This window comes from Bos indicus x Bos taurus, chromosome 10 (genome assembly GCF_003369695.1).
Source record: "Bos indicus x Bos taurus breed Angus x Brahman F1 hybrid chromosome 10, Bos_hybrid_MaternalHap_v2.0, whole genome shotgun sequence".
NCBI lineage: Eukaryota > Metazoa > Chordata > Mammalia > Artiodactyla > Bovidae > Bos > Bos indicus x Bos taurus.
In genome coordinates this window covers 73,213,888-74,367,320 of record NC_040085.1, presented here as the reverse complement: position 1 = coordinate 74,367,320, position 1,153,433 = coordinate 73,213,888, and the positions used below count along the sequence as shown (strand labels likewise).

Below are 1,153,433 nucleotides of genomic sequence, written 5' to 3'. Positions count from 1 at the left end.
TCCTGAAAAGACTGGGGTGGTAAAGGGGGTGCCCTAGATGGCAGTGATTTTCTGAGGCTTCCTTGTCAGACTCTGGTGGGACATGGGCCCTGGGGATATTTCTTTTCAGGAGAGGTCTGGTCTGGGTGCGGGGCCTAGGAAGGGTGAGGACCCTACCTGTGTGTGGCCCCTAGTTGGCTCAGTGGTGGGGGTATCGCAGGTGCCAGTGGAGCATGGCATAGGCCCTGCCTGGCTTCTTGCTCCCTCTCAGGGTTTATCAGGGGATTGTGGTGTAGCCAGACCCAGTCCTCCCCCAGGCCTACCTACCAGGGCTGCAGAAAAAAAAATAGAAATTACCCAGCTAAGCAGGGAGTGGCTGTGTATGAACGCTATCTCCTGTGCTGCCTGGGTTTGTTTTTGCAAGATCAGGAGCTGAAGATGCTTTTGGAGACTCTGAGCAGGTAGCATGAGGGCCTTTTCTGTACCCTGAAAGTTCCAGGAGGCAGAGGCCCACACTGAGACTGCTAGATTGATCGATGCCCTCCCTCACCTGCAGCTGCCACCTGCAAGGGGCTCTTCAAAACCTGCCTGTGTCTGTGTGGCCTCCAGCCAGGGTCCACTTGTTACCTGTGCTTAGGTGTTGGGCTCTGCAGGGCAGGTGGAAGAGAGACAACTGAGGCCACTCTTGGAGCATCTGATTATACCAGACTGAGACTTTAAATAGCATGAAATTAATTTAAAAATTTTATTTATATTTTTACTGAAGGATAGTTGATTTACGACTTTGTGTTAATTTCTGCTATACAGCGAAGTGATTCGGTTATGCCTGTATATACATTCTTTCTTTTTTAAAAGATTTTTTTTCTTTGGATGTGGACCATTTTAAACATCCTTATTGAATTTGTTACAGTATTGCTTCTGTTTTATGTTTTGATATTTTGGCCGTGAGACCTGTGGGATCTTAACTCCCCAACCAGGGGATGGAACCCGCATGCCTTATATTGGAAGACAAAGTCTTAATAATTGGACCACCAGGGAAGTTCCCATATACTTCTAAAAAATCTTGTTGAAGTGGAGTTGATTTGCGACACTTTGTTAACGCCTGTGGCACATACATTCTTTTATATATTCTTTTCCATTATGGTTCATCACAGGATAGTGAATAGAGTTCCCTGGGTTATACAGTAGGACCTTGTTAATCCATTCTCTATATACTACTTTCCATCTGGTAATCCCAAACTCCCACTCTAGCCCTACCCTCCCCTTCCTCCCCCTTGGCAACCACAAGTCTGTTCTCTATGTCTGAGCATCACCTTGATTTAATCATCACAGTAAGCCTCTGGAATAAGTATTATTTCTGTTTTGTAGATAAGGAAACTGAGACCCTAAGAGGTCAAGGGGTTTATCCAGGCCATACAGCGTGTGAGGGGCAGAGCCAGGACACAAACCCACATCTGCTTGACCCTAAACCAGTGCTCATAACCACCACGTGCGTGCATGCGTGCGTGCTCAGTTGCTTCGTTGTCTCCAGCTCTTTGTGACTGCATGGACTGTAGCCCGCCAGGCTCCTCTGTCCATGGGGATTTTCCCGGCAAGAGTACTGGAGTGGGTTGCCATGCCTGCCACCAGGGGATCTTCCCAAGCCAGGGATCGAACCCTCGCCTCCTATGGCCTCTGTATTGGCAGGCGGGTTCTTTACCACCGAGCCACCTGGGAAGCTCATAGCCATGACATAGACCGCCTTTCAAAATGTTATTTCAGGGGAGTCACAGAACAGCAGGTGGAGACCCCTGGGAACATGACACTGTTGAGGGGTGGTCCCAAGCAGTACAAGTCAGGGCATAGTCTCAGGTGAGGCCTGAGATGCAGCGTGAGGGCCTGGCAAAGGTGCCCACTCTGCTCCCCGCTACCTGTGCCCTTCTGAGGAGCATGTGGGCACCACTTGACCAGCTCTCTTGCCTCACCCGACTGTGACCTGGCAGAGATGGCCTGCAAGTCCCCACGTCACTCAGTTTCCAGGCAGGTTGGGGCCGGAGGAGGGTGGGTCCTGGGAGCTCTGTCATGGGGGAAGGACAGCCGGGTCGACTGAGCTGAGAAGGGCTGGGGGTGTGGAGGGAACACCAGGGTGAGGGGTGGCCTGAAGCTTCGATCGTGGCAGCTGAGGGCTTCGTGCTGGCTGGAAAAGGTGCTTTCTGGCAACAGAGGCGCGTCTCTTCCTCTAAAATGCCGAGGTCTGGCCGTACTCTCACTCTGCAAAGTTGCATTCCTCTCCATCAAACGGACGTTGTGAGTTCCTCAGGGATATGGTGCCCGAGTAAGAAATCTCCTGAGCGGCACAGAAGGGTTTAAGGGGATTTGAGAGTAACTCTGGCGGTGGGTGAGAGTTTTAGGTGTGGAGTTGGATGGAAGAGAAACCTGGAGGCTGGCTGGGAAGAGACCTGGAGGTATTCTGGTTGAGAATACCTCTCTCTCAATTCCCTGTGCAAAGAGGCATCTGGAAACTCCCTACTTGCCGATAGGGTAAGAATTCTGGAATGCTCCTTTGAGTGAAAAACTCTGGGGTGCAATACTATGTATATGTGGTATCATACTACATTTGTGCAAAAGAGGAATTGAAAAGGCAAATATCTGTGATCATATTTGCTTATAATTACAGAAAGAAATTCTGGAAGGCTAGGTAAGAAATGAATAAAGATGGGTATATGGACATAAGAACTGGATGGATGAGGGGGACAAGTGGGAATGAGATATTATTTATCATTTGCTATGTTTTTATTTCTGACCATGGATAACCTATTTTAAGAAGTCCTTTTTACTTTTGACAAAAACACAAAAATCAAGACTCTTTAACTTTTAGGTGCTCTCTGGCTTAGTGCCTCTTATCTCCTGGCCCCTATTTCCCACTTCATTTTTACTAACATTATCACTGCTTCCTTTGCCTGATTTTTTTTTTTCCACCCTTAGTCCAATTCCAGGCCTCCCTATTTAAAACAAACAAAGTTTCCCAGACCTCAGCCCTCCTCTGTGACATTCTCCTTGAGTAGACATGGAGAGCAATGACAGCTGGTGTCCTTCATCTCATGGGACCTTGGCTCTGAAACCCGATGGTCCACCTCTGCTGGTGACAGTGAGGCCAACCATGGCCTCGGCAAGCTGGTCCATCTCCAGCTCCAGTCATCTTCAGCACATCCTTGGACATTCTCTGTCTCTGCCTCTGTGTGGGCCTTCCATTCTGCGGTCACAGCTGTGGAGCTGCATCTCAGCCATCTTGCCCATCAAATAACCAATCCTCACCAACTCTCCGGCTCCTCAGGTATCTCTCGGTCCTTTCTTCACAAGACTAAATAATCCTGAGTCCTGTAACTAATTCTACAATGCAGACATCATTCCTTCTTTTGAAATCACACCAAGCATCTCTCTTAATTTTAGAGCCTCTGTTTTACAACAAGAGGTTAAGCCCTAAGTGGGCTTCCCTGGTGGCTCAGTGGTAAAGAATCTGCCTGCCAATGCAGGAGATGCAGGAGTCTTAGGTTAAATCCCTGGGTTGGGAAGATGCCCTGGAGGAGGAAATGGCAACCTGACCCAGTATTCTTGCCTGGGAAAATCTCATGGACAGAGGAGCCTGGTGGCTACAGTCCAAGGAGTCGCAAAGTCAGATGTCACAGTCCGCTAAGTCAGATGTGACTTAGTGACTAGACAACAACAACAAAGCCCTAAGTACCTAGAGACCAACGAGGAGATCACTGCACGGTTTTTCTCTGCCTCTCTGCTTACATCTCTCTTGAGCAAGCATTCAGATTTCTTACATGCCATTGTTTTTCTTTGCAGTTCACGGAGGGCCACCATCCTCTTTATCTCAGCCCATCAGACCTTCTTAGTGTCTTATTTCCACTAACTCAGGTGAAGCTTAGCCCAATGTGCTCTTTATTTAGAGCATCTTTATTATACCTGTGGGCAGATCTTATAAGCAGGCCTTGGTACTGGTTTACTTGTGGCTTTCCTTTGAAAAGGTCAGTGTGAAACAGGAAATGTGACTAAGAAAATCTTCCTCCATGAAGCCTCACTTCATTAACTGGAAAAAGGCTCCTGTCCCCTCTCCCCCAGTACTTACTCATGACCCAGACACATTTCAAAAGAACACATAGTTCCCCAAACACCGAAATGTGCATACTAAGGCTCATGTGTGGAGTGAGTGGTGATTTGTCAGGTTTGCCCTGTCTGGAGTCCATCCTTAAGCCAACTCGTGTGACCTGTCACCGTTCTTCAGAGAGCCTGAGGATGGCTAGGGACCTAGGAGGTCTGGGAGACCTCATGCCTGACCAAGGAGTGGAGCAGCGCTTAGGAGCTGGGATAGTCGGCAACACTTACATGCGTAAAAGGCCGAGTCAGAATGGGAATACGGGTCTCCTGACTCTCAAGCCACGTTTGCCCAATTAAACCACATGCCTACCTCTTTAAGCTTCTGGAGGGACCCCTGCATCTTTCTTCTTTCAGCAGATAAGCCAGGTGATGCTGCAGTGTGGACACGTGGTTGCCGGGAGATGACCCTGGGCCAACAATCTGGTCATTTGGACTGGGCTTCCTCAGGGAGGCAGTAATTGTGGCACTTGGGGTTGCCTGGTTTGCAACCTTGCTTTGGTTTCCTCATCTATAAGATAGAAAAGTAATAGCTCTTATCTTCTGCAATTAGCATGAGGGGAAAATAATGCCCAGAAATCATTTAGAGCAGTCTTGGTGTGTGATCACTCTCTAATGGTTAGCTATTATTATTCTGATGGGTTGGTCTGCTTTCCTCCATTCTATTCAACTCAATGAGACTTTGGCACCAACCATGGACTTTATTGGGGCTGTGAAAATGGCCACATTGAAGCTCCACCTTAACCCTGGCCGGTCTCCCAACAGCCAGCAGTTTGTCTTAAGAAAAGCTGGGGGAAAAAAAGAATATAGATGGCCCAATGCACAGTCAACCCTGGCGGGGGCTAGGCTATCTGGCACGGAGCCCGCCTCTGAGATGGCCTGGTTCAGGGCTGCCAGCAGTGCCCAGTTCTCAGAGGACCTGGGCTCAGTGTTGATTCTGGCTTGGCACCTGATACTGAGATGGGGAGTGTGGAGTGAGGTGCAGAAGCTTGGGACTCCATTTACTTGGAGCAGACAGACAGAGACGGTGTGGGATGACATAAGGGGAGCCATGGCCAGGCTCAAGGATGCTGAGACTCAGCTTGACTCACCCTTCCATTTGCTCTCTCAAGACCTCAGTGTGCATGCTAGGAAATTCCTGCAGGTTAAACTCCGACCCTAAAAGGCACGTAGATGCTTCTTCAGAGCTTAGAGTTGCCTCACTCTGCCCACCAGCTCCTGAAAATGTAGTCTTGCCACACTGGAGGAAGGATGGACCAAAAGCAGCGTGGGATCCTGTGTTAGCAGGATTTAACAGAGGGAGAGTCAGAGCCACAGCTGAATGTGTGAAAAGTTAACAAGGCTGAAATTTTATTAAAACTTACTTCTACCACACACACTATGTAACAATTTTCCAGTATGAGTATGAACCTTTGGTTCTCTCAGCCCACATTGTCCTCTTCCCCAGCTGTCTACACACCAGGGTCAGGGACCCTCGTTCAAAAAGTGGAGCATGGGTGCCCAGGTGCAGAGATGCTCTTTGCAGATTATCCATTGCATCCAGTTAGCACTTAGGCCTGGCTTGTGTTCATCTGCATTACTGTCATTTACTGAGTGCCAAGAGCATTTTCTTTCTCAATCATTCTTGATGGAGAGACCAACAGTCCTTACTTGAATGCACTGGGTGGACATTTGCCACAATATGACTGGCTTGCTGCAAGTGGACAGGGTTGATGATTTCTTAGAAATTTGCTCTGATGTTGAGTATTTCTCAATAAACTGGAAGAAAAAGAACACATATGCCACATAACAGGAATTCAATAAACACAAACAATTACTACTTAGGGGAAAAAAAAGAAATTTGCTGTTTCTAAATGGGACCAAAATAATCCTTAAATTCTCTTATGGATCCCTATCTGGGATTTATTCAGTCTTAAGATGGTAGTGGGTCAAACTTTTCATTGATTCGAGCTGATTTGGATGAGATTACGGCTTCCCAGGTGGTTCAGTGGTAAAGAATCCACCTGCCGACGCAGGATACACAGGAGTCTTGGGTTGGGAAGATCCCGTGGAGGAGGGCATGGCAACCCACTCCAGTATTCTTGCCTGGGAAATCCCATGGACAGAGGAGCCTGGTGGGCTACAGTCCGTTAGGTCTCAAATAGTCGAGCACGACTGAGCACACATGCACATATGAGATTAAATTCTTGAGTAAAAGTATTTTTTTGGTAAATTTAAAAGTGGGACTGCTAGGTGTTTCCATTTATTAACCTAATATTTAAAAGCATCGTGTCTTGATTTTCCTATTTTTTTTTTACTTTATCTAAGTTCCCTCGCTTTCCTTCCAGAGTTCCTTATGCAGATCTGGGAAGGAGCAACAGGGGATAAAAGCAGGAGTCGGTTTGGAGGTCTGAAAAGGCAAAGAGCAGACATTTCCAGTTCCCAGCATCCCTATTTCCCGAATATCTTCTGAGCCCCAGAAAATGGCTTTTGGCTGTTTTGCCCTCTGAAGCGTCCCCTACTTCTCCGCTAGCCCTCGGGGCTCAGTCCCAGAGGACTGACCCCTGCTCCCAGACTCCTGGGTGCGGGCTGGGGTCGGGGGCAGATGTGTGTGCAAGGGTGGGAGCCTCACACTGCCTGCCTCTCCCAATTAATCCCCCAAAGGGAACAAAGCCTTATTTCTTTCCTCTAGGTTCCCAGGCATTGGCTGGGGCAAGACAATCCTTGGCAGTTCAGGGGTTAAAAACAAAACACAGCAAGGGGGGGGGAACAAGCCAGGCAGCTGCAGCGGCTCCTCAGAGCCCACTGCAGGCTCAACTGAGGCCCCAGCAACTCCTTGGAGACTTGAACCCTAGGCGATGGAATTTTCCCTTGCATAGAGGCTATTGTCCTCTGGAAAGGGCCAGGGCCAAAGGAGGCTGCCGATCACCCTGAGCTGCAGCCCAGGGAGCTCCCGAGAGCCCGGGGGCTCCACGCCACCCAGCTGAGCTTGGGTGAGAAGGCAACGGGGGTGCACCCCACCCCACCCCACTTTGAGAAAATGGAGGGCCTGGTGGGGGGCTTCCAAAGGCCAGGGGAGCCAGTTGTTACCCCACTCCTCAGCCCCAACCAGCCCAGTCACTGGGATGGAATAAAAGGCTTGGTTCCCTTGGCAACCGCAAGAGCTAGGTCTTTCACAGAGAGCAAGATGGGCTTGGGGTGGGGGTTGGGGGCAGTGAGCAGAAGGGGGGAGGGGCAGCCTGTTTACCAGCACGGTTTGAGGGACGGTTTGAGGGACTCTTTCGTAGGTTCCCGCCTGGGAAATACAGGATACCCAAGTGTGGGGGCTGTTCTTAACCGCTTCCCAGTTCTGGGCCATGGTTGGTGGTCCACGATGGGAATGGATCTGAGTAGGCCTCTCATGAACTTCATGGACAGCTCGGGAGAGTTCAGCCGAGCCTACCTTTATAGGTAGCAAGGCCCAGCCTTGTTTTGTAACTGGAGACCCCTGGAAGTGTTGATAGATGCTTGAGTTCATAGAGAGCTATTTGTGAAGCAGAGATTAGAATAGCAGGCGCCCGTCTCCTGGGTCTGATCTCAATGGGCAAGACAAGGCTATTTTTAATATCAAGCAAGAGAGCTGCTGAAGCACAGACAAAGTGCAGAACCTGGGCTAACTTTGTCTCAAGCACTAGGCTTTGTGAAAGGAGTTAAAAAATCTATACACATACCAAACAGATGCTTTTTGCCTCAGTGAAAACAAGAGATAAGGGCCAGGAGACCTTGACCCAGGACTCTGGGATGACAGGTCCCAACTTGTTTTCACTAGAATAGAGGTACATGGGAATGTTGGTGTAACCCCCACCCCTCCCGCCCCCCGGGGTGTTAGATTGTGAGGACTTGCGACCTGGCATTGACTGCGAACACCTCAAAAGCAAAAGCATGGCATCTCCCACGTGGAACAAGCAGAATCAATAAAGTGAAATGGGGGCTTAGGAAGACAGATGAAGAGTATAAAGCAGCCTACTGTTCAGGACCCTGAAAATGATTTTTGAAAAGCAAAACAAACACAAATTCTTGTCTGCGATGGCTGGGCAGTTCTTGGAGATAATGAGAACGGGGTTCATGCCTGAGGATCTGGGGGTGGGGAAGGGAGGGGAGAGGTCACTGTTTTCCCAAGAGAGTGGCTGAGGCCATCCCCAGTGAAATACTTCCTCAGATACAACAAGGTCAGTCCCTTCAAAGTGCAGCTCCAGTGGGTGGGTCTTCTCTGAAAGACACAATTTGAGGAAACCTCAAGGGTGAACTCTGAGATGAGGAAACACCTGGGTGGCAGGACCTGGATCAGGAAATAATCCCGAGATACCACTGCAGCTGCTTTGAATGCATGACCTATGGTCAATCAGATGACCACCTGCTTTAATGATCATCATCAAAATGATAATGATAGTAATAATAAAAGGTTAAGGAATCCCTTATCACCTAATTAATTTACTTACAGACTGGCGAACTGGCAGAGAAAAAGTCCAGGCAACACAAGAGGACAATCTATTTAGAAATTATCCAGGGAATGGGAACTCAGAGAGAGACTGATATGAGCTTACCTTCTGAGCACTCTTGGGGATATATAATCTCATTTTATTTTTATGACAATTCAAGGAAGGGGATGTGAGTATTTTTCCCAATTGTAGATGAGAAAACCTAGGCGTGGGTAGGTTAACTAACTGAAGCAGGATCTCATAGCTTAAAATGGAGAGAACTAGGCTTTTTGTTTTTTATCTCCTCCTGTCTTGTTTTTTAATTTTTTCAGCTTGCTTTTCCTTATTATCTAGAAGTATAGTTAAATTTTTAAAATAATGATTGTTTAAAAATTTTAAAAAGTTAACTGTAATTTTTAAAGGTCACTTTCCGTTTCCTATTTACAAAATATTAGCCATATTTCCCATGCTGCACAATACATCCTGAGCCTATCTTACACCCAATGGTTTGTACTTCCCGCTCCCCCACCTCCCCACTGGTGCCCACTAGTGTGTTCTCTGTGTCTGTGAGCCTGCGTCACTGGTTTGTCATATTTATTTAGATTCCACATGTAAGTGATATCATACAGTATTGGTCTTTTCTCTGTCTGACGTTTCACTTAGCTTAATGCCTTCCAGATCCATTCATGTTGCTGCAGATGACAACATCTCATTGTTTATTTTTTAGATTAATTAATTTTACTTTTGACTCTGCTGGGTCTTTGAGGCTGCTCGTGAGCTTTCTCTAGCTGCAGTGAGCGAGGGCTACTCTCCGGTCGTGGTGTGTGGGCCTCTCACGGTGGGGGCTTCGCTTGCTGCAGAGCGCAGGCTGGCTTTGGTAGATGCAGCACATGGGCTCGGCAGTTGTGGCACACAGGCTCGTAGCAGGTGGAATCTTCCCAGACTAGGGATCGAACCCATGTCCCCTGCATTGGCAGGCAGATTCCCATCCACTCCACTGCCAGGGAAGTCCAAAATTTCATTGTTTTTTAAGGCCTGAGAAGTATTCCGTTCTATACGTGTACTGCATCAATCTGCTGATGGACACATAGGTTGCTTCCATGTTTGGCTATTGTAAATAATATGAACATTGGGGGGCATGTGTCTTTTCGAATTAGTGCCTTTTTTTTTTTCATGATATATACCTAGGAGTGGAATTGCTGGGTCATACAGTAGAAGAACTGGGTTTCAAATCCTATCTGATTATCTTATATCTATATATATAACAGCCACTTTCAGATATGAAATCTCAGTTGAATCTCAAAACTCCTTATTAAGGCAGGAGATTATTCTCATTTACAGCCTGAGAAGCTGCAGATGGTGGAGTGACTTGTTCCAATCACAAGATTCCTCTCTGGTAAAGCTATGACTGCTCCGGGGCTTTTCCCACAGTGGCTTGAAGCCTGATCTCACGTTTCGTTCTCGTGCATCAAAGGGGATTTAAACATCTGCCGTTCACTCATTCACTTATTCGTTCAGTCACTCGACTAATATTTGCTAAGAATCTATCATGAACAAGGCACCAAGGGGGAGAGAAAACAAATTAGATTTTTTCGAAGTCCCTTTGAGTAAAAGGATTTTTATTATCTCAATGTCCTGTGTCCGCAGTCACGGCTGTCAGTGGAGACTGTTCGAAATTCATGTGTTAACCAGTGTGTCTCATTCAATAAACTGATACATTCACAGTGGGAGAATTAAAATTCTAATTAATAACTAGGAAATAATAGACACCGCCCCATGACACCTTACTCCTAAACATGGATGGAGTGATATAGCAAGCTTGGGCTGGACTCATTGTAACACTTGAGTGGAAGTAGAGGGGAATGAGTTCTGGCCAAAGCCTACTTGGGTGGCCATGTGTGCATAGCCCCTCAGCCTAGCTAGCATTCCTGTATCCCCTGGTGCCTGATATCTGATTTCATGGTCCAGCTACTTCCAGGACAGGATCAAACTCTTCTCAGATGCCCAAGTCAGGGTGTATTCTGGCCATATTGCCTACTCACCCATCTATACAGGATTACTTGATAAAGATCACCTTTTACACGGAACCACCATGGGCAAAAACTTAGCCCCTAAGTGACAGAAACCACCATAATATATGTAGAGCGGTCAGAAGCAGTTGAAGACAAGCAGGGCATGATCCTTGCCTGTGAAGAACATGCAGGGTCAGGAGGGCCCATAAGCAAAATTCCCACCCCTGTCCATACAGCCCGATGTTCATTCATTCATTCTTCACTCATACGGGTCAAGGTGCAGGTATTGATTAGAGCTCAGGGTGCAGGGAAGTGAAGGAGTTTTTCTAAGGAGAATTGAGGTGATATGCGAATGCTGGGGACAGGCTTTGGAAGGGAATGAGTTGATTCAAGTATTTATTCAACAAATATACTGAGCGCTTTCCCTGGGACCTGGCACTTGGGCTCTTGTTTGTACGGTGTCTGGTGCTTAGATTTCTGTGGATTGAGGCTGGGAACAGGTCACACAGGCTCTGCAGCTTGACCTCTTAGAGGGAAGAGGGTGGACAGGGAGGATGAGGAACATGGGTGCTCTAATGCTGCACCCATTCCCATCTACAAGGGTTTTGTTGGCCCAAGGCACCCAGGGAATATTGCCAGGAGGCAGTTACCCACTGTGATAGGAAACAATCTTAATTTTAGAGGCTCGATTAGGAAATTTTTCCTGGTCTGTATAGCAAACATTGATGACTCCATTATTTATAAATGATACTCAAACTTAAAAAAAAAATCTTAACATTTTCTGTCACCACACTTCATTTTATCGCCCAGTCTCTGCCTCTTTTCTTTTTGCCTAGCTTCTTCTCTCCAAGTAGAAATGCTGGACTTAGCACATCAAAATACAGGACCCTCAGTTAAATTTTAATTTCAGATAAACAACAAATAATTTTTCAGAGTAAGCATGTCTCAAAGAATGCATGGGAGACACTCATGCTAAAAAAAAAAGTGTTGGTTACCTGAAATTAAAATTTAACTGGGTGTCCTGTATTTTATCTGACAACTCTGGCTCCCAGCCCTACATACCCAAGCCTCTTTGAATCTTTTATTTCTTGTCAGTACACAGTACCTCTGAAGGCAGAGTGTCAGGGTTTACTATCTCTTGTGTGAAGCAGTGTCATGAATTGTCTTCACCTCTCCTCACTAAGTGTCCCCTTCTAAACAGAGAAGTGCCAGGAGCATCAGATAAGTTTCCCATAGTTGATTTTTATAACCCTTCCATCTTTCTGATCACTTTTCCTTAGGTCTTTTGTTAGAGACTTCTGAGTGGATAACTTCCGTTGGTACCAGTAATCCAGACGTGAAGACTTGAGGGGATTCAATATTGGCAGAAGACTATCTGAGGTTGTCAGTTTCCTTCCTGATCATGTCCACATTTGTCAAAGATTGAGGGCAGGAGGAGAAGGGCGAGATAGAGGAGGACATGGTTGGATGGCATCCTGGACGCAATGGACATGAGTTTGAGCAAACTCCACGAGATAATGAAGGACAGGGAAGCCTGGTGTGCTGCAGTCCACGGGGTTGCAAAGAGTTGGACACGACTGATCGAATGAACAAAAATGTCTATTGAGCAAGATCGATAAGGGTCATAGGTAGCATTGGTCCATTTGATAGAATCCTTTTTTTTTAAAATTATTTTTGGCTGTGCTGGGTCTTTGTTGCTGCACATGGGCTTCTCTAGTTGAGGCGAGCAGGGGCTTCTCTCCAGTTGTGGTGCTCGGGCTTCTCGTTGTTGCAGAGCGTGGGTTCAGTAGTTGTGGCGCATGGGCTCAGTTGCCTTGAGGCAGGCGGGATCTTCCCAGACCAGGGATCAAATCGGTGTTCCCTGCATTGGCAGGTGGATTCTTAACAGAGGGACCACCCCGGAAGTTCTTGATAGCATCCTTGAAATCTATATATTTTGCCCTTTCTCATATTTGTGGGGTGTGTGTGTGCACACACACACACATACACACATACATGCACTTTAGTCTGATAATGAGCCAGTAATCAAGCATTTGAGAGAATGGGGAAGGGAAGGCAGGTAAGAAAGATCATGTTGGGTTTTGGGAGTGCTTTTATTGTAAGAGAATAACGGAGATGGTTAGGAAGGTAGAATTATGCTGTTTCTTCCACTTTGCTGTTTTCCAAAGTTACATACTGTAGTTTTCTAATCTAAAAACAAAACAGAAAATTGAAAGAGTGATTAGACTTTCATTTTAAAAAATGCAAAGTCTTGCTATTGAAATGACTATAAAAAGAAAACATGGCATTATAACATTTTCAAAACAGGTAAATGCTTTATAAACTTCACTTGCTATTTTCTGAGTAGCTGTTTCCCAGTTACATAGCTAGAAGGTATCATTGCTGAGACTGAGACCATTTCCCTGGTTTAAAACCCAGGCCCTTTCATTACATCACAGCAGAAATGTACCAGTTGGATCCTGTAAGAATGTGTCTGTTCAGAATCTCAAGAGCAAGAGCCACAGGGATTTCAGCACTTTGTTACTAAATTATTTCTCTACAGTCTGAATCTAGCATTGTTTCCCTACACAATGATTGATTTTCATAGTATCGATTCTTCAGCGCAAAATGTCTAGAGCCCATGAATGAATCAGCAGTGAAAAGTTGATTATAATCATAGTTACTGTTTCCTAGATGCCATGTGCCAGGGAATGGGATGAAATTTGAATTCATTTAACTGATTTAATTTTTGTAACTTAGGTTCTAGCCCCATTTGGTAGTTGAGGAAACGGAGACTCAGAGATATTAAGATCACCCTGCTATTAAGTCTGGAGGCTGAGATTCAGAATTAAAAGCCTAGTTAGGTGTGACATGTTTCACTGTGTGCTAATTCTTTAAAAATTCAACAGGGGTTGCCCTGTTGAGGGTAGTACTTTCGTGTTCTTCTCTAAGCAGTGGGTAAACAGGCCCTGCTGTTCATAAGACCAGTGAAAGAAGAGAATAGGAAGGAAAGCTCAGATTGAACTACAGTCCATGGTGCTGACTTAAACTTTTAGAAGCCTACAATGAAATGGACTGACAATTTTCTGAAGGAGGGACAAATTCCAGATCTTTCTTAGGGCATACATGCGTCTTTAAGTCACTTCAGTTTTGTTTGACTCTTTGTGACCCTATGGACTGTAGCCCACCAGGCTCCTCTGATCATGGAATTCTCTAGGCAAGAATACTGGAGCGGGCTGCCATGCCCTCCTCCAAGGGACCTTCTTGATCCAGGAATCGAATCCATGTCTCCTGTGGCTCCTGCATTGTAGGAGGATTCTTTACCACTGAGCCACCGGGGAAGCTCAAACTTTCTTAGGCGTCCTGTTAAAAGGCTCCTTCTCTTAGAGTCTGTAATGTGGAGGTTGCAGAAATGGGTTTCTTTATTTCTTCCCAGGCCTCCAGAGGATCATTTTCCATTTTTTTCTCTTTTTCCATATTAAACAGAGCATCATACATTCCTGAGCATGCTTCTCCCACAGATTTGTTTTGACAAGCAGTGGGGGAAGTTGGGAGGCCTGTAGAATGGGCTGCAAGATAACCTGAGGATCTAGGAGAGCCCTTTCCAAAACAATGGTTGATTATTTCCAGCTCTCTCTCAAGCTGGTCTTCTCAGAGAGCAGCCCTCATCAAAGGGAGACAGGCTGCTCTCTGATTACCTTCACCCTTGTCAGAGGTGTGTTCAGAGGCTTCCATCACCCTGACGGTGACCTGCTAACATCCATGCCTCTGGTCAAAGGTTTGTTTATGTATTTCATTAAATAGGTTGAGCATTTATCAACCATTATTGGTATTTCATAACCACTCCTCTTGGTGTTGTAATTACAATTCTTTTACATTCTTAAATTTTGACGTATGATTTTTTAAAAATAGGATACTTGGGTTTCAAAATCATGCAGTTTTCCCCTTTATGAGTTTGCATGGGAATGTAAAAAGGAACTGAGGAGAGAGGGTCCTTTTAGGACTTTACTTACAATACCTTCTTTCCAAAAGTCCCCACTTAAGTGTTGTTTTGGCAGTTGATTTTATCATAAGTTATAGATTTCCCTTCCTTTATATCTCTGGGACAGGCATTCCTTTCTATTTTTATAGGGAAGGAAAGATTATTGCCTAAAACCTTAGTGATTTTGCTTCCTCCCCAGAATAGTAATTTTATCATTATGTAGCAAGAATATCTACACAGATTTATTTAGTAAAGATTCTATTCAGAGGTCTGGGTACTGATTAACGATGCTTGGCCTGCTGAACAATGGGCGTAACCTGGGCTTGATAAACCAAATAAGACCTTTGTCTTGTTTTGTTGGCTGCTCAAAATTGCCTCTACCATAAAATCATTCAGCCTCCAAGGAGAGGCCAAGATTCTGCTTGTGAAGAGCTGGTTTTTATTTCCTGGTCTTGGTGGATAGTTGAATACAAGTAGGGGTGCTGATAAGAAAAGCCTTAAGGGCATGTGTACTTGTGAGTGTGTGTGGGTCTATACACACTTGTGCACATGCTCACAATATACTGCTTCACCCTGGGACCCAGGTTGTGGGGGACGAGATGGTGAAGCAGTTTCATGTCAGGTAAGGCATGAACACAGAAGGCCTTCACCCGACTCTTACTCTAAGGTATCCACATTCTCTTCCTCTCCAGTGCTGGTCGGGGCCACTTTGTCCAGGTGGACAGAACAAAGGACTGAGGAAGTCCCAGGTCCAACAGTGTTCTGAAGGAGCTATTCTGCCATCCTCAGAGGTGCCTGGAAAAGATAGTGAGCTTGAGTATGTGATCTGATTAACATGAACCTACCCCTCTCCTGGGAAAACCACTTCGGTTTGTTCCAGATGGGGGTCAACAGTGTCACACTTACTTCCTCAATATACTCCGACTTTGCTAAACATTTTTTGAAAAGAAAATCTTCCAGTACTATTGTGTAGACCTTGCATTTCTCAGAAGCACTCCCTGTATCTTTGGGCAAATCCCTGAGAGCAGATTACCTGCCCCAGCCCCTAACACAGGTCTGGTTTTCAAGACAAGGGGAAGAAACATCAGGAAGACTCCACTCCAGTGAGCTCAGGCCTGTCCAGGGCTGTGTTTTATAATAGATTGCTTGGAGGAACTGAGAATGCTTATCCTGGGGAAAAAACTCTCAGAAGGGATCAGGCTGATAGTGTTAAAATACCCAAAGGGCTCTCATGAAGGAAAGGAAATAGATTCACTCAAACTATGACTGAAGGGTGGAAGTTTCCAGAAAGAATGTTTTGGTTCAATATTAGAATGACTGTCTAATAATCATCCAACGATGAATGGAAAGCTTCCTTGGAGGTGCTGAGAAAGGGCCCAGTTTCAGGATCGTGAAAACGGGACGGCAGGGATGTCGTAATGTGAATTCCAGAACTAGGCGTGAGGTTCAACCGATGACCTCCAAGGTTCCCTCCAGCTCTAAGATTATGTGATTCTATATCTGTAATTTTCCATTTCCCTATTAAGAAGAAATTTTCCACATTCAAAATTGTTTTTAGCATTTGATAAAAGTTGTGGGATGATTTCTGCTCTATTTAACGTGGGGCTTGCTCTTTTGCCCCAAGGCTCTACAGGACATAAATACATCAGCGCTGTTTGTCGGGCAGAGAAGATGGGAGTTTACCGCTGGCTTGTTTATATGAGACCTAGTGTGGAGGTGTTGGGAACTTCATGTCTTGCCTCGCATCTCTGTGACTGTCTGCAATTCTTCCATCCAAAGGACCTGGGTATCTTGCCCCAGTCCTGGGAGGTGGACACGGCAGAAGCCGTCTGGAGTCGAACTGCTCCTTACACCAATTGCCTTGGCAATTCTCTCAGCATCCTCCCAACCCGCCCCCCACCGCCCCCCCACTCCCAGTTCCATATCCTTCCCATGGAGCATGGATGATATGACTATCCTAAAGAATCTCCTGAAATTCTTACCCAACTGGAAGACAGAGTAAACTGTCTTTTAAGTGCTCCTTTCATTAAACCACCATAAAGAATAAAAAAACCCTCCTATTTAAAAACTCCACTAACCTAAACACCCACTAAACAGCGGATGATAATTTCATCTGACTTTAACTTTAAAGTGGAAAGTTCTTTTGTTTAAACATAGTTAAGTCTTTGCCTTGAAGGTTGACTGGTTGATTTTTTTTCTTGCTTTCAGAATACTCTTTCTTCTTCGGTTTTGGACTAAGGATGTGTTGCAAGAGAGATTTAGGAGTTGAGAGTAAAATACAGATTATTCAGAAATGAATGAATTCACAACTGATTTTACGTCAGTGTTCACTTTAACTAGTAGAATGTGATCAAGGATCCGGGGTGGTGGACCCAATGCCTTTTTTTGAAAAGCTTTATATTTTGTACTGAGGTATAGCTAGCTGGCATTGTTGTGATAGTTTCAGATGGACAGTGATGGGACTCAGCCATACACAGACATGTATCCATGCTGATGGGGAACCCAGTTCTTTAGCTCTTCCAGCAATCACCAAGGAGAGGTAAGTATTAGCTATCAGATCCCTTTAGCTAAATTTCAGACTAAAGACAATGAATAAACGGGCTTAATGTGATTAGCCACCTGAGGAGTGCAGATTAAAACCACCAGGAGAGACACATACATCAGAATGGCTAAAACTTAAAAAGCCTGACATACTTAAGTGCTGGTGAGGATGGAGAGCAACTTAGAACTCTCATGCACTGCTGGTGGGAGTATAAATTGGTACAACCACTTTGGAAAACTGGCAACATCTACTAAAGCTAAAACTACCCCGTGATCCGGCAATCCCATGTCTAGGGATATACTCAAGAGAAATTGTGTTCATGTGTCTTATAACCCCAAACTGGAACCAACACAAATGCCCACTAATAGGAGAAGGGACAAATAGATTGCAGCATACTCATACAATGGAATGCTACACAGAAATAAAAAGAATAAACAGCTAAAACATTGATACCACAAAATTTTTTGAATGAAAGAAGCCAGACCCTAAAGAGTATATACTTCATGATTTCATTTATACAAAGTTCAAGAACAGAAAAACTAATCCATGATGATGCAGAGCTGTTATTACTTTGGGTAAGGGGATAGTGACTGGGGGGTAGGATGAGGGAAATGCCTATGTCGCAGGCTGAGTGGTGATTAAAAAAATTTTTTTGGCTGTATCTTGCAGCATGTGGGATCTTAGTTCCCCAACCAGGGATCAAACCTGAGTCTAGAACAGTGGAAGAACTCAGTCTTAACCACTGGACTGCCAGGGACGTCCCTTGAGTGGTGATTTTATAGGTGCGTACATTTGCAAAATCCATCCAGCTGTTAATTTAAGATTAGTGCACTTCAGGACCACAGTGGGATACCACTTCTATTACCACCACAATGAAGGCGAAAACAAAACAGACAATAGCGAGTGCTGGTGAGGATGGGGAGGAGCTGCTCCTCATGCATGGTTGCTGGGATTAGAGAGTTTTTTAAAGAAAAATGTAGCAGTTCTTCACAAAGATAAACATGGAATTACCATATGGCTGGTGATTCTACTCCTAGGTATGGCCAAGAGAATTGAAAATGTATGTCCACCCAAGAGTCTGTGCATGAATGTTCATAGCAGCATTATTCATGATAGCCAAAAAAGTGGTAACAACCCACATGTTCATCAGTTGACAAATAGATAAACAAGGTGTGGTCTATCTACAGAATGAATTTTTCAAGGATAAAAAGGAATAAAGTACTGATACATACTGCAATATGTATGAATTTTGAAAACATACTAAGTGAAAGAAGCTGGTCACAAAAGACCACAGACTGAATGATTCCATGTGTATGAGATGTTCAGAATCGTAGACAGAAAGTAGATTAATGGTTGCCAGGGGTTAAGGGGAGGAGGCAAGGGGGAGTGATGACTGATGGCTACAGTATTTTCAGGGGAATGAAAATGTTCTTAGATGAAATAGTGGTGAGGGTTGCACAATTCTGTGAATATAGTAGAAACCACTGAATTGCACACTTTAAAAGGGTGAGTTTTATGGTATGTGAATTATATCTCAATAAAGCTGTTATTAAAAAGAGATTAGTGCATTCTACTGTGTGTATTTACACCTCAAAGAGTGAGAGCAAGAGTGAGATTGAGAGAGAGAGAGAGAGAGAGAGAGAGAAAGTAAAGGTGAATTCTTCAAATAAAACCCAAACAAAACAAAGAAAGGGGTGAAGAAGAGAAAGAAGAGAACTAATTTGCTTGAACAGCTTCTCAAAGTGCCAGGTACTCAACATATAGCGTTTCATTTGATTGTCCAAGAACTCCTGTTACATACATATTTCCAAATTAAGGGTGATGAAACTATCTTCTTCGGTCATTTGCTAAGGTTTTCAAAGCCAGGACTTAGGGTCCAGTTTTGTTCCTTGCCTATTTTACTGTTCTGCTCCAGATGCATTCCCACGTGGTGCTGGACTTTGCCTTGACACTGACTTTGTCTGGAACACTCACTTGGCAGGAGAGGACCCTGAGACCCACACAGGTGATGTAACTTTCATAAGACCCCATGGCCAGCCTGTGGCAGAGCTGGGTTAAACCCTGATGTTCCAGCATAGAATTCTTTTGTTAACAGCTGATAAAATTAATATCACTGTACTGAGTACCCTATTAAATAGATCAATTTGGTCTTGCCATTTCAGAGACCAGTCTGAAAGTGCTCAGTGACATGAGGGTGTGTCCACCAGGGTCACAGAAACCCCTCCTGGGATTCTTACTAAGAGCAATTCTTATACACGCCATTAGGATATTCACTCCAGCCTTGTTTTGTGGCAGCCTAGTCGTCCCATCACCAAGGGAATGGATAAGTTAACTGTGGTGGGCACATACTACGGAATACTCATAGCTCTTAGATGTAGAGAACTACATGTACATATTATACTATGACAGTTATTTTACAGCTGGGAAAAACAAGCTGGTAGTCAAATGCTATTCAGAGCATGCCATTTGTAAGTTAAAAACACAGCTCCCCACCGAATGCTATCATATATTTTACAAGGAAGTATAGTTGTGCTTATAATAAGAACTATCAATAATTCGATTGCTGTGGGAGAGAATAGTGAAGTGGGCAGCGTGGTCAGGTGGTCAGAGGTGATGTTGGAACTGAAGTCTGGAGGACATGTAGGAGCAGCCGTGCAGCAAGCAGAGGGAAGGGCAGGTGCAAAGGTCCTCTGGTGGGAGGCACTGCTGGCAATCCAGGGACATGGTGAAGGCCAGTGTGGTTTTGTCAGATAGTGAGATAAGGTTAGACTTTAGAGGAGGTCCTAGTGAGGAGCTTCAGTTTTATTTTTTAAGCGTGAGATGAGTTGTTAAAAGTAGCCAGCAAACCAAAAGATGCAAATTACATTTTTAAAAGAGAATGCTTTTGGTCACAGGTCCTGTTGCTTAGTTGCTATTAAACTGGGCTATCTGGTACCTGAAAACTCTTAAGTGGTACCAGGGCAAGGGGATAACTTTCAGAGAATCCCCAATATCCATGTATCTTGCTACTGATCTGAGGTCTCAAGTGATCATTTTCCACCATGTCTTCCACAATCTCACTTCTCTGTTTTGCCAAAGAGAGGCATACCTTTTACCTGGCCCTTATCTTGCTTTGTGCTTCATCTTGGGCAAAGGGACAATTTGAAATACTGGTATTGGTTAGGAGAAAATTATTCAACTCTGATTGGATGATAGAGTCATTTGTAACTCCGATGGTTTCCAAGTCTTTACTTTCTATAAAATTAAAGGAGGACCCAGTCAAACTGGGAGTTGTTAGACCATCAAAAGTCTTTTTTTAAAAATTAATTTTTATTGGAGTATAGCATTTTATAATGTTGAGTTATTTTCTGTTGTATGGCAAAATGAATCAGCTATATGTATAGATATATCCCCTCTTTTTTTTGGGATTTACTTCCCATTTAGGTCACCACAAAACATCGAGTAGAGTTCGCCGTGCTATACAGTTGGTTCTCATCATTGATCTATTTTATAAATAGTAGTGTATATATCGGAGAAGGCGATGGCACCCTACTCCAGTACTCTTGCCTGGAAAACCCCATGGACGGAGGAGCCTGGAAGGCTGTGGTCCATGGGGTCGCAAAGAGTCGGACACAACTGAGTGACTTCACTTTCACTTTTCACTTTCATGCATTGGAGAAGGAAATGGTAACCCACTCCAGTGTTCTTGCCTGGAGAATCCCAGGGACGGGGGAACCTGGTGGGCTGCCGTCTATGGGGTCGCACAGAGTCAGACACGACTGAAGCGACTTAGCAGCAGCAGCAGCAGCAGCAGTGAATATATGTCAGTCCTAATCTCCCAATTCATCCCATCCCCCACATCCCCTCTGGTATCCATATGGCCACTCTCTACATCTAAGTCTCTGTTTCTGCTTTGCAAATAAGTTCATCTGTATAGTTTTTCTAGATTCCACATATAACAATATTATACATTTTTTTTCTCTTTCTGACTTACTTGACTTTGTATGGTAGTCTCTAGGTCCATCCATGTATCTGCAAATTGCACAATTTCACCCCTTTTTATGGCTGAGTAATATTCCATTGTATATGCCCAGGAGTGGGATTACCGGGTCATGTGGTAGTTTAATTTTTAGTTTTTAAAGGAATCTCCGTACCGTTCTCCACAGTGGCTGTACCAGTTTACATTCCCACCAATAGTATAAAAGGGTTTCCTTTTCTTCACATTCTTTCCAGCATTTATTGTTGGCAGATTTTTTGATGATAGCCATTCTGACCGATGTGAGGTGATACCTCATTGTAGTTTTGATGTGCATTTCTCTAAATCATTAGTGATGCTGAGCATTTTTTCAAGTGTTTATTGCCCATCTGTATGTTTCTTTGGAGAAATGTCTATTTAGGTCTTTTGCCCATTTTTGGGTTGGGTTGTTTGTTTTTTTGATATTGAGCTGCATGAGCTGTTTGTGTATTTTGGGGATTAATCCGTTGTCAGTTGCTTTGTTTGCAAATATTTTCCCCAAAAGTTCTTTTTAATGATAGGTTTTTGGCTAAAATGCTGAGAGAGTTTAGAGCATGTAGGGACAGTGCTGTAACAAAAGTCCTTCCATTCACATCTATTTATGTGAACAAGCTTTCTCAGTGCTTACATTAAAAAAAAAAAAAAAGGACAAGAAAAATAAGATTAAATCGATGCTAATTAACCTTGCTCATTCTGGCAACAATATTCACATAAATCAATTGGGGGGAAAGATAGTTCCGTTCATCTCATTAAAGGATGAATTTTCAATAAAATTATGTTTAATTACCTATGAACATTTGTAAAATTTGTTGATCAGTTGTGTGCTAATAAAAATTATAATGATAAAATTCAGAAGAAAAAAATTAACACTTAGATCCTATGGTTCCAGGATGTAAAAAAAAAAAAATCCTGAAATCTCAATTTGTACCCATAGTTTTGTTGAAAAAGGCTTTGATCATAAAGTTATATTAGGTTAGAATTCTTTAAGGGACTATCCAGCAATACAGGAAAGCCTATCTGTATATTTAAAAAAAAAGGATGATGGATATCGTTGCAGTGGTATTTAGATTCCTTTGAATGTATTTTAAGAAGTGTAAGTTTGACTAAAAATGCCAGTATTTACAATATGCCAGAAATTACACTCTTTGTAAACTTTTAGATTCATAGCATAACATTTTAAAGGCTGGGATTACTTAAATATATCGTGCAGAGCGCAAAGTTTGTCAGAGCCCTGTTTGAGTGTCTGGGAGTAAGAAGAGCTGAGGAGTGCTGATGGTGATTCCCCGCTGGGCTGGTGGTGGTCCGGATGGAGGGATGGGGGAAGTTCTGAGGTGAATTTTGGCCGACTCAGCTGTGGAGAGCTAGAGAGCAGCTCTGGAGGGCAGCTCAGATCTGGCTTGAGCATCTGGGGCAATGAAGATGGTGACGGGAAAGGTTAGCTGGCAGTGGTCAGGAACTCTGCTTGGTTGTCTCCTAGAATCTCAGACTTGATGGAGCCCGTCCTGGGGAGATAGATGCAGGTACAGCTGAGGTGAGTGTGGAGCTAGAGAGGCCAGGCTGCATCTCCAGGGGCCTTGACCTGTGTGCCTTTGTATTGGCTTTCCTCTTTCACAGATACAGTTCTCTACTTTCTTAGTAATTAGAACTAGTTTCTTTTCACCAATTTCCTGTCACACTTAAAGGTGTGAAGTAGATTTTATCCTTCGTGCTCTCTGGACATAGATGATCAGAGTGAGGTTGTAGGGCTGAGGGGACATTGAATCAGTGGCTTTCAAAATTATGGAGAGTGACTCACCATGAGAGGTATTTTAACATCATCATTACTTATTACCCACCGGAAGTTTATGTGGAGGTATGAATTTGTATGTCCTTCCCTTGTGGCTCAGGGGTAAAGAATCCGCCTGCCAATGCAGGAGAGGCAGGTTCAATCCCTGGGTTGGGAAGATCTCCTGGAGAAGGAAATGGCAGCCGACTCCAGTATTCTTGCCTGGGAAATCCAATGGACAGAGGAACCTGGTGGGTTATAGTCCATGGGGCCATAAAAGAATTGGACACAATTTAGTGACTAAACAACAAACATATATCAAAGGCTATCTAGAAATACATTAGTGTGGTGGCTGTTGAGGTTGGGGAAATGCAGGGAGCATGGTGACATCATGAATAGAATAATAGGATTAGCTCAGTTCTTTACCACTAAGGCCTGGAAAAAAATTAATTAAAAAAGTAGCAACATCAGATATTTTACAGGACAGAAATTTGACTCCTTTTTTTAACAGAGGCCTGAGTTCACCTGGAAGTACCTAAATCAAAATCCACAGGCGATACCTTTGGAAGCAAGGAGAGAGAATTTCAGAGAGGGAATGGTGTCAGGTAGGGGCTTGCTCTTCCGCAGATACCTCTAATCTTTCGAGGACAGCTCACAGAGGGCTCTTTCCTGCTTCCTACTCTGCCCTTGGCATTTCTTACACAGTTTTTCCTTGAGGAGTATAGTCATACTGCCTTCCTCAGAAAGCCACTGGCCTGGAAATGGGTTCCAAGTGAAGAAAATGAAGGCGCTGTTTGGGAACATGATTTGGCCAAGGGAAGTGTTATGAGCTGAATCGTGTCCAAAGTTTCTGTGTTGAAGTCCTAGCCTCTCAGTACCTCAGAACATGACTATATTTGGAGATAGGGCCTTTTTAAAGAGGTAATTTATTATTTTATCTTTTTTTTTGGCTGTGCACGTGGCTCTTTTTCTCTAGTTATGGCACATTGGCCTGTCGCAGCACAAGGGCTCCAGGGCGCGTGGGCTCAGTGGTTGTGGCACACAGGCTTAGTTGTTCTGCGGCATGGGAAATCTTTGTTCCCTGACCAGGGATTGAACCTGCATCCGCTGCATTGGAAGGCAGATTCTTAACTACTGGACCATCAGGGAAGTTCCTAAAGAGGTAACTTTGTTAAAATGAGGCCATTGGAGTGGGCCCTAATCCAATCTGACTGGTATCTATATAGGCAAAGGAAATCTGGACACACAGACAGACACAGGATGAGGTGGGGGGAAGGGGTGGGGAGCGCATTCATGTGAGGACACAGCAAGAAGCCAGCTGTCTGTAAGCCAAGGACACAGGCCTCAGGAGATACCTGCTGACACTTTGATCTTGGACTACCAGCCTCCAGAAGTATGAGAAAATACATTTCTGTCGTTTAAGCCACCCAGATTATTGTCAACTCTCAATAATTCCTTTATGAGTGTCACAGGCCTGAGTAGATATGTAAATATGTTGAATTCTGTGGGATTTTGTTACGCCAGCCCTATCTAATGAGTGCAGTAGAAACTGGCAGAGCTGGGATGTAGCCTCACACATTTAAAAACAAGTCTTGGTCTTGGGTTCCCTGCTTAGTGAAGCTATTCTGTAGATCCTAGTGAGCAAAGCTCGGGTTACATTTTCCTAACTGAGACGCCGCTGTCTCTGAGGGGTTGGGAGAGCTGACTATGCTGGGTCTCTGGCAAGAGCAGGAGGAATTGCATGAGCTCACCCAGTCCCATCCCCCTACTCCGGGCAGATACAAGAGACTCGGGTTCGATCCCTGGGTTGGGAAGATTCCCCTGGAGGAGGGCATGGCAACCCAAGGTGTCAGTCTTGCCTGGAGAATCCCATGGACAGAGGAGCCTGGTAGGCTATGGTCCACGGTGTCCCAAAGAGTCAGACATGACTGAAGCAACTTAGCACATATGCACTGCTCACAGGTAGCTCCCTTCCCTGCTGTTACCTTGCTGATCCACGACAAACCAAGCCAAGTCCTATATGACTGAGGGCTGTCTGGGCCTGTCTGGGCCTTATGTACTTGTTTGCTTGGCTGGCCCAGTTCAAACACCTGTTGAAGAAGATAGCTTATCTTTGTTCAAGGGGTTTGCCTGCTTCCCATGCCCATTCAAGGCACTGTGGCTGGAATCCAGCCAGACAGTCCTGGGGTTTTAAATGTTACATCAACCACTGACACAGTGTGAGATCTTAGTTGAACTACTTCATGCTTAAGCCTCGGTCTGCCCAACCATAAAGTGGGAGAATGATTTTGATTCCATGGGGCTATGGAGAGGAACAAACAAAATAAAAATAGAAAAGACCTAGGGTGGGCATTAAAAAAGTGGTAATTTTCTTCCTTTCACTCAGATCTCATCTGGGCAGTTTGTGCCTTTCACTCATTCATTTAATTCGTTTATTGAGTGCCAACTGAAGGCTGTACTTAGGTAACACAGTGGCCCAGATGTCCCTGCCTTTATGAAACGTACATGCTTGTGGGTAAAAGGCAAAGTGAAATCAGGTGTTAGGGAAGTTTGGCATCATGTTTTTTCAGCCTTGTTCTTTGATGTCTTGTCGCTTGGCCATGAGGCTAGATATGAACTCAGTGCTTAAGGGGAATTCTCTGAACCAACCTTGAGAAAAAGAAGGTGATGACTCACGAGAGGTTAGTTTCCGGCATCAGCAAAGGAAGGGCTGGGGAAGAGTTAAGGGAATCAAGCAGCTGTCACAACAATCATCATCTTCTGTTTATGTGGAGACTCTTCTCCCCGTGCAAGCTAAGTACTTCATGCACATTACTCAGTGAATTCTCACAGCTTCCTCACAGGCTGAGGAGGAGGCAGAGGGTTTTAGAGATGAGGAAACAGGCACAGCAAAAAGATAACTGCCTTGCCTAACGTGACAGCCAGTAGAAGTGTTAGACCGAGAATCAGGTTGCCCAACTAGGAGGCCATTGGCTAATCCTCCGACCAGCAGGGCAATGAAGTCAGGGTGCTGCATGTGACTGTGGGAAGTAGGGCTGGACAGTGTGTCCTGATCCTTCCCAAATACAAGTTCTAATTCTATACTCCATTCTGTTCACATGGCTGTGAGTATTACATTTAGGAATATTCCAGTGTCGGTCTCTCCCTTGACCTTTGACACTGTCCTTAGGATGGAAATGTGATAGGACTTTAGAGGTAATTCACTCCAGTCCCCTTGGGCTCCAAATGAGGAAACAGACCCTGAGAGATGAATTGACTCACCCGAGGTCACACAGATAGTAAGTGGCCGAGCTAGATCTAGAGCTCAGCTCACTAGCTCAGGATTCTTTCTTCTCTCCCAGGAAAGTCCCCAGTGATGGCCTTGCTTTCCAACCCTAACCCTCCTGGTCTTTATCTGCAGCCACTCATGACATCCAGGTTGGCGCCTCCCATCCTCCCACCAGCACACATCTTTGGGATTTCTCTGGGAACAATGCTGGTCCCAAGGGCTGTCTGAAATATGAGGCACAGGAGGGTGCCTGGAATTTGCAGTGAATCCTAGATTCCCTGGTGGCTCAGATGGTAAAGAATCCACCTGCTACATGGGAGACCCAGGTTCGACCCCTGGGCTGGAACGATCCCTTGGAGAAGTGAATGGCAACCCACTCCAGTATTCTTGCCTGGAGAATTCCATGGACAAGGGAGCCTTGCGGGGCTATGGTTCATGGGGTCCCAAAGAGTCGGACATGACTGAGAAACTAACACCAGATTCAAGGATGGGCGGCATCGCCGCTCCCACACTTGCTCTTGTCTGCAACATCAGCCCTCTGAATCACGGCTCTCGCTTGAGTGCTGAAAGCACTTAGCGCATGTGGGAATATTTTCCGATGACAGTGACTTCTTCTGTGTCACAGATAACATCTGTGTTAGTAAACGCTTTCACCTACCCTGCTTGCCCCTGTCTTCCAGCATGTCGTCACATGACTGACCTCAGAGCCCTCCCCTGGTCAGTCTAGTGCTGGCGTCTTGGGCAAACCTCGGTCCATGGCCTTCTGCCTCTCATCGGGTGTCTTCTGGAGCCTCCTGGACCAGCCACATGATCTCGCTTCACTTCTCCTTACGTGGTGTCCACACGTGAAGCTCTCGGTGCAAATGTGGACAGATGGCCAGAGGTGCAAATGATCGACTCTTTAAGTTTCTATTTTGATGTTGATTTGGTGTTTTTTGTTTGTTTGTTTTTCAACTTTTTTCTCTCTTGGGTCCAGGGAGCAGGGGTCTTTGACTTGGTAGCCTCCCTGGACCGTTTCCTTGGTGTGATCACACAGATCTCACAAATGCTGCTGCTGCTGGGGTGACACTATTGGAAAATTCTCCCCATTTCTTCTGGAGTACAGCTGGCCTGATCCTCTCCATTCCTTAGGGGCTTGCCGTGAAGGCAGTACAGCTCTGGTTTACAGAAAGGCAGGAAGGGAGGTGGGAAAGATCCTGATGCAGTGGGGGCAAGAAATTGCCAATTGTGCTGGTAAAATGAGTCCCCCGTGGCCAGAAGGTGACACTGTCTTATGATACAGCATTGATGGGAGGCCTCTCCACATAAATGAAGGTGAGCTGTCTGTGTAATGAGAAGGTGCTGGCTTTGTGGGCCGGGGCACTGGAGGAAAGACTCGCTTAGCCAGCCCTTCCCAGGAGTGAGAACTCTGCTTTGGGGTGCCTGCTGAGTCTCCGTGTGCTGCCTGCCCTCTTGGGGGTTATCTAGTGCCTCTCTTCCTTGGCCGATGCTCCCAACACTTTACATTTATCTCAGTCATCTGCACACTCTGAGGAGTGGGGAAGAGACATATATTATTAGCATCATTTTACAGATAAACTGGGACACAGGGCAGGTGTGGCACACAGGTGGAGCTCAGACTGAGAACATACATCTGACCCTGGCTCGCAGGACACACTGGGCCCTGTCCTGTCCACATTGTCCCCTGAGCCCAAACAAGGAGAAAAAAACAGCTTTAGAAGAAAAACAGTGTTAGCCCTTTCAGTTTAGTTCAGTTCAGTTCAGTTGCTCAGTTGCGTCTGACTCTTTGCGACCCCATGGACTGCAGCATGCCAGGCTTTCCTGTCCATCACCAACTCCCAGAGCTTACTCAAACTCAAGTCCATTGCATTGGTGATGTCATCCAATCATTTCATCCTCTGTTGTCCCCTTCTCCTCCCGCCTTCAATCTTCCCCAGCATCAGGGTCGTTTCCAGTGAGTCAGTTCTTCGCATCAGGTGGTCAAAGTACTGGAGTTTCAGCGTCAGCATCAGTCCTTCCAATGAATATTTAGGACTTTTATCTGACGGTAAACCTAATATACAGACTGTAAAGAATTTTGAGTGGTCACCAAATTTAGGATATAGGTTCCCCCAAATTTGGGATACAGGTTCCTCTGAAGGGGAGGAAGAGGAGGGACCAGTGGCGTCAGGATAGCCAGGGACTTCAGCTGTATTAGTAATGTTTTAGGATTTTTTTTTTTTTGGTGGTGAGAACAGGGGTGTTCTGTTTTTCTTTATTTCCTTTCTGCATATCTTAAATATTGCACACTAAATTGAAACCATTCTAACAGTACAAAAAGCATAACATTATTGTTCAGAATGAAGGCGTTTTAACTATTATTTCCAAGGCCTGGGGTATTAAGGGTTGAAAGGATTGTTTAAAGAAACAAAAGGGGGTGGTGGACGGGGACCAGTTTGGCAGAGAAACAACCACGGAATTTATTATCATGAAGTCAAAAATTAAAGCAGACATTCTAGAAATATTTAATGAGGGCCTACTACGTGCCAGGAACTGGTTTAAGCCCTGAAAAATGTAATATAGTGCCTGTTCTCATGGAGTTTTGATTCTAATGGGAAACAAAAGTTAAAATAGGTCAGCACCAAATACATGAATTAGGCTAAAAACAATAGAAAGGGGTTTAGAGATAACATTTTGCAGGGGGAAGACGTTTTGCAGGGAGAAGACCTCTTGGAGGTAGGGATCCCCCGTGGACCCATCTCTTGGTCCCCAAGGCTCCTCTGTGATCTTCCACTGCATGGATTTGGGAAACAGCCCACTCACCTGGGGGAATGAGGAGAGGGTGGGGCAGAGCTAGTATGAGCAGTACCAGGGAGGCCTGGAAGCCTAAAACCTGAACGCTGTTTCCACCCTGGGTGTGCCCAGGGCTTGTGCATTATACTCTAATGAAGGGTTGGGCCAATGGTGGTGTGTTTCTTTCTTTCTTTTTTTTAATGAGGTGCTGTTTTGCATAGATAAATACTATGATTGTGATGTGGGAACGAAAAGGCAGATCATTATGCAAAAAGCACTGGCAGAGGTGAGATTATGAAACCAGTTCTGCTTCAGGCCTGCTGTCTGAGCGTGGGAACTAGGAGGTGTCTGATTGTCTGGGCCTCAGCCTGGGCCAACTGGATGGAGGCCGTCCTCTCTAGCTCATCTCTTGACTGCTGGGCTGGGAAAACAGGAAGCACACCTCTCCACTTTTTACTGGAGATTCAGAATTCTGGGAATTGGAAGTGGAGGTGGAATGAAGGTGGCTTCCCTGCTGTGGCTCCCACCTAAATGTATGGCCCATGATTGGTGGGACCAAGGCTCTGCCTTTAATATCTATTGAATTGATTCCTGGTTGTTGTAAAATGGGATTGGGTGCTTTAAGTGACCCTGGTGAGGTTCATAGAGATGCTGGGGCTGGAAGGAGGCAGGGAACAGAGAAAGGAAGGACTCTCTTAGTTCTAAGTTTACAAGCTGACTTCTTAGTAGGGATAGCTGGATCTCAGAAGAGGAGGCGGAAACCTGCCAAGAGATGCTAGTTGGACAGCCAGGGAGGGAAAACTCAAGTAGGCTGGAGAGAGATGGAGAAGACAGCTGGGGAAGAAGAACCTGCACTCCAGTTTCCAGGCAGCGATGTTGCCATGATGCCTCATGAAAGGAGGCTCTGTAGCTGCTACAGTGTGCAACTGCCTAAAAAATATTGTTCACAGAGTCTGCTTCAGTGCCCCGAATGCCTGCCTGCCTTTTGTCTTGCGGAGTCTGAGCCCTGTTGACAGCTTCCCTGAGGTCAGATCAAAGAGATAAAGCCAAGGTCACACTGTCCAGGATGGAGACACAGCTGCCCGTATCCCAGGTGTTGGCTGCAGCAAAGGCCATAGTGAGAGTGCCCCCTACAGAGCACATCAGGGAGAGGCAGTCTGGGGGATGGGGAGCCTGAGGGGTCCAGGAGGTTAGACAAAGGGCATTGATTCATGTACTCAACCAACAGCTCTTTGCTGAGTACTTCCCAAGGGGTCAGTAAGACAAAGATCCCATGTGCATGGAAGCAAAATCAGAATGACCACTTTATGTTACACGTCTGGGGAGCAACGAGATTGTTCCTCCTGGTTTTCCCTGGTTCCTCGCACACTGTGACAACGTCAGCTCTGAACAAGAAGTGAGACTTGGGTAATGGTCTTTGGTACAAACAGACTTCCACTTCTATCCTCTGTTGGTGGAATAGCAGGGGACAGGGCAGGGTGGGAGTTAGGGGTGTTGGCTCCACCCTTCCCAAGGTCTTGGAACTCAGTGGGATGCTTCTAGATGTTACTGAGATGGTTGGATGGTGTGGCAAGGAGTATCCATGGTGCAATTCAATTATGCCAGACTGTTGGTGAACTAAGTGTTCTATCTTTATTATGCATTGAATCCTGGGACTCACTAAGGTCTACATTATCTCAGGACTTCCCAAGATCATGATGCTATATGAAACTCAGAACCCTACATGTCCAGCTTCTTCAATGACTTGAACTTAAATTGACCTGTAAAACTAACTGTGACCCTTATTCCTATGGCCCCACAAGAGTAACTTAGTGGAAAATTACAATGTACACATAGCATGTTATCCTAGGAATGGCCTTTGTACCTTATTTCTGTTTTGTTCTTACTGCTGCTGCTGCTGCTGCTAAGTTGCTTCAGTCGTGTCCAACTCTGTGTGACCCCATAGACAGCAGCCTACCAGGCTCCCCCATCCCTGGGATTTTCCAGGCAAGAACACTGGAATGGGTTGCCTTTTCCTTCTCCAATGCATGAAAGTAAAAAGTGAAAGTGAAGTGTCCAACTCTTAGCGACCCCATGGACTGCAGCCTACCAGGCTCCTCCATTCATGGGATTTTCCAGGCAACAGTACCAGAGTGGGTTGCCATTGCCTTACTGCAGGGAATGACTGTAGATTCCTACCACACCACTAGTAACAGTCCTGGAAATGAATTCTAAGGAAATTATTCAACAGAAACCCAAACTTCACATTTGGAGATATTTACTGCTGCTAAAAATTGGAAACAATTTAGCACAAAGGAGATATAAAAGAATAGAAGGCTAGTTGAATAAATGATAGCTAATCTGTAGGTGGTATACCATATATAACTCATATACCTGGTAGTTAAAGGAAAAAGATGGGCTTCCCACGTGGTGCTAGTGGTAAAGAACCTGTCTGCCAATGCAGGAGACATAAGAGACTCAGGTTTGATCCCTGGGTGGGGAAGATTCCCCTGGAGGAGAGCATGGCAACCCACTCCAGTATTCTTGCCCGGAGAATCCCATGGACAGAGGAGTATGGTGGGCTACAGTCCACAGGGTAGCAAAGAGTTGGACATGACTGAAGTGACTTAGCATGCAGGCAAAAAAGGAAAAAGTAGAATATAAGTAAGCATTTTTTATACATTCTGGTAATCTGTAAAGTATGCATTCATACTGAAGGCTTTTGCAAAAGAAGTTAATTGTGTCAGAATGGTGGGATACAAGTGATTTTTATTATTTAATAAACCCAGTGTTAATGTTAGGTGTAATTTTAAAGCACTCTAAAAAAAGAAAAAAAATTCCACCTTAGAATATCTTAGTAACTCTTCATAATTAGTCATTCTTCATCACCCTAACCAAAAGAATTCCAGGAAAACATCTTCTTCTGCATCATTGACTATGCTAAAGTCTTTGACTGTATGGATCACAACAAACTGGAAAATTCTCAAAGAGATGGGAATACCACACCACCTTACCTGCCTCCTGTAAAATCTGTGTGCAGGTCAAAAAGCAACAGTTAGAACAGGGCATGGAACAACAGACTGGTTCAAAATTGGGAAAGAAGTATGACAAGGCTGTATATTGTCACCCTGCTTATTTAACTTTTATGCAGAGTACCTCATGAAAAATGCTGGGCTGGATAAATCACAAGCTGGAATCAAGATGGCTGGGAGAAATATCAACAACCTCAGATATGCAGATGATATCACCCTAATGGCAGAAAGTGAAGAGGAATTAAAGAACCTCTTGATGAAGGTGGAAGAGGAGACTGAAAAAGCTGGCTTAAAATTCAGCATTCAAAAAACTAAGATCATGGCATCCAGTTCCATCACTTCATGGCAAATAGATGGGGAAAATGTGGAAACAGTGGCAGATTTTATTTTCTTGGACTCCAAAATCACTGTTGACGGTGATTGCAGCCATGAAGTTAAAAAGACTCTTGCTCCTTGAAAGAAAAGCTATGACAAACCTAGACAGTATATTAAAAAGTAGAGATACAATTTTGCCAACAAAAGTCTTGACAATAGTCAAGGCTATTTTTTCCTCAGTAGTCATGTATATGGATGTGAGAGTTGGACCATAAAGAAGGCTGAGTGCCGAAGAATTGATGCTTTTGAATTGTGGTGCTGAAGACTCTTGAGGGTCCCTTGCACTGCGAGGAGATCGCACCAGTCAATCTTAAGGAAATCAACCCTGAATATTCTTTGGAAGGACTGATGCTGAAACTGAAGCTCCAATACTTTGGTTACCTGATGCGAAGAGCCAACTCATTGGAAAAGACCCTGATGTTAGGAAGGATTGAAGGCAGGAGGAGGGGGCAACAGAGGATGAAATGGTTAGATGGCATCACCAACTCAATGGACATGAGTCTGAGCAAACTCCAGGAGATGGTGAAGGACAGGGAAGGCTGGTGTGTTCATGGGGTCACAAAGAGTCAGACAGGACTTAGTGACTGAACAATCTTTCAGAAAGCCCAGGGTACCCTAGCCATGCTGAGCTTCAGGAGAGTTGGAAGAGTAGGAGGCTGAGGTTGGGTTGCAGGCTGTGGAAGGATCTGGGTGAGGGAGCTGTCTCTCCGTGTGCCCCTTAGAGTCCTAAGGACGCCAGTGATGGCTCTTCCTCTGTTCACATCCAGTGGGTCTGGAGGCTGGCAGCTACTTCATCACAGAAGACAGAAACTCTCACCACTCTTGTAAAGACCCGAGACCCATCCTTTTCTTTCTTTTTTTTAGTAGCTTTATTAATAATTGTGGGAACTTGGAAACAACCAAGATGTATCTCAGTAGGTAAATGGGTGAGTAAACTGTAGTGCATACAGACAATGGAATATTATTCCACGCTAAAAAGAAATGAGCCATCAAGCTATAAAAGGACATACGGGAAACTTAAATGCATACTACCAAGTGAAACAAGCCAACCAAAAGGCTACCTATTGTATAATTTCAAGTATATGACATTCCAGAAAGTGGAGACAGTAAAAAGATATGTGATTGCCAGCGGTTAGGGCAGGAAGAGAACGAATAAGCAGAGCACAGATTTTTGGGGCAGTGACAATACTCTGTGTGATGCCATAAGGATGGACACATGTCATTATACAGTTGCTGAGACCCATTCTTTAGAGAACATCAAACAGGAGGTCAACAGTTTGCAATACTGTTGTTGGAGAAGTAGGGCCAGACTGCACTCTCAGAGGAAAGAAGCCGCTATAATTCTTGCTCCCCCTCACCTAAAGTGGGCCGTACTTTCTCCCTGGAGTGACCCCTCTGTGACTGCCTCCGCTCTGTTGATTGTACGCATTTACACATGACTTCCCTTGTGGGCTTTACCCTGACAGTTTAGCAGCTGGTGAAAGGACATTGTGCTGATGCCAGCAGCCACACGCAGCCTCAGTTAACCGCTGACAGTGTCAGCTCACGTTCACCGAGTGCCTTCCACTCAAGAGTCCTCACCAATTTCCATGCATCATCTCATTTAATTCCCACTGCAACCCTCTGAGGTAGGCAGTATTATTATCCCCGGTTCACAGACGCTAAATCATTGTTCGAGGTTCCGCAGCCACTATGCTTTAAAACCAGGCAGGTTGGTTCCATAGCTTCTGCCTCCTTTGGTGAGCAAGAAATATACCGTTTTATCACCTGGAGCCCATCCGCTGCCACTGCAAATTTCAGGATAAATGTTTAAAGGGAAGAAGAGGAAGAGGTATTCTCATAGGTGGCATGCTTTGTGCTTGCTACAGATGTTAGACTGGACCAAAGGCATTTAAACAGACTCTGGGTCTTGAGGCCAACAGCAGATGAAAGCCGGCAATTCTCTACTGAATATAAAAGGAATCAGTCAACAATACAGATCCTGAAGAATGTGTCCAAGTGTCAAACACCAAGGGAGGTGGAAAGTACCAGACAAGGGTTTGTGCTTTCTTTGTTGGGTTGCCAGAGAAAATACAGGATACTCAGTTAAATTTTAATTTCAGATAAAAACACAAAATTTTTAGTATAAGTATATTCTAATATACATGGAATACACTTAGACTCAAACATTTTGTTGTTGTTTATTTTTCGATTCAAATTTAACTGGCAGTCCTGAATTTTTATTTGCTAAATCTGGCAACCCAATTTCTCTGAAGAGACAGTTTACAACCCAGGCAGTGTGTTAACAAGGACGGAGTGAGAAGTACAGATAAGTACTTTGGAGAAAGAACAGTTTTGGATGTGATCTGCTGGGTAACAGACTCAGTGGCAGGGGACTTGTGCTGGAAAGGCTTCCTGGCAGAGCTGGTTCCTCAGGTTAAGTGGGAAGGATCTAGAAGGGCAGAGAGGGAGGAGGGCTCGCGGCACACAGGGTGATGGTGAACAGACGTGAAGTACCTGGAAGAGACTTCATGCTGGGAGGACCAGAGGAGGAAGATCAACCTGCGGAGGGGCTTGAGAACCTTGGGAGGATTTTGGACCATATGTTTTGGATAAGGATGCATAACCAATTGAAGCAGCATTTTAGAATGGTTAATCTGGTGATAGCATGTAAGACTGGTGAGAATGGGCAGTGGGGTGGGGAGCTAAGCATCAGGTGGCAGGGGTCTGTGGGAAGGGAAGAATGATCAGAAGGACATTGCAAAGTAATGGCCTCGTCTCTTAGGTAGGATGTACAGGTGAACATCAAGAGGACAGGTGGCCTAAAGTGGCTGTCTTCTATCAAGTGGGGGATCTGGGCCTTGCTGGGTGCAGAGGAGGAGGCACCCTTGGTTCAGGGTCTTGGAGGGAAGATTCTCATGTTAGAGGCACTGTCAGTAGTCTGTCATCCTAGAAAGACAGATGGAGGCAGAGTGAGATCACATCTTGTTCTGTTCTACCTGCTCTCTGCAACATGCACACACACACACACACACACACACACACACACACAGATATACAGACACATACAGACACACAGAGACAGAGACACACAGAGACACACATATAGATACACACACAGAGAGACACAGACACACACAGACACAGACACACACACACACACACACTCCCCTCGCTGTGTGCTTATTGGCTTTGTATAAATTTCCATAGAAAGGCAACTCCTGCTTTAACCTCAAACAATTTTTATTAGAGACCCAATTTCAGCTTTTGGGTTCTGCCATTCTTCTTCCCTGGGAGCCAGTCTTTCAGAGCATCCATTCCACTCAAAGGTACCACCCGCTTGACATGTGATCCCCTTCTCTGGCTCCTCCCACAGCTGGCAAAACCCCTATTTCTTGCAAGAGGTTTTGAGGTCCTCTAAAATAAGGTATTTCAGCAGCACGTGAGATTGTCAGTCCCGAAAAGCCTGCCCAGTGGTTTTAGGTTTTCCCAGAAGAGTTACCAGGGCAAGGAGGAGAGGCCCAGACATGCTGGAAATAGAAACGGTCCCAGCCCTTTCCTGGGACTGGGTGGGACGGGAAAGACCCACGGGGGCAGGGCAGGGAGGGGCTGGGTCCTGGGTACCCTGGATCTCTCTGATCTTCTCCCGGACCTGGGGCGATGGAGGGCTGGTCTTACAGCAGGGGTGGCCTTCTCTAATGGCCTGAGGGAAAGGGATGGCCCCAGTGGGCCAGGGCAGAGTGAGGATGGAGAATATTAACCCCCTCTCCCACCTCATCGCTGGTCACAGGGAGATACCAGTGCTCAGAGACAGCAAGGCATCCCACATTCCCCTCCTGCCTCCTGACCCTGCTCTTGGATCAGGTGACGTCGCTACCTTATCCTCCTGCTGAGCAGGGCAAAGGGGGCAGTCCTCAGGGTCTTCCCCAGGGAACTGATCAGTGCCGGATATACTTGGGGTTGGGTTCCTGCAGGAACAATGGCCACCTCCCTCACACCAGGAGAGCTTGACTTTGGCCTCAGGGTGAGCTGAACTTCTCTGGTGAGGTGGGGCAGGAAGGAGGCCAAGTCTAACGGTCCCTTCTCGACCTGGCCACTCTCTGGGGGCAGAGATGCACAGACTCACCCCACCCCCACCCCATGGCCCAAAGGTTAAACTGTGCTGCCCGCCAGGGGGCCGACCCCAGCCCCACAGAGCTGCGACCCTCCCCTGTTTTTTGGGCGGCCCTGGTCTGGGCACCCTTTCCTGGAAATGTCCTTCCTCCGTTGGCTTCTCTGCCTGGCGAACTTCTCATCTGAAAAAACTGGTTCCACAGTCACCTCCTCTGTGAAGCCTGCTGCTTTCCCACTTCTTTCCCCCTTGCTGTAACTTATAAAACTTGTTGCACTGGAAGCTTTGGACCCTCAGCCCTCTGTGAGGCTCCAGAAATGGCCGGCCTAGGTCCTCTGAATATTTGGGGTCCAACCTGGCTGGACTTTCAGGGTCCTGGTAAGGCCGTGCCTGGTGGCTGGAGCTCTGAGCTCCCTGTCAGCTCTCGGGGGCCTCCCCACGGGTGTGCTCCTGACCAAGCAGAAAGTGCCCAGGTCAGTGCCCACACACACTACCTGGCCTTACCTCAGCCTCATGCTCCTTGCATCCCTGGCTCATCTCTGAGGCACTGGATTTCTCTGTTCGCTCCCAGACTCCTCCACTGACCACTCCCTGGTCCAGAGCTGGCCATTCTCGCTGAGTCAGGCCATCTGCCAATTGCCACAGGCAGCCTTCCCGAGATGCAGCGGGTTGCCTGCACTTGGAGGTCAACTTTGGGTGGTGCATTTGCCAGGGAATTGGCATTGCTTCTTCCGACGACTGTTTGGGCAGACACCCCAGCCAGGCCTTGGGTAGGGGTGAGGTGGGGAGGAAGGCTCAGGAAGATGCAGGGAGATGGGGGATGGACTCATGGAGGACCAGGGGGCCTCTCTCTGTGCCCATAGCCTTTCTTTAGAGCAGCGGTTCTCCCTGGAGGCAGGGAGGTGATTCTCCATCCTGCCCCACAGCCTGGGGCACTTGGCAATGTCTAGAGGTATTTTGCGTTGTCACAAGTGTCAGGGGGAGGGGATCACTACTGGCGTTTATTGTGCAGAAGTTGGAGATGCTGCTAAACTTATCTGACAATGCACAGAACATCCGTCCTCCCCCAACAAGAGAGGATTAATCTGGCCTAAGTGTCAACAGTGCCACAGTTGAGAAAGGCGAGAGAAGAGCCTGGAGCAGCTGGTGTGGGGGGCCTTGTGTTAAGAGGTGAACTCACGTGGGCTTCCATGAGTCCAGGATGATGGTGCTTTCACAGCCTTCTCTCCCTTTGGGTCCTCGCGAGGAGTCACAGTTCTCCCTGCAGGATGGGTCCTGCTCCTCGCTGCTCATCTCCATCCCTGCTTCCATATCTGGGGCTGGAGGGCAAGGTCTTTAATGCTGAGAAAACCTCTTACCTTCTTTTATTTTATTCCATGTCAGCCCAGAGTTTCAAAGGGGCAAGGAAACGAGGGATTTCTTACTGTTTCTCAGAAAGTGAAGTGACAGTGAAGTTGCTCTGTCGTGTCAGACTCTTTGCGACCCTGTGGACTGTAGCCTACCAGGCTTCTCCGTCCACGGGATTCTCCAGGCAAGAATATTGGAGTGGGTTACCATTTCCTTCTCCAGGGGATCTTCCCGACCCAGGGATCGAACCTGGGTCTCCCACATTGGAGGCACTATATATAAAGGAATACTTTTTTCTTTTATCTGTATATGTGCTTAGTCACTCAGTCGTGTCCGACTGTTCGCAACCCCGTGTACTGTAGCTTACCAGGTTCCTCTGTCTGTGGGGCCAGGCAAGAATACTAGAGTGGGTTGCCATGCCCTTCTACAGGGGATCTTCCCAACCCAGGGACTGAACCCAGGTCTCCCGCATTGCTGGCAGACTCTTTACCATCTGAGCCATAAAATAGTATTTAATAGTAGTCAATATCATGAATCAGTTGCTTATTTTGTACCGGGAACTTTCCCATATGATGATATGGTATCATTGTCACAACAGCCCTATCAGATGGGTAATATTATTACTTATTACTCCTTGAGAAAAAAGAAAACAAACCTAGCTGAGGTCCAGATGAGTCTTTTAAATTGCTCAAGATAGAGAGGTAGGAAGGGGCAGTGCTGAGATTGAAACCAAGTCTTTGCCCCCAAATCTGTAATTATTAATAGAACACCCCTGATGATTTCTCCTGCAGGAAGTTGGTGTCACAGAGGAACCTTTTGAGTGAAAGGGACCACGGGGGCTCTCATGTCTGTCTGAACTGCATCAGTGGGTGTGGGTAAGGGTGGGTGGGAGTGAATCTTTGGGCAGGTAATCATGGGGAAGGGGGGCCCTGCTAAAGAAGAGGCTACTAGAGGTCAATGCTGATTCTTGTGCAGGGAAGACTAATACTACAGTCAGCCTGAGCCCAGGAAACATCCCCAGGCCCATGTCCTAACCCTGGGGAATGTGGGTTGTGCTATCTAGCTCTGTGATTGATTAAATCATCTGAAGGGAAGGACCAGGGTGCCACCCCCTGCCCAGAGAGCAGCCATCCAGCCTTGTCTGTTCTGGCAGCCAGGCGTTCATCTGTCCATCCGGGGAGCTCTGGGCTGCTGGCTGCTGCCTGGGAGCTTGGAGGCTGCAGAAGGCTGGCGGTACATCTGTCCATCCGGGGAGCTCTGGGCTGCTGGCTGCTGCCTGGGAGCTTGGAGGATGCAGAAGGCAGGCGGTAAACAGGAAATGGTTAAGTAAGAGCAGGTGGAGCATGCAGGGTGCTGGAACAGGGCAGGAAATAGCTGAGCAGCTGAATGGACTCAAAAGAATGCCCTGCCCTCCTCCCCAAAGCTCTGGCAAAGGCACTGTCCACCCACTCCTCACTGGCCGATGCTTCAAGGCGCCGGGTCTGGCAATAGCCTGACCCCCTGTCTCCCACCCCTCAGCTCTGCAGGGCCTGGGGAGGCAGTCCTGGGAGGAGAGAGGCCTGAGGAACCAGGCCATTCAGCCAGGACCGATGGGGCAAGAAGGAGGATGGCACCCTCCCTGAGCTGCCATCAGGCCATGTCCAGTGGCCCAGTTGGGAGAGGCTGCAGGAGGTGGGCAGTCGCTCCAAGAACCAGAGGTTTTCCCCTTCTTTGAAAACAGGATCCATTGCATTGACTAGGGCTTCTGTGAATGTTATATCCCACCCTGGGTAAGAGCACACAGCCAAGTGTATGGCCTGAGATCAGGGAGGAAGTTTGGATGCCCTGAGGTTTTCTCTCTCTGTACCTCAATGTCTCTCATCTTCAGATATTTTCTGTACTCTGCCCTGGAATAAAGTCAGTGGTGCTATCTTGATCCCCTCCTTCAGGGGAACCTAACCTCATGGGCAAACAGGGCTCTGCTTCCTGGGGTCCCCTTGCAAGTGAGCTTCTTCCTCCACAATAGATGGTCCAGCTGATCTGGACTTGAAGCTGACACATCACTGTCCAAGGACCACAAGGCCATCTGGGTCTGAACCTCGGCTTAGGCCTCATTGGGCAGGGATTCCCACAGTGCTGGCCCCCTGATGGGTTCGCAGGAACACTGAGGCAGGGCTAGTCTGTCCCTCGTGCCAGCTTGTTCTCCACCATGTGCCTCCTGAGAGCAGCAGTGCTGGAGTAGGGAGTTGATGGCCTTGACCTCTGCCTGAGGTGGGGTTACCAGTGAGGGAAAAAGCTGTGCTCACATGTTTTCTTGACAGCTGTGGACTCAAGGCTCCACTTAAATGATGATGATAATAACCCAGCTTTATTGGGTATTTGTTCTATATATTATGCATGTATGCGTGCGCGCTAAGTCACTTCAGTCATGTCCGACTCTTTGCAACCCTATAGACTGTAGCCCGCCAGTCTCCTCTGTCCATAGGATTATCCAGGCAAGAATACTGGAGTGCGTTGCCATGCCCTCCTCCAGGGGATCTCTCTGACCCAGGGATTGAACCTGTGTCTCTTATGTCTCTGGCATTGGCAGGTGGGTTCTTTACCACTAGCACCACCTGGGAAGTCCTCTATTTATTATAGTAAGTATATATTTAAGTCAGATATGCAAATGATACCACTCTAATGGCAGAAAGTGAAGAGGAACTAAAGAGCTCCTTGATGAGGGCAAAGGAGGACAGTAAAAAGCTGGCTTAAGACTGAGCATTAAAAAAACTAAGATCATGCCACCTGGCCCCATTCAGTTCAGTTCAGTTCAGTTGCTCAGTTGTGTCCGACTCTTTGCGACCCCATGGATTGCAGCATGCCAGGCTGTCCAGCACCAACTCCCGGAGCTTGCTCAAACTCATGTCCATTTCGTCAGTGAGGCCATCCAACTATCTCATCCTCTGTTATCCCCTTCTCCTCCTGCCTTCAATCTTTCCCAGCATCCGGGTCTTTTCCAACGAGTCAGTTCTTTGCATTAGATGGCCAAAGTATTGGAGCTTCAGCTTCAGCATCAGTCCTCCCAATGAATATTCAGGACCCATTACTGCATGGCAAATAAAGGGGGAAAAGGTGGAAGTAGTGACAGATTTCCTCTTCTTGGGCTCCAAAATCACTGCAGACAGTGACTGCAGCCATGAAATCAGAAGACGATTGCTTCCTGGCAGGAAAGCAATGACAAACCTAGACAGTTGTTGAAAAACAGAGACATTACTCTTCGACAAGGGTCCATATAGTCAAAGCTATGGTCTTCCCAGTGGTCACATGCAGTTGTGAGAGCTAGACTGTAAAGAAGGCAGAATGCCAAAGAATTGATGCCTTCGAACTATAGTGCTGGAGAAGACTCCTGCAAGTCCCTTGGACGGCATAGAGATCAAACCAGTCAATTTTAAGGGAGATCAATCAACCTTGACTATTCACTGGAAAGACTGATGCTGAAGCTAAGCTCCAGTATTTTGGTCATCTGATGGAAAAGACTCTGATGCTGGGAAAGATCAAGAGCAGAAGGAGAGAGTGTGTCAGAGGACGAGATGGCTGACAGCATCACAGAACATGAACCCAGGCAAACTTCTGGGAGATGGTGAGGAACAGGGAGGCCTGAAATGCTGCAGTCCATGGGGTTGCAAAGAGTCGGACATGGCTGGGGGATGACTGAACAACAACATATATTTAAATATGCAGCTGTATTTATCTATACATATATTAACTCATTTATCCCTTACAGCAATCCATGAAGAGGCACTTTGTTCCTATTTTACAGATGAGGAAACTGAGGCACAGAGAAGGGAAGTAACTTGCCCTAGTAGTAAGGCAGCCATGGGTTCAGGTACTCTGAATTGAGACCTGGGCAATTGGCTCCCATCCACACTCCAGCCACTATGTTGGATTGCTTATGAGCCTTTCGAGGAGGCAGTCCTGGTTCCCCTGGATATTTCTAATGAGACCCCGATTCCTTAGGAGAAATTCCTTTTCTTTCAGGAGCCAGAATGTCTGAACCTCCTTCTCTACCAGCTGAGGCTCCTGAGGGCTTTGACAAGAACCCCAGGGAAGAGGGGGAGAAAACTCTTCAGGCTGAGCTGCAAGCTTGGCATCTTCCACTGTCACTCACATGGAGGCCAGAGGAAAGTACCACTGATTCTCTTCATTCAAGAGCCATGTGTTGGCACCAACGTTGTGCCAGCGGCTGGGCTGGGCACTGGGAGGAACCTGCTAAAGTAGACATGTTATGTACCCTGGGGTGTTGGCGGCAGAGGAAGAGACAGTCAGATGTCTATTGACTGAGTGTGGGAAAGAGGGAGACTTGGGGGTGGCAGCGGGGGAACAATGAGTGGAGCCCGCACTCTGCCAGCCAGCAAGCCAGGGGAGCTGTCCCCAAGGTGATCATGCCTCCGCGGAGCCTTGGAGGATGATCCGAGTTAGTCAGGAGAAGAGAAAGGGGTGGGGTGGGGACAGAGGCAGGGCCTTCCAGGCAGAGGTTATAGTGCACGTAAGGACTTAGAGGTCTGACGTTGCTGGATGAAAGCAGAGAACAGAAGCGCGTCATCATTCCTACAGGCAGTGTAATAGGAGATGAGCCAGTGGGATTGCATCACAGGACCTGCAAGGCCACATCAGGGCCTTGGGGCTTTGTTCAACCTCTGCCTCCTGACCTGAAAGACCATAGGAAAGAGGAGGGCCTTGCAGGAAAACAGTGCGACCGGGCGGATTCACACTCCCTGATTTTAAGAATCACTATTAAGCTAGAGTAATCAAGACAGTAATTAGAACTGATGAAAGATGGACATTCATAACAGCGGAACACAACAAGGAGTGCACACACACGTAGTTAAGTTTTGACAAAGTGAAGGGGAATTCAATGGGAAATAGACATTCATATACAAAATGAAGAATAAAGAAGAACCTTGACCTATAATTCAAAATAAATCATAGGCCTAAATGTAGAACATAAAAGAATAAAAGAAACAGAGGCAAAAGCATAAAAGAAAAAAAAAACCCTAAAAGTATTATAGAAGAAAACATGGGAGAAAATCTTTGTGATTTGTCTTTAGGCAATGATTTCTTATATAAGACACCAAAAGCATAATAAACTCATAACCGAAAAAGCTGACAAATTGAACTTCTCAATATTAAAAAGTTCTTCCTTTTTTCCCCAAAAGATACTGTTAAGAAAACGAAAAGACAGGCCATAGACTGGGAGGAAATGTTTATAAAACATGTATCTGATAGAGGACTTGTATCTAGAATATATTAAAAAAAAAAAACTCTCAAAACTTGATAACAAGAAAACAATCCAATTTTTTAAATGGGCAAATATTTGAACACACATTTCACTACAGAAGAAATAGAGATGGCAAGTAAACACATGGAAAAATGTTTAGCATCATTAGTCACTAGATTAAAATCATAATGAGAAACTGCTACATAACTTTTAGAATGTCTAACATAAAAATAAAACACACACACACACACACACACATGAAAGAAAAAACACACTAAAACAAACCAAAAACACTGATGGTACCAACGACTGGGAGGACGTGGAGCAACTGGAACTCATTCCTTGCTGGTGGGAATGCAAAACGGTACAGCCCACTTTGGAAAACGTTTGGCAGCTTAGTGTAAAGCTAACCACACACTCGTGACCCAGCAATCCCACACTTGGGTATTTACCAGGAGAAGTGAAAACTTAGGTCCACACAAAAGACAGTATGCAAATATTTAACATAGCATTTTTCATAATGGCCCCAAACTGGAAAAAACCCAAATATCCTTGGATCGCTGGATGGTTAGACAAACTGTTATGCCTCTTGCAGTGGACGCTCACTATTCAGCCATGAAAATGAGCTGTTTGCACAGGCAGAAACACAGACAAATCTTAAGAGCACTTGCTAAGGGAAAGAAGCAGACCTGGATCACAGACGGTATGATTCCATTTACATGGTGTTTTGGAAAAGGCAAAGCTACAGAGATGATAAAACTGAAGAATGGTTTTCAGGGGCTGGGGCTAGGGGCAGTGTTGACTACAGAGAACACTGGAGAATTTGGGGGGATGATGGAACTGTTCGGTATCTTCACTGAGGTGGTGGTTACATGACTACATACGTTTGTTAAGACTCACAGAACTATATGCAGTACATGTTTAAAACATTTTTATTTTATATTGGAGTATGTGCATGCATGCTAAGTTGCTTCCGTAGTGTCCGACTCTTTGTGACCCTATGGACTATAGCCCATGAGGCTTCTGCAGGCAAGATTATTGGAATGGGTTGCCATGCCTTCCTCCAGGGGATCGTCCCAACCTGGGGATCGAACCCCTGTCTCTTACATCTCCTGCATTGATAGGCAGGTTCTTTACCACTAGCGCCACCTGGGAAGCTCATATTGGAGTATAGTTGATAACAATGTTGTTAGTTTCAGGTGTACAGCAAAATGATTCAGTTACACATATACATGTATCTATTTTCTTTCAAATTCTTTACCCACTTAGATTATTACAGAGTATTGAGCTGAGTTCCCTGTGTTGTACAGTAGGTTCTTGTTGGCTATCTGTTTTAAATCTAGCAGTGTGTACATGTCAACCAAAACTCCCTAACTATCCCTCTCCCTCACTCTTCCCCCCATAACGGTAAGTTTGGATAGAATTATATTTTAAATGGATGAGTTTTACTGTATGTAAATTATAAACATATATATGTAAATTACTGTATATAAATTACAAACAATAAAGCTGACTTTCGGGACTTCTCTGGCGGTCCAGTGGTTGGTAGTCTGTGCTTCTGCTGCAGGGTACATGGATTTATAGGTTTGATCCCTGTCTGGGGAACTAATATTCTGCATGTCACACGGCCAAAAAAGAAATAAATCTGATTTTAAAAAGACACAGTGCAACTAGGTTCTAGGACAGAGGTGTGGAGACCCACCTTGGGTCTGGTTCCTGTTGCCTTTCTGCCTCCTCAGATCCCGAACCGCCCATGAGGGCCCCAGTAAGCTCTGATAGGCCTTATTCTCCTTGTGTTCCAGGACCAGAAAAGGAACTATTAAGGAGCCTCTGCTTTGCATATTGAGACCCTTCTTTTTCTTAAATGCAAGTACCCCTGGGAGGGTGACTAGTTTAAGTTGAGAGAGGCTGTGGCAGAGTCAGTGGGGGTAGGGGGGTGAGGGGGCGGCAGGGAGAAGAGTGGGAGGTGGGGGTAGCTGGCGGTGTGGTCGGTGGCCTGGCTGCATCCATGCACCGTAAGGACGCTGGGGCTGGGGCCGTACGAGCTACATGGAAGGCAGAGACCCCTACCTCCCCCATCATGGCCTTTGGCTTTGGATACAAAGTGCTCCCTCCCCACCTGGCAACCACAGGCTGGATGTCCTCCTCGCCTTCCTTCTTTACCTCCTAATTATCCAATCCAAATACAAATCGCCCCAACAAGTTTGGGTGATTATTTCTCTAGGGCAACCAAACGCTAAAGGCCTCAGCATCCTTTCTCGGTGTATTTCCACTCCTCTGGGTCCATAGGCATTTCTGTCCTGTTGGAAGTTTCCTAGCCAGGGAGGAAAGCAGGGGGCCCTGAGTAGGCACCAAGGCCCCAGGCTTCAGTGATCTTGAGTCACAAATTATGGGGTAGGAAGGTTGGTTAGGGCATCTGTTTTTCTCCTTTAGCTGGTACTTGTGTATATATATATATATGTATATATATATATTTTTTTTTTTATACAGTATTTTCTTCAAATGTGCCATTTACTTCCCAACACAAGGCCTTTATATATATTAAACTTTCTCTCTGAGGCTCCTCACCTTCTCAAGTTTAATTTAACCACCACTGACTGTCTTATTAAGTGCCTGGCGCTGAGAATGCAAAAATAAATAAGACAAGGCTCCTTATGTTGCAGATGACTTTGACCTAAGGAGAATGGTGGTAATAATAGTAATAACAATGACAGGAAAGTGAAGTTGCTCAATTGTGTCTGACTCTTTGCGATACCATGGACTGTAGCCTACCAAGCTCCTCTGTCCATGGAATTTTCCAGGCAAGAATACTGGAGTGGCTTGCCGTTTCCTTCTCCATGGGATCTTCCCGACCCAGGGATCAAACCCAGGTCTCCCACATTGCAGGCAGACACTTTACCATCTGAGCCACCAGGGAAGCCCTCTTTCTTTTCTCTCTTTCAAACTTTCTCTCTGAGGCTCCTCACCTTCTGAAGTTTAATTTAACCACCACTGACTGTGTCTTACTAAGTGCCTGGTGCTGAGAAAGCAAAAATAAATAAGACAAGGCTCCTTATGTTGTAGAAGACTTTGGCCTAGGGAGAATGGTGGTAATAGTGGTAATATTAGTAATAACAACAACAGTACCAAGGCTGGACCATTTAAGGAGAGCTTATTATGTGCTGGGCATTTATGAACCCAAAGTCATTAAAAGCTCAGTAGAACAACAAGGTTGTCATTCTTACTACTCCCATTATAAGTGAGGAAACTGAGGCTCAGAGGAGTGAAATCATTTGCTGAGCTGGTAGGTGGCAGAGTTGGAACTTAAGTCCAGGTCTCTGGATCTCCAAAGCCATGTTTACAACCCCGGCACTATCCCACTATGCCCAGAAAAGTCCCCCTTGCCCCATGTGAAGGAAAGTCACTATCCAATTAAAACTATGACTTGGTGGGTCCTTAATTGGAACTACCATAGAAGGAATGAGAACCAAAGATAATATCAGTCTATCCCATAGGATGCAGGATGCAAGCTGCAGCCAGAGACTGTGCCAACCTAAGACTGTGGGCAAAGGAGGGCTGGGCCAGGATGCTGCACACACTGGCCAGCCAGCCCCCTCCTTCCTCCCAGGACCCTTTCCACTCATTGCATCCGCAGGGGATGTTTTTCTAAGGTGTGAGATTCAGGACTGACTGCTCAGGGGTTGGCAGAGGCTTCAGAAAGATACTCTGAGGATGAGCCCCCTTGACGTGGTGCTCTTGCACTTCATTTTTTGGATAGACGTAAGATGTATACTTGATGTTGAGTTCACAGCAGACTGATAAGTCATGCTCGGGCTCCATAAGTCATGTTGGGCTCTGCTGTCTAGTAAACTGAAGACGATCACTCATGAATAATGCGGGTATGATATTATGAAACGTGATGGTTCATGGGCTGAGGAGTGACTCATTCCTGAAGGTCTCAAGTCAGACCAATGTTATTTCCTTTGGCTTCCCTTGGCCCTCACCCAGACTCTCTTAAACACCTGCCTCGGTTGCTGAATCAGGGATCCAGGCTCTGGTTGGTGGTGGAGAGCAGGCCTGAGACCAGTTACAGAAAGAAGAGGAGATGAGATGATGTTACTGGAGCAAGACTTTCCTGAAAGGCTCATGGATTTAAGCAGGAAAAGGAGGCCTGGTCCGTGTGACAGGGCATAGATTCTGTGCCCATGGAGAGAAAGGGGTGTAGTGTTTTGGCTGAAGGCAAGAAAGTTCAGAGGGAAACACAGAAAATAAGATTCCTGAGCACGACTGGATTTTTCTTTTCTTTCCAGTTCTACCCTTCTTCTCATGAGTTGGAAGGAGGAGAAACAAAGCTGGAACAAGCCTCAGGATAAAGGCTGGCGATTTCTGCCTGCATTGCAGTTGCCTCCAAGGGAGACCTGGCCAAGTAGAGCCTGGGGCAGCCTGTGTGGGGCTTCCTATGGCCTGAGGGCATGCTGACACTCCTGGAAGACCAGAGCAGGGGTCCTTCCTTCTGGGGAAGCTTTCCAAGGGTGGAGTCTTCTCTCCCTCCCTTCCTTCCTCACACCTTCAGCAGCATCCTGAGCTTTGGACAGACTAAGCAAATGCTCATTGAGGAGAAAAAGCCCAAAAGAGGGTGTGAAGAAAGACTCTGGGAGGGTGACTCTGGGGCAGTCATCAGGGGCTGGAGATGTCAGTGAAATCAAGTGGGGAAGCCAAGACTTAAGGGGGACGTTTGACAAACAGAGCAAGTCCAAGCGGAAGGCGCCAGGCCACACACAGCGCTCCTATTTTGGTTCAAGATGCCTCCTGGCTTTAAGCCAACCCAAGATACACAGCAGTTATCCAAATTATCCAGATTATATGAACACACGGCACAAAGACCGACCCCTTCTGGGACCTCTAAAATCATTACTTGCATAGCACCATTTTAACCCCAACAGTTCTGGGGGAACATACCTATTGTATGAAGCCTGTTGTTTGCACGTGAAATGTGCAAATGACAGGTTATTCAACTCCTGGATCTTGAGGAACATCATAAAGATGAAGGTTCAGAACCATGCTCTGATCTTTGTTTTCCGCAACTCTGTGATTTCAGAAGTCCTGTGCCCAGGACAATGCGATCTGCTGAGAGCCTGGGCTTCTGGGTTACCTGGGCTGCAGATACGAGCTGCAGCAATGGGAGTTCTGCTACTTATGGCTTGCTTGGTGAGGGCCGGGCAGTTTGCTGCCCTTGCAATAGGAAGCTAAAATGATGGCTGGGTGGGCTTCCCTGCTTTATGGCATCAGCCTTGGTATCACAAGATGTGGCACTGGAAGGGGCTTAGAGGATCCCTCCCAGGAATTCTTTCTATAAAATTCCAAAGGCTGCTCTGTGGGGTCCTGGGACATGGGTGGTATTTTCATTCTCAGTGCCCCTGCATCCTCCCCACCTTATCTGCACACTTTGCCAGGCCTTCTGTAGTTTGCTCCAAACTTTCTCTGTCTCCTTCACTTCTTTCTGGGGAGAGAGAAGTTTCCCCTCATATGTTCTACTGAGCTCCCCAGCTCAGGATGCAATGATGAGCGCATTCTATAGCACGGCTTCCAGGAGAAGAGCCTGTCTCTTTTCTCTGGTGGAATGGGATACACAAAGGCAGGATCTGAGCCCGTGTAGCCTACAAAGAAGCTAGTGGTGAGGGTGATAGGGGTGTACCACACCTCTACCTCCTTCAGTCTCCTCTTTGGGTTTTACATGCTCTGATGCTCAGCCACAACTTCCAGATCCCTTGGCCTGGTGATCACCGCCTCGTTCCTGCCCTTCCAGGCTCATCTCCCCACACCTCCCTCCTCCATCCACATTCTGTGTGCTGGCCCCACTGACTACCTGACAGCAGCACCTGGGGTGGCCCAGGGAGCCTCCATGACTTTGTACCTGCTGTTCCCTCTGCCTGGAATATGCTTGTTTCTCTGATAAGCTCCCATTCTTCTTTCAAACTCAAGTCAGATCTCCCCCTATCTGGAGTCTTCCCTGGGTCCCCCACAGAAGGAGTTAGGTGAGCTCAGTGAGAGTCGCCAGCTTCTTTACGAAAAGGAAGGTTAATCTACTCACACGGTGATTAATGATTGGCTCTGTTGTCTAATTCCCCTGCTCCAGAGTCAGGAGCTCCTGCTGCATATGGACAGCAGGCACTCCACATGAGTGAATGAATGAATGAATAAGAACAAGAAACAAGACATATATCCTTTAAGGGGAAACCTGCCTCCAGGAACCTGACTCAGGATGTCCTCTCCAGAGGTTGTTTTCCTGGGGCTGCTTCTCCACCTCTTGTCCTTAGAGCTAAGTGAGGAGCTCCTCCAGCTGGGGGCCACCTGCCCAGCCTCCTCCAAGGACTTCTTCACTGCAGTTCACCTGCGGCTTTTCTGGTCAGTCCAATGAGAGACTTGCACATTTGGTGGTGACTTCAAGCCTGAGAATGCCTGGGACTCAGGTCTGGATTAAATAGAAGGAAGGTGAAACTTACACTCTCCAGTGAAACTGGAGGGAGTCTGCTGGGGGTGGGGGTGGGGCATGCAGCACAAACAGACAGGAAAGAAAGGTTCCGGGGTTTGGGGGTGATTCCTTTGGGAGGCAGGAAATAATAAGGACAGTTTATTGAGCTGAGTGTGGGTGGGAGGGGGCTGTGGGAGAGAGTGAGTGACCCTGTGTGAGGGTGGATGTGGAAGGAAGGGCGTGGGCGAGCTTCCACTGTGAGAGGGTAGGAGGGAGCAGGAGTGCATGTGACTCAGTGGCCGGGCTGGTACAGCAGCTGAACTGTAAGTGCCTGCAAAGGTTCACCGTGAGCGCGGGAGGGAAAAATTAATCAGGCACGCACAGGGGCCAGGGTCACATCGGAGGAGCAGAATCACAGGGGCGGTGAGCACACCACCACCCGCTCCGCCCCCGCCCCCCCCCCCCCCCGCCACACACACACACTTGGAATCGCTAACTCAGGCCAGAGGCTATTCAGCTCTCAGGTTAGGACTCCAGAAAAGACTGAGGAAGCAGGAAACAGACATGGTGACTTGGCCCATGTCAGGAGTGGTTCCGTTCTCTCCCCGGTTCTTTACAACACAGCCTTCAGAGGATGTGAGTGATCTGGGGCTCAGGCTAGTCCCCAAGCTGCTGAGGCGTGCCTGTTTCCTTACCTGCTCCCTGTCCCCCAGCAGTTGATATACTAATAGCCCCCAGCATCGCAGGAGGGGGTGGACGGGGATCCATTTGTTTTTCCACGGTTTGACCTCTGGGTAAAACTCTTCCCCAAAATGTGCCAGTTTAAGTGAAAGCGATAAATCAATCCCTTTGAAATGCAGAAGCAGCTTGGGGAAGCCCCCTTTGATATGCAGCTTGGAAACGGGGGCACTTAAAACCTGGGTTAATTCTCCCGCTTTATTGGAGGCAGAGAAAAGGGAAGAGGAGGAAACCCAGGGCCAGTCATTAAGTTTGGGCACTTGAAAAGCCTGGGGCAGGGGCCGGGCGGCGCAAAAGGATCACGAAGGCGCGACAGCCCTGGGAAAAGCATCCGCGGGCGCGGACCAACTCTAATCCCGGTTCCCACCCAGACAGATGAGAGCGGAGGGCGCAGGGAAGGAGGGGCGGGCAGGGCCGGGAGAGGCTCCTGAGGGATGGGGAGGCGGTTGCTATGGAGACGGAGCAAGCGGCTCGGGGAAGAGAAAGCCAAGGGCCAGCTTGGCAATTTCCTGAAAGGAGCTGAGAATTCAAGAGAGTGTGTGTCCCATTCACTAGCCGGCTCCTGCTTTCAGAGGCCCGGGGGCGGCTCCTCCATGGGAGCCAGAGCCACACGGCTTTCCTGTTCTCCCCCGGGGCCCTAGTCTGGGCCCTTCATTGGAAACATCTGGTCCTCGAAGAACTCCTCGGTGCAGGGCACAGGGCCGCAGAGGAATAGTTATGCCCGAGGGCGATTTTCAGCCGTCTTCCCCCATCCCATTCGTGGAAGAGAGTCAAGGCTAAGTGTGGAGACACCAGAGGCCCCCAAGGCCCCTTGGCGCTGGTGGGGTGCTCTTGCAGCCTGGATTTCAGGATGGTGCCCACTGTTAGCCCTACAGGTGACAAGTCCAGGTCTTTTCGGGCAGATCGTTCCAGCTGTGGACCTGGCACATCAGTCCCAGTAACTGTACTCTGTCTCCAATTCTCTGGAACCTCTGAACATAGACCCCACCGCTGGCAGCCAGTGCTGTCCCCTCCGCACAGCAAGTGGCCCAATGATGGGTGGGGGCACGAACTGGGTGACGCTTTGGTTGCGGTCGGTCCACATTGCTCTGCTGGGGCTGTTTTTTGTTTTGATTTTGAAGGGGAGGTAATTTGGGTGGAGGATGGGAGCTGAGAAAGTAGAAACTTGGGCTTCGGAGGTTTGCTGCTCCCATCCAGAGGCCAGGGCAGAGGACACCTCACACACAAGCTCTTGTCACCCCAACCCTGCTCTGACCTTGTTTGGAGTGCTGAATTCTGGGGAACGCTTTTCCGTGCAGCTGGGCTGGCCTTCCACCCTGCAGCGGTTGTGGCTCAGCCGGTCAGGGTTCACATACACAGACCCTCAGGGTAAGCTTAACTGCCGGTCACAGGAGACAGTTCCTGGGCCCCCAACACACTTCCCTCCCCGTCCCTCCTCTTGGGAATCTGCACCCCCATCTGTTTGGAGGAGCTTCGCCTCCATCTCGGACTCCAGCCCACCTTGGACTGAGCAGGGGGCCTCCCGGGTCTGCCTGGTTCTCCCAAAGCCTTTTCCTGTGTCAGGACCACATGCTGACCGTTGCACGGCTCAGTAGTCCCAGACAAGGAGTCAACCAAACAAATCACAGAAGTAACTCCTTTCAGGTTCTTTTAACTCAGGGAGAGCTGGGAGCCCCTGAAAGGCAAGGGCAAGGCAGCGATTCTTTTGTTTGCCACCCCCACCCCCAGGGGAGGAGAGAGGGGAGGGGCCGAGGACCCCCAGTGAGCCCAGCTCCCCGCGGAGCTGCGGCCACCCCTAGTCCCTCTGCTGTCCTGGGGTGGCTCGGAGGAGGGAGGCTGCCCTGTGCTGTATCACACCTGGCTCATCTAGGCTCCAGGTTTATGAAATTAAACAGAGAGCATCTCCATGGAGCAAAAGCAGCAGGAGCTGGGGGACACCAACCCAGCTCCACGGTCTTCTAGAAGCCCAAGACAGAGGCACCATTTGTTCTCTTTTCCTTTCTCCCTGATTTCAAGGAAGGCGGGGTTTGGGAAAGGGGGTGGGAGTCAGGCTCAGAGATTGCTGGCCTGGATGCAGGGGGAGGAAGAAACAGGGGCAGGCCACACGGAGACACAGTCCACCAGTGGCCCCAGAAAGAAAAGCTGATGGTTGGAAAAGGAGGAGGTGTGTGGGCCCAGGGCCCAGAGACAGGAAGGGCGCAGAGGAGAGGCAGGCCACCTTGGCCTGGGAGTGCCAGAGCCAATCCCGGGGCTAGGCAAGCCAAGGCCGGACTCGAGGTGTCTGAGGTGTTGTTGGGAAAAGATCTGTGATGGTGGTAGAAGAGAGAGAGAGAGAGAGTGTGTGTGTGTGTGTGCATGCATGTGTGCAGCAGAACAGGAGGAGCCTGTGTACACACACACACACAGCTATAGGGTAGCCCTGTGCCAGAAACTGCTACATTCCTCCTAACCCCAAAGCCAGCCCTCTTTCCAAAATGCTTCCTCATTATTTGCAGGCGTATTTTCCCCCACCGTGATCGGCTCTTGTTTCTATACTGCTATACGCTTGCTGTGGCGGAGACCCTTTCTTCCCTGCTCTGTAACGGGACTGTAAAGCACCTGCATTTTATTAATGCTGCCTGGAATGGGGTGGGCTGGGCCCCTCTGCGCGCCCCCCAGCAGTCCTCCCACCATGCTCAGTGAAGCAAAGCACGTGGGTTAACCCTGTGTGGTTGGGTCTCTGTCCTGGAGACGTGAGCATCCACGAGGGGAGCAGAAACTGCAGAAGACATGGAGTTCCTCGGGACTTCTAGACAGATGGGCAGGCATTCTGGGATCTCCCCTGACTCCGCACTTTCCTCGCCTGACACTTCTGGCTTGTTCCTCTTACCACTGTCCCTCAGTTTCCCTTTCCAGAATGTGAGGACACCATTCTGTCTTGAAAGGAATCCTTGCAAAGTTCTAAGAGAAACTCTTCTAAAGGCTGGCCCTTTAAGCAACTGTTCCATGCTTTAGGAGCCAGTGGGACTAAACCATTCCAGAAAAATAGCTCCTTTCCCCTTTAAAATATTTTAAATAAGGAAAGCGTACAGAATGTAAAAATGCCTCATAATCCTATCACCTGAGAGTCCTGTTAGCATTTTTTTAATGCAGTGCATGTACATGGCTTAAAAGAAAAAGCATAGGAAGGTATATCATGAAACTTAAGTTTCTCTTCTCTTAAACCATAGCTGTTCCTCCCCAAGGCAATGATTGCTAACAGTTCCTTGTGTATTCTTCAGGGAAATAATTTAGATGTATGCTGACATCTTTTTTTAATTAAAAATAAGTCTAGAATTCTTGCCATATCAGCACATGGAGACCCCCTTCATTCTTTTTAACAGTTGCATATTAATTCATCCTGTGACTATACCATAGTTTATTTAACCAGTGTCCTAGTGATGGGCACAGAGGCTATTTCCATCTTATAGCCTTACAAACATCGTTGCCATGAGGATCTTTGGTTATGTGCCTTGGGTGTATGTATGTGAGTATATCTTCAGGGAAGTTCTTACCAGCACAATACAGGGTCAAAAGACATGCTCTTTTAACAGTCTGTCTACTCTTTTTTTTTCTAAAAAAAGGTTATTTCTTTTCCTGCCCCTTTTCATTTTTTTTTTTAACCAGGCAAACTCCTAGTCATCTGTCAGAAACTACCCAACTCAAATTTCCTGTCCTCCCTGAAGCCTTCCCAGATTGAACCAGGAGCCCACTGGCTCCCTCTTCCAGCTTCCTTAGCCCTCTCGCCTAAGCCTGATTGCAGCTTCCATCCTTTAAAGTGTCTGTTCTCCATACAGAATCATGATGTGAGCATAATAACATTTTTCCTGCGGCACAATGCTTTTTAAAATTTTTCTTCATGCAATTCCACTTCTGGGTATGTAACCAAAAGAATTGAAATCAGGGCAATTGAACAGATATTTGTACACCCATGTCCGAGTAGCATTAGTCACAATAGGCAAAAGGTGAAATCAACCCACACATCCATCATGACTGAATAGATAAAATGTGACATATATACACAATGGAATATTATTCATCCTTTAAAAGGAATGTAGTTCTGACACATGCTACAACATGGTTGAAATGAAGATATTATGCCAAGTGAAATAAGCCAGTTATATAAAAATGACAAATATTGTATGTGATTCCACTAATATGAGGTACCTGAAGTAATCAGATTCATAGAGACAGAACTTAGAATGGTGGCTGCCAGGGGCTGGCGAGAGAGAGAATGGGGAGATAGTGCTTAATGGGTACAGAGCTTCAGCTTGGAAAGATGAAACATTTCTGTAGGTGATTGACACAACAGTGTGAATGCCGCTGAACTGTAAATTTTAAAATGGTTTAAGATGGTAAATTTAATGTTATGTCTATGTTACCACAACAAAAACTTTTTTTTTTGTATGGAAATATACCATCTTAAAGACTCAAAGTTCCTGGCAAGCTCTCTCCGTGGGTCAATGTAACCATCTCCTCACCTCAAGGCAAGGCTGACCTATTCAGGATTTGAGAGTACTTATCCTATTTTCAGATATTTCCAGGGAAGGGAGCCATTGCAGTGTTAGGCAATCTTTTCCAGTGTCTCGAAACCCCAGACATTCTTGGTACCAGACCTTTCCTGCTGCACCTGAAGTTAATTTTTTCTCGGTCAGTAAGTGCTTTGTCAGGCCCTGACTCCATACACTCGAAGGCTCTGGTTACATTATCCCCCAGCATAAGGGCTGAGGGCACCACAGCATAGGCTGCTGAGTGGACTCTGAGGGCCTTGGGAGCCTGCTCATTTCTCACCAGCATGATGGACCGATGTTGCTGGGCTTGATTTCTAAGCATAATACTGGAGCACAGGACTCCTCGGCCCTGGCAGGTAAAAGAGATACCCTCCTCCCATCTCTCACCTCATTTGGGGTGTGTATGTGTGTGTGTGTGTGTGTGTGTGTTACTTAGAGCTTTTCCCTTTTGGCTCTCCAGCTTCATCCTCTGTTAAAGTCCTTTGGCTGACAGGATAGAGTTCCCCAAAGGATGGGGTTGAGTTAGTTGAGTCATTTCAACAGCTCCTTGAGACTCTCCTCTGACCAGAGACTGTCTTGCGTCTTAATCAGCTGCTTGGAAGGTGTACCTGGCAAACTTGTTCCCCACAGCCTGTAAGATGCTGACTTTTGTCAACTTAAAAACATCAAAAGGTTAGTGAGAGAAGAATAGGCTGAGAAAGACCTCATCACCTGGGTGCCTGTCAACCGCAGGCTTGCAAAGCTGCAAGGCCTGGCGCGGCTGAGAAGCGTTGTTGTCGGGAGCTGGAAGGAAGCGGAGGCTCCTCTGCTGCGAGGACCTGCCCCCAGCCCCCTTCCGGGGCAGAGAGACGGGAAGGGGTGAAGCTACCTGGCGGCCCCACGCTCAGTGACTCAGATGTCACTGTCACCACAAAGGGAAATCCGTGGGGGGCGGTGGGCACCTCCAGAGACCTCATTCACTTGCGATTCAGGGGACGAGAACATCCCCCCTGTGTTCGGATGCCCGGCCTGACAACTAACGGAGCATTAGTCAACAGTCCTGTGCTGAAGTTTCTGATTTCAATTCTTGGTTTACATGAAGGACCGGCCTCAAGAAGGAGCTGAGCCTTGAGGAAGACAGCAGCCCTCAGGCACTTCCTGCCTCTAAAGCAGGTTCCTACCTCTAAAGCAGGGTCCCCGCAACTCAGTCCAGGAACCAGGGCTTGATGTGGGCTAGCTTGTCCGCATCACCATCAACATGGTTTGTGCATCATTAAGCCACCATGGTCCTTTCCATGTGTCAATGAGCTGGAATGTCTAATGGAGGGGATTCCAACTGCCTTGCTAGAATTTTCACCGTGGTCAAGGGGCTTCCCAAGTGGTCCTAGTGGTAAAGAACCTGCCTCCCAATGCAGAAGACATAAGAGATGTGGGTTTGATCCCTCGATCAGGAAGATCCCCTGGAATAGGAAATGGCAACCTACTCCAGTATTCTTGCCTGGAGAATCCCATGGACAGAAGAGCCTGGTGGGCTACTGTCCATAAGGTTGCAAAGAGTTGGACATGAGTGAAGCGACTTAGCATGCAAGCATGCCGGTGGCTAAGGGGCTGTCCTCTGTCCAGAAGCATTTTGGAAATGCTAGCATTAGTTTCTGCCCTTTTAAACATTTCAGTGCATTTTTTTGTTGTTGTATTTGCTCCTATTCCATACCTTAGGAGCAGAGACATCACTTTGCCAACAAAGGTCTGTATACTCAAAGCTGTGTTTTTTCCAGTAGTCATGTACAGATGTGACAGTTGCACCATTAAGAAGGCTGAAACCCGAAGAATTGATGCTTTTGAATTGTGGTGCTGGAGAAGACTCTGGAGAGTCCTGTGGAGAGCAAGGAGATCACACCTAGAGGAAATCAACTCTGAATATTCATTGGAAAGACTGATGCTGAAGATGAAGCTCCAGTACTTTGGCCACCTGATGCTAAGAGCTGACTCATTGGAAAAGACCTTGATGCTAGGAAAGATTGAGGGCAGGAGGAGAGGGGGGCAACAGAGGATGAGATGGTCTGATGGCATCACTGACTCAATGGACATGAATTTGAGCAAACTCTGGGAGATAGTGAAGGACAGGGAAGCCTGGCACGCTGCAGTCCATGGGGTCACAAAGAGTCGAACGTGACTTAGCCACTGAACAACAACAAAATCCCATCCCTCAACCCATAGAGTCACCCAGCCAAGGAGCAGGTTTCTGGAAACTCAAGAAATCACCTGCTGCAGCAGATACAGAAAAGGTTGCCCAGGTTTCACATGAAGAAAAAGACTAAATCTGTGTTCTCTACCTTGGAATTCCCAGCATCTTGCACATTGTAGGCATATAGAGGCTCTGACTAATAGTTGATAGGTCTCTAAGGGAGGGACAAATAGTCACAGAATTCAATTGAATTGCCTGAAATTCCACAGCAAACCAGCAGTGGTGCTGGGGAGGAAAATCTGCCCCTACCCCTCAAAGGCTGGTCCTCTGAAGGATACTGCTGCATCCTTTGAACGGCTTTAGGTGTCAGTTAGCTCACCCCGGGGAAGCAGTGGTCAGGGCTGGATCTCAAACCTCAGGACTGGCTTTGAGACTGTGTCTTGGACAGAAAGGGCAGGGATCAAAGACCTGGAAGTGCTGATTTTAGTAACATCAGGGCCTTCCTGCAGCAGTTGGCCTGGGGATTAATGTGGTCCTTGGAGTTGGAGTTCCCTTGGTCCTAAACTGCCAAGCAGACAAATTAGGACCCAGGTCGCTAGAGGTGCTTCTGGAAAGGGTCTCCTCCCAGCCTGGCACTGTGGAGCTGAGGCAGGGCTGTGCTCTCCTCTGAAGAGCCCAGAGCAAAAGCAGTACACCAGTCTGTTCCTCCCCTGTAGGCCTCTGTTCTGTTTCCCGAGCAGAAGACTTTCGGCTGCTCTTTTTTCTTTTGGTCAACTGGGTTCAGAAAGCCGATTCCCCGTGGACAACGCTGACGGATCAGAATGTGAACAGGAGGGAAACTGTGACTTTCTAAGGGTGCCCTGTGCTTGGACTGACCATCCTTTGTGTCCTGGTCCTGAGAACTCAGGGACCAAGGGCGTTGACAGAGAGGTCCAGAGACTGAGCCAGGCTTTAGAACACCTTGGTTTGCTGTGCCTCCGTTTGCCCCACCAGGAGCCTTGCCTCCAGGGGTTTTGAAAAACCAGTCCAGGAAAATTCCTGAGATGGTAGGCAGCTCTGGTCCTTCCCCAGCCCCTGTTCTGCAGACTTCCCCAGAGTCAGAGTCCTGCCACACAAATTTTTGTTGTTCATTCTGTGGCCCACATAGCCTAGGGCACATTGGAGGCTGGAGACAAGGGTGGCTTCGCTGAGGCCATCAGAAAAGCTTCTGTAGCTTGCTTGGCCACTGGCTGGGCCCATGGCACGCTCATGAAACCTGTGGGTCACCGCAGGTTCTCTGTGGGACACTTAGCTCACCCCCTTAGTCTATCAAAGGCCGGCTTCAATGTCCCTGTCCTCTTCCTCCCCTCTCCTATCTTCCCTCTTCTTTCTAAGCTCTCAGCACTGCATAACTGCCTGGACTCGGAGACCTGGAACATCTCACAGACCCAGCTCTTTTCAAGCCGGCTCCATCGTTGTGGAGAATCTGAAGGCTTTTTCTTTTAAAGATAAGTTGGGGAGAGGGTTAGAGGAGTGCTGAGAAGTTACGCCTGTTTCTTCTTTCTTTTCTTTTCCCCCTCTGGGGCTGAGAGACCAGATTTTTTTCTTTTTTTTTTACAGTACATTTTGGCAGGCCCCATTTTTTTTTCTGACAGAAAAAAAAATAACAGGCATATTTTGGGCGATTACTCAACTGGGGTCCTTTGTGACAGGATATGCAGCTGCGTGACTAATGGAGCTGGCTTTCTCCTGGTTTCCTTCCCCTTTCAGAGCTCTTGTTTACTACCCTATACAGGAAAAAAAAAAGCCATAAGTTACAGATTTTTATAAAAAAAAAATGCCTTGTGAGATGCTCAAAGGCAATAAATCCTTTGGATAGTCCCTTTCCAGGGCTGCAAACTCCCCACCCTCTCCCACTTTTTCTTTTCAAATGTTCAAGCTCTTGACTCACGACATGTGAATCTTCTCCCACCCCCACATCCCTGCTTTCTTCTGAACATATGTCCAGCAGATCGGCTGTGTGAATGTGTATGTGTGAGTGTGTGTGTGTGTGTGCGCAAGATGGAAACCATATTTTTACTGCTTAACTCAGCAATTGCTAAAGGAAAAAATAATGACTTCCAGGGGCCTCGGGACATTTTTTTCCCAAGGCCTTTGTGTTTCCATAATCTATGACAATTTTGTGGTGTAAGCAAAAGTTATTAGGAAACATGGAACGAGCTTAATGGGGAAGGGTATGTTCTTCATGGGGAGGGACAGTCTCTTTGTAGAGGAAATCCAGATTTGGCTGGCTTTGGATTTCAGAATCCTTGGACTTCCCGTAGAAGTTTTGGAAGAAACTCTCTAACTTATAGTGTTTGACAACTGGAACTAGCCGTTCAGTTCAGTCGGCTTTTTATTTCAGAATGTGTCTGGCCTATGGAGGGAAAAGCTGACTAGCAGGTTGGGTTTGGTAGAGACAGCTTGGTGTAGATGAGGTGCTAGATTTGTGGTTGAGCGATGGATCAAGCCTAAGTGTGATCTGGGGCAAGTCACTTAATGTAAGTCTCAGTGGCTTCTGTGTTAAAATTAGGAATAGTGTCCCCTCTCCTCTGGGTTGCTGGTGAAAAGAGTGAGATGGCAGAATTCCAAGGCATGGGGAGAACTGGACAGAAATACACAGTGATCACTCCTAATTCTTCTCCTTCCAAAGGGCTGAGTCAGGCTCTCAATAAAGGGGAGAGTCTCGTTCTCCGAGAATTACAGTGCCGGGTGATGAACAGTAGAGAGATTATTTACATAGGGGCCCAGGTCACATGTGGGGCATCCCAGGTGGCTCAGTGGGTAAAGAATCTGCCAACGCAGGAGATGTAGGAGAAGGGGGTTTGATCCCCTGGTTGGGAAGATCTCCTGGAGTAGGAAATGGCAACATGCTCTAATATTCTTGCCTGGGAAATTTCATGGAGAGAGGAGCCTGACAGGCTGCAGTCCATGGGGTCACAAAGAGTCAGACTCCATAAGTGACTGAGCTTGCACACATCAGGTCACAGGTATTCCAGGGGTATTTCCAGGATGGTATTGCTTTCAAGTTTACCCACTCCGTGGTCATCTTCCACGCAGTTAGAATTATTAATATAACTTTGATCACATTCCATTTCTACTCAGGAAACTATCTCAAATCCAAACAAAAGGCACTACTAGCCCCGTCTTGGCTGCTTTTTCTTCGGTAGTTAACTCACCCTTTGCACAGACTCTGTCCTGGTGAAGTGAATATGGACCCAGTTTCCTCTAATCCCTGGTCCAGTCTAATCCCTTTCTCCAGATGTTGTTTGAAGGCTCACCTCCTCCTTTACTTTCTATTGCTTTTCGTGTTCCTCTCTGTTAGACCATGCTCACTTGTCATTTCTTAAAAGATTTCATCTAAAACTTAGCTCCTTCTAAATTCTCCATAGATTAAGAACTCCTCGAGTGGATGCTCCACACCTTTGGAAACAAAGATTTTCACTTCCCAGGGCTCAAGTCTAATAACCTCAGCTAAGGCAGTTGACTTGATTTCACCAGAGGATAAACTGAGGCACCAGCCAGGGCACTAACTGGCCAGGGGTGTCATAGCAAATTCTTGAGACAAGAATAGAAACCCCACATCCTGATTTCAGTTTGCCTGGAGTTTAAAGAGGCACCTTAGCTTGGATATCCCAGAATAGTTTCTCCCAGGCTGACCAGCTGTGAAGTGATGTGTTGCAAGGGTTATTTTTTGCCTTGGCTTAACTCTTAAAAAAACACCCCAGACTCCTAAAATCAGCCTAAGAAAATCCATTTCTCACAATGTCATCCACTTGCCAAGTTTAAACCTGGTATATTACATCATGAACGCCTTTGGGCCTCATTCTCAGCTTACAGTGATGCTCAGGTATCTGAATTAAGTTCAGAAATCACAGCTTATTGAAGGACACAGATTATTAAGTCACTTCACTTCATTGGACTGAAGCTGTGGACATTGCTTGTTTGGAGAAGCTGAGCACTGAGTGATCTCTTAATTCCTGTGGACCTGGGCTAGCTGGAGCTATTTAATGAAGGGTGTGGCCATCAGATGTCATGAAGCCCATAGAGGCTAACAGGAAGGAGGGAAGGGACAATGATGTACTGGAGCTAGCTTACATTGACTGATTGTTAAATTTTTAGGAATTTCGCGAGCTGCTTGTTCAACACAGCCATTACAGTAAATTAAATTTTATAAACTTAAATTAATATTAAAAACAAAGGTAATCAATACTAAAGACAGATCACATCCTAATTATTTTGCTGCCCTTTGCTATTATCCATGCTCTGGAGTTATTTGCCTTTACATGGATGTAGTGGAAATACTACATGGTGCTATGTCCCTGTGCCTCTCTTCCCAAATTCATGTTTAGTGGCATCACATTGGATAGTTGGGAATCAGATATAGGGAGACTATTTGTACCACAGAAACTGGCACACACTACGAATGGGGGCTTGATATATTGGTTTGTTGCTTGTCCAGACTTAAGAAAGTGATAGAGAAAATGCTTAGAAGGCAGAATAAGCATAAAAGTATGTTATCTCTGTAGCAATGACATGGTGAAGGACCCAACGAATCAAGGCAATTTTTTTCCAGTATTCAAAAACAACTATCCAGTTCAGCAAAGAAATCACTCCTGACATTGACAAATGAGTGAAGTTCTCGGATGCATCCTTGTTGTTTCACTTTTGACTTACTGATGCTTGTAAGTGTGATTATCAACCAACATTCAATGTCAGTTCTCCATGTAGGAAACCGATGGTGAAACAATGGCTGTCAGTTCAGTTCAGTCAGTTCAATCTCTCAGTCGTGTCCAGCTCTTTGCGACTTCATGAACCGCCACACGCCAGGCCTCCCTGACCATCACCAATTGCCAGAGTCTACCCAAATCCATGTCCATTGAGTCGGTGATGCCATTCAACCATCCCATCCTCTGCCGTCCCCTTCTCCTCCGGTCCTCAATCTTTCCCAGCATCAGGGTCTTTTCAAATGAGTCAGTTCTTCACATCAGGTGGCCAAAGTATTGGAGTTTCAGCTTCAACTGGAGTTTCAGTCCTTCCAATGAACACCCAGGACTAATCTCCTTTAGGATGGACTGGTTGGCTCTCCTTGCAGTCCAAGGGACCCTCAAGAGTTTTCTCCAACACCACAGTTCAAAAGCATCAATTCTTCGGCACTCAGCTTTCTTTATAGTCCAACTCTCATATCCATACATGACCACTGGAAAAACCATCACACTACTAGAAAGGAGGGCATATGAATTGTTTCTTTGGGGTCCCAGAAGTAAGATCATTGTAGAATACCAGCGACTCAGCAGTAAGGGGCATGTCTGAAGGACAGAGTGGAAGAGATCAACACAGATGATACAATTCAGAGCCAGCAACAGAGAGTAGCCCATCAGAACAGAAATGCAGGAAATAAACTAGATAGGCTAAGTTGAAGTATACTATTGGATACCAATAAGGTTAGAGAACAGAAAAGCCATGATAACTTCTAAATTCACGGCGAAGATTAATACCATTTATTCACACCGCCTTAAAGTTTGAAAGGCCTTTCTTATTCATGAGTTCATGTGACCATTGGAACAGAACTGTGAGGTAATAGATAACTTAGTTTTCAGCATCCTACCCATTTTACAGATGGGAAACTGTGGCTACCATATTGGCCCAAGGTTTTTCTTTCTACATCGATGGCTAAGCTGGTACTTGATGAAGAAAGAGAAATAGTGCAGACTTTGGTGTCGGGGCTTCTGTGGTGGCTCAGACAGTAAGGAATCTGTCTGCAATGCAGGACACCCAGATTCAATCCCTGGGTCAGGAAGAGACCCTGGAGAAGAGAATGGCAACCTACTCCAGTATTCTGGCCTAGAGAATTCCATGGACAGATGAGCCTGGTGGGCTATAGTCCATGGGGTTGCAAAGAGTCAGACACAACTGAATGACTAACACTTTCACTCTCTTGGGGTCAGACACACCTGGATTAAAAACCCAAACTTGTCATTTATGTGACTTTGGTAACATTTATCTTTTGAAGTTTTTGTATTTTTTTTTTTTTTTTTTAAGGAGAAAGACTGGTCTATAGTCTTTTTAAAAACTGTATTTATTTATTTTTGGCTGTACTGGGGCTTGCTGCTACACACAGGCTTTCTCTAGTTGCCGCGAGCAGGGGCTACTCTTTGTTGTGGTGTACAGGTTTCTACTTTATGGTGACCTCTCCTGTTGTGAAACATGGGCTCCAGGGCATGCGGGCTTCAGTAGCTGCGGCTCTTGGGCTCTAGGGCACAGGCTCAATAGTTGTGGCCCATGGGCTTAGTTGCTCCTTAGCATGTGGGATCTTCCTGGATCAGGGATCGAACCTGTGTCTTCTGCATTGGCAGGTGGATTCTTATCCACTGGATCACCTTTTGAAGTTTTGTTGTTTGTTTTTAACTTACCAAATGGGGACAATAATGCCTAATTCACGAGTTTGTAGCAAGAGTCGGTTTAGATGAGATAATAAGTGTACAGGACCTGTCGCTTAGGAGGCCTAAATTTGTGCCCTGGAATGGTTCCCAGTGGCAGGCCAATTATGGCCAAAGCTCCTTGTTGTGTTTGGTGTTTTAAGCGGCGTGGGTGCTCAGGACTGTATGGTATATGTGAAGATATACTTGAAGATGGTATGGTGCAGGGGCCAGGAGATTTCATTTGAAGTTCCTGAAATGTCATTTTTTAGCTTTGACCTTGAGCCTCAGTTTCCTCATCTGTGACACTGGGAGGAGCATGCTTGGCTCCTCCCCTGGAAACACTGCCAAGGCTGAACGAGATAAAGCACTGAAAAAGACACAGCTGGTCTTACAGGCCCGTTTGTTATGAACCCCTGGGACCTCTGGGTCTGGGTGCTCAGGGGACCACTCACTGCAGCAAGCCCACTGGGCTCCTTCGAGATGTGCTCCTTAGAGAAGAACTGGGCTCCTTCGGTAGATGCTGACCTCCCACTGGCCTGTTTGCAAGTGGAGACACACTTCCTGGATGCTGGGCCAAGAGGCAAGTCAGCCAATCAGTGAGGCTCAGGTGCCAAGCACATGGAAGAGCGCCTGCAAAGCACTCTGGGCTTTTTGCTCAAAAGCCACGGGAGAGAGGCAAAGGGTGCCTTCCCCTGCCTCATTCTTCAGCAGGGGGCTTGCCAGCCCGCCTTGCCCCAGACACACCTGCGCAGGTGTGAACACGTACGCCTCCCTGGATGCTGACTGTATCCCTGAGAGTGTGCATTGCAGTGCAAACTCCACTCTCCCACAGCTGCCTCTGCACCTGTGGGCCCTGCAGCCCTAATCTCCCCGGGTCTCAGTTTCCAGACCTGCCAGGTAAGAGCCTCAAGCACCCTAAACCCGCTTCTTCCTGAAAGTTTATGGATAGTTTTAGAGTGTCTGGGACATCTGTGGGACAGTCTGCCTTCACTGACTACACGCAGCCCTGTCCCTTGTTCTAACTCAGGGACGTCAGTGTCCCCAGATGTTATCCACTGTGAGGATCTAGAGTTGGCCTGCCAGGAGGGGCTCTAGTTTTCACTTACTCACTGTGTGACCCTGGGTAAATCACTGTAGCCTGTCTGTGCCATGTTTCTCTTATCCCTAAAAGGAAGACTCGCAGTCACATTTCCCTCATAGGTTTTTACATAGATGTCTGAGCCTGTATATCTGACATATGAGTTAATGTACGAGTTAGCACAATATGAGTTCAAAATGTGTATGAAAAGCACTTCAACCAGGGCCGGGCACGTAGCAAGACTAATTATAAGTGATGAATCATAGTAGTTGTTACTATCCATTTTCTAGCCCAGTTATTATTCTGGTGCCATTTTTCTGACTTCTCGTTGTAGCCTGTCCCCCTAATGTTGGCTACTGCCATGAGCGCTCCAAGATTCACAGGAGCAGGGGTGGAAGAGAAGTTGCCTAAAGCGGGTTGGGAGGGAGGGTTGAGAAGGGGATGGAGCTGGGCTCAGGGAGCGTGTGGGAGAGCACAGAGGTTGTAGAAACTGGATGAGGGAACCATGAGGATGAGGCCAACAGCCCAGCGCAGGAGCAAGAGCAACTGCGGAACTGGTCCACTGTTCCTTCCAGCACCTGCCTTAGTCTAACTTTTAGTAACGTGGTGGTAACTTTTAGTTCTATGACGGTATGTGAAAGTGAAGACGCTCAGTCGTATCCGACTCTTAGCGACCCCATGGACTGCAGCCCACCAGGTTCCTCCATCCATGGGATTTTCCAGGCAAGAGTACTGGAGTGGGGTGCCATTGCCTTCTCCAATGACAGTATAGAACCAGTTCAGTTCTTCAAATACTAAGCTCTTTGAGCGGAAGCCTTATCTTTGCCCTCCTTGTGTAAGGTGATAACTCAATATAAGGCCCTTAAATTGAACTGCGTTTGAAAGTTAGTGTATTCACCACACACCCCCTCCCTTGATTTAGGGTGGAGGGCTGAGAACACTGTGGCCTCTTGGTCTTAATCCCAGGCCTGTTCTTCATGCTTCTGCTACTGTGCTGGGCCCTGGGGGCATCTGGAATCCCCGAGACACCCAAGCAAGCTGCGCGACTCATGCCGATGCCCCACGACCTGTGCCACTTTCTGCTGTCACTTCTAACTCACCCCGTGGCCCCGTGCAGGATGTGTGCCAGGCGAACCCAAGAGACTTGGCATCTCCTCAAACAATATCTCAGAAATGCAAGACCCAACCCAGATGTTTTTAGATCCCCCTGAATTTCCCCCCAGGGCTTTCTTTGTGGCTCAGATGGTAAAGAATCCATGTGCAATGCAGGATACCTAGGCTTGATCCCTGATCGGGAAGATCCCCTGGAGAAGGAAATGGCCATCCACTCCAGTATTCATGCCTGGAGAATTCCATGGACAGAGGAGCCTGGCGGGCTTGGACACGTCTGAGTGACTATTTAGAAATTCCCTCTAGATGTTGAAAAACCCCAATCCTCAAGATACAACCTCAAGGAAGGGGAGCAGGAGAGACCTGGCTAGTCTAACTGCTGCCCCTCTTCCTCGCCCTCCTCAGCTTCTCCTCCTGACCCAGAAGAGCTTTCTGCTGTCCCCACTGTGCTGCCGGAACTCTCCTCAGGCTGTCGCCTGTCTTCTCTCTGCTGTAGCTTACTGTAAGTTCTGTTATCAGACTTCCTGGCTCTGCTCCTGTTACGGAAAAGAAAGACTTTACCATTTAGGATTCCTCAAGAGTCATCGTGGGCCCTGCAGGCCGGTCAGTGGCCCATTGTCAAGGACAGCGTCCCCTCCACAAGAAGAAGCCATAGCAGGAGATAACTCATGGGGAAAGGATCATACGATGGTTTAGGAGGTTCACCGATATCGCCTGGCATATCAAACGTCACCATGCTACTTCTGTATGCTTTGCCATATCATTTCTTATTATACTTATGGATATATATTTAAAATAAGTGAGAAGGGCATATACAGCAAATGAAAGTGGACTTTCCCATGTGAGGAAAATAATTTTCATCTCTTTCCGCTAAAGCTTATTTCTGATTTCTATAATTAACATATGCTACCTTAACTGAGAATTTCTTAACATTTTATTTGAAATTCATATATGAATGAATGAATATTTTATATGTAAAGAATTCTATAGCCTTCATTTATATAACTATATATTATGTAATATATAAGATAACATAATATATATATTATGTATTATATAACTGCATTCCCTGCAGTGGAAGTGCAGAGTCCTAACCACTGGGCCACCAAGGAAGTCCTCTAATATGTTCAGTTGCTAAGTCATGTCCGACTCTTTGTGACCCCATGGACTGCAGCACTCCAGGCTTCCCTGTCCTTCACTATCTCCTGGAGTTTGCTCAAATTCATGTTTGTTGAGTCAGTGATGCCATCCAACCGTCTCATCCTCTGTCACTCCTTTCTCCTCCTGTCCTAGATCTTTCCCATCATCTGAGTCTTTTCCAATGAGTTGACTCTTCACATCAGGTGGCCAAAATATTGGAGCTTCAGCATCAGTATTTCCAATGAAAATTCAGGGCTAATTTCCTTTAGTATTGACTAGTTTGATCTCCTTGCTGTCCAAGGGACTCTCAAGAATCTTCTCCAGCACTACACAGTTAGAAGGCATCAATCATTCAGCCTTCTTTATGATACCACTCTCATGTCCATACATGACTACAAGAAAAGCCATAGCTTTGACATCAGATCAGATCAGATCAGATCAGTCGCTCAGTTGTGTCCGACTCTTTGTGACCCCATGAATCGCAGCACGCCAGGCCTCCCTGTCCATCACCAACTCCTGGAGTTCACTCAGACTCACGTCCATTGAGTCAGTGATGCCATCCAGCCATCTCATCCTCTGTCGTCCCCTTCTCCTCCTGACCCAATCCCTCTCAGCATCAGAGTCTTTTCCAATGAGTCAAAACTCTTCGCATGAGGTGGCCAAAGTACTGGAGTTTCAGCTTTAGCATCATTCCTTCCAAAGAAATCCCAGGGCTGATCTCCTTCAGAATGGACTGGTTGGATCTCCTTGCAGTCCAAGGGACTCTCAAGAGTCTTCTCCAACACCACAGTTCAAAAGCATCAATTCTTCAGTGCTCAGCCTTCTTCACAGTCCAACTCTCACATCCATACATGACCACAGGAAAAACCATAGCCTTGACTAGACGAACCTTTGTTGGCAAAGTAATGTCTCTGCTTTTGAATATGCTATCTAGGTTGGTCATAACTTTCCTTCCGAGGAGTAAGTGTCTTTTAATTTCATGGCTGCAGTCACCATCTGTGGTGATTTGGGAGCCCAGAAAAATAAAGTCTGACACTGTTTCCACTGTTTCCCCATCTATTTCCCATGAAGTGGTGGGACCGGATGCCATGATCTTCGTTTTCTGAATGTTGAGCTTTAAGCCTACTTTTTCACTCTCCACTTTCACTTTCATCAAGAGGCTTTTTAGTTCCTCTTCACTTTCTGCCATAAGGGTGGTGTCATCTGCATATCTGAGGTTATTGATATTTCTCCCGACAATCTTGATTCCAGCTTGTGTTTCTTCCAGCCCAGCGTTTCTCATGATGTACTCTGCATATAAGTTAAATAAACAGGGCAACAATATACAGCCTTGACGAACTCCTTTTCCTATTTGGAACCAGTCTGTTGTTCCATGTCCAGTTCTAACTGTTGCTTCCTGACCTGCATACACATTTCTCAAGAGGCAGATCAGGTGGTCTGGTATTCCCATCTCTTTCAGAATTTTCCACAGTTTATTGTGATCCACACAGTCAAAGGCTTTGGCATAGTCAATAAAGCAGAAATAGATGTTTTTCTGGAACTCTCTTGCTTTTTCTATGATCCAGTGGATGTTGGCAATTTGATCTCTGGTTCCTCTGCCTTTTCTAAAACCAGCTTGAACATCAGGAAGTTCACGGTTCACATATTGCTGAAGCCTGGCTTGGAGAATTTTGACCATTACTTTACTAGCGTGTGAGATGAGTGCAATTGTGTGGTAGTTTGAGCATTCTTTGTCATTGCCTTTCTTTGGGATTGGAATGAAAACTGACCTTTTCCAGTCCTGTGGCCACTGCTGAGTTTTCCAAATTTGCTGGCATATTGAGTGCAGCACTTTCACAGCATCATCTTTCAGGGTTTGGAATAGCTCCACTGGAATTCCATCACCTCCACTAGCTTTGTTTGTAGTGATGCTTTCTAAGGCCCACTTGACTTCACATTCCAGGATGTCTGGCTCTAGGTCAGTGATCACACCATCGTGATTATCTGGGTCGTGAAGATCTTTTTTGTAGCGTTCTTCTGTGTATTCTTGCCATCTCTTCTTAATATCTTTTGCTTCTGTTAGGTCCATACCATTTCTGTCCTTTATCGAGCTCATCTTTGCATGAAGTGTTCCTTTGGTATCTCTGATTTTCTTGAAGAGATCCCTAGTCTTTCCCGTTCTGTTGTTTTCCTCTATTTCTTTGCATTGATCGCTGAAGAAGGCTTTCTTATCTCTTCTTGCTATTCTTTGGAACTCTGCATTCAGATGTTTATATCTTTCCTTTTCTCCTTTGCTTTTCACTTCTCTTCTTTTCACAGCTATTTGTAAGGCCTCCCCAGACAGCCATTTTTCTTTTTTGCATTTCTTTTCTATGGGGATGGTCTTGATCCCTGTCTCCTGTACAATGTCACGAACCTCATTCCATAGTTCATCAGGCACTCTATCTATCAGATCTAGGCCCTTAAATCTATTTCTCACTTCCACTGTATAATCATAAGGGATTTGATTTAGGTCATACCTGAATGGTCTAGTGGTTTTCCCTACTTTCTTCAATTTAAGTCTGAATTTGGCAATAAGGAGTTCATGGTCTGAGCCACAGTCACCTCCTGGTTTTTTTTTTTTTGCTAACTGTATAGAGCTTCTCTATCTTTGGCTGCAAAGAATATAATCAATCTGATTTCGGTGTTGACCATCTGGTGATGTCCATGTGTAGAGCCTTCTCTTGTGTTGTTGGAAGAGGGTGTTTGTTATGACCAGTGCATTTTCTTGGCAAAACTCTATTAGTCTTTGCCCTGCTTCATTCCATATTCCAAGGCCAAATTTGCCTGTTACTCCAGGTGTTTCTTGACTTCCTACTTTTGCATTCCAGTTCCCTATATAATGAAAAGGACATCTTTTTTGGGTGTTAGTTCTAAAAGGTCTTGTAGGTCTTCATAGAACCGTTCAACTTCAGCTTCTTCAGCGTTACTGGTTGGGGCATAGACTTGGATTACTGTGATATTGAATGGTTTGCCTTAGAAAGCTTTGACATAGCATTAGTATATATTATATTGCTAATATATAGGTGACTAGTCATAAAGAAATATTGGGAGATAACACAACAAAATACTATAATAGTTTTTCAGTTGTGTTTTTTTCTGTATTTTCCAAGTTTCTTGCATTGGGCATTTATTATTGTTGTAATTAGGAGGGAAAAAAATGTGTGTGTGTGTGTGTGTTTCTCTTTGGTGGAAACAAAAGTTTTCAAGTTATTTTTAGGTCATTAGTTTTGTTTGTTTCCCTGGTAGAGGGTATGTGCTTTTCTTTCTTCTGCCCACATGTATAATATTTTTGCTTGTTTCTTTGTGCCATTTTTATTTGTTCTTGGCAACTGTACATTCCTTTTCATTTAAAAGAGAAGAAATCAGAACTCATATGCTTATCTCTCCATCATCATCAGCAGTAAATCCATTTTTACCCTTTGACTAACCTAAATTTAGAGGATAAAATTAGCTTTTTTCCCCTTCTAGTTTTTTGAGATAAAATTGACACACAGCACTGGCCATATCATGCAAAGAATTGACTCATTGGAAAAGACCCTGATGCTGGGAGGGATCTGGGGGCTAGAGGAGAAGGGGACGACGGAGGATGAGATGGCTGGATGGCGTCACCGACTCGACGCACATGAGTTTGGGTGAACACCGGGAGTTGGTGATGGACAGGGAGGCCTGGCAGACAGGGAGGCCTGGCGTGCTGCAATTCATGGGGTCGCAGAGTTGGACACGACTGAGCGACTGAACTGAACTGTATAAGTTGAAGGCGTATAGCGTAATGACTTGACTTAACTACATCATGAAATGATTATCACAGTAAATTTAGAAGACATCCATCATCTCATATAGATATAAAGAAAAGAAATAGAAAAACATTTTTTCTCTTGAGATGAGAACTCTTAGATTTACTCTCTTAACAACTTTCATATATAACATGTATCAGTGTTATATATTTACTGTGTTGCAGGGTATCAGCTTTCTTTGGCATGAAAACAGGTATGTTTTGTTTTGTTTTGTTTTCCTGTTCTGAAAGTTGGGCTTTAGACTCAGAGGCTAAGCAGGACTTGATGTTTCAATTTGGCCAGATCCCACTGATCCATAGACTCCTCAACATGTGGGGGAGGAGGGGAGTAAGCATCCACTGTTGTTTACAAACAACATAAAAACCACACCGTAGAGAACGTTCTGGACTTAATTTTTATGCATGAGGAACTCTGTTGTAGGCGTTGCCTGTCTGGGAGTGGAGGTGGGGGTGTATGGACGATGAATCTGGGACTCTGTTCACGGTCCCAAGCAAGAGAAAGGTGAAACGCTCTCCGAAAGGGGATGGTGAGGCTGCATCCTGGCTGTCCAGGTCACTGGGGAGTTGAGCCTGATGATCTCATGGTTATTTTCCATCCCCTATGATCTGTGGGACTTCCCTAGTGCTTGTGTAGCTGTTTGTAATTTGTTCTTTGGCTAGTACTTTCTAGATTGCTCTGAGGGAAAACACCGATTTCTCCATCTGTATTCTGAGCCATGTAAAGAGTAGTTTTAGGTTCCCACCCTCTGTTTATAGATTCCTCAGAGAATTTTACCCAATATAAAAATGTGCTCAAGAGAAAGAAAATTCTTAAATAGGTGGCTCTAGACTCTCTGGACCCTCTGGGCTCCAATGGGTCCATGTACAAACAAGGGCTTTCTGTTCCTCCTCCCAGGCCCATTGCCCTTGGAGTTCTCCAAGGGCAGATAGGCCTCCCTCTCTATTATTTTGAAATTCTCTGCTAGACGTTTCAGTGTAATGGCAAATGTCATTTTTGAGGCCTCAGAATGCTTTTCACTCATCACTAATCATCCTTCCACAAAGCAGTTTTTAAATCCTTCCCTAGCACTAGCAAAGATTGAGAAACAATAGAGGTTTCATGCTCTTGTCCAAACCATGGAAAGTTCCAGGGGCTACAGGAGGGAAGGATAGGGAGGAGAATAAAAACAGAACGTCAGGGTCTCAGGATGTCCAGCTTAAAATATTACCCTCTGGGACTCACTGCTTCAAACATGTCACTGAGTCTATAAATACCATTCTCATCACCTGGAGTTGTGAAGCTGACATTGCTCAGCTCTCTCCTTTGCATTTATGGTCTCTTTTGGTTGCAGATCACTGTTCACTCAACCGCCACCTTCCATGGGCCTCTGTGGGATTCTAGGCCTATCAGAGGGCAGCCTAGAAAGGAAAACCCATTACACCACTTCCCCTAAGCAGGACCACCTGGGCCCACACTCACAGTTTCACTGAACATTCTATTTTTCTTCCAGGTTATGCACATTTCTGATCACTTAAATTCCTTATTGCATAATCAATCGAATCTGTAGGTATTGTCTAAGGCCCTGTAGTGTTCAGAGAACTGGGGATGTGTCCTTGAGGCAAGAATTTTGGGACACAGACTCAAAGAGACAAAGGCCAGCACATCTGAAAGAGATCATATGGGATGGTCATCCATAAAGAAGTAAATTGTGTAGGGTGGACAATAAGTGTTGGGGGTGGAGAAGGGGAAGGTGTAGGCTCTAGGCTTCTCTGAGGTTTGGCCAAGGGTAGGAGAAGGCAATGGCACCCCACTCCAGTACTCTTGCCTGGAAAATCCCGTGGGTGGAGGAGCCTGGTAGGCTGCGGTCCACGGGGTTGCTAAGAGTCAGACACGACTGAGCGACTTCACTTTCACTTTTCATTTTCATGCATTGGAGAAGGAAATGGCAACCCACTCCAGTGTTCTTGCCTGGAGAATCCCAGGGATGGGGGAGCCTAGTGGGCTACCGTCTATGGGGTCTCACAGAGTTGGACACACCTGAAGTGACTTAGCAGCAGCAGCAGGGGTTTGGTGGGAGGACAGGGTTGGAGCAAGGCCTTAGAAGATGGACAAAATCTAGATAGATATTGTGAGCAAAGGCGATGGAAGGAACAAGGACAGAGAGCAGGAATGAGCAGGCCATTGGTTGGGTTTGTAGGTCTGACCAAGATGCAATTCACATGAGGGAAGGTGTGTTGGAGCAGACTGGAGCCATGGTGGCATGGGGTTACATCATAGAAGGCTTCATTTAAAAAAAAATATAATTTATTTTTGTGCAGTAAATAATTTTTAAAAAACTGCTGTTTTTTAGTAAATGAATAAATTGTAGAGAAGATCTTCAAAAATGAACTTGCTACAGGACAGAATCACTGAGCACTGTAATTACAAAGACTCATCCTGAAGTCAGATTCAGGTTGAACCCAACCCATAAATGCAAGGAGAGCCCTGAGAGACAGTAACCCAGAGAACTAAGCCCTCTTTCTGTCATTTCCTCTCACTGGCCTGGGACCTGAGAACAACTGGCACCCAGCATAATAAGCTGCGGGAGCTGGAAGGATCTTTGTGACCATTTCTCCCTAGTAATTGAAACCCAGAGAGATCAAGTGACCTTAGTGGCTCAAGATTCAGGTTAGTTCAGTGGTGAATCACTTTTTAGTATTTATGTTGCACTGGATCCTGGCTGCCGTGCTTGGGCTCCCTCCAGCCACAGCACGTGGAGCCCCCCTGCCAACCCCTCACCGCAGCGGCCTCCCCTGTTTGGGAGCATGGGCTCCAGAGCACACGGGCCCAGCAGAGGTGGCTCATGGGCCTAGCTGCCCCACAGCACATGGAATCCCCCTGGACCAGGGATTGAACCCCCACTTCTTGCATTGGCAGGCAGACCCTCAACCACTGGAACACTGGAGAAGTCCATGGAGGCCTTTAAACTCTTCTTTTTCACTGTAAGTTCCTGTGTGCTGTTTTCCAGATAAAGACATGTTGCCAGCAGCGAATGGCTTGTCCCCAAACCTGACATTTGCTCTAGACTTCTTCCTCCTACCTTCTTCCTTATACTGGTCCACTAGTAAGCCCCCAAGCATGGACCCATCCAGGACAAGTGGTTTGCCTGGTTATCAGAGGTGCCTCATAGGCAGTCCAGGCTGAGTTTTCTTCATCAGAGAGTTTCATTTTGCCAACAGAACTGGATTGGAAGGAGGTTGAATCAAGGGTTTGGGCTGTGTCTCCCCATGCTACCACCTTGGGAGGGCCGGTGGTAGATGCCAGGAGCTGGCTGGCATCAGGGTGCAATCTGGTAGCCACAGAAGAGACTCTCATCTTGGGAAGGTCTGTGAGCCCACAGACAGCTGCCTGGCTTGGCTTGGCTCGGCTTGGCTGGGATCATTTCCGGCAGAGATGAGCGGGAAATGGGTGGCCGGTTGAGAGCAGACAGTAAGAGGGAAAGAAGGGTCTTCAGAGTTGAAATGAGATATTTATGAGCCCCTATCTACAAAAGAGCACAGTGGCTTTGGGCAGTCTTGTTGGCAAACTTGAATCAAGTTTCACTGTTGCCTGAAGCAACAGGGGAACATCACCTGCCAGTGCTGTTCTCCCTGTGAAAGGGAAGATGAGGAGGAGCACGCGGCCAGGAGGGCCAGCTGGGTGCTGTAAAGAGGCAGCGGATGTGAAGGGTCAGGATGTGACAGGCAAAGTCATGGCTGGGGATGGCCACGGACTGGGGGCTCTCAGGGGTGGGAGCTTATGGCAGCAGTTCTTGGGTCTTTTCCACGTCTGTGCTCCTGGCCTGCTGCCCACTGTTAGGATTCATGAGCTCAAGAGGCAAAGGGAAGGGAAGAAGGGCTTTTCAGCAGAAATGCCCCATAAACCAAGACTTGCTTCCGCTAGCAGAGGTGCAGCATGGGGGACACTTACCACTCCCCCCTGCCTGGTAACCATGACTTTCTCACTCAAAGAACTGTCCATCTGTCCAGCCATTTCGCCAAGCCTCAGAGCCCCATGCTGATTTTCCTTGGAAGAGCCCCAGCTCCTGGGGTGACCTCAGCAGCAGCAGGACCCATGGATGGCTCCAATCCCAAACTTCCCATCCTAGGCAAGGATCGGCCTGCTCCATGGAAGTTAATGTAACACACTGGCTGTTTATGAGCAAGAGCCCTCAATAAAGTCATCGGGATGGTTCTCTCCACAGCGTGTCTAATCTCCTCTGGCTGCCTTTCTGGGCCCTCGGCTCCCAATCTATTTTGGTCTTTTTCTTGTTTGACTCATTCTGGGACTTCCGTGCCATAAATCTGAGCCCCCTCCAGTGCTCGATCCCACCAGCAGGCAGACAACTCTGAATTAGCTGCGGTCATGGTTGTCCAAACTGACGGGCAGGGAAACTGAGGCACAGCAGGCTACAGGGCCTTGTCCGACCTCCTGCAGCGACCCAGCAGCACAGCTGCCAGCAAGGCCCAGGGTTCTGGCTGGTACTTTCACATTGGCTTTGTGGGGAAGGCTGGGGGCCATGTGAATGGTTAGAAAGCTCTTACTGGGCCACACTTAGCCACAAATCCCAGGGCTGTGTGGCAAATGGAATTGCAGTGTGTGTGTGTGTGTGGGTGTGTTGCAGCCTTGATGGTGCTGTTTGAAATCCTCCCCATGCCTGGAATTTGACAAGCAACAGAGTAGAGAAGGGTCAAAAAACCCAAAATAAAGGGGATGGGAAAACAAAGAGCCTTCCCAAAGCCATGGTTCAAGTTGTGGGTAGAATATCTTCCTGTTTCTCATGCAGAGCCCCTGCCTTCAGGCCCCAGGGGCTGGCTGGGCTGGTTTGGCCAGTTCAAGGCCAGAGCTGAACTCCTGATTCCAACCCCTGCTGCCCCCACCAGGCTTCCCTGGGTGCAGGGCCTACGTGCTCTGGGGAGGGAAGCATGCAGTGGGGGAGACGAGGAGGCTGTTAGGGTTTCAGACACTTTCTAGGTGCCTCGGGGGACCTACATATTTCCTATGTAAAGTTCAGTCTGTTTGCAATTAGGCCTGTCTTCTTTGCTTATTTCCGGAGAGATTAAAAATAGCGAAATCAGCTTAATCTGGGACTCTCTGAGATCAACAAGGCCACTGTTTCCAACAGTATGAAAATACCAAGCAGCCCCACCCTCATTCACGGATCACATGGCGTGGTAGGCAGGGTAGGCTTTTTGTAATGTAGGAACTTGAAGTTGCACGAATTCTCAACAGATAAGACTCTGTGTTTTGATCCTAGCAAGGATGTCTTCAACTGAAGTAGAAAGGGTTCCATACAGTTTAGGGTCTGAAATTCTCTCTTTCCTCCTAACTGAGCTCAAAGCTGTGAAAGCCTTTTCAGAAAAACCTACTGTGGTTCAATTACTTCACTAATTTGTGCCTTTCCTTAGGGATTTGGGACAGAGCAGATCCTGAGCAACTGTAGACACAAAGATGCTGCTCCTGACCTGCCACCATCAGCACAGCAGATGTCCAAGTCTGTTTCATCAGAGATTGAGAGAGATGCGGGGAATACCCTCCATCTGTGAGATGGCTCACTGAGGTGAGGAGGGCCATGGGTCAGAGGAACACTCCTTCTTACGCTCTGCATTAGTCAGTACAGGAAAGACTGGGCTACAGTAACAAATACACCCCCACATCTCAGTTGTCACACCATCTGAAACTTGGGACATCAGGATTGCCGTAGTCAGGGAAGGTAGGACAGGAGGATTGCTGAGATGCTGTTAAGGCCCTGTAAAATTGGCTAATACCATTTCTGCCCATGTCTCTTTGGCTGGAACACAGTCACCTGGCTTTGCCCTAACAAGGGACCTAACAATTTCCCAGCAAGGGAAGCTGGGAAATATCAGATTTGGGATGAGTAGGCATCACTGGAGGCTTTGACCTGGTGTCATCAGCCATGGCATGGAAGCCTAAAGAACATCCTCAGAAAAACTTAATGAAGCTGTAGCAGTGCAGTCCTATGGACTGACAGGGCCTGCTATCACCACCACTGTCCCCTCCTGGCATAGATGCCTGAAGGAAGGTAGCTGCTTCAAGGAGACATCCTGGGGCATAAAGCAGGGCTAGAAGCCAAGATGGGACCTAGAACAGGTAGCCAAAGAGAATAAAAAAAAGTACCTGGCTTATAGTGTAAGTAGACATATCTCAGATCTTCAGAAGGCAGGACCAAAGTCCTTCAGTTGAAAGCACATGGAACTGTAGTAACTTGTGCTTACCGCCGTGAGAGGTGGCTCAGTGGGTAAAGAAACTGCCTGCAATGCAGGAGATGTAGGTTCGATCCCTGGCTTGGGAAGATCCTCTGGAGGAGGTCATGGCAACCCACTCTGGTATTCTTGCCTGGGGAATTCCATGGACAGAGGAGCCTGGTGGGCTATATAGTCCATAGGTCACAGCAGTTGGACATAAGTGACTGAGCACACACACGTGCTTATGGGGACCAAAGGTCAACTTCTCTACTAGACTCAGGCCAGGTGAAATGTCTTCTTTGTGTCTGTTTCACTTCAGGCTCTCCTACAGGCAGAACTCATGGGACAAATGCTTTCTCCTGCTCGAGGTGCTTCATCCCAACATCCCAGGGCTCCTTTGTTGCCTTCAACTAGGATACAGTGGTCACATCTGTGTGGCAGGGCTCAAGTGCTTTTCTGGGATGGTAGTTAAGAAGGGAAATTCTGCAAATAGTGAAAACTAAACCAAGGGAGATTTAATAAATGAGAGCTGATTTACAAACTTCAACAGCAACAGAAATAGTGAAGCAAATCATCCAAACTGAACTGAGTGATCATTATGAATTTTCCTCTATGCTGGGAACTAATAGAACTTTGACAAGAGGATGTCATTTGTATAGAGTCCTCCTTGGTATTGGCTTGAGAATCTGGAGCTGAACCCTCACTAATATGTGGATGAGCTGATGGGACTATTGGTTACAACTGGGTGTGATGGTTAATTTTATTTGTCAACTTATATAGGCTGTGGTGTCAGGTTATCTGGTCAAACACTAGTCTAGATGTTTCTGTGAAGGTATTTTTTAGACGTGATTAACATTTGCAATCTGTTGATTTTGAAGTAAAGTAGATGACCTTCCATAATGTGGGTGGGTCTTATCCAATCAGTTGAAGGCCTTTAGGACAAAGGATGAGGTTTCCCAAAGAAGAAGGAATTCTGCCTCCAAATTGCAACATGAAAATTTTGCCTGAGTGTCTAACCTTTGGATTCAATACTGTAACATCAACTCTTATCTGAATCCAGGCTGCCTGCTGCCAATTAGGAAAAAATCTCTCAACCTCTCTCTTGTCTTATATCTCTATCTTTACCTCCCATTGGCTCTGTTTCTCTGAAGAACTTTGATTAATGAGGGGAAGGCAGAGATTAAATGAGAAGTCATTTCATAGATGAACAGGCATTTTTTTTTAAAGAATTCATAAGGAAAAGGAATAAATTATAGGGAATTATAAGTTGAAATGGTATAAATGAGGGAGTTTTACTAAAGTAGTAGTATTTACTATTGCATTAAATATATAAAGTGGGGTGTAACACAGACTGAACTCAATAGAAATGATCTAGTGTCTTAGCAATTTCATCTCTAAAAGGTGGTGTTTGCTGGGGGAACTTCCTGTCTAGGGCTCTTCATCTTCCTGTCTGGGTACGTCCTGGTGTGCTTTGCTCACATTAAAGTGTGTGATGAACCTCAGTCTGTGCACCTGAGCCACGGATTGTGCTTGCACATTACAGGCCTCGTGCTGGCCCTCCTGCTTTTCTTTTAGTTCCATTTAAGCCTTATGTATTCTTTTAAACAACTGTTAACAAAGGCCGGGGACAGAAAATCTGTCTCAAACTGCTTTTGCAAAAGGGAAATCTAATGGTCCCTGCAACCAAAAGATCTAGAATGAGAACTAGCATCAGACACAACTGGATTCAGGACCATTGTCAGGACATGATTACTTTCCATCTCTCAGCTCTGCTGGCTTCAGACTCAGTTTTCACATGATCGAAAAATAGCCGAGTTCCAGGCCCTACATCTCCCAGATTTGAGGTTTAAGAGAAAGAGTGAATCTTTTTCCCAGAAATCCTAGAGAAAACCTCAAGGTATCTAATTGAATTTGATTGATCAGCTGCCAGTTCTTAAACTAACCTCTATCCCCAGGAGAATGGACTGCACTGATTGGCTTAAGCCTGGATCATGTGCTTCGTCTTGAGCTGCCCTGGAATCTCATGGACTGAGAACAGAGGACACGGTGGGATTCCCCAAGAGGAAAATGGGGCATGGGTACCAGACGAGTAGATGAGTGCTGAATAGATAAAATGACAAATGAGAAAGCTGAAACATTCACAATCTATTCATTTACGGAAAAGCACCTCTGGGGGCAATGCCAACGTGAAGTTGGTTTATCCTTTTTTTGCCTGCCCCAGGATCTCTTTCCATCAGTGTTTGGTGCAAATGCCGCTGCCAGGGTAATGCAAGGTCTATTAGTAAAGTGTTCTTCCCTTAAGTCCTTTTCCCAACACCCAGCTCTATTTCCAGAACCTGATTATAGACACAGTTGGGGAGGAGGTGGGGGAGTATATTTCTGACAAAGTGATGTTTCCATTTCACACATATGACTAATAAGGAACTTGGCCAGGAATAGCTCTTTATACAGTTTTGAAAGCCCTGGCCTAGACCATAAATCACTGTATGGAGTTCTACCCACTCCTTTAACTTGAAACTCAGTTTCCATCTGCCCAGTATCCTGCCTGAAGACTGAAGGAACAGAAGAGTGGATATTGAGTCTCCAATGGTGTCATCCCAATGAGATAGCCCCTAGGCCTATGGGGAGGCAACCTTCCCATAGCATTGCCCTCAGTGGTGATCTGGGGTCAGGCAGAAACTCAGCATGGTCCCTCACTCCCTTCTCTGTAAGTCTTGCCAATATAAGCCTTAAAAGTCATGGAAACATCTCTGGTTTTCGAACTCAAGGGATTTCAGCAATGGAGGTCAGAGAGTGGAAGGTCATATAGGAGTATGTGGAAGCGCAGATATCTCTGGGCAGGAAGATGCTTGTCCTTGATGCATCCATGTGAGTAGGAGGAGGAAAGGGCTGAAAGGAGAAGGGTATGGCAGAGCTTGGGGCTCTTAGGAGAGAGAAACCAGGAAAAAGAAGTGTGTCCAGGTTGAGAATCCAGGACGCTTTGTCATGCATTTCCATTAGGATAGAGATTCAGAAACCCACCAAGCTTCCAACACAAGAGCTTGAGGATAATGTGGCATGAGATGGTCCACAGAATGAATTGACAAATTGACAGCTCAGTAGCAAAAGTTGGGGCTGAAACAGTGAACAAGCAGACCAACCCAATGGGATCAAATGTAAGCAAGACAGAGCAGGTGGAAGACTCCTTGGCAGCAAGTGATGAAGGAGGGAATTGTTCTCTCTCTTCCAACGGGGGGAGCTGTATTCCTCCATCTTGGCAGAGCTTCCAACTTTCACAGGACCCAGATCTTTGGGGAACCTTGTTTCACCCTATGCCAGCTAAAAATAGTTGGGTGAAATGTGACTAACCAGAGAACCTTTGTCCTCTCTTGGTTTTAGCTTTTGGACAGAGTTAAGAGACTCTCTTCTGAGCCTTATTTTGGTTAAGAACATCATTTGGGGAAGGATGGGATGGTGGGGGGAGCTCTGCAAGGGCAGGCGAAAGGGCATCACATTTCTGGAGTTTAAACTTGTAGGAATCATGCTTTGTGATTGGGGGACTTTAAGATCATGCCAAGAAGGGGTAGGAAAGTTTAGATCAAATATAAAAAACAGTCTTCTAGAGTATTCTCTGTTAAAACTTCTCTTGAAACTGAGTATTAATAATAGAATTGACAGTTTCTTTACCTATTAAAATAACAACAATTATGTTTGTTTTCTTTCTCCTGTAGCATGTGGACAGATAACCTGAGGTCCAAATTCCCCGGTAGCTATAAGAAATCTAGCAAAATCTAGAAGCATACTGATAGCTGATCCTATTGCCAAAGCAACACCCTCAATGGTTGGATTTTCTTTTAATAATAATCTATGATAAGTCTCATTTATAGAGTGATGCATTATAACTTGATGCTAAACTCAGTGTTTTACTACTATAATCTCATTGAGTCCTTGCAATGAGCTTGTGAGAAGGGATTGAAAGTGAAAGTGAAGGTCGCTCACTCGTGTCCGACTCTTTGCGACCCCATGGACTATACAGTCCATGAAATTCTCCAGGCCAGAATACTGGAGTGGGTACACTTTTCCTTCTCCAGGGGATCTTCCCAACACAGGGATCAAACCCAGGTCTCCCACATTGCATGTGGATTCTTTACCAGCTGAGCTACAAGAGAAGCCCAAGAATACTGGAGTGGGTAGCCTATCCCTTCTCCAGTGGATCATCCTGACCCAGGAATCAAACCAGGGTCTCCTGCATTGCAGGGGGATTCTTTACCAACTGAGCTATCAGGGAAGCCCCTGTTCCCATTTTGCAGAAGAGAAAGCAGAGGTTCACGAAGTGAAATAGCCACAAAATGAGAAAATGGTGGAGATAAAATTCAATTCCAGTTGGTTAGACCATAGATTCTGTGCACTTAACCACTATAATGTTCTCACCAGCACCTACACAACCTCCCACACACCTGAACACTGTTGTCTAAGGCTTTGGGCAACATGATTCAGAACAGGAGTGCATCCATCAGCATCCTGGCAGGAGACAGATGGCACACTCCGGGTAATTGAGGAGAATTTAGAAATGGGAAGACTTACAGGTTGAGTAAGGTTAAAGGAAACTAATAAGGTACGGGGAAGCCTTCCAGGGCTAAGAGAAGTAAGAGCCTATGGGGAGAGGGACAGAGGCATGAGAGAAAGTTCCTTAGGAGAGAACTGCCTAATAGGTGCTATGGCCTTGAGTAGAGGGAAGTAGAGGGACACAGCCAAGTAGGGGCTGGTGGAGAGGAACCAGGGGGATATACACCCATGATGTTGCCCCGCCTTCCTCTCTCTGGGTGCCTTTCATTGGTTGAACCCAACTGAAGCCAGAGGGCAAAAGTGCCCAGTGATGATGTCCTCAAAGTTAGCCTCCTGGGGCACAGAGCCAGGGGAGAAGGATGAAGAGGGGAACTGGAGGAGCAGATGGACAGATGGACATGCCCAGCCACAGTGAGATAACAAGTTTGACTGTCTGAGGGTAGCTTCTGCTTTGGGGTTCAAGGATAATCTCTTTCATCTACAGGTAAAGGAATGTCTTCTAAGGATATGAGAAAGAAAATTCTGGTCATTACGAATCAGCATGGAGTCACCAAGAAAAGAGATGGCCTTCCAGTTGCCCTTTTAGGGAGGGCATGGGAATCCTGAGTTGGGAGCTCATGGCATTGCAGTAGGCAGGAAGGACCTTAGGGCATTCTTGAGGACAGTGAAGTGAAGACAGCATAAATAGAGTGGCTGGGAATGTGCTCAGTGAAGTGAAGTGAAGTGAAAGTTGCTCAGTCGTGTCCAACTCTTTGCGACCCCATGGACTATACACTCCATGGAATTCTCCAGGCCAGAATACTGGAGTGGGTAGCCTTTCTCTTCTCCAGGGGATCTTCCCAACCCGGGGATCAAACCCAGGTCTCCCGCATTACGGGCGGATTCTTTACCAGTTGAGCCACAAGGGAAGCCTTAAAATGCTGATTGAAACAGGTGAATGTCAGCCTGGATAGTTCCATCAGTGTCTCAAAGCTCCCCCAAAGCCTTTATATCAACAGTTCCATCAGAGACTAGGAAGAACCATCTACCAGGGGCTAGGAGTAGCTCATACTTTGGATTAAAGAATTAAAATCCGCGCCCCCCCCCCCCGCCCCCATGATAGATAGTTTGGATGAGTTTTGGCTAACTGTAACAGGATAAAAAATAATAGGGTTAAAGGTACATCTGAAACCTTGGGGCCTAAACAAATGGACCTATCCATCTTGGATGGGAGGATGTGAAAAACTTGGGGGTTTATGTTGATGGTAAACTTGACATGAGTTGATTAGCAAGAAAATTGGTGTAATTTTAGGTGACATTAATTGACAAAGAGCATTGAGGACAGGGAGGTATTTCTCTTGCTGGACCCTTTGCTGGTCTGTCCCATCTGGAAGGCCACAATGTTAGTCACTCAGTCGTGTCCAACTCTTTGGGACCCCATGGACTGCAGCCTGCCAGGCTCCACTGTCCATGGAATTCTCTAGGCAAGAATACTGGAGTGGGTAGCCATTTCTTTCTCTAGGGGATTTTCCTGACCCAGAGATCGAACCCAGGTCTTCTACATTGCAGGTGGATTCTTTACCATCTGAGCCACCAGGGGAGCCCTGGAAGGCCACAGTGAGCATCACTTTTAAAGGAGAAGCACAGATGGCCCTGCATTTGGGGAGAGGCACGGGGATGGAGGAGGGTGTCAGAGAGCGTGGCATGTGAGGAACACACGTGAAAGAAAAGGAGCGGCAGATAAGGACAACAAGGGAGAGGGAGAACAAGAAAGGGGTCTTCAAGGTGCCTTGTCCATGTTGTGTAGAACGTGAGCACCATGACCATTCAGTTCAGTTCAGTCGCTCAGTCGTGTTTGACTCTTTGCGACCCCATGAATTGCAGCACACCAGGCCTCCTGTCCATCACCAACTCCCTGAGTTCCCCTAAACTCTTGTCCATCGAGTCAGTGATGCCATCCAGCCATCTCATCCTCTGTCGTCCCCTTCTCCTCCTGCCCCCAATCATTCCCAGCATCAGGGTCTTTTCCAATGAGTCAACTCTTCGCATGAGGTGGCCAAAGTATTGGAGTTTCAGCTTCAGCATCAGTTTTTCCAATGAACACCCAGGACTGATCTTCTTTAGGATGGACTGGTTGAATCTCCTTGCAGTCCAAGGGACTCTCAAGAGTCTTCACCAGCACCACAGTTCAAAAGCATCAATTCTTCGGCGCTCAGCTTTCTTTACAGTCCAACTCTCACACTGATACATGATCACTGGAAAACCATAGCCTTGACTAGACGGATCTTTGTTGGCAAAGTAATGTCTCTGAAGTCTAAAGAGAGGCCAGCTAATTGGAGCTCAGCCTGCCGGCAGTCAGAGGAGGGAGTGAGGTTGTGGGTCTCTCTCCCTGGAGGTGTTCTGGCCACAGGTTGGTGCAGAGGACCCTGAGGCACAGAGTGAAAAGGACGCCCGTATCGTTTCGGAGGATCTCTGGTGCGTCTGAATGCCCAGCTGCATGAGCAATGTTTGCACGCTGCTCTTCCAACTCACTGACCATCCACTGGCTGTGGTCATGGGGACAGAGCACATCCAGTAACTGTCTGAGAACCCTGGGGATGTAGGCTTTCCCAGTGGAGTGGAAAGAGCCTGGGCTGTGGGGTCAGGCAGACCTGGGCTTGCCTCCTCTTGGGCATGTCTGGCTGGGAGACTTCAGAAGATTCACTCAGCTCTTGGGTGTGGGCCCCATGCTGGGGAGCGGAGTTCAGGGAGCTGCCGTGTTCTTTGCCTCCCGCCCTGCAGCAAGCATTGTAAGACATACAGGGGTAACATGGGTGGAGTCTGGGGTCAGCCCACGCTTAGTTCCCTTTGCCTTTTATTTCTTGCAAGGAGCTAGAGCTAGGGCCATTGGCAGGAAATCATGAAGGCCCAGAAATTTCATGGGCCTTTATGTGAAATTTGTCCCCCTCTGTCCTTCTTCAAAGGTGCTGAGCACCAGGCCTGCCCCTTGGTCCTTCCTAAATGGCCGCTCTTTCTCCACAGCTTGTTCATGGCTCGTGCCTCCCCCTCAATAACTTTTCCTTGAAGATCCTACCCAAATTATGGGTAGTGGTGGTGGGTGGGTGGGGTTGGGAGGTTGGTGCCAATAATACAGTGGCCACTCTTTCTTAGCAGGCGGAACCTCCTCTTCCTGTGCTCCTGGGTCTTGATTCTGTATAGTTCTCCATGTCCTGGGTGGGGTGAGAATCCTTCCAGTTTCAGAGTTCACAAGCAGCCCGAATGAGTGCGTGTTCTACCCATTTGTCGAGGTTCAGCCCAGACACCACCTCCTCTGGGAAGCGGTGCCTGCTTTTTCCCTGTTCCCTGAACATTCTGTGCCATACAAGCAAGCACTGTCAAGGGCCAGTCTCTTTGCCTGTGTCACTGCAGTCTCCCCAATCCCAGAGTAAACCCTCAAGGACTGGGACCAGGTCATCTGATTTTCTCAATCTATCACAGTGTTTATCTCTGTCTTGGGAAGACAGTGAAAAAGGGAAAGCATGAGTTGCTCAGTCATGTCTAACTCTTTGCGATCCTATGGACTATAGACCGCCAGGCTCCTCTGTCCATGGAATTCACTAGGCAAAAATACTGGAGTGGGTAGCCATTCCCTTCTCCAGGGGATCTTCCCTACCCAGGAATCGAACCCAGGTCTCCTGCATTGCAGGCTAAGATTCTTTACAATCTCAGCCACCCAGGAAGGCCAAAGTGAAAGTGTTAGTCATTCAGTCAGTGAAGAAGTGAAGTGAAGTCGCTCAGTCGTGTCCAACTCTTTGTGACCCCATGGACTGTAGCCTACCAGGCTTCACAGACCATGGGATTTTCCAGGCAAGAGTACTGGAGTGGGTTGCCATTTCCTTCTCCAAGGGGTCTTCCCAACCCAGGGATCGAACCCAGGTCTCCCACATTGTAGGCAGACGCTTTACCCTCTGAGCCACCAGGGAAGCCCATGTCAGTAGGTACCCAATAAAAGCTGCTTGATTTTTTTTTTTTTTTCCAAACTTCCTCTCACGAAAGTCTAGTCTAGAGCAGGAGGAGTAAACAGAAAGTTAGCATTCATTCATTCAACCAACATTTCACAAATGTCTCAAACTCGTGATTCATGAACTAAAACTGCCCATAGGCATGTCTCATGAGGTCAACAGTCAGTTTTGCTGTTTTGTTTTAAATTATTGTAAATGTTTTTTTTTTTAAAAACTGCCCACAGATTTTACTCTGAATTTCTGGGCTCTCTTAAATGTTCGGCTGATACTGAGCTGTGGCTCCCCTCTGTAGAAAGGCCTTCTCTAGGTCATGGCGGTCTACCCAGCTTTACCCCTTTGGGTTCCTGCTAGCCTCCTTCGGCATTTGCGTTTAGTTTGAGAGCGACTGACATCAGTAGGAATCCCAAGGCATTTTGAGCTTAGAGATACCTGAGTTCCTGGATTGTATCCTGATCTGCTCTAGGATGTGCCTCTCCATCCCAGTTCAGCCCAAGATTCTTTCTCTTCCTGGTGCACCAAGTCCTGATTCCCACAGCGGGCCCCCTGCCTCCAGTCGGTCTTGAGGACAGAGCTTCTGGCAGTAAACTGAGCATCCCTGCCCCAGGGGCCTCGCCCAGTGCATGGGCAGCCCTAGGTGGGCAGGTGTGTGCCCCAGCAGGGCCCAGCTTCAGGTTGAGCCCAGAGACCCCAGCAGCTGCTTTGTGTGAGTCAGGTCCCAGGCTGGGGGTGGGGGGAGGCTGTGTGGGGAGACCACCCACTCCAAATGCCACCTCCCTAGAACCTCCTTTCAAAGACACCCTGGGAAGTGACCCTCCATTTGGCCCGGGGCAGTGACCCGAGTTTGCCCACGCTCTGAGGGCAGTAGGGACCCTGCCGAGGACCCACTTCCTGCCCTCCTCAGGCCCAGATTTCAAAGCTGTATTCACTCTTCCTTCTCTTCCCGCCCGCCTCTTGCCCTCCTCTCCTCCCCAACATTCTTTGCTTCTTGTTTATATTGCAGAAAACATCTGTGAGAGTAAATGACTGAGATGAAAGATCTTGGCAAAGAGCTATTTTTCTTTGCTTGGCTTAAAGGGGGGACAGATGAAGACTTCAGCCTCACCCTCGCCCTCCCCAGCGGGACTCCCTCCCCCACATCCCGGGGAGAGGAGAAATGGGATCTGAATGAAGACAGACCAGAAGGTGGCCCAGCCGGCCCCAAGTCCCCAGGCAGGGGAGGTTGTTTTTCCAGTGGAACAGGCTGGCTTGGAGGAAAAGCCCGTGGAAAGAGGCTCGGCTTGCTTCTGCAGCTGGGTCGGCAGTGTTCCCTGCCGGCTCTCTGCTCTCTGCCTGCATGCGCTGCAGGCAGCATGGCCATGTCCACTGGCAGCAAACCCCTTGTTCTGAGCTCTGAGGCACGTTATGGAGGAGGGACCGTCCCACCAGCTTTCCTCCCCTCTGCTTTTCTCTCTTGACGGCTTGCTCAGTTTTACAGGGAACGACAGCCTGGGCGTCATGTCTTCTCTCCAGCCTCAAAGGAGCTGTGTGGTTCTGGATAAGTTAGTAACTTTTCTGATCCTCAGTTTATCCATCTGTGAAATGGGGATAGTGATACTTAACTTCACACAGAATGGAACAATATAACAAGCACATTCCACACAAAACTGGGCAATACTTAAAAAATGGTGATGAGGGGGTGGCACTGGTGGCGGAGATGATGACCCGATGGGATATGGGGTGGGAGGGAAGGAGAAAGTTGATGCTGAGTCTCTGGGTGACTTGCAGGACCTCCATCTTCTCTGCAGATGGAGTTGAGTTTTTCCCCTTCTCTCTGTAGAGGGATTAGGATCATGAAGTAGAGCAGATCCTCTTGATATACCTGAGATGAAGGGGTGATGGGGGAACTTCAGCACTCTTGGCCCTGTAGGGGCTGTTTCTCTCTGTGCCTGTAGGCTCCATGGTACGCACCAGTTCTCCTGTCTGGTCTTACTAGCCAGGGAGGTCAGAAGCCCTTGTCATGTGGATGAAGTCTCTGTGCCATGCATCATGAAGACAGACCTGTCAGGGCTGGCTGGGGCCCGGTGGCCTGGGGTCTCTGGGATGCTGGCTTAGAGGTTCCCATAGGAAAAGGCAGAGGATGAGGCTGCCCTCAGAGGGTGGCTTGGGGAGCCCTTCCTCGCCATGTCACCTGCCCACCCGGCCCAGAACCTCTCTCCTTTACACACTGCCTGACAGTCCTGCTCCTAGAGTCCTGCAATGACATGGTCAGATCTCAGGAAGAAACCAGCATCTGGACCAGGGCAAGGCAGCTCTCATTTGGCAAAATGATGTGAGCAAATTCTTACCAGGATGGCACATGTTGAGGGGTGTGGGGTAAGTTTGACTCAGGTACAACAGGAAGAAGAAAAGTTGGCACAGGTGCATGGCTTAGGCGGAAAGCAGAGGTCCAGGGAGAGAAACTTCCTCCTAGTCTGGTCACTGTCCAAACTGAATCTGGCAGGCTGGCCAACAGAGTCCAGGATGTTTGTTCATAGATGATCAAGCAGGTGGGCCCAGAGCGTAAGGCCCAGGCAGACGGCCTGTCCCACGGCTACTGGACTTGCTCTGTCAAACCTTTCGCACCCCGTGGAGAGGTGACCTTCTTCTGTGTACAGGCCTCCCTCTGTGAAGTACAGACCCAGGAAGCAGAAGCCTGGATCTGTCTCCTCCTTGCGAACTTGGATGCCTGAAGCCCCCAGACTGACCCCTACCAGGGGAGCATGCACCCTGACTGAGGCATCTACCAGCTCACCTCTGCGCCTGTGAGTTGGACCCTTCTGGTCAGTGTCAGGCTGCTCAGGCTCCTCCCGCCAGGCTCACTTCGTATCATTATACCACCATCTATTTAATGATGGGGAAACTGAGTCAGAGACGCCAAGCACCATGATTTGGTCGCACAGCAATAAGTTCCAGTGAGGCTTGAACCTGGTCTGTGTGGCTTTGGAGCATCTGCATCCCCTCTCCAGCAGACCAGCCTGACGGACTGGGGATGTCCCTAGTGCAGGGATAAAATTGCCAACATCCGCGGGATCATCAAAAAAGCAAGAGAGTGCCAGAAAAACATCTATTTCTGCTTTATTGACTATGCCAAAGCCTTTGACTGTGTGGATCACAATAAACTGTAGAAAATTCTGAAAGAGATGGAAATACCAGACCACCTGACCTACCTCTTGAGAAACCTGCATGCAGGTCAGGAAGCAACAGTTAGAACTGGACATGGAACAACAGACTGGTTCCAAATAGGGAAACGAGTATGCCAAGGCTGTATATTGTCACTCTGCTTATTTAACTTATATGCAGAGTACATCATGAGAAATGCTGGGCTGGAAGAAGCACAAGCTGGAATCAAGATTGCCGGGAGAAATATCAATAACCTCAGATATGCAGATGACACCACCCATATGGCAGAAAGTGAAGAAGAACTAAAGAGCCTCTTGATGAAAATGAAAGAGGAGAGTGAAAAAGTTGGCTTAAAGCTCAACATTCAGAAAACTAAGATCATGGCATTTGGTCCCATCACTTCATGGCAAATAGATGGGGAAACAGTGGAAACAGTGGCTGACTTTATTTTTCTGGGCTCCAAAATCAGATGGTGATTGAAGCCATGAAATTAAAAGATGCTTACTTCTTGGAAGGAAAGTTATGACCTACCTAGACAGCATATTACAAAGCAGAGACATTACTTTGCCAACAAAGGTCCATCTAGTCAAGGCTATGATTTCTCCAGTGGTCACGTATGGATGTGAGAGTTGGACTATAAAGAAAGCTGAGCGTAGAATAATTGATGCTTTTGAACTGTGGTGTTGGAGAAGACTCTTGAGAGTCCCTTGGACTGCAAGGAGGTCCAACCAGTTCATCCTAAAGGAGATCAGTCCTGGGTGTTCATTGGAAGGACTGATGTTGAAGCTGAAACTCCAATACTTTGGCCACCTGATGTGAAGAGCTGACTCATTTGAAAAGACCCTGATGCTGGGAAAGATTGAGGGCAGGAGAAGGGACAACAGAGGATGAGATGGTTGGATGGCATCACTGACTTGAGGACATGGGTTTGGGTAAACTCCAGGAGTTGGTAATGGACAGGGAGGCCTGGCATGCTGCGGTTCATGGGGTCGCAAAGAGTCGGACATGACTGAGCGACTAAACTGACTGAACTAGTCCAGGGGCAGCCACAGGTGACTCAGCTAATTGAACTGAACAAAAACCTCAGTTCCTCAGTCACACAAGCTACATTCTAGTGCTCTGTAGCCACGTGTGGCTGGTGGCTATCAGACATGGAAGCTGCCACCTGCCCAGAAAGTTCTACTAGGCAGGACTGTGACTGGGCTGTGCTAACTTGCTATTGTTTTAGTCATGCCATCTAAACCATTAATAAAATTAACAACTATTAATAAAATAAATAAAAATAAACTAATAAAATAGCTACAAACTAGCTATTTTTCAAACCTATGTCTTCTACCCTCTGCCTACCCAGCTTGTCTGTCCCTGAGGGGAGTGTGGTAATTAATCCCCAGGCTCTGGGAAGGAACAGGAGCCTAGCAGAGCAGAGGGGCTGGGTCCAGGCACTCAGCCCTGTCCTCAGGCCCCTCTGTACCTTCCTTGAGGCGTCTATGCAGATTTAGGGCCTGGCAAACCCCTCAGGGGGCTTCCATGATAGCTTAGCTGGTAAAGAATCCACCTGCAATGCAGAAGACCCGATTTTGATTCCTGGGTCGGGAAGATCCCCTGAAGAAGGGATAGGCTACCCACTCCAGTATTCTTGGCCTTCTCTGGGGGCTCAGACAGTAAAGAATCTGCCTGCACTGCGCGAGACCTGGGTTTGATCCCCGGGTTGGGAAGATCCCCAGGAGGAGGGCATGGCAACCCACTCCAGTATTCTTGCCTTGGAAATCTCCACGGACAGAGGAGCCTTGTGGGCTACAGTCCATGGGGTCGCAGAGAGTTGGACACGACTGAGTGACTAAGCTACCAACCCTTCAGGGCAGCAGGGCCGTGGGGCCTGACTCCCTCACCCACCCAGGCAGGCCCAGAGGTCGTCCTTTCAGTCCCTCAGCCCTCTGAATAGGCCCTGTGAGTGAGCTTTGTGCAGAAGTGTGCAGAAAGGCTCTCTGTCTGGGAGCCCGGGAGCTGCTCTGAGTCCCACACAGAGGCCAGTCCTGTGCAGCTCTGCCCAGAGAGATCGGCTGGGGAGGGGCAGCGAGCTCCGGCGGCGCACTTCCCCTCCCTGTTCTCATGCTGGCTCGTGTGGGATGGACTGTCATCCTCGGTTACCCTACTGGGAAAGAGGGAGTCGAAGGATAGGAGAATCAGAGATGTATACACTGCCAAGGGGCTGTGTGCAGTCTAACTGGAGTCTGGCAGCTACCCTGGGAGGCAGGTGGGACTCCCTATGATCATCTTCTCTGGCGGACTGAGATGACTAATGGGCACAGGGAAACTGGCCCTGGGCACCCAGCCTTACTTGACAGAGCAAATGAGTGCCTTGTCCTTTGATTACAACCCCACTCCACTGCTAGCACTGATGGTGGCAGAGACAGAGGCTGTCTGAAGTCCAGTGAGCAGGTCGCTTGGTCTCTCCGAGGAACTGAGGGTTTCAGATCTGGACTCGTCCTGCCTGAGCCCCTTCACTCTGCACTGGATGTGTGGACTTATTTCTCTGGACTCTCCCTTAAGTGGAACTCCCAGAAGGCAGGGATCTTGTTCTGTTCCTTGCAAGAGCTGGTACCTTGACCATGCCTGGCACTAAGAAGGCCCTGAACAGACATCAGACGGATGGATGAATGGCTGGGGTTGAATGGGGCTGAATGTAGGCACAGTGTCGCCCAGAGCCTGTCTGCTGTGAGACAGTTAACTGTCTGGGAGAAAAAGAGGTGATGCCAGAGCTGCGACGGTACCACCCCTGTTCAGGACAGTCTCTATTTCCTCCTTACTAGCAACAGGATGCAGAGAAGAGAGGCTGCTCGTTTGTACAACCAGGCCCACTGGCACTGGTGCTCCGCCAGGACCCCAGGTCTGAGAGCCAGTCTCTGGCTCCTGTTTTGCCCCTTGGCTTTGGTGGTTGGAAGCCAGAGACTGGCTCCTGGGGCTGACTTCCACTGCAGGCGAGAGCCCCACGGGCTCTGGGCAGGCAGGCTGGGGCTGGGCGGAGTCTGTAACTGTAGCAGGAGCCGTGTGTCAGAGGGGCCGGGGCTGCACAAGAAGACCTCAGCCAGGGTGAAATGAATCTGCCCATCTCCCCCTACTTGCCTGCCCTCTCCCCCGACCTGCACAGGTTTGCAATTCATCTGGCATCCTCAGATGCTGTTCCTGCCACCAGATGATGAAAATGGAGCTTCGTCTTGAAGCAAGAAAGAAGTAGCTCACTTCTCCCCTTCCGACTCCATTCGAGCCCCTTCCCTCCCGCCTCACCATGTGTTCTTGAAACCTGGGGCTCTTCCAAGTCCTAAATGTGCTGGAAAGTATATCCCAGAGCAGCTGCGAACCTGCTCAGGCTGCAGTGGCCCAGGGTGAATCAGAAACCAAGAGACAGGCAAGCTAACAATGCAAACCGTTGTTCGTGCACTGAGAGAGATCACCATCAGTGCTGGGGCTCCTGGGAATGAGGGGCAGTTAGCTCAACTCCCCACCACCAAGGCGCAATCATATGCACACACATACTCACACCCACCATTTGCCTCCTGGTACCATCCACACACCTTGCCCAGAAGAGTACGCTCTGGGAGAGGTGGTCCTTAGTGGGCCCTAGTCCAGGACGACTGGCCAGCTGGGCTAGCCTCTCTCTAAGCTGCTTCTATCCCAGCCATGTGCTCTTTCCCTCTAATTTAACTGGGAAGCAGTGAGGAGGAGTTGGAAGGGAGGGTTTACATGAAGCCAAATGGATTGGGATTGTCTCAACTTCCCTCTGAGCTGGGGGACCATGAAGGACAGTGGGATGCACAGCCAAAAGGGCTTCTTGGAGCCCGAGAAGATTTTGGGAAGCCAGTTTGCAGGAACCAGACACCCTGAAAAAAAAAAAAAGAAAAGAAAAGAATTTGCAGGCAAGTCTCAAAGCAGGCCAGTCTCGGAGTTGGCAGCTGCTCAAGGCCGCGGTGGAGTCAGGGGCCTTTCCATCAGGCCTGATTACAACCACTCATGATCCCGGCCAACTGCAGGCATTAAGTGCCAAGTACCTACGGGGGTCTGAGCCACCCACAGAAACTGCCCTCTTCACACTCACCACATCCTGGTGAGGTGGGGGCGGAGGAGGGGGGGTTCTCCTTCCACCGCAAATGGACAAACTGAGGCTCAGGGCCACCTGACTGCCAGACGCTGCTGGTGACAAAGCTCAGTCCCTTAACCCAGTTCCTAAAGGTGAGGTTCCTTCCACCAGCTGCCTCCCACGAGCCTGGTGTAAAGGCAGGAGAGGAAGAAGGCTTAATGTAAACATTCCCTAAGGTAAACATATTTCCAGGGCCTCATCTTCCCTTGTGAGGCAGACGTGGTGCGAACTCCAGAGTGTTTCCAGGATAAAAACAGGCCTCAGCTCCAAGGCTGACACAGATGGATCCTATCCACTCCGAAGCACCAGGGTCACGTCCAACTCTGCTCTCTTTCTTTGTCCCCCATCCGCCGCTGTGTCTGAGTTTTGCATGTTCTGTCTCAGAGAGGGCTCCCAAATCCTGCCTCTTCCTTCTGTCCCCAAGCACCACTGCTTTAATTCAAGCTCCCATCATCTCTTTCTGAATTACCACCATACCTGCTCACACCACCCTCCCTGCCACCATCCTGTCATACCAAAAATGCATCTGCTCACGACACTTCCCAGCCTGAAAATCTCCTTGTTTTCCCTCATCCCCAGGCTCACGTGCGAGCATCTTAGCCACACAAGTATAAACTGGGGCCAGCCCCAGTTCCTCCTCACCACCTGTTGCTTCCCCAGGTACCTGCCACGCCAGGCACATGAAACTGTTCCCCGATGCCCCTGTGCCTTTGCACATGCCATTCTCTCTGCTTAGAATATCACCCCCCCAACACTGTCTCTACCCAGAAATGCATATCTGTCCTTTAGAACACCGTTCAAATGCCCTCTAACTCCATGCACAGTCCCATGTTTGCGTCTCTTTCGTAAGACTTAAAAAAAAACTGTAACCATCAATTACATATTTGTCTATCCCCCGGGGGTGATTTTACCTTCTGAGGACTTTTGGCTATGTCTGGAGACAACTTTGGGGAGCACTGTTACTGTCGTCTAGAGGGTAGAGGCCAGGGATGCTGCTAAACACTGTACAATGCACAGGACAGCCCCAGGACTAAGAATTATTTAGCCCCACATGTGCCAAGATTGAGCCACTCTGTATTAGAATGTATATCTCTAAGGTGACTTCTTCTTTGTGTCTTTTTGTCTGCAGTGCTTGGCCTAAAGAGGTATCTGACAAATATATGGCAGACTGACTAATAGTTTTCTGTCCTCTCTGTCTATAACATGTGGGTCACTTTGAGACTAGGTAATTTGACCAATAGTGAGGTTGACCAATAGTGAGGAAGTATATTGAAAAGGATGCAATAAAACATGTTCTTGAATTGACGTTTGCATTCGCTGCAGGAAAGGACCTATATAATACCACTGGAGTAGATGTCAAGTTTGGCATGAACACATATCTCCACTGTAGCATCTGTTTTTTAATTAGACAGAAGCCTGTAATTGAGAAGTATCAGGTGAATTCTTTCAATGCAGGCTCACGGCTGGAGTTGACCCTTATTAGGGCAGAGGACTTAAGGATCGGCTTCATGTCCTACTGGTGGGATAGGACCAGCTTGGAGTCATTACCGATAGAATCTATAAAAATGATTAAAGTTCTGGACGCCTAGGCCTGATGAAGAAATGCAAAGGAATGATATTGTTTAATCTCAAGGAGTGATGGCTGAAGGGAGTCCTAGTGGCTGTACTTCAGTAACACGGGAGGTTTCTAAGTGGAGGACATGACCAGCCACTCTTTGGTGCCCAGGACTGAAGAAGAAGAAGCCTGTGGGGGTAGGGAGAAGGGTGGAGGTAAATGGCCCCTGGACAGAGCAAGTAAGTGCCTTTTTCCTTTGATTACATCCCCACTCCACTACTGGCACTGCTGGAGCTCTGGGGAGAGGGCTGGCCAGGTTTCAGGCCTTGCTTCTAGAACTTTCCTTTGAACTGGGGAAGCAGGAAAGACAAGGGGAGCCTGGGAGGCAGAGGGCAGGAGTATTAGGGAGGAAAAAAAGGCGAGAAAGAAGGAGAAAGGAAAGCAAGAGCAGAGAGGCAGCTGGAGAGACATCAGGAAAACGTCGAGGCCTCCGCATCTGGAAAACAGACCGGGGGCTATATTTAGACTGTCATGACTTGCAATAATTTGTGCAAGGGGGGAAAAAGGAAAATGTGAAGTTGGCGTCGTTTCAGGGAGGGAATGAGTTATAAGAAAAGAACGGCTTGATAGGGGAGAGCCGTGCACGAAGCCTCAGCCCCGGGCCCTTAGGAAAGGGCGTCTGAACAGTGCAGGCCGTCAAGAGTGAGTGATGGTGTTTACGGAGCCTGATCCAGCTCATGCCCATGTCCCCAGACAAGCCCTGTACTCTCCACCAAGGACACCGGTACATTCCTGGGCGTGCCAGGTGGCCCGTCAGCCACGGCACCGAGATGTGGGTGAGGATGCCACAGGAGGCTTTCTGGAGGGTGAGGGCCGAGGCAGGGGCTCGGCGTGGGGGCTCAGAGCTCCGTGAGCAGCACTCTGTAAATCCTAGGAATTTGTATATATTGCCGAGGCCTTTCTCCAGCTGGATTATAAATAGAGGATTAGTTCAAAGGCAGGCAGCCTTTTAAAGAGATGGTGCCAAAAGAAGCCTGCAAACCAAATACAGTAAAACCTCCTTAAGCCCCAGTTGCTTTATTCCAAATAGCATATAAGTCAAAGCAACAGGATTTCCCCGGCTAAGTGCTCCATCGTCCTTTAGGAAAAAGTCTAGGGGGTTCAAATGGAGCTATAATAAAACTTCAGTTATCCAGAATGGAATGTATTATTCCAGACAGTGGAACTTTCTGGCTAGCTCAAGGTTTGCCCTTTGAAACATTACGTTTAAAATGTAATTATTTTGAATGGAAGTTTTTCTTAAAAAAAGCATTCATTTCCTAGGTTTTGAGATGGAGTATGCTGATTTTAATTTAATATTGTTATTTTGCTTAAAGTTCTCTTAATAAACTTTAGTCACCATGCTGTTCTTCCAGTGGACCCAAGACCTTGGAGATATGTGTGGCCATTGTCTCTATCCCAAGTCACTTCATGTTGTTGTACTTTTGGGGTTCCTGGGTCTACTTTTTATCCGGGAGCATGACATTTGACTCCAAGACCTAACTTTTTTTAGTCTGTTCTGGGTTGAGAAACCAGATATGCCAAGTCGTTAAAATTCTGTGTAAACAGAAAGTAAACAGAATATGAGTGAGGAATTTAGCCTCTTCTATTCCTATAGGATTTATTCAGTCTTTCTTAGAGGGTAATAGTTCATCTAGTTCTCTGGGGACAGTTGCTTTGAATTATATGCTACTTTAAATAAACCAATATGAGCCTATGCAGATAATTTTGGCTACTTAGACGTCACTTGGCTCATCTCCAGGTTCTGGTCTGATTTTAGATAGTGAGGTGTCTGGGTAGTTATGTTTTGGGTAAAGGAAGTCTGATTCTCCTTTGAACCCTATGTTCTCAAGGCCTTTGCATTTGAGGTCAATGGATTTTTTGCCTGCCTGTATGTGAGGCTTGTAGTGTGATTAGACCCAGCACGGGAAAAAGACCATAAAGAATGACCCTACCCACTTGCTCACGAATGTCCCATTTTCTATGTGCTGGAAGATGATGGTGATTTCCAGGCAGGATGCTGAGCAGAAGAGCCATATGTAGCATCAAAAAATGGGAGGATAGGAAGGAATTGGGTTGTGTATCGGTTCTAGGTAGAGACTGGATATTCAAATCAGGCCAACCTGGGAGGGCCTAGAGATCCTTGGGTTGTTTCTGCTCTCTTCTGGTTAAGCAGTGATGGTCTTACTGTGGTTAATCAGATTCAGTGCTGTGTCAAGTCCTCAAATAGCTGATCTCCCATCAGCAAAGTTCAGACAGAGAAATTAGGCTCCACGAGGGGAAGTGACTTTCTATTTTCCCAGACCAACAGGCCAAAAGGGGACTCTCAGATGCGCTGTAGCCCAGGCCACCGCACCAAGGCAGTGCTCTATTAGGTTGACTCAAGACAGGAGGAGTCTCACATTATTTCAAAGAGGGTTTTGAGAAGTGCTGTTACAACTTTCTCTTATATGAGAGCTCAGGGTCAGACATATTTTACTCTCATAATCAGTGTCAGATTAAAAGACAATTGGTCCCTTTGCTGAGATGTGCCTCACGGCCGATCTGCCCACTTGCAGATCTGAGGAAATGTGCCCTACACAAACCATGCTCTGGAACACGTAATCCATCTCCCCTCCTCACATGATGGGACCACGGGTGGGCACCCACTTATGGGTGACCCAACCAATGATGACCAAAGATTGAGATGGCCTGGCTCAAAAAGATGAGCCAGGATAAATCAATCCTTTCAAGGAAATCTAGGATTGGAAGTGGAAAGACTGGAACTATTGGACACTGACGTTGAAAATGTAGCTATGGTGGGGCCATGATGTTGGCTGAGAGCTGACTTTCCTATGGCCAAGTGGAAGGTGGGAGTAAGAAGTGGAGAGCGGAGGTTTGGAGAACGTGTAGAATGTGAAGTCACTAAAGGAGGGCTGGCTGAGCCCCTCACAGCTGTCTGTTTCTGAGTCCTTGTGGATTTCTATGCTCTATCTAGAGGAAGTCTCTTCTTTGCAACAGAGAGTGCTTTGTCTAAGACTGCCACAATCTCTTTAAAACACTTGCTCAAACACCAGGAGCTCCAGGCTAGATCCATCTTAATATGTCCTTCTTCAACCTGAGGAATTCCAAGTCTTTAACATTTCCTCAGAGGACCCATTTTCCAAGGCTTTAATCTTTATGTTGTCTTGCTCTGATCCCTTCTAAAGATTTCCAAATTCTTCATGTCCCATTGCTCCATCTGGTGCCAGGGTTGCCCTTGGGGATAGCCAGGACTGATTGCAATGCACACTGCATTCCTGGTCGTCCACCCTAGGATCGCACTGCTTGATTTCCTAATAACAGAGCTGTCCAGCTGACTGACATGCAGACCTGCTTCTCCCCTAACCTGATACTCCTCCAGGGTCATCACTGTTACAAAATGTCAGTGCAGCAAGGGGCTCGGCAGTTATTTAGCCTAACTGTGTCATTTTAGTAATGAGGAAACTGAGTCCCAAAGAGCTACATAACTTGCACAAGTTCAGGCAGAGTTGAATAACTTGCTTTTCCGGTATGTGTGCTGGGGCGGGGGTGGGGGTGGGGGGGGCGGGGTGGGGGGGCAGGGGGGAGAGGGGGTTGTGGTTTGCTTAATCCCACTAGTTTATAAAATTCTACAAGCTTCAGAGGGCATTTTGAGTTGTTAATATTCCAATTCAAATACATTATTTGTTATCTTTGATGACTGATAGGCATGAGTGTGCACCACACAACTCGGTATTCACTCATGGTAGAATGAACCTCTAAATATCCCACTAATGCTCATCTTTTATATGACTGGTCATGGAAGTAGGGTATATGAAAACTGACTTATTGGGATAAGGGAAAAATATTAGAATATTTATTTTTTAAAATTTAATTTGTTGTCTTTTATAATGTATATATTATAGTAAATATACACACATGCGTATAAAGTATATGTTTATTTACTATTATATATAATTGTAAAACTCTCTCTCTCTCTCTCTCTCTCTATATATATATATATATCCATATATATTTGGAGGATCTTCAAGTTTTTTTATTAGTAGGCTTGTGCAATCAAGATTTTAACACATAGTTCAAGTTCAGAGTTGCTGCTCACAAAGGCACCATATAATATAATGTGGTGAGGATTGTGTCTATTTACCCAAATACTACCTCATGCAGTTTGGTGAACCAGCAGTACTTGTACTTCAGATGAAAAACTATAAAAATAAAAATGGCACAGTTTTATTATTATTAATTATTGAAAGTCACTCAGTCGGGTCCGACTCTTTGCAACCCCATGGACTATACAGTCCATGGAATTCTCTAGGCCAGAATACTGGAGTGGGCAGCCTTTCCCTTCTCCAGGGGATCTTCCCAACCCAGGGATCGAACCCAGGTCTCCCGCTTTGCAGGCGGATTCTTTACCAGCTGAGCCACCAGGGAACCCCAACTACAAAATACATTAAGCAAAATTAATCATTTCTGATTTTCCATTTCTTTAAAAAAAAGAAACTTATTAGAAAAATAAGAAGAGACTATTACTTTCTTAACATGAAAATGCTTCTTAAATCAAAAGCCAAGGCTCTTCTTTTTTAAAATTTTATATTATTTACTTATTACATTTATTATATTAAATTTATTTATTTAGCTATTATTATTTTGCGGGGGGCATGCCATGTATCTTGTGGGACCTTAGTTCCCTGATTGAGGTTGAACCCGGGCCTTCAGGAGTGAAAGCACTAAGTCCTAATCACTGGACCACTGAGAATATTCTTAATGGCACAACATTAGAGACATTGTCATTAAAAGTAGAGATAAAATAAAGATTACATGAAACTATACAATTTTATTATATAAAAATCATTTGAAGTTTCTTCTAATGCAATAAGACATGATATAACAATAAGAGGTAAAACTCCTAGAAAGGAGATGAATAAAATTAAGCTTTAGATGTAGGATATATGGGTTTGATCCCTGAGTCAGGAAGATCCCCTGGAGAAGGGCATGACAACCCACTCCAGTATTCTTGCCTGGAGAATCCCATGGACAGAGGAGCCTGGTGGGCTACAGTCCATGAGGGTCACAGAGAGTTGGACACGACTGAAATAGCTCAGCACACATGCACACAAAGTAGATTAATGTAAGACACATAAATAAAAGCCAACAAGTGGAGCAAATTATGTCCATTTCTTCCAAAGATGTGAAAATAAATGGATAGAAGTTCCCATATATTTAGAATTTTAAGGTTGGAAGAAATCTTAAATATGTACCTGACCTACAGTAGGTGCTCAATAAATATTTTTTGAATATATGAATGATTAAATGACATTGATAAGTTCACTTTTAAGAAACATGGATTTTTCTTTATGTATAAGATTAAGAGGTTCCACAAATCATTGAGAAGGGAAGGACTTTATTCAGCAAATAGAGCTGAAACAAATTAGAGATTTGAGAGAAAAATTTATTCAGAGACTCATTGGACATCATTTCCAAATAAACTCCAAATGCTTTAAAGAGTTAAATATGAAAAACAAACAAACAAACAAAAAACAGGTAAAAGTACCTACACAAACTTCTAGAGGAGAATATAAATGAATAAACATACCTAATCTCTAAATGAGAGAGGACTCTAGACTCAAAGCATCTGGAAGGGTCATGAAAAACTAGACATTTGACTATATAAAAATGTTTAAATACTTTTACTTTGGAAATTATAGAAGCATAACTAAAAGGCAAACAACAAGCTGGGAGAAGTATTTGAATGAAATAGTGAATGACAAAAGGCTATTATCCTTTAAGAGTTCATATACTTTGACAAGAAAAACAAAAAGATAAATGAGCAAAGGCAGGAACACATAGTTTATGTAAAAGGAAGTACAAAGACCAACCTTTGGAAGGGAAGGAGGACCAGATTCATTGATAATAAAAACTTTGTGATCAATCATTTTCTTCTTATTAAAGAAGCAAGGTTTTGCTTATTTTTAAATGAAATAACTCAAAGATGCCAGTTTTATAGGGAAACAGGCATTCTTATTCACTGTTGGGGGAAAAACTAGCATCGCTTTACTGAAAAGACCTTTTGCCATATGCTTCTTGAAAATGTTCATCAACTTTGATCCATTACTTCCACTCCTGAGAATTCTACCTGTGGTAATTTGGCTAGACTTGAACCCCAGAGACGGGGGAGCCTGGTGGGCTGACGTCTATGGGGTCGCACAGAGTCGGACACGACTGAAGCGACTTAGCAGCAGCAGCAGCAGCAGCAAATAAAAATATAGAACACTCAGTTAAATATGAATTTCAGGTGTACAACAAATATGTTTTAAGAATAAGTTTGTCCCTGACAATATTTTGGGGACTAAAATACTAAAAAATTATTTATTGTTTCTCTGAAATGCAAGTTCAACTGAGCATCCTATATTTTATCTGTCAATCCTTGCTTACGGAAATAATCCAAAATCCTGCAAAGATTCAGGCACAGATCTTTGTTACAATTTTATTTATGATGATAGCAAAAATATCAAAGGAAAATAAATTTTCAGCAGTAGGAGAACGGGAAAGGGTCTGCGTCTGAAGTTTCTAATGACAATACGTACGTTTGTTGTTGAGTCCACCAAGTAGTCCGACTCTTTGTGACCCCATGACTGCAGCACACCAAGTTTCCCTGTCCCTCACCACCTCCCGGAGTTTGCACAAGTTCATGTTCATTAAAACAGTGATGCCATCCAACCATCTCATCCTCTGTTGCCTTCTTCTCCTTCTGCCTTGAATCTCTCCCAGCATCAAGGTCATAAGGACAATACTTATAATAAGAGGTAAAGTTAAAAAACAAGCAGGCGCTGCATATCCCTTAAGATGGCTACTATCAAAACAGAACAAAACAAAATGGAAAATAACAAGTGTTAGGGAGAATGTGATGAAGAAATGGGAACCCTTGTATACTGTCGGTGGGAATGTAAAACAGTACAGCCAATGTGGAAAACAGCATGGCAGTTCCTCAAAAAATTAAACATACAACTAACAGGATCCAGCAATTCCACTTCTGGGTATATACCCCAAAGAATTAAAAGAAGCATCTCGAAGAGATTATTTGTACACCTATGTTTATAGCGGCATTATTCATAATAGCTAAAATGTGAAAGAAACCCAAGTGTCTATTGATGTATATAGGGATAAGCAAAATGTGGTATTGCAATGAAATATTTTTCAGCCTTAAAAAAGAAAAGAAATTCTGACACATGCTACCTCATGAATGAAATTTGAGGACATTTTGCGAAGTGAAATAACCCAGTCACTAAAAGACAAATACTATATGATATCACTTATTTATATAAGTGGGCTTCCCTGATAGCTCAGTTGGTAAAGAATCCGTCTGCAATGCAGGAGACCCCGGTTTGATTCCTGGGTCGGGAAGATCCACTGGAGAAGGGATAGGCTACCCACTCCAGGATTCCTGGGCTTCCCTTGTGGCTCAGCTGGTAAAGAATCTGCCTGCAACACGGGAAACTTGGGTTCTGGCCTGGAGAATTCCATGGACTGTATAATCCATGAGATTGCAAAGAGTCAGACACGACTAAGCGATCTTCACTTTTACTTTTCACTTTCATCACTTATTTAAGAAAATTAGAGTAGTCAAAATAATAGAGAGAGAAACTAGAGTGGTGGTTGCCAGAGGCTGGGGGTACGGTGGTGAGGAATCGGTGTTTAATGGGTACAGAATTTCAGTTGTGCAAGAGGAAGAGTCCTGGAGATGGAAAGTGGTGATGGTTGTACAACATGTAAAATAGGGACATGTACAAAATGTCCCTATTTTACACTTAACTGTACACTTAAAAATAGCTTAGGTGGTAAATTTTTGGTATATTTTACCACAATAAAAAGTTTAAAACAAGTGAGGCCAAAGCTATGATCTCAAGTACATAGAACAATAAGCACAGGTTCAGTTCAGTTGCTCAGTCATGTCCGACTCTCTGTGACCCCATGGACTGCAGCATGCCAGGCCTCCCTGTCCATCACCAACTCCCAGAATTCACTCAAACTCATGACAGGAGAGAAAAACAAAATGCCAAGAGTGGCTCCCGCTGAGTGCTGAGACTATTTTTATTCTCTTCTCTCTATATTAATAGTTTTTTTTTTTCTTCTAATGTCTCCAGCATGAGCATAGATCAACGGCAGGTGTGGAGTTAATTAAGAAAATATAATAAAACCAAAATTGAGACATGGTCCCAACCTGAACCATTGTTTGATGACATATCTAGGAGAGTCCGAACAAATGACACTCTGAGGTGAGATAGGAAATGGATGGACGGGTGATGCCTCTTCTAATACAGCCCTGCTCTTGAGGCAGAGATTCACAAAGGAGAGCAACCCTCAGGGTGGTATGAGGGCTTCAAAAAGTGGCAGCAGAAACCAGGGTCTTGTTTCCATGTAGGGTCCCAGGATGGAGTCCCAGCTTCAAAGAAGGATTCTAGGGGTTCCTAGGGTGGCAGAGAAGAGGCAGAAAGAGGTAGCTCCTATAGTCGGGTGACCAGGAACAGGCCCCATGGCAAGAGTCCTGGGCCTCAGCCTGGCACCAGAAGAGGGCCACACCCTACAGCCCTGCAGAATGCTCGCCTCTCCCCCAAGACCTTAGGGGCAACCTTCTGAGCATTCAGTAGGTGTTCATTGTATGAACTGCGATGAACACATAAATATTTGTTGCGTGAATCAGCATGCTAGCAATGCCCACAGCACACTAACCCTCCAAGAACTCTTTTTTCCCCCCCAAATCTCAATTTTAATTGGAGGATAAATATTTTACAATATTGTAATGGTTTCTGCCATATATCAACATGAATCAGCCACAGGCTTACACATGTCCTCTCCCTCATAAGCACCCTCTCAAAGCTTCCTCCCACTTTCCTCCCCATCCCACCCCTCTAGGTTGCCACAAAGCACTGGCTTTGGTTCCCGGGATCATACAGCAAATTTCCACTGGCCATCTATTTTACATATGGTAATGTATATGTTTCAATACTACTCTCTCAAGTCATCCCACCCTCTCCCTCCCCTACTGTGACCAAAAGTCTGTTCTTAATGTCTGTGTCTTCTCTGCTGCCCTGCAAATAAGATCATCAGTACCATCTTTCTAGATTCCATATATATGTGTTAATATATGATATTTGTCTTTCTTTTTCTGATTTACTTCATTCTGTATAATAGGCTCTAGGTTCATCCACCTCATTAGAACTGACTTTAATGCATTCCTTTTCATAGGTGAGTAATATTCCATTGTGTATATATACCACAACTCCTTTATCCATTTATCTGTCAATGGACATTGAGGTTGCTTCCAAGTCCTAGCTATTGTAAATAATGCTGCAGTGAACATTGGGGTACACATGCCTTTTTCAGTTATGGTTTCCTACGGGTATATGCCCAGTAGCTGGATTGCTGGGTCACATGGTAATTTTATTCCTAGTTTTTAAAGGAACCTCCCTACTGGCTCAAAGAATCTGCCTGCCAATTCAGGAGACACAGGAAACAGTGTCAATCCCTGGGTTGGAAAGATCCCCTGGCGAAGGAAATGAGAACCCACTCTAGTATTCTTACCTGGAAAATCCCATGCCTTGTGGGCTACAGTTCATGGGGTTCCAAAGAGTTGGACTTGAGTGAGAACACATGCATATGCATACTGTTCTCCATAGTGGCTGTATCAATTTTCACTCCCATCAACAGAAAAGAGGGTTCCCTTTTCTGCACACCCTCTTCAGCATTTATTGTTTGTAGACTTTTTGTTGCTGGCCATTACAGCTGGTGTGAGATGATGCTGTATTGCAGTTTTGATTTGCATTTCTCTGATAATGAGAGATGTTGAGCCTTTCAGCTATTTATCAGCCATCTTTGGAGACATGTCTGCTTAGGTCTTCTGCCCACTTTTTGATTGGGTTGTTCATTTTTCTGATATTGAGCTGCAAGAGCTGCTCGTATAATTTGAAGATTAATCCTTGGTCAGTTGTTTTATTTGCTGTTATTTTCTCCCATTCTGAGGGATGCCTTTTCACCTTGCTTATAGCTTCCTTCATTGTGAAAAAGCTTTTAAGTTTAATTAGGTCCTATTTGTTTATTTTTGTTTTTATTTCCATTACACTGGGAAGTGGGTCAGAGAGGATCTTGCTGTGATTTACATCAAAGAGTATTATGCCTATGTTTTCCTCCAGCAGTTTTATAGCTTCTGGTCTTACATTTAGGTCTTTAATCCATTTTGAGTTTATTTTTGTGTATGGTGTCAGGAAGTGTTCTGATTTCATTCTTTTACACATTGCTGCCCAATTTTCCCGGCACCATTTACTGAAGAGACTGTCTTTTCTCCATTGCATATTTTTGCCTTCTTTGTCAAAGATAAGATCCCCATAGGATCTTGGGTTTATCTTTGGGATTTCTATTCCAAGAACCCTTCTCTACTAAGAGTCAGGCAGTCATCTCTTCCAGCCAGCCAGGGCTGGACCTCCCCATTTAGAAATACTTCCAATACTGCATTTATCCTGTTATATTTTAAGGATCTGCTTCTGTGGCTATCAGCCCTACCAGAGTATAAGCCTCTTGAGGGCAGGAATTTTGTCTGGGCCCTTTAAATACCCAATGCCTAATAAGGTTACCTGGCCCCCATTATGTGCACAACAAACATTTGCTGCACGAGTTACCCAAAACTGACACTGAGCGAAGCACTTTACACAAGGGATCAGATCAGATCAGATCAGTTGCTTAGGCATGTCCGACTCTTTGCGACCCCATGAATCACAGCACGCTAGGCCTCCCTGTCCATCACCAACTCCCGGAGTTCACTGAGGCTCACGTCCATCGAGTCAGTGATGCCATCCAGCCATCTCATCCTCTGGCATCCCCTTCTCCTCCTGCCCCCAATCCCTCCCAGCATCCGAGTCTTTTCCAATGAGTCAACTCTTCGCATGAGGTGGCCAAAGTACTGGAGTTTCAGCTTTAGCATCATTCCTTCCAAAGAAATCCCAGGGCTGATCTCCTTCAGAATGGACTGGTTGGATCTCCTTGCAGTCCAAGGGACTCTTGAGAGGTAGGTAACAAGTAAGAAAACAGAGACTTGGAGAGATAAGTGTTTGTTCAAGTGAAGATGGCAATGCCTGGGTGCCTGGATGCAAAACCAGGTCTTCTCACGCTAAAGTCCATGTTGCCGCTGCTGCTCCACAGCGAGTCATTGGTGCATGCCTTCCCAGGGGTCATGCACACCTAGTTCAGGGGTGTGCTTGTGGAAAGTCCCAGGGAGTCATTGCCAGCTGCTTCCTTACCCAACTCCCAGGCCTTGTGAGAGTCACATCCCAAGGCTCTTCCTGAGTCCCCCTTCCCTGAAGACTGTAACACTGACCCATTTTCTCTCTTTCCCCTCAAGCTGCCTCCCTTGACTTTCTTCTCTGGCTTCTCCTCCTCCTAACTCCTAAATGTGGCCGCTCTGCCCACTTGCCCACCTCATATAAATGAAAGATTTCCTTTTCTGCTGCCAACATACCCCTTCAGATCTGAGCGCCTCTCCTTGTCCTTGCAGCCAAGCTGACCTCCTGACTGCCATGTTCTGAGAAGTGTGGCCAGCCAGGGCCTATCCACAGGGCCCCTGCAGGTGCCTGGGCCCTGGTCAGCAGAATGCCTGGTCCATATAAAAAGAAAAACCCTGTGCAGGTGGATGTCAGTTGCAGGGTGACCTCCAGCGCGGCATGCTGAAGGGTACAGAGCCTCCCTCAGTCAGAATCCTTGAGTCCTTGAGTTACTGGAGGGGCAGAGCCCTACACCCAGCCCTGGGCCGAGTGAGCTGTACGTGAACAAGGAATAAACTCCTATGGTGTGTCTGAGGTTCGGTAGTCTGCTGCAGCAGCTAGCGAACCTCAGTGAGGTCAGAGCCCTCACCGATCTTTGTGTCCCTGGCTCTCCCCATCACAGAGACTCCCTGTTCTCCTTCAGCCTACACCTCATTGCCAAAGCAACCTTCCTTCAGTCTATCTGGGTCGTGCCGCTGCTGTTCCCCCCAGTCTTCAATGGCTCCCCTTTGTCTACAGACTCCAGGGTGAGCCTCCGGAAGAGGCACAGAGCCTGGAGCTCCAAGCCCCTCCCCACCACTTATGCTCTCTCTGTCTCTCTCCCGTTCTTGCACTCTTGTCAGATCCAAACTCAGAGCTGCCCAAATGTTATCCTGTCCACTGTTGTCTCTGCTGCTTCTTTGTTTTTTCTCCATCTTTGTCAAAATCCTCCCACTTAAAATCCTTCCTTCTTCAAGACAAGGCTTCTCGGGTCCTCCAGCCACGTGGAAGGATGCTCACAGCCCACCATTCGCTTGCCTCCCATCATCATCGCTGTGCTGCAACGCCGTGAGCCTGTTCACCCCTGCTTCTCTCCCTCCCACTGGACTGTCGGCTCCCCTGAGCACAAGCCTGTGTTGCCACTGTGCCCATCAGGCCAGGCAGAGCCCAGATACAAGGCGGGTGTCTGTTCCCCCTCCCTGCAACAACCTTCCATCTTTCGTGCTGGAGGGTGAGGCTGGAGTTGCAGAGTATACACAGCCAGCTCATCCATCTTCCTCCTCCCAGCACACTCAGAGGGCTAACTGCATGACCTTTTGCATCTGTGGATTCCTCTCTCTTCCCCCTCTCTCTTTTTTTTTTTTTTCTTTTTAAACACAGGCCCTTGGAGCTTGCTCGGAGGCCTGGCTGAGCTGGGAAGAAGTTGGCTGCTCGGTTATATTTAGGCTAGCAGAGACATCAATCTAAGCCTCTTTAAAAATAAAATCCTGTTTCAGCTGGATCCCCGAGCATGTCCCCACCCACTCTGAACAAGCTTGTTCGCCTCCTCCAGGTCCCCAGTCCCAATGACAGCCCCTTCACGTGGCCCACACATGTGTGACCATGCATTAGGATGGCAGCGATCAATTCAAAGAAGATTTCTCTCTTCTTCCAGGCTTTCCTTCCCTGCGGCTTTCCTCTCCTCAGTGTAGTCCAGGGGACTATGTAACCTTCTTCCATGCCTCTTCCCTCTCAAACTAGGCAGAAACAAACCTGGCGAATGGACAAGATACTGCCTCTTGCTCCGGAGTTTCTGGGTCCTTGTTCTCTGTCCCCACTAGGCTGTCTTCATGGAAATGGGAAGAAGCCAAAAGAAGACAAAGACCAGAGATCGGAGTGGAAAGTGGCGTCTGCAGTTGTGCTGGAAGGTGTGATGGGGACTTCTGATTGCACCGCTCTTGCTGGCAGCCTAGTGGGTCCTGACGTGCATGTGGGTGTGTGTGCAGGTTTGCACGCGTGTCTGCCCTTGTGCACGTGTGTAGCACACTGCGCGTGGATGAGACGCAGCCCACGGGAGTGTTGGGGCTGACCCTTCCTACTCCTTGACTTGGCTACCGCAGCCCTGGTTCTTTTCCATCCCCACTGATGAAACACTTCTTTATGTCTTATTCACATCCTGTCTTGACTACCACAATTGTCTCCTTGCTGGGCCCACATGTCTCTCATCACCAATGGGATCCAAATGTTGCTGACAAAATAATCTCACTGCTTTTGTGCTGCAATCACATTCCTCCACTTTCTCAAATTCTTCTCTGTCTCCCATTACTAGGGGAATCGCACACACAGACCACCATCTCTTTCTGTGTCTTCACACCCCTCCCCACCCTGTCCCACCCTCACTGCCTTTCCGAAACACTCACTCTCCTCCTCTTGCTGTTCCAGGGACCACAGCTCTTTGGGGCCTGCACAACCTCTCAAGCACTATTTATTCAGTCAGCAAATGTTTACTAACAGTGACAGACACCCTCCTAGGCACTGGAGTGCACAAGAACCAAACTGAGGACAGACAGTCAACAGAGAAAAATGTAAGAGCATGTCGAGACTTACAGGGACTATAAAGAAAAACTAAGCAAAGGGGACTTCCATGGTGATCCAGTGCTTAAGAATCCACCTTGCAATGCAGGGGACCCGGGTTCGATCCCTGGTCAGGGAACTAAGATCCCACATGTCGTGGACCAACTAAACCCAAGTGCCACAACTAGGGAGTTTGTATGCAGCAACGAAAGATTGAGTGTGATGCAAATTAAACCCAGAGTAGTCAAATAAATAAATACTTCAAAAGATGAAACAGAGAGGGGGGCCAGAGACCAACTCTTATACAGACTGACCAGGAAGGCCTTCCCAGGAGGCCTGGACCATTTCCCCCACCTTTTTTTTCTCCATGTGAGGTGTATGGCTGGCATCTTTAACATCCCCCTGCTTTGCCAGAGGTCTTCCCTCCCATCCTTCTCGTTGTATGGTGTTTATCTTGATCTTAAGAGCAGGGGAGGCACTGGGTACAGCTCAGTCGCAGCAGGAGAGCTACTGCATTATTAACTATGAGAGCCTCACCCTGGCCAGAAGGAAATCACCTAGCACAGACACGGTCCTCTCCTGGTTCCCTGTTCAGAACACAATGTGGTGTCTGAATAAGTAGTAGCAGCTTTGTCCAAGTGTCCTGTCTGTGTCCAAATCACGTCTCTTCCTTCCTAGAATTAGGGTGCATGTACTGGCATTGGTGACCACTATCTGGCCAACTACTCAGGGGGAGCCAGGGCTCCCCATTCTTCTGACAGTGGAACCCACTGAATGGATGCTTGATGTCAACCAACACCATCTTCACCTTGAAACAGCCCAAAGGAAAAGTACCTTAGTGATAGAGGCTTCGGTGAACAAGTTTATTAGTACCTGAAATGACTAATATTAAATAAACAGCAATAAAAATGGCTACCATTAAAAAAAAACACTGTGGTGTATGTGTTTTCCTTCCTGGTGGGGGAAAGGCTAGGGGGCAGGAAGATGGAGTCTGGACCTTTGTTTTGACTGGGAACAAACTCATGGACTGTCCATGTTCCCCCAGAGCCTTTCGATGGCAGCCAGATCAAGGGCGATGGCGGTGCTGCCCATGACAGTCTTTCCTGGCCCCAGCTGTCTTAGTGCAGTCTGTCTAGACCCTCCCAGTCCAACGCAAGCGCCACTAGCCACTGGGCCAACAGAACACTTGGAACGTGGTTAGTCCTCATCGACACAAAACATCAAACACACACTAGATTTTGAAGACTAAATATCAAAAAGTGAAAGTGAAATACCTCACAAATTAAATGTTAAAAAACGCGTGTTTTAATGCATCATTTAAGGCAGTTACATTTTGTCCAGTAAGAACTCCACTATACAAAGCAGGTAAAAATGTAGCTGCTCAGGTGGCAGAGAGGGAAGAGGATTTGGGGGATCTCTGGAGGGGGCCTGGGAGAGTGTGGGGGTGTCCTATCCATGATCAGAGCCTGGTCTGGCTCATTTATTATTGGGTTGGATGGTCCCTTCATTTGAGATTGTGGGGGAAATACCCAGAGGAGGCCCCCATTCAATCATCCTAAGTGGAATCTGATCTTTATCTTGGGATAAACATTCCGAATGGAAGGTGAGTGCTTGGCGATAAGGAAGATAAGGAAACCATATGGCTCTGTCAGGAGGCTCCCAGGGCCTTATTCTCAAAAGGATTAATGACTCCAAAAGGGGATCATCTCTTTTCTGCTTTGAGGAGGCAAAAGCCCCAAACCCCCCAGTAGGGACGGGAACTGACTGATCCCAGGCAGGGAGGACTAGCACTCAGGACTTTCTCTTGCCTTCCCTGGGCTCCTCTCTCTCCCACACTGTCCACCCCCACTTCACAACAAAGCCCTTCGGTTCAGTCGCTTAGTTGTGTCCGACTCTTTGAGGCCCCGTGGACTGCAGCACGCCAGGCTTCCCTGTCTATCACCAACTCCTGGAGCTTACTCAAATTCATGTCCATCAGGTCCTTTGGGCTGTTGTCAATGAACCCCCAATCTCTAGACCACACTTAGCAGCCCAGGCTTATGCAGGGTTGGCGATGGGGATTTGAATCCTCACACCCTCTCGATTAGGCAAAATTTCCAGAGACTCCACTTCTGTGCACCTCCCGGTCCCCACGCTGGCTATTGGTAGCTGCCCAGGTGGCACAAGAGGGGCTTTCCTGGCAGGGATGGGGTTTCGGTGGGCCTGCTGGAACTGGCCACGTGGCATGGCAGGGCTGAGAACCATCGTTGATGGGGGAGGGCAGGTAACATGAGAAAGGGATCTGGGGCTGAGGGGCGGGGGAGGCGGAGGCTACGGGCTTTTGAGCACGTTCTCTCCTCCCCTACGTCACAAGGCACCTCATCCTTCATTCCTCTGGCACTGCCGGCCAGCACAGCTGTTCTCTGACCCCCAACTGGAGACTGTCAAAGGCATTCAGTTTAGGTACAAAAGCGGGCCCTCAAAGCAGAGAGGGGGTGGTTTCAGGATGGTGTGAGAGTGGTCACAGACAAGAAGAAGAATTATGCAAAGAATAATGAGTATTTACGGAGGGCTGTGTCAGGTGTCTCCCTTGATTGTCATGTTAAAGCCAAAAAAAAGCTCTAAGAGGGATATTTCATTTTGCCTAGAAGGCAACTGAGGTTCAGAGAGGCTAAGCCACTTGCTCAAAATTGCATAGCTAGTATGAGCTGGAGCTGGGAGTCAAACACAAGAGTCTGACCCTTGGAGCCCAAATTGTTGAGGCAGGCAGGACCCAGCACACGAGTGTTCTTGTCACACTGCTGCGGTCAGTGACAAGCAACTGGAAGATACTTTTCCTCGTCCACGTTGCGGCCCACCCCGGGTAACATGGACAGTAGCACCTAGCTGCCAACCAAGTGAGCCTGTGCCGTGGCCTCACACCTTGCTCAGTGGAACAGCCCAAGCCTTCTGTGGTCCAAAGAGCCTCCGCTAAGAAGAGGCCACCCTCTCACCCTCCAGCCCCAGCAGGGTCACATCTAAGGGAGAGGTGGGAACAACTGTCAGCGGAAGGGAGAGGAGGCCCCCAGATTTCCAGCCTCAAGCTGGCCCTGGCTGATGGCCTTGGTCTGGGGCTTTTCTGTGCTCTGAGCACATCTCAACATTTGGAGAAAAACAAGAAAGTGAACAATAGACGTTTGTGGGCTAGAGGACAGGGCCGACTTCCCCCTGGGACTCGCGCTGTTCATAAACTGCCCCAGCTGCACTCTCACGGCTGGGATGTCACAGGAGCCTGGCTGAATCACAGCCTTGTCCTGGCTGGGGCCGGCGACTGGCTCCTTTTATATAGCACTGGGGGGGGGATGCAAATGCCGGTGGGGGGAGCCAGGAGCTGGGGGTGGGGTGGCATGCTTTCCTGCCTGGATTTGGGAAATCACAGAGAAAGGATGCATCAGGCCTTGGCATTGTAGCTCTGCCAAGTCGCCCCCTGGCTGACGTGTCCTGATCAGAGCTGTTTGCCCCACAGGAGAAGAATCAGCTTTCTATCAAATGGACTCTGGGTTCCACCCCAGAGAGCTGGCTCTCCAGAGGACTGGCTCTCCAGAGGACTGGGAGAGTAAGGGGGACTGACCGGTGCTGAATGCATCTTACCCAGCTGGTCAAGGTGGCTCCTGGGCACCATGCTGGGTGGGGTGGGAGGTGGAATAGTGGTGGGCTTCTCTGAGCTGCCCCCACTCAGGCTTTTCAGGCCTTGCTTCCCACTGTGACAGCCAAGGGCAGCAGGGCAGGGTGTGTTAGGCCAAGAAAGAGTCAGTGGATGGAGGGCTGCAAACCAGAGTTCTGACCCCCTCTTCATGTAGGACTGACCAAGTGACCCTAACTGAGGCCCAGTCAGCTAAGTTCCTTGGCTGGGTGTTGTCCCACCTACCCCCAGGACCCCCGACAACTGCGAGGGGCTGACACGGAGCGACCCCGTCTGCATGGCATCGCTGGAAAAGGCTGGAGTGTGTCTAAAGAAGCTGTTCAGACATCACATCACAGTCCCAGACGGCCGAGAGGTTCTTGCACTCACTTGGCTGCCCTCCCTGGGAAATGCTTTGGATCAGACAGCATTTCTGGGTTGTTTTTGCCTGAGGAAAGTGGTAGGAATTCAGCAAGAGGTCTATCGTTGGAGGAAAAGTCAGTGGATTTACTTAATAAAAGTGTTTGTAAAGAACCATGGTGTGGTAGGGGAGGTGAGGGGCAGCCGTACCGGGCTGAGACTGAAGACGCTAGTGTGAGCAAGAAGGCCCACCGATGAGGGAAACTTGTAGCAAAGGGAGAGGAATTTACAGACAAATGGTCCGCGTCTGGAGGAGAAAAAAGGTTTTTTTTGAAGAGTCTAAGGCGTTCAAGGGGCTTTCCTAGTGGCTCAGACAGTAAAGAATCTGCCTGCAATGCAAGAGACCTGGGTTCAATCCCTGAGTCAGGAAGATCCCCTGGAGAAAAGAATGGCAACGCACTCCAGTACTCTTGTCTGGAGAATTCCAGGGACAGAGGAGCCTGGCAGGTTACAGTCCATGTGGTTGCAAAGAGTCAGACACAATTGAGCGACTAATACTTTCACTTTCAGGGAGTTCAAATGACAGCCCTAGGTCGCCCTTGCAAGCACCCATCAACAGTCTCGTGCCAAAGAGGTCTTTCCAAGGGTCTACTGGTCCTTCAGTCCCTTGGTCACTTAGCAGACACTTCCTGAGGGCCACTGAGCCTGGATGCTGTGGTTGAGGGCTCTCCTTGCCCTCAGAGGTCTCCCACGCAAGCCAGTGATGGTGACACAGTGCGGAAAGAGCGAGGATAGAGAGTGGGCAGCGAGCACGCAGTGAGCGGGCAGGAGCGTGAGCTGAGTCTGCAAGGAAGAGCCGGGAATCAGCCAGGCAGCCCAAGAGGAAGGACAGCTAATCCAGGCAGAGGGCACGTCTGTGCAACCGCGGGATCGTGCCCCCGCCCTCACCCCGGAGACAGCTGGGACAGGACTGTGATGGGAGCCTGTGCCCAAAGAAGAGGTCCGCCCCGAAGTCTTTGCCTTCGACTCTCCTGATTTTCTGACAGCCAGGCACAAGAGGGCTGAGAAAGCCTCCTGGCACAAGGGCTTCTGTTGAGTTCCCTTCTGGCACATCCCCTCAAGGCCTGTTCCTGACTTTGGTGCTGGGGTGACCCCCATGGTGACCGTATCCATAGGTCACCATCTCCTTTCATACCTAACGCTTTTCTGAGGATCCACTGGTCTCACATGCAAGAGGCAAGTAGCCGACCTGCACGTTCTAAAGGAAGGTTCTGTTCCCAGGAAGTTAGAAAATATTATCACTCTATTTTCTGGATTTCCAGTCTCACGGCATCTCCCTCACCTCAGCTCAGAAAATCTGTTATGAAATCAGTGCAGGTTTAGAATTGAAGAAATATGGTAAATCCTGCAACACACCACCTTTAGATAGAATCTTTGACCTTGTATGTTCAGTATTTCATATATAATCTTTTATTCTTTTTCTTCACGATTGAACACAAGTTGACTGGCTCACATCCAGTGTGCAGTTGATTGAAGCTAAATATTCCTCATGTTCGGCATGCCTAATGATTTCCATCTTTGTCTCAATTATATTAGGTTTATGAGACCTGCACTTCTTATCACTAGCATCAGCACTTCATTTTTCCATTTTCCACTCATTCTTATAAAATAATAAGGTTGAAATGCAATAAAATATTTAAATACGTGCACAAACATTGCTGAATGGTCAAAGGTGACACTGCTGAAATTGAACTGCTGGCTGCCAGGCTGTGTTTCCATGGGATGGCTTGAAATGTTAGTTCATCCGCCAACCTGAGAAAGCTTGAAACCAGCATTTGGCTCAAGGGGGAGGGGGTGGGGTGAGGGCTAGAGGTGGTATGGGCCAATGTTGAATGTACAGAAAAAGAGGGCTGTACCAAAGTCAGAAATACAAACTAAGGGTCATCTGGAATGACCCCACCCTCTGAAGCTCAGTGAGGGTATAAATCCTGCCACCTCCTGCCCCAAAGGGCAGGCACTGCCATGCAGTGAGGTTGGTGATGGTTTTTCTCCAAGCAGTTTGTGTGACGTCACAGATATGCTCCAGTAAACATTCTGACATCTCTGAGGCTGCAGGTGGGTGAGCGGAAGGGGACTGTAGGGACCCCTATCCTATTTTACAGCTGGAGAGATTCTATACACTCATCACCAGGAGTCAAGTTCTAGGTAACACTTTTCCATACAACTCATGGCAGGCTGGACTGCTGGCAGTGGGGGGCTGCTATCACCTCCAGAGATATGGGGCTTACTGGCGAACAGAGTGGTGAAAGGACATTCCGTGTTGCTTGAAGACATTCCTCGGCCGACCGAAGAGTGCCTGGTAACAGACACCCAGGATTTCTCTGCCACTTAGCAACCCTGGCAGTAGAGCATGACTTACATCTCTAGGCTTGAAGCTAGTGTGGTCGGTCCTTGCAAACTCAGCAGCAGTTCTAGGGGATACACTGAAGAGTGAGTCCTAGACACTCATCAGAGCTGCCTGACACTCAAGAATCTTTTCTCAAAGCTTCTTACCCTTGAATTAGAATACTTTATTTGGAAAGGACTTTTGGAGGAAATGGTAGGTGAAACCTGGGTCTTTTAGCCCACGACTATCTGGCACCTCAGAGGGGAAAGAATCCAGTGGTGCCCATAGGAGACTTGACCTCCAGGCCTCTGCCTTGTCTTTCTGAGTGGCTCTCGACAACTTCTCTCATTTGCAAAGTAAGAGGGTTGGTCTGTATGAACTCTAACACTCAGAGTATTGGTGAACTGAGATAACATGTGAAATGTGAAAATTATAAAGCATGATTCTAAAAAATAAATCTCAGGAAATATTTCTGCTCTTCACAGCTGAGGAATCTGACCAAGGCAATGTGAGACCCACCCTGAAATTCGTTACAAACCATGAGGGGGGCTTTGGGGGCTCCCAGTCAGGCCTAGAACAGCCACATCGAAATCACAGCGCCCTTTGCTTCTGAATCAAATCCTCTGAGCCAGTTCCTCCTCCTTCACCTGCCCTGTGGAAGGGTCACAATTTCCCTCCCAGACTCTGAGGGGTCTTGGGGGCTTTGGTCACAAACTTAAGACCAAGCTCACCTTTCAGAATTGCTAGGGCCCACATTTTGTGTTTTGCTTTAAGTTTCCAAGACCTGGTCTGAAAGGCAATGTTTTCCCTGTCATTAAAAGAAGAAAATGGGAAAGAGAAGTGGGTTTTTGACTGGCGTTTTGCAAACCTCCCCAGAGTACAAGAACTCCTCCTTCTCAGCAGGTAAACAAACACCTGAGATGGGAAGAAAAACTACCTGGGAGTCTGCAGGGAGCGCCAGCAAGACAAGGGAGGGGCGAGGGTGGGGCAGGGCCAGCTAGCCAGCGAGCTGAAAGCCTACTTTTGTTTGAACCCCATCCCAGCCTTCACTACCTGCCCGTGGGAGGGAGAAGCCTCGCCGGGGCGGGTATGATTTCCCCGAGGGGGGTATTCCTAAAACTGGGCGGGGCACCTCGAGGGCCTGAAAGCTGGGGTGCAGAAAGATCAGGGTAGTGCCTATTCTGGAGCGCCTCTGGGTCCCCAGCTTGGAGGAAGAAGGGACCACCCCTCGTCCTTCCTCCCCCTTCCCTCGTTCGGGTTGGTTTGCGCTGGAATGCCACGCTATTCAAAGTGTCTGAGTGATCGGCACTTTCTAAATATACAGCGATGGAGAGATAAGAAACCCAGCGTCTGGCTTCGCGGGTTCGTGGCCCTCCTGGCAGCCCCGGGGCTGGGGCAGGGCCGGCGAGCTCCCCCTCCCCCCGCCTCGGTGGTTCGGCTGAAACCTCAGCACCTCCTCCCGGGGCCTGCGTTGGAAACTTTGGATTCTGCTCATTCCCAGGGTCCCCAGGTTCCGATCTTTACGTCTGGGACAGGGGAAAAAAAGACGATGAGACACCCCCCGCCCCCCGTCTCTTCCTCTTCACCCACCCCCACGACACAACCCAGGTGACCCAAAAGGCTGCGTCAACTTGGCGAAACACGAGCGTCCCCAACGGGGCGGCCGCCCCCAACCCCCTTCTCCCCTCGCTCGGCCCCACAATGCGCCCTTGTGCCGCGCCTGCAGCCAGGCCGGGGATTTGGCGCAGGGATGGGGGGAATAACCGTCAGATATTTAAAACACAGCCGAGGGAACAAAGCAGGTCTTTGTGTACCAAGCAGCCTGGAGCGGGGAGCTGCGGGCGGGCGCGCAGAGTGCTGCCCCAGCGCATGCGCCCAGCGGACTGGCCGCGCTCGGGTTACCCAGAGTTTTCCACCCCGGTCCGCGGAGCCTTCGTTAACCCCTTCCCCGGCCGCTCCCCGGGGTCGGCGGAGAGAGAAGCTGGCTTTCATCTGCTGGCCGTTACACGTTTAATTGAAAAAAGAAATAGTCGTTTTCCGTGTTTCTATAGGAAGCACAGATCATTAAAATAAAATGATATACCAGTTGGGAACCCAGATTTTAAATGACCGGGATTTAATGGGACGCTTGGGCCATGTAAAAATCGAGGTATTTCGAAAAGATGCCTTCTTCAGGCGCTAGCAAAACCTTTTTAAAGGCCTAGTTCTTCTGTCTTGTGTATGCTGGGTGACTGGCTGTTTTATTTTCCTGTTTACTGTCACTTGGGATTTGAAAGATATGTTGGTTATTGTCAAGGCCCTGGCTTTTGTTTGAGGTTGTGGGCTGGCCGATGTTTATACATATAAATATATTTTAAAAATAACTAAGTAGAAGTGGAGTGTGCATGGTACAAAGATAAGATTGGGTCAAGAACCAAGAAATATAATTCATGCAATCAATGCGCTGGAGTTTCTGAGATAGAAAAGGAAGAAAGATAGTAATTATTAAATATTTTATTGCTTGAGAGGAAGATTATTGAAGAAGTCTCCCAGCTAAGATAGACTAGGAATGACTTAGTGGGGGATGGGTGCACAAAATACCCGATCCTGCTGTATACTGGCAATGATTTCCTCCCTTCCCCCCACCCCGCGTAATGGGGGAGTGTCAGGCAGAGGCTGGAAGAAGCTAACTGCAGACTTAGAACTGTGAGTTATTATGCTTAAATTATCCAGATGAATGGGAAAGGCACCAGGTGATCCCAGAGCCTTCAGAATAACGGAGGTTAGATGGAGGCCTCATCAGAGTAAGTCAGGGGGAATGGAAGGCATCAGTGTGGTGTCTCATAACTTCTGTGCCGGGACTGTGCTTTAGCTCTCTTTGCTCTGCCTGTGAACATGCATCTGAGGAATTTATGGCTTTTTCTCTTTCCTTTGTAGCTCAGTTACCAGGTGGTCACAAGAAAGCAAAGAGATTTCTATGTGAGGTCATCTTGGCAACACTCTCCCTCATCATCCTTGACCTCTGGGTCTCCAGGGCAACCACCACTGGGATGTCACTGGCACCAGATCGTGTCCCTTAAAGGCCACGCTGCAGCAAGGGCAGATAAAACGGTTTTGTGGCAACAGTCACGTAGCAGACTCATTCTCGATGAAGGCTGCTTAGTTAGGATGATGTCAGTGGTTTTTTTCCACTCTCCTTCACGTTCTGAGTCTAGGACAGTTTAAGAATGTACCTTGGGATGTGAGGTAAGAGAACAGTGTGGGGAGGGACTTGGCCAAGTACCTTCTTCTGGACACAGGGACACAGTCTCTTTCCTCTCGACTTCCTTAGCCCAGAGCTCATTTCCTCTCCCTCTCCCAGCTCAATAAAAGAATTTTATCTTTATCTATAGTACGTTGTGGTAGACAGTTTCCAAAATGGCAGCCCTCAACCATTTTTGGGCTAGGGTTGGTGTGCTGCTTCTCACCTCTTGAATCTGGGCAGACCATAGAGACTTGCTTGACCAACAGAATATGGTGGGAGTGACATCCTGGAACTGTTAAGACTTGGTCATGAGAACCTTGTGATCTCTGTCTGCGTCTGTTAGAACCTTCACTCCTGACACACTACCTCTAGAAGCCAGTCACCATCCTGTAAGAAGTCCAGGCTACACTGAAAGGCCAGAGGTAGGTGCTCTTGTCAAGAACCCTAGCTGAGCTCTCCACCAGCATTCACATCACTGCCAGCTTGTGAGTGAGGATCACGTGGCTGTCTAGCTCAGTAGAGCCTTCAGATGACTCTAACAGGAGCCGCCATTTGATTCTAACTGCAAGAGATTCTGAATGAGAGCCAGCCAGCTGAGCTCAATCAGCAGGGGTGTAAGGGATAGTAATAAATTATTTTAAGTTGCTGAGTTTGAGGGTAGTCTATTCTGTAGCAATTGGTAATTGAATGTGGGGATAAAATGCTGAAGAGTGAAAAAGCTGGTTTAAAACTCAACATTTAAAAAACTAAGATCATGACATCTAGTCCCATCACTTCATGGCAGATAGAAAGGGAAAAAGTAGAAGCAGTGACAGATTTTCTTTTCTTGGGCGCTGAATCACTGCGGATGGTGAAAGCAGCCAGGAAATAAGAGGATGCTTGCTTCTTGGAAGAAAAGCTACGGCAAACCTAGACAGTGTATTAAAGAGTCAAGACATCACTTTGCCAACAAAGGTCTATATAGTCAAAGGTATGGTTTTTGCAGTAGTCATGTATGGATGTGAGAGTTAGACCATAAAAAAGGCTGAGCGCTGAGAAATTGATGCTTTCGAATTGTGATACTGGAGAAGACTCTTGAGAGTCCTTTGGACAGCAAGGAGATCAAACCTAAAGGAAATCCTAAAGGAAATCAAGCCTGAATATTCACTGGAAGGACTGATGCTGAAGCTGAAGCTCCAATACTTTGGCCACCAGATGCAAAGAGCCGACTCATAGGAAAAGACCTTGATGTGGGAGAGACAGAAGGCAAAAGGAGAAGAGGGCGGCAGAGGATTAGATGGTTAGATAGCATCACCGACTCATCGGACTTGAACTTGAGCCAACTCCAGGAGACAGTGGAGGACAGGAAAGCCTGGTGTGCTGCAGTCCACGGGGTCAAAAAGAGTCAGACACGACTTAGAAACTGAATAACAACCAAATGCTGGATGGAGAGGGAAGACAGAAGAGGCACTTGTGGTAACTCATTCACTTCAAGGGGCTCTAACATCAGTCTTTACTGTTCCCCTGTGTGCTCCCAATGCCGCCTCTCCTTTTGCAGTATGCTTGGCACACAGCACAGAAACCTTGTATTCCTGCTAATTGCTCCACGTGCATCTGTCTCTTCCATGCTGTTGTGGACATTGTGAGGTAGGCTCTGATTTAATTCCTACCCTCCCTAACACTGGCAGATTTGTCAAGCCATTTCCCTCAATAAACTTGGAGAATAACAGTTGGAACAGCATCACAATATGCTTTGTGGCTTGGCTTTTGCTCTTTCACATGTGATTGCTGATGTCTTTTATCATGGCTGCCAGGGAGGTTACAACTGCATGGATGGAAGCAAGCCCCCACAAAAGTGTGAGCCCGCAGGACTCCCCAGGCTCACCTATGGACTTGTACGGACGCCAGGGTCCATGGTGGAGAGGCAGGGCTGCTTCTGTAGAACTTGGTGCTTTTTCAGGGTGCCTCCTCATTATACCTCAATCTTCTAACGAGACCTGGAAGTTCTGGTGCTTCACAATCTGAGTTCGAGCCCCAGCTTTATCTCTTATTGGCTGTGTGATCTTGTTCGAGTTGCCTAACCTCTCTGAACCTCGAGTTCCTCATCAGTAAAAGAATAGTAATATTCTTCATCTGTGGGTTGCCTGGGGATTCTATGAGATCCTGCTAGCAAAGTAAGCATTCTGCTCCATGGCTGGTGCCTGCGGGTGCTCAGGAATTGTTGGCTCCTACTGTATGCACTTCCCTCAAGGCATGGGTAGGCTGTGGATGTGCAGTTATCTGCAAGGTCCTGACTGATGTAGCAGGAGTGGTTTTTACTTAGAAAAATCAACAGGAATGATGGGGCTAGAGGAGGGAGACTCACCTGGGAATGAAATTGCCCAGGGTGATGGATGTTCCAGTCATCTGCTGCTTGGGAGATCAAACAGGACCCATACGACACTGACTTGATTTTCCTGGCCGAGGTGCTCACATGTGCCCCACCACCCAGAACTGCCCCAGCATTCCATGAGTTTCACATGGCCCTGGGAGCCTTGGCTCCTCTTCCTGAAGCCAGGGATAGACTTGCCCCCACTAATCCCCCCAGGGTCATTCGCAGGGAATTGCCTGGCCCAGGTGCCATAGAGTATTTGGAGCTGGCGCGGGAGGGAATTGAGCTTGGGGGGGCCCTAGAGCCTCGGGAAGCATTTTGGTTCCATCCCTTGATCGAATTTCAGGCTCCAGCCTGTGGACACGTCAGGAGCACTAGGCGAGCTGTGACTTGCAGTCTCTGCTCCTTCCTTATCTTTCCTCTCAGTGTCCCCAGCCCATAGTTTGTTTTTCAGCCTCCAGGAAGATGGGGCAGATAGACAGCTACCAAAGGAGACCATGTTGGAAGGCATTTCTGAGAGGGGGCAGCAGCGCCTGCCCAGGATTATAAGTTAGCCTTGGCCAAACGTGCCTGCAGTGTAGAGCGGCGCGAGAGGGACATCAGCGCCCTGTCCTCAGGGTCCATCAAGTGTTTGCTGGGGTCACAGTGCCTTTCCCAAGCAGTGCATCGTGTTAGGCCACCTTTCAGAAGGTCCTGTCAGGGAATCGTTCTCAGTATGGAGTGCGTTCTCTGGTGAGAAGCCTGGCCTTCCACAGGGAGGGTCGTTTTCCTGAGAAAATGCCGGCTTTACCTCATCTTTCAGGGGCCTACTTCCTGACCAACAGGCTCTAGATACGTGAAGCTAGAGCCCTGTGTCTGGGAAAGATTCCAAAACTCTGGTGTTTTCAACGGTTATACTTACTGTAAATCTTTACTCTCCTTAAAGTAGTTTAACAGAAAGAAGACATTCGATCCTCCTTTAGTACATCTCAATAGTTCATTTTCTCTGTCATCTGAACTCAGGACATAGAGAAATAAAACCTTACTGGACCTAGTAGTTTATCCATCATATTCTATTACCTTCTAAGAAGGCTGCCCTATTTGCATATCTGATCAGTTGAGGAACACCTGGTTAAACTATTTAGGTGATGACAAGGTTAGGATTGGCTTATTTCCTTTCTCAGATGCAATTCTTTGGGCTCTCCACCCAGGGTCACTGCTCATCCACATGGCACCTATTTGCAAATTAGAACAAGCCACCCCTTCCCCTGTGTGGATGTAGCTATGCCAGGGGGCACAGCTTGGCAAGCAGAGTGAGGGCTGGATTTCAGCCCCTGCTTTGTGCAGTGAACAGCCTGTGCAACTGTGCATGGTGGCCCTGCCTGCGCACGTTGTCACTAGTTCAGTTTCTTTTCTTGGAGAGGTGTTTGCTGGAGAGGGAGAGGGAAGAGAATGCCTATTGCTGTATGTTAGAGACAGGTTCCTGGAGGCCCAAGAGCAGCACTTGAATGCAGGCATGTTTTGAGAGTTTCAGGGCATTTTCCAGTAGGGTGTACTTTTCCTGGGACAGAGAACCCAGTCTTTGAAGTTAAGACAGACCTGGGGGATGGAACAGCTGGCTAGTCGGTCCATAATCCTACTGGGAAATCTGACAGCAACCAGCTCCGGATTTGCTCATCTGGATGCTTTATGGGAATTTCCAAGAACCCTTAACTCTCTTCTGAGAAAGAGAGGGTAGGGCCATGGAGCTAGTCTCCCCTCGCCTCCTCTTGAGCTTTGGTCTGTGGTTAGGACATCTGGGTGCGGGGAGATGTAACCCATCTCTGCTTTCAGATCTAAATCCAATCACCTGTCAAGGGGCTGGCCTTCCCTGCTTTGATGAGCCCATTTATGGAGTTCTCCAGGGTGTGATCTGCGGGGGAGGGAGTGAGTCCAGAAGACTTCTGTGGAATCTCAGGGGTATCATCTTCCCCAGCTATGCCCCAGCATACTCACCTCTAAAGCAGAATGGACAGCATGCAGCATGTTCATAACATGAGTAGACCTCATGAAGACTCACAACTTCAAGTTCACTTAGATTGTTCTACAAACGGATACATTAATAGACTCAGCCCCCAGTCCTGCGAGGAACCAGACTCTCAGGAAACATGTAGACGGTTGTTCATTTCCTCGTCCATTCATTCAGCAAACATTTACTGAGTATCTACCATGTGCCAGTTCAATACTAGGCCTGGGGTGAAGAGATGGATGAGAAAAATACTCTCCTGCTGTCTGTTTAAATGCCATTTTCTTGGAAAGGCCTTTTCTGACCACCCCTATGCACACTCCTTTTTGATAAACAGCATTTCACTTTACTTGCTTGATGCATTTCTGTTTTCCCCACTAGTCAGTTTCAGGAGGGGAGGGACAACGTCTGCACTTGTCTGATGCCTCTGTACCAGTCCTGGCTAAGCATGGCCCCAAGTATTGTGTGTTGACTGAATCCATTTGTTCTCCACCAAGTAGACTGGATCAGAACGGCTTCCTGTCCTGTGATAGTCCAGTGTTTAGGAAATACATCTCCTGTGGGGGGTTGAATCCCAAGCAGGGATTGTTCTGCTCCTGAGAGGGTTGGGACCAGATGATGGCTAAGGTTCCTTCAGCCTAAAGCCAGAAATTCTAGGATGGATGAGACTCTGGAAGCCTGGATAGTAAAGGGGTAATCAGTGTATGGGGTGCAGGCCAGGTAAGAGGCGTGCTTGCAGAGCCATTCCACGTGCCCTGGCTTTGGTCCTGCTCCCTCTTTAGGAAAGAAATAAAGCTATGACCTGAGAGTTCAGCTCAGAAGAGGCACCCTCATCAGTGAGCTGGATGGTGATGTCGGTACTCCAAGCCCATGTGACCCCACTGCCTTCCAACCAACCAGAGGCAGAGGAGATGGGAGAACGGGGAGGCTGTGGCTGTGGACCTGCCTCCTGCAACTCCGATCTCTGGGTCCGGTAACACCAATCGTCACTGTGCAGAACCCAGGTCACCGTGGAAGGAGATTATCCGGGCCTTGGTTGTGAATAGCACTGTTTAATTCTTGTTGGCCCACTAGATCCTGGCCTTCTGTTGTTCTGTTGTCAATAGCAACAGGAGGGAAGGCCGTCCTTTCCATGTAGAGAGCTCATTTTTTCTCCTGTAGATAGGCTGTAACCAGGCTGGGGCCCCACACAGAGGCTGGATGCTCTGGGAACCCCAGAGAAGCCTTAAAGTCCAGATCTTGGTGGCCAGTGAGGAGTAGGTAAGTTTAGTTCTGCCCCAGGCAAACTGAGGTTTCCCTAGTGGCTCAGAAGGTAAAGAATCTGCCCGCAATTCAGGAGACCTGGGTTTAGTCCCTGGGTCGGGAGGATCCTTGGAGAAGGGAATGGCTACCCATTCTAGTATTCTTGCCCGGAGAATCTCACGGACAGAGGAGCCTAACGGGCTACAGTCCATGGGGTCACAAAGAGTCAGACACAACTGAACGACTTGTACTTCAGGCAAACAGAGGGTGGCTGGGGGAGGGGGGACCTGTGAACTAGAACTGTTAGCTCTTCTAAGATGGGACTCTGTGGTCCTTCCTTAGTTTTAATGATGACACAGTAGCCGTGGGGCTTCCTTGAGTAGGCCTAGAGAACAGGGAACAGAGGGGGGAAAAAAGGAAAGGAAAAAGGGAGAGAAAACAGAAAAGAAACTTGTAAGTAGAGAAAAGGGTTGGGGAGGGGATGAGGAGAAAGGTAACTTGGAGAAGTGCAGTAACACCCACAGCAGCCTTGGGGACCACTTGGGGTGTGAAGCCAAAGTAGGTCCCACAGGCCCCACAGGCCTGGATGAAAAAAATAGGGCTTCTCTCTAGCAAGGGACTTCATTCCCCATTGGGAAGGAGCTGCCATCCTGGGTGGGTGGGTGGGTGAGTAGGACAAAGATCAGTGGGATAGAATTAGCTAGGAATTGAGTGGGTAAAAAGGGGGAGAAACAAAGTCGTGAGAGAATCCAATAATGGATGAAGCAGTTTTGGCAGGGACTGGGACTGTCAGCTACAATGTTGGTGCCAGGGGTGGTTTGAGAGGGCCTTCTGTCTTCCCTCTAATCTCTGTCCTAAAAAAGCAAGCAATCTAAGTGAAAAATAGTGTTTACTATACAAGCATCCTGAAGAAAGCCCCCCGCTCTGTATCAGCCATATTTCACATCTAGGTCCTCCTTTACAGAAATTCCAGAGCTGCCACCAGTCAACTGCAAGGCATTGTGTCTACTCTCCCCAAATCCCTTCCCAAGTAAATGAGGCAAGGAAGACAGGTGAGGGCCTGAAACATGATTATAGGAGGCGGGGAAAATACACTCCAGATTAGTTTGAGAATAGGAAGAGTTAAAGAGCCTTAAGCTTTTCAGTCACTCCTACTCAGGGATTTGGAGTATTAATTACTCTAACAATAAGCAAATCATTGAGTGGATTGTCTCTTCTCTCCCTTCAGTAAAAAATGTCAAGTACAGGTGTATTCCCAGGGAAGGCCCATTGGGAACAGTTCATTAGGATCAGGATCAAGGGTTAGCAGGTCAAAGGGTTACACCCTCCAAGCCCTGGACCAAGAGTGTGGGCAGTGTGGGTGGGGATGAGTGAGGCTTCTTTCATGAAAGGCCCTTATCTTTCCAGAGGGGAACTGTGAGTCAGTATACAACAGCTAGGTGGTGGGAGTGGTTAGAAAGGAGTTAGACAGAGGCTGTATGGAACGGGTCCCATTCTCAGGACGCTGCTACTTCAGGGCTCTCTGAACTCACTCAGGAATCCCAGGGCTCCTGGGTAGGTCCAATCCAGCAACCTGCCTGGGTGAATTCTCTGGTAGGTCTAGGTTGCTGATAATGTCTGCAAATAACAGGAAAAGAAAGGCAGTTTCTCTAAAAAGAGATGCAATGTCATGTTTAAGACTGTGTAAGAATAGGGATGAGGAGGCCTTATTCCCAAAGAAGTGTAAACCTTACCTGAAAAATCTTGGAAGGAGCTGTAGGAGGAAGAGTGAGCAAGGGAGAGAAAGACAGGCCCAGGAGCAGTGGCCCTGGAGGCTTTGGCGCTGCGTTCCAAGGTGGGCTGAGAAAAGGCACATTGTATTTGGGCAAGGGTCGAGTGAAACTCTAGGAAAATGTCAACCCTGGAGAGTGAATAGACTGGTCATGTTAGATGCCTCAGAGGGGCCTTACGTGTCCTTTTGATCAAGGGGAAGACACAAAAGGCGCACTATGCAGAAATAACCTCCCCAGGAAGGCAAGGGGGTTTAGTGGGTTTTCAGAGAAGGGCAGAAGGCCACTTCATCATCCTTCTCACAGGACAGGAAGCTGGTGGATGCCTGCCCGGGTAGTCATGTGTTCACATGTAGGGTCTTCACAGGTCCTGAAGGTCTTTGAGGATAGGTTGCCACCAACTCTGACTCCTCTTGCTTGTCGATTCCTTCCACCACACCTTTGGCATCCATTTCTAAATCTGCTTCAGCCTGCGAGGTGGAGGGGGGCTGCAGTACCAGCTCTGTCTGATTTGCTTTATTGACCTTTCTTTTTTTTTTGCATTATGGACTGACTACCTTTATATAACACAAACCCTTAAAAACTCATGACTTTCCCTTCTTTATTACTTAAAATCTTGAACTTTCAACATTTTTCTTTATTTATGCTATTCATCTGTCTTTCTAGTTAAAAACTAAAAATAAATGTTTTTCCAGGAAGCATGTGTCAGGAGGGGAAGAGGCTCCTATTTGTTGAGCCCTACTACTTCAGGCTAAAAATTGAGTGGCTTGTATGAACTTGACCTTGACTATGATCCCCGCTTGATGGTCATCTCTATGTAAGTGTTCTTTATTTGGCCAGCTAGCTTCGCCTTCAGCAGGTTGTATCCATTTCTAAGATCTGGAGGGAGGGACTTGAATGACCCTGTGAAGCAGAGCAGCTAAGCCAGGAATTGCAGCGTTGGGAGTAGGGGACAGAAAAAAGAGCTAAGGGACATAGTGGGGCCACTGTTTATTCCAGGGCTGCTGCTGTGGTGTAGTCTCCTGAATTAGGGCAAACTGAGGATGGATGAAGTCAGTCAAGGGATCTGCCAGAGGTCACACAATTAGTGGACAGTACATTGTTCACATTTAGGGGCATCAACCACTCTATAGTATCAGTTAGGGGCCTGGTGGGGAAAATAGAGGGAGTTTAGTGAAGGGATTATTTAGCAAGGTATGGGCAGGGCTTAAGGAACTGACAAAGGATGGTGTGATACTTCAGATTTAATAACTTGGAGGAAGTATTACCATCTCTAAGTTCGAAGTGTCAAGAAGAAGGAATCATTACTAGAACCCAGAGAGAGGACCTGTAAGGAGAAGGCTGCCTGACCTGACTTGTGACCTTTGGTGGAGACACTAATCCACGGTGATTGGCAGCGAAGGAACTAGGGGGATAAATAATCTTCCAACTTCCTGCTGTTACCTCCCTTTGCCTGGGTATGACTAGAGACCAGAGGTCACAGGAGCAGCATGGATGCCATATGGACAGGTTCATCATCTGGGGTACCAGTTAGGGCAAAGGGTGGAGGCTGGATCTGGAGGAGCACATGGAATCTATCTAGCTACCTAAGAAAACAGACAAGATTGGTTCATAGTAGCCTCCACATTTTTTTCTTCCTTCTTTATTGTTGTACCTGGTCCTACATGACTTAGAGATGCTAGAGTTTTACTACTCCCTTTCTGTACTCTGGGACCCCCAGCCTAATCATCAGTGTCTAGATTCTGATGACTAGGCTGGGGGTCCCAGGGTACAGAAAGGGAGTAGTAAAACTCTAACATCTCTAAGTCATCCTCTCTTTTCTAGACCCTGTTGCTCTATCATGGCTAGAAATGGAAATCACTGTTATTTCTTTAATCAAAATCAGTTCTTATGATTTCCACTTCTAGCCATGATAGAGCAACAGGGTCTAGATTTACTTTCCAACCATCAACGATTAAAAAAACTAGACAACATAATTGTACGAATGGCTTCAGATTCTGAACAACGGACAGTACAGGACTGTGATCCCTGAGATGAAGGAAATAAAGGAGGTGAGCCCTGTGATTGGAGACGTATTTCTGGATGATGCACTAGGGGAAGGAATCCTGAGCAGAGTATGATGGTTTTCCTGAGTTGAAAGACAAGAAAAGGAAGATCAAAGAGAAAATTTGTTTGGAAGTTATGGGACAGAGGTCTAGAAAAGAGAGGATTCTGTAGAAAAAGCTCCAGGAATCTGCATAAGGGTCCTCTTGATTACTTAGTTAATATGAAGATGTACACACAGAACGAAGCTCTATAAGGCTGGGCAGAGAATGACCAGGAGCTGAATAATTCACAAACTGCATATGGGACTGAGAAATGTTCAAATATTAACCAACTTCACCCCCTAGGGCATTTAGTAGACACCCCACAAGGGCCCTGCCTAATCATAGAACTAAACTATGCTGCGTGTGTGCTAAGTCACTTCACATGTCTGACTCTTTGCAACCCTATGGACTGTGGCCTCCAGCCTCCTCTGTTTATGGGATTCTCCAGGCAAGAATCCTGGAGTCTGGTTGCCATGCCCTCCTCCAGGGCATCTTCCTGACCCAGAGATTGAATCTGCATCTCCTACATTACAAATGGATTCTTTATGGCTGAGCCACCAGCGAAGCCCAGGACTAAACTATCCCTAGAGAAATGAAAACTTTAGACTCACTCTAACAAAGCTTAAAACAATCTCCTAAGAACCAGTCTTATCCATAAGTAACCTAACTGCCTGCTAAATAAAAGTCCAATACTATTTAAAGGAAGGTTAAAAAAAAAAAAGTAGACAATCCACAATGTAACTTTTAAAAAAATCCAACATCCAGTTAAAAAAAAAAAATCACTAGAGTCACCAAATAGAAGGAAAATGGGACTCATAACCAAGAGAAAAATCAGGCAATAGAAACAGACTTGGAAATGACAGAGTTGGTAGAATGAGCAGACACACACTATGTACAGTGTGCTCAAAGATCTAAAGAAAAGCATGACTAGAATGAGGAAAGAAGTGAAGTATGTATGTGTGTGTGTTTGTGCGCGTGTATAACCAAGTGGAACTTCTAGCAATGAAACAGTATGATATCTGAAATTAGAAGTCATTAGATGAAATTTAAAGCAAACTGGACTCAGTGAGTAAAAATAAGTGAAATTGAAAACACAGCACTATGCAATGGTTTCGTAGCTGTGACACCAAAAACACAAGCAACAAAAGAGAAAAATAAATTGGACTTTATCGATTAAACACATTTGTGTGTCAAAGGATACCATCAAGTGAAAAGACAACTAATGCAATGGGAAAAATATTTGCAAAGCACATAAATGATAAACGATTTGTATCCAAAATACACAAAGAACTCTTACAATGCAACAATAAAAAGACAGATGTCCCACATTTTAAAAAGCGGCAAAGGATTTGAATAGACATTGATCCAAAGACAACATACAAATGGCCAATAAAGACATGAAAAATACACATGTATAGTTTTTAGAAAAATGCAAATAAAAATCACAATGGGATATCATTTCATACCTATTGGTATGGTTATAAGAAAAAGACAGACAGTAACAAGTGTTATAAGAATGTGAAGAGATTGGAACTCTCATATAGTACTAGTGAGAATGTAAAATGGTACCACTACTTTGGAAAAGAAATGGACAGTTCCTCTAAAAGTTAAACATAGAGTTACCATATGACCTAGCAATTCTACTGTTAGATATTGTCCCAAGAGAACTGAAAATACATCTCTACCTTCACTTGTACATGAATGTCCATAGCAGCACTATTAATATTGGCCAAAAAATAGAAACAGCTCAAATGTGCATCAGTGATGAATGAATAAAATGTGGTGTATCTATACAATGGAGCACTATTCAGCCATAAAAAGGGATGAAATTCTCACACACGCTACAACTTGGATGGACCTGGAAAACATGCTAAATGAAAGAAGCCAGACACAAAAGGTCGTATATGGTATAATTCCATTTATATGAAATTAAAAAATAGGAAAATTCAGAGAGGCAGATGGTAGATTACTGGTCGCCAGGGACTAGAGGTGGGAGGAATGGAGAGTGACTGCTAATGAATATGGGATTTCTTTCTGGGGTGATGAAAATATTCTGAACTTAATAGTAGGGGTTGTTATAAAACCTTGTGACTATACTAAAAACCACTGAATTATACACTTTAAAATGGTAGATTTTATGGTATGTGGATTAAAAAAATAAGGATCTGATAGAAATATATCTGTACTGATGCTGATAAAGGCTTTATGTGCCAGTCTTCTCAGGAATATCTGGTTTACCTTGACCTCTCCCCTCAGAAGCTACAGAATCTGTTTTCTCAAAAAGTCTAGCTCCTATGACTTTAGATTTCATTTTCAACTGTGGTTGCTACTGGGCTGCCTCCAAAGCCAAAAGAATCCTGTAACAGGTAGTACAGGAGAACTTGTATTTTAGGGTTTATGCAAACTTCCCTGCAGTGTGAGTTTTTAAAAATGCATTGCCAACTTGCTCCCGTAGCTAGTCTTGATTGAAAGAATAAACGATGATGAAGAGACACTGTACTGTTTACAAAGAGTATTTTCATATTTACACTCTTTTGAACTTGGGCATTTAAATTTCCATTAAGCATCATGACTTGCCACACAGGGGCAGACTCTGAACTCCAGCCCCAATTTCTCTCACCTCCCCAAACCTAGTCTTTCTTAGAACATCTGATATCCATTTTTAAACAGGTCATGAAGAAAAGGCCTCCCACCCAGCCCTCCAAGGATATTAGGCAGGCTTTCTGGCATTCAAGCAACTTCCACTGAGAATCTTCCATTGGTCTGCATTCTGCAGAATGATCTCCAAACTAGTCATGGGGAGCCCTAGAGGTTAAATGGCTTGGTCTGGTAGGCTCATCTCCTTAACTATGATGTTTGTATCTCCTTAACGATGATGTTTTTACCTCCTTTTTTCACTCCTGCAGGGTCACATCACCCATGACATGCATGTACCTGTGCACACATGTGCACATATGTGCACCTCCACCCCCCCCACCCCCCACCCAGCCACCCACACTCCCTCACACCCACCCATCTACCCTCACACACATCCTCCCACCTACCCACACACCCTCCCATCCACCCACACACACATCCTCTTTAGAGATGGAAATTGAGTCGCTTGACTGCCTTCTCTCAGCAGTGCTATGACCACGGCTGAATCCCTACTTATATTTCTTTTGTTCTTATTTTATTATGATTAAAACTATAGATTGTAAAATGTACTGTTTAAACCAATTTTAAGTAAACGATTCTGTGACATTACCATCCATCTCCAGAATTTTTTCATCTTCCCAAACTGAAACTTCCTACCCATTAAACTCAAACTCCCCATTCCTCCCTGACCAACCACCATTCTACTTTCTGTCTCTGTGAATTTGACTCCTCCAGGTACCTTACCTAAGTAGTTTCATACAGTATCTGTCCCTTTACAACTTCTGTTTCTTGATGGCAAAGTGTCACCTGGCTCCATTGCTGGCCCAGAGGATGGGGGTTTGATGGGGGTAACCCACCCAGGAAAAGGAATAGGAGAGACCAGAGCATAGAAACAGCCCGAGTCAGAATCAGGAGGGCTCTCTCACCATGACAACAGCTGGACATTCTTCTGTAAGTTGGCTGTTACAAACAGGAGCCTTTACAAACCCAATCCCAAACACAGGAATTCTCCCCTTGTTGGTCTGTCTCCTGGGCCCCATCGAGACAGCTGGACTTCCCACGCAAGTGAAAATATTCAAGCGCCTGTTCCCAGGTCAGCCTGCTCCCACTTACCTTGAAAGAGAACATAAGCTCCTTCAGAGAAATGAATATTTTTCTGTTTCAAGTTATGTAGAATGCAATGTGAAGGACTTTCAAAATGTCCTTTGCCGTGACTAATTGTGGTTGATGCAATCTATGCCGTTGGCACGACATGGTATTTACTCAGTCAGGCCTTCAAAATTCACTGCAAAGATATGAGTCTCCTGCATGATCCTGCCACCAGCTTTTGTGAAGATGAATGAACCAATTCCTTATACTGAAAGAGAGAAACTTTCACTGGATTTGACGTCAGGCCACAGATAGACTGGAAGCAAGGAGATGTGAAAATGAAGGTGACTCTCACAGGCACTGTGATGTCCAGACCAGATCTGGTGGTAGACTGAGTTCGTTCTGGGTGCAGGTGCCCAGGCACAAAGCTATGTGAACCTTCACCAAGTGAAAAAGTTTAGCTTTCCCCAAATCCCACTATGAGAACTCTGGCATGACCACCCAGTGTGGACAGCCAGCTATACAGATAATGAAAGTGAAGTGAAAGTATTAGTTGCTCAGCCATGTCTGATTCTTTGCAACCCCATGGACTGTAGCCCACCAGACTCCTCTGCCCATGAAATTCTCCAGGCAAGAATACTGGAGCCAGTAGCTATTCCCTTCTCCAGGGATTTTCCCAACCCAGGGGTTGAACCCAGGTCTCCTGCATTGCAGGCAGATTCTTTACCGTCTGAGCCACCAGGGAAGCCCCTACTTGACTTTTACAAAACACACTAATTTGTTTATTTTTGGATGGTGCATCATTTCCTCCTAGGAGCCATAAGCCTTAACCAGCTTCAGAAGTCCTCCTGCGGTACAGACGATGCCGTCATGAAGGCAGGAGGAGTTCCTCCTATCTCCACAGAAGACCTGGCCACAGCAAATGAGACTCATCGTGGGTGTCAAGGATTGGAGGGGTAGGAGGAAGATTTAGAGAAGAGGAAAGAGTAATTTTTCCCTGGAGACGTTGTAAGACAATGATGTTCTTTGCTGAGAAAGATGAGAAAGCAATTTCCCCAAAGGTTCAGGAAACAGGATTGTTTCACTCATTGTTGGGTATTCAGTGTAGACCTGTGGGTGCTGGAAAAATAGGCTAGGTAACCCCTGGATGCACCTTGGCTACACATCTGAGGTCTCTCTGTTCTGTTCTTAGTCTGCCCAGCTTAGAGGAGGAAGAGCAGAGTTGAGGACAGTGGGTACCTACCTCTGTAGTGAAAAAAGAGTGAAAGTGTTAGTTGCTCAGTCATGTCCAACTCTTTGTGACCCCATAGACTGTGGCCCGCCAGGCTCCTCTGTCTATGGAATTCTCCAGACAGGAATACTGGAGTGGGTAGCCATTCCCTTCTCTAAGTGATCTTCCCGACTCAGGGATCTGAACATGGGTCTCCTGAATTGCAGGCAGGTTCTTTACCAAGTGGCCAGGAAAACCCCACCCACCTCTGTAGAGGTCATGTGCAACTGGACACTGGGCAGGTGAGCCTGGGATTCTTTCATTTCCTGAGTAACCAGGAACCAGGAGACTAGGGCTGGGATGTGATTCTACTGCCGACTAGCATCTAAGACCGGGCCACAATTTTATCATGAGGGAATAGGACCCAATTCAAATCCAACAAAAGTTTCTTAAGTATGTCTGGGCTACAGAGTTGAGCAAGTACTGTCCTTTGGGCTGTAGGACCACTCAGCCAGGGAGATGAGACATATACTTGTGCTCAGACACAGTTGTAATAGGAAACCGACAGTACTGAGAGGGAGAATGGGGAAGGGGACGGATTGAGTCTGTCTCTGGAATCTTATAGGCTTACTGGAGGAGGTGGGCTATGAGCTCGGGCATGAAAAAGGTCGGATAAAGTGTTGCTAGGTGGATATGGGAGTGAACCAAACAAGTGAACCAAAAGAAGGACCAGCAAACTGGTGGGGAGAGGGTGGCAAGTTCTGGGAGCAGAAAGTAGGCATCCATGAGTAGGGCTCATCACACAGTAGGCCTTCAGTGACTATCAGCTAAGTGATGATGGAGCAGTGAGGACTGGGCCAGAACAGGGGCAGAGTCTCCCTGTCTGGGGAGCCATAAGCAGTGTGGAGTCCACATGTGTTTCTGAAAGTGAGATGGATCACTATCGTTGGCTCTGTGTTCAAGGGCAGGTGGACCACAAGAGAGGAGCCCAAAGGGCCAAGGAAGACTTGATAGTGGCTTGAATTAGATAACCACATTGGGGTGGAAAGGATATATAAAAAAATAGAGCAAAAGAAAATTCTGCAGACTTTAGGTTGATCAGAAGTAAAAGTAGAGGGAGAAGAAGGAGAGAAGGACAGTTTTGAGGATTTTGAGCCTATGCATTGGGGAGAGTGGAGATTCACAAGAGATGGGCAACCTCCAGAAGAGAGGTGGGTATAGAGAGGAAACAACCAGTTTAGTTTTGTGCAGAAAGACTTTGAGATGCCTATGTAGAGATGACTAGCAGGCAGGTGGAAATGTGGAAATTTTGGTAGCTAGAGATCTGGAGCTCATGGACATAATAGTTGAAGATGTGGGTGTAGATGAGATAGACGAGGAGGATGTGGTGAGGGGAGAGGATGGCCAGGCAGAGAAGCAGGTAGAGAGCACCTGGATGGAGAGGAAAGAAGCAGCCCAGCAGGAAGTAGCCAGGAGCCTGAAGAATAAATCTTAGTGGTGGGAGGGGCGCCAGGCCATGTGAGGAGAAGGACGTGAGGTGGCTCCTGGGCCACTGTTGCGAGGAAGTCCTATGAAATGGCCCTGGACCAGCAGCCAATTGCCAAGGCCTAAGAAGAGGAAGTAGAAGGAGAAGGTGTATAGGACCCTACAGAGAAGTTTGTAATAAAGGAAGGGAGAACAAACGGAGAGGCAGCAGGGCCAAGGGAAACCATGTTAGGTTAAGGCCATGCTTCTCACCCATGAACGTGCATTCAGATCATAGGAAGCCTGTTAACATGCAGCTTATGACCCAGGAATGAGGGCAGGGTCAACATGGCCTGGAAGAGATGGGAGTTGATGTGCCATCTTGGACCAGGGAAGTAAGTTAGTTGTGCTGAGGAGGTGGGAGGTCAGCTGCACTCAGACTGAGGGAAGGGTGATGTGAATGAGTTATGAGGTGGGGTAAGGAGACTGAGGGAGTCCCTGTGGAAAGGCCTGGACTTTCTCTGTCAGGTGGGCAGTGAGAGATTCTTCAGACAGAAGGTAGAATGGGCATGGGGGACTCTGAGGAGAGTGAAAGCCTTGGGACAGTGGTCTGGCTGACTTGCTGGCTGTAGAGCAGAGCAGGACTCAGGTAAGCTGTGTAGCCAGGGTGGTGACTCTCCCCTCTGTGGGCCCTGGAAGCTCAGGGAAAACAGGCTGGTGGGCCTGAGGGCTCAGATGAGAGCTTGGTGGAGGGCAAGCTCCTAAACGGACATGGGGGCGGGGTGCAAGCACAAGAGACAGGGTTAGAGGGGAGAGCAGGAGAAAGGAAGATGTGAGAGGGGAAGCTGTGGTCCAAGAGCCACAATTAGAGAAGGTCTCAGAGGTGAGTAGTTGTGGGCAAAGAAGGTGGCCAGTCAGGTATGTGACTGAGATGGAGCAGAGTGGAAGCTGGAGAGATGAGGAGGGGCCAGAGCATGGAGGGCAGGGTGAGCGGGCAAGGTTGGTCTTGTGGCAGAGTGAGGACCACTGAGGGAGAGTCAAAGCCCAACAGCACTGGTAGGGGCAGAGCCAGGCCACAGCCTGTCAAATTCCTGGGTAAGTCCTGTCTTCTCATTTGCAACAGCACCTGTTTGGAGGCCAGGATGGCTCCCAAAGGCAGAGGGGCCTTCCCTGTTCTCATTCACTCAGTCCCTATTTCCTGAGGCTCCTTGAATGCAGTCTTGGGCCGGGACACTGGGGCCTGAGTTTCATGTGTTTGGATTGTGACATGGAGTGGAGGGTGTGAGAGAGAGTGCCTCAGCGACTGACCCGCCGTCCCACAGCCTGCACTCCGTGGTCGTCCAGCCACCTGCAGCCGCTCTCCTGGGCCAGGGAAGATGAAAACCCCATCCTGACATCAGGTCCTTAGGCACTGAGCATCCAGCAGGTCCCACTCTCCCAGCCCCTGGGATCTGCCTCCCATCCGCCTCAAACTGTGAAGGCCTGTAGTGGAGCCCGTGAGTGTCCCCTGCACATCCTCCACCAAGGAGCTCTGTTGGGATGGGGCGCCGGCCCTGCCTGCCTCAGGAGAACCTGCTGGCAGTGTGGCTGGTTGCCTGGCTCGTGGGTTGTTACCCTCAGTTTGATTCTCTTTCTCTCCCTGGTGAGCTTCAGCCTGTGGTCGTTTGCTCTTCCTCAGTGGTTCGGGGAACCAGCGGTGTCTGGGGAGGAAAGAGGAGGGAAGGGAACTCTCAGATGCTGTGCTTGGCCCTCCCAGTGGGTTTCCCCTTGCCTGAGTGGCCTCCACGGGTGCATGTCCACAGCCAGCCCTCAGACCCTCAGCCCTTGTCGGACAGCCCCACGTGACATCCCTTCCAGGCCCTTGGGATCCCCAGGCTCAGATCACCACTGCCAGAAACCGCCATGGGCTCCTTCCCTCCAAATCAGAACTAATTTTTCTTTCCTCCCTCCACTGAGACCTGGAGTTTCTTTGCTTGTCCACCTGGCTCGTCCTTCCAGTGGAGGTCTTTGTAGGAAAGGGACAGGAGGTCGGGCACTGGCCTTCCTTTGGCCTGACCTGCCCTGGGTAACCTGCAGCCAATCCTGTGTGGTCAGCCTTGCTCTTCCCCAGGTCCGCAGGGGACCGCTCTGGCCCTTCCCCAGGGTGTCCTCCCCCATGTCCTTCTGTCCATCATTGTCCATGTGTTCCTTCTCCCTTCCCTGTGCCCCCTGGTTATATGTCCTCAGGAGGGGAGGAGAGCTCAAAAGGATTTATGCAGAGACCCTAGGCAGAAGAAGATAAATGGAATTCGCAATAAATCCAGGAGCAAAGTTGTAACTTGACTTAAAAACAAACAAAAGGGCCAGAACTGCACTTAAGCTCAGTAGAAGCTCATCTCGCAGTATAAACAGAAAAGGGCGGACGTGGGCTGTGGAGCCTCGCTCAGGCTGGGACGGTGAGGGAGGGGCCTGGAGCGGCCTCCACTTCCTCTGGAAGGGCTGGGTTGTTGGGGAAGGTCTCCACGGGCTCATAAAGGAGAGAGAAGACACTGGCCCTGCCTTGTTTGCCACTCATTTTTCTATGACTTATCCTTATGAAAAGACATTCTCAGGACTGGGCCAGAAGGTTGTTTAGGGGAAATGCTTTCTTAGGCTGGGGTCGGGCAGAGAGAAAGCTTGGACCAGTGGAGAGCAAAGTGAAGCGTGGGTTTGAGCTTGCTGGCCTCAGCCTGTCCTGGGACTGGAACATCGCGGAGTTTGCCTGGACCTCTCAGCTGGCTCAGAGGACCAGGCGGCACAATGCTGCTCTTCTGGCCCTCAGACAGAGGCCGGCTCATCATGACCCTGAAGGGCGTCTCTCTTGCTGGAATCTCTGTGCCTCGCCCAGAAGTGTGAGGCTGTAATTGCCACAATTACAGCATCTTGCCTTTATATATAATTTCAAAGTGCCCCCACATACCCTTTCTCATCTGAAGTGGAGCAGATAGCATCAGCATTTTATGGGCAGGAAAACTGACACAGAGAGAGAAAGAGATCTATCAAAGGTCACACAGCAAGTCAGCAGTTGACCTAGGTCAGTGCAGTGGAAAAGGTGGGTCCTGAGGTATCATTCCCATTCAGTTAGGAACAAACTGTGTGATCTTGGGTGAGTGACTTAATCTCTCTGGGTGCAGGCTTTCCTCTGTAAGAAGTTTAAACAGATCGGCTGGGCTTTTCAAAGTCAGGAAACTCAGGGGAAACGAATAATGTGTCAAGGAGGGTAAACATGGCACATCTTTCTGGAGCCTCATTTCTACACTTGGCTATTTCTGGAGGGGAAAAAAAACACACCAATGTACCAAAAAATTGTGAAACAGGATGGCCAGACTATAGAAGAGGATGCAAAATTTAAACTTTACAACAGGAAGCATCAAGGGCATTCTGTCCTTGCTGTCTGTTCTGGGTTCCCTCAGAGTACGTACATATTTGCACTCTCTTGCTGCCTGAGAATGGGGTGGGGGAGTTTTCTAATGGCTGTTCTGGGCCCCCCAGGCAGCTGAGCTGCAGAGACCCATTGTGCTGGTGAATGTGGTCTGGGTGGGGGCCATGGGGTGGTGCTAATGGAAGAGCTGTCCTCATCCCAGGCTTCACATTAGAATCACCTGATGAGCTTTTGAAAAACCCCAAGACCAGGTCCCACCCCGACCCAGCGAGCCAGAATCCTGGGTGTGTAAGTGCTCTGTGAGGTGAAGAGCTTCTGGGCAATTCTGAGATGCAGTGTGAGCTGGGTACACTGCCTTACAGTTCAGACTTGGGAGTTCAGGAGCCCCAGAGGGTCCATGTCCAAGGATGGGAAACAGTGACAGACAGCTCCCTCCCCTCTGCCTCCCAGCTGCTGCTTAGACTACAGGAGACTGAATTCCAGAAGGCCACACCCCCAACTAAAGGGAAAAGGAAGTGAGGTTGCCAGGTGGTGGTGGGGCATGTAGGTGAAGAACAAGACAGAACTTGGTTAGGGGCGTAGGAAGGTTGTTCTGGGTTGGGTAGTGTCCCCCTAAAATTCATGTCCTCTCTGCTTCCCTGGTGGCTCAGCGGTAAATAATCCACCTGCAATGCAGGAGATGTGAGTTCAATCCCTGGGTCAGGAAGACCTGCTGGAGAAGGAAATGTCAACCCACTCCAGTATTCTTGCCTGGAAAATGCCTTGGATAGAGGAGCCTCGTGGGCTATATAGTCCATGGGGTCACAAAGAGTCGGATATAACCTAGCGACGGAACAGCAACGATGTAGGAATCTCAGAACATGAACTTATTCAGAAAGAGAGTCATTGCAGATGTAACTAGTTAAGATGAGGCCATACTGGAGAAGGGGGAGCCCCTAACACAACATGACTGCTGTCCTTATGATAAGAGCAAAGAGACACACAGGGCCGATGCCATGTGAAGGGGGAGGCAGAGACGAGTGCGGACGCAGCCATAGACCAAGGGATGTCAAAGACTGTGGGCAACCGTCAAAAGCTGGGAGGAGGGCCTGGAACAGATCCTCCCTCAGACTCCAGAAGGAGCCGACCGTGTTGACATCTTGATTTCAGACTTCTAGCCTCCAGAACTGTGGAGGAATGAGTGTCTGCTGTTTGAACCCAAGCTTTACTGAGTTTGTGATGCTGTTACAGCAGCCCTTGGACACGACTGAGCGACTTCCCTTTCACTTTTCACTTTCATGCATTGGAGAAGGAAATGGCAGCCCACTCCAGTCTTCTTGCCTGGAAAATCCCAAGGACGAGGGAGCCTGGTGGGCTTCCGACTATGGGGTTGCACAGAGTCGGACACGACTGAAGCGACTTAGCAGCAGCAGCAGCAGGAAACAAGTACAGAGGCTGATGGTAATAAATCCCTGCTGCAGACACTCCTCCTGTGACACTTGTGACAGAGACCAAGGCCTGAGCCCAGCCATACTGGGGGCACCTGGGGAGCGGCAGGCTGTGCCTGGCTCGGTGCCAAGGATTCTGCAAGGCAAGAAGGGGGCACAATGGGCTCTTTCTACTGAAAAGCTGAGGGGACAGAGTGAGATGTGACCTGTCCAAAACGTTACTCTATGAAGGTAAGCTGAGAACAAATGAGTCACTCCAATCATTAACGTACTCACTCACCACCTATTTATAGAGCCCTACTGTGTGCTGAGCTCTGGGAACATGAAGGTACAGAGCCCAGAGCCAGCCTTGCCCTGCACTCAGGGAGCTTGAACCCAAATGAGGAGTTTGGGCCCATGGGCATGACTCTGATATTTGGTGACTAAAAGGGAGCAAAGAGGGCATCCTGGCTGAGGGCCACTGTGCTGCCACCAGGGCATTTTGCGGGGCTACTGCAGTCTCTCTGGGCTTTCCCAGTGGCTCAGAGGTTAAGAATTTACCTACAACATAGGAGCCACAGGAGACGCATATTCGATCCCTGGGTTGGGAAGATCCTTTGGAGGAGGGCATGGCAACCATGGTCCATGGGGTTGCAGAGTGGGACACAACTGAAGCGACTTAGCACGCACGCACACACGTGGTCTCTCTGCCTGGACAGGCCCAGGAAGGGCTGCAGTGGGGCATGTGCCTGTGGGGCTGTAGAGCTGGGCCCCGCTTTCTTCTGCAGAGTTTACTGCAGGGGCAAAGTGGCCCAGGACAAACTGCACCCACTGGTGGGATGCTGTAGGTGGTGAGACAGGCCTCGGCAGCCACCGCTAATTGTACAAATCCTCAAATCTTGGGAATATTTTCAGCCCATTTGCACTTATCAAGTATCGCACTGGAAACCCCGGGAACTCATGCAGGATCAGAACAGGGAGGATTTCACACACTTGGTCTGGTGCAGGGGGAGTGTCTTGGAATGGCAGCCTTGAAGCGGGCCTGGCCTCCCTGTTCTGGGTCACCCACATTCGCATGAGGCCCAGCTGCTGCCCGCACACATGGCCCCACATCCAAGGCCACTCTCAGACTTTGCAGCCACAAATGTCTGTGCTCCTCCGGTTCTCTGGTTTCTCCTTCCCATTTTGGGGAGTCCTCGAAGCCAGCGATTCTGGCAGTCTAAGAAATACAAAGTTCAGGCCTGAGGCTATGGGTTTTTTGAAACTCCAGTTCATTTGGGCGAGAGGTGAACACTTTCCTCCTGAGACCGCGGCAGGCAGGATCTGAAGCAAATTTCAAAGAACAGTTGCTTTCCCCACGGCTTCTCCCGTGGGGCTGGGTAGTGCTTCTCTGGCAAGACTGACAACACACTGATAGGCGGGCAGCTGGCCTGGAGGCTGGAGAAGTGGCCCGAGGCGAGACCTAGGTACCTGGGTTCCCTGCTGTCTCTTGTTTCACAACAGCCATAATCATTAACTTCTCGAAGCCTTTTATGAAAAGTTCCCTGTTACCTGACACTTGAACATAATTAAAACAGAACAACCGTTTGCAGTTCACTTTACCTTTTACGACCTCGTGGATTTTTATAAGGACGTTCGTCCCAGAACACTTTCTTTTCAAAGGCTGTGTAGATATGCTGAGAGCCCCCAGAAAACGCTGAGAATGGGACCTTAATCTCCTCATGCTCATAAAGGAAAAGATGAAAGAAAAACAGGTTATAAAAGTAACACATGGTCACAGAGGGCACATTGGAAGACACAGAAAAGAATAAAAAATCCAATAGAAGCCACCCACAATCCCATCCCTAGAGACCATGGTCAGTGTTCTGGAGTATATATACCCGCCCCTGGTATGAAAATGTCTCTTCACATCTGCACCTTAAAAATAAAAATGGAAACAGACTAGCACGGCAATTTATAGTTTTGTAAATGAGGCCCTAAAATTGCAGGTAAATTTGATATGCACGTGTGCTCAGTCAGTAAGTCGTGGCTGACTCTTTGTGACCCCGTGGACTATAGCCTGCCAGGCTCCTCTGTCCATGGAATTTTCCAGGCAAGAATACTGGAGGGGGTAGCCATTTCCTCCTCCAGGGGATCTTCCTGACCTAGGGATTGAACTTGTGTCTCCTGCATTGGCAGGATTCTTTACCACTGAGCCACCTGGGAAGCCCCTAAATTTGATACAAGGATTAGTAAAAAGGAATTAATCCACAAGTAACTGGGGGTCTGCTTTGTCTAAAGTACTGTGGGGATTAGTGATGTCTGCATCGCAGGCCTGGCCCTGAGAAGGTGGAGGGAGAAGACAAGTGACCCATTAGTCAGTTCAGTCACGCAGTCGTGTCCGACTCTTTGTGACCCCGTGGACTACAGCACGCTAGGCTTCCGTGTCCATCACCAGCTCCCGGAACTTGCTCAAATTCATGTCCATTGAGTCAGTGATGCTATCCAAGCATCTCATCCTCTGTCATCCCCTTCTCCTCCTGCCTTCAATCTTTCCCAGCATCAGGGTCTTTCCCAATGAGTCAGTTCTTGGCATCAGGTGGCCCAAGTATTGGAACATCAGACACATAGAGAGGCTTTTGATATCTGGACGTTGAGCTCTTGGCAAAGCACACTGTTGGGCTCTCAAAATATTTTGCTGTGTTGAGCTGAGTGGTGCCCATCACCAAGGCTATTCGTTATTCACTTACTCAATAATTATTTACCTTGTGTCTTCTGTGAGTCAGGGGTGAAAGGTGTTTAGGTTTTAGAGCAGGGAACCATTGTGATGAGAGTGACATTTAGGAGATTTATATGAGCAATGGCTTACCAGATGGATGGTGTGACGGTTAATTGTGTGTGTCAACTTGGCTAGGCCATAGTATCCAGATATTTGGTGAAACACCAGTCTACATGTTGCAGTGAAGGTGATTTATAGATGAGATTAACATTTCAGTCAGTAGACTTTGAGTAGAGCAGATGACCTGCCACTATGTGGGTGGGTCTTGTCAAATCCATTGAAGGCCTTAAGAGAAAAGAATGGGGTTCTATTGAAGAAGAGGAAATTCTGCCTCTGGACTTCTTTCCGACTTGAGATGCAACATCAGCTCTTCCCTGGGGACTGGCAAGATTTCAGAATTGCCAGCTGCATGAACCAATTCCATACACACACACACACACACACACACATACATATTTAGACAGAGACAGAGAGGTATGGGTGTAGGTGTTGTTGTTGTTTATCCACTAAGTTGTGTCCAACTCTTTGCAACTCCATGGATTGCAGCATGCCAGACTCCCCTGTTCTCCACTAAATCCTGGAGTCTGCTAAAATTTGTGTCCATTGAGTCAATGATGCTATCTAACCATTTCATCTTCAGCCGTCCTCTTCTCTTTTTGCCTTCAATCTTTCCCAGCATCAGGGTCTTTCCAATGAGTCAAATCTTTGCCAAAATATTGGAGCTTCAGCTTCAGGATCAGTCCTTCCAGTGAATACTAAAGGTTGATTTCCTTTAGGATTGACTGGTTTCATCTCCTTGCAGTCCAAAGGACTCTCAGAAGTCTTCTCCAACATCACAGTTTAAAAGCATCAATTCTTCGGCACCCAGCCTACTTTATGATCCAACTCTCACATCCGTACATGACTATGGGAAAAACCATAGCTTTGACTATATGGACCTTTGTCAGCAAAATGACGTCTCTGCTTTTTAATATAGTTGTAGGTATATGTAACCATATAAGAGAATATTACACATCCTATTTGTTCTGTTTCTCTGGAGAACCCTAACGAATGCAGATGGGAATGGAGATAGTAGTAGGAAGACCAGTTCAGTCTGTCAGGATGCTGGGAACACAGCAAAAATGGATGTGTGTGTGTATATACATCCGTGTGTGTGTCATTATGTGCATGCCTGCTTGGTTTGTGTGTATCTGGATGTGTGTGCCTATGTGCGTGTCTGTTTGTGTGTATCTGTTTGAGTATTTATGTCTGTGACTATATCTAGGAATCTGTGTTTGTGTATATCTGCATGAGTGTGTGTGTGTTTGTATTGTATGTCTGTGTGGGCCTGCGTGTGTACCTGCATCTCTCTGTATGCTTGTGCGCCTCTGTGGCTACCCACACAAGTGTACAAGTGCCTGTGTCTGTTGGCGGGGGGGTCTGTCATGGTATCCTGGAAAAGGACCTCTATTGTTGGGCTTTTGGTTGGTTTCTGGTAGTAGCGGTGCAAGCTGGGTCTGGGAACCAGGCAGGAAGGTGGACTAGCAGGAAAGCAAGTCTCGTGGTGTATGGAGTGGAAAATAGCAAGATGGCAGGAGACTCAGGTGGGTTTGGGAACAGGATACCTGGAGGCCAAGGTGGTGCCGAGAGGTCTGGGTGAAGGGAGCAGTTCAGGGACATACATATCACTCTGCCTTGAGTCTGGAGTTTCCACCAGCCAGGGACTGGGTAGGCGGGGCAATAAGGGGCTGCACTGAGGGGATGGCAATGAAGAGGGAGGTCTGGAGGCTGGGCTGCACAGGAACGGTCAGTTGGCTTGGGGACGACGGGGACTTCAGTTTAGATTTGCTGTACATCGCAGACATTGCAGAATAAGATTTTCAAAGGTGAGGATGGGGTAGTGACCAGTGTCATACTCTAGAAGGGATAGGGAAAATAAAGACTGAGAAAAAGCCTTTGGGCTTGAAAATTTGGTGACCTTGCAACCTCAGCAGAAGAGTCAGAGGCTGGTGTGCGGGAAAGAGGAAGTGGGTAAGCAGGGTAAGTGGGTAACATTTGTTGGACTCCACTATACTTGTGGAAATGAAAAGCACCAGGATAATAACAAGAGTGGATAGCAGAGTTGAGTTATGGGAGCCTGGTGCATATTTGAATAAAGAATGAAACTCAGTCATCAAGATATTCACCCCTGATCCCATTAAGTACTTCCTCTGAGAGCTGGCAAACTGATATCCTTTAATCATGCCTTATATTTATAAAGGCCTTTCTCCAAAGAACTCCAAGTGCTCAATAAACATTAATTAATTCACTCCCGCAGCCCCCTTTAGGGAAAAGTTGGTGGCAGTTATCATCATTATGTTTACAGGCACAGACATCTTGGCCAAGATAAGAACCGTGCTGCCAACCAGGGTCACAAAGCTGGTCGGGGTGGGAGTTGTGTCTGGTTCCACCCCTTCCGCTGCTAGGCCATTCCTAAATCACCCACATCTTGTCAGGCCCCCCAAGTAGCTGGTGAAACTTGGCAATGAGACCAAGTACAGGGTCCAATGCTTCAGCGGGTGACTGGGGGATAATCCCAGAGGGATCCTAAGGGCCAGCCGGCTGTGGGGCTCAGGAAAAGGGTCTTTTGTTTGCTCAGTCCTGGACCACATGGACATTTAAGCAGCTTCCTCTGCTGAGTCTTTGAGGGTCCTGAGCAAATGCTGGGTCTGCTGCTGCTGCTAAGTTGCTTCAGTTGTGTCCCACTCTGTGCAGCCCCATAGACGGCAGCCCACCAGGCTTCCCCGTCCCTGGGATTCTCCAGGCAAGAACACTGGAGTGGGTTGCCATTTCCTTCTCCAATGCATGAAAGTGAAAAGTGAAAGTGAAGTCGCTCAGTTGTGTCCGACCCTTAGTGACCCCATGGACTGCAGCCCACCAGGCTGTTTGATCCATGGGATTTTCCAGGCTGGGTCTAGGCAACAACAAAATCACCAAACTCAAGAAAGCATGCAGTTGTTCCACTTTTTTTTTTTTTTTTTTGGTGGGTTCCCTCACACAAGAAATTCTCTAGTGCCCTCAAGTAGGGAAATACTCCCAATCCTTATGCTTGGGGCTGTGCAAGATCCAACCATTTACTCAAAAGCAAAAAGATCTCTAAATGCAAAGCATAGTCAAGGACAGCCCACTGAGAAGGTGATTTGGTTTCTTCCACTGAGTGATGAGCTCGGGTTTTATCAGGAAAGAGGATCCTAAGATCCCAATGGTGCAGGTGATCTGCAAAGCCCCCCAGCTGCAGCCCCAGGGAGTATAGATGTGGGAACCATTACCTTAAAGTCATGCTGCATTTCTGGGATTGGGCCTGCCCACATCTGCTGAGCCCTGGGAGCTGGTGATACTCAGGCTCTTACCTAATGAGGACTGCTCTTGTGGGAGCAGCTAAGCAGTTCGCATTCCCAGTCTAGTGTTTATCCACTTGGATGGACCTGGGAAATTCAAGGGGCCATCGGTTTGTTGGCCTAAAGCCAGGGTTTAATTAAGCCCAAAATCTCCTGTGATTCCACCAAGGGGCTGAACCCCATAAGGCTAGGCAAAAGGAGAAGCAACCCAAAGAACATTGGATCAGCTTCTTTTGAGTCTTCCTGTCAACTCATTGTTTGTGGAGGCCTTGCTCATTAGTGGGAATAATCCCTTCAAAGTCACAGAGCAGTGAACAGAAAACTGGAGGACCAGCCCTGCACAGGATCAGCTAAATTGTGGCGCCTACTATAACATGTAGGTGGTTTCTGCTGCAGGCCATGGAACACGGATATGCATGAGAAAAGAAAGGATAAATTAGCATCCTAACACTTTCATTTTGCAGCTTCTGTTGCAGAATTCTTGGTGTCTGATCAGAAATTACCAAAAACATGTCTTGTTCATTGTCATCGTTTAGTCCCTAAGTCGTGTCTGACTCTTGCGACCCCAGGCTCATCTGTCCATGGGATTCTCCAGGCAAGAATACTGGAGCGGGTTGCCATTCCCTTTTCCAGGGGATCTTCCTGGCCCAGGTATTGAATCCAGGTCTGCTACATTGCAGGCAGACTCTTTACTGACTGAGCTACAAGGGAAGCCCGTGTCTTGTTCAGGAAATGGCTATTTGAATTGAGAGACCCAGAAGGCCCAGCCAGCCTGAAGGGCAGAGGCCTGGGACCCACAGTCGAGGCCTCATCTCTGGGGGACCAGCAGACCCTTGTAAAGAGGGTGGTATGAAAGGCTTCTGAATGGAGGGAAGACCTGGGATTTTCAGGGAGTTTGTCTGTTTTTTCTTGTCCCCATCCCTCTTTCATAGCCTTGGAACAGAGAAAGTCCAGCCTTTTACCATAAGGGTGAAGTGGGCCAGCAGCAGAATGGGCAGTCGTGGTGCAGACCCACCCCATGGACTGTGTGGGCAAGGGTGAGAACAGCATTTCCTGACATAGCTTGACACTGCACAGATAAAGGTCATGGGTGTAGGTTGAACATTGGTGGGGCTGATCAGGTGGAAGGTTATGGTAAGAGCACTAAAGTCTTCTCTTTCTTGGACTGTATTTTTTTTTTTCATTTGAAGCGAGTAAAGGGTGAGTTTTCACCCTTTGAAGATCGTGGCATCAGATGGCCTGAGTCCGTACCCTGGAAAGCTGGTTCCACTCCATTAGGGAGCCTACAAGCCCCATGCTTCTTCTTCTGGGAGAAATGAGGCCAGCGGGCTTCCCAAAGTGGGCAAGACCACATCTCTGCCTTATGGCATCTCCTTTCTGCTGCAGCTGGGGAACTTATGAAATTAGTTTTGTTATATAATATTAGAACAGCCTGCCACCTAGTAAGGTCTAGATGTTAGTCCCACAGTCATCTTTCTCAGCCTGGCGTTTCAGCTGGATGTAGGGATTTGCCCACATGGACACAGCTCCTGGCAGCCTCCCCCTGTTCTCAGAGTGTGGGAATCGGGCACTGGCCGGCATCCGAGGGTCAGCGCTACGGCGGGTCACAACGCAGAAGCCGAGGGAGCGGTCAGCGCAGAAAGGGCGCTGGAGATGAAAGCCGCCGTGTTTGGCTTTCCAAAGTGCCGCTGTGTTCCTCAAGGCCTGCCGCTTCCTCTGCCCTGCTGGGGTTTTTTTTTCTTCCCAGTTCCTCTCAGTGATATCTTAAGAGGCAAACTTCCAGCACTAACAGGAGGTCTTTTGTTCTCCTTTTCTCTTAGTGGACTTTAACCCAGTTACGACAGATGAGTCACTGTAAAAACAAACAAATAATAATACTCCATTTTCTTCAAGGCTCTTCCAGGCCTGCTGACAGCAGAGGGGGAACTTGACACTGCACTGGGGCCTGTGGGGCTTCTGCCCTCCCTGACCTTCTGGAGGCATAGCCCAGGAGAACCTTCCAGAACACTCTGGAGCCCAACACTGTGGAGCTGTTCAGTGAGGCTCTGGCTTGTTTAGAATTTCATCTGATTTGGGGTGGCCCAGGGGCTCTGAGGAATTCTGGTCTCAGCACGATCCTGGCTGGGAACTGTGCTCTGGCATCCGTCACAAACTCAATTCTGGACTTGCTTCCCCTTACACGTTAGTTTCATTATATGTGATATTTTTATATGTATTAGACACTCAGGGATTTTTATCAGGGGGTGCTTTGCAGTAGAATATCTTCTGCTCTATTGAGAGATTCCAGGGCGTGCTTAGTACACGAGTGCAGCCTGCATCCATTCAGTAAGTTTACCAGGCACTCAGGTAGACACCAGAGATGTACCCTCAGGGAGTGTTAGTGGCTTAGTTGTGTCCGACTCTTTGTGACCCCATGGACTATAGTCAGCCAGGCTCCTCTGTCCATGGGATCCTCCAGGTAAGAATACGGGAGTGGGTAGCGTTCCCTTCTCCAGGGGATCTCCCTGACCTAGAGATTGAACCTGGGTCTCTTGCATTGCAGGCAGATTTCTTTACCATCTGAGCCACTATGGAAGACTGACATGTAAATAAGTGAATGCAGTGACTTCTGATGAAGGTAAGAAGGGTGGGGTGGGGTAAGTCAGGGGATGATCATTTGCTCTGGGAATATTGAGAAAGTTGTCTGAGAGGAGATGGCATTTGAACCGAGTCTTGAATCCTGAGTGCGTGTTCATCAGATGCTCAGGGGAGAAGGGAGCAGATGTGACAGGCAGAGGGAGGGAGGGGTATAACCATGGGACTGAGACCCATGGTGAATTTGGACCTACCCTTGTACAAGCCCTTTCTAATCTTTGTCCAGGCCTGTTTGCCTGTTGTTTCAGTAGAGTTGGACCCTCCTTTTCCTGAGAAGGAGCTGTCCCGGGATGGATATGCCACTGGGTTCAGGACTCTGGTCTGAAGTGTCTTCTGGCTGCATTAAACATGATGGCTTGCTTTGGGTCACCAGCCCCTTGGGCAGGCTCACTGCCAAAGAGCAGCCATGGCTCCTGTTGGTGGAGGTGTATATGTCCTTCAGAAAGCTGTCATCCACAGTCACTGTGTCCTGACTCTTGGAGCTCAGATGCATAGTGAAACACAAGCATGTCTACAATGAAAACATCAGTTCAACTCTAAGAAAATTTCTGCTCATTTTCAACCCCAACTTACAAGTCTGCTTGACTGTGAAGAGCCCCAGGAGCCGCAGGTAGAGTGAGCAGCCCTCGTCTTTGTGCCCTGGGGCTTGTCCTTCTTACTTTGCTTTAGGCATTAATCATGTTGCTGTTTAGTCACTGAGTCGTGTCTGATGCTTTGTGACCCCAGGGACTGCAGCACATTAGACTTCCCCGTTCTTCTCTATCTCCCGGAGTTTGCTCAGGTTCACGTCCATTGAGTCAATGACGCAATCTAACCACCTCATCCTCTGCCGCCCTCTCCTCCTTTTGTAATTTCCCCATCTCCCTGAATGCCCTCCTCCTGTGCTATGAGCTCAGGGATGGTAGGTAATGCATGATATTTGGTTCATGTACATACAAGATGGTCAGTAAATGTTTGTTAAACAGACACAGGAATGAATGTGAGGTTTGGGTTGGTCTGTTTTGCATCATCTGACAATGATATCAACTGATATCACATTCATCAGCTTTGATAATGAGACAGTAGGGCCTCAGGATTTCCTACTGATAGCGCTATTTTGTGCACAAGTAGATCTCTCTTCCCCAGGAGCCACTTACACTGGAGAATTTAGATTTAAAATCACATGGAGCCCGCTATGGCACTCTCAGGGGCAAAGGGGATTCTCATCTATTTTTCCAAGCTGACTTCCTCACTTCAGCAAATCCCAGGAACTGAAACAGTGAGGATCTTCTGTTGAATCTGTTCTGTTTGGGCCCCCTGAAATCCAGTACTTTATATTTCTGTGTCTCCCCATCTTGTAATCTGGCAAGGATAAGATAGACTTCCCACTATCAGGGTTGATCTAGGTCCATCTCCTTTTATTTATTTATATATCTTCTAAGAAGTCTTATGGAGAGCCAGGGCAGAGGAAGCCTTATTCAATAAAGAAAGTGCTCCTCAGCTGGCCCTTCCTTCCGTGGTCTCTATTCTGCCATCTTCAGATGTCCCCAGGCAGTTAAGAGCAGATGACATGAAATGACTTCAGTGGTAAGGCTGAGTGGGTGTAGACACAGCCCGGCCTAGCCTCAGCTTATTTCTCCACTTTGGGAGAACTCAGGCCCCTGCCTCAGACTTCGTCTCTTGGGGTTGGATTATAGTTTTCAAAGAATAAATAAAAAATTCCAGGAACAAGCTCAGTCTCCATGACAGTAGCTGGCTAATTACTTCTGAGAAAATGGAAACCTTGGTCTCCTGATGTGCTCAGCGACAGGCACAAGAGGAATTTTCCAATACAATAGGGGATGAACTTTCCAAGGACAAGCTGACTGAGAAAAGCCATCCTCTGACTGCACCCGTAGCGGGACATGGCACCGCCGGGGTGGCAGACGGAGTTGGAAGCGGGAATGGTGGCCTGGAGGGCAGCAGCTCTCCCCTTCCCGTAACATCTGCCACTGACATGAATGGAGCCTCCAGGACAGCTGGGACACTTGTAGTGCTGACTCCTGTGGTGAGGAGGGAGACAGTCTAGCCCGTTTTGTTTAGATGAGGAGCCGCTAAAAGCTACACGGTGTTAGTTGCTCAGTCATGTCTGACTCTTCGTGACCCACTCCGGACTGTAGCCCACCAGGCTCCTCTGTCCACGGGATTCTCCAGGCAAGAATACTGGAACCGGTTGCCATTTCCTCCTCCAGGGGATCTCCCCAACCCAGGGGTCGAACCCAGGTCTCCTGCCTTACAGGCAGATTCTTTACCATCTGAGCCACTAGGGAAAACCAAATCTGTGGCAGAAATGGTGCGCGCTAAGGTCTGTCTCTCTTCATCAGTAGACTTCTCCACGCTCCAGCTGTTCCCTCCTGAGAACTCACTTCTTACCCCCTTCATCCACTCTCTGGGCACTCCTTCCTCTGTGTGAGACCCTGCCCTAGGAACTAGATACACCAAGCCAGATTGTCTCAGCCCCTCAGTTTTGTTCTCTCCATTTCCCTTCCTCATCCTTCCATGAAAGAAGCAGGGGTCACGGCTCTTCCAGCTCCTTCCCATGTCACTGTGACAGCAGGTTTTTAAAACTCTGAGGGATGGGATGCTGTAAAAAGTGCTGGGAGAAGAGATGATTCACTCTCCCATTTGAAAACCCATGGAGCAGCTGTTGAGGTTTGTAATTGTCCTCTGTAAGCCCCTGTATACATATTAAAAGATCCCTTGGAGAAGCTCATTCCTGATTAGGGGGAAAAAAAAAAGATTTGGGTATAATTAATTCCCAGTGTCAGATGGAAATGAAATCTTTCCAAAGCTGTTGCTGTCGTTACTGTCAGTGACTAATTCACCTTGGCACTGTTCAGGACATCAGCTACTCCAGCCCCCCTGCTCCAGGGTCTGTGGTGGGAAAGCCTGAGGCATCTGAATCTCCAAAATCAAATGCAGAATAGACATGGGATAAGAAACAGGAAACACATCTGTGGATCCCTGAGATAATAATTTTTTAAATACAATTCTTTCCCCCCTGATTTGGAATAATATGTATTCATGGGAGAAAATTTGAAAAACAGAGACAAATCCAAGAAAGAAAATAAAAGTCAAGCCAAATCTTAATACCCAGAGACAGCACTGTTAACATTTTTGTATGTATTCTTCCAGTTAAAAAATGTACACAATATTTTTTTCTTGCACAACTGCTACATTCTATGCATACTGCCTTATAATCCACTTTTTCCTTAATGATATGTTGTGAATATTTTCCCATGAGATTAAGCCTGCTTCTAGCCCATAATTCTATCGACTGTCTTCCATCATATAGATGGTCATTCAACTAATACCTCGTGGGTGAATATTTAGGTTGTGCCTAATATTTTTTGCTATTGTAGATAACAGTTTGTACCCACTCACGAGACTAACTCAGGCTGCCTCATTGTCCTAGACGTATATCACTTAGTTCTTCCTCAGCAGCCATCAGTCATGTGTGGGCCAGACAGACTCTGCCTCATGACTTCCCAACTCTTGCTCGGAAAACAAGGACAAGCAATCTACTCAAGACTGCGTAGCCCTGAGACTTCCCTCCATGCCACCGAAACACCCACCAATGTGAAAAGATAGCTGTGTTCAACTTATTTCTTCACAGATGCATTGTTTCAGATAAAACGGGCGCCCTTAACTGGCTCCTCTTTGACTTGATCGTCTTTTTGACAGGAGAGGGAGGGTGACTTTAATAGCTGTGGAAGCCTGTAATTAGAGGGTAGAGCAGTGAAGGCAACTGGGAGCACGAGTTCCGGACTGAACCGTCCATCGTTTGGAACCAGCGTCTATGTTTCGTATTTTCAGTGTTGCTGTTCTGCTCCATTAGAGTAGGTCACCGTGAGGGACTAGCACAAAGACCCAGGGCTCCCCGCGTGCCAAGGAGCTTATACTGTTCTTGGCCTGGCCAGAGGACAGCACTGAGCAGACTCCCAGCTGAAAATCTGGGGCAAAATCTAGGTCACTGGTTCTCAGTTCAGCTCAGCTTCGAGAAGCTCAAGCTTCCACGTGGGGGTGTGCCTTAGACACCTCCAGTCTCCGTGTCGCTGGTACTTCAGGCCAGAGGAGGCCAGAGGGGAAACAGGCTCCGAGGTGGAGAGGCAGGTGCTGCAGGCCTGACAGCTGGGTCTGGGTGGGAGGGGTCAGTGGTCACATCCCACACCATCACCCACTTCTCATCCCAACGGCCCCACGCACATCTTCAGTGGCCTTCAAATGACGAGAAGGAAGAAATTCTCATTTCAAGGCAAATTGTAAGACCCTCTTGCTATCCTCTGAGGTCCCGAGGCTTTCAGAAGAAGCCTGTAGGGGAAGACTCCAGGGCAAGAGAATGAGTTCAAGGGGAATGTCATGGGAAATCACAAGATGGTTGAAATGTGCAAAGAAGTATGAGAAATTAAAAGTAGGTGGGGCAAAAGGCTCACATGTGCCTGCATATGCACGCGCACACTGGCTCACTCACAGTTTAATGGGGCTTTGAGAGGAAATCGTAGTCTCCAGTGCATAGGAAAAGTCCTGGAGCCAGTTCTCTAAAGAGTGGGAGTGGGGAACTGGGCCAGTCACAAGATTCCCCTTAGGCTGCATGTCTGTCCCACCTCCAAAAGGCCATCCTTGCTCCTCAGCTGCTCCGCTCTGTCACCAGGCGCCCCTGCCCAGTCTGACAGTCCCACGTCCACAAACAAAGCCCCCCAGCGAGCCGCTCCTTTCCCAAGCTGCTGAGGGGTCTTCTGGGGATTGGAAAGGATTGTTTCTGGGCTGTTCCAGCCCTGGATGATGAGCTCAGCTGTCTCCTCTTCTAGGAAAGCAGGCAGGGCTTCTAGGAAGGATTTACTGCAACAGAATATGGCTGCTGTCCACCACCTCCCCCAGTCACCCCCGTCTTTCTTCCAAGCCAGAGGCTGAGGTTGGGGGAAGTTTATAGAGAGGATGCTGGGAAAAGATCAATAAGCCTGTCCTGAGTGATTGAGAAACTGTGGAAAGGCAGCAGGAACCTCTCTTCACGCCCAGAATTGGACATCAGTGGCGACACTGTAAATGCCAGCCCAGAGAAATGCGCCGCTTCCATCCAGCCCGGGTGCCAGGCACTTGCATCTTGGCCTCTGGTGATTAAGAAGGGAGAGCCCAATGCCCGTTTGTCCGCCTGTTCCACCAAGGTTGTGAAGTCCCTCTGTATCCCATCAGAGTTCATCTCTCCTCTCTTTGAAGCCTCCGTGGACAGGCTCTAACTGGTTCCTTTTACAGTTTTTTTCTATTGCTGAGACAACTTGGCCCCTACCCGGAGCCTCTGCCTGCCTCAGCCTCAAGTATCCAACGTGATCACAGGCTGATGGGAGCCTGAGAGCCAACCGTGGGCCAGGCCCTGTTCTAAGGGTGTCTCCTGTATTAACTCATTGAGTTCTCACAACAACTCTGTGAGACAGGCACTGCTATTATCCTCATTGTGCAAATGAGAATACTGAAATTGCCCCAGGTCATACCGTTGAAGAGTAGAAGGGTAAGGATTTAAACCTGGAAGCTGGGTTCTGGAGTCCTGTTCTTAAGGCCCCATTGAGGGCAGAATCAAATGGCCCTGGTTCTATCTGTTCAACTGCTAGTCCAGATGTGACCTGAGGCCTCAATCTGACCACAGGATTCTGTCTTGCTCCTGCGCTTGGGTCTCTGCTTTGGAGACCTCCGGGTATGCCCATCTCTCTAGGATATCTTAGGATGCCCTATTGTAACCATGCTCCATTTCAAGTTCCAAAATCCCACCCCAAGCTCATTCTGCTGGTCATGGCCATGGACCGTGCTGATACTCAGAGGATAAGATTGGTGTCTTACTCATCTCTGGGTCCCACACAGAGCCCCTGGTGCAGTGTTTAACTCACAAGAGGTGTTCAATTTATATTTGTGGAAGGAAATCAGTATAGAAATGCTCCGTACCTCAGTTTGCCCATCTGTACAATGAGATAATAGCAAATAGAGTTTTGTGACAATGAATTAAGTGAATCTATATAAAGCACATAAAACAGAATCTGGCACGTGGCAAGTACACAGCAAATGTGAAAGCGTTAGCTGCTCAGTCATGTCCAACTCTTTGCGACCCCGTGGACTATAGCCCGTGAGGCTCCTCTGTCCATGGAATTCTCCAGGCAAGAATACTGGGGTGGGTTGCCATTCTCTTCTCCAGGGCATCGTCCCGACTGAGGGATTGAACCTGAGTCTCCTGCATTGAAAGTGGATTCTTTACCACTGAGCCACCAGGGAAGCCCATTCTGTAAATGTAAGCAGTTGCTATTTTCCATGTAGATATTGTCACTCCTCTATAGAGGTGGATGAGCAGCCTGGTAAAGACTGTGGGCTCTGGGTCAGGAGCTGGGAGTCTAATCCTGGCTCTGCCACTTCTCAGATCCATGATCATTGGCAATTGACCTAACTTTTCAATATTTGTTTTCTCATTTGAAAAATGACATAACAATACTTGTACCCCATAGGTACCTCACAGAATTAAATGACATAAATATATGCTAAATGCTTGGCATAGAGAAAGATCTCCCTGAATGACAGTCAAAAAATTATTAGTATTACTACCGTGGTTCTTTGAAAACTGGGGTGCATATATTTGAAGCACGAGGGTCACTTAGTTCTCTCCTTGCAACAGAGACCTACCTTGGATATTCCAGAAAGACCTGCTTGCTCCTTTCTCCCTTCCCTTGAACACCCCATCCTTACTGCATCATTACCCTCACATATATGGTGGAATAAAGGCCTGGGGGTTCTGCTGTTCCCTTATCAAACATGAAAGCAGGGCCTCCTAAGGCAGGAAGGGGGATTGGTTTTTTTGTATTTTTAAGGACTTATTTGTTTATTTATGGCTATGCTGGGTCTTCGTTGCCTTCTCTGGTTGTGGTGGGTTGTGGCTACTCTCTAGTTGCCATGCACAGCCTTCTCACTGTGGTGGCTTCTCTTGCTGTGGAGCACAGGCTCTAGAATGCATGGGCTTCAGTTGTTGCAGCACGTGGGCTCTCGAGTGCTGGCTTAATTGTGGCACATGGGCTTAGCTGCTCCAGATGTGTGGGATCCTCCCAGACCAGGGATCAAACCCCTGTCCCCTGCATTGGCAAGTGGATTCTTAACCACTAGACTGCCAGGAAAGCCTGGAGGTTTGGTTCTTTTTTTCTTTTTTTTTTTTGGAGGTTTGGTTCTTGAAGAATGAGGAAAGCATCCATTTCCTCACTCCTGGGATAGAAGAGACACGACATCACAGCTGTCCAGAAAGAAGGGCTCGGCCAGGTCCCTCTGGGAAGGAGACCTCCAGAGAACACGGAGGGTGGGCTTTCTCTGACCGTCTGGAGGTCACTTGCCACCTGTATCTTGTCTGGCTCCACACAGTTCTAGTTTTCCAGGCTTCATTCCTCTGGTGGGATCCCCTAGTGACAGGAGAAAAAGGGAAGTGACCAGAGGGCTATGCTGGGTATCTGGCTGGCCAGACAGTCCCACTTCCCCAGGGCTCAGCATTCCCAATCCAATGGCCCTTGGAGATCCCCAAAGATCTTCCTGGGCAGAGCCAGAGCCTCACATGGATGCAGGTACCCAGTGTTCCTCAGCGACAAGGAGAGAGATGCTGTTGCAGACATTTGATTTGGGGGACCCTGGAGAGCAGCAGAAATGAAACAAGCCACCCCCTCTCCCCCACTCACCTCCCCCACCATTCACATACACACAGCTAGGCAAACACTCAGGGAAGGACGGCTTCAGACTAACGGGGCTGTTGATGTTGAATTGATTTTGAACCATCAGCAGGATCTCTGGTTATGACATTACCATAGAGTTGTTTCTGGAGATATGTCTACATTGGAGAGGAATTCTGAAGGGTCATATGAATGGAAAAGCCAAGGAGCCAGCTCCCATCTCCCTCTTCATTGGTGAATATGTGTGACAGGGAAGCAAACGGCAGGGGGCATCCACAGGACCCTGCTGGAAGCATGTGGCTGCCGTTCTGCATGCCCAGCTCAGTAGAGCTGCGTGGGGGACCGTCACCCCTCACCCCTGCTTCCAGGGCTTCCTCCTTCCTCCTCTCCCCGCAGCCCTCATGTGCGTGTCAGCCTGTTATTGAAGCCCAAGCTCACCCCTCTGTGGCTGACTTCCCTGAGCAGCCTCCCTTAATCCACTGTGGGGAGGGTGTCACGACTCAGCCTCCAAAACATGAAGAAATAGGAACCAGGGTTTTAACTTGTGTCAATAGGAAGGTGAGAAGAGAATGGCGATGTATGTAATGTATACGGTGACAGGACCACAGTGGAGAGAGGAGGGGAGGCTGGCTGGCTGGCTCTTCTCAAGTGGAGCAGTCACCAAGTAAGGACTTCATGAGGCTGAGCTCAGGCCCCTGTCATTGTCCTTCTGAAAAGGCCCTTCATGTAAGGGCGTTGAAGATGGGACATCCTGATGACTCCCCCTCCCCCACGGTCAGCAGAAGATGGCTCACGAGAGCGGTCCTTGATGGTTAGCTCAGCTCTAAACATGTCCTGAGAGGTGAGTCAGTATATCAGACACTCAGGTAGAAAGGCTGCAGGGACCTGGAGGAATTAACGTTGGATGCACTTCTTTGGGCCTTCCCAGGGAGCTCAATGGTAAAGAATCTGCCTGCAATGCGGCAGACCTGGGTTCAGTCCCTGGGTCAGGAAGATCCCCTGGAGGACTGCATGGTAACCCACTCCAGTATTCTTGCCTAGAGAATCCCATGGACAGAGGAGCCTGGCGGGTTACAGTCCATGGGGTTTTGTAGAGTCAGAGATGACTGGAGCAACTGAGCACGCACACACGCACTTCTTAGGCAATGGGCAACCAGGTGAGGCAGCAGGTGGTGTCAACATTCAGCACTCCGCGTAGATCTGTCCACACCCGTGGTAGGAGCCCAGAGGAGGAATCCAGCTCTGCACCGCAGTCTTGGGAGGAGATCAAGGGTTCTGAGCCCTAGGGGCCTTCGACACAGACCAGCCTTTGGTGGAGCACCTGCAGTCTCCAGGCTTTCTTTGCTCTGGGAACCAGACTCAAGGCAAGTGACCCCAAGCCCTATAGGGCCAGTGGGTGGGAACACCCTGTAATGGTGGCAAGCCAGGTGGAATTATAGGTGTTGACGTGAAGAGTGGCCAGACTGGTTTCAAGCTTGTCACGTACCCGTGGAAAACTGGCTCCATTTTTTAACAGCTGTCACCTTGGCCCCACCTGAGCCTGGGCAGACCGGCTGGCCAGGCAGTTTGATGAGATACGGGGTCACTGTATTCTTAGCTTTCCCTCCATCAGATGGCAAAACCTTCCCAGACCCACAGAGCCGGACAGACACGCGGCTCTTCACGTCTCACTGGAGGGACAGGCCAGAGCCCGAGGCCAGCACAAGCTTTCAGAATCAGCAGTTGGGAAGATGTGCTAATCAGCGGCCCTGGGGTGATCCATGTGGGGACACAGAGGGGATAAATGTGAGGTGCTGGTGGAGGCAGGGAGGGAAGTTTTGAATTGGGGTTCAGTCTGAAGTGAAAATAAATGTCAGCGCAACGTTGACAAATGCACACCGGCAGCACAGATCTGCCTGCCTATGGAGTGTGTGTGGGGGTGGGGGGCGGAGGGGAGGTGTATGGGTGTCACTTGAAAAGCTAAGTAAAAGGGAACACATGAAAAACAAAAAAAAATAGTCCTTTCTATCCCTGTAACCATTAGAAAGAAAATGAAGTCCAAATTGCGTTCAGGGCTGCTGGGACAGAGGAAGAGAAGCAAGAATGGAAAAAACAGGCCATAAAGATGCCAGGGCTGCTTAAGCAGAAACATCTGTTGAAGTCATAAGACTCGGGGGCCTGGTCAGGCTTCTAACAAACCCAGGAAGAGGAGAGTCTGTGCTGGATCAGGACGAGCCCCGTCCGCCCCGTGCAGGGCCCCTGGGGCCAGCATACGTGCAGCGGAGATACCTTCTCGAGGGCTCAGCCCCGGCCTGGCTTCCAGCAGGAGAGGAAACAGGGGGAGAGGGCGGGAGAGCCGTCCCCAGGTTAGGAGGGGCCTGCGACAGTCGTGGGGGCAGGGACGTGACAGCAGTTTTGAGAGTATATTGATTTCAAGCTTTAAACTCGTTGAGGTTGCCTGGCGAGCCACAAGTCTCAACTTCTGTGTGAAAGAAAGAAATATGACGGTAGGGGAGGGAAGGGTCAGTTGCTGACCTGTACAGGAGCCAGAAGGCTGGCTTTGCTGTTTGCAAATGGAGGCCACTCTCTTATTTGTGATTTTTGCCCGGGGCCAACTGTCTGAGGCCTACCTCTTCCAACAACCCACAGAAAGGGCAGCTAGCACGTACTGACCATATATATCCCTCTCTGGACCATGTTCTTTATCAGTATCACCTCATTTAATCCCTCAGCAATCCCATCATCCCTGGAATGGGTAAAGACTTGTCTGGCATCTTTGGGGCATTTCTTTGACTTAATATTTTCATCTTAGGAGGAAACTGAGGCTTAGAAAGGTTAAATGACTCATCCAGGTCATCAGCCAGCACATTCCAGGGAATACCTGGGGACTGTCCTTCTCTCTTCTCCCTGAAACTAAAGTGAAAAGTAACTTCAGCCAAGCATTACTGGGGAAGCAGTTCTGTGAGCCCAGCATTCAGAAAGACCTCGAGCTCCCTGTAGACCCCATTACATTATCCTGGGAAAGTGGGGGGAAATACTGCTACAGAAACATCAAGATAGGACATAGGGGAGTGGGTCGACCCCCTCAACCATATGGGAATCCTATAGTGTCTCAAGGAAACACAGAGATGATAAAAGAAATGAAACCCAGACTCTGTACTACTTGCTCGTGGGAAATGGTTGAAGTGCTGTTCATAAGGTTCCATTGCCAAGGTCAGAGGCGGTGTCTTCTCTTCCTAGAAGCCCCAGCTCTCAGCCTGGCCCTGCCTGGCCACATACTCCAGCTCCTACACCCACAGCATCCATCCCACCACGAGGGCACTCATGTCCTAGTTTCACTTATGGGGAAACTGGAGATGAAAGGCTATGACTATTGGCTTCAGGATTCATGATTGGAGGTCTATAGATCCTCTCTAGAAAATGCAAAAGTGAAATAACAGCAAGAGGTCTGGCTGAATCCCAGCCTCCTGGGTAGCTGGCCTGGGGAAGCCAAGGATATTATTATTGTTCTCCGAGCAAGCAATTCTGTGCTGCTACCATTTACTAGGGGCTTCCCTGGTGGCTCAGTGGTAAAGAACCCGCCTGCCAATGCAGGAGACACAGGTTCGATCCCTGGGTCAGGAAGATCCCCTGGAGAAGGAAATGGCAACCCACTCCAGTATCCTTGCCTGGAAATTCCATGGACAGAGGAGCCTGGAGGGTTACAGTACATAAGGTCACACGTTGAACGTGACTGAGTGACTAAACAGCAAACAACAACGATTTACTAGGGTTGGAGCCTACTGGTGCCAAGCCCCATGTCACGTCAGTCAAACCTTTAGGATAGACTACAGCATTTCTGCTTTCAAATGAGGAAACTGAAGCTCAGAGAGAGGGTTTCACTTACCTAATGTCACACAGTTACCGACTGGCAGATCTGGACTAGAATCCGTGGGGTCAGAGATGGAAGCACCCCATGTCCCTTCCTGTGCACCAATGTGTCTCAGACTCAAGTGTGCCTTGGATCCGCTGGCCATCTCGTTAAAACATATTTCCTGATTCAGCAGGGGCCTAAGATTCTGCCCCTGTAGCCAGCTACTGCTGATGGCCATGCTGCAGGCCCCTGGATCACATGTGAGGAGCAAGGATCTTCATCCCCCTGCCTTCTTTAATTCATACTTATCTGTGCCCTTGGGGCTGGCATGTCCTGGCCTCTTTGATACAACTTTGCCACCAGAATGCACCCAAAAACCACCCATGTGTCCCAGTTAGCTACGCTTAATTACTGTTAATCATCTCACTCCTCCTTGCTCCTTGGGTGACTGCCGAAAACCTAACATCATCTCCGGGTGAGGAAGACTGGCAGGGTCTGCTTGAGAGAGCCACAGAGGGGATGGTGGCAGGGAGTAGTCGCTCCCCAGGGCCAGGATAAGACTTTGATACGATCCTGTATCTCAGGGGAAATCGACGTGATGATATCTCCCCCGGTTGGTCTCTCCCACGAGCTGACAGGAATTTCCTGCTCAGACTAGCAGAGGAACTCGGGGTTTGCTCCTCCAGGGCCAATCTTGGTGGGAAAAAGAACACAAGCAAGAAGGCAGAAGTGGCTTTTGTCTGAGCCGCATGCCTCGGGTTCATGGTTCTGCTCCATTTGTAGCCAGGAGGACCTTCTCTGGCTTTTTCGCCCCGGCCTCCAGGGCTGGCTCTGAGTACAGACCTTTCAGGAGGGCTGGGGTGACCTGCATTCCACAGAAAGGAGGGGCTGGGAGAGGCTGGGGCTCAGGTCTGCTCAGGAGCACAAAGACAGGCTAGAAAGACAACCCAGAAATCCCAGACCCTGCAGTCTATCTGCCGACAACTCTCCTTTCAACAGGTGTTACCGAGGGCCACACACAGGTGCTTGGCTGGCACAGGTGTGTAGCAGAGACCAGGGGTCCCTGCCTGTAGCCCCATGGAGCCCACAGCTAGAGGGAGCTGATCTTTAAGTAGAGAAATGGAGTTGCATGGAGAAAATGCCAAGTGTCTGCGATGCTGGGGTTACAGGTTCTGAGTCTACAATTCCTCCCAGGCCATGTTGATCACCCAGCCCAGCTCTCTTCTCTCCAAGGTGAGACGGCCACCTCGTTGGGTAGACTTGCCCACTCTCACACTGACTTGCAAACATGGACCTCCCTTTCTTCCCTGGCCAGCCTCCCTGACACCACCCTTTTAGAACCCACTGGACATCTTGGTGAAAACCAGAGACACACATGGGCTTGTGCTTCCATGGGCATCTGGAACTTATCAGCACAATGACTGGCCAGGTTGTTCCTTGGGAACTCTGCAAACGTTTGCCCTGATCAAGAATAAATGTATGTGCGGAGGGGAAAGGTCAGGTCAGACAGGGAGGAGATGAGAGTTAAGGCTGGGTGTGCAAAGTGGAGGAGGGACTGAAACTGAGGTGCTGCTGCAGCCTGGTTATCCCAAACTCATTACCACCCAGCCTCCAACTGCCCCCCGGGTCAATCATCACCCTTAGAGCAGGAAGATTGAGGCTCTGTCTCTCCACAACAGCCTGAGAGTTGGACTTCAATCTCCCCCATAATTCTCTTCTCTTTTCCAGCCTAGGAGGTGCAGGCTGAGGGGAGGGGGTTTGGAGGAAGGCTGATCGCAGCAGATTCACTATTCAAGGAAAGGCGTCATGCGCTGAGGACGCTTTGCAGGGAGTGAGGGGATCTGCCGCGGATGGGCCGTTGTCTTGGAGACGCTAATGAAAAGCAGGCCTCGGAGAGGTCCCAGAACCCCCGTGGGCTGAGTTATCTCCCCCTTCTGCTGCTCCCCTCGCCTCCCCACCACCAGCCTCAGATCAAACTCTCCGAATATTTATAAAACCTCTACCAGAAAACAGAGAAAGCTAGCCACCCAGCCAGGCGTCTGCCCACGGCCTTCCGGAGCTGCTTGGGTGTCACTCTCTGACGACGTGGCTCATTATTCTATCTTTCTTCCTTGCAGTGAGCAGGGCAGCTAGAGCAGAAGGGAGAAAAGAAAAATGCTTGTTTTGCCCTGTTCCGGCTGGTTTTGAATGGGGTGATTGGCTTGGAGTTTAGGGGCCTTATTTTGGGCAGGTCATCCTTGCCCCGCCACTCCCGGATCTTCTGCCCCTAGTCTGTTCTCCCCTTGCTCCCCGCCCTCTGTGAAAGCTGGGCCCCTCCACTCAGGCCCTCCTTGGCTGTGTACTCAGTGCCCGTCCTGGCTGTGGCCCGCCAGCCTCTTGCCTTCTCGTCTCTCCCTGTGAAAGACAGAGGAGAGGCTTGCTAAGATGCGCTCTGGTCTTCCAAAATGAAAATATAAGGGATTATGGGGATTGGCAGCAGGAGAAGCTGGCCTTCTGCCATGGTGGAGTAGGAATTGGGCTTATTCTTTTTGAATTAAAGGGGATACAGCAGGAAATCAGAGCTGGTCTGAGAAAATCCAAGGGACCTCTGGTAATCACATTTTTTTTTTTTTTTTGGCTGGGTGGTTATTAAAATGGATAGCAAGGAACTTGAAATACATGGGGTCTACTGGTGGGCTGCAGGTCTGGGCTCTGTCCTGCTGGTAAAGGGGAGGCACCATGTGCCCAACTGATCAGTACATCATGTGATTGCCCTGCATGACAGCCCCAGCTTGTGGGTGACACAAAATTCCATGTAGAGGGGCAGCAAGGGGATGTGGGGAAGTCCTGCATTAGGTTAAGAGAGCTGACTGTAGTTTTAGTGTCATTTCAAGAGTTTCAGCCTGGGTAAGTTACAGAACCTGTTTTTCTTGATTTCCTCATCTTCAAAAAGCGAGGGTTGGATGAGATGGTCTTTAGGGTCTCTTCTAGTCCTGTTAGTTAGTCCATAGTAACATCGAATGGTATAAAGTGCTACATGAATATAATTCACGGGCCAAATGTGGGGTCCAGGTGGTAAACCATGCAGGTGAGAAATCAGGAGGATTAATGGAAGTATTGGGAAGCTTTCATGGAGGTGAAATTTAAAGTGTACCTTGAAGAATGAAAGGGATTTGGACAGGAGAAAGTTGATGAGCTGGGGGCAGATGAGCAGTTGTTGGGAGCAGGGGAGGAGGTGAGCTGGCTGGAGTCAAAGTAGATGTTGAGAAACACTAGAAGGTAAGGCTTGATGAAGATGGGCAGTCCAGGCAGTGGGGAGCAGCGAGAGTGCAGGAGAGGAGAGTGGAGGCTTGCTCTCAGCAGTGTGACAGCTCCTGCTTCTCTTGTCGGTGAACCTACTCTGAGTGATGCCACCCACACCCCAGCAGTGGGAGGCGAGAGACATCAGGGTCCGTGATTGGAGGTCAGGGCCCTCAACCATCGGCTCACGCGGCCCCAAGGAGGCTTGAGTTCTGGCTGAGGGATCTGACTCTTCAGAGACACTTCCTTTTGTCACCTTTCTGCCAAGGAGGCCAGCCAAGTGGCACAGGCTGGTGAGGATTAGAGTCAGGGAGTGAGAGAAGAGAAAAACAAGTTCCCTACTGTGTCAGGAGCGTGAGACGGTGACACCTGAATGACCCCGAGGCACGAGGTGTCGGACAGATGCCCAGTCTGGGACAGGGAGATGCCTGAGCGCACTGAGGACTCTTCTAGGAAATCTGGAGGCTCTTCCTCATTGACTACCTTCCCCCTCAGTGGGCACCCCTATCCAGGGACAAGAGTGGCCCTTGCGGTGGCCCACAAGTTAGGGGTCTTCTTGCTCTCCTCCAGCCACAGTCCAGCAGCCATGAGCCAGGAGTCCATGTGGGTAAAGGGACACTTCCCCCCAAACCCACACATGCTCTGCTCCAGACCTAGCTTCAAGTACTCAGACCCTGGAGTTTCCTGCTCAATTCCCTGAGCTTAATCCCAAGGTCAGTGCAGATCTCTAACCTATGCCTGACTTGCCAACAAGAGTAGACTGTGCTACGGTATGCATACCTATGACCCTCAGCGGTGACCAAGTGGTGGGCTTTGGGTGGTGTGTGTGTGTGTGTGGACCTGGAGCTTGAACATGTGAGCTGAGTGTACAAACATGTGCACTCAAGACCCTACCAGACGGAGCCAAGCTATGAAGCCAGCCCTCTGCTTAGGCCACCATAATACAGTAGGGAACTCCAAGGAGTCCACAAATTCTAAATTCAAACTTGGCCTTCAGGATGTCATGAAGGTGTATTTGTCAAGGGTAAGAGGAGAGAACATGATATTTAATAGTTTGTTAGCTTGATTTGTACTTTCCTATATTTAGACGTGTGGGAGCAGGCCTCTGTTGTATTCATGGCTGGATTCCAAATGTTAGAGGATGAGTCTAAGTTTCCTACCAATTTTACAGTCCTTCCTTCAACTTGCAAGGCTATTAAGGATCACCTAGTCTCGGATGAGCTCATCCCCTCCTGGCAGACCTGCAGGTACCCTAGGCAAGCTTATGGGCAAACCCAATGGAGGCCAGGCCTCGGTGAATCGCCCCTCTCCCTGCAGTCAGTCTCAGAAGGCACAACGACACGGAGTCCAGGCCCGCAGAGAGTCTACCAGGTATGTCACTCTGGCCTTGACCACGTATTGATCGTAGGGATCCTGTGTGAGAATGCAGGGTCTGCCTTACTGGGAGGCAAACTCGGCCCCTGAGTAATTTTGAGGGAACCTGGAGGATCTCCTTAGCTTCCCCCATGTTCTGTGTCTCCACCAGTGAGGCCTGAAATTTCTATATAAGCACCAAGGCCTCTCAGTCCCTTCTGTCTCTTACTCTGTGCCTTTGCACAGATCGTCTGTTATACTCTGAATGTCCTTCTTCCACCCCATCCTAAAGACAGACTGTTCAATACAGAATTGCCTGTGAACCCAGTCAGAAGACATCCATCCCTTCTCCTCCAAAAAACCACACTGTCATTGCAATTACTATTGGAAAAGTAGTTAATGCCCATGGAAAAGATTACATATCCTCCAGCAGGGTAGAAAGTCAAACGCAGAGGCTCCCTCACCTTACTGAGGCTCAGATGCCTGTCTGCAGAGATGACCATGGAAACACGGTGGTTGTGTCCCATGCAGAACTTTCTGTGTGTGTCTAAGGCTAGACTCTCTTAGCATTCCCATCTGTTACTGGAGAGCTCCAAGGGAAGGGGATCAGAGATGAGAGCACAATCATGCCTAGAAAGAACCTTGGAGAAATGGATCTGGTTAGAAGAGTCCGAAGGAGGTAAAGGACCTTGAGAAGAAAGCAGAGATATCAGCGGCGGAGAAGCACAGTCACAGGGCAAGCAACATGGATGCCACGAGAGGAGATAGTGGGAGGCGCATGTCAGGGGCAGCGAGGGGCTTGAGAAGGCGAGAACCAAGAATATAATCAGCAAGCGTGATCGAGGTGGCCCTTTGGGAGAAGCAGGGATAGAAAACAAGCCCAAGTGTTTAACAGCGCCTTCTCCGGGCTGGTCACTGTGCTTCCTGAGTATTAAGTCATTTCATCCTGACTCGAGTCCCCATTTGCTGATGGAAACAGACGGGCAGAGTGCTAAGTATTCCAAGGTCACACAGCTAGGACAAGGCAGGGATGGGGATTTGAGCCTGGGAGAGCAACGTGTGCTGGTTACTACCCTCCAGTCAGACCACAGTGGGTCTATGAGCAGGACATGAGGGTGGGGGATAGAGGGGTGGGGCCTCTGCCATGTCTGGAACTTTCCACAAGGTGTCCATGTCCACCACCTTCCAGAACATTGAGGGGGCTGAGGATGGAGAGACGATGAATTTAAAGGGGGAAATGAGAGGGTCCCAGAGCTCAGGCCCTGTTTTGTCCTGGGATAGGGGGAGCCAGCTGAGGCCTCAGGGAGGGCAGGGCTCGCAGCTGCTCTGCAGGAAATCAGTGCCTCCCAGGTGGTACCTTCCGGAAACCCCTTCAAAGCTTCACGCTGGCCCTACTGGGCCCTTTCCCTCTCTCCTGCTTCTGCTCCCTGTGGCCACCCTTCCCTGGCCACCTCCTCTTCCCGGGTATATTATCTGAACAAGGCACTTCACAGATCCCGGTGCCCTTGACTTTGGGGAGCACAATGCCATGAGCAGTTTCTTCTTCGCATTTTCTTTTTTCATTTCTTTCATGCATCCATGTATAAATTGAGATCATGTTGATTTGTAACATTATATAAGTCAGGTGTGTACAACAAGCATTTTCTTTCCTCTCTCCCCTGATGGATGGCCAGCCAGCTCCATTGGAAGGGATGTGTGTGGGGAACAGAAACTGGGGTCAAGAGTTGTGTCCCATGCTGCAGGCCCAGATCTATCCAGGCTGACTGGGGTGTGGCTGGTATGTTTAGAAACCATGCAGATAGGGTTGTCAGATAAAATAGAGAACACCAAATGCAACTGGGGTTTCAGAAAACAAGGAAATGATTTTTCAGCATACGTATATGCCCAATACTATACGGAACATGCTTTTAAACTAAAAAGTCATTCACTATTTACCTGAAATTCAAATTTTAATGGGCCTTCTCTATTTTCATTGGCCAAATCTGGCAATGCTACCCTGAAACAGAAACCCGCAGCTTGGCTCCCGGGACTCAGTTAAAGAGAAGCTCAGGCAGGTGTCGAGCCTTTGATCTAGTGGACCTGCTTATGGCCTTGTGCTCCTTGGATAAGAGAAATCTCTGAGTTATCTTGTTTTGTTGTCTGAGAAGCTTAAGTGCCAAGTTAAGAGGTCCCTCCTCTGGCCCACTCTGGCAGGGGGCCTATGTCTCCATGGGCGGTAGCCAGAGTGAGGCAGAGGGGTAGCTTGGCACTTTGGAAGCAGCTGGACAAAGATCCTGAAGCAGATTAGGGGCTGCTTCCTTGCAGGAGAGGCTCTGAAGGATCTGCCTTAAGATCCTTGTGTTTTTGCGGCAAGCGAGGAAGCGAGGCCAGGTGTACGAAGGGCAAGTGGGGGCGGTCCCGCTGGAGGGAAGCTAAGCCTGCAACCCAGATCACTGACTATCCCAGTACTTCCCAAGAGTTAGGTCTGGGGTAGGGTGACACATAAATGTATTAGTTATTCCTCCAGCGCACTCTCCTCTCCTCCTGTCTCTGATCACCCTTTGATCCGTCATGTGTTGGAAGGTACGTGCGTTGGGTACAGTGTCTAAATCCAGACTATTTTCTCTGAACACCTTTCTGGATTTTGGTCCTGTGACCTACTCCTTCCATCCTGACCTTGGCAGTTCATCATCCACGACTTTTCCCTATAATTTGATATAATCTTCAGGGAGAGAGGTTATCAAAAGACATTCAAAACCTGGGGCTCAGATGTGATGGTTTGTTTTTAGCTAATTGTGTATCAGGTCATGTAGGAGTGGGGCTGGCACATTCTGAAACCCCCATGAAGGCTGCCATGTCACACTCTCTCTGAGGGCACACTGCTTTGTTCATTTTTGCTTTCTCGGCTTTCACTTCCATTAGCGACGAGTTTCAACAGCTGTGGCAGCATTCTGCTGCAAGGGCAGCAGTGTGTCCGACTACGTGCTGATGACACACCCCACCCCACAGCATCAGGAGGCTCAGTGAGCTTGTTAGGAGTTTGCCTGATGAGAATGACCCACTGGACCAGCTTGAAATCCCACAAAGCAAAACAAATTCCACACCCAACATTCCCTCAGCTTTGATCCTACCCCCGAGGACAAATCATTCATTCATTCACTTATTAAATACTTAATGGAGCACTCACTACATGGATGGCTTCCCTGGGGGCTCAGACAGTAAAGCATCTGTCTACAATGCAGGAGAACTGAGTTCGATCCCTGGGTTGGGAAGATCTACTGGAGAAAGAAATGGCAATCTATTCCAGTACTATTGCCTGGAAAAACCCATGGACAGAGGAGCCTGGTAGGCTACAGTCCATGGGGTTGCAAAGAGTTGGACACGACTGAGCGACTTCACTTCAATTTACTCCACTTCACTTCACTACATGGAAGGCATTATTCAAAGTGTTGGGGATATAGGTTTGGAGAAAATAGACAAAGTCCGTATTTGTGTGTGTGCATGTGTTGAGGGGGAGATGACTAATAAACAAACACCATCTATCTGGTGACAGTAGTGTTAGAGAGAAAAATAAAGCAGTGAGGGGTGACAAGGCTGCTCTTCTCTGGAGGGAGGTGACAAACCCTTTTCTGAAAAGCTGATAATTTGGAAACCTGAAATGAGGAGCTAGCTACAAAGATCTAGGGGATAAAGCATTCCAGACGGAGGGATCAGCAAGGAGAGGGGCCTGAGGTGGAATCAAGCCCATCACGCAGGAGGAAGGACACAGAGGCCAGTGTGCAGGGCAGAGAATGAAGGCAAGAAGAGGCAGGGGAGGAGTAGAGCCGGCCACCAGGCAGGCCCTGCAGGCCACCATAAGCACACTGGCCTTTACTCTCAGTGAGGCTGGAAGGCCCGGAACACTTTGAGCAGAGATGTGACATGATCGGTTTGTGTTTTCAAAACAATCGTTCTGGCTGTGGTGATGAGAATAGTTTGAAGGGAGGCATGGGAGGCTGGAAGCAGAGACCAGCTGGAGGCTTTTGCAATAATCTAGGCAAGAGATGATGGTCACTTTGACCAGCAAAGGAGCAATCGAGGTGATAAGAGATGGTTGGATTCTGGGTTTATTTAGAAGGAATTGCGAGCAGGATTTGCCAGTGACTGAGATGCACGGTGTAATATTCCCAGAGGAGGCAAGGAGGACTCTAAAACTTCTGGCCTGAAAAACTGGAAGGATGGAGTTACCTTTTATAGATATGAGGAGACTGAGGGCAGAGCATGTTGTGAGGATGATGAGAACTGGGAGTTTGATTGTGGATACATTCATCTGAACATGCCCCAGAGCTGTATCCCAGTGGAGATATCAAGTAGGCAGTTAGAGATGCAATTCTGGAATCTAGGGGAGAGGTCCAGGCCAGAGACTCAGTTTGGGACCTGTTGGCAGATGGATGTCACTATGAGATAGCACGAGATCATGTAGGGAGTAAATGAAGACGGAAAAGAGAAGGGGTCTGAGGGTGGAGCCCTGAGGTCCTTCTCTGCGCTACTGAAGAGCCACGCTCAGAATTTGGTGGCAAGTCAGGTTACCCGCAGCAAAGGCTGGTTCTTTTTGGGTACAGATTTCCTAAATCAAGAACATCCTTGGGAGTGAGTGATGGCTGCAAATGGATTGCACACATATTCTATTGCACCTAGAGATGGGAAGATCTTGGTGTCCCAGTGAGACTTAAGGTGTATACAATGGGAGACCTTTTGAAGGCATGAAAGCCAGGCTACACAAGTAGATTGTGGGTGATGATGATCATGTGCTGATGACAGGCTCTGGGGCCTCATGAACCTGAGGTGTCGGCAAGCAATGTGTAGTGAAGTAGATCCCAAGAAGCTGGCTATGCTTGGGTGGGTGGGTGCTGTAGGGCGGGGTCCAGGCAGATTGGAAGAGAGAAGGCAGAGAGGAACCTTTCTGTGTGGTGGTTCAGGGAGTGGCCTCTGCAGTCAGGCTGACCCAAGGTCACCCCCAACAAGTTACTGAGCTGAGCTATCACCAAGGGGCTTAGTTAGCACTGAGCCTGCAAGTGACAATCAGTAAATGGCAACTGTTGGGATTGTTATGATCATTCATGATCTTAGGCTACTCTGTCTACATCCAGGTCTATTCAGATAAAGATTCGGGGAAAGATTTCAGAAAAAGCAAGGACAACACGTGGTCCCTTTAAGACGCCAGTCCAGTTCCAAATTCCAAACGGCTGTACTGAAGGTATAAGAAGGAGGAGATGTATTTTTATGAAGTCGGGAGTAGCTCCCTCACTGAGAGAAGTGCACCTTGGGAGAACGTGACTCTTGGCAGGGACACATTTTTGTCTCCAAATGAGAAGAAAAAGAGAAAGGCAAGGAGATGGACCAAAGGACAGAGCCAGGGAGGTGGGCGTGTGGGCTGAGCTGGTCCCTGTGTCAGCAAAGAGGCTGACCTCCACCACAGGGCACCAGGGAAGGGCTGCACTCCAGGACCAGCCTTATCCCTTCATTCTGAGACAAAACCTAGGCCTCAGCAGGGAAGCAACATGGCAGGGTGAATGGCCTGAAGGCAGAAGGGCTCAGACCAGGTCCAGGTAGGTGGAAGCTGCAATGTGGGATCTGGGCGGAGGTAGGAGGAAGGGGTGAAGAGAGAAGTAGGAGGAAGGGGTGAAGAGAGAAGTAGGAACCCTGGCTCGTGGCCTGGGATTTAGAACCTCATGGCAAGCACCAGCCTGAGACTCAAATTTGTTATTCTTTTTAAGTAAAACTCAGTGGAACAATGAGTAAAATCACCAGAATAATAACTTTACATTTCACTGTGGAATCATCTAGAGTAGAGGTGACAGGATTCATCCTTAGTTAATCCTTTTTGGGACTTCATTTTCAAAATGATTAAAGTCACAGACAAGGGCACGATAAGGTCTTGGGATGAGGAGGAACCAGGAGCTTTGCTTTAGTTATCCTGCAAAGGGGAGGGCAGTTCCTTGGGTTCCTGTGACCCTGGCCATGCAAAGCTAGCATTTCCCCCATCTCCTGGCCCATGGGTCTCCTCTGGAGCCATGGTCATCATGGAGATCAGTTTGGTTCTCTGGCTTTTAGGTTAAAGGTCAAGGCCTGAAAAGACTTGGACCCAAACTGGAAATTTTGCTTCCCTCTCCATGACTTCCAGCCAGTTCTGAAGCCCTTTCTGTTTGCACATATCTTGCAGAGGGCGTTGGTCTCTCCTGCTCTGACATAGGCTCTGGCCTCCTAAGCTTGCTTTCCAGGGAATCTCAGCAAACCACAAAGAGAATGGCCCTGTTTATTTCTCCTTCATCCAGGCTTGTTTCTAAATAAGATAAAATTAACTGTCTTCTCTTGCTCTTGAAATATCTGCATGCTGGGATCTGCTGTACTGAGGCCGTGGTGAGTTCAGAAAAGAGCACAGTAAAGAACAATGATTCTGAATGAAGAGGCAGAGATCAAGCTCAGGCCCATCTCTGACCCCTCGCTGACCTCACATCATGCTCCTGCCCTGAATCAAAGTCCAAACCAGATCTTGCCTCCAACACAGCTCAATCCAACAATAGAGTTCAGAGGAGCAATAGTGACCTACTTGTTAAGAGGCGAAGATATCTCCCACACTAGAAGCTCCCAAGTACCAAGGCCTGGATCATTGCCTGAGAATGTTTCCCTGCATCCCTCAGGGCTAGTCATGCCCACAGCTTTAGTGTCTGTGTCCCTAAAGTAAGACTCATTCCTCATCACCCGGCAGCATGAGAAGGATGCCAAAGAGACTTGCCTTTGAACAAGGATTTTATGTTTATGCATCCTCAGCCTTCCTGCAAAGGTCTTAACATCTCATTCTCCAAAACCTGGTGACCCACAAAGGATGAAACTGGCTGCCTGTTGGGCGAATAGGCCAGGCACAGGGGTGGCTGCTGGCTCCTATAGCTTTCTAGAATGAGCAGGGCAGAGGGCCCCAGCAGTTACTGAGCCTTCCTTTTGGGGATAGTCCCAGCTCAGCAAAGGTGTACAAAGGGAAGTAAGGAGGGGGTTATAGGGAAAGAGACAGAATCTGCGTTTCTGTGGTCTGAAATCTGTGAGGCTGGGGGTTGATCCAGTGATCAATTTCAACTTACCAAGTGGGGTCCAAGACACAAAGAAACATCCCCTGAGCTCATTTCACTCCAGATCAGCTGGACCCCAAACTTTTGTGGATTCTCAGCCTGGAGTCTGGCTGAGTCCCCAATCCCCCCACACCTAGCAGCCTGAGACGAAAAATCCCTCGCTAAATTGGCAGGCTTTCACCTCTCTCTGTGGAGCTCTGGAACAGACTAATGAGGTTACCACAGGTGCAGCCTTGCCATCAGCCATAAGAAAATAAAAGACTACTCTCTGTTGGAGAACGGTGATGGGGGATTCAAGCCCAGAACCTGTTCCTATGGGGCTCTCAAACCACGGGGCCATTTCAGTAACACATTCCTATTTCCCAGCCCAGGATCCATTGACCAGGCGGGCTCTCATTAGGACGGTTCTGGTGGATTCAACATAGCGGCCCCAGTGCCCCAGACACACTCAAGCAACCCTCAGGGTGCCACCTACATGGGCTGCAGAAGTCCTAGGTGGAGCCATCCTTAGAAAGAGATTAACAGTGATTTCTCAGGTTTATGATTTTAAATAAAGGTCTTCAGGGGAGTCCTGGGGCTTCACTCGTTCATCCATGAGCACATGCTGGAGCTTTGTTTCCAGTGGGAGAAACAGATAATAAGCAACAGGTACATATCTCATGTGTTATTTGGTGACAATCTTATGGAGAAAATAAGCTAGGGAATGGGGTTAGGGAGTCTTTGGGTAAGGGTGCCACAAATACAGGTTTTGTTTTGCTTTTTTCTTTATGTAGACTGTTTCCTTGAGAAGAGAATGAGCCAAGATATGGGGATTGGGGAGAGCAACCAGGGAGAAAGACTAGCATGTTCAAGGCAGGAGAAAGAGCAAGGAGCCCAGTGTGGCTGGAAAGGAAGAGAGAGGGCTGGGGAGATGGCAGGAGGTGCCAGCAGAGAAGGAGCAGGGCTCGATCATGTGGGCCTAGGGGCCCCTGTGAGCCCCTGGCTTTTCTTGAGTCAGATGAGAGCCACTGGAGGGTTCTGAAAACAGGGGGCACACAACCTCATATACATGGATCACTCCGGCTGTTGGGCTTGGATGGTAAGCAGAGTGAAGTGAAAAGAGGGCGCCTACAGCAGTGATCCTGGTGAGGGATGATGGGCCTCCACAGCCTGGGTTTGAATCCTGACTCCATCTCATATGAGCTCCATTACTTTGTGGTTTGTTGCTATGTCATGTCTGACTCCTGCAACCCCATGGACTATATCCCACCAGACTCCTTTGTCCTTGGGATTTCCCAGGCAAGAATACTGGAGTGGGCTGCCATTTCCTTCTCCAGGGGACCTTCCCGACCCAGGGATTGAATCCAGCTCTCCTGCATTTGGATTTCTTTTTACTGACTGAGCCACCAGGGAAACCCTCCTTTACTTTGGGTAAGCTATTTAATCGCTCTCTGCTTCTGCCTCCTCATGGGTGAAATGGACCAGCGCCCATTCTTCATAGGGCTCTTTCTAGGGTGGTTGCAAGCATTAAATGAGGTAATACATGCACAGTGCCTGGCACACAGAAAGTGTTCCAACATCAGCCATTATTACGCTGCTGCTGCTGCTGTTTGTGGGACACAGGCAGTTTAGAGATGGGAGATCAATATCTTCAGGGGCAAAGGATATCTACACTTGACTTCAAGGGTTTTGATGGACTTCCTAAAGAGCAAGCTTCAGCTTCTAACAAGGTGGGAAGCAGAGCAGCTGCTGACATAGTCCAGCCTGCAAGCTGTGAAGTCCTCAAGGCTGCTGGGCAGGGTTCATGAAGCAGGGCTGGGGCTGAAGCGTAGGAGACAGACCAAAACCCACTGTGGAATTGAGAGGCTCGGGGGACTGTTAGACACTTAGAAAAATCCACTAGTGTATTTGGATTAGAGACACTATCTCAAAAGGTTGACCAGACATTTTAGAATGGGTTACAAGCATTTCTGCTTCTAAGCCAGAGGACACAGGACAGAAACCAAGAACTTGAGGCTAAATTTTTGCATGGAAAACAACCCAGCTATGCACCAGGGTCTGAGGGGGTGTATGGACTAACAGACTTCTCCAGAACCATATGCTGTCTTATTGTTGGGATTGTGGTTTATCAAATCATTCTGATAGGCAGTGGGATGACATTGATATTCTCTAACCATGTCTGCCTCCCTTCTTCCCCTTAGGGGCCTCTCACACTTGTTTTTCCCTTCTTCTTATAAATGGGATTATCCAGTTCTTGAGTGAGTGTGGAGGGCAGGGGTTTGTCTCAGAAAACAGCCAGCCAACAACCAAACAACCAGTAACTGACTAATAACCAACCAACTAACCAATGGCAGAATAATGGGCCCTCAAGGATGCCCATGTCCTAATTTTTGGAACTTATGAACATATTACTTTCCAAGGAAAAGGGGGCTTAGGGTTATTAATTGACTAGCCTTAAAACAGGCATATTGTCCTAGATCATCCAGATGGGCCCAATGTAATCATGTGCCTGCATGCTAAGTTGCTTTGTTATGTCCGACTCTTTGTGACCCTATGGACTGTAGCCTGCCAGTCTCCTCTGTCCATGAGATTCTCCCCGAAAGAATACTGGAGTGGGTCACCATGCCTTCTCCAGGGGATGTTCCAGATCCAAGGATCGAACCTGTGATTCCTGCGTCTCTTGCATTGCAAGTGGATTCTTTACCGCTGGGCCACCAGAGAAGCCCAATGTAACCACAGGGTCCCTAAAAATGGAAGGGAGGCAGAAGGGGAGGACAGAGTGATGAGATGTGAGAAAGATTCAGCCTTCTATTACTGGTTTTGCAGATGGAGGAAGGGGCCACAGGCCAAGGGATGTGGGTGGCCTCTAGAAGCAGGAAAAGGCAGGGAACTGGAGTTGACCCTGGAGCCTACAGAGATAAACATGGCCCTGCCAGTACCCTGATCTCAGCCCGGTGAGACCCATGTCAGGCATCTGAGCTCCAGCACTGTAAGATAATGAATTTGTACTGTTGAAGCCGCTTCGTTTGTGGCAACGTGCTATAGCTGAAATAGAAAACAAACACCGTAACGATTTAAACTGTTCCACATGGCCAATCTCAGGGCTGCAGCATATGTGGTCCTCAGCCTGCTGCTCCGGCCTTAGCTCACAAGGTCCCCTGTCCTGTGCTCCAGCCAGTCATGGCGTCTTGCCACTCTTGAACTGTGCCTGCCTCTCACCTCTGCCAATGTTTGAGATTCCTCCTAGAGGGTCATTATGTCTTACAGTTGCACAGAGCTTTCAGCCTTGCAAAGCACCTTCCACAATAGTTCCGTATACTCAGAAGTTACCCTCTCACTACACAGAGGCCTCTTTGAGGGCAAGGTCCTAGACTGAAGTATGTATCTTGTCAGCCCTCGTATGGAGAAGCTTACACGCGTGCTGAGTCGCTTCAGTCATGTCCGACTCTTTGCAACCCCATGGACTGTAGCCTGCCAGGCTCCTCTGTCCATGGGATTCTCCAGGTAAGAGTACTGGACTGGGTTAGGGAGAAGCTAAGCTGTGATAAAAGTGGGCACAGGAGTGAAAACATGAGGGTCAGGAGGAGGTCACAACGTGTTGCCAAGGGCACTGGCCCTAACTCCTGGCTTAGCCACAGCTCTCAGACTCAGACTCCCCAAAGACAGGGCCATTCCTTGGCCCTTTAATTGTAGACAGAGTAAGGTGTTCAGTAAACAGTTGCTGGCAACATTTCCCTTAGGACTCTCCCCTGGTTTCTTTTAGGTCCTACCATGAGCTCTACCAGATGCTTTCACTCCAAGGACCTCCAGTTGAAGGACGCCTTAGAGAGAGTCTTATGGAGAGAGTCTTAATTCTGGGCACTTCTATAGTGTTGGACTCCTCTGTAGGTCCTGCTCTGGTCTCTACTCCAGGCAGGGCAGTCCCCGGGCTCGTCCCTGTCCCCATAGGTGGATGCAGGGCAGAAGGACCTGGGTGTGGGGAGCCAAGGCAGGCCCGCTTTTCCCTCTTTTAGGCACGGCCTGTCCTGTTACCCTGGGTCACTCTAGGTAAACAGGGGAAAGAAAACAATGTCTGTCAGCTACAAAATGAACCCATCAGGAAAGCAGTGTTACTGCCAAGTGTTCTCAGAGGGCATGGCAAACAAAGAAGGTGAAAACCTGCCTTTCACATCAGGTCCCAGTTCGGGTCCATGGGCTCTGGTGGCTCATCTGGGAGCAGAGACCTGGTGGCCCTTAAAGAGACCCCCTTTCTACTTGCCTGTCTCCACTCCTCCAGGGTTAATGGGCCTGTTCCCTCAGGCCTCAGTGAGAGGCTCCTGACTGCAGAGCCAGTCTGGGGCAGAGGCTGCTGGGATCCAAGCCGTGTTAAGCCGGGCTCCGTGGCAAACCCGGGAGCCCAAGGCAGTGCAGGCTTGCTGGCTGTGCCCTTTCGGCAGTGGCATTCCCATCTCCAAGGAAGCAGCCACCTCAACACAGGACTTCAGCGTCTCGTCCTTTAGGCGGGCAGAGGTGTCCCATAGCAACTGGGGCTGTGATCTGCATATGACAGCACTTTGCATCTATTCAGGACTTTTCCTCCCCCTGCTCTCTTTGAAATGAGCTTGCCCTATACCCAAGTTCCCTGTGAGTCCCATACAATGAAAACAGCAGTTGACAGGTTCCCTGTAACTCGTGAAATCTGAGTGCATCCAAGGGGAGAAAGAGAGCGCTCATTACTGAAACACAAAACGAGCGCCTTTCAAGGCGCGGCTAGTTGGCCCTTCAGTTTGCTACCGCTGACCCCGCTGCCCTTCTGAGCACAATGAGCAGAGGGAGGAGAGGGAGAGAGAGGTCTTTGCTCCTTAAGTTCCCAATTGATCACCCTCCTAACCCCTCTGGGGGCTTCTTCATCTAAACAATTCAGGTGACAGAGGTCAGGCCTCCAGCCATTCCTCTGGGGAGATCTTCGCTCTCCCTGAAGGGACTTTCCCAGGTGAAACAAAGACAAGCTCTAGAAGCCTCAAACAGACTCCTGCTGGCAATGAAACGGCAGAAACGGAGAAGGGGGAAATGAGAGGTGCCCAGAATCACAACGTGGGGCTCCAGCCCTTTCATCCAGCAAGGCCTCGACACCCTGTTCATACCCTGGGACTGGGCCATGCACTGCGGTGGCCCAGTCATGTCCAGACTCCAACATGGCAGCCAATGATTGTCTACTTAGCACGGGACTGGGAAAAGGAAGCTGTGTGAGGGGCGTAAGCTGCTCTATGTTGGCCCACACTGGTGTTCAGCTGATTAACCAGACATTTAATATGCCCCCAAAATCGAGGATGAGAAAGAGGAGGAAGTGAAGGCAGAAGAAGAGGAGGAAGAGAAAGACGAAATTCATGAAGTAGGCCAAAACAGTGCAAACTTCCAAAGCAAGCCTATAGAAAACTACGACCCATTCCTGAGGCTGTTCAAGGAGGACTCGGGAGGACCCAATCCTGCTGCCCGGATGGTCCACCCCACCGTGCACAAAGCAACACAGGACAGGGTAAATGAAAGAAATACACTGGCCCTGGGGCTTATCCCACCCAATCCTCAGAAGAGCAAGAGATGACTAAGCAGGATAGGGCTCTACTCTTTCATTTCTGATTCTAGAAGTGACTACGCACTCCTATTGTGCCAATGATCTGCTATCAGTTTACCTGGGGAGCATAGGCAATCACTTAACCACCGTGCTTCCAGTTCTATCACTGGGAAATAACCTACCACTTGCAAGTCTCTAAATATGCCATCTGGGTTCATTTTGCCATCTTCCTGCTGGAGTGTCCTCTACCCACTCCCTTGCCTGATAGATTCTTGCTGCTACTTCAAGCTACATATTTAGTGCTATATTCTTTATACATAGTTATATGTTAGCACTGTTCACATTGTATTATGGTGATCTGTTTACTTAGTTTTCTGTTACAAGACTATAATTCCTTCGAGGGTAGGATCACCCTCAGTCAATCATTATTGATTTTGGTATTGGTGGTGGTTAGCTATTTAGCCATCACCTGAAGAATTGAATTGAATCATGATTAGGATAATTGTTTCTTTTCAGGTCCTAGATTGGGATTCAATAACCAAGGACTTGTGAACAGGGCTATGGCACTACATAACTCTTGTGTTGCTCAGTCACTTAGTTGTGTCTGATTCTTTGTGATCCCATGGACTGCAGCACACCAGACTTCCCTGTCCTTCACCATCTCCTGGAGCTTGCTCAAACTCATGTCCATTGAGTCAGTGATGCCATCCAACCATCTCATCCTCTGTCATCCCCTTTTCCTTCTGTCTACTATCTTTCCCACCACGAAGGTCTTTTCTAATGAGTTGGTTCTTTGCATCATGTGGCTAAAGTATTGGAGCTTCAGCTTAAGCATCAGTCCTTCCAATGAATATTCAGGACAGATTTCCTTTAGGGTTGACTGATTTGATCTCCTTGCAGTCCAAGGAATTCTCAAGAGTCTTCTCCAACATCACAGCTCAAAAGCATCAATTCTTTGGTGCTCAGCCTTCTTTATGGTCCAACTCTCACATCCATACATGACCACTGGAAAAACCATAGCTTTGACTAGATGGACCTTTGTTGGCAAAGTAATGTCTCTGCTTTTTAATATGCTATCTAGGTTGGTCATAACTTTTCTTCCAAGGAGCAAGCATCTTTTAATTTCATGGCTGCAGTCACCATCTGCAGTAATTTTGGAGCCTAAGAAAATAAAGTCTCTCACTGTTTCCATTGTTTCCCCATCTGTTTGCCATGAAGTGATGGGACCAGATGCCATGATCTTAGTTTTTTGAATGTTGAGTTTTAAACCGGCTTTTTCACTCTCCTCTTTCACCTTCATCAAGAGACTCTTTAGTCCCTCTTTGTTTTCTGTCTTAAGAGTGGTGTCATCTGCATATCTGAGGTTATTGATAATTCTCCTGGCAATCTTGATTCTGGCTTGTGCTTTATCCAGCCAGGCATTTCACATGATGTATTCTGCGTATAAGTTAAATAACAGGGTGACAATATACAGCCTTGATATACTCCTTTCCCAGTTCGGAACCAGTCCGTTGTTCCATGCCCAGATCTAACTGTTGCTTCTTGACCTGCATACAGGTTTCTCAGGAGGCAGGTGAAGTGGTCTGTGATTCCCATCTCTGTAAGAATTTTCCACAGTTTATTGTGATCCACACAGTCAAAGACTTCAGCGTAGTCAATGAAGCAGAGGTTTTTCTGGAATTCTCTTGCTTTTTCTATGATCCAACGGATGTTGGCAATTTGATCTCTGGTTCCTCTGCCTTTTCTAAATCCAGCTACCTAATTCTAGGGACCCTATGCACATGGATATTATGAGAATGAGACCCCCAGAGCTATTCAGTATGGTGGCCCTGTTTATGAAACACCTACACAGGCACAATGGGGGCATCCAAGTACGAGGAGCTTCAACTCTAGTTGCAGAGAGGGAGCTAACACGGAAGGATGCAATAAGGGCGTTGGCAAGGGTGTCCTTACCTGTGGGTACAGCAAGAGTCCTGGGGAAAGACAGATCTGTTAGGACTACAGTTACTGGAAGGGTTTGGGGGAAGAAAGTAGAGCTTCCATTATTTATGATGATGAAAATAGGATTATAAGAAGAAGGTGTAGAGAGAGTTTTTAGGGTAGAGAAACTGTTCTGTATGAAACTGTAATGGTGGATACAGGTCATTATACATTAGTCAAAATCCACAAAATGTATACTATCATGAATGAACCCTAATGTAAATTATGGACTTTGGGTGATTTTGATGTGTCAGTGTAGGTTCATCACTTAAACAAATGCACTCACTCTGATAGTGGGGGAGATTGTGTGTGTGGGGGGGGACAGAGTATATAAGAAATCTCTGTACTTTCTGCTCAGTTTTGCTGTGAATCTAAAACTGCTCTTAAAAAAATTAAGTCCACTTTTTTTTACAAATGTATGAGTCCATTTTCAAGCATATTGAAAAAAAGAGCCAGCAAAATACATGGGGAAGGCACCAGACAACATGGCTTGACCGTAGATTGTGGAAAAGAGTATGCATTAGAGAATAATAAGAACTTACGTTGGGTTGGCAAGGTGGGGCCAGATGGCGAAGTCTTGAAAGTCAAGCAGAGAAGTTGGGACTCGATTTTGAAGAACACAAGAGGCTTTGTAGGTTTTAGAGCTGAGAAGTGATGTAATGAAAATTATAGCCGCAGAAGCAGAGTTTGACGAGTATTAAGAGAAACTAGAACATTCTCCCAGTCTTCAAGGCAGCAAGAGTTTCTCCCAGCCCTGCAGCCGTATGCTGTGACCTCATGATTATCTGTGAACAGAGCTATGGAAGATTGTAGTGGATCTGGCAGCAGTGGGTAAGATCCCGCAGTGTTCCGTGAGTATGGACTTGCTAGAAATGGATCAAGATCGCGTTACGAGTGAATCAGGCATACCATGTGATGCAAGGAGTGTACAAGCGTGAGGAGTTGGTCTGGTTATGCTGCTTTCTTGCTGTTTTAAACACGGCCTTGATGTTGCTTTCTTAACATCCAACAAGAACAATAGATAAGACAGTGCTGTGGACAACGGGCCACATCTACCTTCTTGTTTATTCTCTGGGTTTTTAGTACAGAGGGTGAGAGATGAAGATGTGGGTTTCTTTATAAGTTGCACCTTGGGAGTAAGGCAGTCGTTCAACAAATAGTTACAGACTCTGAGGACAGAGCAGCAAAACAAACTCCCTACTCTCCCAGAGCTACCATTCTGGTAAGAAGCTCTGTAAAGTTAGCTTCTCGTCAGTTGCAGAGAAACATGGGTCCTAGAACTGCTTAAGCTGGAGAGGCCAGGAGAGAAGGGAAAAACCAGAGAAATATGGGGCTTTGGCACCATGAGGAGGGAGCAAGCTTACCCTGTTTTAGAAAAGCAGTCCTCGCGTTTTCTACCCCACCATGCCCAAGGGATGCAAACAGATATACCAGCAAAAGTGGCTTGTAGTCATAGTGATACCAGGAAAGGATGGGAGAGGTGAAACTCCCCTGGAGCGGAGAGACCCAGATACTCTCCCAGCTGCATCAGGATAAAGGGATGGAATGAGATGCACATGGAGGCAGATGCTTCCTCTGAGCATTCTCCAAAAATAGCATCTTTCCAGGAAGATCTTAAAAAAGTACTGTTGACACGAAGATGTTAAGTCCATCATGAAAATGCATCGGGGGAAAGCAAGACTCAGTCTGTCTAATGTGTAATCAAAGTATTAACAATCTGGCGTGAGACGCAGAGAGAAGCAGGGGCAGAGGGGATAGGGTTAGGCTTCTCAGTGTGCCTGCTCTGCCTGGTATGGAGACCTGGCTGTACTGTTACCCGGGTCTCAAGAATTAGTATAAAACTGGGTCAATGGATACAAGTCACGGAGTGGCAGATTCCACCTCAGTAAGAAAAAAATCCTGCCTAAGGATGAAAACTTTCAAACAATGGTTCAGATATCAAAGTAGTGGACAGCCCATTCTGGGAGAATTCAAACCCCAGGATGGTCATCTGTTGGAACAGTTATGTTAGACTCCAGGGCCAATCAAAGCCCTCCTACTCTCCCAATCTCAAATTCTAATTAAGGAAAGCAGAGATCTGAAAGGTAGAAGGAGGAGTCTGAGGATCAGCCTCACCCAGAATCCAGAGAAAAACCTTTTAGAAGCAAGTATAGAACCCCCAAAGCTGGTTCTTTTGTTTTTTAAGACTAGTAACTATGGTATTGAAGAAGACTCTTGAGAGTCCCTTGGACTGCAAAGAGATCCAACCAGCCCATCCTAAAGGAAACCAGTCCTGAATATTCATTGGAAGGACTGATGCTGAAGCTGAAACTCCAATACTTTGGCCACCTGATGTGAAGAACTGACTCACTGGAAAAGACCCTGATGCTGGGAAAGAGTGAAGGCGAGAGGAGAAGGGGACAACAGAGAATGAGATGGCTGGATGGCATCACCGACTTGATGGACATGAGTTTGAGTAAACTCTGGGAGTTGGTGATGGACAGGGAGGCCTAGTGTGCTGCAGTCCATGGGGTTGCAAAGAGTTGGACACGACTGAACTGAATGGAACTGAATTAATATTTATTAAGCACTTTACATGGATGAAAGTTTTAAACACCTTAATCCTTACAACCAGCAATGAAATAGGCACTTTATTATTGCCATTTTATACGTGAGAAAGCAGGCACAGAGAGGTTGAGTCACTTGTTCAGGGATACACAGCTAGAGAGTGCTAGGCAAGGATTTTAACACAGGTGGTCTCCCTCCACTACATAGTAACAAACCATTGTTGAACACCTACTATATGCAAGGCATGGTTGTAGGTGCAAAAGCTGGTTCTCAAAATTGAATGTCGACAGAATTCATTCCCTGCCAGCCCTTCATCCCCAAGGGCTTAGCGGTCATTCCTTCTCCTGGGAGTCATTTTTTTAAAAAATGCCCAAAATGGAGAGACAAAAGTCAAAGGAGAGACTTGCTCAGAATTAGAACACAGTCCTCAGGGGTCTGTGCAGAAACTCCAGAACAGAAGGGTCTGGCTCTGGCTAAGTCAGATCCCAGCTGCTCCCAGCCCTCCTCGGCCATCTCGGATGATTGAACAAACAGCTCTAAATCACCCTGTGGGAGAGGAAGCCTGGTCCTCACAGGAGGGCCTGAGACTGGCCCCTGAAAAGGCCGCTCGTCGCGTCTGGCTCCCTGACCCCACCCTTGCAGCCGGGCCTGCGGTGGATGCCGCAGAGTTCAAAGGCGCTACTTCCCTTGGAGCCACATCAAGGACTGGAGTGATGAAAGAGTCCTCTGACCTCCTCACAGTGAGGATGGAACCACCTTTGTATTGTGTGCGTGTGTGTGTGAGCTGAATTTTTCCTGTCACTATTGTGTTTTCACGCACTAGAGGTAGAATATCTGAAAACAATCGTCGGAAATAGTCTCTCACCTACGGCCCGAGGCTGGAACCTGGCCCAGCCTGGGGGAGAGGATGCGTTCCCCCAGTGAGAACCTGGTGACCCACGTTAAGGAGGCTCGTTAGAGGGCACGGCTGGGCTTTCTTAGCCTGGGCCCTGAACACTGGCTCTTTGAGATTTCTTCCACCCACGAGGCCGCAGGCTCTGATGGGAAGGGCCCCAGCCTAGCAGCTCTCTCAGCGGGAGAGGTCTGCCTGGAGGCCACACCTTATCATCCGACCCGTAATGGGCCTCCATCTCCAGGTGTATCACTTCTGCCTGAATACAACCTGATAGCAAGGCCACTCCAGGCCTGATGTCCAGCCCCCTCCGGGGTTCTTGGGAAGGGGCCTTGTGGTGGTGGCAAGCCCTCTGGGGAGACGGTCGGATTTCCACCCATTCTGAGGTCAAGGCTGCTGCATGCTGGTGGTGGGGAGCTGACGAACTCTGTGGCAGTAAGGAAGGCGTGAGAAGCCTCCTATAAGCCCAGCTCCCCCTCAGACCTGCACAGGCCTGTCTAGGAAACGGGAACACATACTCTCACAGGCCTGCCCCACGCTGGGGTGGACCGCCCGGCTCCAGAGGCCTCCGGTTAACAGAAAGTGTCACAGCAATGCTAACAGGGGCCATCCAGGCCTCTGCGGTGTGATCTCTCCTGTGAGCAGCCAGGCCAAGCAGTGGGCCAATGCCCACAGGCCGAGAAGTAGAGTGGGAACATTGAGGAGGGAAAAAATGAGAAACATGAAGGTTTGTACTGGGGCCGGGCGAGCCGGTTTGCAGGCCGTCTCGGCCATTCTCTGTTGGCTCTGAGGTTTAAAGGATCCAACGAGGAAAAATCAGGCTCCAAACCATGATGGCCAAATATCCCCCAAAGAAGCAGATCACCCTTCTTCTGCCCCAAACACCAGGCCGAGCAAATGCTATTAATAACCCTGGCCACTCCCAGGTCCACTCAGGGTGCTCAGGGCTGCAGCCTGCTCCTCGGATGCAGCCAGGTGTTTCAAACAGGTTTGGGAAAGTGATCTTTGGCACGGAATGAAGAAGGCGTGTGTGTGTGTGTGTGTGTGTGTGTGTGTGTGTGTGTGTGCATGCGCGCTTGTGCACATGCGTGTATGCACGGTGGGGCGGGAGGGGGGGCAGCCATGAGTCCTCTATCAGGGCCAATGTTATTTTTAATTGCTGAGAATCAGCCCATGGCTGTTCCTCAAAGCTGCAGAGTGTGGGCTTGCCAGGGGTCGGAAACTGACTTCAGAGGAGGCAAGAAAGCCAGTCCCAAGGACGGTTCATTACCGAGCTGTCGTGTCTTATGGAAAATCAGGTGACGCCTCGGAGTTTATACAATCCTCTCCCCACCACCTCTCCCTCTTTCATTCCCCTCTAAAAAGGGAGCAGTGAATTTGAGCAATCTGGGAATTTTGGTTTCTGCCCTGCCCCTGAAGCATGACCGATGGCCCATTTTTCAAGCCAAATCTCACCCCTTGCAGGCAGCTGTTAGGAAACCACAGAAGGTGCTTGAAGGAGCACAAGAAATGGCTGGTTCTAATCTGGGGGAAAAAAATGAATTAACAAGGCAGCTACTTATGGAAGAATGTTTTCTTTTCTTCGGCCTCAGCCTGCATATTTTCACAACATGTGTACTCTGTTACCTTGTCACTTCCCTGTTTTCTTTGGGTAAATAACTGGGCTCTGGGCTTAGGGGAAAAAAAGAGAAAGAAAAAAAGCCAGATCGAGAGGATCTCTGGGAAGGCCTGCCTGGCTGGGCTGGAGGTGGGGCGCGTGAGCGTGCTCTGGGGACCGAACAGGCACGTCCCAGACCCAGCTCGGCCCGTTCTGGATGGGGCTTCTCAGTGAACTCTGCAAGTCACGGTGTAGGAGTCAGGGAAGGGGGGCAGCCCCCTCCGTCAGCCGTGGGGCCGGCAGGCCCCAGAGCTAGGGGGAAATAAAGGACTTTTCTCCTTCGCCAAGTCAAATGGGAAGCCCTCTCTGAACTCCACAGAGTCAACAAAGCACACCCTGGCTCTTCTCCCAGCCTCGTCTTCCCACTCACCAGGCAGCCACCCCAGTGAGGAGGGGGTCGGCCCCCGGGGGCCCCACTGTGAACCCTGCAGGACCTCAGTTCCTTTCATGGAACATGGAGGAGGGTCTTCCTCGTTAGCAACATAGCTGGTGTCTGGATGTGGAGGCAATGGTCTCCATCTAGAAAATGCTCCATGGGTTTTGAGTCTCCCTTGCAGAGATGTTACTTTGTTCTTTTTCACTTTTCTGGCCCAGGGATACTTACCTTGGGCTATCTTACCTTGGGCTTTTGTACCAGATGAGTACAAAACAGCATCGCTGACCTTTAAGACATGTGCTGCTGATGAGGGGGCAGGGGGACAGCTGCTTCATGGCTACCTGGTTATCCTGATAAATTGAGATCTTTTATTTACAAAGCTATAGCATCTCTTAGGTGCTCACAGCTGATCATTAGATCAAAGAACCATTACTGATAGTGCTCCCAATACTGTACTGCTTGCATAAGGAGCTAGTTCACCATGCAGTGAAACATGTGTGCTGGCTCCAGCCTGCAGGGGGAAACTGGGGCAGTGTCCTTCAAGGCTGAAGCCAGTACCACCACCTCCCCTCCCCCGCAAGGTGGCAGAGGCATAGAGGCGTTAGTTGGGGGCCGTCTGGACCTGCGTCTGTGCCTTTCCTTTCTCCATCTGCTCGGGAGTCTTTGATTCCAACCTGGAACTCCCTATATCACTTTGTAGATCACACAGCCTTCAGCAGGCGGAGGTTTGGAATTCAAACCCGCAGTTTTCGGTTGCAGAGTTCTGGCCCCCATCTGTTGAGCAGAGCTTCCTTCAATATCACTGGGAGGGCATCCATTTTCCGTGAGGTGAGGTCACTTGGAGAGGAAGGCGGGTGTTACTGTAGGCGTTGCTTATTTCAAACTGGCACTTGCAGGGCGTCAAGGGCCTTCAGAGGGAGGAAAAGGGAAAACCAAAGGCTTTCCGGTAGACGGGGAACAAAGGCACTCGTGGACCATCCAAACCATTCGTGTGGCCCAAGTCTGCAAAAGGCAGCTTTGGAGATGTGCTTCAAGGCAGACAGGCAGTGGTGAGCACCAAGGCCATAGCCCAGGTTCATGTAGCCCTCGCTGTTCCCAGGACGGCTCAGGACTTTGTACATATCATCTCAGATTTAACCCTCTCAATAACCCTCAGAAGCAAGTACTATTGTTCTGCTTTTCCAGAGGTGGACACCAAGGTGCAGAGACAGTAGGTAGCTTGTTGAAGTTCGCCCTGAGAGATTGGACAATGACAATCACCCAGGCAGGGTGAGTCCAAAGCCAGGGCTTTTGTTCTTCATGCGGGGCTGACTCTGGGGAGAAGCTGCAGGAGCCCCCCCCACCACACACACACATACAGCATTTAGGAGCAGTTCCTTCATCAGGCTTGACGGCCTGTGCCACGCCAGCAGAAAGCGTCCAGGTCTCTCCAGTCACCGTCCCAGCTGTGTTTCCATGCAGGGCCCTGCAGTGTCGGTCCCTGAGCCATCACACTCGGAGCTGCCCTCCCTCCACCCAGCTCCCCAGGCCCAAGCCCATGCCCGCCTGGTTTATATTTGTGCCTCAGTCCGTACTCTCACACTTCTGGTCTTTCCTTCCTCCTTGTCACCTCTTCCTCTAAGTGCCCTGGGTGGCGCTTTGCAGAGTAGAGGCCCCAAGTCAGCCAGTCTGACCAAACATCCAAGGCTGGCAATTAGACAACCAGCACCGGAATCCTCTAGGATGCTTCAAGAATGCAGATTCTCAGGCGCTGCTGTAAACCTCATTAAGGTTCTCAGCAGTGAGACTGGAAATCTGCATTTTAAACAAGCTCCCTAAGGGGTTCTGATGCTCCCTAAAGTTTGAGGCCCATAGTTTAGGCTTTTTATGAATTATGATGTATTGAACACGAGCCAGATGTAGCCACACAGAAACCAGATAGCAACGCACTGAACTCTGCCTCTTGTGGTTCAGAGGCTGTAGAGCAGGCGCCGTGCAAAGAGCTGGGAGTTTAGCTGGGTCCCTGTGTGGGTATTCTCAAATGGGGGGACTGGGCTGAGAGGAAGTAAGGACTGGCACAGGAAGATGTAGGAGGCGATGTGGTCTCTCTGCCAGTCCATCTGAAAGTCCTGGAGAGGCGAAGGCCCTGGCAAAAAATTCCCCAGCAAAAGTTCCAAGTAGAGTGAGTCCAGAACCCCATTTTAAAAGGCATTTCTGAATCTGGCCATTTCCTGCTAGATGATCCCAGCAAACAGGATGGAGAGTATATCAGGCCCTAGGGCTTTCAAAAGGGAAAGCAGACAGCCTGCAAAGCAGAAAGAACGCGGTGGACACCCAGGTAGGCCACCCAGGGCAAAGGAAAGGACATTCCAGTACTGCTGAAGGTCGCTTTCAGAGGCTTAGCAGAGAAGCAGCCCCGAGAGACCCCGAGTCCCCAACTCATTAATGGAAGACACTCCTGGGCAGGCCACTGTGTCCAGATAATGAAATTAAGCTTTTGATCAGTTTGGAGTTTGAGGAAATGAAAAAAAGAAAAATCCTTTATAAAATTGGAAGAGTTTTTCCTCAACTCACCAACAACTCCAAAACAACTGAACACAGAGTACTTTAAACTTGGCACGTGGTAGAACCTCCATGAAAATAATTTCTCAGCTCATTTAAAGGAAAATAGTGCTATTTTGGTAACCACCTATAACAGCTGGGCATGCTCTGTGGAAGTAACTCAAGTGAAAATTTGACTGTTAGTCCGGAAAGTGGTTAGAAGATGAGATGGAGATGCTGTCTGAAGCATCACCAACTCAGTGGACATGAATGTGAGCAAACTCCGGGAGGGAGTGAAGGACAGGGAGGCCTGGGGTGCTGCAGGCCACGGGGTCACAGAGCGGGACATGACTTAGCAACTGAGAAACAACGACAGAAAAGTGGGACTAGGAGGAGAGAAAGCAGTGAGGTGGCACGAGCATGGGAAGACGGAAGACTTTGGGCACACGGAGGCCAACTTCTCCTTCTCCTTCTGTGTCCACATGGACTTGGACGAGCCACGCCAAGGCTCTGGGTCCGGGGAGCACACGGATGAGCGGGGAGAGCCCAGTGTGGCCAGCAGAGCGGCTGCCCTGTGGCACAGGGGCCACCCAAGCGGATACACGGAGCCTCTGTCCACTCTGCATGCTGGAGTCCTCCTTAGAGTCCAACCTGGGCAAACCCAGACCTTTCCCACTGTCTCTTCAGTGGGAAAACCACAGGAAACAGGGTAGCTCTGCGGTCTTCTGCAGAGTAATAAACTTAGAGCATTACTCAAAGTTGCCCCTGTGATGTGTATTTATATAGTGTCATATATTTATTTACATTGTGTTGCACAGCACTTATACAAATCATAAATACCTGTCATTTGTGTTTATATAATGTTTCACATATAGTGTTATATATATGACACTGTATAAATATATATGACACTATACAAATACAAATTGAGGGTGTTCATATGTATATTACACATACCTATTACATTATAGGTATATATAGGTAAATATCTATATATAGGTATTTGTATATACATACACATGGGCTTCCCTGGTAACTCAGCAGTAAAGCATCCACCTGCCAATGCAGGAGATGCAGGTTCAATTGCTGCATTGGGAAGATCCCTTGGAAAAGGAAATGGCAACCCACTCCAGTATTCTTGCCTGGGAAATATCATGCACAGAGGAGCCTGAAGGGCTACAGTCCATGGGGTCGCAAGAGTTGGACATGACTTAGCGACTAAACAACAACAACAAAATATATATATATACACACACACAGGCACATATATGATGGTATTTGTATGTATATATAAAACACTATACAGAAAGACAAATCACATATACAGACCTGCATGAGCCACTGGTTAAGTTACCTAAGACTTCCCAATGAAACCCAAATGTTTTATTTACATTTGACTCTTACTGAGTCAAATAAACATTTGACTCTTACTGAGGGTTGAATTGTGTCCCCCAAAAGATATACTGAAGTCTTAACCTGTGAATATGACCTTATGTGTAAATAGAGTCTTTGCAGATGTAACCAAGATGTGAATTAAAATAAACTCATACTAGAGGAGAGAGGGCCCTTATTTCAGTATGACCGGTGTCCTTGTAAGAACAACAGAGATAGACATACAGAGGGAGAAGACACAGACATGCAGGGGAGAAGGCCCTATGGTGATGGAAAGAGATTGGAGTGATGCATCTTATAAGCCACGGAACTCCAAGGATTGCCAGCAACCATCTGATGCTAAGAAGCAGCAGAGACGGGTCCTTACTGAGAGCTTGCAAGGCTCTACAGGCACCTTGACTTCAGACTTCTGGTCTCTAGAACTGTGAGAGAATGCATTTCTGTTGTTTTAAGCCACCCACTTAAGCATCAGTGTGTGTGAGTCTTTGCTAGGGCAGCCCTAGGAAATGAACAAGCCTCCTGCTGTGGAATGGAAGAGAAGCAAAGCCTTCGTGTTCACCAAGCTTTTGCATCTGCTGAGCCCCCACTTCTTGGCTCCTTTCCCTGGCAGTCTCTCTCTCTCTCTCAGGGGAAGGGGTAGGGTGGAGATACTTAACTGTTTCCAACTGAAACCAACATCTGACAGATTATGAAGCTCCCATATCCCCCAGTCCTCGATGGTGATGGCTGATGGCTCAGGGCAACTGGCCACCTACCCTAAGTCCACGCCTGGTCATCTGGAAACTGGGAGGTGAGAGAGGATGACACTCCATAGCCTTTCTCTCCCTGCCCCACTCTCTCCCCACACCAGGACAGCTTTTTTGAGAGCTTTGAGCCCTCAAAGTGTGGTGGAAATTTATGGCTAGTGTTCTAGATGGGAGTTTCAGGCTGTTACAGAGTTTTGTCTTTTCACTTTAATGGTACACAGGAATCCTCCCCACACTCCTCCAAACAGCCACACATCTTTTTAAAATTTGCACCTTTTTTTTTTCCCCCAGACTGGTTTCCTATGGTGAAGGAGAGGGTAGGAAATGCCCAATAAATCATCCATCTGTCCTCACTCAATTGAGAGGCAGGAAATGCCGAGAACAGTCCCCTTACCTTTTCCACTTTGAATATAACAAGAGCTATCAGGACCCTTTGAAGGGCAGCCCCTCTGACAGCAGTATTAATTCTTCAAGGCCACTGGAGTTGTTTCCAGGCACCAGACCCAAAGGCAGCAGGCACGTTTAGGATGCTGACTGCCTCTGCTGCCTGCCCCTGCCGTGGGCAGCCTCTCCCTGGGCTGGCCCTGGGAAGTGGATGCAATCAGCTGCAATCTAAGGGGCTCCATGTCCATGGCATGGTAGTAACTCTCTGCAGGACAAAAGGAATTTTAATCCCTAGTCCTGTCTTTAAGGAGTTTACAATCTAGATGGCACAACAGCTAAGTCATGAACATCAAGAAAATGATCCCATACGAGGGGGTTTATAGGAAATTTTCCAGGAGAAATTGGGTGTGTATGGAAGAAATGGAAGATACTTACAGGCATGAACACCAGGAAGGGTTTGGGAACATGCTAAGAGGAAGAAGGGGCCGGAGCTCCTGAGAATAGCCTGGAACGAGTGGTGAAGCCACTCATGTGCCTTCTCGGGGGATGGTGAGAAGCTAGGGTGTGTGGAGATGGCCAGGCAGGGACAGGAAACATGGCTGGAGAGGTGAGCAGAGGCCTTGAGTTGGGGGGCAGGGGGTGGTCTTGAGAGCTTGGCTAAGAATGGTGGGCAGTGGAGAGGAACAGGTCGAAACTGTGCCCAGAATCTGTGTAAACAGATTGTTCCTCCCAAACTATGGCTTCCCCTTGGACTTGAATTCAGAAAAGGGTCTGTGAGGCCTGATGGGTGCTTCACCCCAGGCTTCCTGGTGGCTATGCCGTGGGTTCTGATGCGCTTCAGAGCAAACCTTCCCTCAAACCTTGTGGGATGTTTTCTCCTCCAGTCTCCCACACTAGAATCACCCTTCTTTGTTCCCTGTCCCTTTTGTTCCTTCTGGCCACCTCGCCTCTCAGATGGTCCCCACCTGGGGTGTCCCCTGCCTGCCCTCCACCCCCATCTCCTCTGACCTTCCTTGCTCACCTGGCCCCTCCCTTTGGGGCAGATAGGCCTGTCCTTCAGGAGCACGGGGCATTTTCAGCCGGGCCTGCTTTTCTCCACAAGACTAGCCCTCTGCCTCTGCTGGGGCCACCATGCTCCATCCAATCCTGGCTTTTAGGAACAACCTGGAAGGGAGCAGCTGCACTGGGAGGAGGGGTGTGCTGGGAGGGTGTAAACAAGAGGACGGTGGGGAGGCCGCTGGCTCCTGGGACAGCCCGAGCAAGGCCTTGAGAAGGAGGAGCCCTCACAAAGGAGGATAGGAAAGTCAGCCCTGAAGGCGGGTCTTTCCTGAGTGAAGTCTGTTGCCTTCACCTGACCGGAGCCACGAGCCTTTGTCTGTGCCTTCAACACCACTTCTCCGGCCCCAGAAGGCTCTGGACGTGTGTGGACACTCAGCACGTATCTACTGAATAAGCGAAGTGGTAGTGAAGGGGTGAGTGGGTAAGTGAGTAACTCAGCGGAGTCCCCACCAAAGAGAAGGGACACTCTCTGCAAGCCCACAGCAGATAATGGGGTTCTGGACATTCTACCCTCAAATACGGCAACTTAAGACATGAAATATTTTAAGCTGAAGGAGTCTGAGAAAACAATAGAAGCAAGAAAGTCACTCTGACTGTCCCCCTGACTCTTCTCCCCTGACCCAGCCCATAAAACCCTCATGTGAGGGGTGCCCTTCCTGTGACCGGAAATATATCTGTCTCTGAAGACAAAGGAACGCCAAGAAGAATCCTAGCAAACAAGCTTTGCCAAGTTCCCCGGTTTGTTCCACTGGCCTCGTGTTCCTATCCTATCCCTCCACGACTGCCCACTCTTCATCAGACCTGGCATAAAAATATCCAGTCTATTTCTCTGGGTCTCCCTTTCCTGATGAAGGCCCTCGTGTCACATAAAACTTACATTAAATAAATGTGTATGCTTCTCACCTGCTAATCTGTCTCTGGCACTTTAATTTTCAAGCCCAACAGGGACCTTGAGGGAGTGCAGGAAAATTCTTTCCTCCCTTACAAGTTGATGACCAGACATCCCAGGAACTCCAGCAGGCAGAGGAGGGGACTCACTCCCACACCTGTCGCCTATTTCGGCCACACTGAGCCAAGCCTGGCTGCAATCGCAGACAGCACTGAAGACGTCCCCTGAGACCACACATTTCACCCCCACCCCGCCACGAGATTGACCTAGACCCTCACTGGTTTTGGGTGTGAACTGCCCGCTTCTCTTGAGGGCCAATGTGGGCTTCATCTCCCTGCAATATCTGCTTTATGGACTGGATGTCAAGGCTTAATGTTTTATCTCTTTCAGAAATATTTTAATTGTGAAAGGTGACTGTACTAAACTCCACATACTTGCGTTAATGTACAGTGTTTGTTTTTCTCTCTCTAACTTCACTCTGCGTGTCAGCCTTTAGGTCTATCCACATCTCTACAAATGGACCCTATTTTGTTCCTTTTAGTGGCTGAATAATATTCCATTGTATATATGGACCATACCTTCTTTATCCATTTATTAGTTGTTAGACATCTAGGTTGTTCCCAAATTGTACAGATGAACTTGCTTCCAGGGCAGGAATAGAGACAAAGATGTAGAGAGCAGACATGCGGAGTCAAGGGGTGAGGGGAGAGTGGGATTGGCATATATACACTACTTTGCATAAAATAGCTGGCTAGTGGGAACCTGTTATAAAGCACAGGGAGCTCAGCTCAGTGCTCTGTGATGATCTAGATGGGTGGGAGGGAGGTCCGAGAGAGAGGGGATATACATATACACAGAGCTGATTCACTTCCCTGTACAGCATAAAATATAATTGTAAAGTAATTATATTCTAATAAAAAAGATAGCTGTGCCGAGCATATAGCATTTAACAGAGGAGAAGGAAAGGAGAGAAAGGGACCCAACACATATTAATTCCCTATTATGAACTAGTCACATGCTAGTACTCTTAGGAAGTCTTTATTTATCCTAATGCCTCTACCGCTACTCATTCAACAGTTCCTTTTAAGCACCTACCATGCCCCCGGTATGGTCTAGACTGGGGAAAACAGCAGGGAAGAAACAGACAAAAATCCAGTCCTCATCACATTTACATTCTAGTAGAGAAAACAAACAAGAAGATGAGGAGTATGTATAGGACAGAGAAGGTGAGAAAAATAAAGCTGGGGAGGAGACAGGAAGTGCCAGTGGTGGGAGTTGGCTGTTGGAGGGACACAATTTAAAATCAAGTGGACAGGGAAGGCGCCACTGAAAGGTGTTATCTTTTTGGATTGAAGAGGTGAGGAAATGAGCTGTGGTGACATTTGGGAGAGATTTTAGGTGCAGCAACTGCCTGCAGAGGGTATGGTCCTGTGCATACATGATCTGTTCAAGGCTCAGCGAGGAGGGCAGTCTGATGGGAAGAGCACTAAGTCCATTCTGACCATGGACAGAACTAGCTTTTCCCGGTAGCTCACCTGGCTAATTCATCTTGCTAAGGAGGTCAAAGTCATAGGCTTAGGATATATCTGTTTCCCAACAAATGTCATCTCACGAGGGCAGAAGGGACAATACAAGAGAATGGATGGTCTGTCACAACTCTGTCTTTCATGCTGGTCTGGAGTCCAGCGCCAGTACTGCTACCTGTCTGCTTAGACAAATCACATTCTCTGAGCCCAGATAAATCACAGCCTCAATTTTCTCTTTTGCAAAATGGATACTCGCTTAATAACTTTCACCCGAAGACATTGGACTAGATAGGACTATATTGTATAAAACATTTGTAAACTGCGATGTGCTGTAGAAATTGTTCATTGTTGTTATTATTATACCATAAAGCAATTCAGGGGCTCTGTTCAGCTCATGCTGGATCTATAAAGCCATTCTAACAGACAAATATAATTTCTTAGTTCTGTGTGCCAAGTTGCAAAGACTATTTTTACTTATTATTTGGAGTGGGAAAAGACTGCATGAGGCTCTCTGGATGATCTATCAAGACATTTCCCAAAGTTCAGATAATCCTACGATCCCCGCCCTTACCCCACCCCCCATCTCGGTTTCTGTCTCCCAGCCTCACTGGAGAGAGTTGTGTGTCTGTGCCAATGGCCTCTGTTACTAAATCCCATGGTGTGACCTCAACTGGGCTCTCAGTGGTGCCACAGCTTTCATCCTTTGGTTAAGCCCTTGTTTGCTTCCTGCGGTGAGAACTCCAAACCCAAGTCCCCAACTCCACATCCACTCCCCTTGTTCCCGGCAGGTGGCTTGGCTTTGGCTACACTAAGGTGCAAGTTCAACAACATGGGCTTTTCCCTGCCTGGACATATCTTGTGTGTGCGCATGCCAAGTCACTTCAGTCATATCTGACTCTTTGCAACCCTGTGGACTGTAGCCCTCCAGACTCCTCTGTCTGTGGGATTCTCCAGGCAAGAATACTGGAGTGGGTTGCCAAGCCCTTCTCCAGGAGATCTGCCCGACCTAGGGATCGAACCTCCGTCTCTTATGTCTCCAGCATTGGCAAGCAAGGTATTTACCACTAGTGCCACCTGGGAATTCTAGACCTTCATTATCAAACCTTAATCTACTCTTTACCCATCTTTTCTAGATCCAGAGCCAACATTATCTCCCAGTGGAGGGGATAAGGTCTTTCTGTACGGGTGGGCACATCACACTTTCTATAAAAGCAATCAGAGTGAACAAAAAGGATTTATCAGTAAGGAAGCTGATCACTGTGCTGTTTTTAAGAGCTGAAGCTGGGAACCAACTCTATGTCTAACAAAAGGGGATTGGTTGAATTCATTATGGGTTCAGCCATGAGATATCAAGAAAAACTTTATAAGTAGGAAGATCCCAGTTTTTCTAAGGGCCAAAAGAAACAAGTTTTTTTTTTAACAACACAAATATGTGCATGGGGGTAAAAAAGACTGGAAGAAAATACACAAAAATAGAAATAGTGATTATCTTCAGGTGATGAGTGTGTGATTTTTATTTACTCTTAGTACTTCACCATGTTCTGAAATTTCTACTGTAAACATATAGTATTTTTATAATTAGAACAAAAGGCAAAAATAGTATTAACAATGTTTCTCTGAAGAAAGGCCACTTGTGATTTAGTTCTGCTTGTTTCCCTTTAAATGCAGCCTTTTTGGGTGGTGTCTGGCTGACAGCTGCACAGTAACTCTTGTTACATGTAAGGACTAGAAGCAGAGAAAACCATAACCAATTAACATTACAGCGGGAACTGAGGCATGCAGAATGGAAATGCCTCAACAGGAACGTGTTAGTACTAATTTTTTTTCCACTGTTGGACAGGTGTTGAGGGGAATGCGCTAAATTTGCTCCAGATAATTTATATTTTAAAAAATGCTTTGATTACTTCATTTTTCTGCCTTCTTTTTCATGGGAACTTTTCACATGTGGAACCATTTGGTTATGGCTATTTCATTCTAAGTCTACTTAATCTATTTATCTGAGGCCCTACTGTGTGCCAGTACTGGTAGTGTAAGGGGTTGTCTACCAGGGGTTCTCAACAGGGGCCGGTGTGGCTCCCCCCACCAAGGGCTTTGGAAGCGTTTGGCGGGTGTTTTCTTGATTGTCAAAAGTCACAGAAGGAAGGGCACTGTTGACTTACAGGGGGTGAGGACCAAGGTTGCTAAACAGCCTACGCTAGGTAGACAGTTCCGTGTAACCAAGGATTGACCTGCCCCCAGCGCCGACACCCTGGGGGAGAAGAACAGAACTGGGTAGTTGATGCTGGCCACGTCTGGGAGGGACAGAGAGAAAGCAGGGCACAGCTGCTTCTCAGCAGCAGCCTAGTATCACCGTGCTGAGACAGGGTTACTGGATCGCCCAGGTTTTCCAGCAAAGCCAGAAATGTAGATGATGATGTAAAATTTCCTGATTTTTAAAAAACACTGCATGGGCCAAACAAAACACATCTGTGGGCCAGATTTGGCCCTCAGGTTGCCAATTTGCAACCCTGTCTTAGGGAAAGACACAGTCCCTGTCTTCATGAGAGTATAACGGAGCCCTTATGAGTTCAAGTTCAGGTTCAAGAGTGGACAAACCTGGGTTCAAATTGCAGCTCTGTCATTCACTACCTATGATTTCAGGCAAGTAAACATCCTCTGAACCTCACTTTCCTACTCCATAAAACAGAACACTCTTTGGGAGTGTTGTGAAGATTAATCTCAGCAGAAGTCCCCAACAACTTGCACATGGGGAATGAATAATAAAGTAGAATGACCATTATTATTAAGTATGTCACAGCCTGAAACAAACACCTACTGTGTACAGCACACTGTGCTAAGTGCTAAGGACTTAACAAATAAGTGCGAGAGAGAGTCCTTGACCCAAAGGGGTTTTCATTCTGGAAAGTGAGAGAAATTCTGGATGTTGTGAGTCAGTCAGTTATAAGAATGTTACCTGCATCAGTTACAGGAGACAAGAGGAGGGTCCTTTGTGTGGAGAGGGGTCAGGGTTGGGGGAGTCCTTCCAGACAGAGAGGGAGCAGGAGGGGCAACCCAAGCAAAAGCAAGATAATAAAATCATCATAATAACTGGTTATTACAATGGTAGCTGTGGCATGCTAGGCCCTCTCTAAGTGCTCTATGGGTTGGTAAGTAAGCTCCTTTGGCTTCATACACATGAGGGACAAGGCATGAGATGGGAAGGGTCCCCTGGAGCCATGCGGATGCTGAATGCCAGGCCAGAGCATGGCAGACTATCTCACTTGTTGGCAGGGAAGGGGAAGCACAGAAATGACCTGTGGGAGTGGTCATCAGGGGTTGGTGAGCACAGGATAAAGCAGAAGTGGAGATGAGACAGCAGGCTTGTGGGGAGACCCCGCCTGGGGCCTGGGAATGGGTGGGGAGCCCTGTGAAGGATGCCTTCTTTACCAGGTCTCTGGATGGACGAAATTTGGGAGGTAGTGGGGGATGCTGCCCAAACTGACTGCCTCGGGGGGATAATGGAAATTTTATAGAAGGAAAACATTTTAAACTCGTCTCTTCCCACCTGCACGTTCCTCTGGTTCTCCTCCACCAGCACGTCTGTGTTCTCTGCTGACCAGGTCTTGTGGTTGTAAATACCTTTTCCTTAACTAATTTTGAAAATTTGGAAGCATCCCCTTCTTTTGCTAATGTACTGTTATCTTCAAATCTCTCCAGAAAATATTCAGCCCCTTTTTGTCCCCAACTCTCTATAACAGAGATCATTGCCAGGGTCGATGGCTTGAGCACAGCAAAGCTTCCAGAGTTCTGACCCTTCCAGGCTGGCTGATATAAAATCCCTTACTGCATACAAAGGAAGAGTGTGCAAATTCTGTGAAACAATTTTTTTTTTTCAGGGGGAAACTGGTAATCCACGAAGAGAACAAACTGTTTCTGAACACTCCCACACCATTTATAGCCCAACAGGCAAAATGCTGTTTATACATGAGGCCCATCAAAGCAGAGCAAGCCACACCTCTCCCAGAGAAGATTTTTGTTAGCTGTGATTGTGATTTATTCGACAGGATGGAGAGTAATAAGACTATTAGGCTAGGCATGCATGAAGCCTGAGGCTCTCTAGCCATAACCTGTATTAGTCCGAACCAGTGCCATTTCATTGCAATGCATATGTAAGAAAGAAAAACTCCACGAAATATCACTGAACACCTGGGTCCCACAGGTGGACTCCCTGGTGGCTCAGATGGTAAAGCGTCTGCCTACAACGCGGGAGACCCCAGTTTGATCCCTGGGTCGGGAAGATCCCCTGGAGTAGGAAATGGCAATCCACTCCAGTACTCTTGCCTGGAAAATTCCATGGATGGGGGAGCCTGGTGGGCTTACAGTTTGTTGGGTCGCAAAGAGTCAGACACGACTCAGCAACTTTCTTTTTCTTTCTTTGTTTCGGTCCCACAATGACGGTACAACTCTCACTGGGGATTATGCACCTTAAGGCTTCCAGGAAAGGACCCCTTGCTCTGAAGTGAGTCAAACGCTGTTGGGTCCCCATTTCCAGGAGGCAAAGTGAACAAGCACAAGTATGTGGTGGATGGACACTGCAGAAGGGAGCGTCTGTCTGTGGTGTAAACACAGGAAGGGAGTGGGCCTACTGAGGAGAGCTGAGAGGGTCTCTCTAGGCTGCTACATTGGACCCCCAGATGTCCAAGACCCGCTAGTTCTTTTCCCAAAGCAGGACAGCCTATGTCCCCCTTCAGAGACTCCCTGCTCCCCCCAATTCTTCTCCCAGGACCCACCCCACCCTGTGAAACAGATGCAGGACAGCTCACAGAGGCAGAGTTATTAAACAGCAGTCTGAGCTGACCAACATTTTCACAGGCTGCCTCCTCGGAGACGACAAGTTTCCCGTCCCCAGAGATGACCAAACATCAGCTCAACATCTATCAGCAGCGACTGCGGCTTCCTCAGAAACAAAGAAATACCTATCAGACCCTTCTTTCCTTCTTCTAGAACCTCCTATAAAAATGTACCTGGGGCATGGATGAAGAACCAGATATAGGCTAACAGTCCCATGGTTACTGGGTCCTGTGATTTTGTGCAGGTCACTTCTCTTTGGTCAAGTGGGGATTTGGGCTCATAGAAATCTGAGCTGGCTCCTGGGGCGAACATTCTGTGACTTGTAGTCATTGTTGTTTAGTCACTCAGTCTTGTCTGATTCTTTGAGACCCCATGGATGCAGCACGCCAGGCTTCGCTGTCCTTCACTATCTCCTGGAGCTTACTCAAAATCATGTACATCATGTCAATAATGCCATCCAACCATCTTATCCTCTGTCACCCTCTTCTCCTCCTGCCCTCATTCTTTCCCAGTATCAAGGTCTTTTCCAATGAGTCAGCTCTTTGCATCAGATGGCCAGAGTATTGGACTTTAGCATCAATCAATGGAAACAGTGAGAGACTTTATTTCTTTGGGCTCCAAAATCACTGCAGATAGTGAATGCAGCCATGAAATTAAAAGACACTTGCTCCTTGGAAGAAAAGCTATGACAAACCTAGACAGCATATTAAAAAGCAGAGACATTACTTTGCCAACAAACGTCCATCTGTGCAAAGCTATGGTTTTTCCAGTGGTCATGTATGGATGTGAGAGTTGGACTGTGAAGAAAGCTGAGCGCCGAAGAATTGATGCTTTTTTTTTTGAGCAACTTTCACTTTATCTAAAGATATTGAATATAGTTGTCTGTTCTATACAGTTGGACCTTGCTGTTTATCCCTTCTATATATAAAAGCTTACATCTGCTAACCCCAGCCTCCCATTTCATCCTTTCCCCAACCCCCTCTCCTTTGGCAACACCAGTCTATTTTCTATGTCCATGATTCTGTTTTTGTTTCATAGATAGATTCATTGTGTCATATTTTAGATTCCACATATAAAAGATATCATATGATATTTGTCTTTCTCTTTCTGACAGTATAATCTCTCGTTGCATCCATGTTGAAGCAAATGGCACTATTTCATTCTTTTTAAGGATGAATAGTATTCCATTGCATACATGTACCACATCTTCTTTACCCATTCATCTGTTGAGAGACATTTAAGTTATTTCCATGTCTTGTCTATTTCAAATAGTGCTGCTATGAACATAGGGGTGCGTGTATCTTTTTGAATTAGAATTTTGTCTGTATATATGCCCAGGATTGATGGATTACATGGTAGCTCTATTTTTAGTTTTCAGAGGAAACTCCATAGTGTTTTCCACAGTGGCTACACCAACTTACATTCCCAGCAACAATGTAGGAGGGTTCCTTTTTCTCTACACCCTCTCCAGCATTTGCTGTTCACAGACTTTTTAATGATGGCCATTCTGACTGGTGTGACATGGTACCTCAGTGTGGTTTTGATTTGCATTTTCTTAGTAAGAATTGATGCTTTTGAACTGTGGTATTGGGGAAGACTCTTGAGAGTCCCTTGGACTGCAAGGAGATCCAACCAGTCCATCCTAAAGGAGATCAGTCCTGGGTCTTCATTAGAAGGACTGATGTTGAAGCTGAAACTCCAATACTTTGGCCACCTGATGTGAAGAACTGACTCATTAGAAAAGACCCTGATGCTGGGAAAGATTGAGGGCAGGAGGAGAGGGGGACGACAGAGGATGAGATGGTTGGATGGCATCACCGATGTGAAGGACATGAGTTTGAGTAGGCTCTGGGAGTTGGTGATGGACAGGGAGGCCTGGCGTGCTGCAGTCCATGGGGTCGCAAACAGTCGGACATGACTGAGCAACTGAACTGAAGTGAACTGATTCCAATGAAAATTCAGGACTGATTTCCTTTAGGATTGACTGGACAGTGGCTCAAAAACTGTCATTCCAAGTCCAGCTCAGATTAGCTTTGTCCTTCAGACAGGAGGGACAGCTGGAAGCATTATCTGGTGGCTTTAGAAGGACCCGACATGGCCCTGGGCTCTAAGTTCTCTCAGCTCCCACCCTGACTCCCAATGCCTGAAATGTTAGCCTCCTAGTTATTCCCTGGGGATTTGAATCCTCCCAGAGACTGATCAGGGGTTCTGCACTCAAATGCAAATTACGCCATTAAATGCTATAGGGGTGGGAGGAGGGATTAGCTGGCAGCCCTGGGAGCCTTGCCTAAGGCCCTTGGGAATGACAGCCCCCCACAGGGGTAGGTCAGGAGGGAAAGAGTGGAAAAAGGGAGTGAGCTCAGGAGGGGTCAGAGGCCTCTGGCTGCCCCCACTTCATCTCCAGTGTGCTCTGGAACACAGGCCCTGGGTGGGGGACTAATCCCCGGGCCACTCACCCTCTGCATTGTCATGGCAGGGTCAGGACCCCCACCCCATGTGTCACTGGCTACACTTTTGGCCCAAAGTGCCCTGTGCTAACTTGCCATTCTCCAGGCTAGGCTCAGAAACCAGGCACATCTCTTGTTCCTTTCTTTTCTCAGAGGCTCAGAGAAGTTAGGACTGAAAGCAAGGAGAGGGGCTGCAGAGGCTGAAGCTTGGGGAAGGGCACACAGAGAGTGAGTGGCAGGGCCAGCTACGAACCAGCTCCAACAGAGTAAACCAAGCTCTCCTTCCTGCCCTCTCCCCATTCCACCCCACAACCCTTTCCAATCAGCCAGTCTAAAATTACCATATTTACAGCATCTGCAGCCAAGCCGAGCACTAAACAAGATGAATAGCCATGACGCACGAGCTGAGTAAAGTATGCGGCAGGGCGGGGCTGGGCTGGGCACCAGGGTGAGTAAGCCGCAAAGGGAGACTGGTGCAGTCCCAGGCAGGGTGATGGACAGGATTCACCCGGCACTAAATGGAAGTGAGGGAGGGGCAAGGAAGCCCTAGCAAAGTCAGTCTGCTAGAAAGAGAGAGAGGGAGCAGTTAACAAAGGAGGGGAGAGATAAGAGCTATAGATAAACGGTGGATATAGTTAGATAGATGTACTGTGCTGTGCTAAGTCGCTTCAGTCTTGCCCGGCTCTTTATAGCCCTATTGACCATAGCCCGCCAGGCTCCTCTGTCCATGGGATTCTCCAGGAAAGAATACTGGACTGGGTTGCCATGCCCTTCTCCAGGGGATCTTCCTGACCCAGGGATTAAACCTGTATCTCTTACCTTTCTTGTATTGGTAGGTGGGTTCTTTACCACTAGCACTGCCTGGGAAGCAGGTGGATAGATAGATAGACTATGAGAATATGATGCAAACTTTACAAAGCTTCTCCTTTTCCTCCTTTAGCTTTCCTCCCTAAGAGGAAAATGTTGAGGCCTGTAAGACAGGATCCTTTAAATTGTGTGTGTGTGTGTGTGTGTGTGTGTGTGTGGTGGGAGTCCTCCACTGGAGGACTTCTTACAGTGGGACACCCATGTCTCTGAGTCCCCAAGCAGCCTTTTCCAGGTAAGCTCTGCTCAGCCACACAGACTACATGACTCCATTCACAGAAAGGGTCTGAAAGTCTGGGCGATGAAGCTCTGGGAAAAACCGGGGGGACGATGGGAGTGTGTTCTGAGTCAGGGTGTCCAACACTCTGTCCCAGCCTGGCCTGTTCTTTCCCTGGGAGGGAAAATGCCCCCGCCAAGAGAGTGGAGACTCAAGACCTGCAGATGCTTTCTCAGAGAATTTCAGAACCAGGGGGAACCTAAATCCACCGGTGATAAGGGGAAGAGATGGGCTAAGGAATCTAGGTCCGCAGACTCAGAGACGTGACCTGATTCTCCCATCCTGAGGCTCACAGAAGATTCCCTGGCACCCTAGGGCTCTGAGTGAGCCAGACTGTTGGACCCCTATGCTTCTCCCTGGAGTCAGAGCACCTCCACTTTGGTCTGATTTCCAGGCTTCTTTTTAGGTTTTCAGTTCTTTTCCACAACATTTTCAGTGATGAAAATCAGTATGGAAATCACCGGTCTGCCCCGGCAAGCAGGAAGTGGAAAGCAGTACACAGTGGGTGGAAGGCAGGCAGGCAGGCAGAAGGAGGGTCTGTAGAAACAGGGTGGGATGTGGCAGAGGACGCTGAGAAAAGGAGTGTGCCCCGAGGCGGGGTTGGGATCAACTCTTCCGTGTGAACCAGCTCTCAGAGGAAACCATCTCCCTGAAAGAACTGGAACCAGCCGCCATCGCCCTGCTGGACCCTGAACCAGACCCCAGAGTGGGGGCTGTCTGTCAAGCAACCGTCAAGTCCCCTTGAACCATTCTCAGCAGAAGGTGATAAGAGGCAGGACATGCTGGTGTTGGAGTCATAACTGCCCACCTGAAAGGGTTTCCAAGCTGAGGACATCCTCAAATAGGCACACCATGCGGCACATGTCTAAATCTGGCCCCGCCCTCAGGGTCTTTCAGAATGTGAAAATACTGATAAACTACACAGAGGTGTTTCTGTTCTTCTTTGTGGCCCAGAATTGCTAAGAACCTCCTCCTTCCCCTACATCATTAATATGGGAAGAAGTAGGCAGTTAGTCACCAAGATGGCGGCTACCATTCTCTTGGCTCTGTCCTGTGTGTGTGCTCAGCGGTGTCCAACTCTTTGCAATCCCACAGATAGTAGCCCTCCAAGGTCCTCTGTCCATGGGATTTCCCAGGCAAGAATACTGGAGAGGGTTGCCATTTCCTTCTCCAAGGGAATCTTCCCAACCCAGGGATCAAACCTGTGTCTCTTGCATCTCCTGCATTGGCAGGCAGATTCTTTACCAACTGTGCCATCTGGGAAGCCCTGGGTAGACCCATATTTCTCAATTAGCCAGGAATCCCTCCTCCCTTCTCCTATCTCTAAGACCTCATCTTCTGTCTCTTCCACTGGGTCCTCTTTTCCAACCTCCCTTAAATTATATTTCTTCCAGGTTTGGGCTTCTGCCTTCTCTGAACTCTACTCTGAGTGCCCTCATTCTCTGCTGGCTCCATTCATCACACGAAACCCTGTGACCTCAGCCCCCACCACCTCCTGAATTGCCCGCATATATTTCCAACTGTCTGCTGAACATCTCCAGTTGGACGTTCTACAGTTGTCTCAAATCACACGTGTCCAAAACTGATCTCATTATCTACGCTCTCCTGCTTCCCATGACAAGCCCCTCCATGGTCCCTCCCCTATCCTTTCTCTCTCAGTCAGTGATATCACTGGCCACTCAAACATCCCAATGGAAACCTTAGAATCACCCCTGACCCCTCTTTCTCCCAGATCAAGGTCTGTCGGTGTTAACTCTGATGAGCCCTTTAACTCTCTCTCCCTTCCATCTGTGTCACCTTTAGGCTCTTAGCATCTCTCTGCTATTACTATCCCTCCTAAAGGATCTCCCAGGCTTGCATCTCCCTCCACTTTACAAACAGGAGACAACTGTCTAAACACAGATTTGATTCAGTAAACGTTTGCTGAGGGCCCACTCTGTGCCAGAACTGGGCATACAACAATAAATATGACTGGGAGGATCTCTGTCCTCTTCAGGCTCACATCTCAGCTGGGGAGTCAAAGGGGAAAAAGCACAAGACACATGAGTGAATAAAATACTTTTAAATTGTAGTAATAAGGGGTAGTGTGAGTATCTGTGCCACCAGCCATGTAAAGATCTCCAAAGGCTCCTCAATATCTATAGAACAAAGTTCAACTCCTCAGCTTGGCATGTGAGGCCCTTGCCAATCTGGCCCAATCTTTTTTCAATTCCTCTTCCACAACTTCCTCTACCCTCAAGCCCCTCCTTTCTGTGCTCCAAATCCCATTCATCTTTGAATCCCAAGTCCCTTGTTACTGGCAAATAACAGATGGGTAATAAATGTTTGGGGAATCAATGTGTGGATGAATGAATGATGGATAGGGTTCCAACCAGAGTAATGCCCTCTCCCCTTTCTCACATCTGCTCTTTGGTGAAGCTTTTCTGCAATGGCTCCTTCCCCTGAGTCTCCATGGTGTTTCCACTGTTTCTGCCCCAGGTACTTGTAATATTTGACTGTCTCTCCTGCTAGCCTGCTAAGGCATTGAGGGAGGTCTTGTTCCATTCTGAAAAAATGCCTGGCACAGAGTGGGTGCACGAAACACGCCAGTTGAATTGACTGTGAAGAGCATGAAGCAAAGGCAAGTGATTGTTGTCCTTTGTAGACTATTTCCTGCTAAAACAATTTTAGTGGCCAAAATATTTGGATGGAAAGAAGCAGTGTGGAGACATCCATTGCCAAGTGGATGGCCAGAGGCACACACCTCCTCCTGTTCAAGGAACAGCTTCAAAGAGCCTAACTTTGTCACTGAGTCTTTGCCTTTGAAAATATTTTTGCACAACCAAGGAGAGAACAATGAAGCAGATATGTGTCAGTGGCGACTGGTGCTCAAAGATTTGCCTGTATTCATGTGAACAGACACTCCCCTGGGTTGTGAGTTGGTTCTAGGGTTCAGTTCATCTCTTCAAAAGATGTGCAAAGAAACAGCACCATTTCCATCCTAGCAACTAGGGTACTTGTTTCTTTCCAATGACCTTAAATGGAACCTATCTTCTGTGCTCTCATCCTTGGAACTTCCTAATCATTAATCCCTAAGACCAGAATAATTGAACACAGGGGTCTGTAGGTCTTTGGTAAATACATTCAGAGTCCCTGGCTCCTTTGGCAGGATAAGGGAAAAGTGGACAGGGAACCAAGAATAAAAATTGCAATAAAAATCCGATTAAAGGTAAGAATGAAAGAGGAGTTAGATTTTCTGAAACTTTTTTTAGGCTTGGTGCCTGCTCTCAGAAAGGTACTGGGCATGTGCCAATCTGCCTGGCTTTCTCAAATCACTGTTGATTCATTTGAATTTCACACATGGTCACCTCATCCTCTTTTCTTTTCTCAGTCTCCCCAGAAAGCACCCCACCCCTGACCTGAGCATTTCATTACTCCTATGTCCTTAGGGACCATTTCAGATTTTTTTCTTGACAGCCGTATTTTATTCACTCTGGTTCAATGTTGCCAACTCAACTGTCCTCAGCCAAGCCTCCAAAGGAAATGTGATCCACTTGCTGCGTCAGATCATTTGGAAATAGATACGATTGGCTTGGAGTCACTCCACGCGGGCCTGTAAAATTGCTGTCTTTCCTTCTAAGTGGGTTGGGTTAAACCCAAACTGAGGCAAGAGGTTTCCAAGGAACACAGAGGAAAGGACTGGAGTAAGTGGTGGTGATTCAGTCAGGGGACCTCTTGCTTCTGAGTCAGTATTAACCTTCCACTGGCAGCAAGTATATGTAGGCTGCCTTCACAGTCAAACTAAAACAGTGAGGTCTTCAACACTGGGGTTCATGAAACATTTTCCAAGAGTAGCAAGGATGCAGGCTTGGTGTGAATCTCTTCATTCAAGCCAATTTCTAGCTTAAAGTTTTGTGTTTCCAAAATAAATGAAGGTTAGCTAAATCAATTTTGAGATTTATGTATCTTGTGTAAAGCTGGCAGGGTATCTATACTTCCACTGGGCCAGCTCCACAAAATACCATTGAAATTCTCACATGTATTGTCCTAAGTCTCTCTGGAATCTTAAATAGGGGTAATGTATTCTTTGAATTAATTTTGCACTGTCATTTTGTTCTAATTAATTAAGAGGTGTCTGGTATAATGAAAGAGCCTAAGTGGGGAATCAGAAAACCAGGTCAAAGCTCAAACTACGTCATTCACTGGGCAACTCCCTTACAATACCTCAGTTGCCTCATCTACAAAATGGGAATTGTGCTACATGTTTTGCAAACCATAAAGTATCATATACATTTAGGGAGGTTTCAGTCTTAGAAATGCCTCTGTGATTGAAAATGAAGGGCTTCTCCAGGTTCCACTGAAGTAGTGGGTCAGAATAGCATGATAGGGATATGAACGTGGGTGCTCAGATCAGCAGGACACTGGCCTGTTAGCAAGTCTAGTTCCTACTGAAGCAAAATGCTTTAATCTCATTAATTACGATTTTTATATATCTTTTATTTGGAGTAAGTCTTAGAAGCAAGCTATTCAATCTTATACTCAATGGAAGAATTTTTCTAGATTTTCAATAATATGCCTTTGCTATTGGTATAGCTACTCTGAACAATGTATGATGATTTTTTAAAAATTAAAAATAGAGCTACCACATGGGCATATATCCAGAGAAAATCATAAATTGAAAAGATACATGCACCCTAATGTTCATAGCAGCACTTTTTTACAATAGCCAAGACTTGAGGCCGCCTTAATGTCCATTGACAGATGGATGGATAAAGGAGATGTGGTACATATACATATATACAATGAAATAGTACTTAGTCATAAAAATGAATGAAATAATGCCATTTGCAGCAACATTGATGGACAAGAGATTATCATACTAAGTAAGTCAGAGAAAGACGAATTATTATAGGAGATCACTTACATGTGGGATCTAAAAAATGATACAAATGAGCTTATTTACAAAACATAAGTAGATTCACAGACATAGAAAACAAATTTATGGTTGCCCAAGGGGAAAGAGGGGAGATAAATTAGGAGTTTGGGATTAAAATATACATACTACTGTATATAAAACAGATAACCAACAAGGACCTACTGTATAGCAAGAGAACTATACTCAATACTTGGTAATAATGGAAAAGAAAGTTAATAAAAGGGATATGTATATCCTATATATCTGAAACTAACACAGTATTGTAAATCAACTATATTTTAATAAAAATTAAAGTGGAATTGTATGCCTTTGCCATGCTATGTCTTGCTAAATTGCTTCAGTCCTGTCCAACTCTTCACCACCCCATGGACTGTAGCCCACCAGGCTCCTCTGTCCATGAGCTTCTCTAGGCAAGACTACTGGAGTGGGTCACCATGCCCTCCTCCAGGGGATCTTCCTGACCCAGGGATCGAACTTGCATCTCTTGTGTCTCCTGCATTGGCAGGCAGGTTCTTTAGCATTAGCACCACCTAGGAAGCCCCAGTATGTCTTTACTGAATGACCTCTAGGCCCAGGACTTCTAGGTTCTGGAAGAGATGTATAAAAGTCTTTGACTTCAAGGAATTCTGTGTGTTGGGGAAGGGGAGATTTTACACAGACGATCCTGGGGAAAAAGCTGGAAGTGGGATGGTAGAAGCTCTCTATGGAAGAAGTTAACAAACAGCAGCCCTAGGGCCAAACCCAGTCTACCTCTTATTTTTGCAAAGTTTTGTTGGAACACATGCTCATTGGTTTATGTCTGCATTATCTGTGGCTGTGGCTGTTTTTGAACTACAATGGCAGAATTGAGTAGTGACAAGAACAGTATGGCCTATAAAACTTTTCTGGTCTTTTACAGAAAAGTTTGCTGACCTCTGGCCACAAAGATTACACTGACAATATAGCTTTGCAATGAACAGAGTTATTTGGTTGACATAAAGCACAGAGCAAGTTTTGGGGATGAGAAAACATACCCAAAGAATACTGTATGCCATCCAGACTCAGCTTTCCTGTCTCACATGTAAGGGTTTCCAAAGCAAGGAATCTTCAGTCATGAGGGACATAAGCGCTGTTTTAGTCACAGAGGACATTCCCACTGTGGACAGGCATGATTAATTGATTGTGATGGGCAGGCTCATCCTATCAAGACTCTGCATGTGGTAGGATGTGGCTCCTTGGAAGGAGTGTGGCATTTCTCCTTGGAGAGGGGCAGGTGGGCCGTTTACCTATCACAGCCAGTTCTCTTTAACCATCTATTCCTTGCCACAAAGAACTGAGTTGCCAGATTTGAATAACTTAACCTATACCCTGTCAAGTCTTCAAGGAAAGAAGGGATAAATTGAATTGGGCAGGATAAGGAATTCCAGGGGGTACAGAGGTCAGGCAGTCTCCGGGCAGGAATAAGCACTAAAAACCCTGAAACATCTAGGAGAGTTTTCTTCTCTTTCTTCAGAAGGAGAGTACACCCTCTTCCTTTCTGCTTTTCTTATTAAAGCACTTGGAGGGGAAAATGAAAATAAAAAACAAAACAAAAGCAATTACAACCATTTTTTTATGGCCAAAGATGGAGTTAGGAAAGAAAATAAAAAACAACAACAAAAAAAACATGCTCTGGTTTTCACAACTCTAATCATCTGGCCCTACTCTACAAAATCTTAAATCTTACGCCTCATGTGAATTCTTCATTTTAATGATGTCTGTTTCCTTCTCGCAAACACACCATTCAATTTCACCCTCTTGCTCCTGATGAAATTGGAGTCCTCTCAAGCCTCCCTCAGCTTCATAAAGCTTCCCTCACCACTCCTAAACCCACTCTCTCCTCCTCCCCCTGGCTAGCCTCCTTGTGTGCCTCTGTAATTGTTTTAGGTCTTCCCAGATGACTTTCATGGGGTGGATGTATCTAGAACCATGCTAAACCCAAGTTTACAAATACTTTTTGTCTGACCATCCAGCTAATAGTATATGTCATTTAGAGAAAGGAGGGATCAAGCTGGAGAATAAATAACCCTCTCATTTCTCTATGAAGAACAAGCTCTTAGGAAAGTAGCAGGTGAATTAAACTGAATAAGAGTGAGATGGATTTGTGACGTTCACGGTTTGTGCGGTCAGAGCTTATCTCATTCATCAAGGATTTCTGGGTTTTAAAGAGTTCTGATGACCCTCACACTGGTCTGCAGTGGACCCCTGGGACTTTGAGCCTCAAAATGAACAGAAGAAACTCAGAATTTTTCTCCTATGTTTGACCTCAGCAAATAGTTGGAATTCTCTAGATCTTGCATTAAAAACAAAACAAAAAGAGAAACAAGACAGGATTCACTGATGACTTGAAAGCACTTGTAAAGAGCTGAGAACAGACAGATCTGTCCAGCGGATTCTGTCCATGTTACCTCGGCCCAGCTGTTGGGGTCAGATGCCAGCACAGACATGCTCTTACAAGGATACATCCTGCCAGGCTTACAGGGCCTACAGGAAGTACCAACACAGAAGACAAACCTAACACCCTTACTTATTGCATCCATAAAAAACAGCAAATGCAGGAGGCTTAGCTCACAGCAGCCTAGAAGATGTGGGGCCCAGTTGGAGGCCATACTTAGCATCCTTTCACCCAGATGAGGGAAAAAAGTCCCTCCTTTCTCACCCCTTCCCCAAAATTAAAACAATGAAAATCAGTTCTCATTATCCCGATAATTAAGTCCCATTCAGCCAGCTGACAGCGGCCAAAGAATGATTTTTCTGTGCTGCACTGTGTGGCTGCCCTCCATGGCCCCATTCATGGGCCACTGTGTGCATTCAATCACCCTTAGTGGGCTGAGCTAATGAAATGCTAGGGCCTTGCCCTGCCCTGACCCTGCTGCTATTTCTATCTAAGCTCAGCACGTCCTTTGCTTGACAGTTGCAACCGAACAAGCAGATTTTTCTCTCCCATCTATGGAGTGTAAAGAGCCTATTTTGGCAGCCTGTGGGGCTGGGGACCCCGCTGGAAACCCAGTGAATGCCCCTGGAGGTTAACTTGCAAAGCTGTTTTCCAGACTGAGAGGCGGAGTGGAGGAGGGGTAGAGTGCTGGAGACCTGGAGGCATTGAGGGCTGTGGCCCCCATGCATGGGAGGAGGAAGGGCAGGGGGCTCTTCTAGGGTAGAAAGGGAAGATGAGCCTGGTAGAAGTAAGGGGCCATGCAGCAGGGCAAGCTGATTTATCCTGACGCAAATCTGAACAAAAGCTCTTTGTCAGTTATCGAAAATCTCCCTCCCTCACTGGGGTCAAAGTGAGAAAATCCATCTCATTTGGTCCCCAGTTTGCAGAGCCTGGTGAAAGTGGGGCGATCTCTGCCTAGAGACTGCTCCCTTGAAATTCCTAGCTCTTGTTTTAATGATTCCCCAAGACTCAGAAGTTAGGGAACAGGATACTAAAATGATGGGGACTCAGCCATATTAAAATTTAGGGAATTAGAGTTAGCTAATGAAACCAAAACCTGAAAAACAGTTTTCTTTGAGGAAAGGTGGAGAGAAGAGGTTCCAAATGTACAAAAATGTGTGAGCCTGGTGGCTTTATCTGGAAAGGAGACATCTAAGGAAGGACCTGAGTCAGGGATGACAAACTCAAATGCCCCCAGCGGCCAGAGCGGTCACCAAAACGAGTGAAAGCAGACAGGTGGGAACTGTAGCCAAGGAGAAAACACCTGCCCATCCAGGGAAGGCAGTTGAGATGCAGCCTCTGCCCCTTCCTGCCACACAGATAGGCAGGCTCTGAATGACATGATTTTCTGTGTTTTGTTAAAAAAAGAAACCAGAAATCTCTAATTCTTATATGACATCTCCAATTGTTAATGTTGGAAACTAATTCAAGATGTTTAAGAAAAAAAAACCAGACATGGTAGCCAAACAAAATATGTTAGCATACTGCAAGCCCACTCCTCACGTTCTCAGGGTCTGGGCCAAAAGCACAAATGGAGGCCCATGTATCACATGTCTAAATACTGAAAAGGTAAAAATCAAGCTCACTAACTGTTAAAATATGCTCTGTCTGCCTGTAATGAAAAAACATGCCTTCCTGTAATGACCTGGAAATTGAAAAGTGAAAGTGTTAGTTGCTCAGTCATGTCCGACTCTGCAACCCCATGAACTGTAGCCTGCCAGGCTCCTCTGTCCCTGGGATTCTCCAGGCAAGCATACTGGAGTGGGCTGCAAAGCCAGGTATACATTCAGAGTTCGAGGTCACCTTGGAGTTCCTTACAGAAATGGGGCAGCAGCGGGGAGTGCTGGTTCCTGGTCCCCAGCTTTCTGTCCCCTCTCCTGGCTCTGTCCTCTGTTACCTGGGGCCTCATACATTCACACAGACAGATGCTCCAGCCCACAAGTCCAAGCTCTGGCTCTACCCCTACATTTCAAACAGTCACCCTTTGCTGTCCCTCTGGCTTAGTGTTAACCACATCAAGCGTGCAGTCTGTCCTTGGGGAGGACAGACCCAAATGGGCTTAGAGACCCAGCACATGGTCTAGAAGAAGGAGCATAGGCTCATGCTGGTCATACCTCTTTGGTCCATGGTATTAGACAAGGGCCAGAGTTAGGCCCTTTAAAGCATGGGTTTCAAGGCAGGGGTTCCCCTTACCAAGATCTTGATGAAAGTGAAAGAGGAGAGTAAAAAAGTTAAAGCTCAACATTCAGAAAACTAAGATCATGGCATCCAGTCCCGTCACTTCATGGCAAATAGATGGGGAAACAGAGGAAACAGTGGCTGACTTTATTTTGGGGGCTCCAAAATCACTGCAGATGGTGATTGTAGCCATGAAATTAAAAGACACTTACTCCTTGGAAGGAAAGTTATGACCAACCTAGATAGCATATTAAAAAGCAGAGACATTACTTTGCCAACAAAGGTCTGTCTAGTCAAGACTATGGTTTTTCCAATAGTCATGTATGGATGTGAGAGTTGGACTGTAAAAAAAGCTGAGTGCCAAAGAATTGATGCTTTTGAACTGTGGTGTTGGAGAAGACTCTTGAGAGCCCCTTGGACTGCAAGGAGATCCAACCAGTCCATCCTAAAGGAGATCAGTCCTGGATGTTCTTTGGAAGGACTGATGCTGAAGCTGAAACTCCAATACTTTGGCTACCTGATGTGAAGAGCTGACTCATTTGAAAAGACCCTGATGATGGAAAAGATTGAGGGCAGGAAGAGGAAGGGATGACAGAGGATGAGATGGTTGGATGGCATCACCAACTCTATGGACATGAGTTTGGGTAAACTCTGGGAGTTGGTAATGGACAGGGAGGCCTGGCGTGCTGTGGTTCATGGAGTTGCAAAGAGTCGGACACTACTGAATGACTGAACTGAACTGAAATATCCATGGAGGAATTGGGAATTGTGGGAATTGGTTGTGCTAGAATACCTAACACCCATTTTCCATGCCTGACAACACCCTGTTTTCTTTTGGGGGGATAATCTCTTCCCCATAGGATACAGTCTGTGAATAGAGCTGGTTATTAGGTGATTTGTGATCTAAGTTAGACCAATCAGATGCTTCTTCACTGGAATATGAGTTTTGAGCAGAGGAACAAAGAGAATGAAAATGTTAGGAATGTCACAGAGCAGCATATCCTGAACAGACTTTTATGACCCTTTTTGTGATTCTCACTTTCTAGAATTCTTACCTCCTAGATTCCAGAACTTGATTGCTTCTCATCCATTTCTGTGACTGGGTCTCTAGTCGCCCCTCATGCCTGTAGGCATCCTACCTTCTTCTTTTAAACTCCCTTGGGCTTATGTTAGCCAGAGGTGTTTCTGTTACATGCAACCAAAGAACTTTAAGGGACACAAGTTATTGTATTCATTTATCACTGTACCTAATGCACCATGGGTGGAGAAGGAAAGGGCAACCCACTCCAGTATTCTTGCCTGGAGAATCTCATGGACAGAGGAGCCTGGCAGGCTACAGTCCATGGGGTCACAAAAGTTGGACATGACTTAGTGAGTAAACCACCACCAATGCACCATGGGTACTGACCTTCAGTCCAGTTTAACCAGTGTTTATCGAAACCTTCCATATATCTTGACCTCAGGGTATCTCCCTGAAGGATACGATGTAGAGACTTAACCCCAAAACAGTGGCACTATCCCAGGTTTCTTTTACCCAGTTACGTGGATTCAGTTTCCTTCTCAGTTTTCCCGAATTGTGGAATGTTCATTTCATTTTTCTCTTCACAGCATGAGCTGTTCAGAAAACGGCCAGCAGACTCTCAGCACTTCAAAGGACACTCCCAGAATGAGTATGTAGTTGGAATCAGTATGACAGTGAGTCAGCCTGGTGAGCCTAAGGCCTGCTGTAAGATCGATGTGTCAATATCACATGCTTAGAAACTAGCTTCCAGTGCGCCTGACTGCCCTTGATCAAAGCTAGTGGAAAAGGCTGAGGGTTTGCCAGGTGGAACGAAAAATAATGAAGAAGGGGGATACGTGAGGGGTGGGTGAAGATATAGAGGAAAGAAATGAGAAGAACTAGGAACCGATAGCAGAAAGTGCTTGGGTCACAGTGAGAGATGGACATGAGTATATGACATTAGGGGCAGCAGATCCCTAGACCAGCTTTTGAAATCAGTAGCAATATTTATTGCTTAACTTTTAATCTCATTGCTTTCATCATTTACCTTCACCTGGTCTCTTATCTTGATACTGTTCTAGATATGGGCCAACCACAGGGGTAATTTAGAGGTTAAGAATACAGGGACTCTAGGCAATGGCACCCCACTCCAGTACTCTTGCCTGGAAAATCCCATGGACGGAGGAACCTGGAAGGCTGCAGTCCACGGGGTTGCTGAGGGTCGGACACGACTAAGCGACTTCACTTTCACTTTTCACTTTCACGCATTGGAGAAGGAAATGGTAACCCACTCCAGTGTTCTTGCCTGGAGAATCCCAGGGACGGCGGAGCCTGGCGGGCTGCCATCTGTGGGGTCGCACAGAGTTGGACACGACTGAAGTGACTTAGCAGTAGCGGTAGGGCCAAACTATAACTAGAGTGTGTTTGAATTTCAGCTCTACCACTTACTAGCCCAATGACCTGAGTTAGGCAAGTTATTTAACCTCTCTGTGCCTCAACGTCCTGTCCTATAACATAGGGTGATAATGATAATGCATATAAACATTTAGCATATTCTGGTACATTAGTGCTCAACAAATATTACCTACAATTATTCACTCAACCAATGTTGAGCATCTATGATATTTCATTCCAGATGCTGTTCTTGTCCTTGGGATATATCAATGAACAAAATAGACAAAGATCCCTGCCTCCATGAAGATTACATGCTAGGGCAGGTGGGAGTAAGGGCAGAGACAATGAGCAATGTTGGTGCTATTTTTAATATCTGACCCAATTATTATTATCTGACCCAATACCCACCTATTCTGCCAAACTTTCTGAAATTCCTTTAAATCTTTATCCTCTTCTTTAAGCATTCCGCTCTTCTTGGTGTCTTAAATGAAACCAGTATGGCCCTGAGGATGTTTTTTCCCATTGCCCTCAAAAGTGGGTTATGCTTTTTCTCTCACTGTCCACATATCCCAAAGCCTGAAGATAGATAAGCTGGTTTCCTTTCTCCTCCTCATCTTATATAAACCACAGCTCTTCCTTAGGCTGTATCCCTCTTTTCCCATTTTGTTGCTGTCATCAACAACCTCCTCTTTACCCATTTATTGCACACTGAAGCACCCAACGCAGCCTCCTCCGTTTCACCCCTATTTCTGTCATTCTTCATGACTTTAATATCTTGAATTCCTTGGCTTCCTCACTTCCAGTGATCTGTTCTTCCACTTTCCTCAGCTACGTTAAGATGGCTATAGCCTAGGTATCGGAGAAGGAAATGGCAACCCACTCCAGTATTCTTGCCTAGAGAATCCTGTGGACAGAGGAGCCTGGTGGGCTGCTGTCCATAGGGTAGCACAGAGTCGGACATGACTAAAGCAACTCAGTGTGCATGCATGTGTTGGAGAAGGAAATGGCAACCCACTCCAGTATTCTTGCCTGGAGAATCCCAGGGGCAGAAGAGCCTGGTGGGCTGCCATCTATGGGGTCGCACAGAGCCGGACACAACTGAAGAGACTTAGCAGCAGCAGCAGCAGCAGCAGCAGCAGCAGCAGCAGCCTAGGTATTGTCATCACAACTTTTCAAGTCTAGATTTCATTTGTCATATGATCCAACCACCTGCTTCAGTTTTCCACTTAACTTTCTCTAATATTTCTCCTCTAATCAATTAAGCAACCTGCTTATTTATTACTTTTGTGTTGTTTTGCTCTCTTTTGTTCTACTTGTCACCTCCTCTCATGTCCTTGTTTTTCTCTTTATCCATCATCAGTGTTATGGCCCATGATTATAAACACTGCCTACAAATACTACAAATATCCTCTACTTCTTTGCCCCTCTTTCCTCGAATCAAACTTGCCTACCACAACCCCAAGCTGATTAAATATGACTACTGGAGAAAATAATATACTGAATTGATTGATCAAACTTTAAATAGATGACTACTGCACTCAATATTAATAAGTGCATCAATAGATGAGTGCTCATCAATAGATGAACACTCAATATTGCCCAGAAATCCTACATTGTTTTCCTAGTAAGTTCATTCCTTTTTTTTTTTTTTCAGGATCACACTTTATATCTCTTCTCCCTCTCAAACCTCCAATGATCACCTACTTATAGCTGATGATCTCAACTCCTGTCTCAATGAGAAATAGAAATAATCAGAAACTCTCCTATCTCCCCATAATGACATCTCCAAGTATATTGGTGTAGTATGTCTTCCCTCTCATTACAACAGAAGTGCCCTTCTTCTTATTTAAATAAGGTTTGGCTTTAAAGCCAAACCTCTCTATTTGTGTTTAAAAGCCCATCTTCTCTAGATATCTCAAGAACTTTGTTCCTGAGGTCGTTGTCCCTCTTTTCTGCATAATCAGCTTCTTCCACTCTACTAAGTCATTCTATCCACATAAGCAACAAAGTGCCCATGTATCTCTCATCTTTAAAAATCTTCCCTTCTGACTCAACATTCTACTCTGGCTACCATCCTATTTCTCTGTCTCCCTTTTAATTAGTATTACCTAGTATGTATGAACCGCATTGGAGAAGGAAATGGCAACCCACTCCAGTGTTCTTGCCTGGAGAATCCCAGGGACGGGAAGCCTGGTAGGCTGCCGTCTATGGGGTCGCACAGAGTCGGACATGACTGAAGCGACGCAGCAGCAGCAGCAACAGCAGTATGTATGAACGGAGAAGGCAATGGCACCCCACTCCAGTACATTTGCCTGGAAAATCCCATGGATGCAGGAGCCTGGTAGGCTGTAGTCCATGGAGTCGCTAAGAGTCAGACACAACTGAGCGACTTCACTTCCACTCTTCACTTTCATGCATTGGAGAAGGAAATGGCAACTCACTCCAGTGGTCTTGCCTGGAGAATCCCAGGGACGGGGGAGCCTGGTGGGCTGCTGTCTATGGGGTCGCACAGAGTTGGACACGACTGAATCGACTTAGCAGCAGCAGCAGCAGCAGCAGTATGTATGAAATGATAGTGACTTTTCAGACTCTACTTTTGGAGAAGTTTTAAGTTCATGGCAAAATTGATCAGAAGGTTCTGAGATATTCCTGCCTTCCACATATGTAGCCTCCTGCATCATCAACATCCCCCACCAGAGTAGGAGCTTTGTTAAACTGATGAACCCACATTGACACATCATTGTCACTCAAAGCCCATTGTTTGCTTTGGTATTATACAAATATATAATGGTTTGGCTTTAGACAAATGTGTAATGACAGGTATCCATCACAGTATCTTATAGAATAGTTTCACTGCCCTTGAGATCCTCTGTGCACTAACTATTCATCTCTCTCTCCTTGCTGGCCTCTGGCAATTTCCATATTGATGTTGTATTAAGCAAACTTGCTGAATTCTTATTATCTAAAATAATTTTCCTTATACTATGGATTTTCCATGTAAGCAATCTTGTTATCTTTAAAGAAAGATAGATTTGACTCTTCCCTTTCCAATTTTTATGTCTTATTTTCTCTCTCTTTCTATTGCACTGGTAGATCTTCCAGAATGATACTGAATAATGAGGGTGGTAGTAAGTATCATTATTTTTTTTTCTGATTTTAATGAGAACATAGTTTAGCTCTGACTACAAAGTGTGATTCTAAAAGGTATTTGTTACATATTCTTTATCAAATAAAGGACGCTTCCTCTTATTCTTAGTTTACTGAGTTTTTATAACAAAGGAATTTTGGATTCTATCCAATGACTTTCCTGCATCTGTAAAAGATCGTAAACCTTTTCTATTAATATTTTAATTTATTACAGTGATTTATTATATTAGCAGCCTCTGATGTTGGGTAGTCCTTCTATTTTTAAGATAAATTTCAATAGAGAATTTAAAAAATACACACATACACACCATCATCATCTCTTTTATTTAGGGAATTTTCACCTAATTTGTAATAGACTAATGGTTTTTCCAGTGGTCAGGTATGGATGTGAGAGTTGAACTGTGAAGAAAGCTGAGCACAGAAGAATTGATGCTTTTGAACTGTGGTGTTGGAGAAGACTCTTGAAGTCCCTTGGACTGCAAGGAGATCCAACCAGTCCATCCTAAAGGAGATCAGTCCTGGGTGTTCACTGGAAGGACTGATGCCAAAGCTGAAACTCCAATACTTTGGCCACCTGATGCAAAGAGTTGACTCACTGGAAAAGACTCTGATGCTGGGAGGGATTGGGGGCAGGAGGAGAAGGGGACAACAGAGGATGGGATGGCTGGATGGCATCACGGACTCGATGGACATGAGTTTGAGTAAACTCTGGGAGTTGGTGATAGACAGGGAGGCCTGGTGTGCTGCAATTCATGGGGTCTCAAAGAGTTGGACACGACTGAGCAACTGAACTGAACTGAACTGAATCTATAATTGTAAACTCGTAGACTTCATATCAAGTTTATACTAGCCTCATAAATTGGGTAATTTCCCCTCTTTTTCTACACTCTAAGATTGTTTGTATTACATAGACGTTTAGCTGTTTCTTGGAGAAGGCAATGGCACCCCACTCCAGTACTCTTGCTTGGAAAATCCCATGGACAGAGGAGCCTATTAGGCTGCAATCCATGGGGTCGCTAAGAGTCGGACACGACTGAGCGACTTCACTTTTACTTTTCACTTTCATGCATTGGAGAAGGAAACGGCAGCCCGCTCCAGTGTTCTTGCCTGGAGAATCCCAGGGACGGGGGAGCCTGGTGGGCTGCCATCTATGGGGTCGCACAGAGTCGGACACAACTGAAGTGACTTAGCATAGCATTAGCTGTTTCTTGATAGATTGGTAAAACATTCCAGCAAAACTACCTAGGCCCAATGTCATTTGAGTGGCAAATTTTGAATATCGATCAGTTCTTTCATGGAATACTGACTCATTTGAATTTTCCAGTTAAATATCATTGATTCAATTTTGAAATTTTTTTTTCTAAAAAGTATCGATTTCATCCATTGGCATTAAGTTGCTTACAGAGCTGTTCATAAAATTGCTCATCCTCCTTTATGACAATATTTTTCATCCCAACTACATATGTAGATATGAGCCACAGTCTCTTTTTAATTCTTAATATTATTTATTATGTTTTTTCTTAGTTTCTTGAGCTGCTGTATCAAGTTATATCTGTGTTACTAGTAATTGCAAATAATCAACTTGTTGATTCCATTTTCTTTGTTTGCGTCTCTGTTTCTTTTCCACTAGTTTCTGAACTGTATTATTTTGTTCTCTGCTTTTTTTGGATTTGAGCTTTTGGTTTCCTTGCTGCTAGATTTAAACATTTAGCTCCTTCATATTCACTCCATTTTTTTATTAATGAACTTTAAGATTTTAAATTTCTCTCCTAAGTATTGCTCTAGCTATGTCCTTAAGCTTTGATATATAACTACATTGTTTCTATTTTAACAAATGAGTTACTCAGGAGATTGGTTTCCAAATGTATTCTAAACTATTTTTTATTGTTTTCTTATTTGTTGTCAATTCTTAAAAATTTGTTGAGACTTTTTGTGGACTGTGATGTCAATTTATGTAAATGTTGACTGTTTTCTTAAAAAAGAATATGTATCCTTTATTGTTGAATTTTGAGTAAAGTGTCAGTTTGTAGTTATAGTTTTTAAGTTTTTAATAAGCATCTTCATAAAAATGAGTTTAAATTTCCTACAATGATTGTACATTTGTAATTCTCTCAGCTTTTATTTTACATATTTTGAGGTTTTGAGATTATGCTTTTAGAGGCATACAGCTTCATGAATGTGATGTCTTCTTGATGTAGTGCTTCTTTTGTTATTATGAGTTTCTCTTTATCTCTTTTAACATAATATGTATTGACCTATATTCTATTTGTCTGCTATTGATACTCTGATCCTCCCCCTTTCTTCTGGTTAGGAATTCCTGGTATATCATTTGCCATCTCTTTATTTCTAAGTTTCTGTGTGATTTTGTCTTTTGAAAATAGGTCGTAGCTGGATACTTTAAAAATTCTTATCTGATAATTTCTAATTTTTAGTAGGTACATTTAATCCATTTATTGTGGTTAGTATTATATTCGGCTTATTTCTTCCATTTTATTTATTCTAATTATCTTTCTTTGTTTCTTCCTTTTTTTCTTCTTTTTTGCCTTTTCTTAAATTTATAAGGTATTCTGTATCCCATATTTTCCTGTTTGGTTTTGGAAGCTATAGACTGAAGTTCTATGACCCTAAAGTTCCATCTGAGCCACCAGGGAAGCACCTTTACCATCTACATTTAACTGCAAATGTTTCAAAGTATAAAGATTTTCAGTATTTTATCCTTCTCTTGAATAGGCAAGAGTCTTAGTACATTTTAACTAATGAACACTCCCTTTCCCATCATATTATCTTGATTAATATTTTGTTTAACCATTAAAAAAAAGTATTTTTATGCTCACTAAGGATTCTTGATTTATATACGCTACTAAAGATTCAGTTTTGTGTTGTAATACATCCTTTAATGGCACTTTTAATGAAGGTTCAAGGCTGATAAACTCAATTGTTTTTAATTAAAAAAAAATTCCTTTATTTTTAAACTCACTTTAAAATGATAGTTTAACTAGGTATAAAACTCTAGATTAACAATTTCCCCCCTCAGATTTTTTAAGATATCACCCCCTTGTCTTCTAGAATCTATTGTTATTGAGGAGTCTACCATCAATGCAATTTTCATTCCTTTATAAGTAACTTCTTTTTCTTCAAGTACGTTTCAATATTGCCTTTTTATCCTTGAAATTCTACAGTTTTACTGCAAATATAGAGATATGGATTTATTTTTATTTATTCTGCTCAGTATTCAAAATGCATTTTTCCAATTAATATGTTTTCAAATGTTGTTTCTTTACCATCCCAAGTTTCTTCCAGAACTTTTATTAATATTAGACATAAATTGGAACTTCTCAATCTCTTTCATGGCCTTAACTTTGACTCTGGGCTACTTTTTTTGGGTGATTTCTTCAAGACAACCTTCCCATTCACTAATTCCCTCTTCCTCTGAATTGACTAGAATATATTCTATCTAAAGATTTTACCTTTCTAACTGGTTTTCTTTTATATTTACCAGTTCTCCTTTCATTTATGCCTGCTCTGTTTCATAATTATCTTTTAAAAATGGATGTTATTCTTTGAGTATTTAAACCACACAAAGTTTTTGTCAGATTGTCATATTAATATCTTTTGGACAAAACTGATCTAACAAGTGTTAATTTTGTTGACTGTTTTTCCTAGTGTTGGGTATCTTTTTGAATGCCCATTTGAGTGGGTGTCCTTTTACCTTCTTTCTCTTCATCTTTTCTATCCTAGAGGTTTTATAGAGGTCTCTGGTTCAGAACTAAATGACAGCTTGAGATCCTGCCCAACCATGGTATTAGTGATCTCTCCCTGAGTAGTAGAAGCATGTGGTTTTTGGTTGCTGAGCTGTGAGTACTTCCTTGTTCATCTAAAAAGGCTTACAGTTTCATGGAAGCAGTTCTGGTAGTGTCATCAGCTTTTTTTTTTTTTTTTTTTCCAACCTTCTTTCTCTAATGAGAAAGTTCTACTTCAGTGCTTAATGTTAAGCCATGAACCTAACTCCAGTCATCAACTCTGCTTGGAGCAATTTAGTCCTCCTTACTCCACAGGAGCTTCTTTTTATCCTTCTAGATTTGAAATTCAGCCAACTGCAGCTTCAGCATTGTCTACCATTTCAACATTAATTCACTGAGAAAAAGAAAATTAGCTTCATTTGTGGAAGCAGAATTATTTAGAGTTGGACAGACCAGGGTGCCAGCCACAGACCCACCACTTACTAGCTGGAAGTCTGGGGAAAGTTATCTAACTTGTTTGATTATGTTTAAATTCATCAGTTAGAAATGATAATACCTACCTCACAACTTTGATGGGATGAAGTTTGAAACAGTGTCTGGCACCCAGTAGATGCTCACAACATGCATTAGAATGATTATCAACCAATCATTTTAAAACATAAATATTTAGTTGCAAACAAATCCATATTTGTAACCAGAAGTCCCCCTCCCCTAAATATGGGATCTGGACTTAGAGACTTTCTCCTCAGTACTCTCTTCATGCCTCCTTCCTGGTACTTGCTGATCAAGATGCTTAATAATATGAATTTTAACAGGCTGATCATAGGTTCTTACAACAGATCAGGTAAAATTTCATTAATTTAATTTGGACTTTATGATTTATATCCAACTGTCAAAGTATTCTTGAGATAGTTTATAATAACAGACACATGTACAATAAATTAGATGAATAAGAAAAAGAGAAGTTTGAACCATAGAGGAGAAAGGGGGAATACTTATGCCAAAAACCTGAGCTAATTGTTTCTGTAATTGAGAATTAAATTTGTTTAAGGCTTTTTGGCAGCTGAAGGCAAAAGAGTGGAAAGTGATGGGTGACATAGTTCTCAATGGCTAAAGTTTTTCTCTTAAGTAGTTTGGCAAGGTTACAAGGGACTAAAAACCATTTAGGGGTTGAACTCCATTCTGGGTACATGGTGTGGAAGAAGGAATTCTCTACATAGAGATGAAATCTATCCCTCTGGCTTTAGAAATAGGCTGAACAACTCTGGATTTGGGTGACTTATTGCAAATATGACTCTCAGAGACAGGAAGCTGGGATTGAGAACTTTTTAAACAGTAATGTTTTGAAAACTTCAGGTAGTAAAAGATACATATTTATTGCCAAAATTTGGAAAATACAAGAGTATAAAGAAGAAAACAAAATTGTCTCTTCATAATCCCATTGCCTACAATCATTATCAAAACTTTAATGAATTTCCTTCTAGACGTTTTTCTACGTGTACATATATTAGCTGACTTCTTGTAGTGAACTTCCAGTAAGATGACTATAAATTAGGTGGTCTTTGGTCCAAGTGGTTACTATATTTAATAATAAGAATATCTATTGCTTGCCTATTGAATGCCCAATGTGCTCCAGATTCTTACTGGTATTTACAGTCCTAATACCAACAGGTATAAGGCAGTTTTTCATGTTTGCAAAGAGGTTATATAACTGGTTTTAAATAACACCTGGTGAGAGGAGGAGCAAGAACACATGCTTGGGTGTGTCTGACTCTGCAGGGTAGTGTTTCTCTTTTACTAGGTGCTGCTTCTCTGAGACACAGGCATCTCCCTGGTGCCTGGTACTCGCCTGTGACTCCTGGGAGCAGGGGTGCCTGGGTCTGACATCAGCTCAGCCGGCTCGTGGGTGCCAAATGGCCAGAACAGAAAGCAGAAGGAGCTCGTTCTTTCCCTTATCTCTCTCTTTTCTTTTCTCCCCTTCCCCTACATTTTGGAGGTCACTAACTCCAGCATGTGAGGTTTTCAGGTTAGCTCAGGCAGCTGTTCTGATGGGTTTTGTTCTGATAAAATATTGTAATTCAAACATCTTTTATGGGGATCAAGGTAAGAGAAAGTCTGAAATCGTGGTTCTGTTTTCAGTCCCCATGATACCGGAGAGCAGGGAACATTCTTGCGTGTCACTGTTATTACTGTGCTTTACAATTGAAGCTTTGTGCAGTTGTAAGTTCCTTCTCTCTTGAGCCCCCTTATCTGCCCAGAAACTTCTCTCCTGGGTGAGTCACAGACTGAAGCATCCTACAGCAGCCCTTAAGGAACTATTAATAACCTGCTCCCTCTACACGATCCAGGCTACATGGTGGCCAAGACAGGCTGGCTGCCACACCCAGAAGGGGCAGTTAACTGAGAGTGGCCTTTGGCCAATGCGAGTAGTGTCCTGTGTGCCGGGGGTGCTTCTGCCCGAAAACTGGCCAATCTTCTCCCCTCTTCCTCACCACTTTTGGGGACCGATGAGCTAAGTGTTGAAGAACCAAGAGGCCTAAATGTCAGGGCTCCTGGTTGTCCACATGGTGAGCTGAGATCCTCCAAGTGGAGAGCTCTGAGCTACCTGGATGAATCTGGCTGGGTTGACAGTGGATGTGACTCAGCAACTGAGATGCCCTCTCTCCACTATATTTGCATAACTCTAAGCATAGGGCTTTGCCTTTCCCAACAATTACTCATTTGACCCTGGCACAACAGAGTCCGCTTCCTGAAGGAGATGTTTGTGGGAAGAAAAGTTTTAAAAGGATGTTACACACCTGAGCTTCCACACTCCATATGGTGGTAATTCATCTCAATTGCTGGAAGTATAAAACATGGCAAACCACGAAGAGGCTGGTTTTCCCAATGTGCCAAATGACTTGCCCCTGAGGCTTGGGACCCATTTAATAATAATAGCAACCAGAACACACACAGTAGTTATAATAAGAAATAACTTTTGCATAGCACTGAACATGTTACAGGAAGTAATCTAAGCACTTTACCTATATTAACTCATATTTTCCCTATTTTACAGACAAGAGATGAAACACAATGAATTTAAATAACTTACCTAACATCACAGAGTTAGTAAGAGACTGAGCCAGAATCCCAGGAATTCTAGCTTCTTAACCCAGACCACAAGTTTGACTTGAATGTTCATATGAGAGGAATAGTGGAAGATAGAAGAAAACCATAAATTTTGCAACATATGGCTTCTCAAATCCAAGGATGGCTCAGGTGGTCCTCCCACACTTAGCATATCAAGGTTCTGTCATGTTAATTCCATATTCTAGATCTCAGAGAAGCTGTGGCTGGCTGTTTGGAAAGACAGAAAAAATCCCCCAAACCTTGAGCTGGCCAGAAGGGTTTGGCATTTTGGATGGATGTGAAGAGCCTCTCACCATCACACCATAGGGCTTATGGACCATACTGGGGAGAGGCCTTGGCAACACTGCCCAGAAATGGACCATGCCAGCTGAGAAGAGGCCCCATCCAGGGAAAACTCTGATGACTGGAGTGTGCACATGTAGATGGTAACTGGCCAAGGGGTGGGGGCAGTGAGAGTTTCCAGACAGTTATTGGGAAAATGCTGAGGTGGCCTTCATGGTTTCTCACTCCCAGGTCATGGACCCTGAAGAGATTGCTGTCTTTCATGTTGTAGCTGCCTATGGCCTTGGATTAGTTTTCTATGACTGCTCTCACAAATTACCACGAATATAATAGCTTAAAGCAATACAAATTTATGGTTCAAGAGGTCAAAAGTCTGACATAGGTCTCACTGGACTAAAATCAAGGTATTGGAAGGGCTGTGTTCCTTTCTAGAGCTTCTAGGGGAAAATTTATTTCCTTCCTTTTCCTGCTTCAGGAGGCTGTCCACATTTTTTGACTCATGGCCCCCTTCCACCTTCAAAGCCAGCAATGGCCCATCAAAGTCTTTCTCATATCACATCATTCTGACTCTTCTGTTTCCCTCCACATTTACAGGCCCTGTGATTACATTGGGCCCACCTGTATAATCCAGGATGTTATTTCTAAAGTCAACTGACTAGCAACCTTAATTTCATCTGCTTCCTCAATTCTCCCATGCCATATAACATAGTCATAAGTTCCAGGGATTAGGACATAGACATCTTTGTGAGGTCATTATTCTGCCTACCATAGGCCCCAAATGGAAAAGCTGAGAACCCTGATCATGAGCATTCAAGCCCAACTGAGAGCCTACTAAGCAGCTGGCAGTCTCTGCTGCATCCTGGAGAAGAATCACCTGGGGTCTGCTGCAGAGAAAAGGTTGGGAAATCACATAAACAATGCTTAAAGGGCTTCAGACACACCCATCTTCCTGAGAAGACTCAACTCAAAGTCTAGAGCATCAATGCCTATGCTCCCCACCAGAGCCTAGAAAAAGAACCATCCCACAGGGTCAAATTAATGACAGTAGCCAGGAATCCTCCTGAACAATGACCACAAGACACAGTTTCTAGGAGAATATGAGCATTCTCCACAGGTAACTCAGCTCCAAAATCTTGAAAGTGTATCCAGAACATTTCTTAATCATGTGTTTTGGATACATTAAGGACACTTTATTCAAAAGCAGTTTGAGCCTGTGGGTGTTTCACATGTCTCCCTTCTAGGGTTGTTAATGTAGTACTTGTAACATGCTTCTATTTCTTGGTCTTGACAGAGCTCCTTCAAGATTATGCAGGAGAGAGGCCTCTGATTCCAACACTGCTTGGCTACCCATTCAGGGTTAACTCCAGCTATACACTTTTAGTCTGACCAGATTGAAAAGTTTGGATTTAAAAATTTTAAGCATTGTCTAGTCAAGGCTATGGTTTTTCCTGTGGTCATGTATGGATGTGAGAGTTGGACTGTGAAGAAAGCTGAGCGCTTTCTTGATGCTTTTGAACTGTGGTGTTGGAGAAGACTCTTGAGAGTCCCTTGGACTGCAAGGAGATCCAACCAGTCCGTTCTGAAGGAGATCAGCCCTGGGATTTCTTTGGGAGGAATGATGCTAAAGCTGAAACTCCAGTACTTTGGCCACCTCATGCCAAGAGTTGACTCATTGGAAAAGACTCCGATGCTGGGAGGGATTGGGAGCAGGAGGAGAAGGGGACAACAGAGGATGAGATGGCTGGATGGCATCACTGACTCGATGGATGTGAGTCTGAGTGAACTCCGGGAGTTGGTGATGGACAGGGAGGCCTGGCGTGCTTCGATTCATAGGGTCGCAAAGAGTCGGACGCGACTGAGCGACTGATCTGATCTGATCTGATTATTATTTAAATTTTCAGTGCTTCTAAGCCACTCCAAAATCATGACAGTAGCTTTCTCTGTCGGTGTCTTACGAGCAAGGCTGATTCCCTCTGTGATTTTGGTCAGGTTACTTGACCTCCCCACGTCTCAGTTTCCTCATCTGTACCTTGAGGATAATAAAAGCACCTGCCTCAAAGGGTTGGAGTCAGGAGCAGATGAGAGACCACACAAAGCCCTTAGAATAGAGCACAGTACTTGGTAAAAGCTCTGATACATCTTGGCTGTTACAATTATCAAAGACCTAACAAGATATGAAGCTTTTCTCTTATAGCCGGAGAACCAGTCATTTTGATATCTCAAGAACACTGATATTCACTCAATCTTGACTGCAGCCGATATATTCCTGAGCAAAGTTTCCTTTGTATTGCTCTACAGGAATACTGTTCCCATATGGCTGTTTCTTATAGTCAAAGGGAGACATCAAGCCCCATTTCAAGTGGGTGAATGACAGGCAGATGGAGAGCAGAGCAGCTATACCAAGGTCTCTTCTCAGTTTGGAATAGGGGCACAAATACAGCAGAGGGCATTCTCTTGGGGCTCTCTGGTGTCCAGTTTATCTTAATTCAAACTCAAAAGGGAAGCCTCCCAGAGCAATGTCACGTGGCCCTCAAGGTCAGCCCAATCCTACTAATTCAAAAGGCCACCTGGACAATCTTTCTCATGAACAGATTTTGGCCAAACCAGCTTTAATGCAGCTTCAAACCTCCATGCCCCAGCTCCACTCCCATCTCTGTACTTTGTGGCACAGTGTTGAACAACACAGAATGGTCACTGGGTTCTGTAAAGAAGCCTGGGTCCTCGGGCTTCCCGCCCCACCCCAGGACTGTTTGCTGACCTCTGACCTCATGCCTGGTCATCTGCTCTTTCCACTCTCATGGTAGTTCCCCAGCCTGCCTCCAAACAGCCAGATTCTACAACCAAGACCAGAAGGGCTTCAGGGCTGGAGAACTTCAACCCCAAATGGCATACGGGCCACAGAAATTCCTCAGATATGGACCCCAAAGCAAAAGAGCCTCTGGGGATTCAGTTTCTCTTACCAACTTTGAGCTGAGGGAAAAACATTTTAAAGGCATGTGAGGAAAGCTGTCAGAGAACTGTTTTGCTCAACATCAAATGCATTCCAGGCCTTATCTAATCAGGGAGTCTTCTTCACAGCTGATGCAGAGGCCGTTCCTGCAAATTGTTCCCGAGCCAGGGAAAGGGGCCTTGATTTTAAATACAAAATAATGGTCCTTTTGGCACAGGCAAAGTTGGTTGGCAGCTGGAGGTTTGGGGTGACCCCTGACCCTCTCCCACAGTTCCTCCTGAGTCCCGCTGCACAAAACTAAGCCATCCTCAAATCCCAGGCTCTAATTGGCTCTGGTTTGTTTTGCTTTTCTATTCTATCTAGAGCTTCAAAAGGCGCTTCCATAATTGTTTGAGGCATGAAAAAGGCAGGTTTCAGCTTTCCTAACTGGAATTGGAGGTAATTACTGTCTTGCCCACACGAGCCGGTACATGCTTCAAATCAGATGGCCCTGGGTTGTTTTATAAAGTGTAGCTGGGCCTCTGAGCCAAGAGAGGGAGGGTTATGGAGGCTTCCAAAGGCTTTGTTCCAGAGAGAGAAGAATTTGAACACCTCAGAGACGGTGAAGGGAATTTCCGTATTCTTCTGTGGTCACTGCAAGCTCTACCCAAGAGGCTTGGCTTGAAAAGATTGTGTCCTCAATCTCATTCTAACAAATTCAGGGGAATTTTTGGTCCTCTCTCTAAAGAGACAGAAGCCTGACACCTCACAGGACTCCCATTTTGTTTGTGATCAGAAATGACAGGCTTGGCCTGGGCTGTCCTCCTGAGACACCTCAGGATGGGGCCAAACTAAGCCAGGCATAGTGAGAGCCCACCTCAGAGCATCAGATTGGGGTTCACTTTTATACTCCCAGCAAACCCAAATACAGAGTCTCAGACTCACCTCCCCAAGTGTGGACTGGGAAGCAAGACCCTGTTTCAAATCTCAGCCTATGAGCTGCGTGTCCATAGGCAGCTGAGTCACACGGCAAATCCTTCTTGGCCTCCCCTATAAAGTGAGAAGAGTGGCCCAACCTCGTTGCTGTGACATAAACGAAGTCAGCTGTGAAAAGTGCTTGAGTGTAGCACTCACTACACATAGTGAGTGCTCAGTTAATGTCCACTGTTATTAGCTAACATAATTGTCAGGGGCCTGGTTATGATGCCAGAGGAGCCACTCTGTAAGTGGTGGAGATTTTCAAGGCTCTCGGGAGTCTTGCAATGGAGGAAGAAAAGAAGCTGCTGCAGGAGGAACGGAAGGAAGCTGAAGGGGGGACAGAGTGATCACCCCTACCCACAAGTGTCTTCCCTCCTGAAGGCATCACCATAAATATACTAGGTTTCCTAAAACTGCACAGACTTGAGATTTAGTTTTGCCTTTTTTCAGTGATATACCTCAGTGAGGCTTAGGTGGTTAAACAGCACTCACACACCAGTGTGAACTGGTTTACTTGCTTTCTCCCTAATACCTACACACGCAGCATCTCCAAGGGGCCAAGGAACTTGGAACTGAGGAAGAAAGAGAAAATAACAGAGCTATGAAGCACTTCCTAGGACAAGGCTAGTTGTTCCAGTTCTGGAAGTTCTAGTTTAATCCACTCACTGGCCCTCAGACAGCCTGCTTGGCTCATGGGAAAAAAAAGATGTGGGAGTCAGTGTCCTGGGGGCTGTGAATTGCTTTTCTGATTTTTGTATTTGCACGTCCACTACTCCTAAGTGCAACCAACCAGACTTTTCAAGTGGCTTTCTGTCCAAGAGAGCTCCATATGGGCAGCCCAGGGTGCAGGCCTCAGTCATTCTACACATCGTCCCTAAATGACCTCGTCTGGGCCCTCTGATGAGGGCCCCAGTCTTCTTCTGTGTTGCTGACTCCCAAACCAGCTTCTCTCCTGAGTTGGGAATTCAGTTGCCTACATGACATCTCCCTTTCAAGTGTTCCCAACTAAACTTTCAGCAACCCCTTCTCCCCACCCCGTGCCATCCAAAACAATGAAAACAAAAAATCCTATCAGTAAGGTTTCCTTGTAAATGTTCTCAATGTGGATGACCATCAAAACCATTGGTCTCTTTACACCATGTGCTCTTCTTTTCACAGCATTTCAGACAAGGTAGAATATATTTATTTTTATATATTTTTGTATAATATCTGTCTCTCAATAGACTGAACTTCATGAGGATGAGATGTGGTCTATTTGCTTTCTGTTCTTCCTTGACACATAGTGGTGGGGGGTTTAGTCACTAAGCTCTGTCCGATTTTTGAGACCTCATGGACTGTAGCCTGCCAGGCTCCTCTGTTCATGGAATCCTCCAGGCAAACAATACTGGAGTGGACTTTTTCTTCTCCAGGGGAATCTTCCCAATCCAGGGATGGAACATGGGTCTCCTGCATTGCATACCAATTTTTTACCAACTGAGGCACCAGGGAAGCCCTAATGCATAGTAGGTTCTTGCTAATTATTTGCTAAATGAGTGAGTGATTTCAAAGTGGAGATGAGGCTTTGGGTAAGGAGGAGAGTTCGTAGGTACAAGAAGGCCATGAAACCTCAGAAAAAATACTTGAGATCACATCTTGCTTTCCTGAAGTAGGCCATTTGGCCACTTCCCCCTTCCACTTGATGAAGTTTCATATTTGATAAAAGCCCTGAACAGTCAGAGCAAACAAGTAGGCCCTGCTTGTGAACTTAATGAAGTGCTATGAGCCTGAATGCCTGATATGGGGAGTGCCTAAATTATACTCAGCAACATGGTGGACTCTCAACTATCCATTCCAGTGGATAATTAAATAGCCAATAATATAATAGTTCATAATTTAATAGTTCATAATCTTGAAAGTTTTACATGTGGCTTTATATTTCTGAATTTGCATCAGGATACAAGGAGCTCTAATGGTTTAAGAATTCACAATAATTTGAGCTCAAATGTCCAATGTTACTGTCCCAGTTGCCTGTTAACAACTCTTCTGGGCTCCTGCTGCTGCTAAGTCGCTTCAGTCGTGTCTGACTCTGCGCGACCTCATAGACGGCAGCCCACCAGGCTCCCCCGTCCCTGGGATTCTCCAGGCAAGAACATTGGAGTGGGTTGCCATTTCCTTCTCCACCTCTGGGCTCCAACCACATGCAAGAAAAAAAAAAAAAAATACTGCTTTGGGCTTGGAAGGGAACTGCAGTGGTATTTTTTGGGGAGTGGGGCTTCATCAGAATTGGAGTCCAAACTCCAGCCCTTCCTTCCACTTACCAGCTCTATTTTCATGTGGTCTGGCCTGGTCTTTGCTTTCTCATCAACACCTACCTCCCAGAACTGTTTGGAAATGTAGTCAAGTTTTCAGAAAAAAATTAATCTGTACTATTCCCTCAGGTAGATGCAAAACAAGTCAAAAGCAATGTTGAGCCCTCTGCAAAGTTTCTGTTTCACCTCTGAGGAAAGAAAGATCTCTCTTTTCTTCTCTTTTTCTTTCTTCTTTAAAGGACCTTCTCTTCCTGATCCAGTGGGCTAAAGTAAACAAGGACCTTTTTTCATAAATCATATCTGATTGTGAAAGCTCCCGCTAATGCCTCTACAAACCTGAAAGAAAATTGCTGTCCTAGGCAATCTAATATGGAAACACTGGGTCCTGCCTGGGCTCCTCTGCCTGGAGCCCTGGGTAGGGCTTCCACTGCCCCTATCGATGGCATGAATGGTGGTGAATTTCTTCACGCTAATGCATATGTCTGGGCATTTGCTCATGTTGTCTTGGGTCCAAGTTTCAAGGTTAGAATGTGGAGACATCCTGCGATCCAAGGCAGAACCAATCATGTTGTCAGTGGATGGATGGGACCCCAGAATTCCCACCTCCTTTTCCCGTCATGAAGTTTATATCTCGAGGGAAAACAGCTGTCCGGGTTCAGGCCAACTGGGACTGAAGCCAGCTGTTCCTTCTAGATGCCAAAAGCCAGATGTACACCCACTCTTCTCTCCCACTCCCTAAGACCGAAGTCTTAAACTTTATCAAATTTATTAATAACTTTGCTAAAAACACATCTCTCCAGGCTCCCTTCCAGAGAATTTGATTCAATGAGTTCAGGTTGACCAGGAAATCTGTATTTAAATAGCAACACCTCCACCCCTACCTTCTTTCTTTCCCTGGGAAATTCAGATACAATTGCTCTGAGAATCATACTTTGAGCAACAGTCTCCACAGTGAAAGCTGGTAAATGTTTAACAACTGATTTTGGAGGGAAGAGAGTCTGCATTGTAGCCTATTGATTTCCATGATGCAACTGCCCCCATCACGGTCGATTCAAGCTACCAACAATGACACCCTGATTTAGCTTTGTTTTTCCCTGTATCCCCAGCTCTTGGAGTGGTTTATTTTAGTGACTGATTCCCACAGACCTCTAGGGGTTCCAAAGCAGAAAGAGAGGAAAAGGGAACAGGAAAGAAAACGCAATTAGTGAGGGACCCTGGCCTTGGCTGCATCGACAACCTTGTTCGACCCAGCTTTTAGCAGGAGGAGGTTTTCAAACACCTGCTTCTGCCTTCGTTTGATAAGCTTTCTGGTCGACTCACATAAACCTGATCCTGCTGACCTAGGGGATGATGAAAAGGCTGAGTGTTGGGCACCTGAGGGGATGAAAGGGGCTGGGGGAGGACCATGGGGTGGTCATATGACCCGGGGTCGCCAGCGGCTTAAGCCCTTTTGTGCCCTGACCCCCACCTCCGGCTCTGGCCCAGCTCTGGAGGGTTTTTGGTGATTTCCTCCCACCCCCGACTAGGCAAACAGATGTGGAAAGGTCTCCAGTTCCCAGGGCTCCGGACACAACTGCTGGTTGTTTCTCCCCCGCCGATGGGGCCCATGATCACAGACAGAACAGTTACACATCACTCACCAAAGAGCTGGGCCCAGTCAGGTGCGGGTTCAAACCTACTCTGTGTGTCTGCAGTGAAAAACTGAACTGAAACAGACTGAAAAATAACCCCGTCCCTCCCTGCCTTGCTCTAAGTCCACTTTGTGGAAATGCTGAGGACTTTACGAGAGGCCGGCTTGTTAGCTTTTCCACGGCGACCAAATCCTCACGGGTGCCCTGACCTTTAGAACCAATGCAGCCTCTCGGGCCTGCTGCTTCTCTTGTCCTGATTGGTGGTCCTGCCAGAGGGAGTGAGCCCTCTTGCCCGCTTTAAATCTGGAGCTTGAAGGACCCCACTGCTCTGAAAAGGGTGCCTCTGCAGTGCACTGAGCTTTTATAGCTCATTGGATGAAAGGGAGAGAAGAAAAGCATTATAAAGGGCTGCAGGTGTTAGCTTCCTCATTTACCTTAATTATACCACCCTGATCATCCGAGGAATTCCCCAGAGCCTAGCTTTCTCCTACCATCCACACACCTTTCATAAGTGGGGCAAACAAACATAAAAATACCCTAACCTCCCTTACATAACCTTTCTCATATCTACTCTAACCACAAGAGTAAGCTGGTATCTAACAAGCTATGTATCTAACAAACATCTAACAATGTTTCCATTTTGTGTAACAGATGGTGGCCATCACAGTCTGACACAAAGACCTGGTACACGCATGTGTTAGCATGTAGTACACTCACCTACAAATGCTCTAAGTGATGAAACAGGATCCATTTCTCTAAAGCAATGGGTCTCAAAGTGAGGTCTATGGACCCCTGGGGTCCCTGAGACCCTAAGAAGGTGTTTTCGAGGTCAAAACTATGTTCATAATTCCAAGATGTTATTTGTCTGCTTCACAGTGTCGACATTTGGGTAAAATTGTCATATTCTTCAGTGCCACAAAGTCGGACCAAAAAAAAGAAACCAATTTCACTTAAGTGTGTCTGAGATGGAGCAGTAAAAATTATTAATTTTATGAAATCTTGCCCAAAGTCCAAGTCTTTTGAGTATTATGCGTGGCAAACTAGAAAGTAAGCATGAGGCATTTCTGGTGCTTTCTGAGGTACAATTGTTTGTTCAGAGAAAAAGCATTTGTGAGAGCGGCGGAGTTGTGAGTTGAACTAGCCACTTTCATGAAATATCATGTTTACTTGAAAGGCCTGAATTACCACTGTTATTCAGACTTGGTTATTTGACAGTCATTTTCTCCAAAAGGAACAATCTGAACTTGTCATTTTAAGAAAGATAATCGACAGTGCTCGTTGTCAAAATAAAAACTTTCAAGCAAACGTTAAAATTTCTGAAAACTTGTATCTGTCTCAGTGAGCTTTATACTGTTTCAGTACTTAGTGAGGTTTCAGATAAGATCAGTGGTGATATCAACAAATGTGAATTTTTAGTTTTCATCATGAAGTAGATCAGATTCAGATCCGCATAACTTAGTGAAGCAATATTTTCCAAATGACCATGCAAAGATTACAAAATCATGCATGGGCAAAAGATCCATTCAGTGCAACACAGACCAAACAGATTTTAATGAAACTGAGTACAAAGAGTTCATTGAGATAGTTTCAGATTCCACACTGCAAGTAACCTTTAATAAACGACCATTTATCGAGTTCTGGTATAGTGTCAAAGAAGAATATCTACAATTATCTGAAAAGGCTATTAAAAATATTCCTCCCTTTTCCAACTTCGTATCTATGTGAGGCTGGGTTTCCTTCATAAACTTCAACCAAAACAATATTATCACTGCTGATTGAATGCAGAAGTAGATATGAGAATCCAGCTGTCTTCTATTAAGCCAGACATTAAAGAGATTTGCAAAAATGTAAAACACTGTCATTCTTCTCATTAAATTTTGTTCTGTTTTGTTTTGGAAAACAGCTATTTTTACAGTAAGATTGTGCTATTTTAAAGTTTTAAACAAATAAAGTTTTGGATTTTTGTTAATTAATAAATAGGAATTTATTCATATAAATATACATTAAATGGTTAACAAATAAGCATTAACACAATATTGACTGGGAGATTTTTGCAGAAACTAATGCCCATGGCTGGCAATTTATTATGTAAGTATATATCAAAACAGCCACATTTGAGCAAGTATCAACAACTTTTGTTTAAAATAGTTTTCTGTTCTAATTTTTAATATGGTAAATGACTTAAATATCTATTGCTGCATAGCAAAATACTCCAGAACCTAGTGGCTTAAAACAACAATAGTCACCAAACAGATAAAGACGACGTGGGACATACAGGATGGAATACTACTCAGCCGTAAATGAGAATGAAATAATGCCATTTGCAGCAACACGGATGGATCTAGAGAATGTCACACTGAGTGAAGTGGCTCACAAAGAGAAAAACAAATACCATATGATATCACTTATATGTGGAATCTCAAATATGACACGAATAAACCTATCTACAAAATAGAAACAGACTCACAGGCACAGAAACAGACCTATGGTTGCCAAGAGGTAGGAGGGCGGGGAGGGATGGATTGGGGGTTTGGAATTAGCAGACAGAAACTAGTATATAGAGGAAGGATAAACAACAAGGTCCTACCGTACAGCACAGGGAAATACAGTCAAAATCCTGGGATAGACCAGAATGGGAAATATGAAAGAGTATGTGTATATATGTGAATAACTGAATCATTTTGCTGTACAGGAGAAATGAACACAATATTGTAAATCAACTATACTTCAATAAAATAAATATAACTCCCCCCACCCTCAAACACACAACCATTACCTTTACCCCTTAGAGTTGCTGCGGATAAGGAATTCAGGAGTGGCTGGGCTCTTTCTCTTGAGAGGTTGTACCCTTAAGGCCTGACCAGGGCTAGGGTATTTGCTGTCGAGGTAGTACACTCACAAGCCTGGCCAGTTGTGTCTGGCTATTGTGAGGGGCCTCATTTCCTCTTCACATAGGTCTCTCCCAGTGTCCTCTAAATGCGGCAACTGGCTTTCTCTGGAGTGGACAGTAGAAGAGACCAAGTAGAAACCTGTAGCCCCTTTTAAGGCCTAGCCTCTGAAGCCAGCTAAAGTCACGTATCCTCACTTCTGCCATTTTCTGCAGCCACACAGACCAGCCCTCATTGAACACACAAGGGCAGGAATGCTGGGAGAGAAGGATCACTGGGGACTATCCAGGAGGCTGGTTACCCCCGGATTTATCAACAGATGCAAACATGGAAACAAAGGCTTTTGGGGGGGCTTCAACAAGTTTTAAGTATAAAGGGGTCCTTAAGAGCAAAACCTAGAGGAGGCATGGCAACCCGCTCCAGTATTCTTGCCTGGAGAATCCCCATGGACAGAGGAGCCTGGAGGACTACAGTCCATGGGATTGTAAAGGGTCGGACACGACTGAGTGACTAAGCACAGCACAGCACATGAGCAAAACATGTGAGAGCTGATAGCCTTGTCAATTCTTTTTCTTCTCTTTCTCCTTCATCTCTCTTTCCCTCTCCTCTTCCTTCTTCTTTGTCTCCTTGCTCATAGTCATACGATCATTTAGGCAACTTCTTGCTCACTTACCCTCCATGACCTTGGGGACAGTTCCTTCTAAACTCAAACTTATCTGGGGTTCCTTTATGAGTTTAACCCTCCTTGTAGCCTTGACCTATTGGATTTTTTTTTGCCTGGCAACACTTGGGGCTCAAGTCAGCTCTAGTCTTCTCAGGTCAGGCTCCCTGAACAGCTCACATCTCCAAGAAGGGGTTATTGGTGGGAGAAAAAGAGAGGCTCTGAGCCCAGTGCCTGGAAGCAAACTCAACAGGGCAGGGTCCCTGCCTTCATGGGGATGACAATTCTACAAGTGAGGAGAGAGAAAAACAATAAAACCAACACCCAAATGATACACAGTCATCTCTCTGCGGAAGCAAACCCTGCAGATCTGGGGACGTGGGAATCCTAGAAGGGAGACTGTAGTAGGTTAGAGAGTGATAAGTGTTAAGGAGGGGAGGCTGAGTCAGCTCAAAGCAAGTGAGAGTGCAAGGGGGTATGAGGAGAACTTGAGATGAGCCAGGTGATCAGAGGGAGCTTTGGTGAGAAGGTGACATTTTAGTGAAGACTTGAAGAGGTAAGGGAACAGCTGCAGCAAAGGCCCCAACAAGGGCATGTATCTTGTGTGTTTGAGAAAAGCAAGAAGGCCAGGGTAACTGGAGATGAATGAGCAAGGGGGAGAGGGGAGGGCGGAAAGGTCAGCATTAGCATGGGTGAGATTCTTCAGGGCTCCCATGGCCACTGGAAGGACTTTGGCTTTTTACTCTGGATGGGATGGGACTCATTGTGGGCCATTTGGGGATTTGGAGCAGAGTATGTTGAGAATACACTGCAAGGCAAGTAGAAGTACGTGGGCCAGTTAGTGGGAAGGGGAAAGAGAGAGGTTGGTAGGAGGTTATCACAGGTGATTGGAGAAGAGATGGTGGTGGCTTGAACCAGGATGCTGGCAGAGGGGATAATGAGAATTGGGTGGATTCTGGACAGATTTTGAAAGTAAAGCCAATAACATGCTCCAGCACCTTGGAAGTGGGGTGTGAAAGAAAGTCGGGGTTTAAGTATGACTCCATTTAGGTTTGGGTCGTAAACAGCCCAAGGGTCGGAGCTGCTATCACTTAAGAGAAAGTTGCAGGTGGAACAGCTTGCAGGGGGTAGATTTAGAAAGTTCCAGTGGACACAGTAAGTCTATACTGTTCCCTGAGTTTTCTGTAGAAGCCCAGCTGTACTTTCTCCATGGGTCCCCAAAAGCAGAGGTTCTGAGTACTTGCACAGGCCCTTCTCCTGCCAGCCTGACAGTAGACAGTGAAAAAAAATCACTCACTGTGTGCAATTTAATTTAAAAGAGCAGGAGACTATTGTTCTTGAGCCTCTCACTCTTTAATTTTTTCTTTGTCTTTTTTATGGGAAATGAAAGAAAACAGCCAGGGGAGATATGATCTCAGGTCTAGAAATCCTAGCAGGTAATTTGGGAGTTGAAAGCAAATCTCCCCTGAAATGCATTAAGCAGGTGAAGGGGATTCCAGCTTCAACTCTGAAACCACACCTTCTCCTGGCCTGGCAAATAACTTCCTTCCAGCCCCAGGCAAATCCACTTCCACCCACCAAATGCCTGCAGTTAATAAATGTTCAACAACAACAAAGCCCCAAAGTAGAAAAAAGAAGACTGATTGGAGGCTAAGATACCAGAAGGGCTGCTTGAGAGCCTCTCCCTGCAGGCTGCACCCTGAGAAGGAGCATTCAGGCAAGGAAGTGGGGGCCCAGGGCTAGGGGAACCCAGACACGACTGCTTTCAGAGTACCAGAGCAGGAGAATATCTGACTTGAGTAAAAATGATTGTATTTCTTGAGCAGATTTGCCCACTTGTTTCATTAGAACTTCACACCCTTCAAAATGGCTAAAAGCTCCAGGACTCATCACAAAGCCATGATCTCAGTCATGCCTCCTGCTAAGCGTGGCAGGATTGGAGATTCCAAATTTGGGTCTCGATAAGTCAGCAGAGGGTTAACGGGGATGTTCTCAGGTCCAGGGAAAACTGAGAAAAATAAAGATTAGGTTATATGTTATGCTATGAGAAACTCACTCAGTATTACTTGTTATTCCCATTTTAGAGATCAGAAAACTGAGGCTCAGAGAGGTTGAATGGCCTCACAGCTGGTCAGTAGCAGGGCCAGGATGGAGATCCACATAGTAAATCATGGAGATTGCTGTTTGCTGGGTACCTATAATGAGACAGAAGTACCCTGTGCTTTCTGTGTATTAACACGTTCATTTCTCACGGGTTACTTCTTTTTCGAGGAAGTGAAACTGTCCAACAGAACTTCCTGCCATGACAGAAATGTTCTATGTCTGCACTGTCCAATACCATGATAATCACCAGCTCCACGTGGCTATTGAGCCCTTGCGGTGTGCCCAGTGGGATTAAGGAACTAAATTTTACATTTCATATCATTTTAATTGATTTAAACTTAAGATTTAAATGTAAGTAGCCACACATGACGGTGGCTACTGTATTGGATAGTGTAGTTGTAGCAGATCCAGTAGCATTTCCAAAAGTTTGTTAAGCATGGAGGCAAAAATTGCAACCCAGGGCTGACTGAAAGCACAGTTCATGCCTTTTCCCTCTTCCCTCTGCTCCCCAGCTAAGTCACCTGCATTTTGCAAAGTGAAGGGCTTGGGAATGAAACTGACCAGACAGTATATAGTCAGCCAGAAAAAAAGCCCGATCCCCTAAAGGCCAGGTCTGTATCTGAGCCTGCAGCCAAACTCTCCACTGGGGGCCTGAGTATCAGCAATTTTCCAGAGCCTAACTGGGGGTGACCTGATGGATTGAGAGTTCTCTGACTCACGGATCCCAACCCTGCTATTTAAATAGCACCATTTCCTTTTTTGGGGCTTAAGACTAATTGGTAGAGAGGTAGTGAGCTCCCAGGCCCAGCCTCGCCCTGTTGAGACATGTAGCTCTCTTGGAAGGTTTCCACTGCAGGCACCGCCCTCGAGGCGCACCACCTGCCATGGGTCTGAATGCAAACGTTTAACCGGAGCTGGGCCATCGTCACTGTCAGCTTCTCCGTGGCCCTCTAGTGTACATCTCTGCAGCATCACTCTCCTGCTCCTAAGACATTCCATAGTGCTCAGAACAGACGTCAAGTCTTCCTCCCCTGACCTGGGCTCTGCTCAATTCTCTGACCTTCTGTACCTTTGACATCCCTATTGCTCCCTCTGCTCCAGCTTAACTTTCCTGGCTGTTCCCCAAGACATCCAACAGGTCCTTGTCCCAGGTCTTCACATTTATTATTCCTTTTGCCTGGAATGCTCTTCATTCAAGCCTTGCCCAAAGGTCACCTCTTCAGAGAGGTCTTCCTGACTCTTCTGTGTGTAAAAGTGTTCCCCTCACCCCTGTCTCTTCATCGTGCTTTACTTTTTTCAAGGGGCTTATCACTAGTTCATGTATGTATGTGTGAGTGTATAGATATATAGTATATATATTTGGCTTATTATATGTTGCCCCCACCCCAAGATGTAAACAGAATAAGGAGGGATGTTGTCTTTTTCCGCTCTGTATATCCATCGTCTAGAATGGAGTCTGGCACCTAATTGCTCACTGAATATTTGTTGAATGAACCCATGAATCAGTGAATGAATGTGTGCATGACTGCTCAGGGTGAGTGTGGTGGGGGTGGGGAGGCTCAGACTTGGCTTGCTCTACACAGATCAATGCATCCATGATTTGGATACTACATCGTGAGAGAAGAGATTTGTTAAATTTCTTTTGCCTTGGGAAAGTTATGGATCACAGATGATCCAAACCTCAGTGCCAAGTCCTCTGATTTATAATCGAGGAGTTATTCACACAGAGGTAAACAAGAGCAAAGGACTGACAAGCAAATTATATAAGAATGATGGGAAACAGACCAAGGGACCCCAATAATCCGTATTCCTTCAACTGGCGTGGGTTCCCCACAGCATCAGCTCAAACTTGGATCCAGAGAATCCCTGATGATTGTCACTCCCAGAACCCTTTGGGCTAGGCTGCCTAGGTGGTGACTGCAAGTGGAGGCATTCTAGTTAAGTCCATCCTTACATGACAGCGATATTACTAGGCCATCTAAAAGGCACATCCAGCCCAGCAGGTGTTTCCCAAGGGTGCCCAGGCTCACAAAGTTTTCCTAAAACCTGAACTTGGGAGGGGAGAAGATTTTCCTTTCCTTCTTTACCGTATTCCACAGACATGTACTTCTTTTATTTCATCTCAAAAAATTTAAAGAAACAAAATTAATGCACCTCAAAGTGTCTGGCTCATAGGGGATAATCAGTAAATATTAAACAAATGAACAAAAATATCAGGACAAAGGGGAACTGTGGCCTGGTGAGGAATGGTATTGTTGAGCAAACTGATAGTCAGAAACCATGGGCTGGACCCGACCCTGGCTTCGGACCTCAGTTTCCCTATTTGTAAGATGGGCTGGCTAGACTTGCATTTCCTTCCCAGCTCTGATACTCTATGATTCTCTGAACATGCCATCATAGCTTTCATGTGGACGAAGGTCTTACTCTTGTCCTCCTGAAAGCCAGAGCTGCTGCTCTGGAGTAACAGAGGTGATTTCATAGAAATTCTCCCACACTATTTTTCATGTCCCCCATGAAAGAACGCTCTGGAAGGTAGCCACCATCAAAATAGGAAGGAAAGCCAGGCTGGGGTTCCATTTATCAGATAACTCAGGCTTAACCGAAGTTCCTGTTGCCCCATATGGTGATTCTGGGAGCTTGACCAGGTTTCAGAGGTTTTGTACTCAGAGCGGCAAGAAATCATCTCTGTGGCTTGTGGGATTTGGTACCTATTTCCCTTCTTCCCGCAGCTCAAGGCTGTGGGTGCCAAGTGAGGGCCCCAGTGACTCCCCTCTCCTTCCAGGGCCTCCGTGCAGCTGCTGCAGCCCGAGGAGTGCACCCCCCGCCCCAGCACCCCAGAGGCACCATCAGAACACACAGCACGGGCCGGATCAGTTCCCTATACACCTCGGCGCTTTATTTTAAGCTGCATGTGAATCCGACCATTTCCTTCTACTCTCAGAAGTGTCCTGAAGCACCAGCCTAAAAGAATTCAGACTCCTTCTCACTTCTGCAAATACCTCTGCAACTCTTGTTCACAGCCTGATGCCACCAGGAGGAAAAAGAACACGGGACTGAGAGTTGGGGAGCCAGAGTCCAGCAGGAGGCATCTCTCTTGGCCTCGGTTTCCTCAGATGTGAGGTCAGGACGGGGTGCTGGTCGGGCACCCTTCCTGCCTCTTCCTAGCCTCTTGATTCCTGCCTACCTTCTACCCACCCTCCACCCACCCAGAGGCACAGCCAGCTCTTTCTCATGAGGGAGTATTAGCTTTGTATGTGATGCAACTTCTACAAAGGCAGGGGCTCTTCTTTTTCTTTTATTTTTTATGTTCTTAGGTACTCTAGGAAGAGAGAAGCATGTTTATGATCCCAGTAACCAAACAACATAATGAAAATCATGGTAACCGTCAGCCTAATAAAACCCATGGCAAAAGCCTCCACATTCTCAAACAAGACCCTGGGAATGCAAAGCTCTGAAGCCGTAAGTGGCCAGGGCCTTGCTAAAGGCCTTGGGACGCTGGCTGATGGCTGATGAAAGGATTTTAACGCGCCACTGAAATTCTCTTTTCCAAAATAACCACTTTGAAACCTGTTAATTACAGACACACAACCAGTCCCAGTCCCCCAGTAGGACCTGGGGCTGCACCAGGGAGAGCCCAGCTCCATGGCGGCCTGCTTCCATGGAGCTACACATGCTTTGTGTTGGGTGAATTAGCTTCAGGAAGAGAATCCAAATTAATTAAAACCACATGGCCACTCCCCTCACCCCCAGCCTCCTACCCCACCCCCCTCCCCTGGAGACAGAGGCCAGTTCAGTCTAATTTGGTCCAGTGTTTTTGTTTCCTAAAATCTGTCTTGGGCTCTGGGCCATTAATAGGTTGCAGCTGATTTTAATCTACATGAATCAGAGACCTGGCTTCTTGGGCTTTAAGGAGATTACAAATTGTGTGTCCCACAAACGGGATGGAAGGGAAAGGCCCTAGGTGGGGAGGGATAGGGAAGCTGATCCTGGAAGGTGCACAAATGCTGCTCTCCATTATGGGGGTGGGTTTGAATGAGCTGTGGTCTCTCAAAGCTGGGGGAGGGGAGTGAAGAGGAGGTGAGGGTCTTGCTGCTCTGACCCCACGGTAGGAACACATAACCTGGGCCTGTGAAAACAGCATTCAAATCAAAGATCTGGATGGACAGAGAGATCCCTACTCACTTATCTTCAACAGGTTAATTTCCCAAGTGTTTGCTGGACATCTACCATGAGCTAAAGCAGGGGTCAGCAAACTACAGCCCATGGATCAGGTTGGTCCACAGTCTGACTGTGTAAATAAACTTGAATTGGAAGACAGCCATGCCCACTTGTTTATGTATTTTCTACGGCTCCTTTAGTGACCGTGGCAGAGATGGTATGGCTTGCAAAGCTGAAAATATTTGCTATGTGCCCCTCATAGTAAAAGTTTGCTGACCCCTTAGCTGGAGAACTATGGGGCGGCCATTCCACTCACAGGACAAGAGGAGACAGATTTAGGATCCACTCAGTTCCCACACCATACTAGGATCCTTGCAAATATTGCTTTCTAGGGAAGTGTCTTTATGCTCACTTAACCAGTGGCAACAGAGAACAAAGCTAACAATCTGGCCATTCAGTTATGGGTTCAAAGCACTTGCCCTGACAACACTATACTCCCATTTCACAGGTGAAGACATTTCTACCCAAGGAAGGATGTTACCCCGGGGCTGCAGTGGCTGTGACCTGGAATATCCCCTCCCCCTCCTTCCTTCCCCCTCATCTTCTTGGTTATACTGGGCCTCGAACAGAATCACAGCTCAACAGACTGCCACATTAACTTGCACAGAAGGTCAACTCTCTGTAAAGACCTCCAGCAGACAGGATCTGAGAATTCCTGTAAAGAATAATGATCTGTACTCCACATCTCCATCTCCACTGCTGTCCTCAGGTCCCTCTTCCTTGGCAAGCTCCTCCTCGAACTTCAGGTAGTGCCTCAAAGGATTGTAGAATTCACTAAGGAGTCATGGGCCACAATCTTTAGAGTCCTGCTGTTGTTCAGAGGTCTCCCAGTTCACTGCATGCTAAGTGAGTACTAACTCGCTTCAGTTGTGTCCAACTCTTTGCGCCCCTATAGACTGTAGCCCGCCAGGCTCCTCTCTCCGTGGGATTCTCCAGGCAAAAATACTGGAATGGGCTGCCATGCCCTCCTCCAGAGAATCTTCCCAACTCAGGAACCAAAGTGGAGTCTCTTGTGTCTTCTGCATTGGCAGGCAGGTTCTTTACTACTAGAGCCAACTGGGAAGTTCACTCCCAGCTTACTAAGATTGTGAATTGCCTGAGGATGATGCAGGGGCTCCAACTGAGCCAGGATGAAGTATAAAGCAAATTCCTATCATCATGAACAACTGAAGTAAGTCCCAAGTTGAACCAGTGTAAAGCCTGGGAAATGCCCCCATCAGCATCTTTGGGTCCTACCATCACAGGGACTGTACTCAGGAAGAGCCTTAAGCAGGACTTAGATCTTGGCTTGATAAAGGATAAGGTATGGTTCTCTGGCTTCCACCTTTTGATGAGCCTGGTTGGTATTCTTCACTTCCACCAGGACCAAGAGTTGTGGGAGTAATCCTCAAAGTTGTGCTTTGCCTAGACTTGGTCTCCTGATAGGGTTGGGCTCTTTGCTCCCTGGAGTCCAACAGCTGGGAGACTTTTGTTCCTGCTTCCCTCTACTCTAAACTAGAGAAAGAACAGAGGCTCATGACTGTCACATGGATATATCAGGAAACCATGCAGGTGTTCAGGACACCTGATCTAGCAAGGTCCTGAGCTGGGCTGATGAGCGAGCGATATTGGCTCTGTTGTCTCTGGTCATGGCTTCATGAGCCTTGAACGGAATGGAATGCACCATGGTTAATTAGCGGCCACTGAAAGTTTGTTACAAGCTGGGTGCCACATGCATGAACACTCTGGCAAGACAGACTCTGAGAAAGTCGCATGCCAAGGCGTTTGTAGAGTGCAGTGTCTCTCCACGTTGAGGCGTTCAGAAATGCCTGCCCACATGCACACCACGAGGCGATGGTGCAAACTCCTCAACTTGGCTGTGGATGGCAGCCCGAGGACCCTCTGTGATCTGGGATCCCCATGCAAAGAACAGAGTGCTGAAGTTAGGCGCTACCCTCTGTGCCAACAAACAAAGCTGAGTCAGAATAAAGCCAAGTGTAAAAGCTCATAAACAGGTTCTGGAGCTGGGCTCCCAAACTGGGGCTCAGAGTGAAGCCAGACAGCCGAGCTTAACAACGCATAAACACACAAGAACGCCCTGCTGCTATTGGCTGAGCAGATTGGGTGCTAAAATGGCTTCAGAGCAATGATGCAGGATGGCATTAATTTTAAGAGTTGAGTTTAATCATCTCTCCCTTTCAAGCCTATAAAGGTGGGAACCATGGATTTTAAAACTGAAAGTTGATTTCACTGCTTCAAAAGGCATTGGCAGAGATTGCCCTCCCTTCCCTATCCTCTGGGAATACACTGTCCCTTGACTCACCTCTGACACCTGGAGCTTTTGCTCTAAATCATATTTTGTGTCCTGTATAAACAAGGGCTGGTAACTAGTACAGGAAATGAGCTTCACAAGCATTGAATGTGTACCAACCTGTGGTATGGGCAGTTGCCAGATTTTTTCTGAGAATTTTCAAAACTCGCAAAACTTTCTCTCAGCTTCCCCTCGGCACGCTTGAATGCACGCACACCCGCCATGAGGGCTAGCACACCCGAACGCAGAATTTCCCCTCAGTTTCCCCCGATACACACAAATGGAGACGTGTGTTCACACACAGCTGCCCTCCCATTCTCAAAACTTCCCCTTGCTTCTCCCCATCTAGAAATCTGAGCAGCTAAGCGTCTGGGGGCTCCCTGTCACCCTCTCAGACACACGTGAAGCTTTTTGCTCACTCAGCATACCCCCGGCACGTAGGAACTCAGAGCCAAGTGTGTTTAGGTTCCCATGTGTACACACACACACACACACACACACACACACAGCCACATTCCAACAGGCCCAGTCACACACTTGACAGGCCTGGGTCTGCTTGCCATTGTTTCCCCTATGCCTCTAATGGGACATTCATGTAACAGAGAGGTTTGCCATCTGTTTTGTCGCATTTGCCCCGAGCCTGAGTGCTGGGAAGGTGGCTTTTTAAAAGTACGTGTGACAGTAGAGCCAAAGCAGGGACAAAGGCGGCCCTTCTGATTTCCTGCCTGAGTCTCATGTGCTAATAAGCAGGGTTAGAGAATTTCTTTATTTGCTGCCCTGTCTGAAACCAAACTGGGAGGATGGAGTCTCAGCCGAGGAATTTCCACAAATATTATTGTCAGAGGGTGCAAAAACCACAAAGCTAGTTTATTACAAATACAGCATGATGAACCCTGGGTTAATTTTAATCACATTTTAGGTCTTATGCCCCAACCTGTGCTGGCTGTTTTACCTTGCTTGGTCCTGATATGGCTGGAAACCTAGCAGAGGTCCTTGACCACAAAAGAGAGGATCTCTGGGCGTGTCCAGGTGGGGGTGTGAAAGATGACCCTGTCTAGGATGAGGCAGGACCGACTCATAAATGGCCACCTAACTACCAGCTCATGGTCCTGCTTTGCCGCCTCTCGTTATTCTAGGCCCAGGCTGCCTGAGGGCAAACCGTGTCCTCTGAGGGCCTGGGTAGAAAGCACCAGCACAGGCAAAGACTAATTTGGGCAGAAACTAAAGGAGATGAAAATGGGCCCCAAGTGACCACCCCTGCTGGGAACGTTGGTGCATTGGGAGGGCTGGATTTCCCTCCCACCCCGCGCCCCCCGACCCCCCGCAGCAGTAAATGCTGCACCACATATGTATACACATTGACACTGCGTCTGCATTGCCCATAGGACCCGCTAACGTACAAGTTCATTTTTCATTTCCGAGAGCCTGATGGACTTCAGGCATCTGGGAAACTAACCCAGCTTGTCACGTCGTGGGGCTGGATGGAGCAGCTGCCTGCCATCGTGTCAGTCACACATCACAGTTTATTCACGGTTTACACAAGTGGGGCTGTGACAGATGTCCCCCTGTGCTCCACTGAACACCGGCAAGGAGATGGCTGGAGTACCTGTACTTTGTCCTCAGTCGTTGTTTGTAAACACCACCCCACCCTCCTACCCAGCAGAGTCCTTTCGTCAAATAAAATCTTACTAGAAAGCCCAGTGTGCAAGAGTGATAAAAGCAGAGTTGCTCTGGTTGCAAAGGAAGGGGATGAATTAGTTGTGTGTGTGAGTGCATGTGCGTGCGTGTGCAGGGGGCAGATGGGGGTCTCCATCTCTTCTGGTTTCATCCTGAACCTTCCCCCTTCAGGGCCTCTCTGAGGGGTTCCTTGGATCCCAGTTTGAAAACCGCTATCACAACCCTGAATATTCACTGGAAGGACAGATGCTGAAGCTCCAATACCTTGGCCACCTGATACGAAGAGCTGACTCATCGGAAAAGATTTTGATGCTGGGAAAGATTGAAGGCAGGAGGAAAAGGGAGCGACAGAGGACAAGATGGTTGAATAATATCACCAACTCAGTGGACATGAGTTTGAGCAAACTCTGGGAAAGAGTGAAAGATGGGAAACCTGGAGTGTTGCCATTCATGGGGCCGTAGAGTCGGACACGACTTAGCTACTGAACAACATCACAATGCAGGCAGGCCTCTTCTCATAGCAGTTGCTGAACTCCAGTAACCAAGAAAACACACAATGTAAACAACTGCTAGAAATTTGACGACCCTTTCAAATTAACCTGAATTTTTCATACTGTTGATTCAGGCTGTAGCCCCTGTTTGGTGTAGGGTACAGAGGGAGGAACCCCTTGCTGAAACTCCATGGCCCCCACAGGTCTGCAGCTCACAAATTTGGGGGAAATCCCTGCACAGAAATTAGGCGAGGAGCAAGACATAAGAATTGGGGCCCTAGAAGGAGTCACACAATGACAGGGGCCTCAAAGAGGGAAGCAACTTACACTGGGAGAAAGAGGGTGTCCCTGGAGATAGACTGATGCCCTTGCCAGCGGCAGAACTTTGTATCTGGTGCACCATCTTCAGAGATCTCATCACTGCTGGCTTCAGCCAGGGGCGCTTGGAACGCTGCCTACAGGCTGTTCTGCTTCTTTCAGTTACTGGGGGATGCACCTGGCATTTTATGGATAAGACAGGAAGGACAAAGTCCCCTAGTACACAGGAGAGTCCCACACAACTGAAGAACTACTCCAGCCTTTTACTAATAGCAGGCATGGCTTTCAGCAATAGTGAAGAAAGAAAAATCCAGCTGAGGGTGGGTTATGGAAAGCATAAAACATGTGAGTTACAAATGATTTCTGTTTATGCAAAAAGATGACATGATTGGAGCTTTTCCTTAGTGTGGCCAGAGCGGAAATGGAATTGAGGTCAGTTCAGTCACACAGTCCTGTTCGACTCTTTGCAACCCCGTGGACTGCAGCATGCCAGGCTTCCTGTCCATCACCAACTCCTGGAGCTTGCTCAAATTCATGTCCATCCAGTTGGTGATGCCATCCGACCATCTAATCCCCTGTCATCCCCTTCTCCTCCTGCCTTCAGTCTTTCCCAGCATCAGGGTCTTTTCCAATGAGTCAGTTATTCGCATCAGGTGGCCAAAGTACTGGAGTTTCAGCTTCAGCATCAGTTCTTCTAATGAATATTCAGGACTGATTTCCTTTAGGATGGACTATGTTATTAAAGCCAAGAAATGACATGACTGGATATGAACCAGCAAAGGGGGATGACTCTCTTGCAATTAGATCCCCTTTCCCTTCTCCAGCTGTCTGAGCCTCAACACCCCTGTGTCCAGCAGGCCTTCCTGGATGAGTGTCAGCCCACATGCCATTTTCCCATCTTCATCTTCAGAGGTGCTTATTGTCTGGCGAGTGGCCCATCCCAGGCCTCTGTGCCCCATGACTGTGAGCACCAGTGATGGACATGAGCCTAAGTTAAAGAGCACAAGCCTAAGTTAAAGAATGGGCCTATGGGCGAACAAAGTGAGGCCTCCTTCCTCAGCTGTGCCCCTCTCATCCCTGGACCCTCCAAACCTCTCAAAGAAGAACCTAGCTTTAACTGCCAAGCCAGGAGACGCAACTAAAAGTAGCATCTCATACAGCTTTGGGGAATGAGGCTGTGCTCCCATTTCGGCTCTGTACTCCGTTTACTTTAGGGAGAACTGATGGTTTTAGTACTCAAGACTGTCCACGCCTAACATGAGGACCACTGTCCACATGTGTCCACCGCCTCCAGACAGGGCCGTGGGGATGAGGACATAATGAGAGCCTGTGAGGGCTTTGGCTTCCTGGAAGAAAGCTGACCCAGTGAGGCTTTATCATCTACCTACTCTGCTTTTGACTGATCTAGTTCCCTTCTGTTTTTGCTTTGGGGAGGTCAGTGTCAACTTTATTAGGAAGTATTTCCAAAAAGGCCTTCTTGCACTCCAGAGCAGGATTTTATTGGTGCCTTGGAGAATTTCTTTCCATAACCCAGACCCTGTAAGGATGCCTCTTGATCAGGGTGAAAGAGGCCTGTGTCTGTTCAGTTGGTAGCATCGACAAACACGTGCCTAATCCTGAGAGGCAGGGCAGGGCTGGAAACAGTGGGCAAGGTTATGGACTTTGGAGCCAGGCCATCTGAGGCTGAGTTCTGGCTCTGCAGTTTCATATATGTCCTAGCAGAGCCTTGGTTACCTTTTGGGATCTTGGTTTTGCTGCTTGTAAAATGGAGGCAATCCCAATCATCTCAAGGGCAAAGTAATAAAAAGGTATAGATCTCCTAGTGGGTAGTGGGTGGGCGATCGGTAACTCCCAACTGTCTCCCCTCTTTAGGATCTGGCCTCTGGATAAGCTGGGAGAGGAGATGCCGCTGTCCTCTGTTCTGTTTCTTCTCCCTGAGGCCCTCTGTCTAGTCCTCATTCATCCACTGTGGAAAGAATGCCAGCTGGTTAAACCAGAGGTTCTGGAACTTTCTCATCTCAGTTTCCCCCAGTACTGCTGGGCAACTACTTCCTCCACACACTTCCTCTTTCCCCCTAAAACCTACAAGGCCTCCATATGACTGTCCTCCTCCACCACCCCACCTCCCGCCCACCTCAAACCTATCTCCAAAAAGGAAAAGAAAAAATCCTTCTCAGTCTTTTGAGAAGGAGAACATAGTGGAGATGGTTTTGCTCTGCTGCACCTGGCTTCAGAAAAGATCAAACTATGGGTTCCGTGAAGTGCTGGTTCTCCAAAGGGAAGAACCACAAGGCCAGGCAGAGTGGGCTGTCCCAGAGGGACCAATCCAGGCAGGACCGACAGGGCTACCCTCATCCTGGATCCATCTGGAAGATGCCCCCAGAACACCTCCTGGCAGAATGTCCCTATCCAGCCCGAGAGAAGTACACTAAGGGCGTCCACGTAGGACCTGATCCCGCCCTGATGGGGCTTCTCGCTGTTTCTCAGTTGCCAGGGAGGAGAGCGGATGCGAGGAAACCCTCAAACAGGCACCACGGAGGCCAATGCACTTTAAATTAAGCTTCCAATGTTTACAAGAGGCCGGGCTTCCCACAATTCCCTCGGTGCACGGAGCTTTGAGGTGGTGTGTTTAGCCTGTTTGTTCTTTTAGAAGTGCGCCTGGGAAGCTGGCAGCTATTTGTTTCCGAAAGGTGGGCGCTCATCAGGTGGGTGGTCTTTGCATTTTCTGTGTGCTTTGCTTCCCTTCCTCTTCTTTTCAGGACCGCTGAGGGGTTTACTTTCCCCTGGCCCACAGTGCTCACAGGTTTGGCTGCACAGCGCATCTGTGCTGGGTTTTCCCACAGGCCCCTGCGAAGGCGGCCCGGTTGTCTTCAGAAAGCCCTGGGAGGCCCCGTGCCGGGGGTGGGGGGCAGTGGGGCTGCAGCTGTGGGCCTCCTCCCTTCTGCAGGAGGCTTTGATCAGGTTTTGCGGGGGCTGCAGGCAGCCTGACCTCCCATCTCCAGCGTCTCTCAGGTGGAAAGTTCTGTTCAGCCTGTTTGTGGCTTCAAAGGCTGTCCCTCCTTCGGGCCCGGCCGGGACTGATAATGGTTCTCGTTTTGTTGTCTGTGATCTCCCAGCAGCCCCCAGCTTTCCATTGACAGGCTTCTGCTTGTTTGCTTGGGCTGCTCTGGCTGAACTCAAACCACCTTTCTGGTTGAGGAAACACATTGACATCCTCTCCCGTTGAGGTCCTTTGATGGCGCAGATATGGCCACTAGCCCAGACAAAGGTGACCGAGCCCGCTGCAGCCAGGCACCTGGGGAATCAGACCCTGGCACTGGGCAGAGCAGAACGTCTGAGGGGCCAAGGACTCCCTGAGCCCTGTGGGTCGGTGATGAGGAACCCTCGGCTCAGCCCTTCCTGTCTCCTCAGTCCAGGGCTGAAGGAAGGTGATGCTTTCTGCTCCAGTTCCCCCCAGGAATCCAGTCGTGGGGCCTGAAGGCGCTCACCACCCCATGAACACAGGCAGAGCAGAGGAAAGGCCACAAATCCTGGAGCTGACTAGGTTTCCTGAGAACTTGAGCAACTCACTGTCTGAGCCGTAGGCACTAGGCCAGCCAAGCTCGGGAAGTTCCTTTTCTGGCCTATTATTTCCAAGGGTTGTGGCCCTACAGCTTCAGTTCTCAGCCCCAGGGGTAAACAACAGCTAATGCAGCCATTCTAGGGCCCACTTCCGGCTCCCCCACCTCCCCAACGCTGCTGACCCTGGGCTCGGCCTCCCAGGGCTGGGCTGGCCGGGGTGAGAGGACCAGGGCTGGATGACCACGGCGGCCGTCAGTGGGCTCTGATGGGGGTGCTGCCTCACTGAGGGCCGTGCGCCTCACCATGAGGACGAGGTTAGGCTGCACACTGCCCTTCGATTTCCTCATATTTAACACGAGGGTGGCCAAGGGCAACAGGAGCGGTCAGGAGAGCATCCTTCTTCCCCAGCCTGATAGCACAGAGCTCTTCCTTCCTTTTGATCCTACTCAAAACAACTCCAGCAATAGAACAATGAGCCTGGGAGGAGGCCAGGGGAATTTATTATGCTGCTGTCCTGCGGCTCAGCCTTGCCTGACTTTATCTCGCACAGAGGTCTGCCTGGGAGGAAATCTGGCAGGTCCTTGGGTCATCTCTGGGCTCCAGCTCTCTCTCCAACCCTAAGCGCTGGAAGAACAGGGAAGCAGCTGCCATGTTAGCCATGGCCCTGCCTAAACCACAGCCAGCAGGGGATCGGTATAGATCACCTAAACCTCTGACGGGGACTCTGGGAAAGGCACAGGGACTCCAGCCAGACAAGAGGGGGCCCCAGATGTGTCGGGCTGCTCAGGACAGGGCTTCTCTAGAGCCTCTCAGTTGGTTCCTTCTCTTCTTCGTCTTGGCTGGGGAGGGAGTGATGTGGATATGTTCTCTCTGTGTGTGTGACTGTCCATCCAGACTCTCACCTGGCAGAAGCCCCTTGGCTAGGGGTTTCATCTCTTTCTCCAGCAAGGTGAGAGAGAAGAAAGCCTCGGAGACTTGGGGCCAAGAGGACCAAGATGGGTCTTAGTTGAGACTATATTTCTCCCTAATGTGGATATTTTGCTAACCCTCTACTGTTAGCAGGGCTTCGCAGGTGATGCTAGTGGTAAAGAACCCACCTGCCAATGCAGGAGGCATAAGAGACGCAAGTTCCATCTCTGGTTTGGGAAGATCCCTTGGAGGAGGACATGGCAACCCGCTCCAGTACTCTTGCCTGGAGTATCCCATGGACAGAGGAGCCTGACAGGCTACAGTCCATGGGGTCGTGAAGAGTTGGGCACGACTGAGTACACATGCATGCACCATGCTAGCAGAGTCCACTCTGTTAGCAGAGTCCAAACAGGTTCTCTCAGCAAACTTACTCTGTCATCCGCCACCGAGCTGTAGTGCCAGTGCTGCTAATATTCAGAAAATAAACAAACCCCCTTCCGTCATCCAGCTGAGTGCTGTGAGTGCTGTGGGATGTTGTGGGAATCTGGACCCACTGTCTTTGTGGAGCTTGAGCCTTTTGTAATGTTGTGGATCGAGCACAGGTAGACATGGGCTCGCTCGGTGAATGACCTTGAACAGGCTATAGGACCTCTCGGAACCTCAGTCTCCTCACCTAGAAGATGGGGATGTGAATGCTAATCTCGTGGGAATATTTTGAGGATTACACAAGATAATGTGTGTAAACGTATCTAGTATGTATTCAACATTCTACGAGTGTGGTTATTCCTGTTACCACTGTTCCAAACAGGTAGGGAGTATCTCACCTGACCTCCTTAGATTTTGAGTAACTTCTTCAAGTGAGATGTGAGCCCCGCGCCCAGCTGTGAGGGCCAGGCATGTGAGGAACAGAGAGGAAATGAACCTGAAGCATAAAGTTCACCTCAGTCAGCAGCAGCAGATCCAGGACTGAACTTGGTTTTCCAGACCCTTCCGCTCTGCAGTCCCTAATTCTCTCCGTGCATCTGCCCTGTATTAGCTGCAGCAAGTGACCACAAGCCTTTTGGCTTAAACAACAGAACTTTATTCTTCCACAGTTCTGGAGGCCAGAAGTCCAAAGTCAAGGTGTTGGCAGGGTCGTGTTTCTCCCCAGGGGAGGATATGTCCTGGCTCTGCCAGCTTCAGGTGGCTCCAGATGCTCCTTGGCCTGTGGGCATCACTCTAGTCTGCCATGGTCATGTGGCCTTCTGTTACAGGGACAGTTGTCATTGGATTTAGCCCACCAGGGTAATCCAGGATGATCTCATCTCAAGATCCCTAACTTAATTACATCTGCAAAGACCCATCTTCCAGAGAAGGTCACATTCACAGGTTCCAAGGATTGAGGTGTGGACATACCTTTGTGGGGGCACCATTAAGCCCACCACACCCACTAACTCTGCAAACTGTCTCATTGGATTATGACTAAAAAGCTAAGAGTTCTTACCTGTGGCTGGGGAGGAGGCTCTCTTCTTTCTAGGCTGACATCACCAGGTTTCCATTTGACCCCTAAAAGGGAGTGTGGCTCATCTTTGAAAGATAACCTGGCTGTTCCTTCTTTCTTTATTGGCAGATAGTGAGGACTATAGTGAGTCCCTCCTGCTCTGTGAAGAACTGAGGACCACCCCACCTCAACCATACCCAGAGGCAGGGTTCAATTTCAATTCAGAACTGCATCCTGGGGCCTCCTGTTCTTAGCCAGATACATTGGGGTTTCCAACCTCATTTTGCCTCTAAGGCTTATGAGTGAGCTTCAAAGACCTACTTCCCAGTGGTGTGGTGAGTCTCCTTCCCTCCAAATCCCTGGAAGCACTAATTCTCGCTGCGCTCAGGCCTTCCCCTTGTCTCCTTGCCACCCTCCTGAGGCCCCACACTCATGGAGAACACCCAGGGGACCCATTCCTCTCTTCTCAGAGGCCTCCTCGGGCCCTCCTCCCTGGCCCCTCTTCTCCATTTCCTCTTTCAGACCCTTGTTCAGCCATGAAGGCCTCTGTCTAGTAGAAAGAGTATCGTCCCAGGAGTTCAGCCCTCTCAGGAAGGCCTTCCCCTCCAGATGGCTGAGACCTCAGCTGCCAGACTGTGAGAAATGGAAGATTAGAATACTACAGTATTTTTAACTCTTCTAATCAAATAATACCGATTCGTAGATTTAACGCAGGCCTTGGTTCCTTCTAGGTGGTTTTGAGAAATAAACCAGTTTTGTGCCCTTTCCCTCCGAAGAATCGGATTCAGCAGGGGACTCTGTCGATGGCCTTACCTTTCTTCTCAACAGGTTTCAGTTCAGTTCAGTTCAGTCGCTCAGTTGTGTCCGACTCTTTGCGACCCCATGAATCGCAGCACGCCAGGCCTCCCTGTCCATCACCAACTCCCGGAGTTCACTCAGACTCACGTCCATCGAGTCAGTGATGCCATCCAGCCATCTCATCCTCTCGACAGGTTACTATTAATAATTCTGCTCTCACATCTCTCTCTTTAAAGGTGTTCTTCCTACTTCTGGCTCGCAGATGTTGCTGAGTGGCGTGTGGAGCATTCAGCATTCGCAAATGTGGGAGCTCTAAACACTGGATCACAAGCTAACAGTCCCACATGTTTACTGGAAAATGGCCAAGGGTGGCAAAGTCACTGCGACCCTACAATCTCGAGGATAAAGTAGGAGTGAAGACTAACTGGAAAGAAGTAAAAGAAGACAGAGTAGACAGTAAGATTCTTCAGTGTGTTCCTTGTTTAGCTAAGAATAACATGGCAAGACAGATGGGCTAAGAAGTTCATTACTCTCTGAACCATCCTTCAGCTTGTCTACCAAGGATTCCACTTTCTCCCCTTTCCCTGTCCACATGTGTGTACAGAATCTGTATCTTCACATATAGAGTGTGAGTTCTGTGTACATGCAAAATGGCCCTTTAGACCTGGGAGGGCCTCGTGTCACTTTAGAATGTGACTCCCAGAAGGATAAAATCTGACCTGTGCTCCTACATTGCTGGTGGGAACGTAAAACAGTTCAGTCACTGTGGAAAACAGTGTGGCAGTTCCTGCAAAAGTTAAACATAGAATTATTATATGATCCAGCAATTCTACTAACCTCACAGAATTGAACACAGGTATTTGCATAAATACATATACATACACACTCATAGTAGCACTGTTCACAATAGCCAAAATGTAGAAACAGTCCAAATGTCCATCAGTGGATGAGTGGATAAACAAAAAGTGGTATATCCATACAGTGGAATATTCAGTTCAGTCGCTCAGTCGTGTCCAACTCTTTGCAACCCCCTGAATCACAGCACGTCAGGCCTCCCTGTCCATCACCAACTTCCGGAGTTTATCCAAACTCATTTCCATCGAGTCAGTGATGCCATCCAGCCATCTCACCCTCTGTTGTCCCCTTCTCCTCCCGCCCCCAATCCCTCCCAGCATCAGGGTCTTTTCCAATGAGTCAACTCTTTGCATGAGGTGGCCAAAGTATTGGAGTTTCAGCTTCAGCATCAGTCCCTCCAATGAACACCCAGGACTGATCTCCTTTAGAATGGACTGATCTCCTTTAGAATGGACTGGTTGTATCTCCAGGGGACTCTCGAGAGTCTTCTCCAACACCACATTTCAAAGCATCAATTCTTCGGCGCTCAGCCTTCTTCATAGTCCAACTCTCACATCCATACATGACCACTGGAAAAACCATAGCCTTGACTAGATGGACCTTTGTTGGCAAAGTAATGTCTCTGCTTTTTAATATGCTATCTAGGTTGGTCATAACTTTCCTTCCAAAGAGTAAGCATCTTTTAATTTCATGGCTGCCATCACCATCTGCAGTGATTTTACAGCCCCCCAAAATAAAGTCTGACACTGTTTCCACTGTTTCCCCATCTATTTCCCATGAAGTGGTGGGACCAGATGCCATGATCTTAGTTTTCTGAATGTCAGTGGAATATTACATGGCCATGAAAAGGAATGAAGTACTGATTCATGCTATAATGTGGATGAACCTCAAAAACATGCTAGTTAAAGGAGCCAGACACAAAAGGTCACACTCTATATGATTCAGTTTATATGAAATATCTAGAAGAGGTATATCCAGAGAGACAGAACACAGATTGGTGTCTTTCAGGAACTGGAGGAAGGCTGATTGGGGAGCACTGCCTAATGGGTATGGGGTTTCCTTTCAGGGTGATGAAAACGTTTGGGAACCAGACAGAGGTGGTGGTTGTACACAAAATTGTGAATGTACTAATTGCCACTTAATTGTTCACTTTAAAATGGTTATACTATGTGAATTTCACCTTGATAAAAATTTAAAATGTGGGGGAAAAAAAAGAAAGAAAACCCAAAGCTGACCTTTGTGTTCCAGGCACTGGAACACCCCAGGCACTGCTCTCATTTTCACTTCATAGTGCCTTCCTGGGCAGACCTGTGTGCCCATTTTCAGTGCCAAGGCACCCAGTTGGCTTAGGGTGCAGATTACCGTCAGCCTTGCTCTTGATCCCACTTTGGAGACACATCCTCTAAATTGCCATGACTAAAGTTGAGTCTGCACAGAGGCAAGCAAACGTTCTGGCAGAGAACAATGGGTGCAGGTGAGAACACCTTCATAGCCAGACTGCTGTTTCACAATGTTTGGGTTTTGTGGCGGTAAAACAGCCTTTCTAAACAAGATGAATGGGCTTGTATATTGCTTTGTCTTTAAGAATTTCTACAGGCTGCAAAGAAGAAAAAGAACATAAGTGGCAATACACCTAGAAAAACATATTTAAGGCCTGCCTAAGGCACACAAAGCCCGTCTGGGACTCTTTGCAACTGTTGTTTGCTGAAGTTAGGAAGTAGAAAGTTCACGCTCCTATTACATTTGCTCCAACTCTGAGAAATATGAAGAGACCTTTTAGTTTTGTGCTTCTAGGACAGAGGAGATTTGGGACGTAAGAGGAGAAAAATGCCTATAAGGAGAACTGGGGGCACAGGGAGTTCTTCCTGTTAACTGGGGCAGAAAGTTTTAAGTCTGATGACTGAACAGTCATTCATTCACGCCCTTACTCACTCATCCACTCACTCGCTCACTCAGCATGGGCCTGACCTGCACCAGCAGACAATGGGTCAGGATAATAACTGGCGCAGCCAGAGGAGCCGCAGGCCCTGGCCTTCCTGCCATTGCAGCTCAGTGAGAGAGTAGGGGTGGGCACCCTGGGAATGTCATGGGCATAGTGCTCAGACAGAAGCAGAGGGCCATGAGAGCTCCAGAGTCACTGCCTGGGGTGATGGGGTGATGTCTCCAGCAATGGTGACATATGAACGCACAGACGAACAGGACTGCAATAGGGGACGAGCATTTCAGGCAGGTGAGCACAGCATCTGTGTGGGTCCAAAAGTCAGGAAAACAGGTGGCCCCTCTGGGATTCTGGGAACCTGGCATTTGGAAGGCTGGGGAGGGCTGCAGAGAGGAAGGGAGGCTGTCCAGGCAGGTCAGGGCCAGGCTAGGAAGAGCCTTGCATTTGACCCAGTTCTTTCTGCTGACTTTTTCCTTTTCCTAAGAACAGCAGCCAAATATTTATCATAAGGCATTCCCTTTAATCCTCTCAATAGCCCCTTTATACAGATGAAGACACTGAGGCTCAAAAAGGTTAAGCAATATCCCTAAGAGGGCTGCACACCTCACTGGGATGTATAAGGTGTAAAGAAATGCCCAGCATAGCTGAGCAGTTAGCACGGCGGAGGCAGGGAGGAGAATGGTTCAGGCAGGGCTCTAACTGCATGCGAAATATTTCATTTCTTAAGCTGGGTGTGGGTCAGTTTTGCTCCTTAAGCCTTTCTGTATGTGTGAAATTTTCCTAATGACTTTTCAAGTATTGGGGTAGCTTCAGTGTTGGAAAGCTTGCAGTACAAGGAGGCTGAGGAGCTCTTGGAAGCACAAGAGCTGCCCTTTCATGTTCCAATGCCTGCTGAGCTTCCCACTGTGTGGCATGTAAGTCGCTATGTTTTTATTCCCCTTGCCAAGGTCTCAGTGGCAACATTTGTACAGAAAAAAGGACAAGGAGGAGGTTTGACCCTCCTGGCCCTTGGGCAGATGGTTACTGGGACTGAATGTTTCCCAGGGAAGGATGCAGGGGGCGAGAGGAATGAGTCTAAGCTCCACTTTTTGTCCTTGGGGATGGTTTATACCCTGCTTGATGGTTATGTCTGAGTTCTTTTTCAAGTGAATTTCCCTTCAGTTACACTGTTTGCTTTTCCTGCTAGAGCATCCTGCCCCCTCCAGCGCAGACTCCAGGAGGAGACCCAGCCCCTGCCTTCCTGATGTGCACAGCTTAGAACAAGAGCCGTCTGCCCATCGGACATCCTTACCATTTCCAGCTATTGAGTGTAATCAGGTGTGCCAGGATCTGATTTCAAAGCCCAAAGCAAAGGGACTCCGAAGAATCCTCTCTCCCTATTGCTCCGGTGGGAGACAAAGGGGACTGAACAAACAGGATGTGCTGAGAGCAGCACAGAGCACTGCCTCGGCAAGACGGGAGGATGGGATGCAGGGCTGGAATAGATGTTCTGTGAGCTGGGGCACTGCCATGTATGGCAAGTCATGCCCAAGAGAGACAAGAAGTAGGACAAGATGAACAGATACCCTGATTCATCTGACAGCCTCTCTGGATGGTTCTTGATAGACAGCTGCACTCTTCCAGGGTCCAGGGAGTTACTGAATCCCTGCCCTACTAGAAGATTCCGACTCTGGCCATTTGCAGAGAATGTTGGTATTTTGGAAATTAGAACTCGCCATGCTTTGTGGGGTAGGAAAGGAGTGGAGCTCAGGGATTCACAGCAAGTCAGGACTGATGTGGGGCACAAGTAGGGAAGCTGCAAGGGGTGCCGTCCAATGTTTCAGTCCTGGTGAATCCATTTGTTTCTCTCTTTTATCCCAGACTCTGATTTTATCCCAGATTGCTGATTAGATTTGGTAACTTACATCTAGTAAACTCTCTCAATCATGAACTTGAAAGAGTACAAAATCATTCCAGAGAACAAAATCCTTCTTAAAATGATATGGGCCCAGGGAAAATTTCAGTACTTTCTCCTCTTCTTCCCACTGTCTACATTTTTACATAGGAGAAATCAGAGATTAAAATAAGTGTTCATCAAGACCAAGGAGGGAAGCAACTTACACTGGGAGAAAGGGGGTGTCCCTGGAGATAGACTGATGCCCTTGCCAGCGGCAGAACTTAGTATCTGCATCTGGTGCACCATCTTCAGAGATCCCATCACTGGTGGCTTCAGCCAGGGGCGCTTGGAACGTTGCCTACAGGCTGTTCTGCTTCTTTCAGTTACTGGGGGATGCACCTGGCATTTTATGGATAAGGCAGGAAGGATAAAGTCCCCTAGTACACAGGAGAGTCCCACACAACTGAAGAACTAACTACTCCAGCCTTTTACTAATAGCAGGCATGGCTTTCAGCAATAGTGAAGAAAGAAAAATCCAGCTGAGGGTGGGTTATGGAAAGCACAACACATGTGAGTTACAAATGATTTCTGTTTATGCAAAAAGATGACATGATTGGAGCTTTTCCTTAGTGTGGCCTGAGCGGAAATGGAATGTGAGGTCCTTGGGGGAATTCTAGCTGCATCATATGGACCAACTAGGGCTGTGTTTTTGAAGGGGGCAAGGGGAAGTCAGCAGATACCATCCAGATTTTTCTTAAAGGGAGAGATGTGAAATCCATCTTTCTACTCATAAGCGAAGGACCCTCTGAAAGAATTTGAATTCTAGGAAGATTTTAAGCACAAACACAATGTCTTTCAGAACTTGATTTATGATTCAAGATGAACCACTGCTAACACTGGGGTTACCAAGGCACAGAGGGTGGGAAAGGCAGGCCAATTAATCAAAAGGTGGCAGGAGCCTCCTCCAGGTGAGTTAATATACAAAGGGAAGGCATGAGCCAGGTGGAGAAGAGAAAGCCAAGAAGAAAAGAAATACCCATTCCCTCATCTCCTGGTGTGGCCAGGAGACCGATCTGCTTGAGGGGAGCCTGGAGGGCTGATCTAACTTGAATTCTCTTTCAGAACCACTGTGGCTGGAGCTTGTCTAAGTAGAACTGAAACCCTTGCTCTAGATTCCACACATATTTGTTAATATGTGATGTTTACCTTGCTCTCTCTGACTTCACTCTGTATGGCAGTCTCTAGGTCCATCCGCGTCTCTACAGATGACGCATTTCATTCCTTTGTGTGGCTGAGTAATATTCCATTGGAAATACATGCCATATCTTCTTTACCCATTCCTCTGTCAATGGATATTTAGGTTGTTTCCAGTCCTGGCTACTGTTAATAGTGCTGCAGTGAACACTGGGTTAGCATGTGTAAAATAGATGGCTAGTGGGCTCCTGCTCTAAAGCACAGGAAGCTCAGCTCACTGCTCTGTGATGGCCTAGATGGATGTGAAGGGAGCGGATAGATGCATGTATGTAGCCGATCTACTTTGTTGTACCGCAGAAACTAACAACATTGTAAAGCAATTATACTCCAACAATAAAATAAAATAAAAAGAAATCCTTGCTTTGTCACTCACTACTTGTATGATCTGAAGCAAGCTACCCAAACCTGAACTTTGGTCCCTCACTTGAAAAACGGGTTAATAGTACCGCCCCAGAGAGTTGTTAGGGAAATAAGTGAGCATTTATTGAGCACCTTATAGGTGCCAGGACTGGTATAAGATACCATAGTGACAGCGGTGAGACGGCTGATAGTTTTGTGAGATCACTTATGTAGTGAGTTGAGCGCAGACACTGCCCAGCACACAGTAGCTACTCAACAAACGTCCTTAAAAATGTGTTTTCCAGTCTAAAATCATCATAGTTATGTTGTGTGAAACAAAGGAAGAATAGACAAGTAAGGCTTGGCTGAGTGGTGAAGGCAGCAAAGACCCAGTCCTGGGATCCTTGTCCCTGCCCTGCTACCCCTCCAATTCCTTTATTACTCTACCAACCTGGTGTCTGTTTGTACCAACCTGTTTATGCCAGGCCTTTGGACTTGACATGGCACTTTGTATCTCAGACACAGGTTTTACATAGGAGGGAATGTCAGCAGTTTTCAAACCTCCTCATTAGAGCAAGAAGTATTCCACAGAGAGCCTGCAGAGATGGTGGAGGAGATTTAAAGATCCAACCTATTTATTGAGGGTCCTTAATGTGCCTGACACTGCTCAAGGTGCTTAGGACACAATCAAAGATGCCTGCCCACCAGGGCTTAAACTAGCGGGGAAGACACACAACGAATGGTAAACACAGTGAGTTATTTGTGCTGTTGCCTGGTGATGGGTGCTTGGGGAAAGCACAGGTAGAACAGGATGGGGGGAGGGAGAGTGGGCTGCAGCTTAAACTGGGTAGGTCTCATGGAGAAGACGACATTTTGGCAAAAACTAAGCAGTCAGAGAGTCATGCCAGAATCTGGGGAAAGAGGTGTGGGCATCAGCTACAGACTGTCTGGGGAAAGAGCATTCAGACAAAGGGTTTGGAGTTGCAGAGACCCCAAGGGGAAGGGCTCCTGGTAACTGGAGGAAGGGCTTGGAGACCTGGGTGGTTGTAGCAGGTGAGCCTGGGGGTAGTTTTGAGATGGGACACCAGGTGCTTCTGGGCACGGGGGACTTTAAGGACAGGGGAGATACTTTGCTTCCAGTCTCAGTGAAAAGGGAGCCACTTCAGAGTTTTGAGCATAAGAATAACATGACCTGATTTATCTTAAAGCCGGAGGATGGGTCAATGTAGTAACCCTGGTTCAGATCACAGGGAAGGCTGGAAAATCACCTGTTTGCCTACTTGCTTACCCTCATGGGTCCCTCAGGCTGAAAATGAGACAGATTATCTCTGTAACCATTTTACAAATTGGGAAATTGTGACGCAGGGAGGTCACGTGCATTCACTGAGGTCACAGAGTTGGAAGGTGGCAGTCTGGAAGCTAAAGTCCTATAGCCTCCTTTGAGTTACTCGCAGCAGGTCACTGGGCACCAGGATCTGTCTGCTCCACGGTGTCCACATAAGTCTGTTGCGTCCTTGACGACTCTTTTGGTGCAGGAAAAAGACCATCTGGGACTACAGTAGCCCCTGCTAATCTGCAGAGGATGTAAATTTAAGACCCCCAGTGCCTGAACCGGGGAAAGTACTGAACCCAGTATATTGTAACCTTTCCAAGTCAAGAAATTTCACCTTTTCACTTGAAGGAAGCACTTCACTGCTTCTCTCTGGCACAACCAAAGCACCAGTATCACTGCTCTTGCACTTTGGGGCCATTATTAAGTAAAATAAGGGTCACTTGAACACAAGCACTGTGATACAGTCAATCTGATAACCCAGAAGGCTCAGTTCAGTTCAGTTCAGTCACTCAGTCGTGTCCGACTCTTTGCAACCCCATGAATTGTAGCACGCCAGGCCTCCCTGTCCATCACCAACTCCTGGAGTTCACTCAAACTCATGTCCATCGAGTCGGTGATGCCATCCAGCCATCTCATCCTCTGTCGTCCCCTTCTCCTCCCGCCCCCAATCCCTCCCAGCATCAGAGTCTTTTCCAATGAGTCAACTCTTTGCATGAGGTGGCCAAAGTATTGGAGTTTCAGCTTCAGCACCTGTCCCTCCAATGAACACCCAGGACTGATCTCCTCCAGGATGGACTGGTTGGATCTCCTTGCAGTCCAAGGGACTCTCAAGAGTCTTCTCCAACACCACAGTTCAAAAGCATCAATTCTTCAGCGCTCAGCTTTCTTCGCAGTCCAACTCTCGCATCCATACATGACCACTGGAAAAACCATAGCCTTGACTAGACAGACCTTTTTTGACAAAGTAATGTCTCTGCTTTTTAATATGCTGTCTAGATTGGTCATAACTTTCCTTCCAAGGAGTAAGCGTCTTTACTAAGAGACTAATGGGTGGGTAGAGCATACAATATAGATACGATGGACAAAGAGATGATTCACGTCTAGGGCTGAATGGAGCTGAACAGTGCAAGGTTGCATCACGCAGAAGGGCTTGCAATTTAAAACTTAAGAACTGTTTATTTCTGGGATTTTCCAGTTAGTATTTCTGGGCCATGGTTGACGGTGGATAACTGAAAGCATAGAATGTGAAACCATGGAAAAGGAGGGACTACTGTAATTTGCTTTTCAAAATCAGTATTTTACTTAATTGAAAAACCCAGTTTTCCCTTAGGCTTTCAAGTCTGTCTTACAAATTTTACTTTATTCTCATTAGACATCATAGATGCTCAATAAAAGTCTGTGGGTGACATCCTCACATTTCAAAGATCCTTTCTTGCCTGATGCCTCAACAATGCACCCAATATATTCTACATCCCACTTCGTACATCCTGCAGTAAATCACACCAGAAAGGAAGAGAGAGCCTGCTGGAAGCCTGGGGTGGAGGTGCCACCGGGCCAGATGGAACTGATGAAAGGAGGGAGGGGGAGCTCTGGGATCCAGGCTCAGGGGCGACTTCCTGCCAGGCCTTGTGCTGCGGCTCAGGGCACCAGGGACAGGAGACTCCAGAGGCCCCTGAATGAAGGAAGAAAGGGAAATGCTTTCCCTATTCCCTCTCTTCCTTCTTGTCCTGACTCTGGAAAAGTATTTGGGAGGACAGAGTTGCAGGCTGGTTTTGCTTTCTGCCATGTTGATTAACAAGGGGCAGCTTTGCAGCAAAGAGCTGCCTCCGGTAGTCCCTCTCGGCTCTTTTACTTCCTTTGCTCTCCCCTCTGCCTCTCAGGACTCCAGCCCTCCCCTCCCCTACCTCCCCTCCCCGGTTCTTTGGGTCTCAGAGCTCTCAGCCTCTTCCCCCCTCCACATTTCCCTCCAAACCCCACGCTCTTTGTTGCTGAATTCAAGGTTCTCAATACAATAAAGCTTTGATGATTTGCCTCAATTGAGGAGGAATGTCAGCTTAAATGAATGAGGGTCTGAATAATAGAATTTTAAAGCAAGGTTTAGTTGCTTTCGTGTTGGAAGGCATCCTTTCCAGGGTAGAAGCTTTTGCATTTACATGCAGTTAAGAGCTCATGTTGAGAAATGGGGCAATGTGTCTTAGAGACCCTTTTACATGCTTCAACAGAAGAGCCCTTTATAATTGGCATATACTTTCTTTGAATGTTTCTGCTCCTCAAGCCTTTCATTTTTAGTGACCAACTTTTCTTATATCACCATGATTTTACTGGGCTTCTCACACACATCCGCCACAGTTTCATTACCTAAATCCTTTATGACAGACATTTGTACTCTAAAAGTCTCTTTAGACATTTTAGGTTTTCAATTACACAAGCAATATATGAATATGTTCATGTATAAAACCTTAAAAATAACAACAAAAAAACCCCCAAACCCTTAAAAACAACAATAAAAACCTTATAAATAATGAAAAAGTTTCTGCGTCCCAGGTTATAATGCCCTATCATTAAGATGGTATTAATGTATCATCTCTAATAAACAATCCCTCACAAAAACCACTTCTTTGGACCCTATCTAAAAAAAGGAATCATCTACAACTGATTGGGTTTTACTTTCTTGCAAAATACGAGGAGTCTCTGAGGGAGTTAAAACTCCCGGTCTCTCCCATTCAGCACCATTAAGCCCACTCCTCCCCCCACCCCATTTCCTTACTGCATCTCTGTCACATTCCATTCCTACATTCTGCCAGGAATGCTCACTAAGACGAATGTTAACAAAGATTAAATCTAGATAAGTTACTTGGGTGTTCATAGACTGTTTCCTCTATGTTGCTGAATGTTTAAAAATGTCATAAAATAAGAAAAACTCACCAAATTCTAAGAACAGCAATATGGCCAAGTGACCCTTGAAAGAAAAAGAAGACCAGATCCAGTCACCACTGTCCTCCTCCTCCTCCTCCTAGGGATTCCCATGCCTGTATGGCGCAAGGCTGAGTCTCATTTATAGGTACTGTAGCAAAAATTATGCATGGTGTATTTTTTAGTAATGTTCACACTTTTGTAAATCCTTTCATTTACATTTATTTCCTTTGGGGGACAGGTAAGGCAAACATGGTCTGCATTTTACAGATGAGGAAACCAAGAGGTTTATTGATACTACCTAATAATACTGGCTCAGATATTAGTTTCTTACTAGGAAGCAGGCATTCTTCTAGGCATCTACATGTATTAACTGATTTCATTCTCATAAAACCTCTGAGTTACATGCATAATTTGCCCAAGATTACAAAGCTAGTAAGTGGTGGGCTGGAATATGAACCCAACAGTGTACTCTTGACCCTGAGCTCTTAAACACCTACATCCTCATGTGATGACATTATAGATGTCTTTCTAGTATTCTGAGAATGGAAATCTGCCAGCCTCCAGGGTTCATTTAGACTGTAAATGTGTTTATTTGACCTACAGTATTTTATAATTTTTGAATTACTTTCCATAATGTAAAGATTTATTTGAAGAAAAATGTCATCTGAAGATCCAGAATTCTGGCTTCCCTTGAAAAATCAGAAGTTCTGGCAACATTATCTCCTTTAAAAGGAGGTAATTAAGGTTAAACGAGGTCATAAGAGGAGACCCTAATCCAAGGTGTCCTTACAAAAAGAGGAAGAGACACTCGGAGTGCACGTAAAGAAAGGCTGCATGAGAACACAGCAAGAAGGCATCCATCTGCAAGCCAAGGAGAAAGGCCCCAGGAGAAACCAAAGCACCTGGTACTCGAGCTTGGACTTCTAGCTTCCAGAGCTGGGAGAAAATAACTTTCTGCTGTTTAAGCTCTTCTGTGGTATTCTGTTCGGAGAAGGCAATGGCACCCCACTCCAGTACTCCTGCCTGGAAAATCCCATGGATGGAGGAGCCTGGAAGGCTGCAGTCCATGGGGTCATTGAGGGTTGGACACGACTGAGCACCTTCACTTTCACTTTTCACTTGCATGCATTGGAGAAGGAAATGGCAACCCACTCCAGTGTTCTTGCCTGGAGAATCCCAGGGACGGGGGAGCCTGGTGGGCTGCCATCCGTGGGGTCACACAGAGTCGGACGCAACTGAAGAGACTTAGCAGCAGCAGCAGCAGTGGTATTCTGTTATGGCGGCCTTAGCAGAAACCAGCAAGGAATTGTTTTCCATGCACTCCCTGCCCATCTGTTCTGCACCCCCAGCCCCTGGTCCCTTTCCTCAGCACAGGTAATCACCTAACACTTAAGGGCATTTGGATCAGTTATTAAAAGGAGTGGTCAGCAGCCCCAGGCAAGAAGTTCTGTTACTTCTGCAAGGTGCAAACCACCACCATCAGATGGTCTGGGAAGGTAGGGAAAGGGCTGGGAGGGGGCCACTACCAGCGAGATGCACTCAGGGCATTTTGCTAAACTTGAAATGGGGAGATGCTGCCTGAAGTACACAGCATAAGGAGACTTGGGAGCTGAGATGTGGGGTATTAGCAAAACTCAAAGTGGGTTAAGGTACATTAAGAGTTATAGGTCCATCCAGGCCATTGCTTGGGTTTAGCAAACTGTTTTTGTCTGCAGAGTCTGAATTAAGCTTAAACAGAGTGATGGTCAGAATAATTACTGCAGAATTGGTTTCATCTTAAGCTTTCCTATGGGTCTCCTCCAGGTGCTCTAGTTAGAGAGGCTTTTATTTTTAACACAAAGATAGGTGGTTGTTTGCTGATTAACCCCAGAGGGGCCTGGAGAACTGGGGGAAAGCCAAACTGGCTTCTGCTCCATCTTTGCATCAACTTTCAAGCTGTTAGAGTAGTAATGACTGTGGAGGGGGATGGTGGGAGGGAGAGACATCAGACAAACCCCAGACGGGCCCTCAGATCCCAGGGGACAGCCAATAGCAAGAGATTTCAAACCCAGATTTCAAATGGAATGAGCAGAGATCTGGAAGTGATCCATGAAACTGGCTCTAGAATCTCATAGCAACGGGTTTAGAAACACCATTAGCACCGCCTCCTCTGCCATCTTAGATTCCTAGGGAAACTGCAATTTTGTTGTTGTTGTTCAGTCGCTCAGTGGTGTCCGACACCATGGACTGCAGCACCCCAGGCTTCCCTGTCCATCACCGACTCCTGGAGCTCGCTCAAACTCATGTCCATTGAGTCGGTGATGCCATCCAATCATCTCATCCTCTGTCATCCCCATCTCCTGCTTTCAGTCTTTCCCAACATCAGGATCTTTTCTAATGAGTCAGCTGTTCACATCAGGTGGCCAAAGAATTGGCGCTTCAGCTTCAGCATCAGTCCCCCCAATGAGTATTCAGGACTGATTTCCTTTAGGATTGATTGGTTTGACCTCCTTGCAGACTAGGGGACTCTCAAGAGTCTTCTCCAACACCACAGTTCAAATTTTAGTCAGTAGATAAAAGTGTCAGTCATAGGTCAAGGGTCGACCTGTGTTTTAATCAACACTAACATACTCAGGGCTCAGGAGAGAGCAGGAAAACACAGGGTTGTCTAGATTTCCCTTGAATTCATTTCTAGCTTCATGTCCACTGAAAGGAATATGGAAATACTGAAATCTGAATGTAGATGGTTTGGGTTGGATTTTTATTATCTGATGAGAGATAAAGGGAATGGTCTATAATGAGTAAAAGGCGAAGCTCAGAATCACAAGTCAATTTTCTCCCTAGTCCTCTATTGATGTGTGGAATTTACACAAGCACAATTTCTCTGACTCAGTTGAAATAGGGCAACACTACACATGACCAGTCCTCCAAAAGCATCATGAAGATTTGTGAAAACTGCCAACGAAGAGCTTTGTGCATCTTGGGAGGACACAATTGGCAAAGACCTTATTTAAACAGCGTCCTTCATTGGTTTTCTAAACCTTAGTTTGAAAGTAAATTGTTTGGCATTTACTATTCAAGGATCTGAGATCAGGGCTCCCTGAAGCCTAGGTGGGGCCAGGGAAAGGCAAGGATCTGGGATGGGGACTTCGAATGCTATGGTTCATCCAAGCATTCTACGGTTCATCATCAGGGGTCAGAAGGTCTTAAGGATTAGTTGAGCCAGAATACCTTCCCTCTCTGCTTGGGTGGCGTTCCTCAGTGGATGTTTTTTTTTTTTTTTTGCTTCTGCGGATGTCTGGTTTTGGGGAGAGGGAAATTGCTGTAAAGATTGGGAGAAAGAGGAAAGTGGTGCTTCTGGTGAAAGTGTGCTTCTGGTGGGAATGAGATTTTCTTTCACTAAGAAAGGATTTTATTTCCATTCCTCCTTCCATATCACACCTCCCCCGGTTTTCCTTCTATTCTCACATACATGTTAAGATCTCTTCCTTCCATCCCAGTCATCCACCTCTGTGGCTGGGTACTTTCACAGGATGAGAAGCAGGATACAGAAGTCAGGGGTATGTGCACGCATGCTACGTTGCTTCAGTCGTGTCCGACTCTTTGTGACCCTGTGGACTGCAGCCCGCCAGGCTCCTCTGTCCATGGGATTCTCCAGGCAAGAATACAGGAGTGGGTAGCCATTTCCTCCTCCAGAGGATCTTTCCAACCCAGGGATCGAATTTGCATCTCTTACATCTCCTGCTTTGGCAGGTGCATTCTTTACCAATAGAACCACCTGGGAACCGCCTAGAACTCAGGGGTGGGGGATGAGCAATAGTGGGAGACCAGGCTGTGATGGGGGGTGTCTACGGTGATGAGAAGGGGCGACAGAAGAAAGAGAGAGAATGAGAATCTGTGCAGAAGTCTGGTTAAGGGTATAAACAGTGCACGATGGCTCATCATTCCTGCCTCACTCTCCATGGCCTCTCTATGGAGTTGCCTTGCCCATATCTGCTACTGCTGAGGCAGCCACGCTTTCAGCTCCTCCTTCAGCCCACAGTAGACTGGCTGGCTAGTGACCAATGATGTTATCTGAGAAAAAACAATAAGATGATTCTACATCAATCATACTTTCTCCTAGGAATTCCAACTACTAAATACCAAGGAAAAATGCCAACAGACTTGGAGTTGAAAGGCTGAGATGGACAGAGAGGAGCTCAAGAGACCAAGACGAGTATATGCCAGCTGAAGTTCTGAATAAGCAGAACTGTAGTATGCAGGGCATGTCTGCTGGGAGAGAGTTGCCTTGGGCATGTATACAGAGAGAAGCAGAGACTCTAAGGTAACGAAGCCCCAGGGTTGCCTTTGCTCCTCAAGATTTTCCAATTCCAAACCTCTTGTACCCTTAACAACATCTGTTCCCTTTTACCGGAGTAACTGAGTTTCTTCTCAATGGAAAGAGCCTAACTATAATTGTTTGCTCAAATTCTTGTAAGTAAGCTGAAATTGAATTATTATCTGAATACATTTGCTTTGGGGAAAAGGAGTAGGTTGGTTCCCTTAGCAAACATGACCTACCACCACGGCTTACTTGGAAGCATCTTGCGTTCTTGAGATTAGGTTTTAGGCAGGAAATGGTGTGACCCAATTTCTCCTTTTGTTCTTCTGATGTCAAAGCAAGTCAAAACTACATTTCAGTCCTGAAGAAAGGAGATCTTGGCATCTACAAAGAACTGGTTTAGTCTAAGAAAGGTAGGACCTTTTAAAGTTACTAGGATCCATGTCAACAAATCTCTCTAAGGGAAGCTTCAAAAGCATGCATTTTTACTTAGTTCAAAAGAGCAGAGAGGTGTGGCAGCCATATTGGTTCACCAGCGAGATCTCGTGAATCATTTCTCATCTTGGATTTCAGGGCTCAGGAGGGCTAAACTGGAAGGAAAACTGAGAGCAGCTCTTGTCAATATGAGACCGCAGCCATTATGTCCACAGCCTCTTGGAAATGTCCCCCAGCAAGGCTGCCATCAGCACTTGACTGAAAACACATGGAAGCAGCCCACTCAGAGCAGGAATTCATTATTGGAAGAATAATAAGGGAAAGTTTCTTTTTTCTTCTCTCTCTCTCTCTGCTGCTGGGAAAGCTGCTTTCTGGAAAAATCACAGGGCTTAGAGGGAATTTGAATCATGTCTGGTAACAAGGGACGGGATGGAGGCAGGAGGGCACATTTCCAGATGTCTTTTCACACAAAGCATGATGGTCCTGGGCAACTTAAGGTGAGTCATTCTGTCTTAGATATCATTTAAATTGGGCCATGGCTGCCTTTAACCCATTATCCTTTCCTAGAGTTATTAGTATCGATAGCTTAAGGGAAAAGAACCCAAAGTTAATTGATTTTCCTTTGCTGCTCCTCTTTTTCAAAAAGGTCACCATTTTGTGGACTAAAATGGGCTACAAAATTATTTGGTCTTCAGTTTTCAACTCTACCCCATAAGTCTTTGCTAAATGCCCAGTAATCCAAGGGAAAGGAACAAGCGGTGGATGTGAAGGAAGGAGATGTTTACCACTTGCTAGGTCTAGAGTCTGTGGCAGACATTGCGAGTGTTTACCAATCTCCAGTTCTCCTTTCCTTCCCAATACAGTCGAGGTTCCCAGCTCCTTGGAGTTGGGGATGGGTGGATGCATGATTACTTGGCCATGAAAGAAGTGATTATGTGTTGTTTCTTGGAAGAGGCACTTAATTGCTAGTATACAACACCTCCCCCCATTGGCAAATGTGAAATGCATGTTGATACTGAATTGAAGAACTGAATCATCACACAGAGGACAGCCTCTGGGGAGGGTCTCTCAGTTATGCACAGACTGGTTTTAAGTCACTGAGATTTCAGGGAGTTGCTTTCAGCAACAAAACCAAGTCTGTCCTGACTTAGGCCCACTATTGATTGGTCTTCTCTCCTCCAAGTTCTGTTCAGAGTTCTGGAGCACTTGTGCTACATCTGAATCCCACCTTCACTGAACTTCAAAGTAGGCCATGTGCTTTCTCTCCCACTTAGGTTATTCATCTGAGAGGAGTGATGGACTGTTTCGCTCCATCTGAGCAAAAGTGGCCTCTGCTGGATTCTGTAAAGACGTTCCTTTCATGGCCATCAGACAAAAGTGATGGTGATAGTATTAAAACCAAAGCTTAGGGAAAAAATGACACTCCCAAGTGGTTCTAAGACCATGATTGCTTAGGTCAGAATCTGATATTTTGCACTTCCTCTTACTTTCGTTCCCCTGTCCTCCATTACCTAATCCTCATTGCCAATTTCCAGAATTCTCATTTGGCAATCCTGGGTTTGCAGGACAAACTTCTACAATCCCATCTCCGGGATTTGTTCACAACATCAAACTAAAAGACACTAGGCATAGAGTTTGGCACTTCTGGGTTAATTCAAAAGTGTTTACTCCATGGGCTGACAGGGACCACGCACTTCTGAATCTTCACCAGGACTACAGCACATCAGCAGAGCAGGTAGGATGGTAGCACACTTAGGAAGACAAAAGCTGGACTTTGCCTTACATATGTACGGGTACGTACATCCCAAGAAATCACAAGAAATACATCCCATGCATTACATCCAAGTTCAATAAAAGTAATCAATAATACAAGATGCTTCACTAGCATTCCATGAGTGGTACCAGTTTGGCAGACTTTCAGCTCAGGAGTGCCACCTGTGTCTTCTTCCTTGTCAATATTCCCTGGGGCAGCTTTCCTACACGTCTCCCCATTTTTAATGAAAAGAGAAGAAGGCAGTGATAGATCCTCTACCATATTCTCTGCAGTCACTTCTACTGGAAGATCCAACTACCAGTACTGCTCTGATGATTCTTTTATTTGGAAAATATTCACTGAATTCCTACTATGTGTACAGTATTTTGCTGAGTATGTTAGTGAGGGTGACTAAGAAAGATTGTAACAGATACGAACAGAAAGAGTACAGGGGTGAGGGGGAAGAGGGGAAGAAGCAAGACTGCCAGGGTTCAAATCCACATCCCATCATGTTCTAGCAAGAGACAACTTTTCTTGCCTCATCCCTCATCTTTGAAGAAGGAATGACGTAAAGTCCTATCATGTGAGACTGTGAGGCGGTAAGATGAGCGGCTGCAACTACAGTGTGTGTGTGTGTGAGACACACACAGCAACACTGAGTGTCAGCACGATGCAAAGACAGTGCTTAGGTCCTTTCCCGGCAGCTCAGTTTGTGATGAAAGTGCTGGTGGACCTTGGAGCAGGAGAGCACAGGGACTGGTTTGTCTGTCAATCACTGAGCAGAGAGCACTGTCTTACTGTTTTCTGGGGTCAAAAAAAAAAGGCCTCGGATTTCCCTGGTGGTCCAGTGGCTAAGAATTCGCCTGCCAATGGAGGGGACATGGGTTTGATTCCTGATCTGGAAACTAAGATCCCACATACCACGGGGCAACTAAGCCCATGCGCACATCTACTAAAAGCCCTGCACCTAGATCCCGTGCTCCACAGCAAGAGAAGTCATTCAAGTGAGAAGCCTGCACACCGCAGCTGGAGAGTAGCCCCTACTCACTGCAACCAGGGAAGGCCTACACGCAGCCACGAAGACCCAGCATGGTCAAAAACTGAAAAGAGAAAAATCTTCGACCTTAAGTAGGAAGCTATTTAATCTTTAACATTTGGGATTGAGATATATTTTCCTCATTCCTTTCTCAGACATTCCTAAGTGCCCTGTTTAATGTGTGAACTGCTTAGCTTTTCTTTCTTGGTGGACAGTAAAAGTGCAGAGAGAGCGAATTAATAGTTACAGAGAACAAAATATCTTTCTCAACTTCCCGAATAGTCCCTGGCTGTTTCAAATTAGTCAGCTCATCTTCAAGAATTCAAAGGAAATGTACATTGAATCAGCTGCAAAAACTCAGCCTGGTTTCCACAAATGTTCTATTGAAGACCGCAAGCTCTCCAAAGGCCCCTCGCTCTGAAGGAGACAGATGACCACAGTCTGGAAACTCGGTGTCCTCCACCTCTTCCAGGTCCGGCAAAATCTTTCTCACCTTCCAATGCCTGGTGCATTGTTTGCTCTCCAGGAATATCTTCCTTGATTCACTCCAGCTGCATAAAGTGTCCTTCCTTTGCGCTTTCAGCCTGTGACTGGGGCGTACATCTACAATGTCGACTTTATTTTATTCTGCTTTATATTATAGCTGGGAGTACATGAGTCATTTCCATTCCTCATAATACACATAACCTATGTTTCTGAGCTTTGCCTTAGCATTTGGGACGTGTTCAACAAATGCTGAGTTTTGTTAAAAGACTTTGTCATTTAACCATTCTTCGCTGATCAGGTACCTACTTTGGGTACGACACTCTGTTGGGCATTGATGGCAGACATGAGATAGGACAAAACTTGATTCTAGCACCCAAGGCATTTATAAACCTCTGAAGGGGAAGCAGATACAGAGTGATTTTATAGAGGACAGCCTGAGTGTCAGCAACAAGGTGGGGGAAAGAGGTCCCAATGTCAAAGGCTGGGAAGATTTGATGCCTGGCTTTGAAGGGGCTGAACCCCCCAGCTTTGATGCTTCGTTTGGAAACCTCATGCGGTACGAGGAGTAGGCTGGGTCTTCTGCTGAAAATGACTAAATTATCCTATGGGTCACCAATTGATTGATTTGCTCATTGACTGGCCCAGCCTTGGGCTTTAAATCTAAAGAAATCATTTCATCCTTTATTAAACACTGCATGAATCTCACTCTTTGTCCTGCAGGGCTCTACACAATATACCAGTGAAACTTGAATTTACACCACAATACATGTACCACTAATGACCTTCCCAAATGCCACTAATACCATACGTGTCCCGCTTCTCAGTTGGATCCGAACCTGTCAGTGAATTCTGAGCCCACTGACCTCCCTGTGACACAAGAGCAGACCCCCACGCCCATGCCCTCCCTCAGCCTCCCCCATCCTTCCAAGATTTCATTTCTGAATCAGTTACTCTTTGGAGACCCCAATTCCTTTACACCTACTCTTTTTATTTGGTGGACAATACTTTATTCGGAAATGTTCCCTCCTGTAATTACAAATCCTGTTAGTCATCCTCCTCCTCTCCCCAGGGGGATTGTGGGCTTTAATTAATTAATGTGGTTAAACCGCTTTGAGGTGCCTGGTTGAAAGGTGCTATATAAGTGCAAATTATTATTATTATGGCTGTTGCCATCCCATGGCGGCAAAGCCTTCAGCCCCAAGCATCTAGAGACCTGAACAAAGGCCTCTTCATCTTCACCTTCCCTGCTAGGTCTGAGATGGCTGGCTCAATGGTAAAGGGGTGGGGGAGCAAATCTGTTACCATCTCAACAGCAATCAACTAATTAATCCCCATTATGTTGGCTTCCGTTTCCTTCTTCCAAGCAGCCCGGTCCTGTTTCATTTCACAAATCACGCCCCCATCAGCTTGAGACAAAGGTCATAGTGTCCCTATGGCCTCTGTTGGTCTAAAGGAAAAAAAAGAGAGAGAGAGGGAGAGAAAGAATGTTTGAAAAACCATCGCTGTCATGAAATGCACTAGCTTCTCACCAGCAGTCTAAATAAACTTTTCCTTCCGGTGGCAGTCCTCTGACATGCGTACCTATCTATCTATTACTCAGGGAGCCAATGGCTTCGTAAACCAGACACCCAGAAACTCAGCACAGGTGTGGGCTAAGGCCCCACAGCCCTGGCTAGACTGCTGATAGCTGTAAACAAAAGGGGAGCCTTTCTGGGCCGAGTGGGAAGAGGTCATCCAGAGACTCGGGAGCCCCCCTTCAGCTTCCTCTACTGCCCCCAGGTTTCCCCTGAGAAAGCCAGCTGCCATCTGTAGCCAGGAAGCCCTCACAAAGGCTGGGGGCTATGATTTAGATGTTTTGTGCTATACCTAGCACACCCCGGCCCTGAACAAATGCCTAGGGCTTCCACTGCGATGGGAGCCATTGAAAACAGCCCTGTGGGGGAGACCTGGCCTCTCGAGGGGATGCTGCTGACCAAAATGCTCCTTACAAGGTTGTGCCTCAGACCCTTTGTTAGCGTGGACGTGGGCGAGCCTCAGGGGGTCATGTCTTCATCTGCCTCCATTTATCCTCCCTATTGAAGGGCTCCTTCAGGACATTGGTCAGTCTCTGTGGGAAGTGATTTGGAGAGCAACAAAGGAACTTGGGCCCTTTGGGGGGGCCTTCAGAATTCAGTAAACATCTGGACACGGAAGGCCAGGTTCTCAAGCAGTCTAGCTGCGGAGATGTCAAAAGAGAGAAAGAGCTGTGTGTGCAATGCAAGCTCTCAGTTCTGTGGCGACATTTGTTGTCGAGAAACAGAGACACCCCAGTAGGTATATAGGAAGATTTTTCAAAAGCTCCTCTGTTTGTCAGTTTTTGTGAGTGCAGTGCACTATTTGTCAGTTCTCATGGCATGTGTGAGGAAATAGAAGTTTCACATGGCTAGGGAGCAGCATGTGATGGATGCTCTGATTCTGTGTGGACCATGAATAACCCAAGGTTGCATAAGCCTGTCCTGGGAATTGTTGTTAAGCATTTCTGTTATCCTTGAGCTCTGTAAAGCACTTTCTAGTCAAGGTGATTTGTTGGCTTCTCATCAGGAGCACATTTTAATTGACAAAAAAATGAAGTACGGAGGCTAAGTGATTTATACTTCATCACATGATAAAATTCAGGATCTGAACTCTTGACTCTCAGTGTTCCCTTTATTGTTGAATCAATCCATTTAGAACACATTAGTCAGCATGATTCAACACGAGTCACACGGCACTAATCAGCATTCCCCAGTGCGCCCAAATCTATCCTCAAACAGCAAAAGAAACTGGCCTCTGTCAAGAGACAATGAAATGCCGTTTTTGTCAGTATTCAGGAGCTGACATCCAGTTCAAGTCCCCTGTCCTCTCAGGAATCTTCCTCAGTCATCCCAGATGGAATGAGTCTTATTTCCTCTATCTTTTTAGATCCCAGTGTTTAAGCCTTGATAACAGGTGTGGCAGTCTGCTAGTTTGTTTTTAAGCTAACTATTTAGATTGTCAACTACTAAAATAAGGGATTTTTTTTTTTTTAATCAGCCTCTCTCTCCTGAGCACCATGGTTTATATATAATAGATGTTCAAGAAATACCTGCTTAACTGAACTCACTGAAATGGAGCCTAAGTCATATTCCAGAAAGAACTCCAAGTCCTTCTGGAAGAGGTTTTCAAAGAAAATCAACAACCTGAATTGATTTAACATCTTTGGGTATTATTACCTGGGCATTTTCACAAATGCAAATTGTTAACTCTGCAAAGATAGCCAAATGGCTTCCCAGTTCCAAAAGCGGAGTATGGATTGATTCTAACCATAGTCCAGGCCTTGGAATAAGTTTTTCTCTATAACCTTATTCAAACTGACATTTTGTTTCATGTTTTTTTTTTTTTTGACGGTGGAGACAGAAAAAACATTTTGGGAAAAAAATGTGTTTAGTCTATGACTTTGGAACCAAATTTATACTCTGCTTTGTGCTATAAGCACTAGCTCTTGTTCAAGTATTTTTCTTGAATAGTGCACAATAGCAAAACACGTCCTACGTTTCTGCTTGACAGAGATTTTGTTTTGGAAGGGGAACCAAGATTTTTGGGTGTTGATCTTTGGTGGCATTGCTGACTGTGAAACTCCACTACTCTGTTTTAGACTCTATTAAAGAATGTCCTGATACCATTTTAAATATACATTTGTTTTTTTAAGAACGGAAAAGAGATGTATCTGAGCCAAACTATTTTCCAGGTAACTCTGAGAAACTGCAATATTTATACTGCATTTGGACATTATGCAACAAGTCCAGCTCTAGGGTCTGTACTATTGTACCCTGGGGGCTAATCTCTGCAACTATGCTCTTCTGAACGAAATGTATCACTGAATATGCATCTCCTCTCTCTCTCATGATAATAGAACTCCTCAAATTTGACTCGGCACATGGCCACTGAGATTAACAACTACATTTTCCAGCCTTACTTTCTATACATCTATAGATTGGCAGAAATAATACATGTAACTTCTTGTTAATACCCTTAAGGAAGGGGGCTGCCCTTTCCTCCTATTGAATCTCTGCCCCATATAACTTCCACTACCTTGATATAGGACATGATAGTGAGCCATTTTGGATCATGACAATGAAGACAGCCTCCCAGGCATGCTGGAGCAACAAGAGAATTGCCAGGGTCTCTGGACTAATATCGGAGAAGGCAATGGCACCCCACTGCAGTATTCTTGCCTGGAAAATCCCATGGACAGAGAAGCCTGCAGTCCATGGGGTTGTGAAGAGTCGGACACGACTGAATGACTTCACTTTCACTTTTCACTTTCATGCATTGGAGAAGGCAATGGCAACCCACTTCAGTGTTCTTGCCTGGAGAATCCCAGGGACGGCGGAGCCTGGCAGGCTGCTGTCTATGGGGTTGCACAGAGTCGGACACGACTGAAGTGACTTAGCAGCAGCAGCAGCTGGACTAATATGTGAGGCTGAGTTGCTATATCAGCTCTGGACTGCATTCCTCCATAATGCTACATGAGAAAGCAGTCAACTTCTACCTTGTACACCACTGTTGATCTAGGTTATGGTTCCACCCAGCCAAATTTATGATCCAACTAAGGAAATTCCTTGAAGGATCACTATACCAATGTGACTGATCCATCATAGCTTAGGATTTCAGGATTCAAGATTCAGAATGGGCCTAGACTACCCCAATGGAGGCTTATGAAGCCCAAGAGGTAAATTGTCACAGGGGCTGCCATGATGGGAGACAAGGGGGCCCAAACTCATTTCTGATTTTATGAAAAATCACAGGAGCCCAGGCTGAATACTTGGAAATGGCTACAAACCCAATTCTGAGGCAGTAAGCATCACTTCACCTTTCTGGCACTCAGTCCCCTCACCTGAAAATAAAGATGAATGTGAAAAGATCCCTTTCTGGGAGATAGAGGAGTAGAATAATTTAAGAGGAGTAGAATAATTTTTATCAGTTAATAATGTAACTATATGCGTAAAGCACATGTGAAAGTGGCTCAGTCATGTCCAACTCTTTGTGATCCCATGGACTATACAGTCCATGGAATTCTCCAGGCCAGAATACTGGAGTGGGTAGCCATGCCCTCCTCCAGCAGATCTTCCCAACCCAGGGATCAAACCCAGGTCTCCCGCATTGCAGGCAGATTCTTTATCATCTGAGCCACAAAGGAAGCTCACAACTATGCAGAAAATCCCTCTAGAAGCTATGGAAAGCTTACACCCCAATAGTGTAGATAAAAGAGGCAGCCATAAAGAATACATAAGAAGATTGCCCATGGAAACATGACAATGCACTTATCATTATACACAGTTACACAGGAATTGGTCTACTACTTCCAAAGGAAGCATAAATTGGTAAACCTCTTTGAAGAACAATTTGGGAAAATAAAGACAAAAATGTGCATCCCCTGGCTAGCCATTCCATTTTTAAAAATTATATATACTGGGAGAAGGCAATGGCACCCCACTCCAGTACTCTTGCCTGGAGAATCCCATGGACGGAGGAGCCTGGTAGGCTGCAGTCCATGGGGTCGCTAAGAGTCAGACACAACTGAGCGACTTCACTTTCACTTTTCACTTTCATGCATTGGAGGAGGAAATGGCAACCCACTCTAGTGTTCTTGCCTGGAGAATTCCAGGGACGGCGGGGCCTGGTGGGCTGCCGTCTATGGGGTCGCACAGAGTCGGACACAACTGAAGCGACTTAGCAGCAGCAGCAGCAGAGAAACTCTCATACTTGCATATACCAAGAAACATGTGCAACAGGATTCATTAAGTTAACAAATAATCAAAATTTCCATCAATAGAGAAATGTATAACATGTGGTATATTCATACAATGGATATGGACACCTCAGTTAAATTCAAAGAATATGATCCACGTGTATCAACACAGATATATCGCAAAGCATGATGCTAAGTGAAAAAAGCAAGTTGTGGAATGATGTGTACAACAGACCATTTATGCAAATTTAGGACGCACTCAGAGCAAATATGATATTTGGATTCACATATATGTAGAAAAGTTTTTCAGAGTGGGGGAAAGATATATATCAAACCCTAGAGAGATTTTACTTCTGTGGAGCAACATAGAGGAGAGAGAGAATCGGCTAGGGATAGGTACAAAGGAGCTTTGAACTTTGTAAGGTTATATTTCTATACTTAAAACAAAATCTGAAATTATGAGTTTGGGATTAACATAGGAGTGTGCTAAATTGCACCAGTTGTGTCCAACTCTTTTCAACCCTATGGACCGTAGCCTGCCAGGCTCCTCTGTCCATGGGATTCTCCAGGCAAGAATACTGGACTGGGTTGCTGTGCCCTCTTCCAGAGGATCTTCCCAACCCAGGGACTGAACCTGTGTCTCTTATGTCTCCTGCATTGGCAGGCGGGTTCTTCACCACCGGCACCACCTAGGAAGCCCCAGGATTGATATATGCAGACTGCTACATATAAAATAGAGAAACAACAAGTATCTACTGTACTGTACAGGGAACTATTCAGTATTGTGTAATAACCTATAAGGGATAAGAACCTGAAAAAGAATATATATACTGATATCAATTTGCTGTATACCTGAAACTAACACAACACTATAAGTCAACTATATTTCAGCCTAAAAAAATCTGAGAAAACATTAACATTTGTTAATTCTGGATGTTAGAGTCATGGGTTTGGCTTTACTATTTTCTGTATTGTTATATATTTAAACTATATTTTCCACATTAAAAAGAAAATCTGTCTTTGAGGCTAACAGCGAGAGTGAAAGAAGGGACCAAAAGCTGAGGGCCAGTGTGGGACGCTGTCATGGAGGGAGGGGATGTGAAGCAAAAAGGGGCAACTCTGCGAATGGGAGTCCTGTGTTCTCTGCCCTCGGAAGCACCTCTTAGAGGGGCAGGCAGAAGCAGCTCAGGACAATGAGACAGGCATCCGCGGCCCTCTCCTCCACGCCCTGTGAGAACGAGTTCACTCTGCTCCACTGAATCCCAGGGCTCTCTGCCAGGCTCCCAAGAGCATGCCAGGCTGTGCCAGGTGTGGGTGATATTTACCAGGCAGACACCTCCATACCTGGATGGATGGATTCAGACTGAGAATCTTCTGGGTCACTCTGAGTCCACTGGGCAGAAACATTTAGATGGGTTACTGATTGTAACTGAAATCTGATGAACTCAGATGGTGGTATTTGGGGGCAAAGAAGTTTTCAGTGAATCATCCAGTTGGCTCAGTGACTAAGAAAATGGGGTGGAAGAATCTAACCCAACTTTGTGACAAGGGAACAAACAGAGGAGATTAATGTCTTCCCAGTGTGCTTCAAAAAAGCAATCAAACAATCATTTTTGACTTTACAAGGAAGATGAGGCTTATAGCTTCCCAGCTCTCAAATCATTATTTTTTATTTTCTGAGTCCCTATATACCAGGTAGTTGGAAAAACAGGAAACTAGCTTGTTTCCAGAACCTTTTCTGGACCTATCTCAGGGTGCTCTAGGCTCCCTGAGGGTCCCAAGCCCAAAGTATATGCTGCTTATTCAAACTAAACTAATAAAGGCAGCACCAGAATCAAGATTCAACCTGCCTGACCTGATCTTTATTTTTTAAAAACAATTTAAAAGCACATAATTCTGCCCTGTTGAGAAACTAAACCATTGTCCTCTATCCTGTTCAAATCAACTTGTTTTTTTGTTTTTCAAACACTTCCTAGATCCCTAAGTAAAAGGAGACTAGAGGGCAGGGAAGAGTGATCAAGGAGGACACTCCCCCCCCACCCAGATTCCGAGCCCACTCCTGCCTTTTCCCTGGCCAACCTCTCCTAGGGTATCCTCTCCTTTGCCAAGTTGGCAGGGCTTTATTACCCATGAAAGCCACAACAGCTCCAGGAGACTCGGGCTCTAGGTTGTCCTTTCGCCTCCTGTGGCATCAGCAACAGTCTGGCTGCTTTCAGGGACAGAATCATTATTCCTGGCCTTGACACAGAGGTCCAGGGGCCCCGGCTGTGCTCTGGGTGGCACAACATTTGGAACTTACTGGGGAAGCAGAGGACATGACCAGAATAGATGTGGATCAAGTTGGATTTCAGAGTCAACACTCCCTTCCCATCCGCAGCCACTCGGTTCTGTGGACCCACTCCATGCAAGCCAATTCCCAAAGCCAAGTCTCGCTTTTCCCTCTCCTCTCCACTAGGTCCTGGCACCACTGGGCCTCACTCTGGGCTAGTCAAACCTCTAAGCTTTCCCATTCAGTGGGCACTGGGACTTCACGGTGAACTCTGGGAACAAAAGGGAAAATGGATTAATAGGATCTTTCTTGACCCCCTTCCACCTTTCCCAGTTGAGTAGCACAAAACAGCTGAACTCTTCCTCTGCTGGGACCTGGTCCCTGTCAGAGTCTGAACCATCAAGAAGTTGGGGGCTCTGAGATCCCTCTCCTTGGGGGCCCAAATGTTTCCAGAGTCCAGGGGCCCAAGTATTTCCAGAGTCTTGAGCTCAACCAGGAGAGGCCAGGATCCTGGACCAGTGGGAGACAAAGAAGATGTGAACAACGCAGTATTACCATGGTAACAGCCTGAGCCCAGCAGCCTCCTGAAGATGCTGGGGTGGGGGGTGGGGGGGTTTCTTTCTTTCTTTCTTTTTTCCTTGCGAAAGGAGAATAGTTCCGCTTTCTATTTTACTACAACAATAGCATGGACTGGCTCCTTCAAGTGTTTCAAAAAGCAGCCTGAGAAATCTCTAACCAAGCCCCTCAGTCTCCCCAGCCTGCCGTTTTATTGTCCCTCCCATCCCTGTGAACAAAAGGGCGGGAAGGCTGAAAGGCCCCGGTGGCTGGCTTGTTCTCAGCATCCTAATCCTTGAGAACTGGGGTGGGGCGTGGCCTGTGGAGCCGGTAAATCCAATGTGGGCCTCACCTTTTATTCTCTCCCTCCCTCTGCTTCTGTACTCAGGAGCTCTTCAGGTATTATAAAACCTCCTGGTTAGCAGGCTGGTAGGAATCTCGGGGCTTGCTAAGGGGATAAAAGGCACCCAGCGATCATTCCCAGATTCACTAATAGCTCTGTCCCTCACCCCCACCCTCACCCCCGCCAAAAGCCAGGCTAGCCTATTTGGATTGGTTTTTTCCTGCCACCCCAGGCTGGCTCCATTACAAAGACGGAAAGTGGAGCCACAGCCGCTGGCTCTTCTTTAGTTGGTAACCCAGGAACTGCCCTCACTCTTCCAGCCCTTCCCCTCTCTGTCTCTATGTCCCTCAGACAAGGACTGTACGTGCCCCCACCTTGCCACAGCTGTGGGTGCCAACCTGCATGCCACTTCAGGACTATCATGCCAGAACAACCTCTCACAAGAAAAGCTTCTTGGCCTTGACTTCTGAGACCTTTCCAAGGTTATCACCCAGGGATCAAAGCTTTCTTTGCTTTAAACCTGGGAAATGGTGCAGGTGTGTTTTAGCTCAGTCATCTGTTAAAACTGGGGGGAAAGTAAGCTTTTACTTTCCAGGTTGTGGAGATCTCAAGGGTACAACTCTACTGAGCTCAGTGAATGATAAGTACATCATCTCCTCAGAGAATCAGATAAAGGTGAATTGGGAAGGCCTTTAGAGATCAGCCAGGCTGATAACTACAATGCAATGAAGAAAAACATTTTGCACTGCAACCTCTGTACATAAATTCATAATGCAGGTACATGCACACGCAATCACACAGGAAATATTTCACAAAGCAGTACAACATATGTGATATAATCTGTTATTTTCTATTCTCTCTTTCTTTTTTTTTTTCCCCCAATGCTGGTTGTGATTCCTTAATTTTATTTCATGACCCACCAATGAGTCACAAAACAGTTTGCAGAGCACTGAGTCAAGGTCAACATTGTCTTTTTCAAGCTGACAAAACTAGGATTTGAGAGATTTTCTCAAGAACATACCAGAACTGGAACGGAAATCCAAGGTGGGTCTAATACAGGAGGGGCCCCCATTTTTCTGAGGATCAGAGCTCCTTTTTGTTTACTTAAAGCCTTGGGAGCACATAGTTAGAGGGGAGGGAATGCCCAGAGGTTTACATGAAATGGCACTGCTGATAGGGGCAGAAGGTTCCTGCTGCCTCCAAAAAACCTCAGAGAGGAAGGTGTGGCTTCAAAAGCAAACAGGTGAGGCTCTGAGGTCTCCCAGACATTTTTATTTACTGGTTGGGATTCTTGCATCATCAGACACTTTCCTGAATGTTTCTATTTCCTGGACACCCGGTTCCAGGCCAGCCTCCTTTAGTAATCCACTTTCTCTCCTTTTCCAACTATTTCTAATAGTCTTTCTTTGAAGCTTTCTAACCCCTACCAATTTACTGTGGTTTCAGTTTCTACTTTCCCTAAACAACTTCCTCTTTCCCGTCAAAATCATGATCTTAGCAATGAGAGTCAGAGAGGCAACTCTGTGAATCTCGCTTCCACAATATTATCCCAAAGTTATCCAATTAAGACCAGGCTTTCAACTGTTGTTTACCAAAATGCCCAGTGATCAAGATATAGGCACCATATCAAGGCTCTCCTACAAACTATCTGGGCAGAATGGGCTCTTTCCCTCCTGAAATTACCTTATAATCTTGCATAGAACATCTTGAAATCTTCGTCTAAATCTGCTATTTGCTGGAGTTCTAATCTTTTAAAGCAAGGCTCTAAATATGAAAAGCCGAAGGGCATACCGCACAGGGTAAACCCAAGTCCAGCTCTCTGATTGCTTATTACTTATACACCCTTAGAGAGTCCGTAACAAAGAGGCCTGCTGTTTGCTTTGCTTAATCTGGTCTTAAAATCTCTGCTTCTTTGTCAGAAAACAATATTTGCAATTGTAAAAAAAAATATTTACCAAGGAACTTGGATAGCATAAGTCAAAGGCTAAGAGCCAAAGGTCAGGAGTTCTTACTCCAAATTTCCTTGGACCCGAGTCCCTGCTGTGGAGCTCAGCTACACCAAACAAACACACTGCTTTCTGGATCCGTTAAGAAGTGGATGCTTTAGAAGGCAAGGAAAGGGAGGGCTGAAGCCTGTTCCTCAGTCAGAAGCACTGTCCAGCCGCCTGCCTAGAAGTCCTGCTAGAGCTTTATAATGCAAGGTGTCTCCATGGGGATACTGTAAGGGCTCACCCTATTTCACCCTTCCCCTAACTTGGGGAAAACATTCAGCTTATAAAATCCTAAAGGGCAGATATTCCTCCCACAGACAGCAAAGACAATATGCTCCTCGGAGGTTCTGAGCAGACATGTGCCAAGCATCTCTGGGTGACGTCTCCAGCCCAACAGTGGGGGACAGATGTGTACTCTGAGCACTTTTATGGGGACCCTTCTTAATCTACAAAGCAGTGTGGGACATCTGACCCTCCAGGCTAAGTTCAATGGGGTTTGAATTTAACCCCTCCTCTTCATTGTTTTCTGCAGACCTGCCATAAAACGACACCTTTCCTAATCACCCTGATCCTACATCAAGGAATGATGCCTCTCAATCCGCTTTCTCCCCTGTTTGTTGAATTAGTTCCAGCTTGTGGCCTTGAGGGGCTCTTCCGTGAGTCAGAACTCAGGCCCATGTCACAAAGTGCAGGTCTGCAAGGCCTGGTCCCTAGTCGGGACTTGAGTACAGGGGGAGGAAATAGAGTAACCAGACGGAGGCCGAGGAAGTGGTGCTCATGGAGCCATGACAAAGTGCCCCACAGGCTGCCAGCCCAGATGGTTTCTCCCAGCTAAGTGAGAAGGCTCTGAGGCAGGGCTGGGTCCCTTCCCCTGTGGGATCTGCAAAGAGGACTGGAGGAGTTGCAGTTCCTAGCCTGCTCGACTTGTCCCTCATTCTTGGGTTGTCCCACTCTGTTAGGGAACTCTGTAATTCTCCCTGACCTCTGTCAAATTCTTGCCACAATTGCCAACCTCTTTTATCTTATCAGGATCAACATCACCGGCTAGTTCTTCTTGGCCTTTGATTCTGTCCCGAAGGAGCTTCCATCAGGAGCAAAGCAGTAATTATCACCCACAATGGGCAGTGCTGAGTATAATTAGATGAAAGAAATGGCTTCGTCCGAAGATCTTACCTTGAAGAACCAGGCCTTCCTTCTCGATGGTGTAGACAAAGGCGGTGAAGGGTGCCAGAGGGGACTTGGCAATGAGAATCTGCACAGAAAGCATATTTGCTCAGGATTAGTCAAAGGAAATAGAGACGAGCCTCTGTTCACTCCTCTTCCCACTCTGAAGCAAAGTGGTAACATGTGACCACAAACTATGAGGTTTGTTTACTTTGAAATTATTTTAGAACCAAATGAGTGTTATTCCTTCAAACAACTGACCACCTTGGTAGGCTGTACATCAATTCCAACTATTCTATCAATGAAGGCCATATTCTTGAGCCAGTTTTAGATACAAGTTTCATTATTATCTCACATGCTTAAATAGCTACCTTTCCGCCCAAAGATCATTTAGCCTGAGCCTTTAACTATATTCATAAATTTAGCTATTTTATTAAAAAATTCAAATCTACCCCTAAAAGATAAAGATTTAACATCACTGCAAATATTCAAAATAACTTGCTAAAGGCAGAGCCATGGCAGGTTGCCTGGTTGGCCCCCAACCCTTCACTAAGTCTATAGTCACATCCTTAGCCACGTGACTACCTTCCCTCCTCCTGGAGGTATAGAGTATTTCCCATGATCCTTGACCATAGGTTTGGCCACATGACTTGCATTGACTAATAGGTTGTGCCAGTTCTTAGCCTAGGCCTCAAGAAGCCTCACAAAACTTCACTTGTTCTTTTTATGCTTCTGCTACTGCCAGATAAAAATATGTTCAAGCTAATCTGCTGTCTCAGAAGGAGGAAGAGAGACACCTGACGTAGAGCTGGCCAGTTAGGTCCAATCTAAATAGCTGATCCCCAGGAGATCTACATACACATGGGTTAAATGATTATGACTGTATGCACACCTCTGTGATTTTGAAGTTGTCACAAAGCACTACTGCAGTGACAGTTGGCTGACACACCAACCAACACAAAGTATCAAAAATATTCTGCATGATGGCACTCTACTATGAGGATACCTACTTTAAAAGGGATGGTCATTTGATGGTTAAAAGATTACTATTATTTAACCCTTTAACACACTGCATATGATTCCACAGAACCTCTAAGAACTGGTGGATTATGTTTTATTATTGTATTTCTCCTGAAGGAAGATGACGATCTGTTTCCTGTTTTGCAAATAAACATCATCAAAAAATAGTGATAGTTTGGCACAGAGCCACTTAAGTAATCAGGGAGAGAGGGGAGAAGGAAGAAATAATTTCAAATAACCAAAGGCTTACACTTGTACTATCTCAATCTACAACAATTCAACAAACATTCACTGTCAACTGTGAGAAAGGGTGGAACAGAATGGTAGAAAGATCACAGGTTGTAGGCATGGAGTTTGAATCAAGGTTCCTCCACTAATCAACTTGATGCCTATGGCAAGTCAACTGACGGCTGTGTAGTCTCCCCCTAGTAGCCACATCCTTTCTTCCTTAGAGTTAACAACTCCCCAGGTTTCAACATTTTTACGCCTTGTTTGCAGCTAGGTGTGCTGATGTGGCTAAGCTTTGACTGACAGAAGATGACAAAAGTGACAGGTAGAACTTCTGGATTATAAGAAAAGTATGGGCTCTTCACTTTCCCTTTCCCTCTTCCCAAGGGCCAGACCCAGCTTCAACCACATCCTGGGGGATGATGAAGCAACATGTGGGAAGGAAGCTGGGTGACCTCATAAATCAGCAAAGCCTCCCACCTGGTCACCTGTCCAGCTCAGTACAGAGCCACTTGTGCGAACCATTGTATTTCGGATGCCTATGGTATAGCCTGAAACGTACCCAATACTTTGGCTCTGGACAACTTCACCTTTTTGAGCCTCAGTTTCCTTGTAGGTAAAATGGAGATAACAACACCCACCTAAATGAGATAATGTTGAAGATTAAGTATAAAACATGCCTGTGTTGGGCTTTCCTGGTGGAATCTGCCTGCCAGTGCAGGGGACATGGGTTTGATCCCTGGTCCAGGAATATCCCACAGGCTGCAGAGTAACTAAGTCCATGAGCCACAACTACTGAGCCTGTACTTGAGAGTACGGGAGCCACAACTACTGAAGCCCTTGCACACTAGAGCCTGTGCTGCACAAGAGAAGCCACCGCAGGGAGAAGCCTGGGGACTGCAATGAAGCGTAGCCTATGCTTGCCTCAACTAGAGAAAAGCCCGTGCAGCAGTGAACACTCAGCAGAGCCAAAAATAAATAAATAAAACTAAAATAAATTACCTTTAAAAACACCTGTGTCAAACTAAAAACCTCAGTTTGAATATTTCCAACCAACTCACTACATATGATTCCCAAGTTCCCCTTAACTTTCACTTACCAAAAAGCAATATACTTGGTTTTTACCTGAAGGATTCAATTCAAGTTGAATCTCAATTTTGATAACTGCTCTGAAGTTATCTAGATAAACCAGCGCTCATTCTCAGAACAAATGAGTAGATGGTATAGGCGGACACTTACATCTTTATGTCAAAAACTTCTCACCTGATAATTAAAGTGGATCATTTCTGACAGAGATGATGTAGGGACGGTTCAACGTGCATGTATGGGTGCTCCTTGGTAGGGGAATGGCAGAACAGAGGACAGTGCTTCTCAAGCTTTAATGTTGGTATGAATCACCTGCAGGTCCTGACACGTAGATTTTGATTCACTAGGTTTTGAGTGGGGCTTGAGTATCTGCCTTTCTAGCAAGCTCCTAGGAGATGCTGATGCTGTGGTCCATAGACCACATTTTGAACAGCTGGGTTCAGGAAATTAGCCTGACTGAAGAGTCTGAGGTGGAGAAGCAAGAGACAGGAGTCCTGGAGTCAGATAGGGAGCTACTGTAATAATTCAGGGATGAGGAGACACTTAAACCACAGGTGTGTCAGGAAGAAAGGGAAAAGAGGAATGGAGAATTGAAATAAAAAGAGAAATAAAAAGCCTTTAGATCAAAAATCAATATAAATAAACATATACCAAACCTCAGATCTTCATTGCCCGCATGAAAAATTGGACATGAAAAGCCAGAAGGGTGTAAATAAACAGTATTCAATAAACTATTATACTATATTTTTGAAAATTTATTTTATAGACCACAGAATCTTCGAATCAGAAAAAGGATATGATATTCCAATGCAACACAATAAATGCCACCTGAACCTAAGCCTTTCAGCTCAGTGGTGTACCCACCATCATCTGATGACTTCCTCTTCCAGGAAGCATGTGCCCATTCTGTGAACAAGCCCAGAGCTCGAGCCAGAAGGACCTCACATGGAAGGTTCTCACACTTGGAAGTACCTCCTTTCCAGGAAATCAAGGGTTGGACAGGGTTTAAAATGAGCTATCAAAAGGATGATTGTATGCAGTTGGAAAGAGGAAGTGATCAGTTACGTCAGATGAATCCCTCTTCCTTTTTTGGGAAAGAACTTCCAGATTGATAGCTCAGAGGGCTACCACCAGCATAAACTATCAGATTTTCAGCAAAAAAAAGGTAACAAATTCTCAGTAGCCTTTTGGATAAAGTGAAGACAAGGTGGACTGGATGCTAATACCATGAAATGGATCTGAAAGTATCCAAAAGTTTAGTAACAATCGTATGGGGTAACAACCTCTAGTAGAAGGTACTGCATTCTATCCTCAGTCCTATCATATTCAACGTACTTACTGACCTGGATGCACACACTGCTGTATTCAACCACATCCATACAACAGGGAATAGAACTGAAAAAAATTGCTACCCTAGGAGATACATTCTAAAGGAGGCAAAAGATAATAAACAAAATGAATATGTAGTGAAATATATCGCATATTAGATGATTATATATGCTATGGAGAAAAAAAGCAGAGAAAGAGTATAGGAAACATATTGGATTAAAAGAGGGAGTTAAGAGAAGATCTCACCCTAAAAGTGACATTTGGACTCATGAATCATGTAATTAAACCCACTGATGAGACGCTGGATACGGCAACAGGAGACACCAAATTTAGAGGAACAGTTAATATATTAGACAGCCATTATATGAAAACAAACCTCAATTTGGTTAGAATGTTGGGACAAACCCTATGAATCTTTAGGACACAATTTTATTGAAATACATGTAAAGCCTTGCCCTTAAGAACAGGGGACTAATTTGTTCTGGTTTCAGAATGGGGAAGATGAGATTTAACATTCAGAAAATGAATTACGTGTTAGTTCACTACAGTTCAGTACCAGTCAGGTGGGAGATGTGGTTTGCAAAAATCTAGTGCACCCCACTCCAGTACTTTTGCTTGGAAAATCCCATGGACAGAGAAGCCTGGTAGGCTGCAGTCCATGGGGTCGCTAGAGTCGGACACAACTGAGCAACTTCACTTTCACTTTTCATTTTCATGCATTGGAGAAGGAAATGGCAACCCACTCCAGTGTTCTTGCCTGGAGAATCCAAGGGACAGGGGAGCCTGGTGGGCTGCCGTCTATGGGGTCACACAGAGTCGGACACGACTGAAGCGACTTAGCAGCAGCAGCAGCAGCAGCAGCAGTGTGATCTCAGGTTGTATTAATGGAGACAGAGTATCTAGAACAAGGTGCTACTCTGCTCATTCAGCCATGGTGGATGAAATATGTTTGGACTGGAGCCCAAATTTCTACAGGGAAACTGACAAGAGAACAACGGGAGGAGAACTCCATCAGGGTGGTTAGATACCCAAACCAACCTATGACCATAAACACTTCAAAGCAAACACGCTGGTAAGAGGCCTGGGGTAAAGGTAAATGCATATTGCTTTTAACATGAGTTTTCTGACCTGAAGATTCTCTAGTGTTATGTGGCAGAGTGAAGAAGTGTAAATTAGCTTTTTAGCTTAACAGATTTCAGGAAAAAAAGTGATGTTTGCCACACTGTCCTTGTGAACACATATTGACTTTTCCCTCTTTTAGACTTCAATGAGCACCCCATGCCCTTGTGCCTTTCAAACAATAAATAACCCTCTTATAAAGCAAACAACCCTCCCTAGCCGATAACTCAGGCTGTTTCAGAAGGTCAGTCAACCTATACAGCTGGGGTGTTCTAATCATTGTCTGACTTGTGCTGTTTTCGAGTGCCCTCCTGGATTCTTCAATACATAAGCCCTGCAGCTTAATAGAATCCAGGGCTTTCGTGAAAAGTTTTTATCCCACTCAACCCTGTGTGTAATATGTGAAGTTGGTTTTAGAATTTTCTAAGGGTTCACGGAAATATATAGTTGGGTAAGAATGAGTACAGACATGTGCGGCTCTGAAAACTCTGGAACTCCACAAGACAGGTGTGTGGTACTGTGAGCCACAATCCTATCTATTGTGAGAATTTGTACTTTTTAAAAGACTGCCATCTGAAACTCACACATATGAAGAACAAGCTAGTGGTGACCTGTGGTGGGGGTGAGGGGAGTTCATGGGGTGGGTGGAAAAGAGGTATAAACTGTTAGGGGTAAGCTAGGCTTGAGGATGTATTGTACAACATGGAGAATATGGCCAGTATTTTGTTGTAACTGTAAATGGAAAGTATCTTTAACAATTGTACTAAAATACAAAAAAAATTTTTTTAAAGAGAAAGCAGACACAATCATAGAGTTGACAAATAATTAAACTTTCACCATTCAGTTCAGTTCAGTTCAGTTGCTCCATCATGTCCAATTCTTTGTGACCCCATGGACCACAGCAAGCCAGGCCTCCCTGTCCATCACCATCTCCCGGCGTTTACCCAAACTCAGGTCCATCGAGTCGGTGATGCTATCTAACCATCTCATCCTCTATTGTCCCCTTCTTCTCTTGCCCTCAATCTTTCCCAGCGTCAGAGTCTTTTCAAATGAGTCAGCTCTTCACATCAGGTGGCCAAAGTATTGGAGTTTCAGCTTCAACATCAGTCCTTCCAATGAACACTCAAAACTGATCTCCTTTAGGATGGACTGGTTGGATCTCCTTGCAGTCCAAGGGACTCTCAAGAGTCTTCTCCAACACCACAGTTCCAAAGCATCAATTCTTCTGTGCTCAGCTTTCTTTATAGTCCAACTCTCACATCTATACATGACTACTGGAAAAACCATAGCCTTGACTAGATGGACTTTGTTGGCAAAGTAATGTCTCTGCTTTTTAATATGCTGTCTAGGTTGGTCATAACTTTCCTTCCAAGGAGTACACGTCTTTTAATTTCATGGCTGCAATCACCATCTGCAGTGATTTTGGAGCCCCAAAAATAAAATCAGCCACTGTTTCCCCATCTATTTGCCATGAAGTGACAGGACCAGATGCCATGATCTTAGTTTTCTGAATGTTGAGCTTTAAGCCAACTTTTTCACTCTCCTCTTTCACTTTCATCAAGAGGCTCTTTAGTTCTTCTTTACTTTTTGCCATAAGGGTGGTATCATCTGCATATCTGAGGTAATTGATATCTCTCCCAGCAATCTTGATTCCAGCTTGTGCTTCATCCAGCCCAGCATTTCTCATGATACACCCTGCATATAAGTTAAATAAGCATGGTGACAATATACAGCCGTGATGTACTCGTTTCCCAATTTGGAACCAGTCTGTTGTTCCATGTCCAGTTCTAACTGTTGCTTCTCCAACACCTGACCTGCATATAGATTTCTTAAGAGGCAGATCAGGTGGTCTGGTATTACCATCTCTTTCAGAATTTTCCACAGTTTATTGTGATCCACACAGTCAAAGGCTTTGACATAGTCAATAAAGCAGAAATAGATGTTTTTCTGAACTCTCTTGCTTTTTCGATGATCCAGCGGATGTTGGCAATTTGATCTCTGGTTCCTCTGCCTTTTCTAAATCCAGCTTGAACATCAGGAAGTTCACAGTTCACGTATTGCAGAAGCCTGGCTTGGAGAATTTTGAGCATTCCTTTACTAGCGTGTGAGATGAGTGCAACTGTGCAGTAGTTTGAGCATTCTTTGGCATTGCCTTCCTTTGGGATTGGAATGAAAACTGACATTTTCCAGTCCTGTGGCCACTGCTGAGTTTTCCAAATTTGCTGGTGTATTGAGTGCAGCACTTTCACAGCATCATCTTTTAGGATTTGAAATATCTCAACTGGAATATCATCACTTTCACCATTATGATGACAAAAAAAAAAAGACTGCTATACATTTCTACGTCAATTTATTTCCTAGAAATATGTTCTGAATTCTCAGTGGGATTGCAAAGATCAAGGGCATTGCCTTTGATCCCATACTCTTCCATTTCATAGAGCCCAGTTCAGTGCTTTGCATGTGTGGTCTCTGAAAATGACAGATGGACATTTTCTTCACTGTTCCTCACATTATCCCCATAGTATATGTGTGAAGGTTTCTCTCAGTGTACAAGTGAAACCCCAGAAGCCTGGGTACTCTAAATAAAACATGGGGGGAGAAGTTGGCTCCTGGAGCTCACTGGCCTCCCTGTACAGAATCTCTTCTCCTCCTTTATATCTCTCCACTCAGGTGCCTATTTTGCTCTAAGCAAATAAGTTATCAGCTGATTCTCTTTTGCTCTAAAGCAGAGCTGGTTTAAACCTTCTAGTGCTAAGGAAACTTTACATTTTGCATTTTAATGTAAGACTGTCAGAAGAGAGTAATAGACCTAAAAATGGTGGAAAGTCTTATGGTTTGGGGTGGGCTGGAGGACCTTCCAAGGGTCCCACAGTAATGATGATGCAAACAACCAATAGATGTTATTCCTCACAATAGCCCTCTGAGGCAGACAGCTTATAAGTGCTGAAGACAAGATTCTGGCCCAAGCCAACCAGTTCTATAGTCTGTACTTTCAACCAGCATGATGGTAACCTCTAATCTGTCATGCATAGATAAATCCACATCCAAGGGATAAGACATCAAGGAGGCAGAATACATAACAACAAATAAAGGCATTTGCTTTCCAGCATGGATTCTGCACAGTTCAAGACAAAGAAGGGCATCCATGCAGCTTGACTAAGAGGCTCACAAGCTTCCACACTAATAATCTTCCTTTTGTCCTTCCTGTCTCAATGTCCAAATCCTACCTCCTCTTGGAATGCTGTAAAAATGCTACCTCTTCCAGAAAGCTCATGCCAATTTCTCTAGCCTGAGGTAACGTCTCTCAAATCTATCACACTGTATCTATAACCTCTCTAACAGCACTCACTGTTTTCTCCACCATTTTATAGTTAATGCCCCTTGAATTTATTACCATGTGTTTGAAGGCAAAGGACATCATCATCATTGCTGCTTCTAGTCCTAGCAACCTCCAGTATGATGTTGTATGCATAACGGAAACTCAATTATAAAATATAAAAAAATGGTGACTCTCTGAAGCTCTGACTCATACCTATTTTGAGGCTTATCTGGCAACCCATCCCCAAAGTTGGGGGACTTAGACTATGTCACATAGAAAAGTGCAGGCTGCCCCGTCAATCATTGCCAAGACTTGGCTTGGGCAGAACCACAGTCAAGTCTTTGGTTTCAGCTTGCTATAGCATCACATGTTTTTCCTGGCTTGATCCCACTTCCAAGAGGCTCAGAAAGTGGAAAAGGAGCCACAGAACAGAAAGTGCTGGACATAGGAACCTCAAGCATCCTCCAGGATGGTGACACCTTCTAGAGATAGTACTTGTGTCCCTTTAAAGTACAGGTGTGACCCTCCTCCAGAGCAACCCGGCCTACCCTTCTCTTCTATGGGTGGCCAGGAAGGTCAGTGTGGACAAGACAGCACAAAGACATCAGGAACCTTAGGTACAGGCTCTCTTGGAGGCTGCTTTTATAGAATTCTGGTCCTGGCAGGGTATATGAGTTTCTGCAAAAGAGCCCTGACTTTAGGAAAAAGTGAGTTTTGCCTTTGTGGCCCAGGGAAGCAGACATGAATAGGCAGCCGTGTGCTGAGGGTTAGCTGGCACCAATTCTTTCACTTTCTCTTCTCTGACTCCTGTGCCAGGCAGGCTTCCTTTAACACTGTTAATGAATCCTTCCTCTCTTTTATTTCCTTCCCTTTCCCACCCATTACCCCAAATCTCATATTGGTCAGGGGCAAAGGGCAGAGTAAAATGAGCTGGCAGAAGGAAAGTGTAAGCACAGTTTCTTCCTGCAGGGGCAGGTGGTAGGCCTGGCTTTCTTTCTATCCCTTTCTTTCCATCCACAAAATGCAGGGACCAAAGACATTGTAATGTGTTCAGCTAAGAAAGCTGGGGTGAGAAACGGTTGAGTTGGATAGCTCAGAAATAGGACTTTGCATCCATCCACAGATTTCTAGCTTGCTAATTTTTTAACCCTATCTCAGTCTCCCCCATGATCAGCAGGATTGTGTGGTAGTTGATGAACTCACCGGCGGTGTCCTCGTTAAACACTTCTAATATTTACATCTGTACACAAGGGACCTGCTGAGAAGGAAGGGAGCAAACCCATTGATTCTAAAATGTCCTTCAACAGGGACCCCATTATCTCATTTCGCCTGCATGTCTGGGCTAATAAAACCTTTTGCAAGCTAACCAAACCTTTCCTCTAGCTGTGCCAAATGTCTGCGACAGAAATCCTTCATGCCTGAGATTTTCCTCCTTGTCCAAGACTTAGAAAAAGGTTGTTTTCTCAGCTGCTTTGAAGCCCAGGAAGAGAGCCAGGGAGGCAAACAAGCCAGCCAGTCTTGCATCAGATAATTCAACAGGCTTTTGATAACCTCGAGTCTTCTGTCCTTTCCCCAGGTTGAGCTGAACTCTCCAAGCCAAGGGACAGAAGGGCCGGAAATGCTCCAGACAGGAAGATCTTGTGGCTGGAAGGAGGCCACAGGAACAGGGTGGCTTGAAGCATACTCAGTGATCCTCAAAGGAATTCCCTAGTCATTGTGTTAAGAGAGCTGGAGGGAAAGGTGGCAGAGATCCAGGTCCCAGTACATATCTGGATTGTATATTGATTAGAACCTGCTTCATCACTTGGAAAACCACTCTCCATGGAACACTGAAGCCTCAGTACCAACAGCTTTGTAAGATTATGAGGGGAGAGTAGAGAAAGAAGTGAATGGTGTCTAAACTGCCTTCTCAAAATAGGGAAGCAAGATCTGTAGTAGTAATACTGTGCTGGAAAATGACAAGGTGGAAGAAGGCACTGTATTTGAGCAGGCATGAACTTATTAATTTATCTACATGTGGCCTATTTCACAACTTTTCTGACAGAAACTGGGGGCAGAAATCTAAAGTTGATCTGAATCCCTTATGACATATAATTCTAGACCCTGGGAAGATTCTCCTAGAAAGTTTGGCCCTGAGGCTACAAGATCTTATTCCCCCCCAGAGTATCATTATGCTCTTTCATAACATCTCTCTGGGTGAGGCGATTGTTTAAAAATGTTTATATAATACGTTAGGTTCCCAAAGTTTATAAACTAAAATAACTTGCTCCTTAAAGAAAACATTCATTTCTTCAGATCAATAGGCTATTAACTTAGTAAATTATGCAATCATAATAGTTCAGGTCAGAGTGGTATTTTGCGTTTATTATTTTTCCTATCATTTTATTATGAAAAATTTCAAACATGCAGCAAAATTTAAAAAATTTTATAGTGAATACCCATAAACCTAACAAGTAGATTCTACCACTAACATTTTATAATACTTGTTTTTATTACTTATCTATACAACAACCCATCTTAGCTTTATGTTGTTGCATTTTAAAGTAAATTGCAAACATCATGCACTTTCCCCTAAATACTTCAGCATGCATATAATTAATTATAAGCTTAGTTTTTTGTCCATATATTTTAAAAATCATGTTAGGGTTCTTTTGTTTTTTTCCAGTGCACTTTATATGTGGTTTGAAAGTATTAGTGATTTTTTCCAACTTATACTAAAATTAGAGAGAATTTAGTGTCTACTCCTGTATGGTAGCATGCAAATTTGTATAGTCAAAGAATATGGGTCATTATTTCTATATTAAATATCAGCTTTATTGAGGTGAATATGCATATAATGAAATTCTTTTTGATAATTTTATTTATCTGTTTACTTTTGGCTCTGCTGGGTCTTCACTGCTGTGCTGGCTTTCCTTTAGTTGTGAGTGGGGACTACTCTCTAATTGCAGTGCGAGGGTTTCTCATTGCAGTGATACCTCTTGTTGCCTGCGTAGCACAGGCTCTACGGTGTGCAGGCTTCAGTAATTGTGGCGCCTGGGCTCTAGAGCACAGGCTCAATAGTTCTGGTACATGGGCTTAGGTGTTCCTTGGCATGTGGGATCTTCCTTGCCCAGGGACCAAACCCGTGTCGTCTGCATTGGCAGGCAGTTTCTATATCACTGAGCCACCAGGGAAGTCCATACAATAAAATTCTTAATTCAGGTATATAAGTTATATATTTCCCTCCAAGCACGGCTTTAGCGGCATCTCATAAGTTTTGGTATATTTTTGTTTTCATTTTCTCAAAGTATTTTCTAATTTCCCTTGTTATTTATTGACTTGTTGCTCATTTAGAAGTATGTGAGTGTGTGTTTAATTTGTACACATTTGAGAATCCCCCAAATTTCCTTTTATTATTATTAATTTAGATCAACAAGCAGAAGAAGGGATACATAGGGTGAAGTCCCAAACAAAGGAGCTTCTGTCTTAGTGGAGCTTGGAGCCCAGCATGGTGGCATAGGAGAGTGTTCTGGTTCCCCAGTGTGGAAGCTCTCTAAACACCTCTCTTTTTGAGTTTTTATGGAGGCTGAATTACACAGGCATAATTGATTAACTCATTGTCCACTGCTGGTTGACTCTACCTCTAGCCCCTCTGCCCTCCCCGGAAATCAGGGCGTGGGACTGGAAGTTCCCACTCTCTTTTCATGATTGGTTCTCCTGGCAACTAGCACCCATCCTTAGGTGCTATACAAAAGTCAACTTCATTACATGAACCCCATTGTGGTGGAAACAGCTTGTTATAAGTAACAAGTAACCCATTTCACTGTGATGGCTCTGAAGCATTTTCAAAAACTGCTGAAGCTGAAACTCCAATACTTTGGCCACCTCACGCGAAGAGTTGACTCATTGGAAAAGACCCTGATGCTGGGAGGGATTGGGGGCAGGAGGAGAAGGGGAAGACAGAGGATGAGATGGCTGGATGGCATCACTGACTCAATGGACATGAGTTTGGGTGAACTCCAGGAGTTGGTGATGGACAGGGAGGCCTGGCATGCTGTGTGTGATTCATGGGGTCGCAAAGAGTCGGACACGACTGAGCGACTGAACTGAACTGAACTGAAGAGAGAAAATATTGCAACAAATGATGCTCCTGTTGTTCTTATCACTCAGAAAATTCCAAGGGTTTTGGAACCTGTGAGTTAGGAACTACGAATAAAAACTAAAGGCAATGGCACCCCACTCTAGCACTCTTGCCTGGAGAATCCCATGGATGGAGGAGCCTGGTAGGCTGCAGTCCATGGGATCGCTAAGAGTTGGACACGACTGAGCGACTTCACTTTCACTTTTCACTTTCCTGCATTGGAGAAGGAAATGGCAACCCACTCTAGTGTTCTTGCCTGGAGAATCCCAGGGACGGGGGAGCCAGGGGGCTGCCGTCTATGGGGTCACACAGAGTTAGACACGACTGAAGCGACTTAGCAGCAGCAGCATAAATATATATATTTTGGAGAAATATATTTTGGTTATCTGAATGACCAAATATATGTCTATATCTATATATATCTTCTAAATCACAATCAGATCAGATCAGTCGCTCAGTCATGTCCGACTCTGCGACCCCATGAATCGCAGCACGCCAGGCCTCCCTGTCCATCACCAACTCCCGGAGTTCACTGAGACTCATATCCATCGAGTCAGTGATGCCCTCCAGCCATCTCATCCTCTGTCGTCCCCTTCTCCTCCTGCCCCCAATCCCTCCCAGCATCAGAGTCTGTTCCAATGAGTCAACTCTTTGCATGAGGTGGCCAAAGTACTGGAGCTTCAGCGTTAGCATCATTCCTTTCAAAGAAATCCCAGGGCTGATCTCCTTCAGAATGGACTGGCTGGATCTCCTTGCAGTCCAAGGGACTCTCAAGAGTCTTCTCCAACACCACAGTTCAAAAGCATCAATTCTTCTGCGCTCAGCCTTCTTCACAGTCCAACTCTCACATCCATACATGACCACAGGAAAAACCATAGCCTTGACTAGACGAACCTTTGTTGGCAAAGTAATGTCTCTGCTTTTGAATATGCTATCTAGGTTGGTCATAACTTTCCTTCCAAGGAGTAAGCGTCTTTTAATTTCATGGCTGCAGTCACCATCTGCAGTGATTTTGGAGCCCAGAAAAATAAAGTTGGACACTGTTTCCACTGTTTCCCCATCTATTTCCCATGAAGTGGTGGGACTGGATGCCATGATCTTCGTTTTCTGAATGTTGAGCTTTAAGCCAACTTTTTCACTCTCCACTTTCACTTTCATCAAGAGGCTTTTGAGTTCCTCTTCACTTTCTGCCATAAGGGTGGTGTCATCTGCATATCTGAGGTTATTGATATTTCTCCCAGCAATCTTGATTCCAGCTTGTGTTTCTTCCAGTCCAGCGTTTCTCATGATGTACTCTGCAATACTACGGTATATAATTTCCATTCTTTTACTTTCAACTGATTTGTGTCTGACTTTAAAGTGTATCTATTGGAGGCAACATATAGTTGGATCATGGGGGTGGGGTTTGTTTGTTTTGACTCTATCAGCCAATCTCTGCCTTTTGATTGATGTGTTGAGTCCATTTACTTTTAATGTGATCATTGATAAGACATGATATATGTCTGCCATTTTGCTATGTGTTTTTCTGTATATCTTGTGGTTTATGTTCCTCTATTTTTCTATTACTGATGTCTCTATGTTAGGTATTTTTCTAGTTTACCATTTTAATTCTCTTGTTTCTTTTACTATCTACTTTGAGTTATTTTCTTATAGGTTGCCCTGGAAGTTGCTATTAATGTTTTAACTTAAAACAATCTAGTTTAGACTGATGCTAACTTATATTGTTTACAAAAAAATTGCTCCATTATAGCTCCATTCTCTTTTCCTCCTTTGCACAACTACTCTTATGCAAATTACATATTTATACATTAGAAGTCCACCAACACAACTTTAGATTTATGGTTTTATGCAGTTGTCTTTCAAATCATATTTGAGAAAAAAATAACAAACACCTTCCACATTCATACTTCTATATTTACTTATGTATTTACCTTTACCGGTGCTCTTTACTTTTGCATATGGATTCCAGTTACCCTCTAGAGTCTTTTCATTTCAACTTGAAGAACTGCTTTTAGTATTTCTTGTAGGCTTGGTGTTCTAGTGACAAATTCTAAGATTCTGTATTTCTGAGAGTGTTTTAATTTCTTCAATTTTGAGGGATAGTTTTGCTGGATATACAATTGTGGATTGACAGCAATTTGAATACATCATTCTGTTGCCTTCTGACCTCCAGAGTTTCTGATTGGAAGCCAGCCTATAATTTTATTGAGGATGCCTTGTAAATGAAGTCACTTAGTGATTAACGATTGAACTGAATTTGATTGAACAGGTTTCCCTAAATAACCTGGATCAGTAAGTCTCCCAAGCTGTGTGTATGTGTGTGTCGTGTGTGTGTTGGGGCATGCATTCAGGGAATTTAAAGCTTTGTCTTAACGTTCACTTCCTGTTCACACAGAGCCTCAAGGTCAGCCAGAAGTGACAGCTTAAAGGTCTTCTTGGGTTCTTCTTGGCCATGAGCAAGGTGTATGGCATTCTAGCCTGGTATACGTAGGACTTTTACAAAACTCCTTATGGATATCTCATCACCCAATTTTTTTCTTTAAAATATTTTGGTCAGCCTCTTGTGAGCTCTACCAGGTAACAACACCTTAGGCAGCCATGATGTAAACAATTGCCACCAGCCTATAGGGTAGGGCTATTCACACAGACCAAGCTCTGAGTCAGGTCAAATAGTGACAGTTCTCTTGCGTGGGGCTATAGGGACCTCCAAACCTTTCCAAGCTGCAATACAATGCTACTGTAGTTGTGAGATGGTTGGCTTTCAAGATTACTACACAACTGGGGAAAGAATGGTGGAACTTGTAAAAGTTTAAGGCCACAAATCTTGCTGTTCTTACTGAGATTCACCTGGCTTTCTTGAGTAAAAATTTGCCAGATTTTCCAAGCCTCCAGTAATTTCCAGAGTTCTGAAAAAGTTGATTTTGACAGTTTAATCAATGTTCTTGTCATTTTTGAGGAGATGCAAGTTGCCTGAGTGCCTTACTCTGCCATTCTATATGTTAAGTCTCCCAAGACAAATTTTTAAACATTGATTCAACATCTGTCTTTGTTATCTCCCCCTATTTTCACAATTCTAGAAAACTGATTATTTTATTTTGTTTTTAATCAACTTAATGCTTACACATAATTCAGATAATATCACTTCGTATTATCTTCTACTTCTTTAATTGAGCTTATGTCAGCCATCATATTTTTAATTTCCAAGAGCTCTTTCTTGTCTTCTATTTCTAATTCAACACATCCTACCTTTGTTTTTATATAATTTTTAATTCTGAGGATATTAATTATAGTAAGGACTTTCCTCCCTTAAATCTTGTATTATCTATAATTCCTCAGTGTTCTTTTTATTAGTTTTTGCCTTCTTGTGTGAGGTACATTCTATGAGTTGGGTGATCCTTGGTTGTCCAGTCATTTTTAAATTATATAATAGAAAATAAAATTTACTCTAAAACTATAATTAGAAATAACGTGCATATGGTAAACTGGTGGGATTCACTGGGGACTTATAAATGTCAATACATGGAGATATCTTCTCAGAGGTAGATTGGTATTTACAGAAAAGACTTGCCCAATCTCTTGTCTAGTTCCTACATTCTAGAAGCAGGGCAGAGAAAGGGGCTTCAGGTTCACCATTTGACAGGTGTAATCCCTTGTTTTAGGCAATGCCTCCCACTTTGTCCTCCACTTTTATTTGAAGTCCTAAGTCTAAAACTTCTTTAATTCATTTTCTCCAAAATAAATTTTGGTCGTCAACTTGGATTGGAGATTGGTCACCTGGCTCTCAGGATGAGACAGGTGGTCCAACTATTTCCTATATTTCATGTAAAATTTTCAACCAATCTCCTGTTTTCATCTTCTCTGCTTTCTGTGATGTCTGGTGCTTCCAAGTCCCAGGAAATCTTTTAAGTGTTCTGCTGTTACACTACATTGAGAATACTTTGGCTTATAGTTTCCTCAGTTATATCTTGTCAATCTTCCATCACTTCCTGTCTTCTAATATCTTGTAGAAACCTGTTGATGTCTCAAAGAGACCTAATCTTCCTGCCCTTTGGGATTAACCATTTTTATTATTATTAAATGGAAATAATTTCAGATAGATCATGAGAAAGAGTGGAGATTTAAGTGGTCAAACCTTCACATTAGAGAGGAGGCCCTCTTTGTGAGCTTTAGTTCTTTTATCTCCAGTTGGGTAGTGAATTGGTGGTATTATCACAATATCAGCTTTGAGGGTCAGTTACACACACACACACATACACTTATGCACATACTACATATAAGATTACCATACACCTAAAAGCTCCTCTCAGTGGTTAATATAATTTTTAACTATCTTTAAATTATCCTTTCAGGGGACTGAAAAAAGGTGGCTTGAGGCCAAGTATGATCATCATTATTACAAAATGTAAGATGCTTTGAATTTAGTTACTATGGCTTCAAATCTTGGCTGTATGATTTGGGGCATTTTAACCTCTCTACCTCTCACTTTCTTTATGTCTAAAATGAGCACAGTAATATCAGCTTCATAGGCTTATTGTGAAAATTAGTGAGATGAATGAAATGAATGGAAAATATGGCACATCATAAGAACCTAAGAAATGTAAGTTTCTTTCCACTGTGGTGGGGGAGCAGGTAAAAAATGTAGGAAGGTTAGTGATTTTTCCCTATCTTGAAGGCTAAAGAATTAGTTCCATGATCTATTTGCCTTTGCTTACTTTACGGCCCATGTAAGAGGGTCTATGTGTATAAGGCTAATGTACAGTTTTATACACAGGCCACAGCACTGTACATTTAGGTTTAAAATGATATTTCTAACCCTTTTTGAAATTGTTAGTGTTATCATTTGTTAGTATTGCTGTGGGGTGCTGCTAAAGAAAGAAGAGATGTTTGTATTACTAGCAAGTTCATGGCCATCAAATACCACATTTAAACTTTATTTTTAATGTTTCTTTTAAAAATCAAAAGTTGGTATAAGTATTACTGGTTTTAACTTTCAAGTATGAACAAGTATGTGCTTGTTGCATTGTCTGAATTTAGAAATTTGGAAATTTCAATCTGGCTCTAATTAAGCAACTAAATACTGTTACAGGCAATTTCAAGTGACAAAAACCAATTCCCTTTCTCTACCATAAACCAGGAGTATAAAAATGACCATAAAAATAAGATGCACAGGAACTCTGTCCAGATATAAATGCTAAGTTCTCTGAACACCTGGTGAGATAGGCCTGACTTCCTAGCACTGTCCACAGACCCAGAGGAAGCAGAGCTGGCCCTTCTTGTCGCGAGTCTGCTAGGAGACACAGCCAAGGGAACTCTGGCCTGCAAGGGTCACTGAAGGAAGGCTGTGACTGTGCGATTATTATGGTAAAAAAGATGCCAGGAACTCAGAGGGTGTGTCTTGAATTCTGAAGCACACATCCCTGTTACATCATGCTTGGGCCACACGGGGTTTTCTATAGTCTCAAAGGAATTGATTCGAGGAAGGCAACATGTTTCTATGTAGAGAGGCTGAACTCTGGACTTGACATCTCCAAAAGTGGCTGGTCAAGTGGGACTGGCTTGTGTAATGGACCACATCCCTTGCCCTGTTCTGAAGGGTGGAGAAACTATTGCTAGTGGGAGTCAACACACTGTTTCTTCAGAGCAGGGTCAAATTAATTCCCTCTGTTACCGCAGCATTCTTACTATTTCCCTAAAGCCTTCCTCCAGTGAAAAAAAGGGCAAAGGACACGAAGGAAACACAAGACAGGATTTCAGATGACTTCATGGGTGTAACAGAGAGACAATAGAGTACCTTTCCTATCCTTTCCTTTAGGGCTTCAACTCAGTCTAGTTGGAACCAGTCTTTGCAACAAGTTCAATCAGATGGAAGGAAGCTGCAACTTCATATAATAACTCTCTCTGGTGTTGTTAGGGCATAATTGGGAGTTGTCTGTTTAGTCTTTTGTATTTTTAATGTTACTCTATCTAAATCTTACACTAGATATAAAGTGGTGCATTTATTACATATTGTTGGAAAATTAAGGTATTTTTAACCTATAGAAATAGGTTCATAGACTGAAATAATTCAAGAAATAGGAATCTGCAGGAGAAGGGCTTTAGAAAGGACGTGGGAAGAAGAGCTTGATAGCAACCGGATCAGATTTGGAAGGAGTCTAAAACTATCTGATCTCTTTGAGAACCCATCAGATTTCCATTTGGGGCCTACTTTAAACATCAGGACTCCTGGCAGACTTGGTAATTATAGTGATAAGAGCTAACAGTTATTAAGTTCTTGTTATGTGCCAGGCACTGTCCTAAGACAGGTTATCCTTATATCAACCTTACGAGGTGAATGCTATTATTATCCCATTTAACCAATGAAGAAGTTGAGATGTAGATCATGAAAGTCGACTGATCAACAGAGGGGCATGTCTGGTTGCCCATGTCCATGTCCAAAACTTTTATTTATACAATATTGAGAACAAGTGCACTCACTAGGCAGCCACTCATGGGATCTGATTGGAGGGGCTGCCAAAGGTCCCTAGTCAAAATTTTCCCTCTCTTGCTGACTTGTTAGGGTTTGAAATTCTCACTGGAATCAGACATTCAGGTAAACCTACAGTGTGTTCTATCAGGCAGAGAAACTTCTCCAGAATAAGTCAGTAGATAATCTTGCCTAAAATGCACGACCCTGAAGAATACAGATGAATATTGACCATCAAGAGGGTAGAAAACTGTCTAATGTAGATGTTCTCTGGGCTGGGAAATCTGGACAGGATGCTTTGCAGGGTCCAGCAAGGCCTGGCATGGAGCCCCTAAAGGAAGGAGGTGAGGGTGTTTAGTCTTCCTTTTTGGTCTTCATGCTAATGATCAGCTCTGTTAAGAATTTAGGCACCTTTTAAAGTATCCTAATCCCAAATAAACTTTTTATCTTTAATGTTGACTGGACTGCACTAAGGAATTATTTGCCAGTTCTACCAAACTACTGACTTTCTCTCTCTTTTCCCCTGCCACACTATGAATATAGCTTTCTTTATGTTTCCCTGATTATATTAATAATGCCTGTTTACTATAAACAATTCAATAAATATAGAATTGTGAGGAACAAAGCAAACCAGCACTTTCCCAGAAATTCTGGGTAAGGGAACTCTTGATGTCAGGGACCACAGAGTGGGAGCTGGGGTTAGGGGAGGTGGTGGGTGGTCAAAGCTCCCTTCTCTCCCTTGGGGCCCTTTGGAGGTGGGATGGGAGGCAAGTCCAGAAGATTTGGCCTTAAAAAGTCCTAAGCTCTTTCTGGTTCCATGCCTTTCCAATGTCAGCTTCAATCTGTCACCCCTCTGCTCCTGTCCCCGCCACCAAGCAGGGAACTGCCTTCTGGAATGGTACACAGCAACCTTGGCTTGGCCCAATTAGGAGGTACAATAATGTGAAAAGCCTCTCCTTTGTTCCCCCAGGGCACCATCTTAAATAACAACTCTGTTTTTTCCCCCTCCTTCCCAAGGAGTTAATCATGTTTTAGAAGTAAACGAGAGCTCTGCCTCATTACTATGGGACAAAAGCTTTCATCGCATAGACAAGAGCCCACACATTGACGTTTTCTTAGCGCTCAGAGTTCCTCTATTAGCAATGAGGAAGAATGGTTAGAGGTAACTCCCCTAATGACACCGTGGATTCCTCTATACACAGGCAGGCAGATTCATCTCTAGGGGAGCCAGCCAGGACTCTATAAAAACTGGGACACCAAAGGAAGAAAGGCAAGAAAAAAAAAGAATGGAAGCAAAAAAACAAAAGCCAGGTTCAGTAACCCAAGAGCAGAGATTTTAGTTCTCTTCCAAACAGCTGCAGAATCTCCAGCTCACAGAAGTCATGTGATGGAGAGTGTGATTTGGGGGGACAGCTTGGGGGATGGGCCTAAAGGAATCCTATTGTTCTGAGCTTGGATTTATTTGGTGACCTGGAGCAGTTTTCTGAGCCATCATCTCCTTTTAAAATCAGGATCAAGAGAGAGGACCAATTAAGGCAAGCCCTATTAAAAGACATTAAAAAAACCAACTATATTTTAAGATCCATTTCGGTCCAGATCAGTAAAGAACAACTTTTATGGAGTATTTGTATAACATTTACTGTGCTCTTTGGGGTTTCTAGCTAGAAGGGGTTAGGCAAGGTTAACAATGAAGCAAAGAATGGCGACAAATATTAGTAGACTGCCAGCTATTTCAGAAGTGAAGCTATTGAATGCTACTTCTCTAGCTTAGATCAAAGTTGTTTGTTTTATTTAAATAATTAAAAACAAAAATGCTTAAATATTTTGAGTTTAAGGAATGTACCATTTCAATCATGTTAATGTCATCATCCTCTTGCCTGTTGTTGTTCAATTACTAAGTTGTGCCCGACTCCTTGAGACCCCATAAACCGCAGCACGCCAGGCCTCCCTGTCCTTCACTATCTCCCAGAGTTTGCTCAAATTCATGTTCCATTGAGTTGATGATGCCATCCAACCATCTCATCCTTTGTTGTCCCCTTCTCTTCCTGCCTTCAATCTTTCCGAGCATCAGGGTCTTTTCCAATGAGTCAGCTCTTCACATCAGGAGGCCAAAGTACTGGAACTTCAGCTTCAACCTCAGTCCTTCCAATGAACATTTCGGGTTGATTTCCTTTAGGACTGACTGGTTTGATCTCCTTGCAGCCCAAGGGACTCTCAAGAGTCTTCTCCAACACCGCAGTTCGAAAGCATCAATTCTTCAGGCGCTCAGCCTTCCTTATGGTCCAACTCTCATATCTGTACATGACTATTGAAAAAACCATAGCTTTGACTATACAGACTTTTGTCAGCAAAGTAATGTCTTTGATTTTTAATATGCTGTCTAGGCAATACGCTTCCAAGGCAAGTGTCTTTTAATTTCATAGTTGCACTCACTGGACACAGTGATTTTGGAGCCCAAGAAAAGAAAATCTGTCACAGTTTCCACTTTTTCCTCCATCTACCTGCCATAAAGTGATGGACCGGATGCCATGAGATTAGTGTTTTGAATGTTGAGTTTTAAGCCAGCTTTTCCACTCTCCTCTTTCACTCTGATCAGGAGTGTGTTTAGTTCCTCTTCACTTTCTGCCATTAGAGTGGTATCATATGTATATCTGAGGTTGTTGATATTTCTCCTGGCAATCTTGATCCTAGCTTGTGATTCATTCAGCCCAGCATTTCACACAATGTACTCTGCATAGATGTTAAATAAACAGGGTGACAATATATAGCCTTGTAATACTCCTTTGTCAATTTTGAATCAATCTATTGTCCATGTAAGGTTTGAACTGTTGCTTCTTGGTCTGAATACAGGTTTCTCAGTAGACAGGTAAGGTGGTCTGATATTTCCATCTCTTTAAGAATTTTCCACTTGCCATCCTCTTGCCTATATTTCTATATATCCCTATCATGGAATACTATGCTACTGTGAAAAAAAGGATAGTAACTATATTTACATGGAAAGATTATCCATGATGTATGGATGATATTGTGAGCATACACATATTTTAATATATGCACAGAAAAGCCGAGGAGATTATATACCCCTGGGAGATTTTCCCTTCTACTATGTATATTGCTTGCTTTTTTCCCCCACAAGCAAGCATTACTTTTATGTTTCCTGTTTCAGAATAAATAAGCAAAAACATTCTTTCCTTCATACAGATAGGGAAAGTCAAGTTAAAGAGAAAGTGAGTGTTCTGCCATACTTAGTCAGCAATCTAGCCAGGATATGCAATTTGTTGTTGCCAGAAATTTCCTGTTGAGTGGCATAGACTGTAGCTGAATGCCACTGAAAGTAGATCATGCCAGAACAAAAACACAGGACCTAAAAAGGATAGATACTTTGCAATTAAATAAAGCCATATTTAAAATAAGTGTAAGCAACAGCTGCTGAGAACTGAATGACTTTGTTAATGTTATACTAATTCAACAAATATTTACTGAGTACGTCCTATGTCCTAGGTACTAAGCTAGACATTAGGGAAAATGAAAATGAATATGATGAGGTCCCCACCCATAAGAAGCTAAATGGTTAGCGCCAAAGTAACCCAAGGCCTTGGGGATCCAGAAGATAACAGGGAGAAAACACTTGCTTCCCAGCCCCTTGCCTCAGGGTGAATGGCAGTCCAAGGTTTTCATGGCATAAAGCCCTGTACTTCTAGCTTTTCCAGATTAATCAGATCAATCTATAAAAGAGGGGTCCTTGTAGATCATATGGATCATATATCCATTTAATCTTAAAATGAGTGTTCTCTCTCCATCAGAGAAGCAAGACCCTTTGCAGATAAACCAAAGGATCTCACCATTGAACTATCACATTTTTTAATTTCTCAAAATCCATTCTTGGCTCTCTAGTATCTTTTCAAACTCTTGGGCAGGTCCTTCTCAACCTGGCCCAACTCACTGATTTCACCTCTTAACTCCTCCCCTCCTGATCACTCCCCAATCTAACTCTGCTAATTAAAGATGTCAGGCATCCCTTACCTGGGGCTGATCTCTCTTACCTGAATGAATTTCATGAGAGACCAGCTCAAAAGTCACCTCCTGTCTCCGCATTCTTTGTCATTCTTCCCTCCCCTCTATTTTAAGAGGCCTTGATCACAGAATGACTCCCAGGCTTTTCCTCAGGCCATTCCAGTTGTTAAAATACTGAAATACTGCCATGTCATTTGGCAAATATCTGCGGCTCCTAAGGCCCTTAGGGCTCCACTATTTCACCAGCCCAAGGCTCCCCCGCCACGTGATCCAGTACTAAGGGGTTACTGCCTGGCGCGGGGGAGGGGGTGCTGCAGAAGCCCCTTCGCCCATGGTCTGGCATCCGTCCTGCCTGGTCCCCCCCTCTTCAGGACCAGTCGTACAATGCTTGCACTATCCTCCTGCTCGTCACACTACATTATGGTCAGTGTTTCCTAGCCTTGCCGATCCAGCTAGATTTTGAACATTATGTTTTATTCATCTTTGCTTTTTCCAGAGCTTAGTCCAGTACACAGTAGATGTTCAGTAAATGCCAGCTTGCTAAATGACCACATTTCCAAAATTATTACTAATCTCAGCTACTTATTTGATGCCACTTTTGAACTGGAAAGAATATTTTACAGCCTATCATTAATGATTAAGTGAAACTAAACCAGAAAATGTATTTTTATCACGGAAGAAATGACATCAAGTACTTCCATAAAACTTCGTACGTAGCAAAGAAGCCATGGCTAACTAAAAGCTCAAAATGATTTTTTAATTGCTTTTAAGTCATTATTTTTAACTTACTCTTTATCTGAACTGTTTCAAAGAGCCTCATAAACCAGAAAAGCTGTTGAATGTGAGTTTCACGCCTTTTTTTCTCTCTAGAATAGTGGAGGTGAATAAGAAAAAGTCTGAAAGGAAACCAGTGAGAGGTTCAACAAATGTAAAAGGAGGAAGAAGAGATGCACAGGAGTAGAATCATCTAGAAACATGGAAGGTGGGCCTGAATAATCAGGACTGGTCTCTACCTAATGGGAGGGTATAAACCACTTTAATAATAAAAGTAAAAGTAAAGTAAAGTTGCTCAGTCGTGTCCGACTCTTTGCAACCCCATGGACTGTAGCCTACCAGGCTCCTCTGTCCATGGGATTTTCCAGGCAAGAGTCTTAGAGTGGGTTGCCATTTCCTACTCCAGGGGATCTTCCCGACCCAGGGATTGAACCCGGGTCTCCAGCATTGCAGACAGATGTTTTACCGTCTGAGCCACCAGGGAAGCCCCTTTAATAATAAAGGTTCTCCTTATTAGAATTTTCTGGCTGCACATTGGTACACAATTATGAACATCTAATGCATGTATTATTCAGATGCAAGTCACAGAAATGCAACTGAGACTAAATAAAAAGAAAGCCTCTTGGCTCACATAACTGGAATCTTCAGGGTATGTGACCTCAGGCACAGCTGGATCCAGGGCCTCAAATGATGACCTCTGAACTTCCCCCTCTCCCCGTCATGGAGTCTCTTGGTTTTGTCTCCCTCTGGGTTGACTTCACTGTCATTCCCAAGTAGGTTCCCTCTGGATAGTGGCAAAGATGGCCACCAAGAGTGCCGGACTTACATTCTCCCAATGTAGCAACTCTGATTATTTTAGCAAAGTCCCAGGTTGATTCTAAACTGACTGCTGCAAACCATCTTTACAGAGAGTGCGTGATCCCACCATTGGCCAGACCTCAAGCCAGTGGATACAGCGCAGGCTGAAAATGGAAGAGAGGTGTCTCCTTATAGAAAATCAGGGCTCAGTTACTTCAGAGTTAAATCTGAGTTTGACTCCATTTTCCACCATTTACTAGTTGTTTTTGCTTCAGAGAGCCTATTTCCCCAACTGTAAAATCAGAGTAATAATACCCATCTCATAGTGTTACTGTAAAAACCCATCTCATAGTATATTGTAAAGATAAAGTTTGTATAGCTCTCATCATATGCCTGTTACAAAAATGGCTGACAGTTAATGGTATCATCGGCATTCCCTGGGGCATTTATAGAAAGCACAAACGCTACCCCACAAAGGCTCTTTCTTACAGAAGTGAGTAGGAAAGAAGGTGCACAGCCATAACCTAGATGCAAACCATGGCATACAGCCTCATTTTTCAGCCTCCCTGGAGTCCACTGGCTTGCTCTTGGCACTTAAATAGAATCCCTACTTTCAATTTTTAAAATTCTTCTCAGCCCAATACCACATTTGTTTTCTCTTTACTGTACAAGTTCAATAGAATGGATAATCCCCCTTGTTCACCAAATCGATCACTTTCCAAAGTCTTAATTTCTAAGGTTTCTCAATATAAGAATGATGTAACTTGAACATGGCCAAAGACTACTTACACTTTAAGGCGAGTCAGCAATTAAGAATGCTAACTCTATTAACTCCAATAATTTTATTATTTCTGGCCCAGTGATAAAATCTGAGGAGAAATGGATTCAGGAAAGCCAGTCAATTTTAAGATATACCTGCAGAGTTGGACCTTAACTTAGTGAATAATAATTAAGCACAGCAACAACTAGTAATGGCCTAACCTCTTCGTGCCTTGGTTCCTTCATCTGTAAGATGAGGATAATAGTACCTATCTTACAAAGATGTGATGACTAAATAGATAATTACATGGGACCATGTAAGTGGTTAAGCATTTGATGTTAGCTGTTGTTGTTAAGAACAGCTACATTGAAAACCAGTAAATTGATGATCTTACTGGTCCTTTGACAAGCAAGAGATCTTTTTCATTTTGAAAGAAAGAAAATTTAAGAGTTCTGGCCAAGCTTACAGGTTTAGAGATGTATGAAGTTGGGAAGAGAATTCAGCAGTCTCTACCCCTAACTTGTCCCTTTGTTGTAAGCCTTGTGGGCCAGCTCTTTACCCTTGAAAGCAAAGTGTGAAAGTGGGAAGATATCCTGTAGTTCTAGTCTGCTGTTAGCTTTGGGCTCCGTAATGAGAGTCTCTATCTACCTCTGAACCTCATAAACAGAGACTTGAGAGGGAAAATTTGCCAAAGTTCAATTGCATATCAAAGAAAGCCACAGAGCCAGAAAGCTCCCTATGGACCCACACAGCCGCTTTGTCTACTGCCAAGCCATGGCCCTAATGCATGGATACGCCTGTAAGCCAAGAGCCAAAGCCACAAAATTCCACCAGTTCATTTAGCCTTGGCATTTCAATGTACTGAGGGATCTGTTATTTGGGTTGTTGTCTCATTGTTAAGGGGTAAAAACAGAAACATGCTTGTCATCGGAAAATTGGTTTACTAAAATCACCACCACTACCCCAACCCCACCCCAACCCTATCGTGAGAATAGTTCTACTGCCTTCTGTGAGGAAGTGGAGCAAAGGCCAGCTTTTCCCCATTGGTGAACCCTGATCTCTTTGTGGTCATCCTTTCCCACGGACTCTCTTGGATGGGCCAGTTCCTGCATCCCAGGGTAGGGGCAGCTCTATAGCCAATGTCACCAATGCTTCAACCTGGGCATGGGGTCTACTTCTATCTCAATCCCTGCCCTTCTCAAGGGAACCACTCATGATGGCTTAGTTTCTATTTCAATAGCCCCTCAATTCTTCCCTAATATCTCCCCCTCTCAAAAATTGTAAACACAATAGGATTCATAACTCCTTCCACCATTGGGATTTGCTTATTTCTTCAAATGGTACCCCCAAATCCCGTGACTACAACTTTTCTCCCTGGATAGCCATGATGCCTTGAGTTTTCAAAATGTCCCCAGTTGGACAGCTACATAGAGGACTCACACCAGAGAATTATGAAGTTACAAACAGTAGCTTGTCATGCTTGGAGAAGTCAATTCCATTTGAGTCAACAAACACACACTGGCCATCTGCTCTGCACTGTGCCGGGACCTTTAGGAGTGAGTCAGCCCTGCCTTCTAATTTAGCTGAACGCCTAATGTGGCAGGAAAGTACTACCTAAAACCACACTCAGTGGGAAGACAGAGAGCCTTGTGGTTGAGACAAATGCAAAGAAATGGTATCATCCAAGCCACACCATAAAGGACAAGTAGTATTTCTTCAAATGAAGGGCCTTCCAGGCAGGTAATACAGCCTGAGCAAAGAAAGTAAGGGTAGAAAGTTCTAGGCACTACCACACAGTGCAACATTTTACTGAAAGCACATAAATTATGAATAAAGAAAATGTACCTAGTACTAGTAATACTTCTTATCTGCAAATTCTGTTGGAATGCTCGAGATTCATCTCCCATGGAAGAGCTTTTATTATTTGAAGCATACAGCTGTGTTTTGTGTGTTTTTTTTTTTAATTTATGTTTTTAGACAGGAAAAAGCAGTCCTTGAGAAGCAGTGACTTATGCAAGAATGGGCAAAGGTCAGTGTCCTGAACTTTACAAGCGGCCAGGCTGGTGGCGGATCTCAGAATTCATGTTTTCTGCCATCACCATCAGACCACCCTGCCATCTAATAAAACCAGCCCCAGGTCTTGATTTTGAACATCTGAAAGTGGAAAGAAATGTGACAGGTCAAAATCTCAGATTCCCTTGGCTTTCTAATTACTTGCAAATCCACATAAGGCTCACATATCACTCTCTTCTCATTTTGTCAGCATCTGAATTTGTTTGGTTGTCGTGTGAGTGATGAAACCTTAAAAGCTATGTTGATGTGTGCAGCATGTGGAAAACCATTCCAGGGTTCTCTCTGCCATGGAAAGGCCAGAGGTACATGTACACATTCTTATACACCCAGATAAACGGATCCGTCCACTTGTGCACACACTCAACATCACTAGACACTCATTTTAAAAAACACAACGTACTGTGTGCTGACTTGATGGGAAGCCATGGGCTAAGTTCTCAGACACTGGCCAAGAAGAGATGGGATCCAACCCATCCCTAGACCACAGGAAAAATACTTTCGACCACAGAGCTGGCTGCAAAATATTCTTTTTGTAGGAAACAAAATGTTTCCAGCCCTGGGATTTTTTTTTTTTTTTAAAGGTCTTTTCACTGTTACTGAGTAGGAAAGGCAAATGCTTTAGCAAGAGGCCAAGTAAACATCTAAGGAAACCAACACCAGGCTCCTTTGCTGGGATAGTAGAACGCAGAGTGAGTGAAAGGCATGCTGGACAAGCCCCAGGCCTTTCGAAGTCATGGGGGGCACAGCAACTCTGGCAACTATTCATGTGTTTATGACCCCAGTTTAATCCCAGTTCACTGCGGTTCCCCTTGTTAGCTAAGCAGACTTGGACAAGCTGCTTCACTTTTCCCAGCCTCAGTTCCTTAAGTGTCAAGAGTGAATATAATAGTGCTAATATCAAAGGTTACTGTGAAGAAAAAAATAAAGAATATGTAAAAGTTGCACAATACCTAGGGCATAGTAGGGACTCAAGAAATAGGATTTGCTAAGCTTGGTTCCGGAACTCTAACAAGTCACCAGAGAACTACCATCATAGACTATTAGAACCCAAGGATTCCTTAGAGATTAATACTCCAGCCCCCACATTTTATACATAAGAAAACAGTCCTAGAGAGATGAAAAGTTTAAGTTGCTCAGTTGTGTCCGACTCTTTGCTACCCCAAGGACTGTAGCCTGCCAGGCTCCTCTGTCCATGGAAATCTCCAGGTGAGAATACCAGAGTGTGTAGCCAGTCCCTTTTCCAGGGGATCTTCCCAATCCGAGGATTGAACCCAGGTCTCCTACACTGTAGGCAGGTTCTTTACCATCTGAGCCATCAGTGATGAAAACGTGTGACCAAGTCATCCAGTTAGTGGTAGATCCTGAGCTAAGACCTTGCAGACTGGATACAAAGGGTAAAAAGAGTTAAAGTGATTCATATTACAGAGGATACCATGTGCTATCAGCTGGCAGTGGGTCTTAGACCCAGTGTATCTAAGAATCACCTGGGCAATGTATAAAACATGCAGATATCTAGAACCATCTGATTTAGTCTAGGACGGCCCAGAAATCTGAATGCTAACAAGTTCTACTAGTGGATTCCCAGAGGTATTCCTCTGACCACTGGTCAAGAAACATTACAAGAGGAAGTCATTAGCCAAATAAATATTAAGAACTGTGCAGAGTCCTAGGGTTGTAGCCCATGGTTCAGCACAAGCAGTGTGGCAAGCCCTACCATAAATAATGAAGAATGTTCCCATTGTACAAAATAGTAATTGAGGTAGAACATGGCACTGCCTCATCTTCTAGATCTATTTTATGGAAGAACCTGTGACTCAGAGTCCTCTGCCCAAGATCACGCATCTAATTAGAAACAAAGCTAGAATGTAATTCTAAAATATCATTACCTGTTTTCACAATGGAGAATCTTTTTTCTAGGTACTTAGAGGTGAAGACAAAGGGCTATGTATGTATCTTTGTTATAGGCTAGGAACTATGAATTAATTTTAATCGCTGAGAGAATAAAAAAATCATCCTAGCTTTTTGATGCAATAAAACGTAAAAGTTCTCCCACGGTGTGTCTGGGGCTATTATTCATTCTATCAGCTCCTTTGCAGGCTAATGGAAGAAACTTGGTTAGAAGAAAGAAGTAACACCACCATACAATGCTGGACATGTCAGAGACACCAGAAACTCTCTTCACATTAGTGCACACCACCTGCTTCCTTTTCATTAAAATTCTGCTCTTCTAATATAAAACATATATCTGACCCCAAGACCTATAAAATTCTGTGCGTCATCAAATAACCGCACAAGCATCCTCTTTAGTGGTTACTGTGTTAAAGAATTTGGGAACTTCCTGGACACAGCCCAGATGAATCAATATGGGGTTGGATTCAGAGTCATTGGAAAGGATGGAGTTTCAGATATTCCCAGCAGTATGTAAGAGCCTCTTAGCAATTTCTGGGGGGTTCACCCCCACAGACTAGAAGTGATTACTCTCTTAATTCTTGGCCCAATATTGAAGAATCTGAGAAGGTACACAAATATAGCACCCCCACTTCTATTTTTCTTTGATGAGTGCTTTAAGATAACGATGATCCCCCAACAGAGTCCCTTCTGAAAGCTGTTAAGACATGTAGGCAACAAAGCACAGTGAAAGCCTCAGCTTTTTGTTTGGAGAAAATCAGTAATGTATTCTGCAGTTGGATGATGCCCACCCTCTGAGAATCTCAGAAGGCTCCTATTCATTAAGTTGGTAATGGTGGCCTTAGAAAAGATTTATTATGACTTAGATCAATCTTCGGAGAAGGCAACGGCACCCCACTCCAGTACTCTTGCCTGGAAACTCCCAGGGACAGGGGAGCCTGGTAGGCTGCAGTCCATGGGGTCGAACAGAGTTGGACACGACTGAAGCGACTTAGCAGCAGCAGCAGCAGATCAATCTTATGGGGCTTCCCTCATGTCAGTAAAGAATCTCCCTGCAATGCAGGAGACCACCTGTAATGCAGGAGACCTGGGTTCAATCTCTGGGTCAGGAAGGCCCCTGGAGAAGGAAATAGCAACCCACTCTAGTATTCTTGCTTGGGAAATCCCACGGACAGGGGAGCCTGGAGGGCTGCAGTCCATGGGGTTGCAAGAGTCAATCATGACTTAGCGGCTACACCACCACCACCAGATCAATCTTATAGTCATTATTATTGGCCTTAGAAGAGGATAATAGAATTCTCCTTATAGAATCAGAGGTGGAATCTGAATTAGTATCCAGCTACATAGTTAACCACTTAATCATCCTGTCCTTCCTGGATAGAATTCCAACCTTCAGAGCTGCTCCTCTGCTCCATGACATCAGTGCATTCAGAGAATGCCAACTCCTCTTCCACGACAAGGAAGGGAGCCTGCCAGGCTTCCAACAAGGGAGAGGCAGGGTCTGGATACGTACATACAGGCCATGAAATATTTCAACACACCTCTTTTAGGTGTTCTGTGGGTTTCAAGCCCCCAAGCCCCCATGAGGCATTATTTCCAGCCATTAAAATGTTTCCTGAGCTTAGATACATCTGGAAAGTTTTGGAAAATCCCACAGGAAGGAGACTGAGCCAAGAGAACTCCTTTTCTCATGCCATTCAAGAAGCACTGCACAAAATGTTTGCCCTCTAAGACAGCCCAGTCCAGGAACCCAACTCTCAGGACTGGAGAATCATGGCAGACAGAGGAGCCCTCTGGGGAACAGAACCAATGGAGATGATTTAGGGTCTCATATCCATGTGCTAACCAAAGAGCTAATGTAGATCATGGCAGTCAAGGTCCATCAGAAAAATGGGACTCACCCCAGGTAGTTTAAGAGAGAGAGTTTAATGTTGAGAACTAATTACAAATGTGTTGGAAGAGCTTGAAAGGAGAATAAGGAACAGTGAAGCAACATAGAGACTAACAAGAGTAAGAAGCCACCGTCACCCCTAGGGCTGGATTAACAAAGGAAGGGGTGCTGTTGTTAGGGCTCAGACGATAGAGCTGCCCATCTCCAGCTCTTCACAGAGCTGGGTCCACAAAGGGATTGTGCTCAGTTGCTCAGTCATGTCCAGCTCTTTGCGACCCTACAGACTGCAGCCCTCCAGGCTCCTCTGTCCATGGGATTCTCCAGGCAAGAATACTGGAGTGGGTTGCTCCAGAGAATCTTCCTGACCCAGGGATTGAACCCATGTCTCTCACATCTCCTGCATGGATGGGTTTTCTACCTCTAGCACCATCTAGAAGCCCATACAAAGGGATCACGGAGGAGGAATTGGGGTCATTGGAGACATCACTGGAAAAAGAGAGAGGGAGGCAGAAATGTGTGGCTTCTCCCATATTTTTCATTCTCCCTCCAGGGCCCCAAACTAAGCAGAATCAATGGAAAGGGAGCTGGGAAAGGCAGCTCACATGGTTAGTTCCCTGTGGTACTAACCTGAGCAGAGGAAAGGCAGGGAGTGTATCTGAGAGCGAAGAAGCAATTGACTGGCAGGACCCAACAAGGCAGGGCCTCTTGATTCCCAATTTGCAGATAAGGATCTTCAAAAAACAAAACTTTGAAGCCTAAACTGGTAGTTCTCCAAACTGGTTACTGATTCTACACCCCTAGACCTGAAGTTTGCCAGAATTCCCTGGAGCAGGAGATACACCTGTCCTCACTTTCCCCAGCATGTGTTTCTAAACTTCATTTCCTGCACGTTCTGATGACCACTGTCTCTTTATGGAAACCAGGGTTCTAAAAGAAGGAAATAGCACTGAAGATTGGGAAGAAGGGAATGATGGGCTGGAAGAGATGGTGCAGGGTCAGCAGGGGGAAGAGAACATTTGGACCTAAGATTCTGCACAGTTATAAAAATCCCTTCTGATCTCCATCCTGACGGCAGTCACTGAGGTCTGGTGAAAGAGAGGAAATTGCTACTCTGTCCCATAAGTAGGGAATGGCGTGTGTTCTGGGCAAGGCCAGCTCTTGTCCCCCTCCCAGGCCTGCTCATCTCCTGGACTGGCCCAGTCTGTGAGTAGATGAACAATAACCTCATTTACTCACTTATATCAGAAACGACCCTCCTTCCAACCCCCTTCCAGAGCCAATCACTGTGCTAGAATGCTGTTGATCCTGCGTCCTAGTCGTTGCATCTCTTTTCCTTCTTCTCCATCTCAGTGGCCACTGTTCCCATTCAGGCCCTCATTTCTTTGCATTTTATTTCAAACGCCTCCAAACCCATATGTAAACTCCTGCTCAAGAGCACCTTGCAGAGTATAAATCTGATGTCACAGCCCTGCTGGAAGTCTCTCATGGGGGCTTCCAAGCCTTCAGAGTCAAGTCTAATCTCTCCTATCTTTCCTTGCTTTATTTCTCTACACAGGCCTCAGTTCCCCCCACCCCTACCCATTGCACAGACACCCATATCCTCTCCCCAACAGCACTAAAGAAGGACCATTTGCAGTTCCCACCCTGGAGCCTTTGTTCACACAGCTTCCTCAGCCTTCTTTCCCACCTACCTGGCCAGTACTGATATGCCTTTCAAGTCTTAAACATGATACCCTCCTCTGAATCCTCCCCTGACCATGTCTTCGCTGCTGAGGGTTCTGAGCGTCCCAATGCTGATGACCACTCTGTCCTCCACTGAAGTTCCCTCAGTCCCTTCTTGTTTATATTGATATTTATGTCTGTCACTCTCTACTAGGCATCTTCCTTCTGCTGTATGGCTTGTTGGGGTGGGAAATCAGACTCATTTGACTTCACATCCCCAGCATTTGGCACACACATCTACCTGGCAAAGATCTGAAGGTAGAAAAGGAAGAAGGGAGGAAAGGATGGCAGGAAAGGGGAGTGTCAAGCACTTAATGGTCTCGTCCAGATAAAAAGAGAAGAGTTATAAGAGGATCCATGTCTATGGTTAGAGCAAACACAAAGGACTATTATTACAATTGCAGACTCTAGAAGATTTATTGTGAAAGACTTTAAAGCTGTAATGTATACCATTTCTTAACTGAGAGAAAATATTCAATTTTTAGGAGAAGGAAAAAAAAAGTGACCAAAACTTCACAGATGCTATGGCCGTCGCTCAGCCAACTTGTCTCAGTGGGTTTTCTTTGCGAATACTTGGCTTTCGGACAACCACAGCGTGTAATGAGACTCCCTATACACAGGGGTCCTAGAGACAAATGAAGCCTCTGGTAGAAACGTCTGCTGTTTAATAGGTTAAAGGCTGGCTTCTGGGAAGAACTATTCTTCTCCAGGCAATGGGATGAAATGCTGACATGCTCTTATCAGAGGCTGTCCCAGGGATCTCAGAGTGAGGGCTATAAACACGTAAGGTTAGTCGCAGAATGTAAGGTTAGTTACAGGTAGAAAGTGGAGACCAGTCACAAAGAATAGCCTAAGTTTCCATGTGTGGCCATATAGAACAGTGTGTCTGGAAAGAATACTGCCTAGCTATAAACAAGAGAGAACAGCATGGTATAAGCATGCCTGTGGAAGGGGAAGAGGCCACACTGGACCTATTGCACTTGTATTTTAAGGAGGCCCCCATCAGAGAACACAGAACTGTCAGAGTCTTCCCATTTCACTAGACAGTGACCGAATCTTCCTCAGCAGGGGTAGAATAATGTTTTCAGAGAGGAATAGACAACTCAGGAAGGCTGTAAATGTAAAACATGGCATTGACTACTCTGTGGGGAAAGTGACTTTGCAAGGGAAGTGTAAAGAGGCAGAGATGGCTTATATGTCATGCTGTATCATCCATGAGGGAAGGCATGTCTCTGCCACTGTACCTCCTGGCCTGCAGGTTCCCACCGGAAGAGACCATGAACAGGTGGGCACAGACTGTCTCCAGTGTGGGCAAGACTCCACAGAGACTATCTTTTTCGGCTTTGATGGAACATGGCAGAACACTGAAGCCAAATCAGAATGTGAAAAAGAAACTGGCTGGAAAGACCAGAACTTAGCAGTTGAGAGAGGAAGGGCCAGGCTGTCCCCTGTCTGGATGGTGAGGTTCAGAGGAGCTGAACATGTCCCATGGAGCTCATTCTTCCTCAAGGGTGTTCTGTAGCTACCCAGAGCCACATCATCATAGGAAATAATTAGGGATTATTTAACTAGGGATTATTATACAAAGCTCTCTCAAGGCAAAGACTCAGTCTGTTCTTTGAAGGCATCATTCTTCCTGGTTCAAACATTGAAGGTGGCCACACCACAGTGACTGTTTGGAGAAATGTTCTGCAATTACTTCCAAGGAGTGTGCATGAATGATCTTATATTAACACGGGGTTCAGTATAGGATGGGTTTCCCTGGTGGCTCAGACGGTAAAGAATCTGCCTGCAATGCAGGAGACCTGGGTTCGATCACTGGATTGGGAAGATTCCCTGGAGAAGAGAATGGCAACCCACCCCAGGATTCTTGCCAGGAGAATTCCTTGGACAGAGAAGCCTGGTGGGCTATAGTTCATGGAGTCACAAAGAGTCAGACACAACTGAGTGACATTTTCAATATAGGATAATGATTAAGAAGAGAGGGCTGCAGCGAAGAGAGTGTGTATGTATAGGGGGACCACCCCTTGGAAGCCATGTGATTCAGAGCAGTTTTTAAAAAACTCTGTAAACCTCAATACACTCATCTTAAAGTATACCAAGTAATACTTCTCTCATAGAGTAGTTGTGAGGCTTGACCAAGAAAATGCCCACAAAGTACTTACGAGAGTGACTGGCACAAAGGAAACTCAATAAATGGTTGAGAAGACTGAGCAAAGCAACCAGAAAGTCAGGGCTGTGCTGGGTGATCTGTGCTCAATCCCTTCCCGACACGCCAGATGCCTCACTTCTAACGTTTACAGGTTTATATTGATGCGTCTCTTTCTGGAAGTGTGACGCGCAGGGAATTCTGTTACTTGGAGTCACGGATCATGATCTCGGCTCAGTCGCTCACTGCCAGTTCTGAGTCGAGGATTCAGAAAGTAGGCACGGGTAGGGCCACTGTAGCTCGGCTCTCCAAAGGTGTTCGCCAAATCATGATCCCTTTGGTAACAATAAAACAAGGGTCCAAGACTCCAGCACACATGTTCTTTGTCCTAGATGCCAGAACTCTTAAGCTTTGCCAAGCCAAGAAGGGAAACTTTCAGAAAGAGACCCTCTGTGGAAAAATCTCTGCTTCAAGCATTTGAACTGTAAGGCAGTTGCCAGCAGTCATTGACTGGTTTAAAAATCTGAAGGTGACTGGAGGGGTGGGTGTGGAGAGAGGATCAACAGGGTAGGAAAAAGTTGAGGGAAGGAAGGAGTGAATATGTCAACTCTGGTAACTGAAAATCACAAATTACTTAGATTAGCAGAAATCAGGAATGCTCAATGAGTTAAACTGCAGTTGACAACCAATCATGCATTAGATAATGTTTAGCATATCATAAAATGTTATGGTCACACAATCAGACATATATATTCAAATAGAATTCTAGAGACATACTTGATCCATTTCCCCTCACATCTCCATCATGCAAATGCTTTGTCTGCTTCCCATACCCCTACACCTAATTTCACAAGCCATTAAGATTTTGGAAGGGTCTGAAGCCCCACCGCATTTGCTGCTCCAATTAGACTGAAAGGCAAACCAGCATCGCACCACGCAGATCCCTGGGAGAGAAGCAGAGCCATAGGCTCAGGCAGGCACACTCTACCATCCACAGCAACCAACCAGACAATGAGTTCTGTAAGTTGGATCTCCTTGGTTCATATGTGTGACAAACTACATTTTTCAAATCCTGTACACAGACAGGGCAAGGAGCATTCTAAATCAGTCACGTGCCAGAAGTCACAAGCCAAATAATGGCAAGAGTAAGAGAAAAAAGCAAGAAGCAGCCCATCATCTACTTCCTAATGTCCCTGCCCCAGAGCAGAAGTGCTGTTCTAATATGCAATTCAGTAAACTTTGGAGGTAAGCTCAATGACACTCAAGATCCAGCCATCTCCAGGGAAAAATCAGACAGAAAGATAACAAGAGCTATTCATTACAAGCCAAAAGAATCATCACTAAGACAAGGCTTCATTTTCCAGCATCTCATTTCATTCCTAAATTAAAAATAAATTCCCTCATCTTAGAGAATATGGTATAGCCAAAAACACTTAAGCTCCAGAGTTAACACAAACTTGGCTTCAAATCTCAATACTACTACTGGATATACAGTATTATCCTCAGCCCAGTTTATCTATTTGTAAAAAGGAAGATGATGAGATGTATACTAAAAGGTTCTTGTTGAAGTTAATGGAAAAATGCATGTGGAATTATAAAATCTGATATCCACAAAGAACTTCCTTCCATTCCTGGAAATTAAAGAAGGTTTAAATTAGTGTTGCCTAGCGCACTGAAATGGAGAAAAGATATTTTTCACGACCAAACAGTGGGACCCCAAGATGGTAGAAAACAGGTCCCCACATGGGCTACTTCTTGCCTTCTTTGCTCTCTCTGTCCCACTTTGACTTCTTAAACTAAAGACGCAAACACGTAAAAAATATAGCTATGAAGTTTCTCCCATGTTGAGAAAACTAGACACACAATTCCAGTACTCAAAAACCATTGAGCACATCTAGCCTGTGAAGATAGGCAACAGGAAGCTCAAGATTTTAAGGGTGACCCTCTACGAGCACAAAAGACCATTTGCAGGAGAGGGGCAGAGAAGTCAGCCCTGTTTGCAGGATGTTGTCTGTAAGTCATTCAACTGAGAAGTCCACACTCATGGTGAGGTTCAACTTGGAAAAAGTCACTTATTCACATGCCTGGGCCCAAGCATTTAAAAGGCTGATAATTCATTGCAATGTGGGGTGGGATGGTACCTTTCAAAAATATTTTTCTGCAGAGTTCTGTAGAACCTTTCTATACACCACGGAAAATCAGAGGGAATATAAATATCACATCGCCTGCAAACATAGTAATTTGACTGGGTTGGGGACTTTTTTGCCCACTTTTCTTACTAAAAGTTGGCAAAGTGAGAATAGCGACAAATTAGAAGTGAAGAGAATTTAACTCCAGTTCCATTTCTACTGTGTACTAGTTGTGTGATACCGAATAAGTCACCCCTAACTGTTAACCGTTTGATGAAGGGACTAGAATAGACTATGGGTCTGAAGACCACTCCTGTGAGAATCACTGAAAGTGCTTGCCCTATCTGAGTGGTCATTAGGGGCAGGGCCTAGGTATCTTCACTGTTAATGAACACTTGGGATTTTGTTTTCTTGTTTTAAATTTTATTATTTTTTATTTTGCTCATTGGGAGATAATTGCTTTACAATGTTGCTGTACAATTGCTGTACAATTGTACAACAATGTGAACCAGCTGTAAGTTTACATATATCCCCTCCCTCTTACGCCTCCCTCTCACTGTAGTTGATAATCACTGGATGAGATGATTCCTAGAGGGTATCTCAGGACAGGGACTCTGTCATATTCTAAATGGTTTTGTTCTAGTGAAAGTGCTGGTTCATTTGTAAATCAGTTTACACTTTATAGACATACGGAATCCTTCGTTCTCCTTTGCTTCTCCTAACCAAAGAACCCAGTTTTTTCCCTCACTCATAGCTAACCATGGGGTCGCAAAGAGTCGGACATGACTGAGCGACTTCACTTTCTATAGCTAACCAGCCAAGGCTAAGATACAACATCCTGTCCAACCTTCATTTTCAAATGAGCCAACTAATCATCAGCATCCTTGACTCCCAGGTCACTGCCTTGTCCATGAGAGCTTGTAGCTGTTTCCTCTGTTGTTTCCCTAGCCTGACAGTGAGGCCTTCAGTTTTGATTCCAGAACCCTGAGTCTCTTCTACTTCCTGCCACAGCTGAGATTTCTCTAGAAATCTCTCATTCACCTATTTGCTCTGGTTTACTTGGCAAGCTAGAGCTGAGAGGGTCACTGAATAAGGAGATTTGGTGCCAGACAGTGCGTAAAAATAAAACTAGTCAGAGCTGGAGGAGAATGACGGAGGTAACAAAACACCGGTGAAATGAGTGGTTCATCACAGGGGAAGTTACCTAAGCACTCAGTGACTGGACCCCTCATTCAGCCCCTGACCGTCAGAGGCTGTGATCCTCAAACAGAGAAATGAAGACATGTACTAAGTCTTTCATAAAAACAAATGTATTCAATTTACAGCAGTATTCTTTATTCACAGATGTATTCTTTCTACTTTCTGGTGTTAATGGTATTTTAACCCTTTTTAAAGGGTGGCAACAATTAATTTTGCAACTCTATTTGACTGAAAAAAAAAAAGACATTTAAAACTTTATGCTGGTTCCCCAACTCTTGCTTTGGTTTGATTTTTCTTTAAACTTCTGTTGACCTCAAGTGGCTCAAAATCTCCTAGGGACATGGGCACTTTTCCTCAGCAGAGGTCTGTGGTCTTTCATGTACAAAGTATCTGAAAGGGGCACCCCCATCAGAAGCCTGGGGGCAGTTGTGCAAAGTACATTTTAAACTGTCAGTTTCCAATGGAACCTCTTCATTGGAAAAGGGAAAAGTTTTCTCTACTTTAGCCCATTCACAAGGAGTGATTTTGGGAGCACACTGATTTTTTTCAAAGGGAGCCCTATGGAATTTACGTTTTTTTGGTTAAGTGGTGGGAAAGATAATTATATTCTTATTTCGAACGTGAAGATAGAAACAGGAAGTGTGCACTTGGGTATGTGAGTTACCCTTTCTAGGTCAGAACCTGTCTTTCTGCTCCTCGAGTCTTAGTTCACTGCATTCATTTGCTGCTACTGTCTACTTTAAGGTGCGATTTCCTTAGATTTTAATACACTTACCTGGTGACCTGAAAAAAGAATCCTCTTTAAAGTCCCTATTTTGGGGTCCCCTTTCATACATTCTCCCAGATTCTCAATAGCTGTTAGAACACTTCCGATGGAAGAGTGTGAGCAGTGGGTTAGACTTCACACATGAGGGGCTCTGAAAGGGAGGCAACATTTATACCCATGGCAATGTACTTGGCTGGGATTCTCTGTGCCCTTTGCTATTTCTGCAGATATTTATGCTTAAAAAGACATTTCTCCCACCTCTGCAGGACAGCCAAACCTCTCTTCTGGCTGGATCGAGTCACCACTGAAAACAACAACAACAAAAAAACGTCTCTTTGCTTAAGAAAAGCAAATGAGTTGGGGCAGAAAATAAAGGAACAAACAAGATGAGTGCCCTGGACCATTCTACAAAGGTAGAGGTTCATAAAGGTTTATAAAACTGACTTGAAAGTTGAAAAGTTAAAACTGACTTAACATCAGGCAAAACATCATTTCCAATCTCTGTCTTTGTTTGGGTGAATAGGGATATATGTTTGACATTCTTGCCCCAAATCTGCCCTTCAGTTTATCTGGGAGAAAAGATTTATCATCTTTTCTTTCAGTTTTTCAGTCCTTCATTAAGCCTTTCCAACCACAGAGTAGAGAACTTAAGACCTATGGAAGAGAGCAGCAAAGATTTCTTATCCTTCCCAGAGGCCAAAGTCCCCTGGCTGCCTGTTCCCTGGGAGCAGCTGCAGGACTCCTGTGCTCCGCCTGGGTCTGTGTTTAGGCCTCTGGCTTGCTTACACAAAGGAATTCCAACTAGGATTTCAAGGAAAGCCTGGCTCCCACTCTCCGACAGCCCCCAGCAGGCGGGTTCTGCAAAAAGATATTCCTATACTCAGTATTCTTACAGTATATCTATAGAAGTATCTGCTTGAATTGATTTGATGCTCATCTTTAAAAATGACTATTACTAACAATTTAAAGGAACTTTTACAGTGGAAAACTCAAATTCTGTGGGGAAGAGTGATTCTAAATAAGCAGTATATCCTTCTTCCTCAAGACTGCATTCATGTGTGGATATAAGGAGTTTCTTTTTCTTTTTTCTTTCTCAAAATACATGCATTGAATGTGTGAGTGTCAAGCACTTGTCTTGCCTCTGAGGGTACACAGTTAAGATTCAGTCACAGCCTTCACAGGGTCACAAAGAGTTGGACAAGATTGAGCATGCATGCATTACAAAATCTATACAGTGATGGGGTTTGAGTCCTTCAAAACACAAAATGGATACTGAGTGAAGAATTCCGTCACCAGAAAGGAAACACCAAATACCTTCAAGATGCAAAATAACCAGGGACTTCAAAAAAGCCTAAGGATTCAAGTAAGAATCAGAGTTTGAGTAATTGGATTGGTCTTTAGGCTCTTCCCTCCAGTGTTCTGAAACTTCAGAGTGCCTTCTAAGCAGAAGATGAAAATATTATTATAAAGTCCATTTAAATAAACCTCCTATATGAAAAAGTTACCTCTCTCCAATTTGTTGAAATAAGAGAGTCATAATATTTATTTCATCAAGGGGGTGTGAAGCTTAGTTGGGATTAATTTACTTCATTACTCCTTCCAGGGCACTTAAAAATTTATATAATCCCATATGTGGTTTGTATGAACAGACTACATGAGGATCTGATGAGAAATAGTATGAATATTTCATCAAGTTTTTTCATCATTCTTTCAAGTATAACCTCCCTCCTTCTAACTTTTCCAGTCCCTTGTTACAAGGCACCTGGTTACTATAAGAGCTGCCCCAAAGTAGTCCTTAGCCAATCCATTCTGGGTGCCACTGCCTCATTCATGGTTTTCCTTCGTTGTAGCAGCCGCCACCTCCTCTATGCTCACCGGATGCATGATGCTGGTACAGCATGTTCTCTTTAGATGTTTATCTGTGAACAACTACAGGACATCCACTTACACTTTGAATCCTAGCATCTTACACACAAATTGGCAGACAAGAGGTGATTAAATAAAGGTGTATCAAATGAATGTGTGACCCAAACCCTCTGCTCTTGTTAAAAGGCAAACCTCAGCCCGGATCTTCTGAACATGTGACCTGTCGTTCTGTTTCTCTTCTTTTGCTGTTTGACTTCCCTCCCACATCTTTCCCTTCCTTTTTCACTCACCTAATTTGATCTATTTAAGGCAGAGATTTTCAACCTTGGCTGCACAGTAGAAGCACTGGAGGGAGTGTTATAAATAAAATGAACACCAACTCTTGGCCCCATCAGCAGAGATTTTGATTTACTTGGTTGGGGTGCAGCCCTGGCGTTGGCATTTTGTAAATGTTCCTGTGGTGAGTGGGAGGTGCAGCCAGGGCTTGAGAAATGATGATTTAAAGTGATACTCAAGTTCCACCTTCTCCTGAAAAGACGAACGTGCCTCCGAGGAGTTCACCTTCCTCTGGCTTCAAAGCAGTTATCGTTTTTAACCACGTATTAGATCACACATCAAACACTGCCTGTGACAGGCCCTCAGTGTGAGTCTGCTTTTTAACTGACTCACTGCAGTTTGGTTCATCTCCTGTACTAGGCTGGAAGAACCCTGAAGGCAGGAGCTGTGTCTTCTACTTCTTTGCATCCCCACGCCATGCATACAGTAGACCAAAACATATTTTTGAGCATTAAAAAGAAAAAAAAAAAAACAAAACCAAAACACCTAGTAGAGGCCATTTTAACTCTAAGGATATGTCTTTGGTAAGAATAAAAATGCTGCAAAAAGGGTGGGGCAAGATTGAAGGAGAGGAGGGAAAGAGTAAATAAAAGTCAAATGGAAAAAAAAGCTAAATTAGTCCAAAAGAAAATGTTTCCCAGCTTCTTAAAAGGGTTTTTTTTTTTTTTTTTTGCAACCCCGAAGCAGAATAAACAAGAGAATTAACTTGGCTTGTGCCCTGATAAGGAGATTTCTTTCCTGGTTATATAATTTTACAAAGTTTCCAGGGTGTAAAGAAAATAATCACCCATGGCGGACTCCTTGCCTTGGACTATACAATTCAACTTTCGGGTTAATCGGCTTGCGGATCTGCTCAGCTTGACCTGACCCCCTTCCAGCTCTGTGGTCTCAGACTAAGCCTCACATTCAAGAGCCCTGTTGTAGAGCTCAGTGTCATAGAAAGGGGATAAAACATAATCCTTATTCTATAACCTTGATCCTTTGGTCTAGTGGCCTCTACCTGTGCATTAAAAAAAAAAAAAAGCTATCCTGGTATCTTCCCCAAGTAGCTGGTGCTCCATGGCTTTGCCCGTACTAGAATGATCCAGGCAAATTCTCCTCCTAAATTGAGTTAGAAGGAAATATTTTGTGCAATTACCTTAAGAGGTGGCTTTCAAATGTTATTTTGTGCCCATATCCCAGAAAAAGTTTGGCTTGCATACAGCTTTTCTACTTGATCGGGAAGTAAGATCACAGGAAAGGTTCAGTGAATCACTAGGTACCCCCTTTGCTAAGGCAAGATAAGGTCATCAAATAGAGACATGTTTTCAGTACCAACATTTATCCTGGTTGTTAGGCCACACATTTAACAACTGGTCCCAAAAGTCACATACATTTCTAGAAATTAATTAAATGTACATTCTTTTGCTTGGGTTGGCCATTTTAACACTGGTCATATTTTACTTTAATTTCCGATTATTGTGTGCAAACATGATTCAAAAACATTAAGTCCACTCGACGGATTAGTAATGATGGTAACAAGTTGTCCTTTGTAGATTAAGATAACGCTGCTGACCTATCTAATAGGATAGGAGTTGATAGACTGTCACTGATCTATCCCTGCTTTGCTTTCTGTTCTTGTGACTAGTGGCCTGCATTTGACCTTATGAGCCAAGAACCAAGAGCCACCCAAACCCTCCACTCACCAAATAACAGTAGCCTGCCTGCTACTTCCTGTTGACACTGACAAACTAGAAATGACTAGTTAATTTACTAAAACAAAAGGAAAAGAAAAATGTGGCTCTGACCTCTTTATTTACTAATAGCTAAGTAGAATTACTAAAACTGGGATCTGGGAACCTGGAATCCATGGTACCCTATACAATAAACTGAATCAAAAAATCTGTGTGTACCATCTAAAATCAAGAACAGAGATAAACTGCAAGTTTTGAAGGCATAAAGTTAAGGATCCATGAAAATGAAAGCACACAAGCAATTTTGCTTTCTCAAATTAGAGTTTAGGTAGTAGTGCTTGACAATCCTTAATGGTATCCCCGATGGCTGTAAACAGGGTTTATTTAACATGATTTATAACTTAAGGTACAAACCAAAGGTTATTGGGTTCTACCGGAACATTTTTTAACATGTTCCACTGAAAGAGAAGTAATGGATTTAGAACCCAGAGTACTTACGTCATCAGGGAAAAGGTATCACTGAGGTAATGAGCAGGCCAGGGCCTGAACACTCAAGAATGTTCCCTTCAGTGAAAACAAGCAGCTCTATCTTCTCAGAACATGGCCGACTCAATCATCGAGCTGGAATGTTATTTACACAGTCCCGAGCAAACTAAGAAGTCTCTGGTCTGTAACCAAGGGCACTCAGAAAGTCATGTCTGCAACAGGCAAAGACTCATGTCTGTTTTTGACGATTCCTGATTCCTTGAAAAACAGCCAGTTTACTTAATGCAGGTAAAGGGAAACAACTCCCTTCCTACCACCTTCTCCAGAAAGGACCACCATCATGATACTTCATGCCTCTTTCGTTAATAACTTGGATTTGTTATATATTTAGCAAGATGGGCAAGTCTGGGTTCTGAATTCTGCTCCATCCAACAAAACAGGATAATCCCCCTGTCTTCTTTCTCCCGCTTGTAGGAGAGTCAAGATGGAGCCTGGTCCACATAGCAGGATAAAGTTGAGGTTAGATATCAGGAAAAATAAACTTCCTAATTATGAAACTTTTCATGGAAAGGGTCAAACTGTGGTGTTCCTTTCTTTGGAGTGGGAGGGGAAATTAAGAAAGATGTAAAAAGTAACCTTTCTGGATACAGGTGGGGAATTGAGTCCAGGATAGACAGAATTAATAGAGTTCTGAGAGAGTCATTATCCTTTTGGATAATTTCTGGCATCATTCAGTACTTTAACCTACTGGTTTATGAGTTAATGCAAAAGTACCCAGGATCTGGAGAAGAGTGTATTCACTTAGCAGAGTCTGTGTGCCTAAGGATTTCAAAACATCCTAACCTCAAGAAAAAGCATCATCGTTATTTAATTTATACACAAATAATCTAGCCCTTAACAAATACTAGCTAAGAGAAATGATCATTTATTCACCCTTTAGAGGTAGAGTGTTGGAGATCCCTTAGGGGTAGAAACCTTGGTCACTCACCAAGCTATTGGCAAAAAATCAGGGGTCAACGCTCTATTTTTTGTATTTTTTTCCTTGTGTGTGACTTATCTTCCCAGTTTATTAGAACTGCTATTGAGGTGGGTAGGGAGACTGGTTTCTTTACCCACCCTCTGACAGTGTTGGCCCAGGACAGACAGCATGGCCAATGCTTTCAGAAGATGAACACCCAGACTGCTGGTACATCTTGTTCTCTGACCTTGACAGTCAGAGAACATTGTCAAAGCACTCACCTGTCTTCTCTCTGAACCAAGGTACTGGAGAATCAGCCGGGTGTTCACACTGTGACTCCAGGTGTTTCCTAGCGCAGCTGTCAAACAGCTAGATCCAGAAGTGCCTGAAACGAAACAGAACGAAAGCATGCTTATGGACACCTAGTCTCATCATGGTCTTAAGCAAAAGTCCAGTCACTGTTCATTGCTCAGACAGCACTTGGGAGCCCAGGTCACTACTACAAAAGTTGATGAAGGAAAGAAGGAAGCAAGGGCTTAAGGAATATGAGACGAAAAAGAAAAACCAGCATGGGTTTCCTTCAGCCTCAGTGAAAGTAACCACCATTGGGCTCAGAGATAACAGAGTTATATATCAATAAGAGGTTACAGTGCAAGGCAGGTTGGAGCCATCGCTAATAATAAATCAAGCTACTCAACATCCACGGCAGAAAGGCATAACTTGACGACACAGAATACGAGCCTGTTATGAAATAGTCTTAGTTTAATAAAGTTGTAAGACTTTTCCAGGTTGATAAGACTCTTAATTCAGTTTCCCTTATCAATATAGAAATGATGGCACATGTATATAAAATTTCTATGCCTTTCCAACCTGAACACACATGAACCCCAAAGAGGAATCTGGAAGATCTCATCATTTCATATCTAATCTGTATTAGACATTCTTATCCCAAGAGAAACATTCTTTTACCTTCTAAGACTTTCCTATAAGGGGGAGGATCTGAAGTAAACTTTATCTGACTTTCTAGTCTATACCAAGTTGCATTTCAGCTACCCTCTGACATCTCCAGAGCATCACTGACCTCTTTTGACATAACTAGAAAGAACCCACTCCTGCACTTCTCCCTTTTCTGTGTTAGCAGCAGGCTTACAAGTCCCATCACTTAGAAGTCAGCACTGACTCTCATCTGGAGCACATTCTGAGGTCTCCTCCAAGCTCCTGTGTTCACTTTGGCCCTGGGCCATGAAATGGGTCTTAGCCTGAGGGGGCATGTGGACTTGTAGTTTGTCTTGTGTCCTCAAAATGCTATCTCTTTCCAATGAGGGGACCAAGTACCAAAAGGCCGAAGTCCACTGAATCAACTAAAGCAAAATGAGGCCTTGAATGTCTCATTTGTTGCCTGCTCATGATCATCTCATGTTCACCGTCTGTGTGAAATAGGAATTGGTCCTCTTTTCTGGGTCACCATCTTTCAGGGTGCTCTCCCAACTCTGCATGGTCTTAAGCTTGTTGTTGTTCAGTCACTCAGTCATGTTCAACTCTATGCAACCCCATGGACTACAGCATGCCAGATTTCCCTGTCTTTCACTATACCTGGAATTTGCTCAAACTCATGTCTATTGAGTCAGTGATGCCATCCAACCATCTCTTCCTGTGTTGCTCCCTTCTCCTCTTACCCTCAATCTTTCCCAGCATCAAGATCTTTTCCAATGACTCAGCTCTTCACATCAGGTGGCCAAAGTATTGAAGCTTCAGCATCAGTCCTTCCAATGAATATTCAGTGTTGATTTCCTTAAGGATTGATTGATTTGATCTCCTCGCTGTCCAAGGGATTCTCAAGAGCCTTCTCCAGCACCACAGTTTGAAAGCATCAATTCCTCAGGCACTCAACCTTCTTTTATGGTCCAACTTTCACATCCGAACATGACTACTGGAAAAACCATAGCTTTGACTACATGGACCTTTGTCGGCAAAGTGATGTCTCCACTTTTTAATACACTCTCTAGGTTTGTCATAGCTTTTCTTCCAAAGAGAAGCATCTTTTAATTTCATGGCTGCTGTCATCATCCACAGTGATTCTGAAGCACAAGAAAAGAAAATCTGTCAGTTTCCACTTTTTCTCCATCTATTTGCCATGAAGCAATGGGACGAGATACCATGAGCTTAAGAGTTTTAAATATTGAGTTTTAAGCCAGCTTTCCCACTCTCCTCTTTCACCCTCATCAAGAGGCTGCGTAATTCCTTTTCACTTTCTGCCATTAGAGTGGTATTATGTGCATATCTGAGGTTGTTGATATTTCTCCTGGCAATCTTGATTCCAGCTTGGGACTCACCCAGTCCAGCATTTCACATGATGTACTCTGCATAGAAGTTAAACAAGCAGGGTAACAATATACAGCCTTGACGTATTCCTTTCCCTTTTTTTTTTTTGGTGTTTTAAAAAAATGTTCATTTGCACATTTACTGACCACGTTGATCCTAACCCTGTGCTTAGGGAAAATCCCTGTGATGGAAGCCCTGGTTTCCACAGGGAATCAGGCCCACACCTGGACATAAGAATGGTAATAAACAGGGCCACAAACCCCATCAGGGATGCGAGCACTTGGTGAGAGTGCTTGGTCAGGAGGCAGCACCAGTGGGTTCCCAGCCATGGCTGGAAATCATTGTTCCATGTCCAGTTCTAGCTGTTGCTTCTCGACCTGCATATAGGTTTCTCAGGAGACAGGTAAGGTGGTCTGATACTCCCATCTCTTTAAGAATTTTCCAGTTTGTTGTGATCCACACAGTCAAAGGCTTTAGCGTAGTCAATGAAGCAGAAATAGATGTTTTTCTGGAATTCTCTTGCTTTTTCTATGATCCAATGGATGTTGGCAATTTGATCTCTGGTTCCTCTGCCTTTTATAAATCCAGCTTGTACATCTGCAAGTTCTTGGTTCATGTACTGCTGAAGGATTCATGTCTAGCTTGAAGGATTTTGAGCATTACTTTGTTAATGTGTGAAATGAACTCAATTTTGTGGTAATTTGAACATTCTTTGGCATTACCTTTCTTTGGGATTGGAATGAAAACTCACCTTTTCCAGTCCTGTGGCCATTGCTGAGTTTTCCAAATTTGTTGACATATTGAATGCAGCACTCTAACAGCATCATCTTTTAGGATTCGAAATAGCTCAGCTGGATTGCCATAACCTTCACTCTGTTCATGGTGATGTTTCCTAAGGCCCACTTGACTTTGTACTCCCGGATGTCTGGCTCTAGGTGAGTGATCACACCATCATGAATATCTGGGTCATGAAGATCTTTTTTTGTACAGTTCTTCTGTGTATTCTTGCCACCTCTTCTTAATCTCTTCTGCTTCTGTTAGGTCTTTGCTGTTTTTGTCCTTTATTGTGCCCATCCTTGCATTAATGTTCCCTTGATAGCTCCAATTTTCTTGAAGCGATCTCTAGTTTTTCCCATTCTATTGTTTTCCTCTATTTCTTTGCACTGTTCACTTAAGAAGGCTTTCTTATCTCTCCTTCCTATTCTCTGGAACTCTGTATTCAGTTGGGTATATCTTTCCCTTTCTCCCTTGCCTTTTTCTTCTCTTTTCTCAGCTAGTTGTAAGGCCTCCTCAGACGACCACTTTGCCTTCTTGCATTTCTTTTTCTTTGGGATGGTTTTGGTCACCGCCTCCCATACAATGTAACAAACCTCATCTACAGTTCTTCAGACACTCTGTCTACCAGATCTAATTCCTTTATCTATTCCTCACCTCCACTGCATATTCATAGGGGATTTGATAACTCCTGGACTCAAATACAGCAACAGATAAATGTGGTTCAGTGGTTCTAGGCTGGAAATGATTCTGTGGGCAGTATCGAGGTATGAGTGCTATAGTGTCCAGAGGGTAGAGGTCAGGGATGCTGTTAAACACCTTGTGATGCACAGCCCAGTCCACATAACAAATTATCCAGCCCCAGATACAACAGAGCCGATGGTGAGAAGCCATGGGTTAAAACAACAACAACAACACATATTTTTCTCTGGTTCAAGCAGATATGGGAATTGGATATCATCCACATTAGGGCTTCAACAAATCTGGGGTTTCAGACTGAGGGAGAATTTAATGAAGGAGAGAATAAAATTTAGGGTGACCTTGGTTCATCATATATACAATTCAAAACACAAATGAATTAATTTGAAAACAAATAATCTGGACTGTGCTGATCTGATCACACTGCTAACTTCAGGACTAGGTGTTCTGAATGCTTTGTCATCTGCATCTGCATCTCTCTGGCCCCATTTCTCTGGATGGATGGTCCTGTAACCTCCTGACTTCTCTGTCTCCATCCTCCTTGAACTCTTGTCAGCATTTGATAAAGCTTCTTCCAGCATCCAATATACTAGCCTCTTTGCTTCTCCTTGTATCAATCATGTTGAGTATTCCTTTTCCTTCTCTGCTTTTCCTCTCTCTCTCTCCTTAGTTGTGGGTGGATCTCGGAGAACTGGTCATGAGCAGTTATTTCCCTAACACCCACATGCCTTCAGTGGCTAGGAAGGTAATGTATATTAATAAAGAGACCAAGTGTCTGCATCTTAGCCCGTAGAAAAGTCTTTACTACCACAAAGAGATGTACTCCCTCCCGTTTTTCTTGAAATACATGGACCTCTCAGTCCGTCTTTCATTCCCCCATTTTTGATCGAGACACACTAACAGAGAAGTATTTTCTGCTACAAGAAAGCCAACACTGCAAGGACAATAGCCACTGGTGTTCCTTTTTCTTGCATTTTTACAAAACAGCTTTGCTGAGACAACTCACATGTTGTACCATCCACCCATTTAAAGTGTACAGTTCAATGGTTTTTACTATATTCAGAGTTGATCAACCATCACTACAATCAACTTTGGAACATTTCATCACCCCCAGAAGAAACTCCAGATCTCTTAGCCATAAGCCTGCAGCCCGTCCTTCCTGTCTTGAAGCCCTAGGCAATTATTAATCCACTTTCCGTCTAATATTAAGTGCTAGGAGATGATGGGGAATAGTGGAGATGGTGGTGAATCAGACAATTCAGCCCACCAGGCTCCTCTGTCCATGGGATTTTCCAGGCAATAGTACTGGAGTGGATTGCCATTTCCTTCTCCAAGGGATCTTCCCAACCCAGGGATCGAACCTGGGTCTCCCGCATCGTAGACAGATGCTTTACCGTCTGAGCCACCAGGGAAGTCCCCATATCTTTTGATCTTATTTTAAAAACTAATACTTTAAGTACAATCTTCTGATTGGAAAATGCTGGTTTATTTAAAACAATTTTTAAACATGTTAAATGACTCATTCCCACCAAGCTTGCAATGTCTGCTCCATGCGGGATGTCCTCACTGTTGACAAGGATGACACCCCCAGAGGGAATGACTTCTAAGCCTCTGTCTTAGTGTCCCACTTACCTCAGCCCCTGTCTCTCATTTTCAACGACAAGATCTGCAGGCCTAATATGATGAATTTGGGTACTATAAACTCAGTATCTTCAAATCAAGCTTATACGCTTCCTGTATAAATTTACTCCTCCTTCTTTGGCCTTCTAGTTAATCTGATTTGAAACCTTAGTTCCATTTAAAAAATGTCTCCCTCTCCTGTGCTTCTCAGTTTCAATAAACTGTGAAGTCAGGTTCGCTTCACTGTAAATGTCTCACCTACATCCGTTCATTCTACCCCATCCTAGATCAGAGGCACATTACTTTCACCTTGGGATGGCTGCAGTCACCATGCTGCTCTGAGTTTCTCCCTATGAAAACATCCTTTATTCTACTGTTTGTTTCAGCTGCCCAGGCACACAGCTAAGCGTGTTGCCCTTCCACTTACGAGCAGCAAGCTCAGAAACTTTTGGCGGCCCCCGAGTTCTTTTGAAGAGTTCTAAATTCCTAAGATTGGTGCTCGTGCAGCTGTGTCCGACCTGCCTCTGCGCACGTCTTCCCTCCATTCCACTTCATAAAGACTCTGTCTGCTCCAATGTAATCACTCTTTTCTCGTGTGCCCCACCTCCCATGCCCACGCATCATCTTCAGTACTCCTTCTTACACGCCACCTCCCTGGTCATCACAGAAATAATGCCTTCCTCCTTCAAATGCCCATGACACTTTATATTATGCTCTCATGTTGCTGCCATTTTCTATCCTGTGACATGCTACTTGTGTGCTTTTCTTAGCACCTCTGATGTATATTTTAAGAGGATCAAGTCCAAGTCTGATTTATATTAGTGTGCCTGATTCACGAGGTTGAAGACCCAAAAGATGCTTCAGAAACTGTGGTTAAATAGTCAATAAGTTATTACTATTAAACTTTGAACTATGTTATATATTTGTTTTAGCAGCAGATTTACATTCTTAATCTGATCTTGCTTAAGCCAAAGTTAATAGGTTTACATTTTTCAAGCAAACTCTAGAAGCTTGTGGCTCCGATGCCCACTAAGTGATAGGAGGAACTGAGCCTGAATTTGAAAGTTCACCAAGGAAGAGCTACATGTGAATACTGAGGAGTTGCTAATGAGTTACGCACTCAAAAAAAAAAAAAAAAGTGGTGATACAACTGTAGGTGTTGCCCGGGTCCAAAAGATGTTTACAGGGGTCAGAGCCATAAAAGGCAGCAGTGCTTATTTAAAGAATTCCATGTCCCTAAACGAATGAAAACAGAATTTTAGAAAAGGACCCACATGCTTGGCTGCTTGTCAGACAGGTAAGCTTGGGTCCTTAACCCAAGGCCATGAGCAACAATAACCAGAGAAAATTTTCCAGTGGAAACCTTGAGTGGGCAAGCTTAGGGAGCTATATCTTCAGGAGTGTTTACAAATGCTAAGCCACCACAAGAGCAATAACAGCAGGACCTTAGATGATAAGGAAATGGGAAATGTTAAACGTTAAACAGTTGATAAGGAAAAACAATATTTTAAAAGTATAATACTATAAACTAGGCACTAGGTAAGCCCTTTAAATAAGGAGGGCTTATACCCTGTTTGAGCTTTGTATCTTAGGTACATCTTTTTTGATCCTGAAAACCACCTTATGAGGTAGGTAATATCATCATCCCTATCAACAGACCAAGGCTGTAAGAGATAAGTAATTCTCCCAAGGTCACATGTTCGTTAATGATAGAGCCAGGGTTCAAAACTAGGCCGAGTCTTTTTTTTGGTGTATAGTTGATTCATAATGTTGTATTGGTTTCCAGTGTACAGCAAAGTGATTCAGATTATATATATCTTTTCCAGATTCTTTTCCTTTACCAATGTGTTAGTCGCTTAGTCATGTTCAACTCTTTGTGACCCCATGGACTCTAGTCCGCCAGGCTCCTCTGTCCATGGGATTTCCCAGGCTAGAATACTGGAGTGGGTTGCCATTTTCTTCTCCAGGGTTTTTTCCCTTATACTGCTACTGCTAAGTCACTTCAGTCGTGTCCGACTCTGCGACCCCATAGACGGCAGCCCACCAGGCTCCCCCGTCCCTGGGATTCTCCAGGCAAGAACACTGGAGTGGGTTGCCATTTCCTTCTCCAATGCATGAAAGTGAAAAGTGAAAGTGAAGTCACTCAGTCGTGTCTGACTCTTAGCGACCCCATGGACTACAGCCTACCAGGCTCCTCCGTCCATGGGATTTTCCAGGCAAGAGTACTGGAGTGGGGTGCCATTGCCTTCTCCATTTTTCCCTTACAGGTTATCACAAAATATTGAGTCGAGTTCCCTGTGTTATACACGTAGGTCCTTGTTGGTAATTTCTTTTACATATAGTAGCAGGTATATGACTGGGTCTTAACCACTATTCCAATTAGCCTTCTCTAGGCTCATTATGCCGGAGAAGGCAATGGCACCTCACTCCGGTACTCTTGCCTGGAGAGTCCCATGGACGGAGGAGCCTGGTGGGCTGCAGTCCATCCGGTCGCTAAGAGTTGGACACGACTGAGCGACTTCACTTTCACTTTTCACTTTCATGAACTGGAAAAGGAAATGGCAACCCACTCCAGTGTTTTTGCCTGGAGAATCCCAGGGACGGGGGAGCCTGGTGGGAGGCTGTCTATGGGGTCGCATAGAGTCGGACACGACTGAAGCGACTTAGCAGCAGCAGCAGCAGGCTCATTATGTCAAATAGCTGGCCACTCTGCCAGCCTGGGGCAGGTGGGGTGGTGGTGGCTGGGAAGGGCCTGAAGAGCCCAGAGGCTTATCTCTGGGAAGACACTGATGGAAGTATGTTGTGAGCATCTTATCAACTCATCTGAACTCTGTGCGTCACTCAGGCCCTACACTCGGCTTCCTCTGTTCTGATGTACAGCAATAACCCAGGGCAAGGGGTTTCCAGAAAGACACTACGTGCCCTGGCGTGGCAAGTTATTTAACCTCACTCAACTGGCCCAGCAACTGGATTCAGGCAAATCAGGTGGCCTGAAACTAACCCTCTCTGGTTGGAGGATTAAAAAATCTGGTGAAGACTGAAAAGTTATTTCACTTAATAGGACTCTGAATATGGAAAAACAATCGAAGAGTGGTTACAGGTGGTGGCATGGCTTGAGAAAGGGAAGTGGGGAAGCTATCAGTTACTATAAATTTGTAATTTTATTTTCAATTAGAAAACTCAGTGGTCTCTAATGTCTTTTGACTTTTAAGCATTCCTGTGTGAGGGCTGGAATAGATGATCATTAATGCTGTTTATAGGAAATTTAAGGTAGAAGGAATCTGCTTATTGGCTTTTCAGAAAAGGTGATTTCCTGTCCAATGACCTAATTGGTCAGGAAACAGCTATGTGAATCTTTTCTAAGCTCATTTTAGCAGAAGGTACAAAAATCGGGGCATTCCCTCCCTCTCTCCTTTTCGATGACTGTGATATTTAGATCTGCCAAGGCAGTATGACTTCATTGTACTAGAATTTGGTTGATCCCAATACAAATAAAAAATCAAATAAGTGAACTGGGTTTTAAAAATATTTTCATTATTGGAAATTTTTCATGGTCACAAGACTGAGCTTATAGAAGTACCTGAGTAAGCTCCAGACAGAAAATCTAATTTATTTACACCGAAGTCACGTCTCTTTGGGAATCCCTAGTGGCTCATTGGTAAAGAATCCGCCTGCTATGCAGGAGATAGGGGATTTGATCCCTGGGTTGGGAAGATTCCCAGGAGAAGGAAATGGCAACCTATTCCAGTATTCTTGTCTGGGAAATCCTATGGACAGAGGAGCCTGGCAGGCGACAGTCCATGGGATCATGAGTTGTACATGACTTAAAACTAAACCACCATCACCAGATCTCTTTTAAAAAGACTGAGGGAATAGTCATCCTCTACTGTCTCAGAGACACTTTCAGGTAAGTCAAAGCATACCCTCTCTCTGTGATTGCTTATCCATCTGTAAAATGTGAATAATAATTTTTGCCTCCAGGAAACCAAAGGTTCTTGATGACCCTTAGATGAAGATACTTGATATGTATAAATGACAGGAACAATGATGATCAAACACTGAAGATAATATTCTAGGGAGAAAAGAAGTTTAATCATCTAGTACTTTTTTTTTATTCTTACAATGAGGCAGGCTAGTAAAGCTCAGTAATGAAGTGGTTAAAACAGCAGGATTTGGATTCTGGAATATCTTTCATGACTACTATCTCTGGATTCATTCCCCTACTCCTTTGGAGTGGGAGTGGTTACAAAGACAAATTTCTTACAAGGCAAGAAGCTTGCTTTCCTCTCTTGCTCGCGCGTGCGCGCTCGCGCTCGCTCGCTCTCTCTCTCTCTCTCTTTCGGCTCTGCATGGAGGGTGTAGTCCTTGTGCAATCAGCCTGGAGGAGGATAAGCAGGTTGCTATGTAGCCTTGATTTCCAAAAAGGTAATGGGCTTCTGGTACCAACCAGTGTCAGTATTGAGGGCGCTTTCAATGAGGAAACTCCTTCTCTAAAAACATTGCAATTTATGACTCCTATGCTAAGCGTTTCTGGGAAGTCAAATGGAATCTCCAGAATATAACATGAAAGTGTGCCCTGTGGCACAAGGTCAACTTTAAAAGACTAGACTTTTCCATGCTTTAAAAAAAAAAATGTAAACAAAGCAGCGACTCCCAGAATAGGAACTGAGGGGAAGGAGAAGTTCATGGCCAGAGAGGGCTGGCTCCTCTGGACATTAGGTCTCTCCTGCCCCTTTAAATGAAAGACAATTTATTGAGACTAGAAAGAGGAAATTTTAAAAAACAAAAAAGGATGAAAATACAAATGTTTTCAGTCCTTAAATAAGTTCGGGGAAGGGGATGGTGTTGTTAACCACTGGAGTTGACATTCTCTTTCTGATCTCTCATCCTCACATCTGAAACATGTTCTATATGATGCATGATGGCATATGGCTGGCTGGAAGACAGGACCCTGGAATTCTATTTCTGACTTAGCTGTGGGCTTATTTCTTTTTAATATTTATTTATTTATTTGGCTGTGTCCGGTCTTAGTTGAGGCACGGAGGATCTTCGTTGCTCCATGTGGGAACTTCCATTGCGGTGAACAGACTCTAGTTGTGGCACATGGGCTCCAGAGCACGTGGACTCTCTAGCTGTGGTGCACCAGCCTAGCTACTCTGTGGCATGTGGGATCTTACTTCCCTACGCAGGGGTAGAACCCGCATCCCTTGCATTGCAAGGCAAATTCTTAACCACTAGACCACCAGGGAAGTCCCTAGCTGTGGGCTTTTAATGAGACCAGGTGGGAGAAGAGAATGATGTAACTGAGAACATCTTAGCAGACCTTGGTAATGAGCAGTTAGTTCACTTCTCTGAGCCTCCATTTCCTCATCCACGACAAGAAGGGGTTGTTCAAAATGATCTCAAAAGTTCCCGCCTGTACAAAGAACTTTGAATCTATGGTATTTTAATGGCAAGAAATTAGTTCCTCATTCTGGACCTTACTTTTTCCAGGAAGTCTGAGACTGCTGTACTCAGTGTGCTGTTTGTCAATGTCTGCGCCCCACCCAGCACTCATCTAAGACTGAAGAGTGCAGATGTGGGCTCCTTTTCCTAAGAGCAGATTTCTCCCCAGACTAGGGATTTTCTTAGTCTATCCTACCTACTAAAACCTTTTGATGGGTAAACATGTGTTGGCCAGTGGCCAAATCCCAGCAAACACAACTTCATAAGAACAAAGCTTAAAGATGGGAGTCTGAGTGAGAGAGTAGGGATTAGAAAGGGATTATCGTTCATTAAATTCAGTTTCCCCTGTTTAAAACCAGGCCCGTGGAAGTTGCTGAGCTTCAGCATATGCTTTTTTGGTTGTTGTTGTTGTTGGGTCACTCATTTGAAGTGAGGAAGTGACTGAGAATCTTGTTTAGCCTCAATAGAAAGATGAAGTAGGGAAATGTTTAGATCTTTTTCTGAAGCTTCCCAGAGTAGCCTGAGTTACTTCTGCTAATGGATCGTGAGCTCTTTTGCTATTTGACGCAGAAAGCCAGAATTTCAGCAGCCTACACTGAAGAGGCTGTCTATAAAGAAGGGGGAAGACTACAGAGGATAGGGTATTTGAGAATAAGGATTCAAGACGACTGACAAGTTCCATAAGGCCACATGGCAAATGAGAAGGAAATTCAAAAGGGAGGGGATATGTGTATACATATAGCAGATTAACTCTGCTGTGCAGTATAAACCAACACAACATTGTAAGGCAACTATATTCCAATAAAAATTAATTTAAATAAAAAGTGATTGAGACAGGCTCAGACATCTGTCCTCCAGCAAACTTAATTTCCTTGGCGGCTTGTGCTTCACTAACTGAACCTGTGAACCAGCTGTATTTAGCATATACTCTACTTCCTTGGGTCTTTAAAATTGCCGATGGTCTGTAGGTCAAGTTCCAACGGAAGTGATATTTCTGATCTAGCTCTATAAATAGCACACTGGAAAAAACCCATCAGCTGCATATGGCCTGGGGACCACACGCTATCTATTAAGTAAGTAACCACAGTATCTGTGCTGCCATTTTAGACGAGGAAAAAAAAAATCTCTTGTTATTTATAATCTTCTGAGCCTCGAGATTCTCAAAATAGTTTAAAGTTATTAGTCTTCTTTCAAATTTACAAATAAAGGATCTGAGGCATAAAACCACACAATAACTGCCTCAACAGCATCTGCCCACTGAGGAAGACCTTCGGCCTGAGTAAAGAATAAGGTTGCTGCATTTTGAGAAAACAGAGGATTTCATTCTCAATGTCTCTTGGTGAGAGGTGAAAAAGGTAAATGCAGTCCAGAGTCTTTTCTTGCACAACACACCCAGTCTTGTCCAAGTTTCTGTAAAGCTCATTCCTGAGGAAGGTAAGAAATGTGAAGAAGACAAGATAAGGTGGGATGATCAGAACCTTTGGAATGCAAGGGTTAGAGATGGGGCAATCCTCCACAGCAGAAGGGAGACGCAGAGTTAAGCTAATCACTAGGATAAAGAGCGGTTATGCAGCAGCACACACCACTCAAACAAGTCCACTGGTTTTTGTGTGGGGAGGAAATACTTTAAGTTTCCCATAGTCTCAGAGTGGTTCATGTAGGCTATAATCCCACCAGAATGCTTTAGAAAATGAAATGGGGGCATCTCAATAAATATATTGGGATGAAAGAGAGAAATCAGGACCATTCAGGGGCCAACCAAGATGCATGGTTCACCCTACAGAGATGTCTTGTAGGAAATGTCCAGAATTGGGATGAGGATTCTCACCCTATGAAATACTGGTCCTTCCAGAACCCATCTCATTTACCGACCAGAAGTTCTATAGGGGATACTGCATAGGGCTTTTATGTTTGCAGTGACAATCGGAAAGGTCCTCAAAGACAGCTAGGAAAACACAGGCCTGAGAAGGACAGAACTAGGATGTCTGAATAGAAAGGAGCAATCTGCCCCATCTAGCTCAGCTTCCATCTTGCTCAGGAGCCCATGAACCTGAACGTTTTCTCCAATGACACAGTTTTCCTCCTGCTAGCCTCTATTTAAGGGGAAAAAAAGATTCTGAATGGTGGCCTCTAGCTACATCTCCTGACCCTTTGAAAAACTCTTTAATAAAAATAAATTCACTCACTAGAGAAAACACATGCTATCCTTAAGTAAATGCCAGCAAAATAAAACAAAGGGAAAAAATCCCCAAACTCAATCATTTAAGGAAATTAAAGGCTTTTTTTCCCCTCTTAATTTAGGTGTCATTCAATATAAGGCAGGAAGATGACTTATGTGAAATGGGCTTTCTTCTGCAAAAATGTGTCCCATCTGTTTGCTGTGAATTCCTCAAACTGTGCCCATCAGCCATCTTGGTATGAGTTCTGCTTTTCTACTCTGTAGAATCTGAGGATATCAGAGCCAGATTGCAGTAAATCTTAGGTATTATATCTGGTCATCATCTCATTTTTTGACCATTCATTTTCAGATGACTCTCTTTTCTTGCTGAAGCAGAAGGAATACAGCCAACTTATCCTGATTACTGATTGTTTATAGTGGCTCAGTGGTAAAGAATCTGCTTGCCAGTGCAGGAGACGCAGTTCAGTCCCTGGGTCAGGAAGATTCCCTGGAGAAGGAAATGACAAGCCACCCTAGTACTCTTGCCTGGGAAATCCCATGGACAGAGGAGACTGGTGGGCTACAGTCCATGGTGTAGCAAGAGTCGGACACCATTTAGTAACTAAACAACAAAAATAGTCCTGGCTTCTGGAAAAAGATCACCCTCAGATATGTGCATTGCCTTTGGAGAAAGTTGGGAAGGGTAAAAAGTCACATATCTTTTTTTTTTTCCCTTTTCAACATTGCTTGGAATTTATATATTCTTTAAAAAAGGATTTTATTTTTTATTTACTTTTTTACTTATTTTGTTTGTTTTTAAAGTGGCATATCACTTATTGGTCACTTTTCCTGGGCAGATTTAAAAACTACGCATGTGTGCTAAGTTGCTTCGGTAGTGTCCGACTATTTGCAACGCTATGGACTATATAGCCCATCAAGTTCCTCTGTCCATGGGATTCTCCAGGCAAGAATATTGAGAATTCTCTGGTGGATCAGTCAGTAAAGAATCTGCCTGCAATGCAGGAGAACCAGGTTCAATCCCTGGGTCAGGAAGATTCTCTGGAGAAGGGAATGGCTACCCATTCTAGTATTATTGCCTAGAGAATTCCATAAGATAGAGAAGCCTGGTGGGTTACAGTTAAGGTTTATTAAAAACCATGGCAAAATAATATTTAGTAGCTTTTCATAGCCCAGGAATTAGTCTGGACAGTGAGTAAGCCAGGTGACAGCCCATTTGATTAAAGATCAAAGGGATACACTAACAGTCACAGGGTTTGTCTTTGGGAAATCAGCTTACAGGGCAAACCCAGGACCAGGAGACAGAGTCTTTTCCCGAGGCCTCAGCTGATGCAGAATTTGGCCCAGGTAAGTCTGCTTTTGCTTCAGGCTGACACTGGATCACTGGCTCTTTGCAAGTAATGAGAGAAGGAGGGAAAATGTTGTTGTTTATCAGGAAATATGTTTTTGAAAAATATTTCTATGAAAACAGCAGTGGCTTAAAAAAGATCATCAATGTAGAAGGACATTTCAACTGAATACAATGTGTTATCCTGAACTGGCTCTTGGATCAGAAAAAAAATTGCTGTGAATGACATTATTAGGACACCTGGCAAAGTTTGAATATGGCTGGTATATTAGATAATGGTATTATATCAGCACTAATTTCCTGGGTGAGATCACTGTATTGTGGTTATGTCAAAGAAGTTCTTGTTCTTAAAAGGAAAGTGCTGAAGTATTTGGAGATGAAGGGTCATGATGTCTAAAAGTTACTCTAAAATGGTTTAGCAAAGATAACAATAATAAATTAATATTATAAAAAAATAGACAATAGTAATATGAAAGAAATCAAATGAATAGTGTAAAATGTTTACAATCTAGGGGAAGGATATGTAGGAGTTCATTATACTTTCCTTAGAACTTTTTTATAGGTTTGAATTATTTTTCTACCAAAAAAAACAGCGTGAAAATATAGGCTGGCCTACCCTATGAGAAGACCTGGGTAGATATGAAATCAGGATACAGGACTAGATCTCTGGAGAAATAACTAAAGGCATTGTTTCATATGTGTGTTTATGCAGCAGAATCACCTAAACCAGGCAAACCACTCTAAAAAATGCAGAATCCTTGACCCCATACCAAACCTAGTGAGTCAGGATCTCTGAGCGGTCATCGCCCAGAGGTCTGCATTTTCAAAATGCTCTCCCAGATCATTCGTTTGAAAACGAAATTACATATTAGGCATTTGTTGTTTTGGTTTTTAACTGTAGGTTTCTCAGACCCATGGACAGTCCATGAAGCAAATGTTATGAAAATCTCTACTTAAATACCCCATGATGCAGCTTTTCATCATGGAAGGCAACATTCTGGTGAATGCCCTTTGGTTTGTTTTCCAAGGAGGGTAGAGAAGAGAAGTAAATGCTCTTTAGAAATTCTATAATTCATCTGGTTAAACTGCTTGTCAGAATAATCACCCAAGACCCTAATTCAGAAAGTGAAGGAGGGGCAGCTGACTGTCTGGGGCATGAAACAGGACGGGGCAAGTAAAGGGGCCCAGGTCCCCACGCAGGCAGAGACCCTGAGTAAGGTCCTCAGTCAGGCTCCCTGACCACCATTTCTTCCAGAGGCCAAACACAGCTCAGCTTTCAGAGTTCAAGCTCCCCGCTTTGTTTCTTCCGTGAGAACAGAAACAGAAAATAAAGAGAATGAAACAGGATTGGAGACAGACGCCCTGAGGTGCTTGGAAAACTCCAGGGAACGTAGGAGCATCCAGTGAATCCAAGTTAAAGTGCATTAATACATACTGCTTCCTTCAAAGCGGCTACATTGGTGCAATCATTATTCCCATTTCACAGAACAAAGAAGTGACCCGACTCCTGAAACCCATCTAGTCAGAGGCAGAGCTGGGGCCCAAGCCCAGGTATTCTGCGACTTCCTGCTGTCCCAGTTGCTTCCCTTTGGGCATCTGAGAGCATATCATCGTGGGGAATGCTTCTAATTATCACCTTGCCCAGAGTGCGAAGATTTATTGTTATGCTTTCCTCCGGCCCCACCTTAAACACCCCTTTGGGAAGTAGAGTGATCATGACAGAAATCAGGATATTTTCATGCGTGGGAGGGAATGGAATGCTGGCGTCACATATGTTTGTTGCCCCTGAAGGCTCTAAGAAGGGGGCGGGCGGTGGGGGAGTAGACTGTTGAATCCTTGGTGAGGCAATCTCAGAACCCACCGCACCCTGAGTTTTACACAAGAACCCCAAAGGTTCTTCAGGTTTCCTTCCCACACTGGTGAACCCAGCTTGGCTGCTGCGTTCCTTCAGTTCAGCCTGTGTCTCCCTGACATTTGGAGCTGGGCTTCCTGAGTCAAGGCTAGGATAGAAGCAACTGCACATCTCCTACTTTGCGACGTGCACACACGCACACGTACACAAGGGCTGTCCCCATGCCTGTCATACCAACACAAGGCTCAAAATAAACTGCAGCCGCCGAGGAAGGGAAAATCCCATTTGTGACAGGAACTCACAGTGGCCCCCAGATCACAAGCTGTAGGGTCGGAACCACGTGCAGACCGCTAGGATGTAGGGGCTCTTAGGCAATGGAGACGACCTTGCTTTAACTTCCTCAAGGGTTCCTCCAAGAGAGTGTCCCAGTCCCTGGCGCAGCACAGCTTTTCGGGCAGCAGGCTCGTGAAGGGAAAGGGAACTGATGAACCGAATGTGCTGACGCTAACAGGGCTATTTCAATCGGGGGAACTGGTTTTGGTGGCAGCAGGCTGTCAGTCCACATCTTCAAACCATGAGTTCTTAAGCAAGGCAATTTCCTTCTTCCTTGAAGGCCACTGTTTATCTATGGGCTGGAACTATGGGTTTACTGAAAATGGCCAGTTTCAGCAAAATGACCAAGACGACTGGGTTGGTGTAATTTGTCTCCCATCTCAGAGGTCAGCTGATATAAGGCATTATGGTAAAGGACTGACTACCAGGTAACATTTTTGGGGATGACTAGTACTTTCTGAGCAGGAGGCTCAATACCTTACCTACATTATCTCTATGAGGGAGATGTCATGATGATGCCAATTTTCTAGAGAAGGAAGCTGATCAACAGGGAGACTCAGTGATTACCCGAGGTTGCTTAGCAAGTGGCAGAGTAAGGACTTGATCCCAGGTGTCTAACTAGTCACTTCAGCCATTTAGAAGGTACCACAACAATGACCACTCATTTCCCCCTCTGGAAGAGAAAATTCATTGGGCTGCCTTACCCCATTTTCTAAATATTCTACTCATTTTCTTTTCCACGTTAAACTATAATATTTAATGTCTTATTCAGAGTCATCTGTACCTGACTAGAAAAGCATATTTGATTAGCGTTCTCTCCCTGTTGTTGGGAAACTCTTAGTCATATGATAGGTTTCTTGAAACTGATACCGAAGAAAAATAAATCTCCAGATTCTGTAGCTTTTCAACTGAAAATATGTCAAATAACCTGAGTTGCCAAAATCATGACTGGCTTTCCTTCTGTGACTATAATCTCCACATCTGGTTCACCTTCTTTGCCAGAAGAACATTATCATATGTCTTTTGTGTATATCTTAGGATGTTGCTGTGTTTTATGACATTGCCAAGTGGAACTGCTATGTTAATCATCATTACAATCCCATTGATAATTGCATTAGTGCTTTTCTCAATGTTAACTGCACAATAAAAAATAAAGCAGCAGAAGGCAAGTGTGGGAGAGTCAGAAGAGACCCACAGGAGGCAACCAGCCCATTTTCTCGTCTGTACTGCACTGCAGATATTACTATAGTTGTGAGATGCATGCCGAGACAGCAACCACAGTTATCATTTACACGTACCTACTACATGCCAGATGTGATTCCAGGCGCTTTACATGATAAAATTCTCTTAATCATCTCAACAGTATGAAGCTGGATACTATTACCGCCCTCATTTTACAGAGGATGAAACTGTGCTCACATCTGTACAGCTAGTAAGTGGTGGGGAGGATTCAAACCCTCACAGTCCAGCCCCAGGGCCTGCTCCAGCCTTGCCCATGATTCTGAAAGGCAGTCCAGGCTGGGAGTCCCTGTTCTAGCTGACTTCCCATGGCAGCAGCTGAGTCTGATCCCAGCAGTGGATTATTCTAACATCCATAGTCAAGGATGGCCCATAAAGTTTTCATGATATTACCATAGACACATCTTGTTTATGAAACAGCGTCACAGTACAAATACAAGAGTCACGTATTAAGCATTTTTTTTAGAGTCGAAGATTTTTATCAGCATTTTAAGATTTTATCACCATCGCTCTTAAGGAAAGTGACATACCTAAGGTGACACACTTAGTCATAGGTCAGTACTTGGACAAACACTCCTTCTTACGTCCTGGAACCTCAGAACCTAGTGCTTCTCCTAGACAACACTGGCCTCCTGTCAGACCAAGCATCTTTGTAAGTGGACACAGCTCTCCAGGGCCATAGGGAACACAGCACCCGCTTCGCAGCAGCCCTGCCTCTAAATTAAAAACAGCACAAGACATGTGGACTTAAAATAAAAAAGAAAACAAATACAAACAGCACAACAGAAACAACAAAAATAATAATAAAATAAATGGTGGAAACACCTCGAGGGTATAAACATTTCTCTAAACTGATCATCAAGTTCCTTCTTGAAAGAGGCAAGTGCCTGCCAGCAGGAACCTAACACTTATTATTATTCTGTGTTCTCTTTCTGCATGACTGAAAGGTTTTTCGATTCCCATCCCTATCAAAAGAATAGCTCCCCCCCATCCGAGACAATCACAAAGTTTAAAAGCAGCTAACTCTCACTTCAAAAAAAAAAATTTTTTTTTAATAAAAACTCCAAAACCCATAGGGGTTGTAAAACAGCTTTGTGTGGAAGAAGGGCAAGTTTTCTCTTCAGAGAAGCTCATTTCAGAGGGTTGGGCAAAGAGAGAGATGATGATGGGGTGGGGGGCAGGGAAGGGTGGGAACGCAGAAGAAGGGGAGGCGGGATAGGAGGAGATAAAGGAGGAAGAATCCCTGGCTTTAAAAAGCAACATTGTCCAGAGAGGTGAAAGGGAACAGATGGCCGTGGAGAATGTGGCCCTCAAAGCCCCGAAGAAAGGGGCGATGCTGACAGATCTTGCTGTTTCCCATTGATGCCTGAATGTTCTAGTGTGGGGAGCCGAGGCCAGTGCAGGGGCGGGAAACAGACCTCTGTTCCCAGCGGCTCGCTGGGGCACCAGCGGCGTGGAGGATCACTGAGAAAAAGAGCAGGCGGAGGGGGCGGGGAGGGCAAGCAGCTGTGGCCGCAGAGGGCAGGACAGCCGTGGGGGCGTGCGGGTTTCCACAGCCTTCTCTTTTGGCCTGGCCAGGAAAGGTCAGCCCAGCACTGGTCTTTGCCCTGGCAGAGGTGAAGGAAAGGACAGTGGCTGGGGCCCAGTGTCTCAGCATCCTCCCCCACCCCCAAAGGCACTGGGGGAGGCCTGCCTGGGACCAAATAGATACCTTGGGAGAGGGAAATGAAGAAAATATTCCAAATGCTTTTAGAGGATTGAAACTACAGTAAACAAGAAATCTAGGTCTTTGAAAGAGTTCAGAGAATCCTGCCAAGTAAATCCCATATGATTTCAAGGAGTCTCAGGGCAGAGAAGATTTGCTGAGGAAATCCAGCAGGAGTTGGGGGGCAGACTCAGGAAGGAGCCCAGAGATCTGAGTCTGCCCCCAAAGAGGTACCAAATTCTGAGTGGGGCTTTGCTGGACACAGTGGGATGACAGGAGGAGAGGAGGGACCTTTGGCACCCAGGGTGTGTGTGTGTGTGTGTGGGTGGGTGTGTGGGGTGGGTGGGTGTGTGACAGGCACCAGGATGGGCTCACTGCTGGTGGATGTTATTGGAGACTCACAAGTCACCATGGAGCGATGCTGGTAATATGCACCTCTGGTCTCCTGGGAGTGTTAACCCCTGCATATGGAGGCCTGGATAATTGGTTTAAGGAGCTAAGGGTTTGCGGAAGCAGTGACTGCAAAAATGCCCATAAACTTCAGGGCACAAAGATGCATCCTTCAGTATACTTTCCTTAATATAACTCTGATCAAGAAAATTTCTATTCCAAATGACCCCTTGAAGTCTCCCTACAGCCTCTAGAGGATGATGAAAGAATTCAGCCCTGCTCCTACCCAATGAGGAGGGAGCCACATTCTTCTTGGCTCACTGTCCTGTTGGCCCACAGAGACCTGCACAAGCTCAAAACATTTCTCTGGTTTTGATTTGCCTCTCTCTTCTGCCCTGACTCAGAAAATGAGAGAGAACTGAACTCAAGCCTAAGGATCTTGAGACAGTGGGGCATGAGTTTGGGGAAACAGACCAGAATCATTATTTGGAAACATTCCTACACATCTAAGACCCCCACAAATACCTCTCATCTAACCTCCAGTGGGAGTTGTTGTTTAGTCACAGTGTCCGACTCTTTGCAACTCCATGGACTGTAGCCCACCAGGCTCCTCTGTCTGTAAGATTTCCCAAGCAAGAATCCTGGAGTGGGCTGCCATTTCTTCCTCCAAGGGGATCTTCCCGACCCAGGGATCGAACCCGTGTCTCCTGCATTGGCAGATGGACTCTTTACACTGAACCACCAGAAAGCCCTCAGTGGGAGTAAGAGAAGTTAAAAGGTGGCTCTAAATATATTTAGTGACCTGGCACAGTCATCTTAACCTGGGCTAGGTCTCCGTTTCCCCAGGAAAGAGGATGTGGCAATGGCTATCCAGCCATACTGCACTGTGCATATACTGAGTTACTGAGAAAATTCCCATGGAGCAGTGTAATAAAAAAAGATCAACCATGATGAAGACTTTGCCTTTTTATTTCCCAGCTTCATCCAAATTGCTCCCCAGGCGCTTTAGATTTAGAAAGCTCCACTAATCAACCTTATAAACAGCAGCCCAGCCACTACACAGAAATGACTTTGTATAGCTCCTAAGTGAATTTACCCCTGGGGACAGAAGATGCCCAAGGCTTTAACAATTACAACAGAACACAGCCTCAGGAGGAGAATAGAAGACAAGTACGCTTTGACATCCCAATTGAAACTCCAGGCTGAAGCCGCCATAGAAGAATGTAATTACCTTTCCTAGTTTGACAGTACTCTAAAGAAACTGGAGAAGTGGAATACCTATTAGGTCCCCACTAATCCTCCTCCTAAATTCAAAGCAGGGTGAGTCCCTGGAATTCATTTCTGGGTATTCTTACTCTCTGCTATTGTTAAACAGCTCAATTGATAAGTGCTTGCAGCTAATAATGCTTTCTACTGAGCCCACCCCCTCCTCTTTCCCAGCCGCTCAAAGCACTTTACAAATATCACCTCATTATTCTTTACAACACTCAAGTGAGCCTGATAGGTGGAAAGGTTCATTATCTTTTCCTTACCAATAGGGGAAATAGACAAAGGAAGAAGTGACTCATTTGAGCCAACAAAGCAGGGGCAGAACTGGAACTAAAACTCAGCCGTCTTCTAACGGGACATGTCCTATGTCAGCCTGGAAAGCTGTTTTGCTGATGGGGCAGGATTTTCTGGCCGTGGGCAGTGTTGTAATCAACAGGTCCACAGAACTGCTGGAGGAAGTAGGACAAGAGTCGACTGGAGAAGCCCCACGGGGGTGGTCCTAACTGGTTTGGATAAGTCATTTCACCTCTGATTTTCAACGTTCTCTACGGGAAATTGAGGGGTTTCCGAGAGGATCTTTAAGGTATCTTCCAGCTCACTGGGCTTCCCTGGTGGCTCAGACAGTAAAGAATCCTCCTGCAATGCAGGAGACCCGGGTTTGATCCCCATATCAGGAAGATCCCCTGGAGAAGGAAATGGCAACCCACGCCAGTATTCCTGCCTGGAGAATTTCATGGACAGAGGAGCCTGGTGGGCTACAGTCCAGGGGATCGCAAAGAGTCGGACACAACTGAGCAATTAGCACTTTTACTTTTCTTTCCAGCTCCATAGATCATGAGTGGAGTGAGAATTTCAAAAGAGGGCCTCTATGTTTCACCGGCCCCTTGTGACAATCTGAGCTTCATTTTGCTCGTAAGTCTGAAATAGCACCCTTGTCTCCTCATAGAGCCTCTGTGTCATCCAATATCCTTCCAAACGACAGTGGCATCAAATCAGTCTTCCAGGTGGGAGATGCGAGAGGTAGTCCTGGAACATCAAGGCTAAGGACTAAAGAGATGGAGGGAGGCAGGGAACAGGAAGAAGCCTGGAAGGATTATCAAAAAAAAGAATTGGCAAACAACATTTCGAGTTTGCCCAGGGCTTACCGAGGGATACTCCTTACATTCCAAGAAAACTATGACAAGTCGTTCAAAGTTTAAGAAGGCTCCAAGGAAATAGCATTTGCTTTAGTTTTTCTAAATACAGGGTTCACTTGCCAACCCTAAAAGCCATGTGAACAATGCCCTCAATGTACCCTGCAGTGGTGGTTTTCCATTTAAAGAGAATTTCATTTTAATGAAATAACATTAGTGTGCCTTCAAGTTAATTAAAACAGGATTTTACAGGTGGCTTCATAGTTTATAATTTGTGTTGCTTGAGCCAGATATGTCTAAGCATTTAGAAAACCCGAAGTATTTTATCTCTCTGATCTTTTATACTTTCTTTTCAAGAATGATGCTCTACTCTTTGTCACAAAGAGGGTTGGAGAGACAGGACTTTTAGTAAAATCAACATTTGTTTGCAGGAGAAGCAGCCCCCGCAACCAGAATAATGACCTTGGAAAGAGTCTTGGGTGATGGGCTGATTACAATGACTGGATATAAAGGACTGACTGTGTAGCCGCCAGAAAGAAACACATTTTTGTAATATCTCAGTTGTTTCTATTGGCCTGGCCTTCCTTGCATTCACCATGGGAACTGAGTCAACAAGTTTGCTTGCTTTTATTTCACTGATTGCAGCACATTCTTTTTTCTTCCCCCCCTCCACATACAGGGAAAAAAGAGTAAAGAACAAATGAAAGTCAAAGACTTGATGATGCAAAAAAAAAAAAAAATGGGTATAATTTTATTTATCTTCATATCCAGCTGCAAAAGTGACTAGCCGCAAGCTTTATTCCATCTGCTGTCTCTGAGGACCTCAGCCTGACCTTGTGGAACCTTCTTTCTGGGAAGTTAAAGAATTTCCAGGATTAGCTCAAGCCTGGAGGCTGCCAACTGTGACAATCTACAAAGCCCTCTTAGGTAATGATTCAGACGCCACTTCTGCTCAAGGCCAAGATGGTCCCTGATGAATTGGAAATATTCTAATTTCCTGGACCTAGACCATAAAGCAAACTGACCCCGGAAGAATTACAGAAGGGAAGTTCAATATGTCTGCATACTAAAGCCTCAAGCACAGATATATCTGTGACAACAGAAATGTAATTGAACTTGAAAAGCAGGAGTTAAGAGGTCATCAGAATTAAATTTAGAAAAGAATACTGGAAGGGAGGGGAGGAGGAAGGGAGGGAGGGAAAGAGGGACGAGAGAGGGAGAGAAGGAAAGCTTTATAAATTTAATAGCAATTGATCTTCATCACCTGATTCTGGAAGAAGGCATTTTCTGAATATCTCCTGAACTGAACGTTTGAATTCTCCAGAAGAAGGTCAAGTTTCCAGTGCCAAGCAGGTAAAAAGCCAAATATCTCTCCCCATTATAATCCCAAGGTGAGGAAAGGGGAAGAATGGATTAATATTCTCAGTTTATCCTTGAATGGCCCAGAGAAGTGTATGGCTTTGGATCCTACTAAGGATAGTACTAGTATAATGTAGCCTAGAGCTCACCCTAACCACTCCTCTGACATGTCTTTCCCTCTATCTCCTGAACAGTACAGACATCTGGGTAGGTAACAGAACAATAAAGTGAGCTTCCAACTTTATTCTGTGATGAACTCATGCTGTGACTTCCTTGGATTCAGTTTCTCGACTTGAAAAATGAAGGAGTAGGATTAGAGGGCCTCTAATACCTTCTCCATCTCTAATATGCCCTAAAACTACTGTATCTCTGCGTAGATTGGCTCCAGCATTTTCCCCAGCCATACTATATTTTCTATCTTTGTAGTTTTATCCAGTGCTGGTCCCTAAGGGTGCCTTACAGTGTCTGAGGAGTCTCAGGTCAGGAATTCAAGCTTTCCTGGCCACTTTTCTTCACTCCTACAGAAGAAAGTTAAAGTCAGAATACCATTGTTCCAGGTGACCTCACTCAGGAGAACCTGCTGGCATATGCCAGTGGATACATTCCAAATGGGAAAGGATGAAGACCCAAATGGGGAGATTCATCATGGAAATAAAAACTACAACAGGGTAAGTTCTCTATGCTAACATCTAGGAAATCAATGGGTAGCTTTTGAAATAAATGACTAGAGCTTCAGGGCTCAGATGTTTCCAATACCCAAGATTTGCTGTCTAGTTTATGACCCAGCTCATCAACTATCTCCATGACAATGGGTTTCCACAATGTTAGTTGAGGAAATTTTAAATGGTCAGCAACTCCAAGGAACTTTTCATTCAAAGATATTAAACATGTTATGTAAGTATTATTTCTTATGATCTCAAACAGATGTGGCAATGAGATTCTCCATTTGAGAAATAGAGGACATTTTATCGATTTACCTAGGATAAGAGTGTAAGGACTAAACCAGAGACTCCAATAAGTCACTCACAGGATTACCTGGATTCCGAATGGGTTATCAGAAAACCTGGATTTAAAAGAGTAGAGAGAAATTTAGAAGATTCATTGAGAAACAAGAGGTCCAATTCAATCCTGAGTATCTGATTTCCCTGGTGACTCACTGGTCCATTTGCTTACTATCTTTATTTAGAAGTCTTTTGGAGGCCTGATCAGATCTATCAAAATGACTAATACAGATAATAATGTGTGTTCCTGATTTTTAAAAGGTAAGTTTTCATTTTTCTATATTACCTTTCAGGTCAATTCAGAATGCAACCTCAAGACAGACCAAGGTTTAGAATACTTTGGTAGATCTGATATATTAAACAAAAAAGCAAATCATGAAGTAGTATGTGCACAATGGTCTAATTTTTGAAAAAAAAATGTACATAAGTATTATATGCATAGAAAAGTGGATAAAATTATAAACACTGATATTTTACATTATCTCATGGAATGCCTTTGTGATTTTTATTTTCTTTTTTGGTTATATTTTCTATTGGTACCTATAGCAACATGGATAAATTTTATAAACATAATGTTGAGCAAAAGGCAACATTACCAAAGAAAATTTATTACATGATCCTGTTTATATGAAGTTTAAATACAGGCAAAACTAATCTATGTTTGTAGAAATCTGGATGGTGGTTACCTTTGGTGGAGGCGTTTGGGGTAGTGATAGAAATGGGGAGCTTCCAGGATATGTTAATGTCCCTTTTTCTTACTTTGATGTGGTTACACATGTGTGTTTGCTGCAAAAGTTCACAGAGTTGTCCACTTATGATGCATACACTTTTTTGTTTGTATTATGATGCACTTTTAAAGTTACTGAAATGAAAACCAAACCAAGCTAAACCAAACCCACATCCAGAGGCTTCCTTACACACACACACACAGAGTCAAGAAGTCGAGAGAAACGGCAATTCTTTTTGGGTGGGGAGAGATACTTCAAACTGAACTTTAGGTATACAACTGTCTCCTTTGGATGGTGGTGATCCCAAGGAGAAGACGGTAGTATCCCCGTAGCTCCATCTCTGAGGAAGGGGGCCTGGAACCAGGCTCCACAAAAGCAGGAAGAGAAATTCAAATCTGCGTCACAGAAGGGTCCTGATCTGTTGATGGTGACTCTGGAAATCCAGGTTTTCATTTGACTCAGCCTCACTATAAGGCTTGATGAATCAGCCTGGACCAGATGCGGCCACACTGGGAGGTGCACTTCCCGCACTGAGCGTGCATTCATAAAAACAAGCGAAAGTGACTATATTTGCTAGAAGAGAGGCTCTGTGAAGGCCAGGACCTCATATCCCCAGCGCCTAATGCAAGTCCTGGCACAGAATAGAGGCTCAATAAATATTTTTGAAGTGAGGGAGTGTATAAATCCACTTTCAAAAAGAGGAAACTGTTACAGCTCAAGTAGAAGTTACCATGAATGGTAAACAAAAAGGAAAAAGATGTAGTAAGATGACATATATTTAGTGATTTGTGTCTCTGTCCCTTCAGTGTGCCTCAAGGAAGCCAAGTCAGGAGTGGGGAGGTTTGTGTTGCTGTAGTTTTTTGGTAAAGCCATTTAGAAAAGCACTGTCCAATAAAAATACAATATAGCCCACAAATATAATTTAAAATTTTGTAATAGCCACATGAAAAAAAGAAAAAGTTAAAATAAACGTGGATAATATATCTTATTTAGTATGTCTACAACATTATCAGATCAACATGAAATCAATATGAAAATTAAGATATTTTACATTATTTTCCCTAATACTAAGTCTTTGTGATCCAGTGTATATTTCACACATATAGTACATTTCAAATGCTTAATAGCCACATGTGTCTAGTGACTATTGTATCAACAATGCAGGTCTAGGGGCATATCCATTTGGTGGAAGTTCTTTTACAAAGATGAACAGGGTATGTGTGTGTGTGTGTGTAAAACTGCCAGAGAGAAAGAGGAAAAAACTCACACTGACTTGATGGTATTTAATACCAGCTCCATCTGTTCCTGAAATCAGCTATGTTCCAGTTTTTAGTTCCTATAGATACACCAGTATCCTTTGAGAATTTCCACTTTCTGCTTAAGCTACTTCAAGGATGGTTTCTGACACTTGGAATAAAAAGAGTCCTAACTTATAAAGATAAATATAGGGAAAACACACCCATATGTGCATCCTGCTTTAGAGGCACAACATCTGTCAAAGAGTTGACACTAAATCAGCATTGTTGAATTTATAAATCAAGAAATAAAAGCATTAACAAAAATTTAATTCTGAAAGTTTTTTTCTATTACTTGCTGTAGGTTGCACCATCAATTTGTATACCACTTTTGAGAACAAATGAACCAAAGTCTTGTTCTAGCTTGAAGTATTCCAGGTGCATTTTAACTGTAAATTCTGAATCAAACAGGAGTTTAATAAGGTGCAGGCACTACAAGTTACCTGGATACCATCCATCTGAGACTGCTGCAATGTAAAAGAAATGAAAAAACAGCCTTTCTATCAGCCAACATCCCTCCTACTTCATCTCAGGGTTTGTCTTTCTGCCAACACACATTTATTTCTGTGTGTCTTTGGTTAAACATGGAACTGGAATTTGAGGGGAATGGGTCGAGAGCTTAACTTCACTGAGGTTAATTTCATTCTGCTATAGGTCCAGACCTGAACAGGAGAGGTGATATCAATGTAGAGTTTTATCTGGATTTTAATTTTCCCATGTCACAAACCAGTCTTTGGGCATCCTAAATGCATATGTGGTCCCAGGTCCCAGGACATTTCGGCAGGCAACTACTGCCAGGAAGGTGGAAAGGCACAACTAAATAAGAGGCTAAAACAATCACCCTCCCGTTGCTTGATGGGAAACCCTCCTGGGGTGAGGAGAGAGAGAATTCTATAATGAAGGTTTCTGGATTGGCTTTCAAACCCTCTAATGCTAAAGGCACATGCGATCCAGGGAGACTGGAGGAGACGGTAAAGGCCAAAGAGTTCTAGGCAGTATCAGGGCAGAGAGTCAGGAAGGACCAAAAAGAGCAAGCTCTCCATCACCTCCTGCTGTTAAAATTCCCTGATGAGCCCTGCAGGGACTGAACGTGGGAGGAAGTCTGCAGAATTCTCTGTAACTCCTGCCATCCCAAGAGGTGTGAGCTATTGAGTGCCAAGGAGAGAAGTGGGGAACGGTATGTTATTGCTACATTTGTCTATGTCATAGGCTTGTAAAGGCTTTATATCCTGTGTAGATCATTCATCATTTGAATTGGGAACTTAACCCAATTGTCTGTGGAGTTGTTCCTGATTTGCCCTGGTTGAAAGGGTTAAGCAGGTCAAAGAATACTTAACCTCTAATATTTGAATTTTCTGCTCGTGATGTGTAGGAGAGACACTTAGCAGATGGAGGCCCCAGCCAGAAAGCAGGGGCTTCTGGCTTCCGAGAAGAACAAGAACTTACGTGTGGCCTTACGCAAGTCCCTGCTTTTATCTCAAAGTTTAAATTTGTAAAAAACAAGGGGCAACAAAAACTTTCCAAATATACAGCCCTAAACGTTAATAAGAGCACATCTGAAGAACCTACAAATTCTGGAAACAATGCTGAGGAAATAGGCAGATTAAGGGGCCACAATAAGTAACCACATTACGTGGCTAAAAGCACAGACTCTGGAGCTGAGCTCTGGGTTTCAGCTCTGGCTCTGCTACTTACTAGCTGTGTGCCTTTGGACAAACTACTTAATCTCTCACTGTCTCAGTTTCCTCGTCTGTAAATCACAGAGGACATCAGTAATCAAAAAGTAAGTGAAAATGTTAGCTGTTTAGTTGAGTCAGACTCTTTGCGACCCCATGACTGTAGCCTTCTAGGCTCCTCTGTCCATGGAATTCTCCAGGCAAGAATTCTGGAGTGGGTTACCATTCTGTTCTCCAGGGGATCTTCCCAACCCAGGGCTTGAACCCAGGTTTCCTGCACTGCAGGCAGATTCTTTATCAACTGAGCCACGAGGGAAGTCCATCTGTAATCATCAGATCAGATCAGATCAGTCGCTCAGTCGTGTCCAACTCTTTGCAACCCCATGAATCGCAGCACGCCAGGCCTCCCTGTCCATCACCAACTCCCAGAGTTCACTCAGACTCACGTCCATCGAGTCAGTGATGCCATCCAGCCATCTCATCCTCTGTTGTCCCCTTTTCCTCCTGCCCCCAATCCCTCCCAGCATCAGAGTCTTTTCCAATGAGTCAACTCTTCACATGAGGTGGCCAAAGTACTGGAGTTTCAGCTTCAGCATCATTCCTTCCAAAGAAATCCCAGGGCTGATTTCCTTCAGAATGGACTGGTTGGATCTCCTTGCAGTCCAAGGGACTCTCAAGAGTCTTCTCCAACACCACAGTTCAAAAGCATCAATTCTTTGGCGCTCAGTCTTCTTCACAGTCCAGCTCTCACATCCATACATGACCACAGGAAAAACCATAGCCTTGACTAGATGAATCATAGGTACCATTAAATGAGTTCATATATGTTAAATGCCCAGAGCAGTGTCTGGCAAGATTAGTAAATTTTACTACTAACAAGCACAACATACTTTCATTTTCAGAGCTGAAAAAGACTTCACAAAATATTGAGCCCTCAGAAAACACCTTTTCACAGGTGAGAAAACCAAGGGCCAGAGAGGTCAAAATAAGTGAACAGAAATGACTCGCATAGCCCAACCAGTCTGTCAGCAGAGACAATGACATTCTTGAAAAACTAGTCTCAAAAAGTTCCATAAGTATCATCATTGGATGTTCTTAATGCTGGACTAGGACCAGAAATGAGATATTTCTGTCCTCCTGGTTACTCCTCCTCAGTACTGTCCTGGGGGACAAATAAGGGCTCACTTGTTCTTAGTTGCCCAATGGGCTCTTGTGCCCCTCAGCATTTTCAGAAAGGATGAAAGACCATTTGGTTGATAGTATGTAGTGCCATCAAACTTCCAAGATGGTCAGCCTGAAATTGCAGTTGCCTTGGGCTGTGGCACGGTGGGGGTGAGGGCAGGTGCAGGGAACAGGGTGCTAGTGAATAAAAGGCCAAAGAGTCTTCTGGAAAGGTGCAGGCCTGGCAAGCTGCCCACTGTGGAAGGCAGTAGCCAGCTGACAGGAGAGTCAGGCTAAGCAGTTCCACTATCTCCTGGAGATCTGGATCAAGCTCATAGCCAGGGGAAGTGGGGATTAACACAATGTGGTGTCCGAGCTAATGAGTTAGCAAAACAGAGACAGATGGCAATTGCAGTAACTTAACTCTCCCATCTCTGTTTGCAATGTGCTCCCACTAGCTTCTCTTCTGTCCTCACGCTATCTAACTCTACCCGGCCCTCTTGGCTCATCTCAGAAGATCATAGTCACAGAGAAACCATCCTGTGTGAAAAAAAAAAAAAAAAGCTGTAACAGGACTTTCTAAATATAACTGTCACCCACAAGTGGGGTATAGGGTGAGAATGTCTTTCAGACAGCTTTGGAGAGATACTGACCTTTGGTTCTAAAGGAAAAGCAAAGTTAATTTTATTGAATTCTTGTTATTTTATACTTGACATATGATTCCTCATAACAACGGCTTAAAAGGCACACAGTTGCAAACGAGAATGCTCAGAAGGGTATAATTTATAACTTGGGGATGAAAACAAGAAAAGGGAACTTTTATTCTGAACGCAAAATAAGTTTCCTTTAGTCAGACCTATAGACTGTGGAACAGTTTCCTTCATGGGCATTTATCACATGTGATAACTGATGTTTGCATGCTTAGACCAGACCTTGCCACTTTGGGAGGCAAACAGCCACTTTACAAGTTATTTTCCACACTGTACTTCTTGTAGGGTTTTTTTTTTTTTTCTGCTTCTTTTTCACTGGTCATTGTTTCCAGGTGGTAATGTGGTGTCAGCTGCTCAGAGACTCACCTGGCATTGAGGCCAGCTGAGATTGAGCCCTACTGGAAAACCTGCCTCATACTTTTGAAAATCGGTTCATTTTTATAATAATCTCTTTAGTAACACAATTCCAGTATGTAAACAATAGAAGAGCTTCAGAAAGAAAAAGAAGCTTAAAAAAATCCCTGATTTATGTATTTTGGTAAATGTCCTCCACACCAGCTATTCCACCTCTATTTCATTCAGTAAGGTAAATAAGAGGCTTAAAAAAGTTCATTTAAACGTCACTGATGCAAATGGGTTTTGCTTTTGCAAAGTGAAAAGCTGACTCATGAGAAGAAACTTAAGTGGTCACTGAATTATTCAATAGACCAGGCACCTAAATAGAGGCATTGAGAAAGAAGCCTATATCCCCAAATTTGCCTACCCAGTGACCCTCTGGGGGCTCCTTGCTCACCTCTGTCTTCTTAGAAGAGGACCTTGGGACGGACATAGTGAAAGCAATCACCTCTAAGGATCTGCAGCTTGTCAGCCAGTGGGGTCAATTCCAGACCAAAGGATACCTGGGAAAATACTTATATTCTACCCTTCATCATATGCCTAATAATTAGAAGCAGTAAAATATGCCTGTAGAGATCTTGAACACTGGGTACAGAAAGCACTGCTCTGAGGGAACCAAATATAACCTTTTTGGAAGTGGAACTTCATGGTGGAACACACTCTGCAACCCTAAGGGTCAGCTGTCTTTCATGGGAAGTAACTAGGCACAACTTCCTTGTAAAAAGAGGAGGATATCCTGAAGGAGTGGAACTGGTAAATGATCAGCATCTAGTTCAGTTACATTCCCTGCACTCTACACCATGGGGCTTCTCAGCCTCAGCACTGTTGGCATGTTGACTGGGTAAGCCTTGGTTGTGGGGCTGTCTTATACATTATAGGATGTTTAGCAGCATCCTCCAGAAGTATCCCCCTCCAGTTGTTGGAAACAAAATGACTTCACACATTGCCAAACATCCCTGGAGTGGCAACATTACCCCAGCTTGAGAATAACTGGTACATTCGCACACAAGGTAGAGCTAAAATTCTGAAAAAAGCTTGAATGGGAGACTTAATATAAACTTACAGCCGATGCTCTGAAAAGTTAAGTAACTAGCTTGTGATATATATCTTTATCTTGCTTAATAAGAATCCAGCTCATAAGCATCCAAAGAGAATGAAATACTGAAGGAGAACCAGGACCAAATGACAGAGCATTGATTACTTTCCAAAGGGGAGATATTTTAGATCTATAAAGGATACATGTATATGTATGGCTGAATCCCTTTGCTGTTCACTCGAAACTATCACAACATTGTTAATGGGCTATACTCCAATACAAAATAAAAAGTTTAATTTAAAAAAAGGGGGAGACATTTAAGAGCAAATTAAGTATTAACTGATTTCCGTCCCCCAGCTGATTTCTTATCTAGAAAGAAGAATCAGAGGAAACTAAAGGAATATAAGAAATATAAACAAGGCCATCTGGTATCATAAAGAATAGTGATCTGAGTCTAACGACCAATAGGGCTGGGCTCACTTGAGCCAGAAAAAGCCATGTGACACTGTGCTGCTGATTTCACAAGAGGATTTTTTCCCCCACTTGTCTCTAAGAGTCCTTTCAAGCTTTTACCATGTCACCTTCATATCCTAGGAAGCTCTCAACGTACCATCAGTAGGATATGTCTTTAAAATGTTTTTTGGAGTAACCAGGATACTTTTATGCTGATCCAATCTGTGAGATGCCTGGTCCAAGTTAAAGCTAGATAAGGGAATACAACCTCAAAATCTTCATTTCGTTCATACAGGTGAGCAAATCAACTATACTGAGTAGCATCTAAAGAGTATTAAGTTCTGCATTCTCGTGGGACTGACAAAGTATCATCTGCAATAGCTATTCTTTCAGTGTATGAATGAAGGAATGATTTTGGAACCTAATTACAGGGAAACTCTATGGCATTTAAACAGAAATTCACCATGATCGATTTAATGGAATTAGAAAATAAAACTGTGTTGCTTTAAGTGAAACTCATATTACCAAAATTCTTCTAAGGAACAGGTAAAAATATATATCCTAGGGATGACTACCTGGTAAAGTGAAAAGGTGAGAATTCTGGTGGCCCAGATTCTAACTAGCTAACGAGCTGTGTGATCCTAAAAGTCCCTTACTGTCAATGAGACTTGGTTTCCTCATCCAAAATAAGAAGTCACTTTCAGCAGCTAAATCTGGCGATTGACAGGATAAAGAAAAGATAATTTACAGAAAAGCTGGAAAAAATGAAGGACTTAAAATAAACATAAAAATGATTTCATGGCTTAGGTTCCACTCTTTTTATTTAGAATCCTATCAACAGATGCTGGTTAAATGGACTCTGTTGGTCAGATCTAACTTAAAATGACTGAAGTGTTCGCCTTATTTATTTTCACAAGACTAGAGTCACTGCCCTTTCAAACTGAAGGTTGCCTCACGTGGGTTTCCACAAACACAGCCTCAGTGCTGCTACTGCTGCTAAGTCGCTTCAGTCGTGTCCGACTCTGTGCGACCCCTGAGACGGCAGCCCACCAGGCTCCTCCGTCCCTGGGATTCTCTAGGCAAGAACACTGGAGTGGGTTGCCATTTCCTCCTCCAATGCATGAAAGTGAAAAGTCAAAGTGAAGTCACTCAGTCGTGTCCGACTCTTAGCGACCCCATGGACTGCAGCCTACCAAGCTCCTCTGTCCATGGGATTTTCCAGGCAAGAGTACTGGAGTGGAGTGCCATTGCCTTCTCCCAGCCTCAGTGGAGGGAGAATTAAAACATAGTTTTCCTCCTGCAATTCAAGTATTCTAACCTAACACCGAGAACCCTGAGACTGCAACAAAACATGTGGGTTAAGTTTTCACTGCAGTGTCACTGGAGGGGCTGTGCCAGCCCAGCTTCTGAGGAGCATGGCACAGACATAGCTCAGAGACTTGGCTTTTCTCAGTTTCTTTTTCAACTGATGACTCTCTGTGACGGTAAAAGCCAGTGATCCTACTCCACCCCCCACCCCCATCTCTCTGTGGGGAATTATAATGTGATTAAATACTCTTAATTATACACACACACTGACATCCTGAGGAAACTGATGAAAACTGCCTGGCAGAAAGTACAGGTGTATATTAACTCTAACCATCTGGGGCCTGCTGGGGCACTAACCACAATCCTTGGCTTTTACTCCCCAAGTGAGATGTCATTCCAAGACCATGTGTGTGGTCAGTTAATCATGTGTGTTTCAGTTTGGCTGGGTGACCACGCTCTGCAATTTCACTCTGGTCCCCTCACATCCTTAGCTTTTCAATATGACCGACAACTGCTGTCAGAGAGGAATAATCGGGAGGCAAAGGAGCCTCCTCATTGACCAGCTGGAGCCGGACCCATTCCACACAGTTCCCAGAAGCTACTTAGAAGCCCACTTTAGCACAAGAACATCTCCAGAACCCTGGGGCTCCGAGAAAGAAGTAATTTAAGAAAATGACAGCAAAAGAAAAAAAGAAGCCTGGAATTTCAGGAAGTGGTTCCAGGAACAATGAGTATATAAAAAAGAAGTGGAATCACTTTTTCCAGGCAATCCACTTTCATAGACAATGCAATCATATGACAATAACCAGCATTTATGAGTCTGTGAGTGAACACTATATGTTTATAGACACCACAACAGCCGCCAACAGCGGAAGAGGGTGACTAGATCCCTTTGTGACCAGGAGACTCCCTGGTCAGCCTGCTATAACTTCACCACACCCTTGGGAGCCTAGCTTACCAGCCCAGAGAGAGCTGCCTTGATTGAAACGTGATGTCCCTGGTCACTAATAGTTCTCTTGGAAAGCAGAGGGAAAGCAGCCAAACCACACCACGGAAGGAGCACACCAAACATCTCTCCCCTCTCCACTCAGACATAGCCTGACCACAGAAACCGTCTTCCCACCAACTGCTCTGCTTTCCATCCTCATCTTCTAACTCGGTTCCACTGATCTGCCTTTCCACGTACTCTTCACACATATCCATCATTTCTCTCCTCTCCCTATGGTGGGAGTTGATTATTTCAGTCAGCTCCAGGCAAAGTGACTCCATTTCCCATATCTACTCTGAGCCGAGGAAACCCATCACAGGCAGGAAGGCAGATAAAGCCAGAAAGGGGATTTCCTCTGCTGGCTGGTCAGTGCACCTCTCTCAGCAGTTCCCTGTTCTTCTCCCTTTCGAGCACTTGGCAGTCTTTGAGCAAATCCAATTGACTGAGAACTTGAACAAATGTTGGCAAAAATTATCTCCAGTGTGTGAGTTTTTATCGGAAGGATTTTTTTAGAGTTGTTCATCTATGCATTCATCCTCCAATAAATATTTATTGAGTAATCTCTAAGTACAAGGAACTGGGCTGAGTAAGACCAGCTAGGTCTTTTAGTAAATAATGTCATATGACTTATGTCAGGCTGAACAAGCCTGGTAATATTAGTCTATCCTAAGTGAGAGGCTTCACTTAAAATTTCCTGGAACAAAACCACAGTGGAACAGCACAATATGGCAAATCATAACTACCCAGTATATACTGCTGCTATTATTGGATGAAGAAGCATTATTGTTGGAAAGAACGAGTAAACTGAGTCAGAAGATAGGAGGCCTAATGCACTTATGGACATGGCTGGGGGCGGGGGGAGGACAGGGTAGGATTGCGGAGAGAGTAACAGGGAAGCGTACATAACCATATGTAAAATAGATAGCCAATGGGAGCTTGCTGTCTGACTCGGGGAACTCAAACTGGTGCTTGGTAACAACCTAGAGGGGAGGGATGAGGGGGAGGGGGGAGGGATGTTCAAGTAGGCGGGCAGGGGGGACATGGGTAGACCTATGGCTGATTCATGTTGGTGTCTGGTAGAAACTAACACAATACTGTAAAGCAATTATTCTTCAATTAAAAATAAATAAATTTTTAATAAAAAAGAAAAGATAGGACGCGTCTCTGTGCCTTAGTGTCTTCATCTGTAAAATGGGGCTCCTGCTACTTGTTTACTTACAAAATGAGATTGCATCGAAAATCAAAAGAAATAACCTACATGAAAGAAGGCACTTTGTATAGTCTGAAAATAGAAGGCATATATAAACTATAGGTGCAATTGCTCAGTCTTAAGGTCACGGATGAAAGGAGCTCATCTTTTCACTTCAACCAACACAGAAGCCTTTACAGAAGAAGGTGGTCTCAACCAGGTCAATTACCAATAAATGAACTCATCTGAGTCTTAAAGGGAAAGAGAAACTGCTTTTGGGAGAAACATGCTCTATGAATTAATACACAGTGATTGAAAACAGGGGATATTTCAGTTATGAAAACTAAAGAAGCCCATTAGGGTGGTCTAAAAATAATTAGGTTGAGTAGGATGAGGATAAGAAAGTTAGAGCTAATATTTTGTCCCACTTATATATCTAGTTTATGAGTATATGGAAATAGTCCAGTGTTTCTCAAAGGGGAATGATATATGGCTTCCTTTTAAAGGAGAAAAATTATTTGAGACACCAAAAATATATTTAGAAACCTCTAAGAGACTTTGGTCTGAGTTTCAGAATTGTCAACTTAAGAAACTTAGGATTTACTTATTGAAAATGTCTTTTCATTGCAAAGCATTGTCTTCATAATAATATATATATTTAAAATAAAAACATAAAAAATATAAAACCCTATAGAATATGCAGATTCCAAGTTGCCACAGCCCCCATTTTGAGAAATCTTGATTCTTGTCTCACCCCTTCCTTTTATGGATGAAGGAACTTAGGTCTGGGAAGACACTGACTCTCCTAAGCCACACAAATGGCTATTAGCAAAAGCAAGCCAGAAGTCTAGGTCACCTGATTTCTAGAGCAAAGCCTTTTCCTTCTTTAGACAAGGCCTCCTCTGTTTGTGGCAGAGCTCACTATCTGCTCCAGACAGATACTGGTATTGTGTTAGCCCAGAGACAGGGAAACAGATGGAGGCAAGAAGGTTTGAAGGGGAGGTGACGTGGGTGTGGCTGATGTGGAAAGTTGCAGCTGGGCCAGCAATTTGTAAGAGAGTTATTTCCAAGGAGAGATTCTTTTGCTCACCATTGAAACAAAGGAACTTTGGGTAGAAAACCAAACAGTTTTAATAGCGATAGCATTTCTGCCTAACAAGTTTGGGCAGAAAAGTAGGAAGAATATGGTCTCAAGCTAAAAACCGGAGAGGAACTGCAGAAGGTATGAGGTTATAATTCAGGGTGGCCAATTTAATCAGCTCATATTCATTAAACACCCACATACACATGGCACTTTACAACAACCCCTTTCCTCACGCTGAAGCATCCACGGGCCTGTTTTAAACGGGCCACCCTGTACATGTTGGGAATCTGGCCAAGGTGTTAAGGCAACTGCTTCCCTTCCTAAGAAAAATAGGGCAGATTTTTAGACGACCACAAGTAAAGGTTAAGGCTTCTAGTTTTTCATCCCATCTGAAAGCTGGGAAAGACTTAGGGAGTCTGTTTTTCAAGTATCTGTTTGCAAAACTCAATAATACGTTAAGCCTTTCCATTTTAGACCAATAATATCCTATACTCTCTCCATTCCCAGACTTTGCCCTACAGTTCCCTGGATGCATTCCTTCTCCTATTGGAACTGAACTCAAGTGCTTTATGAGGATTCCCACAAAATGACTGAAGCATTATGGTCCTTGAGTTATGTATAATTAGCCAATCAATGATTTTGGTCACTTCCGGCCTTTACATAATAAACTCATTGTAATTCGGAAAGCATGTTCTTACCTCTGCCTGTTAAAACTACCAAGAATATTTTCAGCCTTACTGATTTATCAAGTAACTTTTGATTGTGATCTGATGAGAAGATTGATTGGGCCCGCTGCCTTGACCCTTCCCTGGAACAGGTCCTAACAAGTTTTTGGTGTTAGGTGGTTTCTGAATATCAGGGAGCAATGCCACACCAGTCATCCCACTTGGGTCCTTGCTCAACTGTGTTGGGACATGCTGTGACTTTTCCAAGATATCTCTGATCATTCCAAAGATTGTGACCCACACAAGAAAACATCAGACATTCAGGCAAGACTAAAAAAATTGCCCTGACATCAGATCACTTTCGGATAACTTTCTTATTGTTGCATAACAATATCCACAAGATCCTAGGACTCTCAGGACAAGACTCAAGGTATTTTAATTACTGCTAATAATGCAAAGCAGATAGTAGGTACTCAATTGACCATTGCTGGCTGATTGCTTGTTTTTAGGTTTTAATTTGGTTTTGTTTCAGCAGGTGGCTTAGGAACATGAGATGGGCTCAAGAGGTAGTTGACATAAAAGGCTTGTTTGCAGGAACTCTGTCTCCAGAGATATAAGCAGAGAGAAACAGGTAGTTTTCAAGGATTTTGGTGAACAATCATAAGAGTTATAAAGTAATAAGCCTATTTTAATATCACCTTCCCTTTTTGCAAAATCCTTAGGTGGTCCTGATGACTCTGCCTTGGGTATATGCATAGCATAAATTGCAAGTGGCTTATTTGGCATGTCCCCCTCAGGGGGCTTAGACAGTCAAGAATCTGCCTGCAATGCAGGAGACCAGGGTTCAATCCCTGGGTCGGGAAGAACCCCTGGAGAAGGAAATGGCAACCCACTCCAGTATTCTTGCCTGAAGAATTCCATGGACAGAGGAACCTGGCAGGTTATAGTTCATGGAGTCACAAAGAGTCAGACATGCCTGAGCAACTAACACTTTCACTACTTTCCTAGTTTAGGAATGAGTCGGGGGCCTTGAATCCCTAGGAGTTCTCTAGTTTAAGAAATAGAACCTTATCAATATTCTGAAAGCCCCTTATGCAATCCTCCCCAATAGCACCATCTTGTCTCCAACCCGAGTTAACCTTTATTCTAAACGTGGTGATTTTCAGTCAAGCTACCATCAACACTTCAAAAGAAGTAAGTTGCTTTGGTTGTGTCCGACTTTTTGTGACCCTATGGACTATAGCCAGCCAGGCTCCTCAGTCCATGGGATTCTCCAGGCAAGACTACCGGAGTGGGTTGCCATGCCCTTTTCCAGGGGATCTTCCCGACCCAGGGATCAAACCTGGGTCTCCCACATTGTAGGTTGATTCTTTACCATCTGAGCCACCAGGAAAGCCCCATCAACACTTCAAAAATCCTATCAAATATACACAGGATAAGGCTCCCTAAGTCAGTATAAGGGACAGATTTACTTTTCACTGGGATGAAATCAGCTAATTCATTAATTCCCTCAGCAAATGTTTCTTGAATGTCCGCTATGTGTCAATGAAGGCTTAGGCACTGGGAAAATTGCTGTGAACAAGACAGGTGTGGTCCTTGTGCTCCTGGAGCCTACAGTCTAGATGAGCAAATAGTTACACAAGTAATTAGTTATAATTGTGAAAAGTGCTCTGTTGAGGTTAAGGACACTCTGTGAGGTATAACTCGAGGCCACAGCCCAAAAATGGTCACAGGGTCTGGGAAGGTGGCCCTAAGAAAGAACCATGAAGACCTGAGCCAGAGACGATGCAGCATAGTGACATTAGGTATCAACAAGAAAACCGAATCATTATCTAACCCTTATGGTTTGTTTACTAGACCCAAACCTTCAAAATGTGGGGTCTGACATATATACACTACCATGTGTAAGACAGTTAGCTAGTGGGAACTGCGGCATAACAGAGGGAGTTCAGCTTGGTGCTCTGGGATGACCCAGAGGGGAGGGATGGGAGTGGGTGTGAGAGGGAGGGCCAAGAGCGAGGGGATATATGTATACTTACGGCTGATTTACACTGCTATACGGCAGAAACCAACACAACATCAAAGCAATACTATATTCCAATTTTTTTTTTTTAAAGTGAGGTCTGTAAAAAGAAATACAATAAATAGTGAATTGTTTAGGAACCACTGCTCCAGAGTGACCCACTAGTCACAGAAGCTGGGACGGGGGAAAGTGTTAGGAAAATCCAGCTTTACCAGCGCACAAAAGAAGATTAAAGAAGATCCTTGCACCCCAGCTCCTGGAGTGCCATTTCCCCAGATTAAGTAGCAGGCAGGTCTCAGGTCTAAATACAGGGTAGTGCTAAGTTTCGGTTGTTGAAGCTGTTACAGCTCTACTAACCTTTACAGCCACGACTGTGTCAGTTTTTCCAAGCAGGAGAAATGGATGGAAAGCCAGGCCACATCTTAATAGGGCCCTGGTGAGCTAATGGGTGTGATTATTTCATTGTCTCGGATTCACGCCAGCCCAGGCTCATCAGATACAGGCACAATCCAGGAGAAACATGACCTCACTTTCGACATGGGACTGAGCGCTCAGATGCCAATAGGAATTTAGCGATCCCTCAGTGCAGGTAAAACTGAGCTCTTTATGGTTCCAGCTAATGAGAAGCATACCAAAGTTACCTAAAACAGTAAAGCTAATATTGACGTTCACTTACTAGATACCGTGAGGGTAGGGGAAGCCAGGAAAAACGTTTGAGACCATCTGTGCTAAGCGTGTCACATCCATATGAAGGGGTGTATTTAAGATAAATTGCCATCTCTTTAAATGATTAAATGATTAAGTTACAGATTTATGGAAAGCTATAATCCCACCAGCACCACAGGATCATTAAGTGGTTGGGGCTATAAAGGTGAGAATTTCAAGATTTTAGGTGTGCCACAAAGTGTCCACTGACTTGCAAAACCTTTGCCAGGGTGACTTTTACGCCTCAGTTTTGCCGACGATAGAAAAGCAATTTTATCACTGAGCTCACACAACTGTGAGAAGGGCAAGGGCTCTGTAATCAGAAACATTCCTGCATTTGCTGATTCATTTTTCAGAATCCCTTCATTATATCATGTCAATATTCACTGGAAGATCCTAGGAAGCACAAGACAAGACTTCTTGCATTCTAACTGCAGCTTATAGTAGGTTCAATCATTATTTACTCAATAAACCTTTCCTGAGCATCTACTATGTGCCAGAGACCCTGTACTAAACACTAGGTGTATAACAGGGACTAAAAACAGACTCTCTCCCTGCTCCAGCAGACTTCAGCATTTGCTGAAGACAAGTGCCAGAACTGACTCTTAACTCCTTTGTAATCTGTGGCACTGGGTAACTTAGTAATTTGTTAAGTTTCATTTCCTCATCTGAAAATGAAGATAATATAACCCATCTGGTATGTGAATGTGCCTAAAATTATATCTGACACTTATAAGGTATGTGCATGCCCAGTTGTGTTCGAGTCTTTACGACCCCAAGGACTATAGCCCACCAGGCTCCTCTGTCCATGGAATTTTCCAGGCAAGAATGCTGGTGTGGATTGCCTTTTCTTTTCCTAGGGGATCTTCCCAACAGGAACTGAACCCATGTCTCTTGTGTCTCCTGCATGGGCAGGGAGATTTTTTAAATCATTGCAGCACCTGGGAAGCTGACACATATAAGGTGTCCAATAAACATTGGTTCTTTCCTTTCTTTCTCGAAATCACAAAGACGACACTAATGTTTAGAGTTTCAATAAGAGATATTTCACCAATTCAAATAAGCAAGCCATTATTACTATCGATCATTTAGTAAGCAATGTGGTTAGTGGAAAGATTTCTGGCTTTGGAAACACAGACAGCGGAATTAAATTACTGACTTTCCCTCTTACTGGATATGTGGTCTTGAGCACAATATTACTATTTCAAATCTCTCTGGGTCTCCATGTCCTTATCTATAAAATGGCAACGATGGAGCAGTTTTGAGAGTTAAATAAGATGATCAATGCAACATGTCTAGGTTAACCAATGTATATTATTTGCTCAGTCATGTCTGATTCTTTGTGACCCCACAGGCTTTAGCCTGCCAGGTTCCTCTGTCCATGGAATTCTCCAGGCAAGAACACTGGAATGGGTAGCCATTCCCTTCTCCAGGGGATCTTCCTGACCCAGGGATTAAACACAGGTCTCCTGCATTGCAGGCAGATTCTTTATCATCTGAGCCATCTGGTTAACCAATAAGCTGTGAAAAATAACTGGGTGATTAGCAAATAATAAAGACACACACACAGCCTATCTCAAAGGAACTGGTTTGATTTAATTATTACAGTACTATTTGTATGTACTTTTCTTCATTTATTTCATTTATTTATAGAGCAACAAAAATACAGATTAAAGGAATATATCATTAATCATAAGGATGTAGTACATCACAACAGGATTTCCGGGAGAAGTAATGAAAAGTGCCACAAAAAGGCAATATCATTGAGACTTCCTTGGTGGTTCAGTGGTTAAGAATCCACCTTGCAATGCAAGGCACGTAAGTTCAATTCCTGGGTGGGGAGCTAAGACCTTCATATGCCTTGGAGCAACTAAGCCTGCGTGTTGCAACTAGAAAGCCTACGTGCCACAACTACTGAAGCCCATGTGCTCTGGAGCCCTTGTGCCCAACTAGAGAGTCTGTGCACTATGAAAGATCCTGTATGCTGCAACTAAGATCCAACACAGCAAAATAAAAAAGCAAATAAATAAAGGTAATATCACCACCTTAAAGTGGGAAGAAAGTTCTGTTTGACTTCCCTGTTGCCATCCTTTCAGGGGCTCAAGAATTTTATCATCTATAAGTCTAGCTTTTTTACTTTCTAGTTATCAGAACACAAAGCAAGGATCTTAGAAAATAAGAACTTTAATTAACCCCAGCATACTGATAGCATTTGAGCAGAATTCAATTATCTGCAAGGGAATATACTAGACATATACCATATGTGAAGTCCTCTGGTCATTATTCTCTTTCCCTAAGAGGGTCTGTAGTATATGCAGATATGAGTCAAGACTTCTATCATAAATATGAAAGAGGCATAATGTGAATGGGGAATGATGATATGCTGAATTGATTTGGTGAGTGTCTCTAAGCAACCCAGTAAGGGACAGAATGAGTTGGGTCAGCAATGCCCCTGGGAGAGCTGGGAAACATGACTTCTGCCAAGTGGGGCAACTAGGAAGGAGGAGAAGGCTTGTATAGCTTCCCAGCTCCACACACTCTATAGGGGGGGATATAAACAGGGAGCAGGGGAGTCTTTAGAGATGGTTCACTTGACCACCAACATTTTATCCCTTCTTTATAAATCCCACTATCTCTAGTCCACAGAGCTGGCAGCCGCTTAAGTCATATCTTCTTCCTGAGCTCTTTCTCTGTCGAGTAAATTACCAAGCCTAGACCTGTTATCTGTTTTCCCACGAAATCATTAGGAATCAAGGCAGTGGTGGCTAAGTATAAAGATTATCTGACTATTTCATGTCTTCTGCCATCTCCAACATTTTCTTCCCTCTCTCCACTTTCTGTTGACCATCTCATGTCTAATTTCACAGAGAAAAGTGAAGCCATAAGAAGAGAACTACTTCATTCTCATCCTCACTAAATCTACTTATGCATTTACACTTGTCCTCAAGCAGTTGCCCTTCTTCTCTGGTCCAGTGGATAAACAGTCCTGCTTCAACCTGGCTGGAAGGCCAGCCCATCCACACAGACCTATATCCCATCCCTGCTTACATCCTCCAGGTCTTTGTACTTATAAGCGGTGATCCTTCTTTCTCTCCAGTATTAACCCATTTTCCCTTTCTACTAATCATGTACATCAATACAAAAACATAAAATAAAAACACCTTTGATTTCTCCAGCTTCCACTCAATTTCCTTCTTTCTATTCATAGCAAAACACCTTTAAAAAGTTGTCCATGTTATTTCTTTATCTCTGATTCTCCCTTAAACCTACTCCAGGCAGGCTTAAGTCCCCAACACTCTACTGGCACCATTATTATCAAGTTCAACATTGACTGTATCCTGTCAAATCCAAGGGTCAATTCTCAGTCATCATCTTACTTGACTTCTCAACACTGGGTTTAGCCCCTTCCTTCTCAAAGTACTTGCTTCCTTTGACTTCCAGAAAAATCATACTCTCAGGGATTCCCCCAGCTTATTATCCCTTCCCTCCCAGACTTCTCTGTCTCCAAATGCTGCTGTACCTCTGAGATCAGTCCTTAGGCCTCTCCCCATCCCCAGTTCAGCCCATTCCCAAGAGTTCTAGGCTCCTATATTCAGCTGCCTATGTGATATCTCCACTTGCATGTTTAACAATCATTTCAAACTCAACATTTCCAGGATAGAAATCCCTACCCTACTCTTCTCCACACAAATCTGCTCTTTCCTTCAGCATTCCTAGATCTTGGGGCCTAAATAACATCACAGAACTTCATAGGGGGGAGAAAAACACCCCAGAATTCTAAGTTATCTAGGCTTCCAAATTTAGATATTCTTAATTTAAAAAAATTCACACATTACCTCCAATCTATTTGTAGATCTTGCAAGTAGAAAATCCCATGGACGGAGGAACCTGGTAGGCTACAGTCCATGGGGTCGCAAAGAGTCGGACACGACTGAGCAACATTTACTTTTAAGTAGTTTCTTCAAAATCTACCTAACCACCCCTTCACCACCACTACCCAGTCCAAACCATATCATTTTTCACCTGAATTAGTGTCATGTTTCCTGACTAGTCCCTCATCTTCTGCTCTGGCACCCTATAGTCCATGTTCCATAGAGCAAGTTGAACGATCTTTCTAAAATGTAAGACATGCCATGCAATGGCCTTGCTTAAAAATTTACATCATTCTTAAAATGAAATCCAAACTCCTTTCCTTGCTTACACACCCTGAAAGAAATGAAAGTGAAAGTCGGTCAGTCATGTCCAACTCTTTGTGACCCCATGGACAATATAGTCCATGGAATTCTCCAGGCCAGGATACTGGAGTGAGTAGCCATTCCCTTCGCCAGGGCATCTTCCCAACCCAGGGATCGAACCCAGGTTCCCATATTGCAGGCGGATTCTTTACCATCTAAGCCACCAACCTCTCTACCCAACTTACCAGCTTCACCAGGTTGTTGTGAATATAGACCTAAGTACCCAAAGGAACTTTAAAATTATTGGCTACCATAAGCAGACAATGTTGTTGATGCTACGGCTATTATTGCATCAGTTGCCCTCTGGTAAAGAGTTTTAAATATGTCTTCTAAACATAAACTGTTAAGTTTGGCCAATGGCTGTATATTATTATAAACAGACTGTGTAACAGGCTGATCCTTTCATTCTTGTTAATAGGTTCAGTCATTAACTTCCTGCTATATATTTAACTTTGTCTTTTTCCCTTTCTGGCTGTGGGATGTCCCTAGCAGGAAACAGCAGCTGTGTCACTAACCCTGGATGTGCTCCAAGGCCATTTCCATATCCTGTGGGAGAACCATCCCCTCAAAGTTTGTTTTTGCAGCACAAAGTAGAAGAAAGATCGTTTTTAAAAATATATGTTGTATACAGCACTTTTTGTCCTAAGTGACTTCTGTGTGACCCAGAGAGATGACTAGGCTGCAGTTTCCAATTCTGCAACTTGTACTGAGTTAGTCATTGAGATTATTCCATCTATTACTTAAATTTAGTATGCTCTGGAATGGAATCTAGCAGCCAGAAATAATGTATAATGACTTGGGAGGGAAAATGAAGGATGTGGCACCCGTTTAAAGAACAGGAGGAGTTTATGGAAGAGGTAGATCACTGACTGAGTTGCACTAAATTCTAAAGCCAAGCAACTAGCATGTTTTCCCCTGGGAAGGGGAAACCCTCACATTTTACTCAAGAAGGAACAATGGTATATCAGGAGAGAACCTTAGTGGACATAGCAATGCCTTGTGGATTACCAATACTACTTCCTGAGTGTTTTGATTTTCTCAGGGAGGTTTCCCATAACTCAACTCAACAGACTCCATCTGTGCAAGAGCTGGTGTGCTGAAGTGCAACATTCCAAGTCTGAGACAATGCCAAGAAAATCCTGATGGTGGTTTCCTAAATGAGTTTATAAACTGTACAAATAGCCAAACCCATTGGCACTAGCCTATCTGCCTTAAGTGACTTTTATTTTTAGATGAAAACTCAACAAACACATGAACAATCTGGGGATTCAAGCAATGAGCCCAATGAGTGATATCAATATGGAACCACATCTCATCTCCCAAGAGGGATGAGTCACCAGCCTCTTTAGGACAAGCTAGTGCTGGCTGCAGGGAGGGGAACTGGGTACTGGCTAAACTGTAAAGCCAAGAGACCCAAGAGACTGTTGCTTTTTGTGGTTGCCATCTCACTGTGCACAGAGGGAAAAAAACACAATGATGCTAAAAAAAGAAAAGAAAACAGCAAACAGATTCTACATCTACTCTGAAGATAAAAATCCCAACTTGATTTTGCAGCTACACTTCAGATGTTTGTCATCTATTTCATCTAGCCCTCTACAGACTTCCCCTTCTGATTCTCAGACTGAAAATCTTTCTTATAAATTCACTGCTGTCTTCCATTTCTTAATGCAGAAGAGGTGTGTTCCCTACTTTGGGAAGAAGACATAACTTTCTTACATTAGGACTTTAGAGGATTTATCTCATTCACCACTTTAGGCATGATATAAAGATGCTAACATAGCAGCCTTGGTAACATATATGCAGCCCATGTACCACTCCCCACTACAGAGACCATGGGAGCAGCTATTAAGCAGTTACTATACAGTCATCCATTAAACTACTCTGATCCTTTGGAATTGAATAGAAGATGGAACCTATTTGCCACCTCTGATCAGAAGGACCTAGATAATATAGGGAAAAAAGAAGAAGAATGAAACAAATCTACTTTATAGGAAGAAAAACATGGTCTGTGAGAAAACCAAAACAAGTATGAGAGAATTCAAGTATTTTGCCTTTATTCCTGTAGGTGGGGGCTTCCCTGGTGGCTCAGTGGTAAAGAATCCGCCTGTGATGCAGGAGATGTGGGTTTGATCCCTGGGTTGGGAAGATCCCCTGGAGAGGGCATGGCAACCAACTCCAGTACTCCTTCTGGGAAAATCTCATAAACAGAGGAACCTTGCAGGCTATAGTCCATGGGGTCATAAAGAGTTGGACATGACTGATGTGACTGACTACACATGCACGCCTATAGGTGCACCTAAACCTAAAGATTTAGCTATGAGGGGCTGGAGTATCGATACGAGGAGGACATGGGCTTTGCCAAATGCTGATGTAGGATTCTGAGGATTTATTTAACTTCTCTGAAGTTGTTTATTGTGACTACCTAGATAAAACCCTTGCCTCATAGGTTTCTATTCAAATTATAGGAGAAAAATGAAAATAAATACTTGGATCATGATTAAAGTTAGTTCATTTTCTGATTAGCTTTCTGGTATTTTAGTTCTTAGAAACAACTCTACCCAGCTTTGGTAGTATTTCTTCAGTTAAAAAAAAAAGCCAACTTTAATTAGTCATAAATACAGAGCAGGAGTCTTTGAACTGTTTTGGAATCCAGACAGATCTATAGCCATTAAGATAAGCATCAATTCTAGAATGTTCCCCCATGAGTTCTTCTATGTGGGTGCCAAAGGTCTCAGAATGTCTATACTTTAAAGATATATTTCAAAATGATGTATTTTCAGACGTTTTCACTCCTTTCCCCATTTCTACTCAAGTTGGGGCTCTAACAGTTTGCCTCCATCACTAATAATTCAACTTCTTCAGGACCCAACAGGACCCTTCTTGATCCTTCTCCTCCAAGAGAAGAATGACAATTTTGGCCAATATCGCTAATCTGGGCCAAATCACTCACCAACTTGGCCTTGGTGCAGAATCTTGTCCAGTGTTGAACCCTCTGCCTGAAATACTTTTCTTCATCTTTCTGCCTCCTGGACTCACCCCTTGTCTGAGTGAAAACCTTAAAACAAGTTTTAGCCCTCTCCTGACCTCCCCATTCCTAAGAAATAATGGCTCCCCGCTTGCATGTTCCTTCAGTCTTGACAAATATTTCAATAGATATTTCAAATATCTTTTCATGGGTCTTACTATACTTGTTCTGTTTTATGCTTTTGTATGTTCTCAAGCCTGGTGTATAGTAGGTATTAAATAAATATTGAGTAAGCAAATTAATGAATAAATTAACAAATTATTATTATTTAAGTTTTCAGCTTCTCAAATGGCTCCTTACAACTCACACAAAAGTATATAGGTCTGTAGTAAGTTTTAAAATTCACTGACTCAACTGAAAGAAATAGGAAAATGATGAGTTTTCCATTGTATAGATACATCTAATTTAATCTAGACAACAGAATGATGACCAAGGAAATGAATATCAAGCACAATTTGAAATAATATTATTGTCATCATCTAACGCCAATAATACAACTCATGAACAGTTTTATTAAGTGGCTATTTTATAGAGGCTTTCAGGTTGCCCACCCATGAGATAGACCATACACAATTATAAGGATTCCACAGAGGTCTGCAGTCCCTTCCTGCATTTTATGAAGAGCACTTCAAAATGCTCTAGGGGGAAAGAAATCTGTATTTATGTCTTAAAGCTCCTGAGAGTGAAATGTTACAGTTGGAAGCCGCCTAAAGCTCATTTATACACTGAAGTTATTAATTCTCTTCTTATATGTTTGATATAAGCCCTAGGGCACTTGGGAGGGTGATCCAATTACCCAATTCAGAGAATTGCCCTTTTCTTTCAACCCAGTTCGGAGCTCTGAAAATTTTGTTCCACCAATGACTTTTTGTTTCAGTCAAACAAGGTCACAGAAGAGGCCAATATCTGCCAAGGCCAACAGGGGTTTCATTTACATGCCCACTAATGCGAGCAACATAAGAACCTCTTGAGAGCATTAAACTAGGGTGTGGGACAACAAGCCTGTTATTTATTTACCAGCTTCTGACGCCACCATGGCCACTTTCTAGCTACTCAACATTTTGGGTTACCATTTTTGATTTAATCATACTCATCTTCTGTGCATCTAGAAGATGCAGTGGGACTTGCCAGGAGGCAAGAAACCTCTAGGAAGATACTGAGATGAGCCCAGAGGGAAGGAGCTTGAGTCCAGGCAGACCAGGAACAATCTGCCTGCCCTTTGAGTCAAACATTTCCAAAGGTGGCTTATTAAGGATGCAGGATCAGGGAGTTCTTTTGCTATTCATCATCTGCTACAGCTCGTATATTAGTGACTTTATTTATTTATTTTTGTTGTTTCCTTTAAAATGAATACTAAAGCATGAGTTGGTCTATCTTTAGCTAAGACTGGAACACGTCTGTCATGGTCAGAGAAAAGATGGTCTGGCCAACATCCTATGACTGTAAGAAAGAGACACTGGCTCTCTTTGGGGAATTGACTATGGTGTGTTTGTTACGCAAAGTTAATGAACAGTTGAGAATAAAACTTTAACAGATGGTCCAGAGAAATATGTCAACATGTCAATCTGTTTATCAGAACTTCCAGGACTCCCACTTTAGAATTTGTGAACAGTGAAAATAACACTGGGATTGTTAAGAGTTAATCTTAGGAATGTTTATTATCTCGAGGATAGCTAGTGATCAAAAAAATATGTTTCTTCACTTTACCAAAAAGTGATACCAGTCTTTGAATTGTCTTGTGTTTGCAACAGAGCAGTCAACAGAAACATCTGGAAAACTCTCCTTCCTGCTTGAGTATTTCACAAATGCATTAAAATTATCACTGGAAAGAAGTCAGGGAATGAAAAGGTAAGGGAAAAAATGTTATATTTTTCTAGTGGCTCAGCCGTAAGGCCAACAGTTTTTGAGCCTTAAATGGTCAAGAGGTGATAAAATTTTGTACACAGTTGAAAACATGATTTATACAAGGTAAAGAATGAAAAGATAGCTTTAAAATATAATTTAGACAGCCATTCGGTTTCTGATAATACATTAGGCTCAGATGAGAGAATGTCTTGATTACTCTTTTTCTTTGGAACAAGGAGAAACAATTTGCAGATCACACTGATTAGTTAATGATCTGGAAAGGTAAGGATCTAGGTTTTATTCATAAGCTTTAAAATTAATTCATCATGTGGTTTTGGGACAGAGTTTAATCTGCCTAAACTCAGTTTTCCCAGATGAAATATCTAGATTATATGATACAATGTAATTCATGAAGTAAAGAGCCTTTAAAAATAACGTGTGCATATGTAGGCTCTAAGGTTACTCGATCCTCAGCAGTCTGAAGACCTAGCACACTGGAGAACAGGACAGTCTTGGTTTCCAATGGTGCTATCAGGGTGGGGGAGAAATAAACTATATCTTCCCTCACGAAACAGCTACATCAGATAAAGAACCTGACTTCTCTTTATTCCAGATTTCACATACAGACCCTTTTCTTTCCACATATTCCCCTGAAGCTCTGGCATTAAAGCTAGTGATCTGTTCTGAGGCAATCTACAAAGCTGTGTTTCCTCCCAGCTCACTTTCACTCTACTCTGAATTCCAGCCTTAGTTATCCAGTCCCGAGCACTCTCTGAGTGCCTGGGATAGGATGAGAAATGTGCGGAGGACCAGACCTCTGGGGCGCTCAGCCCAGAGCCGCATCACCACAGTCAAGGGCAGTCAGATGCCAGCACAGAGCCCTGGGCATCTCTGCCCCAACACCTGCCAATTCCTGCCTAAAACTATCAAAGAACACTAGGGTTGAGGGAGCATGAGTGGGAAAAGGGTATCTTGCAGAAGGGAAAACACGATCCTGGTCTCAAAACAGCAATAAAAATAAAATCACACACACACACACACACACACACAGGCACACACACAAGATTCTTTATGGTTTCTATTGAAGTTGCCTGAGTCCTTCACACTGGAACTACGTGCAAGAGGATTTTCTGAAAAAACAAACCGCACGCACAACAGACCTTACTGCTCCCTTGAAGGGGCTTATTTAAGGCAAAAAAAAGGCCTCCCATCATTCCTGTGAGAGATCATTGTCCCCCTGGTTGCCACAGCGCCCTGTGAGGCTGTGGGAAACGAATGACCTCAGAGGCACTGCAGCGTGTGTCACTGCGAAAGAAAAGAGACACGAGGGGGCTGGGGGAGGGAGGGAGGCTGCCCGAGAGCAGAGCCCCCAGGCCCAGCCATCCTCCAATGACAGCCCTCCAGGCCCAGCAGGAATGAGGCTCCTGGGCCCCAGGAGCCTCCATCCAGCCAGTAACGGGATTAGGCTCCCACTCCCCAGGAGCAAAGCGTCTTTCTGGACGTCCCGCTGCTCGCCCTGGTCAGGCCGGCCTCTAATTGGCCCTCCTCACAAAGTGCCCGATGATTGTTAGTGTCTCAGTCTTGTTTAATGGGTGTCTTGAGTCAAGAGACGGCTCTCCTGGGGCCTGTGGGGAGTGAGTGGTCGTAGAGGGAAGGGAGGGGAGAAGGCAGCAAGGGGTGAGCGGGGTGGCTGGGAGCTGGGAAGTGCAGGAACAAACAAGTGCAGTCCTGAGAGAGGAGAGGACCATAGGAGAGGAGAAAGCATTAGGCCGAGCTCAATGATGAGGAAGGGCCAAAGGAGACGCCGCACACACATTAACTCTGCCACACGTGGCCAGTGCCCGGGGAGGAAGCCCGCTGCATGTTGCCCTCACTCAGAGCCTGTGTGTAAAAATGGGCAAGCAGCCCGGCCAGCAGAGCGCTGGCCTCTCTCCACAACACAGCGGTCTCCTGCAGATGCTAACACATCGTCGATTTTGCCTTTTCTTTGGGGAGCTCTGTGATTTCCACCGTGGGCACAGGGAAGCACACGGTGAAGGCCAGGCTCAGTCTTACTAAGTGGGTGCCTCTACCTCCAACACACACACACACACACACACCCCCACACACACACACACACACACACCCACACCCCCACCGGCCCGTTTCCAGCTCTGCCTGGTGCATTACGAGGCTGGTGGAAACACGGTGATAGAACATCTTCTTTAACACATTCAGAGGTGACACCAGCCCTGGGTCTCTGCTCCTGGCCCGCCACTCGAACCCCAGAGTGATGGTAACCACAGGGTGATGAGCTGAATAAGGCAGGAAGACAGGAGCGGGCACCGGTCCACAGAGCCCAGCACACCGCGGTCAGGGGGCCTCCCGAGTCCCAGCTTGTACCCTTAAACGTGTTCCATCTCTACACCAAGGAAAATTCAGAAAAGACATATTAGCACAAAGAAAGAAAAAAATATATGTTAACAAATATATATACACACACACATAAATGTACAGTTTGTGTATGAAATTTATTTTGTATGTGTGTGATTTCCTATGCAAATATGCAGCACCTAGGTACATGTGTTGCTTTTTACAGTTTAGCTGCTTAGGTTAATTCTACTCTCTGCATTGGACCATTCTGAAAAAGAGCTGCAAAAATTGTCCTCAGCCATAGAATTTGTTTTGGCCTCTGGCAGCAGGAAGACATGGTGTTTTGCAGTCTCAAGAGTAACAAGAGCGAATATGAAAAACATTTTTGTACCAAAAAGTCTTTCCTCACAAAACAGGCTCAACTGTGGTAATGTGGGGTTTTGTGCCAAGCTGGCAACTGGGAAATACTAGTTTGCAGAGGCTGGGTTTGGCGCACAAGGTTCTACCCATTTTGAGTTGTTTACCAGGAACATGGATGACTCTGGGTTACCCGCCCTCCTCCTGGTGGTGCCTGGAATGGTGCAAAAACACCAGAGGCACTGCCTCTCACAAATACACTCACTCTCCTGAAAATGCACATTCAAGAAAAGAATGAGAAGGGATTAAATATATCACATTTCTGTTATGTTTCTTTTAGGCTTCATGCTTATTTTTTTCAGAGCAGTGATGACTATGAGAGTATAGACTCTAGAACCAGAGACTTGAACCCAAGCTCCCCAACTTAACCTCTCTGCTCCTCCATCTCCTCAACTGTATAAAGAGCCAGTGATAGTACCGATGTTATCAGATTGTAAGAATTAAATGAGTTAATATTTGAAAAACCTTTTAAAAAGTGCTTGATACATAGTAATAAATATTTATTAGTTGCTATAATAATTATTATATTGTGAAGTCAAGCGGGCTTTAGAAAGCATCACTACGAACAAAGCTAGTGGAGGTGATGGAATTCCAGTTGAGCTATTTCAAATCCTAAAAGATGATGCTGTGAAAGTGTTGCACTCAATATGCCAGCAAATTTGGAAAACTCAGCAGTGGCCACAGGACTGGAAAAGGTCAGTTTTCATTCCAATCCCAAAGAAAGGCAATGCCAAAGAATGCTCAGACTACCGCACAATTGCACTCATCTCACATGCTAGTAAAGTAATGCTCAAAATTCTCCAAGCTAGGCTTTAGCAATACATGAACTGTGAACTTCCAGATGTTCAAGCTAGTTTTAGAAAAAGCAGAGGAACCAGAGATCAAATTGCCAACGTCCGCTGGATCATCAAAAGAGCAAGAGAGTTCCAGAAAAACATCTATTTCTGCTTTATTGACTATGCCAAAGCCTTTGACTATGTGGATCACAATAAACTGTGGAAAATTCTGAAAGAGATGGGAATACCAGATCACCTGACCTGCCTCTTGAGAAACCTGTATGCAGGTCAGGAAGCAACAGTTAGAACTGGACATGGAACAACAGACTGGTTCCAAATAGGAAAAGGAGTACGTCAAGGCTGTATATTGTCACCCTGCTTATTTAACTTCTATGCAGAGTACATTATGAGAAATGCTGGGCTGGAAGAAGCACAAGCTGGAATCAAGGTTGCCAGGAGAAATATCAATCACCTCAGATATGCAGATGACACCACCCTTATGGCAGAAAGTGAAGAGGAACTCAAAAGCCTCTTGATGAAAGTGAAAGAGGAGAGTGAAAAAGTTGGCTTAAAGCTCAACATTCAGAAAACGAAGATCATGGCATCTGGTCCCATCACTTCATGGGAAATAGATGGGGAAACAGTGGAAACAGTGTCAGACTTTATCTTTTTGGGCCCCCAAATCACTGCAGATGGTGACTGCAGCCATGAAATTAAAAGACACTTACTCCTTGAAAGAAAACTTTTGATCAACATAGATAGCATATTCAAAAGCAGAGACATTACTTTGCCAACAAAGGTCTGTCTAGTCAAGGCTATGGTTTTTCCAGTGGTCATATATGGATGCGAGAGTTGGACTGTGAAGAAGGCTGAGCACCAAAGAATTGATGCTTTTGAACTGTGGTGTTGGAGAAGACTCTTGAGAGTCCCTTGGACTGCAAGGAGATCCAACCAGTCCATTCTGAAGGAGATCAGCCCTGGGATTTCTTTGGAAGGAATGATGCTAAAGCTGAAACTCCAGTACTTTGGCCACCTCATGCGAAGAGTTGACTCATTGGAAAAGACCCTGATGCTGGGCGCGATTGAGGGCAGGAGGAAAAGGGGACAACAGAGGATGAAATGGCTGGATGGCATCACCAACTCGATGGACATGAGTTTGAGTGAACTCCAGGAGATGGTGATGGACAGGGAGGCCTGGCGTGCTGTGATTCATGGGTTCTCAAACAGCTGGACATGACTGAGTGACTGAACTGAACTGAACTGATAATAATTATTAATATGAAAGTTTCTCCCTTATCTCAATCCCTTTTAGGAGTTTGAGTACCCCAGTAAAGGATTTACAAAAACAATGACAAGAGCTAACTTTTGCATTTTTTAAGAACTCACCATGTGTCAGACATTCGTGGTCTTATATTTATGTAATTCTTACAATTCCATGAAGAAAGTTTGTAGGCACCTTCTTAAGGCTTCTGATAGAGGCACTGTATTCGTTTGAACCATACAATATGGCTGTTTGTATGTTTGTAAAAAATTCAACTGTTTTTGATCTTTATTTAAGCTGGCCTAATTTCCTTCAGGGGACAATAAAGACTTCAGGGGAACAAAGACCAGTTCAAGGAAAGACACGTGGAAGAAGGACCAGGAGGCTACTGCTTTGCTCCATCCCCACCCTCCAGGGCTAAAACATGAAGACAGGGTATGATTCTTAGGGGCAAAATGGGAGATGAGATGATGCCTGGTATAGAAGAAGAGAGACTAAAGGTCAAGGGAACCAAGTGTAAGGGATCAAGTGTAAAAGCTGTGGCTCTTGAAATTCCTGGAAAGATTTCCCCAGGCTCAGAAAAACAATTTCAGGGCCATGTGTTCAATTAATAGATAGTTATTGAGCATTTATTAAGAGGCCTGGAAATAGAGTAGGAATGAGTAAAAACCTGGATTCCAACTTGGGTTCAGTTATTTGTTAGCTCAGTGAACTTTCTGAACTTCTAAGCCTCAATTTCCTCATCTATAAAACAAATATGACATCACCTATGAGGTAGGGTTATTGGGAGGATAAGAGACAATGCATGTGAGAGTATCTAGCACAAGGCACAGGCCCCCAAAAGAGCAAGTATTATGTTACCATTACTGACGCTAATCTTAACACCCTGCTGCCCTGGTACCACAGGCGCTGTGCTAGACACCTAAGATTAGGCCCTGCTTTCAAAGCCGTCAGCCAATGGAACGGAAGGAAAGTGAAGTGGAAGTTGTTCAGTTGTGTCTGACTCTTTATGACCCCGTGGATGATATATACAGTCCATGGAATTCTCTAGGCCAGAATACTGGAGTGGGTAGCCTTTCCCTTCTCCAGGGGATCTTCCCAACCCAGGGATCAAACCCAGGTTTCCCGCATTGCAGGCGGATTCTTTACCAGCTGAGCTCAGTGCATTTAGGGCAGCTGGATACGACCAGGAGGACTTCACCAGCCAAGGATGGGGAAGAAAGCTTCCAGGAGAGGGAGTGGCACCTGCGAAGGTGGAGAAGCCCAAAGGGCAGCTCTGTCGAGGAGTGTGTTTTGGGGGAGACTTGAGTGAGGAGGAATAAGAGAAGGCCTTAGGAGGGAGGTGGGCCACAGGATGAAGAGCAAGTAAGTGCATTTTCTCTTCCGCGTTCACCAGGAGTTCAAAAATGAGCAAGCCTAGACAAACTTTAGGAGCTTGAGTGCCAAAGAATTTTTCTTTTGGATTGTTTGCGAGTTTGTTGTTCGAGACCCGGAGCCCAGCCCAGGCTGACCAGGATTCCTGTGTAGGCTACAAATAGGGAGAAAGGTCAAAAATAAACAAGCGAAAAGTCTCCAGGCCAAAGGCAAAGGAGAGGATTCTTTTTTTTTTCTTTCTTTCTCTTTTTTCTGGTCTCTGAAAGGACTGGTCTCCAAAGTCTCTACTTCAAACAAAAAGAACAGACAGTTTCAGCTTCTAAATGCTGGCAGAGGAGAACAACTACTCTTTTTAGAGAGAGAAAAAACACACCACCCACCACACACAACTTTCGGCAACATTTTTGCCAGCAGCATTCAAAATGATTTCTTTGAGTTAGCCAAGAAGAGCCCTCAAAAGGTGGAAAAAAGGGAAAAAAACAAAAACGTTTCGCAGATAGGCATGGCTTCTGAGGGAGGTAGTTGCCTCTAGGAACTGCTGGGTCCTCTTACAGCAGCTGACTGCCCTGGCTGCCCGGCCCCCACGTGTTTGCAGGCAGCAGCTGTTTCTGTTTACCACTCACCACCTTGAAGCAAGTGGGGGACTTGGTTTTCATTCTCCCCCAGTGATGGCCATTCTCCTTTTCCTCAACCAGCCCCCTCCGCCTCCCTGCCCTCTCTCCAAACAAGAAAAACACCCCGCCTGCCCCTAAGCTAAAGGAATCCAATCACCCAGAAAGGGAGGCTTTATGAGCTTTCTGGGGACTGTGGGCGGATGGAAGGGATTAAAGCGAGGTGTGCTTTATGCCTTTTGTCGTTTACTCTCCCGCTGCCCCACGGAGTAGCCAAGTCCCCACCCTTGGACAGGTCTGCCGGTTCCTCTTGGTGGGTTCTGTTTTTCTTTCCTCCCCTACCGTGGTTTTCTGTGAGTTGGGTGGGGAGGATGCAGTTAAACTTCATTTCAGATGCATCATAAAATTTGGAGAGGCAGGCCTATGGCCTCTGTGAGCAAGTGGGGTACGGTTGGCTGCTGCAGCGGCTCCTCTGCGGGGTGGTGTCAATTTGGAGAGGTTTCCAAGAATTCCGTCACTCCTAGTAGACAGGCAGCAGAGGGACACAGTCCTGTCCCACCTTTCCTCGGCCTGGTCTCTCCAATTAGCATTGTGAATTTCTCCTTTTCTTAAGGATACTTAAACTCCATGGCATAGTTTATCATAAACATGCAATACTCTGAAAATATCCTTCTAATGGTTTTTAAAAATTTCTTTACTGTAGGCTTTCATATCATGCCATCTAACTGAAGAATAATTTATAGCCCACATCCTGCATTCCATGGACCAACCAGACCATAGCCCTCCCAGAGTTTCCAGTCTGGACTAAACAAGCCATTCACAATAGGAAAAATACAAACAGGCGATATACACACAAAAGATGCTCGACCTCTCTAGGAGCTGAAGTAAAGCAAGTACAATCAGCAACGAGATATCATTTTCATATGACAGTCACAAAGACTGAAAGAAAATACAATCCCCCAGTGTAGGCATGTGAACCAATACCCTCCTCACAGGTAGTCTGGCAGTTCACATAAAAATAGAAACACACATATGACCCATAATACCACTAAGTCAGTTCAGTTCAGTCGCTCAGTTGTGTCCAACTCTGGACTGTAGCACGCCAGGCCTCCCTGTCCATCACCAACTCCCCGAGTTCACTCAAACTCATGTCCGTTGAGTCGGTGATGCCATCCAACCATCTCATCCTCTGTCGTCCCCTTCTCCTCCCTCCCTCAATCTTTCCCAGCATCAGGGTCTTTTCAAATGAGTCAGTTCTTTGCATCAGGTGGCCAAAGTATTGGAGTTTCAGCTTTGGCATCAGTCCTTCCAATGATTATTCACGACTGATTTCACTCAGGGATGTATTTTAAGGAGATGATTAGACAAATTTGGAAATCTGTAATAGGATGTTCATTACAATGCTTTTTTGTGATAGTAAAACAAAACAAAACCAGAAAACCCAAATGATCAATAATTGGGAAATGTATAAATGAGCTATGGCACATCTATTTAATGAAATATTATATATAGTCACTTTAATTAATAGTGTTATTCTTTATTTATGAATGTTGAACTGACTCAGAATTATTGGAACTAAACTACCACTCAGAAAGATTTATATTAACATTTTCTTTATGCAATGCAAAGAATTTTTTTAAAAAAGGTGTTTCTCTAAAAACAGACAAAATAAAAACGTGATGCAAAAACATATTGGCACTAGTCCCACCAAAGCAGGAGTGTCTCTCTACCATTCCTGAGCAAGGTCACCCCTCCAGTGACGAGCCCACGTCACTGTACACCATGGTCTGCTACACAGTCAGAGCTCACTTCCTTCACTGGAATTTTTCCTAAATGCTGGAAGGTACTGAGATACTAGTTCTAATACTAGGATTACCTTCTGCTTTTACAGCAAAAGAAACTGAGTCACGCTGAGACCACGTGGCTTACACAAAGGCATTTTGGAACTTAAAGCTTGATATGGGGCTTTGAATTCAAATTTCAGTCCCGAATCCACCACTGAGTTTTCCTTTTCTTCCTCAAGTCATGAGTGATTCCAGAGGCTGGCCTACAGATTCCCAAGGACTTAACTGATTTGTCTTCCCTATCAGACAGCATAAGGTTTTCAGACTTTCGGAGTGCCCAGAAGCAACAAACTTCATTTTCCTATTTTAAAACATCAAAGAGAGATGCAAAGGTTATTATAAGCAGATCGCCAATGTAGCACCAAAAACAGTAGTGACTGTGGCTCTTTTTCCAATGTTGTTACTTTACCAGTAATCTCTTTGTTGAGAAAACACTACCCCTATAGTCAACAATTCTAAATATTTTTTTGTTGCACGGAAGTGGCAATGAGAAAGGATCAGATGTTTGTTTGTTGGTTGGTTTAACATCACGGATGGCTCTTACATCGAGTACATGTGATTTAAATACATCCCTTAGAGACCCACAGACTTGGGTGGGTTACTCCATTTGGGTGGCCTGAGATGCCCAGAAACCTCATAATAGAAGCACAGCTATGTGGACACAGGGATGGTCTTCCTGAACCATTTCCCCAAAGTGGCAACTTATTCTAGAGAAAAATTATAAGTAAATGTTGACAATTTTGTGTTCCCCACCCGCTGCTGCAACAACCAGACAACAATCAGACAGGCTGGCCCACTGCAACCCCTACGCTTTGTTCTGTTGTAACCTGGTTCCATTTCTGCCTCCAAATTTTTCTCTTCTCCACTGTTGACCCCCATAGCTGCTTGGAAACCCACTTTTCTCAACCCTAGTCTTTACGCTCATCTTCCTCAAGGGCCAGTCTGAATCTCCCATGGGCAGAACTGGTCATGGAGGAAGGAAGGGACAGGAGAAAAGGGCAGGCTAATCTCTGTGGCAGCACCCAGCACCAGATCCAGCACTTTCCCATGCATCCTCCCTTCCAGCACCCCAACCCCTACACACGCAGAGGCCCAGTCCAGCTGTTGGGACGAAATACCAAAAAAGTTATGCTGCTGGCTCACTAAAATACAGATAAGGTGATTTCAGTCCTTTGTGAACCTACCATTACCATCAAGACATCAATTTCTCTTTCTCTTTGAGGTTAAATAGGGTGGCTGTAATTTATCTTCTAAACATTTTAAAGCGTAAGGAGGTGTGACTGGCAATTACGCCAAGATACCAGGTGTACACCAGGCCTGACCTCAGAAACTGGGATAGGTATCTAAGGAAAACGACACAAAATAAGGAGAAGCTGGGGGAGGAGGCCCAGAGGGGGCTGCTTTGGCTCTTAACCTGCTCTCTGACTTTGCGAGTCATAAAAACCCTCAGAAACTTCCAAGGAACTGTGTGCTCACTTCAGGAACTGGAAGGATGAGAAGTTTTATGACTACACCTTGCAGGCTAAACACGAGGAAAAGCCTTGCCATCCCACCTTCCCCATCATATCTCTCCCCCTCACCCCACCGGATCCCCATCTGCTGGTGGTGAAACCAAGAGACACAGGCAGGCCAACCCTGGGGGTCCTAAGAAAAGATGACAAAGGGGTGACGATTCAGGGGCAGACCTAGGAGAGCCTCAGGGAGCTTGTGCTTGTAGGTATCCCCGAATCCCCTGAAACTCCCTCTCTGAAGCCCCTTCCGATGACACCTAGGTGGACAGTCCTGTCTCTCAGTGCCTGGTGAGTGGGATGGGAGGAGAGTAGGGAAGGCTCCCCACAAGAGTACCCAAGGCAGGAAGACCAGAACAAAGTTCTCCTGGTCCCCCAAGGTCTTCGTGAACATAGTGTCTCATAGAAAGGACCCTGATCAATTCAGATCATTGATGGCATCAGCCTAGGACCGAGGCTGTTCTTTGGGGAACAGTTTTACAACCCAAACAACCATCTTCTCTGGGAACTCTTGGAGCCTGCCCACTTGTAAGTTGGAAGGGTTAGGAGAGGCATCTCCTCATGGGAAAGAGGGTGCCTGGTCACTTCTGTGGTTCTTGTCAGCTCTCCAAATATGTCCATGTGAAGCATGAGATCTAACCATGGAACTAGAAGCTTACCTTGGCATCCTCACAAGCAACAACGGCAGTTATAGAAACACAGCATCACACAGTTGCTGGCCCTTCCTCTTACCCTGTGTGCTCTCTCCTCTCCCAATCTCATTTATTAATTTATTCATTCTATCATCCATTCATTAAGCATTTAACCACACTCATGGTTCAATTTCCATCTATAAGGAGATGACTCTCAAATGCGTCTCTCAGTCCAGATGTTTTCACTGAGCTCCAGCCTCATAACTTTCTGGTCTATCTTCTCAGTGTCTTACAGGCATCTCAAAATCAATGTCTCCAAGGTCAAGATCATCTTCAGCCCTCAAAATCATTTCCTTCTTCTCATCTCCCTAGCATCACCCCAGAGTAAACAACCAGTAATATTTCTTCTGGAAAACTGCATCTGCCATCCAGGAAAACTCCCCACCCCCTCCCAACATCTCTAATTCAGTCTCTACACTTCAGCCAGATTGATCTTTCCAAAACACACATCTCATCATGCCATCGCTTTCATTGCTCAAAGCAAATCAATAGTTTTCCTTGCTCTTAGAACAAAGACAAGAACCCCATTCCATCCCCTGACTCTCTGGGGGCCGCATCGAACGACATACATAGCCTCACTCTTGCAGTCTCCTGCACATGCTTTGCACACTCCTACTTCATGCAATGACCCCTTACAATCAGTGTCTTCAATCACAGCTATGGTTTTTCCAGTAGTCATATACAGATATGAGAGTTGGACCATAAAGAAGGTTGAGAACCTGAAGGATTGATGCTTTTAAATTGTGATGCTGGAGAAGACTCCTGAGACTCCCTTGGATTACAAGGAGATCAAACCAGTCAATCCTAAAGGAAATCAACCCTGAATATTCACTGGAAGGGCTGATGCTGGGCACTAGAGGGTGAGATGGTTGGATGGCATCATCAACACAATGGACATGAGTTTGAGCAAACTCTGGGAGATAGTGAAGGACAGGGAAGCCTGGCGTGCTGCAGTCCATGGGGTTGCAAAGAGTTGACTTAGTGGCTGAACAACAATAACAAATCAGTGCCTATTATCCCTTTAAACTACTCCGAAAGGATGTTGAATTCTCCTGTAATGCTCTCTTAGCCAAAGCAGCCCTCTTCTTGGAGGCAGGGATCACAGCTACAATCTGTCATTCACACTGGGTTTCCCTGAATCATCGCTGTCTCCTCTCTAGGCTGTAAGCTTTGTGCAGACAGGGGCCAAGTCTATTTGGTTTCCCCCAGGTATTCATTAAATAACTACTGGATAAAGCAAAGAGGGAAGGAAGGAAGTCTGGAGAGGGCTTATTCCCACACTCCTTGAACACGTTCTGAACTTTTCTACTTTCAGAATTTTATGTTGTTCCCTTAGTCTAGAAGATTCTCCTTCCTGCTGGTTAAAACCCGATTTCCTACTCAAAACCCCATTTAAATTTTATACTCTAGTATCTGCCCTTCATTTCTGGCATTCTTTGAATCTGGTCCTAATAAAGGTGATTCATATCCATAGTCATCTTTTGAGAGGGTCCATGTCTTAACTGTCTCTATATCCCATCACCACCCCTGTCACCAACCGTTGGTGTTAGGATGGTGCCTTCTACAAGTTTATTGGAGAGAACTGAACTCAGCAGAGACACTGTTAATAAGACTGAGTTAGAGACACCATGTTGCCTGGTCACACTGCTGCCCAGTACCATCCTACTGAAGATGTTACTGAAGCTGTCCTGCAGTTCTGCTGAACTTTTTTTAAAAAGAAGTCAAACAGATGCAATTTTCACCTTCTAATACCCCAGTATCTAAGAAAGAGAATGACAACAAGCCAACTGCTTAAAGAGGAGCATGACAGTAAGGGTGTTCTGTGGGCTTGATGTATGAAGGTGGAGGGAGTGAGATCCCTGGGGCAGCCATCACTTCCCCTTTGCTAAATCAAGGAAACCGTCTATCTTCACTTAATTCTATTTACTTAACACGAGCCTAAAGAAAACTTGTTTTACTTTATCCTTCTGTCTCATGGTTGCCACGATATAATTTTCAAATGAAATTTCTAAATGCAGACCACACACGATATTCCAGTGGACCTAACATTGATTTATGCTAAGACTGGGGTGGGGAGGGAGATACTCTGAAGAAAGATGCTTAGCCAGCAGTTTTCTGACTGCCAGCCTTTCTTGCTTGGCTGTAGCAGATGGGAGTTTTGTGTCTCAATTACTTCTGGATTTGGCCCATTCAAGACTTATATCATCTATACTCTACCAAGTAGGCATGAAAGGCAAAACCATGATTCCTCAGACAACCATGGTGATAGAATATAAATTAAAAGGCCCCTGCTTGCTTAGCCTTCATCTGAAAACATCAGAATGCAATTTGTTGGACAGATTCTATAATCTGCAGATGAAGGCAGTTATAGGGCTCAAGTTTATCCAGCGTTAACAAGCCCTAATAGTCTAGTTCAGCTCAGACATAACAAACGGAAATGGCTTTAAATTATCCTTCCCAAGAGACATGATTTCATAAGAGAACAAACTCTATATGCGCACAGAGAGATTTCCAATGTAAACATGTGGTGGAAGCTAAAAGCTGAAGCCGGGTTTCAAGCCTGAATATGCCAATGGCAGGGTATTTGATTTCAAAGACACCGGTTTCCTCCCAGTGCAATAGTGTGCGTGCATTTTTTGCTGACTACACTTTGAACTGCAGATACACACAAGCTTGCATATATGTGTAATTTTATAGTTTTCTTTCTAGCTAGGATATTAATAAATTTTACTTAGCCTTTTCCATGCATAAGTATGACTGGGATACAGATGCTGAAGGGATAGAGTTCCTTGTGGAAAACACAAGCCTCACTCTTCACTCGGTCTGTCTGAAATGCAGACTAGCCTCTGAGGTGAGCAACCTGGCTCTTCTATCTTCAAGTGGAATACTGACCCAGCTTCTTTTGAGTATAAAGAAGTGAGGAACGGAGAATTCCCTGGCACTCTATAGAGGATAGCATATCCTAACTTGTTCCTCTTGGTCTAGTTAGGACTAAAACGCCTAAGAGCAAAAATTTTTAATGATAATCATCGAATGGCCATTTGGCCTAGGGCCAAGTGAGGTCTGCCTCCTATTTTCATATGGTCCACGAGCTAAGAATAATTTTTACATTTTTCAATCACTGGGGAAAAAAAGACAAAGGACAATATTTTGTGACATGGAAATTATACACAATTTAAATGTCTGTATTTATGAATGATGTTTTATCGGAATACGTGTGTACATGCTCAGTTGCTTCAGTTGTGTCTGACTCTTTGCAACACCAAGGACTGTGGCGTTCCAGGCTCCTCTGTCCATGGAATTCTTTCAGCAAGAATACTGAAGTGGTTTGCCATTTTCTCCTCCAGGGGAGCTTCCCGACCCAGGGATCGAACCCAGTCTCCTGCATCTCCTGCATTGCAGGCAGATGCTTTACTGCTGAGCCACCAGGTGAGCCCAGCCATGCACATCTGTTCAGATATTATCTACGGCTTCTTCCTCACTGCAATGGCAGAGTTGAGCAGCTGCGACAAAGACCACACGATTTACAATGAGAAGCCTGAAACTTTGATTATCTAGCCCTTTACTGAAAGTGTGTGTTGATCTCAGATCTAAACCATGAAACAAAGGCAATATTAATTTTCAGTTGCTTTTGGGGATGGGGCTGTTTTTAACAAACCTATGCATTATGCCTAGGAACTCACAATAGAGCTAAATATACTCTGTGTTTCTACAAGAAACCACTTATCCAAAACTGTTTGTACGTTTTCCCCCAAGAAACCACAAGTAGGAAATCTTAATTTTTATTTAAAAAAATTCTTGAATTTGAAAATTTTGTATGACTCTCGTCCAGTGGGCCAACATACAGCCTCTGATTCAGAACATGAACATCCCTTGAACTCTTCACTTTTCAACCATTATAAACTGTAAGAAAACAGTCTGGGCTTTGCAAAGTATTTTATGCAGTGCACAGTGCTCGCATGCTCAGTTGTGTCCGACTCTCTGCGACCCGTGGACTGTAGCCCACCAGGCTCCTATGTCCATGGGATTCTCCAGGCAGGAACACTAGAGTGGGTGGCCATTTCCTCCTCCAGAGGACCTTCCCTACCCAGGGATTGAACCCACCTTTCCTGCATCGGCGGGCGGATTCTTTACCACTAAGCCACCTGGGAAGCCCCAAAGTACTTTACGTTGTTATATAATTAGAAAAAAAAAAAGCTGTCTACATTCTCATTAGAACCTATCACAGAAGGTATATTTATTTTAGTAACATTAATGACTTTGCACAGTTACCTCTTTGAGAAAAGTTCTTTTTACTTAACTTCGGTCTGTGTCCTCCCTCTCATAGCACGAGCCAAGCAATGGTCACTAAGTAAATCCTTATTGGCTTTACCAGCCATCTTTGCTTCTCAACTTCCCTCTTGCTCTGTTGGTTTTCAGAACCTGGATGGAATTTTGAGGCAATTCATTTATTCCATCCCTATGCCTGAGACATGCATGTTTAAAATACTCCAGAAAGATGAGGTGCTCAAAAGCTTTTAAGTCCTCTCTCAATATACACAGATATTCTCTGCTTGACTTCCCATGCAATCTTTCTGTGTGTGGGTGTTTGTAAGATAAAGACCAAAAGTGGCCAGCAGTTCTTTGAACCCTACAAGGAACAAAGCCTGCTAACATCAGTAGCTGAAATCACTGTAGGCAGAGCCTGCTGCCTTTCACAAGGCTGCTTCTTAAAGCCAGTTCTTTACAATACAGGCCCCCCTCCCCAACCATTTTGGGGGAGCAGCTAATTCTATATTCTCAAAGTTACAGGAAGTAAAGGAACACTGCTAATAAAAATTCCTGAACTGTTCTTCTTTCATGCATAGAAACATGCATTTAGTCAACAAACATTTATGGGACATTGCTTAAGTGTCAGATAACGAAAGGATCATGACATGGATTTAGTCCCCAGGATCTTTTCAGTCTACAGGAGGCAGAGTATTGCAGACAGCTGATGAAAAAAAATGTGTTAGAGATTACAAGACACAGAAGGAGACACATGGAAGAGAGTGCTTGATTTTTCCTGAGGGTGAGTTGTCAAAAAGACTTCAGAGAGGAAGTTGCACTTGGGTTGAGTCTTGAAAGCTGAGCTAGTTTGGGGGCAGGAGGAGACTGGAAGGGGTAAATTATAGGCAGAAGCGCAGCAAAAGCAACCCCCAAATGTGAATGAGCCTAGCCCATAAGAGGCACTGTGAGTACTTCACAATGGCTCTAGTGTATGTGTTTTGGAGGAGGAGGGGTGATGGGGAAACGGGACTGAGAGAGAAATCATTCAGAGACATGGCTGGAGAACTCAGCAGCTGCCAGATCCTTGAAGTCCCTGTATGTATGCTAAGGAGTTTGGACTAAATCCTAGAGGCAGTAAAGAGATTTCAAATGCAAGAGTAATACAATCACACTGTTACATTAGAAGGAACACTTTGGCCACAGTCAGAAAAGGAAAAGAAGGTCTATAAAGGGGAATGCCGGATGGGGGCCAGGAGAAAGAAAATTCAATGTGTGAACTTAGAGAAGGTGTCGAGGAGGAAATCCTGATGATAGAGTGGATATTTATGGGGAAGGGCAGCAGGGAGGAAAAGAAATCAGCTGATTCCAGGTTTCTGGTTTGGTGATGGGGTAGCTGGTGGAGCTTTTCACCACAAGGAAGAAGAGGGGAGGAGCAATAGGATCCTTTCTGCTTAAAAACAACAACAATAAAAGGGATCAGTGCCTTCCTGATTATAATCTAGGCTAAGAAATCATATAGATGAAGTAGTGCTTCAGGGTATTTTAGAAAATTCTTTATCTGCCCTTGTGGCTTTTGAATGTCATGGATTAGATTAGCATGCCAAAGTTGAAGCCATCTTACATTTGTTTTGGAAAATGATGGGATATAAATAATTAATATGTAAAATACCAAGATACTTTTTTTTTAAAGATACTTATTTTTAAATCCATTCTCTGCACATATCTAAACACAAACACAGGGTCTTTCTAAACTCTCTGAGAGGACCATTGGATTATACACTCTTTCTGCACCTGAATTCTGTACCCATCAAAAGAAACAGGGGAGGTAAAAGACATGGCTTGGGTGCACAGCAACTGTGGGCACCTCCAAAGTGGATCAGGCAGTGGCTCCCATGCCTCTGTGGCTGGGGGAAGAACCTACTTGAATGTGAGCAGTTCCTTCCTCATCCCAGACTCACCAATCAGATGAGCCATTCCAGTTTCCCTGGGGAGGAGTGACCTATCTAGTCTAGCGTAATGTTTATTATTGCTGTTTTCCTAATTTAAGTAGTACATATAACAGATAGATGTTAGATAGGATCCAATTCCATTTTAAAAGCTTTTGTGTCCCGGGTACTGAACTAGGCACTGGACATTAACAGATAAAAGACAAAGTTTTTGTCTTCAAGTGTTCATACCCTATTTTAGGAAGATAGATCTGTAGAAGAAAGATAACTGAATAACAGAGCAGAGGGCCAAGCAAATATTTACAAGCAAAGAGAAAGTAATAATTAGTTGTAACCCTGGGGCACTGGAGAGAATATTAAAAAGGACTCAAACATTTTTTTCTTTTACTACTTATAATATTTCAAGCTGTCATTTTTTTTTTCATTAGTGAAGGCTTTTTTTTTTTTTGCCAAGGATGTGAAAGTGCCTAACGGGCAATTGTGTAATATATGGGTGGACATCTGTTCTTTCTGCCTACTCAACACCCCCTTCTCCTGTTTCTGGTAACAGAAGCCTTCCTTTTCTTTAGCGAACTACTCAGCCCCAACTTTAGGCCTCTTGCCTCCCTGCCTAAGGGGTAGGCAGGTGATCTAGTGGTCCAATTGGATTCTGTTGGGGGGTAATGACTTAAAAGCAGAAAGAAAAAGGACCTCATGCTTTCTGATATCCTAAGAGATAAGGACCAGGGAAGCTGCTTTGTCATCATGTGGCAAAACCTGCTGAGAATAAAACCATCAGGAGAAAGGCAGAGCAGAGAGGTGGAAATATCAGAAGAAACAATGATGACATCACTGGAAACGGAGCTAGATTTACTCCTTAGATCTCAATTACCCAATTAATTTTACCCAATAGATTCCACTGAATCTGCTACTTACAACAAAAAAATCCCAGATAACACAGTATTTATCATAAGCTTACAAATTACTTGAAAACATGACTTATAGATTGTTTTTATTTTACCTTTGACTGAAGATATTAGAGCTGAGACTTCTGCAAAGCTTTATGAAGATGCTTACTGCTTTAACACTGTAAGATATGCTCCAGGAATTGCCAGTTTTGCTCTAAGTGACACAGTGTCATCCAGTGATGAAGCTACTCTGATACAATAACATTTATCAACTGTTACCTTCAGTTTTTAGCTCTCCTATCATGTGCTCAGTTGCATGCAGTTTTAGCCATGGGACCACCAGAAAAGTCCCTTTCCTAACCCAACCTTCACTAACACAAATATACTTCTGTGAATTTTCTTTGCATTATAATTTACTGAAATACAGTCACCTTGGTTCTTGTTGCCCTTTAAAGAGACCAAATTCAATTCTAATTTAGTCATTAACATTGTGCTCTCTCTTAACGTTCTATCTGCTTAGTTCATCTTAGTGATACCTGCAAGATTAAGTCACCGTGATATGTGCAAATTGTTGTGCACCTTCCCTGGAGGAGAAATTAGGGAAATTAGAATCTTTAATTGTAGGAACGGCTGAGCCTCTGTTTACTCAGAAGTAAAACAGAGACAGTGAACCCTATTCCTTTTTCTCGCCCCGTAAAAATAAAATGGGACAAGTAAGAGCACGTGGAGATCTCTGAATACCAAAGATAAGAGTGTTACCACTGTTTTTGTATTTTACTTCCTCTAACAAACTCTGTTTTCATAGAGAGCCAAGTATGGGTATCTCTGTCTATTCCATATGTGTAAGATGCTCACAGGACGATTAAAATAGGAGTGAATAAACTCTTACCTACTTTCCTTGGTAACTTAGTCCAGTGTTTCAATACTGCCTGGAAGTTACTTCTAATAAATATTTCTAAGTAAATGCTATTGGTAAAATACTATTGAATACTAATCCTTTGCCAGGCTCTATGTTTTATTCCTCCTAAAAGCATTTCCTCTTTTTTTTTAAAGTCTTTGTGTTGACAAAGAAAAGGCAGGAAACTTTTCTGTAAAAGATCATTGTAAGGTCACATCTCAGCACTGTCTGTGATGAACTACCTCTATGCCTTTAAACATTCTTTATTTTGATGATTAACATTGTATATTATAGAAAATAACTGTGCCATTCAGTTGCTCTTACTCTACTACTTTTCGACTTTTACTACTTAGGAGAAGCAGATTTCCCAAGGCTCCAATTTTCTCAACATTTAAAGTGATGCATATTTATAAAAGGGAGGACAAAGGATAAAGAATAGCACATTCACTGTTTGGCATCTGCAAAATTAAAACACCCTGATATGTGGAAATCGTTGCAGCTCAACTTCCTTAAATGGGAAAATGTTGGCAATAAAGCTGAAATAAAAAATAGAGTGATTTAGTATGGAGAATATGGCAAGTAGATAAATAGTTTGAGATATCTGAACAGCCTTCATTCTGAACTCACACAGGGTGGACCTTTGGCAGCCATGTTTGAACCATGTTATCTGATTGGTAAGGGCAGACACATCACCGGTCCTCGGCCAATCTGATCTTCTCATAGGAATTTAGACTGAAAGATGCCAGTCAACCTAGACTGGTCAGCTGAACTGAGAATATATAGTCTTGGGTACTGAGGAGGCTACCATGTTGGGACATGTATTTACTTCGTGGTGAAAGAGGCCAACTAAGAAAGAGAAAAAGAAAGAAGCAGACATACAGAGCGAAGTAGAGCTCTGAGATCACAAGATCTGAAAGGAGCTGGGCAAATAGAGGGATGCATGGGAAGAGAGGACTAGCTTCCCTGGGTCCTTGTCAGTGTTCCAGTTTCAGGACTGGGCCTTTTTAAGAAGCCCATGTAGATCCCACGCACCTGGGTTCTATAAGACTCTCCTGCTTTCTTATGGTAAATTTCTCTTTTCTTATGGTAAATTTTCTCTTGTTGTTATGGACAGTTTGAGTGGGTTTCAACTATTTGTAAGCAAAAGATTTTTAACCTAGGCAATAAGACAGTGGTTCTCCAAATGTACAGATATCAAGGGGAAAAGTGTGTGTGTGGGGGGGATTAATTAGGAGAATGGGACTGACATGCATATACAATTGATTCTATGTGTAAAACAGATAACAAATGAGAACCTAGCCCAGGGAACTCTACTCAATGCTAAATGGGAAGAAAATCTGAAAAAGAGGGGATATATGTAAACATATAGCTGATTCACTTTGCTGTACAAAAGCAACATCATAAAGCAATATATATATATATATATATATATATATATTTTTTTTTTTTTTTTTAAAGAGACAGTAGTTCTCAGTTCTGGTTGAGCATCAGAATGCCCTAGAGAGGTTTCTGAAAATCCAAATACCCCTGTTCAGACCCCTGATTCAGCAGGTCTGGGAAAGAACTCAGACACGTGATGTTTTTAAAAACTCAAGAGAAGAACTATGGTTGATGGAATGGCAACCAGTACATAGCAGAAGGCTGGGCATCAAAAGAAAACAGACATTCCAGGCCAAGATAACAATGGCAAAAGGGGAAGGAATACCCATAGGATGCAAGACTGCACACCACTTCCACAAAGCTGCACACTGTAAATGACTCAGCATGTACTTCCACACTGAGCAAACTGCGGTCAATGTCAGTCTTCCGTCATGAAAGGGATTTAAGGCTCCAAGGATTCAAAGTATTTCAGGTTTGCTTTACATAACAATAAACTATTCCCTGTAGCTTTAAATCTAAATCATTTTGGTATCTGGAAGCATCAGATCTTAAAAAAACATTATTTAGCTAGACAATTATAGGTTATGATGGGCTAGGCAAGGCACAAATGAAAATAAGATGTGGGTGTGTGTAAAAGAGGCAATTAAGTGGGAATTTGGTATAGAAATTCTCCCCTGCACAGGAAGAAATTGAGTCCAAAAGTTGATTGTATTCATCTGACAGCAAAATTAACACCCAAATTATGGAATAAATTAGTAAGTATAACTACAAATGAAATCACCCTCTTGTAACTTTGACAAAGGAATTTATCTCAGGTTTAGAGAGTAATCTTTTTCTGAGCTAGATGAGAAAGATTACTGTAATATTTGTCAAGATTTTTTTCAACAATTATAAAAAAGTTTGTAATCTTCTACTCTTTAAAAATGTACCTTTTAAGAACTACATTCTTGGGTTAAGAGGCACTGGTAATAAAGAAAGATATGGTAGCTCTCCTGTAAACCCTGGGAATGAATTCTCCACCAGTGAACAGACTGAAGTCTGAAAGGCATGTAAGGATTCCTGTACAACAACAGGAGTTTCAATAAAAAATAAAATAAGAGGAAGAGAATCTGATTTAGAACTTAGAAACCTCTTCCAAGTAATCAATACAAATTTGGCAGCGAGTAGAATCCTGTCATCATCTTAGGTTAAAGTTCAAGGTACTTCTGTCAAGATGACTGTAGGAATTTAGGGGGTGGTTATTTACCTCTTGAAAAACCTCAAGAACCTGCTGGTAATTGATTGGAAAATACCACAATAATTTGGGCATTGGACAGTAAGACCCCTCAAGGAACGAGTCTTCTACTATGGTCACTTCACTGCTTAATATCCCCCACCAATAGCCCCAGGTGTACCAAAAGAAAGGAATAAGTGTTAAGTGAAATGTAGTGAAAAGAAAATATAATCACTACCACTCCTTTATGACATTGTTCTGGACAAACAAATGATCTTACCTTTTTGAATTCTGCTTTCTTAACTCCAAACAGAGACTCATCCAAGTCAAATACAAAGGAAGATACTAATGACAGCTTTGAGAGTAGGTATGTGGTTTAAGGCAAAAGATGGCAGAACCATAATTAAATATCCAGTTTCCTCAATCGCTTGCTCTACAAATGATGTAATAATAAGAGCTAACACTTGAACACACATATCAGACAGCATCCTCACAGATGACAGTATTAACTCTTTCAACTCTCATTTTGGCCCCTGAAATAGGTTTGATTAATATGCTCATGTTTACAATGGCACAGAAGGGTTAAATAACAGCGAAGGTAAAATGCCTGAAGCAACAGAGCCAGGCTATATCCAGGCAAAAACTGCAAATTCTGACAAACCCCTTCACCTCTACGCTTTCCTGCTTCATGTGTCATAGTGACCACACAGAGTCTTCACTTTTCTCCTTCCAGTCTCTTCAAGTATTGCTGGTCTAATGGCCATTTCCATAACACTAAACCTGTGTGGGGTACCTGCAAGTCCACCGTGAAGGCTCTGAAGAAAGGATCTGCTTCCATTCATTTCCACATGTCAAACTTTTGTTACTGGAAAATCAGTAGTCATGGATTCTGGTCCCAACTCTACCTTTAGTTAGCTAGTGATTTTGAACAAGCCTCTCAAGGCCTCAATTTCCTCATTTAAATAAAAGAATTATATTAGATCTTTTTAGGATATTAGATAGTAGGTATTAGAAAATATCCTGAGGCTATTTTCCAGCTCTGCAAAATGTTATTAAAAACAACAACAACAGAAAAAGCTGCTAGGCCTCTTCTACAGCACCCATGACGGTGGGTCTTGTCAGCACCACCTTCACAGAGCTTATAAGCAGCTCTAGGCAGGAAAATTAGTCACAGTGAAACCTGTTGGTATCATAAAGGAAAGTCGATGTGCTCCAGGAAAGGAAAGACGCAAATCAGAAAATTATTGAAGGACTAAAATACGCTGATAGTACTAGTCAAATGCATGGATGGTTCTCTTCTTTTTTTAACTCTGAAAAAATTTTAAATATAGAAAATTACAGAGAAAAAGATAACAAACACAGTTTCTATATTTTCCTCAGTTTTTTTCTTTGTTGTCTTGTATGTTTAAAAATATATCATGCTGAAGTACCATAATCACCTTGCCTTCTCCAGGTGACAACCATTCTCAAGAATTTGGTATGCATCCTTCTAATCTTTCTAAAATAAATATAGTCTTTGGGACTACATAATCTTATCAGTGAAGCATAGAGTGTCTCTAAGGCACAAATTCAGAACTGTATTCATTGGGTCGCAGTGTTTCTTTCTACGTTTAACTTGAAGCTGCCAGATTGTTCTTCAAAGTGCCTGTACCAATCCACTCTCCCGTTAGCAATGGAGTCCCAGTCTCCACACATGCTCACCAACTTTAGGAGTTTTCAGTTTTGGTTTTGGTAGAGTTATTTGTTTTGTTTTGTTTGTTTGTTGCCAAACTGATGGGTTAAGAGTGGTATCTCATTTTTGCATTAATTTTTATTTCCTTAATGACTTGTAAAGTTGAATACTCAGGTTTCTTCTACAAATCACCAGTTTATAGCCTTTGCCCATTTTTCTCTTGGGTTGCCATTTTCTTTTTACTTAGAGAATATGAATATACTGAACATCTTAAGGCTAGAGGGTCATAGATTACAGACTAGTAATGGGAGCTGCTGGATGGCCCTGATTGGGCAAAGGGGCCACCCAACTTGGGGGCAGGCTTCGTGGCAAAGCCTGCATCAACAGCATAGGAGTGAGGTCATGTTATTCAGGAAACAGATAACTAGTTACTCATCTGGATGGGCAGGTTATGGACAGAGCTCTTGGGTTCTTTTTCACTTGCTTGGTCATTCATCTGTTCAATCTGCTACTCAACACCTCTATTTCCTAGGCAGTAAGAGGCAGAAATCTTTATAAGCCTTTTCATGATCTCTCATGGACTGAAGCAGAGAAGACAATGGCACCCCACTCCAGTACTCTTGCCTGGAGAATCGCAGGGACGGGGGAGCCTGGTGGGCTGCCGTTTCTGGGGTTGCACAGAGTTGGACACGACTGAAGCAACTTAGCAGCAGCAGCAGCATGGACTGAAGAAGAAAAAGACCTGTACTCTCTTAAGCTTTCTAAAGACAGGTTTCACTTAGATGAAATGACCTGAAAATGTTTCCTCTCAGCTTATAAAACATTTAAGAAAAAAGCAGATGAAACTAAACTAAAATGCAATTTTCATAAAAACATTTAGCTTTATTTCTCTGCACCTTCCGAGAAACAGGAGGAAATACTTTTGTTTTCTTTGCCTTAGGGTTAACTAGAGACAGCCTAGTGTTAGAAATACAGCAGATGCAAAGTCTTCTCCTCTGTAAGGTGAGTATGTGGCATAAGTTCCTTCCCCAAGAAAACCTAGATCTTTGAACATGTGGGCACCAGGCTGCACCACGGCTCTGTCCCCAACTTCCTCAGAGGAGAAGAGTCACGCGCCCTACAGAGGTTTAGAAAGAAAACAATGCTATGAAAGGGGGCTTAGTCTCTTTGGGTTTCCCTGAAATAATGATCTTTTGTCAAACCTTGACTGTTAAAATGAATTGTATTTTGATTAATGACTTTTATTCTGTTAAAAAAATAAATGACCAAAGTGTGTGTTTACATATGCAGAGCTGTATATTCTACATGTATATGTGTGTCTCCTTTGTTTGTGTGTGCATACCCAGAGTGAAAGAGCCAGCTGTGTTAGCAATTTATATTTGGGGGGTGGGTGGGTAATACAGTAAGTTCTGTTGAAAGGAGATGATGGGAGAGAATCTGATACTCTGAATCTTTCAACAAGACAGAGGTCAGAGGGCAAGTGTGGAAATAAACTTAGAAACTAGCTTCTTGTTTCTAAATCAGTTTTTAAAAAAGGCCACCTATAAATGTGCAATCCGTTTGGAAGCCAGGTTTTGTTGCTGTTGTTAGGAGGTGTTTGGATTGTTTGCTCGTTTGGTTTTATTTCTCAGTTGACTCTTTCTACAAAATTCAGTCAGAAAATGGGTACGGGGAAGGGATTGTGAGGTCCTGTTTTATCAAAATCACCAGCTTCAGAAAACTCTTCCTCCTTTCAACAAAAGGTTTGCAGACTTGCTATTCTCTCTCCCCAGTTAGTAACCTGAAAACTACAGATCTAGAAATTATCATTTGAATTTATTTAGAGTAACTGACTGTGAAGTCAGTCAACCTTTGCTTATTAAGAGATTTGCTTAAAGACTGGAAAGCCTCCTGGATAAATGACTGGCAAGCAACCATGTGGGCTCCATGAAGGAAAAATGACGGTTGGTATGTAATATGCAGAGACTGTAGCCTCTAAGCCATGTGGCCAAGGAAACTGCAGAATCCAGTGGTGAAGCCAATTAGTAGATTATGTGGATGCATGAAAAGTATGGTCAGAGGATTGCCAGACAGTAGAACTTGATGTAATGGCCCAAATATCAGGTTGGCCAAAAAGTTTATTTTCAGAACATCTTATGGAAAAACTCAAGTGAACTTTTCAGCCAACCCAACAGTATAGAACCATGTGGAGCAACCTGTGGGCTTCACCACTTTTTTAACCTTAACTTTTAAAATAAGTCTAGAACTAGAATCAAAGCAGTAATAATGCCAAAGCTATTGTGCTTTAGAATAGCTTTTTAATATATAAACTAGAACTGTTTCCCTAAGTAAAATCCATTTTCTTGAGTCTTGGTTTGAAGTCTGAATCTAAATTAGACGTGTAGGAAATAAGCCAGATACCTACCAGAGCCAACATTAAAATGCTCCTGACTCAATCTGGAACCTATATACTTAACTCTACCTCTCCAAAAATACTGGCACAATACTAAGCTATCCCATAATTTGTCTCATTTAAATGAATTCTCATTTGCCTTCCAATGCCAAAAATGAAGGAGTAGAAAATAGAAGTCCTTGGTTTTATCATTACTTGACCACCAGGTTTCTTTTTTCTTTGATATGCTATTTGTCTATACATAATATTTGCTTCTTCACAGGCATATTATGAGAATTAGAAGTAACTCCTGGGCTGAACAACATTTAAACTAAACCAGCCAGTGTTTGTTCAAGTTATCTTTTAAGATATGCACCAAGCAGTTCCACAACTCTTTTGATAGGCAAATTCTCAATCCAGTAATCACAGAATCTTAGTGAAGAGAAATATTAAAGTTCACCTAGTCCAACTTCTTTATCCAGTATAGGAATCTCATCTGCTTGAAAAAAATCCTTCTTTACTACAAATAAAATACCTAAGGCAAGTTTCTCTTCTTATACTCAGTGGAGGCAGAAAACATCGGCCACCTTTTTCTTTATAAGAATTCTTTCTAGACTTAAACACCATTTATTTTCTTCCTTCAATCTTCCTTTCTGTAGGTTAAATAGCCCACTTTCATCATTCTTCAGAGATCTGATTTTCCATGCTTTTAATCAATTCAATTGCTTTCCACATCCTCTCAAAATGCAGAAGCCCAAACTGGGCATGGTCACTGAATGACAGCTTGGCCACTAAGTGTTCCATTAACGCTGAGTATGGTGACGTAGGCTTTCATGCCAGTACAGTCCAGCATTGTGTTAGATTTTAAAGTGTACTTAAATATATATATATATGTATATTTATGTATTATATATATATATCTACACACATACACACATATATAAATATGTGTGTATATGTAATTGATTTTTACTTTGACCTCTTTAACTGTTATTAAAAATTTTTTTAACATTAACTTGTTTAAAAGTGAAAAGTCCCCAAATCATTTAGAATGTGCTTCTCTTAAGGTAAAAACCTAGTCCTCATAGGGTTTTAACAAATTTAATCACAGATGGCACACATAGCTGGTAATATACCTTATTACAGTCCCGAGTCTGCTCCTGGAATTTTCAAAATTTCATATGTGCATCATCTTGTTTTCTGGAACCAAGGAAAAATAACAATACTCTATGTAGTTCTCTGGGCCCTGCAGCTCAAGCTGCCTGTAGTCTCTTTTTAGTAGCTTGTGGCCTCCCTAGGGCTGGGGTCCCAGAAAGTGATGAATTATCAAGGGTGTGGATGTCTTACTCAGGAGTCCAGGTTGGAAATGACAAGAGTGCCACTCAAACGGTCATTGTGGGCAAAACAATAGGTGGAGTCTATTAATGGGTCACGTTACCAAAAGGAGCTGGACCCAAGTGCTTAAATGATGATGGGAAGCTGTCTTTCTCCATCTTCCAATTCTGTGTTCCAGTGTTTTGGCATTTTTAGGCAGACTTCCATTAAGCGATGACTATAGGCTTACATAAGGGCTTCCCTGTTGCCTGAATGGTAAAGAATCCGCCTACAATGCAGAAGATGTGAGTTTGATCCCTGGGTTGGGAAGATCCCCTGGAGAGGGAAATGGCAATCCACTCTAGTCTACTTTCCTGAAGAATCCCATGGACAGAGGAGCCTGGTGGGCCACGGGGTTGCAAAGAATCGGACATGACTTTAGCGACTAAACAACAACAGGCTTACAGAATACCAGTAGAGGGACCCGGCAGAGAGAGAAGGTTCCTCTTTTCTAGTAGCTCCACCCAAACTCGTGGTGAATTCTCACATCCTCAGCTTGGGTCACATATTTATTCCTAAACCAATCACCAAAACTCTGCTTGGTCTGATCCAAGTTCAGAGTCAACTTCTAGAGCTAGAAGGTGGCATCAGCTTCATGCAGACCACTAGATGGAGATTCATTTGGGGCAGTTCCCCAAAGGAAAACTTTGGGGACCTGGTGCAGATTAGGCGCTATTTCCATAAGAAGGGTGAGGAGAAGTGTGGTAGGGAAGAACACGCTCCTCTATTCACAGCCTTTCAGGAAGGCCACAAATAGCACGGTCTGTGACACACAGAATGGAATTGATAAGGGCTTGAAGAATGAGTCCATTGGCCAGCAGCCTGGCCCCTCTGTGACCACGGGCCCAGTACCAGCACAAGACCTCAAGCACTTAGGAATAACCGTAGCACTGCTTAGCAATGCACCAGGGGAAATGTTTGCTGGGTTGGAATGGTTGGGGGTGGTGGAGAAGGGAAAAGGGTTGAGAAGACATAGTCCTTTCTGTGTAATTTCAGGGAGGGCAACCCCAGAATTAGAGAAATCACTCCCATGCATCTAAGAAGTAACATATATTTACTTAAAGCCTATAATGAGAATTCCTTTAGCATGTCTTTGATCCCTGGTTCAGTGAAGTTCTGATCAAAATTTTGCAGTGAATTTTGGCCAGCTCAGTAAAACAGCTGGGGTGGCCAGAGGAACAAGGCTGGATAAAGATGTATGAGGTATGTGGGAAGGGAGGAAGAAACCGGGGCTCTCTAGAGGAGTGGGTGCCTATAAGGCTCTTGGCAGAGGCAGGGCAGCTGTTCTACAAAGTCACCTACCTTTGGAAAGTGATATAAGAGGTTTCTTACTGAATATCATAGTAATACGAATGCCTATCAGTGAATAATCGGAAGATAAGGTCCTATTCTAATCCTGTGCTGAAATGTGTCACAATCATATTTACTATGGCACAGCAACTACCTTTTAAATTCCAGTTTATTTTGCCTTTTATAGTCACAGATATGCCTTTGCAATTATGACTTTGATATTTGTGACAATTTTATACTGTGTTTTAATAATACCTTCTTCAGATATTAATATCCACTCATAGTGGTTAGAACTTGAAATAATTACGGTCTGTTTATCTTTGGTTTGGTTCCTTGTTGAGTCTTAAGTTAATTATAAAAATATTTGTAAGTAATAAAAATAACCTCGTTGGGTAATATGGGCATTGGTATTAAAAGCAAAAGAGAACCAGGAAATTTAGTTGGATTCCCAAAGGAGTCTTTGGCTGAGAAAGCTTTGGGAAGCACTGGGCAAGATGTCTCCAAATATAATATACTCTTGGCCAAAGCATAGAAGGAGAATGTGGTAGAGAGGGAAAAAAAAAGAGAGGAAATGGAACAACTCTCTTTGTACAAGGAAATATCTGTGAAAAATAGCATTTTTATTCTCTGTATGCTCTGGAAGAGAACAGGCTTGTATACAAATTCCCGTACAAAAAGAAAGGCTAAACTCATAAGGCACTGAGAAAAATGGCTGAGATCATCAAACTGATGGTGTAATGAGTATGGCAGAAATATTTTATACCCTATTAAAAATCTAGCTTGCCAAAACAGGTAAGTTGAAATACACACCCTTATCTCTAAAATCAAGCACACACATGTTTGCCAGCTACCTTCCTGTGTGTCCCTCCAGAACACTCTACATCCTTCTTCACCCTGGTCTCTTGCTTTGGCATCGGACCTATGTGGACCATATCAACAGGACCCTTTCCTGGCTTTGACCGCTGGGAAACACCTGCAGGAGATGGGAGGTGGCAGAGTGGCCTTGGGCTGTGGGTTGCCTGCACCTCCTGAAGGTCTCAGATTCCCCCAGACAGCCTTTTCTGTCTCCTGCTTCTAGAATCCAGTCTGTCCCCTCATCCTTTCAGGAATAGGGGTATTAGTGGAGCCCTACTGTAATTAACCCTGGCAGACCTGCACAAGCCCCTGTTCATTCCACTAAGAGTACTCCTTTTATCATTAAAGTCTCCGAATGATTCTAATGAAAGCCATCTCTTGATGGGATCTTGGCTGATACAACATGTAATATATTCAGCTGAAGAAAAAGTAATTCAGTTGTAGAAAAAGTTCTAATCGCAACCTGTGCCTCGTTTCATTTCTAGTCCTCACATTTACTACTATTTTTATGAGAGCTGAATGCAGGCCAAGCCAAGGCATAAGGAGGTTTATGACCAAAAAAGCCTTCAGTCCTCTACCCTCTATCTAGACATAGATACCAAGCGTGGAGCAAGGACTGCTCGGCTTTCAGCATGTTGACATGACCCTGCCTTCTCCTCCCCACTGTCCTCAAAATCCCCACCTCATCTTTCAGCTTGTCACTCTTTCCTTCCACTGGGTAGTGGTGGGGCAAACAGCACTGCCTGTAATAGTGTCCAGGACAGTACTAAGCACACAGTCAGTTCACTCAGGGAGATGAGTCTTACTTACTCATGAGCTATAAAATTATTCAATTAGTGTTTAATAAAAGATTAAAGGCAACTGTTAGAACCCCAAGTACCTCCATAGCAGAAACCATGTCCGACTCACAGGTCTGGTCCCCAGACCTAGCTCAGCGCCTGACACTCTATAGGGGCCCATTAAAACATTTATCGAGATGAACTGGAGTGTCTGTTCATGGGGACAGGAGGGTGGCAAGTGCCGTGGGAAGCCACACTTGTGTGTCCTGAGTGTACATTTCCACCGTGTGCACAACGGTGCACTTTCTGACTTTCCTCACTCTTCTTATCAGAATATCACCAACGTCTCCCGCAGTGGTATTAAAACCTATTTTGGGTCATGGACTTCCCCCTTTGAGAATCTGATGAAAACAATATACCTGCTCTGACACCAATAGATAAATATAGGTCAAAGACTACAGGTAGAGGAAAAAAATACTCTGAGTCAAGATGGTCCATATGACCCTGAAGCAGACATGTTCCCTGTGTAGAAAAAAGGCAGGATACAAGGTACTCCATGAGGGATCTAAGAAGATGCATCCTAGTCCAGACTTCACAGAACATAACCTAGGTCTGTGGTCCCCAACTTTGTGGCACCAGGGACTGGTTTTGTGGAAGAAAATTTTTCCATGGACTAGCGGGGGGGTGGTTTTGGGGTGATTCAAGTGTATTACACTTATTGTGCACTTTATTTCTATTATATCAGCTTTACCTGAGATCATCGTGTGTTAGATCCCAGAGGTTGGGGACCCCTGACTTAGAGGAATTAGCTTTCTTTATTCAAACCCCGGCAGCTGATAATGAATTTGGGCCCTGGGCTAAGTGTGGTACTTATCTGAACTCTTAAGTTAGCCCTTACCTTCATCACATAAGTACTACTGTTGTCTTCATTTTAAAGATGAAGAAGTTGAGATCCAGGGAGGTTTGGCAGACTTCTCAAAGTCATAAATGTAGCTAGTGATGAGGCCAAGATTAGAACCCAGGCAGTCCCACTCAAATGCTTGTACTCTTAACTAGTCTGCTCCTGCTCCCTCACCAATGAGCTAATACCTGCTCCTAACTACCTTGTCTCACTAATGGAATTTATTTGCACCCATTTATTGAGCATCTACTAGAGTGAAAGGCATTGTGCTAGTTGCTATGGGAAGCACAGAGATGCACGCAAGAGAGTTTTCTCTGGACCCATAAATGGCAAGAAATAGAATGGGTAATGCCCCATTGACATTAATAAGGCCATACAGCACAGGCAAGGAAGAACTGGGGCAGAGTGTGAAGGACAGGTAGATAAAGCACTGAGCAGATGGGTCAAAAGCAACCTGAGAGGTGATATAAACTTCACAAGAGTCATCCCTGCCCAGACATGCAGGCTGGGGGAAGATGATCTGTTCAGGCCACCTGGGCTCAGATTCTATGCTTGCAGTATCCAAGTGGACTTTAGAACATAAAACAAGAGGTTAATTTGAAAACCAACCAAGAGGACTGTAAGTAAACTGCACAGTTTGCTATGCTGAGCACTTATCAAATGAACGACAGTATGTTCAAGTGAAGATATGGTGCTATTTATGGCCCTGAAAGAGGTTTGGCGATTGCAGGTATCTGTGCTGCCTCCTTTTCTCAGCTTCTTCTCCTGCTCCTCCTGGCTGGCTGTGTAGCTTCAGAAGACTCACAATGGCATACCCTGGCTGGAAGGGTCTCTGAACTCCTTCTGCAAGTTCTCCGAGTATCTGAATACCACAGTACAAAGTCAGGTCTGAATTCTCAGAAGAATGTTGCGGCTCCGGCTGCTGCTCTTGGTGCAGAGCATCTGTGCCTCACTTCCTCTGATGGGTTCTCCAGTGCCTTCTTGTTTGTGCTATGCCTCTTCCCTGGCAGACCTCCCAGTTCTCTAAGGAACATCACCCTTAGCCGCCAAGGCCTCGGAGTCAGTGCCTAGTGAGTTCACACACTGGGGCTCAGCCCAGTATCTGCCACATTATAAGAACGCAGGAAAGGTTTGCTGAAGAATGAAGGCACAAACAAAGGCAGGCTTCCACCTCTGGGCCTCTCAGGGGCCCTGCCCTCTGCTGCACAGCAGCAATACTCAGCTGCCACAGAATGACCAACTGCCCAGCCCACAGCTGGTCCCAGCCTCCCTCTGGACACACTACCTCTCCCATCTGCTCCCACTCCCAGATCCTCTGGTCTCCTGGGTGTTCCTGCTTTGGGTCGGGAAGCCTATTTATCTTGTCCTTGGGCCCTCCTTGTCTTCTGGACTGAGGGCTGCTGGGAAGACTGCCCCCTAGAAACAGGAGATGTTTTCCTCTCTGGAGTCTTGCTTTCCTTGTTGAAATTCTCACAGTTGCCATACCTACTAGTCAAGGTTAATAAAACCACACATTTACAAACATCAAAAGCTACCCACAAATGGGGAAAAAACATAGCACTTTATAATTCTTCCAACTGTCTTTGCCAACTGTCTTTCTAACATGTGAGAGCTAGCTACATGGCCACGTGAGTCTGTGTAAATCTATTTATCAAAGGGTGGACATACATACCATTGTGCTGGAGTGGCAGAATTTACTTTTAGAAAACAGCTTTCTCATATAATTTTATTTATCCGTCCACCAAAAATCACACAGGATATGAGCAAAAGCACCCCACTGGTTTATTTTTTTTTTAGAGACGGCCTCTAATGGGTGTGCCAACGTCTCCATTTTGCTCCAACCTATACACCTTTGAGCAATGGTGCTGTGACTTTTCTCCAACTGTGTTTAGTCGTTTTCCCACTAGGCCTGCAAAGTTGGAACATTTTTGGAGGCAGGCCATTGCATTATAAAAAGTACTTTTTAACTGTTCCTTTTCACCCAAACTTTTTCAAGGTGCTAATTAAAAGCATTCCTGGTAATTGTGCAAAGCCACTGCCTTTAGCCTTCTATTTGTTGGTACTTCTTCTTTCGTCTGTCCCACATTTGAATCCCAGCACACTGCCCCCAACACCCCAATCTCACAGTGGCTTTGTCTGCCCCGACCCATTCTGGACAAATGGGAGGCTTCATTGTCTTAACACAAAGCAGGAAGGCACTGGCCTTTCAACAGAACAGATCCATAAGTCCTCGAGGCAAGATTCATCTAGGGGCCACTTGACTCTCAGCCAACTGTTTCCTAGTCTGCAAAAGCTCAAATCAGCCAATCAAAACATTTACAGAGTACCATTTATGTACAAGGCATGAAGAATGATACACAACCATCAGAAAGGTGGTCCTCACCCCTCAAAAGAAGCTTGTGATCTAGAAGAGAAGAAAGGCTCTGCACTTAAATAGATACTCAATACTACTGGGCCACACATGCTGACAGCCAATACGAGGTAAAGGCAGCAAGGGCATCTAGACACATCTGGAAGGCATGGAAGGGGGAATTTGAGTGGAAAATAATCAGTCAATCAGTCTGGCCAAAATGCAGGTGAGAAGAGGTACATTAAGACCAGATTGCCAAAGTCCTTGAGTGAAATTATGAAGTGTGTTAGGCTACAGTCCTTGGATTTATTTTATATCTCTAAGGTGTCATAAAGGAGCTGAATACACCTATTCATGTATGAATCAGAAGAAAGATATTCTTATCGCTCTTTGCCTTGTTACATTTCCTTATTTAATACAGTGCTTACTATGTGCTAAGCCCTATTCCAACAGATTTATAAATATTAATTCATTGGATATGCACCGCAGTGCCGTGAAGTCGGAGTAATTATTTTGTCCTTTATACAGCTGGGAAAAAAAAAAACCACAGAATTTAGGAGATCTGCTAAGGCCTATGCCTGTGCTGCCTCTCCTATTCCCAAGGAAGAGCAGATGATGGACCAATGCTCTGTCTGCTGAGCCCCTCAAAGAGGCAAATGAAATACCATGTGCAGAGATTAATCAATAACATCTTCACAGAACTTCTTTTGAAATATTTTAAGACTATCACTTGAGCTTCCTGTGATAGTGGTAAAGAATCTGCCTGCCGATGCAGGAGACGCAAGAGACCTGGGGTAGATTTCCGACTCGTATTGGGAAGATCCCCTGGAGAAGGCAGTCTGTTCCAGTATCCTTGCCTAGAGAATTGCATGGACAGAGGAGCCTGGCGGGCTACAGTCCATGGGGTGACAAAGAGTCGGACAGGACTGAACACACACACACACTCACACGACTATCACTTACTGAATTGTTCCTAAAAGTCCCCAAGCACTAGGATTCCACCACCCAAAAGGAGGGAAACAAAATGTGTGCAAATTTACCAAGTGTAGAAATTGGCTACGTTACACCTGAAGTGGGGAGAGGAGTTAGAGATACAAAAGAACAGAGGGATGGATGTCAGGAGGGAAAATAAAGGGGGAAGGAGTGCCTGGGGCTGCCCTGAGTTTCCATGGAGAACAGAACAAGCTTGTTTTTCTCAGATGTGGATGGCTAAAGAAGAAAAGTGGAATATTATGCTTCCCACCTCCATTGTTTTTCCTAGTGTCCCATTTCTTATTTTAAATTTTCTTTGAGAGATGGATGGACCTGGTTTTTAAGACTATGAGGAGTTAGGGGTTAAAAGAATCAGGAACACCAAGAAATATAGCAAATGGGGAAAGGAGACATGATAAGAGCGCAGAGGAAAAGAAGAGAGACAGCTCATTACGCTACTCCGGGGAAAAAGAAAGATGGGAGACAGGATGAGAGTCAGAGGAAGAAGGCTGGGCCAATTTTTCACCAGAAAGAGTCAGTGTTCGAGTGTGACCCTGTGAAACAAATTCTTCCAGACCCTTGAGTCCATAACCCACAATTTGAGAAATGCCATTGTGTAGACCGCACCCAACAGAGATATTTTGCACTTAACAACTGGGCCACAGCAGATGATGGAAAGAGAATGGCCAACTCTGTGGATTTTCCCAGCTGGAACAAGTAAAACATTTCACTTGATGAGCTCAAAATGCTGACAAATCATTTCATATAAGGAGTGAACGTGTTGAGGGGAAGCACGTGTTGGTTCAAAAAGAAAATGGTGTCTGGCAGTATATTTTTGCTGCTTCTTTACCAAGAGGAGAGCTGGGTGGAGGGAATGGGTGGGGTACAGAGGGCCTCCGCCTTTGCAGGAGAGTTGGCTGAGCACTACGGCAGCTCTGCAGAGTTTGGACAAATGGCCATTTTGGAACTATCATGTGATTCCTATATCAGCTCATCTTGGAGCTGTTAGCTATTTACAGTCTCATGCTGGAAAGTCTCTTAAGGCTCTTTAAAGATATTAAAACGATGACACATTTTAAAATGTTGTAACACAGTTCCTGGGCTTTTTTCCCCCATTGGTTTAATCATTCTCATGTAAAATAGGAAGCATCCAAAGGTAACAACTTCCAGTGCTCAGCTTTCTGTGTGTATTGCACTGCTGCATGATACATATTGACGATGATGCAGGGCCAATTCCAACTAGTAAGGACCAATGAGACAAAGGGATGCTATTCCAATATCAATCCAACTGGGTTCTGTGGAGGGAAGAATGGGGATCTAAGGGACCATGTGTGGTTAAGAGCAGTGGTTAAACAATGGAGTTTTAGAGTCAGACTGATCTAAATGCAAATCTCAACTCTGCTTTTCAATGGCTCTGTGACCTGCAGCAAGTTACTTCATCTTTTTGAGCTTTCATTCTGTCGTTTGTAAAAGGGAAATAACAGTACCCATCTAACAGGGCTGTTAGGAGGCAATATGACCCATGTAGGTAGATATTGGAAAAGCAGTGGTATCTATAAGGCACTCAGTTAAATGACAGCTATAATTAATCTCAGACACAAGTTTGGTAAGAACCCACTTCACTAGGCCTGGTAGAAATTTTGTAGAAGCAAAAATTCAAGAGGGCCCAGAGCTATCCTAAAGATGTCAAGCACTTTGGATTTAAAAGGGAGCTCCAAGCTTCCCTAGTGGTTCAGGTATTAAGAATCCACCTGCCAATGTTGGGGACATGAATTCAAGCTCTGGTCTGGGAAGATTTCAAATGTCATTCAGCAACTAAGCCCGTGGGCCACAACTACTGAAACACATACACTCTAGAGCCCACGCACTGCAGCGACTGAGACCACATGCCTACAGCCTGTGCTATGTAACAAAAGAAACCACTGCAGTGAGAAGCTCAGGCATCGCAACAGAGAGCAGCTGGCTTGCTGCAACTACAAAAGCCTGCCCGCAGCAGCGAGACCTAGCACAACCACAAATAAATAGATAAACTTGTAAAATAAATAAAAAATAAAAGGGACCTCCAGGTCTGATATGCTCATCTAGTTAAAGCTGGGACAAAGATGCCATCCAGGTGGCCTACCAAGTATGATGTTGACCTACAGTGGATGTCGGAGAGCCATTCCCAATAGAAATGAATCCTCAGAGCCACACAAAGATAAAGAAATGAGGAAGGACCCCCTTCACCTTCATATGACTAACCTGATTCTATATTCAGTTCTTTCTCATACACTGTTCTGTTTGGGTTCAAAATTGAGAGTGACTTTCAGTCATTGTGAAAGCTCCCACTCTCCTCGGGTGGCATTTTTATCACATAAGTAAATGTAGGATTGCTAGATTTAGCAACTAAAAAATACAGGATGTCCAGTTAAATTTAAATTTCTGATAAACAATGAATTTTTTGGTATATAAAAAAAAGGATACTTACTTTGGTATATCTCAGTACAATATTTGGGATGTACTTAACACTAAAAAATTATTTGCTGTTTAGCTAAAATGTAGATTTAACTGGACATCCTGTAGGTTTACCTGGCAACTCTAGACAGTGGCCAAGAAACTGCCCTTTTTAACCTGCAGACTGGCAAAGCAAAGTTACCTCCATCCATAATTGGCACTGCATTGGAAAACATACACAAAAAAAACCCCACCAAAACCCTAAACCCCACAGTTCCTTGGGCTGTTACTTTTCGGCAAAAAAAAAAAAAAAAAAGAAAACCACCAAAACCCTAAAACCCCACAGTTCTTAGGGCTGTTACTTCTCAGCAAATATAGTACTACATTTACAGACTTTAAAAAAAGATATAATTTCCCCACCCAGGGATTTTTTTTCAAGCATCTAAGTCTAGAGAAAAAGAATAACAATGGGAGGGGATTTGCCCTGTGATGGCATATGCATAATTATTGGTCAACTGACGTTTCAGACATGACGCTTGTAGGAGTATGACATCTTGCTTTTTTAGCTTTTCTAGCAAGGCCAATAGGATGAGTTAAGTCCTTCCGAAAATCTCTATTCTTTATTCTTCATGAAAAAAAACCAACAACAAAACACACGTACAGAAACATTTCACCAAATGACAAAGCATTTTCTTTGGCAGGTTCAATGCCACAAAATATTATGAAATTAATCTTTGGGGCCTAAAGGGCACTGCCCAACAGTGCTGGCCATTGTCTCTAGTCACAGCTGCAGCCTGGCTATTCACACTGACCCCAGAGAGAGGTTAGCCATGTCGCGAACAAGGCCATGCTGTAGGTGGATCATCCATGCAAACAAACAAATACAGAACTTCTTCTTCCTTGGTTATATCAAAGACAACTGAGTTCTTTCCTTCCTGAGTGAAAGCCAACAGGATTCCTTATTTTGCAAAATATCCCCCCGAACAACTCCAGGTTCAAGGTCCTTAGCGACCTAAATTTAGAAAGAGGTTTACCCTGTGGACCCATGGGAATTTTAAGCGAATGGTACCATTCTTATCCATTTTTTTCTTCTCAGACCTCTAATCTACTTCCTAAGTCTACTCAGGTACAAGAATGACTCCTTCAAAGGTCGGGAGCCAATATTTCCAAGTGTTTTTTTCTTCTTAAATTTTCTTGAAAGTATTGCATGAAACTTCTGTGCCAGAGTGCAACAGGCCTGTGGCCAGGTAGGACTGGACAAACACATGGAATCTGGTCCAGCTCATCAACCTGGCACCCGAATGTACTGATCAAAGGAGAGCTTTTTAAATCATGGGAACCACTAGTGAAAAGTCACTGGTGCTTTGATGGCGGCCCAGTAGGTGGTGGCAATATGATGAATCATGAAAGACGAAACTGAAGAAGAAAACTAATCATCATATCCCCTTGGCATAGGGCCTACCTAAGAGACAGAGAGAATAAACCACGTCTCTAGGAAGCCTTCCTTGATATAGGCAAGGGAATTCTGAACTTCTGATCCACTTGACTTCCCTGTTTCTGATACAGACATATAGAAATACTTCATACTATCAGACATATTCATGGCTTCCCTAGTGCCTCAGATGGTAAAGAATCTGCCTGCAATGCAGGAGACCAGGGTTCCATCTCTGGATCAGGAAGATCCCCTGGAAAAGGGAATGGCTACCCACTCCAGTGTTCTCGCCTGGAGAGAGAGAATTCTCTTCCATGGACAGAGGAGCCTGGCAGGCTATAGTCCATGGGTCACAAAGAGTTGCACATGACTGAGTGACTAAAATTTCACTTCACTTCATAGTTTTATTTATCAGTCCATCTTGGCTTGCTCACTGTTCTCCGCATACATCCCAAGCTCTCCTGCCCCTGAGCCTTTGCTCGCATCTTTCTTCTGGACTGCTTCCTAATACTCACCATGCCTGCTGAAGTCCTACCTATGGGTCAAAATTCAAATTTTCCAGCTTTTGAAGTAGTGTTTGGATACTTCTTCTTGGAAGGCTTCCCTGAAATGATCTTTCTTTTGCCTCGAATTCTTAGTGTGTGCTGTTCTTTCCACTTAAGTGCAGTCATTACCATTTGATAGTGATGGTCTTGTTTTCTCTACCAGTTATAAGGCCCCCTGAAGACAGGAACCAGATCTTACAGGGCCTTGTCCAAATAGAGCAGGGGGCAGGGTACTCAACCTATGTCAGCAGGATTGATGTAGTTATTAACTATGTCTTTGATTTCTTAGTAATATCTTCTCTAGGAAAATTTTATATTGATGACATTTCTGATACTGCATGGCACTTAACTCTACCACAGAACTTATGACATCACATTGAAATTATCTGTTTATACATAAGCTACATAAGCCACTGGACTACAAGCTCTTAGGTAGAAACCTTGGTCCACTCATCTATGTATCTGCAGTGCCTAACATAATACTTGAAGATGGGCGGTCAAGCAAATAAAGACTTGATGAGATTTTCAAAGTGGACTATAAGCTCTTTGAGGGGAGGGTACACACATTCTCACCCTCTGTATCTTCTCTTTATAATTAAGAAACTTTAATTGATGTCAACATATGAGGTTAGGTGCTGTAGCAAATGTCTGCTTGGTTCTTTCAGGTAGGTCATACCATTTGATGAGCAAAAATAAGTAAAGTCTTCCTAAATATAAATGCTAATCTCAAGGCTTCATGTACTTGGAGAAATTTAAGACTTAGTTGTCTCAAATGACATCCTATGTGGCCCTTTTCCTTTGTCCAAGATAGCCTCAGAATTTATTTTTCAACTTCAGCATGATCTGCACTCCCATTATGATCATTATTTGGCATTTTCAAATAAGTCCCATGAAAGTTCTAAAACCAAATTGTGTTGATGGTAATATAACTCTCTAAATTTACTAAAAATCATTGAATTGTATACTTACAATGGATGAGCTTATGGTATATAAATTACACCTCAATAAATACATTAAAAAAAATTTAACTTAGTCTACACCACAAGGAAAGGATCTTCTTTTTCATTTTGACTTCAGGGTCTACCATAGTACCAGATATCGTGGCTGTTCCTTGTTAGCCAGGAGGTGCATCCATGCTAGCAGGGGAGCTCAGGCAGGTCACCAAATGTCAACAGCTCTGCAGAGGTCACCATAAAGGCACTGTTGTTCTATCTCACAGCCGAGAAGGAAAGGAGAGTCGCCATGGAATATCTACTCTCTCTTGCATCCTTAATTAGAAACATGTGGAAGAGGGCCCACCCACAGGTCAACTCAGCAAGAAAGGCCCCGTTTCTTCTGCCTAATGTTGCATGTTGGCTGAAGTCAGACCTCTCCCTGGGCCTGCCATGGGAATGGTTTCAAATTATAGAAGCATCTCCAAAGGCCACCATCAAAGCACCAATGGATTTTCACTGGTGGCTCCCTGTGATTTGAAAAACACTTCCTTGACCAGCACATAATTAGTGCCAGGTTGGTAAACTGGAACCAGTTCCACGGATTTGTCCAGTTCCACCTGGCCATAAGCCTGTTGCACCCTGGCCCAAATTATACACTGCTTAGATGCCCCCTAGTTAGGTGAAACACAGCTCTTAATAAAATTTAAAAGTTCTGGGCAGCATCTTGGCAACACAGATCACACAAATGTCTACATTCTTTCTTGTCATCCATCTAAGTTGAACTTAATACTTTGGTTCTTTCTGTTTTACAGATGAAGGCTATAGGACCAGTCTCCAAATCATTTCGATGAGATATCAAGAAAATGAATGAGAGACGCCATAAACTCAGTTGTTAATGCCCTAAAGAAAATGCCAGATTAGTCTTAAATGTTATTTATTGTAATGCTACCCAAAGAGAAACGCCACTGTTTTCATTCAGAAAATAACCTTCACCTTTCTTCAAATTCTGAGAGACAGTGGACTTGTTTTAGTAGAAGAAAATCCATATTTACTCAGCTTACAAAGAGCTACAAACGCTGGCAGATTTAATTCTTTAAACACACTAAAATGGTCTCTCTCTCTCTCTCTTTTTTTTAACATAGGGAGCAATACATGAAAAAATGGTTGTGTTGGCCCAACATGGGGTCTTCTGGAAAGACCAGATCACTCAAGAGGCCTGCTTTGATCTGACCAAAGACTGGTATTTAATCTCCTGAGTGGAAGAAAGCTATGGTTCTTAGATTAATTATCCAGCTACAGATCTGTTGCCAAGCTGTTCCAGTCTCTCCTCCTAATGTGAAATAAAATGGCATTTACTTCAAACCATGTGGGAGAGCCAGCTTGTGCCAGAGAATATGCATTCCTTCTCCATTCATTTACAGACACACGAAAGGTCACTGTTTCATTAATGTGTGTTGAGAGTGATGATCAGTCTGAACTGCATCATTTCTTCTAAAATTGCCAGACAGAGGACTAGGGGCTGATGGTGGGTGATTCTTGGAAAGAAACTGTGAAAATTAGAGGGAGTTAACTTTATATGTGAAGAGTTATCTTCTTGGTTGAGATGTAACGCCTCAAATGAGATAGACTGAAAAGCCTTCTGGTGGAACCCACACCATGTACCATTAGCTGGCATTCTACAGAAACCGGCTGGGTTCTGGCAACTGGGTGACAGTGTCAGTAGGTGGGGAGGGGGAGTCATATCTAGAAACAATGATTCCAGTCACACTGGTCACATGCTCTACAGGAAAGAGACCACTGTTGCCTGTCATAGGGACCAGAAGATCAGAACTTGGGCTCACTGGATGATCTTGAATGAATTTCTGACCCTCCCTGTGTTTCTGCTGCCTCAACTATTAAAACATAAGTAAACATACCCACCCGCTTTGGTGTGAAATGACGTTGCATCACCTTTTTGGCTCCATAATCAAGACATGTCTTGTTAGTATTACAAGGCTCTGTAGAATCAAGTGTGTGGAAGCTCTGGGCTTCCAACATATGAATTAACGCCAGTACCAGATGATCAGCGGCCAAATGTGAAATCAGAATCTCTAAAAAGAGGCAAGCATTTTACATCTGCCTTTCAAGAAGCTGTAGCCACACCCAATTACCAGGGTCTACAAAGACGTGACTTAACACTGGCTGCATTTCTTTGGCTAGCCAATGCCTCACAGACCACCTCCGAGAGGTGTGCACAGGGTGAGGGGTCTAGATAAGTACATGGGGGTCAGAGGCTGGGGGTCAGGGACAGAAAGGACTCTGTGGAGTAGGAGGAAACTGGGCGATGGGACTGTCTTTGAATCAAATGCTTATTTTTCTCTAGGCAGAATGATTATAGGGAACTTGCTGTCAGCGCTCTTAGACTAATCTCTCCAGACACTTCTCTGAAGAGTACAGGACTCTGATCAAACCCTTCCCAAATCAGCAGCTGAGGAGGTGGAAGGAGGGATTTTAAAAGCTGGTGATGCATACAGAATTCCTAGTTGCAAGCTAGATTCACTCTGCCAGCATATAGTACTTGCTAGACCCTAATCTTTGGCTGACAGTCCTGGAGAGGCTACAGCCATCAGAGGCCACAGGGATCTTCATGCTCCTGACTCCTCGCTCCTTGATTTCAAAACAGCCAAGGGAAAATGAAGACTAGTTACTAGGAATCTGGCCCTGAACAATCCTAGCTATTGTCACACCATTCCGTAGGCTTTCTATCAGCAAAACCGTTTACATCACTCCAGACCCATCCCTGGCCCCACAGTCTTGTTGACTGTCACTCAACCTAGGATGGTTCTAGGGAAACTGCAGGCCAAAAATGAAGGATGCCTTTGTTTTCATCTCTAGGATAGGATGGCATGTGGTCCTGAGTGCCAAGGTACTGAGATAAGAGGGGTGCTCAAAATGCCCAGATGGCTGGAGAATGAAAACCCGCAGAACAGAGCCAAGTTTGCACAGCAGACAAGGACCACTGTGGCCGGGGCTGGAAGTGGAGTCTGCGGAGGCCACAGGCAGCAGCGGAACTAAAGGGAAGTCATCCCCCGACTCAGCTGGTGGGAGTTGGGCAGCTTCCCAGCTGGAAGGGGCTCTCAAACACATCCCTGTAAGCTACCCATGAAAGACAGAGATGCCTTAAAAACAACAAACAAAAGGAGCTGCTAATCAAGAGGAACTTTAGACTTAAGAAGGGGATTCAATCATCCTTCCAGAAAGATGCATGCCTGGGCCAAGGCCCAAGAGCATGACATTCAGCTGCTGTCCTCCTCTCCGGAGCCCCAAGTTTGGAAGCACTGAAAGGGGAAGAGGTTCACAAAGGAGGCAGATGGGAAGCCCGCCCCCCACCCCATGCGGTGCAGTTTCCATACAGAGTATTAGAATTCACCAGGTATAAGCAATCCAAGTAATCAGCTGCTTGGAACTCAAAGAGTGTTTGGAATAAGAAATCAGCAAAGACCGCAAAACTCATAGCATTCCTTTTCCTCTAAACTTTGAAAGTTACAGCCATGTGGTGGTTGAAGCACAGTGCTAGCAATCTTGGAACCATCCCAGGTTCTGACTCCTCAAGACACCCCAAGCAAGGGCTTTTTCCATGGTTGGATAAACAAAGGTGTTTTGTACAGATAGCCCAAATGGTCTCAGTTCTTCTCTTCAAAGCTTACTACTTACAACCAGGCCATTTTGTTGACAATGGCTACTCCCTCTATTTCTTTCCTAATATTTTTTCAGTACTATCTCAATTGCTTTTAGCAATATTTTATCTTCCACAGGTTCTTCAGAAAGAAAGGCAATGATATCATCAGGTGACTCAAACAAAGCAAGACAGTGAAACAAGAGAAACAGTAAAAGCTTGCTAATGATGCTTAGTGATAATTGTGCAAAAATTTGCATAATGATAATTATGTAAAATCCATAAACTGTGGAAAGAAACTGCTAACAAGACATTCTAGTTTAATTGGGTTTTCAGAACTGTTTTTCTAGAGTTGGGCTTTTTCTCCCCTGAAAGTCCAGGTGCCTCGGCTCAGGGAAAAGAGGGATGTACCTGTTGCCTCAGCCAGCAGACAATGGGTTGAAGACTGAAGGACCTGCATAATCTGTGTGGAGACCCACGGGGCAGAGACGGCACAAGAGAGCCTTCTCCCTCTGGACCTTCGTCCTCAACACGTTTTAAACTGAAGACAGCAGGGAAGCAGAACCATGGATTGGTTCTATCTTTTGCTTTAAACTCACAGGGATACAAAGCAACTGAGAGGCTCCTGGGAACAATTCTTTGCTCCTCCCACCTCTTTAGGTAGCATCCGTGCAGACAGAGTGAATCAATCTTCATAATCAGAAACAGTTGCTCTGTTTACAATTTACCCTTGGGAACAGGGCCTTTCACCAGCACATTTTGTTTTAAACATCACATTCCTCCTCCACGATGCTGCTACTCTATAGGAATATGGCCTTTGTGGATGTAAGGCACTTGGGAACTCCCACCAGTGGACAAACTAGTATTTATTTGATTTGAAATAAACAGCTGAACTAACAGAACTGAGTTTTGGTGGGTTGATTTGCTGCACTATAATATGTTCGGGGCCAGTATCCAGTTCCCAACTTTTCATCCCTCCCTCCTTCCAGATGACATCAACATCTATGAGTTCTGCTGAGTCTTCTATACAGCACCGTTGCTATTCTAAGTATGGTAATGGGCGGAAAGGAGATGATCTTGAGCTGCGATAGCTCCAGGATTGCTTTAGAACAGGGTACCTTTCAAAAAGAGAATGCAAGCCCTTCAAAAAGAGAATGCAAGCTCTTCATAAGAGCAAGAATTCAGGATGTCCTAGGTCACTGCTGGTGGCATTGCCATTTATCACTGGCTACAGGACACAGTGACCAGATTTCCTGGAAGTTAAAAAAAAAAAAAAAAAAAGACATTTTTCCTGAATTTTCTCTTGACGTCAACCATTATCTATTTGTAAGAGATGAGGGGGGGAAAGGCATACACATATGTTAGACACTGCCCCCCAACTTTAAAATAGTCATTGCCCTCTTTGCTGCTTCCAAATAAACCCATTTTGCTGGCAAAAAAATAAAAGAAAATAATCACTGCTTGCTTCCCAAATGGCCTACTCATTAAGTCTCATTTTTCTAGTTTGCCACTACTTCCTCTTCAGAAAAAACTGCCTATGGGTAGTCTGCTAAAATTGATTTTGTTGGATTTCTTTCCTGAACAGGGGTCCTTGCTGTTCCTCCAACATGTAAAGCACAACACTGCCTCAGGGCCTTTGCACACTCTGTGCCTTCTGCCTGGCTCATTCTTTCCCTAGATGGTCCCATGGCTTACCTCCAGGTCTTTCCTCCAATGTCACCTTCTCCATGAGTCCTCCTCTGACTACCCTAGTAAATCACCACCCTGCCACACAGGGTTCATTTAACTTTTAACACACTCCCACAGTTGAATATTAAAACAAAACAATAGCAAGTAGTGTGCATACTATGACTGCAATCCTTTACTCAATCACTACTGCAAGTAAAATGCAAGCAATGAGGGTTACTCATTGGCCCCATTAAGAGCTCTGACACTGAACACCGCCCCAAGGATGACGTTCCTCACCCTCATATGCTCCTCCATTGTAATGGCACCACCTTTCCTGATTTGGATCCAAGTCCACTTCTACTGGATTACTTGCTGGGCTGTGACGAACAAAGTTGACACGGCACAATAGTCTACTCTGGCCACTCATGGAAACTTTCTGGGGAGACTAAGTTTCGTCCATATAGAGATGAGGTATACAGGGTTGGAAAACATGTATAATATCATATATGAAATGAGTCACCAGTCCAGGTTCGATGCATGATACTGGATGCTTGGGGCTGGTGCACTGGGACGACCCAGAAGGATGGTATGGGGAGGGAGGAGGGAGGAGGGTTCAGGATGGGGAACACGTGTATACCTGTGGCGGATTCATGTTGATATATGGCAAAACCAATACGATATTGTAAAGTCAAAAAATAAAATTAAAAAAAAAAAAAGAGTTAAAAGGCAAGGGAAGAAAGGCTACTCTCTGAAGAGGTTCATCTCCAAAGTATTGCCTGATGAGAGACTGGGCTCCCTGCTGGGAGGACAACGTGACTGAAAATATCTCCACAGCGGAGGCTGCGCCATGACTGCAGTGCCCTGGGAAAGCCTCTGAGAGAGGAAGTGAAGTGGCTCACAGTGGGGTTAAAGAGAAAATGGCAGAGGACAGGGTGGAACCTGGTTCAAATAAGCAAGGCTGCTCTCCACTCTGTGGAGTTTATTTTTGCGACTTAAATGGGAAGGAAGTCCAAAAGGGAGGGGATATATGTGTATATAAGGCTGATTCACTTTGCTATACAACAGAAACGAACTCAGAATTATAAAGCAACTATACTCCAATAAACATTATTTTAAAAACAAACAAAACCAAAAAACTAGCTTTCCTTTAGAGAAAAAGGCGATTTGCTCTTTCAGCAGACTGTTCTCTTCCCTCTCAAGCTCAGCCTGACTGGTCCCACCTCAGCTCTCAGACCCACAAGAGTCCAAACAACAGCGTGGCGTGCTCCCAAGTAATGCTGTGATCGTATCTCTCATGCAGTTTTTCAGGCTTTGTGGCTTCACAAAAAGAACAAACACAGAGGATGAAAAAAGCAGAACATTTAAAAATTCATAGAGTGATAAAAGGAAATCAGGTTCGGGTGCCTGAGGGGGAAATAGCCAACAAAGTTTTGATGTGATCCTTTCCATCCTAGAGTGAACAGGGTTATCTGATCTTACTGCTACTCAATGGAAGATTCCAGAGGAGGATGGATTTTATGCAGGAGTGATGTGGGGTATCCTCATAAGATTTTACTGACTCAAAATTAATTTACGTATATGGTACTGAATTATAGAAAACAGGAATATAAATGAAAGACTGTCCATGCCTGACAATGACTCAAAACTAACATAAAATATAGCCGAATCAAATAACACCTTACAAAACATCTTACATATTCATCAAATTAGGTTTCCCTACTATAGCCAGTCCAGTTGATTGACATACATCATCCTGATAAGTCGAAAAATATCCCTTACATAATACTATCCCATTCTGTTGAAATTCTCTAAGCATCACAGCTAGAATAACCACTGACCATAACCAGCCATTACTTTTGGTCAGAGGAACTGACTCGGCCAGCGTCCACTACCCGTGGTTCTGTGTCCAGTCCCTCACCACAGCTCCAGCAGAGATCCTGACCCTGCCATTAGCTGGAAAGTTTTATAGCAAACAACACCGCACTGAAAGATGCTTCTTTAGCGGGATTTAATAAAAGCGATTACTATCTTTATTAATATTGTTGTTGTTGTTAGGAAAGTACCGTGGAATGTTCCAAGGGCAGACCAAGGACTTCACACCCCTCGCACGAGTGGCCTAGAGCAGCAAATCTCCAAGCACCTTTATCCACCCTCTGATTTTCATCTCCAAACATAATAAAAGTTAAATCTAGCAGGAACCATTTGGCTTTATGATCTTGGAAGATGCACTGTTGCTTAATGTCCAGATGTCCATCTTCTGCCCTTTGCCTCTCTCTACTTCTCTGTGATTCTCCGTTCTCCTTAATGGAAAATAAATGTTCTTTACCCTTGGGCCTGCCATTTTCTGCTCCAGAGGCTTGAATCGTGATGCTGGTGATGAGTGGTGACCTCTCTGTGGCTCATTTCACTGCCAGGACCAGTGCCAATGACTTGGCTTCTACTTTAATAACTGGAAAGTGGGCAGCAGACACCACATTTGATGAGGCTGCCCTGCCTCCAAAGCCTCCCCATTTAGGCAGATGAAATAGAGCTGCCTTTCTTGGTGGAGAACGTGAGCTATCTTATGCCCTCTTAGTTAATGAAGGGTCTTGCTTTAAGAATAGCTTTCCCAGTCCATTAGCCAGACAATTCACTAAATAACCTGTTAACGTTCCTAAGAACTCAATGTGGAACACCAATCTTCAAGTGGCACGGAAACATCATAAAACAGAGTGATGTGGCATCAAAGATATGTGCATAGGCCTCGCCGTGAGATAAGTGGTGTCGGGATATAACAGCGAGGGCTTTTCCCCTCTGTTTTATAAGCACCTTCCCTTTCAGTATTGTCTATGAGCTGAGATCAATTGCAGCTTTTCCAATAGAAAGTGCATTTGGTTTCAATTCACTTTCATAACAACAGAGACTAACCCTTAGCAAGATGGAGAACATTAAGCTCCATTGTTCAGGCTGAGGATGACTTACTTGGGTGGCAGGAAGCAGATTAGCCTTTTCTCTGGAGAAGAAAATGCCTGTGGGTAGCAAACCTCATTCTCAAACAGCCCCCCCTTTTTTTTTTGCTTTATGACAGTGAAAGGAAATCAAAGAATCATCTCCAATCACAGAACAGGAAGGGACCTCAAAAAAAAATCATCATCTGACTCAGCTTCCCCTAGAAGGTTTTTTTTTCCTTAAATAATTATACAATGCCTTGGGAGGCACTGTGATTTAATCAGATCTAAGGGCACACCAAAGTATTTGGTAAATTATTTTAGTAAGCCCCCTCGTGGAGCCTTTTATTATCTTAAATAATGAGAAAATGATTGAGAGTCTTTAGGCTATGGCAGCTTTTAAGATTTTAGAGGTTGGTGAGTGGAAAAGGTAGAAATAGGATCCAGGCTGTGTTCTTCTGGCAAAAGAAAATACCCGTGCCCCTGCTTCACATCTCAAATAACCAGAAACTCACTCTCCATGATTATATTGTTCAGAAACACCCTGCCAGTTACATTCTCTTTTCTCTCACAGACAGAAAGAAGGGCACGCTGGATAGGCTAAGGGAAGAATTCTGATCTACAACATGTCTTCATGAAGGTTCCTTCAGGGGGAAAATAAAACCACCCAAATGGTGGAATTATGTAATTCTACCCTTGTGTTATTTAGAAAATGGCAGGGGGAAAAATACCATCCACTCTCTGTTCCTCGAGCACCTCCAATCAAGGGCTCTAGCCATTTAAAAACATGTTTCCTGGCTTCAGCCTGGTTATAAATAAATTTAATAAGCATGAAAAAAAAAATCACTGCATCATTTACATTTCTCTCTCAACTCCAGCTGACAAAAATCCAGTCCAGATGTTTGTTTTGCAAGAACAACAGCAAGAGGGTGAACTTCAGTCTTGAGCATGAGAGTCCCAGAAGATGAGGATGTGTGTGTTTGAAGAGAAAGGGGCAGCCAGGCAGGCAGGGAGGGTGTGGACAAACCTGGTTTGATACTGATTTCACAGAAACATGGTAATGAATTTATTTGGTGTGTAAGAAATCCAGTTTATTAGCCTTTCCCCTGTCTCATCACCCCTTTCAAAGCCACAGGGGCTTGGCTGGTGAAGCCTGAAATGGATGTTTCATAACCTTTGCTTTTAAATTAAACAAATGACCTCAGATTTTGGAGCAGTTGTTGACTCAGGGGAAAGTATGCCATTAAACGTGTGCCAGAAACAGATTTAATTGGTACAAGTCCCAAAAAGTGTTCGAAAGAGCACAGGCTTCCCGCATATAGATTTCAGGGGAATTACTCAAAGGCCGCACAGCTTTGTCAGAATTGGAGATGTGAAACAAGGCAGCTGAAAGACTCCGTATCAAAAGGGTAAATTCAATTCAAGAGATATTAATCTGATTACCTAAGCCAGGCCGTGAATCGGATATGCTCCATTGTGTGTCCATGTTCAACCTGGACGGCTAGAGGAGCCAATGGCTTCCTTTTCCTGACATATAATTAAGTTTTAAGAGACGATCGAGTTACAGATACAACGTTTAAAGAAATATTTCATTCAGGAGTGGCATTTACAGTGCTTGCCTTTTGCAAGAGACATTGTTCACTGTACTTCCTTGAGCCACGCCAGAGAGTGTGGGGATCAGGGCCTAGGGGCTTGGTGTTTGCATTTCAGGCTACAATAAACGTTCTCTGTGCACCTGCCTGGAGGAAAAACCAGTCCAGCCGCCTCCCGAGACAAAAGGGCCCTGTATTAAGTGCTGAAAACCCAGACGTGAACTGACCCTGGCAAATTCCAGCTAGAAAAAAAAAGTCAGTATTTTCGTCCAGTCCAAGAGAAGCTGTTTCTGGATTTCCTTTCTCTGTGAGTCTGAACAACAGTGACCTGTCAACAGAAGTCACCTCCTTTCTCATGAGTCTCCTTGCCTTTCTAGATTCCTTTCCTGATGGGGAAATCCATCACCTGGCACACCATAATATGTCCTCCAGTGATCAACACACACTCTCTTGCTCTCTCTCCACCATACTCTTCCCACTGAAATCTCTGATTTGGGTCATTAAGGACATGCAAGTACATCCTCCCAAAGAGACAGCATTACTGACTTGCTTGTTTTTAAAGATTTCTCCAATACACACTTACCACAAATTCAAGATACACTTAATGGCAAGAATATTTATCAGTAGGGCAGGCAACAGATCAAGGTCAGAGTTCCTCCATGCCGGTCCCGGTTCCCGAAGCCAGTTGGTCAAAGGCCATATACTAGGCCACACAAACCAATTTTCGATGACTTCTCCTGGGAGAGCTATTCAGCTCAGGAGAGCTATTCAGCTCAGGCTTGTTCTAATTTGTGTCTGGAATCAATCATGCTAGTCTCAGCTGATCTGTGCATTCTCATGAAGCAAAGAAATTTCTCACAAAATTTGAAACGCAACCAGATGAGGCATGGGCAGCTTTACCCCGGGTCACAGATGAATAAACTAAGAAGGGCAAGGTGATTACCTCAACTTGAGACTGTAGGTTGGTTACAAAACCAGAAAAGGATCCATGAACTGTAACCTCCTACTTCTCTCAGCCAACCCTGAGTAGAGGGTAGGATGAATTAAGTTGTGATTTTGATAACTTTAAAACTACCTAGGAAGGCATTGGGAGAAGGCAATGGCACCCCACTCCAGCACTCTTGCCTGGAAAATCCCATGGACGGAGAAGCCTGGTAGGCTGCAGTCCACGGGGTCACTAAGAGTCGGACACGACTGAAGTGACTTAGCAGCAGCAGGAAGGCATTGGCTACAAACCATTTCTGAAAAATTTTGGTGATGAAGAGCTAAACTTTAAACAGTTAACAACTTTCTCAAAGTCACCCCAACAGCTTCTCCAAAATCTCCCTCAAGGGGGTGGGAAAAGCAGATGATTGACACAGGGAAGCCAGGTTCGCTACAGGACCATTCCAGCTGGATGAGCGTCATTGTTTGTGTCTGGAAAGCACACAGGAACCAATTGCAGTTTACCTGATTTGGGGCTCATTAAACAGCTGGCCCAGAAAAACAGCCACCCACCACAGGTGCTAAGCTCCCCTGGCCAGCCGGGCAAGTTCTCAGAAAGTGTGGGGCTGATTTACAGCCTGCCACTTTGTGAGTGGGTCTAAGCCCATCTTGGAGATTGGCTACTGGCTGATATCCAGGGACCTACCTATACTGTGATTCAGGAAAGATTGATCAGGGAGTCCGTCTTTATGCCCTGATATCTCAAGATGGTGGCCCAAGCCACCACAAGATTATGCCACAAGATCATGATGAACACCTTTCCTTGAGTGTTTCTGACATAAAAGATGTGTCTCCCTCAACCTGGTAATTCACTAGCTGCTGGGCTGTAGTGTGACTTTAGCTGCTCCATGGATGTGGGCCTCGTATTCTGGCCTTTCCTTATATTCTTATCTTTTCCTGTCCTATCCACGGTAGTACAACACATACAGCCAGTTTGGATGTAAGGTTAGCTCATTACAGTAGGAAGGACTTCTGGGTTCCAACCAGATAAAGCTGACAAAAAATGAGAACTAGCCTTTATGTTCTAGTGGGCAGAGACCAAGCCTGACACTGTTCTTTTTAACCCTTGATCCTTCAGGAAGCATTTCTTATTACACATGTTCTGTTTTGAATGAATGAAAAGTTGACGAGACCAAAGCTCAATTTTGAGAAGTTAAGTGACTTGCTAGGGCTGGCCCTTGAACACAAATCTCCTAATTCCAAATGCGGTGCTTTATCTACTGTTATAACACACTGTTTCTCTAACGTCCATTTGTAGAGAGGTTTCAGGGGGCTGACAATCTGTCACCACTCCCTTCCATGTCAGCCATAACGGATGGCCCACAGGTCTCCCATGGAACCCTGCCTCTTGTCCCATTACACGGGCTTTTATCTTGGCCAAGATCACCTTCCTCTTCTCTTTCTCCTCTAGGTAACAGCTACTGATCCTTCACAATCCAGCTCAAGTGTCTTCTCATGAAGAACCTTCACACAGCACTCCCACCCCCAAATTAGGACTCTCATGTGCTTCCCCAGCAAAACCCTGATGCAAGAACCACTACAGCACACTTTGTATACACGTACATCATGATTCCCCAGCAACCTAACTATGAGCTTTCCAAAGAGCTGGGCCTTAGCTTCTGTCTCTGTATCCCTAAGCCGTCTGTCTAGCTAAGGACCCAGTAGAGAGTCCTGGTAAACACCCTTATTTGTAAATCAGACTAAACTACTTCACTCACAACTCTTGCGTGAATATGGGAGATTCCTTTTCCCAAAGCAGAACTGTTGGGCCCCTTTCCTCTCTGATGTTTTCCCTATGCTGCCTACTGTTATTCATTAATACAGTCAGTGCGGGCACATAGTTCAAGCTGACTGTACTTGGTAGGAATTTTAGAGCATACGTGATATCTCAGAGGTCACAGTGGCAGTCTCATGCTTATTTTAGGTGAGTACTGGTCTAAAACTTTAAATCATTCTTTGACTGTCCCTCTTGTAGCTGTAGGTGTCTCAATCATTCATTGAGTATTTATGGAGTAATTATAAGGACCAAGCACTCTTCCTGGCTCTGGAGATTCAGCAGTGAATGAAAGAGATAAGGAGGCCTCTCCTTAGGGAGCTTACATTCTAATGACCCTATGACAGGGTTCTCTTGCTGATTTACCTTAACTTGGGGTATCATGTCAAAGGGCAAGCAATGTTCCTTAGTTCTAGTTGGGTCTCTGAAGGAGTAAGGAGGTTCTTCCTGGCTGGAAGAGCCTGACTTTGGGCTCTGCCAGCTACTTACTCACTGATGTTGGTTTCATGAGTTCTACATTTAGAGATTTCAATCACCTGTTCTATCTCTGGTCTACATCTGTCTTAGAGGCATGTCCACCTTGTCACACAACTCAGAAGCAATTTATTTTAGTGCTTTTCCAGCCTCATTTATCTATACATTTTACAACGTTATGTTATTTTCAGGTGTACAGCAAAGTGATTCAGTTACATATACATATATATCTGTTTTTTCAGTCTTTTCCTTTATAGGTTATTACAAAATATTGAGTATAGCTCCCTGTGCTATACAGTTACGGCCTTGTTGGTTATATATTTTATACACAGTTGTATGTCCATGTTAATCCCAAATCCCTAATTTATCCCTCTCCCCTTACATTACATTTAAAAGCAAAAAAGTTTGTCTCCTTACTGCTTCACCCACTGGGGTGTCATCTATCTTCTATAGCTGAAAGAAATACTTCTGAGAAACTTAGATTCTCTGAGCTTCTTTTATGGGCCTATTCAATAGAAAGGTAGTGGAGAAAAATAAACATCAGAACCTAAAAAGGCCTCCATGTCTTCTATTAAAACATAAGAAGCCCTCTCCAATACACACACACACATTTCATTTCATCCTTCAGACCCTCTCTTAAAGGAAGGAGTAATTTTGCTCCAGCATATTGTAAATGATGGAGAGGGTGTAACTGACAGGTACAGACTACTTCCTGCACACATTTCAATCCGCCAGCTGCCATCTTGGCTTCTCTGCCCTGTCTTGTCTTAAGTAGGGGTGAATGATGGCTGGCCACAGGATAAACAGTCTGTGCTAAGGTACCTGCCACATGTCCCTGAAGAGGAAGCAACTTCCACACAGGTAAGCTTAGCCTCATACCTCCTCAGATAATAACTGTTTAGAGGAGGCAGTGAATTCTGAATAAACAGGAGAGACCTCTCTTTACCCTGAAGAGGTACTTTAGGGCTGACAGTGGGCATAAAGAAAATCAGATCAAAGAGGAGCCTGATCTGGAACTAGAAATAAAATGTTTTCGAATATTTAACAAGAAAAACAGTATGTTGGATTTAACACATTGACTAGCAATAGGGACGTAATACTAAAACTTTGATCTAAAAGATGATTTTGAGAATGAATATGATTGAAGGCCATTGACAAAGGTACACAGACTTCCGTGTTTACAAGCAAACTTAATAAAAATATCGGCTCCATTGGACACAGTTGTTTAACTAGCTGCTATGGCTGGGGACTCCGTAGGTACTTCCTTCTAAGGGAATCTGCCCTTCACACATAACCCCTTATAAGAGGAAAATGCCCCTTTTTCCTGGACCCAACAGAAAGGATGGGTGTACTGGCTGAGTTCTTTACTGTATTATTTCTTGGCCATGGCTGATTGGACCAAAAGATAACCCAGCCACAGAATTAGCAGGTGTGAAAAGGTAAATTGGGCTGATCAGCTCATATGGTCCAAGGTCAGTGCCATGGAAAGATTAGACAGATAGGAGAAAAAGGAAGACAATGTCCCAAGTTTCAACCTTTCCAGTTTCCAAGAAATCTGACTGTAATTTGCTTTCTATTTGCACATAGCCATGAGAATGCCAACACATCCTTACAGAAGAACTTAGTGGATGAAAATTTAAGTTCTAAAGCCAGACTCTCTGAGTCGGAATCCCGGCTCTGCCAGTAATGGTGTCACTTTCCGAAGACTCAGTTCCTCCATCTAGAAAATGGATAATGATTACCATCTGCCTCAGAGGGTTGTTGTGAGTATTAAATGTGATTGTGGATGTACAATGCCAGGCACACAAAAACATGGCCCATGAATGGTAGCGACACTTATTAGTAGACCTGAGGCTTTTTTTTTTAAGTAAACTTGAGTGGCTTTCTGTTTCTTGCTACCAAAAGAGCCCTGAAACAGTCTAGTAAATACTGTCTCCCAGACGTGAGGCAAAGCCTGAAGAAAATTCCACTGGTGACCCAGTGAAAGCATGTGGCTGCCAGGAGTCTGATGATACACCTTCTACATGCCTGTCTCCTCTCTTAGGGTATTGTCTCCTTCAGAGCTCAGATAGAGATGCTTTTGTTTTGGTATTTCTGTGCCTAACATGGATAAAAGACTCAATGCATAAAGAGTGTTTCTCAAAGTTCCCATCACTTCATGGCAAATAGATTTTTTATTCCCTGGGCTCCAAAATCACTGCAGACAGTGACTGGAGCCATGAAACTAAAAGACGCTTGCTCCTTGGAAAGAAACCTACAAAGCAGAGAAATCACTTTGCCGATAAAGGTCCATATAGTCAAAGCTATGGTTTATCCAGTAGTCATGTATAGATGTGAGAGCTGGACCATAAAGAAAGCTGAGTGCTGAAGAATTGATGCTTTTGAACTGTGGTGCTAGAGGAGACTCTTGAAAGTCCCTTGGACTGCAAGGAGATCCAACCAGTCCATCCTAAAGGAAAGCAACCTGAATATTCATTTGGAAGGACTGATGCTGAAGCTGAATCTCCAATCCTTTGGCCACCTGATGCAAAGAGCGGACTCATTGGAAAAGACCCTGATGCTGGGAAAGATAGAAGGTGGGAGGAGAAGGGGACGACAGAGGGTGAGATGGTTGGATAGCATCACAGACTCAATGGATATGAGTTTGAGCAAACTCTAGGGGATAGTGAAGGACCAGGAAGCTTGGGGAGCTGCAGTCCATGGGGTTGTAAAGAGCTGGACACGACTGAGCAACTGAATAACAACAATAACAAAGTGAGGTTTCTAGAACAGCAGGATTAACAACTCCTGAAAATTTGCTAGAATTACAAATTCCCTGGCCCCTCCCAAGACTGACTGAAACTTTGAGAGTGGGAGCTTGGTGGTGTGTGTATTAATTACCCTCTCAGCATGATTTTAACGCACACTAAAGTTTGAGACCCACTGGAATGAGGGTTCTGTTGGGGAAACACCACTTCTCATCCTTGACTGAAGTCCTATTCTATCTGGGGATCATCCACCTTTGACCTCATGGCTTAGGAAGGGATACACAAGAAACTACAAAAGAGGATGGAGAAGCATTCCCAGCCAGTCAAATAAGTCTCATCAATCACGATGATCAGGGAAATGACATGTTGCCAATGGATCATCCTCTCATTCTTTTCACAGAGGCCTCAGGAAACTCCCCATCATGGCATGCCGGATGTCCATGATCTGCACTGTCTCATCCCTTGCCTTCCTCTATGTGCCCCCTGCACTCCCAGTCATAAGGAATGATTCTTATCTTCTTCAGATGGCCATGCTCCTGCCATCGTAGCTTTGGTAATGATCTATCCTCTATCTAGAACATCATCCTTTCATCTCTGTATCCTTACACTAAGTATAGCTCCTGGTGCATAATGGGTGTCCCATTTCCCTAAATATTTGATGAGTTCATTGTTTCCTTACTTCCAATCTCCCCATCCCTAAGCCATCTAACACATCTCATCTAGAGAATCCACAGAGTACATATTATGATCATTTTATCATAAAACCTTAATCAGTCTGGCATGACCTCCTATATCTACCCTAAAGCCCCAGGCAAATGCCCCCTTCCCAACATATGCTACATTTCCCTGCAACAGAGATGCTGTATTTACTGAGTACCCTCCAGGACCTAGGGGATACAGGAGTGATCAAGACAAAGTCCCTGCCCTTGAGAAGATTATACAAAAGCAAGGAGGCAGTCCATAAACCCATAAACAAATAAACTTATAAGGTCAGGTAGTGATAAGGGCAATGAAGAAAATAAAGCAGGCTTAGGGGATTAGAGAAGGTTGGGATGGGGGTAGTGGTTTCATCGAAGACAGAAATGCAGGAAGACCTCTCTGGGAAGATGACACTTGAGTGAGACTGAAGGTAGTGAGGCAACAGGCAAAGTGAAGCTCTGGACAAGTGCCCCAGTCAATGGGAAGAGCAAGTGCAAAAGGCCAGAGACAGAAAGCCCAGAGTCTAAGGAACAAGGAAGTGGGCTATACAGCTAGAGCAGGTTTGGAGAAGGGGAGACTGATAGGAAAGAGGGCAGAAAAGGCGTATTTTGAACTTAATGCCTTAGTTCTCAGCTTTTCCTGATCTTTTCTGTGCTTCTTGAAATCCTATCCATCCTTCGAGGCCTATCTCTTCTACCTTCTTCCCTGGACCCTTAAGCTCTCCCTTTACTGAAAGAGATGTTCCTTTCTTCCTAAATCCTGGAGACTTTGTTTCATACCCTACTTGTCTAAAGCATTGCACACATTCTACCCAAATACTGTTCTTTAGAATGACTCTCAAATGGCACCATAACATGAATATAGTAAATACAGTGCATAAAGTATGGGCTCCACACTCATGAAATCATAAGGTTGGAAGTCACTGAAAGGTCTCCTCACCTAGCCAAAAAGGTGTTTTTTTAAAAAATTTTTTTGGAGGGACCAAGGCTCTAAAACTATGCTAATATATGCAGGAATGCAGCTAATGCCCAGGAAAAGTCAGTCTGACTGAATGAAATACTGTTTAATCCAACTGATATTTATCAACTGGCTTATCAGAAAAAGGAAGAAAAGCAAAGCCGTCGGAGATCCAGACCTAGGGCACAGCTGAGCTGGACTGTCTATTCTAGGGCTAGACCACTTTACCAGACCTTGTTACAATCCTTCCCAAATCCTAGTAAACACCACCAATGCATTCTAAATGTTTTTCATGCCACATAACAGCACAGACTAAGTTATCCCCCGGCACCACTCCTAGAAACCAACCATACCTTTCTTATGATTGCTGACCTAGACGCATCTCATCTTCAGTACAGAACTCTTTTCAATGATGGTAAACGAGGATCTCTTCTCAGAGAATCCTTCTAATCTGTAGCCCTCTGGGATCACACCTCTTCTTGACATCCCATTCTCTGGGTCTTCGGCCCCTCTGTCTCTGTAGTTGAAGCAACTGGCAAAACTGGCTTTGGTGTTCTCGTCCCTTCTGCCTTCATGACACTGAAGGAACATGTGTGATCTGGGAAATGAGCCCGTCAATCCTAAATAGTGAGAGGTCTGAGGGTGAGGGGAAAAGATTTTCACAACATTTAACCCTGTTCTCCCATGAACCACCTCAAAGACTTCTTCCCTAAGAAAACTTTCAGCTCTCATCTCATTTGATCTTAACGTACCTCCTGCCTCAAACACGTCTCTCTGGCAAACTCTCTAGCAAAACAGAGCTCCTGATCAAGAAGCGCTTCCTGGGGGTTGACTTCACTGTTCCTTTCTCCATTTGATCCCTCGGCTATGGTTGTATTGCCCCTGGCCTCGCTGCTGAAAAATCCTCAACAAGTTCCTCTCCCTTGTGAGACTGACAGCTTTTCAGATGTTTGTAGGCTGTGCCCAGTCCCCTCTCAACTCTGGCAGCCCCCACCTCACATAACATTTAGGTTTCCTTTTAGTTAAATACTACAGGGTTTGGGTAGTGTTTCAATCTTCTAAGTTTTCTCTATAAATTAGACCTTTCATAGCACCTGAATCATTGCTAGAAGTGGTATATACCCAGCTAAGGACCCTGGATGTTTGACTACCTAGGGGAAGCATAGCAGAGGTAGGTGTGTGTCCCCTTGTAACCAAAAGCTGTGAAGTTGTGTGTGTTGATCCACGTCTGGGGCTTTGGAATCAAAAATGGAAAGGCCACTAGGACACATACGTTTTTGCCCCAAACTCTCTCCTAAGTGGCAGCAGTGTGCGAACCTAGGACCTCAGGAGAGGAGCTCTGGCTTTGGTTCTGGCACCATCACCTCTCATTTGCTGTGGGGCCTTTGGGCAACACCCTTCTCGCCTTCATGCTTCACTTGCTTGAGACAGATCAAATGATTTATCACATTAAGACATTTTAAAATACTATGGAAATGCTAATGTTCACATGTTGATCGTCCTTGTTAATATTAACCTTGCAGTCACATGGCGACACTTCATGCTTTCAAAGTGCTAATTATAACCAACCTGCACCATGACCCCGAGCAGTGGATTTTTAAAGCTGCTTCAGCCCACACTCATTTTGCCCAGGGTCCTATCTAAATGAACAATGAGTTTGGGCTTGGACTGTGCAAAGCCTTGGAGCCAAAGCGTGGACAGAGTCCTGCTAACTTGACCAATCCACCCCAAAGTTTGTGGTTAATGGATTACAAATTTGGGTAATGCGGGACAATAAATTACTACTATAATAATAAAGCTGAAAGTACACACAATTTAAGCAGAAACACCAGTGTTTTTTATCGGAAATGGAAGAAACCATTGATCATAGCAACTGTCTGAGATTAGCAGGGAGCCACATTTTCAAACATCCTGCAGTAAATCCAGAGCAGATCCAGCTGGAAAGCAAGAGTGGAAATAAAACTTGAAAATTCATACCATGCTTTGAAGTCTGCCTCTTTCACAACCACGAGTCCCTGATTTGTCCCAACCACTCCGAGCTGTTCTCGCGTGTTGAATTTATTTTAAAAGAGACACAAGACACACACTTGCATATAATCTATCAAATGGACTCCAGCTTTTTGCAAGGATGGTTTGCTAGGGAATATGAATCCCAAAATATTTCTCGTGCACATGGAATCAGCCATCAATTCAATTGGAATAGAAAGGCTTCCAATACTAAAACTAGAAATCATTTTTAGTCCTAGTAATAATACTTTTTCTCTTGTGTTCTTTCCTTGACCCAGCCAGATACTTTAAATTTTTAGTTTTTAAGGCTATTATCTACCAAAACTATTACTACAGATAAAAGGATATTAACATGCCACCCTAGGCTCCTGAAATGGACATGTCACCACACTGGAGTGAATGCTATCCCAAAGGATATTATCAAAGGAAGGAAAGCCAATGACCTAAGTTGAAGAGAGCTTCAGTCTTGCACAGGGTCCACAGTCACCATACATCAATCTCAACTACCAACTCTGCCTGAATAGACAGGGACTCAGGAAGCCCTTCTGCTCAAATTCCAGGTGACTTCAGAATAGGACACGGATGGTGTCTTAGGCCAGCTGGACTGTAGAGCCTCTCTTCACTGATCAATAGAGGCAAAAAGGATGTTCTCTGTGAAATCCCATCATCCTTAACACCTTCAATGACCTCCAGGAAGAAACATCAAGGGCATCTAAGAAATATATCCTTGGCCACGGAACAGTTACCATAATCTAGTGAGTAACCAGACACTGAACTTCGTAATAACCTACATGCTTGAGTTTCCACCAGCAGAAAAAAACACCGAAGAAGAAAATACTTGGACTCACAGTGCCTGGTCAAGAACAATGTAGATCATAAAGTCAAAAATCCTGATTTCTGCCCTTGGGTTCACAATAGAACTTGGGTCAGTTTGCATAAGCCTCGACCAGTCCATTCTCCCACTTGAAGGAAAGAATGTTTGTGAAAGGCAGTCTGAAAACTGACAAGCACATGTACACACGTGGGGAGTTATTTTAACTAAATAGGGAAAATTCACTTTGCCTTCTAATGCCTTCACAACGCACACAGCTTATGAGCAGAAGCAATGTCGGGACAGTTCTCCAGGGGTCACTTCTCCCTTCGTCGCTTCCCCCTGCTTGGGAACTGGATAATTTACCTGGGGAATGAATCCTCGAAGGGAATCAGACCATGGACCCTAGCAGTGAATGTGGGTCTACATAATCCAAGCATAAATTTAATAAGAAAAAAAAAAAACACCCCAGCAACACAAAAACAAAGAACTCTCAACTTTACAAACACTGGGAGGGCAACAGCTGGTCAGCCGAGATTAAAGGAGCGTGAGAGAACACCTCCCATCTCCTGCCTTCTCCTCCCCCATCGAGGTCCCTGCAGCCAGCCAGGGCTCCCTTTTACAGCCCTGTGCAGATGACCTTGTTCCAGCTAAGATAGGAGCTCTTTTGATCTCAGCAGGGGGAAGCTCTGGGCCTGCAGCTGGCAGATATTAATAGTACAGGATCCGCTGGTGTGGAAGAGATCTCTCAGTTGGGCCAGGTCACTCATATTCCCTGCTCTGCGTCAGAGCAGAAGGGACTTCATCTCCGCACATCAGCCCCTGCTGGGTACTTCTCTCGGGTCAACTCGGATCATTTTCTCACTGGCTGCTCTCTGCTGCTTGTTCTCACCCTACAACTGTTTTCAAGGGAGCGCTGTTTTAAGCTGTGCCCTCTGCTCTGCAGCTGAAATCCATTACAGGACAGGGTAAACCGTGGACTCAGCCCATCACAGTGTGCTCCTCACTCTCACCGGCTTGCACACTTCTTGTGTACACGTTTGCGCGGGAGAGAGGCAGCAAGAGCAAGGGACAGACAAACCCAGAAATGTTTACAGAGAAAGAAACAGCAGGATGGGGAGAGGGAGTTGTTAGAGGTATGCCGATGGATCAGCGCTAAGATTTCCAAAGATCCGCCCCGTTATGCTTAATCTAGGACGACAAGGTCACTCTTCCCACCCTGTAAATCAGAATTTTAAAACCCCATCAATGAGTGAAAGCTCCTGACCTTCAGACCCACATCACAATCTAATAATGTTAAAACCAGAAAAGACTTCAGCCATCTTATATTCATCCAGTCTGTCATTTAACAGAAAAAAACTGAGGCCCAAAGTAATTAAAAGAGCTGCTCAAGCTTACAGAGATAATAGCACAAGGGCAAAGCCGATACAATGAATGCTTACAACAGCAACAAAGCGATTTATACATTTTAATCATAGCAACATTAATAAACACTGTGATATAGTTGAATAGGTATAAATATTCTAAGAAATTTATTATCTTTTTCATTCACTGGTAAAGAACTTCAGAAAAAAAAATTCCATAGACTCTTTATCTGCTTTGCTATGCAAGGAAAAGACCAAAAACATCAATTGCTTCCGTTCTCCCTTGGGTTTCACGTTAAGAAAAAGTTGTCTCGGAACAAGCTGGTAACTGTCCCTTTGCCATGAACATGACTTTACCATTTTCTTAAAGCGGTTACACTGGAGCCCCAAAGCAATTTCCTTTGTATCTGTTTTGCTCCTCCTCTTTGCTTGAGATAAACCAGGAAGCCAGGACAGGGAAAAGTACTCTTGCTTATTGGTTTTCAAATGAGGAAACAAGATATTCTCTTGTGGTCTCCTCCTAGGAACTGAATAAATGTGTGTGTCTGTGTGTAATTATTATAATAACAATTTTTGGTCACATTCATAGGTGATCCCCATGGTTAACCGTAGTTACAAAGCATTTACTACGGTATTGGTTCAGCATTTATTTAGTGCCCACTCTGTGCCTAGGCGGTCTTCCCAGGTGGTACAATGGTAAACAAAACACCTGCCAGTGCAGGAGATGCAAGAGATTCGGGTTCCATCCCTGGGTTGGGAAGATCCCCTGGAGAAGGAAATGGCAACCCACTCTAGTATTCTCGCCCGGAAAATTCCATGGACACAGGGGCCTAGTGGGCTATAGTCCATGGGTTCGCAAAGAGTTGGACACGACTGAGCGTGCGCACGCACACACACACACACACACGCACACACACGTGTGCACACACACACACACACACACACACTGCGGTTAAAACCTTGCTGGTCACTCAGCAAAGTTTTTAATCCACAACATGGATAAAAAAGAATACGAGAAACCTGTGTCCTTAAAATATCTGCCAATTCAGTAGGGAAACCATGAAAAGTGAAATTATTTTTAAAGATCTTTTAAAGATCTATCTTGGTGACCAGGTAGAAGGACCACAGAGGAGGAAGAGAAAGTGATACCAAGGCAGCCTGGAACAGGCAAGGAGGTTTTGTGGAAGAGGCGGTCTTTAAACAAACCTCACCTCGAGGGAGTGGGAGGATTTGGGAGGAAAAGAAGAGGTAGAAGTAAAAAGGGGGATGGTGTTCTAGACGGGCAAGCTGTCTGTGCAGAGCACAAAGGCAGGGGTCGGGAGAGCCGGCAGAAGGGCGCACACTTGCTGGAGGAGCTTCCCAGAGGCTGAATACGAAGGAAAGGCCAGACCACCAAGAATTGAGAAGTATCAACCTAACCTAGGATATTTTTGGGGAAACTGATCCACACGAAAGGAAAGAAAAAAACCTGATTTTCAGTATGTGTTGACTTCCATGGTGTAAATACTTCCACCCTGGTTGATTGAAAGCTAACAAGCCACGAATTCCTGAATATTTTAAAATCAGCTTGTTGATTTTTGCCCATTCTCAGGAAATGGGCTAAAATAATTTCAAGATTCAAGAGTAGGAGAATGACACAATAAAAGGAAGCCAGAAATGGGGAAGTGGGTGATGTGGTAAAGGCTGGAAATGGGAAGGTCATTATGGAATTTATTAAAATAATCCAATTGTGAGTTTTTAGTAAGTCAGTGTATTGCTCACAATATAACTCATAAGAGGGGACAGGTATGTTTGGAAAGAAAAAATCAGGTAGACTTGATGATGAAAGGAGTATATGGAGGGAAGGATGATAGGTGGTGATTCAGCTTTTTAGCCCAGGTGATGGGAGAATGAAAGGCATCACCGAGTGTGGAAATAGGGTACACAGAACATTTTACGCTTTTTATCCTGAAAAGGCCTCCTTTTCATCCTGAAACATTTTCATCCTGAAAAGCACCACCAAGAAGCAGGGATGTAGTCCTTGCCATTTGGGGGACCATAAACCAAGGCCAATCCATGAAAAACCACCTGGGCAGTTAGGAGCCCTAGAGGTCCCATATATTCCATCATGAATAATTCTCAGAAAATGGAAAGTGCAGAGGGGCCTGGAACAGCTATGTTCATCCACCCAGGCCCACAGCTTTTTACCCTAAAAGAAATCAGAAGGCAACTAGCAGAACTCAGAAATGTCAAGTAAGAACTTTCAATAAAACTAGAAACCACCCACTGGCTCAGTGCTGTAATTCCCCTAGCTACGTAAACCAGAGCCAGTCTGACCTTTGCTAGCATGGGACGGTGGATAAAATTTGCAGATTTACCTACATGGAGAGTTTTTTCTTAATCTTTCTGTAAAACTGATTGGGAATGCCACATCTCTAGTACGTGATACTGGTGCATACATTTAGATAGCCCCAAAGGACCCAGTTTAAAAAAAAGGTTAAACTGCTGTGGAACCAGGGGTAAAGCCAACATTGGAGCATCAGTCTCAAAAACAAAGTCATTGAGCAGTTTACCAGCTTTTGTACTAAGGACCCAAAAGAAACTATAGAGGAGGCCTTAGGTGGTGGTGAAGATGCCTGAGAAGATGCTTCACTCAAGTGAAAAAGGAAGTTCACTTGTAGAGACAGAACAAGCTAGAGACAGAATAAGAGATTCTACAAATATAAGGAATCAGAGGCCAGGAAAGGTGGCCAAGACTCCATCGCCCGCCTCCGGCTTGGTTCACTGGCCAGCACCTATTAGCTGTGTCTCAGTTCTCAGCAGGAGGCAGAGAGGTGGTGGTGGGGCTGGGTGTCAGTGTCAAGTTTCAGCCCCTCTAGGACAGATCTCTTACCTTCAGACAAGGACAAATCATCAGCTGGAGACACCAGGTCTGCCTGAGAAGCTAGGGCTCCGCTCAGATGGGTTGTAATCTGATTCGTCAAGATAACCTGTGAACAGACAAGGAGAAGGTGGAGGGAAGGGAAAAGAGAGACCAAATTAATTATTAGAGCTATCAAAAGGCAGACTGTGGTTTAGGGGAAGACTGCTAAATACACAGGTAGGAAAACCCCAGCTCTGACTTTCATCAATTTTATCTTGAGGCCAGAATATCTGGCCAAGTCTCCAGGTCATTCAAATCATAGAAAACCCAGGAAACAGACTAACTTTTTTTTTCCAGCTTAAACTATTTATCAATTATTTCTAAATGCTGAGCAAATTGCGACAGAGAGGTATTGGCGTATCAGCTGAATAATATTAACACAAGGCCAACCAGAGAATGAAAATGCACATGTACACATTTTATCATTTTTAAGATTATATCCACAACATACAATATCAGTGCTGAAGAGAGGCAATGATTTAACATCTGAATGCCTGGGGCTTCTTCCCTTGTCAACGTGAAAATCAGAATTTTCTTTCCAAATCTGTGAAATTGGAATAAAACTCATCTCTAAAGGACTAGCACTCTTCTCTTAAACAAGTTGAATTCTAACAAAAGAAATTCGAAGTCTCACTACGTATTTAAAACACAAATGAATAGAATCTGACCTATACAAAATAAAGTTCATAACATTTAAAATTCCTAGAAAGAACTCTGAAATTACTTAATTCACATGGTTTATTTCCACACAATATTTTAATATGTGGTTCTATCAAGAAATTATTCTTTTCCTTAAAAATCCTCATTTGTAAAATTTACTCTATTGTTTATAAAGCTAAAGAACAAAACACAGATTCTCTTTTGGAAAACTGCAGCCGGACTAATGCCACGATCAGTTTCCCAGATTTGGATGTTCCCATCATGGACACATTGGTGAGCCATTTTGGTCCCTCTTCTGAAAAACCAGGCATTTGGTGCCTGGAATACGCATCTGGCCAGACTGTCTTGGTCTGTCCCAAGGGTCAGCTATGGTTTTGTTGCCATCCTGACTGGAGTAGAAATGGAAATCGTCTCCATTCTTAATTGTCCAGCTTTTCAGCTGCACCTCTGTTGCTGTCTCTTGAATGGACCAATGACACGTTATAAATCCTATGCCAATGGCAGCTTAATTGGGGGCGGAGAGGGCAGCAGGATGGCAGGGTCAGGTAAAGAAATGAAGTACTCTATTAGCAAAGACAGCCTGTCCAAGCTCTTTGTGTGTCAACAAGGCTCGTGTGAGTCCCCAGTTTCTCTGCAGTGATGATCTGCAGATATCTGCCAGATATTGTATCTGCCATAATATGTATAAAACATAATAATCATAATACATAATAATGTATCTGCCAGATATTGCAGTATTCCACTGAGTGCTTGCTAATCTTTTCCCTCCTATTCTTTTGTATTGCTCATTTTTATCTGGATGGGTAAGAATCACATATGATAAGTTTTTCAATTAAAATGTCTGGAAATGGTCAAATAATAGCCTGCTCTCTTATGAAACAATATTCATATTTAGGAGCAAGAGTAAGAAATTATGTTCATTTTCCTCTTTATTTTATACGGTATGAGCTTTGGAGTTCAATAGAATGGGATTCAAATTCTGACACTGTGAACCTTGGGAAAGTTACTTAAATCTTCGAACTTCATCTATTCATAGGTGAAATAACACCTATCTTATGGAATCATTATGAGAATCGAATGAGATAATCAATAACCAATGCAAGGTATTAAATACGGTATCTGGCACATGATATATATCCAGTAAATGTAAGCCATTGTTGTTGCTACTATTTCCTTCAGAAGGGTGTTATATAGGCTAATAAATTATTAATAAAGCACATGCCACATGCTTCAGATATTAGATCTAATAACAATGAAATCACAATTTTCTACATCAAGATCAGCACCTGATCATTTCTGCCAATCTTAGTCCTAAACTTTCTTTAGGTGCAAAGAATTACATAAAAATCTCAGTAAGAAAAAGATAGTAATTACTTAAAGCAAAGCCAGCAACCAACTGATATTGTTCTGAGAGTACTACATAGTTTGTCTACTAATGAAGAAGATAATGTATCTGCCTGTCATAGTCTTTTTAAAAAAGTGAAGCTTCGAGAGAGCTAAATATGTAAGCTCTACTTTTTAGGGAATTCTTCTAAAAGATGGTTTGGTGAAAATGACTAAAACACTAGTGATACAGTAACAAGAAAAAAAGTTTCTGAATACTGACCATGCAGAGCATGTTACTATGTACCCAGGGGAAAATAAAGAGAGGAAGTCTTGGTGTGTCTTCTCAAGAAACTAAGTAAGTTAAAAGTAAAACATTTACTAAGGTATTCAGACCACTTATTCTCAATTGCATTATTATTTCCCTGGTCCTACAATGGAAACGTGCACTGAGATGATGTTTTTATTATACATAGCTAATAAAAATGATACCTTGCCAAGCCTAAAAGCAAACTACAGATGTGCCTCCAAAGATACCCACCCCCACCGCCACTTCCAATGAAAGAGTAGACAGAGAAGAAAACATTTTCACTCTCCAATGGCAAAAGAACAAGCGCGTCCATGGTTTTGGTAATAATCCACTCCCTTTTTCCTATAAGTCTGAAAGCCAAATTGCTGAAGGGATACACAACCAAACTCGAGAGGGTGCTCTTACTGAATTGTTGTGATTTGCTAAGCCTGTGATCAGCAAAATGATAGAATGGAAACCTTTCCAAACAGCATCGATTACAAATAATCATGACTTGGGTGGAAGCCTATAGATGTGCTGTCCTCTGAGGCAACCTGGAGTCATGAAAACGACACTCCTAAAATAACTTATCAAATACTATTACATGTTATGAACAGAATCTTAACACGATCTGCTTTCAGAAAATGAGTTTTGATACTGACACTTCAGAGGGGCTTTCCTGCTGCTTTGCTCTGCTGAAAAGATGAAGCCTTCTCACACTTGGTACTGAATTTGTGCAAGAGTGCTGTCTGTGTACATGATGAGGTTGAGAAGTTTGGAGTCAGACACATCTGAGTTCAGATCCTGGCTTCTACCACTTACTGTGTGATGATGGGCAAGTGTCACAAGTTCTCTGGGTATAATTCTTAATTCAGAGTTCTGAAGAATGCTCATAAAGTCCTGAGGATAGTGCCTGGCCAGTGGGAAATGCTTAAACGTTAACTTCCACCATTGTCTTTAGTTATCTTTTGCTGACTTTATACCTGGCTTGTTGAGACAGAAAACCTATGTCTGATTCCCTTTTATACAATATATAGTACACTGATGACAAAGAACAAATATTGGTTGGTGATATGCTAAAAAAGCAATAAAAATTTAAATGAAAGTGCATGCTATTTTTGCCATTTCTCTAAAAATATGACTAGTTGAGAACATATAACATTCCCTCTCCCTGCTACTACCATCAATTTCAAATCCAAAGACTAGAGTGAGACTCTTGAACTAAGGAGAAATTTTGCTTTTAGGTTTTTTGTGGTTTTTTTTGATGGTTGTGATTACATCTTTACATCTGAAGCCAGGAGGAGATGGAATTCAGCTTAAAGTCTACTCTTCAGACCAGAGAAGATGATCTACTTACTGGGAGAAATAGGCAGCCCTATACAATGTATAAGGTAACTACTAACTAAACTCCATTCAGCGTGAAATAAGGAGAGATCAATTTCTCCCAAGACTTCCTTGCAACGACAGCTGGTTATAGGATGTTTCAGGTACACATGAAAGGAAATGACTTCTCAAATCATGTCATGTACACCTGGAGTCTCATTTTTAGTGCTCCCCTCCCCAGGCAAAATAAAGGGGTTTCATAAGTTTGCCCTTGGGTTCTAAGTTTCCCTTGCATCACCCAACTTCTCTAAATGCATCCTATTCAACCCTTGTGTGTACTGAAGTTGAACAGCTAAGCTCAATTCAAGGGAACAGTGAAGCTCTCTAAGGAAGAAGTTTCAGAGTACAGATTTATAAAAAACCTAATAGCCCCTGCCTTCATAGAGAGTAGGACTTCTCTCATAAGCTAGCAAGGAGATGGAAAAACATGAAGCATTTAAAGACAAGAAGAACTAATAAGGCAGACAGGTGGGAATGAATGTCATTTTTGGCAGAAGGCAGAAGGTCCTGGGGAAGAAAATCCAGCCAACAGACAAACGAAAACATGACTCCCTTCCAGTAAGTAGCAAAAAGGTAGCTTACGAAAGGAAATACCTAGAGATAAGCAGGTAGGACTTCCAGTTGGCTCAGTGGTAAATAATCCAAGGCAGGAGATGTAGGTTTGATTTCTCGGTTGAGAAGATTCCTTGGAGAAAGAAATGGCAACCCACTTCAGTACTCTTGCCTGAAAAATCCCATGGACAGAGGAGCCTGGTGGGCTACAGTCTATGGGGTTGCAAAGAGTTGGACACAACTGAGAGGCTGAACAACAACAAAACAGGTAGGAGTAGGATGAGCTGGTCAGAAGAACCATCAGCCCCCAGGGCCAGGGAACTGGTGAGCTGGAGTCCACTGACCAATTGAGCCTGACCCTCCACCAGTGTGGACCATCTGCCTTCAGCGGGCACATCTTTCTTCAGCTACAGTAGGACAAGACTAATCTGGGCTATACCTACACCCCACTCATGCCTCCCGCTCCTGGTCCAGAATAAATCCTGCCTTTGGGGCCTCTGTATGTGTGTAGCTTGTATGTACCTAACCTGATCCACCCTACACTGAAGTGTTAAAAAAAAGTATCATTAGTAGCCACTCAGTATAGTCCAGCCCACTGAGTACTAGAAAGTGATGGAGAGAAGAAAGAGTGGGACAGTGCTGGAGAAATCAGAGTGGGAAACTGTCAGGCCTAAAAGTCCAGCCTTTGAAAAAGAAGCTCTTTTTATTTGACTCTTGGGAGGCAACTAAGAGGGACTGTGTGGTCAGCCAGGAGTAGAATAAGTTGGAATGGGATGTCTGGCCCTGTTTGGTCAGCAGAAGAGAGATTCATGATCAACAAGACAATAGCTCAACATCTATAAGTTGGATATCTTTAAGGACCTAAGAATATGGCACATGCTCTCATTTAGCTTTCTGTGCAGGCAGGTGAGAGACAAACTTTTTAATCCCTTCTTTTCAGAGATTGAACTAGAGTCACTGGCCTGAGATTAATAGTTCAGATAAGAAAGGGGGTCTGCAGGCCTCCCTGCCCACTCTCCCTCCCAAGACAGGACTGAGCAGAGGAGAAGAGAGAGAACAACTCTCAGCCCACAGCCACGGACAGGCCCAGGCCTTGAATCTGGGTCACCAGAATCTGATCTAATAAAAGTAACGAACAAAGTGTCTAACATCTATTTTTTTTAAATTTTTTAAAATATAAATTTATTTATTTTAATTGGAGGCTAATTACTTTACAATATTGTATTGGTTTTGCCATACATCAACATGAATCCACCACGGGTGTACACGTGTTCCCCATCCTGAACCCCCCTCCCACCTCCCTCCCCATCCCATCCCTCTGGGTCATCCCAGTGCACCAGCCCCGAGCATCCTGTATCATGCATCAAACCTGGACTGGCGATTTGTTTCACATATGATATTATACCTGTTTCAACATCTAGAAATACATTAAAAGATTATGAAAATGCTACACTGACTGGTTCCAAATAGGAAAAGGAGTTCGTCAAGGCTGTATATTGTCACCCTGCTTATTTAACTTATATGCAGAGTACATCATGAGAAACGCTGGGCTGGAAGAAGCACAAGCTGGAATCAAGATTGCCAGGAGAAATATCAATAACGTGAGATATGCAGATGACACCACCCTTATGGCAGAAAGTGAAGAGGAACTAAAAAGCCTCTTGATGAAAGTGAAAGTGGAGAGTGAAAAAGTTGGCTTAAAGCTCAACATTCAGAAAACTAAGATCATGGCATCCGGTCCCATCACTTCATGGCAAATAGATGGGGAAACAATGCAAATAGTGAGAGACTTTATTTTTCTGGGCTCCAAAGTCACTGCAGATGGTGATTGCAGCCATGAAATTAAAAGACACTTACTCCTTGGAAGGAAAGTTATGACCAACATAGATAGCATATTGAAAAGCAGAGATATTACTTTGCCAACAAAGGTCTGTCTAGTCAAGGCTATGGTTTTTCCAGTGGTCATGTATGGATGCGAGAGTTGGACTGTGAAGAAAGCTGAGTGCCGAAGAATTGATGCTTTTGAACTGTGGTGTTGGAGAAGACTCTTGAGAGTCCCTTGGACTGTGAGGAGATCCAACCAGTCCATCCTAAAGGAGATCAGTCCTGGGTGTTCATTGGAAGGAATGATGCTAAAGCTGAAACTCCAATACTTTGGCCACCTCATGTGAAGAGTTGACTCATTGGAAAAGACCCTGATGCTGGGAGGGATTGGGGGCAGGAGGAGAAGAGGACGATAGAGGATGAGATGGCTGGATGGCATCACTGACTCGATGGACATGAGTTGAGTGAACTCCGGGAGTTGGTGATGGACAGGGAGGCGTTGGCCTGCTGTGATCATGGGGTTGCAAAGAATGGGACAGGACTGAGTGACCGAACTGAACTGAACTGAACACTGTAACAAGTCCAATCTTGTGGCAAGAATGCTTTCAGACTCTGATGCTAATAAATAACCATAAACCAAGTAAAGCTCAGCCTCTATGAAAGGACTAAGCATTTGAAGCAATCCTAGCCAAATTCTGCCAGTTTTTTTAGTGGCTTTCAGTGACTTCAGATGCATGTATGTGGCTTGTCATTTCCAAAACCCATAGGAGGCTTGAACACTAAAGCTCTTCATGTTCATGGTGCAACAAAGTTTGAGGAGTTGTCTGGGCTAGAGGGAGCTTCCTTGGTGGCTTAGCTGGTAAAGAACCCGACTGCCAACGCAGGAGACACAAAAGATACAGGTTCAGTCCCTAAATGGGGACGATCCCCTGGAGTAGGAAATGGCAACCCACTCCAGTATTCTTACCCAGAAAATTCCATGGACAGAGGAACCTGGCAGGCTACAGTCCACAGGGTCACAAAGAGTCGGATACAACTGAACACACACACACATACACACACACACACACACACACACACTGGTTTAGAGGAATCATCAGGCAACCTCAGGCATCTTGGGGGTGTTTCTACACCCAAAAGGATACCAGCTTCGCCCTCCTGCTCATTCTGTGCCAGAAACCTGCTATAACATAAAAGAAATCAGAGAAGTTTCAAGATCACTTTAACTGCGCCTGAAGAGCTAGGTACAGTAAAGGCCCTGATACTCACAGATCCCAAAAGAACAGGCAGCCCCCTGGATAAACTGGGCAGCCGGAGAAAGGAATCAGCTGATGAGAAAGAGAGACTTCAGGACTCACTCTGCTCCCAAACTGCTTGCCTGATGCCATATCTAGCACTCTCAAAATGACCAAGCTCTAAACTAAAATGGCATAGAAGTTTTTTAAAAGAATATAGATATATACATATATGGGTATAACCAAGGGATTCCCAGGTGGTGCTAGCGGTAAAGAACCCACCTGCCAATGCAGGAGACAGAAGAGACGCGATTACTGGGTTGGGAAGATCCCCTGGAGCAGGGCATGGCAACCCACTCCAGTACTCTTGCCTGGAAAATCGCGTGGACAGAGGACTCTGGCGGGCTACAGTCCATAGCATTGCAGAGTTGGACATGACTGAAGCGACTTAGCACGCATGCACACACACACACACACACGCGCGCGCGTATAACCAAATCACACTTTGCTATACACCTGAAATACAATACCGCTGCTGCTGCTGCTAAGTCGCTTCAGTCATGGCTGACTCTCTGCAAATCCATGGTCAATACACTAATACAGTATTATAAAGCAACTATACTTTGATTAAGAAAAATAAAGGGACTATAGCCAAACCCTTCCCCAAATATGAAAAAAATATGACAGGCCTCTGGTTTGAGCCCTGTCAAACCAGGGCTCTGGTTTGAAGCCTGTATTTATTATTTTTATATTAAACACAACCTATCTGCTTAAGGTACCCTTTTTAAAAATGTTACTTTTGGTATCTAGAATGATCTGAATTGCCAGGTATGACTGTGACGGAGCCTTACTATCTAAACACAGGCCTCGATTCAGTTAGAAATCCTGAATTTTCATCCTGACTCGGTTAAGGGTTACTGAATGCCTTGCTCTTAAGGAGACAGAGGATGGAATTTTCCTGTGAGAAATTGTTAAGGTTCATTGAGTCCTTTCATCGCCAAGGCTTGAGAGAAAGGCCCTGGAGTGGTTTTCACCATCCTTTCCTCTTGCCTCCCAACCATGACAGTGTCTGCCCCAACCGGCCTGCTGAATAGGAGCTAAGAGTAAGAGGGAGACTGTGGGGGGTGGGGGGAGGCAGGGAGAAGGCCAAGAAGAGAGAGGGGGTGCTCTGAGTACAGCGTGGGAACAGGGTAAGCCCCCCTAAAAGCAGATCTGGAAAGCCATACTTGCAGACTCAAGCCTCTCCTCTGACGATTCCCCACCCCCTCCCTTCCCATCACTTCCAGCTTTGAAAGGAGATATCCAATATTTGAGGAAAAGTCAGACCAAATATTTTGGAGTTTGAGCATCACAAATCTGGTTTTACTATTCACTGGCTTAGTTTTGCCAAGCTCTGGAAAATTATAAATCATTCCATTATGGGAAAAAAAAATCATTTTTCTTTAGCTTCAGCCCAGAGAATATCAACTGTCTGCTCTAGAATAAAGAACTGATAGGGTTTTAGTATTCCAGCCTGCTATTTCCATCTTGAAGTTCTGCGTGACAACTGTTCTCTGGGAAAATCTGAAAGGCTATGGGGGATTTTCCTTTAGAAATATTTGTGGTAAAAGGACCAAACTGAACTTTGGCTTGACGAAAAGATTACTGTGTGAGTTAGGAAGCCTGCCTTTTAGTTTTGGCTCTGTCGCTAACCTGCTGTGCAATTTTGGGAAAGGCTCCAAACCTCTCTGCACCTAAAAGTGAGTCCGTAAAGGACATGAAGAAAAGAATGTATTATGACTGTAATGGCAGCCCACTACGAAAAAGGTTTAACACCACATCGGTATTAGTGTTGTACTTAATATTTCACCACTATCCTTGGTTCTCATCATGTCTAACCTTAGGAAATCCATCCTACATAGAACCAATTGGCAGAGTCTGAGGAAGAGAGGAGGGGAAAAAAGAATAAGGGAGACAACTTTAAATAATTCTGTGTTTATGCTGAGAATATTTTCAATCTTGATAAAATCCATATCTCCAATAGTAGACCTGGGGGTGGGGGAAAATCTCTGTTGTAGATTTCACTGTGATTTTCACAGTAGAGCTAGTAGGGGAGTCCCTAAAGAAGATACTGGCTCAGTATGAGGCAACATAGACAGAAGAACAGAAAAGAACCTTCTCATCCTTGCACAAATACACATCCAGTCAATCACGAAGGGACTGATGACGTACTGCTTACACTCTGTTGCAGCCATTGCCTTGACCACCGAGTTTAGAGAAAATGCACTGAAGTAAGTACCATGTCTGCCATTTGGCCAAAATAAACACACGAGCAAACAGGGCTGCACCATAGGGCGGTTTTCCCCTTGGCCTACTTCTCCTGGGGTGCACATACGAGAGGATGTAGTGGAAACCCTGGGCCGGCAGCTATTGTGCCGTGGACGTAGGCGTGAAGTGCTCGGGTTCCACGGTCGGCTCACTGTTCCACTGGCCCCAATGGGGCTGAGGTTAACACGTGTTGGTTCCGGGTCTCAGATGGGGCGACAGTTGTAACGAGGCCACAAAGAGCAGGCTGGCTGTTTCCACCTTCAGCCCAACCTCGGCGGCATCCTGTCAGCGATGTGGGGCCCGCTGCAGGAAGCAACACGCACCATTGGTGAACTGCGACAGTGCGTTCACAGCGGCTTCTAATGGTGCGCACACCGACGGTGTGCAGTTCTGCAGTTAGCACGGGAGCAAAAGAGTCTCCGGAAGCCAGGGCTTGGAAAAGAACAAGGCCAACTGTCAGAGGACTCTGGGGTTCCCGGACGTGGAAGAAACCTTCCTCCACTGTACATTTCCTGTGGCCGAGTGGCTTTTGCAGGGTGTTTGTTTGGTTGTCTTCGCCCACACCCCTCCTGCCCACTGAGCCCTACAGAAAGGCAAGGGAGGTGAATTTCCAACACCCCCCCGAGTTTCTGCTGACCTTTTTAGGTGTTTTGTTACTTGGTGGTGCTTTCTATTCACTTGTACGCCTGGACTCTGGGGATTCCCCTCTCTTTGATTTGCAGAGGATTAGAAAGACACAGTTTTGTGATCAGTCCATCACAGACGGCTGCTATTAACTGATTTCCCCTCCTTAGACTCATCTGAGATCAAGAAAACACTCCTGTTGAGTCACTTGCTCCCTGGGTGGGGGTGCGGTGTCAGAAAATATAGTTCTTGGGGGAGTCCAGCCTGATAAACACTGACCTGGCTACTCTCCAGGCCCCACCACGCTTACAGTGGCTTAGAGGAGGGAGAGGCTAAAGCCCAGAGGGGCCTCTGAGGAACCTCCAAAGCAGGAGGAGCCAACACTGGTCTGACTCCTTGTTTCTCTATTTCACACAGGCAAATGGCAGGCTAACCAAGGGCTCTCCAAACTCAGTAAATGGATGTGTGCATTCAACTCTATCTCCAGAGGGAATCTGTGGCATAAAATGGGAGCAGAGGTCACTCACTGTCTGTTCAAAAAGAGGTCAAAAGGTCTGCCTAGGAACAAATTTCCAAGGCAGCAGCCTCATCAGATATGCTCTCGAACAAAAGCTATTTATATGACATCCTCAAGAAAGGGATATTGTGTAAGGTGTTATTTAAAAACAAAAGGTGCAGGGCGGGGTCGTGGCTGGGAGCTGAAGCAATGCTGTCTGTGTCTATACTTAAGTACATGATATCAATAAAGGCAAACAGTAATCAACTTTGATTAAACAGTCAACTCGGGAGAGACACAAGAAGAACAGGCCCAGAATAAATACATTAAAATGGTTAAATATTTACATGGTGAGGAGGAGCAGACCTCCTTCCAAGGCAATGCCACATAGTGGTGATCTTCCATCATGGCCACTGATAAGCCAACGACCGATCACATGCTACAGGTCCATAAAACGGATATCCTGGCAGGTCACTACTACTGCAGTAAGTCGCTTCAGTCGTGTCCGACTCTGTGCGACCCCATAGACGGCAGCCCACCAGGCTCCCCCATCCCTGGGATTCTCCAGGCAAGAACACTGGAGTGGGTTGCCATTTCCTTCTCCAGTGCATGAAAGTGAAAAGTGAAAGTGAAGTCGCTCAGTCGTGTCCGACTCTTCATGACCCCATGGACTGCAGCCTACCAGGCTCCTCCGCCCATGGGATTTTCCAGAAACACTTAATGCCAGATGACAAGTAGGCCCGAGTCTCCCATACCCACTCTGGTGGCTTGGGAACGGCCACCTGAAGCACTGACCCGGGAGGAAACAGGAAGTGGCGTCAGGCGTCTGTGTTGCTAGAGGGGATGGGGGGGACACGGTGCTGCTGAACTTGCCCACTGCCGCGTGAGTGTGCCATCCTGAAATTCTCCATCACTTTCAGTTCTTTTCTACCATCTTGTTCACCTCACACTTGACATTACTAGCTAGTACAATCACACCATCTTCCACGAGCATGATACTTTAGATTTTTCAGAGTTTGTTCACAGAATGGTCTCAGTTGACCCTCACTGCCTTGGGAGGGAAGATGAAAAATAACCCAGGCAGCTGCCGAGTGTCAGAAGGGTGGGCTCGGCGGTCAGACCTCCTGGGTTTCCATCTCAGTTTTACCACCTACTGGCTGGATAGTTTCAGGTAAGATACTTAGGCTTTCTCTGCCTTTCTTCAACTCTGTAACTGAGATAACAATCATACCTATTGCGGGGATAAATGACTTCGATACAAAGCACTTAGGACAGTGCCTAATATCTAGCAGGTGCCTAAAAAATATTAGCTCTTTATTCTATGCACTTCAGTTTTCCAAGTGAAAACAACTGAGGCTTGTGACCTTTATATTCTATCTTTATATTTTCACAGTTCACTCACTTGGACTATAGACCCCACCCCAAGTGCCCCAGTCTGAAATAACCCCTTTATTCTTCTTTAAGTTTCCACCTTTCTGGGGCCAATTTAAATCTTACCTCTTCCATGAGCTCTTCCCTAACTATGCTAGCTGACACTGACCTCTCAGTTCTGAACATTCCCACCCTAGAATCAGTACCAAGTAATTCAGTATGAGAATTTTTCCTAGTTATGTCGCCCGTGTTATTCTTATCTTTCGACCTTCAGTGTAAATGCCATGAGGTTTTATGTGTTTCTAAAGGAGGGGAGGGAGAGGCAGGGAAACTAGCATCTCCTGAGCACTTCCTATGCATCAGACCTTGTACCAAGTACTTTACATACATTAGCTCATTTCATCCTCATACCCCAGGAAAGTAAACATTATTATCGCAGTTTTGAAGATGAGGAAACTGAGGTTTAGAGAAATTGAGCAATTTTCTGAGAGCAAATAGTTAGCACGTGGAAGAGCCGGATTCAAACCAGATCTGTCTGGCCCTCTAGCCTACGCTGGTTCTACCACATAAAAGGCTCTCAACATGAAAACTCATAGCCTCGTGGATCTTTGTCGATTAATTTCTTCAGAGCCAGGCATTTGCTGATATAACACTGACCAAGTTCTGTGCTGTTTAAAGCAAAATCACATGTAAAAGAAAACTGTACCAAACATTTGAGAATAAGACAAACTTTCAGTGACAGGAAAAAAAGCAGTCGACTGACTGCTGTCTGGTAGAGCTGGAAATATTGAGTCTTCAGGCCAGGGAGGAACCATGCTCTAGCAGGTATGGCGAGAGAAAGGACACAGACTCCTGGAGTCTATTTCTGTCTTGGCCTCTAGCCACTTTGCTAGTATTTTCACTTCTGCTAAAATGCGATGACAAGAGTTTCAGAAGAAAGGCTGCCACATAAGAGCAGAATAAGAACAGGCAGTTAGTTGGTTAAAAGTGGCGGAGCCGCAAACAACATTGAGATCTGGAGCAGTTCACAGCTGGGACAAATTCCATTTGGGCATTTGTCTTTCCAGCTTCACATCAATTCTTAGAGAGCAGCACTGGGTATGGAGCAATCCTTAAATCTAAATGATAATAATATCTATGTGGTCTTTTTTTTTACTCATTTTTTAAAAATTATAGTTGATTGACAATGTTGTGTTAGTTTCTGATGTACAGCAAAGTGATTCAGTTATATATTAATACATATATTTTTTCAGATTCTTTTCCATTATAGTTTATGTTTTTAAATACCCTATAAGGGTTCTCTTTAGTTTACTGAGGATTATTCACATGAGTCATTCAAGAAGCTTGTTATTTTCCTACTTGAAATGATGTTTGCATTTATTTTCAGATTGGTGACTCCATATAATGGTGGTGCTAAGTGAGAAATGACTAATTCTTAATATGTTTTGTTATCAATTCACGAAGTGTATTAGTGCCCCTGAATCCTGGAGGCCCCAGTTTTATGGTGAAGACACAGCTGGGATGGAGGTAGTAGGGAGAGAGGTTTGTTCTGGGTCTTCGAAGTGATCTAATCAAGAGGCTAGGTCTGAAAGACTGGTGACCTTGGCAGGTTTGTGGATATTCCTGCAACTCTTTAAGGGGCACTGTGATCTCTCTGAAAAGAAGGGACATGGGACCTGTGGGTAGTGCTATCATTTCCACATTATCCAGAGTCCCAGTGAATTCAGAATCCTGGATCTGTGGGCAAGTCTCGTGGAAGACTTCCTGCTCCCACGAAGGTCTGGAAGGGATCACTGCTGGGAACGGGTGTCCAGGAACGGGAGGACAAGCAAGTTTTCTTCTATCTGGTTATTTACAAGAGTGTTCCTTCTCATGGACTCCTCCTGCCCTCCCCAGGACCACACTGAAATGACTAAATCTGCCTGTTGCTCTAGTGAATCCAGTCAAATAAATAAGTCAATCCTCTTTAAGTTTGTGGTCTCAACTCCTTGTTGGTTTATTGCAAAATTAAAGGGCACACAGAGTAGAACCATCAATCAGTAACCAGCAGAGGAATAAGCTCTTTGTAGAATGTACTGAGAAGCAGGAAAGAAGATGGAAAAAATATGAAAAGAAACCTCATGAAATGGTCATTTGTTAGGAGAACAGAGGGGGAAAAAATTCACATTTCACATGCAGCATCATTTTGGAAAAGTCTTATTAAAGGTTTCCTATCTCGCCAGGAGAGCAAGCACAGGAACGCAAACAAAAATCCCTCAAAATGATCTGCCATTTATTAGTGCTGGTTTCTTGTGGGTTTTGCTGTATTCCATGGACACAGCCAGAGATCGTGGGGCCAAGAGGCTGGAACAGTGACTCAGCAGGCTCGGGACCAGGGGAAGGAGAGGCAATGTTACTACTGTTTATTATAGAACAAACAAACAAATACAAACTGGCTCCCTTCGCCCTTCACCCTAACCTGACCTTCCCTTGTTGCTGCTGCTGCTGCTGCTAAGTCGCTTTAGTCGTGTCCGACTCTGTGCAACCCCATAGACGGCAGCCCACCAGGCTCCCGGGTCCCTGGGATTCTCCAGGCAAGAACACTGGAGTGGGTTGCCATTTCCTTCTCCAGACCTTCCCTTAGCCCTCTATTATTTAAAGTAAAAGCACCTAGTATCATGTCTTATTTAGAGTTTTTAATAAATGCTATTTGATGAAGGTAGAACCTGAAAAGCAATATATAGTCTAGGGTTGTGTCCCCACTGGGTGCCAAATACCCCACTCAGCACCCTATTTACATAAGCTCCTCAGTCCTCTTTGCAATCTTATGAGGTAGATGATATTATTCTTCTACTTTGAGGATAAACATATTTAATAATGTGCCTGTGTGCTTAGTCGCCCAGTCATGTCTGATTCTTTGAGACCCCATGGGCTGTACCTTGCCAGGCTTCTCTGTCCATGGTATTCTCCAGGCAAGAATACTGGAGTGGGTTGACATGCCCTTTTCCAGGGGATCTTCCCACTCCAGGGATCAAAGCCAGGTCTCCTGCATTGCAGGTAGATTCTTTACCATCTGAGCCACCAGGGAAGCCGAATAATGTGCCTAGCTCATAGCAAGCAGCTGCCCCAAATCACTCTTTCAACCAGATATACCAGGTTCAAGCATGGCTCCGAGAAGACTACTGTGGCATTCTAAATCCTGCTGGAAGAAATGAAATTGGTGGTATTAGAACTAGCATAATGGTAACTCACCAGTCCTAAGTCTACCTTGCACATTTTCTACTCCAGATAAGTTCCGTCTCTGGACAACGAATATTCTTGCCCATTTCACAGGAGAGGAAAGCAAAGGTGCCAAGAGCTGTAGGTAATTGCTCACGCCAATAAAAAGAAGTGGCATTGGACCATAACATGACTTCGATTCTTACCCTTGGAAAGATGTACCTTTTGAAATATGATAACTCGTTAATGCGGAAGAATTCTTTGTAATATCGCATCTAAATCTCCTTACCACCTAGTGATAAGGCAGGTATTACATCAGGAAAAGTGAGTAGCCTATAGTTTACAGCATATAAATGGACCCAAACCCAGTCAGAAGACTTCAGATCCCATGTTCTTTACATTCTTTGATCCTAATGGGGAGGGTAGCTTGCAGAGAGGCAGATTGATGGTAAAGAAATAGCAACCATGAAAAAGCTGGGTCTCAGGTCTTTCTGAAACAAATATGAGCTGCTTGTGGAGTTGTGAAGTCCAGTACATGGGATCTTGGCTTTACTTCACTTCTCTACAGAGATGACTATCTATACAGTGTTAGAATTTCTATGGCCTCTCTGAGGGTAGTCCTCCATTAGTAATATAAGGCTCATTATAAGTGCTATTATAGTTTATCAAAGTGATCCCATTCATAATTCAGCCAAGGAGTTCCCAAGAGAGGACAGAGGAAATAAGAAGCGAGAGAAAGCCATATCTGGGACTAGGTAGGTCCAGGGCAAGACTGAAAGGATGTTAAATAATAAAGTATATAATCATAGCTTTCCACTCCAGGCCTCATGATCTGCTCTCTCTCCTAGGTACCCCACAGCCTTTGTACACTCATCCTTCCTAGTACAGCAAGAGTGGGACCCCTCCCAGACTTCCTTTCCCTGCCTGCACTACCTTGCTGGGCTTTAAGAGCCCAAGACCCCATCCCTGTACCATCTACCACTGCTCGGAAATCTGTACAGCTCTCTCTAAAGAACTAAATTTTAAATAAGTCTTAAGTGACTTTGGCTGAAGATCTTCATGTTACCAGATAGGGCCCTTACTGCTGCTGTTGCTGCTGCCAAGTTGCTTCAGTCGTGTCCGACTCTGTGTGACCCCATAGACACATGTGACCTGTGTGCAGCCCACCAGGCTCCCCCATCCCTGGGATTCTCCAGGCAAGAACACTGGAGTGGGTTGCCATTTCCTTCTCCAAGGCATGAAAGTGAAAAGTGAAAGTGAAGTCGCTCAGTCGTGTCCGACTCTTAGCGACCCCATGGACTGCAGCCTACCAGGCTCCTCCGTCCATGGGACTCTCCAGGCAAGAGTACTGGAGTGGGGTGCCATTGCCTTCTCAGGATAGGGCCCCTAGTGATGAATCTAACCTGTTGCTCTAAAACAATGACACTGAAGTGGTACAGCTGGGTCTTGAATCTTCAAGTTCCACGTTAATTCTCTATACATTCTTTCCGTCCCTCTTCTGAAATAGAAAATCTGGCTCTACATCTGACTGACAGATTTCCCCCACAGATATCTGAAGCATAGCTGAAATATAAACTGAATGTCTGACAAAATAATATTACTCAAGCAATTTATTAATTATTAAAATTTAAAATGTTAATAAATTGGTTATTAAATACTATGGTCAGAACAAAAAAATAAGACTGCTATTTTCCTGTTAAAAAGGGGCAGTAATATGAGTAGATGAGCAAACTAGAATGAAAGGGAGCAAATAAATAATTCTTGTCATGCAGGAGTCTAGAAGATGGGGTGACATGACTTCTCACTGGGGGACTCAGGGAAAGTGTCATTTGATCTGGGCCTTGAAAGATAGGCATCATTTGGTCATTGAAAGTTATGTGAAAGGTCATTCCAAATGGCAAAAGAGGCCCCAATATTGTAAGAATTTGGATCTGCAGCGTATTTCAGAGAAGAGCCTTAAACTGGAATACTAGGAGTCACTCAAAAGGTAATCAATCTGCATCTCTTTACAGTAACAGAACAGACATTTATATCAGGGATGTATCTGTCTTTAAAAGGAGATACTTGAAAAAAATGGAAACAGATCTCCCAGCTAAGAGACACTGGGGAAAACTTCCCTTCTTCATACAACTTCTCACGCCTGCACATCCTGACCTTTCAGGAAGGAGATGGGGTCTCCACAGTACCATCCTGCCATGGAAGTTAGTTCCTACAGGAAAGGTTCTTGCAGTGAAAAAACAAACACTGCAGGGGAGAGAGAGAGAGAGAGAGAGGGAGAGAGAGAGAGAGAGAGGGAGAGAGAGAGAGAGAGAGGGAGGGAGGGAGGGAGGGAGGAAGGGAGGGAGGGGCAAGGGCACATGTGTGTGTGTTTCAAACTGTAGAGCTAAGTTTCAAACTGTATTTAGAAGCTAAATTCTGCTAGAACACATCAAAGGGTATCAGGCCCCATTACAGAGGAAAGGAAAAGCCCTAATTCATATGCAACAGGGTTTAGGAAAAATCTTTATGAAAGACTTCTTAGCAAACTAGCAGAGTGAAAACTAAAACAAAACAACAACCCAAAAGTCCTCAAGTGACTGTATCGGAGACCATTCTGGTAGTTTCCCTTCAATTCCCTCACGAGCAGAAGAGACCCCATTAGATTTCAGAGTTTTCCTACCCTGGAGAAAGAAGGCATTATGAGCCAAAGCAGAGTCCTCTGATTTATTCCACTTCTTAAAACAATCTATTTTTTTTCCTGCCAGTTGCATTTCAACATGACTGACAAACGTTTCCACTTTTCTGTTTATGTTCTCTAAGCCAACAGCAAAGCTCAACTATGGTTCAAATAAAAATGTTAATCAATATAACATATAAGCATATTGATTTCATGTAAACTTAGTCAGTTATTTAGTAGTACATGTGAGTCACACAGAAGTCCCCTTGACCCCAACCTAGACTTGGGAATAAGGAAAATAAAATGACCCTCTGGGGGTAAACTACGTAATCAGCACTTATTGGCTCAATGCAGAATAAGAAGACAGGCTATGTGCTCCGTAAAATAGTGGATCTAGGCAAAAATCTTCAGGAGATGGTCATTAGGTAACCATAGGGTCAAAAGCTGATAGGGAAGTTAGCAATAGACTGATGAGACTATCATCCTCTGAATCCACTGATCAATTTAATCATCATTACAGGTGGTATAACCAGACATTATTCCCTTATGACAATAAAACTGCAAGTACATAGCACCACCTATACAATATTTTGCCTAAAAAATCCAAACCCTAATCTAATAACCACTAGTTTACAGGATATGGAAGAACAAGTTAAATCACACCATGACAAAACCATCAGCCAATCACTAGAAAATATGGCACTCTACATTCAATTGATCAATGAATCAATGTCACAAATAAAGCTGCAGGGGGTGTCACAGATTAAAAGAAAGGGAATGTAACAACCAAATACAATTTGTGGACCTTATTTAGATCTTTATTCAAAGTAAACAACTATAAAAGGACATTGTCGAGGCAATCGGGGCATTTGAATATGGGCTGGGTATTACAGGATTTAATGAATTGTTCATTTTATTAGGTGTGGTACAAGCATAGAAGTTATGGTTTCAAATGCCCTTATCAATTTAAAGAGAAAGGGTGGATGGAGAAATATGTTCCAGAGACAAAATTAAAAATACATACAAGAGAGGAAGGAAGGAAACATAATAATGGTACATTTTAGAAGCTCACCATGGATACTTACATTGGCACAATAATGTAAGTGTTAAATATGATTTTAACTAAATATATAAGATATAACCATACAAGAAGGAAGAGAAAATAAGTTTTCAGTGGTCATTTCCACAGATGTCATCTTCAATAGGAAAAACAAAAATAGTAATTTGTATACACAATTTAGAAATGTGGGAGTAACTAGCAGAATCAGCAAGGAAAGAATGAAACACAATTATGCTATAATGATTTGAAAGTCCCTGCTTCCAGAAAGAAAGAATCAAAGGGGAGAAGTAGACATGCTGTTTTTCGATATAAGTATTATATTATTATATGATTATTAGATTTATAAAACAATATATGTTTCACTCCGATGAAAGACAAAATGTAAATTAAAACATACATCAGAATGATGTGGGGAGGATGTTTGTCAGCCAAAAATTAATATAAAGGATAGTGAGAGGCAGAGGACCTAAACAGTCATTTCTCTAAAGATATACAGATGGCCAACAGGCACATGGAAAGATGCTCAACATTGCTAATTATTAAAGAAATGCAAGTCAAAACTACAATGTGGTATCACTTCACACCAGTCACAGTGACCATCATCAAAAAGCCTACAAAAAATACACGCTGGAGTGGGTGTGGAGAGAAGGCAACCCCTTCTACTGCTGGTGGAAAGGCAAACTGGTACAGCCACTATGGAGAACAGTATGAAGTTTCCTTTAAAAATTATAAATAAAACATACGATCCAGCAATCCCACTCCTGGGTATATATCTGGAAAAGACTCTAATTCAAAAAGATGCATGCACCCCAATGTTCATGGCAGCACAATTTACAATAGCCAAGACAAGGAAGCAACGTAAGTGTTGCTTCACACACAGTAAAAGAGGAATATATTCAATGAAATACTATTCAGCCATAAAAAGAATGAAATAATGCAATTTGCAGCAACATAAATGGATTTAGAGATTATCATCCTAAGTGAAGTAAGTCAAACAGAGGAAGACAAATTTCCTATGATATCACTTATATGTAGAATCTTAAAAAAAAAAAGGATGTAAATGAACTTATTTACAAAACATAAATTGACTCACAGACATAAATTTATAGTTACCAAAGGGGATCATGGGAGGTCGTGGGAAAGAGAGAAATTAGGAGTTTGTGATCAGCAGATACAAACTATTATATATAAAATAGATAAACAAAGACCTACTGTACTGAACCAAACTCAATATCTTAGATTAACCTATAATGGAAAAGAAAATATACATACATATAGAAGTATTTTGTATGTGTGTGTGTTACTGAATCACTTTGCTATACACTTGAAAGTAATAAAACATTGTAAAGAAACAATACTTCATTTTTTTTAAAGGATAGTCAGAGAAACAAACAGTAGCAGTACTGATTCCAAACCCAACTAAAGCTGTCAGGCCCCTGGTATGTGGGACCCCTCCCTTCTCCATGAGCATAGATCACTTGACAAGGAGGGCTGGACTGTGGGGACGGTCGCAGCAGGCTAACGGCTCCTGATACCATAACCCTCTGAATCACTTAATCCCTTGATCAATTTCATACTTACCAAGGAATCTGCCAATAACTCGATTTCTCATTTATAATTTGCTTTAAAGGGGAAACATGCTAGCTAGACAGGCGTGGCTCTTCAATGCATAGGACAGCTTTCTTTTTCATCACAAAATGAATAATTTGGCATTCTACTTTCCTAGTTCGGTCCCTCTGAGCTCTGGGACCAAGAACAGGCCAGGTCCTCCTGAGTGTGACAAGCCCTGGGTCAAAACGTGGGCCGAGGCCAGATCACCAGATAAAGCCCACCTTGCCAAACTGCCTGACTTTGGCCAGCAGCCTCCTCCTCAGAAGCTGCCCCGGCTGCAGTGTCCTCTCAGTGTCCTGAGCACTTTCACAACAACCCAGTGAATCCCTATTATTTGCCTACATAACACTAAACAGTGGAGAGGCAACTGTGTCTGACCATCTCCGGGAAGATGCAGTGGACAAGTGTGGCTCTTTCAAGCAAAGATATTCTTCACCATGCACTTCCAGGACCCCACAGGGCACTGTGAGCAGAAGCTGAAGTACCAAGAGATTTCTAAATACAGGAAATGTTCATAGATCTAGTAGTAGAATATTTCAATTTTTATAAAAAACATAATAATAAACATTACTGAGTACTTTCAAAATGCCCTAATAGGGCTTTCCTGGTAGTTCAGCTGGTAAAGAATCTGCCTGCAATGTAGGAGGCCCTGGTTTGATTCCTGGGTCTGGAAGATGCCCTGGAGAAAGGAGAAGGCTACCCACTCCAGTATTCTTGGCTTCCCTGGTGGCTCAAATAGTAAAGAATCTGCCTGCAATGTGGGAGACCTGGGTTTGACCCCTGAATTGGGAAGATCCCCTGGAGATGGGAAGGGCTACCCACTCTAGTAATCTTGCCTGGAGAATTCCATGGACAGAGGAGCCTGGCAGGCTACAGTCCATGGGGTTGTGAAGAGTCAGACATGACTGAGTGACTACTACTACACAGAATAACTCATTCAGTCCTCACAAAACCCTGTGGTGTGAAAACATTCTGTTTTTATTTCCATTATTAATTTACAACAGTGGAGAATAAAACACAGTGAGGTTGAATAATCTGGCCAGGGTCACATGGCAAGACAAAGCATGGATTTCCATAGGAACCATACAGTTAAAGGGTTTGGATGATGTGAAGTGTATTGCTGAGACTCATACTGCAAGTGAGGATTAGAGGTGGGAGGAAGCATCTCTCATAAAAGCAGGCGGAAGCTGATGGAACCCTGGAAACAGCACAATCTCCCAAACCCATGGCTGCTGGAGCCAATTCCATTGGCTGCGAATGTGCTGACTCAACACCCAAGTTATATGAAGTCCCCCTGAAGGTCACTGGGTGGAGCAGAGCCCCTGTGGCAACTCAAAAGGAAAATTCAAAAATAACCCCTGAAATCCAAATAGAATTGATTACAGATCAAAGAAGGGGCTATGGCACATAAAAAATGTTCGCTGTTCCACTTTAAGTTGAAACAAGTACATTACAAAGATAATAAGCATTTGCTTTACTCTCCCTGAAGAAGGGGAATGCAAAGAAAATGGCCGTATCAATTTAGGAGAGTTCCAAGGTTCTACAAGCATGCTCTTTTCTCAAACCTACCATTTATTGAGTAGTTACTTTGTGCAAGTAATGAGGCTAACTTTACAAACATCATTATCACCATCCTCCAACCCGCTCAAGTTAATGGATCCCTTGCTATGAGCTTCATATGAATTAGCTTCTTACCAGTATCCTATGAGATAGGCCAGGGTATTATATCCATTTGACATGTGAAGAAGGTGGGCTTAGAGAGTTTGTATAAAAATTGCACAAGGTACTGGGAGAGCCAGAACTTGAAGGTAAAGCCCAGACTCCAGATCTACAGGAATGCAAAGCCTTGCCTCATAACCATCAAGTCATGTTGCCTCTTTCTCCCTTCTGATCTTTACAACAAACCTCCAAGGTTAGTGCTACAATTCTTACTTTACAGATGAGAAAATTGAGACTCAGAGAGTTTAAATCACTTTCTGAAGACATAGAGCTGGTAAGTCGCAAAGCTGGGGTTCAAATCCAGGATCATTTGACTCCAAAGCTCAAGCTTTTCACCATGACACTACATCATCTCTCCTTTTGCTGGGCTGTTAGCTCATTCTTACAAGGACTCTGTGTCAAGACTTAACTACACACCAGGCAGCATTCTAGGCTCTTCGGATACACAGTGAATAAAACAGCTAGAAATCCTTGCCCTTGAGGAGTCTATGTTACGGCAGACAATGGAGGCAGACGATGAACACAGTAAGTGGTAAAGAATACTGCATGTCCAGGAGTAATCATTTCTAGGGGAGACAAACCAGAGTAAAGGGGATTTAGTATAAGGTGTTGGAACAGGCTGTGATTTTAAACAAAACGGGCAAGAGAGGCTTCATGGGAAAGGAGAAATATGGACTTGAAGTTGCTGAGGCAGCAGCCATGTGAGTATCAGTCAGTTCCCTATCTCCTCACCAGAAATCTTTAAAGAGAAATCCTCTAGCCCTTTAACATCTTATCTCATGGGGAAACACTAAGAAAGCAGAAAAGTTCAAAAGCCAAGGGCCTTTGCTTGGCCTCCTAAATTGCCAAAAATGCATAGTGCAAGGTGACAAGCAAATACGCACAGAGCTCTTCCACCATTGCAGATGGAAATGGGAAGGTTGGGTGACTGTGTAGAGGCAAGGGGGAAAGAGGAGGGGCATATATTTAACCCATAAAGAATGAGCTCCCAAAGTAAGCAGCTTTCCGAGGCAATCTGGGTGATGTCTTCGTCAAGCTCTCAGCCTACAGATGTTAGCATTATACAACTATTCCCATAAAACTGCTCGGCATAGCAGCCAAAGACCAGCTGAACCCCTGTGACCTAAATGTGATATCTCCAGCAAAACCTCCATTACACTTTCCAAGAGTTCACAAGGCCTAGGCAATCCTGCTGTAAGAACTTATTACAGGGCTAGGGTCACCCGGGAGTTCAGCCTATGTCTGTGGGAAGTTCCAGAGATAATCTCTTAATACAAACAAAAAGAGAATCCCTCTATTAGCAAAATCCTACGAAGCTATCCCTGTATTCTCAAATTTCGAACGAAAAACACCTAAAGCTAGGCACTCAGTTCTGGTACTTGGCCTCCTCTATGAATGGTCCCTGGTTGAACCGTCTTCCCCTTCCAGTTCACAAGCACTATTCTTTGACTGTATCTGAGGATACAGCAGTGTGTGTGTGTGTGCGAGCGTGCGTGTGCTCAGTCACTTCAGTCGTATTCAACTCTTTGTGACCCTATGGACTATAGTCCGCCAGGCTTCTCTGTTCATGGGATTCTCCAGGCAAGAATACTGAAGTGAGTTGCCATTTCCTCCTCCAGGGGATCTTACCAACCCAGGGATTGAACCCATGTTTTTTATGTCTGCCTACATCGGCAGGCGGGTTATCACTAGTGCCACCTGAAAAGCCCCAAGGATACAGCAGTATATATCCTACATTATCTCCTCTATTGGGTTAGATCACAGAGTAACTCACAAAGTAGGGGAAGTGAAGCAGCAGTTTGGTCATGGAAGTTAAGACTGAAAGTTATTACCAGACTTAACGCTAGTAAAGTCTTACAGACTATTTGAAACTTATTCCTACTTTTGATTTCCTTGTTGATCAATGGAAAAAAAGAGAGTCGTTTGAGAACAGCTGTTTTAATTGGCAGCTGTGTACGATCAACTGAGCAGCAAAACCCAGGGCCCTGATCCAGGACCTGTGCTCCAGCATCAGATCACACTGCTGTTCATGATTTAGTTTCTGCAAAAGAAATGAGAGAGCAAGTGAAGGAAAAGCCAAGAGAGACGGAAATAAATTCAGATTCAATCCCTCACTGAGTAACATGTTATATGTTCATGGAGCCCCACTGGGAGATAACAGAACAGGACTAATAAAGCCTCCATCTGCCCTGTGGAGGGAGTACCCACGCTAGCCAGGGTCCAGCAACATACAAGAAAATGGAGATGGGTTGGACATTTCAGATATGATGAGTGACATGAAGGAAACAGTACTGTGTGGGGGTTATTGATGGGATGGTCAGGGCAGGCCTGTCTGAGAGAGGGCACTTGGGCAGAGATCTGAGTGGCTCTGGGGCAGCACAGAGTTCAGGGCAGAGAGTCTCAGGCAAAAGATGGGTGCTAAGGTCCTGAAACAGAAACCAACTTGGGGTGCTCTGAGAAGCCAAAGAAGACCCACGTGGCTGAAGGTTAGTGAGAGAGGTGGACAAGGTAGACTCAGACAGCGTCTTGTAGGCCAGTACAAAGACTGTGGGTTTGAATTTAAAGGTAGTGGGAGGCCACGAGTGGGTTTAAAGTAGGGGACTGACATGATCTGGTTTATGTTTTAAAGTGTGATGATTCTGAGGAATTAAAACTCCACCTCTGTATCCCCCTTGTGAAATTTTACGTTCTATGAAATCTACTTCAGATATTCATGAGTTCACTCCCTCTTGTTTGAAAGAAAGGGAGAGAGGGAGATAGAAAGGAAGGAAAGGAGAAAGGAAGAAAAGTATCCACTAAGACTCTTCAGGATGCTAAGAATTGAGAGAGGTGTACGGACTTCAATACAGGGTCTCAGAAACACAGCACAATAGGAGAAAGACCCATTAAGGGTATAGACTGGAGCCAGGGGAGTACTCTCATAGCCCCATCTTCTCAGGGGGACCAGAGAGTGAGACCTGGGAGGAGACGGTATCTGATCACACTGTTCCAGCATATTCTTAACAGTAGTGATGGCCCTGAAGCAGAATATTTCTAGCTGGCAACACTTTCAAAGAATTCCAGTTCATCCAAGGCAGGATATGTTCTCACTCTATTGTCAAGTCATTATCACATCCCTACTAAATGCAGAGCAGGAATAGAAAAAGATGAAAAAGTGAATACTGTGTAAATTACAGATGCAATGTGCCTTTGAAGATTAGAAAAGCTCATGGGGAAGACAGAAGGAAGAGGGAAAAGATGCACAGTGGTACAGGGCTACCTTCACATATGTGGAGATATTTAAAGACAGAGCTCAGTCCCGAGTCTTTGGATACCTGGTCCATCTCTGTCTCAGATGAATGCACTCACAAGGCCCATGGTTTATAATTCTAATTGTGACGAGACATGATCAGACATTCTAGAGGAATCTATATCTCCTCCTGCTACTGCCCCTTAAAAGGCAAAGGTCATCCATAAACAGCCACTTGGCTGAATCCACTTCAGTAAACGCAATCTCTTCCAAACCACCATCAGTTTCGCTTCCCTATGGGGAAGCTACAAAATGTACACGGGAGGAAGTGAGAGTGACCAGCTGGTGATCATTTGTCGTTTTTGGAAATGCACCATCTACATGTGATATATATATGCATACACAGAGAAGAATGGCAGCATGGTGTGTATGGTTGTGAGTGAGGGTGTGTGTACACACATACCTATGCGTTCTAACAGCTCATCCAAGAGAAATAAGCAAGATCTAAATATGCCTACAAAGTGTCTAACGTGATCTCTCCCAGAAAGGGAACATAAAGTTGGTCTGTTTTCTCTGGCCAACAAGGAATGCAATTCTCTTGTTGCTTGCCCACAGAGAAATATTAGAACTCAGTCAGAGGCTTTATTTTATATGTCAGTCTCTACCTTCCACTCAAACAATTTCCAATAAAAATGGCTTTTAGGTCACTTGTTTAAAACGACAGCAATTTATAATGGGAGTTGATAGTCTACACTGGAGCCCCTGGCACATGACTTGACATCTGAAGAGTTCAGTTTTATCTGTGTGAAATGGGAACTGTAAAACTGACACTCCTCAGAGCCAGGCCAGTGGGAGTGTGTGCATGAAGCAAACTATTTAATTTATTATGAGAAAGCATCGTGAACACAGCAAAAAAAAAAAAAATAATAATATTTTATATCATATTCATACTCAGTATGATTTATATGATCAAGCTGATGTTAACTCAGATATACCAGCTGAGTTATAGTCCTCTACTGTCAACTAGAAAGACAAGAGACTGAGTTCTTGGCCCATGAGCCAACTATTTCAAAGACAATTTTCTCTACTGTGAGGAAGACTTGCCTTCACGGGTCTGCACAGGCACCACATGAGCTCTGGCATGGAAATTACTCCATAAAATGGCTTATATCTAGAAGTGCCGTCTTTTTGATTAGCTTTAATATTTGCTAAATAATTCTTCAAGTTCTTACTTAATTCTCATCTGTTATCTCTTTGGATTTTTATAGCAATCTTTCGAGGTATACAGAAAAGTTGTTACTATACTTACTAATATGGTAAAACTGAGATTCAGAGAAATTACTGGAGTTGTACTTTCTTTGGATCACAATAAACTGTGGAAAATTCGGAAAGAGATGGGAATACCAGATCACCTGACCTGCCTCTTGAGAAACCTATATGCAGGTCAGGAAGCAACAGTTAGAACTGGACATGGAACAACAGACTGGTTCCAAATAGGAAAAGGAGTACGTCAAGGCTGTATATTGTCACCCTGCTTATTTAACTTATATGCAGAGTACATCATGAGAAATGCTGGGCTGGAGAAGCACAAGCTGGAATCAAGATTGCCGGGAGAAATATCAATAACCTGAGATATGCAGATGACACCACCCTTATGGCAGAAAGTGAAGAGGAACTAAAAAGCCTCTTGATGAAAGTGAAAGAGGAGAGTGAAAAAGTGGGCTTAAAGCTCAACATTCAGAAAACAAAGATCATGGTATCCGGTCCCATCACTTCATGGGAAATAGATGGGGAAACAGTGGCAGACTTTATTCTTCTGGGCTCCAAAATCACTGCAGATGGTGATTGCAGCCATGAAATTAAAAGACGCTTACTCCTTGGAAGGAAAGTTATGACCAACCTAGACAGCATATTGAAAAGCAGAGATATTACTTTGCCAACAAAGGTCCATCTAGTCAAGGCTATTTTTCCAGTGGTCATACATGGATGCGAGAGTTGGACTGTAAAGAAAGCTGAGTGCCAAAGAATTGATGCTTTTGAACTGTAGTGTTGGAGAAGACTCTTGACAGTCTCTTGGACTGCAAGGAGATCCAACCAGTCCATCCTAAAGGAGATCATCCCTGGGTGTTCATTGGAAGGACTGATGCTGAAGCTGAAACTCCAATACTTTGGCCACCTCATGTGAAGAGTTGACTCATTGGAAAAGACCCTGATGCTGGGAGGGATTGGGGGCAGGAGGTGAAGGGGATGACAGAGGATGAGATGGCTGGATGGCATCACCAACTCGATGGGTATGAGTTTGAGTGAACTCCAGGAGTTGGTGATGGATAGGGAGGCCTGGCATGCTGCTATTCATGGGGTCGCAAAGAGTCGGACATGACTGAGAGACTGAACTGAACTAAAAGGAGGTAGGATTCTAGTCCTAAATTTTGACAATGTCCAGTTATCATCATCTCTGCAAAAAATCATCATTATCCAGCAAAATATGAATTAAAATGAAACTTTAGCAAAACTACAGCATCAGAAGGCAAATCAGTGTTTGCCTAAGGCTGTGGGAGGGGACTGACTGCAAGGGAACATGAGGGAACTTTTGGGGGTAATGAAAATGTGGTTTTTAGGTGTACATGTTTGTCAAAACGCATCAAACCACACACTTTATTGTATATAAATTAAAAAAATTTTTTTAAAATCTAATGTTAAGATAATCTCCCAATTTTACTTTTCCAGAAACAAGATTGCTCTTCATTATTCTCTTTCTACTGCCTATATCCAGAAGACTATCTCCTTGAATCTCCCTGTGGTAAACAAGTTCTGTCATTACTTCCTTAATGTTAAATGCAATGACATTCTAGGTCTGCATAGGGGAATTTTCTTTTCATATAATACTATTTGTATTTGCCTTACCTTGGTTGCCTGAACTGGGGTATGTTTTTAATATTTGTGGTTGTCACAGTATTTCTGTGATTAGGGCTACTCTAGGGATCTGAATCAGCTGGATTGTTCATATTTGGAGCTCAAAATTAAAAGAGCAAACATTTCCAAAGAGCAAAAAAAAAAAAGTAATTTCTTTCCTGAGAGCATAATCTACTTCCCCTTTCCAAATTGCTTTTTACCCAGCTGAAGAGCAAACAGGGTCATTGGAGGAACACAGAGGCAGACTCCTATGTCTACTCTTTTGGGTCAGGGTGCCTAGTGAGAACTTAAGGCTTTGGTCTCCCTGCTTTGGAGCCAATTTGGAATTCTGATTCTATTTCCCCAGAAGATGGCTCCTCTATCTCTGCAGCTCTGCACAATATATACAACTACATAAATAAATGGTTAGATGATGTGTTCAAGAAAACAGTAACATTTACATCTTTTCACAGCACTTTACAAAGTGCTTTCATATTTATTAGTGCACTTGAGGCAACAACCTTGTGAATCAGTGTTATTCTTAATCCTATTTCATAGAGATATCAAAGTCCTTGGGAATATGTGAGGTTTGTCAAAGACACTCAGCTCGTAAGTGGTGGAATTAGAATTTTGTTTCATAGCCTGTCCTCTGCTCGTTTATACCACATTGCCTCTGATAACTTCACTTAGATCAAAAAGCCATCTGCCTCCCAGAGAAGGAAGTATCTAACGCCTGTTTCCAAGGTTGCAAACACTGATCACTTTGCTAGACAAGGACTTTCTCATGAGTAGTAAAGAGATAAAGAATAACAACAGGATCATCCATCTGCCATCCACAAACCCAAAAGGTACACTTTATCCTATTTGGTGGCACTTCAGTTATGGTGCATTTCCAGTGTCACTATATTTATAATCCACATTTTGCTGACCATGATCATATTCATCCCTCAAAACCCCAGCCATCCACTCCCTCCTCTATGAGTACTTCCTTGATTTTCCAAAGGGAATTATTTTCTCTTTCTACTTGATTCATACCAATAGAATAGCACTTAACTATCTTATTCTACACATTCAATTATTTTCATCCCAGTCTGTCCTACTGGTCTGGGGACACCTTAAAAACAAGGACCATTAGCTCAGTCACCTCTGCACAGCACAGCACCTGATACATGGCAGATCCTACGGAAATGATTGCTGAAAGCTCACTATGGGACCTAATAATTATTTGTGATGTTCTTAGCCAAAAATGGGCTTCCTGGGCAGCTCAAATGGTAAAGAATCTGCCCACAATGAGGGAAACCTGGGTTCGATCCCTGGATTGGGAAGATCCCCTGGAAAAGGGAATGGCAATCCTCTCCAGTATTCTTGCCTGGAGAATTCCATGGACTGAGGAGGCTGGCAGACTACAGTCCATGGGGTCGCAAAGAGTTGGACACAACTGAGCGACTAACACTTTAGCCATAAATGAGTGATGAATCTTAACAGACCAAATTTTACTAAGGCCAAATCACTGTCCCAAAGACACAGTACTCTGCCATTATAATGCTACTTAAACATATAAATCCAGCTTAAGAATTCTGTTCTAATCACTGATAAAAGTTACCACTGGTATCTAGTTCATAAAGATTTATTCATTCCACATATCAGGGTAACAGGAAGCTCTATCAGTAAAGTGAATTTGATACAGAATAGGAAGCTGAAATCCAAGACTATCCCACTCATCCCAAGACATCTGGTCACTTGGCCACTGTTCTGTCCAATCCACTTGACCTAGATTATCCCATTTATTTCACACCAAACCCTGTGGTAAACATATTCCACCGTAAAGGTTGAGTTCAAAGGTCTTCAGACTCTATATTTCATGTTTTTCCCAGTATTCAACCTCCAGAGATACACCTTTAATTTGAGATAAGTAACATACAGACAAGGCAGATGAGAAGTGGTAAAGGACATTAAAATACAAAGTGAACAACTCTCTCTTACTTCCTGACATCCATTCTCCTTGGATTCTGAAAGCTTCTAACATCTTATTCAGTACTCTGAAATGTCTCCAAACTGGCCTCAGCCTCCTGCCCCTGACAACCATCTTCAGTTCACTTCAGTTCAATTCAGTCGCTCAGTCGTGTCCGACTCTTTGCAACCCCATGAATCGCAGCACGCCAGGCCTCCCTGTCCATCACCAACTCCTGGAGTTCACTCAGACTCACGTCCATTGAGTCGGTGATGCCATCCAGCCATCTCATCCTCTGTCGTCCCCTTCTCCTCCTGCCCCCAATCCCTCCCAGCATCAGGGTCTTTTCCAATGAGTCAACTCTTCGCATGAGGTGGCCAGAGTACTGGAGTTTCAGCTTCAGCATCATTCCTTCCAAAGAAATCCCAGGGCTGATCTCCTTCAGAATGGACTGGTTGGATCTCCTTGCAGTCCAAGGGACTCTCAAGAGTCTTCTCCAACACCACAGTTCAAAAGCATCAGTTCTTCTGCGCTCAGCTTTCTTCACAGTCCAACTCTCACATCCATACATGATCACTGGAAAAACCATAGCCTTAACTAGACGGACCTTTGTTGGCAAAGTAATGTCTCTGCTTTTGAATATGCTATCTAGGTTGGTCATAACTTTTCTTCCAAGGAGTAAAGCTCCATAAAAGTTCCAATAACCAACTTGTATCACCTTCCCTTTCCTCTCCTTCCTAGTCTATGGAAAGGCAAACACCCTATGAGATACCTCCTCCACCTCTGGAATTCCCTGCAAATTGCTAAGGCCCCTGATAGTCCATAGTATCAATTACTGGCTCATCCTAAACCTTCTCACAAACCCCATCCTTCCAAAATACTACCTACTCAGAAACTTTCTCTTCTTTTCTGCTCTGGTAAATTCTAAGACTATAAACTTCTGATATATATCAGAAGTCTGGTTCCATCCCTGGATGTAAGTCCAGGAGAATGTGCATGCGTGTGTGCTAAGTTGCTTCAGTTGTGTTCGACTCTTTGTGACCCTATGGACTGTAGTCCACTGGGCTCTTCTGTCCATAGAATTCTCCAGACAAGAATACTGCCATGGGTTGCCATCCTTTCCTCCAGGGGATCTTCCCAACCCAGAGACTGAACCCGCATCTCTTGGGTCTCCTGCATTGGCAGGTGGGTTCTTTACCCACCTGGGTTGGTGCCACCCAGGAAGCCCACCAGGAGAACAGGGTTAGTCAGAATTGTTCTACTCATTTAGGAGCTATCACCCTAGATAAACAAAATATTCACCGATACTCTAAGCAGCATGCCCTGGTCTGTAGAACTCTATCCACTGTTTTCAGTGAATTTGGATGAAGTGGCGGGAAGGTCATGAATTAGAGGATAGGTCTGCAGATCCATCTCAAAGGTTCGGCAAGGTGGGACAAAGGCTCACCCCTGTGTTTGAGGGGGGCTTGGCTGTTCTCCAGAAGAGAAGTATAAGTTAGTGAGAAGATAAGCACCCAAAAGGTGAAATTTCCATAGAAAATAAATTTGCTGCTGACAGGCTCTTTGCACAATGCTTCTTGGCATCCCTTGTATGTACTATACACTGTTTATGATTTTTGCTTTCTGGTTTCTGATGATCAAGGCTGCCGTGAGTGCTCATTTGAACCAGATGTTTTCCACAAGAAAATGTCAGATGAGGGGGAAGGGCTAGACCCATTATGAAAGAACGGAGGCCCTACAACCTTCCTCCTCCAGGAGACTGCAGATTTGACTCAGGTTTCCGAATCGAAAGCCTGACAGATTCTTTTTTGCTTACAGTAAAATGTAGTTTGTGTCTTCAGATAACAACTAATTGTTAAGGGAAAAAAAACCATTGTGAAATATATTAATCTTTGCCATATATGTAATCAATATGAGCAAAATAAATCTAAAATGTAAAATTAGAATTAAGTATTCATAATGAATATTATTGTAAGATTGAAATTCAAAAACATCATTTAAATTTTGGTTGAAAATACATTGTTAATGTCACTGGGAACCTTCATTCCAGCTCTTCCCTGGCTTCTACGAAATAAGAAATGTCAGATTTTTGCAAATAAGCAGTCTCTGTTGGGTTTTTCTCACTTGGCAACAAAGTCTTGATCAAAATGTTGTACTATGCATTAGAATCTTTTGTGTTCAAAGTCCCTTGGTAGACCCATTTGTTTTACAGGCAACCTGCAAAAACCTGTGGGAAAGTGCTTGAAGACAATGCTATCTTCAACCCTCACAACTGAGGCTCAGAGACTCGCTCAAAAATAAATGGCTCTCTACTGAATGATCTGTGGTGACACAGATGGGAAGGCAGTCTAAAAAAGAGGGAGTATACATATATGTGTGGCTGGTTCAATTTGCTATACAGCAGAAACTAATACAATATAGCTGTGTATGTACAACCATAGAATATAGCTGTGTATGTACAACCATAGAATATAGCTGTGTATGTACAACCATAGAATATAGCTGTGTATGTACAACCATAGAATATAGCTGTGTATGGACAACCATAGAATATAGCTGTGTATGTACAACCATAGAATATAGCTGTGTATGGACAACCATAGAATATAGCTGTGTATGTACAACCATAGAATATAGCTGTGTATGTACAACCATAGAATATAGCTGTGTATGGACAACCATAGAATATAGCTGTGTATTTACAACCACAGAATATAGCTGTGTATTTACAACTATATCCCAATAAAATTTTTTTAAAAAGGGGGAAAAAAAAGAACAGCTGACAGTCCTGGAGAGGATTCCAACCCAGGCTGGTAAGACTCAGAATGCCATCTATGTCCTCAAGGAATGGGTAACGGAGTCAGTGAAAATCCCACAGTAAGGATTCTGAATATAAGTTTCACCTGCACTTTAGTAAAAAGCTTAGGTGGTGCACTGGGATAGGTTGTTTATCTTTCCTGGTGGTTCAATCAGTAAAGAATCCGCCGGTAATGTGGAGACCTGGGTTGGGTTGGGAAGATCCCCTGGAGAAGGGCATGGCAACCCACTCCAGTATTCTTGCCTGGAGAATCCCATGGACAGAGGAGCCTGGCAGGCTGAAGTCCATGGGGTCACACAGAGTCGTACAAGACTGAGTAACTAAGCACAGCTACCAAATCTGAAAGTTTTGTGCATCAGAATAAACAGATGTGGCCTTGGGGTTTGGGAAGGGCTGGGAAGGGAGTGGGGAGAGGTGCTGGGGGGAGGGCAGCAGCCTGGGAAAGGGGCTGCAAGGATCAAACAAGTTTCACTTTCACTCTGCTCCGCCCCTAGTGTCTCAGGCCCCTCCCATCTAACACTGCCCCAGCCACAGAACCATGAAAGGCTGAACTTGCTCCTAAAACCTCAGGTCCTAAATCCTCCTGCTTCCCTGTCTCTTCTCTCCAACACTGTTTCTTTTTCCTTCCACTCTGTCTGTAAGGGCACAAGTACACATTTGTGCGCGCGTGCATGCACACACACACACACACACACACACGCATGCATACCCACACACAGGCAGCAATGCTCACAAGGAACAGTGCACTGTAGTGTTGTCCTAAGGTGAAGGGCTTCTAGGGGAAAGGTGTCATGCCACCCAGAAGGGTCTACTCCTGCATCACTTGGATGGCCCTGAGCCCTGCACTTACTGGAAGGAACAGTCTCACTCAGGAACCACCCATCAGCCCCTATTCTCTGCCTGACCTTGGAATCTCTGGCCCACCACCTCTGACCTGAGATTCCCTTGTTCAGCTCTCTTCTGTTTTAATCTCCTAAATTCCTTCTGCCTCATCCCTTTTCTACTCACAAAGCCCAGTATCAATCCTATACCTGTCACTGGTTTGGGGGTGAGGGATGAATATGAGTCCCAGTTATGTCTACCCCTTTGGGATGAGTAGGATTTTCAAGTATCTAATACAGAGGGTCACATTTGCCCAGGGATTGCCCTCTATAGTTAGCATCTGAGGCAAAATTTACATAGTCAAAATTACCCTGGAAAATCCCTTAAACCTCCCAGTAAAAAAATATAGGGTTTTGCAGTTACGACACAGCACAGTAATATGTGTATACAGTAATATGCATAGCATATAATTAAAATTACAAGTGCAAAATACAATTCTGCAGTATTTTTAATTATATACACGAAAGACAGTGCAAACTTGAACTTGAATAAATTAACTGGGCCGCTGATGCTACCTAGGCCTCTTTCACCCCCAACTCCCACAGGCTTCCGCACACTTCTAAATAGGCTTAAGGGCTCCATTTACATGAAAAGACAGACAGCTCCGGGAACCTTTGAGGCCTTCTCTTAAGATACACAATCACCACAAAAGAATAAGGGAGAGCATTCTTTCACACAGATCTCTTTTCCTGTTTTTGCCTTGTGGCAGGAACAAAAGAAGATTTCTAAAAGAGAAAGCCGGTAAGAACTGCAGGCAATAACTTCTACACCAGGCTGTGAAAGATGCCCAGTTTCAGATGCTTCCTGGGGCTGCCACGTCCACCGCACTCAACCTGGAGGGAATGTAAGGGTCTTTCAAACCAACTGGCCCAAGGTATCTGAAGGATGCACCAGCCTAAAGAGAAAATAAATTCTAAGAAGCCAGGCAGAATGACCTGGAAAAGGCATTTGAACTAAAACGTGGGGTAAAACAAACGTTACCAGAGACACTGAAGGATGAATGGAAGCTGAATAATTTTTGCAAAAGTGCTTATGGGGTCTAAAGTACTCATTCTCCAAGTATATCTTTCAATATAGTGTCAGTAATTATTTGTCTTAGCTGTTGAATATTCCTGTAAATGTGAGAAAATAAGCTTATCCCTGTATCATTATCCCTACTTTCTTCCTTTCCTCCCTACTTCTTCCCCCTCCCCACATATATGCACACAAGGTCTCAGTAACTCAAGCTTGCACCTACCCCAGCACTTTGCACCAGCCATCTACATCTATCTTGAGTATGCTCTCCTCAGTTCTTCCCATGACTGGATCTGTCATCATTTAGGTCTCAGCCCAGGTTGAGTCCTCAAAGAAGCCTTCTCTAACTACCCATTAAAAAAAAAAAAAATATATATATATATATATATATTTTTTTTTTTTACTTATTTATTTGGCTTCCAGGTCTAAGTTATGAATGTGGATCTAGTTCCTCAATCAGGGATAGAACCCTGGCCCCCTGCATTGGGATCACAGGGTCTTAGTCACTGGACCACCAGGGCAGTCCCTCTAACCACCCATTTTACAGCAGTCAGTCTCTCCAGTCTCTCTACATGTACCTGTCTTCTCCCTGTTTGTGGTGGTTTAATCACTAAATTGTGTCCGACTCTTGAGACTCCATGGACTGTAGCCCACCAGGCTCCTCTGTCCATAGGATTTTTCAGGCAAGAATCCTATAGTGGGTTGCCATTTCCCTCTCCAGGGGATCTTCCCAACCCAGGGATCAAACCCGAGACTCCTGCACTGCAGGCAGATTCTTTACTGATTGAGCTACCAGGGAAGCCATGACAAGCAATGACAAGGTTCTATTTACCTTGTCATATTTATAACTATTGGAAAAACATCTCATATATTTGTTATTTTGCTTACTGTCTGAATCCCTTCATTGGAATGTAAGCTCCTTGAAGACAGAAACTCTGTCTTATTCACCACTCTCTCCTAAATACCTATTCATGCCTGGCTCAGTTTAGGTGTCCAGTAAATATTTGATGAGAGAATAAACAATTCTCAAAACAGTCATAAAGCTATGGCCATGTAGCCTTAGCCCTCCTGCATGGACCACAGCATCATGGCCAGGGAACCCTGTCTAACTGGTACCTGCTACCTTAAGTACTAGGAAGAGGCCAAGAGGGAAAATAGAGCTTTAAGAGATGACTTGCAAGCTTAAATTTCTAGATAGCCAAGAATATTATAGGATTGATTGGTTTGCGGCTCCTCTATATACTGTCTTCCTTCTCTGCCTACTAAAAAGAGGGGAGAGGTACTAGAGATACAGAACCATCACCTACCAGGAATATCAGGTATATCCCTGTCTGAGGTCTCCAACAGAACCAATTCTTTGTACCATGAACTAAAACCCAGGCTCCTTATACCTGGTTCAGCTAGACTCAGTGAGAACACAGAGTTCCAATTTACAGCTTTGTGGGAAAAGAAAGCTGGTTATGGCATAACCATAAGACATGATGCCTTCTTCCTTGACCAAAAGAATATACCCACTTCTTTTCACAGTACCTGCTGAGACTCAAGTCCACAGAACTTTACCAATCACACTGCAGACCCGACACTGCACTGAGAACATTGCCACAGAGGACACTGATGGGAGCAAGAGTCAGCAAGCTCAACACCACCAACTTCACAGTAGGAGACAAAAGACAAACATATGTGCATACAAGGCTGACTGGAAATATCAGAAGAGGCTCAGAGGGGGCTCACCCCAGGAATCACTTGTTATAGGAACAAATAATCCACTTAGAAGACAAGATGCAGAAGGCAGATGGAATCAGTGATAATAAATGTATGTGTTCCCTATAATCTAAGCCATGGAAGACACTGAATATTTAACTAGAGAATGGGGAATAAAACAGCATATAGTAACAAACCATGATGAATGGGAGAACAAACAAATATTTCCCCCAGTATCTTCTAACGTGTCAGGCATCATCCTAGTTACCCCCGTTATGTCTACATGGGTGTTTAATTCTTATAATAACCATGTAGGGTAAAAATTCAACTTTATCCTTGTTTACACACATGAAAACACGGGAGGCCAGAGAGATGTGACTAAAAAATACATGAAGGGGACATGTCAAGATTGGAACCCAAATCCCAAGCCTCAGTAGACAGTTCTCTTTTTATTTCCCCACAACCATTTCCTTGATCAAGATCTCACAGAACCCATCTTTGTGAGACAGAAAACCACACATCAAATGAGTTTTCCAAATCTAATGTTTTTGGTGAAAATGACATAAACCTTCAAATTAAAAACAAACAAAACAAAGGATGTAATCCAGGAAAGATACAGATCTCAGAAGGCAATTTTTTATCCAGATGGGGTAGAAATAATGATACTGGTTTTGACTTATATCATTCATTTTTCAGAAATGTTTGTTACAAATATCCACTGGAAAATATCGAACTGGAAACAAAACAAGACTAAAATAAATATTATCACTGGTTGCTTACCAAAATTTTCTAGGATGACTAAGAGAATTTACTTTATAAAATGTGTTGCCAGCTTCTTTGAATAGACTGGAGCAAATGTAAAAAACATACTTTAGTGGTGCTCTGTGTATGTATCCATCACAGATATGTGCTTATCCATGGTCTGCTATGCACCTTACTTTGAAATCATATGAAACTATGGCCATTTATAACCACACTGTCAGATTACAATTAGCATTATATGCTTAACCATGCCAATTCTTCTTCAATCCCCAGAAAAAGGCAAACCCTTCTATGTGAAATCACATGTGGTAACCCCAGCAAAGGCCTTTAGAACAGTTTATTTGTGCTCTAAGAGTTTTTATATCATCCTTCTTTTCTTTGCATATTGTTCAGTTTTTTCAAAATAGTAAGAGAGCAGACAGGCCCAATGGGATAAAGTTTGAGTGGAAGGACCAGCATGCTGATGAACTCATCTCCACAACTTCCTGAAATCCTGATGCTTCCTCTACATATGATTTTCAACATTTAAAAATTTATTCATATGGGACTTTCCGGGTTGGTCAGTGGTAAAGAATCTGCCTGCCAATGCAGGAGACACAGGTTAAATCCCTGATCCGGGAAGATCCCACATACAGTGGAGCACTGAGTGCATGTGCCACAACTATTGAGCCTGTGCTCTAGAGCCCGGGAGCGGCGACTACTGAGCCCTCGATGTGCTCGAGCCCGTGCTCCTCAACAAGAGGAACCACCGCAATGAGAAGCCTGCTCACTGCAACAGAGAGTAGTCCCCACTCGCCAAAACTATAGAAAAGCCCGCGCAGCAGTGAATACCCAGCACAATCAAAAATAAATACAAAACTAAAATTATTTTTAAAAATACATTCTCATGCATCTAAAAACAACATTTTTATTTCCTTGAGACAATCAAGAATTTCAGTATGATTTATTTGCAATCATATAATTCTTAGGAGTGACAGATATGAGAGAGAAATGCAGGAAAAATTCCATACTTGGAATGATTTCGCCGATGACAGCACTTTCTACTCCCTCTTTATTTTTTTTTTTTAAATAAACTCTTACGTTATTCATTTCATTCAACAAATATTTATAGAGCATCTTCTACATAACAGGTTCTGTTTTAAGGATTGAGATTATAGCAATGGCCAAAATAAAGTCCCTGCTTTGTGGAGCTTCCATCACAGTAGGATACATCATGTTGGTGTGTAGGTTGGAGAAACAACAAGCAGACAAGTGCAGCTGTAGTCAAGAGGGAAACCTGATCAAAATGATGGGAGACCATGTACAACCGTGGGGGCCAGAGTGAGGATTTTGGATTATATTCTGAGACAGAAGAAAAGCCACTGGCAAGTTTTAAGCAGTGGAGTGATAGTGATTTATGTTTGGAAAGACCACCCTGGCTACTGTAAGGGGAACAGACTTAAGAGGGCAGAAGTAGAAACTGGGAATCCAGGCTATACCAAGTTACTTAGATCACTAATGATGGTGACTTGGTTAGTGTGATAGAGGTGGAAGAAGGAAGAAGAGAATAGGCTCAGGGCTTATTTTGAAAGTACAGTTGACAAACTTGCTGATGGATTTAATGTGAGTGAGGAAAATATAATCAAGAATGACTCCAAGATTCTTGGCCTGGGCAACCGGGTAAATGGTGTGCCATTAACTAAGATCATGAAGATTATGAAAGAACAGCTTTGGGGAGAAATCAAGAGTTTTGTTTTAAATATATTAACTTTGAATGCCTATTAGACATACAAATGGCAGTGTCAAGAGGTATTTGGATATATAAATCTGGAACCAAGGAATACAGAGCAGGAATCACCATCCGTGTATATACAGCTGATATTTAAACCATGGGGGGACTTTCCTGGCAGACCAGTGGTAAGACTCCAAGCTTCCATTGCAGGGGGCATGGGTTCAATCCCTGCATGCTGCATGGTATGGCCAAAATAATAATAATCAGATCAGATCAGATCAGATCAGTTGCTCAGTCGTGTCCGACTCTTTGCGACCCCATGAATCGCAGCACGCCAGGCCTCCCTGTCCAACACCAACTCCCAGAGTTCACTGAGACTCACGTTCATCGAGTCAGTGATGCCATCCAGCCATCTCATCCTCTGTCATCCCCTTCTCCTCCTGCCCCCAATCCCTTCCCAGCATCAGAGTCTTTTCCAATGAGTCAACTCTTCACATGAGGTGGCCAAAGTACTGGAGTTTCAGCTTCAGCATCATTCCTTCCAAAGAAATCCCAGGGCTGATCTCCTTCAGAATGGACTGGTTGGATCTCCTTGCAGTCCAAGGGACTCTCAAGAGTCTTCTCCAACACCACAGTTCAAAAGCATCAATTCTTCGGCGCTCAGCCTTCTTCACAGTCCAACTGTCACATCCATACATGACCACAGGAAAAACCATAGCCTTGACTAGACGGACCTTTGTTGGCAAAGTAATGTCTCTGCTTTTGAATATGCTATCTAGGTTGGTCATAACTTTCCTTCCAAGGAGTAAGCGTCTTTTAATTTCATGGCTGCAGTCACCATCTGTAGTGATTTTGGAGCCCAGAAAAATAAAGTCTGACACTGTTTCCACTGTTTCCCCATCTATTTCCCATGAAGTGGTGGGACCGGATGCCATGATCTTCGTTTTCTGAATGTTGAGCTTTAAGCCAACTTTTTCACTCTCCACTTTCACTTTCATCAAGAGGCTTTTTAGTTCCTCTTCACTTTCTACCATAAGGGTGGTGTCATCTGCATATCTGAGGTTATAATAATAATAATAAAAACCATGGGACAGGTACAAACAAAGAGAATAGCAAAGAAGTTTCTCATTGACCGAAAGAATTAACATTGTTAAAATGTCTATACTACTTACAGCAATCTATAGATTCAATGAAATGCCTATCAAAATTCTAAAGGCATTTTTCACAAAAACAGAATAAATAATCCTAAAATTTGTATGGAACCACAAAAGATCTTGAATAGCCAAAGCAATCTCGAGATAGAAGAAAGCTAGAAGTATCATATGCCCTGACTTCAAACTACATTGCAAAGCTATAGTAATCAAAACAGTATTTTGTTGCTGTTGCCATTCGGTTGCTAACTGATGTCCAACTCTAAGGAAGCTGTATGAACTGCAGCATATCAGGCTCCTCTGTCCTCCACTATCTCCTGGAGTTTGCTCAAACTCATGTCCACTGAGTCAGTGATGCCATCCAACCATCTCATTCTCTGTCATCCCCTTCTCCTCCTGCTCTCAATCTTTCCTAGCATCAGGGTCTTTTTCAATGAGTTGGCTCTTCACATTGGGTAGCCAAAGTATTGGAGCTTCAGCTTCAACATCAGTCCTTCCAATGAACATTCAAGGTTGATTTCCTTTAGGACTGACAGGTTTGATCTCCTTGCAGTCCAAGGGACTCTCAAGAGTCTTCTCCAGCACCACAATTTGAAAGCATCAATTCTTTGGCATTCAGCCTTCTTTATGGTCCAATTCTCACATGTGTATATGACTACTGAAAAAAACATAGCTTTGGTTCTGTAGACCTTTGTTTGCAAAATGATGTCTCTGCTTTTAAATACACTGTCCAGGTTTGTCATAGCTCTCCTTCCAAGGAATAAGCATCTTTTAAGTTCATGGCTGCAGTCACCATCCACAGTGATTTTGGAGCCCAAGAAAATAAAACAGTATAGTATTGGCACAGAAAGACACATGGAACAGAATAGAGAGCCAAGAAATAAACCTCTGCAAACATGGTTAATTAATTTATGACAAAGGAGCCAAGAATATACAATGGGGTAAAGGGAGTCTCTTCAGTAAATGGTGTTGGGAAAACTGGGCAGCCACATGCAAAAGAATGAAACTAGATCCCCTATCTTACACCATACACAAAAATATTAACTGGAAATGGATTAAAGAGAGGAGGAGAAGCAGCAGCAGCAGCAGCATGATGTCCCAGAAGCCAAGCCAAGTAAAGGAAATGAATCAAGGATCAACTGTGTCAAATGCTAGTGAGAATGCCTGAAAGATGAAAACTGAGAACTGGCCCCTGGACTCAACAAAGCAAAGGTCATTAGTAATCTTGAAAAGATTGGTTTCGGGGGAGGCTGGGAACAAGAGCCTCATCAGAGTGGGCTGAGAAGAGAATGGATGGTGAGTTGAACACAGTGAGTGGGGATTTAGATATGCCCTTTGAGTTGAAGGAAACACAGGGTAGCCAGAGAGGAAATGTGAAGTCTAAAGTTGATTTTCAAGGTAAGTATTATTCCAGTTTTAATGCTGATGGGACGTGGAGAGAGAGAAATTTAGGAGGAAAGAAAGGCGTGAGGAATTTGAGGAGGTGAGAGTAAGTGGGATCCAGTGCACAAATTAAGCACTGGCCTTAGATAGGACCGGGGGAAAATGAGTAGAGGTAGAGTTGACAGGGTTGTTAGTGGGAAGATGAGAAACAATCTCTTCTGATAGCCTCCATTTTCTCAGTGAAGTCTGAGAAAAGTTCAACAGAAAAGAGCAGAAAAGAAGTATCAGAAGTTAGAGAAAGAAGAAGATATGAAATGGTTATTTCAGAGAGGCGACGCTGGGCAGGACTGAAGGCATTCAGGTAAAGATTATAAACATAAATTTAGACAGTATGTGTTGTATTTTAGTGAAAACCAGAGTGGACAAAGAGTTAGGCTTAATTAGTATAGAGGTAACCTCAGATATGCAGATGACACCACCCTTATGGCAGAAAGTGAAGAGGAACTAAAAAGCCTCTTGATGAAAGTGAAAGTGGAGAGTGAAACAGTTGGCTTAAAGCTCAACATTCAGAAAACGAAGATCATGGCATCCGGTCCCACCACTTCATGGGAAATAGATGGGGAAACAGTGGAAACAGTGTCAGACTTTATTTTTCTGGGCTCCAAAATCACTACAGATGGTGACTGCAGCCATGAAATTAAAAGACGCTTACTCCTTGGAAGGAAAGTTATGACCAACCTAGATAGCATATTCAAAAGCAGAGACATTACTTTGCCAACAAAGGTCCGTCTAGTCAAGGCTATGGTTTTTCCTGTGGTCATGTATGGATGTGACAGTTGGACTGTGAAGAAAGCTGAGCACCGAAGAATTGATGCTTTTGAACTGTGGTGTTGGAGAAGACTCTTGAGAGTTCCTTGGACTGCAAGGAGATCCAACCAGTCCATTCTGAAGGAGATCAGCCCTGGGATTTCTTTGGAAGGAATGATGCTGAAGCTGAAACTCCAGTACTTTGGCCACCTCACGCGAAGAGTTGACTCATTGGAAAAGACTCTGATGCTGGGAGGGATTGGGGGCAGGAGGAGAAGGGGATGACAGAGGATGAGATGGCTGGATGGCATCACTGACTTGATGGACGTGAGTCTCAGTGAACTCCAGGAGTTGGTGATGGACAGGAAGGCCTGGTGTGCTGCGATTCATGGGGTCGCAGAGTCGGACATGACTGAGCGACTGATCTGATCTGATTCTATAGTATATTAGAATTAGTATAGAGGTCTTCTGAAGGGTATGAGTATGACAAAAAGCAAGAAGTTGAGTGTATATACAAAATTGCTATTATCATAATGGACCATGGACTCAGTTTGGGGGTCTTCATGTGATCAAAGTGTTTTTGGAGTAGGGATAATAGAATAAATGACCTAAAAATACAGGAGGTGGAAGATACTTGAAGTCATGACTTTGGAAGAGGGGATGGCGTAATTGGTATCAGGTGTAAGGTAAGCCAACTAGAATGGGTTGCTGAAGTAGGACAGAAGAAAAGATCCTTCAGGGGAGGGAGTCACCCTGAGAAGTTAGAATGTTGGACAGATTATCTACCTGGGGTAATGAGATCATCAAGAAGGATTATAAACATAAGGTGGACAGAAATGAAGTCAGGAGCCTAGCAGAGACCAGGAAGTTGAATGATGACCATATTTTAGAAATTGATATTTCATAGGTTTGATTTCCTCCAGTTTAGGTTTTATATTTTCCCTCTCTAATTAGAGATTAACTCTTGCTTCTGAGTGAAACTCAGCATCTAAATATGAGTCTGCTGCTGCTGCTGCTAAATCGCTTCAGTCGTGTCCGACTCTGTGCGACCCCATAGACGGCAGCCCACCAGGCTCCCCTGTCCCTGGGATTCTCCAGGCAAGAGTACTGGAGTGCGGTGCCATTGCCTTCTCTGAAATATGAGTCTAGGCAGTAGTAATTAAAAACAAATCCATATGCTGGAATAAATAACAATAATCTGTTTCATGTCCCTACACTTGACACTTGGGCTTCCCTGGTAGCTCAGCAGTAAAGAATCCATCTGTAATACAGGAGATGCAGGCTTGATTCCTGGGTCAGGAAGATCCCCTGGAGAAGGGAATGATAACTCATTCTAGTATTCTTGCCTGGAAAATGCTGTGGATAGAGGAGCTTGGCAGGCTTACAGTCCATAGGGTCACAAACACAACATAGCAACCACACAACAGCAACAAGAAAACTAGACACTTGGATCTTGGCCTACTGCAAGCAGGTCTCCTAAAAAGACCACCTATCAACAGTCTTTTCTACTAGTATTGGTACAAGTTATGCCCCTTCCCGTTTCTCACATCCTCTGATACAAATGAAACTCTCTGTAAATTTTTCTTCAAATGTAGCCTCTTAATGGCATCCTTCTTCTTCTTCTTCCCCCAACCATGTTGCTGCTCCCATGGCCTTCTATGTAAAATTCTGAGCCTCCACTGCCTAGGTGGTCATATTTTAGACCAGGTTTATCCATTCCCAAAGTTGATTAGAACAGAGAGTTAAGCAACTGAGTCAAGGACAAGAAGTTAGGAGAGAATTTGACAGTGGGTGGTGGATCTGGAAGAAACTGGCTGGACTGCAGCTGAGACCTGGCAATGAACAAGATTCCAGGAGTGCCTCTGTTGAAGTCTACCTTCTGGTTTTTGCCTCCATGAAGCTTCACACTGTCATGACTCCTGTTCTTGAATTTCCAGGGGATTCTTCTTTCTCTGCAATAAATCTTCTTTTCATTTGAGCTAGTTTGAATGGATCTTTATTCCTTACAACCACAAAAGTCTAATCCCAACAGTACCAGTATGAACTATGACAAACCTGAAAAGTGAAAGTGAGAGTGAAGTCGCTCAGTCGTGTCCGACTCTTTGTGACCCCAGGGACACCAGGCTCCTCCATCCATGGGATTTTCTAGGCAAGACTACTGGAGTGGGTTGCCATTTCTTTCTCCAGTGACAAACCTAGACAGTGTATAAAAAGCAGAGACATCCCTTTGCCAAAAGATCCATATAGGTTACTACTGGTTTTTCCAGTAGTCATGTACAGATGTGAGAGTTGGGCCATAAAGAATGCTGAGTGCCAAAGCATTGATACTTTTAATCTGCTGGAGAAGGTTTTCGAGAGTCCCTTGGACTGCAAGGAGATCAAACCAGTCAATCCTAAAGGAACCGGAATATTAATATCAACCCTGAATATTAATTCAGAGGACTGATATGGAAGCTGAAACGCCAATACTTTGGCCACATGATGCAAAGAGCTGACTCAGTGGCAAAGACTCTGATGCTGGGAAGATTGAGGGCAGGAGGAGAAGGGGATGACAGAGGATGAGATGGGTTAAACATCATCACCGACTCAATGGACATGAGTTTGAGCAAACTCCGGGATACAGTGAAGGACAGGGAAGCCTGGTGTACTGCAGTCCATATGGTCACAAAGTGTCGAACATAACTTAGCAACTAAACAGCAACAACAAACCAGTATGAGAAGGAGGGGAAAAAACACTCTGTAGTAAATCATCCCATGGGGATGGTCATGAACTGCTCTAACAAAGCAAGCAACTTGTGGGACAGCCTTGAATAAGAAAATGATGAAAAAGATAACTTCATTATTTGACACCACACACACACACACACAATCTGACAATATGGTCCCCACTGAACTGTATACTTGAGATGACATAGTTTTCGAGAATAAGTTGTATTTTGAAGGAACCATCAGTTCAGTTCAGTTCAGTCGCTCAGTCGTGTCCGACTCTTTGCAACCCCATGAATCGTAGCACGCCAGGCCTCCCTGTCCATCGCCAACTCCCAGAGTTCACTCAGACTCAACGTCCATCGAGTCAGTGATGCCATCCAGCCATCTCATTCTCTGTCATCCCCTTCTCCTCTTGCCCCCAATCCCTCCCAGCATCAGAGTCTTTTCCAATGAGTCAACTCTTCACATGAGGTGGCCAAAGTACTGGAGTTTCAGCTTTAGCATCATTCCTTCCAAAGAAATCCCAGGGCTGATCTCCTTCAGAATGGACTGGTTGGATCTCCTTGCAGTCCAAGGGACTCTCAAGAGTCTTCTCCAACACTACAGTTCAAAAGCATCAATTCTTTGGCACTCAGCCTTCTCCACAGTCCAACTCTCACATCCATACATGACCACAGGAAAAACCATAGCCTTGACTAGACGGACCTTTGTTGGCAAAGTAATGTCTCTGCTTTTGAATATGCTTTCTAGGTTGGTCATAACTTTCCTTCCAAGGAGTAAGCGTCTTTTAATTTCATGGCTGCAGTCACCATCTGTGGTGATTTTGGAGCCCAGAAAAATAAAGTCTGACACTGTTTCCACTGTTTCCCCATCTATTTCCCATGAAGTGGTGGGACCGGATGCCATGATCTTCATTTTCTGAATGTTGAGCTTTAAGCCAACTTTTTCACTCTCCACTTTCACTTTCATCAAGAGGCTTTTTAGTTCCTCTTCACTTTCTGCCATAAGGGTGGTGTCATCTGCATATCTGACGTTATTGATATTTCTCCTGGCAATCTTGATTCCAGCTTGTGTTTCTTCCAGCCCAGCATTTCTCATGATGTACTCTGCATATAAGTTAAATAAGCAGGGTGACAATATACAGCCTTGACGTACTCCTTTTCCTATTTGGAACCAGTCTGTTGTTCCATGTCCAGTTCTAACTGTTGCTTCCTGATCTGCATACAGATTTCTCAAGAGGCAGGTCAGGTGGTCATAGAAATCATTATTAGTGATACATATATATATTATATATATAATATAAATAATAATAAATCATTATTAGTGATACATATATATATTATATACATAGAATATATGTAATATATATATGTATCACTAATAATGATTTCTATACTAATATAAATACTAATATAAATATACTAATACATATATTATATACATATAATATATGTATATAATATATACACACATATTCAGTGAATCTAGGGCTTTTAAGTTTTATTAAGACAAGACACAAAGCCCACAGGCATTTCCCAGGGTCACAGTAATTTTATTACTGACTAAAGGGATATGCTTCTTGGATAAGGAAAAACTAATCAAAACCAACAACTAGTTTCAAATCTTACTACCCACATCACCTCACACAATTCATGTTTCTGAATCTCAGATACCTCGCCATTAAAAGAGGTGCATGTGCTCAATCACTCAGTCATGTCCTCCTCTCTGCAACCCCATGGACTGTAGCCCATCAGGCTTCTGTGTCCATGAGATTTCCCAGGCAAGAACACTAGAGCAGGTTGCCATTTGCTACTCCAGGAGATCCTCCTGACCCAGGGATTGTATCTGAATCTACTGTGTCTCCTGAATTGGCAGGCAGGTTCTTTACCACTGAGCCACCTGGGTATATACATGTTTATATACAAAGCTACATGGCCTCAAGTGGTGTCAGTTCAGTTCCATTCAGTCGCTCAGTTGTGTCCAACTCTTTGCGACCCCATGGACTGCAGCATGACAGGCCTCCCTGTCTATCACCACTCCGAAATTTACCCAAACCTATATCCATCATGTTGGTGATGCCATCCAGCCATCTCATCCTCTGTTGTCCCCTTCTTCTCCTGCCCTCAATCTTTCCCAGCATCAGGGTCTTTTCAAATGAGTCAGCTCTTCCCATCAGGTGGCCAAAGGATTAGAGTTTCAGCTTCAGTGTCAGTCCTTCCAATGAACACTCAGGACTGGTCTCATTTAGGATGGACTGGTTGGATTTCCTTGCAGTCCCAGGGACTCTCAAAAGTCTTTTTCAACACCACAGTTCAAAAGCATCAATTCTTTGGCACTCAGCTTTCTTTATAGTCCAACTGTCACTCAAGTGGTGTATATATATATATATATATATATATATATATATGCGTGTGTGTGTGTGTATATCAGTGTTAGGAAGAGGCAAGGTCCTTTGTCACCAGACTTCCTCTGTGCATTTTCATCACTAAAGTAAATCCTGGCTAGTTTAAGCTCTACTTTGACTTAGTGATTTTTAAAAACAATGTTTTTGTTTACAACAATTTCACCTTAAACTTGTGACTCTTACTTGTGTTGTAGGAAACTGTACTTGCTTAATGTTTGTTACAGAAGTCTGAGATCAGCATCTTAGTACCATTCAAGTCACTATGAAGACACAACATAGCAGATCTGAGACTGCTATTCTTTGAGCTCACAGTTTCACCCTGGGTTGGATGAACCATTTGATTTCCCACGATTTCCACAAATGAGGTATTTACAGATATATACAGAATACAGATATTTACAGGGTTTTACTGAGTGATTGATGGAGAAGGCAATGGCACCCCACTCCAGTACTCTTGCCTGGAAAATCCCATGGACGGAGGAGCCTGGTAGGCTGCGGTCCATGGGGTCGAGAAGAGTCGGACACGACTGAGTGACTTCACTTTCACTTTTCACTTTCATGCCGTGGAGAAGGCAATGGCAACCCACTCCAGTGTTCTTGCCTGGAGAATCCCAGGGATGGCGGAGCCTCATGGGCTGCCGTCTATGGGGTCGCACGGAGTCGGACACGACTGAAGCGACTTAGCACCAGCAGCAGCACTGAGTGATTGAACTGAACTGAACAGATATTTAAATGAAACAAACTATATTAAACATTTAGCCCCTTGTCGGGCACATAAAAAGTATTTAAAAACATCACTTTCCACCCTTTAGTGTAAATGTTCTTACTTTCCTCATAATTAATAAATATACTCATTAACCAAAAAGCATGAACTATCCTGTATTCATTTTATTTTTTTATTTTTTTTTTCTTCCAATTTTATTTTATTTTTAAACTTTACATAATTGTATTAGTTTTGCCAAATATCAAAATGAATCCTCCACAGATACACATGCGCTCCCCATCCCGAACCCTCCTCCCTCCTCCCTCCCCATACCATCCCTCTGGGCCGTCCCAGTGCACCAGCCCCAAGCATCCAGCATCATGCATCGAACCTGGACTGGCAACTCGTTTCCTACATGATATTTTATATGTTTCATTGCCATTCTCCCAAATCTTCCCACCCTCTCCCTCTCCCACAGAGTCCATAAGACTGTTCTATACATCAGTGTCTCTTTAGCTGTCTCGTACACCAGGTTATTGTTACCATCTTTCCTGTATTCATTTTAAAGCAATATTTAATTAAAAAATTTTTTTTAGAAATCATAAACCTTAGTAAGGACTCTTGTTCCATATTAAGTGCTCAGTGTATAAATCAAGAGATAATTTATTTTATTACTTTTTGATTTTCTGCTTTTCCAAGTGATAGAGAGGTAAAAAAAAAAAAAAAGTACTTACACAAAAAATAATGCATATATTCCTAAAGAAAAAAATTAAGTCTTCCTTGCTGACAAAGTTAAACTATATATTTCATTTGTTGTTAATTCTTGATTACTAAGTAATTCTTTGGAGAGATAATATCTGTTCTACTTTACTATTTTATTTACTTTTTGAAGTGAGGCTTTTAGTTTTTATTTTTTTAATTCTTTTTATCTTTTGACCCTGTGGCCCATTTCTCCCACCCACTGACCCCCACATCTGGCAATCACCAGTCTGTTCTCCGTATCTATAAGCTGTTTTTTTGTTAATCTGCATATAAGAGAGATCATATTGTATTTATCTTTCTGACTTATTTCACTTAGCATAAGGCCCTCAAAGTCTATCCATGTTGTCACAAATGGTAAGATGTCATCCCTTTTTATGGCTAAATAATACTGTATATAATAATATTGCATATATATTCATATATATATTCATATATATTATATTATATTCATATATATTATATTATTTTATATTATATTATATTCATATATATATTTATATATTCATTTATATATATTACATATATTATATATATTTATATATATATCATTATATATTCATTTATATATATTATATTATATTCATATATATATATATATATATGGTGGCTCAGACGGTTAGGCGTCTGTCTACAATGTGGGAGACCCGGGTTCGATCCCTGGGTCGGGAAGATCCCTGGAGAAGGAAATGGCAATCCACTCCAGTACTATTGCCTGGAAAATCCCATGGACAGAGGAGCCTGGTAGGCTACAGTCCATGGGGTCGCAAAGAGTCAGACATGACTGAGCGATCTTCACCATAATGTATATCATAATTTCTTTATCCATTCATCCAGCAATAGACATTGAGGTTTTCCCCTATCTTGGCTGTTGTAAACAGTGCTGCAATGAATATGGTAGTGTGTATATCTTTTCATGGTAGTGTTTTTGTTTTCTTTGGATAAATACCCAGACGTGGAATTGCTGGATATGATAACTTTATTTCTAATCTTTTGAGGAATCTCCATACTGTTTTCCATAGTGGCTGCACCAATTTATTCTTTTAAAAGCACAGAGTATGATAGAAATAAAAGACATATACTCTTCTTTTATGGAGCTTACAATTGAGTTAGGATGCCAAAAATTTTCACAGAAAACAAGATTTGAAACTCTAATATATTCATATAACAAACTTGAAGATTTTATAATATTGCTAAAATGAAAATCTTTCAATCAAAAAGATTACCAATCCCCACCACCTTAACCAATCAGCTGTTTTCATTTATCTATGCTCTATCCTGATCCATATATACACACGTTTATAATTTCATGTTCTGATTTTATTGCTTTGTTGTTGTTCAGTCACTCACATCATGTCTGACTCTTTGTGACCCCATGAACCGCAGCACACCAGGCTTCCCTGTCCTTCACCATCTCCTGGAGCTTGCTCAAACTCATGTCCACTGAGTCGGTGATGCCATCCAACCATCTCATCCTCCATCATCCCTTTCTCCTGCTGCCTTCAATCTTTCCCAGCATCAGGGTCTTTTCCAATGAGTTGGCTCTTTGCGTCAAGTGGCCAAAATATTGGAGCTTCAGCATCAGTCCTCCAAATGAATATTCAGGGTTGATTTCCTTTAGGATTGACTGGTTTGATCTCCTTGCAGTCCAATGGACTCTCAAGAGTCTTCTCCAGCACCACAGTTCAAAAGCATCAATTCTTCAGTGCTCAGTCTTTTTTATTGTCCAGCTCTCACATCTGTATATGACTACTGGTAAAACCACAACTTTGACCAGACAGACCTTTGTAGGCAAAGTAATATCTCTGCTTTTTAATATGCTGCTTAGATTTGTCATTGCTTTTCTTCCATGGAGCAAGCATCTTTTAATTTCATGGCTGCAGTTACTGTCCACAGTGATTTTAAACCCAAGAAAATAAAGTCTGTCACTGTTTCCATTGTTTCCCCAACTATCTGCCATGAAGTGATGGGACCAGATGCCATGATCTTCGTTTTTTGAATGTTGAGTTTTAAGCCAGCTTTTTCTCTCTCCTCTCTCACCTTCATCAAGAGGCTCTTTAATTCCTCTTTGCTTATGGCCATAAGAGTAGTATATCTGCATATCAGAGGTTATTGATATTTCCCCTGGCAATCCTGATTCCAGCTTGTGCTTACTATTACACAAAAATTGTTATCAGTGGAACATCCTCAAAATTATCATTTAATTTTTAATTGTTATCAATTAATAAAAGCACAGTGTATTAAGCAAACTAGTCATTCTTCTACTGTTAGACATTGAGGATGTTTTTCCCTTTATAAATAATGCTGCAATTAATTTAATCAGTGCACTGGTCACTTTGTAATGTTTATTCAATTTTAGATTTAATACTTTTCCCTATATCTGGTATCCCCAGAAATAAAGAGTTAAAACAAGAATGTTGTTCTAAGACGACAGTACTTATGATCTCTTTAGTATACCTTGTATGAAAAAAACTAGATTTTTTATATTGATGACTTTAGTATGTCTCTGACTCAATTGGATTGCTTCCTATGCCCAAAGTTAGTCTTTTTGTACCAACTGTCAGATCAGTAGAAGTTTAGCGCAGCAAGAGAGAACTGGTGATGGATGGAGACAGTAGGAAAGGCAAGCGAAGAAGGTGAAACTTGACTCAGGCATTGGAAACATACCTCAGAGAAGAGGGACTCTACAGATAAGGAAAGCAGTTTCAGAGAAAATACTGAAGTATATGATGAAGCAGTGTGACTCAAAGAACTGGTTCCCTGAGAGAGGCAGAAGTATCACGGGAAGAGCTAAAACAACCTGAAAGAGAAGGATCTGAAAGCCAAATGTAAAAACTGAGACTTCTCAAATCGAAATTAATTCAAGGTCCCAATCATCAAATCAGATGAAACATTTAAATGGACTTTTTGGTAAGTCTTCTCTGGGGATAACTTCAGATACAAAATCTACCTGACAGATGAAGAGAAACTTCTTACTCCTTTCCAAAGAGAACACTTAGCAGACATCAGATGGCGAAGGACGCCAGACACGGCGAGTGAAAGGGCCACCAACACTGGCCAGGTCAGGCAACAATGATGCTGTAACTCCAGTGGCCAGTCCTCAGATTCAATGCCCAAATAGGGTAAATCTGTATCCGTTTGTCCAGTTCAGCATATCACCTGACCAAATGTAGTCAGAGGTAAGGTGCAGCACATATTTCTTTGGTTGACCACAGTATAATGTCTTGGATCCAGATGAACTTTCTTTGCACAGTATTTATTATTCTAATAAACCAAATGGAATGTTTAGAGATGACTGGAGCAATCTGATTGGCAAACTTACAGGGCATTAATTTTTCCAAGGTGACTGGTGCATAAAAAGTGAAACTATAGCACTCATGTAAACAATCCATCTGCCTCATTTCCCTCCCCCAGGCACCTCTAATTTTCAGCTTATGTTAGCTGTAAGACGAGCTAAAGTTTTTAGTGTAGAAAAACAGCATTGTCCCAGACAGAACTTACTTTAAGAAAAAGAGGAAAAATTCTATCGCCATACAGATTGTTTATCAGTAGACACCCATGACCAATGACTAAAATGAATCATTACTACCTTTCAGCAGACAGGTGAGCCCATGGCATGAGCATCTCAGAAATGAAATACTAACTTATTCCAAGCATCAGAAGTTCCACTTTAAGTGAGAAAACTGTGTGATAACTTTTGCCCATTAAATATGTGTACTTTTTAACTGATCCCAAAGAAATGACTGCAAATCAATAATACAGCCTGGTTGTCTCATTCTTTCAAAACAGGTTCCTCCCTGTGGGTACTCTGTAAATTTATCGAGTGACTGATTGTATTATGAGGCGAACAATTTATCAAAGAAGTTGGTTAAGTCAGATGTGAAAGCAGGACTTGGACTTATGAGCCAGAACCAAGAGACACAGGCTCTTTCCTGTGGCCAAACAAAACGTCAATTTTTAATTATCTCACACTTATCTTTGGCAAATCTTGCTTTCAACTTCTTGCTGATGTTATTAACTCTTTCTATTAATTCTTTTCCCCCACTGTCTTTGAATTCATTCTTAAACCCAAAAGAGGAAACATTTTTTAAAATATTTGAAACAAATTCCTTAAGATATTAATTTTTTTAAGAAGAGAAAAAGAATAGGAAGAAAAATAAGAGCCAAATGGAGGAAGTGAAAGAGGAAGAAATGAAAAAGAGAGAAAATAGGAAGAATGAGGAGTACTAAGTGCAAAGGGAGGGTAAAGAAGGACGGAGAAGAAAGAGAAGAAACAGTTCTATTTGGGATGATAAAGAGAATATTTCCAGGAGTGAAAGAATCAAGACAACAGAGAGGAATATGCTGGACTGTTTTCCACCTCCACCCAAATCATCTCTCAATTACTCAGTACCTAAGGACTGCTTATAAAGCTGAATGGTATGCCTTGCATTCAAAGAGATGAGGCCTCTTCACAATGTTTATGCCATGATCCCTTTGGTGGTTTGATGAAACCTATGGAAACTTTGTCAGAAAAATGTTTCCTAGTGCATAAAAAAAAATACATAGGATCACAAAGGAAACCAATTCTATAGAAATCCAGTTTTCAAAATAACTTCTGAATAAGTAAAATATTAATAAATGTGCTTCTTAATCCTTTAAATAGCAAAATCTAGTGGTTGGTCTAATATAATTACTATAATGTCAAAGCAGTGATAAGTGTAAAGAATTATTCAAGAACAAATGAAATGTAATACTAAGTATCTATAGTTTAAAATCCCAGGTTCTGCTAATACTACTGAGGTGTGTGATCTACATTCAAAATTGAAGGAAAATATCAATTTCATTAAAAGGTTAGTGAAAATGGAGATGCACTTTCTTTTTCTCATCCAAGTTCACAGATATCCTGAATTCAGGGAGAAGAGGGTTCCACTGACCCTAGGATGAGAATCTCTTATCCTATTCTTATACAGAGTGAAAATAAGTAGAAGAGTCTCTTTTAATCCAGCAGCACACGAGATTCCACAAAATTATGCAGACCAAAGTTGCTGAGAAAACCGACAACTCTGAAGAAATATAGCTGAAGAAACAGCATGAAGTGGCACTAACTACAAAGGCTTCTTGGAAAAGGCAAGTCCTTTCCAAATTCTTAAAGAAATGCCCTCACACTGGGGACGCTGACTGACTGAAATACACAAGCCCCAGCTCACACCACACGTCAAGGTAAGATCTGGACACACTAGAATTAAATATAATTAAAACTATTCAAAACCAGGAGAAAATATGGATGCTTTTTTTGTTTGTTTGTTTTTAGTGATTGTTGAAACAGAGCAGGATTTAGCAGAGAACTTGAGGCTAAATAAATACACTCTGTCAAACATATGGCAAATACAGTGAAGTCAGGAAGAGGACAGGCTCCCAGGCCAGGCTGCCTAGGTTTCTGCCTCTTCCGTCTATACGACATTCTGTGCCTTAATTTCCTCAACAAGGAAACAGAGATAATATTACCTACCTCACTGATTTGTTGTAAAGAGAAAATACATACATATAAAACTGTTGACATGGTAGTTAAGTGCTAAAAATGTCTATTATTTATTACGGTTTCTTTAAAGGTCCTTTCAAGCCTAAAAGTAACTATAAAGGAAAGTACTGATATATTTGATTACCCAGAAATTTAAGACTTTTAAATAGCATTGGTTCCATAAACAAAATTAAAAGGTAAATGAAAAATTAAGGAAAATAATTGAAATGACTATGAGAGACAAAAGATTAATGGTCTTACCTCAAAAAGAGTTCTCACAAATCAATATAAAAACACACACTAACATTCCAATAGACAAATGAACAAAAGACACAAACAGACGACTCACAAAAGACAAAATACACACGGTAAGTTTGCTCAAAAGAAGTTTTAATGATGTGAGAAAATACCTGAAGTAAACTGTTAAGTAGAAAAAAATGACCAAAACTACATACAGCAGCCTATCAACTTGATAAAAACATGAATATATTGAAAAGAGAATGGAAGTCAGAATGTTAAAGGCGTCTCTGGATAGAGGGTTACGAGTAAGTGATTTTTATATTCTTTATGTTTTGCTGCCTTTGTGAATGGAGAATTTGACCAAGTTTACAACGGGAAACATTTCTTTTTAATAGACAAATAAAATAACACTGCAGTATTGCTTGGAATAGTGAAAAATTAAGAGTCCGGAGTCCTCTAAATGTCCATTTATAGCAAACGGGTTAGAAACATACATAATATGCATGCATATATTCAAATAACTTCAAATAAGCAGCTGTTATAACAGAATGAAGTATATTTTTTCTGCCATGTTTTAACATAAAATGAAACAAGTTACAAAACAGTTAAGTATAACCTCATTAAAAATATTATGTATATTTCTCCGCTATTTGCCAAAAGATGCATATGTGTGTGTGTGTGTGTGCGTGTGATGGAAGGAGAGATGGTGGATGAGAAGCAGGAGAAGAAATTAGGGTCTGAGGGAGTATACTGCATTTCCAGAGTCTAAGATAGGATCATTTTCAATGTGTATTCAAAAATACATATCCAAGCTAGATTCACCTCATTTTATATGGCTTCTATTTCACCATCATATAATTTTTCAAGATCTGAACTTGAGGTTGCTACACAGACAATTTCCCAGGAAAACCAGGACCTCATTGGGGTCTGAAGCTCAAAATGTCCACAGCTAAAATACAATAAACAACTTTTTTAGATTGTAATTTGCTTCCCAGTTGGCACTAGTGGTAAAGAATCTGCTTGCTAATGCAGGAGACACAAGAGACGTGGATTCGATCCCTGGGTTGGGAAGATCCCCTGGAGTAGGAAATGGTACCCCACTCCAGTATCCTGGCCTAGGAAATTCCATGGATAGAGGAGCCTGGCAGGCTATAGTCCATGGGGTTGCAAAAGAGTCGGACATAATTGAATACACACCTTTCTTTTGCTGTTTTCAAGTTTTAGCTGCTTGACTGTGAAAGTAAAAGTCACTCAGTCATGTCCAACTCTGCAACCTGTGGACTATACAGTCCATGGCATCCTCTAGGCCAGAACACTGGAATGGGCAGCCTTTCCCTTCTCTAGCAGATCTTCCCAACCCATGAATCGAACCAGGGTCTCCTGCACTGCAGGCAGATTCCTTACCAACTGAGCTATCAGGGAATCCAGGTCTCCCACATTGCAGGCGGATTCTTTACCGGATGAGCCACAAGTGAGGCCCTGCTTGACTATAGGTATATTCAATTCCTTCAGGCTGGAGGATTCAAAGATGAATTTAAGCCCTCTCTCTTTTGTAGAAGCTGCAAAAGACCTCTTAGAAATAAGAGACTCAGAAAGGAAAGCTATTGGCTATCAAAGATACTCCTTCTAAATTCTTGATAAAAACCAGTTCTTTCCTGAGCCTTTCAGGTTGTGAAGGCTTCGCAGGTCCATCTCTACGGGGCATGAGCCTAAGGCAACACGGCTGAGTGAGAATGCCATTCAGTCACAACAGACACTGGTGGTTTTCCTCTAACATTAGATAATGAAGAATGTGTACAGAAATATATTAGCATCTCATCTTTAAACAACACTATTCTTTCTTGCCATCAAAAACAGTACTGCACACTTTTTTAAGGAGGGAGCTGAAAAAAGTACAGACCTAAAGTCTGAAGAAAAAATTCAGTAGGAAAATGAGCAAAGTTGTTGGGTCCAGCAATCATGGAGGCAACTGAAGTTAGCTGGTGTACATGGAGGAACGGATGTGGTGCTCACAGGACACTTCAGGGAGTCGAGTCCATCATGGAAAAGTGTCTTCTTAAAACTTTTTTGTTTTTCTAGACATTAGAGTCAAATGACAACTCCTTCACATTCCTCCAAAAGCTTCCACAGGTTTTAAGCTATTTACTAGCATTTTAAAGAGAAAAGGCCAGGGTCCTCTCCCTTTTTGCAGCTACACTCCCTTTAAAAAACAAAAAAACACATGCTTGGCTCTTTCACCTTATGCTTTTAAGAAGGAATTTTAATGGGATGGAGCTTCTCGTGGTGCACAAACTTAGGAGGGAGGAGCAGAATAGTAAATTATATCTTGCAAAGATTCTCAGCCCACTGGCCACTGCCAGGGATGTTCTGTCCATAAACATAATCTGTCTTTAAGAAAGAAAGAAAAAAATGTCCTCCTTGAAAGGTACAGCAGAGAGAAGATGAATCACTTTTCTTCAGGATCTGTCATTAAAGAACCAAGGACTCGTCAGTGACTGCAAACAGCAGGGCTGTGACAGCTAGTCAAAGACACACTTTTTTTCCCCAGCATCTCTCTTTTCTCTGGAAGCATTTTCCTCCCAATTAATATAAGTTATGAGGCTGCACTGGAGATATCCATGAACTGACACTCAAGAACATTACTTGGCTTTATTATGTTTGAAAATCAAGGCACACTGACATCTCTGGCTTGTGTCCATGACGGGGGAGGCGCCAGAGCCTCTGGTCACCCTTTGCTACAGTCCGGTCCACTGCAGTGGGGCTGGGCCCCCAGCTCGCCTCTCCTGTTTTGTTTTGCCAATATTCTACCCTTGCCCCACAAATGCCCCCTAACCCTCAGTTGTATCTCATTATTTTCTGACTATTAGATCCCAGTCCCTCAGGTCTCTGGTTTTAAGATGTCATTTAAATACAGGTATAAGGCCCTCAGTGAAGGCTGGTCATCCTAAGGTTATAAGCAACCTTGGGCATACCCCAAAGGCCTGTTGCTGGAGAAAATTTGGGGTAGGATCTGGCCTATTTTGGGTAAGGCTTTTCTCCCTATGGACAGAAAATAATAAAACCATGGCCACTGTGCTTTTTTCATTTTGGAAATACAAATCTAGAGAATTCTGTATGATTCAAAAACATCTGATGAAAGGAGCTGACTACATTTTGGTTATGTCTCTAAAAGTCAACTCAAGCTCTGCACCTTGAGCATTATACTGGGAAAACTAAGTTTCTTGACTCAGAAGCAAACATGGAAACAAGCCATGACTCATTTCTGTCATTGTTCTATTCCAGAAACTTAAAAGCATGGCCTGCTTACTGAGGATCCCACATAAACACGAAGAGACACATTTGCCGCTGTCCTAAGAGCAGAAGATATCATTTAATTGAAGGGCGTGAGAATAAAAGATGGGGCAAATGGTGGCAGGGAGTGGGGAGAGGGGGCAGCGAGGAGTGATGAAAATAGCAAAATGATCATAAATAAATAATTCAGGATGGATGCTCAGGACAAAAGTGGAGCCAAGCCAGGCTATAGTTCCGAGCCTGCATCTTGGGTTATTTTGAGCAACACATTTATTCACTAAAGCACCAAAGCAGCTATTAGAGGAAACAATAAAGAGGTCCCTTCCCCCTGGAAATTTGAGTCTTGCTTTGGAATTTTTATGACATTTCATTCTTAACAAACAAGAAGGGCTCAACCCTCTTTGAGCTTCAAAGCCTCCCCATGGTGGTGGGCCTGAGATGGATATCCCTGGCCTGATTTATGTATGTTGTTTCAGGTATTCTCAAAAGTCACATAGTTTATTCTTTATGAAAGAGTGGCATCTCTGGAGGGCGAACAAACAAAACCCCCAAATCCCTAAGCTGCAGACTTGCCCTGATTACTGTGACTCACCGGGGTCCCATCAACAAGGAGCCTTCACGTCACCAATGTCTTCCCTGAAAACTTAAGTCAGGGCCAGCACCCTCAGCTATAAGCTAAAAATACCCTGAGATTCCCAGTTGGAAAGTGGAGTAGGGTGTGGTGAAAGTACGGTAAACTGTAGTCCAGTTCATGCAACAAGTGGGTTCCTGAAAAGTCAAGGTTTAAATACTTCTTTTTTCTTCATTTTTGTAAATGGAATCATTTACAATTCACATCAGGGAGCATGCTATTTAATGAAAATCCGATTGTGGCTTCAGTTGTAAGGAACGCTTTTATAATTAAAATAAGACCTTCCTGTTTGATCCATTTTACACATTCAGACTTGGTTTCATTGGGATGCCTTGAGGTAGAGTATACTTAGAGTGCTATCACTAGACTTAAATATGGATTGTTTTGTTATAAGGATATTCTTTTTCAGCAAAAAAATCCGAAGAAGTATTTCTGCACCCCCAAGCTCATCCTCTTTACAACATGAAAGGGGAAAGCCAGAGCAGCTCCATTTAGCGCAGCACATCCTGTTGGCTCGGGAGGGGCTCAGGGCAACAGACACTTCGAGCACTGAGACTCGGGCAGAGCGTGAGGGGGAAGAAACGGAGGCAGGGTCCCACAGACCACGTGGCAGCATTTCTAAACCCGCTAAACAGCTGAACCAAGATCAGGCTGCTCTTTCAAAACAAACACCCTTCTGTATACCTGAGTTAGTGAGGGCAGCATTTTCAAGCTTGGTCCAGCTTGGCCACTGCTGCCCCTCAACCACACCCGCTGACACCACTTGGGGACAAGGGCTCAGGCCTCTTTTCCCCAGACCCTCCCTGACCCACTGGCACACTAGGGCAAGAGTGCCAGCGCCACTGGGTGCGTCCATCCAGATTTGCCGTTTCAAAGCAGCTGCCTGCAGGCCTTGTCTACGTGGATGCAATGGGGCATACAAATTAAAATGCTGGGGAGCTGGGAAAAAAAGAAAGAGGGAAACCTTAAAGACAGGATCTTGGAAGCATATGTTTTAGAATCACTGCAGCCAGCTCCCTGTCAAGAAAATATTAGCCAGGTTGGTTGGTCCAGTCTCATGCAACCACAGATGGTTTATGCCTCACAGTTCGGGTCCCTGCTCTGAGAGCAGCCAGAAACAAAGGCTCTGGTGTTGTGCGGTGTAGTTATTCTGCCACCTAGTGTTACACAAGGAAACAAACAAACAACGTCTTTAAAAGCAGATGCGGTGTTGAAAGAGTAAAAAGAATCAAGAACACTGCTAAACTGCATTTTTTTCTTTCTTTCTTAAAAAGAGCATCCTTCATTTATGCTGGCATCCTGGGGAGGCATCACCAACAATCACAATAATCCTTTTCTCGTTTGAATGGGAAGACAAGGGAGCATTAGGTCTCAAGTTCAGGATGTGAAGGAGAAATGAGGATAACCTCAAAACCCCATTTTAATGATTTTTAAAAGGTCGAGTCCCTCCATGGAAGGTAAATAGCACTAATAGAATAAAACAAGCCAGGAAGTAAAAACCATCTGGGCAGGCACAGTGTAGCCACTGCACTTTCTGTCTTAGAAAGAAAAAAAACCAGGGATTGCTCCATAAGGCATTATCACCTGCGTAATGTATCAGCGGGTAATGAAATGAGTTGCGGGCTTAGAGTGAAAGCCTGGGTTTGAGACCCAACTCAGCACCCACCTGTGCTGGGTGAGTTACTCTGTATCGCTGAGCTTTGTTTTTCTTTTCTGGAAAACAGTTGTACTTATGCCTACTTTTCCAAAACTGTCCAGAGGATCAGTTTGAACATGTATGCCAAGGCGTCCTGTCAGCTATAAAGCACTATGGAGACCATCTCCCCCATTCTGTTGTACCCTTCCTTGGTTGACAGCATCAGTTACGGAGCCCTCTGTGTGAAGGGCTTGCATAACCAATTTGTGTTTATTCTCAAAAAAGTATACTTCCCAGGTGGCTCGGTGGGTCAACAATCTGCCTGCAATGCAGGAGACTCAGGAGATGCAGGTTCGATCCCTGGGTTGGGAAGATCCCCTGGAGGAGGGCATGGCAACCCTCTCCACTATTCTTGCCTGGAGAATCCCCATGGATAGAGGAGCCTGGTGGGCTACAGAACACAGTGTCACAAAGAGTCAGAGACCACTGAAGCGGCTGAGCACAGCACAAATGCTTTTATGGTTATAAGAAATTTTAAATTAGAAAATGTTCAAATAGTTCATGCAACATAGGAAAATCTCCCCCACTAGAATAGAGAAGGAATTTGCATTATCGTGTAAAATCAGGTTATTCCAAACCTGTCTCCTCAAAGTTACATTCCCTTGAGAATGATGAGGTTATCTTGATCAGCTGTTTCTACTAAAATCCATATATTCGTCCATGTTCTTAAAGTTGTAGAGAATCTGAACCGAAATTTCCTTCTGGGGGCACAGCTTTTGTTATGATAATAACCCAGGCATCAGGAAACTTAGGAGTTTTTCCTTTCTGTTCCCATACTAACTAAACGGTGTAACTTTAGGCAAGTTGCTTGTAGTTCTCAATTTCAGTTTCTGAAAGTGCAAAATGTAAGGGGCAAACAAAACTGCTCCTCCCAGTTCAATGATGAAAAGCTGTTCTTCTGCTTTTGACAGTAAAATTTCAAGAAAATTTAAAGCTCGTGGTAGACCAGCTACAATGTGATCCTCAGAAAAGTCCTAAAAGCTGTGTAAGTTTTCAATCACAAGATACAAAGGACAGCATCAGGAGAGAGGGCCACTGTGGGATGGGGGTGTGTGTGCCCTCTATCAGAATTTTAAAACTAATCAGAAACCACCACGGGCTAAAACAAACAGGCTGCGAGAAAATGCTTACCCAGCCACCTACCTAGGCTTTCAAAGTTCCAAAGAAAGACTTTGCTTCCATGTAGCTCCGAAAACACCCTTTGCTCTTTTTAGTAATATTTTTAACAACGCCAAGAAAAGAGTTCTATTTATCCAGATTTCCTCTCTCCCTACCAATGTCAACATTAGCAGGCAGGACGGCAAAAACAGCCTAGAGTTTTCCTGACATGAACGTCAGACCAAAGTCACACGGCAGAGGGGTCAGGCTTGGAACCTGACTGCCAACAGAGGATACAAGTCCTGCCTAGAAAAACCTAGCCATGGATTTCTGTTTCTGAAATCTCAACCACACTGGGTTTACAGGCTCTTCTTCCCATATGGAAGAGCCTTATTTTAAATGTTCCAGGTTCCCTCTCCCTTAGGAGAATGTCGGTGCCTAGTCTTGAAAAAATGCTCAGCCTTTGCTCATTCTCCCCCTTGCTCACCGGCTGCTCGTTTGTGTGTATCCCGGCACATTTGGGCTAGTAAGATTCAGCCCTTTCCCTCCCCCCGTCCACTGGAACCTCTACCCCCTGTATCAAAAGGATTTTTTCAGGACTTTCCAATAATCTGCTGGAGGCCATGGAGACAGATCTAATCAGGGTTTTCATCAATCTTTCTCTGCTAGCCAAACAGAGTCAGGAGGCTAAATGGGAAGGTGCTGGATTCTTTTTTCTCCCTCAAGACACACTTCTGTCCAGAGAGTTCGGACCCACTGTGTGTTCCAGGGAGCTAATATTTTCCTGGGGAAAGTTCAGGGATTTCACATTTGCCCCAAACCAAATACACATGAAGTTTTAAGTCTAAATTCCACAGAGCCTTTTAAAAGGAGGGGCCTAGCCTCGCCTTGGCTTACAACAACCATGCGGGCTTGTTGTAGCTCATTCATTTTGGCAGTTTTCCAGAACAGCTGACAAACTGAAAAGAAGCACACTCTGTCCGTCCTCCCCACTCCTTAAAGCCCCATGCCACCTCTCTCTCCCTACCCACTGCCTAACGCCCACCACTCCACTCCCGGGAGTGTAGATGCCCTCAGCATAACGCATAGGTAAACACCACCCCTGCCCCAACTGCTCAGAGTTCAAGATCAACCTTGAACATTCCCCGTTTGAGATTTCAAATGTAAATCATCGTTGGTCTAAATCAGACTGTAACATTAAAGCCCTATTTCATACGTGAGAGCAGGATTTCACCTTTCGGGGAGGTGTGTCCAAGGTCAAAAAATCTCCTTGGAGAGATGCCTCCATCCACTTCCAAATTGCCTCTGTGTCTCTGTCCTTCTCGATAAGCAACAGGAAGGGATATATGGGGTAACTTCTGTTGTACAATTTGAATCAACTATTTGAGGCACATCCCCTCTGTGCTTGGGCACCCTTGTCAGAAAGCTGATTTGGGAGGAGGATGTAGGAAGCAACACATGCTACAGAATTACACGGATGCTATAAAATCTGAACACAGACTTCAAGTAGGACCCTAGGCCCCCGTGTGAGGTACTCTGCCATGTATTATTAATACCTCAGGTATCTGATCAACCACAACTAGACGTCACCTTGACTCTGAATGCAGCAGCAGCTCCAGTTCCCCAAATGGGCAAGCTGAGATAGGCAACCAGTTTATAAAGTCTTCTAGTAAGAACCATTTTCCTAGAAGCATTAAATTGATAACCACCCCAGTTTGCTGGACCCTACCCCGGCTGGGGCTCTTCTAGATCACAATTCAAGTGAGATCAAGACCATGATGATCAGGACAGGGCCTGACTATCCTAGAGAGGATGGAGGAGAAAGTGAGGACACAGGCCAAGGTTCTGCATAGGTGTGTTCACCTTGGTGTCAATCGACACATCTTAGCTCTTTTGTGTTAGGACATTCATCTACCCAAATGTCAGAAGATTATTTTCTTTATGAAGTATGCTGATTAGTTGCCAAGGCAACACCTGTGCATCCACTTTTTCGCTATGGGAAGCATTCTAGGAAATCCATGTATGAGATCCTCCTAGAGATCACCCACCCAGTGGCTTGGAATGCAGTGTGACCAAAGGCATTTCCAGAGAGCTCACAAAGCACAATGGCCACGCATGGGTGGATTTGCTGGATGGATTAGACAAACCAACGGCAACCTTTCCTTCTTTTGTTTCCATCCCTTCCAGTAGATTGGCCTTGTTACCAATACTGATGCCAAGACTAGCAATTGCTTGCAACAAAGAATTGTTGTTAACCCCTACCCCCTGCTTCATTCACCCTAATTATTCTCTAACAATACAATGGCTTCAAAAAGCCTCCAACTGTCCAGCAGACACTATGGGCCAGAGGAATCACTGAACACAAGCAGCCTATCAATAAAAGACAATACTGAAACAGCTTCTGTCTGGGTATTTGCCCCATCTTCTCTTAGACAATGGGAGAGAGAGCTCAGGGAATAAAAAGGAAGTTCTGCCCTTCAGATCTTTTGTTTGTCTGCCAGGGTTGTATGTTTTCCAAGTTCTTGGGCGTATCCTTTACCGCTCCCAAATACAGGAAAAAGCCTGCATTTCCTAGGAAATGTAGCTTCTATGTTTTTGATGAATTCTTATTGTAGCCAAGTCAGAGACTTCAATGAGGATTCTGGTTCAGATTTTTTTTTCTTCTAAGGTCAAGTGCATTTCATGTACAGAGAGATATGGGCCACTGAGTTAATTCATAACAACATTATAACATAAATAGTTCTCTCCATAACAGTTTAGATGACAGCATAGAGCCCACCAACGGATCAGCATTTTGTTTTGTTTGGCTTTTTTATTTTTTAAACAGATAACATGGGTTGACAGAGTAACTGAATAGCAAAGTAAGAGATTGGAAGCAGGCCATCATGAAAGAAAACCTGTTTAAGAAATTGAAACTGATATAATAATCTTGGAGGTTTCCAAACAGGGAGAAAATAAAGTCAGCAGAAAATTAAATGAGAGGAAACCTCTGTTGATTACAAATCAACATATAATTAGATTGGGATGCACCCATAGTGATGAAATGCCAGCGGAAATAAAAGGTCAGTTGTTTCCAATACTCAATGCTGTCAGTTCCATGTTTAAGGAGAACAGACCCACACAGTAACCCAGAATCTCAAAGATAACCCAGAATAAAGGGGATTCATTATAGTCTATTTGAGTCATCAAGTCGTATGTGTCCATATGTAAATGGAACATGGGACTAGGAATGTTTAGTGTGTCAATTACTGTAGAATAATCAAACCAATAAAAACTAAGGTTCCAACCACGCCATCTGCAAAGCTATAAATAAGCGAACAAAGGGAAATTAAATTCCCCAAGGAAGAAAAACGCCAGATTAAAAAAAAAAAAAGTTAAGATTGAGACCTCAGAAAATACAAAATAACATCAAACATGACAATTTATTGGTGATGTTGCTCAATAGTTCTTACATGCTAAATGACCTAGTTAAAAAGATAAACTATTAAAAACATGAAATAACATGCAGAAAGTTGCTGTTAGTCTAAAGGTTTATATAAGTATATTTATAATCAGAAAAAAAAATTTGAACACTGCTTTACAGAAAAAATAAAAAGAAACTTTAGTTTACCAGAACTTACAAAGGTTAAAAAATGTGATCACCTTGAAAATCTGTCACTAACTATAAAACAGTCATCATAATAATAATTCTAGGCAAGTTTTTGGTGCATTTTGAAAAATTATAATGCCAAACATATATTAGAAAGAGAAAGAGAGAGAAAGGTCATTGAATATCATATGTGAATCAAAGTAATGGGTGATCTGAAAGCAACAAGTACTGATTTGCTTTAAAATTTCTGGTATAAATACTCCCAGCTTTTAGATGTAAATTAATTCTGAAGAACACCACTTACATCAACAATAGAGACAATCATGCATAAGGTACGCACTATTTATAATACTGTCATTAGTTAGTAGATACTAAAACTCATTGACCAAAGGCCTCTGTAAGGAAGGGTTCGATTTCTGGCTATGGGAGGATAGTCAGCAAACAGCATCCAACATTAACTCCTTCAGGGTCAGCCCCAGTTTTAGAGGTCTCCTTGCCTGAGGTCATGACCTTCCAGGAGTAGATCACACCCATACCCCTTAACTAAGGGGGCATCAGTGGAGGGGGGAGGGAGTATAAAGTCCACAGCAAGTTCTAGACTAAACCTGATTTTTAATTATTAATATAATGCTAGCTTATTATTAGTCTAGTGGAGGGATTTTTTTCTCTCTCTTTTTAAAATTTATTTTTAATTGAAGAATAATTTTTTATAGTATGAATCAGCCATAGGTATACATATGTCCCCCAGCATCAAGATATGATGCTTTGAACTGTGGTGTTGGAGAAGACTCTTGAGAGTCCTTTGGACTGCAAGATCAAACCAGTCAATCCTAAAGGAAATCAACTCTGAATATTCATTGGAAGGACTGATGCTGAAGCTGAAGCTCCAATATGTTGGCCACATGATGCAAAAAGGCAACTCACTAGAAAAGACTCTGATACTGGGAAAGATTGAGGGCAGGAGGAGAAGGGGTTGACAAAGGATGAGATGGTTAGTTGGCATCACTGACTCAATGGACACAAGTTTGAGCAAGCTCCGGGAGATACTGAAAGACAAGGAAGCCTGGGGTGCTGCAATCCATGGGGTCACAAAGAGTCAGACACAACTTAGTGACTGAACAACAATAACTCCCTTATGAATTTCTGTCCCACCTTCCACCCCATCCCGCCCCTTTAGGTTGCCATGGAGCACCGGTTTGAACTTCTTGTGTCATACAGCAAATTCTAGTGGGAAGATTTTTTTTTTTTTTAACTCTAAAACTTGCTACAGGGTTGACTGAAGCTCTGTTGGATCCAACTCTCTGTTGCAAAGAGTTGGCTCTTTGCACAACTCAATTCCTCCCTCTGTTCAATCCTGCCGCTTCCCCTGTCTTTTGCAAGTATTGATTCCCAACAACATCTTGCACTAAAAAGTCCATTTCAGTGTATACTTTTCCGGAACCCAACCTGAAACAGTTAGCTGTCAAAAATTCACCCATTTGTTCAACACACAAGGCCTGTTCTAGATACTGGAGATTCAGTGGTGAATAAATTTTACTCTTGCTGGACTTCAATTCTAGTAGGGGAAAAGAATAAATTCACAAGTACATGCGATCAATGCAGACAGTGATAGAAATACCAGAAGAAAATGAACCAGGGTAACTGGGGTAGAGGGAGCACAGAGCAGGTGGGAAAGTGGAATGTTACTTTAAATGAGGAGTTCAGGGAAGTATTTCTAGGAGATGACTTTCTAATCAAGACATGCCAGTGATGTGAAGGTCAGCACTGACAGCATTCTAAGCGGCTGTCTGGACTGTTGTAGGTCCAAGGGTCCTGGGGCAGGAACAGGTCTGGTACAATGAAGGGACTGCGGAAGGCCAGTGTGGTTGAAGTGTGGTATTACAAGGTAAAAGTCAGAGAAGAAGATGTGGACCAGCTCACATATCTTCATTACTGGACACTTAGTAACTCAAAAGGTAGAACTCTTATTAACATGATTAAGAGCACAGGTTTGGGAGTAGACAACCTAGTTTCAAATCCTGGCTCTACCTCTGACTAGCTGCTGACCTTGAGCAGGGTACTAACCTCTCTGAACCATATAGCTTTCATGACAATACACTGAAAGTATCTTCCTCATAAGGTTATCTTGAGTGTTAAGTGAGATAATATTTAAAAAAACAGTTTAGCAAGGTGCCTAGCACCTAGGAAGGGCTCAGTAAATTGTAGCTGCAATTATTATTTTTGACCCTAGCAATAGCACAGTTTCTAACATTCAGCAGGTACTCAGAAAGTGCAAGTTGGTGACATAAAATCAAATCCGGACTGTACATATACTCTGTCCTCCTCTGTTTAAACAGTAGAGGAAACTATCAAGTTCAACTGAGGAGACAAGAAAGTGACAAAGGGGCCTTATTTGTTCAACAAATATTTATTAAGGACTGACATGTAAGAACTAAACTTCCTACCTCCATGGGACTTACAACCTAGAAGAGGAAAAGAAGTTGTGCTAATCATTCTCCAGCTGTCTATGACAAGAGCTATCCAGGCATAGACTAACTAGGATTCAGAGTCCGGAGGTGACCAGTAATCGCTCCTTCAAGGGTACCGTCAAAGGTGATGGGGTTTCTGATGAGCAAAGATGGCAGAAGGGACTCATCCTGGGAAAACAGGGTGTACCAAGAGAAGTATAATGTGAAGACAGCAAGTACATCATTAGGGAATGTCTAGTCCAGGCTGGCTGGAAGACAGTTTATGCTGTGGAATATCGAGAAATAGGTCTGGAAAGAGCAGTGTGGAGCAGCCTGTGCCGGGCCGTGCAGTGCTTAGTCACGTCTGACTCTTTGTGACCACATGGACTGCAGCACACTAGCACCTTCTGTCCATGGGGATTCTCCAGGCCAGAATACTGGAGTGGGTTGCCATGCTCACCTCCAAGGGATCTTCCCAACCCAGGGATCGAACCCATGTCTCCTGCACTGCAGGCAGACTCTTTATCAAGAAGGCCCTCAAATGCGAAGGCACGGTGGGAAGGAGCCAGAGAAGCTTCAGAGTCAAGATATGGCAAGGCTCAGGCAAAATGATTTATCAGCTGGGTACACAGTCAACCCAAGCAGGGGGAACCTGGGAACAGGGCAGACACCACCAGGTCATTTAATCCTGATAATAACTGAGTCAGTGTTTTCAGATGGAGAAATGAGGAAATGTGAGCCCAAGGTCACACAGCTCAGTTTTGGGGGTGAGTTTTGGGGGTGACAAAGTCAGTATGACTCCAGAATTTGTGAAGACAGAGACAGAACTGGGCAGGAGAATCATGTAATAGTCTTTTGACTATTGGTAGGGGGTAAAAACATGGGCTGGACTGCCAGGGGTGGGCTAAGGGGGCAGCAAGCAAGGACTGCTGCTGAGGCTGCTGCTAAGTCGCGTCAGTCGTGTCCGACTCTGTGGGACCCCATAGACGGCAGCCCACCAGGCTCCCCCGTCCCTGGGATTCTCCACGCAAGAACACTGGAGTGGGTTGCCATTTCCTTCTCCAGTGCATGAAAGTGAAAAGTGAAAAGTGAAAGTGAAAAGTGAAAGTGAAGTTGCTCAGTCGAGTCCGACTCATCACAACCCCATGGACTGGAGCCTACCAGGCTCCTCCATCCATGGGATTTTCCAGGCAAGAGTACTGGAGTGGGTTGCCATTGCCTTCTCCTAAGCAGGGACTACAGGTTTCTTAAAAAAAAAAAGAAAATCTGAGAACCAAGAGAATTTAAATTAAATGGAACTTATTTATTCGATTGAGCCAAAATGATAAAACCAAGTATTTTACTATAACACTGTGATCGACAACTCTAAAAGAGTATAAATATGTTTTTCTCACAACAAAGGAAGACAGAAAAGAGATTTTTAAAACAGAGAAAAAGATGTTTGTCTAATGCTAAGTTCGACCCTGAACAGCACCTTGCAAGAGCGAAGAATATGCAATTTGGGTTTATTAATGTACCAGAGCCACATTTTAAAAGGAAAAACAAGATATCATAGAATAGGTCCTGGTGGGTATCAGGACTAAGGCCATGATGGCATACAGATGGCTCCTGGCCAACAGAACAAATGATACACATTCTGGGTTTTCTTTTAGTTTCATGGGATAATATAGACAAAGTGACCAGCACAGAGCCTGAAGCCAGGCAAATGCTAGATCCTCTCCTTTTCCTTCTCAGCTTCCCACTCTAGCCAACAAACAGGTAAGATAAGCTCTCTTTCTCTGAAGGTTTAAGTTGGAAAAATATAAAGTAGTTCTCTAAATCTTCAGAAAGAAAAACATCAAGGCAAGTTTCTATGGGTTAAAGTCCTGGAGTTCCGGCCTTACCTATAAGTGAGTATAGGTACGGGAATAGAGCCTGTTTCCTTGAGAAATAAATGAAGCAAGAAGGTGAACAAATATTAGGCCATACGAAAACAAGAGGCCGTTTGTACTCTGGACACTTTATCTTATTCTTCTACTGACTCACCAGAAAGAGCAAGTTCCTATGTGTTAGAGAAATAATTGTCCTTTATCACCATATTCCCTTCTAGCAATCGATGAGTAAAGCACTTCTATGAAAGATTAGGTAAATGAAAGCACTGATTATGCCTATGCTGTAGAAAAATTACCCTAGACACTCACATGAGCTTAAGTCACAGTGACTGAAGGAGAAAGGCTCACACTGCCTGGGCATACCGTCTTCTTTTTCTCTCCGTTCTCCCTGACAGGACAATCACCAGAAGTTCCTGTTTACTGTCTGTCCTTCCCTAAAGTGTTTGTGTGTGGAAGTGTGGAGCTGAGGCTGTTAAAGGCTTCCAGATTCTGAGGTGAAAGGTGCTGTTTTAAGTCATCCCATTCGTTACAGATGTAATAGGCCTGGGCTGTGGCTCTAAATACACACAACAAGGTCTGTTCTGAGATAAAGGAAGCGAAAGATCTGAGGCAGTCTTTATTATTGCAGATATAACACCCCAGGTAATAAGGGTGTCCTATAAAACCCACTATTGCTGATAAAGAGGGGTTGGGGGCTGCTGGAGAATTTCAGTGTCACACTTAGGGAAAAGGTCTCTTTGCTCTTGTGGTCAGATAGCGGCCTTTTACGTAGACTCAGTAAAAATACGGAATAATTGTGGACTGGAACAATGTGGCCAATGAAGCTTTTTCACATCCAGACTAAGATCTTTCACTTTTTCACTCAGATATTGATTGTATTACAATTAAGGTAGCCAAATTTTTGCAACTTGAAAACCTTGCCAGTAAAGTTAAGGCAAGGATGGAACAGAATATTCAAAATGCAATTGTTGGAACATCTGATAATTAAATCAGATACTGCTGGACAAAAAGGACTCATGTGGTTCTTCTGCCTGGTGGTATCACTAAAGGAGGCTCCAGAGTCTCAGAACTGGATCAGAACCACTGGGCTGATGGGATGGGTGGGTAGAAGCGAGAAAGCGTGAGAGGAGAGAGAGAGAGAGAGCAGTGAACAAAAGCAGAGCGTGGTGAGTTCACGAAAACAGATCCAAGTCAGGCATCAGAGTCAAGCCCTTGCACTCAGTGGGGAAAAAAAAAGTACAGCTTCTTGGGAAAAAAAGAGAACCTGAGTCTAGAGGAGGATCACTGCTTCTTCCCTTGGAAGGCCAGTGTCTAAGTCTGGTGCCTGTGTGTGTGTGTATGTGTGTGTGAGTCACTCAGTCATGTACAACTCTGCGACCTCATGAACGCTAGCCCACCAGGCTCCTCTGTCCATGGAATTCTCCAATCAAGAATACTGGAGTGGGTTGCCATTCCCTTCTCCAGGGGTCTTCCTGACCCAGGGATCAAACCAGGATCTCCTGCACTGTAGGCAGATTCTTACCATATGAACCACCAGAGAAGCTCCCACCTAGGTCATCAGGCCTGCTGTAATCAAGTCCGTTAACTGGGTGGCTTATGACAGAAATTTATTTCTCACAATTCTGGAGGCTGGAAAGACCAAGTTCAGGCTGCTAAAATGGTCAGCTTCTGGTGAGGACCCTCTTCTGGAATGCAGACTGCTATCTTCTCATTGCAACCTCACATAATAGAAGGAGCAAGAGAGCTCTCTGGGGTCTTCTTAATACGGGCACTAATCCCATTCATGAGGGCGCCACAGGTGACAGCCAGGGGAATATACGCAATATATGATGTGTTCTGCCCATGAGAACTGAGATGAAGCTGAGAGTTCCAGGGATGAAGAAGGGTTAGCATGACCTATTAGCAACATTTCCTTGTAAAAATTAATAAATTCTATTTTATAAAAAAAATGTTTTTTAAAAATCAAAACCACAATGAAATACCACTTCGCAACAACTAGAATGGCTACAAGAAGAAAAACAAAAAGTGCTGTTGAGGGTATAGAGAAACTTGATCCCTTATACATTGACGGGGAATGTAAAATAGTAGTCGCTTTGGAAGAAAATGTGGCAGGTCCTCAAAAAATTAAAACATGGAGTTAAGACCAATCATTTCACTTCCTAGGTATATTCCCAAAAGAAGTGAAAACATATGTCCTTTCAGACATTTGTATGCAAATATTCATTAGCACCATTATCTGTAATAGCTAAAAAGTAGAACCAACCCAAAGCCACAGAGACAGAAAGCAGATTAACAGAGATCTAGGGGTAGGGGAAAGAATAGCAGGTGACTGCTAATGGGTATAGAATCTCTTTTGAGTGTGAAAAAGTTCTGAAACGCAGTAGTGGCAATAGTTACACAACTATAAGCCAAAAAATACTGAATTGCACACTTTAAATGGGTGAACTTAATATATAGTAAGTGGGTTTTTTTTTTTTTTTTTTTCCATTTTTTGGCTGAGTGGCATGTGGGATCTTAGTTCCCCAACCAGGGATCAAAACCACATCCCCTGCAGGAGAAGTGCAGAGTCTTAACCACTGGAGCATGAGGGAAGTCCCTATGGTAAGTGAATTATATCAAAATAAAATGCTTTTGAAATATCATGCTAATTTGTATGTTTTCTAAGTAATTTTGCTGCTGATACCCACAAAGAAAAACCTACAGAAGTGAGGCATGAAACGTGAGTGAGGGATGTGGACATCTTGGCAAATGGGAGGGATATGCCCACCCTCAAATGAGCAGCAGTTATGCAGCTCTCATCAATCATCAACCTGCAGGAATGCAGCCCAATGTTGTCAAATCTTGCAGTTTCCAAAAAAGTCAGAAAACCTGGGTTGTTTTACGATGATTTTGCTCTATCTGTTAATATTGATACTAAATTCATATTTTCCTAAAGACATCATTGAGAGAGTTAAGTATGGCCCATAGATCTGTAGACCAGAGGATCCCACGACTGCCAGCTTTTGACCTTCAATCAATATATGCACCTTCCTTTGCTGTTAGCAAAGTTGATGGCATTCAATGAGCTCAGAAGCCTTTAAATATATTAAGTGACCTCCCAAACTTGAGACAATCCAACAGGTTGAAAATATTTGTCACAGACCTCTTGGGTATAAGGCAGTGAAAGTTAGGAACAAGAACATACGTCCTGGTCAGTCAGTTATGAGGATGAATGGAAAGTGGCATTTCTGAAAGAGGCAGGTGGCTTCAGAAACCTGCAGGAGACAGTTATGCCCCAGGCACCAAAACTGGCCTCCTGAGCTCCGGGACACCACTGGGCCCCATCACATGATCCTTAGGACTGGCTCTGGACTACCTGAATTTGTTTATTTTTTCATTGCTTCAGTAAACAGCAGGAGGAAACAGACTCCGAGTTCCTCAATGTGCTTATGAGCTTCCATTCAAGACACAACTCAATCTTCCAGAGTCACAAGGGAAGAGACACTTGAATCCAAGGGCTCTGTAGGCCGGAGGAGATTTAAATCCCTGAGTTGCCTCAAAAGCAGAAATATTTTTTCCAATAATTTTCTTCTGAAGGAAATTCCCAGGACAGGGTATTTTGAGGCAGATACATCCCAGCTCACATAATTGAAACAGCAGGTGAACAAAAGGGGGAGGGGTCAGCTGATGTGATGAAGGGTCACACAGATGTCCTTGAAAATGGACAAGTCCTGGAGAATCAATTTGTGTGCTTTCTCAGAGACTTAAGGAACAGATTGTTACAATTAGTTCAGGGGCTGCATACAAACGATGCTCCTTTTGTGTGGATGTCTGCAAACCTCTATAGGGCCAGCAGTCCTTTGGAATCCAGGTCAGCCAGAGAAATCTGAGTGGGAACTTGCGTTTCTGTGTCTCCAAGAATGACTCTTCAACTCCTCCCCAAAGCAGCACATGCAGAATAATGGTCTATACGGGGTCTGTGTCCTGCTAGCCTTTGACTGAGGCTTCCAACCTCATTTAAAAATGTATTAGTCATGCGTAGGAAAATAACAGAATCCAAAGTGTGTTCTACCACAGAAACAACCAACATGGCTAAAACAGCCAGCTAGTAATTCCCCAAACTCTCTCTACACAGCGTGGATAGATTCCTGACCCACAATCTAAATAGAATTCACGCTTTACCGTCCTTGGCCCCTTTTCCTCTTCAGCTTCACTGATCTAATCAGCTTCAAGCACTTCACCTCTCACTAGCACCTTAATTTCAACTCAACATGTCACAAAGGAATCTCATCACTCCCCAAGGCTAGTTTTCCTCCTCATTTCTCATGGGAAAGCATCATGGCCCATCCAAAGACCTGAGTCCCTCATCTGGGACGGCACCCACACATCAATCTCTGTATCCAACCCGACATCCTGAGTCCCTCATCAGGGACGGCACCCACACATCAATCTCTGTATCCAACCCGACATCCTGAGTCCCTCATCGGGGACGGCACCCACACATCAATCTCTGTATCCAACCCGACATTACAGTCTGCTCACATCATTCCCCAGCTGCATCTCAAATCTATCCCCCCCCTTTGCCCCTACTGCTATCGCTTCTAGACTGTGCAACAGTTTTCTAACCAGTCCCATTTTGTTACCCCTCTCTCCTACCCCACATTGTCATCAGGACTCTCTTACTGAAACATAATCAAATAAAGTTACTCTTTCTTAAAAACCTCCATAAGCCCCTCCAGTGCTTACAAGAGAATGCCTTAGGATGTTATACAAGATCCATCAGAATCTTATCCCAACTGAACCTATTTAGGCTCATTTTTTTTTGCCACAATCCCATGTTTAAAATGTCTTCTTCCACCCTGAACATGCTATATTCTTTCTCACATGCTGTTTCTTCTATTGATGATGCTCCTTTTGCCTTTATTAGAGTGAGCAGTTTCTATATATTCTTAAAGTTTCAGCTCTAATGTTTCCTTTGAAGAAATATTTGCTGCTGCTTCCCAGGTATTTTGCTCATGCCAATCACAAAGCACTAACAGAGTGCTGAACTCTAGGTCTGAGGCCATGTCTTACTCACAACCGTATCTTCCATGATCAGTACACTCAGGTGCTTAATAAATGTCCATGAACTGAATGACTGAACCAGGAAATTAAAGCATTCCGAAAGCAAGAAAAACTGACTTTCCAGTATAACTAAGTACAATCAGGAATCTAGAAATGAACACTTCTTCAAAAATAAACTTCATGATGAGGAACATTAGCCAGACAAAATAATGTAATTGATAGACATGGTCTTGGCTTAGACAACCAGAACCGACCTTTCAATCCTGTGACTATGCCCTCTTAAGGAAAGCAATTAGTACAATGCCCAGCACACCATAAGCACTGTATATATGTTTGGTCTTGTTATTAAGGGGTTATGTTCTGACCCATAATCCATCTAAATAAATATAAAACTAAGCTGTCATAATGGAATTCTACTGTCTAAGTCAGTGGCATACAATACTTCATCTTACAATTAGAGACTAAAATCCCCACACATAACCAAGTTTCCTACTGCAAATGAAAATACCCTGCTTCAAACACATGAATGAGCCAATGTCGTCTGGCCATAACCCACACACTAGCACCTGAGGACAGACACTTAGGTGTTTTTGTCACTGTATTATAAGTTTTTCTATAGCCCAATATCAAGTCAACTGATCTACTCAGCCCCTCCAGTACCTACAGCTATTTGCTGGAGGCTTGAATGAGTCAGGAGAAGAAAATGATTAATCCACTTGAAGACATTTGAAAGCTGGATGAGAGCCATCCTGTGAGTAAAACCTCAGAGCTGTGGGGCTGTAGCCATTGGAAAGTTAGGGGATTTCCATGGTTGAAAACATTTGGCTGCCTTGCTACGGTCCTCTGACCTTGCAATAAAGACAGAACAGGCTTAGCTGGGTGATTTACCTCTGATAATATCCTATGTCTGCTGCCTTTGGCTGTCCGCTCTGACTTGACAAAACCAAAGCTACTCCCCCTGAGCCTTATGATTTTGGAACTAGCTCAGAAATTCCCTCTTTTTCCTCCCAGTGGGTATCATTCTCAGTCTTTGGCTTCACTTTATGTATCATGAGGCTTAAATGAGAAGTGAACGTAAAGCATCCAGCTCAGTATATGGCAAACATGAGGTGGGTCTATTCTTCTTTAGGCCATGTTGGTCTCCCAACTCTCAGGGCAGAGAGAACCAGAGTACTTTCCTTTTTGAAAACCTGGCCATACCATTTAAAATCACTTTTTCTGCTTAAGATTTCTATCATTTGCCACTGTTCCTCATCTTTTCAAATTCTTCCAATCCTTTTATAGCGGATGTGAATTCTGAAGTTTACATTTTTTTTTTTTTAAAGATGCTACACTAATCTTATCTGGCTTTTATTTCCCTAAAGTTACTAGAGATACTGCATCTGAGAAGTATAGTTGCATGCTCTTTGTTTGTTGTTTAACATGTAATGTTGTATTGATGTAAGAAGAGTTCCTCAAATTTCTAATCTCTTGGTCTTCACCAGTATGTCTCTACTTCCATTTTATTACCCTTTCACATTTTGGGCACTACCATCCTTCTTCTTTCTTTGATTTAAACATATGAATCACTTGGATTTTATTACCATTTATTGCCATCTCTTTCCTGGTTCTGCTTTCTATTCTATCACTGCATTCATAACACATTCTTTGTGTTTGCTATAAAAAATGTGTCAGCAGGATCTACTAATGCCTGACTGTTTACCAGTCTCTTGTCTCTGTTTCTCTCTTTAACATCATCTGTTTTCCTTACATAACTTCTTAGAAACGTGTCCATTAACTTAATGAAGAAAGAAATGTAGGCAAAGCTTGCTGCTTAATTCATTTTACTGCCAGGAAAAAAAAAAAAATCCAGGAATCCCTCCATTCAACAAACTAGTTGCTTGAGCATCATCATACATCTCATATACACATACAAACAGACATATGCAACCTCTCACTGACAGGGTTTCCACCCACTGATTCATGGTTCACAGGGCACTTGTTGAGCAATGCTAACTGCTGCTTTGCACTGTGTTGGCATGGAGAGAGGGCCCTGGGGATTCTGCCGTTTGGCCCACAGATCAGTAAACACATTAGGGATTAACAGTGGAGAGATAAGAAGCTTGGGAATAGGGCACCAGAACATTGATTTTGGAGGAGGAGAACAGAAGGGAATTTCAGGAAAAGAAAGAGAAGTTATGAACTGTAAGACCAAATAAGGAAAAGAAAGAGAGGGATGAAATAGGATTAGAGAAAGGAAGATTTAGAGAGAAAACACAGGATTCAAGGAAGGAAAGTGGAGTGGCTAAGGAAAAGAAAGAAATGAGGAACAGAGGCAATGAGAAAAGAAAAAGGTGGCAGGCAGCTGGCCATCCACTTGAAAAAGAAAGCATAAAGGAAAATATTTAGGAATAAGTAAATACAGATGAGAAAACATTCCAAGTCAATGTGTCATCCTCATTTTTAAAATCTCCTTTGTTATTATAATCTACTATCCACAATATGGCTTCCAGTTAGAAATCCCTCAGCCTATAGAAACTGAAATATCTGTCTTGCTGACTCTTTTGAAGTCAGCTACTCTCATCAAAGCCCTCAAAGACTCAAATCCTGTCAATTGACATAACTCAAAAATGAGAAAAGAACTAACTGGGATGTTCTTCTGACAGTTTACTGGCCTTCCATATGTGATAATGACAATGATGGTGTTTTTTAATCACAAAGAATTTTAAAAATTCATTTTGCTCCAGGCAACTACAATGACCAAAAGATGCCGCTTGTTAATTACTGATTTAAAGCCTGAAAGTATATTGGGGACAAAAGGGCATGAAAATTAGAGCCAAGGACCCCTAAGCTGGGTTAAATATCTGTATGGCAACTCCTAAGAAACAGAAATATCTGCACAGCTGCCTGTTTCTTTGGCTGTGAGGCTGACTCTATTCACACTCTGTATAGATTCGTAGTTAGCATCTGTTGTCTTTGAGCCTCCCTTTCTTTCAGTAGAACCACATGGTTTGGAGCACCATCCTGACCTTCATTGTAGGCAGTGCTGATGGGATTGTCATCCCAGGCACAGGTGATTCTGCTAGCCAAGGGGTGGGCTTATAACCCAAGCCAGCCAATCGAACTCTCTCCCGGAAATCTGATATTAGCTAATCAACAAAGATCAGAAAATATCTGGAATGGATTCATCCCCAAGGTGGTACTATGATGTGTCCACTACTTCCTGTTTCCTGTATTCCTAGAGCTGTCCTACTCTACTTTTCGTTCAGTTATATGATTTACTCTGCATCTATTCCAAAATTGTTTTTCCCCTTTAATCAGCCAGAGTTAGTGTCTGTTAATTTTAATTAAAAACTCTCAACTAATATGATCCACATTACATTGAATCAACAAGTCATCTGTGTAAGGCTGTCCTGCAGCTTGACGCCTTTTGCAACCTCTCAACTACAGGCCTGTTCTCTGTGCCATCGCAGTCCTGGAAGCCCAGCTGAAACAGTTTAACTTGTTCTGAAAAGCAGGGCCAGAATGCGGTGACAGGCTAGAAATGAGATGAGTCAACCTAGTCAAAAAGTTAAAATTTTAATAAGAGATGAAGCTGTAGCCTGGTTTATGATGGCACCAGAAACTGGTCAGAACCATTCTGTCAAACCCTAAGACATTCATTTAGAGATGAGACAATCTAGAGAACTGAGGGTGGGGGGTATGGTTGCAGAGATACAGATCTATAACACAGCTCTGAGCCTGGCCCCAAAATTAAGCCTTGTCTAACAGGGCATAGCAAGCCCCACACTGGAGCTGGGATACTTGCCCTGTTGGTCACAGCTTTCAGGACCAGCCTCTTTGTCTGGAGACACGGTGACTGACCACCTGAAAAGGGAGCACTATACAGCTTATGCCAAACACCTTGCAAGAATGTGAGGGACTTCCTTGATGGTCCAGTGGTTAAGGCTGTGCTTCCAATGCAGGGGGCATAAGTCCAATCCCTGGTCGTGGAACTAAGATCCCAAATGCCTGTGTGTCCAAATAAATAAGTAAAATTAAAAAAAAAAAAAGAATGTAAGGGAGTCTACGACTAGAGACTGTGGCTGGGTTATTCCCAACACCCTGGATACTGCTCTGCTCTGAAACTAACTGTGAGGAGATTAACTCAGATTTCATTGCAGCTGTCTACTCCATGGGCTCATTTCTCTCTCAGTCTGCAATATAAAAGACCTTGGAAATGGCAATGTAAGCCAGAGGCATCTTACATAATATCAAATTCTTACCTACATTGAAAATTGTCCAGAAGTCTCAAACATTATTTCATCATCTTGGTTCTTATCACATACTATTCTAAAATGCAATGTGTTATTCATATTATCCACTAAGGCCCCTCCAGGAAAGAGTTTTATAAGAAACCCTATAAATGCCAAGAGTTCCATAGGTATGCCGAGAATAAAATGAGGCCAGTAGTGACTAGGTTCTCCAGCTCCTGGCCATTAAAACATGTTAACTTGACCAGGATGACAACTATTCAGTTCAGTTCAGTCCCTCAGTCATGTCCAACTCTTTGTGACCCCATAAACTGTAGCACGCCAGGCTTTCCTGTCCATCACCAACTCAAACTCATGTCCATTGAGTCAGTGATGCCATTACAAGTTAATATAAAATATTTAAATATATTAAAATTGATGTAAGAGAAAATAATTACTTCTCAGAAATCTAGAAGTATTTACTTACAACAGAACTTTCCATTTATAAACTTTCAAAAGTATAAAGCTATGTCTCAGTCAACTTAGCTCATCAGCAAAAGATGTTATTAGCTGTTGCATGAATAGTATCTTTTGGGACTTAGGAACAAGTAGACTTTTGGAACTTATCTGTTGGTAACTTAAGAATTTCTGTAGTATTTTTGGAGAACACAAGGTTTTCTTTCCAAATTGGCTAGGTTCTGGGATTCCAGATGAATCCCTGGGAAAAAAAAAAAAAGGCATACTTTATTTCCACAGTCTACAGAAAGCTACAAAAGCTGAGACTCAGATGGGACCTTAGCAATCATTTAGAATACATTTCACCATTTTACAAAGGTCAAACTGCATGTGTGGGCCAGTTAGGAAGTAGTTACCTGATATAAGTCACATAGCTGATCAGTGGCCTGGCTAAACTGAGAGCACAGATGATCTGACTTAAGTCCAGTGCTTGTTTCACTACAGCAAGTGCTTTAAAAACAAAGCTACTAAATTCTCATTCATTCATTCATCCCATTCAACATGCATTTATAAAACACATCTGATATGCCAGGAGCTGGTCTATGTAGGCATAAAATGATAAATACAAATATAATTAAGTTCCTTCAAAAAAAAAAAAAAGGGAAAAAAGTTGCTTTCTAAAAGTGCCTCTTGATGTTTTAGCATTAATACATTTTCACACTGTGGTAAAGGCAAGAGAATTGAGGCAAAAGATAAATAAATGTGTACAATCATACCAACAATAATGATTCAACAGTATGTGAATTGTTTTGCCAGCAATAGGGGCTATTTTCAGTCAGCTAACAAGTAAGCCCTAGAAACCATTATGATGTCTGCTTCTGGTCCAGAAGTGAGGCCTTCATTCTTGCCTAGGATGGAAAAAAGGGAACCTGAACACATGACTACTCTGTACACTGTCTCCAAACAGAAATACACTCTCTAGACTAATCCATGAGAAGAAAGCACCATTTCACTGAAAAGATCTGGGAGGGGGTTGGTCTCCTTGGAACTATGTTGAAGGGACCATGGCTGTGAAGATGAGGGTAGTATTGCTGCCTCGGAAATCAAAATGGCTAAAATGTACTGACTGCTAACACTTAATTGCTTCCTCAGTAATAATCATAGCTTCACAGGCATGGTTTCATTTAATCCTTACAACACCCCTCTGAGATAGAGGCATCAGGATTACCTCCTTTTCGTGGAAGACTTAAGTAACTTATTGAAGGTCACCAGCTGGTGAGGTGGAGAAGGCAATGGCACCCCACTCCAGTACTCTTGCCTGGAAAATCCCATGGATGGAGGAGCCTGGTAGGCTGCAGTCCATGGGGTCGCTAGGAGTCGGACACGACTGAGCGACTTCACTTTCACTTTTCACTTTCATGCATTGGAGAAGGAAATGGCAACCCACTCCAGTGTTCTTGCCTGGAGAATCCCAGGGACGGGGGAGCCTGGTGGGCTGCCGTCTCTGGGGTCGCATAGAGTCAGACATGACTGAAGCGACTTAGCAGCAGCAGCTGGTGAGGGGCAGAGTAGGGATTTAAACCCAAGGAATCTTCAGATTGAAGGACTGGCTACAGCCCTGAGCCCCCACAGGAGGGGAAGTACACTCCTGGGATTCCAGAACCTGGTCCCGGCAGCTGGGAAAGCTCCACCTATGTCTCAGCCATGCTGAGGTCCAAATCAGAGGTTTTGAGAGGAGAGAAAAAAAGAGGGAAGGGACTGTCTGAAAAAAAGACAGGAGAGGCCTACTGACCTCTAAGTCAAAGCCACAGGCCTTGGAGGATGTGTATCTCTCTGTCCTGATACTCTGCCTCTGACCGACTTGGGTCAAGGAGGCATTACTGTACTGTGATAGGTATTTACATGCCTGGAAAAATCCCAAAGATGCCTCCAACATTTCTGAATTAAAGTCCTTGATGACTCCATCAAAGATCCATTAGGTATGGCCAGCACCTTCTATAGTGCCTACCATATTAATAGGGCACAATAAACATTTCTAGAAGGAAAGGGGGAAGTGAAGGTTAAAAAAACTAGAAAAGATTCTCAAAAAATTTATCAGAGCCCTAGCTCAGTGACAGAACATTGGCCTGGGAGTCAGGAGACTTGGGTCCTACCCAGTTCTAAAACTAGATGTATAAAACTGATGAAACAGAAACACTACATTAAATCCAATCCAGCAACAGACTGAAAAATCAGACTGCTAATTTCGAGGAAAAGTGGAGGGAAAAAAAAGAGTAAGTCTCTTAAACATACTCACTACTATATTTAAAATATAGATAACCAACAAGGACCTACAGTGTAGCACAAGGAACTTGACTCAATATGTAATAACTTAAGTGTTAGTAGCTCAGGTGTGTCCGACTCTTTGAGACCCCATAGACTCTAGCCTACCTCGCTCCTCTGCCCATGGAATTCTCCAGGCAAGAATACTGGACTGGGTAGCCATTTCATTCTCCATGCTATCTTCCTGACCCAGGGATCAAACCTAGGTCTCCCACATTGCAGGCAGATTCTTTACCATCTGAGTCACCAGGGAAGCTCCCCAATATAAAAAAAAAAAATTTTTAATAAAATAAAACTTAATCTCTCTGGCCCTCAGCTTCCTCATTTATAAAATGGGTTGATAAGATGATCTATAAAGGAGATAATATGTAAAGCAGTCTTGTACAATGGCTGGCCTAGAAGAGGCTTTTAACTTAATGTTTACTGATATGATACTTTTCATCTTTTAAACTCCATTCTGTCATTTAACTTGGCCTCCTTATCTTACACATGAGGAACTTAAAATATGGAGAAGTTAAGTGGCAAGAACAATACAATTGTTATTAATTAATTAACTTTAGAACAGTTAGAACTGGACATGCAACAACAGACTGGTTCCAAATAGGAAAAGGAGTATGTCAAGGCTGTATATTGTCACCCTGCTTATTTAACTTATATGCAGAGTACACCATGAGAAACGCTGGGCTGGAAGAAGCACAAGCTAGAATCAAGATAGCTGTTGAGAAATATCAATAACCTCAGATATGCAGATGACACCACCTTTATGGCAGAAAGTGAAGATGAAGCCTCTTGATGCAAGTGAAAGAGAAGAGTGAAAAGTTGGCTTAAAGCTCAACATTCAGAAAACGAAGATCATGGCATCTGGTCCCATCACTTCATGGGAAATAGATGGGGAAACAGTGGAAATAGTGTCAGATTTTATTTTTTGGGCTCCAAAATCACTGCAGATGGTGATTGCAGCCATGAAATTAAAAGACACTTACTCCTTGGAAGGAAAGTTATGACCAACCTAGATAGCATATTAAAAAGCAGAGACATTACTTTGCCAACAAAGGTCCATCTAGTCAAGGCTATGGTTTTTCCAGTGGTCATGTATGGATGTGAGAGTTGGACTGTGAAGAAAGCTGAGCGCCGAAGAATTGATGCTTTTGAACAGTGGTGTTGGAGAAGACTCTTGAGAGTTCCTTGGACTGCAAAGAGATCCAACCAGTCTATTCTGAAGATCAGTCCTGGGTGTTCTTTGGAAGGACTGATGCTAAAGCTGAAACTCTAATACTTTGGCCACCTCATGTGAAGAGCTGACTCATTGGAAAAGACTCTGATGCTGGGAGGGATTGGGGGCAGGAGGAGAAGGGGACGACAGAGGATGAGATGGCTGGATGGCATCACCGACTCGATGGATGTGAGTCTGAGTGAACTCCGGGAGTTGGTGATGGACAGGGAGGCCTGGTGTGCTGCGATTCATGGGGTCGCAAAGAGTCGGACACGACTGAGCGACTGAACTGACTGACTGACACCTAGGACAGCAGTGAAGTTCCCTCAGAAGTGTGGTACCCGCTTTTCTACTCACACTGCTTCAGGACTTGACTGGTACTCTTGTTTCTCTCCTGCTGTCCGTGAGACTTCAAAGTAATGCCACATGATTAATGAGATTCAAAGAAGCCATAGGATCCATGCCACTGCTTTGTTTTTTTAATTTATTTATTTTTTAATTGAAGGATAATTGCTTTACAGAATTTTGTTGTTTTCTGTCATGCTCTGGTGCCACTGTCTTTGAGCAGGACTTATTTCAGGAAAAACCAACAAGGACCTACTGTATAGCACAGGGAACTCTGCTCAATGTTATGTGGTAGCCTGGATGGGAGCAGAGTTTGGGGGAGAATGGATACATGTGTATATATATATATGTGTATATATATATGTATATATGGTGAGTCCTTTTACTGTCTGCTTGAAACTATCACAACATTGTTAATCAGCTAATATAAAATAAAAACTTTTTAAAAGGACTCATTTTAAAACACTTAAAGAGAACAGAGTTATATATATATAACCTTCAGAGATGGAAATTCTAGACATTTCTCATAGTCTACTCCAGTTTTGCTTCTTAGTAGATACTTCCTTATATCCACTCCCAATCCTTCACACTGCAGTTTAAGCCTCTTGTGTTATTTTCAGGTGAGATGGAAAACACGTGTCATTATTTTCTGCTAAGCATGTTCATGGACGCAAAGATTGCTATTAAACTGTCTTTTATCCTCTTTTCTTTCCAAGCTGACTAATCCCAGTTTCTTTAAATTCCCTCATACTTCTTCTTCCCCAATCCTTTAATCACCTTTGTGGCTGAACTCTCAGCTACCTCGAGACTCAACTCCTCCCCGTTAATTACAAATCACAGAACTGAGCACAATTTCCTACTATGGTTCTGAATGCGGACTAGCAAGCTGATTGTGTCATAGTTCCTACAGGAAGGTTCCCTAAATTAGCATTCCAAGACCATGCTTTGGTTTGTAAAACTATAGCACCCTAATTTAGGGTAAAAGTAAATTATCCTTCATAGCAAACTTAAACTGGCTATCTCCCAACTCTCAACATGCTTCTATCTACTCTCCTCCAAGCAGTTAGGGAGAACTACCTTGGAAGAATACAGGAAAAACATAAGAAAGTATCAATAGGTTAGCTGAACAGGAATCCTAAAATGTGTATCAAATGTAAATATAAGGAGATTTGGGTTTTGTGCATCACTGTTTTTATATTGACACAGATAGTTCAGTGGCATATAAGAAGTAATGAGTTGCTGGAACACAATTTAGTTACCATACACTGTTCCTACAGTGTTTTCTCCTTCTTTGCACAATTTTTCTAAATTCAGAATATTTTAGGAAAAAGAATTTTTATAAATTGCACAGTGGCGTGTCTAAATGCTTTTTTCTCTAACAGACAAACTTATCTCCTATGTTCTCTGTCAGTACCACTGAGGCTCAAAATGAAACTGGCTTTTTCAGATGTCTTTTGTTGTTTACATGAAGAATTAAGATCACAATAGTATGAGCCATAGATTAACATCAACTTAATGAATATTTGTCACATGCCTGCTGTGCACACACTAGGTGCTTAGAGATTGGGAAAGAATATTGAAAAAAAACAAAACACATATAAACTTGGAAGGTTCTCCAAAGGAGATGACATTTAAGGAGGACCTTGAAGAGTGAGCAGGATTTTGACCCCACACTCAAGCCGAAGGCACATCCACTAAGCACAGGAAGGCAGGATGGCATTCCTGACACAGCTACTGGCACACTGGCCAAGGGAGTCATTGGGAAAGAACCGAACTGGATGCTGGAGACACGCTATTTTTACAGTAAATGTTCCAACTAAAAGTCATCCAAGTACCATTCACGCAGTCACGCCATTTCAGTGCAATCTCAGTTAGTGAGTAAACAACTAATTAACACAACAGGCTTCGTGCAGGATGGACACTACGTAAAAAGGAGACGGTTTAAAAGGCCAGGCAATCCAGGGAAACAAAGTCATTTGCCTTTTATGGTTTCCATAATTTCACTCACTATGGTTTCACAATCTTTCTTCATTCCACAGTGGGATCATTTGGTCCCACTTGGCAAACACGGGGCTTCTCTGTCTGTGCATGTGTGTTTCTCAGCAAGAAGAAGAAGAACAACAACAACAAAAATGTGGCTGAGGTTGATTTGTAATTTTTTAACTGTGGCTTTGAATCATGGATGATATCAGCACAGCTCCAGAAATTGGGTTTGTCAGTTAAGCCTCCCTCCCTGCCGGCTAAGCAGCGGAGCATGAAACATGAACCATAAAGAAACAACGACAGGGCTCAGGGGTTATTTATTGTTGTTCTTCAGATACATCTCCATGACAGAATGGAAAATGGTCAACTGGGAATCCAAACGGTATTTGCATCCAGCTCAAGATAATGTCTTAGGGTATGCTTTTCTTTTCTCCTTCTTTCTTTTTCTTTAATTTTGAAAATTGGTTAGCAAAGGAGAAGGAAAATGGTTGAGAAATGTCTGAGAAAGGTTTGGCAGAATGGAGTGTGTGGCTTAACTAGCCAGTAGGAAGGAGTTTTGAGTTTATCATGGCAGAATTCTCAATTCACATCCTCTTTACAACTAGACAGGCTTGTAGGTTTGTGCTCATCTCCTCAATAAGTTGGGGGAGTTAAGAGCACTGAATGGGAGATGGTGAACTAGGATGACGTATATGGATGTATGTGGTCACAGGCCCACACATCTGTGTGTGTGCCCTTTCAACAAAAATGAAAAACTATAGAATAAAATGTCAGTTCACTAGACATTTATGAAAAACGTGTATATTCTGGATCAAACTTTGGTGAGGAAGGCTAAGAGTAATGAGAAAAGGACCCTGTCTTGGTGGGAATCCTGAACTACAGGAGAAAGAGGAAGGTAAATGTATTCACTTGGATGGGGGAGGCGGAGTTCCTATGCCCCTAAATTGTGACTTGGGCAGCTATGTGGACCAGGATTTTCCACTAACAAAAATGGGAAAACTGTGAGAGATGGTCATTGTGGAAAGAAAGACTAGCAGCCCAGACCTGGGCGTTCTGAGCTGCAGGCGGCTACACAACATCGAGTAGATATCCAGCAAACACTTGGACACAGGAGCTCGAGCGTAGGGGGAAGTCTGGGCTGGAAGTAGAGTTCTGAGACTGGTCGGAGTGTGGGTGGATTTCATAAGCATAAATAAGAGATCGCCCAGGGAGAACACGCAGTGAGAGGCAAACCAAGGCTGGCATCTAGAATGCTGTAACAGGCAGCGATTTAGTATATACCTCCCTGGGGTGGCCACTCCATGCAGTCATTTCATGTGGTACTTCCAGGCATAGAGGAGAAGGAAACGGGAGTCCCAGCCCTCCCGGAGACTGTTTTATGGGCATCTGAGTAAGACACACTTCTTTCTTGATATCAGTGGTACCTCCTCTACACGTGTGCATGCTGTCAGTTCAGAAGTGCCCAACTCCGCAACCCCATGGACTGTAGCCCACCAGGTTCTACACTGTCCCTCAAAATTTACTAAAGTGAAATAGAAAATATTATTTTGTACTTTCTATGCCTTTCCAATATGTTTCCCTAAGCTTTTCATTTTGTTCTTAAATGCACATCCAGGCATTATTAAGGGCTTCCCTGCTGGCTCAGACAGTAAAGAATCTGCCTGCAATACAGGAGACCTGGGTTCAGTCCCTGGGTCAGGAAGATTCCCCTGGAATGGCAACTCACTCCAGTAATCTTGGCTGGAGAATTCCATGGACAGAGGAGCCTGATGGGCTACAATCCATAGGATTGCAAAGAGTCCAACATGACTGAGCAACTAACACTTTAACTTTCACTTTTCAGATATTATTTGGAAGGACTTTACAGATTATTTCATTTAGACATCACAACGACTATACAAGGTTGATATTACTACTCCATTTCACAGATATAACAATTAGGATACAGCTGCTGCCAAATAGCACAGCCAAGACACAAAGCCAAATGTGTCTATGTTCACAAGAGTAAATCCACGTTCTTTAAAAAGTTTTTAAAAAATATTTATTTGGCCATGTTGGGTCTTAGTTGTGGCATGTGGGATCTTTGTTGGGTCATTTGGGATCTTTCCTTGCAGCACATGGATTCTCTAGTTGCAGCATGCCAGCTCTCTAGTTATAGTGCTCAGGCTTAGTTGCTCCATGGCATGTGGGATCTTAGTTCCCCAACCAGGGATGGGCAGATTCTTAACCTCACTGGACCACAAGTAAGTCCCAATCCATGCTCTTTTAAAAGTCCTCATGTTCTGTATGTCCACTCCTCATGAAGAGGGAACAAATGATCACCATCAGCAACAGGAGGGAGGTTTTGTAAAAACTGAGCAGCTGCTATCAAACACGCTAATCCATCCTTACCTACTCCCAGGACCAGTGAGTTAGCATGCTTTGAGAAGTGCTCTTCTCTAAGACTGTTTAGTAAATGCCCAAACTTGTGAGGGATGAGAATCTGACAAATGAGAAGGGACTTGTTGTATCCATCATATAATGAACATGTCTGTTTAAAAAATGAAACAAGTCATGTTTGATGTAGGTTTATGTAGCTTGTGAATAATACTGTGTTGAGCAGTAAAATTAGGAATTCAAAAGAATCTTATAAAACTGAAGAATAAAGAATTGAAAAGCTAAATAAGATTCAAAACCTCAAATCTGACAGAGTATCCTGAGGGAGGAAGAGAATAGACTATATGACATTAATATAACTCTGAGTTTAACAACTATGCAAGAATAAGCAAAATATGGTGTATCCATGCAATGGAATATTATTCATCCATAAAAGGAATGAGGTTCTGATTTATGCTACAGAGTGGGAGAAACTTGAAAATATTATGCTAAAAGTAAGAAGTCAGACACAAAAGGCAACATACACTTTTATACGCAACGTCTAGAATTTGCAGAGAGTAGGTTAGCGATGGACAGCAGCAGTGGGGGAGGGGGACTAGAGAGTATTTTAAGGTAAGCAAGTGGGATAGATAGAAAGACATGTTATGGACTAGATGAAGTCCAACCGGGTTTATGTTGAAGTCAACTTTTTTTGGATAATTTCAGCTTCCTATTGTTTTCCTCTATAAGTCATCCTTATGGGAGAAAAAAAAATGACCAAATTTTCTTGCTGCAGATGAACTCAAAAGCTCTGATACACAGACTCAGGCGTTCTGTCAAAAACACTGATGCTGGGACTTTTAGCTACTTAGAAGTTCCCATTCTCTTTACTAATATTTCCAGAATTTTCTAATTTTCCCCTAATTCTGAAAATTTCTCTGCTGTCAGCCTTATCTCTGCCCAACCAGTCTGTCAGACTGGAGAATTTTTCTCATTCACCTCTTGCCAGACTTTGTGCTTCACGGAATCCCTTCTGCTCCCCTCCATGATAACTGGATAATCAAATATCAATATTCCAAGTTGTGCCTTGATAAAATATATACAGCCCACTCACTAATACATCATATTTTCATACTGAAAATTCCACAAAATCAAGCTTTTGGATTATATTAGCTACATACATTTTCAACATAGAACTATGAATTTTCTGATATAATTAGGGCAACTTTGCACAGCTCTTAACTATATGCTTTTTATCTCTGAAGAGAGATCAATACACTCATGTCATAATTATACATTTGCAATTTGTCTCTTGATTAAATAGATCATGCCATATTAACAGCACTCACACTCAGGTAATAGCAAAACTAAGTCATCCCTTACAAATTGGCATACTTTCCAATAAGCACCTATTTCCTCAGTGTCCATCTTCAGAGTATCATAAATAATACTGGCAGCCACATAAACTAACACAAAATGCACTGCTAACTCCAGCAATACTGAATAGAAAGCACACATCCCACCTTACTGAAGCCAGAATCAAAGTTAGACCAGAAATGAATCAGGAAATATTATAATCTTTTTCCTAACCCCTATACTAACTTGGAAGTGAGGTAGGGGTGTATGTGGAGGGGTAACATCAAATACTCTTTACAAGTCAGAACAGAACAGGTCTTAAAATTGTTTTTGGCTCCACTGCCTTTGGGTTGGCTCCTGAAACAGAAGTCAAGCTGTGACTTACAGGGTTATATTAATTTTCCTTACACTGCTTAATTTTAGTAGCATAGTTTCCACATACTCTAATTTCTTGTTTTCAGTGTTGTCTGACATGTCTTGTAAATAGTGTGAAGCTGGTTTAACTGCACAACATTAAAGTTATATCCCCATTAGGTCTATAACCTAAAGACCCGCCACTTATAGATAAGGAGTAGTTCTGACCTCTGGGAACCACTGAGAATTATGGAGAAATCCAACAAGGCCTTCTTACTTTTTAAAATTAACCTTCAACAAGAAGGCTTTGCTCATGTCTACAAAGTTGTCCTTTCAAAATTAGGTAGACAAACACTTAACACTCCAGATCCTGAGTCTTCCACAACTTCCTCTGTTTTAGAAAAACATTCAACATAGGTGCCCAACTCTCTGCACCACATTTTGTAGGTCCCATTCCTCCACAGAGACTATGAAAATGGAGTTTATTTCAAATTTAATTTAGCCCAGAGCCACACAGTCCCACCAGGTAAAAAATCTTGTGATCATTACTCCAGGGCAGGGATGGTATATTTCTGATGTTCAGAACAGATGCCAGTCATACTTCAGACAGTGCGTCTGAGTGTCTGCTCATTAATACAGCAGTTCTTGTGCCCTTCATGGGCTATGACGCCAACTCCCAGTGATGGAAGCTAAACCCACTTCCCCTGTCCCACACAGCCCTATCACAAAATACTGACTCACTAAAACAGCAGTTATGTTCTTGATCAAGGGACCTTTTACAAAGGATCACTTTCTGTAAAAGAGCATTTAATCAACCACAAATGATATGCCTTTATACTGTGTAGAAAAAAAGTCTCTGAAGTTTCCATATTACTGATAATCTGAGATTCTAAGTTGGAGGCTTTTAGAAAGGAGGAATGAAGAATGATCTGAAAGCAGCAATGAGGAAAAGGATGATGCCGACCCCACATCCAGGGCTCATGGTAGGAGACTATGGAAAATAACTGCCATCAACTAAGAGGGCAGCAGGCTTAGACACAGGAGAAGCAAAGTTCTCCTAGAGTTAGAAGGGGAAAGGAGTGCTCCAAGAAGAGGCTGAGGATATAGGATGCCAGATTTTGCTGATGTCAGTTTCTGAACTGTAGGGACACAGGACTTGGCAGGGAGATGAAGAAGGGGTGGAAGAGAGGAATGAGAGTTTGGGAGATAAAGGGTTTCCTACAAGTTGGGCTCCTTGTGACATCTACACAGTAATCGAAGCACAATGAAATCAGATCTGTGTTACTAGAGGCAGAGATTGATGGCCAGGCTGAGAGTGGGGTCAGAGAGGGATGATCACCTGGGTTCCCCTTGACTCCTGATAACGGAGTATCCAATGAAGTTAAGTAAAAGTGAATCTTGTTCAAGCGCATATACCCCCTCTTGATTCCTGATGATGTAGAATGGGATACATAAATCCATACCACAGAGCAATATACATTTAATTTTTTTTCTGTGTAATTTTAAATTTAATTTTATGGCACCAAAAAGATGGAGAAACAGCTAAGATAATGGAAGCTAGATGGCATTCTTTGAGAAGATTTTGGGAAACATTTTGGGGGGGTCTTAAGGATAGTTCATGGCTTAGGGAAACTGATTTAGGTATGTTTGATAGAATGCCCTCTTAAACTTTTCTAAGACATCGTGGTAAAAATCACCTCGGGAAAGTTATAAAATCTCCTTAAGATTCAGTTCCCTTATCTGTCAAGTGGTTGGAAGTGGGGAAAAGGCTAATAACACTTATTTCCTAAGGCTTTTATGAGGATTAAATGATGTAAAAATGTTTAAGAAAAAAAAGTAAATGATGCAAGCACAGCACCAACCAGAGAGTACATGCCCGATAAACACTTAATTACCTTTTTCATTTGTTCTTTACAACAAACCCATGATTCAAGTGCTATCTCCATTTTAAAATACAGAAACAAATTTGTAGTGAGGTTGAGAAACTCATTCCTTTAGGAAGAGGCTGAGCTGGGATTTTTAACTCTGCTGAAAACTGATGCCAAAGTTCCTTCTGCTCAATCTGTTGTCTCTCCTGTTTGTTTGTCTACTACAGAGTATCAGAACTTACTTCCCCCAAGTTGGTTGAAAAACATGCTGCCTCTACAGATGTCAAACCGAGTAGAACAGGTGTACCTGGTTCAGGGTCACATATGAATCACCCTCAGACAAGAACCACCTGCATTAAATGATGGTGATGGTGAAGACGAAGATTATGAAGAGAACATCAGGCACTTAAAAACCCATAAGAGCCTGAGATTCTCTTTGGTTCTGAGTAAGTTCCTTTATGTGATAAGGGCAAAATTTGGCTCAGTTTTCATTTGCTTCCTCTTTTGTTCAGAAGCTAAGTTGTGTTCAACTTGTTATGACCCCAGGAACTGCAGAACGCCAGACTTCTCTGTCCTCCACAATCTCCTGGAGCTTGCTCAAATTCATGTCCATTGAGTTGGTGATGCCATCCAACCATCTCTCCTCTGCCTCCCCCTTCTGCTCCTGCCCTCAATTTTTCCCAGCATTAGGGTCTTTTCCAATAAGTTGGCTCTTTGAATCAGGTGGCCAAAGTACTGGAGCTTCAGCTTCAGCATGAGTCCTTCCAATGAGTATTTCATGGTTGATTTCCTTTAGGATTGACTGGTTTGATCTCCTTGCAGTCCAAAGCACTTTCAAGAGTCTTCTCCAACACCACAATTGGAAAGAATCATTTCTTTGGTGCTCAGCCTTCTTTATGGTCCAACTTTCAAATCCATACATGACTACTGGAAAAACCATACCTTTGACTATACAGGCCTTTGTCGGCAAAGTGATGTCTCTTTTTTAATATGCTCTCTGGATTTGCGATAGCTTTCCTTCCAAGGAGCATTTTTTAATTTCATGGTTGCAGTCACCATCTACAGTGATTTTGGAGCCTAAGAAAAGAAAAATATGTCACTGCTTCCACTCCCCTTCTATTTACCATAAAGTGATGGAACAAGATGCCATGATCATAGTTTTTTAAATGTTGAGTTTTAAGCCAGTTTTTCCACTTTCCTCTATTACTCTCATGAAGAGGCTCTCAGTTCCTCTTCGCTTTCTGCCACCAGGGTGAAGTCATCTGTATATCTGAGGTTGTTGATATTTCTCCCGGCAGTCTTGATTCTAGCTTGTCATTTATCCAGCCCAACACATTGCATGATGTATTCTGCATATAAGTTAAATAAGCAGGATGTCAATATACAGCCTTGTCATATTCCTTTCCCAATTTAGAACCAGTTCATTGTTCCATGTTTGGTTCTAATGGTTGCTTCTTACCCCACATACAGGTTTCTGAGGAGACAGGTAAGGTGGTCTGGTACTCCCATATCTTTAAGAATTTCCCCCAGTTTGTTGTGATCCACACAGTCAAAGGTCTCAACATAGTTAATGAAGCAGAAGTAGATGTTTTTCTGGAATTTCCTTGCTTTCTCTATGATCCAACGAATATTGGCAACCTGATCTCTGGCTCCTCTCCTTTTTCTCCACCAAGCTTGTACATCTCAAAGTTCTCAGTTCACATACTGCTGAAGTCAACTTGAAGAATTTTGAGCATCACCTTACTAGCATTTGAAATGTGTGCAATTTTATGGCAGTATGAACATTGTTTGGTACTGCTCTTCCTTGAGATTAGAATGAAAACTTACCTTTGCCATTCTTGTGGCCACTGCTGAGCTTTCCAAGTTTGCTGACATATTGAGTGCAGCACTTTAACAGCACCATCTTTTAGGAGTTGAATAGCTCAACTGGAATTCCATCACCTTCACTAGCTTTGTTCATAGTAACACTCCCCAAGGCCCACTTGACTTCACACTCCAGGATGTCTGGTTCTAGGGGAGAGACCACACCATTGTGGTTATCTGAGTCATTAAGACCTTTTTTGATACAGCTCTTCAGTACATTCTTGTGCATTCTTGCCACCTCTTCTTAATATCTTCTGCTTCTGTTAGGTCCTTGCTGTTTCTGTCCTTTATTTTGCCCATCCTTGCCTGAAATGTTCCCTTGGTATCTCCAATTTTCTTGAAGAGATCTCTAGTCTTTCCCATTCTATTGTTTTCTTCTATTTCTCTGCCTTGTTCACTTAAGAGGGCCTTTTTATCTCTCCTTGCTGTTCTCCGGAAGTATGCATTCAGTTGGGTATATCTTTCCCTTTCTCCCTTGTCTTTTGCTTCTCTTCTTTCCTCAGCTATTTGTAAAGCCTCCTCAGATACCCACTGTCCTTCTTGCATTGCTTTTTCTTAGGTTTTGATGGTTTTGGTCACTACCTCCTGTACAACATTACAAACCTCCATCCATAGTTCTTCAGGCACTTCATCTACCAGATCTAATTTCACCTCCACTATATAATCCTAAGGGATTTGATTTAGGTCATACATAAATGAAACCTAAAGAAAGTTCTTTTCCCTACTTTCTTCAAATTAAGCTTGAATTTTGCAATAAGGAGCTCATGATTGGAGCCACAGTCAGCTCCAGATCTTGTTTTTACTGACTGTATAGAGCCTCTCCATCTTTAGCTTCAAAGAACATAATCAATCTGATTTCAGGACTGACCATCTGGTGATGTCCATGTGTAGAGTCATCTCTTGGGTTGTTGGGAAAGGGTGTTTGCTATAACTAGTATATTCTTTTGACAAAACTCTGCTAGCCTTTGCCCTGCTTCATTTTGTAATCCAAGGCCAAACTTGCCTGTTACTCCAGGTATCTCCTGACTTCCTACGTTTGCATTCCAATTCCCTATGATGAAAAGGACATTTTTTTTGGTGTTAGTTCTAGAAGATGTTGTAAGTCTTCACAGAACTGGTCAGCCTCAGCTTATTTGGCATTAGTAGTTGGAGCATATATTTGAATTGTTGTCATCGTGAATAGTTTGCCTTGGAAACAAAGAAGAGTTCATTCTGTCATTTTTGAGGTTGCACCCAAGTACTGTATTTCAAACTCTTCTGTTGACTATGAGGTCTACTCCATTTCTCCTAAGGGATTCTTGCCCGCAGTGGTAAATACAATGGTCATCTAAATTAAGTTCGCCCATTCCCATCCATTTTAGTTCACTGATTCCTAAGATGTCGATGTTCAATCTTGCCATCTCCTGCTTGACCATGTTCAATTTACCTTGATTCAAGGACCTAACATTCCTATGTAATATTGTTCTTTACAGCATCAGACTTTACTTTCACCACTAGACACATCTACAGCTGAGTGTCATTTCTGCTTTGGCCCAGCTGCTTCATTCTTTCTAGGGCTATTAGTAATTGCCCTCCACTATTCCCCAGCAGCATACTGGACACCTTCTGACATAGAAGGCTCATCTTCCAGTGTCACATCTTTTTGCCTTTTTATACTGTTCATGGGGTTCTTGTGGCAAGAATACTGGAGTGGGTTGTCATTTCCTCCTCCAGCGGACCACATTTTTCCAGGACTCTTCACTATGACCTGTCCATCTTGGGTGGCCCTGCACAGCATGGCTCGTAATCTCACTGAGTTACACAAGCCCCTTCAGCACAACAAGGCTATGATCCATGAAGGGGTTTCCTCTTCATACGTCGTAAAGAACCAATGTTAATGAAAACCAGTGAAGCAGCTGCAGTATATACATGGGAAAAAATGTGCTGAGCAGTCTAAAGACATAGATTCTGGCCTGATGGAGGTTCCTGAGTAGCCAGATGGCCTTGGGCAGGTTCATAACCTCTCTGATGGTAATAATCTATTGATTATGAGCCTGGATTTCAGAACCAAAAGCCCTAGATTTGATTCTGGTTCTTCTGCTTACTACTGTGTGACCTTGAGCAAATCACTCTCTGAGCCACAGCTTCCCCATCTCAAAATGGAGATAATAATACCTAATTTGTCGAACTATTATTAATAAGAATTAAATAAAGTATTGCAGGTAGTTGGCACAGAGTTGGCTTTCAGAAAATAACTAATTATTACCACCACCAATTTCATAGTTTCACATTCTCTGTTTCTGAAATGAGGCAATAATATCTATCTTGCCTCCTGTGTTCTATCTTCCAGATAGTATTATTTGTGATGATTATCATACGTGAAATAATAGCATTTGGGAAAATGTAAAAGACCATATAAGAATATGGGGTTATTATGAGGATAACTCAAGAGAGAATTGAATATACTATCTCTGACATCTGAGCTGACAGAGAGGATTAATCTTGACATTTTTTGAAAATGATAACTACGTCCTAAAGGTCCCTAAATATCTAGCTGAGAAAAACAAAATGTTCTTCAGGTTCTCAGAACTCCAAGGTCTTTTCTTCGTAATATATTTGGAACCCCTAAGGGATCATTTAACTCATTGTATAAACGCAAAACAACAACAATAAAGTGGAAATCAAGGGAAAGATGGTTTCACAGATTGCCCACAAAACTGGGAAATAGTTACTACAGCACAATGCAATAAAGAGGCTTACAAATTGAGTCCTAGGGGAAGGCTACAAGTTCTATTTGTTGCATGTGGATATCAGTGGCCAGAAGCTGGCTTCTTCTATTCTGTGAAATGCCATGTACATAAATTTCTAGACTGTCATTCCCTTTAATTCAAAACACTGGTGAACAAACAGCAGAAGCAAAGCCACGTCCAAAACATGACCGCCGCAACACTCAGAACATCGGCCGTCTCTTGTTGCTTAAACTCAGCCCTTAAACCACCGACTTCCTTAACTCAGAGTTGCTGTTCAGTGTGTGTCATAAATTATCTCAGAGAATCTTAGGCACGGGGTCTTAGAAATCTTCTATCCCCCACAACTCCCATTGCTGGCAGGATCATCTTCACACCATTCCACACAGAGGCTGGACAGCCCAGGGACAAGGCTGCCCTGCTGGTCTGGTTGCCCTTGGAGCCACAGATGACCAGTCCTGGGGCTAACACAATTCCCTTGCCCTGAGGCTTTCCTGAGGGGCCTCCTGCTAGAGCAACATTTTGGTATTTTTTGCAGCCCCATCCAAGGATTCAAGAAGGATTTTGGGGCAGATGTGAAATAGGCTACCTTCTCTCTAATTCGGAGTATGGAAGACATTGTTCTTCTTCTTTTTTTTTTTTTTTTTAATAGATGTTTTTCTGTAACTCTTTTTTTTTAAATTTTATTTTAGTTTTAAACTTTACATAATTGTATTAGTTTTTTTTTTTTTTTTAAGCAAGGACATGACAGTGTTGACTCACTGAGTTACCCATCAACAAACACCCCCATTACTTGCTATCAAACTAAGCTCCTGCCTTCTTTTTAGGACTTATCACAATATTTTGCTAACCTAAGTGTGGAACTTTACATCAACTTATGTAAAATTTAGACTCACTGGCTCAGAGAGCTTATTACAATGGTTAAGAGTGTGGGCTTTGGTGTCAGACAACTGGTCCATGTTCCAGCTGTGCCTCTGTGGCTGGAGGACTTGAGGAAATAACATCTCTGTGCTTCTATATCTGCTTATCAAATGGAGTATTAATAATGTACAACTCAGAGGGTGACTGTGAGGATTAAATGAGGGAATCCACGGAACACATTTAGCTTTCTGCCTGGCACATGGTAAGCGCTCAATAAATGCATATGTGGTTGTTAGCTGCAAACCTATCCCATCAACCTACACAGATCTTTTTAAATCCGGTCTCTCTTATTGGATGGGTGAGCCATCTCTTTCAACTTTGAGGCCACCATATGTTACACAAACATGTCTTCTCTGCTTTCATCAAAATTTTAAGTGAGAAAATTGGATAGAATAGTATCAGCAAACACTCTTTACTGTGATGATCTCCCTCTGGATTGTCATCAATCTAAGCTCAAAACCACTTGGTCACGTTTGTTCAACCAGCTCTGAGTTTACTTAATTAACCCAATGAGACATCAAGGATATAATAAAAATCTCTGCCAAACACCTCAACTCTACTCCATGACATTCCTATAAGCAATCAGATGAAATGTAAAAGAAGGAAACAGGAATGCTTTGCTTTAATGAGCTCATACTGGCTTTTAATAATCATCACAAGGTGTCATTTGCTTTGGTAGTAAGATGAGAGCAGCTCTGTGCAGGGCTCTGAGCCAAGCATTTTACATAGATTATCTAATTTCATCTTCAAAACAACCCTTTGAGGTTGGGGTTATGATGATCTCTCTCCCCTTTTACAGAGAAGGAAAAAGGCTTAGTTCATACATTTTATAAATGGCTGATCAAGCATTCAAACCCAAATCAGACTCTAGAGACTAAATTATCCAAGTATATATTATCTCCCTTTTGTACTAAATGACAACCTAAGACGATACGAACTAACAGCTAGGGTCCAGTTCCAGCCTTGCAGGCCCAGAAACTTGACATTGTCTGTATCCCAGAGTTGACAAGGGTTAGTTCTCACACTTCACCTTAACAAAATTCATAATAAACCAGTGCTGCAAACCAGAATGCCAATTTATTGCTTTACAATAGTGATGTATCTGTCACACAGACTAAGATACTCGTAACATTCTGACCAGAGCATTTCCCCCTTCAGACAGTTCTACCTACAGAGGCAAATGATAATCATGAGGTATCATAAAGAGGAGCTTGCTATAGAACTGGAATGTCGAACTGAATTTTCTACAGAGGAAGGCTCTTGCCAGGGGAACTGAGACCTTGAAGACTCCCATTCCTATAGACAGTTGCTGGGGACACAGAGCACAACCAGTGTTCACTCTGGATGCTTCTGATGTTGACTAGCTTCCTTTCTGACACATCTGCGTTTTATTTAGGTTTAATCTTGCCTGCAGAATCCCATGGACAGAGGAGCCTGGTAGGCTCCATGAGGTCGCAGGAGTTGGACACGACTTAGCGACTAAACCACCACCACGCCTGCCAGTCTTTGGCTTAGAGATCATCATTCTCTTTAGATGAATTTCCACATCTTTGCTCTAATCCATTCTCTGATGGCCATATATAAATAGAGAGATATAAATTTACTTCCCAACCAAGTCCTTGAGTAACTCCCACATCTGGTCTAGACTCATAACATAACCAGCTTTGGCCTAAAACCTTTGACTCAGTTAAGAAAAACAGGCGCTCTCCTACTATTTTTTTAATTTTCTTTCTTAGTGTGTGCATGCGTGCTAAGTTGCTTCAGTCGTGTCCGACTCTTTGTGACCCTATGAACTACAGCCCACCAGGCTCCTCTGTCCATGGGATTCTCCAGGCAAGAATATGGGAGAGTAGGTTGCCATGCCCTTCTCCAGGGGATCTTCCTGAACCAGGGATCAAACCCAGATCTCTAATGTCTCCTGCATTGGCAAGCAGGTTCTTTACTGCTAGCACCACCGGAAAGCTCCCCTTTTTAGTATAGAAATAGGATTTGAGATTTTTTTTTCCTATCTTTTCCTCACAGTGGTTTCACTGGGGACAGGGGAAAGAGAAAGAGCAATGTGATCAGAGAAAAGAAAAAGGACTACTAAGATTCGTTATATAGCCCTGTGTTATTTGTTATAAAAGGCATGAGTTACTTTCATGGTTAAAATTCCAATGCTTTAAAAAAATAAAAGTTATCTCATCTGATAATATAAATTTTCCCTATGATATACCTTCACTGGTAGTCTAGTTTACTCTAAACACCTCCAGTAATGGAAACTCACAGACTCTTGAGGCAATTCATCCCATGTTTGGACAGCTCTGTTAGAACAATCTTCATATTATTCAGTTCAAAATCTGTCTCTGTGTAGCTTCTGCCCACGGCCTTGGTTCTGTCTGTCTCTTGGGCCCCAAAGGACACATCCCATCCTGCTTTCCCTTAGACACCTGGAGGCCTCAGACCAGCTCAGATACTAAGCACAGCATAACCCTACTTGCTTACCTTTTCTTCTGGTTTAAGTATTTTCTAGGGCTTATGAGAAGGATGCTGAAAGATGACAGAACAGGATACGTGCTATGAATGTTTTCTAGACTGTGATTCCTGAGACTAAGCCAGAATACCTTGGAATCCCAAAAATCTGTCATGGAAGAGCTTACTGCCTTGTTATAACACTCTCACTTACAGAAAAAAGCAGGCAGCCAGATGCTGATAAAGGCTCTAAGCCACAGTTCACAGAAAGAGTCCAGTGTACAAGCAGTCAGGCCCTTGAACTAAAAATGAAGTAGTCCTATATGCAAACAAATCAGAGTCACTTGGCATTGGGAGAGGAGGGTGGGTCAGGAGGGTCATAGAGAATGTTCTTGTTGATTTTAGACATTCCTACCTAGGAAATGCACCCCGAGCAATGCTCTCATCCTGACCACAATCCATTAGTCAGAGAAGATCGAGGAAAACAATGCAAATTTTGAAGTGTGGGAACATCACTAACACTGAAGTGAAGCTTGAGAACTTGAAAGTGAAAGTGACTGGAAATGAAGTGAAAGAGTCCAGTGGTGAAGAATGAAATGTGAAAATGAAACAACATTTTCAATGAAGCACACTTCTCATTGCCTTTCATTTAACTCTGTGACTCAAACTGGGAATTCCTGTAACACATTCAGAATCCTAGTGAAGTGAGCTACCTACTCTTTTCTGACAACCTTATCAAAATATCTGGGGAATAACTCATTCCATGTCATTGTGACAATGATCAGAAGAACATCTTTGCTTCTGCAGAGAGCTATGTGGATGACAAAGCACTTTCCCACTTTCTCATTTAACCCTCACACCAACTCTGTGAGGTGGAGATTACTGTCTGTCTGTTACAGGTAAGGAAACTGCTTTAAGTTCAAGGTTTTTTTTCTATGATATTACAGCAGCTGAGGTTGCTATCACAGCCCACCCAGACTTCACCAAAGGCCACCATGACAGACAGGATGATCACTCCACTACCCTTAATTAGCCCGTGTCCTAGTCAACCAAATAAGCGAGCCCGGTTTCTGCAATGATTCATGTCTATCTACGTACCCTACACTGTGTTATCATCCTTAACGTTTTTAAAAGAAAACACAGACATGGATGAGAATGTTTTCAAGATAGTACTATTTATTTGGTCCTGGTGTATCTGATACTGCACACAAATACTGGTCATTTGTTTCAGGCATGCATCTGGTCTCAACTTTTCTAACTAGAGACCTATTCTCAAGATATTCCTAGAGTGTGTTTCACTCAGATTAATACAGCCTGATGAAATTTCAGTGCCAAATAAGGAGAAAGATTATGTGCTACATTCCCTGGAGGTATATTACAGCCTGGCAAGTAGCTTCCTGCAATACCCATTTAAAAAGATTAGCAGGAGGAAGAAAACCAAGGTTACAATAAAAGATTCATTACTAAGAGTTCCCAGTATAATTCCTTTCTTTGAAGCCTAAACATAGTATCTTCTAACATGATGATAATCAAGGCATGAGTATCCCAAGGGCAGTAGATCTCTGAGTGTACTGAACGTTTTTCTATCATTTCTCAAAAGCAGATTTAAAGGAACATTCACATGTTTTTAGACTTAAACATTCTTCTTTCTCCTGACTTCAGACCTTTCAAATGTTAAAGAAAAATGAAACGAGTAAGACAACAAAGACACTTTTTAAATTCTCTTGGAAAATCTCATCTTTTTGAAGGGAATCATAGTGAGAGGGACAAGTTCCCTGGAGAGAGTATCAGTGAAGCTGATAGCAAGGCCCTGGGAACCAGAGGGGTTACTCATCAAGGGCCTCTCAGAGACGGTCAGCAGAGGTTGCTGCACAATCGGTCACTACCCTGAACTCAGGAGGGACGATGAACAGTTCTCAAAGGCCCTTGGTCACCTCACAGTGCCCAGCATGGTGCCTGGGTCACACCGCCTTCTGTAAATATCTGTTGACTAAAATCAGATAAAATGGAAACAAGCTCCTGTCTGTGCCAAAATGTTAGACATTAGCATGTAGAACATGCTATTGAAAGTAAAGTAGAATGTTCGCTACTGAAGAAAGAAGAAAGAAATACTATTTTTAATCGACTGTCTTTGAGTTTTGTAATATGAAGGATAAGAAAATCTTCCTGGTCCATCAGAGTTTGCAAATGGGATTCAGTTCAGTTCAGTTCAGTCGCTCAGTCATGTCCAACTCTCTACGACCCCATGAATCGCAGCATGCCAGGCCTCCCTGTCCATTACCAACTCCTGGAGTTCACTCAGACTCACATCCATCGAGTCAGTGATACCAACCAGCCATCTCATCCTCTGTTGTCCCCTTCTCCTCCTGCCCCCAATCCCTCCCAGCATCAGAGTCTTTTCCAATGAGTCAACTCTTTGCATGAGGTGGCCAAAGTATTAGAGTTTCAGCTTTAGCATCATTCCTTCCAAAGAAATCCCAGGGCTGATCTTCTTCAGAATGGACTGGGTGGATCTCCTTGCAGTTCAAGGGACTCTCAAGAGTCTTCTCCAACACCACAGTTCAAAAGCATCAATTCTTCTGCGCTCAGCCTTCTTCACAGTCCAACTCTCACATCCATACATGACCACAGGAAAAACCATAGCCTTGACTAGACGGACCTTTGTTGGCAAAGCAATGTCTCTGCTTTTGAATATGCTATCTAGATTGGTCATAACTTTCCTTCCAAGGAGTAAGTGTCTTAATTTCATGGCAAATGGAATTACCCATCATGAAAGAGGAAAGGACTTCCACAAAGTGCAACAGCTTGGAGAATAGCTGCAAGCACTCAGCAACACAGAGCTTCACAGATTTACAGAACGGATCTCCACAGACTCCTTTCAACTCAGAACAGACTGTACCTTCAGACTGCCCACAGGGTTTGCTTGTGGGTATAGCTACCAAACTGTTGCTGAGCCCAGTAAGAATCTGATACATAGAATCTAACGTATAATACATAACCCCAGAGGTTTTACTGTTGACTAGAGATGCTGTGATGCATGCTACAGCTGCAGACCTGGGAGGAAGGTCAACTGGCCTGAGTTCAAGCTCCACTGTCTTCCAGCTGTGGGGCCATGCACACATTATTTCACCTCTCTGAGCCTTGGTGTTCTCATCTGGAAAGTGAGAGGCTTAAAGCAGTTGACCTCAGAGATCCTTTCTGATTTCTAGCACTTCTGACTCTGGGAAGAAAAACAACTAAAATTAAACCCTGTATCGCTAACATGCCACGTAAGAAAACAGGTTGATGCCTCAACAGGTCACAGAGACATGGATCCCATTAGCAAAAGCTCAGCCTTTCTGTGGCTGCAAGGAATGAGAAGAATATTTTGGCTTTCAAAGTGGGCAAAGATTTGGTTTGGACGTCTCTCTAAAAAGACAGCATGTCTCAGCAGTAGAAATGGTGCCAGTAGCCACAGGCTGGGTCACTGCCTTTAGTGAGGGAGGCCCAGCATGCAGAACACAAATTTCTTAATTACCATTACAATAACCTTTACCACACCTTGTTTTTCTTGGGGGCTCTCCTGGTCAGGTAATCTGAGTTAGTACATTCAACCCAATTTATAAAATTTGAGACTTTTTCCCACTGTAGGTAAGATTACATGCTATTTTAAGAAACCTCTTGGGGGATGAGGAAATATGTTGTTTTTCTTTTAAATATTATACTGTATATCGATTCCAAATGCTAACTGAGCTTTTAAAGAAAAACATGAGTTCCCTAAAATAGCCCGTCTACAATGCCTCTTAGATTTGGTCACTTTATACACAGAACATACTGGCTTATTAGCATGTAATTAGAAACAAAATGGTATTTGGTGAACATATCTAAAAGAAAAAGTAACTGTGAACATCCCCCAAACATTTAATCAAATGTTATCATAATTAGCCTGAGCTACGTGGCCACTTTAAAGTTGTACTCTCAAAAAATTCTCCAATGAGCTCTAGTTTGTAAAATCTTTGGTAATCAAATATCAAATCCAAAGGTCTAGTCTCAATCTTCAATTTTTTTCTGACCATTCTGAAGTATCTGGCTACTGAAAATCTTACCAGTCTTGACCATCATGACTCTACTGGCTTCTCCTCCTTTTTTGACTTCATTTTCTGCACCTCCTTACCTGAGCTATTCTTATCTCTACTGCAGTGTCTTCATCTCAAAATTCAGGGGCCATCCTCTGCCACTTTCACTCTCTTTCTCCTGCCTTTGGATTTGGCAAGCTCGACTTGCGCCTCACTCTGTGTGGGGGACACCCTAACCTAATCACTAAGCTTGACGCTTTCACGTGAGTTTCAATTTTCTGTCTCCCTACTGCATGCTAGACTTCTTTACCATTTTGCCTTATCATTATTTCAAACTGAAAGTCATAGAAAACTGAATCAAGCAAGGAAGAAACCTGTGGGAATGGACTAAATTTGGAAGTATACGAATGAATTCCGTTTCTAAAATATGTATATGTATGTATGTATATATGCAGATGTGTATGTATGTATATAGTTCTCAACTCTGTCCACAAAAGGGCCAAGAAGCAAAGATACTCCAGCAGTAATGAGCCCACCTATTCCCAGAACTTGGTCTCTAATATCATGCCACTACAAAACAACTGAGGATTCTTGGAGAAACGGGCAATTTGAGGACTAGGAAGGAATAGGTTTAGATGAGCCTAAGATAACTTACTATGCCAAAAAATTAGAAAGTAAATATTTTTAAAAGAAAGGGAAATAAATGGTGAGGATATGGCACAAAAACACATTAGCCAAATCTGGGACAATTTGAGCACCAAAGTGATTCGGTACAGTATTGACCATTAAAACAAAACAAAACAAAACAGGAATCCATAAATCCAAACTGGTAAGGGATGGATGGAGGAAGAGATGGATGGATAAATAGATGAGAAAAACAAAGAGCTCTTTTGCTTACTGGAAAATATCTAGTGATGATTGGTAAGTGTGGCAGGAATGTTGGAGTTGGAAAATTGTGATTTTGCAACTATCTTAAAAAGTTTGGCTTATGAAAGAATTATTAATGGACAGTAAATCTGGGTGAACCATGAGGAATAAGATATTTGCTTCCCACTGACTGCTTAGTGTTTTCAAGGGAAAAATAGTACCTATGTAGAGGAAAATCTAATAATACCTTGACCTGATGATTAAAATTTACATCCCAGTGAGAGGCAGATGAACATTATGTGCCTCCAGATATGATAACCTGAGAAGAACAAAACATTTACCTGGCTGACAAGGCATAACTCAAGCCTAATCATGAGGAAACTGAATAAAACAAATTAAAAATAAAAGGGGGTGGGGGGTGGATAGACGAACCATAGTCTTCAGAAATATCAGCCATAAAAGAAAATGAAAGGCTATGAGTATGTTCCAGTTCTAGATGAAAGGAGACTAAAAAGGAAAGACAATTAATTGTAATACTTAAACCTAGACTTTTTTCCTGTGCTAGAGAGAAAAAAATGCTGTGAAAGACACTGTTGCATTACTGACGTAATTGACAAAACTGGAATATTAATGATAGTGTAGATAAATGTATCTAACCAAATTTACTACAGTTGATAATTCTCTACAATGGTTATGGAAGAGAATACCCACTTTCTCTGGAATACAAACTTAGTATTTGAGGGTAAAGGATCAAGATAAACATATCTGGAAAAAAGTATGTATATGTACATAGACAAGTGATAAGTCATAAAGCAACTGTAGTCAAATACCACTGGGTAAAGGTACTCAAATATACTATTTTTATTTTGCAACATTTTTTTGCACTTCCCAATAAAAAGCTAGAAACTAAAACATACACACTAAAAACCAACCAAACCAACCAACCAACCTGGTCTGAAAACCACTTTTCCCTATTTCCAAGACAGCGGTCTCTGTCTTCTATTGACTTCATGCCCTCAACAAGCTTGAAATATTGCATTTTCCCTCAGGACTATTCTCTCCCCCATCTCCAGAGCCATTTCACCATATTCTGCCTATTCACCCTTCATACTGTTCCGCATCCATCCCTTCTTTTGAATTCCTACAATTACCTTCTTATTTCAAACATCTGTGTTGTGCTGTGCTCAGTCACTCAGTTGCATCTGACTCTTTGTGATCCCACGGACTGTAGCCCGCCAGGCTCCTCTGTCCATGGAATTTTCCAGGCAAGAATACTGGAGTGGGTTGCCATTTCCTACTCCAGGAACAAACATCAAACATCTACCATTTTACAATAAAGTATTGTTGCAGTCTGTAGATGCATCACTCCAACTGTAGTCTCTCCACACTGAAACATCTTAGGCTTATTTATCTTATTCGTCTCCCAACAAGATTATTTTCATTCTGTCACTCATCGACTCAGATTTTCTCAATGGACTCTGTATTGCCTCATATAAGTGAATAAATCAATTCCACAAAGTGCCTAACTTCTTAGCCTAACTTTAAAAAAGAATTAATTGCATTTTGTTGGAAGAAGAAAGCTGAAAACATCAGAGCCCAAAGAAGAAAGTCAAACTCATCTCAAAACATATTGCTAACTGTTACGGATCCTCTCTAATTTTTCCCCACATAATAAATATAAACACTTTACAAAATTGGGACCACAGTGTATATTCTATTTCATAACCTACATTTCCATTCTTCCCTATACCACAAGTATTTCCCCATTCGAATAAATACTTTTATACAGTGTGATTTTAATATCTGTAGAGTACTCCATTCTCTACTTATAGTCTTATTTAATCAGTTTTCTGAGACTTTTCCCCTCAACTTTTCATTTTTATAAATAGCACAAATAAAAATATTCATAAAAACATACTTTATACTCCTTTCTTAATGATCTCCTTAGGATGAATGGCTGTTTTTTTAAACTTAAATTGAATCACATCTTCCACTGCTTCATGAATACAAAACACACTATGAGATTTTTGGCTGCTATGCTTTTACTCCCTTTCTCTTGTTGCCTTCGTGACTTCTCTGTGCCAATCTAAAACAGAAGCAGGCAACATATCTTAAATGTCCCTGTATCAGAAGTCCTCAAAAAATGGTCTCAGAATGACTAACATCCTATGTACTCTCCCAGGCCTCGCTCATGTCTCCCATCTTCCACAGGGCCTTCCCTATAAAAACTGCAGGCCACAGTTATCACTGCTTCCTGATAACCACTGACACAAAAAAGACAGGATATATTTTTCTCTCATTGACAAGCAGATAATGAGTTTGTGCATCTCCACTGGGCAGGTAAGAGGAACATGACATGAAAAGTAATTTACTTGCCAACGGTCTGGTTCTGAGTCTCGGAGTCTGACTTTGTGCCCTAAGATGAGAAGACTGTTCCCTGGGAAATTTTCTGTGATACTAAATAAATCCATCCCTGTTAGGCCCTAAATGTCTGACGAAAGCACGTGCTGACTGGGTGAGCTTAAAGTTAAAACCAAATGGCTTTTAAATAAATGACATGCATGAGTACTTCAGGTTAATGAATTCTCTTTGCAAAACTATCACTAAGATTCAAGCATTTTCCTTTTCATTGCTTTCGGGTAGATCTATTTTACTAGAACTGCACTAAAAGGTCTGAAAGGAGGGCTTTATAGAATCTGCTTTAATAAGTAGATACAAAGATTCATACTTAAAAGATTGATACATTATGTATTAACAGGAACTTCTGAAGGGTATGAAAGTACTTGAGAAAGATTTTTCTTTTAAATTATTCCACTATGAAACTTCCTAATATGATTGCATTTTAAAAACAGATTCATGAGTAAATAGAATAGCAGTGAAGATCCAATATTTAAGCAAAGCAGTCAAAACTACTTTGGAGTAAAATTTTTATCCTATCATAGCTTCTGGAAATCCAGTTGCTGTCTTTATATATTTAGAGAGAAAATCAATGTTTTATTTTACCAAGTTCCTTCAAGAAAAACTTTAAGCATAAATGAACTAAATCAAGGGCAGAGACACCATCAGAGTTGCTTTCAAGGCTAATAAAGAAAAAAAGGGTTGGGAGGAGTTCTGCAGTTTAAGTGAGAAAACACACTTTGCAAAACTTGGTGCCTCAGAAGTTGTTTTTGTCAATTTAAGAATTTTCTGTAGTAAAGTTTTATGCACATTATTTACAGTCTTAAAAAGTTAATAGGTAACACTTGAAATAAAATACAGTGACATAGCACTGTCCGTTGCCCTCTCCAAGATGGACAAGTTCCATCAAAGGGAGGTTAGAAGGAAGTAGTTAATACCACTGTAGTAATTTGCCAATCAAAGCCTCCATTCCAACAGCCTCTGTTCTCAGGCTCCCTCATGCTGGACACTGAGATTGGTTTCATGGACAAGGAAGGTGCCACAAAAGAAATGATTAAAAACAACTAGAAGACGATTACTCCTTTGTGACTCCTGCCTGAGAACCTGAAATCTGAGCAGAATTCATCTCAGTTTTTCTGATGAATTCCTCTGCTGCTGTCATGCGGTTAATTCTCCATGTTTTCTACTACTCTGATTATTAAAAAAAAAAAAAAAGAAGAAGAAGTAAAAAGGAAAAGGAGCCAGCCAATATAAACATCAAAGGGTACTCCCACTTCTGTGGCCTTCAGATATTTTCCAGAGCTGGATTGTGGGGACAAAAGAGATGGTGGGGGGTGAGGGAGGGGGCGAGGGAGAAGGAGTTTGCTTGCTCTGTGTTTCCTCTGGGAGACAATGAGCCAAGTCGGCCCCACAATGGCACAGAGCAAGTAGGTGGCATGTTTCATATCATAAGGCAGCAAAGGTTTCCTCAGCAAGGCTAAGAGATGTATGTTCCCTCAGCTTAGCCAAGACAGACCCTGGCTATTGCCGCACCTCAGCGTGTGGAGGATGAGAGCTGGGCCCTCCGTAAAAAGAGCCTAAGTTGCAGACATACTGCACTGGGCCTCAGACCAAAACACTGAAGCGGGTTGGGGGTGGCACGGAGGAGGGACGAGGAAGGCAAATTGAGAAACTTAAAACCAGCATAACTTTTCATTTCCTGAACCTAAAGCAAATAACTGTTTGTGGTATTCACTGGAGTTGGAGGGTTTTTGGTTTGTTTTTTTTTTTTTTTTTCTTCTTTTGCCAAGCCTGTAGACTCCACAAGCAACTGGAGGGAATGTTGGTCTGAAGTTAATAAGATGAGACTGAATGGGAATAAATGTAAAAACCTACTACATAGATACAAGAAAGAAAACTATTACATGCCTCAGGTCAGGGTGGGAGAGTGACCAGGCTGAACAAGAGTTCATGTGAAAAAGACCTAGTGGGTTTTAGCTGACTGTGAACATTATGTGAGCCAGCAGTGTGGCTTGGCTGCTGAAAAATCCAATGCAATTTAAGGCCAGATTAGCAGAGGTATAGTGTTCAGAGGAGGAAAAAATAGTCCTGTGCTGCACTGGTTCGGACACAAGTGGAGTGCTGCCTCCACCGTGGGTGCTAAGTTTCCAAGTATACATGGAAATACCTGGAACGTGTTAAGAGTGTCATAGGAATAGAAAGGGTAGGGAAATCATATCACAGGCATAATTGGAAAAACCAAAATTATTTCAACTGGGAAAAAAGAGAGCTGTGGGCAGGTGAGCTATCTGCAAATACATAGCTGGAGAGTTGTTTTGTGGAAGAAAGAGCAAGCATATCTCGAAAGGGCAGACAAATGGGCAGAAAAATAAGGCAACGTAATAAAACATTTTCTAACAATTCAAACTGTTCCAAAATGGAAAAGGCTGTTTTGTCTAAGAGTTACTTCTCCAAGAGTTCAAGGTTTAATGAGCACCTGGCAGGGATGTTATAACTGAGTGTTCCGGAATTCAGAGGGAGACTAGTCTCAATGCCTTGTCTTTCAGACTGAGTCTGAGAACCACGTAATGAGACATAAATAACATTCAAAAGAAAAGGCATCTATCATTTGCTTAAATCCTTCTATATATCAGTGAGAAATGTCATAGTCATTCCACAAAACACTATAGTTTCTTGAATTTGTATCACAATAAGGAAAACCCTGCTCCAGTTACAGTCTTAAACTAAAGAAACCCTTATTTGTAGGAATTTTAGCATTCTCATACCCTTTCAAACATTTTTCTTAACCTATTTTGCTTTCTACAGAGCTTGTTTTCAGACACTGTTGCTGCTAAGTCACTTCAGTCGTGTACGACTCTGTGCAACCCCAGAGACGACAGCCCACCAGACTCCCCCATCCCTGGGATTCTCCAGGCAAGAACACTGGAGTGGGTTGCCATTTCCCTCTACAATGCATCAAAGTGAAAAGCCAAAGTGAAGTCGTTCAGTCGTGTCCGACTCTTAGAAACCTCATGGACTGCAGCCCACCAGGCTCCTCCGTCCATGGGAGACACACCACATGCCAAAGAGGCATATCTTGACAGCAGGGTCTATGACTTATTCATCTTTGCACTCTTGGGCCAAGCACAGAGCCTGACACAAAGTAGATGCTCAAAAATATTTGCTAACCACGCTAGGACGGTGCGAGGTGCTGTGGAGGCAGCAATAAACAAAACAGGCCTGGTCCTAGCTGTTGTGCAATTTACAGTCCAGGGTGAGCCATCAAGATTAAACAAAGAGTCATACAATGGAACACATAATCATAAAATCACAACAAACTTTTTTTTTATTACTATAACAATTACAGTTAATAAAAAGTAAAGAGGAAGATGAGGGATGAGGGATTATAAAGGGAAATCTAATTTTCTTAAAGCAGTGATCTTTATACAGAGTCCTGCAGGAAAACAGAAGGAGTAGGCTGGGTAAAAACTAGGAAGAGGAAAGAACACATGTATAGGTGTGGCTCAGATCATGAATTCCTTATTGCCAAATTCAGACTTAAATTGAAGAAAGTGGGGAAAACCACTAGACCATTCAGGTATGACCTAAATCAAATCCCTTATGATTATACAGTGGAAGTGAGAAACAGATTTAAGGGATTAGATCTGGTAGACAGAGTGCCTGATGAACTATGGACAAAGGTTCGTGACACTGTACAGGAGACAGGGATCAAGACCAGCCCCAAGAAAAAGAATGCAAAAAAAGCAAAATGGCTGTCCGGGGAGGCCTTACAAATAGCTGTGAAAAAAGAGAAGCAAAAAGCAAAGGAGAAAAGGAAAGGTATAACCATTTGAATGCAGAGTTCCAAAGAATAGCAAGGAGAGATAAGAAAGCCTTCATCAGTGATCAATGCAAAGAAATAGAGGAAAACAATAGGATGGGAAAGACTAGAGATCTCCTCAAAAAAACTAGAGATACCAAGGGAACATTTCATGCAAAGATGGGCTCAATAAAGGACAGAAGTGGTATGGACCTAACCGAAGCAGAAGATATTAAGAAGAGATGGCAAGAATACACAGAAGAACTATACAAAAAAAGATCTTTTTACCCAGATAATCACGATGGTGTGATCACTGACCTAGAGCCAGACATCCTGGAATGTGAAGTCAAGTGGCCCTTAGGAAGCATCACTACGAACAAAGCTAGTGGAGGTGATGGAATTCCAGTTGAGCTATTTCAAATCCTGAAAGATGATGCTGTGAAAGTGCTGCACTCAATATGTAAGCAAACTTGGAAAACTCAGCAGTGGCCACAGGACTGGAAAAGGTCAGTTTTCATTCCAATCCCAAAGAAAGGCAATGCCAAAGAATGCTCAAACTACCACACAGTTGCACTCATCTCACACTCTAGTAAAGTAATGCTCAAAATTCTCCAAGCCAGGCTTCAGCAATATGTGAACCGTGAACTTCCTGATGTTCAAGCTGGTTTTAGAAAAGGCAGAGGAACCTGAGATCAAATTGCCAACATTTTCTGGATCATCGAAAAAGCAAGAAAGTTCCAGAAAAGCATCTATTTCTGCTTTATTGACTATGCCAAAGCCTTTGATGGTGTGTATCACAATAAACTGTGGAAAATTCTGAAAGAGAAGGGAATACCAGACCACTTGACCTGCCTCTAGAGAAACCTGTATGTAGGTCAGGAAGCAACAGTTAGAACTGGACATAGAACAACAGACTGGTTCCAAATAGGAAAAGGAGTACGTCAAGGCTGTATATTGTCACCCTGCTTATTTAATTTACATGCAGAGTACATCATGAGAAATGCTGGGCTGGAAGAAGCACAGGCTGGAATCAAGATTGCTGGCAGAAATATCAATAACCTCAGATATACAGATGACACCACCTTTATGGCAGAAAGTGAAGAAGAACTAAAGAGCCTCTTGATGAAAGTGAAAGAGGAGAGGGAAAAAGTTGGCTTAAAGCTCAACGTTCAGAAAACGAAGATCATGGCATCTGGTCCCATCACTTCATGGCAAATGGATGGGGAAACAGTGGAAACAGTAGCTGACTTTATTTTGGGGGGCTCCAAAATCACTGTAGATGGTGATTGAAGCCATGAAATTAAAAGACACTCACTCTTTGGAAGGAAACCTATGACCAACCTAGACAGCATATTAAAAAGCAGAGACACTACTTTGTCAACAAAGGTCTGTCTAGTCAAGGCTATGGTTTTTCCAGTAGTCATGTATGGATGTGAGAGCTGTACTATAAAGAAAGCTGAGTGCAGAAAAACTGATGCTTTTGAACTGTGGTGTTGGAGAAGACTCTTGAGAGTCCCTTGGACTGCAAGGAAATCCAAACAGTCCAAACTAGAGGAGGTCAGTCCTGGGTGTTCATTGGAAGGACTGATGCTGAAGCTGAAACTCCAATACTTTGGCCACCTCATGCAAAGAGCTGACTCATTTGAAAAGACCCTGATGCTGGGAAAGGTTGAGGGCAGGAAGAGAAGGGGATGACGGAGGATGAGATGGTTGGATGGCATCGCTGATTCAATGAACATGAGTTTGGTTAAACTCCAGGAGTTGGTGATGGACAGGGAGGCGTGGCGTGCTGCAGCTCATGGGGTCACAAAGAGTTGGACACGACTGAGTGACTGAACTGAACTGAAAAGGTGTTGAAAAATGGGAAAGAATGAGGAGAAGCAGGAGTGGGATCATGCAGGACCTCACGGATGGCACTGTTATTTCCAGGTTTCATCATCCGTGCAATGGGAAGCCAATGAAAAGTTTTAAACAAGAAGTGGGATAATACCATCATGCTGGCCACTGTGTTGAAAAGGATCAGCACAGTGTATTTCAACCCATTAATGGATCATGAAGTGAATTTAGTTGACCATGGCAGTATAAAAAAAAAAAAAAAACAGAATTAAAAAAATATCAGACTGTGTCATACAGAGTAAAAGTATTATTTCATGACTCTCTCATTTCAGAGTTACTGATAGAAACAAAGCACAGACATATGTGTACTGTGGGTCTCGTGAATGTATTTTTTTATTGTGAGTCATAGTTAAAAAAAGTCGAAAGCCTCTAATGAGAGGGATTAAGAGCAAACCCTCGGAAACCAGTTAGAAGGTGAATGGAGTAGTCAAGAGGGTGAATAAGTTGAGAAGGGGACAGATTCACACATCTCCTGGAGACAGGCATCAAAAGGACGTGGGGATCACTTGTATTTCGAGGGAAATGAAAAGTAGATGTCAAGAAAGATCAGGTGTCTAGTACCCATTAACTTGGAAAAAAATGAACAAATGAAGACAGCACAGTAAACCTAGCTAAAATCTGGAGTTTTCTTCAAACTGTTGAAAACAAGCAAAAATGATCCTAACTACTCAAAACAGTAAAAACTCTCCTTGGTTTCTTCAGTCTCCTCTACATGAGATCTTTAGCAACATGGCCCATGTCTTCTTCAGATTTATATTCCTGCCAAGTAAAGCATACGTGCTCAGTAATTACAAACTGAATGAATTAATGAATGGAGTAAAATAAAAATGAAAAAAAAATAGTCTTATGGGAAAATAAAATGTCCTGTATTTCTTAAAGGAACAACAAATCAACTTGATAGATCTTCCTAATAAGTTGCCACTTATTAACAGAAAGTTACATTTTACAAAACTAAAAGAAGAATCTCTTTAATTAAAATCATACTATAAAAGCACTCTTTTTTTTAACTTAAATTTATTTATTTTAATTGGAGGCATCTGGGGAGGCCTTACAAATAGCTGTGAAAAGAAGAGAAGCGAAAAGCAAAGGAGAAAAGGAAAGATATAAGCATCTGAATGCACAGTTCCAAAGAACAGCAAGAAGAGATAAGAAAGCCTTCTTCAGTGATCAATGCAAAGAAATAGAGGAAAACAACAGAATGGGAAAGACTAGAGATCTCTTCAAGAAAATTAGAGATACCAAGGGAACATTTCATGCAAAGATGGGTTCAATAAAGGACAAAAATGGTATGGACCTAACAGAAGCAGAAGATATTAAGAAGAGATGGCAAGAATACACAGAAGAACTGTACAAAAAAGATCTTCACGACCCAGATAATCACGATGGTGTGATCACTCACCTAGAGCCAGACATCCTGGAATGTGAAGTCAAGTGGGCCTTAGAAAGCATTACTACAAACAAAGCTAGTGGAGGTGATGGAATTCCAGTTGAGCTATTTCAAATCCTGAAAGATGATGCTGTGAAAGTGCTGCACTCAATATGCCAGCAAATTTGGAAAACTCAGCAGTGGCCACAGGACTGGGAAAGGTCAGTTTTCATTCCAATCCCAAAGAAAGGCAATGCCAAAGAATGCTCAAACTATTGCACAGTTGCACTCATCTCACACTCTAGTAAAGTAATGCTCAAAATTCTCTAAGCCAGGCTTCAGCAATATGTGAACCGTGAACTTCCTGATGTTCAACCTGGTTTTAGAAAAGAAAGAGGAACCAGAGATCAAATTGCCAACATCTGCTGGATCATGGAAAAAGCAAGAGAGTTCCAGAAAAGCATCTATTTCTGCTTTATTGACTATGCCAAAGCCTTTGACTGTGTGATCACAATAAACTGTGGAAAATTCTGAAAGAGATGGGAATACCAGACCACCTGATCTGCCTCTTGAGAAATCTGTATGCAGGTCAGGAAGCAACAGTTAGAACTGGACATGGAACAACAGACTGGTTCCAAATAGGAAAAGGAGTACATCAAGGCTGTATATTGTCACCCTGCTTATTTAATTTACATGCAGAGTACATCATGAGAAACGCTGGGCTGGAAGAAACACAAGCTGGAATCAAGATTGCCAGGAGAAATATCAATAACCTCAGATATGCAGATGACACCACCCTTATGGCAGAAAGTGAAGAGGAACTAAAAAGCCTCTTGATGAAAGTGAAAGAGGAGAGTGAAAAAGTTGGCTTAAAGCTCAACAGTTAGAAAACGAAGATCATGGCATCCCATCACTTCATGGGAAATAGATGGGGAAACAGTGGAAACAGTGTCAGACTTTATTTTTGAGGGCTCCAAAATCACTGCAGATGGTGACTGCAGCCGTGAAATTAAAAGATGCTTACTCTTTGGAAGGAAAGTTATGACCAATCTAGATAGCATATTCAAAAGCAGAGACATTACTTTGCCAACACAGGTCCATCTAGTCAAGGCTATGGTTTTTCCTGTGGTCATGTATGGATGTGAGAGTTGGACTGTGAAGAAAGCTGAGTGCCAAAGAATTGATGCTTTTGAACTGTGGTGTTGGAGAAGACCCTTGGACTGCAAGGAGATCCACCCAGTCCATTCTGAAGGAGATCAGCCCTGTGATTTCTTTGGAAGGAATGATGCTAAAGCTGAAACTCCAGTACTTTGGCCACCTCATGTGAAGAGTTGACTCATTGGAAAAGACTCTGATGCTGGGAGGGATTGGGGGCAGGAGGAGAAGGGGACAACAGAGGATGAGATGGCTGGATGGCATCACTGACTCGATGGACGTGAATCTGAGTGAACTCCGGGAGTTGGTGATGGACAGGGAGGCCTGGCGTGCTGAGATTCATGGGGTCACAAAGAGTCGGACATGACTGAGCGACTGAACTGAACTGAATTACTTTACAATATTGTATTGGTTTTGCCATACATCAACATGAATCTCATCAATCTTCAAGAGTCTCTTCTACCACACTGTCATATTTCCTCTTTCTGTGTACCAAAGTGCAAGAGACTCAGGTTCTAAATTCACAGCCTCAACATTACTTTGATTACTTCCATTACTTGGTAGACAGTGGGTATAATCTTTAGTTTAAATGGAAGTTATGAGTCATGGAGAAGATCCAAGAATCTAAAGCCACCTAGCAGTAAAATCCACAGCAATCCACTCCTTGCCTTCTGGTCGTAGTTAGTCATGTGACACTTTGATAAGACCCAGCTGAACTAACATACTTTGTTGACCTGGGTACATATGAGCTGCCTATTACATTTCCTCTCCCTCCTGGGGAAGACATAATGTCTTCTACTTTTACTATATTGTCCATGATATTAGCAGTTCCAAACAGAGGAGACACTTAAGATTTCTTGACTGAAGGACTAGTAAGATGAAAATGTTGATCTCCTGACTTAGAGGTTGATACACTAGACTCTGCTTCCTTCATCAAACTGTATTGGCTATGCATGCAAAATAGCATGTCTTCCATTACAAAATAGCAATTGCCTCTTTCCAAAATGAAAAACATTTTCCATTGTAAGCTACACTTGCAGCTGTGATGTTGAAATGTCCCTCAAGTAAAGATTTTTATCTGTGTTGCAAAGGGGGAAAGTGTAGCTCATAAGCTTAATTCTTTAAACAAATCCAGTAACTCTGTTCCTTTGGTCCCAGACAGCCCTCTTGGCTTGTTTGTTTTAATGTCCCACGCTATTTACCCCAAGTTCCTGTAATAATCTGTCTAGTGCGTGTGATCACATTAAGATAGACTATTGTTGGCACAATGAATATGATCCCTATTATCTCTTACAGCTAACATGCCATTCTACGTAAAAAGAGCATTGAAAATGTGGGTACCAGGAGAGAGGAAGCCCAGGGGTAAGAAGCTTGAAGGAGGCCTAAACAAGCATGTTCAGTCGGAGAAGCTCATTCTCCAGCATTCTTGTCTCAACCTGACTTGGTCAAACAGATTGGAGGCAGGTATCACCTCTTGTTCTGGCCAACTATCCATCTTGATCTTTGGGTATCTTAGAAAAATGCAAAGCTGTTATGTCACACTCTGTCACTGAAAACTTGAGGTGTTCCTTTTCAGATCAACACTATTGTAAAGAGACTTCTGAATTTGATCAAGAGTTTTCCTCTCCATCTCTTAGCCCTTCCTCACAGCAGTTCTGAGAAATGTTATGAGAAAAGTTTCCTTATGTTAATGAAAAAACGAGAGATGCACACAGCTTTGTATCAAGTCAATCATTTGGATGCTGCATGAAGATAGAGTCCCGCTCCTCAATAAGTCTGCCTCTCATAGAGGAGTAAATGTGCACAAAATCAATTAAAACACAAGGTAGAGAGAAATAAGTGCTTCAGTAACAGGCCAAATAAAATGGTTCAGTGAGCAGCATTTAAGTCCAGGTGGTAAGCAGAGGCAGAAGGTACTGATGGAAGGAGTACTTCAGCCTTACCTCCAAGGATGTCAAGTACTGTGGAACACCAGCCTGAAGTAATGAGACAGGCTGGGACCGAGACCTGGGACCCTTTGCTAGCATGCTTGATCCTGGACAAATGTCTCCTCAAGCAACAAAACAAAAGAAATAAGGGACTAATAATAACCACATGCATGAGCAGTTGGGACAAATTATGGACAACAAGATACAAAAAGACCAAAAACCCAATTGCCACTTCTTAAGAGGAAGGAGCAAAAACAGGGTACTATGTATGTTCCCTGCACACAATACCACCAAAAGGATGGGCAAAACACCTAAGCCACCCTCAGGCCCAACAGCTGAACCCACCTCTACCCTCACTTCACAAAAGGAACCAGCTTGTCCCACCTCAGGGAGTGAGCAAGCAAGGGAACCTGTTACTTGTGCTCACTCCTTCCTGCTACAACAGGAACCCTGATAATGCTTTGCCTGAATTTCCTGTCTAGCCTCTTATCTATTTCTATTGATTAAGGAGGCCAAGAACTCAGGTTGGTAACAGTAACAGCAAAAGCCAAGCCACACAGGAGTGTGTGCTATACTTAGGGAACCACATGAAATTAGTGTGGCCCATGGAGAGGGCTCACAAGGGATCAACTGAAGAGTTAAAAGCTCATGTAAATGAAATGAGCTATCATTTCATTTCATTTCATATCATTTCATATCATTTCATATCACTATCCACAAAAAAGCTATCAGTAAAAAATAAATTTGATTTTAAACTTTGGAAACATTTTGAGTGCCTCAAAGAAAAAGCAGCTACCCAAGCTTTAGTTTTATCCAAATTCAATTTAGGATGAAGTTGACAAATCAACAAGTCTGAGAGCATAACCTCTTACTCAATTCTTAGGTTTAAAAATATTCATTCACATGCATGATCAATTCCAAAATTCATTCACAAAATGATCCTATTCTAATTCCTGGATATCACCCCCTCTTTTAACAAGGGTAACTCACAAGATGAATTCTCATAAAATAGGATATAAAAGCTTAAAAAAAGAGAGAGACTGACATTTAAGGTCTCAACCATTAGTCTGAAGGAGTGGGGGAGGAGGGGCAGTAAAAAGGGCTGCCTGGAGGGATCTGGTCTGACTGTTTACATTAACATCAGCAGAAACATATGGTTAAAAACAGACAACTTGAATTCTAGATAGCAAAATGTGCTTTCAGAGAACCAATATATAACTTTTAGTGATAGTGACTGACATATAAGAATTAATCAAGTTTGGGACCAACTGAAAGGAATAGTCTGAAGAGTACTGGCTTAGTGTTCTATTGGTTATCAGCTGAAACATAAAGTTTATAACACGATCATTTCAATTCAGAAGAGTAAAATCTGTTATCCAAGAGGCCAATACACAATATTCAATAACTTTTGAAAGTCACATGAAGTCCTCTTTTCACAATGAAAGATGAAGGAGATCCAAAAGGAAGACCTCATGAAAGGCTCCTTTCAAACAGTGGCCCTTGCTGCATCCTCTTGATTAAGGGCTCATAAATAAAAGGCAACAACAGCAGCAACTTATGATTAACCATGGCATAGTATTTCAAACAGTGAATAACATTATAGTTATTGCAACCAACAAAAAACTCCTTACATTGGTTCAACATGACCTTGATTTTTGTCTGGCCTGTAGGTGACCCGAATTGAAGAGAGATGCCTGGGTTGAAATTTAACTCAGGGTCTGAGACGCTATATCACATGGCTGGAAAGTCAGTAATGTTGCAATTTCAGGAACCCCTGCTCCACTCAATGTGATTGGATGGTGTAAGGGTGAATCTAAGAAGAGCAGTGAAAAATAAAGGTAATTGGTCAGTCTAAGACAGCCCCTGAATAATGTCCAAACATTTGTGAACAGTCTGAATAAACCACTCAGGTTATTTTTAAACAACCAAGGTAACTTTACTGCCTGCCATGGGCAAGTGCCCTCTAGATTAACATGGTAAACAACTCCTGAGTGATTTATGACATAAACTCTTTCTCTGCCCTTTACTGAGGGCAGAACTCTTCAGGAGAGCAGGAAAAGGCTTTACCTCTTGATTTATAGGTTAAGACCAAAACAGTCTGAGTTTTTCTGAGTATGAGAATCTATGCTTAAATAAGACCTGGGCTTTAAAAGAGAGATCATACAAGACAAGGAAGAAAGGGTCTTTCATTATCTGCTTCCCTAGAAGGTATACACTGAGAAGCTGCCAGTGTCTTCTCAGTCTTAGATAAGCTAAGACCTGATTCTAAGAACTGTTTTTCCCCTGCCCACAACAGATGAAACTAAAGGAGAGACTGACTTTTCTCATTTCACCTGGTAAGTAGTCATATCACTTAGTTTTCAGTTTCTTAACATAGACCTCAAATTACCTTTTATTGGGTTGTCCTATTAAGTGGCCTGATTATGCAATAATTTCAAACTGTTACACAGAAACTCCAGTTTCCATAAAGCAGATCTATGACCTCTATAAAACCATAATCATGGCACATATGATTAATTTTTGTCTGTTTATCACCAGTTCACATCTTAACACAATTTAAGATTTAAGCAATCACATTTCTGTTTCCAACTCTGCTAACAAAACCACTCAGTCCGTCTAAAAATGAACAATAACATTTGTCTAACACAGATACATTCTTTCAGCATATTTCAAAAAGCCTACAGTAATAGAGCATTAACTAAAAGCATTTGGATAATCAATATTGAGAACTAAGGAGATATATATTTCACAGGAAATAAGAGTTTCCATAAATCTTCCATTTCATTATTACTAAGGAAATATATGATACAAATATACACAATATATTTATAAAACAGAAACTCACAGACATGAAAAACAAACTTCTGGTTACTGAAGGGAAAAACAGAGGGGGGGATAACTTAGGCATTTGAGAGTAACATATACACACTACTGTAGATGAACAACAAGGACCTAGTGTGTAGCACACGGAACTATACTCAGTATTTTGTAATAACCTATATGGGAAAAGAAGCTGAAAAAGAATATATACATATATAACTGAATCACTTTGCTGTATAACTTATGCTAACTCTACATTGTAAATCAACTATACTTCAATAAAAAATAAATTAAAAAAAGAAACATATGACATTAACCACAGAAAGAACTTCAAATTTATTAGTCATTTAAATTTATGGGATAAATTGCTAGCTTCTAGAAAGATTATGGATTAGGGTTTTGAACAGTTCTGAGCACAGAACAGATCCTAAATGGACACTCATTAAATTGAGCAGTCAGTCACAGGGAGTAAAAACTAATTTTTTAAGAATAGAGAGATGAGATAAAAGTCTAACCTGAACTTGGTACCTTTGTGTTCCCAAATCTAGAGTGTCTTGCACATCAAAGAGGCATCAACAATGACAACGTGAATGAATGAGGTGATTGATTGCTTAGTTAATTAATGGAAGAAGGGCAGTTGTATAATAAAACTAAGGCTGAAAAGGGAAAAAGGTATCTGAGTTCATAAGGACAGAAAAAAACATGCCCATTTGGTTCTATTGTTTAGCTATTTCTAGATATACTTTTCAGAGTGAAAGAGTTTGTCACTCAGTCATGCCCGACTCTTTGCAACACCATGCGCTATAGCCAGGCTTCTCTGTCCATGGAATTCTGTAGATAAGAATACTTGAGTGGGTAGCTGTTCCCTTCTACAGGGGATCTTCCTGACTCAGGAAGAATCAAACCTGAGTCTCCTGCATTGCAGGCGGACTATTTACTATCTGAGCCACCAGGGAAGTCCCAAAGAAGAGTTTATAAAAGGAATCAATGTAAAGTACTATTTCAGCCTGGATTTTTCTAGCTCAGAAAAGGTATCTGGGCCAGCCTCATTTTAAATAGGAAAGTGTGTTTATTTCCTTGGAGAGCCTAGTGTAAATTAAAGGAATTGATTTCAGGATCATTTTTCAAGGAAGATTACTAACCCTTTTGTTAAGTCAAATTACTCTGAGCAAGTTTTCTGATATTTAGCTTAAAAAAACATACATAAGTACTATCTCCTTTACTATGTTGGCAACTCTTAGTGGGATAAGCAATTTTGAAATTAAACATCCATTTCCAATTTCTTAAGCAGTCTAAATCTAGATTTAGGAATTTAAAAGGGAAGGCACAGTTGCTTTTTACTACAAGGAATAAATAATAAGGGGAAGGCAGTTTGATCCTAACCATGTCTCTCTGCTAATACCTCAAGTCTTAAGATTTATATTTTCCAGTAAAACTTTATCAAATGGGTGCGTGAGTGAGTGAAAGTCGCTCAGTCGTGTCCAACTCTTTGCGACCCCATGGACTAACCATGGAATTCTCCAGGCCAGAATACTGGAGTGGGTAGCCTTTCTCTTCTCCAGTGGGTAGCCTTTCTCTTCTCTTTCTCAATCCAGGGATCGAACCCAGGTCTCCTGCATTGCAGGCGGATTCTTTACCAGCAGAGCCACAAGGGAAGCCCCAAAACATTGGAGTGGGTAGCCTATCCCTTCTCCAGGGTAGCTTCCTGACCCAGGAATCAAACCAGGATCTCCCGCATTGCAGATGGATTCTTTACCAACTGAACCATCAAGGAAGCCTCATCAAGTGGATAGATAAATGGATAACATTTGTTTTTGTTCATGGATCCATAATTGCTACTGACAATCCATAACTCCTACTAAGGAAATTCGTACTGAGTTATATCTCTTCACTTTTGAGGCTAGTGGCAAGGAAGTAAACAAATATACTTGGTCACAGTCCTAAAAAACAAACAAACAAACAAAACAAAACCTTTATTGTCCCCTTCCCATAGAGAAATCAACACTAGATGGACTGAGGAAATTATAAGTGTTACTAATTTCACTGAAGCACTTATTGAGTATCTCTGGAGAGAAAGGATGAATAAAATATGGTTCTTAAATTCTAAAGGCTTACAGTTCAGGTATGAATTCAGACTGGTAAGGTAAGTTTCACTCTAGCATCAGAACCACCGAAATAGAACCAGCATGGAGAAGAGAGAGGAGTTCTTTACTCTGCCTAGGGAGTCCAGCAAAATCTCACCAAAGAGCTGATGAGCATACAAACTCCACCCAGCAAGTGAAGTCGCTCAGTCGTGTCCGACTCTTTGCTACCCCGTGGAGTATAGCCCACCAGGCTCCTCTGTCCATGGGATTTTCCAGGCAAGAATACTGAAGTGGGTTGCCATTTCCTTCTCCAGGGGATCTTCCCAACCCAGGGATCGAACCCAGGTCTCCCGCATTGCAGGCAGATGCTTTAACCTCTGAGCCACCAGGGAAGCCCTCCACCAAGCAAAGCTAGCAAAATGCATCTTCACAAAGGGTAAGTCAATGCAAAAACACAAAGGTAAGAGTCAGCAAGAAAGGCAGTTTGTGAAGCATGTGTACATGAAATGGGATGCTGGGAGTTGAAACTGGAGAGATGAGCCAAGAAAATCTGACCTATGAAACTAATGAGTTTGGATTCTATTCTGTAGAAGAGAAATTGAGAGATGTTTTTGGAGAGTGGCTGGATCAGATGTATTTCTCAGTGGATAACTCATTCCATCTTTCCAGGGCAGATCAACATCACCCTTAAATCCAATTAGTTTTCACAAGCCCTGTGCTGGAAAGAATGCCAGGATGGGGGGAAAAAATTACTTTTCTGAAGTCATTAATTCATGACTCATACTATCAATACAACAGTCACAAGTAATAGGTTGGCCAATAAGAATGTAGGGCCATGGCCAAACTGAAAAAGCTCTGACTTTAAAAAAGGTTTTGCCTTATTTTTTGAATCACTCTCCGGCTCTCTTGTTTTTCACACTGTAAGTTATTTACCATCCAGATCAGGGTCTAAGGGTCTGTGAAAGAAAATGAGAAAAGTAGGGAAATGGGTATCAAAAATCCTCCTATGAAATATGTTCAAGATGTAATGATGTAACATGAGGAAAAAAATGTGCAAAACAGTATGTAACATAGAAACACATTTTTGTTCAGAAAATTCATAGTAAATGCATTCATATATGCATTGAAGAAATGTAAAGGACTATACACAAACTTGCTATCAGTAGTTAAGTCTAAGATAATGGGGGACTAGTTCTTTTTCCCCATAATACAGTTCTTAAAAGTCTGAATTTTATGAGTATGTACTACTTTTACAAGCAGAAAAACCACTGAAGGATCAATTTGATTTAAATAAAACCTTTTGACAGTGGCCTATAATCACAAAGGTTGTGGGAAGCCAGATAAGTGAACTAAAGCCCTTCCATGTGACAGTCACCACTAACAAGCAGGTCTGCCCCATTTCTATGTGGCCAACATAACATATCAAAGGCAGGGTTTCTAGATTAGCAGACAATCCTTATTTATCTCCTCACTTTCTTCAGGAAAATGGTGTAATTCCTTCCTAAGGTCATTTTTCCCCCCCAAATGTGGACGTTCAAGTGATTATTTTAATACTGAATATTTTACTGTTAGTCTGTATGAGCAGTGATTATTTTAATACTGAATATTTTACTGTTAGTCTGTATGAGCAGCAAATGATTTTTAGCTTTTGTCTTTGTGAGAAACAAATATTCATGCTGGGTCTGCCAAATCTCCTCCTCTTGGAGGAGCAATAAACTGAAGTGGTGAATTGAAGACATTCAAGATGCATCATTAGCTTCCCAGGTGGCTCAGACGGTAAAGAGTCCACCTGCAATGCAGGAGACCCGGGTTTGATCCCTGGGTCGGGAAGATCTCCAGGAGAAGGGAATGGCAACCCACTCCAGCATTCTTGCCTGGAGAATCCCATAGACAGAGGAGTCTGGTGGAGTACAGTCCACGGGGTCACAAAGAGTCAGACACGACTAAGTGACTAACACAACAACAAGATGTCTTATAGTCATTAGCAGGTCGCAACTAAAGATCCGTGGGCCCCAACTAAGACTTGGCAGCAGCCAAATAAACCAGTAATTTAAAAAAAATACGTCTTCATGTGTTCCACTTCCCCTGCATAGCAATTCTGAATCTTTAAGGCCAAGTCCAACCTGTCAGCAATAACCTTATTATATAGTTAGCCTTCATTTTTCAAAGTGTACTCTTACATCTTATTTCATGTGATTCTCCTAACTCTATGAGATAGTTAGAGCTAGAACTTATCTCCATCTTTTTGCTCTTCATGATTTTTACATTTGAAGAGATACTCAGCTGGGAAAGGGCAGTAAAGAGAAAAAGAATGCATTCCCAGTGCATAAAATCTGGAGGAAAAAAAGTGAAAAACAAAACAAAACAGAACCAAGCCAAAGAATCATTCATAGTCTTACCACCAGACATAAATAACACTGTTACTCCTTGTGTCTAATAATTCTTCTCTACATTCTGTTAAGCATTGTGTTAGTTGCTGAGTCATGTCTGACTCTTTGCGACCCCATGGACTGTAGCCTACCACGCTCCTCTATCCGTGGGATTTTCCAGGCAAGAGTACTGGAGTGGGTTGTCATTTCCTATTAAGCCCATTTTAAAATGAGAAAATTTTCACATGACTAATCAACATCAAAACTAGGGCTGAAATTCATGAACACGTTCCATCACACCAGGAAGCTCCTTTCACAATGCCCAAGCATTATAAAGAAGAAAGCTTCAGGGACTTCCCTGGGGGTCCAGTGGCTAAGACTCTATGCTCCCAGAGCAGGCGGCCTGAGTTTGATTCCTGGTCAAGGAACTAGATCCCATAAACTGTAACTAAGACCCGACACAGCCAAATAAATAAATAAAATAAATATTTAAGAAAAGAGGAAAGCTGCAGAAAAAGATTCTGATACGTTCATATTTTGTTTCCATGTACTATGTAAACTTACCAATGGTCTTTGGAAATAGACACCTCTAGTATAACAAACAATTCTTTTTATTTATTTATTGTTTTTGGCCACACTGCATGGCAGTCAAGATCTTAGTTCCCTGACCGGGGATCGAACCCATGTCCCCTGCAGTGGAAGCAGGGAGTACCAACCACTGGACCGCCAGGGAAGCACAGAAAACAATTCTTGAACTCAATGATCTCTAAAATTCTCTTTAACTCTGAAACAATTCCAATCTTCTCTGAATGAAAAAAGGCCAGAGGGCAGGGGCAAGAATCAGAGTCAAAAGGATATAAGATGAGGACAAATTAAGTAAGTCAAAATCTCTTAAATAAGGTGTTAATAAAATTAGAGTCAAAATTACAAACTGATGTCATAAGTTGGAACAGGGGTCAACTGAGGAAAGACAAGTCCAGAAGGATGAGGTTGAATCAACAAATACATATGTCAGAGATGGCTGATTGTGCACAGAACCTATTTCCTCTTCTACCTGGACACATAGCTATGTCACACTTTCTAGTTGTCCTTATGTTCACTACGGCCGTTTAAGTCCAAGCCAATGGAATATGGATGGGACTGATCTGAGACACTTCCAGGGTTGACCTCTAAAAACCTCCCATTTACAAATCTTCATGTGCTTTCTTCTTCCAAAGTGACCTTGGACGTCACTTGTTGAAAATGACTGAGCTACAAAGTGGAAGGAATTTCTGCTTGGAGAAGAGCTTTCCACCAACTAAGAACATCTAATTAAATTTGATGGGAGCAGGAAATAAATTTGAATTCACTGAGTCATTGAGATTTAGGAGTTTATGCATGAAAACAACTAGTGCTAGCTGACAAATCCAATAGGCCCAGTGCGCAAGGCCAGACCCTGACCGAGTCGTGGATAAGCCTCTCTTCCTTAATCCAGGGCCATTAACTGTGACCAGACTTTGATAGGAAAATGCTAACCGCACATTGAATGCTTTCTTGTCAGTGAATTTATACTCTGAATTTCACATAGGTTAAGAAAGTCAAATGATAGAATCATACATATGTTATAAGCAAATCATGAAAAGATGCAATGAAATCCAAATGTCCAATCAAGTTTTTAGAAGACTTTGATCGCATTTTATGGTGAGAAAAGCATAATTAAAATCAATTATAGCATATAGAAAAGAAATGCAAAAAGGCAAAATGGTTGTCTGAGGAGGCCTTACAAATAGCTGAGAAAAGAAAAGAAGCTAAAGGCAAAGGAGAAAGGGAAAAATATACCCATCTGAATGCAGAGTTCCAAAGAATAACAAGGGGAGATAAGAAAGCCTTCCTCAGTGATCAATGCAAAGAAACAGAGGAAAACAATAGAGTGGGAAAGACTAGAGATCTCTTCAAGAGAATTAGAGATACCAAGGGAACATTTCATGCTAGATGGGCACAGTAAAGGACAGAAACAGCATGGACCTAACAAAAGCAGAAGATATTAAGAAGAGGTGGCAAGAACACACAGAACTATACAAAAAAGATCTTCATAACCCAGATAATCACGATGGTGTGATCACTCAACTAGAGCCAGACATCTTGGAATGTGAAGTCAAGTGGCCCTTAGGAAGCATCACTACAAACAAATCTAGTAGAGGTGATGGAATTCCAGTTGAGCTATTTCAAATCCTAAAAGATGATGCTGTGAAAGTGTGGCACTCAATATGTCAGCAAATTTAGAAAACCCAGCAGTGGCCACGGGACTAGAAAAGGTCAGTTTTCATTCCAATCCCAAATAAAGGCAATGACAAAAAATGTTCAAACTACTACACAATTGCACTCATCTCACACGCTAGCAAAGTAATGCTCAAAATTCTCCAAGTTAGGCTTCAACAGTACGTGAACCAAGGGCTTCCAGATGTTCAAGCTGGATTTAGAAAAGGCAGAGGAACCAGAGATCAAGTTGCCAACAATTGTTGGATCATAGAAAAGGCAAGAGAGTTCAAGAAAAACATCTACTTCTGTTTATTTACTACACCAAAGCCTTTGACTGTGTGGATCACAATACTCTATGGAAAATTCTTCAAGAGATGGGAATATCAGACCACTTTATCTGCCTCCTGAGAAATCTGTATGCAGGTCAAGAAGCAACAATTAGAACTGGACATGGAACAATTGACTGGTTCAAAATTGGGAAAGGAGTACGTTAAGGCTGTATATTGTCACCCTGCTTATTTAATATATGTGCAGAGTACAATGTGAAATGATGGGCTGAATGAAGCTCAAGCTGGGGGATCAAGATTTCCAGGAAAAATATCAATAACCTCAAATATGCCGATAATACCACCCTTATGGGAGAAAGTGAAGAGGAACTGAGGAGCCTCTTGATAAAAGTGAAAGAGGAGAGTGAAAAAGCTGGCTTAAAAATCAACGTTCATAAAACAAAGATCATGGCATCCAGTCCCATCACTTGGCAAATAGATGGGGAAACAATGGAAACAGTGAGAGACTATTTTCTTGGGCTCCAAAATCACTGCAGGTGGTGACTGTAGCCTTGCTCCTTGGAAAAAAAGCTATGACCAACCTAGACAGCATATTAAAAAGCAGAGACATTACTTTGCCAACAAAGGTCCATCTAGTCAAAGCTATGGTTTTTCTAGTAGTCATGTATGGATGTGACGACTGGACCATAAACAAAGCTGACCACTGAAGAACTGATGCTTTTGAACTGGTGTGTGGAGAACACTCTTGAGATTCCCCTGGACTACAAGGAGATCCAACCAGTCCAGCCTAAAGGAAATCAGTATTCATTGAATATTGAATATTCCTGGAAGGACTGATGCTAAAGCTGAAACTCCAGTACTTTGGCCATCTAATGCAAAGAACTGACTCATCTGAAAAGACCCTGATGCTGGGAAAGATTGAAGGCAGGAGGAGAAGAGAATGACAGAGGATGAGATGGTTGGATGGCATCAACGACTTGATGGACATGAATTTGAGCAAGCTCCAGGAGTTGGTGATGAACAGGGAAGCCTGGTGTGCTGCAGTCCAAGGGGTTGCAAAGAGCTGGACACAACTGAGCGACTTAACTGAATTGAACTGATAGCATATAGATTTTTCAAATCAGATATGCAAAAGAGAGAAAGGGAAAGTGGTATGAATTGGAGGGGACATATATGTGTCCCCCCAAAATTCACATAATGAAACTCTAATTCCCAATGTGATAGTGTTTGGAGATGGGGCCTTTGGGAGGTAATTAGGTCATGAGAGTAGAACCCTCATGATGGGATTAGCGCCCTTACAGGAAGAAACACAAGAACTTTCTTTTCTTCTTGCCGGTCATATGAGGATAGAGTGAGAAGGGGGCTATGACAGAGGTGAAATAAAACTAATATTTAGAGAAACTCTACCATGTCCTAGAAACTTTCACATATTTATTCTTGGTTAAGTCTCACAACAAATCTGGCTGGTACTTATTATTATTCTCATTTTCATGAAAGAAGAAATCAAGATGATAGCAATTAAGTAATTAACTGAAAGTTACATATCCAGGAAGTGGTGCGGCCTGCATTAAGCCCTAATCTGTCTCACTGCAAAGTTCATGCTCTTTGCATTATGTCCTTGCTACCTTTATATATCTGTATGCGTCTCAAGGGATTTGCAAAAGTCTCTCTGACTCTAATACACTTCCTGGATGACCCCAAAGATGACAGCCCTGTGTCTCACCAACCTAGGTACAGTCAGAGAGCCAATGCTCTTTAAATCTCCAAGAAACAAAGAGGCAAAGCCCTCAACATTTTCCCCAGGAGGTGGTCTCTTAGAACATGCTTGGGGAAGATACTTAGAACTCATCTCTGCAGTGGATGTTTTCTTCCAGCTTCTGGCAGGTAGTGAGAAGATTAACAGCTCTGGCTCAGTTTTACCACATGAACATTTCATGTGGGCACATGCACATATTAGCCACCTGCACTTCAAGGCACCTGACCTTGAAGCCAGATCACCCATCATCAGAAACTGACATACATCGAGAGGACGTGTGAGGACTTCCCTGGTGGTCCAGCGATTCAGACTGTGCTTCCAGTGCACGGGGCTCAGGTTCGATCCCTGGTCAGGGAACTAAGACCCCACATGCCACATGGTGAGGCCAAAAATATTTTTAAAAAGGAGGACCTATGAAAAAAGAATCCAAATTAAATGGGATATTAAAATATTTACAGAACTTATACAGTCCCTGTTCAAGCCAACTCTGCTGCCCTCAAATCTACAAACACATTTGTTATACTATGTGAAAGCAGTGCATTTGGAGATAAAGTTAAAACCGACATGCTAATCTGAACTAGTGGGCACCAGACTGAAATGCTTACAGCAGTCAAAACTGGAAAAAGGAAATCACAGACTTACCCAGTACAGTTCATAGCTGTTAATTTAGCTTTGGAAAAATCTCTCCTAAAGGAGAACTTCTAAATGGAAGCCACAAGATGGCCTGAATAATGGCAGTGGTTTGTAAGGGGGGCCAACAACCCAGGAGAGCACAGGGACCACACAATAGACACACGGCTTCTCAAGTCCCTTTTCCCTTCAACTACTGTATCATCACAGCAAAATCCCTCAGACTGCCCCAGGGCTTGAAATTCTTCATCCATAATGCACATATAATTATATTCTTTAGGAAGGTATTGGATCTAAATGAAAAAAATAAACGTACTGTTTAAAGTCAATTGTACTTATTAGCCATATAAGATTGGAGAACAGGATGCCTGACTTTTACTCAGAGTTTTTCCAGTGACTCACTGTGTAATTCTGAGGACAGAGTCCTTTGATCTTAGTTCCTTAGCCCATAACCAGGGAGTTTTAAATTGTGCCCCCAACCCCCGCCAGTCCTCTTGGAGGGACCCTTTCCAGCTTCTTTTGCCCTCAGATGAAAGGATCTATAGACGTGGAAAATTGTTGTTTGGTGATTTCCTATATCCCCCTTTCTAGAATTTCAGCCGTTCTCCTTTTACATCTGAGGGACACTGCAGAGAAATCACTGCTGTGCACAATTGAAGCCACAGGCTTAAAATTTCACTGTTGGAGGGGCAGGCTGAGAAGGAACAAGTCCGGCTTTAACACCACAAATATCTCCAATTACCAAATGTGGGCAGACAGAATACAAAAAAACAAGGAGAGATAGAAAGGCCCTTGGTATTCTTCAAAGCTTCCCTTGTGGGATGAAAGTTCTTCTTTGAGGCTTCCAAGGCAGAAAGCCTGGGCAGCCTGCACACCTGGAGTGCATTAGTGGGCCCTGGACTTGAGGTGAAACAGGCTGAATTTCATCTAGATGCTTCCCACAATCCATTCTCATAAAAGCTCACAGTAATTTACCAGCTTAGGAACACGGCATGGTATTCATGGAGCGCTGAACCCTGGGATTACCTTCCAGAGTTGCAGGATAAATCCCACTGCTCATCTATGTAAACACACTTTCATCTTGATTACCTTGAGCTCAAGGAGAGTTTCATTTTGTTTGCTGTGGCACAGGGTCAAGACCAAAACCCACCCTCAAATCATTCTCATAACCCTCCCAGAAGCCTTTCAAAGAGCATCCAAATGTTGATGTAATAATAAGTGAGTTTTCACATTAGGCTGTGTGCTCACCTAAATACAAGACACTCCATGCTTCTACTGTTTGCCTCCCTTTCCTCATCAGCCTCATGGAGGTGATGCTGGCTTGTCTTGCCACTTCCCCATCTTAGTGTTCCCAATGTATATGGACAGGAATGCTCACAGTAGACACCAGACAGGATCCAACTTCACCATGATGGCCACATGGCTGCTCTCATCTAGAAAAAAAACGCTTTTGTCTTTCCACATTTCCCCATCTTTTCCTTACCTCTTGAAGTATGTAACTCAGCATAAGGGCTCACCCCACCACTGTGAGTATCTATTATTCTCTGCATCTGCTCCCTAAGGTATCTCTCCCCACTCCCATCTACGTAAAGAAGAAATAGTGCATAAGGCCAGGGACTCTGGAGTTAAATGTTCTAGGCTCTGCAAATTCATGACCTGCATGCCCTTGGAAAAGTTACTCAGCCTCTCTTTGCTTCAGTTTCCTAATTTGTAAAATGAGGATAAGGATGCCAGCAACCTCGTAGAGTTGTAAAGATCAAATATACGATAAAAACAGCTCATATAATTCAATAACAAAAATACAAGCTAATTGAAAAATGGACAGAAGAACTAAATAGATACTTCTCTAAAGAGACATACAGACAGCCAATAGGCATATGAAAAGATGGTCATCATCGCTAATTATTAGAGAAATGCAAATCAAAACTACAATGAGGTATCACCTCACACTGGTCAGAATAACTATAATTAAAAAGTCTACAAATAATAAATGTTAGAGAGGCTGTGGAGAAAAGACATTGTTGAAAAACACACTATAGGAAACATAATGCTTCATAAAACTGAAAATAGTTACCATATGACATAGCAATCCCACTGCTCAGCATATACCCAGAAAAAACTATAATTCCAAAAGATACATGCACGCCTATGTTCACAGAAGCACTATTCACAATAGCCAAGAGCTGCAAACAACCTAAGTGTCTGTCAGATCGCTGGTCCAGGTTCGATGCATGAGACAGGGCACTCAGGGCTGGTGCACTGGGATGACCCTGAGGGATGGGATGGGGAGGCAGGTGGGAGGGGGCTTCAGGATGGGGAACATATGCACACCCATGGCTGATTCATGTCAATGTATGGCAAAAACCACTACAATATTGTAAAGTAATTAGCCTCCAATTAAAATAAATAAATTTTAAAAATTAAAAAGTCTGTCAACAGATGAATGAATAAAGAAGATACACACATACAATGGAATATTACTCAGCTGTCTAAACGAATGAAACAATGGATGGACCTAGAGCTTATCACACAAAGAAAAGTAAACCAGAAAGACAGAGACACACACAATATGATATCACTTATATCAGAATCTAAAATATGACACAAGTGAGCATGTCTATGAAACAAAGACTCACAGACATGGGGAAGAGACTTGTGGTTGCCAAGAGGGAGGAGAGATGCGGGAGGAGAGGACTGGGAGTGTGGGATTAGCAGATGCAAAGTAGTATGTATAGGATGGATTAATTTTAAACGTCCTACTGTATAGCACAGGGAGCTACTTTCAATATCCTGTGATAAATCGTAATGGAAAAGAATATGAAAAAGAATACAAGTATGTATAACTGAATCACTTTGCTGCACAGCAGAAATAAGCACAATGATGTAAATCACCTATCAGTTCATTTCAGTTCAGTTGCTCAGACGTGTCCGACTCTGCAACCCCATGGACTACAACACACCAGGCTTCCCTGTCCATCACCAACTCCTAGAGCTTGCTCAAACTCATGTCCAACCTAAAATATTCTTTTAAAGGATCAACACACAATGTTATAGCAGAGTCTAAAATGTCGTAATGCTCGATGATGAACATGACAATACTTCCATTACTAATGCTGAGTACTTTTTTAAAAAAGATCATTCCTCTAACTGGTCCCCTCTAATAGTACAGTATAGTAATGTAGTGTTACCAGTACAGCCTCATCTATCAGTGGACAGATGAGCTGCTACTTGCAAAGCACAGTGAGCAAAGGCAAATGGAGGTACTTGTAAGCATGCTATAGGATAAACAAGTTTGGGCAAAGTATTAGTCAAAGGCAAAATAAAGATGAATGGGGTGAAGCGCTCTAAATACTCTGTACTCCATGAAACTAAATGCTCTAAAAATGCAGGTGATGGTTCAGAATCTACCCAAATTTGACATATTTTAAGGTGACAGGTGCTGAAACTCCTTTCCTTGACTGTTGTTGCTTTGTCGCTAAATCATGTCCAACTCTTTGTGACTCCATGGACTGTAGCCCACCAAGCTCCTCTGTCTATGGGATTTCCCAGGCAAGAATACTAAGGATGACTATTTGAGTTAGGCAATGCTCTGGCCTATACATGTTCTTCAGAACTGAGAAACTGTTGGTGTCAAAGGCCCAGCTCTAGTCACAGAATGCCTTGGAGGAATACACACATAGACACTGTCTACCATTTGTAAAGGCATCAATTGTCTTGAAGTAAGACCTGAACTGGCTGGAATCCTAGTCTTTGTGGCTCCTTGTAAGCCATTTGTATCTTTAGCCTGATGTCTGGCATAACACTCCTATGGGGTAAAGGATGTGTTATCTGTTTACCCATGTCACAGATGAGCACTCTAATGCATGAGCCCTTTGGCAGTTTTACACCCAACACATACAATAATAATATAACATAATATTTTTCAAGTTGTTCTCCTATCTAAATTATGTTATCACTAGAGATGTCCTTTGAAAAAAATATTCCAGTAATTAGTACGCATTTTTGTGTATCATGGCATAGAAAGGTTGAGAAGCATTGCTCTAAACTAATACCAGAAAGAAACCTACCATTCAGTAAGCTTCAAACATTTAATGATAACTTAGTAAGTGCAACCTAGTAAGTGAAACTAGGCCTTTATTATTCTGCTCTTTAATTTCCTACCTATAGGTCAGAGATAAAATATATATATTTATCCCTTTGGATTGACCTGAGCGTAATATTAGCTATAAGTGCTTTGAAATTTTTAGGTGAAGAAAAAAGTAATTTAAATATTTATTTTTAATTTGCTGAATGAAATCTGTTTTATCCCCAAGCAGATTCTTGTCAAGAAAGAAAAAAATAATAATAACAACAAAGCCTTATCCTAAAAACAAAGCCTGTAATCCAGGGATTATATATGAGGAGAATCTATCACATTCTAGAGTAACAAGGAAATCACATACCAATAAACAGTAATTTAATGATAAAAGGAATGCTAACACATACTGGAAGTAGCTCCTTTATCTTCAAAGGAAAAAATATTAATGAAGGAAGAAGGGGTTTTACTGTACTTTGCAAGAAGGTGGCACTAATCTCACCTGCTTCTATGTCCAAAACGCCAATGTACTCCCACAATACTCTGACAAAACACACACTTCTCTGTGATTCAGACCAGAGCAACATTTTCATCTATGCATCTCATTCAAAGTGCCCTTTATTTCAACTTCTTCAATAGAACCAAATACTTTGCTCGAGTTCTGACCTCAAAGAATCCTGTCTTGTGTCTGCCTGAAAAACTTGGGCAAAATGATTTTTTTACAACCCAAACAACATCAATTGCCAGCCACACAAAACAGGAGCACTGAAATGGATGTGTTAGTGTGGGGAAAGCTGTCACGGTGCTTTACTGAGAACCCCTTTCTCTCTTGACCCTACATTTTGCCAATTTCCCATATGTTAGCTGTGGGCCAGGACTGGGAAGAAGTCCAAATGCAGCCTAAAAATTCCTTGGTTGACTTATAGGAATAAGAGAAAATAAAACATCCCGACCTTCAAACTTTTAACAAAGAAGGATTTGGAAAGGAATGTGATTAAATAAGCTGTGTGTAGTTTAATTACTTGGATGACCGAAATCTTAATCCAATCTCCAATGCCAGCTCCTCACATGATTATGGTCAAGTACTAACCCCAGTTAGTCGTTCATGAAACCAACAGTATAGGCAGGGAGATGGTGACAAGAAAGTGTGTACAGTACACTGCAACATGGGAAGTGGTCACAGAAAAGCATATAAAGCAGTAATAGTCTCTCCAACAGCTTTAGAAAGCATAATCCAATTAATTGGATCACCAAGGAAGAGTCTTAGTTAGAATTTTGATAAATGAGTCCAAAGTTAAATACTAAAAAGCTGCCTATCAATTAATTGATTCTAGGTCTTTGCAAAGAGATGGGTTTCCAGTTTATGCTTACCGTTGTCAAAACAGCCTCAGGGCAGGGAAGGAGGGTGAGAAAAGAAGGAGAAGACCCTGATTCTTGCAAAATGAAGGCGGCACATAGTCACCAGCTCAATGCTAGGAAAGTGTCGTAATGAATGAAAGCTGTGCAGACATGATCTGGTACTCTACCCACTTGGATGAGCTGCCCTTTCAGGTAATGTCAAGGTCATATGCACTGAGCTGTTAAAGATTTTGAGGAGGAAAATGTTCTCCAGTAAGGCAACTTTCTTTAAAGTATTCTCAGCCCCTAGATATCTTGGTCAGCTCAACAGTGACTCAAGGAACAACAGATAAGACCAGGTGAAAGGTTGGTCAAAGGTCAGAAGGTTTGAACCTTTTGGCTGGACAGTTCAATTCTTTTAACCCCTTCTCTCTCCCTTTTGCTTCCCCTCTCTCCCTTTCCATCCTCCTTTCTCTTTCTTTTTCTCTCTCTCAATTTAGAATTGTTGGAGAAACTTCAATGGTAATGCCAAAATTAAAACAATTTTATATTTTCTCCTTATGAAAGGACTTCAGCTCTAAGCGAAATGATAACTACCTGTGATGCATCACATGTTTTTAAAGAACCATTGAAGAACCCTAGTTACACTTGAAAAATGGATATTGCTAGATGGGGATCAGTAAAGCATACATAATTAGATTACTCTGGTAATGGGCAGCAACAGGATCATTCTAAAAAACAAGATCATTCAGGAAAAAAAAAGATCCTTCTCTAAAAACAAGAACCTAAGTGCCTTTATGTGCACACACGTGCATAAACAGAGGCAGCTGCTGGTGGGCTGAGTGTCTTTCCAGCATCCAGGAAAAGGTGGTACTTTTAAAGGTTTCCAGGAGAAACATCACTGAGTATGAGTATAGCATTACGTGCTGTTTGCCCTTGAAGGGAGATGTGACAGTGTACACTCCGTGGCATTCTAGAGTCTAAAAGAATAAGCTTTCACAGAAACAAGTCTAAATCCTCAAAATTGTCTTTCTTGGCTCATTCTTGTAGTTATAGCTTGGGAGAAAAAAGCTCCTTTGCTCATTTCGTGACATGCCTCAACTGTGGATGGCAAACTTGATGACAATATTATGAACAAAGTGATTTAGAACAGGTCTCTAGCAAAAAAACAGAACTCAAGTCTTGGCACAGGGCAGTTGATTAATATGCTCTGGGCCCAAGAAATGCATACTCTTGCTGCTAACTGAAACGATCCAGCAGCCTCCTCTGGTAGTCACCTGGGTGACATTGTTCTGTTATCCTAGCCTGTTTGGGCACTGTTATAACTATTTCAAGATTGGTTACCATTTGATTCCCAGAATCTGGATATTCATGGTCCAAAGTTTACCTTTTTGTATTTAAAAGGGATGTGTTCAGAAGTCTTCAATATGAAACATTAACAACTATAAATTCATGCAATGTTCATCCTCTCTGGAGACTGAAAGTCTTTTCTGATGCTAATTTGTTTTAGCTTTTAATGTTACAGACATTACATTCCTCATTATCCTTATGGACAAATCATCAAAGGATAATTGAGTTGCCGAGGTAAAGGCAATGGTGACGCTGAGAAGTGAAATCTTAATTTCCTGATTCACTATTTCACCACTAGATTCTATCACATTAGTTTTAGAAATGACCAAGTATTTGAGAGCTAAGAGTGCAGGTTTTGAAACTAGTTGGACCTATGTTTGAATTTGTTTCCCTGTTTACTATTGTGGATCTTGAATAAGTGACATAACCTCTAGTTTTCACTTTCTACTCTTCACACAAAGTCCCAGAAAAGTAGGTAAGTGTGAGCTGATGTTTCCCAAAATGCATACACCGAAGAAATAAAATCTGTCTCTTCATCTCCCAGAGTTAAGGACTAGATAGATTGGCAAGTCAACACGTACTCAGAACGCAGCTGATAGAACACACAGCCATGAAATTAAAAGACCCTTGCTCCTTGGAAGAAAAGTTATGACAAACATAGACAACATATTAAAAAGCAGAGACATCACTTTGCCAACAAAGGTCCATATAGTCAAAACTATGGTTTTTCCAGTAGTCATGTGTAGATGTGAGGGCTGGACCATAAAGAAAGCTGAATGTCAATTGATGCTTTTGAATTGTGGTGCTGGAGGAGACTCCTGAGAGTCCCTTGGACTATAAGAAGATCAAACCAGCCAATATTAAAGGAAATCAACCCTGAATATTCACTGGAAGAACTGATGCTGAAGCTGAGGCTCCAATACTTTGGCCACCTGATGCGAAGAGTGAACACATTGCAAAAGACTCTAATGCTGAGAAAGCATTAGAAGCAAAAGAAGAAGGGGTGGCAGAGGATGAGATGGTTAGATAGCATCAGTGACTCAACAGACATGAATCTGAGCAAACTCTGGGAGATACTGAAGGACAGGGGAACCTGTGTGCTGCAGTCCATGGGGCCGTAAAGAGTTGGACACGCTGAGTGACTGAACAACAACAAATAGAACACAACACCCAAATGGAGTCCCAGCTCACCAGGAGGAGCCAGTCAATTAGAAGACTAGCAATTTCCTGATGACTGCAGTAAACAGGCTGCTATATCAGTTACAGCAATAGAAGAACAAAGGAAGGAAAAACAGGTAACACCTCAATGACAGATATTGCAAATTGTTTGCAACTATTCTAAAAAGTGAATGTGTAGTCAAGAATCATGAAGCCATCATCTTTGAACTGTCAGATTTTCAGATGAGGAAGTAGAAGCACAAAGAGGTTTACCCAACAGAATAAGTAGCAGTAGAAAGATTTGAACCTAGGTCAGACTAATCCATACATTTTCTATCAATACTATGAATTTACTAGAAGATGACAATCCAGTGTGTAAATGTTAACTGAGAACTTATCTCAGCCACCTGGAATTTAAACAGACACCATAAATTCCAGAACCTGAATTTGATTTAGGAACCATAAAAGAACTCTGGTCTTCCTGGTGAGCACTGGCACACTTAGTATCAAGCCCCAGCAATGATTTAGACAGAAAAGCATCACAGGGTGAGTCAGCAATAGCTCACCTGATGCAACCCAAAATAGGTGTTTCTTAGTTGTATTCCATGTAAAGACTACCTCATGTCAGCTATGTTTATAAACCATGATGAGCTCATCCCAAACACAGGTGGGAAGGCCATGAACAAGTACATCTACCAAGTCTTTTTAAGCTATGCCTATAACAAAGAAAGCGGAAATAAGCTGTCTGATGCGTTTCATACTTAAATTACCCTACATGACTGATGAAACTCTAATACTGTGCCTCTTTGGCACACTCTGTGATAGTCGCTCAGTCGTGTCCAACTCTGTGGCCCCATGGACTGTAGCTTGCCAGTCTCCTTTGTCCATGGAATTCTCCAGGCAAGAATACTGGAGTGGGTTGCCATTTCCTTCTCCACTGGTATGCTTTACTTTGATTATAAACATTTAACTACATTTAAGCTCAGCAAAAGCATCTTCCATTCTCCCTCACCCCTGACAGCAAAAGGATGAAAAAGGAGTTTGAGATTGTGAGTTTCCATTGGCTAGGAAAAAAAAAAAAAACATGGACAAGAAAGAAAGGAAATGAGAAAATACAGTATATTAGTATACAAAAAGATCATGTAACAAAATCAATGTATTGCCTTATTTCATTTTTAATCTTTCAGGAAAATCTTGATCACCAGGATTCAAAGTATGGCTGAAGAAAGGGAATACACATCCTATTCCTTTCTCATGGGCAAATATTTTTTAATATTTACACTAATTGAATACCAGTATTTTCAAGGAGCATTAAACTAAAAACCAAGATGAGGATTATAATACCATGGAGCTCAACCATCTATAGCATTAAATTTTCTTCTGTAATTCAGGATTAATCAACATGAGGTTTAATTAACTCATTTTATTCACTGCAAGTTCAAATAGATGGGTCAGAATAGATGTGTAGGTCTCATTGACAAGATGATATTTAAAGCAAAGAATGGAGAGGGTGAGGGAGTTAGTCATGTGGTTATCAAGGAGAAGAGCATTTTCGCCACTAACCTTGATCCAACCCAACACTCCTATCTCGGGCCCACTGGATGGAGTCTCACCACGTGCTCTTGGCTTTGCTCCAGCATTGTTCCCTCTTGCCAACACAGCTTGTCTTAGGTTCATACGCTTTAGTTTTAAATAGCTTCCATTAAAGAGCTTTTAACACTAAATCTAAGTTGCTCTGATCTTAGCTTGGGGTCACTGAGGCCCATCAACACTATATCCTTGTCTTAGTCAAATTGATGTTGTTTTTTTTTTTTTTTCCTCTTTCTCATTGTTGTTCTTTCTTTCTTGACTATCTGGACTCTAAAATCTACCAGAAAGTAGAACTCACCAGCACCTCCACCAGAAGCTTAATGTGCAAAGTAAGAAGATAGCAAACTTTGTAAGGGTCATTAGGAAAATAACACAAGGAGTAGCTTGAGTAAGCTCCGGGAGTTGATGATGGACGGGGAAGCCTGGCATGCTGCAGTCCATGGGGTTGCAAAGAGTCGGACACGACTGAGCGACTGAACTGAACTGAGGAATTAATAGGGGTTGCTAATTAACATGGGCTAGTCAGTGCCATAATTACAAAGACGCCCTGCAGAGTAAGTTTCTAGTGGTTGAGGTTTCAGTGGCTAGAACTTTCCCCTTCATGGACCAGTATGTGGCCACAAATGTCAATATAATAACCTACCTTGGAGTATTTTGTATATTTTACCCATTTTAAGACTTTGCTCTTTCAGTGCTATGCATTCTTCCTTGAGTAAATATTTATCTACGCAGTCTAATGGTTACAGCCCAAAGAGAGAAGCCAGGAAATCTGGCTTCTTTCTGCTCCTGCTTTTCAATATGACAGTGTGAAAGCCATTTCTCCTTAGTTCCCTCTACTAAGGAACTAAGAGTCTATGCCCTTGGACTAAGTCCTAGAGACCTTCACACAAAATTACTCATATTCCACGGGATTCTTATCCCACTAAAATGCCCAAGTCCTGGAATCTAAATCACTGAGTAATCAGTCTGTTCTTGTCGCCTCTGGGAGCCCAATTAGGCCTTCCAGTTCACAGAAGGAAAATCTACAGCCCAAAGGTTATTCCCTAGGTCTCAGTGAACCTACTGACAGCCATCTTGGAGAATAAATTTTTGGTTCTCAGGTTGAATTTCTCTCTCAGACATTATGACAAAATAGCAAACAGCTCTTTGCCAAGAATGTAGAGAATATAACTATCTTTAAGCCTGACCTGGGTTGCAATAGCAACAGATCAAACACAAAAACTTATTAACTACAAATGACTCAAGCCAGCTCTACTTGGCTTTATAAATAAGAATAAAAAACACACCTCAACAAATTAGACACTGAACTAACTATATAAGAGTGTACACCAATTTGAATTCTGCCATTGACTTGTTGGGGAACTTTTTTCGGAAAGTCAAAACTTCGCTGGCTTCAACTTCCTCATCCGTAAACTTTTTTAACTGATATTTTACTGTAACTGGGTTTTTGCAAGCAATAAACTTAAAAATTCCTTTGAAAAATGCAAATGCCTGGAGCTGTATAATCAGTCACATCATCTCCAGAATAAAACAAAGGCAAGGCCCTACTCCTGATCCAGATGGCCCTACACTCAATAAGAAGAGACCTTGGAGATTTGGCTCAGAAGTGAGTAAACAGACTACAATACAGGAAGGGCAAGCTACTGGGGAGGGAGGCCAATGCAGGTTAATCATTCACAGGATTAAGTGTCTTATTTCTCTTTCATAACATAGGCTTGACTAGCTGAAAACATACCCAGCCAAGCACAAAAAGCCATCGGTGGTTAAAAGGAAATAATTGAATGAGAAAGGAACCATGGTTCAGGTTCACATCATTTTAATTCTCTTAAATTCTTCCTTAAAGGGTCTTTCTTCACTTGAAATTTGAGAGAGATCAGTTCAACCTGGATACATAATTATTTTTCTTCCCTACACCAATTTATATATTGTATGAGTGAGCTTCCATAAGTTTACAGATTTTAGTGGAAGAATTTGGCAACAGCTTTCAGTCCTGATCTCAGCTTCTTGCTATGTGACTTAGGCAAGTCTCTTAATCTAGCTAAGCTTCTTATTCCCCCAAGTTAGAAAACAGAAATTCTGAATTGAGCCCTGGCTAACAAAGGCACAAGCTCATTAGCGCCTGGCTCTCCCTTCCTTAGAAGATGTTTGTACTTTGCAATGTGATCAGAGGTCAAGTCAGTGAGGACAGGACAAATGTATTAATACATGTAATAGGTTAAGAATGAAATGACAGAAAAACACACAGGATCAACACCCTCCTCTCAACAACTGACCAAGCATTTCCTTACCCTTCTGAATTAGAACCGGACAATTTAAGGGAGAAGGGAAGGTACAAATTGAAATTAGAGACTAAACAGAATATAATGGAAAGAAGCATACTAAAACTGGCTGGTGGGTATACAAATTTAAACAGAGTTATGAGTTTTAAATATTTTCATCAGCCTAAAATAAGAATATGAGATATGATAAATATGATGAAAGGTTATAACTGCCTAAAACACTGCATTTAATTTTTTCTTTAGAAAATAACAAAATGAAAATTTACAGTGAATAAAACTTTAATCCTTTTCTCTAGAGAAGACTCTTTTCTAGAAATTCTTACTTTTTTTTCATACTGCAGGCTCGAGAGTAACAGAAAATGATGAAGGATCAAATAAGGTAGAATCTCTTAGGAAAAAGAACCTACTGTATAGAGATATGAACTCAGTCAGGCTGAGAACTTGTCCACCTCTTCACACAGGAAAGCAAGAGACTTCTGCTACTTGCCAGGGTATGGAGGAGGAGCTAATTTGTATGTTGACCTAAAACTCTCCCTGGGCAGGTGGGCCTTGCTCTTCTAATGACTCCTAATGAAAATTTACTTTGTTCTACCCGAAGGCTCGGAGAAGGCAATGGCACCCCACTCCAGTACTCTTGCCTGGAAAATCCCATGGACGGAGGAGCCTGGTGGGCTGCAGTCCATGGGGTCGCTAAGAGTCGTACACGACTGAGGGACTTCACTTTCACTTTTCACTTCCATGCACTGGAGAAGGAAATGGCAACCCATTCCAGTGTTCTTGCCTGGAGAATCCCAGGGACGGAGGAGCCTGGCGGGCTGCCAGTCTATGGGGTCGCACAGAGTTGGACACGACTGAATCGACTTAGCAGCAGCAGCACCCAAAGGCTAAAACCAAGACATAAAGCTTTTATTTTGGGAAACCTTAGTCTAAAACTCAATGAAGGCATTATTCACTACACTTTTCTTTTTTCTTTTACTTCAACTCTTTATGCTCACAAATGAGAATAAAAGTTTTCATAGTCTTTCCAAAATGTAACTTTCTAATTGTGAAAAAGAGATACAACCTAAATGTACAACATCTAGAAGAACAGTGATGGAAATTATGCTACAATGAGAGAATTTATTTTGTGGCCATTAAAAATCTGTTTACAAAAAATTTTTTAATAGAATGAGAAAATGATCATGATGAAATGGCAAATGAAAACACTATACAAGATTATGTAAACTATGAGCTAAAGTGTGTAAAAATTTAAATATTTAAAGATGAAGGAAATATAATATTATTAACAGTAGATATTTAAGGATGGGTTTTTAGATCATTAACTTTTTTTATAATAGCTTTATTGAGAGATAATTCACATACTATACAATTCATTCATTGGAAAATTCTCAATCATTTTTAAAATAGTCACTGAGTGGTACAACCATTACCACAATCAATTTTAGAACCTTTTTATCACTTCAAAAAGAAATCCTGTACCCTTTAGCTATCATCCACAAGCCCACCCACTCCCATCCGTAAGCAACCACTAACCTAATTTCTGTCTCTATAGATTTCCCTGCTCTGGGCATTTCACACAAATGTTATCTTAGAATGTGCGGTCTTTGGTGAAAGGCTTCTTTCACTTAGCATAATGTTTTCAAGGTTCATCTACATTGTAACATGTATCAGTACTTCATTTCTGTTTACCATCAAATAATATTTCATTGTATGGACATGCCACCTGTTGTTTATTCATTCATCCACTGATGTATATTTAAGGTATTTCCACTTTGGGGGTATTACTAATAATGATGCTATGAACATTTGTATACAACTTTTTTTCAATTATTTTAAGTGTATTCTTAGGAGCAGATGGATCCGTTTTTAAAACAATTTTGTGCTCCCAAATCTTATATGTACAAGGTACTTATAATTCTTTTATTATTAAAGAAAAATAGTAACAAAAAAAGATATCCCTTTGAGTTCAATTCTTCCGTTGCCAGAACTTCCCGTGCCCAATCTCTCATGCTCTCTGAAACCCAAGCCAGACGTTTTCTAGTTAATTACCTAAAATGTTTTTAACAAACGCTTGTTCTCAATTGGACCCTGTACTGGGCAAATTAGAGGATATGAAAGAAATAGGAAATGAGGTCTTTGCTTTCAAGAAAGGAATGCTGCTAAACTCTAGAGAGAATGCTTGGGAGGGAAAACCACTAACATTAACCTAGGAAACAGAGGAATATGGCATATTCAAGTGGGGTGGTTCCATCCTGCACTGCAGGTGAACCATTTTATTGCTCAACAGAAAACTAAGTCTGAAAACTGAACTTCACAGTCATTGCAACCATCTGTAAGGAAGGCATTTCTCTAATGAACCTAAGGCAGGGAGATGGTTAAAAGGTTCTTTCTACCCCAGCTAAGTATTACCTGCTCTTTTCTATGTACATTCACACATACGTACCAACAAGATTTGTTTCTGTTTAGAAAAGGCTGTGTTGGCAGGGCAGTGTAAGGACGTGGAAAAACAGTACAGCCGTAAGATAAACTAGGAATCCACCTGGGATCCCCAGTTCAAAATATGCCCATTGGTTCAAAATGCATCCTGCCCTCATATGTACAGATATCACTAACCAGGTGGCTCAGACAGTAAAGAATCTTCCTACCGAAGCAGGATTCGTGGCTTCGATCCCTGGGTCGGGAAGATGCCCTGAAGAAGGAAATGGCAACCCACTCCAGAATTCTTGCCTAGGAAATCCCATGGAAAGAGGAGCCTGGCGGTCTACAGTCCATGGGGTCACAAAGAGTTAGACATGATTTAGCAACTAAACAACAACCAACTCCCTCTTATACCGCCTAGGCCACAGGAGAATTCAAGCCCTGAGGACTCAGCAATATCCACAGAGAGAGCTGTTTGTGATATAAGATACCACATTGAAGGAAGGGATGCACATCTTAAAACGTAATATGCTATTTTAAATATATTGAGGTGTTCTGAAAAATAATATAATAAACACCCATACACTTGATTTAAGATATAAAACTGTAAGGTCTATTTTAAAGACTAAATAAATGGAAAAAATCAAATTATGCAAAGTGAGTGACCAATAATAAAATAAGAAGGTTAAGCCATCAGCAAGAGGTCTTAGAGTAGGGTAAATCACTTTGAGTGTAGAAAGCTGGAACCAGGCACTAAACAATAAAATGAAACCAGGCCATTTTAGGACAATATAACTTGTCCCAAACATGACTCTGGCCTGGGCCCTCCCTCGTCGTCCTTCACTGCAGCCTCCTCTGAAACCATGCTTCTCCCAGGGTACCAGATGAATCATTTGTTAGAAGAGTGAAGAAAACAGCCCCAGATGAAAAAGAACAGAGACCCAAATTCATAGAGCATCCTACGCACGTTGGAGTCTTCAGGGAACAGGGGCTATATAAACGACTGTGAGAGTGATTAGGGAAACAAAATAGCAAGAATAATCCCTCCTGAAAACTGAAAGAGGAGAGTGCCAGGAATGAAATGCGTTGGTGGAGGCATGCCCATGTCCTAGGACGGGAATAAAGGCAGGTTTTAAAGGGCAAGTCTGAAATATACTCGCTGAATGTGACCTGCCTTGCTAAGCCTGGTTCTTGTCATGGCTATTATGCCCTCAATTTCATGAACATCATGTTCACTTGGGAAAAAAAAAAGAAAGAAAAAACTTGTTTTAGTAGTAATTGCACATCAATACGAGAGTCCTATTATTTCTATTAAGTTAATTAACCTATTTTTGAAAAGTATACAAAATAGATCACTTAAGTGGGTGTGACCTTACCCAGTGAACTATGCTTTTAAACTGTCTGCAACTATTAAGATTTATAGTCGCCTTTATCAACATCTTAGCTGGAAAAGGCTGGCTGAGTGAAAGGCATGTAGCGCCAGGAAAAGACACCGTTGGTCCCTATCAATCAGCCTATTATAACTTCATGATATTTAGATAATATGATTAGATTTTCAAATTGAATGCTGTTTAATCTAAATTCCAGAGTGCTTGTGTAATCATGTCATATTTTTAAGCTCAGGCCAATAGTCTGAAGGAGAGAATTTGTAACTGAGGTCTATAAATATAATAATGTTCTTCCTAGACTGCTAAGGAAGAAAACTGCTTTACCATGGCATACATATGTGGGCAAAAACTACTTACAAATTTTCACCACTATCATCAACAGCATAAAAGGACTTTGCAGAACTGAGCACAATGTTAGGCAATGTACAATAGTTTTGTCCTGTATTTTGGTCCTGGGTTGATGGCAAAAAATTCTAGAAGTCCATTTCTATTAAACATCAAATTTAATTCCATTTATGAAGCGATAATGTTCATTCGAGCCTCTTGGTCATATGGCCCACCTGGATCCTTGGTCATATGGCCCACCTGAAGAAGTGATATTTGTGCTATAAGTAATAACATTCACTGACAAGAAGATAAAAGATATTTCCAAGCTCTCATACTCTAACAAAATGATCTCATTGTTGGAGAAAGAAATGCAGATCTCAAAAAACATCAAGTCTCCCAAGCCTGATAACCTCCTTAGAATCTGTGAGCTCCAACATTATATATATGAAATATTAAATCTTTCCATGTTGAGACCTCAACTGAAAAATAGTGAACTGAGTCAAAGTCACGGAGCAGCAGTCCGATCTAACTCATTTTTAAAACTCCAGTAACGATCTACCAGGCTCTCGGAAACTGACTGAACAAATGAATGAATGAGTGTGCAGAAGCTGGCTCTTTGATGCCTCCAGAAGTCTAGGCTTCTTAGTCTTTGAAGCTTTAGTCTCTGTTCCCACGTTCATTTCTTCTTAAGTACAGATCTTCATGTGTGCTTCACACAAAGTGAAGTGAATTATTGGCTATTTCCCATTCATTGTTTTTTTTTTTTTCCTCCAAATTCATGTCTTAGCTTGCATTTTTCTTCTTTTAAACTTTTTATTTTATATTGAAGTATAGTCGATTAACAACACTATGATAGTTTCAGGTGCCCAACAGAGGGACTCAGCCTTACATTCTCCTGCTTTCTTCTTTTTGCAGGAAGGTTTTCTGATCGCCTTGTGTTTAAATCCTACCCACAATTAACATATACTTCAGGGGTTTATTCCCAATGAAATGGATGTAAAGGAGTTCTGGACACAAAAGTAGAGGGTGGGCTGGAGGAGGTAATTGAACTGAAATGGAAGATTTAAGGAAGAGTCTACATCCTGGGACAGACAACATCTGCACCTTAGCCTCTTTCTCTCCCTCAGCTCCCTAAACTCTGGCAACCAGATGTTTAACTCTCAAAAAGAAAATTGAAACCGTCTTCTCTGGACAAAAAGATTTCTTTTCTATGTAGAGAAAAGACATACAGACGTAGACATTTGGAGGTCCACCCACAAGACACTGTTTCCATGCCATAAACCGTCTAATAAAGACACCAGTCAACAAAACTGCCCATGTACCTAAAGCACCTGTGTGTGTGGTACAAACATGTGATGCCCATGCATGTGCATGCACCTCTTACTCTTCAACACAGAGGGCCAAAGAACATCAGACTTTTGAAAGAAAGCCTCCACCATGAGAGATAAAGAGCAAATCATAATCCCATCCATGTCACCTGTGTCATAAAAACAGTTTGTGTTTCCCAATGGGAGAGTTGGACCATAAAGAAGTCTGAGCACCAAAGAACTGATGCTTTTGAATTGTGATGCTGGAGAAGACTCTTGAGAGTCTCTTGGACAGCAAGGAGATCAAACCAGTCAATCCTAAAGGAAATCAACTCTGAATACATATTGGAATGACTGATGCTGAAGCTGAAGCTCCAATACTTTGGCCACCTGATGCAAAGAGCTGACTCACTGGAAAAGACCCTGATTCTGGGAAAGATTGAAGGCAGGAGGAGAATGGGATGACAGAGGATGAGACGGTTGGATGGCATCACCAACTCAATGAACATGAGTTTAATCAAGCTCCAGGAGATGGTGAAAGGCAGGGAAGCCTGGCAAGCCGTGGTGCATGAGGTCACAGAGTCAGACACAAGTTAGTGACTGAACATCAACAACAACAATGAAACAACTATATTAAAGATGCTTAAAGGGCACTTCTGGGCATGTTAAGGATACGATTTTCAATATTTGGCACCTTGTACTTTGATAAGATCTGTATGAATATCAATATAATGATGATAGAAATGTCTATGTCCCTTTTATTAGTGAAAATGTAGTTTAACAAAGAAGTGGTGAATTAAGAAATATAAATTTGGTATATTTACGTTAAGATAGTGTCCATCCTGGGCCACTGTCACATCTAACCAAACTCTTTGTGCTTGACCCAGTCTTTAAAATTATCCTTCATTTTTTCTCTTCATATTACTTCTCCTTCCCAATTTAGAAATCAAAACTCTTATTTTCCTCAGAATCTGGTGAGCTGGCATGGAGACAGTGATCTGTTTGATTAATATCAAACAGTATTAATATCCTAAAGTATTTAATGACTAATAGATCTGTGTCTCCTTCTAAGGCAAGGGGCTAAAGAAAAGAGGATGCCAGGGTCAAAGGCCTTCAGCTCAGCACTAGCTCATCCATGGCAAAGGAATGACCTTAGGCAGATCAGTGAATTGCTTTGAAGTTATATTCTTTTACCTCTAAAATATATATAATAGAAATCTATCTAATAAAGTCCTTTTCAAAACTAAATAAGACAATGCTTATGGAAGGACTTCACAACTATGTATAAAGTTCTAAAGAGGGCAGGAAATGTAGACAGAATATAAGAAAACTGATGAATGAGTCTTTAAGGTGAAATTTCAGACTATGAAATCTCTGGGTAAGTACAAGGAGTATGGGAGCGTTCTTCTTGATCCTTCACTCACACAAGTAAAGACCAGGTATACCTATCAAATCTTAATCTGGGTACTTTTAAGGGCTATTTCCATGCAACACTGAAAAGGGAGTGGAATTTGAGCAAGGAGATATGGTTATGGGACTTTACTTCATCCATCCATGCATACACTCAACTATCTATCCATCCATCCATCCAACCAACCAGACAGGTCCTAGCTCTGTGCCAATCACTCAGCTGGACACGAAAATACAAAACTGGACAAGATACAATCCCTCTGGTAATTAAGTACGAAGAAAAGGCAATACACAAAGTACGTGCCATAGGTTTCATAGGAACTATGTAAGCAATATGCACAGGGTACGATGAAGCAAGATTAATCAATTCCATTTGAGTCACTAGAGACTTTATGCTGAAACTGGGTGTTAAAAAATCAACGGGTATTCATCGATCAAAGAAATGGACAGAGAGAGGGTAGAGTGTTCAACAACATGTATGTTTAATAACACACAAATATTCAATATGGTTGAAGCATAAACCAGCGAGAGGATGCCAAGCTAGAAACAAGGTAAAAATAATTAAGACCGTGATAATATCAGAAGTTTAAGTCTTATCTTGTAAGGACACAAGAATCCACTACCAAATTTTTTAAAGTGAGAAAGTGACACTTTATGACTTGTATTTTGGAAGGCTAATCTAGAAATGGCCCGAGAATAGACTGCAGTTGGATAGGTCTGGTGGCAAGAAGACAATTGCAGTCATTCAGTTGTCCCTGAGTAGGTCAATAAAGTGAAGCTGAAAAGAGAGAACAGATCTAAATTCCTGGCTTTCACTGTCTCTTCCACTCTATCATCATCAGTCACATCCGGGATGTTACCACTGGGTGGGTACCTTGTACTCTGTTCACCTGGCACTGTATTCACAGCACTGGGTCAGATCACCCTTTTGTAGAATAAGGTATTAATGCAGAGGAATGGGGGTGGAGGTGTGAGTAGGGAATTGTCTCTAAGGCCTTTCAGCTATTTCTCTTATGCATGATGTTTACCAAATTAAATGAATTATTCTACAGCATGCAAAACTTAAAAAGCATTTTATAAAGTACATACAACCTTGAGTATAAACCCAGTGCAAAATATATATGTGTGTGTGTTGTATAAGTAGAGAGTTGGTTTTGATCATTACTAAAAAAAGAAAGTTTAACGAGGGATACAAGATGATACAGAGAGCTGGCGAGAGACTGGAGCACCAGTACAAATCCAGTCCAGGCCTGGTGTAACTGGAAGATACTTTGATATAATGGTGCTCTGTTGGCTAGTATGAAATAACTGATCTGTTTTATGCCAGTTCTCACAAGACAAGCATCTACACCACAAAATAAATAGCACTCCTGACCCTAATAGGACTCTGTCCAAGAGAAAAATTCTGGATGAATAAAGTCTGAATTTCTGCCTCCCTGCCCCTTTCTCCACCATAAAGGTGGTCCCCTTTCCACTGTTCCATCCAAATCAATAACCTCTAGATGTTCCTTATCTCTCTGTGGCAAAGCCCACATGCCACTGTGCAATCTTACTTTCTAAGAGGATCCATGGAGGGTTCCAGGTTTACACACATTAACTGGTGCAAGCTTCCCGATGCGTTATTAATGGGACAAAAGAATAAATTTCATTTTAAAGTGATTTTCAAATCTTCCTACAGAAGGACATCTGAAAGTACTTAAGAAACACACCATATCCCTTGTGACTGAAAGAAAGAAAGAAAAAAAAAAAAAAAGGCCTCTTCTGTCTTGCTCCATAAAGGTTATTGAAAATACCATGCGATTAATGCTATTTATATGGCATTGAGCTAAACTCAAAAGGTAACACTTAACCACTCTCTGTTTACCAAGTTAATCCACCAGATTTGTTTACTTTGCCTGATTTACTAAGACAAATACATTGAGTGTCTGAAATGTTTTATCTGGCCCTGGGAAAGGAAAACTAAAGGAGTGTTGTGCTTTTATTAATAGATAAGTGCAAACAGGCCCTATCCTATCAAATGAACAGCTAGGACCTTTGGCCACTGTTTACTGAAAATAAAATTAGCCTTGGCTGGCAGGTACTTATCAGATCTGAGAATAATTAACTACCCACATCTGGTACATGTTACTGAAAATGCTAGTGGGAGCCATTAACTTTGGTAAGGGTTATTTTTCCTGAACAGCTAACATCCCCCTAACATACCATCGGAATGCACCCTTTTCTTCCCAAACACACTCATGGCAGCACCAAAAGCAGTTCCACAAGCTGTTTCCCCACTTCAACTCCACAGAAAGACAGTCCTAGAAATCCAAAAGAAATTACTGAGACCTGGCTAGTTCCCACCACACTCCACAATGCTAACCCATGGGATCACCTGCCCTAGCAACACAAACAAGGGTCCTTTTAAGTTAATCAATAAGAACACTTTGTACTTTAAGTTTTCTGTTTTGTTTTTTCTTAAAGGACTTCAAGGGACATCACCAGTGTAGAATAAAATGCGTACAGCTTTCACAATTTGAAAGGAGAATCTAGGAACCAACATCCTTTAGAGCTAGTCAGCTGGAGAGGCAGTAATCAAATTGAGGTAACCTTGGCCCTAGTTCATTTCTTTTCTATACTAACAATATCTTTACCAGGTAAGAGTTTTTACAATTTTATTAGAAGGAAAGGAAATGCTCTAAGGCATTTATATAAATAAGCAATGCAAAATAAATCATTTTATATTTATATCACAGGAACTAGAGCCAGGAAACTCAAGGACTCTGCAATTAGCTTGCTGTAAAATTCTAAACAAGTCAGATGACTCGTTTAGTCAAGTGACCTCTCTTCTCTCTGCTCTGTAAACTGAGAATACCAACATATCCCACAAAACTGTGGGGAGGAGTAAACTTCTGACAGCACCAGGAAAATGCATATAAATGGAGAGATAAGAAATTCCAAATCTCCAAGAACATTTCTTCTCAAGGAAATTAGCAGGACTATACTAATAAAGTGTAACATTTTACCCAGTACCATTTACAAAGGTATTTTCCCAAAATGTTTTGTAGACATACAATTATTACCCCTGCTACTGTGTCAGGAGGACTTGCATTCTGGAGACTAAGACCTTGGGTGGTTTGAAGATAAGTAGTTGCCTTATTTCCCAGGAAATTGCAAATTGGATTTTATGAACAATGAATAGATGGCTTATCTATACACCCATACCTTACTAACATATGCTAGACAGGTAGACATTACACATCTTAGTAGGTGAGGACACGAACTATGAATTGGGGATATCTAGGGATATGAAACCAGTAAATAAGGCTTGAGGACTTACCAGGTGGCTCAGTGGTAAAGAATCCACCTGCCAAGCAGGAGAGGAAGGCTTGATCCCTGGGGAGGGAAAATCCCCTGGAGAAGGTAGTGGAAACCCACTCTAATATTCTTGCTTCATTGTCAGAGGGGCCTGGCGTGCTGCAGTCCATGGACTTGCAAAGAGTTCTGACATGACTTAGCCACTAAACAACAACAACATTTAAGGCTTGGGACACAAAAGGAAGTAAGAGTAATCTGCATGGAGGAAATATAATAAAGGAGAGGGAACTGAGGCCAAAAGAAAACAGAAGGAACAAAAGAAGCAATCATAGAGCTGGGTGGATGGTGAGTTAAAAAACGAAGCCAAACCAGGGGGTGATAGGCATGGGCTGAAGGGACCTCAAGTGATTAAAGCAAGACAGAAGGAGGGTCTTCCACGTGAGATACCAAGGCAAGTAGGAATTATTTGGTTGAAATTGGAGAAAATGCTGTTGATCTGGTTTGGGTTCAGTGAAGCTGAAAAGAATTAGAGAGAAATGGATCTGTAATTCCGTGCATGCACAGAATTGTGAGGCACCTGGAATATGATACTGAAAAATTATTTGGTAAGACAGGCAAAATGAGAAAAGTCCCAAATCTTCCAATTCCAATAATAAATTTGATTTGCTGGATTGTTAAAGACTTCTCTGTCAATGCCTTCTGTACTATCCCTCTACTCATTCCATTACTCTACTGGAATACTATGTGACGTGTGACTAGAGAAGTACAGCTTTCCTACGTTATTCAGACTTGCACAATCCAGAAAGCACTTGCAGTCCTAAGGAGATGGACTGTTGGAAGTATGTTCATGTCATTAAACAAGCAGATTGATTTCTCTGAAATGCTAAGCCCCATAACTAGCAGCTCAGTTGCTCAGTCGTATCTGACTCTTTGCGACCCCATGGACTGTAGCCTGCCAGGCTCCTCTGTCCACGGAATTCTCCAGGCCAGAATACTGGAGTGGGTAGCTATTCTCTTCTCCAGGGGATCCTCCCAACCCAGGGATTGAATTCAGGTTTTCAGCACTGCAGGCAGATTCTTTACCATCTGAGCCACCAGGAAAGCCCCTATAACTAGCAGCTACAGTATATTAAATATACTCTTCTGCCTTCATTCCTTTTCCCCCAAAACATGTGCTGATTAAAGGGAATAAAATTCTGTACATTTTCTAGCACATTAAATATCCTATTTGCATCATAATTTTAAAAAGTGCTTTGGCTGAGAGGTTAAAAAATAATTATTTCCCCTCATATAGAATCTTCTATTTGAAAGGTTTAAAAGGCATCTAAGATAAACTTATATATTTGTTTTAAAATTATTCAGTATTCATGGAAGCAACCTAAATGTATAACGGAAGATGAATGGAAAGACGACATGGTATACAGATATATATATGCTAAGTCGCTTCAGTCGTGTCCGACTCTGTGCGACCCCACAGACGGCAGCCCACCAGGCTCCCCCGTCCCTGGGATTCTCCAGGCAAGAACACTGGAGCGGGTTGCCATTTCCTTCTCCAATGCACGAAAGTGAAAAGTGAAAGTGAAGTCACTGAGTCCTGTCCGACTCTTAGCGACCCCATGGACTGCAGCCTACCAGGCTCCTCACCCATGGGATTTTCCAGGCAAGAGTACTGGAGTGGGGTGCCATTGCCTTCTCCAAGAGATAGATATATATATACACACACACACACACACACACACACACAAAGGAATGCTGTTGTCGTTGTTTAGTTGCTAAGTTGTGCCCTACTCTTTTGTGACCCCATGGACTGTAGTCCACCAGACTCCTCTGTCCATGAGATTTCCCAAGCAAGAATACTGGAGTATTTGGTTACTGGTTGCCATTTCCTTCTCCAGGGGATCTTCCTGACCCAGGGATTGAACCCTAGTCTCCTGCATTGGCAGGTGGATTCTTTACCACTGAGCCACTAGGGGAGCCCATACTCAGCCATAAAAAGAATGAAATCTTGCTACTGGTGAAGATGTGGATGGACCTAGAGGGTATTTGCTAAATGAAATAAGTCAGATTTCTTACATGTGGAATTATGACTTCACTTATATATGGAATCTAAAAAACAAAATGAGTTTTAAAAAATGGAAACAGACTCATAGATACAGAGAAGAAACTGATGGTTTCCAGAGGAAAAGGGCCAGGGGAATAAAAGAAATAAGTGAAAGAAATTAAGAGGAACAAACTTCAGTTATAAAATAAATAAGTCACAAGTTGTAATATACAGCCTAGGGGATATCATCAATAATACTGTAGAAACTTTGGATGGGGACAGATGGTTACTAGACTTTTCATTTCATAATGTATGTAAATGTTAAATAACTATGCTGTACACCTGAAAGTACCATAATACTGTACATCAATTATATTTCAATGAAAGAAAAAGAAAACTCTAAGAAATATACCAAAACCCCCACCAAACCCTCTTAGAACTAATAAGTGAGTTTAGCAAGGTCACAGGATATAAGACAAGTAATCAAAAATCATTTCTACATATTAGCATGTACACAGGGATGCTGTTGTTTAGTTGCTAAGTCATGTCTGACTCTTTGCAACCACATGGACTGTAGCCTGCCAGGCTCCTCTGTCCATGGGATTTTCCAGGCAAGAACACTGAAGTGGGTTGTCATTTTCCTTCTCCAGGGGATCTTCCTGACCCAGGGATCAAACCCAAGTCTCCTGCACTGGCAGGCAAATTTTTTACCACTGACTGAGCCATCAGAGAAGCCTGTACACAGGATACTGAAATAAAATTAAAAACAGACCTGCTATGTGATCAAGCAATCCTACTCCTGGTTGTATATTTGAAGGAAATGAAATTAGTATCTGGGCAAGATATCTGTACTCCCATGGTCATGGAAGCACTGCTCACAATAGCCAAGATAGATATACAACCTCAATGTTGAGAATAAATAAAGTGTGATATACACACACCCACGTGTACACATTCACACAATTAGCCATAAAAAAGGAAGAAAATCCTTCCACTTGTGACAACATAGATGAACAGGGAGGACATTAAGCCAAGTAAAACAAGCCAGACAGAGAAAGATAAACACTGTATGATCTCACCATTACGTGGAATTTAAAAATAGAAAAGTCCAACTCAGAGAAACAGAGAGCAGAATCATGGTCGCCATGGTGGGTGGAGGAAGTGGGGAGATGTTGGTCAAAGGGCACAAACCTTCAGTTATAAGATGAAGTCCTGGGGATCTAACGCACATCATGGTGACTATAGTCAAGAATACTGTTCTGTATTCTTAAGACTTGCTGAGGATAGATTTTAAGTTTTCTCACCACACTCACACAAAATGTATCTATGTGAGGTAATGGATGTTAATTAACTATGGTAATCATTTTACATTGTATACATATATCAATCATGTTGTATGCTTTAAATATATACAATTTTATTTGTCAATTATACCTCAGTAAAACTAGGAGAAATACTATTTATCATCACTAAAATAAATGAAGTACTTAGATGTAAATCAAACAAAACATGTACAGTATTTGTATGCTGAAAACTACCCAAAACTCATGAAAGCAATAAAATAAGATTAAACAAATGGAGATAAATACTGTGAAGATTTTTTAATTGAAAGCATTCAGTATTTGATTTAAAATAACCCTAGATTATTTAAATTTAAATTTAAAGAAATTTTATATGAAATAAAAATTATACCTGAAAAATTAGCTAAAGCTTTTATAGAACAATTTTTTTAAACTTTTTTCTAACCTTTTATCTTATGTTGGATTATAACCAATTAACAGTGTTGTGATTGTTTTAGGTACACAGCAGAGTGACTCAGCCATAGGTTTTCTTGTATCCCTTCTCCCCTAAATTCCCTTCCCATCCAGGCTGTCACACAACATTGAGTAGGGTTCCCTGTGCGATACAGCAGGGTCTTGTTGGTTATCCACTTTAAATATGGCAGTGTGTGCATGTCCATCCCCAACTCCCTAACTATCACTTCCCCCAGGCTCATAGCTCAGAACCATAAGCTCATTCTCTAAGTCTGTGAGTCTATTTCTATAAGTAAGTTTATTTGTATAATTTTTTTTAGATTCCACACATAAGTGATATCACAGATATTTTGCTTTCTCTGTTTGATTTACTTCACTAATATGACAATTTTACCCATTAAATAAGAGAAATCAGTGTTCTAATATTGGCTGTTATGAAAATAAATGTTTTTCTGAATTGATTGGCTACTGAACTGTACCTAGATGTCAGAATCCTTCAAATCTTGCTCTGTATCATACCTTTCTTTCAAAATTTTTCTTAATAGTAATAGCTTGGAACTGGAACCTTATTATACAGGAGGGTTTCTTAACCTTCACACTACATTGGCGTTTGGGGCTGGGTAATTCTTCATGTGAGGTGCTGTCCTGTGCACAGATGTTCAGCAGCATCCTTGCGTTCTACCCAGCAGTATCTCTTCAACTTCCCTGCTCAGTTCTGACAACCAAAAAAATGTCTCCAGACATCACCAAATTTCCCCTAAAGGCAAAATCACCCCAGCTGAAAACAACTGCTATAAAGGAACGACAACCATCACAGTTTTATTCAGGAGAACGTGAAGTCAAAGTGTTGGTTGCTTAACCCCATGCCAGGTTCCTCTGTCCATGGAATTCCCTAGGCAAGAAAACTGGTGTGGGTAGCCATTCCCTTCTCCAGGGGATCTTCCCCACCCAGGGCTCAAACCTAGATCTCCCACATGGTGGGCAGATTCTTTACCACCTGAGCCATCAGGGAAGAAGCACAGTATTCTAGGGATACAAGTTACGAAGAAAAGAAGATGGGCTTTAGAGTTACGCAGACTGGAATTAGGACTATCACTCAATAGCTGTGTAGCCTTCTGAAAATCAACTTAATTAAGCCTCAACTTCCTCATTAATGAAACAGGTATAACAACATCCTAGTAGACATTTGCCTTTGCCCTCCAGCCCAGTCCTCTCTTCCTTAGGAGGAAACAGTTTTTCCACTCTCATTATATTCCTGTGCTCCAGGGTTGAGCATGTGAGGCCCGCCTAACCAGTGAAATAAATGCATGTCCTAGGCATTAATTAATAGCGCAAGGATGGGCATGTGACCCAAGCTGGGCCAATTATACTCAATTCTGAGGCATTTTGCTGGAGAAAGAGGAAAGATGCATTGTCTTTCTCCTGAAGTTGTTAAGCGAGTAGGACCATAAGCCTAGAGCTTCTGTGTGGGAAAAATCAACCCAGTGGAAAATAAAGTCAAGAGACAGAGAGAGACCAAGCCTTGATGAGACGATGTAAAATACCTGAAGTTCGATCTACCCCTTACGTTCTTCAGTTACGTTAGGTAATGAATTCCCTTTTATTTTTACTTAAGTCAGGATTGAGTTGGGTTTTATCACTTGGAACCAAAAAGGTCCTAACCTATGAGTTACCTATCTCAAACAGTTGTTGAAAAGACCAAGTAAAATAATGAACACAATAAGCCTATAAAGAGCTTCCTTCCTCTGGTTCTCACTTTATAGAAATCAAAACAAACACAATTATATAAGACTGAAAAACACAATGCAGTCAAGGATCAGAACCCATGATTGGCTTTGAGTTCTTTTCAATAAACTGGTATAGAGTCTGCCGCGGCTAAGTCGCTTCAGTCGTGTCTGACTCTGTGCAGCCCCACAGACGGCAGCCCACCAGGCTCCCCCGTCCCTGGGATTCTCCAGGCAAGAGTACTTGAGTGGGTTGCCATTGCCTTCTCTGGTATAGAGTCTAAAAGAGCTTAAATTCATGGAGCCAAAAATTACTATGCTTTGAGTTACCTACTATGATGTCAATGAATAGCACATGCAAATTTGGTTTCTTTTCTTTGTTGCCACATTTCTAGGTGGCCAACAGTAAAGGTTTGCTTTGAGTATAATGATTTAATATTAATAGTTTTTTTTTTTAATAACTTCCAGAAGACTGAAAGAGGGGTTAAACTGGATTTAATCATCAAAATATCATGATTGGGACTAGGGTGTGTCGAGTGAGACACCTACCTTAGATGCAAAACTCGGTAATCAAAATAGAAGCAAGATTAATGATATTTTAATGCACAATTTAAAATTCAAAATTAATGCCAAAAATCCATGATGAAGAAAATATCAGAATTTTAAATAAAGGCAAGGTCAACATCATTGACTTTTTCCTTTGCCCCAGGCTTCAAAATGGCTCATCATGGCATTCCAGAACAGTAAAATTTCTAAGCTATTAATAGAAAAAGCAGAGGCAGATCTAGTGTTCACAAACAACATCAAGGACCTAAATGCTCTTGAGAGGCAACCCAGTTGAGAACTCTGAATTGAAAGCTAACCAGCTCTGCCAGTACTGAGTTACGTAACCCAGAAAATTACTTGGCCATTCTAGACTTTAGTTTTTTCACACATAAACTGAGCTTTCTTAACTCTAAAGTCCTATGATTATATTCTAAATTTAATTTCTTTGATGTCTAAAAACAAATAAATACTATTATGTTGCATTTTCAGTCCAGCATTCGTGTTATCTAGGAGCCTATGAAATAACAAGCTTTAAGCATTCAAGTCTACCAGTGAAAATAACCCAGGTTGAGGGTTGTTTTTGTTTGTTTAATATGAGTGCTCTCACATGTTTCACATGCCATTTGATTATAAGATCCTGCGGTGGGGAGGTCAGCAGCTTTCCATTGTGGGTATGGAGTAGCAAGGTTGATCTGTGTCGCTAAAAGCTGAAATAATTCATATGGCCCACCCACTGACAAGTCTGCTGAAGCATAAAATAATTGGGTTAATAAGTGACTGCTTATAATTCCCAACAATTTTCAGAAACAGGAAAAGGAAAATCTAAAATCAACAACAACAAAGAGAAGCTAACAAGTATCTGGAATAGGAGTAAGAAAAAAAGTAATCTATTAATTCTTTAAAAAATAATCGATTACATTAAAGTGATAAAAGTAGCAGGTGACTGAAAAAGCAATGGAAAAAGAGTGAATGAAAGTCGGTCAGTTGTGTCTGACTCTTTGCAACCCCATGTATACAATCCATGGAATTCTCCAGGCCAGAATACTGAAGTGGGTAGCCTCTCCCTTCTCCAGGGGATCTTCCCAACACAGGGATTGAACCCAGGTCTCCCACATTGTAGGAGGACTCTTTACCAGCTGAGCCATGAGGAAATGGAACATAAACACTAAATATGAAAAACTAAAATGCCTGTGCTCTGATCCAAGCATGTTAATTTTTTTTGCTGAACCCTATGAAATAAAGAATTATCCAGGCCTAGGAGATAAAGGGACTCAGTAGCTTTTGAAAAGGACTTTGTAAATAAAAACAGTGGCCATTCGTTTTTTAAAATCAATATATTTTTAACTTTGTATTATGCAAACTTTCAAACACAGACAAGGTGTACAGGAAAGTATAATGATCCCCCATATACCCATTAACAGTTTCAATAATTATCAACTCATGGCCAGTGTTATTGCCTATACCCTCACTGATTTCTCCCAGTTCTCATAAAGGGATATTCATTTTAAGTGCCACAATAAACAAATCTTTGGGGGCCTTAGTTTCTTTGTTTATAAGATGCAGGCCATTATACTCACCTTCTTACCTACTACAAACGAAATTATGAAAAACAACCAAATCTTTTGAGCCTCTTCTAACACTTACTGTGGTATTTGAATGTAAGAAATAACAATATAATAATCAAATAAACAAATAATCTTTGTTTTAAATAGCTCAAAATGCTTTGGAAAAATTTATCTTTCATTCTCCCAGCACCTCTGTGGGGCAAATGAAAGTATTATTATTCACCTTCACCAGATAAAGAAGCTAAAGAGAAAGGAAATGATTCAAGCCAGATCCAATGAAAATTGACAGTAAGGGAAAAGATGAATCTAAAATTTCTGATTTCTCATGCTCTATTCGGAGAAGGCAATGGCACCCCACTCCAGCACTCTTGCCTGGAAAATCCCATGGACGGAGGAGCCTGGTGGGCTGCAGTCCATGGGGTTGCGAAGAGTCAGACACGACTGAGCGACTTCCCTTTCACTTTTCACTTTCCTGCATTGGAGAAGGAAATGGCAACCCACTCCAGTGTTCTTGCCTGGAGAATCCCAGGGACGGGGGAGCCTGGTGGGCTGCCATCTATGGGGTCGCACAGAGTCGGACACAACTGAAGCAACTTAGCAGCAGCAGCAGCAGCAGCATGCTCTATTATTACAATATGTCATTTCTACCATTACCATGACATATGTAGATGAAAATTATTGTTTTCTGTATAGAAATGGACTTATACTCTATTAAAGAGTTTGTACATTTAAGACAGCAGGGCTGTATAATATGTAGGCATTCAAATACATTGAGTGACTTTACAGCTCACCTTGTAGATTCATATAAGAACACAATCTTAATTAGATGGCTCAGCATACCTAAAGAAGACAGTAAGAAATAAAGTAAACAAAATATACCTGTGGTTCACTGGAATTGAACAATTACAGCTGGCCATTTCACGGGTTTGAAATCTAACCTATTTACTTGGCAGATGCAAACATTACTTCAGTGTTACAGTAAAGAATTATACCACTTGGGCCCAGTCCATAGTGCCACAGGCATGGATGATGCAACTTCCAACTCAGTTACAGAGTATTTTTATAGCACTTACCAAGTCATTATAACTCATATATTTAAGGCATTTTCCTTCCGATTCATACAATGGTTCCTGTTCACTGTGTTTTGTCAAGGCAGGTTGGAATGGGATATGGGGGAGGGAGAAAAAAAAGTTTATGGGAAGGGTGTGATGAGAATAGTCTGCCATGAGCTACATGTTCCTTCAGTTCAGTCACTCAGTCGTGTCTGACTATTTGCGACCCCATGGACTGCAGCATGCCAGGCTTCCCAGTCCATCACCAACCCCCAGAGCTTGCTCAAACTCATGTCCATCGAGTTGGTGATGCCATCCAACCATCTCATCCTCTGTTGTCCCTTTCTCCTCCTGTCTTCAATCTTGCCCAACATCAGGGTCTTTTCCAGTGAATCAGTTCTTCTCATCAGGTGGCCAAAGTATTGGAGCTTCAGCTTCAGCATTAGTCCTTCCAATGAATATTCAGGACTGATTTCCTTTAGGATTGACTGCTTTGATCTCCTTGCAGTCCAAGGGATTCTCAAGAGTCTTCTCCAAAACCACAGTTCAAAAGCATCAGTTCCTTGGTGCTCAGCTTTCTTTATAGTACAACTCTCACATCTACATGACTACTGGAAAAACCATAGCTTTGACTAGGCGAACCTTTGTCAGCAAAGTACTGTCTCTGCTTTTTCATATGCTGTCTAGGTTGGTCATTACTTTTCTTCCAAGGAACAAGTGACTTTTAATTTCATGGCTGCAGTCACCATCTGCAGTGATTTTGGAGCCCAAGAAAATAAAATCTGTCACTATTTCCATTGTTTCCCCATCTATTTGCCATGAAGTGATGCGGCTGGATGTCATGATCTTCATTTTTTGAATGTTGAGTTTTAAGCCAGCTTTTTCATTCTCCTCTTTCACTTTCATCAAGAGGCTCTTTAGTTTCTTTTCATTTTCTGCCATAAGGGTGGTATCATCTGCCTATCTGAGGTTATTGATATTTCTCCTGGCAATCCTGATTTCAGTTTGAGCTTCATCCAGCCCAGCAAGGACAGCAATTTTCTAGTCTGTCAGGTGAAATATATGGTCCAAGCGATTTCTAAGATTATTTTTAATTCTATAGTTCTCAGACTACCGGATTTCATACCTACTATTCATTACATTTTATTTAGTGTCTCCATTTTTCATAATGCCTTGCCTTTCCTATAACATGCTTTAAAATATTAATTACCCCTCTGTTGATTAGCTTATAGAATAACAGTTTAAATCTGAAGCAGAGAAAAAAAAGCACTCCTATTAAAAGAATTTTTAATGCTCTTTTATAGGTCTAGCTTAAAAAAGAAATAACAGTAAGATTTTCTAGTTGTATAAATCCCACCTAATCAGGTCATTTTCTGAGACTCAGAAATGACAATTTATAAAAGGATAACATACAGATGTCTGGCCCAGCACTTGGCATATAATAGATGTTAGAAAAATATTTCTGTACTTAACACTTCCCCCTCTACCACAATTTCTCCAAAATCACCACCTCAGCTACCAAAGGTAAGTCTTTTTACAAACTGTGACACTCTCTTTGAATCAGAGATGCTATGGAACCAGACTGAGAACTCAATTATGAATAAGACTTTATACCTTTATGTCAGAGTCCCAAATCTTACCAGAAAAACATGTGTGTGTGTGTGTGTGTGTGTGTACACACATATATAAAAAGTTTCTGTTTTCAAATTGTCAAAAATAGTCTTGGGTACATTATTCAGAAAAGTAAATTTGTAAATAAATGGAAACCATTATAATTCATTATAGTTCAAACATATTTTATATTTTCCCAAACACTTCAAGAGATAATATCATTAATTAAACAATGATTCTATTATAGGAAAATTAAATATGAATAAACATAGAATTTATAGTTACAATGAAACTCTAAGCCTCTGGGATTATAACATGTACAACCAGCCAGACAGACTCAAATAGAGCAAGATACGTGGTTGTGAGTTTCATAAATACCAAGAGAAATAGTTTTTCTAAAAAGCCTTCTCGACTTAAAAGAGTAATCCACCTAAAAAGCTGATGACTAGATAAAAGGGAGATCAGTCTTCTCCAATAAAAAGACATAAAAAGCTAGCAATAACAATGCTATAGAAAAATATTCTGGGATTTCAGAACTTGAAATACAAAAGCTTTTCTCTGTGGAGATGAACTCCTTCTATTCTCCAAGGGCTCTGTCAACATCATCAACCTCAAACACTTGGCTCTCACAAAAAATGTGATGACGCAGGAAATTGTCTGGAAACAAACAAATAAACAAAAAAAGCATTCTCTTTCCCTGGAACCAGAGTTGTCCCAATAGAGCAGGCAAGCAGCCAGTATATCAGGGCTTCATTTAAAAATCTGTTTAATTTTTCCATTCCAATTCAACAAGCCCCTCTTCTAAGAAGTACAGATAGAAAAAAAAAAAAAAAATCTTACAAGATATTATTTAGGTCTTATTTCACTAGCCCCTATTGAAGAAAACCCTAAGTGCTAATTAGTCATATAAACTGGGCAGATGAACTCCAAGTCTTTGTGTACCAGTCTTAGAAGGGTCTTTCTGTTCTGAGGGCCTAGTCAGTTTGAAACTCACACTTGCAAATTGCAACCTAGATTCACAATTGCATGCTAATTACTACCATTTATCCATGAACTTTCCTACTTTTACAAAAGTAGGAAAAGAGAAAGCAGCTACAGCAACTACCTTATCACATTCTAGTTGGATTTTTGCAAACATTTATTGACTAAGCTGACATTATAGGGGCTATAAGAACATGTAAGAGATAACCTACATTTCTCTAGCATTTTCTTATTTTTTTCTGCTTCTTTTTTTGGCAAAAATCACTTGGCTTCCCTGTGAAGCACAAATAAAACAAACAAAACCAAAAATCTCACAGCTATTTACTGATATAAAGAAATTAAAATAGTACTGTACTATGATACCAACTCAATTCACTTGACATCATTTCCTTTTTACATAATATGTTCTTTGAAACTTATAATTCTAGTGGCTTGTGATGGCTTTTCCTCTTAGATTCAATGTTCCCCTCCCTGAATGATGTGATTGACTATTTGTTCAACGAATCTTGTTGTGTAAATGTTTGTGATGGATATGAGTGGAAGAAAGAATAGATAATGATAATTCTGAGATTAATTCTCTTTCCAATTTCTAAAGTTATGAAAAAATACCATGGATATTTTGGTTAGAGACTCCCTGTTTTACTATTGGTCATTTTTATAACCACCACTGAAAACTTAAAAGCTTTATTGCTTCTGACCAAGATGGAGTAATAGGGATCAGATTTACCCCATCACCTAGAATAGTAAAAAAAAAAAAAGAAAAGTTTTAAGATGAAACATGAAACAACTTTCTCCCTCCCTCCCAAGACATTGGACATCAAGCAGTGAAAAAGAGTGATCCCTCAGAGACAGAAAAACAAAGAACACTCTATGATTGCCCCAGCATACTGCCCTGAAATAATTTCTAGGCTATGATACAAGGAGATAGAGCCCAGATGGAGTCAAGCAGACCCCTCAAGTTGACGAGATGAAGCCTAGGACCTGGGAAGAACAAGGCAGCTAGAGTTCTCAGGAGAGATCTGTGAAGAATCCCCCTCAATACATGCATGTGAGAAAACTGCTTGAGGCTGTAGAAAAAAAGATTTGATAGGAGCAAAGAGACAAGTGCCTGGTACTCACACAAAGCCAGGCATAATGCCTATCTCCTCATCAACCAGACTAAATTTCATAAATCATGGAGCACTGAATAGAGTATACAGAAGGATCTTGCCTTGATAGGGAAGAATAATTAGGTTTAAACCAAATGGTTCTGGTTCTGCCCCTACCCCAACCCCCCAATCTTAAAAGCAAGATACAAAAGGATCAAACTGTTTCCAAATAATTCAACTGTATCCCAAAACAAAACTTAACATTTACAGGAGTACAAAAAAATACAGCACCCAAGAAGGTGAAACTCACAATGTCTAGCATCTAATCAAATATAACTAAATATGTATAGAAACTGCAAAGTTGAGACCTATAATAAGGAGAAAAATCAGTCACTGAAATGGACTCAGTACTGACATAAATGCTAGAATGAGTAGACAAGAACATTAAAATACTTATTTTAACTATATTCTGTATGTTTGAAAAGTTAAATAGAGATGGCACAAAGATTGAAAATCAAACTTTTATAGATAAACACTACAATATATGAGATGACAAATACACTGCATAGGATTAATGGTAGAAGCGATAGCAACATACACTATCTAAAATGAAATGCAGAAAAAAATCAACAAAATGAAAAGAGCATCACTGAGCTATGAGACAACCTGAGGTGGCTTCAGTTCAGTTCAGTTCAGTTCAGTCGCTCAGTCATGTCCGACTCTTTGCAACCTCATGAATTGCAGCATGTCAGGCCTCCCTGTCCACCACCAACTCCCGGAGTTCACTCAGACTCACGTCCATCGAGTCAGTGATGCCATCCAGCCATCTCATCCTCTGTTGTCCCCTTCTCCTTCTGCCCCCAATCCCTCCCAGCAACAGAGTCTTTTCCAATGAGTCAGCTCTTCACATGAGGTGGCCAAAGTACTGGAGTTTCAGCTTTAGCATCATTCCTTCCAAAGAACACCCAGGACTGATCTCCTTTAGAATGGACTGGTTGGATCTCCTTGCAGTCCAAGGGACTCTCAAGAGTCTTCTCCAACACCACAGTTCAAAAGCATCAATTCTTCGGTGCTCAGCTTTCTTCACAGTCCAACTCTCACATCCATACATGACCACTGGAAAAACCATAGCCTTGACTAGACGGACATTTGTTGGCAAAATAATGTCTCTGCCTTTGAATATACTAGGTGGCTTACTATATGTGTAATTGGAGTCTCCAAGGAGGAGAAAAGAAGTAAAAGAGAAGAAAAACTTTTGAAAAGGTAATGGTCAGGATTTTGCCAAATTTGATAAAAACTGTAACTCCAAATATCAAAAAGCTCAACAAATCCCAAACATAAAAAACATAAGAAAATGACATAAAGGTACATCACAATTAAGTTGCTCGAAACAAGTGAAAAGAAAGAAAAAGGAACAAGAGAAAAAGATGTGTTATATACAGAGAAACAAAAATAAGTGCAGTTTCTAGTTAGAAACAACGAAAGTAAAAATACAGTAGCACAACTTCAAAAAACTGAAAGTGAAAACTCAACTGAGAATTCTATTCCCAGGAAAACTATCTTCCAAAAACAAAGGTAAAATAAAGAGCTCTTTAAACATACAAAAGCTGAAAAAATTCATCACCAGCTGACCTACACTACAAGAAATAATAAAGTAAGTCCTTCAGGTAGAAGGGAAATAACATCAAATTGAAATCTGGATCTATACAAAGGAATAAAGAACAATGAAAATGATACCTTCTAGGTAAGTATATGGAGAAGGTGATGGCACCCCATTCTAGTACTCTTGCCTGGAAAATCCCATGGATGGAGGAGACTGGTAGGCTGCAGCCCATGGGGTTTCGAAGAGTTGGATACGACTGAGCGACTTCACTTTCACTTTTCACTTTCCTGCATTGGAGAAGGAAATGGCAACCCACTCCAGTGTTCTTGTCTGGAGAAATCCCAGGCACGGGGGAGCCTGGTGGGCTGCCCTATATGGGGTCGCACAGAGTCGGACATGACTGAAGTGACTTAGCAGCAGCAGCAGCAGCAGCAGCAAGTAAGTATATAAGACATTTTATTACTTAAATATATTTTAAATAAAATTGGTTGCCTAAACAAAACTTTACGTGTGATTCATAATTTAAGTATAACACATATAAATAAAACGTATACTGCTGCTAAGTCACTTCAGTCGTGTCCGACTCTGTGTGACCCCACAGACGGCAGCCCACCAGGCTCCCCCATCCCTGGGATTCTCCAGGCAAGAACACTGGAGTGGGTTGCCATTTCCTTCTCCAATGCAGGAAAGTGAAAAGTGAAAGTGAAGTCGCTCAGTCGTGTCCGACTCTTAGCGACCCCATGAACTACAGCCTACCAGGCTCCTCCGTCCATGGGATTTTCCAGGCAAGAGTACTGGAGTGGGGTGCCATTGTATAACAACTACTAATAAAGCTACTACAACATTTGTATACTATATGTGAAGCAGCATAACAGCAGCTAGAGTGTGATCACTTAAAATATAAATATATTATATTTATAATATAAATTCTAAAGTAACCACAAAAAACAAATAAAGTATTATAGGTAACAAGACAATAAAGGATATAAAATGGTATCATAAAAAATACTTAATCCAAAGGAAGATGGGATACATTAATGTACAAAACTTAATTGCTTCCTTATATACTGGTGGGCTTTCCTGGTGGCTCATCTGGTAAAGAATGCGCCTGCAATGTGGGAGACCTGTGTTTGATCCCTGGGTTGGGAAGATCCCCTGCAGAAGAGAATGGCAATCCATTCCAGTATTCTTGCCTGGAAAATCCCATGGACAGAGGAGCCTGGCAGACTATAGCCCATGGGGTTGCAAAGAGTGAGACATGACTGAGCGACTATTACTCACTCACTCACACCGGCAATGAACAATTAGAATTTGAAATTAGAAACACAACACCATTTATACTGCCACTGAAAGAGAAAGGGAGAGAAATACTTAGGTATAAATACTTAGGATCTATATGAGGAAACTATAACACTCTGATGACATAACTCAAAGAAGATCTAAATAAATGGAGAGACATTCCATGGATAGGAAGACCCAATATTCTCAATACTCTTCCTCAAATCCCCATAAGTTGCCTTATGGATAAGGACAAATTGATAATAAAGCTTATAAAGAAAGGCAAAAGACCCATAGTAGTCCACACAATACAGAAGAAAAACAAAACCAGAGGACTGAAACGACCTGACTTCAAGACTTACTGTAAAGCTACAGTAATCTAGGCAGTGTGCCATCAGTGAAAGAACAGATAACTAGATCAATGGAAAAGAATAGAGAGCTTATAAATAGACTCACATATAGTTAACTGAATTTTGACAAAGGAGCAATCATCTTTTCAACAAACGATGCTAGAACAGTCAAACACCCACATTTTAAAAAATGAATTTAGACACTTAGCTTACACTTTACAAAAATTAGCTCAAAGTGGATGATAGGACTAAATGTAAAATACAAAGTCATAGAACTCTGGAAGGTAAAATAATATAGGAGAAAAGCTAGGTGACTTTGAGCTTGGCAATGAGTTTTCTGGATATAACAGCAAAAGCACTCTCCATGAAAGAAAAAATTGTCAAGCTGGACTTCACTAAAATTGAAAATTTCTGCTTAGCAAAAGACAGTTAAGAGAATGAAATGGCTTGTCTGACTGAGACAAAAACCTTACAAAATGCTTAGTGATAAAGGATTCATATCCAAAACACACAAGGGACTCAAACAACCTTTAAACAATCTGATTTAAAAACGGGTAAAAGATTTGACTAGACCTCTTACCAAATAAGACACACAAGTGACAAATAAGTATTTATTTAGAAGATGCTCAACCTCATATGTCATTAGGGAATTGAAAATTCAAACAATAATGAGATATCACGGTACATCTATTAGAATGGATAAGATGCAAAGCTCTGACATTATCAAATGCTGGCAAGCATGTGAAGCAACAGGAACTCTATTTCATTGCTGGTAGAAATGCAAAAACGTATAGCCACTCTGGAATAGTTTGTCAGTTTTTTATAAAACTTAACACACATCATCCTGTGATTGAACCATTATACTCCTGGGAATTTATCCATGAAAAAAAAACAAAACAAAAAACAGCATACCTCTGATTTGTGGCCAAGTGTTCATAGTAGCTTTAATTATAATATCCATAAAATGGAAAAGAACCCCAAACATCCATCACTAGGTGACTGGATAAGTAAATTGTGTTATATGAATACAATGGAATACTACTTAAAATGAGTAAAATAGTGACACATGCAACATCATGGATAAATCTCAAAATAATTAAGCTGAGTGGAAAAGCTAGACCAAAAGAGTTTACCCTAAATGATTCTGTTTATATAAAACTCTAGAAAATGCAAACTATAGTGACAAAAACAGATGAGTGGTTTGCTTGAAGAGGGTAAGGTGGGGAAGGATGAGAGAAATGGATTAAAACAGCCACAGAGAAACTTTTGGGGATGATGGATACATTCATTATCCTGACTGTGGTGATGACTTCATGGGTGTATACATATGTTAAATCTTTTTGAATTGCATTAAAGATGTGCTGCCTACTGTCGATTATGATTCAATAGAGCTGTTAAAAATTTTTAACACTCGCATTTTTAGTCTCGTTTGACTCTTTACTCACAGTAATTCCTTCCTGTTGCGCTTTCTCCACAATAGCCAGTTGTTTCAAATATAAAGAAATACTTCCTCATTCACCACTAAATAAAAAAATATTTAATGAAAACCTAATGTATGTTAAGTCAGTGGACCGGGCGCTTGAAGGGGATACAATTGGACAATACAGGGATAGATGTCAGGTGACAAGGGATAAGCAACACCAATGATGATGAAGTGTAGTTCATGTTGCCAGACTATAAAAAACCTCAGAAAATAATTAAACGGGAAGGTAAATTTTAGATCACAAAGAGCTCTTCCAGAAAGTCTTAAAAAAAAAAAAACGATAAGGTTAATATGTCAGAATTTCACAAATACAGAAGTCAAACACACATTCTTAAAGTTAAATTCTTTTAGACTTGTCTCATTTATTAAATTGCAATATAATAAATCCCAAGGAAAGGACATAATATTAGGGAGGAGCTAATTCTAAACAGTGGATTACAGAAATATTTTTCTCATCATATGTCCTTTGTGTGAAAATCAAGGAAACAATATAGGCCCGGTATCATCTAATTGAACTATTTCTGCGTTTATAGACTTCAGTTGATTGTACTAAAATTTATCAACTTTGGCACGCTCCCCTTAAGGGTCAGGAATCTCTGGCTGTTATGCCTCAAGTGGAATAAGTCTCCTGGAGAAATTCTTTTGCTACCACAACTATTTCAGTGCGGTTCTAAGTGGTGAGTCCCAATGCTTGCCAAATTCCTCTGGTTTGATCCCATCTGGATGAACCCAAACTAGAGCAAAATAGCACCTTCTACTTCCTGCTCATATTCGGTTATAATATTCCTCCAAACTCTTGTCTACTTTTAAGAAACTGCCAGGCTAAGGCTTTTAACCTAACATATGACACTGGACAGGAACATGCACAAGGAATATCCATTCTGCTCTCTACCACTCCTGCACTTTCACTTTCTCCTTACTGAAAAAGCAATTTAAAAAAACCATCTACACTTCTATGTATCTAATCATAGTTACAGACCAAATTACATGGATTTGTAAGGACCTAAGCAATGAAGGGTTCCATATGGAGGAAAGTAAATAGTGTTTCTTTCTAGTTGCACTTAATTTCTCTAAAATCTAAGCCAAAGCTCCTTATCCCAAGCCCTCTCTTTATTAAAGAAGCAAAATTCTTTCTGTCTAGTTTCTCAAGGTCCTTCCATCCACTTCAAACTTAAGTGCATTCCAGTCAGCCAACGACATCAATGCAACCCAAGAGGCCCTCAACTGAAATTCCCCTGAATCACTCCTTCTGAAGCTTCCAAACCTTCTTTTGTTGCTTCTGGCCTTTGCTAATTCAGTCTTAGCTTTTGTTTCCTAACTCATTCCTCCTCTCCATGCCATAGGGTTCAACAAGAACAACAATAAAAACATAGATTTACTTCCTTTTAACATAATGATCTTGGACCCCTTTATGTTGAACATAACTTCAGCCTATTCTCCAAACAGGTACGTATAATTTCACATCAAAGCTGTTCATCACACAGTTCTCTGAGTTTCAGGATAACAGTAAATATTTCAAGTTTCTCAGAAATATGAATATAACATTCCATATAGCTTATATTCTAGATTTATACCCTAGTGTTTATCTAAATGAAAACCAGGGGCCAAACCCAAGGATGCTCCAGATGTCTTCCTAAGTTAAGTTCAACTTGCACAAAAATTTTTGGACAAGATACACTGCAGCTAAGTACAGATGAAAGCCATAAAGAAAAGGGAAATACATGAATCACTGTCATGGTATAAATAACTTTCAGGAATTCATTTCCAGACAATACACCCCATTCATATTTTAATGCTAAATTTAGGAGAATATTGAAGAAATGATGCTCAGACTCGCTAATTATAACATACCTATTTTAATAAATTGTTATTTACATATATGATACAACATTTCCCTATGATAGGTAGAGTTTTATAATAATAATTTGTTGAACACATGTATAACAGGCACATTATATAGATCAGATAATGCAATATTCATAATAACTCTGAACTATTACTGCTGCTGCTGCTGCTGCTGCTGCTAAGTCGCTTCAGTCGTGTCCGACTCTGTGTGACCCCATAGACAGCTTCCCATATCACAGAAGAAGAAACAGAGTCCCTAAAAACTTATTACTTGCCCAATTTACCCTCTGCCCTTTCCAGGAGGATTCACTCCCTGGCTGTTGAAGCAGTTATTACTGGTCTAGTGATTTGGAAAATTCCTGACACATGGAGTCTGGAGTAGTATAATGGAAAAATACTTGTGAGCCTAAGCTCTGGCAGGTATGTGACCTTGGCCTAATCCTGTTCCTTTTGTAGGCTTCTTCTCATCTATGGAATGAAGTCTGGGTAGTTAACATCTAAGGGCCCTTCTAGCACGAATGCTTTATCAAACTATAGCTCTATGAATTATAGACAACACAAAAATGTGGACTGGATGAAAGGATGAATGAGAAAAGGGTTAACTGGGCATAAGAAACAATATCATCAAGTAAGTCCAGGACTGAGAAAAAGACATAGAACTGAAAGAAAATGGCTTTGTAATATTGGTATTATATTCCCAACATGAATGGAAAGACTTTACATAGTTCCTACAAAGCTAAACAGAATCCTATCACCAAAGGATTTTATCAAATAGACTCACCTATTTAAATTTAACATACCTAACATTTAAATTTGGAGAAGGCAATGGCACCTCACTCCAGTACTCTTGCCTGGAAAACCCCATGGACGGAGGAGCCTGGTGGGCTGCAGTCCATGGGGTCGCAAAGAGTCGGACACGAGTGAGCGACTTCCCTTTCACTTTTCACTTTCATGCATTGGAGAAGGAAATGGCCACCCTCTCCAGTATTCTTGCCTGGAGAATCCCAGGGACGGGGGAGCCTGGTGGGCTGCCCTGTATGGGGTCGCACAGAGTCGGACACGACTGAAGAGACTTAGCTTAGCAGCAACATTTAAATTCCTTGAAATAAAATACAAAAATCATACAAATACAGACACATTTTTAGTTTTGCTTTTTACCCTAGCTTCTGAAAACTATGTAAAGTTCTTCTTATATAACCAACAGTGTGAATTGGTTCTGCCAAGTAGGAGGCAAGATAGTTGATGGCATTTCCAGAGTGGCAGAGAACAATCCATTGGACCTAAAAAAGCTCTCCTTATCAGCAAAAGATGACTGTGAGGCGGTTTTGCTGTGTTTTGCTTTCAATATTCAGGCCAGGAAGGTCAGTCTGTGCATGCTGAAATGATTTAAAACCTTCATGACTTCTTATATTCAGCCAAGATTCTTCAAGCAGATTTCCTGACTCTTGCTCAGTTTTCTAAAATGATGAGAACCAAGTGTCTCTTTGCTCATTCACCATCACTAAGAGCCAGCATGAGGTGTATGCAGACAAGCTCAATGGGAAAACACCAAAAGCCAGAGGTGAAAGAACACCAAAGCTAGCCACCCCCACAACTGGGGCTGGATGGACAGCGACCAGCCAAGAGCTCTCTGGGCCTTGGGAAACCTAATGGCTTGGGATACACGATACACTGTCAGAGATGAGAAGTGGTCAAATTTCTAGGCTTGTAAGCTCTGGCTATCCAACTCAAGCTCTCCTGATAGATAAATATGTTTTATGTGGAAAAAAGGCAAAAAAAAGAAGAAGATGGGCAGAGAACCTGAGACAAACCAAACCTTCCATAAGATGTTCGCAGACAAAAAGCCTGAGGAATGCAGAGGGAGGAAAAATCTCCCCCAAAGAGAGGAGAGGAAAAAATTAAAGCCATCAGTTCTGACATTTGCCAAAGAAGGAGCGTGAGAACACTGCTCAAGCTGCCTATAAACCAGGTAAAAGTGACTGTGGGTTCTGAAAGAGTCCACACACCCTGACAACGCCCACTGCCAAGGCCACCACCTCTGGGCCTTCACTGACAACTACAGCTGCTCTCCAAAGCCCCAGAAAGCAGCAGGCAGAATACAGTGACAGCTGGAAGAAGGGGATTAGGCAAGAAGTTGGCATAAATAGAAATATAGCCAAAATGCACAAATATGAAGGGAGAGAGACAATTTTCCTGTGTGGTTTGTGTGTGTGGTGTGGGGGTAGCTCAAAATAAGAGTGAGCCAAAGTTCTGGCCTTGATTGCCTGGAGGCTTTGGCAGTCTCAGCTTTTCTCATGCGGGCCAGGAAATGGAGCTTTCAGCTGTCTGCTTCAATGTTCTCAATGTCACCATTTTCGTGTTCGGCCCCTGGCTCGTTTGCATTTTTTTCTTCTTTTGGGGATTAGCACATGTGTGTAGACAAAATCCATTTTGGTTATTCAAGACTCTGTCATTTCCGCCCAAACCTTATTTGTCAACTAAGGACTTCAAGAAGTCCTGACAGTATAATACAAACTATAGAGTAAGATGATCTGCAAGGGGCCTTAAGACCATCTAATGCACTCTGATTTTACAGATGGGGAAACAAAGAGTACCTAAGGAAAGCAGGGTGACCTGCTGAAATTATACTAATATTTAGAGAGCAGCAAAAGTCAGGACAAATATCCAGTTCTCCCATTCCATCCAGTCAGTGCCCTCCCTGTCCACAAATATCGGTGTTCCTTTAGGACTCCATCTCAGACAAAATACTAATCTTCCCCCACCAAACCTTTTTATTTAAAAAAATTTTTTTCAAGCCCTTTTTAAAAGAGAACTTGATAAGAACTGTGATATATTCTCTCTGTTTACTTATTTTAAAATTGCATATAAGTTTTGTAAGTAACTATCCAAAATGTTAGGTCTTAAGGAAAAGAGACTTGGAGACATATAACTAACTGCAGTCAGAAAAAAGACTAACCTAAAACCAAGCAGAATATCTTTCTTTGTTTTAGGAGATGGATCCAAAAAATATAAACAAATGGGACCTACTTAAAATTAGAAGCTTTCATACTGCAATGGAAGCCATATATAAAACAAAAAGAGAACCTACTTAATAGGAGAAAATATTAGCAAATAATATGACTGATAAGAGGTTTCATATATACATATATATACTTATATTTGTATATATAATATTCAACATATATATCCATATGTGGAGATATATATGTCCAGCATATATAAACAGCTCATACAACTCAACATTATAAAACACCCCATACGACCCAATTAAAAAATGGGCAGAAGAACGGAATTGACATTTTTTCCAAAGAGGACATGCAGATGGCCAACAGACACATGAAAAGATGAGTCAGTTTCCTAATCAACAGGGAAATGCAAATCAAAACCAAAACGAGTTGTTACCTCATACCTGTAAGAATGGCCATCATCAAAAAGAACACAAGTAACAAAAGTTGGCAAGGATATGGAGAAATGGGACTTTCTATTGGTGGGAATCTGAACTGTTGTAGCCACAGTGGAAAATGCTATGGAGGTTCTAAAAAAAACTAAAAACAGAACTATCATATGACCCAGTAATTCCACTCCTAGGTATATATCTGGGGGAAAAAAAAAAACACTAATTCAAAAAGATACATGCGCCTCAATGTTCACAGTAGCATTATTTACAACTGTCAAGACATGGAAGCAACCTAACTGTCCATCAACAAGTGAGTGGATAAAGAAGATGTGGTATGCATATATATACACACACACACAAACGGACACACATATATAACATATAGTAGAATTTTTCCCTTCTTGCCAAAACAAATAATTTCTGATGTTGAGAAAAATCACATTCTCAGAAAAAAGTAACCAACCTTTAAAGGCTTTAAAGGTTCCGATTCTGAAAAGGAGTTTGTGAGTGTGGAGGGATGGGTGGAAATATGGCCCCTTGGCATCCACAGGGAATTAGTTCCAGGACATCCTGTGCAGACACCGAAATCCTCAAATGTTCAAGTCCCTTATATAAAATGGCTCAGTACGGTTGGCCCTCCACATCCACAAGTTCCGCATCTGGGGATACGCAGGGCCCACTGAATATCAGTTTACAAGTACATAACAAAGCAGTCGATCGTCTTTTCTCAGATTTGTTTTTGAGAAAAAAATTTTTGTTCAGTACTACGGAAACCATGTTAAAATGACATTAAAACGTAAAAACAAAAATGCCTCCCTTTGCTGCATCTACTGTAAGAATGAAGTCAATTCTCAACAGACTGTCGACATTCCAGAAAATGTCCACATCACGCTGAACATAGACGGTAACCATCACCACATGGTTACTGTGAAGGGCCCCAGAGGCACCCTGCAGAGGGGCTTCAGTCACGTCAATGTAGACCTCAGTTGCCCTTGGAGGGAAAAGAGGCTCTGGATTGGCAAATAGTGGGAAACACGAAGAACTGGCTGTAGTTGGCACCATCTGCAGTTTTATACAGGACACCAACGAGGGCATTACAGGGGTTGTTATGGTCGTTAAGGTGAAGCCTGTACGTGCCCACCTCCCAGCTGACATCCTTATTCAGAAGAGGTCACTTACAGCGGGGGGAAGAAGGGAGAGGGGATGAATTGAGAGAGTAGCACTCAAATACATACATTACCATATTAAAATAGATAGCCAGCGGGAAGTTGCTGTATGACACAGGGAGCTCAATCAGGTATTCTGTAATAACCTAGAGGGGTGGGATGAAGTAGGGGGTAGGAGGGAGGTTTAAGAGGGAGGGGACATATATATACCTATGGCTGATTCACCTTGTTGTATGGCAGAAACCAACATAACACTGGAAAGCAATTATCCCCCAATTAAAAATTTAAAAACAATTTTTTTTAAAGCGGTCTCTTGTTGAACTCTACAATGTCCTGGGTGGGAAAAAAACATGGAAAAAATATCCACAGGGTATCTCAAGTCTAGAAACATGAGTTAATTCTTGAAGGAAACTATATTGAACTTATGTCAAATTTAGCTGCTTTGATTTAGCAAGTCACAAAGGTTAAAACCAGCCTTCCTGGGCAGCTCAGCTGGTAAAGAATCCACCTGCAATGCAGGAGGCTCCAGTTCGATTCCTGGGTTAGAAGATCCCTTGTAGAGGGGACAGGCTACCTACTCCAGCATTCTTGGATTTCTCTGGTGGCTTAGGTGGTAAAGAGTCTGCCCACAGTGTGGGAGACCCGAGTTCAATCCCTGGGTTAAGAAGATCCCCTGGAGAAGGAAATGGCAACCCATTCCAGTATTCTTGCCTGGAGAGAATTCCATGGACAGAGGAGCCTGGCAGGCTACAGTCCATGGGGTCACAAAGAGTCAAACATGACTGAGCAACTTCACTTTCACTTTTTTCATGATTCCTAAGACCTATCTGTGATATTTTAAAGATGTAATAAATGCCCTCTATTTTGGGGGCTGGGGGGCTGGAGACTTCAATAACTAGCTAAATTAACTAACTTTCCTTCCTTCTGTATATTTAACAGATATCCTAGTGCTTATTCTACTTGAGGTTTTAACTTAGGGAAATTTTTCAGTAAGAGAGTTCCTTATCTAGGCCACTAATTCTAGGAGTGGATTTGTCTTCTTGGAATTGAGACAACCCAGGTTGCATGAATGGGTCTACTCTCTCTGGCACTGTGAAGACTGCCTCCTCAAAGGGACTGGGCTTGGATTTTGGTACAGTGATGGGGGTGCCCATTGCCGGCTTTGCTTGGGACAATCCAGGTTTATTCCCATTGTCCCGGAGTAATTATTAGTAGAGCCCTTTCACTCTCCCAAGTATCCAGTTTGGACAGTAAGTTATATGGTTTTGACAATGTCTTGCATGAGTAGTGCTAGCATTCTGCTTCTTCCCACTGTGTGGACAGGTCTAAAAGAAGCCACGCTGGGTTTTGTTTACAAAGTAATATTTCTCCAAATTCTTCTCCTTAAAGAAAGCCAATCATGGAAGAAAAGTCCTCCTGATCTCCTGGTCTCTATATCTACTTTTCCTTTCTTGACACCTCTATACGACAGCACGGGCTACTTGTTCTCTTGTTACTCACCTAGTTCAGAATTTGAACTACAAGGTGTCACTTAAACCAAATATCTCAAATTGGTTGGAATATAACCTATTGATCAAGGGCTACAAATTAACCAGACTGGGTTAACCGCTAGGCTAATAAAACACTAGGCAAAAGCTAGCACATAGATTTACCCCATCATCAGAAATGGGGGCAACTCAGTAAGACAAGAGCCTTTTTTGAAAAGGTATTAAATCTCCCTGTGAGCATGGCAGGGGGTATGAAAAGGAATGGAAAAGAAGCACCATAAATTCTGAATAGTGAACCTTGAAACTGACGCGCATTTGGCTTTGCATACCCCAGTGGCAGAGAAACCTCAGCAGTTATCCAGTGCTTTTAGAGAGTAGGGTAAAATTATAAGAACATTTTTATGAGTTGTGGCTGGCAAGCCCTAGCCTGTTAAAACTCTTTAAAAACCAATGCCTTGGTGGAGGTAACATTTACTGTTTACTGTAGCTCTGGTTGTTAGGGGTTACTGCTAAGGTCCCAGTTTTCCATGACATCAGCAGCATTCCAAGGGAAGTGTGTGTCAGTGACTTTCAGTAATGACTCCCTTTTCCAAATGTTCAAAGCTTCTGCCAAGCTGCCCTACACCTGCACACCAGCTGAGTCGGAGGAAAAGGAAAAGCAAGATGGATTAAGTGGGATTTTTGTCTGGGTTCCTTAATGAGACTAAAGACATTCTTCCTTCAGTGTTTGGTTTAGTGTGATAAATGGATGCCAAGCCCTTTAGGAGTAACATGACTCATCCTTAACTTTTCCTAAACCAATTTGACTATCTCTCAAGACTTCTCGCTATCATATTCTGAATTAGTCTTTCGAGACTTTTCTTCTCGTGGGAGAAGTGCAGGGCTTAGTGAGAAGATCACCATGGCATGCCAGTGCTCTGGGAGGGATTCCGAAGGAGGCATCTGCTACTCACCAGATTAGCAGAAAACAGAAGCAGTGAAGTGACATTACTGTGTAGCTGCTGTAAGGAGCACCTGGCTTTCAACATTTTAAGCCAGATGTGTCCTCTCAAGGCAGCAGCAGACCTCACTCCAGAGTCTGTCCTCAGCAAAATGAGGATCTGCTTAACTTCATTCAAGGGTACCTACTGCCCACTCAAGAGGCTTGTGACTAGGTGCTGTGGCCAATACTAATTGTGTACTTACTTATATAAGATAGACTTTCTTTCCAAAAGGCATTTTTTTGACATGAAACTCATCGGTGTTCATGACAACCCTGAGAGGTGGCAAAATATTAGTTCAGGTGTGAGAAAGTGGGGGATGGGGTTGAGGAGAATCAAGTCCTTTTGCCAAGAGCAAGGCAGTAGGAGATCCCCCAGAGGCCTGGCCCCACACCTTCACCCCTATAGTAACTGGCCCCTTTCCAGGCTGGCTCCAGTCTGCCCAGGCTAACCTGCTCTTTTGTCCCAGTCAAAGAGCTTGTGAAAAACACAATTTGTTGTTAATGAGGCAAAGCTTGAAGCTAGCAAAGAAAAAATAAGAACAACCACGTATAAAGACACAGAGGAATGTCTTAAGTGTTTTGATAAGAATGATTTATGCATTCAGCATCTACTTCTATGAATGACACAAGATAGGAGATTCAATCCTTCCATATGTCAGTTTCCTCACCCATAAAAGCTATATCATGAAAAAATACCACAGATGTTTGGAAATTTTAATCATTAATATTTTAAACTGCATAGAGTTCTTCAAGGGAGAATCTCTGAAATGCGAAAAAGCACAACTGAGCAAGTAAGCGCACACACAGCCCTCTTTTATGGTATATAGCACAGTTCTAGAAGAAATTCCTTTACCTACTATATATTTGTCCTTAGAAGTGAAGTCTCTCAGTCGTGTCCGACTCTTAGCGACCACAGGAATAAATTCAAATGCTTTCAAGCGATTCTTAAAAGCGCCTACAATTTAATAAAGTAAAATCATCTTCATCTTTGCAGAAACAATGAGGATTATTTTTTTAAGCAGTAGGGGTGGCTTAGGGCAGCCACAGATAACATACTAACAAAAATGACTGTGCCTCATAATTTCTCTTAGATGTCCTCAAAAAGTGTTCAAACATGAAAAAATAGTGAAGGAATCATTCTCACTCAACCACAGGTTGCCTATGAAGATTGGAAAACACAAGTTTGGGCTCAATTCCTAAATTAAACTATAAAAGTCTGTCCAGTATAACCTCACCCTGAGTCCTGAGCCTGTTTCCTTGAATGATTTTTAAAGAGGGAATTTTACGATTATGACTTGTTAGCAAGAGATTGAGCTGTTATCCATAAGAAAACAAGTCTTTTTCAATTAACTTTCTGGTAGTTATCCCTGAGACTAAATTTCACAAATCATTCTCATAAATAAACAAATACACAAATTAGGAAGAGGGGGTGCTGGCACTGGGTATACCGAAAATGCTTAAATTCTAAGAAAAAAGAATTGGAAAAGAAAAATTTCTTTTCTTCCTGAAGATAAAAGATTTAATGAGTGACTAATTCCCCTCAGTAAAATTCCTTTGGTACTTGCCCTACTCTGAGCCACACTAATTTTGCCAGGAGCCTTTTCTGTTAAAAGATGTTGTTTTACAATGTTAAGCTACACACAAAAGCCATGTAACAAAACAGCAAAATATGCTTTTGATTTTGTTATGTTACCAACCTATACTTACCCAGAAACTCTAACTGCCAAGTGTCTTTTATCTAACACAGTCTGCGCCTTTCACCAGCCTCCCTTCCCCACATGAAGTATCAACGTCATTAAGAGTGGAAAACTGTGGGAATAAAAACCTTAGCCCTGGAAAAAAGTACGAAATGGGAATCTGCCTCCAGCTCTGCAGATTTTCAAACTTGTCCTGGCCTCTGGGGTCTGGAAGCTCAACTTCTGTGCCCAGAATATGGCTGGATGAGGAGGGCAGTCTCAAATCACACCCTGAGGGCTACGAACAGAACACACACTCCATACAGAACTCTAAAGAGGTTCAAGGGCTTGCGGGGCAGGGGAAGCCTTTCTCATTGGCCCTTGGTGATGTCATGCCCATGTCTCCAGGGCCCAGGAAATGCACCATGACTAATGGAGCGCCTCACTTGTGAATACACATTCCATCTCAGAGGAGCAACAGCAGGCAGGGTTTCAAGGCAACTAAGACCCAGTTAGAGAATGCCAGTCAGCGTGCACACAGAGAGCCTTCAGTTGTCCTGAAATAGATTCTTATTCACTTGCCTTGGAAAACCCCACAACAGCCTGTATCCCTGTGGCAGGAGAGTGGTCCTAAAACTGAGCTGTTTTGCCTCCTTTAAAAAAAATTTTTTTTTAATAAGTTTATTTTTGGCTGTGCTGGGTCTTTGTTGCTGCGCAGGCTTTTCTCTAGTTGCATGGGCTTCTTATTGTCTTATTGCAGAGCAGGGGTACTAGAGCTCACGGGCTTCCATAGTTGCGGTTCCCAGGCTCTAGAGCACAGGATCAGTAGTTGTGGCACATGGACTTAGTTGCTCCACAGCATGTGGGAACTTCCTGGACCAGGAATCAAACCCATGTCTTCTGCATTGGCAGGCAAATTCTTTACCACTGAGCCACCAGAGAAGCCACTGTTGTGTCTTATAAGTTACTCTCTTTAAGGAAAGAAAAATGATAACTAATACAGCACACATCCCTCCAGATTTCTATCGACAAACTTTCTCTGTAAAGGACCAGATAATACAAATAGCCATATGGTCTCTGTTGAAACACTCATTTCTGCCCTAGCAGTGCAAAAACAGCCATGAAACTGAAACTGTTAGCTGCTCAGTTGTGTCCGACTCTGCAACCCCATGAACTGTAGCCTGCCAGACTCCTCTGTCCATGGGATTTCCCAGGCAAGAACACTGGAGTGGGCTGCCATTTCCTTCTCCAGGTGATCTTCCCAACCCAGGGATCGAACCCAGGTCTCCGGCATTGTAGGCAGATTCTTTATCATCTGAGCCACCAGGGAAGCCATAGACAAGACCTAAATGAATAAGCATGACTGGGTTGCAGTAACACTTGATTCACAAAAACACAGGCTGTATCAGCACTCTGGCCATAGTTTGCCGGCCTCTGTATTAAACAATGAACCACTCATTCCTCTACCATAGTCCCAGGCCAAAGTATTCTCGAATAAGTGTGCAGCTACAGGAAAGGATGTGAAGGAGTTCCCACAATCTACCAGTGCAAGAAGAATCCAAAGACAGTTTAGAGAGAGGCAATTTGGCCCTTAGTTTCAGAAAGCAGGCTCCGAAGTCAAATGACTAGGTTACGAAGGCTGACTTTACTACTGCATTTAAGACCTTGGACAAGGTACTTTGTTCCTCTGAGCTTTGGTTTCTTCATCTGTAAAGTTAGGTTCCAAACTGTTCTTACTCAGTAGGGTTAATATGGAAACTTCAGTGAGATGATACGTGAGGAAAGTTCCGCCTGGTGCCTAGGATACTGGAGTGCTCAATTATTATCTTTCACTATTGCTAGACTGTTTTCTAGGCAACCCTAATTACTCCCTTGACTGCAGTAGGTCAAAGTGAAGAGGCAGACTACCACATATGTTGGCACAGAGAACTTCTATCTAATTACATTAATATTTATTAATACTACCATCTTTAGTAGCTGCACAGAATTTCACAGGGAGTGTATCATAACTGAACCAAATTTCAATTGTTCAACATCCATTTATGGTCTGTTTGCCATTATAAACAATAGTATGATAAACATCCTTAAACATGTACATGTGAATACTTGTTTGAATTCTGTTCCTAGGGGGAAAAGGTTTGTACATTTTAAAGAACTTGAAATTATTCTGAAAATTGGCTCTGGAGGAAGAATATACCAATCCCAGGAAAGCAAGGCTTTCCTGATGGCACAGTGGTAAAGAATCCACCTGCCAATACAGGAGACTTGGGTTCACTCCTTGGGTTGGGAAGGTTCCCTGGGAAAGGAAATGGCAACCCACCCCAGCATTCCTGCCTGGAAATTGCCATGGACAGAGGAGCCTGGTGGGGTACAGCCCATGGGGTCGCAAAAGCAGCAGACACAACTGAGTGACTAAACAACAATTTCCATCAGCACTGCAAGAGAGGATCTGTTTGCTAACATTCTTGACAATACTAACTACTTTGTTTCAACATTGGAAAAACTAAGACCCAGAGAGGTTAAAGGACTTGCTCAATTTTAATGAAAAAAGCTTAATGTTTCCTTTGGCCTGCAATTTTATAAAATTTTCATAATTATTCTGATAATAGCCAATCTTCCCAGAACCCATATAATTAATTATTATTATTAAATAATGCCATTTTATGGCTGAGAGAGCTGGAGCCTAGAAGTTGACAAAGTAGCCAAAGTTCTCCAGATAAGGCAAAGGATACAGAAGAAAACGGTTAAAATAGAAATAAACTTCATCCTACAATTGGGTCACACCTACAATACCACAACAACTCAGGCAAAATTTAGTTTAAAATCAGAAAACCGTTCTCAGAAACTAATTTAATTTCCCTGTATTTTGGCAAATAGCTAAGCCAAAGACCTTTTGTTTCTCTTTGCTGTTAAACTAATTAAGCCTATAAAACCAAATGTCCTTTTTTTCCCAGAGAAAAAACTTAAAACTCCCGAGCTTTTGACAAGACAGTCACAGATCTAGACATTTGTTAAGACTGTTTTATTCACTCTACCTATTATCTTGCTTTTTTCTTAACACTTATCGCAATTTGAAATATATTACTTGTTTGTAAAAACTAAGTTCCATGAGGGCAGGAACTTGTTCACTAGTCTGAGTCCTGTTTACTATCTTTTCAGTACCTAGAATAGTATGTGGAGCACAGCAAATAGCTGATATTTACTGGATGTACCAGTGCCATCTATGCATTTCCCTGGCTGTACAACTTCCAAGGCAAAAAGGCTTTGGCATTATTATATTAATAAGAGCTGTCCTTATTCCCCGTTTACAGCACTGCAAATAAAACAGCATCCTAGTGGAGAAGAGGAGTTCCTCACCAGTTGAGTTCCTAGCCAACGATATCCCAATCCAACCCCCACTATCAATTACACCGTGCCACAGTGCTGGCATCCCATCATCTCACAACCTTACCTTTTCACCTATGAGAGGCTGCTACTGCTAGCATGCACACCTGTGTGCACTGGTTTTACTTATGTGGTTTATCTGTCTCCCAGAGAGCCTTCTTAGTGGGTCAGTAGTTCGACTGAAGTTCTAAAGACTAGTGTATCACTGGTTCATTGTTTCATTTAAAGATGTGATGAACATGGTAGTTGACTACCCAAAATCCACTGTCTCAAATGACTGATCCAGCCCTATGTGGTTCAATATGGCATCCACTAGCCATATGTGGCTAAATTTAAAATAATTTTTAACATTCAGTTCCTCAGTCGCACTAGTGTTAGTTGCTCACTAATTGCCACGTGTGGTGAGTGGCTACTGTACTGAACAGCAAAAATACAAAACATTGCCATCACTACAGAAAGTTCTGTTGGATGGCATGGAGTCTAGTCAAACATGGTAATGCCATTCTCCTTGCCTGAAACTGATTTTCAAACGGGCCATGTAACAGAATTCTGGTCAATAAAACATATGGGGAAGTGTGTCAAGAGGCTTTTGGGGAAGGCTTCCTTATTCCTAAAAAAGGGGCAAAAGAGTCTCTCTGCTGTCTTTGGATAATGTTGGTTTAAAATGTGATAGAAATGTTATAGCCATCTGAACATGAGGAGAGTCAATCTAGCAGCAAAGCCTCCCCACTAAAAGGCAGAGTAGAGGCATGGATGGAATAGGAGTTCTTAATGAAATCAATGAGCTGCTGAATTGTTGCCAACTCTGTATTCTCAACATGTGAGATAACAAGATGATAAATTCCCTTTTGTTAAGTCATTTGGAGTAGAAGTTTTGTAACTTACAGCCAAATGCAACCTAATGATAGAGTTTTACTTGTATTTTTTTATTACTTTCTCATAAAAAGGGTTCTGATCGATCAGTGCAGTACTAAAAATCTACAAGGACTTTCCACTTTGATGTAGGTCCCAAAGTTCAGCTATAACAATGCAAAAGAATATCATCTGTCACAGATATGAACATCTTAGTTTCCTTCTCCCTCTGTTCTTAACTCTATTGATTCTATCACTTTGATATCCTATCAAATAACACAGAATTTAACGCAAAACTAAAATTTCAACTCAGAATGTTTCTTAACCAATTTTGATTTTTAACTAATACATTTTAGATGCTATTTTAGAATTTTCTCTATGTTTGGGCAAGTTACATTTAAGCCAGACTACAAATAGGTCACCCAGTTTATAGACAGGAAAAGTGTCCTATTTATAACATAAAATCAACATGGAATCATAATTTTTATAAATGATACAAGATCAAGATTTTTTAAAACATAGCTTATGCAGAAAGTATATTAACTGGTTCATTCAAATGGTATATGAACTGGCTCATTTAAATGGCTGGGCTTCATTTTATAGAATAAGGTGAATGGGAGCCTTTGAGATCTCATATTTAGAATCTTCAATCACACTTAAGATAACTTAAGGCTCTGCCAAAAATTTCCTCCATTGGCAAAAAAGTAACTAAATATGAGGATTATCCTCATAACAAATTTTCATGTGTATGCTTGTAAGTATTACTTGTTTGGCTTAGTTTTCATTTTAATGGAATGCAGCCACTCCCAAAGCATCAAAATCATTCACTGAAATTTGGACACACTGGATAAGTGGGAAAGATTCTGTAACAAGAGATGGGAAATAAGAACATTTAATTTAATTAATGAAACACTGACAAGCAACACAAGTCTATGATATTAAGAAATAAGAACAAATATTATAATACCAAGAAATAAGAACAAAAATGTAAACTCCATGAGGGCAGCACCTATGTGAATCTTGTTCCCCATTATAACCCTAAATCCAGCACAGTCCTGAGGTTCTGGTATGTCCTGCGGTATCTTAGACTGAGCAAATGGACTGTCCAGAGGAAAAGCCAAAAGACAAATGTGTATAACCAAAGCAATATTGAACGTGGCTGCACCTGCTGGTGTGTTTGGGACTGCGTGGAGAGAAAACTACTAGTAATGTGAAGTGTCTTTATTTGCAAAATCAGTGGTACAAGCAGAATTACATGTCCTCTCTCCAATCTGTAGTATCTTGCTTAAATTAAAAATGAAACTACCTCCTTAAAAGACTTGAATTTTCTTTTTCTTCATTAATTAAAATATCACTAAAGAAAAAAATAGGTGTTAGAGTAAAAAATTGTTAGGCACTCAGTCGTGTCCAACTCCTTGCAACCTCATGGACTGTAGCCCACCAGTCTCTTCTGTCCATGGAATTCTCCAGGCAATAATACTGGAGTGCATTTCCATTTTCTTCTCAGGGAATCTTCCTGACCCAGGGATCAAATCCCAGGCCTCCTGCATTGCAGGCAGATTCTTTACCATCTGAACCACCAGGGAAGTCCACAATAGAGTCAAACACACAGGCATTCCAATACATTTGAACATGTATACTATATGATTTTATTCATTTTAAATTTAACCATGTCTCAGCTTCTCAGCAGAAAAAGGAGAAGGTGGAGCAGGTAATTTACTAACTTAAAATTCTTTAGATCACTCACAAATATGCAAAATATATTCTTTCATTATTTAAAACAGAATCATTTTCATCAAAATTTAAAACTTGTGCTCTGCAAAAGACCAGGTTAAGAGGATGAAAAAACAATTAACAGTCTGATAGAAAACATCTGTAAACCACATATCCAACAAAGGACTTGTATGCAGACTATGGAAAGGATTCTCAAAATTCAACATTAAAAAATCAAACAGTTCAATTAGAAAATAAGCAAAAAGATATGCAGAGACAATCCAGCAAAGAAGATGCACAAATGGCAAGTAAGCACATGAGAAGATGTTCAATATCATTAGCTATTAGAAAAACATAAATTAAAAACATAACGAGGGACGTCCCTGGCAGCTAAGTAGTTAAAACTCTGCACTTCCAATGCATGGGGCATGGATTCAATTCCTAGTCAGGGAGCTGGGATCCCTCATGCCACACAGTTTGGCCAAAAAAAATATCAAACAATGAAATATAACTACACACCTATCAAAATGGCTAAAATTAAAATTTGTGATAACACCAATTGCTTAAGAGGACATGAATAACTAGAAGACTCATACACTGCTGGCAGGAACACAAAATGGAATAGCCACTCTGGAAATAGTTTGACAATACCTTTTAAAACTAAAAATGGATTTATCAAACAACCCAGATAAATACTCTCAGCCATATATCTTAAGAGAAAATAAAAGTTACATTTGGAAAATTGTACATGAATGTTCAAAGCAGCTTTATTCATAATAGCCCCCAAATAGAAACTAGCCAAATACCCTTAAAAGGGTAAACAGTTAAACTACAGTACATCCATACCACAGAATAATACTGAGCAATAAAAAACAATGAATTACATATCCACACAGCAATGTGGATGAACCTTAATGAAACCTTACTGAGCGAAAAAAGTCAGTCTCAGAATGGTACATGTGGAAGTTCCAGTTATATAACATTTGTGACATAATCTAATTACAGATGTGGAGAGCAGGTTAGTGGTTGCCAGAGATGAGGGACTTGGGGATGGCATGGGTGTGGCTGTAGAGACCTTTATGGTAACGGTACAGTATTCTGATGGTGGTTAAACAAAGCTACACATGTGATTAAATGCAAAATTATATGTATGCACACACACAAATGAGTGCATATATAACATCTGTGAAAAATAAGTTCAGTGGATTTTACTGATTCACGTTTCCTGGTTTTGATATTGACTAGAGTCATGCAAAATGCTGACACTGGGGGAGGCTGGGTGAAGGAGATTTCCCTGGACATTTCTTTGCATTTTCCTGTGAATCTATAATTATTTCAAAATGAAAAGTTTTTACAAAATCATCTTAAAACAAATAATTCAGATTTAAGAGTGTTCTCGCCCTCTGAAGATAATTATGTGATTTTAAGTCCCTAAGGTCCATTGTTTTTAAACCTTTACATGACTCCTCCACTGGATGAAAGCCAAGTGAAAGTTGCTCAGTCATGTCTGATTCTTTGCAACCCCATGGACTACACAGTCCATGGAATTCTCCAGGCCAGAACACTGGCATGGGTAGCCAGCCTTTCCCTTCTCCAAGGGATTCCCAACCCAGGGACTGAACCCAGGTCTCCCGCATTGCGGGCGGATTCTTTACCGGCTGAGCCACAAGGGAAGCCCAAGAATGGGTAGCCTATCCCTTCTCCAGCGGATCTTCCTGAACCAGGAATCTATTCATTTTTAAATCATACAATATTTTCTCTGTTCTCAAACTAAAAAAAAAAAAAAAAATTCTGGGTAAATATTTCCTGGTTTTCAACCAGAATAACTGTGGAACTGAAATACACAGAAAAAGAAAATCTCAGATACAACCCAAAACTAACACAGGACTGCCTTATTTAGAAAGCAGTTGGAATGTTTGTATCTCCAAGTTGGAAAGAATTTAGGGTTCTAAGTTCTTAGAAGTTAGGGTTCTAATAACTCCAGTTTAAATTTCCACCAACAGAAGTATCCTTTCTGTAATATCTCTGACTGATCCAACCTTTGTTTAAACAGATGCAGTGACAGAGCAATGGATTCTTATTGTTTTACCTGCCCACCACATTCTTTTCAAACACAAGCACCCCTTTTTCTTCTGTGGTGAACTGCTTTGTCCCAACTGTGGTTCTACCAAGAGCCAAATTTCTCCCATACTCTGATTCAGTCCAGAGAAGATAGCTGACCACACTGAGTAACCTGACCCTGTGTGTGCCAAGTTGCTTCAGTCGTGCCTGACTCTTTGCAATGCTATGGACTATATAGCCTGCCAGGCTCCTGTCTGTGGGATTCTCCAGGCAAGAATACTGAAGTGGGTTGCCACATCCTCCTCCAGGGGATCTTCCCAACCCAGGAATCAAAGCTGTGTCTCTTATGCCTCCTGCATTGGCAGGCAGGTTCTTTACCACTAGCACCACCTGCGAAGCCCTCCTGTCCCTTAGCGCTGGTTGGTTTGCCCAGAGCTGGACATCTGGCCGAAGCTGGACCAGAGCCTTTCCGCAAGATTCTTCTCAAATGTGATAGAGAAAGAGAGCTTCTCTGCAGTGTTGTGAAATGTGAAACTCAGGCACTCAGCAACCATGTTTCACATGATGCACATGAGAGAGAGTCCGCAGAGGAAAAAAAAAAAAAATGAAGCCAATACTCAGAGAGAGCAAGTGATGGGAGAAACAGAAATAAGACCCGCTGCATCTGAGTCCTTGGTTCTAGTTTTTCTGAGACCCAGTGGGATGTCTGCCTTTCCCACAGTCTTTTGGCTGGTCAGTCCTTCCCTTGTTCACATGAGATAGTCATAGTATTTTTCTAATAATTTTCTCTTTCTACCAAGCTAATGCAAAACAAATTTCTGCTGCATGCAACCAAAAGGATCCTAATAAAAAATAAGAGGTCCATAACCTCACAATGCAGCCTATTAACAGCTCTGTTGGAATGTTCTTCCTCAAGTTAAAATCCAATAAGACCTCCTTGACATGCTAACCCTTGTCCTACATCTATACCAAGTCTCATCTCTTTTCCAAATATTCAAAGATCATGATCACATAACCTGTTGTGGAAAATTGTTACTTTTTGACTGCAGAGCATACTTCCCTATATCAATAACAGAATCCCAATTCTTTGTGGGAAATCACCTCTCCCCTACTGAATGTAGCCTGGTAGGACTGTGAGTCAAGGTATCCTGCCTTCCTTTAGCCAAAGAGTGAGTACATGACCCAAGTTAGAATCCCTAGTTTTGAATCTTCACAAAAGTGCTGAAGGTTGCTGAGGACTGATGCCTCTGGCAATGAAGCCCTGAGGAACATGACCACCAGGGTAACTGAGACCTCTGCTGAGACCCCATTTTTTGGTAACCTGATTCTTCTATTTTCTCTGAGTCTATAAATTCCTTGACCCTCTTCCAATGAGGTATATTATTGTTAAAGTTACCTAGTTTATGCAATCAAAGACTCTTAACTGAAACATTCCCACCCCTCAAATTCTCTTTTTACATTATGTAACTGAGCACCACAGAATTGATGCTTTTGAATTGTGTTTGAGAAGACTCTTGGGAGTCTCTTGGACAGCAAGGAGATCAAACCAGTCAGTCCTAAAGGAAGTCAATCCTGAATAGATATTGGAAGGACTGATGTTGAAGCTCCAATACTTCGGCCACCTAATGCGAAGAGCCAGCTCACTGGGAAAAACCCTGATGCTGGGAATGATTGAGAGCAAGAGGAGAAAGGGGAGACAGAGGATGGCTGGGTGGCATCACTGACTCAATGGATATGAATTTGAGCAAACTCCAGAAGATAGTGAAGGACAGGGAAGCCTGGTGTACTGCAGTTCATGGGGTCACAATGAGTCAGACATGACAGAGACTGAACAACAAGCCCAGTTTGTTAAAAATGTATTATTTTATGTGACGACTTCCAATGTCTAACCTGAATGATTCCCTCCTAAGTAAACTCATTTATCAAAAAATTTCTGAACAGTCAAAAAACAGGTGGCCTGGTCGTAGCAGAGATAGAATAATATTTCCATCTTTGGGCCAGACACATGCTTATGGAAATATTGTTCATGTAAAATTCCCTGTCACAAGTGTACGAGAATGACGGTAGAGTTTGAGTTGATAGGGAATTAAAATTTTAGGTCTTTTTCATACTAATTTCTATAAAATTAAATATTTTCTGCCCTGAGTTATATAGTTGACTTTTAAAAACCTGAGTAACATTTCAGCTTGTTGGGATTATATAGTTCATTCTAGCCTAGTCTACAAAGGTTTACTATTGCCAGTGTTCTGACATGATTGTCACCGACTTTAGGAAAGAAAGCAAATAGAACTGAGCTTTATTCTCTTGCAATGCAAACCTATCCTGATCTAACAAAGGAATGAACTAAGAATAGTCCTATTATCAACTTTACTAAAGGAATATAAAAATTTTATATTTGAATATTTCAGTTATATTAAAAAATAAGCTAAGTGAGTGCCAAAGAATTGGTGCTTTTGTAATGCGGTGCTGGAGAAGACTCTCGAGAGTCCTTGGGACTCAAGGATATCAAATCAGTCAATCCTAAAGGAAATTAGTCCTGAATATTCATTGGAAGGACTGATGCTGAAGCTATAGTACTTTGGCCACCTGATGTGAACAGCCGACACAGTGAAAAAGACCCTGATGCTGGGAAAGATTGAAGGCAAGAGGAGAAGAGGGCAATAGAGGATGAGATGGTTGAATGGCATCACCGACCCAATGGACATGAGTTTGAGCGAGCTCCAGGAGTTAGTGAAGAACAGGCAAGCTTGGCCTGCTGCAGTCCATGGGGTCGCAAAGAGATGAACATAACTTAGTGACTCAACAAAAACAACAAATGCGTATTAAAGGACCTCTAGGCCACTGATACCCTTTTTCCTAAGTGATGAAGAAAAACAATTAGGAAAACAGAAATAAAAGACACACATGCACAATTAGGAACATAGATGGTATTAAAAACCAGTAGATCACAAAGCTTTATGTATTAACTCTCAATCATATGCAGCTGCCGTGTACTTCTCCATCTTGGTGTTTTCAGGAATCTCCCAGGTAAGCGAAGAGAAGCTGTCACTGTTTCACCTTTTCTCATTTTATCTTCAGCGTCCTACTTCAGTTCGGAAACTTTATACTGCTCAGCAAGGCTTCAGCTAAAGAATCAACTCCAACAAAGAGATGTTGGGGAGACTGGCTAAAGAAAAATCAGTGGACGTTTTGTCCGAATTTCTGAGAACTTTTCCATTTTAATTTTAAGCATGGCTTAGTCTAGGATATGCTACATAATAAAACGTTTGAAGAACAAGTACAAATGTAAAGCAATAGAGAAGGGTGATCGCTAGGAAAGTAGGCTGGCTGCCCTGTCTGCTCCCCAACATCAGTTTCCATTTTGTTGAGTTTATTTTTATCCAGGATCTGAACTGAGGCTACGCAGTCTCAAACCCCCGTCTATTAAATGCAGTAAGAATGGGACCTTTTACTAAGATGAGATTCACATCAAATAAGATCACAGGAGCTAACAGATATAATCAGGATACTGATTTACTAATCATTTGAGTGAAATCAGTTACTACATAGACCAGGAACATTTGAGTCCATCGGTCTAGCATACTTTCTCCCTTGTAGGGATCCTCTATGGACCTGAGAGTGACCATCAGGAGCTGAGAGCAGGCCCCAACTTCGATTAGAGCTGACAGCAAAAAAAAAGACTTCAGTCCTATCACTTCAAGGGAATGATTCTTACCAATAACAGGAATGAGCTTGGAAAAGGACCCTGAGCTCCAGATGAGAATGTTGCCATCCAACACCTTGATTTCGGGCTGAATACAGAGAACTCAGGCATGCCGTTCCCTGTTTCTGACCTATAGGACCATGAGCTAACAGGTTGTTTTAAGCTGCTAAGTGTGCCACAGTTTAGTAATGTGTTATACAAATATAGAAAACGAATACACCTATAAACGCCTGATTCTCAAAATGTAGCTCCCCCAGCCAGCATCACTATCATCTAGGTACTTATTAGAAATGCAAATTCTTGGGCCAGAGGAATTTGGAGGGTAGGGTCCCACAATCTGTATTTTAACAAGCCCTCTAGCTAACACTGAAGTGTACGGCAGTCTAGGAACCACAGAAATACATGATGGTTAACGCACAGGAAACTTGACCTTGTGATCATCCATGCTTCAACAGCTGGCCAACATATTTTCTGACTGATACACTCTTTCTCTGGGATGTTAATACATGCTATTTAGTTTTGTAGTCATCTATTTTTGCCTTGGCATCATACTCTTTAAAACTGTTGTATAAATACCCACTGGGCTCCAGTACTTCTTGATTTGTAGTTTAACCTCTAAGGATAAACCTTACATTCATTACCTCATTAACTAAGAGGCACCTCACTGTTGTTGTTCCCCTAGGGCAGGGGTCCCCAACCCCCAGGACCAAATGCCTGAAGATCTGAGATGGAGCTGATGTAATAATAATATTAAAAAGTACACAATAAGTGTAATATGCTTGAATCATCCTGAAACCACTCCCTTCACCTCTAGTCTGTGGAAAAATTGTCTTCCATAGAAATGATCCCTGGTACCAAAATGGTTGGGGATCACTGCCATGTGGTATCTACATCTAGCTCTCCAGTGAAAGAATAATACAGTGAACTTAAATCCTTACATCTTGGCTGTGTGTGTTACATTTTAGCCACCCAAAATTCAATTCATACAACTCTGATGGTCAGTTTTAGCAATAAGGACCTGGAAGTGAGCATCGTGCCTTACTAGATAAAGAAAACCCATAAAGCACAGTAGAAAGAGTCTTGGACTAGCTGCCAAAGGACTCAGGATCCAGTAAGGCTCTACCAGAGTCTAACTGTGTAATCCTAAGAAGTCAGTTAACATCCCAGAGTCTTTCTTTCTTTTTTTTTTTTTTTTAATTTTATTTTTAAACTTTACATAATTGTATTAGTTTTGCCAAATATCAAAATGAATCCGCCACAGGTATACATGTGTTCTCCATCCTGAACCCTCCTCCCTCCTCCCTCCCCATACCGTCCCTCTGGGTCGTCCCAGTGCACTAGCCCCAAGCATCCACTATCGTGCATCGAACCTGGACTGGCAACTCGTTTCTTACATGATATTTTACATGTTTCAATGTCATTCTCCCAAATCTTCCCACCCTCTCCCTCTCCCACAGAGGCCATAAGACTGTTCTATACATCAGTGTCTCTTTTGCTGTCTCGTACACCGGGTTATTGTTACCATCTTTCTAAATTCCATATATATGTGTTAGTATACTGTATTGATGTTTTTCCTTCTGGCTTACTTCACTCTGTATAATAGGCTCCAGTTTCATCCCCTCATTAGAACTGATTCAAATGTATTCTTTTTAATGGCTGAGTAATACTCCATTGTGTATATGTACCATAGCTTTCTTATCCATTCATCTGCTGATGGACATCTAGGTTGCTTCCATGTCCTGGCTATTATAAACATTGCTGTGATGAACATTGGGGTACACGTGTCTCTTTCCCTTCTGGTTTCCTCAGTGTGTATGCCCAGCAGTGGGATTGCTGGATCATAAGGCAGTTCTATTTCCAGTTTTTTAAGGAATCTCCACACTGTTCTCCATAGTGGCTGTACTAGTTTGCATTCCCACCAACAGTGTAAAAGGGTTCCCTTTTCTCCACACCCTCTCCAGCATTTATTATTTGTAGACTTTTGGATCGCAGCCATTCTGACTGGTGTGAAATGGTACCTCATAGTGGTTTTGATTTGCATTTCTCTGATAATGAGTGATGTTGAGCATCTTTTCATGTGTTTGTTAGCCATCTGTATGTCTTCTTTGGAGAAATGTCTATTTAGTTCTTTGGCCCATTTTTTGATTGGGTCGTTTATTTTTCTGGAGTTGAACTGTAGGAGTTGCTCGTATATTTTTGAGATTAGTTGTTTGTCAGTTGCTTCATTTGCTATTATTTTCTCCCATTCTGAAGGCTGTCTTTTCACCTTGCTAATAGTTTCCTTTGATGTGCAGAAGCTTTTAAGGTTAATTAGGTCCCATTTGTTTATTTTTGCTTTTATTTCCAATATTCTGGGAGGTGGGTCATAGAGGATCCTGCTGTGATGTATGTCAGAGAGTGTTTTGCCTATGTTCTCCTCTAGGAGTTTTATAGTTTCTGGTCTTACATTTAGATCTTTAATCCATTTTGAGTTTATTTTTGAATACTTTCGAGCCTTTATTTCTTCATCTATAAAATGAAGCACAATGGATGGGCTCTAAGGTCTTCTGCAGCTAAATTATGTGTGGCTTTCTCATTCACAGATCATTCCTGCCGAGGCCAGACCAATGCCCTTGATGATAAAAGAAAGATATAAAGTAGTAAATAATATTGCAAGTTGCTTAATTTGCATAATATCTCACAAGAAGTAGAAAATGCTAGATATCTTTCCATCTGTAGGAAGCTATCTTTGGGAGTAAAGAGAAATTAATTTTCAATGACACGTTAACTTTTAGAGGCTTATCAAAATTAGGTTGAGAATTTAAATTTAATTCATGTCACTTTAAGAGGAAAGGGATAACTTATTAAGAGCTGGGTAATATCAATTACTTTCATGTGAGAATAGGCAGAAAAGGATCCTCTGTCACATTTGATCTGAAAGTTACAGAAAATGTGACTGCTAGGAAACTTTATTCTTGTGACCTAATTTGATTGTTCTCCACATTACCTTTTCTGAAAACCTGTTTCTCTGGATGATAATCTAAGACAGAAATAGGGAAACAAATAGGATTAAGCTTCTAAAGGAATGAAGCACAATTTTCTAAAAAAAGAACCTAGGAATAACCAATACCAGACAACCCATATTCTAGCAGTAAGACACCATCTTTGCAACTTTTATCTGGAAATGACAAAAGTCATTTTGTCCAGTGATCATTTCCAAGCAGGCAAAAGAGCTCTCACTTGAAAATTAAGATAAAGAGAGATTTCTCTGGCGAGCCGGTGGTTAAGAATCCACCTTGCAATGCAGGGAATGAAAGCTTGATCCCTGGTCAGGGAACTAAGATACCACATCCCACGGAGCAACTAAGCCAGTATGCCACAACTGCTGAAGCCTGTGCACTCTGGAGCCCAGCACCACAACTAGAGAGTCCGCACACTGCAAAGAAACAGCACACGTGCCACAGCTAAGACCCAATGCGGATAAATTAGTTAATTTTTTTAAGTTAAAAGAAAAAGAAAATTAAGATAAATAATTCATATAGGTGTTTCTAATTCAGTTCAGTTTAGTTCAATCGCTTCAGTTGTGTACAACTCTTTGCAACCACATGGACTGCAGCACGCCAGGCTTCGCTGTCCATCACAAACTCCTGAAGCTTGACCAAACTCATGTCCATTGAGTTAGTGATGCCATCCAGCAATCTCATCCTCTGTCATCCCTTTCTCCTCCTGCCTTCAATATTGCCCAGCATCAGGGTCTTTTCCAATCAGTTCTTCACATCAGGTGGCCAAGTATTGAAGCTTCAGCTTCAGCATCAGTTCTTCCAATGAATATTCAGAACTGACTTCCTTTAGGATTGACTGGTTGGACCTCCTTGCAGTTCAAGGGACTCTCAAGAGTCTTCTCCAACACCACAGTTCAAAAGCATCAATTCTTTGGCACTCAGCTTTCTTTATGGTCCAACTCTCACATCCATACATGAAAACTGGAAGAATCATAGCTTTGATTAGATGGACCTTTGTCGGCAAATAATGTCTCTGCTTTTCAATATGCTGTCTAGGTTGGCCATAGCTTTTCTTCCAAGGAGCAAGCGTCTTTTAATTTCATTTGGGTCATATTTATTTTCACATTCAATTCAATATTGATTGATCATCTACCATACTTTTCAGGCTCTCTGCTAGCAGCCTGGGAGTAAGAGGCACAGTTTCCACACCCAGGGTGTGCACATTCCTGGAAGAGACAGACCATTTCTTTAACAGGCAATTCTATCAATGTGCTGTGCTTAGTCACTCAGTCATGTCAGACTCTTTGCCACCCTATAGAGTGTAGCCCACCAGGCTCCTTTGTCCATGGGGATTCTCCAGTCAAGAATACTGGAGTGGGTTGCCAGGCCCTCCTCCAGGGGATCTTCCCAATCCAGGGATCAAACCCAGGTCTCCTGCATTGCAGGCGGACTCTTTACCATCTGAGCCACCAGGAAAGCCAATTCTATCAATTGATAAAATAAAAACTCAAAAATTTAAGTCTAAATCTGATTACAGATCAGACAAAAAGACAGGAATCAACTCTACTTAACCTTCTAAGAGATGACAGATCTCTGGGTTTTAAGGTGAGAATTAAAAGCAAAATATGCCTCATGTCTTGATGATATGAACATACAGTAGAATACTTCTTGAGTACTCACAGTTCTCCAGGGACAAAAAGTACCAAAGCATGAATATGTATTGCAATGTGCAACTGTTATTTATGCTTTATTATTATTACACAGTATAGCTAACTTTGGAAAATGGGCCCCTATCTTTCCCATTCATATAACTTAAGGCCACTGTTCACTAAGTCCAACAGTCATTCAGTAGAAATTTAATGAGTACTCTGTATGTCCCAACACTATGATAGACTCTGAGGAAATACAGATGGAGGGCATAGTCATGTCACCAGGGAGTACAAAATCTAACAGGAGAAACCCCTATGCAAGCAAGTCATTGGAATAGTGTGTGAGTAGTGCTTTAAGAGAACATAATCCTAGCAGAGACAAAGGAGTAAACAGACCTTTTTAGAGGAAGAAATCAGGCAGGTTGGGGCAGGTGCCTGATCTATTGCTACAATCAATGGTCCGGATATAACAGTTGGAGAAATAAAAAATGAGGAAGACAAAATCCCTACCCTGCTTTAATGGTGGACGGGGAGAGAAATGTATAAAAACCTAATTAGAGGCAGACTGAGATATGAGATAAGCACTGTTTTGTAAATGGAAAGTGCTTGGTAAAAGTGGAGAAGGGATGACTGCTTTCTTTTCAACAAAGGCAATGAATGAAGAAGGCTACATAAAGGAGGTGGTATTTGCAGCGGCTAATTGGCTTATATTCTAAGTTCTATTTATACTGGGAGACATAAATGGCTTCAGTTCTGAAGAGGTGCTTATAGATTTTCCCTGACACAAAGTCTTTATAGAGAAACTGCAATAAGCAAATACATTTTCTGCAGAAAGAATCCACCCAAACACCTTGACAATCTCATTCCACATATTTCACACATGGTATCTTTTATGTCTGGGAAAATGGGCTAGGAAATGGTTCAAATACCCAAGGGCCTCAAAACATATATGTTGGAAAGTGTACCTAATTTCCAAAAAAGGTTGAATTGCAGAAAAAAGCCATTTTGATTGGAAAACAAGCTGGTCACTTCTGCGTATAGACAAATGCTTCAGATTAGGCATAAGGGAAGTTAAAAATTCCTCTGCTGTTGAGAGGGTCGATGCACAGCCTCTGGTCCGGTCCAGCAGCAATCTCACACTGATCAGATGTACGATAGTGCAAAACCCATCTGGAGGTGGACAGGTTGATACAGTTTTATCTAGTTGTTCAAAGGAGTAGAATACTTTGGACTGCTGCTTCTCATCTTTGCTGACAGTGATTTAGAATTAGAAAACTTGAAAACAGAATAATCCATTAAGAAGAAAAGTAACTGTGCATCTTGAATGTGAGATGTTTTTTGGCATATACAAGAACTAAATGGCTCACCAGGAAAAATAATATGCACAGCAGAACCAAGAAAGTAAAAGTGATCAGAAAATTAGGCCATATGAACTAACTCTGTGGGAGAGGGAGAGGGTGGGAAGATTTGGGAGAATGGCATTGAAACATGTAAAATATCATGTATGAAACGAGATGCCAGTCCAGGTTCGATGCACGATACTGGATGCTTGGGGCTAGAGCACTGGGACGACCCAGAGGGATGGTATGGGGAGGGAGGAGGGAGGAGGGTTCAGGATGGGGAACACATGTATACCTGTGGTGGATTCATTTTGATATTTGGCAAAACTAATACAATTATGTAAAGTTTAAAAATAAAATAAAATTAAAAAAAAAAGTGAAGTATGAATATTCAAAAAAGGAAACTGATTCTTTTTTGCTACTATGGGAAGTATGTGCTCAGTCACTCTGTCATGAAAAAACATCATTAGCCCAAAGAAATTGCATGGCTATAAGAAATAGATGTTTACAATTCAATCTCCATTTCATTACAATTATTGTAGCCAAGTAATTCATGTCAGATCTAGCAACAGAGAAGCCATGAGAAAACACCAACTTCAAAGGTATCATTTCAGTAACTTCTTTATAAACTCTGCTTTTATGTGATTCCTGTGGGGCCTTGGTACCTTATCATATTTAATATACTTCTAAAAAACACCATGAGAATGGGCTTTGATTGAACTCCTATTCTCGGAACAGAGCCTACCATCAAATTTCATAGCAGATTACATGATAGTTAAGATCAACACTCTGATCACCCAAAAGGGATTTACCTTTACAAAATACATCTCTTAAGTATCTAAATGATTACAGTATCTCCAGAAAGGAGGCACTTTGTCTTTCTCACTCATAGACTCCTGGCAATCAAATCGACCCAAGTCAAGTGGCACCGATTATGCCTACAAGCCTGGATGTGTACACGTTAACCAAAGCGCTCTGCCACTGCTCATGTATCAGCTTTCAGGCACTTGAATTTGTATTAAAGATGCCCCAGATGTAAGAATTCCCAGATTAAGTTCACATTTTGAGGTGCACAGGGCACTGAGAATTACGTAGCCAGCTACTTATAAATGACTGCGTGTGCTTTTTCCATTGCATCTTTTCTTCCAGCTCTCATGGAAACAAGCACTGCCACAGTCCCTCAATGAGCCAGCAGGGCCCAGTCATCTGGCAACCATGACTGGTCTCTCTGGCATCTGAGAAGAACATCAGCTAAAGAAAACGAGAGGATAAAAAAAGAAGTGAACACAAATCATTTCCCACCCCCTGAAATTCTACAGTTCCACTTGCCTGACTCGAAATTAATTTTGTTTTGAATGCTATGTAAATGGATGCTAGAGCTCTATCCAATTTTCAGACCACTTGCTTGCTTGCCCAGTATAGGGCTTAGTAATGTTACTGCTGGCAGGAGAGCTCCACAAAGCTTGTGACTCACTGATATAATATTTTAAACAAGGATATATTTCTCATCCAAAATGACATTATGTGAGAAAACTTAAGCTTTTGTCATCTGGTTTCTCATGAGAACTTGAGAAAGTTATATAATCTTTCAACTGCATCTTTATATTATTATGAGAATAAGAATATCTGTCTTCTTTTTATTAACAATTTATGAGACCTATTCATTATTCAAAATGAACCAAAATGATTTGCAAATTCAGTGACATTAAGGAGCTAGTTCAGTGTTTTAAATTAGGAAAAACTCTTATAGGGTTTCAAAGAGTAGAGATGTAATAAAATAACTAAGTGAAAAATCACACCATCTTGTATACAAAAGTCCTTTTCGTTTGGCTAGAATCTTGAAACTACCCAAAGTCTCATTAATCTGCCACCCTCTGAATAAGAAACGTACCAACATAACTGCTCCTCCATTAGGAATATACAGTCTTGAGGTCAAAGTGCATGAAACTGCTTAAGGTCAAAGTGCATGAAACTGCTTACTCAGGGTTACCCAGCAGCTCCATGGAAGGAACGGAAAAATAAAGTTGGACTTGCCCTGTTGGATGGAATTATGAGTTTACATATCCTCCTTTCATTTAAGGACGTTTCCAAAATGATGGTTCCAATCTTTCTATGTGCTTACCACACAAACAAACTTAAGTTTCTTTTTTAAAAAATGGGGAGAGTTCTTTCCCTCAAACATCTATTTGCCAGATGATTTAAATAGCATATCATAGGTCTTGACCTATAGATCACTAATCAAGAGTCCAGGGACCTAATACATCATGTTGGAATATTAGCTCCTACAGAAACAGTCCAATCAGACCAAGTCTAACCAAGCTTTTATCCTTCTAAGAGAAACAAATGAAATTCCACGCAATTCCTGTGCTTGTAGATCTTTTCAAATAACAGTCTGAAATGCAACCATGAATTGACATCATCTCACTTTTAAAATAAGTTCACAATATTTACATGGCTAATTTTATTTTTTTCCAACAGGCAAAGCCTGCACATGATATAAAATACAAAGGGATTTGCAGTGAAAAGAGAATCTCTTTCTTTTCCCTGTTTCCCAAGCATCAGTTCTCTCCCTAAAAACAATCCTATAAAAATAAGCTAAGCTTTGCATGTGTGTAATTTATACAAATGGTAGCATAATATATTTACTGTTCTAACTTTGCTTTATTACTTAACAATATGATTGTTCCATTAGCACTGTAGAACTTCCCCATTCTTTTAAAAAGTTGCATAGTATATTCCATGGTATATCATAATATATTTATCAGCCCCCTACTGATAGATGTTTAAGTTGTTTCCAAACCTCTGGTATTACAAATGATAATGCAGTAACTATGCTTATGTCGCCATTTTGCTCAAATGAAAGTACAAATGTAGGAAAATTCATAAGAGTGGCATTACTTAATCAAAGTATACACAAATTCAAGGGTTTTTCTTTTTTAATAGACTGACCATTACAGAAGTTGTTTCAATTTATCATTCCACCAGAAGTATGAGACCAATTGTTTCCTCAAACCCTTGACGATACACTTTTGATTAAACTTCTTTATCTTCAACAATCTGATGTTATTTCACTTAATATATAAGTGAAATTGGACATCTTTTTTTAAGTTTAAAAATCATTAGTATTTACTACTTTGTCTGTCCTTGTCCCTTATCTATTTTTTCTACCAGATTGTTGGTTATTGTATTCTTACTTATTTGTAGATGCTCTTTATACAATAAATAAAATAGCCTTGGTCTGTGACATATATACATAAGATATTTCTCTAGATTTTCATGTGTTATTTGATTTTGCATATAATGGATTATTTTTTAATTGAAGGATAATTGCTTTACAGAATTTTGCTGTTTTCTGTCTTGGCCTTTTGGCTATGATGGATTATTTTCAATGAAAAATTTTGTTAAGTATATAAATGTATCATCTCTTTCATGGCTACTGGATTTTGTATTTTATCTTGAAAAGATTTTTCTCATTTTATTCTTTACATTTAAATTATGTTCCATTATGAATTATTTTGTAATAAGGTTTAAGGTAAAAGTTAACTTTATTTCTTTACAGAAAGTTAACATTTATTAAAGCCTCCATCTTGTCCTTTATGAAGCATAATGCCAATTTTATCATCTGTGACATTTCCACGTATGTCTATTTATCCCACATTGATTTTTTGAATTTCCCAGGCTTTTCCACTCAGCTATATCAGCATAAATTATAGTTCAATATTTTTATTAAAAAGATGGACTAATTCACCTCTATACTCTTCTTTCTCAGCATGTCATTATGCATTCTTATTTTTATCAGGTTTTCAGTTGAGTCACTTCACTTTTCCAGATATCCAATTCTTCAATATATAAGCTTCAAAGTATGATTAACACTCCTCTTTCCAACTTTTTGTTTACCTCTAATTGTTTTCTTATAAGACTACTTTGGCCAGTATCTCTACATCAATATTAAGTGATAGTGGGAATAGAGGTATTGTCTTAATAATTTTATGGAAATGCTTTTGCTGTTTCCTTATTAAGCAAGATGTTGGCCTCTCAAATTAGGTATATACATACATATATTTTAAAAAGTATCTTCATATGAAAGACAACATAGTAGTCAAAAGCACAAACTTTGCAACTAAATTCTTCTACATATAAACTATGTAGTCCGGAGTAAAAAAATTACCTAACCTCTTCAAATTGTAATGCTGAAGAAAACCCTTGAGAGTCCCTTGGACTGCAAGGAGATCGAACCAGCTTATCCTAAAGGAAATCAACCCTGAATATTCACTGGAAGGACTGATGCTGGGAAAGATTGAAGGCAAAAGAAGAGAGTGGCAGAGGATGAGATCGTTAGATAACATCACTGACTCAATGAACATGGATTAGAACAAACTCTAGGTAATAATGAAGGACAGGGAAGCCCGATGTGCTGCAGTCGATGGGGTTGCAAAGAGTCAGATATGAGCAACTGAACAAGAATCCATGGAAGTTATAGCTTTCTTCTGTGTGTTCCAAATTAGAACACTTTTTAATGTTATCTCATATGAATAACACTAGCTATAACAACTGAGTACTGCTGTGTTCGAGGCATTTACATATATTATCTCTAATCATTACACTAACTTTGTAACCATGCCTTATTAGCCTTATTTTTAAAGTAAAGAAACTGAAAGTCAGACCATTTATGAAACTTTTCCAATGATTCAAGGTAGTAGGAAGTTGTAGTAGACACACAGATGGCAACTGCCTACCAATATCCTTCTAAGAGATGTTATTTCACCCTGCTGAGTGGTAGCAGCCAAGGTTTATACCATATGATTCTGTCCTCAGTCAGATGGATGAAAGATACTAACTTGACTCAGGATCCACAATCCATAGGTGGTTGGTGAGTGCCCACTTACCAATCTGAAAACAGATTAAGCCCAATCACATTCTCCTCTTCAGTATGAACTTTGCCAGTGGTGGGTCATCCCTAACACTTAAACTTTCTCTTTAAAAGTAAGTGTTAGGAAAAACAGAAAGTTCAGATCAGATCAGATCAGATCAGTCACTCAGTCGTGTCCGACTCTTTGCGACCCAATGAATCCCAGCACGCCAGGCCTCCCTGTCCATCACCAACTCCCGGAGTTCACCCAGACTCACGTCCATCAAGTCAGTGATGCCATCCAGCCATCTCATCCTCTGTCGTCCCCTTCTCCTCCTGCCCCCAGTCCCTCCCAGCATCAGAGTCTTTTCCAATGAGTCAACTCTTCGCATGAGGTGGCCAAAGTTAAGAAGTTCTAAATGGTCAGAATCTTGAGAACAAGGGACAAAGGGCTGAATTTTTCAGCCCTCTGTCCCGTTTATCTTTGTAAATACAGTGTCTTTTATTTAAATAACAATTTCAGCCTGATTGGAAGTGTTATAGGTAAGGAATTATTCAATAATTTCTCCTGTAAGATTATTCTACCTCTTCATTAAATCACAAATATTTGTGAGAGCAGAGGAAACAGGGAAAATAGACACCATTCATTTAAATTCTCCTTTCTCGGACTTGCTTAACTTTAAAGCACTTACGGGCATCCCTGGTGGCTCGCTGGTAAAGAATCCACCTATGATGTGGGAGACTAGGGCTCAGTCTCTGGGTTGGGAACATCCCCTGGAGAAGGAGAAGGGAATGGCTACCCACTCCAGTATTCTGGCCTGGAGAATTCCATGGACTGTAATAGTCCGTGGGGTCACAAAGACTCAGACACAACTGAACGACTTTCACACAAAACACTTGTATAGTATTTACATAGTCCCTTATTGTAGTAGTAGTGGTGGAAGAAGCTAAAGTCGCTTGCATCACTGCAAAAAATGTATCTGTTCGCTTGTATAATTACTAATTAATTCATTTATTCAATAAATACATATTTGTTGAGCATCTACTGTGCTCGCAGAATTGTATTGAGTGTAAGGAATGTTTGTGCGTGCTCAGTCAAATCTGACACTTTGCAGCCCCATGGACTGTAGCCTGCCAGGCTCCTCTGTCCATGGGATTTTCCTGGCAAGAATACAAAAGTGGGTTACCATTTCCTACTCCAGAAGATCTTTCTGACTCAGGGATCAAACCCATATCTCCTGCACTGGCAGGTGGATTCTTTACCACTGAACCACCTCAGAAGACCTGAGTGTAAGGGATACACTGGTGAATAAAACAAACTTGGTTCTTGCATTCAAAGTATTTATAGTCTAACAGGAAAAAGACATCAAACAAATAATTGGACAAAAACTAATTATAGTAGCAGAAAGCGCTATATAAGGGAAATAAGATATCTCATAGAAAGACTAGAGAATGAGAAACTAACATAAAAAATTAATAGTACAAATAAGTCTCAGTCATTATGCCTGCAAAAATAATCACTATGACGAAATAGAGTTCACACTAGGAATATAAGGATAGTCCAATGTTAAGAAATCTATTAATATAATTTACCATATTAGAACATCAATAGAAAAATTATATTAGCATGTCTTTACATGATGAAAAGTATTTTATAAAATTCACCATTCTTAATGAAATGATTTTGTACTTTTATTAACTGCTTACGACATTTCAAGTGCTTTATGAGTTCTAACTCATCTAATCCTTCCTAAAACCCTATGAGGCAATAATATTATGGTCAGATCATACAAGGGCTAATAGGTCTTGCTAAAGATATCTTGGATGGTATCCTACGAACAATGGGACATCACTCAAAGGGTTAAACAGAAGTATGATGTGGTCAGAGTTGCATTTTGAAAAGATCATTCTGTATAATACGAAGGTACAAGAGCAGATATAGGGCAACCAATTAGGGAGCTATTAGAGTAGGTTCAATGATTAACAAACATTAGAGCTGTCCAGTTAAGAAACAGAGAAGTTATTAAGAAATTAAATTTAGGGAGAGCTACAAAGTTACTGAATAGAGAGATGATACATATAAGAGATATTTTAGGTGAACTGGAAGGGGGAAGGGAATTATAGTTAGACTAGGTAGAAAATTATTGTGACAGATAAGGCGTGAGGTAGAGAGAGTCTAAACTGAGGGTACGGCAAAGGAAATGGAAAGGAAGGCAGAGATATAAGAGGCTCTGAGCATCATAAAAAAAATCCAGAGCTTGATATACACCTGGCACCCTAACAGACAGGTCTTTTGCTTTCATGCACTGTGAGCTCCTTTGTGTCCAAGCATATCCTACTTTTCTTTTTATTTCAGCAGTCAGCACAAATTTTAGGCCACAATATAGCAAATATTCACAAGACAGTGACAGAGACAGATATTTTTGGAATTACATTCGGAGTCTATGGCCTTCTTTTCCAAGGGAGTACTTTCTTTTAAATGTTCTTATTGGGAACTGTCACAGATTACAGTTAAAGTCTTAAAGAGACATGACAACTAAATGCCGTGTGGGATCCCGGATTGCGTCCTGAAACACAAAAGTATATTACTGGGGAACTGGAGAGACTTCAATAATGTCTGCAGATTAGCAAATAGTATTATCTAGTATTTATCAAATAGTATTTATCAATAACAATTTCCTAATTTTGAGAACTGCTCTATACTTCAAGTAGATGTTAACATTAGAGAAAGCTGGGTGAAGAATAATGGAAATTCTACTATTTTTGTAACTTCCTAAGTTTAAGATTTTAAGTTTTAAAAAATTAATAAATACCCTTATTGATGGCAAATTGTTATTTTTTTTTTTTAAGTATAGAACTGATTTTGAAATCAGAAAAGAAAAGAAAAATTAGTGCAGAACAAAGGCTGGTGAAAAGGTCAGTAATCTATCTGGGTAATAAATTTCTTGGTTGGAGAGGAGTTGATTAAAAAAACATGGTGTGACTTTAGGTAAATACGACTCTGTTTTCTTTTACAGTTTTATAGCTTCCAAAGGCAATTCAAAAGGACAAGGTCCAAAAATATTTTTTGCAATAACAGCATTGTTGAATTAGTGTAAAAGAGTGGCTATATTGAAGAATAGCATTCATTTAAACAGGGTACCTTATGGTATATTTATTCTAAAAAGTGACTCTTCGTTACTTTTAACACCTCAGGGTGTTAAAGCAATTTCTGTGTGCTTAGTAAGTGAAAGAAAAGTTAATTGAATGCAATAATTTATCATGTCTCCTGTTTTCGAACACAAGAGTCTGAGTGATTTTTCTAATCTCGTCTGTTAGGAAGTTCTTCTAGTTTTACCTTTTTGAGGTTATGAGAAAATTTATTACTCCTTAGTAGAAATTTGCTATTCTCTGGGGGGTGTAAGGAAAGTACAAAGAGAAACAGTGAGAGAAGAGAGTGGTGTACAGGCAGTATGCAGTTAGCAAGGTCAGCTCTCCGAGGTCATCCATCCCTTGGTTGGTCTCAGTGTGTATTCTATCAAGGTCAACACTGAGCATCCCCCAGACATATTCACCAATCTGTTGGCCATGAACATTTTATGTAAAATTTATAACTAGGGACCTTATTCATGAATAATAAGCTCAGATTTTCATTCATTAGAAGCTGTATTGGGAGGCTTTTGAACCATATAATTGAAAAAATAATATATAAAATTATATAAATACATAAGCAATTACCCAAATAGGCATGATGCCCAAGTCTACAACAAAACAGAAGCATTTTATTTATTTCCCTAATGGAATAACGTTGTACAGATTATAGGCCCAAGCCTTGGAATCAATGTCCTAATTTCTCTATCTTTTGCCAATTAATTTGCCTATATTTTGCTTGTCTTGCTTATAAAACAGATGTAATAACATTGTTACCTTCCAGGGAACTTATGTAAATGAATGAATATGGCTGTAAAACAGATTGCAAACATGAAGTGTTACATACTTACTAATTTCTTGAATGTGCTCATTATATTGCCTGCTTTGAACCTTAATATTTGCTTATACCTCTACACTCCAGATTTCCCCTAGGAAGAAATACCAACTTTACTTGCCTGTGCCTTTATAGACATCTCTTTATATAAGCAAAGTCCAATTTCTTATACTGCAGAACCAGGAACAAACACAATTAACTAACCAAAAACCCCAAGCAGTATTCACCGATGGTCTAAGCCTGTGAGTATAAAAAATGCCCCTCAGTAATAGCTAAGCACATTCATTCAACATTTCCAGCTGGGGATTTTTAGAGAAATACAATGATTTAGAGAGTTAGTAAAGATTTAAAGTTCACAATACTATCTCACAACTCTCAGATTCTCTGCTTAAACATTAGACCATATTCTATCACTATTCAAAGAGCAGAATCCTACAGAGACGAAAAGAAAATTTTATATCTGCAGATTTGAATCATTTACCCTCTGTTACTGTAGTTTTACACATTTTCTCAATGAATCCCTTCAAATGACTGCTACTTGTGCTCTACTTAGCCAGTATGAAACTATTACTCACTTGAAAACACAACCATACTAAAAGTTATTAAGATGATTGAATGAGATAATACATGAAACATTCTACACAATTGCTGTTCAGGAGTATGAACTCAATAAACAGCAATTATAAAAATGATTTGCAATTAATAATAAACTCTGACAAATCAATTGATGTTCAATAAAAATGATTTTATGAATGTCTTAGGGAAATACCAATACTTTTACTTGTACACCAAACCCATGACAATGGAACACAAGTTAATAAATATTTAGCCTATATTTTGATAAGAAACTCAACCCAATAAGAGTAACAAGATTAAGAAAATAAGTACTCTTGACATAACAATTTTAACATGTTGGTATATTATGAAATAGAACAGAGAAACCATCATATATAACTGCACAAATTTAAAGACAAAAGGCTATGTATAACCCTCACAAGCTTAATTGAAAGAGTGACTATCATACTATGCTGGTAGATAAGAAAAATACTGTTATTCAACTGTGTGACACTCAGATTACATAGCTGAAGGATTATTATGGCAAGTCAGCATGCAATCTATATAAATGGGTCAGCAAAAACAAGTGGTCTTTCAATGTAACTTGGAACAATTTCTAGCATATAACAAAGAAATAGTCAAATTCCACTTTCATAAATTCAGATACATAACAAAAAGCATAATTAGGCAAAGAGCATGTCATTCAATAAAGGTCAAGTGTTTGCCATGACTCAGGATTGGACAGCTGTCACTAACAAGGATCACAAGTATTTAGGACAAAATAGTAAAACAAGCATGAGTCCTGCAGTTCCTAGGACATCAGTGAGTCCACAGACATGAAAAACTATATATATATATGTGGAATGCAGAAAAACTCCTATCAAAAGATTAAGACTTCATTCGTACCAGAAAATTCTTCCTGGAGAGAAACTCTTATGCACTGAATATTGGCAGGTCCACAGCTAGAAGTCAGAATTAATTTACACTTCAGAAGATTCATACTGCAGAGAAACCTCATGGATGTACTATATGTGGGAAATCTTTTGCTGAGAAATCATATCTTTGACTGCATCATTTATACATATGCATATATATACAGTGAAAAACCTGTACATATAATGATTGTGGGAAGGTCTTCACTAACAGATCATATGTGAAGAAACCTCAAAATGTTTATCCTTAAAAATAAAGCTTGTCAAGAGGGAGGGGATATAAATATACCTACAGCTGATTCATGTCGATATATGCCAGAAACCAACACAATAGGTTGTACAATTCTGAATATATTGTGGATACTAGTCAGTCATTCATTATGCACAGCAACAATTTTATTCCAGCTTTCATTATAGTATTAATATCATTTAAAATAAGGACAACATTGATTAATTTAAATTACAAACATGGTTTGCTCCAAGAAAACTAAAAGTAGCTAATGCAAATTCTAGTGAGAATTAATAAAATCAGTAAAACAACTGAATATATTTTAAACATAAATATGCTATTCTGCCTGATAGAATCTACAAATATTTTCAGGCAAAAATTAGACATCATAGGTTAGAATCTTATGAGAGTTTAGAGAACATTAGGACAGTCAACCTTAAAAGCATGTCTTTGTAATGCAGGGAAAATATTGCCTGGTTGTATGAGGTAAGTAGTCTTTATGCTGTAGGTTTATTAAATGTGTAAGGAAGAAAATGACGATGACATGTGACCTAAACACGCACTATATTCTTAATATCTTTTTACTGAAGTCTCACTTCCTGAGTGTTACTTGCACTGACTTCAAAAGCATCTGGCAGAGCTTGCCTTGGATGACTGAAGAAGACCATCTCCTGGAGCTGTGGAGCCTGGAGAGCTGCCACCCCTTCTCCCACTGAATGCAGCTCAACAGAACCAGCTGGGTCACAGCTGCATCCCCATTGTCAGCTTTGATTTCTCATGGCTACACTAAAAACAATCACCCCAGCTTGATCACACGATAATTCAATCTATATTACTACAGCGAAGACTCACAACATTAACAATTAAAATGTGTCAAGAAATAGGGAAGACTATCTGCACAGAGAATTACGTTTGTGGCTGTGTCATGTACCCCAATGTACATTTTGTCTTCTCATCTGAGGTCAGGTAGACAAAAGGGCTGATCATATTTTGTGGAGGGGAATAAATATCACATTGATCAGATGAAGAAGGAGAGAAATATATTATTAAAACTATTATTGACATAAATGCCATTAACAACAAGTAATTATTATATCAACACTCAGAAAAACACTTTTCCTCACAGCTCACCAGACCATAAGCTCTCAAGAGCAAGAGACACAGTTCACCAATTTTTCTGACATCAGTCTTAGAATAGTACCTAGCACAGAACAGTTGCTCAAGAAATGTTTTCTAAATGAATGAGGTGGGAAAGTGTTGAAGATTATAAAAGGTAACTGATACAAACAATTAAATCTCCCCTAACTAGGTAACAATAAGACAAGACTTATGATTTAATTATTTATGTGATACAGGAAAAGTAAGAAGTAGAGAGTATTGGAGCTTCAGCATCAGTCGTTCTAATGAATATTCAGGACTGATTTCCTTTAGGATTTAGGACTGACTGGTTGGGTCCCCTTGCTGTCCAAGGGACTCTCGAGAGTCTTCTCCAACAACACCATTCAAAAGCATCAATTCTTCAGCACTCAGCTTTCTTTATAGTCCAACTCTCACATCCATGTATGGATGACTACTGGAAAAACCATAGCTTTGACTAGATGGACCTTTGTTGGTTAAGTAATGTCTCTGCTTTTTCATATGTTGTCTAGGTTGGTCACAACTTTTCTTCCAAGGACCAAGTGCCTTTTAATTTCATGGCTGCAGTCACCATTTGCAGTGATTTTGGAGCCCAAAAAAATAAAGGCTGTCACTGTTTCCATTGTTTCCCCATCTACTGGATGGGACCTGATGCTATGATCTTAGTTTTCTGAATGTTTCTGATCTCAGTTTTCTGAGTTTTAAGCCAATTTTTTCACTCTCCTCTTTTACTTTCATTAAGAGGCTCTTTAGTTCTTCTTTGCTTTCTGCTATAATTGTGGTGTCATCTGCATATCTGAGGTTATCGATATTTCTCCCGGCAATCTTGATTCCAGCTTGTGCTTCCTCCAGCCCAGTGTTTCTCATGATGTACTTAGCATATAAGTTAAATAAGCAGGGTGACAATCTATACAGCCTTGACGTACTCCTTTCCCTATTTGGAACCAGTTTGTTGTTCCATGTCCAGTTCTAACTGTTGTTTCTTGACCTGCATACAGATTTCTCAGGAGGTAGGTCAGGTGGTCTGTTATTCCCATCACTTGAAGAATTTTCCACAATTTGTTGTGATCCACACAGTCAAAGGCTTTGGTGCAGTCAATAAAGCAGATGTTTTTCTGGAACTCTCTTGCTTTTTCGATGATCCAACAGATATTTTGATGATCCAACAGATATCACACACAAAAAAATTACAGACCAATATCACTGATGAACATAGAAGCAAAAATGGCCAACCCAATGCTAACAATTCATATCCAACAATACAGTATAAAAAGATCATACACCATGATCAAGTGGGATTCAACCTAGGCACACAAGGATTTTTCAATATCTGCAAATCAATCAATATAACACACCACATCAACAAATTGAAGAATAAAAATGATATGGTCATCTCAGTAGATGCAGAAAAAACTTTTGACAAAATTCAGCAACCATATGTGATTAAAAAAAAAAAACTGTACAGAAAGTGGGCATAGAAGGTATATACCTCAATATAAGAAAGCCCATATATGATAAACCAAGCTAGCATCATACTCAATGATGGAAAGCTGAAAGCATTCCCTCTAAGATCAGGAACAAGACAAGGATGTCTATTCTCACCACTTTTATTCAACATAATTTTGGAAGTCCTAGCTATAGCAATCAAAGAAAAGAAGCAAAGGAAATCCAAATTGGAAAAGAAGAAGTTAAACTCTCACTTTGAAGATGACATGATACTATACATAGAAGATCCTAAAGATGCTACCAGAAAACTACTAGAATTCATCAGTGAATTTGGTAGAGTTTCAGGTTATAAAATTAATACACAGAAATATGTTGCATTACTATACACTAACACTGAAAATTCAGAAAGAAAAATTCAAGAAGCAATTTTATTTACCATCACATCAAAAAGAATAAAATATCTAGGAATAAACCTACCTAAGGGACGAAAGACCTGTAGTCTGAAAACTATAAGATGCTGATGAAAGAAATCAAAGATATAAACAGATGGAAAGATATACCATGTTCATGGAAAGGAAGAATCAATATTGTCATAATGACTATACTTACCAAAGCAATCTATAAATTCAATGCAATCCCTATAAAATTACCAATGGCATTTTTCACAGAAAAAGAACAACAACAACAAAAATCTCAGAATCTATATGGAAACACAAAAGACCTTGAAAAGCCAAAGCAATCTTGGGATAGAAAAACGGAGCTGGAGGAATCAGGCTCTCTGACTTCAGACTATACTACAAAGATACAGTCATTAAAAGAGTATGAGACTAGCGCAAAAATAGAACTACAGATCAATGGAACAGAATGAAAACCCAGATATAAGCCCATATACTTATGGTCAGTTAATAAATGACAAAGGAGGTAAGACTATATGATGCTAGAAAGACAGTCTCTTCAACAAATAATGCTGGGAAAACTGGACAGCTACATGTGAAGAATAAAATTAGATCATTCTTTAACTCCATACACAAAAATTAGCTCAAAATGGGTTAAAGACCTAAACGTCAGACTGGATATTATAAAAATCCTAGAGAAATAGATAGGCAGAACTCTCTAACATAAATAGCAGCAATATCTTTTTTTATTCATCTTCCAGAATAATGGAAATAAAAACAAAAATAAACAAATGGGACCTACTGAAACTCAAAAGTTTTTGCACAGCAAAGAAAACAATAAAAGTAAAAAGACAACCCATAGATTGGGAGAGAATATTTGCAAATGATGTGACAGGTAAGGGATTAGTCTCCAAAATTTATAAACAGCTCATGATGTTTAACAGCATCAAAACAAACAATCCAGTTAAAAAATGGGCAGAAGACCTAAATGAAAATTTCTCAAAAGAAGACATACAGATGGCCAACAGACACATGAAATGATGCTCAACATTGCTAATTATTAGAGGAATGCATATCAAAACGATAATGAGATATCACCTCACGCAAGCCAGAATGGCTATCATAAAAAAAAAAAAAAAATCCACAAACAAAAAATGCTAGAGAAGGTTTAGAGGATAAGGAACCCTCTTATTCTGTTGGTGGGAATGTAAATTAGTAGAGCCACTATGGAGAACAGTATGGAAGTTCCTTAAAAAACTAAAAATAGAGCTACCATATGGCACTGCAATCCCACCCCTGGGCATATATCCCAAGAAAAACATGATCTGAAAGGATACCTGCACCCCAATGTTAACAGCACTGTTTACAATAGCCAAGACATGGAAGCAACCTAGATGCCCATCAACAGAGGAATGGATAAAGAAGATGTGGTACATATATACAATGGAATATGACTCAGCTATTAAAAAGAACAAAATAATACCGTTTGCAGCAATATGGATGGACCTGGAGAGTGTCAAACTGAGTGAAGTAAATCAGAGGAGGATAAATATCACATGGCATCCCTTATACGTGGAATGTAAAAAGAAACAATACAAATGAACTTACTTACAAAACAGAAACAGACTCACAGACTTACAGAACAAGCTTATTGCTTCCGGGGGGAAAGGTGAGGGGGAAGGGATACTTAGGGAGCTTGGGATGTACCTATACACACTGCTATACACAAGGACCTGCTGTACAGCACACAGACCTCTGCTCGTTGTTATGTGGCAGCATGGATGGGAAGGGAGTTTGGGGAAGAATGGATACGCGTATATGTATGGCTGAATCCCCCCTTTGCTGTTCTCCTGAAGCTATCACAACATGGTTTGTTAATTGGTTATACATCAATACAAAATCAAAAGTTTAAGAAAAAAAGGGCAATGTTTTTGGTATCTGCTCTAGAGCTTAACGATGAGAAAAAGGAAGAAAGCATTCAGAGGAATTAACATAAGCAGTTTCAGAACTAAGAAGCAAATGTTCTCACCAACAAAATCACTGGTAAGCTCATGGCTTACTTTCAGTAATGACATCTGCTTCAGGAAATACCTTTGGAAAGATGGCGAACTTTGCTGGTGCCTCTAAACTGGTGCCTACCGCCACTTATTTTGTAGAAGTAATAAAGAATATAGGAGCTGTAATGTGAGGATATTTTTATTCCTTTAAAGGAATACTTTAATTCCTTTAAAGGTAGTTTCACATGTAGCACTGTATCCGCTGCTGTGAGGGCCCAGCAGAGACTCTACTAAGAGCTATCATCTAGCAGGAGGGTTGGAGGACAGCAGAGTGAAGCTTTCCAGCAGTAGCAGGGTTTCAGGGTAAGATACAAGGACAAATACCCAAACAATAAGCAATGAGGTCTTGCGGGTCAGAGAGCAGCACCACACAGGTAACACAACTTGAATGCTTTGAAAGTACAAAGTAAAATCACAAGTCAAAGGCTTAATAACATCATAGCTCTTATCACCATAGGAGACCATCTGCTTTGAGACTGTGACGGGATGTAATTGCTCCTTTTTTGCTGTCAGCCATTTTAGGAGACCCTGGTGGCACCTCTGGCAACCAAGCCTAGGTGGTCCTTCTCCTTTTGCATTTTGGTAGGAACACAGAGGTACTGGGCAAAGGAAGTGGTCTGGTGAGCATTACTAGATTTGCAATTTAACCAAAACCAAAGTACTCAGAATGGCATTGTAGTGGGGTTGTGCTGTATTTACTTCTCAGAAAGAACTGCTGTACACTTGATATGTGAAAACCAGCCTTGAAAGCAGACACCTCCTCACCAAGAGCAAATAATAATTTAAGATGAATGAACTGAAAAGACATGCAACAGCACAACCACATGAGAGCTTTTGTGTATGTAAATTTGCTTGCTTTTTAAACCACTGATATCCTGTTTCTGAAAACTTATTCCTAGCCTCTATTCTTCCCTAATAGAACCCAATCAGTTTCTGACAGCTCTTTCCCAAACAGCTGTCTTTCATTTAATTTCATTTAGTGTGCAAACCGTTTCAAGTTGCATGCACAAGCACACTGTGAAGAATTCATTTTCTCTAGTTTCCTGGTGACGATAAAAGAATTTAATAATAAAAAAAAGTTGAACTTTGGCCTGAAATGTTGCTGTCCTGCCGAAATGGTGAATTATACAAGTGGAAGTGATCCAAAGGTTATTTGGTCCACCCCCTACCATGCAAAAGAGCCTAAACAGATCCTTTCATGTAATTATCTTACTTGTTCTTTTAAAATCTTGTAAGAAGAATTCTACATTCTCACTAAACAAATCTGGCCCAGACCTTGATAATGTGAAGAATGAACTTCCCCAGGGATAAGTGCAGTGGGGAGAAAAAAAGGATTTAGGACTCACAAACTAGAACAGGTAGGAATGTAGAATTTAAAAAATAAGTATTATCCTAGAATGGATATCACAGAGAAGATCAGGAAACACTTTTGTAAAGGAAGTTTAGTTCTTGAAGGAAAGGGACACTATATTGCATAATAGTTTAAAGCATGAACTTCAGAGTTTAACAGCCATGGATTCAAATCCTACCAATGCTATTCTAAGATAATTCTCTTATCTTCAAAATGGGTATTGACAATAACATTTTATTGAGTTCTTGCTATATTTCAGGCACTATTCTAAGTGCTTTACATCCATTAACTTATAGAGAAATGCTTATATTACAGAGCTGTATGGATTAAATAAATAAAGCAATAATATAGTTAAAGTGCTTAGCACAATTCCTGTATTCAATAAATGGTAATAATTATGAGTCCTACTTTTACTTATGAAAACCTAAACTGACCATCATTAAGACTTCAGCATCCAAAGTCCTAAAAAAAGAAATTTAAGTAACGTAGCTCTGCTCCCTCCCTGATTCCTGTCCATCCAATGCAGGTTAACAACCTTGACGCAGAGGTAAGAAAGTTTTGTCCTCTTACCAAAGTCATAATGGTAAGAAGAGGGGATTACGGGATACTGTGAACACTTCCCCATTTTTTTCAGCATAGTTAAGAATCTCCTCATCCTCCACTTCTATCCAGCTCCCTTGTGTCCATGGCACGAATTCTCTTGAGTTCCTAACCCATCAGGATCTTGAATTCAACAGGAAACCTCAAAGAATAGGCCTGCTGCCCCCTTGTGCACAGTTCTCCCACCTTAAACTTCCACCTTTCACAGAAGACACACTAAACTTACCCTGATTTCTCAGTAGCTCCTGAATGTGATGGTTCTTGGGAATGGCATATGTCTAGTTATGAACTTCAATAGAATTTGGACTTCAGAGACTTCAAACTATTAATAATACTTAAACATCAGCATATCTCTGAGTAGTAAAACCAGACATCTATGTCCAGTTCAAGCATAACGTGAACTCAAGGGAGATACAACTCAAGGGTGACTAGGAAGCCACTTGTCTAAGAGACTGTCTCCTCTCCCCCTGTTTTGGAGAGAAATGTTTAGTGTTAAAGTAGAGAAAAATGACATGCTTCAGATTGAGAGTGAATATATTAAAAATCTACCTGATAGGATATTAAGGAAAAATAAGTGAGAAAACTGAATTAACTTTGCTTAAGGAAATCAATTAAAAAAAATTTAAAACACAATTTCCCTGACTGTAAAAACCCATAAACCTTAGAATGAGTTATCTCTTTTAAAATTAAGGTTTTCTTTAAATTAAGACTGTTTATTTCTTAGGATGGTTTTAGTTAAAGCATTCCACTAGGAAGAAGAGAGTGGACGTTATCTCAAGATTCCACTTAACTCCAAGATGGTGTAATAATTAAAATGCATTTCTGGCATGAAAGAGTGAAAGTGTTAGTCGTGCAGTTGTGTCTGACTCTTTGCGACCGTGGGATTCTCCAGACAAGAATACTGGAGTGAGTTGGCATTCCCTTCTCTGGGGGATTTTCCCGACCCAGGGATCAAACCTGGGTATCCTGCATTGCAGCCAGATTCTTTATCATCTGAGCTACCAGGGAAGTCCATTTCTGGCATGAAACCATGTTATTTCTTCAGAAATTCAAGTGAACAAACAAGCCAACTGCCCATGGTACCACTGAAAGTAACAACTATAAGGTTAGGGATTAAGAGTGCTGAATTTGGAGGTTGCTGTCACTTGAATTGGGCAGAAAGACTAAAGTGCAAAAAGGGAAAGTTGCTGGTGGGCAGGACCAATGTATGAAAGAGTTGATTAAAATTAACAATTCAAATGTGCTGGCAACTGCTTTTACAGAATTCTCTCCATATTTGTCAATGACTCGGAAGGCAGGCAACAGTTACAGGGATACTCAGAATGTAATTTGACAAGAGGCTAAAACATAATCTATTTTAAAAGGGAAGACCAGAAATAAAATTGGTGATGCCAGGGCTTGTGTTATCAAATACTGCCGCCCACTCTTTCTCCGCCCAGCTTATGTTACCATCACTGGCAAGAATGCCTGGCCAGACACCACATTCAGAACCATGGCTCCTTGCTGTCTATACTCCAGGCCCCAAATAACTGGTTTCTTTATCCAATCACCCTGCATAAGAGGAAATATTATCTACCAACTATAGCACAGGATCCTCCAGCACACACCCTGGGGAAATGCATTGGGAATATCAATGGAAAAGAACTATCCCCCATCAAAGATTTTTATCTTCTCTTTCTACCAAGATCCCTATTTCTCTCAGCAAACTTTGCTTCCTGCTATAGAATGCTCTGGGTAGGACACTCACACTTCTCACCAGCACTATGCTAGAACATTCAAGAAATAAAACCTACTTCAATTCCATGTTTACAAAAGAGACGCATACAAATCCATACCATAAGCTGGGCTCACAGCCACATTATAAAAGTCATATTCCACCTGCCTCTATTTTATCAAATCATGAATCACTTCTACAATGACCCACCAAGACTCTTGTGCTCTGGCCAGGGAGCATTTAAACTGGGTGGCCATCAAGTGCAATGAATAAGTAAGAATGAAGGAAAAGCAGTTTCTAAATCAAATCTGTACTCCTGAAAATAAATACATAACCTGAGTGATATAATTATAATAATATGCCACTTTTGGTTTGAAAATTAATATAACATTAAGGTTTTAAAAAAAGGAATCAAGAAGAAAGTATAAACAAAATGGCTGTATATTGTATCCTGTATCCGTTTTTGCCTACACCTAATAAGCCATGAAATTAAAAGATGCTTATTCCTTGGAAGGAAAGTTATGACCAACCTAGATAGCATATTCAAAAGCAGAGACATTACTTTGCCAACAAAGGTTCGTCTAGTCAAGGCTATGGTTTTTCCTGTGGTCATGTATGGATGTGAGAGTTGGACTGTGAAGAAGGCTGAGCACCGAAGAATTGATGCTTTTGAACTGTGGTGTTGGAGAAGACTCTTGAGAGTCCCTTGGACTGCAAGGAGATCCAACCAGTCCATTCTGAAGGAGATCAGCCCTGGGATTTCTTGGGAAGGAATGCTGCTAAAGCTGAAACTCCAGTACTTTGGCCACCTCATGGGAAGAGTTGACTCATTGGAAAAGACTCTGATGCTGGGAGGGATTGGGGGCAGGAGGAGAAGGGGACAACAGAGGATGAGATGGCTGGATGGCATCACTGACTCGATGGACGTGAGTCTCAGTGAACTCTGGGAGTTGGTGATGGACAGGGAGGCCTGGCGTGCTGCGATTCATGGGGTCGCAAAGAGTTGGATACGACTGAGCGACTGATCTGATCTGATCTGAATAAGGCTAGCCTGGTGGCTCAGAGGGTAAAGCGTCTGCCTACAATGTGGGAGACCTGGGTTTGATCCCTGGGTCGGGAAGATCCCCTGGAGACGGAAATGGCAACCCATTCCAGTACTCTTGCCTGGAAAATCCCATGGACTGAGAAGCCTGGTAGGCTACAGTCCACAGGGTCGCAAAGAGTTGGACACGACTGAGCGACTTCCCTTCAGTTCACTTCAATAAGGCTAGCCAGTGTAAAGTAAGGCAACAGACAGACAAAGAAGATTAAAGATCCTCATGGTAATAAAAGTCTACATTACACTGTACTCAGACTGAAAGAACCCAAATACAAACAGATAATCCAAATTTAATCCAAACTCCCAAAACCAGATACATGTAACAGTTTCATTGAGAAATAACTCACACAATATAAAATTTACTCTTTTACAATTCAGTGTTTTTTAGTATAGTCAGAGAGTATATCACCATCATCAATATATAAGTCCAAAACATTTTCATTACCCCCAAAAAAACTCATTAGTAGTTGTTCCCATTTTTTCTTTCTTTTTTTTCCCTAGCAACCATTAATCTATTTTCTGAACTCTTAATTCTAATCCATTGATCTGTATTTCTACCCTATACCAGCATCACATTATCTGGATTACTGTAGCTTTGCAGTTAAATCTGAAGTTAGAAATGTTGAGTCTGTCAACTCTGTTTTTATTTTTAAAATTATTTTGGGTATTTTGAGGCAAAATGAATTTAGGATCAGTTAAAGTTTTGATAGAGATTGTACTGAATTTGTAGATCAACTTGGGGAATATTTCCATCTTAATACTGAGTCTTCTAATCCTTAAACACGAGATATCTTTCCATTGTTTGCTGCTGCTGCTGCTAAGTCGCTTCAGTCGTGTCTGACTCTGTGCGACCCCAAAGACGGCAGCCCACCAGGCTCCCCTGTCCCTGGGATTCTCCAGGCAAGAACACTGGAGTGGGTTGCCATTTCCTTCTCCAACGCATGAAAGGGAAAAGTGAAAGTGAAGTCGCTCAGTCGTGTCCGACCCTCAGCGACCCCATGGACTGCAGCCCTCCAGGCTCTTCCATCCATGGGATTTTCCATTGTTTAGGCTGCTTTAATTTCCTTCAGCAATGTTTTGTAGTTTTCAATGTAAAAATCTTCTAACTTTTTTTTGGTAAAATTTATTTCAAAGTGTTGTACCCTTTTTGATGCTTAAAGTATTAGGTTTGAGTGTCTCTTCTAGTCTCGAGGCACCAAGGTTAAAAAGAAATAATTATGTCCATAATCAAGCATGTTCAAACCAATGCTATATGTTTATAAACATCTTTAATGAAGGAAATAGTACTGATTATCATGAGGCAGTAGAATGCAGCAGAATGCAGACTGGAATCAAATAAGACAGGTTCTCCGCATAAGTAGATTGTGATAAGGTATCAGAAGTTCCACATCCTTGGATTTAACTGATTGGGCATCAAAAATATTCGAAAACCATCCAAAAAGTTACAAAAAGCAAAACTTGAATTTGCCAAGAACTGGCAACAATTCACATAGTGTTTATATTGTATTTTCAACTATATAATAGCATTTACATTGTATTAGGTATTATAAGTAATCTGGAGATAATTCAAAGTATATGGGCTGATGTGCAAAGATTATATGCAAGTATTATGCCATGTTATATGAGGGACTTGACTACCCTCGTATTTCAGTATCCAGTCTTCCTGTCAATGCAGGAGCCACGAGAAACTCAAGTTCAATCTCTGAGTCGGGAAGATCCCCTGGAGTAGGAAATGAAAACTCCTTCCAGTATTCTTGACTGGAGAATGCCACAGACAGAGGAGCCTCTGTGCTACAGTCAGTGGGGTCCCAAAGAGTCAGGTATAACTGAGTTACTGAGCATGCACGGGGGTCCTGCAACCAATCTCCCTCAGATATGAAGGAACCACCATATTTGCTCCTGTTGAATCTGGATAAGGCCAGAAAACATTGATCCAGATAGGGGGAAATGTTCAAGGTTTGACAGAACAACTGAAAATAAAAACCCCATCATGTCTGTATTATATTGATTTTAATAAAATAAATGCATTAACAGTGCTAAGAAGGTACTCCAATTTTTCAAAAATAGAATGAAATGTTCTTTAGGCTCTCATTTTCTGAAAAGTTCATTTTTTCAAAAAACCAAAAAATAGAAAAGATAAAAAGAAAAGGAACCCCATGTATATGCCAGACTAGAAACCCCTAGTTTTGGGGTTCTTACGGTTTCTCAAAACTTCATAGAAGTATCTGTAAAAGTAGGAAAAGAGAACAAAAACCAATGTTCAAACCAAAATTCAAGTCCAGTTGCCATATGCAGCCTCTAGAAATGGCTTCTAACGTTTGAACAGACTTTTTCATTTCCTGTAGTTTTCTTCTAAGAAGATTAAGAAAGAGCTACTGTTTTGCATTTAAAGCATGGCAATATGACTGTGAGAGACTCTAAACTTGGCATTCATCTTTTCTAATTGATTTGAAAAACAATTTTTTTCCCACCTCTATTTCATTTGCATAGCTGCAAATCAAAGGAAGATAATTCCAGAAACTGTTACAGAAAGGATAAAGAATAAAGATCTTCAGAGGATCAGTAAATAGAAGCTATATAATACTGTCATTAATATTGTTAAACTCTGCTTCTATGCTTTTAAAAGGCTGCTTGTTTCATCAAACAAAAGTAGCTGCTCTCATTGATAGGATTTAAAAGACCTTTAATAAAAGCAAACAATTTACGTGTAATTTCAAATAATACTCTCAGGCTAAATAAAGTATTTGGAGTCAGAAATTAAGTTCCAGATACTATCATTCTAGTATACAGTCACTAATGATTCTAAAGTCTTCCCTTTGCTCTTTGAAAAATAATAAGGCCAAATTTAAATAACTTAAAACTTGCATGGACTTAGTAAAAAAATAAAAGCGAAAAGAAGTATAAAATGAATATAAAATTCTTCCTCTCTTACCACAAACCGATAGCCTTGCTCCTTAGAAGAAACCGTTAACTGTTTCTTAGTTACAACCTGAAATTTTGCATTCACTGGCCAAGTATAACCAACTATACACACATAAAAGAAATTTCAAGTCTACTATTAACAAATATAAAGCATCTTCTTTACTGCAAAATATAACTATGCACATAGATAATTTTTGTTTCATTATCAGTGTATGACTATAACACAGTAATTAGAGAACTTAAGAGCTTGAGGCAACTTAGAAGAGCATTTACCTGAAGAGCATTTATCTTTGTTTTAGAGTTCAGGAAACAAACTCAGTTAATTAGGTAACTTGTCCAAAATTAGTTAACTGCCAGAGCTATGCGTAACTCTTTAGGACTTGGAAGCTCTGCTATTTTGTTCCTTGCATAATTTTAAAAGATATTACTATTTCCTACTAGACCTTATTACAAATGTAGCTAACTTCTGCATAAGTGCAGTAAAATGATGGATTTGATTTTCACAGTTGAATGCCTAAGAATTCAGAGAGCTAACAGCCCTTACCTGCACCCTGAGTAATACACAAATAACAGTATCTCACTAAGACACTGGAGAGGCAAAGTTCCTGGTTTCATCAGAAGTGAAGGAGATCTATCATGGATTCCTTGTAATCCACTTAAAAGAATCATGTGGACCAATATTCACCCAATTGGTATGTGAGCAGAGACACGATGTCAACAGTCTAGAGATAACCTTGTTCCAAAGCCACTGTGTTTATAGCAAGACTCCACAGTGTTGAAAGGTACTTTACTGAATGACTGCTAGTAGAATATGCAATGGAGTGGGGAGATTAGATAACTAAGTTTTAAGACACAGAATTTGTGTTGGTCACACCATGTGACCCGAGGCCTATCTTCTAAATTCTTTGTTTCTCAGTTTACCTGTCTTTTTAATCTGTCACATTAGTATATATAGGTCTGGGGAAGGGGGTGGGTTTCCAAGACTTTTGCAAACAAAGGCCTTGCTCAAAGAACCAAAACACACACCGAACTTCTTCAGCTCCTTTAATTAAAACAACAGCAGCAAAATAGAAGCAGCTGTTTGCCTTCCCCCATATCTTTGTAAATTTCTATAGAAGCCAGATTCTTCATTGTCTATTATCTATTATATAATTCTTTTGCTTATTCTTTGTACCTTCCAAAATCACACAGAAATAGAAACTGCCCCTTAAGCCTGACCTGGCACTAAATACTAAAACTTCTGTAGATTGTTAGCAGTAAAAATGCCAAATAAAAATCTCCCGGATATACTCTTTCACTCTGTGTATGTCGTTACTGTGAGTTTCTGGGATTTGTCTCCAACATAAACAGTACTATTGTCATACTGAAGGTTACCTCAGCCCTTCTGAAAACTGACTGCGTGAGTTCTATTCTCTAAAACAAAGACAGAAGGAGAAGAAACCAGGCAAGCCACAGCTAATACTGAAAAATAGCAGCACTGATAACTAATACTAACAAATGCCAACTATCACTTCTAAGAGGGAACAAAATATACTGAACCTGCAAAATTCCCTACATTTTTACAGGAGCAATTAACTGTATTTTTCATCCATAAAGCACTTTTCTTTTGAGGGATTATTTGATACTAATGCCTTTTTAAATTAATTGTTTAAGAACTTGTTCTGTGAAGTGGTCTATCAAAAGTAGTCAATAATATATTTTCTTCTCCTTTATTCTAGTCCAGGCAAGGGCCCCTATCTTCCTCGAAAATCTTTAAAAGCTATCCTTCCTCAATCTGTACTAGTATTTTAAGTCAACTTTGCACACTGGGAAAAAAGAACGAGAATGAGAAAGTATTACAAGCTATGGAGACATAAAATGTTTTAACAATAGTCACAGTGATTCAAACTATATTCACAGGAGTCATGGTCTAGAATCTCAGTTATTGGCACTTAACAAAGTAATTAACACCTTTGGTTTTGTTCTTCACCTGCTGTTTGCCTAACTTTAGGCTACTTCATTTTATTTTCTTTAATTACCATAGTCACCACAGCAGGAAGGAAAACACAATAAATTAAAACTCATTGTGGTCATCTATTTCGCAGCTGCTCTCAGAAGAGGTTTTGAATTATATGAAAATTCCTGTAATTATTTCATTAATTATTTTTTATAAATCAATAAAGTAAACTGCTATAGTTCTCTCCACTGTATGTAATATTGAACCCTAAGCAGCTCAAAAGACACGGGGGGTGGGGGGAAAGTACTGGGTGTATCAGAATCTGGGTGAAGTCCTTGAGCCTATCCTTGCCGTTTGATTTTCCCTAGGCAAGCCACTGGACTTCTCTGGACTTCTGTTTCTCTTTATAAAACGGGAGGAGTGGGCCAAATGATCTCTAAAGCTCTATAAGTCTATGAAAATAATTAATGATTTTCAGCCAATTAAATATTCATAGCCCTCTGAGGTAGGTCAAACTGAAGTGAAAAATTATTCATTAAGATTTAAAAAAAAAAAAAAGTAAGGCACAGTGGAAAGATGAGGGACCAAGGTCCAAACCCAGGAAACAGAATCAGAGTGCCACCTGGCCTTGAGGTAATTTACTGAACTTGGAACATGGGCCATATTGAAAAGTCCATAAACTTTCCCTGAAAAGAATTAGACTTTCAAAAATAAATCTCTGCATAACAGGCCAGAATTTTTACACATTCCACAGGCAAACAAACACCCAATATACCATTTTTAAAAGATATTTGTATTTGAATATTTTGCTTCTACAGATGAGGTCGTTGGAAATACACTCTTATCTCCTTTCTTCCCCATCAAACTCACACATGTTTACAAGGCTGGCTCTAATCCGAGCATGAACGAGGTCATAAGACAAGAGTGTGATCAGGAAGAAAGTCAGTGAGAACGTCCCCCACCCTTTGAAATTTTAGCTCCTGTCCAGGCACCCCCTCTCACCCCACACTCCTCTCATAAAACGTGGTATTTATTTATCTTTGATTCTGCTCAAGGGTGCCCGGAGAAGCCTGTCGAGTGAGCTGCCACCTTCCAGATTTAATCGGTTTTCCTCAGTAGTTGGGCAGCTCTAAACTCAGAAACCAAAGACTCTTCCGCTCGACTGGGTGTTCTCAATACAAGAGCTGGCATGGCCTCACGCAAACTTCATCCGAGCGGAACAATAACAATATTAAGTTCCCTCCTATCACAATGGCCCTAGTGTTATTTGGTTGGGTTGTCACTCCACCTGTCAGCTGCATCCAGGGGACAACGAATTTGCAAATTTACACAGTTTTCTTAGGAATGTTCTTTCTTTTTTCCTATTTGGACGCTCCGCTTCTACAGCTCCTATTCTTCAAGGGCATGGGGGCTTATTTAAAGAGAGATTGTTTATGACTTAACTGGAAGGGTGCCTTGCTTACCAATGGGAAACTGCCACAGAGCAGATTTAACTTACCAAGTAGGCAAGTGACAAGGTAAGGAATAGCATTCAAAATTATGATTTTTTACATACAGAGAACAAGCTGGTGTTTTCCAGTGAGGAGAGAGAAGTACAGATGGGGAAGACAGGGGTATTAAAGAACTACTATGTGTAAAATAAATAAGCAACCAGGAGATATTGCACAGCACAAGTGTGTGTGTGCTTAGTCTCCCAGTTGTGTCTGATTCTTTTCGACCCTTTGGACTGCAGCCCACCAGGCTCCACTGTCCATGGGATTTTTTTCAGGCAAGAATACTAGAGTGGGTTGCCATTTCCTCCTCCAGGGGATCTTCTCAACCCAGAGATCAAACCTGCACCTCTGGTGTCTCCTGCACTGCAGGCAGATTCTTTACCTGCTGAGCCATCAGTATTTTGTAATAACTCTAAAAGAGTACAGTCTATAAAAATATTGAACCACTATGTTGTACATCTGAAAGATAATATTGTAAATTACCTATATACTCCACTTTTTTCTAAATTGTGATTTCTTGTTTTAGTGACTCACAAGGATCTAAAAATGTTTTACCCAGGATTGTGGGCTAGATTGGGGGTCTGGAAAAAGGAAACGGGGATATTTATATCTAGTCATGGAAAGGGAACTTTATGTATATCCACATTTGTGTCAACTCAAAGACATAAAAGCTTAAGACACTTTCACACATTCCCAAACACCATAATTAAATATGGCTAGATTGAGGGTCCAGAGAAGGCAATGGCACCCCACTCCAGTACTTTTGCCTAGAAAATCCCATGGACAGAGGAGCCTGGTGGGCTGCAGTCCATGGGGTCGCTAGTCGGACACGACTGAGCGACTTCACTTTCACTTTCCACTTTCATGCACTGGAGAAGGAAATGGCAACCCACTCCAGTGTTCTTGCCTGGAGAATCCCAGGGACGGGGAAGCCTGGTGGGCTGCCGTCTATGGGGTCGCACAGAGTCGGACACGACTGAAGCGACTTAGCAGCAGCAGCAGATTGAGGGTCTGTCCCCTGAATCAGTATCCTACTGTTCAGTTCAGTTCAGTCGCTCAGTCATGTTCGACTCTTTGCAACCCCATGAACCACAGCACGCTAGGCCTCCCTGTCCATCACCAACTCCTGGAGTTCACCCAAACCCATATCCGTTGAGTCAGTGATAGCATCCAACCATCTCATCCTCTGTCATCCCCTTCTCCTCCTGCCCTCAATCTTTCCCAGCATCAGGTTCTTTTCAAATGAGTCAGCTCTCCGCATCAGGTGGACAAAGTATTGGAGTTTCAGCTTCAGCCTCAGTCCTTCTAATGAACACCCAGGACTGATCTCCTTTAGGATGGACTGGTTGGATCTCCTTGCAGTCCAAGGGACTCTCAAGAGTCTTCTCCAACACCACAGTTCAAAAGCATCAAGTCTTTGGTGCTCAGCTTTCTTTATAGTCCAACTCTCACATCCATATGACTATTGGAAAAACCATAGCCTTGACTAGACAGACCTTTATTGGCAAAGTAATGTCTCTGCTTTTTAATATGCTGTCTAGGTTGGTCATAACTTTCCTTCCAAGGAGTAAGCATCTTTTAATTTCATGGCTGCAATCACCATCAGCAGTGATTTTGGAGCCCAGAAAAATAAAGTCAGTCACTGTTTCCACTATTTCCCCATCTATTTACCATGAAGTGATGGGACCAGATGCCATGATCTTAGTTTTCTGAGTGTTGAGCTTTAAGCCAACTTTTTCCCTCTCCTCTTTTACTTTCATCAAGATGCTCTTTAGTTCTTCCTCACTTTCTGCCATAAGGGTGGTGTTATCTGCATATCTTAGGTTATTGATATTTCCCCCGACAATCTTGATTCCAGCTTGTGCTTCCTCCAGCCCAGCATTTCTCATGATGTACTCTGCATATAAGTTAAATAAGCAAGGGGACAATATACAACCTTGACGTACTCCTTGTCAAGTTGTTCCATGTCCAGTTCTAACTGTTGCTTCCTAACCTGCATATAGGTTTCTCAAGAGGCAGGTCAGGTAATCTGGTATTCCCATCTCTTTCAGAATTTTCCATAGTTTATTGTGATCCACACAGTCAAAGGCTTTGGCATAGTCAATAAAGCAGAAATAGATGTTTTTCTGGAACTCTCTTGCTTTTTCAATTTGATCTCTGGTTCCTCTGCCTTTTCTAAAACCAGCTTGAACATCTGGAAGTTCACGTTTCACGTATTGCTGAAGCCTGCTTGAAGAATTTTGAGCATTACTTTACTAGCATTAGGACTCCCTGCTGCTGCTGCTGCTGCTGCATCACTTCAGTCATGTCCGACTCTGTGCGACCCCATATACGGCAGCCCATCAGGCTCCACCATCCCTGGGATTCTCCAGGCAAGAACACTGGAGTGGGTTGCCATTTCCTTCTCCAATGCATGAAAGTAAAGAGTGAAAGTGAAGTCTCTCAGTCATGTCCGACTCTTAGCGACCCCATGGACTGCAGCCTACCAGGCTCCTCCGTCCATGGGATTTTCCAGGCAAGAATACTGGAGTAGGGTGCCATTGCCTTCTCCAAGGACTCCCTAGATAGTAAAAATCTAGAGGTCCTTCTCCTGAAGAAAAATGAAAAGCAGTTATGGAGAAAAAAGGGACTTCACCATAATAGAATTTTTTAATTTCAGAAAATCAAGCAATTAAAGAAAGGTATGATATATAATATTGAAAAAGAATAGACTTCACCATTAAACAATAAACAATGCTGATGTTTAACAGTATTGTTCATTGCTTTCCCCAGGACCCTGAGAGTAGGGCCTGGTACATGATAAGTACTCAGGAAAGTTACTATCTTTGCCCAGAACCACCCCTCTCCCATGCCACCACCTGCGCCACGTGGCTCCTCCATTCAGGTCTCTGCTCAAAGGTTTCCTCTCCAAACATGTCTTGCTTGACTGTACACTCTGGAATCTCTGTATCCTTCCTTCTTCATTTTCCTTATAGCACTTAACACTATCCAACACTATACATCTTTTTGCTAATTTTAAAATTGTCTGTGTAGTAACTGTTCATTGCAATAATCCCAGCCCTCAACCAACATCTGAAATGTAGTAAGTACTCAATAAATAGTTACTGAATAAACAGATTGGATTATAGCCTACAGACTTTTTCTATTCCATATTCAGTCAGTCAGTCAGTCAATTACTGGTTATTCACTACATGTCGGATACTGTCTAGGAGTAAAGAACCCAGGTTAAGAAAAGGCCCCTAGGGACTCCCCTAGTGGTCCAGTGGCTAAGACTCCCTGCTTCCAATACAGAAGGCCTGAGTTCGACCCTGGTCAGGGAACTAGATCCCACATGCTGCAACGAAGATCAAATATCCCAAGTGTCACAACCAAGACCCAATGCAGCCAAATTAAAAAAGAAAAAAAAAAAAAAAAATTAAAGGCCCCTAGATAAGGAAGTCATGATAGTAGTTTAATGTGAGATGAGCCATGTGCTGTGAATAAAGGAATATGAGGGCAATGAGAAAAAGCATTTAACTCAGACTTGGCAGAGTCAGTCAAGTTCTCCAGTGAAGCTACAGTTAGATTCTTCAGAATGAAGGAGCGTGTGGGAGGAGGTGGAACATGCAGCCACATGATGAAGCTGCCAGTAGAAATGCAGGCGGTAAATGAGAAAGACACAGGGGACTTGGCGCGGATGGCTCTGGTACTAAACTAAACCTAATCCTGGAAGCTAAAGAAGTTGTTGGAGGTTTTAAACAAAAGACTGACAGGATCTGATCTGCATTTTCGGGTTATCACTCTGAGGGCATTAGGAGTGGCCAGGATAGAGGCACAAAGATAAGTCTTGCAGTAGTCCTGAGAGCAGAAATGAAATGAAGACAATTCCTTCCTGCATCCATTCAGCCATTTCTTCCTTTTTTCAACCAACAATTTGGAGTGCCTGCCTAGGAAAGGCTCTGGGCAAGGCACTGGAATCGGTAAAAAGCAATGAGACTGGAAAAGGGCCAGCTTAAAAGCTGTGAAATAAGTAAAGAACTGAGTGACTGACTGTTGTTGTTTAGTCACTAAGTTGCTTCAGACTTTCTGCAACCCCATGGACCCACCAGTCTCCTCTGTCCATGGGATTTCCCAGGCAAAAGTACTGGAGTGGGTTGCCATTTCCTTCTCCAGGGGATCTTCCCAACCCAGGGATCAAACCCATGTCTCCTGTGTCTTCTGCACTGGCAGGCAGATTCTTCACCACTGAGCCACGGGGGAAGCCAAGTGACTGCTTAGAGGAGTCTAATATGACTGCCACATATATGATTTGGGTAACGAGGTACAAAGTAATACGAGTCACCAAATTAGGAAATGGAATGAGGAATGGGAAGGCAGAAATGGTGGAGGTAACTTCATTGAGGAGGGGAATTAGATGTGAAGTTTCAGACAATCTGAAGTAGCAGCTGAACATCCAATTAGTGATGTCCAGTAGGCAACAGACAGAGAATTCACTGCCTTCATTATAATAAGTTGAAAAATCATTTCATTCTATATAAACTCTCCAAACTTTATATAATGGCACTGCTCTGAGATTCCAGATTTCCCTATTCTTATCCTCAGATGAAAACAAAATCAAATTAGTTAAATTTATTTTTTCCATAAAAAATTATACTTTTACTAAAAACATGGATGATTAATTTTTCTAAAATAAAATAACTCCTTGTGTAGACACTCAATAATCAGAAACACCACTGAAATTCTACTAACCTGTTAATCAAGGGAGAAATCCCTAATAGACAATGGAAAATTAGGAAATGAAAGAATGGAGGAAACAAACATGAAAGATGAACACATGACATTTCCTAATAGGAATGTGACTGAGCCATCAAATCAGGAAAACTTACACATGATATTGTATATTTATATTCCACACCAGTGAAATGATTTGTGACAATTTATGAAAATAAACTGTCCCTTGGACAGCAAGGAGATCAACAAGGAAATCAACACAATATTCATTGGAAGGACTGATGCTGAAGCTGAAGCTCCAATACTTTGGCCACCTGATGTGAAGAGCTGACTCATTAGAAAAGACCCTGATCCTGGGAAAGATTGAAGGCAGGAGGAGAAGAGGATGATAGAGAATGAAATAGTTGGATGGCATCATCGACTCAATGGACCTGAGTTTGGACAAACTCCAGGAGATAGTGAAGGACAGGGAAGCCTGGCATGCTGCAGCTCATGGGATCACAGAGTCAGATCAGATCAGATCAGTCGCTCAGTCGTGTCCGACTCTTTTCGACCCCATACTACTTCGTAACTAAACAACAACAACAAATGAAAATACACTTAATACAAATAAATAAGGACTTCCCTAGTGTCTCAGATGGTAAAGATTCTGTCTGCAATGAAGGAGACCCGGGTTTGATCCCTGGGTCAGAAGATCCCCTGGAGAAGGAAATGGCTACCCACTCCAGTATTCTTACCTGGAGAATTTCATGGACAGAGGAGCCTGGTGGGCTACAGTCCATGGGGCCACAGAGAAAAAGAAACAAAAGATCAAAGAGGAACACAGAGAAATAATGCTAGGTGTAATAATGCTAAGAGTAAGATTAGCACACAAATGCACATTGTTTATTTCTCCACAGCTATTAGAAATTACGTGTAAATTTGGCTCTAAGGTACTTAAAGATGAAAATATAATCAAATATAAGATTCATAAAAGCCACAAGATTTTTTTTTTTTTTTAACAGAAAATCAAGCAGTGTTTCCTGACCCAGAGGCTTGAGGAATTTCATTTCCAGGTCATCCTAAAGATGATTGGGTGTGATATAGTCAGGGCCTCTTCAAAAACTCCATTACTTATGAAGAGTGGATTTCATGACATCATCAATCATTGAAGGCCAATCTTCTACAAGCAGATTTTTGACCAACTAGAATAGTAGAGAGTTCAAAATACTAATCTGTAAAGGGAACCTGAATATAGATTCTCTATGATGCAACTTAAAGTTGTCCACCTCTTTCAGCAACAGTGGGAGCAGAGAATAGGATTAATGTTCTCTTTCAAAATTAAGGAGCCTAATGAAGATACCTGGAGAAGGCAATGGCACCCCACTCCAGTACTCTTGCCTGGAAAATCCCATGGATGGAGGAGCCTGGTAGGCTGCAGTCCATGGGGTCGCTAGGAGTCGGACACGACTGAGCGACTTCACTTTCACTTTTCACTTTCATGCATTGGAGAAGGAAATGGCAACCCACTCCACTGTTCTTGCCTGGAGAATCCCAGGGATGGGGAGCCTGGTGGGCTGCCATCTATGGGGTCGCACACAGTCAGACACGACTGAAGTGACTTAACAGCAATGAAGATACCACACTCTACACAAATATGAATTTTGAAGATAGCCCATGAAAAATATAATGCAGTCAAGCAGAAAAAGAGGCGCATTTAGGAGTTATGCTTGGCTTCAAATCTTTGTTCTGCTACTGATGGCTGTATGACCCTAGAAAAATCACATCCACTTTCTGAGTCTATTTTCTCTATCTATATAGTATGTGACGTGTAATGAGGAATAAATGAGATTAAAAAAAATGTAAAGTGCTAGTGTAGTGCTGAGTATGTGGACACAAAATAAATGAGAGGGCATGGGGCAGAGTACCCACAGAACCGATATAGCAAAAAAAGAGAATACATGATATTGAGGCAAGGGAGACATGGAATCTATATCTGACATGGAAGCTTCTTCATACTGTAAAAGAACTGAGTATGGTGCCAAGAGAGCACCACCTCTATTAATGCGATGTAGCACACTCCTCAAGTGTTGGTGGGCTGGAAATAAGTCAAGAACACAGTTCCAAACGAAGATGTTTTTTACTTTTTCAGTTGCAAATAATTGATCAGTGTTAAGTGTTTATTATAAATAGGAAGATCAACACATCAACTGATAAAGGCCAGTAAAATAATTCATTCATCTAATTTCCAAGTAACCATCCACATATTACTTCTGCATGTCATCAAACTTAAGTTGCAGTTAAAAGAACACTTATGATAAATGACTTAATTATAAACCTATGCTTGCCAGGAAAAAAAATTTTTAATTTAACAAGCAACATAAAAAATAACCAGGGCCTGTTCTCAGCGGTACCTACTCATTTTGTCTTATGGCAGGTGTACACATGCACTTGAAAAGAAACACCTGCTTTCTTTCTTACAGATATCTTCACCTAAGGAATAATAAGAAAAATTTGTTTCTCCCACACAAGCTTTAAAAGCAAAAAAAAAAATAAGAAAAGCCCACAACCAGATGCAGTTATTTAAGAGCATTTTTTTTCCTTATAGGCATCTTACTTACAAATTATAACAATTAAAATATTTTATTTTTATTTTCCTTCAATTAACCTCTTTTAGCTGGTCACCTAACCTATTTTCTGATTACCTCTCTAAATTATATTCACCCTGTCCCCAAATCACTAGGTTAATCATACTTCTCAGTCCAGAATATACTATCTCTGCAAGGCCCCTCTCTCAGTCTATGTTAATTAATTTATTTGGTTTTTTTCCCCTTTATCTATAATTCCTATTCTCTCCTACTCCTACATAAACAAACACTTACCTGCCTGGTGACTATCTTTGGATATGGACTGTTTATTTGAAAAATATCAAGTTCTGTCTTGCATATGTGCTCACTTGCTCAGTCGTGTCCAGCTCTTTGTGACCCGATGAACCATAGCCCACCAGGCTCCTCTGTCCATGGAATTTTCCAGGCAAGAATACTGGAGTGAGTTGCTATTCCCTACTCCGTCTTGTGTATATACATGGTTAATATACCATGAATCCACAGCCATCTTTTTTTCACCGAATCCTCTCTTCAGACTGCATACATGGTGCAATATAGCCCTTGAGTTCACACCCCACCGCTGTATCATGTTGCAAAGTATGAAGTTGCTACCTAAAACGACGCTGCGGCAACCGAAAGTCACATCTAGATGAATTAAAGCCTAAAAGTAGTGTGCTAACAGGAAAAAATGTCAGAGAGTAACCCATGGTCTTGAATCCTAACAGCATAAACTGTAAGATTAAAAGAGACATCATTTTTGAATATATTTACGAAACTCAAAATTAAGGTCTACATCAACATGAAACCTTAAATCAAGCCATGATAGTAAAAAGCCAAATAACTAACCAGTATGTAAAGAAATGTTCAACTTCACTAGCAATCAGAGAAATGCAAATTAAAATGAAATATCACTCTACACCCATCAGTTTGGAAAAATGATGAAGTCTAAACATAGCAAATCTTTGCAAGGATGTGGGAAGCAGGAGCAGTCGTCTCCTGTTGGTGGGACACAGACTAGGGCAGCCTTTCCAGGAAGCAACCTGGCAGTACTCAGGGACGTTCAGAATGTGTGTTCTTGATTACCCTGCAATCCTACTCCGGAGGACAAACCCTGGAGAGTTCAAAGATGCTCTACTGTCTGTGGTAGCAGGAAGGAAGAGGTAATCCACTTTTTTATGCAAAGAAAATCATGTAGACCCAAACTATGAAAATATTTCTATCTCTATAGATTTTTCAAACAAGAGTCTATCATAAACTTTCTGTAGAAAATTAGAGCATGTCTGCAAACCTGAAATACAAAACAAAAATAGCACATCATATTTGCATATGTATATTATTTTCCTGTGGACTCAAAAGAGATTTTTCTTGAATTACTAAATACTCTATAAACAAAGGCCCTAACTATCTCATACAATCTGAATATTATCATTGAAATGAAATAATGAACTTTGAGATTTAGAACAATTTATTAGAATTTCCCTGTAGCTCATACAATAAAGAATCTGTTTGCAATGCAGGAGACCCGGGTTTGATCCCTGGGTTGAGAAGATCCTCTGGAGAAAAGAACGGCAACCTACTCCAGTATTCTTGCCTGGAGGAGACCATGGACAGAGGAGCCTGGTGGGCTGCAGTCCATGAGCTCACAGAGTCGGACACGACTGAGCGACTCAGCACATTAGAACTGCAAATCTTACCTTGTTGTTGCAGTGATGATGTGATAACAATCAATGGATAAGAAAGTTGAGTTCTACTTAAGACTCAAATGGTCATTTAATAACAAAAAGTCCCTTAGTTTTAGTTTCCCACAATGCCTTAAAGTAAGTACAGTAATGCGTTTCCAAGAATTATAGCATGTAAACACTGGGAGCTGAACAGACACAATACTCTGAGTACTCCAAGGGCTTTAAGATAAGTTTGATGGACACTGTACATGTTAGTGTCGCACATTATCACACACACGCATACGTGTGGCTCTGGCATCAGGGAGAGATCTCCAGGAGACCAGGTTTTAAATAAGAAAATAATTGAGTCACTCTGGAAAATTAGGGAAAACAACTTGAATTATAAATACGTAACTCAGTTTTCTAGAGCATCTCTTAAGTTTTCACATACTTTCCCAAACTTCCTATATGAATCTGAAATAATATCACTTGGGGTATGTGTGTGTCTGTTCACTCAGTTGTGTTCAGTTCTTTGTGACCCCATTGACTGCAGTCCGCCAGGCTCCTCTGTCCATCGGATTTTCCAGGCAAGAATACTAGAATGGGTTGCCACGTCCTCCTCCAGGGGATCTTCCCCATCCAGAGATCAGAAACTGTGTCTTCTGCAACCCCAGCATTGGCAGGCAGAGTCTTTACTGCTAGCACGACCTGGGAAGCCCGCACTTGGGGTGTAAAAGCCCACAGATATCTGCTGCTTATAGCTCTTCCAAGAAACTACCACCCTGAACTGTGTTTTAAATACACAAGGTCTTCACATAAAGCCTGCATGTTCACACACATAAATATCTACCTGATACAGAGGCAACCTAAAGAACCACAGTCAGAGGAAGGGTGGGGGCGAGGGGGAAGTTGGGGGGTGAAGGGCATGTGCAAAATGCAAGACGGGCTCTTGGCAGGGATGGCAATTTGAGAGGCCCAGGCAGATTGGGACGGATGGCTTTGTTCCATGCAAAGGTCGTCTGAAGCAGAGTATTTTGTTTTCACAGTAAGGTATTGAGTTCTGAGATCTCCGATACACCCAGGGAACCAGCAAAAGCTGGTCTCAGCACTGTGCCAACCCACCAAGACCCCCCCCCACCCCCCTGCACCAGGTCACTAATGAAGGTAGGGGGCTGTGAGAGCACCCAAATAAAACACAGGAAAAGGTGAAAGAGGACTCTGAGCCCGGCCCATTCCTTTTATTCCAGGGGAACAACCTTTTCTGTTCCGAGGAACTAATGAGTCCTGAACAGGAGTGGGAACAAATCGCACAGTGGTTACCGGGAGGGAAGACATAGGTCAGCCTTTGTGTTTCATGGCTGGTTCAGTTTTCAGAACATTTCCCAGCAAGGACCAAAAGCAACCTGAACAAAGGAACTGGAGCAGCGAGCTACTTGAACTGTCTCCTGCAATACTCCAGAGAATTGGGTGCTTCAGGCTGGAGTGACGGTGGGGGTGGCGAGGAGGACCCAGGTGAGGGGGCCCCAGGAAATCAAATAAAGATGGCTTTATTTGAAAAGTTCATGAAAACTTTTTCTTTCCAGAGTTGTTATTTTGAACTTTATCTCTTCTAAGGGACATGAACTTCAATCCCTCAGCAGACTTTTAAAGGGAGAACGGAAATAAAGCCTAAGAAGCAATTTTATTTTTCCATCCTCACCACTTAATTAGAAGGGCTTTTACAGTATTCAAGGTTTTAATTGCCTTCTCCCCCTCTCTGACCCCCTTCTTCAGTTATGACCAAAGAGCAGCTGAGCCAGAGCCAAACAGAATCTGAAGCTTCACTGAAAGAGGAAAAAAACACCAGCACGATGACCCCAGACACTGTTTCTGCCCCTCTCCTTCCCATCCCCCCACCCCCCATCTACCCCCTTCCTCCTATCTTATCCTCCCCTCTCTCTCTCTTTTTTATGTCTTGCTTAAAAACATCTCACAGTATTTCTGGTGCAGAAGATTTCCTGGCATGACTGATAGCAGCAAATGCTGCAACACAAAGTCCCCAATTATCTGAAGAAAAGCAAGAAATGGAAAAAAGAGAGGGGAAAGGGAGTTACTAAACAGAGGGAAAGAGGGGTTAAAGAGGCTAAGTCTATTTAAAATATATATATATGTATATGTCACTGAAATACATTAATAGAAAATAATCAGGATCCAGTAAAATTTTTATTTACTTCCATAGACTTTTAAAATATAGAATTTTATCTGTTTTCTCTTTATTTATACAGCCAAATAACCATCAAATCAATACCAATATATAACAATCCTAATGACTTTATTTCTATTGTCCTTCCAGATACATTTTTTTTAAAAAAAGTGTTTTCTGGACAAAATCAGAGTAAGCTAAGAGAACTGCAGTTATGATTCATTGAGTGAAAAAGTGAAAATTTTAGGGAGAAATTGGTTCAATCTAGTGATTAAATATTAAAACCTCCATTGCTTGCTTTGACAATATTCTTTTTGTACTTTTTATGATATTATAACAATTTAGAGTAACTTTGCAGCCATGAAATTAAAAGATGCTTACTCCTTGGAAGGAAAGTTATGACCAACTTAGATAGCATATTGAAAAGCAGAGATATTACTTTGCCAACAAAGGTCCGTCTAGTCAAGGCTATGGTTTTTCAAGTGGTCATGTATGGATGTGAGAGTTGGACTGTGAAGAAAGCTGAGTGCCGAAGAATCGATGCTTTTGAACTGTGGTGTTGGAGAAGACTCTTGAGAGTCTCTTGGACTGCAAGGAGATCCAACCAGTCCATCCTAAAGGACATCAGTCCTGGGTGTTCATTGGAAGGACTGATGCTGAAGCTGAAACTCCAATACTTTGGCCACCTCATGCAAAGAGTTGACTCATTGGAAAAGATCCTGATGCTGGGAGGGATTGGGGGCAGGAGGAGAAGGGGAAAACAGAGGATGAGATGGCTGGATGCCATCACCAACTCAATGGACATGAGTTTGAGTGAACTCTGGGAGTTGGTGATGGACAGGGAGGCCTGGTGTGCTGCGATTCATGGGGTCGCAAAGAGTTGGACACGACTGAGTTCAACTGAACTGAACCATAGGTCAACAAACCTGCTCAATGATTCGCTATCTAATTACTACATCTGATTACTATCTTAGGGACTCTCCTGGGGCTGCAGCAGTAAAGAATCCACCTGCCAATGCAAGAGACACAAGACCCTGATCCCTGGATCAAGAAGATTCCTTGGAGAAGGAAATGGCAACTCACTCCAGTACTCCTGCCTGGAAAACATCATGTATAGTCCATGGGTTCCCAAAGAGTCAGACACGACTGAGCAACTAAACACACACACATATTACTACCTTAAGAGTTCTGATCAGCAAATGTCCCAGCTGTGGCCCTAACAGAATTATCTGAAATAATGTACAGAAACCCTGAAATCAAAGAGTAAAACTGCTCTGATCTCCTAAACTCATCTTACCCTAAAAGCTTAGACAGTTTCCATTTTCTTAACCCTATCTTATCAATGATACAGTTTTACTTAAGGCTATTTGACTCTCACCAAATAAGGGTTGTTCCCTGTCACTGAAACATGGAATATGGCACAGGAATCGAAATCACAGATTAGTAACTGGAAATTTCTAGTTTGCCAATAGGCGCTATGACTCAGCACTTATATAGCATATGAATTCCAATAAATAGGTTTTATTGTAGGTGAGTACTCTAGGAAGGAGACTAGAACTATATAGCTTAGGAGTGTGTACATTTACCTGAATGTCTACACACAAACACCAAATGTGTCAGAATAAATGCTTCTCAGTTCTTGGTACTAATATATAGACCCTGACAAAAGCAGGAAATGAATTAAAAATGAAAAATAAGGAGAAAGCAATATTAATCATTGTTAATAAAAAATAAAAGATTGGCAGTAACTTAAATGTTCATTAGTAGGGGCCTACATTAAATAAGACTACCATCCATCCATATAATAGATACCACGAGGCCACAAGAGTAAGAAAGCTTTTTACAGACCAACATGAAATTGTTTTTAAGATACACTGTTAAGTGAAACTAAGCAACAGGAGAAATAGTAGTGAGCATTTATGTGAGAAGGAAAATTCTTTTGTTACAAATAATATACATATATACATGCACACATATGTATATCTTCTATATGTATAAAATATTTATGGAAAGAAACAAAGGAATTTAGATAACAGAAACTGTACTTCAGAGAGACTACTACGGTGATTTGGGGACAAGAATGAGCAGAACACTTCTTCCTACAGACTGCTGTGCAGCTGTGTGGCTCTGGAATCGTGAACCAGGCGAATGTAGTTCCTATTCGAAAAAAGTGCAACTGAAATTTAAAATCTAATTTGCCAAAACAATGCATAATTGTCCATCAGGGGAAAAATTATTTATTACTCTCTAAATCAGTAAATTCTGTTAATATATTGTTCAATGTGTACTTCAACATTCTATGAACATGGCACTGGTAAGAACTCCTAACAAAACAGTACATGCTCAGTCTCTTTAGTCGTGTCCACTCTTTGCTACCCTATGGACTGTAGCCTGCCAGACTTCTCTGTCCATGGGATTCTTCAAGAAAGAACACTGGACTGGGTTGCCATGCCCTCCTCCCGGGGACGTTACCGACCCAGGGATTGAACTCTCATCTCTTACATGTTCTGCATTGGGAAGCAGGCTCCTTACTGCTAGCACCATTGAGGAAGCCGAAACAAAACAGTAATTAACAACAACAACAACAAAATCGATGGCAGCTTTTTCCTCAATAACTTTCTCTTCAAATCAATGTACTTGCAATGAAAAAGAGGCAGCATTAAGATTCAATAAGTGAACACTGATAAAGCTCATTTTCCTAAATTATGGAAAAGAAAAAAAATGAGATGTTTTTGCCTAATTTATTTGTCTATCATTAAGAAATACACATAAATACAGAAAAAAGTTTGACACAGGTGGTTCCAAATTTAAGTGTCAAAAACTAAAATTTTGTCCTAGCTCCTTTCTTTCTAAAAAAAAACAAACAAACCTGTATTTCCAATTCTGGTGCTGAAGAAGACTCTTGAGTGTCCCTTAGACTGTAATATCAATACAGTCAATCCTAAAGGAATTGAACCCTGAATATTCATTAGAAGGACTGTTGCTGAAGCTCCAATACTTTGGCCACCTGATGCAGAGTCAACTCACTGGAAAAGACCCTGATGCTGGGAAAGACTGAAGGCAAAGGAGAAGTGGGTGGCAGAGGATGAGATGGTTAGATAGCATCACCAACTCAATGGACATGAATTTGAGCAAATTCTGGGAGACAGTAGAGGACAGAAGAGCCTGGCGTGCTGTAGTAAGTGGGGTCACAAAGAGTCAGACACAAACTTAGTGACTGCTGATGCTGCTGCTGCTAAGTCGCTTCAGTCATGTCCGACTCTGTGCAACCCCATAGACGGCAGCCCACCAGGCTCCCCCATCCCTGGGATTCTCCAGGCAAAAACACTGGAGTGGGTTGCCATTGCCTTCTCCATTGTGTGAAAGTGAAAAGTGAAAGTGAAGTCTCTCGGTCGCGTCCGACTTGTAGCGACCCCATGGACTGCAGCCTACCAGGCTCCTCCATCCATGGGATTTTCTAGGCAAGAGTACTGGAGTGGCTTGCCATTGCCTTCTCTGAACTTAGTGACTAAACAACAACAATTATTTCATGAAGTGACTGTATGATCTGGACACATGTCCTGGGGCCACAGCTAAAAGAAAGTTTAGGATGCTCCATGGAACTGGGACCACAGCCCTGCTCACATATTCTAGGAGCAGATTCAAGAAGCATTTGAATCTTTGGTCACCTTCTAACAGAAGACAAAAAATTCGTTATCAGTTATACCAACCCAAAACCTGTGATCTCTGGAGGACACTCTATCCTTTAGGGATCTCACTATAGGGCAAATTTTTAAAAAAATTTTTTTAATTTTTTAAAGAGCCATAATAAAGTGACAGAGACTTCTAATTAACTCCTGACTTCAAAATCTAAGATCATTGTTTCCAGGTTGTGTTAGTGCTAAAAACTTAGGGTTTTCAACTAAGAGTTTGCTCCCACTGGAATTCATAAATCATATCAAGGTCAGGATTTCTGCACAGCCTTATAGATGGAAGCCATTATTCTGACACTAACCTTCAGTGAAATTCCATCAATTAATAGTTTAGGTCTAAGTTTCAATGCTCTATTATTCAAAAATAATAATTATGTTGTAATTTAACTGTTAATAGTTTATCTGTAATTGATAGTGACACCAGATATTGACTACTAAACTTTTTCTTTTTCTCTATCAATACCAAGCTGACCAGGCACATAAGCATTGAGGACTGTGATAAAGCATCTGTTCTTCAGATGAGAAATCAGACTTTTCAGCTAATGCTCTTGAAGAGAGCAAACTCAACCCTCAATCATGCCATTGTTTCATAAATGATCATCTAGGTGAAAAGAAAAGAAGGTAACTGAGAAGACCAGAGAGGTTTTCAGAGAAGGCTGAAACACTCACCGTGGAACTAATCAACACTTCAGGTTGGGGACGCTCCGCCTTATTGTACTTTTCAATGGTCCAGGGCCTGGATTTTGACAGACACTCCAAAACAAATGCAGCTATTCAAACATCTCCCGTGTCTGAAAAGTATCTTGAGTACTCAAGTACATTGTGAAATGTGATTAACACGCTTTGATTTTGAAAAACCCCAGAGAAAGAAAAGAATGTAAATAAAAGAATGGAAAATATATATACAACTGGACATTATGGAAGAGAATAACAGACAGAAAATATACAAGTAAGATTAAGTTGCTACATCTGGGGAAGGAACATAGCCGATTCCTTTAATTCTCTGTGAAGTAAATGGGAAGCAACTGTTTTTATTCTTATTTTGCAAATAAGAAAATCAGGCATGAAGCATAAAAGTTCACAATGTGGAGGGGAAAAGTTACAGGTTTACAGAAGTAATGATTGAGTGAGAACAGTAAGGTTAAGTCGCAGGAAGCTATGTTTTAATCTTTGCTTTGAAAGAAGGACCCGTTTGTTCTTTGTATCTGTCCTTCAAGAAAGTTGTGAACTACCTAATAATCACGGCGTAATACGCAATGGTCATTTTCATGCATACAGAATATTATTTTAGCCAGGGAGATCAAACAAATCAATCCTAAAGGAAATCAACTCTGAATTCATTGGAAGGAATGATGCTGAAGCTGAAGCTCCAATTCTTCGGCTACCTGATGCGAAGAGCCAACTCCTTGGAAAAGACCCTGATGCTGGGAAAGACTGAGGGCCAGCGGAGAAGGGGGCGGCAGAAGATGAGAAGGTTAGATAGAATCACAGACTCAATGGACATGAATTTGAGCAAACTCAGGGAGATAGTGAAGGACAGGGAAGCCTGGTATGCTGTAGTCCATGGGATGGCAAAGGGTCAGACATGACTTAGTGACTGAACAGCAACAAAAGAAGTGGGGAGAAAGGGAGAAAAGACAGGGTCCTTGAGGTCTAGGAGGGTTTTTATGTGTGTAAGGAAGAGGGGCAGGGGTGATGGAGAGAGAGAGTGAAAAACACACCTGAAATCTTTTTGGAAACAGAAATTCATTTTAAATAGATGGCACAGAGGTAGTCTAATGTCATGGGAAATGAGAAAAAAATATATACACATTAAAAAACCTTCTGTCTTTTTGCCTTTTATATTGTTAATGCATTTTGATTTAATATTCAAATAGCACTGGGTGCAGCAGTGACAAAGCAAAAATCAACTAAAAGACTTAGATTCTATTGAGATAGGCAGGCTCATCCTAATTCTCAAATACTTACTTATATGATAGTAATATTCTATGCTACAACTATAAAGAAAATACTACTAGGACACCCTCCACTTTCTTGAACGTATCAGAGTTTAGACAGAAGTAAGAGATAAACATCTATTTCTGCTTTATTGACTACGCCAAAGCCTTTGACTATGTGGATCACAAAAAACTGTGGAAAATTCTGAAAGAGATGGCAATACCAGACCACCTGATCTGCCTCTTGAGAAATCTGTATGCAGGTCAGGAAGCAACAGTTAGAACTGGACATGGAACAACAGACTGGTTCCAAATAGAAAAAGGAGTCCGTCAAGGCTGTATATTGTCACCCTGTTTATTTAACTTATATGCAGAGTACATCATGAGAAACACTGGACTGTAAGAAGCACAAGCTGGAATCAAGATTGCCGGGAGAAATATCAATAACCTCAGATATGCGGATGACACCATCCTTATGGCAGAAAGTGAAGAGGATCTAAAAAGCCTCTTGATGAAAGTGAAAGAGGAGAGTGAAAAAGTTGGCTTAAAGCTCAACAGTTAGAAAACGAAGATCATGGCATCCCATCACTTCATGGGAAATAGATGGGGAAACAGTGGAAACAGTGTCAGACTTTATTTTTCTGGGCTCCAAAATCACTGCAGATGGTGACTGCAGCCATGAAATTAAAAGACGCTTACTCCTTGGAAGGAAAGTTATAACCAACCTAGATAGCATATTCAAAAGCAGAGACATTACTTTGCCAACAAAGGTTCATCTAGTCAAGGCTATGGTTTTTCCTGTGGTCATGTATGGATGTGAGAGGTGGACTGTGAAGAAGGCTGAGCACCAAAGAATTGATGCTTTTGAACTGTGGTGTTGGAGAAGACTCTTGAGAGTCCCTTGGACTGCAAGGAGATCCAACCAGTCCATTCTGAAGGAGACCAGCCCTGGGATTTCTTTGGAAGGAATGATGCTAAAGCTGAAACTCCAGTACTTTGGCCACCTCATGCGAAGAGTTGACTCATTGGAAAAGACTCTGATGCTGGGAGGGATTGGGGGCAAGAGGAGAAGGGGATGACAGAGGATGAGATGGCTGAATGGCATCACTGATTTGATGGACGTGAGTCTGGGTGAACTCCCGGAGTTGGTGATGGACAGGGAGGCCTAGCGTGCTGCGATTCATGGGGTCGCAAAGAGTCGGACACGACTGAGCGACTGATCTGATCTGATCTGAAGAGCTAAACATTACTATCGAGAAGCCAATGGCAATCCACTCCAGTACTCTTGCCTGGAAAATCCCATGGATGGAGGAGCCTGGTAGGCTGCAGTCCATGCGGTCGCTAAGATTTGGACACGACTGAGTGACTTCACTTTCACTTTTCACTTTCCTGCATTGGAGAAGGAAATGGCAACCCACTCCAGTGTTCTTGCCTGGAGAATCCCAGGGACGGAGGAGCCTGATGGGCTGCTGTCTACGGGGTCACACAGAGTCAGACACGACTGAAGCAACTTAGCAGCAGCAGCAGCAGTAGCAGCAGGATTGATGTACTTTTTTTTTTAACAGCCACAAATATTATAAAAATCAATGGAAACATACGATTCTAAGCTACATTTATACTACAATTTTGACTACATTTTGCCAAGACCACATGAAACTTGAAAAGTAGGGCAAGTAATAATTTATCTGCAGAAACTTTAATTGAACATACTCTCTTAAGTGCTCCTTTCCTGAAATCATACTGGCAGAGTGGAGAGTTAACAATATATGAGCAATTGTAAAACAACTTTTAAAATGCGCACTAAAATCCAAAAAAATGAAATGATTATTTAGGAAAAATGGTCTCTGAGAAATATCCATAGAGAAGTTAGTTGGGTTCTAAGGCCACACAGAGTCCCAGAAGAAGGTGTAGCATGTACCATGAAAATATGGATAACCATTTAAAATAAATCCAGGATTTCAACATAGGGTCTTAATAAAACCAATGGCCTATTCAAGTGGAAATCCAGTATTTTCTGGAAACATTCAAACAATTTTCTAAGTCTACTACTAATTATCCTTATAAGGTTTTAATGTTACATTCCACCTAGAAAATCTTCATCATCTTTATTTAGAAAATAAATAAGGCTAAGGCTTAGAATTTAACATATACACTACATTATTTTTACTGTATGGGCTTCACAGGTAAATGGTAAAGAATCCACCTGGATCTGGAAGATCCCCTGGAGTAGGAAATGGCAACCTGCTCCAGTATTTTTGCCTGGAAAATTCTGTGGACAGAGGAGCCTGGCAGGCTATAGTCCACAGGACTGCAAAGAGTCGGACACAACCGAGTGACTGAACACACATACATTTTTACTTTATCATCTGCTACTGATAAACTATTCCACTGATAAAATAAGAGCTGAATGCAAACCAGAAATGACACCTTTCACATATTGCAAACCTAAAGGCAGCTGAAACACAGATAGGAAATAACACAATATTCTTAGCCATTCAATTAAAATAAATACATACCCTTAAAATAATGAAAATAAAAACTAGAAATAATATGCATACTCCTTCAGGTAATATCTGCACCATATGTGTATGCCATAGAGAAGGAAGTGGCACCCCACTCCAGTATTCTTGCCTGGAAAATCCCATGGACGGAGGAGCCTGGTAGGCTACAGTCCATGGGGTCTCGAAGAGTCGGACACGACTGAGCGACTTCACTTTCACTTTTCACTTTCATGCATTGGAGAAGGAAATGGCAACCCACTCCAGTGTTCTTGCCTGGAGAATCCCAGATCGGGGAGCCTGGTGGGCTGCCGTCTATGGGGTCGCACAGAGTCGGACACGACTGAAGCGACTTAGCAGCAGGAGCATGTGTATGTCATGTTATATATGTTCATTATCAAAGATACTGGGTAGCTCAAAGAGCCTTAAAATATCTGTAGTCTTCCTCCTCATGTACACAGAAGAATCGGCACACATTTTAATATGATAGATTCCGAGCAATGTAAGACATACAACTCATTTTTTTCTTTGATGTGAAGAAATTGGGTGTTTTGTTTGTGTTTTTGGAGTCTGAGCTTATGATCATCCTTTAGGATTGGTCTACACAAATAATACACGTGTGGATATTTAGAAAAAGCAAATGTTTTAATATTCAACTTGACACGTTTTTCAATCTACATGGAGCCCTTTAACATAATCAGTAGGTTAATCCTTCCAAAATGAAACCTCAGCAAGATGACCTCTTAAATAATAAATAGTCTACTAGACAGAATGACTATAAATACTGATGGCAGGGACTATTTCTTACATTTCTACATTCTGTCCATCACCTAGCATGGTGGCTTGCATATAATATTTATATAATAAATACTTGTCCAAAATAGAGTTAAATAGTCCAAATCCTAGCCCTATTTTTACCATTGACATTTTGGGAAATGTGATAAATATCTTTCGGAGCATCTAGTCCACAGCTTACTCCACCTTCCCTCTTAGAGCTGCTGACCACCACCCAGAGGAGTAAGCCCAGCACTACCACCATGTTAACCCCCTGTTACATGACTTTTACTCCTGGCCTAGAGCCGAATGAATCACAGGCAGACAGAACACAGATAAAGGCAATCAGACTGTCTCACCTGAGAATATGAAATCAGAGGCACATAAAGTGGTATTTGCGCTTCCCAAGTGGCACAAGCAATAAAGAATACACCTGCCAATTCAGGCCATGCGAGAGATGCAGGTTCCATCCCTGGGTCAGGAAGATCCCCTGAAGAAGGAAAGGGCAGCCCACTCAATATCTTGCCTAGAAAATCCCACGGACAAAGAAGCCTGGTGGGTTACAGTCCATGGGGTCACGAGAGTTGGACACAACTGAGCACAGGCATATACACACACACACACACACACACACACACACACACACACACACTGATACTGGGAAGTTAAACATGTCAATGGCAGAATATTAAAGGTTTTGCTGAGTTTCTTAGAGCTATCTTAGTTCCTTTTCTTTTTTTAGGTATGGCTGTACAACTATTTCTTGAATTCTGAGAGGTCCCTTATATTCCTAAAGGAAATTCTCACTTTCATGTAATAAGTAATAGAAATGAACTAAAGTTTGTTTAAGCAAGAATCTGGGGCAAGTAATTTATTTCACAGTAATTGTAAGACATAAAAAATACTAGATGTATTCTTCAAGTAAGAAAGTTCCCTAAATGTGTTAGTTCAAACTTTCTCCCAATTAGGAATTATTTTGACAAACTCCTAAGAAGCTCATGCTAACTACTTCTGAACATAAGAAATCAGCTCTAACTGTCAGGCCCCTTTCTGGAAGTAACTAAAAATGTGTATTCCTATAACTTTGATCCACTGGTCCTGTCTGTCTTCTACAGAAATTGGATTTATTCTGCTTTCCATGTGCCAATTTTTCAGCTTTTTGAAGAGCGATGCCCTATTACTCACTTGTATTAACTCTCCTTCAGGTTAAACTTCTCTAGCCCACTCATTTCAGTTTTAAAAAATGAGATGAGTGGGCTAGAGAAGTTTTTAAAACTCATTTTTTAAAACTGAAATATAGTTGACATGTAATATTTTATAAGTCACTCATTCTTACCTGTGTGTGATAAAGGCACTTGATAAAATACCCATGAGGATAAGATAGTTGATTGCTATCTATAGCTACTGAGATATGAGTATTACTAATACAAATACTGCTTTCAGCTCCTTCTATTTGTGAAGAAGAAGCATGAAAAAGTACCTCTACACCCAAAGACTATTTCTTGTATAGAGAAGTAATATCATCTCAGTTAGACATAAGGAAACTGACCCATAGAAGGCCAGTTGCAAACAACCAATACTGCCCTCAATATTTCCTCCCATATTGACAATTACACCCAGTGGTAGCAAAATTGTCAAAAATCAATTCCTCCAGAACTCTGGGAATCAATCAAAAGGCCTGCAACAATTGAGGAATTACCAAACAACTCAGCTATTCCTTCCACCCCTAAGTAAAAATACAAGGGAACTGAAACATGTCCATACAATAACCTGTATACATACACTCATAAGAGCATTGTTCATAATAGCCCAAAGGTAGAAACAACCTGAATGTCTATCAGGTGATGAATGGATAAATAACATGTGGTATATCCACACAGCTGAGACGGAAGTGAAGAAGCCTCGAGACCATGAAGGCTGAGGACCACCCGCAGTTACCAAACACGGGGAGAGATCCATGGAACCAATTTTCTCTCAGTTTCCAGAAGGAATCAACCCTGCCAAGACACTGATTTTGAAATTCTGGGCTCCAGAACTGTGAGAAAATAAATTTCTGTTGTCTTAGGCCAAAACAAAACAAACAAAAATGAAAACATTATATATGTTTTTCTAGAAAAATGGAAAAGTGAAAAGAAAATTTAAAGTACTTATTATATTATCAATCCAGCAGAAAAACTAACATTTTTCTGTATTCTCCCTCATACTTTATTTCAGGTATTATCAACATAGTTTGAGACCTCAACTATACATACAATTTTATAAAATGTCCCCTTAATTATATTAATTGTGTTTCCTCATACCATTACAGATTATTTGCAAACATTATATCTTCTTCTATTGAACCATCATCCTCCTTAATTCTCATAACATTAGGTTGCTTTCAAAATTTCACTATTATGAGTATGACAATGAATACTTTTTTATATTTCTGATTATTCTTTTGGAATATACTGCAAGTCAATAGATTGATCTCGCCAGGTCAAAGGAAGAAAACACCCTTTAGAAAATAGCACCCATGTAGTGCTTTAGTCACCAAGTCATGTCCAACTCTTATGACCCCCCTGGACTGTAGGCCACCAGGCTCCTCTGTCCATGGAATTTCCCAGGCAAGAATACTGGAGTGGGCTGCCAGTTCCTTCTCCAGGGGATCTTCCTGACCCAGGGATCAAACCTCCATCTCCTGCATTGTAGGCAGATTCTTTACAGCTGAGCCACTACGGAAGCCCCAAAACTGTATAATATTGTATAAATATCAATAACATTTAATCACTGAAATATTTACATTATTTTCTATTTTTCATTTTAAAATAATAAGGCAGTAAATTCTTTATAAATATTTATATTTATATATGATTATTTTTAACAGTTCTTCTGTTAATCATGATACTAAAAAAATTTATAGACAATTTCAAAATTCCTAATATGATGACACTAAGTTACATTCTATGGGAGCTGTATCATTTTATACCCCCAAAGGTCTGTGAGTGAGTTCATATCATACATAACTTCAGGCATTATTTTTAAACAAAATAAAATGAAATCAATAAGTTTTAAGTATGCCTGGTGGCTCAGACCGTAAAAGCGTCTGCCTACAATGTGGGAGACCAGGGTTCAATCCCTGTGTCAGGAAGATCCCCAGAGAAGGCAATGCCAACCCACTCCAGTACTCTTGCCTGGAAAATCCCATGGATGGAAGAGCCTAGTAGGCTACAGTCCATGGGGTCGAAAAGAGTCCAACAAGACTGAGCAACTTCACTTTCACTTTCAAAATATATGGTTTTTTATATTTAAGGTTTTTGTATTAATAAAGTATTAATATTTTAACACAAGTCTATTAATCGTTTATTTCTTCCATTGCTCTTAGGCTTAAGAAATTATTCTCTATTGAGGTTCACATCAGCACTTACTGATGCTTTCTTTTAGGTTTTTTTTTAGTGCCATATCTGGTACTTAGGATATATCAGTTGAGATTCAATACCTATTTCAAAAATATATAAATACTGAAAACTGACAAAATCAGAGCCAACCTTGGAATGAAGCTTGAATGACACTCACATGCCTCTGCTAAAGCAATATCAAGACAAAACAAAGGGTTACTTTCCTTGTTAATAACACCATGTTAGTCGCTCTGCTGCTGCTGCTGCTAAGTCACTTCAGTCGTGTCCGACTCTGTGCGACCCCAGAGACGACAGCCCACCAGGCTCCCCCATCCCTGGGATTCTCCAGGCAAGAACACTGGAGTGGGCTGCCATTTCCTTCTCCATGCCCAACTCTTTGTAACCCCATGGACTATAGCCCATCAGGCTACTCTGCCCGTGGAATTCTCCAGGCAAGAATACTGGAATGGGTAGCCATTCTCTTCTCCAGGAGATCTTCCCAACCCAGGGATTGAACCAGGGTCTCCTACATTGCAAAGAGATTCTTTACCATCTGAGCCAACAAGGAAGCCCCACAACCCTATAAATGAAAGGAGGTTTCATTCAAGAAGGAAAATGAAAACTTTAAAGAGAAAAATAAAAGGAGAACAGAAAAAGGAAAAAAGGAAAGCTTTTGTAATGTTAAAATTTTCAAGGCAATTGAAATAATCTTCATTTTCAATAAACTTGCAATTTAGACTTTCAACTTTATAGAAACTGATATTGGAGTATCCAATAGATACTGGAGGCAACTACTTTTAGTATTTGAGGCCTGGGAAGTAAGGAACACAATATCCTGGTTGTTAAGAAGATATAATATCAGATAGTGGCATCTACTGGCAAATGATAATATTGTAACCCAATTCTAGTAGGACATTATAAATATCTAGAAAGTATGTCTGTGTGATATTTATCTTATATTTTTGCAAAGATATAAATAATTGTATATTTTAAAATATTCAACAAGATTTCTATACCTAGCATTGTTTACTTTTAGTATATGTACTGCTCACATGAGCACACTAGCATTGCTTATTGATCTCTAGCTGCTATTATCACATAATTGCTCTCCACCTCACACCACGACATTCCATGAGGCAGTGAAGCCATCTGGTCCTGGACTTTTGTTTGTGGGAGGTTTCTGATTTCAGATTTAGTCTCCTTATTAGTAACTGGTCTATTGAAATTTTCTATTTCTTCAGGATTCATGGTAGGTTGTATTTCTAGGAATTTATCCATTTCTTCTAGGTTGTTAATTATTTTAACCTCTTTTCTGAATCATTTGTGGGAATTTTTGCCTTTGATGATAATTTATCATAATGCAGTATGTTTATCTGCATATCATCAAGTACATCAGAATTCTTGAACATCCTAATCATACATAAATACATAAGTAAGTCAATAATCACTCATCCTTCAAGGGATTTATTAAGGAAAGAACACTTTTAATATCATTCCACAAAGCCAGTACTACCCTGATACCAAAATCAGACAAAAACTCTACAAGAAAATTATACTTCCATATCCCTAACGAACCATATGCAAAATTTTTCAACAAAATATAAAGAAACTGGAATCAACAATACATTAAAAGCATCATGGTCAAGTGGAATTTATTTCACAGATACAAGGATAGTCAGTTCAACATCCACAAATCAATCTATGAGATGGACCATATTAACAAAATAAAGGATAAAAATCATAGGATCATCTCAATAGATTTAGGAAAACTTCACAAAATTTATCATCCATTCATAGCAAAAACTCTCCAGAGAGTTGGTATAGAGGTAAGGTACCTTAACATAATAAAGGCCATATATATATCAAGCCCACAGTTAACATCATGCTGCTGCTGCTGCTGCTGCTAGGTCGCTTCAGTCGTGTCTGACTCTGCGACCCCATAGACGGAAGCCCACCCAGCTCCCCCGTCCCTGGGATTCTCCAGGCAAGAACACTGGAGTGGGTTGCCATTTCCTTCTCCAATGCATGAAAGTGAAAAGTGAAAGTGAAGTCTCTCAGTCGTGTCCGACTCTTCTCGACCCCATGGACTGCAGCCCACCAGGCTCCCCTGTCCATGGGATTTTCCAGGCAAGAGTACTGGAGTCGGGTGCCATTGCCTTCTCCAGTTAAATTCATATCCAATGGTAAAAAGCTAAAAATTTTTCCTCTAAGATCAGGAACAAGACAAGGATGCCCACTCTTGCCACTTTTATTCAACATGGTACTGGAAGTCCTACTCAGAGCAATGAGGCCAGAAAAAGAAAGAAATGACATCCAAACTGGAAAGAAAGAAATAAAACTATCTCTACTTTCAGATGACATATTATATATAGAAAACCCAAAAGACACTACCAAAAAAAAAAAAAAAAAACTATTAGAACTAAATCAACAAACAGTAAAGTTTCAGGATACAAAATCAATATATTCAAGATGGAAGGGACATCAGTGATCATCTAGATCAATGCCTTGATATTTATAGGTGAAGAAAGTAAGGCCCCAAGTTACTGCATAATTAGATAAGTCTTTCTCACTTGTTAGGAATACTAGTTTATTCCTACACTGTTGAGTTTGTGGAAATTAATACAATATACTACGACCACCATAGCCTAACTATTAATAGCTCTCCAAACTGATTGAAACTTAAAGAGGAAAAAGTTCCCTCAATACAATTAAAGATTGGTTCAAGTACATGTAGGGCTGAGTCTCTAAACTGTTCACCCGAAACTATTACAACATTGTTAATCAGCTATAACTCAATACAAAATAAAAATTTTTTTTTTTTAAAAGATGAATGTAATCTAAAGATACATTGATATAATGAAGTATTATGCTATTGAAAAAAAGAATGAGGAAAATCTCTGAACTGATACGGAATGATTTAAGAACATTATTAAGATAAAATACAGAATAGTATCTATGGTATGTGACATTTTTGTGTAAGAAAGAAGAGAAAAAGAAGAAGTATAGAAGTATCTGTTCAAATAAGAAATATATACATGTCTTCAAAAAAATATATACAAAATATATACATATCTGCAAAAAAAGAAACATCAAAAGAATGCACAAGAAATGAGAGAGATTAGATACTTATAGATTGGTGGGTGAGAAATATGGGGTGTGGAAATGACATGGAAAAAAATGGGAGGTAATGCCTCCCTCTCTGAATATAGTTTTTCATACATTTCTGAGTTTTGGAAACATGTCGATGTTTTACACATGCATGCACCCGCCCACACACATAATAAGAATGACAGGAGATATGAAAATGAAACACAAATAGAATAAGTGAATCACACTTGTATTTAAATGAATAACACAACCACATTTGATGGAGGAGCAGAGGAGAACTGAGAATGGCAAACTAATCCAAGTAAATTTTGGACACAGTTATTTGCACTATAATAAATACAACCATATTTATTAGACTAAAAACAAAGCACCCTAAAACACTGTACATAGTTAACAAGGTTCCTTTGGTAGATATATGGGTTAGAAATTCTGAAATTGCTTTCTTTGTATTTTAGGATTGAGTAAATAAGTAAATATATTGAAGATAACGGATCCAGTTTCTCACTGTCAAAAAAAGAGGACTAAAAATATGGAAAAGAGGAAAAATAGAATGAACTTTGTGATACTGAATTGGAATTGGAGTAATCAGTATGAACCCATAGTTTTTTACAGGAAGAGATAAGGACAAAATATCATTTCCGTGGTATTAGTGCTTGAAAATACACAATCTGAATCTGCTCATAAGAAATTGCACAAACTCAAAATGATGTGCTTTGAATAAAACAACAAACCAGTACTAATCAAATATGTTAATAGTAGAAAACAAAGATGACTAATAAAATGTCTCAGAGTAAAGATTAAGAAGCATGGTAAGTGAATGCAACACATGATCAGGGATTTTAATTTGTTAAAAAGGCTATTATTGAAACAAATGAAAGAATCTGAATAAGGTCTATAAACTAGGTAACAGTATTATACCAATGTTTATTTCCTTTTTTACACATATGTTTTTTAGTTTTTAGCTTTTTTAATTTTATAAATAAATAACTACATTTTTAAAACACAACAATGTAAGTAAACATTCCTTCCAACTGAATGGGCAGTAGATCCATCCCTTTTTCTACAGAAGAAGATCAAGCTTCCGTAGGTTAAATTAAATATAGCTACCAATAAAACCAGAGAAGGCAATGGCACCCCACTCCAGTACTCTTGCCTGGAAAATCCCATGGGTGGAGGAGCCTGGTAGGCTGCAATCCATGGGGTCTCGAAGAGTCGGACACGACTGAGCGACTTCACTTTCACTTTTCACTTTCATGCATTGGAGAAGGAAATGGCAGCCCACTCCAGTGTTCTTGCCTGGAGAATCCCAGGGATGGGGGAGCCTGGTGGGCCTCCGTCTATGCACAGAGTTGGACACGACTGAAGCGACTTAGGAGCAGCAGCAGCAACCAATAAAACAAATGGATGATAAGACAGAAAAAAAAAAGAAAGAGAAGGCGGCACAGCTGGTGTCCATATAACAAGGAGGCAGGGAATTGGGACAAAGGAAGACACCAAGAGAGAAAAAGAGTAAAGAAATCTAGAAATGACTAGAGGTGATGAAGCAGAAGTTAGGACTAAGGACAGAAAAGACTGAATGAGGGAAACGATTATGGTGAGTAATAATGAGGCCAGCTGCAGGGTTCTGTCCTCTCACTCAATGCTAGTTAATTCCTCATTATGGTAAATTTTCCCATCAGTAAAAAGAAACAAAATATTTAAATCCTATCTCAGGATTTCTATTATCCTATCTCAGAATAATAGAATTCTATCTATTCTATTTCAATATGTTAGTTATTACTACTATTGTTAATTAATTACTAGTAGAAGCTGAAGAAATACACCTTGATGGTGTTACCCGAGTTGGACCTAAGAAGAAAATGTACGAGATTTCTGGTATGGAATTCCCCAGATATCACATTTTGCTTATCACTTATTTCCTCAAGATATTAATGTCCTAATTGCCATAGAGAGTGAAACAGCAAAATGTAGAAAAACCAGATCTTCCTGTCATGTTTAAAAAAGCTGGAGTCTGTAGTTTGATTGCAATTTGTCAGTTTGCATACCATTTACATCTCAAAATGACTTACACCTCAAGTAAGTTTTTTTCTTAGTTTTGAAAGCTAGTGAGTTGATCCCTTTGTAGTTCCCCTAACAACAGTTGTCAAAAAAGAAAAAAATACTTGTCAAATAAAAATACCAAATGTGAAAAATGTCCAGTCTCTTTAGTAAACAAAGATTCCATTGGGAATTAGATTAGCAAAGGAAACAGGAACCCACTCCAGTATTCTGGCCTGGGAAGTCCCATGGACAGAGAAGCCTGGCAGGCTACAAACCATAGGGTCGCAAAGAGCTGGACACCACTTAGCTACTAAAACAACAACAATTGTTAATAGCACGATAATGAGCACCCATGTGGCAAAGGCCTTAAAAATGTGAAAATTCATCCAGCAATTTTATTTCCAGGTTTTTTATTTCATAGAAACAACCAGGATTGTGCACAAAAATTTACCCACAGGATGCTCCTTACAACATTTATATATATGGATTTATACTTATATATATATTTATATTTATACATATATTTGTTTATATATAAAATATATATTATATATATATTTATTTATATATAACATATATATATATATATATGGATATATGGATATAGTGTTACGTATGGGAGGGGAGTATGCTTGCCAAAATGGGATCAGATTATATACAGTCATTGGGATTTAGCTTTTTCCACTTAACTATACGCTGAGAAAATTCTTCTAAAGAATTGCTTTGTGTCTAACTCTACAAGAAATTTTAACAAGGAATTTGAATTAATAAGAAAAAAGTCTGATGACTAGATACTAAATATATATGTATCTCAATAGCTTTTCTTTATACCATTAAGTAACTAGCTAAAAATATAATTGTTCTATTCATAGCAGTGTCAAAAATTTCAAAAACCCTTAAGGATAAACTGAAAGCGTTAGGGAAGGCACACTGATTTTATGACAGGAGGTCCCGGTTAAGAAACACCGAACTAATAAGCCTCCACCAATCGGAAGAGTTCGGGAAAGGTCAAAAGGAGACACCACATGTCCGACCACCTCCCAGAATCCTCTCTGGCATCCATTTGGCTGAACAAGGCGTGCACCAGGAAAGACTCTGAGTCAGAATGATTAGCTAAAGACAACCCAAAACTAATCCCATCACCATAAAACTGGAGACTGTGAGCCATGTGACAGAGCTGTTCTCCTGGGTTCCCTTACCCTACTGCTCTCCACCCGGGTGCGCTTTCCCAATAAAATCTCTTGCTTTGTCAACACACGTGTCTCCTCAGACAATTCATTTCCGAGTGTTAGACAAGAGCCCAGTTTCGGGCCCTGCAAGGGGTCCCCTTTCCTGCAACAAAAGGAAAAAAGCCCCTGTATTTGTATATGATCAAATGAACTTGGTGAATGTTTAGACATACAGCTTGTTAACATGGATGCCTAAAGAGATAGTAAGAAGATGAGAAAAGATAAACCTCCTTCTCAAAAAAGATGTACATTTTTGAAAAGATATTCCTGAAAAGCAGCATGGCACTTACGTCAATGTGTGTACAAACGGAAATACCTAAACAGACAAGTCACCAAAATGTTCACGGTAGACTTCTTACTGTGATGGGATTTCAGGTTCTTTTTTATGAGGGTTTCAAAAATGTTTTACATGAAGATAATTACACAGTAATATGTACAAAAAAACAAGCTATTTTCACTATAGACTAAAATATGATACATACTAGAGTATGCTGGTATATTGATGAGGCTTCCGAAAGAAAAGAGAGAAATATAATAGAAGGGAGAGGGGATAACAGTCCGATGATTTGAATTAGCAAGGAGGGGTAATAGGAAAAAAGTTGGAGAAAAAAAAAAGAGTAAGCTTTTAAAGGGTACATGCTTTATTTATCATGATGATGAAGAAAAGGAAACAGCATTCACTCCATTTTTATCATAGCTTCATTGATGAAGAATTTTATAATCTCTTTGGGAAAATAACTTCCATAATAACATGATTTCATCTATATGATACTTTCTATAAGGGGAAGTTGTCAGAATAAGACAACACTTTGGAAAACTGAATTAGGAAACACTTAATAGAAGAAATGGAACTTGAAGATAAAGTTTCAATAAATTTTAAGAAGTAAGGATTTTCTAGACCTATGGGAAAAACACAATCAAAGGGATACAGGCTAAAACACACACCTGTGGGCCACAAAGAAAGTTTCATGAGGAAAGGGGCCCAGTAGGGCCGGTTAGGTTAAAGACGGCCTTGGAGGACAAGCTGAGGAATCTGGGCCTGATGCTCAAGGCATTCTTAAGAAGAGGAATGACAGGAGAAAAACGTTTTAGAAAGATAAATCTGGAATGGTACGTAAGAGGATGAGCAGTGAGGCAAGAAGCAGAAGGGCTGATTAGGAGGCTGCTGGAGTAACGAAGGCCTGGATTATTCTCTTGGCTATGGTGATAGATTCACAGGGGCAAATCCAAGTCGGAAACTCTTGCTATAAAATCTCAAAGTCTTAATAGCAATTCCAAAGAGATCTTGGGCTCTAGGAGCTACAGATCACTTGGACACAGGGAATCTGGAGTTGTTTGTAATCTAGAAGGTGGAGGAAAGGGCAAGGAGTGCCTCTGAGGAGGAAAGATGGAGAGGCCTTGGGTGTTGGCAGAGGAACAGAGGCATTTAATTGGAGAAGTATTCTGGAACATTGTCGCAGCCTCTAGGAACTCTGATGTGTTCTGGCACCTTAGAGGGAAGTGGGACCTGGCCCAGGGTCTGAGTAGCAGCTCTAGAGCTAACAAAAATGTCCAAGGTACCGATTCCGGGATTCAGTCCTATCATATAAACTCTACGAAGACTGATCTTAACTTTCTATTAAAGGCATAAAGAATGCTTACTCACTGTGTAACTATCCAAACACTGTAAAATTTAGTTACTCCCTCGTATACTTCATCTAGGCTTAAAGAAGTGAACACCCAACAAATATGTCCATATCACTTTCAAAGCAGTCTTTCTTCTGATAAGACTTTTTCACAATTTAAAACTTGTTCACACACTAAACATGGCAGACAAGGGTTCAGTTAAAAACATTTATCCTTTAAAAAGGAAAATTTTCTTTCCTTCTTTCTAAAATAAAACCTAACAAAGAAGGAGAGGAAAGAGAAAGAGAAAGAAAAAGGTGAGAGAAATGAAAAGACTATAGATGAAAAGTGTCTAGCTTTCTTTCTTCCTGTAGGCATTCTCCCCATACAGTGAAGCCCACTCACTTAAAGAAGCAGACTCATTTATAGACATTCCCTGAAACAAAACCTCAAGGCATAATAGTATCTATCCTTATAGTGTTGATGAAAGTGAAAGTGAAAGTGAAGGCACTCAGTCGTGTCTGACTCTTTGTGATCCTGGACTCTAGCCCACCAGGCTCCTCTGTCCGTGGGATTCTCCAGGCAAGAATACTGGAGTGGGTTGCCATTTCCTTCTTCAGTGGATCTTCCCGACCCAGGGATCGAATCCCAGTCTCCTGCATTGCAGGCAGATGCTTTACCCCCTGAGCCACCAGGGAAGATGAAAGGATATAGTATTTGTAAAGTGCTTAACACAGTGCCTAAGATATTGTAATTATTCAGAATGAGAATAAAACACAGTGGTCAACAAAACCAAAAGCAGGACAATAGCAAGACAACACTTATTCATCACAGGCAAAGATGTGAATAGACATTTTCCATTGAAGATACACAATTGGCTAACAGGTATATGAATAGATGCTCAACATCACTAATCATCAGGGAATTGCAAATCAAAACCCCAATGAGGTATCACCTCACATCTGTTAGAATGGCTACTATTAAAAATAAGACAAGTGCTGAAGAGGATGGAAGAAAAGGAATTTTTTTTTCTTTTTAAATTTTATTGAAGTATAGCTTATACAGCAAAATGACTCAGTTACACACACACACACACACACACACACATATATTCTTTTCCATAATGATTTATCACAGGATATTGAATATCATTCCCTGTGCTATACAGTAGGACCTTGCTTATCATCCTATACATAATAATTTGCATTTGCTAATTCCAAACTCCCAATCCTTCCCTACACAACCCCCTGCTTGGCGATCACAGGTCTGTTCTCTATATCTATGAGTCTGGTTTTGTTTCATAGACATATTAATTTGTGTTGTATTTTAGATTCCACATGTAAGTGACATCAGACAATATTCGTGTTTCTTTGTCTGACCTACTTCACTTAGCATGATAATCTCTAGATCCATCCATGTTGCTGCAAATGGCATTATTCTTTTTAATGGCTGAGTAATATTCCATTGTATACGTATACCAGATCTTCTTCATTCATCTGTCAATGGACATTAAGGTTACTCCTATGTCTTGGCTATTGTGAATACTGCTGCTATGAAAATAGTGATGCGTGTATCTTTTTGAATTATATTTTTGTCTGGGTATATGCCCAGGAGTGGGATCATATGGCAAATCTATTTTTAGTTCTTTACGAAACCTCCATACTCTATTCCACAGTGGCTATACCGATTTACATTCCCACTAACAGTACAGGAGGGCTCAAGAAAAGGGAACTTTACTACATCGCAGGTGAGAATGTAAATTGGCACAGCTACTATAGAAAACAGTACGGAGGTTCCTAAAAAATTAAAACAGAACTGACACCTGATTCAGAAATTACACTTCTAGATACATATCTGAAGGGAATGAAGTCACTATCGCAAAAGAAATAGGTGCACCGCCACGTTCACTGCAGCATTGCTGCAATAGCCAAGATGCGGAAATAACCTAAGTGCCCATCAACAAAAGAATGGACAAAGAAGATGCGATACACACATACACACGCACACACGGAAATATTATTCAGCCATTAAAAACCAAAAAAAGAGGAAATCTTGCCATCTACAGCAACACAGAAAAATGGATGGACCTAGAGGGCATTATACTAGGTGAATTAAGTCAGACAGACAAATTCTGTATGATATCCCTTATAGGTTGGAATCTGAAAAACAGGAACTCACAGAAACAGAGCAGATTGGTGGATACCAGATGCTTGGCAGGTGGAGGAGGTGCATATCATTAAAGGGGACCACCTTCTAGGTTTAAGATTAATCAGTTCTGAGGATATAATGAACAGCCTGATTACTATAGCTAATAATTCCATATTATACACTTAAAAGTTGCTAAGAGACTAGATCTTAAAAGTTCTTACCAAAAACAAACAAAAAAAACCTATGTGAGGTGATGGTTAACTAACCTTATCATAGTAATCACTTCATAATACTATATACATATGTCAAACTATTGCACTGTACACTCTAAACTTATATAATGATATTAAATCAATTACATTTCAATAAATATGGGAAAATGCATGAATAAAGTCATGCAACCATGAGAAAAAAGTTGAGTCATTAATCTCCAGATGGTTGATGTTACATGGTTACTCTTTATTTTTTCTGATTGTTTTCAAATTTCTCCCAACAGGAAGATATTTTTTTTATAATCGTAAATGTGAAAATATCTGGGATTTTGCATAAAAGAAATGGGAGGGTCTTACTTCCTCTGCCAAGTAGATACTGATAGAATTTTTGTCTTCTCCCTCTATTGAACACCTTGGCTCTCTTAATGACAAGATCAAAGCTCTTCTCATAAACTTTATTTCCTTCAACTTCTTCCTTCTGATTCTTTGAAAGTTGTCTACCTGCTATTCTTTCACTTGCTTTCTGATCTTAAAGAATAAAAACTTTACACATACTATATATAAAATAGGTAATAAGGACCTACTGTATAACATAGGAAACTCTAATCAGTATATTTAAATTACCTATAATGGAAAAGAATCTGAAAAAGAATATATATGCATATGTATGTATATATAACAATCACTGTTATACATTTGAAACTAATACAACATTGTAAACCAACTATACTTCAGTAAAAATTTTTTAATTATATGTATAAAAAATAAACAAAAATGAGCTCTTAAGAAGCTTATAAATAGAAATCTTACTTATGTAGCTACATGACACATTATTGTAAAAGCCTCCTGTAGTGAATACATGATGTGAATTGGCCTCTTAATATGTTGAAAACACAGGAAATGTTAGAATTTAAAAATGCTAAAATCCTAATTATCCTATATCTTATATATTACAAATACCATACTAAATTGGAGGATCTTTCATCCAATGAGCTTAAATTGGACCATAACATAATTCTATCTGACTGTAGTGAAGTATCAATAATTAACCCCATTTTATACTGAAAACCACAGTTTGCAGATGGCTTTAAACATTTTCAGAAGCAATATTCCTAATGGCTACAAGATGAACAAAGTATTCCACAGATTCTCTTTTCCTCCAATTTCCTGAGAAGGAAGCCATGGTTTCCAGTAGTGCTGCTACTAAATCTAAGAAGAAAAAACTGAGAAGAATTGAGAAAAGAATTAAAATAATTAAACTTTAAAAATCCAATATTTGTAAACCCTGAACAAATCTAGAAGGCTTCTCTTTTTAAGCAGTTAAACCATCATGCATGAGAGCTTGCACATCACACTCTCTATTATGCATTGAAAGAATTCCCCAAAAATTCATGTGTTGAAGCCCTAGTCCCCTCATCCCCAGTGTGATGGTTTTGGAGATGGGGTCTTTGGGAGGTAATTAGGTTAGATTAAATCATGGGGGTGGGACCCTCATGATGGGATTAGTGCCCTTATAAGAAGAGGGCCACAGAGGTCTCACTCTCTCTCCACACACAAGCAGTGAGGAGAGGCCAGATGACCACACAGCAGGAAAGCAACTGTCTACAGCTAGGAAGAGAGCCCATACCAAGAAATGAATTTGCAGGAACCTTGATCTTAGAGTTCACAGCCTCCAGAAATATAAGAAATAAACACTTTTTGTTTAAGTCACCCAGTCTCTGGTATTTTGCTAGAGCAGCCTTGAGCTAAGTAAGATGCTTTCTTTTCTCCTATCCCATATTACACACTGGCTTGTCCTCTGGTCACTAATTAATACCTACTGTAGAACAGCACTAAATGCAGAGGTAAGGTACTTTCTCATTGTTTCACATACTTACTTGTGAGAATGCTTTGCTTCTTAATCTTAATTTCAAATGCAGATTGCAAAACATTTTATCCTTCTCTTTAAAAAATACATTACTTGTAAAAACTAAATTACTTCTTACTTGTAAGACTTTCGTTGATTTTTATTTACTATGGTTAGTGGGTTTTTCGCAGAATATGTTGTTTACCACCCCTGGATAACATATTACGATAACAAAATGAGTTTATCTTCCCTTATAGTCAAAAATTAACAGAATTAAAATCAGTAACAATTTTGTGTTCAGCCTCTACTACATAAAAGGCACTGTGGGAGATAGCAAGCATAGAGCAAGAGTTACCCTTGAAATGTTTACTTACATTCTCTACTGTCCAAATGTAACACATGTTCTCAATTATGAAACAAATCACTTCAATTTTCTAAAAGGTAACAGCATCAGATGGGTGGGACCCATCCTTTCCTGTCAACTTCACACAAATCCTGCCTGCTGGAACAGACTGCAGCTGAGCAAAAAGTCACATGTTCCATTGGTCATTAATAAGCACCCACTAATTAGATGATAACCAGTAAGAAAGGGAAGGAAAGAGGAACAAGAAAAAAGAGAGGAGAAGAGAGAGAAAGGAAAAATAAAAAGTTGTCTTTGGCAAATTGCCTGTTTTAAGGTCATCAGGACCAAAGTTTAAGAAGAAAAACATGAAATTTTACTTACACTGAAAGACATTTACAATTACTTAAAGTTGGTCCAAATAAAAAATTTTAGGCATACATCAGTATGGTTCTCTACAGATCACCTAATAATCTCATCTGTTAAATCAGTACCAGGATAAACTAAAGGATTCAAAACAGATCACCTTGCTGCTTGGGCATTTTAAGTCATTTAAAGAACATATGGATTAAGGGAGATGCGAGCTCAATGATACATCCACAGTTTCCTGCACCCCACTATTTGAAGCAAATGAAGAAGTCTATGTCCTTCTGTCATCTCCTACCACTAGTTTGCAGAATTCATAACTAGAATTTCCCAAAATTTCCACCAGTTGGTTTTAAAATAATTGGGACATGGAAGACATCCATGTCAATTTGTTTTAAATGCTTTTCTTTCTCCTGCTAGATGATTATTTGTATTGCTGTTTTCTCATGGAGAGTGTGTGCAGTCATTCAAGTTGCTGGCACTGCCGCTTCTGAGCCAATCACAAAAGATAAGAAGCTGGCAACAGACAATAAGAAACTTGTTTTTATCATCATGCTTTGCTGTAACCCAATGGGCAGTGAGAAGTTCAGTGCCATATTTAGCCATGTCCCTTTCTTGTTCTTTAAAAAGTTATGACTTGGTCCTCATTTGTAAAGTCTCAGCATGCTTCCTTCTTTTACAAGCTTTTCTACAAACTGTAATGGAAAAGCTACCTCATGGCACCTTATATAACTTTAGTCCTCTCAGGGGTTTTGTCATTCCTGGTAATTTGGCTTTAGAACCCAAAATCTACCCTATGCTTAGTCTTCTTGGGTTGTTGTTTTAATTCCAGCTTATTTCTCCAGAAGAGGGTTGCTCTCTCTACTTGTTGAAAATCTTTTTTTTAATATTAATTTTCAAATTAAGAGTTGGCCCAATGTTGCAGATCAGCTCGGCAACTTTTCTAAAGGTTTGCAGATCAAGCCAGGGAAGTAGAGTCTAGTTTGCTTTTGTGGAAAAAGGGATAGACAAATTTGGAAACTACTGCTTAAAGATTCCAAGTTCCAAATCTTACTGAAAATATTTGGAGCCTGAATGCCATTTCTATCCTCATCTAAGAAAATGTTGGTACTCAAAAAACTGTCAAGTTCCTAATATTTATCAATCATCAAATATCTTTTCCAAAATAGCATTCTGATCAGTATACTGCAAATGAATCACCAATAAAGCAATTAAATTCCACCCAAGATATTCCTGTACTAAAATTCAAAGGAAAATGCTTGGCAAAATGCATCTTTGGATCTGCCAAACCCCAAACATTTGAAAATAAATAATAACTCTAGGATGCCTTGCCAAACCCCAAAACCCAAAGGCCACCCCTCTTTAAGAATGTCTGCATGTTTCTGACATCTACTTAGTCTTCATATTCTAAGCCCTTAAGTGTCAAAGGTCAAGAACCACCAACCAGAGATTTAATAAAACTGAAGCTCTAGGTAAATAAACTTCAAGCTCCAAAGCTCTGTCAGATAGATTCACACACAGTTCATCTGTTGAAAGATTTTTTTTTTCCCCATTCAATGAGCAATTTAGCCCGAGGATTACCTTTCATTCAGCAAGGATCACCTACATTCTAACTCCTGTGGTTATTAGAGAAAATCATGGGGTATTGAGAACTTGGCTTCCTCCATCTTAATAAAACAGTTCAGGTCCTAGAGGCAGTTAATCCCTGGAAGGCTTTGTGATCCCATCCCCTGACATGTTTGATAAATATGGAAATTGTAAAATGTTCTGACTTGTTAAAATTTTTTCAGCCTGCTTAACATGCTCTTTGGCCTTCACATGCGCAAAGTGCTGACTTGGCATGCCTGGGAGCCTCCGTCACCCTCTCTATTGTGTATACACTGACAGCCCCTCAAGCATAAATAAGTCACACTCCACAAAGAACTGTTTACACTCTAAGAGGGACTCTCCTTTTCTCAAGGAAACAAGAAAATGACAAAGGGGAGGGAAGAAGGGTGTGTACCCAAAAAATGTGGCAGAAAGGAGAAAAGGGGGGGAAAAAAAGACTCAAGTCTAAATGACTACAAAGCTGAAGGTCATTAAAAAAATCTGGGTTGGGATAGGTGTGTCTACAGTTGGCTGATAAACAAATCTTTCAGAGCCTGAAATGACTATGGTAAGAAACAACCATCCCTCTTTGTTTCTCAGTTTACAATATATAATGAACAGTATAGTTTTCTTTCAGTATTTCTTATAATTCAAATGAGTCAACTCCCTTTTAACACTATTCAAAGTTAAGAAAATGAAATACTATTATGACCTGTACCTGGCCAGTAGTGAACAAGAAGGCAAGGTCTGATCTCATTAATAAATGCAACTTCCACTCATCTCAAATAACTAGTCATCTTGGAGACTGAATAAACAACTACATAAATTCCAAGACAGAAGGCCTGTAACTGTACAAACGGGGTGTGGTGTCTAGAAACCCTGCAGATTCCTCCAGGCATAGGATTCACAAGGAAATTCTACGAAAAAACACTAAGACAATAAGCTGATGAAATGCTGATGACGCACGGGAATACTTCAAAATTTATAGCTAGTTATGTTCATCAGTCACAGCCATTCTTGATATTCCCAGAACCAACCATCAAATTCCCAACACTCTGACCATTTCCATGAGATTGTCTTAATAGGGTCTCCTGAGGCTGCTGCTTATAGTAACACTTCCAATTGTAAGAGCAACATCAAGAGTGAGATGCAGAGCAGAATGGAAACAGCGGCCTCCTGAGTGCAGAGGTAAGGATGGCTTAGAGAAAATAAAAGCAAGCAGTAAAATGGCTGAGCTGCAGACAGCAGCAAGCAGAAGGAAAGAAGCCAAGAGTCAGGGCAGCATACACACTATTAGAACCATCCAAGAAGAACTGAAAATTAGTTGTAGCTGTGCAGACAGTTCTCAGGGCCTAGGTAGGTTTGGGGTGGGCAAGAGAAAAAGGACCAGGCCATTTCAGAGGGCAAGAAGTGGATCTGTGGATGCTGGGGAAGGAAACTAGGAGAGAAAAGAGAGAAACTGTTGACCTTTCAACCCAGCCTTATACCTCAATCAAGGAAAAAAGTGAAGCAAACAAAAGGTGACTTCAAGAGAGAAAAATAACCAAAGTGATTGAGAACATGATTTCCTACCTTCCCATCCGTAAACAATGGGTGTTTCTCAGAAATAGCTATATCTCAGAGCAGCAGGGCATGATGGTCGCTTTTACTGCAGAGAGTAAAAGAGACTCGTCGAGGCATCCATCTTTTCTTCTTCTCCTGTGGCAGACACCACAGGAGTCTGGATCAAGGCTTCTCACACCTTCTCACACACATCAGAATCATCCGGGAATCTTGTTGAACTTCAGATTCTAATTAATTAGGTCTGGAATGAGGCCAGAGCTTTTGCATTTCTAAGAAGCTCCCAGGTGATGCTGGATACTGCTGGACTAGAAATCAAGCTGTGAGTCTCAGGGGTTAGTGTGGATCTTTGTTAGGTAAATTTTGACTCAACTAATGACTGTGGACAAGTTAGTTAACAAATTTAATTTCTCAGCTTCCTCACCTATTAAAAAGAGATAGCAATCCCTACCTCACTAAGTTGACATGAGGAATAAACAAGACTATTTGGCCTAATGTCTAGTTATTACCATCCACTGGTACATCATTTCCCAAAATGTGGTACACATACCATTGGTGGTACATGGACAAACTTAAAAAAATTTAATTTGTAGGCAATATTTTAATGGGTATTAGAAAAAAATAACTTAAACACAAGATGATTACATTAAACTCAAGATTTCATGGGTATTGTCACCTGCTGCTGCTACTGCTAAGTCACTTCAGTCGTGTCCGACTCTGTGTGACCCCATAGACGGCAGCCCACAAGGCTCCCCTGTCCCTGGGATTCTCCAGGCAAGAACACTGGAGTGGGTTGCCATTTCCTTCTCCAATGCATGAAAAGTGAAAAGTGAAAGTGAAGTTGCTCAGTCATGTCCGACTTTCAGCAACCCCATGGACTGCAGCCCACCAGGCTCCTCCATCCATGGGATTTTCCAGGCAAGAGTACTGGAGTGGGGTGCCATTGCCTTCTCCAATTGTCACCTAGAATAAAGCTATGTCATAAGGGAAAAGTCAATTAAAAAATTAATAAGTAAATAAAGGTATAAGAGGTACGTGGATATGACAAAAATGATGAGGGTGATATTCAAATGACTAAAGTTGAAGCATCAATTAAAACAGGAAGGCAGGGGCTTGACTAGATTATCCCATCATAAGGAGCAAGTGTGTGATAAGAGTTCCAAATGTATTTCAAAATCTTCTGGTCACTCAAGGCTGAAAAATTGAACTTTAACTATATGATATTCTTATCCACATTTATTTGTATGAATTACATACACTATCATGGATCATCAGACTATCCATGAAGTGAAGTGAAGTCACTCAGTCGTGTCCGACTCTTTGTGACCCCGTGGACTGTAGCCCATCAGGCTCCTCCATCCATGGGATTCTCTAGGCAAGAGTACTGGAGTGGGTTGCCATTTCCTTCTCCAGGGGATCTTTCTGACCCAGGGATCAAACCCAGGTCTCCTGCATTGCTTTAACCTCTAAGCCACCAGGGAAGACTATCCATAAAGCTTAGGAAAACAAATTCTATTGAATAAAGCTATTTTCTCCTTTGATACGTAAACTGCCAATCTAAACCACCTTTCAACAGTGGCCTAAATAACAGAATTATGCCTCCAAGAAAGGAAAGCTACGGTTTTATAAATCCAGTATTAAACTGTTTCTCTTTTCCAGCAAACTTTTTCTAACACTGCTCCAAGGTAATTTGTGGTCAAAGGGATGGATGCAGATGACTGAATAAATGAATTTGTCATACCGTTTAACAATAGCCGTTAGAGCAAAGAGAGGAAATCTAAAGTCATGTATGAGTTGGAAGAGAGGCAGCATGTTTGTGAGTAGCATGGTTTTCAGAAGAGAACTATAAAAGGCTTCTTGATGTATTTAGCATCGAATGTCTGGTACACTTGGAGCAATATATTATTCTTACAATTCTGCTTAGTTGGTTGATGATTTTGTTCAAGTTAATGAGAAAAAGGAACATGAACACAGACGTATGTCAGAATTTCACTCATTCAGTTTTCCATGATGTGAACCGCTTCTTTGCTGAATCAGATAACCGTTTCAAATACTGGAAATATATTTTCTCAAGCTTTTTGGGTTATTCATATTAGGTTGGTGCAAAAGTAATTGCAGTTTTGCTTTGTTGAACTTTGCCATTTGATTCTGAAATACATTCTTAAATAAATATGGTTATGCCATACATCATTTTAATGCACATTTCTCATTTTATGGTTTTTTGCTAATGACTTATTTTTTTTAACCATTCTCCTTTATTTTTTTTAATTTTATTTTATTTTTAAACTTTACATAATTGTATTAGTTTTGCCAAATATCAAAATGAATCCACCACAGCTATACATGTGTTCCCCATCCTGAACCCTCCTCCCTCCTCCCTCCCATACCGTCCCTCTGGGTCGTCCCAGTGCACTAGCCCCAAGCATCCACTATCGTGCATCGAACCTGGACTGGCAACTCGTTTCTTACATGATATTTTACATGTTTCAATGTCATTCTCCCAAATCTTCCCACCCTCTCCCTCTCCCACAGAGGCCATAAGACTGTTCTATACATCAGTGTCTCTTTTGCTGCTCGTACACAGGGTTATTGTTACCATCTTTCTAAATTCCATATATATGCGTTAGTATACTGTATTGATGTTTTTCCTTCTGGCTTACTTCACTCTGTATAATAGGCTCCAGTTTCATCCACCTCATTAGAACTGATTCAAATGTATTCTTTTTAATGGCTGAGTAATACTCCATTGTGTGTATGTACCACAGCTTTCTTATCCATTCCTCTGCTGATGGACATCTAGGTTGCTCCCATGTCCTGGCTATTATAAACAGTGCTGCGATGAACACTGGGGTACATGTGTCTCTTTCCCTTCCGGTTTCCTCAGTGTGTATGCCCAGCAGTGGGATTGCTGGATCATAAGGCAGTTCTATTTCCAGTTTTTTAAGGAATCTCCACACTGTTCTCCATAGTGGCTGTACTAGTTTGCATTCCCACCAACAGTGTAAGAGGGTTCCCTTTTCTCCACACCCTCTCCAGCATTTACTATTTGTAGACTTTTGGATCGCAGCCATTCTGACTGGTGTGAAATGGTACCTCATAGTGGTTTTGATTTGCATTTCTCTGATAATGAGTGATGTTGAGCATCTTTTCCTGTGTTTGTTAGCCATCTGTATGTCTTCTTTGGAGAAATGTCTATTTAGTTCTCTGGCCCATTTTTTGATTGGGTCGTTTATTTTTCTGGAGTTGAATTGTAGGAGTTGCTTGTATATTTTTGAGATTAGTTGTTTGTCAGTTGCTTCATTTGCTATTATTTTCTCCCATTCTGAAGGCTGTCTTTTCACCTTGCTAATAGTTTCCTTTGATGTGCAGAAGCTTTTAAGGTTAATTAGGTCCCATTTGTTTATTTTTGCTTTTATTTCCAATATTCTGGGAGGTGGGTCATAGAGGATCCTGCTGTGATGTATGTGCTAATGACTTATTACTTGCTATTTATTTTATATTTATTTTAGACTAGGGAAATGATGTTAGACAAAAAGCAAATTCAAGTGATTTTCTTATTCAAGATGCATTGTAAAACAGCAGAAACAACTCACAACATCAACAACGCATTTGACCTAGGAACTGCTAACAAATGTACAGAGCAGTGGTGATTCAAGAAGTTTTGCAAAGGAGATGAGAGCCTTGAAGATGGGAGCATAGGGGCCAGTCATTGGAAGTTGACAAAGACCAGTTGAGAGGATCATCATAACTGATCCTCTTACAACTACATGAGAAGTAGATGCTAGAGATGCAGGTTTGATCCCTGGTTGGGGAAGATCCCCGGAGAAGGACATAGAAACTCACTCCAGTATTCTTGCTGGAGAATTCCATGGACAGAGGAGCCTGGAGGGCTATAATCCATAGGGTCACAAAGAGTCAGACAACTTAAGTGACTTCACACACACCATATTCACCTGATCTCTTGCTAACCAACTACCACTTCTTCAAGGATCTCGACAACTTTTTACAGGGAAGACATTTTCACAACCATCAGGAGGCAGAAAATGCTTTCAAAGAGTTCATCAAATCTTGAAGCCCAGACTTTTAGGCTACAGTAATAAACAAACATTTCTTGTTGGCAAAAATGTGTTGACTGTAATGGTTCCTACTTTGATTAATAAAGATGTATTCGAGCCTAGTTATAACGATTTAAAATTCACAGTCTGAAACCTCAGTTACATTTGCACCAACCTAATAGTAGCTATAGACTAAGCCATAGCTTAGTCTTCATCACTGATACTTCATCATTTTCATAAGTGTAGACAATTAACAAAGCAATAAGTCAAGTCCTAATTTGCTGTGTTTGCCAATGGTGTTACTACTTCTTTGATTTCAAGTTATCAGTGAACATAGAGTTGGAAGAGGTGTCCAGAAGTATTCACTAGTATATAGTATTTCCAATACAGATAAAATAGGCACAAATAATTTCAAGAGCACTGATAACAGTTCAGTTCAGTTCAGTTCAGTTGCTCAGTCATGTCCGACTCTTTGCAACCCCATGAATCACAGCACGCCAGGCCTCCCTGTCCATCACCAACTCCCGGAGTTCAGCCAGACTCATGTCCATCGAGTCAGTGATGCCATCCAGCCATCTCATCCTCTGTCGTCCCCTTCTCCTCCTGCCCCCAATCCCTCCCAGCATCAGAGTCTTTTCCAATGAGTCAACTAGTAAAATGTAGTAAAAAATAATTATGATGTGATGAGTTTTGAGTACAAATCTTTTTTTAAATATAATTTATTTTAATTAAAAGTTTATATAGTTTAATTTTTAATGTTAACAAGCTCAGAAATTTTCTGAAAATTTAATAATTGGTTTTTAGGAGCTGGTGGGGGCTCACTCTAGCACGTCACTAGCCTTGAACCACATCCCACACATTGTTGCTTATACCGCCAGATTTACACATCACTTTTCAGTTTTCTAAGTTAAAAAGCACTTGGAGAAAGACGATAAATTTTGTATGTTAAAGAGACGACAAAAAAATAAATAAATAAATAAAAATTGCAATACAGATACAATTTGTATCCCTTATGTAGTCAATCTTGCAGTTAGCAATAGAAAACGTAGGAAACATTTATATACCCAAAGGCTTTAGCAAATCAACTAATAAAAGCACCTTTGCATTTCTGGGGGAAAGAAATGTAGGCAGAAGATATCTATTGGGGTAAAAAAGAACATCAAGGCTTCCCAGGTGACACTAGTGGTAAAGAACCCGCCTGCCAAGGGAGGAGACATGGGTTCGATCCCCCGGATGGGAAGATCTCCTGGAGAAGAAAATGGCAACCTACTCCAGTATTCTTGCCTGGAGAATCCCATGAACAGAGGAGCCCCGAGGGCTACAGTCCACAGGGTTGCAAAGAATCAGACATGAATGAGCACACACACACGCATCTAGCTAAGAATAAAGATACTTGCATCAATTTTCACATATTAAACTGGTCAGAAAGACTTGATTTCCTAGGAGAATCCAAAGAAAAAGAAATAGCTGCTTATAAGTGAATCATAATAATTCTTTCTATAGACAAAAAAAAAAAAAAGCAGCCACAATATAAATGCTTCAGATGCCATCATTACATGCCAATACCAACTTTTCAATCTATAAAGATAAAAGGGAAAATTATAAGGAAATCCAAAGCTATTTCACTAATCCCTACAGCCAAAGTAAACCGGTGAGAGACTGAGAGAACTTCGTGAAATGGTCATTTATGATTTAACTGGCACTTTTAAAGACTTTCAAAAATAAGTCTGAATTGCCTGGTAAATCTCTGAAAAACTGAAAGCAGTTAAGTAGCTCTCAGTCCTTTAGAAAAATTCAATTAACCAGCTTCACATTAAAAGGGTGAAAATTCACTACCTTCCCTTTCGTGGAAAGTATGCTCATGTAAATGACTTTCCAAAACCAAGCATAGTGTCCTCTGGGTTTGTTTATTTCAAAAGTAAGTCTTCAAAGCTGAGGGAAACCTACAGCACACATATTGTTTATCTCTACAGGATGGAACATATGGAAAAATTTATAACTGTCAAGAGTTATTCCACTGCAAAACAAACATGTGGACATATACAATAGGGATAAATATAGTAAGACTCGCTCACAAATTGGAGATGCTGGAGGCACATGGAAAAGTTTACATAAATTGCAATGTTTAAGACATCAGGAGGATAGTGGTGCTAACCCGGCTTAACAAAAAGACTGTATGCAATACACTCCACTGTTCCTTCTGAATTGTAACACAGGTTCAGGCATGCAGGCTAATTTGAGAAGCAGACCTTAAAGAAAAGGAAAGAAGAAAAACTATTCCTTCCTGTCTTGTGCTTAAAATTCCAAATAAGCATTATGGATACTAAAAGAGAAGAGTGGAGTGAGTAAATTTATAAAAAGTCATAAATTTAATAACCACTGAGTGATAAATATTCAAATGAAAACAGTTGAAATTTTGACAAAATAATTATTATCAAGCATACTATTTCATTTTTAAAAACTTTAATGTATAGTAATATAAATTGCTGAATTAGGGTAATTTTAAAATATAATCCATTTGGCAATGACTTTCAGGGGAAAAAAGAAAAAAAGTGGGGGGGGGCCACTAAACCTACATTTGAAAATGTAAAAATGTGCAGTTATCTCCCCAAATCTTCTTTCAATGTGGTCTAGTATTGGTATACTTATTATTTCAAAAGTCTAATTTTCACATACAAAGCTTTCATTTAAAAAAAACAATAATACTAATTTCCCTTAAAAGTTCTCAATATCAGTAGTGCCCTGAAGAAAAATCCTGTTCAAGTTGAATATAAAGACAGAAAAGTAATCCTAAGGAAATAAAAAAGCACTCTCTGTTCAAAGCTCGGGGCTGAAATAAGGCTTGGACGTCCTTTCTGTTTTCTTTAGTCCCCCAGTCATTGCTTTAACAGGCAAAGAATAGCTAAACAGCAAAACTCGTTGACGGAAGCGCATACTTTCCACACACTCTAAGTGTCAAAGGCCTGTTTAGAGAAAGGCCAAACAATCTACTGCATCTTAGACACAAGGGCCAGAATTAAGAGATGTCTCTGACTAAGGAGTCTATTTCTGCCTCCACCACAGCCTCATTTTGTAACCTTGGTGAAGAGATTTATCTGTTCGTCGCTTGACTTTAAAAATAAAAATGGAGCCACATAAACTCTACTTAGCTCCCTAGGATATTGTGAGACTACAATAAATAATGCCCATAAAAGCTTTGATCTCTTCAGGGAAAAAAATGAATTCTGACATAGGCAAGAGAGGTTTTAGAAGTTCCCGAGAGACCAGTGCTAAGTCAAGGTGGAACACAAGGAACAGATAAACCACCAATCACTAGAAAATGCTTATTAACTCTTTTTATTTATTCTCCAGGTAAAAACAGTCTTTGAAACTAAGCCCATAATCTGCCATCTAGATCCTATCCAATTTCCACTTCCATTACATCCACTTACGCCATCACTACAAATTATAACATCTGAACAGATAAGAGACAGCTAGAGTAACTAAACTTATGATTGGAAAAGCAGAGGGCAAGTCAGAGTACTTGATTTCTACGGCCTGGTTCCTCCTGACAGTAAAAAGAAAAAAAAAAATGAAGAATTAGGAAGTCAGTGGGAAAAGAAGATTTCAGGCGTCTTTATAGTCCCATCTGCCCCTCTCTTGAGAAGTCATCAATACAGCTGCCAAAATTTCTTGATGGAAAGATGATTTTTTTAAAGATGAAACAACTGTACTTAATTGAATCTTACTTTCTGGATATATGCCAGTATTTACATTTAAGTTATTAAGGTTCTGGGGCACAATGGTTTCAGTTGAATCTTCTCTCTAAACTCTAATGTGTCTAATACATATAATTTCTATTTTTAAACTATTGGGCACAGAGTGATGGCAACAGTTTGCTTCTTTTTTTCCTGAGAAGTTCCATTCACAATGGCCACACATTTCAAATGCCAGATACTTACTAATATATGACAAGAGAGCAGCATTTGAAAATTTATAATATGAAGTAAAATCATAGAATAAAAAAGGAGTGAATGACTGAGCGTACGAATAATCTTCGCAAAAATTCTACATCTTAACATAAACTGTGTTTGTTAAGACTGACCAAAATCTTAAACCTTACTGAGCACCAAAGAATTGATGCTTTTGAACTGTGGTGTTGGAGAAGACTCTTGAGAGTCCCCTGGACTGCAAGGAGATCAAACCTGTCAATCCTAAAGGAAACCAGTCCTGAATATTCATTGGAAGGACTGATGCTGAAGCTGAAACTCCAATACTTTGGCCACCTGATGGGAAGAACTGATTCATTTGAAAAGACCCTGATGCTGGGAAAGATTAAAGGTGGGAGGAAAAGGGGACAACAGAGGATGAGATAGTTGGATGGTATCACCGACTCAACAGACGAATCTAAGTAAACTCCAGGAGTTGGTGATGGACAAGGAGGCCTGGAGTGCTGCAGCCCTTGGGGTTGCAAAGGGATGGACATGACTGAGTGAGCTGAATCTTAAACCTTCGGGTTTGAAATCTACTATATAACCAGTCTTTAGTCATTATAATCTTCTAGGATATACTGGTAGATCACGTTTAACTTCTATTAGCATTAACTAATTCTGGTATTTTCTTTGTATTCGAAAGATACCGAAACGTGGTGTTAGGTTTTGTTACGAATCTAGTCTGTCATTAATAAGTTGGTACCATGGTCAGTAACAACAGGGCAAGAATAGTTAATAGGCCTTTGAAGATTGCATCTACCTTTTTATGTCCTGAAACAGGAAGCTTGGCTCCCTCAGGTGAACCGGGTCATAAACCTAAGATGTCATATTTTTTCTCACTCTCAGTTTCAAGCTCATTTAATCTCTCTGAGCATCAGAAAGTGCAGTTTGCTTAAGACTAAGCAGCAAGTAAATCAAAGCAGAGGGATTAGAGCCCAAGTCCATCTTGCTTCCAATGTCTGTGTTCTTTTCATTATGCCCTGGGGCCTATTACCAGGGGGAGAAACAGTATTTTTTACACTACCAGAGGAAGGCATGGCCCTCTTAGCATCCAGAATATCAGTGGCAGCTCCTGCGGCCCCAGCCTTTCCTACCATGATTAAGCAGAAGGAAAGAGTGAGGGGGGGAACTTCGGATGGCTGTTCCCCATCTAACCCTGGATATATTTCCTCCACAGTATAAACAGCAGCTCGAGTCCACCTCCCGGAGTGTCGAAGTAGTAATGAGATAAACTTTCCTTTCATATTAGTACTCAACAAGAGGAGATTAATGGTGTATTTTCTTATTTTCATATCTCACCCAAGAATGTAACTCAGAATGTGTTAATCTGTGAGAAAGTAATTATTCACTTATTAAAACACTTGAATTAATTTCCTTTAAATTAGTTGATGTTTACACAGAGTATCTGAGCATGTACATAAAACAAAAACAGCTCATTTTATGAACACATTAAAACTGACATCCTGCCAGCCTTCCTAAGACAAACACCTTAAGTTATTTTTTTTAAAGATAAGGATAAAAGGAAAAAAAGACTCCGGAAATTAGAGATAAAATGATGAAATCCATGAATACGAGCTCTTGACAGTTTTACTTAAAGTAGAAGAACTGAGTAAATTAAATTATCAGAGTCTAAAAGAACCAGAGATCACATTGCAACCAGGAAACACCTATCACCAAAATGGATTTAGAATATATTTAACATTGGAGACACAAAGTTAATTCCTTCATCAGATCCTCTTCCTGCTTCTGCTTGAAATCCAAGGCACAAGGATGAATTACTTAATTTGCAACATTAGAAATCCCAATTTCTTCAGAGGAGCCCTCCAGGCTCCCTGGGTATAGACAATTGCCAGAGTCAAATTTGAAGGAAAAAAAAAAGTGGAACAGCTAACTATTAAGGACCTAGTGTATTGCACAGGGAACTCTACTCAATACTCTGTAATGACCTATCTGGGAAAAGAATCTAAAAACAAAACAAAATGGATATATGTATATGCATAACTAATTGACTCTGCTGTACACCTGAAATTAACACAACACTGTACATTAACTATCCCCAATAAAAATTTAAAAAAACAAACAAAAGAACCTCTTTAACCATTGATCCCTCTAGCTACTGCTTTCTCAGTTTTTCCTGACATCAAAAATAAATAAATAATTGAAACAGCTTACTCTTTCTCCCTAAAGGACTTTTCATAACTAACTAGACTGACCTTCCTCTGAGGATTTTCAACAACCGATTTACCTTTCTTGCTAAAAGTGCTATCCAAGTCTGCCTGAAACTGTGCACAAGGGATATCCATTAATTTAACTCTAGCTAATGATAATTTTGTATCAAATGGGGTTATATAAATATAATAATCTTACATTCTTGTTATAGACTTAAGAAAGCAAATAATCATGACTGATCTAAAAATAAAAGTCTAATCCGTTCAGGGAAAAGAGTTCTGACAAATCCTATGGAAAGCCCAGTAAATACAAGATTACAAATATTTCCCTGTAAAATTTTCCTATTTACACTTTTAATCCAAAATGCACTAAAAAACGAATAAAAGCTGCCACAAACTACATTATCAAACAACAGTCAAATAATTGGTGGTCATATTAGTAAGGCAAGGGAAACTAACATACAGTGATCTTGTAGCTCAGATTTTAAAAAAAGAAAAAAAAAAAGGATTTCTTTCTTAAGAACAGTAAAAACACAATCAGTATCAACTACCTTCCATAATGAAGCTTTCAATACCCTTGAAGAAAATGCATCTAAGCCAATTCCCATGTCTTTCCAGAGCATTTATTTTTGCCTGTCAGGGATGATTCAGCTCCATAACCTGCTTAGACCCAAGGCTGACTGAGAAGGAAAGGATCATTAATCCAAGAGCCTGTGGAGTGGCTATGAAGAGCCAAAAAGTCCAAGTCACAGCTCTCTGTCCTAGTGCTTTCTATCTAGTGTGCTAGAGAACAAGACAGTTCAGTAGGCTTCACCATTTTGCAAATGCACCATTAGAAGACTGCATGACTTAGACTCAATGTCTAATAGAAAAGCTTCACAAGATCGTCTATGGAAAAGAGCTGAATGAAAGCTGGCAGATGTGCTGATGTTAAGTGGCATTTCACACTCAAAAGCATCCACATGGGGGAATCTGTGTTTGTAGTACAGAATAAAAACAAACATTAAAAGATTTTAAAATAAGGGAATGTATGAAGATAGAAAAATAAGAGCATGTGTTGAAAAGCAGTCTTATTATCTTCCACATTTACTTATGTTTAAAGATATATTCAAAGCTAAATACAGGAATACCATACATAGCTCTAAACCCTACCAAATGTAAAACAGGATGTTTTTTCTCCTCACTGAATTATCATTTAATAACAACATTTAATAAAACTTTGCTGAGTATCTACTATAGACCAGGCACTCCACAAGGGAATACACTGATGAGCAAACATTACATGCCTCCTGCCATCAGGGATCTAGAGAAGAGACAAGGACCTATCACATGTAACAAACACCATGTTGATACAGTGATATGGGACAGACCACAGGGCACCAAACTGCAGGAAGGCCTCTCTGAGGAAGTAAAATTTAGGTTGAGAACAGAAGGCTAAGCAGGAAAGAGGGATGATGAAAGAGGCAGCAGAACAGTAATGTGAACGAGCCGAACAAACGAGAAAGAATTTAAATTCAATAGAGGGCTAAGGCATGGACATGGGGAACCATGGTACAAGGTAAAGCCAAAGAGATAAGTAAGATCTAATCAAGAAGGGCTCTGCCTGAAGAACTATAAGAAGTCACTGGGATGTTTAAAAAGGGAATAATGTTATCGGCTTTGCATTTTTTAGAAGATTGCTCTGTCGACAGTATGGAGTATGGAACAGTGTGGTACAGGAGTGAATGACAGGAAGCTATGATCACAATCCTGTGAGAGATGATAGATCTTTGAACTGGAATGGCAGCATCAAAGGAAAAAGAGATGAGGGAAAATTGAAGAAATATTTAGGAGGTAGAATTATCAGAATTCTGCTTGGTGATGCAATGTAGGGAAGGAAGAAGGAGAGGACAAGCCTACCTTCCAGGCTTCTGATTTGGACCACTGGGAGATGAAATCACTGGAGGTGGACAGGCTTGGAGAGAGATGGATGGGAAAGTAACAAGACTGGGATTAGGAGTGGGAATAAAATGTGAAATGTTTGGGAAGCCAGACCGGAGTGGGTTCTAAAATGAGGAGGAGGTAAAAACTGGAGAAGAGGTGTGATGGGTAAAAGAAAAATAGGGTGTTAAATATGTCGTTGAAATAGGACAATTTTTAAAGATGACCTTAATAAAATTAGGAGCTCATAGAAAGGGAGGCAATAATAACAAAAACCTTTCTTCTGAGTCCTTGTTTTGTCCCAACCACAAAACTTATTAGCACTTTAAAAATATGAAATCTTTCCAGCTTCACAACTCTATGATATAGATATTACTATCTCCAACCAAGCACACAGAAACTGAGGCTGAGAGATGTTAGAAACTTTTCCCAAAATTTCATAGCAACAGACCTCAAATTTGAATCCATATGTCTGATTACAAAGTCCACATTCATAATCACCATACCATACACAGGATTAGAGAAAAATCAAGATACCTATAAGGTGAAAAAGGATGGGCCCCAGGCTTTAGGAAATGAGGAAAGCCTTTTTTTATAACAGACAGGACAGAGGAAGAAAAAAAAAAAAAAACATGTAGAAAGGTTTACTTTTAATGGCAAATGAGGAACAGGTTTTCCATTTGAAGATTTCTATCTTTCCTATTGGGGCTTCCCAGATGGCACAGTGGTAAAGAATCTGCCTGCCAATGCAGGAGACACAAGAGACAAAGGTCCGATTCCTGGGTCAGGAAGATCCCCTGGCATAGAAATGACAACCTGCTCCTGTATTCTTGCCTAGAAAATTCCATGGACAGAGGAGCCTGGCAGGTTATAGTCCATGAGGTCGCAAAAGAGTCAGATACAACTGAGCGACTGAGCACACACATACATCTTTCCTATTGACTTGGAAGTAGTCATTTGCTGAGAATCAAGATAGGATTAAAGAGTAGAAAACAACTGAAACTGTCACCCATTCACTCAACAAAAGGCACTGGGTACTATTCTAGGCACAGGGAATATAGTAGTAAAACAAAACTAAGTTATCAGCTCATATGATCCTTAAGTTTATTCAGGGGAACACATAAAATAAACAAGCAAACAAGATAATTTCATATTGTGATATGCTACTGGAGGAAATTAATCAGGATTCCGGGGCCAAGAGAACTTACAGAGAACTGCTTTATATGAGGTGCTTGGTGGGGTGCAAGCTGAGACTAGCAGGAAAAGCCCCAGGTGAAACACACTGCCATGGAGGATGTCGAAAAGGTTATTTAGGGAATGACACAAGACTTCTCGGTAATGCTGAGAGCACAGATGAGGAGAGGGCCATGTATTGATGGAGACATCTGCCTCACGCTATACTTTTCTCCCACTGAATTTAGCAGCCTGGGAGCAATTGCAGAAAAACCTCAGAGTCACCCACAGTTGTGAAAACACCAAGCAGACATGACTGATAATGGGGCACTGGAGTTCAGTAAGCTGACAAGAGATAAGTTAAGAGTTATGGTCCATGGAATCTAAAGTGAAGATAAAAAGGAGTGAAGAACATGTGCCATATAACAGCAAGTCCCTGAAAGGCTGAAGATTTGGTGTATAAGCTGGAAAGATAAGGAAATTATGGCACAGAAAAGAAATACCAGTTAGCTTAGCTGAGTAGCAAAGGCATCCTCAAAGAAGCAGAGTACTGGACTTCCCTAGTGGTGCAGTGGAGAAGAATCCACCTGCCTATGCAGGGGTTGCAGGTTCTATCCCTGGTCCAGGAAGATTCCACATGCCGCGGGACAACTAGGTCTGTGCACCACAACTTCCGAAGCCCCGCATGCCCTAGAGCCCTGCTCCGCAACAAGAGAAGCCACTGCAATGAGAAGCCCACGTTCTGCAACTAGAGAAAAGCTGCGTGCAGCAACAAAGACCCAGCTCAGTCAAAAGTAAAGAAACAAAAAGAAGCAGAGTATTTTACAGCAGGTGAAGAAATGGTGGTCTAAAAGAGGTAGGGGCAGCCTAGGAAGACAAGGACCCTGTGACAGAGAAAGTGTGGGAAAATGAGGAGCATCCTTTCAGAAGAGCTATTAAAAAAAAGAAAAAAAATAGCATCTTAGGGGAGAGCCAGACCTTAAGTCAAGAGGAAGCTTCCTAAGAGTGGCTTACCAATGCTGAAATTTCAGACATGCCTGCCATCATGGCATCTGATCCTTGTGTGAAGGAACCAATTCTCAGGGTGCAATATTCTCCATCTATTGCTTCTCTTTTGCCCTGATTCCTCTAATATGACATTAACGTAGTAAAGGCAGAAATCCAAGAAAACCACTAGTCTGGAATAAACATCCTTTTAGACAAATAAAAAAAAATTATACTTGGAAAAAAAAGAAAGCAAAGCTGCCATGTTGACATCAGAACAGTAAAGCAGTTTATTTAGAGAGTCATTTGAACAAGGCAGACACAGTTTAAGGACCCAGGGGGGTTTTCAGTTTCCACCATCTGGTTATTTCCCCAAGTCCTCTGCCATGCATCACAAAGTTCTCTGTGAATCCACTTAAAAAGGAAAGGGCTAACACTCCTTTTTATTTGCTTTAACACTGCCCTCAATAAAAGGTGGTACATCCAAAGAATAAAATAAATATTCAGCCACAAAAATCACAGTACAAAAATATATTTACTTATGTGGAAAGGTGTTCTTTTTTCATTGTTGAGCATAAAAAGTAGACTTTAAAAAAAGATATTGAGTATGAGCTTATTTTTGCAAACAGTAATTTTTTTTTTTTATTGCAGTTACATACACATAACATAAAACTTACCATTTTAACTATTTTCAAATATACAGTTTGGTGACATTAGATACAGTCACATTATTGTGCAACTATCATTACAATCCACCTCCTGAACTTTGTCTCCAAACTTAAATTCTGTATCTATCACATGAAAATAATAAATTTTTACATGTGAACACAAAAAGAGTCTGACCTGATATACTCTAAAAACATTAATACTGGACAATGGAATTATAAGTGATTTTCTTTTCTAAGTTTTCAGTTCAGTTCAGTTGCTCAGTCTTTGCGACCCCATGGACTGCATGCCAGGCCTCTCTGTCCATCACCAACTCCCAAAGTTTACTCAAACTTATGTCCATTGAGTCGGTGATGCCATCCAACCATCTCATCCTTTGTCATCCCCTTCTCCTCCTGCCTTCAGTCTTTTCCAGCATTAGGGTCTTTTCAAATGAGTCAGTTCTTTGCATCAGGTGGCCGAAGTATTGGAGTTTCAGCTTCAACATCAGTCCTTCCAAAGAACACTCAGGACTGATCTCCTTTAGGATGGACTGGCTGGATCTCCTCACAGTCCAAGGGACTCTCAAGAATCTTCTCCAACAGCACAGTTCAAAAGCATCAATTCTTCTGCGTTCAGCTTTCTTTATTATAGTCCAACTCTCACATCCATATGTGACTACTGGAAAAACCATAGCTTTGACTATATGGACCTTTGTTGGCAAAGGAACATCTCTGCTTTTTAATATGCTGTCCAGGTTGCTCATAGTGTTTCTTCCAAGGAGCAAGCATCTTTTAATTTCATGTTTTGACTGTGCTTAAAATTTTGTAGGTGTTTAATGGCTATTTCAGTAATCCAAATTTCTGTGATGAATCATGTCTCTCCAAAATGTGTATGGGGCTGCTAAGTCACGTCAGTCATGTCTGACTCTGTGCAACCCCATAGACAGCAGCCCACCAAGCTCCCCCATCCCTGGGATTCTCCAGGCAAGAACACTGGAGTGGGTTGCCATTTCCTTCTCCAATGCATGAAAGTGAAAAGTGAAAGTGAAGTCGCTCAGTCCTGTCCGACTCTTATCGACCCCATGGACTGCAGCCTACCAGGCTCCACCGTCCATGGGATTTTCCAGGCAAGACTGCTGGAGTAGGTCGCCATTGCCTTCTTCAAGACAAAATGTGTATATTAAAGCCCTAATCTCCCCCCACCTCATGTGATGGTATTTGGAAATGGGGCCTTTGAGAAGTAATTATGTTAAATGAGGTCATGAAGGTTCTTTATGATGGAATTAGTGCTCATATAAGAGACACCAAAGAGCTTGCTTCTTCCCTTTCTCTCTCTCTTTACCCCCAGCCCTAACCATGTGAAGCCACATGTAAGCCAGGAAAAGGAAGTGAACTGGCAGGCAACTTGATCTTCAACTTGTGAGCCTCCAGAACTGTGAAAAAATAAATTTTTGATGCTTAAGCAACCAGTCTATGGTGTTTCTATGGTGTTTTGTTATAGCCCAAGCAGACTAATACACAATCATTCATTCAATTGTTACTGATCACCTAATAACCAATCATTTATTGAACAGCTATTATATGCCAGGAACATTATACCTTATCTCTAATCCTCTCAGTAACCCCACAAGCTAGAGGTTGTTCTATTCACTTTAGAGATAAGAGGGCTAAGGCCCAAAGAATAATTACCCAAGGTCCCATAGCCAGTAAGTGATAAGTCAGATTTACCCTCTCTAAAGTTCATTACCTATCATTCCCCATGGCCCACACATATCTGCATCACCGAGTTTATGGTATTTTATTTTATTTTATTTTGATTTATTGTTTTTATTGACAAGGTTTATAGGAACAAATCAAGTATTTAAAACCAAAGGCCAGTTCTCAAGTCTCATTTAGTTGTTTATTTCAACCTTTCTTTAATGTCTTAATAACTTTATCAAGAAACAAGTCAAACCTGTGAAAATACCTGTTAGCAGTCAACATATTTTTATAAATTTCTGTACTATGATGCAAAGATATTTTAAACACTCAATGGTTCATCAAGGGCCTAATTCTCACATAAGCAGCAGTTTTAAAATTCAGATTATTTAATAAGTTCATTAAGACAATCAAAAGACAAAATTAGTCTCATTCAGGAGTGGTCTATGTGTTGATCACCTAGAATCCTGATTGGCCAAAATTTAACACCCCTGATTCTGTGAATATGTTACTTTTCTTTAACATTTTAAGTTCATCACTTTTGAAAAATACTTTGTCAGATACCCACTACTGTCTACACATTATCATCTTCTGGCATTATAATTGATACTTTCAACCATAATTATAAAGGTAGCCAGGTTTCCTGTAAATACCAGCTTTTTATGTGGGCAAAAGCAGTTAAAAATCAGTATATTTATTTGAAGCCAAAAGTGCTTCTACTTGATCCAGATCCCCCCAATTTTTGAAGTTTTGATGTGTTGATTTTGGTCTACCCTTAATATAAAATGTATCCACAGACACTTGCAGAGTTAACACTAAAACTATAAATTGATGACACTTCGAGGCAAAGCAGAGAACTATCTATTGCTTCAGTGTTTTCTTCACTGAATTCTGACTTTCCCTGCTCCGTCATACCTTCTGGTTGAACACTGTCATTTCATAGTTTGTAACTGTAAAGATATCTACTTATACGAGTTTAAAAATTGATCTGCACAAAAGAAATATATGGTATTTTAAAAACACAATCCAGACAAATAAAAAGTTGAATAATTCAAAAAGTTAATAAGAACACATGATAAAAACACACAAATAATAAGTACTAGGAGTTCCTAGGAGGGAGAGTTCAAGAGATCATGAAATGCTTCAATTTCTCCTTCATAAAAATATAGAGAATTACATTAGACCAAATCCTGTTGAAACCAATCCAAACCAAGTAAATAAAGTGGTAAGAGACATTACAACCTTGGAACAAAGGCAAAATCCTAACAGAACTTGATTTGACGTTTAAATTAGTACCTTTTAAAAAATCACCAAAAAAGCATATTCTTTCTACAAAGAATGCCACAGGTGATTTGTTTCATCACATCTTAATCTTCAGGGGAAAAAAATTACACAGAAGCTTTTCTAAATTGTCTACTACAGTTAACCAGTTATTAACTAAAAAGGGACAGTAAAAGTAGTTAAAACTACTTTCTGGAAGTGTGTGAAATTAGATTATCTGTTTATATTGAAAGAAAATTTGAAAAGCTCTAGAGAAATTCCTTCACAAAAGAAGAGCTATAATGGTCAAAAAATTTTTTAACAATGCCGAGATTAGACAGGAATGTGAGACACACAGGGCCCACATCATTGTGAAACAATATATCTTCAGTTTTCTTAAAGTGAAGAGTTAGTGACTTAACTGCTAAACAGCTTTTCAAAATGGTATTTCTGAAGTTAGCATTTTTAATGTAGGATACTTTTATAAAAATTCAAAGTATTCCATGGAAATCTATGACAGCCTGTATATGAGATCTAGGGAGAAAAACAAATCTAGTATAGATCTATAAAAATCAAATTCGATGTTCTGTTAGCTCCTGCTATAAAACAACATGAGTCAGCCAACACAACATTATAAAGCAATTATAATTATACTCCAGTTAAAAAATAAATTTTAAAAAATGTCACTGGATGTCAACAGCTTTTACTTTTTCTTAAAGAAAGCATTTTTTATAGAAATTCCAATAAAACAATAAGCAACAAACTAAAAGAATAAATAAGTTTTGTGTTTCTGAATTAAAAAAAAAAATTCAAATCATATGTTTTATTGGTTGTTACAAGAAAAGATTTAATTTCCAAAACAGAAAAGATCTATGTTGATAATGCTTTTAATTCAACAAAAAATTATAGGTATTACTTAGAATTTGGTTTTGTAACAAAAATGATACTATGTTTTCATTATAGATATAAAATATGCTTATTGCTGGAAATTTGTAAAGTGAAGATAAAGATTAAAAAAAAATACAGCCATGTTCTCACCACTAACACTTCCTTCTAATTAATATATTTCTATATTATAAAAATCTTTGATAATTCTATATAAATTAGGTATTCAGCATTCTTTCTTATTCACTTAAACTTATGGCATTTTTCGATGCTATTATAAAGTCTTCAATAAAGTCACTTTTAATTCTAGGAAATTCTAATAAATTACTTAACCACAATTCATACTTTACATCACTTTGCTGACAAAAGATCCATATAATCAAAGCTATGGTTTTTCTGGTAGTCATGTATGGATGTGAGAGTTGGACCATAAAGAAGGCTGAGTGCCAAAGAATTCATGCTTTCAGACCGAGGTGCTAGAGAAGACTCTCAAGAGTCTCTTGGGCAGCAAGGAGATCAAACCAAGTCAGTCCTAAAGGAAATCCACCCTGAATATTCACTGGAAGGACTGATGCTGAAGCTGAAGCTCTAGTACTCTGGCCACTTGATATAAAGAACCGACTCACTAGAAAAGACCCTGATGCTAGGGAAGATTGAAGGCAGAAGAAGTGGGCAATAGAGGATAAGATGGTAGGAGGGTGTCACTGACACAATGGACATGAGTTTGAGCAAACTCCGGGAGATACTGAAGGACAGGCAAGTTTGGCATGCTGCAGTCCATGGGGTCGCAAAGAGTTGGACACAATTCAGTGACTGAACAAACCAATAAAAATCCCACAATTCACTTTAAACTATTATATTAGGTTGCTTCTTGTTATGCTAATAATGCCAAGATAAATATCTGTGTTTTTTTGGATTCACAGATAATTTCCTTAGCATAAATTCTAGCAACTAAATCACTAGTCAAAGACATATAATCATTAAAGAACAGGGCCTGGGACAAGAGATGTGATAGACTCAGCTTGCATAGGTTCACAAGTACTTATTGTTAAATTTTCAGAAATTTTCTAAGCAAGTTGTTAAATACCAACATCATTAAAAATTAAATTCTGTAAATGTATAATTAAATTTTAAATTAAAAAATACTCAAAATTCATCATTTTTTAATTGTATTAATACACCTTACTAATATCTTTGCTCAAAGTTAATTATAGCTACTGTATCTATACAGTGGAGATATTACTATATACTGGTATTCTACTGCACATCTCTTCCCATCTACACTCAGTAATGTCACATTGTAGCATAAGTTTGGCCATAGTGGGAGTATTCATATTGTGGAAATGGGGAAATGGTACAAATGGGGCTTTTTACCCTCCTAGAGAATCTAGAGAACTAGCCTGATTATTCAGTGAGCCATATATGTATCTTGTTTATTTTACCCTCAGACTCTGTACTTTTCCACTTATCTACACATTTAAAAAGTCCTCAAAAGGTAGAAGCAGAGACTGGCATCTAAGTATTTTAATCAGTTTTACTTTTTGAGCCACTTGAAAAAGAAAGAAAGTGAAAATTGCTCAGTCGTGTCCGACTCTTTGCAACCCCATGGACTTATACAGTCCATGGAATTCTCCAAGCCAGAATACTGGAGTGGGTAGCCTGTTCCCTTCTCTAGGGGATCTTCCCAACCCAGGGATCAAACCCAGGTCTCCTGCATTGCAGATGGATTCTTTACTGTCAGAGCCACCAGGGAAGCTGGAGTAGGTAGCCTATCTCTTCTCCAGGGGATCTTCCCGGTCCAGGAATCAAACTGGGGTCTCCTAAATTGCAGGTGGATTCTTTACCAGCTAAGTTAGCAAATGTTTATAAAGTATTTTTAAAGAGTACTGTGTTGAGTAGTTGTTGGTGATACAGAAATGTTGACATCTTGAAGTAAAAAAGATATGAACAAATAATGATTTAACAAGACAAAAAGTGATAAATATCGTAAGATAAAATGATACAGAGATACAAAGAAAGGAAACTATGTCCTTAAGAATTTTAAAAGGTTCACAAAAGAACATTTTCAGATGAAAAACAGTGTCATAGAAAAGTAAAATGATTAAGGCTATCAAAAACTCCATCCTCCTCCTTTCCTTTTGTTTTTTTCTTGGCTGCACTGTGATGGAACTTGTGTGCCCTGCAGTGGAAGTGCAGGGCCCTAACCCCTGGAACACCAGAGAAGTCCCCAACCTCTTCCTTTTCATAGCACTTTTGTATATCTACTTTACAATGTATCACTTCCCTCATCCTATGTTACAACAACTATTGTATTCCTCTGCCCCACTAAACTACTCATACCTTCAGAGCAGAACTTTATCTTTGTGTCCACATCATAGTAGATGTTCAGTAAATGTTTCTTTAATGAGTAAGAGAAAGGATGGATTAATGAATAAGAGCTGTTTACGAGCTTACAATTTGCTAGACACTGTCTGAAGCACTTGATATGTATTAAATCATTTCATTTCCACTACAACATTAAGAGGTAGGTGCTGCCATGACCAGTGAGAGAACTAAGCTATTACACAATGAAACTGAATCACAAAGAAATAATAACTAGAACAAAATCACATAGATGGCAGAAGAGCTAGACTATAAAACCAGGCACCATGCTACCTCGCAGATAAATGAGTGGGCAGCAGGACAGCTCCTTTGTGCATTCATTCTTACACTATTTCTGAGTCTAAATAAGTAAATAAATAATGCCACTCAGTGTAATCAGTTCATTCACATACATTACACATATGTGTAATCAGATCACATAGTACTGATCTCTCTGTCTTATATTTTAAATTTAAAAATATAAAATTAGTGAGTCTTAGATTTGGCAAGTTTTGATATGCAAATTTCTACATTTACTCCTAATCAAATATGTTTTCAAAGAACAACCCAAATTTTACAATTAGAACAAAATTATTTAAATATCCCCCTAAAGTATTAGATACTTCATCTGAGTTTTGATACGCTAACAAGTGAAAGTTGCTCAGTCGTGTCCGACTTTTTGTGACCCAGGCCAGAATACTGGAGTGGGTAGCTTTTCCCTTCTCCAGGGGATCTTCAAACCCAGGGATGGAACCCAGGTTTCCTGCATTGCAGACAGATTCTTTACCAGCTGAGCCACAAGGGAAAGAAAGGAAAGGGAAGGAAATATTCATTGGAAGGACTGATGCTGAAGCTGAAACTCCAATACTTTGGCCACCTGATGAAGAACTGACTCACTTGAAAAGACCCTGATGTTAGGAAAGATGGAAGGCAGAAGGAGAAGGGGACGACAGAGGATGAGATGGTTGGATGGCATCACTGTCTCAATGGACATGAATTTGAGTAAACTCTGGGAGTTGGTGATAGGCAGAGAGGCCTGCATGCTGCATGCAGTCCACGGGGTCGCAAGGAGTCAGACATGACTGAGCAACTGAACTGAACTGAACTCTAACAAGGCTACCCTTTTCTTATCTGCATACTTCATACCTGTTATACATTTATATATGCAGAGACTAGGAGATAGAGTGTTTCTTTAAATTTTTTATTTTGTATTGAAGGATAGCCTATTAACAATGTTGTTACAGTTTTAGGTGAACAGCAAAGGAACTCAGCCATACATATATACGTATCCATTCTCCCCCAAACTCTCCTCCCATCCAAGCTGCCACATAACATTGAAAAGAGTTCCATGTACTATACAATAGGTCCTTGTTGATTATCCATTTTAAATATAGCACAACACATAAGCAAGCATAAATTCATTAGACTCGGAGATACAGTGTTACCTGTGTCACAAATGAATCAGGGTGAAAGTCACTTTGGGCTACCCTTAAAATAAGACTACTGAATTCTGGGAGACCAAACCGATTGAAAAGCTATAAACAACTTGGTCAGAGACTGCTAAATCTCCAAGGTAAAAACCAATCAACAGAGGTAAAAGAGCAAAAAAATCACAAAACCAAAAAGACCTAGGGCTTGAAATATACCCCCCCCCAAAAAAAGAAATATACCCAACAAACATTCATACTGTTAATTAAAAAAAAAAAGAAGAAGAGAAGGAACATTTGCCCCTGATAAAATATCTTCATGACAATGGAGACTGAAAGATCACTGACCTTACCAACCAAAGCTTGCAATTTCAATAGCAATGAAGGAAAAGATAGCAATTGATATGTAAGATCATCACACCTAGACCAAGACATTGTATTGATTTTCATAAAAGGACACAGAATCAATCTATTAGTCAAGTTTGGTAAGCTAGTCCAAGACTGCTGTCAAAATAGAGTATTATTCCTACTTATTATTTGAAACCTGCTTCATTAAGAAATCCCAACTTATTTACCACACAGCCCAACACTAAGAATATGGAAGGATGGAACCGTGGGAGCCTAACCACTGCACACATTTAAGAAATTACTTATGTGAAACTACGCCTCTCTCAAAGCAATTCTAAGGCAAGAAACAGAAGTATGTATTTGAAATATTTTTAAATCTTTGAATTAATACTGTTCAAATTAAAAAAAATTATAGTAACTTTTTTATGACCCATCAAAGTCAGAGAAAATTGTATTCCAGTTAATTCAATATTTTGATTCAATTTCTCCATCTATAAAATAATCCTATTCTAGAGTATATGAATTAATATTTGCAAAATACTTAGAACAGTGTCTGGTATGTGGATTAAATCATATGTAAGCAATTGTTAAATAAATAAAATGATATAATTACAGGAAATTTTAATTCCAAAAATATCCTCAGCCTCCATCAAAAGTCTTTTTTTCTCCCCTTGAACTTGGTGGACTTGTGCCTGTTCTGACCATCAAAGCAGAAAAAAGAAATGATGTTCTGTGGTTTCCAAGGCTATGTCATAGAGAGGATAGCTCCAGCCTGGCTCTGTCTTTTTGGAATGCATGCTCTGGGGAACCCTGTTGGCTCACTCAAGGAAGCACAAACTAGTCCGTTTGGAGATATCACAAGGAGAGACCCATATGGAGAGGAACTGGAGCCTTCCTAGCCAACAGACAGCAACAACCGTCAGAGTGAATGAAGTCTTCAGATGATTCCAGTTCCCAGTTTTGAGTTTTCCAGCTTCAGATGTTGCAGGACAAAGAGAGAGGTCATCCTGCTGTGCCCTGTCTGAACTCTTGATCCACAGAATCTGTGAGCATTATAACCTATTTTTTCATGCCACTAAATGTTGGGGTAATTTGTTACGCAGCCATAGTAACAGGAGCAATAAAACTGTAACACTTAAGATTTACATTTCAACTAAAATATAAAAGAATTAAAGTGGCTTACAAAATTAAATAAAATGCAAATATGGCATGAATAGAACAGAGACTCATAAAATAAAGCAGAAACAATTGTCAGGCATTCAACACATTACTATAACAACAGTAATAGATACCAGTTATCTTCCATATGTAAGGTACTGCAAGGAGCCATGATTCAATGATTCTAAGAACCCTATAAGGATAATGGTATCATCTTTATTTCACATATCACGTGCAAACCAGAAATAAGAGGTTCTAAAACTAAAACTATGAAAAACATATTTTCCATATTTTCGTCTTGCTTTGTTTATTCAGATGGCTTTTTTTGAATCCTTGTAATGGATTGCCAGGCTTCCCAGGTAGCTCAGTGGTAAAGAACCCACCTTCTAATGCAGGAGACATAAGAGATATGAGTTCTATCCCTCGTGGTCGGGAGGATCCCCTGGAAAAGAAAGTGGCAACCCACTCTAGTATTCTTGAGTAGGAAATCACATGGACAGAGGAGCCTGGCAGGCTACTTACTGTCCACAGAGTCACAAAAGAGTCGGACACTACTGAGCGACTAAACAACAGTGGATCTCACCATGACTATTGCTAATCTATATTAGTAGGAGTTGGCAAACTTTTCTTAAAGGGTCAGATAATGAACATTTTAGACGTTGAAAGCTATATATAGTCTTTGCTGCATATTCTTCTTTGTTATAGCTCTTTAAAAATATAAAACAATTCTCAGATTGTGCCCACCACAAAAATATTCTGTGGGATGGCTCTGGGGCCATAGTTTGCCCAATAGACCACTATAGGGAAATGTTGAATACCAGAAGTTTGACCTAATAAGCTCATTTTTATTACAATACTTATAATAGTACTTACAGTTACACTAAATTAAGAAAACATCGTTTCTGGCTCCAGCCTATTATTATCCACTAAAACCACAAGCTTCCCTGAACTGTTGGTAAGTGAAAATATGGGGCTAAACATCCATAATTTCTATTACAATAAATGTCTATTAATAATTGACATTCACCTACATTGAAAAGGTCTGGAAGACCATCTGAAAGAAATGATCTCTCTCGGGTCTGGCTGCTTTTCCAGGCATATACATGGATATTACTATGTTTGTTTATTGAGATTCACGACAGCCCAGTATGACTGATAAAACACTGACCACTTCTAACCTCTACATCAATCCTTTGCAAGAAAATGTTTATTTTTCTTGGCAGGAAGTGATGGAAACTGGTGAGAAATAGCCAGACTACCTTCATATGTAAGTGAACTGGAATTTCTAGGGAGCAGTCCTCGCTAGTAAATTTGTCTACATAGAGCTTAATCAACCAAATTTACAGCTGTTAACAGGTTGTGCCTCTGTATTCCTGAACATATAAATAAACTTCTTAATCAGAACAAAAACAGGTTCAGAGTCCAGTTGTTTAAACTGGAGTTGGTACAGCCAGGACCTAACTGCAGTTAAAGTGACTGTCAAGGAGAATCATAATCTTAGTAGAAAAGTTGTTTTCTAGTTTTCTCAAGGCTACAAAGATGCTGCTCGACAAACACTTCTGTGATCACCTAAAACCAAAGTTATACGATCTCATCTAAAATAAGATTCCTAATCTAATGCCAAATCACACTGGTTTTCAAGTTGAAGTTCCAAATTAGGAAGAAGCTAATTACTTAGATTTGAATTGGAAGGAGAAAGATTTTTAAGAGTCTGTAAATCAGAAAGCCCTTAGAAACTGGAATAAGTACTGGAGGAAATGAAATCATATGTATAAAAATGTTTACTCATTTTGTTTAGGAATGCAAAATAAAGTTTAAGTAAATAAAAAGCAGTAAGTATAGGGTCACAGACAGCCCTTTTTACAGACATAGGATAGATACAAGTTGAACACTAGCAGCTTAAGTGCTAGCCATGTCATGGTAATAGAAACAGCTTGTCTGGATGAATTAATTAGTTAAAATAGTCCTCAGGAAAAGTAACCAATCCAGTCACTAAAAAGACACAACTAGCCAATTTACATCTTCTATTTTTGAAAATTCCTGGAAAATTAGAAGTGTTATTTAAGGCATCTGATATTTTTACTATTGTGTATGACACTCTAGATTTCTTTTATCTAAAAGACAAAGAAATACAAATTTCTTTGTATTGAGTACAAAACAGAGAAGTTAACCATATAGGAAAAGCCATCATCCATAAAAATAGAACTTTTGAGTATATATTACATAATTGACAAATTATACTTATTATAAGTTGAGCTTACACAATGCCATAGCCTATTTGAAACCCAAATTTTATGAAAGATACTCAAATGCTATATCTGCCAAATTCAACTTTTTCTCCAATTATTCTATTGTGACTTCAAACTAAGTGCCCACAGTAGAAGCTGATCAGAAGAAACAGCTCAGGTATATATATTTTCAATGTTCTGAGAAGGGATCCAATAACATTTAAAATAATGACATTTAACCACAAGTTTCTATGTATAAGTATCCGAATTCTTCTGACAAAAGAAATATTTTTATACTGACAAAACAGAGCCCATTACTCTAAAACCTCATATATTTACTAGGAAAACAGGGGGAAATTTACTCTGGATAAATAAAATGAATAAATGATTCAGGGCCCCCAAAACTGTCAGCTTCTCCAATAAAGCTGTATGTCTGATGACCCAAAGTTTCAATGATCTTTTTCTCTGAAGTATGTGTGGACGAATCACATGGTCAAGTAATTGATGATATATTGATTTCTACTATTTTCAAGTCATTTTTTTATGTTGCTTTGTGTCTTTAGAAGCTTTTGAATCTCAAAGCAATCTAAACACATCAATAAGCAATTCTTAAGAACTTACTTCCTTTAAGATTTTCCCTAGTGCTGTGGAAAAGTATATTCCAATTAGCTATCATATAAAAATGTTTGAATATCAAGTTAAGGATTTTCACTTAATTCAGAGATCATGGCAAGCCACTGAAAAAGAGTGAAATGGTAATAGCAATATTTGAAGAAGTGTAATCTAGATTTTTGTGCAGGTTGGATTAGAGGGTTAAAGGACTGGAGGAAAAAAAAACAAAATTAAGAAACTTCAACTGTACACAAAGTAAATGGCTGATGCCTGAACAACAGTGGTGGGAAGGAAAATCGAAGCGGGCACAGAAACAGATAAAGGGAACCTGAAAATTGTCACAAACTGGCAATTTATTAAATTTGAGAATAAGACAGAAAGCATGGACAAGTTTAGCAAACATTTATGGAGACCTGACACTTGAGTGCCTACAAGGCGCTCAAAAATTATGAAAATGAAGTTTGAACATAATCAATATTATAATATAGGTATAAGCAACATATTATAATAGTCCGGAGGATAGCACAATCAATCCTGAGTAGAACTGGGAAGACCAATGTTTTAAGCTCGACTGTTAGAATAATGTTATGCCAAATAATATGTATTCTTTCTTCAAGATGTATCTTAATCCACCTCCCTTAAACTTCTTTCTACAAAGTCCAAGCCCAGATCATCTTTTATTTATAATACTTCATTAGATTCCCAGCATCAAACATGCTCTTTCACCTATTTGCTCCTCAACAGAGTGATCAAGTTCATTACCAAGTTTTACGACACTGCAAAGACAGAACTTTGGTGACTTTCAATGATTTTAAGGATCAACCTGTTGCTGCCAAAAGAGTCACTTCTTTAAGGCCTCTCATCCTACCTTTCATCTGAGCTCTTCTCACTTTGGTCATAAGAGTTTTACATTCCTTTTTATCCAGGTTAAAACAGTGTATCCTCACTGTTAATATGGTTTGAGGAGCATTTGACCTAAAAGTCAGAAAATATGAGGCTGCATACTGGCTCTAGCACCTCCTGGTTACATGGTATCGGTTACATGGTTACGTGCATTCTTATTTCTCTGTCTGAAGAAACAGAGCCAAACTCACAGGGATATTTTGAGGATTTATGTGAAGTTTTTATAAAGTGAGAAGAGACAATATATAAACTTCTGTAAATATGAAGATGATTATAAATCCATATTAAGTAAACTCAACTCTTTACCTAATCAGTAACCAGTCTAAATGGTTCAGAGCCTAGATCAGGGATGGGCTATTCCAAGTTTCTGACTCCATTTGTTTTGGCATGCCAGGTTAATGGGCAGCATAGAGAGGCACATTCAGTTCAGTTCAGTCGCTCAGTCGTGTCCAACTCTTTGCGACCCTATGAACTACAGCATGCCAGGCCTCCCTGTCTATCACCAACTCCCGGAGTTCACTCAAACTCATGTCCATCGAGTCGGTGACGCCATTCAGCCATCTCATCCTCTGTCACATTAGATGACTTTTAATCTATATCCATGAAGCGATGTTCCAAGACTCCTGAAGCTTTTGGCTTTGTATCTCCACCCAAGCCAAATAAACTGAAGTTTTCATCTATAAGGAAAAACAAAAGCCTAACTGACCTTTTTAAGTTTGATTAGAGTAGAATTTCCAATAACTACTCCACACTCTGTTTGTAAAACATTTTTAGCTTGGGGAATCTTTTTATTCACTATCCTCTCCTTCTATATAAATCAGCTTGAGTCCTCTATCCAGTCATGTGTTAGCTGTCTGTAACAATGCTGCACAATTTAACTTTCTGCAATGGGTATGTTCCATAACCACACTCTCTAATATAGTAGCCACTGGCCACCTGTAGCTATTGACCACCTGTAATGCAGCTAGGGCATCTGAAGAACTAATTTTTAACTTTACTTTTAATTTATATTTAAATGGCCACAGATGTCTACTGGCTACCATTTTGGGCAGTTCAGGTCTATTGCTTGTCTGCCAGAAATATGCCCATTAAGACTTGTAAAATCGCTGACAAAGTTGGCAGCCAGAATGTCCATAACACCCCCAGTTATAAAAATTCTGCTTAAAAAAATTCTTTCGATACTCTTCACAGTAAGGAGCTGCTGCTGCTGCTGCTAAGTCACTTCAGTTGTGTCCAACTCTGTGCAACCCCATAGACGGCAGCCCACCAGGCTCCTCCGTCCATGGGATTTTCCAGGCAAGAGTACTGGAGTGGGGTGCCGTTGCCTTCTCCAATGCATGAAAGTGAAAAGTGAAAGTGAAGTTGCTCAGTCATGTCCGACTGCTAGCGACCCCATGGACTGCAGCCCAGCAGGCTCCTCCGTCCATGGGATTTTCCAGGCAAGAGTACTGGAGTGGGGTGCCGTTGCCTTCTCCGAGAGTAAGGAGCTAGCTTACCACAAGTGCACATGCATAACCATGCTTTCTGTCACTGCTCACTGCTCATGGTTTCCATCATGGAGTTCCCACTACTCAGAGTGCCCTTCCTCCAACTGTATGCTAGGCAAACTCCCATTCATCTTTCAAAGCTAGTTCAAATGTTGCCATCCCCATGAGCACTCTTTAATATTTCTGACAGCAACAGAGCAGAGTAAAAAGAGATGCAGTTAAGGAAAAAGGCAGATTAAAGTCTGAACCCCAGAATTAGCCTTTACTACACCTTGAACAAATCTTGAGCTTCAATTTTCTCATCTATAAAATAGTAAAAAAAAAAAAAAAGTTTTAGCAAATTTGTTGTAAGAATTAGAAATTCTGAGCAACATTATATTATGCTGCTGCTAAGTCACTTCAGTCGTGTCTGACTCTGTGGGACCCCATAGACAGCAGCCCACCAGGCTCCCCCGTCCCTGGGATTCTCCAGGCAAGAACACTGGAGTGGGTTGCCATTTCCTTCTCCAATGCATGAAAGTGAAAAGTGAAAGTGAAGTTGCTCAGTCATGTCCGACTGCTAGCGACCCCATGGACTGCAGCCCAGCAGGCTCCTCCGTCCATGGGATTTTCCAGGCAAGAGTACTGGAGTTGGGTGCCATTGCCTTCTCCATTATATTATGGCTAGCATTTATTTAAACATCTACTTGTATCAGTCACTATGGAAGTGTAACACATGAATTTTTTCATTTTCATAGTAACCCTATAGTATAAGTAATATTCCTTTACCTATTCATCCATATATTCAACATTGTTATTCGCTTATTTATTCAACAAACATTTAAGAGCCTAATGTGCCTGGTGAGAAACTAAGGATCAAGGAGTAAACCAAAAAAGTCCTAGAATCAGAAATCTTATATTCTAGTGGAAAATATAGACAATAAGCAAGAAATATAATATCAGTAGTGCCAAGTGTTACAGAGAAAAATAAGGCAAGATAAAACAGAGAAAAATAGAGGATGCTGTTTTATAGAAGAGGTTGTCTAGCAAGGTCCCTCCACCAAGATGATATTTGGGCATGATAATAGAGCATGAGGATGTGCTATGTGCAAATACGTAGGAAGAATATTCCCAGGAGAAGGAATACCAATTTACTGAGAGTTACTATGTAGTAGATCCTAAGCTAGATGCTGAAAATACATAAGTGAACCAAATAAAGTGACTGTCCTCCAGGATTTTACATTAATGTCAATAAATGAACAAAACCATGTCTCACAAATGAAAAGTTCAATGAAGAAAAGTGAAAAATAAAGGGAAATAGAGGGTGATAGAAGGAAGTACTGTTATTTCTACTTTAGAGATGAAGCTATAGAGAGCTTAAATCGCAAGCTGGTAAATTATAAAGCAGGCATTTAATCCCATTAAGTAGTTCATTCTTTCAATTACTGAAACTCCAATACTTTGGCCACCTGATGTGAAGAACTGACTCGTTGGAAAAGACTCTGATGCTGGGAAAGATTGAAGGCAGAAGGAGAAGGGGACGACAGAGGAGAAGATGGCTGGATGGCATTACTGACTCAATGGACATGAGTTTGAGCAAGCTCCGGGAGTTAGTCATGGACAGGGAAGCCTGGCATGCTGCAGTCCATGGCGTCACAAAGAGTCAGACCCGACTGGGAGACTGAACTGAACTGATTCTCTCCCCACTATACTATTAATATATAGTCTCCACTGGGAACTCCAGAATGACAAAATTCACAGTCCATTCCTTGTTATATCCCTAATACAAGTACAATGATACACAGGAGACGTAAAATAAGGTTGAATTTATGCAGATTTCCACTTTAGATATAATTATAAAAACTCCAATATAATTAAAAGAGACCATGACCCCAAAATCAGGCAGATGGCTCTCCTTATTTAGGGAAATTCCATTAACATATTCACAACAATAAATAAAATATAACATTTAAAGGTAAATGTTAGGTTTTAAAAGGAAGCTGGAGTGAGAGAAAACTACTGAAATGGGCCTCATATCTATTATTGCAACATATAACTACTCATATGGGCTTGGCAAAGGGTGAGCTGGGAGACTGTAATAAATGGGGGAGGAATAACAAAGTTATCATCACATGGATGTTAACCAAACTGGTGACAAGCTAGCAGTACTTGTCAAGCTTATTGACACTATTTGCCCAAGTATTTTCTTCATTGTCAACCCATACGGTTTAGAATGCTTCACATTTCAAAGCTGCTTCCTATCACTTAGAAAACTAGTTCACAACTGTCAGCACTTCAACTTATAAACAGAAAATCCCATGGCCATATGGAACAAATTCTCACCATGCTATAATAATCTGTTTAATCTGTGTGAAAACATTTTATTTGTAATTGTTATACTTTTTTCCTAATTTAAAAGCAATATGTATCTATTCTTGAAAATGTGGAAAATTCAGAACTATCTAGAGAAAATATCATCCAAAGATATCAGTGAAATGTGGTATTTATTTCCAATATAAAGAGGTGTTTATTTTTATATATGTATATGCATGTATATGTTTAATGGTTGTTATGGGAATAGTTTTTCATGGAAGTGTTATACTTTTTACATAGATTTGTATACTGCTATTTTTCATTTAACATTAATATTACTTGAAAAGCAATTATCCCACATTTTAAAGTATTAATTTCAATAATGGTAAAATATTCTACTGTATGTAACTAACCATCTCTCCATTGTTAATTTCAAATTTATGCCATTAAACTTGATGTTGGAATGAACATCACTGTATTCAACCTATATTAAAAATAACAATTATTTTCTTAGAATAAATTCCAAGCAGTAAAACTCTGGTTTAAATTATACAGATATATTATATCAAGCTTTATAAGTGTTGTCAAATGTCTTCCACAAGGTAATGCCAACTTACATTTCTGCTACTTAGTTATCTGAGAGTTTCCATTCCATACTTGCCCACAAAAGGTATCATATTTTTTGAAAATATGCAAGGCAAAAAATAACATGTCATTATTGAATTTGCATTTATTTAATCAATGAAGCTAATCTTTTTTCTATTAGCCAGTTGTATTTCTTCTGTGAAATCTTTTTTTTTAAATATTATTTGGCCATTTTATATTAGAGATTAGCATCGTTTCTCTCTCTGATTTTCATGAACACTATGTATAGAGAGATTTGCCCTTCATCAACACACACACTGCAAACAGTTCCACCTCTTTGTTGTTGGCCTTTAAAGTTTTTCTAGTAAACAGATGTTTAAACTTTTCATGTAGTTTTTATCAGCACTTTGCTAATAATTAGCTCCATTTAATTTATGCTGGAAAAGTTCCTAATACTTTTCTCTTAAAATTGGGTTGGAGCTGTTGATAAATGAAGATGTAGGCCCAAACATCCATAATTACTATATAATAAATGTCTATTCATAATTGATCATTAAGAGAAGCTCCTTGGAATAAAGAAATCCAACAAAGGGATGGTATCGATATATAAAGAACTTTCATATATCAATAAGAAAAAGGCAGATGATATAAATGAACAAAAACTTATCTAGGTACTTCACCAGGGAGACTATACAAATGAGCAATAAGTTTATGAAGAAGGTCCTTAATGCACTTCCTCACCAAGGAAAAATTAACAGAATACTATAATATTCAACATAGCCATTAAATGGCTAAAGTAAAATAATTAACTATGAAATCCCAACAAGAATGTGGAACATTCAGAATTCAAACACTGCTGGTAAGAATGTAAGCTAGTTCTACAACTTAGCTGTTGTACACCACCACTAAAACTGAACAAACACAAATCCTATGATCCAACAATTCAACTTCTCAGCTGACGAAACAACCTGAGTGTCTATCAATAGAAATATTACTCAGCCATAAAAAAGAATGAAGTAATACCATTTGTAGCAATGGATGGACCTAAAGATTATCATACTAAGTAAAGTAAGCCAGGCAGAGAAAGACAAATACCATATGATATCACTTATATGTGGAATAAAAAAAAAAAGATACTAATGAACTTATTTAAAAAAACAGAAATAGACACACAGATATAGAAAACAAATTGATGGTTATCAAGGGGTGGGGGATAAACTAGGAGTTTGAGATTAAAATATATAAATATAAAATAGATAATCAACAAAGACCTACTGTATAGCACAGGGAACTATATTTAATATCATATAATAACCTATAATGGAAGAGACCAGGGAGCCTGGTGGGCTGCCGTCTATGGGGTCGTACAGAGTCGGACACGACTGAAGCGACTTAGCAGCAGCAATGGAAGAGAATGTAAACACACATACACACACACACACATATATACACACATATGTTTGTATGTAAAATTGAATTACTTTGCTATACACCTGAAACTAATGCAACATTGTAAATCTACAATATTTTAATTAAAAAAATTTAAAGGAGAATATGTAAATTTACTCATCAAAAGATATAGTCATATTGGCCAAAATTGGAAAGTATTCAAAAATCCATTTGTACTAGAATGGAAATATGATGTAGTGGATTCTATTGAGTGAAATACTACACAGTAAACAGAAAGAATAAACTGTAATTACCAAAACAATATGATGAGTCTCACAAATATAACTGTTGAGTAAAAGAAGCCACATACAAAAAAATTCTTTCTCTTTGGTTCTATTTACATATAGTATGAGACCAATCAAACAAAAAGATTCTAACCTATGGCTTAGAAATTGGATTGTGGTTACCCCTGGGGAGGACCATGGTGTGTCCTTTTAGCACACAATAAGGACTTCTGGGGAGCTGGCAATTTTTAGTTTCTTAATCTGGATTCTGGTTATATACATCTATTCAGTTTCTGAAAATTCAGTGAGTTACATGTTTATGATTTACGTACTTTTTCCATATCCATGTTATATTCCAATATTTTAAAACTTTAAGAAAAAACAAAAAACCTCCCACCTAAAAACTCCACACTAGGTACAGATGGCGTAAAATAAGTTTACCATATCATCTTCAGGGAAGAAATAAATCCTATGTTATATAACTTTTTACAGGTAACAGAAAATGAGGAAAAGCTACCAAGTTTACTCTATCATTAAAAGGTAGGTATAATAGTAAAAAGAAAGATCCCAGGGTATTCCTTAACAAAATATTAATAAAAGAAACCTGGCAATATATTATTTTTATATAACCAAATAGAGTTTGGGAGTATAAGAATGGTTCAACACTAGAAAATCCATTAACATATGTTACTACATTAATAGAATAAAAGAGAAAACCCATACAATTTACCTCAGTAGACACTGGAAACACATTTGTGAAATTCTATAGTGATTCACTACTTTTGAAAATGTCCACTGATTCAGCAACAAAAAGAAACTTTCTAACATGAAAATTGATACATTAGAGAGAGTCTCTTTAAATCTGGAACAAAATAAGGTCCCACTAGCATCCCACTCCAGTACTCTTGCCTGGAAAATCCCATGGACGGAGGAGCCTGGTAGGCTGCAGTCCATGGGGTCGCTGAGGGTCGGACACGACTGAGCGACTTCACTTTCACTTTTCACTTTCATGCATTGGAGAAGGAAATGGCAACCCACTCCAGTGTTCTTGCCTGGAGAATCCCAGGGACAGGGGAGCCTGGTGGGCTGCCGTCTATGGGGTCGCACAGAGTCGGACACGACTGAAGCGACTTAGCAGCAGCCGCAACACCATAGTCATTCAAGAATAAAGAAGTATGAGATTTGAAAAGGAAAGGATTGCATTGCATAGGATAGGACTCTCTCCCTGGAAAATCAAAGAAAATCTACAACTCATTTTCACAAGCAAGTAAAGCAAGTTTGTTGGACTCAAAATCTAAACATAAAATCAATTTTTTGAGGCAATTACCAATGTGACTGTGCATAACTCCCATTTTTTAAAAACTCTTAAGAACTTTTATTAGAATAAACCTAATAAAAGATGTGTAAGCTTTCTGGGGATAAAACTATAATATTACTGAAGAAGGTCTAAATAAAGGAAAAAACATTTTTATGAGTAAGAAAATTCACTGTCATAAATATGTAAATTCTCCTCACTTAAGTTTTGAACTCAATATAATCTAGTACAAACACAAGAGAATATTTGGTGAAAATATATCACAGAAGGAGACAGATAATCTTCTAAATGATTGGTATCAGAGACAGAAGCAAAGGACATTTTAAAAACGGAAATAAAGATTTCAGGAGTGATTTCTGATTTTTCTTTTTTCCATTTTTGATCTTTTCATTTTCAGGGATAATAGCTCTTCTCCATGAGACTTTTTTTTTTTGAGGTGGGTGTCGTACCCCATGGCATGCAGAGCTTCCCAGGTGGCACTAGTGGTAAAGAGTCTGCCCGTGGACACAAGGGACTCGGGTTCGATTCCTGTGTTGGGAAATTCCCTGGAGGAGGAAATGGCAACCCACTCCAGTATTCTTGCCTGAAGATCCTGTGGACAGAGGAGCCTGGTGGTTTACAGTCCATGGGGTAGCAAAGAGTCAGACACAACTGAGCAACTGAGCATGCACGGGCATGCAGGTTCTTAGTTCGCTGACTGAGGATGGAACCCAGGCTCCCTGCAGTGAAGTGCAGAAAGTTAACCACTGGACCACCAGGGAAGTCCTAAGCTTTATTTTTCCTAAAACATCCCAAAGCTTCAGAAAGCAAACCAAACAATATTAGAACAAATATCTAAAGGTCACATAAAAGTTACTCACTGAAGAAATGAAGCAAACTCAATCCAGGAAGCCATCTGATTCTTAACAGACAGTATAAAAGATAATAATTGAAAGCAAACAAACAAAAATCTCATGAGGACAAATCCTAACCTGAAAGTTAATTTAAAATCCTCTTTAAACTTGTTTATGTTTATAATCCCCCACCAATAGAAATGTAGAAAGAATACCATTCATATAATTCACTAAGCCCTTTAGTATTCCTACCAAATGTGAACACAGAAAGACAAACCAGAGTTTAAGAAAGATCTTTTTAGTGCTTTCACATTACCAATCATTTAGAAAACCTAGAGAATCAATGTTTGCAGAATGAGAAAGAAAAAATGGAAGTAACCCAAGGAAACAGATACTAGAGAAAAACAATGAAGCAAACTTGGAAACTTGAGGACATGGTCTGGAGTTTAATATTAATGAAATGATCGGCTTAGAATATCAACTTAAAGTCATTTTGAATAGTGGTTAGGAAAATATCAGCCCACAGGAATTTTCCACAGGCCTGCCCAAATTTATTAGTCATGGCAGTAAATAGGAATGGTCTAAGGAAGTATACTTTTTACTATGGGTTAGATTTTCGGTTTGCCCTTTTTTCTGCATTTTTACTTTCCTACTCCTAGGAATTTTCTTTTTAATATCCAAGCTGCTTTCCTAAGGGTCTAGACTATGCTAACTTTCATAAGGATATCTGCAAGCTTTCCCACATTCTACCCTTGGAGCTTTTGCTCATTTAGCTCCATAAAAGTGGAATGTTCTTGGCACACATCTAACATATATCAAAATCCTACTTGACCTTCAAAGGAACAATTTAAATATCATTTCCTCACTCAAGAACTCTATGTATTTAATAATTCCTGTCCCTGTATCCTCCATTTATCCTAAGGAGAAACTACCACTTCCAAGCCTCTACTACATGCTAGATGCTCTACAAAAGAGTTTCATTTTAATCTTCTCAATGGTTCTACAAAGTACTATTCTCTCTATTCTGCAGAATGGGAAACTAAAGCTATAAGTCATGGATACGAGATTCAAATGAAGCCTATCTGACTTCAAAGTCCATGGTCTTTACATAATTTTAAGCTGCTTCTATTATAGCTGTTACCATAGACTGAGCTATGATGAGTTGTTTATATGTCAGTCCACCCTCAGAGGTTATGAGATCTTTGAAGGCAAAGACTCTGTCCTGTCTAGGTTTGAATACGCCTGTCCTAGTATATTGTCGATTATGTAGTACATAAAGCACTCTAGTAGTGCTAGATATGATATGAGGAAATTAATACAATGTTCATTTTCCTCATATAATTAGCTATTGTAAGGCCTCATGATCATAAAAAATTAAGTACCTGGGACCAGAGTTGTCCTCCTATTATAAGCAGTGAGAACCCTGGATAAAATATACAAAAGAATTATTGTTACACCTTGGACAAATGTCAGGATAAGACTGTGTCCCCTAAGTGAAGGGAAATGAATAAGGTAAGCCCCCAAATTACACAGGATGTCTTGTCTGAAAGCATTTTCTGGAATGCAACACAGGGAGTGGTAACCCAATCAGAGTACAGATGTCTTATTGACTTGGGGTGAACAGAGTCCAGAATTTGAAGAAGAGACGAGACGGACTCTGCAGGACAGAGTAGAGAGAAGGCAGCCATGCAGAGAAGAGCTCAAGAAATCTGTATAGGGGTCTTCTTGAGACTATGGGTAAAAACTAGAATAAAGGCCACAGAGACAAACTTCAATGACTGGCAATCTGAATAACATCCAGAATTCATACAAGGCTGTGACATATTTTAACCAGCTAAAGTAGAGCCCTCAATAAATATATAGAACACTGCACAGAGACTCCAAAAGGGTCCCAAGTAGCTCTGGAGTGGTACTTAAAAAGTAAGGATGCAGGGATTCCCTGGTGGTCCAATGGTTAAGAATCTGCCTTGCAATGCAGGTGACCTGGGTTTGATTCCCTGGTCAGAGAACTAAGATCCCACATGCCACAGAGCAACTAAGCCCAGGCGCGGCAACTACCGAGCCCACATTCCACAACTAGAGAGTCTCGGCACAGCAACAGAAGATCCCACGTGATGCAACCAGGATCCAAGGCAGCCAAATACAATAAATCTTTTTTTAAAAGTTAGAATGCATCAGAAAAACTAGGAGGGTTTGTTAAAACCCAGACTGCTAAGTATCACCCCCACAGTTTTTGATTTAGTAATTTTGGAGTAAAGCTCTAGAATTCACATTTCTAACCAGTTTCCACATAATACTGATGCAGTTAGTTCAGGTAACGAATTTGGAGAACCACTGCCCTAGAGAAAAGATAACTCTTGACTCCAAGCCAGTTCAAGAGAGTTGATCCACAATTAACTTAAACAACTTGCTATACCTAAACCTAACACACACTTGATAGAAAGACAATAAAATTCTCCATTTAACAATGTAACATTCACAATATCCAATAAAAACTATCAGACATACAAGGAAGCAAGAGAATGAAACCCATAAACAAAAGAAAAGTTAGTAAATAAAATAGCTATATAAATGACAAAGACACAGAAATAGAGAAAGACTGTAAAAGAACTAAATTTACTTATTTTGTGAATGTAAAGGGAAATGAAAACACGGAGAGAAATGAAAGCTACACACACACACACACACACACAAAACAGAGCTCCTAAAAGTGAAAAACACATTATCTGAAGTGAAAAATTCAGTGAATAGAATTAATCACAGATTGGACATAAGAAAAGATCATTGACCTCGAAGCACCATAGAAATTATTCAAATTGAGGCACAGAAAAAAGAAAGATAAAATTAACAAAGGCTCACTATCTGTGGAACAAAATCAACTATTTTAACATACATATAATTAGAGTACCATGAACGGAGAGGGGCAGGGGGTGGGGGATGTGCAGGACAGTATTTGAAAACCTAATGGTCAAAAGTTGCTATATTTGATGGGGAAAACACACACACACACACACACACACAAAAGCTTAACAAATGGCAGGCAAGATAAACATAAAGAAAACCACTGAAAATCACATCATTATCAAAGTACTAAAAGAAAAGTTATAAACAGAGAAAAAATTTTAAGCAGTAGCAGAAAAAACATTACATGCCAACAAAGGTAAGAATTCCTTTGAATTTTCATGCAAAGCAACACAAGCTAGAATATAATAGAATGACAACTTAAGTGCAAAAAGGAAAAACACACACGCCCACACTAAATACTGTCACTGCAGAATCCGTATCTAGTAAAAATACCCTTTAAAATCAAAAGTAAAATAAAGATTTTTTTTGCAGAAAAACGAAGGCTGAGAGAATTTATTGCAAACACATCTGCAATAAAAGAAATGTTAGAGAATATTCTTCAGGATGTAATTAAATGATGCCAGATGAAAACCTGGATCTACACAAAGAAACAAAGAATATCAGAAAAGGTAAATATGTAGCATTTATTATTAATTTTTAGTTTTAATACTTAATATTTGCTGCTGCTGCTACTGCTGCTGCTAAGTCGCTTCAGTCGTGTCCAACTCTGTGCGACCCCATAGACGGCAGCCTACCAGGCTCCCCCGTCCCTGGGATTCTCCAGGCAAGAACACTGAAGTGGGTTAATAAATATAAAATCATCATTTATAAATTGTATTATCATAGTAAACATGTACAAATTAAACTTTGATAAATTTATAAAATAAATTTAATTAAAATATTACTATTTAATGTTAAATATAAAAGGCTTTTTTCCTCATTTATTTAATTCCTTCAAACATTGTTTAAAGCACAAAATGTTACCTTTAAATCATTTGTTTGGTACCACTATGTATCACACATTATGCTACAATCAGGGGATAAAGTGATGAATCAGAAATAATATTTACCCTCAAGACACTTAGGAGGAAGAAAGACAGATAAACAAATATGCTTATATATGTGCAATATATAAGGATTTTTGAGAAGAGTAGGTACTTGCCATAGTCAGAGCAAGGAAGGAAGAGATCAATTCTGCTAGGAGGTACGTTCTACAGAGAAGTCTTCATCCACAGATGATGACAGAGCTAAGATTTGAAAGATATACAGATGTTCAATAAGTGATTTTGGGGATGAAGGTAGGAAAACACAATATATTCCATAAATAGAAGAGGCATGAGACAGTGTGAGTCAGTAAAATAATTCAGTAAGGCTGAAGCAGAAGATAGAAAGGGAACAGAGGTGAGACCGGATAAAGGGATGACAGACCACAAAAATCTGTTTCACGAAAAGGAGTATGGATTTCAGAGACAACTAGGAGTACCTGATAAAGTTTTAATTGCAGAATAATGTTTTCTTTGTGTTTTTGCTTTAAAGTGCACTTTCACAATAGAGATGTAGGAAAAGGATAGGGTATACAGAAAGGGCTGAGGACAGGCCTGGAGATGTGGACTCTGTATAACTTAGGAGATGACTAAGGAAACCTAAACTAAGGCAAAGATGAGCTACTTGCTCCTTCCTGATACTCTTCCTTCACTGGTCTTCCAGGACAGCACACTAGATCTCCTGGTCATTTCACTGGTTGCTTCTTCTCATCTCCTTTGTCAATTCTCTTTTTGTCCCCATCTCACCCAAACCTAGACTTCTTAGTGTTGAAGAGCACTGTGCTCAGTTCTTGTCCCTTTCTCCATCTACTCATACTTTTATTTATTTATTTGTTTTTACTCATACTTTTAGAACATTCATTTAGCCTTTGGTTTTAAATACCATATATTTGCATTTGCCTCTCAAATTTATTTCCACTGAATTCTGAACTCATGTATCTGACTATCTACTCAATACCTTCACTTGGATACCAAGTAGACATCTCAAAGTTAGCAAGTCCAACAACTCAAGGCTTATTGCTCCCTTCTAAAGCTCTTCCACCTACAGCATTTTCATCTCAGTTGATGGGAAATAGTTACTCAGTGAGGGGAGGAAAAGAAACCTTAGATTTATCTTGACCCTGTCTGTTATGCCCAGTTTCTAATCTATTAGAAACTACTGTTGCCAACTACTGTTGGACTAAGTGCTAGTCCATTTAACACTAAACACTCCATCCAAGCTATGTTCATTTCTTGATTAAAATATTCCAGCCTCCTAACCGGTCTGTTTCAGTCCTTGCTCACACAGTCCATTCTCAGCCCAGCAACCAAAGTGACTCTCTTAAAACATACATCTGGTATCCCTTCTCTGCTCAACGCAATACCTCCATTCAGTGCTCCACAAAGGCCCTACAGAAACTGACCACTGTTAAATCTAAAATCTCATTTCCCATGACCCTTGCTCTTGCTCTCTTGTACTCCAGAGGTACTCCATATGTACTGGCCTCCTTGGTGTTCCCTGAACTCACCAGGGATGCTCTCATCTTACAGTCTTTGCACTGAGTTATTCTATCTGGAAAGCTTTTCCCCAGATATTCTCATTCACCTCCTTCAGGTTTTTGCTCAATTTCCATCTTTTCAGTAAGGTCAACACAGACCACTATTTTTAAAATCACAACTCTTTCCACACTCCCACAGTTCAAAACCCCCATCTTATCATACTATTTCCTTCTTTGTGGCATTAATACCTTTTAAAATATTATATATTTCATTTAACTCTTAGATCTAGTCTTTATTATCTGTCCTCACCACAAGCTTCAGGAAGGCAGGGATCTTTTTTTGCTATTATTCATTGATACATCTGATATATGCTGGTAAAGATTGAAGGCGGGAGGAGAAGGGGATGACAGAGGATAAGATGGTTGGATGGCATCACCAACTTGATGGACATGAGTTTGAGCACCAGGAGTTGGTGATGGACAGGGAAGCTTGGCGTGCTGCAGTCCATGGGGTCACAAAGAGTCAGACATGACTAAGGGACTAAACTGGACTGATTGATAAGTCTCAGTCAACTAGAACAGAGTCCTGCATATACTACTGCTAACAAAGTATTCCTGAAATGAATAAACTGTATCAGTGATGTAGAGAACACAGCTAAGAGAAAGGTGAAGAATATATAATTAGCAGGATTTGCCCATCAGTAGTATCTGGAGGGCAAATGACAAAAAGAGGTGTGAATTGACATTCATATGTCCAACAGGGACAGAGGAAGCAAAAACATATTTGTGAAAAGATGCTGAGTTCAGTTTTGGACATGTGGAGTAAATGACTTACTTATTTCCTCTAGTAAATCTGTCTCACAGTCCAAATCCTGAAAGTCAAAGCCAGGTCTTAATCTGGTGACCTATTTTTGTGGAGGCCATGTTTTTGTTCTCATTTTTTTTCATTTCTTTGCAACTTTTTATTTAATATGATGGGAACACTTCTATTTAGTTAACCTTTTGAAGTATCTTTGAAAGTTCTCTTTTTAATTGTGGTAAAATACATATAAAAAATTTACCATCTTAACCACTTATGAGTATACAATTCATCAGTGTTCAGTATATTCACACTGTTGTATTAACACAACCAATTTCTAAAACTTTCTTATCTTAGAAAACTATACCCATTAAACAACTTCCCATTACCACCTCCCCCAGTTCTTGCCAACCACATTCCACTTTCTGTCTCTATGAGCTAGACTACTCTAGATGCCTCATATAAATGAAATCATATACTATCTGTCTCTATTACTGTCTCATTACACCCAGTGTTATGTTCTCAAGGTTCATCCATATTGTAACATTTCCTTTCTTTTTAAGGCTGAAAATTTTTCCATGCATCTGCTGATGAACATCTGGATTGATTCTATCTTCTGGCTATTGTAAACAATGCTGCTATGAACATGAGTATATAAGTATCTTTTCCATTTCTCTGCAGTCTTGGGATGATTATGGGAAATGTTAGAGAAGACCATAAGCTGGGGATGGTAAGACTGATTGTTGGAAGCTAACATTTCACCAGAGAAACCTGGAAAACTTCAGAGAAAGACAACACGGCAGTAGCAATAGTCTCAGACATGTACAGATGACTTGAAGACCAACCAGCGGGGACCCTCCCTGACTTAAACACTGCTTGGCTATAGAAGTCACACAGAGGAGGACTTGCTTCTCATTCTATATTTTTAATTATAAGAATGCTACTAATAAACCCTACCTGGGTGTGATATTGATTTATAAGCTCATATTAATAGGTGCACTTTAAAGATGAAAGACAAAGTAACCACCTTACATTAAAATAAATTAAGGATAAAACTTGGCAGCATAACCAGTGAATATGTTCAACTATTAACTTATCCTGCAGGCAATGCCTTTGCTGGCTTAGTATTTCAAAAGCTTTCTTTTTTCAAGATCATTCCTGTCTACCTAGCAATAATACACACTGAATTAAAACTAGCTAAAAACATTCAGTCAGGAGAGCAAAACTTTTTCTTAAAAAGTTGTATTTAGTATGTTTAAGCCCTTTATATAGTATTTTATTTTTCTGTTCAAAGAGCAACATGGATACTAACAGTCCAAGGAAGAAAAACAAGAAAATATAAAACACTAATTCTGAAAGAAAAGAAAGCTGAAAAAAACAAGTTCTGCCTGCGAATCCAGTCTCAAAGCAATGTTAATAATGACGATTATTATATACAATTATGATTAATAAAATCATAATTTTTATATGAATATATATAATCCAGAGTTAATGTCAGGATTTTCCAGAGTTTCTTTTTTTTTTTGCTATGCCACATGGCTGTGGGAATGAGATGTGGGATCTAGTTCCCTGACCAGGGATCAAACCCAGGCCCACAGCAGTAGAAATACAGAGTCCTAATCACTGAATTGCCATGGAATTCCCTATAGTCTTTTTTGAAGTTTATATTATCAAAAAATAGAAAATATTATTATTTTAAATGGAAGTATTTCTTGGGCAAGTTATAAGAAACAGAGCCTATGACAGATTTTTGACGAGAGAAACTAGTATACATTAGCTTCCTATCACCTAGCAAAGTGCCTAGCATTTACCAGGAGTCAAAAAATATTTATAAATGAATTAATGAGTAAAAGAACAAATGAGAGACCAAACCAGTAAACTTGGTTTTTCTGATTTATCTGTATGTGTTCATTGCAGAGTACTATCTTCTAACAGTTACCATATGATCATTTTGGTTCTGGTGCTAATAAAAAATGTGTCAAGTATATACATAATGTTTCCTACAAATATTTTCCCTTCTAAACATTTTTGTTAAGTCCTTCTAATTTCAGAAAGATATTTTAGGAGTGAACAGATAAGAAAAAAGCTCCTTGAAAAAGCAACAGGCATGTTTTGATAATAACCTATACAGATAATTCCTGATTCATAATTTTCGGTCAAAGACATTCTTAGCCAAAGGACAGGAAGCAAGACTGGTAGTAAACAAACAGGGACCATACCACCAAAGAAAAGTCAGGCTGCATCTTTAAATCAACCAGTTTTATTCCCTATTGGATGAATAAATTTCCTGTTACCACAGGCCCAGAAAATAATTTGGCAAGAGCCTGGAAAACTCACTATTTAATTCCCAATGTAGCCCATTCCATTCTTTCAGACACTTCTAAGGACCAGAAAACTCTTCTTTATATGGAGCCAAAATTGATCGCTATATAACATACAACCATTGGCTATCATTTTATGTTGTGAACCCTCACAGTCTCACTCTAAACCCTCTTCTATAGGGAAGTCCATCAAAGATTAGGAGATGGCTATTATGACCTCTTGGCTTCTCCAGTGGCTCAGTGGTAAAGAACCCACCTGCAATGCTGGAGACACAGGAGACACGAGTTCAATCCCTGGGTCAGGAAGATCCTGTGGAGGAGGAAGTGGCAACCCACTCCAACTTTCTTGAGGGGAAAATCCCATGGACAGAGGAGACTGGTGGGCTGCAGTCATAGGGTCACAAAGAGTTGGACACAACTGAGCAACTAAGCATGCATGCACAGTATATATTACATTCTAAATCTGTTCTCAGTAAATTTCATCTCCTTGATCAAGGCCATCATCCCTGCATGTTTAAAAGCTCTCGATTCCTGTCTCTATCATCTAGTAACTTTAGCCATTCTTCTCCAATTATGCATTATCTACAAATTTGATCAGTGTGCCAGCTACTATTTCCTTTTACCTCTTTGTTTATGTATTATGTAATACGAAGCTGAAGACAGGATTCCTGTAGTATCCCGGAGTCTTCCTTTTCTGTTAACACTCTTTCAGATAATTACTCAACCAGCTGCACATTAACATAACTGCATTATCATACCATTCTCACTCATCTTGCCTACAATGATATCATGATGGTATGGTCCATCATGATAAAATTCAGACACTTGTATTGTGTGTTAATAGTCTAATAATCTGCTAAGTGAAGTGAAGTCGCTCAGTCGTGTCCGACTTTTTGCGACCCCATGGACTGTAGCCCACCAGGCTTCTCTATCCATGGAATTTTCCAGGCATGAGTACTGGAGTGGGTTGCCATTTCCTTCTCCAAGGGATCTTCCCGATCCAGGGATTGAACCTGGGTCTCCTGCATTGCAGGCAGAGGCTTTACCAACTGAGCCACCAGGGAATCTCCTGATAATCTGCTAAAGGAGAATGAATTTAGGTTAATCTATCATAACATTTTTTTTTAATAAACTCAGGTTGGCTCCTTAGAGATCAATATTTTTCCTTCTGAGTGCTCATCTGCTAAATCCTCTAACCTGGAATTTTACTGAAGACTCATGTCACATTCACTGCCTGTAGGGAACAAGAAAGAAAGAGAACCCATAGATGCTATTGCCTTGCGTGTGTGCTAAGTCGCTACAGTCGTGTCCAACTCTTTGCAACCCTATAGACTGTAACCCACCAGGTCCTCTGTCCATGGGATTCTCCAAGCAAGAATACTGGCATGGGTTGCCATGCCCTTCTCCAGGGGATCTTCCCGACAGGGATCGAACCCACATCTCTAAAGTCTCTTGCACTTGGCAGGTGGGTTCTTTACCATTAGGGTCACCATAGCCTTAGGCTCAGTGATCTGTCCTCTCTCTCTTTTCCCCCTTCATTCTTCCTACTGAAGTTCAATCTCAAGGGATCCTGAACAAGCACAGGGAGAGGGATCCAGACAGAGGCAGAGGGGAAAAAAGACACCAACAACAGGGTTTCCAGATTTTACATGCCCACCCAGCTCCAGTTCCCAAATGCCTTTCCTGCGCTCTTTTTACCAACAAAGGGAAGCAATAGGTAACAACTGTTTTGAATTATCTGTACCTCTTTTCTTCTCCATTAGTATGTGGTATAGAGCTAACTGCCTGGAAATGGTTCATTCAGGGGCCCCCAACCTCTAGGATCTAATGCCTGATGATCTGAGGTGAAACTGATGAAATAATAATAAAAATCAAAGTGCACAATAAATGTAATGCATTTGATCATCAAAATCATCCCCCCTACCTCAGTCCAAGGAAAACCTGTCTTCCATGAAACTGGTCCCTGGTGCCAAAAAGGTTGAGGACTGCTGGTTTATGCTAAGACTTCACCTTTCCACTCTCCCTAAAAAGAAACCAATTCTAAAATCTTAACATAGCAATAGTCTGTGAGCAAAGAAGAGGCTAGCTTGAGATGCAGCTGTATGATTATACCTTTCTGGTTTTGCTTTTCACTCTGTCACTTACTTACTACAAATTATCTGTATTTATAGGCTTTAGCTTAAAAAAATCTGCAAGTATTTACAAATAAAACATACTATGATCTTTCAGTAAAAAAAAATTTTTTTAAACTTGTCAAAGTAGTAATGCTTATTTCCTAGGCAGTAAATAATCATACCCAATTGTCATGTGCGACCAATCAGAATTTAAAGTAATGAATCTTACAGTCAATTAAAAAAAGAGAAGAAAAACATACAATTCATTTCTTCAACAAAGATAACTCTAGCATTTGTTAAGAAGCTTAACAATTTCAACCACTAATCCAGTCTCTTAAATCTTTCATGTTTATGTTTGAAAAATGTTTCTGAAACTGCAATTCACTTAAATATTTATTGAGTGAATTTACGTTTATAAAAATATAATAAATAAATATTAAAAGTTTATATTCACATTTACAAATTTCTATTATGGACCTATCATCCTGTATGTTTCCAGATCATCCTAACCATAATTAGAGAAAAGTTCTTAAAACATGAGATGCCTTTTAAGCAAGTAAAGGATTATCATATGACAAAGATAAGCAAAATCCAGGATAAAAACACATGGAATATTATGCTCCCTAATTGTACTATCCAAATAGCCCCTGGACTTGAAGGATTTTGTTTATTCGTTTTTACTTTTGTTTTTTGCCTGATTGTCCCATTAGGAACAATTGCAAAATTGATGAAATGGTGTTAAGAATCAAATCACTATGACTGGCTACCATTTGAAAAGAATCATTTTGTAATTTCCTCTGGAGAATTAAATCCAGTTCAAACTTTTAAGGACATTTCATAAGCAGAGCATATAACTGCCTAAACTGGGAAAAATCCAAGGCTGGGCATGTAAATGCAAGCAAGCAAAGCAGGCAATTTCAAAGAAAGACCTCATACCCTTAAGGCTAAAGGGATGGTGTAATACAGGAAATTTCAAATAAAATTGACAATTGTGGCTTCATAGCGGGGTTGCCCACCAATCCATTGCCCTGACCCAGCAAAATGAAAAAGTCATTGTAGGGTTTTTTTTTTTTTTATCTCATTTCCATATCAAAATGCAAGGTCAAACTGTTAACTTATGCAGTACTGCACAAACATCTTTCTTTTAGAAAATGTGTTGGGAATTTCTATTTTATTCTGTATTATGTCTACCACAGACATCACAGAATAGTAGAATTACAGAATTTCAGAGTTGAAGCCTGGGATATTGTTATTGGGGGATTTTTAGAGCAAATACCAATCAATTTCCCTTGCTTCGCCTGCAGTAACCCTTTCTCTGCTCCAAACTGACATTTCAGTTTGCTTGGCTTCACTGTGTGACAGACACATGAACTTGTATTCAGTAACAATTTCACCCAGTCTAAGGCCTTCATTTTTCAAAGGCCCTGAGTGATTTGCCTGAAGTCAAGCAGACCGTTAGTGGATAGATCAGGAATTAATAACCATACATAATTCTGTTACCTTCATAAAATAAGACACTGGGTCCAACTGAGCACAATAATCCTTATTTTACAGGAAAGATACTTTGCCTGGCAGATAAATATTTTACAATTTAAGTGTCTTCTAATTCAGAAATCTAGTAGTTTTCATTTAAACAAAACTAGAACATACCTCTGCAAGCCCATAACTACTGAAACATGGGTGCTAAAGTTATTATATAGTGCAAACTACATTTTACAAACCACATTATAATAGTCTAAGTGTATAGTAATCAACTATCATCACATATAATTAAAGATAAACTCATCATATGAAAACAGAAGATCAAAGCACTTTTAATCCTGCAGGAGCCATCATTTTCAATGGCCTGTTCCATGATCATGCCTTTAATTCATACAATTTAGTGGATAACAGGACTCCTCTTCCTGCTGCAGTAGAAATAAGCCTCAAAAAATTCTGGTTTTTTTTTTTTTTTAACATATGAAATAGTCTCAAGTCATATCTAAGAAAAGATTACTGCATCACCAGTTTCTTACTAAATCTGATCCTGGAAAAAACAGAAAAGATGTTTTTCATTCTCTAAATCAGATGCTTATCCAAGCATACATTTTTCAGTTACAGGAAGAGTTTTTGTCTTCACACCATGGCAAGAGAGTAGAGCACCTGAATTACCTGGTATTTCCTGTTTGCCACTTGTTGTTGGGTTTTCTTTGTTTGCTTGCTTGCTTTGTATTGTTGTGCTTTTAATACCTTCCAAGGCAACGAAACACTACCTGCTACCTGAGCAATTCAATAAGAATGAACCAAGGACAGTATCACTTGGCATTACGCAAAAAACTCCCACTTCAGTCATTTCACTCCTCTAAACTTTGGCTGAACCACACTGACTGTTATTTTACTGAGGAAGTGATTGCCAAGTTATCCACAGGCACAAACACACAGACAAACCACAATATGGAGAATGTCAGCCACTACTCCTAAGAATATCTTCACTGAAGTATGTGCTGAGTAACGAGGAGTTATTCAGTAATTTCAGATAAATGTAGAGTTAGAATACGCTTTCAGAGATAATCAACCAAGACAATAATTGTTCCAGACGATAGCTACAAATGTCAATTCTAAGAAAACCCATGTATTAAATGTCAGCCATCAAAACAAGAGAAAACCGGGTTCTAAGACTTCCTGAAAGCTATGGACTTTTACAAATAACTGATGAATTTTAGGGGAAATCAGAGCCTCTAAAAGGCCACAGTGCATCTTCTCAGATGCTGATTTTAAAATGGAAAACTTTTAACTTGTGGCTGCCTTGAAACTTCGGCTGAATCACTTTCTTATAACTTTGTTTAGTTATTAACTGAAAGGATAATTAAGGATAATAAACACCTTTTCTTGACAACCTTAGATATTTCCAATCTTGAAAGATATTTTTATGCCTAAGATCTTTCATCCTAATTTCACTGCCTATTGAAATATCAGAACAGATGCAAGTGCTATATTGGAATATTGTGTATGGAAAGGGGTCAAACATTATTGCAAAGGGTTTCCTCAAAGGAATGATGAAAAGAAGTATGTCAATAAGTACAAGATTCACAGTGTTCTTAGCATGCCCCATATTATACTACACTTTGAGGCAGCCAATTTCCTTCAAGACTCAATAAAATAAAACATAATGACTCTATTGTTACCATGGCATTCTTTGACATTAATTACTGAGAGTTAATTAATCTGTTATATCCTTCTCTATGTTTTAAAGAACCCTTTTAACCTACAAAAAATTATGAAAGAGCTTTTGGTTTGTGAATATTTGTAACACATATTATAGGCAAAGTATTACATGTGCATGGAAGTGTAAAGAACAGATATGAACAGGATAAATCATCACTGTCTCTGAGGAACTTAGAACCTAGTTCAGAAAAGAAGACCCACACATAAACACGCAGCATGAGTACATAACATAGAGAGAGAACTAAACTACAAAAAAGAAAACACCAAGGTTCGGTGGAAACAGCTGCACAAAACTCAAAAGAGACACTCCAGAAAACTGAAAGTCTCTATTCTTCAAAAAATGTCAGTGTCATGAAAGACAAAGAAAAGTTAAAAGACTGTTCTGGTAAAGAAGGCTAAAGAGACATGAAAAAAAAAATTATCCTTCAATCCTCGGACTGTGGGGAGAACAGCTTACATAGGTCATACTCCAGACAATTTGAAAAATTTGAATGAGGTCTAGATAATAGTCCAGTATTGAATTCGATCAATGTCCTGTGGTTATGTAAGACTGTCCTTGCTCTTAATAGATACATGCTAAAGTACTTACATTGAATGGTCACAACCTTTGCAATTTGTTATGAAATGGTTCTGATTAAAAGCATTATGATATACATGTATTTAAGAGAGAAAGAGGAAATGGGAAATGTAGCACAAAGTTAACAGTGGATAAAACTATGTGAGTAGCATAAGGGAGTTCACTATACCATACTTGAAACTTTTCTGTATGCTTAAAAAAATTTTTAACAACATTTTTAACTCAGTGAACATTTAAGCTACAAAAGACCTTAGAAATGATCTAACCCAATCCTGGACCTAATTTAACAAATGAAGAAACAGATCCGACAATTCGAGACATATGATAACCAGTGTAGATGAGTGGTCCTCTAACTTTTTGGTGTGTGCTCCATCAGTAACATATTTTGGGCATGTACCTCTACCCCCACTATATGTATTTCAATTATTTTATGTCTTCTGTTTGGACAATAATTTATCTTGTATATTATAAGACATATATATACACACACACATGAGCCAGGATGAGACTAAAAATATTTGTAAAATTCTAATTTTTTCTTCCTGCACCGCAGTGGAACATCCTGGGCAGTCTCTCCATCTGCCCCTACCTTGGTGACAAATGGCACAGACCACCTGAAGCACCAAAGAGGCATATATAACATGTGTGAACGGAATGTCAAACGCAACAGCCATAGTGCACGCTCACTCATGTCCATCTTTTTGTATCCCTTTGGACTATAGCCTGCCAGGCTTCTCTGTCCATGGGATTTTTCAGGCAAGAAAATGGAGTGGGTTGCCATTTTCTCCTCCAGGGGATCTTCCTGACCCAGGGATCGAACCCACATTTCCTGTGTCTCCTGAATTGCAGGCGGATTCTTTACCTGCTGGGCCATCAGGGAAGCCCAGAATATCAAGAAAAGTTTGACTTATGTGGCACCTGAAGCACTGTAGGGCTTAGAGGGGTGAAAACTAAAGAGGAGAGAAAAGCAGAGGGTCCAGCTGAACAGAGACAGACAAAAGGCAAAGAAGAAGAAAATCACAGAATTCTTGGCAATTCATACAGAGGCGCAGTGACACAAAGAGATAAAGAATAGCTTGATGATGGATTGTGAAAGGTCTTGAACATAAATTCAAGGAAGAACAAAGCACATAGGCAATGAAAAACTTGTATTTAGAGTAAGAAGTGTCCTGAAACCAAAAATGTTTACAATAATTAACACCTGGCAATGTCTTACAGGATTAATTCAGGAAAGTACATAAGTCATTGGTAAATTATGCATCAGGACTTAGTTATAACATTTAAGAACCAAACTGAATCTTTAATAAAAACTTAGCTTCACCTAATATTTTTACTTGTCTAAGTTATCTAACTATAGGTATAAAGTTGTTTCTGATCCATCAAAGTGATTTACCTTCAAGATATACCTAACAACTGTCAGCACAGGCCATTTATTTTGCCAATGTTATTTCAGCCAAAATGTCAACTGGTCACATTCTTTCCTCCAAAGTATTAAAACATCAAATAACTGACAGGCTTATTACTATCAACAAGAACTTAAAAAAAAAAAAAAACTAAAGTTTAGTAGTTTTGTAGGTTCATCTTAGACAAATCATTGCAGAGCTTTAAAGTCAAGTTTAAGTATCTCTTAAACATCATTATATAGAGTCAAAGTCATACACCCCTAGTGTCTGCTCCTTGGTAGTTTGGTGATAGTTTGCCGTGAGAAAACACTAACGAATTTGTGTATATTTTGTGCATTATTACATGTTAGTACTGAGCTGTCCAAGTGGTGTCACTGAACCTTAGCAGAAACTCATTATTTTCTTTCACTCAGACTGATGTTGATATAAGTTGGCCTACATAAAATTCCCCTTTTTTAAAAAATAAAGAGACCAATGAGATTTGACTTCACTTTCATAATGGAAAACTTCAGCACAATATATAAAATAACAAGAGAATCTTAAGACTTTGCTTGATTTAGACTCTTTATTTTAACCACTGGCATTTTTTCGGTTCTCATTCCTCACTTGTGATAAAATACAGTAATTTCCCTTCGCACATTATTTTGTAATTTAGTTGCTTACGCAATACCATGGAACAGTTTACATGGCTCCTCTGATCCACTCTCTATGTTAATAATAAGCTGGTTTAAGAGAACACATTGAGAAGATAAAGCAAAATATAAGGCTTTATCAAGAAAGTGAAAGAAAAAAAAAACAAAAATATTGATATTTAGATAAAGATTGAGATAGTCTACCAGAATTAAAAATAAAGCTTGCAGTTCCTTTTTTTATTGTTATCACTGCAGTTGTACACATCTTCTATGCAGAATGAAAGGCAAGTGCTGGATGGTCAGGGTATAATAATTCCCTTTTAAAATGGTCTTCTTTGATAACATTCTAGCAACTCTATAAGACTAAATATGGTAAGTGGCATGTGGGTCTCTTCAATAATGTATATGTGTTATATTTATGTTTATAAATATATATTTGTTTATATATTATTTACAGCATGTAAATAAGTATGCTAAATGATGTTGCTTTTGCTGCTAAATTAGACCTTTTTTTTCACAATATTTTTTCTTTTTTGAATTGAGATATAGTTTTATTGACCTATAAAATAGCTGCACATATTCAAAGAGTAAAATTTTATAAACTCTGAATCACATACACATCCTGCAAAACCATTACCACAATTAAGATAGTGAAAATGTCAATAACTCTCAAAGGTTTCCATGTGCCTCTCTGGACTCCTTCCTCTTCCCCTGCCCCTCATTCCTAGGTGACCAGTGATCTGCTGTCAATACATAAAAGTTTCCATTTTCTAGAATTTTACAGAATTGAAATACTACAGTATATACTTTGGGGAGAGGGCAGTAAAGAGAAAGTGTGCCTTGTTTGACTCAGCATAATTATTTTGAGAGCCATGCATGTTGTTGCATGTGCCAATAATTAATTTCTTTTTATTCCTAACAGTATTCTCTTGCACGGATATACTACAGGTTTTTTATCCATTCACATGTTAATGGACATGATTTCCATTTTGGGGCTATTAAAAATAAGGCTGCTATGATATTCATGTATAAGTCACCTTTGTACAGCAATATGCTTTTAATACTTTTGGGTAAAAAGCTAAGTAGAATGGCTGATTGAATAGTAGGTCTATGCTTAACATTTAAGAAACTGCCAGAGAGTAGAGTGGCAGTTACCAGAGGCTGAAGGGTAGGGGAAATGGGGAGATAACTGGTCAAAGGCACAAACTTCCATCTGAAAGGTTAATAAGGTCTAGTGTACTGCATGGCGATTATAGCTAATTATACTATATTATGTACTTGAAAGCTGCTAAGAGAGTAGATACTAAATAGTCTCACCACAAAAAAAAAATTAGTAATTATGTGACAGGATGGAAATGTTCGCTGATGCTAGAGTGGTAATCACTTTGTGGTATATAAATCTATCAAATCAACATGCATACCTTACATTTACACAATGTTCAACATCAATTATATCTCAAAATAAGCTAGAAAACAGAAACTGTCTTCTATGTTCCCACCAGCAGGGCATCAGAGTTCTAGTTCCTCCACATCCTCGCCAGCACGTGGCATGGTCAATCTTTAAAATTTTAGCCATACCAATAGGTATGGTATCTCACTTTTGCTTTCATTTCCATTTCCCTAATAACTGATGATGTTTAGCTTCTTTTCATGTTCTTATTCATCATCCATATAACTTCTTTGGTAAAATAAAATCTGTTCAAAGCTTTTGTCTCATTACCCGCTGGGTGGTTTGTTTTCTTGAGTTCTTTATACATTCTGAGTATATACAAGTCCTTTATCACACATAGGTTCTGAAAATATTACCTCCTACTCAGTGGCTTATCTTTCCATTTTCTTTTGAAAAGCAACTTTTTTACTTTGATGAAGCCCAATTTATCAATTTGTTCTTTTATGGATTATACATTTGTAATTGTGTATAAGAACCTTTGCCTAACCAAGATAAAGGTTTGCTATCATATCCTTTAGGAATTTAACAGTTTTAGGTTTTACATGTAAGTCTATGATCCATTTTGAGTTAATATTTTATATGGTATGATATGAATCATTCTTTAATATGGATATCCAACTGGTTTAGCACCATCATTTTAAAAGAATGGTCTCTCTCCAATTAATTGCCTTTACACTTTTGTCAAAATTCAGTTGTTCAATCATGTGTGGATCAAGTCCATTTGTTTATTTCTCTGTCTTAATGACAATACCACATTGTCTTATTTGTTCTAGGTTTATAAATCTTGACGTCAGGTAATGTTAGTCCTCGAACCTTATCTTCTTTTCCAAAGTTGTTCTTTAAGACATTTTTTTTTTTTTTTGGTGTAAGATGCTTCAGTGATAAATATGAAATACTGGAATTTCTGTCTATAACCACATGAACAGCAGACCTATTTCTTTCTTTAAAAGATAAAACCATCAGTGCTAAAACCCAAGCAATAAATCTTCAAAGAAGACAAAGTATAGTCTCCTACTGACTTCAGTAGGATTTATTTTAAAGTCTCTAGTATATATTTAGCATTGCTCAGATACCGTAATTCAGCTCTTTATTTGATAATTTACTCAATTTAGGCAAACAGCCACAATTTTTAACTGATAACCTGTGGTTAACAGAATATACATATTTTATATCTATTATTTGCTCCTAAGTCCATGAGAATCCAGTCAAAAGAAATAGCAGACTGTATTTCTATCACACTAATATCCACTTGAGAAGGAAACAACACACATACAACAAAAACAAGGAAATCTTTAACAAAGCAACTACATACAACTGAGCAGGAGCTTGGTTGAAAAGTACTGTGGAAAAAACAGGGCCAGATGGGATTGTTAGGAAGACTCCATAAAGGAAATTATAAGTCAGAGCTTGAAAGAAATACTGGTGAGATTAGTATAAGTGAGATCAGTTGATAGGAAAAGGCATAAAGTTATTTAAGAAAGATTATCCTACAGCACCAGGTAGGAGAGACTAAAAGGGAGAATGACTAATGTTAGGGAGCTCAGTGAGAAGACTATTGCTGTAATCCAACCATGTGGTGTTGGGGACCCAGATCAGAGTGGTGGCTATTGAAATAAATGCCTTGAGATAAAGAATCTGAAACTTTGAATAGCTAAGTATTTTAGCTATTCTAAATGTCCAAATCTAATCAAAGTCTAATACTATATTTTAACTGTACTTAAATAGTTCCCTTGGACTGCAAGGAGATCCAACCAGTCCATTCTGAAGGGATCAGCCATGGGATTTCTTTGGAGGGAATGATGCTGAAGCTGAAACTCCAGTACTTTGGCCACCTCATGTGAAGAGTTGACTCATTGGAAAAGACTCTGATGCTGGGAGGGATTGGGGGCAGGAGGAGAAGGGGACGACAGAGGATGAGATGGCTGGATGGCATCACTGACTCGATGGATGTGAGTCTGAGTGAACCCCGGAGTTGGTGATGGACAGGGAGGCCTGGCGTGCTGCGATTCATGGGGTTGCAAAGAGTCGGACACAATTGAGCGACTGAACTGAACTGAACTGAAATAGTTTAGAACTGTATACAAATCACAAATGCATTTCGTTTTTAACAATTTACTTTTGTGGAGCAAAAACAACTCTCCACACTCATCTTGAATGGCAGTGAGGCCTCAGGGCTGCAAAGTTGTTTACAGTGAACTCTGAGGAGCTGCCATTGCCAAGTCCGCCCACATTGTAGCTTCATGTTTATAAAACAGCAAGTTAGTAAAGTACGTTTTTCTTCTTTCTTCTTCAGCAAAATGAGTAGACTGGCTTTTAGCATATGGAAGCATTTTAATATTGCAAGTTCCGGGACAGAGGAGGGTAGATAATTTGCAAATGCCATAAAATGAAATGTGTACTTTCAAATGAGGCTGATTAGGCAAGGTTTCATGTGGCAAAAGTTGTATTCATAAGTCTTCTTTCTTAGCAAGAAGTGAATGTTCAATTTGTATAAAATGCAGCAGAGTGATCAACGAAGACAGAAACTAAGCAAAAACCATGAGATTTAAGGACAACATTGGTGATCTTCTCAAAAGCACTTCTGAGTGTTGAGAACTGAAATTCAAATAAAAATTTAATTTTTATTTAAATCTCTTTTGAGGCTTCCCTGGTGACTCAGACAGTAAAGGATCTACCTGCAACGCAGGACATCCGGGTTCTCTGGGTTGGGAAGATCCCCTGGAGAAGAAAATGGCTACCCACTCCAGTATTCTTGTCTGGAGAATTTCGTGGAAAGAGGAGCCTGGCAGGCTACAGTCCATGGGGCTGCAAAGAGTCAAACACGACTGAGTGACTAACACTTCCTTTTAGAAACATTCAAGTGGTGACAACAGGAACAAGGCAGAGGAGGGCAGTGTTTGGAAAGGGCAGGGAGTCCACTGAAGATAACAATCATATCTCTTCCTGACAGTCTTCTTGTGTGTCTCTGCCTCTCCCTCACTCTCTGTCTCCCACTTCTTTATCTTTTACCTTTAAGTATGTGCACACTCAGTGGCTCACCCACCAGGCTCCCCTGTCCATGGAATTATATCAGCAAGAAGTAGGTTGCCATTTCCTCCTCCAGGGGATCTTCCCAACCCAGGGGTCGAACCCAGGCTTCTTGCATTGGCAGGTGGATTCTTTATCAATGAGCCACCTGGGAAGCCCACTTTTAAGCACAGCTGAAGGTAGTGTAGCAGATGGTGGCTCAGATGGTAAAGCGTCTGTCTACAATGCGGGAGACCCAGGTTCGATCCCTGGGTCGGGAAGATCCCCTGGAGAAGGAAATGGCAACCCACTCCAGTACTATTGCCTGGAAAATCCCATGGACAGAGGAGCCTGGTAGGCTACAGTCCATGGGGTCGCAAAGAGTCGGACACGACTGAGCGACTTCACTTTTCCATATGTGAAGAAGTATGGGATAAGAACAGAAGAAAACTAAAAGAGGTAATAATCAGAGCTAGCATCACTGGATTGGCATGTATGAGCAGGCCCTAAGACGTGCAGGGAAACTAGAGGCAGGAATGCAGAGGCAGGATGTATGAATCAAGGTGATCTGGGTAGTAACCAGGTAAATTCACAACTGATACTCTTTATCTTCTCCAGGAAACACAGCCAAAAGTCATTAGCTATACAGATAAAAGGCCAGAATCAAAAGCTTTAACCTTTTCAACTTCCTTTATTTCTCTAATTCAAATATTCCTGTGCTAAAGACAGGAATCTTGGCTGAAACACCTACATGAACAAATAAAAAGGAAAAAAAAAAAAGTTTTTATATAAACATCAGTAATTTAGCCACAGTGAAACCAAAACTGTGCAAATAATAAACTAAATCATAGTTTTGATACTATAAATAATCCTAAAATACAAACCTAAAAAGAATTTGAGATGGCTGCAATGAAAATTTTAACGTTCTTTTTATATTCTAACCATGACCAAATACCATACCTATAGCTTTGGGGTAAGTAACAAAGAGGAGGAAAAGGCAATGGCAACCCACTCCAGTACTATTGCCTGGAAAATCCCATGGACAGAGGAGTAGGCTGGTAGGCTGCAGTCCATGACGTCGCTAAGAGTCGGACATGACTGAGTGACTTCATTTTTGCTTTTCACTTTCATGCATTGGAGAAGGAAATGGCAACCCACTCCAGTGTTCTTGCCTGGAGAATCCCAGGGACAGAGGAGCCTGGTGGGCTGCTGTCTATGGCGTCGCACAGAGTCGGATACAACTGAAGCGACTTAGCAGCAGCAGCAACAAAGAGGAGATCTAACCAGTCCATTCTAAAGGAGATCAGCCCTGGGTGTTCTTTGGAAGGAATGATGCTAAAGCTGAAACTCCAGTACTTTGGCCACCTCATGTGAAGAGTTGACTCATTGGAAAAGACTCTGATGCTGGGAGGGATTGGGGGCAGGAGGAGAAGGGGACGACAGAGGATGAGATGGCTGGATAGCATCACCGACTCAATGGACATGAGTTTGAGTGAACCCCAGGAGTTGGTGATGGACAGGGAGGCCTGGCGTGCTGCAATTCATGGGGTCGCAAAGAGTCGGACACGACTGAGCGACTGAACTGAACTGAACAAAGAGGAACAGAAAGGGAGAGAAAGAAGGAAATAAAAAAAATAAAGGCATACAAGGGAATATTAAGAGAATCCTATCTTAGCAAAACCACAAAACTAAACTTAAAGCTACCAAAAGAACTGGAGTTTTACTTCCCACTGGCTCTCAGGCCTCATTCTCCAGGGCTAGTGCAAAATTATACCGAGGATTAAGGAACACAATTAGCCCCAATGATGTTTTCAAGCTATACGTGTTCTTATATTTTGATTACTATTATTATCTAACTTTAACTTTTTTAGAAGAATGAGAAGATGCTGACATAAAATTTCAATTATTACCCTTTCTTTGTGAATCAAACTCAGGAAACTTTCAAGAGAAAGAAGATAAAAGTAAATTCCTTGATTCATCTATGCCAAGGGGCTTGGCCAGGCAGATAGCTGAAGCAGGGATCAGAGGCCTTGAACTGCTTGCTACTGAATACCTGTTTTGCTCCAGGCAACTGTGAAACTTTTGCTTTGATAGTTCAAGGCTAAAAGCCAGTTTTGATTGTTGGCCAGAGGGAACATTTTTCAAATTAATCACTTCATACATCAATGCTTCATGAAAATGATGAAATGTAGTTCCAAACAGTCCTGAAGTCCCAGCTCATCCTCACTTATGGCTCTGGGAGTTAAGATTCAGTCAGCACCATTTTCACAGGTGACCCTAATTCTCAATCAAGCAACATGTGAGTCAGACACGACTGAAGTGACTATGCATGTATGCACATTACAGACTCAGTACACTAGAGATACAAGCAGTGAAAGAATTTTGCTCTCAGATAATTGGGATCTTAGTTAGGAAGAGAAATTAACTCAAACTAAAGATAAAGAACTATACTGTTTGGTGGGTTTGTGTGTGAGTGTGTGACTGAAAGTCACTCAGTCGTATCAAACTCTTTGCGACCCCATGGACTGTAGCCTGCCAGGCTCCTCTGTCCATGGAATTCTCCAGGCCAGAGCATTACTTAACAGAAAATTTAAATATTAAAAACTAGAATGGGCCAGAAAAAGTCCAAAGTGACTACTGAAAAAGTGGAAGGAATATAATTAGAGAGAGAATAAAATTTGGCAGAAAATCAGTAATAAAGGCAATAAAAAAACAAAATCAAACACAGTATTAGGGATGGAGCTGGGGGTTTATATGGTATAAACAACCAGTTTAACTAAAGAAGGTATTTGTCAAAGCAACTGACAAGGGATTAGTCTTCAAAATATATACATAGCTCATGCAGCTTAATATCAAAATAACAAACAACCCAATCAAAAAATGGGCAGAAAACCTAAATAGACATTTCTCCAAAGAAGACATGCAGATGGCCAACAAACATATGAAAAGATGCTCAACATCACTAATTATTAGAGAAATGCAAATCAAAACTACAATAAGGTATCACCTGACACCCATCAGAACGGCCATCATCAAAAAAAATCTACCAACAGTAAACGCTGGAGAGGGTGTGGAGAAAAGGAAACCCTCTTACACTGTTGGTAGGAATGTACACTGATACAGCCACTATGGAGAACAATATGGAGGTTCCCTAAAAAACGAAAACTAGAACTACCATAGACCAGCAACCCCACTCCTGGTCATGTACCAGCAGAAAACTATAAATCAAAAAGATACATGCACCCCAATGTTCATAGCAGCCCTATTTCAATAGCCAGGACATGGAAGCAACCTAACTGTCCATCAACAGCAGAACAGATAAAGAAGATGTGGTGCATATAAACAACAGAATATTACTCAGCCATTCAAAGGAACAAAATTTGCAAAGACATGGATAGATCTAGAGACTGTCATACAGAGTGAAGTCAGAAAAGGAAAACCAAGTATCAGATAATATGGCTTACTTGTGGAATCTAGAAAAATGACACGGATGCACCTATTTGTAAAGCAGAAAGAGAGACACAGATGTAGAGAGCAGATGTATGGATACAGGGTTAGGGGGAGGAACTGGGAGATTGGGACTGACATATACAATACTCTGCATAAAATAGGTAACTAGTGAGAACCTACTGTCTAATGGAACTAATGAGAACTCTACTCAATGCTCTGTGGAAACCTAAATGGAAATTCCCAATAAAGGGGATGTATGCATATGCATAGCTGATTCACTTTGTTGTACAACAGAAACTAACACAGGATTATAAAGCAACCATATTCCAATAAAAATAAATAAGTAGATAAAGTAGGTGTTTGTTGAGAAAAATGGTTAAATAGGGTGAGGCTCCTATATGGAATACTTTGAATGCCAAGACCAATACAAACTTAAAGTTAGTCCAATGAGAGTCACAATTGGTTACGGACCAGAGAAGCAGCATCATGAAATTCTTCACAAATGCTGGTTTAACAGCAACACGGGGATAAAGATTGAAAGCCAGTAAAGAAGTAGGTGGAGTTATCTAGGTGTGAAATGATGAGAACATCAACTAGAATAACAGCGTCCATTTATGAAACATTCAACAATATTTGTTGAATGTCTGAATATTTATTATGTGCCTGTGTTATTACTGGTTCACAGAAACAGTCAGACAATGAACGTTCATTGCTTTAAGCCACTAAATTTTAGGATGATTTGTCACAGCAATAGATAACTAATCTAGAAATGAAGCCAGCAAAAGGGGCACCAACTAAGGTTAGAAAGGCAGGAGGAAAATCAAAAAATATACTGCCACTGAAAACCAAGGGGGTGGTAAGAGTTTCAAGTAGTAAATATGTGGATAGGGTCAGAAATAAAAGAATATAGGATGATGAAAAAAATTTTTAAATGTTACTGAACTTGGTATAGTTCACAACTAATTAAAAGCAGATAATATGCAAGAAAATGCTCAGAATAAAAGGCAATCAAATTGTTAGTTTCTTCCTTATGAAGAGAATGACAGGAAAGTAGTACAGGCAGCCGAAAGACACCACAAACTTAATCTATATTCCTAAATCTATGGTCAACTAGTAACTGATGCCTCTCATATAAAGTAGTATGTTTTGGAATACACTTCCATTTTGATCTAAATCCTAACTTTAGTCCTATACTTTGACCTAACAAAATATAAGCTTTGAAGTTATTCAAACCTCTATCACATTACCTACCATTTGGTGCCATAAAGTATTATGTATTTTTTTGGCCATGCCAAGTGGCTTAGTTTCCCAAGCAGGGATTGAAGCCATGCCCATGCATTAAAAGCATGGAGTCCTAACCACTGGACAGCCAGGGAATTCCCTATAAATTATTATTTACATGTTTGCCATCCTTTCTACACGTAAATTCCTCCAAAGTAGGGACCTATAGTTTAGTGATCTGTGAAGTCTCAGTACCTAAAACAACATCTAACCTATAACCGATGTTCAGTTGCTAACTGAAAATTACTAGATATAGTAGAAAGATGTCTTTCCAAGCATATTCATATATCATTTCTGAAGAATTAAGATTTTTCTTCCATTTTTGTCTCTGTTGGACAGTATCTCTTCACAGTAATCCCATCTGCCCACTTCAGACAACTAGTTGAGATCTCTCTATCATGTATGTTCTCTTCTGCATCTATATATTCTGCAGATTTCACCTCTAATAATAAAGACATTTAAGTGTCCTCTTACTGTCAAAGTTAATAATACTCTATGATCTAAACTGAGTATTTTGCTCAGAAGATGAATCCCCTGAGAATAAAATAAGAATAATCATAAAAGACAGAAAGTGAGTGAAGGACAAGTTGATATTGTTAGACACCATTCATGTAAGTGCTTCCTGTGTCTGTTTTTGCATAAGCCACTTGGGTTTCGATTTCTATAAATTCTGAAGAATTTACAAATTCTTCATTTCTGTAAAGTCAATTGCATTTCAGACTCAATCCTAACTCAACTCTAACTGAAATCTCCCTCTCAATTATTCTGAACAGCAATAATTCCATATTCTTTCCTGTCCTTTCTTCCAAGACCATTCCAAATGTTGGTTTAGAATGTCAAAATATTTATTTAGGTATTTCAAAAACCTAAAATTCCATATTCCCTTGCCTTCAAATTGATAACTGCCTAAAAGATGTAATTAAGAGGCTATTGTTAGGAGAAACTTTAGAAGCATAAGAAATTTTTTAAAAAATGAGGTGAACTTATTAAAAAGTTAACATTTAAACATTATATGCTTACTATTAATTCTTAAGTCAATTTAAGAAACAAACCAACTGTATTTTTAATTTTTTAAAATGGTCCTGATAACACAAAATTAATCTGTAAGTTTGCCCCTTACAATAGAAATAGGCTACTACTAATCTTAAGGAGTCTTAATCAGGACAAATTCTTACACTGAAATTGTTTGTGGGCAATCACGCAGAACAGCTGCCTCCCAGGATGACTAAAATAACACAAATTAGATGTAATTGAGTTAAAGGACCACACCAGGTTTGTAATTCAATTTGTCCTATGTGGTTTGGGTTTGGGTTTTTTTTCCCCTCTAGCAAACCACAGTTTGAAAACTTCATCAAATGGGAAGTACAAAGAAATAGGAATATATAATGCAAATATTTAGCATGAACAATTTACATAAAATCTTCTTTAACAGTTTAGACAAAGTTTTTTTTTTTTTTTTAAAGTCAATGCAACAGACTTCAGCTTTCTTTGAAGGTCCTATTCACTAAAACTTCTTACTGCCAATTTCTCACTCTATCATAATTTATCCAAGTTATAAAGTGAGTTTTGTTTTGATCTAGTTTCCTAACTTTGCACACTATTTACCTGGAACCACAGAGTAAATCCCAGGTTAGATTTAAGTCCACTTACAGAGTTCAAAATCTCAGGTCATTACTGAGAGTCAAGGGTACAGCAAGAATTTTTACCTCAGTGGACATTTCAGCAGTCTCAGATATGGTTGATTATACACTGCTGATAGATGTGGCTAATTACATTGTCATCACTATGTTGATAAGTTTTGATTTCTATGGGTCTAGCTAGCATAAACCTGTCCCTAGAAGAGTATTTCACAAAATGTCTTGAAACTAACCTCAAACCCTGGTTTTAGATCTACTCAATCAAAGCAATTTGATCACTGAGGGATTTTTAAGAAAAAGAGAATGAGAAATCTACTGTTGCCTCTCACCACACCCTTTCCATTAGAAGTCATGGATTTGAAACAAAATTTCAAGGTAACGAATTTTCCAAATAAGTAGGTTGCACAATCAGCTCTCAATTCATGCCATGATAATAGTTTCACATAAAACCAAAGGGTCTGATGTAATTAATAGGCTTCATTTCATAAAATCCTACTTAACAAGATTTTCTTAATTATAGTTTAAGCAGAACACAGCAACAGAAGTGTGTATCTATTTGATAACCAATCAGAAAACAAATTTCCCTTTTGAGATTGATTACCTATGAAGTATCTGGACTCTTGCTTGTACTACAAAGCCATTTTGCCTAGAGAAGAGAACATATGAAAATTTTATTGCAACAAACTCTTGCCTCTACAGCTTTTTACTGTGGCAGATACAGACATGAAAGGCACCTGGCCCAATAATTCTTCCTTGCATAACACTCCAGAACACACAAGTCAACCCCTCTAAAGCTCAGGTTCCTCAGGCTTTCCTAAGACTAAAACCACACCCAAGGGGCTTAAGCTTCTTAGGTTGTTCAGACAGTAAAGTTATCAACCACGTCAAATGAAGAGTTTTGGGAAATAATTTTTTAACAATATTGGTATCAGGAATACACATTTCTTCTAAACTAAGCAGAGTTAGCTATTTAGTCTTCTGCCTTCTATCTCACATCACCTGAAGTATACTATAAATCTTCCCAAACAGAGAAGTACTAACTGGCTAATTATAAGGCTCTCATGGATAAACCAGATGCTGGTTAAGACTATTGCGAGCTAGAACATGCAGAAGGCACTCAAACTATCTTGGGAGCCTAATCTTCACCGTTGTGCCAAAAAAAAAAAGGGGGGGTTCCATCTTAAATGTAGAACAATGTGTGAATATGCAATGCTATCTTCTATCTTAAATCCACTCACAGTGAAAGTCATTTCCACAAATTTAAAAGGTTTACCTCCACTGAATTAAATAGACCTTAAATTATATAGCTATGATCATTTTATAGATGGAGATATGTTAAGATTATATTATAGGGGGCGGAGGAGGGAAAAATTAGGAGTTTGGGATCAGCAGATACAAACTGCTATATACAAAATAGATAAACAAGCACAGATATTCAATATCTGTGATAACCCACAATGGGAAAGAACTTGAAAAGGAATATATATGTATAACAATCACTTTACGATATACCAGAAACTAACATAGCATTGTAAATCAATTATACATCAATAAAAATTTTTTTTTAAGTTAGAAAAAATTTTAAAAGATTATACCGTAGTTATCAACTCTTTCCACCAAGGCAGGATGACCACAGTTGCATAACATATAACACACAACAGTCACACAGATTGTCCAAGAGATAGTCTGGAATACATCAAATACTGGTCTTTCCTGGTGGTTCAGTGGTAAAAAATCTGACCATCAACCTAGGGGTCACGGGTTTAATCCCTGGGTCGAGAAGATCCCCTGGAGAAGGAAATGACAAACCACTCCAGTATTTTTACCTGGGAAATTCCGTGGACAGAGAAGCCTGTCAGTTCAGTTCAGTTCAGTTGCTCAGTCGTGTCCGACTCTTTGCAACCCCATGAATTGCAGCACGCCAGGCCTCCCTGTCCATCACCAACTCCCGGAGTTCACCCAAACTCATGTCCATCGAGTCGGTGATGCCATCCAGCCATCTCATCCTCTGTCATCCCCTTTTCCTCCTGCCCTCAATCCCTCCTGGCATCAGGGTCTTTTCCAATGAGTCAACTCTTCGCATGAGGTGGCCAAAGTACTGGAGTTTCAGCTTCAACATCAGTCCTTCCAATGAACACCCAGGACTGATCTGCTTTAGGATGGACTGGTTGGATCTCCTTGCAGTCCAAGGGACTCTCAAGAGTCTTCTCCAACACCACAGTTCAAAAGCATCAATTCTTCAGCTCTCAGCTTTCTTCACAGTCCAACTCTCACATCCATACATGACTACTGGAAAAACCATAGCCTTGACTAGATGGACCTTTGTTGACAAAGTAATGTCTCTACTTTTTAATATGCTGTCTAGGTTGGTCATAAGTTTCCAAGGAGTAAGCATCTTTTAATTTCATGGCTGCAGTCACCATCTGCAGTGATTTTGGAGCCCCAAAAAATAAAGTCTGACACTGTTTCCACTGTTTCCCCATCTATTTCCCATGAAGTGATGGGACCAGATGCCATGATCTTAGTTTTCTGAATGTCGAAAAAAGCTGTCAGGCTACAGCAAAAGTGTTGCAAAAGAGTCGTACACGACTTAGTGACTAAACACCAACATTAAGTACTATGTATTCTTCAAGACTCACCTCAGACCCTATTTATTATAGTTCATTTTCCTCTCTCCATTTTCCAAGTTTTCTCTAATGTTTATTTTTAAGTACAAAACCACAGTTTAGTATAAGTTTGCAGACAAAGAAAGAAAAAGCAACAAATATAAAGCATGTCAACAGTATCCTAATTGTGCTTCTTGGTTACTTGACTGATTTGAATTCTAAAGCTCAAGAAGAATCAAATAATCTTTTTTTTTTTAACCTGCAAATCCATATTCCAAGACCAACACCACTATGTCTACAAACAGAAGAAAAAACATGTTCTAGTGGCATAAGTATAGCAAACTTGAATTTGGAACTAACTAGACATCAGCTACCTTTTTAAATGCATATGAAACTGCTGAATAAGGAAACAAACTCTTTCTTATGTTATTAGTTCAAAATGTCAGCTGAGACGGGTCTGAAACATTCCAGAGTAGTTTACCTACTGAGTTATAAACATTACCATTTCATTTCAGCATAAGTTACATGTAGAACAAGTTTCATATGTGTTTATAAATACTCTGATTGTGAAATATATACTTTAAAAATTGTAATCTTAATTTTTCACATAACAGAATCGTCTCCAGATGCAGAAACTACACAACCAAACACCACTGGACTTCACACGATCAAGTGTCAGCTCTGTTCACCAGTCAGACCTGAAGCTTCGAGAGAATTCTCACACCCTCTGGGGTGACAAAAATTTGGAAAGAAGTACAATGAGAAAAGTATGCATTTCTTTATACTCTTCCTCAAATATATATCTCCTTTCGACTGCAATTTCTTTTTTTCTTTAAAGAGGAAGTTTACTGGTGTTTGCATCAACTGAAAGAGCAACAGATATTTTTCAAGGAGGTTAAGAGTTTTTTTAACAGGTTTTTATCATAAAAAACAACCAATCACAAGAAAGTGAGAAATGGAATTTAGAAACAGAACCTGACATAATAACTCCACAAAAAGGATTAGAATTCAAATAAAGTGGAAAATTTTATATATGACTTTCTATTCCAAGGTTATCTAAAGGACAGAACTCATGGAGAATATTTCAACAAATATATAACCAAAAAAAAAACTAAAACGTGTGTCACTAATTATTTGTCAAAGGCAGTAAATATCTTCAAACATTAGAGCTGGAGAGAATTGTATAGATCAGATCAGATCCTACAATGTTACAAACCTTACTTTTATATTAGTTTTCAGTATTTTTATTTCTAACATAGAAAACTTTTCCTTAGCCTAATGTTAGAGGAAACTTTGATTGAAACCACTCACCCTGGCCAGGCACCGTGGTAACTATTTGCATGCGTTATTTTACAACAGGAAGTCCTGGCAAGGAACACAAAACAAGCCACCAGCAACCTGAAGAATTCAGGAAAGGTCAAAAGGAGACCCCATGTGTCCTACCACTTCCCAGAATCCTTCTCATTGGCATCCAACTTGGCTGAGCAATGTGTGAGCCACCAGGAAGGACCCTGAGTGACCAAAGACAACCAGGAAACTAACCCCATCACCAGAAAACCAGAGACTGCAAGTCACATGGCAGGGTAGTCCTCCTAGGTTCCCTTACCATCCTGCTCTCTGCCTGGGCACCCCTTCCCAATAAAGTCTCCCAATAATTGTCTCCTCCGACAATTTGTTTCAGAATGTTAGACAAGAGCCCACTCTTGGGCCCTTAACTACAACTTAAACAAACAACTTAAACATTTTATTAGAATAAATTCTCTGAAATAAAACTGTCTACTAAGTATTTAAAAGAATCCTAGAACTCTAAAGAGCTTCCCTAGTGGCTCAGCTGGTAAAGAATCGCCTGCAGTGCAGGAGACCTTGGTTTGATCCCTGGGTTGAGAAGACCCCCTGGAAAAGGAAATGGCTACCCATTCCAGAATTCTGGCCTGAAGAATTCCATGGACTATACAGTCCATGGGGTTGCAAAGAGGTGAACGCAACTGAGCGACTTTCACTTTGGCTTTTCAGAGCTCTAAAAGACCTAAAAAAATCATCAAACCCCCTCAATTCACAGGTTTCAAATTTGTTTCTTGGATTAATTTGGGAATTTAAATTAAGTACTAAACAGAAGCAATTGAGGAGGGAGGACTTAAGCATATGGAAAAGGGAAAGCCAGATGTACACATAACACAAAGAGCCCTGGTTACATTTAGTTTCCAGCAACATTTGGGGAAACCGGGTAGGGGAAGGGGAGGGGAGAGGGTGTTAATGTCAGTGATATCCTTTGAACTGCGTCCAACAGTGTTTCTAAGACAGTCTAACTTTTAAGGAAAACATTCCTTCCCCCAGCCAGCAATTGCAAGCTTCTTCCTTATTTAATCGGAGAAGGCGATGGCACCCCACTCCAGTGCTCTTGACTGGCGAATCCCATGGACAGAGGATCTTGGTGGGCTGCAGTCTACGGGTCGCAAAGAGTTGGACACGACTGAGCGACTTCACTTTCACTTCCTTATTTAATTGGCATCAGAATCTATACTTGCTTGCTATAACTGTTTTCTCTTTTACCTTCTAATTGTACATATGAGAATACAGGAAAAGAGGAAAAGTAAAGCTAGTCCTAAAGGTGATACCATGTGGGAGGAACTGAAAAAAAGGTTATAAATCATCATCTGTATGTGATAATATGAAAAGATCTCCAATATCAATTGTAGAATTTAAAAAGGAAGTTTGACCAATGCAAGGCAATACATACAATACTGTTTTTGTGGAAAAAGCACACACAAACACCCACATACAAAACACTATGTGTCTTTCATAAACCTATTTATCAACCCCTGCATCTATCTCTAAGTCAACGCATATAAAAAGGCTTGCTTGGAAGGACAGACACCAAACTGAAAATAGTCATCATTTAAAAGCAGAGACATTACTTTGCCAACAAAGGTCTGTCTAGTCAAGACTATGGTTTTTCCTGTGGTCACGTATGGATGTGAGAGTTGGACTGTGAAGAAGGCTGAGTGCCGAAGAATCGATGCTTTTGAACTGTGGTGTTGGAGAAGACTCTTGAGAGTCCCTTGGACTGCAAGGAGATCCAACCAGTCCATTCTGAAGGAGACCAGCCCTGGGATTTCTTTGGAAGGAATGATGCTAAAGCTTAAACTCCAGTACTTTGGCCACCTCATGCGAAGAGTTGACTCATTGGAAAAGACTCTGATGCTGGGAGGGATTGGGGGCGGGAGGAGAAGGGGACGACAGAGGATGAGATGGTTGATGGCATCACTGACTCGATGGACGTGAGTCTGGTTGAACTCCGGGAATTGGTGATGGACAGAGAGGCCTGGCGTGCTGCGATTCATGGGGTCCCAAAGAGTCGGACATGACTGAGCAACTGAACTGAACTGAACTGAACCAGGCTTGGGCTTGGGGATCATGGCAATCAAGAAAAAGCATTCTGTGAGTAGAGAGCAAGGAACAGTATGATAAAAGTACGAGGAAAGGGTGAACTCAGGAAACCATGAGGAAGCTGGTGGAACAAGAGGTGGAGGGAGACGGAAATGTGGCAGAAAATGAGGCGAGAATAAGCACATTGGGGCCAGACTATGAAACCCTTGCATGACTAGCTAAGGAGTTTAGACTTTATCCCCTTGAAGGCAATGGGGGCCCATCAAAGGTTTTTAAGCCAGAAGATGATATGATTGGATCTGTCTTTAAAGAAAGGTTTGACAGCAGTATGGAGGATGGATTGTAAAACGGAAAGCCTGAAAGCAGACAAGCATCTCTCCTAAGAAGTGAAAGATGAAAAGGGCCTAAACAAGGCCTATGGCTATGAGAATGGAGGAGAGGAAACATATTCAAAAGCAATTCTGGAGACAGAAGAGACAGGACTTGTAGATCGATTGGCTGGGAAACCTAAGAGAACATAAGGACTCAAGATGGACGTGAGGTTTCCAGCTGAGAGGATGGAGAGCTATTAAAGAAGAGAGAGAATACAGGAAGGGAGGCGGCTTTAGAGACAGCGTGTGGGAAAACGAGATGGGGATTTGGTGAACTACACACGAAGCTATCAACTTTCAGCAAGCTCCAAAAGGATAAGGATCTTGTTTGCTAACTGTCTCTGTGCTGTTGCACACAATGCAACACCGTGTGTGTTTAATTTAAGTTTGTGAGGATGTGAGGATGGTGCTAATGCTAACCTATCCCAGGATAATTGAGGCTTGACAATATTTAAGATAGCTCTTCAAAGTGCCTGGTGTGGAAAGGAAATATGAGACAAGGTGGTTTGTTTCACTTTCTTGTCAAATTTCGTCTATAGTCGTTTCCAAAATAAATTTCCAATAATAATAGGGCTTTTAACAAGAAGGCCTATTACTAAGAGCAGCCTGCGGCAGACCATAATACCTCTTAGACTTTACATTCTACACATTCCAATAATCAAGTCACCTCACCTTTAATTCTCTTTCTTGTTCAGGAACCTGTAGTACCACTTAAGATTCTAAAACCTGCCACACCCAACAGTCAAACATAATCACAACCAGCTAAACAGTCTGAAAAAACAAAAACAAAAACCAGTGCTGTTTTATTTGGAAAACCTTAAGAAGGGGGATATAGGGGGAAAAAAACACATTTGTTCCGGTTAATGTTGTGCAATGTTTTCTGGGGTTTGCCTCCTAGGCATGCTGAAATCATAACTAAATAAATCAACTCCGGCAACACAAAGAAACAATACTCCCTTCCCCCTTGGACGCCTGAAGGAAGAAGGGCATCTTCTCCATAATGTGCACACACTTTGGAGCCGCTTTGTTTTTAATCCTCTGCCAAGTCAAGTTTTAGTTTTATTTTAATCTCAGCAACCACAGTAAATTCCAAATCTTTGACAAGTAAATGCTTTCTTCCTCACCAAAATCCCACTCACTTTCCTAATTTCTGGAACTTAGGAGTTCGATAAATGCCTGCCCTGCAGATCTTTCTTCACGAGGAAAAAAATAAATACACTATAAATTAAGTGCATTTCCTCACATTTACAAGTTAGTCTACATGTGAAATAGGTTAAGATAAAATTGTATCTCTCCTGCCCATCATTTAAAATATACATATATATATATTCACATGTACTGTAGAGGAAAGAACAGCATAGAAAGTCAGAAGATCTGGGCTGAAGTCCCATACATTTCACATTAGTTAAGCAACTTTAAATTTGGTTTCTTTATATCTAAAAGTTAGGGGAAATAGATGAGACGGTTTTTAAAGGCTCTTCCCTTTCACCTTAAAATTCTGATTCCTAAGTTTATGGCTATTACTTGATTTTTCTTTTTTTAACACACAGTAAAGCAGTCACTCAAAAAAAAAATCCTAAGAAAAACACTTTTCTGGTAAAATGGAATAAATCTCAGAAATTACCTAATCTGTACAGCTTTGAAACTATATTCCAAGAGTTATAAATTGTTTTATTTATTGGAAAGTTTCTACTGTTTAAAGAAAAAGACTGCAAACTACTAACCTAATCCAACTCTGAAATTACAGATGAAGAAACTGAGATCAAGATTGGAAGAAGTGTAACATATCCATAAAACACTGTGAGCTGTTAAATATCATGGCGAGAGAAAAAGGGTCATAATAAAATTTTTTTAAAGGAGGATCAGCTCAGTTCAGTCGCTCAGTCCTGTCCGACTCTTTGCAACCCCATGGACTGCAGCATGCCAGGCTTCCCTGTCCATCACCAACTCCCGGAGCTTGCTCAAATTCACGTCCATCGAGTCGGTGATGTTATCCATCCATCTCATCCTCTGTCATCCCCTTCTCTTCCTGCCTTCAATCTTTCCCGTTAGTTCCAATCAGTCACTTCTTGGCCTAAGTATTGTAGTTTCAGCTTTAGCATAAGTCCTTCCCATGAACATTCAGGACTGATCTCCTTTAGGATGGACTGGTTTGATCTCCTTGCAGTCCAAGGGACTCTCAAGAGTCTTCTCCAACACCACAGTTCAAAAACATCAATTCTTCAGTTCTCAGCTTTCTTTATGGTCCACCTCTCACATCCATACATGACTACTGGAAAAACCATAGCTTTGACTAGACAGACCTTTGTTGGCAAAGTAAATGAGGATAGTAAATTCTATATCTGAGAAACTATATATAAATATAAATCCATTTTTCAGGATAATAGATTCATTGTATCATTTTCACTAAATAGTCTATCAATATTCACATAATACAAAATAAACAATGAAAAATTCAACAAATGATCCAAAATCTCACCATTGAGAAATATTCAGTATTAAGATTTAGTGAATATCACTCCAGACAGCTACTCACATATACAGATAGAAGTATAAACAAAAATAAATTTATAATTTCTAGGATGAGTATACTCAGTTGTAAAAATAAGTGTATACTTACTTCTAAAAAATAAGAGTATACTCACTTTTAAATATAATAAAAATGTATCAATGCTAATTTTACTTGAAAGTAACAGAAGTTAAAACGAAACTGAAGCAATTTTAAACCTTAGATAATTGCTTCTTCACTCAAAAAATATTAATTATAAAAATCCATGTTTAAGAAAAATTATAAAAAATCAGAGAGATTAATATTACTTTAAAACTACTTTAAATTTTAGACTATATTGACTGAATTGTTGCTATGAAAGATAAAGAGATTAATAATTTCCATTTCCCTTCCACCCACCTCCCAATATTTGTTTTACTTTGCTACGGTGTATAATTTTCACATCCTGTTACCACAGTTTCTAAATCTGAGACATATATAAATGTTTTTAATATTCAAAACCAGTTTTGTTTTGATTCATCTCTTGGTTGGCTAAATTTTAACAAGTTTTCCAGGGATCTCACAGATACTGTATTCTCAGGGTTCTTTCACATTTGAGGATTACATGCCTGCTACCTTTATTCTTTAATAACTTGTCTAGATACAATATTCTTGGTCATATTTCCCTGTATCTGAACTTTGTTGACACAGCTTCTGTAGTATTACACTTTGTTGTGGAGAAGTCTCAGACCACTCATCTTCTCCCTTGCAGATGACTTTTGCTTTTGTGTGATGACTGAAGAAGTCTCTCTTCAGATGCAACCAGGATATGAGTTGATACTGATTCTCCTTTACCAATTTCAGTATTTGGTGTGTATGTTTAACCTGCAGATTCAGCTCTTCATTTCAGTTAAGTTTCGCTGTTTCAATTCTCTGAATACCTTTTTAGTTCCATTTGTTTGACTCCTCTTCCTCACAGACACCAGTAATCTTCTCCTTGACTCGCCTTGTGTCGTTATCTTTCACTGTTAACCAATATGCTTTCATCTTTACCCCTGTTTTCACAGTGATTGTGTCAAGCTTTTGCTCCAACCCATTAAATTTTCAGCCATCTCTATTCTATTCCTTATTGGTTCTCCACCACTTACTAGTTTTTTAATGGTGTTGTTCTAGTCCATAATTTGTTTCCATAGCTCTACAATCTCACTTTTCATCAATATGAGTGTATTTTAAAGTGTATTATTTTAATTATGTATATTGTGTTTGATTTATGTGTGTATATACATGTACTATAAAGTCCAAAAGGCTAACAACAGAATTTTAATAGCTTTCTGCTGTAGTCAGTGACTTTTTTCTTTTTGCCTACCCAAACTTCCTAAATTTTTTTGAATACTGTTACTCGGACACAGATATTGATAGGCACTAACAGATATAGAGCTTATATAACTATAATTTAAGCTAGCTCTAAGTTTTAAGTATCCAGCTAAGCACTAACCATCTTTATGTCAATGATCCAAAATACATAACTTTCCAAGAATAAAGTTCTTCCTCAAGCTATGAGTAGTAGTAGTAAGTAGCTTTGAAAAAATAGCAAAGTAAGCCGTGTTGCTATTCTAATCACCAGCACCCCATCTGTCTGAGACAGAGATACAGAGCATGTGTGAAAGAAAACTTCTCCTTTTTTCCTGACTGATCTTGTTCTTCTGTTTCAGAGGTTAAGGAAATAAGGACCTTAGAGAATTTCTCTTATCAAACTGTATCTGAATAAAGAAATTCCTTTTAAATTCTGGGAAATTGTTGATTAATATGTCCAGGCACCATCCAGTGTTCTCAAAAATATATTTCTCTTAAATATATTTCCTCTTAGGTATATTGTGTATATATTGATAAACCTATACTCTGATGCGTTCAAATTACTAAAATCCCTGAGACAGGGTCCTGAAACAAAAGCCAAGATATAGGTTCCTCTGAAATGTTGCACTGAAGAAAATAAGAACCTTCATTGATAACTAACAAAACAAATGTGATTTATGGACGTGAGTTTGAGTGAACTCCAGGAGTTGGTGATGGACAGGGAGGCCTGGCGTGCTGTGATTCATGGGGTCGCAAAGAGTCGGACACGACTGAGCAACTGAACTGAACTGAATATTGATTCCCCTTATAATAAGATTTGTTATGTTACACATACAGACCTCAATAAAATATAGAAAAAAAAAATAAAAATGAAGAATCTAGAAATCATATAAAAGAAATGTCACTTATAATAGGTTAATACAAAAAAGGTTACATAAAAAACTGACTATAACAAAAGTTGTAACAAGTAACCCCTAAAAGTTCTCTGAAATTCAATAGAAAAACTCATGATAAATCTAGAGAAAGAGCAGAAAAGGCAAGGTAAAGGAGAAAAGAGAGTTTTTAAGGAAATGTTTAAAGGTACCTTAAGAGTCTAGGATGTTTCTTTTTAGTGTTTGGAATATTCTAACAAAACTAAACTTAATAATTGTGTCCACACAATGACTTTCAATACCCAGATTTATAATTTAGTGATGCCAGTTTTAAAAGATGGATAATCTAAAGGAGGATACAGTAGTAAAATTTGTTTTTACTAAAACAAAGAGTTGGAAGATCTTCAAAAAATACTGAGTTCTTACTTGGCTCCAGCTCCATTTGATCAAACTTACATTGAACCCCCAACACTATTCCAGAAGCCCATGCCCAGAAAGAATAGGGATGGAAATAAAGAGGATTTTTTTTCCCCCACTTAGCTTTTATCTGAATTTTCTGTTTACTGTATTCAGCCTTGATTTCAGACCAAGTTTATTTGACAAGCACTGGTGGTAAAACTAGACACCAAATTTTTCCTTCATGAAAACCAACGTGGGTGGCTTCTCTGTATTTTTCATTTTTTTACAAGAGGGTGCCTCTTTTTGGTGGTGTAAGACCTCATATAGTTGCAAGAGACACTGGGCTGCCCAGCCTGAGTAGGCATTCAACAGTTAATTTCATCTCTGTGTTCTACTGGAGTCATTGTTACCAGAAGATGTGGCCAATCTGAAGACAGGAAAGAAAAGAAATACATAAAGAAAATCATCCTCATCAAACAAAAATAAAGCTCCATGTACAGAGCTATATGCTAAGCATTATGCAAAGCAAATGGACATCATCCCTGCCTTCCAGAAGCCTCCACCCTAGCGCAGATGGTGTCGACACAGACATATAAACAGACTTTCACAACGCAGAACAGAGACATGATGGCTGCCAAGGCAGAAATAAATCAACAACGACTAAATATTTACAAAATGTGAGAGATTTATTATGTGTAATGTATTTTGTATAATACATGGAATAATCTCTAGAATTGGTGAGTAAAAATACAATTCATTGTGTCCTGACTTTAATCCATCTCTGACTCCTTATGTTTCAATCTTACAGTTTTACAGTGACTACTTATTGCCCTATAAAAATAAAATAATAGCATTTAAATTTCTGCCAGGTGGAATATACTGTAAGTGCACAGACATGACGATAGAACAAAGAAAATTCTATTATGATTCTAATGAAATGAATCACTATAGCAGTTCAGTTTTTAGACACCTTATCAAAAATATTCTCACATAAATACATTTCATGATACAAAGACATGACCTTTTGAAATGGTTGATCTGAACTTTTGATGAGAGACAGGGAATCTGAGTATTATAAATGGCACTGACATTCCCCATCAAATATCACCTGTCCTATTTCTCTGCAGCTTGTTCTGGCCATCTTTCTCCCTTTCTTTCTTCTTTTCTCCAATTTCTTTTTACCTCTTGTCTTCCTGTAACTGCAGGATCTACAAAGGAAGAATAGGTATAAGAAGCTCCCCAAACAGTGGGAGAGACCCAGGGACTTTTTTTTTTCTTTTCAGAAAAGGAAGGAGCCTGTTTTTTCAGTTCAGTTCAGTCACTCAGTCGTGTACAACTTTGCAGCCTCGTGGACTGCAGCATGCCAGGCTTCCCTGTCCATCACCAATTCCCAGAGCCTATTTAAACTCATGTCCATGGAGTTGGTGATGCCACCCAACCATCTTATCCTCTGTCATCCCCTTCTCCTCCCGCTTTCAATCTTTCCCAGAATCAGGCTCTTTTCCAATGAGTTAGTTCTTTGCATCAGGTGGCCAACGTACTGGAGTTTCAGCTATAGCATCAGTCCTTCCAATGATTCAAGACTGATTTCCTTTAGGATGGACTGGTTGGATTCCTTGCAGTCCAAGGGACACTCAAGAGTCTTCTCCAACACCACCGTTCGAAAGCATCAATTCTTTGGTGCTCAGCTTTCTTCACAGAAAGCTCAGAAGCACAGAGCTTCACAACTCTCACATCCATACATGACCACTGGAAAAACCATAGCCTTGACTAGTCGGACCTTTGTTGGCAAAGTAATGTCTCTGCTTTTTAATATGCTGTCTAGGTTGGTCATAACTTTTCTTCCAAGGAGCAAGCGTCTTTTAATTTCATGGCTGCAGTCACCATCTGCAGTGATTTTGGAGCCCCAAAAAATATAGGCTGTCACTGTTTCCGTTGTTTCCCCATCTATTTGCCATGAAGTGATGGAACCAGATGCCATGATCTTAGTTTTCTGAATGTTGAGCTTTAAGCCAACTTTTTCCCTCTCCTCTTTCACTTTCATTAAGAGGCTCTTCAGTTCTTCACTTTCTGCCATAAGGGTGGTGTCATCTGAATATCTGAGGTTATTGATATTTCTCCCAGCTATCTTTATTCCAGCTTGTGCTTCATACAGCCCGGCATTTCGTATAATGTACTCTGCATATAAGTTAAATAAGCAGGGTGACAATATACAACTTTGACGTACTCCTTTCCCGATTTGGAACCAGGCTGTTGTTCCATGTCCAGTTCTAACTGTTGCTTCCTGACCTGCATACAGATTTCTCAGGAGGCATGTCAGGTGGTCTGGGATTCCCATCTCTTTCAGAATTTTCCACAGTTTGCTGTGATCCACACAAATGCTTAGGCGTAGTCAATAAAGCAGAAGTAAATATTTTTCTGGAACTCTCTTGCTTTTTCGATGATCCAACAGATGTTGGCAATTTGATCTCTGGTTCCTCTCTGCCTCTTCTAAATCCAGCTTGAACAACTGGAAGTTCACAGTTTATGTACTGTTGAAGCCTGGTTTGGAGAATTTTGAGCATTACTTTAGTAGCATAAGAGATGAGTGCAGTTGTATGGTAGTTTGAGTATTCTTTGGCATTGCCTTTCTTTGGGATTGGAATGAAAACTGACCTTTTCCAGTCCTGTGGCCACTGCTGAGCTTTCCAAATTTGGTGGCATATTGAGTGTAGCACATTAACAGAGCATCTTTTAGGATCTGAAATAGCTCAACTGGAATTCCATCACCTCCACTAGCTCTGTTCGTAGTGATGCTTCCTAAGGCCCACTCGACTTCACATTCCAGGATGTCTGGCTCTAGGTGAGTGATCACACCATCGTGATTATCTGGGTCAGGAAGATCTTTTTTGTACAGTTCTTCTGTGTATTCTTGTCACTTCTTCTTAATATCATCTGTTTCTGTTAGGTCCATACCATTTCTGTCCTTTATCGAGCCCATCTTTGCATGAAATGTTCCCTTGGTATCTCTAATTTTCTTGAAGAGATCTCTAGTCTTTCCCATTCTATTGTTTTCCTCTGTTTCTTCGTACTGATCACTAAGGAAGTCTTTCTAATCTCCCCTTGCTATTCTTTGGAACTCTGCATTCAGATGGGTATATCTTTCCTTTTCTCCTTTCCCTTTCACTTCTCTTCTTTTCATAGCCATTTGTAAGGCCTACTCAGACAACCATTTTGCCTTTTTGAATTTCTTTTTCTTGGGGATGGTCTTTATCACTGCCTCCTGTACAATGTCACAAACTTCCATCCATAGTTCTTCAGGCACTCTATCAGATCTAATCCCTTGAATCTATTTCTCACTTCCACTGTATAATCGTAAGGGATTTGATTTAGGTCATACCTGAATGGTGTAGTGGTTTTCCCTACTTTCTTCAATTTAAGTCTGAATTTGGCAATAACAAGTTCATGATCTGAGCCACAGTTTGGTCTTGATTTTGCTGACTGTATAGAGCTTCTCCATCTTTGGCTACAAAGAATATAATCAATCTGATTTTGGTATTGACCATCTGGTGATGTCCATGTGTAGAGTCTTCTCTTGTGCTACTGGAAGAGACAGTTTGCTATGACCAGTGTGTTCTCTTGGCAAAACGCTATTAGCCTTTTCTCTGCTTCATTCTGTACTCTAAGGCCAAATTTGTCTGTTACTCCAGATATTTCTTGACTTCCTACTTTTGCATTCTAGCCCCCTATAATGAAAAGGACATCTTTTTTGGGTGTTAGTTCTAGAAGGTCTTGTAGGTCTTCACAAAACTGTTCAACTTCAGCCTGTTTTTTAAAATAATGTAAATATATCATAAAAAGAAAGAATTATGAGATCTTAGAGATTATTTGGCCCCAGTCAGAGTGAACATCTTTCAGTCCCTCCAATTTGCTGTGTTGTTTTACATCCTAGGTGTTTTACACTGCCAGGATCATCTTTTCACCACTCTCTCCAGCTTACACAAGCTAGTATCTATTGACCTTTCCTCAGAGGTAAATCTTGAGCATTGCTTCTGTAGTTTTCCTTATATATTGTTCATAGCCTATTGGATTTCTTTTCCCATGGTGAGTGAAAGTCGCTTCATTGAGTCTGACTCTTTGCAACTCCATGGACTATACAGTCCATGGAATTTTCCAGGCCAGAACACTGGAATGGGTAACCTTTCCCTTCTCCAGGGGATCTTCCCAACCCAGGGAATCAAACCCAGGTCTCCCACATGGCAGGCAGATTCTTTACCAGCTGAGCCATAAGGGAAGCCCAAGAATATTGGAGTGGGTAGCCTATCCTTTCTCCCGTGGATCTTCTCGACCCAGGAATCGAACCAGGATCTCCTGCAATGCAGATTCTTTACCAACTGAAAGCACTTATCATATCCTATGTAATCCACCTGTTAACTTATCTCTTTCCTCCACCAGACTGAAAAGTCCATGTGGACAGAAACCATGACTTTTATTACTTAGCTCTAGCACAACACCTGCTACATGGCAGGCATTTCATGAAGGTTTATAGAGGGGCTTCCCAGGTGGCACAGGGGTAAAGAATCCTCCTGCCAATGCGAGAGACACAACAGACGCAGGTTCGGTTCCTGGGTTGGGAAGATCCCCTGGAGGAGGAAATAGCAACCCATTCCAGTATTCTTGCCTGGGAAATCCCAAGGACAGAGGAGCCTGGCGGACTAAAGTCCATGGGGTCGCAACGAGTCGGACACAACTGAATGAGCACACACACACACACACACACACACACACACACACGGCATCAGAGGGGCTTAGGTACAGATCCTGACTCAGCCTTTTCTCAGCTAAGTGATGTGGGCAAGTGACTTGACCTTGCTCAGCTTCAGTTTTCTTCATCTTCACTGGGCTGTTGTGGGGCTTCTCTAACACGATGCTGGACTTGGCACAGAAAAAATGCTCAGTACTGTGGCTGCATCACCGAGGAGATGAATGACTAAGCCAATCACCTGACCAAAACAATTAAAATTTGTTCTAGATCTCTAGAACAGGACAGAGCTTCCTGCAACAGTGAAAATGTTCAGTATCTTTGCTTTCCAGTACAGTATATACTAATAAATACTAGTCATATGTGGCTGCAAAGCACTTAGAAATGAACCAGTGTGACTTAATTTTTAATTTTATTTAATTTTCATTCATTTTAACAGCCACAAGTGGCTAGTGGTTAATATATTGAACAATGTAGCTCTAGAATCACAATGGGAATATACAAAATTATGCACAATTTGGTTTGCTTATGTTGTGTAATAAATTGAACATTAAAGCATAGTTTGCTCAAATAATTAAAATTTCCAAGGTAAAATTTCTCTTAACAGGGTGCACATGTTTTCAGGGTAGGAATTTTATCTTGTTCATCAACATCCTATATATAGTAGGCGTATTTTAAAACACTCTTTAGTTGAAATGAAGATAGCAACTGCTAAAACTTAAAGACTTTGACATTTCTTTTTTCTTTCCACTTGAAAAATAGCAAGTAATTCTAAAAATCAGACAATCACCATTAAAGTAAAACAAGACAAAGAAAGATGTTATACTGTCTGAACTGTATGTCCTCCACAAACAGCTAAGTCAAGTATTTACTTTCAGAAAAGGAACTAGGGAAAGAAAGAAGTTTCCTTAATATGTCCCACATCTCCATCTCTGTTTCATCTCTGCTTATACTATATTCTTTGTCAAAAGCCTCTTACCCCAAACTCACCTTCATCATCCAAATTCTAAATGTACTATATAGTCAAGTTCATATACTGCGCCTTCATGAAGCATTCCCCTTGACCAAAAAAAAAAAAGGCTGGGATCTGGGAGTCTTCTCAGATGGTTCAATTCTGCTTTGTTCTACAGATGTTTGTCAAGTTCATTATACACAATGAATGTTACACAATGAATGTTAGCCCCATAGAGTTTACTGTCCCACTTTTCTGAACTACCACCAATACCTATATGTAATATTTCCTTTTTCATCATGACAAATTCAGAAAATTTACAGTCTTCTTGGATTGAGTCAAGCATCTTTTACATATCTTGATTTGGAGTATTTCCAAACCTAGAGAAATACCTTTCATACGAAAGAGAAGAAATCAGAAACAAGAGGAGCCAGACACTGTCATGCAAAACCATGCACTGAGTGACAGAGAAGATATGCTTGGCGAAATCCCAAGCTACATTCCTAAAACAAGTCCCTGAAGAAATTCTGTTTTCTTTTAACACTTGAAAGAACCATCAGGTCCTCAGTAGATATTGCTTTTCTGTGATCCACCCATCAGCAGGAATAGTACCATCGTCATCTATATTTCTGGATCCAAGATATGTGCATCAGCATGAATTAGCTGACAACAAAATTCTTCACATTTTTGAGCGCAGACGTTCATGGAAATTTCTTCTATCCTTTTAAGTGAAAAAAAAAAAAAACAAAAACCTCACGTAAATCTTACTAAAGAAAAGCAAGAAATAAGATTAACTATCCTCAATTGCGTTCTCACTGAAACTCAACAATTAAACTATTTCTCACAGCAGCTACTCCACATCTTTTCTCCTCTTTCCTTTCCCCTCACCCCTGGCAAGTGGATTTTCCTTCTTTAATGAGATGTCTGAGGTCATGTGGTACATTGTCCCTCAGCACCCATGCTCTCCACCATGGAGCTCCCCCACCTTCATCCATCTTTCGTCCTTTTTCCTCTGATCTCTAAATATTCCCTCCCAACATCAATACCTGAACCCATACTCTTGCTCTCCTTCTTTCCAGACTCCTCCAATATCTGTCAATCAGTAATGAACCCTCTCCTCCCCAGTACATTCTCCTAAGGCTCCCTTACCTCTGCCTACAAACATGTTCATTTTTCCACTAAAAACAGAGAGAGAGAGAAAGGGGAAAAAAATCTTCCTTTCATCCTAGTGCTCCTATCTATTCCCATTCCTCTCTATTCTCAAGTCCTGAAAGAGTAGTTTACAATAGTTAAGTCCATTCTTGATAATGTATTTATTCTATAACTAGTGGATTCTTCTACCTATATTATTTTACTAAAACTATCTTTTCAAAGGCCATCCATGAACTCAAAACCACTAAACCAAGTGGTATTAATCATGATACTACTGACTGAACTCTCATTAAAATGTTTTCATCTCTTGGTTTCCAAGTGACACACTGATCTGGAGAACGAACACGAGAGCCAGCCTGGACACCAACAAAATGCCTACCACCCTTCCCTCACTCATAAGATACAGGAAAAGAAACATCGGACTCACACCGATTCCTTCCTTCCTATGTGTGGGGGAAATACGCACACAGAATCTGACCTATCAGGTGAGCTCGGGAGTGCTGTGTAACCTTGGCACTGGCAATGTAAGCCTCTGATTCCTTGTACCCTTTTGTTGATTATCAGTCATAACAGCTCCTGTGATATTGAAATAAAAAGAACAATGGAATTAAGTTGAGTTAGAGGGTTACTGTAACCAATTTCCCAGAAATTTGGGGGTTTTTCTTTGGTAGAAAGGCCACTCACTGGACAGTGAAAAGTCTTTGAGGGAGTATAGCAGGGACCACACAGATAGTAGAATCTTCAGTGACCGCCATAAAACAGGGTCACACAGCCTAAAAGAGGGGCCTTTGAAGAACACAGTGTCCTTATCTCTTCATCCCCTCTTTGACCATTCTTGCCAACTTCTTCCCTTTTTTCTATTCGAATCCCCAAAGGTACGTATTTCTTAAGGCTTCTTCATCTTTAAACTTCTCTTGTCTTCTTGTTTTTCTTCCTTACCATTCTTATGTGCCCCTACCCATTCATTTCAAGCATTTAACAAATCTTCTTTTTTCCTCCTCAACCACTGCCTTAACGAATTTTAATTTCCCAAACCAGCTCCTCTGCCTAACATTCCTCTTTCTGTTGACGGCAGCACCACTGCCCTAACTGAGGCAGATGCAAATCTTCCTTGAATTCTCTTTTCTTTTACTTACCCCACATAATCACAGTTCAGTTCTGCTGATTCTCACTAAATATTTCTCCTTTTTTACCTTCTCCACTGCCACAGCTTCTGTCAGGCCCTGATTATTTTTCACATGGGCCTCTCCAGGCCTCTTGATTTTAAATCTTAGTTCTAAAGTTTCTCCCTACTCCAGTGTATCCTTCCAGTTAAGTATTCTGCTGCTAAGTCACTTCAGTCATGTCCGACTCTGTGCAACCCCCTAGACGGCAGCCCACCAGGCTCCCCTGTCCCTGGGATTCTCCAGGCAAGAATACCGGAGTGGGTTGCCATTTCCTTCTCCAATGCATGAAAGCGAAAAGTGAAAGAGAAGTCGCTCAGTCATGTCCGACTCTTAACGACCCCATGGACTGCCGCCTACCAGGCTCCTCCGTCCATGGGATTTTCCAGGCAAGAGAACTGGAGTGGGGTGCCATTGCCTTCTCCGACTTAAGTATTCTAAAGCACAGCTATTAGCTCCTATCTTGTCACCAATGAAGAGCTTTCATGGACTCCCCACTGCCTAGAGAATCAAGACCAAAATCCTTCAGTTCACTTTTTAAAACCTTCCATGCCTGACCTCAAGCTTTACTTTCCATTTTGCCTCCCACCACTCTCTTCCATAAAACCTGCACTTCACCCTCTCTCAGCTCTGCCCTGTTCCCTAAACATGCCCCCCATTTTCATCCCTGCTCCAGTTTGCTCATGCTTCTTTCTTTGCCAAAAGCCTAACTCCTACCCCAATTCCATCCTAAACTGTCCAAATTCTACACAAGAACAACCCCAGGGGACTTCCTTGGCAGCCCAGTGGTTAGGACTGAGTGCTTCCACTGCAAGGGGCTAGGGTTTGATCTCTGGTCAGGGAACTAAGATCCCACAAGCCACGTGGTATAGCCGGTGGGGGTGCGGGGGGGGAGGAGCAAAACAACATTCAGTTCACTTGTCCTCCCTCATGAAGCATTCATCTTGACAAAAGGATGGGATCTGTCTTGTCAGTAGAGTCCTCTCAGATGTTTGTTCTGCTCTGTGCTGTAGATATTTGTATATGGATGTTCTCTCCCTTACTGGATAATAAATTCTCTGAGACAGAGACAATATCATAACATCTTGTTTTTTTCTGAAGTGCTCAGCATAGCAGCCTACAGTAGATGGATCTAGAATATGCATTGAATTAATGAAGTCTCACAAAATAGCTGATGTAGTAGCAGACACTCATTTTAAGATGCCAAAGAATGTCTGATTCCTTTGTGTTGAAAAAACAATTTTTGCTTTTAGAATCCTCAGAGAACTCTGAAGCTGCACTCTGCCAACAGTCTCATTACACGCACCGTTCCTGATGATATTAGACACCCCAATATCTTCAACTATTTCTATTTTTTTTTTTTAAAGATCCTTTCCTTCTTCTCCTGCTCCTTCTCTACCTTATCATTTTTTCAGAGGCCATCTTTACTTTACCTCATGAAATTTAATACAGGTTATGATGTCACTTTTTCTTTTTCCTTGAAGACAGCAGCTAAACCCATCTGTCCTTCCTCAAAAAAAAAAAAATGTTTTTGGACAGGGCAAAATTTCAAGATGTCATTTAGGAAGGAGTTTAGAATACATCCTATTACAGTGATATGTCACTTTTTTATGAGCACTCTGCTCATTTACAGTCAGAATACAGGACCAGGTTCACTATTACTTCTCCCCATATATTAATATCTGATCATCATTAATATATTATAGAAATATTTCATTCATTTTTCCATGCACAGATTTTACATGCTTAAAATCTTAACCTGGCATGTATTTTGACAATGATAATTTAAAATGATACTTTCAAGAGTCTGGACACCTTTTTTTAACTACCAGCTATTTTCTCTGTAAGTGAAGCAAGGAGAACTTTCTACCTTTGGTGGGCAATATTCAGTTGCCTGTTGAGAGGAGTGTTGAATCTTTTGTGGTGATACTGATATTACAGTAGCAACAAAAATTAAAGTAGCAACAATAACTAAAGTAATTCTGGAATTAAAACAGTAGAAAGAGTACCTAATACTTTATTCATTGCAGTTTTCATTTATCCCAATGAAGAAAATTTTTTAATATCTATATATTAGTTGCATCATTCTAATAGCATTTGGAAATATCTATTGCTTTTATCAACATTTGTAAATCACATGGGGTTACCTGCTCAAAAGAACATGAGGTGCAGAAATGTTTCCATATGCTAGAAATAATTCCATCATTTTAATAAGACAAGGGGAAAATGTGGTTTATTTTGCAAATAAATACTAAGTTATAGAAAGTGTTCTCAGGAGAATGAGGTACCTTCAAGGTTAACTATAAGCAACTCTCCAGCCACCTGACATTACCTCCCAAGACAACATGGTGGCATCAAGTCAACTGTGATTTAAGTAAGGCTTTTAATAACGTTACTATGGTTAAAGTAAAATTTAATTTTTTTTAATGTATTTATTTCTTTATTTTTGGCTGCACTGGGTCTTCATTGGTACATGAGCTTTTCTCTAGTTGCGGCGAGCAGGGGTTACTCTTCATCACAGTGCACAATTTTCTCATTATGGTGGCTTCTCTTGTTGCAGAGCACAGAATCCAGGCAAGCGGGCTTCAGGAGTTGCTACCCTCGGGCTCGAGAGTGGGCTTCGGTAGTTGTGGCACGTAGGCTCAGTAGTTGCGGCTACCAGGCTTAATTGCTCCAAGGCATGTGGAATCTTCCTGGACCAGGGGTCGAACCTGTGCCCCCTTGCATTGGCAGGTGGATTCCTATCTACTGCCCCACCAAGAAAGACCCTAATTTAAAACTTTAAATTCAGATAATCTTGAACTCTCATCTACTGATAATGAGGCCCACTCTTTTGTGACTCCTGTGATTATATGGCAATGGCACCCCACTCCAGTACTCTTGCCTGGAAACTCCCATGGATGGAGGAGCCTGGTAGGCTGCAGTCCATGGGGTTGCTAAGAGTCGGAGACGACTGAGCGACTTCACTTTCACTTTTCACTTTCATGGATTGAAGAAGGAAATGGCAACCCACTCCAGTGTTCTTGCCTGGAGAATCCCAGGGACGGAGGAGCCTGGTGGGCTGCCGTCTGTGGGGTCGCACAGAGTCGGACACGACAAAGTGACTCAGCAGCAGTGATTATATGATCAAGAGAAAACAGGTTCTAACTTTTGAATTTCAAAATTACTCATCATTCTTATTCCACCGTCTAAACCTTTTAATCTAAGAGGACAATAATTTTTTGGGGGGTGGGAGGAATGAACGCTACATTTAAGACTGAAGTTAGTTAACAAATAATTTTTCAATTTCTATTCTTCTAAAAATGTTCATAAAAATTTCACTTAATAATAGCACACGACCACAGAAGAAAGAAAAAGACCAGAAGCCCTCTGACAACAAGTAGATATTGTTAATACAAACCTCACCCAACTCCAGACCAGATGAATAATAATACATTTCAATGGATACCAAACCATAGGTGACCAACTACATATACTGTAAGCAAATCTCCTACCAAAACAAAGATACTGTAACACTGTATGTTGAGTATCATTTATCTCCAGACCCTAATTCCTGTTACTAGAGATATGTACTATTTCTACTCTGTCTCAGAAGGCATCCAGAGTTGTTTATTACTAGAAATAGGGAGAAAACAATTCAATGACCAAAGAAGTGAAATGTCCCCTAACTTGAGCTCAATCTTGAGTAATTCAAGAACCAACCAAGCCTCATAAAAGTCCATTTTTCAAAGGGGTCATATCTACAATGTTCTTATAAACTATAACAAAGTACCCTGGGCCTGCATATAGCTGGGTTCTTTTATGCAATAGGGATACTAATTTTTATGTCCAATTTAGTATTTAATCTAAATACATTTCCAAAAGAAAGATGAGTTAACAGATGTTAACTATATTACCTAATTTTGTCACAGTAGCCATACTTATGATTGGTATTCATTTCTGAAAAATATCATGTTTCCTATAATCATAAATATTTGTTTGGCTGTCTAAAGTTCTCTAATATGGGAGAGTAAACGGTGTTTCTTAAATATCTTATTAAAGATATTGTTCTTTAGGCAGTACATTTTTCCATTATGATATATACACACCAGTACACTAGGTAACTTAAGTGTTGTTAAACATTAGTGATTGCCGGACACACACATAAATGAAGATAAAGTTCTTTTTCCTTTGTTAAGACCAAATATTTGCCTTTCTACAAAAAGTCTTAAGTCTGAATGTTCTTAAGTTGAATTGAGTCTTGTTTCACAGGTAATTTGCTTCAAGCAAAACATTCCAAAAAAGATCCATATTTTAATCAATAATTCAAAAAGTCACAATACTAATGTAACTCTTTCATAGGAATTCTGAATATGGAAACAGCAAATATTTTTGGAAGCTGAAGGAAAAACAAAGAAAACATAAATAAATAAAAACAAGTAATGGAACACGGATCATGGGCCAGACACTGAAAGGAGAGTTAAGGGTACAGGCAGAGGGCCTTCCCTGGTGGTCCAGTGGTTAGGACTTCACACTTCCACTGCAGGGGGCCCACATTAGACCCCTTGGTTGGGAAAATAAGATCCCAAGCCACATGGCACAGCCAAAACCAAAAAGAATACAGGCAAATAAAACACAGTCCTTGCCCTCATGAGTTTATAATTGATCTAACGCCATTATTTTTCTCACATCCAAAGAGCTCAGGAAACTCAAACAGGGGCTCTGTATCAACCTAGAGGGGTGGGATGAGGAGGGAGCTGGGAGTGAGGTTCAAAAGGGAGAGGATATATGTATACCTATTGCTGATTCATGTTGAGGTTTGACAGAAAATAGCAAAATTCTGTAAAGCAATTATCCTTCAGTAAAAAAATAATTTTTTTAAAAAAAGCTATCCATATTGCCATTAACCCATGAATAAAAGATATGCATGCCTTACAGGAAACTCTCTCAACTCCTGGGATAATCTGCTTCCCTAAACAAGAGGCCAGCTAACGTAGCCTTCCCATTTCTTTACATTTTGGGGTGATTTTATGCTATGTATTCAGTCATAGAGATATATAATATACATATTACTATTAATGATAATGATAATGATGAAGACAGCAATAGCTAATACTTGTGTAAGTATTCATTAAACCTCAGATACTACACTAAACACCGTATTTATTATTCAGTCTACCCTTCACCATAATCTTCACCATATCCTATTTGATAGGTACTATTATTATGTGTGACAGTGTTAGAATTAAAAGATCACTGTTTGATCAAAAATTATTAGATAAAAATAAAAGACAAATATATCAAATTAAGAAATCTAATTCTACTTTTTGATTCATCTATCTAGAACCACAGTTCAGTTCAGTTCAGTTGCTCAGTCGCGTCCAACTCTTTGCGACCCCATGAATTGCAGCACACCAGGTCTCCCTGTCCATCACCAACTCCCGGAGTTTACCCAAACTCATTTCCATCGAGTCAGTGATGCCATCCAGCCATCTCATCCTCTGTCGTCCCCTTCTCCTCCTGCCCCCAATCCCTCTCAGCATCAGGGTCTTTTCCAATGAGTCAACTCTTCGCATGAGGTGGCCCAAGTATTGGAGTTTCAGCTTCAACACCAGTCCTTCCAGTGAAGACCCAGGTCTGATCTCCTTTAGGATGGACTGGTTGGATCTCCTTGCAGTCCAAGGAACTCTCAAGAGTCTTCTCCAACACCACAGTTTAAACGTATCAATTCTTTGGTGCTCAGCTTTCTTCACAGTCCAGCTCTCAAATCCATACATGACCAATGGTCTAGTCAAGGCTGACTAGACAGACCTTTGTTGGCAAAGTAATGTCTCTGCTTTTTAATATGAATCACAAGTAACAGCTTAATTGGGAAACCCTAACTGTAAGTTATAACTACCTGCTCTTTAGCAAAATATATGCAAAGGTTAAGATAAGAGAGGTGATAGGGAAGAAAGAAGAACTATACATATCTCCTATACATATCTCCTATCCTCTTAAACCTGTGTCCCAAAAAAGTCAATTTGTATTATCAAAGAACTTACACCAAAGACTTTGAACTAAAGGAATATCTTTAACCTTGATGAAATTTAAAGATTTAGGAATTAATTTCTTCAGTTATTTATTCCACTGCGATCTAACAACTTTTTTCATTTGCTACTACCTTTCTATTTCATTAAAAAAAAAAAAATGTCCATGCATGCATACTCAGTTGTGTCTGACTCTGCAACCCCATGGACTGCAGCCCGCCAGGCTCCTCTGTCTATGGGATTTTCCAGGCAAGAATACTGGAATGGGTTGCCATTTCCTACTCCAGGGGACTTCTCAACCCAAGGATTGAAACCCAGTCTCTTGGGTCTCCTGCACTGGCAGGCAGATTCTTTACCACTGTGCTACCTGGGAATCATTTGACTAAAAGATTATATTGAAAAGAAGCATTTTCCAATTCCCCAAAAGGTATCCCCCAGTTGAAGTCAGGATACCCCACTGAGAGCGGAGAGTTCTAAAACTCCACTTTCAAATCCCAAATTTACTCAGAGTCTCAAAACTGCAATCCCTACAAGGAACAAAACAGCCCCTTCTTCTCTAAGATGCTGTTTGGGAAGATACCTCTCTTTTCATGATCCTGAACTGGAGTGAATCTAGCAAACTTCTTTGACTAAAGTCCTAATTACAGTAATTCTTAACTTTTTTAATAGTCATAGAAGTCTTTTAAGTATTTTGTGAATGCTATGGAGTTTCTTCCTAGAGTAACATTCCTGAGTACTTACACATAAAATTTCATACAATTTCAGGAGTTCTAAAGACTTACTGAAGCCCAGTTATGGACCTTAGTTTAAAACTCTTGGTCTGTTTCCTCATCGATTACTTACCTTTCTCTAGCATAGGAGCTTGGGATCATATGTGAAAATAATAGAGCAAAACTTTTTGAAAAAAAAAAAAATCAGTTAAAAGAAAAACATTAAACGTCTCAAAGTGGAAGGGATACTTGGCAATTTGGGTATCACTAGACTGGTTGGGCTTCCCTGGTGGTTCAGTTGGTAAAGAATCTGCCTACAACGCAGGAGACCTTAGTTTAATCCCTGGGTTGGGAAGATCCCCTGGAGGAGGGCACAGCAACCCACTCCAGTATGCCTGCCTGGAGAATCCCCATGGACAGAGAAGCCTGGCGGGCTACAGTCCATGGGATCACAAAGAGTTGGACAGAACTGAGCGACTAAGCACAGACTGGTTGTACACCAAAACATTTCACCAAATGGCACAAGTGAAACCATCTAGAAGTTACCATAGTCTTACTGGGCACAAAGTCCATTCTTCTCTCAGACTATCACTGACATTTTCTTGCCTTATATGTTTCAATACCATTTAACCAAAGGAAAATTTTGACATTCTAGTACACTTATATTTTCCTTACTCTACCTGTCCCATATCTGGAAATCAGTTTAGCTTATGGTGGGTTTTATTTGTTGATTTTACTTTTTTTCATTTTTTGATTTTATAATTTAACTGTCCAGAGTTGTAGAGAGAAGGGAGATTTTGCTCTTTCCTTGGCTAGAATCAGTATGCCTGAAGAAGTATTTCAGTATAACAATACGTTCAAGCTAGGCATGAGTCTTTCTCTCTGGTTAAGGGCTCCCTAATCTACCTAAAATCACAGTGACTCTGAAATACATCTCTGCATATTCCCAATCTTGTAGACTTCAAAGAGTTGCTATCAAATAGCTAACTATCTGCAAGGTCCAGAAGGTCAGGGTTTGGTCACTATACTACGGCCAGTGCTTGGCAAGCCTGACACACAGCAGTTGCTCAAAAAATGCACCTACACTGCACTGATGAAACTTTTAAACCGGCTACTACTTCTATCACTAAGTATGTGAGCTCAGCAAGTTACAAAACATCTCTGAGACAGTTTATTTATCTAAAAAGAGAGAACAGCAATCCTGATAGAGTTATTGCTAAGATTAAGTAAGATCAAGTACACAAAGCATAACATGGTAGTAACAAAAGTACTATAATTATCCTTTAAAGGAGACCTACATTTTTAGGCCTGTTAGGATGACTGTAGCTGAATTTTTAAATATAACTACATTATAAATGAATGTGATTCAAATTAATTTTATGACATTTTTATAAAATAAATAATTAAAAAGGATCCAAAAAAAACTAGGAAAAGAAATATTAAATATAGAGAAAAAGAGCAGGGGAAATCTCATAAATCTCAGTGTTTCAAAAGAAAGCTATTTCCTTATATATTTGTGGCTTAAAACACAACTAACATTTTCCAAGTGACAAACCTGGCACAAACATAGCAACTGGGAAATTTATTTTTGCTAAAATTATTGTCCAGCACTGTCAAAAAAAAAAAATCCTTACTTCTTAAAGGCATGTATCCTAAGATGAAACTGTCCTGGTGGTGAAACTTCTAAAAAGTCCATTAAAGTGTGCTTTAGTTTTCTTTTTCCTTCTGGTGCCAGTTCCTTTAAAAATTAAGTCTAAAGCGCCATCTACTGTGTCTGTCAGGATCACATCATTTTTTTGTTTATTTTATCAGAGTGCTAGAGAAAAGCAAAATGTAGTAAATAAAGAATCTGTTACTTTAAAATTCTATTCCAAAAAAATTAGAGGGTGTGCTTTTTTCCCCATTACATATTTTTATACATATACTTAGTGGAACTGCCTACCCACACACACACACACACACACACACACTTTCATATCTGTACAATCATTTTTCCTGTTTTCTCTTCACTTTCTAATTAGTAGGCCTAAACTCACTATAAGCAGAGTATCACAGTAGGGACCAAATACTTACTCCTGTATATTAGAAGAACAAGTCATAATAGTAGCAAAGTCTGACTGAGAGTTTTTGTTGTTGTTCAGTCACTAAGTTGTGTCTGACTCTTTGTGACCCCATGGACTGCAGCACACCAGGATCCTCTGTCCTCCACCATCTCCCAGAGTTTGCTCAGATTCATGTCCATTGAGTTGGTGATGCTATCTAACCATCTCATTATCTGCCGCCCCCTTCTTCTTTTGCCTTCAATCTTTCCCAGCATCAGGGTCACAAGCCCTTTCACCACAAGGCTGTGATCCATGAAACTCGACTGAAAGTTTACTGTGTGCCAAATAGTGTTTTAAGTGCTTTAGACTCAATATCTCAAGTAATTGTCACAATAATCCTTTGAGACAGCTGTCATTAGTATTATCTCCATTTTACAGATAAGGAAACTGAGGCACAAAGGAGTTATTCAAACTTTGCTCAAGGTAGCACAACTAAGTGTGATCAAACTATGTTTAAATCCAGACATTCTGGGTCTAGAACCCATCTCTTTACCATGATATCAAGCTATTACTATAGGTAGGTTCAAATCATGATTAATCAGCCTTCTGTCATCAGAACTCCATAGGACAAAGTCTACAACACTTTACCTTAATACATTATAACATCATTATCTCTCCCTATAGGCTTTTTTCGTATACATCTGTTTTTCCAGAGGTGTTATTTTAACGCAAAGAACTTTTTAAAATACCTGGGCCTTACTCTGGAGATTCTGATTCATTATGTCTGAGCTGAAATTTGAAAGCCTTGCCAGATTTGACACAGTCAGTCTGGGGCCCAGAATTTAGAACAATAGAGCTCTAAGACATAGTTTATGTTTGCGCTATCCATCTGTTATTAAATTAGAAGTTCTCGTTAATTTTCTCGTATTTTAGAGAGTTTACACACAGAGAACTATGATGGTGAAACTGTCATAAATTGGGATTTTGTGTTTTACTGACTTTCAAGATACAAAAATATAAGATTGATAAATGGAAATTCTTAATTCTGTTTTAATAATCTTAGAAGAGTAGGGAAGAAATGAAGTAAGCCTCCCTCACTGCTTTCTGTATACAAACTCTTTTCTGACCTTCCAGATAACTTATTCTCTGTACCTGTGATTTTTCAAAAGTTACTCCATGAATTCTCATTGAGGGGGAAAACAGAAGACAAAAATTAAATACCACTCCCATCCTGCCCTCATTTAATCAAAATACATCCATAGACAAAGTCTGAAAACCACTGACTTACTCCACTGACACCGGTACAACTCACTGCTCTCTGCTTCACATGAATTTACCACCCTGTCAGGGAAAAAAATCTTGAAGTAAGGGTCTATGACTATTCTTGTGAAGTAAATGAACAGATAGATGGATGGATGGATGGATATAGACAGCTAGCCCAGAGCCTCTGTGACAGTGACTATCTTATTAATTAACCCACAGGGTCTTTTTTAATTATACAGATGGAAGTTTTAATGAGAAAATATCAATGTATTAAATCAATCTCCAGTTACTATTCAATCTCTTCATTCCTCCTTAAGAGTACAGTTGGGGGACAAGAGTTCTAAGAATTTTAAAAAGAGAAGGTCACTTATAAACATGGTGTATCTATAATGTAATGAAACAAGTGTTTTAACAACACTATCATTACATATCTATTTGAGTGACATTTGGGAAATAAATCAATCAAGAACTTACTCTAAATAGCCTGGCTATTTGCAACAACATGGATGAACCTGGAGGACACTCTGCTAAGTGAAATAATTCAGAAAGAGAAAGACAAATACTGTATGATCTCACTCATATGTGAAATCTAAAAATGTCAAACTCACAGAAACAGAGAGCAAAAAGTAGTTGGTCAGGGCTGGATTGGGGGGAAATGGGGAGATGCTTGACAAAGGGACAGTAATAAGATGAATGAGTTCTGGGGATCTAATGTACAGTATGATGACTATACTTAGAGCTGCAGTATTATATACTTGAAATTTGCTAAGAAAGTAAATCTTAAGTGTTCTCAACAAACATAAAACAGTAGTAACTATGTGAGATGCTGGGTGTGTTGATTGTGTTAATCATTTCACACTATATACATATATCAAACCATTACCCTGTACAACTTGTGTGTGTAGTTTGCTCAGTCACTCAGTCGTGTCCAACTTTTTGTGGCCCCATGGACTATAGCCTACCAGCCTCCTCTGTCCATGGAATTTTCCAGGCAAGAATACTGGAGTGGGTTGCCATTTCCTTCTCTAGGGGATATTCCCGACCCAGGGATTGAACCCACATGTGCTGCATCTCCTGTAAATTGGCAGGCAAATTCTTTACCACCACTGAGCCACCTGGGAAGTCCTTTGACCACTGGCTACATCAAAAATCAAAAATAAACCTAAAAAATTAAGACCTGCCAACCCAGAAAATAGTGAAAAGGATATATACTAGGAACTATTTCCCCAAAAAGGAGCACGCATAAAATGAGTATACAATCTTCTATGAGCATTTGGAGAGAAAATAGCACTTATGTGGATATACTACTGCTGGCACTAGCAAAGAAACTTGGACACCGTATCTTTAAATCACTATGCTTTATAATTACAACTATTACCACAGTAGTTTTCATTTTCTATATATCAAAATATGCTTTGTTCTAAATCTTCCTTTCATGAGAGGAATCAAAGCCAAGTCCTTTATAGGGACCCCGCAGTCTTCCCCTTGGAGGACTTGGCAGGCTTTGTAGCTTCAACAAATTGACATTACTCCTGCTACTTCACATAAACCTTCACTTCAAGTTTGGTGTGTCTGCTACCACATTGCCCAATTCTTCCAGTCTTCCAAATACTATGAAGAAGCTTCCCAGAAATTCCTGTTTGGATCAGCAAAAACTATTTGGTGTCATCAGCAGATTTCACCATTTCCTTTTGGAGTCATTAAAACATTAAACAAGCACGATCTTGGTATCAACCCTCAGAGTTCCGACGATTAACCTCTCTCCAGCTGAAGTCAAGCCATTCTCAGTTATGTTGTGATTCCCATCGTAGGACCAGGACGTGTTTATTTGCTAAAAGCTTAAACTCTGGTGGATATTTTTTAACTGAAAGTTGCAAAATGCATTAGGAAAGTAAGGAGGAAAAAGTTCCCAAAGGAAAAGCCAAAGAAACGAGCAAAGAGAAACAGCTCCTACTTGAGTAGTCCTATTCAAGCACTCAACCACCCCATATTCCACTCTTTCTGAAACCTCAAGCAAAGGCTGACCTTTGCCCTCCAAGTATTTACTTCTTTTATAATCATATGATAAACCTTATTAAGTACATTTGAAAATTCTATATAAATTATAACTAGCAGATCCAACTACCTTATCAGCTTTTTCCCCTTTTTATTACATTTGAAGGGAAAAAAGCTAACAGCCCTCACTCAGAAAGTGATAAGGCAAATAGCTTCCTCCTCAGTTGAATCTGTACTCTGACCCAGAGAAATCACTCTTTTCTTGTATTCAAGAGCAAATTTGTTTGAAGCTTTCATTCCACTTTCCAAACCTGCTCTCTGCAGCTGCATAAAAGATGAGACATGGGAATGAAAGAAAACTAGATTGGAGCCAAAAAGCAATACTGTCCGTACGCAAACTCACTCAAAGAGCAGCAAGGCTTCTATACATCCCTTCTCACTTTTGCCATCCTAGCAGAACCCTAGCCAAAAGGAGGAGGCGATGTACTATATCTGTCCAATCCTGTTGAAAACGACTTCCCATGTATAATCAAGGAAAGGATAAGTTCACCGGATGCACCTCCCTGCCTCCCCCACCCATCACCCAACACCCTCCCCCGACTCCCATCCCTAGTCTTGACACAGCCCAAGGTGGTGTCAGATCAACCTTTAGCTCTAAACTACATGGAATGAGGCAAGATCAAGGGAATGACTAGAAAGATGCTCACAGGTCATCATCATTTTAAGATGCCCATGGAGTAAGAGAATGGCAGAGACACTGCAGCAGTAAGCAGAATTTACTTCATCTGTCTTACCCCATGCACCATCAAGGCAGAATCTTCCCCTCCCAAAAGGCTGACTGTGCAGTAGACTTTCAGAAAGCCTGGCAGTGCATTAGCCTCCATGCAAAGGTGTCAGGTAAACATAACCCCAGCAATCTACTCAGGCCAACAGTGAAGTGCACAATTGAAAAAGTTCATTCTCAAAATCAAGGGCTTCCCAGGTGGCTCAAACAGTAAAGAATCTGCCTGCAATGCAAATGACCTGGGTTCAATCCTTGGGTCGGGAAGATCCCCTGGTGAAGGGAATGGCAAACCACTTCAGTATTCTTGCCTGGGAAAGCCCATGGACAGAGGAGCCTGAAGGGCTACAGTTCATGGGGTTGCAAAGGGTCCGACACGACTGAGTGACTAACACACACATGCACTGTCAAGATCAAACTCTGCTGGGATTAGAAGGGCATTCTCAAGGATTTTTACTCAGATGTCATAATAGCTCCGTGTTATTTTTAATGCTGTTCTTTGGATTTTGCCCCACACAGAATTCCCAAGTCACAAGAGGATCATGAACAATGTCCAGATGTATAAAATGCAAAAATACCTCCCTCCTACTTGTGGATTCCAAGATAAACACCACAAGAAGCACGTGTGACTAAACTCAGGGTCCATTCCAAATTAAATACTGCATCATGTGCACAGTGCAGGGCTTAAAAAACAAAACTGCACAAATATTCGACACGGTTCATAAGCCCGACTTGGGCAAGCGCATGACCACGTTGTAAGAAGGAAACGTGAATTGGAGAGTAGGGGTAAAGGGTGAGAAAAGTCTCAGGCATGACCTTTCCCAGAAAACTGGTGCTATTTTCAGCCAACACTTGTATGATACAGGACACAGATGAAAGAAGAAATAGTATTTTTCTTTGTTTTCTTTCTACTGATGGCTCTCAATTCTAAAGCCACCCAGCAAATAGGAAAACCCTACAAATACTTCAAAATCCCTAGCTAAGTCATGCACAAACATCATTAAATATACACACACACGTACACACACATGCACAGAGGTAATGAATACTTAAATGTCTAGCCAGCCAGTCCAGACAGAATCCTTTTGACTTATAAACTGGGTTCTACACAGAGTCCATGGAACCTTAGGGAGCACAGAAATAGGGCATTCAGGTCCTATGAAAAAAAATCTACATTATTTTTATTATATTTCAAAAACTAAAAGTAAAAAAAAAAAGGGATGAGTGGATGAATAGATACTGTTCAGAGAAAGTCTGGCTGAGTTCAGTCTTTCTCCCATTTTATCCTAGGTAAATGCTTCTAATGAATTAAGATTGGGAAATGTTTACTAAAATATCTTGATTTTTTTAAACTTATATACCATTTAATAGATATAAAAGAATATGTATACTATGTAGGTTACTGAACCATAATGATAAAATATATACTCATGAACCCATCACCCAATTTATGAATCAGAATATTCCCAATCCCAGTGAAGTTACACATCGGCCCTTCTTGAATTCCATTCTTCTGTCTCCCTCCCGAAGATCATCAATATTCTGAGTAATGCATTTATTTTATTCTTGCCTCTTATAAAATAATTTTTACTACAACTGATGGCATGTTCTGATGTATTTGCTAATCATTCTTTGTGCATGCTTCCACAATGGGGAGGGAAGAAAAAGTAAAGTCCTTCAAGTGTTAGTCACTCAGTCGTGTCCAGCTCTTTACAACCCCATGAACTGTGTAGCTCACCAGGCTCCTCTGTACATGGAATTCTCCAGGCAAGAATACCAGAGTGGGTAGTCATTCCGTTCTCCAAGGGATCTTTCTGACCCAGAGTTCTAACTGGGGTCTCCTGCATGGTAAGGCAGATTCTTAACCATCTAAGCCACCAGGGAAGCCATTACCTCAATGTATTTTTTTTTTAAAAGAAGTATCTTTTTGCCTATCTTCCCCCAAATTTAAGTACCTCATGATCAGAAATTATGTCTCTAACTTACCAGTACCTAACAAAGTTATGGGCATAGAATAAGTGCTAAATACTTATTTTTCAATTCATCTTTCACATCAGAGCCCCAATGTCTTAAATGTTCCACAGTAGAGCTGGTCAGCAACAATAAAGATTGCTTCTTTAATCATTGCCTTTCTCCTATGACAGACCTCTAGGAACCAAGGACCAAGTTCATCAGTTATCTTCCTAGACTCTGAATCAATATATAATAACAGTCACTACATGACCTCATCACACACTAGATAAAATCTTAGGTGGTACTGAAATTATCAAATGAGACAATTCATCTACTAGAGTCATACAGTGATGACTCCTTACTTGGAGAGCACATTATCACACACAAAAGTTTAATATATATTTGAGCTACACTTAACCAGACATGCCAATAAGACATGGAGGTGTCAACTGTTTTTTACTTAAAGACAGCATTGTCTACAAAGCAAACCAAACTGATAGAGAAGTCCCCACTATTTGACAGCAAAGAGTTTCACAATCACCTTAAACATTACTAACTGAACAAGTGTCTTTGAGGCTGTGTTCTTAAGGATAAACCTACAACTTCAATTACGTGGCCATTATGCAAAACGGTTGATTACAAATTTGTCCATCAGCCGAGAACAGCAAAAGTAGACAGTTTATGCCATTCTGGATTCAAAATTTTATTGTGCAATCTCTCCTAAAAGTATGTTAGAGAACTTCTTTGACATTTCTTTATTCTGAACAAAGCATAGATTAAGAAGAAAGAAATATCTCTCTGGGTATAAAAAGGAGTCAGGAGAGAATGTGCCAGAAGAACTTAGGCCAGTCATAAGACATCAATCTAAAGGATCTTTCTAAAGAGACAACTGTACTGTTATTCCGAAAGACTTAACAATTTACACTTTAGAAAGAAAAGTTTAGGGAACTGTTCACACAAGTGCACCTATAATCTGGAATTAGTGCTATTATTAAAAAAAAACTAAAATTAAAAAAAAAATTTTAAGTACTGCAGCATATGCCAGGCTACTTTACCAAACCCAAACCTTTTCACATTAATACAGCTGAGAAGTCTTGGTCAAGAATCCATAACAGTTTTGATAGGTCATTCCAGGAAAAAGTTTCGGGACATTGAACATCATTCCCAGAAGACTCTTAGTATTCTTTTTCAAACACTCCATGAAAAAAAGAAGAAAAAAAAATCACTCATCTGTACCTATCACTTGCTATATATGACCATTTCTTAATTTGTCTCAGTTGAGTTTAAACCATCTTCACTGTTACCACTACACTTTGATATCAAGCTAAAGGTGTGGTGAGGGCACCAAGACTGTTCTTGACCACAGGATGAGACTCCGCCAAAAAGATGTGCAAGTGGTCACAACCACCTCACTGTGTCACTCCATGTCCATGTTCATCAGAGCAGTTCACTCGCCCATGGCTAGTAGAAAACCTTGACACAGACATTATATTTTCTCCTCATATCTCCCCTTCATCATCTAAATTAGGTGTTTGGTAGCCCAAGGGCAACTCTCACTGAACCCACAGTCAAAGAAAAATAACAGCTTGCAGCACTATGATGTTGATCAACTGTGAGGATATTGCTCTGATAATGATTTGACTAGAGCTGAACTACTGCCATCCCTGATGGAACCAGTTGGCCCTTTGTTGCTTTTTGTTTTTAGCTGTATCTCTAAAAGCATACACTGCCTGAACCACAAAAGAGGGAAATAATTATTCTCTTCTCACAGTCACAGAGAGTGACTGTTAACTAGGAATGGGTTTCTTTGGGGGGGGTGATGAAAATGTTTTGGCATTAGATAGTGGTGACAGTTGCACAAATTTGTGAATATGCTAAAAAAAAAGTCTTATCTACTTTAAAAGGGTGAGTTGTATGATATGTGAATTATATCTCAATAAAGCTGTTTTAAAAAATGTGTTATTTGAAGGCTTTCTGTAATGTGTTCTTTATAAAACAACAAGCATTTTTGAGGCCTATAATGATACATCTATTTCATGATGTGCATTATTGAATAGTAAAGCTCTCGCATTCAGTAGATGTTGATCTACTGTCACTGACTTCTGGGGGACTAGAATTCACCCACTGTGAAATCTGTCTTCCTGTCTTTTACTCCTCAACTCAACCTTGACAACTTCAATGCACATCTTTGTAAGACAAAGTCCTCAGCAGGCCATAGAGCCTGAAATATTAATAATAGGTGCCATCAGTCCCTATTATATTAGAAATATAGAGAACTACAGCTGGGCTATTTACCTATGGTGAAGCAACAGAATCCAACATTAAAATTTGAGTTGGATTGACAAATCCATCTCTATCTGATGAAGGGTGCATCATTTGGTTATCTCTGAAAGTGTACTCTAATCTTATACTTCAAGTCTACACACTCATGCATATGAAAAGTGTTAAAGAAAGGGCTTTCTGGCATATTCAAAAAACACCTCTTGTAGAAGGGAGCCCTATTAGGAATCTATTGTTTACCAAGTTCACTACCGAATACGATTTACTCACCCTTTCAACCAAAATTTGTTGAGCACTCACACCTGCCAAACATTGGGATTACATAAATGAGTTAAATTAGACACATAGTCTACCATAAAAGAACTCACCACTATGGAGACACACAGAATGCCTTGTAAACAGGCAATGGCAGCAGTGTGCTACAGCTGAGGAGGGAATACTGGGCTGTTGGGAGAGTGCTCAAGGTCAGAAGCCTGAATTCTGGAATGAGCCAGGAAGGCTGCAGACTCAAATCAGGAGCTGGCTGCTGAGGGCCCTCTCTGAACCCATCATTTATTCAACACACTTGGATACCTCCACACTCCCTCACCTGTTAATAACAGCCCAGTAATGAACTACATGCTCTGAATTTCTGAAGAATTAGACCTCAAGCAGCTAATTTTCAAATACTTTTATCAGAAAAATTTCTTTGAAATTCTAGAAAAGGTTTTCTCCAGTAGGGGAATGAAACAGAGGATATGAAACAAACAAAACTAAAATTTTAAAGTATTCTTTTCCATATTATTTAACATACTCCACAAAGAAAGGGTCAAGATTTTAAGTTCAGATTTTTTAAGCTCCCTTTACCTTTATAAACTCTCAGAGAGTAGGGAGAACATCTTGTTAACCATGGTATCCTCAGTTGACTCTCCTTAAATGAGAGTCAAATGAATAAACACAGAAATAAATCAGCAACAAGCGGCATAGGAGCCATTTTCCTGAGGTAATTACTGATGGTATTTGACAACCTCCTTCACAGTATACCTGTTTACTTTCTCCTCTTCTCTCTTCTTGCCCTTCGACTTCTTTTCTCGCTATCGTCATCTCTTCCTTTCTTCTTCTCTCTCTTATTTTAAATGTGTCTTAGGACTGGCACCAACTCTTCTGACTGGCCACTGCTTTGCTGCACTAACCCCAGTGGTAGCAAAGGAGGACCTGCATTTTCTAATTACAAAGCACCCCCTAGTGGTCTAAGCTCCCTTTATCCAGAGGAACCACATAATAAAACTGGAAAACCTGAAAGTTAACCAAGAAATGGGTGTCCCCGGTGGTTCAGTGGTAAAGAATCTGATTACCAAGCAGGAGACCGGGTTCTGGGTCGGGAAGATCCCCTGAAGAAGGAAATAGCAACCCACTCCAGTATTCTCGCCAGAGAAATCCCACAGACAGAGGACCCTGGTGGGCTACAGTCCATGGGATTGCAAAAGAGTTGGACACTGAGCGACCAAATAACAACAACTAAGAAATACCAATGAATTGCAGTTCTTCTGTTTGTGCCAGTTAGGTCTTCTAGCAGCACCAGATACATTAAACCAGACCTCCTCTGAGGATTCTGACTTGTCAGGTCAAGGGTGAACTTTAGAGGTTTTCTTGTTCTGCTTTGCTTTAACTTTCTACCTGATTCTTATGATCACATAAATTTGAGAAACACTGTCCTAGGACGAAATAATTAAATCTCTGAGTACGACAGGCCTGCTCTATGAGATGGAGCTCATGTATTTCCCAGGTCCTTCCTCTTAATCTACGCCACAAACAAACAAAAAGTTTGCCATTTCCACAAATAGTACTGCATCTCCATATCTGTCTTCTTAATCCATACTTTTCTTGGGATGATTTTCTCTCTTTACTCATTTGGTAAATATCATTTAAAGTACTTCTAACCCTCTATTTGGGCTTCCCAGATGGCGCTAGTGGTAAAGAACCCACCTGACAATGAAGGAGACATAAGAGACATGGGTTCTATCCCTGGGTCGGGAAGGTCCCTGGAGGAGGGCATGGCAACCCACTGCAGTATTCTCGCCTGGAGAATCCAATGGACAGAGGAGCCTGGCAGGCTACAGTCCATAGGGTCACAAAGAGTCAGACACGACTGAAGCAACTTAGCACAACACATCAACAACCCTCTATTTTATTACATTTACTTGTTTATAAATTAATTTCTTTAGGACTAAGAATTATCAGAGAGCAGGAATAATGTCCTAACTTTTCCTGTGTTCCCAGCAGATTAACTGATGTTCCCAGGTCATATATTACAGATGACCATATTCTATAGGAACTTAACTACCATAAAATCTTACATAGTATTAGAACTTTAAAATAATAAACTTCATTTTGATTATCTTTTTCTCCCCTTGCAATTTTTCTTTATATACTCACTCTATACATCTGTACAGTATATATATTAACTGTTGCTATTCAGTTGCTCATTCATGTGTGACTCTTCACAACCCCATGGATTGCAGCAGTGAGTGAGAAATTAGATAAGACATAAATATCATTCCATATTTATATTGAGAAATACTTATGTGACACAAAACCACTATATCTTCTATTATAGCCAAAGCTTACCAAAAAATGCAAAGTCTAAGCCAAAGAGTAAAATTTGAATTTGCTTGCAATCAATCTCCAACTATAAAATAACTTTATAGTGAAGAATTCCACACACACAAAAGGTCACTATTATATTGGGAGAACTTCTTATATCTTATAGGCAGAAGTCACTGGGGTGTAAGTTATCTTGGGAGGATAAAATAAATTATTATATAAAAAATTCAGTTGCTTTTTATACCTAAATTGACAACTGAAAGTTTTTTCTCTTGTACTATTCCACACCCATTGTAAAAACAAGACATTCTTACAAACATATAGTGTCATACATACAAAAATAAAAACTGATAAATGATTATAAATATACATACATATATTTTAAATTCTTTCAACTAGTAATAAGCAATAGTTTCCCCCGCCCACCCCCTGAAAAAGAAAAAGACTTTCTTTCCTAGACTGTGGAATGATTTTTCAGCTAGTCCAACAGTCAGCTTCAAGCTGTTGGTTTGACAGTTCAATTACAGATGCTGAAGGAGCTAAATACTAGACTTCTAAACCCACATTCCAACTATGGGTGGTCTAGGAGAAGGGTACTAAGCTTTCCAAACCTTCACAGACTACGTAATTACCTCCTTCCTTGTGCATATGCCATACTGCAGTGTAAGTTGCTTTAAGCTGGGAACAGTTGATCCCCTAGCTCTCTGGAAGACCTATGAATCTCCTTCAGAAAAGTCAAACACATCAAATGTCAGTTCAATCTTCTTCTTAGAGACACGTTCCCTGGGTCTTACATCCTTCTGCCCTAACTGTATTTACCTTAAACTCTAGACTTGCTATTCAGCTGTTATCCTGGACTTTATTTCATCATCATTCTAGGAATTTCCTTTATGTCTCTCTACTGTTATATCCTATTTTCCTAATAGCTTCCCAAGGAAGGATGTATTAGGAGATAAATTTTCTGAGACCTTGCACGTTGGAAAATATTGTCACCTTATCCTTATAACTAACTGTTTGGCTGGACATAGAAATCTATGTTTGATCATTTTCCCTCAGAACCTTAAAGGTACTAATCCATTGTCTACTTCCATCCTGCATTACTTTTGAAAAGTCTGACAATCTGCTAATTTCTAATCCTTTCTTTATGACTTGCTGCTTCTCTCTGCTGTTCTAAAATGTCTTGGTACTATATTTCTTCCCACCCCACTCAACCCCCTATTCTTAGTGCTGAGCACTTTCAATAGGAATTCTTGTCCTTCAGTTCTGGAATTCTTTCTTGTCCTGTTTCACTCATAATTTCTTTTTTTCATTTTCTTTGGTCTGTGTCTCTAAGAGTCCCATTAGGAAGGAGTTAGACCTCCTACATGGATTCTCTATGACTTTTGCATCCCTCTGACTTTCATTTTCTCAGCCTTTCATTTCCTCAGCCTTTCAAACTATTATTTATCATTTTGCTATTATATTCAATGAGCCCTTTTCCCCTGAATATCTGGTTTTGCAACTTGTTATGAAATGGTATGGACCGAACAGAAGCAGAAGATATTAAGAGGTGGCAAGAATACACAAAAGAACTGTACAAAAAAGATCTTCACGACCCAGATAATCACGATGGTGTGATCACTCACCTAGAGCCAGACATCCTGGAATGTGAAGTCAAGTGGGCCTTAGGAAGCATCACTCCAAACAAAGCTAGTGGAGGTGATGGAATTCCAGTTGAGCTATTTCAAATCCTGAAAGATGATGCTGTGAAAGTGCTGCACTCAATATGTCAGCAAATTTGGAAAACTCAGCAGTGTCCCAAAGAAAGGCAATGCCAAAGAATGCTCAAACTATCACACAGTTGCACTCATCTCACACGTTAGTAAAGTAATGCTCAAAATTCTCCAAGCCAGGCTTCAGCAATATGCAAACCATGAACTTCCAGATGTTCAAGCTGGTTTTAGAAAAGGCAGAGGAACCAGAGATCAAATTGCCAACATCTGCTGGATCATCTAAAAAGCAAGAGAGTTCCAGAAAAACATCTATTTCTGCTTTATTGACTATGCCAAAGCCTTTGATGGTGTGGATCACAGCAAACTGTGGAAAATTCTGAAAGAGATGGGAATACCAGACTACCTGATCTGCCTCTTGAGAAACCTGTATGCAGGTCAGGAAGCAACAGTTAGAACTGGACATGGAACAACAGACTGGTTCCAAATAGGAAAACCAGTACGTCAAGGCTGTATATTGTCACCCTGCTTATTTAACTTATATGCAGAGTACATCATGAGAAATGCTGGGCTGGAAGAAGCACAAGCTGGAATCAAGACTGCCGGGAGAAATATCAATAACCTCAGATATGCAGATGACACCACCCTTATGGCAGAAAGTGAAGAGGAACTAAAAAGCCTCTTGATGAAAGTGAAAGAGGAGAGTGGAAAAAGTTGGCTTAAAGCTCAACATTCAGAAAACTAAGATCATGGCATCCAGTCCCATCACTTCATGGCAAATAGATGGGGAAACAGTGGAAACAGTGGCTGACTTTATTTTGGGGGGCTCCAAAATCACTGCAGATGGTGACTGCAGCCATGAAATTAAAAGACGCTTACTCCATGGAAGGAAAGTTATGACCAACCTAGACAACATTAAAAAGCAGAGACATTACTTTGCCAACAAAGGTCCGTCTAGTCAAGGCTATGGTTTTTCCTGTGGTCACGTATGGATGTGAGAGTTGGACTGTGAAGAAGGCTGAACGCCGAAGAATTGATGCTTTTGAACTGTGGTGTTGGAGAAGACTCTTGAGAGTCCCTTGGACTGCAAGGAGATCCAACCATCCGTCCTAAAGGAGATGAGTCCTGGGTGTTCACTGGAAGGACTGATGTTGAGGCTGAAACTCCAATACTTTGGCCACCTGATGCGAAGAGCTGACTCATTTGAAAAAAACCCTGATGCTAGGAAAGATTGAAGGCAGGAGAAGGAGACGACAGAGGATGAGATGGTTGGATGGCATTATTGACTCAATGGACATGAGTTTGGGTAAACTCCAGGAATTGGTGATGGACAGGGAGGCCTGGCATGCTGCGGTTCATGGGATCACAAAGATTCGGACATAACTGAGTGACCGAACTGAACTGATTCTTGTTTCATGTAGCAAAATATTCTCTGATCTCATACAGATAATTATGTCAGGCACTGTGCTAAGTGACTTATATTCACCATACTGAATCACCACAAGCAACCTGTGCGTATATGTTCTTATGCCTATGTGGATGCCCAACAGACATCTCAAACTCAATATAAATATATACAGAACTGAACTCCTGATCTTTTCCCTAAAACTCACCCTACCCACAGTCTTCCTCTTGTCACCTAACAATTCCTCCATCCAGTTCTTCAGGTCAAAAGCCTTGGTTCCTCTTCTTGTCTCACACAACATAGCTTAACCATCAGAAAATTCTGTTGGCTGAGCCTACAAAATGTATACAGAATTCAGCCATTCTCACCATCTTCAGTGTTACTACTGTGTCACCATCAACTCTCACCGACGTTACAATGAAAGCCTCCTAACAATTCTATTTTTTTAACCCCCGACAATTTGTTCTCAAGGCAGAGAGCGTCTTTTAAAACTTCACTGAAAACTTCAAACATCACCTTCTCAGTGATGCCAATCCTGATTACCCTACTTCTGCACCCACTCTCTTCCCTAATCCATTTCTCCATGATCTTGCTCTTGTCTTTCCTTTCTTACAGCAATTATGATTTTTGAACACCTAATTTCTCTTTCTTGCTTCTCCCCACCATTAGAACATAAGCCGCAGAAAGGAAGAGACCTCTATTGTTTTGTTTATTGATGCATTAACTGGAAGAGTAGTTAATAACAAACATGTCGGATGAATAAATGAATAACTTTCATATATAAGAGAAGTGAGGCCTACGACGATCAACTTGTCTAAGGATACACATCCAAAACATGAAAAACCGGGTTAAAATCCATGCTGGCCTGGTGCCAAAGTCCACATGTTTAAGTTAGACTGCCCCCTGTCCATGTCTATGATTAAAATGAGGTGAATCCTCCACAGACTTCCAGGCTTTGCAAGTTTTTTTCTTACATTTCTAACAAAGGAGAATATATAACTCTTTGTTTAAATTCTGAAGGAGAGTGTTTATGCAAATATGTGAGGCTGCAGAGGTGATGGCATTTAACTCAATAAAAGCCAGTAGACTAAGCAAGACTGGAAAATTCCTTTAGTCCTTCAGCTACCTAGATGGGAACAAGGCTGCCAGAGAAACATCTTAGTAGGAATCTCTGACCCCTTGTAGGATATGTAGTGCTTTCTCCCACTTGTACTTACTAGCAAGGCATGCCTTTGCGGTACATACGATATGACTGTATCCAGGATTTTCGGATCTGTATTCCAAAGATTTACTTTAAACACATGCTATTCTGTATTTTAACTGGACTATTTAAAAGCTTTTGGCTGCTTCCGCTATTCCTATTCAAATATCTAAATTGCATATTCTCCATAAATAAGAGGAAAACAAGCCTCAGGCTCCAAAAGGAAATATTACTTTTTTGTATTGGCAGCCCTAGAAAGGAAAGATAGAGACTTATACATATTGTTACTTTAGATGACACTAAAAAAAAGAACCAATACTGCGGTCAAGTATGCCATATGATAAATATTCTGTGTTATGTAAGAATGACACATTTCATCCCCTAGAGTCAAGAAGAAAGCTGGGAGGAGGCCTTCTATTCATCTCTGGCAGCAGATCTGGGAGACAGGACTAAAGCTGCAGAAAAACAGAACTGTGATGCTTATCTTCACATTCACTACTTACCTGATATCATTTCCCTCCAGCAAGGGTGAAAGAATCCAATAAAGCTAGAGGAATCAGTTCTGGAAGAAAAACAGTAAGCTATTGCCAAAGGAAGGAAGGAAGCAAGCAGTGAGGAGTCTATGTCCAAAGAATTCATTCAGGCATATTCCCTTTCTCCAAATTACTGCAACTTTTTCATTCACTACTAAACTCGAGTCCATCGAATAAACTTTACTCAGTTATTGCAGCAAACAGCTGCTGCTTTTTTGCCTGACTGGCACCTAACCCTCCCTTCTTCTACTACAATAAATACACCCCATTTCTTCTGGAAAACTACCCCTCCAGTCTCTCAGACCATGTTTTTTGGGGAGGAAACTGCATCCCCATGAGGAGTGGAGTGTGCCATTGGGGTCCGGCAGGAACCACAAACCCTGCTGCCACTGTGGGCATATGATGGGGGTAGTCCAGCCAGAGTGAACTCCAAGGACTTGTACAGGAGCTACAAAGAGGTGAAGACATAAATCTAAATCTCTTCTGCCAAAAGCAGACCCTGAGGATGAGGGTAACACTAACAAAAGTAGAACAGAAAGATCAAGAGAAAGAAGACTGAGTTCTGATAAAATCATTTGAGCCTTTGGATTAAATCTCACTTGAAGCTAGACAATGTGTATGTGTGTGCACACTGTAAATATATGTGTGTGTGCATATATATAAATATATATATATTCTAATATAAGGCACTCGATAAACATTTATGATTGCCTTATGGAGCGATCTGGAAAAACTGGAAGTTCAAAAACAAGGCAAAGCTCCATTTTCAGGGTTACAGTCATATAAGTATTTTATTTACTCAAGCTACCAGCAAAATCCAAGAATATAATAGAGGCAGAGTGATAATAATATTTCTAGAATTATTTCTACTATCTTAATGTGCAGACATTCAGTCTTTGATTAATTAACCAAGTGAACAGTGAGATGTGTTGTTATTAAAAACAGCATTCTCTTTCCCATTGAGCAGTTTTACTGATCATTCCAAAGCCTTTTGCTTTCTCACTTCCTTCCTTCTTTTGTCCATTTCAACTTCATTTCCTCTCTCTACTTAGATCTTCCCAGCACTGTTAGAAATTCTAGCAGTCTTACTATATCAAAATAAAAGCATTATTCATTAACTTGATAAAATAATACATATCTCAGTCCTAAAGCCAACATCTTACTTAATAAACACTAGAGATGCATGATCAAATGCAAGGCAAGGATGTCCACTATCTCCACTACTATGCAACCCTGGACTGAAAGTATTAGCCAATGAAATGGGCAAGAAGCTTATAAATTGGAAAAAAAAATAAAATTAAACAACTATTTTCAAATGACGTAGAAGGGAACATGGAAAATCTTAGTAAATCAATAAGATAAACTAATTAAAATAATAAAAGAATTTAATAAGGTAGCAAGATATAAAATTAAAATATAAAAAACAATAGCCTTCATATGAAAGCATACTAAATAGTTAAAGGATATGGTGGACAAGAAAATTTTCCTTAATGTAACAACAAATAAGATAAAATGCTTACAAACAAATTAACAAGAAATGTGCAAAACTTATATGACAGAAACTTTAAGACACTTGACAGGCACAAAAATAGACTTGAACAAATGAAAAGATATCTGGTGTTCTTGGACAGGATAACTAAACATCATAAAATTTTAAGTTCTCCTTGAATTAACTTCTAAATTTAATACGATGCTAATAAAAATACTAATAATCTTTTTTGGGAAGCTAGACAACTTGGAAAAATAAACAAGTAAAGATATCCAGGAAAACACTAAAAAAGAAAAGCTATGAGAGGGAACTGCTGCTGCTGCTAAGTCGTTCAGTCGTGTCCAACTCTGTGCGACCTCATAGACGGCAGCCCACCAGGCTCTACCGTCCTTGGGATTCTCCAGGCAAGAACACTGGAGTGGGTTGCCATTTCCTTCTCCAGTGCAGGAAAGCGAAAAGTGAAAGGGAAGTTGCTCAGTCGTGTCCGACTCTTCTCGACTCCATGGACTGCAGCCCACCAGGCTCCTCCGTCCATGGGATTTTCCAGGCAAGAGTGCTGGAGTAGGGTGCCATTGCCTTCTCCGATGAGAAGGAACTATCCCTACCAAAATTAGAACATAAAACAAAATATCTATAACTAAAACATGAGGTATCAGCACACAAATAGACTATGAAAGAGACTCTGAAATCAGAGCCAAATACATATAGAAACTTAGTAATAATAAAAATGGTATCTCAAATCACTACAACTAAGGTAAATTTTAGAAAGAAAGAAAGAAAAAGAGAGAGAAAGAAAGGAAGAAAGAAAAATGATGGAACAACTGTTTAGCCATTTGGAAAAAGATAAAACTAGATCCCTACAACAAATTATTTACACAAATCCCAAAAGATCAGAGATTAAAAAGTAAAAAATGAAATGAGAGTCGATTCTTGGTATTCATGGCATTCATGGCAATGTTCTACAAAGTTTCTGCAAACATTGAATTCACAAATACTGAATGATTATTCCTAGGGCAAACAAAGGGTCAGGTTCCTGCAAGCCTCTGATAATAATTTCATCAACTGATCAACACATAACTTATTTTATGTGTTTTTGTTCAGAGACACCTTATTCAATGTATGTTGTTGAGTCATAAACATTGAACACACCACCACAGCACTGTAACTCATACCTAAATGAAGCTTATCTAATACACTTATTTTCTCCCTAACGGACATCACAGTATTTATGTGCTTAAGAACTGAAGTTCTGTAGACACAAATTCAGCACCATACTTTGGGGTCAAACAGTAAAATCACCAACAAAAAGCACAAAAATATGAAAAGGACACTGTTTACAATGCGAGCGCTGAAAGAAGGCAGAGCATCGCCTTGTACGAACTCAGCTGGGCCCATGATCACTGGCTGACTCGGATTTGTGCCAGTTTGCAAATATCTGTACATGACTACAAGAGCACCACGAGTATTGACCTGAGGTTACAAATACATTTTAGTACAAATACAGAATCTGCAATGAAGATCACCTATACGTACACACTTCAAGAAAATACAAGTGGCTTCCCCTCTAACCTCAGTATAGGAAAAGGCTTTCTAACCATGACTTAAATTCTAGATACATTTGAAAGAAAATATGTTTGACTACATAAGAATAAAAAACTTATGCATGGCAAAAAATGTGCAAAAGTCAAAAGAAAACAAATGGAAAAAGTATATGTAAAATATGTAAGTATATGTAAAATATGTCACAGATAAAGGGCTAATAATCACTAACAAAATTTTTAAAATCTTAAAATTAAAGGAAAAAAGTCCAAAAACGCCACATAAATATGTGCAAAAAAATCAATAATTTACACAAAAAGATATAAAAATGGCCTTTAAACCTAAGAAAAGATGTTCGTTCACCTTTTCTCATAATAATAGTAATGGTTTACAGACAACTGAATTTTTTAAAATCCATAAATTCATGCTTATAAAACAAACAGATAAACAAACAGAAAAGAAAACTTGCTCCTTCCAGTAGAAATCCCATTAACAAATATAAATAAAATGATAATATTAGAAAATCACCATTTGACAGCCATCATAGTGGTAACCGATTCAGGCAAGAAGCAACAGTGGTTGTTAAAACAGTGAAAGCTTGAGGGGGAACAGAACATATTTACAGCTTCAAAGCTAACCCCTCATAAGACGCTTAAATTTCAAAGGGGACAATAGTAACTTTATAGTAGGAAACCTGAAAGATATTTCCTAAACAAGGTGATTGAAGTTAATACCAAAAGCAATGGGACAAATCAATATCATTTACCTTCTGTTGTGATACACAGAATACACATCACTTCTGTGGTATTCTTGTCAGAAAGAGCATTTCTTTTTTTTCTTTAATTAATTTATTTTTTATTGAAGGATAATTGCTTTACAGAATTTTGCTGTTTTCTGTCAAATCTCAGCATGAATCAGCCAAAGGTATACATATATCCCCTCCCAGAAAGAGTATTTCTCACATCGAATCATATGAAAACTCAGACTGAAGGAGATTTTACTATTTAGGTGCATACTTAGTGGTGGCTCAGACAGTAAAGCGTCTGCCTACAATGCGGGAGACCCAGGTTCGATCCCTAGGTCGGGAAGATCCCCTGGAGAAGGAAATGGAAACCCACTCCAGTACTCTTGCCTGGAAAATCTCGTGGACTGAGGAGCCTGGTAGGCTACAGTCCATGGGGTTGCAAAGAGTCAGACACGACTGAGCGACTTCACTTTCACTTTCACTTTAGTAAAAAGACATGCATATTTAGGTAAAGAGGCATCAAATATACATAAAGGAACAAAACACACATAATCAATCATACTTAACCTTTCAGTCAAACCTCATCCGTCAATGATTATGGTTTCAGTTCAGTTCAGTTCAGTCGCTCAGTCGAGTCCGACTCTTTGCAACCCCATGAATCGCAGCACGCCAGGCCTCCCTGTCCATCACCAACTCCCGGAGTTCACCCAGACTCACATCCATCGAGTCAGTGATGCCATCCAGCCATCTCATCCTCTGTCGTCCCCTTCTCCTCCTGCCCCCAATCCCTCCCAGCATCAGAGTCTTTTCCAATGAGTCAACTTTTTGCATGAGGTGGCCAAAGTACTGGAGTTTCAGCTTTAGCATCATTCCTTCCAAAGAAATCCCAGGGCTGGTCTCCTTCAGAATGGACTGGTTGGATCTCCTTGCAGTCCAAGGGACTCTCAAGAGTCTTCTCCAACACCACAGTTCAAAGGCATCAATTTTTCAGCGCTCAGCCTTCTTCACAGTCCAACTCTCACATCCATACATGACCACAGGAAAAACCATAGCCTTGACTAGATGAACCTTTGTTGGCAAAGTAATGTCTCTGCTTTTGAATATGCTATCTAGGTTGGTCATAACTTTCCTTCCGAGGAGTAAGCGTCTTTTAATTTCATGGCTGCAGTCACCATCTGCAGTGATTTTGGAGCCCCAAAAAATAAAGTCTGACACTGTTTCCACTGTTTCCCCATCTATTTCCCAGGGAGTGTGGGGGGAGTCACAAAATGATGAGCTTCTATTTCTATCATTTTTTTTTCCATACTTATTAGCTGGAATTCTTCTGTAAAGGGCTACTTGACCTTCCTGAAGTATAAGCTAATCCAGAGGATTAGCTATACAAATCTTAATTAGTATTAAGTGTGAATTAATTAAATGCTGAATTTCTTCCTTTAAATGGCCAATTTTCAGACTAGAATTAGTGCCCTAGTTTCTTCAGTGGTCTCAGTGAGGTGTTGGGTAATTCTCCTTTTGTCATTATGATATAGATCATTTTATGTTAAATATGTTTCAATCAATTGTGTAGGGGTTTTTGTTCTGCTTTGTTTTTGAGACTCAAATCTTCTCTGTGGCCAGTAGGAGCTACTAATGCATTTGAAGTTCAGTTTTAGATACAAAGAATCTGAAGAGCTTATGAGACATCCAAGAAGACATACCTACCTGGCAATTCGATTGGTTCTGAAACAGGAGACAAAAAACAAACAACAAAATACTGAAGCAGTGTAATTCTTATTCCTAACTATGGTTTTGGAGAAGACTCTTGAGAGTCTCCCAGACTGCAAGGATATCAAACCAGTCAATCCTAAAGGAAATCAATCTTGAATATTCATTGGAAGGACTGATGCTGAAGCTCCAATACTTTGGCCACCTGATGGGAAGAGCTGACTCACTGGAAAAGATCCTGAAGCTGGGCAAGATTGAAGGCAGGAGGAGAAGGGGATGACAGAGGATGAGATGGTTGGATGGCATCACCGACTCGATAGACCTGAGTTTGAGCAAGCTCCAGGAGACGGTGAAGGACAGGGAAGCCTGGCGTGCTGCAGTCCATGGGGTCGCAAAGAGTCGGACACGACTGAGCCACTGAACAACAACAAAAACAAGGCATCGTAACCACCTTACAGATATGCCTGAGAGGATTTTTCAATAGAAATTAAGATTTTAAAATTAACATATTCACTAAACATTTTATTTATCTGGTGGGTTTCTTTTTCTTTTCTTCTATTTCTAGTATGATGATTAGTATACCCCAGTCTCTAAGACAAGGTTCCTACCTTCAATGAGCTTAGTAGGAAAGACACCATAACTGTTCATCTTACATGCCAGGTGCAAATGCAGGTCAAGACAAATATATTACAGAATAAAATTAGTGTTACAGTAATAGAAACAAGGGATTCTATCCAGCTCGAGTCATCTTAAAAGAATCATTTGAGTCAGAATCAAAAGTTGATTTTGATAAATAACAGGGAGGAAAGTATGCCAGGGAATTGGAGGAAAGGTGTGGGGTGTGTGATAGAGAGCCAGTTCTGGAAAGACCATATCAGGAGTGCTGAAAACAAAGGAAAATGCAAGGTGATATGGGGCCAAGGTGAAGAGATTATTTATAAGAATAGAACTATCTAAAAGAACTTTCTACAGAGTGGATATGTTCTATATCTGTGCTGATCAATATAGCAGTCACCAGTCACATGCAGCCACTGAGACCAAAGAAGTGAATTTTCAGTTTTATGTATTTAATTTCAAATGAATAGACACCTGGAGCTACTGCTTACCATACTAGACAACACACTATTAGAATAAAAACTCAGAACAGGTATTTGTTTCTGTTGAATAAATGAATGAACAAGAGAATACATGCTTAAATGTACACTCAAGTGAATATTCCAAAGGGTATATAGTATATTAGAAAATCGTATCTTAGGAAAATGTGATACACAAAATTGGAAAAGTAGGTTAGGGCCAGATTATAGATGACTTTGAATGCAAACTTAGAGTTTGAACTATATTTGCAACATAATTTTAAAAATCAGTGACATTTTCTTAGAAAGGGAAGCATAATATTTGTTTTAGGATAAGTAAGCTAGCAGTGGTGAGCAGTATGTACTGACAAGACAAAATCTGGAAGAAAAGATAGGTGGGTAACCTAGGTCAGAGATTCTTAAACTTTTTTGGTTTCAAGATCCTGTATTAGTTTTCCAGGCTATCGTAACAAAAGTACCACAGATGAGTGGCTTAACACAGAGAGAGGTATTCTGTCACAATTCTGGAGGCTAGAAGTCTGAAATCAAGGTACCGGCAGGGCCACACTCCCTTTGAAGGTTCTGAGGGAGAAACCTTCTTTGCCACTTGCTAGCCTTGGTGCTTCTGGTAATCGCCGGTGTTCCTTGGCTTATAGCTACATCACTCCAATCTCTGCCTCTGTCTTCACAGGGCATTCTTCTCTATACATCTCCTCTGCATCTCTATATTCAAATCTCCTCCTTCCTGCTCTTATAAAGACACCAGTAATTAGATTTAGGGCCTGTGGTAATCCACCATGACCTCATTTTAACTTAAATACATCTGCCAAGATCCTGTCTCCAAATAAAGGATCACGGATTATGACATGAATATATCTTTTGGGGGAACATTCAACTCACTTACAGGCCCCTTAACACTCTTTAAAAATGACTGCGGTTCCCAAAGGGTTTTTTCATATGTTGAACCAGACATGGAACAACAGACTGGTTCCAAATTGGGAAAGGAGTACATCAAGGCTATATACTGTCACCCTGCTTATTTAACTTACATGCAGAGTATATCATGCGAAACGCCAGGCTGGATGAAGCACAAGCTGGAATCAAGACTTCCAGGAGAAATATCAATAACCTCAGATATGCAGGTGACACCACACTTATGGCAAAAAGTGAAGAGGAATTAAAGAGCCTCTTGTTGAAAGTCAAAGAGGAGAGTAAAACAGCTGGCTTAAAGCTCAACATTCAAAAAACTAAGATCATGGGATCTGGTCTCATCACTTCATGGCAAACAGATGGGGGAAACAATGGAAACAGTTACAGACTTTATCATCTTGGGCTCCATCACTGCAGATGGTGACTGCAGCCATGAAATTAAAAGACACTTGCTCCTTGAAAGAAAAGCTATGACCAACCTAGACAGCATATTGAAAAGCAGAGACATTACTTTGCCGACAAAGGTCCATATAGTCAAAGCTATTGTTTTTCCAGTAGTCATGTATGGATGTTAGAGTTAGATCATAAAGAGAGCTGAGTGCCAAAGAATTGACGCTTCTGAGCTATGGTATTGGAGAAGACTCTTGAGAGTCCCTTGGACTGCAAGGAGATCCAACCAATCAATCCTAAAGAAAATCAGTCCTGAATATGCATTGGAAGGACTGATGCTGAAGCTGAAGCTCCAATACTTTGGCCACCTGATGCAAAGAGCTGACTCACTGGAAAAGATCCTGATGCTGGGAAAGACTGAAGGCAGGAGGGGAAGGGGATGACAGAGGATGAGACGGTTGGATGGCATCACCAACTCGATGGACATGAGCTTGAGCAAGCTCCGAGAGTTGGTGATGGACAGGGAAGCCTCACGGCCTGCAGTCCACGGGGTCGCAAAGACTCAGACAACTGAACAACCGAACTGACTGACCATGTTAGATATTGATATCTACCATATTAGAAATAAAAATTAAGTGCTTAAGTACTTTTCTACTCATTTATTTTGTTGTAGTTTGTATTCAGTCGCTAAGTTGTGTCTGACTTTTTGTGACCCCGTGAACTGCAGCATGCCAGGCTTCCCTGTCCTTCACTATCTCCTTGAGTTTGCTCATTTAAGACAGAAATGGAAAAAAAAAAAAAAAAACCTCATTGCACTTTAACACATTTTTATGAACAATAAATGTATTTTCCAAAAAAAATTGTGAGAAGAATGGCACTGTTTTATATGTCTGTAAATCACAATCAAAGATGGCTAGATTCTCACATCTACTTCTGCAGTCTTATCATGTACAGTTTTGGTTGAGGTATCTGAAGATAATCTGGCCTCAGATATGTAGCTGGAAAAAGAAGTGTTTCAGTAGCTTTTATGGGTAACTATAGATAGTCTTCCTTGACAGTACATCAAAACTCAACAAATGGTCGTTTTTTAAAGACAAAAGTACAATGAGATATCACCTCACCTGCCAGATGACTATCATCATAAAGAACACAAATAACAAATGTTGAAGAGGAGGTAGAGAAATGGACAGTTGCTTTGCTACTTGAACTATTATCAGTGAACTCTTGAGGCTCTGTTACATTAAAATCCATTGTTCTACTTTGCACTTTGAATGATTTTATAATATCATGCATTGGTCATGTGGAATACACTGGCTATCTTTCTAATAGCAACACATTTCAAACACCATCGATTTCATCCAAAAAGTCTTCAAGTACTGGGAAGTTTTTTTCACATTTTCATTTTTGCTTGAAAGCTTAAACTTTATCACAAGCAATGGTAAAATTCTTTTTGCTCATTTGGGGAAAACTTCTGCCCAATATCAAAATCTTAAATAACCTCAGTCTATCAGTATTTTTTTTAATGGTGTTCCATGAAAAAAAAAAAAAGTTTAGCGCAATTCAAACAACTGCAAAAGTGCCAGTCCTTGAGACAACCACTGTACATCAGAATGCACAATGTGCAGTCAAATAGAGTCATAATAAACATGTACTCAAGGGGCAAGATTTAATGAAATGAACAATACTAACTGATTCATGAAAGACATTCTTAAGCAAAACTAGATTTTTTTCCACAAGGGTGTGACAGTACAGAATACAATGATTACTAACATAGTTTGGCACCACTGCCTTAATTTGAGTAAAGCACTACAAATTTACTCTTCGTGCTTTTTCACCAACAGTGAAAAGTCAGGACAGTGAAAAAGGCAAATAACATCTTAGTACAATTATGAAAACAGTTATGGACTGTGCACACCCCTGAAGATTCCCAGGGAATGCCTCCTAACCCCGGGAGGCCTAGATCAAATTTTGAGGACCCCCTGTCTTAGTCAAGTGGTTCTCAACTGTAATGTGCATCAGAATCACCTGTGACCTCAAATTAATGAATCAAATCTATTTGTACATTGACAAAGCACCATTAGCTGAATCCTAGGCGCAACAGAGGTTAACAACTACTGGCTAGACGGTACGGCGATAGATAAAACTAGGATAATAGAAGTGGGAATGAACAGTAGGAGACTGCCAGAAACTCTACTAAAAGACTACAGATTGACGAAATGTTAAGAATATGAAGAAAATCAAAATAGCAAAGGTTCTGAGTCTTGATTACTAATAACATTAAGAGAACAAGAGAAGTCACGTGAAGCCTATTAAGGAACTAGAGAAATGGGAAGGAAGATGAATTATTTTTCTCCTGATCTTCTGGACTAGAATTAATTCCCTCTTCCTCTACTCTCTCATTAAATGTTATTTGTAGTCTATCTTTAGATTTTATTTTATTTTAAAATTTTACTTTATCTTTCATTGTATTACACTGTACTGTTTGCATGTTAGACTCCCATTCAGTAGAAATTAAAACTCCTTGAGGGCCTGAATGAGCTTGGGTATACCAGTCATTGCTATTGCTATTGCTAAGTCACTTCAGTCGTGTCCGACTCTGTGTGACCCCGTAGACGGCAGCCCACCAGGCTCCGCCGTCCCTGGGATTCTCCAGGCAAGAACACTGGAGTGGGTTGCCATTTCCTTCTCCAATGCATGAAAGTGGAAAGTGAAAGTGAAGTCGCTCAGTCGTGTCTGATTCCTAGCAACCCCATGGATTGCAGCCTACCAGGCTCCTCCGTCCATGGGATTTCCCAGGCAAGAGTACTGGAGTGGGTGGGGTGTCATTGCCTTCTCCATACCAGTCATAGGCTCTAACATATATATGATCTTGGGAGTTAATGAATCTCTCTAGCCCCAATTTTATCATGTCTAAAATGGAAATAAAATGATCATTTACTTTTAGAGTAACTGTAAGGATCAGAGATAAATGCTCATAGTAACTAGCATAATGCCTAACACACAGTAAAAACTCAGCAAATAGCAATAATAAAATCAATTGGCATACTGGCATTTCCATTAAAAGTACTCCTTTCAGAGCTAAGACCTTTCTGACTGAACACAGACCTTTGGCAATTCTCACAGTACAGCACACCAGATACCATTCATCCTCAATTAATTACAGAAATGATCATCTAATTTGTGAACTGAATTATCCAATTTATCCTGACAGAGGCTCATTAAGGCCTCTAGAAAAATGGACAAAGAAGTATAATTTAATAATCTGAGTTGCTTCTTTGGAATGCTGCATCTAATTCTGCACAAATGTAGAAGAAAAAAATTCTCAAATAAAATTCCCAGATAGACAGTGGATTTAATTTACTCATGCTATCTTTAACCTTCATACAGACAGATAATTTATAATTTACAGCAGGCGGAGAAAATTTTTTTCTCCATTCATGTAACTGAAACACACATCTGGTCTAAAAGGCAGACGTTTGCAAGACGTACTCCCCAGACGTTAATGGGTTAATAGTTCTGGAACAGTAGAGCAGTACAAAACGAGCTGAAATAGGAATGGGAATGAGGAGAGAATGGGAAGGGGTGGTCCTAGGTAAGGTAAAATGCAGCTCTCAAAGCTGGCTTTCAGCCAGCACAGCTAAGCTCACATCTCCCAACTTTCCAAAAATAACATTAGGGTCTTTTTGACCACAAGTAGTAAGGACTACAGTTTTAGGTTTCATCTAAAAATAACTATTAAAAACAACCAAAAAAACCATACATCAGTCAAAGTGTGATGAGAATTTTTTAAACTCTGTACCATGACCCAATAAATGCTGTTTCTATAACAACCAGAAATAGTGCCTATCCCCAACTCCATTATTTCTAAATGGCATGCTTGGAACAGGTTGTAACTTCTTAGAGAAAAAACTCTAGAATATCATAGTAGGATGCTTTCATTTGTTAAGTAAACAAAAACTCATTTCAAAGTGGGTTAAAATAACACTTCTTCAGTTTTTGTGTGTACATGAATCATCCGGACAGCCTATTAAAATGGAGATTCTGATTCAGCAGGACTACAGTAGGCCCTGAAATTTCTTTGTTCAAACAAGCTCACAGGTGATGCTAATGCTATCAGTTCACAGACCACCATTTCCATACCAGCGACTTAAACCACGAAGAAATATATGTATTAATACTTCTGGAAACCCAGAGATAAGACTGTTCAACAATGTGATCAAGAACCCATAGCTCGTCTATCTCTCTGAGATACCATCCAAAATGTCACTTCATCCTAAGGTTGGCTCCACCTTTTTGGGTACAGTGTGGATGACAATAGTAATCAGAGCTATTAATACATGATTTCCTTGATTATTTCCCACAGAAGATACAGAGTGGCTTCCCATGGATCTCTTATAAGAGCAAGGAATACTAGCCCCAAAACTTAAAACACTTTCCTATTTGCCAGGATTAGGTCATCTGTTCACACCTGAACCATCAAGCAGCAAGTAACCCTGGATCAACCAGGCCCACCCTTGAACTGAGGGTGGAAATCAGCTTTCCTGATGCTCACTGGTTACATGGGAGTAGAGGAATCCCAGGGCTTCCCTGGTGGCTCAGATAGTAAAGTGTCTGCCTGCAATGCGGGAGACCTGGGTTCGATCCCTGGGTTGGGAAGATCCCTTGGAGAAGGAAATGGCAACCCACTCCAGTACTCTTGTCTGGAAAATCCATGGATGGAGGAGCCTGGTAGGCTACAGTCCATGAGCTCACAGTCAGACATGACTGAGAGACTTCACTTTCACTTTCTTTTTCACTTTCAGGGGAATCCTGGAGAAAAAGCATGGGTCCATTAGGAAAGAAGAAAGAAGAACGGATGCTTTGTAGACTATAAATAACATCCAAGATAAATATTTTCTTCCCTCATCCCATTAATGTTTCAATGCAATCATTTGGTTCTGAATTCACTGCATCAACTTTTCCAGCTGTTAGAAATCTCATTATACTGGGACATCTTTAAAATCTTTACTGTCTTCGGTAAGATGGCTTGCAAAGCTCTTTCATCTATTAGAATTCATATTAGAGTATAACTATAAAAATAATTTCAAAATACTCATCAATCTAAAATGACATGGAAGCTTTTTATTTCAAAATGTATAAAGTAAGATGCATAATAATAATAATAATAATAATGGCAACAGGATATATAGTAGCCTAGCAGTAAAGTAGGAAATAAATTCATAATATGGGATATATGTAGGAATAAATGAATAAAGAAATGTGGGCTTTGTTTCGAATCTATTAGTCTTTCCATGGAAGCAAGATTTCCTCCTAGGGTGAATTATATGGTATGTATACTATAGCTCAAAAAACTGTTTTTAAAAAACAAACAAACAAAACACTTCCCTCTAACAATACAGAGCAACAACTTGTGGAGAAAACTATCTAAAAAAGACAGTCACATATGTCACAAATGTCAAACATCTACTATTTAGATTAAACAAAAATCAGTCACAGAAACTGCGTAAGAGGTCTCTGGAAGCAATACCAAAAATGTGGTTTGTGTGATTTGACCTTCAGTGTTGCTCTACCTCACAGAACTTCTAGACTCAGGAAACGTAACATTCCCTGGAAGAAACACTATTTGCTAATAACAGAAAGCACAGGCCAGAGTCAACTATATAGGCTCATAGCTTGCACAACAGTTGCTCCTAAGAAAAACTTGGCAAACATCTCAGTCATAACATACTAACAGATGAGACAGTTTTTTAAACTACTAAAGCTAAAGGAATGTGATCATTTTACAGGTTAGGCTCACTGTTTTATAAAGGATTCTATCTTGTATTCAACACTGACATAAAGGAAGAACTATTAATTCAAAATCGGACCTACAATGCACAATATAAATTATTACATATATACTATACAAGGCTATCTTCAGATATGGGTCAGTAACTTGAAGTCTAATTGGTACCTAATTCGAGTCACTACATAAATCTGGCACTACACATATCTAGTGAAATATAAAATTTAAAGGGTATTATTATTCACAATAGCCAAAAAAAGATATAGAAACAACTTAAGTGTCAACCAATGAATGAGTATTATTCAGTTATAAGAAAGAGGGAATTTCTGCCATATGCGACAACATGGATGAACCTGGAGGACATGCTAAGTAAAACAAGGCAGATACAGAAAGACAAATACTGTCTGGTTTCACTTATACATGGAATCTTAAAAAAAAAAAAAAATCAAGGAAACAAAGTAGAATGGTGGTTAGCAGGAACTGGAGGGGTGGGGAATGACAAACAATGGTCAAACAGTACAAGCCTTTGACAAGTTCTGGGCATCTAACTACTTACAAAATAAAAAAGAAATGTCTTTCTGGCCTCCATGGACCTCCTTAATATAGTTGTTCCCTCCCCTTTAACTAATTTCCAACCCTCAATAAAAACTCAAAGTAAGCTGATTATAGAAGTTCAAAAAAAAAAACTTAACTTTTTTGGCTTTGATGTATTTGCTCATTCCACCTGTAATACTTGAATTGCTTCCCTAATTCTATCTGTCCAAATCGTACTTATCTAGCCCAAGATCCATGTCTCCCTTTAAGTCAGCCCTAACAAGCTCTCCAGGTGATCTCTATGCACACTCAGTATTGACAACGAGGAGATTTCAAGATCATGAAAACCTAGGGACTTTCCTGGCAGTCCAGTGGCTAAGCCTCTGTGCTCCCAATGCAGGGGCCTGGGTTTGATCCCTGGTCAGGAAACTAGATCCCACACGCCACAACTAAGAGTTTGCATGCCGCAACTAAGACCTGGCATAGCCAAATAAATAAATTACAACAAAAAAAAATGGAAACCTCTCTACAGCAATTTTAAATAAATAGGCAATTATTTGCCTCACATTGGAAAAGACCCTGATGCTGGTAAAGATTGAAGGCAGGAGGAAAAGGGGACAACAGAGGATGAGATGGCTGGATGGTATCACCAACTCGATGGACATGAGTTTGAGCAAGCTCGGGAGTTGGTGATGGACAGGGAAGCCTGGCATGCTGCAGTCCATGGGGTCGCAAAGAGTCGTATATGACTGAGCAACTGAACTGACTGAAGAAAAAGTCTGAAAGCAGATAGTCCAGGGTTGATATCCAATGATGTTAACATCCTTAGAATACTGGTTTGTCACATCATAAGCACAAGATGGTTGCTGCTCCTTTAAGGCAGGAAAAAGGGACAAGTAACAAAGAACCATGCAGAAATATCACTTCTCTTTTATCTGGAAAGTATTATAAAAGCTTTCTTATAAGCTTCCCCTCAATAGGTTGTGGCAAACTTTATTTTTCAAAGATAGCCACACCAACAAACTCACCCCAGCCCACATGATCTTTTTACAATGTGATAGGTACTTCTTCAACTGAGAGGTCATATTTTCTCCCTTTGAATCTGGGAAGGGGGACTTTTTGACCAACAGAGTACAGCAGAAGTGATGCTATGTGACTTCTGAGGCAACATCATAAAAAGAATACAGCTTCCATCTGGGGCTCTCTCTTTTGGGAAACTCTTAGAGCCCAGAAACCACGCTGAGACCACGTGTGAATGTTCTAGCTGGGTCCCCAGCAGACGTAAGCATTAACCGTCAAACAGTACAAAGGGGCCTTTTCATACAATTCCAGCCTCCAGTCTTGGAGTCTTCTAGCTACAGCTAGAAGTTTTAAGTTGTTTTAAGTCACTACATTCTGGAAGAGTTTATTAAGCACAATCGAGAATTAAAACTGCTATGATTGGCCAGAACTAACTCACGTGACCACCTTCACCTGCAAAGAACCTGGGAAATGAGGGAACATGATGGCCATGAACTTAACTAAGGTGCCCTGAAGAAGGAAATGGCAGCCCACTCCAGTGTTCTTGCCTGGAAAATCCTACGGACAGAGGAAGCTGGTGGGCTACAGTCCATGGGGTCACAAAGAGTCAGACACGACTGAGTGACTGACACTAACACTAAGTAAGGTGAGGACACTGCCACCTTAATCGGGGTCTATTAACAATGGGAGATGGAAATGAGGACTAGATAGGCAACTAACAGTATCTGCCACAACCACTTGGTTAACACTCATTACCTACTACCTTATATCACATTGATCTTTTCTCACATATATGTCTTACATCCACTAGTAAAATATGAGTCTTGAAGGCAAAGATTATTTCATTACAAAATGCCTTAAATGGTAACTACCTTAAAACTATTAGCTATTTAAATTCTGAAGGGAAATATTTATATCATACTTAGTAAGAACTTCTAGGTCCCAGAAACTGTGAGGTTCTGAAACAAATGCACAAAAAAGATTTAATAATTTTTTCTTCAGCTTTTTTCTGAGAAAATGATGGTGCAACTGAAAGATGAAATAAGCTTTGATAATGCCCTGCAGTATACAGACAAATATCAACTGATCCCAGAGTTAGACTGAGTCATCAGAATGGTGTCTGGAAATCCTGCACAAAGCTGACCAGTACAGGCACTAGTCCAGCCCTTTATAAACACTGGTGCAGGCTAATTAACAATTGCAGGGTACTTTGTAAACACAAAGGGCTAACTGTTTATTTTTAAATAATCACAGTGATTTAGCAGTAAATGATAAACTTACTGTTAGTGCAACGGGAATCTTGTTGTACTTTCTAGAAATGACACTAGTTCACAAGTACTCCTGATCACTCATAATTTTACTGATCATCTATCTCTATTTCTTTAAATAGCAGATGCTTTACTGTCTGAGCCACCAGGGAAATCCAAATAATAATAGTAATATAGAAATCAGATGTTATTGAAATTTAACTTAAAATCAATCTTAACACTAATCAGAAAACATTCTAAAACTTCTATTTTAGCTAAACAGAAATGTGTTATCTGAATTTTAAAAACTCTGGTTTATCATTCAAATGACTAAAACTGAAAACAGCCACTTCAGTTGGTTATGCAAATATCAATTAATACCCACACAGTACTTTAGAATTTAGTCCTTTCATAGATAGATAGATCTTCTTTAAAAATTACTACATATGAAAGTGGTTTGTTAACTGTAAAAATCTCTATAAAAGTAATTTAGCAATCTGTATTAGCAATAAATATTACTAATAATATGAATACTATTATTCATCTACTAGTTATAGTTTGTATTAGTAATAATATTACTATTATGAGTAACAATAACATTAAGGCTTATGAGAAGGAATTTATATGCCCTTTCTATAGACGAGGATACTGAGGCTCCGGAAGGAGAACTGATTGGACCATAACCACACAGTTGGTTGAAATATACTTGGTACTTAAACTCGTATCTTCAGACTTGAAATTCTGGGGTACTTTCTACTACATCATCCTGTTTGTATAAAATGTTTACTCTTCAAAACATGATTGACTCCCAAAGATGGGGTAAGAAATGTGAAAGGAGAGGTCTACTGTTGAACACTGAAGTGTCATTTCTAAGGCTCTAGAGCAAACCATGAAGGAAATGGCAACCCACTCCAGTGCCCTGGCCTGGAAAATCCCATGGATGGAGGAGCCTGGTTGGCTGCAGTCCATGGGGTCGCTAAAAGTCAGACACGACTGAGCGACTTCACTTTCACTTTTCACTTTCCCAAACTGGAGAAGGAAATGGCAACCCACTGCAGTGTTCTTGCCTGGAGAATCCCATGGACGGAGAAGCCTGGTAGGCTGCAGTCCATGGGGTCACACGGAGTTGGACACGACTGAAGCAACTTAGCAGCAGCAGCAGCAGCAGAGCAAACCAATCTCATGTCATTGGACAACCCGGTAAACTAAGCTAAAGATCATAAAGAAGAACAAAAGAGAGATTCACTGCAATATAGTCTAGGAAATGAAACCAACTGCAATAACTTTAAACTAGGAGCATTAAAAAAAAAGCTTCACATTATAACATTTTCAGTATTTCTTTAAAATATGGCACCTTGGTCATCATAACTACAAACATGGCTTTATTTCAGTTCAAGTCAAAACTGTCCCTCCCTCAAATATATATATTAAAGATCCTTTGAGTACCAATGCTTATAAAAACTACCTTAAGTTGTAAGTTCCTAGGAACTTTTAATTAAATCACGAACACCCAATTTTACCAGATACATCTGGCAATGCCATGAAACTGAAATATCTCCCGTACAGTCACAGCACGTATTAAGTCTTCATTAAACCTCAGAGCAAAATCTTAGGAGGTTGTCTGTACTTCAGATGTTCCCTAAGAGAGGTCTAAAGTACAAGTGTCTAGAAATTATTTTCCTAAGATAGCATACCTAACACAGGATTTAGGCTAAGATTCGCCAATTCTAGCTGGAAAATATAGAAACCCAACAAGTCTGCACATTCACTAGCAGATAAAAGGGATTAATTATACCCTTAACATACAAGTATGATTTATATGCAGGTGGAAAAGCAACCAAGCTGTAACTGTTCAAATATTTCTCTTACTTGAAATACCAATACAGCTAACATAGAAGCACATCTACCATTACACTTCCAAACAACAATCAAAGCATTAAGTGAAGTGTGAAATCTTCCACTGAAAAAGCTTTGGAAGAAAGAATTCTGAGTACTGAACAGCTTTTAAGGGGACTTCCCTGGTGGTGCCGTGGATAAGAATTCGCCTGCCAAAGCAGGGGACACTGACGGGCTCAACCCCTGGTCAGGGAAGATTCCACATGCTGCAGAGCAACTAAGCCCGTACTGCTGTAACTACTGAGGTCATGCTCTGGAGCCCATGAGCGGCAATTACTGAGCCCACGTGCCACAACTACTGAAGCCCGAGTGCCTAGAGCCTGTACACCACAACTACCGAGCCCATGTGCTGCAACTGCTGAAGCCTGCACGCCTAGAGCCTGTGCTCTACAAGAGAAAACTGCGGCAATGAGAAGCTTGAGTACCACAAGGAAGAGTAGCCTCTGCTCACTGCAACTAGAGAAAACCCATGCAAAGCAATGAAGACCCAGTACAGCCAAAAATAAATAAATAAAACTTTCTTCTTTTTTTTTTAAGTGAGGGAGCAGAATAATTTTGACTAGTGCTTTAAGAAACAATGTGCTCCACTGTGAATAAAAAATATGTGTATTGGAATCAAACAGATCTGAGTTCAAATTCTACCCCTTTCGCTCACGAGCCATGTGATTCTGGGAAAGTTAAAATCTTTAATGCTTACAAGACTCAATTTGTTCAACTATAAAACAAGAGTAATATAACCTGCTTCATAAAATTATTTAAAGTATTAGATGAAAAATGTTTAAAATGTACTCATTACAATACCTCGAACAAAAACTTAAGTGCTCAGTAAGGTCCAGCTATTTATAATTAACAGTCTTTCAAGATGACAAACTACAAAGTCAACAACTACTTACTTCTGCCAGTAAAACAATTAACACAAACTCTGAAATACTAAATAAGGGGTCCTTGATCTTAAAAGGGATTTCAAAACCCAAACATCTATGATCAAAATTTAATTTTAGAAGCCGCTTAAGTTTTTCAAACCACTAGTGGTAAGGAGCCCTTGTTCTCTTTCTATCCACATACATTTTTCTCTCCCGTAACAATCAAAACAGTCTTAAGAATTAAAGAGCCATCAACTAATTTAATGTTTTACTTCATTTTTGGCCATGCCATGCTGCTTGTGAGATCTTATTAATAATAGTTCCCCAACCAGGGATCAAACCTAGGGCCCCAGCAGTAAGAACGCTGAGTCATAACCACTGGACCATCAGAGAATTCCTTAATGTCTTACTTTTAATAAGACATTTCCCAGCAGAGACGAATCCACATTAAGAGAATCGAAACAAATAGGAAAATGTGAAATTGAAATATTTCAATATCAAGGATAAACAAAAGATTAAAAAGGGGGAAGGAAAAACTGCTCAAATAAGAAACATCTAACTTTCAATAGTCTCTATTATAAATTATTTTAATTGTATTGGAAGGGAAATAAAACCTTTAAACTACAGCTGTTACATGTTTACACAGACTCAAGTATTTGGAAACTTTTCTTAAATCTTGGACAGTTAATTAAACGCCTACTTTAATTCTTGTACTCAATAAAGGAAAAAATTCTAACTGCCATGATTAAAATTGTTTTCTGTTTTAAGGCAAAACTTTGCCTAGGACTTCAAACTCTATTAAAATTATAAGTTATCTGAGAAATAAATTTATTTGACTTAATAAACTGATGGAAAACAGAAATTATAAAACTGGAAGCTTCCAGAAAGAAGTCAAAATTTACAATGTCAAAGAATTAAGCTCAAAAAAATACAAAATTTTTTTTAAAATATGAAGATTTTAAACACTTTTTAAAAAGTGTAAAACTAAAACACTAACAACATGTCAATATGTATGCACTTGGAAGATAAGTGTAATTAACTCAACAGATATACTGAAGAAAGACAAAGAACATACAACAGTATGAACCAAAGAAATAATTTTTGTCTTTGAAAAACACAAGATAGTATGCTCTGACCAACCTCTCATAGAGCCGAGACTGTATTTCAAAGTCTTCATCTGAATTTAATTAAACAGTGAGCTGTTTGTTGATTCCGTGAAACTCAAGATCCAATTTATCTACAATGCTTTCCTCTGATAAGTTAAAAATCTTAAAATAGAGCATTATCCGATATTGTTAAGCTTCCAAACAAGGCATTATAGTAATAATGTATCAGAGCACTAATGTTAAATTCCCACTTTGATGATCACAACTCTTTGTATAAAATCTTGATCAATGATGTCTGACAGAAGTTCTTCCATCATATTAAAGGTACAGAACTAGCAAATCATGAGCAAATCAATTTTAAAGAAGGAAAGGGGTTGGCAAAAGACATCAAAGTTTAGTTTCCAAGTATCTTTTCACTTTTTATAATGAATGTTAGAAGGTTTTCCCTTTAAGTATTGTAAGACATGAAGTAGACAATTAAATATGCATTTCATAAATTGCATGACTAGAAAAAGTGATACAATCATTCTAAAAATATACATAGGACACTAATCAACAGGGATACTATTCTATATAGGCAGCTCTGGAGTATACCTATAATATAGCTCTGTTTTCAGGAAGCTTCCTAATATAACTAAGGAGCCCAGACATGGACACACAAAAATTTAAATAATACTGCAAAGCAATAAATGATTAAAGATCCAATTTAGAAGTCAAGACCATGTATACTACAAAGAAGACAGAACTGATGGAGATTAAAACCTGCGTGTAGAATTAACTGGTACTTAAAAATCAAGTGGTACAAAACTCTCAGGAAAAAGAGAAAACGTGAGAGCTCAGACAACAAAGAAGAGTAAAGTTTAGAAAGGAGAGATGAAGGACATCCACAGCTGGAATAAACATAAGGTGACCAGGGACAGACCAGCAGCCAGAACCAAAGAGAAAAGGCAGGAGAAGTAAGCTAGAACCATGTGGAAGCAAACTTTGAATATCAGATCAGGAACTTAGAATGAATTATTCAACATATACCAATTAGAGCAATTATTCTGTGTCATGTACCCCAATTCGAGACGCAAAGGATACAAGTGTGAACAAAACAGAGAAGTTCTCTACCCTCACAGTGATGATAGTCTAGTAGCTTATTCTATAAAAAAAATATGGTGCCATGCAATTCTTCAGAGCAGAGGATGTGATCAGAGATATACTCTGGGATATTATGCAGCAGTAATAGGTACTTGGGTGGAAAAGCAACAGAACAATTAAGACACTGTAATAATAATCCAGGAGAGAAGATATAAGTGATAGTATTCAATTCTGCAAATACTTCTTGAGCAGTCTTAGATAAAACACCTCATTTCTCTGCATCCCTGTTCTCACTTGAGAATTGAAGTTTGCCATTCAGCTACAACCTTAAGATCCTCAACTGGAAAATTCTACAAGCACATCAAAGCGCTGCCTAATAAATGTAAAGTAACACTAAAATCTAACAGCTACAACTTGCTTTCTTTCATCTCTAACTTTTTCTTACCAACTCAACTTTGGCATTATACTTCATCAGTTTAACCACTATCTGTCTCCAAAAGCACACTCTTTGAAAGAGAATGGACCATCAGGGTCAAGATCAGATGAGACAGAATTTAGCTAGAGCCTATGAAGATCTATGATGAAAGCCTCTTGATGAAAGTGAAAGAGAAGAGTGAAAAAGCTGGCTTAAAACTCAACATTCAAAAAATGAAGATCATGGCATCCGGTCCCACCACTTTATGGCAAATAGATGGGGAAACAATGGAAATAGTGAAAGACTTTGTTTTCTTGGACTCCAAAATCACCGCAGATGTAACTGCAGCCATGAAATTAAAAGACGCTTGCTCCTTGGAAGAAAAGCTATGACAAACCTAGACAGCATATTAAAAAGCTGAGATATTACTTTGCCTACAAAGGTCCATCTACTCAAAGCTATCATTTTTCTAGTAGTCATGTATGGATGTGAGAGTTGGACCATAAAGCTGAAAGCAGAAAAACTGATGCTTTTGACTGTGGTGTTGGAGAAGACTCTTGAGAGCCCCTTGGACTGCAAGGAGATCCAACCAGTCAATCCTAAAGGAAATCAGTCCTGAATATTCATTAGAAGGACTGATGCTGAAGATGAAGCTTCAATACTCTGGCCACCCAATGCAAAGTGCTACTCATTAGAAAAGACCCTGATGCTGGGAAAGATTGAAGGCAGGAGGAGAAGAGGACAGAGGACAAGATGTTTGGATGGCATCACAGAGTCAATGGACGTGAGTCTGAGTAAGCTCCAGGAGACGGTGAAGGACAGGGAAGCCTGGCGTGTTGCAGTCCATGGGGTGGCAAAGAGTCGGGACATGACTGAGCAACTGAACAACAAAAATGAAGATCTATGCCACCTCTCTTTATTTCTCTGTGTGTAATCTGTAGTTCCAAGTAAAGGACAGAGAAGAGAGTACACCAAGGCATTTACTTATCTGTTAAAAAAAGAATAGTAGACAAGGTACTTATTTCATTCTCCATTATACCATAGAGAGCCATTTGTCTTCTACAAATAACTTATTTATAGAAGTCTTAAGGGCAAAGACTATGTTTTATTCATCATTATGATCTCATAGTGCCTAGCAGAGAGTTTTGTACACACTGCTGAGGATCGAATTAGGACTTTTCTGAGATCCAAAGAATAAGTGAGTAAACCAGGTATAGGAGAGTCAGACGGTAACAGCAACCATCAGCAAAATATCTGGAAGGGGATACAGCAGTAAGACGTTTTTCCTTCTGAAGAGCTTGCAGACTTCTAAGGAAAAAAAAAAAAATAGGAGGCGAGAGATAAAATATACCAAGCATGTGGAATGACGTAACTACTAAAATTAATAATTAATGGCTACCTCTTATTGAATGTATCAAACACTGCACAAAGAACAGTACAGACATTATCTTATTTAATCCCCACACCCCCATAAGTCGGATATTATTGTCCCCATTTTTTCAAACGGGAAACTAAGAGTTGGAACTAGGAACTTACTCAAGGTCATAAAACCAGCAAACAGTGAAGCTATGATTCAAATCAACACCTAACTCCAAAGCCAGTACTGTTAACCACCCGGAACCAGGGTAGATAGCACTGAAGTTGCTGGGAATTAATCTGATGATGGTACTTAGTATATACTGGAAATGGAGCCAGATTAGCTGAAAGATGAAGAGTAGCATCTAAATTGAAGTGGTATTAGGTAACACCTACAGGACCAGATGACTAAATGGAAGACATTCAGTGATTAAAACATAAGCCCTCTTCCAACACCCACTTTCCTTCTCCAGATTCAACCAACAGAGTTTCTTAATGAGTTTCCAGAGCCAATTTACACATATAAAAGCACCCAACCCACTCTGTTCTTTTTAATTTTTTATTCAAAAATAATTTTAGATTCATCCAATAAATAGTTGCAAAAAGAAATAGAGAGTTCTTACATGCTCTTCACCCAGCTTCTCCTAATGTTGACATCTTTTATAAATAATCTTATACATTGATCAAAACCAATAAAGTAAGGCTGATGAAATACTAATAACTAAATTTTGTCAGTTTTGAACAATTAAATTAAGTTGCCATAAAAGTCCTAAACATTCTTGTACCTATCTACTAATGTCCCTCTGTGTCAGGGGTCTCTAAGACCACTTTCTGGCTCAATGATTCACTGAAAGGACTCCTAGGACTCAGAAAAGCTTTTACATTCAGTTATGGTTTAGTACAGCAAAAAGGTACAGTCTGATATAAGCAAAAAGAAAAGGAGCATGAATAAAGTCCAGGAGAAACCAGGTACAAGCTTCCAGGTGTCATCCCACAGTGGAGTTGCATGGACGTGTTTAATTCTCCCAGAATTTATATGTGACAACACATGTGAAAAGTAAAGTCAACCAAGAGAGCTTGCCCAAGCTCTGGTGTTCAGAGTTTTTATTAGGGGTCAGTCACACAACATGCAGAGCCTGCATGACTGACGTGAGCTACTGAGACTCCAGTCCCCTGGTAGCTCAGTTAGTAAGGAATCTGCCTGCAATGCAAGAGATCTGGGTTCAAATCTTGGACCAGGAAGATCCCCTGGAGAAGGAAATGGCAACTCAATCCAGTATTCTTGCCTGGAAAACGATATGGACAGAGGAGCCTAGTGGGCTAGAGTCCATAGGGTCACAAGAATCAGACATGACTTAGCAACTAAACACTAGAGCAACGTTAAGTGTTCACCATAAATCACACTGTTTGCATAAACCATCTGATTCAACTGGTATTATGTGGTCCAAGGCATCCAGCATACAAAAACACTCTTAAGAATGTTCCAAAGGCTCTGAGTTCATTTCCCAGGAGCTGGTAGTCCTAAAAACCAGACTTTCTTGGGGGCATGCTAGGTCTCAGCAACCCACCCCAGCTGAGTTAACCTTTCCCTATACAACTTATGAATACATTTTTGGGTTATCTCCTTCATTTTAACAACAGCACAGTATTCCATTGTATGGGTATTCTACCACTAATTTAGCCAAGCACCCCACACTCATTCACCTTAAGTTGTTCCTAGCTTTTTGTTCTAGTCAACAATAAAAACAAAGTTTTATAAATTATAAAGAGCCACACAAAGGAAGAATATAATTTTTCCAGAATTATTATCAGTTACTAATGAAATAAAATAAAGACTTAGTCCGGACTGTTAGTTTCAGCCACCAAAATGAATATAGGGTACCGTTAAGGATACTCTGACTTCAAATGTGAGTTAGCAAACACAAGGTACTTATGAAAAAAGAAAGAAAAATGTAAAAGACTTTTCTTATCTCATAGAATTCCCATAGTGTTTGCTTTCAGTAATTAAGATGAAAGTAATCAAACCAAAAATTGTATCATTTCTGAAAAATCATATAATAACATTATACAAGAATAAAATATAACTATAGAGTTTTGATGGCTTACTTACATGTATCTAGAGTCTAGGATTTCAACTTCGCAATTAGAGAAACTTCATTACAAAATGCTTTATGAAAATCCAAGTCCTGAATTTTTACATTTATGATAAAAATGTCAAAACTGGGTTCATATGTACCTTTTCTCTCTATTTCAAGTCATAAACATTGTATTATAGTTTTGCAAATAACAAAACCTTAATTATTTTAAATGCATTGACCTAGCTTCATATTTTTTTAATTTTCAATATTTATTAATATCTAAAATAAGGTATAATCCTATAAGATTAAATCTATCTTGTATGACGAACAGCTAAAAATAAAGAAGAAGAAATTCTGGCCCATGTGAATTTACCATGAAACTGAGAAAAATGTTTTTATGCTTTTGTCAAATAATAATGAAAAGTTTAACTTTATAATATTTGCCTCACTAAACACAATTTCAATTTGTTAATTATTTTAAACTCTTATGTCCTTAAAACATGAAAATAGGAAATACACGTTTTAATTCATTTTTCTAAACAGCTTTAAATATTTTATGAGCATTAATATTTCAAAAGAAATCATGCAACACATTAGACCAATGCATTTTCTCAAAAAACACATAATCAAGACTACACAGATGGCAACAACAGAAAAACCTGTCAAAACCACATTTTGGTAAAATAATTTGGATTTTAACAACTTTTAATGAAAAAAAGACTTTTCCTTCTTAGAACCTTTAAATAGTACATTCTGATTTTTCTTGAAATACCACATCTCTAAATTCTGATAACTAGTACTAGTTCTCTTTCACTAGAAAACATTTGCACAATATCAAGCAAGGAAGGTAAAAGAAAAGAGAGGGGAAAGAGACAAGAAACTTCAATGCTACTCATAGATCAACACTAAAATTAACTTGAATTCTCTGGAACATGAAAAATTGCTATCGGCATTTTGTGCATTTTTTGCATTTGTAAGGGCCTGTTTAAGACACTTTTGAAGCATTTTCAAAGAAGCACCACCATCATTCTGTAGAGCTCAGAAAAGAGACTCCTACTGTAAGAAAAAAATTTAAGAACTGGCACCCCAAAGACCTTGCATTGTACCCACTCATCTGTCTTCTCTTATGCTAAAAATAGAATAAGTCAAGTCACCTCTCAGAATCAGTGTCATCTATAAAATGAAAATGATTTTAAAGGTCTTTTCTGGCAAAAAAAAACAAAAAACCCTCAATTATTTTAATCTAATACATAATTAACAATATATCTAAACTATTTTGTATGGCAATTAGAAATCAATGATAACAAGCAACCATAACCAACATTTATTTTATAGAGGTAATATTTAAATTCTTTTATGTTATTTTCATCAATTATCTATAAACAATTATAGAGCTTACTGTTTCTTCCAATACTGGCATAGACACACTTTAAAAAGACAAAGGTTTTCTATAATAGAAAATAATCTGAATCACTTTGCAGCACACTTGAAACTAACAAAACATTGTAAATTGACTATACTTCAATTAAAAAGACAAAGGTTTTGCATCTTACATCCCAAGAGCAAAGTATCTTTTAAACTTCCCCCAAAAAATTCAGAAAAAAAATTCTGCAAAACTTGTACAAATGTTTCTCAAACTATAGTCAGTGAACATATTCAAAGATTTATAAATTGTTTCTGAGAATTTTAAAATTTTATGTTTCCATTTCAATGATGGCCGCAAAATCTGTATTAGTATAGGCATTTTATAATTGAAAACTGACACCAGATGTTAATGTGTATTTTCAGTCAAGTGATGCCAAGTGGCACAACTTTCATTGTCAGAGTCTAACAGACAGCATATTAAAAAGCAGAGACATTACTTTGTCAACAAAGGTCCGTCTAGTCAAGGCTATGATTTTTCCAGTAGTCATGTATGGATGTGAGAGTTGGACTATAAAGAAAGCTGAGCACAGAAGAATTGATGCTTTTGAACTGTGGTGTTGGAGAAGACTCTTGAGAGTCCTTTGGACTGCAAGGAAATCCAACCAGTCCATCCTAGAGGAGGTCAGTCCTGGGTATTCACTGGAAGGACTAATGTTGAAGCTGAAACTCCAATACTTTGGCCACCTGATGCGGAGAGCTGACTCATCTGAAAAGACCCTGATGCTGGGAAAGACTGAGGGCAGGAGGAGAAGGGGACGACAGAGGATGAGATGGTTGGATGGCATCACCGTTTCGATGGACATGGGTTTGGGTGGACTCCGGTAGTTGGTGATGGACAGGGAGGCCTGGTGTGCTGCGGTTCACGGGGTCACAAACAGTCAGACATGACTGAGCAACTGGACTGAACTGAACTGAACTGAATGATAAAAAGTAATGGCAGAATTCAAATGTAAAGGCATTCATGCCCAGGTGAAGACCAATTGATGTCATCTTCCCAAAGAGAAAAAGATTTTACAGTAGTTCAAAGTTGAGGCATCACGTGAACTACAGTAAATACACACACACACACACATAATTCAAAGAAGCTATACCGTTAGTATATTTATATTGCAAGTAATAGTTTAATTTAACAAATTATCACCTATAATATTAGAATAATTAATTTGAATAGTATTATGTTATTTATAAATACAACCCACTTTTATGGTTTCGTAAGTATGGTTTAAAACGAAGAGTTATTAACTACTTTTTGGTAAAGAACCTGCCTGCCAATGCAGGAGACATAAGAGACTCGGGTTCAATCCCTGTGTTGGAAAGATCCCCTGGAGGAGGAAATGGCAACCCACTGCAGTATTCTTGCCTGGAAAATCCCATGGAAAGAAGAGCCTAGCAGGCTATATAGTTCATAGGGTCACAAAGAGTCAGACATGACTGAAGTTACTTAGCACATAATTCTATATACTTCTATGATATTATAATAATCCTGAAGTCAGAAATGGAGGTTAATGAAAGTATTACTTGCATTTAAGAGGGGTCAATGCCTTACACTAGTTCGAGAAAACCCTGCTTTATGAGGAGACTGCTCTCTGACCCTTCCTCTAAAACCCTCATCCTACTGGTAGCACCAGCCTTGAGTCCTGAGGCTAAGGAGCAAAGGGAAAGGGGCAGATCAGGGGATGGCAAACTAAGGCCTGTGACCCTCCATCTGGTTTTGTAAACAAATCGTACTGAACTGCAACCTTACCCATTTGTTTACAAATTGTTTAAGGCTCCTTTATGCTATGGCTGATTGAGTAGTTGCCACAGAGACTGTAGGGCCCATAAAACCTAAAATATTACTATCTGGCTCTTTATAGAAAAGATTTGCTGACCTTTGGCCAGTGAGCTAATAGGGCAAAATGAGAATGCGCTCACTGGCATTTGAAAGTCCTGAAGCAAACAAGTGGGAAACAAAGCATTACTGTTTCTAGAAGAGAGATAAGACGATAAGATTCTCTGATTTATAAAATGAAGATGTTAAATATTAGACATAAGGGCCCCTTACAGCTCTTTTTTTTTTTTAACTTGTTAAGCTGTATTTGAAGCTCTGTGATAAATAAATTGAATTTAAAAGAACAACTAGTTACTACTATAACCCAGACCTGTCTGAGCTGTTTCTGGTGTTTGGTGATTATGAATTAAACCACTAAAAATATTTTCAGATTTTTGCACTGATATATATCATTTATTTGGGTAAAGAGAATACCTAGGAGAAAGACTGCTGGGTCATATGGTTAAAGTAGATGTTTATAAGAAACTGTTTTCCATGGTGGCGATACTATTATAGCATTTCCATCAGTACGTAGGAGAATTCAAGGTGCTCTGCATGCTCGTATCTTTGTCCGTATTCGGTAATGTCAGGATTTTTGTTTTTGTTTTTTGAAGTATTTTAACAGGTATATAGTAGTACTGCATTGTGATTTTAATTTGCATTTCTTAATGACTAATGATTTTGAGCATATTTTCTCATGCTTATTTGTCATCTGTATATCTTCCTTACTGAAGTGCATATTCAAATATTTTGCCCATTTTTTTGTCCATTTTTAAAATTAGATTGTTAGAGTTTTCATAGTTCCTTATATTTCTAGTTACCAAGTCCTTTAACATGTGATTATCTCATATTAATCATATTAATCATAATAAATATTATCTCAGTCTGTGGCTTATTTTTTCATTTTCTGAAATGTCTTCAAAGAATAGAAATGTTAATATTTTATATTTTATGTTTTTTTATGTCATTTAAGAAATCTTTGCCTGGCCCCAGGCCACAAAGATTTTCTCCCATGTTTTTTTTTTTTCCTAGAAGTTTTATAGTTTTAGGTTTTATGTTATGGTGTATGATTCATTTTGAGTTGAGTTTCTACAATAGTGAAAGGAATTAGTTTATTTGTTGTTTTTTACATACGGATATCCACTTTCATGCATTGGAGAAAGAAATGGCAACCCACTCCAGTGTTCTTGCCTGGAAAATCCCAGGGACAGGGGAGCCTGATGGGCTGCCGTCTATGGGGTTGCACAGAGTCGGACACGACTGAAGCGACTTAGCAGCAGCAGCAGCAGCATCCACTGGTTCTAGCATCATTTGTTGACAAACTATTCCTTTTCCATTGACTTCTCTTGGCATCTTTGTTCAAAATTAACTGCAAACTGTGGATTTATTTCTTCACTCTCTATTCTGTTCCATTGATCTGGTGTCAATCCTATCACCAGTACAATGTTGTCTTAATTATTATGGCTTTCTAGTAGCTCTTAAAATCAGGGAGTGCAAGTCTTCTAACTACACTTTCTTTTTCATAAATTGCTCTAGCTTTTCTTAATCTTTTTCTTTCCTACATAGATTTCACAGTCAGATTATTGACTTCTACCCAAAAGCCTACTGGGATCTACAGGATTGTGTATTGAATATACAGAGCAATTTGGAGAGAATTAACATTGTGACACTTCTGAGTCTTGAGTATATGAGCATGGTATATTTTCATTTATTTAGGTCTACTTTGATTTCTCTCATCAATGTTTTATAGCTTTCAGCATATAAATCTTACATATATTTTGCTACATTTATCACCAAATATTTCATGGTTTAAGATTCTCTTATTAATGGTATAGGTTGTAAGTTTTGATTTCCAATTGTCCATCACTAGCTTACAGAAAAATAATTAATGCCTATACTCTGTAATCTTACTAAAATCACTCATTAAATCTAGTAGCTTTTTGGGTAAAATCTTTGGGGTTTTCTACCAAATATATCATACTGTCTATGAGTAAAGATAGTCTTATTTCTTCTAATCTAAATACACTTAAATTCTTTTTCTTGCCATATCACACTGGCTAGATTCAACAATACACTGCTAATTAGAAATTGCAAGAATAGACCATCTTTGCCTTATTCCCAATCTTAGGAATAAAGAAGTCAGTATTTCACGGCTGCTGCTGCTGCTAAGTTGCTTTAGTTGTTTCCGACTCTGTGCGACCCCATAGATGGCAGCCCACCAGACTCCTCTGTCCCTGGGATTCTCCAGGCAAAAATACTGGAGTGGGTTGTCATTTCCTTCTCCCAGTATTTCACTGCTGCTGCTGCTGCTAAGTCGCTTCAGTAGTGTCCGACTCTGTGCGACCCCATAGACGGCAGCCCACCAGACTCCCCTGTCCCTGGGATTCTCCAAGAACACTGGAGTGGGCTGCCATTTCCTTCTCCGATGCATGAAAGTGAAAAGTGAAAGTGAGGTCGCTCAGTCGTGCCTGACTCTTAGTGAACCTTGGACTTAGTGAACCTAGGAGCCTACCAGGCTCCTCCATCCATGGGATTTTCCAGGCAAGAGTACTGGAGTGGGTTGCCATTGCCTTTCACTATTAAGTATTAAATCCTTTATCAGGTTTAGAAAGTTCCCTTCTACTCTGGGTTTCCTCAGAGTTTTCATCATAAATAGTTAATAGATTTTGTCAATGATTTTTTTCTTTCTACATCTACTGAAATGATCTTTTTTATTTATCTGTTGCTGTGGTAAATTTTACATCTTAATGTTGCATTCAAAATCAGCCTAGCAATCCTGAAATAAGCTCTGCTCGGTCATGATGTATTCACTCTTTTTATTTATTGCTGAATTTACTTTGTTAATATTTTTAAGGATTTGTATATTTATGTTCATGAGAAACATCAGTCTGTAGTTGTTTGTGTAGAACTGATATTATTTCACTTTTAAATGTTTGATAGATTTTACCAGTGAATTTTACCTAGAATTTTCTCCATGGGATTTTGTTTATTAATTTATATAATTTTTAATTCAAGGATAATTGCTTTACAGAATTTTGTTGTTTTCTGTCAAACCTCAACATGAATCAGCTGTAGGTATACATATGTCCCCTCCCTCTTGAATCTCCTTCCTATCTCCCTCCCCATCCCACCCCTCTAGGTTGATACAGAGCCCCTGTTTGGGTTCCCAGAGACATACAGCAAATTCCTATTGGCTCTCTATTTTACATATAGTAATGTAAGTTTACATGTTACTCTCTCCGTACATCACACCCTCTCCTCTCCTCTCCCCATGTCCATAAGTCTGTTCTCTGTGTCTGTTTCTCCACTGCTGCCCTGCAGATAAATTCTTGGTATCATCTTTCTAAATTCCATATATATGCATTAGTATACGATATTTATCTTTCTCTTTCTGACTTATTTCACTCTGTATAATAGGCTCTAGGTTCATCCACTTCATTAGAACTGACTCATATGTTCCTTTTATGGCTGAGTAATATTTCATTGTGTATATGTACCACAACTTCTTTATCCATTCATCTGTCAGTGGACATCTACGTTGCTTCCATGTTCTAGCTACAGTAAACAGTGCTACAGTGAACATTGGGGTACATGTGTCTTTTTCAATTTTGCTTTCCTCAGAGTATATGCCTAGGAGTGGGATTGTTGGGTCATGTGGTGGTTTTATTCCTAGTTTTTTAAGGAATCTCCCTACCGTCTTCCATAGTGGCTGTATCAATTTACATTCCCACCAACACTGCAAGAGGTTTCTCTTTTCTCCACACCATCTCCAGCATTTATTGTTTGTAGACTTTTTGATGATGGCCATTCTGACCTGTGTGAGGTGATATCTCATTGTAGTTTTGATTTGCATTTCTCTAATAACGGGCGATGTCGAGCATCTTTTCATGTGTTTGCTAGCCATCTGTATGTCTTCTTTGGAGAAATGTCTATTCAGGTCTTTTTCCCACTTTTTGATTAGGTTGTTTGTTTTTCTGGTATTGAGTTGTACAAGCTGCTTGTACATTTTTGGAATTAATCCTTTAGTTAGTTGTTTCATTTGCTACTATTTTCTCCCATTCTGAGGGTTGTCTTTTCACTTTGTTTATAGTTTCCTTTGCTGTGCAAAAGTTTTTAAGTTTAATTAGGTCCCACTTGTATATTTTTGGTTTTATTTCTATTACTCTAGGTGGTGGGTCATAGAGGATCTTGCTTTCATTTATGTCGTTGAGTGTCCTGCCTATGTTTTCCTCTAAGAGTTTTATAGTTTATGGTCTTACATTTAGGTCTTTAACCCATTTTGAGTTTATCTTTGTGTATGGTGTTAGGAAGTGTTCTGATTTCCTCCTTTTACATGTAGCTGTTTCTTCATGGGATTTTTAACTACAAATTCAATTTCTGTTCTTTTTAATAATTTTGTTTACTTCCTTATTTTTGGCTGTGCCGGATTTCTGTTGCTGCATGGGCTTCTCTCTAACTGCAGCAAGCAGGGGCTTCTCTCTAGCTACGGCGTGTGTGCTTCTCACTGTGGTGGCTCCCCTTGTTGTGGAGCTGGGTGCTAGGCTGCATGGGCTTCAGTAGCTGCAGCACATAGGTTCAGCAGGGCTCCCAGGCTCTTCAGACCACAGGTTCAACAGCTGGCTTAGTTGCTCTGTAGTAGCATGTGGGATCTTCCCAGATCAGGGGTCAAACCCAAGTCTCCCACGTTGGCAGGTGGGTTCTTTACCACTGAGCCACCAGGGAAGTCCCTTTTAATGGATATGAGACTATCCAGGTTATATGGTTCTTCCTCAGAAAGCTTTGGTAGTTTATAGCTTTCAAAGAATTTATCCATTTCATCACTAAATTTAGTGAAATTAAGTTGATCATAACAATCCCTTATTGTTCATTTAATATCTGAGGACCTCCAGTGATATATAACCTCTTTCATTCCTTATACTGTTAATTTGCTTTTTCTCTCTTTTTTCTCTTGATCAGTCTGGAGAGTCTTATCAACTCTACTAAATTTTTCAAAGAACCAGCTTTTTATTTCACTGATTTTTTTTCTCTATTGTTTCCTATTTTTAATTTCATGAATTTATGCTTTTATCTTATTTCCTTCCTTCTGCTTATTTTGGATTTAATTTTTTTCTACTTTTCACTAGCTTAGATCACTGATTGCTTTAAATAAATATTAAATAAAATCAAATAATAAATATTAAAAGTAATAAATATTAATGTTAAATATTAAAAATTAATATTAAATATTAAATAAGTCTTTCTTTATCAAGTGCTTACAGCAGAAAAAAAAAATTCCCTCCAAGCACTGACTTAGCTGCAACCCACAGATTTTGATACACTGTATTTTCATTTTTACTTATTTCAAAATATTTTCTAAGTTCTTCTGTGACTCATGAGTTATTTAGAAGTGTTTTTACTTAATTTGCAAATACCTGTGAATTTTCCAGACATGTTTCTGTTTCTAGTTCAATTTTCTTGTGGTCAAAAAACATACTTTGTACTATTTCAATCTTTTAAATATGTTGAGATTTATTTTACGGCACCAAATATAGTCTATCTTGGTGAATATCTCATGTGCACCTGAAAGGAGTATGTATTCTGCAGGCATTTAAGTGGAAAGTTTTATAATCTAATCTAATATTAATTAGATCAAGCTGCTTGATGTTATTCTTCTGACTTTCTATTTATTCCATTAGTTACTGAGAAAGGAAGTTGAAATCTCCATGCACATAGACATGCTTGCATACAAACATACATATGATCATCTTCCATATTCATGGGTTCCAAAACTGAGGAGTCAACCAACCATGGATCAAAAATTCTCACTTAAACAATTTCTGATGCAAAGCCCTGAACGTAACACCCACAGATAAGGAGGCCCGCCATTTTACACAAGGGACTTGAACATCTGCAGACTTTGGTATCTGTGGGTGTTCTGGAAGCAAGTTCCTACAGATACTGAGGGACAACTGTACGTACTACACACAAACATACACAGTGTGATGATCAAAATGAAATACAAATTATATTTTAAGCTTTTCCCCCACATTTTGAAAGCACTGAAGTTTCACTATAGAGAAATTTTTAAATTCAATGAAGCAATCAACCCACTACCCAAGTTGGTTTGACTCTTTATTCTCATCTGAATGAAAACATACCTAAAGTGTATCAATATGCCAGGTTTCCTGGCCCTATCCACCACCTCAGATCCACAGTTAAACAACAGGTTGGAGGGCCTGGCTTTTTGCCCAATCTTCAGAGATCATCAGACATTCACTTTTCACACTTTTACTAAACTGAGATAAAATCTCTTCTAAAATTCCTGGCTTTGTGATACTATCTAGATCTCTAAAGACTTTTCCAAGCTTAAGAATCTTAAAAACTATTTTTCTTCCTATAAGACACCAGTGTAAACTGAGGGCAGCTCCTATATGATAAGATTCTGCCATCTAAAATCATATTTTATCACTATATAAATAGTAAATAATATTAAAGATAGGATCAAAATAGAATTTAAAGCAAATAATAAAATTTAAGTTCAATATCAATATATACATGATTAAATCAAGCCTAAGAAGTTCACACATTCAGTGTGCCTACTATGTGTTAGGCACTATTCCTGGTACTGAGAATAAAGCCATGAACAAAGAAGACAGAGTCCCTATAACCACACGATGGGCGGTGGGGACACACAGATAATAAACATAAAAAATATATAATGCTAGAGGGTGAAAACTATGATGGAGGAACATAAAGCATAATAAGAGAGAGAGACACAAGTAGTGTGATTAATACTAATATGGTCAGGGAAGTTCTCACTTAACAAGACAATAGGAGACAATAAATCATATGGATATAGTGGAGGAATATTTCAGGCTAAGGAACAGCAAACACTTACTGGGACAGGAATGTTTGTGGACATGTTTGAGTAAACACAAACAGGAGACCCCAGTTCTATTCCTGGGATGGGAAGATCCACTGGAGAAGGGATAGGATAAAAAAAGAAAGAAAAAAAAGAAGGGATAGGCTAACCACTCTAGTATTCTTGGACTTCCCTTGTGGCTCAGCTAGTAAAGAATCTACCTGCAATGTGGGAGACCTAGGTTAGATCCCTGGACTGGAAAGATCCCCTGGAGAAGGGAAAGACTACCCACTCCAGAATTCTGGCCTGGAGAATTCCATGGGCTGTATAGTCCATGGGGTGGCAAAGAGACGGACGCGACTGAGCAACTTTCACTTTCACTTTGAGTGAATACAAAGAGGCATAAGACTGCTAATTTGAAAGGTACGATGAACCAAAAGACAACACACTTTTTAACGTGTTTTGTTCCATACGAAGCCACCTATTCAAAGTACAATATAAAAGTTTAAAAGTTTATGGTTTTCCATTTAGACAAGCTAAGTAGGCTAGGAAAAGTCAGACATTTCTTAAAGGAAGTATTTTTCAAAAGCTTTCTAAAACCAATACTGATTTGTCAGAAAAACCAATACCATACTGTGTTATATAAAAATATGTTGTATTCTGCATTTACCTCTAAACAGAAAAACAAAGGCAAAGACAGAGGAATGTGGAGATGCTAAGCACCCATTCTTTCCGAAGGCTCTATAAAAACAAACAGAAGCAGAGGCCCTTTCTCACTCAGAAAAGTAACAACCGGAGAAAAACCTGAAATGCATTAGTCTATAATTACAATAGAACAATAACAAATACAACTTTTAAAAAGTGAATTTTCATATTTTACATAAGATTAAATCAGGCAACAGTATGAATTAATGAAATAAACATATACACTTAACTTTTCCACTCAATCCACTCTATAAAATATTTTTTAATTCCCTATTCTCCTTGACCAGGAAATATACAGTTTGAATTTGTCCCTTTATGTAACTGTAACAAAATTTAAAAGATAAACATCATCCAAGATAACTTTTACAGCACTTGCTTCACCAGGAATTATACCATATAATCCAAAATATGAATTTAAAAGCCATTAAAACATGCAGAACTTTCTGAATGCCACATTTTCTCCCTCAACTCCTTGTTTTGGTTTATAAATCTCAAAGGCTATGTGATAGTTTCCACTAATGCTACATATTCCTATGTTACCAAGATCCAAGGTTTTAATTTTCCAAACAAATCTAAAAATTATAAAATCATTACTAAATTTTATCTCAGTTTAAGGAATTTTCCTATCTTCTGTTCAGATGACACATGGCTAAAATTTAAAAGCCTGACAGTACTAAATGCTGGCGAGACTTCAGAACAAGTTGTCCTCTCCCACACACTACTGATGGGAATATAACTTATTGCTCTTGTAGCTTACCCACCACAAACTCTTACAATACATCTCATCTTCAGATTTCCTGGTCCACTATTAAAAGTCATGCCAAAAGTAAGTTTTCAAGTTTTCCTTACTTACACTTTCATTACTATCGCTCCCAATGTTCATACCCTAAGAATCAATCTCTGGCTTTTGAAGCAAACCAATTCCTACAGCATACAAAACAGCACTGAACACAATAACAATATTTAAACCTTAAAAATTTATAAAACTGATGAATACTGTCATTTAAAAAAAGGTATATAGATATGGGCGATTTCATGGAGTTTTAATTCTTATTACTTACCTCAGCATAACAAAAGTAATATAAAAACATCACAAAGAGTAAACAATGAGAGAGAAGAAAAGGACTGACTATAGGAACTTTGGAAAATAATATTTAAATCTGCTCTAGGCTCAAGTTATGAAAAAGATAAAACAATCTCAACAGATAAACAAATTTTAGAAGATGGCAGTATTTGCTATAGCAACCAGACTGTGTTATCCTTTTTGGTCATCTGTTTTATACTTCTTTCTAATTATACTTTTGATATTATAAATTAGTGAACTTCATATAAAAGAAAGGAAAAAAAGAAAAAGAAAAACTTACTGGGATTGAAAATTCCTCAGCCAAATACTTCAAAGAGGCTGCTTCTCTAGCCAAGAACTTGTTCCTTTCTCTCACATTGCCCTGAAGCTGTGTATCAAACTCCTTTCTTACCACAGAAGCAACAGAGTCAATAATCACAAGTTTAACTCCTTTTGAAATAATTTCTTCTTCCAAGGATTCAATCCTGTAAAAGCAGAATATATAAGATAGTGGATGACTTCAAGGTATAATTCTTAAAAATAGAGCAATGCAAAGGTTAACCAACTGTAAAACAACAAATTACTCTTCTCTAAGTTACAGTAGTTAGTGCAGATATTCTCAATAAACATAACTTATTTTCCAGCTCTTCCATACATATTGCATTCTTTTGTAAATAGGCCAAAATATTTTCCTGTAGATTTATTCCTTGGTTTTTTCATGATATTGCTAAAGCTCCAGTTTTAGAGCAAAACTACTTGCAGTGGATAGTCTCCAAAATGGCCCCCACTTATTCCCATCTCCCGGTATTCACATCCCTATGGAGTCCCCTTCCCAACTGTACCAGGGTTCGTCTGTGGACCAAATGACAAAACGATGGTGCATCATTGCTGAGAGATAGGCTTCCGTCTTGGGATCTTTCTCATTTGCCCACTCTCAGAGCACTCGCTCTGGGGAAGGCAAGATACCACTGTGGACCAGAAATGCTACCTGCCACATGAGTAAACAAATGATGTTGAGGCCATCAAGCCATCAGCTACTGAAGCTGTGCACCATGAGGGAATTCAGGATGGAGAAAAGCAAGATACTGGCTCTAGACAGTTAAGGTGCATAGCAAAGGAATGATTTCAATGAGCCCAGACTCTTGCATCTTCCCACACACAGAAACATGCTAAATTCTTTAACTCAATATGTCTGATCTGGGGACTTCCATCGTGGTCCAGAGGCTAAGACTCCATACTCCCAATGCATGGGGCCCAGGTTCAATCCCTGGTCAGGGAACTAGATCCCACAGGCCACAACTATAGATCCCTTGTGAACCTGCATGTTGCAAGGAAGATCCCATGTGTTGAAACTAGCAACTAAGACCTGCTACAGCCAAATAAATATATATATATTTTTAAAAGATGTCTGGTTTTTCTTTAATTAACAGTAATCTTTTGATATTCTGACTACCTGGTTTTTTGTTGCAGAAACTCCTATATCCTGGTTCCTCCCTTACATCCTTAGAGTAGTCCCTCAGGGCTATCAGAGAGGCTGCCCCCTAAGCTGAAGTCCTCAGTATGACCACTGAATAAAACATAATTCTCAACTTTTAAGTTGTGCACTTTTTTGCATAAACAACATATTGTAAGAAGCCCTATGGAAAGGCTCACATGGTGAGAAATGGAGACCTCTGGCTAGAATCCAGGAAGAAATGGAAGTCTCCCAACAACTACATGAGTGATCCTGGAATTCTCCAAGGTCTCCCAGCCTCAAGTGACCCTTGAGATGACTACAGCCCTGCCCAACAGCTTAACTGCAAGTTCTTGAGCAACTTTGAGCCAGAAATACCCAATTAAGCTATTCCCAGATAACTAACCCTCAAAAACTAGGTGAGATAAATAGATTATTTTAAGCTGCTAAATTCTGGGGTAATTTGTTAACAGAACAGTAGATATTTAATATACAACTTAATTAGTCAAATCTAAAACATTTTATTCATTTAATTTTTTTTCATTTTTAAAGAAATACTTCAACCAATAGGCTGTGGTAAATAAAGAACACTGAAATGATTTTTCTCTTAATCCTAATATGTAGGGACTTTTTTTCACTCAGAAGCTAAAAACATGAAGAACAAAAGAATAAATCTTCAAACTATTACTAACATGCCAAAATCTAAAACAGCATACCTTTGTAGAACTTCATCACAGCTGAGTTCCCGATAAAGATGAACTTTACTGCTTGTCAAAAGTAATTTTTCTTCAGTGTCAAAATATCTGGGAAAACGAGATTCTGCTATCTCAACTAGTCTGTGAAGGGAAAAAATAGCACAAGCAACAGTAGTTAATATCTTCTGCCATTTGCAGCAACATGGATGGACGTGCAAAGCATTATGCTAAGTGAAATAAGTTAGAGACAAACACTGTATGGTGTCACGTACACGTGGAATCTAAAACATACATAACCATCTGGTGAATACGACAAAAAAGCAGCAGACTCACAGATATGGAGAACAACTATTGGTTACTAGTGGGGAGTGGGGAGGGATAGTACAGGGGTGGAAGAGTTGAAGATACCAACTATTGGGTGTAAGACAGGCTCAAGGATGTATTGTACAATACAGGGAATATACCCAATATTCTGTAATAACTATAAATGGATAGTAACCTTTAAAATTGTAATAAAAATTTTAAATAAGTCAAATTTTAAGATCACACTCAGTTCAGTTCAGTCGCTCAGTCGTGTCCGACTCTTTGCAATCCCATGAATCGCAGCACGCCAGGCCTCCCTGTCCATCACCAACTCCTGGAGTTCACCCAGACTCACGTCCATTGAGTCAGTGATGCCATCCAGCCATCTCATCGTTTGTCATCCCCTTTTCCTCCTGCCCCCCAATCCCTCCCAGCATCAGAGTCTTTTCCAAGGAGTCAACTCTTCTCATGAGGTGGCCAAAGTACTGGAGTTTCAGCTTTAGCATCATTCCTTCCAAAGAAATCCCAGGGCTTATCTCCTTCAGAATGGACTGGTTGGATCTCCTTGCAGTCCAAGGGACTCTCAAGAGTCTTCTCCAACACCAAAGTTCAAAAGCATCAATTCTTCTGCGCTCAGCCTTCTTCACAGTCCAACTCTCACATCCATACATGACCACAGGAAAAACCATAGCCTTGACTAGACGAAACTTTGTTGGCAAAGTAATGTCTTTGCTTTTCAATATGCTATCTAGGCTGGTCATAACTTTCCTTCCAAGGAGTAAGCGTCTTTTAATTTCATGGCTGCAGTCACCATCTGCAGTGATTTTGGAGCCCAAAAAAATAAAGTCTGACACTGTCTCCACTGTTTCCCCATCTATTTCCCATGAAGTGATGGGACCGGATGCCATGATCTTCGTTTTCTGAATGTTGAGCTTTAAGCCAACTTTTTCACTCTCCACTTTCACCTTCATCAAGAGGCTTTTTAGTTCCTCTTCACTTTCTGCCACAAGGGTGGTGTCATCTGCATATCTGAGGTTATTGATATTTCTCCCGGCAATCTTGATTCCAGCTTGTGCTTCTTCCAGTCCAGCATTTCTCATGATGTACTCTGCATATAAGTTAAATAAGCAGGGTGACAATATACAGCCTTGACGTACTCGTTTTCCTATTTGGAACCAGTCTGTTGTTCCATGTCCAGTTCTAACTGTTGCTTCCTGACCTGCATACAGATTTCTCAAGAGGCAGATCAGGTGGTCTGGTATTCCCATCTCTTTCAGAATTTTCCACAGTTTATTGTGATCCACACAGTCAAAGGCTTTGGCATAGTCAATAAAGCAGAAATAGATGTTTTTCTGGAACTCTCTTGCTTTTTCCATGATCCAGCAGATGTTGGCAATTTGATCTCTGGTTACACTACAAAACCTCTAATGACTTTTATTTAGGAAACTCATAAGCCACAAGTAATACTAGAAAAAAAGTCTTATCAATACAGCAGGTATAAGCAAAATGGCTTTGTATATGATTTTGGAATGGAAGCCCTTCTTTATAATTCCTAAAAGATTACCAGTCAGAGCATGAGCCCAGCAAGGGCTTTCAGATCTCATCTAGTGCTGAGAAAGCAGTATCTCTGAGGTTTAATACAAAAATGTTATTATAAATGACCATCTGACTCCCACCTATAAGATGTGTTTAGTAAATTAAGAAAAGGGCTTTCAATTTCATGAATGAAATATATATTTGAATATTATTCTAATAATCAGATATCAGTAAATCTCCATGTCTCAGACCAGAAAAATATGATTTATCAATGAAAGCTTAATACATACTAAATAAATGCTATCCAATTGCTCCTTTGTAAACGGGATGCTATTTTCTAAACATATGGATGCTATCCACATTGCCTTTGTGCTTAGTCGTCACGTCTGATTCTTTGAGATCCCATAGACTGTAGCCCCGGAGAAGGCAATGGCACCCCACTCCAGTACTCTTGCCTGGAAAATCCCATGGACGGAGGAGCCTGGAAGGCTGCAGTCCATGGGGTCGCTGAGGGTTGGACACGACTAAGCAACTTTACTTTCACTTTTCACTCTCATGCATTGGAGAAGGAAATGGCAACCCACTCCAGTGTTCTTACCTGGAGAATCCCAGGGACAGGGGAGCCTGGTGGGCTGCTGTCTATCGGGTCACATAGAGTCGGACATGACTGAAGTGACTTAGCAGCAGCAGCAGACTGTAGCCAACCAGGCTCCTATGTTCGTGGAATTCTTCAGGCAAGAATAATGGAGTGGGTGGCCATTCCCTTCTCCAGGAGTTCTTCCTGACCAAAGGATCAAATACGGATCTCCTGCATTGCAGGCCTATTCTTTATAGTCCGAACCACGAGAGCAGCCCATCATTTCCTTCAGAAAAAAAAAAAAAAAACTATTTTCTAAATACTGAATTCCCACCTCAAAGCTAGATCAAATACATGGGGTAGGCTGAGCATTAGAGGTGACATGTTGAAACAGATGCAACTTTACCATTAATAATATAAGACATGGAGTAATACTAGAAATTTCAGATATTTCTGGTTAAAAATGTAAATCTTTGAGTAACTGTCTCTGTCTCTGATAGTCAGCAGCCCCAAAACTTAATCATCCAAGGGTGACTGGGAGGAATGACTGTAAACACTAAAACCATCCTATATTTTATGTCCCATTTAATGATACAAAAGTATAAAAAACACTTTTCATTTCTAAATAGTGAGTTCCAAGAAAAGGTCCAACTCTCATATATCCACACATGACCACTGGAAAAACCAGACTTTGATGGACCTTTGTCGGCAAAGTAATGTCTCTGCTTTTTAAAATGCTGTCTAGGTTGGTCATAGCTTTTCTTCCAAGGAGCAAGCATCTTTTAATTTCATGGCTGCAATCACCAACTGCAGTGATTTTGGAGCCCAAAAAAATAAAGTCTCTCATTGTTTCCATTGTTTCCCCATCTATTTGCCATGAAGTGATGGGAACCAGATGCCATGATCTTCATTTTTTGAATGCTGAGTTTTAAGCCAGCTTCTTCACTCTCCTCTCACTTTCATCAAGGCGCTCTTTAGTTCCTCTTCACTTTCTGTCATAAAGGTGGTGTCATCTGCATATCTGAGATTAGTGATATTTCTCCTGGCAACCCCAATTCCAGCTTGAGAATCAGGATCCATCAAAGTGAGAACAAGACGGATCAAATGACCATTCAGGAGAAGTACTTGAGAGAGGTAGGCATAGGGATTGGACAAATAATGAGGTAAGTGATGAAAGCAGGAAGAAATGAGATGACACAGGCAAAGGTGGAACAGGCAGATTTTAACAGCTTGGGGAAAACGTTCAAATTTCTTGATTAGAAAAACTATTTGCTGAGTTAAGTGCTAGTCAGAGAAGTCAGCTAAAAAGCTCTGATCCTTGGAGTCTACTGCTTTTCAACAGGATAGTGATGGTGACATCTGCAGGAAACAGGGAGGGTTTTTTTTAATATTTGGATCTTCAACTGATTAGAAACCGGACTGAGAGTACCTAATGAGATGAGAGTACTTAACTCATTGGTGGCAACAACTGAACAGCTGACAGACAACAATAATTTCCTGCCTCTAACACTAGGCTCGATTTTAACTAGTGGCTGGAGTAGTGAAAGACTCTGGACTCACTTCTGCTCTCTTGTTGCATGTAGGCCCCTCAGAAGCAGGATGGTCAGTGTGTGGACATGAACTATATGGACATCACAGTTAACCACACTAAGCAACAGTATCTTATGGTTATTCACATACCAATATGCTGTTGTTTTCCTATAAGCTTCTCCACATGTTTACTTTAGAAAAATGTATCTAAAATACATATAAATCAAACACCAAATATAAATGTAATATTCTGTAGGCCTCACATTAATCTAGGACAATCTTTATTACAAAGGTCTTTTTGGTTACAGCAAGCAAAAGATCTTATCTTTTCCTCCCGGACATTAATTACAAAAAATTTGAAAGCAATGCCATCTAGTGGATGTCTTTTTTATAAAAAGCATTCTTTCCAAAAGGTGCACTTAATATTCATTCATTCAACCAATATTTGAGGACCTATCATATGCCTGGTAGCTCAGTCGGTAAAGAATCTGCCTACAATGCAGGAGACCCAGGTTCAATCACTGGGTGGGGAAGACCCAATGAAGAAAGAAATGGCAGCCCACTCCAGCATTCTTGCCTGGAAAGTCCTATGGACAGAGGAGTCTGAGAGGCTACAGTCAATGGGGTCACAAAGTGTTGGACACAACTCAGTGACTAAACCATCACCACTATATGCCAGGTACCATTCTAGGTGCTAAGGATACAACAGTGAACAAAAACAACAAAACAAAAAAATCCTTCCCTCATGGAACTTACATGCTACTGAGAAAGACAAATAAATATATATGGCAGATGATAAGTGCTTTAAAGAAAAGTGAGTCAGGATCAGAGAACACATTGTAACAGAAGGAAGTAAGGGCTATTTCATGGAAGGTAGTCGGGGAAAGCCTCTTTAATAAACTGACATTTGAGCTAAAGTTTAAAGGAGATGAGAAAATGAACCATATGGCTATCCAGTGAAACAGCACACAGGAAGAAAGAATTACAGCAAGTGCACAAGTCCACTCTTTTGTGAGAAGATACCTAGTGTGCTGGAGGAATAAACAAGGGGGCTAATGTAGTAGCTGAAACACAGAAACCAGGAGGCAGAATAAAATGAAATAAGGTCAAAGAGACAGCCAGGGGCCAAAGACACAAAAGATTTTTATGTTTGCGGGTGTTTTGTTTTGTTTTTGTTTTTAGATTTTATTCACTAAGATAGGAAACCTACGATCACGATTGACACGATATGACATATTTTTAAATAATTTTATTTATTTATTTTTGGCTGTGCTGGGTTTTGGTTGCTGCGCACGGGCTTTTCTCTAACTTCTCTCCAGGTACAGTGCGCAGGCTTCTCTTTATGGTGGCTTCTCTTATTGCGGAGCACAGTCTCTAGGGTGTGTGGGCTCACACAGTTGCACCTCCCGGGCTCTAGACTGCAGGCTCAGTGGTTGTGGTGCACAGGTTTAGTTGTTCTGCTGCATGTGGGATCTTCCTGGACTGTGTCTCCCACATTGGCAGGTGGATTCTTATCCACGGAGCCACAAGGAAAACCCTGACTTCTTTTTTTTTTTTTTTTTTTGAAGAATCACTCTAGCTACCAAATGGAGAATAGGACACAGAGGGGCAAGGGTGACAGCAAGATCAGCTAGTGCAGTCATCCCGATAAGAGATGATGACTTGACCGAGAGAACAGCTCAGGTAATTAGTAACACTGTATTCAAGATAAGGTCTAGTCAAGGCTATGGTTTTTCCAGTGGTCATGTATGGATGTGAGAGTTGGACTGTGAAGAAAGCTGAGTCCCGAAGAATTGATGCTTTTGAACTGTGGTGTTGGAGAAGACTCTTGAGAGTCCCTTGGACTGCAAGGAGATCCAACCAGTCCATTCTAAAGGAGATCAGCCCTGGGATTTCTTTGGAAGGAATGATGCTGAAGCTGAAACTCTAATACTTTGGCCACCTCATGCAAAGAGTTGACTCATTGGAAAAGACTCTGATGCTGGGAGGGATTGGGGGCAGGAGGAGAAGGGGACGACAGAGGATGAGATGACTGGATGGCATCACCAACTCGATGGATAAGAGTTTGGGTGAACTCCGGGAGTTGGTGATGGACAGGGAGGCCTGGCGTGCTGCAATTCATGGGGTCGCAAAGAGTCAGACACAACTGAGCGACTGAACTGAACTGAACTGAAAGTGAAGAAGACTGGATTCAGATCAAGGTTTTTATTAGTTTCCCCTGTTACTTCACAGCTCTCATATAAAAAGAGAATTAAAAGCTTTACATTAGTGACCACATGCCAATTTGAAACAAAACACAAGCTTAATGTTAAAAAAAAAAAAAAGCTTTTCAAAATTCTAGTTGAAATCTAGCATAATAAATGTGCTGAAATATGTTTATGGTTTCTCAAAGCTTCTTGCACACATGTAATACTTTCCTGTTCATTAATTCAGTATGTACTTGCTCAGTACTGTGGTATTACGAAGTATAATAATGTGAACCTATTAATTCCTTACAGATTCCAGAATATTCCAAAGTTTTGTTTTAGTGATAATAAGTACTTATGAATAATTTTTATTTTCTATCACAGAAATCGTCAGGATCTCCCTCACCACTAATTTACCTGGATTCACAAGTGATAGGAGAGCTGGAAGTGAACCAATAAAAACCTAATCAGACTCAAGAAGCCATCTCATAAACTGGTAAAAGGGAATTTATCTCCCTTACTGTTTGTCTCCTGGATCAAAGATCCTGGATTTGTCAGTCAGTCAGTCAGTTCAGTCGCTCAGTCGTGTCCGACTCTTTGCAACCCCATGAACCACAGTACTCCAGGCCTCCCTGTCCATCACCAACTCCCGGAGTTCACCCAAACCCATGTCCATTGAGTTGGTGATTCCATCCAACCATCTCATCCTCTGTCGTCCCCTTGTCTTCCTGCCCTCAATCTTTCCCAGCATCAGGGTCTTCTCAAATGAGTCAGCTCTTTGCATCAGGTGGCCAAAGTATTGGAGTTTAGGCTTCAATATCAGTCCTTCCAATGAATACCCAGGACTGATCTCCTTTAGGATGGACTGGTTGGATCTCCTTGCAGTCCAAGGGACTCTCAAGAGTCTTCTCCAACACCACAGTTCAAAATCATCAGTTCTTCCGCACTCAGCTTTCTTTATAGTCCAACTCTCACATCCATACATGACCACTGGAAAAACCATAGCCTTGACTAGACGGATCTTTGTTGGCAAAGTAATGTCTCTGCTTTTTAATATGCTATCTAGGTTGGTCATAACTTTCCTTCCAAGGAGTAAGCATTTTTTAATTTCAATGCTGCAATCACCATCTGCAGTGATTTTGGAGCCCCCAAAAATAAAGTCAGCCACTGTTTCCACTGTTTCCCCATTTACTTGCCATGAAGTGATGGGACCAGATGCCATGATCTTAGTTTTCTGAATGTTGAGCTTTAAGCAACTTTTTCACTCTCCTCTTTCACTTTCATACTAACTATCAAGTAGGTAGATGGTCCTAAGACTACACTGCCATTGCCATCAGAATCAGCCAAAGTCAAGCTATCACTACCACTACATGTTGCTCCCTCTTTCACTGGTTCAGAAAAACTGATGTTCTGAGTAGTTTGGTAGGAATTAAAGGGCACTAATGGTAGAGTCAGAGAAGGCAATAGCATCCCACTCCAGTACTCTTGCCTGGAAAATCCCATGGGCAGAGGAGCCTGGTAGGCTGCCATCTATGGGGCCGCACAGAGTCGGACACGACTGAAGTGACTTAGCAGCAGCAGCAGCAGCAATGGTAAAGCACCCAGTACCCTCAGAAGTGACTTGCACCCTAAGTAGAAAACTTCCTTCAGATCTAAGCTTGGCCATTGCTTCCACATGGTACCAACACAACATATACCTCTCCTTTGCATACTTAGTTATAATAGTTATAATTTTACATTTTTGTGATTAGTTGATTGTCTTCGTCCCCTATTGCACTACATCTTTCTTCTTGGTTTTCAAGCTCTTCTGATTTCATGACAACTCAGGAATGTCCACTTCTGCCTCTTACAGTTCCAGTTCTATATCCCTCCTCCCCAAGTCGCCACCTTCCAGGGCCCTGAATTCAGCTTCCCCAGATCTCCGGCTTCCCCAGATCCTTCAGCCTTTCTCACACACAGATCCACTTGCAGTCCTAAGACCTGGGTTTATTCTCCTTTATCCACTTTATTTCTCACAAAGTTTTATTTCAAAAATCACTATTACTACTTACCATTCATATTACCTTCCTTTTTTATTATTAACCTCCAGCTCCATCTTTTCTTCTAATTATCCCCAATAGGGACAATATAGTATTTATTCAATATATGTATACTGGAATTTTCATGGCTGCCAAAATTTCCATAGACAGGTCACTAATCTATTTATCCATATTCTCAAGGTGTATATAGTATATAGCATCTAAAACTATATCAGACCCTAATCAGAAATCCAATAGGTAAAACAAATAAACAGACTTTTCCTGAATCAATCAGAAGAAGGGGATTCAGAATTCTGCCGCATTCCCCTCTCCCCAAGGCAGTCCCTAAGTACCTGAGGGTTTAGCACCAGACTATAGTATTATCTGGGCTTCCCTGATAGCTCAGTTGGTAAAGAATCCTCCTGCAATGCAGGAGACACCGGTTTAATTCCTGGGTCAGGAAAATCCACTAGAGAAGGGATAGGCTACCCACTCCAGCATTCTTGGGCTTCCCTTGTGGCTCAGCTGGTAAAGAATCCACCTGCAATATGGGAGACCTGGGTTTGATCCCTGGGTTGGGAAGATTCCCTGGAGAAGGGAAAGGCTACCCACTCCAGTATTCTGGCCTGGAAAATTCCCTGGACTGCATACTCCATGGGGTTGCAAAGAGTCGGACACAACCGAGCGACTTTGATTTTCATACTATTATCTAATTATTAACAGTATGGAAATATAATTGCAGTCTGTGATGAACATGTATGATTAACATACTGCTCAAAGTCATATAAAAATAAGCTAGCTAGTGCACTGTTGTAAAAAATATATATAACTAATCATCCCAATTCATTCCAAAGTGCTTTTACGTACATCACCCACAAGGGTTTCTTTTTTTTAAATAAATTAAAAAATTTTTACTTTTATTTATTCTTTTTCATTCTATTTATTGTTTTCTTCCTCCTTCTTGATAAAAAGATATTCAGCAATTTATTGATAGAAAATATTTTCCACTTACCCTAAATTCCCTAGATGTGAATCCTTTAATCTCCCATCATATTAATCCTTCAATTTACTTTCTCATTTGCCTTTTTCCAACAAGTTGTTTGTAAACACAAAATGGAGAGAGTGCTCCATATAGAGACATACAGAAAGCTAAAAATATTCCTTTTTCAGTCTTATTTTTCCTGCTTTATATCTTTTCCAAGTCTATAAACTATCCCAGCTGTGGCAGACACTGTTAATTACCCACCAATATCCATTTCCACTTCTTGCCTGCAATGTGGGAACCTCAATTTCACTCAGGCAGTAATGTTAACCAGCCCCATCAGACTTGTTACAAATATTTCTCCCCTGATTTTTCCCTCCTCCTTTGCATGCAAGGGTGACCAACTGAGAAATCTGGAGAAGGATTCCAAAGCATGAAAAGAAAATCAGCAGAGAAGAAGAGGCAGCTATTCTGAAAAATATACTTTCCTGATTAAGATATAATGGCTCTTTCTCATCTCACTGACTGGAACACAGAATGGATATAATGCCGAAAATGTACCAGCCCTAGGTCTCTACCACCACTGAGAAGCAGAACCACTGCCAGCAACTCAGGTCTTCCTGCTATGAGAGAAAAAATAAACCTCTTGTTGTTTAAGCCACTATTCTTTGGGTATTCAACTGCTTGCAGGAGAAAGCTTTCCTGACCTACCTTTCCCAGCAACACCAAACAGGGATCAAACACTCTTGTAATAGCACAAATGAAACATGACCAAGCAGGACAGAGCTGGTGCCACTCTGTAACCCACTATGTCCAACTCCAGAAGGCACTATAAGAACACAAGTCTGACATCTATACAAAAGAGCACCAGGACCTTTGATTCGATCTGACCCTAGCACTAGATGACTACACTTTTCAAGCCTTGTGAAGAATAGACTAGAAAAGTAAAAACAATATAAATTTCAATCCTTGTCTTCAAATAACCTTCATAAGTTCCTTGTGAGTTAGGAAACATTATTAAGTGACTGAAATCACTTCAGCAGTGTCCAACTCTTTGTGATCCTATGGACTATAGCCCACCAGGCTCCTCTGTCCATGGGATTCTCCAGGAAGAATACTGGAGTGGGTTGCCATTTCTTTCTCTAGGGGATCTTCCCAACCCAGGGATCGAACCCACATCTCTTATGTCTCCTGCATTGGCAGGTGGGTTCTTTACCACCACCACCACCTGGAAGCCCCTATAAACTGGTCATTGGATCTGAAACCTTGATCACTTTCTGATTTGATTATTCTTCCATCAGGAAGTACCAAAATGGCTGGTTGCCTTGTGATGTCAGCATGCTTTTCTGTTTATGAACCATTTTTATTCACACTTCTGACACCAAATGTGTAGGTTTTCTATACTAAGCAATTTTCCAGTTCCCTATGGACACTAACTGTGTGTCCTGCAAGTCAGTTCAATTCTAATACTAACTACTAGGAGTTAACTCAGACCCCATAGATTAAAGGCTCAGACTCACAAGACTGCCCCGACCTCAGACATCAATCACAAGTCCCAGACCTCTGTTACTTCACACCAACCAGCAATAAATTGAGAGCACCACCTGCCCCCAACACCTCAACAGGTTCACCAACCCAGAAGCTCTACAAACTCTATCAATTAGAGAGTTTTGGAAGATTCCATTACATGGGCATGATTGAAATGCTGATTGATCCAATTCTAGTCCTTCTTCCCTGCTCAGAGACTGGGGAGGTAGGACTGAAAGTTCAAACCTATAATTACATGACAGATTCCTCTGGCAATCAGGTCCATTTGGATGCAATCTAGAGGGCCATCAAGAGTCATCTCATTAGCATAAATCAATTATGGTTGGAAAGGGGGTAATTATGAATACAAATGATGCTTCTTTCAGTTCTATCACTCAGGAAATTTCAAAAGTTTTAGAAGTTCTTTTGACAGGAACCAGGATGACTACAAAACACATATTTATTATATCACAATATTCAGTGCCTAGATCCATTAGATTTTTAGGGTTTATAATTTGGTGATATTCTATTATTTCTTCTTCATTTATTGTCTATAAAAAAGACATATTTGCTACTTAGTATGGAGAAGGAAATGGCAACCCACTCCAGTGCTCTTGCCTGGAGAATCCCAAAGATGGCAGAGCCTCGTGGGCTGCCGTCTATGGAGTCGCACAGAGTCGGACACGACTGAAGCGACTTAGTAGCAGCAGCAGCTACTTAGTAATATTTATATAGAAAACAGAATAAATGCTTAATTTCCCTTTTTATAAAAACTAATTTTCAAAATAATAAGTTGCATCTCCAGAATTCTCCAAGGATGATCAATTTGTTGCTTTTCATTCTTAATATTACAGACTCATGAATTTAAATATATTTCATGTATCTTAGTCTACTTCTATTATTGTTCTATTGGTAATTAATTTGTTTCATCTTTGGCTAGTGTGAGCTCCTCAGGTTGATTCTTAAGTCCTTCTGATACTCCTGTAAGTAGTCTTCGATAGCTCTCTTGATATCTGATGTTTCAGATTCAACTTATAAACCTCCTAATACTGATTGAACTTCAGATCAAATAAATCTTTTGCCTCTTACTAAAAAACAAAAACCTTCTGCTCCATACCTAGAATTGGCCATTCCCCTATGGAACCCTAGTTCCTTTTAGTAGGAAATGGTATCTGGATTCCATGATCTGAGAGTAACACTTGTCAATTCCCTCATTTATCAAACATTTTCTGAGTAGCCAGTATGTGCCACTTGTAGGATTTGGCTTTGAAGATACAAAGATGTAACACAAACTTAAACAGCTGACAAACCAGTGGTATATACTTAGGAAGAAAAGATTATCAAGAAGTGTGCTGCTGCTGCTAAGTTGCTTCAGTCGTGTCCAACTCTGTGCGACCCCATAGACGGCAGCCCACTAGGCTCCTCTGTCCCTGGGATTCTCCAGGCAAGAATACTGGAGTGGACTGCATTTCCTTCTCCAATGCATGAAAGTGAAAAGTGAAAGAGAAGTCACTCAGTCATGCCCATGCTTAGCGACCCCATGGACTGCAGCCTATCAGGCTCCTCCGTCCATGGGATTTTCCAGGCAAGAATACTGGAGTGGGGTGCCATTTGTAGAACAAAGCAAACAAGCTCTAGGCAAAATTTGGAATTTACCTGGTCAGGGAATACACTTTGATCTTTGTAGTACTCTTAGAGAAAAATAAGGAAGATTCATTGTGATACAATTAGAGAAAGACTCAAAGAACTATACCTATACTACACCTTGGCTGAGAAAACAGAATTGAATCAGTTTCCAGATGTATAAAGCACTCCTGTTTATGAATGTCTATCAGAGTAGCAGAAGAGGAGACCAGACTTATCTTCAGATTTACAGAATTACATAAATGACTGAATACCTTTCTCACAGAATGTTAAAACAAAGGTCCTTGCCAAATTAAGGAAATCTTTTCTTTCTAAGCATGCATATACTTACTATCAGTATTTCCTGCATTTAATACCACATTATTTCAAAGATTAAAGTAAAATAATGTTCAATAAAAAATGTTTTGAAAATTGCAATTTTTTTCACTCACAAATATTTTACTTCCAACTAGAAATTACTTACAAAACACTTTACATTTTGTCTTTCTTATTAATCTTCCCTCTTCTCCATTTTCTACTTACATTTCTCCCTCTGTTTCTTAAACTTGTTTCTTCCTGACTTTGTGAAAAACACAGCTTATCCAGAAACTCCCTTTAAACCATAACAAAGGGATAGAAAAGGCAAAAAGAAAATGTTTCCTGGAGAGTTAGGGACTTTAGGAAGGTTAAGACCTCTGTATAGCACAGTGAACTCTGCTCAATGTTATGTGCCAGCCTAGATGGGAGCCGGGCTTGAAGGAGAATGGATACATGGATAAGTATGTCTGAGTCCCTTTAATATTCACCTGAAACTACCACAACATTGTTAATTGGCTATACATCAAATTAAAACAAAAAGTTTAAAGTGTGAAAAAAAGAATACGCTTCCTGTGTCAATTTTAAAAAGAAAATTCCTTTAAACCTGTATCTATTAACAATATATTCTCAAAAGTAAATATTAATCTGTTTGTAAATATTTTATGCTGTATATGTTACAAAAATAAAGCATTATAATAGAAAATAAAATCTCCTACCTTTCAGCACTAAATGCTGACTCTGTGTCAATGTACACAACAGCTCCTTCTAATCCTCCCATGTTGGTAGGTAATGTAGCCAAAATGCTCATCATTATACAAAACTGAGTTTTTCCACAACCTGGGGGACCTGTAATCTAAAAAAATAAGAAGAAAAAAATATTATTTGTATAAACATCACAATCTAGTTAAAGCAAAACCCTTTTAAGAACTTGCCACAGTTCAACTAACCTGGGTTCCCAAAGGGAACACTGTTAATACAACTCTTAAGGGTTCCCTGATAGCTCAGTCGGTCAAGAATCCGCCTGCAATGCAGGACACCCAGTCCAATTCCTGGGTTGGGAAGATCTACTGGAGAAGAGATAGGCTACCCATTCCAGTATTCTTGGGCTTCCCTTATGGCTCAGCTGGTAAAGAATTCGCCTGCAATGCGGGAGACCTGGGTTCAATCCCTGGGTTGGGAAGATCCCCTGGAGAAGGGAAAGGCTGCCCATTCCTGTATTCTGGCCTAGAGAATTCCATGGACTTTATAGTCCATGGGGTCACAAAGAGTCGGACATGACTGAGTGACTTTCACTTTCACTATATATATATAATAAAAGAACTTCTCCCCTATGCATCTGGATTAGTACTAGGTATGGACCATCCTTGGGAGAAATGAGAAAACAGTCACCAAAATCATCCCTGTGTTGTGCAAAATTCAGATGAAAAACTTTGGTTGAGAAAGGCTTGAGGATTCATTGATACACTCACAACTTGAAGTTCTATATTTTTTCTCGATAAGACATTTATAGAAAGCTCTGAAAATATTTAAGAGGCTTTAATAATTGGTTTAACATTTGTTATGAATTGGCCTTTCAAAACAATTTTAAATTAGTCCCATTTAAAGGTACTTTGATCGTTAATATTAATAAAGTATTTAAGAGTAAAAGGTATTGATGTATACAATTTTAAATGGTTTAGCAAAGGAAAAAAGTGTGTGTGTGTGTGTAGAAGAGAGATAAAGCAAATGAAACAAATTCAACAACTGCTAAATCTAGGTGATTCATACTTTGAAGTGTATATTTTAAAAGTTTAGTTGTTGGAAAGCTATTTGAGACTATAAAATCTGAAAACAAGAGGGCATAGATGGAAAAGAATATGCCTAGGACATTAATCAAGGCATATTTGAGTCCAACAGGAAGTAGTTAACAAAAATTAATTTGAAATATTTAAAATAACCCCTTTAAACATACTGTTTGTCATACTGGCTATGGCATCCAGATTTTCAGAACCAAAACACTATCCCTTTTGTGAGAATAGCACTAATGAATAATTTTTCACAATAGGAAGAAGGGAAAAGAAAAAGTAGAAAAGGAGGAGAGAAGAAAATCTGAGGTAGAGACGAACAGAACTCTGAGCTAAACTGAGACACACCAGATCTGAAGACACTGTCTCAGGTATACCAAGAAGCAGGAAGAAATGAGAAGTGATGACACAGGAGTCTAAATCACCTAGGCCAGTGGTTCTCAAACATGACTGAGCTTAAACTCAACTGGCAAGCTCATTAACCAGCATTTCTGGTTAGCCATAGGTCTGGAAGGGGACCTGAAAATTTATATTTCTAATAAGTTGACACCAATGCTGCTCCACATTTGAGAACCAGTTATAGAACTTAGACTAAAGGTAAACTTCATTTTTCAAAGTTTAACGTTGAAAAAAAACAAAGGCTCACAAGCTAGAAACCATGTGTTGATTTATAATCTCTAAAACAATGATTTAAACTTTTAGTATAAATAATTGCTGCTAGCAATAACACTGTGCCAGATCAGTGATCAGTGAAAATGCCAAAATTCTTTGATTACATACTCCAACAAACACACCCAAAAAAAAACAAACACAAACAAAATTTTATTACAATCCTCCAGTATATGCATATGTATTATATATAAACTATTTTACTAATACATTATGGACAGTAAAAAATACACAGAGATTAAAAATAAAAGATTACAAGCATTTAAAAAGTTTCATATATTTTTCATTTAAAATACAAATCAATAGTTTCATTGCTTTAAGAACTTTTTTTGATAAAAATATGCCATAAAGAAAGTAAAAAGATGACTTATAAATTTGAAGGTTACATTTGTGATATATGTAAGTGACAAAGTAGTAATATCTAGAAACATAAAGAATACTCATATTTTATATATTAGTTATACAGATCTTTTCAATCTAATAAACAATGAAAATAAATGAAATTATGTACATTGTTTTTAAAATACTGATTTAACTATTTTGTAATCCAGCAACTGAAACAGTTCCTAAGTTCTGCTTATTGTAGTACTCAATTGTAATGTCTCTGTAGTTGAGAAAGGATAATTGCAAAAGCTATTGTTCAACTTTGGCTAATAAATGGTCATTTTCCCTCGGGTCAATTAATTATTCTTGCAAACCAATCAAGATGTATTACACTTTAACATTTTTAAAAATTGATTTCAAAATCAAATGAAACTATTTGGAAGATTTCTTAACAGTTTAGAAAATATTGTTAGAGTTTTTTCACAAGATACGTACATCTTTGAAGACAAAAACCACGTCATAAAACATTTCCAAGCAGAAATTTGAATAATGTTCTGTATTTTGATCTCTGTCGTTTAATAAGCAGTTACTTTCTCACTCATTGTAAAAATATCACCTTTACTTTGAAGGGATGGAATAAGAGTGTTCCCTTGGTTGGCTGACTGCCTGATTTGCAATCTGCTAGGTGGCAAGTTACACAGTCACTTGTTTTACAAAAAGGATCAACAAATTTGACTTTTCATTTTAAAAAAGTTTCACCCATTTTTAAATTCAACAGCATTTTACAATCTTTGCTGAGAGATAACCAAAGAAGTTCTTGTGATTCAAATTATTTTCATGATCACTCATCACGTTACAGAGTACTATAAAGAGTCAATAAAAACTAGTCAGGTTTTTATAAAAATTGTACCATCCTGAAGCATTCTTCACACATATGACATCAACTTCTGTGTTACTATAGACTAAGGATGATGTACCAGAAAAATGCAAAGAATTTTACAAGTAACATCCATATACTCACCACCTAGACTCTGCAACTGCCATTTTATTACTATTATACTATTATAACAGGCTTCCCCTGGGGCTCAGCTGGTAAAGAACCTGCCTGCCAATGCAGGAGACACAGGTTTGATCCCTGGGTCAGGAAGATCTCCTGCAGAAAGAAATGGCAACCCACTCCAGTATTCTTGCCTGGGAAATCCCATGGACAGAGGAGCCTGGAGGGGTATAGTCTACTAATGGGGTCAAAAAGAGTTGGACACGACTGAGTGTGCATGCATATATACATATATTTATACTATTGTACAGTCTACTAATACACTTGACTTCCCTGGTGGCTCAGACAGTAAAGCATGTGTCTACCATGTGGGAGACCTGGGTTCAATCCCTGGGTCAGGAAGATTCCCTGGAGAAGGAAATGGCACCCCATTCCAGTACTCTTGCCTAGAAAATCCCATGGACAGCGGAGCCTGGTGTCCATGGGGTCGCAAAGAGTCAGACACGACTGAGCAACTTCACTTTCACTTTCACTAATACACTAGACTATCCATCAATCCATTCATTCGTCAGTCCATCTTAGATGTTTTTAAATGTATTTCAAAGTAAGTCAGAGACATAAATATACTTTCCCCTAAAAGTTTGATGTGTGTATCATTAACCTGAATTTAGTAAGTATGATTCTTTTTTCTTTTACGGTAAATTTTCCACACAATGAAATGCCCAGATCGTGAGTGTTTCATTTGATGAACTGTAGCAAATGTATATATATGTAAGCAATCCAAACCCCTATCAGGTCAGAACAAGAATATTACTGCCAGGAAATTCCCTCATAAACATTGTTTTATATTTAAGAAGTCATTTATTTTTGAGAACATATCTTCCTTGATATATCTTCACTTTTGTGGCTTAAAAATAATTTAGTTCATGTATCTCATTACTGAAACAGAATCTAGCTAAGAAGATAATCTGGGCCCTATTAGAAACTTCTGTACTTTAACTGTCTAGCATCTTTCCTCAATGAATAATTTGCTTTAATCCTTAATGCTTCACATCATTGGCAATGATTTCCAGCTGAAAGTATTTATTCCTAAAAGAATCCATGTAAGTTATTCCATGTTGCTTCCCCTGTCTTATGTCATCCATTTTAACAGAAGAACAGTTCAGTTCAGTTCAGTCGCTCAGTCGTGTCCGACTTTCTGCAACCCCATGAACTGCAGCATGCCAGCCCTCCCTGTCCATCACCAACTCCCAGAGTCCACCCAAAACCATGTCCATTGAAAGGTATCCCTAATGTTATTAAAAATGTATTGCATTTGGTCTTTTGTTATTAAGAAAACCCAAAAGAGGCTTTTAAATATCTAACATTAATTTTACTGAAATTTGTCTAGATACTGAATATGTGTCACATGACCTTAAACATGACTGAAAAACTTGTGAATGTTTGTCTTTCTGTGATGTATGTTTCTTAACAATGGCTTCCTACTATCACTATTTCAAGGAACAAAATACCAGAGAAAGTTTCATTATTAACAATAATGGAGATAATTCCATATCAAATTGTTTTCTAATTCCAAATTTTGGGGATGTCTTTACAAATGAGATTAGACTGTCACTGATTTTTACTTCATTAATCGTAGGAGAGTTCTCACCTCTGACTTTTACATACATGTGGTTCATTTCTACTCACATTATTAGTATTGCCTTCAATATATAGTTTTTTTGCAGGAATCTTTTTATGCCATTTGTCTGTTTTGCGAGATTTGATTTAGCTAAATCCATAAATTGACCTAACTAGACCCATGTAGGACTATAAGTAGTGAAGTGAAGTCATTCAGTCGTGTCCGACTCTGCGACCCCATGGACTGTAGTCCACCAGGCTCCTCCATCCATGGAATTTTCTAGGCAAGAGTATTGGAATGGGTTGCCATTTCCTTCTCCAGGGGATCTTCCCAACCCAGGGATCGAACCCAGGTCTCCCTCATTGCGGGCAGACGCTTTACTGTCTGAGCCACCAGGGAATCCCAACATGTAGGACTATAATCTACCCCAACATGTTGAAAATAAAGATATAAACAAGGTGTCTCTGTCAACCTTCTGTACCTTTTCCTCATGGATTATTACCTGACACGTGACAGTGTAAGATAGGGATCAAGTGAGGATGCCGTATGTTAAATGTCAATTAAGGTTTATTTTATGTTTTAGATGTAACACCAATAAAAATTCTAGTATTTTCTTCCCATAACCTAATGGGCCATGCTACATACTCTCCTTTGGAGACTGGCAGTTTTGAAGACCCCAAAACACTTTTCACTGACTTTTTTACCATCATCAAAAACAATATGGATCAAATTAACTGCCAGATATCAGAGCAAAGGAAATATTCATAAATAAACTTGAAAGTGGATCCTGAAGGTGAGAAATGATAGCTCTTCAGAGTGTTAACCAATGGAGGAATAAACGACTTCCTTCCAATATACACTATCTACCTATCCAGTTTCAGATATGTCCTAGAAATATACAAGGCTGTATATTGTCACCCTGCTTATTTAACTTATATGCAGAGTACATCATGAGAAACACTGGGCTGGAGGAAGCATAAGCTGGAATCAAGATTGCCAGGAGAAATATCAATAACCTCAGATATGCAGACGACACCACCCTAATGGCAGAAAGTGAAGAGAAACTCAAAAGCCTCTTGATGAAAGTGAAAGAGGAGAGTGAAAAAGTTGGCTTAAAGCTCAACATTCAGAAAACGAAGATCATGGCATCTGATCCCATCACTTCATGGGAAATAGATGGGGAAACAGTGTCAGACTTTATTTTGGGGGGCTCCAAAATCACTGCAGATGATGATTGAAGCCATGAAATTAAAAAACGCTTACTCCTTGCAAGAAAAGTTATGACCAACCTAGACAGCATATTAAAAAGCAAAGGTATCACTTTGTCAACAAAAGTCCGTCTAGTCAAGACTATGGTTTTTCCAGTGGTCATGTATGGATGTGAGAGTTGGACTATAAAGAAAGCTGAGTGCCAAAGAAACGACGCTTTTGAACTGTGGTGTTGGAGAAGACTCTTGAGAGTCCCTTGGACTGCAAGGAGATCCAACCAGTCCATCCTAGAGGAGGTCAGTCCTGGGTGTTCATTGGAAGGACTGATGTTGAAGCTGAAACTCCAATACTTTGGCCACCTGATGCGAAGAGCTGACTCATTTGAAAAGACCCTGATGCCGGGAAAGATTGAGGGCAGGAGGAGAAGGGGACAAAAGAGGATGAGATGGTTGGATGGCATCACTGACTCAATGGACATGGGTTTGGGTAGACTCTGGGAGTTGGTGACGGACAGGGAGGCCTGGTGTGCTGCGGTTCACGGGATCGCAAAGAGTCAGACACGACCAAACTACTGAACTAAACTGAAAGATTTAATTAGATCTTTAGATATGTTCTGAGATTTAATGAGCTTAAACCTATGAAATACTTTTAATATTTAGTGGAAAGGTGAAGCAAGCCCTCAACTTAAAAACATTTTTTAAGATGTTATATGTGAAAATATTTAGTAAAGTATAAAATACCATGAAAATGTAAGGTAATATCTTATCATTTCATCTTCAAAGAAAACATGTTTTTAAAAATTCTGAAGTTAAACAAGCGCAACTGGCATTTTACCTGCTTCATTATTTTTATGTACTGATTCAGTACAGTCTTGAGAAAAGTAGAACATCACGTGGATAACATAAGATTTTGGGGTTCATCTGGTTTTGTGTGTTTGCTTTACTTCGCTTTCAAATTTGAATATTAACATTTTCTTTAAGTAAACTATAATAAATAATTGCTAATTCTTTAGCAATTTCAGATCCTTTTCATATATTTTTCCTCTCTTTCTAGCCTCAAAAAATATGCTGTTTGCAATTTTTAAAGGTTGGCTAGAGTTAAATTTCATTATTTTTTCAAGTTTACTTAGTGGGTTAAAACATTTCAACATTAATAATTTTTAGCTTCAGATAGTTTAGCTCTGACTTCTAGCAGCCAAACCACAAAATTTCAAATTGTGTTCAGTTCCCAGGTTCAGCTCCAATGGTGGTCAGAAACAGCAGACATGCCAAACCAGAATAGTCTAAGTGATTGCTTCTTGGAAACTCCGAGTGAATACAGCATTTACACACAGAAGATACTGGTAAAATACGATTAGCTTCGTATAGTTAGAGCCTGAGTTTCAACAATCCTGCCTGAGAAATGTAAAAGAACAGAAAGGAAACATCGAGTAGTAAAGATCACTAGAATATCAACAAAGAAGCAAATACTAGCAATTGCTTTAAAGGGGAAAGAATTATTACCAAGAAAGTCTAATTGTGCATGCGTGTGTGTGTGCTCAGTTGTGTCTGACTCTTTGCGACGCCATGGACTGGAGCCCACCAGCCTCCTCTGTCCATGGGATTCTTCAGGCTAGTATACCGGGGTGGGTTGCCATTTTCCTCCTCCAGGGGATCTTCCGTCCCAGAAATCGAACCTAAGACTCCTGTGTCTGCTGCATTGGCAGGCAGATTCTTACCACTGAGCCACCCAAGAAGCCCAGTTTAACTGTACTGAAGTGAAAATGAAGCCTAGTCACTTTAGTCTCAAAAGAGAACAAGCAGTAGAGATGAATGTGAAACCCAGACCTAGTAGGACCCAAAATCTTGAATGTGGGGGAGAGTTCCTCCACATTCAAGATGAGGTCAAGAGGATGGGTCAATCCACCAAGCCAATATTTTGCAGAGAAAATTTAAGGACTGCCTGGTTCTGATCTGAGAAATGAGCATGTGGAAACGTTACATCATCTTTTTAATGGCCTCCTTCCCCAGCATCCAACTACCTGTCTCCATATGCTCTACAATTAGGCAGAAATACAATTAGGTTTTCAAACCTAAAGAATTCTTTTTTAAAATCACTCTTTGAATCCCAAAGTAAACAAAAAGCAAACAATCTCAGAACAGTCAGGCAGCTGTTTGCCTTGTGAAAGAAACTTTCATCTTTAAAGTTATTTTATATCAACAAGTGGAAGCTTTTATACTTTAAATTCTCTCCACAACTCTCTCTTACTCCATACTGACAATTGCTGTTTTTAAAGTAAATGGAAAGGTAAGGGGAAAAAAGAAGGCAGGGTAAAAGAGTAGAAAAAGAAAACAAGAGGACATGAAAATGACAAGTACCCCAAGATTCACATTAAAAAAAAAAGTGTCAAAACATTACCATGTGTAAAATAGATAGCCAATGGGAATTTGCTGTATGACTCAGGGAACTCAAATAGGAGCTCTGAATCAACCTTGAGGGGTGGGATGGGAGGGAGATGGGAGGAAGGTTCAAGAGGGAGGGGACATATGTATACCTATGGCTGATTCATGTTGATGTTGACAGAAAACAACAAAATTCTGTAAAGCAATTATCCTTCATAAATTTTAAAAATAAAACTTAAAAAAAAATTTAACAATCATATAATATGTGCCATATAAAAGACTTTATGAAACCTTTATGGAGAAAGATACTTATTTCTAAATCAGGAAATGAGTGACGAATTAGGAACAATGATTCAATCAACCACATATGCTAAACTCCTGTCTTAGAACAGAGGCCTGGTTATCTTGCCTTTCAAAACACAGGGCAGGATAAACAAATCTTGTCAGCAGATGATGTTCCAGGAATGCAGATTAGAAATCTCTCCCTAGTTTTCCTACTGCTGCTGCTGCACATGGAACAGACCAGAACCTGACTGCAGCTTGAAAAAGAGATGAGACCCACCCTGACCGACCTACAGACCCCTGAGCAAGAAAAATGACTGTCTGCTGCTGTTGTAAGCAGAGTAAGCAGCCAAAATTGACTGATAAAGTATGTATGTCTTATATTTCATTGTTTATGCATTTCTATACATGCCAAGACCTTTGTGGACACTTGAATTTACAAGCCTTGACTTATTGTCTCCTGTAATCTTAGACAGCCCACCCAGTCAACGAGAAACAAGCAGAACTGTTCTAAGGAAAGATAAGGAAGCCAAAAGAGGAGTCTGGCATTCTGCCTCTACCTTTTAGGGACAGAAGAGTGGTCACCTCCAAAGCAAAACTGCCCCCTTCGAGGAGGACACCTGGTCTTCTTAAATCATGAACAAAGCATAGAAACGACTCAGGAAACACAAATAATGTAGACATGTGCCACATTGTTTCTCATTATTTAGAGCAAGGATCTGGGTATAATCATTTTTCTTAAATGTTATAAAGATTTGGCGGTGCTTCACAGGTTTACCCGTCCAGAGGTACTCTCCAACCAACATATGCAGATGCCATACCTCTTTTCATCGACGTGAGTTTGGACCAGTTTTCTATTCCTATAATCTCTGGATTACAATATGAAAATACCTTTTTTTAATGATCCCTTTAAATACAACCTTTAATTTTACCTAATTATATCAGCATCTTTATCATGCATTCTCAGCAAGGGTGACAGTGACCTCAAGGGCAAAACTTGGTTTTGATCATGGAAGAAAGATGTTACTCTCTTTTCCTTATAAAGCACAGATCTACATACAGTACATAAACAGATATATAGTATATCTACATGAAACAGGAGGGAAGGGGGCAGGGCACAACCTTTTAAAGAATGACAGAACATGACAAAGACTGGTTAGAACTAACTAGGTCCAAGAAGGTAGATGAGCCAACTTCCAGCAGACCTTGAGTCTCATTATGTGCTCATGGTAATATCAGTTAAGTTGCTCAGTCGTGTCCCACTCTTTGCAACCACAGACTGCAGCACAGCAGACTTCCCTGTCTATAACCAACTCTTGGAGCTTGCTCAAGCTCATGTCCACAGAGTCGGCAATGCCATCCAACCATCTCATCCTCTGTCATCCCCTTCTCCTCCTGGTAAAAGAACATGCTAAACGACACACCCACCAGCACCATAACAGTTCTGAGGCCAACCACAGAAGGTCAAAAAGTGGGTGGTGGCCCAATACCTGGAAACCCCCACCCCTTCCACAAAATAATTGGAATAATCCCTGACTCATTAGCCTATGAAATTATTCAGCCCATAAAAACTACCCACATCATGTTTTGAGGCTCTCTTGCTCTCTCTTTCTGAGATGGTCCACACACTGTCTGTGGAGTGTGTTTCTCTCTAAATAAAGCCACTTCTTAACCTATCATTTTGTCTCTAAATTCTTTCATGACAAAGCAAGAACCTTAAATTCACCAGCAACAATTAAAATCTCGAGTGGGGGTGGAAATGTTATTGGGGGGAAAAATGACTAAAAAGCTCCTTAAGGGGTGGTAATGAACAAAGATTGAGAAACACTGATCTGATCTATATTACCTCATATGAGAAGGCTACCATTACACGGTCTGATCTCCACATAACATAAATATTTAAAGTTTAAACTTCAAACATATCTTCCCTACCAATACTGTCATAATAGATGTAGAATTATCTGCTTATATATTCCATAAGTAAGGGATTTGATGTTCTCTGGGAATGAGACAAAGCCCTGTAGCTCACTTCCATTAGTGATTCAGCACAGTTGGTTTCCCTTTGATTTCTCCTCTGCTGCTTCTGCCTTTGGCATGAGTAGCACTTCTCTAATTCCACTTTTAATCTTGGTACTGTAGCTGAACATACACAGATTCAGGGCAGTTCACATAAATCAAAACTGATGATAAATAAATTAGGTTGTTTTGAAGTCAGAGTCAGGAAAGAGCAGCTATAAAAGTGACAGCAGAATGTTTCCAGATTTATTCTTCCTCCCTCAAGTCATCCTTAGGCCTGGTCGAAGTTTATTCAACTAGATGCCTTACATCTTATCTTCACCAGATCTAACTTCTACCTGATATCTGGGATGCTAGGTTTGAACTTTTCACCAGAAACAAAGATCCAGCAACACAACTAGTTAGACATCTCCTCTGAGATCTACATGAGCTCTCTATTGCTATATAACAATTAACCACAAACTAGCAGCTTTAAAACAATCCTGTTTATTATCTCACAGTTCTATAGGTCAGGGAGCTGCTTTAAAGGCATCTTCATCTTCCCCACCTCCAGGCAAGTTTTCAGATGACGGCAGCCTCAGCCAACTTCTTGATTGTAATCTCCTAAGACACCAGAACTGAAAACAGCCAGCTAAGCTTCTCCTGAATTCCTGACTCAGAAACTGTGTGAGATAATAAACATTTATTGATGTGTTTAGCCACTAAGTTTTGGAATGGTTCGTTAAACAGCAGTTTAACACAGTTCTATACATCTGTAGATATAGAATCAGAGAGGAACGACTTTAAAACTTATGAGAAAAAAAACTCCTAAAATAATCGCTGATGTTTATTAATAAAGAAATCAATTAGGTAGAAAAATCATATTTCTTAAATGTACTATTTTGATAATTTGAAGAAACCAAATGGCATACAAATGAAAATAAATACCGTACTACAGAAGAGCAGTAACATTAAAAGTTACTGAAGTTTGGCTTATTCCAAGACCAAAGAGTCTGAGAGTGAAGGAGAGGCAGCAGGAACCAAAACATTAGAGTAAATAAGTGCTTAAAAATAAATAAATGAAAACAAATTCATTCATTCAGTTAATATTTACTATGTACCTTCTACATATGCTAATTGGAGAGGGAAATGGCAACTCACTCCAGTATTCTTGCCTGGGAAATCTCATAGACAGAGGAGCCTGGCAGGCTACAATCGATGGGGTTGCAAGATTCGGACATTACTGAACAACTAAACCACCACCACCACATGTGTTAATATTGTAGATGTAAAAATAAGAAGAAAAAGACAATTCCTGCCCACTTGGAATTTATTCTCCAATGAGGAAGACATACAGTAACTAATCACACAAACAATAAAACTGTAACAGTGAGAAGTACTTACATAGAAGAACCATAGAACATGTCAGTTCTCAAGGAATATACAACAATTCTGTTGATTTAAACATAATCAAATAGGCTCAAAATATTCAAAATAACAGAACTACAAGTAAATTCGCTAACGATATAATGGACTATTTTAACAACCTTCTCTGGATTAGTATTAGGTCGGGTTGAAGAAAAAAATCAGCAAAGATAAAGAAGAGTTGCACAACCCAAATTCCAAGTTTAACTTAATTGTCATAAGCAGAACACTAAATCATTAGAGAATAATCATTCTTCTCATGCACACTTAGGACACTTACACAAGTTAATCACATTAATCCTTAAAACAAGAAAAATTCCAAGAATCAGTATCACACAAAATTCTTTGACTAAAATGCAAATAAGCTAGCAATCTAATTAAAATGTGAAAGAAAATTTAATTAAATAATTTAGATTTTCAAAAATTCCAAAAAGAATCATGAGTGAAAGAAGTAATTATAATGAAAATTTTTAAACACTATGAGAACTAAATAAAAATGAAAATACTTCATCACACACACACAAAAAGAATGCAACAGCTCAGAGTAAAAAGAAGAAAAACTGAAAATTATGAATTAAATGTGTAATTTAATAAGTTGGAGGGAGGGGGAGAAGAATCCCAGAAAAATACAATTAGATAGAGGGAGATAAGAAAAAAACAGAAATCACTTAAGTAGAAGACAGAGAAAAGATAGAAAACCAACAAAGAACCAAAAGTAAAAGCACAGTTCTTTGAAAAGACTATAAAATACTCAAACATCTGACCAGGTCTTTTTAAAAGGAAGGGAAAGAGAAGACAAAGAAGTAACAGTAGAAATGAAAACAGGGCGAGGGGGTAGAAACACATTCAAACAAGATTTAAAGATGAGAATACAATGAAAAACTTTATGACAATAAATTTTAAAACTTAAAATGGGCAAATCTCTAAAAATATCATTCAGTAAAACTACTTAAAAAGAAATAAAAAACCTGAATAGTCCTTTAATCATTAAAGGAATTTATTTCATTGTTTTAATTTTCCCACAGGGAAAATACTAAGATCAGACACTTTTCCAGGAAACTTATATCAAATTTTCAAGAAACAATGTACAAACTATTATAGTACATAAAAAAGAGAAGATATTCCACAAATCATTCTAATAGCTCAAAATAGATCACAGAAAAAAAAAAACTCAAAACAGACCACAGACTGTATGCAAAACCTAAATATAAAACTCTAGAAAAAGATATAGCAAAAATCTTTGTGTGCCTGGCCAGACAAAAAAAATTTACAGAGTTGACACCAAGTATAAAGGAAAAAACCAACAGACTAGACTACAAAATTTAAAACTTCACAAGCTGCCATTAAGAAAATAAGGAGAGAAGCCATAGATTGGACTGCAAATTATGTATCTGATAAAAGACTTGTATCTAGAGTATACAAAGAACTCACAACTGAGTAACAAGAAAACAACCAATTTAAAAACAGGCAAAAGATTGGAACAGATATTTCATTTCTAAAAAACATACAAATGGTTATAAGTGCATGAACAGGAGTTCAATGTCATCAGTCACTGGGAAAAGACAAATTAAAACCACAATGAATACTACTAACATTCACTAGAATAGTTAAAATGATAAACAATACTAAGTGTTGGTGAGGATATGGAGAAATAAACTATCATGCACTGCAGGTGAGAATGTAAAATGGCACAGCCACTCCAGAAAGCAAATTTGGCAGTTGCTTAAAAAACTAAACATACACCTAGCATATGATCTAGCCATTCCACTCCAAGGAATCTAACCAAGAGAAATAAAATCCGACATCCACACAAAGACACGTCATATTCCCGATAGAAAAAACTATAAACAATCCAAGTGAACATCAACTAACAGTTGGATAAACAAAATGTGTTATAACCATACCATGGAATAACATTAATGTTGCTGTTCAGTCGCCCAGTTGTGTCCGACTCTTTGCAACCCCATGGACTATAGCACACCAGGCCTCTCTGTCTCTCACCATCTCCCAAAGTTTGCCCAAGTTCATGTTCATTGTATCCATGATGCCACCTAGCCATCTCATCCTCTGAAACCCTCTTCTCCGGCCCTCCATCTTTCCCAGCATCAGGGACTTTCCCAGTGAGTCAGCTGTTCATATCACATGACCAAAATACTAGAGTTTCAGCTTCAGAATCAGTTCTTCCAACGAGTATTCAGGGTTGATTTCCCTTAAGATTGACTGGTTTGATTTCCTTGCTGTCCAAGGGACTCTCAGGAGTCTTCTCCAGCACCACAGTTCAAAGGCAACAATTTTTCAGTGCTCTGCCTTCTTTACAGTCCAGCTCTCATAACCGTACATGACCATTGGGAAGACCACAGCCTTGACTATATGGACCTTTGTCAGCAGAGTAATGTCTCTCTTCTCAATACACTGTCTAGGTTTGTCATAGCTTTCCTGCCAAGAAGCAAACGTCTTCTTATTTCATGGCTACAGTCACCAGAGTGATTTTAGAGCCCAAGATCAGCAAATTTGTCACTGTTGCTACCTTTCCCCCCTCTATTTGCCATGAAATAATGAGGTCAGATGCCATGATCTTAGTTTTTTTTAGTATTTAGTTTTAAGCTGACTTTTTCACTCTCCTACTTCACCCTCATCAAGAGGCTCTTTAGTTTCTCTTTGCTTTCTGCCATTAGGGTGGTATCATCTGCATATCTGAGGTTGTTGATATTTCTCCCGCTTCTCTTGGTTCCAGCTTGTAACTCATCCAGCCTGGCATTTCTCATGATGTGCTCACCGTATAGATTAAACAAACAGGGTGACAGCAGACAGCCCTGTCATACTCCTTTCTCAATCTTGAACCAATCAGTTGTTCCATACAGGGTTCTAACTGTTGCTTCTTGACCTGCATACAGGTTTCTCAGGAAACCGGTAAGATGGTCTGGTAATCCCATCTCTTTAAGAGCTTTCAACAATTTATTATGATCCACACAGACAAAGGCTTTGGTGTAGTCAATGAAACAGAGGTAGATGTTTTTCTGGAATTTCCTAGCTTTCTCTATAATCCAGTGAATGTTAGCAATTTGATCTCTGGTTCCTCTTACTTTCTAAACCCAGCTTGGACATCTGGAAGTTCTTGATTCGCATAATGCTGAAGCCCAGCATGCAAGATTTTAAGCATGACCTTACTAGCATGGGAGATGAGTACAACTGTCTGACGGTTAGCACATTCTTTAGCACTACCCTTCTTGAGAACTGGGATGAAGATTGACCTTTTCCAGTCCTGTGGCTGGAGTGATATTAATATTACTCAACAATTAAAAGGAACAACCTTCTGATACATGTTGCTACTGCTGCTAAGTCACTTCAGTCGTGTCCGACTCTGTGCGACCCCATAGACAGCAGCCCACCAGGCTTCCCCGTCCCTGGGATTCTCCAGGCAAGAACACTGGAGTGGGTTGCCATTTCCTTCTCCAATGCATTAAAGTGAAAAGTGAAAGTGAAGTCGCTCAGTTGTGTCCAACTCTAGCGACCCCATGGACTGCAGCCCACCAGGCTCCTCCGTCCATGGGATTTTCCAGGCAAAAGTACTGGAGTGGGGTGCCACTGCCTTCTCCGTAGCCTGCCAATGCCAAGAGGCACCCAATGTCTCCTTCGGGAACCAACCAGAAATGGGCAAAGCGTGTTACAACATGAATGAACCTTAAAAACATCATGCTATGTGAAAAAAAACAAACACAAAAGACTATATATTATACAATTCCATTTAAATGAAATGTTTAGAAAAGGCAAATTTATAGAGACACCAAGTAGATCAGTGGATGCCTAGGGCTGAGAATGGGAGTGGGGATTAACTATAAATGGGCACGAGGGAATGTTTTAGGATAATGAAAATGTTCTAAAAGTGGATTGTGGTGATGACTTACTATAAATCCCCTAATACAATGGAATTATACAGTTACAAACATTGACTTTCATAGTATTTAAGTTGTACATTAATAAAATTACTTTTTAAATAGCCAAATGACTTATTAAAAAAAAAAAAGAAAGAAATTGAAGCTCATTAGTAATCAGGAAAATGAAAACAAAGACAGGCAGAAATTAAGAAGTCAGATAATACCAAGGCAAGATATGGAGCAAGAAGTATTCATGCACATCACTGGTGGGAAATTAAACAGGCACAACCACTCTGGAAAATAATTTGTCCTGATTCTACAGAGTTACCTATGTACATACTCTATAACTAGCCATTACTCCAAGGCAAATACCCTCAACAGGGACCAGACAGTAAATATATTAGGTGTTTCAGACCGTGAGATCTCCGTCACAAGTACCTCGACTCTGTCTTGTATCTCAAACAAAGCCACAGACGAAATGTAAACAAATGAACATAGCTGTGTGACAATAAAACTTTATTTACAAAAAATAGGCAGCTAGCCAGATTTGACCACTAGGAAGTAGTTTGCCAATCCCTGCTATAGAGAAATATTTGTACGTGTGACCCAGGAGACATGTACAACACTTTTCATAGGACTTATGTATACTAGCAGGAAACTGGAAACAAGCCAAATGTTCATTCACAGAAAAAAGGATCAGAAAAAAAAAAAAGGCCAGGAGTATGATATAGCAATGAAAGTGAATTATATTCCGGCTACTTGCAACAACATGGATAAATCTTACAAAATAATATTAAGTGGAAAAAGCAATTCATAGAAGAGATATGCTATGATTTAATCATCAATATATGATGTAACAGAGCTCAAAAAGCAAAACTAAATAAAATGCTAAATTTCCTATGTACATGGGTGATTAAAAAAAAAACTACAGGTATAAGTAAACACTGGGGAAAAAAGCATAGGAATGGTAGAATCACTGGGCTGTACACATGACACTAATATTGATATATCGTTAAGTCAATTCCCAATGATATTCAACTATATCGTAACTAATTCAACTATATTGTAAATAATTGAAGTATTCAACTATACTTCAATTTTAAAAAACTACAAGAATGGCAGAAATTCAGGATGGAAGTTACCTCCCAACAGAAAGCCAAAGATAGGATCAGGGAGGAGCCCACAGTTAATTTCAATGATTTTGGTATTCTGGGGTTTATATTGGGGTCACAGGCTCATAAATGTTTATAATTTATACATGCAGGCAGTATTTAATCTTGTATACAGAAGATATATGTTAAATTTTATTTTTAATAAAAGGTAAACAATCTCTGTAATCAGCTGAAAAGTCCCAAAAAAGACTGCAGAGGCTACCTGTGGATGGAACAGAAAGTAAAGAACTTGCCACTAATAAGCTATCAGGGTATTTATATTCCATGCCATCCTATCAGATCACGAAAACACAACTCAGGGCTTGTAACTACCTCTTGAATTCGAAAAGAATTGATAAAAGCTACAAGAAAAGGTTGAGAAAGGTCCGTCTAGTCAAAGCTATGGTTTTTCCAGTAGTCACGTACAGATGTGAGAGGTGGACTATAAAGAAAGCTGAGCACCGAAGAATAGATGCTTTTGAACTGTGGTGCTGGAGAAGACTCTTGAAAGTCCCTTGGACTGCAAGGAGATCAAACCAGTCAATCCTAAAAGAAATCAGTCTTGAGTATTCATTGGAAGGACTGATGTTGAAGCTGAAACTCCAATACTTTGGCCACCTGATGGTGAAGAATTGACTCACTGGAAAAGACCCTGATGCTGGGAAAGGTTGAAGGCAGGAAGAGAAGGGGATGACAGAGGATGAGATGGTTGGATGGCATCACTGACTCAATGGACATGAGTCTGAGTGAGCTCTGGGAGTTGGTGATGGACAAGGAAGCTTGGCGTGCTGCAGTCCATGGGGTCACAAAGAGTCAGACACGACTGAGTGACTGAAACTGACTGATGTGAAAAAGTATTGAAAACTACACCAAAACTTAAAAACATAAAAAAGTATTTGTTGGTTAATCATCTTGAAGTTCAATTTTTTGTTATCTAAATAAGTAAGTTTATAACTATGGCTCACAATTGTTATAAAACTTTTTTTTCATAGACCTATTTCAAGAAAGATCTAACTAGAGTGCAAAGATTATGGAAGATAGGATTCTGGCACCATCTGGTGGCAGTGCACTGCAACAGCAGATTCTAATTTCTTTTTAAGATCAACTCTTTTACTGGTTCATTTACTAGGCAAAGAACACATATTTTTAAATCTTTCTTGGAAGTCAGGAAATAAAACAAGGCTTACTATCTAAAACAGGTTCTCTATCTTCCAAGAAAAATATCTACAGTTAAATTTATGCCTATCACAATGCTTTGAGCATCTACTCTTATTAAAAGTTTGATTCACGCATCTATGCCCCTAGAACTCTCAGGCAAGGAGGCCCTCAGGACTGCACTGGTAAACACAGCCTATGGAGTCACCACATCAGGACCAGTAAGCACATCAATGCAGTTTACAAGGAAAAAACCTGTTGTTGTTTTAAAATATCCTCAAATTCTTGACACTACATTCAAAACGTAGAGCTTAATTTGCCTTTCCTTGAACATGGACTGGACTTAATGACCTGCTTCTAAAGAGAAGAAAGTGGCAGAAATGATGGTGTGTAACATACAAAGCTAAATCATCAAAGGAATGGCCATTTCCATCTTGCCTGGGGGAGTCAGACATCGTGCCATGAGGAGACTGAGGCAGCCTGCGGGGAGCTCTCCAGGGGAGAATCATGACCTCCTGCCAACAACCAGCACCAACCTGCCCCTTCGCACCCCTCGCCAGTATCTGCAAGCTAAGCCAGTCCCAAAGAAACAGAAATCACTGTTTACTGTCGTGGAAGCCACTTAGTTTGTGGGTAGTTTGTTATGTAACAATAAATAACTAACACAACAACTGATTACTTCCTAGAACCAAATTTTATCTTTAACAGGGAGTAAAAATAGCTCATTTCAGCATAATACTAAAATTTACCTGCACATTAATAAAATTTCAAATTTTCCTTCCTAATACACTAAATAGGGATCCTGTTCTAATTCCCCCCGAATTGTTTCCTATTATTTCATAATATTCAATTTCTAATTCAGAGGAACAACCACCCAAGTAGATTTCAGTCAGTCAGCAAAGATTTTTAGAACATCTTCCTTTTGGTATACTACACTAGTACCACCAGGGACTGAGTGGAGAACCCTGCCCTTGAGGTACTTACAATTTAGATTAGTATTCATGAAATAATTTATATATCTTAATTATATTTTTTCCCCTGGTTCTGAAGGTTCTAGGTCAATGTTAGAAGGTTTGGAAAGTGTCTTCTTTACCTCTGTGAGGGATCCACAAGCTACACCACCATGCAGGGCTTCATCCAAAGCAGACAGGGTTGTAGACAAAAATGCTGATGAGTGAGCAGCACACCTCTGTGTCTTTATCTCATAAGCCTGATCAAAGAAGAAGTTAAGTTCTTTTCAACCTCCATATTTATTCAAAAACATAAGCCAACTCCAAATTCAAATTTTAGCAGCTAGAACCCAATTCATGTTTTTTTCCTTCTATTATTTATTCTACAACTATTTACTCTGTACCATGGACTGTGCTGGGCTTCCCTTGTGGCTCAGCTGGTAAAGAATCCACCTGCAATGTGGGAGACCTGGGTTCGATCCCTGGGTTGGGAAGATCCCCTGGAGAAGGGAAAGGCTACCCACGCCAGTATTCTGGCCTGGAGAATTCCATGGAGTGTATAGTCCATGGGGTCGCAGAGTCGGACATGACTGACCAACTTGCACTTCACATGGACTGTGCTAAATTTGAAGGCTGTGATATAAAAGACAGAGCCCCTACCCTCACAGGACTTATAGCCAACTAGAGACTATGAAACCAGGACTAGAAAGTAGGCAATTACAATACAGTTAAACACAAGCTACTGTGATAGGGCAAGTGGAGACTGGCAAGTGGATTTGTCCAGGTCAAATCACCTGATCTGGATTTTGTGATCAAGGGAAGATCTGGATGTCTGAGCTAAAACCTGAAAAGGCTATGAGATGGGCAAAGGAAATGTGCATGTTCCTGCCAAAGAGACAAGAATGTAGGAAGAGAGGTCAAGGAGCAAGAAATAAGAAGTGGAAACTAAGGGAAATTGCAAAAAAGAAAGAGGTGATTTAGAATGGCTGAAAGATGGAGCATGGTCGTGAGATGGCATGGCAAACGATGAGGCTGGAGAAATAAGCAGGGTCTGCATCAGATGAACCTTGCTGAAGTGTAGCATGTAGGCTGAGAGCAACAGGGAGTGACATGATCAAGCTACCATTTCAAACCAAGCTTGGTATGTGAAGAACAGCCTGAAAGCACGTGGTGTGGACTAAGATACGGCCCCTCAAAAGAAAGCCGTATCAAATCCTTGTGATGTCACCTTAGTTGGAAAAAGGGTCTTTCCAAATGTGGTTGACGTGATTACATACCTACTGGCAATGTGTAAGAATCTCTAACAATAAAAATTACTAGTATTAAGTTGCCCAAATAAACTGAGGTCAAGCCACAGAATTACAATTATTCATTCACTCATTCATTCAACAAATACAAATTAATTGCCTACTGCATGCTATATAATATGATAAGCTCTGGGAATAGAGTGGTAAACCAAATAGATATAGTTTCTACCCACTTACAGCTTACAATTTAATAAATCTGGTCTCAAATCCAAGCTCTTCTGCCTCTATGAGGACACAGGAGACCAACATATTAATACAGGGTTGGCCAAAAACTTTTATCAGCAACTCCACCAGTTTTCTTCTTCGGTGGCTGCTTCTCAGATCCATCGTTGTCTGATCTGATCTTTTAATGCTGACTGACTCGGGACTTGGCCTCGGGCACACTTACTCTCTTACTGTGCATACTTTCTCAGCAATCTCCCATCCATTTTCATGGTTTTGACTACCATATTCATTCCGATGACTCCCTAGTGCACACTATCCTTCAAGCTTAGGTCCACATATTTAACTGCCTACTTCACATATTCATTCAGTGTTTCACAAGTGCCTAAATTCAACAAGTACTAACAAAACCATGATCTGCCTCCCTCAAACCTGATCCTCTTCCAATATTCCTTATCTCAGGAAATGGTACCATCCCGTCTCTTAGAGCAAAATCAAGGAACCAAGGAATCTCTGACCTTTCCTGTACCTCACCACCTCCCACAGACAAATCATCACCAAATCCTATTCATGCTGCCTCCTACATATCGCTCACAGTAACTGACATTATACCATTGGCATTAACACATGGACACTAATAGTCCATGTCACAATCTGTCTGGAGTATGGTCACAGATACCTAACTAGTCCACAAATACTTGCTTGTTCCTTTTCAATCACTTGTCTATGTTTAAAGACTGAGTTTTTTAAAAACACATACTAGATTACTCCCTTTGATGACTTATCATTGTTCTCAGAATAAAGTCCAAAATCCTTAACAGGCCTGCAGGCCCCAGTGATCTGACCCTGCTTGCTTCTCCAGCTTCATCTCTTGCCCCTCTCTTCTTTGCTATGTTCACTCAGACCGGCCTGACCTTCTTACCATACAAGCAGCATTCTCCTGCTCTTCACAGGGTCTCTGCATTTCCCACTCCCACTGCTTGCAAGCCCTTCCCTGTTCCCCTCCCTTCCCAATCCCTTTGGCTGTCTCTCTCCTGTTCATCCATCAGTTTCAGCTGAAGTGTTGCTTCCATGAGGGAGCCTTTGCTGACCCCTACACTAAGTAATGTCCCTTTCAGTTCCTAAGCTCTTTGTATTTTCTCTGATAGGACTTATCATTACTACAATTAATTGATCATTTACACAATTGTTTGTTTAATGTCCAACTGTTTCCACTAGACTGTCAGCTACACAAGTGCAGAAAACTTTATCAATCATCTTCACTACAGTATCTCCAGTACCTGACACATCCATGGCTGGCACTCGATAAATATTGGTTGAAGGAATAAATGACTGAATAAATAAATTAACAAAACAAAAAATCTTTGTGAGGGAATGAACTAAGGCTAATCCAATATTTAAGGCAGGACTCTAAAGAATGACTGTTACAAAAGTAAATGTGCAACAAAGGAGAAAGATGGCACCTTGCCCTGGCGACTGGGATGGCAGTGACACTGCAGCTGAAAGTGGTGAAGGACGTGGAGATTGAAGGTGAATTTCCTAGCCATCATCTCCTGCTTAATTATCCGACTAGGAATACGCAATACATATTGAATCACAGATGTCAAATTAAAAGGTTCTCTTGGTACTTTACAACTTTCAAAATAGTGACAGTTAATTTGAACCTCCTAATGAAATCATCACATATGATTTTAACTCTTTAACTTCTCCCATAAAACAAAGTGAGCTGTTCAAAGCTACCTATCTTTGTTGAAACCAATGACAAAGCTAAGACTAGTGCCCATCTCTAATTCCAATTCTAAATCACCTTCTGATGATTCTGCCTTTAAAGTATCTTCCTGAGACCCACAAGCAAAACCTGAACAAAAGAAAATGCTCAATCTGTTCATTGTTTTCAAAGTTTCAAATGACACTAATATTCCTTCCTTCCTCCTCCACAGAGTTGGATCCTCCTTTATTGCTCAGTGGTTACCAAATTTCAATATAACATAGTAAGTAGTTTACAACCCACACAAATAAATACATTTACAAAACACTGGACAGACTTTCAGGTAACTCTTATGCTGAGAAAATAAGACATTTTCTACCATGCACTAAACCTACATTTTGAAAAGCTAAAGGCAGGACACAGAAAGTATGAAATAATAGTACAACTTGATTTGGGCTTATTTCAAAAGACTTTAACTCCTCTCAGGAGTGAGGATAAGTTTTAAAGCATTATTCATTCAATCAAAAGTCAGTGTAAGTCCAATATGCATACTCTGAGATGTAGAGTAAATGATGATGGTAAAAGTTAGTATTATAGAGAAAGGGACATTCTAAAATTTCCTAAATATACTCTAAATGAGTATATTATAGTTTAACCATGAGGTTCACAAATCCTTCCCAAACAAGTAAAAGAGAAAGATGACCTTTTGAAATAAAACTGCCAGCTACAGAGAAAAAAAATTCCTGTTACCTCTCATTCCCGTAACTGTCTCCCATGAACTTATAAAGAACATAAGTTTATTCTCATTACAGGACTAACTCTTATGTTGTGAGGGTTGGTATTTTTGAGGTGTTCATCTCTATTTTTGCTTTTACCTTATCCCCTAAAAGATTTTAAAGAGAATACAGAAGCTTTTCAAAATAAAAATCATAACCAAACCATAACTCTAAAATACATATATACCGTTTGCATCTGTGGTGCACAGGCCCTGCTAACCAGACACAGAAGTTCATGGACACCTTGATAACTAAGGCCAGTCATCTTCATAAGCTCCAGTGGGGAAAGACACAGAAAGTCCTAAAAACATAAAGAGACTATTTTAAATATACATGTATAACAAAGATATTGGAATTAAAAGGAAGCTTTCAATTGACACTGTCCATGTGTAAATAAAAGCATCATTTATTGTAGATCAGTTTGTATGTTTCTTATAGTATTTTCCTCCTACATATTCCTTAACCAGAAGATATGACATAATCTTATCTTCTAATTATCCAACTTAGTATATATCAGAGGACACACCAAGTGAAAATACACAGCAGCAGAAATCAGCCCAAGTGGATATGAGCACTGCCCCTGTGCCCAAAAGTTTGGACACAAACAGACACCCAGAAATGAAATCCGTTTCATCCTAAGCTATAAGATCATTCAGAGGAAGTATTTAATAATTGAGAGAGAATAAAACCAACTATGGACTGAAATGTTAAATATCATATTTTTAAGAGTGTTTCAAAGTATGAACACGAAGGTTATCCAATGTATAACAGAGAAAGCAAAGATAGCATTAACACACAAAACAATTGGGAAAAAAAAAAAAAAACTCCAGCATTCTCTAAAAGTCCATCTTATCAAGGATTAAATCCTAATGTAAAATGTTAAATCTAATTTAACCTCCTAAGAGGGATTTGCTTTACTCTTGTGTTTAAATATACAACATCACTCCACTGATAGAAAAATAATCCTAAAAATTTTTCTTGCTTTCATGAGAAATTCTCCATTTTGAATACTGTCTCCTCATTTGAGTCATATTTCTCATGTAACTACAGAATTTCTTTTACAAGGACAAAACTTCTCTAGAATCCCAAATAAATGGCCAGGTGTATTTCGCCTTCTGCCATGAGCATTCTCCAGACCCAAGCCTAACTAAAATGCAAAACTCTTGAAATGAAATCACATTTGGAAATACAAGGTAAGTGGTTTGTTATTTTGAATTAGCAAGCGCCATCATTTATCTTTTTTTTTAAACCTAAATGTTCATTCAGATGCAATTAAGAATTATTGGGAGGGACGGTCAAGAAGGAGGGGACATATGTATACCTATGGCTGATTCATGTTGATGTATGGCAGAAACCAAAACAATATTTTAAAGCAATTATCCTCCAATTAAAATAAACACGTTTTCTAAAACTTGAAGCAAAATTTTTTTAAGAAAAGAGTTATTTAGGTACACTTAAGATTAATTTGCACTTAAGGTTTCTCACTGAGAAAAATTAAACAAATTGTACCTGACAGGTAACGATCTGATGTCTGTTCAGACGGTCACACAGCTCTTGCGATAAACCCACTCGTCTTAGTTTCTTGCTACCCATGCCTCCAGGTGCCGCAAGAAAAAGAACCTTGAAAAAACATTGGGAAATAGCATAAGCAGTAGCAGATGGGCTATCCACAACACTCTACAAAATAAAACATTTTTCAAGCCTCTCCATATATAAAATGAAATGTATGGTATTTAAAATATTACTGATAAAAGAAGGCTATAAATCTTTCTAAATACTTTAAATGGGGGAGACTACTGTTTGTCAAACATGGAAAGAAACAATGTAAGAATCTGCATTTCACAAAAATTCTGTAAAAACTTATTACACAAATATAATAATACCAGCATCTGCCTCCAATGCCGGAGACCTGAGTTCAATCCCTGGGTCAGGAAGATCCCCTGGAGAAGGAAATGGTAACCCACTCCAGTATTCTTGCCTGGAGAATCCCATGGACAGAAAAGCCTGGTAGGCTACAGCCCACGGGGTCACAAAGAGTCGGACATGACTGAGCAACTTCACTTTTTCTTTCTTTCTTAAGATTTTCAGTTCATCCATAAACTTTATTTGGATGTGTAATTAATACAAATATTCCCAAAGAGCACTCCCAAAACATCTGCTTTCATTGTACTGAAACAATAATAAAGTTATTGACCACCTTCTATATATCAGGCACTGTTTCAAAGCTTTACATCAATTGCCACATTTAAGCTTCTCAACAGCCCTATAAGAAGGTTGATGATGGATCCCATTTTTACATATGAGAAAACCAAAGTCTGGAAAGGTTAGCCATTCCACTGTTACCAAAAAAAGTAAATGGTAGATCCAGAATTTGAACCCAGGAAGTCTGACTCTGAAGCCTATCCCTTAGTCAGTACACTCTTCTACAAGTCCATAATCATACTGAACCTCTCTTTTAGGAGTCAGAACAAACATTCTGAATCAACTGAGATTTTGTTATTTCAGGTGTTATTTACAAACTGAAATTGTTTTTTATTATAGTAGCTGCTCATATTCCCACATGCAATTAAATTTCACTCTTGCTGTTGAACCCTGTAAGGACTAAATGAGGCTCATGAAATATGTGCCTTCAGAGAGTTAGAACAGAATCACTGTGATTCTCTTAATTACACAAACAAAGGAGAAGCTGTATTATACTCAGATGGCAGAATATCCTCTGGATAAAATAGAAACAGGGACTCTTCATTGTTCCAGGAGATAAAACAATAAAATGATCAGAAAAAGAGTCACATTTGGGAACTAAACTATTCACTGAGAATGTAGATATTTATTTCCAATACCATGGCCCAAATTTCTAATCAGATTAACACTCTTTCTCTCTCCCTCATCTTTCTCTCTCTCACACACACATCCCTCCCACAATCACAAAATAAATCCTTCTCATTTTACTCAAAGGGAATTTGTCAGTGTTGGGTTTTGTGTCTCCAGTAGAAAGTTTACCAAGTGACATCTGTTGAATCATTGCCCAGGGTCTTCACATACCAGGTAGCTCTGGGCAACGACATCATTTTGACTAATAAATTCAACCCAAAAAGGAGAACAGGGCTTCTCTGGTGGCTCAGTGATAAAAGAATCCACCTGCCAATGCAAGAGACGCAGGTTTGATCCCTGGATAGGGAAGATCCCCTGAAGATGGAAATGGCAACCCACTCCAGTATTCTTGCCTGGGAAATCCCATGGACAGAAGAGCCTGGTGGGCTACAGTCCACGGGGTCGCAAAGAGTCAAACACGACTGAGCGCACACACACACATCACTTGCCTAGACTACTCATATTGCCTCTGGTCACTCCCTGCCCTGCACACCCACCCACCAACCCACAAAAAAATAAATCGTTTGTTCCTTCCACAGATGCTTCTTAAGCACACATTCTGCTGAGTGCTGTGGCACAAGAATCACTTAAGTATATTTCTCCCCTTTGGAAACTCACAGTAAAAGATGAAAAGTAATACATACACAAATAATTAGTCATGTAGCAAGTACTGTCATAGGAATTTAAATGTGCTATGTCAACTCACTCCGGTATTCTTGCCTGGAAAATCCCCCTAGGCAGCTACAGTCCACAGGGTGACAAAGAGTCGGACACAACAGCAACAAGAACACACACTCAGATGGAAGCAGAGAGGAATAAGCACCAAACTGACCCACAAGTCACAATCCTGTCAGAGGTAGCCTCCTAAAAATGTGCTCCAATCCTGTCGCTCTCATCCTTTCAAACTGCCCATGGGACCGTGAGACCACAGGATAAACTCATTTCTTATGATGGCCTAAAGCCTCTTGGTAAACTGGTCCCTCACTTTCCTCTTATTCATATATCAGATTGCAAGGCCCAGATTCTGACCTTTCTGGTAAAGTCACTTGCCTCCCAGTACCTTACTTTGCTCATCTGAAAAACAGACATCGTGTAAATATCTACTTTGCAGGAACGTAGTGAAGGTTAGAGGATGTGGATGGTGCCTGGCTCGGAGTGCTAACAATTACTATTAATTCATTCAGCAAAACCAGCGTTTGCAACCTCAGGTGACCTGCCTTCCAGCCATAACATTAATAGGTTACATAAGCGCCATCCTGCCTCCCTGATTTTCCTCCACCAAGACTTCCTGCTTACTCTGTTTCTCTCCAATGTTCTCATCCCATGGTGTACTCATTTGTTCGATAATCTTATTAACACATTGTTATGGCTTGAACGTTTGTTTCTTCCACGTTAAATCCATGCTCTGCGTATATGTGCGAGTGCATGTACACAAGGGTGTGAGGGAAGAAGTTCGATCCTGGAAAGTGAATGCTCTTCTTATCAAAAGAAAAATCCTCACAATAGAAAACTATGAATTAACAATCATAGCTAATATTTCTTGAGCCCTTATTACATGCCACTTTTCCAAGAACTCCGATTTTTACCCCATTTTATAGTTTGATATTGAGGCACTGGGAGTTGAAAAACTTAAGCAAAGCCTACCTAACATCTAGCACAAGGTGGAGTCTGCATTCGAATCCAGGTATCTGACTCCATATTCCACACTATTAAGTACCTCTAATTCAACAACACCTGAAGACAAGAAGACACTCAACTTTCCTTAATGACAGGCTCTCCTTCCTAGACCTCAAACTGCCCACACGTGGGAAGATGGATGGACATCAAGAGGCGAAAACATCACCCCAGAATCCCTTAACAATAGCTCTTCCCAAAAAGGTGCAGCTTCCACGCAACCCCCACAAAGGAAGACCAGACCCCCTAAGATCTGAGGCTGGGATCAAGTTAAGATCCCAATGTACCTAAGGGGGCGTGCGCCTGCACCCAAGAGTGGCTCTCCACTCCCCCGATATCAACAACACGTCCCCAGAGAGGGAGCAGGAAATAATAAGCGCACCCCATTCCCTCAAACCGCCCGCAACAGGAAACTTTCCAGTACCGGGTTCTGCAGCATCCAACTTTCAAAGTTTCCCCTATCCCTTACACACTTCCCCGCGGAAAGTGAGGAAAAGTAACAACCGAAGCCCTGATTGGGTCGTCACCCTGGGGAACTATCCAATAAAAGGTAGGCACAGGCCCAGGGCGGCTCCGCTGCTTGCTGGGAATTGTAGTTCACACTCTCCAATACCTGTGAGTCGCAATCAATTTCCCATTATACTGATTATTAAAATCCGGTGGAGGAATATCAGCAAGGAGAATACGATGCCAGGAAGTGACTTTCTTTTAATTTTCTATTCTTTATTTTGTCACTTCATTTAAAAACTGCTTGCTGCTGCTAAGTCACTTCAGTCGTGTCCGACTCTGTGTGACCCCACAGACGGCAGCCCACCAGGCTTCCCCGTCCCTGGGATTCTCCAGCCAATAACACTGGAGTGGGTTGCCATTTCCTTCTCCAATACATGAAAGTGAAAAGTGAAAGTTAAGTCGCTCAGTCGTGTCCGACTCTTAGCGACCTCATGGTCTGCAGCCTACCAGGCTCCTCCGTTCATGGGATTTTCCAGGCAAGAGTACTGGAGAAAAACTGCTTAATGGACCAGAAAGACAAGTTAATTTTCTGAGAATAGATGAGAATCCACCAATCATCCAAGTTTTGGAAGAGAACTTTTGGTTTGCTTTGGTTTTTTCTCCGCCTTTGGTGGTGAAATAGTTTGGAAAACATTGAATGAAACTGCTCAAGCCAAAAACATGTAACGGGGAAAAGTCCTAGTCTATAGTTGAAGAACATGACGGAAACCAGAAAGTTCAGTATAAAAGCAGCTGTGATGAGGAAACCTAGTAAATTGTTTTAAGACTCAATTTCAGATTATTATATTTGAGAATGGCTTTTTGCTAATTCTTTGCTCTCATCTCCCCTGTGCATACCTCTGTCTTATCATTTAGCCCACTGCATCCTTACTATTGACCTGCACCCCTCAGTAGACTGTGATCTCTTTGAGGATAAGACCGTACCTTCTTCAGCTTCTAAAGTAGAGTCTAGTGCACAGTTCACGGTTGTCGGTTCAGTTCAGTTGCTCAGTCGTGTCTGACTCTTTGCAACCCCATGAACTGCAGCATGCCAGGCCTCCCTGTCCATCACCAACTCCAGGAGTCCACCCAAACCCATGTCCATTGAGTCGGTGATGCCATCCAGCCATCTCATCCTCAGTCGTCCCCCTCTCCTCCTGCCCTCAATCTTTCCCAGCATCAGGGTCTTATCAAATGAGTCAGCTCCTCGCATCAGGTGGCCAAAGTATTGGAGTTTCAGCTTTAGCATCAGCCCTTCCAGTGAACACCCAGGACTGATCTCCTTTAGGATACACTGGATGGATCTCCTTGCAGTCCAAGGGACTCTCAAGAGTCTTCTCCAACACCACAGTTCAAAAGCATCAATTCTTTGGCGCTCAGCTTTCTTTATAGTGCAACTCTCACATCCATACATGACTACTGGAAAAACCATAGCCTTGACTAGACGGACCTTTGTTGACAAAGTAATGTCTCTGCTTTTTAACATGCTGTTTAGGTTGGTCATAAGTCGGTAAATGAGCAAATACATAACGGGAGTTAAGCAGAAGGAACCGGAAATTCAGAACGTAGGGTTCTGGAATTATAAGGGAGTCCAAGTGGTCGGAATAATAACGGAGGACTTAAGTCGCCTTGGACTTCCCTGGTGGCTCAGGCGGAAAAGCATCTGTCTATGATGCGGGAGACCCGGGTTCGATCCCTGGGTTGGGAAGATCCCTTGGCGAAGGAAATGGCAATCCACTCCAGTACTCTTGCCTGGAAAATCCCATGGACGGAGGAGCCTGGTAGGCTACAGTCCATGGGGTCGCAAAGAGTCGGACACGACTGAGCGACTTCACGTTAAATCTCCTTGATCTGGGTATCCCCAGGGCGTGGCAAAGCACTGTCACTGGCTGGCGCTAGGCAAACGCTAACTTCAAACTAGGAGGAGAAAAGAAAACAAAAGAAAAAAGATCAAGGCACACAGCTATTCCTGCCACTCACTCCATCGAAGGCAAAACGGAAGGTATCAAGCGGAGGAACTGTCAGAACTATGAGGGATGGTCCTAAGGCACGTATCTGGTATCGCTTTCCCAGCTGGCTGGCTTCCTCGGGGCCTGAGGTAGAGTCACGTGACCCAAACAAATATGGCGCTTTATTTGCATCTTTCCTCCATTGACCAATTACAGTAGCCGATGTCAATCGTCATTCCCGCCTCCCCCCTCCCCCCCTCCCCCCCTCCCCCGCCCCAGCCTGCCGAACAAGATTTGTCACCTGACTCGGCTCAAACATGGCTTCGCTGGAAGATGTACAGATTTGGGCACCGGGAGCTGGTGAGTGTAAGGCGCCCCAAGAAGGCAGGAGCACTCTCCACGATCCCGGTAGAAAGCATCCCTGCGCCCCAGTCCCCACCGCCCTCCAGTTCTGACCCCGATTCCTCTCCTGATCATCAGTACTCTGCCTTAAAAGAGGGCTCAAACTAGGGAGGTTCCTGCTGAATTTCTCATCTTTAGGGAGGCGACCACCTGGAGATTCGGGGCCGGATTGGGCATAAAGTTCAGGAGGAAATAAGGAAGTGGAGTTTTGGGTCTGCGTCGCGGGCTAATATGACGATTAATATTAATCAAATATTGGATGCGCCTAGAAAGATGGGATCCACCCCTTGTGGAAAGGTGGAACTTCTCAAAAAGAGAGACGGTAACATGTCAAATTAGAAAAGTAAGTCCTGCCTTTCCTCGTGCGAGTAATAGTTACTAGTTTGTCTTATTCCTTCCTTTTCTTCTCTCTCGGATGTGTATTGTTTCTAGGAGATAGTCCACAAATGAGAAAAAAGCCGATGTGTTTTGTGTAATTCATCTGTTTATATCTCCCTGCACTCTGTGCTGGGGAAAATGCACCATCCATTTGGAAAAGAAGAAGCTGCTTCCCAGAAGCAGCTTTTAGGATTTTTCTGTGAGTGCCTTCGGAGAGGAGAATGGGAACTGGCAAAGGCATGCGTACCTCAGCTACACGAGGCACAAGGGGATATCCCAAAGAAGGTGGAAGATATACTTTGGGCGCTGGTCCTGTGTCCCAATCAGCTGAGGTAAGGGATCTCTCGCTTCCTGCCATGCGGTCACAGGACCGGAGAGGAAAGGTTCAATACTTGAGCTCTGGTCCACGTGCCTCACTCAATCACCTGTGAAGAATTAACAAAGGCAGATTGTATTTCACTTGTTCTGAAATTTTACTTCTATAATATTGATACATGCCTGTTTATTACTTAATCAGTTTGGCTTTGAACTAGCATCTGAAACTGCATTTAAGCCTGGAACCAGCATTTCATGTTTATTATCATTAATAATAAAGCATTTTCTTTGCCTCCATAAGAGCAAATGCTGCTCCCTTCTTGCTTGTGAAATTGAAGATACTGTTGTAGCTTTAACAAAGGACCAGAAGTGAGTTCACTTAAAGCTTTTTATTTTGAAATAATTAATTATAGACTCACAAGAAATGCATAAATGATACTAAGAGTACCCTTTCCCCAACTTCCCCCAATTGTGACATCTTATATAACTATAGTCAATATCAAACCAAGAAATTGACACCAGTACTGTTAACTAGGTGGGGGCTTCCCTCATGGCTTATTGGTAAAGAATTCGTCTGCCAATGCAGGAGACTTGGGTTCAGCCCCAGGGTCAGGAAGATCCTTTGGAGAAGGAAATGGCAACCCATTCCAGTTTCTTTCCTGGGAAATCCCATGGACAGAGGAGCTGGCAGCCTATGGGGTCGCAAAGAGTTGGACACGACTAGGTGACTAAACCACCACCACTGTTAGCTAGACTACAGCCCTTATTCAGTCTTCACCATTTTTTAATCTGCATTCTCTCTCTTTTTTTTTTTTTTGGCCGTGCTGCACTGCATGCAGGGTCCTAGTGCCCCAACCAAAGATGGAACCCACACCCCATGCATTAGAAGTGGGAGTCCCGACCACTGGACCACCTGGGTAGTCCCAATATGTATTCATTTTTATGTGTGTAGTTCTGTGCATCTTTATCCATTCTTAGATTCATGTAACTACCACTATAATCAGGCATCACCGCAAAAGAATTCCCCCCCGTCCCTGGGACTACCTGTTTGTGCATTGATTCCTTCCTTGTCCCCTGGCAACCAATGTTCTCTGTGTGAATGTTGAAGTCCTTCTTAGCAGTGCTATTAACAGTTAGTGGTAGAGGAGTTAAACTTCAGTCTTTTCCCTCATTTTTCCTTACTCTGGCAATTATTTATAAGAAAGTATTGTATTACATATAGAATGGAGATTTACATGATTCTTTTCTTCCTTTTTTTTTTTCCTTTAAATTTGGATTCTAGTCAATTACTGTCTAAACTACTAACTTCAAAGAAAGGCTTATGAATTCCTGTAATTCTGTTTTTTATGCTAAGTCGCTTCAGTCACGTCCAACTCTTTGCGACCCTATGGACTGTAGCCTGCCAGGTTCCTCTGTCCATGGAATTCTCCAGGCAAGAATACTGGAATGGGTTGCCATTTCCTACTCCAGGGAATCTTCCAATGCAGGGACTGAACCCACCTCTCTAATATATCCTGCATTAGCAGACAGGTTCTTTACCACTAGGGTAACCTGGGAAGCCCCAATCCTATTTTTAGCATAGAGTTAAATTTTTATGAACTTTCTGGTTTCTTTGATTACTTGATATCAGTTTCTATTTCAAGATTTCAAGTTTTCTGTTTCAGATAGCTTTGCTTTTATGGCTTTTGATGGAATATTATTTTGTTAAAAATAAGAAAGACTAGATAAGGAGATAGAGATAGAATTGAGACCTTTTCCCTTTTTTTTTTTAAGTGAATGCTGCTAGTTCTGTTCTGATTCTCCCTTTACTGATCTGTCACATACATTCAAAAATTTCTCATTAGGGCGATGTCTTATCTGTTCAGGTGTAAAACAGACTGAGCAGTGAAATCTAAATTTTGGATCACAAAGAAGAAAAAATAAGTAGAAACTCTTTGTTTAGATTTTTTTTCTTCTTTTTACATTTTTCAGATGTGGACAGGATATCAGTCCTCAAAGATTAGCCTGGGTCTGGCTTCTTGTACTGGAAAAATGGTTGGCCCTGGAAAAGGTAAATAGGTTTACATTTCAAATTTTCTCCTGAGGCCAGGATTGAAAAGAACTTGGAAGGAGTTGTGAAATTTCCCTTCTGTCTGCTGCTTCCTTTATTTTGAGGTTTGTTGTATTCCTTTTTCAGTATTGGCAGTGAGGTTGGCTTGAATATTTATTGATGTCTCCTTACCTAAATTCATTTATTAATTTACTAACTTGCATTGGCATTGAGTCACCAACCTACCATTTGAGGTGGTACCATTGTGTTAAAAACCACTGTGACTCTTGTGCTGGAAGAGAACTTTGGAGAACTCGGTGAAAGTGACAAGACTGTGAATAAAGTCTAATCCTCGTAATACTCAAATAATGGAGAATGGCTGAATCAAAACTTGGTTGTTGATACAAAAATTGTATTTTAACTAGTCCAGTACAGTGAAATCTTATTGATTTAAACATCATTAATTAATAAGTTAATAACTCACGTGACTGGAACTAAAAGTTACCAAATAAAAAAATGAATAAATTAATAGTGAAAGAAAACATAAGGAAGGGTTTAGGGTTTGTTTTTAAGAAAAATTACCGTTTTTAAAAAAAAAAAAAGAAAAATTACCGTTCTTAGCTCTTTTAGAAATATGTGTTAATTATCAGAAATAAATATCCATTAAAGAAACTCTGAGGCAATTTTGTATTAAAGTTGACACTTTAAGATTTAAGTGAGGAACCTCTGACTCAAAAAAGAGATGACTGGCTCAAGGTCACACCATAAAGTTAGTTGGCAGAACTGGAGCCGGAACCAGGGTCTTCTGCCTCCAACTCCTCAGTCCTCTCCTTTTCCCACCTCAGTGTTATCTTTAGCCTACATGGACTGGAAAGTAAGAAACTGTAAATTATGTTTTCTAAATGTCTATAATTCAGCCTGATTTTCTTCTTCCCTTCTCTTGATCATCAAAATGAATTTTGTCTTTAGTTCCAAATTTGCCTGACACTTACCTTTCTTCACATAGATTTCAAAAAGTACCAGAAGTTACTAATCTAAATGCATTCATCATCCAGATTTTTGATAATGGACTAGCAAAGAGAAATGACAAAAAAGGTCAGCAGGAGAGGGAAGAAAGAGAACCGAAACTGAGAAATAATCAACCCCAGGGTGATTCAGAGTTGGCTATAGTTTCATATCTAAAAGAGACATCTTCAACTAAAATATCCAAAAGTATCTTCAAAGAGAAAAGGGGAAAAAAATGTCTTACTGTTACCAAGGACCTTTTCAGTACACACATGGAATTTGTCAAACCAGATGAACTTTCGCCTCACAGAGCATATTTGCTTACTCTATGCTAACTGGTGGTGGTTAAATTTCTGTACAGTTACTCAACCAGATCTGAAGGTGAATTTCACTTCCCTGGCTCCTTTTCACAGACTTAAGAGTTGTTTTACCCAGCATTGAAGATCATCTGGTCCTTAAAGCCCCAGTGCCTCAGTTATTTAAGCAGTTTAGGGAATGTTTTAAACTTTATACAAGGACCTCAGAGAATTTTAAAACTTTATACAAGGACCAAGACTTGAAATGCATTTCTGGAGTAGTTCTACAAAGCCAGTCTTTATCCTAGACCAGCCTTCATCTTCTAGGGACTTGCTGGCAGCTCCTTCTCCTGTCTACCACCTGCTACTGAAAGCTCCTTTTTAATTATTTGTTGAAACAGTGATTCCATTTTCCCTTTCCTTCATCCATTTTTGCCTTCTGCCTTTTTATGTTTTATCAAGTGAACAGCATAATGTTCACAGCCTGCTGCTTCTAAAAGAGGAAAAATGGAAACAGCTCCCATGTCCACAGTCCAGAACTGATTAATCTATTTGTAACATACCATGGCACTATTAAAATTACATGGTGAATGAATTTTCAGTCTTGTGGAAGGATATTTGTATTCTGCTATGTGAAGAAAAAGAAAAAGCTGTTTAGAAAACAGTGTTTGTTATGCATGCCTATATGCATATATAGAAAATGGTCTGAATACTCTTAGAATACAGTTGTCATTATAGTTCTCCTTCAGTTGAAAGAGTTGGGGTATGTGTGTGTTGTGAATGTGTGTTTTCATTTGCCTGTTTGTATTCTCTGATTTCTCTACATTGAATGTGGCCTTGATTTTCTAATAAGAAAATCTGTGCCTAGAAACATTGGGCAAATTCTTGCCTGTTTTACAAATGTTAAATGTTTATGACCCTGCAGAGACATAAAGTAACCTCACCAGTAGAAAAATACAAGCTAGTCAGTCTTTAGGACTTTAAATGAAAGTCCTAAAATCTTAACCAGTTCTTTTATTAAGAGCCTGCTCTCTGGCATTATCTATTCCTTCCTCCTAGTCCTCAATGGAATCACTAACTTTCAGCTTGCCAGATGAATTTTCTTTATCACCTTCCAATCACTAGCATTATGCATGCATTCAGGTGGCATAGAGCATTAGGGGAGGGCATGGTAAGAAGGATTTTGGACCAAGAACATACTAGATCTTATTAGCCTCTGATGTAATGAATGACACACGAATAAAGTAAGCATGCTCTTATGTTCTAAACTTCGCTTAATAGACACACAATCCTGCAGGTGCTTCTTGCCTTGCCTTAGGAGACTTTTCAATAAAACCCATCTTCTGGAAGATTTAACCAGCTGCAAGATTTACAGGTGTCTCTAGTTTTAAAGAGTGCTTGTCAGGATTAGTCCCAGACTTTCATCTTATTTGAATTTGTGCCTAGAGAAAGGGGAACTATCATTTTAGTTTTAAGGACCAGCTGAAGGGAAGTTACTGTGAAATAAGTAGGTACAGAATAAATCAGAAGCTTTCTCTTCGCTTATGCATTAATCTCTGATGACATGTCTCCTTAACAAACATCTTCCTTTTCATGCTTGAAATGACTGGAAAATACTTCCTAATCATTTCATCTTTACTGAAGATTGTGTCTTAAAACATCCCAAGGCCATAGGTTTGTTGATTTAGCAATTAAATGAGATTTTTAAAAGCATATGAAAACTTGGCATGTAGTAACTGGCACAGAATAAGTGTTTCATGAACATTAGATCTCTCCCCCTTTAATTTTCTAACTAAAAATGGAAATTAAAAATAGGGGGTTGGTCCAAAAAAGGATCATGTGGGCCATTCCATCCCAACTTACTCATAACTGGGTATTTGGGACACCACAAGGAAGATTCTTGGAGAAGGTCCTCAAGTTAGGGAGGGAAAAAATCACATGAAACGAGCAAGCCTTGGCATTTGAGGCTGATCAGTGTGGGATCTCAGTGTTAGTATTTAAGGGGAGTATATGTTCAGTTTAGCTGTTTTTGTTTATAAAGAAAAGTGTCTGAATGAAAACATACCTAGAAATGTAATGGTCATAATGGTCAAAAGTATTTTATCAAGAAAGAAAGTAGTTTATCTTAGAGAAAACAGCAGAAATAAGCTGAACGGGAGAAAAGTAAGTACTTACTTATAATTTTCAGCTAAAATATAGTCTTTTTTTTTTTGGCTGCTCCATGTGGTGTGTGGGATCTTAGTTCCCTGGCCAGGAATTGGACCGAGGCCCACTGCAGTGAAAGCGCTGGATAGTCAGGGAATTCCCTTAAATCATATTCTTAATCTCTATGCTCCTTTGTATGATTCTTCTAGAAGTTACTCCCAACTGGCTTCCGGAGAAAACTTGAGTTTCTTTTATTGTCAGAAGACCTCCCAAGTGACATCTCAGAGGACATCCTCAAGGTGAGAAAGAGCCCCAGCTCTGTCTTCCCAGGTGTGCAGTCACTCAAGAAGCCCAGCTTTCAGGGATCCAGCAGAAACAAGCCCTCAGGATGCTGGCTGTTCACTTTTCTCAGGCCAGACCAGGGGGAGGCCCCTTGAAGGAAATTTACAGATAGGGAAATCTTATCTAATTGTAGACTTCCTAGAAGTGTTTTGGCCAGAAGTACTAAGTATAGCTCTGGAGAAGGAAATGGCAACCCACTCCAGTAGTCTTGCCTGGAAAAATCCCTTAGACAAGGAAAAAAAAAAAATCTTTTTTCTGTAACAGGTGCACTGAATATGTTATAGTTAATCCTCACAACCACCTTCTGGGAAGAGATTCAGAATCTTAACTAGATCTGTCCTTTAGTGCATGAGGGATGCTCTGAGGCTTAATGCTTATTTTCTTCATGACCTGGCCACCAGCTAATGAAAGACATATTTACAGTAGGATTTAAGGTAGGGACTTTCACTAGGACTCAAGGTCCTTTGACTGTCTCGGAGGCAGGTAATGAAGAAGTATCCCTGAGCACCACCCACAGGAATGAAGAGTGGGAAATAACCTACCAAACAAATTATAGGCTCCAGAGATCTTGCCTTTTAAAGACTACATACAGTCTAGTGGGGGAAGAAGGAAATACGTGCATAGCACAATTATGTACTAAACCATATGGTACTGAGCCCCATAAGGAGGGAGACTTGTGTGGGTTGGAGGTACTGGGGAAGGTTTTATGGAAAGATAAAAAAATGGGTTGTATCTGCAATGTTATGTGGCAGCCTGGATAGGAGGGGAGTTTGGGGAAGATTGGATACATGTATATGTATGGCTGAGTCCCTTTGCTGTCCACCTGAAACTATCCCCAAATTGTTAATCTGCTATACTCCAATATAAAATTAAAAGTTGAGGAAAAATAAACAATCAAAAAGAAAAGAACAGGCTGTATCTGAAATCTTGCTTGGGATTTAGATCCAGGGTTAAAAACTAGTCTGTAGTGTTCTTTTAAAAATTGAATTTAAGTGCTTATAAAAACTTGTTACCTGGTCTGTGAGCTTGCAGTCCCTGATTTAGTGTGACAGTGTACGTTTCAGGGGCAATGGGGGTAGGGGTGTGGATAGACTAGCTTGAGGATGGAGGCCTTGGACAAATCTCTCTTTGCCTCAACCCCCTAGTTAGAGGACACCTTCAAAATGAGGATAATAGTAGTGTCTTCTTCCTGAGGTGGTTTTAAGTATTAATTTTTCTGTCTAAAGAACCTGGCACATAGTAGCGACTACAGAAACCTTTGCTACTGCTACTATTGTATATATCCATGCATGTGTACACTGAAAGGAGGGAAACATCAAGGCTTGTAAATGATGACATTCTGGGCATACCACCCATCTCTCTCTTCATCCTCTATTTAGGAGCTGTATGCGGTCTTAGCACAAGACAGAGTGGACCCTGTGCTTGATGGAAACCTGAGGCAGGAGAGCTGGCCACCTCGACTTAGCTCAGAAGCTGTGTCTATGCTCTGGGATCTCTTGAGGGAGGCCCCCCAGGTCGCACAGGCCCTGCTGGAGCTCCTGCTTGGGGAGGTTGATGGTGCGGGCCTCCGAGGCTGGCCTCTGCAGAAAGCACTGGTGGACCTCATTCGGAAGGCACTGCGAACTTTGCAGGGCCCTACCGCCGCTCCCCCAGGGACAGTCGATGCCATCTACGGGGCTCTGCGGACGCTGCGCTGCCCTGCAGAGCCACTCGGGGCTGAGCTGCGTCTCCTGTGTGAGGAGCTGCTGGAGGCCTGCAGGTCCGAGGGGAGTCCCCTGAGGGAGGAGCGGCTGCTGGGCTGCCTGCTGCACAAGGCCGGGCGGGACCTGGTGTCCCTGTACAGCCACACCTATGCAGAGAAGGCCACGCCCTCAGGAAAAGGTGTGTCCCTGCACAGCTCCTGTGTTGCCAATTCCACCCTGTCCAACCCCTCTGAATCCCTGTCTTCTATGTTGCTCTGGAAATCTAATGGGAAAAGCTAAGGAAAAATGGGCAAGGGTTCTGTAAAAATGGGCATCTGTGCTTTGTGAAAGCACGGATTTTGTAGTCCAAGATGGAGTGATGGGGGAAAAATGACACACTAGCAGGAAAGAGGTGGCGCTAATGGGAAAAAATCCACCTGCCAATGCAGGAGCCACAAAAGTTGCAGGTTCAATCCCTGCGTCAGGAAGATCCCCTGGAGAAGGAAATGACAACCCATTCCAGTATTCTTGCCTGGGAAATCCCATGGACAGAGGAGCCTGGTCAGGGGAGCCATGGGGTTGCAAAGAGTTAGACACAACTGATGAATTGAGCGCACACACTGAGAGAAGAAAGAGTCTTTAAGATAGAAGTGTAGAAAATCTGGTGTAACTTTCTGAAAGAATGAACTCTCACATCAGTTGGGCTGTCTGTGTTAATTTTCACTCCCACCAGATCCTCTTGATCCTGAGCGGGCAATGCTAGCCTTGTTCTCCAATCCTGACCCAGCCCACGCCTGGAAAGTGGCCTATTTCTATTGCCTGAGCAACAGCAAGCACTTCCTCGAGCAGATCCTGGTAAGTCAAACTCAGTGATTCTCCATCACACAAGTTCCCAGGGATCCTTACCAGGTTTTTTTCATTCTTCCTTTCTTGCCCATTCATCTGTCCAATGCAGAGCAGTTTAGTGGTAAGTCATCTAGTTTGTGTCCCTCTCACAATTCCAGAAGGCTCTGAGAACCAGTATCATTCATATTTAGAACTACCAGCATTTCATTTCATATCTGTCCTTGGGCAGGTATGTGTAAGCTTTCTGGAGAGCATGAGGAAGAAGAGACAGTGGCAACAACACGTCACCTAATTAACAGGGGAATCTAATTACTCTACCCTTCTTCCATTTGCAGCTGAGCTCCAGTTTAATTCAACAACTGTTTATTAACTTAGTCTATGTGCTACATCCTATGCTAGGATCTGGAGATACAATAGAAGTCAGTCCCTGCCTTCAGGAAGCTTACCATCTAGTATTTTTGTAAACATTTTATAAACAACTGGCCACTTCTGGCATTGTTGGAAACCTCCCTTCTAAACGGAAAATCTTCTCACCCTGATGCGCAGCAAGTCCTCTAGCCATCTCCTTTGGCTTCCAGGTGACAGCACTCACCCTACTGAAGGAGGAAGACTTCCCAAGTCTTGGCTGCCTGCTCAGTAGAGAATTCAGGCCTCTCAGCAGACTGCTCGTGCTCCTGGGCTGGACACACTGCCAGAGCCTAGCATCAGCCAAGAGCCTGCTCCAGACACTCCACAGGACCCAGGTAACTCACGCTGTAGCCCAAGCTCCTCCAGAAATGTGTGTGATGAGGCTTTGGGCTGGGGCAGGATCCTGAAGTAGGTCACAGCCTCTGACCCCAGGGGCCCGAGTCAGCATCTCTTTCTTCTCCTATATCAATGCAGGACCAAGGCTGTGATAAGCTCCTGAGGGATGCCTGCGATGGGCTGTGGGCTCACCTGGAGGTCCTGGAGTGGTGTGTGCAGCACAGCAGGTACGGTTCTGTACCACCAGCCCCCTTCCCACCACTGGGCACACTTGACCCCACAATCTACGCATGTGGCCTTTTCAACACATCTTCCCCATAAATGTCTTGAGTTGACAGTATTGACCCACAACAAGTAGTTTTTCCAACTATTAAACCAGGAAAGAAATACAAGTAGTGATGATCTTCACTATAGCCACAAGGTCATAACTAGAGGATAATTTAAGGATGACAATGATAACAAAAACAAAAGCTTGTGTTTCCTGAGCACTTACTGTATACCAGGGATTGCTTTAAGTCATTTACGTAATGAGCTTGACCCTAATCCTGTGAGATAGACACCAAAGTTATCCTCATTTTAAAGATGGGGCCCCTGAAGCCCAGAAGTGTTAAGTAACATGCCTAGAGTCACACAGCTTTTGGGCATAGTCCACATCCTTAGCTGCATGTTATCTTAAGTCACGTTTTTATTCAACAACTGCCTTTGGAAATGTGTGTGAGGTCCTGTGTTTTCCTGATAACTTAGCCTTAGTCCTCCCTAAATCTGGGGTCCTGTTTTGTTCTTCACCCACATTACCAGCAGGGGTGGAAGTAGCGAGGGGCCCTGACTCAAAGAAAAGCAGAGAAGCCCCTGTTGGATCTCAGCTAGGAAGGTTACAGAAATTAGGAAGCTTAATCTATGGGGCCTTTTTAGAGTCTGCTGAGCACAAAGGCCCTTCCTAGATCTTTTCTAGACAAGTAAAAAGCTTGTTTGATAGATGTCCTTCCCTGAGGGTAAAACAAATGCTATCCTCTGTCATTGTCCATCTGAAATTTAGTGTTTGGGGAAGTGAAACCTGTGGTGTTACAAGCCAGAGAGAAAGAATAAGAGGAAACGGAGACTGGTCTTTTCCCAAGCAATTATTTAAACTGTCTCCCCTTCCATCCTCCCAACTTTTGCTTTCAGCAACCCCATACCAAAGAGAGATCTCTTGTGTCATTTACATGGTGGAGACAGCCACTCAGTGCTCTACTCTCTCCATCACCTTACAAACCTTCCAGCCCTCAGGGAGGAAGATGTTCTCAAGCTCCTACAGAAGGTGCCAGCCAAGGACCCCCAGCAAGAGCATGGTGAGTTGGCGAAGGAGTGACCTAGGCAGGGTTCCCCCCAAGGAAAGTATTACACATGTTTCTTTTAGCACAAGATTTATTTAGCATGATTGCTGGGATCTGTCAAGATGGGTGGTCCAGCAGGTACCTTCTAAATTAGTGCTGTTTGCTCCAATCAGATTATGAGATGTAGGGACACCCTCCCCTTTCTAGGTGAGGCCAGGGGAATCCTATGAGAGCAGTCCCTTAGGGATCGAGCTCAGGAACCACAAGCATACCCTCATTCCATGGAATTAGGAACTGTCATGTGACGTGGCGATTCACAGCATTGTCACTGGCAGTATCTATGCCAGTTCTTGGTGAGTCTCTAAGGTCCATTAGCTGTCTCGTAGCACATTTTGTGCCTGCCTTCCCTCCTGTACCTTCTTCATAGTCTATTGAACAGGTTGGATTTTTCTCTTAGAACATTCTTTTTCAAACTTTTTTAGAGTTTTTCTTTCCAAAGAAAGACTTGCCTTAAACAGTAATAAAGCCTTACTTTAGCCTTAGATCTTTGGTGTAAATTCAGAGCCCTCGTAGCAAGCTCTTTCTTTCCGCTCTCAAAAATCATACGATAGTGTGGTCTCAATCTACTACACAGGCCAGGGACCTTACCTTTGGGAGAAACAAACATTTTCATATGGCAGTAGATGTCTTTCAGCCTAGATATTGCTTTGCTTTACTTTTGTAAATTAATTTTTATTGGTGCATAATTACATTACAGTGTTATGTTAGTTTCTGCTGTACAGCAAAGTGAGTCAGCTATATGTATACATATATCCCCTCTTTTTTGGATTTCCTTCCCATTTAGGTGACCACAGAGCACTGAGTAGAGTTCCCCGTGCTCTACAGTAGGTTCTCATTGTTGCTGTTTTGTCACTCGGTCGTGTCTGCCTCTTGTGACCCCATGGACTATAGCCCACCAGGCTCCTCTGTCCATGGGATTTCCCTAGGCAAGAATACTGGAGTGGGTTGCCATTTCATTCTCTAGAAGGTTCTCACTAGTTACTTATTTTATATATAATATCACTAGTGTATATACATCAATCCCAATCTCCCAATTCATCCCACCCCACCATTTACTTTTTTAAAGGACCTACCACTAACTCTACAGCTAGTGTTACTACATTCCACTTTTTTTTTTTTTTAGAAATGTAGACAACTTTAGCAGATTTCCTAAAAGAACTGGAACTCTATTTTCCACATATAGGTACAAAAATCTTCCAAAGAAGCATTTGAATTCTGTCACAGGACACACTCAGACCTTGAACTTGGAAGAGGCAAAGAGGAGTGATAACAGGGCTGGACTCGGATGAGGCAGGGCTTCCCTGGTAGCTCAGCTGGTAAAGAATCTGCCTGCAATGCAGGAGACACCAGTTCGATTCCTGGGTCGAGAAGATCCCCTGGAGAAGGGATAGGATACCCACTCCAGTATTCTTGGGCTTCCCTGGTGGCTCAGAGGGTAAAGAATCTGCCTACAATGAGGGAGATATGGGTTCGATCCCTTGGTTGGGAAGATCCCCTGGAGGAGGGCATGGCAACCTACTCCAGTATTCTTGCCTGGAAAATTCCATGGACAGAGAAGCCTGGCAGGCTACAGTCCATGGGGTCACAAAGAATTGGACACAACTGAGCGTGTCACACGGTACAGAGTAAGGCAAGAGTGGCGTCTGGCACAACAATGTTGGAGCCACTCCCTGTCTGGGTGCTTGCAAGTCCTGGCTCTGGGCAGTAATGCCATGAAGAAGTCAAGGCCATAGAACAATATTGACCTTGTTCTATTTATTACCCTGACCTTGGCAAGGCCGAGCTTCTATTTATTACCCTGACCTTGGCAAGGCCGAGCTTCTAGGAACTGATCACTAGGAAACCTGTAAGGGTTTGTAGTAGCAAAGCACCCCTAACTACTCCAGTGTCCCTTGAGGAATATGCCTAGACAAAGGGTTCATATGGTAGAACTATATGCAGCCAGCAGAGATTTAGTTTATAAAGAAACATAATCCAGTGCTTATGCTCCAAGGGATTCGTAAGAAGTAGAAAAAGTAAATTGTATACAAAATGTTGTTACATTCAACTTAAACACATACACTTGTACACAAAAGTGTGAAAGGGGTTAAACCAGAATGTACCTACCAGTGGTTTGTGTTTAGCTGGTAGGATTGTGGGTGACATTTTTTTTCTTCTTTTTGCTTTATTTCTTTGAACAGGTTATACTTCTTCTATGGAAATAATTTGGGCTAGATTAAGATGTTTAGAGATTCTGTAAAGATTATGGGACCCTGCTTCCTAAATTCAAAACAAATTTTTAATAAAAAATTATAAATTATTAAATAAGTGTAAAGGAATCTCAACAGAGTTTGTATTTTTTTTCCCATGATGTCTGCTTTGGGGCTTTCCTAAAAATATCAATTTTTAAAAAAATTTTGTGTTACCTTTGCTCTCTTGTTTCTCGATCTAAACACATTTTAAGCCTCCTCTTGGATAATGCGGCATTCTAAAAGTAGACTAAACTTCTACAAGTTTTAATTATTTAAAAAAGGAAAAACAAGTATTTTAAGAAATGCAAGGGGAAAACTTGTTAAATAGCCAGGAGACCTGGGTTGAACAGACATGTAGAGGGGAGGTTGGTGGGGAAGAGGAAACAGGGGGACTAGACATTGTTGTTGAGTAGGAAACAAGACCTGGAAGAGATACCCATCACACTGCCCAAAAAGAAAGAGGGTGAGAACACTTAGGGGACTAGTAGCTTGATATCTCTGTGCTTCAGCCCCAAGTGCGGCCCTGGCCTAAAAAGAGCAACCCTGAAGTTCTGCCTGTTTCTCTCTGCAATTCAGATTCAGCTGACACCCTCGTCCCCGAACACCTGAGCCAGAGTCAGAGCCTGACTCTCTACCGGAGCTTCTGTGCCATGAAGTACGCCATCTATGCCCTGTGCATCAGCTCACACCAGCACTCCCAGTGCCGGCAGTGCAAAGACGGCCCCTCTGATGACCTGGCCTCAGTTGCAGAGCCCATGAACGATACTCCCTCCTCCCCAGGTACAGCGCTGCCCTCACCCCTTCCCCAGCAGAAGCTGCGCACCACCTGCCCCAGGAGGCTCTTTGCGTGGGAACACTTTTCCACCAGGATTGGAAGGTGGCCTTTTATTATGCCCATGATTAATTTCTTCTATGTATCAGCCTCTGTGAATCAAAGGGACATGGAGAAAGCAAGTGGTTTATATAACTTTTCAGAGTCTGATCTAGTACCGTATTTTCCAAATGCTTTTTTTTTTTTTTTTTAACTCAACCCACAGTATTTTACATCACTTCAGTTTGTACCTAGGTATATAATCTGTGCTTTTATGTGTATGTATATATGTGACGTATAAACTGAAATAGGGCTGCCCTGGTGGCTCAGTGGTAAAGAATCTGCCTGCCACTACAGGAGATGCAGGTTCGATCTCTTGAGTAGGGAAGATCCCCTGGAGAAGGAAATGGCAACCCACTCCAGTATTCTAGCCTAAGAAATCCCATGGACAGGAGCCTGGTAGGCTACACTCCTTGGGGATCACAAAAGAGACACAACTTAGCAACTAAACAACAACAAAACTGAAATAACTTTCAAGAAACATTGCTTACCCTTCCATACAGAGCACACTCCAGATTATTTTTCTATTTTATTTCATTTTTTTCAAGTGCAGCTAAGTCAGTGTCTTGGGTCACAGCCTACAGTTTGAAAGAACCTTCTGTCCTATTCTCTCCCATTTTTCTTAATAACTTGCAACTCCTTATGATGCCTTCTGTGCCTTGTGTTCATATATCTCTCCCTTGCAGCTTTGGAATAGACCTTCACCTCTAAGCATGGTCATTTTTGACCAGTGAGTATGTCTTAAGCGATCTGGGTAGCCTGTGGCCACCTGTAGTGTAACAGTGAATGAAAATGGAAATGAGGGATAAGGCTGTCTTCATTGTAGGAATTGAAATATGGAGTGCTTCTCCGAGATGAGGAATAATCTAATTTCAAAAAGCAGAAACAAAATTTTGAGTGCTCAGTCAGCTGTGCTTTTTGTTAAGGGAACAAAATCTTTCTGCAAATCATGAAGACATGGCTCAGCGGTCTCTCGTTCTTCTGACTGTAACCACAGTTCCCCGAGTCGTTACAAAGAAAGAAATGAGTTAAAGTTGGGAAAGTGTTTGAGTCGGGCAAATACTCTTTCTAATGTTTGCATTCTCTCTCTTTCCTTCTCCTTCTCTGGCCTCTTCTCTTACCCATGCTGCTTCAGGTGCTTCAGATCTCTTCTCAACATACCTGGCCAGGTGTCAACAGTATCTGTGCAGTATTCCTGACTCTCTGTGCCTGGAACTTCTAGAAAACGTCTTCTCGTTGCTCCTCATCACCTCTGCCGATCTTCACCCAGAGCCTCACCTGCCCGAGGACTACGCTGAGGACGATGATGTTGAGGGGAAAGGCCTGCTGGGTTTGAGGTCCCCATCAGAGAGCCCTCAGCACATAGCACAGCCTGAGAGGAAGTCAGAACAGGGTGCCCTGGGTACCGCCAGGGGCCTGGCCTACACAGTTCCAAGCTGTCCGAAGCCAGAGCCAAAAAACAGTTCCCCGGAGCCTCACGGGCACAGCTTTTTGGACCTAAAGCACTTTACGAGCAGTGTCAGTGGGTTCCTGGCTGATGAATTTGCGATAGGAGCCTTCCTCAGGCTGCTCCAGGAGCAGCTGGATGAGCTGAGCAGCCGCGGTCCCCCTGAAAAGCCAAAGTTGCTGGAAGGCCAGAGTGGCTCGGGCAGCAGAGACGGACTGCAGAGTCGCCTGCACCAGTTCTCTAAGGTTCTCTCGGAGGCCCAGTGGAGGTACAAGGTGGTGACCAGCATCCAGGGCTCAGGTGAGAGGCGATAACAGAAGGGGAGGTGGAAGAAGCATCTCGGGAATACGGGAGAGAGCTAGGAGTGCATAGAGCCAACTAGCTCCAGACACATCACCAGAGCCACCCCTGTCAGAACTCGGGGGCTGCTCCATGGCTCACAGTCCGGTTCAGATCTTCCCTGTTATTACCCCAGGAGGTGGACCAACTCAAAATTGGTCACCCTCGAAGGGAGGAGGGGCAGTATAGGAGTAGGGGAGTAAAAGGTACAAACGGTTAGGTATAAAATAAGCTACAAGGATATATTGTACAACACGGGGAATAGGGCCAATATTTTATAACTATAAATGGAGTATAACCTTTAAAAATTGTGCATCACTATATTGTGCAACTGTAATATACAATATTACATTATATGTTATATATAACCTGTAACTTATATAATATTGTACACCTATAACTTATATAATACTGTACAGCAGCAGTGATACATCAATTAGAAAAAAAATTGATCACCCTCCCATATGACCCACTGGGTTTGCTGTTTCAGAGGAACAACCCTCCCGAAGATACCGACCCATCACCACACGGCACCCCAGTCTCCGCCGGGGTCGTCGGACAAGAAAGAGCCGGGCAGGTAATCCAAAGAGCTCTCCCCATGCCTCCATCCCATGCACCAGGCAGATGGTGTATTGCCGCTTGTTTAGTATTCTTAAAGATAAAACAGTCAAGCAATTCTTAAAGATAAAGTATCTTTTTTTCTAAATTGTTATTTATGTATTTGTCTGTGCTAGGTCTTAGTGGTGGCATGTGGGATCTAGTTCCCTGACCAGGAATCCAAATGGGCCCCCTGCGCGGGGAATGTGGAGTCTTTAACCACTGGACCACCCAAAGATAAAGTATCTTAGAGCAATTCCAAATAAAGTATAAACAAAAGTGGTCTAAGATTATCCTAATCCCACTCCCCTAAGATAACCCCTGCTTGTAGTTTTCTCCCAGAAATTCTCTATGCAATGCAAGCATATATATGTGCCCTAAATTGCTGCAGTTGTGTGATCCTATGGACCGTAGCCCTCCATGCTCCTCTGTCCATGGGTTCTCCAGACAAGAATACTCGACTGGGTTGCCGTGCCCTCCTCCAGGGGGATCTTCCGAACCCAGGGATCAAACTTGCGTCTCTTGCATCTTCTGCATTGGCAGGCAGGTTCTTTACCACTAGTGCCACCTGGGAAGATATATAGATTCATTGTTACCATATAGAGAGAGCTGCAACTTTCTTTTTTCACTTACATTGTCTTACATATGTAAATGTATCATACTCCGTATTGGGAAGTCACTTCACTTATTTTAAAGACTGCTTAGGAGTCCATTGTCCTACGTACCCTTTTGTGGGCATTTAAATTGTTTCTAGTTTTTTGCTCCTATAAACAGTGCTACAGTAAACAACCCTGTATGTATGTCTATGCATACTTGTGTGAATATATCTATAATATAGACAGCAGTTTAACAGAAAGTCAAAGTATGCTGCGGCTGCGTCGCTTCAGTCGTGTCCGACTCTGTGCGACCCCATAGACAGCAGCCCACCAGGCTCCCCCGTCCCTGGGATTCTCCAGGCAAGAACACTGGAGCGGGTTGCCATTTCCTTCTCCAATGCATAAAAGTGAAAAGTGAAAGTGAAGTCGCTCAGTCGTGTCCGACTCTTCACAACCCCATGGACTGCAGCCTACCAGGCTCCTCCGTCCATGGGATTTTCCAGGCAAGAGTACTGGAGCGGGGTGCCATTGCCTTCACCAAGTCAAAGTATATGTGGGTACAAAATATAGATGTAACAAATCGCCCCCCAAAAAGGCAGGCCAATCTACTCTCCCATCATCTGTATATAAAAGCCTATTTGAATATACACTCATCAAAAATGAGGAGTATCAAAAAAAAAAACGAGTAGTACTAATCTTTGCCAATATGATTAGTATAGTAATGGTGTGTCATCATTTTAATACTAATTTTTAGTTTGAGATTGTGTCTTTTCATATATTTATTGGCTGTTTATAATTTTCAGTCTCAGGTCCATATTTTCTATTGGGTTTGTCTTTCTTGTTGAATTGTAAGAAGCTCTTTATACCTGAAGGAAAATGTTCTGTCATTATGTGCTACAAGCTTTGCTGCATTTTGTCTGTTGAGCATTATACAGAAGTATTAAATTTTGGATAGTCATATTCCATTATGATTTTTGTTAGTTTTTAAATAATTAACAGGTAATTCTTAAATAGTTTACTGTGCCCTAAAAAATACTGGGTATTTTGAGGGAGGTGAATGAGGCATAAACCGGGACTTTGCCTTTGAAGAATTTATAATTTACCTGCATAAACAATACCCATGAAAAACTTAAACTGCCCAGTGGCATGGCCTGAAAACAGAAGAGATCTCTTGGAAGGGAAGGTCAGCATAGCCTGAAAAGGCAGAGAAACAGGTTTTATAAAAGAGTTGACTATTGAACCAAACATGGATGAATGAGTTGGCTTTAGATAAGTGGCAATGAGAGATGCAAGCATCCTGGCCAGACTGGAAGATATGGAGAGAGAACCGGAAAACTTAAAGGCTGAGCCCCTTAAGTGACTCAGTTAATTCGAGTCAAAAGGCATAGTTTGCATTCACCTGGCTGATCCAACCCCAAATGCATAGTTCATTTTCTCTTTCCCGCAGCTGTCTGTTCCTTCCCCACAGTAAGCCAAGGAGGCTGCCTTATGTGGCCTGACATTACCCTCAAATTACATATTCTTCACAACAAGGAATAGCAAGCTTCCCTTGAAAGCCCCAGCACTTCAGGAAAGCAAGTGTTGAGAAGAAGATGCTTTTTCTCCAGGGCTTTCAATATCGTGGTCTTCAGCCTGCCTGGCCTTACACTTTGGTTACCTACTCTTTCAAGTACTAGGACCACCTTTTCTATGTCAGAAAGTTTTTGTGACCCTCTTTGGCATCCTGCTGCTTCCTGGCTATCATAGTTGTGCTTTTATTTTTTTTCAGACTGTTGACAGTGCTTAGTGGGCAGATGGGGGTCGGTGACCCCTAGAAGTAATTTGAAAGCTCCTGGGGCTCTGAGACCCAGAGCTTGCTAACCACTGGTATAAGCTTCTACCCAAATGGGCACTGGGGTCATATTAAGCCCGCCCTGGGGCCATCAGTGTGCCCAGGGAGGGGTCCAGCCAGGGCCCTCGCTCTCACCTCTTGGGCCCACTCCTGCAGCTGCTGCTCTAGCACCTTCAGCCAGACTCTGAGTCGCTTCTCTCACCCCAGTTCCTGACCCTGCTCCTCTGCCAGGGCCAGCACCCCTCCCTGGAGCTTGTTGGTAGGTGTATCTTCGTGCTGGAGGGGAAGCGGACCATCAGTTGAGGAAGCCTGGAGCCTTCTAGAATGAGACTAAGAAGATGGATCCCCATTTCTCAGGGCGCTCAGAAGGAGCAGCTGGACTGAGATAGGAGGAAATTCTCCTCCCTGCAAGGGGAGCAATACAGCTCAGCTAAAAGGAATAAAGACTCACCACTGGGCGGCGGGTGGGGGAAATAATTATATATATATATACATATATATATAGGTCCGTAGGAACTTGGTGTTTTGCTGTAGAAGGAGCCACTGGTGTAGTAACTACTCATTATCTTTTCACTTTACCTGGATCTCAGCTCTCAAGCCAACCTCCCACTTTCTGCACTGTAAGGTACTGATGGTTGATTTTCTCTGTTTCTTCCTAATACCTCTAGATGACCAGGACAAAGGTTCCAGATCATCCCTGGAAAATACGAGTAGTGAACTGAGCACAAGTACTTCAGGTATCAGTGTCCCTGCCAGTTGCCAACTTCCAGTAACTTTGCCCTGATAGAGTTGTCATACACCCTGATGTGAAACCTTGGACTGAGCAGTTCTTGCTTGTGTTCAGCAGTGAAGGGGCTATTTCCCTATCAGCTGAGTTACCCATCAGTAGAGAGAAACAGAAGTAAATACCCAAGGAAAGTAGTTGGTACGTAAGTCTTACATTTAAAGATGATAAAGTCTTATATTTAATATGTTAAAGAATTTAGCATATTAACAGATACACACTACCATATATAAAATAGACAAGGATTTACTGGGTAGGTAGCACAGGGAACTATACTTATTATAATAACCAGTAACGGAAAAGAATTTTTAAAAAGAGGAGATATAACCAAATCACTTTCTGTGCACCTGAAAGTATGCAATATTAACTCTACTTCAACTGTACTTCAGATTTAAGAAGAAGATAAAAAGATGATAGCATAGGTGTGCCCTTCATTTGAGGAAAAACCAAGATCTATTTATAGACCTTTTAGAGGACTTTGAGAAGGATAGGAGTTGGGCAGCAGGTGACAGGATAGTTTTTCCCCAATTGCTGTCCCTTCCATAGCCGCCCATGTTCCTGTATCCCAACAGAGGGAAGTCTGAGTGCTGCGTCTGGGAAGAACGAGCTGGAGGGCCGATTGCAGCCGCAGCCTCACAGTTCACTCATCCCCATGATGTTCTCCCCACCGGAGTCACTGCTGGCATCCTGCATCCTCCGGGGGAACTTTGCAGAAGCCCACCAGGTGAGCTGGCTTCTTGTGCAACAGGCGTTAGGAGCCTCAGCCTTACCTTGTCGCAGGAAAGCGCTAGGGCAGCCTTTTACCTTCCGGGACCCGCGGGCCACAGGTAGAGGCAGGTGTGTGTGCAGCCAGAGCCACTCGGGTGCACCCGAGGGCGCAGTTCCAGCAGGAGAAGCAGGAGGGAGTTTGCGTGTACAGAACCCCATCCACCCCATGGGGGTGGGGGGGGGGGTGGGATCCACCCCATTGAGCACTGTGGATTTCAAGAGCCAGCTAGGGGAGATTTAAGCTGTTGAATCATTTGTTTTCTTAACATAAATGGTGTTTTAGCAAGATAAAGTATTGGGCGGCAATCAAAACATTGATTTTTATGTCTTTCCTTGTAGTCCTTCTCTGAACGTATATGTGGTTTTATATAGTTAGAAATCACTGTGCAGACCATTTTTAACAAGAAATAGAAAGCCAGTTCAATACGCAGGAAGTGGAGGGGGGCTAGCAGACTGTTAGGTTCATGTGTGTAGGGGAAATTGCAGGGAGTGAAAATGGAAAGACCCTTACTCCCTCTGAGCTACTCTCTCTGAGCTTTGATATCCTCACCTGAAAACTGGAGTTAAATGTAATACCTGCTTGTGCTGCCTCCTGAAATGTTAAGAGGATTGTGTGTAAGCTGTGAGAAATACAGGAATCCTCTGCTATTGTTTAAATGTAATAGCACAAAAACCCACCATTGTAATTTTTAAAACTCTCTTGTTGTACTTATGATGCCTATGCTGGTCTCTTAACACACAGGTCAGAATTTTTCTTTCATGTGAGTTTACATGGAAACATCTATGCAATGGGATAATTTTTGTTTAACTTCCTCTGACACATTTTAGCTCTTGTATTTTAATAACAGTAACAATTCTGTCCCTCTCAGGAGGATAGGACTCTCACTAGCCTTTCTGACACCCAAACCAAGAAGTCAGTTATGAGGTCCCCGATGCTTTACCACTAAAGTGCTCACTTCCTTTTCTGAGAATTTGAGTTTTTCTTTTCTTCTTTTCTTTTTTAATAGAAGTTTTTCAACCTGGTTACAGAGCAAGTTGTGCATATAAGAAAATGCCAAAAAGTATTCACCAGAAAATAAAATAAGATTAAAACTAATTATCCAGAGGAACCAATACTAAAGATAAAAGTATATTTTTTGCCAATGTCTTTCTGAAATATATGTGACCTTTATATAGAGCCAAGATCACTTTGAATCTAAAATTTTAGTGCCTTTTTACATTACAAGTATTTGCTCTGTAACTGATTTTAGTAACCTTATCTGATCATGTAGCTGTGTTTGACCATTATTTTCAATCCTGTAATCATTGTAATAACTAGTGTAAAGATTATCACCTTTACACATTAAGACTTTGGAATTTTTTCATTAAGAAAGTTTCTCATAAAAATGACTGAGTCAAAGAATATAAACATTTTTAAAGCTCCATAGATTGCCAAATTGCTTTTCAAAAAAGATTGTGACGGCTCATTCTACCACCACCCCCTGAGAGTTTATTTTTACACTTTGTCCTTATGATAGATGCACAGTAGTATGACTTTTAAATTCCCTGAATTTAAAATTTAAAAATCGGAAAGACCCTTACTCCCTCTGAGGTACTGTCTCTGAGCTTTGATATCCTCACCTGAAAACTGGAGTTAAACGTAACACCTGCTTGTGCTGCCTCCTGGAATGTTAAGAGGACTGTGTGCAAGCTGTGAGAAATACAGGAATCCTACTTGGAGGGGAAGGCATTTTTTCATGTGTGTATTAGTCACATGTATTTTCTCTTTGAAATTGTCTACATCATTTGCCTATATTCTGCCGGGGCTCTGGTGACTCTCTTGCTGACTTTTATGAGTCATTTCTACATTTGATCTACTCTCTGCACATCCAGCACTCTTCCAGCCCCCCAAAGCAGCTGTCTCAGGGCCAGAGGCTGATGCCTAGCAAGATTTCAGATCTGTAGACTCTCCCCACTCCAGCAGGCCCACCAAAAGCCACACTCCTTTCTCTCCTATGACAGGTGGTGTTCACCTTCAACCTGAAGTCTTCACACAGTTCTGGGGAGCTGATGTTCATGGAGCGCTACCAGGAGGTGATCCAGGAGCTGGCCCAAGTAGAACATAAAATCGAAAACCAGAACTCAGACGGGGGCAGCAGCACTATCCGAAGAACAGGAAGTGGCCGTTCCACCTTGCAGGCCATCGGCAGCGCTGCGGCCGCAGGTCCGGCTTCCCTCTTGTCGGGTGCTGAGGGAGTTGTGGGAGGAGGGTGTGGGCAAGAAACCACCCAAACCAGAGGCTCACTGTGAAGATGACAGAAACCCAGGGCAGGACGCTTGCCTTGAAAAACAGCAGTCCTGACACCCCCCGAGTCATTTTCTAGCTGCGGCCAACTATGCTGACCACAGGGGTCTCTCACCTGCTGCTCGAACTATTCCATTAAGTCTGTCCTACGTGACTTATACTGAGGAGTGTGAATGCAGTTTCCACCATGGGTTTTGATGGCCATTATCTTGAGCTTTGGGGAATTGATTAGTGTATCTTCTTCCCATGTAGTTATTCAGGGATTATTTTACATTCCTAAAAAGTGAAGAAGTTTTGTCTAACATCTGTGGCCTGGGGTTCTCAGATCTCCAGGCCCAACCTTGGCTGTACTGTAGAAAGAGCTCATCCTTTCATTGTTTCTTGAAAGTGGAACCTTGTCCCATTTTTTACATCTTTTGCCGGTCTAGGCTGTATATATCAAGTTACCATCACACACTGCCCCTTCTATATGCTCCCAGAAATTTTCTTTACAGATTCAAAAGAATATATGCATATGCTTTTTGTTTTTAATATGAATGGGCTTTTATAACAAGTACTATTTTCTGCTTTGGTTTTTTAGCAATATATTTTAGAGATCTTTTCAGATGAGCACACACAGACCTACCACATTCTTTCTCAGCCTACTTTTAGGCCCGACCTGGAAGAAACCCTTACTCCTCCTGACCTTATAACTACTTCTCAAAATAAAAGTGGTAGTGAGCATCATTTTAACCTCTTGCCTTTTACCCCCAACCGCTGGGTGTCCAGGGATGGTATTTTATTCCATCTCTGATGTGACCGACAAGCTGCTCAGCACCTCTGGAGACCCCATCCCCACGCTCCAGGAGGACTTTTGGATAAGCAGTTGCCCAATGGAGCTCACTGCTCCCCTGAAAGAGGTTCTGGAAGACCTCAGCCCGCCCGCCATGGCTGCGTTTGACCTGGCTTGCTCACAGTGCCAGCTCTGGAAAACCGGCAAGCAGCTCTTGGAAACAGCTGAACGGCGCCTTAACAGCAGCCTTGAGAGTCAGGGTGAGTATGCTTCTTTCACATGATCCCTTTATTCTCAAATAAGGAGACAGGGTTCTGAGATGCTTGATAATTGTACAGGAAGAAAGTTACTGGGGAAGGAGGGACAAGGAGAAAGGATTGTTTCTTTATTTCTTCATGTCCATTCTGGTGACTAGTCTATTGAGAGTCTTGCCTTCTTTTCTTTTTAATTTATTTTATTTCTGGCCCTGCTGGGTCTTCGCTGTTTCTCTAGTTGCAGAGAGCCAGGCTACTCTCTAGGTGCGGTGCTCAGACTTCTCGTTACAGTGGCTTCTCTTATTCAGAGCATAGGCTGTAGCACGTGAGGGACTCAGTAGTTGTAGCTCCCCGGCTCTAGAGCACAGACTCAATAGTTGTGGCATGAGGGCTTATTTGCTCTGCGGTATGTGGGATCTTCCCAGATCAGGGATCAAACCCATGTCTCGTGCATTGGCAGGCGGATTCTTTACCACTGAGCCACCAGGAAAGCCCAAGAATCTCACCTTCTTAACAGACATAATAGTCTACAGTCATTTGGGGAAATTTTCTTCTGGTTTATAGATAAACTCAAGAAAGAGATAAACATTCAAAACTGGTTCAAATGGCATTGGTGATACAGTGGTGAATATAGTTGCCTTCCAAAAATGGTACAAATGGAATTTGTGCCCCTAAACTGCATACCTCCTCCACAGTGAATCCCACTTCACTCTAAACCTGGGTCTCAAACTTGTACACCAGGTATAAGGGAAAATTTTAGTGGATCACAGTTAAGGGGAGGATTGTACCTTGAGGTTAATGATATCCCAGAATGTGTCTATGGAGTTCTTAGAGGAATGAAGGTAGAGGAATGTGAAGAAAGAATTAGGCAAAGTGTCACTCCCCGCCCATCCTTGATACACACACCCAACACTGGAAGGACTGACGAGGCAGAGAGAAAGGAACGTACTCTGAGTAATACGGAGGGTGGAATGGTGAACAGGTGTGACATGAGTAGCTTTCCCTGGGTTCAGTGATTCGCTGGGAGAGCCCACAGGACTCAGCATACAGTTATACTCATGGCTACAAATTGTATCATCAAAAGGACACAAAGCAAAATTAGCAAAGGGAAAAGGCTCATGGGATAAAGTCTGGAGGAAACCAGACATAAGCGTCCAGGAATTCTCTCCCACTGGAATCACACGGGACGTACTGAACTCTCCCAGCAGTAAGTTGTGACAAACAAATGTGAAATGTTGTTTACTGGAAGCTCATCAGTGACCCAGAGCCCAAGGTTTTTACTGGGGGCTGGTGACAAAGGCACCCTCTGCCCAACATGTACCAAACTTCCAGAGTCTCGGAAGGAAGGCAGGTGTTCAGCATAAACCACACCGTACAGTTTAGGCACAATCAGTCACTTCCATCATTTAGGGAAAATTTTGTCAGTGTAGAAAAGCTTCTACCAGTCAAGTTCGGAGATGCCAGCCAAGGACCAGCCTTGCCAGCAGGCCTTTCTGAGGATAGCAGTCTCAGGCCTTCTGTGTTAACTCTTTTATGCACACCCTTCTAAATCACTTCTGAGCGGTTGGCTTGAAATCCTTTAATGCTGACATAGTTGTTCTAAGAAAGTGTGCTGTGGCATACACAATGCTGTTTTTACTGAACAGTTTACTGCCCCCTCGTCTAGCGCTTATATTCCAAAATGAATGAAGATTATATAATGTTCAGGCCAACTGGTTTCATGCCAATCAGGAATTAATTTAGTACCTGCTGCATTTCCAGATTATCTGAAGTTTATGGAGCACAAGAGAGGTATAAGGAATAATCTCTACATAAAGTTCTTTATAGTCTAGTCAGGGTATCAGGATACCATTTAAAATAATCAGAGGAGACTGGATACCAGATCAAATTCTCAACTAAGAAAGGTACCAAGGCAAATCCACAAGAAGTACCTGGTTGGCTTGGGACAGCAATTCCCCAGGAATACCAGAGCTCCTGGGTCTGCTGCTGTGGACAGCTGAGGCATCTTGCCGCAGATAGCCCTGGAACCACAAGCATGGAATACACCAGATTTACTGGTCTACTCAACTGGCACAGCATCTACCTCCCCCTTAATATTGAAGGAGATAAAATTTGACATGTAAATACAGGACTTTCAATCTCTGAAAGTACCTTGTGTTTTTTCTGCATTCCCTCTTGATTCATCCATTTCCAGGTCGCCAGCTAGACCACGTATTCGTCAATGCTGATGGCATTCGAGGTTTTCCAGGCGTTCTTCAGCAGATCAGTAAGATTCTCAATTACCCACTTGTGTCAGCCGGGCAAATCAAATCAGGTGAGCTGCTTAACTACCTTTTTTTAATCTCCTGGACTCGGAACGTTGGGTCAGCATCAGACCTGACTTTTTCTTTCTCGTTTGCTCTCCATAGAGAGTGGAGAGGATAAAGGAGGAGGTCCCCCACGGTGCAGCATTGCTGAGCTGCTTCAGATGTGTTGGCCCAGCCTCACCGAGGACTGTGTAGCCAGCCACACCACCCTCTCCCAGCAGCTGGAGCAGATCCTGCAGTCGCTAAGAGAAGCGCTAGAGCTGCCAGGTACCAGTCCTTCTGTGAGGGAGCAGTTGAGGTTGAACTAGGGAAAGGACATAGCGGAGCGTGAAGGAGCACATTGGAAGGGAGGCTTAGGACTCAGAAGTGGGCCCTTGAGTGTGTGTGCTGAGTCGCTTCAGCCATGTCCGAGTCTTTGCCACCCTGTAGACTGTAGCCCGCCAGGCTCCTCTGTCCATGACATTCTCCAGGCATGAGTGGGTTGCCATGCCCTCCTCCAGGGGATCTTCCTGACCCAGGGACTGAACCCAAGTCTCCTGCATTAGCAGGTGGGTTCTTTACCACTAGCACCACCTGGGAAGCCCAGCAGTGGGCCCTACCAGCACTGTAGTTAACCAGGACTGGTCTTGTAACTAATCCCACCTGTTTGCCCACCTCCTAAGTGAAGGGATGCTTAGCGCACCATTAGCTGGTGCACGTTTCTCATTCCTAGTGAAAGATATACCCAGAAGTCACTCCATAAACATTGGCAAACCGTGCCCAAAAGAGTGCTGTGCATTTCGCAGATGAGTTCAAACTGGAACTCTTCACCCTAATTTCTCCAGACTCAGAACTCTTCCTGGCTGAGAATCACTTGCACGGGGAACCAAGTTGGGATTGTGTGGTGAAAGTCAATCAGTCGTGTCCTACTTTGCGACACCAGGAACTACACAGTCCATGGCATTCTCCAGGACAGAATACTGGAGTGGGTAGCCTTTCCCTTCTCCAGGGGATCTTCCCAACCCAGCAATCAAACCCAGGTCTTCCACACTGCAGGCAGATTCTTTACCTGAGCCACCAGGGAAGCCCAAGAATACTGGAGTGGGTAGCCTATCCCTTCTCCAGCAGATCTTCCCAACCCAGAAATCAAACCTGTGTCTCCTGCATTGCAGGCAGATTCTTTACCAACTGAGCTATCAGGGAAGCCCTTGGGATTGTGTAGCTGCCTTATAAGTGTAATACCCAAGCTGTAGGATGCCCCATGCAGTATATACTTGCGTTTATATTTCTTAAACTTAGGATTTTATAGCTGCCTTGTAAGTATAATACCCACCTATAGGATGCCCCATGCAGAACTGAGCAGAGGCTCAGTTCCCATATTGTGTTGGAAATTGACCCAAAGCCAGATGCACAGACTCAAGACTGCATGCCTTCTCCTTCCATAACTCTTCCCAGAGCCCAGGAGTACCCCACTCTCCTCCCTGGTGGAGCAGGTGGCCCAGAAAGCTCCGGAGGCCGAGGCCCACCCTGTGTATATCCAGGCTCAGCTCCTCCAGAAGAACCTGGGCAAACAGACGGCAGCAGGCGGCAAGCAGACTGACTACATGGGCACCTTCTTCAGGTACTGCAGCACCCTGGCTGCTGTTCTCCTTCGGAGCCTGAGCTCTGAGCCTGGTAAGTAGCAGGAATACAGCCAGGACCGGCCCACAAGTGTCTAGGGCAAGGAAGAAGAAGGCACACGATGAAGAGGTTCTAGGTGCAGCAGTAGATTTATGAGGTCCTCTCTTATTCACCTCTATCTCCCCGATGCCTCATACAGTAGTACAGCACACGAGAGTATTCAGTACATTTTGATGGCATTAATGACTCAAAAATACTCTCTCAGATCTTCGATCTACTGTGGATATGAGAACTGAGAAGAGGAATTGAGTCTCTGTTTAAAATGCCAGACGCTTACTCGAGTCCACAGAGCAAGTATTACCACAGAGCAAGTATTACCTGCACTTCAGTCGCATGGAAGGGAGCAGAAATTGCTATTTGTGGCTAGACCTGTTCACTGAAGTGTGTCTGTGGTTGGAAGTCTTTAGAACAGTGCTAAGGCGTGATAAACCTGTGGTCAGCATCATGTCAAGAATACCTTTTACCTAGAAAAATACCAATGAAAGGACTTTCCATGTAGTTTTGACACTATTTTTGTTGGTGAGTCTGGAAAATAGGGCTCTGAATGTTGCGGTCAGTGATGCAAAGATCACTTTCTTTACTTCTGCAGATCACGTGGAGGTCAAGGTAGGAAACCCCTTTGTTCTCCTGCAACAAAGCTCTTCCCAACTGGTGTCACATCTCCTGCTTGAGCGACAAGTACCCCCAGACAGGTAGGAGCCACCCCATGAGTGTAAGGCATGGGCCTTCCTAATTGTTTCATCAAGGAAACCAAGGGCTCAGTGGAGCTGTGTTTGAGTCCAGTACAGGAAGTGGAGATTTCTTCAACTTTTCCATTAATTTGCAGTTACTCTTATGCAGGCTTCATTAAAATTCAATGTGCCTTGTTTCTTCCTATCCCCATCTAAATAAAGGGGTTAAAATCAGATTAAAAATAAATAAGTAAATAAAATAAAGAGGTGACTCTACTTAAGAGTAGGCAAAAATCCAAAACGTTGGTAACACAATTAGTTGGCTAGGCTGTAGGAAAACAAACATTCTCACAGATTGCCAGCAGGATATAAATCGGTACAGCCCCTGTGGGAAAGCAGTTTGTCCATGTCCACTAAAATGACGATCCGCATTTTTGACATTTTTGGCAGTCCACATTGGGAAATTTATCCCAAAGCTTTATTATACATATGAAAAATGCTGTATGTACTAAGTCATTTTATCACAACTTTGTGTGGCATAGCTATCGTCCACTAATAGGAGACTAGTTAAATTCAGGTTCCTCCAGATAATGGAATGCTGTGTAGCTATAAAAAAAAAAAAGAATGAGGGGCCTCTCTGTAGATGGATATGGACAGATCTACCAGATGTGTTATTAAGTAAAAAAGCAAGGGGCAGGGCATTGGGTCTAATAGGCTGCCTTTTGAGTTAAAAAGAGGAGGGGATTAAAAAGATTAGGGTTAAAAGTTAAAAGATTGAGTTAAAAAGATTAGGGGCAAACAGAGAGTCTGCATTTACCTCTGTTTGTTTAAACGTAAAGAAATTTGGAGATTGAGTGATGGTGCCCAGGTACTCAAGCCTTGCGTGCCCTCTGCTTCTTTCCCTCCAGGCTGGCAGCCCTCCTGGCCCAAGAGGGTCTGAGCCTGAGCGTGCCACAAGTCATTGTCAACTGCTGCTGCGAGCCCCTCACCCTCTGCTCCTCCAGGCAGAGCAAGCAGACATCAGCCCTTCTGACCCGCCTGGGCACCCTGGCCCAGCTGCACACCTCCCGCTGCCTGGATGACCTCCCACTTTCCACGCTGAGCTGCCTGAAGTCAACTGAGAACCCCACACTGGAGAGAAAGCCCCCTTCCTCCCCGAGGGACTCATCACCCCCAGCCCTCACCTCCTCCGCCTTGGCCTTTCTGAAGTCCCGCTCGAAGCTGCTGGCTACCGTGGCCTGTCTGGGGGCTTCCCGGGGGTCAAAGGTCACCAAGCCCAGCTTGTCTTGGAAGGAGCTTCGTGGCCGCAGGGAAGTGCCTCTGACAGCCGAGCAGGTAGCTCGGGAGTGTGAGCGTCTCCTGGAACAGTTCCCTGTGCTGGAGGCCTCCCTCCTGGCTGCCTGGGAACCCCTCCGAGGGTCCTCCGAGCAGGGGCAGAGTCTAGCCGCGAGTCTCTGTGGCCAGGCCAGTCTGTCCACCGTCCTCCTGGGCCCCCATTCTCCCACTGCCCTGGACGTGCTCACCGAGGCCTTCGAGGAAGCCCTGGTGGCTAGAGATTGGCGCCGGGCCCTTCGGCTCACTGATGTGTACGGACAAGATATGGACGACTTGAGCAGCATACAGGATGCAGTCTTGAGCTGTGCAGCGGCTTGTGGTGAGCAGAAAGCTGTGTCTCCCTCCTTCAGCTAGTGGTAATAACATTGAGCGTTCACCGAGTGGCTCATCATGTCTGATCCTCACAGGAACTCTAGAGAAAGGTGCCGCCATAGTCTGATGATACTGAGAGGCGAGCCAGGCCCAGAGTGTGGGAAACTGCCCAGGATAGTCAGTGGTGAAGCAGAGCTTAGAACCCAAGCCCATCAAGCTTTGGGACAGGCACTCATAACCAGTATTCTCAACCCTGCATATCAGAATCATTGGCAAATGTTATAGACTACAAATATCTGAGCCCCATTGCCAGAGAGAAGGCAATGGCACCCCACTCCAGTACTCTTGCCTTGGAAAATCCCATGGACGGAGGAGCCTGGTAGGCTGCCGTCCATGGAGTTGCGAAGAGTTGGACACGACTGAGTGACTTCACTTTTACTTTTTACTTTCATGCATTGGAGAAGGAAATGGCAACCCACTCCAGTATTCTTGCCTGGAGAATCCCAGGGACGGGAGAGCCTAGTGGGCTGCCGTCTATGGGGCCGCACAGAGTCGGATACGACTGAAGCAACTTAGCAGCAGCAGCAGCATTTCCAGAAGCCCATGATAAGTTTCAGGCAAGTGTTTGCTTTAAAAGAGCAATCAGCAAAGTTTTTCTGTAAAGGGCTTTGTAAGCTCTACAGGCTTGGTGGCAACCTCTCGGATCTGTCATTACGGCATGAAATCAGCCATAGACCATAAATAAGTGAGTGTGGCTATCTTCTAGTAAATCTTTATAAAAACAGACCCTTTCCCTGATGGTAAAGAACTCACCTGCCAGTGTAGGAGGCACTGGTTCGATCCCTAGTCCAGGAAGATCCCACCTGCTAACAGAGCCCATGGGACCACAACTATTGAGGTGGTCAGCTGTGCTCTAGAGCCCATCACAATAAGAAGCCTGTACACCGCAACTAGAAAGTTGCCCATGCTCACTGCAACTAGAGAAAGCCTGGGCAGTGACAAAGACCCAGTGCACTCAAGAGTAAATAAATAAATGATTTTTAAAAATTATTTAAAACATACATACACAAGGGCCTGCTAGTTAACTCCTACTATAAAATCTCCCCAGGAGACTGACGTGTACCCAGAGGTGAGAGTGGCGACCTTCAGCCCTCCACTAGGGGGAGCAAGAGCCAGGCAGGCTGTGAGTGGGTCCTAGGCTTCTCTATGCAAAGGAGAAAATCCTTCCATGAGAAGGTAGAGAAATCCATGACCAGCTCCGAGGTCTTAATGGCTTCGAGTCTGTGTTTCAGCTCTATGATGTGGGAGTGTGAGAAAGAGAGCTTCTAAGTAAAAACAACAGTAAAAAAACAAAAAACACTTAGTTTGCCTGCAATAACTTTCAAGTCATAATGTAGGAAGCAGCATGGAAATACAGGGAAAACCAAAAGTTCTGCTGACAAGTTGAGTCTGAAACGGTGCTGTGCATGCAGCTTGCCAAACCATGGAGCTCCTCATCTGTTCTTCTGTCTTCTCTCTTTTCATTCTTTCTCCCTTTTTTCCTTTCTCCTCTCTTCTCTTCTCCTTTCTCTTCAGAAACTCCCATGACTTTGATTTCATTTGCATAAACAAGAAACAAGATACAGCATCTGTCCCCATCATAGAATTGTTCCAAGTGTAAAAACTAATTCGGGTCGGATGGATCTTCAGGACCCACCCAGCTCCTGTTTGTAAAACTGAACGCAGCCCTTCTCTTAAGAAGTAACCTGGACTCTTGAGCTCCCGTGCCAGGCTTGCTGAACATCTTTTTGTCTCGTAGACAAAGAAGGTTGGCAGTTCCTGTTTGCTGTGAAGGATGCATGTCTGAGAAGTCAGCTAACACTGCAGTTTGTGGACCGGTGGCCCCTGGAGTGGTGCCTGGAGATCCTGGCCTACTGCCTTTCAGACACAGCTGTCCAAGATGGGCTGGAGTGTGAGCTACGGAGAAAGCTCGCAGAGCTGCAGGTGTATCAGAAGGTATACGACCTGGCATCAAGAGAAAGGAAGTAGGCTTCTTACCCTGTTACCAGCTCCAGCCTGTTCTCATGTGATGGTGGATTTTAAGAAACAAAATCTAGGCCTGGCTATTTCTCTGTGTCTAGCTTCTATTCTTAGGTGAATATCGATAGGGTCTCTTACCTGGTTCCCATTGTATTGACTCCTATGATTTTAAATATATATGTGTCAGATGAGGATTAAAAATCATAACAAGATTAACACTGCAATGATGCTGTACAGTCTAAAAAGCATCTTTTTTATGTGTAGGCATACCTTTCTTTTTTTTGATGCACTTCGCTTTTTTGCATTTTGCAGATACTACGTTTTTTACAAATTGAAGGTCTGTGGCAACCCTGTGTTGAGCGTCTCTTGGCACCATTTGTCCAATAGCATTTACTCTCTTCATGTCTCTGTGTCACATTTTGAGAATTCTCACCGTATTTCAAACTTTTTCATTATTATTATATTTGTTATGGTGATCTGTGATCAGTGAACTCTGATGTTGCTGTCACAAAAAGATTACACCTAGATGAAGGCTCAGATGCTAAAAAATAGCATTTCTTAGCAATAAAATATTTAAGGCATGTGCATTTTTCAGACAATGTACAATTTATTGACTACAGTACAGTGTAAACATAACTTTATTTGCACTGGGAAGCCAAACAATTCGTGTGACTCACTTTATTATAACATTCATTTTGTCGTCGTCTAGAATTGAACCCGCAGTACCCCCAAGGAATACCTGTATATTTGAGCTTTGTGTACATTTTATGGATATGGTGTCTTTGTTGGTGATGGTCAAGAGTTTTTATAGAATTTAATCTGTCTTCTTTAAAGATTATTTTAAACTTCAGTTAAAGTTCAGTGTTGCTGTTGTTCAGTCACCTAGTTGTGTCTGACTCTGTGTGACCCCATGGACTACAACACACCAGGCTCCCCTGTCTTTTAGGGAAGTTTGCTCAAATTCATGTCCATTGAGTCAGTGATGCTATCTAACCATCTCACCCTCTGCCACCCTCTTCTGTTTTTTGCCTTTAGTCTTTCACAGCATCAGGGTCTTTTCCAATGAGTTGGCTCTTCACATCAGGTGGCCAAAGTATTGGAGCTTCACCATCAGTCCTTCCAAGGAATATTCAGGGTTAATTTCCTTTAGGATTGACTGATTTGATCTCCTTGCAGTTCAAGGGACTCTGAGGAGTCTTCTCCAGTACCACAATTCAAAAACATCAATTTGTTGACACTCAGCCTTCCTTATGGTCCCAATTCTCACTTCTGTACCTGACTGCTGGAAATATCATAGCTTTGACTATACCAACTTTTGTTGGCAAAGTGATGTCTCTGCTTTTGAATACACTGTCTAGGTTTGTTATGGAGCAAGCATCTTTTAATTTCATGGCTGCAGTCACTGTCCATAGTGATTTTAGAGACTAGGAAGATAAACTCTGTCACTGCTTCCACTTTTTTCCTTTCTGTTTGCCATGAAGTGATGGGACCGGATGCTATAATCTTCGTTTTTTGAATTTTCAGTTTTAAGTCAGCTTTTTCACTCTGCTCTTTCATCTTCATCAAGAGGCTTTTTAGTTCCTTTTCACTTTCTGTCATTTAGAGTGGTATCATCTGCATATCTGAGGTTGTTGATATTTTTCCCAGCAATCTTGATTCCAGCTTGTGATTCATCCAGCTCAGCATTTTACACGATGTACTCTGCTATACCTTGTCATACTCCTTTTCCAATTTTGAACCAGTCTATTGTTTCATGTCCAATTCTAACTGTTGCTTCTTGACCCACATACAGGTTTCTTAGGAGACAGGTAAGGTGGTCTGGTATTCCCATCTCTTTAAGAATTTTGCCTTCTTTCACTTCTTTTTCTTGGGGATGGTTTTGGCCACCATCTCCTGTACAGTGTTACAAACCTCTGTACATAGTTCTTTAGGCACTCTGTCTAAGAGATCTAATCCCTTGAATCTATTTGTCACCTCCACTGTATAATCATAAGGGATTTTATTTAGGTCATACCTGAATGACCTAGTGGTTTTCCCTACTTTCTTCAATTTAAGCCTGAATTTTGCAATAAGGAGCTCATGATCTGAGCCACAGTCAGCTCCCAGTCTTGATTTGCTAACTGTATAGAGTTTCTCCATCTTCAGCTGCCAAGAACATAATTTGATTTTGGTACTGACCGTTTGGTGATGTCCATGTGTAGAGTCATCTCTTGGGTTGTTGGGAAATGGTATTTACTAAGACTTTGGCCACCTCATGCGAAGAGTTGACTCATTGGAAAAGACTCTGATGCTGGGAGGGATTGGGGGCAGGAGGAGAAGGGGACGACAGAGGATGAGATGGCTGGATGGCATCACTGACTCGATGGACGTGAGTCTCAGTGAACTCCGGGACTTGGTGATGGACAGGGAGGCCTGGCGTGCTGCGATTCATGGGGTCGCAAAGAGTCGGACACGACTGAACAACTGATCTGATCTGATCTGAAGACCAGTGTGTTCTCTTGGCAAAGCTCTGTTAGCCTTCGCCCAGGTTCATTTTGTACTCCAAGGCCAAACTTGCCTGTTCCTCCAGGTATCTTGGCCTTCCCACTTTTGCATTCCAATCCACTATGATGAAAAGGACACCTTTTTTTGGTGTTAGCTGTAGAAGGTCTTAGAGAGCCGGTCAACTTCAGCTTCTTTGGTGTTAGTGGTTGGGGCTTAGACTTGGATTACTATGATATTGAGTGGTTTGCTTTGGACACAAACCGAGATGATTCTGTCATTTTTGAAACTGCACCCAAGTACTGCATTTTGGATTCTTTTGTTGACTATGAGGGCTACTCCATTTCTTGTAAGAAATTGTTGCCCACAGTAGTAGATATAATGGTCATCTGAATTAAATTCACCCATTCCTGTCCATTTTAGTCGGCTGATTTCTAAGATGTCAGTGTTCATTCATGTCATCTCCTGCTTGATCATGTCCAATTTACCTTGCTTTAGGACCTAACATTTCAGGTTCCTGTGCAGTATTGCTGTATACAGCATTCGACTTTACTTTCATTCCCAGACACATCCACAATTGAGCGTCGTTTCCACTTTAGCCCAGCCACTTCATTCTTTCTGAATCTATTAGTAATTGCCCTCTACTCTTCCCTTGTAGCATATTGTATACCTTCTGATCTGGAGACTCATTTTCTAGTGTCATATCTTTTTGCCTTTTCATACTGTTCATGGGGTTCTCAAGGCAAAAATTACCTCAAGGTTTGCCATTTCCTCCTTCAGTGGATCATGTTTTATGAGAACTCTTCACTATAACAATAGCCATTTTGAAAGGGATAACTGAAAGTGACAATTTCACTTTCAGTTCAACCTTTCAAGTGAAAGGTTCTTGTGATGTATGTGTTATATTCAAGATCAAGAGGCTTAGGGAGATAGATTTACGTGATACAGCTACATAACAAGTATACATATATGCTAATCTTTCCAAGTGTACTGTTTAACCAGAGTCCAGAGCCCTACCAGGGAAAGTGAAAATGGCAAGTGAAAAAGATTTTCTTTCTACTCTTCCTCAGCAATTTTCATGCTGAGCTAAAATGCTGCCTGAAGGGTGATCCCACAGAGCATTCAAGCCAGAAGAATAACCTGGATAGAGTTTTGAGATGAAGGAGCAAGGGACAAGTGACCCCAGAAGACTGAACAAGCTGCAAAGGACAGAAGCCTCTGAGAACTGTCCTACAGTTGGGGCCTCCCCACTCCAAATCTTGGCTCTCTGGTTATACTTGCCAGATTGGTTCACTCATCTCTCCAAACACTCTGTCCCATTGGTTCTCATTCCCTCTCTCTCCTGGCAAGTTTGGTACAGAGACCTGGGGATGGCCCATCCCTGGAAACTCCAGGGACTTGTTCCTGGACAGAGAAACTACAGTGTGGTTTGATAGCTTTTCTTGTCTTCCCTTAGATTCTAGGTTTGCAGTCTACCCCAGTGTGGTGTAACTGGCAGGCCCTGAGGAACTGTTGTGCTGAGGACCCATCGACTGTCATGAACCTGATTCTGGAAGCCAAGGTACCATTTTCCTGGGTACTGTTCTCCTTCCTCCTCTTTCTAGATTTGCCCCTCCTTAGCCAGTTAGGTAGACTCCTTTCCATATGTCAAGGTTCACAGTTTTTTCTATAATTACATAACACTCTTTTTTCTCTTTTTTATGCATGTGAAACTTACCAACATTCAGAGAAGTGTAAAGAATAAGGCAGTTAACGCTTTTGAACTAACACCCTTGTTTTCATACATGAAATTTCCTACACTGTCCACAGTAGGTACAAAATACATACCCAATGTGGAACTGCTGCACGAGCATCCTCACCTTTACTAAGATGTTACCACATTGTTCTGGCCCAGTTAGTCTCCCACTCACAGTCCGTATTGCTGCATCTTCTTGGCAATTTTGGCATCGTCCAGCTTTTTACTTTCTGCCAATAAGACGGTATCTCATCATTGTTTTAATTTACGTTGTCATGATTACTAATGACCTCAACTACCTTTCCACATGTTTGTTGGACATTGAATGCTGAGTAAATTTTTTCTTTACCCTTTAAGAAGCTGATCTGTATCATAGATCAAAATGTAGATGTGTTTATTCAGGTGCTGACTCATCCAGGGAACCTTGATTGACCACTGCTAGACGATGGTGAAACTAAAGGTCATTCAACTTAGCCTTTGCCTTTTCCTTTGTGCCGCTCATTATTTTGGGAAGGGGGTGGGTAGGGCGAGGGTGGGGGGCAATGTGAGACATATCCCTAGGTGATTGTGATATACCAGGTGACAGAAGCAAGCCCAGACGGTGCTGGTGGCACAGGCAGGGCATCTAATGTAGCCTGAGAGACAAGGGAACATCCTGAAGAAGGTGGCCCCAGGCAGAGTTGTGGGGAGAGCCTTCCACATGCCACCATAGAACACTCAGACGTAGCTCTGAGAATTCCACCGTCTGAAACTTTAATCCAGAGTTCACAAATTGGGGGTGGGGATGCAGAGAGTAGCAAGGGTTGATATCAATGGAATCTAACACCAACGTGTTTATTTGGCCTGTGCAATAGTGGTCTGTGGAATTTTTAGCTTTTCATATTGATTTCATTGCCAGCATTGGAAAATAGGGAGATTTTTCAATTAAAAAAAAATGTTTTTGTAATTTATTTTTTCTGGCCGTGCCACAAAGCATGTGAGAGATAACTTAGTTCCCTGATGAGGAATTGAACCCATGTCCCCTGCAGTGAAAGTGTAGAGTCTTAACCACTGGACCACCAAGGAAGCCCTAAAAATTTTTTTTGAAAATTTTTAAACTCTGGCAGCATGGGGCCTGCACAGTCATATGGCCACAGTCAGAGCTGAGTGGGCTCTGTCTCCTTTGACAGTCCTCTCCGTCCTGCCCACTTCCTTAGTATCTTCCCGGCACCGACACCAAGTGCTTGTGGCTGTATGTCATCTGTTTCTTTTCTATAGTCGAGCTAAGAAGAAAAGGACATCTTTAGCTGCCTACTTGCACCATTTTCAGAACTTACCTTGCCAATTGTAGTCCTTTATGATCCCACTTTAATCCCACAACGAAGTTCCCATCAACACTTCCCAAGCTGTCCTGGGGCTTTGGCAGATTCAGGACTGCTGAGAAAAACCAGGCAAGCGTTGAATGAGTGACAAGGCCTGGATTTTAAATGGGTTGAAGGCATGTGTGTTTCCTTCCAGGAGTATGAGCTGTGTGAGGAGTGGGGCTGCCTCTACCCTATTCCAAGAGAACATTTAATCAACCTACATCAGAAGCATCTCCTCCACCTTCTAGAAAGAGGAGATCATGAAAAGGCTCTGCAGGTAAGCCTCCAACTCTTCCCAGTTTTCTTTGGGGAGGGATTCAAAAGTTGGTCGAATCGGATGGCTCTGTTCCTACTGGATCCCATTCAGAGCACTCACAGTCTCACATCTGCTCCTCCATAAGCTGGTTATAGTCACCCTGCCTGTAAGTGCCAACCTTACATTAGATACCAGGTGGGCAGCTGGGTCCAAGATCCTGCTGATCTCTGGTCCTGTCAAAATCATTTGTGAAGCTGAGGAGTGGTGGAGGGAAAAAAATGAGTGCAGAAAAAGGGTTAATCCAAAGTGAATAAACTGAAAGGTTCTGTTCTCAAACAAAACAAGGCTGGACTAAGAGTTCTTCTACAGGCCTCACCTTTCTCCTCTACCTTCCTCCTGCAACAGCTTCTACAAAGAATTCCCGACCCCACCATGTGCCTTGAGGTCACAGAGCAGTCCCTCGACCAGCACCCTAGCTTGGCCACTTCTCACTTCTTGGCCAACTACCTCACCACCCACTTCTATGGAGAACTGACTGCTGACCGACACCGTGAAATCCAGGCACTGTACATGGGATCCAAGGTCAGGAGGGGAAGGGGCTGTTGGGAAAGCATGCTGGTCCAGCTCCCACTTCAGAACTTGCTCTCCCAGGCACCTGCCTTCCTTGACCTGTGCTATACAAAGTCTTGACCCTAATAGCCCACCATATCCCTTAGAACTTAGCGTTGCCTACTGCTCTGCCTCCAAAGTGAATTTTACAGTCCTCCTAAGTTCTCTTTATGCTTTGCCTGACATCTGCTATATCAAGGCTTCTAAAGTCTGACTATGAATTAGAATCACCTGGACTTTCTAAAAATAGCAGTAGTTGACTCACACTCTAGAGTAATTACAACTGAACTTTTTGGGACAGGACCTGCCTGCTTTCCAGAAGGATTCTGATGTGAAGACTTAAAACTGCTGCTTTAAATCCTTAAAACTACTCTGTGCTAAAGGAAAGGGGTCAATTGTCTATTGAAAGGTTGTTGTTGAATCACGCGAAAACACCAGGATTCTTGGCCCCCAGAGGAGAAGAATTCAATCTGGGGCCAGAGACGAGGCTTGATCACTCAGAGCTTTTGTGTAATAAAGTTTTATTAAAGTATAAAGGAGATAGAGAAAACTTCTGACATAGGCATCAGAAGGGGGCAGAAAGAGTACCCACTTGCTAGTGTTAACAATGAAGTTATATACTCTCCAGTGAATCCAAAGAATGTCTGGAGGTTGTAAAGACCTCATCACACCTACTCCCATAATTTACATTTTAAGATAACAGAAGGTTGAATCCAGAGACTGTCCTTAGGCAAGATACATTATTGTTATATAATCCTAAGCAATGTGGAGAAAGAAAAAAACTGTGTCAGAAGGTTTAATCCAGAGACTGTCCTTAGGCAAGATACATTATTGTTATATAATCCTAAGGAATGTGGAGAAAGAAAAGTTTGTCCTTTCTTCCTCCTTGAGAATTCCAGACCCCTCTCTCCTTGGGAACCCCTAGACTCCCTATCAACCTGCCTAGGAACTGACTCTCTCACTATGCAGTGGGATAACAAGTCCTTACCCTTGATGTGTAACCTAGTAGAAGAAATTACAAGCTAATTTCAGTGGAGTAGTGTTTAGGAAAAGATAAGGCCTTCTAACTCTCTGATGATTGTGGTTGCCTGTCATACTGTCCCCTGAGTATAGAACACACCGCATGAATAGAACCAGTGCTGGTAGAGCCATGAACATGACCACCAGCCTACTTGCTAAGAGTTCAACCACGTAAAATGATCCTAAAGAAGATACACCTGTTTTTCTTTTCTGGCTGTACTGTGCCTGAGTGGAATCTTTGAAGACTGGCAATGATCAGAGCCAGTGAACATATTTCAAGCCCAATGATAACAACCCCTAGGAAGAATTTAGAGTCATCATTCACCTGTAGGACCCTGGAGATGCCAGGTTTAGTTCACCTTCTATTGCTTATTCTAGCAAAGCCTCAGAAGGACAGAACGGTGACTTTAAGGATCAGGAAGAAGTCAATCATGCCTGGTTGGTCTAGGCTGGGGGTTAGGAGACCAGCACCTGTGAGCCAAATCCAGTCCTCTGCCTGCTTTTATAAATCATGTTTTATTGAAACACAAGCATGTACGCTCATTTACCAGTTGAGTAGTTGCCACAAAGACCTTATGGCCTTTGTCTGAATATTTAAAGTCTGAAATATTTACTATCTGAACCTTTCCAGAGACAGTTCCCCTCATCTTGATTGCCACCTGGAGGATTTAGCTAGGAGTCCAGCCTTACTTCCTTTCTAAAAGACTCCCAGCCAGCTGGCCAAGAGCCCATTGGTCCCAGATACCCTTCCCACTTCCCCATGAGAATCTTGACTTTCTTCTGAAGTTCATATCCTGTTTCCTTCACGCTGGGGCTCTCCCCCACTCCCAGGTGCTGCTGACCCTACCCGAACAGCACCGGGCCAGCTACGCCCACCTGTCCTCCAGCCCCCTGCTCATGCTGGAGCAGCTGCTCATGAACATGAAGGTGGATTGGGCCGCTGTGGCCGTGCAGACTCTGCGCCAGCTGCTGGCCGGCCAGGAGATTGGCTTCACCACGGACGAGGTGGATGCGCTGCTTTCCAGATACGCGGGAAAAGCCCTGGATTTCCCATACCCTCTGCGGGAGAAACGCTCAGGTAACGGCCAGCGTGCTCAGGGGGAGTTCTATGTGGAGAAGGAAGTACTGTGCTCCATCCTTAGTTTCCATTTCTCTTCTTTTATGGTTTTGAGTTGATAGAGAATGAGAGGATACGCTTCAGGAGAGAGAGCTCTTTTGTATAGGAGAGATCTCAGTCTTGGAGGAAGTGGCAGGCTAACCTGAATGAAATGATGGTGGATAACCGCCATGTGCATAATAACATAAAGGTTCAGAAAACAGAACATGCTGAGAGTGGTGTCTGTCTAGCCTTGGTGCAATGGGCTCTTAAGTGCCATCATTTTGATTTGAGGACTATTCCCAGGGTCACATCAGATGTCACTAGTATGTGAGCTGACTCAGCCTCTAATAGAATGAAGAAAATTAAATAAATGAGGGCTAATGTTCCCAGCCAGCTTTTTTTTTTTCTTACTCCCTACCCTCCAGGACTATCACTTAAATATCTTCCACTTCCCTCTGGACATCTTTAGATTTATTCTGTAAAATCCTAGTGTCTACATCATTTATCTCACATGCCTAACATAGTTTGTTTATTGAGGCATTTGAGAAGCATGCTTATGACTATCTTAGACGCCCTTCTCTCATTCTTTGCATACCTGGTAGAATCATGGGATGACAGTGAAACCAACAGGGCTTTGAACTAAATTCCTAGCAAAACAAGTAAGGTTTGTTTATGGTAGAATGATCTGTCAACACTTTCCTTCCCTGCAGACTCTGTAATTCACCTCCAGGAGATTGTCAGTCAGGCTTCAGACCTCGAGACCTTGTCTAGGTCACCATCAGCCGAGTTCTCTTCTGCTACTGCTCCTGGTAAGAATGAGTTCTGAGAGTTACCCATTTTTCAGTTCAGTCTTGCCTTACTCTGATTTTTTTATTCTTTTGCTGCTTTTTTCATTTCCAGTCACAACATTCTTATTGGTTTTGTTGATTTGTTCCAGCTTTGTATATCCCAGAAAACTCAACATATGAACGATTCTTATTATTTGCAATAGTATATCTATGAAGATTCCACAATGAATTAGCAAATACTGAACCATTGCTCCTAGGGAAAATATGCTTGTATGTGTGTGTATGCTTGTACGTACACAGACGTATATATACGTATATATAACATTTCACATACATTATAATCTCAAACTGAAGGCAGTTCATCCCAGTAGATTCTATTTTCTTTATTGTACAAAAGAGAAAAAGAGGCTCAGAGTGTTAAAGTGACTTGCCTGAAGTCACCCCATCCACGAATGCATATTGAGCATTTGGGATTCAAACCCTGTCCAGCCATCCCCAGAAGTGAGCTTCTTGCACTCCCTGCTGCACTGTCCTCTGCTGGCTCCATTCTCTGGTCTGCTCTGTATAAGGAAGCAAAACATGACCTTACTCAACCGTAGATGAGAACCTGCATAATAACAAGCCTGCAACTCCAATTATTCACCACTCTATATGTGTCTACAAAAGCAATGCAAATACCGATTTTGAAGTTAAAAGTAGATTTTAACAAGTAGGCCACTTCACAAATACGGAATCTACCAATAAGGAGGATCGACTGTTCAGTTGTCATGTTCATTCTGGCCCAGTCCTGCAGGCAGTTATTTACGCCTGTCACCCACACTGGGTGCAAGGCCTTTGAAGTCTCCTGCCATTTCTCGGTCACCCCTTTTCACCACCCTTCCACTCCAGTCTCCTGACTTTTGCCCAATGGGCTGCACTCAGAAGACGCTCAGCGAGTGTTTGTTTTGCCAACAGTCAGGAGAACAGGCTCCTGGGGAGAGGTCAACAATTCCTCTTCTTTTGGGTGCTGCTAAGAGTCACTGTGTTCCCAGTTCTCTTTTACTGTGACGTGCCAACATCATTCTGCTAGGTACCATACCATCCTTCTCCTTAGATACCATAGAGCAAAGTGGCATTTTGTGGCCCAACTTTGAGAAGGAGCCATGCTTCAGGATAATCAGCAGACCTGACAGAAGGGCTCAGGTATACAGGGATATGAGCAGCTGCACAAATCTGCATAAGGCAGCCTGAGCAGCTTTAGTGTACTTAATTTTTTCTTTATTTTTTATTATACAAAACTTCCAGTACACAAAAGTAGAGAGAATAGTGTAATGAAGTGTCACATACCTATTACTCAGTTGCAATATTTATCATCTGAGTCTGACCATTCTTGTTTCATCTGTACCCCTGTCCCTCTACTGGATTATTCTGAAATAGATCCTAGACATCATACCATTTTGTTCATAAATGAAATAGTGTCTATCTTGGGAGTTCCCTGGTGGTCTAATGGTTAGGGTTCAGGGCTTTCATAGCTATGGCTTGGGTTCAATCCCTGGTCAGCCAACTGAGATCCCACAAGCTGCATGGCATGGCCCCCCGCAAAAAAACCCCAAAAACAGTATATATCTCTGAAAGGTAAGGACATATATAAAACAAAACCGTAACATCATTCTCATACCTAAAACTAAATTAATGATTCCTTATTATTATAAACTATCCAGTCAATATTCAGATTTCCCCAGTAATCTCATGAGGAGTTTTTTTAGAATTGGTATTTCTAGAATAAGGATGTAAATAATGTCCACACATGGCATTTGACTAAACTCTCTCTCAATAAGAATCTCTTTTAATCAATAGGTTTCCGTACCCTCTTTTTTCCTCTACCTCTTTTTTTATTTGTGAAGGAAACTGGTTCACTTGTCCCATAGAGCTCCCCACACTCTGGATTTTGTTGACTGTCACCCTGTGGTAATCTGGGTCTCCGTCCCCTCTGTATCCAGTACCCTGTAGATAGATCTAGAAGCTTGATTTGATTCAGGCTCAGTGTCTTTTGGCTAGTATATTTGATAGGCGGTCTTGTGCCTTCCGTCAGGAAATGCACAATGCTCTTTTTTTCTTTAAATCACCAAGTTCAGAAACATGATGTATTTATTTATTGGGCTGTGCCAGGTCTTAGTTGTGGCATGTGGCATCCAGTTCCCTGACCAAGAACTGGACCCAGGCCCCCTGCATTGGGAGCCAAGAGTCTTAGCCACTGGCCCACCAGGGAAGTCCCACACAATGCTCTTTTGGCAATCAGCCATCGATGATCATTAATTGGAGCTGTGATATCAGGAGGCTTTGTAAAATGGTACAATTCTAATTGTCTCCTTCGTTTGTCATTTATCAGCTTGACTGTTAATCACCTTTTACTCTGACTTCTGGCTCTGACTCCCAGGTGTCTCCACTGTACATTCCCCAAGTGTGAGGGAGAGGAACTTCCCCCCGAGTCAGTTGCCACTGGAGTTTGTGCCCCCGGCTACACCCCCTGCCAGGCACCAGTGGGTCCCAGATGAGAGTGAGAGTGTCTGCATGGTCTGCCGCAGGGAGCGCTTCACCATGGTAAGTCTTATCTGTCTCCAGCTTCACCTGTAGGAGAAATGAAAGTTCTCCTTCATGAGCCTGAATTTATAGTCACCTCCTGTCCCCAAGGGAGAGGGTATGTTCAGAAGGTCTAAGGCACTGAGTTTATCTTTGACCTGACCAGGATGTATTTTCTGAGTTCAGACAGAGGGTAGACCGCCCCCACTCTTGAGTAGCCTTAAATTCTAAATCTCTGCCTTTCTTATGAAATAAATGATAAGAGGCAGAGGTATTGCAGAAGGAGTGACCACACATCAGGAAATCTTGTTTCCAGCTCTTGTGTCTTGCAATAAGACAGGTGACCTGGTAATGGTTTTCTGTGCTGGAGCCAGAGGACTTCAGTTCTCATTCCAGCCCTACCTCTTACTTGCAATGTGACTATTAATCTTTTCATCTCAGATGCTCACTTGTAAACTGGGGGCAATGATTATTACTTGGTTCATAAACACTATAGTAACACACGTTACCACACTGAGCACAGTACCTGACTGGCATAACAGCTCAGCCCGTGGGAAAATGACGATGGTGTAGTTTCTCTGGGTTTGTTTCCTCCTCTTCTATAAAAAAGGTGTAAAATGTCTATCAACCTCTTACGATGAAATAAGGCAGTATTTGTAAAACACTTGAAAAAAGGACAGTTTTTCATCATCATCAATACCTTGTAGAACTGTGTTCCTCATTGGCTGGGAAAGTCACTTCTTCCCCACTGCTTTTTATTCCGTCTTCACATGTTTCCTCCACAGACAGGTAGGGCTTGTCAGAAGCTCTTGCAAAACTGTCCATGGCTTGGGCATGTTTGCCCATCAACTGAGAGATTTTTAAACGTCAGTTTTGTGAAGGCAAGGATTAGTGTGTTCTTTCTCAACAGAGGCCCAAGCACCTGATAGTCTTAGCAAGTCACAGGTGGCTCATTCCAAGGATAAATGGATTGACAGGTTGCTCACAGGTCCGGCCATCTCACTTTCTCTTCCCTACTCCTCTTTCTCTTTCCAATGACACTCCTCAGTTCAACAGGCGTCATCACTGTCGCCGCTGTGGCCGGCTGGTGTGCAGTTCCTGCTCCACCAAGAAAATGGTAGTGGAAGGCTGCCGAGAGAACCCCACCCGCGTGTGTGACCAGTGCTACAGCTACTTCAACCAAGAGTGAGTGTCCCACAGCGGGGCCACTGCAGCTGGTGACCAGTGCCCCCTCCCCCGGGGTCCTGACATACCTACAAGTCTCATGAGGGAGAGCATCTCAAATCTGAGCAGTTACAGAAGGTTTTCTTTCCACATTCACACTGAAATGCCATTAAGCCTGTGGTGTAATGGTCAACCTTGGTCGGAGAGACATCAGAGAGAGGATGTAGGGGTGCGTAGAAGCAGAGAGCAAGTGCGTGCATGATGTTCAGAGATCAGGGCCCTGGGTTCTTTGGCCTGTCCCCTAACTGAGGCCACTGATCTTTGCTTGCCAACACCCTCACCTCTTTTCCAGCCACTCTTGCTTCAGTCAGTCTCAGCTGGACTCAAAACGACATGCTCACCTACTGAATGTTGGGGCCTCACTTACATCAGCTCTCATCAACCTTATCATTCTGGCTTGTTATCCATGACTCAGAGTCCCCACACACTTTCCTACACACAGTTCACCCAGGGACAAATCTCAGAAACTGCTCACGCCACTGGCAAAACAGGTCAAGGGATTTTTGCCGGCTCAGTGTCGCTCAGTTTTTTCCACTACTTCTAGCGGCAAAAGAGGGTAAAACTAAGTGCGTGTGGGCATATGAGCCAAAGCAGCTATCCAAAAGCCAAATTACTTTGACTTCTTTGTGTTTTATGAACAGACCTAAATCGATCTCAAACGCATGTTTGTGTTTCTTTTAACATGAACTTTTTTATCATTGTTTATCATGGTGTTTACTGACCTGATAGAAAGGAAGGTGTGCCTTGCTTATACCACAGTTTCTGTGACCCTGGCATACCACTGTCTCCCTCCCAGTGGGGGTCAGGGAAATTACCCATTTATCTTTCTGCTGAGATTTGAAATGAGCAGTCAATACGGATTCTTTCACTCAGCAATCACTCAGCAGTAATCACTTTTCCCTTGAGGAGTTCCTATTTTGGTGGGAAGATAGCCAAAACACAGACCACAGAGCCCTTCGGTAAGTGTGGTATGGAGACACACCCAGCTTAGCTCAGTGATCAGGAGGGTTTCCTAGGGGTGTGGCACTTGGCCTAAGCCTCCCTAGAGGATGAAAAGTTGGTGATAAAATAAGTCAAAACAGAGTGTGCCCAAAAGTGGGAATAACACCTGCAAAGTCAGGGATAGGAGAAAATGTGGGTCCTTTGAAAAGTGTAAATAGGTAGGTCATGGGCTAAGGTTCTAGACTCAGAGGCTGGCATCTGAGCTGGGAGGACCTAGGGAATGGCACAATGGCTTGGAGCTTGCTCTTTGGCAGCATGGGCTGGGATTGGTTGATCAGAAGGCTCCTCATGCAGGTGATAGCCTTGGGCTCTGGCCTGTGACATTGGGATTTAGTGGTTAACGGCACCAATTGAACTTGATCAAAGCCTGTGACAGTGTGAATAGGACTTTTATGGGTTGAGCAGAGGTCATGGGTGGTAGGAGATGGTCTCCAGAGGCAGCTCCATGGGGAGCTTTGTCTGCTAACCTGCAAATGTGCAATATTGTACCCCGAGGAGCTATTAAAGAATTTTAAGCAGAAGCATAGCATAATGTATTTTTTGAAAGCTTGCTATAGCTACAAAGTAGAGAATAGATTGGCAGAATCAAGGAGACCATTTGAGAAGCTACTGCAGAGGCAATAGCATTGAGTGATGAGGGCTGTCTCTGAGACAGGGATGAGGAGAGAGATGAGGATATTTAAAGAGGGATTCAGGAGATGGAATGGACAAGAAATGGTAAGTGGTTGGCTGTGACAGGTGAGAGAGAGAGAAGAGTTTTGGATGAGTCCCTGATAATTTCAGTGCAGTAATAGTAAATGTCAGTGCTGTATACCAAGGTCAAGGAGGAGGAGGAATTCGGTTTTCACAGGCATTTCCTTTTCTTTCTCTGTTTCCAGTGTACCAGAGGAGAATCCAGGACAAGCAGAAGGTAAGGCTGACTCACATGCCCTATGACTTCTTTTTTTTGACCATGCTGCCAGGTTTGCAAGAGCTTAGTTTCCCAACCAGGAGTTGAACCTGAGCCCTTGGAGGCGAAAGCACAGAGTCCTAACCACTGGACCGCCAGGGAGCTCCCTCCTTGTGACTTTTCCTTTCTGTGCTCAAGTTAGCCATTCCTTCAGCATATCTGCTGCAACTGACACCCTCAGTGGCAACTCAGTCCAGTAGGCTGACCAAAGAAAATTCTTGGCATTTCTATCAGGCTGTTTCCCTTAAGATTTGTCATCATATTAACTTATCACACTGGCCCATTAGCTTCCAGCATCGAGAATGCCAGTAGCCAAAGAATTGGGTCCTTAACTTTTAGTAGCTTATTTTTCTTGTTTCCCCCTAGGTTCCCCTTGACCACCATCCTGCCTCCCAATGCTCCCTCCCTCCCCTTGGTAATCACCGTTGGTAGTTTGGGCAGGTTGGTTTAGAGCAGCCAGTGGCTCAGCCCTCTGCTGGGGAAGCATGTACCTTTCAGGGCTTCTCACATGAAGCAACAGGGTTTTGTGGCAAATATTGTAACACTCATCCCAGGTCTGTGCCTGGGGAAGAAAGTTTGAGGTACCCAAGGTGATCTCCTGAAGGAAATACAAGGGACCAAAAGGAAAGAAAGAGCCCTAAGATAGCAGGCAGAGATCTGCCAACAGCTCACGCTGCCCACTGGCTGGACTAACTGGGCTGCTGCCAATGAATGACACATGGATGGTATTTGTCTTCTCAGCCCCAGACAGCTCCAAGAGTGAAAGCCCTCCGTATTCAGCTGTGGTGAGAGTCCCCAAAGCAGCAGAGGTGGAATGGATTTTGGATCTGAACGAGGAGGAAAATGAGCTGGTGCGGAGTGAATTTTACTATGAGCAGGTAATAGCAATAAAATGGATAGTCATTTGAGTTTCTTTATAATGTGTAGTCTGGAGAAGGAAATAGCAGCCCACTCCAGTATTCTTGCCTGGAGAATCCCCATGGACAGAGGAGACTGGCGGGCTACAGTCCACAGAGTCGCCAAGAGTCAGACACGACTGATCAGCTGAAAACACGTACACACGTGATGTATAGTCACATAGCAGGAAACGCAGAGCTGGGCAAACACAGGCTGGTCTTCACTTGCTCACAGTGTAATCACATGGGAGCTAAGGCAAGGAAACCAGTTAAAAGCACAAAATGAGGAACAGCTTGAGAAATACACAGGAGAAAATCAGGAAAGCCTTCGTGGCATTTAAGATGAGCTTGGGAAGTGTGGTAGGAGTTTGACAAGCAGAAGTTTGGGTGTCATGAGGGGAGTGAGGATAGGGTAAGGACAAAGATTTCCAAACTAGAACATCCAAGCAAAGACTCGGTGCCCAAAATAGTTGGGGAATTAGAAGTGGTTTAATTTGGAGGAAACATGGGGTGTTAATAGAGGTAAGGTTGAAATGGGCTACGTATGTGTAGGGCCTTACACTCTGCAGTGAGATATATGTACTAGGTAGACATGAGGGGCCATGGAATGTGCTTTAAGAATATTAATTTTAGCAGCACTGTGTCCAGTGGCTTGAAGCAGAGACCTCTCCAGGTAGCTAAATAAGCAAGTCAACTGTTGTCCAAACCAGCATCAAAGAGTACCTGAACTCCTAGTAAACTGGAAAAGAAGGGCCCCTCCGGACATTCCCAAGCAGTAGGTGACACGTGGACACAGCTGCCTTCTTCCCAGTCAGGTGACAAAGCCTAGCAGCCAGAGTATGACTTAGAACTTCCAAAATAGGTTTAGTTCCACTTCTGCTCTGTGGGAGTTTGGCTTCTTCCACCTGAGCTTTTCAAGCTTCCTGAAATGGGTAGAGTTCCTGCCTCCCCAGCTGCCTTTGAAGACCGACCTGGCCCCTGAACTCACGGTGTGCCTCTCTCCTCTTCCGCTCGGGCCAGGCCCCCAGTGCCTCCCTGTGCATTGCCATCCTGAATCTGCACGAGGACAGCGTGTCCTGTGGCCACCAGCTGATCGAGCACTGCTGCAGGCTGTCCCAGGGGCTCACCAACCCCGAGGTGGATGCGGGGCTGCTCACGGACATCATGAAGCAGCTGCTCTTCAGCGCCAAGATGATGTTCGTCAAGGCAGGCCAGAGCCAGGACCTGGCGCTTTGTGACAGGTAAGCGGAAGTGAGTCCCTCTTCTTTCACCTGGTGATCATGAGATGCAAGTTCGATCCCTGGGTCGAACTCCCCCTGGAGAAGGAAGTGACAGCCCACTCCAGTATTCTGGCCTGGCAGGCTATAGTCCATGGGATCGCCAAAGAGTCAGACCCAACTTAGCGACTAAACAACATGTTTATCCAGCTTCTTTTTCTGATCCCACTGTGAGTTTTCACCTCCCCATCCTCTGACAAGACGTGCTGAACTGTTTTGCATCCCGTCTGACGTTGGCAAAATGCCATCACCAGACCACAAGCCGTCCTCCTCACCCTCCCGAGACAGTTCTTCCCTTTCCCTGAGGGGTCCTCAAGGAAGGTTCTCTAGCTATACCCGGTCTGAAAGAAAGACTGGCTAATTTGTAATTAAAATTAATTTAGGGGAACATCTTTAGTCCCTGTGGAACTTTCTGGCTTTTAAAGAAAATGTGTTCTGGGACTTCCTGGCTGTACAGTGGTTAAGAATCCAATCTTCCACCACAGAGGTTGCAGGTTTGATTCCTGCTTGGAGAACTAAGATCCTGCATGCTGCTCAGTGCAACCAAAAATTAAAAAAAAAAAAAGACAAGGAAATGTATCCTTAGCCTTAACCAAAACTCTACCTAGTCTTGATCAAATTGAGAGTGTGGCCTCAGGGAGCTGTGGATGACAGATCTTTGAAGCACACTGTGGACTGGTCTGTCCCTGCATCCCAGGGAGAAACGCGAGTCATAAAATAGAAGTCTCTGTGGAAAGGGGAGGATTCTGCCCCAGGCCCCTGCACAACCTGCTCTGCCTCTGTTAACCTGACATTGAAAACTCCCAGTTTCCAGCTTACCCACCCAAATGTGTGACTCATGTTGTATGTTCCCAGCACTCAGTCCTACCCAGATTTCAGAGCAGAGAGCATAATTTTCTTTGACGTGTCAGGGCTTCAGGCACTTGCCCAGAGTACCAGCCTGCACACTCACCGGGTCACAGAGAGTACAGTGACGCTCAGCTTCACCACTTCCTAGAGCTCTGTAACTTTAGATGACTCTGGGCCTCAGTTTCCTCCTCTGGAAAATGGGGATAATAATGATATTTATTCTATATGGCTGTTATAAGGATAAAGTGTGAGTACTATAACCATATAAAGGGCTAAGAACTGGGCCTGTGTACTCCAAAAATGTCAGTTTTATTCATATTAACAAACACCCGAAGGTTGAGAAAGGCAGAAGGAAGTGGGACAGAAAGTAGAAGGAAATATGTAGGAGTTAATTTTACTCCTTGATCAAGAGACAAAGGTTTCTATATCATTTTTCAAGTTGACAAAAAAAGAGGAATATAATATGTTAAATACAGTTTTTTAAATAACCATGTAAAGAACCAAAACTATACCAATTTATCAGAAATGGGGGAGAAGAGAAGGAAAGAACAGAAACCATCCCATATAGCAAAAGGCAGAGTTAATGGCAAAAATCTTGAGATGTCTGAATATTTCTCAAATATCGGAAATGTAAATGAAATACAGTCTTATTAAGAGAAAAAAGATACTCAGATTGTGGGGAGGCAGAACAAATTTAATAGTAAGTCCTAAACTTCCTTCAAAATCCAGTACAGATGGAGGCAATATCCACTTTGGACTAAGCAAGCAGAAATTAAGGAGGGCCTTGCTTCAGGAGGATTCTCATCCACCCCCAGGTGTCTTGGGCTTGCTGGCCCCGTAACAGCAGTGGTTTCAAATTGCACATTCTTTCCGCCCAACCCTGGAGTCCTCACATTAGCTGCATTTGTACCCAGTTGCTGACAACAATAGATTCATCTCTCGGGTATTGAGAACTCCTGGTTTGCAGAGTATTTTTCCACTGTTTTAAATACCTTCTTCCAGTACACAAATTGTTGTCGTTCAGTTGCTAAGCTATGTCCAACTTTTTGCAACCCCATGGACTGCAGCACGCCAGACTTCCCTGTCCTTCACTGTCTCCCGGAGTTTGCTCAGACTCCTGTCCATTGAGTCGGTGATGCCATCCAACCATCTCATCTTCTGTCATCCCCTTTTCCTCCTGCCCTCGGTCTTTCCCAGTACCAGGGTCTTTTCCAGTGAGTCGGCGCTTCACATCAGGTGGCCAAAGTATTGGAGCTTCAGCTTCAGTATCAGTCTTTCCAATGACTATTGATTTCCTTTAGGATTGACTGGTTTAATCTCCTTGCAGTCCAAGGGACGCTCAAGAGTCTATAGACAAATAATGTTTAAAGACAGAAGCTCAAACCACCTATTACACGTATCTAGTCGGAAAAGGCATGGCGACCCACTCCAGTACTCTTGCCTGGAAAATCCCATGGGCGGAGGAGCCTGGTAGGCTGCAGTCCATGGGGTCGCTAAGAGTCGGACACGACTGAGCAACTTCACTTTCACTCTTCACTTTCATGCATTGGAGAAGGAAATGGCAACCCACTCCAGTGTTCTTGGCTGGAGAATCCCAGGAACGGAGAAGCCTGGTGGGCTGCCGTCTATGGGGTCACACAGAGTCAGACACGACTGCAGCGACTTAGCAGCAGCAGCAGCAGCAGTACATGATAATACCAAACTTGCTTTTACACACTGTAACGTCCCCTGCCCTACCCTGACTCGTTGAGACTCACTCATGTGCTGAATCCCTTTCCAGGGAAATCAGTGGACAAGTCAGGATCCATGGAAGGGTTTTGATAGAATCTGATGCAAGAGTCAAGAACCTTGAGTGTAGGCCTGTCTCAGGTAGGACCACACAGAATGATCCCAGACAGCTTTCTGGAGTCTGTCTTTAAAAGGTTTTTGCAATCACCAGATATTCGGAGTAAGATCAGAGGCAGCAGTCCTAGTAACAGTATCCATCCTTGACCCAGATAGAGGATGTCAAGTCCAGGGCACGAGAATCCAAAAGGCCAGGAGGCCCCTGCCCAGCAGCACTCCAGAGGATGGTAGTGCTGTGACCTCCATACTGACTGGAGGTGCAGACCCCTGATACAGTCTGTATGCGCTCTCCCAAATAGGCTTCCAGAGAACCAAAAAGCAATGGGTAGCCTGTGAGCTCCTAACATTCAATGTAAAGGCCTTGCCTCAAATAGACCTGAGTGTTCCAGAACGTCCCTACTCCACGTATTGATAGCTAACATTTAATGAGTTCCTGAAAGCTTCCTTGGGGGGGCTTCCCTGGTGGCACAGATGGTAAAGAATCTGCCTGCAGTGCAGGAGACCTGGGTTCGATCCCTGGGTTGGGAAGATCCCTTGGAGAAGGAAATAGCAACCCACTCCAGTATTCTTGCCTGGAGAATTCCATGGACAGAAACCTGGCAGGCTACAGTCCATAGGGTCACAAAGAGTTGGACACCACTGATCGACTAACACTACATCTACTGCAATCTACTGCAAAGCTCCAGATACCATCCTAAGTCTTTTCCTTCAGTTATTTCATTTTATCCTTAAAACCCCCTGTTATATCCATTTCACAGATGAGTAGATTGAGGCAGAGAAAGGTTAGCTAACTTGCCTAAGATCATAGAGCCACCAAGAGATAAAGTTGAGAATCAGAACGTCTGATTCCAGCACCTATTCGCCCATGTACCTCCCAATTCTCATGATCCCATTTCACATTAAAAATGAAATAGGGAACCTTGAAGCAGCACTGTTGCTGGGAGGACCCTGGGGAGCCTCACTGCCATGCCCTTTTCCTCCTGGTAGCTACATCAGCAAGGTCGATGTGCTGAATATTTTAGTTGCTGCTGCCTATCGCCACGTGCCATCTCTGGATCAGATCTTGCAACCAGCTGCGGTAACCAGGCTCAGGAACCAGCTCTTGGAAGCTGAGTACTACCAACTGGGTGTTGAGGTGAGGCACAGAGCTGATGTCTGCCCCAGTGAGTTACTTCCTCCTCTTTTCCTTGGCCATGGAGAGTGTCTAGGGCATGACAGTTTGCCAGTGTGGGAGTCATGGCAGGTGGGGTGGGGTGGGGTAGGGGAGATGATTGACAACCAGGGGATAGTGTCAGTCTTTGGGACCCTCAGGCCTGGCTGCAAGTCCTCTTCCCTAAAAGGAGCGGTTTTTCCTCCAGGTCTCCACAAAGACTGGCCTTGATCCCACCGGGGCATGGCATGCTTGGGGCATGGCCTGCCTCAAAGCTGGGAACCTCACTGCTGCACGGGAGAAGTTCAGCCGCTGCCTGAAGCCCCCTTTCGACCTCAATCAGCTGAGTCATGGCTCAAGACTGGTACAGGAGGTGGTTGAGCACCTGGAGTCCACAGCGAGGCCACTCCTATCTGTGGTAAGAGCGCAGCAGGCACAGGCTGGGCTCAGGGGAACAGCGAGGCCCCAGAGCAGTAACGGCCTGGGAAGAAGATCAGCTTCCGTCCCAATGACAGTGCAGCCCTGGCCCAGAGCTGTCCAGTTTGGATTTCCTTCTTTCCAGTGTATGTGGTTCCTTTTCCAAGAAAGTCGCCTAGTCATGTCCTACACTTCATGACCCATGGACCTGCTGCATGCCAGGCTTCCCTGTCCCTCACCATCTGTGTGATTAGATAAGTCATAAACAGTCAAATTTCCAACAACAAAAAGAATTATTTTAAAGACATGAAAATCACATATAATCCCATATCCAGACTTAAGCCGTATTTGGATTTTGGCGACTTTTCTTCGTTATGTTTCTGAATTAAATTGCTGCTGTACAGTATATAGGGTTCCACAGGTGGTGCCAGTGGTAAAGAACCTGCCTGCCAATGCAGGAGATGCGGGTTCAGCCCCTGGGTCAGGAAGATCCCCTGGAGGAGGGCCTGGCAAGCCACTCCAGTATTCTTGCCTACAGAATCCCCCATGGACAGAGGAATCTGGCGGGCTACAGTCCATAGGGTCACAAAGAGTCAGACACGACCGAAGTGACTTAGCGCAGCATGGCATACGGTTTATAATGTGTAGAATTTTATATCCTGCCTGTTTTCTACCCTTAACACTATACAAGAGAGCATTTTTCCATATTGTTAAGTGTTTTTTGAAAGCAGCGTTTCCAGAGGCTGCTGAGAACTCTCTGGGTCCCTTGTTCCCTCTCTGTCCTTTCTTGGCAGCAAGATGATGACTTCTTGGCCACCTTGAAAGAGCTGGAAGCAACCCTCCGGACCCAGAGCCTCTCTCTGGAAGTGATTCCTGAAGGGAAGATCCTGAACAACACCTACTACCAAGAATGCCTCTTCTACCTGCACAGCTACAGCACCCACCTGGCCATCATCAGCTTCTACGTGAGGCACAGCTGCCTGCGGGAGGCCCTGCTGCACCTGCTACACACGGTGGGACCCCAGACACCTCGCATGCAGTGCCTGCCTTGCCCCCCTGGCTTGGCCTGCCCAACTTCCGGGAGCAATAACCCCCCTTAACGCTACCCCAGGGTTCAGCTGTAGGATCATCTCAGGCAGAGTCAAGTCCAAATGGCAAATTCTAGGGATTTCCCTGGCGGTCCAGTGGTTGGGACTCTGCACTTTCACTGCCGAGGACCCAGGTTCAATCCTTGTTCAGGGAACTAGGATCCTGTGAGTTGTGTGGCACGACCAAAAAAAAAAAAACCACAAATGGCAAATTCTCTCTACACAAATCATGTTTGGACGAGCATGTAAAAGTCTTAACCTGGATCCCAGATTGCCCTTGTCACTGGCAATGACACACTTCATCCCTTCTCCCAGAACATACAGCAGAACTAAATAATAGCTGAGAATGTGGGCTCTGGAACAAGATGTTTGGTATGCGTGGTGTGACCTTGGGCAAATTGCTTAACTTCTCTCTGTTTCCACACACTTCCCACCTGCCCTGGACTATGTCCTGCTGCTAACCCAACTGCGCATCCACTCTGAGTTGTCATCACAAAGCCCAGGAGGCACCCTAAGACACAGATCCTAAGTTTGGCCCCAAGCATCTTACGGGAGGAGAGAGTATGCTCTCCTTTCTTCCTCTGATGTCTTCTGCTCTCCTCTCACAGGAGGCAAAGGTGAAGTGTGTGATTTCCTTGGAGCGATTGTTAAGCCAAGTCAAAACTCCATTTCACCATGACTCTTTGACCTTCTCTTCTTTTATCTGAATGTCCCATGAAGTTTTTCTGAGGGAAAAACTGATTCATAGCAAATTTCATATAAAATTAAAGAAACTTGAGTTTTACTTTAATTTTAGTCTGCTGCCCTCATCCAAAATGGTAGCCAATGCAAGTTTACAAATAGACATACCTTCTCGAATATCTCCAAGTGAGTCAGCAGTACAGAGTCCTGGTAACCCCACCCTTACAGGGTGTTGGAGACGCAGGTTTGATCCCTGGGTCAGGAAGATCCCCTGGAGGAGGAGATGGCAACCCAATCCAGTTTTCTTGCCTGAAAAATCCCATGGACAGAGGAGCCTGGCAGTTTACAGTCCATGGGGTCGCAAAGAGTCAGACATGAATGAGCACACACACACAGGACACAAAAGGGAGATGTTTTCACTCCTGCCTTAGCTACTGTGTCTTAACCGGGTGTCAAGAATATTGTAAAAGTTATGTTATTTGGTCTTCAATTGCTAATTGTCTGTTCAGTTTCCAAATGAGTTTTGAGATAAAGCTGCTTTACCTCACCCAGTTCTGTTTCTTCTGATGACCAGTCCAGAGAGTTAAGCTGCTTACCTACTTATCTTGGTAAAAGCTGATGACAGCTTTGCCCCTGCTTCTTCTTTCTGTCTCCTGTAATCACAACTACCCTTGAAGTGGACTATCTTACCTTCTCAAGCAGGTGGAGAACAACAGAAAAAAAAAAACATTGTGAAAACTACAACTGAATGCCTAGAGCATGGAAGATGCTCATTCCCTGCCTTTCATCCCTGAGAGAGCTTTCTAAAACATAGTACATGTTATTTATGGTATTCATAATTCATGTGATTCCTCTCTCTAAAAGGCCTTCGGTGGATCCCCATGGCTCTAAGATGAAGTCCACGTTCTTTAGCATGAATGCAGAACACAATAGGATCAGGTCCTCTTATTTCTCCAGTTTACTTTCACCACAAGTCCTATCTATGATCTGTATTCCAGACTTGCCAGATTGCTTAAATTTTCCTAATAGTACCATGCCCTTTCTTAGCTCCAGGAATCTGCATTGCTGTTTCCCCTCCCTAGGATGCCCCGCCCCTCCTTGTTTTCTTGGAGAACTCCTGTTTGTCCTTCTAGACCCTCTCTGTTGAGCATTCACCTCTTCCTATATACCACCTCTGTGCCTAGAACCTAGGTTTCTTATTGCTTTTATCCCAGTGGATTGCAGCTATTTCTTTACAACTGTGTCTTCCCATCTGGACCGAGAAGGCCCTTACTTCCCTTACCTGCTGTCTTCAGCCACCTGTCCTAATGCCAGTGAATGAGTGGATGAAATGAAAGTTCTTAAGGGGTTGCTCTTCTGAGATATTGTACCTTTCCAGTGCAGCTGATCTCCCTACTTCTTAAAGTGTGTCCTACAACTTTTAGGTTAGGTCTGAGTGTTCAGGAAGAGCCAAAATTGGGAAAGAAGCCACTCGCCCACTGTGGATGTTCTAAAGCCCAGATCCTCTCCACTTCTAAACAGCTTGTGCCCAGTGCTTCAAGGCCAGCATGGTTGTACTGCCATGAGTTTATAGCTGTCCTTCACTTCTCATCACTTACTCATCTAAAGTCTAAATGGCCAAATGATTTTCTTTTCTATGACTATGCAATGAGGGGGTATGATTCAGGGTCTCTGAACCACAGATGAGCTTCAGAATTGAGTAGATTAGTGAGTGTGTACACTTTCCTGATAAGATCCATGATATTTATCATTTATTCATTCACCCAAAAAATAGTTATTAAATGGCCAAGGACTATTCTGGGCACCAGAAGTACAACAGTGAAGAAAAAAAAAGGCAAACCAAAAAAAACTCTACTTTTATAAAACTTACATTATACTAGGGAGAGAGACAATAAACAAGATAAAATATATAGTGTAGGTGACAAGTAATAAGAATAAAGTAGAGGAGAGGGAAGAGGCGAATTGTACAATTGTAGACAGGATGTTTGGACAGGTGACATCTGAGCGAAGGCTTAAAGTAGGTGGGGAATGAACCATGTAGACTGTGGAAGAAGCACAGTCCAGGTGGACGGAGTCACAAGGGCAAAGCCAGGGTGGCTTAAGCAGAGTGAGCTGGGGAAAGGGTGGTAGCAGGTAAGGTCAGAAACCTAATAGGGCCCAGATCATATAGGGCCTTGCAGACATTATGAGGACTTGAGCTTTGTGCTGCATGAGAAGGAAAACCTTTGGAAGATTTTGAGCAGAGAAATAATGTGATCTAACTTATGTTTTTAACCAAATCACTTGGGTTGATTGACGTTAGTCAAAAAAGAGGCAGGAGGTAGAAGAGGAAGACCAGGGAGAAGGCCATTGGGATCATTCAGGCAAGTGGTGCCCATGACATGGACCAGGGTGGTACATGAGGTGGTGAGAAGTGGTCAATTACATATAGATTCTGTGTATATTTGAGGTGGAGCCAATAGAATTTGGTAATGACTTCTATGTTGCAAGGTAAGAAGAAGATGGTGAAGGCTTTTGGCCTGAACAAATAGAAGAATAAAATTGCCATCTGAGAAAGGGAAGACCACAGAAAGAGCAGAGTGAGGAGAAACAATCAGGAGTGCAGTTTTATATCAGTATGTATTCTCTAGATACCCAAGAGGACTTTTTGGGTCGGCAATTGAATATAATTTAGATATACAGTTCTGGAGTTCAGGAAGAATAAACAGGCTAGAAATAGAGATTTAGACATAATCAGCAAATAGCTAGATTTAAAGCCCTGAGACTTATAAAATCAAAAGAGTGACTAAAAGAAAAGAGAAGAGGATCCTCCTAAGCCCTGGGGAGCTAAGGAGGAATCAACAAAAGAGGTAGAGAAGGACTAGCCAGAGAAATAAAATGAAAACCTGGCAGGGATAGTATCCTGGGAGCCAAATAAAGACAGTTAGGAGCAAACCACCAGCTATCAGCAGCTATTGACAGGATAGGTGGAAAATAAGGACTAAGAATTTTAGATTTAACAAAGTAGAGGTCTTCGGTGACCTAAGGGGCAGTTGCAGTGGAGTTGTAGGTATAAAAGCTGGATGAGAGTGAGTTCAAGAGACAATCACAGGAGAGGAATTAGAGACAGGGGGTGTAGATAACTCCGTCAAAGAGCTCTTCTGTACAGAGGAGAGAAGCAGTCCCTGGAGTGGGATTCTCAAAGGGATCCATCTGTGATGCACAAAAAAGGTTAAGTAGCATCCCTATATGAGAATGCGGAGGGTTGTGAGTGGAAGGAAACTCAGAATGGATCCTAAGCAGTGCCAGAACCAGGCTCAAGACTTCTGCCTTGTTGCTTTGCCCTGCTCCAGGAGAGTCCCCCAGAAGTCTTCATAGAAGGCATTTTCCAGCCAAGCTATAAAAGTGGGAAGCTACATGATTTAGAAAACCTCCTAGAATCTATTGACTCATCCTTGGAAAGCTGGGGAAAATACTTGATTGCCGCCTGCCAGCATTTACAGAAGAAGAACTACTACCACATCCTGTATGAGCTGCAGCAGTTTATGAAGGTAACAACAGCCCCATCCTGCCTGCTACCTCTGTCCCTGCAGCCTTGCCATGTGGTGGGTCTGCGCAGGATAAGGGAACAAGACTGTCACTTGGTCCCTAGCCTTGCTCCTTGACTCAGCAACAAGAAATCCATGTTGCTCTGAGGCATTCTTATGTAATATCAGGATTTCCATTCTCATCCCAAAGAGGCAAACTTTAATCTTGTCAGTAATGGCATTCTTCAGAATTCAGGAAATATAAAGATTAAAAAGGAGAGGGATATGGTAGTTTCTAGATAAACATGGGGTGTGAATGCAGAATTCATAAGGAAGGGTAGAGAAGTATTTGTAGAGAACATGCACGAAAGGAGAGGGATCATGTTTCTTCCAGTCTGTGAGGGTGGCCAATACTAAGTCACAGAGACATTGAATGATTCAAAGCCAGAGTGAAAGTGATGGCAAGTCTCATGGAGTATCCTAAGTCTCCTTTTTAAAGATCTCTTTTGTGGTGGAATAATGTCCTACCCAAGAGTCTGGCCAGCTGTTTCCCCCATGGCTCAGCAGGAGCCATGCAATGCAGGAGACACCAGACATGCAGGTTTGATCCCTGGGTCAGGAAGATCCCCTGGAGGAGGAAATGGCAACCCACTCCAGTGTTCTTGCCTGGAGAATCCCATGGATGGAGGAGCCTGGCGGGCTACAGTCCATGGGGTCACAGAGTCAGACACGACTGAGCACACGCATAGCCCACAAGGCTGCAGAAACAAGAACCCAGCCAGTCGGTTGACTTTTGGATCTCTTGGGCCTCTGAGGGAAGGGGTGCTGGCAACCAGACATCCTGGGTGGAATTCAGATCAGAATTCTCCCTGCATCCCCAGCCTCCAAGCCTCCTTTGACCCGAACATTCATTTTCCTCTTCCAGGACCATGTGCGGGCCGCCATGACCTGTATCCGGTTCTTCACTCACAAAGCAAAGACATACACGGAGCTGGGAGAGAAGCTCTCCTGGCTGCTGAAAGCCAAGGACCACCTGAAGATCTACCTCCAAGAAACCTCCCGGCGTAGCGGAAGGAAGAAAACCACCTTCTTCCGAAAGAAGATGACGGCGTCTGATGTGTCAAGGTAGCTCGGGGTTCAGGGAACAGTTGGGGCAGTGCAGAAGGGCTGGAACCGGGAGGACTGTTGGTGATGAAGCCGCCCTCGCCCATCTCTGAAATCATGGGAAACAAACATATATACCTGATAGGAGTCATTCACGGATGATAGTGTCTGGTGTTAAGTCTCAAAAGTCTCCAGAGGAGCTTGGAGGAAAGGAGAGTGGGGGAGGGGCAGGGATTAGGCTCACCCGTGACAATCAGGCTAAACCCCTACCCCCTCCAAGAGGCAAAAGAAGTCCTGGGTGACCCTTCATCTCAATCTTACGTCAAAGCACTCTCCTTCCTTGAGGTGCATCAGGCACACTGGCTCCTCGGCGCCCCGAGTCCTTCCCTCCTCACAGCCTTTATGCCGAAACATAGCATCTGAAGTGAATGCTCGCTGTCACTGTTTTTTCCTTCACAGTCCCAATCGCTAGGTGCCTTGGTGTGTTTATTCCCTCCCCAGCTCTCCTCTAGCCTCTGGGGCCAGGATTCACATCTGTCTCAACCTCTGTTGTTAGCAGCATACCATGCTCTGTAAACACTCGTCACCCCTTTTTGTCCTGTCCTTTTGGATCTCTTCCCTCCGCACCCTTTCTCTTGCCCTTTTCATTGCCATCCTGTTATGACTTCTCAGTCCCCCCTGGTCCTAGTTACCCCCGAGTTCCCTCCTGAGGCCAGACTGTGTGTCACCTGTCCCCACAGACACATGAACACCCTTCAGCTGCAGATGGAAGTGACCAGGTTCTTGCATCGCTGCGAAAGTGCCGGGACCTCCCAAGTCACCACCTCGCCTCTGCCAACCCTGTTTGGAAATAACCACATGAAAATGGATGTTGCCTGCAAGGTATGCCTGATGTCGCAGGCCCCCGACAGGCTGTTAAATGCTCATCACGCTTGGAATCGTCTGATCTTTTCAGTCGTTTGTTTGATGGCTGCCTCCCCGATGGAGTGTGAGCCCCAGAAGGCTGTGGCTTGAGTCCATTTTGATGACTCTCGTATCCCTCATGCCTGTGCCCAGTAGAGTCTTCCCGGATATTTGTTGAATAAACGAATGAACGAGGGCCTTGTTCTTAACTGAGGGGCTGCTCCAGTCATTATTGTTTCTGTAAGCATGTTTCCCTCTCCTTTTCAGGTCATGCTAGGAGGGAAAAATGTAGAAGATGGTTTTGGAATCGCATTCCGTGTTCTGCAGGTATGACCGGATTACTCAGGATTATTCGAGCGGGGATCAGCACATGAGCACAGTTCTGTGAGAGATTATTCCTCAGAAAATTTTTATCCTGAGAAAAGTAGATTTATACTACATCAAGGATGAAAGCAACGAGGTGGCTGTTACAAAACTGGGTCAAGTTCGAGACCGAAGGCCACTTTGACAAAAGCCAAGCAACTGGTGACAAGTTCATCAAAACGTCAAATAAATACTTGAAACCAGGTCTACAACAGTTCACCACAGCTCTCCTCCCTGCAGGGGAGCATGGCTGGAGGAGATGCTGGTGGGGGGAGAGGTCCTATTCAGTGGGAGGGGGCCCCTGGCAACAAGAGCCGCCCCTCCATCCTTCATCTGCCCACGAGCCAGCTCGAGGCATACATTTTTTGTTGCTTGTGATAAGAGGACCCAGGTACAGCTGTGGCACTGGAGCAGGATGGAGCAGGGAGCTAAGACCGTGAGAAGCCAGACCGCCCCTACTCCACAGTGACACAGAGGCACCCAGAGGCCCCTCGCTCTCCAGTTTTCATGCTTGCTTCCCAAACGTCTGCCAGACTCCAAAAGAGGAACTTTCTGCTGGTTGTCTGCTTATGTATGTTTCTACTGGGACTGCAGTCAATTTGGCGTGTCTGCCCCAAGCCCGTTCGGAGCTCTGTGAATGTCACCGTCCTTCCCCCAGCTGTGGAGTCCCTGCCTCCCTACCCTTGTCATCCTGTGTTCTGTTCCAGGACTTCCAGCTGGATGCCGCCGCTACCTACTGCAAGGCCGCCCGGCAGCTGGTGGAGAGGGAGAAGTTCGGTGAGATCCGACAGCTGCTCAAGTGCGTCAGCGAGTCGGGCATGGCGGCCCAAAGCGACAGGGACACCGTCCTCCTCAACTGCGTGGAAGCGTTCAGGAGGATTCCCCCCCAGGTACGCCCACCCCAGACCTCGGCTCCTGCATCTGTTTCAGTGTCTTCACATCCCCGTCTTTATTTTTCTCTTCCCCATCATGTACCCAAAACTCTACAAGATCCCTCTGTCTTTCCGACCCCTCTATAATAATGGCCTTATGCTAATCAACCCTTCCCTGGAAAGAAAATTCATGGTACGTATCCAGAAGCCGCCCCCTAAGCATCCCGTTGTCTGATGTTATTGACACCTGGAAGTGTCTGCGGACAGACGGAGTTGAGTTTCTCCCAGGGATTGTAGACGAGGTCAGTGTGGGCCTGCAGGTGGCATGTCACCTGCAAAACTGTCCCCTGATGGCTTTGTGGGATGAACAGACACATCATTCATGAAAACCAAGGAAAAGCTTTTGATCTGGTGTTGATTCTCAGATTCCCAAGCTTAGTGTTATCATTAGATTTCCTCTATTGCTCTGATAGCAGGAGTTGAGGTGTTTTTTTTTTTTACTTTGGCCACACCACAAGGCTATCAGGATCTCATTTCCCCAACCAGGGACTGAACGTGGGCTCTCGGCAGTGAAAGCACCGAGTCCTAACCACTGGACCACCAGGATTTCCCAGGAGTTGAGTTTATAAGGAAGGGTCAGGCGGGCATCCCCAACCAGAGTCAGAAGGGCTGGGCTGAGACGGAGTTGAGCCCCGGCTCCCATGCTCCATCTCACAACTGCTGTGTCTCTGTCCCACACAGGAGCTGGAGGGCCTGATCCAGGCGATACACAGTGACGACAACAAGGTGAGCAGAGTTGTCTCCTCACCCAGTAATGCTCGGGAACAGCCCTTTGGAGTTGCCTTGTCACCTTCACCCCTCACTTGCTACGACAGTTCCATTCAACCCCTATCTCGCCCTCTTTATTATCAGAGGTGGGGCCGGGACCCAGATAAGGGCGTAGAAGGGAGGGAACATGTAGAGAACATGAGAAAGAACCCTGACCACATGAGCCTTGGCCCTCTCTCTTCTGTACCCCCAAGACACACAGGCCTTTCCACTCTCCCCATTTTCCATGGAGGTTTTCTCTCCCATCCCTAGGAAATCCTCACTTGCAGCTTGTCTCACTGAATAAGGTTCTCAGAGTGAACAGGCATCTCTTTATCCTAAAGGAGCGAGGGTACCCTCTATGGTAGGGAAAAAATCCAGCCAGCCCTTTGACCAACAATGCCTGTTAGTGCCTTGGTCTCCAGAACAGGCCTTTCCCCTGAGGCCCGTGCCTGCTTCGTGTTGCATAGGAAATGGATAGACTAAAAGTATTCCCAGCTGCTCCAGTTTGTGGCTCACCATAGACTCAATCCACCTGCCATTCAGGGGAAGGCCTGCAGGCCAGGAGAGGCATGAGAAAACCCAGCCAGCCTGCCCTGGCCACTAGCAGCGGAATCCTCCGGCAGCTGAGTGCCTCGTGAAGAAAACTCATGTTAGCAAACAACTTCTTACACACTACCACGTTGCTGCCCCCCATGGCGGTATTGCTGTTTCCTGAACTGAATTTCCAGGGCATGTTTCATTCGAGGGTTTAGGGAGGATCTGTTCTTAACATTTCTTCATCTAATTCTGCAAGATCCTGATGCGATCCTATGAAAAGAATGGAATTCTGACATCCCGAAATGTGAAAAATTCCTTTTCTAGAATCAGACTGAGAACCTGACAGCCAGGCCTGATACCCAGGCTTCTTGATTCTCAGACTGTGTGTGGCTCTTTTCTAAGCCTTCAGGGACCTCCTGCTCAGTAGGACAGAGCCTTTGTCCCTGGAAAAGATGGACCCTGGAATCTCTACCGTCACTGTTAACTTATTCAGGTTTTTTCTTCTGTTAGTCGCTGTTCTAACACACAAGATGTAAGGCCACAAGATCTTGCCGTAAAAGAGCTTCATTCAGTTTTTATTCCAGACTTTCTGGAAAAATGCCCTTCTCTAGGTAGGGAGTTTTGCCTGTCGACTTGGTGATATTCTGTTCAATGTACACTGGTGCCAAGTGGAGCTGAAGGCCTGGGTGAGAGCGAACATCCCAGAGCAGTGGGTGGATTAACCAGACCAGAGCTCAGAACGTGCCAGCCATCTTGCAGCTGTCAATTATCTGTAACTGAGCTTAGAAAAGGAAGACTTTAGTGACTGAAGTAAGAAAAGAAGGTAGAGCTTTGAAACATGAAGAGAGGAGTCCTCTCCAACCACCAGGAGGACTGTCATGGCAAAAGGCAGCTGCTGGCCTAGAGGTCTGAGGCAGTTCACCAGGACCTTGCCATTTGCTAGCCTGGAGCCCTGGCTAACCAGGGAGGTGCTGGTGGGGTCAGGGCAGGGAAGGAAGGGGCTCTCATCTCCCTCACGCTAGGAACTCATGAGATGGAGTGTGTCCAGAATGCAGGAAACTAGACTGTCTCTGATGCAAACAGCAAGTAAGGTCAATCTGGGGCCACCCCTTAATTAGACGTTTTTCTAATTGTGTATCTGTGTTTCTTTTCCCAAGCTTCCTGGTAGAAGATTTTTAACTAAGCAGGTCGAAGAAAAATAGAGAAAGGGGCCCTATGGGCCCATTGTAGAGGGCAGGTGTGATGACTCATTCATTCATTCATTCACTTCATGCACATTCATGGAACACCCACATGCCCTGTGCTTGGCTCCAGGAATGGTTAGAAAAAGCAGACACTTTTCCTGCCCTCCTAGTCAGGGAGACAGACATCAATCAAATAATCACCCAAATAACCACAAAAACCAGTTTGTCAGCAATGAGGCCCGGAGAAAGCTGGAGAGCCCAGGAGAGTGAGGAGGGCCTTGAAGGGAGTAGATAGAGGCCAGGCTCTGCCTGCCTGCCTTCTGCTTTTTAAAATTCATGTCTTATTTATAATAACTTTTACACTGTACAGTAATACAGTATAATAGCTTAGTGTCCAGAATATTTAAAGAGTAGCCATAACGTAATAAAAGGCAAGAACCCAGTTACTGGTAGGTGAGAAGTGCTGTCTTGTCTCTCTTCACGCGGCCCTGTGTGCTTCTTGGTGACTTGTCAGTGATGGTTTCCTTCCGGCCATCTCTCACACCCAATTGCCAGGTTCAGGCCTACCTGACGTGCTGCAAGCTGCGTTCTGCCTACCTGATCGCCGTGAAACAAGAACACTCTCGGGCCGCAGTCCTAGTCGAGCAGGTGCAGCAGGCCGCCAAGAGCAGCGGGGACGCAGTGGTGCAAGACATCTGCTCCCAGTGGCTTCTGACAAGCCGCAGCCGGGGTGCCCATGGTTCGGCCTCCAGGAAGTGACCCTGGCTGCAGGGCCAGACAGCTGTGGGGCAGGAGTGATGGGCGCACTTCCAGCTCTTTCCTCCTGTGGGGCAGGACTTCCCTGGCTCCACCCCAGGTCGGAAAGAGCTGGAATTGGACCCAACCTGCCATCTTGAGCAAAGATAGGATCTTTCACGCAAGTGCCATGTTTCTGTAAAATTGTGGAGTCTGTGTGTGTGTTTGTCTGGAGATGGCCAGTTCTTTCTACCTCAGAGTGAGTGTGTGTGTGTTCACGCTCTTTGCGCTCATGTTTACGCCCAAGCATTTCTGAACAAACGAAGCTCTCCCCCACTGCAAAGAGGCACTTTACTTTCGACTTCTGCCTGTCTGAAAACCTTCCTGCGTTTTTGGTTCTTAACCCGGGCTCATCCTGTTTGTACCCAGTCTCCTTGGTGTGGAGATGTTCCAGTAGCTGCTCGTGACTAGAAGGGTTTTTGACTGAGAATGATGGAGCTACATCAGAGGCTTGCCTCTTTTCCCCTCCTTCCCATCCCCAGATGCAGAGATGGCTTTGGGGCAGGTGCTTCCTGTGGTGTGAAACCGTTCTGAGCTTCTCTCCTCTCACAAGCACAAGAGTTACTGTGAGTCTTTGGAAAGTAGTCTGAACAAAAGAGTCCGCAGGTGCTAGCTTCTGAAAGCTGTGGCTGCCTGGCCACCTGATGGAGTCTGGAGCCCCAGACACGGGCAGGAGGGGTGCCATCGTGTTCATCCACAGGGAGAGAAAGGGGAACCTCTCCAAACAGCATTGCAAGAGAGTTGTCTACAAGCACAGAACTGGCTTTTGTCAATATTCCTGCTGCCAAGTAAAAGAACGTGGCTTCCTTTTGGAGAGTCTGGGAGAGAAACAATAGCCAAGGTCCTGGGACCGAATGGCTAGACTTTGCCTGTTTGAGTTACAGTCCTATTTATGCCCCTTAAATTGGTAAAAAATCGCTTCCTCTTCCCACCTGCTTCTCTTCAGTCTCTTCAGGACAGAAGGATGGACATGAAGAGACCCAGGGTCATTGAGAAGGCAGTGCACTTCTTTGTCTTAACAGTGGGAGTCAAAGGTTCACTTTAAAGTTGGGCCTGAGGACAAGAGTTAAACAAGGGGAAGATGAAATAGGTCATGTCCAGTTGGTGAGCAACTAAATGAAGTGCTCCTTTATTTAATTAGTGTGGGCCTGTCTTCCCACTGGAGATGTGACAAGCTTTTGGAAAAAGTCTGCCCTAGTCCGTGATGTGAATTTGCAAATGAGGGGTGTGAAGAGAGCTCCACAGCTGCAAGCCTCCCACCAGCCAGAACTCAGCCTGTCAGCCTCACAGGGGCTGCTGAGAGGAACGGGAGCTAGAAGCCCAAGTCAGTATCTCTGGTGCTTAGAAACCCTGCGGATCTCCCTCTGAACTGGGTTTTTTAAATAGTGAACTAAACAACTCTAAGAGTATCTGTAGAAGTTCTGGTCCTCTGAGAGAGGGAAGAGATGGCAAAGAAAATACTAGACCCCGTTATGGGGAAGTTGGACAAGTGGCTTTTTCTTCTTTGAGTCGTAGAATGCATCTGTCTCCCAGGAAACGTTCCTCCCTGGCACCTGCTTGCCCTTCTGAGTCTGCCCTTTTTGCACTGAACTTGAGCACTTTATATTAAATGGATTGCAAATCTCACAGCCATTAATTTGAGATGTTAAGACCAGATTTTCCTGACATTTTCCTCTAATTAATTGAAATGTAAAATAGGCAACCATTGACTAGACTGACAAAAGATGAGGCTAAGGGCCTTTGGGCATCAGGCTGTGATCTCCAGCAAAACAACTAACTAATGGGCAAGTCGCCGGGTTGAATGTTTGACTATAAGCAAGTCACAATAAAATGTCTGTCCTACAAGTTCTTGGCTTCATGGCTCATTTGTGCTGTCTCTGTGGAGTGAAAAGGTGGGTGGGAAAGATGCAATAACCTTCAACTCTTGAACTTCTCAAAATGATTCCTGTTATAACTCAGGCCTCTTGGGTTAAGATTTTTCTCAAATTTCCTAGGTGGCTCAGATGGTAAAGAATCTGCCTGCAATGCAGGAGAGCCAGGTTCAATCCCCGGGTTGGAAAGATCCACTGAAGGAGTGCATGGCATCCCACTCCAGTATTCTTGCCTGGAGAATTCCAGGGACAGAGGAGTCTGGCAGGCTACAGTCCATGGAGTCACAAGGAGTCAGACACAACTGAAGCGACTAGGCACACACAAAAACCTCCCAGTGTACTCTCTACCGCCAGGGATTTTTTTTTTTTTTTTTTTTTGCTTCATTCAGAGTGGTGGGTGGACGTAGGTTATACATTCATCAGGTAGAGAAGGCAAATGAAAAGTCCTTCCCATTCCTACCTCCTCAGCCCTCAGCCCCATCCCCTCCCAGAGGCTACCTGTGTGACCAGTTTCTTGTGTATAATTTCAGAACTCTTTTATGCATATAGAAGCAATAATGACCAAAGTATTCTGTGGTGAAGATATGCCATAATTATTTAAGCAGTCTCTATTGATGGATAGTTTAGGTGGTTGCCATCTTTACCACAACAGATTATGCTGCAGGGAATTATCTTGTCTGGAATACCCTGGGTCAAGGACTTCCTGGCAGTCCAGTGGTTAAGACTCCGCACTTCCAATGCAGGAGGTATGGGTTCTATCCCTGTTTGGAGAACTAGGATCCTGTATGCTGCATGGCATAGTCAAAAAATTAAAAAACCTCTGAACTAGAATACCCTGGGTCAGAGAGTATGAGCATTTGGTGAGTGTTGTCAGTCACTTCCATAGAGGTCATGGTAATTACCTGTCCCACCAGCAGTGAAGACAAGGGCCTGCTTTCCCACACCCTTACCTCAACACTTAGCAAACTCTGTAGATCTCTGCCAGTCTGAGAATGAAAAATGGAACTCTGAAATTTTTTTTCAAGCTGGTTTTTTTTTTTTTTTTTAATTCTACATATCTTTTTAATATCAACCAAACTGTGACTCTTTGAAACCAGGGGTCAGATCTTTGGGGAAAGTAGAACTCACACTGGGCTTGTTGTTTTCCGGCCGCCCTCTTACAGCACCTGTGTGCAGAATGACACTTGAGCCACAGACAGGAGCTTTGCTACCGTTATCGTCTTTCCCCAGGAACATGATCTCATCCAATATCTCATTTAAGAAAATTAACAAAACTTCAAACACACAACAAACAAAAAGTAATGATGAAAGTAGACCTGAAAACCCCCTGTTTGGGATCTGTCACGAAGATGCTTCAAACAAAGGAAATTGGAACACCCAAAGTAAATCTTAAGATAGAGGACCCGGACTATGTTTAGAAACCTGAGATGCTCCAAATTTACTGGATATCTTTGGCTGGAGCTTTACGTGAAGTAGATCAAATGCTCTCAGGTTCTTCATACTCAAGCAACCAAATAGCAATGGTCACCATAACCCTGAGGGAAACGGCCTGTCTTGGTCATCATCCTCTCTTCTTAGTAATGATGTTAACTGACCCATCCTTGAAGCCTCCAATTCTTCTACAACAGGTTTATTCAACATCTGGTTAATGAATGGCTTCTCTAGTGGGGTGCTTTCACACTCCTTATTTCTTCACGTTGTCATTCCTGCTTGGCGCTCTTCTTTCATCACCTCTGCTACCCCACCCTCCAATCTGCTGTTATCCAAAACCTTCCTTCAAGCCCATTTCTTTTATTTATTTATTTATTTATTTTGGCCACATCATTCAGCATGTGGGATCTTAGTTCCCTGACCAGGGATCAAACGTATATCCCTGGCAGTGGAAGTGCAGACTCCTATCCACTGGACCACCAGGGAATTCCCTTCAAACCCACTTCAAGTGCCTTGTCTACAAATTATTTGCTGCTCTGGCTATACTTCCTCTTCATCCCACTGAAGGACTAAAATCCTTCAAGGTCACATCCATTCTTCCTTGACACTCATATACTCTCCTGAATAATTCCATAGCTTCAGCAGTCATCTTCATTGGCCAAGTTATAAACCAAATTTGTCTTCCTTAAGTTTTTTCCACATCAGATCCATCTTTGATTCTTTTCTGAAACTCACCCAGATGGCTGAACTGCCCGTAAAAATATTAGCATGTTCAAAATGGAACACAATCCTCTTCTACCCACAAACCTTCCTCCTTTAATGAATATTAGTATCATCAATTAATTAATATTAGTATTACTATTGTGAATGCCACCTGGGTTAGAAACCTCAGGAGTTCTCTGTATTGACTTTCTTTTTCCTCATCATTCAATAAATATTCAATTACCTACCATGCATCAAGCATATATCCTGTTGAAAGCCAAGACCTCCTATCCTGCTTTCCCAACTGAAGAACCTGACCCTTCATCACCTTACTTCAGGTCCTTGTCACTTCCTCCTCTGACTGTTGCAGAAGCCTATTTTCTTCATCTCAAACACCTATCCAAAAGTTGCACCTCCAATCAACTCCATATTAACAGACAAAATACTTCTGGAAAAAATAACTTTTCTATGATCTTCAAGCATGGGAAGTCTTTCTAAGCAGATGTAAGTTCCAGAATCCTTGAAACATTTAATTATTATTGTTCAGTCACTCAGTTGTGTCCAACTCTTTGTGACCCCATGGACTGCAGCACACCAGGCTTCCCTGTCCTTCACCATCTCCCAGAGCTTGCTCAAACTCATGTCCATTGAGTCAGTGATGCCTACCAACTGTCTCATCCTCTGTTGTCCCCTTCTCCTCCCGCCTTCAATCTTTCCCAGCATCAGGGTCTTTTCCAATGAGTCATCTCTTCACATCAGGTGGTCAAAGTATTGGAGCTTCAGCTTCAGCATCAGTCCTTCCAATGAATATTCAGGGTTGATTTCTTTTAGGATTGACTGGTTTGATCTTCTCACTTTCCAAGAGACTCTCAAGAGTCTTCTCCAGCCCCACAGTTCGAAGGCATCAATTCTTTGGTGCTCAGCAGTTTTTATTGTCCAGCTCTCACATCCGTACATGACTACTGGTAAAACCATTTCTTTGACTATATGGACATTTGTCAGCAAAGTAATGTCTCTGCTTTTTAGTACGCTGTCTAGGTTTGTCACAGCTTTTCTTCCAAGGAGTAAGTGTCTTTTAATTTCATGGCTGCAGTCACTGTCTGTAGTTATTTTGGAGCCCAAGAAAATCTGTCACTGTTTCCACTGTTTCCCCATCTATTTTCCATGAAGTTATTTAGCTGTTATTGTGATTAAAATGTCCCTAACAAAAAGATTCATAATTTTAACCATTTTGTTTCTTTGGAACTCTTTATTTTGTATTGGAGTAGAGTTGATTAAAAATGTTGTGATACTTTCAATTGAACAGCTTAAGGGACTCAGCCATATGTATACATGCATCCATTCTCTCCCAAACCCTCTCCCATCCAGGCTGCCACATATCATTGAGCAGAGTTCCGTGTGCTATACAGTAGGTCCTTGTTGGTTATCCTTTTTAAATATAGCAGTGTGTACATGACCATCCCCAACTCCCTAACTCCCTTCCCCCTGGTAACCATAAGTTCGCGTTTTAACCATTTTTTAGTGTGCAGTTCAGTAGCATTGAATGCATTCACATTGTTTGCGACCATCACCACCATCCCTTTCCAGAACGTTTTCATCTTCCCAGACTGAGACCCTGTACCCATTCACCACTAACCCTCTATCCCTCCTCGACTACCCCTAATCCCTGGTAATCACCGTGCTACCCTACATCTCAATTAATTAGATCTTTGTCATATATGTTGCAAACATGTTTTTCCAACTTTTGGTAGTCCTTTTATTTTTGTTACAGGATCTTCCCAACCCAGGGATCGAACTTGGGTCTCCTGCATGGCAGGTGGATTCTTTACCATCTGAGCCACCAGGGAAGCCCATATTTTAAAAACCCATAAGCATACATTTGACTACATAAAAACTGTCTTTTCATTACGCTAAGTGAAATCTAAGCCAGATGCAAAAGGACAGATAATAAATATTACATGATTCCACTAACATAACGTACCTACATCAATTTTATCGGTACTTCGGGGCCTTTTCCGAATAGCAGTTGTGCTGAGAAGTTTTTGTTTCCTGGTTCCCCACTTCCTTCTCTCAGAGAAGGAAATGGCAACCCACTCCAGTTTTCTTGCCTGGAGAATCCAATGGACTGAGACCTTTCGAGCTAAAGTCCATGGGGTCACAAAGAGTCAGACACGACTGAGTGACTAGGCAACTTCTGTCTCTGCCCTTCCCCGAAGGATGTGTGCTGTTACTCCTTTAACCCTCTGTCTCTCTTAAAGCTCCCCTAGTCTGCCTTCCTGACATTCAGTTTTTTTAATTTCTTTATTTTTAACTGAAAGATAAAGCTATACAATATTGGTTTCATTTTTGCCATGCATCAACATGAATTAGTTATAGGTGTAATGTGTCCCCTCCCTTTGAAACCTCCCTCCCTTCTTCCCACCCCTCTAAGTTCCCTGAGCTGACAGTCAATTTTACCTTATCATTTTGTTTCTTCATAGACCATAAGCTCCTGGAAGCCAGGGTCATCTTTTGCTCATCTTCAAGTTCACTTACAAATTACTTGTGCACTGCTTACCAGTACATAAATATTATTTTAAATTAAACTGTATAGTATAAAGCATGTCCTGAACCAGAAATAGTTGAGAAAGTGAAACATTTTTAAGTTATCTGTTCAAGAGGCTCTTTCCAGGCTGTAAGCCGGTCAGATAACGGTAAGGTCAAATGACTTATTTATATCCCCAGGACTGAGCCTGGCACGTGATGGGCTATCAATCAGTTTTAGCTGAATTTTTTAATTGGTTCGAACCAATGGGAATAGTTTACTTAAGGAACATACATACGCTGGATCATCGAAAAAGCAAGAGAGTTCCAGAAAAAAACATGTATTTCTGCTTTATCGACTATGCCAAAGCCTTTGACTGTGTGGATCACAATAAACTGTGGAAAATTCTGAAAGAGATGGGAATACCAGACCACCTGACCTGCCTCTTGAGAAACCTGTATGTAGGTCAGGAAGCAACAGTTAGAACTGGATATGGAACAACAGACTGGTTCCAAATAGGAAAAGGAGTATGTCAAGGCTGTATATTGTCACCCTGCTTCTTTAACTTATATGCAGAGTACATCATGAGAAACTCTGGGCTGGAGAAAGCACAAGCTGGAATCAAGATTGCCGGGAGAAATATCAATAACCTCAGATATGCAGATGACACCACCCTTATGGCAGAAAGTGAAGAACTAAAGAGCATCTTGATGAGAGTGAAAGAGGAGAGTGAAAAAGTTGGCTTAAAGCTCAACATTCAGAAAACTAAGATCATGGCATCCGGTCCTATCACTTCATGGCAAATAGATGGGGAAACAGTGGCAGACTTTATTTTTCTGGGCTCCAAAATCACTGCAGATGGTGACTTCAGCCATGAAATTAAAAGACGCTTACTCCTTGCAAGAAAAGTTACGACCAACCTAGATAGCATATTAAAAAGCAGAGACATTACTTTGCCAACAAAGGTCTGTCTAGTCAAGGCTATGGTTTTTCCTGTGGTCATGTATGGATGTGAGAGTTGGACTATAAAGAAAGCTGAGAACTGAAGAATTGATGCTTTTGAACTGTGGTATTGGAGAAGACTCTTGAGAGTCCCTTGGACTGCAAGGTGATCCAACCAGTCCATCCTAAAGGAGATCAGTCCTGGGTGTTCACTGGAAGGACTGATGTTGAAACTAAAATTCCAATACTTTGGCCACCTGATGGGAAGAGCTGACTCATTTGAAAAGACCCTGATGCTGGGAAAGATTGAGGGCAGGAGGAGAAGGGGACAACAGAGGATGAGATGGTTGGATGGCATCACCAACTCAATGCACATGGGTTTGGGTGGACTCTGGGAGTTGGTGATGGACAGGGAGGCCTGGCGTGCTGCGGTTCATGGGGTCACAGAGAGTTGGACTCTCTGAGCAACTGAACTGAAACTGAAACCTGTATAGAAATCATTTCCTCGGAGAGAAAAAGACTTTATAGAGAAAAGTACTTTATAGAGAAAATGGGCAAGATTGAACATATTTAAAGAAAAGCTGAGGAGATACTTTTCATTTCTGTGTTGATATATTGAGAACATTTGAGCTGAGGAAAAAAATCCAACATAGTAGTTACTTCAATTTAATGGAAATAGGAACTCAAAGAGTAGAAATTTGACTCCCACTGTCTTGTTAGAAGTAAATTGTTCAACTCTTCCTAAGTCACCTGTATCAGACAGCACCTACAGAGAATGTATTTTTCAGAGCTAGAAGCGATCACAGAACATGTTGACTACATCCCCTATTTCATTTTTATTCACTTATTTATCCAACAAATATCAAGGTTATATTGTGAGCTGTATGCTAGGGTTTTGAGAGTCATAGCAGATGCCCAGTCACTTGTTATAAGTCTTATGTATTAAATATTGAGAGGATGTCCAAGTATAAATGAGAGCTCACAGGAGGAGTCCTGGATATAGACTAGGGAGCAGTCAATGGAGGCTTCCCAGCAAATGTGATGCTCAACACACAAATAGCTGGAGGAATGTTCCTGGCAGGATAAACAATTTGTCTTGGGGTCCAGAAACAACAGAGCACCTCACTGAGACCAGGTCAGCATGCTGTCTTATAAGCTTGTTAAAGAGTTCCAGATTTAACCCACTGAATAATACAAAAGCATCAGAATGTTCTCAGCAAGAGAATGACATGATATGTCTTTAATTTTAAGGTCACTTTGGCTGCAGAATGGAGCACAGGTTAATTGGGGCAGGGGAGGAGGAGAAGAAGAGATTTTACCAAATTTGGATGGTAGTTGAGGCTTTCTGTAGCCCTCAGAATAAACTTCAAATCCTCAACAGGGCTCACAAGGCCCATCCTTATTAGACCCTCATCGTTGTTGTTTAGTCGCTAAGTTGTGTCTGACTCTCTCTTTTGCAATCCCATGGCCTGCAAGACTCCTATGTTCTTGGGATTCCCCAGGCAAGAATGCTGAAGTGGGTTGCCATTTCCTTCTCCCGCAGATCTTCCTGACCCAGGGATCAAACCTCTGTCTCCTGCATTGGCAGGAGGATTCTTTACCACTGAGCCACCAAGGAAGCCCTATTGGATCCTGACATACCTCTCATTTCTCACCTTCCACCCCCACTCCCTTCTTTCAGCTTCTCAGATGTGACCATTCTTTGCCCCCTGTGAGCCTGCTGCCTGATCTCTTTTTACCTTCTCTTCACCTGGTGAACAAGTCTTGCTAAACACATGGCACGTGGCTTAGGACATCTCCGATCTCTTCACCCCACCGCAGACAAGCATGGGCACTTCTGCCATGTGTATCTGTAGTAAGAGCAGAAACAGCATGTCTCTTGTTCACTTCCTGTCACCCATACTGGCAACAATCCTGGAACATCGTGTGTACTTTTTTTAATAAATAAATGATCTAATGGTGGCCTGAGGATATCTACAATTTTTTTATTTTTACTTTTTTTTTTTTTAACAAAAGCTTGTTCTTAAAAGTACAATAGATTTCGAGACAAAACTTCATTCTAGCTATAGGTGGCAACAAATGTTATGGCAGGGAATCCAGGTGTTTTAAGAAGGATGGAATTAAAGATCATAATTGCCTCGGGCACAAGGAACAGCTTGTTTTTGCCAGATTTCTTAATTCCACCTGAGGCTGGGGACCTTTTCCCCATGGCCTTCACTTTCAGCTCCTCAAATATCCTCTGCTCCTTCTGTTTCTGCTTGAATGCCTTATCTTCCTCATCCATTCCCTGGGCTTGCTTCCTGGGCAGCTGCAGGGTCTTCTTCTTGCCACCTTCATGCCCCACACCACACCTACCACCCTTTCTCCAGACTCTGCCACCAGAAATGGAGGATGTCTACAATTTAAGGGCAGGAAGAGGAAGAACCTGGAAAGAAGCTCCAGAGAGGGGAGGAGAACTAGAAACGCAGTTCACAGAAACCAAGGGAACAAGTATTGATCTCTTGTTTCCACGTGGCTCTGTTTACTCTCATAAACCACCCCCAAAGAGCGAAGGAGGGCAACAAACACAAACAGAAACTTCATCTTTGATGAAAGAAGGAGACAAATGTTCAGAGAATTTTTCAATATGAAAATTAAACAATAGAGGGAGTAACACCTCTTTTACCATGAAACGTAGAAAGGAAGATAATATGAATGGGATATAGGTAAGTTTGCTAGTGTGGTAGCAGAAAGTTGAAGTAGTTAGGACTGCTGGCTTCCATGTTCTCCATGAAATCAGAGGAGAAATCACCTGTTACTAATTCAAGGGAGCTGCTTCGTGAAGTGGCTTAAAAATACGGAGAGGATGTGAACCTCTTCATATTGTAACCTAAAGGCTGTTTTTACAATTAAGTTCTTGAAGTTCACTTGGGCCCCTGAGAGTTACAGGAGTTCCTGGGAACTGGGGAGGGGAGTTAAGTGGGGAGAGGAAGCCAGACTACTTTAAGAAGGCATTTTTATGCAAGTATTGCTATCAAATTGCCTAAAGATATCAGATGATTTTGAATTCCCACAGCTCCAATTACTCAGGATTTGGGAGTGGGGGGTTTCCTCATTTTAAATCAATGTCATCTGTGTACCTAATTTTGTATATGTATTGAGATCTTTGAATACAGACCATTTTTAAGGTCTTTGTTGAATTTGTTACAATATTGTTTGTGATTTATGTTTTTGCTTTTTGGCTACAAGGCATGTGGGGGTCTTAGCTTCCTGACCAGGGATCAAACCCTCACCCCCTGCATTGGAAGGCAAAGTCTTAAACCACTGAACCACCAATGATGTCCCCTGTATCTGTAATTTTGTATTCTCTTTTAAAGATAGAAGCAAGGTCCAATGCTGTAAAGAGCCATACTACATAGGGACCTGGAATGTTAGGTCCATGAATCAAGGCAAACTGAAAGTGGTCAAACAGGAGATGGCAAGAGTGAACGTCAACATTCTAGCAATCAGCGAACTAAAATGGACTAGAATGGGTGGATTTAACTCAGATGACCATTGTATCTACTACTGTGGGCAGGAATCCCTTAGAAGAAATGGAGTAGCCATCATGTCGACAAAAGAGTCCGAAATGCAGTACTTGGATGCAATCTCAAAAACCACAGAATGATCTCTATTCATTTGCAAGGCAAACCATTGAATATCACGGTAATCCAAGTCTATGCCCCAACCAGTAACGCTGAAGAAGCTGAAGTTAAACAGTTCTATGAAGACCTACAAGACCTTCTAGAACTAACACCCAAAAAAGATGTCCTTTTCATTATAGGGGACTGGAATCCAAAAGTAGGAAGTCAAGAAATACTTGGAGTAACAGGCAAATTTGGCCTTGGAGTACAGAATGAAGCAGGGCAAAGGCTAATAGAGTTTTGCCAAGAGAATGCACTGGTCATACCAAACACCCTCTTCCAACAACACAAGAGAATACTCTACACATGGACATCACCAGATGGCCAACACAGAAATCAGATTGATTATATTCTTTGCAGCCAAATGGAGAAGCTCTATACCGTCAGCAAAAACAAGACCAGGAGCTGACTGTGGCTCAGACCATGAACTCCTTATTACCAAATTCAGACTTAAGTTGAAGAAAGTAGGGAAAACCACTAGACCATTCAGGTATGACCTAAATCAAATCCCTTATGATTATACAGTGGAAGTGAGAAATAGATTTAAGGGCCTAGATCTGATAGATAGAGTGCCTGATGAACTATGGAATGAGGTTCGTGACATTGTACAGGAGACAGGGATCAAGACCATCCCCATGGAAAAGAAATGCAAAAAAGCAAAATGGCTGTCTGGGGAGGCCTTACAAATAGCTGTGAAGTCGCTCAGTCATGTCCAACTCTTCGCGACCCCATGGACTGCAGCCTACCAGGCTCCTCCGTCCATGGGATTTTCCAGGCAAGAGTACTGGAGTGGGGTGCCACTGCCTTCTCCCATATGCCCTTTGGATATGTTCAAACTGGAAGCAATAACATAATTTCTTGGGTCAATTGACTTAAAAATTTGGCATCTCTCTGTCTCTTCTTGGTGACCTTCAGCACTTAAGGCAAGGAGCAGGTCACCCAGGGCCACAGTAGACGGGAACAGGGAGGCCAGAAGAGAAGAGATCTATGGTTTTAATTAGAGGGTTTATCAGAGCTTGATTTTTCTGTCTTTAAGTATCAAATTAAATGAAGTCCTCTACTGCCTCTGACCTTGATCTATAGTGAAGCTCAGCATCTGTATAATTTAAATCACTCCTACCACTTCTTAAATAGTAAAATGTGAGAGCTGAAAGAAACTTGAGAAAACACCCAACTGAACCATCTTATTCTGTACCTAGAGGACATATTATAAGAAGATTATGGGTCAGTGGGTAAGAAAGTGAAATATTACTCATTGACGTTGGTTTCATTTCTCCCTTGCTACCCTGAAAGAATAAATAAGGCAATAAGATGAATACACAGTCTTTATTTTCTCTAAAATTGAGGCAAAGGCAACTCTTTAGGAAAAGAAACCATCTACATGATTGAAAATGGGAAGGTCCAAACTTATACAACGTTATATGTCAATTATATCTCAATAGAGCTGAAAAAATTGTTTTTAATTAAAAAAAAAAAAAAACTACTGGAAAGAGAGAACAGGCTGTTGTGCCTTTACACTGGAGCCTTTACACTATGGCTCCAGGATGCTCAGAGGAAGGAAATAAAGTCAGCCAAGGTTGAGCCAAGATCTTCCTGAGTTGGTCCAGACTCCAGACTAGCGTTACAAAGAGGAAAGAGATCAGTCAATAGTCTTTGAGCCTATAGATCCTAGAAAGATGTAACACTGATGTTCATCCCCTCAGCTGAGTGTGCTGACTGGCATTCCTGGTCTTGGTGAGGAAACTGAGCCACTTTCCCAGGTTCTTCTGCCATTCTCATGCCCAGCCTGACATCTGCCCCATTCTCCTGGCCCAAGAGTCTCTGTAAGTCTTGGAGAAGAGTGCTCTGTAGGTGTGACCATCTTATGCCATGAGCCAGCCTCATGAGAGTGTTGGGTGTGCAAAGATTTCTAGAAGGGTTGGGAGTATCACAGCAGGTCAGGGTTCACTACAGCAGCCTGCCAGGACAAGCCTGCAGGGTAGGCTTTCTCCTCCGTCCCTGTTTCTCATGGTGTGGTCTCGGCCTGATACAACAATGCCTCTTCCACCAGGTCTACTCCTGCTGGATTCCCAGAAGCTCACAGCTGACATTCCACAGGCGCTCAGCCGTTTTATTGTTCCGGGCCCTGGGCGACACCCAGGTCTTCTTGCAGTCACTGGAGGGCAGAGAAAGAGAGTGAATATCCAGGTGTGAAAATGGACAGTCCGAAAAAGTTCACGTCCTCCTCCTTGGAATAGATTTCTAACTGTATAAAATATATTAGATAAAAAGGAAACTAACTGTACTAAAACGCAATTTTAAAATATTTGGGGTTTTGTATTGACTTTTCAAAAATTTTAATTTTCTTGGTGTCGAGTTGATTTACAGTGTTGTGTTAGGCACAGGTGTGCGGCAAAGTGGTTCAGTTAGACATGTATATATCTTCATTCTTTTTTAGGTTCTTCTCTCATAAAGGTTATCACGGAGTACTGAGTAGCTTTCCCTGTGCCATATAATAGGTCCTTGTTGGTTATCTGTCTTATATACAGCATAAAATATTTTAAAAACAAATGTATAGCAGAGGAACATGTTCATGTCACTTTGCAGTGGTTTCAGGGACCACTATTCAGAGGTCCACTATTTCAGAGACCTTCTGTTTCAGAGAGCACAGAATGTCACTTACGCTCACCAGTCCTTTGAAATCTGGTGGTGATCAGACCCCAGGCTAGCTCATCTAGTAGACCACAAAATGTCTATTCTTACATCCCATCAGTTAGTGCCAATCTCGGCATCTTTGGGAGACAGAGTTCACGCTGGGAAGCAGTGGCTTTGCCCTGGAGCTTTGTGCTATGTGCTATTTAAAAATTCATGAAGGAAGTCAGCCAAAAGCTTCAGCGAAAAGAAAAAGGCTCTGCAAAGCTTACCTGGAATTGTGGCCCACAGGCTTCAAACCGAGCCATGAAACCAACCCTTGTTGTTGTTGTTGAAACCAGTTCTTGCCAAGTTTCAAAGCTTTTGTTTAGTCACTAGGTCATGTCTGACTCTGTTGAGAACCCCATGGACTGTAGCCTGCCAGGCTCCATAGGATTTTCTTTTTTTTTTCCATAGGATTTTCCAGGCCAGAATACTGGAGTGGGTTGCCATTTCCTTCTCCAGGGAATCTTCCTGGCCTGGGGATTGAACCTACGTTTCCTGCATTGGCAGGCAGGTTCTTTCCCACTGAGCCACTAGAGAAGCCTATGTATCAAATCTAAGCTTCCTTTAAAAAGTAAAAGCACTTGCTTTACTGGCCCAGCCTGAATCCGGATTCCCCCGGCAGGCACACAGCTGCTACTCACCTGAAGTACTTGCCGCTCAGAGGCTCCAGGCCCTCAGCCAGCGCACAGTGCAGGCTGGTCTGGGCCCCCTCCCACGTCGTCTTGAGGAAGGGGGAGAAGAGCCGCCAAAGCAGGCACAGCAGGAAGGAGTGTCGGACCAACTTGGAGCGGACGATGCCTGGGTGCACTGCGTAGGTGGTGACTCCCGTGCCTAGGGCAAAGAGGGCACAGTTAGACCAGAGACACAGTCCCAGCCAGGAAAACAGCTCACCTCCTGCACCATCATGCACAAGCGACAAGAAGAGCCTCGAGAACCCCTGTGTTCCAAAGACACCACTTCTAGCCAGGTGGAGGTGGTGGTGGTGATTTAGCCGCTAAGTCGCCAGGTAGAAGCTCACAAGTAATTCATTGATGTTATCCAGAAAAATCTATAACTTTCTCAGCCTTCTATGTGCCAGATGGAATGCTTGGTTGAAGGTCCTATTTCAGTGTCATCTTTTCTTTTGAAGATTCTTTTATGTGGACTGATTTTAAAGTCTTTAATTTGTTACAATATTGATTCTGTTTTATATTTTGGTGTTTGGGCCATGAGGCCTATGAAATCTTACCTCCCAACCAGCAATCAGATCCATACCACCTGCCCTGGGAGGTGAACTCCCTGGACCACCAGGGAAGTCCCTGTTTCAGTGTTATCTTAATCTTTGGCTTCAATGGTGTCTTTGGAATTTCTATTGGAGGGTCTCAGGGGTAACAATTCTGTTAGAAGGTAGGAAGCTAGGACCTTGTTGTAAACTGCATTTGCCAGGCAAGCACATTTGATGAAGTATATAGGTTGAGGGGTGTTGATGGATATGATGGGGGCTACTGACAGGCCCCTAAGACACCCCTGCTACCTCTACTGTCTTCAGTATTTATTACATCCAAGGGCTGTGCCAGATATTTTACATGTTATCTCATTTGACTCTCAAAGAGGTTCATGAGGTAAGCAATACTAAGAAGCCCACTTATAGCTAAGAAAATTGAGTTCTCATCAGACAGGTTAAGGAAATTGCCCAAGGTCCCACCTAGCAGGTTGCAGAGCTAAGGTCTGAACCCTGATGTAGAGCAAAGAGCATGGACTTCCAAGCGGCCTGGATTTGAATCCTGTCTCATTTAGGAATAATATATCCTGCTTGGGCAAGTTTCTTAAGATATCTGTGCTCATTTCTTTCTTTGTAGGGAGGGGAAAAATAATAGCATTTACCTCATAGGAATATTGTATTAAATGAGTAAAGACATCAATAGTACATGGCACATACAAACTCTCAATTATTGTTGTCATTATTAGTATTTTTTAACTTTTTATTTTATATCGGAGTATAGCTGATTAACAATGTTGTGATAGTTTCAGATGGACAGCAAAGGGACTCAGCCATACATATACATGTATCCATTCTCCCCCAAGCTCCCCTCCTACCCAGGCCACCATATGACATTGAACAGAGTTACCCGATTCTTCTACTTTCTGCATTCTGATAGTAAATACCATTTCCCCCAAACTCTGGCTTATTCACTAGAGCAAATGGTCCTCTAGATTCAAAGATATCAAAGTCAACAGCTCAACAAAAACTCCAGGGGAGCATAGAATCATAGGATTAAGAGTGGCCTCACCTCCCCTTACAGCTGAAGGGATGAAGTCAAGGGAGATTAAAGGGACATGTTTGCATATACACGTGGCTCTGCATATGGCAGAGCAAAAACTCAGACCCAAGTATCTGAAACCCTGACTCCAGGCAGCAAGTGGCCACTCTGTAGCTCAGCTCACCATGTGAACCTCAGCAGAAGGCCCAGTAAAGGAAGCAACCTGACTTAAATCACAGTCCCCACATTACAGTCCTTGTCCTTCACTTGTTGTATAATCTTGGGCTGGCCACTTCTCTGAATCTCAGTGTGGACCCATAAAACAGTAAAAATAATACTTATTCTGCCTGTTGCAAGAGGTTGTCATGAAAAAATCAGATGAGGGCTTCCCTGCTGGCTCAGTGGTAAAGAATTTGCCTGCTAATACAGGAAACATGAGTTCGATCCCTGATCCAGCAGCATCCTTTATGCTGTGAAGCAACTAGGCTTGTGCGCCACAACTATTGATCCTGTGCTCTAGAGCCCAGGAGCCGCAACTACGGAGCCCATGTGCCCCAACTACTGAAGCCTGCATGCACTAGAACCCACGCTCTGCAACAAAAGAAGCCACTGCAATGAGAAGCCTGCACGCTGCAACTAGGGAGTAGCCCCTACTCTCCCAACTAGAGAAAAGCCCTCACAGCAATGAAGACCCAGCACAGTCAAAAATAAATAAAATTATTTTAAAAATCAGATGAGATTATAAATATGAAATACTGGGTTGACCAAAAAGTCTATTCAGGTTTTTCTGTAAGATGTTATGGAAAAACCCAAATGAGCTTTTTGGCCAACCCAATAAGATGTAACAAAACACATAAGGTTTATAGGTTTTCCTGACCCCTGTTCAATTTTAACAGTCCTTCCCAAGGGCAAGGACTCTGTTTTATAACCTCATTCGTTTTTCACTCTGTTTGTAACCTCATTCTCCTTAGTGCACAGAGCTGCCACAGAAATGTGCATGCTTGACATTCTGACTTCAGAAGTTTCTGCCAACCTCGAAACTGGGCTGAGCCCTCGCTTTTGCCGTCTTAACTCTGGCCCTTTCTCTAGACTCACCTTTGAGCCTCTTGGCCAACTCGCGAGTGAAGAGCACATTGGCCAGCTTGCTGTGGCAATAAGCGGATCCCAAGTTGTAGTACTTGTCACCCTGGAGATCATGGAAGCGAATCTTGCCGAGATGGTGGGCCACTGACGACAGGTTCACCACCCGTGCAGGGGCGGACTCCTTCAGCCGCCCCAGGAGCAAGTGGGTGAGAAGGAAGTGACCTGTGAGGAGAGCCAGTGGGGGGGGAATGTAAGAGTGGACTGGCAGCCTGGGCTTGGGTGTGAGAGCTGGCGTATGACAGGACTTTAGCACTAGCTCACTCTCTTCTGGGTATGAACTCGTTGATACAATGAGCAACGTAGCACTAGTGGTCAGTCAGTCTGAGTTAGTGGAGTTCTCAAGGCAAGGGCCAGAGCTGGACTGTAGGTAAGGCAATACAGATGTAACCTGTAGTTATTTCTACCTTTGCCCTTGCCCCAGTGAGGGGCAACTGCGAGCTTTGGACATCTCCCCTCTAGCTATGATCACACAGCTGGGGCCATGGACTAAGGAAGGATGAAATATTCAGGGAAAATAACATGTGCTTATGATCAGAGAACATGCTCCATGACACCCTCATGAAAGCCATTGCCTTGAACTCTGAACCATAACCTCTCTCATACCTCAAGTCTCAAAGGTCTGCCTCCTCCATGGACCAACCCTTGGTTTACTTGTTACAGTAATTGACCCCCTGCAGCCAAAGATCCCTGCACCCCCACATCTGGCCCTGCCTGGCAAGTCTTCACTACCATGGTTCCCTTCAAGAATGACATTCTTCTTCCTGGTATCTCCTAATTTGGGGGATTTCTTAATGGTGTGAGTAAGAGGAGCTCACTTTTTTGTACTGGTTAGGAGAGAGATAATGAAGGAAAAACCAGTATGCCTTGCTTTTCAGTCACTCAAAGATACTCACCCAGGTGGTTGACTGCCAAGTGGGTTTCAAAACCATCAGCTGTTTTGGAATACGGGCACAGCATCACTCCTGCATTGTTGATCAGAATATGAAGCTGCTTTTCCTCTAAAGAGCACAGCCAAGGAGACCATGTGGTTAGCTGCCTGTCCCACTTCTGAGTGTTTGTTCCTTGCCTTTGGGCCTATCTCAGTGATATTCTGTAACCGCTGTCACTGGGTTTCTAATTTTGGTTGCTGTTGTCTTCTCGGACACCATTCATCCATTCATTCAGCAAATGTGTATTCAGTTACTGACTCGGGGCTGGGCTAGGCACTGGGCACACAGTGGTAAATAAGACAGACACTGTCCCTGTCCTTCATAGATTTCATAGTCCTTGATGGGAGATGGTCATTTTCCAAGATACAGAAGAGTATTAGCAGCAACACAACTTCCTCTAGTGCCTGTGGCCACAGAACGCTGATTCTCAGAATCAAAGAAGAGCGTGGCATCAGGGCCACACCATGATGCCAAGGTGCAAGCCCAGACAGGGAGCTGACACTTCCAACATCCCCACTTCTGGGGCAAGAGAATGATAAGGATCCTGCCCAACCTGTCCACCCGCTGTCCCTGTGCCAGTTCCCTGCCCTGCTAATTCATGCGGCAGAACCTGTCCAGTGGGATCTGTGATGGTTCTGATTTACAGTTAGAGATGGTCCAGGGTGGAGCAGCCACTCCCACACCCAGCTTCCTGCCTTTCTAGCCACCTACTGGGGCCTCACCTGCCAGGAAGCCCTCAGCAAAGGCTCGGATGGATTTGGTATCAGATAGGTCCAGTTTCCGTACCAGCACCTGGGAGTTCTTTGTATCAGCTTGGATTTCACTGGCAGCAGACTCCCCCTTCAGTACATCTCGACAGGCAATGTATACTCGGGCTCCTAGGGCCGAAACAAACAGAGGACTACAAGTTCAGAGCCTGGGCTGAAGAAGAGTCTAGTAAGTGAGTTCAGGACTGGTGGGCAGAGCACTCCCCCTCACCATTCTTAAAACAATGAGTGGCTATATTGCCACTTCTGGATTCTCTTTGCTATCAGCTTCAGCCCAGGCTGGGAACCCTGATTTTCACAACCCTGGTTTTATATTTACCATAGCTAAGGACCTCCTTTTAGAATAACCAACCTGATCAATATTATACGCAGGCATCACTGTTTTCCTTACTTTATATAATAAGGAAGGGGCAGGCAGGAAGGAAGGTTTCAGGACATAGAGTAAGTTGGTGTCCCAGCTGGACTTGAACCCCAGGATCCTTGAGTTCCTGGCCACAACCTCAAAGCCCAGGAGGAAAGATAAGGGAATGTGAGCAGAGCTCCTAGCAAGAAAGGCAGAAGGTCCTGCCCTGTGGAGACGAAGGGAAAGACTTGCCTCTGCGAGCGAGCTCTCTGGCTGTCTCCTTGCCGATGCCCGTGTTGGCACCAGTGATCACCACCACCTTCCCAAAAAGCTGCACATCTGTTCTACAAACCCCGCCAGCAAAGAACTTCCTATAGGCAAAGGAAACAAAACATTTACGCACCATCTCTTCTAACCCCAGAAGGAGATTCATAAAACCCACCTGCCCTCAAAGAGGGATTTCTTTGCATTGTTGTCAGGAGATCTAAAGCAGCTAATCTTCAGGGGACAGCATTGTCCCAGTGAGCAAGACAGTCTCCTGCTTATCAGCTCAGGTGGGGAGGTCATGTGCCTGGAAGCTACAAATGATCATCAGAGCAAATAAAATCAATTCTCTTGAGCCAGAGCCAATGGAGACCTTCCTTGTTAGATAACAAAGATATCTTGCTCTTAATTCTAGAGGTTCTCAGAGGTCAGATTCCTCCTCTAACCTGCGCCACAAACATGAGAGGGGTGGGCATTCGTGCAATCAGTGGTCCTGAGCCCTCGGTCTCCAATAAGCATCAGTGGTGAGTAACTGATGAACAGCACCTCCAGGGGTTCCATATGTAAACATGGCTCTTGGGTTGCCTTGCCAGTTTTAAGAGAGCCAGAATATTCTGCCATCTTATTAGAGATTTCATTCTAGCCGTCAGTGCACAGAGAGGAAAACCTCCCTTGCTCAGACCTCTGTGCGAAGAGCATTCTTTTACATAGAGTTGACCTGACAAGTTCCCCAAAATAGGACAGGAAGGAACAGACCTGACATGACCTGAACATCATCCAGCTGCCAAGCACTAAGCCAGGCTCTTTCCAAGGAAATTTAATTCAGTCATTCTGTTATTATCCCCATATGACAATGGAGAAAGCTGAGGCTTGAAGAAGTTCACTTGCTAACAGTGGTAAAACTAGAATCTGAACCCAGGTTTCTCTGCCAGGACCTAGAGTAATACTTTGTCCTAGATATATCCCTTTAACCTTCTTGGCCATCAGCAATTTAAAAATTCTCTAGTCAGAACACACATTTCTCTGACAACCCCAGAAATCTTACAGCAAAATAGCCATCCCCAAACATTACTTGTCAGTAGTTTCAAAGTGGGGAGAGTTTGTTTCCTTCCCAAGATGCCTGGTACTTAACAATGAGTCCCTTGGCATGGACCACCCATGATAATGCAGCAAGCCCACCTTGACTGGGGATACTGAAGAAAGGGAGGTCTTCAGAGGAACCCAAGGGAGTAGAATGAAAGAGCAAGGGCTCCCCCATAAGATGGCTTTCAAGCTACTTACTAGAGTCATCCATGCAGCCTTTCACTAGCTTCAGAATTCAAACCCACCTCTCCTCTCCCAGCCCCAGGTGCTTCCTTCTCATCTTCCACCATGGTATTCATAACCACCTCCTTCCTTCGTGCTTTTTCTGCCTTGACTTTCTCTCCCTTGGCCTCCATCCCTTTCTCCTCCTTCAGCAGCTGAGAACTCATCTCCTTACAAGCTCCATGGCTCCCAACTCAGGGCTTTGTAAACTATTCAATGAATTACTGAATTAAGACAAACCTGATGGATGGAGCGATCACATACAGGAAAGAAAGGAAGGAGGTGAGCAGTCCCAAGACAACCAGCATCTTTTCAACTTCTTTAGTTGCTGCTGCTTCAGCAAGAGCAACTTCTACTCCAACTCTGGCTCAGGCTCCTCCTGGTCTGGCTCCAACTCTTGGCTGCTTCTTGCTGCTTCTGTCTCCTCCAGCTCCTCTCGATCCTGGGTGCTCAGCAACAGCCTGGCTCTGAGTGTAGCCCAGAATCCTATTTAAATCCGAGCACTGTCAGAGCACAGCCTGCTGGGAGATGTAGTCCTGGGGGAGGAGGACAGAGAAAAGAGCAGAGCCTCACATTAGCAAAGAGAATGAGGGCAGATGGAGAACAGCCCCCTAACTTTCCCATCCTCAATCATTTATCTTATCTAGGAGGTGTATTCTCTCAACCACCCCCAGCTCCACACCTGCAAAATAGAATATTTTTAACTTTAGCAACAGACCCCATGATATTTGAAATACAGTGTGATTAAAATAGACAAGGAGAACGATGAGAGAATTCAGCAGAGTGGTTTCCCTTGATGGGGAAGGGGTAGAGATTGGGGCGGAGCATGTTAGGATCTTCTGGTGGGGGGTGCTGGGAGTGTTCTGTTCTTTGAGGTGGCTGCTGTTACACAGGTGTGCTCACTTGGTGAAAATTCACTGAGTCATGCACTTGATCTGTGCACTTGGTGGTTTTTTAAATTTTTTTATTTATTTTTTAGTGTACTTGAGTCTTCATTGTGGTGCATGGGCTTCTCATTGCTGTGGCTTCTCTTGTTGCAGAGCACAGGCTCTTGGGCATATGGGGCTTCAGTAGCTGTGGCTCATGAACTCAGCAGTTGTGGCCCATGGGCTTAGTTGCTCCACAGCATGTGGGGTCCTCCTAGACAAGGGGTCAAACTGGTGTCCCCTACATTGCAAGGCAGATTCTTAGCCACTGGCCCCCCACTGAAGCCCTTGACTGTGTTTATGTTCTATTTCAGTGAAGTTAACCCACACGTACACATGCCAAAGCAAAGGGATAGTGTGCCAGCGCGTGGTCTCTAGAGTGAGCTTTCCGGTTCAAATCTCAGCTGACCTGTTTACCAGAGCAGTGACCTTGGGTAAGTTACTAAACCTCTCTGTTAATTCAGTTTCCTCACTTGTGTAATGGGCATGATAAAATATACACCTACCTTTTAAAGTATTTAAATAGAAAATTTGAGACAGAAACTAACACATTTAGTTGTGTGTAGGAGTTGGCTGTTGTCATTAGCTGTATTGATTTCTGTCTCCTTTGCTGTTTTACTTGCTTTATTCAAGGGGTTAGTGAAGAAAACCAAGAGGTAATGAATGCCGGGGAGGTTTCAGTGGAATGCTATTAAAGATGAGGGGAAACATAAGAAACAAACCTAGCAGAAACTCTCAGAGTCCTCTGGAGCTGCGTGAGGGGATGGGAGGGGAACGTGAAGGGTTCACAGCCTCTGCTTACTCAGCATTCCTCTCCTGGCCAGGACTCCAAGAGTTATGCCCCAGATCCGCTCCCTCCTGCACAGATATAGGAGGCCCATAAAAGACATGAGTGATGAAAAAAGACTTCTGTGGCAGGCAGTTGCTCACTCCCTCACTCAACGATTCATCCATTTACTGAACATACACTCACTGAGCATTTCTCAGAGCCACTCCTGCCCCTCGAGAATCCCAAGAACCAATGAACAGAACAAGGAGTTGTCAGATCAGTCCCAAGGTGAATCCCTCCTGACTCCCAGGTTCCCTCTTCCATATATTCCCACTTCTACACTGGCTTCAGTTCACTGCAGCCATGACAGTTGCAAATAGTGCAAAGTCTCTGAAGCCCCTGAGGCGAACTTTCTATGTGCTTCTCAATGTCTGTCTCCTTGAGATGGATGTCTGCTGGGCCCACCTGGTCCTGTTGATTGGACAGAGTCCTTTTCTTCAATACCTGCTGATACTGGGTCTGCAACACCATAGATTTTATGTGAAAACAAGATCTATTGGTGTTTTATTTGAGTCCTCCTTACCCCCGTGTAATCGGAGCTAGGGTCAACTACTGAGACAGACACATTGCCATACCATGAGAGGGAAAGTACATCTAGGAACCTCAAATCTGAGTACCTTTGTACTAAAGTCTTATAGGCTCCCCATCACTACTGAATCAAATTAAAATGCCCTGCCCCTGTGGAGATGATATGCAATTTATCTTAAGTTTGTCTGGGAGGCAGAGAGCCCTAAAGTACAGTATATTGTGCTCTGGAGCAGCACAGATAAGATGTTAGAAGGAAGATAAGACATCTAGAATTATGAAAAGACACAAATAATTGGCTGAAAACATGTTAAATATTGCAATTCAAAGACCATCACCAGGTGATTTATTAGCTCTGCTGCTGCTGCTGCTGCTGCTGAGTCGCTTCAGTCGTGTCCGACTCTGCGACCCCATAGACAGCAGCCCACCAGGCTCCCCCGTCTACGAAATGTTAAACTATGTTAAAACTATACCAACTTAAATGGTGTGGTGAAAGTGAAGTCGCTCAGTCGTATCCGACTCTTTGCGACTTTATGGATTATAGACTACCAGGCTCCTCTGTCCATGGAATTTTCCAGGCAAGAGTACTGGAATAGGTTACCATATCCTTTTCCAGGGGATCTTCCCAACCCAGGTCTCCCGGATTGCAGGCAGATACTTTACTATGTGAGCCACCAAGGAAGCCCTAAAAATGGTGTGGTACAAGCAGGTAAATGGTCAGACAAACCAGTAGAACCAAATGGAAAGCCAAGAAACAGATCCCAATACATATGGAAATATAGATATGATAAAACACCATTTCAAATCCGGGGTGAGGTGGGGCAGATGGAGTATTTAATAAAGTATAATACCTAGGTATACAGTTGGGAAAAATAATCTTGATCCTTATTTCATTCTTTACACAAAAATTCCAAATAGATCAAAGATATAAATGTGAAAAACAAAACCATTAAAGTATTAAGAAAAACCACTGAAAAAAATTTTTAACGATTTTAAAGTGATACAACCTAATAATAAGATAGGAAATACATGCATTGCAGATAAGCATTTATTTAGCATATCAAAAACTCTTTAAAATCACTAAGAAAAGAATAAAAACTCAATTAAAATAACAGTTTACAGAAAAATAATACAGGTGGTTCTTTAACCTCACTTATAATAAGAGAAAGCAGATTAAAATTGCACCAGGAGCCACTTTTCACCTATCAGTTTGGCAAAGATCAAAAAGATTATAATATGATCCACTGGTTGAGAGTATGAATAAATAATGATGAAATACTACTGAGAGTTAATTGTTACAGAGAGAAGTGTAGAAACATCCAGTTAATCAAAACTCTTACCTGTTGACCTAGACATCCCACGTTCTTGTTTTTGTAAGATTGTCATTGCAGCACTGACTGTGTTTAATAGTAAAAGTTTGAAAACCCTTCTAAATGTCCAGCTGTAACAAAGAACAATTTTTTTAACATAGGGACGTGGAACAATCTTTGAGAACATGGGGTAAAAAGTCAAGGAGCAGAAGAGTGTTTATAATATGTTACCATTTGTTTAAAAAAGAATATATGGACATATTTATCTGATATACATAGACCATCTCAGAAAAGATAAGTAGTTAACAATGGTTGCTTCTAGGAGGACAGGGGACAGGAATAGAAGGCTTTTCACTGAATGTACCCTTTTTGCACCTTGTGAACTTATAAGCCATGGCTTATTAAAAATTAAAGTTTTGAGCAAAAAGACCCAGATCACTTTGAAACAAATTATTTGTTTATTGAAATTAAAAGACGCTTACTCCTTGGAAGAAAAGTTATGACCAACCTAGATAGCATATTGAAAAGCAGAGACATTACTTTGCCAACAAAGGTCCGTCTAGTCAAGGCTATAGTTTTTCCTGTGGTCATGTATGGATGTGAGAGTTGGACTGTGAAGAAGGATGAGCGCCGAAGAATTGATGCTTTTGAACTGTGGTGTTGGAGAAGACTCTTGAGAGTCCCTTGGACTGCAAGGAGATCCAACCAGTCCATTCTGAAGGAGATCAGCCCTGGGATTTCTTTGGAAGGAATGATGCTAAAGCTGAAACTCCAGTACTTTGGCCACCTCATGCGATGAGTTGACTCATTGGAAAAGACTCCGATGCTGGGAGGGATTGGGGGCAGGAGGAGAAGGGGACAACAGAGGATGAGATGGCTGGATGGCATCACTGACTCAATGGACGTGAGTTTCAGTGAACTCCGGGAGTTGGTGATGGACAGGGAGGCCTGGAGTGCTGCGATTCATGGGGTTGCAAAGGATCGGACACGACTGAGCGACTGAACTGAACTGAACCATTGCAATATCACAAAACAAGGCTATTTCTCAAAACTGTATGGAGATATTCTTAAACATGTGTTTCTGTATATGCAAAAACAACATTAAAAAAATTTTTTTTATTGAAGGATAATTGCTTTACAATATTGTGCTGGTTTCTGCCATATGTCAACATGAATCAGCCACAGGTATACACATGCATTTTTCCTCTTGAACCTCCTTCCCAACTCCCACCCCATCCCACGCATCTAGGTTGTTACAGAGCACTGGAGTGAGTTCCCTGTGTCACAACAGAAAATTCCCACTGGCTAGCTATTTTCCATATGGTGACATCTATGCTTCCCTGCTACTCCTCCAGTTTGTTCCACCCTCTCCCTCCTGCAGTCTGTTCTCTATGTCTGTGTCTCCATTGCTGTCCTGAAAATAGAGTCATCAATACCATGTTTCTAGATTCCACACACATGCCTTAATATGCAATATTTGTTTTTCTCTTTCTGACTCACTCTCCACAATAGGCTCTAGGTTCATCCACCTCATTAGGACTGACTCAAATGTGCTCTTTTTTAAAGCTGAGTAATATTCCAGTGTATATATGTGCCACAATTTCTGTATCCATTCATCTGTCGATGGACATCTATGTTGCTTCCATGTCCTAGCTATCGTAAAAAGTGCTGCAACAAACACTGGGGTACATGCACCTCTCTCAATTATGGTTTTCTCATGGTATTTGCCCAGTAGTGGGATTATTAGATCATATGGTAGTTCTATTCCTAGTTTTTTAAGGAATCTCCCACTGTTCTCCACAGTGGTTGTAGCAGTTTACATTCCCTCCAACAGTGCAAGAGGGTTCGCTTTTCTCTACATCCTCTCCAGCATTTATTGTTTGTAGATTTTTTAATGATGGCCATTCTGACTGATGTGAGGTGATATCTCATTGTAGTTTGATTTGCGTTTCTCTAATAATGAGTGATGTTGAGCACCTTTTCACATGTTTGTTGGCCATCCATATGTCTTCTTAGGAGAAGTTCTACATTCAGGTTCCCCTTCTCGGCACCTCCTACTGAGGTCTCATGGCATGAATCCCAACAGATATTTAACCTCAGGAGGACCTCCGGATCACTATAAACGCCTGCTGTCATCACTTTCATTCTTATCCAACTGAGATTTCATATCTACCGCTTCAATCATACTCTTGCCAATATCCTCAGCCCCTGACACTCTAGTCTTTCTGTGCTAAGAGGCTGAAAACCCCAACTCTGGATGAACCCATGCTTTGGTCCTCTTCGTGCAGCTGCTGGAGAAAAATCACATCACGTTGCATGATGATGCCATTATAAGTGCATAGCCACCCATGTCACCCAAGACTTCCAAAGAAACTGTCAGTCAGTCTTTTTTTTATTTCCCTAATTGCCAGCAACCTCATCTCCACAAAGATTGTTTCACACCTTTACTATCCCTCTTAACTTCTTGTCTCGATTTCAGCATGTATCCTGACCTCTTAACACACACACACACACACACACACACACACATACATAGGGACCATCAGAAGAAATAGTCCTCAATATTCTGCTACCAAGTCTAGAAGTCTATTTGAATTCACGCTCATTGTAGTTTCATTTCCTCCTAAAATGAATTTCTCCCTAGCCCACTGTCTCCTGCTTTCTCGGGGATCTTATTCTATCATTTACCTCCTATCTTCTCTTGCTCTTTCCTCTGTGCTCTTTAGGACCCTGTGCTCTCACTACTGAGGGCCCAGGTTTGATGGAGGAACTAATCTTACAAACCACACAGGGTGGCCAAAAATATAACAAGTAAATAAAAATATTCCTACTATCCCACCTCCTTTTCCTTATACTAAATTCGTTCTCTTTCCCAGTTTGAAAAGTTGCCTACACTTTCTAACTTTCTGCTCACCCCACAGCCACCTCCAATCAGGCTCCCACCCCACCACTTCTCTGAAGCTGTTCTCCCCAAAGTCGCCAATGACTGACACAACGCTGAATCTGGTGGGCAAGTCTCAACTCTTATGCTGCCTGACTTCTCTGTAGTATAGCATACTTGATCACTACCTACTTCTATTGTTCACAGTTTTTATGAGGTATAATTTATATGCACATGTTAAAAGTATATAGTTTGATGAGTTTGGGCATAAACATATGCTTATCACACAGTCTATCACCACCATCAAGACAATGAACACATCCATCACCTCCTGAAGTTTCCTTATTCCCCTTGGTAAAACCTTCCATCCCTCTCCTCTTCCTCCCCTCTGCCCCCATTTCCAGGAAGCCACTGGTCTGCTTTCTGTCATCACAATCTATAATCTACAGTTTTGCTTTTTCTAGGATTTTATATAAATGGAATCATTTGGTCTGGCTTCTTTTACTCAACATAGTTACTTAGAGATTCATTCAGGCTGTTGAGTGCATTGAGAAATCTATTCTTTATTATTGTTGAGTAATATTCACTGTGTGGATATATTACAATGTATTTATCTGTTCACCTGTTGATGGACATTTGGATTGTTTCCTATTTTTTTATTGTAACACAGAAAGGTTCTGTGATCATTCACATGCAAGTCTTTGTAGGAATAAACTTCCATTTATCTTGGGAGATAACCTAAGAACTATATGATAGATGTAGGTTTAACTTCCATTTAACTTTTTGAGAAATTAAAAAACTGTTTTCCAAGTAGTTGTACCATTTTGCATTTTCAAAAGGTGTGTATGAGGATTCTAGTTGCTCTACATTTTCATCAACACTTGACATTGTCAGTCTTTATTATTTTAGCCATTGTTGTAGGTATATAGTGGCATTTTATTGTGGTTTTAATTTGTATTTCTCTAAGGACTAATGATTTGAGCATTTAAAGAATGTACTCATTTACATCTATATATCTTTTTGTTGGAGTATCTGTTCAAATCACTTGACCATTTAAAAAACTGGGTTGCTTTCTTAATCTTGAGTTTGGGAAGTTTTAAAAATATATATTCTGACTACAAGTCCTTTATCAGACATGTGATATGTAAATATTTTCTCCCAGTCTTTATTTTTCAAAGAACAGAAGTTAACAATTTTGATCAAGTCTAACTTATCAATTCATTAGTCTATGGATTATGCTTTTGGTATTGTACCCATTTCTTTAAATGTCTTTAAATGCATTCTGTTACATTACATCCACTGCAGTCCCTCTGGTGTTTGCGTGTGTGCTCGGTCGTGTCTGACTCTTGCGACCCCATGGACTGTTGCCTGCTAGACTCCTCTACCCATGGGATTATCCCCGCAAGAATACTGGAGTGGGTTGACATTTCCTCCTCCAGAGGATCTTCCTGACCCAGGGATCAAACCCACAGCTCCTGTGGCTCCTGTGTTGACATATGGATTCTTTACCACTGAGCCACCAGGGAAACCCCTCCTTCTGCTGTCAGTTATCAATTTATTGCCTCTCAGATCCGATTTATCTTTTTTGCCTACTCTGTGAGAGTGAAAATAGACTCTTTAAATATCCTCTTCTTTGGCATGTGGCAGGATGTTAAGCTTTATCAACAGATGGCACTGGAGAGACACTAAAAAAGGAAAGGGGTTTGGTGCCCTAGCTCTGTAGACTTCTGTAGCATGCTTGGCTCCTGCAGTGCCGGACTCCTGTGATCCACACAGCCTCTCCAGTGCCTGGCTCCATCATCATTCAGTTGCTCACAGCCTCCCCCAGCAACCTTCCCGTCAGGTGGTTTTGTAGCAGAGTGCCTCCAGCGAGACATCTCTCTGTGGGACAGCTTACCCCAGCACAGTGGATTTCCATCAAATTCCACTAATGAAGCAGAAAGTGACTTCTTTGCCATTCAGTGTGCTATATGCTCTAACAAGGTCTGGGCTTCAGTCTGAAAATGGAAGGGGTCTTTCCCTTGGGAGTTCTCTGCCCCGGGTAGAAGCTATTATATGTTGTATTGTGTTATATTATTTATATTATACCTGCTGTTAAAGCACAAGCCAGAATGAAGATTGCTGGGAGAAATATCAATAACCTCAGATACACAGATGACACCACCCTATGGCAGAAAGCTAAGAGGAACTAAAGAACTTTCTTGATGAAAGTCAAAGAGGAGAGTGAAAAAGCTGGCTTAAAACTCAACATTCAAAAAACAAAGAATATGGCATCTGGTCCCATCACTTCATGACAAATAGATGGGGAAACAATGGAAACAGTGACAGACTTTATTTTCTTGGGCTCCAAAATCACTGCAGATGGTGACTGCAGCCATTAAATTAAAAGATGCTTGCTCCTTGGAAGAAAAGCTATGACAAACCTAGACAGCATATTAAAAAGCAGAGATATTACTTTGCCGATAAAGGTCCATCTAGCAAAAGCTATGGTTTTCCAGTGGTCATGTGGGGATGTGAGAGTTGGACCACAAAGAAGGCTGAACGTCAAAGAATCGATGCTTCTGAGCTGTGGTGTTAGAGAAGACTCAAGAGGCTGTTCGACTGTAAAGAGATGAAATCAGTCAATCCTAAAGGAAATCAGTCCTGAATATTAACTAGAAGGACTGATGCTGAAGCTGAAGCTCCATTACTTTGGCCACCTGATGTGAAGAGCTGACTCACTGGAAGAGACCCTGATGCTGAGGAAGATTGAAGGCAGGAGAAGGGGATGACAGAAGAAGAGATGGTTAGCTGGCATCATCAACTCAAGGGACATGAGTTTGAGCAAGCTCTGGGAGATGGTGAAGGACAGGGAAGCCTGGTGTGCTGCAGTCCATGGGGTCACAAAGAGTAGGAAACCTGACTGAGTGACTGAACAATGACAACCTGCTACTACAATTTTAAATATTGGTCATATTTTTTAGCTGTCCTTTTCATCTTCTTTAGAGTTCTCTTTACTCCTTACTTGAAAAAAGCAATGGCAACCCACTCCAGTACTCTTGCCTGGAAAATCCCATGGACGGAGGAGCCTGGTAGGCTTCAGTCCATGGGGTCGCGAAGAGTCAGACACGACTGAGCGACTTCACTTTTACTTTTCACTTTCATGCATTGGAGAAGGAAATGGCAACCCTCTCCAGTGTTCTTGCCTGGAGAATCCCAGGGACGGCAGAGCCTGGTGGGCTGCCATCTCCATGCTAGCCCATGGGTTGGCAAACTGTCCCACGGGCCAAATACAGCCCACTGCCTGTTTGTAGATAAAGTTTTATTGGAACACAGTCATGCTCATTCATTTACATATTGCCTACAACTGTTTTCATGCTACAATAGCAGAGTCGAGTAGCTACAAAAGAGATGGCCCCCAAAGCCTAAAATATTTTTCTCTACAAGAAAAGTTTAACCACCCCTGTACAAGTCAGTTCATTATTCCAGGCCCTCCTTATGTTTAATAGTTCTTCATATTAAACGTTCCCTGTTCAAATTTACTGTGTGACTTTCCTAATCTTCTCAGACCCAATCTAACATGTCTCCAGCTTCTCTGGCCCCCTTTCACAGACCGCTTCCAGGCTTAGCTGTCCTATAATGCGAGTGCTCCTCAAGGCCCTCCTCTCCACTTTCTCTAACTTCTTTTCCAAACGACTTATCTGCTTGCCTATCTTCAGTCACCAGGTCTGTGGAATCAACTAAAGCAAGCTTGGTTTTTAATCTAGGTTCTATGAATGAAACTGCATGCAAATTTTGTGTGGATGCACAAATGTGCATATGGATAAGAAGTTCTCTAGCCTCATCTTTTGGCACAATGGCTCAATAGTTAAGGGCACAGACCCTGGATACAACCTGCTTAAGTTTGAAGCCCAGCTCTGCCACTATGGCCTGGGCTGTTGTTTCAGTTTCCATGTCTATAAAAGAAGGAAAATTGTAGTATTAATACTTGCCTCAGAGAGTTGTTATGAGAGGTAAAGTAGTTAATAGATATGGAGCTCTTCCCTGGTGGCTCAGACTACCGGTAAAGAATCCACCTTTCGGGAGCCGCGTTAGGCATTACTGACAAAATAGAGGCACGGCCCTAAACCCCCTCCCTTTGTTCCGTAGGCACGGTCCCGGAATGAAGGAGTTAGGCTTTGTGATTCTGACTTGTTTTTCCCTTTTCTCGGCTGAGTTGACTGAAGAGAATATTAAGGTGCTTATTGTTTTTGAGAGGAGCATGAGAAGGCATAAAGCCTTCTGCAACTGTGCTCAAAGAATAATTCATAAAGTTAATCACTGACATTTGTTCAAGGACTTTTACAAAAAAGTGTTCCAGGGTGAGCACACAGGCCGCAGCTTGAGGCTATGGGAGGGGTTGCTATCTGAAGCCCATTTGTGAGAAAAGTTTATGGCAAAGGAGTTTGCTGAATTTAGGGCTTAGGAATAATTAAAATAGTTAGAAGCTAAAGATTTAAGGATTGCTGTAATGTTAGCATATTCTACTATAGCTTATAGAAATTAGGGACTTTAGAGATATTATTAAGTAGAAGCCCTTTCTAAGAAATAGTGAGCTTAGGATACTAGGAGCAAACAGGACTCTATGTGGTATGCAGCCCAGATATTAGCATGAGTTACAGTGTATTCACAAGGACACATGAGAAAAAGTAGATAAGAGAATCGCTGAGGAAAGAACTTCTTTTGAGGGGCAACAATGATTTTTGGAGAAAAATAAATCTGGGTCCATGGGAACTAAAAATATCAAACCTCTGACCTAATGCTTTTGTAAAAGTATAAAAGAGAATCATAAGCTTGAAATAAACAGTCAGTCCAAGTAAAATGAGAGGCTGCCTCAGTTTCTCTCGCCGACACTGCTCACCCCTTCAGGTTGAATCCCTGGCTGCTGGAGCTGGACTCTGGCATCCACCTGCAATGCAAGAGATCCAGGTTGGATCCCTGGGTCGGGAAGATCCCCTGGAGAAGCCTGGATTTTTGCCTGGAGAATTCCATGGACAGAGAAGCCCAGTAGACTACAATCCATGGGGTCGCAGAGTCGGACACCGCCGAAGCAACTTAGCACACATGACATATAATAAGCACTGTATAAGCACTGGGTCTTATTGCCATTTCTGGCACTGCCCCTAACCTCTGTGGCCTAAATAGACCAATGTTTTCCTTCGATCTAGTGGCCCCTGTTTTAACTTTGTGTGCTCACTCAAGTCCTCTGCTTAGAGAATTCTTGCCTGTATGTTGCTTGTCCACTAAATTCTGACCTTCTTCAGGCTTCAACTCAAAGAGGTTAAGTTGTTTCCTCAAAGAAGTCTTCCTGATTTCCAGATCAGAAGGGGTCTCCTGCTATAACCTCCCCAAACTTTCTCTATTTCCCCTCGTAACCCTCATCACAATTTATTCATAGTAATCACTTGTTGCAGAGGTAATTTCTCCCTGGCTTCTTTCTGGACCTCAGCACAGTGCCTAATACATTGTAGGAATACCATAAAGTCAAAGTGTTAGTTACTCAGCCATGTCCAACTCTTTGCAACTCCATGGACTATAGCCTGCCATGCTCCTCTGTCCATGGAATTCTCCAGGCAAGAATACTGGAGTTGGTTGCCATTTCCTCTTCAAAGGGATCTTCCCAACTCAGGGATCGAACCAGGGTCTCTTGCATTGCAGGTGGATTCTTTATCGTCTGAGCCACCAGGAAAGCCCAGGAATACCATAAACATTTGTCAAATAAATGAGTGAATGTATAAGGAACAAAACGTGGGACAAATATTGTTTCTGTTGTTTAGTCTTTAGTGAGTGAGTGAAGTCGTTCAGTCGTGTCCGACTCTTTGCGACCCCATGGACAGTAGCCAACCAGGCTCCTCCATCCATGGGATTTTCCAGGCAAGAATACAGGAGTGGGTTGCCATTTCCTTCTCCAGGGGATCTTCCCCACCCAGGGATTGAACACGAGTCTCCCACATTGTAGGCAGACGCTTTACCGTCTGAGCCACCAGGGAAGTCTTTAAGTAGTGTCCAGTTCTTTTGCAACCCCATGGACTGTAGCCCACCAGACTCCTCTGTCCGTGGAATTCTTCAGGCAAGAATACTGGAGTGGGTTGCCATTTCCTTCTCCAGGGGGTCTTCCTGACCCAGGGATTGAACCTGCTTCTCCTGAATTGGCAGGCAGGTTCTTTACCATTGACTCACCAGGGAAGCTGATTCAAATATTGGATAACCCAATAATTAACGTGTTACAAAATATGATGACTATTAGATAATCAAATTTGTATTGTGTGAAGGAAATACTCTCTTTGCCAAGTGCTGTAACATACACTGGCTTAAACTGAGCCTGGAACATGTGTCTTTCAATCAAACGGAAATGAATTGTCCAGAAGAACCAGAATACGTTACTCAGTGCAGTCAGGAATCACAGACAGATGATGACTTAAAACATTTCCCATCTGAAAAACATTCATTCTCTGGAAACAAGAAAGTCCTCAGATGGCAGAGCTAAAAGGAGTGACTGATCAGGGAACCTGCTTGTTCCCAGAGAATTTCCACGGCTTTATGCAAGGCAGGATTAAGTACTTTGCCAAGTAGGCAAAACCATTTGTGCTAATCTGAGAAATCCACTGCTACCCTGGGGGTTAAAATAACCCAAGTCTTCAAGAGAACTATATTCTATCTTCAGTTAACACTCAAACACCAGGAAAATTATACTTTCTATTTCATGATATGTTTTTATTTCATTATAATTCAAAAGACACGAAGTGATTCTCCTGTAATGTCTTCAGGGACGGATTGTTTCTGCTCCTTTGGGTGAAGGAATCCCTAAAGAATTTCTGCCCACCCCCCACCCCCCTCCAACTGTCAGACTCCAACCGCTCCTCTCCCGTGTAATCAGCCTTATTAGAACATTTTCCTGACGCCAATATTTGACCTCTAGAAGAAACATGCGGTAACCGACTAACCATAATTAGGGAAACCTGAACCAGGGTCTGGACTTGGGCTCAGGGTAGAAAGGACTGGGGAGATTTCACGGTGGCCAGAGGGGCCATGGGAGAGCTGGTTGGATGGTCCCAAAAGTCTTAGATCCTAGCCGGTTGGGGAGTCCTTGCGTATCTGGGGCAAGATTCAGCTTCTCTCCGAGTCTGGGAATTAGGAGCGCACATGCCGAGCTTCGGACTACATTTCCCAGAAGGCTCTACTCCCCGGGTTTTCGTAGTTTACCAGGGCGTGTCTTGGAGGCGAGGCAGCAGTCGGCGAGCACAGTTGGGGCAACTCGCTGCGGCTGCGGCAGCCGCACCTGCCTTCGGGCGAGATGGTTGGGGTTCTGCTCCTGCTCCTCCTTCTCCCCTTTCTCCTGTACATCGCTGCACCCCAAATCAGGTCTGTGCAAATGTACTGCCTTCCTCTTAGAGAAATCTGCGGGGCGCGGGGCGAGGGGAGACATACATCCTCATCGAAGCTCTGAGCTTCAAAAGGAGGACAGGAAAACTCCCTGCGGGTCTCCAGGTAGGGGATGTTCGGTGGGTCGGAGGGGGTCGAGCTGCCCGGGGAGAAGAGGGCGAGATCAGGAGACCCCCAGGTCGTGGGAAGAGGCTGCAGTCCGGAACATCCTGCTTTGTTTCCTCGATGCCAGTCGTGACATCTGCAGCCCCACTGTTTTGTTGCTGTTAGACTGGCTTTTCCTCTGGGCAGATGCTGTAAAGGATGAAAGGGTTTCATCACTCTTGTCTTCTAACATGCCTTAGCAGCAGAAGTAAGGGGTGGGGCGGCGTGGGGGAGGGCGGTCCCGAGTCTTGCCCTGGGGTTTTGGGGTGAGGAGGAGAAGTTGAGGGCCGTGGTCTCTGCACCAGGTGATAATCAGCCAATGGCTGGCTTAGTGCCCCAGAGAATCAGCAGCGAGTTGCCGGACAGGCAGCCTGCTGATTGGTTCTGAGTAAATCACCAGTAGTGACGGTGGACCTGTGACTGCAGAGAACACTTCTTCCCTCGGTAGGGATTGGGTAGGGTGGAAGGGAAATGCAGTCAAGGTGCGACTGGAACTGGAAGGCGCGCTAGATCACTCTCTGCAGTTTCTTACACATTCACTCCTTCCTTCCTCATTCCTCTCCTCGCTCGAGCCGATTCTCCCATTTTGTTGTTCCTCCTCTGAACTCGCCGCGCTCCCACCTCTAGAAGCTCACACGAGTGCGATACTCGGATGAATACGCTCCTTTTTCTCTCTTTTCCGCCACAGCATCCTCTGATCCACACAGAATCTCAGTGAAAAGTTGAACCTGGCGTGCTGCAGTCCATGCGGTCGCACACAGTCGGACAGGACTGAGCGACTGAACTGAAAATACTGCTCATACCTCAAAGAGATTTTTCTAATCAAAGTTATACTCCAAGGGTCATGTTCCCAACTTACCAAGCTAGGTCGTGGGGGCTGGACCAGAGCTGGACTTTCATAGTTGGTTGTCTCTTTCTTTCCTGCTGGTTAAGGAGAAGGAACAGCTGGGTTGAGGTCCTCGTGGGTGCTTGTGGAGGAGAAGCGGAATGGACGTGGGAAAACTGAGCGGGGAGGATTGTCTGAGGAGAAAGATACCCGCTGGTGGGCACCTTGCTTCCTTATTGGCCTGTTTGTTCTAAGCAGGAACTTGAGTGGCGAGCAGTTTGTGCTGTGCAATTTTCAATGAAACATTTAAATTAAAAAATGCTTATCCCAGTCAACTGATTCTTTTAAATTGAGTCCCCAGGCTTTGCAGAGTAGAGGACAATCTAAGACCTAATACCTGTTTATGCATTCATTCCTTTGGAGAAGTAGAGTAGTGTATTGCTTAGGAAGAAGGACTTGTACTGATTAAACCAGGACTGGAATCTCAAGTTCTGCTCTGTATTTATTTAGTCATGTTTTGCCTTATTTTTAACTGTTCATGTGTAGGGAGCTGGGGGGCAGGGGGGAGGGTGATTCCTTTCATTTTGTCCCAGGTTGACAAGCTTTCATAATTTTTAACTTTTTTGTTGGGTAAGCTGTTTTATTCAACCATAAAGGCCATAAAGTGCCAGTTATGGACCGATTAACATCAGGGAACCAGTTCTTTCTTTTTCTAGGCTGAGTCTTGTGATTTCCTCAGCCCAAGGAAGAGCTCCACCAGGAGCTCAAATATTCATCCAGTTCTTGTACTGCAAGGAGCTAGAGTTAAAGTTGCCCTTAATAGAATCATTTCTGTCCTTAAGCAAGAGCAGAAAAAATTTAAGCAAGAAAATCTTAAGAGCAGAAAACTTTTGTTTTGTTTCCTCCAATCTTCCTTCAGTCTGTAAAAGGACAGCAGTAGAAGGAACGAAAACAGCCGTCAGCCTTGGGATGTGTAGATAAGGGGGTGTTGCAGGAGCCTCTGGCTAAGGCAAAGAAAATGAAGAACTGATAACTCCTCTGTCTGCAGGAAGATGCTGTCCAGCGGGGTTTGTACATCAACCATCCAGCTTCCTGGAAAAGTGGCTGTGGTCACTGGAGCCAACACAGGCATCGGGAAGGAGACCGCCAAAGAGCTGGCTCGAAGAGGCAAGTCTATCTGCTTTCAGTTCCCTTCTGCTACTTGTTTGTTTGTTTTTTAATTGAAGTATAGTTGATTTAGGGCTTCCCTGGTGGCTCAGGTAGTTAAGAATCTGCCTGCAATGCAGGAGACCCAGGAAGATCCCCTGGAGAAGGGGATGGCTACCCACTCCAGTATTCATGCCTGGAGAATTCCATGGACAGAGGAGCCTGGCGGTCTACAGTCCATGGGGTCTCAAAGAGTCAGACACAACTGAATGACTAACACCGTTATAGTTGATTTTACAATGTTGTGTTTATTTGTGTTAATCACTTTGTGTACAGCAAAGTGATTCAGTTATACATCCTTTTTTATATTCTTTTCCATTATGGTTTATCTCAGGATATTGAATATAGTTCCTTGTGCTATACAGTAGGACCTTGTTGTTTATCCATTCTATATGTAATAGTTTTTATCTGCCAACCCCTAACTCCCAGTCCATGCAACCTCCTCCCTTCTCCGCCTTGGCAACTACAAGTCTGTTCTTGCGTCTGTGAGGCTGTTTCTGTTTTGCAGACAGCTTCATTTATGTCATATTTTAGATTCTACATGTAAGTGATATATGGTATTTGTCTTTCCCCTTCTGACTTAACTTCACTTAGTATGATAATCTCTAGTTCCATCCATGTTGCTGCAAATGGCATTATTTCATTCTTTTTTATGGCTGAGTAGAATTCCATTGTATATATGTACCATATCTTTTTTTATCCATTCATCTGTCAGTGGACATTTGGGTTTTTCCTTGTCTTGGCTTTTGTGAATAGTGCTGCTATGAAATAAAGGTGCGTGTATCTTTGGGGATTATAGTTTTGCCAAAATATATGCCTAGGAGTAGATTTCTGGTTCATATGGTAATTCTATTTTTTAGTTTTCCGAGGACTATTTTCTATAGTGGCTGCACCAACCTATATTCCCACCAACAGCATGGAAGGGTTCCCTTTTCTCCACACCCTCTCTAGCTTTTGTTATTTGTAGACTTTTAATAATGGCCATCCTGACGAGTATGAGGTGATAATCTCATTGTAGTTTTTATTGCATTTCTAATAATTAACAGTGTTGAGCATCTTTTCCTGTGCCTGTTGGCCCTCTGTCTTCTTTGGAGAAACTTCAGTTTAGGTCTCCTGCTGCTACTGCTATTTTATCCCTTGCCATGATGACCATTTTCATTATTTCCTCCCAGGCTTGGAATTCAAGAACATTTGAAAGGCCCCACTGATCTGCTGGTCTGAATGTTGTACATGTTCTACATATAATGGACATAATGAAAAGTGTTGATTTATTTTTCTTGCCTGATTTATTCATCAGATACCTCTTTGTGAAGCAGGGGTAATCCCTTTTTAGAAACAAACAGTAGAAAATAATATTTAACATTAGAATTAAGTCTTTGATGCTCACTGCAAAACAGAGCCAACAGTTTGTCTCTCTTATATGTTGATTGACAGGAGCCCGTGTGTATTTAGCTTGCCGGGACGTACAAAAGGGGGAATTGGTGGCCAGAGAAATCCAGATGATGACAGGGAACCAACAAGTGTTGGTGCGGAAACTGGACTTGGCTGATACTAAATCTATTCGAGCCTTTGCCAAGCGCTTCTTAGAAGGTGGGTGTCCAACTAGGGACTATGCTGTGGGTTTTGCAATCAACATGGAAGACTTAGCTAAAAAGAAAAGATTCCTCTCCCTCTCTGACATCTAGAAATGCTAGACAAGAAACAACCAAAAACTTTTGGATTCATAATGGAACTCATTAGTAACAAAGGGAAATCCTCAAGAGGCAGGGAAAAAAGTGACTTTGAAAAGTCACAGCAGATTTCCTCAGTTAGGAATCAACCTGCCAACGCAGGGGACACAGGTTCGATCCCTGGTCCAGGAGGATCCTGCATGCCTCGGGGCAACTAAGCCTGTGAGCTGAACCTTCCTAGAGCTCATTCTCCACAACAGGAGAGTAGCCCCCTCTTGCCACAACTAGAGAAAGCTTACACGTAACAACGAAGACCCAGCAGAGCCAAAAATAAACAAACAAATAAAATTCACCCCAAAATGTCATAGTAGTGCATAAGAACTAAAGCCAAAAATCTCGTATGTGTACCAGAACTCCATATGGGCTTTAAGGTCTGGAGTCCACATATCCGTATAGAGATAAGAGATGAGGCCTCAGGATGTTGAGGGCTGGGTTGCTGTACCTGAGGCTCCACGTCAGGCTGGGATCCACAAACAGTCATCTGGTCCACGGTACAGGGGCTTAGAAAAAAAACCCCAGGCCAGCTGCTCAAGGATATGACAAAGAAGCCTATCATCTCTCTAGGAGGTGGATGAATAAAAGGTCATCGGCAAGAAATTAGAACTTCAGGCTGACATCATTTATGGGGGCGGGGGGGATTTCATTCACGTCACTAACTGATGCAAGAAACTTAAGCTGAGAAATTAACATAAAATCCTGTAGTGTCACATCAAAAGCAAGTCCAAGAGCACTCTGTAGACTTTTTCCCTCATAACCCAGGGATCTAGGCCTCCCAAGGAAAACAACTTCCACTGATAATGCTTTTAGACAAAAATTACAAATGATATGAAAAAAGAAATCATAAGAGAGTTTGCAGTTGAAACAGAGGTGAAACCAGTGTTTCTTTGGGGGCGTGAAACCAAGTGGCAGGGAGGCGTACCAAACATCCTGCTTTTCTCTTGTTTTGAAATTTCTCATTCAGCTGGGGAAGTTTTTCTATTGGGAGAGATAGAACACTTCCCAAAAGCAATGAGTCAGTAGATCCTGAATTGGAAAGATTGGAAAGGCCATTTGGTCATGTCATGTGGAATTTTTCCCTGTAGTAAGAGTATGTAGGATTCAACTAGCATCTTAAAATGAAAAACAATACAAAATAAATATGAAGGGAAGATAGAGGGAAGATTGAAGCCATGCATCCCCTTTTCAAAGCGTGGGTGTGGGGCAGATTTCAAAGATGTAACAGCCGTGGCTGGCCACGTGCACACTCCGTCTCCTCTTCCCCGCAGAGGAAAAGCATCTCCACATTTTGATCAACAACGCAGGAGTGATGATGTGTCCCTACTCCAAAACAGCAGATGGCTTTGAGATGCATATGGGAGTCAACCACTTAGGTAAGAAATCTTGTCTCATCCCAAAGCTAAAGGGAAAGTTAAATTCTCAGTGGAGAACTTAAGGTCTTGTGGCGCTTTCTTTGTGGTGTGAATGGACCTCTGGGCCATAACAGACCATAAATATATTCATTTAATAAATAGTGTGGTCCTGCCAGAAAGCTCAGGCTCCCTTGAGGTTCCCCCCATTTTTTGATCTGTTTTTCACATTCAGTTTAACTTAACCTAATTGGAGTGGGTGCTATGTTACTTTCTTTGTAGCCACCCTTTTGGCAGGCGTCAAATGGAGGCCATAGGCTCTTAAAGAGTTATTACCGAGTCCAAGCTTACTCTGCTTACTGCACGACAGGCCAGTGAATCCGAGAGGCGAGGTGCTGAGGCAAGGAAGAGACTTTAATCAGGGAGCAGGCAGACTGAGAAGACGGCAGGCTAGCACCTCAAAGTAACCATCTTATCAGGGTCTGGATGCCAGGTTCTATTATAGATCAGAGATGGGGGTAGGTAAGGAAGCAAAGTAAAAAGACCATTAATTTTGCAAACCTCGGCTGGAATGGCAAGCCTCAGGCATGGGATGTGTTCATTTCCCTCTTCCTGCCATCCACAGATGGACAGGGTTCTAAACAAAAGCACTTTTAGTTTAACAGCCAGGCAGAGGCGCAGGATTCTCCGAGGCAGACTGTTCTGTATGATTTTAATAACAAAAGCAGCAAAGAGCAAATCAAAGAGACAGTTCCATCACAGGGTCAGAATTGGCTTCCTCCCTGCAACAGTGATGTTATTCAAAGTTGGAATAAGATATGATTTCATATTCACGAGGGCTTCCCTGGTAGCTCAGCTGGTAAAGACTCTGCCTGCAATACAGGATACCTGGGTTTGATCCCTGGGTTGGGAAGATCCCCTGGAAAAGGGAACTGCTACCCACTCCAGTATTCTGGCCTGGGGAATTCATATTCACATAATCTAGACCTCTCATAGAAGGATGTCTATGTCTTTGGCTGTTCCTATGTCCCTGAACTCTCATTGAACTTGTTCTGTAGTTAATAATAAAAGTTAAAAGCTTTATTATTGGATTCTCTGTCTCCCATAGCAGAGCCTGGCTCACCACTACTCCCTTTACCCCCACCTTGGCCCTGAAATCTGTTCATTCTTTTTCTCATAGGTCACTTCCTCCTGACTCATCTGTTGCTAGAAAAGCTGGAGGAATCAGCACCATCGAGGGTGGTGAATGTATCTTCCTTAGCACATCTCCTGGGAAGGATCCACTTCCATAACCTGCAGGGCGAGAAGTTCTACCAGTCAGGTCTGGCCTACTGTCACAGCAAATTAGCCAACATTCTCTTCACCCAGGAACTGGCTCGGAGGCTAAAAGGTAGGCTTAAAAGTAGTGAGTATGGAGACATGAGTCAATGGGAAGTAGCTAAAAGTCACAGGAATCAGAGCTGTTTTATGGAGCCCATCTGTAGACAGCATCTGCTTTCATGGCTCTGCTTGGGTATGGTTTTAGTAAACAGCCCACAAATGAATGTTGGAGGTGATGGGGTAGTTCTGAAAGCTTGACTTTGGCATTTACTAGCTGCACGACCTGCAGCAAGTTGCTTAACTTTTCAAGTCTTAATTCCTCATATGTAAAGTGGGACTGCTTCATGGGTTATTGTTATGATTAATTTAACCTTGACTCATGAGCAAATCAAGGTTTTTGACTTCTAGATAGAATGGAGGGACCAAAACTTGCAGTGGCTACAAACACTAGGATAAAACAGGTCCTGGGCCTATAGAGGGTGAGGGGGTCTCCCTAACAGCAAAGGTTCAAATAAAAGGGAAATGTATGCTCGAGGAAGGGAGTCTCCAGACACAACCAGAGGTCCTTAGCACAGTCTACTCTGGATTTCCAATAAAGAGTAAGGAAATCCAACGTGGACAATTAAAAGTGCTTAGACTTGAGGCAGGCAGATCAGGCAGAAGGAATCAGACACAAGCGCTTCATCACTGGAACAGGAGTGTCAAACCACATGAACAGCTGTGAGATGGGGAGGAAAGTCTATGCCTAGGGCGTGATATCCTTTATCATCTGTAGATGGATCAGGGGAACTGGGTGGTGAAAATCAACCAAAAGTTGGTCAGGGTGCTAGGGGGGGCCTAGAAGTGCAGAGATGGGTCCAGCTGTGAGGATCAGATAAGAGCAGAGGATACACAAGTAAGGACACCTGATGGATGAGGATTAGGTGGGAAATAAGCTGTGATGCGAAGAAAGAAACCTGGGCATGATGAAGAGTCATTGATTCAGCCATTCAATAGCCACGTATTCAGGGCCCATGTTATTCTACACACTGGATTAGGGGCTGGGGGTGGAGTGGTTCACATCCAACAGGAGAGAGAAATAATTAGCAAGTTTTTATCCAGCTGTCCCATGTAAAATGAATCTAGTAATGCATGAATAATTTGCACTGTGAAAAAATGTTCCAATAATATGGAAGTATACAGAGTTAGAAATGAAACGCGCCCCCCCCACTTACTCTTCTCTGTCCCTCTTCTGCTTCCCCTCCGCCGCCTGCCCCAAGAAACCACTGTCAACAACTTGACCTGCACCTCTCCAATTATTTTCTTGTACATTTAACTGTGTATATACCATACATAAGGAACTGAAATTCTAACCGTATTTTAGAGAGCTTTCCATATAGTACTGGAGATTTACCACCACCAATGAAAAGGCAGCTTTAGAAAGGCAGTGATCAACAATGTCAAATGCTTCTGAGTGGGTCCTGGCTCTGCTGCTTCCTGACAGTTAATAGCCCCGCTCAGCCTGAACTGTAATCTGTGAAGTAAAAATATACATTACTGTGAGGAGTGGTTGTGACAGCATCAGGAGAGCAGAGTCCACAGCAGGCAAATGTCCGGTCATGTCTCCTGCCCTCTTTGGCCATTCAGCATCATCAAGTCCTGTCTTCCTCTTTCCATATGGCTTCCTAGCATCAGGCTCTGGCATCACGGTGTACTCTGTGCACCCTGGCACAGTCAACTCTGAACTGGTTCGGCACTCAGCCCTCATGAGATGGATCTGGTGGATTTTCTCCTTCTTCATCAAGACCCCACAGCAGGGAGCCCAGACCAGCCTATACTGTGCCTTAACGGAGGGTCTAGAAGTTCTCAGCGGAAACCATTTCAGGTACGAACGTGTGTGTTTTTGAAGATGGAATTTTATTGCCTATAGGAAATTATTTGGATTTGTCTGATACACTATATCCTTTAAAAAAAAATTATTTATTTATTTATTTTTGGAGGTGCTGCACTGGGTCTTCATTGCTATGTACAGGCTTTCTCCAGTTGTGGCAAGCAAGGGCTACTCTTCATTGCAAAGCCTGGGCTTCTCATTGTTGTGGAGCCTCCAGGCGTGAGGTCTTTAATAGTTGTGACACATGGGTTCAGTTGCTCTGGAGCAAGTGGGGTTTTCCTGGACCAGGGATAGAACTCACGTCACCTCCATTGGCAGGCAGATTCTTAACCACTGGACCACTAGGAAAGTCCTGAAATAGTATAGGGTTTTTTTTTTTAGTAATTTTATTTATTTTAGGCTGTGCTTCAAGGGCTTTTCTCTAGCTTCAGCGAGCTGGGGCTACTCTCTAGTTGCGATGCGTGGGCTTCTCTTTGCAGTGGCTTCTCTTGCTGCGGAGTCTGTGGGCTCTGGGGCAAGCGGGCTTTAGTAGTTGCGGCAAGTGGGCTCAATAGTTGAGGTTCCTGGGCTCTAGGACACAGGCTCAATAGTTGTGATGCATGGTGTTAGTTGCCCTGCAGCATGTGGAATCTTCCCAGACCAGGGATTGAACCTGTGTCTCCTGCATTGGCAGGCCAGATCCTTTACTGTGGAGCCACCAGGGGAGCCCCCAAAATGGTATAGTCTTAAAAATTGTTCCTCACACGACTTCAAAGATCATGATTCCCTTTAGTCAATCATTAAAAAATAACCCTTCATTGAATCCCTGCTGTGTACTAGATGCAGAGAGGAGAAAAAAGAGTAAAAGAATTATTCTTGAGAAACTTTTCTGGGAAGTAAAGAGTTGGGACAGCTCTCCTGTATTTAATGGGGACTTAAAATAATTGGAATTACAACAGTGAAGAGAACGTATATGAAACAGATGGGACCTTATTACCATTTCTTTTTTTACGATTTTTTTTTTTAACGTGGACCATTTTAACAGTCATTTTGAATTTGTTACAATATTGCTTCTGTTTTTGTTTTGGTTTTTTTGGCAATGAGGCATGTGGGATCTTAACTCTCCAATCAGGGATCAAACCTGCACCTCGGTGGAAGGCAGTGTCTTAACCACTGAACCACCAGGGAAGTCCCCGTGTTACCATTTCTTTTCTCCTATCATCTTTTCCTTCTTTTGTTGGTTATGAAGCTGACTTAACTTGTTCTTTGAGTTTTGTAGTTTTATAACCTACAGTTATAACTGTAGGTACACTGCAGAAAGAAGCAGCACTTCTTTAATCGCTCCAAGCATCTAAGAGCAATGTAGTATCTCAGCCACATGACACCATACAGCATCTTATAGAGTTGACCTTACAGACATATTTGAACAAGATGGACATACACAGGTATCAGCCAGACACTGATATTATAATTAAATATTTATATACACACACACACACACAAGGGGGATATAAAGACTAAATGATATGTATTATATATCAAATAAACATTCTGATCCCAGGTGGTCTATGAGTTCCAAAATGGTTCTGACCCCATTTTTCTCTGGGGTAAAGTCTGGAGAATGAAGAGGTAGGACAAACACTGGTCCTGTGAACCACCCAGAGCACATGTCATCCCTGGGTTATTTTTCTGTCGTGTTCCTTACGCCAGGCGGAGGGCAGACTGCATTCTTAACCCTGTGTTCTAAGCCTCTCTCTTTCCCTTCCAGTGACTGCCACGTGGCATGGGTCTCTGCACAGGCTCGTAATGAGACGGTAGCAAGGCGGCTGTGGGATGTCAGCTGTGACCTGCTGGGCATCCCTGTGGACTGGCTGATGATGGCAGCTGGACCCAAGAGAAGCCTGAAGCAGACTACTCAGCACACCCTGCCAAAATGATTCTCCTTCAGGATGGCCAAAACCTTGAGCACGAAGCAAACCTTCCAACCTTGCCTGCTTGATGCCTGATAAAAGCCCAGTGTGCACTGCCGGATTCATCCAAACACCTTGCATTTGTCCAGGTTATTTTGCTCCTATTACTGCCCATTACTAGAGATAATATAGGCGAAGTAGACCCTCAGTTGACCTCCAAGCTCATCTTTTCCTTCTGAAGCCTCTTACCCAGGGGAACCTAAGCTGTGCCAGGGGTTGATTGATGGCACTTTGGATTAGTTTCTGTCCTCTTTGTCCACAGTGTAGTTCTTCCGAACCAAACTACCTTCAAGGGGAGGCATGATTTAGCCTCAGCTAAACTCCAGGAGTCCCAGTGGCTTGGCTCAAGGGCAGGGTTTGTCCTTCTTCTCCTAAGAAAACCACCATGGCACCAACATCTGAATTCTTTCAGCTCTTCACTGAATCTGGATTGTGGCATGGCTTTATCTTTGCCATGCCTAGATCACAGAAGAACTTCCTTTTCTAAGAAGGTGGAGTTTACTGGATGGCAGAGATTTGCGGAAAGGCAGAAATAAACATCAAATTTAAACTCATTCATTTTTCTGCTGTTTCTCAAATCAGCAAGAAGCTAGTGGAAAAGGCAGTTTGAAAAGATTGGCCACTTGACTTCACTTACTGACCCTAATTCATGGAGGTTTCCTCTTTGTGCCTTAGTTTCTCTTAGAAAACCAGAAGAGGAAGACTATTTAATGATTGTCCCTGAGTATATCTTTGTGTGTGTGCTTGTGTTTTTAAGCAGTTGGGAGTATTCAAAATAGTCACAAAGGAACAGTATTAAACGGACCCTAGTGCAGATAAATAATCAGAGACAGAGCAGACCTGTGTCATTCAGTCTTTGATACAAATGGGAAATAAACTCTACCCAAGAAGCACATGGGTAGCAGGGAAGAAGTCCAAAAAAGAGAAGAATCCTGGAAGGTAATGCATGCAAAGGCAATGAAGGGGCTAGAAAAGGGTGGTGGTGGTGTTTAATGCACAGCTAAAGATGGTAAAATCCAGCAATAGAAGAATTGAGGGTGACTACCTTGTGTTCAAGCATGATAAGGCACTGTTTGAACAAGCTCCCGTCAATCTATGTGGCAGAAAAAGCAAAAATGGTCCCCCATCCCCTCTACTTCTTTATTCAGCAAAATTATCTTAAGGACTGGTATTGGTAATTATGGTCATTTTAAAACTCTTTCAGGGCATTTCCATGACAAGATTAAAATGTCTGCTGTATAGTATACTTGAAGAATGTTTATCCAAAGTAATGGAAGTCTGAGAAATTGGACACAAACATGTCCCATCACTTGTTTGGAGTACATTCTTTTAGTAGAGTTTGTGATTTTCTTGGACTAATAATTACATGTTCACTTTGGTGGAGAAAAGAGTTATAGGGCCATAGTCTTCTCATATTTGTAAATAATCTTTTGTTGAACTTGTTTTGACCATTAAACTATATATTTAGATATGGTCATTTTATGGAAAAATTGGAAAACTTTTGATAATAGTACAGAACTGAATTAATATTTTACTTAATTTATATTGAACTGTCAATGACAAATAAAAAATTTGATGATTTACCATGTTTTTATTTACCAGAATAAAACCTGTAATAATTAAGCAAATTTAATTTGAGTCAACAGAAGAAAGCAATTAAATAAAAGTTTAATTACTGTCAAAAGAGGAAAACACTTTTCGTTACTATGGTTATGCAATCAGTCCTCATTCATGAGGATAATTTGTCCCAGAGTCTGCCACAGTGCAGTCTCAATTCAAATGCTATTAACTTGGGTTGTTGATAATTTGATTGTTCACTCACCCATTTCTACTAATCTTTTATGACACTGTTCAAAGACCACTTTTTCCAACGCAGGCTATTTATAATCTTTCCTTTTTGTACCTGCCCCTTCTGTAACACAATGCTATGGGGCTTATCACAGTACACTGCTACTAACAATCCCAGACTTTGCTATCTCTGAATGCTCAATGAATACTGGTGTCTCAGTGATAAAGAATCCGCCTGCAATGCAGAAGACTTGGGTTCCATCCCTGGGTCAAGAATATTCCCCTGGAGAAGGGAATGGCTACCCACTCCAGTATTCTTGCCTAGGAAATCCCATGGACAGAAGAGCCTGGCAGGCTGCAGTCCATGGAGTCACAAAGAGCTGGATACAACTGAGCGACTGACACTTTTCACTTTCATGGGACTTATCACAGTGCACTGCTACTAACAGATGCAGACTTGGCTACGCAAAGAGCTCAACAAATGTTTGTTGAATCAAAGGTCAGTGAATTCAGTCTAATAAAAATAAGGGCCCAGGAGATATACATCACCAAATCATTTCCCCTTGAACAGTCATATGTATCTTAATGTGTGGGGAGTCTTCAGTATTGGGCTGCCAAGGAAACATTTCAGAATGAACTCCATAGGCAAACCATATAATCAACGGAAACAGGAATTTCCCCCCACTAACCATGGAAACCCACAGAGTGCAGGAAAAGGCTTTGTAATTGTTAACACATGACACTTAATGGGAAAGAGACCTGATGAAACCAGCTCTGCCTTGCTCACTACATTATAAATTATCCAAGCGCAGAGGGTGAATCTTTTATTCACCAACACATGCCCAGAACCCAGTATAAAGACTATGCTTAAATTGACAAACACCTGCTGAGTGAATGACTGCATGAGCAAGCCCATATTTGAGCTCAGCCCAAATAAGAGGCTGAGCGCATACTTGAGGGGTCGCACTGCTGCCCAGGGACCACTCCTGAAAGCATGTCACTCCGGTCACCTGCTCCCCGAAAGTGCTTTCAGCTCAGGGCAGGCAGGTACCTGGTCCAACTATCTTCTGAGAACTGAAAGCTAACAGCCGGAATGTGAATTGAGGAAATCAGGATAGTCACACAGTGCAATGATTATGAAGACGACGGCCAGGTGCCAACTGATACCTAACCTCTGCGCATCAGGGTCATGCCGGCGGCCGCGGTTACAGCAGCATCACGGCCCCCAGCAACTCGTGACTTCCGAGTCGGAGCGTCTTCCGCGCCGAACTACAACCCCCGGCATGCACTGCAGCTCCCCCAACCCTTGCCGGAAGGCGGGGCCCAGGAAAGAGGCGGCCACGTCGCCCGGCCCGCGGGTGCCCAGGTTTTCCTTCCGCCATCGGGCTTCCCCCCAGCCTCGGACTGAGTATTTCCGGGGTTCCGAGACTGCCGCTCGCGCCAAAGCGCTGCCACCCCTTCAGGAGTCTCCCGGGCGACGGAGCCAGACTAACTTTCTGTCAGGCTTTGGCGCCCGGCGCGCCGTCAGTGACGGCATGCAGGGGGTGGGCATTCCGGCCCGGGAGGACCCCGCCGCGGCCCCGGAAGCGCCTCGTCTTGGGCGACTGTGGCGGCGGTCGCCGTGATGCCTGCGGGGCTAGGCGGCTGACGGCGGAATAGGAGCGGGCCCTGGGCCCGGAATCTCGGCGCCCGCTGCTCGAGAGCGGCCTGCGCCATGGCCACCTCCGCCGCCTCCTCGGAGCATTTCGAGAAACTGCACGAGATCTTCCGCGGCCTCCATGAAGACCTACGAGGGGTGCCGGAGCGGCTCCTGGGGATGGCAGGGACAGGTGAGGTGGGGGCGGGATGAGCCAACGAGAACAGCGCTCCGCTAGCACCGGGAGGAAGAGCCCCCACCTCCTTCCCAGACCCACTCTCTCGTCTCCTCGCTTGGCAACCTCAGACACGCCCCCTAGGGCTGGCTGAGTCCCGGCGTCCAGAATCTCCGTGCTGCCACTTAGGTACCCAGGAATCCACCGCGGAGTGTCATCTCTCTCTTGAATCCCCTGTAACCTTCAGAGTTCGCTCGTTTCATTTTCACTGTGGCAAGATGGGCATGAGAGACCTTAGACCTGTGACCCTTAAATCTGTAAACTGAGTATAATTGGTTTTCTTTGTGGCTCTCAATATTTTGTTTTTCCCGCTTGAAAGTATTCTCCAGAGACCCATAGTTTTCACCAGATTGGCAAAGGACCTGTAGCACAAAAAGGGTTAAGAACCCAAAGCCATCATAACTTTTGAGGCTGGTGTAAATAACCAGCCTTGGGGGCGGGTAGGGGTTGAGGGAGGGATTGGTCTTTAAAATAAGGATGGTGGCCTTCAGGTGCTATCCTTTTATGACCTCTGCTTAGACCTTCCTGGCTCTTGATTTCATAATGCAGTGTGCTGCAAGCTTGACTTGGGGGAGCTAAGAGTTTTCTGGTTGAATCTGTATAGGAAGGTCTGTCATAGTAGTAGATCTTGATGGCAAGGCCGATGAGACTTCCATTGCTTTTACTGAAGCATGGAAGCTTGAGTGTTTGCTCTGAGAGTTACCCAAGGTCACATGAATTGAATGACTCTGGTGAGAATGAAACTCATACTTTTGTTTAACATATACTTATTAAGGAGGCTGCTGTGCACTAGGTACTGTCTAGATGCTGGTAATATTGCAAATTGCTGTGAAAAGACTTACAGATCTCTGTTCTTACGGGTCGATGATGATATATAAATATTAGGAAGTGGTGTTAAGGGCCATACAGGAAAATAAAGCAGGGCAAGGAATGGGTAAGCCCTAATTGTAGATTGGGTGGCTGTGAAAGGCCTCTTTGAGGAGGTCGCGTTTGAGCAGAGACTTGAAGTAAGGGAGTGAACCATGCAAAAATCTGGGAGAAATAAGTTTCAGGAGGACAGAATAGTACTCTAATAGTCCTTAAGCAGAAGTGAGTTTGGTATGCTGTAGGAAGAGCTAGAGGGCCAGTGTGTTCAGGGTGGAATGAGCAAAGGAAATACTAGTAGTAGATAAGGTTTTAAAGGGCCAGATTGTGTGGGGCCACGTGAACCATGGAGAGGGATTTGCATCTTTATCTAAATACAGTGACTTGAAGTTAAAGGCTACAGAACAGGAGAGTGATTAGATCTGATTTACATGGTTGAAAAATAGATCATTTTTTTCAGCCTGGTGTTGATTTAAATTTTGCAAGATTTGTTTCTGTAAGGGTGTGCTTGTGGTTTAGTTGCTAAGTGGTGTCTGACTCTTTCCAACTGCATGGACTGTAGTCCACCAGACTCCTCTGTCCATGGCATTTCCCAGATTGGAGTGGGTTGCCATTTCCTTCTCCAGGGGATCTTCCCAACCCAGGGATTGAAACCCCTGCATTGTAGGCAGCTTCTTTAACCAACTGAGCCATCAGGGAAGGGTAAATAATGCCAAAGGATATTCTGTTTCCAAAAATACAAAACTTAGTTGTATTCACTTTTGTCATCTACCTGAACTTCTAATTGCTGCAAAGAGGACAATCAAAAAGGTGTGAATTTCTACCCAAGTACAAAATACTCTCAACACAAGTTGCTGGTAACCCGTAGTTGTTCAGTGGGTAAGTATGTATAGTATTTGCATATCCCCAGGTTATAAGAATTTCAACAGCCTTCAGTCTCTTTATTCACTGCTTTGTTTACGTTCCTCAGTAAATATTTGTTGAATAAGTTGGATTTAATTAAGCAAACATACTGGGGTGTCATCTCTGAATCCTTTTTTTCTTCTGAGACGACTTCATAGGCTTTCCAAAGCTTTCCTATCATGAATTATTAAGCACTGAATAATATATTAATACATAACACATCCCTTGCATTTAGCTTATGCTCTGTAATTGAATTCAGTATTTTCAATGAACATCTGTCAAGAATTATGTATCACTCAGTATCCTGGGTCTGGGGAGTTCTATGGTTCTTGCCTTAAATGGGAGCAGATTTCCAAAGTGTGTGATAAGTCCTAAGATAGTTTTGAGACCGTGACAGAAAGGCTAACATGGCCGTAGGGGAGTTCTCCTTCCTTCTCAGAAAGGAGAACTTCTGAGTGTAAAGGGTTGACTGGGAGTTTGCCTGAGAGGGGAAATGAGAAGAGACAACAAAGGAAGGGGAAAAAAAAAAGTCAAATATTCAGAACTATGACTGAAACTTAAGATGTGTATGGGAGATCAGTAGTAGATGAGATAAATAAGACACAGCCAGACCCTTCAGTTCAGTTCAGTTCAGTCACTCAGTCGTGTCCGACTCTTTGCGACCCCATGAATTGCAGCACGCCAGGCTTCCCTGTCCATCACCAACTTCCGGAGTTCACCCAAACTCAAGTCCATCGAGTCGGTGATGCCATCCAGCCATCTCATCCTCTGTCGTCCCCTTCTCCTCCTGCCCCCAATCCCTCCCAGCATCAGAGTCTTTTCCAATGAGTCAACTCTTCGCATGAGGTGGCCAAAGTACTGGAGTTTCAGCTTTAGCATCAGTCCTTCCAAAGAACACCCAGGACTGATCTCCTTTAGGATGGACTGGTTGGATCTCCTTGCAGTCCAAGGGACTCTCAAGAGTCTTCTCCAACAGCACAGTTCAAAAGCATCAATTCTTCGGCACTCAGCTTTCTAAACAGTCCAACTCTCACATCCATACATGACCACTGGAAAAACTATAGCCTCGACTAGACGGACCTTTGTTGGCAAAGTAATGTCTCTGCTTTTTAATATGCTGTCTAGGTTGGTCATAATTTTCCTTCCAAGGAGTAAGCATCTTTTAATTTCATGGCTGCAGTCACCATCTGCAGTGATTTTGGAGCCCCAAAAAATAAAGTCTGAAACTGTTTCCACTAAGGGACCTAAATATCACATTAAGACACCTAAACTTGATATGGAGAATCAATAAAGGATTTTAAATTCTTTTAAAGGCCAGCCCATGTTGATACCAAAGGCAGAAAATATCACAAGAAAAGAAAATTACAGGCCACTATCCTGATGAACACAGATGCAAAAATCCTGAACAAAATACAGATTCTAAAATAAAATCGGACCATATGATTGTATTTTAGGAGAACGCTGGTGACTGAGTAGAGGTTGAAAGAGAGGCACAAAAATATGCTGGGGACCATACATTGGTGGATTTTTTTTCTGAGCTGTCTTTTCCATTCCATTGAGCTTTGAATCTGTTTTAATGCCAGTTACCATACTGTTTTCATTACTATAGCTTTATAATATACAGTTAACCCTTGAATACCAGCCTTCTGTGTAACTGAAAATCCTAGTGTAGCTTATTGTCCCTCCTATCCAAGGTTCCTCAGTATCTGCAGATTCAGCCAACCACAGATTATATGGTACTATAGAATTTACTGTTGAAAAAAATGTTTGTATAGGGGACCTGCCCAATTAATACTCTTGTTCAACGGTGAGCTGTAGTTTGAAATCAGAAAGCATGATGCCTCCAGCTTTGTTCTTTTTCAAGATTGCTTTGACTAATTGCGGTCTCTTGTTGTTCCATACAAATATTTGGATTGTTTGTTCTGGTTTTATGGAAAATGCCCTTTGTTTTGCTAATATTTTGTTGAGGATTTTTGCATCAGGGATATTGGCCTGTAATCTTCTTTTCTTGTGATGTTCTCTGGTTTTGGTATCGATGTAGTGCTGGCCTCATAAAAGACTTTGGAAGCGTTCCCTCCTCTTCTGTTGTAAGCTCTATATTTTGTCTGTTTTGTTACTTGTATATTCTAAGCACCTAGATGGAGAAGGATATGGCAACCCACACCAGTACTCTTGCCTGGAAAATACCATGGACAGAGAAGCCTGGTGTAGGCTACAGTCCATAGGGTCGAAGCGAGTCAGACATGACTGAAGCGACTTAGCACTCAAGCACCTAGAACAATGCCTAGTACATACTTGGTGCTCTATAAATATTTGTTGAATGGTTGTATAAATATTGTGAATTGTTGGGAAGAAAATAGTAACTATCAATATATAATTAAATGTTGAAACTGAAGGTGATTTTATTTACCACGTTTTCCATATTGTCATCACTTTTAAAATCAATGTATACACCTATTTTTAAAAAGGATAGGATTAACAGACACAGTGTGTCCTACTTTAGGAGGTTTGTATGGAAGTGACAGTCCACTAGCATTTGTGATACTTATTAATTCATTATTACTTTAAACACCCACAACAATAATTTGTAGTCTTAGTTTTGCAGCATCTGAAGAGGTCTCTCCACATATCTCAGGCTGCTGTAAATTCTTATCCAGTTAATACAGTAAATACCTGTAGTCATGATTTCTCGTTTTAGTTTCGTAGCACCTGAAGGCATCTCTCCACATGTTGTAATGAACATTGTAAAATTATTCGTTTTTCGCTTTAATTCACTTAAGTTTCAGTTGCTATACACGAAACTCCACTATTTTGGAAACCAGAAAAAATGATAACTATGGAGGACGATATGTAGCAGGTTGGTAAACACAATTACTCACTGACTGCAGAATTTTAATTTTTCCAACACTTCATATTCTTTAAATTTAGTTTTCGCTTAGTTCTTCTTACCTGGGAATTTACTTTAAAAAACACTGGTAGTCACTATTTATTGAACCCTTAATGAGCTTAGCATTTGCTGCATGTTTGTTATGTGTGTTGTATTTTTCAGACAACTATACAGGTTAGTGGTGTTATATTTCTTATTTATAATTGAGGAACCAAGCTTAGAGGGATCTGATGCTTTAATTTCCTTTATGGTGTGAGATCAGGTTAACCATGAGGTCTGCAGAGAATGTAGGTCCTAGAAGTGCCACAAGGGGGCACCAAAAGCACTAATCACAAATTTTAAAGATCTGGTGAAACTGAAGTTATTTCCACAGTTCTAATGGACCAAGACGGAGAAGGCAATGGCAACCCACTCCAGTACTCTTGCCTGGAAAATCCCATGGACGGAGGAGCCTGGTAGGCTGCAGTAAGTGGGGTCACTAAGAGTCGGACATGACTGAGCGACTTCACTTTGCCTGTTCACTTTCATGCATTGGAGGAAGAAATGGCAACCCACTCCAGTGTTCTTGCCTGGAGAATCCCAGGGACGGCAGGGCCTGGTGGGCTGCTGTCTCTGGGGTCGCAGAGTCTTACACGACTGAAGTGACTTAGCAGCAGCAACAGTGGACCAAGATGAGTCATTCTGGGGCTATGAAAATTCAAACCGCCGACAAGTGGCTCAGCTGGTAAAGAATCCACCTGCAGTGGGGAAGACCTGGGTTCATCTCTGGATTGAGAAGATCCCCTGGAGAAGGGAAAGGCTACCCACTGCAGTATTCTGGCCTGGAGAATTCTATGGCCTGTATAGTCCATGGGGTCACAAAGAGTCGGACATGACTGAGCTACCTTCTTTTCTTTTTCTACAAGATGGAGAGGCTGCCACCTTGGTTGAGATGAGGTGGGCTTCCTCTAGCGCTTTCAGAGCTTGGTGTTTCATTTTATTCCATGTCTGAGACATTGTGCTGCCATGCACCTAGTTCGCCAAACATTCGGCTTCAGAGTGAGTCACTCACATGTGAATGGTTTGGAAAGACATGAGGGATCAGAAATAGTGTTATTTAGAGTAGCTCATTCTTTCTGAGTTTCCGGTGTCCATTCTACCTGGTATCAGTCCTGCTGTTTTGTAGTTGATTGTAGTGTTAATTCTAGCTCCCTAAAAAATGAAGAGATTTGAAAAGATTATACCTGTGTACCTTGGGAGCATGAAAGTACCCCTCAGTGCCATAGTGTACATGGTGTACAGTGCCACAGATAGGAGACTTGCATTCTGTAACTAGTGTTCTAGTTACATCTGCTCTTTTCTATGGCCTTGGGGAAGACAGTTTCTTCAGGCTCTGGTTTCCTCAACTATAAAATGAGGTTAGACTAGATGACTTCTGAGGGCCATCTTAGCTCTTAACATTGATTAATTTCACAATTTTGAGCAAAGCATAAAGGAACAGGTATTGATACCTCTCAGTTGGGTAGGGGTTCCATCTCTTGAATCTTTAAAAGTATACAGGCTGTAGAGCACTCATAGGAGAATATATGTCTTATGAAATCAGAGAGTAGAGTATTCCAAAAAGACTGAGAATAACAGAATCACGCAGGGAAGTTAGTGAAAGGATCAAGACTGTGGACTGCCTTGCCGCCCCCGTACCCCAATTCTTATTATACAGCTGCATTCTTTGAATTATTCTAGAATTTGTCTCTTAGGAAAGTAGATATTCATATCCTTTAACAAAGATTAAACGAGGAGAACTTAGGACTAACAGAGATGTAGAAAAATCTAGGACCAGAATGCACTTATAGAATACTGTCATCTTGGATCAGAAGTGAGTGAGTGTGCTTGAGTGTGGAGATGTGCCTCTTTAGAGGAGTGGTGACACGCAACAGTTTTGTGAATGCTCATTATAAAATAATATGATAGCTCTCCATGGAAGTAGCCATTCTTGATTGCAGATATTTCACTGCTGATGGGTGGAAACACAGCCCACTCAAGGATAATAAGGCTGCTTTGGCACTTCCCTGCTGGCTCAGACAGGGAGATCTGCCTGCAGTGTGAGAGACCCAGGTTCAATCCCTGTGTCAGGGACGATCCCCTGGAGAAGGGAATGGCTACCCACTCCAGTGTTCTTGCCTGGAGAATTCCATGAGCAGGAGAGCCTGATGGGCTACAGTCTATGGGGTTGCAAAGAACAGCTAACACTTTGACTCGTGGTGGTAATTTCATGGTGGTTATCTCATGGTTGGTCAAGAGGTAGGCCTTTTGCTTTGCCTGAACTTTCTCCTTTTGGGGGGAGGGGGGCGGTGCGTTGTGAGCAGTGTGTGGTTGAAAGGTTGTTGTTGAATCACGCGAATACACCAGGATTCTTGGCCCCCGGAGGAGAAGAATTCAATCCGGGGCCAGACACGAGGCTTGATCGCTCAGAGCTTTTGTGTAATAAAGTTTTATTGAAGTATAAAGGAGATAGAGAAAGCTTCTGACATAGGCATCAGAAGGGGGCAGAAAGAGTACCCCCCTGCTAGTCTTTAGCTGGATGTTATATAGTCACTAGCAGTCTGTTAATGAAAGAAAGGAATGTCTTAAAATTCAGAATGGCACCAGGCCCCTCACCCATAAGATGTATTTTGGGATAATCTTGGCACCAAATGGTTTATCCTGGGCCATAAAATGATTAACTTGAGTATTGAAGAAGGGCAGACCACCATACAAATAGTTTCATTTACATAGATTAGGGGAACAATATCCATACTGGTTTGTCAAGTAGGTTCTGGGCCAAGAGGCGGAACCGACTTGGAGACAGAGTTTGGGGTAAAGGCATGGTACATTAGCATAGCTTAAGACAAACATTTCCATAAGAAAAAGGCATTGGTTATCTCTAGGCTCCAGAATAGCTAACTTCAGGCGAAACCGGGTGTCATTATGGCAACACAGTATTTTAAGAGAAACCTCCCTTTAAATTTGTATAGAGAAGGAAAAAATATTGCTAGTTTGTTTCCTCCTGCCGCTTAAGAGAGATAAAAATGTCTGACATTTGCAGGCTATTTCCTCTATTTGGAGACCCCTGGCCTTCCTGCCTGTTACCCTCTCATGGTGAAAACTAGTTCACCTGGAATACGTATTAAGGGAATGCGCATGACAATGAATTCAGCTTAGTAAAGGGTGGATTGTCACTTGACTCTTGCAGGCAATAACAGTGTCTAAGAAGCACCCTACCAGGTTTAGAGCTCTAGAACCTATGGGATGTATAAAAGAAAAAGTAAATTTCTCTACGCAGAGGGAGATTGAGCTCAAGTTGAGACTATAGAATATATATAGCCAAGTGATTTACATTAAAAAGTAGTGGACAGCCAACATGCTAGATGCTATGTGATTAACACAATATAAATCTATATAAAGCGTGACAGTGGTGTTACTTCCAACATGGGATTGGGTTTGAAAGTCAAGGTGTGAGATGAAAATCAGGGTAAACAAAGTTATCCAAGAAAATCTTAGGACAGCATGTTAAGTACCCGTGTGCCATCCCTTCATAAGCCTTACTCTGCTGTTTTCTTGGCATTGGTAAAGATTGCTCTTACTTCAGTTGATGGCAGTGCCGGCTTGTATTTGGAAATGACACTGAGTGAAAAACACACAGACTGTCCTCATACATGCTACAGTGTGGAGGAACCTTGAAGGTTTTATGCTACGTGAGATAAGTCAAACACGAAAGACAAATACTGTATGATTCCTCTTATATGGGGTGCTTGGAGTAGTCACATTCATAGACACAGAAAGCAGAATCGTGGTTACCAGAGTCTGAGGGGAGGGCATATAGGGAGTTAGTGTTTACTGGGTGGAGAGTTTCAGTTTGGGATGACGCAGAGGTTCTATAGATGGATAGCGGTGATGGTTGCCCAACATTGTGAATGTACTTCATGCCACTTAACTGTACACTTAAAATGGCCAAAATGGTCAGTTTTATGTTATATGTATTTTACCACAATTAAAAAAAAAGTATCCCAGATTGTGAATGTAATCCCAAAAGATGAATTCAAAAAATATTATAAGAAGTGACAGTTTTGTGGTAATAAGTAGATTATGTGTAGATTTCCAGGGAGAACATTCATTTTGCTGTATACATTTGAAAAAAAACAAACTCCTCATAAATAGGGCTAATTTTTGCTTCTTAGGTGTGATTTGCCTCCTCATTTCCTGGCTGAGGAAGGAGGTTAGGTCCCAAAAAGATGAAGAGAATTATCCGGGCTTACATGTTGAGTTAGGCCCAAAGCTAAGACCAAAACCTAAGCCCATTTTCTCCCCAGCACTTCCCCCCATCCAAAGTTTACCAGGTACTCCCTTCATCATTGTGGTGTGTCTAAGCACCATTTTTACTGTAATTATTTCCTTTATCGGAGAAGGCAATGGCACCCCACTCCAGTACTCTTGCCTGGAAAATCCCATGGATGGAGGAGGCTGGTAGGCTGCAGTAAGTGGGGTCGCTAAGAGTCGGACACGACTGAGCGACTTCATTTTCACTTTTCACTTTCATGCATTGGAGAAGGAAATGGCAACCCACTCCAGTGTTCTTGCCTGGAGAATCCCAGGGACGGGGGAGCCTGGTGGGCTGCTGTCTATGGGGTCGCACAGAGTTGGACATGACTGAAGTGACTTAGCAGCAGCAGTAGCAGTATTTCCTTTATATCAGTATTTCATGTAAAATGCATTTATTTAACATATAAAGTTCCTTTAAAAGGACATTTTATATCACTGTCTTAGATGGAAAATCTGTGGAACCTAGCTATATGATCAGAAAAACTACAATGAAGACAAAAGAATGCTGATTTAGTTAGATGTCCTTGCTTTGGGGCTAAAGCCTGTTCTATTTTTTTAAAGAGGACATTAGTAGTTTTTAGGTATTAAAGACTTACTAGAACTAAAATGACAGGATGCAAAGGATTGAACAAGGAATGACAATTTCCCCTGTGTGAGTCAATGGTATTTTACATCATTTCCTATACCGCTGCCAGTGGGTATGGCTAAGAAACTTGTGCTGTATGCCTTGCAGGCTCTCCAGAGAGCAAAGTAGGTGGGCTTTGAATATATTTGGCAGAAAAGCAGTGGATAAGGGTTAATGTAGAAATGTGATTTACCATGGGGATGAAGATTTCAGAGAACTGGTATTGTTAAACATTCTTATTGATCAAACCGTGCCTGGTCCCTTTGTTAGGGTCCGTGAAAAAAGATTGACAATAATTTAGACCTGTTTTCTTTCTTAGTAGGAATGCTCTTGGTCTTTGGGGCCAGATCATTGTTACGCAGGACTGTCCCTAGCATAGGTACTCTTGTTCCCTGGGCACTTAAATGCCAGTGGTAATACCATCCACCACCTCCCCACCCCATCCCCACTACTACCCCCTCCCCCACTCCCCGTTAATTGTGGTAACTAGTTACCTTACTTTTCTAAGTGTCTTTTAGGAGTGATTAAGTACTGTAGGGTACCCCCAGGAAGGGAATGGGGAGTATATTCTAAGCAGAGGATATGTCCTCTACAAATAAATGTTTGGAAGCAGGATTGAGTATTTAAAACTCATCTATCTTTTCCAGAAGAGAAGAAGAAGTTGATTAGAGATTTCGATGAAAAGCAACAGGAAGCAAATGAAACGGTGAGAACAGGAACAAGTTCTTATTTCCTCTTCCTGTTTGTTGGTCTTTGCCAGAAGTAATGCTTATGACATTATGATCACAGATTTAACTGTTCCCGTCTGTTGACCTTAGTTTTGATTAGTTCTTACTAAATGAGGCCAGTTGATGGGGATGGGTATTGAGTAAAACTTGAACACTCCCCCGAAGTGAGTCCTTGATAAAACATTGCTGATACAATAAGGACATTCTCCTTTTACAAGGGTGGACTTTTGAAAGCACATTTTAAAAGCTGGCCATTAAGATAACTTATTCTCCTTGTTAAACTTACTGTCACAGAAAATGGACCTCAGAGGTGGTTCCTACTCACATTGCCTTGTTTTAAAAAATAGAAGGTTTTGGTACCTTGGGCAAGGCATGCATGGTCAGGATGAGTTCTCAGTCAGGACCCAAAGCTTATCAGAAGTTGGTTCAGGTTGCTAAGCAGTTTAAGAACTGCTTCTCATTTAACCTGTGACTTTTCTTAAAAAAAAAAAAAAAAAAGGCAAGTTTTGCTCTTACCTTTTAGAAGTAAGGGTCCTCTGTCTTCATTACACTGTGCTCTAGCTTTAGCAAACCCTTTTAGGAGGCTGGAGCTAAAATCTCGGTCTCTGGTAGCACTCCAAAGAAATAGTTGCCTCTAGTATCTGCTACCCCAGAGTAGACTGAAGAATTCTTTTTAAGCCACAGAACTTTATTGTTTGTTGAAGAATAACTCCTTTATTCCAATGAAGTTTTTAGAAGTTAAGCCCATCTGCATCCTTTTTTCTGCTCTGCATGTATTTGAAGAAGGATCAACCTATCAGACTGTGGAAACTATCACCTTCAAAATGGGAGTACCAGAAACTTTTCTAATACCTTTGCATTACTGGGCATAAATCTGTGATATCTGTTACAGAGCTAGGCCTCTTTTTCAGTTAACATCTTGGTAGCATTTTCTAAAGTTAACTAGTCCTACTCTAGCCATCCAAAGCAGAAGAAAATGACTCATGGCCTCTTACAAATGAGTCTGTGTGTTACAATTTACTTGTCCCAGAAAAATGGAAAGGATTTGGACCCCTGGTTTTTCTGACATGGACACAAACAGTTGATTTTCAGGAGGAGGAAGGGAAGAACCTTGATGCCATACCCCTAATTATTTTTAGTACAGTAGGTCCTTAAGTGCTTCGTGATAGCACTTGGACCATAACAGGCTAAGAACTTGGTATACTGAAAAGAGTATGAAGATCTGGAATCCTGACTTATGTAATCTTGAACAGGTTTCTTCGAGTCTCATATATGAAGTAAAACTATTTCCTACCTTTTTGATCTGTTGTGAGGATTAAATGAGAAAATATATGTCAAAATGTTTAATAAGCTATAAGGTACTTGTTAGTTTTCTCACTTATTCATCACATACTTTTTGAAGGCCTGTTCTGTGCCTGCTGGGCACTATGCCAAGCACTCAGTAATGAAGTGAAGGTGTCACATGTGGTCCCTGCCCTCCTGGGCCACATTTTGAGTATTTATTTAGGATGGCTTGTGGTTTGATTAGTCCAAACTAGACATATTACCCATATGAGAGAGAATAGAAGCAGGCCGTCTACTCACTACTTTCTGCCTTCCTAGCTGGCAGAAATGGAAGAGGAACTGCGTTATGCACCCCTATCTTTTCGTAACCCTATGATGTCTAAGCTGCGAACCTACCGGAAGGACCTTGCCAAACTCCATCGGGAAGTGAGAAGTACGCCTTTGACAGCCACTCCTGGGGCCCGAGGAGACATGAAATATGGCACATACGCTGTGGAGAACGAGCATATGGTGAGCATCAGCTGTCTTCCCTGTGGGTCTGTGGCACAGTGATTAACAGAATTGTGGAGTACAGTTGATGTTATCAGTTGCATACTTGACTGGTTTTTTCCATCTTATCTTCTTTCTTGCATCCAATTTCCCTTCTCCCCTTGGGTGCCTGCCTCTACTGAATTTAATGCAGACCATTCCAAACAATTTACCTGTTTAGATTTTTTTGTATCCTTTATGTATAAAACAGTGCTTGATGGGTAGTGGTGATATGCAGGCGTTACCTATTCATGTTACACCTGGACTCTGTAGTCTGACTCACTAATCCAGTTTCTTTCTCACATATCCCCCAGAGTTCAGTTAGGATTTTAACTTATCAGAGCATTGTTACAAAAGTAACCCACACTTTTCCTTACATTTGTATCAATGGTCCAATAGCCCAGATACAGTAGAGAAAGCAGGATGTTCCTCAAAAAAGGGGGGCTGACACCTTACTCATCATAATAGAAAGTGAGCCAGACTGCCTCTCTAGCCTACAGTGTTCTCATTTATAAAATTAGACTACTAAATTGAAAATGTGTATTCTCAAACTGTCTAAAGAAGCTAGATAGGTAAAGGAGAAAAGGTTCACAAAGATTAAATTTCATGTGTTACATTTGGGATTATGCTCCACAGCACAAAGTAGAAATGGCCTGTCTGGTAATGTGGGAGAGAAGTGGAAGGGGACCCACTAGTGTAGACTGTATGGATGTAGAAAGGGTGATGACACAGTGTTAAACAAATCCTGTTTCATGAAGCATCCTAAACGTAGTTTGAGATATTCACATGATACTGGCCTGACATTCCTGATGTGAAAACTAGAGTTTTTGAGAATGATATAAAATTTTCAAAGGAGAGTGGGAAAACACACGCAAGGAGCACTTGTTAAAAGTGAGATGAAAGGTGTACAGTGACTTTGGTCATCTGTGACCCAAAAAGCCCCAAAAAACAAAACGGGGGAAGATAATTCCAAGCAATAATTTTTCTTTAAAATTATTAGTTTCAGAAATTATAAAAACAATATAGGTATATAAACTACTTTCAGTAGAATTACTGTTCCAAATCTGGGGTTGATTCATGTGACCTTACTGTCTCTGCCTCCTCTTTCTTAAGCCCAATCATTTGAAAATCCTCATCTTCTATGTTTAAAAATGTTGTTTTCCTGCTGCCTTTAAGCCAGTGTAAACTGGAGTTCATTTCAGCCTCATTCAGTGGTTTCCTCACTTGTCTGTGCTATATATGAAGTGAAAAAGCCTTCTTGTTGCTTCTGATCTGGAAACACACCTTTCGGCTTCTTAATGGTGGTATCGAGTGCTAATGGTCACCTGCTCAGTAAATAGGCCTTGTGAGCTGACCCCTTTTCCAGAGTTGGTGCACATGTATGCTCGGAAGAGCTGAGAACTTAGAGCTGCCTCCATTTCTGTCAGTAGTTATTTCTGGCCTGACAAAGGCTGCTTCGGTCTTCATGCCTCCTGTGCTTAGGAATAGGTGGAATAATACTTCGGTGGAGTTTCAGAAATAGTGCGCTTTACTTGGCCCCGGATACTACCTCCCTTGAGAGCAAATCACCAGTGTAACAACTTCAGGATTTGTTTTCTGTTTGGCCTGAGGCGAAATTCTTTGGATGCTTACCAAGGGTGTAGCTACTTTTTTCCAGAGAGTAGTAGTCTCACACTTTTAAGTGATTTCTATGTGTGCTGAAAACGAATAGCTTATTCATGGTCACTCAGTACCAATCAGTGGGAACTTTCAGTGAATTACACTATTTCTAAGGCTGTAGAGTTTAGTTGGTTTGCCCTATCAAAATGATAGGATGTATGAATTTTTAGGTAGCTCCTGCATCCCAGATCTGGGCCATTGCCTCTCAGATGTTGCTAGTCCAGGAAGCACATGAGTCAGTTCAGATTCGTCAGGAGCACAAGGAAGATGCTCTGGTGTATTGAATCCTCTCCTTGCCTCACTTAAGTGCAACAAGCAGTGGACTGGGAGGTATTGTGATCCTAGATTGAATCCCAGGTTCTCTTGTAGTCTGATTCATTAGCATCTTTGATTGTCTTACAAGTATGAAAATTATTGCCCACTATATCCCTTCTTATAAATTCATTTATAACGAAAGAAGTCTAACAATTCCCTTTCATACTCCTGTCAGAATCGGCTACAGTCTCAAAGGGCATTGCTTCTGCAAGGCACTGACAGCCTGAATCGGGCCACCCAGAGTATTGAGCGTTCTCATCGTATTGCTGCAGAGACTGACCAGATTGGCTCAGAAATCATAGAAGAGCTGGGGGAGCAACGTGACCAGTTGGAACGTACCAAGAGTAGAGTAAGTCTGGGTGGATAGAAGGGCAAGAATGGGGAAAGTAAGTGGGCCCATTACACCCTGATGCTTTGCTGCTGTCAGAAGCAACCGCAGTTCCAAATTCAGGGTATGATTTTTTAGGTTCTTATGCTTTTCTCTGTTCGTAATTTGCTTGACTAAAACATATCCCTTGGAAGTAATTTTACTTGTAAGATTTAGAGGTCACTGGGCAGGGGGACTGCGATTGCAGAAAACCCAGTTTCTACATTTAGTGAAGATTGTCAAATAGGATTGTAGCCATACCATCCTTTTATTAGGTCCTATATTAGGTCCTGTATTATGAACTAAATTTCTGTTTCTCACACATCTAGTAGAACACCTGCTATTCTTATGAAAGCAACATTTGCTTTAAAAGATTCTAAGCTTTCCTGTCATTTAGAGCCAAGGCTATTTTCCACGTGTCATAAAATAGTACTACTGACAATTTATAGAGGTTTAATCCTGGACTCTTCTTAACCTAAGGTAAGGGAGATCATGGGCTTCCCTGATGGCTCAGTGGTAAAGAATCCGCCTGCAGTGTAGGAGACAGAGGTTCAATCCCTGGGTTGAGAAGATCCCCTGGAGTAGGAAATAGCAACCCACTCCAGTATTCTTGCCTAGGAAGTCCCATGGACAGAGGACGTGGCTGGCTACAGTCCATGGGATCACAGAGTCAAATATGACTGAGCAATTAACACTACTACTACTACAAACTAAGGGAGATGACTGTGAGAAAACAAAATACTTAGGCCAAATGATGACTGTACTGTGGCCTCTAATCTACTATCACTTATCACTCTAAGGGGCTCTGAAAAACAACTTATTTCTTCCTTTCTGTACCATCTGCAAAGGAATGGTAAAAACTGCCAGTGGAATGCTGTATTAAGAACATGAGGTAGATAAATGAAACACAGATACTATGGGCAAGACTTAGATACGAGAAAGTCATCTCAAATCCCCACACTGAGCCCTTATTTTCCCACCTTAATAGCCGTAATTCTCCACTCTTAAAATCAAGTCAGAATGATTTTGACAACTTAAAATCAAGTCAGGTATCACCCTCCTCAGTGAAAATTCACAGTAAAGTACTGAATTCAAGGTAAACTGCAGAGAAAGCAGCTTGTTTGCAGATTGCATGGTTTGTTTTTACTTTTGAACTTACTAGATGGATTAGTTGAATTTTAAAGCTGAGGAATGAGCTGAGAGATCAACTTACCAAGGCCACTGGTGAACAGGAACAGATGGCAGGTGGCATCTGTTGAAATATCCTCCAGCTATATAGGTTAGTAACAGGCAACCAAAAGGGGGGAAAAAAGGCTTTTAAAAAAAGATTAATTCCTTTCATAATTCAATATAAGTATCTCTTAAAGGGTAAAGAAAAAAGGAAAAAGAACCAGATCTCAAAAGTGGTAATCCACCAGGCTACAAAAACAAACATTAGCTCAGGAGGCTGTCCTGGAGTTTGGGCTGATGAAATTCACATCTTAAGTTGCTCAGAGTTACTTCAGTTACTGGCAAGATACACTCGAAGACTTTGTGTTGTGTAGCCACAGTGAAGGATTAGCTCAGTCCCAGAGGTCTCCTCACAGCAGCCTTGGGATACAATCATTCCTAGGCCTATTGACAAGTATTAAAGTATCTTGTCCTTTCCAGTTTCTTCTACTTACAGAGGCCATCATTTAAATTGATTTGATTTCTGGGAGTTTTTCAACATAAAGCCTTTAACACCGTCAGTTTACTAATGTTCAGTTCTACAGTGTGTACTTCTGTGAGAAGAGGGAAATAATTGCTATTTTCTCTTCTCAGCTGGTAAATACAAGTGAAAACTTGAGCAAAAGTCGGAAGATTCTCCGCTCAATGTCCAGAAAGTAAGTTTCAAAAATTAGTCACAATTAATTTCTCTTAATTCTAATCTTTCATCTGAGAATGTCAAAGCTTTAAACCATGACTTGCAAAGGTACTGATAGAACAGAAGAAATAAAGAATATCACATAGTTAAGTATCCCAGAAAAAAATCCATTGTTGGAAGTATATATGCTGCTCTGATTCGGAGCAGTGGAAAACTGGTCCACCGGAAGGACTTTTCATGCCAGTTTACATTCCTTAGAGAAGACAGCACATGAGAACAGAGCTTGATATTCCTGGAAATAAATTTGTAAAAACTTAATTAGAAAACTTTTCACTGCTTTGGCTTTGTACTTGATTTTGGCTCTGCTTGCCCTTTATGGGAGTCAGCCATTATTTGGGAGTTCTGTCTTGTTAGCAAGGAGTTGATTTGAGAAAAAACCCCTTAGGTAAATGCTAACAGCAGCAGAACCATGGGCAGAAGGGAAGTATTGACACTGAGGCTGAATTTGGGGGGTAAGTCGGTGTAGGTAGTATGAGTGAAACCATAACCAAGTCATGGAACTAGCAAGAGAGTGAGATTTTCCAAAACAGTGGTAAGTTCCTTGTGGAGCAGGAGAAAATGTCTGATTTTGATTCTTTGTGTTAAAGAGTATAGGAGCTTCAGAAAAATTTCTACCTTTATAGAGAAAGGCAAAAAGTTGAGAAGACATTGAAAGGCACTCCCAGCTTCTAGTTACTTATCCTAAAGCAGGACCACCTCCTGTACTCAAGCTGGACTTGGACACTGGGGTCTCCCACCGCCCCTTCTCCTAATGTGTCCTCACAGCTGTAGTATGTGGTCAGGGCAGCTATAGATGGTTAGATAGTGAGCTTCTACTTTGAAATCTGATTTAACTGATTTAAAAAATGGTATACTTTTTCACATGTTTATTTAATATTTTTCTAATTAGCCCATCATAGAAAAACTACTTTTAAAGTGAAGTACTAATTACTATTTGAAGACATTTTAGAAAAAAACATTTGTATGTTTTGGTATCTTATTGCCCCGGTTTTCAATATTTCTGTGAGGTAGATAGTAGTAATTATTTACAAGGTTACTAAGTGGCTACATGATCAAACAAAAATTCAGTCTGCCTCACAGTATCCTGCCTTGGCCCCAGGTCGAACTCCTCAGTATTAAGAATGGAAAGAAATAAGGTTACCCAGACTTCTGACTACATCCCACTTTGCTTCTCTTTGTAGAGTGACAACCAACAAGCTGCTGCTTTCCATCGTCATCTTACTGGAGCTAGCCATTCTGGGAGGCCTGGTTTATTACAAATTCTTTCGCAGGCATTAAACCTCCTATAGGGAAGGGGTTGTGGACCAGAACTGTGACTCTGTGAATGAATGGCGTTAGAGGTGTGGAAAAAATCTTATTGCTGCTGTGAACTAGTGGTTCAAGAAGGCACTGTGTAGCCAGACTGTGGGTGGAGGGAGGAAGACAGAAGACCACTGAAATGTGAAGGAACAGCAATAAGACCAGTATGATATACCAAGGTAATAAATGTCATTTATTTGACTTAAGTTTACATAGCGCTCCAACATATTAATACCCTGTGAGCGTCAAAAAACCAAATACAGTACAGTACTATTATCGGTCACCAAAATGAAAGGGAAGGAAACTGTACAATTGTGAGAATGCACAAATGTTCTCATTAAGGCAGTATTGACCCAGATGATCATTCAGTATCTGTCACCACAAACGCCTCACGGCTCTGGAATGCCCACTGTGACACACGTGTCAACAAACAGTATTCCCTAAATTCTTACACGTTCTTCACTCTCTGATTCATCTGGTGAGCTGGGAGTTGGAAGTTGGTCGTAGACAATATGCCCTCCCTCCCTCGTCTGCCCGAAACTCGAAGCAATGACGTCCACTGCCAGGCTGGCTGTAGCCTTGGCCTCCTCCTCTGACACGGCCAACCGAGGATTGACTTCAACGAGGTCCAGGGCCGAGAGCAACCCTGAAAACACAAAGCAGGACAACAAGAAAACTTGCTAGCTGCTCCTTTCAGTGAGGGTCGTCCCACCTGGGTAGAACACACCAAGGTGAAAGGGTCATGTTCTACTAGAAAATTACCCACTGTCAGGAAGGCCCTTACCCCTCATCCTCTTGGGCATGAATTTAAGTTAGAAACACTGGTAATGCCGGGGCAGGATTGAGAGAAACCTTTAAAGCAATTAAGTCAGTTATCCCTGTGTAATGAATGTAACAGGCATGGCTGACAGGCTTTCTGGTTAGGATGAGCAAGGTCGGGGTGAGGGGTAAACAGGGGTGGCAGTAGGAGTTTCCAGTCTAGTTGGGAAAATGTATCATTTCCAGTATTTCCAGGGACCTGCCAGATGCCTGCCTGTAGTTGTGTGATGAGATCTCTCACGTCTCACTAGCCAGCACTCTATTCCCACTTCTGAACTCTGGCGCTGTGTAGCTTTTAAGGCACCGTGTGTCCTAAAGTATAGCTGTTACTGCATACCTTACTCTCACCCCTGCAAGTTTGAACTCTCAGGACAGGCTCCATGTATGACACAGTTCTTAGGTCTCCCTTCAGACGGATGTAGTATCTTGCACTTGGTCATATTTAGTTTGGACTCCAGTTACCTTCTGTGAGGGTCTGGGTACTTGTGCCAAAGGGTTTGAGGCGGGAAGATTAGACCATAAAAGAACCTATCTAGCCCAGCCCTCTGCCCCTCCCCATCAACATATATATCCCCTACTTCTGGGGTGTTTATTTTTAGTTGGTTATTCTGGATGAAGTTAATCTACCTCCTTTAAGAGTCACTAGAAGAAACTAGATTGGAGGATACAAGTATCTGAATATTTAGGGTGGCCATAAAGCCTGGATACATGGATGAATATACCTAATGACTTATGGATATCCCATTTTAGTACATGTACCTTCACTGCTAGTACATCGGCACAGTGTGCCGTCCCTTAGCAATGCGGAGTTCAGTGCGCCGTGCAGAACTACAGTGAGAGGTGTGTCCACCAGCTCCTGCACATGCATCTGTATCCAATCTCCACCTACTAAATGTGGACCTTTTACATAGCCCAGAAGTAAATCAAGAGGGTACAAACTGTTAAAAACATACTACCTATATTTCTAGACTACTGCCACCTTGTGGATTAAGCAAACTGCTTTATCTAGTTGATAGTCTCAGGACAGACAGCCTTTTGGAATAGAATAACACTGCAGCAGGGGAGGGATGGACAGGGTATAACCACTGCCCCCATCTAAGAGCTAGAGGTTACTAATCTCTGCTCTAAGTGGTGTCAGTGGGAACCTGAATGGAGAACTGAATTTCCAGGTTCACTGGCCAAGGACAGCTGACAGTGTCTCAGTTGTAGGTCTGAGAATAAGATTTTCTGGTCCCATCAAATCTGATTGACAAGCATTCTTCTTTATGTAGTGCCTAAGGTTCTGGTAGGCTCCAGAGCCAGGGAGACCATTTCTCAACTTCCATATCCCATCCCAGATAGTCAAGGGTTTCTTGTAGTCCTCGACTTTTCAGTCTGGGGTCTCTATGCCATTTCAACCCCAATTTCATGAGGTGGTATTGAAGTACCATGCAGTAATTGTTTAAACTTTACAATGAGAGGTCATTTAAAGTAGCCTTAAAACCAAGAGCTTTCTGACAGAAATGGAAAGTATTTGCAAATGAGTATGAGTTTGGGGACAGTAACCTCTTGTAGCTACTCTTTTCTAAAAATTTTTTATTAATTTTTTGCGCCATGAAGCTTGTGGGATCTTAGTTCCCCAATCAGGGATCGAACCCAGCCACTGTAGTGAAAGCACCAAGTTAAGTCCTAACCATTGGACCACCAGGGAATTCCCCCCTTGTAGCTACTCTTGATCCCCTAGCTTTCAGTTTACTGATCTTCCTGTCAGCCATTCATCTTCCAGTATCCCCATGTTACAGGTCCTAGCAAACAAGCTCTAGTGTAAGACTTCTATGAAAGGGCACAAGGTGGTGTCCAGCTTTGAAATATCTTCAAGGGAAGCTTCAACTCCCAGTGAACCAGTCTCATAGTGTCAGGGTTAAAATTAGAACTATTTGGCCTTGCCTTTTAGTCTTCATCTGCCTTTATACAATTCAGATGCAAAGAACTACATCAGTTTGGCAGTTTATTTTTGTATTTATTAAGTGTTTAAGTGGACAGTATTTTTTTTTTACTCAGTGTTACCCTAATGTATTTTGTTATCAGCCAGGTCCAAACATGCCTCTAAATGATTCCTTATTGGCCTGACCACATGGCTTTTAGCTATAGAAGTTTAAAGAGAAACAATGTCTCCAGTGACATGTAATAATAGAAAAGATCCCCTGGCAGGCAAGAGGCTTCAGCAGATCTACTTAGGTAATTAACAGGTTGATCACTGCTTACCTGTACTGTGTATTTCCTCAGTAATATATATGCCTTCTCGATAGGTCAGTCCCCCTACAACAGGGGTTCCTGTGGCTGGAGCCAGTGTAGGGTCAAATGCATCAATATCGAAACTCAGATGGATTGGCCTTTGTCTTCTTGAAAGGAGGAAAATAAGAGAAAGTCATTTGGGCTGTACTTGGATGTTCGTCCTTCCTACAGCTACAACTCCTTGGTTTTGTTGCTGTTAATGCTAGTACTTTATTAATACAGCAGATTTCCAGATTTCCTGTTCTGAAAGTTATTATGTTAGGTGCTTACACACCACTTCATAGTCTTGCCCTCGGTTCTGTGTGCCTCAGACTAACTCCAGTTTGTATTTCTGATTTACCCTGGGCTTTAGGGCTTCCCTGGTGGCTCAGAGGGTAAAGCGTCTGGCTACAATGTGGGAGACCCGGGTTCGATCCCTGGGTCAGGAAGATCCCCTGGAGAAGGCAGTGACAACCCACTCCAGTACTCTTGCCTGGAAAACCCCATGGACTGAGAAGCCTGGTAGGCTACAGTCCATGGGGTCGCAAAGAGTCGGATACGACTGAGCGACTTCACTTTCACTTTAGAGCCTCTTACATTAAGAACTATCAATAGAGAGAATTCTTCACTTCCATAGGACATGGGTTCTGACAAATTCTAGTTGAAGTTGGATGGGTCTAGGTTACAGTTAGTTATTCTCTCAGAGTAGAACAGCAGCTCTGAACTTAATGACTTTGATCTTAGCATCTCCCAATTCCAACTTGAGTTTAGCCCAGGCATCCAATGGTTGAAGGTAACATACAGTAAATACCTATATAGTAAATTATTTATACTTCCTAACACTTTAAGAAACAGTACTACCAAGGTGGCAATTAATCACCCAGAAATGAAGACTCAGCACTGGGAAAATGTTCTTAACTAGCATTTGATTAGCATTCACCCGTCATCTTTCTATACTACCAAGATTTGCTTAATATAAAATTTTCAGATGATGCAATAGTTGAGGCTGGGAAGAAGAGAAAAGTTGGAACAATGAATGCTTCTCCTTTCAAAAGATAAGCATTAAAAATGGAGCTAAAGAGAAATTCACCAGAGCTGTTTTCCCTCCCAGCCCCAGAAGAACATGACTGAAGTTTCACAGTCTCCCTTTCTGAATTATCTGAATTTTTTCATATGTATGTTTTGCTTTTATAAGGTCATTATCTTACAAGACAGGCCAAAGTTTACTGCCCACTGAGAGTCTGCCCTGTTCCCTTTGGGACCTAGCAGTAGACATCCATTGTAGTTACTTACTTGCCAATCAGCAGATCGAATGTCTGTTCCATGACCTTCTGGATACCAAGTCGATCTATGTCTCTCATGGAAAAATACTGGATATCATAATTCTTTAAAATAAAACTGGTGAGATATAAAGGAAAGAAGCCTTAGCTAAAGAGCAGTTTTTCAATCAGATGTAGGAGTGGGGCTTGTCTTTATAGTGACCTATAACACGGTAAGTCCAGAAATAATCTATCAAATGGAACATTAGTGGCCAGGACAGGCCCAAAACTCAACCCTAACATATCAACTTACTGTTCAGGAGGGTCCACGTCTCTTAGTCCAATATATACAATACTTGGAGAAGAGATACAAGGTTTGATCCAGGAAAATCCTGGGAGCTGTGGTACCTGTGAAGAGAAGAACTCATCAGGGATTCTCAGTCTCCCCATGATAATCGCTGTGTGTGGTGTGACTTCTCTTCTTACTCTCAGTGTATGTGTAAACCAGCAAACACACAATCTGGGAAAGAACTGATAGAAGTGGAAATGATTCAGAAGGGCAGCTGCAGAACAGTATAGTCTTATGAAGGATAAAATACCTTCTCTTAACACAATCACAGAAAACTAATCAAACTGATCACATGTACTACAGCCTCCTCTAACTCAGTGAAACTATGAGCCATGCCCTGTAGGGCCACCCAAGATGGACGGGTCATGGTGGAGAGTTCTGACAAAACATGGTCCACTGGAGAAGGCAACTGCAAACCACTTAAGTATTCTTGTCTTGAGAACCCCATGAACAGTATGAAAAGGCAAAAAGATAGGACACTGAAAGATGAACTTCCCAGGTCAGTAAGTGCCTAATATGCTACTGGCGAAAATAACACCAGAAAGAATGAAGAGACGGAGCCAAAGCAAAACAATGCCCAGCTGTGGATGTGACTGGTGATAGAAAAAAGTTTGATGCTGTAAAGAACAATATTGCACAGGAACCTGGAACATTAGGTCCATAAATCAAGGTAAATTGGAAGTGGTCAAATAGGAGATGGGAAAAGTGAACATCAACATTTTAGGAATCAATGAAATAAAATGGACTAGAGTTGGTGAATTTAACTCACATAACCATTATATCTACTACTGCAGGCAAAAATCCCTTAGAAGAAATGGAGTAGCCATGATAGTCAACAAAAGTCCAAAATGCAGTGCTTGGGTGCAATCTAGAATGACAGAATGATCTCTGTTCACTTCCAAGGCAAACCATTCAATATACTAATCCAAGTCTGTACCCCAACCAGTAACACTGAAGAAGCTGAAGTTGAACAGTTCTACGAAGACCTACAAGACCTTCCAGAACTAGCACCCAAAAAAGATGTCCTTTTCATTATAGGAATCCAAAAGTAGGAAGTCAAGAGAGAGAACAAGTAACACAAATTTGGCCTGGGAGTACAAAATGAAGCAGGGCAAAGGCTAACAGTTTTGCCAAGAGAATGCACTTGTCATAGCAAACACCCTCTTCCAACAACACAAGAAAAGACTACATATGGACAGCACCAAATGGTCAATACCAAAATCAGATTGATTATATTCTTTGCAGTCTAGTGGAGAAGCTCTATACAGTCAGCAAAAACAAGACCAGGAGCTGATTGTGCCTCAGAACATCAACTCAATCTTATTGCCAAATTCACACTTGAAGAAAGTAGGGAAAATGACTAGACCATTCAGGTATGACCTAAGTCAAATCTCTTGTTTATACAGAAGTGACAAATAGATTCAAGGGATTAGATCTGATAGACAGAGTGCCTGAAGAACTATGGAGGAGGTTCGTGACATTGTACAGGAGGCAGTAATCAAGAGCATCCTCAAGAAAAAAAAAAAAGGCAAAATGGTTGTCTGAGGCCTTCTAAATAGCTGAGAAAAGAAGAGAAGCTCAAGGCAAAAGAGAAAAGGAAAGATATACCCATTTGAATGCAGAGTTCCAAATAGCAAGGAGAGATTAGAAAGCCTCAGTGATCAGTGCAAAGAAATAGAGGAAAACAACAGAATGGGAAAGACTAGAGATCTCTTCAAGAAAATTACTGATACCAAGGGAACATTTCATGCAAAGATGGGCTCAATAAAGGACAGAAATGGTATGGACCTAACAGAAGCAGAAGATACTAAGAGGTGACAAGAATACACAGAAGAACTATACAAAAAAGATCTTAATGACCCAGATAACCACGATGGTGTGATCACTCACCTAGAGCCAGACATCCAGGAATGCAAAGTCAAGTGGGCCTTAGGAAGCATCACTACGAACAAAGCTAGTGGAGGTGATGGAATTCCAGTTGAGCTATTTCAAATCCTAAAAGATGATCTGTTAAAGTGCTGCACTCAATATGCCAGCAAATTTGGAAACCTCAGCAGTGGCCACAGGACTGGAAAAGGTCAGTTCTCATTCCAATCCCAAAGAAAGGCAATGCCAAAGAATGCTCAAACTACTGCACAATTGCACTCATCTCACAGGCTAGCAAAGTAGCAAAATTCTCCAAGCCAGGCTTCAACAGTCCAGATGTTCAAGCTGTATTTAGAAAAGACAAAGGAACCAGAGATCAAATTGCCTTCCAGAAAAACATCTACTTCTGCTTTATTGACTATGCCAAAGCCTTTGGCTGTGTGGATCACAACAAACTGTGGGAAACTCAGAGATGGGAATACCAGACCACCTTGACCTAACCTGCCTCCTGAGAAATCTCTATGCAGGTCAAGAAGAAACAGTTAGAAGTGGACATGGAACAACACACTGGTTCCAAATCAGGAGAGGAATATGTCAAGGTTGTATGTTGTCCCCCTCCTTATTTAACTTATATGCAGAGTATATCATGTAACATGCCCGTCTGGATGAAGCACAAGCTGGAATCAAGAGTGCTGAGAGAAATATCAATAACCCCAGATACGCAAATAATACCACCCTTATGGCAGAAAGCAAAGAGGAACTAAAGAGCCTCTTGATGAAAGTGAAAGAGGAGAGTGAAAAAGCTGGCTTAAAGCTCAGCATTCAGAAAACTCAGATCATGGCATCCAGTCCCATCACTTCATGGCAAATAGATGGGGAAACGGTGGAAACAGTGACGGACTTTTTCTTGGGCTCCAAAATCACTGCCATCTGGTTGACTGCAGCCATGAAATTAAAAGACGCTTGCTCCTTGGAAGAAAAGCTGTGACCAACCTAGACAGCATATTATAAAATAAAGACATTACTTTGCCAACAAAGGTTTGTCTAGTCAAAGCTATGGTTCTTGCGGTAGTCATGTATGGATGTGAGAGTTGGACTATACAGAAAGCTAAGCGCCAGAGAATGCTGAGTGCCGAAGAATTGATGCTTTTGAACTGTGGTGTTGGAGAAGACTCTCAAGAGTCCCTTGGACTGCAAGGAGATCAAACCTGTCAATCCTAAAAGAAATCAGTCCTAAATATTCATTGGAAGGACTGACGCTGAAGCTGAGGCTGTAATACTTTGGCCACCTGATGTGAAGAGCTGACTCACTGGAAAAGACCCTGATGCTGGGAGAGATTAAAGGCAGGAGAAGAGACAACAGCAGGTGAGATGGTTGGATGGCATCACTGACTCAACGAACATGAGTTTGAGCAAATGAGTTTGAGCAAGCTTCAGGAGTATGGTGATGGACAGGGAACCCTGGCATGCCACAGTCCATGAGGTTGCAAAGAGTTGGACACAGCTGAGCAACTGACCTGAACTGAAGGTGGCCTTGGTTTCTCATTAACTTACCTAAATAGCAAGAATACTGCTGACTAGATCTTTTCCACCTCTTTGCATACTATTGAATTGTTTACCGATTGGTTCTTGAGATGGGAACCAGGTTATGTTTCAAGTCCCCAAGAGTCAAAATGTGAATTCTGCCTAGTGAATAACCTTTTTACTGTCCTGGTTTAACTTGGTCCCTTACTGAGGGGAGGGATACACAGATTCTAGTCCTTGCCTAGCATGAGCTCCCAAGTCTTCTGAAGAGCCTGGGAAAACATTACTGAGGTAATCATGGTTTTATTTGTCTTCTAGACTGGTGGGTCCAAGAGTGAGGCCCAGGAGCTTCTTACCAAGAATTCTTCAGGCTGTAGGTATATCCATATCACCAGAGGGCACTGCCCACTACCACATTCCTTTATTATGAGATGAGATTATGATTATGAGATTATGAGCCACTCCAGAAGCAGGGCCCGTGTGCTAGTCCTCCTTATGCCCCCAGCATCTGGACTATCTGGTCCGAAATAAGTTTGGTGAACAAATGAAGAAGTGGGGAACATTAGTACCATCACCATAAATCTATCCTTCACAGAAATATTACTGAACTAGATTCTCAGAGCCCCAGGATAACCCTTGCAACCTGCTCTACATTCTCTTCATTTCAGCCCACAGACCTTGTCCTGTAGTTCTCTGAGGAGAAACGAAACTGGCTGTCCATGTAGATTTCCAGATGAAGTGGTGAGGGGTGTATTGATGTCAGCATGGGCATCAACCCAGATCACACCAAGGTCTGGGCAGTGTCGGGCGTGGCCACTGATGGTACCGATTGCCAGGCTGCAAAGAACAAATAAAATAATCTTAAAAGCCCCCTGCTTGGCAAACATCATAATAACAAATATCCTCAGCCAGCACAGCTCACACTTTGTCCTCAGGGTGAAGTCAGGCTCTAGATTGAGTCTGGATTTGGATGAGAACAGGGTCCCTCGGACTGTCATTCCCAAAGACAAATCCTGAATGAAAGACAGGGAGAAATGGAAGGCTCTAAAGATTCAAAGCTGACAACTGGTTATTCTTGTGGTGTACCAGGTTCATTGCTGCCCCTAAATTCCTTTAATTGGATCCATTAGTCTTGGCCCAGAAAAGGATCCAAAATTTTTGTTCAACAAATGAAATCCTGTTAAAGAGGTGATCAGTATGTAACAACTCACTAGTACTACTTAATATCTCTTGAGAGACCAAGAAAAATTACTTTTAGAGAATCAGTTATGTTAACTTTTTAAGGATAAAAATTTGTATTACCGCTTTTTAGAAAGATTATGTGATACTTCCTAAAACAATAAGTCAACGTTTTTAAAGACATTAACAGGGCAACCCAATTAAAGACCTCATTAGATCACTGAATAAAACAGAAGTTTATTTGCATGTTCTATACATTAGCATGACATTCAAGTACCATTAGGTGTTCCTAATGGTTGCTTTGCTTGTCCTTGGTCTCTGCTTACATTAGCCAACTATCCTGTCTGAACTGAAGGAGTACAGCTGATGAAATTGTGTTTGGAAAGCTGCTCAAGCTTCCCAGGAACCAAAGAACTTGTCCTCAGGACGATGGGAAATGCAGCTTAAGCATCTTAGGAACTAGCCAGTCATCCTTTTGGTCAGAATACCCTGAGGTAGCATTTTAAGCCCTGTGTTCCATGTAGGACCTTTTCAAGAAAGAGCATGGTATGGTGCTAAAAGCACTGGATCAATTCAGAATACTGGGGGTCTTTCTAGGAAGAACTGTGTGAAATAGGACAAGTCATCTAACTTCTCTAGACTGCTATTTCCCTTTCTATAAGATAAGGATAATAATGTTAGTCGGGTTGATGATCAAAGCAGTAGTGTATGTTACACTGTTAAAGGGAGCTTAGTGACTGAAAAATGCCTGAGCTCAGAGCAAGAGACCCACCCTTGAGTTATTTAATCAATTTCAGTAGAGAATGTGGGACGGACTTCCTTATTCTACCTAAAATTTTATTCTTAATGAGGAATCTACCTGTCTTTCCAGTTCTGTTAATTGATCTGAAAAGCTGAGTAACTCAGGGAAATTGCTAGATTTGATCTCAAAAGATTATTGCCCACAGTGGTCACAATGGACTTGAATCCAAGCTCTACTACTTCCTGGTTCTAGATGTTATTCAGCCTCTGTCCCTCATTGTCCCCAGCAGTGAATTAGATAAAATAGTATATGCCTTATGGCACGGTTTTGAGGATTAACTGAGACTATGTATTAAATGCTTGATATTCCTAGTACTTCAATGCTATTTTTCTTTCTACAAAAAAAATCTTCATTACTTAGCTCAAATACTCCCCCGTGAAATCTGACTAGTCCAGCCCAGACTGATCTCTTCCTTCTGAGATGTGGAATTCAGTATTTTTTTCTCATTCCATGTGTATTTATTTCATTTAATTCTAATAGATCACAAGCTTCCAATACTCCTTGGCACTGCTTGACAACTCATCAGAACAGTGCTCAGTAAAGTGCATGCTGATTCACTGAGAGGAAGGATCAACTGGGTAAGCCACCTAGGGTCTATACTGTGGAGGTAGAGACAGTATTCACATGCTAAGTGGGGCATTTCTAAAACCTATTAGCAGAAATGCTTAAAATAAATTCAGCCTATCAATGAATCCCTCCAATTCTCCTAAATAACCAAAATGAAAAGTCATTAGAAGTTTTAAGAAAGTTTTCCAAGAAGCAAGCATGAAACATACCGTCTAAAAACTTTGCTTAGTCTAACTCTGAACTTGTCCTCATACTATGTGACACGTCTTACAAAGGAAACTGTACGTGCCTCGAGTGGTTCCTGATCTTAGACATGAAAATGCTATGTACATGATGCCCTAGAAATTCTAGAGTATTTTACTCTAAATGAGCCATGCGGTCCAGCCCCTCCACCACCCTGGCTCCCTCTTACCTGTGGTCTCCTCCCACCGTGACACAGCTGTAGCCACCTGACACAGCTCGGCTAACCACCTCCGCTAGTTCCTGGTTGGCCAGGCCCACTGAGCGAGGATTCACTATCAAGTTGTTATAGAGATCATCTTTGGGAACTGGAGTAAAATTCAAATCTCCGAAGTCTTTAAGGTGGCAGCCTAGAAATGAATGATAGATGACAAGAGTAATCATGTTATTCCTCCTTTTACTGGCCTGGGGCCACAAATAACAGTTTTAATAGAGTACACATTGGGTAACTAAAACCTCACACGATAGTGGCAGGGTTCTCTCCATCCTCCCAGCAATCCTGTGGGGTAGATCCTTTTAGGAATATCATTTTGCAGATAAAGCTGAGTTTTAGAAAGTAAAACCCAGAAATGTTCACTCACTTAACCTACCCATTACAAAACTGGTCTCAATTAGAGCTCAGATAGCCTCAAGTTACAGAGTGAAAGTAAAATACCAAGAGGAACTGAAAGGATTTACAGAAAATCAAGTAGCATTAATTTAGGACAAAAAAACAAATATAGGAATTTTCATAATATCAACTTTTTAAAAAATAAAGGCCAATCTGAGTACCTAAATATCTCTTAGGTTTAGGAGGCTTTTACAATTATTACTTATAAGATCCCAAACACTGTTGCAACTGCTCAACAGAAATTCTTAAGACTTACAATCCTATTAGGCAACTATAGTATGCCATTCTATAGGTGAGGGAACTGATGCAAGGCCCCAAGGTCACACAGTTTCCAGGTGTCAGAATCAGGATCCCAATTCAGGCTGTCTGCCCCAAAGTGTGTACTCTAGACTATGCAGTTGAGACCTCAAAGACTCCCTCTTGATTCCAACACTTTAAGAACTAAACAGCCCTCTCTGAGGAGCCAACAAGACAGCAGAAGGGGAGCAGGCAGCAGTGGACCTTCCACACATTCACCCACAGGGATGAGCAACCACCAGCTGCTGGACGTGCTAATGCAGTGACACAGCTGCACGGCACCCCATGGCCGTGGTAGAAGCTCCTGGGCAGGACCAGTCTTGGGGCTTGACCCAAAGAGAAGCCATAGGTACTGAAGTCATCCCGCTCAGATGGTGGGTGTCTACAACTGCAAGACATTCACCCGGGTGGAAATCAAGTCCAAGATTACTGGACACTACCTGGGCGAGTTCTCCATCACCTACAAGCCCAGGAAGCATGGAGCCACCCACTCCTCCTGCTTCATCCGCCTTGAGTACCTGTTTGGCCAGTAAAGGCACAGACTTATCTTTAAAACAAACAAAATGAGCTACTGGTACATTCGGACAGTAAGCTGTAATATTTTCCCACCCAGGCAGGGTTCACAGTATTCCCACAGTGACATTAGTCACTCTGCCTTAACCTTTACTAACTACATGTTAATCTTTAGTGTAAGTACCAGTCTTTCAATCTTAACCACTTATATCAATAAATCAGTTACATTTAGGTGAGGACTAAATAACACTTATCAGGAGATCTGAATAAACAGAATGTTAGAACAGATTGTATTCTTAAGGGCCTCCTTCTCCATCTGGGATACAAGTATGATGGGAGGGGCAAGGGGTGGGTCACGGGATAGATAGACATCTTAGTGTCTGCAGAGATTTGTGTTAAAGATCTGGATTAAGACCAGCACAGACCAGTCTTGAATGTTGTACAGTTTTGAGCTTTACCTCTTGAACCCAAACTCAATCCAAAGCCAAACTTCTGAGAGAATGTAGAAACTTGAGAAGCCATGGTCTGGAACATAAGGCCAACAATGGCCTGGAACATAAGCCCAGCCAAGGGGTCACCACTAGTAAGGATACTGGAAGCAAAACAGACTGCCTTATCCTATTCTCCATTAAAGGTAAGATGCATATGCAGCTAGACTTCTGTGTGTATCTCCTTTGTGTACCATTGCTTTTTAAAAAATAACATATGAGAGATCCAAAACCAGAGAAGATCTCAATGACTAAATAAAAAGGAAAGGTTCTAGAGGTAGAATATGAAAACAGACCAAAGATATTGGGAACCAAGAGAAAAAAATAATCAAAACAACTATAAAAAATTTTCTTAAAAGTCTTTTAAACAGAAAAAAGACATGAGTACGGTCACTATTAAGAAGAGGTAGCAAGAATACACAGAAGAACTATACAAAAAAGATCTTAATGACCCAGATAACCACGATGGTGTGATCACTCACCTAGAGCCAGACATCCAGGAATGCAAAGTCAAGTGGGCCTTAGGAAGCATCACTACAAACAAAGCTAGTGGAGGTGATGGAATTCCAGTTGAGCTATTTCAAATCCTAAATGATGATGCTGTGAAAGTGCTGCACTCAATATGCCAGCAAATTTGGAAAACTCGGCAGTGACCACAGGGCTGGAAAAGGTCAGTTTTCATTCCAATCTCAAAGGGAATGCCAAAGAATGTTCAAACTACCCCACAATTGCACTCATTTCATATGCTAGCAAAGTAATGCTCAAAATTCTCCAAGCCAGGCTTCAACAGTATGTGAACTGAGAACTTCCAGATGTTCAAGGTGGATTTAGAAAAGGCAGGGGAACCAGAGATCATATTGCCAACATCCATTGGATCATCGAAAAAGCAAGAGAATTCCAGAAAAAAATCTATGTCTTTATTGACTAAGCCAAAGTCTTTGTGTGGATCACAAGCTGAGGGAAATTCTTCAAGAGATGGGAATACCAGACCACCTTGACCTGCCTCCTGAGAAATATGTATGTAGGTCAACAAGCAACAGTTAGAACTTGATATGGAACAACGGACTGGTTCCAAATTAGGAAAGGAGTATGTCAAGGCTGTATATTGTCACCCTGCTTATTTAATTTATATGCAGAGTACATCCTGCGAAATCCCAGGCTGGATGAAGCACAAGCTGGAATCAAGATTTCTGGGAAAAATATCAATAACCCCAGATACACAGATGACACCACCCTTATGGCAGAAAGCAAAGAGGAACTAAAGAGCCTCTTGATGAAAGTGAAAGAGGAGAGTGAAAAAGCTGGCTTAAAGCTCAACATTCAAAAGACAAAGAACATGACATCTGGTCCCATCACTTCATGACAAATAGATGGGGAAACAATGGAAACAGTGACAGGCTTTATTTTCTTGGGCTCCAAAATCACTGCAGATGGTTGACTGCAGCCATGAAATTAAAAGACACTTGCTCCTTGGAAGAAAATCTATGACCAACCTGCTGTTGCTGCTGCTACTGCTAAGTCGCTTCAGTCATGTCTGACTCTGTGCGACCCCATAGATGGCAGCCCACCAGGCTCCCCTGTCCCTGGGATTCTCCAGGCAAGAACACTGGAGTGGGTTGCCATTTCCTTCTCCAACACATGAAAGTGAAAAGTGAAAGTCAAGTCGCTCAGTCGTGTCAACCTAGACAGCATATTAAAAAGCAGAGACATGACTTTGCCAACAAAGGTCCATGTAGTCGAGGCTATGGTTTTTCCAGTAGTCATGTATGGATGTGAAGAGTTGGACTATAAGGAAAGCTGAGCACCAAAGAATTGATGCTTTTGAACTGGTGTTGGAGAAGACTCTTGAGGGTCCCTTGGACTGTAAGATCAAACCTGTCAATCCTAAAGGAAATCAGTCCTGAATATTCATTGGAAGGACTGATGCTGAAGCTGAAGCTCTAATACTTTGGCCACCTGATGTGAAGAACTGACTCAGTGGAAAAGACCTTGATGCAGGGAAAGACTGAAGGCAGGAGGAGAAGGGGACAACAGCAGATGAGATGTTTGGATGGCATCACTGACTCAACGGACATGAGTTTGAGCAAACTCTGGGAGTTGGTGATGGACAGGGAAGTCTGGCGTGCAGCAGTCCATGGGGTCACAAAGAGTTGGACACAACTGAGTGAACTGAAGGTCACTATGTACTTTACTGAATCTCAAAATATGGAAGGACACTGGATTTAAGAGAAATGAAGCATTAACTTTCAAGTTAATATTAGGTCTTGCCACTGTTGCAAGACAATCTTGTGCTGGACAGATTCAATGGCAGTGCCTATACTTGGATGTTTCAACTTCCCTCCAGTGCTCCAGTGCTAAGTAGCTTCATTCACGTCTGACTCTTTGCAACCCTATGGATGGTAGTCCGCCAGGCTCCTCTGTTCATGGAATTCTCCAGGCAAGAATATTGGAGTGGGTTGCCATGCCCTTCTCTAAGGGATCTTCTTAACGAAGGGATTGAACCCATGTCTCTTAAGTCTCCTGCATTTGCAGGCTGTTTCTTTATCACTAGCACAACCTGGGAAGCCCCTTTAACTTCCCTATCTGTGTTTATCTCAGCATCCCCTTAAACCACATCAAGCATTTAGGCTCTTCCTAGGTGTTTTATGTTAGGTGTATAATTAGAAAGGGTTTATAATCTAAGTAAATAATACTAATATTAATTTTTGAAGACTAACTCATTTAATCCTCCCATAACCAATAAGAAATAAATGAGAACTAAAGTGATCAGCCTGGTGGTTAAGTGACAGAACTTGAGGAACGCTCAAGTCCTATCATGGAATATAGGATGTAGGCTTCGATAAGTGTGACAGAAACAGTACTAACTAGGCTCACTATTGTTTGCTTATCAGAATAAAGCTTCAGAAAGCCTAAAAAGGAACCTTAAGAGAATCTGGCAGTCTTAAAAGCAACACCCTCCATGGCAGAGAGACTGAATTTCATAAAAGGATTTTGGTCATTAAATGTGTAACTGTGGAGTGAATCACCAGATTAATTCACAGCCTGGATGGTGGGTTCCGATTCCTTGCTTGCCAAACAGCCTTCTGCTTACTCAGTTTCCCAGCAGCCCTCATACCAGCAAGAGGATTTCCTCTTCTGACAGTGGATGTCAGAAGGACCATTGCTCACTGTAATTACGTACAGATGGGCATTTGGGTTTATACATCATAGTTAGCATCAGTCTCTGGGTGTTAAAGTCCGATAAACTCTGCTGCACACTTTAAGACTTCTGTTCCTGGATCCACAAAGCTGAGGACCAGACCCCTTGAAGGGATTAATACCTTGAGGGCCCTGCCTGAGTGGACCACCCTGTATGACTCCCAGCTCTGCTCCTGGATTTCCACAATAAAGTCCAAGTAAGGACTAGGAACAGTGAATGCTAAAGAAGCAAAAGGAAATTCAGGGAGGATCAGGTAGACAACAAAGGGCTTCTAAATGAGTGAATTTTGTACCAGAAAATTTTGTTACTCTATTGTTGTTTTCCTTCCTAATTGACAATAGAAATTTTTGTAAAATTGTCAAGGAAGTGTCGAATGGTGAGAGTCCCTTATCCCAATTTCCAAGTTTGACTAGTCTGTCCTTGTAGACCTTTATGCCTAAACAAAATCCATGGTATTCTTTGTTTTTTCAGTTCATTTCAGTCGCTCAGTCATGTCCGACTCTTTGTGACCCCATGGACTGCAGCACGCCAGGCCTCCCTGTCCATCACCAACTCCTGGAGTCCACCCAAACCCATGTCCATTGAGTCGGTGATGCCATCCAACCATCTCATCCTCTGTCGTCCCCTCTCCTCCTGCCCTCAATCTTTCCCAGCATCAGGGTCTTTTCAAATGAGTCAGCTCTTCCCATCAGGTGGCCAAACACTTCACAAATTTGCATATCATCCTTACATACAGACTGTGCTAATCTTTTTCTGAATTGTTCCAGTATTTTAGTATATGTGCTGCTGAAGCAAGCACCATAATATTCTTTTTTTATATGTATTTTTTAACACCAAAAACATTTAGTATTGGGGTATAGTCGATTAACAATGTTGAGATAGTTTCAGGTGTACAATGAAGGGACTCAGCTGTACATATACATGTTAGATTGGCTTCTTGTTCATTTAAGTATCCAGGGTTCGATATTCTAGGTCAGCAAGCAGCTTTCTTCTATATGATTCAGAAACCAGACTCCTGGCTCGTAGGTCTGCCACACTTAGGAGCTTGTCATCTTGTACGACTAAGGTTAAGTCTCTCCAGGTTCAAGGCAGGTGGAGAGGGAGAAGGCACTAAGAAGGCACACCTTTGCTTTTAAAGGCCCCAGCCTAGAAGTGGCACATCATTCCTGCATATATGGCATTGGCCAGCAAACTAGGTTTTCACATCCAGAAGAGGATGAGACTGGATAATTCCACTGCCATAATCTTTAAGTGATTAAGAACTCAAAATATGAAAGCTTATGTTGCTGATCTTAACTGTTCTAGTTCATTACAGAGCTGAATCAGTGAGGGGACCATGCCATCCTGATGCAGACTGATGCGGCTTTCTCCTATAATGCCTGCTGCACCAGTAGCATTGTAACACCCAAAGGACTAGTGGAACAGAGCCTAAGACTGGTGTCTAAAGAAAATGAGGACCTGAAAGAAGAAATGTATGTATGCCTTGTTTGGAAACAGTTGAACAATTTAATAAGAATGAGATGTCTGCATTTTGGAGCTAAGCAATACGAGGTTATAGGGAACATAAATTATGACCCATAGGCTGTTTTTGAGGTGTAGAGAGGTTGATGGGAGGTTAATTTTTTTGTTAAGAGCAGGATGAACTGAGTAAAGTTAAAGCAGTTACTCTGAGTGCTAATGGAAAATTTTCTGGTTCAAAAAACAAGAAATGATCTCACCAATTTTAATGAATCTTGGAATTATAGTGAAAACTGCACAGAGTATAACATGGAATAGCTACCATGCTGGAGGGAGCTCTCTCTTCTCAAATCTTTTGTCCTTCAGGTCAACTCATCTGCAAGTCTAAATTGGAAGAGACACAATATTCCATTGCTGCTCTTTCCTCTTTTAGAAGGTACTGTAAGATGAAATAAACCCGAAACTTCCAAGGAAGCTCTCATATCAAATAGATCTGGAACCAACTAGAAAGGGCTCTCATTTTTCATTTGCTGTGGGGAAAAAAGTCAAGCCCTATATATACTGGCACCGCCTCATTGCTTCTCTCCCCAGTGCTGGAAATAAAAATACACTGCCTACTACTCTGATCTTTTAGGCCTGGATGTTACCTTTGGCCTTGGTAAACCTCTCAGGTTCCATCAGAGTGCAACGAGAACACAAGTGCATCCACAGAATGATGCAACTGGAAGAAATGAAAAGAGCCCTATCTGACCTTAGCAATGTCTGCGAACAGCACTTCTATTTCAGGGCCCTCATCACCAGTGAATCCCTGAAAGAAGCCAGTGACAGGAAACAAGGGAAAGGAGCAAAACTTGTCTCTCTCTGGCTACCATGCAGTGCTGGCTAGATGCTTTACAGAGAGCTGCTAATCCTCAGTACTTCCTCTCTTGGTATCATCATCCACATGCTGCAGAAGAAATTCAGCAAAGGTAAATGGCACCTAAAGTTCAGAGCATGCCTGAATCCTTCTTTGGTTAGAGATCAGATAAGAATATTATGAGTGAGCAGGCATTTCTACAGCAGAAGGGCACCCCGTTCTCTCTGCTGCTCTACTTGTACTTACAGGTAGCTTTAGCTGCTCCCAAGGCCTCTAGCAAATCAAGAGAGATGGGTCAAGTGGGCTGACACATGGGTGAGTATAGCAAGCCACAGGGAGCCTACTGGCAGAATATTAGACTTGGAGTAAAGCTAAGAGTCTATTGTGCTGTTGTTTAGTCGCTAAATCATGTCCAACTCTTAGCCAGGCTCCTCTGTCCAGGATTTCCCAGGCAAGAATACTGGAATGGACTGCCATTTCGTCTCCAGGGGATCTTCCCGACCCAGGGATTGAACCCATGTCTCCTGCTTGTCAGGCAGATGAGCCACCTGGGAAGCCCGAGAGTCCATTAGTGTACAGTCTTTTGAACTGTCCTTGAACAGGATAAGTGCTTATGATTTGTCAGGAATAATGAGTCAGTGAAACGTGCAGAAAAACGAAGACTCTGAGTTCTCATTTGGTGCCAAGAGAACACTGGTGGCTCTTAAAGTTACAGATTCATATATTGTACATGGCAGATTTCATCCCACAGAAAGGGATTTCCTGGTATTTTAAAAGGACTGCACCTGCTAATTCTTAGAACCTCAAAGTTGTACCTGGAAGACCAACTTATTGAAAACAGTTACAATGCTACTCTAAGACCACAGCTGAGGAAGGCCAGGGAGAGTGGCACAGGGGGCTCGAGGATGGAAGGTTAATCCCAGCATCCAGGCTGGTCACTCCAGACATGTCCATCTAACACATACCGGACTTAACCTCAAGATCAGCTGATACAGACGTGGTGTTACTAGATGCCTGTGCGTGACTGTGATCCTGGTGTAAAAAAAACCCCAACACAAAACAAGCTCGAAAGTTTGGCTCAAGACATGTAACAAGAGATGACTTGCAACACCATTTATATTTATATTATATTATATTCATATTTATATTGTTTCCTGCTAATTGGTTTTCCAGCTACATCTGAACTTCTTGCTGAAGGAGAACAGGGCATCGCCTGCTGAGAATAGGCTTAGTAATGTATGCCCCTCTGTACCCAACTCATGTCAACCCTCCAGGCACTTCTAGACCATGGTGAGCCAGCCAGCTCAGCTTTCTCAGGCAGATCTTCAGATCTTCAGGGGACAGATGGCAGCCTGATTCCAACACAGGCAGGGGCAGAGAGAAGAGGAGGGTTCCTCTGGCTTCACAAGTCACTGCAACATAACCACTTTCCCTCATTCCAAACAAGACTGTTAAGCTTCTCTGAGAAAAAGATCTGTTGTTAACATGCTGACAAGACCTCAAGCTACTTCACTATCTAACCACAGAAGGAGATAGCGACGATCCCTGGGGCTAAAATAGTGCTCTTCAGAATATGTGATCTTTTTTCTTTTTTAAATTCTTGATGCTTCACCTTGTTCCAGGAAGGACTGAAAGGGCGGGTGACTACTAAGGCTCTGCCAGTGAACCAGTCCAGATGTGTAGCTCCCTGCCCCAGACCTGGGCTAGCACCCCAGTGAGTTTCCCAAGGAACCTCAACAAACCAGACCAATCACATTCCACACTATTCAAAAGCACAGTGCATGGAGACCAGGTGGCCAGGGTGGCTCATGTATGGTCACAACAGATGCAAAGGAAAGCTGTCCTCTGGCTGTGACTGCCCAGAAGAGTCAAGATCTCCAACCAAGTTCAGTCTCGAAGTATGCCCACCCTCACACAGTTGTTAGTTAAAATAAGGTAACAAGGAAAACACAAGCTGGAATCAAGATTGTCGGGAGAAGTATCAATAACCTCAGATATGCAGATGACACCACCCTTATGGCAGAAAGTGAAGAGGAACTAAAAGGCCTCTGGATGAAAGTGAAAGTGGAGAGTGAAGAAGTTGGCTTAAAGCTCAACATTCAGAAAACGAAGATCATGGCATCCGGTCCCACCACTTCCTGGGAAATAGATGGGGAAACAATGGAAACAGTGGCAGACTTTATTTTTCTGGGCTCCAAAATCACTGCAGATGGTGACTGCAGCCATGAAGTTAAAAGATGCTTACTCCTTGGAAGGAAAGTTATGACCAACCTAGATAGCATATTCAAAAACAGAGACACTACTTTGCCAACAAGGTTGGTCTAGTCAAGGCCATGGTTTTTCCAGTGGTCATGTATGGATGTGAGAGTTGGACTGTGAAGAAGGCTGAGTGCCGAAGAATTGATGCTTTTGAACTGTGGTGTTGGAGAAGACTCTTGAGAGCGCCTTGGACTGCAAGGAGATCCAACCAGTCCATTCTGAAGGAGATCAGCCCTGGGATTTCTTTGGAAGGAATGATGCTAAAGCTGAAACTCCAGTACTTTGGCCACCTCATGCGAAGAGTTGACTCATTGGAAAAGACTCTGATGCTGGGAGGGATTGGGGGCAGGAGGAGAAGGGGACGACAGAGGATGAGATGGCTGGATGGCATCACTGACTCGATGGACATGAGTCTCAGTGAACTCCGGGAGTTGGTGATGGACAGGGAGGCCTGGCGTGCTGCAATTCATGGGATCGCAAAGAGTCGGACATGACTGAGCAACTGATCTGATCTGACCTGATCTGAACAAGGAAAAGCCTACACACACTAAGGGTCACAGGGTATTAGTTCAACAAGATGAGGCATCTTTGTGGTTTTTCTCTCCACCCTACCCTTTCCTCACAACAGATGGTGTAATTTACGACTTCCCAAAACTTGTTTGTAATATGATTATGTCCTTTTGAGAAGAACAAGGGTTTTCAGTGAGAAGTAGCAAATACACATAGGCCCATTGATTTCTCATCACAATGGCTCCTAAGGAGTCCAGCTCTCACACACAGTTCAAATTTTCTACCTTCCCTACAAAAGAATTGAAAGGCACGGCCAATTTCATTTGGGACACCGATTCTCCAAAAGCCCTAACCACAATGCCACACCCCACTGTGACTCAATTCTCAGTCACACAGGAAGGTATTTTCTACTTCTTTTCCTATTCTGTAATTCTAGTTTCTTGGGATAGAGGAGGGAGCCAGAAAGATGCTATCTTCTCATCAGATCTTAGCATTACTACATCTATTACAGGAATACACCCTCCCTACCAGGAGAGCTTGCTCATTAATACAAAGGACAAGTAAATTTATTCAAGGACTAAGTTATTTAAACTAACCACAGTAATCCCTTAGGTTCTAGGCCTCTGAACGGTATTGTCTTGGATATGAAAGGAACAATGCTTCTTCTGTCTAAAGCAACTAGAGGTCAGCCTTTCTTGAAGCAGTCATCATTGGATTCTTAGGTTCTAGATTAAGACCAAGCATGTTTCAAAAAAGGAGGCAAAAACTGGCCATCGCTGCTTACCAGCACTTAGTGTGACTAAGTTCATTCAACTGGTAGCCCAACACCTTGTAAGAATTAAACAATTTGATACATGACAGATATATAGATTAATATATATAATCTGATAATATATCAATTTGATATATTATTTATTGTCATACATTTTTAAAATCTGGGAAACCAGGGGGCTTCTGAGGAGCAAACCATTTGGAGAGAAAGGAAGTTGTGATCCAGGAAAATCCCATGGGTCACGATGGGAATGAAGTTCCAGAAGACAGCTAGAATGCTTCGCCCCATTTCTTCCTTCAACAAAAGCTGACTGTGTGCTGACTGTGCGCCTGGCTGCAGCCTTCAGGGCGCTCACAGCCTGGTCAGAAGACAGGCGGGGAAAGCACAGACCGCTGCTAATTGTGATGATGCCGTCATACACAGGGTGTGATGGGAAGAGTCACGAGAAGGTGCTGACTCAGACCCAGGGTGAGCCAAGAGGGCATCTCAGAAGAGTCGGTATCTGAATCTTGAAGGTTTTAGTCAGGAATAAAAGGAGAGAGGCTTGCCAAGCAGAAAAGGCACACAGTGCCTTCAGCCCTACACAACAATGCCCAGGGACGGTCAGGGATGATTGCAGAGAGATGAGGCGGGAAGAGGCAGGGTTCAGGTTCTATATGCAGTAGGAGCTACTAAGGTTCAATCAGGAGGTGACGGATCAAATCTGCACTGTAGATCTGGTGATCCGGTGGCCTCTGGAAAACTGCCTGGCCTGCAGAAGAGCCACTGCCAGAGGGGCTATAAAGACAAGGCGGTGGGAGAGAACTAACAAGATTCCAGCAATACTTAAAAGGGCTACGGGGGAGAAAGGATTTGCCCTCCAGCTTTCTGGCTCTGCTACCACCAGAGATAAGAAAGCACAGGGAAAGGGGGTAGAGATGTTGGTAAGTTCAGTTTTGGATGCACTGACATTGGGGTGTTAGAGACTATCCTCTTGCTCATACACAGGAGTGGGTTAATGGCTCAATTCAACAAGTTAAAGGCTCAACGAGTATTCAGTGACTGACGACCACTTTGAATGAAAACATGTCACCTGGTGGCTCAGATGGTAAAGAATCTGCCTGCAATGTAGGAGACCTGGGTTTGATCCCTGGGTTGGGAAGATACCCTGGAGAAGGAAATGGCTACCCACTCCAGTATTCTTGCCTGGGAAATTCCACGGGCAGAGGAATCTGGTGGGCTACAGTCCATGGCCCCACAAAGAGTCATATGTGACTGAGCACAAGAAGCAGAACTGCCAGGAAAAAAAACAAAAAGCTGGACCTGAATTTGACCAAGAATCTAGATTCAGTAACCAGGTGACAGGAAATACAGAGGACAAAGAACATGTCACAGAATGCTACAAGGATGCCATCTGCAAAATCCAAGCTGAGAGGTTCTACAGACAAATGACCTAGTTTCCTCTACAGATCAACCACAAGTGTAAATCAGTTGGGCACTGTGAATCTTAACTGTGCAAAGATAGATACAAATTGAAAATAGACTTAATTATCCCTATTGAAAACAAGGGTAGACTTTTCCCCTCCCTGTGTTTCAGAATTTCTTTCTCTGTCCTTTTCACATGCAAGTAATCTTTACGACTATATAGGCCTCATAACCTAGGAATGTTTCCTCAGGGAGCTGGGAACCACTTTTTGAAATGCAAACATCCAGGGTCTCAACCTCCCAGTTCTAAGGGCATGGATGGTGGGCTCCTTGCTTCAATTAGCCAAAAAACTACCTCCCATGTTAAGATGTGAGATGTTTGTTTCCCCTCCAGATAAAGCCAGTCAACTAAAGTAGTCCCTCCAAGTTCCATGATAATTTAGGATGAACTACATATGATATTTTTTCCAGTAGTCATTTATGGATATGAGAGTTGAACTATACAGAAAGCTGAGCACAGAAGAATTGATGCTTTTGAACTGTGGTGTTGAGAAGACTCTTGAGAGTCCCTTAGACTGCAAGGAGATCAGTCCTGGGTATTCATTGGAAGGACTGATGTTGAAGCTGAAACTCCAGTACTTTGGCCACCTGATGTGAAGAGCTGACTCATTGGAAAAGACCCTGATGCTGGGAAAGATTGAGGGCAGGAGAAGAAGGGGACGGCAGAGGATGAGATGGTTGGATGGCATCACCGACTCAATGGACATGAGTTTGGGTGGACTCCGGGAGTTGGTGATGGACAGGGAGGCTTGGCGTGCTGCAGTTTGTGGGGTCACAAAGAGTTGGACACAACTGAGCGCCTGTACTGAACTGAACATGTGATATAACTGTGTGCCTGCTAAGTCGATTCAGTCATGTCTAACTCTTCACAATCCCATGGATTGGAGCCCACCAGGCTCCTCTGTCTATGGGATTCTCCAGGCAAGAATACTGGAATGGGTTGCCATGCCCTCCTCCAGAGGATCTTCCTGACCCAGGGATTGAACCTGAGTCTCTTCTGTCTCCTGCATTGGCAGGTGGGTTCTTTACCAATAGTGCCACATGGGAAGCCCTGTGACATAAGATCAACTCTCAAAGTCTTCTAACTGGAGGTCTAGTTATTAATCTTAAAAACATGGATTGTACTTGCACCTGCTTGGCTATAGAAAAGAGTAAGATTTCTTTATCTTTGTAATTTTTCAGCAGATTGCCTGATTTAATGCTTATTCAAAAATAAACTGTTTTCCTTCTCTGTGGACAGGTTCTCAGTTGAGAAATTCTTTTAAATTATATTTCCCCGATACTCTGTATTTGATACTAACTTATTTTAGATGCAGTAAATATTGTAGTTAATTTTAAAGCTTTCTTGAATTTTGAAGAAATACAATGAAATATTTGCAGATGAAAAAATATGATGTCTGTTATTTGCTTCAAAAGGTATGGAGGTGGGAAGAGAAACATTGCCAGGTATGGATAATTGGTACTAGGTGATAGACATCAAATTCATTATGTTACCATCTCTACTTTTCTTATGTTTGAACACTTCCATAATAAAAAAGTTAAGATACATGGAAGCCAGCTGGCATATAAGTTTGGAGCTGGAAGGAAAGGGAATTTTAAGTGTTGGAGATAAAGCTCTGGAGGCATTAATGTACCAGTACCAGAAAGGCCATGGAAATGGACAAATTGCCAACCAAGGCAGCATACAGCAAGAGGATCAAGGGCAAAAACCCTGATGAATACCAACATGTAGGCGGCGGAGAATATTGCAAAGAAACCCAAAGAATTAAAAGCAGAAGAGGGTGGTGTCAGCTTCAATAAGGATGGCATGGCTAATAGTGTTAAATGTGAATGTTGCAGAATCTACGGTATTAGAAAGTAGGAGGTCAGAGACCTTAGCAAAATCAGTTTCATTGCAGTGATGGCCCAGGACACCCGGTTATAGCAAGGAGATGTGTAAAAAGACAGTGGGGAAGCTAAGACAGTGGCTCTGAAGAGAAGCAAAATATCGGACAAGGGCTGGAAGGCTACATTTGGCAGACAGGGGTGGGAGGTGGGTAAGATTTGCACTGAATTATTGAAGGGACAGGTTAGTAGACAGGTGCTGAGAAACAAGGGAAAGAAGGGCTAAGTGCTGGAACAAGGTCACTCAGGAAGTAGAAAGGCACAGTCTCTAGACCACAGGGAGATGGCATGGCCAAGAATCACTTGTCCAGTATCTGCTCTTCCCTTCCTCCAGAAAGAATTTTATTAATAGCTGAGACGTGACCCCCTAGAATAGACTAAATTCAGCATCTTCCTTTCCAGCTGGCTGTGGCCATGCGACATGCTGGGGCCAAGAGGACAAGCAGCGGCATCCTCCAGCAACGTCCTGGGAACTTCCCTTAAGGGAAAGCGCAGGCTCTCCCTCTGCCCTTCTTGGTTCATTCTCCCATCCTGCCACCAGAAACGAGGCCACAGCCTTAAGGGACCATTAGATAGAGGCCTTGCTGGTAATACAGCAAGATAAGAATCTAGGTCTGAATGTCAAAGAACTGGGCCTCCAAACCAGCTCTGACTTCTCTCTAGACTCTATTTCCTGGAGAGTGAACTGTTTTTCTTAAAGCACTGTTATCTGGGACTTTCATCACGTGCAATTGTACCTGTCTATTAAGGAAGGACTGGATACCTCATCCTCTAAGGAGAGTGTCATAACATCTTTGTAGATACAACTAATTGGAGGGATGATGGGGAGAAGAGCTAGAAGTTAAGGGAGTTCATACTTGAGTTGGAAAAATAGGAGAAGTGTGGGTAGGTTTGAAATAGTCATCATGAGAAATACAGGAATTTCAGAAGAAGCTGGAGACCATACCTTTATGATGGGGCCACTCAGCTTATTCAGCTGTGATGAACCAAGAAAGCAGCTGACTGTCCCAACTGAGGGGCTAGGTTGTATATGGCAAGTTGTGAAGCTCTCAACTACTTCTACTGCTGACTGTATGACCTTCAGGCCATACTTTTTCTTCCCATTCTCAGTTTTTATTTATAGAACAGTGTGCTAAATAACAAATTGAAAAAATTTCAAGCATACAGCATTATTATGTCCCTAAGAAGTTACAACCTCAAGTGAACTTCCATGTTCTTAGAATATTCTAATACATTTTCAAATTTTAAATTGTGGTAAAATACACATAAATTTAAATTATGGTAAAATACACATAAAAATAACCATCTTAATCACTTTTAAGGGGTATTAAGTACATTCACATTGCTAGGTAATGATCACCACCATCCATCTCCAGAACTCTTTCTTGTAAACCTGAGATTCTGTACCCATTAAACCATCTCTCTCCATTCCCTCTTCTTCCAGTCCCTGAACCACCATTCTACTTTGCCCCTATGAATCTGACTACTCCAGGTACCTCATAAATGGAATCATACAGTATGTCTTTTTGCAACTGGCTTATATCACTTAACATAATGCTCAAGGTTCAACATGTTACAGCATATGTCAGTTTCCTTTCTAAGGCTAGTTTTCTGTTGTATGTTTGTACCACATTTTGTTTATCCATTCGTCCATTAGGGGACGCTTGGTTGCTTCCACCGTTTGGCTGTTATTATGAAGCATGCTGCTATGGATATGGGTATACGAACATCTCTTTGAAACCCTGTTTTTCAATTCCGTTGAATGTGTGCCCAGAGTAGAATTTGTAGCTCATCTATTAACTATTTTTAACTTTGAGAAAATGCCATACTGTTTTCCACAGTACCTGAATGATTTTATATTCCCACCAAGAGTGCACAAGGGTTCCAACAGCTCCACACCCTCACCAACAGCCGTTTTTTATTTTTGGTGCTAGCCATCCTAATGTCATAATTTGCTCTTAAGAGTAAGGATCTCATAAGAGCAAAAGCCTATCACAGTGCCTAGAACACAATAAAGGTTAGCTATCAAACAACTTTGAAATACAAGATGTAAGTTAAATTCTGTGCTGCCTTTTTCTAAGCAGGAAAGATACAGTTATATTAAAATTTGCCAAACCCCACCCAGTAATGCCTATAATAGATTTGCCTATATTCAAGCTCATTAGTGACATGTACTTTTGCCAAGGCATTAATTAGCAAATTACTAATTCCAGAAATGTTTAACACACTCCAAAAGGACCCACTAGCAGTCACTCCCCATTCTCTCTCTCCTGAGTCACTGGGAACCACTAATCATTTTCTATATAGATTTGCCTGCTCTGGACATTTCATATAAATGGATTTATACGATATGTAGTCTTCTTCCTTCTTTCACTCAGCATCATGCTGTCAGAGTTTATCCATTTTGCAGCATGAACTGGCAATTCATTCATTTTTGTGACTCAATATTCCATTTTATGATATCATGTTTTTTTTTTAATCTCCTATAAGAACCCAGATTTCTGGCTTTTCTTGAAAAACTGGAGATGAGAATGTAGAAAGGCCCTCCCCTTTCCACAAGACAACCACTGGAAGGACCTTCAGTTCAGTTCAGTTCAGTCGCTCAGTCGTGTCCAACCCTTTGCAACCCCATGAATCGCAGCACAGCAGGCCTCCCTGTCCATCACCAACTCCTGGAGTTCACTCAGGCTCATGTCCATCGAGTCAGTAATGCCATCCAGCCATCTCATCCTCTGTCGTCCCCTTCTCCTCCTGCTCCCAATTCCTCCCAGCATCAGAGTCTTTTCCAGTGAGTCAACTCTTCGCATGAGGTGGCCAAAGTACTGGAGTTTCAGCTTTAGCATCATTCCTTCCAAAGAAATCCCGGGGCTGATCTCCTTCAGAATGGACTGGTTGGATCTCCTTGCAGTCCAAGGGACTCTCAAGAGTCTTCTCCAACACCACCTTAGGAGTAGCTTTTTGTTCCCTCAGCATTCCAGGCACTTTTCTATCTCAGGGTCTTTACACTTCACTTACTGCACTTACCTTTTTCCTAAAATGCTTTTCTTTCAGATATGCACATGGTTCCTTTCCTTATCTCCCAAAGGTCTGTTCACAGGACCCCTTCTCAGTGAAGCCTCCTACCTACATCTGCAATGCTTACCCCATCCCCCAACTCTTACATTCATTTATTTATTTATGTCATTACATCTGACATACTGTATGTTTTAATTATATCAGCTTCCAACTACCCCTCATTAGAATGAGAGTTCCATGATAACAGGTATTTCTGTTTTGTTCACTATTGTATTTCTAGTACCTAAAGCTTCAGTCAGTTCAGTTCAGTTCAGTCGCTCAGTCATGTCCGACTCTTTGTGACCCCATTAATTGCAGCACGCCAGGCCTCCCTGTCCATCACCAACTCCCGGAGTTCACCCAGACTCACGTCCATAGAATCAGTGATGCCATCCAGCCATCTCATCCTCTGTCGTCCCCTTCTCCTCCTGCCCCCAATCCTTCCCGGCATCAGAGTCTTTTCCAATGAGTCAAGTCTTAGCAAGAGGTGGCCAAAGTATTGGAGTTTCAGCTTTAGCATCAGTCCTTCCAAAGAACACCCAGGACTGATCTCCTTTAGGATGGACTGGTTGGATCTCCTTGCAGTCCAAGGGACTCTCAAGAGTCTTCTCCAACACCACAGTTCAAAAGCATCAATTCTTTGGCACTCAGCCTTCTTCACAGTCCAACTCTCACATCCATACATGACCACAGGAAAAACTATAGCCTTGACTAGACGGACTTTGTTGGCAAAGTAATGTCTCTGCTTTTGAATATGCTATCTAGGTTGGTCATAACTTTCCTTCCAAGGAGTAAGCATCTTTTAATTTCATGGCTGCAGTCACCATCTGCAGTGATTTTGGAGCCCAAAAAATAAAATCTGACACTGTTTCCACTGTTTCCCCATCTATTTCCCATGAAGTGATGGGACTGGATGCTATGATCTTAGTTTTCTGAATTTTGAGCTTTAAGCCAACTTTTTCACTCTCCTCTTTCATCAAGAGGCTTTTTAATTCCTCTGTAGTACTCAAATTTTTTGAATATACAAATTAATGAAATTGTGGGCTTCCCTGGTGGCTCAGATGGTAAAGAATCTGCCTGCAATGTAGGAGACCAGGGTTCTTTCTCTGGGTCAGGAAGATCCCCTGGAGAAGGGAATGGCTACCCACTCCAGTATTCTTGCCTGGAGAATTCCATGGATAGAGGAGCCTTGCGGGCTACAGTCCATGGGGTCACAAAGAGTTGGACACGACTAAGTGACTAACACCTGCAGACAGTCACAATGCAAATTAGTGAACTTGTTATAGTCTTTAGTGACTAAAAGCTGATCCTAAAAATAAACCTATTGTTCAATCACTAAGTCATGTCCAACTCTTTGTGACTGTGTAGGCTGCAGCATGCCAGACTTCCCTGTCCTTCACTATCTCCTGGAGTTTGCTCAAACTCGTATCTATTGAGCCAGTGATGCCATCCAACCAACTCATCCTCTGTCGACCCCTCCTCCTCCTGTCCTCAATCTTTCCCAGCATCAGGGTCTTTTCCAACGAGTTGGCTCTCCACTGGAGAAGAGAATGGCAAACCACTTCAGTATTCTTGCCTTGAGAACCCCATGCACAGTATGAAAAGAAAAAAAGAATAAACCTAGAAATGTTTAAACAGCTTTGATGCATACTTTATATTCATTGACATTTTAAGTGCAATGAGTTTTGGCAAATATATGTACTCCTATAACCTCCACCATGCTTAAGATACAGAACACCGAACGTAAAATTCTTAATAAGTCATAGTTAACACACTAAGGTAGGTCTGTTTACCATAGTCAGGCATGCCTAGAACTTGATAATGTTTTCAAGTTTTACGCTTGGGACTTCCCTGGTGGTCCAGTGGTTAAGACTCTGCCTTTCCAATGCAGGTTTGCCCAGTGAAGACACTCCTGCAGCCCTCAGCTCCACTACTGGCAGGTAGGAAGCACTGCAGTTTGCATGGCTGACCCCACGGACTGAAGCTACTGCTGGAACTGCTGCCACCACAGCCCCTCACGGAATGAAATCTTTACTGCTCCATCCAGAATATCAAGACAAAGTTTAGGATGGGTGTTTCTATTGGTAGAGCCGAGGTCAAGTGCCCACAACCCTAGTTACAACAAAAATGAAGTGGAATGTGGATGGAGAGAAGTCTGAAGAGGTAGTTGAGGGTCAAATTATAAAGGATCTTTTTTTGAATATTCTCTTTTTAAAAAAAAAAAGTATGTGTTTTGCTCCACTGGGTCTTAGGTGCAGCATGTGGGACTGTCAATCTTCACAGTGGTATGCACGATCTTTTTATTTTTATGTGGACCTTTTTACAAGTCTTTATTGAGTTTGCTACAATATTGTTTTTATGTCTTTTTTTGGGGGGGGGACCACAAAGCATGTGGGATCTTAGCTCCCCTACCAAGGACCAAACTGGGGAGGGAGGTAATGAATTTTGTTTCTATCCTGTTGAGTTTGAGACATCTGTGACAGTGAGATGAAGCTACTCAGAAGAAAGCTGGAGGAACACTGGGGACATGAGCACTTGAGAGTTGGGAAGAAGAGGAGGATCCCACAAAGGAGTCCAGGAAGGACCAGGCAATGGGGAGAAGGCTCAGAAGACAGCAGTGTCTTGGCTTACAGGATATTTCAGGAATAAAGTGGTATATAGTAGAGAGGTCCAGCAAAAAAGAGGCTGACAAAAAAAAGTAAGTAAGCTTACTCAGGGTAGTTTCAGTACAATGGTGGGATGGGAGCCAGGCTGAAGCATCACTATCATACAACTAAATGTGTGATGGCTACCATTCTCTACCAAACATTGAAACATTCTCTACTACACACAGACCCCTGCACTCACATAGCAATCTGTTCCAAACAAACAGCTCTGATATCTCTATGTTTAAACTATCTCCGGCTCTCTATTGGTTCTTGCTGAAGCAAACCAGATGCTTAGGTCTCAACCAGAGATTCCTGCCCTGCTCTCCAATGGAGCACCAAATGGGACAAAAGCATAAATGTCCCTCGCCTAGTTGAGGGGAACAATGGCTTCCTGAACTCCAGAACCCTTAGCTGATCTCGGGAGCACTGTCATTTAGGTTTGTCGTTTCAGTGGCTGCCATCACTCCTTACCACAGATGGGTCAAATTACCATAATTACAATAACAGACACCTCAAACTGTTAGTCTCAGTTTATAACTATCTTACCTACAGAACATTCATTCCCCTTCTGGAGGAAAGAGTGCAAATTACCATGACCATAAGCGCTAACTAGAATCAGGAGCAATGGACCTGCACCTAAGCCTTGCCAGAGAAATTACTTCTTCGTTTCTCTCAGGCTCTCTTTATATACTAAAGTGGTCACCCAAGAGAGGAACCACTGAATGGCCTAACTAAGCCCAGGGAAAGGAACAAACAAACCCAGACAAAATCAAATACAAATACATTCATTCAGGGAACAGGAAGTTTAACTGATGCCATGGCAACACCAGCAGCCTGTGACATCAGAGCAGAAGGCGAGGAACAAAGGGATTTGTGAGCTACCTTTCCATGGGTCTTCTCTCCCTTGAAATTTGACTCATGCTGCTTATTTGGTACTGTTTCAGAATACTGCCATTTAAAACTTCTCTTGGTACTTTTCTCCAGCATCTTCTTGGAGATTAGCCAAAACCACATGCTGGAAATCTGCTGAGTGCCACGATCTTATTAATATGCAATGAGATCGTATTTCAGACTGCTTGTAATAGCGGGCTGCCAATCAGCTACAGGGTAAGGACATAAAGTGTAAAACTAAAAATATCTGAAAAAATTAAAGGGGAGACCAAATAAACTGAAACTTCATCATCACTTTAGGTTGGAAATTTACACAAGAAGTTTTTGAGCGAGTGGAATTTTTAGGGAGAGTGGCTTCCCCAGGTTGGAGTGGAAAAATACCAGGCTCTGGTATTTGAAGGTCTACAAAGAGCAAGAGAAGCTGCTATAAATGTTCCCCTCCCCCTCATTCAGCAGCAGCAGCTGGATTTTACTAACTTCCCCTGTAAGAAGCTACAATTGATTCCAGTCAGGAGTCTCTTAAGGCAGAATAGAATGAGCAGGCAATTTTAGCAAAGCTAGGCTCAGTTTATCAGATGGGCTGCAGGTTTACCCAGTATTAAAAAATAGCGATTAGCAGAAATTGCTTTCCTTAGTGTAAAAGACATTTTTAAAAAGAAAGAATATACAGCTGATTCAAAGAGACAGTATCCTCATTTATGGGGTTCCCTGGTGGATCAGATGGTAAAAAATGCGCCTGCAATGTGGGAGACCTGGGTTCAATCCCTGAAGTGGGAAGATCCCCTGGAGGAGGGCATGACAACCTGCTCCATTATTCTTTCCTGGAGAATGCCCATGGACAGAGGAGCCTGGTGGGCTATAGTCCATGGGGTCTCAAAAAGTCAGACATGACTGATCGACTAAGTACACACACCTTCATTTATAAGCAGGAAGAGGGGGATGATCTCATCCCATCAGGTAACTTGTTGACACATGAAGAGTAAATCTTCTCTCTCATCTTTGGTGGTAAACTTGGAAAGTTATTAAAGTGATCAATTATAGTTCCTTCTTCAGTAGGGTTCTTTATTATTTAACAGAAAAGTTTTCAGTATTCAAACCAAAACACCACATCCATATGTAGCCAGTGGTGTACGAAGGGCCCCTCACAATTCAAGGTGATTTCGGAGAGTTCATTAATCCTGTTTTAGAGGGAGATGACCTACCCCTGGAATGGACTCAATGATCAGCAGAGATTTCTAAGCAAGCGTGGGGAGGGGATTAGCATGCTTAAGGGATTTCTAAGCAAGCATGGGGAGGGGAGAGTCCACCTAGCCTCTGTATTACTGTCTCCAGGACCTATAGTTCCCTACTGCCATGCCTTTTGCACTTTATAGCTCCAGAAGAGATATGTGAATGGTCCTAATATAACAGAGGAAATGGCCTTGAATAGCAGCTAGAAACATCTGAGTTCGATATATGAAACTTCATACCACAAGGGTATTGGAATTTGGTGCCCTGTTACTAAAAAGCTTTTTCATTACTAGACAAATGGCATATATCTGTGGGTGGGATTTACTTCCGGTTCTGTATGTTTAGAACACTATCCTGATTACAAGACAGCAATATTACTTCTGATTATTTGGGTTGTCTGTGAAAATGCACATGCCTGGGTCCCACTTCAGAGCCAGAAAATCAGATTCGTCCTCAGTGAAGCCAAGGAATCTCTATTTCTGACAAGTAAACCAAGTTATTTTCATAATCAGGGAAGTTTGGAGAACACAGATCTAAGTCTCTGCTTACAGTCATAGCAAGTTCTTAAAACTAAGGAGGAAACAAATGACTTGAAGACAGGAAACTGGTTAGACTGATAAATCAGAAGGACCTCTCACTGAGTTAGGAGAACTAGAATTTCGAGGAAAGGTTGACTGTCCAGTGGGAGCAGGAGCCAGCATCCTCAGCACCACTTTGCAGTCACCAGCACTTGCTCCAGGTCCTGCCTTACTCCACTTCCTCGCTCTTCATTGCAAGAAGACTTTGCCTTCATAGATCTTAAGACTCCTCCATAGATCTTAAGCTGCAGGTGAAATCCAAGGGAGGATGGGAAGTGCTTTCCAACGCACCATGCAGTTCCAGGATATAAGAGAATAAGACTCTGAACTGGCCTATTAACAGCCTTCAGACTTCTAAAATCCAGCCACTCACCCAGATCCGAGAGCCTTTTCATCAAGCCAGCTTCTCTTACAGCAGCAGGACCATATTCCACTCCTTTTCTTTTCTGTAAGTTAAATTAGAGCTAGATGTGAGGGAAGATGACTGAAAATAAGACCATTTTAGTTCACAAAAAATACAGAAGTCTGCAATGGTATTCTTAGTTTCCAGCAGATCCCTCTGGAAACCTGTGACACATCAGCCCTTCCTTTCTTTTAATCTGAGTTCTGGTCATTTCAAACACTTGGAGGGAAGGAGGAGAGGGACAACAACCACTGGATTCAAATCAACCTCCCAAGCCACTCGGTGTCGACTGAGGCTGAGCCAAGTCAGAATCTGGCTGTCGGGTGTGTGCGTCGCTGGCCTGGACTGAGCCCCGGCTTCTCCATCAGTGAGCTCTCCATGACTGCAGGTTTCTTTCATTGAAGAGAGGACAAAACAGCCTCTTCAGTCTTCCCGCCGCTGGGGAGACCAGCGCCGACTTCCTTTCCAATGAACGCTCTTTCTGAGAATAGACCCTGGAGGCTTAAATCCTCGGTCGCTCTCTTTAGCCTCTCCGCCCTCGATTTTCCACCGGGAATTCTCCTCGGTTTCTCCTCCTCCAGCCCCTCTGTGAAATCCTCTCCCGTCTTTCCTCTCCTCCATCACCCCGAGGGGAATCCACCCCTTTCTCTCTCCTCGGAGGGGAGGCTGAAGAAACCCACCAGGCCGCTAGCCCCGATCCGCCTCGCAAACAGGGTGCCTTCCATCCATCCCCTCCCTCCTTTCCCATCTTCTACCGGGGGGGCGGGGGGGGGGGAGGGAAAATCCCACGTGCTCTCCCGGTGACCAATCGCGGGAATCCACCACCTCATCCCCCTCTCCGTTTCTCCCCATCCTCTCCTCGCCTCCTCGTTATTTCCACCGGTCCCGATTTTCTCCGGGGCTCGAGTGAGGGGTGGGGGGTGGGGACTGAGGGAAGAGGAACCCTGCCCCAAAGTGCTATGTCCCAGTCCTCACCTGTCCCTGGGAGAATGGGGCTCCAATGACAGCCACGGAGTGGACAGACTTCTTCCGGACGGAGTGCACTTGCGTCCGGAGGAGACGCGAGAGGTGGCTCCTCAGGGACATGATGGGCAGCGCAGGAAGTAGCAGACTCAAAAGTCTGCTGCATGCGGATCGCCGCCTGAGGTGAGCGCCGGGGCCGGCAGCGCTTAAAGCCTAGAGGCGCGCGCCGCCCCGCCCCCGCCCCATGACGTCACCGCCTCCCGGCCCCGCCCAGGCCCCCGCAGCCTCGCCCCCAGCCAGCCCCCGGCACACCTTCCTGCAGGCCCCGCCCGTTGTTGCTCCTTGCCCCTGCTCTCGCTGGTGTCACTTGGCTCCGGTCCGAGCTCTCGGGCCAAGGACATGCCCCTGCCGCTGACGCCACAGGGCCAAGATCGGGGGCCTGGCCAATAAGAAGGAAGTCCCGGAGAGGTGTGTCCCGTGGCGGGAAGCGGCCACCGCCCCCCACCCCGCCCCCCAAAATTCGCGAACTCAACGGAACACGCGAACGAACCAACACGTACGTGGGCTCGAGGATCGTGACTCTCTCCGCACAAATGAACGCCTGGCAGATGCCAGTTCTACGGAAGAGTTGGCTGGGGCTGGACTTGGTCCGACCCCACGTGAGTGCCTGGCCAACACCAAGCTGCTGTCCATCGGTTCCATTTCATCTCAGAGCTCAAGGTCCAGGAAATGTGCTTGTCACCCGCTTTGGGCGTCAAAGGCTAGGAGATCCAATATAGATTAGAGCTCTCCGGGAGGGCCATGTTAATATTAATAACTCACCTATTTTAGCTATTTTGGATGTGAAGGTTAGGATTTATAAATTACCTTCTAGGCGTTTTCAGTTCTTCATCTGAATAACAGGAGTACCGGTTATTAAAAAACAAGCATAGCAATATATCTGAACTACTTCTCAATATTAGGGAGGCTAAAGAGCTGACGGGCTCTTTATTTAGTATCTCATATAATAACTTCAGATATGCAGATGACACCACCCTTATGGCAGAAAGTGAAGAGGAACTAAAAAGCCTCTTGATGAAAGTGAAAGTGGAGAGTGAAAAAGTTGGTTTAAAGCTCAACATTCAGAAAACGAAGATCATGGCATCTGGTCCCATCACTTCATGGGAAATAGATGGAGAAACAGTGGAAACAGTGTCAGACTTTATTTTGGGGGCTCCAAAATCACTGCAGATGGTGACTGCAGCCATGAAATTAAAAGACGCTTACTCCTTGGAAGGAAAGTTATGACCAACCTAGATAGCATATTCAAAAGCAGAGACATTACTTTGCCAACAAAGGTCCATCTAGTCAAGGCTATGGTTTTACCTGTGGCCATGTATGGATGTGAGAGTTGGACTGTGAAGAAAGCTGAGTGCCAAAGAATTGATGCTTTTGAACTGTGGTGTTGGAGAAGACTCTTGAGAGTCCCTTGGACTGCAAGGAGATCCAACCAGTCCATCCTAAAGGAGATCAGTCCTGGGTGTTCATTGGAAGGACTGATGTTGAACCTGAAACTCCAATACTTTGGCCACCTCATGGGAAGAGTTGACTCATTGGAAAAGACCCTGATGCCAGGAGGGATTGGGGGCAGGAGGAGAAGGGGACGACAGAGGATGAGATGGCTGGATGGCATCACCGACTTGCTGCACATGAGTCTGAGTGAACTCTAGGAGTTGGTGATGGACAGGGAGGCCTGGCGTGCTGCGATTCATGGGGCGGCAAAGAGTTGGACACGACTGAGCAACTGAACTGAACTGAAAGAACTGACAGTAACTACTTAAAGTTGTAATAGTAATATTCTAATAACCAATGTAAGTTCTAAGAACTTTTAGCCCTCTGACAATTCCATGAAGTAGGGACTGTTTTAAGGTCATGGAAATAGGATTAGAGAAGATATTTACTTTTCCAAAGTCAGGAAGCTTGTAAGTGGTAGCTACCTGACTCTCGATTCCAAACTCTTAACCATGATTACTGTCTTACAGGAATGACTTGTAAGGAATGACTTATAGGAATCTGGACATTAGTCCTATCAAAAATAAATTTTTATATCAGACCAGGTCAGATCAGTCACTCAGTCGTGTCCGACTCTTTTCGACCCCATGAATCGCAGCACGCCAGGCCTCCCTGTCCATCACCAACTCCTGGAGTTCACTCAGACTCATGTCCATCAAGTCAGTGATGCCATCCAGCCATCTCATCCTCTGTCACCCCCTTCTCCTGCTGCCCGCAATCCCTCCCAGCATCAGAGTCTTTTCCAATGAGTCAGCTCTTCGCATGAGGTGGCCAAAGTACTGGAGTTTCAGCTTTAGCATCATTCCTTCCAAAGAAATCCCAGGGCTGATCTCCTTCAGAATGGACTGGTTAGATCTCCTTGCAGTCCAAGGGACTCTCAAGAGTCCTCCAACACCACAGTTCAAAAGCATCAATTCTTCAGCACTCAGCCTTCTTCACAGTCCAGCTCTCACATCCATACATGACCACAGGAAAAACCATAGCTTTGACTAGACGAACCTTTGTTGGCAAAGTAATGTCTCTGCTTTTGAATATGCTGTCTAGGTTGGTCATAACTTTCCTTCCAAGGAGTAAGCGTCTTTTAATTTCATGGCTGCAGTCACCATCTGCAGTGATTTTGGAGCCCAAAAAATGAAGTCTGCCACTGTTTCCACTGTTTCCCCATCTATTTCCCATGAAGTGATGGGACCAGATGCCATGATCTTCGTTTTCTGAATGTTGAGCTTTAAGCCAACTTTTCACTCTCCTCTTTCACTTTCATCAAGAGGCTTTTTAGTTCCTCTTCACTTTCTGCCATAAGGGTGGTGTCATCTGCATATCTGAGGTTATTGATATTTCTCCTGGCAATCTTGATTCCAGCTTGTGTTTCTTCCAGTCCAGCGTTTCTCACGATGTACTCTGCATATAAGTCAAATAAGCAGGGTGACAATATACAGCCTTGACTAACTCCTTTTTCTATTTGGAACCAGTCTGTTCCATGTCCAGTTCTAACTGTTGCTTCCTGACCTGCATACAAATTTCTCAAGAGGCAGATCAGGGTGGTCTGGTATTCCCATCTCTTTCAGAATTTCCCACAGTTTATTGTGATCCACACAGTCAAAGGCTTTGGCATAGTCAATAAAGCAGAAATAGATGTTTTTCTGGAACTCTCTTGCTTTTTCCATGATCCAGCGGATGTTGGCAATTTGATCTCTGGTTCCTCTGCCTTTTCTAAATCCAGCTTGAACATCAGGAAGTTCACAGTTCACATATTGCTGAAGCCTGGCTTGGAGAATTTTGAGCGTTACTTTACTAGCATGTGAGATGAGTGCAACTGTGCGGTAGTTTGAGCAGTCTTTGGCATTGCCTTTCTTTGGGATTGGAATGAAAACTAAATACCTGAAAATTTTTTCACCTGATGCCAACTTACATGCTGCTATTTAAAATATTTCAGAAGTCTCCATGGCGGTGTCATAATTCCAAGGAGCTTTAGTACTATAAGACAGGTTTTGTTTGTTTTTTGGCTGCGCTGCAGGGGCTTGTGAGGAATCGTAGTTCCCCCGACCAGGGGACCAGGGATCCATCTGGTTGTTGGCAGTGAAAACATGGAGTCTTTCCCACTGGACCACCAGGGAAATCCTAAGGCAGTTTTATTTTTAAAGGATAAATTTTATACCTGTCTCCCCCTGCTGGTTTAGAAAGAGGTGTCTTTGGAGCCTTAGCAAAGTAAGCAGAGTATTACTGTGAGGCAGTGGTTTTGAAAGTGTGGTCCCAGATCAGCAGGGTCAATATTTGCATGCTTGGCAAAAATGAAAATTACTGAGTCTGACCCCCAAACAAAAAAGATCTTCACGACCCAGATAATCACGATGGTGTGATCACTCATCTAGAGCCAGACATCCTGGAATGTGAAGTCAAGTGGGCCTTAGAAAGCATCACTATGAACAAAACTAGTGGAGCTGATTGAATTCCAGTTGAGCTATTCGAAATCCTGAAAGATGATGCTGTGAAAGTGCTGCACTCAATATGCCAGGAAATTTGGAAAACTCAGCAGTGGCCACAGGACTGGAAAAGGTCAGTATTCATGCTGATCCCAAAGAAAGGCAATGCCAAAGAATGCTCAAACTACCGCACAATTGCACTCATCTCACATGCTAGTAAAGTAATGCTCAAAATTCTGCAAGCCAGGCTTCAGCAATATGTGAACCGTGAACTTCCAGATGTTCAAACTGGTTTTAGAAAAGGCAGAGGAACCAGAGATCAAATTGCCAACATCTGCTGGATCATAGAAAAAGCAAGAGAGTTCCAGAAAAACATCTATTTCTGCTTTATTGACTATGCCAAAGCCTTTGACTGTGTGGATCACAAGAAACTGTGGGAAATTCTGAAAGAGATGGGAATACCAGACCACCCTGATCTGCCTCTTGAGAAATTTGTATGCAGGTCAGGAAGCAACAGTTAGAACTGGACATGGAACAGACTGGTTCCAAATAGGAAAAGGAGTACGTCAAGGCTGTATATTGTCACCCTGCTTATTTGACTTATATGCAGAGTACATCATGAGAAACGCTGGACTGGAAGAAACACAAGCTGGAATCAAGATTGCCAGGAGAAATATCAATAACCTCAGATATGCAGATGACACCACCCTTATGGCAGAAAGTGAAGAGGAACTAAAAAGCCTCTTGATGAAAGTGAAAGAGGAGAGTGAAAAGTTGGCTTAAAGCTCAACATTCAGAAAACGAAGATCATGGCATCCGGTCCCATCACTTCATGGGAAATAGATGGGGAAACAGTGGAAACAGTGGCAGACTTTATTTTTTGGGCTCCAAAATCACTGCAGATGGTGACTGCAGCCATGAAATTAAAAGATGCTTACTCCTTGGAAGGAAAGTTATGAACAACCTAGATAGCATATTCAAAAACAGAGACATTACTTTGCCAACAAAGTCCGTCTAGTCAAGGCTATAGTTTTTCCTGTGGTCATGTATGGATGTGAGAGTTGGACTGTGAAGAAGGCTGAATGCCAAAGAATTGCTGCTTTTGAACTGTGGTGTTGGAGAAGACTCTTGAGAGTCCCTTGGAATGCAGTCCATTCTGAAGGAGATCAGCCCTGGGATTTCTTTGGAGGGAATGATTCTGAAGCTGAAACTCCAGTACTTTGGCCACCTCATGCAAAGAGCTGACTCATTGGAAAAGACTCTGATGCTGGGAGGGATTGGGGGCAGCAGGAGAAGGGGACGACAGAGGATGAGATGGCTGGATGGCATCACTGACTCGATGGATGTGAGTCTGGGTGAACTCCGGGAGTTGGTGATGGACAGGGAGGCCTGGCGTGCTGCAATTAATGGGGTCACAAAGAGTCGGACATGACTGAGTGACTGAACTGAACTGAACTGACCCCCAAACGTTATTGGCTAAATAACTCTGTGGGGGTAGGGCGCCAACAGCCTGGTTTTTAAACAAATTCTCCAGGGTAGGGGAATGTGGAGAGCCTGGATGGGGCCGTGATCAGGGAGTCACTGGTTTGTCACACTTGAGCAGATCCTTGTGATTATCTAAGTGCATTTTTCTTGCCCATCGACCCATCCATTTTTTTCCCCCTTGCTATGTTTTCAGAAGTTGATACTGTCACAGATTACCTCAGGCTTTCCTGGAAACCTCAGCTCATGAGCACCTACTGCGAGTCACCAGATTGATTTTCTAAAGTATTACATGAATCCTGCACGTCACTCTCACTGGTCCTCCACCACCTACAGTTTACTCACAGGTAAATTACTAGTTCCACAATACTATACATCAGGGGAGTGAATAGTAGATTTTTATATCACTATTATACTTTAAAATTATTAATTTCATATATCTGAAATATTTTATAGTTCATTTCTTTAAAACCCAAAGTTCAAATAACAGGTCTGCTTTTATTTCCAAATAGGTATTTATTTTCAAAATAAGTAATTAAAGATAATATTCTAAAATTACATAAAAGAATGAGTTAAATTTTAGAAATTTATTTTAAGACTTGTAGTACTCTTTTATAATATAGCTGTTGGACCTTTCCTCAAGTCCAAACCAGCTGGTTTTCTTTTTCTTCTTCCTTTGTAGGAGGACCTAGAGATTCTGCCTCAGCAATTCACTGGCTGCCAATACGTACTCTATCCCTTGATAGGTTGCTGGGAGTGTGTGCTGGGGGTGATAGGTGGGGGGTGGTCAGTAGGTAAGACCTGATGATGGTGTTGAGAGATCTCCCTGGTGTAAATACTTCACAAGGGCTATCATTTCAAGCTACCATTGTGATGTCACTGAACATGAAACTGGGAAAATGTGCTCATTATAAAATATTTTCACCGTATGTATACAATCACCATAAATAACCTCAAGAGGATAAAAAAGTAAAATATAGTAAAATAATTAGGCATAAAGTTTTGAGTATATCTTTGTTTTTATGTTGATTTACTTGTAAGTTTATATAATTTGACTTTTAATGATGGCAATGTTTAACAACTGGCTTGCAAAATTCCTGAAAATTTGACAATAGGGTCTTGTGTGTGCTTAGTAGCTCTGTCGTGTCCAATTCTCTGCAGCCCCATGGGGACTGTAGCCCGCCAGGCTCCTCTGGCCATGGAATTTTCCAAGCAACAGTACTGGAGCGGGTTGCCATTTCCGGCTCCAGCAGATCTTTCCGACAGGTGGCTAAAAGCAGTGTCCAGCACACCACTGTTTACTACAAATCTAAGGGAACTTGCTGCTGCTGCTGCTAAGTCGCTTCAGTCATGTCCGACTCTGTGCAACCCCATGGACGGCAGCCCACCAGGCTCCCCCGTCCCTGGGATTCTCCAGGCAAGAACACTGGAGTGGGTTGCCATTTCCTTCTCCAATGCATGAAAGTGAAAAGTGAAAGTGAAGTCGCTCAGTCGTGTCCGACTCTAGTGACCCCATGCACTGCAGTCTACCAGGCACCTCCATCCATGGGATTTTCCAGGCTAAAGTACTGGAGTGGGTTGCCATTCTTAGAGAAGACTAAATTGCAAATTCTCAAAGGCAGGAACCATGACTCTTTCTGTTCATCATTTGATCCTTTCCAGAGTACATCGCTTGGCACATAACAGGAGCTTGGTAATGAACAAAACTTACAGACTTTTATGAAGCCCTTATTCATGGTCCTTGGTCTATGGCTCTGATATGGTAAGTGGAAATTTCCAAAGGGCTGAGCTCATTGACCACACCTTTTCACTTGAAAGTCTGTGTGTATACTCACTCAGTTGTGTCTGACTCTTTGCGACCCCTTGGACTATAGCCCACCAGGCTCCTCTGTCCATGGGATTTTCCAGGCAAGAATATTGGAGTGCGTTACCATTACGTCTTCCAAGGAATCTTCCAAACCCAGGGATCAAACCCGAGTCTCATGCATTTCCTGCACTGGCAGGCAGATTCTTTACCGCTGAGCCACCTGCGAAGCCCTACTCTAAAGTTTAGAGCCTCTTAGTTAAACTATTCATGTATTCATTTATTGTCAATATTTAACACATTTAAATACTGTCAATATTTAATGTGCAAAAAAAACCAACATTGTTCTATGTGCTGTTGACAATGACAGATAAAATCTCATCACTCCCAGTACTTACATTCTAGTGGGGAAAACAATCAAGTAGATGCGTAATTGAGCAAGCTCCTGGGAGATAGTGGAGGACAGGAAAGCCTGGCATGCTGCAGTCCATGGGATTGCAGAGTCGGTCCTGACTTAGTGACTGAACACACACACACAGGTACATAATTTCAGATGGCAGTAAATGGTATGGAGAAAATAATGCAGAGTAATGGAAACAGATGTACTGTTTTAGAGAGAAGGGTCAAGAAAGGCCTCTCCAAACTGACATTTGAGCCAAAGACCTGAATGATTAAGGAGCTACCGTAACAAGTTCTAGGAAAAGAGCCTTTCAGGCTTACAGGAACAGCAAGACCAATAGCCCTAAGTTGAAACCGGCTTATGGGTCTGAAGAACAAGAATGCCTATATAGCCCAAATGTCCAGAGCAAAGGGAACACGGTGACCTGGGTCATGTTGGTAGGTGGGGGTCAGGTGTCAGGGGCATCGTTGAAGGGGATAAACTTCAGAAAAAGAATTTTTACAGAAACGCAGAGGATTAATGTTTCTGAATCTGCATTAGGGAGTTGGGAAAATGTGGTCCCTTCTTTCTTGCTTTTCCATCCTGGAGCTGGGAGAATTCATGCAATAAGGGTAAGGTAGCCAAGGATGAGTTCTAAGGAGGGTAAGACGTAACAATCTGTTTACCATGCAGTGGGGATTCCTGGGTTCAGTAGAAAGCCCGAAGTGAGGGGAATAGAAGAGGGGACGTAGGAGTAAATGACTGGCCTCATTGCCTGCCCAACCAGTAGTTCTGTGTGGAGGGGGGTGCCTGAGCCCTTCACATACTCATCACTGCCCCCCCCGCCACCTTCACCCTCACCCCCACAACACAGAGGGGGGTTTTATTTTTAGCCTTGATCATTGATAAAGAAGTAAAAACAGACCGACAGCTGCCATCAAAGGCCAAATGAAATTTAGGTGTGAAGTCTCTTTTGGTGCCAGCAGAGGCTGGGGCTGCAAAGGACACCAGAACACTTTGTCCTTTCTTCAGGTTCTACTACAAACAACCTTCAAGCCCTTTGCACCTTACTCTTCTTTCTGTTTAGGGCCTTACTTCCTTTCCCTCCCTCCCTCCCTTTCTTAATTCCTTCTCATTCTTCAGGTTTTCAGTTTGAAGTCACTTCTTAAGGAAGCCTTTCCAGACCTTCCAATGCTGAGTTAGACATGCTAGTACTAGCTAACATTATTGAATGATCACTATATACTAGATACCCGCTCAACGTGTTACAAGTGTTATTTAAATTTTCATCACAATGTAGTGAGGTAGGCACTGGTATTATCTCCATTTAAGATATGGACACCAAGACTTGGTAAGGCAAAGTCATTTGCTCAGGGTCACAGAGTAAGTGGTCAAAAGCAGAATCCAAAACCAAGTCAGATCAAGGGTATTGATTACCCCTCCCCTGGTTCCCTGCAGCCTCTGACTTACAATCATCCATTTAGAGGATTATATCTTTCTCCTGGAGAGCAACTTCTTTGAGAGCCTGAATGGTGTCTTAATATCATTTAACACAGTGCCTGGTACAGGAGGGGTGTTCAATAGATTTCTATAGAATAAATAGATACTAAATTACATATGTAAGTGTCTTTTTAAATTGAAGTATAATTAATTTACAATGTTGTGTTGGATTCTGCTGTACAGCAAAGTGATTCAGATTATATATTAATATATATATTTTCATAGTCTTTCCCAGTATCAGTTCAGTTCAGTTCAGTCACTCAGTCATGTCCGACTCGTTGTGACCCCATGAATCGCAGCACGCCAGGCCTCCCTGTCCATCACCAACTCCCGGAGTTTACCCAAACTCATGTGCATCGAGTCAGTGATGCCATCCAGCCATCTCATCCTCTGTCGTCCCCTTCTCCTCCTGCCCCCAATCCCTCCCAGCATCAGAGTCTTTTCCAATGAGTCAACTCTTCACATGAGGTAGCAAAGTATTGGAGTTTCAGCTTCAGCATCAGTCCTTCCAATGAACACCCAGGACTGATATCCTTTAGGATGGACTGGTTGAATCTCCTTGCAGTCCAAGGGACTCTCAAGAGTCTTCTCCAACACCACAGTTCAAAAGCATCAATTCTTTGGCACTCAGCCTTCTTCACAGTCCAACTCTCACATCCATACATGACCACAGGAAAAACCATAGCCTTGACTAGACAGACCTTTGTTGGCAAAGTAATGTCTCTGCTTTTGAATATGCTATCTAGGTTGGTCATAACTTTCCTTCCAAGGAGTGTCTTTTAATTTCATGGCTGCAATCACTATCTGCAGTGATTTTGGAGCCAAAAGAGTCTGACACTGTTCCCACTGTTTCCCCATCTATTTCCCATGAAGTGATGGGACCAGATGCCATGATCTTTGTTTTCTAAAAGTTGAGCTTTAAGCCAACTTTTTCACTCTCCTCTTTCACTTTCATCAAGAGGCTTTTTAGTTCCTCTTCACTTTCTGCCATAAGGGTGGTGTCATCTGCATATCTGAGGTTATTGATATTTCTCCCAGCAATCTTGATTCCAGCTTGTGCTTCTTCCAGCCCAGAGTTTCTCATGATATACTCTGCATACAAGTTAAATAAGCAGGCTGACAATATACAGCCTTGACCTACTCCTTTTCCTATTTGGAACCAGTCCATTGTTCCATGTCCAGTTCTAACTTGCTTCCTGACCTGCATATAGGTTTCTCAAGAGGCAGGTCAGGTGGTCTGGTATTCCCATCTCTTTCAGAATTTCCCACAGTTTCTTGTGATCCACACAGTCAAAGGCTTTGGCATAGTCAATAAAGCAGAAATAGATGTTTTTCTGAAACTCTTGCTTTTTCGATGACCCAGCAGATGTTGGCAATTTGATCTCTGGTTCCTCTGCCTTTTCTAAAACCAGCTTGAACATCAGGAAGTTCACGGTTCACATATCGCTGAAGCCTGGCTTGGAGTATTTTGAGCATTACTTTACTAGCATGTGAGATGAGTGCAATTGTGTGGTAGTTTGAGCATTCTTTGGCATTGCCTTTCTTTGGGATCAGCATGAAAACTGACCTTTTCCAGTCCTGTGGCCGCTGCTGAATTTTCCAAATTTGCTGGCATATTGAGTGCAGCACTTTCACAGCATCATCTTTCAGGATTTGGAATAGCTCAACTGGAATTCCATCACCTCTACTAGCTTTGTTTGTAGTGATGCTTTCTAAGGCCCACTTGACTTCATATTCCAGGATGTCTGGCTCTAGGTGAGTGATCACACCATCGTGATTATCTGGGTCATGAAGATCTTTTTTGTATAGTTCTGTGTATTCTTGCCACCTCTTCTTAATATCTTCTGCTTCTGTTAGGTCCATACCATTTCTGTCCTTTATCGAGCCCATCTTTGCATGAAATATTCCTTTGGTATCTCTAATTTTCTTGAAGAGATCTCTAGTCTTTCCCATTTTGTTGTTTTCCTCTATTTCTTTGCATCGATTGCTGAGGAAGGCTTTCTTATCTCTCTTTGCTGTTCTTTGGAACTCTGCATTCAGATGCTTATATCTTTCCTTTTCTCCTTTGCTTTTCGCTTCTCTTCTTTTCCCAGTATAGGTTATTATAAAATATTGAATATAGTCCCCTCTTGATAGATAGAGTGCCTGATGAACTATGGAATGAAGTTCGTGACATTGTAGAGGAGACAGGGATCAAGACCATCCCCATGGAAAAGAAATGCAAAAAAGCAAAATGGCTATCTGGGGAGGCCTTACAAATAGCTGTGAAAAGAAGAGAAGTGAAAAGCAAAGGAGAAAAAGAAAGATATAAACATCTGAATGCAGAGTTCCAAAGAATAGCAAGAAGAGATAAGAAAGCCTTCTTCAGCAATCGATGCAAAGAAATAGAGGAAAACAACAAAATGGGAAAGACTAGAGATCTCTTCAAGAAAATCAGAGATACCAAAGGAACATTTCATGCAAAGATGGACTCGATAAAGGACAGAAATGGTATGGACCGAACAGAAGCAGAAGATATTAAGAAGAGATGGCAAGAATACACAGAAGAACTGTGCAAAAAAGAGTTTCACGACCCAGATAATCACGATGGTGTGATCACTGACCTAGAGCCAGACATCCTGGAATGTGAAGTCAAGTGGGCCTTAGAAAGCATCACTACGAACAAAGCTAGTGGAGCTGATAGAATTCCAGTTGAGCTATTTCAAATCCTGAAAGATGATGCTGTGAAAGTGCCGAACTCAATATGCCAGGAAATTTGGAAAACTCAGCAGCGGCCACAGGACTGGAAAAGGTCAGTTTTCATGCTGATCCCAAAGAAAGGCAATGCCAAAGAATGCTCAAACTACCACACAATTGCACTCATCTCACATGCTAGTAAAGTAATGCTCAAAATACTCCAAGCCAGGCTTCAGCAATATGTGAACCGTGAACTTCCTGATGTTCAAGCTGGTTTTAGAAAAGGCAGAGGAACCAGAGATCAAATTGCCAACATCCGCTGGATCATGGAAAAAGCAAGAGAGTTCCAGAAAAACATCTATTTCTGCTTTCTTGACTATGCCAAAGCCTTTGACTGTGTGGATCACAATAAACTGTGGGAAATTCTTCAGGAGATGGGAATACCAGACCACCTGACCTGCCTCCTGAGAAATCTGTATGCAGGTCAGGAAGCAACAGTTAGAACTGGACATGGAACAACAGACTGGTTCCAAATAGGAAAAGGAGTACGTCAAGGCTGTATGTTGTCACCCTGCTTATTTGACTTATATGCAGAGTACATCATGAGAAACATTGGACTGGAAGAAACACAAGCTGGAATCAAGATTGCTGGGAGAAATATCAATAACCTCAGATATGCAGATGACACTACCCTTATGGCAGAAAGTGAAGAGGAACTAAAAAGCCTCTTGATGAAAGTGAAAGAGGAGAGTGAAAAAGTTGGCTTAAAGCTCAACATTCAGAAAACAAAGATCATGGCATCGGTCCCACCACTTCATGGGAAATAGATGGGGAAACAGTGGAAACAGTGGCAGACTTTATTTTTGGGGGCTCCAAAAACACTGCAGATGGTGACTGCAGCCATGAAATTAAAAGACGCTTACTCCTTGGAAGGAAAGTTATGTCCAACCTAGATAGCATATTCAAAAGCAGAGACATTACTTTGCCAACAAAGGTCTGTCTAGTCAAGGCTATGGTTTTTCCTGTGGTCATGTATGGATGTGACAGTTGGACTGTGAAGAAGGCTGAGTGCCGAAGAATTGATGCTTTTGAACTTTGGTGTTGGAGAAGACTCTTGAGAGTCCCTTGGACTGCAAGGAGATCCAACCAGTCCATTCTGAAGGAGATCAGCCCTGGGATTTCTTTGGAAGGAATGATTCTAAAGCTGAAACTCCAGTACTTTGGCCACCTCATGTGAAGAGTTGACTCATTGGAAAAGACCCTGATGCTGGGAGGGATTGGGGGCAGGAGGAGAAGGGGACGACAGAGGATGAGATGGCTGGATGGCATCACTGACTCGATGGACGTGAGTCTGAGTGAACTCCGGGAGTTGGTGATGGACAGGGAGGCCTGGTGTGCTGAAATTCATGGGGTCACAAAGAGTCGGACACGACTGAGCAACTGATCTGATCTGATCTCATCTGATGCTATCCAGTAGGACCTTGTTATTTACCATAAGTGAGTTTTAAAAGAAGTCATGTGTCTGTACACACCGCTATGCTTAAAATGGATAACCAACAACGACCAACTGTATAGCTCATGGAACTCTTCTCAATGTTATATGGCAGCCTGGCTGGGAGGGGAGTTTGGGGGAGAATGGATACATGTATATGTATGGCTGAGTCTCTTCATTGTTCACGGGAAACTATCACAACACTGTTAATTGACTATACCCCAGTACAAAATAAAAAGCTTAAAAAAATTAAAAGAAGTTATGTCTTTTTACGCTATGAAAGTTCTGAGGATGTAATTACCAGTCTTATATGGGGCAGGGAAGAACTCATGGAAGTGGTGTTGAAGCTGAGCTTAAGGATTTTCCAGGAGGAATCTGTAGGGTGTTTGGAACTGCAGTGATGAAAGTGGAAGGAGAAAGTCAATAAATATTTGGGCTTCCACTATTTATCAGATAGTGTTCTAGGATCTGGGGGTATAGTGATAAAGAGTCCAAGCTCTCCTTGAGACAGAGAATTGTAGGTATTGATCTGCATGATAAATAAAAGATGTGTGATAAATAACATAAGGTACTGTGGTAGAGAGTATGTATGGGGGAGAACTTTGTCAACCAGCTCAGTCAGGGAGGTGAGGGAGAGGTTAAAAGTACGGAGCAGCTGAAATACGGGGCACTGAGCTGCAGATTAGGAGAGGTTTTAAGCCTGGGTGAGGTGGAGGATGGTGTACTAGAGTAACATATATACAATATATATTATATAATATAGAGTAACAAAATGGTGGTGCTAGAATGCTAGCTCTAAAAGAATGAATAGGGACTTCCCTGGTGGTCCAGTGGTTAAGAATTCACCTGCCCACGCAGGGGACTCAGGTTCAATCCCTGTTTCAGGAAGATTCCACATGCCATGCTGGAAGCATGCTAAGCCCTTAGGCCACAACTACTGAGCCCGCACCCTAGAGCCTGGACTCCGCAAGCAGAGAAGCCACCGCAGTGTGAAGCCTGCGTACCGCAACTACAGAGTAGCTCCCGCTTGCCACAAGAGCAGCAAGAAGACCCAGAGCAGCCAAATACAAAGAAAATTTAAAAGAGGGATTGTGTGGTTTTTTAAAAAAAAGATGAAGAGCCCACCTAAGTTGTATGAAAATTATTTTAATAATATCTGATACAAGCCATAAAAAGAACATTAAAAAAAAAAAACTTAAGCGGAGCCTCCTGAAAACACAGTTGCCATTGACTCCCACCCCTCACTCCACTGAGGGATTTTCCTGATTGGGAAATGACTGACCTTTAACACCAAAGAGGGAACCGGCTGCCTATTGGCGTCAAAAAGCCAAACAGAATTTTCCATACTTTGAAGTATGAAGTCCTCCCCACTTCTCATTTTGTTAAGTTGGTGTATATAGCTTTACTCTGGCTATTCAGTGAGTTACTCTTACTGAGTAACTTGCTTTCTTCCTGTTAATCTCTTGTCAGTTAATTTGCAAGCCCGCCCCGCCCCCCCGCCCCGTCCCCACCCCCTTCACTTAAACTTAAAATGGCAGAGGAAAAGATTTCTGCCAGCAGTTTTTGACCCTTGCAGCTGATAAAAAGAACCTAGGGACCTTTTTCGGAGAAGGCAATGGCACCCCACTCCAGTACTCTTGCCTGGAGAATCCCAGGGACGGGGGTGCCTGGTGGGCTGCCATCTATGGGGTCGCACAGAGTCAGACACGATTGAAGCGACTTAGCAGCAGCAGCAGAGACCTTTTTAAGAAATACTCAATTCCCTATCCTCTCTCCCCCACCACTCATTAGTTATCAGAGATGGCCCCAGACACTAGTTTTGAAAGCTCCCCAGGTGGTTCTAATCAGTTCAGTTCAGTCATTCAGTCGTGTCCGATTCTTTGCGACCCCATGAATCACAGCACGCCAGGCCTCCCTGTCCATCACCAACTCCCGGAGTTCACTCAGACTCACGTCCATCGAGTCAGTGATGCCATCCAGCCATCTCATCCTCTGTCGTCCCCTTCTCCTCCTGCCCCCAATCCCTCCCAGCATCAGAGTCTTTTCCAATGAGTCAACTCTTTGCATGAGGTGGCCAAAGTACTGGAGTTTCAGCTTTAGCATCATTCCTTCCAAAGAAATCCCAGGGCTGATCTCCTTCAGAATGGACTGGTTGGATCTCCTTGCAGTCCAAGGGACTCTCAAGAGTCTTCTCCAACACCAAAGTTCAAAAGCATCAATTCTTCGGCACTCAGCCTTCTTCACAGTCCAACTGTCACATCCATACATGACCACAGGAAAAACTATAGCCTTGACTAGACGGACCTTTGTTGGCAAAGAAATGTCTCTGCTTTTCAATATGCTATCTAGGTTGGTAATAATTTTCCTTCCAAGGAGTAAATGTCTTTTAATTTCATGGCTGCAGTCACCATCTGCAGTGTTTTTGGAGCCCCAAAAAATAAAGTCTGCCACTGTTTCCACTGTTTCCCCATCTATTTCCCATGAAGTGGTGGGACCGATGCCATGATCTTTGTTTTCTGAATGTTGAGCTTTAAGCCAACTTTTTCACTCTCCTCTTTCACTTTCATCAAGAGGCTTTTTAGTTCCTCTTCACTTTCTGCCATAAGGGTAGTGTCATCTGCATATCTGAGGTTATTGATATTTCTCCTGGCAATCTTGATTCCAGCTTGTGTTTCTTCCAGTCCAGCGTTTCTCATGATGTACTCTGCATATAAGTCAAATAAGCAGGGTGACAATATACAGCCTTGACGTACTCCTTTTCCTATTTGGAACCAGTCTGTTGTTCCATGTCCAGTTCTAACTGTTGCTTCCTGACCTGCATACAGATTTCTCAAGAGGCAGGTCAGGTGGTCTGGTATTCCCATCTCTTTCAGAATTTCCCACAGTTTATTGTGATCCACACAGTCAAAGGCTTTGGCATAGTCAATAAAGCAGAAATAGATGTTTTTCTGGAACTCTCTTGCTTTTTCCATGATCCAGCGGATGTTGGCAATTTGATCTATGGTTCCTCTGCCCTTTCTAAAACCAGCTTGAACATCAGAAAGTTCACGGTTCACATATTGCTGAAGCCTGGCTTAGAGAATTTTGAGCGTTACTTTACTAGCATGTGAGATGAGTGCAATTGTGCGGTAGTTTGAGCATTCTTTGGCATTGCCTTTCTTTGGGATCAGCATGAAAACTGACCTTTTCCAGTCCTGTGGCCGCTGCTGAGTTTTCCAAATTTGCTGGCATATTGAGTGCAGCACTTTCACAGCATCATCTTTCAGGATTTGAAATAGCTCAACTGGAATTCCATCAGCTCCACTAGCTTTGTTCGTAGTGATGCTTTCTAAGGCGCACTTGACTTCACATTCCAGGATGTCTGGCTCTAGGTGAGTGATCACACAATCGTGATTATCTGGGTCATGAAGATCTTTTTTGTACAGTTCTGTGTATTCTTGCCACCTCTTCTTGATATCTTATGCTTCTGTTAGGTCCATACCATTTCTGTCCTTTATCGAGCCCATCTTTGCATGAAATGTTCCTTTGGTATCTCTAATTTTCTTGAAGAGATCTCTAGTCTTTCCCATTCTGTTGGTTTCCTCTATTTCTTTGCATTGATCATTGAGGAAGGCTTTCTTATCTCTCCTTGCTGTTCTTTGGAACTCTGCATTCAGATGCTTATATCTTTCCTTTTCTCCTTTGCTTTTCACTTCTCTTCTTTTCACAGCCATTTGTAAGCCCTCCCCAGACAGCCATTTTGCTTTTTTGCATTTCTTTTCCATGGGGATGGTCTTGATCCCTGTCTCCTGTACACTGACACGAACCTCATTCCATAGTTCATCAGGCACTCTATCTATCAGATCTAGGCCCTTAAATCTATTTCTCACTTCCACTGTACAATCATAAGGGATTTGATTTAGGTCATACCTGAATGGCCTAGTGGTTTTCCCTACTTTCTTCAATTTAAGTCTGAATTTGGCAATAAGGAGTTCATGATCTGAGCCACAGTCAGCTCCTGGTCTTGTTTTTGTTGTCTGTATAGAGCTTCTCCATCTTTGGCTGCAAAGAATATGCAGTCAAGATAAGAGAATCAAGTATGAGGAGTTAGATCTTTCAGTGCTTCTCAAACTTTAATGTGTAAGCAGATCACCTAAGAATCTTGTTGAGCTCGGATTCTGAGTCTGTAGACCTATGGGCAGGGGTGGGAGAGGCTTTCCAGGTGGTGCAGTGGTAAAGAAGCAGCTGGCCAATAAGGAGATGCAGGAGATGGGGTTTAGTCCCTAGGTTGGGAAGATCCCCTGTAGGAGGAAAAGGCAACCCACTCTAGTATTCTTGCCTAGAGAATTCCATGGACAGAGAAGCCTGGCGGGCGGGGTTGCAAAAGAGTCAGACAACTGGGCGCACGCAGGTGCGCGCGCGCGCGCACACACACACACACACACACACACACACACAGATCTACCGTGAGACCCAAGAATCTGCACTTCCAACACGCTCTTCGGAGAAGCCGATGGCACCCCACTCCAGTACTCTTGCCTAGAAAAACCCCATGGATGGAGGAGCCTGGTAGGCTATAGATCATGGGGTCACTAAGAGTCGGACACAACTGAGCGACTTCACTTTCACTTTTCACTTTCATGAATTGGAGAAGGAAATGGCAACCCACTCCAGTGTTCTTGCCTGGAGAATCCCAGGGACGGGGGAGCCTGGTGGGCTGCTGTCTATGGGGTCGCACAGAGTCGGACACGACTGAATCGACTTAGCAGCAGCAGCAGCAGCAACACACTCTTAGGTGATATCCATGCAGCTGCTCTACCTACCACACTTTGAATGGTAAGGCTTTAACCAGCCTTTTTTTTTCTTCACTTTTCCTTTTAAATCTTCAGAATCATTTTCACACGAAGGTAACAACTTCCTAGGCTACACAGTTGTGGCTTCATCAATGACTTAAAGAAGTCATTGATACCCATCACTTGAGATCGAGCTGTGAATATAGTGGTGTATCTGAACCTGTTTCTCAAGCCCATGTCCTTCAAACTAGATCCATCATTTTAACTCAACTTTTCCACATTTGGTTTATTCCATTTAAAACTCTTTAGTGTTCAAGGATATACAGTCGCTTGATGTTTCAGGGGTGAGAGAAACGTCCCCTCCACACACACAGAAAGGGCCACTGTGTTCTTTGATTTAAATATCCTAAAGTACCACAAGGTGGAGATATGACTCCAACAAAAACCCCCTCTGCTTTCTATATCTCTTTCTGCAAGTTTCTTTCTATTTCTGTGTGTCTATTTTCCCTTTCTAGTTGTCTATATTTTCCCATTGTCTTTCTTCTTTATTTGAAATAGTTACTAGCCATTTTCACTGAGCAGGAAAACAATAGGGGGGTATGAAGTAAGTTATGGTGGATTAACAGGCTGGAACTCTATGTAGCTATTTTAAATGTATTCATAAATTCTATAGAAATATGGAAAATGTTTGCCAAAACATTCATTTTTAATTATTGTTAAATACATTACACTGAGGTGATTCTAATACTTTTGCTGCCTACATAAGCAAACCAAAAAACCTATAAACGCCTCAAGGTTAAGAAATCTAAACCTAAAGACAACCAATCACAAATGGCTGACCAGGCTTTCCAAATACTATAACCTTATGCTATAGCCAATCAGATGCTTTCCTTGTTTCACTTCCATTTTTTCTCTATAAGGGCTTCCCTGGTGGCTCAGTGGCAAAGAATCCACCTGCAACACAGGAGATGTGGGTTGGATCCTTGCATCAGGAAGATCCCTTGGAGAAGGAAATGGCAACCCACTCCAGTATTCTTGCCTGGGAAATCCCATTGACAGAGAAACCTGGCAGGCTGTAGTTCATAGGGTCGCAAAAGAGTCAGACACTACTTAGCAACTGAACAGCAGGAACAATTTCTCTATAAAAGTCTTTTCCCTAGTGCCTGTCAGTGGAGTGAGAGCTCTTACTCACTTCTGGCTTGGTAGTGCCCTATTTGAATAGATTTTTTTCTCAAATAAACATATTTTTTTTAATGCCTCAGTTTATATTTTAACATTACAAAATGGTGTGTATTCTATCACTACGATAATATTTTAAAGTGCAGAAACTAAGAGAGAATGATGGAAAAGTAATATGTAAAACTGAAAGGTCTTTAGGATTTTTCTCTCTCATTCACAGATTTTCTATATTATATCATATTTTCAATAATTAAAAACATTAAAACAAAAGGACTCAAACGCTTAAGAAATGAAGATTTTCTAGGTGACAGGGTTAGGAATATATTTTCTTTTATAAAATTTCAATTTGATGTTTTTGGGAAAATAACATATCTTATTAAAAGAAACAGGTAATAAAATTTTTAAAATATATATTATTTGTAAGAGTATCAAAAAGCACCAAATACCTAGAAATAAGTGTGATGAAAGATGTACAAGACAACTACAGAAGACGTAAATAAACAGAGATATACAGTACCAGGTTCATGACCTAGAAATCTTAACATAAGTAAGATGTTTGTTTTTTTTTTCCAATGTTTCATATTTATTACTGGGTCTCAGACCGATAGTGAGGAAATAACATCAGGAGCCAAGCATTACAGTAGTGATGTTCTCATTGTGATTTGGCTGCTTAAAAAAGTGGTCTTAACATGTGTGCCACACATGTTAAGACCACTTCTTATAGACCCAGCTTGCTTCTTATAGACCCAGCTTGCTTCTTATAGACCCAGCTTGGTTCTTCTCCAATGTCTTCTCTTGGAGTTGTACCTGATTTTATTGCCAGTTTTCATTCGAATCCATTGAGGAATGGGACGATTCTGCTTTTGTTTCTTGGCCAGGAATCGCTTGATCCTGAAAGTCTTGTGAGAAGACATGGTGAGGAGAGAACTCAACCGCACATAGGATGGCGGAGAAGAGAAAAGAGTCATAAGTAAGATGTTAAAAAATAAATAAGCAAAGCAAAAGTTAAAAAAAAAAACAAAGCAAAAGCAAAAAAAATAAGCTACAAGAATATATTGTACAGCACAGGGAATATAGCCAATACTTTATAATAACCATAAGTAGAGTATAATCTTGAAAAACTGTGAATTACTATGTTGTACACCTGAAACTTATATATTGTAAGTCAACTATACCTCAGTTAAAAAAAAAGATGTCAATTCTCCCTAAATTGATTGACAGATGCAATCCAAGCAAAATTTTTGGTGAAAATACAAAGAACCTAGAACAGCCAGCAATAGTCTTGAAGTAAAATATTTCAAGAGTCTTGAAGTAAAATATCACTGTTGAAAGACTTAACACTATGAGAAATCAATGCCTACTGTGAAGTAATGAGACAGGTTGATGCTGGCACAAGGAAAAACAAAAGAGAACAGAACATAATGGAGTCTGAAAACTGGTGTCACAGAGAATTATTGTCCTTGGTGTGGGACCCCCCTCCCCAGCATTTGGTGTCAGAAGTGTTGTGAGTGTGGTAGTAGTGTAAGAGTAAAGGAGAAACACAGTAGACCAAGTTTTTTCTAAAACAGTTTCATATATGTAATGTAGTACCAAAAGAAATCTCACTAAAAAAAGCTATAGAAAGAGGCATATCCACACTACATAGATAATCCAAAATGAAATTCTGGACAAAATGAAGTGTTATATTTACCTTTTTTTATGCAAAGTAAATTCTTTCTTGATCAATTTCACAAAATTCCAACAAGCTTTTTAAGTTCTTTTGGTTGGCTTTTTAAAAATTGAGGTATAATTTTCATCTTTTTAAAACCCTATTTCTTTGGAATTTCTTTTCACTTAGATGGGCCTCTACTTTTTCTCCCCTATGAGTAAGTGGTCCTAAATTAAGTCTACTCTCAGTTAAGTAAGTGTTAGTGTTTGTTGCTCTGTCGTTCCCGACTCTCTGAGACCCCATGGACTGCAGCCCACCAGGCTCCTCTGTCCATGAGATTTTCCAGGCAAGGATTCTGGAGTGGGTTGCCATTTCCTTCTCCAGGGGGTCTTCCCAACCCAGGGATCGAACCCGGGTCTCCTACACTGCAGGCAAATTCTTTACCGACTGAGCTACAAGGGAAGTCCCCCCGAAAATAAGAAAGTGAAGTCACTCAGTCGTGTCTGACTCTTTGTGACCCCATGGACTGTAACCCGCCAGGCTCCTCCATCCATGGGATTCTCCAGGCAAGAGTACTGGAGTGGGTTGCCATTTCCTTCTAGCAAATCATTACTGCTATATCATAAGAAAAAGAAACAATAAAAACTACAGAATAAGACAGTATTCTTAGAAAAATTATGCCATCAATAAGTGTAAGTAAATACTAAGAGAAAGCTCTATAGAAAGGTTTTAAGAATCTAGCATGGGGATTTCCCTGGTGGTCCAGCGGTTGGGAATCCGCTTTCCAATGCAGAGGATGCAGGTTTAATCTCCAGTAGGGGAACTAAGATCCCACGTGCTGCAACAACTGAGCCCACACACTTGAGAGCCTGTTCTCCACAACTAGAGAGCGCCCCAATGTCACAATGAAGACCCATCACAGCCAAAAAAAAAAAAAAAGGAATCTAGCATGGGCCATAAAAGTAAAAAGTTATCTGAATTCTTTGGCTAGATATTTTTCTTACTATTCATAAACACTCAGCTTCCAAGAACAACTTCAGCAGTTGAAGTAAGTACCCGTTTTACCAAAAACAGGTCAGATTAATCCTGTATATTGCCACCACAATGCTCAATTCACTCAAATATATTTCCTAGTTCTTGTAGCCAGAACTCTTTGGAAAGTGTAGCAAAGACTGGCCAGTTGTTCACCAAATCATTTTTCTTTCACCACTTGGCATACTAATAGTGTTTCCCAGCCTCCTTTGAAGTTACATATATCCATGTTTATGAGTTCCGTGGGTCGAAGACTGGGCCATAAAACCCTCCCAGGAATGATCCTCTATGCTTGCCCACTCATCTGTTAGATGCAGATCAAATGGAAGGAAACTTGAGGAAGCCCCAAGAGATTGTGAAGCCACTAAACAGAAGGTGCCTGGGTCCCTGAATTATCACTAGGCAGAAATGATGAGTCATTTGACCAGAAGCACTTAAATGGACTATAGACAGACAATAAACCAACATTTATTGTTATGCTACTGACATTTTATTTTCATAGCAGTTAGTACCTTGACATATACAGGGTATGTGTTTCTCCTACTTCCTTTCTCTGCTTCTCCACAACTCAATTCACTAGGGAATTAGTTGTTAGACTCCTTTAGTGACCCTGAAAAAAGATATCATTAATAACACTCCATGGAAAAACTTGCCAATTGCTAAGTTTGAATTCTTTTCGTCAGCCCACCCTGCCTTGCTGCTATATTCTATCGACCTTTTTAAAAAATTTTTTTATTTAGTTAGTTCTATTTATTTATTTATTTGGCCTCACCAGGTCTTAGTTATGGCACGTGAACTCTTAGTTGCAGCATGTGGGTTCTAGATCCCTGACTAGGGATTGAACCTGGACCCCCTGCATTTGGAGCACAGTTTCAGCCTCTGGACTGCCACGGAAGTCCCCTCCACCGAACTTTTGAGGCTGATGAATACTTAGAAGTCCAAAATTGAGAGCTAAAAAATATATATATCACTCCTTGCTGTCTTTACAGGGTTATGGTCGTGAGAACTTATCACTTTATATCCCAGGCAGCATCTAAGCAAATGGCAAATACCCAGATTTCAATTTCTACCGCAGATAAGCAGGTCAAGAAGACGCTCTGATAGAGCAAAGTGATTATAAAGATTGTGGAATTATATTACCATACTATTTGTCCCTAGAATTTAATATTTAATATAATAATTTAATATTCAAAAAATTAACTATTTTAAATACTTAAAGTAGTACTTTAAATAGGTGTCTTAGGTGTCTTTTTTCAATGACTCTAGAGTGGTGAAATTCTGAGCATGCATAGGTTCACTTTTTTTGTTGTCACAGATACTTTGTAAATCTAGTAAACCTAATGGACCCCTTATCACAGTACTGTTTGTAAATGAACACACAGAATTTCAAACATAAGTGAATTAAAATAGTTATCAGAATATTTTAAAAAATGTCTTATGGTAATATGTGTTTCCACTGACACATTAAATAAGGAGATCTAGTAGTTGGTCTCGGAGAAGGCAATGGCACCCCACTCCAGGACTCTTGCCTGGAAAATCCCATGGATGGAGCAGCCTGGTAGACTGCAGTCCATGGGGTCGCTAAGAGTCAGACACGACTGAGCGACTTCACTTTCACTTTTCACTTTCATGCATTGGAGAAGGAAATGGCAACCCACTCCAGTGTTCTTGCCTGGAGAATCCCAGGGACGGGGAAGCCTGGTGGGTTGCCGTCTATGGGGTCACACAGAGTTGGACAAGACTGAAGTGACTTAGCAGCAGTAGCAGTAGTTGGTCTAATAATTACTGCAGAAATTTTGAAGTAATGAGTGGAAATGACATTTTGAGATGATGAAAATATCTGTGGTTTCTATCAGTGACAAAAATCACAAGTATTACTAATACTAATTGGTTTGTTGCCTAGTTTCATAATCAAAAGAAATGTTAAATTTCAATTAGAAGTTAAGAAACTAAAGATAAAACTCTGATTTTATCTATGGTGTGCAAGTTAAGAACTCTAGGACTAGTGGGTTCCCCAAAATGCTGAACGTGTTTATCTCTGAGTAGTGGAAATATGGATGGTTTAAATTTTTCTTCTTTTTTTTTATAACCATGTATGGTGACGATTTTTAAAAAAATTTATTTGACTAAACTGGGTCTTAGTTGTACACGTGCATAATCTTCAGTCTTTGTTGTGGCATGCAGGATCTTTAGCTGTGGCATGTGGGATCTAGTTCCCTGACCAGGGATCGAAGCCAGGACCTCTGCCTTGGGAGCACAGTCTTAGCCACTGGACTACCAAGGAAGTCCCTCTTCTTTTCTGTATTGTTCAAATTTTCCATAATAAGCAAACATCACTTTTATCATTATAAAAGACATCACATGATATTTACAAAATGAAAGGGGTGTATTGGTAAGATTAAGTATACAGAAATAAAATTGGAGAAACAAAATAATGCTTGAAGAAAAAGGAAAACAAAATCCTGGGTGAAGATGGAGAAACTGAACCTGACTTTCATCAGGATACAAGCTGATGAGACCTTTATACCATTCATCTTTTTACACAAATTCTTTAATACACGATGCTGCCTCAGGGTTGAAGCACCATAATTCTTTTAACGGGCCACACGGGCACTCTTGGGCCACACTTCAAATAAAAAAGAAAAGGGAATCCACAAGTCTCTATTACTCATGAGCTTAGTAATTTTATTATCTATACCTTCTGCATCCTTCACTCTTGCTAACCCTTCCAGCCAGGACTTGTCTGCCTACTCAGTGCTCCACTTAGTGGTCTGGGAGAGAAAACTAGGCAATGAAATCCAGACCCCTCACCAGGCCCTACAAGACTCTCCTGGATCTGACCCCTACCTACTTCCCTAACTTCCAACTGCATTTCCCTCGCATTCGCCTCTCTGACCTATCGATTCCTCCAACAGCCAATCCTGTTTCAGCCTCGGGGGCTTTGTCTTTTCTGGTCCTCCTTCCTGGCAAATTCTTCCTCTAGCGTTCCCAGAGACCAAGCCACCCCTGCAGGTCATATTACTGCAACAACACTCCCTGGAATTATTTCTATATTGTTTCTCAATAAGAAGGAAGCTGATTGAAGCCAAAGACCTTGTCGATCCTGTTCACCTCTGTACCTTCAGCACTTAAAACGGCACCGGAATGAATGAATAAATGAGTGGTATGAACGAATACCTGCTGACTGCCTCCTGGGGATGCCCTCTAGCTTGGAAATAAAAATCAGTTTGTCGAGCGGAAAGCACGTTAATAGCGGTTTTTATCTGTCCGCTCAGGCACTGGCACCCCCTAAGAATCTCGGTGATTATATACGCTTAGAATTCCGGCCGCGCAAGGCGTGAAAAGACAGCCCCTCAAGAGCCTTCCCCGTCGTCCGCGCCGAACTGCGGCTGCGCGCCGCCAGGGGAGGGGCGTGGCCAACTCCGCGGTGGGGAAGTGAGTCCAGAGCCAGCGAGAGGACGCTGGAGGGCGCGCTAGAGCGGCGAGGCATGGCCGGGCCTGGGGCGGGCGAGCCGGCCATGGAGGACGAGCGAAGCTTCTCAGATATCTGCGGCGGCCGCCTGGCCTTGCACCGCCGATACTACTCCCCTTCCTGCCTGGAGTTCTGCCTCAGCTGCCCTCGGATCTCTTTGCGCTCGCTCACCGCTGTCACCTGCACCGTGTGGCTGGCGGCCTACGGACTCTTCACACTCTGTGAGGTAAGGCCGGCCTCGGAGTCGGGGCTTGGGTTTGGAAGGATATGTGGGGTCTTAGGCTCGAGCCCAGAGCTCTCACCGGACCCTCCTACAGTCGTGCGGCCTGGAGGGCAGAAACTCGCTGGTTTTGGGGACGCCATTCCGCTGCTGGACAGCTCTCTTCCTTCCTTAACGTTGAGTGAACTTTGCGCTCTTGTACTTTATCCCCGCTCCGGGGTCGCTGCTCTCTGCGCTGTGGTTCCACTCAGCATACATCTCGTCCTTGCTCGACAGCCTAAAACGTTAACTTCCATGTGCTCTGTGTAGTACAGGCTCACGGTAGTTCAGTTCCAAGAGTTTAGAGAACTAGGTGGACGGATCGTCCTCACCCATCCCTTCCACTCTTCACAGGAGTCGCTGCTGACAATACCTTTTACAGTCTTCGAGAAACTGCGTTTGCCTCCACAGTTCTCATACGCAGGTTAAGAATCTCTCTTTTCAGGACAGTCTAACCTCCCGCACCCCACAATCACTACCCCACTTCCAAGTATTTTCTAAAGAACTGTTGCGATTGCAGAGACGGGTGGTTTTGTGCTTAATTTCCAGATTGACTCCTATCAGTATTTTCTCAGGTTCAGTTTTCACACCTCTAAAATGGAATTGATACCTGCTATGCCAACGCCACAGCATTGTGAGGGTCATATGTAGCAGCATCGTGAGAACTCTCAAATGAAAGGAATCATCCTAATTGCCCTTTGCATTTTTAACTTAGTCTCATATGTAGTGTCCTGAGTGACACGTCTTATTCCAGGAGTGATCTGACCAGAGCTAAGTACAGCAAGGCTATTTATTTCTGTAATTTGGGTATGGTTTTCAATACTGCATCTATTTGTTTTTCTTAAAAAAAAACTGTTTTTTTTATTTTGGATGTGGCAGGTAGTTGCAGCTGCTTGCTTATTATAGTTGCTCCGTGACCTGTAGGATCCTAGTTCACCCAACCAGGGATCCAACCCCCATCCACTGCGCTGCAAGGTGGATTCTTAACCACTGGACCACCAGGGAAGTCCCCCATTAGCTTTTTGAAAAAGCCACTAGAGCATATTTCAGAGCATGGTTAATTTAGTGTAGATATACACAAAATTTAGACCCTTATTTGTATCAGTTGTATCTAAAAGTTCATAAGTCAGTTGAACTGGTTGAAATGCCAGGACAGTTCTTCCTCCTGCCCCCTAAAAAATTTAATATATAATATAGTTGAATTTCAGTACTAGCCTGAGTTCTTTCCGCATAGTCCTGTGAGGAGGCTGCTACTGCTGCTAAGTCGATTCAGTCATGTCCGACTCTGTGCGACCCCATAGACGGCAGCCCACCAGGCCCCGCCGTCCCTGGGATTCTCCAGGCAAGAACACTGGAGTGGGTTGCCATTTCCTTCTCCAATGCATGAAAGTGAAAAGTGAAAATGAAGTCGCTCAGTCGTGTCCAACTCTTCTCGACCCCATGGACTGCAGCCTACCAGGCTCCTCCATCCATGGGATTTTCCAGGCAAGAGTCCTGGAGTGGGGTGCCATTGCCTTCTCCGTGAGGAGGAGGGAACAGATATTTATTAAAGCCCACTGAGTGCCAGCTGCCTTACTGAATGTCTCATTTCAACCTTAGAAGAAAACCGAGACTTAGAAAGAGTAGTAGCTTATCTGAAGTGATAAAACTAGTAAATGGCCTACTGGGGCTTCAAACCCAAGGCTATCTGATGGCTTGCTTAGCAGAATTTTTAAATGGGAGGTTTGTTCTACACCAGCTCCCTTGTGTACTTATCTGTCTCATCCTGGTATATCCTACTTAACCCTCATCAATGTCCAGGGCTAAGTAACCTTACCTTCCTTTAAACTCCACTGCAGCACTTCTTAAGGGCTCTGTGTACCAGAATTTCTATTTTTCCTCCTATTCAAAACTATTAATCAGAGTACTGAATCTCAGCTTGTATAAGAAGAAATCTGTTGGAGGAATTCATTAAAACATGTGGCTTTACTTCAACTCAAACCAATATTGAATTGTTAGAATTTCAGAAAGAAAAATTAAGTATAAAAAATGCAGGGGTAATAAAGTTTTGGGCAGTGATTACTTTATAGGAAAGCTGATATGGGTCAGACCCCCTAAGTAAGCAGATGAACTTACCTACAAAATAGAAACAGACTCACAAACTTAGAAAACAAACTTATGGTTACCATAGGGGAAAGAAGGGAGGAGGGATAAATTGGAAGTTTGGGGTTGATACATACACACTACTATATTTAAAATAGGCAACTCACAAGGACCTACTGTATAGCACAGGGAACGCTACTTAATATTTTGTAATAACCTCCATAGGAAAAGAGTTTCAAAATGTGAAGATATATGAATATGTATAACTGAAATCACTCTGCTCTACACCTGAAACTAACACATTATAAATCAACTATACTCCAAAATAAAATAAAAAATTTAAAAATATTAAAATCCCCTAAGTATATACTTGTTCTTCATTCCTTCTTTCCTCCCAGTTTTTTAATTCACAGTTCTATTAGAATTCTAGGTTTTTACCTTACTTATTTCAACCTGGAATGTTCTTTCCCCTTCCTTTTCTCAGCTAAGTATATCTGTCAATAATCACCACCTCCTCAGCACCAGTTAAATCCTGCTTCCTTAGAAGTCTTCATAGGATATTCCTGTGTGCTTTAATCTCTCTCTTTCTTGCTTTTTCTCTCTCTCTGTTAATCCTGTCTTAGTCACTCTATATCATAGTATTCTCCAAAAATATTTTATATATTTAATCTTGCCTCTAATAAATCTGTAAGGGCCAGAACATAAGTTTATCTCTCTCCATTCTTCCATAATGCTTATTCAGTTCACATTATGTACAAGACACTGTACTAGGTACTAGACATTTAATTAACTCAAAGTAGATATTTCTGGGCCCATCAAAGACCCAGCACATAGATTTCTTCATCTTCCATTTGTAATTAACAAATAATTATCTAATGCAGAGGTCAGCAAACTTTTTCCTAAAAAGGCCAAACTAAATATTTTAGGCTTTGCAGGTCTCTGTCTCATATTCTTCTGTTTCATTTTATCAACCCTTCAAAAAATGTAAAAAAAAAAAAACCAAACAAACCAAAAATAGTTTTAGCTTAATGTGGACCAGACAAAAGCAGATCACAGGCCCAAATAGTTCCTAGACTTCTTATCTAACTCTTAACTATGTGTTATATATAAAGAAGTAGAAAGGTACTTTGAAGGAAAACCAGAGCTAGTCAGTAGTTAAAGCAGTAAAAACAGATTTCATTCAGAAACTGTTGCAATGGGAGAAAAGAGACTTCAGTATTGAAGGTTGGGTTCAATTCTGCATACCTCAGGGACCAGTAGAAATTTATAGCCAAAGAGCAGGGTCAGTGGTCAATGGATACAAAATTACTAAAAGGAAACATGAGGAGTAAATGGGGGATTCTGGCTAAATTGATTCAACAGGATTCTTGCTGAAGGCAGGCCAGGGTGATCAGATAACCAAGGTGAGAGTCTTCTCTAAACTCACTTAGCAAGAGTCTTGCTACAACTTGGCCAGCAAGGCCTGCATTGTTCAACAAGAGTCTCACTAGAGTTAGTAGGTCAGAGAGGATATCTTGTCAGTAACAAAGATTAGTAAAACACCTCCTGCCTTCAAGGAATGACAGCCATAAATTAGTGAATCTCTTGTGATTCTAGGTCATCAATGATTTTTTTTCCCTGTGCCATCCTTCTAAATAGCTTTTTGGGGAAAAAAAAAAAAGGAAAACAAACATACCTCGATAGAAAAACACACTTCAACTTCAGAAATGTTAAAAGGTTGTAAATGTTAAAAGGTTCTTAGAATCAAATAAATACCATTTCGGGGACTCTTAACACTGTCCTTAGTCATTTCAGCTAGTCAGTCAGCCTTAACATATCACTCAGTCATAACCCAAAACAACCAAAAGGGCCCTGAGTAGTAAGATCTTTATTATTTAACAAAACCAGAAGTCAAGATGAAGAAGCACTCTAGAGGGCATAAGAGGCTCGGTTGATTTTAGTTTTTTCATCTTACCAATCTTCTACCCTTTACCTGTCCTCAGCCCAGCTTTCCACACAGTTTTGGCAGAGGCCTTGTAGTTCTGGGCATCCAAACTTTAGGATGAAGGGGCCTTCTCTTCCTTAGACCTCTTTCTTGAGATGGACTTAGTTTTCTAGAAAGCCTTCCAGCAGACTTCCCCTCATATGTCACCGGCTAGAGTTGTGCCATTGGTCCATTTCTGAACCAGTCGTTTGCAGGAGTGTTGGGAAGCAGGAGTGGCTGTTGAGTGTTATCTGCTGCACTGTGCTAAGCATGTTATTATTTATTGTGTTCAGTCTGAGATTTTGCTACATGTTTTACTGATGAAAGGTGAGAAGAAAAAATCTGAGTCCTTAAGTTGCAATTTTGGAAGGAAAATCTCTGAGAGCAGTGTGATGGGTATCCTGCTGAGGGAGGTTCTTCTCCCCAGACCTGTCCATTTGTTGTCTGGGTGTGTCTTATCATGTGCTTTCCTAGCACTGCAGAGCCCACATAAAAGTAGCTTCCTCTTACTTCACGCACGTTCTTCCTATCCATTCACCTCAAGGAGAACAAAGGTTTTTTTCCACATTGTCTGGAGTTGACTTATTAACCAGCAGAGAAACACTTGATAATCTTAACCGCCTGTGTCTGGCTCTCTCTTCAGAACAGCATGATCCTCTCTGCTGCCATCTTCATCACTCTCTTAGGCCTGCTTGGTTACCTCCATTTTGTAAAGATTGATCATGAGACTCTGTTAATCATTGATTCCCTGGGTATCCAGATGACCTCATCCTATGCCTCAGGCAAAGAAAGTACCACCTTCATTGAGATGGGCAAGGTGAAGGATGTCATCATTAATGAGGCTATTTACATGGTAAGTATTTAAATCAGTAAATGTTACAGGCCTCCCTAGAGGAGGCAGCCCCTGGGGTGTGTCTGGATCTAAACTGAGTCTTAATACCTCAAGCAACGATGTCACAGAATTAAACTTTAGGGCTCTGTGTACTAGTACTTAGAGTGTTTTCTTTTTGGCTGGCATGTCTTTAAACCATAAAAGTAAACTTGTATTGAAAACATATGCCCTTTATTCTTATAGAGATGCAGTAGGTTTTCATGGGTAGGGAGTTAGCATTTCAACTTTATTTTCTAGCCCAGCTTCAGAATCATCTCTGGTTGTTGTTCTTTTGTCTTTTTTCCTCTAAAGAATGAGAATATACTCCTCTCTCAGTTCACAAGCTATCAAGTGCTATTTATGAAGTTTTGAGAAAGAAAACTGAGTTTCACCTAGATCTGTCCTTATTTGGTTTATTTTTCTTACAGCAGAAGGTGATTTACTACCTCTGCATTTTATTGAAGGATCCAGTGGAACCACATGGGATATCCCAAGTAGTACCCATCTTCCAGGTGAGCACAGAAGACTTTTCTTAAGTTTTTTCTCTAGAGAAGTCCTTTACCTTACTCCTTCTCTGAGCAGATCCACTGCTTCTTAGGTTCAGTAGGAATGTGATCTTCTATTGTCAAGAATATTTGAGGATTCCTGAGGGATATTTTTACCAGGAATTAGAATGTTATTTCAGAAATTCCTTTCTGAGGCAGATAAAACTTTCAGAAATATTAGGAACCTATACAAATTCTAGAGATAATAATCATATATAGCAGCTTCTGCGGAGAAGGCAATGGCACCCCATTCCAGTACTCTTGCCTGGAAAATCCCATGGACAGAGGAACCTGGTAGGCTGCAGTCCATGGGGTCGAGAAGAGTTGGACAGCACTGAGCGACTTCACTTTCACTTTTCACTTTCATGCACTGGAGAAGGAAATGGCAACCCACTCCAGTGTTCTTGCCTGGAGAATCCCAGGGACGGGGGAGCCTGGTGGGCTGCCGTCTATGGGGTTGCACAGAGTCGGACACGACTGAAGCGACTTAGCAGCAGCTTCTGCGTATATATCATCATTCATAGCAGCAGCTTCTGCATATATATCATCATTCACCTGCTTCGATTCTGTCAGTCTGCTAGTATGTGATTTTTGTTGTTGTTTAGTCACTAAGTTGTGTCCAACTCTTTGAGACCCCATGGACTGTAGCCCCCTAGGCTCCTCTGTCCATGGGATTACACAGGCAAAGATACTGGAGTGGGTTGCCTCTTTCCTTCTCCAGGGGATCTTCCCGACCCAGGGATGGAACCTGGGTCTCCTGCATTGGCAGGATTCTTTACCGCTGAGTCACCAGGGAAGCCCAATATATGATTTTACATAAATGTTACTGATCCATACAGACTGCTATACGCTATTTTGGCGTCTTGCTTTTCTTTTTTTTTTTCAGTTAACTCTTTTCTTTAATCTTTCTTTTTTAATTGAAGGATAATTGTTTTACAATGTTGTAATTGGTTTCTGCCATATAACAATGTGAATCAGCCATAATTGCTTTTTTAATATATTTTTCATGTATCTACAAAAGCCATTATACTTATTATTTTAAATAATTATATCATCATATCAAATATTATTTATTTAGCCACATCATTTGCTAGCTTTTAAAACCACATCCAGATTATTTTTTGTTTTGCTCGTATAAAAAATACTTATACAAACATAATTACAGTCAATTATTTTATAGGTATGTAAATCATGTATGCAGTTAATTCTGCCTCACTGCCTTTTTCACAAAGGATTTAAGGCAGCTAAGCTAAAATTCTTTTGAATTTATCTCAAAATTATATTAAAGCTTATGAATACTTTCATAGATTTTAATAGTGTTTGAGATTTGGCTCTAGAGATTAGACCATACTTTTGGGAATTTGTGGTTGTTTTTATGTAGTCTTGTCTAACAGTAGTTTTAGCTATTTTTTAGTTTAGTATATATTAAAGGAATTTAGAGTTACTAAATTTGTATCTGTTTAAATAACAGACTTTTATATTTCCTTGTATTACCTATCAGTATTTTCTCTTGTTTTAAACTATCCATCTCCTCTATTAGTCAAGCAGATACTACATATTGATTATGCATTATAACACTTTATTTTAGGTAGCCAACTTTTATTAAATATGCTTTCCACATACATTTTTCTCATTCTGTGGCTTTTCTTTTGATTGTATTATATTTCATTATACAAAATAATTTGCAGTATTTACATATCAAAGTGCCCTTCTTGTCTCTGAGAGCTGCTTCACAGCTTGCGACACTTCCCAAGAGGGTCTGTCCTTGTTACTCCCCTTTCTTGCTCTTAGGTGGATATCATGAAATTTAGACAGATTAAAAACTGTCTTTTGAGCTCCTGCTTCCCACAGTTCACAGGCTGGGCTGTGGGCCTGGTTAAGGATCACTCCCAGCAAAGTCCTGTGAGGCCTGAACTTCCACCTCTCGAGCCCACACCTGTGCCGTTTAGACCCCCCGGCTTGTGGGTGAGAGATCAGGGTTGCACTTGGACACAGAACCACTCATCAGTCTCTTATGTTCATCTTGACTCTGCATTTCTCCCCTTTGGAATTCAGAGTGCCAAGCCCCGGCTGGACTGCTTGATTGAAGTGTACAGGAGCTGCCAGGAGATCCTGGCACATCAGAAAGCTGCATCAACGAGCCCATGAGTCCCAGCATTCAGAAAGCCAGTATTGTCTTCCAGAGGAGACTCCTAAGCCACAGTGGTTGGCTTATTTTCTGTATTTTAAACCTTCAAGTGGACATAGTCTGAGAAACCAGTATGGATGTGGTGGATCTCAGAGCCATAGAGAAGGTGACTGAAAACCTAACTTATTGTGTGATATTGAGCAAAGTATTAATATATATTTTAGTGTTCCTTTTGTAAGGTTTTATTTATTTTACCAATTGAGGGGAGACCTTGAAACTCTATGTTAGGAGTAATGCTGACTAAGCGCACTTTGTGAGCACACGGGCTTACTTTTTGTTGGAATTTATAGAAAATGGGAAACTGACATCAGCTCTTTTGATAAAGATAATTTTCCAACTGTGCAGTGTCCCTGTATAAAAGTTAGAAAGAAAAAAAGCAAGCCCTTCAGGGACTGGTCAGTAGGAAGCAATGTCCTACAAAAGTCTAGTCTCTGTCCACCTAGCTCCTGTGTTCTGTACAGGGTTACTTTATGATGATTCTGTTAATAAACAGATATTCTTCCAAGACATACACCACTGCTTGGTTCAGACAGCTGCTTTTTATTGACAAACATGATCGTGGCATTTCAGTCAAGGGTGTCAAGTACATTAATACTCTTGTTACTCAGCATTGTCTATGACTCCAAAAACTTCTTTTTCCAAGAGGGATGAAACAAAAAGCCAGACAGAAATTTGGCTTTGGTTCCCAGACATGTTGAAGAAGGATAAACATACATACTATAGAAGCCTTTGTTTATAAGGTTGTTTCTTTTGTATAAAATCAACAAACTAGGGAGGATTCCTGAAGGGCTGGGAAGAAGACAGGGCAGGGAAAACAGCTTGACCCTCTAAACTCAGTAGGAACACAGTTCCATTCCTGCTTACTTTTTCTTTGGGATTTTTTATTTTAACTCCTGACATCAGCTCTTTTGAAAAAGATAATTGTTCCAACTATGCAGTGTCCCTGTATAAAAGTTAAGAAAGAAAAAAAGCAAGTCCTTCAGGGACTGGTTAGTAGGAAGCAATGTCCTACAAAAGTCTAGTCTCTGTCCACCTAGCTCCTGTGTTCTGTACAGGGTAGTTCTGTACAGGGTCCTGTAGATAATATCCTTATTAATAGGATATTATCCTTATTTGGATAGGATAATATCTTATCCAAAAGGATAATATCCTTATTTGTCTTAGAGATATTCGAGATATTACAAAACCAGAGCTGTAACTTCTGCCTTTTACACCAGCCCTGGAAGGGTTATTCAGGATTCTGTGGGACATATGACATGTGACTTGTTCGAGGTAGAAATGTCTCAGCTAAATCCCAAATCGTGGGGGAAAGGGAGAAACCAAATTGGGAGGCAGCTATAAAATTGCCAGCCTGGCAAAGTCCAGTTCATTTAAAAGAGGCAGACACTCTGATGTGCTGCCTTTTTCGTCATGCTTCTCAGTTTAAAGGGTGAGAGGGGAAGCTTACAGCAGCTGAGGTGTTCAGATAAACTAGTTCCAGCCTTGCAGTTTTTGCAGTGTGCCCCCACCACACACTTTGTTGGGGTTAAAGGCTTGGTTCATAGATGCTATTGCTAAACTCATGTAGTTTGTTCAGCACTTTATTGAAAAATGATAAGGCTGAGTTAGAGCTATGAAATAAAACTCAGTTTCTCCCGTGTTGGAATATCAGAGTATAAATGAACTCTTTCGTCTTTTTTTTTTTTTTTTTCCCTGTCAGGGGAGGGCGGAGACAAGACCATCTCTGCACTCAACAGCAGGTCTCACTCGGGGGTGGGGAGATATTGGCATCACCAGGAGGCAAAAGGTGAAAGAAACTTTCAGTCAGGCATCAGATAACACATGTGTGTGCTCTGCCCTCAAACTAATTCCCAGTGCAAGTTCACCAGAAGTCTTAAGCAAATCCTCACAAGCCTGGAGGGGGGATCTTCTGTTTCTGAGTCATTTTTGGTGGCCTCACAGAGTAGCAAAAAGCAGGATGCATTTGCTTGGTTTTTCAATGAGCAGGGGAATAAGTGATGCCCACCTTCTACAGTAGTAAGCACAGGCTTCACTGAACCCTGTCCAGTCGTTAAAATGAGACAAGGAGAAGCCAGGGTAGACCCACCCCTGCCCTTGCTTGTACTCCGTTGCGCTGATGGTCCAGTGTGAGGAGACCAGCTTCATTCTCGGGGGACAGTATCTTGTCCTGCAGGGGCAGGGGCCGCTGCCCCGGAAGGGCGCCACTGATGCCTCGTGTGTAGCAGGGGAAGGGGAAAGGTGGGTCAACTCCTTTATCTCCAGCCCCACCAACACCTCTCCCGTGTGGGAAAGGAAGTCCAGCCTGAGTGAGTTCCAGGCTTTTGTTGAAGTTCAAGTGAATTGGAAATTCTAGTCCTCTCCCGTTCAGGGATGTCAGGAAAACTTCAAGTATAAATCCCTGCGTGAGGACCATAGCCAATATAAAAAATACTAGTCTCCCTGAGAGCAGCAGTGCAGGAAAGCTGACGTACAGCACTGATGCCCTTAGTGACCAGGGGCAGCGGGCAACCCTGCGTCTAGAACCGAACAGCATCCACAGCTCAGTATTTTTGTGTGTGTGCGGGGGGGAAGTGGTTTTTATACTGGGTCTGGATTTTTAAAGGTTGGCCCTGGAACATGATAAGGCACCTGGAGAGTAAAGTGGACACCGAAGTACACATTTCACAGAACAACTGGGGCGGGGTGCGGGGGCTATCAGACCCATCACAGTAGTATCACCCGAGGATACATGTCTAATCCCAGAGGCACCAGCTGGTGGTGGGGAAAAGGGCAAGAGAAATATTCACAGCAACGTTGGCCCCTTGGCAGCACAGGGAACAGAAGCAAAGAACTGTCGTCCATCCAGTTCCCATGGCTGGCAGGCAGCAGCGGGCGTGGAGGGTGGGTTCACAGTTGTGGAGCAGTGGTTCATGTAGCTGGCCAAGATGAGGGTCACCTCTGCAATCTAAGGAGACAACAGAGAAACGAAGGAATGGAACTAGCTTTGGCTTGAATTCTGGCTCGCTCTCTCACTAGCTGTTGCACTGGGTACATAAGCTTCTTGGGCTTTGGTTTGTCTCTTAATACCCACCCGGGGTGGAAATGTCCAAGCGGGGGATCATTACTGGTGAGGTTCAGACAACCAGTGAAATGGGCGTCTGGAGTCCATGGTACCTCCTGAAAACAGGAGGACCAACATTCCGCTTTGGCTGTCTCCAAGCCGGGGCAGGCGGCCTCCCTGGAGGAAGGGACCTGCGTGTCCTCTCCTTGGGCAGGGACAGTATTAAAAGAAGGAGGAGGTTTGTCAAACTCCAGCTTTAGCATTAAAACAACAGGGTTTCCAGCTGCTCAGAAGGGAGCCAGAAACTATAAATCAGAACTTCGGTTTCAGAGTCTCTGGAATTGTTATTTTTGCCAATCAACATTTCCTGTACCGAGTAGGAACAAGGCCCTTAAAGCCAAACAGGTCTTTGGACCTTCTTCAAAACCCCAGGGAAGGGGAATCTGTGCTGACTGGCCGACTTGTGACAAGTGCTGGGATAGCAGAACCCAAGGCAAGGGGAGAGCGCCTGGAGGAGGAAGCCGCCCTGGGCCTGGGCCTGCTGCACGGACGAGCAGCGAGAGGGCCCCAGCCCAAGCTGCCCAGTGCTGTGGCTGACAGAACAGAAGAAGTAACGTGAGGAGTGCCCCCACCAGCCCCTCTACCTACCAGCCCAGCACCCTCAGGAGTACTGATCAGAGACAAGGCCAAACGTTTTTGTTTGGGGCGGGGCCCTTCTGAGGTATTATCATAACCCCAGTTTCCTTTCTGTGCTCCAAGCCCACCTCATTATATTCGATCAGAGTCAAATGTTGTAGCAGCTTTCAGGCCCACCTTGGGAGCAGCCATCCGGAAGATCAACTTCTCAACGTGGCCTTTCCCAGAGCTCTGGTCTGGAACGGATCTGATCACAAGCATGAAGTCATCTCGGCAGCCACCGAAGGTCATCACCGAAGAGTAGGGATAGGTGACGTGCAGTTGCTGTGAGAAGCAATCCAGTTAGTTCCTGGGTAGCTTTCCCCCTGCCTCCTGAGCTGGGAGTCTCGTCAGACCAGGAGAAAGAAGTCTGAAGTGGCCACACTTTGGAGAGCTCCATCCAAATGTCTATAGCTGTGTCTAGACTAGACAGCAGAGCTTGGGGTGGGGGTAGTGGGGGCAGAGCAACCACTGTCACTCAGCTCAGGACTCTGAGTGCAGAGAGGAGCCACCCGGGAGCCAGCCCTCACCCTCCCATACCATAGTGTTGTGGTCCAAGATGCTGACTCCATCCTCATTCACAGCAATCCACACCAGAGCGCTCTCCTTGGAAGACAGCTGTGCAGGCTGGGGGAACAGGAAAATCCCATCAGACCGAGTCACAGCTAGGATTCTGAACCACTAGAGCTTTCTGAAGTAGAAGGCACATCCAGGGATCTGCTAGGCAGTGATTTCCAACTTTTTTCTCCTTTTAGAAAACACAGAAGATGGTATTTGTACAGCATACTGGATAAACAGTCTGCTTGTGGCAGGCGTCTGGCTTGGAGCTCTGGCCGCTTACGAACTACGCTGAGTGGGGAAGGGTATCACTTTCTTGCAGTACCCACAGCCCACCCTGCTACAAAACAGAGCAGAGCACACTCTGTTCCTGCTGCAGAGCAGAGTCCAGCCCTGGCTGTTCCGTCACAGGCATGGAGAACAGGCTGTCTTCTCCTGGCTCTCAGAAACTGAAAGCGTTCCACCCAGTTTCTCCCAGCTCCAGTGCATCCTGCTTCAACCAATTTTCTAGGGATTATTTTTTTTTAAAAATCAGGAAAACAATAATGCAACCTTAAAGGCTTTAGGCCCTACCAGGGAGAAAAGTGACTATTTGGTGGGCAAGTCTTAGAATGACTAATTTTCCCTGCCAGGGCTGCATTAGGGCAATCTGGATCTCCTATCTCTTCTATCCAGAAGTCTGGGAACAGAGATGGACATGTCTCTTTCATCAGGAGCTTTCCCCAACCTTCCAGGCCAAGAGGGTCCCCATGTTATATGCCTTTATAACACCCCTATACTTTTCCTTCATGGCACTGTGACAACTTGTAAAAAAATTATATATGTATTTAGAGAGAGAGAGAATTAGTATTTGATTAATGTGGACCTTCCCTACTAGGGAAGCTCCATGAAGGCAAGGACTGTGTCGGATTTGCTTACATCTTGCAACCACAAACAACCAGCGCAATGCATGAGGTATAATCGGAGCTCAACAGTTCTTCGTTGAATGAATGAGTGAATGTCTACTGTCTGATCTGTACCCTCAGTGAACAGGATCACGATCCAGCATCCAGCATTGATCCAGCATCCACACACTCTGTGATTATGTACAAAGTTCACACGTACCAGATAGCCAGTGAAGAAGAGTTCCAGCTGAAATTACTGTTGGCCACCTGGCCTTCATGCAAGAGAAATGAACTGCTGCCTGAGTAGTCACATCCCCCTTGGCCACTCCATGTCAGTGGAGGTGTGTTTGTTTAGGTCATGATACTAACACGTCCTTTCAAAGTTCTTTTCAAATGAAAGCACTCTTGAGAGGGACGTCACATCAAGTCTGAACCCTGCTGTGAATTAGTTGACCCTATTTTTTTTTTTCAAGGGTAGGATTGGGAAAGAAATCAATAAAGGAAAGTTGAGGGTCACCCAGAAATAATCCTGGTCCAAAAGCAATGAGTCACAACTGCTTTGGACCAGGGAAAGCTTGCAGCAGGCAAGAAATGGGTGGAGAGATTGCGACCCCTAGTGGTCACTAGTGTGCAGGCGGACGCTACTAGTTGAGACTGAACTGGCTCAAACCTGATGGAATCCCTGAGAAACTTAAGGGAGTTCTGATGGTATGGTGGGCTTCCAGATGGGATGGTAACCACTCCTTCCACTGGAAATGCTCACACTTACCTGAGCAGCAAAGAGCTTAGCACCAAAGAGGGGCCATTTCCGGGCCACCGTCAGGTAGATGCGGACGCACTCAGGAGAGGAGCAGCCTTGCAGTGCCGCCCACTTCGTGGTCAGCTGATCTGCCAGGTGCCTGGTTTGGACAGACAGAGAGACAGGGTGCCAAGTTTCTGTCGCAGCTCTGAGGTTTCCCCAACTCTGCAGCCCTCCCCACAGTGACTCCTGCAAAACCCTGCAGCCTACCTCAGCTGTTCAGGGGGGGCCCCGTGTCTGTAGCGCCTTGGGTAGAACCTGTCCAGGACCTGCTGGAGGTGATGCTGAGCCTTGGCAGAGGGTGTACCCCCAGGTCCTGGAAGGATGGGCCTCTCCAAGTCCCCGTACTCTACCTGCAATAGAAGCACGCGGAGGGACAAGTCAGGAAATCGGGTGTGGATAGGGTGTGGGTGGGGGCCTGCTGAGAGAGGTACAATAAACCATCATTTCATTCCTTTATTGGTGAGGAGGGAATGGATGAAAAAAAAACATTTATTGTGAACAGACCCTTATCTCAAGTTTCACAGACACCAGAGAAAAAATCTTAGGGTCCAAGAATATTAAAGATTGTCAAGTTCAACGTTCATTTTGGAGCTGAAGTTAAGTGCCTTATCCAAAGATGTAGCTAATCAGTGGCAGACAACACTACAGAAATTCTGGCTTCTAATCCCAAACTATGGGATAGAGGGCGGAAGATGCTACAGATCCTACAGTATAGCAGTGTTCCAGATGTGGCCATGGGAGTCAGATGCTTGACTCAAATTCCAGCTCTGCCATTTACCAGCTTTGAAACCACAATCAGGTTAAACTCTGTTCTGTTTACTCTCCTACAAAGTAAGGATGAGAACTAAATAGGATAATGCATATAAAACGCTCAGCACAGGGCTCTCTCTGGCATATTCAGTACATGTTTATTAAAGATCAACTGTTATTATTTCCCCTTCTCCAGCATATAAACCCAGACTCTTAGGGGAAACAAGAAGGCATCCCTGATGCCTTTGGCAAGACAGCCTCCTAAAGGTAACAGGAAGAAGAGTCAAAGCCTGAACGCACGTTCCTTTCCCCAGTTCTCACTGCAGCGTTTGACAGCTGGTGAGTACACATTTTACAACATACATTATCTAAGACTCATAGTACAACACTGTAGGTGCAGCAGGAAGGGATTTTTGCTTTCAGAATACAAAAGAGAACTAAGGCATAGATAAGAAAAGTAAGTTGGCCAAGATCTCATAGCAGTTAGGTGGCTGGATTCAAACAGGCCCCTGGGCTCCATGCTCTCAGTGTCTGCAGTGAGGTGCCCTACTAGGTAAGGAGTCAGCAAGGCCACCCTCTCTGGCACCTCAGAACCTGCAGAATCTTCTGTTTCCTCCCATGTGATGCATTCTGCCTGCGAGTTCAAGACGGTCCCCTGACCCTCCTGATTCCTGAACAGAACCTTACCTGAGCCATCAGGGCAGCCATTTCCAGAGCCAGCTCCTTGTTGACAGGAAACCTCCCTGCCACTATCTCTCCATTAGTTTGGGAGGCGAGCAGCAGACGCTCTCGCTCTGTCTCACCTTTGACTTGACTCCGAAAATACAGCCTACAGGAGAGAGAAAGAGAAGCCAGGACTAAACTGGAATCCCAAACGGACGAGGCTGTCTCTGCAGCTGTATATCTTGATTTCCAAAGAAAGAAACTACTCTTTTTATACCATTTGTGAGTCTGTTTTCCACTGCCTCCAGAAAATTTAACCAAGCATGACACAGAGAAGATACAGGGCCACCAGATCTCACAGCAACAGTAGCGTGTGGTTAAATCTGAATTCACCTTTAGACTTCCGGATTAGGTGAGGGGAAGCTGGTACCTGGTGCATGCATGCAAAGTCGCTTCAGTTGTATCTGACTCTTTGCAACCCTATGGACTGTAGCCTGCCAGGCTCCTCTGTCCATGGGATTCTTCAGGTAAGAATAGTGGATTTGGTTGCCTTGCCCTCCTCCAGGGGATCTTCCCAACCCAGGGACTGAACCCGTGGTGTCTTGCATTGGCAGGCAGGTTCTTTGCCACAGCGCCACCTGGGAAGCCCCTTTTTCACAGTTCATTAGGGAACTGGATGAGTTAAGATTCCAAGAGACTAATGGAAATTATTTGCCTGGAGACATATCTGAGAAGAAATTTTCTTACTCAAAGTGATATAAAGTCAGGATGGCTCCTGTATTTCCTGGAATTGGTACAGGAGCAATTTATTCTTTAGCCTTAAATATCCAGTGCTCAAAATCTTCCTCTCTTAAGGTAGCACATGTAGCCACCTGAGGAAGTTGGCTGGCAGTCAGGGGTGTATGTGTATGTGTTTGCACACATGTGTGAGTGTGCAGATACAGTACAGGGACCAAAAGCCTGAGCTGTCCAGGGTCTCACAGAGAAGAGCACAGCCTGCCTGGGCCCCCAGCTAGTGACCAGTAGGCAGTGTTATATCTGTGGGCCTATCTGTGAAGGACAGGCCTCCAGTGAAAAAGTGAGGAGCTGCACCCCAGCAGCAGCCCTCATGCTTGGTGCCCGCCTTGGCAGCCCTCAGGACCTGTTCTTGTAAATCAGCTTCACAACACGTGTGCCGCCCTCAGACTTTCCGGTGTGCAGCTCCTTCAGGGCTTGTTCCCACTTGGAGATGGCATCACAGATCTGCAAGATGCAAAAGAGCAAAGTCAGAAAAGCTCCCGATGAGGGGAAGAAGGGCCAGTCATGCCTGGACCCAGGCAGAGCAGAATGATCGTTCTCCATCCGGAGGCTGACCTGAGAGGGCTTCATGCTCCCAGAACCCAGGGTGCCAGCGACTTCCTTACAGACAGAGGTGGATCTCTGCGTGCAGTGTGGGCAGCAAACCGTGGAACACTGTCCCCCACTGCCTTAACATCTGAGGCCACCTCCCAAGGTGGCCCCAGTCAAAAAACATGGCCCCTTACCACCAGCTCCACTTTCCTTCCACCAGCCGCCATTCTCCTCTTCAACAAGTATTACCAGAGGCCTCCTATGTAACAAAGCCTCACAGATGCCAGGCATTTACAAAGAAGGTACATGGCATAGTTTTTCCAGGCAATGGTAAAAGACTATAGAAGCCTTTGTCCTGTCACCATAGAGAAAGCATCCTTATCAACTGCTCCAGCACATTCCCACCAACAGCCAGCATGCCCTGCAGCTCTAACCCCAGACCCTAATACAACACAGGGCTCGAATCCCACTCAAAGTCCATACAGAGGGATCTACCTCTTTATGATGGAACCTGTAAGCACAGTGGGCCTTGGCAGTTGAGGTAAGAGTGAGTGGCCAGCAACACATCTGCTGGGTCCAGCATACAGTTGTCTGTCTGTGCGTGTGTGTATGGAACTGGCAGGGGGCTCTGCCCAGGTCAGGCTGATGCTGACAAGAGCCTCCCTGTCCTTCCAACACTGAGCTGAGAGGCAGCTTTTCCCCTGGAAGCTGAAAAGCCTCTCAAGGAAGGGAGGGATGTGGAAATCTCTCCAGAGACAAGGGCAGAGACAACTCTGCCTGTATGGGCTCATTTTAGGATGGCACAGAAATGCTGGCCTGGGGGAATGCCTCGGGCTAGTCTCCAACAGGTTGGGAACACAAAATCCTGAAGGCCAAGGTGGCGCAGCAGGGACTCAGTTGGCTTGGGGGTGGGGCCATCACCTTGACGCTCCCCTGCAGGCAGTGTTCCAGGTCCCTGCCAGCAGGGTCATCCGTGAATAGGGCAAAGCCCGAATGGGAGGACTTCCTTATGCCCGTCTCCTGGTTTAGCCGCTGGAGGAACTCGTCCACGGTGGAGGAGCCGTCAAAACCCACCACCTGCCGGGAGAGGGGCCAGTGGAGGGGTCAGGGCCCAGGAGGTGGAAAGGCGTGACTGAAAGAAGCAAGTGAAGTGAAAGTCGCTTAGTCGTGTCCAATTCTTCGCAGCCCCATGGACTGTAGTCCGCCAGGCTCCTCTGTTCATGGAACTCTCCAGGCAAGGATGCTGGAGTGGGTTGCCATTTCCTTCTCCAGGGGATTTTCCCAACCCAGGGATCAAACCTAAGTCTCCTACATTGCAGGCTGAGCTACCAGGAGTCTGAAAGGGCAATTGCAAAGGCCAAAGGAAGCTGGTTTCCATGTGGAGTGGTGAGTGCCTAAGGGAGGAGCCTGCCCACAGTGAACTGCAGTCCCACATGCTATAAACGCTTTTGGGGGGCCCTTTCCCAGGCCACCCTCTTGGTCAGTGTCTCAGCTTCCCTGTTCGTGCAGTGGGTTCAAAAGATCCACCTCCCAGGCCTCGAACACTGAAGCACTTTTGAGATTCCAGCCCCTTCCTCCCTCCACACTGGCGCAAATGGCCCCACTCGCCCTCTAAACCCCAGGCCTGTGCTTCGGCTGGTCTTCCTATTATGATCTGCTGGGCCTACGGAGGCTCAGCACCCTCTGGCCCAAAGGTGTTCTCCTCTGGGTCAGTGACATGAGAAGACTCAGCTCAGGGATCTCGGCAGCCTGGTCACCTGGTAGGTCCCATTGGCGAAGTGCACGGGGATGCTGAAGGGCAGGGAGTGGTGGAAGGGGTTCCGCAACAGGATGGACACCACCTCCATGCGCGACGGCCTGGCCTCCCGCTCCCCAGTCTGCAGCGTCCGCTCCACCGCCCGCTGGCAGTACGTGGCGTACTGACCAGTTTCGTTTCTAAAAAGACAGGTGAAGGGAAAAAGGAACACTGGGGAATCCACTCACCCCCGGCTCCCTACCGACACATAACCTGTAGGACTGAACCCGCAGCTGGGAGGCTGTGATAGGAGCCCTGAAGACAGGTCTGGGGTGTTACTTTGTCTTTCGGGGTCTATTTGCTGCAGGCTGCTGGCATGGCTATTTTCTGCAGGAGCCCAAAAACATGGCAACAGAGAATGAAAATATGGGGGTGTGGGGGCACTGTAGCTTCACATGAAAGCCCCCACAAAATACCCATGCCTACGTGGACTGGCACGTAGAGGAGCCCAGAGTGCCTGGATCGCCATGTGCCTATCAGTGTACATGCTGATGGGCAAAGTCTCCACGGCCACCACACAAATCCCAGGGAGCAGGGGCGATCTGATCCATCCTGGTCTCCCTCAGCATCCCTCTCGATCACGCCTGCCAGTAACGCCAGAGGGGCACTATCTCACCTGGGATCCGCATGGCGCTGGAGCTGCTGCTTGACATACCAGAGGAAGTGGTGCTGAGGCAGGAAGAGGGGGGCGCACAGAGCCAGGAGCTGCCAGCACTGAGCGGGGAAGGAAGTGCGGGGTGAGTGCTGGGTCTGCACGCCACCACCCTCACGGTCCTGAGCTGCAGAGCCTTCAGCAGCCCCTCCAAACCACAGCCCCCAACCTTCTGTGGGCACCAGGAGGGCCAGCTTGGCCAGGCTCCATCCAAAACTGTAGTCAGGCAGTCTGTGTGTGGACATCCAGGAGGGGCACAGAGCAGACAGCGGGACAGCTTTGTACCCCGAGGCTGCCTGCTGGCCGCCAGGCTCGGAGGATATGTGCCCAGTCACCTCCTTCCACCTTTCCCACCTCCTGGGCAGCCCTGGCCCACAGCTGTTCTGCCCCAGGGACGCCCACCTGCATGAGGGAATACTTCTGCGGCGGGCGGCAGCTGATCTGCTTCATGAGTTGGCAGTAGATCTCGCTCTGCAGCTCGGGGTGAACCAGGCAGACCTGCAGCGCCGTCTGCGCCAGGGACACGTGGTAGTCCACCGAGGCGGCTTCCACGGGCACATTGATGAAGAGCTGGCAGGACTGCAGGGAGACGACGGCAGGCTCGGGCGGTTCCTTGACGACTGTCCTCTGTGGCTGGGACAGACTGGCCTGTCCCCCCCGACCCCGAGAGCTCAAGGGAGGCCCCGGTTCACTGCAGACAGCGCTTTCTCAGAGGGAGCATCATTACTGCTTGAGAATATCTATGCTTTCTGAAATGGTTACTTTGGGAGAGGATCTTTCCTTCTTTAAATATTCCCGTTACATAAACAAGACATATTCATTTTTTAAAAAGATAGAATATTCAGAGGGGAACAAAGAACATCCAAAATAGACCAGAACCTCTCAGGTCCAGAAGCAACAGAAACCTGCCCCTTCCCACTGTGCACTCCAGAAGGACGGCAGCTCTTCATTTCAAGGGCCCAGGGGTGACATCCCAGAGCTTCCAGTATCTTCCCCATAAAGGACACAGTGGGAACCCTGAGGGACTGTCTCCCATCCTCTTCAGATCCCTCTGTAAGCTACCCCCTAAACTGCCTGGGTCTCCATCACCACGGTGCACAGAACTGCTCTGGCCAGAGCTGAGATGCAGGGCAAGGGTGCCAACTGCCAGCCTGTGGGCCTGGGCTCAGCTCCCACTTTACCTTGAAGAGCTTGACCGCTTCCGTCTGCAGGGCCTCGGAGGGCAGGGTGGTGAGGGAGGTGTACAGCCCGTCTTTGCTGTAGCACAGCATGGGGTGCCTCCAGAGGGGGGAGTCTGCCCGGAGCACAGCACCAGAGAGCAGCGGCAGTCAGAAGTGCGCAGGAAACGCGCCCCCCACCCCACCCCACCCCTTCTCTGATCTGCAGGGAACACAGGGTTTTCAGTCTGGACACACGGGTTGTGCTGCGTTTACACCCACAGAGCGTGGGCTGGGCAGGTGTGCGCTGCATTTATTCAGCACACTCAGAAGCACAGCTTACAGGAAGGCTGCTTTGCTCATGGGGCTGCAGTAGGAGTGAGTGTGCAAGGCGTGGGCATCTGTAAGCGTGTGTGTGTGTGCGCGTGTGTGCAAGGGAGGCCCCCTCATTGCAGCGTCAGGTCTGGATGAAGGAATGTGTATCAGCCTGGAACAAACAAGCCTTGAGGCAGCAGTGGAGCAGTGTGTGTGTGCTGGGAGCCCTTAGGTCCTTAGGGTCCTGAGAACCAGTAGCAAAATACAGACTTCTAAATGCCCCAGGCTCAAGTCAGCCTGATCCTAACTTCATTTATTAACCACCTCTAACTACAGATTAACCAGCCACCTTCTTTCCTCAACCCTCTGTCTGGCCAGCAAAGTTGCAGGGAACAAAGTAAAACATTGACCAAGTGTCTGCTCCCCAGACAACGCCCCCAGATACTGAGTGGTCTCCCCAGTATCCTCACCAGAAACAAGGCCCTGGAGCATGGGACACGAATGCCCTTCTGTGGCTCAGATGCTTTCCAAACAGCTTCAGGGCACGGTCGTGCTTTCTTGGGGTTCCCAACCACCAATTACTCAGCCACCGCCCTCCAACCCAGCAGTGACGGCCACCCTTGCCTTACCCGGGTCTCCTTCACCATCCATCAGCTTTCCAATGAGCTGCTCATAGGCAGTGCCCACCTTGGCACTGCTGCCACCTGCAGCCACCGTGAGGTGGTAAAGCCACGTATCCTGGAAGCGGACGGAAAGCCAGCTGATGGGGCTGGGCTGGGAGAGAACGGAGGCAGGACCTCCAAGGGCGCTTCCCTGAAGGGGCCAAGTGCAGGGCGATGCTCAGCCTGCTTGGTTGGCACAAGCTGAGGCCACTGGTCTCTAAGAGGAAAGTCTTGGGATCGAATGAATATGAACCTAAGTTCCTAGGCTTGTGGTCCCCTCCATCTCATGGCCCCAGTGAAGAGATGTTGGTCGCTGGGAATGAACCCAGTACAAGGAATATTCCCAATCAGGAAATATGAGTTGCCAACATGTCTAGGAGGAAAATAAGTTTGAATTTTGGGAATCTCAGGGAAGAAGGAAGGAAGATGAGAATCAAAGGTTTGAGCTTTGCCACGGAGGCCCAGCCCCTCCCTCACCTTTTCATGCTTGGTGCCAATGAGGAGGTAGGTGGGGCTGTGCTCCGGGGGGTGGATCACCAGCGTGTAGTGGGAGGACAGCAACCGCCGGGTTCCTCCAGCCTCATAGTCCTCGTCTGAGTCGCAGGATCGATCTACTTCCTCTATGCGCGCGTCCCGCACAGGCAGACGGCCCAGAGGTCGCTGCAGACAGGAGCCTTGCATGAATGGGAGGGCTGGCAGGGATGGAGGAGTCTCCTCTCTCTGAACCTCAGGGCTTATAGGGCTGGGGATCAAGGAGGTGGATGGATGACAGGATGGGGAAGGGGAGACAGGCCTGGAGGAGCACAGACATGCCACACAAAAACAACCTGTGGGCCTTGCACACTGGTCACACACTCAAAAGAGGGCCACTAGCTTTGTACTGGTTATAGGGTTTGGGGTGGAGCCTTCCATCAGGACACGGAGCCACAGGAATGCGGATTGGGGGAAGCTATTGGGAGGCCAGGAAGTACCTTGTCCTCATGGCTTCGATAGTAGTAGAAGGTTCTCCCAACAAGAGCACACCAGACCAGCTTGGAGTGGCCATGCTTGACCTGCAGGTCAGAAGTGAGCCAGCATTATCAGAATCAGATGACCCCAGAAGTAAATCTGGGACTGGCAAAGAGAAGCCACGAGGAGACAGATCTCAAAACCCCTGGTTCAACTCAGACCCTTAGGTCAATTCCAGGTCAAACTCAGATGCCACCCAGATTCTCGACTAATGGAACCAGCCCTTTCACAGCAAGGGTCCATGGCCACGACACCCCCATTCACCCTCATATGAACTGCCATTAAAAGGTCGACCTGGCCAACCAGATGTCCTGTCCCAGGAATGTGACCACAAGAAGAACTTGCTAGTCAGCAAGGACTAGAGTTGGGAGGGCAGGGCCACCGTGGGCTGAAGTCCTTGGGCAAATGTAATCATGAAGTGTAAAAACACTGCACCCGAGCAGAGGAGAGGGCTGTGAACCCAGACTGAACAGAAAGGCAGAGGGAGAGCCCCGAGCACGGAGCTTCTTACGTATCACTCCTGACAGTGTCCTGGCCTAGTTACTGCACTTCCCTGTTAACCTCCCTCCCTGGGGGTCAATAAGTGCTTCTCAGCTCCCTGCAACCAGAAAGGCCCTAATTAAAATGTCTTTAGGGATTTCCCTGGTGGCCCAGTGGTTAAGACTCTGAGCTTCCGCTACAGAGGGCACTGGGGTCGATCCCTGGTCAGGGAACCAGGATCTTGCATGCCAAGTGGCACGGCTTAAAAAAAAAAAAAATCAAAAAACATCTTTAGGGCAGCCTGAGATATTATGAATCTTTGGCCACGCCTGCCTCACTGAGGTCACAGCTTCCCTCTATTCATACTGAGCTGTGGTGGGTACAAAGCAGCAGTGGGGGCAACTTCAAATGAGCTCAAAATGGGTCCAAGACATTCGTTTCCCCCCTCTGACTTGAGAACAGCTGTTGCTCTAACAACCTTGATCCCTGTTTTTCCAGAGAGTCATTCACCATCACCTTATGTGGCTCAGACCACAGGTAACCAATGTGAGGAACCCTCTGCAGAAAGCTGTGTCAGGAGGGGACCCGCCACCCCTGGGACTCACTCCTGGCTCCCCTGACTCTCAGGAGGCCCACATGCCTCCCCCATCCCCCAACCCATACCTTAGTCAGCCAGCCCTTCACGGTGGGCTTGGTGCCCCCCTGAGGCAGGGCTGGAGGCCCAATGGCCTGGACCTTCAGCAGGCTCTGCAGGACACGGATCCACTCCTCCAGCAGGCTAGGCGAGTCAGCCGTCAGGTAGTAGGTCTTCTTCTCAGAGATGAGCTGGGGGGTGAGGGGGTGGGGAGAGGAGGATGGAAAAACAGGGGCCCGGCTATGAGGTGGCACAGAACTCTGGCCCACCGGCCCTTCCTTCTTCTCCTTTTTTTCTCCATCTCTCTCCTACTTCACTCCATCTCACATCCTGCCTCCTCTTCTTCCTCAAACCCACAAATGAGGAGCGATGCAAATGTCAGTGTCATGTCTTCCACACACGCTCATCTTGCCCCATCTTTGTTTTTATCGGAGCCATATCCAAACCCAGCACCTCTTCTATCTAAAACACCAACTGCTAGGACCATGTTCACCTGGAATGTCTGTGCACCTTCCCCTCGAACAATCTGGCAACGGGAGTTTAGTTCCACTTGGCCTTGCGGTTTCCGGATGACATCACTCTGTAAAGAAAGGAAGGAGAGGAAAGAGGTTGGAGCCTTCCCAGAGCACACCGTTTCCCCTCCGATCTTATTCCAGGTCACAAAGGGGAAAGTGACTCCCAAGCGTTCCTGGGCTGCGGTATGATGGGTAACTTGTTCTGGATCTTGGTTCTAAGTAAATGGAGCAATGATTAGAGACATGGGTCCTGTTGATCCAGGCCTCAAAAGCATAGCTTGAACCTTTTTAAAAATTGGGTAAGAAGCCACTAAGTTATTCCTGAGCTATAAAGCCCTTAAATTCTTTCTACTATATATTTTATAGCAAGTGTCATCAACAGGTGGCCTGTATGTCACCATTACCCTTTCCAGACATTATTAATCAATCAGAGCATGCCTACTCATTGAGTGGTACAGGCCCAGAATCCTTAACATGGTGCTCAGGGCATGCACTACCAATCAATTGGAGTTGCACAAGAGACAGGCCTTTTCACCTTCTTTAAAACATTAACATTGAAAAACATTTTTAAATAAAAAAAAACATTAACATTGGTCCTCCAGGGAGATCCTGCCAAACTAGGTCCCAGGATCCTGCTGCTGCTGCTAAATCGCTTCAGTCGTGTCCAACTCTGTGCGACCCCATAGACGGCAGCCCGTGAGGCTTCCCCATCCCTGGGATTCTCTAGGCAAGAACACTGGAGTGGATTGCCATCTCCTTCTCCAATGTATGAAAGCGAAAAGTGAAAGTGAAGTCGCTCAGTCGTGTCCGACTCTTAGTGACCCCATGGGCCGCAGCCTATCAGGCTCCTCCATCCATGGGATTTTCTAGGCAAGAGTACTGGAGTGGGGTGCCATTGCCTTCTCCTAGGTCCCAGATCCTAAGGCTCCCTAATTCCAAACAGCGTTGGAAGGAGATGGAGGAGGAAACAAGCCTCCCTGTTAGAACAGTCCAGATCACATGAGGGCAGCCTAGGAATAGTTCATTTACAGGACCAGGCATAAGAAGAACTCAGCTTCCGAAGGAAAAAGAAATCACCAAGCCAAGTGGTCTGGAAGTGCCCTTGACTGCTCAGGGCTTGATTTCACTCCTGGTCCCATGTGGGGCTCAGAGCCTCAGGAACCTGCCCAGGCTGCCTCTTCCACCTGCCAGACCTTCGCCCTCTGCCCGGTTTCCAGTCCCTCATGCAGTTCTGGGGCTGGGGTGGGTACTTTTGCCTACTGTCCAGGGAAGGAAGGTCTCACCGGAGACTTGTAGTACATGATCTGTCCCTGTCTCAGCACAAACCAGCGCCTCTTCCACGTCTTCACCCGGCTCCCCATTTTCAGCAAGTAGCCCGACTTCTCCAGTGACTCCTGCAGGAGTGGAAGGGTGCAGGGCAAGAAGGGGAAAAATCACTGGGGTTCCTGGACATCACACAGGCCAAAAGGGCCCAGCAGAATCGCTGCTTTGTCATCAATTAAAACAAACTATCGAGTATCTACTGTGTGTGTCGGACATGACTTAGCGACTACAACAACAACAACGTGTGTTTTCAGGGAACTGCCCGGCTAAGGGTGCAGAGAGAGGTCATAAAGCATGGGTGGTCCTGCTGGCAGGGGGAGACAACACATGACCGTGAGGAGGTGGTGGATCAGGGGCTGTACAAGCGAGAGGCTGGCCAGGGGAGGCTTCCAGCAGGAGCCATACCTGAACCAGCCTTGAAAGGAAATCAGCCTTTCCTTCGAGATGAACCCAGAGGAGGAAGGAGGCCATTCCAGGCAGCAAGGAAGAGTGAGAGAAGAGTTTGGGGAACATGAGCTGAGTGGGGGAGGAGAGTCTGTGGAGGGGGAGGGAAAGACAAGACAGGGCAGCACAGGGGTGTGGAGCAAGGGCTGGGGAATGAGCCACCTGGATTCACTGCCGGCTCTGGAGCACAACAGCACACCTGAGCCTCAGGCTTCTCATCCGCGAGGTGGGGTAATAAGCCTGAGATGACTGTGAGGACAAATGAGACACGGCATGCAAAGCCCTGAGCATGGTGCCCGGCACAGTAAGAACTCAATAAATACACTGTTAGTGCTCAGCATTCCCGGGTCAGCGTGGTGCTAAAGAGGCAACACGTGTAAACTCCTCCTGCCCCACGGGGCCCCCGGGCCATAGTGATGGGGTCTGAGTGCACCTGACCTCGTAACTGCATACCCCCCGCCCACTCCCCGAGGCCTCACAGCATCAGTGGCAGCCCCCAGGCCCCGCTGTCCCTTCGCCAGTCCCAGGGACCCCATAGCTGCTGCCTGGGCCTCGTACTGGCGGTCCGCTCCCACCCAGCCCTGCCTTGGCCCCGTGGGGTGGGAGCGGAGCTCCCAGCTCACCCCGCCCGGGCCCAGCCCATCAGTGGAATAGGATGAGGTGCGCTGCAGTTTGTGCTCAGGCTCAGAGTAGTCACTGTCCAAGGAGCAGGCATCCGGGGGAATGGCGTAGTCACCCTCGGAGCTCAGCGAGGACATGGAGACGCCTGTCCAAGGGAAGAGGAGTCCAGGCCTGGGTCCACACCCTCTTGGCTAGCCCAGCCTGGGAACTGCAGGGCCTTCCTCACCCGCCAGGGACCCCCAAGTAGGACTGCCCATGGGAGGAGAGGAGGGGCCCGTCATTGTTTCATACCCCTCCCACCCCCCTCCTCCCTACCTCTCTTGATGGCCCGGGGGCTGCCCAGTCCACTGGTTTTCCTGGACTCAGAGCAGGGGAGTGAAGTTCGGAAGCTAGCCTGGGAGCTGCAGTCATCATCGGACCCAGAGGACTCGTCCACAAAGGGCACCGTGCTGATCTGCGTGGCTTTCTGCAAGACAGGCCCCCTCCCCACTGCAGCTCCTGCTGCAAAGCAAGCCCCACCCACCTGCACTTTCACTCCAGCTCCATGTGCCCCGGTGTGGCCAACACAGCCTGTCTAGCGCATGGGGACGCCTCCACCCAGCTGGAACACCCAAAAGACAACTGTCCCCTCCTGACCTGATCACCTTACCCCTGCATCCTCACCTCCATGCTTCTCTCTCCCCCACACACCACGTGGTCCCCAGGGGAGCTGCCCACTGGGGCTGAACAGCTGGCCACTGGGACCCTTGCTCCCTGCCACTAGGGGGCCAGAAAACCACACCACCGGCCAAGGCTGAGACTGGAGCTTTAAAAGTGGGTGGGGATGACAAATCGAGATCATAGTAAAAATTTTAAAAGACCAATTACTTCAATGTTGGGGAAACTGTGTGGAAAAGGATACTCTCTATAGTGTGATAACATCTTTTTAGGAGGTTATTTGTCACTACCTGTCACAATTTAAAACATACATATTATCTACCCATAAATTCCACCTCTAGAACTAGGTCCTTATGTATATATAAGTGCACAGAGAAGTATTTGCAAGGTGATGTTCATCGCAACATTGATTTTAGAGATAGAGATGACCCACACTGTGAATCAGGGGAGGACAAGTTAAAGTCGTTATGGGGCGTCTATACCAGGGATACTGGACAGCCCTAAAAAGGGAGGCAGAGCTGTGCCGCCTGTGGAGGCGGGGCAGGAAGACCTGACACATGGCTGGGTGCAAAAGCAACGGGCAGACTAACGTGCATGACGTCATCTTCTGTGTGTGTACACGTGAGAGAGGGACAGAACATTTGTAAACACATCAGAGGGCATTACAGAATAAACACCAAACCATCAGTGATAGCTGCCTCTAGGGTTAGGAGTAAGAGGAAATTTCACTTTGGGCTTTTTATCCTTCTACAAACAAGTTTTACAAAGTATTACTGTTATGATCTCAAAAAACAGTAACAAAAACAGATCAAAAAGTATACGAAAACATCATGTTGTAGCAATATCTGATTTTTGTTAAAAAAAAAAAAAAATATATATATATATAGAGAGAGAGAGGGACTTCCCTGATGGTCCAGTGGTTAAGAATCCATCTTACAATGCAGGTGACATGAGTTCGATCCCTGGTCAGGGAACTAAGATTCCACGTGCTATGGAGCAACTAAGTCTACATGCCACAGTGAAAGATGCCACACGATGCAGTAAAGATTCCATGTGCTGTAACTAAGACCCGAGGCAGCCAAATAAATAAATGTTTTTCTAAAATGTAGAAAAGTTATGGGAGTATATATGGGAATACATGTTTGAACACATAAGAAATTCAGGATGGAACCCCACTGGTCTCTGGGACAGACATGTGAAAAGATGAGAAGAGGTGGAGCAGGCATTGGTTTAACCTCTAACTTTTTACTTTGCCCTCCATCATAATCTTTCACATTTTTGTAAATGTAGAATTTTTCTAATAAAAACCTAATAAAGATATTGCTATGCACCAGGAACTCATATAGTGTTGTAGGTCAATTATACTTCAAAAACAAAGAAACTCATAGAAAAAGAGATCAGACTTGTGGTTCCTCAAGTGGGGGAATTGGATGAAGATGTGGAGCATAATAGTTTGACTTACATACATCATGAAATGGCTTACTAAGCCATTTGGAAATAAGTCAATTTGAAGTATAATTGACCTGCAACACTATATAAGTTCCTGGTGCACAGCAATATCTTTATTAGGTTTTTATTACCTCAATAAAATTGGAAGAAAAATTAAAAATAGATTTTTAAAAATCTAATAAAGATAAATGAAATGATACATGGTGTGGGGGGCGGGGCAGTAGTGGAGCAGGCACTGAGCTGCCTGCCTAGAGTTACATGTATGTTCAGAGGCCTGACCCTAGAGCTCGACTCCAGCCACTGCCTGTAGATACGGGTGGTGGTCAGGAGGTGAAGGGAGGGCCTTTCTGGAGGAGGACAATCCCTCCTCCAACAGCGGCTTCTTACCCCCTTCAGGGCTGTGTAGACAGGCACGGCGACATTCTTGTAGACAAGGCCAGAGAATGGCCCAGGTGATGCCAGAGCAGGAGGGCTTGAAGCTGAAGGGGCAGGAGAGAGGAATGAGATTCACTCCGGTGACATAACCCAGGAAGGGGTGGGAGGGAGGCAGAGACCTGAGCGGCGCCAGGAGGAGAGAGATCCGCATAGACAGCATTCCCTGAAACAAACAGCACTCTCGACAGACCGGAAAGACTGGGTGACAGATACCAGGACGAGGGACTCTTGCCAAGGTGAGTTACACGCCATGTGACTAGCGGCGCTCGCATCACTGTGGGGCCGCTGTGGCGGGTGACTCCGGAGCCACACACAGCAAGGGGTGGTGGCTCCTTCAGCCCACAGTCCTCGCGCTGCGGCAGGGAAGGCCAGCGCAGGTGGACGGCTGCTGGAGGCCCCGCCTCCAAAACCCCTTCCATCTCCGTAATTGGCTACAACTCTGTTCACGCCCACTCCCACCCTACACTGGATGAGCAGAACCCTGCAGCTTCCTTCTCCCTCCAAGGGAGCCCTGGCCACGTGCTTTCACGTGAACCTCACCTGTTGTGGGAAGGAATGGGCTGCAGGTGACCTGGCCTGGGTGTAGCTCAGAGTCCTCTCCTCCACGCATGCCCACCCTGCCCGCCACAGGAGCCACTTGGGACTCACCGCAGCAGGTGGCATTACTTCTGACAGGCACTTCAGACAGCCGCATGCCGGACGTGGCCACAGCGTAGATCCGGCTCTCCTGGAACAGGGCGGTGGCAGGGGGTCAAGGCCCATGCACCCCACCCACCTCTGTGCCCATCCCGGCCCTTGGCTTTGGAGGCCGGCAGACCTGGGTCCACATTCACGCTTAGCCTCCAAGGGTAGGGGTGGGGGGATCTGGGGGCAAGTTAACACCATTTCTGGACCTCATTTTCCTCGGCTTTAAATGTGGGCTTCCCTGGTGGCTCAAACCAACCAACCAAAATGGGCATAATAAATAATACCTTTCAGACTGTTGTGACAATCAAATGAAATTATCAACAAAAACATCTAACGCCTAGAACACAGCCAGTGCTCATCAGGTGATATTTATTCCCTCCCTCGCTGCGGCCCTTCCCCTTGGGGCAAGAAGTTCAGGAGGAGGGGGGACCAGGACCTGTTTCTCTGCATCTTAGAGCCCTAGAAGTTGGGGCACTGACAATGATGAGGTGAGAGTCCCATGGCAAGGACGTGCCCTTTTGTAAGCCAGTTGTTAGAAAACTGAGACATCGTTTTTCCCTACGGCAACAATGTCATATCTTGGTTAGGCTTTAAGCTCAAAGTCCTAGCTCACTCAGACTCCTGAACCCCACCACAGAAGACAACAGGAATGCCCACCCCAACTCTTCCCTTGCCCCTCAGGGTTCCCTGGTTCTGAAGCAGGCCCACAGGCCTGGGGAGCTTTCCTTAGGGTTTGGATCCCTCCCAAACAACCCAGAAGTCCTTTTCCATATCTCTTTTCCACTCAAAGTAAAGGGAAAACAAAGGCCCCTTCAGGTGACATGTGAGGCACAGGGACTGGGAAAGGTTGTTGGCCTGGTTCTTGGGGTTGGGCTAGGAAGCGGGGTGGATGCTACATCAAGGCCACTCCAGAGAGGAGTGGCAGTGCTGGGGCACGTGGGAGAGGGAGGAATGAGCTGGCAAGGGCTGGAATGAGAGCCTGCGGTACCTGCAGGCAAGGGAAGGGAAGTGATGGGCAGCAAGGAGGGATTACGGGGCGGGGGTGGCACTGGGCTGCGGCAGGGAATTCTCTGCTTATGTAGGGCAGATAAACTGGGTCCAAGTGGTAAAATCAGGCATAAAAGAGATTATTCCTGCCAGGAATAGTTGTGGAATTCAACTACAGATAGGCCTCTGACTTCACAGACAGAAAGTGAAACTTGTGGGATTTAGGTTAAACAAATGCAAGAGTGTTTCACAGAAGGTTACCTGATGCCTAACTCAGACTTCCCAGATGGCAGTGGTGGTAAAGAACCCACCTGCCAATGAAGGAGACACAGGAGACGTGGGTTTGATTCCTGGGTCAGGAAGATCCCCCGGAGGAGCAAATAGCAACCCACTCCAGTATTCCTGCCTGGAGAATCCCATGGACAGAGGAGCCTGGTGGGCTACAGTCCATGGGGTTGCAAAGAGTGGGACACGACTGAGCCAACTGAGCACACAGCCCACGATGCCTAACTCACAAGGTTATTTTGCAGACTATCAGAAAAAGGAACTCTAAATCAGCAAATCAGTCCATCTGACTCCCTCAGATTGAGAAACGGCCTTCCCGCAGTTTTCAGTCTCAATTTTTCCCATGTGGTTACTGCCCAGCTGGCCCCACCCAAGAAGAGACGTTGGGTTTTCTGGCCATTATGGTTCCCTAAAGTGACAAGCCCACTCTAGTACTCTTGCCGGGAGAATCCCAGCGTCGGCAGAGCCTGGTGGGCTGCCGTCATGGGATCACACAGAGTCGGACACGACTAAAGCGACTTAGAAAAAAAATGACAAGGGTGATCCTATCTCACGGACGGAAGGAGCTGAGCCCTCCTGCCGAAAGCTCCCTCACTGCCCACCTCGGCTTTAGCACTCCAAAGCATCTGGATTTACAAGATGGCAGTGAACCAGAGGAGGAGAAGGCAATGGCACCCCACTCCAGTACTCTTGCCTGGAAAATCCCATGGATGGAGGAGCCTGGTAGGCTGCAGTCCATGGGGTCGATAGGAGTCGGACGCGACTGAGTGACTTCACTTTGACTTTTCACTTACATGCATTGGAGAAGGAAATGGCAACCCACTCCAGTGTTCTTGCCTGGAGAATCCCAGGGACAGGGGAGCCTGGTGGGCTGCCGTCTATGGGGTCGCACAGAGTCGGACACGACTGAAGCGACTTAGCAGCAGCAGCAGCAGTGAACAAGACGAGGGATGGTTCTGGTGGTATTCTAACCTCTCTTGGCCCCTGCCCTGTTTCCAACAACCTCTCCCCTTGCTGTGAGCCACTGCTGCACCTACTCATCAAATACACATTAACACATTGAATCCTCAGGGCAACCCTGTAAAGCAGGTACTACTATCCCCATTTTATAGAGAGGGGAACTGAGGCACAGACGTTCAGCAGCTCATGCTAACTCACAGAGCTAGTGATTCAGTCCTTCTTGTTTGATCCTAGGTGCTCTTAGCCACCACACTGAGCCTCCTTGGAGACTCACAAAGATTACAAGAGAAAACAGGCATGCAGCTTGGCTGTGGCCCAAGTTCAGGAAACAGCCAGCCACCATCTGATCATCAGAAATCTTTGCTCCACCCCTTGTGGGTGGGGTGGTCTGGGCACCACAAAAGTGGTCATATCATCAGCCAGGCCCCTCTGTCCTGTCCCTGAGGGAGCTTCTTACCCAGGATGGAAAGCGGTGCAAGGGGGGTGTGGGTGGTTTGTTCTCCAAATCCACTTCCTCCAGCTCTGTTCCTTGGGCCTCCTTCTCCCCTACAGGGGGTTGTTCTTCCATCTCCATCTTCTCTGGTTCCTCCCAGGGCTTGGCTCTGACCACCCCCTTGGGAAGGCTGTGGGGGTGGAAGGCTGAGAGGGTCCCCACCTCAATGCGCACCACATGGCTGAAGTGCCCAGGGCCTGCCTGAGGCTGGCTGTGGTGCCGCTTGGCCAGCTGGATGCTGTCCCGGAGGGTGCTGGGAGCCCGGGCCTTTGGCAGGGTCAGGCTACAGCCGGGGCCACCTTCCTTGGCAGAAGTCTTCGTCCGAGGGAGCGTCCCTCCCTGAGCAGTGACCAGGCCCTCACCCCAGGAAGCCAGAGCATGCCTGGGGGTACGAGGCCTCAGGCACAGCTGGCCAGGAGAGCCCTGTCTTCCCAGATGAAGTGGAAGGGTCTTGGCCTCTGATGTTGCTCCAGGGTGGACTGTCTGGGAACTAGAATCCTCCATGGGGCTTCCTGCTTTAGGAACAGAGTCCTTGCTCTGCAGGGCACCTGGAGAAGGTGCAGGGATAGCTGCCTTCAGGGCACCCCGGGCCAGAGGACCACTGTCCTGCCCCGCTGGCTGGGTCCCTGGTCCCGAAGGGACAGACTCCCGCTCTGTGGTTCCCTGGGGGGCCACCAGCAGCTTCCCCGAAGGTGACATCTGAAGAGCTGTGGTTGGGACAAATATAGGCATATTAAGAGCTCCCCCAATTCAGCCAGTACCCCCCACATATACAAGCACCCCCACGCCCTCCACACACACCCTACTCCCCAGTCCCCACACAGGCTGGCCCATTTACCTTCCACTGCACGTTGAAGGGCTCCCACCTGCTCCACCAGGTGCTGATTACAGCTTTTCAGGTGCTGATTCTCCATCTCAAGCTAAAGAAAAATGAAGATTTAGAATACTCAAGCCTACAGGTTTAGACAAATAATTCAAAACGAGATTAAAATCCTTCTCCAAGATCAAATCCTCAAAAAAGAACCCATGGTGCCCTTAACCCAATCCACTGATGACTCTTCTGGGAGCCCTGACCTCTGCCTTCCCTCTGGGCTCCCTGGTTTTGGTTGGGATAAGATTCCATTTGGGAGTCCTCGGGCTTTCTTTTTCTAGGTTGTTTTAACCTTTCCAAATAATGGTGAAATATAACACAAAAAACGCATTCCACACCAATGAATATCTTAACAAATGACTGAAATAAACAGTCATGTGACCACCACACAGGTTAAGAGAGAGGAATCTGCCAGCACCCCAGGCAACCGAGACTCATCCCTCCCCAGTCGCACCGTCCTCCCCGCCCACGGAGGAGACAAGTCTTCTGAGTCTCTAAGACTCATTTCCTTGCTTTCTGCGTTCTACCGTCTAAGTATGCATCCCTACGCTCATTCATGTAGTTGTACCCATTAGAAATTTATGTAAATAGAACTTTTCGCGGTGGACTTCTATCTGGCTTCTTTTGCTCAACACACCATTCATGAGATCCAGCCTCAGAATGGCTGCATTTTCTTGGAAATGAAAGCCAACACACTTTTATTGAGCTTCTTTTAGCAAGAGGTCAGGGCTGTGGAAGATGGAGTAACAGGCGTCAGCTCTGTCCCCAAGGACTTATAGTCTAGCAGGTGACCTGAGTTGTGCACCCACAGAAGGGACAAGAGGCAAAATGAGCAGCTACCTCCCGCAGGTGTGGGTCACTTGTGTCAGGAAAGAGGAAGCCATGATGAGTGTTCGCTCCTCTCCAAACGTTAATTCCCTTTCCTTTTGTTTAGAGCTTTTTTCTTTTTTCCACAGTGCTATAGCTTCTAGTCCTGAGTTTCCTAAATAAAGCTGTAGCAAGTGATGAAACTATGAAAGGAGATGGACAGAGGTGGAAGTAGAATGGAGACAATAGGGAGTTAGTGATTAATGGTACAGAGTTTCTGTCTGGGGTGATGAAGAGTTTTGGAAATAGTGGTGATGGGTACACATCACTGTGAATGTACTTAATTCCACTGCATTTGTACACTTTAAACACAGCTCAAATGGTACACTTTATGTATATGTGACCATCAAAAAAAAAAAAGTTAAAAAGAATGGCAAGGACAGAGGGTGGATGGTAAGGACCATATGTGCTTCTCTGAGGGAAACTGATGGGATTTCTCAGAAGGGAAAATCCTTCCTTCTCCCCAGACACAAAGCTAGCCAGAAGCTCTCAGGAAACCCAACCCTAACAACAGGAAGGGGAAAGTGAAGTGTCTCCACATCTAAGCTGAGTGGGGGACAAATGGTTAACAAAATGAAAGGCAGGCAAGACCCCAAATACAGATGGAGGCAGAAACACACAGGGGGACCAGAGCAACCCCACACAAGTCCCTCCCAGGTGTTCCCAGACCAGCTTTTAACTCACTTCTGCTAATTTCAGTGTCACCCATTCCTTGATCTTTGCAGCTTTTTCTTGAACAACTTTTGCCTCTTCCGCTCTCATCTGCTTCTGCAAGACGGAAAGGGCCTTTAGTTAGTCATGGCAGTCCCTGGTTTAGTGAATAAATGGAGGTGGCAGGCCCTGAGAAGAAATATTACCGGACAGGATGGAGGTGAGCCAGTACAGAAGACACATTCATTTATGAATTTTTCGAAAATATTCTAAAGTGAGAAAGGCCTTCCTAAGCATACTACAAATACAAATCCCAAATAGTCATGAAGGAAAAGACTAATAAATCTACATCATCACTATAAATTACTATACAACCAAAAAAAGATGCCCTTAAACAAAATTAAAAGACTAACTGGATGGCTTCCCTAGTGGCTCAGTGGTAAAGAATCCACCTGCCAATGCAGGAGACACAGGTTAGATCTCTGGTCTGAGAAGATCCCACATGCCATGGAAGAACTAAGCTAAGCCAGTGCACCACAGCCATTAAGCCTGGACTCTATAGCCTAGGAGCTACAACTACTGAAGCTCACGTGGTCTGGAGCCCACACTCTGCAACAAGAGAAGCCACTGCAATGAGAAACCCGTGCTTGTAACTAGAGAGGAGCCCCGGCTCGCCATAACTAGAGAAAAGCCCGCACAGCAACGAGGACCCAACATACAGCTCCCCCCAAAAAAAAACCCAACTGGGGGATGATTTGCAACACAAATGATTTACATACAAAGGGGATAATTTGAAATGATCAAACCAATAAATTATGCAAAGGATATGAATAGGAGATAACAGCAAAATTAAGGTAAAGAAACCCATGAAAAGCTGCGCAATCTTAATTATAATTTTAACAATGCAGATTAAAGTGAATAGACTAACACAACCTAAAAGTGACATAACCCCAAATTATCAAGGGCGTTGGAAAACAGCTCACCTCCTACATCCTGGCAAAGCCTTTTGGGGGAAACACTTGATAGTATTTGTCAACATTTTACATGTCCATACTATTGATCTAACAAATCTAATGCTTAGGAATCATTAGTTGCATTGTTATTGGATAAAGCAACAAAACAAAAAACCCCTCAAAACTGGAAATAACCTCTAAGAGTCCACAAATAAGGGTTTGGCTGAATAAACAAAATGAAAATGGAACGCTGTGCTCTGATACACAGGAAATGGTCGCAAAGAACAGTGATTAGTGGTGAGGAATGGAAATGAAGGATGATGCCAGAGGGAAAAATGCTGTCATTTTATATCCTTCTGGTCCATTTGTATTTTTTACCATAAGCATGTATTACCTTTACAGTTAAAACTCAAAAAATAAAGGTAAATTAGCACATGAGTGCAATTCCCTCAAAATAATCAATAGTATACAGTGATCCCTCGGTATGTACCGGGATACTGGTTTCAGGACACCCTGCAGATACCAAGATCCGTGGGTGCTCAAGTCATCAGATAAAAGAGTGGAGTACAGTCGGCTCTTCCTACTGGTGGGGTTGGCATCCACAGATTCAACCAACCACAGACCTGATTCCACAGATGTGGAGGATCTTTATATACCCTTTTCTATATAAAAGGGTACTCCGCCCTTTTATATAATGAACTCCAGCATCCGTGGATCTTGTTATCTGTGTAGCGTCCTGCAACCAGTCCCTTGTGGATACAGAGGGACCACTATAAAGTGAAAAGTGAGGTTTGCATCTGAAGAACAGCAGCCTAGGGAAGAACAAAATACAGGCTGTGGGGATCTGCCTCTGCCTCTGAGGCTGATTTGCTGCTGGGCACTGCGCAGGCTCCATCATCCCCTGGTGATGTCATCTCTAAAATGGGCAATGACACATCTCCCTTCCGGGTCATATTGAGGATGAAGGGACAGAATGTGCACAGCACAGCGCCTGAGGAGCAGGTGATAACCCGTTCCAGAACGAGTTCCCTGCTCTAAAGAGCATGGAGACAACTGGTGTCTTCTCAGCCGTTCGGAGACCACCTGGAACGACTTTGGTTACCCTTCTAGGGGAAAACGGCCTCGAAACTATAAGATGATGGATGTAAGCCCCAAACAAGAGGGTTGGTGGAAATGAGATGGGGCTATGAATATGTCTGACTCAGTATTTCAGAGCTGGAGAACTGGTAAGCTTTTCTAGTGCAGTGGTCCCCAACCTTTTTGGCACCAGGGACCAGTTTCGTGGAAGACAATTTTTCCACGGACTGGGGTAAGTGGATGGGAGGGATGGTTTGGGGATAATTTAAGCACTTTATTGTGGGCATTATTTCTATTATTATTACAGTAGCTCCACTTCAGATCATCAGGCACTAGATGCTGGAGGTTGGGGAGCCCCTGGAGGTTTGCATACTGGCCACAGGCCAAATCCAGTCTTCCACCTGGGCCTTCCCCAAACAGCCCTGCCCATTCATTTCCGTGTTATCCAAGGCTGCTTCCAGGCCACAGCAGCAGAGTTGGGTAGTTGCAACAATGACCATGTGGCCTGCAAAGCCAAAAATATTTACTACTTGGCCCTCTACAGAAAAAATTTGCCAACCCAACCTAGCCTGATAACCTGATCTTTATGTGGCTATGGAAACTGAGGCCCAGAGGGTGAAATGACTTGCCTCTGTTAGTTTATGGCCTGGCTGGGACTAAAACCAGGTCTACTGACTTGCAGAACAGCATTTTTCCTATTCTGATCTGGTCCTAGTATTACCGTGAAAGGATTTTTTTCTTGACCTCAGCTTTAGCAGGACGCATTTTGCCCACCCATGCCAGATGCTGCCACTTTTAACTATGGACCACTCAGAAGAGAAATGTGCATGCGTGCTAAGTCGCTTCAATTATGTCTGACTCTGCGACCCCATGGACTGTAGCCCACCAGGCTCCTCTGTCCAGGGGATTCTCCAGGCAAGAATATCAGAGTAGATTGCCATGCCCTCCTCCAGAAGTCTTCCGAACTCAGGGATTGAACCCATGTCTCTTATGTCTCCTGCACTGGCGGACGAGTTCTTTACCACCAGTGCCACCTGGCAAGCCCCAAAGAGAAGACAGGCACCTAAAATCAATGGGAAATTGACGAAAGATTCCATGTGTCAATATTATACTTTCCCATGATTTTTCAGGAAGACACGGTGCCCCACACTGTGGCAGGTAAAAGCGGAAATGTTCAGTGACTACTGGCGAATGGTTACGAATGTACCTGTGACAGTGGGAAGGCATTAGCAGGATCAGCTGGGAGTTCCATAGACAGTACACATGTGGAAAATTGCAAGTTGTCTGGCCAAGCTATGAAGTTTTTTTTTTTGTTGGAAACAATGAAGCTCTGGCACCAGGGAAAAGCTGGGTAGGTAAGACCAATGGCAGAGGGGAGGGACAGAATTAGGATGATGTTAATGAGATCACGACGGGGAAGCTGGGTGTATGGGACTGGTGGCGGGGGGTGTCCCAGATGTCCTCTCCAGAACAAAGGTGCTGACTGGCTGCAACACTGGGCACTGGCCTCTCCTGAGTTCCATGCGCTTTTCAGAGGAGGCAGCAACCTTGGTCTCTGCCTACTCAGGTGCATTGAGAGACTTCGGCCAGCTGAGGCTGACAGTCTGGCTCTGTGCTGCTCCAAATACTACATGTCCCACAGGTTGGCAGGGCACGTGGTGGAGAAGGAAAAGCTCTCCTGACCAAACACCAACCTCGTGTCTGACACTGTACCCTGACTCCCTGAGTTCATTCTGCCGACAGCCCTATGACATATTACAACCCCTATATTACAGATGTATAAAAAGAAAATCAGCAATTTAAGTCATCTGGTCACAGGTGCTAAAGATGGGATTCAACCCAGATGAGTCAGCCTCCAATTCCGTTTCCCACCACATCCCCTGCCTGGCTCCTCATTCCCCTTCCAATAATTACATCTCCATGCGGATGAACAGCCTGGTGAGGGAGTGAGCCCCTGCCACCAGAGGCTGAAGCAGAGGGGCTCTGCTCAGGGGCTGTGGGCAGCTGCTCCAGCTGCTGCAAAGGGCGCTAGTACTTACCTGCTTCTCCAGCTGTGCCTCCAGCTCGCTGATGAGCTCATCTTTGCCCTGCATGGCTTTCAGCAACTCTTGGTACTTCCGGTGCAGGCTGCCTGCTGAGTCCACATTCATCAGATTGGACAATTTCACCTTCTCTTCCATCACACCCACCTGGAAAGTACCAATTATATCATAGGGTGGGGATGCAATGCCACTGACATGGGATGGGATGCTTCCTGATGCCCCAGCTTGTGACTCCAAGGCAGAGTTCTTACCCAGGGCAATGGGAGCCAATTAATTCAGTGACCATTTATGAAGCCTCATCTGGGAAAAAGAAGGAATTGACGAGGAAGGAATAGCCAGGTGTAGGGCCATCTAACTCTGGGGGCCCCAGTAAGGACAAGCTGGACAGGACAAAAAGTCCTGGAGAGGAAATGCTCCAACCTCACTGTGACAGACGCATTTGCTGCTCATTGAATCTTCATGAACTTCCTAATACTTCTCAGCCATCTTATAGTTAGGTGGCCGTGGAAGTCATGAAGTCAATGGGTCGGAGTGGAACGATGCATTATTTCTGGGCTGGAGTATTTACGAGCTGGTGCACAAGCACCCAGCTCTCTTTCCCTGCCATGGCAACCAAGAAGACTGCATGTGCTAGCTGATTCAGCCGGAAGATGGGGAACTCTATTCACCTGGATCCCCAGATCACTGTGTGAAGCAGAATCCCTGGCTGACCCTCAGTAGAGGTATCATGAATGAGAACTAAATATGATAAACTGTGGACATGTCAGACTCCACAGGTTACCTCAGCATAACCCAGCCTATTTGGACTATGCCACGCATCTGCTCACTGCCCTAACCCTTACCTGAGATTCCCTCATGCCCATAGAAAGCCCCAGGCACCTTTATTTGTTCAGAAGGTCTAACACATGACTGCTGGTTTTCCTCGTCCCAGTAAGAAGCAGGTCTCTCTGGGGCAGACCACATTGGTGTGATGTGTCCATGAGTGTCCATGGGAAGGGTCAGGAAAGGTCATTCTCCCTGCACACTCCCACCGTCTCCTCCCCATTACCTGGGTCTCCGCGTTCTCTGCTCTCTGCTCTGCGTCCAGCAGCCTCTGCTCCAGCTCCTGCATCTGCTCAGCCAGAGAGAAAACGAGATATAACTGCGGCGTCCCTGCTATGAACATGGCATCAAGGCAACACATGTGAATTCTGCAGACGCTACACACAGGCCGGCTTAAACTACTCCTTGCAAGAGGCTCAAGAATATCAGGGTAAAGATGTCCATGGCAGCCCTGGTTGTTGTTCCGTCACTCAGTTGTGTCTGACGCTTTGCAACCCCATGGACTGTAGCACGCCAGGCTTCCCTGTCCTTCACTATCTCCCAGACTTTGCTCAAATTCATGTCTGTTGAGTCGGTGATGCTATCTCACCATCTCATCCTTCGCAGCCCTCTTTTCCTTTTGCCTTCAACCTTTCCCAGCATCAGGGTCTTTTTCAATGAGTCAGCTCTTCACACCAGGTGGTCAAAGTACTGGAGCTTCAGCTTCAGCATCAGTCCTTCCAATAAATATTCAGGGTTGATTTCCTTTAGGATTGACTCATTTGATCTCCTTGCTGTCCAAAGGACTCTCAAGAGTCTTCTCCAGCACCACAGTTCGAAAGCGCCAATTCTTAGGTGTTCAGCCTTCTTTATGGTCCAACTCTCACATCTTACATGACTACTGGAAAAACCATAGCTTTGACTGGATGGACCTTTGTTGGCAAAATGCTGTCTCTGCTTTTTAATACACTGCCTAGTTTTGTCATAGCTTTCCTTCCAAGGATCAAATATCTTTTAATTTCATGGCTGCAGTCACCATCTGCAATGATTTTGGAGCCCAAGAAAATAAAATCTGCCACTGTTTCTACTTTTTCCCCATCTGTTTGCCATGAAGTGATGGGACCAGATGCCATGATCTTTGTTTTTTGAATGTTGAGTGTTAAGCCACCTTTTCCACTCTCCTGTTTCACCCTCAGGTAGCCCTGAAGCCTGGGGCAGGTAAGGAGCCCAGAGGTGCTGTCCTCTCTACGGTGAGTGAGAAAACTTGAGGTCTTTCTCCCTCTGGGGGCCCTGGGAAGGGGCAGCAGTGCCACCATCTCTTCCTGGGGCGTCCTCGCCCAACTCTTGCCTTCAGGCTCCTCTCCCAGGCCGTCCTCCCCACAGCAGCGGGCTGCAGGCAGTGCCCCGCCACTGCTCGCTACGTGTCTGACATGGACCCTGCTCCCACGTGAGCCCCCATCATCAGGATGAGGATGTTCCCTCCCACTGGGAACGGCTCAATGGCTGGGGACAAAGACTTACTCTCCTTCTCTCAGGATGCCTCTGACTGCAAATGGCATTCATGGATATCCCCTTCTTGATTGTTTTAATCTTAAATAGAGGTTTAAGACACATTTCTTAAAAATTCTTTCTTGCTTCCCATAGAGGTCTGAGGATCACAGCAATTCTTGAATCTCATGCCAACTGGCCCAAGGAAAGGGACCAATGCTCTTACACACAGAAGCTCATCAGGGAACAGATCTAAGTTAAAGCCTAAGGAGCAGCTCAGGAGCAGTGGGGGCATCTCTGCCACTTCTCGAGCTTACAGCCTACCGAGTGGAGTGGATTTCAGCTCCCACCATCCCCCTGGTCAGGGCTCAGAGGGCACTGCCAAAACCACACGCCATCACATAAAGGCCCTGCGGAAGCACAGCACAGTCACACATTCCATTCTCCAACCAGACGCCAGGGCCTAGTTGAGTCAACTCCTGCTTCCCCTACCATGCCTTGTCTCAGGGCAACAGGTCTGCAGGAAAACCATACTAGAGGCGTCATGTCCCAGGTGTGTCCTCCGTGCGACTGGACAGGCCTCACGTCCCAAGCGCTGGTCCAGTCCTCGCCCACCTTATCTCTGCAGATTTGGCCTTTTCTCTGGCTACTCAACTTTCTGCATCTAGCATGGACCCTGGCTCGATATTTACCAGTGAACTGAGCAATTAATTTTCTCTCTTTCCCAATCTCTCTTCTGCCTAGGTGAAATTCTGCCTTCAGGCTTTGATTGAAGGATGGAAAAGAAAAGAAGTCCCCCGGTCTGGTGCCAGGCAGTGAAAGGAGGGTTACCCAGGAGCGGTTCAAGTTAGAGAGCCTGGAGAAACTGCTCTCAGGACCACCTTCCCTCATCCATTTTTTCCTCCTTGGAGTTGGGGAGAGACAGATGTTTTCAGTACATGTTCCCTTTGAAAGGACAGAGGATACCAAATAAAACCTCAAGATTTACAACCCAGGGGACAAAAATGCTCCCTGGGTTCCCAACAGACAGGACCATCTGTGATAAGCATTCCTGTGCTCAGTCCAAGGATGTCTGCATCTCCTCTTTCCTTCCTCTCCTGGGTTTAATAATCATGATGGAACCTCTTGACTCAAGCCTGAGACACTGGGTTTGTTCTGGCCAGACTCAGGCATCAATTATAGCCAGATGGCCTTTCCAAAATCAAACAGTCCTTGGGACATCGTAGCTACAGGGGAGGTAACAGCATAGAATAAACCAATCTTATGGTGATAGGCATGGTTGCATAGTGCAAAAAAACATTCTACTTGGTGGAGGGGTGGGGTGGTGGTTGACACATAACCCAGTGACCACGTTAGTACTATATAACCCTTCCCCCTTGGGCACCAGAACTGACTCTTCCAGGAGCAAATCAGGTTCTCTCTCCCCAGAAAGCCGAAATGTGGGATTAAGAGGCCAGAGATGAGAGTCAGGGGACTGCACCAGAGATCATGCACAAACTTTACCAAGTCATGATTATCAGCTAAGTCCTTCAGTTCTGTGATATGTCCCAGGACCTTCCCAATAAATGCCCTATTTAAGCTAGCCAGGGTTGAAATTTCTGCCCACATCAGGAACACCTCTAACTAATACAATTACTAGGAGCATTTAATTTTTAAGAACACAATGAAACACTGATTGGGAAGGCTTTAGATTCTTGACAAGTTTCCTAGATTCACCTTCATTTAGATCTGACATCTGCTCTGTAGCTCAGAAGACATATGATTTCCATAAGAAATGATCACTCATATCCGTGACCTTACACAGTAAAGAAACCACGGTAGAGGGAAGAAGAAGATGCATTTGAGTCTTACCTCCCACTTGGGCATTTCCATTTGGGTCAAGAGTGATCAATGACACAGGTCAGAGCCATAAATCACTCTGTTATTAACGATGTTTGAGCATTCTACCCCCTAAATTTTTAATGTCAGATATCCTTTAGGGTAAGCTATCACTGAAGCAGATGGGAAGGAAGGCGCCCCTGGGAACCTAGGGTCTTCTCCCAGCCTTGGCCTGACTGCCACGTGGTCCTCCTCACCACCCACCCTCCAGCCATTTTTATCTCCTAGGCAAGGGCACTTGAGACTCAAAGCTAAAAGCAGTCTGTATTCACCTTTATGCTGGGGCACTCTCTTGTCTCTAAAACAAATTTCTGAACATTGAAACCATTTGGCACATCCGGTAGTTTTTTAAAAGAGAAGAGTATAAAAGACCATCTATGTATCCATGACTGTGCTCCAACAATTACCAACATCCTGCCATCCTTGTCTGAAGAGAATATCTTTAACATCATGTTTCCCTCCATTTTTATGAAAACACATTTTCTCCATTGCTACGGGAACACTCCCAACTGTGCCTATACCTGAGTGTCGATTTTGGAGTTTTCAAACTCTTAATTCCAGGATCGACACAATTCATGACGGCAGATTGTCCCCTGCACTCACTCAAAGGGCCACACTGGGAGATCTGAAAAGGTGATACAGGCAGGCCCCCTTATTTGGGTTCTGTTTCTCCTTTCAGAGGGTTCCCTAGGACTGAGTCCTCAGCTATCCTTTTAGTCTGGGTGACACGCTAGCCAAGGTGGCGTCAGGTTTGGGCGGCTGGCTTTTAGGCAGGATCCACTTTCACCAGCTTCGACTTACACATGAGACTCGTAAGCCATCCTAGAATGGGCTGCAGTGACCCGATGAAAGGTTCTTGGCACTAACCTGGTATTTAATCCCCATGTCCACAGCTCCTTTTGGTGCTGTGAAATACTGGCCCCAAGGCAGCAGGCACCCTCCTGTGCTCCCAGGACAGACCTGCGTGCTGAGCAGTGGTTCAAGCCCGGAGCCTCGCCAGGCTGATCTCAGCTATCCCTCTGAAAAGGGCTCAACGTTCTTACCACTGCATCACACCCTCTGAAGAGAATGGTACCGGTAAGCAATAAGGCTCTGGAGCCCGGCTGGCCCCACCACAGTGTGACTTATAAATTCCTTAACCTCTCTGAGCCTCAGTTTTCTCACCAGTAGAAAAAACAGTAACGAATGTCCACCTCCTAGGGTTGTGGTGAAGATCACAGGAGATGCCTCACGGCCAGCTCACGTGCATAACCTGGCACTTCCCGAGCAGTTTGCAGATATAAGCTACTTGCTGGATTTTCACAACCAAAGATGGGGCTTAGGACCAGGCAGACCAGTTTCCCTGGGACAGTCCTGTGGTCACCTGTCCTCCAGAATAATGAGTAATAGAGCCTTCCTTTCTCTCTCCAAAGTCTCCTGGTTTACATGATAAATTACCTGGTCATGCTGCTTATGATCCATCTACAGAAAGAAAGGCTTTAAGTCAGGGCTATTAGCCTACAGAGCATCGTGTAAGACCTACCATGTTGTGGGCATTTAGCCAACACAGATATATCTAAACAAGGCCACTTGTATGTGTCTGGCACTGGCTAAAGCACTTTCAATGTATCAACTCATTCCATCTTCATCCCAATCCTAGGAGGCAGGTCTTGCCTAAGGTCACACAGCCAGGAGGCAGAGCCAGGATTCAAACTCCAGAGGACTGGCTTAGTCTATTATACCCTCAGCTACCGCTGCCCTCACATCCAAATTTCACGTCCTGCAAAAACCCAGACTCCAAAATGCAATCCCCGATTCTCAGCTTCTCCTGAAAACTCAGGAGACCTGGACACGCGACAATTACCTTTTCTTCTGGCGACACCTGGCTTCCTCCTCTAGCTATACAGCACATTCCTTGAATCCTCCCCAGAACCCTCCCACTGAGTTCATAGAAGCTTAGTTAACTTCTGCATTCATAGAAAATTAGTTAAGCCTTTGAAATTACAACCCCCAGTGCTAGCTATTAAATGGTTCTAACTGTGTTGTCATCAAAGACCTTGATTCTCAGCTTTTTGTTTTTTAATATCAAATCCTGTGTTCAACTGAAATCATATTCTTATTCCCATATATATAAAACACACAACTGTGGGGCTGCCCTGGTGTCCGAGTGCAGAAGAGGCAGGAAAGAAGGGACTCCTAAGTCTTGTCTGTGGGTCCAATGGCCCCACCCAGCCCAAAAGTCCCTCTGAGGCGCACAGGGCTCAAGGCTAGAAGGATGGCTGAATGGGGCCCAGGACATGTTCGGGGCAGGAGTTTGTGGCAGTAGATTTCACACCCTCAGGGGCACAGTCATCCACACGGATCTTGTTACAGATCCCTGCGTTGTGCCCACAGAGGTTTTTATTTAGCACGTCTGAGGCATGAACCCAGGAATGTGCTTGAAAAGAAAACCCCAGGTGATCCTGATGCGGGTGGTCCACAGACCACTCTCTGAAAAACGCTAGACCAGCTACAGAATGCAAAGCAAAGCTAACTGACTCCTTTGGGGATGCAAACATCCCAGGGCCAAGCCCCCATCAGTACAGGACTCTTCTCAAATGACTTTATAGGAGTACAAAGCTCTAGCAAGACTACAGTTCCTGGGAAACATTATAGTGGGCCTTATTAAAAAATGGGGGTTAGGAGAATAAAAAAAATTCTCTACACTCACACGCACATGCATGCACACCCTTAAACATAGTGAATAAAAGTTCTAGAAGGCAAATCGGATCTATCAGCAAGGAAATCTGCTAAGGCTGATTCTGTGATGACTTTATGCAGACTTTATTTCCAACTAGTCCTAATTAGCCCTAGTGTTCTCCTTTTATATAACAGTATCGGCCTTCTCACAAATTCTGAAGTATATAAGGATGTTTTTCTGGGTTCTGTGAACTATCTTGCTCTGTCAAGCTGGTGCCTAAACTGAATCGCTGCCTCTGTATAATCCTTGGTCAGAGTGGGGAAGAGCAATAGTCATTGTTCCTTTGTTTAAGGGACTGAACGGAACCATTGATACACTCAAAAAAAAAAAAAAAATCCTGAAGTACAAATTTTTGGTATATAAATATAAAACTGAGTTACTGTATTTCAAAACCTTGGCTGGAGAAACCAGTAAGGGATTCTAGAAAAAGAGGAAGTGCGTACAGACCCACCAGAACAGGCCTCAGGAAGACCTGCCTCGGTTAAAAATATTCAAGCTAAAAAATGTGGGATATTTTATTACATAAAGTCCTCTCTTTAACAGATCCACTCAAATCCCCTTTGGAAGCAGAGAGGGAGTAAATAAACAAAAAAATGTTAAACTCGTTTTAGTCCTCATATTGATGCCATGTACTCATCATGATAATTCCTACGAAGCTCTATTGCAGATAGATGCCATCCTCCCACTTTTCTGAAGGGAAAACTGAGGCACAAGGTTGGCAAGAATGAACAAAGTCCAAGGGACTTTTAACACATCCAGCTCTTAGGACAGCATCAACTTTTAGATTGATCTAGGCTTCCCTGGTGGCTCAGAGGGTAAAGGGTCTGCCTGCAATACGGGAGACTTGGGTTCAATCCCTGGGTTGGGAAGATCCCCTGGAGAAGGAAATGAAACCCACTCCAATATTCTTGCCTGGGAAATCCCACGGAAGGAGGAGCCTGGTAGGCTACAGTCCACAGGGTCGCAAAGAGTCGGATACGACTGAGTGATGACTTCACTTCACTTCACTTTAGATTGATCAGATTAGCTGTGACTTCTTCAACACAACCAAGAGAGCCGGAAAAACGGCTCCCGGAAGCAGAACAAGACGCGACCTCCAAAACATGAGCCATTCTCTCGACTCCTGTGCCAGACGGAAAGTGAGTCCACAGTTCACCTGGCCCCCGGGATGGGTGGCCCTGGCAAGGGCACAGCAGACCGTGAGAGGCGTCCCAGCAGAAACAAGGTCTAGACCTGTCTCCCCTCCTCCCGTCTCCCCTCCTCCCGCTCCCTCCCCTCTCTCACCCTTCAGTTCAGTACAGTTCAGTCGCTCAGTCTGACTCTTTGCAACCCCATGAACCGCCGCACGCCAGGCCTCCCTGTCCATCACCAACTCCCGGAGTCCACCCAAACTCATGTCCATCGAGTCAGTGATGCTATCCAGCCATCTCATCCTCTGTCGTCTCCTTCTCCTCCTGCCCTCAATCTTTCCCAGCATCAGGGTCTTTTCAAATGAGTCAGCTCTTCATATCAGGTGGCCAAAGGATTGGAGTTTCAGCTTCAGCATCAGTCCTTCCAGTGGACACCCAGGACTGATCTCCTTTAGGATGGACTGGTTGAATCTCCTTGCAGTCCAAGGGACTCTCAAGAGTCTTCTCCAACACCACAGTTCAAAAGCATCAATTCTTCGGCGCTCAGCTTTCTTTATAGTCCAACTCTCACATCCATACATGACCACTGGAAAAACCATAGCCTTGACTAGACAGACCTTTGTTAGCAAAGTAATGTCTCTGCTTTTTAATATGCTGTCTAGGTTGTTCGTAACTTTCCTTCCAAGGAGTAAGTGTCTTTTAATTTCATGGCTGCAGTTACCATCTGCAGTGATTTTGGAGCCCAAAAAATAGGTGAGGAATTATCTGGCAGCCTTGACATTTTTTCTTTTTTAAAAAAATTTGGTTTTCAGCACAACGATTTCATGTGTCAAATGACAATTCTGAAAGAGGGAGTCAGGTATGAGCAGGCTGTGTGATGGGGAAGAAGGAGGGCTCCTTCCCAAGCCTTAGCAGCCAGCGGGTGGCATCTGATCACAGGCAGGGCCCGTCCCCTGGGAGACACGCAGGCTCGGCTTGCCCTGCACCACTGCCAGCGGCGAGTGAGTGGCCATCAGTCATCCAGGCAGTGCCATCTCCACGAGCGGGCGGGCTAGTGGGCTAACTGTGTGGAACAGTGGCAGTGGAGGGGGCAGGCAGGTGAGGGGGTGGGGCAAAGGGACCCAGCTGACCTGGCTCACCTCGGTGCAGGTGGGTGCTGATGATAACTAAGAAGTAAGTTCTGGGAGCAGGGACAGGGATGGCGACCAGGGCCCAGCCCCAGCAGGAGCTCTCCTGAGAAATCTGGGTCATCTCTTCCTAGGACCTGAATCTTACCTTGATGTACTGGGGAAAACCTCTAATGAATTGCAGAATCTGGCCTACTGGTTTGGGGAATGACAGCAGATGACAAGAGCGGCCTGACATTGAGCAACGCGGTATTTATGGCCTTAAGGTTTCCTGCCAAGAGGTCCGATGTCAGGCTAATGCCCTAACCCTGCTTAAGTCTTCCAGCCCATGATTCCTAGTCAAGATTTCTTTCTCTCCCTTCTCCACTCCTATACCCCCAGGCTCTTCTGCCCTGAGTCTAAATACTTCTCCTTTCTTTACTCAAGTCCCACCCTGAGCCCCCAAGGTCTTATGGGAGAGCGTTCTGGTTGCTTAGATGATAAGTACTGGTACTTAGAGAGCATTCTGGTTACTTAGCAAATAAAGTCTGGAAGAAAAGAAAGGGCTGATATTATACTCTGTTGGCCAAAGGGTTCGTTTGGGTTTTTCCGCAAGATCTTATGGAAAATGCTGAGTGAACTTTTTAGCCAACCCAATAGAAGTTCAACCTCCCCAGATCCAAGGGGCTGTGGAAAAAGAACATGTTTATTTATAATGTGTTTAAGGCCACTGGGGAATAGGGGAGGAAAGCATTTAAAAACGCTTTATTTTTCTATCATGAAATGTTTCAGGCCAACAGAAACGTATAGACAATAATTTTTAAAAAAACACGTATCCACTATTCATCTTTGTCAAATCTTAATTTTTGTCAGATCTGCTTCTGACTTTTTATGAAATAAACCTCTACAGACAGCTGACGCTTCCAGTGTTCCTCTCTCCAGTGTTACTCCTCTCCTTTGTACGTATGTACCCTACACTTGACTATGTTTACATTTTTACCTCATTTGTAAACACCCCTCAACAACAGACATTACTGTTTTGTGCAAGTTTAATACTTTATATAAACTGTAGTTTTGTATACATATTCTTCTGATCCTTTTTGTTCAGTGTTGGTTTTTGAGATTTGTTGATCTTAAACATATAGCTTTACTTGACTCATTTTTAACTGCAATGTAGTATTCCATTGCACAAATGCACTCAACATAGTTACCCAATCACGTTGATAAACATTTAGAATATTTTCAACTTTTCATGCATCAATGCTGCAATAGACATTCTTGTATAGGTCTATTTATGACCAATATATTTGGATTCCTTATTTTTTTTAATTGAAGTATAGTTGGTTACAATGTTGTATATGGATTTATTTCAACTGCTGCATTTTGTGCTTTGTATTTACTCCTTATTTTCTATATTCCTGTTTCTCTTCCCTGCCTGGATTTAATAGATTTTATTCCATTTCCAGTAGCTACTCTCCTGATTGGAAAGTCATACATTCTATTTGTTATTTCTATTATTCTAGACACAGATGACATCACCCTTGTGGCAGAAAGTGAAGAGGAACTAAAGAGCCTCTTAATGAAAGTGAAAGAAGAGAGTGAAGAAGTTGGCTTAAAACTCAACATTCAAAAAACTAAGATTGTGGCATCCAGTCCCATCACTCTATGGCAAATAGATGGAGAAATAATGGAAACAGTGACAGACTTTATTTTCTTGGGCTCCAAAATCACTGCAGATGGTAATTGCAGCCATGAAATTAAAAGACGCTTGCTCCTTGGAAGAAAAGTTATGACCAACCTAGACAGCTATTAAAAATAGAGACATTACTTTGCCAACAAAGTGTGTCTAGTCAAAGCTATGTTTTTTCCAGTAGTCATGTATGGATGTGAGAGTTGGACTATAAAGAAAGCTGAGCGCCGAAGAATTGATGCTTTCGACCTGTAGTGTTGGGAAAAGACTGTAGTGTTGAGAGTCCCCTGGACTGCAAAGAGATCAAACCAGTCAATCCTAAAGGAAATCAGTCCTGAATATTCATTGGAAGGACGGATGCTGAAGCTGAAACTCCAATACTTTGGCCACCTGATGCAAAGAACTGACTCATTGGAAAACATCCTGATGCTGGGAAAGATTGAAGGCAGGAGAAGGGGATGACAGAGGATGAGATGGTTGGCTGGCATCACTGACTTGATGGACATGAGTTTGAGCAAGCTCCGGGAGTTGGTGATGGACAGGGAGGCCTAGTGTAGTGCAGTCCATGGGGTCGCAGAGTCAGACATGACTGAGCGACTGAAGTGACTGAGACTTAAAGACTTCTATTTGTTTCCCACATTCTCTTCTCCCCCTATTTGTCATATAGGTAGAAGCTCTGACTTTTAACAGAGCACATGGTTATCTAGAATAAAGACTACACTTTCCAATCTTCTCCGTGGCGGGATATAACCACATGAATAAGTGGCCAATGGGATGTGAGTGGAAGGAATGAAGGCAGCCTTTGGGTCATGCTCTCAAAGGGAAGGGACCGGAATGTGGTCATGAGGGTGAACCACCTTCAAACATGCGCAGGCCTCCCCGCAGAGCTAGGCTGCTTATGTCTGGAATGTCACATGAAAAGGAATGGATTTTTTAAACACATGTACTGCCTGGCTCATCCTGTTTCCTAAATCTCAGGCTTCAGGTCTTTCATCAACTTTGGAAACTTTAAAGGCATTATCTCTTGAAGTCATGCCTCTCTTCTCCACTTCTGGAATCTTCAAAAAGGATCTTGTCATTCTGGCATCCACGTCTTAGCCTGTGTCTTCATCTCTCTGCATTGCCCTCGAGTCTGGGTTATGTCCTCAGGCCCATCTTTCCATTCCTGAGGCCTGTCTCGCGTGGCGCCTTATCTGATGTTAATCTAGCCACTGAGTATTTCATTTCGGTGCAAATATTTTCCATGTCTAGCAGTCCTATTTGGTTCTCTTTCTGATCTTTTTGGATGATGTCCTGTCCTCGTCTTATATTTTCAATCACTTTATTATGTCTTCAATAGTTTTATTTTGGGGAGGGCGGGGGCACACTGACTGGCTTGTGGGATCTTAGTTCCCCAAGCAGGGACTGAACCTGGGTCCTCAGAAGTGAAAGTATGGAATCCTAACCACTGGCTGCCAGGGAATTCCCTCAAGTAGTTTTGAATTCATGGACTTTATAGTGTCTTGCCCACAGTTCTTAGAACAGTTGGAACAACAGTTACTAGAAATTCTTGGGGGGCGGAATTGAGTCCAGTCTGTTGCATACATGGACTCTCACTCACTGTGGGCTATTCTCTCAAGTATTCAGTCACTGTGGATCACATATTCGTTTTCACTAAGGACTTTCCTTTTTCCTGTGTAGGTAGACATTTGTGTCCTTGCCTGAGAGGTAAAGGGACTTGCCCTCAGTCACAAAGCTAGAAAGTGGCAGAGCCAGGTAGTCTGGCTCCAAAGCCTGGGTCCTTGTCACCAGCAAGCAGGCTGCCTTCCACAGTTCACACTCTTAACAGAGGGTGAGCAGCAGGGTGGGGATATCCATTCTCCTCTCCTAAAATATCGCGGGGACCTTCAAGATGGCAGAGCAGTAAGATGTGGCGATCACCTTCCTCCCCACAGATACATCAAAAATACATCTACATGTGGAACAACTCTCCTAAAATATCTTCTTTCTCTGAGAGAAAGAAGTATTACTTCTTTCTGAGTAATACTTCTGAGAAAGAAGTATTAGGGGAATAATAGAACCTCCACTGCAGACACCCATGACTCAAGAAGTGATCCAAGACCAAGGAGATTTGTAGCATTTCTTTGGTGTGTTACAGGGAGAAGCAGAGTCGGAAAGAATGCCAGATGACAGATTAGTAAACTGCTTAGATTTTGATCTTTGAAAAAAAAAAACCTACCTGGGATTTATTTTATGAGTGTGGGAAGCACCTTATTAAAAGTTCACCTTCCTTGTATTACTAGTTTTGATTTGCATTTCTCTACTAATGAGCAATTTGAGCATCTTTTCATGTGTTTATTAGTTGTCTGTATGTCTTCTTTCGGAGAAGGCAATGGCACCCCACTCAGTACTCTTGCCTGGAAAATCCCATGGATGGAGGAGCCTGGTAGGCTGCAGTCCATGGGGTTGCTAAGAGTTGGACACGACTGAGTAACTGCACTTTCACTTTTCACTTTCATGCACTGGAGAAGGAAATGGCAACCCACTCCAGTGTTCTTGCCTGGAGAATCCTAGGGACAGGGGAGCCTGGTGGGCTGCCGTCTATGGGGTCGCACAGAGTCGGACACGACTGAGGCGACAGCAGCAGCAGCAGCAGCATGTCTTCTTTGGAGAAATGTCTATTTAGGTCTTCTGCCCACTTTTTGATTGGGTTGTTTTTCTGGTGTTGAGCTGTATGAGCTGCCTTCGTATTTTGGAGAGGGGTGGGATAGGGTAGGAAGTGGTAGGGAGGTTCAAGAGGGAAAGTGAAAGTCACTCAGTCGTGTTCGACTCTTTGTGACCCCATGGACTGTAGTCCATGGAATTCTCCAGGCCAGGATACTGGAGTGGGTGGCCTTTCCCTTCTCCAGGGGATCTTCCCAACCCAGGGACCGAACCCAGGTCTCCCGCATTGCAGGCAGATTCTTTACCAGCTGAGCCAAAAGGGAAGCCCAAGAACACTACAGTGGGTAGCCTATCCCTTCTCCAGTGGATCTTCCCGATTGTAATTTAACCGTGGTCTCCTGCATTGCAGGCGAATTCTTTACCAACTGAGCTATTGGAGAAGCCCTTTCAAAAGGGAGGGGACACATGTATACCTATGGTTGATTCATGTTGATGTATGGCAGAAACCAACACAATATTGTAAAGCAATTATCTTCCAATTAGAAATAAAATTTTTTAAAAAGTTCACCATACTGCAACAGGTACTAAATAAGCCCTAGAGATCAAATCCACAGTATAATGAATATAGACAACAATATTGTACCCTAGGGCTTCCCTGGGGGCTCAAATGGTAAAGAATCCACCTGCAATGCAGGAGACCTGGGTTAGGTCCCTGGGTTGGGAAGATCCCCTGGAGAAGGGAATGGCTACCCACTCCAGTATTCTTGCCTGGAAAATTCCACGGACAGAGGAGCCTGGCGGGCTACAATCCATGGGGTCTCAAAGAGTTGGACATGACTGAGTGACTAACACTTTCACTTTTCATTGTGCTATAATCATCAAACTTGCTGAGACTAGAATGTAATTATTCCAACCACTAAAATGATAATTATGTAATATGATAGACAAGCTAATTATTGCTGCAATGGTGATCATATTATAATATATAAATGGATCAAATTAACATGTTGTACACCTTGAATTACACAATGTTATATGTCAAATATATTACAATCAATCAACCAATCAATCAAACCTCTAAAAAACAAAAAATGAAAAGAAAGTTGGCCTTCCCCAACTCTCCTCTCTGACAGTGATTTCTTCAGGGATCTTAGAGACTACCTGCTCCCCAGGACTCACCTTGTCGGCCAGCAGCTCTCTGATCTTGCTGGCCTGCAGTCGGAACCGGAAAAGCTGGGTTTCTAGGGCCAAGCAGCGCTTCTGCCAGTCCACACTGGCCCGCGTCTCCACCGTGAGTTCTGCCATGATGGGAGCACCTTGTGGAGATTCCAGGGCGCCCTGAGGACCAGCATACAGAGAAGGGAAAAGATAAGTGTGTGAGGAGGAGTTCGGTGGGGAAAGGAGGAGATCGACGGAAAGCAGAGGAAACAGGGTGGGGAAGGTAAGTGAGCCTGGCTCTCCCTCTGTCCCATGGGCAAGTTCTGAGCTCAGCTGGTCCTGTTTCATCATATGGCAGCTGTGCAGCCTCAGAAAAATCACAAAACCTGAGAAACCGCAAGGAGAACCTTGTCTCACTGTTACAGAAGTGAAAAGCAGGGCTCACTGGTTTTTCATTCAATTATCCATTTAACAAAAATGTGTTCATTACAAATATTCAGTGCCAGACACTGTTCTAGACATTGGAGATGCAAAGGGAAATGAAAGAGGTCCCCGTGTCTTTTCAAACAACTCTTTGGAAAAGTCTAATTGCAAAATTACAATGTAGTCACAATTACTAATCAATATGCAAATAAGAGGAAGCAGAGAAATGGAGTGGACTGTGCTAGGGGGAGGGTGTTGAGGGAAAGCTTAAACTGGGTAGCAGATTCATCCATGATCACAAGGCTAACTGGAGATAGAACTGTGATTCCCAGCTGGGTACTGATTTTTTACAACAATAAAGATTTCAGATGGGGAAAAAAAAATGGAACGAAAATGTAATCTTCAAATTTCCTTGACAAGTTTCTATTCAGTTGGGATTTCATATGTTGTCATCAAATCATCCTGTTTTGGAACAGATTCCCACTTTCCTTTAAGTTATAAAATGCAAACCAGAAAATTGGTAGGTATTTTTCTATAGCCTCTGGAGGAAACCGTGGGCTTCCCAGGTAGCTCAGCTGTAAAGAACCCACCTGCCAATGCAGGAGACACAGGAGACACGGGTTCGATCCCTGGGTTGGGAAGATCCCCTGAAGGAAGAAATGGCAACCCATTCCAGTATTCTTGCCATGGAAAATCCCATGGACAGAGGAGCCTAGCGGATCATTCCATAGGGTCGCAAAGAGTTGGACACAACTGAGTGACTAAGCATGCACACACACTGGAGGAAACCACAAATCTTTAGAATACATTCCAGACAGATGCAGAACAAGCCAAGCAGACACCTATAATATCCCCAGCCAGGGGAATTTACCCAGATGTCTCCTGAAGAGAAACAAACCTGGGTCAGGGATGAGAAAATGAAGAAGAAGAATGTGTATATGTGCATGAGAAGGGAGATATAGACGCAGAGGGGGAACAGAGCAGAGAAGGGCTGGAAGACACATCCATCACAGGACTTTTTAAATCCCCTTTCTAGGGTGCTTTCCACTCCAGTACTCTTGCCTGGAAAATCCCATGGACGGAGGAGCCTGGTAGGCTGCAGTAAGTGGTGTCGCTAAGAGTCGGACACGACTGAGTGACTTCACTTTCACTTTTCCCTTTCATGCATTGGAGAAAGAAATGGCAACCCACTCCAGTATTCTTGCCTGGAGAATCCCAGGGACAGGGGAGCCTAGTGGGCTGCTGTCTATGGGGTCAAACAGAGTCGGACATGACTGAAGCAACTTAGCAGCAGTAGGGTGCTTTTAATAATTATGCTTGACAATAAGCATAAATTTGGTCTGTCCTAAACCATGACATATGGTCTCCCTACTATCAGGTGATTTTAAAGAATGATTGTTAATTTTCTAGGTTGATACTTTTTTTTTCATTAAAAAACTGGGGGCAGTATTGGAAATAAAAGCAAAAATAAACAAATGGGACCTAATTAAAATTAAAAACTTCTGCACAACAAAGGAAACTATTAGCAAGGTGAAAAGGCAGCCTTCAGAATGGGAGAAAATAATAGCAAATGAAGCAACTGACAAACAACTAATCTCAAAAATATACAAGCAACTCCTACAGCTCAACTCCGGAAAAATAAATGACCCAATCAAAAAATGGGCCAAAGAACTAAATAGACATTTCTCCAAAGAAGACATACAGATGGCTAACAAACACATGAAAAGATGCTCAACATCACTCATTATCAGAGAAATGAAAATCAAAACCACTATGAGGTACCATTTCACGCCAGTCAGAATGGCTGCAATCAATAAGTCTACAAGCAATAAATGCTGGAGAGGGTGTGGAGAGAAGGGAACTCTCTTGCACTGTTGGTGGGAATGCAAACTAGTACAGACACTATGGAGAACAGTGTGGAGATTCCTTAAAAAACTGGAAATAGAACTGCCTTATGATCCAGCAATCCCACTGCTGGGCATACACACTGAGGAAACCAGAAGGGAATGAGACACATGTACCCCAATGTTCATCGCAGCACTGTTTATAATAGCCAGGACATGGAAGCAACCTAGATGCCCATCAGCAGATGAATGGATAAGAAAGCTGTGATACATATACACAATGGAGTATTACTCAGCCATTAAAAAGAATACATTTGAGTCAGTTCTAATGAGATGGATGAAACTGGAGCCTATTATACAGAGTGAAGTAAGCCAGAAAGAAAAACACCAATACAGTATACTAACGCATATATATGGAATTTAGAAAGATGGAAACAATAACCCTGTGTACGAGACAGCAAAAGAGACACCGATGTATAGATCAGTCTTATGAACTCTGTGGGAGAGGGAGAGGGTGGGGAGATTTGGGAAAATAGCATTGAAACATGTATAATATCATGTATGAAACGGGTCGCCAGTCCAGGTTTGATGCACGGTACTCGATGCTTGGGGCTGGTGCACTGGGACGAACCAGAGGGAGGTGAGGGGAGGGAGGAGGGTGGAGGGTTCAGGATGGGGAACGCGGGTGGCAGATTCATTTCAATATTTGGCAAAACTAATACAATATTGTACAGTTTAAAAATAAAATAAAATAAAAATAATAATAATAATAAAAATAAAATAAAAATAAATCTACTGTTTATTCTCACCCTTCAAAAAAAAACCAAAAAAAAAAACCCGGGGGCAGGGACTGTGCTATGTAGCATGTGGGATCTTAGTTCCCTGACCAGGAATTGAACTTGTGCCCTCTGCAGTGGAAGCATGAGTCTTAGGTTGATAATATATTTTAATGTTATCTTTTAGAGATAAATATGGCTTACAGGTGAAACGATGTAATGCCTGGGGTTTGCTTTAAAACACTTCACCATAGGAGGTGAGAGGCTGGTATATAGGAGGTGAGAGGCTGGTATACAGGAGGTGAGAAGCTGGTATATAGGAGATGAGAGAGATATATGCAATAAGACTTGTCAAAACACTGATAATTTCTTAAACTGGGTGATGGGTATACTGGTCTCTCTACTTGAATATATGCCTGGAATTTCCCATAATAAAAATTTGTCTTTAGAGAACAGACTTGTGGTTGTCAACGGGAGTGGGGAGAGATGGACTTGGAGTTTGGGATAAGCAGATGAGAACTATCAAATTTAGAATGGATAAACAACAAGGTCCTACCATAGCAGGGAACTATATCCATTCTCCTGGGATAAAACATAATGGAAAAGAACATTAAAAAAGAATGTATACACCACATTAACAAATTGAAAGATAAAAACCATATGGTTATCTCAACAGATGCAGAGAAAGACTGACAAAATTCAACATCCGTTTATGATAAAAACCCTCCACAAAGCAGGCACAGAAGGAACATACTTCAATATAATAAAAGCCATATATGATAAACCCACAGCAAACATTATCCTCAATGGTGAAAAATTGAAAGCATTTCCCCTAAAGTCAGGAATAAGACAAGGGTGCCCACTCTCACCACTATTCAACATAGTTCTGGAAATTTTAGCCACAGCAATCAGAAAAGAAAAAGAAATAAAAGGAATCCAGATTGGAAAAGAAGAAGTAAAACTCTCACTGTTTGCAGATGACATGATCCTCTACATAGAAAACCCTAAACACTCCACCAGAAAATTGCTAGAGCTAATCAATGAATATAGTAAAGTTGCAGGATATAAAATTAACACACAGAAATCCCTTGCATTCTTATACAAATTAGGGAAATTAAGGAAACAATTCCATTCACCATTGCAATGAAAAGAATAAAATACTTAGGAATAAATCTACCTAAGGAAACAAAAGACCTATATATAGAAAACTATAAAACACTGATGAAAGAAATCAAAGATGACACAAATAGATGGAGAAATATACCATGTTCATGGATCCAAAGAATCAATACAGTGAAAATGAGTATACTACCCAAAGCAATCTATAGATTCAATGCAATCCCTATCAAGCTACCAACAGTATTTTTCAGAGAACTAGAACAAACAATTTCACAATTTGTATGGAAAGACAAAAAACCTTGAATAGCCAAAGCAATCTTGAGAAAGAAGAATGGAACTAGAGGAATCAACCTGCCTGACTTCAGACTCTACTACAAAGCTACAGTCATCAGGACAGTATGGTACTGGCACAAAGACAGAAACATAGATCAATGGAACAAAATAGAAAGCCCAGAGATAAATCCACACACCTATGGACACCTTCTTTGACAAAGGAGGCAAGAATATACAGTGGAGAAAACACAATCTATTTAACAAGTGGTGCTGGGAAAACTGGTCAACTACTTGTAAAAGAATGAAACTAGAACACTTTCTAACACCATACACAAAAATAAACTCAAAATGGATTAAAGATCTAAAGGTAAGACCAGAAACTATAAAAATCCTAGAGGAAAACATAGGCAAAACACCCTCTGACATAAATCACAGCAGGATCCTCTATGACCTACCTCCCAGAGTAATGGAAATAAAAGCAAAAATAAACAAATGGGATCTAATTAAACTTAAAAGCTTTTGCAGAACGAAGGAAACTATAAGCAAAGTGAAAAGACAGCCTTCAGAATGGGAGAAAATAATAGCAAACAAAGCAATTGACAAAGAATTAATCTCAAAAATATACAAGCAGCTCCTGCAGCTCAATTCCAGAAAAATAAACGACCCAATCAAAAAATGGACCAAAGAACTAAACAGACATTTCTCCAAAGAAGACATACAGATGGCTAACAAACACATGAAAAGATGCTCAACATCACTCATTATCAGAGAAATGCAAATCAAAACCACAAAGAGGTATCATCTCACACCAGTCAGAATGGCTGCTATCAAAAAGTCTACAAACAATAAATGCTGGAGAGGGTGCAGAGAAAAAGGAACCCTTTTACACTGTTGGTGGGAATGCAAACTAGTACAGCCACTATGGAGAACAGTGTGGAGATTCCTTAAAAAACTGGAAACAGAACTCCCGTACAACCCAGCAATCCCACTGCTGAGCATACACACTGAGGAAACCAGAATTGAAAGAGCCACATGTACCCCAATGTTCATTGCAGCCCTGTTTGCAATAGCCAGGACATGGAAGCAACCTAGATGTCCATTGGCAGATGAATGGATAAGAAAGCTGTGGTACAAAAACACCATGGAATAGTATTCAGCTATCAAAAAGAATGCATTTGAATAAGTTCTAATGAGGTGGATAAAACTGGAGCCTATTATACAGAGTGAAGTAAGTCAGAAAGAAAAACACCAATACAGTATATTAACACATATATATGGAATTTAGAAAGATGGTAATGACGACCCTATATGCAAGACAGCAAAAGAGACACAGATGTAAAGAACAGACTTTTGGACTCTGTGGGAAAAGGCGAGGGTGGGATGATTTGAGAGAATAGCATTGAATCATGTATATTGTCACATGTGAAATAGATCGCCAGTCCAGGTTTGATGCATGAGATAGGGTACTCAGGGCTGGTGCACTGGGATGACCGTGAGGGACGGGATGGGGAGGGATGTGGGATGGGGGTTCAGGATGGGGAACACATGTACATCCATGTGATTCATGTCCATGTATGGCAGAAACCACTACAATATTGTAAAGTAATTAGCCTCCAGTTAAAATAAACACATTTTAAAAATAAATAAAAAAGAATGTATATATGTGTATAACTGAGTCACTTTGCTGTACAGCAGAAATTGGCACAACATTGTAAATCAACTATATTTCAATAAAAAAAAGAGAGATGAAAAAATCTGTCGTTTTAAAAAAATCTCTTTTCCCTTCTTCAGGAGACACATGGTCTCAGAAAACCCAGCCACCTCCTGTATGTCACTAAATATTACCCTGGGGCACCAGTGAGCCTGTCTTTGGTAGGTTCACCACCAATATGCCTCCCACCTGACATGTGACCTCTACAATATCTTTCTCCCATTATACACCACAAACAGCTATTATCTACTGAGTCCTTATTGTATACCAAGCACATGTGGCCTCTTTCATTGTCATGAGAACCCATGAGACAAGGAGTGGGAATTAGTCCACACTCTCAGGTAAGGACTCTGAGGAACAGAGTCTGTGGCTGGTAAGCAGCAGGGCTGAGATTCTCATTCTAAAGTGCCTACTCTTAGCCACTGAGCTCCTTACCCATCCAAAAACTGCAAGAACTGATTTCACAAAGAGTGGAATGGAGAAGACTTCCCTGGTGGTCACTGGTTAAGACTCCAGGTTCCCAATGCAGGGGGCCTGGATTCCAGCCCTGGTCAGGGAACTAGGTCCCACATGCGACAGCCAAAGATCCTGCATGCTGCAACTAAGCCCTGGCACAGCCAAATAAATAAAAATAAGTAAGTATTAAAAAAATTAATAAAAACTTGCATTGTTTTTTAAAAAAGAGTAGAGCAGACTGTTAAGAATGAAACATTTTATAGGCTCTCTCAAGATCCTCAGTGCAAAGGTGAACCTATACCTTAGACTTCCCAGGGCACCCTGGTCTCATATATTCTGACCCTTTATCCTCCATAAGCATGGAGGATATTTGTCATGTGCCCTTTTTGTTTAAAAAACAAGGTCAGTAGACCTGTAGAGAAAGGCCCAACAACGAAACCACTGACAGGTCAGGTGATGGAGCCTTTCGGTTCTGGGCACTCAGAACACTGGACACATGATCTCAGTCCTGCGCTCCCAGAACTGTCATCCCAAACAATTCGACATTGTGACCTCCCAGCGATCCCCACCTCAAAAGACTGGGACCAACTGGAACGGGCAGGAAGACAAAAGACAAAAACAAAACATGACCTTCTCTGAGCTAAGATCACAGCTGAAAAGACACAACAGAACCTTGTGGGGCCTCCATAGAAGGCCCGGAGGCTTCATGTTTAGTTTTCTTTGTCCTTTAGAGGGGATTTCACTTTCCCTGCCTAAGTACAAAAAGTGGCAGACCGAAGCTAGGACCTTAGAACCTTGCAACCTAGCCCGGGGCTAAGAATTAGCAGTAAAAGCACCCAAGTAAAACCAAAGGGCAGCAGAAACTCAATTCTTTTGTGTTGTTTAAAAAAAGTTTGGTGAGTGTTAATTCCCTCTTACCAATTGCCAAAGCTGCAGCTCAGATTCTGCTGGAGGGCAGAAACCCAAATTATCAAAATCTCCAGGGACTTTGGAAATAAAATACATCACTGGTCTCTACCCCACGGTGATACCTGAGATTATACCTAGTCTGGAAGGAGTTCTTTCCCCAATCCAGCATCTTCATGACATCACAGTTTTTAGAAGTGCTCAGCTTAATCCTCTCCCTGCCTTGGGGATGCTGGTGAAGGAGCTGGCACTCTTGTTAGGCTTGTCTCAGCATGTGAGTGGAACTAAGAGGTTTCTAAATGGATATAGAGCAAGGTGCCTGCTGTGAAATCAAGACCCAGAGGCTCTTTCAACAGAGGCAGGTGGCTGGAGCTGCAGCTTTAGTATGCAGGATGTTAGGGGGAGATACCAGTAAGTTGAACCTCAGCTGCTAAGTCACCTTGCATTTGAACCGCCCATAAAGATGTGCAAGGATAAGCAGAAATGAACTTGCAGAATGGTCCTTAACTCTTCAAAGCATTGCTTTGTCAGGTGTTATTTCTCTCGTTACCCTCTCGATATCCCCGAGATGGAGGCCAAGTGATACAATTCACACTGAACAGGTGAGCAAACTCCTCGCATCGGTGACTTGCTCAGGGACACAGAGGCAAGTAGTATCAGAGCTGGACTAAGAATCCTGATCTCCCAACATCTAGAACTGTCCTCTTTCCATGAAGATGCTTCTATAGTGGCTGCTGCTGCTGCTGCTGCTGCTAAGTCGCTTCAGTCGTGTCCGACTCTGTGTGACCCCAGAGACAGCAACCCACCAGGCTCCCTCGTCCCTGGGATTCTCCAGGCAAGAACACTGGAGTGGGTTGCCATTTCCTTCTCCAATGCATGAAAGTGAAAAGTGAAGTCACTCAGTCGTGTCCGACTCTTAGCGACCCCATGGACTGCAGCCTACCAGGCTCCTCCGTCCATGGGATTTGCCAGGCAAGAGTACTATAGCGGCAGTGGAGTCTTATGCTACCAGGCTAGCCTAATGAAGATACAGCATTAATGTGCTGCGTTAGATGGGGAAATGACAGAAGGGATATGAGCTGGGGACAAACCCCAGCTCAACTGTTTGTTTCACGTTTTATCCTGGAAAGCTTCACACACACACAAGTAGGGAGGACAGTACAATAAATCCCCATGTGCCCTCCGGCCAGCTATAATGATCACCAACTCATAGTTGCTCTTGTGAAACCTAGTTCTCAATTCCCACTAGTGCCCAGCATGCTGAATGGCTTGGCAGGCAAGAGTCAAATGGTTGCCATGGCCTTGGCACCTGCTTTAGAACTCCCTAAGGCTCCCAGCGCTCTGGACTGACACGGCCACAGAGGTTAGCAGAGACATGCCTCAAGAGGCAGGGGCCATGGGTAGAAGGGTGGTGGAAAGAGGCAAGAGGAAGTTGTTAGGTGACTTCAGTCTGTATCAGAGAAAACACAAACTTGACCTGGGATAGCTCTGGAAACTTTAGGGATATGGACCAGAAATGGACAAAATGCTGACAGTAAATTTAACTTAACCAATTTTTGTTAGATGATTCCTATGTGTGAGGCTGGAGACACAAAGAGGAACAAAGACCCTGTAGTTTGTGAGGTTTCAGGTCTATGGTCTGAATATCCTGCAACCTTCCTGCAAAGACGGCCAATCAGAGCAAGTGCCTGAAGTCGCTGCAGGAGGCATCAGAAAGTAACAGGGACTGCGTTCTGGGTGCAGTCTCCACTAGGCTGTCCTGTGTCACCTCACTGTGGCTCACTCCCTGAGCGTGAGCACCTTCTGTGAGTCCCACTCACTAGCAGTGGGCTTCTGAAAGGGCTGTGCAGATGAGGCTGACTACCTGCCCAGCTCTGGGCGAGGAAGAGCCCCTTTTCTGGGGATGAAGCCGGAGGGAGGGTGAGTGCACACAGGGGCACAGCTCCCTCAATCTGATCTCCGACTGTTATCTGATCAAGCCAACAACATGCATTTTACCTCTTTCGCATGCTGAGTGAGCATCCCATTTCACAATGGTGGGAGAGTCAGGAAAAGGTGAGCATGTTACAGACTTCTGGGACACAAATCCCAAAAGGGGCTAAGAAATCCAGGAATATAGCATCCCTCAGACAAAAACCAACAAAAAGAAATGGCAGAGTGTAGTACTCAAGATCCTGAGGTTTGGCGCCAAACAGACCTGGGTTTGAATACTGACTCAAGAACGAACTGTGACCTTCAACCATCTGCTTGACTTCTCTGAACCTATTTGAAATTGAAGGCAATAATATTTGAAAGGAGCACAATAATATTAGATCGAACCATGTGAAACTGTCAACACTTAACCATTTTTTGACTTTCAAAAATGGCAATTTCATAGTCCACACTATGTTGGATTTTTTTGAGAATCAAAGGAGGTATTATAATACAAAAGCCTGGCACACAGGAAGTACTCAATAAATAACAGCTACTATCAACAAACAAAAGGCAAACCAACAGTGCCCTGGGCATATTTGGAGATGTGCTCAACACCATTATCAGAGAGCAAGTCAGGAGATTTTTTAAAAAGTCTTTTATCTTAGGACTTTTATCCTGATGGTCCAGCGGTTAAGACTCTGGGTTTCCAACGCAGGGGGAATGGGTTCGATCTCTGGTCAGAGAACCAAGATCCCACATGCTGTGCAGTGTGGCCAAATAAAAAAATTATTTACCTCTTTGTTTTTGAATACTAAGCAAAAGAGTATATGTACAAAGTAAGGCTTCTTCCCACCCCTGAACTCCAGGCAGAGTTTTCCCCAGAGGCAACCACTGTTAGGAGGATTTGAGTCTTTCTGAGATGTCCCTGCATATACAAGTGTCCATATGTATGCTGCACACACACACACACGCAAATGGTGGCATACTATACACACTGCACTTAATGTAACTCAGAGAGCTTCCTATATGTGCGTGTGTGCGTATGCATGCATGCTCACTCAGTCTGACGCTTTGCAACCCCATGGAATGCAGCCCACCAGGTTCCTCTGTCCATGGGATTTTCCCAGCAAGTACTGGAGTGGGTTGCCATTTCCTCCTCCAGGGGATCTTCCTGACTCAGGGATCAAACCCATGTCTCCTGAGTCTCCTGCACTGCAGGCGGATCCTTTACCACTGCGCCACCGGAGAAACCATGTACATATATAATAATATATACCTGCCCCATTCTTCCCTCAAGCTTTTTAATAGCTATATTGTATTCTCTTGTATGGCTATTACCTGATTTCATTTGAGTCCCTAATTGACAGACACTTGGGTTGTTTTAAACCTTTCACTAAAACTGTGCTACAATGAATACTCAATGAATAGACATTATTTCATACACATCTCAGTTTATCCCAAGGATAAAGTCCCAGAAATGGAACTGTACCGCTGAGTGATGTACATTTTGCAATGGCCAAAGAGTTTCAACTGCCCTCCCCTGAGGCTATTCTAATTCATACTCCAGCCAGCAATAAGCACCAATTTCCCCACAGAGGTGGTCAGTTTTTAATTCGTTTTTGACAGAAGGGTTGGCCAGAGAACACAGGATGGTGGCTCAGTGGCCAGACTGCTATGGAGTCACTTGGATCAGTAGTGAGGGGATCCTGACACTTCAGCGCCAGCATGTGGAACGCACTCTTCAACCCACAGGGAGCACAGAGTTCTGCAGTTACACAGCCTCAAATGGGGCTTCCCCGGTGGCTCAGGCGGTAAAGAATCTGCCTGCAATGTGGGAGATCTGGGTTTGATCCCTGGGTCAGACAGATCCCCTGGAGAAGGAACTGACAACCCACTCCAGTATTCTTGCCAGGAGAATCCCATGGACAGAAGAACCTGGCAGGCTACAGTCCAGGGGTCCCAAAGAGTCAGACACGACTGAGCAATACACACACACAGCCTCATAGAGAGAAGATGGGAACAATATGGAGCACTCCTCTGCAAGCAGAGTGACTTCTTCCGGTAGCTGATGCCTTCTGGAGAGGGCAGAAGGGGTGCCAGAGGCATTTTCTCAGCTCACTTGTTAGTTTCAATTAGTAACCCAGCTCTGAACAGGCCCCCTCAGCAGCCTGTGGAGAAGGAGGGTGGTGAACAGCGATGTAAATGCAGTTTAAGAGGCTTCCGTTTGAGTCTTGCCTCCTCCACTTTTCAGTTATATGACCTTGGGCAAGTCACTGTTTTTCCGAGTCCTAATTTCCTCCTTTATAAAACGGGGATAATAACGTGCAGAAACACTCGAAGTGGTGTTCTATAAAGACTTAAGTGATGTTACCAAAGACACAATGTTTGCAGCATAGAAGACAGTCCAAAAAGTTTAAGGAGCAAATAACTTTTCCACTGAAGTTGATATTAAAATCATCTTTCAAGCAGCAGTTTTAGCCAGAACTAAAGCTTTGTCCTGAAGTTTCATGAGGTGTATTCATAGTAAAAGCTTACTTGTCCCTTGGCAGGAACAGATCCAGAGCTTCCCTGGTGGCTCAGTTGGTAAAGACCCTGCCTGCGATGCAGGAGACTTCCCGCAACACTTAGGTTCCATCCCTGGGTGGGTGAAGATTCTCCGGATAAGGAAATGGCAACCCAATGCAGCATTCTTGCCTGGGAAATCCGATGGACAGAGGAGCCTGGCAGGCTGCAGTCCATGGGGTCTCAAGAGTCAGACACGACTGAGCGACTAAACCACCAGGCACAGATCCAACAGAGAGCAGATCTACTCCCAAATGAGGGTCTTCATTGCCCCTGCCACCTCCATTAAGACCCCCCGCGCCCCGGTGACCGATTCCTCTCTAAGGCTTCTAGGACGCAAAGTTCCTGCTGTCATTTGGCGCCCGACTGGTTTTCTCTTCTGTTTGGCTGACCTGCCTCCATAAATCAAGCCTAATCCACCGGGACCCTAAGAGAACCACCTAGGAATCACAGAAGCGATAACCCGAGATGAGACCGGGAAGAAAGCGGGAGCCTGCTAGAGCTCAGGCAACTCGGTGGAAAGCCTGCAGGTTCGCTCCGAGGGCCCTTCCAGGGAGCAACTGGATCGAGCCGGTCCCAAACTCCGGATCCTCTCCAGGAAGGCTACTCCTCGCCTGTTGGTGCCAGTTCCCCGAGCCCGACGCTCCGTTCCCAGCGCTCCTGGCTGCTAGGAGCTTGTTTCCAGGTAGGGAGGCACCTGCTCCGGAATCGCCCTCCGGCCAGAGGCAGCGGATCCTCTCTCAGTCTAACCAAACACCCTCCCCGGCCAGCGAACCCTCACTCCCACGCCCGCGCGCACCGTATCTCTGCCCGAGGGGCTCCCGGGGGCCGCTCACCTCCAGCCAGATCCCGGGCGTCCCCGCCGCGCACCGGGCACACGGGCGCCTCCGGCGCGCGTCCGCCGCTGACCTTGCGTCGATCTCGCCCGAGTCCTCCGCGGCCGCCGGGTCTCCGCTCCCCGGCAGCAGGGGTCGGCGTGGGCGGGGCGGGCCGGGCTGGCCGGGGAGGTTTGCCCGCCCGCTGGCTGCACAAAAGCCGAGCCGACCTCGCAGAGCCCCATTCAATACTCCGCCGCGCCCCCTCCCCGCCCGCTCCTTTAAGGCAGAGCGCCAGGCTGGGTTCCCGGGGCAGCTCGCGGAGAGGCACAGGAAATGACCTCAGCAGGCTCCAGCCTCCCACCTCTCGGCACCGCCGCGCTCGTCCCTGGGGCGGCGGGGGCGGCGGCGGGGTCCCGCGGGCCGAGAGATGTCCCGAGCTCCGGCCCCGAGCTCTCTGCAGAGGCCGAAGCAGCGGCCACCTGGGGCGGCCGGGGCGCCCCAGCATCTCCTCAGCTCCCAACCAGCCTGAGACCCTCCCTGGATGGGGCGCAAGACCAGACCCTCCCCCGTCCCCCCTCGAAAGGAGGTTCCCGTGTTGGTCGAACGACTTGCAGGAACCGTCACGCCTGGATATTTGGAGCAGAAATCCTTATTTCAAAGAGTCTGTCCCATTGGGAGACCAAAGTTCTGATATGTAATATGAAGGAAAAAACAAAACTCACCGCAGCCTAGAGGGTAACTTGCTTGCGTCCGTACGTCTGTATGTATGCATGCACGCATTATTTATTTTAAAGGAGCCGGCGGGCCGAGGAACCGGAAAGGCAAACAGGACGTCGCCTGCGCGGGCAGCTCACCGTGCACCCTTGCAGCCCCTGCGCTCACCAGTACAATCCTAAACCTGCCGGGGGTTGGGGATGGGGGTGGAGCACTCAGTTTTTAGTTAGGTGGATATGGGGTAAAGACGATGAATATGGAGAATATTGCAGGAAAGGATCCACGTTTCAGAACAGCTTTCTTCCCCAATCCGGCAGGCTCTCAGGCTAGTTCTGAACAGAGGCAGACTCACCAGAGTTTCTCCCCAGGGACTTTGAAAGTTTCTTTCCAAGTGGTAGTGCCTCCCCGGCTGCACCCCACGTTTGAATCTGAGTGTCTGGAGGTTAGGCTGGAAAGTTGTGCAGTTAATAAGGCCTCCAAGTAATTCTCATGCACAATTTTGAGAGCCCAGACTCTGGAAAGCTGACTCATGTAGTTCAGGAGGCCAAGGGCGAAAGTTCAATAGGGTTAATGGGACTTCATGAGCTTACACGAGAGGGCAATGGCAACCCACTCCAGTACTCTTGCCTGGGAAATCCCATGGACGGAGGAGCCTGGTAGGCTGCAGTCCATGGGGTCGCGAAGAGTCGGACACGACTGAGCAACTTCACTTTCACTTTTCACTTTCATGCACTGGAGAAGGAAATGGCAACCCACTCCATATTCTTGCCTGGAGAATCCCAGGAATGGGAGCCTGGTGGGCTGCCTTCTATGGGGTCGCACAGAGTCGGACACGACTGACGTGACTTAGCAGCAGCAGCATGAGCTTACACATGGACTCATACCTCCTGAGGATTGGAATGGATCAACCCCAAACTGTGGGTAACTGGCCTCTGTCCCCTTCAAGACTGGAAATATTGCTAAGGAAGCCCCAAAACAAGTCCTGTGGAGTTTGTCAAGGAGACTTATGCTCATTCATGCATGCATTCACTCACTTTGAATAGGTAATCATTCACATAGTATAAATTTGAATTATTAATAATACCAAAGGGCTAACAATGAATAAGTCTTCTTCCTCCACTGTCCCTTGTCTGCTAGTGTGTGTGTATGCGTGTGTGTGTGTGTGTGTGTGTGTGTGTGTGTATGTGCACTCAGTCGTGTCTGACTCTTTGCAACCCCATGGACTGCAGCACGCCAGGCTTCCCTGTCCTTCACCATTTCCCAGAGCTTGCTCAAACTCATGTCCATTGAGTCGATGATGCCATCCAACCATCTCATCCTCTGTTGTCCCCTTCTCCTGCCTTCTGTCTTTCCTAGCATCAGGGTCTTTTCCAATGAGTTGGCTCTTCACATCAGGTGGCCAAAGTATTGAAGCTTCAGATTTAGCCTCAGTCCTTCCAGTGAATATTCAGGATTGATTTCCTTTAGGATTGACTGGTTTGATCTCCTTTCAGTCCAGGGGACTCTCAAGAGTCTTCTGCAACACCACAGTTCAAAAGCATCAATTCTTCGGCACTTAGCCTTCTTTATGGTCCAACTCTCACATCCATACATGATTACTAGAAAAGCCATGCTGCTAAGCTGCTAAGTCACCTCAGTCGTGTCCAACTCTGTGTGACCCCATAGACGGAAGCCCACCAGGCTCCCCTGTCCCTGGGATTCTCAAGGCAAAAACACTGGAGTGGGTTGCCATTTCCTTCTCCAATGCATGAAAGTGAAAAGTGAAAGTGAAGTCACTCAGTCGTATCCAACTCTTAGCGAACCCATGGACTGCAGCCTACCAGGCTCCTCCTTCCATGGGATTTTCCAGGCAAGAGTACTGGAGTGGGTTGCCATTGCTTTGACTATATGGGCCTTTGTCAGCAAAGTCATGTCTCTGCTTTTTAATAGGCTGTCTAGATTGGTCATAATTTTTCTTCCAAGGAGCAAGCATCTTTTAATTTCATGGCTGAAGTTACCATCTGCAGTGATTTTGGAGCCCCTCCCCAAAAAAGTCTGTCACTGTTTCCACTGTTTCCCCATCTATTTGCCATGAAGTGATAGGACCAGATCCCATGATCTTAGTTTTCTGAATGTTGAGTTTTAAGCCAACTTTTTCATTCTCTTCTTTTACTTTCATCAAAGGCTCTTTAGTTCCTCTTCGCTTTCTGCCATTAGGATGATGTCATCTGAATATGTGAGGTTATTGGTATTTCTCCCGGCAATCTTGATTCCCATTTGTGCTTCATTCAGCCTGGCATTTCACATGATGTACTCTGCATAGAAGTTAAATAAGCAGGGTGACAATATGCAACCTTGACGCACTCCTTTTCCGACTGAACCAGTCTGTTGTTCCATGTTCGGTTCTAACTACTGGTTATTATGATACATCACCAAAAAAAGATACTACATAATTATTAACTATATTCATCATACTGTACATTTCATACTCATGACTCATTTATTTTGCAACTGGAAGTTTGTACCTCTTTATCTCCCTCACCTATTTCTTTCCTCTCCCCAGTCTCCTCCCTCTGATAACCACCTGTTTGTTCTCTGTACCTATAACTCTGTGTTTTGTTATGTTTGTTCATTTGCCTTACTTTTTAAATGGTTCCCTAGCATGCCTAATGATGGATATTTAGAACATTTCCAGTCTTTGGCTATTATATACCTTGCTGCAGTGAGTATCTCTATACCTATTTCTTGGTCCACATATGTGACTATCTTTACGGTTTAACACTTAGAAGTGGAATTGCAGGATGTAAACACAATGTGAATTTTAAATTTCAATAGATGCTGCGCTCTGCCCTCAAAGGAGAC

General features: G+C 42.7%; 9 protein-coding genes, 5 long non-coding RNA genes and 1 other non-coding gene across 28 annotated transcripts; 8 read left to right on the top strand and 7 right to left on the bottom strand.

The window, feature by feature from the left end:
- The first annotated feature begins 246,914 nt into the window (after positions 1 to 246,914).
- On the top strand, positions 246,915 to 257,469 carry LOC113899024. Its single transcript, XR_003512812.1, has 3 exons — positions 246,915 to 247,395; positions 251,675 to 251,894; positions 255,419 to 257,469. It is a non-coding gene; the product is annotated as an uncharacterized LOC113899024 (long non-coding RNA).
- Positions 257,470 to 270,927: 13,458 nt separating this feature from the next.
- RAD51B (RAD51 paralog B) lies at positions 270,928 to 891,226 on the bottom strand. Of its 6 annotated transcripts, none has more exons than XM_027552245.1 (11): positions 889,083 to 889,158; positions 885,623 to 885,733; positions 884,301 to 884,414; positions 880,304 to 880,420; positions 861,059 to 861,195; positions 847,764 to 847,883; positions 845,896 to 846,079; positions 439,253 to 439,349; positions 326,500 to 326,603; positions 282,041 to 282,119; positions 270,928 to 271,407 (listed from the first exon to the last, which is right to left on the bottom strand). In XM_027552245.1, exons 1-11 carry the CDS (start codon positions 889,095 to 889,097, stop codon positions 271,391 to 271,393), a joined length of 1,095 nt encoding a protein of 364 aa, XP_027408046.1. In that variant the 5' UTR covers positions 889,098 to 889,158; the 3' UTR covers positions 270,928 to 271,390. The 6 variants fall into 6 exon arrangements, with proteins under 6 accessions (XP_027408046.1, XP_027408050.1, XP_027408047.1 ...); XM_027552246.1 differs by lacking the exons at positions 270,928 to 271,407; positions 889,083 to 889,158 and adding exons at positions 278,884 to 278,981; positions 891,128 to 891,226; XM_027552247.1 differs by lacking the exons at positions 270,928 to 271,407; positions 889,083 to 889,158 and adding exons at positions 278,884 to 278,981; positions 890,093 to 890,183.
- LOC113899023 lies at positions 554,273 to 585,437 on the top strand. Its single transcript, XR_003512811.1, has 3 exons — positions 554,273 to 558,095; positions 560,978 to 561,099; positions 584,782 to 585,437. It is a non-coding gene; the product is annotated as an uncharacterized LOC113899023 (long non-coding RNA).
- On the bottom strand, positions 746,789 to 746,860 carry TRNAC-GCA. Its single transcript has one exon. It is a non-coding gene; the product is annotated as a tRNA-Cys (tRNA).
- Positions 781,161 to 786,525, bottom strand: LOC113899022. The gene is made up of 2 exons (XR_003512810.1): positions 783,301 to 786,525; positions 781,161 to 782,440 (listed from the first exon to the last, which is right to left on the bottom strand). It is a non-coding gene; the product is annotated as an uncharacterized LOC113899022 (long non-coding RNA).
- A 148-nt stretch (positions 891,227 to 891,374) lies between the features above and the next one.
- On the top strand, positions 891,375 to 958,916 carry ZFYVE26 (zinc finger FYVE-type containing 26). Of its 2 annotated transcripts, XM_027552243.1 has the most exons (43): positions 891,426 to 891,456; positions 891,637 to 891,820; positions 891,931 to 892,208; positions 894,163 to 894,241; positions 897,876 to 897,965; positions 899,388 to 899,889; positions 900,424 to 900,545; positions 901,115 to 901,279; positions 901,419 to 901,507; positions 902,445 to 902,608; positions 905,461 to 905,664; positions 906,891 to 907,502; positions 908,032 to 908,118; positions 911,234 to 911,302; positions 911,922 to 912,073; positions 914,119 to 914,320; positions 915,170 to 915,433; positions 917,622 to 917,741; positions 917,836 to 918,000; positions 919,168 to 919,386; positions 919,982 to 920,084; positions 920,972 to 921,717; positions 923,509 to 923,705; positions 927,667 to 927,771; positions 929,443 to 929,565; positions 929,950 to 930,126; positions 932,005 to 932,251; positions 932,983 to 933,081; positions 935,477 to 935,640; positions 936,668 to 936,804; positions 938,724 to 938,755; positions 939,536 to 939,672; positions 940,711 to 940,931; positions 944,649 to 944,796; positions 945,020 to 945,229; positions 946,023 to 946,241; positions 950,330 to 950,527; positions 951,429 to 951,628; positions 952,348 to 952,489; positions 952,778 to 952,837; positions 953,581 to 953,763; positions 954,487 to 954,531; positions 956,832 to 957,035. In XM_027552243.1, the coding sequence occupies exons 3-43, from the start codon at positions 892,015 to 892,017 to the stop codon at positions 957,033 to 957,035; spliced, it is 7,596 nt and encodes a 2,531-aa protein (XP_027408044.1). In that variant the 5' UTR covers positions 891,426 to 891,456; positions 891,637 to 891,820; positions 891,931 to 892,014. The 2 variants fall into 2 exon arrangements, with proteins under 2 accessions (XP_027408045.1, XP_027408044.1); XM_027552244.1 differs by lacking the exon at positions 891,637 to 891,820 and having other exon boundaries at positions 891,375 to 891,456; positions 956,832 to 958,916.
- A 10,594-nt stretch (positions 958,917 to 969,510) lies between these two features.
- RDH12 (retinol dehydrogenase 12) lies at positions 969,511 to 978,362 on the bottom strand. Of its 2 annotated transcripts, none has more exons than XM_027552241.1 (7): positions 978,111 to 978,362; positions 976,554 to 976,672; positions 975,914 to 976,069; positions 975,156 to 975,260; positions 974,215 to 974,424; positions 971,521 to 971,710; positions 969,511 to 970,358 (listed from the first exon to the last, which is right to left on the bottom strand). In XM_027552241.1, the coding sequence occupies exons 1-7, from the start codon at positions 978,176 to 978,178 to the stop codon at positions 970,256 to 970,258; spliced, it is 951 nt and encodes a 316-aa protein (XP_027408042.1). In that variant the 5' UTR covers positions 978,179 to 978,362; the 3' UTR covers positions 969,511 to 970,255. The 2 variants fall into 2 exon arrangements, with proteins under 2 accessions (XP_027408042.1, XP_027408043.1); XM_027552242.1 differs by having other exon boundaries at positions 978,135 to 978,351.
- Positions 978,363 to 991,567: 13,205 nt separating this feature from the next.
- On the top strand, positions 991,568 to 1,003,817 carry RDH11 (retinol dehydrogenase 11). Of its 2 annotated transcripts, none has more exons than XM_027552238.1 (7): positions 991,568 to 991,721; positions 993,761 to 993,879; positions 995,353 to 995,508; positions 996,914 to 997,018; positions 998,175 to 998,384; positions 999,983 to 1,000,178; positions 1,001,932 to 1,003,141. In XM_027552238.1, exons 1-7 carry the CDS (start codon positions 991,654 to 991,656, stop codon positions 1,002,098 to 1,002,100), a joined length of 1,023 nt encoding a protein of 340 aa, XP_027408039.1. In that variant the 5' UTR covers positions 991,568 to 991,653; the 3' UTR covers positions 1,002,101 to 1,003,141. The 2 variants fall into 2 exon arrangements, with proteins under 2 accessions (XP_027408039.1, XP_027408040.1); XM_027552239.1 differs by lacking the exon at positions 991,568 to 991,721 and adding an exon at positions 992,821 to 992,928 and having other exon boundaries at positions 1,001,932 to 1,003,817.
- A 1,435-nt stretch (positions 1,003,818 to 1,005,252) lies between these two features.
- On the top strand, positions 1,005,253 to 1,023,703 carry VTI1B (vesicle transport through interaction with t-SNAREs 1B). The gene is made up of 6 exons (XM_027552237.1): positions 1,005,253 to 1,005,750; positions 1,016,054 to 1,016,112; positions 1,017,737 to 1,017,928; positions 1,020,096 to 1,020,269; positions 1,022,091 to 1,022,152; positions 1,023,375 to 1,023,703. Exons 1-6 carry the CDS (start codon positions 1,005,636 to 1,005,638, stop codon positions 1,023,469 to 1,023,471), a joined length of 699 nt encoding a protein of 232 aa, XP_027408038.1. The 5' UTR covers positions 1,005,253 to 1,005,635; the 3' UTR covers positions 1,023,472 to 1,023,703.
- ARG2 (arginase 2) lies at positions 1,023,665 to 1,058,851 on the bottom strand. 2 transcript variants are annotated; one of them, XM_027552235.1, is made up of 9 exons: positions 1,058,740 to 1,058,851; positions 1,058,440 to 1,058,605; positions 1,057,435 to 1,057,507; positions 1,034,523 to 1,034,700; positions 1,032,240 to 1,032,399; positions 1,028,137 to 1,028,231; positions 1,027,858 to 1,027,962; positions 1,026,556 to 1,026,692; positions 1,023,665 to 1,024,138 (listed from the first exon to the last, which is right to left on the bottom strand). In XM_027552235.1, the coding sequence occupies exons 1-9, from the start codon at positions 1,058,826 to 1,058,828 to the stop codon at positions 1,023,933 to 1,023,935; spliced, it is 1,209 nt and encodes a 402-aa protein (XP_027408036.1). In that variant the 5' UTR covers positions 1,058,829 to 1,058,851; the 3' UTR covers positions 1,023,665 to 1,023,932. The 2 variants fall into 2 exon arrangements, with proteins under 2 accessions (XP_027408036.1, XP_027408037.1); XM_027552236.1 differs by lacking the exons at positions 1,058,440 to 1,058,605; positions 1,058,740 to 1,058,851 and adding an exon at positions 1,058,145 to 1,058,204.
- Positions 1,040,307 to 1,054,062, top strand: LOC113899016. The gene is made up of 2 exons (XR_003512809.1): positions 1,040,307 to 1,040,929; positions 1,053,606 to 1,054,062. It is a non-coding gene; the product is annotated as an uncharacterized LOC113899016 (long non-coding RNA).
- On the top strand, positions 1,058,525 to 1,064,879 carry LOC113899015. Its single transcript, XR_003512808.1, has 3 exons — positions 1,058,525 to 1,058,610; positions 1,064,077 to 1,064,227; positions 1,064,563 to 1,064,879. It is a non-coding gene; the product is annotated as an uncharacterized LOC113899015 (long non-coding RNA).
- Positions 1,064,880 to 1,078,437: 13,558 nt separating this feature from the next.
- On the bottom strand, positions 1,078,438 to 1,078,625 carry LOC113899536 (60S ribosomal protein L39). The gene has a single exon (XM_027552834.1). It carries the CDS (start codon positions 1,078,594 to 1,078,596, stop codon positions 1,078,441 to 1,078,443), a length of 156 nt encoding a protein of 51 aa, XP_027408635.1. The 5' UTR covers positions 1,078,597 to 1,078,625; the 3' UTR covers positions 1,078,438 to 1,078,440.
- Positions 1,078,626 to 1,083,792: 5,167 nt separating this feature from the next.
- On the top strand, positions 1,083,793 to 1,092,258 carry PIGH (phosphatidylinositol glycan anchor biosynthesis class H). Of its 2 annotated transcripts, none has more exons than XM_027552234.1 (4): positions 1,083,793 to 1,084,060; positions 1,088,782 to 1,088,991; positions 1,089,441 to 1,089,521; positions 1,091,610 to 1,092,253. In XM_027552234.1, the coding sequence occupies exons 1-4, from the start codon at positions 1,083,851 to 1,083,853 to the stop codon at positions 1,091,700 to 1,091,702; spliced, it is 594 nt and encodes a 197-aa protein (XP_027408035.1). In that variant the 5' UTR covers positions 1,083,793 to 1,083,850; the 3' UTR covers positions 1,091,703 to 1,092,253. The 2 variants fall into 2 exon arrangements, with proteins under 2 accessions (XP_027408035.1, XP_027408034.1); XM_027552233.1 differs by having other exon boundaries at positions 1,083,795 to 1,084,060; positions 1,089,438 to 1,089,521; positions 1,091,610 to 1,092,258.
- A 4-nt stretch (positions 1,092,259 to 1,092,262) lies between these two features.
- Positions 1,092,263 to 1,150,619, bottom strand: PLEKHH1 (pleckstrin homology, MyTH4 and FERM domain containing H1). Of its 4 annotated transcripts, none has more exons than XM_027552230.1 (29): positions 1,150,601 to 1,150,619; positions 1,137,098 to 1,137,256; positions 1,123,512 to 1,123,574; positions 1,122,461 to 1,122,610; positions 1,118,425 to 1,118,508; positions 1,116,841 to 1,116,922; positions 1,115,967 to 1,116,709; positions 1,113,239 to 1,113,317; positions 1,112,543 to 1,112,634; positions 1,110,365 to 1,110,515; positions 1,110,052 to 1,110,194; positions 1,108,945 to 1,109,055; positions 1,107,640 to 1,107,726; positions 1,107,176 to 1,107,337; positions 1,105,996 to 1,106,076; positions 1,105,502 to 1,105,684; positions 1,104,992 to 1,105,100; positions 1,104,072 to 1,104,184; positions 1,103,293 to 1,103,538; positions 1,102,855 to 1,102,952; positions 1,102,201 to 1,102,378; positions 1,101,365 to 1,101,520; positions 1,100,256 to 1,100,356; positions 1,099,139 to 1,099,280; positions 1,097,909 to 1,098,051; positions 1,097,669 to 1,097,798; positions 1,095,998 to 1,096,084; positions 1,095,596 to 1,095,742; positions 1,092,263 to 1,094,686 (listed from the first exon to the last, which is right to left on the bottom strand). In XM_027552230.1, exons 2-29 carry the CDS (start codon positions 1,137,221 to 1,137,223, stop codon positions 1,094,525 to 1,094,527), a joined length of 4,149 nt encoding a protein of 1,382 aa, XP_027408031.1. In that variant the 5' UTR covers positions 1,137,224 to 1,137,256; positions 1,150,601 to 1,150,619; the 3' UTR covers positions 1,092,263 to 1,094,524. The 4 variants fall into 4 exon arrangements, with proteins under 4 accessions (XP_027408031.1, XP_027408032.1, XP_027408030.1 ...); XM_027552231.1 differs by lacking the exon at positions 1,150,601 to 1,150,619 and adding an exon at positions 1,149,897 to 1,150,084 and having other exon boundaries at positions 1,103,293 to 1,103,469; XM_027552229.1 differs by lacking the exon at positions 1,150,601 to 1,150,619 and adding an exon at positions 1,149,897 to 1,149,979.
- Between the last annotated feature and the right edge of the window lie 2,814 nt (positions 1,150,620 to 1,153,433).

Bases quoted from the DNA above. Each gene is read 5' to 3' on its own strand.
- RAD51B (XM_027552250.1), bottom strand. The intron at 282,120-326,499 runs GTGAGTGCTTTG...CTTTCTGTGCAG, and splicing joins TTGGTTCAGAGAGAAGACAG to ATTCTCATTGCCAAGTCCCC. The intron at 278,982-282,040 runs GTAAGATCTTCG...TTATCCCCTTAG, and splicing joins GGAAGGCCTGGTTCTTCAAG to CAAGCCCCGAGATTCCTACC.
- ARG2 (XM_027552235.1), bottom strand. From the start codon at position 1,058,828: ATGTCCTTGGCCCGAGAGCTCGGACCGGAGCCAAGTGACACCAGCGAG. The intron at 1,058,606-1,058,739 runs GTGTGCCGGGGG...CGCTCACCTCAG, and splicing joins CGGGCGGGGCCTGCAGGAAG to GCGGCGATCCGCATGCAGCA. The intron at 1,057,508-1,058,439 runs GTGAGGACTGGG...TTTAACTTACAG, and splicing joins CCCCATTCTCCCAGGGACAG to AAAAGAAAAGGAGTGGAATA.
- PIGH (XM_027552233.1), top strand. From the start codon at position 1,083,851: ATGGCCGGGCCTGGGGCGGGCGAGCCGGCCATGGAGGACGAGCGAAGC. The intron at 1,084,061-1,088,781 runs GTAAGGCCGGCC...CTCTCTCTTCAG, and splicing joins GACTCTTCACACTCTGTGAG to AACAGCATGATCCTCTCTGC. The intron at 1,088,992-1,089,437 runs GTAAGTATTTAA...TTTTTCTTACAG, and splicing joins TTAATGAGGCTATTTACATG to CAGAAGGTGATTTACTACCT.
- PLEKHH1 (XM_027552230.1), bottom strand. From the start codon at position 1,137,223: ATGGCAGAACTCACGGTGGAGACGCGGGCCAGTGTGGACTGGCAGAAG. The intron at 1,116,923-1,118,424 runs GTGAGTTAAAAG...ATTTTTCTTTAG, and splicing joins TGACACTGAAATTAGCAGAA to CTTGAGATGGAGAATCAGCA. The intron at 1,116,710-1,116,840 runs GTAAATGGGCCA...TCCCAACCACAG, and splicing joins CCTTCAACGTGCAGTGGAAG to CTCTTCAGATGTCACCTTCG.
- RDH12 (XM_027552241.1), bottom strand. From the start codon at position 978,178: ATGCTGGTTGTCTTGGGACTGCTCACCTCCTTCCTTTCTTTCCTGTAT. The intron at 976,673-978,110 runs GTTTGTCTTAAT...CTTTGCCTATAG, and splicing joins GTGATCGCTCCATCCATCAG to GAAGTTCTTTGCTGGCGGGG. The intron at 974,425-975,155 runs GTGAGTATCTTT...CTCTCCTCACAG, and splicing joins CTTGGCAGTCAACCACCTGG to GTCACTTCCTTCTCACCCAC.
- LOC113899536 (XM_027552834.1), bottom strand. From the start codon at position 1,078,596: ATGTCTTCTCACAAGACTTTCAGGATCAAGCGATTCCTGGCCAAGAAA.
- VTI1B (XM_027552237.1), top strand. From the start codon at position 1,005,636: ATGGCCACCTCCGCCGCCTCCTCGGAGCATTTCGAGAAACTGCACGAG. The intron at 1,005,751-1,016,053 runs GTGAGGTGGGGG...TATCTTTTCCAG, and splicing joins CCTGGGGATGGCAGGGACAG to AAGAGAAGAAGAAGTTGATT. The intron at 1,017,929-1,020,095 runs GTGAGCATCAGC...TACTCCTGTCAG, and splicing joins CTGTGGAGAACGAGCATATG to AATCGGCTACAGTCTCAAAG.
- RDH11 (XM_027552238.1), top strand. From the start codon at position 991,654: ATGGTTGGGGTTCTGCTCCTGCTCCTCCTTCTCCCCTTTCTCCTGTAC. The intron at 991,722-993,760 runs GTCTGTGCAAAT...CTCTGTCTGCAG, and splicing joins ATCGCTGCACCCCAAATCAG to GAAGATGCTGTCCAGCGGGG. The intron at 997,019-998,174 runs GTAAGAAATCTT...TTTTTCTCATAG, and splicing joins TATGGGAGTCAACCACTTAG to GTCACTTCCTCCTGACTCAT.
- ZFYVE26 (XM_027552244.1), top strand. From the start codon at position 892,015: ATGCACCATCCATTTGGAAAAGAAGAAGCTGCTTCCCAGAAGCAGCTT. The intron at 914,321-915,169 runs GTCCGGCTTCCC...CTGGGTGTCCAG, and splicing joins CGGCAGCGCTGCGGCCGCAG to GGATGGTATTTTATTCCATC. The intron at 940,932-944,648 runs GTAAGCGGAAGT...TCCTCCTGGTAG, and splicing joins GACCTGGCGCTTTGTGACAG to CTACATCAGCAAGGTCGATG.